The sequence below is a fragment of the Chlorocebus sabaeus genome, chromosome 19, assembly GCF_047675955.1.
Source record: "Chlorocebus sabaeus isolate Y175 chromosome 19, mChlSab1.0.hap1, whole genome shotgun sequence".
Classification (NCBI taxonomy): domain Eukaryota; kingdom Metazoa; phylum Chordata; class Mammalia; order Primates; family Cercopithecidae; genus Chlorocebus; species Chlorocebus sabaeus.
Genome location: NC_132922.1, coordinates 21,989,486 through 23,142,918, shown reverse-complemented (window position 1 = coordinate 23,142,918; position 1,153,433 = coordinate 21,989,486). Strand labels below are relative to the sequence as shown.

Sequence of the window (1,153,433 nt, the reverse complement as noted above, 5' to 3'; positions counted from 1 at the left end):
ATGACATGTCCTCAGTGGTGCCCGTGTTAAGCATTTATTTGTTGCTTGCACATCTAGGATGCTTGGCCAGGTGGCTCTGCAAGTCATGGCTGCGTTTTCTCTCACGTCCGGGGTTCGGCTGGCTGTCGGCTGGTCTAGGCTGGCCTCAGCTGGAACGACTTGGGTAACTCGGTTCTGTCCCCCACATGCCTCTTACCCTCCCACACGCTAGCCCAGGCATGTCCTTCTCTTGGCAAGAGCAGGAGGCAAGAGCGAACGAGCCCAGTCACAACAGGATTTCTGAGTCCTATTGCTTACATCCCATTGGCCAAAGCAAGTCACATGGCTGAGCCCCAAGTCAAAAGAGGAGGACACTACAGGGTCACATGGCAAAGGGTGTGAACACAGGGAGGGGTGGGAAATGGGACCGTTATTGTAATCAGCCTACCGCTGTCTAACCTCTTCCTGGTCCAAAAGCACAGAGCTGAGAAAGGGAGAATAGGCACCAGAGAAAAGCCTTTTTATAGGGGGATAGAATGTGTTGTGTGTGGTTTTTGTTTCGTTTGCTTTTTGAGACAGGGTCAGTTCTACCACCCAGGCTGCCACACAGTACTATGGTATAATCACAGCTCACTGCAGCCTCAACCTCCCAGGCTCAAGCCATCTCAGCGTCCCAAATAGCTGGGACCACAGATGTGCACTGCCATACTCAGCTAATCTTTTTTTCTATATTTTTAGTAGAGGCAGAGGTCTCCCTATGTTTCCCAGGTTGGTCTCGAACTCCTAGCCTCAAGCCATCCTCCTACCTCAGCCTCCTGAGTAGCTGGAACCACAGCTGGCATGGAACCCACCATGCCTGGCTAATTTAAAAAAAAAAAATTTTTTTAGTCTGGGCATGGTGACTCATGCCTGTAATTCCAGCCCTTTGGGAGGCTGAGGTGGGTGGATCATGAGGTCAGGAGTTCACAACCAGCCTGGTCAAGATGGTGAAACCTCATCTCTACTAAAAAAAAAAAAAATACAAAAATTAGCCAGGCATGGTGGTGGGTGCCTGTAATCCCAGCTACTCAGGAGGCTGAGGCAGAGAATTGCTTGAACCCAGGAGATGGAGGTTGCGGTCAGCCGAGATTGTGCCACTGCACTCCAGACTGGGCAACAGAGCGAGACTCCATCTCAAAAAAAAAAAAAATTTTTTTTTTTAGTAGAGGCGGGTCTCATTATGTTGCCCAGGCTAGTCTTGAACTCCTGGCTTGAAGTTATCCTCATGCCTTGGCCTCCCAAAATCCTGAGATTACAGGTGTTAGCCACCATGCCCAGCCTAGAATATTAACTGATAGGCGTATATTAGAACTGTGCAAAGGATATGAAATCCAGCATCTAAAGGGCAGAACTGAAGGTTGGTTTTGTTTGTTCTGCAGCAGCATGAGGAGCACACATTTTTTTCATCAAGTCTGAAAAGCAAAAATCTAGGAATGTTTGGTTTGCTTTTATTCAACCAATGCTGAGATTTCAATCGTGGAATCTCCGGCAATCTAAAACAAATGGTCCATTAGGAAGTTGTTGCCTGGGGAGTCCTTACTGAGCCTCTGGCTTGCCTTGGCGAGGATCTCATGCAGAACGCTGCCATGGGCCCAACCCATGGAGGAACCTGCACCTCTCCTGAAATGTGAGTCATCCTGAGAGCTGGCATGGGTGACCCCCATTCCAGGGAGGTTAATTACAAGATCTTGGACCCAGAGCTAGAACTCCAACTACCACCACCCCCACAATAAGAAAGCCAACACTGACAAAGAGAATCTCCTTGAATTCTCCCCACTTTGGGAAGTAGGTACTATTTTTGTCTGCATTTTATTGGTGATGAAACTGAGGCTGAGAAAGGAAGATGAGCAGCTGGTAATAAAGTGGGAGGCAGGATGCAAGCTCAGGAGGTCCGATACCAGAGCCTTTGCTGCTGTTTCCCAAGCCTCCCTGTAGTGGAAATGCACAGGAGATGCCAGACCTAAGTTGGCTGTTGTAAGCATCCAGCCCAGTCCACAGTGGGTCACAGGAGACCCACAGAGGAGCCCACCTGCAGATCTAGTGTCCATGGACTGAGGACCCAATCAACCTGCTTATCTGCTTAGAGCTCATCAAGACAGACTCCTACTATCTCGATTTCTAGTTTCCTAAATGCCTTTTCCCAGCTTGATACATTGAAAATATATTCTCCAGCTTTCCAACCCAAGGCCCTACCACTTCTCACTTCCCCTTGGCTTGACTCCATGCCACCGAATTTCTTAGAAACAACCCCAATTGGGCTGGGCGCTGTGGCTCACACCTGTAATCCCAGCACTTTGGGAGGCCGAGGCAAGTGGATCATGAGGTCAAGAGATCGAGACCATCCTGGCTAACATGGTGAAACCCCATCTCTACTAAAAATACAAAAATCAGCCAGGTGTGGTGGCAGACGCCTGTAGTCCCAGCTACTCAGGAGGCTGAGGCAGGAGAATTGCTTGAACCCAGGAGGCAGAGGTTGCAGTGAGCTGAGATCATGCCACTGCACTCCAGCCTGGCGACAGAGTGAGACTCCATCTAAAAAAAAAAAAAAAAAAAAAAAAACAAAAAGAAACAACCCCAATTGGATTCACTCACAAGAATGTCTCTGTATCAATTAGGTTTTGCTGTGCAACAAACTATGTCAAAACTTGCTGGCTTAAAACAAGAAACATATTTAGCTTACAATTCTACTGATCTGCCGTTGGGCTGAGCTCAGTATGGCTGTTCTTCTGGTCATGACTGGGCTCACTCATGTATCTGCAGTCAGCTAACAGGTGGGTCAAGGCTGGCCTCAACTAGGACAGCTTGGCTGTCATCCTCCATCATGTTACCCCAGGCTTATTTTCATGGCAGATGAAGGTTTTTTGAGACAGCATAGAAACTGAAAATTTCCTTTAGGCCCTCCTTGGTAGTAGCACAATGCCATTTCTGCCACACTCTACTGGCTAACACATGTCCAGTGCTATGGACTAAATTGCTTCCCTCCAACAGTCATATATTGATGCCCTAACTCCCAATGTGACTATATCTGGAGGCAAGGTCTTTAAGAGGTAATTAAGGGTAAATGGAGTCATAAGGGTGGGGCCCTAATTCAATCAGACTGTGGCCTTGTAAGAAAATTAACAGGGAGATCTCTCCCTCTCTCCACCATGTGAGGACACAGTAAGAAGGTGGCTGTCTGCAAGCCAGGAAGAGAGCCCTCACCAGCATCCAACCATGTTTGGCACCCTGATCTCAGACTTCCAGGCTCCAAAACTATGAGAAAATAAATTTCTGTTGTTTCAGCCACCCAGTCTATGGCACTTTGTTATGGCAGCCCGGGCTAACTAAGACATCCAGAGTCAAGATATGGGGAACAGATTCCATCTTTTGATGGAAAGAGTTGCAAAGCCACATCTTAAAGGGGCATGATAAGGGAAAGAGTGGGTAAAGATAAACTGAGGACTTTTCCAGTCAGTTTAACACCACAGAGCTCACAATGTAGAATTTCTGTGCACCAGCTTTGAAATAACACAGGCATTGTGGCTCTGCCATTTTCTAGCCACTTGGTATTTGGTAAGTCACCCAACCTCCCTAAGCCCCTATGTATTCATCTGCCAAATGGGAATAAAAATAGTGTCTACCTCATAAGGTCATCATGAGAACTAAAAGAGATAACATGTTTGGAGTGATTGCCACCCTGTAGGTGCTCAATAAATCTTTGCTCTTCATCATCAATACCACCTGCACAGACCAGTAACATGGGGGTTGAAAACTGGACCTGAGTTTAAATTCTAGCTCTGTTATTTGTCAGTTGTGTGACCTGGAGTAAGCCCCTTGACCCTCTGCACCTCTATTCCCATATGTGCAAAATGGAGAAAATAATAAACCCTACCTCCAGGGACACTGCAGGATTCAGTATAATAATTTCTACAAGAAGCTCAGCTCAGTAACTGGCACAGCATTGAGTTCTTGGGAAACTGACATGATTATGATTACTGACATCTGTAAATAGAAATAGGGATACCCATTTCAAGAGTGGCTCCAAGGAACAACAAGGGTAGTGAACCACACAGGTGCCTTGGAAGTCAGGAAAAGCTTGCATTTATCAATATGGTTTTAGTTGTATGAGACAGAAACACAAATTCAGTTAGTTTAAGCAAAACAGGCATTGTTCTTAGCTCTTGTTACCAAAAATTCTGTGAGAAGGACAGGCGTGAGACAGGCTTCCAGGATGCCAACCTCATCTAGACATTGCCTTTGACTTCATCTGCCTCTCTTTTTACTGGTCACTTTCTTTTTTCCTTATCTTCACAGAGTGGGGAACACAGCCACAGACAGCTCAGGACTCACCTTCGTGGAGGAAAACGGGCTGCCTTCATCCAGCCCAAGGGCAAATATCCCAGAGAAGAGCTCTGATTGGCCCAGTAAGAGTCACATGACCATCTTTAGCCCAGTCACAGCAGTCAGAGAGTAGGATAGTATGATTGGCAGCCCCCATCAGAAGCACATATTGAGAAGAGGAAGAACAGATGCCTGGAAGGAAAGGACGGTTGTGGGATTGGTGGGGGTATATTCTGTGTAGATGAAACCAAAAGGCCTGCTTTTGATGCAGGACAGGTGAGCCCCAAAATTGGGGCTTAGCCTGGGAGGGTTCTTGGCTTTGCCTAGGAAAGAATTCAAGCACAAGCCAGTGGTGTTAAACAACAACTTTTATTGAAGTATCAGTGTACAGCAGCAGAGGTACTGCTCCTTGCAAATCAGGGCTACCCCATAGGCAGTGTGCCCAGAGTAGCAGCTCAGAAACAGTCCTGCAGTCATATTTATACCCACTTCTCATTACATGCAAAATAAGGAGCAGTTTATGCAGAAATTTCTAGGAAAAGGATGGTAACTTCTGAGGTTGTCATGGAAAGGGGCATAACTTCTAGGTGTTGCCATGGCAATGGCAAACTGACATGGCACACTGGTGGGTGAGTCTTGTGGAAAGCTGCTTCCATCCTGGCCCTGTTTTAGCTAGTCTTCAATTTCGTCCAGTGTCTGAGCCCCACCTCTGGAGTTGAGTTCTGCCTCCTACTTCACTTTGGCTCTGCTCAATTCCCTCTAAATCTGCTTTCCCCATTTGACAGTAAAAACCCTTAAGGCTCAGCAAGGTCAAGAGACTCAGGTCACAAAGTAGGAAAATGTAAAAATAACTTTTAAACTTCATTCTTGACACTATGTGATGCTGTGCCATCTGGAAGGGTCCCTTTTGCCTGCGCAGCCCTGCTCTGTACGTCACCCAGCCTGGCCCAATTTCCCTGCATCTTGATCTCTGTCCATGTGTCCTTGGCATACATACAGAACGAGTTATGGCATTCAGTTGCTCCCTCCTGGACCAGTTGCCACAGTCCGGCACTGCAGGCCCATTCAGCTGAGTCTTGGAGTTGTCAAACAGCTCAGAAGCAATCACCTACATATTTCAGGTCCAGCCAATGCAGCCTGCCTTTGTCCAGCACCATTCGCTGCATATTTCAAGAGAAATTGGATCCATATGACCAAATTCCTCCACACTCATCTCACTCAGGCAGGGTTTGGCATGAAAGGGCTGTGGGCTATGGAAAGGTTTCCCTCCCTCCTGCTTGGGACCAGAGCACAGCTACTGATGCCAAGGGGATGACAAGCCCCCAGCCAAAAGTGCAACCAGAGCCTTCAAAGGCTTAGCCCACAGGGTCAGAGCAGGACAAAGGCCTAGGAAGAGAGAAACCTGACATCTCAGCACCCTGGGCACAGGGGAAGGCTAGGGCACAGCCATTCCCAGCTGCTGGCTGAAAACAGGATGCATGGAGTCCAGAGCTCAGTGCTCAGAAGTCAGGCCAATCTGGCACCCCATCCCTACTCTGCCACTCTGTAGCCAGATGGCCACAGGCAAGCCTCAGTTTCCTCATGTGAAAAATGGGGATTAAAGTGATGTCAATCCCATGGGAAAGTGGCCTCATAATGACATTGAGATGAAGAATACGAAAGTAAATGTCAGTTGGTACTATTATTATATTGTTACCACCATCATCATCACCTTCATCAGCATCACCACCATCATCATTAAAATCATCACCATCATCACCATCACCATCATTATCATCTCATCATCATCGCCACCATCACTATCACCATCGTCATCACCACCATCACTATCGTCATCATCACCATCACCGCCATTATCACCATCACAACCACCATCAATATCATCACCACCATCACTATTATCACAATCATCACCACCATCATCAACACCATCATTATCATTATCATCACTATCACCACCACCACCATTATCATCATCACCATCACTATTATCATCAACATCAGTATCACCATCATTATCACCATCACTACCACCATCAACATAATCACCACCATCACTGTCATCACAATCATCATCACCATCAACACCATCATTATCATTATCATCATCATCACCACCACCACCATTATCATCACCACCATCACTATAACGATCATCACCATCACCATCACTATCATCAACATCAGTATCACCACCATTATCACCATCAACATAATCACCACCATCACTATCATTACAATCATCATCACCATCAACACCATCATTATCATTATCATCACCATCATCACCACCACCATTATCATCACCACTATCACTATCACCATCGTCATCACCACCATCACTATCATCATCATCAGTATCACCACCATTATCACCATCAAAACCACCATCAATGTCATCACCACCATCACTATCATCACAATCATCATCACCATCAACACCATCATTATCATTAACATCATCATCACCACCACCACCATTATCATCATCACCATCACCATTATCATCATCATCACTATCGCCACCAACATTATCACCATCACAACCACCATCAGCAAAATCATCACCATCACTGTCATCACAATCATCATCACCACCATCACCATCACCATCATTGTCATTATCATTATGATCACATCACCACCACCATCATTATCATTATCATCACCATCACCACCACCATTATCACCACCATCATCATCACTATTATCTTCACCACATCTTTACCATCATCATCACTATTACCATTATACAAAACTTAGTGGTTAGGCCAGCTCTGATGACTTCATCCCCAAAGCCACTGTCCTCCTGCAAGTCACCATCATTTTTAGCCTGGAGCACTGATAAAATCCTGTAACTGCCTAGCTGCGTCTAGTGTCACTCCCTCCAAAACCTTGCTTCTGCTCAAAGCCATTCCATCATCACGTGGCATCAGGGGCCCTTCCCCTTGTTCCCCTTTCTGCCTTATCACTCACACCTACAATCACATCAAGTGGCTCCCCTTTCTACAAAATATGCCACGCTTCCCTATATTTCCTGTACAATATACCTGCTGTTCCTGCCACACAGAATATTCTTCCCAGTTTCCTCTCAAGCTCCCAGTGACCTTTCAGGATTCAGTTCAAATGGCTCCTCAACAAAACTCCACTCTATCCTAGCAGGACAGCATTGCCCGTAGAAGGCTCTGGACTTCTTTGTCAAAAAGGGAGACAAGCGTGAGTTGGAGACAGGTCTAAAAGAGGTATTAGTACCAACAGGAGTCTTTCCCTGATGCCATGAGAGGAATTGGGAGGAAATAGCTGTCTCAATGGGGAATTCAAAATTATTTATCTCATGTCCCACTAAGGGGAATGCACCCAGCCCTTCGGTGAGGACAGACTGGCATGCATGATGTACCAGGGAGGGCTTCACACAGAAGTCTGCCTCCCCCACAATCCTCTCTGCGCAGAGCCAGCCCCACATTTGTAGGAGACATGCCTGTTTTATGGCTGAAGTTATATAACTCATCCTTCTCTGAAGCAGACATTCTTAGTTCAAACCCTGACCCCACCCCTTCCCGTCTATTTGAAGGACTTAGTTTTCCTCGGCTATACAGTGGTTGGTTGTGCTGAAGGACCTCTGGGAACCCTTCCTGTCCTAAGCAGAGAGACAATAGCCTGTGACTCTGGCAGACCTGTATTCCATCTGACAGATCTGGCCACCTTAACGTGAGAATGGGAGTTACCCTGCAAGTTTGCCGGAAGTTCCAGCCCTCTGCTTGCTGTGAGCAGGCTCTGAGCCTCGGTGTCCCTAGCAGGGCAGATAATGGGCTCTCCTCTTGCACAGGACTCTTGTGAAGTTTGAATGGTTCTTTCTGAACATGAAGCCAGGCACAGGGGACGCCCCTGCAGCCCTAGTTGTGCATGACTCACGACTCTTATCCGCTTCGCAACAAGAGCCCAGCCCCGGTGGCCTCTGGCTGGGAGGGGGTTGGAGAGCGAGTTCAGGGAAGCCAGACGCCAGGAAGGGCCACACCCAGTGCCTACTGCTCTCCCCCAACCCCCCACACTCTTTTAAATCTGCAGCCTGCGTGACAGTGCATTTGGCTGGATCCGTAAAAAAAATAATAATTTCAGAGAAAATGCAAATGACACAGGAAAACGAGTTGCAGATGGTGCCTGACGCCCACAAGAGCACTGCCCTGGCCCCTCCCAGGTCCTGCAGCAGCACCCCTCTTGCCTACCCCCACCAAGCTGACTTTTGGTGCCCCTTAGGGTGGCCCAAGGGAGCCAGACAAATGGGAAGGGCCCGGCCTCTTTCTTGAAGGAAAGAAAGGAGGGAGGGGGCGGAGCTGTCTATCACCTACTGGCTGACCCTGCTTCACGCCATCTCAGCTGCACACCTCCTAGGTGTCAGGCCCTGCCCTGGCGACACCACTAGGATTTGATCTGACCCCTCTGCCCCAGGAAGGAGGCAGATACCTTAAAACTTCAGTGCCTTAGGGAACTATGCTAAGGGAGGCTTACCTGCTTCGTTGATTCACTTCCTACCAGTCTTTCCTTTCTCTTTCTGCTCCAGTCACACTGGCTAACTTGCTGTTGCTTCACACACATCGAACTCTCCCTAGCTCTGGGCCTTTGCCCTTGCCTTCCTCTGCCTGGAAGTTCTCAAATCCTTCCTTTTCCAAAGACCTTCTCTGATCACCCAGTACGCAGTAGTTCCACCTCATCACTCGTTATTAAAGCACACCGTGCATGTCCTTCATAACTGCTTTTACAGCTAATAACAATGTATTGGTTTATGTTTCCTTGTTAATTGGTGGCAACAAGTCAGTGTATTGTCCAGTGTTTCCCCAGGGCCTACCACGATGCCTAGAATATGAAGGTGCTCAATTATTTGTAGGAGGGAGAAATGAAATGTTCCTTGCTTGGGTGCTTCAAAAAACAAAGAGGTATTTGAGCAGGGTTCTGAAGGATGGTTAGGAGGTCATGGGCAGAGGAGAAGGTAATGGGGGCAGATGAATAAAATAAAGGAAATGGAGGCAGAAGAATGAAAGAGCAGGGAAACTTGAGCATGTAGGCCTAAACATGAGGTTCAGGGCCCACAGGTGAGCTTCAAATGGCGTGGGCTTAAGCCCAGCTCCCCCATTCACAATGATCCTAGGGTTGTAACTTCAGGTTCCTGAGCTCTGTTTCCTCTCTCTAAAACAATAGGGTTGGGTGAGGATTTGTAGAAAAGATACATGGAGTTGGCACAGTACTGGTCACATAGTCAGCTGGATAAACAAGGCAGCTGCTATTTTCATACAGAGATTCAGCTGAGGGACTTCTGGTCCCCAGGCTAGGAGAGAGAGAAGGGAGGGAGAGAGGGTAGGAGAAAGAAGGAGACAGAGAGAAGAAGGGAGGGAGGGAGAGAAAGAGAGAGAGGGAGAGAAAGAAAGAAGGAAGAAAGAACAAAAAGAAAGGAAAGAAGAAAGAAAGAAAGAAAGAAAGAAAGAAAGAAAGAAAGAAAGAAAGACAAAGAAGAAAGAGAGAAATAAAGAAGAAAAAAAGAGAAAGGAAGGAAGGAAGGAAGGAAGGAAAGAAGGAAGGAAGGAAGGAAGGAAGGAAGGAAGGAAGGAAGAAAGAAAGAAAGAAAGAAAGAAAGAAAGAAAGAAAGAAAAAGAGAGAGAGAGAAAGAAAAAAGAAAGAAAGAGAGGAAGGAAGGAGAAAGAGAAAGAAGAAAGAAAGAAAAAGAAAGAGAAAAAAGAGAGAAGGAAAGAAGGAAGGAAGGAAGGAAGGAAGGAAGGAAGGAAGGAAGGAAGAAAGAAAGAAAGAAAGAAAGAAAGAAAGAAAGAAAGAAAGAAAGAAAGAAAGAAAGAAAGAAAGAAAGAAAGAAAGGAAGAAAGAAAGAGAAAGAAAGAAAGAAAGAAAGAGAAACCTGAGACATCTAGGCCATCAGCAGGGCTGTCAGGAATTCCTTCAGCTTCATGCAGAGAGCCAAGTTCCAAGTTGAAATCTTGGCTGGGGGCCTGGGCCAAAGAAATGCAGGCCTAGAATTTGGAGTCACATGACCCTTGAGCAACACTTTGAGAGACTCTGGCTTAAACCTCCGTCTTTGCCTTCACCTAATCCTCAAGGTTCCCGGCTTTGGTAGTTTCCGTTGAAACTCTTTCAGCTGCCCTTTGCCCACCAGGCTGCACCCTCTTCCAGGAATGCCCTTTCTCTAGTTGTTGAAACTCCCAGGAAATTTTCCGCCATCTCCAGTGGCACTTCAGTCAGGCACTAGCACTAATGCCCAACCCTCTGGCCACTTACAGGAGAATGATAGTCCTGACCTTGGTCTCGAGGTCTGAAAGCTTCCAATCAGTGCACTTAGGCTAGGAATAGAGAATCCCACCCACGAAACTAGAAGTTCCTCAAGAAGTGGGATCAGGTTCACCTTGCCCAGCACGCAGGAGGTGGTGGTCAGCTAATGTTTGTTGAATGAATAAATAAGCAAATGCTTGAACTATAGGAGGCAGAGGAATGAGCTTAACCCCACTTCTGCCCTCACCAACACTCCATCCCCACGACACAAATCTTATTTCCAATCCAATCAGGAGGAAACTGAGGTTCGGGGAGGTCCTAGTTTGGCCATCTCTGATCTCATCTGAGTCTCTGTCCCTCTCAGAGCCTCAGTTTCCCCATCTGTATGGGAAGTAGCACCCCTGAAGCAGGGCCAGCTTCATGAGTGTGTGACAGGGGCAGTCATAAGCAGGCTGTGTCTAAGACTAGGTGGGAGTGGTGATGTCCCCAGGAGACCCCACTCTCTATACACTTTTCCTTACCTTGAGGGCAGAAAGAGGCAATGATGTTCTAAGACACACAGAGGACCAATGTTTAATTAAAGGACTCATGTTTACTTCTGCAGGAAAAGAATGAAGGAAAGAGGAAGACAGAGAACCCATAGTTCCTTTTTCTTTCAGCCTTTCCTCACTCTTCAGTAAGCCAAAAGTAGAGAGTATTCGAACAGTATGCCTGTGGCAAAAAGTGAAATAAAAACAATCGATTTGGTCAGGCGCAGTGGCTCACACCCATAATCCCAGCACTTTGGGAGGTCAAGGCAGGAGGATCACTTGAGGTCAGGAGTTTGAGACTGGTCTGGGCAACATAGCAAGACCCCCATCTCAACAAAAATTTAAAAATTTAGCCCAGGTGTGATAGCGTGTGCCTGTAGCCCTAGCTACACAGGAGGCTGAGGCAGGAGGATCTCTTGAGCCCAGGAGTTCAAGGCAGCAGTGAGATAGGATAGCACTACTATACTCCAGCTGGAGTGACAGAACGAGGCAATGTCTCAAAATAACAACAACAATAATAATAATAACTGTTGAGTTAGTTTTGAGCAGCATTTCTGTCATTCTGGTAATAATGAAATACCTGTATGTGTGCAAGCTATAAATATGAATTGTGTCATTTCAGTGATTCTGCTTCCAAGTTAAATGCTCTAATATTTGCACTTAAAACAAGCATTGTATAATATAAATATGAGTGGTAAAATTCATGCTAATAACTTATAAAAGTTTAATTTTTCTTTACTTAGAAGGATATTAAATAGCAAATAAAAAATGCCATGACAAGGCAAGAGAGAGAGACTACAGAAGAAAGGAAAGTCTTTATATTTTAGTACCTTTCTTAATGCCATTTTTTTTCTGCTTTTTGAATGAGGAGCCTGGAATTTTTTATTTGTTTTTCTTAGAGATAAGGTCTCACTTTGTCGCCCAGGTTGGAGTGATGTGGTACAATCGTAGCTCACTGTAGCCTCCACTCCTAGCCTCAAGCCATCCTCTTGTCTCAACCTCCCAAGTAGCTGGGATTACAGGTGCATGCTGCCACGTCCAGCTAATTTTTCTATTCTATTCTTTGTAGAGACGGAGTCTTGCCGTGTTGCCCAGGCTGGTCCTGAACTCCTGCCCTCAAGTGATCCTCCTGCCTCAGCCTCTGAAAGTGACCCGTGACACCTGTAATCCAAAAGCCTGTGTTTTTATTTTGCACCAGGCCCTGCAAATGATGTGGCCAACCTGCCTTGAAGGCAAGAAGCCCAGCCCAACCAAATCTGAGCTCACAGCTCACAGCCCTTGATCCCCCACCCCCATGTGACACTGGCCTGGCCACCTCTCCACCTGCCCAGCACAGGAGGAAAGCAGGCTCCAGGATGGGACAGTTGGGCAGCCAGGGGAATCTCTCAACCTGGGATATGCTGCCTGCCCAGAAGACCGAATTCCAGAGCCTACATCCAGTGGGGCAAGTCAGAGGGTCTGGACAAGAGCCTGGGCCTCTGGGGTCTTTTAAGTGGCCCCGTGTCCCCAGACCCAAGTGATACAGCTGCTTTCTGAAGGGGGAAATCCCTGCTCCAAGCTCCAGGGAGAAAAGCCACTTCATTTTGGAGCCTGAGCAGCTCTAGGTCCCTTCCACACCCATCAGCAAATTCAGTCCTTCCAGAAGGCCTTCAGTGGGAACCACGGAGCCCATTGTACAGCTGACGAAACTGAGGCCTCCAAAGCCACCTGGCTTGCCTAAGGCCACACAGTGAGCAGGAAGTCTGGTGGAATTCCAACCCGGGATCATCCAATACTCCGGAGTCACATACAGCATTCTTCTAGCCCAGGGAGAGCCAGGCTCTGGGAATCACAGACGACTCAGGCTGTGGGCACCCGTGGCAGGTCCCTTCACACCCTGGCCTATTCCCTTATCTTCAAGTCGGCCACGTCAGGAGCCCTTCACCATCCCATCCCCACGCCCACCTTTAACTCAATACGGGGAAAAGATCCTAAGAAAGCACAAGTGTTCTGGATGGACAGCACTGGTTCAGATTCTGGCTACTGACCCCGGGCAGATGCTCTCCCTCCACACTGGCTTCCTCATGTGTGAGCAAGGCTTGAGGCCTCCACAAACCCTCAGGTCCATGTAGACGCAGGTGTAGACATTGCCCCACACACCCCATCGTGAGCCCCATGGGACAGGGGCTTCGCTCCGTCTCCCGGTGAATCAATCCCCCAAGCCTGAAACAGAATCTGGCACATAGATGCTCAATAAATATTTGCTGAATGAATGAATGAATGATGGCAGTAAAGCTTCACACTCTATTACGTGCAATCCTAAAATCGAAAACGGCTCTCAAAACAGAGAGATCTTCTCAAACTCACATGCCTGAAGGTCTTTATTTATCCCAACCTAATGTGAATATTCCAACGAATTCTAATATTTGATGTCAGCCTCCCAGGGATGTCACAGAGCACATGCTCTACAGCCCTGGCTTGCTCACCTTTCTGGGTTCTCTGAAATTCTGAATTTTAAGATACAGCTGGCCCCAGGGGGTTCCAGTACACCATGATGGTCTCTGTATCTGTATCAACAGTGTTCAGCCCTACACTTCATGACTGGAACAGTGAGAGGTAATAACCAGCCACTGAAAACAGTGCACGTTATCTCACTGTCCCCCAATCATCTCCATCTCACAGATGGGTAAATCGAGGCTCCCAGAGTCAAGATCCTAGGGTTCATGCCAGGTTTGCATGGTAGAAGCAGGATTTGAACCCAGTCCCTGTGGGCTCCTGCCTTATCAGCTCCCGTCTGTTGCTCGCCCACCTCTTTCCTCCCTGCCTCTGCCTGGCCTTGGTGCCTCAATGAGCCCTCTGTTCTCCAAAGGGCCGGGAGCTCCTGCAGGTCCCTTCCTGGGACAAAGCCATAGAGGGGTGGAGGCTGCTTGGGGTGCCCGAAGGGGGCTCCAGAAGCATGGCTGGAAAGAATGAGCCCCTGCAGGTGAGATTTCCATGCGGTCAGACTCCTCCAACCTTTCAGGAGGAGATGAAATGGTGGGGGCAAAGGCTGCAGCCACAGCACACACTGAAACTGATTTGAGCAGTCTCCAAGGCTCACCAGCCCCCATCCCACCAGCCTGACCTGGAGAGGCCAGAGAAGCAGGAGTTCCCATCTCCCCATAGGAGGGAGGCTGCCAGGAGCTCCTTTCTGGGCCCAGGATCTCAGCCTTGTGCCACTCAGGAGCACAGAGCCATGAAAACCAGGCATGTCTTTCTGTCTCAGCCTCTCCTCCCTGCCTCCCTAGTAAACAGCAGCCAGAATAACAGGAAAAGAGTTGACCTGGACCTGCAGGGAAAGGGGTTTGGGGTGGGGGTGGGACAGCGCATTTATCCAGCGCTTACTGCATGTGAGGCACAGAATAGGGCAGAGAGAGCAAAAAAGACCTGGCTGCTTGGACCCTGAAAGACCCAAGTTAGGTTGTGTTCTGCCCTTGACTGGCTGTGTGGCCTCAGGCAAGTGACTGTGCCTCCCTGAGCCTCATTTGTGTCCCCCGGTGGAGATTTTGGAGCTAGCCTGACCTGGCCCTGTGAGGTGCGTGCTCTAGCTGCAGTCTGATTGAATCCTCATTACCCGAAGAGGGGAGCTGCCACTGTCTGCCTGGGTGACCTCTGTCAATGGTCTTCACCTCTGTGTCTCAGTTTCCTCCTCTGGAAAGTAGAGTTCATAATACAGTCTGGCTCCTGGGACTGTGAATATAACTCATCAGTGAATGTACAATGCTTGGATCAGGTCTCTGCACGTAGCAGGCATCATACATGCGTTTCCCATTATTGTTCATTACTAGTACCCCCATTTTGCAAAGAAGAAAACTGAGGCACGGAATGGTTAATCCTACCACCAACAGCTGCTGACAAGTACCAAATGTTCCCTCAGAGCAGGCCTTGTGCAAGGCCTTTTTACTGCATTTAAGTTAGTTTGTACATTATATGCAGAAATCAGCCCCATTTTTGCAGGCGAGGAAACTGAGGCTTGAAGAATGGCCACTCAGCTCGTGAGTAGCATATAGAGCTGATGAACTGTCTGCTACCCAGATCCTACCTTGGTATAACAAGGTTAATGCCCACTGCCAGACCCAGGCTCTAGTCCCTCCTGGGTCCTCCCTCCCTGTAAAAAAACAAGGTGACCACAGGGCCTTGCTGGTTGGGGGCAGGGTTATCCCTGTTTGCTCAAATCCGTACAAAGGTGCCAACAGGAGAGGCCCGGTTGCCAGTCCACAAGCTTGGAGCTGAGTTTCCCAAACGTATATCTGGTCAGCCATTCACCTCCTGGACAAACTTGGCCGAAAGATGCACATCGCCAAGGTTCAGTTTCCCATCTGCAAACGAGGAAGGATTCTGAGGCCTTTGCTTGCGTGGCTGCCTGAGCGTTGATTGTACAGTGAGCGGCTCACCAGCACTTGGCACATGGTAGGTAATCAACAACCCCTGGTTGCACAGATTCTGACACCAACCAAGGGCATCAGCAGTGTCCTCCCACCCCTAGCTGCAGTTTACCATTTTCAACATCCCCCTTTTCATCTTTGTCTCAGGTAAGTCTTGCCTTGAGAGGTACCCAGGACAGATGCCAGTTTCAGCTCATCTGTGAGATGAGAAAACCGAAGCCTAGGATACCCCACAGCACGGGCTTCCTTGCATCATCTGTCCAAACCCCACCATGTACCCTGCCCTGCCGGGCCAGGGCCTTCAGGTGGCTGCAGAGCACCAAGCAGAGGTTTGGATGGGGAGGTGGATGGACCTGGGTTTGAGTCAGTTTTGTGTGTGACCCCAAGGCAAATCACTCCCTATCTCCAAGCCTCTGTTTTCTTCCCCGGAAAATGGGGTTATTGCATGAGAAGTCCCTGGACATGTGCTCCATGAGTGGCAGCTGGTGTCAGGGGCAGCACTTACAATCCCTTCCCCATCCCAGCAAGCCAGGAATGGTAGTGGAAACCCCGGACGCTTTATAATGTGGAGCTCCCAGCTCAAGTGAGAGAAGCAGCACGGCCATTCCCTTGTGGATCTGAAGGTCTCCTTTCCTGCATCCCTGACCCCAGCACTGTCCCCTCGGGCCCATCCACTTCTGCACACACAGATCCTTGTGTCACCTTCCTTGGCAAAATAAAGTGAGATGAGTGGCTGACACCTAATGAGCTTTGTTGAGTGAAGACAGAGAACCTGGGAAATAGATGAGGCCCAGGTAATGACGTAGCAGGTGAGGTCAGGACCAAGACAGACAACTTCAAGGGGACAGTCTGGGGTCTCAGGAGACAGTGATGAGGCAATGATGGAGCCGGCAGGGCACTTCAGCTTGGGTTTTCTTTTTTTTCTTTTTTCTTTTTTTTTTTTTTTTTTTTTTTGAGACAGAGTCTTGCTCTGTCACCAGGCTGGAGTGCCATGGTGCGATCTAGGCTCACTGCAACCTCTGCCTTCTGGGTTCAAGCAATTCTCCTACCTCAGCCTCCTGAGTAGCTGGGATTACAGGCATGCATCACCACACCCAGCTAATTTTTTGTATTTTTAGAAGAGTCATGGTTTCTCCATGGTGGTCAGGCTGGTCTCTTTTAGGTTTTTTGTTTTTTGTTTTTGAGTCTTGCTCTGTCAGCCAGGCTGGAGTGCAGTGGCACAACTTTGGCTCACTGAAACCTCCGTCTTCTGGGCTCAAGCAACTCTCCTGCCTCATCCTCATGAGTAGCTTGGGTTACAGGCATGTGCCACCAAGCCTGGCTAATTTTTGTATTTTTAGTAGAGATGGGGTTTCACCATGTTGGCCAGGCTGGTCTTGAACTCCTGACTTAGGTAATTCACCCACCTCGGCCTCCCAAAGTGCTGGGATTACATGAGCCACCACACCCAGTTTGTCAGGCTGGTCTCAAACTCCTGACGTCAGGTGATCCACCCGCCTCAGCCTCCCAAAGTGCTGGGATTATAGGCATGAGTCACCGCACCCGGCACAGCTTGGGTTTTCAAATGCACCAGAGTAAGACGTTCAAGGGATGGAGACTGGATTCTGGAAGCCCTTTCCTATCCTGCCCCTTTGCAAACTCTAGGCCTAGTGGAATCGTTATCATCAAGGCCACGTTGGTGGTCCTCCAATTTGCCAGAGATGCTCCCACCACAGGAGCTTTGTCCTGCTGTTCTGATATCTGCTTGGCTCACTCCCCAACTTCCTCAGTCTCTTCCCCTGGCCATCTTCAGGAAAGTATCTCTGAGAAATCCCCCATCACCCCCTATTGCCTTCCTCGCTGTATTCATCTCCATAGCAGAATTCACACAGGACCTGTCGTGCGGTTTTGTGAGCACAACCATGAGCGGCCCCAGGAGTATGCGTAAGCCAGAGTCAGCCTAAGCCATCAGCTCTCGTCCCCAGCCCCAAGCCTCAGGTCTCCACTCGTGAACCTCAACAACAACCAAAGGTGGGGAGGGCAGAGGGCATGGAGGAAGCAAGGGGAAACCACCAATGGCCCCTTTCATTCCACCCATATCTAGTGAGGACCTACCGGGTGCCAGGACCTGTGCCACCTGCTGTGGACCATGACGTGAACAAAACCAGGTTCGTACCACATGCAGCTGCTCTCCTCTCCAGCTACCCTGGAGCCGGGCCACAGGATAGGAGAGAGTGCAAGGGAGGAGGCAAGGAGGTGGGATGTTTCGTTCTGGCCCTTGCTAGACACGTGATTCTCTGAGCCTCTATTTCTTCACGTGTAAAATAAAGAAATTGAGCGAGGTTTCTCGGAAGTCTGGAGCAGGGTGGCATGCGAGGTGCCCAGATGCAGTCTTAAGCAATTCCCAGCCTCCCAGTGATGAAGTCGCTCCTTTTCCAAGTCTTTCCAAGACTTCCTTTTGCTGTGTGGAGAAGGTCTCAGCTCAGTGCTGCTAGGTCTTCAACACTCTCGCGAACACGTTGGTCATGTAGAGAGAGTAGGTCTCAGGGCAGAGACCTTCAGCAGGCAATGGTGACGTTGCTGAGTTTTCAAAGTGGTCATTTTAGGATTGTAGTAGGACACATTGGTGTCTTTTTTCTAGATTCCCTCTCTGATCCATTCTCCAGAGGGAACATACTAAAATTCCAATGTAACCCCAGCTTAAAATCTGTCCTCGCAGCAAAAGGATGGGACAAACAGATGAGTAGAACAGAGAGTCCAAAAACAGACCCCCACATACACGGTCAAACGATTTTCAACAAGGACACCAAAGCAATCCAACTGAGGAATGAAAAATCTCTTCAATGCCTGGTGCCAGGACAACTAGATATCATGGAAATATTTTCAAAATCACCTTTGCCTCACACCATATGAAAACGTAAGTCAAAATGTGTCATAGAGTTAAACACAAGAACTAAACTTAAAAGCATAAAGCTACTAAAAAAGATCCTAGAGAGGGCACAAAAGAAACTCGATAAAACAAACACTATGACATTTTTAAACTTTTGCTTTTTGAAAGACACCATGAAGAAAAGCCACAGACTGGGAGAAAATATTTGTAACACAGAGAAGGTGCTTGTATCTAGAATAGATAAAGAAACTTTTACAACTCAATAATAAAAAGGCAAACAATGTAATAAAAAAATGGGCAAAAGATTTGAACAGAAAGTTTCACCAAAGAAGATATACAGATAGCAAATAAGCACATGAAAAGATACTCAATATCATTAGAGAAATACAAATTATAACCTCAATGAGATTGCACCTCACTCACACCAGAATGGCTAAAGTTTAAAAAGCAGACAAAACTAAGTGTTAGCAAAGATGTGAGAAGGAACTAGAATGCTCACACATTGGTGTTGGGAATGCAAATGGTACAACCACTTTGAAAAACAACTTGGCATTATCTGAAGAAGTGAAATGTATACCTCTTATATAACTCAGCCATTTCAGAAAGATGTTTAACTCTATGACAATTTTGATTTTGATTTTCATATGATGTAAGTCCACAAAGTTTTTGTCCACACAAAGACTTGTACACAAATGTTCATAGTAGTTTTATTCCTAGTAACCAAAAACTGAAAACAGCTCAAATGTGTATCAACAGATGAATGGATAAATAGACTGTGGTATGTCCATACAGTGAAATACTACTCAGCAATAAAAACGAACAAACTACAACTAATATGCACAAGCTCAAAAGTATTATACAGTGTGAAAGAAGCCAGACCCAAAAGAGTGCACACCCATTTATATGACATTGGAGACCCAAGAACAGGCAAAACTGATCAATAGTGATAGAAATCGGAGCACTGGTTGCTTTGGGGATTGAGGGGCTGAGTGGGAAGGAGCAATGGAGAAGTTTCTAGAGAGCTTGTCATGTTATATCATCTCAAGAGTGGTTTAGGTTACACAGGTTTGTTTGATATGTTTACACGTTCATGAAAACATATCAAATTATACACAAGATCTGTGCATTTTATTGTATATAAATTAAACCATTGTTAAAATGTGAAAAGTGGGAGCAGTTCTGGGTTAAATCAACAAAGGAAAAAATCCTTGCAACATGTAAAATTGTTCAGCGCTGTAGAAAAGAGTGTGGCAGGCCAGGCGTGGTGGCTCACGCCTGTAATCCCAGCACTTTGGGAGGCTGAGACAGGTGGATCACAAGGTTAGGAGATCGAGACCATCCTGGCTAACACGGTGAAAACCCTTCTCTACTAAAAGATACAAAAAATTAGCCAGGCATGGTGGCGGGTGCCTGTAGTCCCAGCTACTCAGGAGGCTGAGGTGGGAGAATGGCGTGAACACAGGAGGCAGAGCTTGCAGTGAGCTGAGATCCGGTCACTGCTCTCCAGCCTGGGCAACAGAGCGAGACACCGTCTCAAAAAAAAAAAAAAAAAGAGTGTGGCAGTTCCTCAAAACCTTAAACATAGAATTATGATGCAACCTAGTAATTCTACTCCAAGAGAATTGAAAACACATGTTCACACAAAAACTTGTATACCTTCATAAAAACATTATTTGTAATAGCCAAAAGGTAAAAACAATCCAAATGTCCATCCACTAATGAATGAATAAACACAGGTGGCCTATCTATATAATGGAGTAGTATTCAGCCATAAAAAGGGATGAAGTACTGTTACATGCTACAATTTAAATGAACCTTGAAAACATTATGCTAAGTGAAAGAAGTCAGACAGGAAAGACCATATATATATGATTCCATTTATATGAAATGTCCAGAATAAGCAAAATCATAGAGACAAGAAGTAGAAGGCTGGGCTCGGTGGCTCATGCCTGTAATCCCAGCACTTTGGGAGGCCAAGCTGGGTGGATCACCTGAGGTCGGGAATTTGAGACCAGCCTGACCGACATGGAGAAATCCCATCTCTACTAAAAATACAAAAATTAGCCTGGCGTAGTGGCACATGCCTGTAATTCCAGATCCTCGGGAGGCTGAGGCAGGAGAATTGCTCGAACTCAGGAGGCGGAGGTTGCAGTAAGCTGAGATCACGCCATTGCACTCCAGCCTGGGCAACAGAGCAAGACTCTGTCTCAAAAAAAAAGTAGATTCCTGGTTGCCATGGGGCTGGGAGAAGGACAGGATAATGGGGAGTGACTACTAATTGATACAGGGTTTCTTTTTGGGGTGATGAGAATGTTCTGGAATTGGATAGTAATGATGGTTGCACAACATTGTGAATATACTAAAAAGCCACCAACTTACATACTTGAAATTATTAAAATGGAGAATTTTATGTCATATACATTTTTATGTAAATGTTACATACATTTTTTCTTCTATACATTTTTAGAAGGAAAAAAAGATTCTTCCGGGGTTCCTGGAGCAGAGTTAGGGTCTTACCCTATTACACTGTGTTATAATGGAAGAATTTAATACTTACCCCCAGTCACCTCCAGGTTGGATGAGGTCGGACTGGAGGTAAAGGCTTGGCATCTCCCACACCCTCTGTCTCCTCTACAGCTCAATCATAGTGGCCCCAGGGCGGAGTCCTCCCAGCTGAAACTCTTGACAGCTAGGAAAATACGTGCTTCACTCTGGTCTTGGGATCTTTTTCTAATCTTTGTAAAAATACACTGGGATGAGCATCCTTCTTTGAACCTCCTCCAGCTCACTAAGGACAGAGTGTCCACGTGACTCATCTCCCATCCCCTCCCATGAGGCACTGGGGTATGCTGGGGCTGTCACCTGGTTAGGTGACCTCTTTACATTTTCCTGCTCCCTTTTGTGGGTGAGCATTCTCTCTTTTGCAGCCTGTGGCCACGGCCCCACTAGACTCCCTACCCACCTTCACCCTTCCCAAAGCACCTAGAATGCATCCAATGGCATTAGGAGATCACGTGGTTTGACTTCTTCATTTCACAGATAGGGAAACTGAGGCCCTGAGACGTGAAGTCCTTCAGCCTCGTACCAATAAGCAGCAGAGCCAAATTTCAGATTAGGGATCTATTGAGCACCTACTAAGTGCTAGGCATTAGGCTAAGAAAGACTTTACAAACATTACCTCTTTGGATCTTTCAAGGGGTAAGTGCCGCTACCCCTTATAGCTCATCTTATACTGAGGGAGCTGAGGTTCAGAGAGGTGCAGTAACTTGCCCAGGGATGCCCACTAGTTATCCAAAGCCAACTCTATTTTTTTAATTTGTTATAGAGATGAGGCCTTGCTCTATAGACCAGAGTGAAGTGCAGTGACACAATCATAGTTCACTGCAGCCTCCAATACCTGGTCTTAAGTGATCCTTCTGCCTCAGCCTCCCAAGTAGCTGAAACCACAGGGGCATAACACCATACTTAGCTGATTTTTTTTTTTTTTTAATGTGTTTTGGAGACATTCTCTCACTATGTTGCCCAGGCTGGTCTTGAATTCCTGGTCCCAAGCAATCCTTCTGCCTCAGCTTCCCCAGTAGCTGGGATTACAGGTGTGAGCCTGGCAGTCCACTCTCATATCCACTCTGCTCTCCCTCCCCATTCAAAGGCTGAGTAATCCTCAAGGCACAATTTAATAGAGCCTCTAGACTAGCACTGTCCAGTAGAAATAAAATAAAAGCCACATGCATAATACTCTAATTTGAATTTTTGAGTAGTCACATGTGTAGGTGTACACACCCTAAGATGACCCCCTATGAGTCATGTCCTAGTATAATCCTCTCACCTTAAGTGTGGGTGGAATCAATGATTTATTTCTCACTGACAGAATATGGCAAAGGTGATGGGATGTCACTCCTCTGATTAGGTTGCCTTATATGTCAAAAGGTGATGGGATGTCACTCCCATGATAACATCATGTTATATAAGACTCTGTCTCAGCAGGCTAGAGTGAGAGACTCTCCTGCTTGCCTTGAAGAAGCAAGCAGCCATGCTGTGAACAGCTGATGGCCCATATAATAGGGAGCTTTCAGGATGTCTGGGAGCTGAAAGCAGCCCCAGTCATCAGCCAGTAAGAAACTAAGGCCCCAAGTTATACAGCCCCCAAGTAATTCTGCCAACAATTTGGATGAGCCTGGAAATGGACTATTCCCCAGTTGTGTCTCCAGATGAGAACACAGCCCACCAACATCCTGATTGCCATCTTGTGACTCCCAGAGCAGGGAACCCGAATATGTCAGACCTGGATTCCCGATGCACAGAAACTAGGAGATAATAAATGGATGTTGCTCCAAGCCACTATGTTTGTAGGAAATTGTGATGTAGTAATAGAAAACTATGCTGAACGCGGTGGCTCACACCTGTAATTTCAGCACTTTGGGAGGCCAAGGTGGGCAGATCACTTGAGGTCAGGGGTTCAAGACTAGCCAGGCCAACATGGTGAAACCCTGGCTCTACTAAAAATACAAAAATTAACCGGGCTTGATGGCACACACCTGTGGTTCCAGCTACTCAGGAAGCTGAGGCAGGAGAATCACTTGAACCCAAGAAACAGAGGTTACAGTGAGCCGAGATCGTACCACTGCACTCCAGCCTGGGCAACAGAGTTAGACTCTGTCTCAAAAACAAAAACAAAACAACAAGAAAGCCCTAATAAAGCCCATTTTTAAAGTAAGAAAAAGAAGTGAGATTATTTTATCAACATTTTAAAAGTATATCCAAAGTATTATTTCAACATGTAATCAATACACAAAATTTTAACTTTAATTAATGAGATACTTTAAATTCTTTTGTGTTTTTCATACTAAATCTTTGAAAGCTGGCATGTATTTTATACTTACAAAACATCTCAGTTTGGGTCAACCACATTTCAAGCACTCAGGAGCCACATGTGACTAGTGGTGACCGTGTTGGGCAGCATATGTGTAGACATTGAATGGGCTGTTACCATATACCTGCATCACCTCCACTTCAGTGCCCAGCATATGGTAGGTGCTCAAAGGAATCCATGATTCCTGAAGTTACAAAGGGTTGATAGTCACTGAGCACTTACGGTGAGCAAGACCTGTGCAAAACCTTCACTTGAGCCTCACTATCTCCCTATGAAGTGGTTATTACTGTGAACGTTCTCTCTGCTTTACAGATGAGTAAACTGAGGTACAAAGAGTCAAGGCTCTGCAGTCCAGACCCTGGGCTATGACCTGCTTATCCATCCGCCCTAGGAATCTGAGGCCTACCCAGCATCCCACTACATCCAAAAGCCCCCTCTTCTCTTCACACACAACCCAGGTGACCCCAACCCAGAGTGACTTTAGGAAGCCCTACACAAACGCCCATGAAAATGTCTCCTAGGCCTCAAGAGGGGGTGATGTCATTACTTCCCTGCCCCCTCTTTTCTCCTTTCCCTTCTAAGGACTGACCCATCTCTAACCAGGGTCCTCTCTTTTTCTAAATCCCTTAAAAACAATTTGATCTCAGAATGAAGCTTCTGATAACTTGCAGTTGAGGGCATAGGGCCGCAGATGTCCAAATTCAATGGGGCCTTGGGCCACCAGATCCCTGTCACCTCAGGGACCATCATGGTGCCACCCTGCTGTAGAGAAAGAAAAACGGAAGCCCAAAGCAGTGTCTCTCCAAGATACACTTTGAATTTCCTGTGGTATTTAGTCCAGAATCTTTCTTCAGATAACGTGACCCCTTCCGAGGCTGCGAAAATGGAATTCGCTCAACATCCATCTGCCACAGATGGATAGTGTACCTTCCTCATACTCTGCACGATGCGTGGGTCCTGTCCAGGTGGGGCCACCACCCTCCTAATCCAAGCTGGGCCAGGGTCCTCGGCTGCCTTCTACCCCCTCGTTCCCGTAGACTGTCAACTCAGAATGAAGAAGGCATTCTTTCTGAGGTGTGAGATGGGTGTTTCTCTGTATGGAAAGACCCCACCAGCAATGTGGGCCAGCCTAGACCCCTATCCTGGTCCTCCCCAGGGCCAACATGTATCCCAATGTCATGTGCAACCCCCACAATGTGCCAGTCCGTGCCATAGTCCTTTGGTTCTTAGGCCCTCTGAGAGTTCATTCATTCACTCATGTGTTCATTTCACACCAACCTGAAGTCTCCCAGATGACCATACCCAATGCTCATAATTCTTTCACATTCCTTTCTCCTTCCTTGGGTTCTGATCATGATCATAAACCACTGTCACTCTGAGCAGGAGACCTTTAAAGGTTAAAGAGATTTTTTAAGCTTCTTCCAAATTTAGGTGACTATAGAGGCTTCATCTGTAAAACTTTATATTCTGATAAATATGCCATTACCTATATAAAGAAAACTTGAAAAGTTGAAAGAAAAAAAATACAATAAAACTTTTGCAAAATTAGGCTCAATTTATGTGCTGAGATGAATAGGATAAACTCCTATTCATCCTTCAAAACCCTCTCTGGACATGCCCTGCTGGAGAAAGCCTTTTCCAAGCCTCCCACATGGGGTTCATGAATCTCTGAGTGGCATCCATACCTTGTACCGCCATGGGTTACTGGGCATATTCCCTTCACTTTTAACTGTCAACGTACTTGTCCATCCACTCCTATTCCCTGTTTCTAGACTGTATTTTAAGAGCAGGATGATTCACGATCTCCATGACAACTGGAGTCAGAGACACTTTTTGAGGGCACATCCTTGTACACTTCATCTCCTCGTGCCTATTGCCTCATCTGGGACATGGGATGAATCTGACCTGGCATGAGGTTGCCATGAGGATTAAATGAGAAAATATTAGTCTGTAAAGTGCCTAGTACTGAGTGTGGCTCTCGATTCATGGCAGTTTTATTACCTAGATCCTCCGCTTCTGCCACACAATAGGAGCTGAATACATCTGTTGAGTTGGAATGAAACAGTTTGAATTGCCTGCATCTATATGGTGTCCTTTGGTTACCAGTGAGGGGTGAACCCAAGTCTCTGAGTCAGTCCCAGGGAAGCAAATTTCCTCCACGGTCATTCTATCCTGTAGACGGGTCACAGGAAGTGGAAGCACCATGTCTAACTCTGAAGGGTCTGGAAGATGTGTCCTACCAAATGCCAATAGAAAGGTGTCACCAGGAGTCAGAAGGGGGCTGGCACTGCCTGTTCCCGCTCTGTGCCTAGCACTGTGATCAGGAGTCTTCCCATAGACAGCTCTGTGGGGTCATAACACTCTTTCTGTCCACTCTACAGCCAAGAAAACTGAGGCTCAGAGAGAGTACACTGCCTACCACCTGGAGACCCAGTGCCTGCAGAGGTTTTTCCACTCAGGATTCCAGCCCCAGCGACAAAGCAACTATGGCGGGTAATCTTCCTAAATGTGTTCTTTGCTCCCGAGACAGGGAATTTTCTGGATGTCATTAAACATTTTACCAGCTTAATGCCAGTCTGGGGAGCTTCTGTTAACACGCTGCGTTCGTGTGATGCTTTCCGGGGTAGAGTCATTGGAGATATGTGTAAGCTATTTGCCTCCACACTGAATGGCCGCACTGCAGCTCTCAATCTGCCGCCATCATTTCTGACTCATCTTCCCGCTCCAACCTGGCATCGGGCCCACCTACATTAGCCCTCTGATCTGCTGCGGGCTGTGAAAGAAGGTAACTGCACCTGTTATCATTATGTGTAAAATAAGAGTTCAGACGTTCTGATTCAGCAGTCTAGCACAAGGCCAGAAATCTGGAGTTCACAAGAGCCCTTAAGTGTTTCTGCGGCCAGGGTTCTGTGGACCATGCTTTGAGAAACACTGAGAGGTAAAGGTGCAAAAGGGAAGAACAGGGAGGGTCTGTAGTGGCCTCAGGTCTGAGGCTGCAGATGCTGGAGTGAAGCCACTGCCCAAAGCGTGGCCCACAGGCAAACCGATCCTTTTACAGGGCTGGTGCTCACAGTGAGCTTCCAGCTAGATGTTACTTGCTCCACTCTAGAAACAAAAAACTGGGGGCTGTAGTTAAGCCTCTTGCCCAAGGTTCGTGGCTGTAAGCAGAGGAAGCAGCATGCGCCCCAGGACAGCGCGACTCCAGACCGCCATCAGCTGCCCTGTGGTCAGATCATGGTGCTGATGCTGCTTTATGCTTATGAAGCACTTCCTACGTGTTGTGTCCAATACATTGTCTCCAATAACAACCCCACGAGCTAGACCCCTTTCAAAGATGAGGAAAAGGTGGAGCTGAGAAGCTGCATAACTTGCAGGAGGTTCCCAGGCTTACTAGGATCTGAAACTCAACACTAGAACTCAGAAGCGTAAGCATCACCCTACACAGCCACTTGGGGGGCACTTCCCTTGCCCCCTCCCTCCTACATGAGTCAGATACAGGGTTCTTGGCTCCCAAAGGATCTTCCCCCCAAGGAGACGTTGGGCAATGTTTAGAGGAGTTTTTTTTTTTTTTGGTTGCCACAAGGGTGGGAGGTGCTACTGGCATGTAGTGGGTGGAGGTCAGGAATGCCGTTCAACCTCCTAAAATGCCTAGTTGCCCCCTTTACACTCCAGCAAAGAATTAACAGGCCCAAAATGTCAATAGTGCCAAGGCTGAGAAATACTGAAATGACCCAACTTAGAACAACATCAGTACAAACACACACACACACACTATAGCATCCAAACCTACACCCCTACATCCCATAGAATCTGAAGAGATTGATGTAAAAAGGGGATAGAGTTGGGGGGAAACAAAGCAAGCAAGCCCCACCCACAAATATACCACAGTCACCATTAACGTCATATTTATTGTTATTTAACTGCTCAGGAAAACATATACAGGTATATACAATATGCAGGAATACAGAAGACTGCACTTTACATATTTTTTTAAAAAAGAAAGAAAAAAATAACACTCAATTTCATGAGCTATTGTCACAGTCTTCCAACCAAGCATTTCAGAAATGAATTTCTTTTAAGAGTCAAAAAAGATTACAGGATTGCCTAACACACAGCAGAGTTAAGTTTTCATATTTTACATGTGCAATAACATTTTCGTTTTCTTTTCTAAAGAGTTTGCTATGCAGTACTGATTACCAGTGTTCGGAGTCTAGTGTGTTGGGTGTGTTTTTCATTTACTTTTATTCTTTCCATTAAACCAAATTTAATGAAATAACATCCTTTTGCTTAAGGCTATTTTTAAAGCTGTTTCATTCTGGGGGTCGTGGGGAGCAAGAAAGTTTTTAAAACTTCAGGGGTTTCCGAGGTTGCCAGGACCATGAGCTAATTGGCAAAGTGTTGATGACTCAACGCTGGGAAAGTCAAAGACAGAAGTTAAGACACTTTGCTCCCCGGCCTTAAGCAATTAAGGAGAAATCATTCCTGTTTCAAAAGTAAAATGATGAAGCTCTCAAACAGCTGTACACTGCAGAATCAGAGGGGTCATGGAATTTTACCCAGAATACGGTCAACTCTCCCACAGCCCACGGTGGCGGAAAATTCTCTTCCCTTTCCATTCCTTTTGTAGCAGAACGCAGGAACTGCCTCGGCTTATACCTTTCTCGCTGATCAATTCATGCCACCTGCTTTGTCTGCCCTCTGAAGCCGGGGTTTGCCCCAGGTCAAGACTGCCCAGGCGAGAACCGCAGACTCAGACCCCAGCCAAAAGGGCCGGCAGAAGGAAAGAGGGGAGAAGGAAGGGGAAAGAGTGAGGTTTTTTCTGAAAGCTCCTCTCCCTTTGCTGGAAAGTTCTTTGAAATAAACAATGTGGGTGTTGTATGGTGAGCCCAGAGCCTTCAGGTCACTTGCTAAAAAAAGCCTGGATCTGCAAACTCTGAGGACCTCGAGGGGGTGGAGGAGCTCAAAGTGGAGCGTTTTAGTAAGACAGGCTCGATAACAATAACTGAAATTAAATATAACCATCACCGATTTGGGTGAAGTGGTATCAGTCACTTCTTCTCTAACCCACCCGGGAATCTATATGCCCCCCACCACAAGCCATAAATGGCTTTTGCAGGCATCAGCAGCACCCAAAGGTGCCTGTCCCTGCCAACCACCACTCATCTCTGCTCAAAGCAGTTATTCCTCTGTGAGAGGCTTGGGACATGGCTCTAGTTTTGCAACAGGGTGAGATTCCATCAAAAGTTGGGGAGGGGGCAGAGGAATTCCAGGGTTCAAAACTAAAAGGCGAAGGAATCAAAGTCATTTTGTTATATTCTCTTTCTTCGTCCTCTAGTCCTCAGGAGCCTGCAGATCCCTGCAAAGAAAGACACCCAGGCTCAGAGAAGGCTGAGCAGGCTGAGCAGGAGGGTGCCTCATCCCTCCCAGGCGTGGGGTTGCCCAGGTTGGACTGGGGATGGAATGGGAGAGGTGGAGGAGATACACACAGTCCCCTCCTTCTTCCCTGGGATGCCCGGCCAGGAACAGCTTTCAGAAAAGGGAAAGGGCTGAGAACTCAGCCTCCTCCAACTCCAGCGCCCGAGGCACAGCTGGCCTGACTGCAGCAAGGGCCGCAGCCTGGCTCCAAAGACTGCAGGCTGGGAGCACACCATCCCCCATGCAGACCAAAGGCTGCTTAGCACAGCGTGAAAATGCAGGGCCTGGGCATTTGCGAGGAGGCCCAGAAAAGGAGAGAAAAACACTACTGTCGAACATTCCAACTCCTTCCCACAGAGCAGAGCTGGACACGTCCTCACGTCCATCGCAGAGAGGGGCAGCTTCCAGCAGGAGAAGAGAGAACCCAGGTGGAAGGGAACTGAAGGCTGAGTGCTGTGTTTGCAGGAACGAAAATATATTTTCTTAGGGAACAGACAAAACAAAATCCCACACGGAATACCTAAGGGGGGCATTCATTGTTTGGCTCCTGCCTAACTGATGACACTTGGATGTCAATATATAATATTGTGAAGACAATTTGACTTTCACCCGGCAATATTCCAAAACTACTATTCTCCAGGATTTCCATTTTAATAAGCAGTGAACAAAGCAAAAAGAAAATAAAAGGGGAGGGGGAAGAAAAGGAAAAAGAATAAAAAAGAAAGCAACTCTTGTCTTATTATGAAATAACAATACTTGGACATACAGCAGCATGAAAATAAAACAAGGAAAGAGGTCATCTAAAAAATGTATGCCAAGATTACCGAAACATGGGGAGTATCTAGAGGAAAAAGGCTTAAGCAAAAGTTTGCTAACTGCAGAAGGGTTAACACTGGTAACATACTGTGGCAGACAAGTTTCTTTTTTAAAAAAACTTTTGAGGTTTCCCCCCCATTTTAAATTAACCCTTTCCGGTCCATATGCCACTAAGCAGGTACCAACCTAGAGGAAAAAAAAAATCATACACTCAGCAATAGTGGCCCTTTCAAATTAACAGAGGGGTGGGGTCAGGTTGAGGGGGAAGAAGACAGAGAAGGGGAGGGGAAGGGCCTGGTAGAGGAGGGGGTCTTTCTTGTCATTCAAGTTAGGGCAGCCACAAATGTCCCGAATCTGTTGGAGATGTCAGAATGCAGGGACCGCCAGGTGGGCACGGAGGCCCGAGCCTTGGCGTCACCCACGTCGTCTGTGCAGTGGACAGACAGGCACTGCAAGTGGCTGCCAGGCTGGGTTGCTGAGGCCTTGTTTGCCGGGAGGTCGTGGGCTGTGGAGAGAGAAGGAAGAGAGGACATTAGTGGCACGCTCATCTCTGAGGGACACCATAATGGGGGCCAAAGTGGCAGAGGCATACAAGAGAGGCACCGTCCACGCCCTCTTTCCATGGCTAAAGCTGGTCCCGGAGGATCTAGAGATGTTGTTTTGAATCCTCTTGCTGTTACCTCTGATTCATCTGTGAGATCTTAGCCAAGGGAAGACCCACCCTGTTGGGCCTCAGTTTCCCCACTGGGAAATAGGAAAGCGAGGCAGGATAAACTCAAGAGTTTGCCCATCTCTGATGCACCAGAGTTCCCAAAAGATTAACTGGACATGATCTAAGTCAGGAATGCTTCCTGGAGGAGGGGCATCTAAACTGGGCATCAAAGGATGTGTAGGAGTTCGCCACATGCCGTGAAAGGGTGGAGGGGAGGATTGTCTGGGTCCAGAACACAGCCTGTTTGTGTGTCATCCTCTGGAGAGACATTTGCTCAGCATCTACCATGAGCTGGGAACTTTCTTAAAATGTGCCAGACTGCATGCCAACTCCAGGAGTAAGGATGATCACCTCTGCTTTATAGCTAAGAAAACTGAGACTCGGAGAGGGAAAATGACTTGCCCCAAGTCACATAGGAGAAAGTGTGGAGTCACAGCACCCTTCCCAGAGGAGCAGGAAGGATGGAGAAGGTGCCTGTGGACACCCAGCTTGGCACAGCTGAGTCACAAAGACTAGAAACCCGCAGCTCCCCAAGCCCCAAGTGCTCCCCAATCCTCAAGCACTCCCCAAGCCCCAAGCACTCTTCAAGCCCCAAGCACTCCCCAGGACTTTCCAATTGCTCCCTTTTCAGCCCCCTCCCACCTCTGAAGGTTCTGCCCCTCACTGGTGTGCAGGGGCTGAGGCTCCATGGAAGTGGTTTTGAGAGGGGGGACATGGGAGAGGAGGAGCCCTTCAGGACACCTGCCTATGTCTTTCATTCCCTCCTATGCTCTGGCCATAGCTTTCTCATACTCCATTTTACACATGAGAAGTCTGAGCCCCAGAAAGGCACAGAAACTTTCCTGGGGTCACACAGCTCCAACGTAACAGCTGAGAGAATCCAGTTCTAGCTCCACAAAGGGACCCGAGGCCAGTCCCCTCCTCTGAAAATGGGGGTATCTGCCCAGCTTATGCACCTCCTTATGATGGCTAGTCAACTAGGCTGTTGATATGTACAAGGTGTTTGTATAAACTGTAAAGTGCTGTCTTCACAAGGACAGAGGGTGAAGTGTTCAGAGCAGGAAAGACAGAGAATCTGAGCTCCCCAGTCAGACCAGCACAAAAGCACCATTCTCAGCTGCTACATGAAAGGACTCTGGGTGCCTGGGGTGGGGGAGTCTATTCCTCTCCCATACCCTTAATGAAAATCCCCCGATCCCCTTTCTCATTGAGTCACACAATGCCAGAAAGCACCACAGATCACAGGGATGTCTGTGTTAGATGTGCTTGAGGAGAAAGGAGTCTGACAACCATTCACATCTTAGTATAAATTAGACCAGAGCAGGCAATTTGCAGGACTTCTCATTTACGGCTACCATGTGACCACTGGCTCTGTCCTGAGACCTGCCATATGTTAATGAAGAGTCTCATTATGCTCATTTCCTAGAGTCTGACTTCAGAGTATGCCCATGGTCACACAGCCTGGAAGGGACAGAAAGCTGGGTTTGAATATGGGCTGATGTTGAATTTCTGCCTCAGTAGAAGTGAAAAAAAGCTGAGATTGGGGGCGGGGGGCTCTGCTCCAGCTGAGGGAGCACACCCAGATACTGAACTCCACGACCGGCCTGCCCTCAATCCTCTGTGCAAGCCCAGCCAAGGGCCCTGTGCCAGGCAGGAGTCACCCGCCCGCCCTGCCCTCTGGGATTAAGCAGGAGGCCTCCCCCGGGAGCTGAGCCACTGCATGCAGAGAAAATCCTCCCAGAGGGATGGGCCCAGGCAGTTGAGGACAGGCCATGACTAACTGGGCTTGGGGCCCCCACCCTGGAGCCCCAGAGACACCTTGCTTTGGGATCTGCACGCTGGGAGGAGCCAGAGCTGGGGAGGAAGGCGCCTTCCTTGGCCACTTCATTCATTCATGCAATTAACATGCCTTTATTGAGGACCTTCTATATGCCAGGTGTGGTACAAGCCTGCGGATCTAGCACGGAACAGGACAACACTGTCCCCACCCTCCTCCTGGAGCTGACGGTGAGGCCCGGAAACAGTATCTCTTTGTGACCAAAGCACAGTCACTTTGGAGTCACAGCCCCACTACTATGTGGCCAAGGCTCTACCATGTTCCCTCTCTGGACCTCAGTTTCCCCACTGGTAAAATGGGAATGACGTCATCTCCCCTGGGGCCTTGTAATGGCCTGGCATACAGAGAGACCCCCACACAGTGCTGCTGGGGCTGTCTTTCGTATCTGGGAGGGTCAGGGGTGAGGGGGGCTTTGCAGCCACTTAGAAGCCCCTAAAGCCCCATTACTTCCTGGGGCCCAGCCAGGTGGGCATGTTCCTGGCCATGAAATAGGAGTCTTTGCCCCATTTCACAGAAGGAGAAACTGAGGTTCTGAATCCAAGGTTTCAAAGCTAGTTCGTAGTGGTGAAATCTGGATGCTGTTAATACCCCACCCAGGGCTTTCCGGGGAGAAGGTACCCCAGGAAGCTTAAGGCATCAGAGGCAGGGTTTCCAGGAACATGGCAGGCCCTGGATTCTGGCAATACAGGCACAGTGCCCCAACCTTTGCTCTTGAACCCATGCTTGCCTTGTTCCCAGTGACCCCTCCACCCTCCCCTGCTTAGTATCTCCAAAGGAATTTTATTCCAGCACTGCAAGATCTGGATTGGTGGGGGTGGGGTGAGGGAAGTAGTACCTGCCACAGAGAGAGAAAAAGAAAGAAAATCTGAAAGGGGGTTATTTCCCCAACTTTGCACACATTATCTCAAGGAATGAACACAGCAATGCTTGTGCCCACTTTACAGACGAGGAAACAGACTCCGAGGGATAAAGCTCCTTGCCAAAGGAGAGAGAAACTCTTTGCTCTGGGGCTGCAAGCACCCAGAAGGTGAAAGAAAATTCCTGAGCAACACACCGGGCAGAGGAAGCTGCGTCTGCCAAGCGATGGGTAAGACAGACCCAAATGGCCAGATTTTCTAAAGATGCTTTCAGACATCAGCGTGTGGTGCGCTAATGCCAGAAACCATTGCCGTTCTTATTAGGGGTGGACTTAATGAGGGCGTCCCAGGCACACAACTGAACACGTCCGTGTATTATCTAACTCCATCCCCCAGCAAGCCCATCAGTGGGGGGACCCCTTCTCCCCACCCTGGCAGGGCCACCCTGGGCTCAGAGAGGGCGAGAGGCTTGCCAGATGTCACAAAGCATGGGTGCAGGATTCCCCAGCCTCCGCCTAGAATGAGCAAGAGAGCCTACCAGTCTGGTATCCACAGGGAATATTTTTAAGAGAGAATATTATTCTTCAGTTCTTGACAACCCAAGCATGACCGAACTCATCCTCCCGCTGGATTCATTCCAGCTAGGGGGACCTAACACGCCCTCAGACCGCGGCTCCCCAGGGCTGCCGAGTCGCTGCCGATAAATCAGTCTCACGGAAGCCGCCTCAAGTCATGGCCTGCCCCAGCTCCAGAGAGGCCCTCAGTCTCCACTCCTTGAGGCAGCAAGCATGCCAGCCCCCACACCAGGACCCAGAGATAAAACCACCCCCTTCCCAAGCTCCCAGGGTTGAGGGAGACCCTGGAGTCACTCAGTGCCCGGCACTGGCAGACACCACAGAACTCAGTGGGTGCTGTTCTGTTTTCCACTTGATTATCAGCCTCCCCCATCAGACTGTGGCCATGTGGAGAGGGGCAGGTTTGGCCTGTTCACCTCTGGATCCTGCATACGCTGGGCCCTCAGTTGGGTCCAGTGCACTGACTGTGAAGTGCCCTTCATCCCCATTTGACAGATGAGAAGACTGAGGCTCTAAGGGGCAGGAGCTACCCATGGGTCACCCAGGGTCAGGTCACCAGCTCTAGGGGTGTGGCTCTCTCCTCTCAGCCCAGGATTTCCTGCTGGTCAGGCCAGGGTGGAATCCCAAATGCCCTGTACCTGGGCAGCTCCTGTCTGCAGAGCCAGTTTCCTCATCTGCAATTTGGGGATGGTGATTCCTGCTGAGTCCGGCTAACAGCAGCGTGGGGCAACCTCACAAGAGACTGACAATACCACGTACATGTTGGGGGGTCAGTCCCAGAGGCTGGGGCAACGTCATCTCAAAACAGATAACCCTTCGTGTGCCTCACCTGAATCAGGCAGCACAGGGTGGGGGCCAGGGGAGGGGCCTCTGGTTCTTGGGGACTGATGGGCATGCCTGCCCAGCAAGGAAAGACTGAAGGACGGTTTTTAAGGACAGATAGGTCAGAAAGAACCACCTCACGCCCCATGCCCAGGGTCAAGGCCCAGAGCTGAGACAGACACCCCTGCTGTTTCTCCTCCCAAAAGCACTTCTCAGCTTTTCTTCATGGCACAAATCCTTGCTGATCTTCCAGCCTCTTCCTACTACCCCATCACCCCTGCCCTGAACACCACAGCATTTCATCTGGTCATCATGCTGCAGAGGTTCAGGCTGCCCCTGCTCACCCCGCTGCAATCACAAGACCCACGTCGGATTCTGTCTTCCAAACTTCTCCATCCACAGTGGAGACAGTAAGTTCCATTAAGGGAAGGGGAGAACCAGGAGCAGGTGCCAAAAAAACCAATTGTGTGAATAACTCAAGTCACTCCGTTTCTTATAGGGTTCAACAATGATAGTGGCCACCATTCGTGGAGCAAGGAACTTTTGGGCACATCACTTCAGCTCTCAGAACCCTGGCTCTACGAAACGGGGGAAATAATAGGACTGGCCGTCATGGAGGCAGTTAGGAGAATTTAGTGAAATGATCCATGCAAAATGCTTAGCACGTGGGGCGCTCCTGCCAACACTGGCTCTGAGTACAGCCTGTCGATGTTGTTGGCCAGCCTGCAGGTGACAGTGGGGACCTGCAGGGCTGGGTCCAGGGAGGGCTGAGTGACCCTTCTGCAGGCTGTGCCTGGGGTGAAGGGAGAATGGAAAAGAGGGGACGTTTACCTGGGGATGTTGCATTTTAAATGTTGCTTCTAGAGATGCCACCCACCCCTAGAGGGGGCCGAGTTTTCTTTTTTCTTTAAAGTCAGCAAAATAGGCCTCATCATCACCCTGCTCTGCACTAAAATCCCCGGACCAGGTTTCAATGTGGGTGAGCCACGTGCTCAGGCGTCGTGAGCCGGGCGGAGGTGGCTGCCACCTCCCACGCCAGGCAAAGGGCTGCCTTGGTGGTTCTCCCAGCCACAGTTCCACCATTGAGCCCCAGGGAAGGAGACTCCTGACCCAGCCACCTCCTGCCCCGCTGCCTACCTGAGGGAAAGCCAGGGGCATTTGGGGGGAAGGACAGAGCCCAACAATTGCCCATATCAAGGGCTCCCTGGGTACTCCCCCAGAGCATGGCCCGGGCCAGGTGCTAACCTCTTCTGTCATATGGGAAGAATAAGAGAACCTACCTCACGGGCTGCTAGAAGGATTAAGTGAGATGATAGCTGGAAAGCCTTCAACATATGGTGAGCCCTTTGTCAAAAAAGGGTAGCTGCTCTGACACTTACCATTCTTCTGTTGTTGCTGTTGCTGTTTTTCTTTTAGAGACAGAGTCTCACTCTGTCACCCAGGCGGCAGTGGCACAAAAAAAAAGAGCTCACTGCAACCTCAACCTCCTAGCGTCAAGCAATCTTCCCACTTCATCCTCCCAAGTAGCTGGGACTATAGGTGCCCACTACCACACCTGGCTAATTTTTTAAAATTTATTTTGTAGAGATGAGGATCTCACTATGTTGCCAAGTCTAGTCTTGTATTCCTGGGTTCGAGCAATCCTCCCATCTCAGCCTCCCGAAGTGCCGGGATTACAGGGGTGAGCCACCATGCCTGGCCACATTTTTTCTTCTAATCCCCTAACCTGGTACTACTGTTGCTCTTTACAGATGAACTGAAAGACGGTCCAGGGAGTCAGAGCCTGATCAAGGTCACACGGAGTCAGAGGCAGAGCCAGGCCTGCAATCCAGCCTCTGGTTTTCGTTTTGTTTTTTGTAGAGATGGGGTCTTGCTATGTTGCCCAGGCTGGTCTCAAACTCCTGGGCTCAAGTGATCTGCCCACCTCGGCCTCCCAAAGTGTTGGGATTGCAGGCACGAGCCACCACGCCCAGCCCACTCTTACTGTTCTTGGCACTGCAGGCAGCCAGAGCTAGAAGTGCCATGTGCTAGCTTCGTGCCATGGGGCAGTTTCTTCGTCCCTGTGGGTGCTGGAAGCTGCCGAGGCTGGGGTCAGGGTGCAATCCCAGGCCGAGCCAGAGAATGAGAATTCCGGGCGTATTTTTAACTCGGAGCTTATGTAAGAAGCAGTGTGGGCCCCAGCACACAATAGCGGATGACTCTCGCCCAGCTCACCCTCGCTGGATTCCGACAAATGGAAATGTATTTTGGTTTTTCCTTTATTTGGACCTGGTGCGGGGAGACATTGGGTTCTGTGACAGCTGCCACTCAACTGGGGGGCTGGGTGATGGGCCTAGAAGCTGAGGCAGGTCTGGTGGCCACAGGGCTGAGCCACCACCTCTTGGAGCCTTCGTGCTACAGCCTGGGAGTCCCTTAGCACCCCCCCACACACTTATCTGTGACCCCCAGACCTTGGTAGCTTTTCTGTTCCTCACCTCCTTAGAAGGGCAGGGCCACTGCATCCAAGCCAGCTCCAGGCATTCCAGGTCACTCTTCACTCTTCCCCATCCCCCACAGTCAGCCCAGGCACCAAGGAGGGAAAAGGTTGCCTCCAAAGTCTGCCCACTTTTCTCCTGCCCCACTGCCCTACCCTGGCCCACACACCCACCATCTCCTGCCTGCAGCTGCTACCTTGCCTCACTGCTTACACACTGCCCTCCAAACCTGTGAGCTGGAGGAGTTTCCTGAAGCACCAACCACAGCAGGCCTCTCTCCTGCTTGAAACTTCCATGGCTCCCCAGTACCTCCTAGGTTTGCATGCCCTAGCCCGACTCCCTCTCAGGCCTCCAACCTCATCTCTCAGCGCTTTCTCCTGCACTGCAAGCCCCAGCTATACATTCCCTCAACAGAGTCCTGATCCTTCCACCTCCACACCTTTGCTGCTGCGGTTTTTTCTGCCTAGAGCACCTGCCCCTCCCCACCCCAGATGACTCCTGCCACCCTACCTGGCTGTCAGCCCCATGGCGATGTTTCCCCAATGCCCCTACTCTGAGATATGTACACTTCTCTCCCTGCTGGCAGATGGCACCCTGGCCCCGGCTACCATGATGGTAATGATACTGCTAGCTGCAGCCTGGCTGGCTTCAGGGACATGCTCACACATCTCGCTCTGGCAGAGGGGTGTTCTGAGGTCAGGGCCGCTCACCAACAGGCCACGAAACACAGAAAGCATCACGGGGGACTTTGGAGTCAGATGGCCAAGGTCTGTATCCTAGTCCCTGGCATTTTTCCCAGCAGCTCAAGCTTGGGCAAGTCACTTTCCCTCTCTGAGCCTCACCTTCCTTCTCTGTGAAGTGGGAAGGGGATAAGGTTCCATTGTGTCTGGCACAAGGCAGGTGCCCAGGAAAATGCTACCAGCTATCAGGGCAGACAGAAGTCACAGGAGTAGACAGTCTTGCCCAGTAGAAAGTACAGTCACAGGCCTTTTTTTTTTTTTTTTTTTTTTTTGGACAAGGTCTAGCTCTATTACCCAGGTTGGAGTATAGCGGCATGATCACAGCTCACTACAACGTCTGCCTCCCAGGCTCAAGCAATACTCCCACCTCAGCCTCCCAAGTAGCTGGGACTACAGGCGTGCGCCACCACATCCGGCTAATTCTTGTATTTTTTTATAGAGATAGGATTTCACCATGTTGCCCTAGCTGGTCTCGAACTCATAAGCTCAAGCAATCCACCTGCCTCGGCCTCCCGAAGCATTGGGATTATAGGCGTGAGCCACCATGCTTGGTGGTCACAGGCTTTTGACTGCAGTGCTAAGACCTGTCTCCAAGAACCCACCATTGAGAAATGTGGAGGACTTGATACCTGTGGAGTTGGCCCCCCCACCCCGGCCCAACTAGAACCCATTTGCAGGGCCCCACAACCCCAAGAACAACCCTGCCTTGGCTGCCTGTGCACACTTGATCCCTGGGCCACGTCCCCTTCCATAGAAAGATAGATGGGGCCTGGGAAACTCAAAGACTCTGGGCTCAGGGGCAGAAACAGCAAATCTCAGCCAGAAGTCAGAGATCAGAAAGAGGGTCTACACGGCCACCAACCAAGCGGGAAAACAGCGAACCTTAAACTTCATGGTTGGCCCCCACCCCAACCCTCCCGGACACGCAGCAGCTTAGAGGTTGTCTGAGCTCTGAGCTTGGAGGTCTGAGTTCAACGCCCACCACGGTCTGAATCTCAACTCTGCCCCTCACTAGCTCTGTGATCTTGGGCGGGTCTACCTGCTGAGCCTCAGTTTCCCTATCTGTAGAAGGGGATAACAATCCCTCTAGTGACAATGGCCTGGAAACCCTGAGGGCAAACATGCCCATGTGGCTCCCGCCTACCTCCAGGCACACAGTAGGCACCTGGTAAGTATTTGTTAAATGTTTTAATGAATGGCTCACATTTTCATCTCAGCTCTGTCCCCTTGCTGGCTGTGTGATCCCCCTCTCTGGGCCTATTTAGCAAGTCACTAAAATGACTAGTGGTTTGGGTAAATGTACAACCCTCCCCACAAATTCCTTCTCTCCCTCTGGGGCAATCAGATTTCACATTTCGGCTGGGCGAGGTGGCTTACATATGTAATCCCAGCAGTTTGGGAGGTACAGGTGGGAGGATTGCTTAAGGCCAGGAGTTCGAGACCAGCCTGACCCTGTCTCTATAAAAAGCTTTTTTAAATTAACCAGACATTGGCTGGGCATGGTGGCTCACGCCTGCAATCCCAGCACTTTGTGAGACCGAGGTGGGTGGATCACTTGAGGTCAGGAGTTCGTGACGAGCCTGGACAACATGGTCCCATCTCTACTAAAACTACAAAAATTAGCCGGGAGTGGTGGCGCATTCCTGTACTCTCAACTACTTGGGAGGCTGAGGCAGGAGAATCGCTTGAACCTGGAAGGCAGAGCTTGCAGTGAGCCAAGGTAACGCCACTGCACTCCAGCCTGGGCCACAGAGTGAGACTCCATCTCAAAGAAAAAAAAAAAAATTAGCCAGACATGGTGGTGCATGCTGGTAGTCCCAGCTGCTTGGGAGGCTGGGGCAGGAGGATCTATTGAGCCCAGGAGATTGAGGCTGCAGTGAGCTGGGATCATGCCACTGCACTCCAGTCTGAGTAACAGAGCAAGACCCTGTCTCTAAAAAAAATAAAGAAATATTTTATATTTGATATAGACAAGAGGCTGGTCCAGGAGTTCTCCCTAAGCAAAGGCCACTGAGACACCTTGACCTGAGCTCAAGGAACCACCACCCACAACCCCAAGGATGGGGACTGAGGGACAGTGGCCAAGAGCCTGAGTGACACTTCAAGCACCCCACCAGGGCCACACAGAGCCCAAAGCAGGCCCAAGGGACTAGCCATTCCTTGGCCCAGCCCTGTGCCTGTGTCTCCTGCCCTTTCTCTCCCCTTCATCAATGACAACTTCTAGCAATAATATCACTGTGGCAATCGAGAAAAGGAAAAAGGAAAACAGACCACGTCTCTATGCCAGTCAGTTCCAGGGTGTGACCGTGAACATGGCCTGCAGGCTCAGTCGGTCTCAGTGAATGACTCCAACACCCAGTGGGAGAGAGGGCCTGACACACTAGCCCATTTTACAGCAGAGGACACTGAGCCTCAAGGAGGTGATGCCACAGGCCCAGGGTTGCACAGCCAGCCAGCCGCAGAGCCAAGGTCACACCCAGAGATGTCTGATGTCACAGTGTGTGGTTTTTATCAAAGTCGCATGAAAAAGGGAAACATCATTGGCCAAAGTGACTGGCACGACCTCTCCCACCCCACCACCACTCCCAATTTCTCTCTTGCAAGCGTTCTCCTCCTCTCAATCTGTCTTATTCTTGCTCTCTCTCTCCCTCATGTCTTGCTCTTATTCACCCTCCCTCTGTCCATCATCCATCCTCTCTCTCTCCCTCTCTCTTATTCTTCTTCTTTCTGCCCCTCCATCCATATTTCTCTTCCTCCCTCTCTCCTTCTCCCCCTCCCTCTTACTTCCTAATTCTTCTTATTTCTCTCTCTCTCTCTCTCACTTTTTGGGGAAAAAGAAAACAAACCCGAGGCTCGCAGATGGGATGAGAACTTCCCAGGGTGACACAGAAGCTGAGGACAAAACCCAACAGCCCCTCGCCCCTTCAACGCTTCTTCCTTCACTACTGATGTCACCGAAGTTTCAGCTGCAACCTTCCCCCATCTGACAGGAGACAGCACACGGCGGGGACAGGGGCTCCTGGGGGCAGGGAGGGCCTGCATTCCCCTTCTGCCCTGGGCACAGAGCCAGGTGCAAAGACAGCCCCCCAACTCATGATAGGCAGGAGGGCCCTACAAGGCCCCCCCCTTTCCAGGCCCCACGAGGGTGAAGCAGAGGCCTCGCGACGGCCGCTGCAGCAGTGCAGTCTGGTGAGAGACTGGGCCAGGCCCCTGGAAGCCTTCGGAAATTAATTTGAGTTGACTTGGCTGAGGGCAGCTGTCATTTAGATTGAGAACTGGCTGAGGGCTCCACGGAGGAGAGGCTGCAAGGACATCATCGGAACCAGGCTGCCAGGAGCTGGGGGCAGGACCGGGAAATGCGGGAGGAGGCTGGGTCCTGGGGACCATCCCTGACCCTGAAGGAGGGGATGAGGTGGTGCGCGACAGCCACGGACAGCAGGATGGACAGAGTGGGCTCCTCGCACCCGGCCTGGGCGTCTCTGATTGGGCTCCTTGTCCTGGCACCTCCGGCCACGCAGCCAGTGACCTGTGACAGATGCAGCCCTGCACACCCCCGGGCCACTCCTGACCTGTATGCTGCTAAGATGTGACAGGCCCCGGGGGGCTGAGGGCTGGTCGCTCAGCCTGCACCTTCCTCCTGATAGCGGCGTTGCCAGGGTGCTTATGCAACAGCACAGCCCGTCAGTTCTGGGGAAATTCACTCCTCTGAGCCTCAATTTCCTCATCTATGAAATGGGGATGGAGACAGTATCGTTCTCATAGGAGGGAGGGCCCGGGGGCAGTGCAAGCACAGTGCTTAGCACAGTGCCAGGGACTGACTTCACCCCATAAATAGTAGCTGCCTCTCTGGAGAGACTCTCAAATATAATAATAGTATTTGCTGGTAATACCGGTAATGCTGGTAATAGTGTCACCAGTAAGTACTATTATTATATTTGAGAGTCCCTCAGCCCTGTCTCCAGCACAGTCCTCCCACTCTCTGTTTTCTTGCCTTCTTGCCCAAGATTCACCCACATAGTGTTAGACCCCATACTGAGTGGCCCTGGGCAGGATGCTGCACCTCTCTGAGCCCCAGCATGCTCACATAGAAACTGGAGCAACTAAGCACCAGTGCTGACACCTCACTGAGCTCCTAGCATTCTGCCTGGCAAGTGGTAAGTCATTCAACAAGTAATGATTTCTATTTATTTAAAAAAAAATAAAAACAAAAACAAACAAACAAACAAAAAACAAGCAAACAAATAGAGGCCGAGTGCGGTGGCTCACCACTGTAATTCCAACACTTTGGGAAGCCGAGGCAGGAGGATTGCTTGAGCCCAGGAGTTCAAGACCATCCTAGGCAACATAGCAGGACCCTGTCTCAAAATAAAAATAAAAAATAAAACATTAGCCAAGTGTGGTGGTGTGTGCTTATGGTCTTAGCTACTTGGGAGGCTAAGGTGAGAGGATTACTTGAGCCTAGGAGTTCGAGGCTGCAGTGAGCTGTGATGGTGCTGTTGCACTCCAGCCTGGGTGACAGAGCAGGAGTTTATCTCGAAAGAAAGAAGGAAGAAGAAAGAAGGAAGGAAGGGAGGGAGGGAGGGAGGGAAGAAGGGAAAGAAAGAAAGAGAGAAAGAGAGAAAGAGAAAGAAAGAAGAAAGAAAGAAAGAAAGAAGGAAAGAAGGAAGGAAGGAAGGAAGGAAGGAAGGAAGGAAAGAAAGAAAGAAAGAAAGAAAGAAAGAAAGAAAGAAAGAAAGAAAGAAAGAAAGAAAGAAAGAAAGAAAGAAAGAAAGAAAGAGAGAGAGAGAGAAAACAACATTCACATTTATTTGGAATTAGAGCCTCATTGCTTCCAGCCCATTGGAGGAAAAATGAGGTTCAGCGCAAGTCTGGATTTTTAAAAAACACATTTTCAAAGTGCTGATACTTTGGGTGCAGGTCCTGTGGAGCACCTGCCTCATCCCCCCATCCATGGGTCTGCCAGGAGTTCTGGGGTGTTTTCCTGTGTCAGGTCAGCACAGCTGGCAAGGGGCCAGCTTACCCGCATAAGTTCCCACGCACTGCGTCATCCCTGGGGAAGGGCTTTGCATAGGGGTCAGCTGTGCACAGTCCCGCACTTTGGAGACAGAGGCCTGGGTTTGAAATGCATCCCTGCCACTGTGGGGTTGTGGGATCCTGGATCAACCACTTTGACGCCTCCATTGCCTCCTCTGAAAAATGGGTTTGGTCATTCCTTCCTTGCAAAGAGGGGCATGAATTGGTACCCAACCGACACTCAAAGTCCTGCTACCATTGTCAATTCCCCAAGCCTGGGCCTGGGGCAACCTGGAGGAAGGGAGTCCTCGTGAGGCCACTAACAACGTGGCAATGAGCCGATCACAGCCACATGTGTGCCTCCAGCCATGTGCTGGGCACTGAGCTTAGAGAAGGGAACCCAACACAGGTCCCACCCCCAAGAGCTCCCACCCTGTGGGAGAGGTATTCCGGTAAACATGAACCTGCAAAACAGAGCAGGAACTCCACCAGAGCAAAAGGCAGGCCCGTGTTGTGAGATCTGAGTGGAGAACTGGGGATCTTGGAAGACTTCACAGAGGAGGGGGTGTGCAAGTTGGGGGTTAAGAATGAATAGCAAGCTCTGCGGGAAGAGAAGGCAAGAGGAGCACTCCAAATCCAGGCGTGACTCCTTCCAAAGCAAGAGACTGGCCCAGGGACCCTGATTTAGGGATGGGTGTGAAACGAGGGAAGAGGAGGCTGCAAAATTCAAGTGAGGTCAGTCACGGAGACCACTGGAAGAAGTTAGACCGTGTTCCTGCCACCAATGGGGAGCCAAGGAAGGCTTCTGAGCAGAGAAGGAGCATTGAGAATCCATCAAAATTAATAAAGAGGCTTGCACCTCATGCATCTAGCCTTGCCATAGAACACCTGACTTAGAAACATACTCCCATATTGAGAACCAAGTCCCTTGTATTCTCCAATTCTGAGCAAGGTGCGGGGAAAGAGTCCCACTTCCATGGGAACAGTACCTTGAGAGAGGTTGGGTCTCACTGGACTGGCCCAGTGCCCAAGGCAGCTTCTGAGTCAGATGCCTCTAACTTGGGGCCCTAAGAAATTCAGCTTAGTTCCTCATTCCAGCCCTGCCACATCTCAGGCGGTGACCTCTACAAAGGACTCCACCTCCCTGTGCCTCCGCTTCCCCTCTGCACAATGGATGTGATCATCATGCTCTGTGTATTACATCACCAAGTCCTCTCTGAGGCTACAGGTAGGGAATCGGAAGCCTGAGAGGAATGGGGACCTGTGCCAGGTCATCCAACAGTGAGCAGAAGGGTTGAAGGCAAGTCACTTAATCTGTCTGTGTCTTGGTTTTCCCATCTGTGAAATGAGATCTTAGACCTACCGGGCAGGGCTGCCAGGAGAATGACATATGATAATATTAACAATAACATAATTACAGCTAGTACCTATCACATGTTCATTCTTTCAAATTCAATAATTCCTCACGTAACCTTGGAGGAAGCATCTATTCTCCTAGTCCCATTTCTCAGATAAAGACCTTGCTAGGGTCAACCCACTACACCCCACAAGTCAAAACTGGCCCACTCCCGGTTTTTGTAAATAAAGTTTTATCAGAACACAGCCCTGCTCATTTGTTTACATTTTGTTTATGGCTGTTTTCCTAGAGGTGCATCAGATTGTAAGCACTGGGGCAGAGCTCTCCAGAGAAATGGTTAACCAAATATCTGGGCACCTCATGACCCAGGCAAGGTAACACATAAAATTAACCATCACAGTGTATAACCCACAAACCTAAAATATTTGCTATAAATAGGGCCCTTTGCAGAGAAGGTATGCTGACCCTTGAACCTGAGGCTCAGAGACGTGATGTCACTTGTCCAAGTTCGCATAAGAGGAGGTTGCAAGCCAGGCACCCAGTAGGTGCTCAGTCCATGCACCTGATCTATAAAGATTCATGCCGTCACTTTTAGGGAGTCAGAAATGTCCTCGTCATTTGCTATGGCCCTCAGCTTCCTTCTTGGGCTACAGCAGAAACCTCTCTTTCTACTTAAAAATCAACAGAATATTATTAGGAGCAGAGGGTTGCTGTTAAAAAAAAAAAAAAAAAAAAAAAAAAAAAAAAAATTCATTCCAGAACACATCCATAAAAAAGGAGAAAGGTGGGTTTTCCGAGGCCGAGTGAGTCAGCCACGTCAGGCAGGAGGGAGACTTGAGCGGGGGCTCCCAGCACTTACCCCTGCAAGGCCTCTGAGGACCCCCATGTGGGCTGTATTGCCTGCCCAGCAGAGAGCAGCTCAGCTTCAACTCCAAAAGGACAGAGTGATGGGCAAAGCGGACAGTGACCGGCCAGGCAAGCGGGAACTGAGTGGACGGTAGTGGGTGGAGCACTGAGCCGGGGCTGGCCCGGATTCTCTCCACAGCCTTGTGAGAACCAAGGCCACGCAGCAAAAATGGCTGAGCCTGGACTCGAACCCCAGCCTGTGTGAGTCCAGAGGCTGTGTCTTCTTACCCACTCCCTGGTGTGTGCCTGGTGCAGGGGGTGGAGAGAGACAGGGGGAGCAGCAGGAGGTGGTCTGGGCTTAGAAGGAGCTGGTTAATTATTTCCATTAAAACAACGGGGAACAAAGCCCCCGGGGTGCCTGTGCCCGGCACACCCATCTTCAGTGGCAACCACCCTAGCGTTCCGGCAGATCCAGCCTTTGGCTTTCCAGGAAGAAGAGCGCCTGCCGCAAACAACCCCCAACTTGCTTTCCCTCTGGACTGGGCTCTCCTCCCCAACTCAGGAAGCCAAAGCTGGGCTCTGCTGGAAGCTGGCTGTGTGATTTCAGGCGCATCACTTGCCTTCTCTGAACTGATCTCTCCTTTGAAAGTCACAGGAGTGTCAGCTGCCAGGACCAGAACTCTGTGACCTAAAGATGCCACCCAAGTGGGTGTTCCCCATCCCAAATTATCCTGTGGACTGCTGGAAAATATTTGCTGGGCTTTACCTTGGGGGCGGGAGAGAGGATTGAGCGATGCTGACTGGCTTGGCTCTCCATGCTCTCACTGGGCCTGCAACACCCACTGTCGTCTCTGGCGTTGACCTGGGAAGGTGGCATGTGGTCTCTAGGGGAAGGTGGGGGCCGCCACACTCCTTCCAGCAGGAAGTGTGGGAAGAGGCGGGTGCTGGGGAGCAGGGTAAGCGACTAAGTCAACCCTGGCCTCACCTTCTGTCAAATTTTCTACAGACAAGACAAATTTTGCAACACCTATACCCTACCTCTCAGGATTTTCCGGATTTGGCCTATGTCTCTGGTATAGAGAAGCAGGATTAAGACCCAGCGCCTCTTCCTCCAAGGGCGGAAGTCATAGCCCCTTGTCCCAGTGGTCTTCTGAGGATGGCAGAACCAGACCTAGGAAGACTGGGCTGGCAGATGCCTTTTATTAGGGAAACCAAGGCCATAGAGGGGTAAGTCAAGGGCAGAAGTGTGACTAGATCAGAGGATTTTGACCCTACTGCCAAAGCCAGCACTAGATTCCCTCCTCGTCCCGAAGGCTTAACCATGGAGCTTGTGGTACGCCATCACCAAGGGGTGACAACACTATTCCTGTCATCTCGCCGTCTTCATGGACCACCACTTTCCTTTTTCTCTTCATCTGGCTAACTCTTCTCCATCTTCCTTCATCAAGAAGGTCTCTTCAAGTCCCTCAGTGGGCTCCAGTGCCCCTCAGACTCTGACACTTCATGCCAACCCTAATTGTGCTGAACTTTTCCTGTTTGTCCTGCTCTTTGCCATGGCCCCAACAGTATGAGTTCCATGAAGCTGGGGGCCTTGTATCACTTGTATCACCTATTTACTTCCCACTCTGACCGTAGCACCTGGCATATAGTAGGCCCTCAGTGTGCCGACTACATCAATTCCCGGGAACAGGAACAAGCCCTAAAGAGTCCCTAAAATGAGAAAGACTCAAACCACATCACCCGAGCCTCCAGACAGACCTGAAAAGGAGCTTTTCAAGGCTTCCTGGGTGCCAATAATACAAGACTTCATTGGAAGGCTTGCCACATTTACTGAGAGGGGCAACAACTCTCTCACAAATCACCTAGAGATTGAGGAATTACATCCACTCACTTCCCACAACCCCAACCCAGCCAACAGACTTCCTTCAAAGTTTGAAGGTTAGACTTCTTATTTATTTTATTTTATTTATTTATTTATTCATTTATTTATTTATTTTTTTGAGATGGAGTCTCGCTCTGTCGCCCAGGCTGGAGTGCAGTGGCCGGATCTCAGCTCACTGCAAGCTCCGCCTTCCGGGTTTACGCCATTCTCCTGCCTCAGCCTCCCGAGTAGCTGGGACTACAGGCGCCCACCACCAGGCCTGGCTAGTTTTTTGTATTTTTTTAGTAGAGACAGGGTTTCACCATGTTAGCCAGGATGGTCTCGATCTCCTGACCTTGTGATCCGCCCGTCTCGGCCTCCCAAAGTGCTGGGATTACAGGCTTGAGCCACCGCGCCCGGTCAACTTCTTGTTTATTTTAGACCCTGCTGGTGTGTGCAAAAACCCCAAAATGGAGGTGCCTGTAATAAAGACAGAAACGCAGGAGTCCCCTGGCATGAGCTGACAAGGGCCAGCAATTTCTCCCTGCCCAGGGTGATCACCCAGAAAGGCCACTCTCCCAACCAACACGCCACCCAGCCCTGAGACTGGACCTACAGGGATAATCTCTGAGATGAGTTTTAAGTCAATTCCAAGCATGGAAATTGGTGAAATTACCCCCCACCGCTCCAACATCATCTCTGGGCAGGAAGGGTTGGGGGGTGGAGGTGTTGGTTGAGGGTTTTGGGGGTTTTGGCAGAAAGAAAAAAAAGAGAGAGAGAGAGAGAGACAGTATCAGCACATTGGAGGCTAATTTTTTCCCAGGGAAGAGAACCACATGCCAGGCACTATTCTAAGCATTTCATGTATATTACTTCATTGGGTCCTCCCTTCAAAGGCAGGGGCTGTTATTCCTTTTTAAAGGATGCAGAAACAGGTTCAGAGACGTGGGGTGACTTGCCCAACACCACACAGCAAGGGAGCTGCCAACTCAGGATGAAGCCACATCAGTTTCCAAAGCATCTTCTACTTTTTCCCCACACCAGAAAGAGAGAGAGACAATGGGAGGAGGAGGCAAGAAGGGAGAGAAAGAGGGAAGGGAAAAATAAAACACGTCTCCCACTCTCCCAAACACCCATCATCCTGCCTTCCCCTTTGGCCCACCGACTCTGCATCTGGAAATGCCTTCCTGTTTCCTGGATTGCCACAGGGAGTAAGAGATGGGCATACTCATCCAGGGGTTAGGGAGTGGGTCTGATTCAGGCCAGGTCTCACCCACTCACAGGGTCTGAGCCATGGAGAACCAGGCCCCCAAGGAGGCATGCAATGCAAAAGAGAAAAGCGTTTACCCTCGTAGGCAGAGCTCACCCACCTGAGCAAAACTCCTGCAGAGGTGGTTTCCAGCTGCCTGTGGGTGGAGCTACAGAGAGTGCTGCTTGGTGTCGGTTGCCAAGCAACAGGCTTTCACCCAAAGACCCACCCAGACTTTATGCACACTGGGGTATAAAAAGTAGATGCCTTGGGAGCTCCTACAAGCTCAGGAGCTCTATGAGTCTAGAGTAGGGTTGTCCAACACGGTAGCCACTAGCCATGCGCGGCTTTCACATTTTTTTAATAAAATCTGAAAACTGGCCAGGCATGGTGGTGCACAGCCTGTAATCCCAGCACTTTGGGAGGCCAAGGCAGGAGGATCACTTGAGCCCAGGAGTTTGAGGCTGCAGTAGGCTATGATCATGCCACTGCACTCCAGCCTGGGCCACACGGTGCGACTCTGTCTCTAAAAAAATTAATTAATTAATTAAAAATAAATTCCTCATTCATGACTAGCAATATTTCAAATGTTTGACAGCTGTGTGTGGTCAGTGGATACTGTACAGGACAGGGCTGATGGAGGACATTCCCATCACTCCAGAAAGTTCTGTGGGACAATACTGATCTAGAAAAATAATCTACAAACTCTCTCCCAGTCTGCATCAGTGGCTGCCATGACAACTAATTTTCTTACAAAAGGCAAAGGCCCCATCAGTTTCAAGTAGGCAGGTTCCATAGACTGATGTAAATTCAGGGCTGAAAGGAGCTGGTCATCTTTTCTAGGATTATCAACCACCCGAGGCTCCCACCAAAGCGTATTTCACCTTAAGTCCACGGCAGACATTGCTAATCAACTGCAGCACTCCCTCCTAGGAAACCCGGACACGGCTTCAGAGTCTTTCTTGACACAATGCTGCAGGTCGCCAAAACTAATCCAGATTAGCACTTGATATTGAATCTGTAATCTGACCTATTGCAATCACAAAGAGGGAGAAACTGAAGCCCAGTGAAATACAGTGAATTGCCTGAGGTCAGATGATGAGACAAGGCCAGAACAGGATTAAAATTCACACCCCCAGCCTCCTGTTCTCCCCCAGCATGCCTCCCCAATTAAGGCTCTTGATGGTGGAAATTCGCAATCCTCAGAAATGAGGCTTGGAAATGCAGTGGCTGAGAATGAAGTAGAATGATGATAATAACAAAGCAATAATATCAAAGATGCCTTTTTTTTTTTTTTTTTTTTTTTTTTTTTGAGATGGAGTCTCACTCTGTAACCCAGGCTGGAGTGCAGTGGCGCAATCTCGGCTCACTGCAAGCTCCTCCTCCTGGGTTCATGCCTTTCTCCTTGCCTCAGCCTCCCGAGTAGCTGGGAATACACGCATCCACCACCACACCCGGCTAATTTTTTTTTGTATTTTTAGTAGAGACAGGGTGTCACCGTGTTTGCCAGGATGGTCTCGATCTCCTGACCTCATGATCCACCAGTCTCAGCCTCTCAAAGTGCTGGGATTACAGGTGTGAGCCACCACACCCAGCAAGGATGCCAATTTTTTAAAAATCATCTGCTATGTGGCCAGCCCCAAGTCTCAGTTTTCACTGGTACCTTCCTTTATTCTCATGTCAATCTATAATGTATGCATTACTATCCTCTAGATCATGAGGAAAAGGGGAGTTGATGGCTCAGAGAGACTCATCCAAGGCCACATAGTCACTAATTGGCAATCATAATCCAATATTGACAATGAGCATCCAGGGTATTCAGCACTGACCACGCACAATTTCACAGTCCTCATCCTAACCTAGAGAACACAGTCCAAGCTTCATCTTACAACCTTGCCTCCCAAATTCCTTCTGGCCAGCAGAGCAGATAGCTGCCACAAGCCTTAGCCACGAGGCAGTGCAAATGCTGGTCAGGTGTAACCTGGATTTTAGAACCACTGAAAGGACGACAGAGAGAGATTCTTGTCACCCCAGAGTCACGGTCCACAGACAGTTGGGGGTTTGAAAGGCAGTCATTTCCAGGTTGAAACACTGAGGCTCAGGGAAGAGAGGACTGACGTGGCTCCCAGTCCAGCGCATTTTCCAACACACAAATTTCTGGAGAAGACTCTGGGGCCCTCCCAGGCAGAGAATCATGTGGATTCAGGATCCACCTCTGCCTTGTCCCAGCTGCGTGACTTTGGACAAGGCACTTTCCCTCTCTGGGCCTCAGTCTCCCTGCAATGGAAGTAATAGTCCTGCTTTGATCAAAGAACATACGAGAAGTTTAAACATACAAGCATAAAGTGAAAAAGAAATGATTATCACCGAACTTCACAGTACAAACCTGGTTATTTTATTTTATTTTATTTTATTTTATTTTATTTTATTTTATTTTTAGAGACAGGGTCTAGTGGCGCAATCACAGCTTACTCTAGTCTCAACCTCCCAGACCCAAGCAATCCCCCACCTCAATCTTCCCAGTAGCTGAGACTATAGGCATGAGCCACCATGCCCGGTTACCTTTTTTTTTTTTTTTCAAGTAGAGATGGGGTCTGGCTATGTTGCCTAGGCTGGTCTTGAACTTCTGGCCTCAAGCAATTCTTCCCACCTCAGCCTCCCAAAGTGCTGGGAATATAGTATGAGCCACCACATCCAGTCCCTGTTTTTAACTTACTTTTAAATATGCCCATAAAAGGTATTTTGAGTCCAGAAAATAATAGTCGTCGTGTCCATTTATTTGGCAGTTTGCCTGTGCTGAGCACTGCATTAAGTACATTTCGTCTGTCAACTTGTGGGTGGCAAACTACAGCCAGTGGCCAAATCTGGCCCCCCATCTGACTTTTGGGTCTTGGAGGGTTAAAAAAAAAAAAAAAAACAACTCTACAACCCCATGAGCTAAGAATGTTTTGGTGGGGTTTTTCCCCTAACCTTTTTTTTTTTTTTTTCTTTTTAGAGACAGGGTCTCACTCTATCATCCAGGTTGGAAGGCAGTGGCATGATCATAGCTCACTGCAACCTCTGTCTCCTGGGCTCAAGCAATCCTCCCACCTCAGTCTTCCAAGTAGCTGGGACTACAGGCACATGCCACCATGCTTGGCTAATTTTTTACAGAGGTTGGTAGGGGTTCTCACTATGTTGCCCAGCTTGGTCACAAACTCCTGTCCTCAGGTCATCCTCCTACCTCAGCCTCCCCAAATGCTAGGATTATAAGCATGAAAAAAGTCAAAAGAATATACTTCATAACAAATGAAAATTATATGAAATCCAAATTTCAGTGTCCATAAATAAAGTTTTATCAGAACACAGCCACACCCATCTATTGGCATACTGTCTGTGACTGCTTTTGCATGACAACGAAAGGGCTAGGTAGTTAAGTAGAGACTTTATGGCATGCAGAGTCCAAAATATTTACTGTCTGACCCTTTACAGAAAAAGTTTGCCAACTCCTGTGTTAACTCATTCCATGGTCAAAGTTACCCCCATTTTAAAGATTGGAAAAACTGAGGCTCAGAGAAAGGAGATAATTTGCCCAAGGTCCCACAGCTGGCGGAAAGTGTTGTTGCTGGGCCTTGAATTCCTGGGGAAGAAATCCCACACCTTGAGTTCCACCGCCGGATATCAGCTATTGGTATCTTCCAGAGAGGTTGTTGGACCCGACAAATGTCAGGCCACTCACCTGCTGGAAAAATCAATCCCAGTACTACTTGCTGAGGCTTCTCAGATATAAAATAAGGATGGAGGAAAGGGGCTATTGTGTGTGTCCTCCTGCCCGGCCCTCCCTAGTACTCTCCGTCTTGGGGAGAAATCGCTACTGTGGGCTTAAGTCCTGGCAACAGGGCATTCTCTGGCAGAGCACACACAGCCGCCAACAGACTCAGCACCCAGCCCAGCAGGAGCTGGGCCAACTCAGTCCTTTTTCACCCCACTGCCTCTCTGTGTCTCAGCAGAGAAATTGCCCAAGACTAATTGCAAGTAATATTTAATTTTATCAGGGATAATTACATGAAATTAATCCGGCTTCTACCTGGAAGCACTTTGTTACCATTTGCCTTTCGAGGGAGTTGGGGTGGAAACAGAGCAGTTAGGGTGTGGGGAGAAGGGAGACAGTCATGAAATTTGGACTTCACAGGTAACAGGTGTGACAAAGTACAGTCATCAAGTCATGATATAGGCTCCATTTAATTAGTGCCAACTGTATGCCTGTGGGCAGTGCTCCACGGCTTGGCATCACTTAACCAACCCTAAGACAACCTGCAGGTGCAGACGTCTGTGGGACACCAGGACAGTGGTGTGCTGGCGAGAGCCCGGGTGAAGCTCTGCTAGGCTACTTCCTAGCTCCATGATCTCTCACGCAGCTGCTCCCCTTTGGGCCTCAGTTTCCTCACCTGTCAAATGGGAATAAGAATAGTAAACTGTTCCCAGTGGTTTCCAGCAGCCAATAAGCTAGCCAGACAACATACTCATCAGGGTTTGGTACTTAGCAATTGCTTCATGGATGCTGCTGTCACTATCGCCATCGCCATCGCCATCGTCATTATCATTATCATCACCATCATCAAGCAGTGTGGCTGGCAGCTGGGGGCTGGCAGTCTAGTGCCTGCGCTAGGCCTAGTTTGAAGCTGGGGTGGGGGAGAATCAGGAGAAGAATTTGGGGAAGGCCTAGCTTTGTCAGCCTCCCCAAGGAGGCCCCACACACAGAACCTCTGAGCCAAGACACACAAACAAGGCCCCAAAGAGGCCGGGAAGCCCAGGCCGCCCCTCCCCAGACTCCAGTCCCCTACCCAGCCCCCGAGGAGCCCCATTTGCAGGTCAGAGGCTCCCCTGAGACACCAAGAAGAAAAGGGGGCCCCTCTCCCACAGCTGCTGCCGTTGCCAGCCTCCCCGAGGCCCAAGGGGGGTCTGGAACCACTCTGAAAGGCCACCGGGCACCAGGGGGTTCATTCAGCTGTTTTCGGGTGGCTCCAATGAGTTCATTTTACCACGGCAGAATATTAAACAGCTCCTGGGGAAGCAGATGCTGGGCTTTGGTTTCAGAGCGAGGGAGAGAGGGAGGCCGCAGGCCAGCAAAGGGAGAATTCAAGCTCTGCTTCAGGCGACTCCAAACCTTTCAAGGCTCAGCTAGGCCCAAGTCGTGGGGGTGCACCGTGCAGAGCCCAGGCTGGGGCCTCACATGCTCGCTGCGCTTAGTCCTTACCACCTCACTACGCCCATTTCATAGCCGAGGAAACTGAGACAATAGTGTAGCACTGTGACTCACTCAAAGCCATACAACGAGAGAGGACACTAGGACCCAAACCCTGGTCCCTAAACATCAAATTGGTTTATTTATTTATTTACGTATTTATTTATCTATGATAGAGTCTCACTCTGCTGCCCAGGCTGGAGTGCCGTGGCATGATCTCGGCTCACGGCAACCTCTGCCTCCAAGATTCAAGCAGTTCTCCTGCCTCAGCCTCCCAACTACTGAGGCACAGACACACACCAACATGTCCAGCTAATTTTTGTATTTTTAGTAGAGACTGAGTTTCACCATGTTGACCAGGCTGGTCTCGAAATCCTGACCTCAGGTGATCCACCTGCTTTGCCTCCCAAAGTGTTGGGATTACAGGCATGAGCCACTGCGCCCGGCCTTGATCCTTTGATGTATATGAGTATCTTTCACCACCCCCACGGTGCCCTCTCAGTGGTAGGGGCTCAGGGGCAGACACAGAGCAAACAGACCCCTGCACAAACCTGCAGCTGCCAATGCTTCACCTCCCGTGTGCCCAGATTCCCCCCAACTCTGCAGAGAAATGATCCCACTTTCTACCATTCTAGTAATAGTCCCTGAAGTCTAAAGAGCTCGCAAAACACATCTGGGCATATTGCTTCCTCTACACTTCACCATCGTGAATGGGGATATTCCAGAAGGGGCAACAGAGGCCTGGCCAGCAAGATAGATTCTAAGGCCACTGACCAATTAAAGGCAGAGCCGTGAAGCAAATCTCCCTCCCCTCGCCCCGAAGACTTGAGGTCCAGGCTCATCTCACCACCAACCGAAGAAGCTGGCATTTCCTCCCCACCAGCATGAGCACAGAGAGTTGAAGCAACTTCCCCAGGGCCACACAGCCCCAGGTCAGAGGTCCATCCCACGGGTCAGAGTAGGGCAAGACCTCCTGCTTTCAGCTCCCACTGGGAACCCCCACGCTCCTGGCTATCCACGGAGGTGTTGATTATCACATGGGGCTTCTTCCCTCAGAGACTTGGTTGGTACCTACACTTTCTCCTCCAAAATTAGTAATAAATGATAATAATGCCAATTAATGGGCACTGAAGCTTACCAGGTACAGGTCGTTGCTGGTGAGCCTTTCTGTGCATGAACGGGTTTCGTGCCCGCAGAACCCCAGGGGGTTGCCACTGCCATTGTCCTCATTTCACAGATGAGGAAACTGAGGCTCAGACATAACAGTCGTGACAATTCCATAAGAGCCCTGTGTGCCAGGGGCAGCTCTGCCAGGTACCAACCTAAGCCGCTGGCAGACTAGACCCCTGTCACCCTGACAATACCCAGGCCAGCTGCACCCCCTCCTGAGCCCCGTATCACAGACCATCCAGCTTGCATAGCCCCTTGCGCAACTCCACAGGTGATGCGGACCCCGTGGCTGGGAGGCACCAGTTCTGTGTTCTTGTTCCTGCTTCCAGGGACTGGTGATGTCGCATGCTGAGGAGCAGCCAGGCCCGGTGGGCAGAAACAACGGGGGATAAATCAGGCTTTGCCACATGTCGTCTGTGCTCTCAGGCAGGTCCCTTCTTTCTCTGTACCTCACCCTCCTCATCTGTAAAATGGGTCCACAGCGGTAGCTGCTTCACAGCCGCTGGAGGGTGCTGTGGGTGACATGGCACGTGCTCTACCCTCCAAATTGGCCCCCTACCCTTTCAATGGCTACAGAATGATGGAAGGAATCCAAACACCATACATGAGTCAGACTTCTCCTCTGATCGGACTCCAGAGAGTGGGAGCGGCAGGGGGTTCTTGGTATGCAGGAACCGAGGGTTCAGAACTGGGAGAGATGGCCTTGCATCCACCGCAACCTATGAGCAGCTGGGGAACTGAGCACATCACTATCCCTTCTAGGCCTCGCTTTCCCCGTCTGTAAATGGGGCTATCTCCTGGGATGCTGACAAGGTTACAGCAGTGCATACGGCCATGGCCCAGCCTGCCCTGTGCGACCACATCCATATGGGTGGCATCTTGCTCCTGGTCCGGAACACACCACAGGTGCTCAGGACGTGCTGATGGAACCAAAACCCCCACTTCGCACTCTCCTAGGTGATGCCGCTATGACTGCCCTGTCCCACCCCAGATGTGATTTGTAGCTTAAAATCCTGAAAAAGAAGTCCAGGTGCCAGAGTCCCCTCCGACTCTAGTGAAGAGAGGGGAAAGAAGTGCCCTGTATCCCTGAACCCACAGGCAGGGCCTGGGCCCCAAAGGGTTAAGCTCAGCTCTGCTCTCTCCCCGAATGGCACCGACAGCAGCTGAGGCTGCCCCTCTGCTCCCTACCGCCTGAAGCCTGACCCCTGACATTTCTACTCCCAGCCGCACTTGCATTTAAAAAAGGGAAGGGAAAAAAAATCTAACCATCCACACAAACAAGTTGGGCAGAAAGGAGGGGGAGCCACAAGGAAGGAGTAGGGGCTGCAGATTTCCTTTAGCAGAGTTCAGTTCACCCAAAAAAAAAAAATTGTTTAAGACTTAGAAGGGAGGCAGAAGGGGAGATGGGAGAATTCAAAGGTGGCAGACAAGTTCTCCGGAATCACCGGGCACCACTAAATTTTCTGATTAATTAACCCTGAAAGGGGCCTCTCTCCCGGCTCTTCCTAGGGGAGGCTCCGGCTGGAAGAGTTTGCAGTGGGGCAGTCCCTCTGAGGGGATTCACTGAGGGGTCCCAGGGGGAGTTCAATCCCGTCTCGAGGACGCGCTGTAGTTAAAGCCAAGGCTGATAAGGAATTTATCAAATGAGATTTACACAGGGAAACCCTAATTAAGAGGTTAGTCTCCAGTTTAATTGCCTTCAAACCTAGGCAGGCAGGCCCAGGCAGATGGATTTTCAGTCTGACCTCATTAAAAAATAATAATAATCAAATAGAATACAGAGTGCAATCCAAAGTCTACCACAGGGCTAAGAAGGGTGGAGGTTGGGGGTGGGCTCTGAACGGGCGGGCCTGGCCTGACCTAGAATCTGCCGGTCACCTCGGCTTGGCTGTCTTTCCCCCACCCTCTCCCTCTTTCTCCTCTCTTGAAATGCAGTGGTTCTGGCCTCCTCACTTTTTGAGGTTTCTTTTCCTCCCCCAGCCCCATCTTGCCTTGAAGCTGGCATGCTGGAATATAAATTGGAAGCATACATGCCCCCCGTCACCCGCCCCAACTCGGGCGGACGCCACATACCAGACAAAACGGCTGCAGGCCTGGTCATCTGGGGTTAAGAATGGTTTTTGTTTTTGGCAAAGAATGTGGAAGAGTCCAAAGGAACTGGTCAGGACGATTGTTCCAGGAATGAAAGGGAGAGAAGAAAAAGGAGAGGAGGGGGAGCGGTGGGGGAGAGGGAGACAGAGCAAACACCTGGGGAACCGCAGCCTGGGAGATTCTTCTGTCCCCCAGGAACTGGCATGCAAAAAGTTTTTGCCTTGGTCTTTAAAACGCAAAGGAAGGCATGAGTATCCCCCCACACACACTCTCTACAAATAGGATTTTGCTCCCTGCAATCCCTTTACCACCCCACCTTTGTTTGATTAAACCGTAAATGAATGCTTGAGGCAGACAATCACAAGAGATTTCTTCCAAAAGCAAAATCGAGATGAAACCTCCAGTCAAATGGGCTTGTTCATCATAGCATGGATTTGGAGAGAAACACAAGCAAGAAGAAAAGTTCTGGCTGGGCACAGTGGCTCACGCCTGTAATCCCAGCACTTTGGGAGGCCGAGGACAGAGGATCGTTTGAGACCAGGAGTTCAAGAGCACCCTGGGCAACATAGCAAGACCCTGTCTCTATGAAAACATAAAACGTTAGCCAGGTGTGGTGTTGCACACCTGTAGTCCTAGATACTCTGGAGGCTGAGGTGGGAGGATCTCTTGAGCCCAGGAGTTGGAGGCTGCAGTGAGCTAAGATGGTGCCACTGCACTCCAGCCTAAGTGACAGAGCTAGACCTCAAAAAACAAAAAACAAAAAACAAAAAAAAACCAGAGAGAAAGAGACAGAAAATAAAAGTCCAGCCCGGCGCTGTGGTTCATGTCTGTAATCCCAGCACTTTGGGAGGCCAAGGCAGGCAGATCACTTGAGGTCAGGAGTTTGAGACCAGCCTGGCCAACGTGGTGAACCCCCGTCTCTACTAAAAATACACACCCACAAAAAAAATTAGCCCGGCGTGGTGGCGCATGCCTGTAATCCTAGCCACCAGGGAGGCTGAGGCAAGAGAACTGCTTGAACCCAGAAGGCAGAGGATGCAATGAGCCCAGATCGCGCCACTGCACTCCAGCCTGGGCGACACGAATGAGACTGCATCTCCCCAAAAAAAAAAAAAGGAAAGAAAAAGAAAGAAAAGAAAAATCCTACAGGGTACATCTTTTTTATCCTGAGTCAGTGACCCAGGCTGATGACAAAGCAGTGGGAACAGCTACCAGGGATTCCTACCCACCAGGCAACTTTGAAGGGCTACACATGGTTTGTCTGGTAACTGCCCGTGGAGAACTCGGCACCACATATATACAGAGTAGAAGGTGTGATTAATGTGCTCTTAAATATTATTAGCATTGTTGCCGTGATTTTGAGGAAAGTTTCCCAACACTGACGAGGGACTGATTTTTCAAGCCCTACACAAACAGGGAATCTCAGAAGTGGGTATATGGGGCCAGGGTATTTAAAACTCTAAGGAGTTCCAGAAAATGCACAATTTTTGTCTCAGATTCATTTTCTCACTGGTTGGCGTTGTAACACATCTAGCCGTTGAGGGAATTTCTGCCAGCTGCCGCGGCCACTTTCTCTTTGCTGAACGGCACCCAAGACCACCCTCCTAAATTCTGCAGGCAAATCTCTCACTGCCCACTGGAGAATGAGCCGTCCTACAGGGGGACGCCCACTCCTCTCCACTTCATGCAACGTGTCATCCCCTCCCCTCACAGGTTCCCGATGCCTCCTGTGCAGGAGGAGAAGCATCTGTATTTATGCCAAGGCTTAGTGACGTCTGCGATGTGCCAGACACTGGGCGGAGTGCTTTTCATTATCTGTCTTAATCCTCACCACGACCCCGCTTAACCCAAAAGGCAGATGAGGAAACTGAGGCCTGGGGCAGGGAGGAGATCAGTCCAGTGGAAGGCCACAGGCCTGGCTTCCTGCACTGTCTTCCTCCCCCAGGTCTGGGACATAAAATCTGACTCCAATGCCTAGCCATCAGGTGACTAATGGAGGAAATGTGAGCAGCCCTGTGTACCCCACCATAGTCAGGTGGGCCCCGACGTCTGTAACAAGCCTCACTTGGGTGGGACGGTGCTGAGGCCCAGACCACAGTGGCCCAGGCAAATGCAACCTACGAAAGGAGAAGCGAAGCTGACCAAGACCAGTGTTCTTGAGGGTGGGGAAGGAAGAAAGGAGGTGGGTGGGGCTGGCTCCCTTCCTTCCCTGCCCAGCCCTTCAGAGACAGGGGTGAAGATGCCTGACCCTGAACCAGCCCCAGCCCGGGCCCTCTGCAGGAAATCCCCATTAGCCCTCCTACACCTCAGGGGCCAAAGGCAGCAGGTGCCGGGGTGACCATGATGAATGCTGTCTCTGGATGGGGCCCTCACCCCCCAGGCCTGGGACCAGGATAGGATGCACTCCTGCAACAAAGCTCCTGTCCTCCCTGGCACTCAGCAAGTACCAGCTACACCGGCAGGCGCTTCCTCCTCACTGGGGTCCTAGGAGATGCCAGAATTGAGCCACTGGATAGACAGCAGACTGAGGATCAGCGAGGCAGCACAGCCTTGCCCCCATCACATCACATCACATCACCTCCCAGCCCCCAGGCTAGGGGTTCTAACCACTGTCCCGTCACCTGTGGGTAACAAATGGGGAAGACCTAAACAGCCAATGGCATGACCTGGTGACAGCCGTGAGGGGGCAAGGCCCAGAGTTGGTTTTTATCTCTAGCATCTGTTGGTAGGAAATACAGCTCCTCATCTCTGTGTCCATAAGTGGTTCTGAGCACAAGCTCAGAAAGGCCTGGATATGAATCCACACTGCACCCCTGGGCAGGTCACCTGGCCTCTCTGGACTCAGTTTTCTCATCTGTAAAATGGGGCTTGGCATGATGGGAGTTTAATAACTGTAGCCTGTTAGGATTCCTTTGCCACTCAGGGAGTTGGGGAGGAATGCAAAAGAAAAGCTTCCAGAAAGTGAACACCAGGCCTGGGTCACCCAGGGGCCCAGGCCTCCACGCCTCCTCGGGCTGGCCCCAGCTGGGCCTGTGCCTTCCTGTCGGAGTGACCTATGAAGGCCTGGAGAACAATGCCTGGGGGAAGGAGGAAACAGAGTCTCCCTGGACCAGGACATAAATCGTGGCCTGCCCAGCTCAGGGAGCCACTGACACGCCCCATGCCCTCCCACCTGTGGCAAGCTGAACCTTTACCTTAGGACCCCAGCACCCTGTCCTAGGGGACAGCCTAACTTGTCCTAACCTATGGCCCGGGGCTTCCAAAGCAGAAGAAAAGTTTCTGCTGTCTCAGAAAGGGCCAGAACATAGGGAAGGGAAACAGACATTATCTCAGATACCTTAGGCTCAGATGAAGCACCGTTAGTTGCACATCTACTACGTGCTGTCAGATCCCAGCCTGTCTGTGCTCCACACCCTCCCCTGGCTCCTGGCCACGCTTTAGAGTGGAATCTAAACTGCTGATCTGACCGTGCCTACAAGCCCCGAGCAGTTGGGCCCCTGCCTGCCTGAACTGTCTCTCCCCTCTCACCAGCAATGCATTGTTCCTAAAATAGGCCCGCTCTGTCCTGCCTCAGGACCTGCCCTCACTATCCCCTTGCCCAACGCACTTCCTGCAGAGCTTGACACAGCTGGCTCCAGGGTGCCGCAGCCCATTGTTAAATATTCAGGAATTCTGCAATCCAGCTGACGGCTGACGTCACTTTGGTGGCTTGAAATTGGGAGTATTTACACCATGGGAATCAGCAGATGCTGCATATCAGAGCATTTATTTTTCTCTCCCCTACCCCAGAAAGCCAGGTGTTTAAAAGTAGAGTCACCAGAACGCTAGTGGCTGGCTCCTCATCATCACTCAGGGGGTTCTGCTTCACCATCACTGCCTCACCGAGACCTTCCTGGTGGCCCAGACTAGGAACTCTCACACACATCCCCTCTTCTGATTCTCTGCGTTCTTCTCTGTTGTCTGTCATTCTGGCCCCCCTCCTAAAATGTAAATTCCATGAGGGCAGGGCGTTGTCTGTCTTGCTCCCCACTGCATCCCACCACCTAGAACAGCATCTCCATGTGGTTAAGTGCTTGGGAGTGTTTGTTGAATGAATAAATATGCCAACACTCTCGAAAATAGACTATACTGTCTAGCAAGTTTGAGTATTATTTTTTGTCTTTGAGACAAGGTCTCACTTTGTCGCCTAGGCAGGAGTGCAGTGGCGTGATCACGACTCACGGCAGCCTCAACCTCCCAGGCTCAGATGATCCTCCCACCTCAGCCTCCCAGGTAGCTGGGACTACAGGTGTGTACCACCATGCCCAGCTAATTTTTTGTAATTTTTGTAGAGATGGGGTCTCACTCTGTGGCCCAGGCTGGTCTCGAACTCCTGGGCTCAAGTGATCCATGAGCCTTGGCCTCCCAAAATGCTGGGATTACAAGCATGAGCTACCATGCCCAGCCCTGAGTATTATTTTGAATGTAACCTCAATCACTCACTGTGGTTCAGTTTCTCAGTCTTGGCGCTATTGACCTTTGGGGCTAGAAAGGAGAGTAGTGAGGCCTGTCCTGTGCACTGTAGGATACTGAGCAGCATCCGTGGCCTCCACCCATCAGGGACCCATAGCATTCTTCCTCCCTGCAACCATGACAACCAAAGATGCCTCTAGACGTTGCCAAGTATGCCCTGGGGGGCAACGTTGCCCTTGGGTGAAGAGCATTCCCACTACCCTGCGGGAAGGGTGTTACTCTTCCCAGTTTGTAGCCAGGGACACTGAGGCCCAGAGAGGAACCGGATATGGCCAAGAGTCCCACGTGGGAACAGAGAATAGCTACCTTCCGGCTGACTCCAGAGCCTATGCTCTCACCAACCTGTCCAGAAGCTCAGGCCCCACAGCAACCCTCTGAGAGGGTCCCAAGAATTATACCTATGTAACAGGTGAGGAAACTGAGGCTCAGAGAGGTGAATCACCTCCCCAGAGTCACACAGCACACAAGTGGCAGATCCAGGATTTGAACCCAGGCGCTTGTCTGCCTCCTAAACCCTCCCACTGTCTCCGGGGGCAGGGACGCTCATTCACTCTCAAGCTCTCTTTCTCTTTCTCTCTCTCTCTTGCTATCTCTGTTCAGCCCGAGCCTGACAAGTTTCGGAGGCCCCACCTGAGGTGCCAGACGCAGGGGTTTAATTTTTCTATTGCTGGCTCCCAGACTGTTTATGATTGACTCGGGCTCCTGGCAAAAATAATCAGGAGCCGGGGACCAGCTCACCTCATGGATTCCCTCCACAAGAAGGTCTACCATTACTCATGCCTATCAGGGAACTGTTCCTTAGGGGCACAGGGAGAGCTGTCGGGTGGTAAAAAATACCTTGGCGCTACCATCCCGCTGCTAGGAACCTGTGCCTGATGGTGGCAGGCTGTGACCAGACCACAGGGTCTGACTGCCCCGAACAAGGAGAAGGTCTGCACATATAATCCTCCCCTCCCTTCCCTGGCCCCACACTGGCCCAGTAGTGAAGCCTGAAATTGCTGATGCAGGGGCAGTGGGTTCCAGCCTAGCCCCGCCCTATGACATGGTGACATTTATTGAGCAAGTCCCCAGTGCCAGGCCCAGGGCTAAGTGCCTGAAGTACAGCCTGGCACTGTTTCCCCTCCAGCCTGCACCACTTGCTAGCCATCTGTGCCTTTCGCTTCCTCATCCCTAAGATGGGACAAACAATAGCGACAATGCCATCATGCACTTTCTAGGTTCACTGATGCCCTACATATGAACGACCTGGTATGTAGTCAGTGCTCAGTAAAACCTGGTGCTGGCATGGTACTTTCTCTGTGTTAAGCAGGCTTCTGAGTATCAACTCATATATTTATTAACTCGCTGAATCCTTCTAGTTCCATGAGGCAGGAACTATTATTATTCTCTTTCACCGATGAGGAAATGAAGGAACAGAAAGATTAAGTAACCTGCCCAAGGACACACAGCTAGGAACTGGAATTGCTGGGGTTTGAACCCAGGTAGTCTGGCTTCAAAGCCTGTGCCCTCGGTCACATAATTATAATGCTAGCTAAAATATCTTATTTGGTCCTCACAATATTTCTGTGAGGTACACACTATTTTTTTCCTTTTTTCAATTTTATCTATGAGGAAAGAAAGCTGGGAGCAGTGAAGTGGCTTGTCCGAGGTCGCCCAGCTCAGAAGAATCAAAGCACCAGGACTGAAGCCCACAGCAACCATCTGACAGGCTATGATGCTACTGCACTTCCCCAAGGTCAAGAATTCTCTCCCGCACGATGTCCACCTCCACAAGAGGAAGGGAACAAGGGCTGTTGTCACCAACCACAGGATGGACGTCGTAGTGCCTTTTTTTTTTTTTTTCTTGAGACTGAGTCTTGCTCTGTCACCCAGGCTGGACTGCAGTGGTGCAATCTTGGCTCACTGCAACCTCCACCTCCCGTGTTTAAGCAATTCTCCTGCCTCAGCCTCCTGAGCAGCTGGGATTACAGACACCTACCACACCCCACTCATTTTTGTATTTTTAGTAGAGACGGGGTTCCACCATGTTGGCCAAGCTGGTCTTGAACTCCTGACCTCAGGTGATCCACTCGCCTCAGCTTCCCAAAGTGCTGGGATTACAGGCGTGAGACACTGTGCCCGGCCCTGTCATGGTGCTTTTTAAACAGGCTTAGAAACTTCCAGTTTAAGAAGACCCAGCTCTGGTCTGCACAAGGCTTACCCAGATAAAATCAAATCCTAGCTCTTAGGTGAGGGCGTTGAAGGGCAGGAAGGGAAGGCCAAGGCCAAGGGTCAACTATAGTCCTGTCCTGGATCTGCGCCTGTGCTGTGTGACCTTGGCCAAGTTGCCTGCCCTCTCTGGGCGTTCATTATCTCAACTGGAAAATGTTGTAGGGAAGCGATACAAAAAACAGGAGAAGGTGTCTCCCATTCTAGAATTGTACCTAAAGTTTCACGTTAGTGCCATACTGATAATGAAAAACCACAAGCATGTGTTTTAGATCTTCAGTTACTACACTGTCACAGGGTCTACCACGGTCAAGTCTGGACACCTAAGTGAATATCTCCACGTACACACACCCAGGCAAGGAAAACTGGGTCAGCAGACACTGGCCCGTGGCGGCCACTGCAACAAGCTCTCAAAGACTTTCCACGATGATGCTGCCGCAGGCTCCTGCTGGTCTGCCTGAAGTCAGCCTTCTAAGAAGTTCTGAATTTCCATTCCTCCCAAAATGGCCACAGAGGCCTTGGCAGAGAGCCGGCCCCTGAGAACTGCCCCTCACAGGGTACTCGGGAGCTGGAAGCAGCCCCTTTCCCAGAAGTCACATAAAGGGGAGCAGGACTGGGGCCCCTGGATCTACCCGGCAGTCATACAGAAGCCAGGAGCAGGGGATGCACCTAGGGGATCACAGGCATTCCCCGGGAGCAGAGAACTGAGCCCCCTCCCAGGCCAGGCCAGGGCTGAGCACACACAGCTCAGATTTCAGGACCAGTTTCTCTGTTTGTTGAAAACACCAAACACCCACAAATCCACCCAAAATGTGGGCAAGCCCAGCTTTTCTCTCTATTTCGGCCTTAATGTGAATGGACTGTCAAAAAACACAACCGCCATTACCGTCCGCTGCATAATCTAATGTCAAAAAGCTCGGACGCAGAGGAGGGAAGGTAGGGGCCTGCTGAGAACTAGGACACCAGTTTTTGCAGCCTTAAAAACAGATCAATTTTACTCTAAAGTTTAAAATGAAACATGCTCTTGTTTGGGAAAAGAATTTCATTAGGGGGAAAATATAATATAAAAATACCCATTTAGAAAGAATGTGCTATTAATTCTTAGCACTCTATGCAGAGGGGAAAATTGCATTTTTATCTAAATGGTTTTTCTGCATAAGCCATTTACAATATTCTTTGCCTCTCTGTAATAGGCCCTGCTACCATTAGTACTGGGACAACCAGGCTGAGGGCTGAAATCGCCCTCAAACACATTTAATACATAACCTCTGAAAATCTATTCCAACAGGGACCTTAGCAAACAGGCCGGCATTCCTTTTTTTAAGGAAGAAATAAATATTTCTGGGTTGTGGGTAGGGGGGAGTTGGGGAGTAGTGTGCTGATGCGGGAGGAAAGGACAAGATGGTTTAAGTTAAAAACAAATGGTCTGAGTCCCTTTAGCCAGATGTAAAATTGCAATCGTTTTTTGGTTGGACGATTGCAACTATTTGACCGCCTGCATCTATATAGATGTGTGTGCTGGCATCCGTCACACACATACACACACACACACACGCACACGGGTTTCCATCAAACAAGCAAACAAGGAAAGGATGAAATTTGGGATATGAAAACAAACTATTTTTAAACACTAAAGCAAACACACCAAGATAGTAATACTGCTATTTTCCCATTAAACCAAGTTTCTCTCAATTTGAAAAGCGAGAATAATCTAAACAATACTTCCAAACAAACTGCTCGGAGTCTGGGTGCTGTGGCCTCCGCCGTTCCTGACAACGGAAAAACCCCCTCTGTCGAGAAGCAAAAACACAGGCAGGGATGGGGCTGGCCGCTTCGCCACGTCCGGCCACGTCGCACCAAAGGAGTCCTCCCCCACATCTTACGCCTGGACGCCAAGACGTCTCAAACTTCAAAATGCAATACTTTTTCTTTTTTCCAAAAAGTTTTTTTTAAAGTCTTCCAGCTCTTTCTCTCTTAGGTTCCCAAAATAACTACTTACTTAATACCAAATGTTGGGGAACTAAATTAGTTCATTAAGGAAATGCAGGGGCCGTGATGGGCACCGAGCGTGGGGGTTCTTGCAATTTCGCTGCCATGAGCCAGAACGCCTCTGGCTGCTCTCTTCCGGCGTTACCTAGCCCATAAATTATTCCTTTAAAACCAGGAGTCTAGAAATGTCATAATTATAGCTGGTACAGGTAACAGGTGTGCCCTCCATGGCCCCTCCCAGGCCCACCACGGCCATCCAGACAAGCCTCTGGAAGATTTAGTGGTCTTGCCTGGGGTGTCGTAATTACCGGAAACGACTCTGGTTTTAAGGGTTAGATAAAGACCCTCTCCAAATTTAAGGCCAGACACCAATGTCCATTAGACTTTAACGGGCCCACATAAAAAAAGAAATTGTATCCTCATCTCTCCTAATGCCTGTTTCCTCAGCGCCTTCAGTTCATTGCAGACTGGCTCAGCGCCGAAAAGACTCCGTCTGGCCCTCACTCTGCAAAGGCAAGGCCTTGGTGGGAACCGTCGAGATGAGTTTGGAATTAAGCAAATGGTGGGGGATGCCGAGGACACCATTTCTCAAAAACTGTTCTGGCCAAACCCTGGCATTTTGATGCTTGTTTTTTGAGTGGAATTTTAGCCCATCATCTGAAGGCAGAGAGACAGGAAGGCTGTGGGGAGCCCAGAGAGGAAGAGGGGGGCCCCCAAAGAAGCGGGGATGAAGTGCTCGCACCATCAAAATGGCACATGCTCCCCTTTAGAGACTCAGTGTTAGGAAAGGCCAAAGCTGAGGGCTGTTTTGCTTTGTTTTTCCTTTTCTCAGCTTTCGAGATTTATGCATACTTTTTCTTCCTTCTTTGGAAGTCAAACGATGCATTTCTTAAAAGTTAAACACACACACACATCCTCCTACCACCACCACTACCATGTGTCAAGGAAGCGGCATAAAAGGTGCTGCAAAGAAGTTGAATATTCCCAACTGTCCACTCATGTGCAGAGACCTGGCCCACACGAGTGTTCAACTCCCAGGCAATTAAGAATTAATGCTCGGAAACTCTCAAGGTCCGAGAACCAAGGCACCAGAAGGAAGTCCGTGTTCTTTGGCCGTCTCCAAGGCTCTGGGAGGCTGTGTTTGCTCAACGACTGGGCTTTTTCTCCCTCCTCCTGGACGAGTGATGGTAAAAGGCACCACTCGTCTCCTCTTCCTGTCCTGGGAAGGTGATGGGAACCTAGCCTACTGGTGACCATTATTCTACACCAGGCAATGGGGCCCTATTTTAATGCGTGTGCGCATGCGTGCACACACACACACGCGCACACACACATACACCCCTAATCCCAGCAAAATGCTTCACAGGCGCTGAGCACAAAATAAATGCTTATTAACTAAACTGACCCAAAATAGTGAAATGTACAAGTAAATTAATCATGCCTTTCCCAGAGGCCTAACAGGATTACAAATTCGGCAAAAATTGACCGCACGGAGATCAATACGCGTCTACTTCAAACTGAACGAGGCCAAAACTTTGTATGAGTTTCTTCTTGGGGGAAAAATTATTTTTTCATTTCTTATTAAGACTTCTCAGGCCTATGTGGTATGTGTGCGCGTGCACGTGCGTGGGTGCACGCAAGCAAAGCCTGGCAAAAGGCATTCAAAGCTTTCTGCCCAGACAATTTAGAGAAATAGTCATGGCATAAGGATCGTGAAATTGCTCCTGTTCTAAAAAGCCAAATTTTGATCCGCAGCCTCCCTTCCTTCAAATACTAAACAACGGCCAAAAGTTACATTGCAGGGGATGAAAATGGCCAATTTGTTTTTAGCCAATTAGTTTTCGCTGCAAAAGCATTAAGGGCTTCTGAAGGCTGGACCTGGGGTCTCCTGGAAGGGAGGAAAGAGGAGACTCTTAATTTCTCCAGCTCCTTTTCACACTTGGCTTATCTCAAGTCAGGGAAATCTTCCTCTTGCTGGATTTGTCACTTACTTTGGTCCCCTTTTTGCCTACCATTCAGAAAAATGACAAATATATACATTGTGTGGGAGGGCATCACGGGGCACGCTTGCATTTCAAGGCATTGGGACCTGCCTACAAGGTCTGTGAAAGCCAAGATCATCCCTGAAGGGTCTTGCTAGGAGGGAAGTCTTAGTGGTCACCTTACAGGATCACCAGGGGAAAGATCACTCCCTTTTCCCACCCCCATCATCCCTCTTTTATGGAAAGATCTGGGCCTCAAGGGAGCAGCTCCTCTGCAGGCATTGGCCACAGGCACGTCTGGGTCTTGACCTACCCAGGGCCCATCTGGGTCTTCATCCCCTTTGAGCCTGCCTCGGCCACTAACTCAACAGAAACCGGTCCTGACTGCTGCTAACAGACCCACAATGCGGTCATCCAGTCTCAGGCTGGGTCCTCTGGATCTATTTCCCCCATACATGTGCAGCGATGTGGGAGTCCCGGGCCCCAGAGGGAAAGCTTGGGCAAGAACCTTCTGTCCTTTGTGATGGCCGACACCAGCTGCCAAGTAATTCATACACCCTCAGCCTAGCCCAGGTGATGTTGTTATAAATGACTTCCGCATTTATAAATTATTTTCCACTCGCGAACCCCACGAGTCAGTAAACGACACTTCAACTCATGTCGTTGCATTTCTCACTGCCCCATCCGTCCCTCTGCCATGCCCCTATCCTGAGAAAATACACTACACCCCAATTTCCATCTACCCTCCCTCATTGGAGGTGCTTCTCTCTCTGCCTTCTGATTTATTCAGAAATGAGGACCTAGAGTGTCCACATTAGGATCGGGGCCCTAAAATTTAAAAGGACGCTTTCAAATAGCACACAAGGACCAGGAAGAACCCACTAACTTCTCAGCAAATTCTCAACCAACCCCTGCTTTCTCTGGAAGACTGAGCTTTGGTAATTTCAAAGCAGGCTAGGTTTTCTGCCGACTTCCCCACCTCTTCTCTGATCATGATGGTCCCTCAGAAGTATTTTACTCCTGGTGGTCGCTGCCAATCACTCAACAATGCTTGTGTTCCAAGATCCAAGGGCGTCTGAAAACACTGCTTCACAGTAACTGAAAAGGGTCATATCTTTTTTTTCCTTTTTGACACCTCACCCTGCCCTGAATGACTGGATGAGCAAGAAGCTGTGTGTGTGTGTGTGTGTGCGCGCGCACGCGCATGCGTGGAGGGGTTCACTTATTAACTGTCATTTCACGTTCCTGGAGTTCCCAAATACAACCAAGAAAACCAGACCAGGCACACTGGGGCCCTCAACTTTGATGCAGAGAGATTTCTCCCAGTCATACTATGCAAAACGAGTGGCATCAGAAAGACCGCCCCCCCCAGACGATGTCACTCCAGGGAAATTTTTGTCCCAAGTGTTGAGATCAAACAAAACCATCATGCCCAAAACTCTTTAAATTCTTCTCAGCACTGAGAAGAAAAAAAGTACTTTTCAATCCTCACAGTTGAATGCATCGACGGGCCACTTAGTTCTCATGAGTCAGGCTGCTCGAAGAGCGAGCAGGAAAAACAAAGCTGCAAGAGTCTCTTGCCTCAGCACCAAAGTTAGTCCACATTTCCTCCAAAGACATGACCATGGCCATATACTTCTGAGTAACTATGGAGATTGTTTTTGAGACACGCAGGATAAAAACAAGACCTGGTTCTCTTGTGGGTATCTTTGAAGTCCCCAACTTTCCAAAGATCTTCCATAGCAATGGGTCCCAAATATGCCCTCGCCAAAGGGTCTCCCTGTTTCCCTAAACTATTTCCCAACACACCTTGCATCTCCCAAACCAAATACCGGCACAGGTAAGTCAGACTGCAGCCCAAGAAACCAGAGATAGACGGAAGGAGCAGAATTCTAGGAGCAAACATTTTGGGGGAGTCCAAGATTTTCCAGAGAGAGATCAAAAATGGGAATAAGATGGAAGCTTCTGGTCACATAGTTGATCCTATAAACGCCAGGGGAAGTAGGGCAAGGTGAGTTCGCTGGACTCGGAGCTTTCAAGATGAGAACACGGAAACACAATTTCCCTCAACAATGTGAGTTTATATGGGAATGTTTATTAGGGAATTTTTTCTCTCTTTTTGGACAAGTCCATTCCATGGAAGATGTTCCTTCTGGGACATTCACAGAGAGTCAGTATGTTATTACGAATGCTCTAAGACCTCCAAACTGCTAGATTCAATTGCCTTATGTTTAAAGGGCATTTGGATCCCTACGATGATGCGTAAATTGTGAAAAGATACGCATGCAATCACTACAAAGTTCTCTCTGCTCCGGCTTCACAAGGAAGCAGTGATTATGAAATCACACCAGCTTTCTCAGCCGAGACAGAATGACAATTTGGGATGCTGTGGCTATGACAAGTCCTGACTCAGGAGGTACCCAGGGTGCCAGTCCAATATGGTCTTGTCAGGTCCAAACTGGAAGCTATCGGGAATCCAGCTTCAACCCCTTGGATTTCAAGACTGGGAGAAACCCGTGGCCGTTTCTCCCCTCCGTGCCAGGGGCAAACACCGTGTTGGGAGGAGACACTTCACTGGCTGCTCAAACCTCGGAGGCTGCTGATTAAAAAGCAGGCCGGCACACAAAGCAGGTCTCAGCATCCTATAATAATTACATCCTGAGAACATGATGCCTTTGAAAAGTCCCTCCCCGCGCAAGTAAATGAAACTTAACTCTGCTTCTCCATCCTGGTCACAAAATAAGTTTGGAGGTTTTGCCCCCTGAAGCACACACTTGCAGGGTATCATCTCACCCACGCTCTGCAAAGCAGCTGATCACCCAGGTGAGTCTGTGTGCTGTCCTGTCATCGGAAGATGGCAGGAAATGACCAGGGCCACCTTTGTGTGGGGTGGCCCATTGGGCACAATGTGCCAGGATCCCAGAACCATCTCTCCCTTTGGGTCCTGTTCACAGTTTCTCGGGGCCCTGGGTGGCTCTGAGCTGGGGACTGTGGCTGAGCTGTTCTGCATCAGGACACAGAGGGTCCCTGCAGGCAGGACCATGACTAATTTGAAAGCCCAGCGTCGTCTCCGCCACGTCGTTGGTACAAAAAGATTACAATAAAGGCTAGGAATTTCCATAAATGAGAAGCAGCGTTCGCTTCCCACAACTGGTGGGGGTAGATGCGGGGGGGGAGTAAAGAAGGGGAGGGGGCACTGATTCAAAGATTCCTCTCCTGGCAGGAAACTGGTATTAGCTGAACTCAGCCAGAGAGACACCTCCACGCACGCTCACGCACAAAACCCAGCGAGGGGCGACGTGCGTCTGCTACTGAAATACTCCAGATCAAAGTCACCCACAGTCCAGGAGGCCCGGGAGGCTGAGATTTCGTAATTAGGATCTTCAAAATCCTCCCTCTATTTTTAGGACTCACGCTCATTCAGTCCTTTACAGAATCAGAACCTGTCAGCTAAGGCCATTGAGACTGAAGGGTGAGCTCCTTTCCCTGCTCGCCTTCAGAAAGCAGATTAAGGGTAAACTGGAGGAGTGACTCCAGATTGGATGGAAATACACTCGGCCATGCATATGTATATATGCGGATGCTGAGATGGGACGAGGGGGAGAGAGGGGGGCTTCTTCCCATGCTGAACTGCTTGGGGCCCTGCTTTGCTCCCCTGAGATACAGACCCAGAGCTTCCACCCACCTCAGCTGTGCTCTTTCGAGCTGGTCCCCAGACCACTTCATTTGGCTCCAGTGTGTTTGAGAAGGCGAAGAGGCTTGAAAAATTTCCTCCAAATGTCCCTCTTCTCAATCACGCACTCATGTATACATCAACATCTCCACCAAGAGCGATCAAATCCCACACTCAAATCTGTCCACCCAAGACGCGCCTAAATATAGACACCATCCTAAAACAAACACATCGTCGGCAAGTCAAAATCCTGACTTGAGTCAAAATGATGAGGTTGGGCGATCCCAGCCCCTCCAGACCAAAGAACTGGGTGGAACAAGCAGTGGGCAGTGAGAAAAGGACAGAAGGTGAACCCACTGGTTGTAGCCCCCCACCCCCTCCGACAAACAGAGGACCCCTCTGGCATGAGAGGATTTGGTGTTTTTATGTTGCGGTGCGCTTGGGAGGCCTGCTTGCTCCCACACACTCCCCAGACATTTGATCCTATTATATAAAGCTACAGCCTTTTAATCTCTAAAAATAACCAAACAGAGGTAAATACGGTATTCCTTACCAAGAGTATTTCTCTCTCCTAAATGCTTTCGGCAAAGCTGATCACTCCCTGGGCCAAGAACACAATCCGACGTCATTGTCATTCGAGTGGAGAGAAACGGGTCACAAGTGATTGTGCTACATTTTCCAGCATAGAGTGAGTTTAGGACATCCCGTGAAATCCCAGTGACCCACTCGAGTTGGCCCTTCCACAGTACGAAGAATTTTCCTCCTCTGATTTCACCTGGTCCTGCCGGACTATTTATTAAAAATGTATATTTTATATCGGCACAAGGTATCAAGTAACTTCTTGGCAAGAGTAGCCGCATTTCCAAAACCTATTAAGATTCTTTGTGGAAATTTAAATACCTCTGTCAGGCAAACAAAATCATATCAGGAATCATAGAATTTCATTGCTAGAAAGAGAAATTAGATTAACTAACTCTCACTCCTTTCCTAGAAACCTCAATAAACTAGAAGAACATTTCAACAGTTCCTTATTTCCGGTCTGAAGGGGCCTCACAAGAAATCTAGGTGAATATAGATTAAAGAAAGCTATACTACTTGAGGAAAGCCCTTCAATCTGCAAAAATTGCATATATATATATGAATATATAAATATATTTTGCATATTAGAAAGCAATGGCTATTTAAAATCAAAACAGCCAGAAAAACCCAGTGGTAGAAAACCATGACAAGTTCAACACTGCCAGCCTTCAGCCCCTTAAAACATCCTTGTCCTTTATTAATATTTAGTAGAAATGTATGATTGCAGATGTGTGTTAGGTTGGGGTTTTATGTCGGGAGGCGGGCAAAGTAGACAGGTTTATTACAGCCATGAAATATTAAACAAGCACCAAAGAACAGTAGTTTGATGTCCTGGGATATCCAGGGAGCAGGCAGGCCCAAACGTCAGCTGCACAAAGGGGGCCCTATCTGTTTACATTATCCCTTATTAACACCTGCGAAGTTTTGGGTTACATCTTCCGGAGGCGCAAAAGTCACATGAAGGCATGCAACTCGTGCTGGGTAATTTCACAGGGAAACGGGATTGCAAAGCTCTTTGCCTTCCCCAGACAAGTTCGAATGAGCCTTAAAAATTCTCTCAGGAAAACAGTGCTTTGCTCTGAGGCTAGGAACTCCCTGCCTCCCACCCCCACCCCAAGTCTGCCCCATGTCTAAAGAAATTCCATGTTCAAATCATGTCTGCCTAGGATTGCTCAGTGCTGTTACTGTGTTCTGACTGCAACACTGAGAGAAGCATGAAATTCCAAAAATTTCTCTGGCATCACTGTAAAAATATCATACTTCCAAAAAGAGCAGGATTGCTTGCAGAGTGTGTATCGAGACTGCTCCCATTTCAATGTATGTGAAAGAGTACTTCAAGACTGCCCTGAGTTTCAAGATAGAGCTACCAGGGGAGAGGAGGTTTGGCAAGGATAAATGTATTACAGAATACAGTTAATTCAACTTTCAAAAATTGTAAGGGGCAGGAGGGGAGAACACATACTTTTTCCAACTTTGTATACGTTATCTATAATCTATCATTATCTTTCCTTCTCTGCGTTGAAATTCTTCCATAGCCACACACCTATTACAAAGATAGGCGGATGATTTTGCAAACTCTTTTTAAATTCATGTAATTCTCACCAATTTAATTGATGTTTGAAAAGGCCCAAACTCAGGTTGGGTTTGTTGTTTTTGTTTTTGTTTTTGTTTTTTTTCCTTTTCACAATCTCACCCTTCCCCCACCACAACTTTGTACAAATAGAGCCTCACGATCAGAGGTGAAGTTGCATTACATAAAAGTTGTTGGGTGGGTTGATTAAGAAGTCAAGAGAAGCATGATTTGGAGAGACTAGCTAGATTTCCTGGTTTAAAAAATCATCATCCCATGTGATGTTGGCCTAGACTTTGAGAGAACGACAACTTGCCAGTCAAGTTCCCTCCCCTCCAAAGGACATCTCAAGCCCATAAGACAATCTGGGCACGTCCCAGTGGCTGCACGCCTTGTACAGTTCTGAAGACTTATTCGTTCCCTCCAATCCGAGCACGGATCATTTTGTTAAATACCGACTAGTATTTTGTCATTGGAGCGAAGAATTTCAGAAACGGTGTTAATATTTAATCACATTAGTACTGGCATGTTTTACGGCGTGACAAAATAAAATATCATCACAAAAATGGGCTTTGCCTGCAAGGGGGTTAGAAAAAATAAATGCTGGGGCTGGTACCTAGAGAAGGTCTAATTCAAAACCACTGGACACCACTGCTCAAGGCTAATGGGACCATGAGCATGTTTTTAAAGGAAAAGCAGGACATTTTGCTATGGTTTTTTTTTTTCCTGTCTCTATTTTGAAGTGGCACACTTCACTCTGATTTTCAGCCAGGGGACTCAGGGGCCTGTAGAAAGCTCTGTGTACCTATTTATACAACATGTGCAGATGGAACTACAGGGTGCTATCATAATGAAAAGTTTAATCATCCTTATTTACTACCAGTGAGGGAGCAGGATTCAGATGCAGATACCTTATAAAGCCTTAACTAGCAACCCCAAGGCTACAGAAGCTTCCAGTGACCTCAATTCGCTGCTTTATCGAGGAAACTGTCCTTCCCATACCACAGAGTAGAAAACAAAGGAGGTCAAGTGGGTGTCCCTGCTGTTGCTTATAAGGCAGCCAGCCCTGCTGGTCCCTGATGGAAGTCCCTGTCGTCCCGCGTGCAGGGGAGGGCTTCCTTTAGCTTACAGGGGAAATCAACCCTTAAGTGACTAGCATCTGTTTCTAAAAAATATTTTCATTCATCTGACTGTGATGATGACACAAACAAAACATTTCTTTGGTGACATTTCTTCATTCACAGCCTGCATCTTCATCTCTAAAGGAAGGATTGGAAAGGGGATGGGGAAAGACATTTTGTAAAAATCTCATTAAAATGACCCTATACCTGTCCACCTAGTCTATGAAGGCCCTTTAAAAGACTTGAAGATGAAGTGCTACTGTTTTTCTTTAAACTGATTCTTTAAATCAGGGTTTTGTTCCTTGTTTTAACTTTTCTCACCTCATTTTGGCCAATATGTTCTTAATTACTAGGGGTGGGTGAAGGAGGAGAAGGGGAAGGGGGAGGGGCGGCCAGGCTAGGCCAGGTAGAAGTGACAGGGGCTGAGATTTGTGCTAACCAGCTATCGATCGATCGGGCCAGATCGAGATGTTGTGTACAAGAAAATAAAGGGGTGGGGGGAGCAAGCAGGATGCTGTGTCCAACTCGATTTTAAAAAGGGGGAAAAAAAGGGAGAAGAAGCTGAGGGTCCCAAACTAACCAATTTATGGCCTTGCCTGGGAGAAGCCTGGAGAATGCTGATGCTGGCCGCAGCGTCTGCTGTGCATGCTAAACACCCGGCTTCAAATGAGAGAGTGCGTCCCGGGCGTCCTGGGCAGGGCAGTAACCGCGGAACAAAGAGAAAAAGCAGAGAGGCCGCATTCATGAATTAGAAAACCTAAGCGGGAAAGCTACCCGGGATGGGCGCCTTGAAAGCCCCAAGTTTTGAACCACCCAACTCCCAGCCCACTCCCGCCTCCTCTCCTCTTACCTCCCCCAGCCCCCGTGCCATTCTCCTAAAACCTACCCTCACCTTAAATCCAGGGTCAAGATATGGCAGGATATGGGGAGGATGAGGGAAACGAAGGCAGAGGAGGAAAGAACTGCAAAAGAGGGCAAGAATCGCATTGAGAGGGGGCACATTTTTAAAAACAAGGTTAAAATGTCAGCCACTGGTTCCACGGTGATTGTCTGTCTAGGGAAACCAAGGGAATTCAACTATAGTTTAAAAGAAAGAGGTAGAAAGAAAAAAATGATGTTATCTGATTTTAAGAAGCCATTCGATATATATAGATACATATATAGACACACATACCTATATAGACACCTATATATACACACACACCTTATATATATATACACATTTTAAAGCTCCATTCAGATAAAATAAATATCTACGGCAACCCAGTCATCCTTAGGTTAAAGAGAACTGGTATTACTTTAACTGGAAAGGCAGCCCATTTACTAACCCCACCCCTCCCACCTTAAAGGCCTCCAGGCCTGGTGGGAAGGGGGTGTTTAGAATGCAAACGAAAGCTGGGACAGGACATCTGTCACCAAAGCCAAGCGAGATATTGACAAACACGGATCCTTTGTGTCTTAAGAATATATATCCATATCTCCATACACAAATGATGTCCTGACTGAGTGGTCTGGTCTCTGCCAAGCCGACCCCACCCCAGCATTCCCCCTCCCCAAACCCACCAAATGTCAAGGCGGTGCACCCTGAAAAGGTTCCCTGCCTCCTCAACCCCCACAGGTCTCCAGTTTTTCAATGAAACTCTGATAGTTAAGAAGAGACAAAATAGCTATTCATTAGGAACAAATGTCAAATTAGGCGTTGCCTCTGAGTGATGCTGCTGACACCAGGGCTGGTAACTTTTTTTCTAAAGATGCTGGCACCTAAAAGAACTAGAGCTAGAGGCTGACTAACTAGGAAAAGGTGGGAGGCATTAACACAACTTCCCAGGTGTCCTGCCAGGGAAGGCAGCACACAGCTGCTAAAAAGTGGAACCTGCCTAAATGTTGAGGGTGGGGAAGGGTCTTAGTGTGAAAGGGAAGGGGCAACTCAGCTAAAACTGGGGGTGTGGGGAGGCTGTGCGGTGTACTCTACAAGATTCCCAAAGGGCTGCCATCTAAGTTTTTACCACCCTGTGGCACTAGAATCTACCTGGCAGCATGTGGGGGGCTTGGGGGCAGTGGGGGGGTGGTCTCTCCTCACAGCCCTTGGTGTAAGCAAAGGTGGGATAAGCAGCTCCTAGTTGGGGATTAGGAGGGTCTGTGCCCTCCAAACCTCAAAGGACCCCAAGGCGCAAAGGCTAAGGCCTGCCCTGGGGATGGGGCGGGTCACCTGAGAAGTGAGAGGAAAATGGGTGCGCATATACCTTCTTTGCTGTTGGGGTTCTGGGGTTTGGCCTTCTCCCAGGGCGCCAACGTCTTGTCGTCGTCCGCGCTGTCCACCAGGGCCTTGTCAGCGGGCATGTACCAGGCAGCGCTGTGCTCTGCCATCAGCGAGTCCAGGTCGATGGTGCTCATGGCACTCTTGACTGCCTCGGAGCAGCAGCTGCCCAGCTCGCTGTCGCCATTCTGCGCCCCTGAGGCCCCGACGGCGCACTCACCCTTCTTGCCACCCTTCAGCCCCAGAGGCTGGTCCTCGGAGATGCTGAACTGCTGCCTCTGTAGCTGAATCTGCGCCTGAAGGATCTCCAGGGGGTGGATCTCGTCGGGTGGTGGGGCGCCGCTGCTGCTCGTCGGGGTGCGGACCTGCTCCAGGCCCGGCGTGCCCGGATGGCCCGGGCCCCCACCGCCGCCGTAGCTGTCAGGGGTCGAGGTAGAGTTAGACATGATGCCCAGGCCGAGGGCGGGCGGGGGCGCCTTCGGTCCGTGTTCCCCGGCGCCTACACGGGGAGGGAGTTTGGGCGAGCCGGTGACCAGGGGACTCCTGCTCGCTTTAACTAGTGCCTGGGGGTTGTCAGAACTGGACGACACCTCGTCCTCATTGGCGTAGCTCGTGCTCACCTCATCCGAGGCGAACTCACCCACGTGTGGTGAACTACTGTCCGATTTGGCCCCACCGTCCAGGGACCCAATGAGGTCTGGCTGATCCCCCAGGAGCAACTCAGCCCCCTTCCCCCAGGATGGCGACGTGAGCGCCTTTTCGTGGGGCGTCGGTGCCCCGCGCGTCTCGCCTGCGGAGCTTCCCCCGACGGCTGCACCTGACGCTTGCTGCTGCCCTGGGCTCACCCCAGGTGCGCCCCCGCTGTCCGGAGCCGCCGAGTACTTGTCAAAGAAGGTGCCAGGGCTCACGTGACCACTGTCCCTTTTTCTGCGACCCCGTCCCCGGCCGCCGCCCCCGGGGACCGGCTTGCCGTCATTCCCCGACGTGGATTCCAGGGTGTAGTTGGGGGAGAGGCTGGTGCCGTCCCCCTGGGCTGGAGGGTTGGGTGGCCCCGAGGCTTTGGAGCCGCTGCTACTGGTCCCGGATGGGCCTCCGGTTCCTGGGGCCCCAGGAGCAGTCCCTCCTGGGAAGTAATCCGAGCCCGGGTTGCCGGCCACTGCCGCGCCGTCGGTCTCGTTCTGGCTCAGTTTCCTCTTGCCCTCGGGCGGGTTCTTCTTGTTGAAGGTCACGTTGAGGTTGGGGGCCCCGAGGCTGGCGATCATGTTCTGGCAAGCGGTGGAGAGCGCAGCCAGGCAGCTCTGGCCGAACAGGTTGTCCTTGGAGCTGGGCTTGTTGAAGGAGCCCAGTGAGAGCGCGCCCAGTTTACTGGCCGAGGTGCGCTGGCTGGGCTGGAAATCAGGCTGCGGCGGGTAGGCACCCCCGCCACCGCCGCCACCGGAGCTGCCACCGCCCCCTCCCGCGCTGGGGGGTGAGTTCACGCCTGGACCGCTGTGCGGCGTGGCCTGCCGGCTTGCTGCACCAAACGGAAAGCCCGGCTGGCCCCCGAGCGCAGACGTAGCGAAGTCCGGCGGAGGGGGCCGGCGCTCGGAAGCAGAGCCGGGGAGCCCCACGCCCGCCCCGGGCGACTGCAGCTGACCCAGGCCGCCCAGACTGCCCCCGAACTGCAGGCCCGGTGAGGGCAGCGCGGGCACGTGGCCCTCTCCGGGCATCCTCATCGGGTCCTGCAGAGGGCCCCGGAACAGCACCCCCGAGCCACCGGGCGGAGGAGGGGGCGCCAGGCTGGGGTCGTGCGGGCCACAGTCAGCGGGCAGGCCCGAGCCGCCCATCCTACGGGGCAGCAGGTCTCCGGGCGGCGGGTGAGGACCTGAGAACCACGCGCTCTCTTGCGCCAAGTGCGGCGCCTGCTGCTCGAAGGTGCCCAGACGCCCGGCACCCGTGCTGCCGCCTTCGCGCTCAAAGTTCGGCTGAGCCAAGCCGCCCACCGGGCCGCCATGCACCAGGCCGCCCTGGCTCACGTCCCCGGGGTGGCCTAGCTGAGCCAGGTTGGGCTGGCGCAGCCGCTGCTGCTGATTCCGCGACGCCATCTGCTTAATCATGAGGGCCGCGTTTTGGCGCTGCTGCTGCTGCTGCTGTTGCTGTTGCTGTTGCTGCTGCTGCTGCTGTTGCTGCTGTTGCTGCTGCTGCTGCTGCTGCAGGGACTGGTGGTCCGGGGCCGGATGCTGCAGGGGCGGCCCCGAAGGGAAGCTGTCGGGCACAGGCGGTGTGAACTCGCCGGGTAGGCCTGGGTAGGCGGAGGGGGAGAGGTGGTTATCCAGAGCGCCGTTGTGCATGCTGCCGTTCCACGAAGCGCAGCGGTCCACTCCCGCGCTGCCCGGGAAGTCGAAGCGCGGCCTCTTGGCCACGTTCATGTAGGGGGGTGCGTCGAAATGCTGCAGCCGCTGGTTGGGCGCCTGCTGCGGAGGAGGATGCTGCATGCTGAAAACAGGCTCGGAATAAGGGTGCATGCTCCGGTTCTCCAGCCGGTGGATGGGATACTCGAATTGCGCGTGCTGGCTGGGCAGCATGGGGCCTCCGTCCTGCAGGCCGCCGCTGGGTGTGCCCGCCTCGCCCTGCTGGGGCCGAGGGAGCGCAGGCGGGCACGAATTTTGTCGGACTAGAAGCCCGGGTGGCGGCGGCGGCTGCTGCTGTGGCGGTTGCTGCGGGGGCTGCTGCTGAGGGGGTGGCGGGGCCTGCTGGGGAGGCTGCATTAACGGGTGCCTGGAGCCCACTGAGGGCTCCAGACCCACAGGCATCTTTCTGGCCCCACCGAACCTCTCAAAGAACACACCATGCTGCTGCTGCTGCTGCTGCTGCTGGGGTTGCTGTTGCTGCTGCTGCTGCGGCTGCTGCTGCGGTGGCTGGGCGTGCATTTTGGACAAGCCCACCATGCCCGCAGCCCTGGGCATGGCCGAGGCGCCCGGGAAAGCGCCCCCGGGAACCTGGCGACCAGCTGCATAATGAGGCAGCTGCCCTTCGGAGTCAGAGGGCGAAAACATGTCAAAATGTCCCGAGGGCCCCTCGCCCGGGTAATTGTATTCCAGCGAGTCGACGGCTCCTTGGTTCGTCACCCTCCGGGGCTCCAGACTGTGGGAATCGGAGCCGCTGGAGGAGGGCAGGCCGTGAAAGGAGGCGGCTCGGTTAGGGCTCTGGTCCAGCGGCAGGCATGGGGCCGGCACGGCGTGGCCGGAGGCACCCGAACTGTGGAAGTCCGGGAGGTTCCCCGGTCGCTGCGGGCCGAAGCTCTCAGGCCCCTGGCTCTCCGCCATGTGCTCATAACCCTCGGCGAAGGGCGGCTGGCTGCCCAGGCCTCCGGCTGCGCCGCCGTAGCCGAGCAGGCGACCCCCGTGCAGGCACGAGGCCCCCGGGTCTGGGCCACCGAAGTTGCCCCCAAAGTGGGGGTGATGCTGGTGGGGATGGTGACTTCCCGGGTGGCCGTGGTGAGGCTGCTGGCCGCCAAAGAAGCCGTGCACAGGCTGCGCCTGCAGCCCCCCTGCGTGCAACTCCGAGTGGCCGCGCGTGTGGAAGCCGTAGGGCTCCATGTTCATACCCAAGATCGGGGGCTCGCCCAGCGCGCTCATGGCAGGATCCACAGGGCCAGGGGGCCCCCCAGTGTGGAAAGTCGGGGCCTTAAAGTGGGTGTTCATGCTCAGTCCGGTCTCGTTAAAGTTCCTCTCGCCCTGGCCAGCGTTCCTGCTGTTGATCTGGGGCTCGAATTGGTCCAGCCCAAACATACTTGGCGGGGGGCAGAGGGAGATCAATAGGGCATGACAGCCTGCTCTCCGCGGCGCGCCTCCGGCCAGCTACTCGTTCCAGCCCAGGATTGGGCGCTCCGGGACGCTCAGCACCGCGGGGGCTCAGCGCGCACCTCCACCCCGCCTGATGTGAGGGACGGGGGGCGGGTATCAGCTCCTCTCCTGAAGCTCCGATTCTGCCCGGGGAGGGCCTCTCACATCTTGCGAGGCCGCGGGGCCTCTAGGAGCCGTGTTGGGGGTCCCATGCCCCGGGCGGTTGTCACAGCCGCGGGTGGGTCTGCGGGGAGGGGACGAAGCCGCGGATGAACGGAGACAAAAAGTTAAGTGGGGGGAATAGGAGGGAAGGGGGTTGGGAGAGCAGAGCGATCACCTTCTCAAGTCCGATTGGGTCTGTTGGGGAGCCCCCAGGACGCCGCCCGCAGCCCGGAGTCCGTGGCAGAGCTGCTAAGGGCAGGGGAGGGAGACCCTTCAAAGCCGCGGCTGGCGCCGGGCACCGACAGAGCGGTCCCTCCCCCCGCCCCCCGGAGTCCCCGCGCCCCGCAGCCCGAGCCTCCACCGAGCACGATCCGCTCGCACAATCCCTGTAGGCTCCGGGCGAGCCGCTGCTGCTTCTTCAGCGGGTCAGAGGACTGGAGGCTCCGCTCGGCATCGCGGGTGCCGGCCCCCGAGCCGAGGACGCAGAGGGGCTGGGAGGCGGCAGGCGCCGGGGGTTGGAGCGGAGGGTCGGGGGAAAGGCGCGGCTCCTCTGCTCAGCAGCGGGTGCGCTGCGCCCAGCGCGCAGCTTCGCGGCCACGTCCGTCGCCTGCCGCTTCTGTCCTCCGCCGTTGGGTGTCTGAGTTCGCTGGAGTCTCAGCGCACCGTTGCAGGCGCAGGAGGGCAGCAAGACGAGGGGTTGGGTCGCTCCAAGGCTCCGGTTCCCTGCCTTCGCGCTGAGGTGCTTCGCGAGTCCCTCTCGGACCTGAGGGAGGGGGGCGTACGCGGGTCGGGGGGCCACGCCGGGCGAGCAAGCTGAGGCGTTCCCGCTGCGCTCTCAGAGCCTGGAATGGGGGGAGGGGGGCGCGGGGGCAGCTCTGGGGGGTCTGCGCACCCCTCTCCCGACTAGCGGGGGGGCTCTGCGTGGGGCGTTCCGAGGGTCTCGGCTCCCCTCTCTGTGTCTGCCTCTCGCCCAGCGCCGGGAGAAGCAGCAACAAGTTTTGCATTTCAGCAATCAATTTCAGCCATTACATTTGCACCAATCAGCGCCGCCCAAGCTCCGGGCCCGGGGCGGGGCTCGCTCTTAAGGTGGTCCGGGGTCCTGGCTGCCGAGGCCCCCGCCGCGAACCCGCATTACCCCAGCTCTGGGGTCCCCCGCGCCCGCCTCGCTTCGGGGTCCGGCGTCAGTGCGCTGGGGGCGCGCCCTGGCCTCCGGGCGCATCGGGCTGGAGAAGGTGCAGGCGGAGGAGAATGGCGGGAGCTTGGCTTTGTTCACCCCCTTCCCATTCACACAGTTCCCAACTCCCCACCCCCAACTGGAGCGAGACCCACCGGGTGGGCAGGGGGCGGGGAGGTGGGCGGTGAGCGGTACGGGGCGCTCAGACAATGAGTTCGCCAGGCAAAGACCCTGGACTCGCCACGGAAAGTCGCCAAGTGTCTACTGCGCTTCGGCTCCGGGGTGAACACTCTGTTCTCCGCTAGCGGCGCCCAAGTTAGCCGGCCCTGGGATTTTCTTGGAGGGTAAAGCAGACGGGGAACCTCGAAGTTAGGGTTATCCTCGAGAGACCTAGGCGCTTGCTCACTCCTCCGTCACTAGGACGCTCACAATTGTTCCCCTTCCCCACTGCCTGGGGTTCCCGGTTCTCACCCGCCGGCGTGGGCTCCAAGGAGTCACAGTCACTCAGCCACTTTATGGGGGAGCACATCGGTTGAGCCCAGTAACCGGAGCGACTTGCGAGGCGGCTGGGAAGCCCGAGAAGACACGCACGAAGAGGGCGCACCCGCCGGCCCGCACACCTTGCCCTGGGCCACCCGGTCCAAGGCCCAGGCCCATTGCGGGTGCGAGGTTGGCCTCCTTAAGAGATCAATTAAACTGAAGAGGCCGAGGAATGGAATTGGACTGTGATACTAAAATCAATAGGAGTAATTTAATATCTGCCCTGCTCTTTATGAAATATTTATCCTAATAATCTTAGTTAAAATGTTTAGATCTTCCCGATCCCCACCGAGGCTGAAATCTATCTTGCAATTAGAAGTTGGAAGTTAGAGGTGATGGAGGATAGAGGAGGTGTTTATTCTGTGCGCCTGTGTGCGTGTGCGCGCGCGTGCGTGCGTGCGTGTGTGTGTGTGTGTGCATGCGTGTGTGTGTTCCTCCCTAAAGTGTGTGTGGCGAAGGAGGGGGGAGAAGGCCTTTAATTTTCCTTGCCATAAAATAGCACGAGGCGATTTTGCTAGCAGATTCGCATTCTTAGGAGAAGGGCAAAAAAAGAACTTTCTTTGAAGTGCCCCGATATCGCTATTAAATCTAAATAAAATTAAGCATGGTGTATAAAAATGCCTTTTCCCCCCACAAAAGAAAGTGTTTATCGCCCGAGTCTGTCTAGCGTTTGCTAAATTGCGCATGAAATCTGAAATGAAATAAACGTTATAATAAAACCAACCCCTGAGCCCTTTTTATTTAAAAACCTTAGATTAAGCACTCCACCGTCGCGGACAGGAGTTAAAAAGTTACCATGTCGTGCGCGCAGATTCATTGCTCCCCGGAGTTGCGGCTAGGAAGGCAGTGCGAGGTATGCCAGAACCGCCCCAGAACCGACGTGCCGGGGGTGGGGGGATATGGGTTCAACTTTGCGCTAGTGGCAGAATTCCTAAGAAATTGCCCCCCGCCCAAAAAAAAATTTTAATTAAAAATAAACAAACAAGAAAAACCAACAACTTTAAAACTCAGCCAGAGCAAGCTCAGATCCAAGACCTTTCTCGGGGCCTTCCTGTTGCGGAAGTTTACAGACCTATATATATTTTTTTCTTTTTTGAAATTAAAAATGAAAATTACCCCCATCAAAAATGGGGTCCATAAATAAGCAGGGGAAGAAGTATTTGCACAGGGCGGTGGAGTTTTTAAAGGATTTTTCTGCAGGATCAGGTTGTTGGTCTGTGATTAAATATTGATTTTGTGTAATTAGTTTTCATGTGAACTATCCTCTTGCTGATAGCTTAGAGGTTTCAGAACTAGAAAAGAAATGGAATTGGACATGGAAATTATTACTTAGCAAAGTGACAGGGAAGTGAGAGGCAGAGAAAAGACTGAGGCTTTGCTGATTTACACAAAGAAATAAAGGCTTGGGTAGGCCTCCAGTGACACCCTCCCTCCGGGGCTTAGGACCCTGGGGCTCTGCGGTTCCCCAGACAGAGCAGCAGGGATCTTGAACCTCCTGGACAAAAAGGGGGAGGCAATAGGAAAATCTGGTTGTGAGGAAGAGGCCCCACATGGGCAAAGGCCTGGGCATAGTCCAAGACACTGGGTCACATACTCAGTCTGCTCTCGACTATAGGTGTCTCCTGAGGCACCTATGAGCCGCCTGTGATTTTGTGTCTGGAGGAAACAGGGAAAAGTGGGGACCTGTCTGGAGCCTGGGGGTGGGCCAGGAGGGTGGGAAGAATGGCTCACAGGCCCGTCATCTGGGGAGACCTGGAGAGGGGCGTGTGCAGAGCTGAGGCATGACTTCACACAGGGCTGGGCGGGGGTCTCCAGCACACCTGGGCAGGTTTCCTGTGGAATAATTCCGTGTGCTCCAGAGAGCGGGGGGTGTGGGAGTATTTTTCTGGGGCTGTTTCCAAGAGTTAGCTCTACAAGGTGTGTGAGTGGCTGAAAGAAGGGAGTGTTTGGGCCTGGTAGAGTTTCTGTTCAGGATGTGTGTCTGGGCCACCTTTCTTTAACACAGCCAATGTTGTGCGGGTGTGTGGCGCACATCTGCATGTTGTGCCTTGGCTTGTGTGCAGGTGGCAGGGCATCTGTGTGTGTTTCTGTCCGTGCCTGTGTGGGCGTGCATGCCTGGATCTGTGGGTGTCTTGGTGCATGTGCACTGTCTGTCCTCCAACCCCCCTTTTCTGTGCGTGTGAGCCCCTGCGTTTGGACCTGTGTGTGTGCAGCTGCCTCACCCCTTATATGCCTGTATCTCTGCTCTAGTGTAACTGTTTTTTCTGTGAGTGTGAGGGCGTGTGCCTCACAGCCTGTGCCCATCTGTGCCCATGTATGCGCCGGCGTGTGCACCTCCACAGTGTGGGCTCCCCTGCGTGTGCCTGTGTGTGCTTTCGCCCGCAAGGTCCCGCAGTGTTTCTTTGGAACAGACACATTGCCCCCTAGCGCTCAGACGAATTCAAAGTCCCCGCAGGCGCAGAGCGGGGAGCAGCAGGAGCCTCAGGGCCCTCCACCCACGGGGCTTCCTCCATCCTCCTCCCTCTCCAGATCCCTCTCCGGGGTTGCTGAGTGTGCTGGCAACGACCAGAGGAGGCTCCCTGGGCAAGGGAAGGAGGAGACACAGCTGGATGGGGCCCCAGAGCTGGACAGGGATGTTTTAAGCTGGCGACAAGTGGGGAACTGTCTGGGATGGCCCCCAGGGAGCTGCCCAGAATACTGGCCACTGATGTGGAGAGCCTGGCACAGCTCAGCTAGTCCAAGACCCCCAGCCTGCAGCCCCACCAGCGAACTCTCACTCTATAGAAACACAAAGCAACCCACACCAAATACCCTTCACCCAGGAGACACACAGCCTTGTGCCTGCCCCATAGGCCCCCAACACCAGCACACACACGTACACACTTACCTCCATAGTGTGTGGCTATGTCAGCAAATACGCGCACTTGCACACACACACAAAGCAATATCGGCATACATGTACTCTCACACACACATCCCCCTCCATAGTGTGTGGATGTCAGCACACACACACATATACACCACCATCGCATGTGGCTATGTCAGCACACACACACCCCTCCATAGTGTGTGGATATCAGCATCCATGTACTCTCACACACACACACCCCTCCATAGTGTGTGGATATCAGCATCCATGTACTCTCACACACACACACCCCTCCATAGTGTGTAGATGTCAACACATTTACACACACACACACCCCTCCATAGTGTGTGGATGTCAGCACAAACACATACATATACACCTCCATAGTGTGTGGATGTCAGCATCCATGCGCTCACACACACACACCCCTCCATAGCGTGTGGATATCAGCACACACACACTCACACACACATACATGCATACACCTCCATAGTGTGGGGATGTCAGCACACACACACACACACACCCCTCCCCATAGTGGACGAGGCTGCCCACTGGCTTCGGGACATGGAAGTCTTCTTCCATGTCAGGCTTGGTGCTTTGTGAGTTATACCCATGGTCATCCTCACAGCAACCCCATGAGGTGGGGACTCAGAACCCATTCTACAGATGAGGAGATAGAGGCTCACACCAGTCAAGGGACTTTCCCAAAGTTGAGCAGTGGCAGAGCTGAGATTCGAATCTCCCTGACGCTGAAGCCTGGCTCTTAACCACTGCCTGCCCTATCTGAATGTGATAGTTCAGATAAAACACTTAGCACAGTGCAGGGGACGTGGTAAGTGCCAAGAAGTGTTAGCAACCTTTATTACCACTGTGATTATTAACAAATATAATCAAAATTATGATTCATGTTATTCTCCGTGTCTCCCTCACCCACACAAACATGAGAAACTAGTACAAACACACACACACACAGAGCAATAGCCTTAGCCTTCTTCCTCTAATCCCCATATCCTTTGAGCTTGGAAACTCACGGGGATCACAGAAGCTCAAGTCCTTCTTGCAGGCAGTGTTCCTAGAAGGACTGGAGGGGAAGCTACTTCGCCGGACACCTGGGGTTGACAGAACAGGCCCCTCCAATGGGCCAGTGGCAGAAAGGGCAAGGACTTGGGCATTACAGACCCAGATTCAAATCTTGTCTTCACCACTTACGAGCTGTGTGACCTTAAGCAAAATACTTTTTTCTCTGAACCTCAGTTTCCCCTGTTGGAAAGAGACATCACAGCCAGTTGATATAGAGCATAGGGATTGGAGACAATGCTTTCAGAGTGGAACGGAGTACAGCACAGGACAGACCTTCATTAAATGGCGGGCCCTCTTATGACCATTATTATTTCTTCTGTGTTTGGACGCAGGGAGATGCAGAACAGAACCACAATCCCAGGAAGCCCCAACTATGGCCAGGACAGAGGAGAGGGTAGATAACTAGAGTCAGAAGACATGAGACCCTCATGAAGCTACAGTCTGCTGTTTGCTAAGCAGCAGCACCGCGTCCGTCTTGCTACATACAATGTCTGTCTTTTGGGGTCTCTCCTCGATCTGTTCATTACTTATATACCAAATGCTTCTAATATGCCAGGGCCTGGTCTAGGAACTCAAGAAAAAGTGTAGAAGACACAGTCCCAGTCCTCAAGCCAAATCAAAGGAAACCTAGTATTTGATGTGAAAGGACTATATTACACACTTCTAAGGGATAAAATAACTGCTGGGAAGGAGGGAAAATAGAGAAGGATTCCCAATGTTGGGTTTTGAAGGTAGAATAGGAGTTTGACAATCAAATAGGGTCATAGGACTTTCCAAGAGGAGTAATCATGTTAGGTGGGGTGCAGGAAGGTTCAAGCAGAAGTGAGTTTAGAGCAGGATAAGGAAGGGGCAGGATCAGGAGAACCTCAAGGCCAGGTAGGAAAGTTTGGACATTGTTCTGGGGAGCCATGGAAAGGTTTAAAGCAAGATCAAGAGACATTGTCCAAGGTGAGTCTTAAAAGATTCCTGGAGACCTGAGGGTCTCCCTTTTCTCTGCCTTCAATGTGGCCCCAGGAGCCATCTTTACCTGGTTTCCTTGGAAACAGGGCTTGGGAGAGGGGAGGTCTCAGGTTTGTACCCAAGCAGCTGGCACAGAGCAGGACCTTGCCTGCTGGCTCTCCCATCTCAGGCCTGTGCACAGAAAAGAGTCCCCTCTTGGTTCAGTGATTATAGATGCTGCTCTCTGCGGAGCAGGACCTCCTGCCCATTTCCCAGTTGGGGTAGGTTTAGGGGCATTTCTGAATGACAGCCAGATCTCCTAGGTTCAAAGCCCAGTATGGCCACCCACTGACCTGTCTCTAAGCGTGTGGGGGAGGCAAAAGTGTGAGAAAGCACCCAGTCCCCACTACATAACTTATATAAATTATATAAATACAATATATTTTATAGTGTTAGTATATTACATAGCTACCCTGTGAGGTAGGTTCTCTTCTTTTCCCCATTTTATAAAGGTGAAAACTGAGGCACAGAGAGGTGAAGGAACTTGCCCTAGGTCACATGGCAAGTAAGAGTCAGAGCCAGGACTCAAACCAGGCCTGGCACAACTTCACCATTAGCCCACATATCAGTCACAATGATTCTCCCTCTCTCAAACCCAGGGCTACCACCTGGAAAGAGGACGCCTTGCCCACAGTTCTGCTGCTTGGCCCTGGGTCTAAGCCCCTGGAGAGTCCCAGCCCTAAAGAGGGGTCCCTGCTTTCTCTATTGCTTTACTTTGTTGCTCCCCTGAGGTCTTTGGGGTCTGATCACAGGGTTTCAGTATGGAGAGCCACTGAATTTCCCCTTAAAAGATACCTGGAACAAGAAGTATTGCCAGTGCACTTGGCCTGGCAGAGCTACCTGCACAGGAGAAGAGCTGTGGCCACCATAGGGCATTTCAATTTCCCAGGTACCAGACACGTGGGGCTGAGGCTCCATAGCTTGCCGCTGGCCTCCAGATCTCCTGGACAACCCAACCTTCCCAGGAAACGCTCTATTTTCATGAGTCTAGCTCAGAGCCAGAGACAGTATCTCAACCACACAGCAACACGCTTAGCTTGTGACGTGGAGGATCAGAAATGAGACCCTTGCTTGAAAGCGTGAATTGCAACAGTGCTATGAACCTCCCCTTTTCTGAACACAGAAACTCTCTTAGACCTCACTGAATCCAGAAAGCAACCCTAGGAAGTAAGCACCTCCATTATCCTCTGGAATGGAGGCTCTGATTGGTACAAGAATGACCTGTTCAAAGCCACACCGCGGCTGCATGGCAGGGCCTGGTTTCATACTCGGATCCGTAGGGTCCTAGAGCCATCCTGCCAATGTCTCCATCTACGTGGGTTTCTCTTCCCCAGACAGCATCCAGCTATGAGCTTGTATTTTCCATTCTCTAAGCAAAGTATGCTGAACCCAGGCCCTGCTCCCAGAATAACTCAAACCAGCCCCAAAGGCTGGAACTGAGGCCCCAGTGACTCCAGGGCCCAGTTAGCCTCCCCTTGAAAAAGTCCCTATTCAGCAAAAAAAGCAGGGAAAAAAAAAAAAAAAAAAAAAAAAAAAAAAAAAAAAAAAACCATCACGCATAAAGCATCACATGCCACACAATTAGTCAGAAAATGCAAAAGTTCAGCAAGGTTTATAATTATTCAACAAACCTATTTAGCATGCTCACAAACCCCTCCCTCCCCACCTCTTCGTTTTCCCTCCCTGCAGCCATCAGCAATGTGGGCTCATTACCACCGAGAACCTCACTGGAAAGCCAGCCTCATAAACAGAACCAAACAAGCATCTTTGATGGGAAAACTTTGGATGGACCAGTCATTAGCTGATGCCATTCAAATCACACTGTCAATTGTCACCCGCGTCCCCTGTCCCCCATCCTCTCGGACACCCGCGGCTGCACGCCCTGTCTCCACTGAGGTGAGGAGCAAGTGCTGGAAGGAACCAGCCCCAATGCCAAGACCCAGGCTGAGCTTATCTTCCAGGAAGGAGCCCTGGGTGCACCTGGAGTCTGAAGCCAACTCCTCCATGTGTCAGCAGCGACCAGCCGCTGGCATGTGGCAGGTGCGTCCCTGTTTGCTCTATGGTGCCCCATTTCTCTTCACTTTCCTTACAGAGGGGTGTGCTGGGGTGGCTTTGAGCATCATACAGATCTGAGATTTGTGGCCTTGAGTGGGTCATTACCTTCTGTGCCTCAGTTTCCTCATCTGTAAAATCAGTTTCCTGCAGTACCTACAGCAAAGGACATATGTGAGGACAGAATGAAATGGTGTAGGTTAAGCACGGCAGTCACACGCCATCCCTGGGAGGTGAGTAGAGGTGCCCCCTCTCTAGGGCTCCCTGGAAGTGTGCCACAGTGTAAGAAATGGGGGGGGGTGCCTTGCTGACATCTTCCAGAGATCCAGGATAGGAGGAAAGTAGCCTCCCATCTCTGAGCACTTACCATAAGGTGGGCTCCTTTCCATAGATGTTCTAATTATCGCACTAGTTGTATTGCAGGGATAGATGTGTGCCCATTTCATGGACGGGAACCTAGAGGTGGCACACCACTTTGAGAAGGGGCTTGGGGAGAGTTCCTCCAAAAGAAGAGCCTGCACTTATTGCCCAAAGGGTTCAGGAAGGAAACAAACGGAGCCCCCAGGGAAACCTCGGACACCCCACCGCCCACCCCCACCATCAGTCACGCTGTCTAAGGGATTGGAAAGTGGACGACAACGGGGCTGATGGGCTTTGAATGGCCCTTCCCACCCAACGAGGAAACAGAGCCCAGAGGGAGTGAGTAATGTGCTTATTTGATCAGATTCTTGGAAACGTTCACAAATCATCACCGTTCACCCTGTGACAGTGTTACCAGCTCTTCCTTTAATTGTTGTGTGCATAGCAGGAAGGCAGTGTGGTCTGGAGGTGAACAGGGTCAGCCTCAGGCTTGACTGCATGTAGTACCTTGACCTCCTTGAGCCTCAGTTTCCCCATTTGTCAAATGAGGAGGATAATCTTCTCTGGAGTTGTCAGGGGGGTGAACAAGCACAGAACACTTAGCACGTAGTTAACACTCAATAAACGGCAGCTACTACATGGAGCCAGGCCCCTGCAGGGCGGGTGGCTCCCTGCGGGGCAGCCCTGAATTGATGAGGTGCCTGCTCTCTTTGGTCTCCCCTCAGACCCTGGCTGCGTGGTCCCGAGACTCCTGGCTCCGCTCTGGTCCAGAGGCCTTGTCATGCCAAGGCACTGCCAGCAAGGATGGGGAGCGCTGAGTAGAGAGAGGACTCACCCCTGGGTTCTCTGGGCCAGGCCCCAGCTGTGCAGGCCCCACCCTCTCTTGGCCACCTCCACCCCATCTGAGGCTTAGCCACCAGCCTCCGACATTTGCCACCCGGCCACCTGGTGAGCTCCAGGCAGGCTGCAGGCGCCAGCTGCCCCCACCTCTGGCTCCGATGAGCTCATCTGGGTTTCCAAACTTCCAAAGCAGCCAGGAATGTTTGCTCAAATGTTCCGAGCCCAGAGAGCGTTAAGAGCAAACCGGTGCCCTCCGCCCCCCTTCCCTGCGCAGAAAGCAATCTGCTATAACTCAGACAGGCCAGCCTCACCAAGCCCAGGAGATGGATGCGGCGTTTTGGAATCTATATCACCCAAAAGGAAAATGCCTCTTAAATCACAGGGAGCTGGGAGAGAGCAGGAGCAGGAGACACAGGGACCCAGTGATGCTCCAGAGGTCAGACCTGGAGGAGGGGAGTTCCACCAGGCATGGAGGCACCCTAGTCATCAGCGTGTCCGCTGCACCTTCTTGGCTCAGGTGGAGAGAGGGAGGCCTGGAGATGCTCCCCCCACTTGAATGCTTGCTGGGTGTGCACACACACGTACATGCACACACACACACACGTGTCCACATGCGCACACACACATGCACAAAGTGCCCACGCTGACTCAGCCCACTCCCAGGTCCTGTTGAAATCTCTCCCCATTTTATCCCTGCCTTTCTGGCCCTGGCCACCATTCTCCCGACCTGGGCAGCAGCTGGGCTCTAAACCTGATAAAGCCAGGTCACAGACAGCCCCTTCACTTATATCCTTAGAACATTCGGTGATCTGTCCTTTGAGAATAACAATCTAATTCCTCACTGCAGTGTGCAAGGCCCTGCATGCCCAGCCCAGGTGACCTTGCCATGCCTGCCCCAGTCCCTCCACCAGAGCTGCATTAGCCCCTACTGTGCCCTTCTCACCTTCTCCCATCACAGGGCCTGGCAGGGGTTGTGCCCATGGCTGGAGGGCTTTTTGCTCAGTGAAGGCACAGCCATACCTCAGCTCAGCCACCACATCCTCAGGGAAATGCCCCCAGACACCCCCAGACCCTCCTACCAGATAATCCCGGCACTGGAATGCTCTCCTACCCCCAAGGTCTGGGTAGCACAACATCCAGCAGTGTTATCTCCTGGTATCCTTAATGAATCTCAGTCCACCCCACTCCATCAGGAGCACCCAGCCAGCAGGGGTTCTTCCTGGTTTTGGCCACTTCTGTTTGCATTTCATTCATTTTCCAAATGAAGGAGTGAAGGGCCCCTTGCAGTCCAGTCTTATGAACTCCTATTCATCCTGCAAGGCCCTACTTGGTGCTTTTCAAACTGCAGATAGTGACCAATTTATAGATTAAAAAGCCATTTAGGGAGTGTGGTATATACAAACAGTGGAATACTCATTAGCCATAAAAAGAAATGAAATTCTGGACAGGCACAGTTGGCTCATGCCTGTAATCCCAGCATTTTGGGAGGCTGAGACAGGAGGATCATTTAAGCCCAGAGGTTTGAGACCAGCCTGGGCAACATAGGAAGACCCTGTCTCTAAAAAAGAATTAAAAAATATAGCCAGACATGGTAGCACATGCCTGTGGTCCCAGCTACTCAGGAGGCTGAGGTGGGAGGATGTCTCAAGCCCAGGGAGTTGAGGCTGCAGTAGCTGTGATCATACCGCTGAACTCCAGCCTGGGTAACAGAGAAAGACCCTGTCTCAAAAAAAAAAAAAAAGAAAAGAAAAGAAAAAAAGAAAGAAATGAAAGTTTGACACATGCTGCAACATGGATGAACACTGAAGACATCATGCCAAATGAAATCATCCAGGCTGGGCACAGGGGCTCACGCCTGTAATCCCAGCACTTCGGGAGGCTGACGTGGGTGGATCTCCTAAAGTTGGGTGTTCAAGACCAGCCTGACCAACATGGAGAAACCCCATCTCTACTAAAAATACAAAATTAGCTGGGCGTGGTGGTGCGCACCTGTAATCCCAGCTACTTAGGAGGCTGAGGCAGGAGAATCCCTGGAACCCAGGAGGCGGAGGTGGTGGTAAGCTGAGATCTCACCATGGCACTCCAGCCCGGGCAACAAGAGTGAAACTCTGTCTCAAAAAGAAAAAAAAAGAAAGAAAGAAAGAAAGAAAGAAAGAAAGAAAGAAAGAAAGAAAGAAAGAAAGAAAGAAAGAAAGAAAGAAAGAAAGAAAGAAACCAGACACAAAAAGACAAATAACATGTGATTCCACTAACATGAGGTAACTAGAAGAAGATTCATAGAAACAGAAAGTAGAATTAAAGTTTACCAGAGGACAGGGTAACAGGGAATAGGGAGTTCGTGTTTCATGGGTGCAGTTTCTGTTTGGGACGATGATAAAGTTCTGTGGATGAATAACGGTAATGGCTACACAACAATGTGGATGTACTTAATGCTACCGTACCCAGCACTTAAAAATGGGTAAAGTGATACATTTTATGTTATGTATATTTTACCACAATAAAAACAACTCTTAAGCTATACAAGTAAGTACACCTTATATTACAAGTAAGAATTATCTAGTGAAACTTTTGTTTCATTGTGTATGAATTACTGCATTTGTGAAAAATGTATTTCCAACTCTGAATCAAGGCCTGCTATTTTTTTTTTTTTTTTTTTTTTTTTTGAGACGGAGTCTCGCTCTGTTGTCCAGGCTGGAGGGCACTGGTGCAATCTTGGCTCACTGCACCCTCTGCCACCCAGGCTCAAGTGATTTTCCTGCCTTAGCCTCCCGAGTAGCTGGGATTACAGGCCCCTGCCACCACAATCAGCTAATTTTTGTATTTTTAGTAGAGACGGGATTTCACCATGTTGGCCACACTGGTCTCGAACTGCTGACCTCAGGTGATCTGCCCGCCTTGGCCTCCCAAAGTGCTGGGATTATAAGCGTGAGCCACCGCACACAGCCCAAAACCCACTAATTCTTTTTTTTTTTTTTTTTTTTTTTTGAAATGGAGCCTCACCCTGCCGCCCAGGCTGGAGGGCAAGCAATGGCACTATCTTGGTTCACTCACTGCAATCTCCACCTGCCTCCTGGGTTCACGCGATTCTCCTGCCTCAGCCTCCTGAGTAGCTGGGATTACAGGCGCGCGTCACCAAGCCTGGCTAAGTTTTTGTATCTTTAGTAGAGAGAGGGTTTCACCATGTTGGCCGAGCTGGTCTCAAACTCCTGACTTCGTGATCCACCCGCCTCGGCCTCCCAAAGTGCTGGGATTACAGGCATGAGCCACCGCCCCCAGCCTAAGGCCCACTAATTCTAAAAAACACTGCTCAGGAGTCACAGAGCCTCCAAAGCCTGATGACCTCAGGCAGGGTGACATCCTCTCCTCTCTGCACCTAGGCCACTTCGTGCTGCAGACTCACAATGTGCCGCAAGCTTCTCCTTGTAGTCTAACCTCATGCCTATCTGTTTATCGCCAGAATTGGACTACAAGTTCACCAGGGGCAGGGGCTGTGTCTCATTTTTCTTTGTGCTCCCAAGGTGCCAGGCTCAGCGCCTGACATATAGTATGTACTCAGTATTTCCCAGAAATGATCAAGATGCAGATGGAGTCCAGCGGTCCCAGATTTGGATTAACCCTGATTTCAAGCCCCAGCTATGTGAGTCTGGGCAGGTCACTTCTCCTCTCAGGGCCTCCATTTTCATTAATAATAACAGTAATATTTGGCACAGTGCGGTGGCTCACACCTATAATCCCAGTACTTTGGGAGGCTAAGGCGGGCAGATTACTTGAAGTCAGGAGTTTGAGACCAGGCTGGCCAACATGGTGAAACCTTATCTCTGCTAAAAATACGAAAATTAGCCAGGCATGGTGGCGGGTGCATGTAATCCCAGCTACTCAGGAGGCTAAGGCACAAGAATCGCTTGAACCCAGGAGGCAGAGGTTATAGGGAGCTGAGATTGTACCACTGCACTCCAGCCTGGGCAACAGAGCAAGGCTGTATCTCAGAAAAAAATAAAATAAAATAAACACACACACACACACACAGACACATACACACAATAATATTAACCATAGTCATTTAATAAGCACTGGCTATATGCCAGGCTAAGTGCTTTATAGATACTGACTAATTCATGCACTTACCATATGCTGAGCAGTAATTTTCATAAAATTGTTGCCTCGATTATAAACACTATTTACTGAGCACCTACTATGTGCCAGGCACAGTGAAACCTGTGGAAATTCAAAGGTGAGCAGGACAGTGGGTCCTGTGTCTTGATCTTTACGGATCTTTCTGTTCTTGAATCCTCACAGCACCCATTTTATAGACAAGAAGACTGAGGCCAGAAAGTCCTATCTGACTCTGAGCCTGGCCTCTTTGCTGCCTCCCGTTGCCCTGTGAAGCTGTGTGGTCACAGCACCCAGGACTTGAGAGGAGTGAAGTTCTTCCTCACCCCACAAAGGTTTCATGAACCCTACTGTGCACCAGGCCAGCCCTGCTCCGTCTGGGACGATAAACACAGGGGCAGGTGCTGAAAGCCTGTGTGAGGGAAGTTCTAGCCCTGCAGGAGCTGAGAGGAGACCCTGGAGAGGAAGGGAGTCAGGGCGGGCTTCCTCGAGGAGGTGACACTCCAGTAGAGTGTTGCAGGAGAAGCAGGGAAGGGCATTCCAGGCAGTGGAACAGCATGCCAACAGGGAAGAGCCCCAGATGGCTCCTGGTTTCCTGTTTGGCAGGCTGGGATGGGAGAACTGGTCCTCACTCTAGTTTGCATGGAAGAAAAAGGTCATACATGCCCTGGATACACTCACTGGCCAAGAGGCAGGAAGAAGCAGAGAAAAGCCAGGTGGAAGGATGGGTGCAGGTTGGAGGAGGGCAGCAAACCCAGTGAAGCTGGAGGGGAGGCAGGAGGACACAGCCCTGCCTGGCCCCAGGCAATCCAGCACCTGCATTCACAACACCCCTTGAAGGAAAGAACCAGAAGGATCCCTTCCAGCCCTTCCTCCCCTTGGGAGGGGAAGGTCTCACACATCCCTAACTACACATCCAGACCACCTCTGAGCCAAGCATGAAGTGACTTCCCAGGAACCATGCAAACTGGGTTCTAGTAAGCCCTTGCCATTGGGGAAATTGAGGCTCCCAGAGGGGAAGAGCTAAGGTTAGGACTGCTGCAAATGACAATTTATTTCAACAGACTTTAACTGAGCACCTACTATGTGCCAGGCACAAGGAATATGATATTGGGTTAAAGTAGGCGTGGTCTCAGACTCCTATGGACTCACAGTCCAGAGGGAGACACATATGAACGTGACATGCTCACCACCAGTATAATATGACAAAGAGATCAAGACCCTAAGGTCCTTAAAGGGAAAAAGACAGTAAGTTCCTTCAGTAAAAAAGTCTGACTAAAGCCAGGGCACCAGGGTGAACAAATAGAAATTAAGAAAAAACAGAGAAGTTGGGCGCGGTGGCTCAAGCCTGTAATCCCAGCACTTTGGGAGGCCGAGACGGGCGGATCACAAGGTCAGGAGATCGAGACCATCCTGGCTAACACGGTGAAACCCCGTCTCTACTAAAAAAATACAAAAACACTAACCGGGCGAGGTGGCGGGCGCCTGCAGTCCCAGCTACTCGGGAGTCTGAGGCAGGAGAATGGCGTAAACCCGGGAGGCGGAGCTTGCAGTGAGCTGAGATCTGGCCACTGCACTCCAGCCTGCGCGACAGAGCGAGACTCCGTCTCAAAAAAAATAATAAATAAATAAAAGAAAAGAAAAAACAGAGAAAAACAGAGAAGTAGTGTTAAAAGCAGAGAATGGCATGCAAAGGTCCTGAGGAAGAAAGGAGTGTGGAAAGTTCAGGAGCTGAGGGCTATCAGAGAAGGTCGGGGTGGTGGCAAGGCCAGGTTTGCAGGACTTGTTGACCAAAGGAAGCCTCTGAAGATGAAGGAGCAGTAATCTCCGTTCATTTATCCATCAATTCAGTAAATACGCAGGTAGCATCTACTGTGGGCCCTGCTTTGCATAGCTCCGTTCTAGGCTCTGGAGAGATATCAGTGAATGGAACTGACAAGGCCCCACCCCTCCCGAAGCTGACCCTCTCAAGAGCGGATTGCAGTACTTCATACGTCCTGCTTTTCATCTCTCCCTCCTTTCTTTCTCTTTCTTTCTTTCTTCCTTCTTTCCCTCTTTCTTTCTTCCTTCTTTCCCTCCTTTCTTCCTTCCTCCTTCCTTTCTTTTTCTTTCTCGTCTTTTCCTTCCCTTCCCTCCCTTCCTTCCTTACTTCTTTCCCTCCCTCTTCCCTCTTTCCATCCTTTTCTTTCCTTTCCTCCTTCCTTCCTCTCTCTTTCTCTCCTTTCCTCCCTTACTCCCTCCTTTTTTCCCTTCTTCCTTGCTTCTTTTTCTCTTTCTCCCTCTTTTCCTTCCCTTCCCTCCCTCCCTTCCTTCCCTCTCTTTCTTCCTCCTTTCTTCCTTCTCTTCCTCCCTTCCTCCCTCCCTCCTTTCTTCCTTCTTTTCCCTAAGCCATTCTCTTTCCATAGTCTCAACACTATGTCACATAGAAAAAAATCATCTTTGAGCAGCTAAAACAGGACGGGTAGTGACCCCTCCTAAGGCTGTCCCAGGAATTAACAAACTACCACCTGCGTCGTGGCTTAAAACAACAAAACTATTTTTTCACGGTCCTGGAGACCAGACTTCTGCAATCAAGGTGGGAGCAGAACCTGTTCTCTCCCGGGCTCTAGGGGAGAGCTTTTCCGCACCTCTTCCAGTGTCTGGTGGCTCCCAGCAACCTTTGGCTTTCCTGGACTTGCAGAGGCATCCTTCCAATCCCTGCCTTTGTATTCATGTGGTGTCCTCCTGTGTGTCCCTGTATCCAAATCTTCCTCTTCTTCTAAGGGCACCGGTCATATTGTATTTATGTCCCACCCTAATCCAATATGACCACATTTTAGTGTGATTGCATCTATAAAGGCTCTACTATCAAAAAAGGGTAGCATTCACAGGGTCCAAGTGGACATGAGTTTTCAGGGTAAACTAGTCAACTCAGCATGCCTTGATTCTTTTTCTTTTCTTTTTTTTTTTTTTTTTTTTTTTTCTGAGATGGAGTCTTTCTCTGTCGCCCAGGCTGGAGTGCAGTGGCATGATCTTGGCTCACTGCAACCTCTGCCTCCTGGGCTGAAGCAATTCTCTTGCCTCAGCCTCCCCAGTTATTGGGATTATAGGAATGCACCACCATGCCTGGCTAATTTTTGTATTTTTAGTAGAGGCTAAGTTTCACCATGTTGGCCTGGCTGGTCTCGAACTCTCGACCTTGTGATCCGCCCACCTCAGCATCCCAAAGTGCTGGGATTATAGGCATGAGCCACCATGCCCAGTCCACACCCTGTTTCTTTTGAGTTAACTAGAATGTCTTCCATTTTTCCAAGATACACTGGATAAAACCCACAGTTACAAATGTAATGCAATTTTGTCCAGATTTCAGCAAGTGTTCTTCAATTAGGTATTAAAATGTATTTTTCTCTAGTAATATTATAAAACATTTCATTCCAGTTACAGTCAATCTGCATTTCATCTCACACAACAATTAATAGACTCTACCATCAATTACAAAAATAAGGGCTGGGCACAGTGGCTCATGCCTGTAATCCCAGCACTCTGGGAAGCAGGAGAATCACTTGAGCCCAGGAGTTTGATACCAGCCTGGGCAACATAGCAAGATCCCTTCTCTACTGAAAAGAAAAATTAGCCTGGCGCAGTGGTGCACCTGTAACGATCCCCGCTACTCAGGAGGCTGAGGTGGGAGGATCATTTGAGCTTAGGAGTTTGAGGTTGCAGAGAGTTATGACTATGCCACTGCACTCCAGCCTGGGAAAACAGCGAGAGCCTGTCTCTAAAATAAAATAATGAAATAAAATATAAAATGTAACTGCAGATGGTTAGATCTGAGTAGCTTATACCTTCATCTTTCACTCAAGACACAGAAAACGTTGATCATGATTCAGCTTATGACAGGATACATTTCCCAAAACAGTGAATAATTATTTTATAAAATAATTCAAAGCATTTTATAATTATAATGTTATAATATTCATAATAAATGGTTTATAATTATTGTATACACATATATGATCTATTTCTGTTGTTTTGGTCAATTGTTTTCCATGATAACTATAACAACTCAAGCCAGGAAAAAATATAGTAGCCCTGACAGCGTTATAGTCACAGAAAATTACACAAATATTCAAACTGTTAAAAAATCTGGGCCGGGAATGGTGGCTCATGTCTGTGATCCCAAAGCTTTGGGAGGCTGAGGCAGGAGGATCACTTGAGCCCAGGAGTTTGAGACCAGCCTAAGCAACATGGTGAGACCTCATGTCTACAAAATAATTTTTTTTAATTAAAAAATATGCATATAGTGTCCAGGGCCAGCACTTTGGGAGGCTGAGGGAGGCGGATCACTTGAGGTCAGGAGTTCATGACCAGCCTGGCCAACATAGTGAAACCCTGTCTCTACTGAAAATACAAAAAAAAAAAAAAAAATTAGCCAGGCATGGTGGCAGGCACCTGTAATCCCAGCTACTCAGGAGGCTGAGGCAGGAGAATTGTTGCAGTGAGCCAAGATCACGCCACTGCACTCCAGCCTAGGCTACAGAACGAGACTCCGTCTCAAAAAAAAAAAAAAAAAAATATATATATATATATATATATATATATATATATATAATCTCCAGGCATGGCGGTATGCATCTGTGCTCCCACCTACTCAGCTACTCTGGAGGCTTAGATGGGAGGATCACTTGAGCCCAGGAGGCGGAGGCTACAGTGAGCTATGATTATGCCACGGCACTCCAGCAGAGACCCTGTTTAAAAAAAAAAAATCACATGCAATTACAGTTTGGCCTGAAGAGGATGAGGTCCTGCTCTGGGTGGTTACAATCATATTTCTATAGCATATGGCATGGGTTGAAAGAACAAGCTGAGACCACGTTCTCCTTCCTTGATCCCTGTAACACTCTGGTCAGAACAAAGCACCATAAGGAAGATGAAGTTCAGAGTCGAGAAGCCTTCCCAGGATCACAAAGCAAGCTAGAAACAATTCCCCACCCAGGCTGGAACCCATCTCCTGACCTCCAGTTGTGAGATCCTTTAGTCCCAGAAAATCAAAACCATCTTCTCCCAACCCCCAGAAGGAGAAATATCAGGCACGACTCTTCCAACCAAAGACAACTACCCAAGAAGTACTCCAAGTTCAGCAGAATCTAATTTTGCCCTGGAGGTGACCAGAGCATGGGGTTACCTCTACACTCGCTTAGAGAAGGCCTGGGTTTGAACAGCGAGAAGGGGCTGTGCCCTCTCTGAACGTCTAAGCTACAGACGTGTCTCCACTGGGCCTGGGATGTCCAGAGAAACATGCATCCTCCGGCACAGGCATTTGAGAGTCTCCTGGTAGTTACAGGTGTATGTGAAGGCGGCGGAAGAGACTGGCTCACCTGCCTGATGGAAATACGTCTCAGGAACACTGGGCCCTTCAGGTTGATTTGACAAGCTCCCTTCTGGAATCTCTGGGGTCCTCACTGCTAAGAAAAATTCCTGACAGAACCCCATACTCACCTTGACCTTGGGCCGCTGGGGGAAGCCCGCAGAGGGTTTGACAGGCGCACACAGCGCAACGTCAAGGCTGCTGCAGAGGGCTGCAGAAGACAGGCCCAGACTGCCGGAGGATCACAGTCCATCCCGGCGCTCAGCAAGGCCAGCACCCTCTTGGAGCCTCTACTTCCTCACCTGTAAGAGGGAGCAGCTGAAATCCTATCCCTAGAGTCACTGTGAAAAGTCACATTTTGGGTTTTTTAATTTATTTTTTTTTAGAGACAGAGTCTTGCCCTGTTACCCAGGCTAGAGCACAATGGTGCAATCACAGCTCACTGCAGCCTCAACCTGCCAGCTCAAGCGATCCTCCCATCTCAGCCTCTCAAGCAGCCAGACTACAGCCACACGCCACCATGCCCAGCTAATTTTTTAAAAAATTTTTTGCAGAGATGAGGTCTCATTATATTGCCCAGGTTGGTCTGAAATTCCTGGGCTCAAGCAGTCCTCCCACTTCGGACTTCAAGTCATGATTTTTTGTTTGTTCGTTTGTTTGTTTTAGGGAAGCAAAACTCACAGGATGTAAAATTGACCATTTAAAGTGAACAATTCAACCGGGCACGGTGGCTTTTGCCTGTAATCCCAGCACTTTGGGAGGCAGAGGTGGGCAGATCATTCGAGGTCATGAATTCGAGACCAGCCTGGCCAACATGGTGAAACCCCATCTCTACTAAATACAAAAAAATTAGCCAGGTGTGGTGGCACACGCCTGTATTCTCAGCTACTCAGGAGCTTGAGGGAGGAGAATCGCTTGGACCCAGAAGGCAGAGGTTGCAGTGAGCTGAGATTGCACCACTGCACTCCAGCCTGGACGACAGAGGCTCTGTCTCAAAAAATAAATAAGTAAAAATTAAATAAATCTAAATAAAATTGAATGCTACATAAAAGTGAATAATTCAGCAGCAATTAGTGCATTCACAATGTTGTACAACCACCACTTCTATCCAGTTCCAAACATTTTAATCACCTCAAAAGGAAACCCTACACCCATTAAGCAGTCACTCCCCATCACCCTTCCCCCAGCCCCTGGCAACCGGCAATCCACTTTCTGTCTCTATGGAGTTGCCTATTCTAGACACTTCGTATAAATGGAAGCATATAACTATGTGGCCTTTTGTGGCTGGCTGCTTTCACTTAGCAGAATGTTTCCAAGTTCCATCCATGTTGCAGCATGTCTCAGTATTTCATTCCTTTTTAGGGCTGAATAATACTCCATTGTATGGATATACCACATTCTGTTTATCCACATCAATGGACATTTGGGTAATTTCTATCTTTTTTTTTTTTTTTTTTTTTTTGAGACAGAGTCTCACTCTGTTGTCCAGGCTGGAGTGCAGTGGTGCAATCTTGGCTCACTGCAAGCTCTGCCTCCTGGGTTCACGTCACTCTCCTGCCTCAGCCTCCTGAGTAGCTGGGACTACAGGTGCCCACCACCTCGCCCGGCTAATTTTTGTATTTTTAGTAGAGACGGGGTTTCACTGTGTTAGTCAGGATGGTCTTGAACCACCTTTTGCCTATTGTGAGTAATGCTGCTGTGGACCTGCGTGTAAATATCTTTTTTTTTTTTTTTGGAGCACCTACTATGTGCCCGGCATGGCCCTGGGCACTGAGAAAACAACAGAATAAAAGCTAGAAAGCTAGAAAAAAAGCTCATCCTTCTGAGCCCTGGGTCTGTGTGACACAGCATGCGTGAGGCTGGTGGATTACACGGTGTACTACCTGCTGGACAGCTTTTCTATCAGTTCTCCTACTCACCTTAACTAATACTGGCTGAATTAATGAGTGAATGAACGAATGAATGAATGAATGAACCAATGTCTCCACTTTATTCATTACTGGATCCCCAGTGCCTGCAGAGGTGTGACACGTGATAGATACTCAACATACGTTTGCAGAATAATTGGACCTAAAATCCAGTGCCTGGTCCCACAAAGGAGCACAGGGCTTACATTCAGATCCAAATTCAAATCCTAGCAGTGCCACTCACGTGCTGGGTGACCTTGACTCAGTCCATCCCCTGCTGCCTGCTCCACATCTGGAAATTGAGGATAGTGCTAGTGCCCCCTCCCCAGGCTACTGTGATGAGATCACCAAGGCTGGGAAATATCAGGGAAGGGGGGTTGCCAGCCTTGGGGCCTGCACAGTTAAGCCTTCCTCCCCGACCCCCACCACCCCATGTCACGTGGCTGGTGGTCATTCCCTCCAGGACAAAAGGCCCGATTTAATCCAGCCCACCATCACCACTGTCGCCACTGGGACACAATGCAGCAGGTTTGTGGCCAACGTCTGCCGATCAGGTTTCGTGTAACATCCCTGCCAGGCTGCCCGGGCCGGCAGACAAAGGCCTCTTTGTTGCAAATATGTTTTTTAAATCCCTGAAGATATTAGCAGTGCGGGGAAACTCACACTGTGAAACAGTTCAGAAATTGTTTAAGGAACATGTTTCAAACTGGGGGGTGATCATTTAAATGGAATCTGCCCTCGTGCTTTTTTATCGAGAGCAAGATTCCTCAGAGCCAGATTGGGCCCCGAACCTGGGCAGGGAAGTTTCCAAGGCCAAATAACCTTAACACTCATCATAACAACAATGTCAGCAGCCATTTACGGAGTCCACAAGGCCAGTCGCCAGCCTGCCTATGCCTTTGTGCACGTGACCGCCAAACCTCGGCACTTAGAGAGATTCAGATGGGCAGTCCCATTCGACAGATGGAAAATCTGAGGTTTAGGGAAGTGTTAGCCCAAGTCACACTGGCCTTGAACCAGGTTTTTTGGATCCTCCACACAGCCCCTGTGCCCTCTTCATTCTGTTGATGGCCACAGGCATGGAACACGTCCTCACCTGTGAACTCTGTCCCATCAGGCATCCAGGAGGGCATCTGATGGGCACCCGGTCCCCTCACACCCTGTTCCTTCAAGTTCACACAAGAGTGCCTCCTCCAACACATCTCTCCACCTACTTCTCTGTCACCTGGGCTGAGTGCAGTGGTCACGATCATGGCTCACTGCAGCCTCGACGTCCCAGGCTTAACCGATCCTTCCACCTCAGCCTCTCGAGTAGCTGGAACTATAGGCACACACCAACACACCCAGCTAATTTTTGTATTTTTTAAATTTATTATTTTATTTATTTATTTATTTATTTAGAGATGGAGTCTCTCTCTGTCACCCAGGCTGGAGTGCAGTGGCGCAATCTTGGCTCATTGCAACCTCCGCCTCCCAGGTTCAAGTGATTCTCCTGCCTCAGCCTCCTGAATAGCTGGGATTACAGGCGCCCACCACCACACCTGGCTCATTTTTTTTTTTTTTGTATTTTTTTTAATTTTTTTTTTTTTTTTTTAAGATGGAGTCTCACTCTGTCACCCAGGCTGGACTGCAATGGGGTGGCCTCGGCTCACTGCAACCTCTGCCTCCCGGGTTTAAGTGATTCTCCTGCCTCAGCCTCCCACGCACCTGGGACTACAGGCGCGTGCTGCCACACCTGGCTCATTTTTGTATTTTCAGGAGAGACAGGGTTTCACTATGTTGGCCAGGCTGGTCTCAATCTCCTGACTTCGCGATCCGCCCACCGTGGCCTCCCAAAATGCTGGGATTAGAGGCATGAGCCACTGCACCTGGCCTTTTTTTTTGTAATTTTTAGTAGGGTTGGGGTTTCACCATGTTGGCCAGGCTGGTCACGAACTCCTGACCTCAGGTGATCCACCCGCCTCCACCTCCCAGAGTGCTGAGATTACAGGTGTGAGCCACTGAGCCCGGCCCTGATTTTTGTATTTTTGTAGAGAGAGTTTCACTATGTTGCAGAGACTGGTCCACCTACTATTCTCACCCTCCCTGAGCAACTCAATTAGTCCCAGACTATGCCATAAACTTCAGTTTTTAATAAGTAACAGTGACGACTCTTCAGAGCTGTGTGGGGGCCTAACCTGGGCAGGCACTTCCATACCCCTCAGAACCAGGAAACTCAGGCTCAAGTCAGAAACGTCAGCTCTGTCTTAATTTTCACAAACTGTGACCAAGGGCAAGTTAAAAGTTAATTCAGGTTTATCAATAAGTTAAACTTAGAATTACCCACAGGTCCCAGCAATTCCACTCCTAGGTATAAACCCAAGAGAATTGAAAACAGGTCTTCAAACAAAACTTGAGCACACCTGTTTATAGCCACATTATTTATAATAGCCAAAAGGTGGACACCATCTAAATTGTCCGTCAGCTGATGAATGAATGAAAAAAATGTGGTAAATGTATCTATGCAACAGAATATTATTCAGCCACGAAAAGGAATGAAGTCTTGATGCATGCTACGTCATGGATGAACCTTGACAACATTATGCTAAGTGAAAGGAGCCAGACACAAAAGTCACTGGTTATATGATGCTATTTATAAGAAATGTCCAGATTAGGCACATCCAGAAACACAGAAAGTAAATGAGTGGTTGACAGTGCCTGGGGTGGGTTGGGCAGGGGAATAGGTACTGACCGCTTAATGGATATGGAGGGTTTTTCTGGTGTGAAGATGTCCTGGAACTATTTAGAAGTCGTGTTTACATAACACTGTGAATGTACTTAATGCCACTGAATTGTACCATTTAAAATGGTTATAATGACAGGGCACAGTGGCTCACGCCTGTAATCCTAGAACTTTGGGAGGCTGAGGAGGGCAGATCACTTGAGGTCAGAAGTTTGAGACCAGCCTGGCCAACACGATAAAACCCCATCTTTGCTTAAAAATACAAAAATTAGCCAGGCGTGGTGGTGCACATGCCTGTAGTCTCAGCTACTCTGGAGGCTAAGGCAGGAGGACTGCTTGAACCTGGGAGGCGGAGGTTGAAGTGAGCTGAGATTGTGCCACTGCATTCCAGCCTGGGTGGCAAAGCAAGACTCTGTCTAAAAAAATACATAAAATAAAATAGTTAAAATGATAATTTTATGTTATGTACAATTTTTAAAAACTGCATGTCACTCACCTCTCAAGAGGTGGTATGGGAGCAGGAAGGAAACCATCAGAAGACACAGGTCCCCCAGCTGATCTCTGCTCACCATGCTGGGCACCCTGGGGCAGGTCAGCGCACCTCTCTGAACACTATTGTCCTCTGTGTCCTGGGACTATTGCCTTTGGCCCCGCAGACCTCACAGGCTCAGGGCAGGCTCATGTGGGAGACTACAGGGCACGCCATAAAGTGCTACAACGAGGTTAGAATCGTATAAAGGAATAGTACCACCATAAGAGAGCATACAGGAATAGAGCATGATGTAGTTTCGGATATTTGTCCCCACTCGAATCTGATGTCGAATTGTAATCCTCAGTGTCGGAGGTGGGGCCTGGTGGGAGGTGTTTGGGTCATAGTGGAGGATCCCTCATGGCTTGGTGCTGTTCTTGCGATAGTGAGCGAGTTCTCTTGAAATCTGGATGCTGTAAAGCGTGGCACCTCCCCAACCCCTCTCTCTTGCTCCTGTTCTCATCGTGTGATGGAGATACAAGCTCCTGCTTGGCCTTCTGCCATGATTGGAAGTTTCCAGAGACCTCCCCAGAAGCAGATGCTGGAGCTATCTATGCTTCCTATATAGCCTATATAACTGTGAGAAAATTAAACCTATTTTCTTGTAAATTACCTAGTCTTAGGGATTTCTTTTTTTCTTTTCTTTTTTTTCAGATGAGGCTTCACTCTTTCACCCAGGCTGAAATGCGGTGGCCTCATCTCAGCCCACTGCAACCTCCATCTCCCAGGTTCAGGTGATCCTTCCACCTCAGCCTCCTGAGTAGCTGGGACTGCAGGTGTGCACCACCACACCAGCTAATTTTCTGTATTTCTTTGTAGAGACAGGGGTTTGCCATGTTTCCCAGGCTAGTCTCAAACTCCTGGCCTCAAATGATCTGCCAACCTTGGCCTCCCAAAGTGCTGGGATTACAGGTGTGAGCCTCTCCACCCAGCCAGGTATTTCTTTACAACAATGCAAGAACGGCCTAACTCAGAACCCTTGGGCTCCATTCTGATAGCTAAACATCTCTTCCACTGGTCAAGCTTTCCTCCCTTTTCCAAAGGGCCCTACCCCGTGTTGTCTCATAAAATCCCTGGAAAGAAGGCAGGCCAGAGATGAGCAGGGGTTCTTCTCCCAGTGTGACCTGCCAATGTGTCTTCCCTGGCTGGCTTTCTAGAGGACGCCCCCTGGGTGTGCACATGGAGGGGCACAGGGAGCCTTCAGATATCTACTGATGTTGGTGAACCTGGACCTGTCTCATTGCCAATGTGTCTTGGTGAAAGAGCAGGAAGCAGCAGCAGGCACACCAGCCTTGGCGCCCCCTGCTGGCACTCTGCTGCACAGGCCATGTTCTTACCTCTGGGCCTTTGCACATGCTGTTCCCTCTGCCTGGAACTGTCTTCCACTATATTAGTTTCCTATTGCTGCTGTAACAAATTACCACAAACTTTTAAGGCTTAAAACAACACCAATTTATGACTTGACAGTTCCAGAGGTCAGAAGGCAGCCATGGTTCAGATTGGGTTAAAATCAAGGTGCTGAGGCTGCACTCCTTTCCAGAGACTCTAGAGGAGCTTCTGTCCTCTTGCCTCTTCCAGATCCTGGAGGTTACTGCATTCCTTGGCTCCTGGCTTTCTCCTTCCATCTTCAAAGCCAAGCAGCGTTGCCTCTCTCCAGCCATTCTTCCATAGTCACACCTCCCTCTCAGCACGGTCAGGAAAAGCCCTCTGCTTTTAAGGACCTAGATGGTTAGATTGGGCCCACCCAGATAATCTAGGATAATCTCCCCATCTCCAGACTCCTTAACCCTAATCTCATCTGCAGTCTCTTTTGCCTTGTAAGGTAACATAGTCACAGGTCCTGGGGACGAGGAGGTGGATGTCTGTGGGGGTTATTATTCTGTCTACCACAACCACTTCCTCTTACCTTGCCTACTTGTTCAGTGATTCAATGCATGCATTTTGGGTGCCTACAATGTTTCAATGCTGGGCAACCATGGTGACCAGTTTAAATGCAGCCTCTGCCATCATGAACCTTCTAGGCTGGTAGTTCTTGGTGTAATCATCACCTCCAAGAGGCCTTCCCTCACTGCTCCCTTGGATCCCCAAGCTGCTCCATTCCAGCACTGTCACTTTGCAAGGTCTCTGGCCTATCTCCCCAGCCAGACGCCTTAAGGACCAGGAGTGCATCTCATTCACCTCCACATTGTCAGAGGCCTCACCTAGCAGCATAAGCATTTGGGACACATTGATTGAATCAGGTGAATGTGGGTTCCACCTCCGCTCCACTGTCTCCAAGCTGTGTGACCTTGGGCAATCCCATTCCCTCTCAGAGCCCAGGTTCGCTGGCTCTACAGTGGGGATACATGGCAGCACCTGGCATCAGAGGATTTTGTAAGGATTAAATCAGACAAGGTCCCTCATGCATATAGTAGGTGTTCAGCCAAATGGCAGCTCCTTTCTCTCTTTGAACTGCTTCATGGACACAGGCTCTGAGTTAGTATTTGCAATTCTTGATCTGGGGCCAACACTGAAATTATCCCAGGCCTCAGATTTCTCCATCAGAGAACCAGGTTATAGCAGCATTCATCACAGGCCCACTGGTAAACACAGTGTGGCTGCAGGTGCCAGCCTCTCGAACAGAACTCTCCCCACCCCAAAAGCACCAAATACTGGCTGGGTGCAGTGGCTCACACCTGTAATCCCAGCACTTTGGGAGGCCGAGGCAGGTGGATCATGAGGTCAAGAGATCGAGACCAGCCTGGCCAACATGGTGAAACCCCATCTCTACTAAAAATACAAAAATTAGCCAGGCGTGGTGGCGGATGCCTGTAGGTGTGGTGGCGGGTATGGCGGGTGCCTGTAGTCCCAGCTACTCGGGAGGCTGAGGCAGAATTTCTCGAACCCGGGAGGTAGAGGTTGCAGCGAGCCAAGATCGTGCCACTACACTCCAGCCTGGGCGACAGAGCGAGACTCCTTAAAACACACACACACACACACACACACAAAATGCCACCTTTTGGAGGACTGGCTAGAAGTATGGAAGCTGGCCAGGTGCTGTGGTTCATGCCTGTAATCCTACTTTGGAAGGTGGTTGGATGGCTTGAGCCCAGGATTTCAAGACCAGCATGGACAACATGATGAAACTCCATCTCTACCAAAAAAAAAAAAAAAAGCCAGGCATGGTGGCACGTGCCTGTAGTCCCAATTACTGAGGAAGCTGAAGTGGGAGGATTGCTTGAACCCAGGAGGTTGAGACTGCAGAGAACCATGATTTCACCACTGCATTCCAGCCTGGGTGACTGAGGGAGACTGAATCTCAAGAAATAAAAAATGTAAAAGAAGTATGGAAGCTGAGTCTTGGCTAGATATTCGGCAAGAAAGCCCCATGAAAGCTGAACATGCATCTATCTGCACACAGTAGGTACTTCATCTGACATCATGCAGTGGTGAAAGTCTATATTTTGGAATCAGGCTGACCTGGATTCAAATCGCTATTCTCCAGTAATCAGTACACTGACCTTGAGCAAGGGTCTTCCATTTCTCTAAACTTGATTTTTCTCCTCTGCAAAATGGGGACAAGAAGAGGACCCGTTTGTGAGGAATAAGTAAGATAAAGGAGACAAGTGTCTCACCTGGCACCTGGCACGTAGTAAGGACAAGATCACAGTGAGCTGTAATGATCACAGGAAAAAGCCCACCGCCGTTGAGGAAGCAGCCAGGAGACCGGGCCCCTGGAAGTTACACCAGGTCAGCCTCCAATTTCCCGTAATTCGGCGACTCCTACTCGCCTGGTAACTTTGGAAAATATTATCTTAGTGTTTGCAATTCTTGATCTGGGCCCAACACTGAAATTATTGCAGACTTTCTTCTCCTTTTTCTTCTTCTTCTTCTTCTCTTTTTTGACAGCTTGAGCAAAAGGAGTTGTTTTTTAACTTCAGGAGGGGAAAAACACACGCGCTCACGCACACGCCCCAAACAGCATCATTTTGCAGGACAGAATGTCCCCTGTGCTCCGGAGCGGGCAGTCCCAGCCCCACTTCAGCAAGCCTCACAAACACTTAGTGTCACTGCGGGTTATGTAAGCGTGGTTTGGGCCTGTGAGGTTGGACGTGGCCTTGGGTTTTGAAAGGAGGCAGAGGAGTTTGGGTGAGGAGCCGTTTGGCTCAAAATAAATCCAGGAACTCAGTGCAGAAAAAAAATAAATAAATAAAATCTCCTAGACTCTACTGAAAGGAATATTTAGATGTATAGTCTGGAGTGTCCAGAACTCAGAAAACACAAGCCAGACTGTGGCCAACATGGCCTTCTTGGCCCCATCACGCACATAGGTGGGGCTGAGAGGTGGTGGAGTGTCACAACGTGACCCCGGCCGTGGGACAAGGGCAACATACAGACCATATCACTGTATCACTGCTGGAAGGAAAACGCCAATCCTTAGTATTTTCAAAACTGGTTTGTCCTTTTGTTCCTGGAGCTCCCTGCCTTTCCGTTGTGTTGCCGGATTTAGTGATTCCTAATGGACAGTGGCGTCAGGGCAGGCAAGCAAGATCTTTGTTCCAGGGAAAAGAAAGAAGGAGATGCAGCGTAACCACCTCATCCTGATTTGCCCGAGACCTTTCCCAGTTTCAAAACTGAAAGTCTCACGTTCAAGGAAACCCCTCTGTCCTGGGCAAATGGGGACAATGAGTTGCCCTGCAAGACAGCATAATCCTAATGACCATCATAATCATGCTGGAGCCCTGACTGAGTGTCCCTCCACAGGCTTATATACATTGTTGCACTTCATTCCCCCAGCTGCCTTTCCAGGTAGGCTTCTCATACCCATTTTACAGACAAATGAGGCTCAGAGGAGGAAAATATATGGGGCAGTGGGGGAGAGAGGAAGATGCTCAGGGCTCTTATTAAAATCAGAGATTCGGCCGGGCATGGTGGCTCATACCTGTAATCCCAGCACTTTGGGAGGCCGAGGCGAGTGGATAACCTGAGGTCAGGAGTTCAAGACCAGCCTGGCCAACATGGTGAAACCCTGTCTCTGGTAAAACTACAAAAATTAGCCGGGTGTGGTGTGAGCACCTATAATCCCAGCTACTTGAGAGGCTGAGATGGGAGAATTGCTTGAACCCAGGAGGCGGAAGTTGCAGTGAGCCAAGATCATGCTACTGCACTCCAGCCTGGGCAAGAGAGTAAGACTCTGTCAAAAAAAAAAAAAAAAGAAAAAGAAAAAAAGAAAGAAAGAAAGAGAGAGAGAAAAAGAAAGAAAGAAAGAAAGAAAGAAAGAAAGAAAGAAAGAAAGAAAGAAAGAAAGAAAGAAAGAGAAAGAAAAAGAAAGAAAGAAAGAAAGAAAGAAAGAAAGAAAGAAAGAAAGAAAGAAAGAAAGAAAGAAAGAAAGAAAGAAAGAGAAAGAGAAAGAAAGAAAGAAAATCTGAGATTCCTGGCCCCCACCCCAAAGAATCCAACCCAGTAGTTGGGGGAAATTGCATTTATAACACACACTCCTGGTAGTTATATGAGCAAGTAATTTCAATGTGCAAAACCCAACCCACCTCCATTGGAAATTACCCTGGAACTGAACATGGAAGGTGAAGTTCAACGGGGACAGGCATTCGAGCTGAGGGAACAGCATGAGGAAGGGCACAAAGGTGTAGTGACAGGGGAGTGTGTAGCTGAATATAATGTCCCTGATGGACAAAGTGGGAAAGGAGGCCGCCATTGACAGATCTAGGGCTTGAACACCAGGCTAAGGAGTTCAGGCTTTATCCTGAGGGGACTGGGGAGCCTTGCACGGCTTTAAACAGTTGTGACTAGGTCAAATTTGTGTTTTGAAAAGATGATTCCAGCTCTTATGCAGCAGTTATGTTGCACAGGAGTATGAGTGGAGGCAATAGCACAGTCAGGAGCGACAGAAACCCAGCGCAAACTGGCTGACACCAAAATGGAAATTCATTGACTCATGTAATTGACTCCAGCTTCAGGTATGGCTGGATTCAAGTGCTCAATTTAGAAACCAGCCTCTCTCCATGTCTTGGCCGTGTTCTGGCTTCTTTCCAGACAGGCCCTCCCTCTGTGATGACAAGATAGTCTCCGGAAGCTCAAGGCTTGCCTCCTGTGGCTTAGCAACCCCACCAGAGAGAAAATCCCTCTTGCCTAGAACTTTCAGCCAAAGTCTTAGAGCTGGGACTTGCTGGCTCTGATGGGCCCATTCCCCAGCTAATTACAGTGGTATCTTGTTGGCCAGGTCTGCATCAAGACCCATTCCTAGAGTTAGGGAGTGAGATCAGCCCCATCCCATATCCGCAGTCTAGGATGGGAGAGCGGGTGCGGAGCCCCAAAGGAAAATCTGGATTCTGTCCCCAGGAACCTTGATCATGGACCACGTAGGGGAGACAGCAAAGTGCCCCAGCTTGGCTGGAACCCAGGGATTATGGATTACCATCACCACCTGCCTGAAGTGGAAAGAGAGTGATGAAGTGAGTGGTAGAAGGACGTACGGCAACCCAAGGGCATCAGGTCTCAAACTTCCTTCAGACAACCACTAAGGCCAGCAGTTCATGATGGGGGCCCCTGCAGGGTGGAATTTCTGCACACTCCCTGGAAACAGACCACAGAAGCTGCTCAGTGATTCTCAGAAACTTAAGAAGTAATTTCCACAGCTGCTATCTCACAAGCCCCATTTGCTATCTCACAAGCCCTATTGCAATCTTTAATAACTGCAATTTTTTTTTTTTTTTGAGACAAGTCTTGCTCTGTCACCCAGGCTGGAGTGCAGTGGTGCCATCTTGGCTCACTGCAACGTCTGCCTCCCAGTTCAAGCCATTTTCCTGCCTCAGCCTCCCAAGTAACTCGGACTACAGGTGCCCGCCACTATACCTGGCTAATTTTTGTATTTTTAGTAGAGACAGGGTTTCACCATGTTGGCCAGGCTGGTCTTGAACTCCTGACCTCTGGTGGCCCACCTGCCTTGGCCTCCCAAAGTGCCGGGATTATAGGTGTGAGCCACCGTGCCCAGCGTGTATATTTTTTAAATGCATTAATTTATTTTGATTGATTGAATGATTGAATTAGGGTCTCACTCTGTCACCCAGGCTGGAGTACACTGGTGCAATCATGGCTCATGGCAGCCTCAAACTCCCAAGCTTAAGCAGTCTTCCCACCTCAGCCTCCAGAGCAGCTGGAACCACAGGCGGGTGTCACCACGCCTGGTTCATTTTTTATTTTTTTTGCTATGTTGTCCAGGCTGGTCTTGAACTCCTGGGCTCAAGCAATCCTCCCACCTCAGCCTCCTAAAGTGATGGGATTACAGGTGTGAGCCACTGCCCTGGCCTTTATATTTAATTGACAAACAAAAATTATATGCGTGTATATACACACACAAGGGAATACTATTCAGCATTATAAAAGACAGAAACCCTCTCATTTGCGACCAACATGGATGAACCTAGAGGATATTATGCTAAGTGAATAAGCCAGACACAGAAAGATAAGTACAGCATGATCTCACATATATGTGGAATCTAAAAAAGTCAGACTCACAGAAGCAGAAAGTAGGAGACTGGTTACCAGGGGCTGGAGGTGGGGCATGGGAGAATGAGGAAATGTCGATCGAAGAGTACCCAGCAATTAGGCAGGAGGAATAAATTCTGCAGGTAAATATTAAAGCGGAGAACCCTCAAATAATCTCTGGTCTAAAGTCAGGATTGAACGGAACGATCATATCTCACGCAATGGCCTCTGAATTGCAAGGTCACCAGGGGAAGACAGAGCCACAGGTTGATGGAGCTGAGGTTCCCTGAAGCATGGGATGCCACGATCCTTGCCCAGGCACGATTCACCCAGACATGCAGAGCCGTGGCTGCCTGGAGTGCGGTCCTCACAGCATGAGCTGGGGAGTCACCAGTCCTGAGCTTCCCCAGCCCCTAACCCTGCCTGGTACACTGTGAGACCCAACAAATAGTTGTCAGATCAATGGATGGCTGCCCCAATTGTCTTGCACACCTCTAGGCATGGGAGGCTCACTGCCACCCAAGGCAGCCTGCCCCTTTGTTGAACAGCCTGATGGAAATGCTGCTCTTGACCCCAAATGGCAAAATTACGGAGCAACATGCAGGGAACTCTGGCTTTGGCATTTATCCTCAGGAGAGAATTCAAAAGCAGTAAAAACAAGTCATCAACAGGAAGGTGTTCATTCTAGTGTCGTCCGTCATGGTAGAAATCTAACAGTGATCTGAACACCTCACAGACGGCAAAGATTCTCTCTCTCTCTCTCTCTCTGTGTGTGTGTGTGTGTGTGTGTGTGTGTGAGAGAGAGAGAGAGAGAGAGAGAGTGTGTGTTACTCCGGAGACACCACCACAATGGACAACGTAGCAACCATTAAAAACGTGAACTATGAGAAGCATGTAGAAACATGAGGAGTTGCAATCTAACAGAAGGTTAGGAAAAGCAGAATGCACATTGCGCCTGCAGCCACGTAAGCTCAATGTGCACAGACAGGAGGGGTTGGAAATAAGCAGGAAAGGAAATAGCTGTGTGGTCAGAGTGGCTGCACCTTAGGCTGTTTTAAAAAGCTTCTTTACGATTGTATCTCCTCATTTTCTGTGTACCATGATTCCCATTTTAGAGATGAGGAAATCAACGCCCAGAGAACTGAAGCCATTCGCACACAGTGGCTGCTGGAACAAACCTGGCGGTTGACTCTGAGCCCTTTCATGATCCTGTTTGCCATCCCCCACCTGGGCCTGCAAGTTCTGCAGCCCTTCTGAGAGCTGAAGGCAAAACCCTTGCCCCGAGAGCCTCGTCTTCTTCTCGATGACCATTCCTGTGCCCTCGTTGTCCCCACTTGGAGACTTGGTCTCAATTCTCCCCATCACAGGCCAAGAAGGAGCCATGGCCAGAGATGCCTCCCCGATAGACGAGAACTGCCTGGAAACATCCACACTGCCACGGCCTGACCTTTGTGTGAATCTTGGGAACAAAGACCCCTTGCGCCCACCGGGGCGGCCCTGCCAGGCAAGCCAACAGAGTGATGTGTGGAGCCACCTCCAGGATGCTATTAAATCTGACCCGGCAATTATAACTTCGCAATAGGTGATGGCCTCATAACCACAGTACATCCCTGAGCTCCAGGCTCTGAGCTCTGTGGAGAATTCTAGAGCATCACAGGCCAGGTAAAGAGCCCCTTCTTTGAAGGAAAGTGGAAGACATAACCTATCTGCAGATAGAGCTGGCTTTGCTGAGCCATGTATTAGGTGGTGCAAAAGTAATTGCGGTTGTTGCCATTACTGTCAATGACAAAAACCGCGGTTACTTTTTTTTTTTTCTTTTTTGAGACAGAGGCTCACTCTTGTTACCCAGGCTGGAGTGCAATGGCACAATCTTGGCTCATCGAAACCGCTTCCCGGGTTCAAGCAATTCTATTCTCCGGCCTCAGCCTCCTGAGTAGCTGGGATTACAGGCATGCACCACCACACCCAGCTAATTTTGTATTTTTAGTAGAGACAGGGTTTCTCCATGTTTATCAGGCTGGTCTCAAACTCCCGACCTCAGGTGATCTGCCCGCCTCGGCCTCCCAAAGCGCTGGGATTACAGACATGAGCCACTGTGCCCAGCTGTGATTACTTTTGTACCAGTCAAACCACAATTACTCTTGCACCAACTAATACTTATCTCCTCTTCCTGACAGCTTGCTAAGGTGCATGTTATTCTCCCTGTTTTACAGATGAGGAGCCTGAGGCTCCATAGATGGGCAGCATCACTGAGCTTGCAAAAGCCGTAGCTGGGCTCTGAACACAGGCTCATCAGGCCCCACAAACAGGCCCCTTTCCTCCAGCCTGGACTAAACGGCTGAAACAAACACAACCCTCTTCCCTCACCCACCCCATCCCACAATTCTTTGCATTTGAGTCGTATGTTCAGGAGTTTCCTGAAGACACAAGCCTCCTATTCAGACATTCACTCAACAAGCATTCATTGGGCGTTGATTGTATGCTAGAATCTGCATGCAGAGGTAGGGAAGCTTTCACAAACCAAAAAGCCATGGCCCCTGCCCTCTTGGGGCTCAGGCTAAAGGGAGAGGCAGCCTCCAATAAGCACGTGAAGCTGTACAGTTGGAACAATGGGAAGGAAGGTTATGAGATGCCATTAGGATGTCAGGGTTGTAGAGGGCTTCCAGGCAGCAGAAATAGCATGTGCAAAGGCCCTGTGGTGGGAACAAAATAGGCCAGTGTGGCAGGAGTATAGTGAGTGAGTGTTGGGGATAAAATACATTTTGATTAACTCCTCATACCAGTGGTTCCAACATGGCCACGTGCCCACTGCACACTGCCTCTGAGATTGTTGTACATAACCTCTAAATCCTTACAGTGCTTTCAAGGTGAGGATATTTGCCCCCACTTCCTATTTTACAGTTGAAAGACAATGGAAACTCAGACGGACACTGAAAGTTCCTGAACCCGGCAACTGACTCGGAGCCTGCACGTTCAGCCTCCGTGGTGAAGGTTTACCATGTGTCCTGCTCTGTATGAAGCACTTACACATCTTATTGCAACGAGTCCTTTCAGCAACCTGTGATGTGGAGACTCTTACACAGACAAGAAAAGTGAGGCTCAAAAGGAGAAGCGACCCACAGAGCCCAGAAGCTGCGGGGCTGGAATCTAAACCCAGGTAGGTCTGACTCCAAGCAAACCAGTGCTGTTTCCCCAGGACCACAGATGCAGCAGTTTCGAGGTGTCTAATGGGGCCTCGCAGAAGCCAGCCCCACTCTGTGCACAGACATGAGTGATGAATTCACCTGCGGTTCCTCGTCTGGCCACTGACCTGCAGCCTCAGCAGATCCCCAGGCTTAACAACCTCCAGCCACAGAACTAAAAACTGTCCTGGTGACTGGGGGCATCTTTCTGTGAGTCATCTGAGGGCCTGGCCACCTCTTCATCCTGTAGGTTCCCTTTATCATCAGCCGATCCTTTGACACCTGCCACTACCTTGGCTGGCGCCATCAGTTGAACTCCAATTCACCACTGCCTCAATCTGGGTTCCCCCAAAAGAAGACCCTCAGGCAAGGAACTCGGGGTGAGCCCTTTGTCAGGTAATTCCAGGAGTAGGGTCAGGAGTGGGGAAGTGAGAGAGGAGGAAACCAGCGAAGGATGCATTAGGGAGTGGCTGACCACTGCGGGAAGTGGGTGCAGTCCTTCTGGGGACCTCTGGGAGACTGGGCACACTACGATACAGCTGCCCCAGCAGAGGGACGAGGGAGCTGGGGTATTTACCCACCAGTGACCATCCCTCTCTAGCTGAGGGCTGCTCCTGGGGTGGGGTTGGGGGTGTTAACTCTCCAGCCCTTCTAGCCAGCCTGTCCAGTCACCTGGCCAAGAGCACAGGGACTCTCTCTCTGCAGATGACCTGCAGGGAGCTGAGACATGTGAGTGGGGTATTGATTAGGGGACGTTCATCCGTCCTTCCAGTCCGCCAGGCAGCAAACATTTCTACAGCTTCCATCCTGTGCCTGGCAGTGCTACCATCTGAAAAGAGGCAGCCTGGAAGGGCAGAACAATCAAATGCCTACTATGCATGAGGCACCACGCTGAGTACTTAAACATGAAATCTTTTCAAACTACACGTACATGTGTAAGTGTCAACACCACCTCACGGGGCCGTGTGTGGTGGCTCACGCCTGTAATATCAACACTTTGGAGGCTGAGGTGGGAGGATCACTTGAGCCCAGGAATTTGAGACCAGCCTTGGCAACACAATAAGACTACAAACAATAAACAAAACTACCTGAACATGGTGGTGCGTGCCTGTGGTCCCAGCTACTCGGGAGGCTGAGGTGGGAGGATCACTTGACCCCATGAGGTTGAGGCTACCGTGAGCTGTGATCACACCACTACACTCCAGCCTGAGCCAGACCCTGTCTCAAAAAGACAAACACAAAAGCAAACACTTCAGCATATTTTGCGTTCCCTACATACTGACTGTGACCAGTATGAGCATGTGAATCAACCTTGGAACCCTGATTTTGCCATCCATAAAATGAAGCCCTGTCTCCTAGGGTTGATGAGAGGATTACATTGTAAAGTTCACAGACACAGTGCCTGACACAGAGTGAGCACTCCATAATTGGTAGCGATTCTTCTTTTTCTCTTCTTATCATCATAGTTCACCAAATCGAAGACACCATCAGTTGTAAACCACATCACAATTTCAGAGATATTACAATGAGGGAAGAGATGCACTCTTAGAATTGATGGGATATGGCCTTGTCCCCATTTTCCAGATTAAGTTGTTATTGAGGCTTGGTGCAGGAATAGCACTGGCCTGTTTTCCCGCCCCGGGACAGGACCCTCACTAGGTCACCCTGGTGTCAGGTTCAGGCAGATTTTGTTGTTCATGTTAAGCTACAGCAGGAGAATCAACACTTTTCAAGTGGTGGATTAATTTCTTTCAGTGCTGTGTCAAAGAGAACCAGAAGTCTGGAGCAATTATGCTGATGGAGCCCACACCCACCCAACACCCTCGTCCCGGCCTCCACCAAGATGACTCAGCCCAAATTATCCCCCTAATTGTCTCAACCTGTGTGGACTCCAGCTGGGGCCCTCCTTCCCCCAAACCCGCATGACTGGATCCTTGAAGGCTGCAGACAGGCACAGCGCTCCCCTCTCTGTGAAATGGAATGTTGCTTTCCAGGCCCTTCCACCACTGCTCATCAACTCAGTTTCCATTTCCCTCCCGCTTCAGCCCACTCTCCTCTGCACACAGGCCTGGTTGTTGATGGTCTTTATGAAAGCTTCTGGGCCAGGCATGCACTTTGGGAGGCCAAGGTGAGAGATTGCTTGAGTCTGGGAGTTTGGAGACCAGCCTGGGCAACATAGGCCCCGTGTCTTTAAAATAATAATAATACATTATTTATTATCATAATTTTTTTTTTTTTTGAGACAGAGTCTCGTTCTGTTGCCAGGCTGGAGTGCTGTGGTGTGATCTTGGCTCACTGCAAATTCCGACTCCCTGGTTCAAGCGATTCTCCTGCTTCAGACTCCTGAGTAGCTGGGATTACAGGCACATGCCACCATGCCTGGCTAATTTTTGTATTTTTAGTAGAAACGGAGTTTCACCATGTTGGCCAGAATGGTCTCTATCTCCTGACCTCGGCCTCCCAAAGTGCTGGGATTATAGGTGTGAGCCACTGCACCTGGCCAATAAATTAATTTTAAATTTTAAATTAATTTTTGCAAAATTTAAAAGTAGCCAGCATGGTTGTATATGCCTGTGGTCCCAGGCACTTGGGAGGCTGAAGTGGGAGGACTGCTTGAGCCCATGAGGTTGAGACTGCAGGGAGCCGTGACTGCACTGCTGCACTCACCCTGGTTACAGAGTGAGATCCTGTCTCAAAAAAAAAAGAAAGGAGAGAGAGAGACAGAAAGAGAGAGAGAGAGAGAAATAAAAAAGAAAGAAAGAAAGCAAAAAAAGAAAGAGAAAGAAAGAAAGAAAGAAAGAAAGAAAGAAAGAAAGAAAGAAAGAAAGAGAGAGAGAGAGAGAGAGAGAGGAAGGAAGGAAGGAAGGAAGGAAGGAAGGAAGGAAGGAAGGAAGGAAGGAAGGAAGGAAGGAAGGAGGAAGGAAGGAAGGAAAGAAACGAGGGAGGGAGGGATGCAGGGAGGGAAAGAAAGAGGAAGGAAGGAAGGAAGAAAGGAAGGGAGGGAGGGAGGGAAAGAAAGAGAGAAAGAGAAGAAAGAAAAGAAAGAAAGAAAGTTGCTTCTCTGAAGAGACCTCCCTTTGGAGATCCCTGTTCCTTCATGACTGACCCAGCCTTACCCTGTTGCCAGGCCTGGGGGAGGGGAGTACTGAATTTTAAGTTCCTTGAGGGGAGGAACTATCTTGCACTGGCATCTGGATCCCACCCAGCAGAGGTCATGGCACAGAGATGATGTGCCAGGTGAGTGGGGTTGGATGGAGAGAAAGAAAAAAAAAAAAAGAACCAAAGAAGTTTGATCACAGAAGAACAAAGGAGGCCTCTGAGGAAGGAGCGGGTGTGCTAAGGCTGAATCAGCCTCCCTTAGCAAGAATAAGAAGACATAACAGCAAAAACAAGCAGATATGGTGATGTTCCATATAAACCAAAAAACACACAGAATCTCCAGGGAGATGGGAGAATGCACTCGGGAGTAGACTTTTATATTCAAGATTCAGAAGAGAATTTTTTGTTGGCTAAGAAAGCTCTCCTAGGATGTTGATTTTATGAATGCAGAAGTCCCATGAATTGGACAGAGGCAGATTGGGAGTCATGGGCCCCTGGCCCAGGCTGTGTTCATTGCAGGCTGGGAGACACTGGGAAACTTACGCACTTATTTTAATTGGCAGGCACACAGGAATGAGTTGATTCCCTCAAGGACACTTGTCTGTGACAGGCTCAATATCATCATTGGTCTAGACAGTCGCTCAAAAGAGTCAATCCCCCTCCTCACAGCCACAGACATGGGCCATCCTGTATTTAACATAGTTTTGTTCTTCCAGGCTATCTGCCACCCGTTTATGTACACGCATGTATATATCCAAGAACAACAAAGAGCACTGCCGTGGGTAAATGGTTTTTAAAATGAACATAAATGATATTACCAACTGTGGCTCCTCTGCAACTTTCTTTTCTTGGTCAATATTAATTTTTAAGATTCATCCTTACTGGTAAATGTGGTGATAACTCACTCCTTTTCATTGCTGTATAATAATCCATTTTACAAATATCCCTTTTAAAAAAAGTGTAAGAGATAGGTTCTCGCTTTGTTGCCCAGGCTGGAGTGTAGTGGCACAATCATAGCTCACTATAACCTCGAACTCCTGGGCTCAAGTGATCCTCCCACTTCAGCCTCCCAAGTAGGGGGGACTACAGATGCACTACCATACCTGGCGAATTTTTTTTTTTAGTTTTTGTAGAGACAGGGGTCTCACTCTGTTGCCGAGGCTGGTCTCAAACTCCTGTCCTCAAGCGATCCTCCTCCTTTGGCCTCCCAAAGTGCTGAGATTACAGACGTGAGCCCCTCTGCCCACCCAGTATCCCTTATTATATCTACCCATTTCCCCACAGATGAACATCTAAGTTGCTTCCAACCCTGACCCACTAGACACTTCACTTCCTCCTTTCATGGTCTCATCTATAAAAATGAGATGCCACAGATGACTTCCAAGTTGCCACAGGCTGGCTGCTTCAAATGCAGACTTCACCCCCAGGAAGTTCACAGTTCAGTCGGGGAGCCACAGTTTGTACCGTGAAAGAAAGTTCACTCCATGACTGAATTGGGTGGTAGCTGGCATCTTCATCCTCATCTCTGTTGTTGGCCTCTAAACCCTTGCTACCCTGAGAAGGCTTTGCACAGTGCCTGGCACTCCTGGAAGACTGAGTGAGGCCAGTGGGTGGTGTGGCATGGGTGAGAGAGGGAGGAGTGGGGTGCAGCTCTGCCAACTGCATCGATTGCATCGGGGGGGCCCTGCCTGGTGCATCCATAGCAGTCCAGCCTGGGCAGCTTCCTGTTCCAGCCTGGCAGGATGCACCTCATGTCACACAGTGGGAATCCTCTTGCTGTTATTTACATTGCCTGCAAAATCCAGGAAATCATCCCTGAATATGTGACCCAGTGTCTTCAGATTAAATCCTTTCAGCAGGATTCTCTTTCCCCAGTATTCTCCTGTGATCCAGACCACAGAGCCCGCCTGACGGTGGATCCGGACTTGATGTTACTGGATCCGGACTTGACGTTACTGGGAACAAGAAAGAAACCATGTTGCGAAAGCTCGGAATCAGATCTCCAGCCCGGTGGAAACACTGCCATATGCTTAATTGTGCTCCAATTACACAGAATGCTTCAGAATCACTGCTCTGGGGTGGAGAGACGCTAATGGCCATCATTACGTTTGGACAACCCTGTTCAGCTTTATGTGATCTTTGCAACTACTGTGTGGTTCACTGAGAGTTGCTGCCCTATTTTAACATGGGAGAGACGGTGGAGTTCTTCATTTGCAAAAGCTGACTGAGCATCTAGGATGGACCAAGCCTGGTTCCTGGTACTGAGGACAGTGCAAACTAGGCTCTCATGGAACTTCTAGTCCAGTGGGGAAACAAGCAACACACACACACACACACACACACACACACACACACACACACAGCCTGTAGGGATAAGTGCCGTGAATAATTAAGAGTTAGAAGAAATGGGAGCAGGGCCTAAACAGTGGTCCAGGAAGGCTCCCCGTAGAGGAGACATTTGGGAACCTACGTGAGGTAAGGGAGGGAGCTGTGAGGAGGAGATCTGGTGGAAGAGCATTCCAGACAGCAGGAACAGCCAGTGCAAAGGCTAAGGGGACCTGCTTGGTGTGTTGGACAGCCAGTGTGGCTGGAGTGGGGAGAGGGACTGGAAGATGGGGAGAGGATGACACTGTAAAGGCCACAGTAAGGAACCTGCACTTCACTGAGTTGCATAGGACAGCTTTGAGCAGAGGAGGATGTGACCTGTTTGATACTTAGAAAAATCTCCCCCACTTTTATTTGAGACAAGGTCTTACTCTGTTGCCCAGGCTGAAGTGCAGTGGTATAATGATAGCTCACTACAGCCTCAAACTCCTGGGCTCAAGGAATCCTCCCACCTCAGCCTCCCAAGTAGCTGGAACCACAGGCACATGCGACTGTGCCTGGCTAATTTTTAAATTTTTTGTAGAGATGGGGTCTCACTTTGTTGCCCAGGCTGGTCTTGAGCTCCTGGGCTCAAGCAATCCTCCCACCTCGGCCTCCCAATGTGCTGGGATCACAGGCATGAGCCACCACGCCTGGCTAGAAGAATCTCTGTGATTCCTCTGTGGGAGGGGAGGGGGCCAGTTAGAAAGCTCTTGAGCAACAATCCAGGGAGGGAGGATGGTAGCCAGACAGGGTCAGGCTGGAAACAACAGAAGCGATGAGAAGAGAAGAGTCAGACCCTGGGCAGATTCTGAAGTCAGAGCCAATAGGATCCACTGATGCATCCAGTGTGGACATGAGAGGTGCATCTGACCCAGTCAGAGAGCAGGAAGTTGAGCCAGGTCTCCAGCTCACCGGTGCCCAGGGCTCTCTGCCAAGCCTGTCACTGGACCTTTAGTGCATGCATTTGAACAGGTATGATGACTGCCATTAAATCCAGTGGGTTCGATCCCTTGTTAAGGGGTCACTTGGCTTCTTTTCCATTTGCAGGCTCTATTCCTCACCTCCATTCTCTCTTGCCAACAAAAGGATCTTGAGCAGGGTATGGGTCTAGGCCCCTGGGTCAACTGCAGTGTTTCATGGATAAAGCCCATTCAAATACTCCTGTATGTTTGCACCCACTTTGAAGCCTCACCTCAAGAGGAGGGTCTTTTCATCTTCACTGCACAGACTGGAACAGAGGTAGCAAAATCTGCTGCTCAAGGCAACAGGGCAACTTGGAGTGATGGGGAGATAGTGAGGACCTGGGTGAGCCCTGCATTAAGTTGAGGAGTGAAGGATCATGGTACTGGGATCCTGCTGGACCCAGACACTGGTTCCCACTCCCTCCCCATGGCTTGGCCTATTTCCCAGTTCCCACTGCCCGGCCTGAAGACCTCACACCTGAGTCTACCTTCATGCACAACTGTACTGGAGGAGCTTCAAACTTTAAACATTTGAAAGCACTCAGGGATGCTGAACTTCATGAATCAGGTATAAGGGGTCCAGCTTCTTATTTGTTCTGCCAACAGAAGCTCCCATGACGATTACGGAAGAGAGAGTAATTCCATCTCAGAACATTCACGTTCTAGTCCTTTCTGTCTTCACATCTTAGATCTAATTCCTTAACTGTTCCATCTTGAAACTTTCAAGGTTTTCGTTCCTTTGAAAAAATAGCCTAGATCAGATGCCCACCCTACTAGAATTTCCGTGATCTCATTTCTAATGGAGTCCGCCCCAGAACTTTGGAAAAGTGTGTGGCAAAGAGTTGTGTGTCCTGTTCTCTACCGTGAATATCTGCTTGTATCCAATTATTCCTCCAGTCAATCTTTTCTGACTGGTGACTGCAAGCCAGGCACAGGGCTGGGAACTAAGAACAGAAAAGGGACCTGGGCAGAGGGAGACAAACGCTGCAAGTACATGATGATGGGGCTGTGTACTAAAATCATAAGAATGTCCGCTAAGCCCACTGTGTGCCAGGCACTGGAGAGAGGCAGCATGGATCCCGCAGGCACCTGTGGCTGACGGCTTTCAGAATCACCATCAGAATTACACATGAAAACAAATTCAAATGCAGGTCTCTAGGCCTGAGTCCTCAGAAGTTCTTGTTCTACTGGTCTGGATCAGTAGGTGGGCCCAGCTAGGATGACCCATTGTCCCAGTTTGCCCTCAATCTAAGGGGTTCTACAGGAGGTGGGGCTTTCAGTGCTAAGACCAGGACAGTCCTGGGCAAAGCGTGGTGGTTGGTGCCCCCTAGACCCAAGAGTCTCTATTTTTAACACACTCCCCAGTTGATTCAGACACACGGAATCCGCAGGGCCAGGTCAGGACAGAGAGGAAGTCCTGAGTCCTCATCTTCCCTGGGACAGACTCTGAAATCCAGAGGAGTTTCTGCAGGCAAGGCTGGCTGGCAAATGATGGGTAATCCAGGCAGAGAGGGCAGCCAAGGCTCCCCGGAGTAAAAGTGTTGGTGAGGTTTAAGACCCCAGATCTGCTCACCTAGATCTGCTTCAGAGCATTCCCAGCACAGCAGGCCAGTGCAAGGAGAAGTAAAAATTAAAAAGGATTTGATTAGCTTGAGTGGAGAGGTCCGAGCTTGCCTATATGGCCAGGCCAAATTTCCCTGCAGCCCCCAGCTGGGCACAGCTGAGCTATGGCTTCCGTGAGCTGCAGGATATTTGGAATAAAGGCTCAACCTTGGAAAACTATTAATGAAAATGTCACAGGCACTAAAGTCAAAGCAGATGTGAAGCTAGCTACGCGGGCAGACATAACTGATAAGAAACAGCCCAGGAGAGAACAAAACCTCTTGAGATTAGGTCAAGGGCAGACAAAAAAAATGACATCCGGGGGTCCCCCATGGCAACTCGGAGGAACACTGTCGCTCCTGTGGAACAAGCTGACATTTTTGTGCTGCTGTGTTATATATTGACATCCCAACAGGGCAGCGTTCAGAGGCCTCCACACCAGCAAATAAATATTACGTCTCCATCTTCAGCTAAGCAGAGCTGTGGTGCATTCCTATTACTTCATGTGGATTAACCATCTGGAAGTTGAATCAAGCCACAGAGTAAAGAATGAGATCCAATTTTGCATTCACCAAAATAAGCCGTACTAGTCTCAATTTATGGCAGATGGTTATGCAGTCTCAGCGGGCCAAAAAATCTCTCTGCAAAAGAATAAAGTTTATGCCAATTACTGTAATAGGAACCAGCACAACAACTGTGTGGGGTTGACTAAGATCGCAGATATTGCTGTACAGCTCATAAACTCCGGGGGGCCAGGGGAACAATGGGGACCCAGTTAATTCATTAAGATAACGCGAGAGAAATGAGGAGCAGAGTTCGTCATAAAACAGAAATATTTCCCCGCAAAGGATGGGAGGGAATCGAGGTAGAGTGACTCCGATTGGGGTGGGGCCTGGGTCATGCTGCAGGCAGGGCCAGGGAAATGGTTAATGGTCACAGGGAGGCTGCCTGGTGATCAGTGGGAAAGGTATAGGAAGAGAGCCGTTAAATTCTGGGCTTCTCCACTCCATTCATTCAAAACAGGTCTGTTGAGCATGGGCTAGTCTGTGGCAGGCAATGCGCAGGCCTCGAGCCTACCGTGGCCAGTGCCCTGCATCCCGGGATCTGTCCTTACAGAGCTCCCAGCTTGGCGGTGCCCAGGAGGGAGGCTGGTCGAGTCGGGAGGTCCAAGGAGGCTTCTTGGAGGACATGGCCCTGGGGCTGAGGATGAAGGATGAAGAGGAGGGAAAAGGACTCTGGGCCTACAGGACACACTGTGGGCTCTGGCTCAGAGAACCTGGAAGACTATCATGGCTGCAGTCTGGTGGTGAGCGGCAACAGCTAGGCAAAGATGGAGACGGTGGTTGGGCCTCTTGGTTCCAGAGAGGTTTGTCTGTGTTCTGAAATCAAAGATAGAATGATGTGCTCTCTCTTCCTTTTGGAAAGGGATCTTTGGTTACAGAAGCTCTTGACTCTTTTCAGCTGAGAGCAGCTTTTTAATTTTTTTTTAATACTTTTATTTTGAAACAGGGGCTCACTGTTGCCCAGGCTGGAGTACAGGGGTATAATCTTGGCTCATTGCAGCCTCAACCTCCCAGGCTCAAGCTATCCTCCCACCTCAGCCTCCTGAGTAACTGGGACTACAGGTGTGTGCCACCACACCCGGCTAATGTTTTATTTTTTTTGTAGAGACAAGGTCTTGCTATGCTGCCTAGGCTTGTCTCGAACTCCCAGGCTCAAGTGATCCTCCCGTCTCAGCCTCTCATAGTGTTGATGTTACAGGCATGGGCCCGGCCTGAGAGCAGCTTCTTGACCTATGTGTGCTCAAGGAGATGGGAGGGCGGTAACTCCTCACTCCTCAGGGTGCTGCTATGAAGGAATGAGGCACTATAGCACAGAGGAGGAATTCACTGTTCCTCCATCATCCTGCCTGAGGAAAGCGCTGCGCGGACCTCCTGGCCAGCACCTCCTCGCATAACGCCTAACGGCTTCCATGTAACCTGTTCCCCACCCCCACCCTGGGAACTTTCGTGCCCTGCTAGGACTCAAGTAGGCAGTTGGTCTGGGACACATGGGGTTCCAAAACAAGGTTGCCTGTTTCCTATACAATGTTGGTTCAGTCGTAGTATTTGCTTTTAAATGAATGCTGACATTTGGGGTTCACAATAGGGTGACCAACTCTTCCAGTTCCCCCAGAAATGTACTAGTTTTAGCACCAAAAGTCCAGCCTTCCAGGAAACCCTGTATCCTGGGCAAACCAGAATGGCTGGTCACCCTCGCTGAATCACAGACCAACCAAGAGGCAAACCCAGTGTTGCAGAGATTTCCATGCATCACTGTGGCCATTCCTGTTGCACAGCCGCATTGTGTTGGTATAATGACCTCGAGTTCCACCAGCACGACACGGAGGCTCAGGGGGAGCTGCGACCACTTGGGGATCCGTTGCTTGGTAAATGGAGGCAGTGGGCTTGGAATGCAGGCGTTGGATGCTAAAACCCCAGCAGCAACGTCAGTCACGACCACCGAACTGCACATTCTCGAGATAGGTTGACAAGTAACAGAACAAAACTCTTCCCAATCAACAGCAATCCCACTGTTCCTTGCTCGGCCAGAGGTTTCATCCCTGTTCCCGTGAAGGCCCAAGCAAACAGAGGCCATCTCCTCTTGGTGGCCCGGAGCCAGGCTGGCCTGACTGCCTAGTTCTCCTCCTACCCACCACCCCCATCCCCAAGGATACTTGGTGCCCTGCGGCACAACCTGCGGGGACAGAGGACCAACGTGGAGAGTGAATCGCAGGGCAAGTGGGAGAAGCCCCCGCCTGAGGCAGGGAGCTTGCCGGCAGGAATGCAGGCGCTGACCTCAATCGCACAAGTGGAAAATCTGAGCCTGTCGGGTTGGAAGAGGCCGGGAGGAATCCTGAAATACACCCCCCCACTCCCACATGGGCTTTCTGGCACGCACCATGCAGAGGAAGGGGAGTGAGCTCATGGGCCATGAGATGCCAAACTGAAAAAATCTGATCCCCAGTGGTAGAAGGCACCACTGGGCAGTCACATATGGAAAGGGTTCTTGAGGCCTTGTGCCTTACAAAAAGTTTTAGTAAGATTCTCTTGTCAAGTAAAACACTGAAGACAGTTCTGGGAGTAAGGGAGGCGTCTACCCACGATCCCCCCACGCTAACAAAACCACCACAGCGGCTCCCTTCTGGATGCTGGCAGGCCGGGAGACTTCCTGCCTGGCTGTGGCAGGAGAGGGAGGGCAGGTATTCTGATTTCTCACCCCGCTGTAGCACAGTTCCTGTCTCCGCATTTCATTATCATTAAACCTTGCCCTCTGAGTACTCCGAGGCGGCTTACAATAGGAGGCATGGATACAGGAGACCCTGAAACCCTCAAGCCTCCCAGCACCATTGCAAAAACCAAGGATGAGAGGTGGGAAGGGGGAATGAGGAGTTATGGCAGGAAGCCTTGCCTGAGGATGGTGCCTTGGTTGGATGTAAAATGCAACATGGGGATTCCTGACACCAAGACTGAGGGGATGCTCAACACTGTCTAGGAAGAAACGTTTTCTTGGCTCTGGGAAGAATCAGCCATGGAAGTTTACTCCTAAGGGGTGTTTGGGAGCCTAGGGTGTCCATAACAGAATTTTTGTCATTAGGGTCGTGCTGAATGCCACAGGCATGGAGCTTTGCAGTTCTCAAAGACAGGGCAGTAGGATGAGCACCTCTGGAGAGGCCCCTGGATGACAGTCCTGGCTCTACCACTTTTAGTAATAAGACGTGGGGCAAAATATATTAATCTGGGCCTCAGCTTCCTCAAGCATACAAGGATAGTGACAGCACCCACTTCGTAGAGTGATTGTGAAGATTAGAGGCCAATGATGTGCTGTACCTGACTTACAGTAGGTGCTAGCTATTAAGTGCTGGTTGGTACTGTTATTATTGTTTGCAATCTGATATGTTAAGAGGAGTAACTATGAAAAGAATCTTAAATCAGGGATTTGGGAAAACTGTGGCCCTTGGGCCAATCTGGCCTGCTGCCTGTTTGTGTGAAGTTCTGTTGAAACAGCCGTGCCCATTTAGGTAATGTCTATGGTTATTTTCCCACCACAAAGGCAGCGTTGAGTAGTTTAGGCAGCGCTGAGCAACAGGCAGCGCTGTATGGCCCACGAAGCCAAAAATATGTACTATCCAGCCCTTTATAGAAAGTTTGCAGACGTCTGATTTAAGGGAATGAATGGACTGAGTGATGTCTAAGCATGGCTGTTCTGGGCCTGATCCCGAGCCTCCCTCCAGCCTCACTTGGGAGAAGTCTCTCGTCATACACAGCACCTCTCTTAGAATGACACTGGGAGAGAAGGCTATAGGACACATTGGGTGTAGAGCACTCGCAGCACCTCTTGGTAGGCTGAAAAGTTGTTTCAGGGACTCCCCAGGCCATGGGAAAGTGGAGGCGGCGCTGACACCGTGGCATCAGTATTCTGGGCTGCAGAGAGCCAGCATGCAATGGGATGCCCAGAGGCGAAGCTTTTGTTTAGCACATATATTAACAAACACAGGAGGCCACTCCTTCGTTCCACTTCATGAACCTCCCTCAGTCTGGAGTGCAAGGCAATTCTGCTATCGACTGATGAGCAGGTGGTGTCAGAATATATAAAGGATCAACAAGGCGGAAGCATGTCACGGCGCTTTACTGCTTCCTAGAAATCCAAGAAGTAAAGATTCAACCCAAGGTGGAGAGTCACTGACTCGCAGAAACTCTGGGCTCATTTTCTAGGCAAAGGCCTGGCACAGGCACAGCACATCCCATCAAAAGCCATGACCCCAAGCCCAGGTTAAGGCGTTAGCAATGGCATCTAGGGAGTCGTATTTCAATTGTGGAAAAGGTACAGGATATCTATGAGCCTTTTTATGAGTGTAGGATTTAGTTTAACAGCCACAGATAGCATTTTCTGGACAACAGATGTAGAGAGCAATTATGTCAGTTGAGAAGAGTTTAATCAGAATTATCTTCTTTTCTTTTTTTGAGAGAGTCTTGCTGCTCTGTCGCCCAGGCTGGATTGCAGTGGCGCCATCTCAGCTCACTGCAACCTCCTCCTCCAGGGTTCACATCATTCTCCTGCCTCAGTCTCCTGAGTAGCTGGGATTACAGGTACGTGCCAACACGCCTGGCTACTTTCTGTATTTTTAGTAGAGATGGGGTTTCATCATGTTGGTGAGGCTGGTCTCCAACTCCCTCCTGACCTTGTGATCTGCCTGCCTAGACCTCCCAGAGTGTTGGGATTACAGCTGTGAGCCACCGCACCTGGCCTATCTTCATTCTATTCCATATATCAACTGCTTTTGTTAACCCATCATAGCTCTGCCCTTCAGCTTTCTGTGCATATTGGTGGGGGAACAGGTGCTTAGAGCTATTTCTGTGGTCAATGTGCATGTTTAGGGCAGCAGAGAAATCAGCTTGATTCCTTCCACCTGTGACCGACCCTGTATAGACAGTGAGACTGATAAGCCTCATTGGCTTCACTATAAGAATGGCAGGACACTGGCTTTGGCTGCAGTAGTCTTTTGGGCCTCAGGAAGTCATGCAGGTGTTCCAGAAGGGACACAGCACCAAAGCTAACTCGGGCAGAGCCTGATTATCCACACAATGCCCTACACCAAGGCTTGGCAAACAAGGCATGGCCTCTCCAGTCAAATCCAGCCTGCCATTTCTTTGTGTAAATAAAGTTTTATTAGAATAGGCACAGTGTTCATTTATGTGTCTTCTATGGATGTTTTTGCATTGTGAGGGTAGAGCTGAGTAACTTGTGATAGACCATATGGCCCACAAAGCCTAAAATCTTTTACAGGAAGTTTGCAGACCCCACCCTAGATGAGAAGACGGTGCATCAGAGCATAGTCTGCATTGGACCAGGACACACAAAAGGGGCAGGATTTCAGTCATTTGGGGGCGTTTTTTAGACTTAGGGGCCAGTTAGGATTTCTGGCTTGGGCAGCACAGCCAGTGATACAGTTAACTGATAGTAAATGCAGACAGTACATTTTTGGGAAGGAGGAAGGACTAAAAAGAGTTTTGCTTTAGATTCGTTTAGTTTGCAGTCTCTGAAACCTCTGGTTTAGGTGCCTGGAAAGCAAGGAGGGAAATGCAGACTTGGAGCTCCCTCCTCTGTTCTCATCGAATTTTGTACAATCAGCTACCAAAACTACTACTTCCCACTGCTAGTTGGTAGGCTTCAATTCTGAGGGCAGAAGTTACATCTTACTGACTTTTTGGTTATTATTCCCTCTGCTTGAACCCCAGGACTCAAAAGGGGCCTTGGCACAGGGCAGGCAGATATCTGTTATAGGTAAAAAGGAGCGATTTTCAGAGTCAGTTTCCATCAGGGAAAGTTACTTGGGGGCACAGCTGTGGCTCCTACCTCTAAGGAGCTCCCAAACTCTTTGGGACACAAAACATACAGAGATCTAAAGATGACATCTATTAACCAAGGCATAGTATATATGAGTCATATGAGGGGTGTGGACTGCTGCAGAGGGAGTCATTCCAAGTTAAGGCTTCCTATAGGAAGTGCCACTTGACGCCAAAGCTTTGAAGAATGGGTAGGGGAGAGAAGGCAGCCATCTCAGTGATCTTCCAGGAAGAGAGGATGGGAATTCTCTTAGCAATTTACCCTGTCCTTTGAACAGAGAGCACACCAAACCCAAGCCACAGAAAGACAACTGGTAGATAAGTGATATTTTCTTTCTTCTTTTTTTTTTTTAGACGGTCTTGCTGTGTTGCCCAGGCTGGAGTGCAGTGGTGCAATCTTGGCTCACTGCAACCTCTGCCTCCCGGGTTCAAGCGATTCTCCTGCCTCGGCCTCCTAAGCAGGTGGGACTTCAGGTGTCCGCCACCATGCCTGGCTGTTTTTTTGTATTTTTAGTAGAGATGGGGTTTCACTATATTGGCGAGGCTGGTCTTGAACTCTTGACCTCATGGTCCGCCAGCCTCATCCTCCCAAAGTGCTGGGATTACAGGCGTGAGCCACCACACCCAGCTGATAAGTGATATTTTCAAAGGCTCCCTACATGGGTTCCCCCACAGGGTGGAGGGCACAGGTTTACACGAGCTCAATTTTTTCAAATCATTCTTTCTAGCATAACAGAACTGACAAGAGATGAGAGTCCTGAAGACACAGTCTGGGTACAATGAGAAGAGCCTAGAATGGAGGAAGCATTCTTCTTTCCTCCAGGGACAAATTTTAGTTCATGATTTAAGTCAACAGAAGAGACAAATGTAAATGCCTGAGGAAGTCATGAAGCAGTGATTCCTTCTAAGAGGCTGTAACCCTCACTGGGGAGCGTACGTGATCTTGAGGGAGTGGGGGAAGTAAAAATGAGTCCTAAAATATTTTTAAAACAATAGATGCTTTCCAGTGGAGGCCCTTTTGGATGGAAGAAAGGGATGGTCACCAAAGCATCAGATGTCCCAGCTGCTGAGTACTGCATTCAATATTTAGCCTGGCCTTGGAACTTCTGTGAGAGGCAGTTTTAGAAGAGCTGCAATCTCTACTTTCCCAGGGCAATCCGGCTGAAGAACCAGTTCTGGAGAGACCTGCTGCTGCTGAACGCTTCCAAATCAGAAAACATAACCCCAAGTGACACTGGCAGGCCTCCTGGGAAGCACTCCAGGTTGGCAGGAGATGCTCCAAGCTCAGCGGGACGACTTTTAACCTATTCTCCAGCACTCCCTCTCCCTCCCAATCATGCAAAGTCCCAAATCCTAACATTGGCAGTAAGTCTAACTTGAACACATTCCTTCTGTATCCACAGAACTCCACCTCGCAACATTCTATGGCTCTCACATGAGAGCTGAGGGTCTAAGAACAAAGAACATTCTCCTTCCAAATGAGCAAGAATAGGAAATCCCACACACTGCCCTTGTCAACTAAGCTGCTGAGAGGAAAGGTACAAAACAAATGTTAACAAATGTCTCTTATTTCCTGAGAAGATCTGTGGAGGTTGGGCTGCAACACTTTTCAATTTAGCAAGTTGAAGAGGGGACAGAAAGTTAAACTTTAAAAGCCAGGTGTTAGGTCCACAGGACAAAAGATCCAAGTGACTTTAGATCAATTAGGAGGCCGTTTGGTAGATGAAAGAAACAGGAGGGAAGAATCACCCCACTGTGCTACAGGACACAGTGTCTCAAGTGACCCTGACCACCTTACAGCTGGGCATCATGGCCTCCATTGAGAGATAAGAAGTCCAAGACTCAGCCAGGAACCAGGAGGGCCCCGGGTATGCCTGACCCCACATTGCCCAAGGACTGGCACCCTAGGCTTCTTGGGTCCCAGCTGCCAGGCTGCCTTGGAGACTTCTGCTTTCTCTTCTATACAATGAGGATGGTGTCTAAGATCTCTCTCAACCAACTCTCTACTCTTAATCACACTGCCTTGTAATTTACCTGTCCACATCTCTGTCTCCCACGCTGGAATGTACACTGCTTTGATTCATCTTGGCAGAGAGAACCAAGGGCTCACTGTATCCATGCTCGGATGGCCAAGTGCATGAATGATAGTGTCACCGTAAACGCAAACACAATGTCTGAAACACAACACTAAGAAACCTACCTCAGAAAACAAACCAGTAAGATATCCCAACATATGACACTATATATTAAATCCAACCATAGAGCCAAGCCGGCTACCTCTCCTTATGTTCAGCAGTTCTACAATGTGAGCCAGAACCACAAGAATATGGTTGTGACACGCACAAAAAAGTAGACTGGAAAGGACTAAATCCTAAAAGGAGAGGTAAAAGGTGACCCCGCACCAAAAAGACCTAATCTTCAAACAATCAGAATCAAATGGCAAAATCCTTACTAAGTGCTTTAAAAATACGATGGGTTTTCCCTGTTTTCCCCTTTAAAAATAATTTCTGAAAACCGCTGAGACTAATAACATGTAATCCTTTAGTTTACTGCTTAGCTTTTAAAGACAGAAAATTACTTAAGAAACCAAACGTAACCACTTAGTGTGGCACAGGTACATTTCAAGAATAAGAATTTGCAATTAAAACAAAACAATTTTCCCAGAGTGGCAGTGCTGCCAATGACAGAGTTCTCGAAAAACAGAGTAGTGGTCTGAGGTGTTCCGAACCAGTGGCTCAGGGAAACAACCACTCAAGCACACAAGTGGCATTTTGTGATCAAATTTATTTTTTGTTTAAATTTCATTTACTTTGTTTTACTGTAATTTACACAAGAGACTGCCAAGTAAACTAGGTATTTTACATTCACCACACATTCCCTCAAATCTCCACAGTTGTTAGAAAAACATTAAAATCCATGCGCCGGGCTCTCATTTCCATGTGTGCCTAAGCTCCCAATGATACTACAGATGCCAGCGAGAGTTAAGTTCATTAAAAGGAGAGGGCTAGACTCTTTATTTCACAAAATTAGCAATAATCTTCCTCGCACCAAACACTTTGCAGACAATGATTATGCTCTGACAAAACCTATCTTACAACAGTGCCCAGAGAGTAAACATCGGTCTTTATCCTGAGTACACAAAGGATGTATGAAATGTGGGTTTTGTTGCTGAGGATAACAGGGTATTGCAATGCAGTAGTGATCCTAAACATCCTTCCTTGTCTGATTCACTGAAATCACTCCAGTGGGGGAGGGACGCAGGACATGTGGGAAAACAAGGAGCAGGCAGGACAGGACTGTCAGCAAATCAGATTACTAATGTGATTTGACTGCAGGGGTTGGCGTGTTTTAGGAGGGACAGGAGGTTAAAAAAGACAGTTTGTGACCTGAAGGCTTCAACAATATAATTCTATTCAAGCTTCCAGGACTGACAGGGGAAAAACTGGATTCAGACAGAGAAAGCTGATAAAAATCTTACCTAGCTATTGTTCCTTCCTTTAAAAAAAAAAAAAAAAGTGGCAGCCCGTTCTGACCAGCATTCTCATGATGCCTATTCAGGATCTGTTCTGATGACGTCCTACTTGAGAGCACATCCCACAGTCGGAGGTCCCCCAGCCTCTTGGCGGGGCCTCCTCACCGCGCAGGCCAGACTCACACTGCATCTTAAACTGTTCCTATCTCAAAGTCACCATCTCTCCCTTGAAGTGTGTGTTTCCACAAGAAGAGCAAAATGTCATCACTAACTATATCCTATCATGTGAGCTCTGAGGAATCTAGACCATTTGCATAGTTTCCAAGCTGTAGTTACAGACTGTCATCTTCAAAACAAGACTCCGTGAAGTGCTATACTTTTAGCTTTTCTACACAGCCTACAATCCTATTAAGACTAATTTCTCCATCAATGTGTTTGCCTAACAGGAGGCTGAAAATTGTCTAGTGTTTATTATAAATCAGAAACCGTCATCTCCATTTTTGCTAGGTTTGATGTAGAAAAATATTTGAAATTTAAAATATAAAAATCCAATAAAAACCAGAATTTTTTTCTAAGGATTTTTCCCTCAGGGCAAACAAGTAAAAACTGGCCTGTAACTTTGCTCCTTACCTTATATTGTCAAATTTGGCTACAAGATAATGACCATCCAGAAATAAATAGTTATAAATATATTCAGAGTTTACACCCCAGATTCCCTGGAATACCAAAAAATTTTGAAGAAATTTTCTGTGGGAGTCTACTGCTTATGGGACTAAAATAAAAATTTGTAAGAAACTGACTTAAAACAAGAGAAAAATAATAAAAGGCTATATATGTTGGTCCACAACTTGACATTTATGAAACATACCAGCTAGTATTACATTGCAGTCAATTTGTCCATTAATGGTATTACTCTGATAATTATTAAAATCTGTTCCAGGTATATATATTGAAAATATTTTCTTTTGCATTCTTGCTGAAGATAGGTACAGTACTTTGGAGAAATTGTACTAATCCCTTCAGTATGTCTGTATGTACATATATACACAAATGTGTGTATTTGGATCTGTAGCTCTACATGCGCTTTATATACAGCTACAGATATATGCACACATACATATATACACACGTGGTGGAGAACCTGTGCTTGTGTGTGTATCATCACAAGCACACATCTGGGAAACGTCAACACTGCAAGATACTGGTCAGATTCTTCTTCACTCATCACTGGCTGCGCTTGTTCCCCTCACTTGACCTTGATTACGTAACTGTAAGAAAAGTGAAAGACAGTGCAAAATGTGTTAAAATAGAGACAGAAAATGTTAGACAGCAGCTTGTCACACACACTTTCCAAAAAAAAAAAAAAATTTCTCAATGTATCAAAACTTTTGGCAGAAAATGTACCCCAACTACTGCATCTTACAATTTTCATCTGTTTAAAAAGATTTTGGTCTTACTACTAATGCCACAATATATTCTCATCAGAGGGGAGAATAAAGACGAGGCAGAAATAAATCACAAAAACTCAGGAGAGTTTAACAAAAGTAACAATAACTTATTATTATTATTTTTTTAATGAACATGGAATTTAAAAGTGTTTTGGGGGAATCTTGGAAGAGTTACTTCATTCTTATTTGGCACAACTAGCTTTTCTCACAATTGAACACTTCATTCATCCCAATGTTCAAAAATTAAAAGAGCAGGTAGCTCACGTGGGGCAGCAAAGAACCACAGTGGAGGGAGGAGAGTGTTACATCTTGTTCTTTTTCTAATAAACATCATAGTTCAATATAAACAAATGATACAGCATACTGTCGATTTTTGTTTACTCACACTGGTTTCAATTTGTGAGGGAGATTTTGATTTTTTGTTTTTTTGCATCTCTGGGAAAATTTGTTATATGGGCATATAATGTTTTAAAGAAATAAGACCAGAGAAATGTTTTACACCATAAATTAAAACTAAAGTGCATTTACGCAGAGTACAGCTAACTGTAATAACTGAAGATGAAATATCAAGGAAGACTTTCTGGTGCACAGAAAATATTACAGCCAAAACAAATTATTGAGGTTGACTCGTATGGTATGGGATAGAGAATCTTTATTTGATCTCAAGTGATTTTACATATTTCCTTACTAACCACAAATGGTTCTACAAAGAACCAGGTCAATTAACTCGGTATCGAAAAATCAGCTAGCTTCTAGGACAATGTGCTACATGATGAGTAAGAGCACCTGGCGGCTGGGTTCTAACCCATAACACTAAAAACTAACCCAGGATTACTAAATTCAACCTGGTCCACAGGTAAAATTTTTAAAGACTATATAATAAGTGTTCACTATTAATTTCTAAAATATTTATCTTTTAAATTCTAAAAATAAAACCACATTTAACACTTAGAGCTTCTGCTCAGCAAGTTAACTGCCCATCACCAAAAAGGTACAGGTTTTGAAACATCTTTTTACCCAGGTCTTCACTTACACAGTTTGATATTGTCTCTGACCCTACAGGGGACTCATCTAGACATCAGCAGCCGACGTGCCTCGAACGGAACCCCTCTTACGCATCTAAACGTAAAATAAAATTGTGAGCTGCTGAAATCAGACTCTAAATAGGGGTTAGTAAGCAAGGGGAGAAAAAAGATCTAGAAGAAATTATGAAGTGATGGCTGGCTGTTTATAACCATATCCACGTGAAGAATGAAGTTCTGAGGCCCCTCAAATAACCTTGGCTTAAAGACATTCTTGCAAAAGGCTTTTCTTAGCACAAAAAAAGGTTTATCTATCCTTAAATGTAAAAAACAAAAGCCTGCAGACTGATAAAAAATTATGAAAAACAGCCAATGGGTAAATAAATTGTTTGCCAATATGTGAGAAAATGTCCCAAAGGTCTGGTCCACATTTGTATAGTCCCTAGGCCAGACAAGGAAGCCATGAGGGTGTGGGCCACACCTCTCTGCTGCTTCTGAGAACAGGGTCTCTCGGCGGAGTCCTTTAAAGGAAGTTTACTGAAAGGAGGGAGAATGAAAGGAAGAAAAGGCAAGTACAGAAACAATGTATGGCAAACCATGAAGGGCACACAGATGTATTAGAAAGGACAGGCATTCATAACAATAGCCTCCAGACAAGCGACACAACTCAATGAGAAAACAAAAAACCAAATGAACAGAAAACAAACAAATGCAATAAATGCATTAAAACTCAACACATCCTCACCCCCACCCCGTACCAGAAGTGCCAGTTAAGAATAAACAGGTAAAACATTAACCTAAAGTCCTCCTTCAGCCGCTGAGCCTCAACCCCAGGGCAGTTCCCTGCAGATCACAGGCAGGGGCATTCCTCGTGTGCCTAACCTCTCAAGATACTAATTCTCTCCAGGGCCAAAACCCATTGGAAAGAAATCCAATTCTTAAAATATTTGCGAATTAAGAGCATTATAACGTCATTAAAATCTATCATCAGGTGTCAGGGGTCAGGACCTCAAGGAAAAAGCATGGTAAAGAGGACTCTAAAATGGGATGCCTCTTCAAGAGGCAGGTGCTTTCCGGGTAGGCATTCTTGGCCTGCAGGCTTGATGCTGCCCAGATTCTGAGGATGCTTTCACAAAGCCACTGTTAGGACTCAAAGCAGCAGTACCTTGATTCCGTGATGTGGAATCAAGCACTCCCCAATGACCTACAGCAAAATAACCTAAATGGGATTCAACGTTAAGATGCAGCACTTAATGGTGAAATTTGTCTTAAAATGTTTTTGAGATAGTTGACAAAGCAATTGCTATGTACCCTCACTGTGAAGCAATGATAGATTTTCTACTAGCTTTATGAGGGGGTTAATCAGTTTCAGCAATGTGGGTATAAGAATGGTGACACTGTCTAAGGAATTGGGCTTTTACTTCTCTATCTTACACCTTCTTCAGGAGTGCAATTTCCAGCTCACAAATAACTGATGTGCATGGAGCAGCAGCTGCACCTGCAGGCCCACTGCCATAGTTGAGAGCAAGAGTCACCAGCTCCACAGCGGAGGGTCGCAGTGTGTTGATGCTGGGACCATTCTGTGTTCAGGTATCGTGTGGCTGAGAAAGGGAAGCAAGAGCACTTCCCTGGGGGAAGAAATCTCAGTCAAGTTCTGTCCAAGCGGTCCAGAGATAGGTAGGGGTCAGAGTCCAAACCAGATAGGGCTATATTTATCACCTGGTCAATGGTAACTACTCTTCCCCAAGTGACACACGGTTCTTCAGTATAAAAATTAAAAACTGAGAGAAGGGCTCTCTCCCAAGGGTTTGAGCTGTTGGTAAATCCTTGTTGAAAATGCCAGCGCTACATCATGGGCTTAGTGTGGATGGCTGTCTCTTGCTGCTTCTGTTTCATGTTCAGTGGACACCCACCAGCAGTTTGGAAGAGCTGAAGGCAGAGCTGGCAGGTATTCCTGGAGACTTGGGCACTTGGAGGGAGTGAAACCAGACAAGGCAAATGGACTAAAACTGGATAGGGTATCGAGGGCCAGGGGGGTGCTTGTTATAGAGTCAGAGAAAGGCACCTGACTCTTGAAAAAGGGAACACAGAAGTGGGAGAGAGAGGTCTGGAAAGAAAGGTAGGAAGTGCCCATGACCCGCTGTTGCCTATTTAAATGTTTTGCCTGTGGCTAGAATAAAAATAAGGAAGTAAGGGGGGTATCTTCCACTCTTGCCATTTCATCACCCTATTCCCTATATCCAGAACTCAGAGCCCTAATATTAGTATGAGCAATTGGAGTCAAAGAGGCTTCTGCTGGCTAGTCTAGAAACCAAACCCTAATTTATAAAATATGTTCCAAATTTCAAACAATCAAAATTTTTTGGAACAAAATCCATTCATAAGTTGGAGTCTGCCTATAGTTTACTTTATGTATAAGATAAGGTTAAAATATTTTATTGCCTTATAAAGAAAATATGTCCTAGTCCTCTCAGAAGGTTTATATAAAACTAATTAGAAGCAGATCTGCTGTAATCACCAAAAGTAAGCAACTTTAAACAGATTCTTTACGATGCTATGTGCCAGAAAAATAGGTTTCCTTTTGTGCCAAAGAATCTGATTTGCTGCCATTCTCCTGTGATTAAATGGAGTTTCTGCCTCACACGCAGGCGTATGTCAAATGCTCACACCTGCAGGGCTTCCAAAACTGGGCCTGTTGGCAGGACTCGAGATGACCACATGGAAACCACTAGCAGGCCCCGAACATTCCTTGGGTTCGTTTCACCCATGGGGCCTTACTGCCAACTGAAGACAAACATGGCCCAGGGCAAAAACAAAACCAGACACATGCAAGAGGAAGCCAGGGAAGCATCCATCCCGACGAGAGAGGAGACGCACACTGGCTGCCGGCCCTGCCCACTAGTGGTGGTGAGCAGCTGGGATGGGCTGTAACACTGAACTGTGGCATGCTGACCTCTTGCCCAAGGATCACCTGAATCTGCCTAAAGCTTAGGAAGAAATAAAGATTCACTGCTAGTTGGGAGAAGCAGAGGAGGCATTTCCAGAATTAGTAAAGATACCACTAGCCTTACCTTTTCTACAAAAAAAGCGAACTAGGACTTATCGTGTTAACATTTGTAAACTTGCTGTGATACAAACTGAGCCAAAAGCAACTTAGTCTGGCAAAGTGTCTAAAAGGACTGTGAACCAGGAACCAACATAGAGAACTAGAGTTAGTGTGTAAGAAAGAATACAGAAGCATTAGATATTTAACAGGTAACAAATTCTAGACTGAGAAAACTCTAGTCTACCTTCACGCAATCTGCTCAACAAAAGAGAGATCAGAATATGTGAAGGAATAGCAGTGTCTAAGAAACTCCATTTTGATGAGAATAAGTAGAATAGGGAATGGCTTTTAATAACACTCTTCCTAATTCTAGCTCTGTATTTACCAAGCATGTAAACAGTTTTAGAAAAGGGAAAATTAGAGAATTGCCATAGAACAGCCAGTCTTACTGTTTCTAGTTCTTTCTGAGTCTCGTCTTCCATTCTCCTAATGTCTTCCATTGTGAGATCGATCCACTTGTCAATCCAACAAAAAAGCTGGCGATGGAAGTTTGTAAATATCCGTTTTTCTTGCTTTTAAAGCAAAGAAAAAAAGTAGCATAAGATGACAAAAACTTAAGATTAATGACACATTAACTTTACATGTTCCAATTAACCCATGAAATTTACACATTTGGTTCAAAAAGACTACTCTGTAGATTTGTGGAAATCATAATTCCATTTTATTATCATTGTGTACAACAAAATTAAAAAAAAAAAAAGAACTTTTCCCTGTGAAATGGAAAACAATCTCCCAGGCAAAGGTGTCATGATCTAGTAGAAACTAAAAAAACGTGGTGTGTATGACCTAATCCAACACATTCCTGCTGGGTCTGATTTATTTTTACCTTTTTCTAAATGTCAATAAGCAAAGGTCAACTAGATTTCTTCTGCTATAAAACTATATATTGTCATTCTTAACATGCACTATGAAGTGGAATACAATAATGCATTGAAAGAAAGAGAGTCCTGGGTTCTTTTATTAAATTAAGTATCATTACAAACTCTCCCTTAATTTTTCTACACAACACGTTGCTGTCACTATTATAAATATATTTAAAAACCATGTATATAATGTGGTTTCCATTGCAGGATTATTTAAGTTTTATTCAACTTTCCCAAAAAGAGAGAAAACTGCATGTAACAGTAAGTATTTCTGGACAATCTTCAACTTAAAAATATTTTTCCATGAATAGAAAGGATTTTATCAATTACATGTGTGACTTCCATTTTTCAGAACTGGACTGTTAATCTATGATTATGATCCAAGAGGAAGGAAGAATACCAATATTTACAGAATGCCTACTGTGGGCCAACTGCAAGCAGGCCCATGAACAATCAAAGTTTCCAGCACTTTGAGATCCTTGTCTTATAAAGTATTACAGCAGCTATAGTTTAAAAATAGAAAAGTTATTATGAAACAGACACTACTAATTGTGGAGATCTGAGATATAATGAGGGTTTCTTTATAATAATAACAGAATAAATATTCACCCTACAGGAAAAGTAAATACCAAGGAAATGTTTCAACATTCCTAGGTAGTAACAACCGTGTGCATTTATAAAATTCCAATTCTCCCCTCCTCCTAGATCTAACTGCCCATGTTACTTTCACTTTAATAAAGAAGACATAAAAAAGAAACAAGTAGAATTTGGATCATCAGATTGTGTACCTTAGTTCAGAGTGTGCCTATTTTCACTAAGGACCTCTAAAGAAGACATCCCTCCCCTGTGACAGCACAAGGCACACATATATATTCTGAGAGATATGGAGGGTAGGGGGAAGGGTCCAGCTGAGCTGGGGCAGAGGAGCCCTTCAGCAAGCTGGGCTCGTTCTCTCCCTCCAGCCAGGATCAGAACACCAGGTCCTCTTGGGGACGTGCTGTGTGGGGAAAAGGGTTCTCTACAGAAGTGCTGGGCAAATCATAAGGTAAGCACTTTGAATGAAAAGCTGTTGTGCTTGTCCCCAAAGAAAGTCCCTTAAAACCTCTGCTGCCATCTGTCTTTGCTGCTTCGAGGTATAAAGAAGGGCTGAAATGAATTATGTAGGGACAATAATTTTCATATCATAAAGGAGGGAAAAAAAGTAACAACAGAGAAGATATCCCATTAATAGCTAGCTCCGATCTTACCCTAAATCTAAGTCACCACGTTTTCAGCAGATTTTTACCTTCTGAATGAAGTTTTCTACTTTGCTTTGCAGTCCCCACCACTTGAATTTGATGGTCACCAGCTTATAGGCACACATCTGGGGACAGTCAGGGCTGTTTGCCAGCTCCTTCTAGATGAGAAAAATTGAAAAGGAGAAATTGTGACTTAAATATTTATGTTTTCATTAAAATTGACTGTTGTGTAACGACATCACAGATATACATGAAGAAAATTACAATCTCACGTGTTTAATTCAGATATTTGAAAATTTGAAATCATTTTAGCAAAAGCCGCAGTATTCCCCTGCTGTAAACCCTCCTTCCACAGACCAAGTTACTTCCTAGCTCTAAAGTTTAATAGGTATGTTGCTCTGCCTCAAACTACACTATTCAGATTTCATATTAAATACCAAATTCTATTCACATCAAATCAATAGTGAGCCTTTAATACGTAAGGGTTCTCATAACACCATTACCACACTCCCTTGATGTGGTGAGGCACAATAAAAAATGACAAGGAAATTCAGCTTTCTCCTGTATCTTCAGATATTCGCAAGTGGACCTGCACTGTTTATTAACTGAGGTATTTTCAATAGAAGGGAGATACGAAAAGTGATGCAACAGCAAAAATGATCTGTAATTACCAAATATTTGGAGGTAAATCCTATACATACAGATTTCAATTTCCACAAATGACTACACCTCACAGTTTAAATGGTGTAGTCAGGAATCAAATCAAGACTTGTTCTGGTAAACAAGGGAAAATAAACTATTTTTTTAAAGAGCCAAGAGAGGCGGGGCACAGTGGTTCATGCCTATAATCTCAGAGCTTTGGGAGGCCGAGGTGGGAGGATCACCTGAGGCCAGGAGTTGGAGACCAGCCTGGGTAAGATAGTAAGATCCTATTTCTAAAAAAAAATAAATAGGCCAGGCACAATGGCTCACACCTGTAATCCCAGCACTTTGGGAGGCAAAGGTGGGCAGATCACTTGAGGTCAGGAGTTCGAGACCAGCCTGGCCAACATGGTGAAACCCCATCTCTACTAAAAAATACAAAAATTTGGTGGGCGTGGTGGTGGGAGCCTGTAATCCCAGCTACTAGAGAGGCAGAGACAGGAGAATCACTTGAACCCAGGAGGAAGAGGTTGCAGTGAGCTGAGGTCACATCATCACCCTCCAGCCTGGGCGACAGAGCAAGACTCTGTCTCAAAAAATAATAATAAAAATAAAGAAATAAATAAACTGGGATGAGAGGTGGGGGCACTGCAACCCATGTTATTATTGATGATTTCTGTGAGTCTTACTGAGGCTTTGCCTTACTTAGTGAGTTCAATATACTAGCATGTTTATTTTCAGGAGTGAGTGAGTGGGGGTGGACCAGGAGCTTGCAGCATACATCAGTGACTTAAATACACAGGTCCACTTCCAAGGTGATGTGTGCAGAAGACCAAAATACTCCTGAGCTGACCCAGAAAAGCCTGGAACAGGTGCATAGCAGTGAGCCCTCAGGGCTCAGTCTACTGCAGAAGGCACATACCAAAGCACCGCAGAGAGCAGAGGCAGACTGCAAGTACGGTCTGAGGAAAAGAGCCTTTCTGTAAACCTGAAGCCCCAGTGTTGGTGTGCTTACAAGATGATTAAAAAAAAAAAAAAAGGCGACATCATCTTAGGACTGTTGTGCGGTTGTGGGGACTGAGCAAGGCAGTTTATGTTCCATGCTTAGTAGGTGAGACTGAAGGGCTTAATATATGTTAGTTCTCTCTTTCCATTGTTCTTTAATAAGTGCTGTATTGACCACTTTTGAATCTGCAAGACAGTTTTAACCAAGTTGCCTCATAGGAGAAGAAAGTCAGTGCAACATGACGGGGACCCCTTTTATAAAAACTAAATTACTGAGTCAAAGGCCAAAGCAGCCTCTCCCACGGGCTCTTCCCTCTTCACCGCTGTCCTTGTCTTCACACGGTGGTGCCCAGACATCACTGGATCAGTCCCACTGGGTGCCACCACCATTGCTTGTCAGCTTCAACTTACCAGCTTCAACTCATCCCACTTTCAAAAAGCTGCGTGTGAGCAAAGATTCTTTCTCAAATCAGCCACATACATTCAAAAAATGATTAATTTCTAGGTCTTATTCTAAACCTCAAGATTATTTTTCCTTTATGTGATTGAAGCACCAGACCACATTTTTTTCCCCCAAATTATATACCATGGCGCAGTTTTAAGTTAATTCTAGGGATATGCTATATAAAAAATTCTATCCTGGTATTACTAAGCGACTGAATGTTCTATAGAGTCCTTCATGATTGATCAACTTTTCTCAAGACATTTGTTCTGTAGTAACATTTCATTTCTGAAGAATAACCTGATACATGGGCTAAATCAATGAGGTAGCACCAGTAAGCAATTAAATAAAAATATTATAGCAAACTGTCCTCTTGCAGGTGAGCTCTGTTAACAAAATATCTTGGCTAGCTTAGCTCTATTTTTCCATGACTTTTCCCCCATAAAACAGAGTACCAATGTGAAAATTCAGGATGTATGTGTATGTGTATACTTTAGTAATATAATATAATTCAGCAAGTATTACGTGGCACCATTTACCCTTTACTCTGTGCTACGTGCTGTCAGGGGACATAAATGTAGCTGGTAGAGAAGAGGATAATTATGTAAATAATGCTGCCCTTGGTGTCAATATTCTCTCCCAGGAAACACCCTCCTGTTGTGGATGCTGGCTTGGGCTAAAATCAAATATTTACATACTCCTCCCTTTGCTCTGCAGGCCCCTGGCACTTAAGCTGGGCTCCTGGATGAAGAAGCGTCAACAAGCCTTCCATAAGACACAGCTAGCTTCTAAGTGCCCAGCTTTATTGAAATGACAACAAAGTTGGTCTTCCACAGATCATTTGACCAATAAACGACGAGCCAATGCTGAAGTACTTTCTAATCCAATGAAGGTCACTGAAAATCCTCATATGCAATACAATTTGGGTTATGCAGAATATGGCACTTAATTGTGAGATACAGCTGCCAAACAGTAGCACTAGACTAGGAGTAAGGGGACTTGGGTTGCAAGGTAACTTCCTGTTTAACACAGGGCAGGATCATTAACCTCTCTCTGGGCCTCGTTTCTCCATCTGTAACAGGAAAACCAGACTCTATCAGAGCTTTTCATTCTCCACTGAGGAAAAACTAAAAGCAGGGGTGAGTCAACTAAGGTTCTTGAGGGCCAGGATTGGTCTAGGGCTGTACGTGGTAAACATTACACATCTTTGACATCCAATGGCTTGTCCTAAAACTTCCTGTAATTTTGTGTTTTATTCTACAATATGCCTGGGCTTCAGAAGATATTCCCCAGCCTGCCACCCACCCACAGTGAATTTCCTCTATGACTGAGTACTCCACCAAACCACTGATGAACTAAGATACTTTCCAGATTGAACATTAGAAGGTCCTATTAATTATGAGCTGCTGAAAGCTTTCTTCTACAACTTCAAATCATTGGACACCTTGTACTAAACGAAAAATCTTGGGTGTACCTAGAACACTGACGCTTCAGAATTCTCCAGCAATTTTATAAAAACAGTGGGATGAAGCATGGTTCTAATTAAAGGAGTAAGCTAACTGTAATATACATATGCCTACACTAAACTTGAGCTCCAAGAACAGAGTACACATACGTGACTTCAACAATTAACCAAGTTTATTTCTCACATTCTTTCTAGTGACTCTGGCAAGCTGCGCAAATCAATTAATACTGGTAATTCATAAAGTAACATTGATCTATAAAATTCATTTTAGAAACTATAAGCCATGGGACAAAAAGGAACCAGTTCACTAAGCTATCTTTTCAGATCTAAAATGTATATTCAGTCCCAATCTGATTTCTGCTTTCCATCCAATTTACAAGTAATTATTTTTTTAAAAACCCTTCAGAGAAGAACACGCACCCAACTAAAAAACAACAGCTTGTTGCCTAAAAACATAAATATTACCAGAAGAAAGTTGAGAGCACACAAGCTACACACTTTTTTTTCAATCATTATTATTAATGTATACAAGATATCTAAAAGTTCTCATACAATTCTCAAAATGATTTGCGGGAGTCATCTGTTAAATGTGAGCTATGGTTTTTAAAAGTACTGATTAAGAACATGGCTTTGAAAGTCTCCATACTTATGATGCCACAGAAAATAGTGAAAATGTCTGAATGTCGTACAATAACCTAAAAGAATCCTTTTGGTATCATCTCCCTGGAGTGAAATCTGACACTAGGTAATAAAAAGTCTCAAAAGTGGTTCATATCCTACCCTGTACCCTTTAACCTGGTAATTCCACTTTCAGAAATATATCCTATTATCAAGTAAAGAAATAATACCACAGATTTATCCGGTAACAGCAAAAATCTGGACTTGTTAATTATTAAGTTAAATACCCACTACAGGAGAGGGGTGAGATACTTCACAGGCCTTCCATACAATGGGCTAGTATGCATACAGTCATTAAAAAACATTTTTTTCCAGCGTTGCGGTGGTTCACATCTGTAATCACAGCACTTTGCGAGGCCGAGGCAGGTGGATCATCTGAGGTCAGGAGTTCGAAATCAGCCTGGCCAACATGGTGAAACCCCGTCTCTACTAAAAATACAAAAATTAGCTGGTTGTGGTGGCGGGTGCCTATAATCCCAGTTACTTGGGAGGCTGAGGCAGGAGAATCATTTGCACCCAGGAGGTGGAGGTTGCAGTGAGCTGAGTTCGTGCCATTGCACTCCAGCCTGGGCAACAACAGCAAAACTGCATCTCAAAAAATAAAGAGAGAGAAAAAGAAAAAGAAAAAGAAAAAAATTCAAATAACAGTCAACAATGTGGGAGGGAAAAAAAGGAGAATTAATACAAATAGGTATCTATGTATAGTATAAACATTCCTAACAAAATAAACTACAGGAATCAGAAAATATACCAAATAATAGTAATTAAATTAGACAACTAATTTTTATTTTCTTTTGTGTACAATTATTTTCAAAATTATCATTTAAAAATTTAAAAAAACCTAATACGCAGAAAAACAAATTGATGCTAAAAAAGGTTTTTTTTTTTGCCCTCAGCAGAGTATTTTAGGACAAAGACTGACTTTACCCTAAATTATCTGGGTACTATTTCAAGTCTTCATTCTTCTTTCACTATAAACAATCTGGCTTTTGGCTTCTTTCTTCTGATGTTTAGTAAATTAAATCTAAACAAAGCTAAACAAAATCAAGTTAAAAGCCGAATTAAGATCTTTAATACATAAGTTTAGTCCATCCCATATTTAATTCTTCTTTAAAGCAATTACAAGGTATACATGCAAAATAAAATGATCAACACTTCTAGGGCATCAGCAACATTCTAGTGAAGAAATGTGTAACCTTCAAAATGTGAAAAATCTCAAAGGGGCAAATATTTGGGACCCCCGACTCAGAGCAATATTCTAGAATCCACAAGACCCAAAGAAGTTCCAGAAGTCTCTGCCCAGCTCTCAAGAGGTTCACAGCCTGGGGCAAGACAAAGCTTCCTCTCTGACTTTAAAAAATACAAATGTTGTGGGGAGGGTGAAAGGAGGGAGAGGAACAAAAAAGATAACTATTGGGTACCGGCGGGGGTGAGAAATACTATGTACAACAAATCCCCGTGACATGTGTTCACCTACATAACTAACCTTCACATGTACCCCCCAAACCTAAAATAAAAGTTTTAAATAAAGTTTTCTGATTCTTTCTTCTTCATTGGCTAAAAAACAACCCCAAAGCAAATAAAACCAAAATCTGAATTAAGATCTTTAACACACAACTCCAATCCAGCCCAAACCTAACATTTCCTCCTCTAAGGCAAAACAGTTAACTCTTTCCTAATCTGAAAGTAAATAAAATGATTTTGCTGAGTTTTACATAAAGCATGAAAATTTAAAAGGACAACTTAAAAGGGTAAAGAATGGTTGATTACAAAGAGAACAATCAAAAGTTCTACAAGATGAACGTCATGGGCTAACAAGAACCTCAAATTATGACTCATCGCTACGTAATTTAAATTTCATCTGTAATATAGTAAGCACTAGTTGTGAAATGTTTCCAAAATTGTATTTAAATAGTTTGTATATTCACTGAATTCCTTACATTTCATGTTTCTAACTGTAAATGAAACTCCCAAGCCCGAGTCATGTTTTTAATTTAACAACACATATTAGGTTACTCTAAGGTATGTGGATGAGGTCTTAGGGGGAGTAATGTATACTAGAGGCACACAATGTAACTAAACAAAACACAGTGTATTTAACTGGAAGAGTGAGCAATCAGTACATGCTATCCACAAGAACTAGTTTCTCAAATCTGTGACAAACAAATATAAACAAACATAAAAGAGATTTAACATTTTTTAAAAAGAATCCAAAGGCATTCTGGAAATGTATTTTCTAAAAATACAGTCCCCTCAGTTTCATGAGATTTGTCAACTTTACACATACTTTTTCCTATTTAAAACTGTGTTGGGATGAAGATGGAATAGGTATATGCTACACTGAACCAGAATTAACACTTTGCAAAGACACAGCAGTTTCTATAAGGCTCATAACTGTCTTCATATTTTCATTTTTCAATTTAAGGAAATGTGAATGCTTAATCTCAGCTGCTGATTTTGTGATGTTGTTTCCAACCCAGATTTCACCAAGAAAGTTAAAAATAAATGCACTGCTGGGAGTGCTGCCAGTGTGTGTGCATCAGTAAATATCAACACAAGATTACAAAATATATGTGACGTCTATGTACTGAAATTTCAAGCAGATCCCCATTCCCCAACTCAGCTATTCTCTCTATTTAGGTAATCTAAACTTTATTTAGGTAACCATTTATTTTAGTAGCCATTTTGACAGACTTACATTGGACATTATATTTCTGTAAATACATGGGAAGTCCAACATTTACTTGATTTTTATTTGGTTTAAGGTAGTTAACTTGAATCTAGCAAATACTTACAAGCCCCTACTACGAGCAAACCTCCCTGCTTGGCACTGACCTATATCAAGGTAAGTTAGACACAAAGCTTATCGTTTAAAATTCAGTGTGAACAACAGGAGATGGAGGAAGTGGGGGGAAGGAAGACAGAGGGAATACATAAACCACCGCCCTAACCCAAGACACACCGGGAGCCATGAGAAGGTCATTGGCAAGACTCTAGTGGCATTCAAAGGTGGAGGAGTCCCATCTGGTGGGGCAAATGGAAAATATTGAATGGAGGAAGTAAATGTGAGACTAAATGTGAGTTAAAAAAGACTGAACTAATTGTAGGTTAATCTAATTTCACAAAAATAGGCGAAATAAGATCCAGACAGGCAAACTTACTGCCTGTGAGAGGATAATCAGTCACATTTTCCATGTTCCTCCAAACCTAATTTTTTGTGTGGCTCACACCCATTTCACTAAAGAGGACTATGTTATATGCTTCATGCTTGTGTCTGATAACTCCAGGAGTGACACTATTTTCAAGCAAAACCCCAAGTTCACCTTCAAATGAAACTCATGAAGAAAACTGTTTCTGGAAGTGTCTGGAAGAATCTCTGCAAGAAGCTCACACTGCCAAATCACTTCTTGAACTTGAATAAGACATTCATTCGTCTGTGCCTGAATCCTTTAACTCTGCCTGAGAACAGAGACATTCCATAGCCAAGATAAGGTTAGAATTAATCAGTTTTGCTCTTAGAGCACTTAGCTTCTTAAAGACATGGAAAAGCTTTTTTTTTGGTATCCTCTATAGGAGTTAACATAATTAGTACATACTATGTGCTATATATTTATTTTAAAAATCAAATTAAAAATGTAGTCATCAAACTAGATATTAAAAAAAACTCAGCCATGCTTGAAGGTCTGCTTTATTATACATAATCCAAAATGTGGTCTAACCAGAAACTAATTACTAAGCCTCTTTATGCCACCCACTATGGGGTTTCAAATGTGAGATTACAGGGAGGGAACATGTTTTCAAATGCTTTGTATCCTCCCTGGATCTCACAGACATGTTGAGGCTAAGAAACAAGAGAGCACCTCCCAGGCTTTCCACTAGGGTGGCTACCAAGTAAAAAACACTGCTCATAAGCCACTTGAGTCTCTGGGTGGCTTTCCTGCCACTCTCTATCTCAAAAGAGATTTCCACACCTGAATTTCAACTTCTCCCTCATCACTCACTTCTATTCCTCCTGTCCCTGGCCAAAAAAATTTTGCAGTTTCCTTATCTTAGGTCACTGACACCAAGTGTACCACCATCTTTTCACAGACATGGGGTAGAAAAAGAAAGAAATCTTGGTAGCACGGCATGAAACAAATTAACATCTCTATCATGCACAAATATGGTTTCCCTCTACTGGCATGAAGGATCCAGAATGGCCTCTACAGCTGTTCTAGAATGATTCTAAAGCTGACTGAGCAGCTAAACAGTATGAAAATCTGAACGGCCAAGCTCTGACTGCGGAGCATTAGCTCAGGCTAGAGTTAACACAAAAGACAAATGGGGCATGCCTTTATGAGAAAGAACATGTACATAAAGATAATTTTAAAACCACCATAATTTCTGGATCAACTTATGTATTTGACCGGATCCCCTTATATATTCCGAAGTTCAGAGCTCTGGCTGAGACTTCCGAGACACATCAAGCCCTATAAGGGAGAGATGCTTTGACAAAGCCTCCTACAAAGACCTTTAGAGGCCTAATTATTAACTATCATGTATTTGTAGACACAGAAGCTTAAATCTTCAAGAGATGTCTGGCTTAAATGAAGGAAGAAATGAGGCCTTGCCATGGGATAAAAATGAAACCACAATCTTCAAAGGTAGTGTTTCAATCTGTTAAAATGACAATTCCTCACTCAAATCAGAGAAGGGAAACTGAAAAGCTAAAAACAAATGGAAACAGGTACACACACACACACACACAAACACACACGTGCACACAGTGCTATAGAGAAGCAAGACATTTACATCCATCAGAAATGTACAATTCTGCCTTGAAGCAAAATTCTTAATCAGGTTATAAATCACTTTCCTATTACTATGCACACAGTCACTTCATCAAGTGCTGAATCCTAAGTAACAAAAATATAATTCATGCACTCAAATTTTAAAAATTCTTTCTTCAAAGGGAAAATAAATATACAACTGAGGCCTGCATCTCTGGGTTTGTAATTTTTTAAAAATAAAAGATATGTATCACATCATAGGCTTAAAAAATTGTACTCTTAACAAATGTGGAAAATATGAAAATATATTCCTTAGCAACCTCATCATCTCCTGCTAGTGAATCCTCTCTAAACCGTGTGGCTCTCTACTTTATGGATAACCAAATAAAATCACTCATTAAACATATATAACCATGAGGGGTAAAGACACGTGAACCCGGATGTGTTTAACAATCCCTAGATACCAGAATGAGGGGAACACATTCTAGAATGAGGGGAACGCTCTGGATACTAGACAGATAAGAATTACGTGTCATAAATACAGGGTCACATTTATAGATCTCAGCAACCCCAAGAGACGAAAGACAAAAGCATGATGACAATGATAACGGTTAACACTGATTATACACTTCTTCTGTGCTGAGAACTTAACATTATTTCACTCAGTCTTTACAACTACCTTCTGGTAGTTACTAAAATCATTTCCATTTTGGAGATGTGGAAATCAAGGCTCAGAGTGAGCGTTAAGTTGCAACTTGTGTAGATTCCCAATGGCTTTTTAATGGATCTCCCTTAGTGCCTCTGACACTTACAGATTCCCTGACCATTGAAAACGTACCACTAGTGTAACAGAAATTATCAAATTCTGGCAAATACCATGAATAGGGAGTCACACAATTGCCAATGATGCAACAGGGCATAAAAGGTACAGAATGGTGATCTAGGAGTCACTGGATTAAGAGTTAAAACCTGGCCGGGCGCGGTGGCTCAAGCCTGTAATCCCAGCACTTTGGGAGGCCGAGACGGGCGGATCATGAGGTCAGGAGATCGAGACCATCCTGGCTAACACGGCGAAACCCCGTCTGTACTAAAAAAAATACAAAAAACTAGCCGGGCGAGGTGGCGGGCGCCTGTAGTCCCAGCTACTCGGGAGGCTGAGGCAGGAGAACGGCGTAAACCCGGGAGGCGGAGCTTGCAGTGAGCTGAGATCCAGCCACTGCACTCCAGCCTGGGCGACGGAGCGAGACTCCATCTCAAAAAAAAAAAAAAAAAAAGAGTTAAAACCTGCTACATCTCCATACCTTACACAATGCTATAACTAGCACTGAATCAGATGTTCCAGAAATGGCAGACGTTGTGCTGTTTCTCCTACAACTATTACGTGTGTTTCTCTGCCCAAGTTTCTCAACTATATAAAATAAAGCAGCTGAACTTACACCACACGAAGGTTGTAAAGATTAAATGTAACCTTGTACAGAACCTGGTACCAAGGAAAAGTTTATTTTCCCCTAGTCAGTCTGGTGCAGACAGGAAGTAAATACTGCAATAATTCAGAGGGAAAATATCACCATCAGACAAATAAGGAAAAGTTTCAAAGACATCATGGGATTTGCATTTAGCTTCAAATGGACTTTGGAATTCGAACTGGTAAGGCAGGTTTCTGCTGAAGGGTAAGTATGGGAATGGCTCACGGAGGCCTTTTGAGAGAGAGACCGTGGAACTACCAGGCAGCTCTTCTATAAGAACATTCTTCCACACAACCCTGGTAAGTGGGTCCACAATAAGATTTCTTCTTCCTTTAAGCCATAATTATTATATGTTTGTTCCCTATTACTTCCATGCATTTCAGAAGTATAAAAATTTCCAACTATTATCGTTCCCTAGTGCTACCCTCAGTGCCTCCAACAGGACAGTAATTGGCAAAGAGGGTCTGCTAAACATGTTTACAGAAGACACTGGTAAGATCAAGTCCAAAGGTTCCTAATTTCCTGTATGCCATATTATCAGCTATCTTCTTACTCTTTATTTCCCTCCACAGCAGCGAGTGGATGGCTTAATTATTATTAGTTATTCTTGACTGCACTAGTTATTTCTGAGATCACAGTAATTCACATAAATTCAGTCAGGCAGTAGCTCAATTTATAAGAGTAGCTGGATCCACCATCATCTGGATAAAATGAACAATCAACAGGCAAATGGGCAGAAACGACCAGTACCCTACCAGCCTAATAAGTTACTGTTTAACACAGGGGTGAAAATGGAAAAAACCTGCAGTTCTGCAACCTGCAGAAATATAAAATTCACATTATTTCTAAGAATTAAACCTATTTTAGAATTTCAATCATTAGTCAATAATAAAAGACAAAGCAGTTATCAGTTAAAAATCAGGCCAGACATGGTATATATTCCAAGTTCCTAAAAAGTTAGAAATCGGCACAACTCACGGTATCAAACTACTTTTGCTGCCTGTTATAAAATCAGTTAGGAGTTCCTACAGGCAGGATTTGAGCCCAAACATAAGGCCCACCACATAATGTAGCATTGTCTTCTAATGTTTATACTTGAAAAGCAGTAATTTCAAGAAAATACAATATTTAATTCACCTCTGGGTCTCAACCTCACGCCCCTTTACTCCCTGTAAAAGTATTGTCAGCTAGAGCTACTATGCATTAGAATAAGATGTACTTTTTCAGAAGTTACAGCACCAGTGGAGGTAGCCACCATCTGGGCTGCTCTTTGGCATGGTGTCCTTGTTTAGAAGACCAGTGTGAAATCTCAAAGGGCTTCCCCTCCAACTAAGATTGAGTTCTAAAGTCTGAAGCTAGAAATCTGGAAAAGGGTGGGGACATTTTCTAAATCCATTAAAGCAAATTTACATCAAGCAGACGGAATTTGTTAATTTATAAATGGTATACATCACTTTCTGGGTAGTATAGATTGGAAATTTGTCCCTGCGCAAATATCATGCTGAAATGCAATCCCCAATGTTGAAATGCAAATCCCTAATGTTAAAGGTAAAGCCTCTAACAGGTGTTTGGATCATGAGTGCAGATCCTTCATGAATGGCTTGAGCCATCCCCTTGGTGATAAGTGAGCTCTCATTCTGAGTTCACATGAGATCTGGTTGTATAAAAGTGCCTGGCACACTTCCCTGCCCCACTTCCACCATGTGAGACGTCTGCTCCTCCTTTGCCTACCATGACTGTAAGCTTTCTGAAGCCTCCCCAAAAGCAGATACCAGCACTATGCTTCCCGTACAGTGTGCAGAACTGTAAGCCAATTAAACCTCTTTTTTTTTTTTTTTTTGAGAGGGAGTCTCGCTCTGTCACCCAGGCTGGAGTGCAATGTTGCAATCTCGGCTCACTGCAAGCTCTGCCTCCCCGGTTCAAGTGATTCTCCTACCTCAGCCTCCTGAGTAGCTGGGATTACACGCAAGCACCACCGCGCCCAGCTAATTTTTGTATTTTTAGTAGAGACGGGGTTTCACCATGTTGCCCAGGTTGGTCTTGAACTCCTGACCTCAGGTGATCCACCCTGGGGCCTCAGCCTCCCAAAGTACTGGGATTATAGGTGTGAGCCACCATGCCTGGCCTAAGTCTCTTTTCTTTATATATTACCCAATCTCAGGTTCTTTATAGTAACACAAGATTGGCCTAACATATTAAGTATTAAAACTGGGAGAATTTTGAACTACACTCTACCCAGAGAACAAATGTGAAAATAAGATAGTTATGAATCATTTCTTATAAACCAAAGTTAAACTCTTTTTTCCTTATAGTTGATGCACAAGACGGTCTACAAAACAGTCTAACACCCATGAAGGACCACTCAATGAGCTCTCCGTGGGGCTGTAACAGTAATCCTCTATCTGCATGCAACAACTAGTATCTAGACATCATTTATCGATGACCTGTGACTGGCTTCAGCACAGAAAGGCTGGTTACCAAGTAAGACCCTGTGAGTAGAAAATCTGCTGTGGGCATGTTTAAGTTTTTATGCTCTTCTCCTGTCAAATTAGCTGTAATAACTTGCCAATAACACATTAAAACTTCTTTAAGGATCTGTCATTTAGTTTAGCAGATGTCTTTAAAATGCATTATATTTCTATAGCAATTTAAATTATTACCTTGACACTACCTTACTTCCATGAATAAAGTAAAGGGGTGCACTTTATTTAAAAACAACTACTGGCTGGGCGCGGTGGTTCACGCCTGTAATCCCAGCACTTTGGGAGGCCGAGGTGGGTGAATCACTTGAAGTCGGTAGCTTGAAACCAGCCTGACCAACATAGGGAAACCCCGTCTCTATTAAAAACACAAAATTAGCCAGGCATGGTGGCACATGCCTGTAATCCCAGTTACCTGGGAGGCTGAGGCAGGAGAATCACTTGAACCCGGGAGGCAGAGGCTGCAGTGAGCCCAGACTGTGCCACTGCACCCCAGCCTGGGCAACAAGAGCAAAACTCCATCTCAAAAAAAAAAAAAAACAAAAACTACTTGCCACAAAAATTGCTTGCTCGTGTCCTGCTTTCCAAAAATATAACTATTAAAAGTCCAGGAATATGAGCTTGGGTGAAGGGAACTTGTTCAGTTTTTACTAAGACTAAACTTAAACTATAGACCTTCATTTAACATGGATTTTTATACTGCTTCAGGTCTCAAAAGAGAACATTACAATCCCCAAAGACTAAATCACTTGTCTCTTTTAAGAGTTATTGGAGCAGCATTATGCTGAAAGTGACAGTCTGGCTCTGTTCAGTTGTTAATGCAGCACAGATTTGCTGGCCAACTGCAACTGGCTGTAAGTCCTTATCGCAAATAAAACTATTTTTGTGCCATTTCTATTTTTCACTTAAACGTCACCAGCTCTTCAAGACTCAGAACCTGTCAAGTGTTCTGTTGCCAAGACTATGCCTATCAGAAAGGTCAGCATCCAGTACCTTCCAGTTGGGTCCCAAAGGGCCTCTCTTGGTCTTGACTGACTGGAATAATGCTGGGTCTTCATCAGCTTTGTAGTCCTGCAAAGCAAAACAAAGTCAGAGGCAGAGAAGAAAACCAGAGAATATTCTTTAACCTTGCCAGAACAGCTCTTTGCAGCTACCAAAACACAAGACAGAAATCAACTAGACTCACTGTGCTTTTGTGTAAAAGTAGAAAAATGCTCAGGACCTGTCCATTGTTTTCAGTTTGGTTTCCTTTGCACTGAACTTTTACCTTGAGCTAAATAACTACATAATAAGAAATAATAAAAGTCTTGGACTAGCAATCCACTCTGGTTACTGGACAGCTGTCTTCAAGAACAAACCTTCCAACAGTTTTTTAATAATTTAAACATTTTGATAAATGGATAATCACATTCAAAGAATAAAACATACCCATCCCAGTTCTGACACTACAGGGAGATGATGACACTGGACTGTTAATGCTGGCCAGAGCAACTACTGTGGCTGGGAACAAAATCAGAACTATGGATTCTGCAGCATCCCCCAACCTCTTCCTACAGTTGGGTCTGTGGTGGACATCTCAATTTCGTGACTGGCCTCTCCAAACCCTTGTTCAGAGAGCCCTGGGGTACACACGGCTTGTCTTCCTCACAGAAGGAGTGCACTCATGTCAGCCCCCCACTGTCAAAGGAGGCAAGGGAGGGGTGTCACGGGACTGCCTCAGTTATATACCACAAGGGAACGGCTCTAAAATAAAGGTTTTATTCAGGGTTCTAGTGTGTGTAAATTGTTTCCCTTAGTATATCCTTTTACTGACAGAATGGAGGAAATGAAAAAAGAAAATCTTTTAAAATCTACCTGCTTTACAAAAGTTCTCTTGTCATTATACATACACACTCTCTCTCTCTCTCCAGAAAAAAAGATAAAATTACTTTTGAAGAGCTAGAGCCCAGATTAATAACAATAATAAGAGAGACTTACAACAGTAACTTGACCATGGTCAGTTGGTCAGTTTAAAACACTGCAAAGAAAAGAGAGGTGGGGAGAGTCCCTTGCTTCTTGAGCAGACTTTGACTCTGGGGTCCTTTACGGAATTTGTGAAGAGACCCCATACTTAGTGAAAAATGTTCAGATATGTCAGAGATGAACCTTAACTAAAATCACTTTTCTAGAGATAAGGGCAGTACAAGCAAAAGCAAGAACTGAACATGCTCTACAGTATAATACGAACTTTCCGCAAATCAAAAACAAACAAACAAACAAAAAAACACGTTGAGAAGCAGCCACTCAAAACTTAACAGTTACTCAGTAAGTGCATATGCCATGTTAATAATTCCTAAAGTTACAAATTATGTGAGGAAAGAAAAACGTTCAGTTCAGAGAGAAACAAAACTTTAAAGAAAAATAACTGTGTAAATATGTGACCCAGAACTTGAAGCCTCTCTAAAGGTTGTCTACAAAAAGAACCAACAATAACCTAAAATTATTAAACAAGCAAATAGGTCTCGCTATACTGAGACTTAATGCTTTAAAACATGCAATGTGGCATAGCCACAGGCATCAACATTACCCAGGAATGACAAACTGGGATGGACAGTCTGCAAGGAGCTGGACAACTGGACTTACTTCCTATGTCTGGGCAGAGCAGCAGAAAGGTCAGCAAGTATGAGTTCTTAAACTTCCATTTTGAACTTCATCCTAAAAATGAGTAACTCCACTTCTGATTGACAAAAGAATCAACTGTGTGTACAGGTGGTTTCAAGACTTGGATTTACAATGAGAAATAAGCTACTCTATTAACATAAATGAACCTGCAACACCATAAAACATTTTCTTCTAGGTCAGAGGCTTGGAATTAAAACCTAAAAGCAAGCTTATTTTTTTTCAAAAATTGAAAGTATTTAACATTGTATCAAATAATCACTTTCAGCATCATTTCCCTCAATCAAAATCTAGTTATTGAACAACCATCATATAGAAGGTAGCACACCAGATGTTATTAATAAGAGGTAATTCAAGGAAACAGATGAAGTAAAGGAGAACCAACACAGTTCTGGCTCCTAAAGAATCAGTCTAGTTAGGATAAAGAAAGAGGCAAACAAAGAACAGGTAACTCAAACACCAGGAAGTACCTGTTAACTGCCAACAGAGAATGGAGACAATTACTGTCAGAATCAAAACCAAACAAAACCAGCAAAGGAAATGCACTTTTAAAACGGATTGTAAAATCATGTTTAAGAGGAAAAAATCTGAACTATGGATTCACAGAATCATAGAAGTAAAATGAACCTTAAAGACCACCCAAGCTCCTTCATTTGAAAGATGCTAAAACCACAGTCTGATAAGGACGTGGTAGGGCTCAACTACCTCAGCACTTCAACTCAAGCCTCCTTAGCCTCGGTCCTGGGCACATTCTGGTACACCACACAGGATGATGGCAAAAGGTGTCAACAAATGCCAGATATCAAACCACATTTCAAAAATACCAAGAAGCTGCAGCACTAGAGATATCAAAGTGGATTTTCCTATGAAGCACAACTGCATGTAAAATATCATACATATATACACATGTATATATGAAATGAAGTCTTCCCCTCTCTGCTTTTTCTCCTCTTGAATACAAAGCAGAAAAATATTAAAGATATTATACTGAAAACGTAACAAAACCCAATTATTAACAATAGCACTTTAACCTTGAAAGATGAGAATAATGAATCTTGTCAAAACCTAGAAATTTCTGTTTTACATTAGTTTGAATATGAAGAATATGTAAATGTTTAATCAGCTGAATTAAGTGGCAAGATATTAAGAAGCAGGAAGTAGTTTTTTAACAACCTCAGTTTTGTATTTCCAGAACAAACACCTAATTTTTTGAACAATATCTTCTTTGCTACATTTCCACTGTTGGGTATCTAGTTTGGTCTTGCTATATCTGAAAACTGAACGATTTATGTCCGTATCACAATGAACAAATATATTCCTTCATGTATGACAGTTTCAGCATACAGAATGCAACCTCAGCTACCAATTATAGCTGCAAATGAGCAATAGTGTGGAATGAGACAGCCTGCTGGCTTTGTTAGTATTCTGTCTCCTTTGGGATCCCATGGGGAAAGGGGAGGCTCTGATGAAGAGAAGCCCTTGGCTCATGGTTTATTGTGCTTGCCACCAGCTGCAGACTTCTCATCTCATTAGTTCTTTTAGAATACTGTGGGTGAAGACAGCTGTAGCCTACTTGAGTCTTCAGCTCCTGGGTATTCTGAAGGCTGAATTTGCTATGCACTTTCTGTAATCCTTGGGAAAAAAAGAGAGCAAATTCACCAGGCTAAGGAAATGCATTTTTTAAAATGGGTTTTAAAATCATGTTTAAAAGTAGAAAAATCTTATTGCTAAGGTGCATTGTGTTTAAAATTTTTTATGATTCAATTTTAATTATCTGTATAATACCCAGAGGCCTGGCCAGGATAAGGGCTTAGTAAAACCATCATTATCAAGTTAGGTGTAATATCCCTAGACACTACTTGCTCCACCAATAATAGTGCCTGAACAACGAAAAAATACAATGGTATCAGCATAAGGTATATTCGGATTAGTGTTAATACAACTCTATTTAATTGAAAACTCTTATTTAAGAAAAACAGGCAGGATACTCTTTGGAGAACAAAATAAAATATGGTAAATAAATGGATTACTGAGGCTCCACACTGGAGCCACAGAATACACTCATTAATTTCTTATAAATAACTGTTTCCTGTCACTGGAATACAAAAGTTGTGCTACCTCTTGGGTGTACATCTGTTGCTCACTACGGATCTCAACAGAAACTCTCAATAGAAACCAGATTCATTTCAAATACAAAGAATATTAGTTTCATGAATCTTTGAGCATAGTGGCTGCCCCCAAAAATGAAAGTACAAAATCTGTCTGTGCTGAGCCAAACTAAATGTCCCTGAGCCCAGATTTAACTCCTAATTATGAATGGGGAAGTGAGTAGGAGGTAGGGGGCAGGCTGGTAGAGTTTCTTGACAGCTTGTGGAAAAATTGAGATGAGCTCCAGACACCAGAAACTGCTTAAATAACCAAGCATGGGTTACCAGAGGTGAGGCTAAGTGTAAACTAAGGAAAAAGAGTACCCAAACCACACGCATTAGCAACTCCTTGGCACCTGCTTATAAAAGATCAACCCCTATTTTCCACCCTGTGGAGAGGGGGTGTTTTACTGGGTAAACATAAAAGCTTGAGACAGAGATTAGGATCCTGCAGGCTGCTATATAAAATGCTTTCCTTTAGCATACAATGATTAATTAGGTGTCTATTAAAATAGCTCAAAGATAATCATTAAGTTTAAATGCATGGGTATTGCAGCTCAACTTAGCAAGGCTTATTTCCTCTAATCACACCCTAAAAATAAAGCCCAGGATGGAGGATAAAGCTGAATTAAATATGAAGATAAATGACAATCATCATTTATTAGCACTGCCCTGCATTTTCCAGTATTGGGGCACCTAAATGAGCTCCTGGATCCTATCACTGTTGACCCTAATGCCAAACGAGTAACTCGAGCTGACAAAATTCAAGCAAGACTCCAAAGAGTAAGTAAGCCCATTTTAAAAAAAATGTTTGCATTAAATCTTGCAAAAGCAAATAACAGAGGTGTAAAGAGAAATAACATTTACTAACTTGTTTAAGAAACTGATTTCAACAGTTATTTTCAAATAAGCAGCTTTCTTTTCTATTTTTAATTACATCTCCCTAGTGACTCCTCAACCTTTCAGGTTCCCACAGAGTACCATTAATATAGTATAAGTAAATCTCATTAATTCAGGTCCTACCACCTTGGAATACATAATCATTCGGACAGGGGCTGGGCTGAAGTTTATCTTTGCATGATCTATGAAAAAAAGATTTGCTACACAAATTAATAGAGTAACAAGATCTCAGGAGGGCTGTTTAAACAGTTCAGAAGTGTTTTAGAGCAATTCAGAAGCATTCATTTGCATATAATTATTATGCTAATTACAAATCATTCTTATCTATTCATTAAAGCAGATTCCCAAAGGACCACTAATTGTCAATAACTTGTTGGCCTAGTTTCTGTTACTGAATGTACCTCAGAGGGACAAAACTGCATTAAAAAATATTCTATAATTCAGCCCTCTCATTAAACCTTACTGGCTTGCCACCAATGAATCCTAAAAGCTGAATTTTAAACAACTGTATTGAGAACTGAGAAATGCAGTCAAATCTATACCCCTGAACAGAACACTTTCACACTTTTTTTTTGGTAATCTTTTTGATCTCACAGAGACCCTCCATAGTGTCCTGAGATGGTGGGGGTGAGCCTGGCATGTGGGTGGTGGGGAGGGTAGCAGGGGTTGTCAATAGCTCTATGCTGTGTTGCCACTGTGATCCACATGAAGTGGCTCCGTCTACAGTACTGCTAGGCTACAGCACAACTAATCGCTCACTCTATTTTTTCTGATCTTATCCTTATCACCAACATTGTCATGTTTATGAAGGCAGACCCCTAAAGCCTTTGGAAGGATACAAATTAATAGAGAAAGAAATCAGAATGTCAGCCCTGAAAAAAAGTTACAACCAGATGGCTATGTGACACACTCCATATCCTACAACACAGCAAGGAAACCAAATAGCTGTGCTCCAAGATAAGATGGGAAAGTGAGGCCCAACGGAGCAAGCTCTTGAGATTCCTATAAAGCCCAGGGCTACAGGAGCTAGTGAGCTGCCTTAAGCCGCTGCCCATGGGCTACACCCCAGCACTCTCCTCAGGGGAGATGGGTTACTGCTTTGGGCAGTTCATGCACAAATATACAATATTTATTATTGTAATATTGTATTTATTACTCGTATATGTTTATATATTATAGCACTTAAAAATGAAGGTATTTCAAATTCTATACACCAATGAAATGAGTTTTTAATGAATATATTGCTATTTATTCACCTTTTTTTTATTTTTTATTATTATTATACTTTAAGTTCTAGGGTACATGTGCATAACGTGCAGGTTTGTTACATATGTATACTTGTGCCATGTTGCTGTGCTGCACCCATCAACTCGTCAGCACCCATCAACTCATCATTTACATCAGGTATAACTCCCAATGCAATCCCTCCCCCCTCCCCCCTCCCCATGATAGGCCCCGGTGTGTGATGTTCCCCTTCCGAGTCCAAGTGATCTCATTGTTCAGTTCCCACCTATGAGTGAGAACATGCGGTGTTTGGTTTTCTGTTCTTGCGATAGTTTGCTAAGAATGATGGTTTCCAGCTGCATCCATGTCCCTACAAAGGACACAAACTCATCCTTTTTTATGGCTGCATACTATTCCATGGTGTATATGTGCCACATTTTCTTAATCCAGTCTGTCACTGATGGACATTTGGGTTGATTCCAAGTCTTTGCTATTGTGAATAGTGCCGCAATAAACATACGTGTGCATGTGTCTTTATAGCAGCATGATTTATAATCCTTTGGGTATATAACCAGTAATGGGATGGCCGGGTATGAAATGAGTTTTAACAAACAAGTTGATTCCATAAAGGTACTTGTTAAACATTACATATTTTAAAATTATACTGCATATACCTGAAATGTAAGTGATACGTTTAGAAAAGTTTTAATTACAAAAATGCAAGTTTCCTTAAATGATAGTAAATCACTGACCAAATTATATCAATTTCCTAAAACTGAAATGGGGGAAAACACCCTATTAGAAATTCAAAGTAAGCCCTCTCTCACTCTGAATGTTAGCTCATGATTTGGCCTTCAGCTTCTAAGTCCCAAGATTCCATTTAATTCATTAGCATTCAGTTAAAAAATATTAAATATGAAAAAGTTAAAATGTGAAAAAAGTAAACATTTTTTTACAGTAAGAACAAAATCCAATAAACAAAATCATTCCTGCTACCATTTTGAAGCACACACTTATATGGCAGGCCCCCACATTCTTCCAGTTAAGGCTCAAAAACTTGGAAAAAAGGTACTGGACTATCACCACCACTAGGGGCAGGGAAGTGAAATTCTTTGCCAGAGTCTACCATCGCTTAGCAGAAGAGCCAGGTCTCAGATGCCGCCCTGTCTGACACCAAAGCCAATCATGATCCTTTATTGCAAAAATGTGATTTATACTCTACCATTTGATTAGACTCAAGTACCTGAAGGGATGCTTGCTCCCTCTCAGCCTAGAGAGCCTTCCCCAAAAAAGAGTTCATACTGAAAAGGGGCTTTTATAAGAAATGCTGAAAAGGGGCTTTTATGAGAAATGCACTTTAAAAACTTGACTTGGAGCTGTTTATACTTATTTCTTTAAAAATATCTGCCATGAGCTGCTCAAAAACATTTTCTGCCTCTCAGAGAATTTCATCCCCCACCCAAGGAACTAGAGCAAATCCTATTCACACCCCCATCATCTCCATTACCCTCCCCACCCTTTTTACTTTTAAAACATAGAAGAAATTGGGAATAAACCTTAAATTAATAATGGGTTCTAGTGAAAAAGCATTTTGTACAAAACATGCTTGTACATACCGATTTTTTTTTTTTGAGACAGAGTTTTGCTCTTCTTGTCCAAGCTAGAGTGCAATGGTGTGATCTCAGCTCACTGCAACTTCAGCCTCCCTGGTTCAAGCGATTCTCCCGCCTCAGCTTCCCGAGTAGCTGGGATTACAGGAATGTGCCACCACACTCAGCTAATTTTGCATTTTTAATAGATACGGGGTTTCTCCATGTTGGTCAGGATGGTCTCGAACTCCCAACTTAGGTGATCTGCCTGCCTCAGCCTCCCAAAGTGCTGGGATTACAGGCGTGAGCCACTGCACCCAGTTAATAAAATTTTAAAATCTTTGCTAATGTTTAAAGCAAGCACAACATAAGCAATATGTTGTTTTCCCACAAGAGGGCACTGCTCTCCAACCATGCCTTCAAATATAGTGGCCATTCTCTAAATCTACTACTGGAAATGATCTGAAAGTGTGTGACCATGTAAGGCAGTAGAATAATGTAGGAAACATTTTCACATTTCTTTTTAATAGAAACCATGCCTACATTTATTTATATCTTCTTTGAAGATGAGGGAAAAAATCTCTAACTTATTACAAAAGACCTTGACAACAGTCTGTTTCACAGTGCAGTAAAGGCGAGATGAGACAAGCATTTGACAAACAGAAATTTCTTAAGCATAAGCAAAATCACTGCTACCTCAAAACGCGTATTTGAGGTGCTTCCCCCTAAGTTCAGGAAAACTATTATCACATGCATTCATCTCGAGTTAGGAGCTGGGTCACAATTCTCATGTTTTTAGTATGCACACACTTTAATAAAGAGTTTTTGGATCACATACCTTAGTGATAAGTAACACATTTTTAAGACAGAAATGAATGTCTAGGTTCATTTTAACAGCAAAAGGACATGGTACTCTACCGAGATCAAGTGTGTGTCTGTTCATGCTGAAGAAAACAGCCAAAGCAGCATTTGGCAACCATAGGCCCGCCTAGGACTGCCTGGATCTCAGCCACAGACTTCTAATAAACAAAAGCTCTTTTCAGTCTAAAGAGCTGGGTAGCCACTGCACAGCTCCAAGAAGCAGAAAGCCCTTCTTAGGAAATAAGCAGCAGCAGTTGGAACAAATGTAACATCTAAAACACAGGAGTTTCTTGAAAGCTGTGAGAGAGAACCAAAAGGACTGCTGACCATTTAGGGTATCATCTACCAAAAATTAATTTGGAGGATGTATTAGGTTGACCCATAAGAAAATGTCATTTTTGTAGCTCAAAACCTTACAAATATTAACCACTTCACATGGCTTCAACCAATATTTAACTCTTTCTGGTCATGTTCCATCATTCTTTTTAATTTTGAAAAGAAAAAATTTTATTATTATAAAGATTAGAGAGTGCAATTACAAAGTTTTTCTAAAGACAGCGCAGTAAAGCACGTGTTACCAAGACTATCTACTCAAATATACAACACCTGGGCACTGTCTCAGAGATTGTATGATCAAAAGAAAAGATATACCAAATCCTTCTGAGAGCACAAGAAACAAGCACTTAAGGTGTGACCAAAACTTACATGCCCCTAAGATTCAATCCAAATAAATTAAACCCAGTTTCATCAGTTTGCCAACTTTTAGAAAATAATATGTTTAAAAAGAGCAAAATACCTTTTTTTTAAACAATAAAAACAATTCAGAAGTGTCAGGTTGCTCACTAAAAAAGTCAAACAATGGAATGTTATGTTCAAAGTAAAAAGAACTAATGTACAGAAAAGCAAATCATTTATGTTCATTCCCAAAGGCAACTGATATTCAAAAAAAAACAGGTACTGGCTTAGTATATTCCTGCCCTCAACTAAAACAGGCCACTGTTCTTCCTACCAAGACATACTCACCAAATAAAGAACAAGCAAAAAGTACAAACTTTAAAAACCAATTCATTTTCTTTGACATCACAATCCTTTAAAAGATTCACCTGAGACTTCTACAAGCTGCTCAGAAACAGTTTAGATGAGCCCAACAATCCCATTATAGTCCTTTGAGAAGCAATTACAATGGCTGTTCATTTAGTAAATTGCAAAACTCCAAAACTCGTGGCTCTGATTAGTCTTTGAACTTTGACTATGGCTGCAGCCTGGTGCCCAGCGCTGGTCTGTATCAGCTGTAAGGAAAAAAAACCCTCTGGTGAAGGAGCACTCACATACTACACACAACCAACAGTTGGAACTTGTAAGTCACTTTGACACACTTTAGCATGTCCACGATTAAGAATCTCACACTCTCTTTAGACAGATACAATTGTTCCTTTAACTGGAGAAAGATTTACCGTAGCAACACGGAACAAATAGTAAGTTTCAATAAATGTTTATTAAATGAACAAATGAGAAAATGTATGAGTGGTGTTCCCTGTAAGTACTCACACCAAAACACATCTTTGGGTGTCCAATCCTTTTACTCTATTGCGCATATGCGAACTTCAAAATACATCAGAGGTCAGCAGTCGTGGGAGGAGGTGACCAAGACTGCTGATAAAAACTGAGGTTTCAGGGGACTAGAGAAGACTGATGGAAGAACAGGTGCTGCCTGTTTCCTTCAAGTAAATTAAGAATGCTCTTAACATATTGCAAAGGAAGAAACATCATATAGCAAAAAGTTGTTCTAGAATGACAAAAATAAAATCAGCAGCTCTGCATTAGAGTCCTGGCTCCCCTTCCACTGCTTACCTGGCTGAAGAGTTACAGCAGTTCCCTGGGCTACAAATTCTTTAACAGTATAAATAAAGGTTGAGGGGAACACTGTTGGACCATGCATGGCCTCCAACTGAGATTCCTTCTGCTTCCAAAATCCTAGAAGAGTGCCTGCGCTACAATCTTCACCATTAATAATGTATACTAGAATGCAGCTTCTCAAAGGTGGGCATGTGCAGGAATTGCCTGGAGGGCCAGAAAGAGCCCTGAGCTCTACTCCAAAGATTCTAAACAGGGAGGGGGCAACAAATTTGCATTTCTAATAAGCTGCCTGTGGGCAGACCACACTTGAATGCAAAGGGACTCAGGGTTTTGGCTTGAGTCCTAATAAAGGCTTTGACAGGCAAGCTCTGAAGTTAGCCAAAAATGCTCCCCAGCGATCCTCAGGGGCTCTAAAAAGAACCACCTCTTAACTTCCATGCAATCTTCAGAGAACTGGACTAGTGGACAGACCCAGCCCACAACTCCGACTCATGCACGTACAGACCTGCCTAATGACCGTGGTCTCCAAAGGAGACCAAACTGGGGACAGGGCAGGGGAGGTGTGAGTGAGCTGGACTCAGCAGAGGTGTTGCAAAGGAGGCTGAGGTGATTATCAGCAGCCTCATCCTCCCATTTGGGAGTGCCTGCGTCCTCTGGGGTATTAAGGAAAAAAATGTGACTAGTGAATGGACCCACAGCATTGCCACAGAAGCTGGTGCTGAAAAAGATGCTTGCACGAAGTGTTTCTGCTGGAAAGGGATGTTGCAGACTGGTCCAGAGTCTCAACAGCAGCAACAATCCAAGGACCATAGTGTAGGGAGGGAAGGCTGGCTGCCTGGGGCAGGCAGGAGGGCTGCAGAAGGGATGTAGCACCCTTGAAGCCCATAATTGTGTCCCCATTACCCCCTAGGGGGGGACATTTGCAAATAAGGAAAGGTACCAGAAAAAAGGATGGAGATTTTGGGTAAATATGACAGTGGAAATTATGTTCATGGGCAGGTAAGGAAGAGACACATGACAGTAAAAACTAGGGTGAAGTTAAAAAGGACAAAAAGATGGACGTGATACGAATGAAATCTGAGCTTTATCTTAGGAACACAACAAACTTACTGTGTAGCCCACAAAACAGGGGCCCCTCCTACACTGCAGGGAAGTTCCCTATCAATCAGAGCATACCCTGCACATTCTGTGACCCAAAACCAATATGGCACACGAGTTTCTAGCTTGTGTCTCTTCCTTTCAGGAACATCATCCTTGGCGATGCTGAAATGCTATGGTCATGGCACTGTGGTCACACAATGCTAATGCTTGATCTTGAACCATCTCATTTAGGAAAAATTTCACCATGAATTGAAGCATTACACACAAACATGCGGAAAGATGAGGGGAAAAATTTCATTCTCTCTTTTAAATTTGCTTCATTTTAATATTAAATAGATCCAGATTTTTAAACAACAACTCCCAAACAATGTAATGCTTTTATATCATTAATATTTCCTTATTTTTAACACGTAAAAAACACTCAGATGTTAAGATGCATCACTTTTAGGTATGTAAGCCTTAAAATTTTGAATTAAACATTGTTTCTACTTAAAAAGTACCTTGAAAATTATACAAACAAAGTCACATAGTATGTACTACAGAGGAAGGCTGATACAATCCTTTCTTGTTACACATAAATATCTAAAAATGTGGTTCCAATTTCTTTTTTTTCCTAAACCATGCTCATTTTCTTTCAAATTACTTCCAAAAACGAAGGTCTCTCTGATGTTAATCATGTGTATACTTCGGCTTACACTTTAAAGAGTCTTCCTCTCCCGGGAAGTGACTTTTGTATACAAATCATGGAAAGCTACTTAGACAAAGTGCTGGAGATGATTAAAAAGAGCCAGATTCAAATTTATACCTTAAAAAAAAAAGCAGAAGCAGATGTCAACTGACTCATTTGTGTATATTTTGGAAATGTGCTGAAGATATGCATGTGCATTTCATCAGGACATTTAAGGAATCCTAAACTTTTTACAGTGGTTGTGTATCAGAGACAACTTTAGAAATTAAAAAACTTTAAAACTTACACTGCGGTGTTTTATGCTGGATACTCCTGGCTCTTACAACAATTTGATCTAATCAAGACACTTTTCAATCTGACCAAAATGGTATTTGCTCATTTAGAAACAATATTCAGAAATTTTATTTTCTTGAGACAGTCTGTTGCCCAGGCTGGAGTACAGTGGCATGATCATAGCTCACTGCAGCTTGAACTCCTGAACTCAAGCAATCCTCCTGCCTCAGCCTCTCAAAATGCTGGAATTGCAGGCGTGAGCCACTGTGTCTGGCCAAAATTTTTAGAATTTAAGGCACATAATATATATCTTATCTAGAATTACTAAAGAAAGAATTAAAGTAGCATTTTATTTTTTCATTTACTATTTGAACAATAAAAACTTCAACTCCTCCAAAAAGCCTTTTCTTCTTTTTTTTTAAAACTAGAGAGAAAAAACATCTGATCTACCAAACCTTTATGGAAGAGCTTACTCCACGCCATGCATCCTGCATCTTGCTAGGTCCTGGAAACAGAAATGATGAGTATAGTATAATCCTGACCACCAAAAGGCATCTAGCTTACTGAGGAAGACTTTTAGAAGTGATGCCTGGGTTTAAAACAAGGGGGTCTGAGGATGGAGAGAGTGTGAGATGTGTCCTGCTGGAGCATGGTGTACTCTGTGACCGCTGGGATGACAGGCAGAAGGACTCTTCCTTCTTAAAGGATATAACACCTTAATAACACTTCGCTACAATGCCACTTTCTCTTGAAACAGGAAATCCGTTTCCTACGGTAGGTAGATACATTCTAAAGGAACAAAAGATATTAAGTGAGGACACTATGCGGAAATCCCAGACTACTTGGCTTGTTTCATCAGGAAGTGATGAAGCTTCTAGAAAATTACAGAGAACAGTGGCTAAAGCAATAGTCATATACAGACTTCCCACAAGCCATCAACAAAAAGCCCTAATGGCCCATACATTTAAATACATATGATTTCTGTAGCAAACGACTGTGACCCTGGGTCACACTGACAGATTTTTAAAACAAATCCTTGTTCCTAGAGTTACAGTGACAATGTCACCCTCCAATTATCTAAACACGTCAAAGCATCCACCCAAGTATTCAGTTACACCACGAGTCAAATCGCATCTCTTCTCTACATGGGGAAGTATAGTTCATAAACATTACCAAAGACAGCAAATCTATAAGAGCGGTATACAAGTCACCTGACAATTTAGCTGAGAGAGTTAAATCTTAAGAGAAATCAACAATCACTCTGAATTAAAATATTTGGGGCTGCATTTGTATTAAATTCACCTGCAGTGACAGAAAGCCCCCACCAGGTGGAGTTTCAAATTCTTGGTTTCTACAACACAGCAAGGAAACCAAACAGCTGTGCTCCAAGATGAAAACATGAAACTATTTCATGTTTGTCCTGACTCTGAGGACTTGCCTACTGATTCACTCAAATTTAATAATGCTGCTGTTTTCTTTCTTTTTAAAAGCAAGTAATATGAAAGAAACTCAACCATTTAACTTGGTTTTTTTTCTAAATTAGCTCACTCAAGAAAAACCAGAGGTCATTAAGTACAGAATGAAAACTCACTGATTAAATCAGACTAAGACAAAAACCTCCAGGAGTCAAGGTGCCACAGTACAAACTTTGAGGATGACTATACTTTCAGAAGGTCTTCCTAATTTTCTTTTTCCAAATCACCACCAACACATTCACTTAAGGGAGAAAAGGTCAAATCATGAACTTTTAAATTGGGTAAGACTATAGACAGTGATTCACTTAACTTCTGGATATTCACAACTGCATAGGTAACCAGATTCTGCATGTGAGGTGTTACCACTAAACACAGGTGCACTAGAGGAACATGCATTCCCAGCAGTCACATGATCTCCCATTCAGAAGGTGCTACCCTTGGGTCATAAAAATAGTGTTGAGAAAAACGCAGGTTCTAGCCACAGTCTCCTACCATAGGCCCAGACATGATGGTGGTCTTGTGAAAGGGGATCATTCCCTGTTTACAAAGCAAGAGAGTCAGGCTCCCAACTGAGGTGCAGGATAGGAGCTGGGGCTGACTGAAGGGGTAGGATCTGGATCTGGCCATTAACCATTCCCCACAACCTGAGCCTCCACAAGCTGTCCTCTGATCCCTGGAACAAGGCACACTCAGCAAATCTAGGAAGGAGATTCTACCCCAATATCCCCAACCACCTCACCTCCCCAGGTCTAACAGGCAACCCAATCCATGGGGTGTAGCTCCACCCCCACCCAATCCCACACCCACTTGCTGGCCTATTCACAGTTACTAAGTTCTCAATTCTAGTGTCACTCCAATCCTTAAGGAGCAAGTTTTAGGCACTAAACATTGACTGCTGGTATGGCAGATGCATTCTAAAGTGAACCCCTCCCCGTCATAAGTCACCCTCCCATTAAGTGCAAGCAGAACCTCTAACTTGCTTCTAAGTCACAGACTGTGGCAAAGGTAATGGTAGGCCATTCCCTTATTAATCAAACTAATCAGGTCACATTACCCGACCACTAAATATGTAGTGATCTGTTATGCAGCAACAGAAAACATACAGTTGGTGAGAGGAGTTTATCCCCTGATCCACTGCACACATCTCTGTCAGACCTCAACTCTTCCATCCCATTCCTTTCCTAAGGGAAATCACTATTAACAGCATCTTATGCATTCTTCTTGATAATCCATACATAACTAAGCAAACATATTTTTCTCCTTTTTAATATAACACATGGAAGCATATTATACATTCTTCTTTGTCTTTCTCTCTCCAGGTTGTCTTGAAAAGGATTCTCCATCAGTGCAAATAGGGCTCACTCCCTTTTAATGATTGCACTGAACTCCAACATATGAGTGTGCCATAATGTTCTTAATCAGTTCCCGATTGATAAAGCAACACTTAGACTTCTGATCTTAGGTTTATACACCTGTCACTTTACAGAGGGTAGAGTCAATTCCCAGAAGCAGAATTTTGCTGGGTCAACAGGCTATGTGCACTTGTAATTCTGCTAGGCTAGTACCAGTTCTACCAATTTATATTCCCATAGGCAATGTATGGGAGTGCCTGCTTCCTCATCCCTTGCCAACCCAGATGTTATCAAAAGGACATCAAATTGATTTTGTATTCCAGTACAAACTCTTGGCTCATAGTGTTTAGTTTCCTCATTATTCTCAAGCTCATCAGGTTCATCTGACCGATATTTATGAAGGGCCTACTCTGTAAAAAGAGAACAGGTTGCTAAACAAAGAGAACAAAACACACCAATGAAATGAGCAAAAGCTTCTGAAATTCAGCAGACAGGAAGACTGATTCCAACTTGAGAGAAATCTCCCTGGAGCAGGCAAGCTCCAACCTACCTACATCCTGAAGGACATGTCAACGTTGGACAGAGAGAAAGGAGTCCCAGAAAGGAGACGAGAACAAGCAGTGCATTGGAACAGGAAAGCACAGGGTATGGTCCGTGGCAGAGCAGTGTGAGGAGAGGAAGACAATGCTCAAGTGGCAGCTCCAAGAGTGACTGCCCCGGCAAGGCCTGAGCTAGGGAAGAATCAGTCAGCTGATCTGAGAATCAGGATTTCCACTTTTAGCATTAGCTAAGTGATCATGAGAAATACTAGCTTATCTGGGCTTCAGGAGGTTAGCCCTGAAATCAAACTTTCTGTAGCTGCAGAACTGTGTTCAAAGTAAATCTTACAGTCAAAACTAATGACAAGCAAGCACAACTGCGCTGGCAGAGGAGAACACGAAGGAAGTCAACCCCTTATTCTAGTTGCTCCATCCTGATAACCTGAGGGAGGAGGGGGGCAAGAAACTCTTAGGATTATATGAAGCAGAGTCTAAACGCAAGGAGGCCTAGGTAGCTAAGGTTCCCTTCAGCTCGAAAAACTACTCCAATTCAATGTCAGATGGTGCACCTGCACCTTCATTTCTATTCTGCTTGCCTATGAATTCATTTATTAACAGGAATTCACTGAGTACCTACTATATTTCAGACAGCATTATAGGATCTGGGGAGACATGGGCTAAGGTTACAAAGACTCTTCACTCTGAGGTTTAATTTCTACTTGGAAGGGAGAGAGAAAAATGAAATAAACGTATAATGTGTCAGAGCAACGAGTGTAAGAGGAAAAAGTGTAATGATTGTTCCACTCATCAAAACTCTACACATCCTCATGTCAGGAGTCTTCCCTTCAGCCTTTTCAGCTTTGCATTCTTACAGATCGTCTGTTCTCTTCTCTGAAATCCTATAGCACTTTAGACCATGCTATAAGCCTCTGCCACTTGTTAACTACTTTATTGTACTGGGCTTTTCTTGCTAAGACTGTAAGTCTCTTGTGGGTGCTATACAAATCCTCGACAGTTACCACAGTGCTGTATGCACAACACTGGTACACACAGCACAGGCATTCAGTACTATTGATTGCTATGACAACATTACCATTTTAGGACTGTAAATGTGTTCTGCCTTTTCTCTACACTGTAGACTAGAATATTCAAGTGACAAAATTACCTAAAAGGGCAGAATGAAATGAACAAATTAACTCAACAGAAAACCAAATGGGATCTGGTAAGAAGTAATGACCTCCAGGTGGTCCAGGTGTTTGGGATAAAAGCTAACCCTAAAACTCTAACTAGTCAAGGCCAAAACAATGGAGTGGAACTTAAAGGGATAAGAGTGTAGGGGCAGCTGTCAATGCCTGGGAAAGTGGACAGACAAGGATGTGCAGAAGAAAAGAGCAGACCCAGGGTCCCTGCACCACTAGATTTCACAATCACCTCCTCCCTGAAATGGGGTTCTGGTCCTAGCTCTCCTGCCACCACCCATACTGGCCTTCAACACCGCCCCACCCCCCACCCCACCCCAACCCTGGAAGCTCAATGCTCTGCTCTATGCTTAAAAACTGTCAAGGGCACCTTTGCACCAAAAAGCTCCTTTCCCTTTCTTTTTGTAACAGAGAAATGTGCATACTGGAATTGTTTTTTTTTCCACATCAAAAGGTCTGATAATCCTTACATATCAGTTCTTTAATTATCCCCAACTAGGAGAGCACATTAGACAAAAAGCTCCTGTGACACAAAGGTTTACAGTAGCACTAGTTACAACAGCCAAGAGGTAGAAAAAACCCAAATGTCCATCAACAGATGAACGCATGAGGCCGGGCGCAGTGGCTCACGCCTGTAATCCCAGCACTTTGGGAGGCCGAGGCAGGAGGATCACGAGGTCAGATTGAGACCATCCTAGCTAACATGGTGAAACTCCATCTCTACTAAAAATACAAAAAGTTATCTGGGCTTGGTGGCGGGCGCCTGTAGTCCCAGCTACTTGGGAGGATAAGGCAGGAGAATGGCATGAACCCCGGAGGCGGAGCATGCAGTGAGCCAAGATCGTGCCACTGCACTCCAGCCTGGGTGACACAGCAAGACTCCGTCTCAAAAAAACAACAACAAAAAAAACCCAGATGAATGCATGAACAAAATGTGGTCTATCCATACACTGGAATATTATTCAGCCACAGAAAGGAATGAAGTACTGACACATATTATAAAGATGAATCTTGTAAATAAATGCAAAGCACAAGAAAGAAGCCAGCCACCGGAGGCCATGCGTTGCATGATTCTATTTATATGAAATATCCAGAATAGGCAAATCCCAAGAGACAGAAAACAGGTTAGCAGTTGCCAAAGGTTAGGGGGAAGGAGAATCAGGGAATGACTGTTCATGAGTACAGGGTGTCCTTCTGGGGTGATGAAAACATTGTGCAGCTAGACAGTGGTAATGGTTGCAGGATATTGTTAATGTACTAAATGCCACTGAACTGCACATTTAAAAATGGTTAAAAGGGTAAATTTTAGGTTATGTGTATTTTATCCCAATAAAAAATAGTTCCTGCAAATTCAATAAACTTTAAAATAAATTTATATCTTACTAATCTCTAAAATATAATGGGAAATAGGAGCTATGAACATCAAAAAACCACATATATGCAGGTTGTGGTTAGTCCCCAAACAATACTTGGTGTGAACACAGACTCTCGGAACTCTTGTACAACTGGAGCTAATAATAATGACAATTATGGATAGCATTTACTGAACTACGCACTGGCTCTATGATATGATTTGGCTCTGTGTTACCACCCAAATATCATCTCAAACTGTAATTACCACATGTCAATGGAGGGACCTGTAATCCCCATGTGTCAAGGAAGGGAGGTGATTGGATCATCGGGGGCAGTTTCTCCCACCCTGTTCTGGTGACAGTGAGTGAGTTCTCACAAGATCTGTTTAGGAGTTCCTCCTTCCTTCTCCTCTCTCTCCTGCCGCCATGTAAAATGTGTCTGATTCCCCTTCCACCATGACTGTAAGTTTCCCAAGGCCTTCCCAGTCATGCAGAACTGTGAGTGAATTAAACCTCTTTCCATTATAAATCACCCAGCCTTGGGTAGTATCTGTACAGCAGTGTGAAAACAGACTAATACACTCTAAGTGATCGTATTTAATCCTATAATTACTCTCATTTTACACAAGATAATACAGGCAAAGAGAGGCTAACCAACCTGTCCAAGATTAAATAACCAGCAGGTGGCAGGGTCTCAGAATGGAAATCTGAAGCCCACCTAGTTTCAGAATGTATGTTCTTAGTCAAAGCTCCACGCCTCGCAACACAGATCCTCCTCACTTGGGCTCAATCCAGTCTTTTTCACTAGCTATCCACCCCAAACATCACCATTTTCACACACAGAACTACCTACTCAGCCTTTGCATGTGCGGTGCCTTCCACCTGGAGCACCTATCTCAAGTGCTGCTGTCATGCATCCAGTGCCTCCTTTCCTCTCTGAAGTCTGTGCTGAGGTGGAGGGGATGGGAACCAGCGCCTCCAGGGTTCTTGTGCAATCTGCCCTTACACTGCTCTTTCCACCAGCATTCATGCCTGTAAACACTGCCCATTTTCGCCTGAGGACAGGAACAAAGAATTTTTATGCCTCCAGCAAAACCAAAGGTATCTTGTACTCCGCTGGTGAACAACATAGACTGCAAACCTATGGACCATAAGTCTGAGTCAGTCCAGCCATTCTGTTTGGTCATTATAGCATTTTCAAACACCAACAACATAATGGGAACGCCTTCCCCAGGGCACCCGATCCTGGTGTGGCATACTGCTGCTTGGTATTTTAGTGATGGGCAGCTCCAGGCTTGTAAGCTGTCCTGACCTAGTCATTAACTGACTCACTCATTACTGCCAATTACTTCTCTTCCCATCATTCTTTCACATATAGTAAATCTTAGCTGTAAACAATACCAAGAGAAATAAAAGGGCATAACAGATATCATTTCATTTCTACAGATTAAAAAACTCTCTAACAATGTCAAAGGTGAAAAGATCCCTAAAACTGAAACAACTTCAAATCACAGCAAAACTAAAATTTAAGAACTTCTAGAACAAAAGTCCCTTATCAGTGCTCACACTTCTAAGCAGGAAGGGGGCCCTAGGAGTTGGCCCAGCCTGGTACTGGGTCACTGCTGGCAGTCTCAACCCCAGCGACTTCTGAGAAAAGGTCAGGGACCTTTGTTTAGGCAAGTTTACCTTCAAATTTCAACAGCAAAACCAGACATTTAGTGTTTGACTTATTTCTGTTTAGCTTACAACACTGCTCAAGTTCAGGAAATAAGCACCAAAAACAGAAATGGAAGGGGATACCTGCTGAACACACTGTGCTTTTACCATGACAAAACAAAGGGTGCCACTCTTATTCCAAAGCTTTAGTTCTCTAGATTAGAGGAAGAGGACCAGTGCTTGTATTTACATGTGCTGTGTAAAACCAAATCAGCACTTATAAAAAAAAGAACCACATTAAATATCCATGAACTTTGGCAAGATAAGACAGGGGTCTTTTTTTTTTTTTTTTTTTTTTTTTGAGACAGAGTCTCACTCTGTTGCCCAGGCTGGAGTACAGTGGCGCAATCTCGGCTCACTGCAAGCTCTGCCTCCCGGGTTCACGCCATTCTCCTGCCTCAGCCTCCGGAGTAGCTGGGACTACAGGCGCCCGCCACCATGCCTGGCTAATTTTTTGTATTTTTAGTAGAGACGGGGTTTCACTGTGTTAGCCAGGATGGTCTCGATCTCCTGACCTCGTGATCTGCCTGCCTCGGCCTCCCAAAGTGCTGGGATTACAGGCTTGAGCCACCGCACCTGGCCTTTTTTTTTTTTTTTTTTCCCCTCTGAGACAGGATCTCACTCTGTCACCCTGGCTGGGGTGCAGTGGTACAATCACCGCTTACTGCAGCCTCAAATTTCTGGACTCAAGCAATCCTCCCATCTAAGCCTCCCCATGTAGCTGGAATTACAGATACATGCCATCATGTCCAGCTAATTGTTTTTTTCTTTTTAGAGACAGGATCTCACTATGTTGTCCAGGCTGGTCTCAAGCTCCTGTGCTCAAGCAATCCTCCCTCTTTGGCCTTCCAAAGTGCTGGGATTACAAGTGGAAGCCACTGTGTCCAGCCTAAGACAAGAGTCTTAATCTGGCATGAGGAATAAGTGTCTTTGTGAAAAAGAAATTTTTTTGTTAAGTCAAAAGCCAGGAGTAGAAATATTTACATCTTAATAGGATTCAAAATAGAAAGCTAAACAACTATTAAATTAAAATACTCTACACCTACTTCTGGAATCTAAAAGAAAATTTTAAAAAAGATACTCTACACAAACTATTTTCCACAAATAACAACTGTGGCTGAGTTACTAAATACTTGCATGCAAATTAAATTTTTGCTTTCTTAATCACATTTGAAAAGTAAAAGGGACTTATATTATTTAAAGAAGCTTGAGGGAGAATTATTTTGTAAACAATGTGTTTTGTTTTTCAATGAAAACAACCTACATTTCCCAGGTATACTGGGACTTCCTAAAGGGATCACTTGTACAAAGGCAAAATCCACACAGAAAACAAATCACCTTCTCTCTTACTCTGGTCTCTTTGCTGCAAAGACCTACTAGACTACACTCCAAGCTCATTTCAGCATAGAAATGTAGGCCATACAAGAAAGAAAGGAAATAATTTTAACTTAATCCTAAATGTGATAGTAGAAAATAATTTTTAACTATAAAAGGGAACAGGTTAAATGTCATTGAGTAATACTTACTGCTGGTTCAACTTGACTTCTATCTGCAATATCTATATGGACAATTTCAACAGTTTTCCATGTGTTTGGATCTAAACCATGTACCTACCAATGACAAAGAGAAAAGAAATAAAACAAAGTGTAGATTATTCTATTATGTTTACATATATAATCTTTATCTTGAGTCACTCAGGGTACATTATAGGGAATTAAAAGACCCAAATTATTATTTCATTATATTAGCTGTCTGATATTTTGCAGGATCTAGAAATCTTTTATTACCACTTATAACCCCAAATAATAAGGAAGGAGAGAATAAGGATGCTGCCAAATGAATAGAAACCTGTCAATATTATTTTCTGATAGTCCTCACAGATGATTTATTTAACAAAATATACTAGACCTACGTTTAACCCAAATGATACACAACAAAGTACTTGTAACTTTTGTAACCAACAAAGTTCTATACAAACATAAGGTGACATTACAAGTAGAATTCAAATGATGCACTGTATGGTCTAAAATCTCTCCAAAATTTGATTATCCTAAAGCTATTCAGTTTCAGTATGATGCCAACTCCTTTCTATTGCATGTTGATCCATCATTTATTTCTGAAATGCCATCTATGAACTAATTAGGAATTGTTTGAAAACTGCCAAAGACATGCCCATTTAAAAGCTGAAAATAGCAGACTAAATCATATAGATTAATGCACACCAAACCATCTCATCTAGATTATAAATTATAGAAGATTACTATAAAAAACAACAAAAAGCCTGGGTGCAGTGGCTCACACCTGTAATCCCAGCACTTTGGGAGGCTGAGGCAGGTGGATCACCTGAGGTCAGGAGTTCAAGACTAGCCTGGCCGACATGGTGAAACTACTGAATGGTGAATCTCTACTGAAAATACAAAAGTTAGCCAGGCATGGTGGTGCATGCCTGCAGTCCCAGCTACTTGGGAGGCTGAGGCAGAAGAATTACTTGAACCCAGGAGGCAGAGGTTGCACTGAGCAGACAGCGCATGATTGCACCCCAGCCTGGGCAACAAAGTGAGACTCTGTCTCAAAAATAAAAAAAAATTTAAAAAAAGAGAAAAACAACATAAAATGTCAAATGATCACTTGAAAGAAAACTCAAGTCAAATACTATATATTAAAATTCAAAGTTCTATTAATTGGCTAATTGGCATCAATAACATAAGAGCACAGCAATAGAACAGTAAAAAACAGAATTTGTCATAATCATTAACCTACTCTCCTGGAATGCATGTGCACCAGAAAACAGAAACTGCTGAGTCCCAACCCTACAGATTCTGGTTTGAGTCCCAACCCTACAGATTCTTGGGTGAGGTCAGAGTATCTGCATTTCAAACAAGTCCTCAGATACTGTGCTGCTGCTGGCCCATCCAAAGACCACACTTTTGAGAACCCCTAGACCAAGGGCATCAACCTATACAACAGGCCTTCCCAAGCTCCAGACAAACCTTACTAAAAGTTAACGATTACATTTTTTTTAAGTCCTAACTCAAAGATGTTCTTGAATCTTAAAGAGATAAACGTGCACCAACTTATATAAGTCAAGAGCTTTTCAACATTTTTGTAAGTTATTCAAGTACTTTATCCCTCCTGCCTTTCAGCCATTTCTCTGACATCAGCCCATACCCTAGCAAAGCAGACAGGAGGTAAAAATTAAAGCAATCAATTCTGCTATGCAGAGCAGCTCTGGCAAACACTCAGAGATAAAAGCAATCTAATTAGCAAAACTAACGGCTAAAATTGGGCTGGGGGTTATCTTTGAATTTTGTTTACCCAAGCTCTCCTTGCCTCAGATAAGAGTTGCTGATCAAAACAGCAACTTTACCAAAGTGTCAAGGCAAGGGGACTGATAGGGAAAGCCCATTTGGTTTCTGGCTGCTTGCCTGCCTCATCTCAATTTGACACAGCTTGGTGTGGTCAGATACTAGTCCAACACAGGTGACATTACTTTGGTGATGACAAGTGAACTACATACAGTATTCTCGTTTCCAGGGACTTCTGTAATAAAAGTGCAGAGTTGAAACTTACATTTTCTAATGTTCCCAAGTCTGGTTTGTGCCATGTTTCGATTTTAATGAAGAAATCATCTTTCATATATTCATTCTGCAGAAAACACAACAGGAAAATGATAGTAATCTTCTACCTGTTCCTTGGTGCCCACGTCTGAGGGAGCTTTTCCCAGTATAGGCATCCATGCTTTGACTCTACAAGGAGACTGATCCTTAAGTGACAAAGAATCATTAGCTACCCATTTTCATAGACTTGTCAGGCAAACCAAATGCTGCATGCTTTTAAATAATTCAAACAATTCGACTTGCCACGCAGCATACTGGGCTAATAAAGAAGCTGTGAGGTCTGATAAACAAATATCGTGTTTGAAGGGAGTAACAAAAGCAAAATAAAATCAATAGGGAGATTTTGAGACAAGGGTGGAAAGGGCCCATGAACACTGGGAACATGTGGTAGAGTGTGGGGGCTGGTTGGCGGGACACAGGAGGGAACCATGCAGTGAGGGGCAGTTAGCAAAGAATGGTTGAAAATAACTACTGTGTAAAACAAAGTTTAAAGATAAAAGTATGAGACACAAAAATAGTTTTACTCACCGTTACAACTGAGGCATAATGGAGAGGTAGGTAATGAAAGGAGAAAAATTTCAGAACATTAATTGGAGTCAAAACAATCTGTGCCAAAACTTAATGTCACAAAGACTAAACTACCTAAAAACACAGAACATTTATTTAGTAACTTATGTCTGCAAAACAGAGTTTCTACACAAATGACACTATACAGCACATTAATTTAGACTATGGAGTACAAATAAAATAGGAAGAATCATCCAATTTTCAAAATAATGCTAAAAATAATAATGTCACAAAAGCAAAACATTATTTATAAGGTCAATTTAGCAAATGATAGGATGCTGTTTCAGAAGTCTGTCCTATTCCTCCTCTACTATGTAGCAATGTAAGTAAAATACTGTTGAAAAGCACCAAAACACCCTTGTGAGTGTAAACGACCTTTCTTTTGGCTTACCCCTGGAGCCAGCATAGTCAGCTAGGACCCCAAAGTGGCTGCCATGTGGGAATGGACTTATGCCTGTCACAAAGTTCTGGGAGGAGGAACCCAATGCAGTTCTTCCTCTGCCATCATTCTAGCAGTGACTATCCAAGAACCCAAGAAAGACCTTGCTCAGTGTAATCCTTCTCAAAGACATTGGGACTGGGAATCCCTCTCATTCTCAGGGTGGAGGGGTGCAATGGCTGCTGGGGGCCAGGCTTACTTGTTCTACAGTAGGGGTATGCATTCCAGGCTTTCTCATGAAACACCAAGGAGCCTTCGGGAGCAATCATCCTCACGAATGCAGGAACTTTGCTGGGAGAAGAGAGATACTGGATATATTTAACAGCACCATCAATTCTTTCTTGGTATCTATGAAACTGCTTGAAAGAGTATGGCAATCAAAGGTGACCATGTTCTAAGTTTGATGAACTAGTTTATTTCAATCCTAAAGTAATCCACTAGAAATGAACACATAATTGTTTACATTTTAAATAAAAATGATTAAGAATATTTAGCTGGGTACGGTGGCTCATGCCTGTAATCCTAGCATTTTGAGAGGCTGAGGCAGGAGGATCACTTGAGCCCAGGAGTTTCAAACTAGCCTGGGCAACATGGTGAAATCTTGTCTCTACAAAAAAATACAAAATTAACCAGGCATGGTGGCACATGCCTGTAGCCCCAACTATTCAGAAGGCTGAGGTGGGAGGATCACCTGAACCTGTGGGATAGAGGTTGCAGGAAGCTGAGATCACACCACTGCACTCTAGCCTGGGCAACAGAGCAAGACCTTGTCTCACAAGAAAAAAAAAAACAAGTTAAGTGTATAAAAGGGTTTGTGTGTGTGTGTGTGTGTTTTAAATAGAAGCAATTATTTCTTAAGGACTTCTGATCTACTACCCTAATGTGAAACCTAAGAGTTAACGGCTATTCATCCTGCACATTAATACAACGTAGTTCTTAGAGTTAGATGATATTATACTGTTTCTTAATGCAAAAAGCCCCAGAATAAGGAGATATCTCTGAATAAAAGTCTCAATACATTTTACAGAACAGACCTGAAGAAAAATAACAATGTAAAGGACCCATGTAGAAAATGAGAAATGAACGCATATCCAAGTATAAAATTTTGTAGGTATGGGAGACGAATGTCACTTGCTGCCTCAAGTATGTTCAGAGGAAGAGAAAGGTTCAACACATGATTAATATATGAGAAGCTTGTGCAAGCATATGACAACCAGAAACAATCCCAACATACAAAGGGGCAAAAGTCATCCACAGGCCCATTACAAATATAAAATGTTACTCGTTAACAAACAAATGGGAAAATCAGTCTTACCAGTCTTCAAACAAATGCAAATGAAGTGACTGATTTAGTGACTGGAGCCTACTGTAAAGAGTAGTTTTGCTTGCACAGACTTTTCACACAGATCGAATATAAATCCCAACATCACCATTTAGAAGCTGTGTAACCTCAGGCCTACTACTTGGCTTCTCTGAAATTCCTCATGTGTTGAATGGAATGCCTATTACCTGCTCTGCAGGGTTATTGAGAGAATTAAATCAAATACTCGAATGCGTTTAGCACATTGCACAGTACAATGAGCTCAAAAAATGGTAGTTACTGCTTTTTAACTATAAGCTGACACGGAGCTGGGTACCTTCATATGCCTTTCTTCATTTAAATCCTCCTTAATGTCTTCACACCCAGGCGGGAGTGGCATGATATTGGCTCACTGCAAGCTCCGCCTCCTGGGTTCACGCCATTCTCCTGCCTCAGCCTCCGGAGTAGCTGGGACTACAGGCGCCCGCCACCATGCCTAGCTAATTTTTTTGTATTTTTAGTAGAGATAGGGTTTCACTGTGTTAGCCAGAATGGTCTCGATCTCCTGACCTCGTGATCCACCTGCCTCGGCCTCCCAAAGTGCTGGGATTACAGGCGTGAGACACTGCGGCCGGACTGATCACTTACTTCTTTTCAAATGGTGGAACAATTCATTCAAACTTTAGAAACACCAAGCCAGGACAACCGAAAATAATGTCACTTTAAAAGTTAGAGTATCTAGTTGTCCAAAAAATATATCACATTGCTAAAGAACTAGAACCAAAATCCCTTCAAGTGTGGGTGAGGTCTAATCAGGGTACAATGGAATACATGAGGATAATTTTTTAAAGCCAAGCTACAAGACTACCTATTCATCTGAGAGTATGACAAACAGATCTATCAATGGTTCAGTTGGTCAACTTAGAAAAAGCAGGAGAGGCCGGGTGTGGCGGTTCACACCTGTAACCCAAGCACTTTGGGAGGCAGAGGTGGGTGGATCATCTGAGGTCAGGAGTTCAAGACCAGCCTGGCCAACATGGCGAAACTCTGTCTCTACTAAAAACACAAAAAAATTAGCTGGGCGTGGTGGTAGGTGTCTGTAAACCCAGCTACTCAGGACCCTAAGGCTGAATTGCTTGAACCTGGGATGTGGAGTGTGCAGTGAGCTGAGACAGTGCCATTTCACTCCAGCCTGGTTGACACAGCAAGACTCTTTAAAAAAAAAAAAAAAAAAAAAAAAAAGAAAAACAAAAACAAAAAGGCAGGAGAAACAATTCTGTATTAACTCAGACACATATTTTAACTATCCATCTATTCCTATAGTGCCTGATATGTGAAGAACTTTAATATTCGTAAAATGTTCTAAAATGTGCTGACTCAAATAGAAGGAAATTGGCATTTATCAGTAAAGGCCAACATGAGCCAAATCTACATGAAAATTTTAATATTTCTTTATCTCGCTCCCAAATGTCTACTATCTTATTTCCAAGATACTTTTCCTGCCATGAGAATTCCAACAATTCATTTTATGTTTTGACTGAGTCAATAAAGTCCAAACCTATAAGCTAGATTTATTTCAAATTTACTCACTTTTTTTCATGTTTAACGTGAGAACATTATCAAATACATCTCTCCTCAATGAATCTAAGTGACTGACTAAACTTGAGGAAAATGTATATATGGAGTAAATAAAATTAAATTTCAATTCTACTTCAAAGGTTAGAAATTTCCATTAATGGCAACCTTAATATATTCCTAACATGGTAGTTCAAGTGTGCCAGGTATATATAACTGAGAACATATACATCATTTTCCCACCAGTTATTACTTAGTAAGGCACTTAAGTAAAATGCAGCAGATTCCTGATTTGGAAGCTTACAGAGCCTCAGAAAAGAACAATTATTAACTGAATTAACAATAGTAAGGCACTTTAGTAAAATGCAGCAGATTCCTGTTTTGGAAGCTTACAGAGCCTCAGAAAAGGAACAATTATTAACTGAATTAATAAAATGGGAGATAGGCCTTCAAAAATAAACACGCAAAAAGGACAATCCTTCTCTTGTCCTTCCAAACTATTCACAAAATGGTGCTCCCTCATGATAAACTAATACTCAGAACAGTGCTCACTTACCTCAAGGTAAACATGGCTAGATTTCAGCTGCTTAAGAGTGAAGAGTTAAGAGTTACCAATAGCACAATGCCCAGGATCATGAAGACTCTTTAGGAATACATACCCTTTCTCTCACTCTGAATATTAAGACTATTTAACTTCAGGGTAAAACATGACCATAAGGTACACTGAACACCTGATCTAGGCACATTCCTTTTTTAATCCTACTCCTGAGATAGATAATACCATGGCAAATCATTTCTAACTGTACTTTTCCCTGGAAATTCTTATGTCTATCTGTAAATCACACAAGCAAGACAACTATTCGCACTCTTCTCCTTCCCACTGCAGATGAACATCAAAACACAGAAAAATTTAGGGAAGAATTTGAAGACCAGATTAATTTACCATAAATAGATGAATTAATCTTTCATTTTATGATCAACTGAAATATCCCTCAAATACACTGGGATGCCTTCTCTTCACTAGTCAGGAAAAGCTCAGCTAAGAAGGCAAAAAAAGAAAAGAAAGGGCCAGGTGCAGTGGCTCACGCCTGTAATCCAAGCACCTTGGGAGGTCAAGGTGGGAGGATCACCTGAGGTTGGGAGTTCGAGACCAGCCTGGCCAACATGATGAAACCCTGACTCTACTAAAACACAAAAATTAGCTGGGCATGGTGGTGGGTGCCTATAATCCCAGCCACTTGGGAGGCTGAGGCAGGAGAATCCCTTGACTCAGGGAGGTGGACATTGCAGTGAGCCAAGATTACACCACTGTACTTCAGCCTGGGGACACAGTGAGACTGTGTCTCAAAAATAATAATAATAAATAAATATATACACACACACACACATATATATAAATAAAATACTGGGTACCTCATTTATTCATCCACTCAAATATTTACTGTGTCCACCATCCCAGGCTAGGGGCTGTGTAAATAATGGTGAGAACACAGGAATAATTCCTACTCAGAACTTATTTCCAGGGATGGAGGCAGAAAACAGATTAGTAAACAACAAAACACAAAGAGAATTACTTAAGCAGTGCAGTGAAATTAAAGAATAGGGCACTGGGCAATGAGTAAGTGGAGCAAGGGTAGTCAGGAAGGCCTCTCTAAGGAAATAATATTACAACAGTGATCCAAGGGTACGGAGACAGGGAACAGAACAGCAAGCAAAGGGAACAGCATGACTACAGGTCCTAAGACAGCAAAAGACTTAACCTGTTTGAGCCACTCTTAGGCCTCCAGCATGGCTAGACTGCAGTGACCAAACATGGAGAAAGGGCAGAAAGACCACATAGGCCTCACCTTACAGGTCACAGAGTTTAGATTTTACTCTGTGTATGATGGGAAGCCACCAAAAGCTTTAAAAGGGGGAATGGCACAACCTGATTTGAGTTGTATGACCATTCTGGCTTTGTGTGAAAAATTAATTGGAGTGGGCAAGAATGGATGGTTGCAAAAATTAACTCAAAATGGATAAAGACCTAAATAAAAACTAAAACTATAAAATTCTTATAAGAAAATATAGATGTAAATCTTTATGATCTTGGATTGGGCAATGATTTCTTTGATGACATCAAAAGCATAAACTACAAAAAGAAAAATAAATTGGACTTCATCAAAATCATAAACTTTTTTTTTCTTTTTTTTTTTAAGAGACAGGGTCTTGCTCTGTCACTAGGCTGGAGAACAGCGGTGTAATCATAAATCACTGCCACCTCCAACTTCTAGGCTCAAGTGATTCTCCCACCTCGGTCTCCTGAGTAGCTACGACAAACAGGTACGCAGTACCGTGCCCGGGCTAATTTTTAAATTTTTTCATAGAGACGGGGTCGCAATATGTTTTGCTATATTGTCCAGGCTGGTCTTGAAATCCTGGCCTCAAGCAATCCTCCCACCTCATCCTCTTAGGTAGCTGGGACTGCAGGTATACACCAAAATTAAAAACTTTTTAGGTTTAAAAAGACACTATCAGGAAAGTGAAAAGATAACTCATAGAATGGGGAAAAAATCTGCAAATGACCTCTATGATAAGGAACTAGTACCCAGAATATAAAAATAACATAACAAAGAAAACTCAAATTGAGAATGGGCAGCCAGAGGCCGGGCGCGGTAGCTCAGGCCTGTAATCCCAGCACTTTGGGAGGCCGAGGCAGGTGGATCACCTGAGGTAGGGAGTTTGAGACCAGCCCGACCAACATGGAGAAATCCCGTCTCTACTAGAAACACAAAATTAGCCAGGTGTGGTAGCACATGCCTGTAATCCCAGCTACTCAGGAGGCTGAGGCAGGAGAAGCTCTTGGACCCGGGAGGCATAGGTTGCGGTGAGCTAAGATCGCGCCACTGCACTCTAGCCTGGGCAACAAGAGTGAAATTCTGTCTCAAAAAAAAAAAAAAAAAAAAAAAAAAAGAATGGGCAGCCAAGGCCAAGACCAAGGAGGATAGCTTAAGCACCAGGAGTTGGAGACCAGCCTGGGCAGCACAGGGAGACCCCCATCTCTACAAAAAAAAAAAAAAAAAAAAAAAATTAGCATAGCACAGAGGTGTACACCTATGGTCCCAGCTGCTTGAGAGGCTGAGGTGGCGGGATTGCTTGAGCCCAGGAGTTCAAGGCTACAATGAGCTATCATCAAGCAACTGCAGTCCAGCCTAGATGACAGTGAGACCCTGGTCTCCAAAAAAAAAAAAAAAAAAAAAAAATACTAAAAAGAAAGTGGGCGTACGAGATTTGAACAGATAATTCTTCAAACAAAGAAGATATACAAATGACCAAAAAGCACTTGAAAAGATGTTAACATCATTAATCACCAGGAAAATGTAAATTGAAACCACAATGAGATACCACTTCACACACACTAGAATGGTTGTAATAAAAAAGATAATGAGGATGTGGAGGAACTGGAATCTTCATACACTGCTGGTAACATTACAAAGTGGTACAGTTGTTTTGGGAAGCAGCTTGACGGTTCCTCAAAAGGTTAAATATAGAGTGATCATATGACCCAGCCAATTTCACTCACAGCAATATATATCATCTCCAAGAGAACTGAAAACATGTTCACACACACAAAAAAAAGTATACACAAATGTTAACAGCAGCATTACTCATAACAGCCAAAAGTGCAAACAACCCAAATGTTCAACAACTGATGAACGGATAAACAAAATGTGGCAGGTCTACACAATGGAATATTACTCAGCAATCAAAGTAGTACTGATACATGCTTTAACACAGACAAGCCTTGAAAACACACTAAGTGAAAGAAGTCAATCACGAAAGGCCACATATTACATGATTCCATTTACATAAAATATCCACAGTACATCTACACAGAGAGTAGATCAGTGGTTGCCAGGCACTAGGAGGAGGGGGTAACAGTCAGTGATTGCTAATGAATACGAGATCTCTTTCTGGATTGTTGAAAATGTTCTGAAATTAAGTAACAATGGCAGTTGCCCAACTCTGTGAATATACCAAAAACTACTAAAGTATGCATTTTAAAAGAACGAATTTTATGGCATATACATTATATCTCAATTAATTTTAAAGCCAGAAAAAGAACAGATGGCAAAATATCAGCCTGGAGACAAGTCTAAAAGAGAGAATGGTAACTTCTCTCTTTTAGAGAGATTGATTATAAATAGTAGTGATGGAGATACATAAGGATACAAAGAAGATACATAAGGAGGGAAATTACAGAAATGATTTAAAACCCCAGTTTGTGGGAAGGGAATAAAATAACCAGACACAAACTGGCTAACTTCTGGGAGAAGGAGACTCTAAAGTCCTAGAGAATTATAAAAAACAAAGAGAGGGCCAGGTGTGGTGGCTCAAGCCTGTAATCCCAGCACTTTGGGAGGCCGAGGTGGGCGGATCATGAGATCAGGAGATCGAGACCATCCTGGCTAACACAGTGAAACCCTGTCTCTACCAAAACTACAAAAAAAATTAGCCAGGCGTGGTGGCGGGCACCTGTAGTTCCAGCTACTCGGGAGGCTGAGGCAGGAGAATGGTGTGAACCCGGGAGGCGGAGCTTGCAGTGAGCCAAGATCACGCCACTGCACTCCAGCCTGGGCGACAGAGCGAGATTCTGTCTCAGAAACAAAACAAAACAAAACAAACAAACAAAAAACAGAGAGAGGTTTTTTTTCACCCAACAAAAGGGGAATAATAAATGAAAAATGAGATACACCATCAAGAGGAAACAATACATTTCAGAAAACACTGATATTTTTCTGAAATAGGATCACTCGATTTGGAAAACTTTGAAACTGTGAAAAATTTAGGACTAAACTCCATATAATGACAAATAACATGTGTCTATCATGGCTAAATCTTGACTCAAGAACAAATTATATTTGGCTAGCATTTATTAATTTTTCTTTTTCCTTTTTTTTGTTTGAGACGGAGTCTCACTCTTGTCGCCCAGGCTGGAGCGCAATCATGATATCTTGGCTCACTGCAACCTCCGCCTCCCAGGTTCAAGCAATTCTCCTGCCTCAGCCTCCCAAGTAGCTGGGATTACAGGTGCCTGCCACCACACTCGGCTAAATTTTTTGTATTTTTAGTAGAGACAGGGTTTCACCATGTTGGCCAGGCTGGTTTCTAACTCCTGACCTCAAGTGATCCACCCGCCTTGGCCTCCCAAAGTGCTGCGATTCCAGGCGAGCCACCGCACCCGGCCTATTAATTTCTTACATGTGCAAGATGCTCTCTGAATGTGAAAAAGTATATACAAGCAATCCTTTCATTTTCAGGTGATTTAAATTTCTCATTTTTAAACATAATTTAAGTTCCTGGCAAATGACTCCTTTTGCTTACAAAAATGAACTCTTACCTTGGAACCACATGAAATTTTAAAATAACAATTTTTCAATAAAAACCTCTTCTGTTTTGACCTTTGGGAAACAAGGTGGTTCTGGAGTTGGCAAAGCTTTGTAAATTCCCCATCAATCAGGACTGACTGAAGATGGCGAAAGTGTAACACTTACGCAGAATAAGAAAGAATAAAGCTGACTTTCCCCAAGAAGGGTGAGCAAATAAACTAACAAAAAGGACTGGTCAGTGTGTTCGTACAGGGAGGTCTCAGGAAAGCTACAGGCTTTTCTCTGAAATACCAACTGAAAGTTTCAACACATATCTTTGTCATGCTCTAAAATTCTCTGCCTGGTAAACTCCTTCCTCTTTCACTACCATCTACTACTAAGTGAGCATTAAAGAAACAAACTTTAGTGGAAAATGGGATACAACAAGACAAACATGCACATATGGAAATATATGACTAGGTATCAAAATGAGTAGAAATGACAAATATGATGGGTTTAGGGAAGAGGGATCAAAGTGAATAAAATCAGCCATGGAAAGCCTCTGCACAGGATAGTTCTGAGATGTATTCGGAAAACCAAGCAGGTTATGAGAGGCCTCAGCATAAGGAGCTGAAAAAAATCAGGGTAGGTTGAACAGTTTATGTTAGGAAAATAACAAAGAGACTGGCTTGCTTAGAGCCGAAGGTTTTTGTTCTGAATGGACTTATACAATTGGAATCTTAAATACCTCGTTAAGTTTAGCTTTATTTTGGAAGAAGACTTTAGACGTTAAAGACTTCAGAGAAAGTAAGAGATGGTGAAACCTGTGGTTTTGGAAGAATTTTTCTGTAAACTCCCATGGAGTTAACTTCAGAAAACGGAAAATAACTCTTCCACAGGACTTAGATGTAGAGCAAAGTGGTTAGCTAAGCAAAGTGGTTAAGAGGGCAGGTTCTGGAGTCGGGCTGTGTTTAAGTCCTATCTCTGCTACCAAATAGCAGTGAGACATGGGGTAAGTTAAATCTTTCTGCATCTCAGTTTCCTCACTATAAAAAGTTGCTGTGAGGAATGAATAAACTCCCAACTGAAACACTTCCAATAACCCAGGGATCAGCACACAGTAAAAATACATAAGTACTAGATCTTCTGTTCAGAATTACCATGGGCAACCACTCACTCTAAGTTATCAAATAAAATAGGGACAAAATCTCATTCTCCCATGAGATGATTTATTGCCTGAGATTCAAGGAAACCAGACATTTCAAATGTCCTATGCAATGAGTCAACAACTTTTGAATGTTGTCAATAATCACAAAGACTGTTTCTCAGTCTTCTGGTTGAGATTAAGTGTATATGCCACCAAGAAGTGTTTTGCTGAAATGGGAAAGCACACAGGTCAGGGGATCCAGAGACTTGAGTTATACTGGCTAAAGCAGATCTCAGAATTTCAAGTATCTCAAAAGTAAAATAAGGCCTTGGTGGCCTTAGTCAAGTTTGTAGTTTTATTGATGTTATACAGTGACAGTGCACCCAGCTTAGGATAATTTATAGAGTAAATGCTGAAAAAGCAAACATATTACTGGACACAAATTTAACTTCCTCAGGGAGAGCTCTAAAACTAGTAGGGACTGTGGGTATGTCTTCAGCATGCTGAGCTGATGCCCTAAAGAAAACAGTAAGTCTGATGGGGCTGCACCTTCAGGCTTGTCCTGGGATGGAGTTCTTTCCTGCAGCACAGTGAAGGCCTCAGCACGTACTACTAAATGATTCTTTGCCCTTCCATAACATATTTATCCTGTGGCTAATGTGCTTTCAATGTTGACAGACAAATTTGTCAGTGTGGACATCTGACTGCCCCATAGCCATTCCTTCCTCCAGAGGACAGCAAATGGGCCTTGTTTTGCCCAGTTTATCTATTGGATAGGTTTTTGTTTCTCACTACTGTCAGAATAGTCATTATTTGCCATGCTGCCTGAGACCCATTACTGCCACCCTCTTGCCTTTTTCCCTTTCCTGACTCATTCCTCTCTGTGCTTCTGCCCACAGCTGCCATCTTTGTGTGATAAGGCCAACCTTCCATGGGAATCAAATAACCCTCGTCATCCCATCAGATCCCCTCTCTCCCTTCTCATGGGAGTGCCTTGTACTCATTAGGCACCTGGGACAAAAGGGTGTGGGATTTGAAATCAGAGCACCTAGGTCTCTGTCACTATTCCGTCACTTATTAGCTGTGACCTTGGGTAAATATGTGCCTTAGTGTCTTAGGTACAATATGAATATTGTCTATTTCTCAGGACTGCAATTAGAAGTAAATGAGTGCATGAAAGGGTAAAACCACAGGGTACCCCGCTCCTCCTAGGAATGGAGAAGTTGTTCTACAAGCCCAAATGTGCTGGAAGGTTGGCTGCCAGAGAGCCAAAATCTTTTATTTAACCCACTAACAGCCTGAGAGGAATTCTGAACCTCATCCCCAAATAATCTCTCCAGAATAAGAATATCTCTTGCACTAACCATATTTATCTAGCCCTCTTCAACTGGTAAGACTCCTTATTCTTGACTGCAGTGTTACCTAAATCAACTGTTTCAAAAATCATATGTAACATTCCTTTTCTTTTTCATAAAAATGAAAATACAGAAAAGAATATTTATCACCTGGTAATGGGATATGGGTAATTTTTTAATGCACCTCTTTTAGGCTTTTTTTTTTTTTCTGATTTTTTTTCAAAAACCATGTAACATGTATTACATATTATTTCAAACTGTTCTTTTCCATGCAAGAATGTATCAAACACTTCAACATTTCAACTCTTAGATTTCAACCAGAGGACATTCTGAATCTATTTCAAATTTATTTACTTACAGGACAGTGATCTAAACAGGACATCGGAGCCCAACAAAAAATTTTATACATCAAACTTTTTGGCTTATTTTAGAACCCCCAGGAAGAGTCCAGTGTCTTTAAGAGAACGTTTGTATGTGGTGGTATAATTCAAGTAACAGGTAAATGCAAAAATGCTAGAAAAAGAAAGCTGAGTATATATAAGCAAATTCAAAACTTTAAATACTATATAGACTATACCATCTGGAATGCCAAAATCTTCTCTCCATAGACATATTTTTCAGATATACTTAGGGTACTAACAAATTAATAGAAACCACGAAAAGACCTTCTCTACAGATAATTGATTGATCACACTTACTGCCTTATTTCTCAAGTGAAACCTGCAACAGAAGCAAAGAAATGCTGTATTCTAAGAGAAAATAATGCTAAAATGTAAGGTTCTATAAAGTGATAAGATTATGTGTCACTATAAACCAAGGATGAGTAGGTTATGGGTCACTATAAACCAAGCAGCAGAGTTAAGCTGAGGAAATATAAAAAACTTCTGATCATGACAGCTACAGCTTTAAGGAGTTCCACAAAACATGAGTACGATTCATTTTAATATGAAGAGAACAGAAGTAAGAGAAAAGATCCCCCACCTGTAATTAACTAGGGAGACTAATGACAAAATGGACTCTTAGCAGCCATTACTGGTCTTCTGCCCTTAGATAAATACTGGCAGCACTTTTTTTTTTTCTTGTTTTTTCTTTTTGTAGAGATGAGGTCTCACTATATTGCCCAGACTAGTCTGAAACTGCTGAGCTCAAGCAATCCTCCCACTTCAGCCTCCCAAGGTTCTGGGATTATAGGTGTGAGCCACTGCACTTGGCCAGCATTTTTTGTTTTAAAATATTTATGCCAAAGATACAGATTAGACTGTCAAACTTAGGGGAATGTGCAAAAAAACTTCAACAAACCAAAGAGAAAAAAAAACAATGAAGAAAGGATATGAAGAGTCAAAAGTCGTACAAGAAACTCAAACGGTCAATTAACATAAAAAGACATTCAACCTCACTAATAAAGAAATACGAATTTTAACAAGAGACTATTTTTTGCCTATGAAATTAGCAAAAATTAAAAATAAAAATATGGAAAAATACTATTAAACTCTGTAACGGCAATTTTGGCAGTAATATCAAAATTCAAAAGGTGCATGTCCTCCCAGCAGTCCTTTTATTAATTTCTCCTATAATTTATCTTAGAAACAGTAACCTAAGGCATACAGACACATGTACAACCATGTTCACAAAAGTTTATTTTTTGAGATAGAGTCTTGTTCTTTCACCCAGGCTGAAGTGCAGCGATCATAGCTCACTGCAACCTCTAAATCCTGGGTCCAAGTGATCCTCCCACCTCAGAATCCCAAGTAGCTGGGACCATAGGCATATAGAAAAGAAAATTTCTTTTCTTTTTTTTTTTTTTGAGACGGAGTCTCACTCTATCACCAGGCTGGAGTGCAGTGGCGTGATCTCCGCTCATTGTGACCTCCACCACCCCGGTTCAAGCGGTTCTCTTGCCTCAGCCTCCCAAGTAGCTGGGACTACAGGCGTGCGCCACCACTACCAGCTAATTTCTGTATTTTTAGTACAGACAGGGTTTCACCATGTTGGCCAGGGTGGTCTCGATCTCTTGACCTCATGATCTACCCGCCTCAGCCTCCCAAGTGCTGGAATTACAGCTATGAGCCACTGCACCCGGTCAATTTGTTTTTGTTGTTGTTGTTGTAGAGATGGGGTCTCCCTGTGTTGCCAAGGCTGGTGTTGAACTCCTAGGCTTAAGCAATCCTCCTGCCTCGGCCTCTCAAAGTGCTGAGATTACAGATGTGAGCCACCACATCTGGCCAGAAACATTATTTATAACAGACAAAAAATAGAAAATATCTAAAATACCTAAATAGACTTACAATGTAGGGAATGGTTAACTAAACTACATTCAGACGAAATTTTACTCAGCTTTAAAAAGAATCACACAGATATTAAATAACAATATGGAAGATGTTCATGAGAAATAAAGCAAACTGCAAAACCATTCATATGGTCCATTTGTTGTAGAAAACTAAAATTGATACAAGTAATACATTGCTATCTATGTTTTAAAAATTCCTTTGAATATATACAGAAAATGATCTAGAAGGATAAACTCTAAGCTGCTTCTGGTGTTTCTGTCTGTGTTGCAAATATTTGATGGCAAGGAGCAGGGACTAAGTTTTTATTTGAATTTTTGTTATAAGCAGATATAATACTTCTCTAATTTACAAATAACAAATAAAGGAGCAGGTTCTTTCAAAAAATTAAAATGCGACATATTATCACACTGAAATGAAAAATGTACTTCACACCTACTAGTTAAGTTAGCTAGTTACATGCATCATAAGTAAGCCAGGTCAAATGTGAACACCGCTTACCTCTTTAGGTGATAAATTTTGTGTGTATACTGTCCCTTTTCTCCATCTTTCTCATAAGGTTCATTCTTTAAGACTTCAATTCCTTCTCCACCACCAGTCTCATTCTTACTAGCTTCTGCAACAGAGTAAAGCTGCCCAACCTGATACTGAAATTTCAAAGAACAAAGAAATTCAGTAAGTCAGTAGTAATTGCAGAAATTTTGTATGCTAAAATCTTAATAATATGCAAGATATAGAAAAGCATATCCAAACCATTCAGCACAACTGTGTTCAATATGAGAACACAACTCAAATTAGAAATTAATATGTTTAGGAAGACAAACTGCAGATGATTATACAGTTTTAAAAACCTGTATTTTATAGAACTTTCATTATTCAAAAAATATGCCAGTTACAAATACTTTGGTGCCTTTACACTATCCATTTATCAAGAAAATGTCTCAAAACTTGCTTCAACTTCTGAACAACACATATTTGTACTTTACAAAGCATTTTCACCTCTATTATTTCTCATTTAACTTCACAAAATTCCAAGTTATGGCAGAAATACAACTGGCACTTTGCCAACTAAAGCTGAGCAACCAGCATATTGTTCTTAATGATAAAGGGGAAGGATGTAAACTACAATAACAAAAGCCTGGAGATCCAAAGAAACATAATAGATAGTCCAAATCTTAGTAGATTGGGGTCGTTTTTTCCTTGACTTACTTATGATACACCCAATTTGGTCCTTCCTCAGCTAACCAGAAACAGTATTGGGGGCCCAAGATCAGAAATGTTCATTTTGAGTCCTCAAGTAAACAAACAGAAACTGTTTTTAAAGTAATATAACTATACACATATTACCATAAAAGGCAGGAAATTGCTGACAGTAGTTTCTATTTCATTTAACATAAATCAGAAATCTCAGAAGCCTGCATCAATATATCTATAAGTCAGCTGTATTTTCTGCACCAATCAGGAGTTGCTAGTTCCAACAAATGTTGGGAAAAGTTCTTGTGTTCTTATTTGTTCCAGTGACCCAACCGTGGCACTATCTTCCACCTCTTCAAATTTGGCTAAATTTCTTCCTTCTAATGAAAACAGCTTGAAGAAGTGTATTTTTTCTTTATAAGCATATTTTCAAAGAAAAGCTACAAAAATCTACCTCTAAGAACTTGTAATTTCAAAACTAACATTTTATGTGAGGGACCAAAACAACCGGTAGTTTAAGCTCAGTAAATATTCGTATCTATAAATCGCATGGAGATACGCTGCTATCTTGCCCATTAGTTAAATTTAAAAACACACCCCCACACACACTCTTACTCAATTTGGAAGTGTTTGGGAAGTTGAAACCAAACCTATTTCTTAAATGCTCCCAAAATAAATGTCTGTAGGGCCTGCAGAGAGGACTGTATTTCTCCTTTCGGCTTTCCATGATACAACACGAGGGTTAGTCTAACAATGCCACGATCCTTAAATACCTTCAACATGTACTTTTAAACACTTATCATATTCTAAAATAGGACTAAAATGAGTCTAAGTCAAAAGATAAATTTCATTTTGTTAATGAACACACAATAACAAAAATTCAAAAGAACTGTATACAAAAAAATGTTAATGGACTGATATTTCATGGCATGCTACTTAGGCTTTCTCTCATTCTCCTTTTTTAAGAATAAAACATTTTTTAAAAAAGAATAAGAAATAGACACAGAAAGCATGTTTTAAAAGTGCATGTAGGCCTGGCACAGTGGCTCATGCTTGTAATCCCAGGGCTTTGGGAGGCCGAGGCAGGTGGATCACTTGAGGTAAGGAGTTCGGGACCAGTCTGACCAATATGGTGAAACCCAGTCTCTACTAAATATACAAAAATTAGCCAGGTGTGGTGGTGGGTGCCTGTAATCCCAGCTACTAGGGAGGATGAGGCAGGGAGAATTGCTTGAACCCGGGTGGCAGAGGTTGCAGAGAGCTGAGATTGTGCCACTGCACGCCACCCTGGGCGACAGAGTGAGACTCCATCTCCAAAAAAAAGGGGGAATACAACAAAAAGCCGAGAAGAGTACTTTCAGTGACAATACCAAGACTCAAAGAGATTTTGGACAAGCTGATTCAACCAGCTGAAACCAAAAGAAAAAGTCTAACAGAAACTAATGTCAATTTCCACATTCAACTTCAAACAATCAATTGTGCAAACAGAGAATAGGGTGCCTGGCTTCTCTGGAGTGTTTTAATGTAGTGAATCCTCCTGAGATATACACAACTGTGTTCAAGTCTACATTAAACAGTGCCAGAGAGCTACTCTTTTTCACTTCCTGCATTTCTTTCTGTCTTCCGTCAGCTGTCACTTCTTAGGTTATCAGTTTGTTTTGTCCCACTTCCAAGTCACTGCTTCTAATCTACTGTCAGCTCTAGGAAAACCAGATAACTGAGCAAATGGGAACTGTGTGCAAGTTAAAGAAGAGCCTAGAGGGTTTTATGGGTTTTGCTATATATATCTTGATTTCTCAGAAACTGTTTCTGCTCTTATCTTCATTCTTGGCTACACTACACATGGCTATAACTGCAGGACATGCAAGTTCTGAATAGGTGATATATTTCTGTATCACGTCCAGGCTGAGGAAAACAAGAAGCTCTTATAGTTATGTGCTCGTCACACCATGTCTGGAATACTGTTTTCAGTTCAGATCAACAATTATAACACATATAGTAATAGGACCAGCTGGTAGGAAGTCTACATCTCATGCTGTATTGAGCCAAGTGAATGTGCTGGGAATGTTTAACCTTGAGACTTTCTAAGATGAAATAAAAGTGCTTGTGGGGAATGGGGTTGCCTGGAGGGGAGACCTGCCATCAGAAAACTTGAAGGATTAACCACTGTAAGACAGAACAGGCTTATTTCCCATTGCTCAAATGGGATAAACTGCAAACAAGAGTCAAGCATTATAGGAAAAGCAGATTTTGGTTCAAACACAAATGTTTAAAATGTCCAACAGTAAAGCAGGCTGCTTCCCTAAGTAGCAAGCTACTTAACCTTAAACTACTTAAGTTAGGGCTGCAGCCTCATTTCTCTAGGATGTTATAGAAAGAATTCCTGCACTAGACAGGAGGTTAAACTACATTCTTTAGACTCTTCCAAAACAAGAGAGTGTAGCAAGAAATTATCATTCATTTAATTCATTTTGCAATTCATTGCAATTATCATTCATATAATTAATTCTGTCACATAAGGTGGAATGAAAAGGTAAATCAATACTATGAAAATGTGAGTTTGGAGTAACATACCAAAGTACAGTACATATACCAATAAAATGATGCAGAAGCAAGAAAAACTCACCTCCTGAACAGAACATGGCAAAACCACACGGCTAAAAAGACAAAAGAAAAAAAATATATATTACATATGAAATAGCTTTAAACACAGATCCCTGAAGAGGTTTCACCTTAAATCCAATGATAACAGAGACAGGTCTCTTAAATCAAAAAATACAAGGGCGTCATTTATGGAAGAGGGTCTTTGCAATGCCTACACCCTAATTGGGGAAGTAAAACTATCATTCCTGGGTCTCAATGATCATTTGCATTTAGTGTTCCCAGGACCCCAAACAGCAGCTGCAGGGATTCTTGTGAGTAAAGAAAAAACAGAAAACTCAACATTGAAAACTGCAGGGTACAGAATGTATTATTTGTAGATTGTCTGGTCAGCTTGCCCTGACAAAATTTTTATTATGGTTTCATTCTCTACCTATATACTGTGCATTTTGTTTTTATGATGCTTCTTACAGAATACGTGTCTTGAATCTCATTGAATAAATGCTTCCAGAAACTGTTCCCCCACTATTCAATTATTCCTCAAGTTTACTGAGATAAAAATAAGGAGTCGTGTAGAATTAATAAGAAAAAATTTTACTATGGAAACTACTTGACGCTTATAATAATCCCTTCTAGCATATATATAATATGAGATTGACATATGTTTGATCCTATCCAAGAGTTTCTTACTGTATATATCAAAAAGATGTCATTATAGCTCCATTGCAAGCAGTCTTAAAAGACAAAGTCCAAAAACAATATCATGGTATATTATTTTATCAAAATATTGCATTTTATCTCTAGATTTTATAAGGAGAGTCCTTAATTTATTTCCACCATAAATTCTGAAAATCAAGACCATCCCTGTATATAAATGGTCTCATAATTATAGTTGATTCCAAGACAGCAACTTTCTTTTTTGGGGGATGGGGGTTTACGATCCTTCTCATACTTTCCTAATCTTACCTGTCATTTTATGGAAAATTTTCAATAGTTTTCCTCATTCCAATTTCTTTTCAGCTATAATTTCTTTTTATTTTTTTCTTACAGTAAGAGCCATTTAGCTTACTTTTTGTATTAGTGACAATCTTTTTGGCCTTAGGCATTCTTTTTTAATAGTCTTTCTTATTTGTAAGTATGAAGAGGGTAATACAACCCAGATTATATCTAGTTTGCATTCCAGCTACACTTTCCACCTACTCCTTTCTCCCTACTCTCCTCAAACATCTATGCCTGAATGTTCACATTACCTCCATCTCCAACATGTACAACACATGTCTGTTACTCCCTCCCCTTTGACTACTGAGTTACTCACCGCTCTGTCTTTCTGATAATGGTGATTCAAAAACAATGAACATTCTCAAACCCACGATGGTCACTAATTTCTACTCTCCATCAAGAACAAATTTCTTGTAAGTCCTTCCATACCTAAAAATTCCAAATCATTTTAGTTCTCTCCTCAGTACACACTAACTTGCTCACTGTCCCAGAACATAAAATGGGGGAGGGGAGACTAGAAAGCTATAGGTTGGGAACAGATTATCAGGACCTGGAATACTACAGTAAGAAATGCATTAAATTCATTTGGCAATAAGGAATCCCAGGTTGTTCCAAGAGGTAAGTGACAACTACAGTTGACCTGAAGAAGTCCACTGCAGGTGGTTAAAAACACTGACAAGCAGGAGAAGTGGGGGAAATTATCTTTTGAGAGGCTAGGCAAGAACTGTCACAAACGCCTGAACCAAGATGATGGACTACAGAGGGAATGGAAGGAAGGGATAGAGAAGGAAAAGTTAGTCTTCCCTTAAGTTTCACAAAACCAAAGAATCACTGCTGAGTAATTTTACACTCACTAACAGGAGGAGCCCTATTTTTATTTAAGAACACTTTCAAGGAAATTTCTTTCAAAAAATGAAAGTGACTGATTAAGACATTCAGAACAATCAAGTAACTTCTTCAAGATTTGCTTAACAAGTAAAAGGGAAAAGGAACATACAGGTTTTGATTTTCTGTTGTTATTCTAAAAGCAGTATTCAACTTTTAGTGCCAATCGAAAATGTTCAAATTGTCTGAAAATCCTCGTAATTTCCAAATGGAATCAGTAACTAATTCTTTAAAACCAAGAGTTTACATTAATGGTAACTTCGTCTGTTGCTTAAATAATAACTTGAAGGGAAACAGCCCACTCCGAAAGTCATTTCTAACATTTTCATTCTTATAAAAAAATAAATAGAGGGCCGGGCGTGGTGGCTCACGCCTGTAATCCCAGCACTTTGTGGGCGGATCACCTGAGGTCAGGAGTTCCAGACCAGCCTGGCCAACAGGGTGAAACCCTGTCTCTACTAAAAATACAAAAAACTTAGCCAGGCATGGTGGTGTGCGCCTGTAGTCCCAGCTACTTGGGAGGCTGAGGCAGGAAAACCGCTTGAACCTGGGAGGCAGAGGTTGCAGTGAGCAGAGATGATGCCATTGCACTCCAGCCTGGGCAACAGAGTGAGACCCGGCCTCAAAAAATTAAATAAAATTAAATTAAATTAAAAAATAATAATTTTGTAAGACAACAAACATTTGTGAAAATATTTTAGTTACCAATATCTTCACATAGGAACAAGCTATTCATTACTCCTAACCAACAAGAATTTTAGAAAGTTGACTTGAGAGTAATAAGTATCAATTTTTTATTGAACAACACTGAATACAGCATGTTAGGACTAGACGCTGTGCTAGATACTGACATTACTTAAGAAACAGCTCCTACCTTCAAAACGTCTAGGAGGAAAAAAAATCTAGGGGAGATACACATAAAGAGTTAACATCAAGAAATCTAATTTATAACTCTTTAGGAAAAATAATTAGACTTTGGGCACGTGTCAATGTTCATTATCTGGGTACATTTAAATCTTCATAATGAAAGCAAATGTTTGCAAAAAGTACAGTGCGCAAATTCCCAATAGGAACTGCTTTCCAAGAGTTAGCTTCGTACTACTCACATACTGTCAGAGGGATCTACTGAACACTGTGTTTCTGTAACATTTTTGGAGGTAGGAAATACTCCAATGAAAGAAAAATGACTAGATCTATTTAAAATCAGTTCTGCAACTCACTTGCTGTGTAACTTGGGCCAAGTCAATTTCCTTCTTTCCTATTTTCTCCATTTGTTTTAGTGTCTGCCACCCATCTACCTACATCATGTAGAAGTCAGAGTAATGAACACTTGTTTGATACACCGTATAAATGACTTCAAAGAAAAGTTTTATATAAGCCCAATATTCAGTACTATAAATAAGCTTTAACCGCAAATTTTCACTCTACCAACAAAAGGCAAAATGTCTCTTCTCAAAATCCCTGTCACTGGCCAAAGTTACCATTTTTCATCAATTCATTAACAAATATTTACTGAGCACCTATTACATGCGAGGCACTATTCTAAAAACTGGGGATATGAGAGTGAGCAAAACAAACTCATGGCCCTTACATGTAAAAAGAGAATACAACTAGTAGGAGAAAAAAATTAACAATAAATTGTGTTGCACGTGGGATGGTGATAAGTACTATGGAGACCGATAAAGCAGGGAAGATAAATACCACCCCAAATAGTGGGAACTGCAATTAGGTCTTCAGAAAAGGATTCCCTGAGAAGGTGACGTCTGAGCAAAGACCTGGAAGGAGGTGAGTTAGAGAGCCTAGGGAAGAACACTTCAAGCAAAAGGAACAAAAGCAGGTGGAAAGGCCTTGAACTGAACTTACTCTGGAGTAGTAGATGAACAGCAAGGAAGCTTGCGAAGATGGAATGGGCAAGGGAAAGGTAGTAAATGAGATCAGGGCAGGAAAAAAAAGTGTAAAGCCTTGTAGCTGTTGCAGAGGCTTTGACTTTTATTCTGGGTGAGACAGGGAGTCTTTGGGAGGTATTAAGCCTCAGAGAAGTGACATCAATGACTTTTTAAAGGAGGTTTAAGAACACTAAGGTGTCTGAAGAAAGCTAAATTAAACCAAAACTATTTCTAAGAATTTAAAATGAAGAATTTTAAAACCAACGATTGGGCCATACTCGACCTCCCTAGCTGCCCAAACGATGCTGACGACACGAACCAGCTGTGACAGTTGAACATTCAAAGGCAGGCAGATTTCCGTAATGTTTACAGTCCTTGCCAGTGGGAAAAGCCGTGACTTTTCAACAAAAGCACTTGGCCGGTCGGATACACCTCGAAATCCCTCCATTTGACAGACCACGTGTTAACTTCTAAGAAAGTAGGTGGGGCCCAGGATGTCACCTCATCTTAAAACATGCGGAAACCAAAAAGAGAAAAGGCTCTCCCGTCAAGTCAACGGAGCTGCCCAGCAGACCGGAGGCTTTCCGGATTCCCGGCTCCAGCACGAACTTCAGGGCGCCAACGTCCCACCGCGAGTCTTGACACGAGGGCTGCCTTCAACCGGCAAGCCCATCTCCCGCTGGTTACCAGCGGACTCCACCCCGGACGACAAATCACAGTCAGAATCAACGTGTCTCTCCCACCCTCGGACTGCGGCTCCTTCCCATCGGCGGGCCTGGGGGTGGGCCCAGACCCAGACTAGGGGTGGGGGGTTGGGGAGAAGGCGGGTCCCAGCGGAAACTCCCGGCCGCGCCTTCCCGAGCCATGCGCTCGGGCCGGGACCCAGCCGCCTTCGCCCTGGGAAAGAGAGAGGCCGTGTTACCACGGCAGTGCCTGGAGGGCCGAGGGGCGCACTCGCTGAGGGGCTTCGAGGGGGCCGGGGGCGCCTGTGGGCGGGAGGGGGCGCCCGCAGGGAGGGGCTGACACAGGGCTGACTCCGATTTAGGAATATCCTGCCACTTCTCCATCAACAAATCTCCCATCACTGCCGTCCCGCGGCCTCGCTCGCGCCCACGGACCCACTTACAATTCCTTGATCAGCACCATCTTCCCGGAACCCCCTCACAGCTGCCGCCGATACCACCGCCGCCGCCGCCGCTACCGCCTCTCACAGCGCCTGCGCGGCCCCGCCTCCCTGTCCCCGAGCCACCATAGCGCCTGCGTGCCTACACCCTTCCGCCGCGACCAGTCGCGTCAGCGCGCGAGGGGGCCTAGCTCCGCCCAGTTTCGTGCCCCACCCCGGGCACACGAGGCCTCCACTGCGGTTGCGCAGCCCGCCGAAGAGCTTGCGGCTTTTACTGCGGCTGCGCAAACTGGACGCGCGCACTCTTGTCCGCTGACTAGGGCTCCTCCCTTCAGCTTCGGTCCCTCGGGGCGTTTGGGCAGCCTACGCTTTCCGGTGAGTTTTCCAGTTGGTTCTTTGGAAGCGGTTTTTCGGTGGCCAGTTTTCTGCTCTCTCTTACTGCTCTGAGTCAGGGCCCACCTCCCTGACCGACACCTCACCTCCATAGTCCACATAAAAGACTCCTGACGAGTTCTGGAGGCAGCCGACGCCAGCTTCTGTTCCCCTCCCCAGCCTTAGCAGCTCAGGTTCCGCGGGACGACGTTCACCTGCTTCGCGGTCTCGTGGAGGTCCACCGCGGCGGAGAATCCTAAACCTCACCTGTGACGCGGCAGGATGAGCGGCCAACACTCCCGACGAAGGCGCTCTGGGGGAAAGGAGGCGCTTGGCCTCGAGACCCAGGAAAGGGGGCTGTTCTGGGAGTTAGTTCGCGCAGTTACAGCGAATGCGCCATGGGCCTCAAAGCCGCAGCCCGGAGGTCGCTGGCTTACTCTGTGCCAGACACGGTTCTATAGAGGCAGTGGGGAGGCATGTGAAAGCAGACACGGTCCCTGTTCTCAAGAAGCCCACAGTCTAGAGGAGACAACTCACTTGGGAAAAAAGCAGGGAGAATTTGGGGTGGTGGGGAAGTGCTATGCTATGAATACAGTGGAGTACTGGGAAAGGCGGGGAACTCAGACAAGGGCTGTCTTAGGAGGCGGTGTTTGAACCTAGCCTGTTAGGATGTGAGAGGGGCATTCCAGTTGGAGGGAAATAGGACCCGAGGATGCAATAAGCTTAGGGTATTTAAGGATCGGCTAGAGGGCAGATGTGGCCAGAACATCCTAAGTGAGGGTGGCAAATGAGCTGGGACCAACTAGATCACTAGGCCATAGTAAAGAATTTGTGTTCTAAGAACCATGAGAACCTATTGAAAGCCTATTAAGACGATTAAAATATCACGAAAACATTTTCGTGTAAACATCTGGTGTATCTGATACTGGAATATACATCTGTGGAGTTAGGGCTGCCTCAAAAAAAATAATGGAAATGAAGTGACTCAGTGACTCCCAGGGACTGCCTTAGGAGAAGGTTTCTGGAATGTCAAAACTTCCAGAAACTTTCTCCTAAGGCAGTTCCAGGGAGTCACCGAGTTTCTCTTGTGTGTGAATAGTGCTAGTTATTGTGAGGGCAGAGATTTAAGGAAATGCACGCTCTTTCTTGCAAGAGTTGAGAAGCTTAGAATCCGCTTTGTTGATTGGACATTGGATTTTATGCCAAGTACTGTGCTAAGTAATAGAGATGTTTTATTTTATTTCACCCTTAGAACATTATGAGATGTATTTTAGCATGCTTTACGAGGGGGAATAAAATGAGATTCAGGGAGTCAAGTGGCTTGTACTAGCTTGTTTGCAGAGCCGGGTTTCAAATCCAGATTTTAAAAACTTCAAAGTCTGGTCCATTCATTACACTAATTTCCTAGATGAAAGTTAAGTTGGGGCGTGCAAACCATCTTTATGAGAAATAATTGTTCTCAATTATGGAAAGGAGACTAAAGTCAAATTCTAGAAGATATTTAGAAAAATTAAGGGATTGAATACTATAAATCTATATGCTTAGGGAGTGTTCTTTAAAGTCTAAGGAGGTAATATTAAGATTAATTGCCAAATTTATGTGGTAAGGAGTCATTTTATGTTGTAATCTCTCCCCACATGTTATGCTTGTTGAAAATATAACTTTTTAAACGTTGCAGATAAATTTATGGCTGACATGCGTTATCAATCATTAGGAAAAAGGAAATTTTACATCATTTCTCTAATTTTTGAAGTTTCCCACAAGTGTTCACTAGTTCTTTTGTCTGCATAATACAGTTCTTCTCATAGATGTACTCAGATGTTTGTGAAATAAACAAGACAGTATGCTGGATGGAGCATGCCTCCAAACCAGTATACAATATAGACGGTGCCTCCCTTTCCTATTGTTTAAAAAAATTATTTGATGATACTCGTTCAAGTATAGTAAGGCAGACTTTATTCAGGACCTTCGAAATAAGTATACGGACCACTGTAATGGGATTTTGTAGTGGGGGAAAGAGATTGGGCTCAACTCTGAACACAGCATGGGCAAGTGAGAATTTATAGCCAAGGAACAAGATGGTTGGACGTAGGGCAATCAGTGGATGGAAAATTATTAAGAGGATACATCCGGTTCTGGCTAAAGTAACCTAACATAATTCTTGCTGAAGACGTGATCAGACATCATCTGGGGAATGGTGGAGGATGAAGAACAGATACCAAGGATTGGGGAGGTTCTGTTAAAACTAGATTTTACAACTGTTTGGTGGGGCAATGTATTGTCACAATCAAAAGTTTCATATTAAAAGACTCAATTGAGAAGGATAGATTAAGAAAGTAACCGGTTTAGATGTATTTATTGAGGGAAAGATTAGCTAGGTTGCTGGAAAACATGATATCTGTATAACAAAATAATCCTACATCTTTTTCAAGGATAAAAATGGCAGAATGAAAGAATTATAAGTGGAACTAGAGAATAGGAAAGCCACGAACCAGTGCCCAAAATGAGAAAGAAGGACATATAAAGAAAAAGACAAATACACGTGAAAAAAATAGACTAGTGGATTTATGTCCCTGTTGTGTGACATTTTCTTGTATAACAGCTGAAGGTGTTGAAGCCTGTGGTGCATTTTTGCAAATGTGTGTATAAAGTGGAATGTAAGTTTTACCAGTAATTGTCTGTAGATACAAAAAGGAGCCAACCCTTTTGTTTGTTTGTTTTAGTGTGGTGTTCCTTGTTCTATCTTTGAACTCTCAAAGGTAGCCTTTACACAGATGTTCAGTTAAACTAATTCTACCAGTGTCATATGTCTGCCAATCTCATTACTTCCCTTGTATGTACTTCTAGGTCAAAGAGCTCATTACAGTAAGAATGATGGTAAATTTTACCGAGGTAAAAGATTTCTGAACACGAGCAGTGTGAGTGAAACGCTTATGCACTAACTGATAGCATAACTCTGGCCAAAGAAATTTGAATGATCACTTAAATAATATAAATGAATTTAGTTCCTAAAGTAGCCGTTCTTAACCTGGAATCCAAAGAAAAGCCTGTCGGTGGGGCTCCCAGGGAATTTGTGAACCACTGAAATTATATACATAATTGCACATCTGTGTGTGTGTGTGTATGTGTGTGTATATATATATGTTTTTTTTTGTTTTTTTTACTTTTTTTTTGAGACAGAGTTGCGCTCTGTTGCCCAGCCTGGAGTGCAGTGGCACGATCTGGGCTCACTGCAAGCTCCGCCTCCTGCGTTCTCGCCATTCTCCTGCCTCCGGAGTAACTGGGGCTACTGGTGCCTGCCACCACGCTCGGCTAATTTTTTGTATTTTTAGTAAAGATGGGGTTTCACCGTGTTAGCCAGGATGGTCTCGATCTCCTGACCTCGTGATCCACCCGTCTTGGCTTCCCAAAGTGCTGGAATTACAGGCTCAAGACGGAGTTTTGCTCTTGTTGCCCAGGCTGGAGTGCAATAGCGCAGTCTCGGCTTACTGCAGCCTCTGCCTCCCAAATTCAAGCTATTCTCCTACCTAAGCCTCCCAAGTAACTGCGATTACAGGCACCTGCCATCACGCCTGGCTGAATTTTTTTGTATTTAGTAGAGGCGAGGTTTCACCACGTTGGTCAGGCTGGTCTTGAACGCCCGACCTCAGGTGATCCACCCAGCTTGGCCTCCCAAAGTGGTAGGATTACAGGCATGAGCCACCGCTCCTGGCTCGTGTACATTTATCTAGGGGCGAGGTTTGTAGCTTTCATTTGCCTTGCTTGCTCTGCATTTTGCCATCCCATTTCTTTTTATCTTCTGCCTATTCCAGAATGATCTTGATTGAGGATCTTTCTGTGAAAACTAGAAATATTCCCAAGGATGCTTTAATTTTGTTAAGTATCAGGGCGTACGTAGGTCATAATAATACTGTATCACTCTGGGGTAGAGAGGGTTGGCTTTGGAGTAGAAAGACCCTAGCCTCGATCCTGGCTCTGCCACTTACTGTTCTGAACCTGAGAAAATGACTTAATCTCTCAGAGATTCAGTTTACACTGAAACTCAGTCTTACACATCTGAAAAAAGAGGACTATTAATATTTCCAACAGATTTAATAATAAATATGAAGTATATAAAGCACCTATGTTATGTACTTTACTGGATACATAAGTGTTCAGTGAATGGGAACCATTTAAAAGCTTCCAGAAAGCAGGAACAGTAATTGAAGATATCAATCTGTAGAGTAACCACTATGTTTAATCATTGTTTGTTATTCTAATACATGCATAAGAATGTATATGTGCATTCATGCATATATACGTATTGGCCATAATTACCTTTTCTCTGTGGTGTGTAATACAGATTCTTGTTCTTCTGTGTCATCACCTACATGTAATAGTATCAGAATTTTCATTTTTTGTTAGTTTATTGGTTTTAAAATTCTATCTTGTGTTTACTTTGCATTCCTTGCAGGACGAGGATGTTTTGTTTTCTGGTCTTGGTCTCATTCTTCCTTCTTTTTCCTGTTGGTCTTATTCTTTTCTTTTTGGTTTGTAGGGTATATTAGGATGGTGCAAAAGTAATTGAGGTTTTTGCATTGTTGAAATTTGTCATTTGATACTGGAATACCCTCTTAAACCTTCTTAAATAAATGTGGTTATGTTATACATCATTTTAATGGGCATTTCTCACTTAATGTTTTTTTGCTAATGACTTATTACTTGCCGTTTATATTTATTTTAGACTATGGAAATGATATTAGACAAAAAGAAACTTCAAGCGATTTTCTTATTTGAGTTCAAAATGGGTCATAAAGCAGCAGAGGCAACTCAAAACATGAACAATGCATTTGGCCCTGGAACTACAAATGAACATACAGGGCAGCTGTGATTCAAGAAGTTTTGCAAAGGAGACTAGAGCCTTGAATATGAGTAACACAGTGGCCGACCATTGGAAGTTGACAACAACTAATTGAGAGCAATTGTCGAAGCTGATCCTCTTACAACTACAAAGGAAGTTGCCTAAGAACTCAATTTCGACCATTCTATGGTCGTTTGGCATTTGAAGCTAATTGGAAAGATGAGAAAGCTCAATAAGTGGGTGCCTCATGAGCTGAGCACAAATTTTTTAAATTGTCATTTTGAAGTATTGTCATCTGTGCAACAACAACAAACCATTTCTCAATCAGATTGCGACTTGCAATGAAAAGTGGATTTTATATGACAACCAGTGATGACCAGCTCAGTGGTTGGACTGGGAAGCTGCAAAGCACTTCCCAAAGCCAAACTTGCACCAAAAAAAGGTCATGGTCACTGTTTGGTGGTCTGTTGCCCGTCTGATCCACTACAACTTTCTGAATCCCAGCAAAACCATTACATTAGAGAAGTATGCTCAGCAGATTGATGAGGTGCACCAAAAACTGCAACACCTGCAGCTGACATAGGTCCACAGAAAGGCCCAATTCTTTTTTTTTTTTTTTGATACATAGTCTCATTCTATCGCTAGGCTGGAGTGCGGTGGTTCAATTTCGGCAACCTCTGCAACCTCACTGCAACCTCTGCCTCCCAGGTTCAGGCATTTCTACCTTGCCTTCCCGAGTACCTCAGATTGCAGGCACCTGCCACCACACCTGGCTAATTTTTGTATTTTTAGTCGAAACAGGGTTTCACCATGTTGGCCAGGCTAGTCTCGAACTCCTGACCTCAAGTGATCCACCTGTGTCAGCCTTCAAAGTGCTGGGATTACAGGCGTGAGTCACCACTCCTGGCAGGTCCCGGTTCTTCTCCATGACAATGCCCAACTGCACGTTGCACAACCAGTGCTTCAGAAGTTGAAGGAATTGGTCTATGAAATTTTGCCTCATCTGCCAGATTCACCTGACTTCTTGCCAACCAACTACCACTTCTTCAAGCATCTTGACAACTTTTTGCAGGTGAAACGCTTCCACACCAGGAGGATGCAGAAAAATGCTTTCCAAGAGTTTGTTGAATTAGAAGCATGGATTTTTATGCTACAGGAATAAACAAATTTATTTCTCATTGGCAAAATGTTGATTGTTATGGTTCCTATTTTGATTAATAAAGATGTCTTTGAGCCTAGTTATAATGATTTAAAATTAATGGTCCAAAAATGCAATTACTTTTGCACCAGCACCACCACACGCACCCCTACACGTTTTGGATTTGAATTCCATGTTGATTATGTGCACTTGGAATATTTATTTTCCATCTGTGGATTGTTCTGTCGCTTATTTTTTTTAATAAACAGGTTTCTGAACCTCTGTTGTATTGACATTTTGGGTCAGATTATTCTTTGCTATGTAGGCTGTTCTCTGCCTTGTAGGATGTTTAGCAACATCCCTGGCCTCTGTTGGCTAGTTGCTGGTAGTACCCCTCCAATCATGACAATCAGAAATGTTTGCAGACGTTGCCCAGTTTCTCCTGGGGGGGGCACAGTTACCCTAAATTGAGAACTACTGGTTATAGTGACTTTGTTGTGTAGTTATCCTGCTAACATTTTTTTGTTTTTATTATATGCCAGACAAGCTTTTAGTGTTTCGTATGAACTAATCCTAACTCATTTACTTATCACAACAACATATGATGTAGATATTGTTGTCCCTATTTTAAAGAGGAGAAATCTTATGTCCTCTAATATGCAGAAAATGTTAACTTTACCAAGCTATAACTTACATATAAAATGCACCTACTTGAGGTGTACAGTTGTAGAGTTTTGTCAAAGGTATACTCAGACTTCTCTAGAGTTTCATATCATTTATCACAGTCCTTTTTGTATCTTCTTCTAGCATAATGGTTCTGAAATTCCTGAGTGTGTGTCATTCAGTCCTTTTCATTGCTCAGTGGTATTTGTGTGGATATACCAGAAATTGTTTATCCATTTACCTAGTGATGGATTTTTCAGTTCTATACAGTTTTTGGTCATGATAAAGTTGCCATGACTAGATGTATAGAAGTCTTTCTGTGGATATATGTTTTCATTTCTCTTGTATTATAAGGTAAGTGTATAAGGTAAGTGTATGTTTGACTCTGGGAGAAATGGCCAATTTACAAAGTGGTGGTATCATTTTGCATTCCCAGCAGCAATATGTGAGAGTCCGGTTACTCCACATCCTCATCAACACATTTTACCCACTCTAGTGGAAATGTGGAATCTCATTGTAGTTAAACTTGCAGTTCTCTGAACATTAATGATGTTGAGCACTTTTTCATGTACTAAAAGGTCATTTGTACATCTTTCGTCAAGTAACTATTCAACTCTTGCCCATTTTCAAATTGTTCTTTTTCTGTTTTTGAGTTGGAGGAGTTATTTGAATATCCTACATATAAGTCCTTTCTCAGATGTTTGTGTTATGAGTATTTTCTCCCAGTCACCTGCTTGCCTTTTCTCTTATTGTGGTATATTTCAAACAGCAGAAATTGTAAGTTCTGATGAAGTCTACTTTCTCATTTTGTTTTATGGTTCAAGCTTTTTGTGTTCTTCCTGAGAAATCTTTGCCTAATCCAGAGGCACAAAGATTTTTATTTTACTACCTTTTCTTGTAGAAGTTTTAAAGTTTTGGCTCTCACATTTAGGTCTGAGCCATTTCAAATAAGTTTTGGTGTATATGTCAGGAAACAATCAAGTTTGATTTTTTTCTTACATATGTGTATCCAGTTGTAGCCCCCATTATTAAAAAGACATTTCCTTTGCTCATTTGTTGAAAATCAGTTGACTCTATGTATGCGGGTCTGTTTCAGGAGAGTGTTCCGTTCCATTGATCAATGTGTTTATCATTATGTAATACCACACTGCTTTGATTACTATAGTTATATAGTAAGTCTTGAAATCAGGTGGCTTATTTCCTCCAGTTTCTACATTTTCAAAATTGTTTTGGCTCTTCTAGGATTTCATTTCATTAATTTTTTAAAAAAAGAACCCTGGTGGAATTTTTATGGGACTTGCATCTTATCTGTAGAACAATTGGGAAGAGTTGACATCTTAACAATATTGAATCTTTATAAATGGTGTATCTCTTCATTTATTTAGATCTTCAATGTTTCTCGGCTCTTGGCAGCATTTTGTAGCTTACAGGGTATAGGCTTTGCAAATATTTTGCTTTATCCTTAAGTATTTTGTGGTTTTTAAAAAATATTTAATTTTTAAAAATTAAAAATATAAAAATTAAAAATATAAGTTTTAAAAATTCCTCAAGTATTGATAATATGTAAAGATAGACTTGATTCTTGTTTATTCCCCTTGCTGGACTCAGTTATGAGAGTGTTTTTGTGTATTTTATAAGATTTTCTATATAACAGTCTCTGAATAAAGACAGTTTCATGTTTTTTTCCAGTCTTTATGATTTTTATTTTTTTCCTTTATAACGCTGGTTAAGAACTCTGATACTGTTGCTATAAGTGGTGAAATCAGTTTATTGATCTTTTTTTTTTCCACCAGCCCAAGTAGAGAATGTTTACCAATTGGATAGATCTTTTTACCACATTCTTTGATTTTTCTCTACTTATTTTCTATTTGATTGATTTTTACCTTTTATTACTTACCTCTGCCTAGTTAGTTTTGGTTTGATTTTTTTCTATTCTTAGCTTTAAGATAGAAGCCCATACCATTGCTTTTAGATTTTCTTCTCAAATATAAGCATTTAAACCTATAAATTCATCTCTAAGTTCTGGTTTAGCTGCATTTATATTTTTATGTTTTCATTGTTATTCAATTCAAAGTATTTTCTACTTTTTTTTATTTCTTTTTAACTTTGGACTATTTGGAAGTATATTAATTACCAAATTTTTCAGTATTCTCCACATTTTTGTTTTAAGTGTCAGTTTAATTTGGTTACAGTCCAATAATATACCTTGTATGATTTTAATCATTTCAAATTTATTGAAACTTATAGCCTAGTTTGTTTTTGCTTTGTGTATTTTGAGGTTTTGTTAGTAGATCCCTATACCTTTAGGACTTTTATGTCTTCTTGATGAGTTATCCTCACTATAATTGTGACATACCTCCCTTTATCCTTGATAATATTCCTTGTTCTGAAGCCTATTTTACCTGATATTATTGTAGAGTTTCAGCTTATGATTTGTGTTTGCATAGTAGGTATCTTGTTATTCCTTTTAACCTTTTTGTTATTGTAGTGATAGTAATTTGTACATAGCATATAGTTGGGTCTTGCTTTTTAATCCAGTCTGATACTCTACCTTTTAAGTAGAATATTAGGCCATTTATGTTTAATATAGTTATAAAATGGTTGGGTTAAATCTACCAATTTTTTATGTTTATTGTAGAGCTTATAAGACGTATCTGTAACTTACCACAGTCTACCATTAACCCTTTTCTTAGGGAAAAAAAAAAAAAGTTGCAGCTCACTGCCAGCACTCATTTAATTTTACATAAACATACGCTTTGAGGATGAAGCAAATCTGGTTTCCAACGTGAAAATATAAAAACTGTTCTTGGAGTTATTTTTAAATAGAACTAACATCAGAATTGTGTGAATCATTAGAATCATCTATATCAGAAAAATTGGATTCATCAAAATTTTGGCCAACAGCTGTTGAAGAACAATGTTAACATCACTCATAGGAATGCTGTATATTCTAGGATTTGACATTTTCAGTGATTGAGAATTACTGTGTTTTATAAACGGAAATACCACTACTAAAAATAGAATGCTATAAATAGAATGATGTCTTTTGTTTCCAGAGTCAATATTACTGGAGCAATGCAACAATAATTATAAAAGCAAGATACTTTGTGGCAAAGGTATCTCACAGTAAACTCTGTAGCTGTAAGTGCTGCCCGCAAGTATTCTTGGGGCAAATGGAAAAAGGGTTAAATGGAATTAAACTGTTTCACATAAAATGTAAGAAATAAGAGTATACTTTCATCTCTCCTCTTGTCTTTACAATCTCACAATACATCATTATTTCGCTTTAAAACAGTCAATTATTGGCTGAGTACAGTGACTCATTCCTGTAATGAGGGGAGGCCGAGGCAGGTGGATCACTTGAGGTCAGGAATTTGAGACCAACCTGGCCAACAGCATGAAACCCCATCTCTACTAAAAATACAAAAATTAGCCAGGCATGGTGGCACATGGCTGTAATCCCAGCTACTGGGGAGGCCGTGGCAGGAGAATTGCTTGAACCCAGAGGTTCAAGGCGGAGGTTGCAGTGAGCCAGAATCATGCCATCACACTCCAGCCTGGGTGAAGAAGTGAGACTGTCTCAAAAAAAAAAAAAAAGTCAATTGTCAACCAGGCACAATTTCTCATGCCTGTAATCCCAGCACTTTGGGAAGTCGAGGAGGCGGGAGGATCACTTGAGGCCAGGAGTTTAAGATCAGCCTGGGTGATATAGTGAGACCCTATCTCTCAAAAATTTTTTAAATCTGAGAAAATAGTATTTTCTATTATCTTGCTAACATTTGTTCAGTATTTGTGCTGGGTATTCTAAGTGCTTTGCATGATTTAATACATTTAATCTTGTAAGCAAACACATGATGTAGGTACTACTATCTATTTTACAGTTAAGGAAAGTGAGAGACAGGTAATTAACCCCAATTTAGTCAGCTAGCCGGAATATGAACCCAGCCAGTCTTGTACCAGAGCCTGAGTTTTTAACCACTTTGCTATGCTGCCTTCCTAAATTGGCCATGGCCTCCAGTATAGTTTTAAGCAGAAGGTATAAAAGTAGGCTTTTATTTTTTTAAGAGACAGCATCTCCCTTTTCCACCTAGGCTAGAGTGCAGTGGTGTAATGGTAGCTCACTACAGCCTCAAATTCCTGGGTTAAGGGATCCTTCCACTTCAGCCTCCCAAGTAGCTGGGACTACAGGCATGTACCACCCCACCTGGCTAATTTTAAAACTTTTTTTTTTAGTACATGGAGTCTCACTGTGTTGCCCAGGTTGGTCTCAAACTCCTGGCCTCAAATGATCCTCCCTCCTTGGCATTCCAGAGTGCTGGGATTATAGGTATGAGTCACCATGCTGGACTGGACTGGCATACTTATCTTGATGTTGACGTTAAGATGCTTCCAGAATCTAATTATGTTTGCTACAGGTTTTTGGTAGCTGCCCTTTATTAGATTAAGGCTGTTTTCTTCCTAGTTTGAGTTTTTGTCGTTATTTAGTATTGAATTTTGTGAAATGCTTTTTCTGTGTTGAAATAATCATGTTCTCCTTTGTTCTGCTTGTGTAATCTGTTCCATGACTAGATTTTCTGATGTTGAGCCATCCTTGGGTTTTCAGAATAAACCTTAGCCAGTCATCATTCATGTTATTTTTTATTTTCCATTGGTCATCTGTGATGTTAGGATAGGTTTGCTCGATAGGTCAGGAAATTAAAATTATGAAGATGAGACAGATTTATGAATAGTACTGATTTTAATTTCAAATAATGAATGGCTTATTAGCTGGCTTAAAATGAAGATGGCCTATGTAAGATATATCACTAATTTTATTTGAGAAGTCTTCTTAAAGCACTCTATTATTTTTGAATAGATACTCACATTTCATAATTCAAATTGTACAAAAGAGTGTATACAGTGATACCTACCCCTCTTTGATTCCTATCTGGACACCTCCAGAAACCAATGTTACCAGTTTTTTTGTCCTGGAGATTTTGCATATATAAGCAATTATATTTATTTTATTTGTCCCTCTTTAAAAAAAAAACAAAAAACAAACAAAAAAAACATTGGATTGCAGTATACACGCTATTCTGCATCCTGTAGGTTTTCTTGATCTTGAGGAATGTATGAGACAAGGTTCAGTCAGATAAATGGAGCTACTGTGTGTGTTAAGACATATATGGCATTTATCAGATGAATTGGCCTTTACTCAATTGTCGGAGTTGCTGAAGAAATGAAGGTCGGGAAGGGACAGGTGGAGAATGAGAGTAGTCAGTAACCAGGCTTTCTGAAAGATTAGTGTGGTGAACAAGTCAGAACTTGTTAGGGAAATCTGGGAAACAGGCACTTCCAGCTGCTGAGGTGAGATTGCAGAAAGGATTATTTGGGAGACTCTTGCCTCTGTGCAGTTAACTGGATTTGATAGCCTGGGGCTGCTGATGATCCAATGGGATATGCTTTCAGGAAGAGCAGGACATGAAATGGAGGAGAGTGGGGACAACCTAAAGTTTTCCACATACCTTCGTGAGTGTTCATCACTATGCTAATCCTGAAATCTTCATTGAATCATGGCTGCTGCATTGCTCCTGCCTTCTAAAATCTTGTGCAAATTTCTCTTGGCCAATTCTTACTCAGAGCCATAGAAGGAAGGGGATTCTGGAAAACAGTTCCAAGCTTAACCTTACTAACCCAGCACAGTTCAGCACCAAGAGCACTCCGTATTGATATGTAAAGGCAGCTTTATCCCCCCGCCCTTTTTTTTTATTGTGGTAAAATACACATAACATAAAACTTATCATCTTAGGCATTTTTAAGTGTATAATTCAGTGGTTTTAAATACATTCATCATATTGTGCAGCTGTTACCATCCATCTCCAGAATTCTTTTCATCTTGTAAAACAAATTCTGTGCCCATTAACAATAATTCCCTGTTACAAGTGGAATCATACAACATTTGTCTTTTTGTGATGGCTTATTTCACTTAACATAATGTCTTCCAGGGTCATCCATTTTGTAGTGGTTTGCAGAATATCTTTCCTTTCTAAGGTTGAGTACGATTCCATTGTGTGAATATACCACATTTTGCTTATCCACTCACAGGTGGATGGACACTTAGCCTGCTTCCACATATTACGTTTTATGAATAATGCTGCCATAAACATGGGTGCAAAAATATCTCTCTGAGACCCTGATTTCAATTTTGGGGTATATATCTGGAAGGAAAATTGCTGAATCATAAGGTAATTCTATTTTTAATTTTTTGAGGAATGGCCATACTGTTTTCCCCAGTGGCTGTTACCATTTTACATTCCCATCAGCATGGCGGGGGTATGGATTACTCCACATCCTTGCCAACACTTACTTCTGTTTTTTTGATAGTAGCCATCCCAGTGGTTGTGAGGTAGCATCTCTCCTAGTTTTGATTTGCATTTCTGAAATGAACAGTGATGTTGAGCGTCTTTTCATGTGCTTTTTGACCATTTACTTATCTTTGGAGAAATGTGTACTCAAGACCTTTGCCCATTTTTAGTCAAGTTTTTTTTTTTTAATTGTTGCATTCTCTATTCTGGATATTATTCTCTTATCAGATATATTATAAATATTTTCTGCTATTCTGTTGCATTTTTACTCTTGCGATTTTTAAATTTTATAAAATCCAGTATGTTTCTTTTTTGTTTTGTTTTGTTGCCTCTGCCTTTGGTATCATATCCAAGAAGTTATTGCCAAATCCAGTGTCATCATACAGGTAGGCAGTTCTCCATTTCAGGTTTTGTTTGTTGTTTTGTTTGTTTCGGTTTGGTTTTTTTGAGATGGAGTCTTGCTCTGTCACCCAGGCTAGAGTGCAGTGGTGCAATCTTGACTCACTGCAACCTCTGCCTCCTGGGTTCAAGCGATTTTCCTGGCTCAGCCTCCCGAGTAGCTGGGACTACAGGCGTGTGCCACCATGCCTGGCTAATTTTGTGTATTTTTAGTAGAGACGTGGTTTCACTGTGTTAGCCGGGATGGTCTCAATCTCCTCGTGATCCGCCTGCCTCAGCCTCCCAAAGTGCTGGGATTACAGGCGTGAGCCACCGCACCTGGCCTTTTTGTTTCTGGTTTTCTTTTTTAAGAGATGGGGTCTCACTCCGTCACCCAGGCTGGAGTATAGTGGTGCAATTATAGCTCACTGTAACTGGAACTCCCAGTCTAAAGTGATCGTCTTGCCTCAGCCTCCAAAGTACCTGGGACTATATTTGGGACTACAGGTGTTTGCCACTATACCCAACTAATTGTTTTTGTTTGTTTGTTTTGTTTGCTTTTTGTAGAGCCAGGACCTTATAATGCGCAGCATTGTCTTGAACTCCTGGCTTCAAGCAAGTCTCCCATGTTAGCCTCCCAAAGCACTGGGATTACAGGCATGAGTCATGGTGCCTGTCTCATTTTAAGTTAATTTTTGTATAGGATATTAGATAAGGATCCAGCTTCATTTTTCCCCCCTGAATATCCAGTTTTCCCAGTGCCATTTTTTGAAAATTCTATCTTTTCCTCATTGAATGCTATTAGATAAAAATTATTTGACCATATAGGCAAGGGTATATTTCTGAGTTCTCTATTGTGTATATGTAGTGTGATTTAAATTGTCTCCTGTTGGTACCCACTTAGGTTGTATTCAGTAGTTGCTGTTATCAGAGTCCTGTAATAAATACTCCTTTACTGTGTATATGCAGTGTGATTTAAATTGTCTCCTCTTGGTACCCACTTAGGTTGTATTCAATAGTTGCTATTATCAGAGTCCTGCAATAAATACTCATTTACATAGATCATTTCATGTAATGTATAAGTGTAACTATAAATTTCTGAAAGTGGAATTGTTAAAGGGTAAGTATACTTGCAGTTTTTACATATTTTGTCTTGTTGTCCTTTAAACTATACCAATATACACTTCCACAAGCAATGTATGAGATTACCCATTTCCCCAAACTCTTCAAACATAATATTTTCAAACATTGTTTAAAACCTTTTGGTTGTATAATATAGTACTGTGAGAAACATACTCACCCGACCAAACCCAAAGAATGGACTTAGAGGCCGAAGAACAGCAAAAGTTAAGACTTTTTAATAACAGTCTCGCAAGGTTGGGTATCTGAGCTGGTACATCCAGGGAAGTCACAACAGGTAATTTATCTCCTAGCATGCAGGTCCTTCCGCCAGTTCCTCACTGGTTGAGTATTATGGGGTTACAATCTTCTAAGACGTCACCTAAGTTTCGTTATCCCCCTCATGAGGTTATATCCTGTCCCTTTCCCTGCTTAAGTTTTATTTCCTGATAATGAAACTTTCCTTTTATGGGCTGACCCCTCCTCTACGTTGTTTGCTTATTATGACCTTCTAGGTGCATAAGCCAGGCAGTTTGTCACATTTGCAGGCTAGCTGCCAATACTTAGATTTATCATGCCTTGAAAATTGACCATTTAAAATGTTTTCTTACTGTACAAATACAAAAAGTTACATAAAATGAGTTAGTTACTGTAGGGAGATCAATAGTTGTTACCTCCACCAGATCAAGAAATAGACCTTTGCCAGTCTTTCCATAAGTCCTTCATGTACTTTGTTCTAGTCACAATTCCTTCTTCTCTAAAAGTAACTGCCTAGCCAGGCATGGTGGCTGATGTCTGTAATCCCAGAACTTTGGGAAGCCAAAGAGGGAGGATCACTTCAGCCCAGAAGTTCAAGACTAGCCCGGGCAACATAGTGGGACCCATCTCTACAAAAAATTTTAAAAAAATTAGCTGGGCATGGTGGCATATGCCTGTAGTACCAGCCACCTGAGACAGGAGGATGACTTGAGCCCAGGAGGTCCAGGCTGCAGTGAGCAGTGATGGCGCCACTGCACTCCAGCCTGGGTGACAGAGTGACACTCTGTCTCAGAAAGTAACTGCCTTCTTGACTTTTACGGGAATCACTTCCTTCATGCTTTTGATCACCATACTGTGTAGCTCCTAAACTCTATAGTTTCTTTTTTGTTTCTTTTAACCCACATGTAATCCTGTTCTTTCACCCCACTCTCCAACCTACAATACAACGTGTTAAGGAGATTGAATTGTTTGATAGAATTCTCTGCACTCTGAATTTTGCTGCTGTTAGATCTTGATATGGTTTGGCTGTGTCCCCCCTAAAATCTCATCGTAAATTCCCACGTATTGTGGGAGGGACATGGTGGGAGATAATTGAATCATGGGGATGGGTCTTTCTCGTGCTGTTCTTCTGATAGTAAGTCTCATGAGATATGATGATTTCATAAGGGGGAGTTTCCCTACATGAGCTCTCTTCTCTTGCCGCCACCATGTAAGAGGTGCCTTTTGCCTTCCGCCACGATTGTGAGGCCTCCCCAGCCATGTGGAGCTGTAAGTCCATTAAACCTCTTTCTTTTGTAAATTGCCCAGCATCAGGTATATCTTTACCAGCATCGTGAAAACGGACTAGTACAGATCTACAGGCTTGACCAGGTCCAGTTGGAATATTTTTGGCAAACTTGTTTCATAGGTGGTAATGGGTTCTTCTGTGAAAACACATGTATACAGTCAAGATAATGGGAAAATTAAAAAAAGAATAACATGTATATTGTCTCTTTGTGGTGATAGCAACCATTACTGCTAAATCCTTAGCTCCATTAATTTATTATGGATTGGAAAATGGTGACATTCCTAATCATTTCTTAATATATTGGCTGGAATATTTCTGCAAAGAGAAGCTGATCATTTACTAGTGCAATTTGTGTAAGAAAGGCAGAATAGACCCTTGATTTTTGTCCCATTATTTACCAGTTCTCAAAATGAAAATGTTTCCTATTATCCTCAAAAGGTGATCAATTACTGTTTCTTAATTTGGACTTAAACAAATTTGAAATACCAATGTCAATTTCACTTACTGCTCTTATTGCTCAGAATGTTCTATCTTTGGCCATTTGAATCCCTTCAAATTGTCTCCTGAATCCTGTTGATGTGTTTCTAGTAAGTAGTCTTTGACAGCTTCATTGGTATAACAAGATCTAGCACAAAAGCTTATCTCATACATTTTCTGCCATTCCAGACTGGAATCAGCCATTTTACCAAGAAAGTCGGGTTTCTTTTACTGGCAGGAGCACAGTCTTATGTAAGGTATGTCTTGGCTTCTGGATTTGTCATCGTTTTTAGGCCTTTTTAGTAGCTAGGGTGAAAAAATTGTGTACACTTAAATATATAGATAATGCGTGGAGATGTTGATTATATAAATATGACAGGAACTGTATGTATGTTAATGTATTATGTGAATACAGTTGACCCTTGAGCAACATGGATTTCAACTACATAGATCCACTTATACATGGATCTTTTTTCAATAAATATGTTGGAAAATTTTTTGGAGATTCACAATGATTAAAAAACAAAAACAAAACCAAAAAACTCGGCCGGGCGTGGTGGCTCACACCTGTAATCCCAGCACTTTGGAGGGCCGAGGCGGGCGAATCACAGGGTCAGGAGATCGAGACCATCCTGGCTAACACGGTGAAACCCCATCTCTACTAAAAATACAAAAAAATTAGTCAGGCATGGTGATGGGCGCCTATAGTCCCAACTACTTGGGAGGCTAAGGCAGGAGAATGCCTTGAACCCAGGAGGCGGAGCCTGGAGTGAGCCAAGATGGCGCCACTGCACTCTGGCCTGGGCAACAGCGAAACTCCGTCTCAACAACAACAAAAAACTTGCAGACTGTGTAACTTAGGAATATTGGAAAATTAAAAAGTTTAGTATGTCATAATGCATAAAATGTGGATATTAGTTCATTGTATCATTACTGCCATAAGAGAGACACAAATCTATCATAAAAAGCTGATGTATTAAAATGTATACACACAGATCATACATGATGCCATTTGCAGTTGAGAGAAACGTAAACAAAGATGCAATAATAAATAGTAACTACCTAAAATTAGCTGTAGTACATACTGTGCTACTGTAACAATTTTGTAGCTACCTCTTATCGCTATTGGTGTGAGCTCAAGTGTTGTATCTGCTTAAAATGTAATGCTAATCATCTCCGTGTGAGCAATGTGTCCCAGTAAATTGCATATCATAGTAAAAAGTTATCCCTTGTGGTTCTTGAGTATTTTTTTAAATCATGTTTGGTGCGATACTGTAAACTTTGAGTAACACATTGCAAAGTACCACTAGTGATGCTGGAAGGGCTCCCAAGAAGCAGGAAAAACTCGTGACATTATAAGAAAAAGGTGAATTGCTTGATGTGTACTGTAGATTGAGCTCTGCAACTATAGTTACCCACCATTTCAGACATATACTTCATTTTGTGACGTAAACATATGGTATCAATAAATACATTATTAATATTTTCTGTACCTATTGTAAGAATACAGTATATAATACATGTGTAAAATATATGTTAATTATCAGTAAGGATTCTGGTCTGCAGTAGGCTGTTAATAGTTAAGTTTGCAGAGAGTCAAAAGTAATATTAAATGGATTTTCGACTGCTCAGGGGCTGGCACCCCTATTGCTAGAATTGTCTAAGAGTCAACTCTAAAATGTATATATCTTCTAAATATGTGACTTAACGTATTTTGTTATAAATAAGTATTGTGTATAAATAGACTAAGCATACAAATTATAAAGTATATAAAATAGCCTTTTTAAAGATAAAGTACCTTATGACTTTATACTGACTTCTAACTCAAGTCTAAGACCTCATAATTTTTTACTCAACCTCTTTTATATCTTCACCTTCTTTCCCCAACATTGAGAATCCTAGTCCCTTCTAAAGAACTGCAATCTTGGATTTCTCCATTCCCCATCCTCTTTACAGTTCTCTTCCACAAAATTCTATAAATGTTCAGCTTGATTACTTTCCATAATTTACAGGACCAGAATTTTTATAGCTAAATTATTTATTTATGTGCTTTGAGACATACTAACTGAAAATCATAGAATTTTTAAAGCTGTAAAGGGTGTAGGAAATAATTGCTTCGGGTTTTCCCAACTTGGAAGAGCAGTGCCACTTAGAATATCCTGAGGAATCTTAGCAAGCTGGAGTGAAGGCAGAGAGATCAACTGTAATGTATTGTGAAATTCAGGTAGTATTTTACAAAGAAGGACAAGTGACGCTTAGAGAATAGAAGCTGGAGATGGTTTTTTTGTTTGTGTGTTTGTTTCTCTAAAGGACTATGCTGGGATGAATAACCTCCATAATCTTGTGTCTGTATGGTTAATGCTGTTTCTGTGGCTAGATGTAGATGAGGCTTACATGGACTGAACTCAAAGACCATGTCATTTTTGTTGTATGTACACATCTTTTAAAGACTGGTGATTATCCTCATATATGCATCTGTATCAGTTCCCACTCTTGACTATGTCTATTAATACCCACATGTTACATAGTACTGGGAAGAATATTGGCTTTGGCGCCAGGAAAACTGGCTGCACCATTTATAGTATCTGAGACCTATCTTTGATATAGTAATAATGTATACTTTACAGATTAAGTTATTTAAAGCATATTCCCAGCACCTTGGGAGGCCAAGGCGGACGGATCACTTGAGGGCAGGAGTTTGAGACCAGCCTAGTCAACATGGTAAAACCCCGTCTCTACCAAAAATTGCAGAAAAAATTAGCCAGGTGTGGTGGCGCATGCCTGTAGTCCCAGCTACGTGGGAGGCTGAGGCATGAGAAATTGCTTGAACCCGGGAGGCAGAGGTTGCACTGAGCTGAGATAATGCCACTGCACTCCAGCCTGGATGACAGAGTGAGACCTTGTCTCCAAAAAAAAAAAAAAAAAAGCATATATAACATATGTAGGCACCATACGAAAGCTAGTTTTCTGCTCATTATTTTATGTTCCATATCTTTTTTTTTTTTGGAGACAGGGTCACTGCAACCTCCCAGGTTCAAGCGATTCTCCTGCTTCAGCCTCCCAAGTAGCTGAGACTACAGATGTGTGCCACCACACTAGGCGGCTAATTTTTGTATTTTTAGTAGAGATGGGGTTTTACCATGTTGGCCAGGCCAGTCTCAAACTCCTGGCCTCAGGTGATCTGCCGGCCTCAGCCTCCCAAAGTGGTGGGATTACAGGTGTAGGCCACTGTGTCTGGCGTATGTTCCATATCTGAAGAGATGTTAATTACTCCCACTTACTCTTCCCTCTAGGATTTGCTTTGTCAAGTTTCTCATACACCTTTCTTTTCTGTTTGCATGGGTACCATCTAATCCATTTCACCCTAATCCTTAATCTCATGAATGAACTGTTGTCACAGTATATATTGCAGTAGTAAAGATGAATATTTGTTCTGTCTCTTTTTATTCACATTTAAGAATACTGGCCCCACACAGTGGTTCATGCCTGTAATTCCAACACTTTGGGAGGCCAAGGTGGAAGAGTTGCTTGAAGCCAGGACTTCAAGGCCAGCCTGGCCAACATAGTGAGACCCTGTCTCTACAACAAATAAAAACAAAATTTGCTGGGCATGGTAGCACACACCTGTAATCCAGCTACTGAAGAGGCTGAGGTAGGAGGATCACGTTTGCCAAGGAGTAGGAGACTGCAGTGAGCAATGATTGCACCACTGCACTCCAGGCCAGGTGACAGAGCAAGACCCTGTTTCTGGGGGCTGGGGGGTGGGTAGGAATTACTTCTGACATAAGAGGTAAAAGACTAATATAATTAAAATCTGCATGCATAATAGCTAAGAAATAAAACATTTCCAGTAAAAGTGAAGGCCCCATGCTTACCTGCCTGATAGCATCTCTCTCTCCCATTTCCTTCCCCCTCCTGCAAGGTTCACAATCCTGAATTATTTTAGATTATCATTTCAAAATTAATATATGTCTCTGGCTGGGCGTGGTGGCTCACACCTGTAATCCCAGCACTTTGGGAGGCCAAGGCAGGCAGATTACTTGAGGCCAGGAGTTTGAGACCAGCCTGGCCAACATGGCGAAACCCCATCTCTACTAAAAATATAAAAATTAGCCAGGTGTCGTGGTGTGTGCCTGTAATCCCAGCTACTTGGGAGACTGAGGCCCAGGAGTCTCTTGAACCCGGGAGCCAGAGGGTGCAGTGAGCTGAAATCGCACCCCTACACTCCAGCCTGGGTGCCAGAGCAAGACTGTCTCAAAAACAAACAAAAGTAATACATGTCTGTGTCCTGAGGTCATAAAGATATTCTACATTCTAAAAGTTTTAAGTTTCACATTTTATATTTGGGTCTTTATCTGGATTTACTTTTTGTGTTTTTTGCCCCACATGTATAACAAATAGTCTTAGCACTACTTATTGAACAGTGTATCCTCTGACATAATATACTAACTTGACATATATCAATTTTTTTCAGGTTCTCTGTGATATTTTTATAAATATTCCTATTTTTGAAAAATCTGTTTTCTCATTTTTGAATGCAGTACTCCATCTGTAACTGCTAGGTCAAGTTTGTTAATTGTGTTTGAATACTCTTACCTTCTTAGTGATTTTGTGTGTGTGTGTACTTGATACAACAGTAACGGAAAGAGATGCGTTAAAATTTCTCAGTGGTTTTTATTCTTGTTCTATTTTTTGCCATATATTTTCAAGACTGTGCTATTAGTGTGTAAAAAGTAGAACTTTCGTATGTTTCAGGTTAATTGATCTTCTTAGATGCCATGCATCTCAAGATATGTTTTTATCTTATGTCTGATATTCAAGGAGCTGTACCAAGTTATTTTGGGTCAGAATTCTCCTGGGTTATCTTTTTCTTCGCCTTTTTAAACTTGTTTATTATAAAAACAGTGTTGCCGTATGCAAAATTAGAAGAGTGTAATGAATTCCCAAGTGTCCATCATCTATCTTTAACAGATATGAATTTGGCATTTTCGTTTATTCTCCCTCCCAATTTATTTCTTCTGGGCGGTATTTTAAAGCAAATTCAAAACGTCATGTAATTTCTTCTATAGGTATTACTAACTTTCAACTTTACCTTATGTTCTAAGTGTGGCTCCTGTTAACAGATTATAAGCAGATTGTGTGGTTAATATTGACTTTCTAGCCTTTTTTAATACGTTCTGATATTCTTTTACTTGATGTTTCTCTATTTCATTTGTCATGGGCTTATTTCTACAATTAATACATGTAGTATTATAGAAATTATAGAAATGTAATACAAGTTTATGTTTATCCCACGTATTCCTTTTGTTCCCCTGTGGTACCTTTTTGGTTTAAGAGTTCTTCCCCCACCCCACTTACTCAGTTTTGCTTATCTATTTTGTTAGAATTCATATGCTTTTGTCTATTCTTTGAATTATTATACTAGCTTTAGCCGCCAGCCAGTCTGTCTGTCTTTCTCGCTCTCTCTCCTTTTTCCTCCCCTCCCCTTCCCTTTTTTTTTTTTTTTTTTTTTTTTTTGAGACAGGGTCTCACTCTGTCACCCAGGCTGGAGTGCAGTGGCACAGTCATGGCTCACTGCAGCCTCAACCTCCTGAGCTCAGGTGATCCTCCCACTTCAGCTTCCCGCGTAGCCGGGACTACAGTTGGGTACCACCATGCCCAACTAATTTTTCGTTTTTTTTTTTTTTTTTTCCATAGAGACAGGGTTTGCCATGTTGCCCAGGCTGGTCTCAAACTCCTGAGCTTAAGTAATTTGTCTGCCTCGGCCTCCCAAAGTGCTGGGATTACAGGCCTGAGCCCCTACACCCAGTGTAAAAATTTTTGTTGAGATAGGATCTCAGTATGTTACCCAGGCTGATCCCAAATTCCTGGTCTTAAGCAGTTTATCCACCTCGGCTTCCCAAAGTGCTGGGACTACATGCATGAGCCCCCACACCCGGCCTAAAAATTTTTGTTGAGATGGGATCTCACTGTGTTACCCAGGCTGGTCTCAAACTCCTGACTTCAAGCTGTACTCCCATGTCAGCCTCCCAAAGCGCTGGGGTTACGGACTAAAGCCACCATACGTGGCCTTCTGTTTTTAATTTTTAGAGATGGGGTATCTCTCTGTCACCCAGGTTGCAGTGCAGTGGCCTCCTGAGTAGCTGGGACTATAGGCATGCACCACCATGCCCAGCTAATTTTTTATTTTTTTATTTTTTTAGAGATGGAGTCTCTCTATGTTGCCCCGTCTGATCTTGAACTCCTGGCTTCAAGCAGTTCTCCCTCCTTGGTTTCCCAAAGCAGTAGGATTACAGGCGTGAGCCACCACCCTTGACCACATGCATGCTTAGACTGAAAAACATTATTTTTACCCTCCTTGTGAACAATGCAAAGACCTCAGAATGCTCTAACCTTGAACAACAATTTGAACAATATCCTGGACTATATATTGGCCCCATCCTGTTTTTCTCTTAGAAATCAGACATCTCTGTATCAGAGATATTGTATCATACAACAGATTAGACATTTATTTTATATTTTATACAATAAATATTTAGATTTGCTCACCATTCCCTTTTGCATCTCAGCCCTTACATCTTGGTTACTTTTGTTTGAAATTTGTATTCAGAAGTTTAATGGGTTTAAACTTTTGGGTTTGCACGAAGGGCTTTTGGTGGTAAACTATGGGATCTTTTTCTGTGAAAACGCCTCTATTTTGTCCTTATTCTTAAAAAAGTTCTTTGATACAGAATTCTAGGTTGAGATTTGTTTTTTCTCTTGACATGTTTAAGATACCATTGTCCTGTCTTCTGGCTCTCGTTGAAATAATCTAATACCTAGTCCTTCGTAGGCAATACAATGTTTTCTCTCTAGTTTTTAAAGAAAAGTTTTTACAGAAATATGACATGCATACAGAAAAGCACAAAAGTTATATGCTTGGTACATTTCTAATAGTAAAAGCACTCATGTAACCATACCTAAGTAGGTAAGTAAATAAATAAATAAATAAAGCATTATCAGAACCCCAGATCTGCTTCTTTTAGGCCTTCCCAGTATTTACCACCCAAAGTTAATCAGTGTTTTATCCTATTCCATGGTAGATTAGTTTTTTTCTTATTTTACACTTACATAAATGGGATGATAAGATAAACTTTTAATGACTGGCTTTTTTCTGCTCAGCACTACATGTGATTCATCTGCAGTAGTTTATTCATGCTCATTGCTATCAAGTATCCCATTATTGGAGTATACTACTATTCCATGTGGTACTATCACCATGAGGCGTGGTGGCCCGACCTCAAATGACTTTTTTTTTTTTCTTTCCAAGAGGGAGTTTCATTCTTGTTGCCCAGGCTGGAGTGCAATGGCGTGATCTTGGTTCACTGCAACCTCCACCTCCCGGGTTCAAGCGATTCTCGTGCCTCAGCCTCCCCAGTAGCTGGGGCTATGGGTGCATTCCGCCACACCCAGCTAGTTTTTGTATTTGTAGTAGAGTTGGGGTTTCACCATGTTGGCCAGGATGGTCTCGATCTCTTGACCTCGTGATCCACCTGCCTCAGCCTCCCAACATGCTGGGATAACAGGGGTGAGCCACTGCGCCTGGCCTCCTTTAGCATTTCTTATAATGCAGGTCTACTGACAATAAATTTTCTTAGTTTTCTTTCATTTGAAGATATCTTTATTTTACCTTAACTCTTGGAGGATATTTTTACTGGATGTAAAGTTTTGGTTTAATTTTTTAAATTCCTGTAGAACTTTAAAGATGTTTAATTGTCTTCTGGCTTTTATTGTTTCTGATAAAAATCTGAAGACATTTTGAATCATCCATTCTTCCCTGTATGTTAGAGAGAGAGAGAGAGAGAGAGAGAGAGCATGTATGTGCATGCATGTGTGTGTGTTTCCTCCAGCTGCTTTAACGATTGTTCTCTTTAATTTTTGCTTTACCACCTTGGTCTAGCATATGATGTGCCCAGGCAAAGTTTTCTTTATATTTATCTTTCTTGGGGTTCACTGAGCTTACAAGTTTATGTTGTTCACCATTCTGAGTCAGTTTTTGGCCATTATTCATTTCTTTAAATATTTTTTTCTACTACCTTTTCTCTTCTCTTTCTGGAACTCCAGGTTTGTGATACCTTTTGGTTTTGGTTTTGTTTTGTTTATAGTTGCATCAAGTCCCTGAGGCTCTGTTCATCTTTTGATACATTTTTTTCTTTCTAAAGTTGGCTAATTTCTATTGCCGTCTCGTGTTCACATATTGTCTCTCTTCAAACTGCACTAAACCAACCCAGTGATTTTTTATTCAGATATTATAATTTTCTAATCTGAAATGTCCATTTTGTCATTTTATATAGTGCATGTTTCTCTGCTGAGATTTTTAAATCTTTTCCTTCCTCATAAGTATGTTTTCCTTTATGACCTTCAACATAGTTGTATTAGCTGCTTAAATTCCTTGTATGTTAATTTCAACATCGGGGGTCCTCCTGGGGTAAGTATCCATTCAGAGTTTCTTGAGCATAGCTCACACTTCCCTGTTTCTGTTTATGTGGCATACTTTTAGATTGTATCCTAGATACTCCGAATGAAGCATTGTAAAGACTTTGGATTGTGTTATCTTCTTCTTAAGAGTGCTGATACTTTTCCTTTTTAAAAAAATTAAGTCGGCAGGGCATGGTGGCTCACGCCTATAATCCCAACACTTTGTGAGGCCAAGGTGGGCGAATCACCTGAGATCAGGAGTTTGAGACCAGCTGTCTCTACTAAAAACACAAAATTAGCCGAGCATAGTGGCACACACCTGTAATTCCAGCTACTTGAAAGGCTGAGGCAGGAGAGTAACTTGAATCTGGGAGGTGGAGGTTGCGCTGAGCCAAGATGGCGCCGTTGCACTCCAGCCTGGGCAACAAGAGCGAAACTCCGTCTCAAAAAAAAAAAAATTAAGTCATTAGGTTGGAGGAACTGGAACCTCTTACTCCTTCTACGGTGGGCAGCAGCTGAAATTTTAGTTCAGTTCTTTTAGCCTTACCTAGGCTACTTGGAGACAGCCCTTCAGTGTTTACAATCTGGGAGTACTCCACTCTGATTCTTACCTTAATAGCATTTTCCTCCTAACTAACTACTGTATTTGCCCTGAAATCTGTCCTCTGGGACAAGAAAGTCAAACTGTGGATTTTAAACTGAGTTTTAACATCTATGCATGGTATGGATTGGAGTCTGCCCAAAGAAGAAAATGGAATTTATTCCAGTGCTCAACTCCGCCCCCTCTCCTGCAACATCTTCCTCCTTTGATTGCTCTCCTGTGCATTTAGGTAGTTTTGGTTTTTGTTTTTCGTTTTTTGTTTTCCTATTTTTTTCAGGGTTTATAGTTGTTATTTGTGGAATTATTATTCTGATAGTGGCTACTCAGCCATGATTAGAAGCAAAGTCGCTTGGTTCTTTTTGATGCGTGCAGTTTTATAGATACTCATATGAGGACAGTGGTCCTCATGAGTCCCTATTTTAACACATGAATTACATGACAAGTAGCAGTAACATTAGCCATTACTACCCTGGGCTTTGGCTGTTAAATTTGGCTGTAGTAACTGGACCAGGAACCCTCTATTAGAGTTAGATCAAGTCAAGGTATTCCTCCAAACTATGTAATGCGAACACTGCAAACACAGAGTGCCGGTATGTTTCAACAAGTCTTAGATTTCATATCCATGCAGAGCTGAATACCAGAAAAGCCTATTTCATGTGGTCAGTAAATGTTAAATCATTATGATAAACAGCTTTAGTCCTTGTAAATGATTTTAAAATAATATATAATTTAGAGTAGTGATGGATTTGGGTGTGCCCAAGGAAAAGAAAATTGCCTACAATATTAGGAAGTTCAAAATACATAACCATCTGTGACTTGATGGAGGGGGGTGTAACATAAAGATGTATGATGCCATTTGTAAAACTAATTTCTCTTTCCATTTAATCTCTTGTTGCCTAAGAAAATGCAGCTAGTAATTAAGATACCATTTTGGTCTTGCTTGTAAATGCTGTTGCCTTCATTAAATTTCACACTTGTGAAAAGGAGCTATTAAGAGACAGCCTAAGGTAACACTTTTGAATAGCTAACTTTGTTAAAAATACGTTTTCCAAATTTCTTGCAATAAAATGTAATTGCATTTTCTGTTTTCACTTGTGTAGAATCTTCTCACATATTATAACTATTAGAGATAAGACTTGGTGCTAGAGGGAGTATTTTGGCAAACTGGCATAGTACAGTGACTTTTAAGTTCTTTCCTTGCCATTCATAATAAATAAAGTTTTCTGGTTTCTCTGCTAGTTTTTCTTAACATTCACTTCTCATAAGGTTAAGGAGTAGCACTGAGAGGTTCCAGAATATATGCTATTTTGAAAGTGTCAAAAATTTTAAAGATTTGTCATTAAATTATGCAAAGTGGTTAGGAGGCAGTCAATAAATAATCATTAGGCCTGTATTGGCAACACCAGTGTACCCTGATAGCACAGCTACCACGTTAAACAAAAAACAGGGGGAAGGAAGAGGAAAAAACTATGTCATCTTTTGTGGTTGGTAATGCAAAATCATAGCCAATGAAAATATGTTCTGTTTTACAAAACTGGATACATAGTAAAGTGTTGCTGTTGTATACATGAACAATGAACTTATGACATGTATTCTTTATTCTTTCATGTGTTTTAATATTTTCCATTGGATTTCTATGTCTTTATTTCTGTAACTGGTCTATAGCAAGACTAATATTAATAGATGAAAACATTTTGAGGTTGATTGTTTGTATAACCTTTAAACTTCCCGCATCAGTTTACCTTAAGACAGATCTTAATTCACATATCCTTATTAGTCGCTTAGTCATATATAAGAAACATTGAGTGCTCCTTTCCACTAATTTTAAGTCCCTTTCGTGTTTTTTCAAAGTGACAGTATTAACATGCTTGCTTCTAAAGTTCTTTTTCCAGATACTGATGTAAAGGTTCTCCTCTACTATACATTAATTTTAACCTCAAAAGATCACCTTGAAGAAAAAATGTCTAGTTTTATCATTTAGGTTTATTTTGACCTTTGCCTCTTCCTAAAATTAATAGAATGTGAGGTAGTGAATTTTGTGATATGAATACTTTCTACAGAGAATAAGACCAAATCTCTAAATTTGCTTTGAACTGAAATGTAAAATGCTTTTGAATCCAACAATTTTTAATCTAGTTTGAGATCAAACTACTATAGATTGTGCAATTGAAAGTATGTTTTCTTCAAATGAACACACAAAAATCTGTAACCTACATGTATATACGATCAGTGAGAACCTAGAAGATACAATTTCAGTTAGATTAAACTCAAGAGATCTATTGTACAAAACATGGTAGCTGTAGTTAAAAACAATGTGTACTTGAATATTGCTAAAAGACTAGATTTTACTCACCAAAAATAAATGATAAGTATATAAGATAATAAGTACTAAATAAATTATCATTTTTAATACTAATAGAAGGAAATACCTAAGAATGGAGTTAATGCACATACTTTAAAGTTATATAAAAATAACCTTGTACCATTCCTGAAAAACACACAAATATAGACTTGAACAAATGGAAAGATATCTATGTTCTTGAAAAGAATGTTTCAGTACCACAAAAAAATGTCATTTTCTCCCCATGTTAAAAAATAAACATAGTCCCAGTAAAAATACCACTTTTTTTGCCCAGGAGATAGCTTAATTATAAAGGCACGTATAAATAAGCAAGAATAACCAAGAAATCCCTGAAAAACAATGATAATGGGTCAAGTGTGGCTAGCCCTAGCGGATGTTAAGACATAACTGTGAAAGCCTCCATAACTAGAAGAGAGTAATGTGGTCACATTATAGACAAGTCAATGAAACAATAGAAATTCCAAAACTGAACCACATACTAATGGAAATTTGGCATATAGATATGGCCATCTCAAATCACTGGAGAAAAATGGACTTACTTAATAAGCAGTATTGAGATCACTGTATAGCAATTTGAAAAAAAAAAACTGAATGTAAACCTCATATTGTATGCCAAAATAAATTCAAGTAGGTCAGAGAGATAATACAAAAAATGAAACCACATAAGAACGAAAAGGAAAAAAACGGGAGAATCCTTTATAACCACGGAGTGTCAAAAACCTTTAAAAAACAGGTATTTTTCATTTATTTGTGGTGAGAACACATAAAATCTCTTTTAGCAATATTCAAGTATACATTGTTACTAACTACAGTCACCATGTTGCACACTAGATCTCTTGAATTTATTCTTTCTAACTGAAATTTTGTATCACTTGAGCAGCATCTCCCAGTCCGTACCTCCAGCCCCTGATAATCTTACTCTCTGCTTTTATGAGTTTAACTTTTTTAGATTCCACATATTAGTGATATCATGCACTATTTGTCTTTTTCTGCCTAGTTTATTCCACTGACGTTGTCACGTAAATGGCTGAATTCCATTGTGTATATATACCACATTTTCTCTATCCATTTGATAGACACTTAGGTTGATTCCATATCTTGGCTATTGCGAATAGTGATACAATGAGCATGGGAGTGCAGATGACTCTTTGGCATACTGATTTCATTTTCTTGGGATGTATACTCGGTAATAGGAATGCTAGATCATATGATAGCTCCATTTTTAATTTTTTTTGTGGAACCTCCCTACTGTTTTCCGTAATGGCTGTACTAATTTACATTCCCGCCAGCAGTGTGCAGGGGTTCCCCTTTTTCCACATCGCCTCCAGCACTTACTGTTCATCTTTTAAGTAATAGCCATTCTAACAGGTGTGAGGTAATGGCTCATTGCGGTTTTAATTTGTATTTCCCTGATGATAAATAATGCTGAACATTTTTAAATATACCTGATAGCCAGGTGCTGGAGAGGATGTGGAGAAATAGGAACACTTTTACACTGTTGGTGGGATTGTAAACTAGTTCAACCATTATGGAAAACACTATGGCGATTCCTCAAGGATCTAGAACTAGAAGTACCATATGACCCAGCCATCCCATTACTGGTTATATACCCAAAGGATTATAAATCATGCTGCTATAAAGACACATGCACACGTATGTTCATTGCGGCACTATTCACAATAGCAAAGACTTGGGATCAAGCCAAATGTCCATCAGTGACAGACTGGATTAAGAAAATGTGGCACACATACACCATGGAATCCTATGCAGCCATAAAAAAGGATGAGTTTGTGTCCTTTGTAGGGACATGGATGCAGCTGGAAACCATCATGCTCAGCAAACTATCGCAAGAACAGAAAACCATACACCGCATATTCTCACTCATAGGTAGGAACTGAACAATGAGATCACTTGGACTCGGGAAGGGGAACATCACACACCGGGGCCTATTATGGGGAGGGGAGAGGGGGGAGGGATTGCATTGGGAGTTATACCTGATGTAAATGATGAGTTGATGGGTACTGACGAGTTGATGGGTGCAGTACACCAACATGGCACAAGTATACATATGTAACCTGCACGTTATGCACATGTACCCTAGAATTTAAAGTATAATTATATATATATACACACACACCTGTTAGCCATTTGTATGTTTTCTTTTGAGAAATGTTTTTATTCAGGTCCTTTGCCCATTTTTTTAGAAGACAGGATATCTCTCTGTCACTTAGGCTGGAGCGCAGTGGTGTGATCACAGCTCACGGCAACCTCAACCTCCCAGGCTCAAGTAATCCCCCTGCCTCAGGCTCCCAAGTAGCTGGGACCACAGGTCCGCACGAGGCCCGGCTTTTTAAAAAATGTTTTGTAGTCTTGCTGTGTTGCCCATGCTGTTGTTGAACTCCTGGGCTCAATCAGTCCTCTCATCTCAGCCTCCCAAAGTGCTGGGATTACAGGCATGAATGTGAGTCACTCTGCCTGGCCTTTTGCCCGTTTTTAAATTGGGTTGTTTTCTTGCTATTGAGTTGTTTGAGTTCTTTATACACTTTTTTATATTAACTCCTTGTCAGATGTATGGTTTGCACATGTTTCTCCTATAGCTTGCCTCTTCACTCTGCTGATTGTTTCATTTGCTGTGCAGAAGTTACTTAGTTTAATGTAACCCCACTTGTTTATTTTTGCTTTCATTGCCTGTGCTTTTGGGGTCCTATCCAAAAACTCATTGCTCAGACCAAAAGCCTTTCTAACGCTGACTCAGTCTAATACATTAAAGAAAAGGTTAATAAATGTGACTACACGAACATTAAAGAACATTCGTATCCAAATACTTTAAGGAGTAAACGTAAAGCATTTGCCATTTGTCTTTCTGTGCCTGACTTACTTGTGTCACAAGAAGATAATCTCAGTAACATACAATAACATACAATATTCTTAATCTCAGTAACGTACAATAACATACAAGGAGCTCTCACAATGTGAGAAGAAAGATAAAAACTCAGAAACTTGAACATTCAGTTCACAGAAAGAGACAAATGGCATTCGAACATATGAAAAAATGCTCAATCCCACTCATAAGGAAGTTCAAATTAAAGCTACACTATGATATCATGCAGTGAAATACTACTCAGCAATTGCTGATGCCAATATAATCTTATGTGAAAGATACCTGATATGACATTCTGAAAAAGGCTATAGGCCAGAAATCAGTGGTTGACGGGGACCAGAAATAGTGAGACAGGATATGAGGAAACTGGGTTGATGAACATGTTCTGTGTCTTGGTTGTAGTGGTTACATGAATATGTGTTTAACTAAACTCATTGGACTATACACCCCAAAAAGGTGAATGTATTGTGTGTAAATTATACCTCAGTAAACCTGAGTTTTTTCTTTCTATCACTGTTTGATTGGAAATAAACCTAAATTTTTAAACAGTCAAAAGCCACACTATGATACCATTTCTTACATGTAGCTTAGCAAAAATTGAAAAATTCACAGCACTGTTGGAGATGCAGTGGAGAAACAGGCTCTATCATACATTGCTGGTGGATATATATGTGTTAGGGAGATCTGTCCTTTTTGATATGAGTGGCAAATATTTTTCCCACTTTGTCAATTGTGTTTTGAGTTTGCTTATGTGCGAAATGTCATAATCCTTATCTAGAGGAATTTAATAATATCTAACAAAATTACATATGCATTTATCCATTGGCCTATCTATTCTTTTTCTAGTCTATTCTACTTTTATTGCTGTCTATGTCCTACCTCATCCCACAAAATAAGAGACTACTATTGCTGTTGAGTATGCTATGAAGATTTTGTTTAATGCATATACATGCAAGTAGAAGTGAACATTCTTCTCCTTCCCCCTTTTACGCAGATGCCTGCTCTACACACCATTCCATGATTTGTTTCCTTCACTTCTGATATCTCAGAGATTGTTACATATCAGTACATGAAAATCAGCCTCTCTCTGAGTTTTCTTTCAGGAGAGTAGGGAGTTAAGATTTTTTAAAATTAATGGTCTAGAGTATATTTCACTGAGTACATAATTTTTTATGTAACGAACCTTATAGTGTACATAAGATTGTTTACTCTTTTTCTATTACAAAGGATGCTGCAAGGCAGAATCATTATGTTTATTATCTCGTGTATGTATACTACATCTATAGGATACATTCTAAGAATTAGTATTGCCTAGTAAAATGGAAGGTATATGTGTGATTTTGAAGGGTATTGACAGATGGCCATCAACAGGGTTTGTAGCCATTTGCACTCTTAACCAGTGATGTCTGAGAGTGCCAGTTTCCCCTCAGCATTGCTAATGTGTTATCAAGATTTTGGATTTTGACCAAAATCTTATTTTAGTTTTAACCTTTGTTCAGTTCTATATAGTAGGAAGATTTGTCCTTTGCGATATGGGTTGCAAATATTTTTCCCACTTTGTCATTTGTTACGGTTGTTTTATTTTTCTGTATTTTTTCTTTTGAGTTAGGGTCTCACTCTGTTGTGTAGGCTGGAGTGCAGTGACACGATCATAGCTCGTTGGAACCTCCACCTCCCAGGCTCAAGCCATCCTCCCACTTCAGCCTCCCAAGTAGCTGCAACTACAGGTGTATGCCACCAGACCCAGCTAATTTTTAAATTTTTTTGTAGAGATGAGGTCTCACTATGTTGCCCAGGCTGGTCATGAACTCCTGGGCTCAGGGGATCCTCCTGCCTCGGCCTCCCAAAGTGCTGAGATTACAGGCACACACCACTGCACCCTGCCTATTTTTATTTTTCTTATGTTAAATATCTTTTTTTGTGTGGTTTGTGGATTTTGAGGTCAGTTAAAAAGGCCATTCCCAGCGCAAAGTTATTAAAGAACTTTGCTCCATTTCCTTCTAGTGTCTTTATGATTTTATTTTCACATTGAACTCTTGGTTCATATGGAATAGATTTTGATGTACAGTGTAAGATATAGATCCAGCTTTATTATTGTTTTAAAGTAGTGAGTTGTCCAAATCCTAGGATAGTGATTTGATATACCATCTTTACCCTATATTAACTTTCTGTTTATTAGAATCTGTTTCTGTTCTTTCATTTCATTGGTCTGCCTCTTACATGCTAGTACCAGCTTTCTTAATTGAGGCTTTTGCTTTTTGTTTTGCCTAATCCCCCTGTTATAGTTATTTTTCCCCTTGAGAGTTTTTATAGATAGTTCTACATTTTGTGTTTCCAAATGAACTTTAGAGTCACCCTGTCTAGTTCAGCAACAATAAAACCCTCCAAAACTCAATACTATCCAGAAGCTTATTATTATTATTATTATTATTATTATTATTATTATTATTATTTGAGACAGAGTCTCACTCTGTTGCCCAGGCTATAGAGTACAGTAGCGTGATCTCAGCTCACTGCAGCCTCCACCTCCTGGGTTCAAGCAATTCTTCTGCCTCAGCCTCCCTAGTAGCTGGGACTACAGGCGCACACCACCATGACTGGCTAATTTTTTTGGTTTTTTTTAGTAGAGATGGGGTTTCATCATGTTGGCCAGGCTGGTCTCAAACTCCTGACCTCAGGTGATTTGCCCACCTTGGCCTCCCAAAGTGCTAGGATTATAGGTCTGAGCCACCGTGCCTGACCTAGAAGCTTATTTTTTAAATTAAAACTACCTTAGATGTGTAAATTAGCATCAAGAGAATTTATATTTTCTTCCCAAACAAGGGCATAGCATACTGTAAACTTTCAATGCTAGAATTTTGGCTTTGCATTTGAATATTAAAATACTCAAAATAACATTAAATACTCCAGCATTAGTTTATAATGTCACGGTATCTATAAAACCATTCACAATTATATTCACTAAATTGCTTTCAGCAATATGCCCCTCTTTGACCACAGTTATTTACTTTTCTGAGTTTCCCATACATTCTCATGAAGCAAAGGTTATTTTCATAAACACTCTTAAGTGCTGGCCTGACATTATGATACAGCTTTTAACCTCCTACTCAGCATATTGTCTCCTTCTATGCTTTATCTCACCACTTGCTTAGGTCATATTGCAACATATTAAACACAAATATTTTATGGGTATTTTGAAAATCCAAAAGAATAGAAAAAGCAGGAATATAGCCTAATGTAAGCAAATATTTTAATTAGTTTTTCTGTATGCTAGAAATAACAGTTTAGAAAATACAATGGGGAACATGTCCCTTTTAAATCACAACAAAACTATAAAATACCTAGGAATACATTTAATAAGAAATATACAAGGATGTATTTGAAGAACATTATAAAAATTTAATAAAGGAAATGAGAAACATTTGAATAAACGGAGAGATGAAGAAGAAGACAGTATCATCAAACTTTCCTTAAATAACATTTATATTTAATGCAATTCCAATAAGAATAGAAACAGGACTATTTGGAAGTTTAAGAGTTTATTTCGAGGCCAAAGTGGGAAGATTGCTGAAGCCCAGGAGTTTGAGACCAGCCTGGGAAACATAGTGAGACCTATCTGTACAAAAAAAAAATTAAAAATTAGTTGGATGTGGTAGTGCACACCTGTAGTCCCAGCTACAGAGGAGGCTGAGGTGGGAGGATCGCTTGTAACTGGGGGAGTTGAGGCTGCAGTGAGCCATAATTGCACCACTGCACTTCAGCTTAGGTGACAGGGCAAGACTGTCTTAAAAAAAAAAAAAAATTTTTTTTTGAAATTTTTTTTTGAAATTAAATAGGATTTTTAGCTTAACACATTTATTTTAAAGTTCATCAAGAAGGAAGAACTGGCTGGGCAAGGTGACTGACGTCTGTAATCCCAGCACTATGGGAGGCCAAAGCGGGTGGATCACAAGGTCAGGAGTTCAAGGTGAAACCCCATCTCTACTAAAAACACAAAAATTAACGAGGCCTGGTGGCAGGTGCCTGTAATCCCAGCTACTCGGGAGGCTGAGGCAGTGAGTTGCTTGAACCCAGGAGGCAGAGGAGGTTGTAGTGAGCCGAGATCGTGCCACTGCACTCCAGCCTGGGTGACAGAGTGAGACTCCATCTCAAAAAAAAAAAAAAAAAAACCTTCAAAATCTTGAAGCGGCAGCATGAGGACTTGTCCTGTAAGATACTAGAATGTACTATAAAACTGCAGTACTTAAAACCGTGTGACTGGAACAGGTTTAATTTTTAAAAAGCAGAAGAAACCACTAAAGTACCGTAAGTAAATGTGTTTTGCTCCATCATTGTATTATAAAAATTTGTGAAAGTACAAAACTTAGAAATGGAACTTAAATGAATGGAAAGACATTCTACATTCATCGATCAGAAGATTCATTTTGAGATGACAGTACTCTGTAAACTGATCTAAGATTCACTATCAAAATTTCAGCTGGCTTCTTTTAACAAATTGACAAGCTATTCTTAAAATTCACATGGAGGCTGGGCGCGGTGGCTCAAGCCTGTAATCCTAGCACTTTGGGAGGCCGAGACAGGCGGATCACGAGGTCAGGAGATCGAGACCATCCTGGCTAACCCGGTGAAACCCCGTCTCTACTAAAAAATACAAAAAACTAGCCGGGCAAGGTGGCGGGCACCTGTAGTCCCAGCTACTCGGGAGGCTGAGGCAGGAGAATAGCGTAGACCCGGGAGGCGGAGCTTGCAGTGAGCTGAGATCCGGCCACTGCACTCCAGCCTGGGCGACAGAACGAGACTCCGTCTCAAAAAAAAAAAAAAAAAAATTTCACATGGAAATTCAGAGGGCCCAGAATAGCTGAACCAATGTTGCAAAAGAACCTTGGGGGTCTCACACATCCTGATTTCAAAGCTTACTACAAAGTTATAGTAAGGAAGACAGGGTGGTACTGGCATAAAGATAGACATACGGACCAATGAAATTCAACTGAGAATCCGGAAATAAACCCATACATCTACAGTCAGTTGATTTTCAAAATGGGTGCCAAAACAAGGATGCAGAAGAATGAATTTGGGCACCCTACCTCACACATACTCAAAAATTAACTAAAAATGGGTTACAGATGATGTTAGCCAAAATTATAAAACTCTTAAAACGTAGGCATAAATCACTGGGACCTGGTGGTCACAATGGTGGTTTCTGAGAGATGATACCAAAAGCACAAGCAACAGAAGAAAAAAAGAATTGGACTTTATCTAATTAAAAACTCCTTTGCTTCAAAATAATCCATCAAGAAAATGAAAAGACAACCTACAGAGTGGGAGGAAAGATTTACGTTTGATAAGGGATTTGTATTTTTAATACTTAAACTCCCATAACTCAATAAAAACCCAAATAAAATATCAAAGGATCCGATATGGTTTGGCTGTGTCCCCACTTAAATCTCACCTGGAATTGTAATAATCCTGGCCAGGTGCAGTGGCTCACACCTGTAATCCCAGCACTTTGGGAGGCTGAGGTGGGCGGATCCTTTGAGGCCAGGAGTTCAAGACCAACTTGGCCAACGTGGCGAAACCCCATCTCTACTAAAAATACAAAAAAGTAGCTGGGTGTGGTGGTGCATGCCTGGCCACCATGTTGGCCAGGCTGGTCTCCATCTCCTGACCTTGTGATCCGCCCACTTGGGCCTCCCACAGTGCTGGGATTACAAGCGTGAGCCGTCGCACCCGGCCTCGTTTGACAAAATCTAGCTTTCATGTTTGATAAAAATTATTAGCAAACTAGAAATAGAAGGGAATTGCCTTAATATAATAGAGGCATCTTCAAAAACCGTGAAGCCAGCATGATACTTAATGGTGAAAGACTGAATGCTTTGCCCCTAAGATTGGGAACAAGACAGGATGATTCTCTCCTCATCACAGGTCATAATTTCATGTTTCTTTGCATGCCTGATCGCTTTTTGTTGGATGTTATACATAGTGAATTTTACCTTTTTGGGTGCTGGATATTTTTATATTCCTAACATATTCTTGAGCTTGTTCTGGGACACACGTAAAATACTTGGAAACAGTTTCATCCTTTTGGGTCTTGTTTTTGAGATCTGTTAGGCAGGACTGAGCTGTTGTCAGCCTTGGGCTAATTACTGCCCACTATTGAGGCAAGACTGTTGTTTACTTCACCCGGTGCCTCATGGAACATGAGTCTGGCTGCTGGTGGGAAAACAGGCACTTTTCTTGCTCCTGTGTGAGTGCTGTGATGTCTAATCCTTTCAGGTGGTTCTTCCCCAGGCCTCGGGTAGCTTCCTGATGTACATATACAGATCACGAGTGACTCTACCGACCTCTCAGTGTCTCTCCCTGGGCAGCTCCCTCCTCTCTGGCATTCTGCCCTTCGTATAAGTCACTTAGTTCCTCTCACCCTCAGCTCTGTCTCCTCAACTCCGGGAATCCTCTGTACTCCAAAAGGTTTCCCTCCTGTGCCAGGTCTTGGAAACTATCCAGGCAGTAAGCTAGGGCAGTTGGAGAGCTCACTTCATATGTTTCCCATCTCTCAGGGTTACTGACCTTTGTTGCCTGATACACCTCATGTCTTGAAAACTGGTTCCATGTATTTTGTGTGTTATCTGATTTTAGGCAAGACGGTAAATGTGGTTACTGTTACTCCACGTTGGCTGGAAGCATGTGATTTTTCTCTTTACAAATCTGACAAAGTAATTCAAAGGGGAAAAGCTGGTCTTTCCAACAGATGGTGGTAGAACAATTTGATATCCATATGCAAAGGAAGGAAAAGGAAAGAAAAGAGAACTTAGACCCTTACTTGGCACCATGCATTAAAATAAATTTCAAAAGGATTATTCATAGGCCTAAATGTAAGAGCTAAAACTATACAACTTGTAGAAGAAAACATAGGAGAAAGTTTTTCAACTTTCCTTAAGGCAATGATTCCTGAGAGAGAACCCCAAAGCACAATTCATAAAAGAAAAAAGTAGCAAATTAAACTTCATACCCAGCAATTCCACTCTTCAGTATGTACCCAAAATGACTGAAAGAAGAGACTCAGATACTTTTACACCAATGTTCATAGCAGCATTATTCATAACAGCCAAAGATGGAAGTAGCCTAGATGTCCATCAACAGATGAATGGGTAAAGAAAATGTGATCGGGCCGGGTGCGGTGGCTCAAGCCTGTAATCCCAGCACTTTGGGAGGCCGAGGCGGGCGGATCACAAGGTCAGGAGATCGAGACCATCCTGGCTAACCTGGTGAAACCCCGTCTCTACTAAAAAAAAAATACAAAAAACTAGCCGGGCGAGGCGGCGGGCGCCTGTAGTCCCAGCTACTCGGGAGGCGGAGGCTGGAGAATGGCGTAAAGCCCGGGAGGCGGAGCTTGTTGTGAGCTGAGATCTGGCCACTGCACTCTAGCCTGGGCGACAGAGCCAGACTCCGTCTCAAAAAAAAAAAAAAAAAAAAAAAGAAAATGTGATCTATACATTATACAGTGAAATATTATTCATAAAAGAAATAGCATTCTGATAAATGCTGCAACTTGGATGAACCTTGACAACATTATGCTAGTGGAATAAGCCACAGTAGACAAATAGTGTCTAATTACACTTCTATGGGGACGTGGAATAGGTAAATTCATAGAGAGAGAAAGACTACAAGTTACCAGGGGGCATTGAGGGAGTAATTGTTTCATGGTGTGTTCATTTCCTGGGCCTGCCATAACAAAGCACCACAAATGGGTGATTTAAAATCTGGGGATTTATTGTCTCACAGTTCTGGAGAGTAGAGATCCAAAACCAAGGTGACAAAAGGGCCATGGTCCACAACCTGCAGGGGAATTCCCCTTGCCTCTTCCTCGCTTCTGGTAGTTGGCAGGTAATCTTGGGTACAAATGCCAAAAATCTGACTTGCAGATGCATCACTCTAATCCTCCATCTTCCCGCAGGGTTCTCCCTGTGTGTCTTCCCTCTGAGTACGTCTGTGTCTGCATCCAAATTTCCTTGTAACGACACAAATCAGATCAGATTAGGGCCTACCTGCTGATCTCCATGTGACTACATCTGCAAAGACTGTTTTAAGATCCTGAGGTACTTAGGAGTTAGGACTTCAACATATCTTTTTGTGTATGGAATGCACTTTAACCCATAACAAATAGGCACAGAGATTCTCTTTGGGATGATGAAAACATTCTGGAAGTATGTGGTGGTAATGGTTGCATTACAGTGCGTACACTTAATGCCACTGAATTTTACACTTAACAATTTTTTAAAAATTCACCACATTAAAAAACAATGCCTGGGCCGGGCGCGGTGGCTCAAGCCTGTAATCCCAGCACTTTGGGAGGCCGAGACGGGCGGATCACGAGGTCAGGAGATCGAGACCATCCTGGCTAACACGGTGAAACCCCGTCTCTACTAAAAATACAAAAAACTAGCCGGGCGAGGTGGCGGGCGCCTGTAGTCCCAGCTACTCCGGAGGCTGAGGCAGGAGAATGGCGTAAACCCGGGAGGCGGAGCTTGCAGTGAGCTGAGATCCGGCCACTGCAGTCCAGCCCGGGCTACAGAGCAAGACTCCGTCTCAAAAAAAAAAAAAAAAAAAAACAAACAATGCCTGGAAAAATACTCAGCAAATGTTAAAAGTAGTTTTCTCTGGGTGGGGTGGGATTTGGAGTGATCTTCTTTCTTCTCTGTATGTTTATGTATTGTGTATAAATAGAAAAATTTTTAAATAGAGTTAATCCTGAAGAAGAGCATATACAAGAACCTATTTCTCTGTATTCAAAGTTCATCCTTTAGTGGAAAATTAAACCCAGTTACATGACCTCTAATTTGATAAGATAGCAGCTCAGTGAGAGTTTTCCTGCCCTAAAATGTTCGTTTTTGTTTCTCTATTTTAAGGAGTCTGGATATTCGTAATTCAAAACTCTGTACATTTAAAAACAATCTCTTTTTCAAAATGAGAAGCAATTTTCTTTTAGGTGTTAGTAGGGGTTGCCAATTCAGTGGGCCAGTGCACTATGTTAAAAAAACAGACCTAGAGATTATTATAAAATTGAGCTCTCATTCTTTACCTTTAGGAAAAACTGAGGGATATGCCAAATTTCTCTCATTCGGTTATGATAAATCCAACCTCTACATATTTAGATATGGTAAATCCTACCACTACTTTGTGCTTGATTGTTCTGCAGAAGTTTTATTTTAAAATTGTCGGTTTTCATTTTCTACTGTCAATTTTCAGGCATAATGACTTTATTAGGATTAGAGAGTTGATGAAAATAAGACTTAAGGTAACGTCATTTTGATTTGGTTAGTTTTGTTGTTTTGTTTGTCTATATAAGCATTTATGAATATAATTTGACTCACAAAAGGAGTCAATTATTGAAGGACAATGCTATCTCCTTTTCATGATCAATTGAGGAAAATTTATCAAGTCAGGTATAAAATGTCTGCTTTATGTGAACTGTAGAAACTAGGCCAGCAAATCTCAAGTTAGGGAACCAGGAATAGCCTGGATCTTTTTGTAAGTCATGCTGAATGTTCTTGTCTGCAAAGTATTCTGTGACATTCTCTGAAAGGGATTCTAAGCTTATTTGGAAAATAGAAGTAGGGAAATATTTGCTAACCATATTAAAATCCTGATGAATTAAAAAATTTACCTTTCTATCTCACTAGATATAGCTTTATAGTTCGGCTTCATTTTCAGAAAATGGAAAGTTCGGATACTATTTATTGGCATTTTGCCCTTTAAAAAACTTAATACAAGATTAGCAAGATATTAGAGCCGTGGTAATTGGATGTCTTTCAGGGTAATAAACCATTAAAGTTTATGAGTCATGTTAACAGAAAGCCTCCTCAGTTCCACCATTTCCCTTCATCAGTTCATTCTACAATAAACATAAAATCCTCTGCCTGGAGTTCAGAGCACAGCAAGGGAGAAGAGAAAAAGCTAAAACAAAATCCAGAAAGCAGTAAGTGGGAAATGTTCAGTAACCTCCTGAACCTTGGGCTCGTGATTAATGTCCAGGACTCGGGGCACTGCTGGCACCAGCAGGATTTGGCTGTGGGAAGTCTTCTTTACAAGAACTCAGTCCCTAATTTGTGGTCTCAAGATACGCAGAGACAACCCAGATGTGTTTTCTTGAAGTCATCCCAAAGCCGCCTTAGTAGTTAAAAGAAAAGAATGATTAAAAAAATAGAGCAACCTTAAGGGTTCTGGTCCTTTGTGTGGGAGGAGTCAGTTGACAGTTCCTTGATGTCTGGGACAGCTGCTGGAAGCCTCTATTGTCTAGACAGAGCTGGGTGTGGACCCCAGGCCAAGTCTCTGAGCACAGAGAATAGATGCCACTTGTGGCTGGTGTGGACTCAGAGCTTGCCAGCAAGAAGAGTGCCACGCTCTGCCACTGACACCATCCCTACTCAGGGGCGCCTTGGATGCATGGGGGAGCAGCTGTGTGGTTGATCATGGAACACAGTTTGATAAAAAACCCCTAGTGTAAGTAACTCAGTTATTGTCTTCCTTTGCCCTTTCAATACTTGACTCATTTTATTTTTGTTTTTGTGGGTTTTACACTGTGCTTTTATTCTGAGCTCCTTAAAACCTTTATGGAAGTTGAAGAACATATGTGTATATCTATTTCTGCATGTATTAGTGTAACAAGAATATCTGAATTTACAAATAAACATAGGTTTTTTTTCATGACTTATGAAAAGCATTATGCAAGTCCTGTTGCTTGTGATTTTTCTTTTAAAATAATTCTTTGAGGCCAGGTGCAGGGGCTCGCACCTGTAATCCCAGCACTTTGGGAGGTCAAGGCGGGCAGATCACCTGAGGTCAGGAATTCGAGATCAGCCTGGCCAACATGGTGAAACTCTGTCTCTACTAAAAATACAAAAATTAGCCGGGCATGGTGGCGGGTGCCTGTAATCCCAACTGCCAGTGAGGCTGAGGCAGGAGAATTGCTTGAGCCCGGGAGGCAGAGGTTGCAGTGAGCTGAGATCCAGGCACTGCATTCCAGCCTGGGCAACAGAGCGAGACTCTGTCTCAAAAAAAAAAAAAAGAAAGACTCCATTTCAAAAAGAAATAATTATTTGATTACAAGTTTTCCAAAGAAAATAAAGCCATTGTTTGCATTTACTCTTCAAAAATAATGTGCGAAATGCCAGAGGTTCTTTTGTGAACAGAAAGATGTATCAAAAACACATCCTTCTCTAGGAACTGCAGCATTCTTCTTTGAATTCTAAAAGTTTGAAAAGTCACATTTGCAACTGTGTAAGTGTCAGGATTCAGAGGGCTGGGCATGGGCATGACCTCAGGAAAGCACGTGTCTGCTTGATCAGTTGAGGCTAACACGGTGAAACCCCGTCTCAACTAAAAATACAAAAAACTAGCCGGGCGAGGTGGCGGGCGCTTGTAGTCCCAGCTACCCGGGAGGCTGAGGCGGGAGAATGGCGTAAACCCGGGAGGCGGAGCTTGCAGTGAGCTGAGATCCGGCCACTGCACTCCAGCCTGGGCGACAGAGCGAGACTCCGTCTCAAAAAAAAAAAAAAAAAAAAAAGAACCCTGTGCACATCACCACTTTTACTGAGTTTTTAAAATTAAAGTCAAAGTAACCATTCTTTAGCCTCCATAGTCAGCCTAAAGGAAGTTTTCACTTCTCAAGGTTAGAAATACAATAAGGTTGGTGAGCTAATTTTCTTTGATGCAGTTGGCCGTGTATAGCTGTCTACAACTCCATGGTAAATAGCCTGTGTACTTATTACCAGCCAAGGATGGTCAATAGGGTTATACTACCCAGTCTTTCAGGATGATGAAAGTGTCATCAGGCCAGTCATGGTAGCTTATGCCTGTAATTCCAACACTTTGGGAGGCCAAAGCAGGCAGATCACTTGAGGTCAGGAGTTTGAGACCAACCTGGCCAACATAGCAAAACCCCATCTCTACTAAAAATACAAAAATTAGCTGGACATGGTGGCACACACCTATAATCCCAGCTACCCTGAAGGCTAAGACATGAGAATCACTGGAATCTGGGAGGCAGAAGTTGCAGTGAGTTGAGATCACACTACTGCACTCCAACCTGGGCCACAGAACAAGACTGTATCTGGAAAAAAAAAGAAAAGCTTCATCGGTTACTCAAACTGGACTAATCAACAACTTGGTCAGGTTCCAGACACATTTTTATTTTCTTGAGACAGGGTATCTCACCCTGTTGCCCAGGCTGGAATGCAATGGCATGATTATGGCTCAATGCAGCCTCAACAACCTCCCAGGCTCAAGTGGTCCTCCCACCTCAGCCTCCTGAGTAGCTGGTACTACAGGTGCACGCCACCATGCCTGGCAAATTCTTGTAATTTTTGTAGAGATGGGGTTTCACCATGTTGCCCAGGCTGGTCTCAAACTCCTGAGCTCAAGCCACTTGCCTGCCTTGGCCTCCCAAAGTGCTGGGATTACAGGCATGAGTCACTGCACCCAGCCCCAGACAAAACTGATAGCCTTGCTACACTGTCAGAATTAGCCAAACGTTTTAGAAAAATTATTTGTTAATACAATGAAAGTTTACCTGACATTCCCTTCATAGGACCTCCTTATGGGTACATTTCTCAGAAAACCAAGGGTGTGCTAAAACAAAACTATTTTAGCAAAGTTTTTATTTTAACCATTTTGGATGGAAAATTTTCACAGATAATTAGCATTTTTTAACCAAAGTATTTCAGACATAAAGGTACAGAGAATAACAGTGAAAACCCATGTGTCTACCATCTACTCTAGGAAATGAAACATTATAAATACAATAGAAACTCTTGGTATAGTCCTCCCAGGTTGCCTTCTCTCCCCAGACCCACCCGTTATGTAAATGTGCTGTTATCCTTCTCATGCATAATCTGTGATAGATTCTTTTTACTGGTCATTGTTGAGTGGATGTGTGGTTCTAGTTCATCCATTTTCTCCACTGTACATTTTATCATTCTATTCTTGGTATTTAACTTGATTTTAACATTTTGCTAGAATAAATGATACCACCATGGACATTCCAGTAGGTCTCTTGTGCACATAGGTGCTTTTCTTTAGACTGTGTACTTAGGAGTTGAACTGATGAGTCATAGGGTATAAACATCTTCCATAGTTATCGGTTACTTTCCAAAGTGTCTCCCCAGTTCACAGGTTAAGTCATGTTTCAGGATGTCTTTCAATCTGGGTTTGTCTGATATTTCCTTATGATTAGATTCAGGTTGTACATCTTTAGCAGAAATATCACAGCAATAAAGCTGCCATCTACTCAGTGCATCCAGGAAGGACCTTTATTATAAAATTGGCACATGATTCCAATTTGTCCCCTTTCTGATGATGTTTATTTTAGTAACTTCATTAAAATGCCATCTGCCAGGCTCCTATGTAAAGTTACTCTTTTTCTCTCGGTAATAAGTATTTTCTGGAGAGGCACTTTGAAACAATATAAAATCCCATTTTTCACATCCACTTCCAGCCATGAGGGAATTACAGGGACCAGACTTATCCTACTGTCTTAAACAGTAACAAAAAATCCACTGAGGTATAGGACACAGCAGTTTGCGGACACTGGAGGCTGGGCACCGCCAGGTATGGTGCCCTGAGTGGGGGAAGTAAATGAGGTGAGTGAGCCCCAGGAATGCCCCCGCTTACCCTCTGGAGTGTTCAGGCCTCAGCGCTGGGAGGGAGACGAGACTGAGCTTGCAATTGTGTTGAGGTTGAGGATTTGGGGAGGTCAAGGTGGCAAGAATTAACAGGAGAAAGACCAGAGAGGAGAAGACAATGCAGAGGACCCTCCTGGGGCTTCAGCAGGCATGTAAGGAGACCACCTGAGGCCAAACAAAGAGCCGCCGTAGAGGTGCAGGCAGGACAATCTGTGCAACACACAGGGATGGGGATAGTTCATGTTCCCAACAGCCAGAGTGGAGAAATCTAATGATACGTGGTGTTAGGCAGGGTTCCCAGAACGGCTCATCTCAGTGCAGGGGCTGGCTTAGCCCGGGCTAAAGGCTACACCAGCTGGTCCCACCTAGCAAAGCTTACAAGAAAGTCCTGCAACATCAAACTGGAACTTAGCAATGTCCTAGAATAAAGCACAGAAATACTTGAAAGAATACAAAAAATCAAAAACCCTGCAGCCTGCAATTTAAAAGTCACCGTGCCCAGCATCTAGTCAATAATTGCTAGAGTTGCAAAAAAGTAGGAACATATGAGCCTGAAGGAGGAGAAAAATGCATTCAAAACTGATGGAAACGGCACAGATGATGGAGACCTTGGCATCAGAAAGACAATTATAAATACGTATCATGTGTTCCAGGTGGCGGAGGAGCAGGACAGGAACCATGGAAATAGGGTTCAAAGACCCAAATATAATTTCCGCAGATGGACACTATCCTGTTCCTCACCCAACCTTCAATTCAGTTGTCAGTATGGACCCAGTTTCCTACTTTATTTGATGGGTTATAATTTGTTACTAACATTATTTATTTTGATACTCAAATTGTACCTGATTTGGCCAGTGGGAGCGCCTTCAAATTGTTACCTGTGCCCTTTTGACATGGCCCAGTCATTCTTTGAGTACTTCACCTTTTCCAAGGAGCCCTGGTTCCGTTTAGTGGAGAACGGTTTTTAGAAGCCAAGTTCTGGGTATTGGGTGCTTTCTTATTATTGGGGTGTTACTGCTGCCAGGCCTTCCCTGTCAGAGCTAGGGAACATATCTATGTCTAGATTGATTGATTGATTGATGCAAACCACAAGCTTGCATCAATATTTCCAATTCTAATACACACCACACAGGGTTCATTCTAGTTCTCAACATTTGTAACGCCTCCAACAGTGAGAAGCCTCACTCCCATGATGCATCATAGATTTGTGTATTTGAGCAGTCTCCTGTGTGTAATCCATCCCCATTGCCACCACCACTGCCCTGTGGGGACCCTCCCTCACCCCGCTCAGGCTCCCACACCACACACGGGTGTAGGCCACTGTCACTGCTCCACGTGGGAGGTGTTCTCACCCTGACTGTGCTCTGACGTCCTGCACCGCCTTCCCTACCCTCAAAGGATGCCCTCCTCACCCTGGCCAGCCTCCATCATCCCTCCCAGGCCACCACAGCTCCCCTACAACTCAGCCGCCTGCCTTGCTCATAGCCATCTGAGGGCTTTGTTCTGAATGGTTTGGGAAGGAGTAGAGGAAGTGCCTTTCGATAAACAGAAGTTCATCTTATTTATGGTTTGTGTGTGTATTTAAGAAATCTTACTTTGAAAATCATAAAAGCTTTATTTTTCATATTTAAGGCTTTAATTCAACTTTTTTATATATGGTAAGAAGTAGAGATCCAGTTTTTCTTCTTTTGAAATGAATATTTCGTATGAAATGGTTCTCCACATTATTTATTGAATAACCATATTTTTCCCACTGATGTGCAAATATCAACTTGACATACACATGTGTGTCTAATTCTGGAGCTATTAGCCTGATTTCCTGGGCTAATAATTACCACATTATCTTATTTACCATAATGTTGGAATCAGCCAGGGTCTAGTCAGGAAAACAAACCTCTCTAAGTATGTCAAGCAAGACTGGACTCAATGTGACCAAACCATGGGCAGGAAGGAAGATGCGGGAAAGTAATGGCTACTTCTCAGGTTTGCTTCTGACTTTCTGAGAGATGGGAAGATGGAGACACCACAGAAAAATCTCCGAAAAACTCAGCTGTCCCCAGTACCTAGGCCAACCAACACTTTATTTGAGGTATTCATCCATGTTGTTGCACATTGCCATAACGTATTCTGTTGTGTAAATACACTGTCATTAACTTACACAATAGGCGATAGTGGCCGGGCACGGTGGCTCAAGCCTGTAATCCCAGCACTTTGGGAGGCTGAGACGGGTGGATCACAAGGTCAGGAGATCGAGACCACCCTGGCTAACACGGTGAAACCCAGTCTCTACTAAAAAATACAAAAAACTAGCCGGGCGAGGTGGCGGGCGCCTATAGTCCCAGCTACTCGGGAGGCTGAGGCAGGAGAATGGCGTAAACCCAGGAGGCGGAGCTTGCAGTGAGCTGAGATCCGGCCACTGCACTCCAGCCTGGGCGACAGAGCGAGACTCTGTCTCAAAAAAAAAAAAAAAAAAATAGGCGATAGTCCGTTTTCTCAAATGTTTTCTTTATAGTTACCACTTTTTATGTCCCATTTAAGAAATGTTTGCTACCTTAAGATTATGATGGTAGGTAGTCTCTTGTGTTTTTTTCTAAACAGTTTTCCTAGATTTTTCTGCCTTTTCACCTTTTCTTTTATATTTATATATATAATACACCAATAATTGATTTTTTTTTTGAGATGGAGTCTCGCTCTGTTGCCCAGACTGGAGTGCAGCGGTGCTATCTCAGCTCACTGCAAACTCCGTCTCCCAGGTTCAATTGATTCTCCTGCCTCAGCCTCCCAAATAACTGCGACTACAGGCGCATGCCACCACACCTGGCTAATTTTTGTATTTTTAGTAGAGACGGGGTTTCACCATGTTGGCCAGGATGGTCTTGATCTCTTGACCTTGTGATCTGCCCACCTTGGCCTCCCAAAGTGCTGGGATTACAGACATGAGCCACCGTGCCTGGCAAGAACTGGTTTTTTATGTATGGTATGAGATAGAGGTAAATATTAATTTTTAAAAATGTATATTTGGCTAACCAAGCTCCATTTCTTGCAAAGTGTATTATTTCCCCACTGGACAGCACTGTCATCTTTGTTACAGGTCAGGTGACCACATATGCATGGGTCTGCTTCAGAACTTCCTGTTGTGTTTCATTCATCTGTTTTTTTTTTATCCTTGCACCAGTTCTACTGTCTTAATTATCATAGCTTTATACTAGAGCTTAGTTTCTGGCAATGTAATTTCTCCAGCCTTGTTGTTCTTCTAGACTGGCAGCCTTGGATATACTTGGCCCTTCTGCATTTCCATATACATTTAGAATCAGCTTGTTGATTTCTGCCAAAAACAAACAAAACACTGCTGGGGCTTTTAATATCATTTATGCATAATAAAATGCAGAAATATTAAGGGTACAATTTAATGAGTTTTGGCAAATGTCTGCACCCATGTAATCAACACTTTAGTTGAGATCTAGAACAGAGTCATCACTCTAGAATGTTCCCTCATGCTCCTTTCCAGTCAATCCCCATTTCCTACTAGAGGCAACCACTCTTTTGAAAGATTTCTGTCATCGTAAAAGTAGGTTTCGACTATTCTAGGACTCTGTATAATTACGAACTCTTGTTTTTTTACTTATTTTGCTCAACATACGGTGTTTTATATTCACTCATGTTGGTGGGTATGTCAGTTCATTCCTTTTTGTTGTTGAGTATTCCATTGTATGACTATACCAAAATTTGTTTATCCATTTACCTGGTAATAGGCATTTTGGTTTTTTCCAGTTTGTGGCTGCTATTGATAAGGCAACTATGAACATTCTTGGATGAGTCTCTTTGTGGACATCTCTTGTCATTTCTCTTGAGTGAATTCTTAGGTGTAGAATTGGATTGGGTGATAGAGTGGGTGTATGTTCAATTTTATAAGAAACTATCCAGCTGTTTTCCAAGGCGGTTGCATCATTTAACACTCCCACTAACAATATGTGTGAATTCTAGTAGCTCTATGTACTCATCAACATTTGATATAGTCAGTCTTTTTAATTTAGCCATTCTCAAGGTGTGAAGTGTTTTTTTCATTGTGGTTTTAATTTGCATTCCCTGATAACTTATTAGTCTGAGCACATTTTCAGTGCTTGTTGATCATTTGTATATCTTCCTCTGTGAAGTTTTTGTTCAAATCTTTTGCCTTTATTTTATTGTTTGATGTTTTATTGTTGCAGGAGTTTTATATATATTCGAGATACAGGTCTTTTGTCAGGTAAAGGTATCACAAAAATGTAGCACACATTTTGTCTTCTAAGCTGTGCTTTCCTTTTCATTTTTCTTAACATCTTTTGAAGAGAAGACAGTTTTAATTTTGATAGATTTCCATTTATTAAATTCTTTCATGGTTAGTGTATTTCATGTCTTAAGAAATCTTTGCCCGACTCAAGATCAAAGACATATTTCCCTGCCTGAAGCTTTATAGTTTCAGCTTTTACATCTAGGTTTATGATCCACCTTGAACACATGTTTTAGTATTATTTGAGGTAATTGTTAAGGTTAATCTTTTTCTAAATGATATGTAGTTATTTTAGTGCTATTTGTTGAAAATATTCTTTCCCACATTGAATTGCCTTGGAACGCTCTGTTGGAAATCAATTGACTGTATGTTTGGACTCTGTTCTCTCCACATAGTCTGGACTCTATTCTGTCCCCTAAAATATTTGACTATTTGCCAGAACCACATAGCATTTACATACCATATCTTTAGAGTAAGTCTTGAAGTCATCCTCTTTTGCAAGTTTGTTTTGACTTTTCTAGATCTTTTGCATCTCTGAATAAATTTTAGATTTAACTTGTCAGTTTCTAGTGAAAAATCTGCTTTTTCCTGCTAATATTTTGATTGCAATTGTGTTGAATCTGTAGATCAATTTGGGAAGAACTAACAGCTTAACAATATTGAGTGTTCTATCCATGAACATAGTGTGTCTCTCTATGTATGTCTTTAATTTTTCTCAGCATCATTTTATAGTTTTCAAAGTAGAAATCTTGCATGTCGTTTGTTAAATTTATATTTTATATATATATTTTATCAACTTTGAGGTATAATTTACATAGTAATTTACAAATGCTCTCATTTTAAGTATACAGTTTGTGTTTTTAATAAATTCATTTATGTTTATTGATGCAGTGGTAAACAGAATTGGTTTGCATTTTATTTTCCAGTATTTATTGTTAGTATATAAAAAAATTGCAATCACCATTGGATGTGATGTCTCTTCATTTTTTTACTGTCTTTTTACAGTAAATATCCTCTATTTCTTCATGACATTGATGTGTTGAAGCGATCAGGTCAGTGGTCTTATTGCATTGTTTATTACAGTGGCCATTAGGCGCATATGGCCATATCCATGTACATAAAATTAACATTAAAATTTTCCTTGATCACACTAACCTCATTTTAGTTGCTCAGCAGTCAAATGTACCTAGTGGCTACTGTATTGCACAGCACAAATTTTCATTATTGCAGATAGTTCTATTGAAAAGCACTGTGTGGAGTGGTGGGGTGGCCCCACCTTCTGGATTTGCTTCACTGTTCTCTTATGGTGTTGTGTAACTCATTCAAATAATCCCTGTATTTATAGAAAATTGGAAGTTATACATATATATCCAAAAGCTTACTTAGATCCAGATTAAACTTTTATTTCAAGACTACCTTAGGTGGTGCTGTACCCTTTATATTGCATTACAAAGAACTAAGAATTAACCACTAGATTTTGCATGACGGATGTAGCTATTGGTCTTATGTGGGGCCAAAAACCTGATTTGAGGGGGTAGTTCAAGAAAGAAGGGAAAGAGTGGAGTTGGAGACACCAAGTGTAGACCAGTTGGGAGCTTTGTATTGAAAGGAGAACAGAGAAATGGAGTGTTAACTGGATGGGGATTTAGTACTGAGTTGGAGAGCTATAGCATATTTATATGCTGGTAGGAATGATTCACCTGAGAGGGAAAGCCTGACAATGCAGGAGAGAGACAGGAGAATTATTAAAGCACTGGTCCTCAATAGGCAAGGGACAGTGAGTGGGTCTGGGCTAGTGGACGTGTTGGCCATGGAGAGGGACCCAGAGGCTCTGCCCACAATAATAGGAGGGAAGGCAGAGCATAAGCTGCTAAGAAGGGATATGGGACTTCTCTGTTTATTTCATGTCATACTGTCCAAGACTGTACAGTACTGTAGTGGCCTTCACTGTAAGGCCCCAGACCTTCATGTGTGCACTTTTATGACCTACGTATAGCTCTTCTTCCTTTGCTGGCATTTCTGTCTCAGTTTGCCAGACTCTACAGCCTTCCTCCTGCCCCATTTCTAACTTGCTTCTATTTATGCCATAGATTTAAACATCCACAACTAAGGCCATGAAATTACAAAAGAAAAAAAAAAAAAGACTGCCATGTAAGTTACCCTAACTTGGAAGTAGCTAATCCTGAAACTAGCATGGCCTGCAACTTGGCTACTTAGGGGACTTTCTTGGTCTTCCTCCTAGTGTCTTTGCATCTGTTCTGTCTTCGTCTTCGCTTCTCCTTTCTGCTTATGCGTGGCTTTTGCACCTCTGTCACCCCGGGCTGCTCGTGGTCATAGTGGTCCACTGACCTCAGTTTACATCACCAGCTTTTGGGTCTTGCTTCAGCTGCAAAGACCGGATCTTGTCAAGATGTTCTCGATTGAATTCACGTGAAAAGGAATCTGGTTGGCCAGTTCATGGGGCACGGGGGGGTTTTCTGACCTGTCACAGGGTTGGCTGGGCCATGCAGGCTGTTTCCTGCTCTTGCCTAGTCAGCTGCAGCTGGGGGAGTAGAGTCCTCCAGTAGGAAACACAACTGCCTGGGTTCACAGCTCCCTAGGCTGGGCTGAGGCAGTTCTAGGGAGGGGTGGTGAGTGGGTGGGTAGGGGCACAGTGGTGGTGTTTTCATTCACCAAGCTGTTTAAATTGTATCATGAAGACAATGGCATGTAAGTGAAGTGCATAAGCTGTATTTTATTGACTTGTTTTTCTCTTTTTTTTTTTTTTGGAAACACGGTCTTGCTCTGTCACCCAGTCTGGGGTGTGGTGGCATCATCATGGCTCACTGCAGCCTTAACCTCCCAGGCTCTAGTGATCCTCCCACCTAAAAGCCTCCCAAGTCGCTGGGACTACAGGAGCAGGCTACCATGCCTGGCTTATTTTTGTATTTTTTGTGGAGACAGAGTTTCACCATGTTGCCCAGTCTGGTCTCGAACTCCTGGGCTCAAGCAATTCCCCCCTTTTTGGCCTCCCAAAGTTCTGAGATTAAGGTGTGAGCCATTGTGCCTGGCCTGTTTTATGGACTTTCCAACACCTGTTTTAACTTTCTGCTTATTTTTTATTGGCTGCATTCTACTTATAAACTCTGTGCAAATATTTGTGGAATGAATGGCTTTTGAAATAATAGATAAGAACTGCCTTTTTCATTTTGACCACATATTAATTTTATCTTTTGCATTTTTGGTTTAGAATGAAATGGCTATACTTCAAGAAGATCTGTACAGGAAAAAAAAAAAAAATTAGACTGTTGGCAAAATGCTGCCAGGCAAATCAGAATTCAAATTCCTTTCCCTATCTTAATTAACTAAAAGTCTAAAAGTATAGACTTTGAGTTCTGCTCCTGGGATTTAAAGCTTAAAACTTTTTCTTTTAAGTAAATATATTGACAATATTTATATACTTAAGAATATTATTATTCCCTGAAGCCCAAATGCATAATTGCTACAAATTTAATAAATATCTTGAGATTGGATGAAATGCATTTGAAAAGCAAAATGTTTCCTTAATGCCAATGTGTCCCTTTAATGTGTTTGGCTCCAGATGTTTGGCCTCATTTGCTGGAGTGGATGCAGCATTATCCTGTCAGTTCCCTGCTGTTTGCCATTATTTAGGAGTATTAGAGGCTGTAAGCATGCATGCTCATTGGGAAAGTTAGAGAAAGGCTTTAAATAGAGGAAGGTACCGAGCTGCGGCCCCTGTCCAGAACATCTGAGGTTAAAAGCAAGACAACAAAGTGACTATAAATCAAGCATTAGAATCCTAAAAGTAGCTGCAATAGCTAAGAGCAGTCCTACTTGTAACCATCTTTCGTATTAGCTGTCAACTCAGATTCCGAAGCACAGAATCAAATCTTCATTAAGGGCCATTCTCTCCTTCAAAGGACGTGTCCAACAAAATATGTATTCTACAGTGGAATATACAAATTCTTTAGCAGTAACAGGGAACATAAATTGGATTTCCTAAAGAATTGGGGCCCACACTATTGTGCTCATAAATCCTTGCATTATGCCTCATTAACCTTTCATACTTAGATGTAATCTGTAGATGATTGTATTATACTAAAGTAAAAGTCTACTTTAACACCAATGGCAGGGTATAGTTCTTATACTGTGTCTTAAGAAATGGTAGAACCACTTGGAATTCCCTTTACATTGACATACAAATTTTATTTTCTTGTAATGGGAAGATAATAGATTTTGCCTCTTGTATAATTATAGTATAAACCATAGAACTCATCCACCCCAGTTCTCAGGGTCAAAATGTTCTCCAGAATTTCATGCCTAATATAAGGTTTTCTGCATATGAATGTGTTTATAGGTATCCCTTTAGGGCCAGAGCTCTGGTCTCTTAGGAATACCAGTTTTGTGTATATTAGCAAAGACCAACACTCCCAAGTCACTAACACATAGATCTACTTTTCATTTTGTGTTTTCTTAGGTTTCAAATACAGAGGTTTGCTGGGGGGTGTGGTGCGTGCCTGAGGTCTCAGCTGATCCAGGAGGCTGAGGCAAGAGGATTGCTTGAGCCAAGGAGTTTGAGGTCAGCCTAGGCCACATAGTGAGAGCCCCATATCTAAAAGTAAATAAATAATAAAATAAAATAAAATGCAGAGATTTAATGGCCAATATTTTCTTTAGGATTTTTATGTCTAGGTTCACACGTGGAATGGTCCTGTTGTTTTCCTATACTATTCATTGGTTTCAGAATTAAGGATGGCATCTATGAAATGATTTGGACATTGTTTGATATTTTCTAAACAGTTCATTTTGAAAAGAGAGACTAACTGAAAAAAAACTCCTAAAAGTTTGGTGAAATACACGTAAAACCGCTTGGGCCTGCTATTTTTTGGAGAGTTGGATAAGGGCAAAAATAAGGCTAAAATGATTACCATTTTAGTTTAAGTTTCTTTTCCTTCTTAATCAATTTTGGCATTTTATGTTTTTTCAAAACTTTTAATATCTTTTTCTAAAAGTTTGTATAATCTAATTATTGTGTAATGGCTATATTTTTCACTTGTTCTTAAATTTTTTATGAAGTAGTTCAGATATATAAACGAATTGTAAGTCACAGTCGCCCACATCCCGCTCCTGACGCTAATTCTACCGCCTTTGAGAATTTGACGCTAATACCACTCCGCCTCAAATGACTCACTTTAACCACTCCGCCTTTGAGAGCCCTCATTCCCAGCATTTCTAGATACCTCCACTGCATGTATGCACCTGGACCCTGAAAGGCGATATTTTGTACATTCATATATATTGGCATAAAATCGTTCGTAGCGTTTTCTTATTCTTTGATCTCGGCTGCATCTTTAGTTATAGTGCATTTTCCTTCCTTTTCCCTCTTTCTGACACAAACGCACGCACGCCCACACACATGCGCATACGTGATTACTGTTCCTAGAAATCAGTGTAGTTGTCTTTTTGGCAAACTTTGCCCTTAAACTTCTATATTGTCTTCTTTTATTTCTTCTATATTGTCTTCTTTTATTTCTGGCCTTTCTTATTTCCTCTTTTATTTTCTCTGTTATTCTTTTTCTAACTTCTTGGTCACCTAGCTCAGTAAGTAGTTTTTGTTCTTTCCTAGCATACCTCGGTACTCTAGTGTCACAGCACCAGTGTCCTTCTTGGTCGCTTGGGGTTCTTGTAGTTACATAATTTAAATATTACCCTTGAATATAAATATTTAGGGCTATACATCTTTCTTTAATATGTTGTATTCTACTAGTTTTATGGAATTATAATTTTATTCTTTACACATATAATGTATACATTTTCTGAAAATACTATGTACGCAGAAATAAAAATAATTGTAATTTTATTTTATTGGGTGAAAGTGATAATGTTTCTAATCCACTGTGCAAATTCTAGGCGAGCATAGAAAAAATAAACACCACTGTCCTGTAGGTCTGGAGGTATCCATCTGTTTTGATATGTTGTATTTTCCCATTTCTATTTTGAGTTCTTCCATGGGTTGTCTACTATGTGGTCCATTTTAAAATGTCTAAGTGATTGACTGCTTTTTAGTTATCCTCTTGTTATTGATGCCTGACTTAATTGTATTGTGCTCTGATTATGTGGTAGTAATTCTTCAATATTTGCTGAGACTTGCTATGTGGCCTGTGCATGGTCTATTTTCATGAAATATTCCATGTGTGCAAGTGAAGACAGTGGATTCACTATCCGAGACTGGGTTCTCCTTAACTGCATTTCAGAAGCCTGTTCACAGAGTTGTTTAAACCTGCCACGTGCTTTCTAACTTTTCGTCTGCTTGATCTATCAGTTATTGAGAGTAGTAGCTTAAAACCTCCCATTATGATAATGTTTTTTCAAACTTGTAGAACAAATTTTTTTCATGAATTTGGAGGCTATATAGTTAGCTGCATACAAATTTAGAATTTTGCCCTTTTGCTAAGTTTATCATTAGGAGGTGGATCTTGGTTTTTATTAGTGCCTCTTATTTTAATATCTAGTTTGCCAAGCCTTTTACTATCAGCCATTTGGGGCCCTTATGCTTTGGTGATTTTCTTTTCAAACAGCAGATAGCTTTTTAAAGAGCATGTGGCTTACTGCCATCATCTGTCAATCTACTGCTTAATTGTTTAGTTCACTTAACATTTATAATGATTACTGATATTTTTCTTTTGTCTTTTTTTATTTTAATTTTTGTGGGAACATGGTAGATGTATGTATTTATGGGGCATGTGAGATGTTTTGATACAGGCATGCAATGCATAATAATCACATCGCGGAGAATGGGGTGTCCATCCCCTCAAGCATTTATCCTTTGTGTTACTAACAAACCAGTTATACTTTTAGTTATTTGAAAATGTACAAGTTCATCTTATATTTGTCCTTTTAGATGGTTTTTGTTGTTCCTTCTTTTTTTTTTTTTTTTTTTTTTTTGAGACGGAGTCTCGCTCTGTCGCCCAGGCTGGAGTGCAGTGGCCAGATCTCGGCTCACTGCAAGCTCCGCCTCCCGGGTTTACGCCATTCTCCTGCCTCAGCCTCCCGAGTAGCTGGGACTACAGGCGCCCGCCACCTCACCCGGCTAGTTTGTTTGCATTTTTTAGTAGAGACGGGGTTTCACCATGTTAGCCAGGATGGTCTCGATCTCCTGACCTTGTGATCCGCCCGTCTCGGCCTCCCAAAGTGCTGGGATTACAGGCTTGAGCCACCGCGCCCGGCCTGTTCCTTCCTTTTTCTATTCCTTTACATCAACCAGGGTTTTACAAAATGAATCTGTTTCTCTTCCACTAACTAGTTTGGAAGTATAACCCTCTACTTCAATTTGTGTGTGGAACTACATATATTTAGCTTACTCTAAAAATAATCTACAATTTGTTCCTAAACTTACAGCACTTTAACTCCCTTGTTTTACATATTATTGTCTAGTATTTCTTGTTATCCAAATGAGACATTACTCTTTTTATAAAGGCAATATTTGTGTTCATTTATTCACATTTACCCAGTTCTTCACTATTCCTTCATGCTTCTCACACTTTTGCATATAGAATTATCTTCCTTCTTTCTGAAATACTACCTTGGAAGTTTCGTTAGATGATATCGGGATCTGGTGGTGATGAACTGTTTTTGTTTGTTGAAATATGAGGAACTTTCTGGCCCTCCAACTATGAGTAGCGTCTAAATCACCCCCCACTGACAGTGCCCCCAGACCAGAGACGTGCGGGACAGCTCTGCTGCATGCACGGTTGTGCTCTCTGCTTGGTGGATGTGAGGCTATGGTGTAGAGATAGGGATAAAACTAGAGAGATACGTGCTCAGTAATGACACACGGCCACTCCATGTGCTGCAAAGAAATCTAGACAGTGTGGAAAGGGTGAGAAAGTGATCCAGATACAGCACTTAAAACCGAGAGAACTCATGCTTTAATAGACACTGAAAATCACAAAGGAGCAAGGCCAAGTGCCTTAGCAATCTCAATAAAAATATGAAGTTCTTTTTACATGGTAAATTTCATAATATAAAAAGTTTAATGTCTGGAAACCGTGTAATTTACAAAAAAAGTCCACGTAGGCCAAAGATGGCTAACACTGCATATAAGGAACGTGAATGCCACTGGGAAGGTATCTGAGGAGGGGCGGGACCACAGGTGTCCTGACAGGAAACATCTTTGAAGGATGTGGCACAAACAAGGGCCCAGTTCACAAACCAAAGGTACACTCAGATAGAACAGCAGAATAGGTGATGAAGATTATACAGTTTCCACTTGTTGCCTACTTACTGAAAGCAAACCAGATTAATGCATGGCATTTTTCCAACCTGAACTGAAATTCTCAAGGCTACAGTTCTTCTTGTGGGTCTGCAAGTGTGTGTGGCCGGGAGGTGGCGGGATCGGCATGGCCGGGACTGGCTGCAGTGATCATGTGCTGGAGGTCACTGGGTTGGAGAAAGCAGGATCAGGACAGCGCAGGTGGCACCTTCGTCTCCTGCTAAAACCCAGCAAGTTTCAGTGTGGACCGTGAATTTTTAAAAAATGGAATGGAGGTGAAAACTATTTCATTTTGTGCTGCACGTCAGTGTGGCTCAAAATGTAAGTTTTAGTAGCAATTTTTCTCTTGGTATTTTGACTTAATTAAAAAATCAAATTAGTTGAGTCATTTACTGGAGAGAATTAAGAAAGCTTTGACTCCCTTGCTCTGTGTTCCTGCTGAGGTTTCTAAGAGAGGGGAGTTGTACGGCTTATCGTCATTGTCTTTACATCTGATGGAGTAGCAGAGGGTGGGACATGCTACTTTAAATATATGCAATGCTTTCTGCAAATGGTAAGCCAAAAATTGTTTCGTAAATATTACTCACATCCATGGACTCCTCCCAAGTGGGACAAAGAACCAAGGGCTATGCAGGAGGCATTTGCTTCATCCACGTGGCCCTTACATACCCAGGCTCCCCAGACACCAGTCAGTCTATCCACTACCTGACTTGCTCTTCCTAGACTGGAGAAACAAAACATTATTCCATTTTCTGTCATCTATACCAGGAGTCAGCAAACTTATTAAAAGCCCAGGTATTGGCCAGGTGCGGTAGCTCACACCTGTAATCCCAGCACTTTGGGAGGCCGAGGCGGGTGGATCACCTGAGGTCATGAGTTCGAGACCAGCCTGGCCAACATGGTGAAACCCCGTCTCTACTAAAAATATAAAAATTAGCAGGTCATGGTAGTGGGTGCCTGTAATCCCAGCTACTCAGGAGGCTGAGGCAGGGAGAATCGCCTGAACCCAGGAGGAAGAGGTTGCAGTGAGCCGAAATTGCGCCACTGCACTCTAGCCTGGGCGACAGAGTGAGACTCTATCTCAAAAAAAAAAAAAAAAAAAAAAGCCAGATATTAAATATTTTATGTGGTGTGGGCCAAAGGCAAAATCAAGAATATTATGTAATTACTTATATAACCCTTTAAAAAGGTAACTTAGCTCATGGCTGTGAAAAACCATACCACTGACCAGACTTAGCCTATGGGTCATAGTTGCCAACTCCTGATGTACACAAAGAAATCTTGGTGAATTACGCAATTTCCCTTAATTCTAAGTGCATACTTTTTTCAGTGTAGCCTGAAACATTCACTTTGATTTTACATCCGTTTTACTCATATAGGAACATCAAGACGGACATACACATAGAGTGGCGGTGACTCGACAGTGGCCTCTATACTGGTCTATCATTTTATCACTTTTGTTTTCCCTTCCTTGAAACTTGTATCTAAGACAGAATAAAACCACATAAACCATTTGGCTCTTCAATATGAAACCTAAAACAATAATGTACATGGGACTAAAACCAGGTTAGAGTCCATGAGTCCTCTTAACTGGCTCAATAACCACAGGAAGCGGCAGGGTGGTGGGGGTGTTTGCTAGAGAGGGGCAAGTAGGGTGGCACCCTTCCCCTCACGGAAGGAGAGCACAGACCCCAGAGCTTTACTCCAGGGATCCTTGGCACTTGGGAAAGAAAGAGGCTGAGAGATTTGCTAAGAGAGGGACAGCCTAACCATCTGCATATGGATTTAGAAACTTGAGGTTTACTTTTCATTGTTAAGAACCTGATTTTGCTGTCTAATGCACAGTGCTATAAATTTGGTCTTCACTTGCTACACTGGTACTTTTATTACCATTTTTTCCCCTACTAACATATAGAAACCCTCATAATTGCTGGCTTCTTTATAAAGTACTTTGCTTTCAGTGTTGGGATCAGGGCTAGAATGTGACATGCTTATTGTTGCCTTTTGTCAGCATGGCTGCTGGTTAAATTAAAAACCCCTAGGATGGAGCTCAGGAGAACACAGACTGGATAAATATTATTCTTTCTTCTTTTCAGAGGAGTACACTGAGGAACAGGTGGGACTGTCAGTGTATGCTCAGAAGCTGAGATCCCACCCATGGTTAAAACCCCCACTTGGGGATCCTGAGGTCAGTGCCCCCTGCCAGGCCCCTCAGGTCTGCTCCATGTGCTGCTGGTGGCCCAGGCCAGGTGGCCGCCCACCTTCATGAGGAACCCCGTAGTGAGGTGGGTAGGATTTTTATTTTAGAATTACCTGAAAGATACTTATCTAAATTCTCCAACTAAGTACTAATACGACTTTCAGCATTTCCTTTCTTTATTAAAATAAATTAATGGTTACCCCTAAATAGATGATTCCCTTGTCTTGCCTCAAGCTGGCAACAATTTAAGTTACCGTCAGAGCTGTAGGAAAAGAAGTCTACCTTCACTTTTTAAGATGTATCTCTTTCTCCCTGGTTGGCCATAATCCGGGATGGCCCTGCTGCTTAGGATCTGGACGTGTGGCTTCAGTGGTGGGGGAGGGGCCAGTCCTTCAGACAGTAGGAGCACAGGAGGCTGGCCAGGGCCAAGGTGAGGGTTTTGGGGGGCAGCTCACAGAGGCAGGTGCTGGAACTGTGGGGACCTGGCAACAGATTTAGATATAAGACAACTGAGGGACCTGGAGTTGGGAAAAGAGAATAAAATTCAACAGCTAATAAAAGGGAACAGGAGCTGGAAGGCGGGATAAATCTAGTTAGCCTTGGAAATTTTTTTTTTTTTTTTTTTTTGCTTATAAGGAAACTGAGTCATTTCAACCTTTCCTTCCAAACTTGATAATTACTTATTGATGACTATTCAAAATTTGACATTTTAAAAAACTTGAGCTTTTAAAAATAATAGCTATAAATGCAAAGTACTATTGATAATAAAACCAAGTTGTTTATCCATATACAAAAAAGGTCAATACTGTTTTAAAAGCACAAAGTTGCATTTTAAATCACAATTGCATAGTTCTAAAATGCCTGGATAAAAGTTACATAATTTTTTTTTAAGAAAATTCAAGTTTGGTTGACAGCGGGACCCAAAGGACATTTGCAGAGGAGAGTTCAGAATGGAAGCGCTGTTTCAATGTGAATTATTGCATTGTTGCTGAGATATTACACTATCATGAGACCAAAATTGCTACAATTTAATTACAAATCATTGGCATTTTAAAAACCATTATTCCATTTTTGGCTAATATAACACTTTCCTGTAGAATTCAACTGAGAGAAATTTCATACATCCCACCCCCAACCAGCACCCGAAAGCCTTAGAAAAAGCTCTATTTGTATTTCTGTGTATAAAAGGTACTGCATATATACCTCTTAGCAAAATATGTGCTCCCTTTCCTCTCCCTACCCCAGAACCATGATCATTTTTGTACAAAATCCTGGTGAAGAATCATATCAAAGATGAGAAGCAGGGAGTTCAAAGGTAAACATTTGGTGAAGTGTATAGGAAATTCCATGAGCCTCCTGTACCAGCCCCATAGAAGTCCTGGCTTTTGGTGAATGTGGCCCAGAAAAGCCACCAGTGTGTGTGGCAGCCTTTGGACGTGGTCATGCCCCTTGCCTGGAGAGCACAGCATCACGAGGGTGCTGGTGGCTGTGAGGGGACTGCACTCGGACCGGCTGAAGCAAACGCCAGGCCACCATCTGCCGGCTGCTCAGAGTCAGTGGGTATAAAAGATGCTTTAGCATTTGGAAGAAGGGAAAAATCTTCCTGGGGACAGGAACTTGTAGCCATTTCCAGAAGGCAGTCTCAAAGGGCGCGCGGGGGCTGCGGCGGGAGGGCCGGCGGGCAGCGGCAGCGCGCCCAGTGAGGTGGTCTCGGTGCGCCAGTGTCCATTGGGAGGGGCTTTTGGTGGAGCTCCCTCATGCTGCTGCAGGGACAGCTCCTTCAGTTCAAGCTTATCCACTCCCTCCTCCTTCTTATTGTGCCGTGGTGACAAATTCAACAGACTGAGGACATCTCTCTTAGAAGTCATCGTGCCAGGAGCCCCCCGGAAGATCTTCATTGGCCCTGTGGAATGCTGGGGTGTGCTCTGCCAGAACATCTTCAGGTTATGGACAGCCTGCACCTTTTCATCAATGGCTGCCATTTTCAGTTTGTCTATGTCAGGAGCGTCTGCTGGACTCGAGCGAGCGGATCCAGCTGAGGAGTAGGAGAGAGCTGGGGAAGGTGCACTGCCAGCAGGAGACTGGTGGCCGGAGCTTGGGGACATGTTCCTTGGTGATTTGGAAATGTGAGCGCTGTAAGGAGAGCTGGGGTACTTCAGTTTAAAGAGAGGCTGGTCCAGCTGGGAAGTCTGTGAGTCGGAGCCGGGCGATGGCCGGCCACTGTTCTGGCTCGGGCTGTCTTTGATGGACATCTCCGAGGTGGTGGGGCTGCTATATCCAGAACTCACCTTGGGCAGGGAGGAGCTTCTGGCTGGGGGCTTTGGTTTAACAGTGACTGGAGATGGCTGACTCTTCTGATGGGAGAGGACAGGCCTGCTGAACGCGCTGGTTTCTGATGCTCTGAAGACGGCAGCGCTGCTGGGCGCCTGAACGCCGTCTTCAGGGTTATTACTCTTGCTCACCTGGCCGCCGCTCCTCTGAAGACGCTCCACTGCAATGAGATGACTCTGTGTCTCCTCTAGAATTTTCTGGGCTAATTCCTGTGGATCAAGTTTTGGATTGCTTTCTTCTTGGGATTTCACGGTACTGTCCGTTTCTGTGCTAGACTGGTCTGATTCTCCTGTATCTGAGCTTGCTAGTTTTCCCACCTTTTGGAAGGGTGAGTTGGGGCTGGGAATCAGAGTCATTTTCACTGGAGAATTTGGAGTGCTGATGCTCCCTTTGGAGCTCACTGAGACTCTCAAGCCTCCGGCTGTCCCAGGTCGGGGTTGTTTGTGGTCTGGTGAGAAGCACATGTTTTGGTTTTCTTGGTAGGTCGCCAAGGGCTCGTTACTGATGATAGAAAACCCTTCATATTCTTCATCATCTTTGTTGCCTGCAGGGCGGGTCTGGGGAGGCAGCTGGCTCCGAGGCAGGGTGGATCTCTGCAGGTAAGCGTTCTTGGACCGGTCATTGTCCTGTCGTCCTCCGGGGCCTCCACCCTCTGATCCACCCTCAGGTTTGGAGACAAAGCTCATTGAGGAGGCAATGGAGCTCAGACTGTACACAGAGATGGCGTCTGAGGCAATGCTGTCGGCACCGGTGGGAGAGAAGGGGGGGTGCTGGTAGCCCAAGGGCAGAGCATTGGAAACAGACTGAGCAGAAGCGAGAGACTCCAGGGAGGAGGAGCTGTCGAGGCTGAGGCGCTTGGGTAGCTCAGTAGAATCTAAGCATAAAACACAAAGGCCCAGAGGGCAATTAGAATTCTATATGGTTTTGATTTTTTTTTTTTCAAAATTTACAACATCCTTATATGCATAGAAGCTAGCAAAGAATTATGCAAGAGCTACTTATATACACTACTTGAATTAATCTTACAATCCTCAAAAACATGGTCCTGTTAGAAAAAGTAAATCTAACATAGGGACAAAATCACTCTAGGAGCGCTCACAGCCACACCCACATCCCCCCAGACCCCCACCACCATGGCCCATCTCCACTCTGCTCCCTGTCACATGTGGGGTCAGGGTAAGCAACACAACCTTGTATCCACCTTCCTCTGAGGAGGGCTGGCTGTGCTCCTGGGGTGGGGGCCCTTTGCTCAGCTGGGGCACGTGAGCAGTCTGTGACATCTCCTGCCCTCCTTTCCAGCTCCATCCCAGCAAGTCCCTCTGGCATCATCTACACTCGCTCTCCACACTGCTTCTCCCCCATTCTCTCAACTTACTCCATTCAGGTTTTTGTCCCTGTCATTCTTATAAAAGTCGCCAGTGAGGTCCACAGTGCCAAATCCAGAGTCCATTGCTCAGTTCTGCAGTGGGATACACCCTGCCCTCACCACCCCCTCCCTCCTCCGTAGGCCCCTCCTCATCCTTGTCACTCTGAGACCTGGAATGCCCACAGGACACAATCCTCTTCCCCTCTGACCCTCACGCACCCCGGGTGACGCCATGCACGTTTCTGTCTCCATGCAGACCTCTCCCTGAACTCCAAACTCACATACCATCTGCCTGCATGGGTGCCTAATGGATATCCCCAAACTGAATGTGTCCCAGATGGAACTCAAGCCCATTCCTCCTGCCACTTTCCCGACCTCAGCAGAAGGCAATCCCATTTTGGCAGTTCTTCCAAAAAAAAAAACAGGATATCACTTTGATCCATCTGTCATGACCTTCAGCAGACCCCGTTGGTTCCACCTGCAAACCACAACCACCTCCCAAGCCAGCATTTGTTCTTCCCGCAGTAGCCAGCTCGGCCCTTAAGAATGTCAGTCAGGCTGGGTGTGTCCCCAGAGCCTGGAAATCTCCTCCCGGGCCCACGTGACCTGAGGGTCCACTCCCATCAGGCCCTGTGGCCCCACAGAAGACAGGCACACCTGTCGCCACGTTCCCGTCTGCTTTGCCGCCACCCTCTTGCTTTCCAGTCCCTTGCCCTGCTTGAGCACTTGCCAGCACCTCGTACATTCCAAGTGCCATGAGAGCAGGGAGTTTTTGTTTCCTGCTCCTGAACAGTCCCTACCTGTTCCCTAACATCACAAAAAATGTTTATTCACTTTTCTTCTGCTTCCCAAAATGTATGTGCTGGTGTTGGCCCCCAGGGAGAGCGTGGCAGGCCCTGGTGGAGAGCTGGTCTGAGGGCAGGCTCTTACCGAACAGAGACAGCAGGGACTGGAGCGCGAAGTGCACAGTCCGTCGATTAGCTTGCTTCCCGGTTTTCAGGATTACTTCCTCCTGACCAACTTCACAGAGATCAAAACCTAAAGGAACAAAGAAGATAAGCATCTGCTTCCTTTGGGAAGATTCCAGATCTTGAACAGGAGCACTGTAGGGCTCCTTGTGCAACTTCATGGAATGCCTGCAAGGCCCTTCAGGAAGCATTTGGGCCTGGGGCTTCCCCTGTCTGCACAGAGGTTGGTCATGTGGCAGAGGGGCCGGGCTGCCCCACCCGGAACATCCACTCTACGCAGCCCCCATCTGGCGTGTGTGTGGCTCTCACTGCCTGGCTCTCCTCTGTCCCTTCACGGAACGCACTATGGACCAGAACTGAGTAAGGCTCACTCACATGTTTTTTTCTATTTTTTTCACAGAAGTACAGTCTATATAAAGACTGTCCAGGACAAAAACTGGCCACTCCATTCAGCATTGAGAGCAGTATTTATAGCTGGTGCATGGTAAGGTGAAGTTTCTCAAGGGCAAAGACAATGCCTTCATGCATGTTCCGTGTCTGCCCCCGTGGGCTTTGAAATGAGTGCCGACAATGGGGAATCTGCAGTGACTTCTCTGCCTCTGCCAAAGCCCAGGGGTGCTGCTCCCTAATTCTAAGGATTCTAATGAGACTCAGAGCAGGTGTAACACAGGGCGTGGAGCTTCCTGAGCAAGAGGCTGGCTAACAAGCTGTGGACGACTAAGAGACATTATAGGGACACCAGCAAGTACGTCTCCCTGGGGAGAAGCCAAGCGCAGATGCTATGGCCACAGATGATGTGGTTTGGCCCTGTGTCCCCACCCAGATCTCATCTTAAATTGTAAGCCCTGGATGTTGAGGGGAGACCTCGTGGGAGGTGATTGGATCGGTTCATGATAGGGAGTTCTCACGAGATCTGGTTGTTTGATAAGTGTCTGGCATTTCTCCTGTGCTGTCTCTCCTGCCACCTTGTGAAGAAGGTGCCTGCTTCTTCGCCTTCTGCCATGATTGTAAGTTTCCTGAGGCCTCCCTAGCAATGCAGAACTGTGAATCAATTAAACTTTTCTTTATGAATTACCCAGTCTCGGGTAGTATCTTTATACCAATGTAAGAACAGACTAATACAGATGGGGACCACAAAGCAAGAATTTAAGGCCAGAAGAGTCTTCAGCATTGAAAATTTTCACTCAGGATCCCTAGTCCCTGGTCCCTGGGTAGATCACTGAGCTCCCCTTAAAACACTGCAAAGTGCTGGGTACCTACAATGCCACACCCTCTCCTCTGACCTCACAATGATAAAGTAAAGGGGCCTGTAGTACACGATGCTACTGTCAGCATGCTGTGCGTTTCATGACTCAGCCACAGCACATTCACCAAAGGAGAAACCCCTCCCTCTCTCGTCTGCCTAGCCAGCCAGCCTTTTTACTTGTACTCGGAGATTTGGAGACTATCATTCCCTTAGGAATTAGGTTCACTAGAGGAGCATTCTGGTCTCAATGGGACGTTTTCCTCTCTGAATTTGAAAGTAGATAGCCCCTGAAAGCAACAGGAAGACATGCTCAGAGAACTCAGCATTAAAAACAAATAATGAATAGTATCAATGTAATGCTTGCATGAGAAACCTCTGCTTTTACCAAAGTGATTCAGATGGGGTTGCTGAGAACTGGGTCCTCGCCATCTCTGGCAGCCCATGCTGGGTTGTGAAGGTGTGTGCTTACTGCTGAGGACTGGAAAGGGGGCATTTCTTGGAGCCTTGGAGCCCTGGGAGCGAGCCAGCCACCTCTCTCCAGATGACAGGCCTGCCAGACACCACTGTCCTCCCCAAGCTATAGTCAAAAGGCCGTAAAGGTCACAAATGCATGCAGGCTGACTCGCCCCTTGAGTATCAGTGGCTCTTGGAAAATACGGAGAATAACTGGAACGTTGACTAACATCTCCCATAATCACAACACCAGAGATAGCCCGTGTTAAGATTTTCTGTTTCCTTCTGTACTATTCTTGATTTATCTGGCAAAGGGACCTCAAAAGCAGCGAGTGTGCAGAGGAGGAAGGCTGGCTCCACCACCCCCACACCAAAGAGAAGCTCAGGCTCCACGAGGAAGAGAGCTTTTCCTTTATAAAGCGAGTTCTTGGCCAGATGCGGTGGCTCACGCCTGTAATCCCAACACTTTGGGAGGCTGAGGCAGGCAGATCACTTGAGCTCAGGAGATGGAGAACAGCCTGGGTACCATGGCAAACCCCTGTGTCTACAAAAAATACAAAAATTAGCTGGGCGTGGGTGGCGCATGCCTGAAGTCCCAGCTACTTGTGAGGCAGAGATTGCAGTGAGCTGAGCTCGTGCCACTGCACTCCAGCACCCCAGCCTGGGTAATAGAGTAAGACTGTCTCCAAAAAAAAAAAAAAAAAAAAAAAATGTTGTGGTTGTGCCTTCGTCTTGCGGACTCACTTGTGGCAATGCCCCCAAGGCTTGCCCTACAGCTTCTCACAGAAGTGACAAGAGAATCATCCGGATGGGAACCTGACCCTTCTCAGTCTAGCCTCCATCTGCTGCAGCCTACATAGATATTTACTATGTTTACGCCAGGAAAATGATGCTTTAAACCCACAGAAGAAAAGCATGTAGGCCAGGAGTGGTGGCTCACGCCTGAATCCCAGCACTCTGGGAAGCTGCATGGAAGGGCTGCTTGAACCCAGGAGTTTAAGACCATCCTGGGCAACATGGTGAAACCCCATCTCTACAAAAAAAGTTAGAAAAAAATAAAAAACCAAGTAATGCAAACTGTAAAGGATGCCAAGCTTCTAATCCAAGGGGATTCAGATCCACCCACCTCGGCCTCCCGAAGTGCTGGGATTACAGGCGTGAGCCACCGCGCCCGGCCCGAGGTGGTTTCGATAATACTGTTTTCCTGCCAGTTTTGAGTACCCAGGGACAGAGGACAACATTGAAACCATTATTATCTTATGACTCTAATTTTAATTTTCTTTAGCTCCTAATAACACTTGACCTCCAATAATACTAGAGTCTAGCAGGTTCATCTTAAGGTAATGGGCACAAATGAGAGAGATGAAATCACAGTGCAGAGGAAATGGCACAAAGCCATTTGTGCCATTTGGAAATCCTGCTAAACCACTACAATCTAAGTTAACTTTTTTTTTTTTAAAGAAAAAAGTAGCTGGGACTACAGGTGTGCACCACTATGCCCGGCTAATTTTTTTTTAATTTTTGTAGAGATGGGGTCTCCCTATGTTGCTCAGGCTGGACTCAAACTCCTGGCTTCAAGTGACCCTTGCACCTCAGCCTCCCAAAGTGCTAGGATTACATGCGTGAGCCACTGTACCCAGCCTGAGTTAACTATTTTAAAATAATATTTAAGAAGACACTGAGATACTTTGCCCAATAGAAACCAGGAGGAAAAGCAGTGATTTAAAAGATGGAATTAAAGAACCCACTAAGTCAAGGATGCTCTGCCTACCTAGAGCTGCCAGGAACTCGTGGCATCCCGGGAGCCGCCACAGCTGGACGCTGATGGAGACCTGAATGGGAGCTGATGCCAAGTCCTGCTCCTTCTCGCCAGCCTGGAGCTGAACCAGCACCTGGTGGAGCTGAGGAAGGGAGGACAATGTGAGCACCCTGTGTCTCCTTCCCCTCCAGCCCTCCTCAAGACTTGACCCGTTATTCTTATGTCACCTGTCACTGGCATCACTAATGACCCTCGCGAGTGTAGCATTTAAGATTCTTTTCCAGGTGCATTCATACCTGCTGTCCTGCTGTCCTCTCTGTGGGAAGCTGATGGGGCAGTGGGGCAAGAGGCTGTGTGGGGCAGGAGAGGCTGTGTGGCCTCCTGGGGCTGGGGCCAGGCTCTGCTTCCAGCCTCATGTCTTCCCTCAGGTGTGGGAGAGCCTCACAGGAGAGGCCATGGAGAGTAGAAGGGGTGAGTTGGGACCGGCCACCTCCCTCTTTCTTAAGTCATCTTTGGGATCTTGAGGTGGATGGCAAAGAGGAACCTGGTTACATCTTAGAGCCTCACAGCTTGAGGAATAACCCACGTGGCCCACTCGAGTGTCCACTTCCTTTCAGATTTCAGGGTCTCTGGCCTCTCCTCAGGGGTCTGTGTGTGGGTTCACAGAGTGTCACTCACTTAAAGCTGGTTCTGCTCCTGCTGTTGTGGTGGACCTTAAGAGGTCAATCAAAGACACAAGAAGGGTGGAGCAGGAAGAGGGGAGCCAGAGCAGAGGAGGGGACAGGCCGCCGGAGCCAGCGGCAGTGGGCACCTGCCTGGAGCGCCACAGCCTGTGTGGCTCCGTTTGACAGCACGTGCACCCCGAGCTCAGAGCCTGCCCAGGGGAACTCGGGGGTGGGTGGGTTGAGGGGCTCACCTGACAACAGTTGCTACTTAAAGTAGTACTCACCATTCCAACCATATTTTTAACAGCCTTCGGCCAGCAGATTATAAGAAAAAGAAAGAAAAAGAGAGAGAAAGAAGAGAGTTTAGACTCAAGCACAGGCTGTTATGCAACATGAGCTGATCACTGTTTAGGAAGCGCCACACCAGGCCCGCGGCTCTGACTGGGAGGGGAGAGGAGCAAGAGTCAGCAGGGGACACACAGGAGAACGGACAGCCACACCCAGGCCAGCCGCGTGCGGATCCAGGGGCTCAGGGGCAGCAGCAGCCAGGCCTCCCTTCCCAGCCAGTAGAGGCTCAGGAGGGGAAAGAGCACAGCGGGCGTTTGTAGCCAGCTCAGGAAACCAAAGTCCCTGGTTCCCGAGCGACCCAGGAAAGATCCACCAGCTGCCACCACTGGGGGCAGCCTCGGGACACATCCCTAGGGCCCGACGGCATATCAGGCAGAAAGTCGCTGTGTTCCCATTAAAAGCAAAGAAATTAAGCAACTGGGTTTTTTGGCCTCTCAGCACAGTCCTGCAAATGGAATATAATTTTCGCTTTCAGATTTTGTAGAACACAGACCTCTAGACTGCCTGGGTTCAGAATGCTTTAATACGCAATATCCTGGAAGTGTTTTCCTGATGCTATTCAACAAGCAGGCATAACACACTTATTACAAAATGGGCAGAGACTCAGCCAAGGGTACAGGTCACTGCTGGTTCTAAGTTCCAAATCCATGTGGAAACAGCCCCAGGTAGCACTCAGTTTCAGAGGCTACTACTAGATGGAGCAGCTTTATTTCTCCATAGAAATATTTCTTCTGCTTAAGTGAAATTTGCTGGCAAATATCTCTAACAACAACATATATTACTTTTTCAAATTGTTACACTCCAGAATGGCCAGAAAAGCAGCTCTGTGCTCTTCAAGGGCTGCTCCAGCCTCCAGAAGTGCTCCCACAGCTGTCCCCCTAGGGCTTGGTCCAGACCCTCCCTGGCCAGAATGCAGTGGTGCAGCATGGGTACTGAGAAGCTCCCAGGCCAAGCTGCAAAGGACCCACATGATGCTAAGAACTGGAACCCTCTGAACTCCTGAACTAGATCTGTATTTTCCTAAAAGAAAGCACATCTGCTAAGCAGTATCTTGCATTAGAGTTGCTCCTGTGTTCACTGCTTTGCCTCAGTGACTGTCTTGTTCCGGCATGGTAAGTACTTTGATCAGAGAAGTATGGGAACACCTGCAGCTGTCCTGGCAGGCTGGCCCCACACCTGGTGGCTTGGGGAGGGTGGCTGTAACAGTTGTCAATCAGCTGAAAAAGTTGGTGGTGAGGAGGACAAGGTTCAGGAGACCACTGAATGGAGATTTCAGGAAATGCCCTGAGACCACAGGTGACAGGGGCCCCATAAGCATCCTCTGAAGGCCCTTGATGCTCAGCACCCAGTGAGAACACTATGCAAACCTGCCCCTCTGTGCCCCGCTGAGTCAAGCACCCAGCTTCACCCTGGGGTTGGCCGCACAGCTTCATCAGGGCCACAGGTGCACCTGACAATGCCAATAGTGGCCAGTGTCTGCTGGCACGGCCTCCCATCATCCTGGGAAGGGGCAGCACCGCTGGCACGGATGCCTTGGCATCATAGATGGAAATAGCAGGTAAACAGCACTTGCCAGGGAGGGCTATTCTCTTACTACCAGCCCTCATCTTCTCCTTTGAATCACAAAGGCAATGAGACTGCATTAACTTACAGGTTCCTATTTAGGGCCAAGTTGCTCTGCCTTTCCAAATCAGCATGGGCCTCAGGCCCTGGCTCAGCCCTCCAGGCTCGACTTACCCGGCTGATGAGCTGCTCTCCTGTCTCCGAGGCAGTGATGAGTTTGCAAAGGGCTTGGAGGGCAGGATTGGGCAGACCTAAACCAAGGAAAAAGGGTAGAAGTTATTCAGAAGAGCCTCTGCACCCAAAAACCTTCCCAGGGGAAAGAACCCTAAATCCTCGGCATCGGTGGCATTTTTCAGAAGCTCAGCACAGCTGGACATGTGTGTCTTGTGTGTGACTTGGAAAGGGACAGTGTGGTCTCCCAGGAAGGTGGGTAGAAGTGGGGTGAGTCCTGACCCTGCCGCAGTCCTCTAGGCACAGCCACGCTCCAAGGACCCAGGCAGCACCACCCTGAGTCAAGCACCCAACTTCACCCTGGGGTTGGCCGCACAGCTTCATCGGGGCCACAGCTGCTGATGACAATGGAAGTAGTGGCCAGTGTCTGCCGGCACGACCTCCCGTCATCCTGGGAAGGGGCAGTGCCAGCTGGGCGCAAATGCCTGCCATCACGGATGGAAACAGCAGGTATATGGCACTTGCTTCCTCCAGGTGTGGAGATGCTTGTGTCTGGGACCCCTTGCCATTTCTCAGAACACCCTGCTCCTAGCTGGGAGATCCAGCATCCTCATGAATGCGGGGCCCAAGGCCACCAACTGTTCCACCTGCTGTTAGCCAGACCTGTTGCCCCAGCCCTACACCCGCAGCTCACCCAGCAGGGACTGGAGGGTGCTGCTGCACTGCTGGAGCCGGTCACCCGGGTCAGAGGTTGGGAAGAAGACAGCTGCTGGCAGGCCGCTGGTTGGGGGGTCCAGCCGGAAGCCCACAGCGGTGAGGAGGGCCTGCCAGCCAGGGATGCCGCCCACTTTGTTCTCCACGCTCTGCTGGGACGTGTACATGGCATTGCGCTGCCCGTTCTGGATGCGCTGCAGGGACTTTTCCACCTGGGGGGAAATTGGGGGTGAGTCAGAGACCCAGGCCAGCCCTGGTTTCTGTCCACATGGCTTTGAGGGTACACAAGGCCCCAGGGGTGAAGCAAGGCTGACTGCTGCAACCCCACGTGGCCCACATGGCCAGGCCTGAGGATGTGACAGTGGGGCACTGACCAGGCATCTTGCGAGGGAGGGCACAGAAGAGAAGGATTTTACAATCAGAGCCCTCGAGGGCTGGTACAACAGAAGGATTCTGTCCCTCCCCTAAACCAACCCCTTGCACACTCTCCACAGACAGTAAAGCAACGTGTCTGAACACACAGGGGCCTGCCTCAAACCCTGTAATGGCTCCTGCCCACTAGGGATAAACCCTCAGGCCCTTCAGGAACCCCCTCGCTGCCCGCTGCCCACAGCCCAGCCCCATCATGGGGTCATGGCTGGCAATGCCCTTCTTCCCCATTCCTCCCACTCAGCCTTCGTCCCTCCGCAGTGGCCTCTGGAGCCTGTACCTCCCTCTACCGGGAAGTGTCCTCCTGTCATCCAGGGCCTGAACACTTGCCTGGCACTTCTACGCTGGTCACCCAAGTCACTGCTGCATGAACTACATGAGTGAGTGTTTTAACAGTAGTGCAGGGTCTCAAGGCTAAGTGGGGACAGCTGAGAGGCGCAGTGGCTCACACCTGTAATCCTAACACTTTAGGAGGCCAAGATGGGTAGATCACTTGAGTTCAGGAGTTCAAGACAAGCCAGAGCAACATAGTGAGACCCCAGCTCTATACCCCGTCCCCCGCAAAAAAACACCAAATAACAGTAGTGCAAACAGCTTTCATCGGGCCTCCCTGGGCCTCTCTCTCGTGGAAACCCCTGTCCACTCTGGGATGTTGGTGCCCTGTGAGGCACATGTGCCCTCAATGGAGGGGCATGAGTGGTCCAAGATGACCTGAGGCTTTTTTTTTTTTTTTAAACAGTAAACACTGGGATGCCGGAGCACAGGCGTCCAGACAGGAGGAAGTGTGTACTCACATCAGCCAGGAGGAAACAAGCCTGCCCGGGAGGACAGAAGATGAGCCCTGGCTGTCACTCAGGCAGGGCGGGCCTCCAAGACACTGCCTACTGGATCAAGGAATATCCAGGAGGTGTTAGAAGGTAGGGGCTGGGGAACTTGACCGATGGCCCCCACACTCCTGCATCCACCCCAGGAGATAATACCAAGGAAAAAGAGGAAACCCTTAAATGGGCCTGAGGGGCCCCAAGGCCATGTGGGGGCAGCTAAGAGGCCTGGCCTGGGAGGAGGCGGCTAATGGGTAGAGAAGGCAGTTCCACTACCCCAAAAAAGCAGTGTGCAGTGGCAGCAAGGACAGAGGGACTTTGCAGGTGACGGGACCTGAGAACTGAAAGGCTCTAGGCAATTTCCAGATACGGGGTAACAATGGAGAGGGCCTCCCAGCACCCTGGGCGTTGGCCTCCTCGAGCCAACTAGGGGAATGCTGGGGGCTTGCTCATCACAGTGTTCACATACTGATTACTTTCAGGCCTGAGGAGACCCTAAGCTTAAGAAATGTGTGTGACTCTATCCTCAGAAGTGCATGGAGAGCTACCACGCACAGGCCCAGGTGCCACAGGTCTGAACAGAGGGACCTGATCAGACCCAACCCACGGGCAAGAAGTTTGCATAGCCCAGGAGACATGCTCGCTCCCAGGCCTGCGTGGACACTGCCCTAGATCCTCCATCTTAACCATGGACGGAGCCAGGCTGTGCAGCAACCAGCCTGCAAGGAGGCCCTGGGGTCTGTGGCAGATTTGGAAGGAGCTTGGCTGTGGCATGGCTGTTCACCCACACTGCATGGGCCCCAGGCTGGCACTGGGCTAGGAAGATGTGGGGTGGGCTAGGGCTGGTCTTTCTGGCACAGCACTCTAAATGATTTGAAACGGCCTTCCAGGTTGTTCCAAAGGTAGAAGGATGAAACAAGTTTGATGTCACTGCTTCTTGACTCAGTTGATAACATTTACACCTGTAGATGTGGGCCCTCCATTTGTGCTCTTGCCTGGGCTCCACAGAAGTTGGGGCAGGCTGGTCAAGGGCACGATCAAACTTGGACTCATTAGGGGCAGACTGGAGTCATCTGATGGTAAAATACGACTCTACTGTGCGGCGAGTACTCGCATTTTCTCAAATCCTCATGATAACCTTGAAATATTCAACCGTTACCACCCTTTCCAGATGAGAGCACTGAGGCTCGGAAAGCCAAAGTGACTTGCCCAAAGCCACATGACCTGGAAGCTGCTAGGGTATGGGTCACTGTCATTGGCTGCCCTTCCCCCAGGGTCCTGGCGAGTACTGCTACTACAGCCGCCTGTATGGCACCACCCACCGTGCCCACCCCTCAAGCCAGTGGGCTCATCTCGGGGACGTCTGCAGAAGCACCCTGGGGATGCTGCCCACTTTGTGCATCACGCTTTGCTGGGACATGGGTCTCCCAAGCAGGCTTATCCCAGGGACGTCTGCGGAAGCTGGTCAGTGCCGTCCTGGACATGGCCCCAGTCATGATGTCCTCTCCACCTGCTCACGTCCCGATGTAAGGAAACCCTTGCTTTCCCCTTCTTGCATAGCACTGCCAGCTCTTGTTGAGTGCAGGGTGCGCGACCCCCTTACCAGGTGCAGCAGCACTCGCAGGGCATCCCGCGCGCGCTCTGGGTGCTGCAGGATCTCTGTGAGGGCCTGGCCGATGAGTGATGAGGGGCTGTTCAGCTTAACATCACTCCCGATGAGCATGAACCCTGCATAGAGCAAAGGAGGACACCCTCAGCAGAGCGGCTGGAGACCCCAGCCCCACCCCGGCTTCTAGGGCTCACTTATGCCCCAAGGTTAACCCAGCAGAAAGAGCAGGGCCTGGCAGGGGAGCAGCTCACAGGCTAGACTGGGGCATCTGACTCACTGGATGGTGATGTGGCACCCCTTTGCCCCCTTCCTTTTAAGAATCAATATTGCTTAGCTGTTCAGGTATGTGGGGCCTGCTGTTTTGCAGAAAGGAGCCAAGGGAAGTACAGTGGGAAAACCTGCCTTTTTTTTCATGAAATTCATCTGTGTCTATCCTCAGGCCTTTAGGAGGGGACATGCCAGGGCAGGGGAGGTGCACGTATCTCCTCCTTGGGGCCACGGGGAGGCAGGGAGTGGCTACTCCTCCAGTTCTAAACCAGCAAACAAGCTCGGCTGGGAAAGGACCACAGCATCCCACCGTTCCTTCCCACATTGCCTTCCAAAACAGGGCCTCGGGGAGCAGGTTCCTCAAGCCCACGGGCAACTTTAGGACCAGCCTGCCCCCAAATCATGTAGGGAAAGGGTTTTCTAAGAGAATGAGCTGTTTTTAAAGGTAATAGGAGAGCATCACTAAAAATGGTTTCATCCGGAACAAAGTTGTGACTTATATTATCTATCAACAAAACTAAACAAACAAAAGACCCTTTTCAAAATGCCATGCCCGTAAGCACACTGGACAGACCTGCAGAGACAGGAAAGGGGCCAGGTCCCCACAAGCCCTGCAGTAGGTTTTGTGGGGTGCTGTGGGGCCCAAAGCCCCTTCTGACTGCCAGGAGCATGTCGCACAGGACTTGTGTGATGAGGACAATAATGGAAGCCACAGGGGTCACCTCTACTTTCTGTGTCTCCTAAGAGCAGGAGAAGCAGGTGAGCAGCCCTCCGTGCCTGCCTGTGCATGCTCCGCCTGGCAGAACCAAGGGATGGCCGTGAGGTGAGTAGGCAGGGTGGGGTATGTGCCTGTTGGACCAACTAAATGCTTTTCAGCCGCTTGAAGAAACAGGAACAATTCTATTTTGTTTTTTGAATAGCTCTTTGAAAAATACTCCAGTTGTATTTGTAAAGTAAGCAAAATGTTTCCATCTTTCAACAGCATGACCAAACGCCTGACACCAGCACCTGGGACTGCCAGGCAGCCACCCCTGCAGCTGTGTTGTTTGCTGGCTGACAGGGCCTGGCAGTGCTGTGGCTCCACCCCAGGGCTGACCCACCTTTGGAAAATGACACCAGCAGTATCAGGATGTGTCAACTGGATTTATGTTAAGAAAACAGGATTTTCGGTATTCTTCTGTTTCCCAAAGTTTGAGACACTTTCAGATACTCTGCTTTGCAGTTATGGCTGATGTTACCCATGGGGGGCGGGGGACTTTTGCTTTGCTCTAAATTTTCGTAACACCCTGGGGAGTTTCGGGGGCCAATGCTGAGAGAAGACCACAGGCTGATGCATCATGATGCATGTGGGTAAAACAGTCCCGGCTGGCTGAGAGGCCAGTGAGGGAATAGGCCCAGGGTTTGGTTTGTACTCTGTGAGTCTTGGCCTGGCAGGGTCTCCTGCACAGCAGAGCCCCTCTGAGTGGCTGCTGTGGGCAGCTTTCCACAGGGACCCCAGGGGAAGCAGGTTGTTGCCTAGAGCTGAGAGGCAGCTCCGTACGTGCCGGCCTTCCCACCTCCCCTGTGCCAGATGTCACAGGAACATTCTCTCTTTACTCCCTAGACCCTCCAGGCAGGCCCACTAAGAGAATGTATTCTAGAACATGCAGGGCCTGAAGCTTCACAAAATATTCAGTATACTCCTTATAGATTCCTCTCAAATGTGGACTGGGTGGTGTCATCAGCACCACCATCATCCCCTTGTTACCGCTGAGGACACAGCTTCAGAGAGATAAGTAACCTATCTCAGAGAGATAAGTAACCTATCTCAGGCCACACAGCCAGGACATGGAGCTAGATCCATCCTAAGTCTTTCTACCACACACTCCTTTCTACAGTCATGGTTTAAGTGAGGGTGCAATGGAATGGGTCATCCAGTGTACACTGACATCAGGAGGAGTTTCACATTCACACTCCCATGGCAAATGGTTCAGTTGCTCCCTGGTCCAAAGATGATCTTAATAGTAGGAAAAACTCATTTGGCAGAAGGAAAACTCAGCACACAGGCTCTCTCCCTGAGTCTTCTGCAGCTGGCCCTGCCCTGCCCTCCTCTCCCCTCCCCAACCCCACTTGCAGAATAAAGTCAGGGGGCTGTGAGGACTGAGCCCCAGGCCTTGACAGGCACCCGCAGCCGGCTGAACTCCCACCTGCCCAGTTGGAGGGGTGCGAAAAGGCCTTGCTGCTCTGCACCACCTTCATGGCCTCCCCCAGGGCGGCGCTGGCTTTCAGGCCATTCAGCAGGGATGAGTAGAAGGCATGGATGAACATCTTAGAAGCAGCCACTGGCACAGGCCACAGAGACACGAGGACACACTGAGCGCCGGCAGCCAGGAAGGCCCTTGTCAGCGCGATGACTCCGTCAGCTGTGACTTTGCTGTTGGACTCCTGGGAGGAGCCAAGCACCACCAGCTTCACGGGCAGCTGCAGGTCCAGGACATCAGCAGCCGTGAGCAGCAGCTCCTGCAGGGGCGGGCAGTCCGAGATGCTTTCCCCGTCACTGGCATCGTCCTGCACCCGCAAGGACTCAGGGATCGTGTAGGGGTGGCCAAAGGAGCTCTTGCTGCTGGCAGGGTTGCCGTCCATGCTGGGCGTGAGGACCAAGGCCGACAGCTTCCAGGAGATGTGGGTGGCAAAGTGGACGCACTCAGCCTGGGTCAGGGCGCTCATGACCCTCTCCTTGGTGGCTACACTGCCCACTAGGGGCTGGCAGCCCAGCAGCTCGGACACCATGTAGGCCTCTTCCTCAGCCGACGGCATGGGCCCCCACAGCCACCTGTCCATCACGGCTGATGGGAGCTTGGGGTTGCCGATGACAGCCGCCATGGATGTGGAGCTGGAGTATGTGGGCGGGTTCTTCCGTAAGTGAGACTAGGAGGGGAGGGGACAAAGCAGACCACCCGTCAGACAGAACAGCCAGGCTGCCCCGGCAGTGGTCAGCTGAGCACAGGGATGACCAGCTCTCTGCTGGTTGAGCTTGAATCCACCTGTTTCCCCAGTCACCTCATTCACTCTTATTTTTCAACATCTTCTTGACACAGGTGCCTGACTTACTGAGAATCATGCCTGCTGTGATGAGCCCTTGAAAATCATCAGGATTGGATGGTAGGGGTCCTGAGAGGACTGGGGGAGGAGGCCCTGATATAACAGAGTGGACAGAGCCCATGGAACCCAGGATGGCCAGCCTGCTCCACAATCCTCATCCCCACAGACCTCCCTGTGTGGCTCCTAAATAAGAGGAAACCCACTCCTGATAAGTCAGGGACTTTGAAGAGTGATTTTGTTTAAATCGTGCAAACAAGCAAGTCAGTCTTGGGGAGACAGGGCTAAACTAAGTCCTTTAAGAAGCTCTACATACTGACAAGATTCTAGTTCCCTTCTGCCTTATATGCTGCAAAGTAGAAAGTATCACTGAATGAGAAAATCAGCATAAAGAAGCCCAATAATGTCTGCCTGAGTTTCCCCTATGATGACTTTTGGTACTTTTTGGGAAACATTAAGTATGAAGTTACTTCAAAATAATTTTTTGGTGCCTCTGCTTGGTGATGCCTTAAACTCTGGGTAAGAGAAACACCAGGTGCCTGTCAGGAGATGGCCTCTTCCGGGTCTCTGGTTAAGCTACAAACAGCTAGCTGGCTGTTGTTATCAAAATAAAAGTTTTCTGAAGGTGGAGGCATCTGATACCCAGAGTGCTGCTATCAGCCAGGGCAGTGGGCCACTGGGTGGCAGGAGTGTCGAGAAGGCCAGCTTGATTCCTATCTGGGATTCAGAATCAGCCATGGAAACTTGAGAAACCTAAAGAAAATAACTTCTTTCACTTTGAACTGATTCTTTGCTTCATAAGAAAAGTATTATCCAGCTACAAAAATGGTCAAAATTCAGATCTGCAAAAACCCATGAGGCAGAAACTGACCCCACTTAGGCCACACCAATGAGCAAGTCATCAAAGCAGCCAAGACAGGTCCTGTGGGGGCCACTCATGCACAGGGCCCAGCCTTGGTTCCTAACCCCGCCTATGCTTTCCACCACTGTAAAGAGGACCATCTGGGTAAGACTTGTCCCACCTGCCATGGAGTATTAGGGCAGATGGGGTCTGAGGGCTCTGAGAGCAGCTGGCAGCTCGAGGGCATCCGGAGTTGGAGGATGGAGCAATGCAAGCCCTTGTGGTAAAGACAGTCCCGCAGCCGAGCAGGCAGGGATGCCGCAAGTGGAGTGCGAGGCAGGTGCGGAGCCCCGTGGGACTGTGGAGGGGTCAGAGGGAAGCCAGGATTTTGGGGTCTCTGAGAGTTTGGAGAAGGGGAAGAAGATTAAAGTTTGGCTCAAAAGTTTCTAATCAGGTGGGCAGGGCCAACGGTGGCAGTGGAGTGAGACCCATGACTCAGGGTGGCCCACTGTTACTCTCTTGATTTTGGGTGTTTCTTTCCAAACTGATTATTCTTGCTCAATGAGACCTGAGTCCCTGCCTGTCCCCTGAAAACCACCTGACTTGTTTTTAGTTCCATTGGCCTGTCGGGCTGTTTTCTACTCGACTCCATTCTTGCTTGTCTGCCTTCCCTGCCTGGGGCCCAGCCAACAGTCAGCTCAAGGGCCGGGTGAATTGGGTGGCTCTGCTCTGCCCACTGGGCATCGTGTGGATGGTGGGTGACCAGCCCCCTCAGGTGCTCAGTCAGGCCTCAGGCTTCACTGTGTACCTCAGAGCAGCTCAGAACCCTGATGTCACAGCAAAGAAACTTAGACATGACACAAATTGTGGCTTCCCGAGGCAGCAAAGAATGGCCAGGGGTCATGAGGGCTGAGCCCCACTTTTGGACAGAGCTACTCTAAAGTTATGCTACCTGCATGCAAATCATAAAATCAACACTTTTGAGGCGATCACCGCTATACCTTAGTAACACAGCCCGGTCCGACCAGATAGACAGTGCCTCGAGACCCGAGAACAAGCCCTTGGTCCCCCACCATGTGTGTGAGCCTTACCTTGGACTGCACGCTAAGGGAGCGGATGGAAGGGACAGCAAGGAGGCCGAAGCGCTCGTAGAGGTACTCGTTGGAGGAGCTTCCCTTCAGGAGGGCGAAAGGAATGAGGTAGAGCTCCCCCTCTAGAACCAGGATGAGCTGCCGGTGCCGGCCCACGGGGCCGCTGGAGTGCATCAGGCCCTGCGGAGCAAGCACGGAGAGGCTGACATGGGAGGCCCAGGAGGCAGGGGTTTCAGGCACCAGGACAACCCTGAGCCATAGCCTGGACGATACAAGTATGAGCAGGTGAGGCCTGCGGGGGTGTGGGATGCCGTGGGGTGTGAGGCGCCACGGGGCATAGGCTGAGCTGCAGCCCTGCAGGAGCATCACCAACTAGCATGCTTGCTCGTGGACTGGCAAGGGCTGGCCTGGCAGCGTCCATCTGCCTCACAGTCCTGAGAAGGTTAGAGGACAGTTTCTTGAAGTTCATAAGAACCTGGAGTGGGTGGGAGACCGGCCTGTACTGCACAGGCACCCTGAGAAGGGGTGGGAAAGGCCCCTCTCAAAACAAGATCTGTTTTCCATTTCAATGGACAAGAGGCTAGAAAATCAGAGGGAGGACGGGAGGTCTGGGGGCTGGCATGACAGCCCCTGGAGAAGGGGATGGGCTGGGTTCTAGGACCTTTTGTGACTTCCTCTGAGGGAAGAGTGGCCCCTTGGCTCTGGGCTCGGGAGGTGCTGTCCCCACTTGTTCCCTCTGGGGATGTCAGGGGACCCAACGCATGGATGACTCCCATCCCTCTTGACAGGCTGGGCATGAGGACCCAAGGCAGGGTGTGCACAGGGCCACAGGAGACATAGGCTCATTCCCATTCATTGCAGAACAAGGCTAAGGCCACGGGCATCTTAGAGCAGCAGGCAACAATCCTGGAAGCTGGGTTCACACAGACTGAGGTGAACAAAGAGGTGGTGTGGAAGCTGCTGCTGCAGTCCAGAGCCTGCCAAGAAGGTCCCAGGTCCACAGAGCCTGCGCAACACTGGGTGCCAGGGGCGGGGCTGGCCTGCGCCCAACCCCGCCTGCTGAGGAGTGGCTGACAAGCGGACACCCACCAGGGTGCCACTCGCTTGTGCCTGGGGAAGCAAATGTGCTTGCTTGACTCGTCTGATGTGCTGCCGTGGGCACTTGGCTGAGGGTGGCAGGGCACTCGGCTAACCCAAAGTGACACGTGCCTGGCGGGACGTTCAGTCTCTGTAAACTCCTATGGGGTTTTCTTTCTTTCTTTAAAAAAAAAATGTCTAGCTCCATCTAGCGAAAGCAGAAATAAAAATTATTAGGCCAATTTGTTTTTCGTTTGTTTGCTGTAAGAGCTACAGTATGAGCCAGGCATGGTGGCTCATGCCTGTAATCCCAGCACTTTGGGAGCCCAAGGTGGGCGGATTATGAGGTCAGGAATGCAACATGGTGAAACTCCGTCTCTACTAAAAATACAAAATTAGCCGGGTATGGTGGCATGCATCTGTAGTCCCAACTACTCAGGAGGCTGAGGCAGGAGAATTGCTTGAACCCAGGAGGCGAAGGTTGTAGTGGGCCAAACACCAGTGTACTCCAGCCTGGGGGCAGAGCGAGACTGTGTCTCAAAAACAACGACAACAAAAAAAGTATTTCCCAAGAGGAGGTAAATTAATCACTGTGCAATTGTGCAACCTAGGCAGGAAGAAGTAGGGGTGTGTCACAGCGACCCTGACACTGTCTATGGATGAGCTCTGGGTCAGCACAGGGAGGAGAAAGAGCTGTAGGCACCTGGGCCCCATGGTCTGCCATGGGCCACACCTGAGCTCCCCGGCTGGCTCCGTAGGTAGAGGTGGCTCAGGGGGCTGCTCTGGAGGAGAGTGCTACCACACCGTGGAGGTATGCCAGTGAACCTTGAACCAGCCGCAGTGGCACACCTGATGCTGCCCTGACACTGGTGACAGGGTCAGCAGCTGTGACAGTGATGGCCACCTGCTGCTCAGTGAGAACTGTGCTGCCTGAGAATGGGTAGGGTGGGGCTTGAGCCACTTGCCATGTGTAAAACTGGACCCACTCTCCACTGTTCCAGAGTCACAGGGCTTTGTTGTGACAAGATGCCAGCCCCAGCCCCACAGGTCCTCCCTGGGCTCCTGCCACCCAGGCCCAAACCGCAGTAAGTTTCTGTCAGATGTCATCCCACAGGCTACTGCCTTAACCAGGACACACACCATTCATAGACAAGTCCCTAATGACAGCACCTAACTGCGTGAACCGGACGGAAGCTTGGCAAGCTGAAAAAAGGAGAAGTGAAGCTGGAATCCACGCAGAGCGAACATTCACTGGCAGCACTTCTTTGTAGAACCCTGCAAACTCTACCCACAAAACCTCATCTACAGCACAAGCCTAATGATCAGAGAATGCATGTCCTTGAAGGCAGCTTGTCTGTCTTCTCCAACACTCCACCAGGGGTGGGGGGCATCTCCTGTGGCCCTGTTGTCAGAAGTCTCCCAAGCCTCGGCTTTCCCATCAGCCACTGAGTGGTGTCTGTCATGTGCCTACTGGGGACTCAGATAAATTTAGGGAAGTCAGATAAATTTAGGACATGGTCCCTGCTTGCAAACTTATGATGATGTACTTAGAAAACTAAAATGCACACAAGAGGCCATTGCTGAGTGAAACTTGGTATTATCAAATGTAACAGCCTCATGGCAGCATGGCAACCCCAGAACTGGGAGAGCCTATCCAGGCTGACACTGGGCCCACCCAGGAGGCTGCTCTGGTCCGTGAGAACTGGGGAAGGCCTGGCCTGGGCAGATGCTGTTGCCAGGTGAGCACAAGGCTAGAGAGGGACATGGAAGCCAGACTGTGGGGGTGCTGAAGATCAGGCAAGAAAATGTGGTTCTTGTTGGCTGTCAGGACCTGCCATGCCTTCTCAAGCTGAGCCCTGCAAAGCATTGAGAGGCAGCCTGCCTGCCTGAGGGAGAGGGGCTATGCCCGGGAGTAATTCAGACCAGGGCATGCCCACCGAGAGAGGAGACAAGGAGACTTGCTGGGACTCAGTGACTGAGTGACCTTAGCGGGTGAGGAGAAGTCTGAAATCCAGGCTGGGAGATAGGGAGACTGTTCTCTGAACCTCATATCCCAATTTGGAGGTCTGGTCCTCCCTGCATCATGCCTAGGAGCTGGTACCGAGCTTGGCACATGCATACAACCCTGGGTGAAGGCCCCCAAATGGAACCCCTGTCCAAACTGTGTGAAATGAGGCAGGTGACAGCCACAGCTGTTCTCTGAAACGTGTGGGCTTGTGGGGAGACGGGTAGAACAGCAGGCTGACAGCTCCTGTTCAAAGGGGGAAACTGATTGGACATGCTAGAGACAATGCCCAGGAAATTTGTGAGCTCTGCCTCTGGTGTATGCGTGCTGTTCTTGCACTGAAAGATTAGCTATAATCCAATGTGAACTTGAAAAGGGGAAAGCAAGTGACATCTCTATTCAGCTTACATATCATCAGTCAGCCTACAAAGGAGAGGCATTCAAGGAAACACTACTCAGCATCTGGGCCTGTCAGCCTCGGAAAGGGCGTCTGCTGGCCTCTTAAGGCTTAGGGTTGAACAATAAAGTGGCTCATGCACCAGCCTTATAGCAGCAACTACCAGAATCTCCAACAGATTCTATCAAAGACTCAGATGTTCTGACCTTTGCAGTTTCTAGTAATGGGATTTCTGAAAGCAGAAGATGACAGGGCCAGGTGCACTAGAATCTGTCCCTTCCCCAGGGGTACCGCCCTGCGCTCTCACCAAGGGGCTGTGACCCTGACTGTGGCAATGTGAGTCCAGGCAGCAAATGATGCTTGAGAACTTACTGTGTGCCAGGCCAGGTGAGAGAAAAGGGGAAAGACACAGTGCTGGGCAGGCAGGCCACCAGGCACAGTATTGCGGGGCTGCCCTGGGGCACGGTGATGATGAGGTACCATGAAGGTGCAGTCTTTGTACAAGGAGAGGGTTGTTCCTTCTGACAGGGTGGGCAGTGAGTGCACTGGAGGTGACTTTGCACAGCTATTGTCAGTTTACTGTCTCTCAGGTCCTGAAGCCCTTGTCACTATCCACACTGAGACAGGCTGCATTCCTTCGGCTGTTTCTCCCACGATATGCAGGGTGCTGAGCTGTGTCAGTGGAGTGCACTGAGGGGCACTGAGGAAGCAGGAGACCTCCTGTCAGCCTGGGTCAGTGACGGCTGAGGACATCCAGAGGCCTGCCCAGCCACGGGCCCAGAGCACTGTCCCGTTGCCACCTTGCAGTCTCGGCCTGGTGATGATCTTCCCACATCCTTCTCTACATGGAAACCAGAGCCCCCACACTCCAAGGCCTCCTGCCTGTGCAGGTGCCTGGACTCCCTGGCACCCATCACCGCTGGAAGCTGATGGCTGCTCTCCTGTCCACACTCAGGGGGCTACCACTTGCCAGCAACTCCAGACTGGCTCTGGAGTGGACATATCTCTGTGTCCTGTGGGCTGAACCACACCTCCTCCCATGTTCATTCTTTACTGGGTACACTCCCTCAGCCCTAGAGAACCACACAGCTTCCCTATATCTTACAATTACTTGCTTCTCATAGGTAATAGCTCTCTATACTGAACATTGTGGTTTCTGTCTCCAGATGGACCCAGAGAATGAAAAGCTATGTCCAGTGGCCCGGGAAGGGATGCTGCATGCTGGGGAAAGAATAAGGGTTCTGAGGGGAGGCCCTGCCACAGAGTCTGGGGCAGCCTGCCAAGTCAGCATCTGGAACTGCTAGATAGGAGGCAAGGGGTGAGAAACCAGTAGGGTTGGGGGTAGGGGATCTGAGCACTCCAACAAGACACTAACCTCTCTGCACCTTGGTTTCCAAACCCACAGGACAGCACTAACATCCATTCCTCACAGGCCTATGAGGCCAAGGTAGCTGCGCAGTGGGTAAAGCATCTAGCCCCATGCTTGGCACTGGTGTGCACTCCAGACATATTGGTCAAATGCGAATTTACAACTGTCTTCAGTGCTTGGAATAAGGTGACACCGCCCCTATTATTTATACTATTCGTTTCTTCTGGTCCATAATCATTTTTCCAATATTACTCATTCCCTTTCTCTCTGGTGTTTACAAACATTCTGTGGCTAAAACAGACAAATGGTTTCTCTGGAACATCCAGCTCCGAATTTTAACCCAGAAACTATGAGAGACAGATGTTGTCACATCCCCCTCACCTCATCTCCACGTCACTAAGGCTATCATCCACACCTACTTACTGAACCACCACCAAGCAGTTACCCTGAAGTCCAGTTTCCAAGCCCACAGTTCTCCCAGGCAACACCCAATGGATCCCAAATGTGTCATTGGATGGTGAATTCTAATTGGATTGCCGTTTCGGTCAGTGGGGACCTTCTGTATATGCCCTGGTGAGTACAGGTCTTGAGCTCTTCAGAAAGCACTCATAGCGAATGTTATGTTGATCATGTCCTAATCTGGAGTTTAAGAAAGACGTGCTCCCTGTGTATCGCCAAGGTTAGAGGATCTACAGGTGACCCCCACAGGGCACCGGGGAGTTTCCTTTTTACTGGCAGACACAGCAGACCTCTCAGTATCAAAGGCCAGAGGAATGAAAATCTCTGATCACCATGGGGGAGAGAAATAAAATGCCTGGGTCCATGATTAGATTTGGGATGAAATGGACTTTACTGCCTACAGTAAGGATTCCAGAGGCAAAGGGCTGCAGGGTATCCAGATACCCCAGAACTGTGTATAGGGCTTCAAATTTTTTTCTGACTCATATTTTTGATGGAATAAATTTATCAAACAACTGTTTAAGGTAGAGGAACCCTTTCTGTGATGCTTCTGAGAAATCCTGTCATCATGGGTAGATACATACAGTTTCGGCGAAGATCACACACCTCCTGGAAATCACCCTCAACCATGACTGAAGCCTACCAAGACTGTAGATACTGTATTCCAGCCAGAAATAGAAACGTGAACATTCAACCCATTCAGCTGTATGCTTTGGCCAAACAACAGCCCACTTGTTTGCCTGAAGAACCTAAGAAGGTATTGGAGAAACGTGACCCAATGGCCAGCAAGAGCCAGAAGGGCTTGCCTGAAACCCAGGGTCCAACATCAGCCAAATCAGCTTGAAGGGACTGTTCAAGCTGCAGGAGCCTCTGTGCAGTGGGCAGGGTTGGAGGGGCGGAGGGGAGCCTCTCTCTCTATCTTGACTGACCTGGTAAAAATGATCCCTCCACCCTTAGTGGCAGAAGACCCTGACCTGCCTGGAACCTGCCAGGGTAAGGCTAAGATGGCTGCTTGTTAAACACCAGCTAGAACAGAGCCAGCACCCAGATGACACTCACGTAACAGCAGCCATCCAGGTGAGAATGCCACTTACCATATAAGAGCTTGCTGGTTATCCTGGGTGCTGCCACCACTGGTTTTAGTCATACAGACAGCTTGCAAGTAATTGCCTCCATTTTTCCTCCTCCTAATCAGTTGTGAAAATGCTTGTTGTCCTTGGGTGACATCTGTCCTCATTTGAATATCACTACAGATGTCTCAATCAGAAATCAATTAGACAGCCTGGTGGTGGGGCTGCCAGTCTCAAGGGCCTCATCCTCTACCTCATACTGGAATCTAGGTCTGATTGTTTCTAAAGACAAAAATTCCCTGGCTATACCCAAGCCCCCCAATCTATTTAGAAAACAGGCAGCCACGTGGTCAGTCTCATTCCTGTTGCATCTGTTCTAGGAGAAACCGACTTATCCTGCTACCTGATTTTGCAAGGGGTATTTTACAAAACACAAGGGAGTCCTTTCCCCCAGGGCAGTGATTACAGTCATGACCCAACCAAGGCCAAGCCACTCTCATGGCGGAGCCCTTGGCAGAGCTAGATGCCTGCTTTCACTCTTAGATGAGAAGTCTCAGCTCCAAGCACTGAGTTCCAGTGCTTGGAAAGCAGTTCAGCAAGCTAACAGACATAAAGAAGTTTTGAATAAGTTTCTAGGATTATAAACAGGTGACTCCACACTTTGTGAATCACAAGCCAAGGTGAATGAGATGTCCTTTTTTTTCTGATCAAAGTCATTTGCTCTTGCTACCTGCCCTAGAACCTTGGTTTTTAAATTTAAATATAGGAAACAGGGAATTTAAATAAAGGGAAATAAAAATAAGGATAACAGACTCTATAACTAGAGCAAACTCCAAGGATCCAAAAAGATCCCCAAATCTGAACCTTTGAAGAGTAACTTGACCAAACCTAAGGTCCTCAAATCTGGTTCCTTGATTATAGCAGCTGCTGGCTCTGGACGAAGGCCCCAACTGAAAACTGAGGGGTGATTTGGGATCTGAGTGGACGAGTGGCTTTGCCTACAGCAGCTCTGCTGAGTCCTGCCACAAGTTTGCTGCTGAGGGAAGGACACTGGAGAGAACTCTGAGGCAGCCTTGTGCCTTGGGGTGGTGGGGACAGGACTGGTCCAGATCAGTCCAGGGCAAGAAGCAGGGAAGTCCAGGTCAGAGACATGGGTTACTATCCTTCGCTCTAATTTAATTAAAAACTAATGCCACAGACACAAACACGTCCCAGTAGTCCCTTTCATGCTAAACACTTGTAACTTTTCTTCCATGACATTTTCTCCTTTGGGGACCACATAGGATCTGATTTAATGTTTGATGATGGCTCATGTGCAAATGCAACTGGGCCCTCCTCAAAGATAAGTGGACATGCTCGCCCCATCCTGACAGCAAAGAACAGCGTGGTTCCAGGAAACAGCCACGACAATGTTTCCCTTAAGCCAAATTAAATCACATACTGGTGTAAGGCCTATGGTAAAATATTATTCTGTTCCACTTTTCATACTGTCTGACCTAGTCCCTTAGCAATAGGACTGCGGCTAAACAAAGGCAGTTGTTCAAATAATTATATGCCCCATGTGAAGAGGCTAATCATTTTAGTCTTGAAGTGTCAGTGATTCACAACCCTGGACTTCTGGCTTTGATGTGTATTCTCGCTGAAAATGTGGAGAAGGGTCTTACTCTGCCTGGCAGCTGACAGCGGCAGATCTGGAGCCGGCTGGCGGTATCATATCGCCCTCTTGTGGCCTCTGGAGCAGTGCGGGGGTGCTTGCCACCAGAAGCGGGAGAATGATCCAGGCCTCCTCCTCCACCTGGGCCATGCAGGTGATGTGTGCCGGGCCCTCCAGAGATGACAGGGTCACTGAGGCTGACCTGCCACAATTCGGCATGGCCCACTGGCTCGGGTGCTGGCCTCCATCACCACCCTTAGCAGTCTGTGAGTGACCAGACATGAGAACACTGGCCCCTGGCCCAGATTTTCACCTGTCTTCCCCAGGTTTAGGACAGTGTGTGCCTGGCACAAGTCAGTAAATATCTGTTGAATGAATGAATAAAACTGGGATGGAGACGACTCCTAATTAGACTTCAACTTTTCAGTTAAGTATTTTTACTGATACACAATGGATCATTTTAGTTAGAAAAGGAACAGTGCTTGCTCTGATGATTTACTTTAATACCTTTGAAGAGGTTTCACTCTGTCTCATGTAAAGCAGCCAAACTCCTTCCCCTGCGTTCAAATACCTGACTCACAAAAGATTGTATTTGTAGATATCAGGAACTAAGGATGTGCTTTCCAACTGCATGCCTCACCTCAAGATAAGACTGCAGCCTGCGGGTGGGTTCAGGGGCCCCATCGCATTCTCCACACAAACAGCTCTGAAGGCAGCAGAAACTCAGGGTGCTGCTGGCAGCATTTCATTTTTTGAAATGCTGGTGACAGGTCTTTTTCCTTTTCCTAGTGTACAAAGGCATTATTCTGATCATTGTTCTAACTTGTTTGAGGCTTAAGTCCATAATCTTCCCCCTTCCTAGCACCCCTACAGGAAAATTAGGTTGTCCCAAAGCCAGCTACCACTAATCCTGATAGCATCTTTTTATTCTTTAAGTCATGGGAAAGTCCGCAGGGAGAAAAATTCTAAAACACATGGTACAGCTTTTATACACTCAGAGGACCCCCTTCCAGGATGTCCTGTGGCACTGGGGAAGCACTGGGATGGGTCAAGGCAGAGCCACCTCCTGCCCTCCACCTCTTCGTGGCCTCCACCAAGTCGATTTCTGCCTCAAGTACAGAGCCCCCACAATAGTCGCCGCCTTCACCTGGCTCAGCGTGGACACCTCGGCCAGTGAAACCATGCTTGGGGTGGGGCCTGCAGACGTGTTGACTGGACCATGCCCCCACCCTGAAATCACTGTGCTGGCTGGCAGAGGCAGGGGGCTCACTAGATTCAAAGCTTCTTGAGAACAGGCCCAGTTCCTTCCTTCTGCTTCATCCTCTTGGGAAAGGCCCCAGGTTCAACCCAGGAGTGGCCATGAAAAGCCTATTGGCTGATTTCTAAGTTGGCTCTTCTGCTTTCTATGCCAAACTAGACCCAAAATGCAATGCCTGCTTTGGACCCCATACCATTCCAGAAAATTTACTGACCACCAATGTGTACCAGGCCCTGTGACAGCTGCTGGGGACACAGAGATGAGGGGCAGTCCTTGCCTTCAGGGACTGTAGGGTGGGCAGCAAGCACAGAGCTAAGTCCTGAGTCCAATCAGGCACAGGTGCCTCTCTGTATCCCTGGGGGATTATTCCAGGACACCCCTCAGATACCAAAATCCTCATAGGCTTAAGTCCTTGGTATAAAATGACATGGTGTTTCCATTAAACTTCATACACCCTCCTGTATACTTTAAATCATCTGTAGATTATTTATAATCTAGATTACCTAACAGAATGCCTACATATCACTTCATTCACATGGATTCAGTGTAGTAGTGAGCATGAAGCAAATTCAAGTTTTGCTTTTCATAACTTTGGGGAATTAAAAAATATATATTTTCACTGGGTGTGGTAGTTCATGCCTGTAATGCCACCACTTTGGGAAGCCAAAGCCAATGGATCGCCTGAGCCCAGGAGTTTGAAAATAGCCTGGGCAACATGGTGAAACTCTGTCCCCGCAAAAAATGTAAAAATCAGCTGGGCGTGGTGGTACACACCTGTAGTCCCAGCTACTCAGGAGGCTGAGGTCGGGGGAGTGCTTGAGCCTGGGAGGTCGAGGCTGCAGTGAGCTATGATCACTGCCACTGCATTCAAGCCTAGGGGACAGAGCAAGACTCTGTCTCAAAAATATATATGTATTTTTTCAATCCGTGGTTGAAACCATAGATAAGGAACCCATGGATATGGAGGGCTGATTGTCTTAGGTACCATAAAAAACATCCAGGTATGCAAGGGGCCCACTGGTGGTGGGGGGGAATGAAGGGGTCCAGGAAGGTAAGGAGAAGAGGCAAGGAAGGTTTCAAAGAGGAGGTGACACGGCAGCTAGGCCAGAGAGATGAGAGAAGCCTGCCAGCCCCAGATGACCTAAGCCTCATGGGGGCAGAGGTGGCAGTCACAGCCAGTCTCCATCTTTACCCTCTGCTCCCCTCCTGGTCCCCAAACACCAAAGCAACATTAATGGAGCAAGTAATCTGGGGACCTGAATGCAAAAGGAGAAATGCAAAGGGAGACAGGCAAAGGCCTCAGAAGGCCCAAGTGGGTAAAGAATGGAGAGTCCAAACACCCTTCAGAGGAGCGGGGATCCCTGGGAAATGCAGACCTCAGGGCAAGCAGGAGGGAAGGCCGGTAGTAAGTCACTGAAATGGTTTGCATAACAGTCAATAGCAGTAAAGAAAACTTGGAAAAGCAAGGGAGCTAGGTTTGTATTTCTTCCTCCAAAGTATGGCACATAAATCAGGGTAAGTGATTATGGTATCTGAGAAGCTTTAAGCTGGAGAATTCTCTGCAGTTTTGGTCATCTCATTAAAAGGAGGATGCAGGAGAGGGTCATAACCCTAACAAGGGAAGGACAACCAAGCACGTGCAAGGACTGCAAGAATGTGCATGCAAGGATGCGATCGGATCCGGGAGGCCCAGGAGCACAGGAAAGGCCTGGAGAGACAGTGGCAGTGACCTGGCACTCAGAAGAGGGATCTGGGCACAAGAAGGCACTGCTCGCCAGGCACACATTCACTGCTGCTGCTGCCTCAGGTGCTTTATGCACCTTTATGTTTTTTTTGAGACATGGTTGAGTTCTGTCACCCAGGCTGGAATGCAGTGGTACGATCATGGCTTATTGCAACCTTGATCTCCCAGGCTCAAGAGATCCTCCTACCTCAGTCTCCTGAGTAGCTGGGACTACAGTTGTGCACCATCATGCCTGGCTAATTTTTGTAATTTTTGTAGAGATGAGGTCTCGCTATGTTGCCCAGGCTAGTCTCGAACTCCTGGGCTCAAGTGATTGCCCGGCTTGGCCTCCCAAAGTGCTGGGATTACAATCAAGAGCCACTGTGCCTGGCCAGGTGCTTTACACATTTGTCTAACCTGCTCCAACCTGTTGCATTGGGTGCTATCATCCTCATTTTCTAATGAGGAAACAGATACTCCAGGAGAGGAAGCAGCTTTGCCACTGTCACCCAGCCAGAAAAGGGCAGGGCCAGATGCAAATCCAGCTCTGCTGGTTCCCAAAGGCTCTGTGCTTTCCACCACACCCTGTCTCCGCAAGCCAGAGAACATCCAGAGGGCACTGGCAGGTAGTGCAGCCTCCTGACAAATATTAGGCAAGACATATCCTTGGAAGGCCAGGAAGGGAAAGGTATAGGCATTTTCTGGGGACAAAGAAATCATTGTGCAGATGTAGTTTCCTGGGGATACATTTCACCTCCGTCATCTGGCTGGAGCAGAAGAGAGAGCTTCTGAAGGCCACCCCAACAGCTGTGAGACAAATCTCCCACCTGGCTGCAGACTGCTGAGAAGGGGCCATGCAGCCTGGCTAACAGCAGCCTGCTTGCCTGCTGCAGGCTCCCTGGGCTTTCCTAACACTCTATGCAAAGGCATCTGATGGACTAACCATTGGGATTTGCAAAGATCCTGAGCCCTCCGGCACTCTCCGCTCAGTCAGAGGGCCGTGTCTGAATTAAAAAGTGATGTGCAAAGACCAGGGCAGATGAATACACACCACAGAAAACCTGTCTGTGGCAGATTATGCAAGGGTGTCTTTAACATTAGACTCTATGGTGGAGTCAGTGATTCCCAACAATATCTGAGGCTGAGGGAAAGAGGGAGGTGGGAATTGATTCTCTGAGACTCCATCTCACCAGAAAGCATAGCCCTGGCTTGAAGTTGCTCAGACAAGATTCTAGGATGAGGGGTAGGGAGGTGGAGAAGCATTCATTCCTAGTAGGGTGCGGGCACAAGGTGCAAAGAAGCCCAATGGGAAGGGCACAGCCATGGCCACATCCCTGAGGTGTCTGCTAGGTGGGAAAGGGCAGCCTCAGCCTCACATTGATGCACAGCCCCTACTGACAACTGCTTAGATGTGCACCTGTACCTCCCTGAGCCGCACCATCACTCTGTTGGACAGGCTGGGAAGGGAGCATCATTTCATTTTGTACATGAGGTCACTGAGGCTGAATGTACCTGGCTTGTAGGGAGCAGAGCTAGGGCTTGAACCCAGATTTGCAACTTGAATCTCAAGGCCTCATCCACTACCTACCTACCACCCACCCAACCAACCAACCAACCAACCAACCAACCAACCAACCAACCAAGTCTGTGCTCCATCTTATTTTTCAAATGCTCACTGAGAAGCTGGACAGAGCAGACTTGTGTTCTGGAAAGCCTCTGTTGTCTCGGGAGCCCATTTTGGTGTCTAAGATACATGTGGGCACTGACTGGTAACCAATGTGTTTTGACGCAGAGGAGCCTCGTGCCCCCAGGAGGTGCTTACCCCTTCCATGGGTGCGATGAGCAGGTCATACAGGGCACGGAGCGGGGGCTTGGCGAATGAGTTCTGCCTCCTGGGAAGAGAGGAGGTCCCGTCCTGGGTCGGTGACACAGTGTTACTGAACAGGCTCGTCATGCTCTGGCAGCTCCTGGGGAGGGAAGGGCCAAGGGATCAATCAGGGCCACTCAGACAGGCAGACTCACCCCGGCCCTCCCAGCCATGCCCCTGTATGGAAGATAGGCTGAGGCTTCACAGCAGCAACCCCGCCAGCCTCCCTCCCAGCTCCATTCCCTTCTCTGTCCTTTCAGGTAATTTTCACACTACAGTGAGCACTGTCAGAAACCGCAGGGTAAACCAGCTGCACACAACAGCTTACATTTCTATGGAGTTTTTCTACATAATCAAATGTCCCTAAGTGCTGTTCAAAGGATTTAATTACATCCTGTGTGGAGCAATTGTGTGCAGGCAAACGTGAGGACCATTAGGAATCAGCGACAGCCACCAAGCTGATGAGGACAGTGCCCCCATGCCAATTAATTTACCATGTGGGGGCTGCAGACAGGACAAAGAGCATGTTGGCCCCCACCTTGGGCTCAGAGCAACCGCTGAGCACCCACCTGAGCCCCAGCATGGGCTCTGTGGCGAGGCAGTAGAAACCCCTGGCCCCATGGCCTCATTGGAAGATGCTATGACCAGGCAGCAGCTGCAGAGTGGGTTGGTTTCAGTGTGGCTGTGTAGTTTTGTTTCGCTTTTACATTTCTGTTCCGATGTTTCCAGGCATAGTTTTATTAATACTAAAGCATTTTCAACCCCAAGTACCCCAAGTTTCATACTTCCAACATGGGATGACAGCATTCACTGATTCATTCATTCATTCACTCATTCATTTGGAAAATTTTCCCCAAGCGCTGATTGTCTGCCAGGCACTGGCATAGTCTCTGGGAACCTACAGAGGACAAAATGCACAAATGAGCAGAAGAGGTACAGGGAGAGGAAATTAGTCCCTTTCCAATGCAGCAACAGCTGCCCACATGCATCCTCTCAGCACCTGCCCTGTGGCCTGGCCACTGTGACCGCAGCACAGCCATTGGTGACATTCTATGCCTGACTATTGGACGGTGATTTTTTTCTTTTTTCTTTTTTTTTTTTTTTTTGAAACAGACAAGGTATCATCCTTCCTGTAGGAGATAGCTTTAAAAAAAAAAAAAAAGGCCGGGCGCGGTGGCTCAAGCCTGTAATCCCAGCACTTTGGGAGGCCGAGACGGGTGGATCACGAGGTCAGGAGATCAAGACCATCCTGGCTAACACGGTGAAACCCCGTTTCTACTAAAAAATACAAAAATCTAGCCGGGCGAGGTGGCGGGCGCCTGTAGTCCCAGCTACTCGGGAGGCTGAGGCAGGAGAATGGCGGGAACCCGGGAGGTGGAGCTTGCAGTGAGCTGAGATCCGGCCACTGCACTCCAGCCTGGGCGACAGAGCGAAGACTCCGCCTCAAAAAAAAAAAAAAAAAAAAAAAAAAAAGACAAGGTATTGCTCTGTAGCCCAAGCTGGAGTGCACTGTGGTACAAACATAGCTCACTGCAGCCTCAACCTCCTGGGCTCAGGTGCTCCTCCTACCTCAGCCTCCTGAGGAGTTGGGTCCACAGGTGTGTACCACAACACCAAGCTAATTTGTAACTTTTTTTTTTAGAGATGGGGTCTCACTGTGTTACCCAGGCTGGTCTTGAACTCCTGGGCTCAAGCAATCCTGCCACCTTGGCCTCCCAAAGTGTTGGGATTATAGACGTGAGACACCACACCCCACCATCAGTGATCTTTTAACCTTGATTTAGACACTATGCATAGTTCAAGAGTTTCTGCTACATATTCTAGGACCCTTAAGGGCAAAGACCATGCCTTAAACCAGATACACTGCTGAGGTTCAGTAGGTACTCTGGCTACTGGTAATGACAGCAACTAGACTGTTGCCCAAGAAAAACACAGAAGGCTGCTCCTCTCTGCTGGTCCAGGCCAGGAGCTGTGACATCAAAATAAATTATTTGAAAGATTCAGTGGTGTGTTTTCCAGGTAAGATCTCTACCCCTAGCTCTCTCCCACTCCTCCCAGTGATCTTGGCAATGCACCACTTGACCTAAATTCTACGGTTGTGCCAAGCCAAGCTCTCAGCATCCTCAGCCTCCAGCCTGGTGCCTGTGAGAGAAAAGCAGAGCAGCAGGACTTGGAGGGCCAGGGAGCCCATTCACGTCCGCTCCCTGGCCTCACTCACTCTGGAAACGTGTAATTACAAGTGATGAGGGCTGCAGCATGTCTTTGCCATCAAAGCCAGTGAAGCACAGATAACCCTGGAGTGACACTCAGAGGCTCACTTAATTCCACAGAATACACTGCAAAGAGCAATTCTCCCCTCAAGGAGAGATTACCAAATTGCTCTCCTGAGGAGACGCTTTGGCATAACACATGGTGTCTGTCATGGCACTGTTTGTTACCACACACACGTGTTCTCAGCAGACAGAGAACACGGCCCCGAAGAGCCTAGGCTGCCATCCAGACAGCAGACGGGCAGCAGCAGGAGCACTAGGTGCCCTCTTGCTGTGCACTTCATGTTTCACAATCTAGATGATGGCCTGGACTGTGGGCTCAGGTAACCCCAACTTTAGGCTCCTGAGTCTGATCAGTCCAGCTGGGGGTGACTAGGGGGAGTGCCATGCTCCCAGACAATGCTGTGGCCCAAGGTCCTCAAGATGACTGATGGGGACACTCCACAAACCTCAAGGCCCTTTAGCTTTGAACTAAAAAGGCTCCTACTAGAGAAAGACCCCAGCTCTAGGGAGTTCTCAGGACAGCCCCAGCTGTCCAGGGAGACCCAGGAGTTCCTTCAGCTGCTCCCAAACTTGGCTACTTACTCCAACAAATCAGAACCAAACACCCGGCCCATCTGACCCCTCCCTGAGGAGCACAAGATGTCAGGTTGGGTAGTCCCTGGAGGTCTGGGCAGGGCACCCCTACTGGCAATGCTGAACTGCACAAGGAAGTGCCAGGGAAAGGCTGGAGTCTGATGCTAGCCAGCAATTCAAAAGAGGAAAATGTCTGAAGAAGTGGTGGACAGACCTGCTGAGCTTGAATCCCAACCTCGGGCACTGCTTCATGCCCTGCAATCAGGGGCAGTGTCACCTAGGGGCAGGGAGTGTGGGTCTTGGAGAGGATGGCTGCAGTGCATGGAGAGCCAGGTAAGGCTTGGGCGTGTGAGCTAGAGACAGGCATGGGGCAGGAGGGCAGAGACCAGGCTGTGGATTCCAGGACCTAAGTGCCAATGGCGGTGGCATCTTTTTATTGAAAATGCCATGAGTGCCAGAGGCATCTAAGGGGCCCGGTGGCGCTAACCCATCCCACATATGTCACTGCCCATGATATGCCAGGCACCATGGGCCACAGGCCTTTGCCCTGGGTTCCAATGGAGGTGGGGCAGCACCGGGGACAAGCTGCTGACTCCCACTGCTGGTCGGGCTGAGATGAGGGAAGCCTCTTTGGGACAGCACCATTTGATCCGGGCCACAAGGGATGATTTGGTGGTACCCTGCCTGGACAAAGTGGAGGAGGTCATTCCAACAGAGGAACAATATAAAGAAATAGAGACTGGGGTGCTTGGGGCAGTGAGTGTGAGAAGTCATGCGGACAGAGGAGTGGGGATGCAGGCTGAAGAAGAAAGGGGGCCAGATGGGCCTGGGCAGAGGTTCTGGGGTTATATATGGGGAGAAGCAGTACCTCTTACCTCTTTAAACAACCAGGCTTGCCTGATCAGGAAGTTCCTCTCCCCAGGCTACCAGTTCTTTCCTAGGGGATGAGCATAAGGAGGCCACCTGTGTCTACACCCCTCCCCTGAGAACATTCCCCCCATCCCCAGGGCTGGGTTGCAAAGTAGCCATGATCAGACCATCCTCACCCTGGGCTAACTTCAGTTGGGAAGCCAGTCAGGAATCTTTGACCAGGGCTGGGAAACGCAGCCATTCAAGGCACCTGTCTGATCTGGGAATATTTCCTGGAAGACCCTCTCTGGGCACCTGGGTATGTGCCCAGGCAGTGCAGATTCTTCAAGAACCAGATCCTAATGGGGTGGTCAGGGCACCCAAGCTCCAGTGAAGGCTCTCCCTCTGAGTCTCAACTGAGCATCCCCTGCCTGGAACTTGACCTTGTTTTGCTCTCTCCAGGCCACCAAGCCCATCTGTGCCCCATTGACACTTGCCGACCTCCGCCCCCTAGATGCCACATCAAGTGCTGGCTCTCAGCCTCCCACCCTGGCCCTTTTTGCAACCTGGCAGCTCACAGACCAACTATCTCTGGAGCAACAGCTCCTGGGCACTGACCCTAGCCAGCCCAGTCTCGGTGGGCCGAGCAGGACCTGGCCATGGGGACCCTTGCACTCAGGCAGGGCAGCCCTTTGAGAATACCACTCTAACCTGCGCTGCTATTCAGTTGGGTGGCAGGGAGCACTTGTCCCTAGAGAGATCCTTTTCAAAATAAAAACAAAAGACTAGAAATAGTCAGTTAGTAATTATGAAACAACAAACAACAAACCAAAAAAAAAACAACCTGAACCATGATTTGAGGTCAAAGTAAATCCATCAAGACTTTCTCCCTGAGCAGCAGGCATCTGTGGCTAGCCACCTGGCCCCACAGCAGCAGCCTTCAAAGGCCTTCATCTGCTGGGCCCAGTGCTGCCTTCCTGCCCATGCCTCTTCCTTAGTAGCTCTTTAGGCAGCAGCTGCCTCTGGTTTCTCCACACTAGTGGCCCTGGTCCACCTTGACAGCAGCCACATGTGGCTGGTCCCCACTGGGGAACTGCCCTGGGAGTGATATGCTCAGGGGCAGAGAATGGGAGTTGGGGGCCAGGGGGATGGCAGGCAGGAAAACAAGGCCGAGAGCTACTGATGGTCCCTTGAACCCTGGGAGCCCTCTGCTGGAGGTACACATGGGGGGAGGGTGTCAGGCTGCGACTCAGAGGACAGGATGTGGCAGGACACAGCCCCTCTCTGGTTGCATGGGTGGACCCGAGGTTTCCTTGCCTCTACCATCATTAGTGCTGCTGCTGCCTTGTGCAGACTGCTGGGAGCTGGTAGGGGTGAGTTCCCTTTCACATGTAGTTTCTGTTCTCACTGCAACAGTTAAAGCAACCTACTGCAGCTATCTTACTGGGATACCTCTGCCTAAAGATCTGCATAAAGATATATTCCCAACAGATCAAAACAGCAAAGCAGTCAGCTCCTTAGCCCTGAGCCTTACTGTTCACAGCTGGGAGTGGACCACCAGTTTGCCTAGACAGGTCACCAAAGAGCGTGACTCTGGCAAGGAATGTCACTTTCTACTTCCCTCTTTTTCTTGCTGGTAAAATAAAGGGTTGGGCTAAAGTTCTTGTAGGGCCTCTTCTAGGGTTGTTGTTTTTTATTAATTTTTTTTTTTTTTTTTTTTTTTACTGATGATCAATCCAACCAGAACTTCTAATTTTAGAAATGAAAAATTTCCTCTATCTAGGCAAGCCTTCAACCCCTCTGCTGAGCCTCAGCCCTTCCTGTGTTTCCCCTGCGTGGGCATCAGGCATGGGACAGTTAGGGTGCAGGCTCAGCTTTCTGGTGGTGTAATCTGCCTGGGAGAGCTGGCACTGCTGATACATGTCCTTGTGGTGGTGTGGTTTTGGGCCTCAGAGTCACAGCTGGCTGGCAGCAGGCACCCTGGGCTCTGAGCCTCAGGTGGCAGAATGCTCACAGCGGCTGACAGGTGTGCACTGGAGTGTGAGGGATAACCTGCTCTCTGCCATCCACCTTCCTGCACTGTCACGACAACCTAGTCCTTCATTGCTTCATAGAAGAACGGCCACAGAGGGCCAGGGGCTCCTCAAGGCAGTGCTTTAGAGTATATATAGTATTGCTCTGATCTCCACAGGCCTTTCACCCTGGCTGACTTCTCTCTATCTCAGCTTTCTGGGCTCTAGAGAACAGCGCTTTTCGCTTGCTAGAATGGGAGCTTTGAAAGGGGTAGAAACATGCTTCCCACGGGGCAGGAGCGTGAACCGTGGCAGGGGCTGTGCTGCCGGTTTAGGAATGAAGGCAGGCCAGAGAAGAGCACACATGCACCCCTCTGCCAGCACAGACAGGCCTGCCACGGCAGCCTCACCGGCTCAGGGCCTGTGAGGTTATTCTTCCTCTTCAGATGAGGAACCAAGGACCAGAAAGAGCAAGAGATCTGCACAAAGCCACCAGGTTGGCAGGGCATCAGGCCTCCCACTTGGCAGGATAGGGGCTTTTGCTGTGCCCTCCCAGCCGTTGTGTTCCTAAGGTGTGATGGTGGGTGGCCCCTCCTGGAGGCTGCGACTCCAGGCTTCACAGCTGCACCACCCCGGGGCTCCAGCAGGTGGCACTGGCTCACTTTTCTCACAGCCCATGGCTGACGGGACCAGCCTAGCTCTCAGCAGAGGATCTTCTCACCTCACACTGTCTTTATTATTCTTCAGATGATGTTTATTAACCTACTTCAGGAACATTTTCAGTTTCTCCAAAGCACACAATCTGTGTGGTGGTGGGAAAAGGAGAGGGCCCAGCATGCATGGAGAGAGGTGAAGCCACAGAGGGTCTGTGAAGAGTAGACAAGGGGCAGAGGGGTCAGGGGCATGGCTCTTGTCTCTGCAATGATGACAAATGCCAGCTGGGTTGGACTGCCCTCATTGCTCATGAATCTCCCCTTCAGAGAGGATGAAGGAATCTATTCCAGAGGCAGGAGGAAGCCAGTGCACTGCTCACACTCCTTTGGGCAGTCTGCTGCAGCAGTGCCTGTGAGCGAGTATGAGCCTGCCCAGGTGAGCAGCTGCTCCCTGGCTTCCCATCCACACTCAGCTGAAAGGGAGTTAATTCATGGTGCAGACAGCAGCCTGGGCAAGTCCCCCCAACCCCCCAACACACACATACACACACACACACACACACGCACACAGCTTTCTCAGGCTCTCACACTCTAAGGTGGAGAGCGAAATGCACCCACTCTGCTTGGGCCAAACAAGCTCTTTTGGGCAGTTGGGACCCGATGGACCTCCCTGTGGAGTCTGCCCGCCCTGCCTTCTGCGAGGCAGGCTCTCACCTCAACCCACTCTGCTCTGTCACCCCTCACCTGGCTTCCAAGGCAGCATTTCTGCAGCACTCTGGCATTGGGGAATCAGGTCTCCCATGTGAAGAACACAGCACTGCCTCCTTGGCAGAGACGCGTCTATGCGGGGTCAGTAGATGAAGAAACAGGGGCTTGACTCTCCCTCAGCCAAGGCTAAGAAAAGGGCTCTGGCTCAAGCCTAAAGATGACCAGGATAGCAGGGGCCCACCTAGCCCTGAGATTCTGGCCCTCCTGTTTCTGCAGTAGGGCTGACCAGGTGGCCGGGAGGAGGGGACAAGCAGGCTAGAGCTTAGTGCAATCTCGAAGAACCTCACTGGCTGGCTGGGGCTGTCTGCTCCACATGCATCGACCCAGAGGCAGCCACACTACTGTGGGGGCAGCACTGTTAGACTGCCTGGGGAGGGGCAGCTAGGAAGGGTGCCACCTGAGAAACGCATGAAGGGGCAACCTGAGGGAAGGCTTTGCCCCTCATGGCACCAAAGAGAAAGGTGGTGCTCATTCACCCATTCAACAAGGGCTAAGTGCCTCCTTGGTGTACCTGGGCAAGCTGCAGTGGGGGAATTCAGTCAACAGGGAGATCTGGTCCTTGCCCTCCTGGAGTTCACAATTTGATGAGGACCATGCAAGGCCCGATAGCAGCTGTGTACATGTGTGCTCGCATGGGTGCATCTGATCTTAACGCTTGAACACAGGTGGCAGAACGAGGTCTCTGGGAGTGTCTTCCTTTCCGCCTCTTCCCTGTGTCCCGCCCTCCCGCTCCTCTGGGGCTCAATTCCTCACCAGGCACTTTGTTCCTTCATGGTCTGTCTAGACATAGGGCCAGGAACGCTCACCCCAGGGCACATCTGGTCATGACATCTTTAGGATGACCGGAAGGGAGGGGTGAGAAGGGAACTAAACTGATATGGGGCATCTTCTAGAGTATGGACATGGAATCTCAGGGCTAGGTGGGCCCCCGTCATCTTCTAGGCTGTAACGTGAGTACACTACTTGCATCCTCTTCTAGCCCTTGGCGCCGTTCACTGTTACTAATGAGTAAACAAAGATGCAAGGTTAAACATCTCCTCTAAGGCAGCGACATCAGGGGAAAGGCCCTGCTGCTTCACGCAGTCAGGCAGCAGAAAGCCTGTGGCTTGAGGGGGGGCCCTCTGCTCTCTGGGGAGCTGAAGGTCTAGTGCTGTGTGGCATCAGGCCCTGAACCCTCATCTGCCTCATCTGGTTTGTGCCCTCTATCCCAGAAAGGCAGACACTGCACACAGTACCAGTCCAGGGGCCATCTGTGAAGACTCTGTCCCCAGGTCAGAGTTCTGCAGGGGTCAGGGAGGGTCCTCGGTGGTGGTAGCTCATTCAAGGTGTGGCTGCCATTTCTCAGCCCTGTCATTTCTCTTCTGATCAGACGCATGGTCCTCACCTTCTCAGGATATGTTTATTGCACATGTTCACCTGCCATGCCCTCTGTGCTGCTCTGTGGTCAGGCTGCCCTGGGAGGAATCCTGCCTCTGCCCCTCACCCACTCACCTGCTCACACTCACTCAGGTGAGCCCTCAACCCCTCTGGGGTGCAGCTTCCTGCCTCACAGGCAAGGACTGCACCTGGCAGACTGTGAGTATAGCTCCTGCTTTGCTGGGATCTACCTGGAAAATCCTTTGGTTCCTTCTTCCCTCAACTGAGCCCTAACCAGGATGTTCCCAAATCCCCTCTGGGGCTCTCAACTGAGCTGCATCTTCTGAGGTAGCTGGCCTGAGATTTGAACGTGAGTTTTAAGACATCAATGGAAAAATTAATTGACAAATACATTATATTCAAGTAACCAGAGATGCCACAATTCAATTAAAAAACAGGATTCTGAAACCATTCAGTGACTTCCCTCCAGGAACATCCTCACACGAAAGGTTGTCTCATCTGGGAGGTGAACCTGGTGAACACTGCATTTTAAGTACTTATGCAATAAGCTGTGGGTGCTTGCTTGTTCCCCTTCTTAATTGCCACGTGTCTGGCTGCTCCTCCAGAGAAGAGCCACAAGGCTGGGCAGGCACAGGCAGGGACCTTGGCTCTACCGGTAGTGCCTGGCTCCTCTCAAGCCCAGGAATGAGTGTGGCGCTGCATGTGGCTTCTCTTCCCTTGCTCTTGGACTCTCCTGGACATATTGGGTCCATGGTAGGTTCCCTGCCTGGGCTAAGGGTTGTGGCACATGCCTCCACCAAAAGGGTCTGCATCTGCCCTCCTGCAGGAGCCACGGCAACAGTTGGTGGTGCCTGGCCTCTGCCCACTCTAGGCATTGTGCTGTGGCCATCTGCTCTTTACTGTAATGAGTATGAGGCTCTGAGGCCAAGCCTGGAGATGCTCACCTTAAAAGAACCTGATGCCCAGGCCAGCCTTGTACAGGCCTTTCCTACTGACCCCATTCAGAGATCAGAACAAAGGCCTGGGCCAGACAGTCATTGGGGTGGGCTTCTCAAGTGCTCAGGGATGGAGAGAAGAAAAGACAGCCGTGTGTGTGGTAGCCTCCCCAGCTGATGCATGTCCAGCAATATAGCAAAACCCCCTTCCAAAGGACTTTGCACTTTCAAGCAATTTGTGGGTCCAAGCCTGTCCCTGAAAACAACCCTGTCGGGTCTAATTCACTTGTTCACAGAGAACTTCCAGAGTTGGATTAGTCAGAGTTGTCTGAAGACAGAATGCGCTGCCTCAGGAGGTAGTAAGCTCCCTGTCATGGGAGGAATTCAGGGAAAAGATGGGTAATCACTTGGCAAGGGAGTTAGATGGATGAAGGCCTGTGGGGCTAGAACACTGTCTTTGGAGTCTGGAAGACCTGGCTCCTAATGCTGGCTCTGTCATTTTCTAGCTGTGAGATCCTGGGCAACTAACTTAACATCTCTAAGCCTTAGTACCCCTCATGGTTGCTGCAGGGATTGACTAAGATAACACATGTAAAGCACTTAGCACAGTGCTGAGTGCTGGGAAGTAATCAGCAGACACACACTGCTGTCATTATCATCGTTGCTATTGTTGTTGCTATAGTTACTTAATTCCCTCCCTTCCTCCTTCCCTCTTTCCCTCCCTCCCTCCCTTCCTTCCTTCCTTCTTTCCTTCCGTGCCTGTACCTACCTAACACACGGCACCCTGCTAGGTTCCTTGGGGGATATAGAGATAAATCAGAAGCGACTGAGCCTTGGGCAAATGCACAGCCTGGGAGGGGAGAGGGCATGGACACAGGTGACGAATGCAAGGTGCAAGGTTGTGGCTCCCTACCCACAGATAAAGCACCAGGAAGTTTTAGAGAAGGGAGAAATGATTTCCAGTAGGGGCAATCCAGGATGGATTCGTGAAAGATGCTGTGTTTGACACAGTGCCTCAGGGGAAAGCCCTCTTTGGCCATGTCCCCACGCCCAAGTGAAGACCCTGAGATGTGAATGGGCAGGTCTGGGGTTCCTTTGGGTTAGGACAGAGGGTGGGATGAAAATGGAATAGGAAATGGGAAGAATGGCAGGGTGGGACTGTGAAGTACTCAGATGCCAAGCTTCACACTTCCACCCAACTCCACTGGAGCTCCTGTGACTCCTGTCGAGAGAAGGACACAAACAAAACCATGCCCCAGCCAGAGGGGAGGACAGCGATGACCGTCAGCCTGTCCCAGGTGAGTGGTAACGGGATCAGTGTGAGGGACAAAGTCACATCCAGTGAGGGGCAGATTTCATCTCTGCCACTGACAAGCGGGCAGACTTGGGGCAATTCACCTTGCGGAGCACCAGCAACTGTTTGAGGCTGTTGATAGGCATCAAGATAGGCAGGGACAGGACAGAGGCTCCTGCCCAAAGCCTGGTGACTGGAACCAACAGCTGCAGCAGCTGTTGGCAGGGAAGATCCTTGCCCAGAATGGTCACAGTGAAGTGAATATGGGTGGATGGCAGCCATGGTATGCTGTGCATGCCTACATTTAATGTGGCACAGATGACCTGGAGGTCAGAGGTGGAGAGAACACTCAGCTCCTTATCGGGGCCAGAAGCCAAAGAGGCACCAACAAGGAGCAGGGGACAGGGATGCAGGACCCCAGCCAGAAAGCTGGGTATGCAATCTTGGGGGTTCAAAGCCAGGGCTATAGCTGTAGCTGACAGCAGATTGGGTCATCCCTCTGCATTTATTCAAAGTGTTTCCAGTGGCCCTGAGAGAGGTTGTAGCAGGAAGAAGCATCAATCTATCAGTTTCTTGGTGGCGATTTGATCTTTTGGATCTTTTGAGTAGTTGATTCACCCCTAAAAAAAGAGCCTTTGGTGCCATAGAAACCTCAGACTCAAAGTGGGGAGAGAAAGAAACTACTTACTACACAGCAGGATCGATCTAGTCATCATTACTCTTATTGTGTCCTAGTAACAACTCTATCAGTAAGCAAATGTAAAAAGTTGAAGGTCACCTTAATAAAGGGCAGAGCCAGGTTTCAAATCAAGGTCTGGCTGGCCCCAGAGCCCAAGATTTCTCCTCTGCACTGTGTGCCTCACCACAGACAAAGGCCTAGACCTAGGAAGACAGTGATCAGCAGATCACTGGCCTACACTGGGCTTTTGCAGCACTGCTGCAGCACACCTCTGTACGGCCCTAGCAGGGTGGCTCTCATGTATGTTCATAAAGAACCACAGCCTGGCCAGGCACGGAGACTCACATCTGTGATCCCAGCATTTTGGGAGGCCATGGTGAGAGGATCACTTGAGCCTGCCTGGGCCAAATAGCAAGACCCTGTCTCTACAAAAAAAATTTTTTTTTAATTAACTGGATGAGGTGGTGTGCACCTGTGGTCCCTGCTACTCAGGAGGCTCAGGCAGGAGGATTGCTTGAGCCCAGGAGTTTGAGGCTACAGTTAGTTATGATGGCACCACTATAACCCAGCCTGGGTGACAGAGTATGATGCTGTCTCTAAACAAAAAAAGAACTACAACTACACATCCATGCACACGCACACACAGCAGGACGCACGTGTGCCAGGTCTCAGCTTACTGGCCAGGCTGGTCTTGTGGAGACGGCTCTCCTTTCCAGTCACCGCTCTCCACTGTCCTGCTGACACTTTCTTCCCCATGCCTTTAGGAAATCGTCCTGTGTATTACAGTCACTGCATTCCCTCCCACCTCCACTGCAGGCAAGGCTTTCACGCATGGATTTGGAGGGCAGGATAGGCTCTGGGAGCACTACTGCCTCTTCACTTTCAGGGCCTGACCCTCAGGTGTTGAAGGCAGAGGGGGAAGGGGGCAGGCAAACGCTCTGGAGGGCTTCCTCTGCACCCCTCAACATGGTAGCCAGCTCTGGCTCCCCCAGAACCCCTCCCCTCTGCCACTGGCTGCACACTCTGTAACGTGTGGCTGAGGTCCCTGCCCAGCAGACAGTCTCCTGGGTGGGGAACCAGTAAGGTGCTAGGCCCATGTGACCCACCCAGCGCGACACACACACACACACCCGTGCCACGTTAAATGTGGGCACGCTGAGCACTGTGGCCATCCCACTCCCACCTAGCATTCTCCCTACTTTCTTTTCTCCCTGTTCTATAGTCATGGAGGTTGGGCCCATGGGATGGAGATGCCTCTTTCCTCATCTAGCAGGACCCCAGTTTTTGCTGGCGATTCTCTAGAAGGACCCCCAACCAAGCTGAGGTTCTCTCTTGCTTATTCCTTGTCCAGTCTTCTGTGAGAGACCGGGAGTGTGTCACAGGGCACTAGAGGGAAGTTGCAGAGACCTGAGGGTGGGCTCTGGCCCTGTTGTGCTCCTCTCTTTAGAATAAGGAGACTTACTTCTTTGTCCTCTGTTTTGGCTCTAGTCACTGCTCTCTGGACAATAAGAAAGTCCCTCTCCACACTGTGTCATACACAGATATAATGTGGAAAATTAAAGACCTAGGATGCTTGTTGTACCAATAGTGGCTTACAGAAGTCAGGAAACTTCTCTGGGGTACTGGCCCTAAATGACTCTGGATGGGTGCACCTTACTTAATACCAAGGCACTCCCTGTAGTCCAGGATCCAAGATGCAGTCAAAAGCCTGTCCTGTTCTTCCTTCTCTTTTCTACAGCAAATGTGATCTGCTGACTGCCCCAGGTCCAGTCACATACACACATACCATATATACATACCACACACAAACACACACATACAAATACAACTCTGCACACACAAATACATACATACATTCCCACAGAACCTCCCCCCACCCACACACAGACACTCACATGCATGTGCTGGCCTACCAGTCCTCAGCGTCACTCCCAAAGGATAGGGCTGCTGCTCTGCCCTCTGGGGCTCACACCAAGGTCAGGGTGCTAGCCAAGAGAAGGGTCTTTGTTTTTCATTCAATAGTGGTGCTTACCCTGAGTTCAAAATGCAAATGTGTTTTCTGCCAACAGGCAAGAAGAAAAATAGTGATTGCAGAGACCTCAAAAATGACAGCAGAACAAAGACCAATTCCTGAAGTGGCAAGGGAGAAAAACCTAAAGCCAAGTCTCACTTGACTTGCATTAGCTACAGTGGCCTCATTGCCAAATCAGTCCAGCAAACCACCCAGGAACAAAGGGGCCAAGGAATCCATAAAATCACTGAGCTAGAGAGCCCCTGGAGAGGGGAGCCCTTACTGCTCCAGCACACAAGGCCCTACACACACGGCTGCTTCCATGTCACCTCTGTTGGCTCCAGGGTACAAGCACTCTGCAAATGCTAGCCACTATCAGCAATCTGCAGAAACGCCACTTCTAGTTGCTCTGTTCAGTCACAAGCCAGTGCACCTCTTAGCCCAGATCCCTGGCCATATGTGGGACAGAGAGGGAGGCCTGGGACCCCACAGCAGAGCAGGGACAGGCTGGCAGGAAAGTTGCAAGGCATGTTTTGGCACCTGTTCATGGGCAGACCTCCCTCCTCTCTGGCCTATGTGTGCTGAGCTATAAGATGTGAGGGAAGTTTGCACTGTTTTAACAGGGATACCTTTGCCTCCATGGTTCCCTCAGCTGCAGCTCCACTCTCTTGTGGATGAAGGCCAGAACCCCACTTCCTGGCTTCTGAGAGAGGCACTAGAGAACACGCAGTGTTGCAAACTTACCTGGGCCTTAAGGGCTCACTGCATTGAAGCGAGAAGAATGCCGGCTATTTCCCTCATCCAAAGGGTCGGGATTGGAAGAGTCTGCAGAGACCCCTTCAACTCCTTTGCTTTTCTGAGGGTGGGACTGGGTTGGGTCAGACCTTGCCAATGGAGCTGGGTGCAAGCTCAGGACTGTGGGCCTTGCTGCTCCCCACTCAGTCCTCAGAGCTGGGCACAAAAGTCAGCCTGGCTGGGGACGGAGATTGTGCTGTATAAGTGAACCAACAAATTAATCTACAGTACTGTGCTCACTGGAGTTATTGCAGGGCTGCTCCAAAGGACAGAAACCATCTTTCCAAAATGTGCACTCCACCATTCAAAATGCACACCAACCCAAAGCCCAGGGTTGATTACCTAGGGCCCTAGATATACCTGGCTCGACCCTTTTCTTCCATAGAGCTGAGGTCCTGGGGGAACTGGTTCCTGACTGCTAGAGTGTCTGCAAGCAAGTTACCATGGATGCCTGACTGCCTGCTTTGGCAGCTCTCTCATGTGAAGGACTTGAGGTAGGAAGGGAAGAAGGATGGGGGAGGCTACAACCCAAGGTGGCCAACGGCTGCTGCATAGGCACATAGACATCTCATCCCTTCCAAAGTTTCTCCACCCACGTTAAGAATTTAAGTTTAGCACTATTCTTCCCACTTTACTCAAAACAACAGAAACCCACCAGTTGTACAGTGTCTTCCACATATTAAGTCGGTTAGTGTGTTATTTATACATTGGCTCCATTATTCCCACATTACAGGAACCCTGCAGGGTAAGAAGCCATCCCCATTTCACAGATGACGAGACTGAGACTGACAGAGGTGAAACTGCCTCCCTAGTGTCCTACAGCTGGTGTGGCAAGGCCAGAGGCTGCACTCTGAGCTCTTCACACTCTAGTTTATCACCACAGCTTGCATCACCTGGCAAAGGTAAGTGTCACCTGCCTTCACTGGCTAAGAAGTTGGCAGAGCAAGAACATGCGTCCAGGCCCAATCCCAGGCCTCCGCAAACCTGGTGGATCCCTACATGAAACCAAAAGCCATAAGGGACCCCTGTGAAGGTGGCTGGGAAGAAGGAACTAGGCGTGAACTAGCTTGAAGTTCTGGCCTTCTTACAACCAGGCTGCCAGCTCCTACATCCCCTGTCCTTGGCTCCCTTCCCACTCAACTCAGCCCTGGGAAAGTCAACACACATTTGTCACTCTGACAGCACAATAATGAGAGGAAACCAGGGCCTGGAGTAGGAACAGACAGGGCACACAATGCCCTGCACAGCAGGGCTGCCAAGCAGAGAGACTGCCTCCCACCCAGTGCATAGTCACTTCCCACCTGTGTTCTAGGGTCAACCAGCTGCCCTTTAAAGGCAGGCCCTCAGGCTGTGGCAGGGACCTAGGGAGTCTGTGATGTCTTTCCAAAGAGGTCTATCAAAATGTACTCCTAGGTTGTTGCCAGGCAACCAAACAACAGTGGGACAGGTGTCCCTCAACCCCAACTGTCTGCCCTGTTTACCTGGACCCAGCTTGGGTATCACTCCTAAGAAAAAGATGAAGGGGTGTGCTGGCTTGGAAATTTCAAACTCGATTCATCTTAAAGCCATTAAGAACTATTTGGTCAAGTGACAGGGAACAGAGGTCTTGGCACAGATGGGTGAGCCTGGGTCTGGATGAGTGCATTCCTAGGCCCAGTTTCTCCTTCCAACAGCACCAGCATTCTCACTCTCCCTGACCTCCCTGAATCTCAGGCCAGGAAGTCAATGCAGGTACCCACGAGTTACCTGCAGAAGCTAGCAAAGAAGTATGTGAAGTTACTCTGGCTTCTGCCTGATGTTTGGAAAGTCAGCTCTGAGGCTATGTGAAGAAGCAGCCGACTGTCCCCTGGGACTCCCATCCCAGCCAAATGAAGGTTGTCACGTCAAGCCTGTCACTGTTTTCTCACTTGAGCTGGAGATGCTGCTGTGAAGCAGAGGCCCTGACGGGCATGGGACTGTGGAAGCATCACGCTTGCTGCTGCAAATGCATGACATGAGCCAGAAGCCTAACCAGCCGGAAGGAACATCCACTAAAAGCACGTTATCTGTGCTCAGAGCACCCTGCCCTGCACTGGGCCTAGGGAAAGCACCCTACACGCACCTGTTAAAGAGGTTATTGCGGCGAACCATCCGCAGAAAGCCAGTGGGGTCAGTGACCGAGTTGAGTTTGTTGTTCATCTCTTCAAATTGCTGGTCCATGATGTCTCCCGCTTCACTCTCTGTCTCACTGCTGGCACAGGCCCTGCAGGAAAAATTGCAGAAAAAGCCAATCAGAGACAGGAAGCGCTGAGCTATAAAAGTCAGCTCTGAGGTCCTGTGCCATTCTGTCACCAAACGATCCTCTAGTACCATTGCCTCCAGATGTCAGCATTACCCTACTCCCTCCTCAGTGTCCCTGAGGCCCTCTTCCTGAACTTCTTTTGTCCACTGCTTCTCCAGATGAACTCTGGTTGGTTGTTTATGGGCTGTCACCCCCCACTCTGCTGTGAACTCTCTACAGGCAGGAGCTGTGTCTGAATAAGAATTGTATTCCCAGCATCTGGCATATGCATGACAGACTAGGTGAGGTGCTGTCTGTGATGGGCTGGCCACACACTCTTCCCAGAGTAGAGCTGAGGCAAGTGCAGCTGTGAGGCAATCCTCCCTGCACAAGCTGCAGTCCAGTCCATTCCAGAAACAGTAACTAAGTACCTACATCATGTTGGGTACTGTCCTAGGCAAGGGGGACATGCAGCCTAAAATGGCATTTTCCAGATGAGGGGACAAACATGCTGACAAGTGGCTGCAATGCTAGTAGGGCAGGCACTGCTGGAAACGCAAATGTGAGAACTGCTGCTAATTTGGCCCATTTTCCAAGCTCAGCATGAGGAGGTGACCATTTTTTAATTAATAAATTCATATTTCCCCTATGACAGCCTTTAACAGAACATCTCACAATGTGTTTTAAGTAAACAAAAATACCCAGGAGTACCTTGATTCATCAGCATGATTAAAATGGCAAAAGGCTTAATAAATGTAAAAGCCATGCACTGTGCCCTGATGAGACACGGACAGCCAGGCCGTGGCTAATGTGTCTGTGGAAGCACTGCCGGCCTGCAGTCATCCTCCTCCATGCCACACCATGCCTCCCAACGAACTGAGGCTCACAAAGGCACATGTCTATGTTGAGCCCTCACCTATCCTGGGCATCAGGAACACATTCAGACTTTGCTGAGATGCTTTGCTGAGATGCTTACTGATACCTCGCCTACAGGAAAACTACTTTCAGACCTCCCTGCTAAGGACTGGCATAAAGAAGTGGAGGGCACCAGGGCACTGCAGGCAGCAGTCAGTCACTAGCCCCTCATGTGCTAAGCAGGTGGGACTCTGGAAAGGGGCAGACCACCTGTCGCTAAGAGGAATAAGGCTTGGTGCATAGAGATTTGGGTTTAAGGCAAATATGACCCACTTCAAATGGCCAAGCTGGTGGCATCTGTGACAGAGAAGGGAAATAAGCCCCTCACTGGCTCATTCTGGGGGGCAAATGAGATATGGCATGTAAAGCTGCTATGCAAACTTGAATGCTCTATGTGAACACCAACCCTGGTGTAAGGGCTAAATTTATGTCAACATGACTGGGCTGCAGGGTGCCCAGATATTTGGTTAAACATTATTTGGGGTATGTTTGTGAGGGTATTTCTAGATGAGATTACCATTTAAGCTGGTAGACTGAGTAAAGTAGACTGCCCTCCCCAGCGTGAGTGGGCCGCATCTGCTTATCCACTGAAGGCCTGGATAGAGCAAAAAAGTAGAGAAAGAGAAAATGTGCTCTTTCTGTGCTGTAGCCAACCTAAGGCATCAATCTTTTGCCTTCAGGCTTGGACTTGAACGGAAACTTACACCACTGGCTTTCCTGGGTCTCCAGCTTGCTGCAGCAGATCCTGGGGCTTCTCAGTCTCCATAACCACATGAACCAATTCCTTATAATAAGTTTCCTTTATCTCTTTATAAAAATAAATAAATATACATACAAGCACATCCTATTTATATCTACGTGTTGTGTGTGTGTGTATATATATATATTTTGTGTGTGTGTGTGTGTGTGTGTGTGTGTGATCTTTTATTGGTTCTGTTTCTCTGGAAAACCCAGATAAAAACATCTAGTAATTATCTCAGAACCACACTGATGACTGGTAAAGTCCTGGCTATTGGCCTGCTTTTGTTCCCAGCCTTCACAGTCTGGAACTGGCTCTTTAAACATAGTGCAGTACCTGGCATGCAGCAGGTATGCAGTGGGGAACTGCTGAATGAATGACCTATGCTGGAGAGAATTTTACAATGTGCCAAGTATTTTTACACAGATTTAATTTTATCTCTATGACAACTCTGTGAGGTAGGTCTTATTATCTCTATCTTATATCTAAGGTGACAGAGGTTCGGAGAATCCAAGGAACTGGGCTAAAAAGTATTAATTAGGTGGTAGAGCTGGGTCTCAGTCCAGCTCAGATCTGTGGCACTCACTGACCTCCCTTCCCCTCCCCCTAAAAGGCTCTAAGCTTCTCACAGACTCCATGCTTCTCTCCTGGGGTCTGACTTTGACAGGGAGGGGCTGAATATAGGAATTAGGAGAAACCAGGAAACTTCTTGCATCGAAACAAATCACCAAGCTTCCATCATGCTGGACAGCTTTTATTCCTCTCACTGCCTGGTGGACGTCAGCTGAACAGGCAAGCAAGTGAAGACTTGAAAGGCTCCTTTGGGAGCTGAAGACCCTTCACAGAGACCCTGGTAAATATTACTCAACGAGCTCCTCTGTCCAGGGACACATTTATCATCTGAATGCAACTGCCTGCTTGGAGCTGAGAAATCGGCTTGTCATTCAGCACTTTGCAAAGGGGAGAAGAATTGCCTGGGACCTGTATCAGCCTCCATTATCTTGCAGTTCTGTTCTTACTGTCAGCCACAGACTGAGCCCTCAGTATCTCCTGTTTAATGGGGTTGTTTCCTATTTCCTGACCCTTCAAAGTATTAACACTGAAGGGAAAAATAAACAGGCGATGTCATAGATAAAGGGATCTCCCATTTACAAAACAAGCCTCATATCTATATAGTAGGAGTCCCTAGTGCCTTGCTACCGGTTCTCACAGCACACTCACTCTCCTGCACCCATTTCTCTGAGTGACTTTCTAGAGATGGCACATCTGGTCACCATAGGCCCTGATTCAATCCATATTGCTTCAACAATAATTACTGGGTGGGAACCATGTGTAAGAACTATAGGGGCTAAATAGATGAGAGTCACATTATAGCTGCCTTCAAGGTGCGTACTATCTGGTATGACTAATATCCTTTAGTTCTTCCTTATTACTAGCCAATCCCTTTTACTCCAATCTCTGTTCAAATTATTGTGTGGTTTCTTATTCTTGCTTTGATACTGACTGATATATACTGAATGTTAATTTAAAAAACAAAATAAATCCTGCTATTACCAAATCCTGGGAGGAAGTCAGGAAAGTAAGATAAGCTTTGGTGCCCCTCACTCATTGATGAGGTCATTAGGCTGACCAATCCTCAAAAACTCACTGTGCAACCAGTACATCCAAGACACTCAGCTGGGGCTGGGATTACTCAAAGGAAGAACACTTCTGCCCTGAGAAGCTGCTAGATAGGCACACTAATCTCTGCAACATGAAAAATAAATTACTACATAGTAGCACATGTATGTATATAGACAGATTGAATGAACAATCAGTACAGGATAAGCAGGGGAGAGAGCAAGAAAAGAAAGAGAGGAGGAGGGAATGAATATGAGAATGTGAATAAACAAACAGTGGCTGTGCAGAAAGAGCCCCTAAAGCATTTAGTCTTACAGCCTGATTTTAGCCACTATTCTGATGGCCATGATCTAAAACGAAGAAACAATAGAGACACATTGGCTTTGCAGACAAAACTGGCAGTCACAGCTCAGCAGAGGATAACTCAAGGGAGAGAGGGCATGTGAGCCGGGTGGCAAGACAGGAAGAGTGGAAAAGGAGGGCACTCCTGGCCCACCAGCTGCTCAGCACTGGCAAGCTAGGGAGGCACCAAAAGCTAAGATTCCGCCTGTCTTTTCTTCCCAGTCTGCTTACATTCCACTCCTGTCTAACCAGCTCTGGACCCTTGGACCTGCCTACCTGTCTTGCCCTCCAGACTTGGCCACACACTCAATTTCTCCTTCCTTCGTGGCTCTCTAGGCATGAGGATTCTGGCTCAGACATCCTTCTTGGGCCCTTTCTACTCCTGGACTCTGGAGGGTAAAAGAGGACTCTGTTCTTGTTCCAGGGGCCTGACTTGGCACTTGCCCATCAGCCAGAGTCCTGCCTGGACCTGACCCTAGTCTTTTGCCTGGAGTTAGGTAGAAGGTTGAGGTCTGGATCATTATGGTCATGGAGAACAGTGAGGGCAAAAGGTCAAAGTCAGTACAAGCTGGCTTAAGCAGAGGGCAGCAAGGTATACCTCCTGGCGAGGGCTGAGAGGGGAGCTGGAGAGAGGGAGCAGTCCAGAGACAGGCAGTAGCTGCTTCATGGTACCTACCTGCCCGGCTAGCATCTGTTCCAGGGACTCTGTGAGAAGCCCAGATCCTGCCTGCTCTGGGGAATATAAATCATGCCGTCACCAGAGGCAGGCTCCAAAATGCTGTTCACATGCAGCTTTCCCCAGAGAGATGGAAATGGCTCATGAATCAAGCACCTCAGAACTGTGCCAGAGCTCATCCTGTTCTTGGGGACATGGCTTGGCAAGAGGCTCCAGATAGGATTTTCATTTGCAAGCATGGCCACCTGATCTCTCCAAGAACATGCTTGCTCTTTGTCATTCCCCTGACAGTTGCAACTGAAGCTCCACAAGGCACACTTTTATTTATGTCTCAACATCCTTTTACTAACTCATTCTGTCTCCATTCCCCGCCCCCCTCCAGGCTTCTTGTGCACTGATAACCAGTTACTTGCCAAAGACCAACCAATTGCAACCCTGAAGCTGGAAACGACAGGCGAGAAACTCCATCTTCGGTTTCCTGTGCACAGGGCAGTGAGACAGCTCCTACACCGCTGGCCCCATGCCTGATGGGAGCAGATCAAAGGCAGCAAAACACTTCTTTTTTCAAAGCGAGGATCTTTTTGCAATTGGTAAAACTTCAGAAAGCAAGAGTTAGTGCATTTGCAGCTACTTCCTATAATCATTTTTTTGCCTTCTGATTTTGAGAGGCCAGGTCTAACTGTGCCAGTACCCTATGTTGGGGATTCTACAACCAGGAAGCAGAGGGTATCTTGGAGATCTGAAAAGGTGCACAGATGACAATACCATGGGCACTTACTAGGTTTTGCATGGGCTGATGTGCCAACAGCTGAAAAGGCCCACCCATTTTTCCCAGTAGCCACTTAGCAAGAGCACCAGAAAATGAAGACATGAGACTTTTGGGAACTCAAGATTTCTGAGACCTTTGAAACTTTCCCATGTGACTTACTTACCAGTTCCTGTCTATTTTTTCTTACTAACAATTCGCAAACTTTTAAGATGAAAAGAACCTGGGCTAAAAAAAAAAGCAATTTAGTTGCAATCTTAGTCTCTGATAAAACAGACTTTAAACCAACAAAGGTCAAAAGAGACAAAGACGGTCCACTACATAAATGGTAAAGGGATCAAGTCAACAAGAAGAGCTAACTATCCTAAATATATATGCACCCAATACAGGAGCATCCAGATTCATAAAGCAAGTCCTTAGAGACCTACAAAGAGACTTAGACTCCCACCCAATAATAATGGGAAACTTTAACACCCCTCTGTCAATATTAGACAGATCAATGAGACAGAAGGTTAACAAGGATATCCAGGACTTGAACTCAACTCTGGACCAAGTGGACCTAATAGACATCTACAGAACTCTCCACCCCAAATCAACAGCAAATACACTCTTCTCAGCACCACATCACACTTATTCTAAAATTGACCACATAGTTGGTAGTAAAACACTCCTCAGCAAATGTAAAAGAACAGAAATCACAACAAACTGTCTGTCAGACCACAGTGCAATCAAATTAGAACTCAGGATTAATAAACTCACTCAAAACCGCATAACTACATGGAAACTGAACAACCTGCTCCGGAATGACTACTGGGTACACAACGAAATGAAGACAGAAATAAAGATGTTCTTTGAAACCAGTGAGAACAAAGACGCAACGTACCAGAATCTCTGGGACACATTTAAAGCAGTGTGAAGAGGGAAATTTATAGCACTAAATGACCACAAGAGAAAGTAGGAGAAATCTAAAATCGACACCCTAACATCACAATGAAAAGAACTAGAGAAGCAAGAACAAACACATTCAAAAGCTAGCAGAAGGCAAGATAACTAAGATCAGAGCAGAACCGAAGGAGATAGAGACACAAAAAACCCTTCAAAAAATCAATGAATCCAGGAGCCGGTTTTCTGAAAAGATCAACAAAATAGATAGACCACTAGCAAGACTAATAAAGAAGAAAAGAGAGAAGAATCAAGTAGATGCAATAAAAAATGATAAAGGGGATATCACCACGATCCCACAGAAATACAAACTACCATGAGAGAATACTATAAACACCTCTATGCAAATAAACTAGAAAATCTAGAAGAAATGGATAAATTCCTGGACACATACACTCTCCCAAAACTAAACCAGGAAGAAGTTGAATCCCTAAACAGATCAATAACAGGTTCTGAAATTGAGGCAATAACTAATAGCCTACCAACCAAAAAAAGTCCAGGACCAGATGAATTCACAGCCGAATTCTACCAGAGGTACGAAGAGGAGCTGGTACCATTCCTTCTGAAACTATTTCAATCAATAGAAAAAGAGGGAATCCCAGCACTTTGGGAGGCTGAGACGGGTGGATCACGAGGTCAGGAGATCCAGACCATCCTGGCTAATCCAGTGAAACCCCGTCTCTACTAAAAAAAAACACAAAAAACTAGCTGGGCGAGGTGGCGGGCACCTGTAGTCCCAGCTACTCGGAAGGCTGAGGCAGGAGAATGGCGTAAGCAGGAGAAAATGCACTTTGGGATCACGAGGTCAGGAGATCGAGACCATCCTGGCTAACCCAGTGAAACTCCGTCTCTACTAAAAAAAAAAAACACAAAAAACTAGCCGGGCGAGGTGGTGGGCACCTGTAGTCCCAGCTACTCGGAATGGCTGAGGCAGGAGAAAAGCTCGGGAGGTGGAGCTTGCAGTGAGCTGAGATCCAGCCACCACACTCCAACCTCAGCGACAGAGCAAGACCCTGTCTCAAAAAAAAAAAAAAAAAAGACAGAATTCTCCCTAACTCATTTTATGAGGCCAGCATCATCCTGATACCAAAGTGTGGTAGAGACACAACAAAAAAAGAGAATTTTAGGCCAATATCCCTAATGAACATCGATGTGAAAATCCTCAATAAAATACTGGCAAACCGAATCCAGCAGCACATCAAAAAGCTTATCCACCATGATCAAGTCGGCTTCATCCCTAGGATGCAAGGCTGGTTCAACATATGTAAATCAATAATTGTAATCCATCACATAAACAGAGCCAATGAAAAAAATCACATGATTATTTCAGCAGATGCAGAAAAGGCCTTCGACAAAATTCAACAGCCCTTCGTGCTAAAAACTCTCAATAAACTAGGTACTGATGGAACATCTCTCAAAATAATAAGAGCTATTTATGACAAACCCACAGCCAATACCATACTGAATGGGCAAAAACTGGAAGCATTCCCTTAGAAAACTGGCACAAGAAAAGGATGCCCTCTCTCACCACTCCTATTCAACATAGTGTTGGAAGTTCTGCCTAGGGCAGTCAGGCAAGAGAAAGAAATAAAGGATACTCAATTAGGAAAAGAGGAAGTCAAATTGTCTCTGTGGATGACATGATTGTATATTTAGAAAACCCCATCGTCTCAGCCCAAAATTTCCTTAAGCTGATAAGCAACTTCAGCAAAGTCTCAGGATACAAAATCAACGTGCAAAAATCACAAGCATTCCTCTACACCAATAATAGACAAACAGAGAGCCAAATCTTGAGTGAACTCCCATTCACAATTACTACAAAGAGAATAAAATACCTAGGAATCCAGCTTACAAGGGATATGAAGGACCTCTTCAAGGAGAACTACAAACCACTGCTCAATGAAATAAAGGAGGACACAAACAAATGGAAGAACATTGCATACTCATGGATAGGAAGAATCAATATCATGAAAATGGCCATACTGCCCAAGCTAATCTATAGGTTCAATGCTATCCCCATCAAGCTACCACTGACTTTCTAAACAGAATTGGAAAAAACTACTTTAAAGTTCATATGGAACCAAAAAAGAGCCTGCATAGCCAAGACAATCCTAAGCAAAAAGAACAAACTGGAGTCATCAAGCTACCTGACTTTAAACTATACTGCAAGGCTACAAAACCGAAACAGCATGGTGCTGGTACCAAAACAGAGATATAGACCAATGGAACAGAACAGAGCCATCAGAAATAACACCACATATCTACAACCACCTGATCTTTGACAAACCTGACGAAAACAAGCAATGGGGAAAAGATTCCCTATTTAATAAACGGTGCTGGGAAAACTGGCCAGCCATATGTAGAAAGCTGAACCTGGATCCCTTCCTTACACCATATACAAAAATTAACTCAAAATGGATTAAAGACTTAAATGTAAGACCTGACACCATAAAACCCTAGAAGAAAACCTGGGCAAAACCATTCAGGACATAGGCATGGGCAAGGACTTCATAACTAAAACATCAAAAGCAATGGCAACAAAAGCCAAAATAGACAAATGGGATCTAATTAAACTAAAGAGATTCTGCACAGCAAAAGAAACTATCATCAGAGTGAACAGGCATCCTACACAATGGGAGAAAATCTTTGCAATCTACCCATCTGACAAAGGCTAATATCCAGAATCTACAAAGAACTTAAACAAATTTACAAGAAAAAACAAACAACTTCATCGAAAAGCGGACAAAGGATATGAACAGACACTTCTCAAAAGAAGACATTTATGCAGCCAACAGACATATGAAAAAATGCTCATCATTACTGGTCATTAGAAAAATGCAAATCAAAACCACAATGAGATACCATCTTATGCCAGTAAGAATGGCAATCATTAAAAAGTCAGGAAACAACAGATACTGGAGGGGATGTGGAGAAATAGGAATGCTTTTACACTGTTGGTGGGAGTGTAAATTAGTTCAACCATTGTGGAAGACAGTGTGGCGATTCCTTAAGGATCTACAACTAGAAATACCATTTGACCCAGTGATCCCATTACTGGGTATATACGCAAAGGATTATAAATCATGCTACTATAAATACACATGCACACGTATGTTTACTGCAGCACTATTCACAGTAGCAAAGACTTGGAACCAGCCCAAATGTCCAACAATGATAGACCGGATTAAGAAAATGTGACACATATACACCATGGAATACTATGCAGCCATAAAAAAGGATAAGTTCATGTCCTTTACAGGGACATGGATGAAGCTGGAAACCATCATTCTGAGCAAACTATCACAAGGACAGAAAACCAAACACCACACATTTTCACTCATAGGTGGGAGTTGAACAACGAGAACACATGGACACAGGGTGGGGAACATCATACACTGGGGCCTGTCAGGGGGTGGGGAACTGGGGGAGGGATAGCATTAGGAGAAATACCTAATGTAAATGATGAGTTGATGGGTGCAGCAAACCAACATGGCACATGTATACCTATGTAACAAACCTGCACACTGTGCACATGTACCCTAGAACTTGAAAGAAAGAAAGAAAGAAAGAAAGAAAGAAAGAAAGAAAGAAAGAAAGAAAGAAAGAAAGAAAGAAAGAAAGAAAGAAAGAAAGAGAAAGAACGAACGAACGAGCCTGGGCTTCCTTTTAGGGATAGCAAAGAAAGGCTGGGAGACATCCTACTCTACAGGATGTCTCACATAGGAGAAGAACCCAAGAAACAGAGAAGCGATGTGAGTCTTTAAATCAGGAATACAGGCTACACATTGGGGATGAGGAGAAGGAGGTGGTGTAGTAGACAGCTTTGGAGCAAGCTCTGACCATAAACATTCTACTTCTAGAAATTGCCTCCCTGGGCCAAGCGCGGTGGCTCACGCCTGTAATCCCAACACTTTGGGAGGCCAAGGCAGGTGGATCATGAGGTCAGGAGTTCAAGATCAGCCTGGCCAAGATGGTAAAACCCCATCTCTACTAAAAATACAAAAATTAGCCAGGCGTGATGGCGGTCACCTGTAATACCAGCTATTCGGGAGGCTGAGACAGAGAACTGCTTGAACCCAGGAGGCAGAGGTTGCAGTGAGCCGAGATAATGCCACTGCACTCCAGCCTGGGTAACAGAGCGAGACTCTGTCTCAAAAAAAGAAAAAAAAAAAAAAGAAATTGCCTCCCTGATTCACAGAGTCACATATGGTGACCATCCTCCCTGCACTGGTGATTGTATTAGATGTGTATTCCTGCCCTAAGCTTGGCCTATCAGATTCCTTTCCCCAAAATTTGTGTGCTGGAATTCAGGGGAGCTGAATGTAACTTCCTGTGGCTAGTTCTATAGGCTGTGGGTGAGCACAGGAGCCATCCGAGGTGGCTATTTTCCCACTCTGGGATTAGGAGCAGAGAGCAGTTTGCACCTCCAGCTGCAAACTGGAGGTCTGCAGCAGAAGGTGCCAAATGAAGCAGCTGAGCAGTGATGAGAACCAGACTGCCTCCCACAACCCAGGGGTTCCCACAGCTTTCCTTTAGTGTTCCAAGTTTGCCTTGGATTTCATGGGGCTCCTCACCCATATAACCTTATTAGAAATCCCCCTCTTTCGATTAAGCAAGGTTTGGGGAGGATTGTCATTGGGGGAGAGGAAGGGCAGGGCGGAGAAGTGTCCTCAGGGACCTGTGTGTCCTCACTGCCCAAAGCCACAGCTGTCTAATTGCTCTGGTATCATTCAAACTTATGGGCACGTTGGACGGTCAGTGGGTAGAGAGAGTATGAGCTGCATACCAGAGCAAGATGTGCTAGAACCATCCATGAGGGTAGAGACAAGTGAAAGCCATTCTTCTCAGAAAATTCCTCCCAGGGGGCCCAATATCATGCCAGAGAAAATGTGGTAACACCAACACAGTCTCTGAAGTCAAATCCACTAGTTCAAACCCTCTGTAGGGGCTAGCAGTGGGGCCCTTCCAGCATTTGCTGTTGACACTGCCTGGGGCTATGAACAGTTTCTCATCGGAAGGTCAGTCACTATCATACATTCACTGGTCTCTCTGGAAATGCTTATATTTGAATGAGGCTAGGTTTAGTTCCTTTCTCTTCTTGTACATCACTCTAGAAATTGCTTTTCTCTGTATCCTCTCAAGGCTATAATTTATACTATTATCTAACAGTTGTAATTTATAGAAAAAACCTTCTGTTGGTCGGAAGGCAAACGATTACATTAACCTGCCAAGAATCTATACACATATGAACACAAAACACACCTATGAACAATCAATGAATTATGTGTGCTTTGGTTGTTAAACTGATGAAAGAAAAAAGTCCTCTTCAGAAACGCTTTCTTAAGAGCATCTAAATTTTCTTTAAAAAAAAAAAAAAAAAGTCTTCTGGCCTCTGGGATCCAGAACAATCGTGCATTTTTAACTCAGAAGCATTTTTTGTACACATTCTTTTTATCTCATGGCCTGGAATTATCTAGTCTATACTTAAGTGTTAAAGGAGAAATACAGATTTACCCTTAGCTTTTCTTTGTTAAAGGAGAAATACAGGTTTTCCCCTAGCTTTTCTTTTTTCAGTGAACACAGTGATCAAATAAATAAAAAGGTTTCACTTCCATTAGCTCAACAGCCCGTGTGTATGAATACACAAAGACTGTAATCGATTGGAAGGCCCCATTACTTGGTGTTTTATTTTTGAAATCCTTGCCGAGAAAGTGTTGGCAATGGAGTTTTCCCCTGACGATGTGACTCTCAAACCCTCTCCTCTCCACCAATCAGGTTTAATCACATCAATAAGGCTCAACTCAACCAATATGAATGCTGTCTAGTACAGGTTGAGTGTCCTTATCTGAAATGCTCGGGACCAGAAGTATTTTGAAGTTTTGATCTTTCTGGATTTTGGAATTCTTACCAGCTGAGCATCCCAAATTAAAAAACCTGAAATTTGACATGCTCCAATGAGCATTTCCTCTGAGCCTCATGTTGACGCTCTGAAAGTTTTGGATTCTGGAGCATTTTGGATTTTTGAATTTGGGATTCAACCTGTAGTAGAAAGAGTCCAAGGCCTGGAGTCTAGGACACATTCCTTCTGGACATCACCTATGGGACTCAGAGGAAGCAAATCTTTCTTCTTCACAGACAAAATAGAGATAATAATAGGATTAATGAAATAATGTCAGTGTATATAGCACCTATCACATAGAACCTGGCACCTGCTAGGTGCTCAGTAAACTCAATGGACATTTTTCTTTTTCGAATTCTGTGAATGTGTTTTATCTAAGAATTAGACACATACACACTCACATATACAGATATATCTAATAAAGAAAGTCGTACCGGCCAGGTGCGGTGACTCATGTCTGTAATCCCAGCACTTTGGGAGGCCAAGGCAGGCGGATCACTTGAGGTCAGGAGTTCAAGACCAGCCTGGCCAACCTGGTGAAACCTCATCTCTACTAAAAACATAAAAATTAGCCGGGTGTGGTGGTGCGTGCCTGTAATCCCAGTTACTCTGGAGGCAAAGATAGGAGAATTACTTGAATGCAGGAGGTGGAGCTGGAGGTTGCAGTGAGCTGAGAAGGCACCACTATACTCAAAAACGAAAAGAAAGTCATCCCAACTATAAAGAATCATTTTGAGACCCAAGCAAGAGCATACGTGAAAGCTCTTTTTAAAAGGCAGACTATACAAATGAAAGTTGTCAGTCATTGTGTTGTTATTAAAAGTACTTAATGAAATTTTTGGCTGTACCAATATTTAGTAGCAATGTGTGTTGCCTTAGTGAAAATGCCATAGGCTAGAAAAAAAATAGTGTGGTAACTTAATCTACTTTCTTTTAATTCCGAAAGTAAAATATACTTGTGGCAACTACAGTCATATGCCATTTAATAACAGGAACATGTTCTGAGAAACACATCATTAGGCAATTTCATCACTGTGTGGGCATCAGAGAGTGCACGTGCACAAACCTAGCTGAGACAGCCTACTACACACCTAAGCTGCCAGCCTATTGCTCCTAGGCTACAAACCTGTATAGCATGTTATTGTACTGAATAACACAGGCAACTATAACACGATGTTAAGTATTTGTGTATCTAAACATAGAAAAGGTACAGTGTAATATGGTAGTATAATCTCTTAGGATCACCATTGTGTATGACATTGTTGACTAAAACGTCATTATGTGGTACATGACTATTCAAAATTGATTCTCAAGGTAACCAAGTAAAACAGTAAAAGCCCCTCTCTCCTCCCACAAAGTGAGCACTACTACCATGGTATACATAGGCTGCCTATATCCATAGGCTATATACATAGCAATATATACATAGGCTGCATGATTGCTGTATGTGGATATACGTGCATGTGTGTGTTTGTATATGTGTGTGCACCTCTTTAACAGAGGTGTCAATGCAATAAATATCAGATACAGGCACTCTGCCTCACCTCCCCATGTCCAGATGCACATAAGAAATGGCTTTGAGAACCTGTCTCAGGACTTTTGGGTCTCCACCTAGAACAGTGGTCAGAGAAGGGCCAGAGAGAAGAGAATGAGGAAACTGGTGATTTCTTTGGAGATAGTTACCACCATACAGTGAGTCCAGTGAGTCCCCATCCCAGCCCCTTTCGGAGAGGCGGGAGGGGGCACCATCTTCCACCTCAAGCCTCACAGGAGGTGTTGTCATGGTACCTCACAGGGTATACCACTCAGAGAGCTTGGTAACGTGCACTCTGAAGTCAGGGGAGAGACCTGGAGAACTGAAGCCTGACCCTTGCTGAATGGAGTCTCACTGTCCCACCCTGCTTCTGCCCTGCCAGGAGGGTGAGGCTAGGGAGGGGATAGCCTATGCTGCTAGAGTTCACTGGGGTCAGGGATACAAGAGTGTTTCCTGCGGATCAGATGTGGAAGAGCAGGCAAAGCTCATTTTGAGTTCTGTCCTGTAAAGCCACCTGGAGAGGCCATAGAAGGTACACAACCAGACGCCAAGGGCTGAGAAGAAAAGTGGAGTACCAGAGATGCATCTACCCAGGTCCAACAAGCTGCAGAGCCCCTCTAAAGGGCCCACAAAAAGCAAGATTCCACTCTAACCATCTAACAGGCCCAAAGTTCCCAAAGCCATGTAGCCAAGCAAGAATGATCCCATCTCCCTCTATCCCCTTGCCATAGCGTCAAGTAGGTGGCAGAGGAGGCGGGCCTGTCCCATTACCCTCAGCAGGCTTCCAGCCCAAAGCAGGCCCAGGTGAGTGTGATGCTCTCTTCTCCTTGGCAACAATGGAACAAACCCTGGCTGCATATTCAAGTGAAGCGGAAGAGGGATTTCAGTGGCCTCATAACTTACTTGATAGTAAGAGTATATCCTGGGCTCAGTTTTTTCTTCTGGTCCAGGAAATCATATTGCCTGTAGGCATGGAGGAAGGGAGGCAACCTTGTCCTCTTCCTGGATCCTTTCCTGGAATAAGCCTGTTGCTCAAAATTGTGGAGAGAACTGCCCTGCTCCTTCCCACTCCTCAAAATAAGGACTTGCACTCAGAGCCACCATCCCATGCAATAGAACTCTGGGGCAGGTAGCCATTCTTGTCAGCCTAGGAGGTTTTTTTCTGCTTGGGTAAATCCATGCCTGACTGGGCTCCCGGCCTCCGAGAAGAGAAGGTGAGGAAGCTAAAGTGTCCAGAATGGAATGTACTCATTCACCCACATATCCTGGAGGCCCTGTAAAGTGCAAGATGCTATGAGAGATCCCACCAAGTGGCAGGGTCTGTGCCCTCAGAAATTCTCAGCCCTGGAGGGGAGCGGAATGCAGACAGACATGCCTCTAGCACAAGCCAGAAGCTAGCAAGTGCCCAATGCAGACAGACACAGAGCTTTAGTGTGGGAGAGGTGCCACCTAGTTCAGGGAGACCCTTTATGTCCTCTCAAAGGCAGCAGCAATTGAGACGAGTTGAAGAATGAGCCAGGATTGGGGCAAGTTGGAATGCAGTGTAGGATATCTGGTCCAGGGCAGGGCTAAGAAACAGCAAAACCATAGACACGGCATTAAGATAAAAGACATAAATTCTTTCAAATTAATTTTCCAAGAACCAGCACACTGATTAGGCCTTAACTGCATGAGTCCACAAATGCTGTCCACCACCCAGAGGACAGTGCAGAGCCTGGTATGAATACTGCTGTCATCTAGCACCAGTCTAGCTTTCAAATCTTATCTCCCATCACTGCCTGAGACAAGCGTGCTTCATCCAAACCAAGCACTCTCCATTCCACAAACATACCTTGCAGTGGGCCACCTCCCTGCCTTGCCTAGGCCATTCCCTTGACCTAGACTCTCCCTTCTCTATCAACCCTGACCTGCCACGCATGTGAAAATTAAGCCTCTCCCTCCAAGACAAGCTCAAATGCCTTCCCCTCTAAAAAGCTTCCCCTGAACACCTCTGGCCAAAAGGGAGCTCTCCCTTCTCCTGCACCTCCAGCAGCACCTACTAGGTGAATAACTCCTTAAGATCTAGACCATAAGGAGCCTTCAGTCTGTCCATCTTTGTCCCTAATTGCATGGACAGGTGTGGAGGCACAGACCCTGTCTCATGTCTCTGATCCTCATAAGAGCTAGCATCAGGTCTTTGCTACAGCAGAGCTCAGCACAGGCTGGGTGGCTGTATAAGGCCTCCTAAAGGCTTCCTTGACTTCATCACCTGCACCTGGAAGATGTACCGCAGGAGCAGCACACCACCTTCAGAACAGCTGTGAAATGGTTTTAAATCCCACCATACAGGCTAGGTTCTGTCCCCTCCCAAGGAGAACCAAGTCAGTCACTGGAAAAACAAAACCGGCACCCTTAAGTAAACAGTGGCTTTGCAGCAATTGTAAAATGCCTTTCTTCCACTTCCCTTTTAGAATCTTAAACTTTCTTCCTGTGAGGCGACTAGAGAGAAGAGGAACTGTTACAGAAAGGAATTTAAAATTTATTTCATTTCATTTTAGCAGGGGTGGTTTGGGGCCAGGTTTCTGGAGCAGCAGACGACTAGTGCAGTGCTCTTGGAGGCTGGTCCCAAATCCATGGCACCTGGCTATTCCTTCCCTTCTCCCAGCTGGTTGGGGACTGTATAAGGGGTCACGATGGCCCCACTGAACTTAATCATGGGGTGTATGAGCACACACGCATAATGTGAAGTGGTAAGCATACACAGCTGTGAAGGTGGGGTGTCTACAGTATGTAGTAGTAACGGCACAAGATGAGTGTGTGTGAAGGGTGTTGTATGAGGGGTATGTGCAAGCACACTGGTGTGTGAGGGAGTGCAGTGGGCTTGGCACATGAGAGCTATCTATGAGTGCATGTTCTGTGAAGAGTGTGTGTAGGAGCAAGGGCCTGTGGGGAAAAGCATTCTATCAGGTGAGTAGCTCTGGGCCCTTCACTGGGCCTCTGAAATAAAGTACCCATTCTGATCTGGTAGGGTTCCCCAGTTCCAAACCTAAAGGGCAACAGAGTTGAGACACGTTATTAATGACAACTGAAGTCAATTACTGAGTGTCAGGGCCTACTTGCATATTACCATGAATCCTTATAGCTGAGACAGCTATAAGGGTACAGCTGGGAGGTAGATCTTATCTTTGTTAAAGATCTCTAAAGGAAGACTCAGAGGAGCTCAGGCACTTGTCCAGGGTCCCACAGTTAATAAGCAGCAGAAGTAGGCCCCGGAGCCAGGTGAGCTTGAATCAGGCCTGTTCATTCCCATGTCACCATCCCAGTCTCTAAGGGCTCAGAAGCTGCCTAATCCAGGAAAACATTTTCTAAAGGCAATCAGGGGCTGAGAAGCTCAAAGTTCACAGAGGCATTTCCATTAGCACAGCCCTCCTTAGCAGCATCAGCTCCCATATGCTATGCATGCTTTTAAATTTCATTTTATTCTGTGTTCTTGTAGAAAACACAGGCTATTATAACTGAAAATGGTCTTCAAAGATCACCATGCGGTCCATTTCCCTTGTTCACTAAGAGCCAAGAAGGTCTCTGGGAAGAACATTTGCATATATTATGTATTTAGGAGTATGTATACATCAAGGGGTTTGAGAGACACAATGGAAGAGTGTGGGGAGTATGGGCATATATTTTACCAGCTGTTAAAGAGAGCTGCCTGAGTCAGTGTTTAAAGATTTTTGTTTCCTACACATGCACTAATACAAGTTATATTAAAAAGCCAAATGACCCCTTCAACAAATGAAAAAGAGATGAGGGTTTAGGATAATGAGAATATCACAGCAAAACTCATACTGTGCCTGCTTCTAATGGGAATCCTACAGCTACACCTCCACGTAATGCTTTGAGAATGCCCCCCTCAGAGTTGTTACAAATACAGCAAACCTTAACATGTCATAATGAAAATGCATATTCTAATACAACATGATCTCCTTAATGAGGCAAACTGGAGGGGGTGTGTGGTAACTTTATTCATAATCCTCTAAATTTAGGTAAATTGCACACATTTTAAATTTCTATACAAATAATGTCACCAAGAGCTATCAAACCTAGTCTATTTGGTCTGGATAAGAAACCACTTAACAGAGAAAGTCAGGGTATAACCAAATGATAGGCAACAACCGGGAGGAGGGAAGTTATTTTTCATATGGGATGTGGTCCTTAAAAGCTAGAAGTGACCTCTAAAATTATTCCATATTCCCTAGATCACCTAAAACTGAACAAGTCAGAGGAAGAGTGTGACTCCCAGGCTCCTGGAAGGAATCATGGAAAGCCTTTGCAACCCCCCATCTCTGATGTTTTTTGAACAGTCATATTTGTTATTGTTTAAATTGAACTTTGGGCGAAAACAGTTTCCTGTTTGCCTGCAGTATTTGTTTTCTGAGAGGATATTCAGAAACATCAGTTTTCTGAAACAAGTCAAAGTAATATAGGATTTCCTTTGTTAATATCAAAGTCTTTTACCTCTGGGAGAGAGCCTGTTTTCTCTTTCTCTCTCTCAGCAAAGCACATTTCCTTCTCTCTCTAATTGGATTTCTACAAGGATCTGTTTTCCCTTCTCTCTTCCAGATGCTCGAGATACAGCACTGTACAAAAAGCTGCTGGCTGATGTCGTTCCTGTCTTTTTCTGCCACATTAACCCGGTAGGGGGTTTAACAGCCCGAGATTTTGAAAAGCTGTTGTCAAGTCATGAAAGCCCCCAAACACAACTTAAATGGTTATTAGCTAGTGGGAAACGTCCCCTGCATTCTAATCCTTCCATTTAAATAACAATAATAAAGAAAATAATAACAATAAGAGTAAACTCCATGCCTTCGAAGCCATGATTATACCCTACCACCCATTGTCCACACAGTCTACAACGAATTTATATGGGGCCTAAGGGTGAGGTGTATGGCTTTTGGCTTGGTGGGCACTTCTGATTTTGCAGCCAGCCAGCAGGGGTCGCCCAAGTCATCTAGCAGTTAAAACGGAGCTTCCATGACATCCTGGATAATTCCTTTAAAAAACCCAAGGCACAGACAAAAGAGCCAAGGGGGTTCCTTGCTGTATTAAAAGCCCTGAAACACATGTATTTGCCAAATAGAAAGGTGCAGAATTAATTGGAAAAGAGATGGAATTTGTATTTCCAGCTCCCTTGGGGGTTTTATAATTAATAAATATTTGTTAAGTCTGTAATAAGTATAAAGTACCATATATGTGCAGAACAAAACAAGCTTTTGCTGGCATCAGAATGTACTTATGGTGCATTCTGTACTTGATCAAAAGACATAAAAGTTAAGGATAAACAATGATAGCAGTACCCTTTATCATGTGCCAGGCATTTCCTAAATTTCCTCACAGTGACCCATCAAGGTAGATCCTATTATTATTCCTATTTCGTAGATTTTTGTTAGAAGCCCCACAAAGCTCCGCAAGATTCAGTCACTTGCCCCAGGAAGCCCAGCCAGTAACTGGAAGAGACCAGATTTAAACTAGGCTTTATAGCTAATACATCTTCTCAACTCCCAAACTGATGTTCTTTCTACAGCCCTATCGTATAGCCAGCATAACAAAATTTATATATTCCTTATGCCAAGGATACTAAAGGAAATGCTACCACAGAAAAAAAGACCAGCCATTTTCAATAATAATTAGTAAAGTACAAATTGTGTAGGTAATACAAAAAAATTGTGTTGGCTATGGGGCTTCTGAAACAATGTCTCGAGTGTTTTATTTCCTTATGTATATTCAATACTTTATAAAATGTCTACAGATGTGAAAATTATAGTAAATATGTTCTGCAGTCTTAATTGCTAAATGATTACAAAGTAACTAAACAAGAGGTGGCAGGTTGCCCTGTGGCTTTATTCATCTCTTTCTGGAGAGCAGCAAAATCATAAAGTCTTCTCTGACACAACAGGTTTCTATGGTTACATGAGACATAAATATATTATATGTCCTGTGCGACGTGAAAGGACCAGTCAGGCACTGTGTGTGCAGCAGACCCCCAGAGGGAGAGCATTCCTGTGGATGGCACTCCACAGCCAGCTAAATATTTGTTTCTAGGTTTACAACGGGGTAGAAGCAGGAATAAAAGCTGTTGGTGCTAGAGAAACTGTCTACATAGCTCAGCAAATGTATCAGCATGTTGGCTGTAAAGAAATGCAAAGAACGAAATGGCTTCTGCTTTGTCAGTCTTGAAAACTAGTCCTTAGTGAGCTGTGTGAGGCAGAGGCTTTGTCCATCATCCCTTCTGGATGCAGGACAGCCTGTTGTCTCCCACTGGGCATCTGTACAGAATCTACATGTATGCAAATTATTCTGTTGGTGGTTTATGTATTTTCTTAACCTTAAAGAAGCATAATCAGGTAGTGGCTACTGATAAATCAAATAAGAAAAGTAGTTTCCATTCAAGATAGGATAGGGTCAGAGACCTCTGTCTGAATCCAGGATTTACTACATGCATCATAAGAAGTGACAAATGGAAATAATCTGCATCATTAAGACTGAAGATGGAATGCTGGAAAATCCAAATTCAAAGAGCAAGGGTAATAACAGCTTAGACTTCTCTAGAGTTATTTTCATTGCATAAATTGTGAAGCAATGTTAAATGAAGAAATACCGTTGTCCATTAAATAGAATCCCTAAAATCCTGAACTGCACCCTTTCCTTGTTTAATTCTGAAGTCTTTTACAGATCACCTGCCTTTGACTGCACATATTCCAGGAGCCCTGGAATCCAGAAAAGTAGTGACTGGAACAGCTACATTCCTCTTTTCTTTTTTTAATAATTAGAGAAAGGGAAAAAAAGGACAGGCTAAAAATCCCTAGGAAAGAAAGAAGCAATCTCTTCTGGAAAGACAGTATTTACCTGAAGACACTGTTCATTGGTATCCTTTAGAGCAAAAAACAATGACTGTTCCTGGCCACTTTTGCTTTTAAGGTTTTTAATACATTACACATTCTTATTTTAAATATAAACGCATCCTGATGTTTGTTAACTAAAGGAAGACTTAAATAAATCCCTGATATACTGAGTGAGTCAGAGGGGGTGATCTGAGTTAGGAAAATAGAATAACAACCCCATATGGGGAAGAAAGGGCACAAATTCTGGGTATCTGACCCCCCTTGAGAGAAAGTGAGGAGCCTGGTTTCCTGCAGCTATCCTTCATGATCCAGAAATGTGGGGAAGGCCAAGAATGGAGAGGGAATGATGAAATGGACCAAAGGGAAGACTGTGGTGATCCCAGAATGGTCCCGCATGCAGCAGATTGCTTGACGAAATGAGGCTGCCTAATGAGTAGCTTGGATTGATTTGAAGACATGGAAATATCAGGCTGAGGCTGTGCCAATGGTCCCTCCCGGGGTTTGGGTCATGTCAGCTGGCTGCTATGTATGCCAAACACAATGCAAAACCAATATTTCCAGGCTGAAGTGTAGGGTTCCAAATGTGTCATTTGGGTTTCATTTTAAAATCAGGGTTTGAGCCACATCTTTGGCCCAGATAAAAGGATTAGGAGGTCAGGACAAAATCAAAGATAAGACAGGGGTGTTGCAAAGGACAGAGCACAGAAGGAGTGGTGATGGCTTCCAACTCATCTACCCACCATCTTGTCCCCTTTATGTAATGTGATAATCCTGATATACAGCCAACACCCTCCCTGTGGGCTCCCCTCCACACATATCTGCTGCCATCTCCAATCCCCAGCTCATGTCACTCTACACCCTTGGAATGTTCCATCCTCTCTTTAGACAACCCACATCTTTCCCCATCAATAAACTCTGCTTAATATTTACCTCCTCCATGAAGGCAATCTCTCTGACTAATCCCAACTGGCTTTGAACATACAAATCCTTTTCATCTAACTTTTAGCATCAAGGGTTTGGTTACATAAAATCAAAGATCATTTCCAGCTCTAAAATGTTATCCATAATTTCACAGAATAGCTGAAAGAGCACCCACAGTAAAGAGAAGTTCCCTGTCTTTGAGTCCAGTGTGTTTATGGAGCCACACCCTGCAGCAGATCAGGGTTGGGCTCACAGTATTCCATGGATAATGGAATGGATAAGTTCAGCAAGTCTGGCAGCGTATGAGGGATGGGTAAAAGCAATGATAAATCAGTGTGTTTATTAGACAGTACTGAGTTAAAAAGCAGTGAAAAACAGGTAATGTCTATTCTTTCATTCGCTCATCAAATTATTTGCTGAGCCCCTTCCATGCAGCAAAAAGACAGGGAGTAACAGACACAGTCCCCGCTCCACTACGAGTCAAGAAAATACTGGGTAACTGAGCACAGAGATACTCAAAGCTACACTCTGAGTTCTCAATAACCTGTAGAATGATTAGTGGAAGAGCAAGATTGGTATACACAAATCAATACTTCTAAAGGAGCTCTATGTATGAGACAAAATGGGATAGAATGGAATGGCTAAAAGTGCTACAAGTCTTTGAAACAGAGGAAAAAGATAGGTTGTTCTGGAGTTAAAGAAGGCAAGCCCCTTGAAGGACGTCGAATATTTAGATGAATAGAAGAAAAGAAGAAAAATAGACCTCTGTTTAATGTCTACCAAAGATTAAGGGCTGTGCTAGGAATCTCCCAGACACTATTTAGTGTTAAGGCTCACAACAACTCTAAGAGGCAAAGATCATAACCCCCATTTTATAGATGAGAAAAGTAAGTCTAAAGAATGTTAAACAACTTGTCCCAAATGACATAGCTAGTAAAGTGTAGGGCCAAGATTTGCCTCTAAGTTTAATGCTTTTCCATGCACTCACCTATCCCACTCCCTTTCTCCCCATGATCATCATTAATCCATGCAAGGCCATCTATATCACCACCCATCTGTCACTCATTTTGTCACCCCTAGGCCCTACTCACATTCCTTTCCCCCACTGGCCACCATTCTAATGTGTTTATTGTATATCATTTTGCCTGAATTTCTCCCTTCAAATCTGTATATAGGTATTTTAATCATGTATATGATATCACATTATATAATTCATTCTTTCTTATTTTTCCATGATACCCTATATTTTTAAGATCAATATGTACATGCTGTTCTATATATTTTCCCAACATTTTACAGTGAAAAGTTAAACATACAGAAAAATTTAAATAATTTTATAGTGAATACCTATATTTTACTGCCTTGATTCTATCATTAGCTTTTTTTTCAGACATGGAGTCTCGCTATGTTGCCATGGCTGGAGTGCAGTGGCTATTCACTATTCACAGGCATGATCCTACTGCTGATCCACACTGGAGTTCTCACCAGCTCTATTTCTGACCTGGGTCAGTTCACCCCTCCTCAGGCAACCTGGTGGCCCCTCGCTCTCAGGAGGTCACCATATTGATGCTGCACTTAGGGTGGACGCCTGATCAGCACAGCACCCTACAGCCCACAGCTCCTGGGCTCAAGTGATCCTCCCGCCTCAGTCTCCTGAGTGGTTGGGAATAGAGGCCCATTATCATTAACATTTTAATAAAATTGCTTTATCACATACCTATCCAAGTAGTTTTCCCTCTTTCCATTCACCAATTCATTTTGTGTTTGGATGTAATTCAATGTAAATTACAGACTTCAATGAAGGTTCCCTTAAATACTTCAGAAGGCAATTATTAGCCAGAATATATTTGTTTGTGGTTTTTAATGTAAAATGTATATACAATAAAAATAAATAACTATATAAAATGAACTGCACAAATCTTAATGTACATTAAGGAAATTTTGACAAAGGCATGCACTTGTGTTCATAAACTCTATCAAGATTTAGAACATTACTTTCATCCCAGAAAGTTCCTTCATGATCCTTCCCAGTCAATTTTTGCCCCAGCCCTGGAGGCAACTCTTCTGATTCTCTTCCACTAGAGATTAATTAAGCTTGTTCCAGAACTTCACATAAATAGAATCATATGGTATATGCTCTTCTGGGTAAGGTTCCTTTCAATTAGCAAAGTATTTTTCGGATTCATCCATGTTGCTGTTTGTATTTACGGCTTGTTACTTTTTACTGGTGGGTACCATGCCATTGTGTGACCATAGCACAGATGAATCATTCTCCTGCTGATAGACATCTGTGCTCCTTTATAATTTGGAGATAATATGAATAAAGCTGCTAATAACATTTATGTAGAATTCTTTTTGTGAACATATATTTTCACTTATCTTGGGTAAATACCTCAGAGTGAAATTGATGATCCATAGGGCAGGTATGTATTTAGTTTCATAAAACTGTTCAAACTTTTTCCAGAGTTATTATATATTCATAGTCACTCCAATAATACATGAGCATTTTAGTAACTCTACATCCTCACTAACACTTGTATTTTCAGTTTTTAAAATTTCATCCTTTCTAATGGGAATGTAGCGGTATCTTCCTGTGGCTTAAATTGGACTTCCTGAGGACTAAATCATGCTAGATATTTTTTGATGTGCACACTCCCATTCACAAAACTTTTTAAATCAAGTGTTTGTTTAAATCTTTCCACATTTTAAATTGGATTATTGTTCTATTAATTAAATTTTAGTTCTTTACAAATGCTGGATACCAGTCCGTTAGCAGATATATGATTTGTGACTTGCCTATCCAGTTTCTTCATGATATATTTTGATGAGCGTAAGTTTTAAATTGTGATGATATCTAATTTATATATATTTTTTTCTTTTCTGGCTATTGCTTTTTATGACCTGCCTACCTCTAAGTCAGAAATATTCTCTTCCATGTTTTCATATAACAGTTTTATAGTTTTATTTATTATGTGTAAGTCTATGATCCATCTTGAATTGATTTTTGTGCTTGGTATGAGGTAAGGTTCAAGATTATTTTTTTCTATAGATATACCCAGTTGTTCCAGCATAATTTGTTGAAAAGACTTTCCAAAAAAAAAAAAAAAAGAAGAAAGAAAAGACTTTGCTTTCCCCATTGTATTGTTTTGGTATCTCTGTCAAAAATCAAATGACCATATACGTGTCGGTCTACTTCTGGGCTCTCTATTCTACTCCATTGATGTACTTGTCAATTCTTATGTGCCACACTGTCTTGATTACTATAGCTTTATAAGTTCTGGAGTCAAGTAGTATACGTTCTCCAACTTCACTTTTTCCCCCCCCGCAGATTGCTTTGGATATTCTAGGTCAAAGATCAGCAATGCATTTTTTTTTTTCTTAAGGGATAGATAATAAATATTTTAGGCTTACAGGCAATATGGTGTGTGTCCTAATTACTCAACAGTACTGTTGTGGCATGAAAGTAACCATAAACAATATGTAAACAAATGGCTGTGGCTGTGTTCCAATAAAAGTTTATTTACAAAACAGTAGCTGGTCTGCAGGCCACAGTCTCTGAAACTCTGCTAAGCCTTGGGCATTTCCATTCATATTGTAAAATCACCTTATCAATATGGAGATTATGACTGATATAGTGTTGAGCCTAGAAGTCAATTTGGGGAGAGTTGACATCTTAACAATGTTGAGTCTTCCAATATGTTAATATGGCAAAGTATATTGACTGATTTTTTAATGTTAAACCAGCCTTGTATTTCTGGGACAAACTTACATGGTCATGCTATATTTGATTCGCTAATGTTTTGCTAAATATTTTTATACCTATATGCATGAGTAATTTGGTCTGCAATTTTCTTTTTATCTAATGTCATTGTTAGGTTTTTGCATTAGCGTTATTTTAACCTTATTTTAGCCTTATAATACAAGTTTAATACAAGTGGAAGTGGTTCCTCATCTTCTATTTTCAGCAGTTTGTGTACAATTGTAGGGTTTTTTCTTAAATATTTGATAGAATTCATTAGGGAAATCATCTAAACTTTGAGTTTGTTGTTAAAAAGGTTTCTGATAATGAATTTAATAGATATAGGGCTATTCATATTTTGCTTAATCTAGTATTAGTTTCAGTAAAATGAATTTTTCAAGGAATTTTTTTCATTTCATCTTAGTTGTCAAATTTATTGGTAGAAAGTTGTTCATAATATTCTCTTATCCTTGGAATGTCCATAAGATCTGAAGCAATAAGGTTTCTTTCAGCTCTTACAGTCATAATTCATGTTCCATCTGTTTCTTTAGCCAGTATCACTGAGGATTTGGTTTATCAATTTCTTGCTCTTTCCAAAGAAGCAATTTTAGCTTTATTAATTTTTCAATATTGTTTCTCTGTTTTTTCTTTTGTGGATTTCTGTTCTTATCTTTATCATTGTCTTCTTTCTACTTAATTTTGGGTTTACATGTTCTTCATTTTCTAGCTTCTTTAGGTATAATCTTATGTCACTGACTTTCTACTTTCCTCTTTTTCTACTACAAATATTTAAAACTATAAATTTCCCTCTATCTATGCTTTAACTTCATATTTTGATATGTCAATTTTCATTATTATTTATTAGAAATATATTTAAATTTCTCTTTGGTTTCTTCTTTGACCTGTGGATATTTTAGTAGTGTGTTTAATTTCCAAATATCTGTGGTCAGAACATGCACCCTATAGTATTTTAATTATTTTAACTTTTATCAAAATTTGTTTTATAGTCTATTTGTTGACTGTACCATGAGCACTTGAAGAGAATATGTATTCTTCAGTTTGGGGATGTAATCTTCTATAACTACAATTATGTCAAGGTGATTGGTGTTTTCGTAACATCTATGTTTTACTGGCTTGCATTTTTTCTAATTATTCTATAAATTTCTAATTACAGTTATTCATTATCCATCAATAAAGAGTGGTGTTAAAATTGCCAACTACAACTGGAGAAATATCTATTTCTCTTTTCAATTGTATCAAATTTTGCTTCATGTAATTTGAAACTTGTCACTAGGTAAATATACATTTACAGCTTTTAATGTATTCTTAGTAAATTGATTCTTTTAGCATTAAGAAATGTCCCTCTTTACCTCTGGTAATACTCTTGGTGCTGAGGTCTATTTAATCTGACTGAAGGCACTCCAGCCACCTCTATGATTACTGTTCACATGATATATCTTTTTCTACCCATTTATTTTCAATCTATAGGTAAATATGAGAAATTTTGGTTCTGCTTTTTAAAAAATCCACTTGACAATGTTCTTTAATTGTACTATTTAGTTCCTTAATATTTATTGAAAATACTAATATTTAATGAAAGTACTCAACTTTTTTTTTAAAAAAAGATCATTTTTATCATTATTAAAGTTCTAGGGTACATGTGCACAATGTGCAGGTTTGTTTTATATATATATACATGTGCCATGTTGGTGTGCTGCACCCATTAACTCGTCATTTACATTAGGTATTTCTCCTAATGCTATCTCTCCCCACTCCCCCCACCCCACGACAGGCCCCCATGTGCGATGTTCCCCATCCTGTGTCCAAGTGTTCTCATTGTTCAATTCCCACCTATGAGTGAGAACAAGCAGTGTTTGTTTTTCTGTCCTTGAGATAGTTTGCTCAGAATGATGGTTTCCAGCTTCATCCATGTCCCTACAAAGGACATGAACTCATCCTTTTTTATGGCTGCATAGTGTTCCATGGTGTATATGTGCCACATTTTCTTAATCCAGTCTATTATTGTTGGACATTTTGGTTGGTTCCAAGTCTTTGCTATTATGAATAGTGCTGCAATAAACATACGTGTGCATGTGTCTTTATAGCAGCATGATTTATAATCCTTTGGGTATATACCCAGTAATGGGATGGCTGGGTCAAATGGTATTTCTAGTTCTAGTTCCTTGAGGAATTGCCACACTGTCTTCCACAATAGTTGAACTAGTTTACATCCCCACCAACAGGGTAAAAGTGTTCCTATTTCTTCACATCCTCTCCAGCACCTGTTGTTTCCTGACTTTTTAATGATTGCCATTCTTACTGGTATGAGATGGTATCTCATTGTGGTTTTGATTTGCATATCTCTGATGGCCAGTGATGATGAGCATTTTTTTGTGGGGAAAAGGAAGAAAGATCAGCCTGTTACTGTGTCTATATAGAAAGAAGTAAACATAAAAGACTCCATTTTGTTCTGTATTTGGGATGCTGTAAATCTGTGACCCTACCCCCGACCTTGTCCTTGCAAGAGACATGTGCTGCGGTGACTCAAGGTTGAATGGATTTTGGGCTGTGCAGGATGTGTCTTTGTTAAACAAGTGCCTGAAGGCAGCTTGCTGGTTAAAAGTCATCACCATTCTCTTAATTTCAACTACCCAAGGACACGTACACGGCCAAAGGTCGCAGGGACCTCTGCCTAAGAAAGCTAGGTGTTGTCTAAGGTTTCTCCCCATGTGATAGGACTGAAACAATGCTACTAAAAGGTTTATGGAGATGTTTGCATATGCATCTCAAGGCACAGCATTTTCCTTTGAACTTATTCATGTCACAGAGGTTTTTGTTCATATGTCTTACTGCCGATTTCGTCTTTTTCTTTTATCCTATTGTCCTGCCACTCCCCTGTCTTTAAGATGGTAGAGATAACTATCAATAAATACTAAGGGAACTCAGAGACCGGTGCCGGCGTGGGTCCTCTGTAAGCTGAGCGCCGGTCCCCTGGGCCCCCGCTTTTCTTTCTCTATACTTTGTCTCTGTGTCTTATTTCTTTTCTCAAGTCTCTCGTTCCACCTTACGAGAAACACCCACAGGTGTGGAGGGGCAGGCCACCCCTTCATTTTTTCATTTGTTTGTTGGCTGTGTAAATGTCTTCTTTTGAGAAGTGTCTGCTCATATCCTTTATCCACTTTTTGATGGGGTTGATTTTTTCTTGTAAATTTGTTTAAGTTCTTTGTAGATTCTGGATATTAGCCCTTTGTCAGATGGGTAAATTGCAAAATTTTTCTCCCATTCTGTAGGTTGCCTGTTCACTCTGATGGTAGTTTCTTTTGCTGTGCAGAAGCTCTTTAGTTTAATTAGATCCCATTTGTCAATTTTCGCTTTCATTGCCATCGCTTTTGGTGTTTTAGTCATGAAGCCCTTGCCCATGCCTATGTCCTGAGTGGTATTGCCTAGGTCTTCTTCTAGGGTTTTTATGGTTTTAGGTCTAACATTTAAGTCTTTAATCCATCTTGAATTAATTTTTGTACAAGGTATAAGGAAGGGATCCAGTTTCAGCTTTCTACATATGGCTAGCCAGTTTTCCCAGCACCATTTATTAAATAGGGAATCCTTTCCCCATTGCTTGTTTTTGTCAGGTTTGTCAAAGATCAGATGGTTGTAGATGTGTGGTGTTATTTCTGAGGGCTCTGTTCTGTTCCATTGGTCTATATCTCTGTTTTGGTACCAGCACCATGTTGTTTTGGTTTTGTAGCCTTGCAGTATAGTTTAAAGTCAGGTAGCTTGATGACTCCAGTTTGTTCTTTCTGCTTAGGATTGTCTTGGCTATGCAGGCTCTTTTTTGGTTCCATATGAACTTTAAAGTAGTTTTTTCCAATTCTGTTTAGAAAGTCAGTGGTAGCTTGATGGGGATAGCAATGAACCTATAAATTAGCTTGGGCAGTATGGCCATTTTCATGATATTGATTCTTCCTATCCATGAGCATGGAATGTTCTTCCATTCGTTTGTGTCCTCTTTTATTTCATTGAACAGTGGTTTGTAGTTCTCCTTGAAGAGGTCCTTCACATCCCTTGTAAGTTGGCTTCCTAGGTATTTTATTCTCTTTGAAGCAACTGTGAATGGGGATTCACTCATGATTTGGCTCTCTGTCTATTACTGGTGTATAGGAATGCTTGTGATTTTTGCACATTGATTTTGTATCCTGGGAAGTACTCAACTTTAAGTCTATCTTTTTTTTTTTTTTTTTTTTTTTGAGACAGAGTCTCCCTCTGTCACCTAGGCTGGAGTGCAGTGGCGCAATCTCGGCTCACTGCAACCTCTGCCTCCAGGGTTCAAGTGAGATTCTCCTGCCTCAGCCTCCTGAGCAACTGACATTACAGGCGTGTGCCACCACGCCTAGCTAATATTTTTGTATTTTTAGTAGAGATGGGCGTTTCACCATATTGGTCAGGGTGGTCTCGAACTCTTGATCTCAAATGATCTGTCTGCCTTGGTCTCCCAAAGTGCTGAAACTACAGGCATGAGCCACTGCATCTGGTCTATTATCTTGTTTATTTTCTGTTGTGCTCTGTGGATTTTTTTAACTCTTCATCTTTTTTGAATTATTTGAATATTTTCTAGAATTCTACTTTATTTTGGCTTTTTATTTTATTTTTTATTTTTTAGAGACAGGGTCTCTCTCTGTCACCTAGGCCAGAATGCAGTGAGGTCATCGTAGCTCACTGTAGCCTTGAACTCCTGGGCTCAAGTGATCCTCCTGTCTAGCCTCCTAAGTAGCTGAGAATGCAGATGCAAGCCACTGTACTTGGCCCAAGATTAGATACTTTCTGTTGATCTACAAGTTCATTCTTTTCTTTGTCATTTCCTTTATGTTGTTAAGCTTATCCAGTGAATTTTTAATTTTAGATATTGTAATTTTCAGTTTTAGAATTTCCACTGTGTTCTTTTTTATAGTTTCTAGTTCTACTCTGACAAAATGCCTTATATTTTTATTCATTGTGAGCATAGTTCATTGAGCATATTTATAATTGTTTTAGTATTTTTGTCTGCTAATTTCAACATCAGAGTCATTCATAAATGGTATCACTCTTCTCTTAAAAATGAATCACATTTTCCTGTTCTCTATATGTGAAATAAATTTGCAGTGTAACCTGGACATTGCAAAGGTTATGATGTAGATTTTGTTATACTCTTCTAAAGAGTATTTTTTTTTCAAAACAAGCAATTAACTTGATCGGATTCAAATGGAAAATTCAGTTTTTTGAATGGTACCTCCAATCTCAGTTTAGTTCTTGTAACTTTAGCTAGAATCTGTCCTATGCATTTGTGGTTCAGGGTTCAGCCAGAGATATGGGCAGAGTTTATACACAAAATTTGAGTTTTCCACTCTCTAGCTCTTTCCATTCCAATATATACATGTCCCCCTCATTTTCCAGAGGCTGTGGTTATCCTGAATGCTGTCATCTGGTTCTTCAGAACAGAAAGGCTGCAGTTTTCTATTGGAGCTTTAAATGCCAAATGTGGCCATTGGTCATATTCAGACCTTAAGCTAAAAGCCATAAAAATGGGAAACACACTCTGCCATTCCTTTTTTCCATGTTTTGACACCCCTCCAGAATCTTAGGACCTTGTGTTCATGATCTAGGACTTTCAGGGGGTTGGTATTTCCCACCACCCCCCCATCCCACCACCCTACCGCCCACCACAGAGTTTTTGTTATTTATGGGAAGGTTATCCTAGAAGAAGCTTATTTCATTATAAGTAAAACCACTGTAATATGCATTGCTGCATAATATGCCATGGCGTGTATCCACCACATTTTACCTGTCCACTCTATCAGTGATGGATGCACAGCTCAGGTTGACTCCAACTTCCCATCCACACACATAACACAGTCCAGGGCCTTTTCTACCACATGCCTCTGTAGAGGGAAGGTATCTGGATGAAGATATTATCCCAAGCAAAAGCCAAGAGGTAGGCATGTGAACCTAGTATGTGAGGGAATGGAGAGAAGAGTAGCACAGCTGCAGGACAGCCGAGCAACAGCTGATGTGAGGACCCATGAAGAAATGAGTCAATGAAGGTTTAATCGGGAGAGTAACAGGACAGCTGTGTTTTAGGAGAGTTCTTGTGTCTGCAGAGCATTTGTTGAAATGAACTGTAAAAAGACTGGGGTCCAGGAATCTAGTTTAGTGTCCTTTTTTTTAACCCCATATTTGATGGGATATGAAATAGGATAAGCAAGGCAGACAGGGTAGGGGATGGATATGAAAGAAGTGACATGTGCTTATTAACTTTCCTATGGATGAGGGAAAAGTGAAATACTGATGGTCACGTTAAATTTAGTTTGCAAGGCTGCTCCTCAGGAAACTGGAGATGAAGGAATAGAAAGAATGCACTAGAACTCCTTGTCTGTGGGTTGTTATCTTGGGAGGCTGTTGGTATCACTGACACACAAATCAGAGGGAAAAGGATGACTTCAGGTTTGGATGAAGTCTCTAAATAACCTTCTGGGCCTCCCTACTTAAAATCTCTCTGATTCTGTGTTTCCGAGTGTGGTTTTATGACTCCCTTCTAGAGAGTGGAAAACTCAAATTTTGTGTATAAACTCTGTCCATATCTCTGGGTGACCCCTGAACCACTGGACAGAAGAGAGTGGAGAACTCGAAAGGGGATAATAGTATCTGCTTTTGTTTATTTTCTATATTATAATAAAGGTAAAATGAGATATGGAATAAAAAATATTTTACTACCACAAAATATCATATATAACAATATTTTATTGTTAGATAGACCCAATTATACCCCTCCCCCAAATAACATCATACTTTCAGTGTCAGCTCTACATTCAGAACTAAGATGGCAAAGCAGTTTTACCATATTTATTGCCAAACACTACTGCTGCCCTCAAGAAGCAAGGAGACAGACATATTAAATGAGTGAGACTATCTTGGAAAAGGTATCCAGGAAACTGTAACACTGGCAACTCCAGGGAGGAAAATTAGGTGGTGAGAAAAAGAGATGGGAGGGAGACTCTTCAGCATGTTTTTCTTTTGAACCTTTGAGTTTTGTACCATGTGCAAGTATCACTTATTCAAAAACTAAAAAATGCAAATAGTTAATGAGTACATGCACATTAGAGAGCTATCAGTGCATCGATGCATCATTTTGATACATTATACATAGGAATGCATGGTTTTCTCTATAGCATCCAGAAACCAATAATGCCACTGGTATTCCACCCAGGCCATGCCCCTTGCATAGCAGCTTGGCAGCAGCTGCAAAACCTCATTGGGTCAGCCAGGACAGACTCTTACCATGCTAGGGTATTTCCTTTCAGTGATTATGGACACACGTTCTCTTCCCACAGTGGTATATGCAAGGATAATTATACTTCCCACCAACATGAGATTCTTCCAAAGAAGGAAGTGAAAATCCATGGATACTAAAGAAAGTATGGGTTACTCTGCCACAGTTCACAGTCTACGTACTTAGTCCTCTTCTTTCTCCATTGACTTAGGGTATGCTTCGAGGTCACTGATAATCTTTTACCTAAGTGAGCTGACATTCTTTCCAGCCTGCTCTGCCATAATAACATTATTCTTCTTCACAAAATGGTCGGGCCAACAAGAGTTAGGCATGCTAACTGTGATCATTTTTCATTTAAGAAAACACCCCATAAGGTCAAAATAATTTAAGAAAACATGCTTTCTATGGTTAAACTGAGGGCCAGCAAGCTCCTTTGACAGCTCTGCTGCTGCAGTACTTAAGACAGCTCAAGTGTCACAGCTTCAGGTGCCCTTCAGAAAAAGGAGATACTTTGTTTTCTTTTTTGCTTATTTTGAATGACAGCATGACAAAATTATTCAACTTTAATTCTAATAGAAAATGGAGTAAAAAAAGAAAGAGTTCTACACCATTTCAGACTGTAAGCTTCCAATGAGTTAGGCTCTGTCCATGTCAGGAAGGTTTAGAGAAGGGATTTTGGCTTGGACCGTGCACAGCTAAAACCTTGTCTCCCTGAACATTTATTCCAGTTAGGTAATTTTCTGCCAACACAATCAAAGGCATTACTAGGAAATGTACATATTTCATACTTGATATATTCTTATAGCATTTGCTGGACCAAACCAAAATGTAGTTTTCATTACAACCAGAAAGTGAGTCTTCCCCCTCATACGCACAATTATTTCTTGCTTAAAGGCAGATACGCAACAAGACTTTTAACTGTTGGCCAGGGTTTTTTATTAAGGCAGAGGTATCTCTATTTTTTTCCAGACTTACTGAGGCATAATTAACAAATAAAAATTGTATATATTCAAAGTGTATGTAATACTTTGATATATGTATATACTGTGAAATGATTATGGTTACCACACTCAAGTTAATTAACACATTAATTACCTTACCTAGTTACCATTTTGTGTGTGTGTGTGTGTGTGTGTGTGTATGTGACACTTAAGATCTACCGCACTGGCAAATTTCAAGTGTATGATACAGTGTTAACTATACTCACCATGCTGGACATTAGATCTCTAGACTCACTCATTCTATATAACTGAAAGTCTGTCTCCTTTGACTGACTACTACTCATTTCCCCCACCCCCAAACCTCTGGTTACCACCATTCTACTCTCTTCTTCTGTGACTTAGATTTTTATAGTCTATATATGAGCTCATACAGTATTGGTCTGTCCAGCAGGTTTTAAAAATGGTTCTTTATTTTCCCCTTAAAGTAACAGACCATGGGGAATATTTAACCAAAAAGACCAAGACAGAACAGGCAAAATGATATTGAGGTGTCTCACTGGACAACTTGGGACTGTGGGGTCTTTCTCAAATGTAAACCTGCCTATTCCACGCTTCTGGCCCTGGCTGCAGAGTGCGTCCCCCTAACGCCCTTTGTGACCTCCTGGGGTCTGTCCCCAGGCACCTCTCCAGCCTGTTTCCAGTGGTGTGCTTGATATTCCTCCCTGCATCTCCCTAAGTGTGCCACTGCACCCCCAACCTTGCTTGTACTGCTCCTCCACCTATATTTGGCAGGGCAAAAACCCACTGCACTTCCCGCATAGATCAAGCAGCCCTTTCTCCAGGAAGACTCTCCTGACTGAGCCCTCCCCAAAGTACCAGTAGCCCCTTCCACCTCTGTGTGCCTATGGGAACCCAAACCCTCCTTCCACTTTTCTCATAATAACCAACAGTGGCAGCAGCTACATTAGACTTCTTATATGCCCAGCTCTATCCTCCTGATTTTCAGGTATTATGTGTATTGTTACAAAAGTTCCATGAGATTAAATTGCTTGCTAAAGGTCATGCAGCTAGTAAGTGGCAGTCAGGATTGGGCATATTTGTTTATATTTTTTCTCTCCTATTAAAGTGAGAGCTTCTTATAGCAGGAAACATATTGGCTTTATGTCTGTAGCCCCACTACTTAGCAGAGGCCCAGGCGTGTAGTATGCATCTGACAAATGTTTCCTGAATATTTCAATAATTAGGTTTCTTGCAAGTTAGACTGATTGCAATATCTCTTATAACATGAAATACTGAAAATTCCAATGATAAAAGATTTGGAAAATTGGGGGGCAAGCAACCTTGGTGCCCATCACAAGATGAATGCTAGATGTTTGTGAAGCTTATGCTTGTATTTCTGAGTGTCTCTACTCATGACATCTACAAACCTACGAGCTCCTCAAGGAAAGGAACTGTGTTTTTGCTCTGAATCCTTGGGGTGCATCACAGCCACTGGCACAACAGAGATATTCACCAAATAGTTGCTAAGTGAATAAATGGGTTAAAAATGAATGAATACTAGATTTCAAATTCTATTTGGGTACAAGGCTAAGTTACTTGGAAAAATGCTTTTAAAATTGTCCATTGTATTTTCATTATAAACACTTCCCAGCTGTTCTTTTAAGCAGAGTTATATCATACTAAGTGATATTTTATTTATCTCCTCTTTGCTACCTGCTTCTTAGCCCATTTTGATTTAGGCAGCTTCAGATTTATCCTGGAATCTACATGCCTAAGCTACGTAAAAGTTGAGTAGACCAATTTATTCATATACTATTAACTTAAACTTAGCTCATCTCTAATTTAGTCTTACAGCAGCAAATAATTCAGAACTTTCATTATTGCAGGTCAGATTCAATTTCTATAAATACTGTTATAAACTCCAGGCAACACCCACATGTCTCAAACATAGGAAAAACTCCATTACAATTAAAGACTTTTCATGAGCCTTGACAGAGCTCTAATAAGAGCTTATCCACAGTAAATGCTCGCCCCTTAAGAGAGATAAATGGCTTGGTGGAAAAAGCAGTAGATTGGCACCTGGAGACCTGGGTTCAAGTTCTGACTCTGTCATCTTTAGCTGTGTGACCTAGGATAAGTCAATTTTCTTGTTTCAAAAAGAGGGGTCATAGTTGTCCTGCCTCTCTCAAAGAACTACCGTTAAGGATTAAATGAGGTACTATGTGCCTGGTAGGTTTTTTTGTAACCACATGTGTAACAGGTGACATTTTTATTGTTAGAGCTGATACTTCATTCCATTCTGGGCTCCCACAATTTAATCTCTTTTTTTCCTGTTTTTAGTCTCAGTGGGCAAGGAGTTTACATTCTGAGGTCTCTATTTCTTTAAAATTGCATTTCTCTTTCAAATGAAGTCAAATATGCAACAGATCCAAGTCTGTTTTAAGGTTGAGCTAAAATCGCCAAAGCAATTACTTAGGGGGAGTTCAGGGAATTGTATGTAAGATTAAACGATCACTTTAATGTTTGAATAGAAAAATAGGTAAATTCTCAAGGACTGCTTAATTATTTCTTTCATGATGTGGCTTGATACGAACTATTTTTATTTCAAGAACTGTCCAGTAAATGAAGGATTTATTTTTTGAAAATATTCTCCAAGCCAAAGGACTTTTATTTCTCAATGAGAAATAATTTCCCTTGCTCTCAAATTCATTACAGTAACATTATTTAAACGATACGTCAGATTGCACTGTGACAGAAGATTTCTCTATTTTTTCATCTGGTATATATTTCTACATTTTTCTCTTCTCTATTGTACTGCTGATGTCAGTGGGAATACCCAGTACTTAGAGACCAAAAGGAAGTTTCCAGAAGAGGAGGACAAAAGTCTACCAAAACCTCCAAAAAGACAGCAAAAGTCTGGAAAGGCAGTGAGTGAGTCATTTTCTCTTGATCTTTTTCTCTTCCTCAAACAAAATCATTCGAAAGCAATTTCAGAGCCCCAGGAGGCATGTTGGCACTCCGTTTTTGAGAAGTCTTTTTTAAGGCCCACATTTGTATTCTAGTTCCATCATTTAATTAAACATGAATCCTTGGACAATTCACTGAAGAGTTCTGAGCTTTGACTTTGTGCTAGGTAAAACAGAGGCCACAATCAGCACCTCAGAGGATGATCTCCTGAGTTCATACACCTGTGTCTGACACATGGAAAGTGCCCAAAAAGGTCATTTCTCTCTTCTTTGTCCAAAAAGAAGCAAGCTGAGAGGTTCTAATAGGAAGTGAGAGTTAAAATGTGAGCATTAACTTGGCATAACAGAGCACTCAGCAAAGCATCTTATATATCTTGGCTTATTAATATTATTCATTAGCATAAGATGAAATAAAAATTGTGTCTATCTACTGAGAAACTCTGTCTGCCACGGGAAACCAAAATGACAAGCATTATATAGAATCTGGATTCTCTTGCCTGTTTGACTCATTTTCAAAGACAAGTTAGACAAGTAGCTTTTTTTCTCCTTGAAACTTTCATCCAACTAAATTCTCTATCTCTTTTCAATCTAGCCGCTTCTAACATTCAAAAACACCACATTCCCAAGTCCTTACAATAAGCTCCACTAAGTTTCTATTTCTAGGATTTAAAGCACAACATTGAACCAAAGTACAAAGAAGCAGACAAGAAGAAAAATACAATACAGCATTAGCCTACACTACATTGAAAGAAAGATTGTACAAACACACACACACACCCCTTGTTCTTTTCCATTTTACTCTGGTATTAACCCAGGGTGCTCATTCTATATCCTCCTTTGGAAAAAATAGTATTTTTACTTGTATATAGTCAGACCCATTCTAGCAATGATCAGAAAACTTCTAAGCTTCAGCTTTAACACAATTATAAATCAACAGTGCTTACATGGGGAAAAAAGGTAGAACCACTTCATGTAGTCATTCAATGAATATCCCCTGAGGCCCAGCTACATTCCAGGTTCTATACTGACGTAAACTGAACAGATCAATCTCTGCCCTAAATGGGCCTCCAGTCCAATGGGAGAGCAAGAAATTACAGAGTTAACCTCCACATAATAAATACTACCGTGATGGCTGGGCGCGGTGGCTCAAGCCTGTAATCCCAGCACTTTGGGAGGCCGAGACGGGCGGATCACGAGGTCAGGAGATCGAGACCATCCTGGCTAACACAGTGAAACCCCGTCTCTACTAAAAAATACAAAAAACTAGTCGGGCGAGGTGGCGGGCGCCTGTAGTCCCAGCTACTCAGGAGGCTGAGGCAGGAGAATGGCGTAAATCCGGGAGGCGGAGCTTGCAGTGAGCCGAGATCCGGCCACTGCACTCCAGCCTGGGTGACAGAGTGAGACTCCGCCTCAAAAAAAAAAAAAAAAAAAAAAATACTACCCGTGATTAGGGACAGCCAAAAAATGAAAGACACAAGGTGCTGAGATAGACAAAAATAGCAGAAACCCACAAAAGTAAGACTACTCAAGCCTAACAAATAGCTTTTTTTGAAAACAACCCCAAAGAAATTTCTGTAGAGAACAGGGATGTGGTATCCAAAACATTATTAAAAGGCAAGTCTAGGTTGGGTGCAGTGACCCACTCCTGTAATTCCAGCAGTTTGGGAGGCCGAGGTGGGTGGATCACCTGAGCTCAGGAGTTTGAGACCAGCCTGGGAAACATGGTGAAATCCCATCTCTACAAAAAAATACAAACATTAGTTGGGCATGGTGGTAAAAAGAGGCAAGTCTAAATGAAATAAGAGATAGTTTAAAGTGGATAATATCTGAAGGAAAGAAAATCAATGTTCTGTGTCATTCAGTCATTCCATTTCATCTTTATCACGAAAAGCTTTGTCTAACCTTGAGGTGATAATCAATATATGTGACACAGGTTCAACCTATTAAGTCTAAATTAATAAACATACATACTAACTTACAGTGTAATTTTCAAGCTATCCCATAGCTATATTCTTTCGAGAGCACAGTATGTCAACCTAACTTTGGGCTTTAGCTGCAAGCATCCATTGCTACTCGATCCAACTATGAGACAGGTGAGGGAGCAGCAAAAGAACTAAAGCCTCTATGAGTAACACACTTGAGGAGGCCCTGGTGTTAGGGCATAGGAGGAGAATGAGTGCTGGACAGCTGGGGGCCAAATCCAAAGGTGGGAAAGGTAGTCAGTCCTTTCTAAAAGCAGGAATCTTTTATTAAGGCCGCCAGAAAATGATGTGTTATCTCCTGACATCTCTAACTGGCAGGAGGCACACACAAAAATTAAGAAAAAGACAAGTTTGCAATGACAACTTTGTCTCCACCAGCCAGCATATTTTTGGAAGTGACAGATCCTTAAATCAATTCTGTCTCTCCCTGCTTATTAGCAGTAACTCCTCACTGCATTAGCATAAGTCTATCAAAAGCTAGGAAAGAACATCTCATTACTTAATGTGATGAGTCTTAATATGTTACTGGGAATCAGAAGAGTTTCATAAGCTGGCCTTGGGGTCAAGTTTTGAGATGTGGATGTTAGCTCAAGGTCTGTCATTAACTACCTGATCTGGATAAGTCCACCTCTTTGATCGTCCCAGACGATATTACATGTTCATGGCACTTCACAGGAGTGGAAGTGGGTAGGAAAAGGCTAGAGAAATGTAAGAAATAACTATGAAATGCATGTTATCACTGAGCCATGCTTTGTCTTGTAGCTGACGACGGGCTAACCACACATTAATGATGCTATGTTGGCCGTGTGTGCAAGAGAAGGTGTGGTTTATTCTATTAGCCCCCAGTAGTTTGTTCTCTCACACCCTTGCTCATCCACTCATTCGGTAAACATTCATGGAGGCTTCTTGTGTACTAGGCATGGCCAGGAGCTTGAAATGCAGACATTAGGCATGATCACTGCTAAGTCATCATCTGGCCTGCAGGGACATTCATCAATGGGACTGAGTTCAACTGTCCATCTGTATTATTGAACTAGTTAACCAATAAGGATCCATTAGGGTGCTATGTATTGCATATCCAGACTCTTCTAAATCCTGGTCGGGAGGTAGAGAAAGTGGGCAAACACGGGTGGGTCAGCTCCACAGCAGGTATCCTCCACTTCAACCAGTTTGGCCCCCATTTTTGGCTCTTACTCATCTGTGTAAGCAATTTCAGGCTTCAATGCATATTGAAGACATCTAGGAAAAACGATGCCCCAGGGAACAAAACTCCAGGGGATCCCATGCTATCAGAAGAAAGTAATTGCAAGCTTACTAGAATGTGCATGGTGCAGAGGTAGCAGGGGGAAGCCGGCTCCTGTTGGAACAGAGGGTTGACACCAGGAGATAGAGTGGGACACACAATGGGGCCTCATAGCCAACTTCATCTCCAGGCACTCCTCTGTCACCATCCTTCTCCGTGGCTGATGTGTGCAGGAGTACTCGGATGACAGTGACCTCTTAGAAAATGCCTTAAGTAGCAGGAAGCCAGAAGCACTGATGGAGAAGATAGGAGGCAGGTGGCCAGGCTAGTCCTGTGGGCATGTTATCATAAAAGCCCAGCCTGGTGTGGGAGAAAAGAAGGGGTGATTCTAGAAGCAAATGGGTAATATCAAATAGAGGTTAGTGACTGATTAAATCAACAGCAATAAATGAAAGGGAGATTTAAGGACAAATGATTTAAATAAATGGGAATAAATATGCACCTGATTGAGGAACTGCATGAGAAAAGGTCTGATTTTGGATAGGCTGAATTTGAGGTGAATTCCAGGGGAAAGTCAGGCTTAGAAATCAAGGGAGACGCTGAGCCAGGGACATATATCTGTGTCCTTGGGATAGAACAAGTTTCTAAAGGAATGTCCATTAACCAAGAGTGCCCACAGTTTTGGAGCAAAAGGAAGATGAGAAGCCACGGAAAAAGATGGAGGAGTTCTTGCAGATGCTCACCAACACAGAGGTATGTGCTATGTTAAGGGAAGAAAGAGATAAGCAAGAAAATGGTCAGCCATCAGACGCTGAAGGAAACAAGGAGCGTGAAGCCTGAGAGATCATCATTCTCTTTCTCCAGGTCTCTGGAAACAGTGGTTGTGAGTGGGAAACTGGATCATTGTTCAGCACACATCCACTCCTGTGGGAGGAATATATTCTCTGCCCTACTGATGTTGGGCTTGATATGAGATTTGCTTTAGCCAATGAAATGTGAATGGACAAGAGGTAAGCAGAGGCTTGAAATGTGTCTCTTTATTTCCCTTTGTCTCTTGCAAACTTAACTTTTACTATCTCAACTTGTGGACACAGAAGGAGCTGACTTAAACTTAACAGGCAGTATAAAAAACAGAACCACCCCAGTTTACCCACAGACCCAGAACAAGAAATACATGCTTGTGGTTAAATGTCTCTGAAACTCTGGCATGCTGCCTGGCATTACTGGAGGAAAACCTGGACAGTACTGTGTGAGTTGTGGGTCTGACACAGTTAAATGTGCTCCTTCATGGATGGCACCCTCTGGGCCTCCTTATTACTGTGCTCAAATCATAAAAGTACAAGCAAGATGAAAAACAAAGCATATTTCAACCAGTTCAAAGAGGAACTTGGTGACTATATACTAGGGTTATTTTCCTAAAGCCAGAGAAGTCAAGATTTACACATTAAATATCTTAAATATCGATTGTTACATAAAGTTTTATAAAATCAACCACATAAAAAAAGACTGAGGAATTTTTTTTATCTTGTCCTGGGGTAAAGTGCAAGATACACAAAGTAAGGGATATTGAGATTTGATAAATTCAAATGATTTTTACAGAATTGGTTGTAGCAACATACAGCTAGCAGCTGACATGGAACCAAGAGGGAAGGACTGAATATCTGAATTAATCAACAGATTCAGAATCCCACCCTGCCCCTTCTCCCTCCAGCTCCTGTTCTAACAGGAATGCCATCCCAAGCTTTGGGACCATGAATAAAGGATTTGGAACAAGAGATAAAAGAAGAAACGTCTGGTGTTCAACAGTGCCTCTGGCAGGTGTTCAGAGCATCTAACAGATTGGTCCCTGCCCTATAGCATAGGTGCAGAAGTGTCAGGCCCTGGTATAAGACAGCCTAGGTCATTCTGAATTCCAAGCCCTCACATTTGCCAGGGAGAGGCTCATGACACTTTTTCCCACATCAGTGTGGTCTGTTTTTTTGTCTTTGGGCTGACACTACCATTCACCAGATTATCCCTCCCATGTACAATGGGATAACTCACACCTAGCAATTTCGAGTTCTGCTTTTGAAAAAGGTCATGAGGCCAGATGTGGTGACTCACGCCTGTAATCACAGCACTTTGGGAGGCAAAGGCAGGTGGATCACCTAAGGTCAGGAGTTCGAGACCAGCCTGGCCAACATGGTGAAACCCTGTCTCTACTTAAAATACAAAAATCAGCTGAGTGTGGTAGTGCACGCCTATAATCCCAGCTGAGGCACAAGAATCGCTTGAACCTGGAAGCAGAGGTTTCAGTGAGCCAAGATTGCACTAATGCACTACAGCCTGAGTAACAGGGAGATACTCTGTCTCAATCAATCAATCAATCAAATTAAAATAAAATAAAAAAGGTCACAAGAAATATAAAAGGAGATTCCATTTAGGCTATTTCAGAGGTTATTCAAGAAGACCAACTATAATTATCCTCTTGTTAAGCTGCTGACTTACGCTAAGAAGCTTACAAAAGCCTTCTGAACTCATTTTGCTCTCAGTCTTTCAGAAGGAGTAGAAATTCAAGAATCAGGAGCACAAGACGAGTCTACAGTGTGTCCCACTCATTCCTGCAACTGTGTCTCTTTAGTGCTCTAGTCCCTAATGTGGCATCAACTTTTTTTTTTCCTCAAGCAGATATAGCTGAGCCTGAGTGAGTTGCTTCACAAATAAGGCTATGCCTGCCTTTTGGAAGCCAGCCACGATAGGAGAGGAGGCCACAACAAGGCAGAACACAGAGACTCAGCCAGGAAATCCCATCCTATTTGAGAAGGAGCTCAACTTTGGATCTTACAAGAAAGGGGTGAGCATCAGGAAGCAGAAGCTGGGGAACTGTGATGTAGCAAGCTACAATCCCTGCAGCAAAGGACAGACTATCTTCCTCCTGCAAACACCATTCAACATCTGGAATGTCTGGACCCTTTCTTTCCTCCATGCCCTTGCCTGGTGAGAAACTCCTCTGCCTGGAATGGCTTTTCTCCCCCTACCCTTTAGGGCCCAGTTAAAATGTCACCTCCTTGGAAGCCTCTTGAATCACTGCCTCACTCCCCAAGTAGGCAGAGCGAGGCACAGCTTTCTTTGTTCCGACCTTTATCAGAGCAGTTCTCACGTGGTAGATTAATAATTTACACGTTTGTTGCATGCTTCACACCACGAGCTACTGTAAGGCCAAGAATTCCAGCTATTATTCATGCATATATCTCCAGGCCCAGCATCAGCCCTGGCACAGACTACATGCTCATAAAATATTTTCAAAATGGCAGTACCCTCGTTTAGAATGAAATTGGAAACTCTTTGTTTTAAGGAATAAAATAAGTGCCAAAATATATTCTATCTACTTTTTCTCCACAGAGTTCTGGAAAGGATTGGGGGTAAGAAAAAACATTTGTCTTGTAAAGTAAAACTTACCAATTTGGATGAATTGGGAGGTCAGTCTCAATTAGCAAAAATCCTTAATTAGAAATACTTATAATGACAATTTTAAATGTTCAAAGACCTACTGTACATTGAATGAGGCTAATGATGCAGCAATGGCATAGTCACCAGTGCATGGGGACTGCTTTAAAGAACAGATAGAAATAATTTGAATCAGTCTATCAACTGTTCATTTACATCGATATATTAAAGATGTCCTAGTTGCAATCCTGCTTTTGTAATTCATTTGCTTAAAAACCCGTCTTCTCTCTTTTTGGGGAGCTGAAGTAGGGGGGTAAAAGGGAATCTCTCTGGAATTGTATTAATCATACGTAATCTTTGGATTGTGACACTCTTCCATCATGCACAGTCTGTATTCATTCATGCATTCATTTTTTCATTCATTCAGAGACGGGGTCTCATTCTGTTGCCCAGGCTGGAGTGCAGTGGCACAACCATAGCTTACTGCAGCCCCAAACTCCTGGGTTCAAGTGACCCTCTCACCTTAGCCTTGCAAGTAGCTGGGACTTCAGGTATGTGCCACCACGTCGCTGCTTTCATTTATTTATTTTGTAATTTTAAATAATGTAATAAACATGCACAAAACCATTACCCAAAACAAAAGCCAGGATCTTGAGAATAACATACCTCTAATCATTTGTTACTTCCCAGTGAGTCCATTCCTAGCCTGAGGTAGGTCCCATCCCTAATCCCACAGCAATCACTCCCTAGTTGTCCTTTCTATACAGGTTTTATTGCATCTATCTGTATTCTGAAAAGTATATTTTTATTTTTGTCTTTAACTATTAAAAAGATGTCATCCTGTAGGTAATGTTTTAGAATTTACTTTTTCACTTATTAATTATTATAGTTCTATTATGTAGCCACTATCTTAGGGTTCACAGTGGCTCATTTGTTGTTGAAACCTAACAGTCCATTTTAGGATTGCACCTCTATTTATTCATCTACTCTCTCACTACATGTGGGTTGTTTCCAGAATTTTGCTATTGTTTACAGTGCAGCTTTGAAGATTCTTGTTCATGCACAAGACTTTCTCTTGGATATTACACCCAAGTGTAAAGGGTATATACATATGTGATCTATTTATTTATTTACTGAGTCAGGGTCTCATTCTGTCATCCAGGTTGGAATGTAGTGGTGTAATCAGAGCTCACTGCAGCCTCAAACTCCTGGGCTCAAGTGATCCTACCACTTCAACCTCCTAAAGTGCTGGGATTACAGGTATGAGCCACCTCACCTGGCTAATATTCAACTTTAGATGGTCATGACAAGCTTCTTCTGATGTGGTTATGCCAGTTTACTCTCCCACCAGTCATTTAAAAGATAGCTTGTGAACTGACCCTCCAATACTTGATATTGCCAGACTTGTTAATATTTGCCGCTTGTTATCAGTGTAGAATCAATGGAGTTATCAGCATTATGAACAAGTATAATCTAAATTAATCAGGATTTTGAAATAAGAAAATGTATTTGATTACAAACATAACTTTCACTGTAGAAAATTTGTAAATATAGAAAAACACCAAAAGGGAAAAAACGTTAACAGCTATAGTTTATCAAGGTTTAATATTCTTTTACAATGAAGGAACATTTACCCCATTAAAAGGGCAGTCTACAATTGCAATTTATTTAAAACCCCTTGGGAGTGCTCCTTCCAGACCTGACCTACTACTGAACAAAGCCCTACCCAGTCTTAGATTCCCTAAAGTGCCACTGTACCGTTCTAGGAGGCCAGGGAACAATTTACATACTGCAAGATGCTGGCTAAATATCAGAATTAAAAACTGAAGATGTGTTTTGAAATTCATAACATCTCCCTTATGGGAGGCTTATGTTCTATACAGTGGTTTCAATCTACGCCTCTTTTGATCTGGGAGGAAGCGACTGGAAGTTCTTATTAAACACTTAATAAAAGCACTTATTTTATTTTAAATCCATTTTCAGAAACTCCTTTGTAGCATTTTACTTCCTTTCGGCAGCAAGATGCCATTAAGGATAGCAAAAACAGTCTGCAGAATAGCAAGGACACCAAGGCTAGGCTGCGGGTAACTGAATAAAGGTGTCCCCCAAGGCATAGAGACTCAGTTTCTAGGGGCGCAGTGCATTTTACAAACACTAGCCCAGCATAAATGGAATCTGCTTACAGAACATCTTCTGGTGACTAAATTTCAAACTTACTGATGTCTAACCATGAGTCAGGTACTGTGTTAGTGAGAATTCAGAAAGAAGGACACAGCATCTACCCTCTAGGGCATCACCATCTGCTTGGAAAGGCATATAAACTACATAAATATAAAACTAGAAAGAAAAAAATAAGTGCTATTATTAGGTACACAGAGGGGAGCAAAGACCTGATGTGGACCAACAAGGATGGGAATAATTCTGATGAAAGCAGTGTGAAATATAAACAGAGCTCCAAAGGGTGATTAGACGATCACAGGAAAATATAGTCCATAAAAAAAGTTCAGGCAGAAGGGAGAAGCACTTCATTTGGAGAACTAGTCAGTTGTTCATGCAAACATTTCTTAAGCATCTACTACGTTCCAGAGCTGCCCTAGAGACGGGGAACACAAAGAGGTGAATGAAACCAACAACGGAGCTTCTGAAAGGCTTTTCTGAGAAGGTAGGAATTTGAAGGATGAAAGGAACCAGCCACACCAAGAGCAGGGGGCAGAACTTTACTGAGAAAAGGAAGAGCACGTGGATAACTCTAAGGTGGGAAAGCCCTTGGTGTAAACTAGGAGGTGAAAGGAGGCCAGGGGTCACATGGAACTGCCAAGTTGAAGAAGGATTATAAGTGCTGTTGAAGGGTGGGTAGAGGCTAGATCACACAGGCATATAGGTCAGCATAAGGAAAGTGAGCTGGTGTCTAAAGACCATCAGAAACTCTGAAGACATTGAAGTGTCTTTGGCGAGCTTTGTGGTGGGTAGAAGGGGAAGGAAACAGAATCCCAAATACATCTTTGAAAGACCACCACTCTAGCGAATGGGTTTGGAAAGCCATGAGAGGGAGAGGGAGAAGAGAGATCAGACAGGAAGTGGTAGCAGTGGTTTAGGATAGAGATGATGGTGACCTGCACTGTACACGTAGCAGTGGAGACAGAAGTGGATTGATTAAATATGTATTTTTAAAATACTTTAAAAATTTTTGGTAAAAAACATAACATAAAATTTATTCTCATAACCATTTTAAGTATATGGTAGTGTTAACTATATGTATCTTGTGTGCAACAAATCTTGAGAAATTTTTCATCTTATAAAACTGAAACCCTATATCTATTAAACAACTCCCCTTTACTCCTCCTACCCATCCCTGAGGACTACCATTGTAGTTCCTGTTTCTAAGAGCTTGGCTACTTCAGATACCTTATTGTGAAATAAGCCAATCACACACAAAGAAATATTACTAAATGAAATCATGTAGTATTTGTCTTTTGTGATTGGCTTATTTCACTTAGCATAATGACCTCAAAATTCATCCATGTCGTAGCATGTGACAGGATTCTCCTCTTCCTTTTCTTCCCCCTGATACAGAGTCTCGCTCTGTCACCTAGGCTGGTGTACAGTGGCACAATCATGGCTCACTATAGCCTCGACCTCCCAGACTCATGACCCCCCTACCTTAGCCTCCTGAGTAGCTGGTACTATAGGTGCACCACTGCATCTGGCTAGTTTAAAAAATTTTTTTTGTAGAGACAGGGTCTCACTGTGTTGCCCAGGAAAGTCAGGAACTCATGGGCTCAAGCGATCCTCCTGCCTAGGCCTCTCAAAGTGCGGAGATTACAGGCACGAGCCACCATGCCCAGCCGATTTTCCTCTTTTATAAGGCTGAGTAATATTCCATTGTATACACCACATTTTAAAAATCTGTTTATCCATAGGTGGACTTTTAGGTTGCTCCTACCCCCTGGCTATTATGAGTAGTACTGCAATGAATATGGGTGTGCCAATATCTCTGAGATCATGGTTTCAATTCTTTTGTATATACCCAGTAATGGGATTGCTGTATTGTATACTAAATTCTATTTTTAATTTTTTGAGGAATGTCCATACTGTTTTCTATAGTAGCTGCACTATTTTACATTCCCACCAACAATGCACAAGGGTTCCAATTTTTCCACATCCCGGCCAACACTGATTATTTTCTATTTTTTTGAAAGTGACCATCCTAATGAGGAAAAAGGTTTCTCATTATGCTGTTGATTTGCATTTTGCTGATGATTAGTAATGTTGAACATCTTTACATATGCTTGTTGTTCATTTGTATACCTCTTTGAAAAAATGTCTACTTAGGCCCTTTGCCCATTTTTAAATTGGATTTTGTTGTTGTTGTTGTTAAGTTGTAGGAGTTTTTATATATTCTGGATATTATCAGATACATGGTTTGCAAATAATTTCTCCCATTCATAGGTTGCCTTTTCACAATGTTATTTCCTTTGCAGCATAGAAGTTTTTAAGAAGTTTGAAGTGGTCCTCTTTCTCTATTTTTCCTTTGTTGCCTGTGCTTTTGGTATCATAACCAATAAACCATTGCCAAGTTCAATGTCAAGTAGCTTTTCCTCTATGTTTTCTTCTAGGAGTTTTATACTTTCAGGTCTTATGTTTAGGTCTTTAATCCATTTTGAGTTAATTTTTGTATGTTGTATAAATAAGGGTCCAACGTTTTTCCTTTTGCATGTGGATATTCACTTTTCCTAACACCATTTATTGATGAAATTGTTCTCTCCCCATTGTGTTGCCTTTGTGGAAGATCATTTGACATACACATAAGGGTTTATTTCTGGGCTATTCATTCTATTTCATTGGTTTATATGTTTGTCTTTATATCAGTATCATATTGTTTTGAAAACTGTAACAAAGAAATACACATATGTACATATATTTATATAATACAATTATATATAAGATGGACATACATAAATACATATATATGTGCATATATATGGACATATATATTTTTTGGAGATAAAGTCTCTGTTGCCCAGGCTGGAGTGCGGTGGCACGATCTTGGCTCACTGCAACCTCTTCCTTCCAGCTTCAAGCGATTCTCATGCCTCATCCCCCCAAGTAGCTGGGATTACAGGCGCATGCCACCACACCCCGCTAATTGTAATAATATTTTGAAATCAGGAAGTATGATGCCTCCAGCTTTATTTTTTTTCCTTAAGATTGCCTTAGCTATGTGGGGTCCTCTGAGATTCCAAATGAATTTTAGAATTTTTTTCTATTTCTGTAAAAGTATGCCACTAGGTTTTTTTTCTATTTCAGATGGAGCCTCACTCTATTGCCTAGGTTGGAGTGCAGTGACGTGATCTTGGCTCACTGCAACCTCTGCCTCCTGGGTTCAAGTGATTCTCCCCTTTTAGCCTCCTGAGTAGCTGGGATTACAGGCATGCGCCACCAAGCCCAGCTAATTTTGCATATTTAGTAGAGATGAGGTTTCACCATGTTGGCCAGGCTGGTCTGGAACTCCTGACTGAATTCAGACGATCCACCTGCCTTGGCCTCCCAAAGTGCCGGGATTACAGGCGTGAGCCACTGAGCCCAGCTGCCACTAGGATTTTGCTAGGGATTACCCTGAATCTGTAGATCACTTTGGATAGTATGGATGCTTTTTAACAGTATTAACTCTTGTAGTCCATGATCATAGGATATCTTCCCATTTATTTGTGTCTTAATTTCTTTCAGAAATGTTTGTAGTTTTCAGTATATGGATCTTTCCCTTCCTTGGTCAAGTTTATTCCTGAGTATTTTGTTCTTTTTGATGCTTTGGTAAGTGGGATTGTTTTCTGAATTTCCTCTTCAGATTTTTCACTGTTAGTGTATAGAAACACACTTGATTTTTGTTCATTGATTTCATATCCTGCAGATTTACTAAATTTGTTTATTAGCTTTAATAGTTTTTTGGTAGAATCTTTTGAGTTTTCTACATATAAGATCATGTCATCTGTGAACACAGATAATTTTACTCTTTCCTTTTCAATTTGGATATTTATTTCCTTTCCTTATTTAACTGCTCTGGCTAGTACTTCCACTACTGTATTGAAGATATGACAAAAGAAGGCATCCTTGCCTTGTTCCTAGTCTTGCATGAAATATTTTCAAATTATTGCCCCTTAGTATGATGTTAGCTGTGGATTTTTCATATATGACCTTCACTATGTTGAGGTAATTTCCTTTTACTGGCTTGCAGTATGGTTTTTATCATGAAAGGGTGTTAAATTTTGTCAAATGCTTTTCTGCATCAACTCAAATGATCATGTGTTTTTTGTCCTTCATTCTGTTAATGTGGTGTATTATGCTGATTGATATTCATAGGTGAACCATCCTTACATTCCAAGAGTAAATCCCACACAGTCATGGTACAGAATCCTTTTAATGTATCTTTGAATTTAGTTTGCTAGTATTTTTTGAGGATTTTTGCATTAATTTTTTTATGATAAATATTGATCTACAGTTGTTTTACTTGTGGTATCTTTGCCTGATTTTGGCATCATGGTAACTCTGGCCTCATAAAATAAATTAGTAACGTTCTTTACTCTTTAATTTTTAAAAAGAATTTGATAAAGGATTGGTATTAATTCTTCCTTAAATGTCTGGTAGAATTCCCCAGTGAATACATCTAGTCCCAAACTTTTCTTCATTGGGAGGTTATTGGTTACTGATTTAATCTTCTCACTAGTTATAGATCTGTTTAGATATTTTATTTCTTCATAATTCAGTCTTGGTAGGTCGTTCAAAATGTATTTTACAGAACTATATTTCTACAAATCTGCAAGATAAATTGATTAGAATGAGGGAAAGAGAAAATAATGGATGATGATTCATTTTTTTTGTCTTAAGCAACTAGTTATATGATGGTGCAGGAATCAGGATAAAGATTAAAGTAGAAATGGGGACATTAAAGAGTTAGGCTTTAGGTGTTTTAGACCAGAGATGCCTGGAAGATATCCAGACATAGATGTTTATTGACAGCTACATATACAGATCCAGAGCTCAGAGACCCCTGAGCTACAGTAGAGAGACAGAAATTACAGGGTACATTTAGAGAGCAGAGAAGAAGGCCTAGTGGTTGAAATACAGTATTCACCAAGAGACAAGAATGGAAAATAAACCCAGAATGCCTTCCTAGCACTAGATCATGGTGACAGGCTCTGACACTGGGGTTTTATTCTCTGTAAAGCCAAATTACAAAAAGGTTTTTTTTCTCCCTTTGATATGACGGAATTTTTTATTCATGGCTATTTATTTCTCATTTAAAAGTACTATATGCCTAATTGTAAAATAAAATAACAAGCATCCATAATTCCACCATTCATTTATAATCACCACTAAAATATAGCCTAGTCTCTTTCCAAGAATTTTTCTTTTCATACCCATATTTTGTATGATAAAATTTAAATTATACTATACACAGTAATTCTATATCCTATTTTTTCACTTAATATTTTGTCTATGTGATTAAACATTTGGCTATTTGAGTAAAATTCTTTGTAAACATAATTTTAATTGCAACATAACATATTGAATAGATATAAAATAATTTGTAATTTAATTATTGTTGTATATTTAGTTTGTTTTCAATGTCTTCTATAATATATAAACTTAGGACAGATACTAGTATGTACAGATCTGTGCTCCATTTCTAAAATAAATAATTTTGAGATCAAAGGGCATAAACATATAAAAAGATTTTTTATACTATTGGCAAATTGTTTTTAGAAATGCAAAATCAAGGTATATCCCTATGATATGAGCCAGGTCATTCACTGCATCCTTACTCTCACTGAGCATTACGGTTTTAAAAAATATTTACTAAATTTATAGATGAAAAATAATACTTCAATGAAATTTTCTTACTGTTTTCATGAAACTAGGAGATATGAATTGCTCTCACAAACACTCCATTCCAGTAAATTCAAACCACGCCAATAAAGGGTTTAATTTTAATATTATAATCAACAATATGAGTTTAAGCTCACAAAATACGAACAAATCTCTAACAAGACGACTCCAAAGCAATAGGAAAAACCTTATTTCTAGCAGTCTAAGGGGAAGATCTAGGCTACTGAGGGCAGCCCAACAAAGTGATCCTGAATGTCAAGCCACATAACCTGCTGGAGATCCTAAGGGCTCATAAGAACTTGTTAGCTCTCTGTATAGAGCAGAGGGGAAATGGTTAACATGGGAAACACAAGCAAGCTGCAGTCTTTCCTGTCTCTCTACCATTGATAAAGAGATGAACTATAACTCAAAAGACATTTTTCAATTCAAAAGGCACCTGGAAACAGAATTACTCAACCTCCAGCATCTTAGAAAAGAACTGCTTAGACACAGGTATTTAAAGTTCAACCATGACATCCAGTGAGGAGCATGGAAGAGTGAGACCAAGGGTAATCCTCTTCTTTCTCCTGGTGAATTTTAATCTAGACATCTGGAAATTTGAATTAGGTAAAATTTACATTTTCATGCAGGCTGAGCCCCATGAATGTTTGGTTTAGACTGAGATGACTTGGATGTGGCCCCCACATTGCCAGAAGGGAGAGGCCACCTTCATGTATGCAGAGGTTTCAAATGGCAGGTGTCATACACTCAAGTACCTTTAGAATCTTGGTGGCCAGCACTAGAAACACAAAAAAGGGAAAGCTAGGAGGGCAGACTCTGGCAGTACCCATTTCTAACACTATCAAAAGGAGGGAGAATCTTGGCTTAGGGACACAAAGTCCCATCGGCAAGGCTGACCCCATGGTGGACATGTGGTCACCGTGCTCTCTTAGATCCCTGCTGTCCCTCCTCCCATAAGTATTTGAGTGCTCACTCTATAAGGTACTATACTAAAGATTAGGGATCCTGATGAATAAGGCAGACATAGCCCCTGTTCTCACAGAAATGAAAAAGAGTAAACAAGAGAGTATATAAAACCTTTCAATTAAAATTGTAGTAAGTGCTTACATGAAAATGTTGGGTATAATGAGAATGTACAAATGGGCATAAGGGGTAGGGAAACCTATGTTGGGAGTTGTAGAGGCTTCCTTAAGGAGGGAATATTTGAACTGAGCTCAGAGGATGAGGAGAATTAAACTGCCAAAGGTTACCCCAGGCAGTATACACAAAGGTCTTCAGCAGCCCTTGGTGGAGAAGATCTCTCAGATGGTTCTCCTGCCTTCCCTTGTTCAGGTCCCATGCTTCTTGTCAACCTTTCTAACTATCATTTGGTTTCTCATGTAAATATACTTGCAGATAGAAAATGTACATAATACCTGGCATTCTAGTTTGTACAACTTTCTTTGAGCTTGGTTAATGAAAGTTCAATCCCAAGAGGCAAACCCTCTTTGGGCATGTTAGCAACATCAATCAGGTTTTCAAACTTAGAAGGCCACACTTCAGAGCTTGCCCCTCAGTTTTGGGATAGTAGGGGCTATGTCTGCTTTTTCATCAGGATCCTTGATCGCTAGCTAGTACCTTACACAGAGTGAGCACTCAAAATACTTGTGGAAGGAGGGACAGTGGGGGGACTAAGAGAACATGGCAACTGCATGTCCACCATGGGGTCAGCCTTATCGATGGGACTTTGTGTTCCTAAACCAAGATTTTCTCTACTTTTGATAGTGTTAGAAATGAACACTGCCAAAGTCTGCCCTGCTGACTCTCCTACTTTTGGGTTTCTATTGCTGGCCAATCATGCCCCTCTAACTCTCACTTGGGACATGTAATACCTTTGGTCAGGTTATAGTCTAATCACACTGGCCTGAATTTCTGTCTGCTGAAGCAGCTTTTTATACCTCTGGTCTAATGTCTAACCTAGTTTATTATGGTCATTTATAATTTCAATCTCAGAGGGCAGTCTTACTTCCAAGTTCTTGGGAGTTACCACCCTGTCAACCCCTGTAATTGCCAAACTGTTGCCTGGGTTGTTAAGGATGGGGATACTTCAGGATGCACAACAGTCATAGGATAAATAAGAGAAGCATGTGTGCATGTGGCTAAAGCCTGTTCCTACTTCATAAAAACAGAAGCTAGAAATGAAATTCTTATATTTGGCTATTTTCTCAAAATATGATATTAATTTTGAAAATCAGAAACAGAACAAGCACTGGCCTGGAAGTCTGGGTGAGATCTAGACTGTTTTGATCCTGGCTCTGACATTAACTTGGCTGTCAGCAAGTCCTATTTCAGGGTTAACTTCTGTTAAATAAAGGGGTTGGACTAGATGACTACTACAGTCCCTTCCAATATTGACATTACATTATTCAATAATTATTTTTCAACTAACTCTTTCTTCACCAACTTAATAAGCATCCCAAAGATCAGTCCAGCTGCTGGCAGCAACCACCACATACTTGGAAATCTGGGTGAAGCATCTCTAAATAAATCACAGAATTACCTAAGGATTTTCATGATTACAAATGAAATCATTCAGGAGATGAGCAGAGATTCTTGGGACCTGATACAAGCTAACACAGCAGATTCTCTGACACACAGATCTTCTGGATTCTTGGTAATCACTGGATGGAGAACGGAGATGCCTGGGAAATCTGGTTACAACCCAGCTCTAAGGTACCCTCTTCCTTTGATTTCCCCTAGAAGCAGGGTGCTTGTGGAAATTATTTTTTCATATGTAAAATAGTCAATCATTATGATAAAATGTTTCCATAAGCTTATACCTTTTACAACCTTTGCAAAAAGCAGTTCCCTTATCTATTCTTCACATTTGAGAGTTCAGCTCCTTTCACCTTACCCCTCAGCTCACAGATCTGTGCACATATCCTGTTACTGGTACTAAATTACTCTCTCAAATAGGTGTTCAGCTATAGTACAAACAAACTCATCATAATTTGTTTATAACAAAAAATAATCTCAGTTCTAATTGGCTGGTATGTTAAATTCAAAGCCATGTTTACGTTTAAACAGTGTACAAATCCTGCTTAGAGAATGGGCATGTCTGATGAGGCCCTTCCCCATCTGATGGAAAATCACCAAAAAGAATAAAGACAGACCACTAAGGGGCTTACACTCCAGAGACACATATTTGTTTCTGCTGCAGCAGCTGTGAACAGACTGAGCACAACCACATGAATTCCAAAAGATTTCTTCTGTTAGTTCAAATAGAATGTTTACAAAAAATAATACCCTGAGATTTATCTGAAAATGGGCTTGGGGATGTTTTACTACCTACCTTGAGTAGTGAGACTCCACCCCCAGGGCCTCCCGGACACTGGCAATGTGATGCTCCAGGGCTGAGCCAGTTGCTGTTGGAAGGGTTGCACTGCTGCTGGCCTGGAAGTCACTTGAGTTTTCCACTGTGTTCTCACCCAGGTAGTGTTCATTAAACTTCAGAATTCCTGAAGCAAAACAGGCGCAGCTGACATTATACACAATTAGGGTCAGGGAAAGGAGAAGTTGAAGGCAGGGGACAGGACTGCCAATGGTATGTGACTTCTTTGACAAGCATGCCATCCTGCAAACCCTGTGAAATACTCCTGAAATCCAAGGTCTCAAGAGGGCTTTCTCTATTTTGGTCAGTATCCTTTTCACAGCTTTTACCATTAGGTGTGGTGCTTGAAACCAAGGAATTCTAGATACAGTCTCAGAAGCTCCTGGAATTATGATGACTTCATATGTGTTTCAAAACAGATGCTTCTTAGAAGCACCAACTAGGGAAAGTCTCCTTTCAGGAATAGCGCATGAGTACGCCAAGACATATTCCTTATACAAACTGAAATCTCAAAGAAAAATATAATTGGCCAAGTGGAAATTGTGTTCCAACAGTGCTTTCATTTCACAAAAGCAAATTATAATAAACATGTAGTATAAAGGCCAGATAAAAACATTTTAAACCATTTTTAAATAAGACTAACTGGTCAGTGGTTATTAATGAATTAAAGGAGCAAAAAATGATGGCTGCATGAAATTGAGGCAGTCCACAGTGGTTTTCTGGCAATAAATAGGATATATTCTCAAATGGTAATGAGGTGTGTCAGCTCTGGAAAACGCCGGTCCTCTCTGATTGGATTAGCGCCCCCAGTGAAAGCTTCAGAGCCTCATTAAGAGCAAAAAGGAACGGAAAAAGAAACAATAGGAGCCTCATTATACATGGCTCATTATTACAGGAATTCAGATATACCACCTGTCAAATCATGTACCCAAGATGTAACAACCACAGAGAGAAGGAGTTTGATACCTCCCAGTCATCAACTGTGTCCTCACGAGTATCAGTGCCACTCTGGGAGCTGGGATCCACAAAGATTTCACTGTGGCCAACGCTTACTAACCAAGTCACTGTAAAAATCACAATTTAAAACCTTTAGCATAAAAAATGTCAGCTGTAAGAATATTCTTTGTGGAAAGCCCATAAAGAACATGGAACTAAAGAGAAAAAATTATTAAAAACAATGCCGAGGTATAGAATGTATAGGCACAAATGCTCAGAGGCTAAAAGCATCTGGGAGCTGTCATCCAGCCATCACTTTTTTTTTTTTTAATCAAAGGGATAGAAACATAATCAAGAAAATCTTGTCAATTCTCGCTGGCAGTTAAAGTTTTTGAAACTGACTTACAGATATTCAAGAAGCCCATTCTTTAAGATTACCAATTATAAGATCCACTTCCCCAGTCAATAAACTCTAATTGGATCTGGTGTGTCTCCAACTTGGTAAAGCCATCAGCATTTTATTATGCAAAAAATATGGCCCTAACAGCTAATTAGTGTTTCTGTATTTAGTGAAAGTGTTACAGCCTGAACATTTAATGCTGATTTAATCAAAGGAGATTTTTACTTCTGAAATAGATTTACAGCAGAACCGGTTAAAAATGGGTTCTGTTAAACTCAGAAATTTCAAGCATAGGACTTATTTATAACCTGTGATAGAGTTGCCATTATCATTTTAGTCTCTTTAACTTTGCCATGACAAAGGGTCACAATTATTAAACCATATCTAGAAAGAATTCGTTAGGTCTTGCAGTCATCGCTTTATTAGCTAATGAACAACAGCTGCCTACACACAGGGCTGCTAGTGAAATTAACTCTTCTGCTGTTAGTCTTCCTTGATAAATGCTTCCACATTCAACAGTGATGAGCAGCGATTTCTTGGGGGAATGAGAAAGCTGGGCTGTCTTATTAATTGAATGCCCCAACACAGCATATCCACTGCCGCTGAGGTTTTGCTAAAATCTGACATCAGTTCCTTAGCATGATCTATGATAATGCACCTCTTCCACCTCTATTCATTAGACTTTTACAGGTCTAGTCTTCTAATTGCCCTTTTCCCACAGAAAGAGATCTTACCTGCCCCAGGAGCAAGCAGCCAGCTATACAGATAGCCTGCAGCCAGGGAATAGTAAAGCACTAGTCCCCTCTGGCCATTAACCATCTCTAAGATCTGATCAATAGTGACTGGGGAGTAGGGGTCAGAGTCCTGTTGTCCTGTTTGTCGTTCCACCAGAAGATCAGCAAATGCCCTTGTCCGTCCCCTTTCTGCCACGGCCAGGGCTTCATCATGATGGCCTAGGAGACAAAGAGATATGCTGAGGAGTCCATAGTGAGTGTGCTTACTTAGAGAGGCCTATCAAGGACGGCCAGGAAATCCTGGGCAGAAACCTCACTGCCTCTGCTCTCTAATATGTGACAGAATCTCAGTCACACTGCTTCGAATTCAATTCCCTGCCTCAGATGGTGGGTGCAGTGTCCTGCATGACTGATTCCACACTACCCTAAGCCATCAGGCCTTCGCCTGTCTTGCAGCCAGCGCCACAAGAGAGCTGATCTAATTCAGTGAACTTGTCCTTAGCCCTGCGCCATCTCTGCTCCACCTCCTGAGTTGCTCCCTAACCTGGTTTTTGTTTTGTTTTGTTTTGTTTTGTTTTAACCTCCTGCCTGGCTTCTGACACCAGGTTTATTGGTGTCACTTGGCTCTCTATGTGTCCTTTTTTTTTTTTTTTTTTTTTTTAAGACAGGGTGTCACTCTATCTCCCAGGCTGGAGTATAGTGACGCAATCTTAGTTTACTGCAACCTCTGACCCCCTGGGTTCAAGCGATTCTCCTGCCTCAGCCTCCCAAGTAGCTGGGATTACAGGCATGTGCCACCATGCCTGGCTAATTTTTGTATTTTTAGTAGAGACGAGGTTTTACCACGTTGGCCAGGCTGGTCTCAAACTCCTGGCCTCAAGTGATCTACCCGCCTCAGCCTCACAAAGTGTCTGTGCGTCTTCTGACTCTCTCTCCTCCCTCCATGCAGGCCCTCTATGCATAACATTGTCCAGCCTTATCCATTTCTCCCCAGATTATACTTCCGTCCATTTACGAATGCCAGTCCCTCTCCTGGGTGTGCCCTCTTCCCTTTCACTGGCCTTGTCTCAAGAAGAGGGATGCTAACAGTTGTCCTGCCTATCGCAAAGGGCTAGTTTGAAGATTAAATGAAGCACTACGTGAAAAGGTAGGCCTACTTACATCACTACATGTATAACAGGTAGTAGTAGTGTTGTTGGAGCTGATATCTCATTCCATTCTGGGCTCCAACACACTTTTTCCCTTATCCCCAGGGGCAAAGAGTTTAAACCTCTCAGGTCTCTATATCTTTAAAATTGCTTCTCTATCTCAAGCTTTTCCTGTCTTTTAATCGAATTTTGAATCCCACTTTCCTTAAGAAACTGGTCTATAATCTAGTTTAAAAGGTAATGCACCAATATGAAAGCACAAAAAATGTAAAGGAACTGTTTATAAGTGCTGAAGGAACACAATGCAGAGGATTTACTTTTGTAATAAATGTAAATATGGAAGGCTTACTATAACCAGAGTCCAAAGAAAGCAGACAGAAGCAGACCAGATGCTGCAGCTGTGACAGCACTTCAAGGATGCCTTGCTTCCTGCAGTTTGGGTATCAGAAGCAAGTGGAGATTTATATGTGTGTATGTAAATGTCTCCTTTTACTCTATTAAGTTATTAACTGGAACAGCAGGGACAATTTCTGTGCACATTGGAAAATCGGCCCCTAAGTGCTAGACAGACTTAACACTGTGATTATAATAGATAATAAACTGTAATCGCAGGCAATGAACGCATTTAATAGATACATTTTTCAAGAGGAAATTTGAGTCCTTCCTATATATATAGCAAAAGACAGGTTATCGAAAAGGCCTCAACATCCAAATTCAAAGCCTTTGTTAGTTCCAAAAAATATCTCCTGGGAAGAGGCAGATGACAGGGGAGCTGGAAGGGACTCGCTGACTAGTTAAGGCCCAGGTGAAAGAAGATGCATGCTGCCCCAGTGTGATGGGGCACATAGGCTTGGGAGAATCATCACTGACTATGCCAAGTCTAGAAGGCAGACCCAGGTGGCAAAAACATTTATTAGACAGCAACCTTGAAAGATGTGTGGATGAGGAAATAGAGAAGAGGCCAGGTGTCTTCTCCAGTACTTCCTCTTAGTCAGATGCTTGAACCACACGCTAGTGTTAAGAGGGAACCCGGGGAGGGCACACCTGGTTCAAGCATCCCTGTCTCAAGGACACTTTCTCTGGCTCCTGGACCCACCAGACAAGAGACTTTGTTTTAGGCTGGGTGTGATGGTTCACAACTGTGATCTCAGCACTTTGGGAGGCCAAGGCAGGAGGATTGCCTGAGCCTAGGAGTTTGGGACCAGGCTGGGCAACATAGTGAGACCTCATCTCTATTTAAACTTTGTCTTTTTATTTATTTATTTATTTTTTTTTTTTAAAGAGACTTCGTTTCCACAGCATCTGAGTTTATCCTAGTGCCAATCAGCACTGTACTGGACTCACTGACTTATGTCTCTCCACAGGCTAAGAGCTTCTTGGGGTCAGGAACCAGGCCTTCTTGACTGTAATCCCCAGGGCAGGCACTCAGCACATGGTAGGGGCTCTGCTAATCTTTGTTGAATAAATCAATGAATGTTCAATGACTGGTTACAGTTATGGCTTCACAATCTGTTGTTACAACAAATCATGCTTCTTCACAGCTGTCACTAAACAACTTGGACACACGGATGTGCACCCGTGCACGCTAGTGCACACATAAGCAAGGAGTAACCCCTGCTGTTCTCACCTAAGGTGACGAGCACCCGCTGCAAGGCCTGGTAGGATGATGTCTGCAGGTCAAAGAGGGAGAGTTTGTAGTCCGTGCTCAGCTGTGCCTCGTGTCGGATCGTTTCGAACAAGGCTGATGCCCTATAAAGCTGCAAGGAGGGAGAAAGAACATCATCCATTCCCCAGAAACCAAGGTCCAGCTGTTTACAGACTAGAGACAACTTTTGCTCATATCTTTGTGCACACCCTAAATATTTTTTAAAGATCTGAAAGGAAGAGTCTTATGTCCAGGTGTAAGGAAAATGGATGTGCTGTGGTCAAGAACAGGCCAAGGCAGACATCCAGTCCAGCATGACTCAGTGAGTTTGGAGCACAGGCACACAACTCTGCTAGTTATGTAACCACACCACGTGAGGCGCATTAGGTGACCACCTATGTGATCAGAGCCACCATTGTCTTTAAAAGGTATAATTACCCTGCTAACGCCGTATACATGGCTCGCACCCGGGCTCGCTCATGCCCAGAGAAAGTAAAGCCATGGTGAAACTGTCTACCCTTCCTCGAGTGTTTTTCCAGTTACCTGCCACTCGCCCACTGACTCCCCTTGGACCTCAGTTAGAACCTGACACCAGGTAGGTCCTTGTGGACCTGAAAAGGCATCAGATCATACCCAGCAAATTACAGTTTATATAATCAATTTTTGACAAATAAGGGGATCTAAAAGACAGGAATTATAGACTTATGGTCTTAAAGATATTAAAACAGATATTAATCCACCAAGTGCTGATTTCTATTAAAACAAAAAGCCTCTCCTCTTGTCATCAGGCAACCACAATTCACCACCCTCACGCCTCATAGTGAGGAAGGATGGGAGTGAGAACAGGTATGGTGGAGGCATGCTGGAAATGGACAAGCCTGAGGGGAAGAGAGCGCCACACTCTCTGAAGGATGATAGCTCTTTGCAGATGGTTCAGTGCCCCAGGGTCAGATCATCACTGGGCAAGCTCTTCAAGGAGCCATGCCCACTCACATAGACACTCTGAGGACCAGATAATTGCTATTCCGAATGGAGTCACTGTCCTGATGCTCTAACAGGCTTCTCCATCAGTGAGGCTATAGACTTTTCTGACTCTGATATTTTCTTTTTTTTTTTTTTTCCCTCATGCCACACTAAGATGACTCTGATATTTATATGCTGGAAACTCAGTATCAAATTTTAAATTTATCCAAACTTAAAAAGCAGAATTCTAAGACTACTTGCTTCTCAGCCTTTTGGCTAAGATCAAGTACAGAATTCTAAGACTAAGAGACATAGACCCAGAGAGCGGTAAGAGAATATGTTCCTAACTCTGCCACTAATTGGCTGTGTGACTTTTGGCAAGACTCAGAGACTCAATTTCTTCCTCTCTACAAAGAGGATAGTTTCTACCTCACAGGGTTATTTTAAGGATCAAATTCATTGAGCTATAATAAGTACTTTGAAAACTGCAAATCACAAGATCAACACAGGTTTACTTTTTATAACCAGGAAATTAGAGAATTAATCCTTTCCATTGCCTTTAATCATTTTCAAAGTACAGTAAAATACCCTAACATTCTAGAATGCTATGGTGCAAATTCAGTCACATCTCTTCAACTCTAGTGAGCACCTCTGGATAGGAGTCTCGATGTCCTTATCCTTGTTCCTCTCTGCCTAACACAATGTCCTCTGCAGTCACCACTCACATGCTCGCTATCTGGATGAGCGTGTGATCTTAGATGCAGCCATCTCACTACTCCTCCAACCTAACAGAGGAGGCCCATAACTCAAGGGATCTTTCTACTCTCCAGGGCCAGCATGACAAGGGACTTTCCTTCAACTACTTGAATATATGCAGAAATATGGCCTTATTGTAAAAGAGGGAAAGAGAGAAGTTATATCTATTAATATATCTAGAAACATGAAATTTAATTATGAATTCTTGTTTTCCTTCTGTCATGAAATGAATTTCATATTAATGTTTAATGGGGAGCAATAGCACTTAATACAAGAATTCTTAAGAAATTATTGAGAAATCTATCACATGAGTGAGCAAAAATCTTTACTGATTATTCAAATACTTTTGGGCTAGTACAGGCTGGAAATCACACACCTTAGCCCAAGGGTAGAAGTCAGTGCCTCTTGTAAATGCCATCACTACTAGGATAGTAATCCTAAGGTCTCCCATGCTTCTGGAAACAAAAAATCTACTTCAGTCAGGGGTTCTGCTTACCTGGTGTTGGGCCTCCTCCAAGTTTCCACTAGCCCAAAGGGAGAGGCCAAGGCCATGGCGAATTTTTGCCTCATCTTCTCTCCGGCCCAGTTGCTCAGCTAACCTTAAACCTGAAACCAGATAGAGAAATTTAAGGAAACATAGAAGACGGATAATTCCACTATCCTAAGGAGTCCTGGAGGGTCATTTTACTTTTGTGTTTTTGTTTTGAGACAGGGTCTCACTCTGTTCCCCAGACTGGAGTGCAATGGCGGCTCACTGCAGCCTTGACCTCCCCAGGCTCAGGTGATCCACCTCAGTCAGCCTCCAGAGTACCTGGGACTACAGGCACAGGCCACCACAACCCGGCTGGCTTTTGTATTTTTTGGTAGGGATGGGGTTTCACCATGTTGCCCAGGCTGGTATCCAGTTCCTGATCCACCTACCTCAAGTGAGTCACCCACCCTGGCCTCCTAAAGTGCTGGGATAGCCACTGCTCCCACCCAATTTTGCTTCAGGTGTCTATAAAAGAATGTTAACAAGAGCTACTCAGGAGACTGAGGCAGGAGGACTGCTTAAGCCCAGGAGTAAGAATCTAGCCTGGGCAACTTAGTGAGACCCATCTCTTAAAAAAAAAAAAAAAAGAATACTAACAACACAGCTGGATAAAATGAGGATAAGAGCTGAATCAGCCAAGGTAGAATAAGCCTTCTCTTCAAATTCTGTGTTGGTAGCAACATTTCCAGGATTTCCCAGGATTTCCAGGATGCCTTGGCAAGAGCTCAGGTGATGGCTATCAGCAGGAGACAGGTTTGCTGGGCAGGCAGAAACACTAAAACACTAAAGTGAAACTTAATCTGGTCACCTTCCTAAATTTGAAATCCACAGCTTTGCAAAGGAAAACTCCTGGCTGATAAACTTATCTAACCTGATTCTTTGGCTGGCAAAGCTCTTCCTGATAGTTAAATATAGAAGGCAAAAGAGTATTTTTCCTTTCTCACGTGCACAGCATCCAATGAGCATTAATAGAAGACACATACAATGTTCTCCTGAAAGCAGAATATGAACACAGCCTGACCCTGCCTTTTGTTACTGATGTTACTGACACATTTCATGTCTAATCTGTTTTCCCTTTCAGTTTAAGACTTTGATGTGCCTCAGCAGGGTTGCAAAACCAGTGCTATTGTAAGGCAAAAACCTTAAATGAGACCATCCTCATTTTAATAGCCTTCAGGTAGGCACCTGCAGTTTGGGTCACTTACCCACAGCAAGCTTCGGGGTTTCAGGACACCAGCAACCTCCAGAGCTTTGTGAGAGTCAAATCTGAAGGCAACCATTTATTGTATTGGTCACTAGGCAGTTCTCAGCATCACTTTGCCCTCATTACCCTGCTCACTGTACATAGAAGCTAGCCTGTGCAGAGACAGCATGAAGGCTCCCACCGTACAACTGCACATACAAAGGAAGGACTTCCTTCTTCTAATCTAATTCAGGGTAGATGGAAGCCTGCCTCTGATCATGCTGGGCCTGTGCAATTTCAGACTTTTGAAAAGGAATTGAGTCTGTTGAAAGGGTAAGAAAAGTGACACTCAGGTTCAAGGTCATAAATATACATTTCAAAATGCTCATAACTCAGAAAACTTAGAAACAACACTTTAAGTTTAAATCATATTATTGGATAACAAAAATATTTGTAAATAATTCACATATTTAAACACCTCACAGAATAGAAAAACATAGGAAAGAAGATGGTTCTTGGGAGAAAACCAGAAGGATACTGATTGTTTAAATCTTCAATAAGCTAACCACATTAATTCTTCAATACAGATGTCCCTTCTAGGTCAAGATCTATGAGTCAGAAGTAAAATTCATTGAGACAATTCCTGCTTAGAAGCCATGTTCTGTGAGAACAGGGACTGTGCTTTGTTCCTGCTATATCCTCAGCATGTAGGACTCTAGCTGAGGTTCAACAATGAAGAGTTAAAAGCCCACTGGATAGACATGGTATCTGTCCTGCCGCAGCTTCTCTCTGCTTCTGCCTCTTAGGAACCTGACACCCATCCAGGTCTCCTAGAACCTATAATTTGTCAGGGACTGGTCCCAGGTAAGTCACCAAATTGATCCATGCTCCCTTTCTTCATTTGCAAGAAGAGGAAGGGCTGAGTGAGACCAGTGGTTTTATCCAGAGGTGTCTCCCTCCACAGCACCTGGAAAGCTTGTTCAAAAGACTCAGACCAAGCCCTACCTGTGAGAATCTATTGCACTGAAGCAGGGTGATATTGATCTATAAGGCTCCACAGCCTCCAAAGCCAAGGGAGAGGGAACCTTGGGGTGGCTTCCAGATAAACTAGTCCCTCCTTGCCAGAGGCTGCAGACCTATCTCAGAGCGTTTGGAAAGCACTGTCTAGGTGTCCTGCACTCATGAGAAGAGGCACTCTGGTTTGGCCCACGAGGAAAGTCATCGGCTGCAGGCTCTCTAGTGGACACATCCACAAGACAGACACCGTAGAGGTGCTACAAATTAGAGTTTTTAGATCTCTGCAAGACTTAAAAAATTACAAGAAACAACAAAAATGAACTTGAGAGTTTTCCACAAATATAGAATTGCATTGCAATGTCTCAGGCAAACCAGCTGTTTCATGAAAATAGTATTTCAGGAAGTACAAAAGAACACAGCTGAAAAGTTGTCATATGACTGAATTTAATAGTTTTTACAAATTCAAATGAAAATTACTCCTCGTCTGTTGGAATTTTACCACAGTCACGTTTCAGGAAATTAGAAGCCAACATTCTCATTTAATGCATTCAGGCAGAGCCCCATGTGGACAGAAGGGGAGCTAGATAAGGTCTGGGAAGTGGCTTCCAGACTCTCTGTAACCTCTCAGACTGCAGGCCAGCGCAGTCCCTGGTCTGTTGCAAGGAGACCAGCGAATCATCAGCTCTTCACCCATTCTCCTCTTTGCTTGCTGCTTATCTCTCTCCTGGTTTCCCAGTAGGGGCTCGGGAGTAAAAGGGGATAGGATGCCCAACCCTACTCTGCAATTGTAAAGTTAGAAACAACTTCAGAGAGGATCTTGTGTGGTTTCTGGGTTGGAAAACTTGGGCTGGGCCCTACTCCTTGACTAACTGACCACATGATGAGGATTGAATCACTGTACTTCTCTGAGCCTCAGGTGATTCAACGGCAAAAATGGGAATAAAAAGATATACCTCACAAGACTATCGTGAGAACTGAATCAGATTAAACAAACTTTATGTGCAAAGCCCCATGGAAATGAGAGTTTTTGCTTGAAATCAGTAACCATTCCTTTAACCAGTGAGCTATCTGCCCTTTTTCCCTTCTAGGATGAGAGGATCCAATATGCCTGTGTAAGGGGAAGGACTTTTAAGAGCAGAAAGCCCCATCTCAATGTAAAGAGGTGGAGGGCAAACACATTGCTGTGCGACTTCTGCTTTCGGAGGAAGGAAGGATCCAAGGTGAAACTGTGCAGCCTTCAGTTTCTAGGCCTGCCTGGAACAAGACCCTACTGTGGCACCAACCCAAGTACTGTAGGTGACAAATGCTGGGAAGGAAGCCTGGTTTACTGCTTGAGTGCCCCTCAGACTGACACTTCTGGATTAGACCTCAGCTGCCATGTCAGAACTGACTTCTATAAAGTTTTAACATGGTTAGTTTAGATATTCTCTAGAGGGACAACAGAGCTTGGAGCAGATGGACATTTTCTTCTGATTGAAACCCTTATAATTTTTTAGGATTACATCTTACTTGATTCATCTGTGTGAGAACATGTTCTGAAAAGCAAGGAGGGTCTCAGCTCCTTGGGCAGCTGGCGAGCAGTAGATGCTGTCACTGAGAGAATAAGACAATCTGGGTCTGAGAGAGCAGGGCAAGGTGCTATGGACAATGAAACACCTTAGTACTATCAAGGGACACCTGGTGGGGACTCTGTGATTCTGGAGTTGAACTGACAATGTGGCCTCTGAGACCCTTACTCCACACAGAAGTGGCCACTCAAACTGTGCATACTTCCCTCTGAGTCTTGAGTTCTGACTCTGAACTTGACTTCAAGTAGGCCAAGAGAACACAATGGGCCTTTTCACCTACCTTCCTGTAAGTACATGACTGCTTGGGAATAGTTCTGCAAGGCATGATGGGTCCTTCCAAGGCTACTATATGACACTGTCTTGGCCGCCAAGTCATTCATCTGTGCAGCAATGCTCAAGTGCTGTTCTTGATAGACCACAGCCCTCTCGAAGGTGCCCAGGGATTCATAAGTCAGGCCCAGGTTCCCATAGGCTCGGCCCTGGCATGTGGGGTTGTTGGTTTCCTCTGCTATCTGTAGATCAAGCTGGTGGTACTGCAGGGCTGTGTCATACTCCCCCATCTGCTGGTAAACGCCCCCCAGGCCACAGGCTGCGTCACTCTCCAGGGCTCGGTCTTTCATATCTCTAGCAATGTTCAGCTGGCGTTCAAGGCAGGAAATGGCTTGTTCGTAATTCCCTAATTGGCTGTGCAGACTTCCCAGTTCTCCATAGGCCTGGGCTTTATTGAAGGCCTCCCCGAGCTCATGGGCAACCACGAGCCTCTTTTCAAAGCATACGAGGGCTTGCTGCAAGCTCCCCATTGCCCTGTGGGGATGTAGACAGAAAAGCAATGATATTATTTCGTGCAGGTGCAGACATGCTAAAGCCCCTGAGAAAATGAAAAGCATTTGTCACTGTCACTTACTATAGAAGCTCTTAACTCCTCTTCTAGCTAAAATCTATCATGTGCCCTTAGAGTGAGATGCAGAGGAATTTCATAATCTGGAAAGCAATTCAAAAGTCATCCCTTAGTGACCTTCCCAAGAGCTTGAGATTCAATGGGATATACACCCCAGAGGAAACATAAAATATATTAATAGGCACAATGATAGCAAGTGAACTGTTTGGTTCTTCAGGCCTCCCAATTTCCACTACTGCTTAGACTATGTTTTTGAAATCACTTTACAGTGGCTATAAATCTTTCACCCTGAGCTTCTCAGAGCACTCTGTGGGTGAAGATTTAGTTTGACCCTTGCCCTTCCTCCACTCCAGAAGCCCTAATCCCCTGCCTCTCTGGTGGGGCCATATATTCTGCAGACACAGGCACCTTCTTGGGTTCCCCACATTTAGGAGAAAGTATCACCTTGACCAACAGTGTGTCTTTTTGTGCTGCTAAGAGAAGACACGATAAGAGTGGAAAGAGCATGACCAAACCATTTGTGTGGGGCACGGGAACTAGTTCCCCTGAGCCTCCGATTCTGGTGATAATAAATCCCACATCCCACAGCAGATGATAATAGATGTAGAGTAATACAAAACTGCTATAACTATTAAGATATCTGTGCAAGGGACCTTGCATAGATGATGCATGTAACATAGTATATTTATGCATTCTCCTATTATCAGGTGGCTTTTCTGAGAAGCAACACAATGGGGTCTAAATAATTGTTAGATGCAGATGTTGTATTAATAAACACATTCATATAATGTGGGAGGTATTCAGAAAAGATCAGGGAAAGTGATTCCTTCACCTTCCCAATCTCTATTATCCTTCTCATTCTAATGTAGTCAAAAGGCACTGCATTTGGAGTCACAGAGCCCTGGGTTCAACTCTCAGCTGTCCTTTTTAAGCTGCAAATCTTAGGTATTAACTCAATTTCTCTGGACTTTAGTTTCTTCATCCATAGCATAAGGGTAACAACATCAACTACTTAATTCAAATAGTTATTGGAGGAATCAGACGAGATATGTAAGAAAATGTTTGTAGTTAACAAACTGCCATGCAGACATGAAGTTGCCATTACTGTCACAAATGCTCTTTTTTGCAGAACTATAAACCACAATTGTCCCTGGTCATTTTTACCTGTGTCCATTTCCCAGGCCCCGGTAAGCCTTGGCTTGGTCTTGCATGCGATTCAGACTCTGCGCCACAGATAAATATTGTTCATAGTATTTGATAGCTTCCTCATAGTCACCCAGGGCTTCGTAGCAATCCCCCAGGTTGCCATAGGCCCGGCCCCTGTCGAGCACAGACTCATTTCCACTTAGCTGCTGCAGCATGGCCAATTGCTGCTCAAAGTAACCAATGGCTTCTTCCATCACATTCATGTTCATCTTTGTGATGCCCATGTTGCCATAGACCTGGGCTTCCAGACTTGGATCCTTCAGCTTTTGCCCTAGATCCAGTTGCTCTTCATAACACTTGAATGCCATTGTGTATTTCCCAAGGGCCATGTAGACAGCAGCCAGGTGCCCATGAGCTCTGCACTCCCCTGGCAAGTCGCTCAGCTCCTGATATACCTCCAGTTCCTGTGTGTGATAACCCAGGGCCTTGTCATACTTCTGGATCATTCGGTATGCAGTGCCGAGGGCTGCATATGCACTGGCTTCTAATCTTCTGTCCTTTACCTGGTGAGCTAAGCCCAGCTGTTGCTCGTAGAATTTTATTGCACCATTTATATCTTTTTTACAGATGAATATATCGCCCAGGTTCCCTAGGGCTCGAAATTTAGCCTGGGAATTATTCAGAGACTGGGCTAGGGACAGTAGGTATTTCTGACATTCTTCAGCTTTACTGAAATTCAGCAGAGCCTTGAACGCTAGGCCCAAGTTGCAGTAGGCTTTTGCTTGGCTCAACTTGTCATGAAGGTCTTTGGCCAGTGCCAGATCCTGTTCGTAGTACTTCACTGCCTCCTGATAATTTCCAAGGCAGTAATGGGCATAGCCAAGATTGTGGCAGACCTTCCCTTCTCCTTCCATGTCTTGAAGGTCGGGAGCAAGCCGGAGGTACTGTTCATAATAGGGGGCAGCCTGGACATACTCTCCCCGAGAGCAGTGGAAATTGCCCAGGTTGCTGAGGGCCCGGGCCTCGCTCTGGATGTCTCGTAGCTCCCGGGCAATGTTCAAGTGGTTCTGATAGTGTTGCAGGGCCCGGTCATGGGCACCCAGGGCCTGGTAGGCCACGGCAAGGTTCCCATGTGTGGAAGCCTGTGAGGCACGGTCATTCACTTCCATGGAGATCTGCAGCTCCTGCCGATGGTATTTGACCGCCTGGTCGTACATGCCCAGGGCATTGTAGGCGTTGCCCATATTCCCATAGGCACGGCCCTGGGCAGCATAATCACTCAGCTCCTGGGCGATGCACAGGTGGGTCTTGTGGAGTTTCAGTGCAGTGTCATAATCACCTTTCATCTGGTGTATGATTCCTGAGAAAGAGAATAAAAGAACAGACTAAGACTGAAATAACTGATTTGCAATGTAGAAAGAAATTTAATTTGCATCTCAATTTATAGTAAAACGCAATCCAGATGAATTAAAACATTTAAAATAACAGAAGGTAGAATTAAATATTTATTAGCTCTCCAGAGGGAGGATAGCTTAAGTTTCAAAGCAACAGAAAAAAACATTTACAGATTTTATTACAAAAATAAGAATGTTTGTACTACAAATACATATCTAAAATGAAGAGGCAAAACAATATGGGAAAATATATTAAACATAAATGAAAAAGTTCAATAGCCACTGTGTGTGAAGAGTTTACTTGGTTTGATTTTTAAAAAATGAAGATCCCAATTTACTAAAATAGGCAAAGACCTGTAAATGTTAGCAGACAACTCACATCCAAAGAAATACAAAGAGTAACCACAGGGGAAAATGCTAATTTCCTTTAATAATCAATGAAATGCAAAAATAAAGCAACCCTGAAGTACCATTTTACTTCAGCTAAATGAGCAAACAAAAAAATTAGCCACAATTCCTACACTGATGAGATTGTCTTAAAATTGGTAAACATACCAACTGCTAGGGACATAAACTGGAACAACCTTTTTGCACAAGCAGCCTGGCAAGAACCACAAATGTGCTCCTACTCTGACCCAGCAATCTTACTCAAGGGAAAGTATCCTAAGAAAATAATCTGACAAACACAAAAGATTGCATAACAATACTCGTAACAACCTTCAGTGTGGCACTATAGACTACTGGAAAATCAGAAACATCTTAAATGTGAAACACTGGGGGATTGTATAAGTACATTTTGGTATATCAACTCAATAGAGGATTATGCAGTCGTTAAAAAGATAATTATGAAGTCTATACTGAAAAATAGGGAAACAATGTTCTTGTAATCATATTAAGTGGAAAAATCAGGAAAAAATGCTGCAAGCTCCCATGATAATAACTAGGAAAATAAGTACGTCCATACGCATGGACAAACTCTTGACGGGGTTATACAAAAAGAAAAATAGTTGCCTTGTTAGGTAGTGGAATTTCAGTAATTTTTGTTCTAAAAGCTCTTATAATTCTGCTATACTGCTTTTATAATCAACAATAACAGTGCTCCAAACAAATCTCATGAACCATATTATAGCTGCTAAGCTAAGGTATTAACAAGCAGTTAAAAATGAGTTATATCATACATATCATAAATATAAAGTAGTTTCAAATGAGGGATAACATAATGGTAACTTGGGAGCTGGCTTTAAGGAGAGCTTGGTCCATTCCAGTTGGGGCTAGAGTGAGGGCCACCACTAGAAAAGGTGGAAAGAAGCTAGTATGCAAACAGGTTTCTCCTTGCCTTTGGTTTTGAACATGCTTTTCCATGCATCAGTGTGTGAGCTTTCCAGTGGTGACTAAAACCTACAGAAGCCCCAAAAGTCAAAATGCAAATGTGTTCTGTTAAACGTCTGAACTAAAAACAGAGGCTTTAAGCAAGAAAGCTGTGAACACCTAGCCTCCACAATTTGTGTCTCTCTCTGACACTCTTTATTCATTCATTCACTTATCCAGCAGACATTAGCTGGGCATTTATTGTATCAGAATTTGTGGTGGGCAGCAGGGGTAGAGAGAAGAATGAAGACAGAAGCCTCTGCCCCCAGAGAGCACACTGGGTCAAAAGGCAGAAGTACGCATGATCAAGGCTGAAGTCAGGGCAGGGCAGGAGCTGGGGGTGCAGTGCAGGGTGAGTCTGTGGGGGCTACTCTGCTGGTCCTGACTCCTCCCTTGCATGCTGTGGAGATCTGCCCTGCCACAAGAGTCACATCTAGTCCTAGGACCCAGCCATCTCTTTGACTTAACTGGACTTAGGGTAAATCATTTAGTCTTTTTGAGTTTTATGTAGTTCATCTATAAAATGAGAAAAATAATGAACATAATACCAACCTTAGGAGGTGACAGTGAGGATCAAACGAAATAATGTATGTGCAAGAGCACTGTAAAACTACAGAGTGAAACTGCAATATTAGTTATTGAAATTATTCCCTTCTAGGAAAGGAGATTCTTGAGGTGCTGGAAATTAAATAAGCCATGGTAATTCTTCTGTATATTTTTTATGAGTAAAATATTTCATAATTTAAAAATAACTAAACGAATCATGGTACATTTATACAATGGAATAAACATGGCGACATTAAAAATGGTGAGGGGCTGGGTGTGGTGGCTCACACCTATAAGCCAGCACTTTGGAAGGCTGAGACAAGAGGATCGCTTGAGCTTAGGAGTTCAAGACAAGCTTGGGTAACATAGCAAGACCCTGTCTCTACCAAAAATTAAAAAATTAGCTGGGCATGGTGGTGTGAGCCTGTAGTCCCAGCTACTTTGGAGGCTGAGGTACGAGGATCACTTGGGCTCAGAAGTTCAAGGCTGCAGTAGGCCATGATCGCACCACTGCTCTCCAGCCTTAGTGACAGAGTGAGACCTTGTCTTTAAAAAAAAAAAAAAAAAAGTGAAGTTTATTGACATAGGAAGAAATTTACAATATATTAAGAGGATATATGATCACAAAACAGTACATTTTAATGCATGCTTTAGTAGCACTGTGTATAGACATACATGTTTACATTTAAACACATATAGCATAAAATGTATTTAAAGGTTAAGAGTAGTAATATTTGGGTGGTAGAATTGTAAGAGTTTTTTTCTTTTGTTTTTTACTTATATGTATTTTAATTTTTTTTCTATGATGAACATATAACCCTTGGTTTAAAAACAGTATTTTTGGACTCCAATCCAATAAGAAAGTAACATTCCTGGGGACTGAGTCTGGTCACTTCCCTGGGTTAGAGATGTCACCAGGATCCTTGCTGGAAGGATCAGAGCTTTTCCGAATCTGTCTCAAGGTTAGAAAATCTAAGTTTCCTGAGAGGAAATAATACCTTAGCATCACCTAGAACCCTTTTAATGCTGAAAAATTATTAGTGACAGAAATATTTCAGTTCTAAAGACCTAATTTAACATGTAGTCCTAAACCACTTTTATCTAAAGAGAAAAATTTCACATTTCGAATTTCCAGGTATCCTCAGAAGAATTTTTTTTTTCACATTTCTCCCTACTCCTTATTTACTTCCTCTCTCCTCAGTTTCTGTATTTTTTTCAATTAGGGTCAAAATATCTGTCCAGCCATGAGTCAATAGTTACAAACAGAGCCAGAGTTAGGGAGGGCAGTAGGAGTGCCGGAATCTCCCTTGGAGCACTTTCTCCCACAATGATGCCTTTGCAGTGACATTTTTTTTTCCCTCACAGCTTTTGGATTTTATTGCAATGATTTTCTTAAGCCAATATTATCACTTGTTTGCTAAGATGATAGTAAGAGGAAGCAAGTGGCGAGAGACCTAGCAGGCAATTGGAGGAAGCTTGGTTTTCATATATGGCCCATCACCACCAAAGACAGGTCTCCTTGGAAGCTCCCCACTCTCCTGCAGGGTGGGACTTACCTCATCCTACAGGAAACTGGCTAAACATCAGAAAGGCACAATATAATAGAAAACGCACAGGACTCTATGCCAGAAGTCCTGTTTACAAGCCTGGCTCCCACCTTATTCAGCTGAGTGTCTTTGAGACACTCAATACCTCTGAGCCTTTGTTATTTTCTTTTTTTTTTTTTTTTTTTTTTGAGACGGAGTCTCGCTCTGTCGTCCAGGCTGGAGTGCAGTGGCCGGATCTCAGCTCACTGCAAGCTCCACCTCCCGGGTTCATGCTATTCTCCTGCCTCAGCCTCCCGAGTAGCTGGGACTACAGGCGCCCGCCACCTCGCCCGGCTAGTTTTTTTGTAGTTTTAGTAGAGACGGGGTTTCACCGTGTTAGCCAGGATGGTCTCGATCTTCTGACCTCGTGATCCGCCCGTCTCGGCCTCCCAAAGTGCTGGGATTACAGGCTTGACCCACCGCGCCCGGCCAAGCCTTTGTTATTTTCTTAAATTGAAAATATGTCGGCAATTTTTGTTTTCTCACTAATAAGGTCAGATTATAATCATTTCAAAGACAATGGCATGAGAAACATAATAGTATGTATCAATATACTTTGTAAACTAAAACATGGTATCTAAACATAGTATGACCAGTATTTAGAGAGTGAGAAAAAGGAAAGGAATTCTATTTCTCTGACTCTCATGACCTTAAGAGTCTGGGCTAGTTAATAGTGAGCAGTTGGGACGATAATGGCTACCTAGGGTTCAATGATCTGTGAAAGAAATTGCCTGCTGGTTATGGCAAAATGATCTGATCTCCAGCCAGCTTCCCTCTGCATTCTCCTGTTCTCCTCCTGTCCTCCTTATCTTACTTTTCCAAGGGCCTATAAAGAATCATAAGAAGACTCTCAAAGGCTTCCTCACACAGACAAGAGTAAGAAGAGATGGATGGGGCTGAGCTGGGAATTGTTCATTCTCCCTGTGTCTCTACTGTCCCAGCCACTGCCAGCGTGGGGAATTCTGAATGGAACATGACACACTCTTGGCAGCCTTTCTCTTTGTTGAGGCAACATAAAAGCGGCCCAAGAGCTGCCAGCAGAGTGACTGCACATGCTGAGGAGATAATCTGCAGATCCTCCTTCCCTTTCGAGACCACAGCTTGATTTTCCAGGGCCGTCATTCAGATGAAGACTTACAGAGGGCCTGTCAGCAGGGGTGTGCTAGGTGACAACATGCTGCAGGGAGGGGAATTAAATGAAGATTAGTGGGGCAGAAGATCCTCACAAAGCCGAGTTCTCACGAGGGTGTGTGGAGGAAGGACACATCGTTATGAATTTATACATCGTCACAGCAGGTCTCCACCTATGGGTCGAGAATGGTCACTGCCATGGGAATAATACCACCTACTTCAAAGGGCTGTTGTGAGGGCCAATGCAATCATGCTCAGCAGAGGCTGGCCTAAGTGCCTCAGACATAGTAAGTGCTCAATACATTTTGCTTTTATTAGCCATTACCAGCAAAGATTAACAGAGGTGTGAACTGCACAAGCCAAGCAGAAAAACTACTAAACATAGAATGCAGTTCCGGCTGTCTTTTCTCTTAATAATTTTGTGGAGGTAGGTGCCTCAGTGTACTGCCACAAACAATGAAAGTAGTCTTCTCGTGTACTGATAACATTACAGTCATGATTATTAATAGTGCACAACCCAAATGGGGTTTTAAGAGTTGATCTATTGTTTTCCTCTACTTTCAAACAAATTGTTTTCTGCTCCATCCTACTTAAATCACCATCTATTTCCAGAGGCAACATAAAATTTGGGAACTGGAAAAGGCCCTCCCATGGGTTCACTTTCTGAATGATATGACCAGGGCCTAGTGAGAGGAAGTGAGTTAGTGGCAGAACTGAGGCAAGGACTCTCAGACCCACTGCCCTCAGCAGGACCAGCCCATCTGCTTTCAGGACAAGCTGGAGACATGAAGTAACTCCTATTAGTCTTGCTAGGTGTGACATAGGACAGTGGCTATGCTTTATAAAGTTCTCTTCCGTTAGAAATATTTATAGAAGCATTTACACATGAAACGACATGGTGTCTACGATTTGCTTTAAAAATTGTGTGTGTGGGCCGGGCGCAGTGGCTCACGCCTGGTAATCCCAGCACTTTGGGAGGCCAAGGCAGGCGGATCACGAGGTTAGGAGATCGAGACCATCCTGGCGAACATGGTGAAACCCTGTCTCTACTAAAAATACAAAAAAATTAGCCGGGCGTGGTGGCGGGCACCTGTAGTCCCAGCTACTCAGGAGGCGTGGGAGGCAGGAGAATGGCATGAACCCAGGGGGCAGAGCTTGCAGTGAGTGGAGATCGTGCCACTGCACTCCAGCCTGGGCAACAGAGTGAGACCACCTCAAAAAAAAAAAAATTGTGTGTTTATGAAAACAGATGAAACAAGATTAGCAAAATGTTGATAACTGGGTTATGAGTATGTGGGAGTTCATTATACCATTTTCTCTACCTGTGTGTTCATGAACATTTCAATAATGGAAAATTAAATAATAAAGGTATACAAAAAAGTTTGCACTGCATATATTCTTCTATAACCTTTTTTGATCAGGAAACTGTTCCTTGCAGTTAAGTCCTGACGTGGATGTTTAAGTCCACTTTTCTGTCTCTGGGACCACAATAGAAAGAAATTGGGTTGGTCACCAGCCTCTGTAGCTGTACCAGCCTCCACATCCTTTTCCAGGCTGGGAGAAGAACATGTAGAGACTGAAAACTACATAGCACTTTGTCCTATTGCCTTAATTTCATTTCAAATGATCTTAAAGGATAGGTTGATATTTTGTCTATCAAAGAGCCAAATGGCTGATAAATGGCTAAAATGGCTGAGAAAACCTGCTTCACAGAAAAAGTGCTGTGTACTCCCAACTGTTCCTCCTGATCCTCCTCCTCATTGGGAGAAGTGGTCCCAGGTTTTCTACAGGACCCATAATTCCAACCCTAGATATCTTTAGGTTCCCTGAACCCTCTCCTTCTCAAGTTTTCACATATAAGTTCTTCTACATTGTACTTAAAATACTGCAAAGTTGAGAGTAAGGAGGAGGTGACAGACCTGGTTAGTAAACAGATGGCTAGAATCAAAGGCATGAGAGCAAAGTGCTCTGTGTTAGAAGTGCAACCAATTGGATGTCTTATCTAACACACTTGCAGATGACTATTTATTAATATGCACCTGGAGACAAATCTCCATTACTTTTGCCAGTGATGGACAACAAAGGTGTAGTTTTTTTTTTTTTTTGAGACAGGGTCTCGTTCTGTCACCTAGGCTGAAGTGCAGTGGCATGATCATGGCTCACTGCAGCCTCAATCGCCCAGGCTTAAGAGATCCTCCTGCCTCAGCATCCCATGTAGCTGGGACTCAGGTGTGCACCACTGTGTCTGGCTAATTTTTAATTAATTAATTTTTGTAGACATGGGATCTCACTATGTTGCCCAGGCTAGTCTCAAACTCTTGGGCTCAAGTTATCTTCCTGCCTTGGCCTCCTAAAGCCCTGGAATTGCAGGGGTAAGCCAACATGCCAGGTTAATACAGATATTTTTAAATGCAGGTAATTCCAAAAATATGTATCATTTGACTTCAGCTACAAGCAACTTCCTGATAGGTAAGCTTTTCTTGAGAACCTCTCTGTGCCTGGCTCTCTACTCCATGATCTCATTCATGCCCCCAAACAAGGTTGATACTGTGGTCTCAGAGCCCCAAAAGGTTCAAGAGCTTACTCAGGCCCACACGGCTCTAAGTGGCAGGATTGGTACTAACACTCAGGTTTTTCTGACTCAGAAGTCCATGCTCCATGCTTTTTTTTTTTTTTTTTTTTAAGAGACAGAGTCTTGTACTCCAGTCTGTGACCCGGGCTGAAGTCCAGTGGCACAATCACAGCTCATTACAGCCTTGACCTCCCGGGCTTAAGCGATCCTCCCACCTCAGTCTCCCAAGTAGCTGGGACTATAGGCACACACCACCATACCCAGCTTAGTCCACACTCTTTTACCTTCTCCCCTCATCTGGAAATGTCTTCCAGTAAAGACAGACATGATTCTGTGCCCATTTCTTTTCCCTCACCACACACACAAATATTTGCATCATGTGCCAATTTCTTCTTTATTAACACTAGTATACTGCTGTGGCAAACCAAGCTCTTAGCAGCTGCATATGAACAGATTGATGCCCTAGCTAAATGTGTATCTAGAGAGCAGAGAAGTATACGTTAGATACAAGAAAATCCTAAAAGATTAAGAAATGTAGTAGGAGGAAGCAGATGTAATCTGTGTGGGTGTTACCTCTGGAGAACTCTTGGGCCATCGCATGTCTATTCTGCCATCCTTTAACTTAATTACATCTGTCTCCTTTTTCTACTAAACCCACCAGGCTCTGCCTGTTCCTTGAAGGATAAGTGAAGTTACGAGCCTGTTATCTTCTTTTGCTTCAACAGCAGTTTAGGATGTCTTCAGTGACATTGAGAGTTCAGTGGTACTTCTGTCCCAGATCCCCATTGCCCTTTCCTTCTGTTTCAATTCTGAGGAGCCTGCTATAAGGCTGGGAAATCTCTGTACCACCTCTCCCTCCTACAAGCAAGCACACTCCATTGGAAGCTACCTACCTTTTAAACCAACTTTGGAGGAAATAAAATGTAGTAGTTTTGTAGAGACTATATTTTAGAGTCTAAATGTATTATTTATTTGCTATACATTTATTTCTCCAAATGCAGAGAAATAGGTTCTATTGCTCACCCCCACCCCTCAAGACTCCCTTTGATGCTGACTGGGAGCAGAGTCAGTTCCTCTGCAGTCCCCTCCTACCACCATCCCAAAGGCTTGGGCTGAATGAGCAGTGACAAGAAGCCAGCTGGAGCCCACTGGAACCCACAAATATTCACTGCCTTCATGCATAGCCCTCCTTCCCACTTCCCTTGGATAGTTAAAGACTTAGACTGCAGGTGAATAGCTCAGAAATTCCCTGGGCCTGTGCAGCTGTAAATCCTGAGGCAGTGGGGAAGATTAATTGTGCCATGAAGTAAGGGAAGTAATAATTAAACCTATTAAAAAGGAGGTGGCTGGAGAGGGGTGCTGGTGATAGATGATGAGGTAGGAAGTACTAGGCACAGTCATCTCTAATGGCTATGGCCGGGCCACTGGGAGAGACTTGGTGGGAAGCCCAGAGCATAGTGAAAAATATGCTGGGCCTGCCTGGCCAAGCCCCGCCATTAGTCACTGTTTGGAAAAGGCAGAGTGTGCCTGGTTTTCATTCTGGATCACAATAAGAGGTGGGAGGCAGCCTCATAAGTTAGCAATGCAGGGAATGTTACAAGGAGTTAGTTTCAGTATGAAAAAAACATTTGTTTAGAGGCATGGGGTAGAATCACTGAAATGCCGAGATAGCTGCTTCTGCTCCTCCCTTGAGCTAAGACCCTGAAAGCTGAACCAGTATCATCTCCTTGGAGCAGCTTCTGAGGGTCCCTCTAGCCTACAAAGTGTAGTCAAGTGGAACTTATGGGCTTTCCTGACTCAGCCCCAACTCAGCCTTCCTATGCCAGCCACAGAGCAGCCCCATACACCCTTCTGCTCAATCCCACCCTGCCTCTTCTGCCTATCTTATTCACTTGGCTTGGATTACCTTTCTTGCCCATCTGTGGTAGACTTTACCAGTGCTCCCTGCTATCTGGTTCTCTTCCACGTTCAGGTATGTATTTCCCTACTCATGAGAAGTTAGGCATGACAAGTGACTTGCTTTAGCTAATGAAAAGTAAGAAGTGATGTGTTACTTCCAGACAGAAGCGCTGAAGAGCTGAAGTGCAGTATTCCACGCTCTCTCTTCCTCCATCTCATCAACTACGGAAGGTACGTATTGTATTCCAGATGGTACAGCTATAGGAAGATGGAGCCATGGCAGGCCTAGATTAGTGTGCTGCCCCTAAGGGTTGCATGGACCTCTGGTAGGCTTTGTATGAACATAACATTTTGTTGTATTAAGCCACTAAGATTTATGGGCTGTTACTCTATTAGCACCTAGCACATCCTGATAGATGTGCCCTCCAATATAAACCCTCCCAGCCCTTGTCACAGCCTACAATTACAAACCATATTCTAACAAAGTCGTGTGAGACAGATGTCTATTAACAGAAATTTCCCAAGGAACTTTTGAGCCATCTATGCCTCTTGATGCTCTAAATTCTAGCCCTGGATCTAGTGAGACCACAAAAACCTGTAAACTTCAACCAAATTGCCTTGGACCCACACAGAATTGTGGGTTATCATGGTGCCCTCAGGTTAGTTAATTTGCTTTTGATTAAAGATTGCTGTTAGAAAAAGCACACTGAAGTCTATTACAATCTTTGCTATAAAATTTTATTGATACCATACATTTTTGTCACCAGAATCCCCTATTTAAATTCCCTCTTGAGAAATTTCTTTTAGAATTCAGCTACCCTTTCCCTGAGGAATACTAGGCTCCATCTTTTGGATAATAACAATTATGAAAAAAATAGTTAGAAAGAATGTATAAAATCTAGTAGTTGATAGCACAACAGGGTGACTATAGCAAATAATAATTTAATCATACATTTAAAAATAACGAAAAGAGTATAATTGGATTATTTGTAACACAAAGGATAAATAGTTGAGGGGACAAGCACCCCATTTACCCTGATGGTGATTGTTATGCATTATATGCTTGTATCAACATATCTCATGTAACCTATAATTACATACACCTACTATGTACCCATAAAAATAAAAAATTAAATTAAAAAAAGAATGATAGGCTGAGAGTGGTGGCTCACACCTGTAATACCAGCACTTTGGGAGGCCAAGGCAGGTGGATCACCCGAGGTCAGGAGTTCGAGACCAACCTGGCCAACATGGTGAAACCCCATCTCTACTAAAAACACAAGAATCAGCTAGGCATGGTGGCGTGCGCCTGTAATCCCAGTTACTCAGGAGGCTGAGGTGGGAGAATCACTTGAACCCAGGAGGTGGAGGTTTCAGTGAGCCGAGATCACACCACTGCACTCCAGCCTGGGTGACAGAGCAAGACCGCGTCTCAAAAGAAAAAATAAAAAAGAATTATGTATAGTCAAAGACAGACACTCAGGCGATGACAGACTGTAGATACAACAGGGGTTCCATCAGATTATAATACCATAAAGCATACCTTCTCTATGTTTAGATACATAAATATTTATCATTGTGTTAAACATTTCAGTACAGTACCCTCCTATACAAGTTTGTAGCCTAGGAGCAGTCAGCTATGTACCACATAGCCTAGGTGTGTAGTAGGCTATCCCATCCAGGTTTATGTAAGTGCACTCTGATGTTCATGCAATGAAGAAATTTCCTAATGATGCATCTCAGAATGTATCCCTATTGTTAAATGACACATGACTATATTTCTTTGTTTCAGCTACCAAGAAGCTGTGACTTAAATATGAAACTCTACTATAACAACTATATTAGCCCTTATATGCTGCATGTTTGGGCTCTTTGATCTTGATTTTCTATTTTTATTATATCATCATTTGTTATTATAAGTTAAATAAATCCTTTTTGAATGAAACAAGTTATAAACAAGCAAGCAATAAAAAAATTTTATATCTGTTGCATGCTCAGCTGACTTTGCCTTGGTAATTGGTGTATCCCCTGAGCCTGCCATTTCTCAACGTTGCTGCCTAAGTTCTGCAATTTGTTTCATGGGTCTTATTCTACCAGATTTAATAATTCAGAATTGCCAGTTATGTGGGACAGTGCTTTATGGTGGAAAGGCACTGTGAGCAAAATCAGAAGATCCCTATTCCCGGCTCTACTACTTCATGTCATGTTCTCTTAAGAAAGTTACTATTAATACTTCTCCTGGCCTCAGGTTTTCATCTACCTCAGAAGGCTATTATGAAGATCAAATGAAACAGTTTCTAGGGCATTGATATTATTCCAAACAGCTTCAATTACCATAGTCCTCAATATTATAATTAACAAAATCTGCCACTCCCTCTAGCATTATTTTGCTAGAGTACAACTCACTGTAAGTCTTAGATGCCATTATATTTCCTAAGTAAGTATCAAAGGGAACTTAACACCAGATCATCTCACCTAAGGACAGTGCAAAATTATGGGCTCTGAGAATATTATAGCGAAGCTCTGCTTGTATGGGGATGGAACCCATTTCCTTAAGAGTACCAGAGTGTGTAGGTAGGGGAGGAAGTGCCCTGACATGGCATTTGCAAATGTGGTGGGGGTATTTTGGTTGTCAAAATATCTGGGAGACCACACTGGCAAGTTGTGGGCGGGGCCAGGGATACTACACAACCTTCACCATGTGGGAAAATCCTACACAATGAAAAAACATCACACCAAAACGACAATACCACCACATTGAGTAACACTGAATGCTTTGAGGTAATTTTATACTCTGGTACTACTAATTAATAATCTGAAGAAACAACTTCATTTTTATACTGTCACCCAGCTGAAGTTGTTAAAATAAATCATCAAAGCTAATTAATTGGGAAGTCTTTTGGCTGGTATCCAATAATTTAAGCAAAAGACTGAGAAACTGAAAACCTTACTTTAAAAATCTCGTTTACTGACTGATCCTCCTCACCAGTTTATCTGTGAAATGTAATGCATTAAGAAGACAGATTAAAAGACACCCATGTATGTGTTTCCTCCTAATTTCACAATGATTATTAATAAGGGAGAGGGGAATCTTTCCTAATAAAAACCAGTAGTAGCAATAATAATAATAATGATAATGATAATAAACAAAATTCTCTTTTGGTGATCTCATAACATGGCACAAAGTACCAAGCATGTGACTCCTAAATAGGCAATTCTAGCTCTGAGTTCTCTCCTGAGCCGTAGTCTCATAAATCTAATGGCTTTCTGAATATGTCTACCTGGATATACCTCAGATACCCTAAAATTCAAAAATATTTGTTATATTGTTGAGCTTAATTAAATTTAACATTTTAGGGCTCTCGTCTGCTTTCAAAGCCCTTGGACCTTCATTATCTTATTTGAGTCTAGTACAAAGGCAGGGTGGCTGGGTCTGCTTTTGAAGACACTCACAGAGGCCATGTGGTCACTAAGATTCAGAGCTAGGACCTGAACTCACACCCACTACCTCTCAGCCCAGCACAATTTTTCCCTGGGTTACTTTGCCTCTCTGAGAGTCTGAGACAGTAACTGCTACAGAATTCAACTGTGCAACCCAGGGTGGAGACAAAGCCCATCCTCCAGAGCAGCATTGTGCCTTCAGCCCAGGGAGGATAACAGGACAGCATGGTCTGCCCAGACAAATAGAAATCCCTGAAAATCAACAGGAAAAGGGAGAAACAGCAGAAGAGCTGGTCAAAAGAACAGCCCTTTAAAATGATTTTACCTTGCAAATTCAATTGCAAAGACAGATGGATGTTTTAGCAAGGCTGGAGAGCAAATTATGAAATCTGCGTTCCCAAGGCAATCGGGTCTGAAAAGTTTCCTTTTAAAAATTCACACTGGATTGAAAATTCAAACTCTATGATTGTGTGAAGTGTTCTAGCTAGATTAACATAATGCTGTCAAAACAAGTGATTCACATATTCCGCTCATTTTTCTATTAGTATATGGGCTTTTGGTTAGGGCAATTTCAAAAACACTGAAAAGAGCAAAATGGGATTAAAATTGTGAATCAATTTACTGCTTTCAGTTTTTCTTCTGTTTCTGTTTAATTGAGAGGAACTTACATAGGAAATTGGAGGCTCCTGAGGCTGGCTCACTTATGCACATCACAGAGATGGTATTTAAACATGTTTTCCTAGAAAGCTCTCATAATCCACTTTAAATCTGAAACCCCATTTACCTCTTTATTTGAGCTGTAGACTCACAGGATTACAGAAACCTGTGAAAATCACTTGAACTTGGGCTTCCCAAGACATTTGTTGGTTCACAGTGAACCTCAACCCTGCTACATACATCAGGATGGGTAAGTTCCTTTGCCTGACTATTCTGCCAGACCTGCTTGTCTACACGCTTATTTCCAGCCAACCACTTCTTCCACGCATATATAAATGAAGAAACCACCCAGTATTTCTCCCTCTGATCACTTACAGCAACCACTGGGGACGCTAAGGCAGAATATCACTAGTCTCAAAACCTAGAGCAGACAACTATACTGCTTCTTTTAGTTTTTGTTGTTGTTGTTGTGCATGTTTTTGCATTACTGAGATTGTATAGCAAATTCAAAATTGAATTAAAATTGAAATTTAAAAAATTTCTATTATGAAAATACTAAATTAAAAAACAATGCTTGTGGCAGACAGCGAAGGCTGGTGCACCCAATATTCATTTTCAGTTTCCTCCTCCTCTCCTGCCTGCCTCTGCCTACAGGGCTAGAAAGCCAAGTATTTACCTTCCCACCCTTTCTTACAGCTAGGGTTAGTCAAGTGACACTACTGTGATCAATCAGACAAAAGCAGAACTTTTCTGAGATTTTAGAGTAAGCTTTTGTTTTTGTTTTGTTTTGTTTATTTTGTTTGAGACAGAGTCTTGCTCTGTTGCTCAGGCTGGAGTGCAGTGGCACGATCTTGGCTCACTGCAATCTCCGCCTCCCAGGTTCAAGCGATTCTCCTGCCTCAGCCTCCTGAGTAGCTGGGATTACAGGAGTATGCCACCATGCCCAGCTAATTTTTGTATTTTTAGTAGAGACTGGGTTTCACCCTGTTGGCCAGGCTGTTCTCGAACTCCTGACCTCAAGTGATCTGCTGTCCCTGGCCTCTCAAAGTGCTAGGATTGCAGGTGTGGACCACCGTGCCCAGCCTACTTTTTTGATAAAGGGATACAGAAGCAGCTCCCTTTTACTTATTTGAATGAGTCACGAGGTTTGGAGCTTCAGCAGCAATGTTGTGACCATGAGAGGCGAGACTACAAGAAAGGCCAAGAGGACTGCAGAGAAATTGGTCTTATTATTCTTAAACCTCTAAACCAATGTCAGGTGCCTCACAATTATTGTTTTGTGAGAAAAATAAGCCCTTATTTATTTAAACCATCATAAGTCAGATTTTCTGTTTCTTATAGTCAAAAGATTCAATGTAGAAAATATTTAAAAATACAGAAAAAAGCCCTATCTATATATCTTACCTAGTGATTGAAGATAATCACTGTTAACATTTTAGAGTAGTTCCTGACAATCTTTTTGGGTTTTGTTGGTGGTGGTGGTTTCATTTTGTTTTGGTATGGGTTGTTTTGTTTATATTATTGAAATCATATTATATGCACTGATTTCAAAACACAAATACAATAAGACCAGGTTCTTAAAGGCAGATAATAATAAAAAAGACTTTGATGACAACTATTTGCCATTAGGTCTTTGCTTAGATTTAGGTCATTCATTACAGATTTAAGGGATGTGTACAATCATTTTCTCAAAGTTTCTAGGTAATAAAAATGATCACTATATTGTTGTCTACAGCTCTGCTTTGTAGAATAAAAGTTGTTTTGGTTTATTAACTCTTCTAATAATATTCTCACCACGTAAAAATACCTAAGCCATTCTTAGGAAGTGCTGGGACAGAACCACACCAGTTATGGCTTTTGGTTGTATTACACTGGACAAGTGATTTTACTGAAATGGAGTATGAAGAATGTAGACAAAGAAACACATTTTCTGGTACTAACAAAGGAGCCAAAGAAGGGCAGCCAACGGGAAGACCAGGTCCAAACTTCTCTTGGCAGCATCAGCCCACTGAAATATGGGAGCAAGATGAGAAACAGAAGACTTTCAAGCCCAGTATCAGTGCTTCCCATCCTTTCCTTCTCTTTGTTCTTTTCTTCTGTATTCTACTGATTCAGTTTCCCACTGTATCAGTTTTTTTTTTTTTTTTTTGGAGATGGAGTCTCACTCTGGTGCCCAGGCTGGAGTGTAATGGCATGACTGTGGCTCACTGCAACCTCCGCCTCCGGGGTTCAAGTGATTCTCCTGCCTCGGCCTCCCAAGTAGCTGGGACTACAAGCGCAAGCCACCACACCCAGCTAATTTTTTTTATTTTTTAGTAGAAATGGGGTTTCACCATGTTGGCCAGGCTGGTCTCAAACCCCTGATCTCAGGTGATCTCCCTGCTTCGGCCTCCCAACATGTTGGGATTATAGGCGTGAGCCACCACGCCCAGTCTCCCACTGTATCAGTTCTTCTCAATTCTACCTTTATTGTACATTTTACATTTTAGGTTCCTTACAATCTTCCTTCTATCATCCATCTTTTTTTATTCAACCCCCTTTTCCCGTATCAACCTCCTTTCTCAAGATTTTTACTTCTGGCTGGGGGCAGTGGCTTATGCCTGTAATCCTAGTACTTTGGGAGGCCAAGGCAGGTGGATTGCTTGAGCTCAGGAGTTTGAGACCAGCCTGGGCAACATGGTGAAACCCCATCTCTACTAAAATACAATAAATTAGCCGGTCGTGGTGGCATGTGCCTGTAGTCCCAGCTACTCGGGAGGTTGAGGCAGGAGAACTGCTTGAACCCGGGAGGCAGAGGTTTCAGTGAGCTGAAATCATGCCACTGCACTCCAGCCTGGGTGACAGAGTGAGACTCCATCTCCAAAAAAAGAAAAAAAAAATTTTTTTTAATTTCTATTTCATGTCTTTTTGTATCCTACTAAGGATGCCAAACTTTTTATACATTTTTCTCTTCATTCTTACAGTAAGGAATTTTTAAAGGTCTGCTTGTCTTCTGAGAATCACTGTTGCCTCTCCCTTATTCTGTAGCATTTTTCATTTATCTCTGTTTTTTATTGTTGTTGTTGTCGTTGTTTGTTTTTCTTTTTTTTTCCTGTTTGACCTCAAAGAAAGCAAGCCGTATCTAGGCCCAATATTTACCCAAAACAAAGTATGTGGCTTGTGCTCCAATGGAGTTTGGCCTCCTTCTCCAAGTGGTTGGGTGCTAGCCAAATCCCTGTCTCAGATCTATAGCTAGATGACAGAATGATAATATATATAGTGCTCAGCTCAATTCCCAGTATATAGTAATATCTATTCTAATAGCTAAAATTATTGAAACCTATGTGCCAGGCATTATTTTAGGCATTTTACATTTGTTAATTTAATCTCACAAGTGGGAATGAGTTAAATGTTGTAATTATGTTATTATTCCAGATGAGTCAGAGATGCTACAGAACTTGCCCTAGGTCACACATCTAGAAAGGGCAAGCCCAGAAAGTCTGATTCTATAGTTTAGGCTCTTAACCAGTACATTCAAATAGCATTAAATGACATCTGGGCAATAAACCAAGGCTTCTGTGAGCAAGATACAGGTAGAGAAGGCAGGATTTAGGGAGACACTATCTACATCCAGTGACTTACAAATCATTTCTAGATAGCCCACCTGAGATCTACTAGTCATGGGTCTCCAGTTGTCTCAGGCTGTCACTTCACGCTCTTAGAACTTGGAGTGGAGGTAGAGGGTAGAGGTAATTTTTTAGGACAAAGTCCTATAGGTTCCCCGAATTGGAAAAGATGTATTCTAAACTGGGCTCACTCTGCCTAACCAGTCTCATTTTCCATGTCTCACCAGCATGAACTCTCTACTCCAGCTAGCTTTCTTCTGTGTTCTTCAAGGAATAAACTGAATATATTACATGCCCTAGAAAAATAATAGTGAAGACAATGATGACTGAGTGTTACATATATCTTTCCTCCAAAGAGCTCACCATGCTCTCATGCCTCCCCTTTATCATTACAGTATTACTTGGAGGGGTGCAAAGTTACTAATCATTCATTTTCCAGATGGAGAAGTGAAGTACAAAGAAGGGTCACAACCTACCCAACATTAGACAGCTGGCTACTGTTGGTATGAACCTGTTTCTTAGCTTAGCTCCTTAGGATCAGGTTCTCTGAGACCTTCAGAGTGAAAAATACCTCAATTTATTAATCTCTGTTGGCTTGGACTTAATTTTCTAAAAATGCCTTTATCATTCCTTCAACAAACATTTATAGTAGTACCACAGGGGGCATCAGGGATAAAAGATGATGAACACAGCTTCCTGCTCACAACCTCAAGGCAGACCCAATCACAACTCAGGGTAGTAAGTGTAGAAATGGAGGCCCAAACACAATATGCAACACTCCCAGCCATTAGCTCACTGTAATTACCACCAATGCTGCCAAAGGCAAAAGAACAAAGAATGCTTTTACACCTTTAACTTTGGAAATGCAAAACAGTACAGATCAATATTGTGTAGGCTAACAACAAAAGGATTCATATTTCCTTTATGATGTGCTTCTTAGATGCAGTAGTTCATAAAGATCTGCTTGAAAAAAAGAATTATCACCAATCATTAATAAGACAAGCCAACTGGCTGAACAGTGATTTTTAAAAATCATTAATAAAATTTCTTCAGCATAGAAATATGTTCATAAGTAATTCAGTAATGCTTCATCTGTTAAATTAAAAAAATGTTGCATAGCTCATTATAAAAAACTGGATAAGAGACAAAAGAATGAGTTTTCTCTTATGAGGCATCTGCATAAAGTAGGTGAAAAAAATACTACATTAGGGGCTTAGAAACTGCACATACCCATCTACAATCCTTAGAGGATCTGGAAAAAATGGAAATTAGAAAGCAGCAAAGTCACTGTATTCTCTATTACTGAAAGACACTGTACCCCTGAGGGAAAAAAACAACATATGAAACAAGAGAGGATGTTTTGGTCCTAGAGAGGATTGGAGAGGAGGAAAGAGAGAGAATGAATTTGGCTCTGTGCTCCAAATAGATATGTAATAAGTTATTGCAGCATTGCATGGTTTCTCCATTGATGAGTCCCTCTCCTTAATATAATAAAATAATCGAACCAAAGAATTGTTTAATTACTGGGCTGGACCCTGGATATGTCACTCAGATTGATCAAACTCATCACAAATGTAACTATGGCTGGGCTTGGCCACGGAGAACTACAAGTTTCCAGTGTTTTATAATCCAGTGTTGGGTGGCAATTTCACCATCTCATGGTATTTTAAGTTAATCCACACTCTTCATTCTTCCAATCCTGCTCTCTACAATGGTTCACTTAAATACAGACTGACTCTAGTCTAAGTAGTTGTAAAGACTGTACTTCCACAGAAATGTCAATTCTCAAAGTCTGTTAGACTGAACAGCCACTCTCTAATCCCCACTATGTTGATTTAGATGGAAAAAGGAGTCCTGTGCCTTATTCTTCTAGTGGGAAAGGCAGTCATTATACAAATATAGGGTCAGCAAAGTAACTGAAGTGATCTTCTAGTTCTGTGTTTTCCAAACCTTTCTCCACAGAGCAGCTGTGTCTCATAAGATGTTAATGATGCAGATGTCTTGAGAAGTATGTGTCTTTCATGGTCAAGTGAGTATGAAAGACTGGATTAAACAAAGTTAATATAGGACTTCTCAGAGCCCTTCATATGCTAATATGCAGAATGAATTTCCTGGAGGGGAATCTAGCATTCCAAATCATTTGATTGCAGGGATATGAGAGCCTTATCCACATGTCCTGGAAGAAGAATTCTACGGAACACAATTTGTGATTTAGCTTGCTCATGCTGGCCTTGAACTCCCGGGGTCAAGCAATCCTCCTGCCTCAGCCTCCTGAGTAGCTAGGACTCCAGGCCACTCACTGTGCTAGGCTCTAATTTTTAAAAACATCTTAATAAATTAAGGCAAAACACTTATTGTTTAGATTGATTCTTAAAAAGTTTGATATAACTATAACCATTACAAAGTCAGTCCCTATTAAAAATATCCAGTACAGACAGGAAGAATCAGGCCCTATTAAAAATATCTGGTACAGACAGGAAGAATCAGGCCCTATTAAAAATATCTGGTACAGACAGGAAGAATCAGGCCCTATTAAAAATATCTGGTACAGACAAGACTGGGCCTTGGAGATACAAGTAGCTTTTCTGTACGCTAGGCTAGAAAAAGGCTGTCATGAACTGGAATCTTAGTCATTTCGCTAAAACTTTGATATATGAGAACATTTATAACTAAGGGTCTCTGAGAAGTGTAAGGCATGATTTCACTGGGTGCAGGGATAAAGCCCGGGGAACACAGCATTACACTTACTCCAATGTAATGTTGCAACAACAATCAACCTCCCCTAATCCTTGCTCCTCTCAACAATAAGGACGTTGTGCTTTTCTCTGTGCTTCTCTAGATAATACTGTCCAGTAAGGTAGCAGAGCACTTGAAATGTGGCTAGTCCAAACTGAGATATGCAGAAATGTAAAACAGACATAGGATTTCCAATACCTAATATGAGAAAAGGAATGTAAAATATCATTAATTTTCATATTGATTACGTGGTGAAATAATACTTTTTATATACTGGGTTAATAAAATATATTATTAAAATTAATTTCACCCTTACTTAACTTTTAAAACATAGCCACTAGAAAAATTTAAATTACACATGTGCCCCACATTTTCTTTCCATAGGCTGTCACTTAAGCTGGAGGGCAGTGGTGTGATTATGGCTCACTGCAGCCTGAATCTCCAAGACTCAAGTGATCCTTCTGCCTCAGCCCCTCTCCAAGTAGCTGGGACTACAGGTTCAAACCACCATGCCTGGCTAATTATTTTTTATTTTTATTTTTATTTTTTTTCAGGGATGGGGTTTCATTATATTGCCCAGGCTGGTCTCAAACTCATGGGCTTAAGTGATCCTCCTGCCTCAGTCTTCCAAAGTGTTGGAATTACAGGTATGAGCCACTGCACCTGGCCACCTTCTTCATTTCTAGATCCCTGGAACCTAGCTCAGAGCCTGGCTCACATTAGAGCCTCTGTAAGTCTGTGTTGAACTAATTTGATTTTCAAGGGCTGGCTGTTTAGGGCTAGACCCTCTTTCCTGTTAGAAAGTATAGTAGGCCAGGCGCAGTGGCTCACGCCTGTAATCCCAGCACTTTGGGAAGCCAACGTGAGCGTGGATCACCTGAGGTCAGGAGTTCAAGACTAGCCTGGTGAACATGGTGAAACCTCATCTCTACTAAAACTACAAAAACCTAGCCGGGTGTGGTGGTGGGCACCTGTAATCCTAGCTACTTGGGAGGCGGAGACAGGAGAATTGCTTGAACCCAGGAGGCGGAGGTTGCAGTGAGCCGAGATTGCACCATTACACTCCAGCTTGGACGACAGAGCAAGACTCTGTCTCAAAAAAAAAAAAAAAAAAAATACAGTAAAGAGAAAAGAACACGGGTTGTTTTGAATTATTTTGAGTTGAATCACAGTTCTAGCAAACTGCTTAATTTCTGTAAACTTCAATTTGCCCACCTAAGAAACAGGGTAAGGTAAGGATTAAATGAATAAGTAAAGCACACAGCTGACTCCTGTCACCAAATTATGGAGCAGGATAGAACTTTGCTATCTTTTTCTTTTTTAAGACAGGGTCTCATTCTGTCACCCAGGCTGGAGTACAGTGGCTCAATCTCGGCTCAATGCAACCACCACCTCCCAAGCTCAAGTGATCCTCCTAACCTCAGCCTCCCCAGTAGCTGGGACCACAAGCACATAGTACCATGCCTGATTAATTTTTGTACTTTTTGGTAAAGATGGGTTTCACCATGTTGCCCAGGCTGGTCTCAAACTACTGGGCTCAAGCAATCTGCCCACCTCAGCCTCCCAAAGTACTGGGATTACAGGTGTGAGGCACCACACCTGGCCTGGAATTTATTTTACAAGATTTATCTAACATTGAGACCCACTTACAGACCTAAACACAAGATTTTAAGTAAGTTGTGCCTGACAATGAGAGCCAGACTGTGTAAGAAGTAAGACAACTGAGGAAATCATCATGTTCAGAGAACTGTGCTCACAAAGACTGCAAAGATGCCTAACTGCCTTGGACATTTAGCCAGATCTGGACAGCCATATTCAATCTCTCTCTCTCTGAACACAATGTGATTGTTCCATGTAACAATGCACCAAATGCTTTACGTACTTATGCCACTACTCCCAGTGACAGCAATCTCAAAGTTTATCCATACAATAAGTGAACTGAGGCAGATGAACTGTTCCCGATGGAAATCCCATTAACAGGGGCAAACTAAAGTTTAGCCAGTCCATAAACCAGAAGTTCTCAACCTTGGGGTAGACATTGCGATTGCTGAGAAAGATTTTTAAAATCCCAGTGTCAGATCTAGATCCCAGACCAATTAAATCAGAATCTCTGAGAGTGGGCATCAGTGTTTTGTAACGCCAAAATGCAGCCACAGCTGAAATCCACCTCTGTAAACCCTTTCTCATTCCAAGATGTTCTCAAATACTTGCAAAGAGCAGGAGCTTGGCAGTCAGGGATCTAACCTGGCTCTGGCATTTCTTGGCTGTGTGATCTTAAGCAAGTTACTTACCCTCTTGAACTTCATTCTCCTCAAATGTAAAGTAGAGCTACTATTACCTTCCTCATGAGGTGTGGTAAGGATGAGGTGAATACTTACGTAGAGTGCCTGGCACACAGTGTGGACTTAAAGGGCAGTAGTTGCTACCATTATCATTATTCTCTTCACCTCAGGGGAAATGATTCCTGCATGTGGTAAGGTTGATGTCACTTTCTCCTATGTTCACACTACATTGGCAGGGGAGATGATGCACGTAAAAGTATTTTGTAGACAGAGGCTCCTCTGAACTTAATGTGAATAAGAATCACAGGGGACCTTGTTAACATACAGTGTGATTTCCTAGGTCTAAGGTGGGACCAAGGGAGATTCTGAATTTCTAATAAACTCCCAGGAGATGAGATGCTACTGATCCATGGGCCACACTTTGAGTACCAAGACTGTGGGTGGTAAAGCTCTTTACAGAAGTAAAGTACTACTAGTATTTCCTTAACATGCTTTTGGGAAATACCACCATATTACCTATTTTGTTTAATCTTCTGTTTATGAGACTTTATAGCAAGCTTAAAATCTACAAAATAACTGTCTAAATCAGATATCCTATATGGAAAATTCAAAGTTTAAGCAGATTCCTTTTACATTATCGTCTTCCTTTCTCTTTTTTTTTTTTTTTTTTTTTTGCCATGAGTCAACATTTGACTCAATTTAATGAGCACATACCTAAATCACAAGAGTGTGGAAAACACACTTGTCTTCCCCCACTTCCCAAAGTAAAGATATTTCTCCCTTTGCTCCCAAGGAAAAGCAGAAGATTCATTACAGTCTCTTGGGAGCTTGGGGCTTCTTCCACCACTTTATAACAATAAACTGCCACTTTGATGCTTCAGAAACTTCCTAGTTTTATCTTCATAATGATGATGGTGTTTCTTAATAATGTCAATACTTTTGTTTTAGCATAATAATCCTGTGAACACCCTATCAGAATGTTAGCAACATTTTGTTTTATACATATGTATCTAGCTTTACACATAAATATGTCTTTAAGAAATTGGGCATGAAACACTTATGGGTGAATGCAGATGCAGACAGAATGTAGATGTAGAAAGATAGCTGGCTATTTAAGGTTTTCTATGAAAGATAATTTTGAAAACCAGCCTTGAAAGTCTTTTGGAAAATCCGGATATTCCTTTTGCTACCTGAGTGGACTGGATCACCTCAATTGTTGATCACTTCTATAAGGTTCCTTTCAGTCCTATGGGTTCTGTTTTCTGGGTTTTTTGTTTGTTTTTGTTTTTTACTTTACTTTTTACTCTGGCGACAACTTTATCTGTCACCAGAGAAGAGCAGACAGGATAAAAATTAGTTTAGATACTTTTTTCCCCAAACTACAATATATAATTCTAAAACATATATAGCTTCTGCCTGAGGAGCCAAAAGTCATTTCTGTCAATTACTCAGAATATGCTCAATTATCCCTTATATCAAGCCCTTTTGTCATGAGGTGATTCTGACTAACAATGGCAATAGCCAGGGTAGCCAGCAAATACTGGTGATGCCTACTATGGAAGTATGTATCTCAGTGCTAGGTGGTGGAGATGTTCAGGCAAGGACAGTGAATTTAGAAATCCAATAAGGTCTTTTTTATTTGAAAAATTTATCTATTAATTTAGTATTATGTTGAAAGGCTTGCTTCTGTTTCTAAATTAAAAACACATTTTTTTTTCCTCTAGGGTACATGTTGTTGGCCGAAGATCAGTTACCTAATTAATTCTGTGAGATATAAAGATGCTGCTTGACTTGAGATGGGATGTCCTGATGAATCCATCATAAACTGAAAATATTTTAAATCAAAATGGTCATTTTGTAGACAATGATGGGCTATGAAAAACAAAATTCAATATCCAAAAATCACTGGCAACACAGTTCTGTATGCTGTAGCACTTCGGTTGTTTACCATCATGATCTCACAGATGACTGGGGGCTGTGGCTCACTGCTGCTGCCCAGCATCTCAAGAGCATATCACACCACTTATCACTAGCCTGGGGAAAAAAAACCCCAAAATTTGAAGAATGGTTTCTACTGAATGTATCACTTTTGAACCACTGTAAAGTCGAAAAATCTAAAGTTCAAGTCATCCTAAGTCGGGGACTGTCTATATATGTACTTACTCTGTGACCTTGGGTATATTATTTACCCTGTCAAAGTGTCAGTTTATTCATCTGTAAAATGGTGGTAATACCTATTAAAAAGGGTTGTTTTAAGGATTAAGTAATATCCAGATTCAGGGTTTAGCACAGCTCCTGGAATGGAATCAGGCTCAAGAAATGGCTAATGTTATAATTTTTCTTATTAATATATAGCCTGAATCTTCAATTGTTTTAATGATTATTTTTTTCTGCCCTTGAACTAATTCCTAAAACAGCACTGGAGAGGACACCATTCATTACTCAAAAGATTCAAAAAATTCAATTTCAGAAATTTAAGGCCATTATGCCAAGTAAGCCACAGGCAGACCATTAGTGTTGTGATACCTTGTTGAGCACAATTTCCAACAGTTATACTCTAAGAAAAAAGAAAAATGCTCAGCTATCTGCAAGAAAAAGAGACACAAGGAAGGAATGAGAAGATATAAGACAATCAACTGCAAAAATTGAGATCTTGGAGTCCAATATGTGAATTGCTACAGATACATATCCTTGAAGGCATCCTGTTGGAGGCCCTCATGCATTATCAGATTTGTAGCTTCATAAAGTCACACATTTTAATAAGACACATCTTTTGATATGGAATGACTGAAGAGAGAGACACATTTATTACCAGTCATCCAGCAGTCTCAATATACTTCAATTAGCACAATTCTCAGCCTGGTAACTTCAACAGGACCCTGATTATTATACAGCAATATACTAACAGTCAGGATAAATGTGTTCTCTTCTTGGCTCAGTCATAAATCTGTTGTGTGATCTCATGATAGTCAAAAAGCCTCCCAAAACATTACTTTTTTCATCAGTAAAGTAAGAGTTAGACTGAATATTTTTCAAAAAAGCCTTTCCAGTTCCAACATTCCATGGTTCTAAGATTCTTTTAACTCTAGCTTATACTAATGTTCTGATTTTCTAACACGATTCTGAAAATATCGTACCTCCTAAGAGCTTTATTCAGATCATTGGTTAACTGTACTAAAGGGCAGAGGCTACCTCAAATCCTTCAGCAAATACAACTGTACCGTAACAAGTAGTGTAGTGAAACCACTTACACAGCAGGTGCTAAAATAACATTATTTCCTTCAATGTCATTTTGTTGATGAGAAAAAAATAATTGGTTGCTTCAAACATCGTTTCTCTAAAAGTCACAGTTTCCAAGAACCCTATAGACAATGTTAAATAAGGACTTACTATATATATGATAATATAAATATACGAGACATTTGTAATGGCCGGGCATGGTGGCTCACACCTGTAATCCCAACACTTTGGGAGGCCGAGGTGGGCAGATTACTTGAGGTCAGGAGTTTGAGACCAGCCTGGCCAACATGGTGAGACCCCATCTCTACAAAAAAATACCAAAATTAGCCAGGTGTGATGGTGCATGCCTGTAATCCCAGCTACTCAGGAGGCTGAGGCAGGAGAATCGCTTGAACCCAGAAGTTGGAGGCTGCAGTGAGGTGAGATCGTGCCATTGCACTCCAGCCTGGGTGACAGAGTAAATGTGACTCCATCTCAAAAATAAATAAATTACATATATATATGAGAGACATTTGTAATGTCCTTCCCTGGTTTTGGTATCAGGGTACTATTTGCTTCACAGAATGAGTTGGAAAGTATCCCCTCCTCTTCAATTTCCTAGAAGAGATTGCAGAACTGGTGTTAATTCCTCTTTAAATGTTTGATAGAATTCTCCAGTGAAACCATCTAGGCCTGAAGATTTTTTGGGGAGGATCTTAATTATCAATTCAATTTTCTTATTAGTTACAGCATTATTCAAATCATTACTCTTAAAGGAATTGGTCTGTATTATTTCAGTTGTTAAATTTATGTCTGTAGCATTGCTTACACAATTTCCTTATTTCCCTTTTAATATTTGCAGGCGCTACCATGACATTCTCTGTTTTTTCCCAATATTAGTAATTTGTGTTTTTTTCTCTATTTTTCTACTGGTTTTGCCACAAGTCTCAATTTTATCGATCTTTTCAAAGAATCAGCTCTTAGTTTTATTGCTTTTCTCTACTTTTCTGTTTCTCTGTTGTTTTATTGTTTTCAGTTTCATTGATTTCTGCTCTTTTATTATGTGCTCTCTTCTGGTTGCTCTTTCTTTATTATTTTGCTCTTCTATTTCTAGTTTCTGCAGGTGGAAACTTAGATCGTTGGTTTGTGATTTTCCCTGTTTTCTAAAGAGCATTTAGTGCTAGAAAGTTGCCTTTCAGCACTGCTTTAGTTGGGTTCCACAAATTTTGATATGTTCTATATTTTTTCATTTCCCTTGAGACTTTCTCTGTGACTCAAGGATTATTTAAAAGCGTGTTGTTTAATTTTCAAGTGTTCGGAGATTTTCCAGACTTCTTTCTGTTAATTCATTTCTGGTTTGGTTGCATTACGGTCAGAGAACATCCTCATTATGATTTCAATTATTTTAAATTTGTTGAGGTTGTTTTATGGCCCAGAATACAGTCTATCTCAATAAATGTTCTGTGAGTGCTTGAAAAGAATGTGTATTCTGCTATTGTGGGGTGAACTGTTCAATAAACGTCAGTTAAATCCTTTTGTGTAGTTGAGAGCTTTTACATGTTAGTGATAGGAAAGTCTACTGTATTTACCCATATTTTTGCTCTTACCATGTTCTTCCTCCCTTTTTGATGCTCCAAAATTCCTTCTATCATTTCCTTTCTGTTAAGAGCATTTCTCTTAGCCATTGTTTTAGAGCAGGTCTGCTGGTGACAAATTATTTAATTTTCCGTTAACTCAGAATGTCTTGATTTCAATTTTTGCTGAATACTGAATTCTGGGTTGATACAGTTCTCTTCTTCTGGCACCCGAAAAACATTCTGCCACTTCTCCTGGCCTCTTTGATTTCTGATAAGAATTGTTCTATCATTCTAACTGTTTTTCCTCTATGGGTTTGTCTCTGGTTATCTGCCATTACTTTTCTTAAGTTTGACTCCAACGTGTCTTAGTGTTGACTTCTTTGGGTTTATCCTATTGGAGTTCATACAGCTTCATGAATCTATAGGTTTATGTTATTGTGGAAAATTTTCAGCTACTATTTCTCTAAATAACTTCTTAGTCGCATCTCCTTTCTTCTCTTTCTGGGACTCAAATAACATAAACATAAATGTTGGATCGTTTATAGTTCCACATGTCCCCAAGGCTCTGTTCATTTTTTTTTTCAGTCTATTTCCTTTCTGTTGCTCAGATTGGGTATTTTCTATTGTTCTGTCTTCAAGTTCACTGATTCTTTCCTTTGACCTGTTTATTCTGCTACTGATACCATCTGTTAGGCTTTTTATTTTAGTTATTGTATTTTTTTTAGTTCTAAACTTTCCATCTGGTTCTTCTTTATATCTTTTACATCTTTGCTGGGACTATATTTCTGTGTGGAAGTTGTCCATTTTTTCCATTTGTTTCAAGCTCATTCAAAATTGCTCACTGACACATTTTTATAATGTTTACTTTAAAATCTTTGTCAGATCTTTTGAGCATCGGTATCATCTCAATGTCAGTATCCATTGGTTGCCTTTTCTCATTAAATCTAAGATCTTCCTGGTTCTTGGTATGATGAGTGATTTTCTATTGAAACCTAGGTATTTTTGACATTATGCTATAAGATTTTAGATCTTATTTGAATGTTGTGTTTTATCAGGTCTCCTCTGACAGCACTCTGGTAAATGAAGTGAGGTAGGGGCGGGGGACTGCCATCTTGTTACTACCTTGGTGTGAAAGTCAGGTTCTCTACTTGGCCTCTGTTGAGGGAACTCAACACCAGCAAGCTCACCACTACGTCATTCTCTGGGTTCTCTTTTATGGGTTAAGAAAATGCTTATTTATATTATAATAGGATTGTTTACAAAATATGCACAATAACTTATTAAATCCATTAATGAATTAAATTTCAAAAATTTTACCCTCTAAATGATTAACACATAGCTTTTAATAGACAGAGTTGTTGAGGAGTAAAACCCCAGGGCTAGGAGGAGTTTTAGAAGGCAAGTAAAGGAGAAATCCCAGGAAGGCTGTGCGGCAGACAGGAGAGGGAGTTCAAATAAGTCAAGTAAAAGGGCAAGTCAACTGATTTGACATTTAGAAGATCAATGATGACTTTAGCAAAATAAATTTAGAAGAACAGTGGTAGGGGGAAAAGCCAGATTTCAGGCAGTTGAGAAGTAAATAAAAGTTGAGGAAGTAGAACTTTGTAAAAGAGTACCTAAGAGAAGTCAGGTTGGAAAGTGAAAGGGAGAAAATATAGGGAATTCATATCTGATGTTTTCTCTTACCACTGTAATTGTTATTATATTAGTGTCATTTCAAAAGAAAGATCAATAAATCTTAGAAACAGGATATATGAAATTAATATAAAAAATCCAAAATTAATTACTCTTATATCTTCCTAAGACTGATTTGAATGTACATACTATAAAGCAGTGCTCCTCAAACTACATCGATAAAGGGTCAGTTCTGGGTTTTTTTGTTTTTCACAATCCATTGCAGAATAATACTATTGTAAAATACAGTAAAATATCATAGCAATGACCAGTTGCTGTAAAAGTTTCAAAATGCTGTCTATTTTTTGATAAAATATAATAAAATTTCAAAGCAATGACTAATTGCTATTAAAGTTTCAAAATGTTTACCTTTTATTTTTTGGTATGATGTCTCCTTCTGTTGCCCAGGCTAAAGTTCAGTGGTGTGATCATAGCTCACTCTAGCCTGGAACTCCCAGACTCAAGCAATCCTCCCACCTCAGCCTCTCAAGTAGCTGAAACTACAGGCATGCGCCACCACACTCAGCTAATTTTTAAAATTTTTCTGTAGAGATGAGGTCTCATTATGTTGCCTAGGCTGGTCTCAAACTCCTGGCCTCAATCGATCCTCCTGCCTCAGCCTCCCAAAGTGCTGGGATTATAGGTGTGAGCCATAGCACCCAGCCCAAAATGCTTATTTTTGATTCTGCACTTATCTCCTCATGGACAGGTAATATGTAGTTCATGAATTGGCACTGGCCTACACTTGGAGCAGTCCTCTTCTCTAAAGCTGAACTCAGGTTGCTCAGATTCAAAACCAGATTCAAAACTCAGGTTGCTTAAATTCAAAACCTAACTTATCAAATGAACTCTAGATGTCCAGGGAAATGTCTAACATGAGAGCATTCCACTTCTGTGTCCCTGCCTGAATTAGTCAGGGAAGGAGAGGTTATGGTGTCACAAAGAATGCTCCAGTCTCGAAGGTTTACATGTTTAATTCTTGTTCACTTTGCATGCCCAAGGTGATTCAATACAAGGCTCTGTTCTGTATACCATTACTTTAGTGGCCATGGCAGGTACACAGAGACTGGAGAACTGTACACACGCTTTCCATGGCCTTGCGTTTTATTGGCCAGAAGTAGTAATATGTCCTTGCCGAGGAAGCTGGAAAACTAGGGCATACTGCTTAAATCATAAGCAACACAGAGGATGGACTGCTGAGGTTCTACTGGAAAACAAGTATAAAACTACTTTTCTCCTCACCCCTCCAGGGCGCTGAATTAAGGAGCATGGAAAGATACAAGTGACTCTTACTTAACTAGTATTCTATTGGCTATTACTGGCCTTTAGCTTCAAACTGACTGGCCACTAGCAACCAAATGCCAGCTGCATTTGCTGGAGTCTTGTATAAGTCCTTTGGAGCCCCTACGGAAAGACCTACCCATGGCACAACTCCCTGATGTGAGAACTCTCAGATCCCACTTGCAGAGTTACATTCCACAGTCTTACGCTGCTGAGGCTTCCTCATCCTAAGGCAGCGCTCTTGAGAAGTGTCCTAGGGAGTTGTCTCAAGCTAACTTCTATACTGATTCACAGGAAATTCATGCATCCACCACTGGCCAAAGAGTGCCAGTTCTCTTTACTGACCCCTCTCTCTCTCTCTGCTTTTCCTCTCTCCCTTCTCAGAAGGGTACAGGCAGCAGATCAGCAAGTTAACTACATAATCACATCTCTCTGTAGAACGTGACTACCATTCCTGCAAGAATCTTAAACACTATGAGTGGTTCTCTTAGAGGACCCTCTTGGTTTGGAGGGAGAATATCCCATTCTGTTCTCTACAGGAGCTTGAGCGTCCTTACAACATGGTGGATGAATTCTGCCTGCATGAATGAATAATCCATGAGGAAGAGTGCCAAGCAGAAGCTGTGTCCTTGTTATGACCTTGCCTCAGAAGTCATATGGTATCACTTCTGCCGCCTTCTACTGGTTAGAAGATAGTCACTACGGGCCAGGCACGGTGGCTCACACCTGTAATCCCAGGACTTTGGGAGGCTGAGGTGGGCAGATCACCTGAGCTCAGGAGTTCGAGACTAGCCTAGCCAAAATGGGGAAATCCTGTCTCTACTAAAAATACAAAAATTAGCCAGGCGTGGTGGTGGGCACCTGTAATCCCAGCTACTCAGGAGGCTGAGGCAGGGGAAGCACTTGAGCCCGGGAGGCAGAGGTTGCAGTGAGCCGAGATCACACCATTGCACTCCAGCCTGGGTGACAAAAGAGAAACTCCATTAAAAAAAAAAAAAAAAAAAAAAAAGAATATAGCCACTATGTCTGGCCCACATTCAAGGAAAAGAGGAATTAGGCTCTACTTTTTGAAGGGAGAAGTGTCAAGGAATTTGTGGACATATTTTAAAACCATCATGCTCCTTAAACACTTTCTAACAAGTTTAATTCATTCTGTGGAATGAACTACAGTATCAATCAGCCAGAGTCTGAAGCAAACAAATGTCTGACACAGAAATCATTATAATTTTGAGATACTGTCAAAAGCTGTTAGAACTCTTTGTTTTTATGAATGCTTAATAATGGGTAAAAGGATGCACTGCTAGACTATTGGGAAATGAGACCCAAAAATTTTCAAAGGCTCCAATAAATCTCTTTCTGTCACATATTTTAAAAAACACTGAGCAAATGTTTACAAGTATTTGCACAAGGGAAGCTTTAATGACTAATAAAATAAGAGTTAAAAGTGTAATATTCCATATCTTTTCTTCTACCCAGTATCACCATCAAGATGCCTATTCTGGCAGAAGCCCGTTCCTCCATCTGCATAGATGATCAGAACAGAAAACAATCCAGGAATATGTTGCTGTTCAGAATTGTAAGTATACTGATTTGGTCAATATAGCCCTGGCTTTAATAGTTTGGAAAAATCCTGAGGCTTATCAAGGCCAAACAACTTGTCCATAGAAAACCCCACAGGCGGTACATTAGAGACCCTGTGCCCCTCCGGCTCCACAGCCAGAGTCCCTTATCACTAGGCGTCGTTTCCTCTCCAAAACACCAAACATTAACTCAATGTGTAGGAAAGATCTGAGGTAGCTTCTATTCCATTAAAAGGAAATCAATATTGTTGAACTGAACTCAGATACGAACAAAGAATAGAGGATAGCTCAAGTGAATAGAGAGTAACAATGACCACTAGTTCTCAAAATACAGATACTTAAAAAGACAAATACAAGCATGAATCACGAGGCTCCAAATTTTCCTGTGTGTTAACTATTAGGATTGTATCTTCATTTCTGAGGTGGGGGGATTTTTATCCTGATTTTGGGGGTTGGGGGGAGATGGGGCGGAGTTGAAGCGATTGAAGGAGATGGAGTATAAACATGCTACCAAAACAAACACATTTAATGATGCCTTCTGTAGATCATACATTGTGCTTGAGGACACAACCCACAGTCTCGAAAGGCCTAGTACCAGGCCTTTAGAAGAAATTCACAGCCTAGATGTGAGGAGAGGCATGTAGGGAAATAAGAACAATGCATTATAATACAGGAAACAACAGAAAACAAAACACAGTTTGTAAGAAAGTAGCAACTGCTTCCAGGACCCGGTGAGCTCCATTTCTGTGGTACATTCATGAATTAAGATGACATTGGTAAGCAGGATAAACACATAGTAACAAGGATAGGATGGCCTTAATCACTGTTCTTATTATTATGATTAAGGGCATTTTAATCAGGACTGCTTTTAGGAACCACGAGAGCTAGGATGAACATTTAAAAAATATCAAACTGTCAAAATTTAAGGGGCTTTCCATTGCAGTAGGGAAAATAAGGAGAGTAAACCTGAGTGTAGTCCTGGCTGCCATAAGGTTGAGAGGGTCTGCTCTGACTCTCTGCAGGGTTGTTGTGAGGACAAACTGAAGTGATTCATAAAGCACTGTACAAATTCAGAGTATCACAGTGATGACTGAACACACTGGATTCAGGAAATCCTCCAGCTGGAAGTCTTGCTAGGACAGAGGTACGTGCTGTATTCCTCCCTGAGAGGAAACCTGATGTAAAACAGACTCAGCCTCAAGGCTGATGTGCCTCTGAATCTCCCCTTAGAGCAGCTAACGGCTCTAGAACTAATAAGGTCTCAGTGGAGTTTTTCTTTAAAGAAGCTTTTAATGGTACCAGGAACTGACAGTAACGCTGTCCACATCAATCCCACTCAGACCCCAGCCTCTGGAACACATGACCTTAGAAACTCTGACTGCAGAACTTTTCTGTCACTTTCCACTTAGGTCAACATTCTTGCCACCCACTGTCCCATGTCAAGTTCTAAGAAGTTAAGATATGTACCTGTTAAAATTCACTTCTAGACTTCCAAAAAAGACTTTCATGGAACTGTGGGCATTTCACAGAGTTAAGCTATCCATGGACCTGGACTTCCCAGAAATGGCCAACTTCATGTAATCTTCTTATCCATAAAGGCAAAGATTAATTAAATGTGTAACTAAATATAATTAATTTTTAGAACTCTCTTACATATTTATTTAAATAAACCCATAAATCAGAAATGAGGGATTTTTTTTCCCCTCAGTCTGATCTTCTTGAGACTTGATTTTTTTACTTGGAAAATAGTTATTGTAAATATTATAAACTCTGGTTAACCAGCATGCTCACAGAATATAAAGTTGTAGTAACCTTTTAAATGCAAAAGAAGAGGAGGAGGAGGACAAGGAGGAAAAGAAAGAGGCGGCGGAAGAATGATAACAATAAATATCAAATATATAAATGCAAGCAGGTTTTATTAATTGTACTTTTAACAGATGATGAAACACATTCAGAGAGACCCAACAGCAAGTAAATTACAATGCCAGAATTAGAACCCAAATTTGGCTCACTCTGAAGTGCTCAGTCTCTGCTTCATTCAGGTCTCTGCTCAAACACTACTTCCTTACACAGGCCTTCCTTGACCACACAACTGAAAATGTCCCAGCTGTCAGCCTGGCTCCCTCCTTACCTGCCATCAACTTGCTGCCTTTTTCAGTCCCCTTACCTGCCTTTAGTTTCCTTCATAGTACTTAGCTGTACGTTTGTTTAAAAACATGTCTCCTGTTTGACAGAATGCAAGTTAAGCAGGGATTTTAAATTATTCACTGCTTTATCTCTAATGCCTAGAACAGCGTCTGAGACATAATTGGTACTAAATGAACAAATGAATAAAAGACCCAAAAATGCATGCATTTTTCATTATGCCTCACTGAAAGGGAATAGTAAGAAAGCAGATATATATCTACACTGCATTAAGTCATAATTCTTTCATGATCTGGGTGGTATGATTATAGAGTAAAGGTTCAAATTGATTGTGGAGATCACTCAATAATATTTTTACTAAGGGAAAAGGGTAGCTGTCTCCTAGAAACTGAAGGAAACCTTTACAACTGTAGCAGTGTGCTCCTTTTCACACTAACAATCTCTCCTTCCTATCAACTCTGATATAAAAATACACAGGACTCTTTTCATGACAAGTCCAAGAATTTGGTTAGATTATTTTTGCCATATAAAGGACAATTTAATACCAAAACAAACCTCCGAAATGAAACAGTTAATTCCACAACCACGAAACGTCTTCTGACTCACCAAGAAAAGCCACATCAACACAGAGGCAAGGGATTCATTTATTACACCAAAAGAGTCTGTTCAGTACTTCTTAAGTAACTATAATTTTTGGTCATTTAAATAATTTTGCATTTAATGTAGGCTCTACTTCCAGATTTTTCTGAAATTGATGGAAGACATACTAATAAAAATGCATTTCAAGAAAAAGGAATTAAACAGATTATGAACATCTCATTTCATCTGGCTTTATGTGAGACCTAACATTCATTATTCTTACCAGACATTCTCCCTGGGTAGGTAAAACTTTTTTAAAAAGTTATGCCTCCAAAGTACATCATGAAGGCAGACATCTGCTTTATTCAGGCAAAGTAAGTACCCAATAAGTGTTAGCTCACCAGATCATGTCTATCTTTCACATAGCAAATATTCAGAGTTCTAAGTCACAAATCTAATACTCAACAATTCCGCCTAGAATAGAGGAGTAACCATGTCTGTGGGAGAGGGAAGGGTTGGGAAGAGATCTGTTCTTCTTCCTGATATCCATGAGCAGAATACTGTTGCACAGATCTATTTTGTGTTTTTATAATTACCCAAATTCTCTTCTTTTGTCAGAATTCATTCTCGGGAACAGCTTGAGCAATATAGCAATCGTGCTCTGAAATGACTTGTAAACCACAAACACAAATATTTGGGCCAAGAATGTGGAATCCATTGCTGTCACATTCCATTATTTCTGGTGGAGCAATTCACTAACATTTTGGAATCTAGATCATAAATTATGCAGAGCCTCAGCAAAAGAGCTGAGGACACAAACTGCTGTAATAAAACTCCTGTTACTGGAGCCATAAAAACAGAACAAAGGAAAGGCAAAGAAGAAAAATCATGGTTGGACTTCTCTGACATGCCTTGTCCACCATTGTTAATGGTTTCAAAAAATGATAATGTAACATTTGGAAAACCATCAGGCAAGCCAAAAATGATACAATAGGCATACTGTCATTCATAAACATCACCACCACCATGAGAGTCCCCAGAATAAAATTAGCTTTTTGAAGAATGCCTGAATGTTGACATAAATTAAAGTGCCTAAATGTACATACAACCAAGCCATCTGTACATTTTTCATGACTCTCAAGGGGTGTGAAATGTCCTTCAACAACAGCACTTGGATAGTGGTCGCATTTTCTGTTGGGACATATCATAAATGTCAGAGGGAGAAAGAGATCTGTGTCACATGTGAACTGAAGCAAGTCACTTTCCCTCTCTGTGGAAACTGATTTAATGGCAGAGCTGGGACTAAAACCCACATCTCTTGACTCCCAAGATAAAAATGACTTTTATTTTGCAGTATGATGCCTCCAGCATGGTGGGGGCTCAAAAATTACTTTGTGAATGGAAGAATGGCAGAATAAATGGATAGGTGAGTAAATGAATAAACGGACAAATGAATAAAGAAGTAACAGAACCATTCCCTGTGGTTTGATGCTCATAGTCAGAAAAGGTCAAAAAGGGACATATCATTGAAATACTTAGAAATAAAACAGAGAACTGAAAAGCCAGATGGTCCATGCTTAGCAACCATTCCAAAAAGCCATTGCTAACTCCAAGAACTCTTTCTTTTCAATTATAACATTGTGTTGGAGAGCACTGGTATATCTATCTCAAGAGAAATAATGAATGTGAGAAAAAAAATGGGTGAAAATGTTTCTTAAATAAGACTGTTATAATTTGACACCCATTTAGTATGACTCCCTTTTTCAAGATTTACTATAAATGAGGGAGAACAGAGAAGGTGAGGGAGGGGCCAAGGACAAAGATGGACTAGAAGTCAGGCATTCACTTTATGAGCACAGCACTGCTTGTGCAATTTTTACAAACATATTTAGAAGAAAACAAAATGCTTTTCGAGATCACACAGAAGGTCTAAAATGTTAAAACAGGGAAAAAGGGCTCAGCAAAAGTTAAAACCATATAAGGGAAGAAAGCTATTTTTTCACCAGCAAAGGAAAAAACTTTTCTTCTAGTGAATCTTACAGCACAAAAGACACTGGCCTCAATCATCTGTTTAAGTCAGGAATCTTCAAATTTTTTTAAGAAGAGAAACTACTTAAACATTTCCCAGAGCCTTGACACTACTCAGAGAAGGAGGGAAAGAGAGTAAAGAAAAAGATGGAAAAGAGCCTAGTGGTGCCAGTGGTACCCCCAAGGCAGGAGGAAGTTTCGGTCCAATGCCAGCCACTATTTCCTGAGCCTGTACTGTGCCAGGCACCATGCAAAATGCTTCACATACATCAACTCATTTAATCCTCACAAGAGCCACACCCTTCATTGCTATCCTATAGATTCTATTCTTAATTCTATTTTACATCTTACATAACTTTCCTCAGGCCACACGGCTCATAAATGGCAGAGCTACAATTCAAACCAGGGCCAGTCTATTACCAAGGCTCAGGTTTTTCTGTCTCCTGGCTGCCACAGACTCCTTCTGAGAGAATCTCAGGAAGCCAACCATGGCTTTACCAGGCTTAACAGTAGAAGATGGTCTGGAAATCTATCAGGTATACCTTCAAGTTCTTTCAAAACTATAATTGGAGATATGAGTTTCAGAAATCTGGGTTTACCATTACAAAACAACTGGCGGTTTTCCTTCTTTGGTAAAAGTGTTCTGGAAAGCCAAAATTGCTGTGCTATGGTCATTCCTTAGCCAAGTCTGCATTTTAACATCCAACTAATTGATGTGAGTGGAGACATCTGTAAGCTTATTTTTAAAAACACAAATCTCTCTATATGTAATAACAGCAGTACCATTTACTGAGTGCTTGCTATGTGCTAAGCACTACTCATCAATTTACGTGGCATCAAAGATTAACAAGCTGAGAGTTAAGCACTAGGAATACAAATGCATCAAATGGGGAGCCCATAGCATAGCCTCTCTGGAGGCTTACAACCTTAATGGGGAGACAGACAAGCAAGGTGACCACTGCAGGGAAATATGCAAAGGGTGCGCCTCACCATCTGGGCACAAAGCACTGCAACGTGCAGAAAAGCACTGGTTTGGATTTGAAAAAGCTTCTTAGAGGAAGGGGTGTTTCCTCACAACAATCCTATGAAGTTGGGAGGAACCTGATGGTCAGAAAGGTTAAGTAATGCAAAGGTACACAGCTATGAAATAAGTTGAGCCCAAGGTCACCTCACTTTAAAGCCACACTTTCCAACACTTCCTGTAGCATCACAGAAAAATAATCTCCTTAAAGCTCTTGCCACATGATTACCTTTACCTCACAGGGGAAAAAACAAAACAAAAAACCACACTAACTTCTAGGTACCCCATAGAGTCATATTAATATGGCTTTAGTCATTAAAGCGTTTTCACATTCACACTTTCATTTGAGTCTAATAATCTTGTGAGAAGCAAATACATTATTATTGTTCCCCTTTTTTACACATCACAAAACTGAGGCCCAGGAAAGTAACATAACTTGTTCAGGGTCATGCAAAAGGTAAGAACTCACGTTAGACTCCTTCAATGTCTAACTCCTAGTTCAGCCATCTTGGCACCACTAAACATTAGATATACCACCTACTTGAGTCTCTCCTTGTTGGTACCTACAACTGATTGCCTTACTCCGAGATCAATGAACAGTGGGGGCAGAGTTAGCATCTGGGGTGGGTTTCTCCCAGTCCAAATTTGATTTGGATTGTTTTACGGATCTCTTTCATTTGAAATGTCTCATCAGAAAAAATGTCAGCCAGTCATAATGGAGAGTTTTTCAGCAAGAGATGAAGACATCAAATAACAACATGTACTGCTAGCCCCTGATAACCACCTGCAACTTTCAAGGGATCAGAATATTGTAAAGGATAATAAATGTTATGTATTTCAGTAGCATTTTCGCCTTTCTTTTAGCACCTGGTTTTGTGTTAACAAATGATATACTCTTTCCACATATGATACAAACAACGATGATAATAATGATTACAACAGTTTGGGGTGTTTATTATGTGTCAGACATTGTTCTAAGGGCTTTATATGTATTAACTTGTTCAATCCTCACAGCCACCTCATGAGATGGGTGCTATAATTGTCCCTATTTGGGGAGGATGAAGAAACTGAGGCAGAAATCAGCTAAGCATCTTGTCCAGGCTCTGGAAGCCAATAAGTGGCATAGTTGGGATCTAAAGCCAGGCCATCTGACTCAAAGCTCACGTTCTTCACAGAATGCTACATGTAGGAGGATTCTATATCCCAGTGGTATGTGTGACTGTCCTAGTGATAAATAAGGTCATCCTAGCTATAACAACACTGTAAAAGCCCCTAACACTGGCTTGAAGGCAAAACATTTGTATACAGGGCTTCTTGGTAATCAAAATGGAGAGAAATCGGTACTGAAATCCAGTGGTTTCTCTGCTACAAGAAGAAGGGAAAAGAACAGTCCAATAAGGATGCTTATGCAGAATACCACAGTCACAGGGGAGAATGATCATGAAAACGTTTAGTAAAGGATTTAGCACACAGGTGCTTCTTATTCCCTCTGTCACATGCACAGTTGTGTGAGTTCTTCACTGATGAACTGACACAAAGAGGATGTCTTTCTCCATCAGGCATTTAAGAAGTACCAGGAGTTGTCAAGGCAGACATGCCAGCTCGCTGGATGGTGCCATGAACTGGAGAATGCCATCTGTTTTGTCAAGGTTGACAGTCTGAAATTTCTGGTTAAACTCCAGATCTCCTTGTTGTGAAGGGCTTGATAACTTTTAGTCCATTACCTTCTGTTTACTGAGTCACAGAGCATATTATATCTCCCTCTAGAGCACTCCAACAGCTGGGCCATGTTATAAGCTGTCTTTGTCTTATTTGGGATTCGATAATGGATTGGTGGAACCTTCCATTTGAATCAGGGAAGCACAATTACAGAATAACTGTTGTTTCAAATAAGTGGCCAGCTCTGACAATCTGGCTCAAGAACACAAATCCATTACTTTTTTGTTTTGTTTTGTTTTTTGCCACTGGGGCTGTTCTGATGAGGGCTTGCTTTACAGGCATGTTGGGCACATAACAACAAAGCATTTACTTCACTTTTTAATTGCTCTTGGAAACATTTTAAATGGCACCAGTGCAATTTTTACTAGAAAATGAAAGCATTCACTTCCCAGAGTAACTTAACTCTTCAGTAGGATGGCATAAAGGACCACTTTCAGAAATCTGTTGAAAACTGAAAGCCTGTATTCAGAAGCTAACAAAGCTATTTGAAAGTCAAGTTGAGAACAGGCTTAGGCAGCAATATGAACCAAGAGTTGCATTCCAGCTTTCATCTAATTCAACAAATGTATTTTCTGCTGTGTCAGAGACAGCCTTAAGAATTTCTGGAACAACATGCAGAAATTGATTCTCAGTGAAAAAGCTACTTTTTGAAGTTACCATGAAATTACTAATTATGCTGAAAAGTCTTAAACACTTGAATCTCTTGTGTATTTCATGCTGAAAAAGAGGGGAGACTTCAGGTGGCAGTGTATGAGCAGCCACGTGTCCACCTCGCATTAGGTCTGTATGTGTGTTTACGTATAGCCGTTATGAAATAGGGATGAGTGAATGAGGATGAAAAGAAGCTGTGGGTAAAGAGAAATGCTCAATTTCCAGTTACAATGTCACATTGTCCTACTCACTTAGAAATGCTAGAGCTTTATCTCTTTTCTCAATAATTTTAGCCATTTTCTTTAGAGAGGTGGTGTAACATAAAGAACACTGACTTTTGATTCCAACAGCTCTGGGCTCACACCCCAGCTCTGCCACACACTTACTATGAGATCTTTGACCAGTTAACCTCTCTGTTCTTTGGGTTTTTGATTTCTAAACAGGAATAATAAGCCCTATCTTTCTGAATTATTAAATTAAATAATGAATCACTGCATAAGAAGCTACACCAAGTATAGTGTTCACACTGGAGGCATTCAATAAGTGTCATTCCTTTATTATTATTATTATGACTTCTAAGCTACTTCAAAGGTGTGTTGGAGAGATCACAAAGGCCTTTTCATATATTCTCAATGAAAGCTGTTATTTGAATATCTAGAAAAGTGGAACTGCATTAGTTTCCTAAGACTAGATGTTAAATACAGAGGAGAATAGACTATTAAGTTCATGTACTTAAAAGAAGAAACAGTGTGATATCCTAGTGATTTTCTTGTCCAAAAGTCATAAATATTAGGGTTCTTCAAACCTGCACAAAGGACCTCATTTTAGTCATGCTTTGTAAACTTCTTGGATGAAGATCCAAAAAGGTAAATATATTATTTAGTTAGCCTGCTAATCAGACTCTCATTTAGCTATAGGGCAAAGGACCACGTAAAGGAGGGAGAAAAATCTGCTCAATTCAGTCTTCCTACTAACTGTAAGGAGTAAAATTAAAATGATATCATAAAACCTAATCACTGCCTGATAGTTTAACTATTTCTCAAGTTCATTATATTTCTGGTTCACATAAAAGGCTTTAAGAATGAAGCTCTAGGTCAGGTGCAGTGGCTCACGCCTGTAATCCCAGCACTTTGGGAGGCCAAGGCGGGCGGATCACAAGGTCAGGAGATCGAGACCATCCTGCCTAACACCGTGAAACCCCATCTCTACTAAAAATACAAAGAATTAACCGGGTGTAGTGGTGGGCACCTGCAGTCCCACCATAGTCCAGTCACTATGTGATATATGTGAAATCTAAAAACTTGTTAAACTTGTTAAAAACTTAAGACATGAACATACACATTAGCCTAGGCCAACGCAGGGTCAGAATCATCAATATCATTGGCTTCCACCTCCATATTTTGTCCCACCAGATGGTCTTCAGGGGCAATAACACCCATGGAGCTATCATCTCCTATGATAACAACAGAAGCAGACAATAGAATGGTGGTTACTAGAGGCTGGCAGTGGGAGGTGGGGAATGCAGAGAAGGGAGATGTTCATCAAAGGGTACAAATTTCCAGTTAGACAAAAGGAATAAATTTTAGTGATCTGTTACACAGCATGGTGACTATAGTTAATAATGTATATTTCAAAATTGCTAAAAGGGTAGATTTTAAATGTTCTCACCAGCAAAAAAATGGTAAGTAGGTGAGCTGATGAATATGTTAATTAGTTTGATTTAATCTTTCTGCAAGGCATACATATATCAAATATCACATTTATCATATAAATATATATACTTTGTCAATTAAGTTAGAAAGGAAAAAGAAAAAAGAAAGGCATATTATTACAATCCTACTCTGTCCCAGAGTGCAATGTGTTTTTAAAAATAAGTCGTTAAATAGAGTATAAAATATTGTCAGGAAGGTATAAAATCATAAGCATAGAGCTCAACAAATTTTCATAAAGTTGAGGACAGCTATGTAACCCTACCAACTCAGATCAAGAAGCAGAACATTAGCAGAGTCTCTGAAACTTACTTCTTATCATCAAAGACATTTACTGCCACAATCATGTTGGTGGCTTAGAAACTTGGAATCTTCACCTCTAAATATTATCTTCAAATAGAATTCTTCATGAAGGAGAACCACAAAGGTGATCTGAATAATCGTTTGTTAAATCACCTCCAAATGTCTACCTAAAAGATCTGATTCTGATGCTCTATATTTTCTGCTGCTATTTTGATTTTCTCAAAAAAAATCATTCAAAAGCATATTCCTCTAACGTCACCCCAAAACAGATGGATTCCTTAAGGAATGAACATAAGACTAAAAGAAGAACCAAACGATTCCAGAAGAAAGACCCCAAAGCTCAGTGCAGTCACATGGCATAGGTCCAGTGTGCAGTGTCCAGCACAGATGGCAGAACCCAGGGTCACATCTGCACTCACCATTGCTGGCAAAGCAAAAGGCTACACAGGAGCTGTTGCAGATGGAAAAATTTAGGGACAGGCAGGTGTGGGAGGTGCCAGTGCCAGGTGTGGGTTCAGGAGCCAATGACTAACACCATTGCAAGGCTCCCAGGTTCACTGCATAGTGCTAGGTAGCACTGCTCACAGAACATGGCGAAAGAACAGCTGAAGGTAGGGTGAGTACCAAAGTAGCAGTACCCCCAGGAAGTAGTGCCCACCTAGGTCTAGGAAAACAAAATTGTGTTCAGAAATAAATATTCTCCAAAGTGATCACTCAAATATTCCTTTCTGAAGTCCTAACAGAAGTGTTATCAATGCTCAGAACTGGGCTGCCTAATGGGAAAAGTCCCCATGGGGGTTTTTGACTCATAAACCTATTCAGCCTCATATGTTCATAATCATTTGTGTAAAGAAGAAAAAACCTCCAAGCACTAATTAGAAAGATAGAGCTGTTGTGTTTTCCTCCTGATCACCTTATCTTCTTTCTTCAGTTCTTGAAGACTCAGCTATTAAAAGAAATTAAGTAATTCATCAAGCCCATTTCAATTACCTGCTGCTGATAACATCAGATTACAATTAGCATCTACAAATGAACCAAGTGCCAACTGCCAAACTGAAACATACGCTAATTTACTGCTAGACTCTGCCTGCTGCAGACACAACTTTGGGACCTGGCAGCAAGCATCTACTTCATTATTCCAGCAACAGTTTTGCGGCCTCTCTTGCAACAGTCCAAAGTGCAGCTCTGACCAAGATTTACTGCCCCGTCTTCCTCTGATCACATGTTTACACATGCACTGTATCTGTAAGCAAATCACAGCTCTTTTTAAATAGCAATGTCTAGACAAGCTGGATGACAAATCTTGACCTAAAGGAGAGAATAAATATTATTAATATGTATTAGGCACTGATAGGTGTGGGGCACAGCACAGAATGTGCATGCCATAACCTTAATGAGGGTGTGAATCATTTTCTGTGAGGCCTCTGGTGCTTGTTCAGAAAAATCTCCTGCTTCGGTTGATGCTTTCCATTCCTCTTTTCTCCTTTTACATGGGGATAGGACATTCTTGTTCCTTTCTTTTAGATGTCTAGAAAAATCTGTTTCAGGGCCTGTGACGTCTCAGTTTTTTACATTTATATTTTCCCTTTTCATGGCCCTTAATAGGAACTGCTTTAGATGAAAAGCTGAGGTGTGTGGTTTGGCTTCCTATATCAATGAGATTATTAGACTTTGACAGTTTGTGTAGTCTTGTCTATGTCTCTCAAGTAGAAAAACTAACTGGTCAATAAATGGGTGGGGCTCAGAGGGGGCCCGCAGGCTGTAGCAAAAGACAACATGAAGACCTGAGTTTGGATCCTACCTCTGCTGCTTATAAACTATATGAATTTGGGCCAGTACTTTTACTTTTATGCCTACCACATAGCTTCACAGTGAGAATTAAATGAAATAATGTTTGCAAAGTACCTAGCTCAGTGCAAGTAATCAATAGACAATAGCTTCTCTAGGAAAAGAGGAGAAAGGGCCACTCCCTCCTGGCGGTACATATACTCCTCTAGGAATGCTTGCTGTCTTCTCACTGGGCATGAACAGGGACCACTGCTTCAAGGTGGCCCGTAACTCTTCTAGTGGTGCTTCTTCTTTTTCATCTTCTTATGGATGGAAGAAGGGAGAAGGAGCATCTTTGGCCTTTAGCACCAGCCCAGGTAATCCTAGCATGGCTCCCACTCAGATCCATAATGGGGATGTTCTCTTGTGGAAAGATCTGTGGACATGGAATCCAAGAACTGAGGTCTTATCCTGGCTGTCCCTCATACTCTATAATCTCAGGTGAGTCACAAATGTTCCTTAATCTCTGAATCGTCATCACTAAAATAGAATAATAATGGTTTACCTCCAAGGGCTACTGTGAGAACAAATAAGTACTATAAAACACAAATATCGATACACTTCTATGTGAGGTCTCACAGACCTTTTGACATATTAAGAGGTTATTCAGAATATGACCCCATATATCATTCTGAGAATCTCCAAAGGAAAACATCTGGTTAGTATATTGACTACCTATAATTAGAAACATTTTACCTATACAGCTAGGCCTCTTTCCATAGAAAGATTCCATAAAATATCATCAAGTTTCTATAGACTTCCATAGCAAGAAAATCCAGTGTATAACAATTAAAATGTAAAAAACATTAAAGAGAGTGATTACTATATTACAGAAAAATTTTTCTCCTACAAAAGTAACTTTTAAAAAATTTTTATTTATTTAGAATACTAAGTTTCATGTGTGTTCACAGTGATGATTTCATTCATAAAATCTACTTAGGAATAATACAGCTAAGGTAGGATATGTATGTGTATTATATAGATAATATGTAACCTTATTCCACCTGACCTTGGGAATCCAGAATTTTCTGATTCAGACTGCCAGATTTTAATGTTCAAATATGATTTTATAAAAGTAATTTAGGTAATATTTCTTAAACCATTCACTTAGAACAGCTGAGAGTCACCATTTCTGGTGACTATCATTTTGCTGCACTGTAAATAAGAGAAATGATACATAACCACCACAATTGCTACCAAACGTTTACTCCAACACATGACTCCCAGGATGGTTTGAAAAAAGGAGAAAAAGAGGCCAAGCATCATTTTATGAGATCTTAATGAAACTCTTATGCTTTGGGTCTCCAGAAACTCAAGAAATTTTTTAAAAACCTTGATTTTTTTTTTTTAACTTACTTGGACCTTGATTTTTCTCATATGTAAAATCAATTAGTATTCTCAACCTCACAGGGTCTGAGAAGAATTAAATATGAAAATGGATATAAACATGTGACACAGAGTAGGTTTCAATAATCACTTGCAGAATGAAAACCCATTAGCTCCATGGGGGCAGGAGGTATTAATATATCGATTTTATTCATTAAGAGATATTAATATGTCGATTTTATTCATTAAAAGATACCACAGAATGAGGCAGGCAGTTCCAAGATGGCCAAATAGGAACAGCTCCAGGTTACAGCTCCCAGCATGAGCGACAAAGAAGACGGGTGATTTCTGCATTTCCAACTTAGGTACTGGGTTCATCTCACTGGGTCGTCTCGGTCAGTGGATGCAGGATAGTGGGTGCAGCCCACCAAGTGAGAGCCACAGCAGGGCAAGGCATTGCCTCACCCAGGAAGCGCAAGGGGTAAGGGAATTCCCTTTCCTAGCCAAGAGAAACCTTGACACACAGCACCTGGAAAATCGGGTCACTACCACCCTAATACTGCGCTTTTCCAAGGGTCTTGGCAAACAGCACACCAGGAGATTATATCCTGTGCCTGGCTGAGAGGGTCCCACACCCACGCGGCTTCCCTCATTGCTAGCACAGCAGTCTGAGATCTAACTGCAAGGTGGCAGTGAGCCTGGGGGAGAGGCGCCCACCACTGCAGAGGCTTGAGTAGGTAAACAAAGCAGCCAGGAAGCTCGAACTGGGTGGAGCTCAAGGCAGCTCAAGGAGGACTGCCTGCCTCTGTAGACTCCACCCCTGGGGACAGGGCATAGCTGAACAAAAGGCAGCAGAAACCTCTGCAGATTTAAATGTGCCTGTCTCACAGCTTTGAAGAGAGTAGTGGCTCTCCCAGCATGGAGTTTGAGATCTGAGAAGAGACAGACTGCCTCCTCAAGTGGGTCCCTGACCCCCAAGCAGCCTAACAGGGAGGCACCCCCCAGTAGGGGCCGACTGACACCTCACATGGCCGGGTAACCCTCTGGGATGAAGATTCCAGAAGAATGATCAGGCAGTAATATTTGCTGTTCAGCAACATTCACTCTTCTGCCGCCTCTGCTGCTGATACCCAGGAAAACAGGGTCTGGAGCGGACCTCAAGCAAACTCCAATAGACCTGCAGCTGAGGGTCCTGACTGTTAGAACGAAAACTAACAAACAGAAAGGACATCCATACCAAAACCCCATCTGTCCATCACTATCATCAAAGACCAAAGGTAGATAAAACCACAAAGATGGGGAAAAAACAGAGTAGAAAAGCTGAAAATTCTAAAAATCAGAGTGCCTCTTCCCCTCAAAAGGAATGCAACTCCTCGCCAGCAATGGAACAAAGCTGGATGGAGAATAACTTTGACGAGTTGAGAGAAGAAGGCTTCAGATGATCAAACTTCTCTGAGCTAAAGGAGGAAGTTCGAACACATCGCAAAGAGGCTAAAAACCTTGAAAAAAGATTAGACGAAAGACCAACTAGAATAACCAATGTAGAGAAGTCCTTAAATGACCTGATAGAGGTGAAAACCATGGCACAAGAACTACGTGACAAATGCACAAGCTTCAGTAACCAATTCAATCAACTGGAAGAAAGAGTATCAGTGACTGAAGATCAAATGAATGAAATGAAGCAAGAAGAGAAGTTTAGACAAAAAAGAGTAAAAAGAAATGAACAAAGCCTCCAAAAATATGGGATTATGTGAAAAGACCAAATCTACATCTTATTGGTGTGCCTGAAAGTGACAGGGAGAATGAAACCAAGTTGGAAAACACTCTGCAGGATATTATCCAGGAGAACTTCCCCAACCTACCTAGCAAGGCAGGCCAACATTCAAATTCAGGAAATACAGAGAATGCCACAAAGATACTCCTCAAGAAGAGCAACTCTAAGACACATAATTCTCAGATTCACCAAAGTTGAAATGAAGGAAAAAGTGTTAAGGGCAGCCAGAGAGAAAGGTCGGGTTACCCACAAAGGGAAGACCATCAGACTAACAGTGGATCTCTCGGCAGAAACTGTACAAGTCAGATGAGAGTGGGGGCCAATATTCAACATTCTTAAGAAAAGAATTTTCAACCCAGAATTTCATATCCAGTCAAAGTAAGTTTCATCAGTGAAGGAGAAATACAGTCCTTTACAGACAAGCAAATGCTGAGACATTTTGTCACCACCAGGCCTGCTCTACAAGAGCTCCAAAAGGAAGCACTAAACATCGAAAGGAACAACCGGTACCAGCCGTTGCAAAAACATGCCAAAATATAAAGACCATCAATGACAGGAAGAAACTGCATCAACTAACGAGCAAAATAACCAGCTAATACTATAATGACAGGATCAAGTTCACACATAACAATATTAACCTTAAATGTAAATGGGCTAAATGCTCCAATTAAAAGACACAGACTGGCAAATTAGATAAAGAGTCAAGACTCTTCAGTGAGCTGTATTCAGGAGACCCATCTCACATGCAGAGACACATATAGGCTCAAGATAAAGGGATGGGGGAAGATCTACCAAGCAAATGGAAAACAAAGAAAAAGCAGGAATTGCAATCCTAGTCTCTGATAAAACAGACTTTAAACAAACAAAGATCAAAAGAGACAAAGAAGGCCATTACATAATGATAACAGGATCAATTCAACAGGAAGAGCTAACTATCCTAAACATATATGCAGCCAATACAGGAGCACCCAGATTCATAAAGCAAGTCCTTAGAGACTTACAAAGAGACTTAGACTCCCATACAATAATAATGGGAGACTTTAACACCCCACTGTCAACATTAGACAGATCAATGAGACAGAAAGTTAACAAGGATATCCAGGAATCGAACTCAGCTCTGCACCAAGTGGACCTAATACACATCTACAGAACTCTCCGCCCCAAATTAACAGAATATACATTTTTCTCAGCACCACATCACTTATTCCAAAACTGAACACATAATTGGAAGTAAAGCACTCCTCAGCAAATGTACAAGAACAGAAATTATAACAAACTGTCTGTCAGACCACAGTGCAATCAAACTAGAACCCAGGATTAATAAACTCAATCAAAACCGCATAACTACACAGAAACTGAACAACCTGCTCCTGAATGACTACTGGGTACACAACAAAATGAAGGCAGAAATAAAGATGTTCTTTGAAACCAATGAGAACAAAGACACAACATACCAGAATCTCTGGGACACATTTAAAGCAGTGTGTAGAGGGAAATTTATAGCACTAAATGCCCACAAGTGAAAGCGGGAAAGATCTAAAATTGACACCCTAACATCACAATTAAAAGAACTAGAGAAACAAGAGCAAACACATTCAAACGCTAGCAGAAGGCAAGATATAATTAAGATCAGAGCAGAACTGAAGGAGATAGAGAAACAAAAAACCCTTCAAAAAATCAATGAATCCAGGAGCTGGTTTTTTGAAAAGATCAACAAAATACATAGACCACTAGCAAGACTAATAAAGAAGAAAAGAGAGAAGAATCAAATAGATGAAATAAAAAATGAAAAAGGGGATATCACCACCGACCCCACAGAAATACAAACTACCATCAGAGAATACTATAAACACCTCTATGCAAATAAACTAGAAAATCTCGAAGAAATGGATAAATTCCTGGACACATACACTCTCCCAAGACTAAACCAAGAAGAAGCTGAATCCCTGAATAGACCAACAGCAGGCTCTGAAATTGAGGCAATACTTAATAGCCTACCAACCAAAAAAAGTCCAGGACCAGACGGATTCGCAGTCGAATTCTACCAAAGGGACAAAGAGGAGCTGATACCATTCCTTCTGAAACTATTCCAATCAACAGAAAAAGAGGGAATCCTCCCTAACTCATTTCATGAGGCCAACATCATCCTGATACCAAAGCCTGGCAGAGACACAACAAAAAAAGAGAATTTTAGACCAATATCCCTGATGAACATCGATGCAAAAATCCTCAATAAAATACTGGTAAACCAAATCCAGCAGCACATCAAAAAGCTTATTCACTAACACGGTGAAATCCTATTTCTATTAAAAATACACACACAAAAAAAATTAGCCTGGCAAGGCGGCGTGCACCTGTAGTCCCAGTTACTCAGGAGGCTGAGGCAGGAGAATGGCGTGAACCCGGGAGGGAGAGCTTGCAGTGAGCCAAGATCGCGCCACGGCACTCCAGCCTGGGCAACACAGCGTGACTCTGTCTCAAAAAAAAAAAGAAAAAGAAAGTGGCCATCTTTTCTTTTATGTTCAAAAAACCGTAGTTGCAAAACAATAATTCTATAGCCTCTGGTTTTTTGGTGGCCTTCTTTCTCATTCTAATTTAGGCAGTTTGGAGTCAAACCTCAAATGTGCTGCAGAGTAGGTTACTAGACTGAGGGCTCAATTAAAGTCCTCTCACACTGAAAACCATGAATCTTATTTACTGGGAAACCAGGCAGAATTACCTCTCATCTCACTTTAGGATGAACTGCAATTAGGAAAGTCAGTAGGGAGACAATGAGAATCATGACTCAGTTTCTCCTCTCTTTCTCTGTGATGAAGGTGACTTAGTGTACACCTGCAGTAGATACAAAGTTGAGTACATTTCATGAGCCACTTCCCACACACATCAGTTTCAGGCCTGATCGCTTCTAGTATTGGGTCAAATACGAGAGGTAGAAGGTGCTTCCCACCAAGGCCTGAGGTCAGATACCTAATAATTCATCCATGGAAAACAATCAGTTTAAAAACAACTGTCTCTTTTTAGTCAGAAAAACATTTTATATCTAGAAAGTAACTTATTTGGGAAGAAAAGGGAAACAAAACTAGTGTTAGTTCATTTGTTCACCTATTCATTCATTCTTTTGATCAACAAATATTTGTCGAACATTAGTTATGTGGTAGATACTGTGGTATCTTTGTTTATTATTAGTATACTTTAAGTTCTAGGGTACATGTGCACAATGTGCAGGTTTGTTACATATGTATATAGGTGCCCTGTTGGTGTGCTGCACCCATTAACTCGTCATTTACATTAGGTATATTTCCTAATACTATCCCTCCCCCTGCCCAACCCTATGACAGGTGTGTGATGTTCTCCTTCCTGTGTCCAAGTGTTTTCATTGTTCAGTTCCCACCTATGAGCGAGAACATGCGGTTTTTGGTTTTTATTACCTTACATGGCAAAAGGGACTTTGCAAGTTAAGAATCTTGAGAAAGGGAAATTATCCTGGACCATCCAGGTGGGCCTGATGTAATCACACCAGTCTTTACTGGAGAAACACAGGAGTCAGCGTCAGAAGGGAAGGTGATGTGACAACAAAAGCAGACATTGGAGTGATGTGTCCTGAAGGAGGAAGATGGCAGCTGACAGGGGCAAAGAAATCTATTCTCCTCTGGACTCTGAAAACGGAACAAGCACTGTCAATATTTTGACCTTTACCCCTATGAAACTGATTTTAGACTCCTGACCTCCAGAGCTGTAAGATAATAAATTTCTGTTGTTTTAAACCACTAAGTGTATGGTAATTGGTTATACAGGAATAAGAAATTAAGGCAGACAGCTAGAGGAGTGGGGCTGTCAAGGGAATTAAGAAAGTTAGGAGTTAACCTAGAAAAAACGATGTTTCACATGTGGGCTCACTAACTTTGAATGATCAGCATGATAATGAGATAGAGGTTTTTTTTTTTTTTTTTTTTTTAAGTTTGATAGGGCGGAGCAAGATGGCCGAATAGGAACAGCTCCAGTCTCCAACTCCCAGCGCCAGCAACACAGAAGACAGGTGATTTCTGCATTTTCAACTGAAGTACTGGGTTCATCTCACTAGGGAGTGCCAGACAATCGGTGCTGGTCAGCTGCTGCAGCCCGACCAGCGAGAGCTGAAGCAGGGCGAGGCATCGCCTCACCTGGGAAGCCCAAGGGGGAAGGGAATCCCTTTTCCTAGCCAGGGGAACTGAGACACACAACACCTGGAAAATCGGGTAACTCCCACCCCAACACTGCGCTTTAAGCAAACCCGCACACCAGGAGACTATATCCCACACCTGGCTGGGAGGGTCCCACGCCCAGGGAGCCTCCCTCATTGGTAGCACAGCAGTCTGCAATCTAACCACAAGGCAGCAGCGAGGCTGGGGGAGGGGCGCCCGCCATTGCTGAGGCTTAAGTAGGTAAACAAAGCCGCTGGGAAGCTCCAACTGAGTGGAGCTCACAGCAGCTCAAGGAAACCTGCCTGTCTCTGTAGACTCGACCTCAGGGGACAGGGCACAGCTAAACAACAACAAAAGCAGCAGAAACCTCTGCAGACGCAAACGACTCTGACAGCTTTGAAGAGAGCAGTGGATCTCCCAACATGGAGATTGAGATCTGAGAAGGGACAGACTGCCTGCTCAAGTGGGTCCCTGACCCCTGAGTAGCCTAACTGGGAGACATCCCCCACTAGGGGCAGTCTGACACCCCACACCTCACAGAGTGGAGTACACCCCTGAGAGGAAGCTTCCACAGCAAGAATCAGACAGGTACACTCGCTGTTCAGCAGTATTCTATCTTCTGCAGCCTCTGCTGCTGACACCCAGGCAAACAGGGTCTGGAGTGGACCTCAAGAAATCTCCAACAGACCTATAGCTGAGGGTCCTGACTGTTAGAAGGAAAACTATCAAACAGAAAAGACACCTACACCAAAACCCCATCAGTACGTCACCATCATCAAAGACCAGAGGCAGATAAAACCACAAAGATGGGGAAAAAGTAGGGCAGAAAAGCCGGAAATTCAAAAAATAAGAGCGCATCTCCCCCGGCAAAGGAGCGCAGCTCATCACCAGCAACGGATCAAAGCTGGACGAAGAATGACTTTGACGAGATGAGAGAAGAAGGCTTCAGTCCATCAAACTTCTCAGAGCTAAAGGAGGAATTACGTACCCAGCGCAAAGAAACTAAAAATCTTGAAAAAAAAGTGGAAGAATTGATGGCTAGACTAATTAATGCAGAGAAGGTCATAAACGAAATGAAAGAGATGAAAACCATGACACGAGAAATACGTGACAAATGCACAAGCTTCAGTAACTGACTCGATCAACTGGAAGAAAGAGTATCAGCGATTGAGGATCAAATGAAATGAAGCGAGAAGAGAAACCAAAAGCAAAAAGAAGAAAAAGAAATGAACAAAGCCTGCAAGAAGTATGGGATTATGTAAAAAGACCAAATCTACGTCTGATTGGGGTGCCTGAAAGTGAGGGGGAAAATGGAACCAAGTTGGAAAACACTCTTCAGGATATTATCCAGGAGAACTTCCCCAACCTAGTAGGGCAGGCAAACATTCAAATCCAGGAAATACAGAGAACGCCACGAAGATAATCCTCCAGAAGAGCAACTCCAAGACACCTAATTGCCAGATTCACCAAAGTTGAAATGAAGGAAAAAATCTTAAGGACAGCCAGAGAGAAAGGTCGGGTTACCCACAAAGGGAAGCCCATCAGACTAACAGCAGATCTCTCGGCAGAAACTCTACAAGCCAGAAGAGAGTGGGGACCGATATTCAACATTCTTAAAGAAAAGAATTTTAAACCCAGAATTTCATATCCAGCCAAACTAAGTTTCATAAGTGAAGGAGAAATAAAATCCTTTACAGATAAGCAAATGCTTAGAGATTTTGTCACCACTAGGCCTGCCTTACAAGAGACCCTGAAGGAAGCACTAAACATGGAAAGGAACAACCGGTACCAGCCATTGCAAAAACATGCCAAAATGTAAAGACCATCGAGGCTAGGAAGAAACTGCACCAACTAACGAGCAAAATAACCAGTTAATATCATAATGGCAGGATCAAGTTCACCCATAACAATATTAACCTTAAATGTAAATGGACTAAATGCTCCAATTAAAAGACACAGACTGGCAAACTGGATAAAGAGTCAAGAACCATCAGTCTGTTGTATTCAGGAGACCCATCTCACATGGAGAGACATACATAGGCTCAAAATAAAGGGATGGAGGAAGATCTACCAAGCAAATGGAGAATAAAAAAAAGCAGGGGTTGCAATACTAGTCTCTGATAAAACAGACTTTAAACCATCAAAGATCAAAAGAGACAAAGAAGGCCATTACATAATGGTAAAGGGGTCTATTCAACAGGAAGAGCTAACTATACTAAATATATATGCACCCAATACAGGAGCACCCAGATTCATAAAGCAAGTCCTTAGAGACTTACAAAGAGACTTAGACTCCCATACAATAATAATGGGAGACTTCAACACTCCACTGTCAACATTAGACAGATCAACGAGACACAAAGTTAACAAGGATATCCAGGAATTGAACTCATCTCTGCAGCAAGCAGACCTAATACAAATCTACAGAACTCTCCACACCAAATCAACAGAATATACATTCTTCTTAGCACCACATCGCACTTATTCCAAAATTGACCACATAATTGGAAGTAAAGCACTCCTCAGCAAATGTACAAGAACAGAAATTATAACAAACTGTCTCTCAGTCCACAGTGCAATCAAACTAGAACTCAGGACTAAGAAACTCAATGAAAACCGCTCAACTACCTGGAAACTGAACAACCTGCTCCTGAATGACTACTAGGTACATAACGAAATGAAGGCAGAAATAAAGATGTTCTTTGAAACCAATGAGAACAAAGATATAACATACCAGAATCTCTGGGACACATTTAAAGCAGTGTGTAGAGGGAAATTTATAGCACTAAATGCCCACAAGAGAAAGCTGGAAAGATCTAAAATTGACACTCTAACATCACAATTAAAAGAACTAGAGAAGCAAGAGCAAACACATTCAAAAGCTAGCAGAAGGCAAGAAATAACTAAGATCAGAGAAGAACTGAAGAAGATAGAGACACAAAAAACCCTCCAAAAAATCAATGAATCCAGGAGTCGGTTTTTTGAAAAGATCAACAAAATTGATAGACCGCTAGCAAGACTAATAAAGAAGAAAAGAGAGAAGAATCAAATAGACGCAATAAAAAATGATAAAGGGGATATCACCACCGACCCCACAGAAATACAAACTACCATCAGAGAATACTATAAACACCTCTATGCAAATAAACTAGAAAATCTAGAAGAAATGGATAATTTCCTGGACACTTACACTCTTCCAAGACTAAACCAGGAAGAAGCTGAATCCCTGAATAGACCAATAGCAGGCTCTGAAATTGAGGCAATCATTAATAGCCTACCAACCAAAAAAAGTCCAGGACCAGATGGATTCACAGCTGAATTCTACCAGAGGTACAAGGAGGAGCTGGTACCATTCCTTCTGAAACTATTCCAATCAATAGAAAAAGAGGGAATCCTCCCTAACTCATTTGATGAGGCTAACATCATCCTGATACCAAAGCCTGGGAGAGACACAATAAAAAAAGAGAATTTTAGACCAATATTCTTGATGAACATCGATGCAAAAATCCTCAATAAAATACTGGCAAACCGGATTCAGCAGCACCTCCAAAAGCTTATCCACCATGATCAAGTGGGCTTCATCCCTGGGATGCATGGCTGGTTCAACATTCGCAAATCAACAAACATAATCCAGTATATAAACAGAACCAAAGACAAGAACCACATGATTATCTCAATAGATGCAGAAAAGGCTTTTGACAAAATTCAACAGCCCTTCATGCTAAAAACGCTCAATAAATTCGGTATTGATGGAACGTACCTCAAAATAATAAGAGCTATTTATGACAAACCCATAGCCAATATCATACTGAATGGGCAAAAACTGGAAAAATTCCCTTTGAAAACTGGCACAAGACAGGGATGCCCTCTCTCACCACTCCTATTCAACATAGTGTTGGAAGTTCTGGCCAGGGCAATCAGGCAAGAGAAAGAAAGAAAGGGTATTCAGTTAGGAAAAGAAGAAGTCAAATTGTCCCTGTTTGCAGATGACCTGATTGTATATTTAGAAAACCCCATCGTCTCAGCCCAAAATCTCCTTAAGCTGAAAAGCAACTTCAGCAAAGTCTCAGGATACAAAATTAATGTGCAAAAATCACAAGCATTCTTATACACCAGTAACAGACAAACAGAGAGCCAAATCATGAATGAACTTCCATTCACAATTGCTTCAAAGAGAATAAAATACCTAGGAATCCAACTTACAAGGGATGTAAAGGACCTCTTCAAGGAGAACTACAAACTACTGCTCAGTGAAATAAAAGAGGACACAAACAAATGCAAGAACATACCATGCTCATGGATAGGAAGAATCAATATTGTGAAAATGGCCATACTGCCCAAGGTAATTTATAGTTTAAATGCCATCCCCATCAAGCTACCAATGAGTTTCTTCACAGAATTGGAAAAAACTGCTTTAAAGTTCATATGGAACCAAAAAAGAGCCCGCATCTCCAAGACAATCCTAAGTCAAAAGAACAAAGCTGGAGGCATCACGCTACCTGACTTCAAACTATACTACAAGGCTACAGTAACCAAAACAGCATGGTACTGGTACCAAAACAGAGATATAGACCAATGGAACAGAACAGAGTCCTCAGAAATAATACCACACATCTACAGCCATCTGATCTTTGACAAACCTGAGAGAAACAAGAAATGGGGAAAGGATTCCCTATTTAATAAATGGTGCTGGGAAAACTGGCTAGCCATAAGTAGAAAGCTGAAACTGGATCCTTTCCTTACTCCTTATACGAAAATTAATTCAAGATGGATTAGAGACTTAAATGTTAGACCTAATACCATAAAAACCCTAGAAGAAAACCGAGGTAGTACCATTCAGGACATAGGCATGGGCAAAGACTTCATGTCTAAAACACCAAAAGCAACGGCAGCAAAAGCCAAAATTGACAAATGGGATCTCATTAAAGAGCTTCTGCACAGCAAAAGAAACTACCATCAGAGTGAACAGGCAACCTACAGAATGGGAGAAAATTTTTGCAATCTACTTATCTGACAAAGGGCTAATATCCAGAACCTACAAAGAACTCAAACAAATTTACAAGAAAAAAACAAACAACCCCATCAAAAAGTGGGCAAAGGATATGAACAGACAGTTCTCAAAAGAAGACATTCATACAGCCAACAGACACATGAAAAAATGCTCATCATCACTGGCCATCAGAGAAATGCAAATCAAAACCACAATGAGATACCATCTCACACCAGTTAGAATGGCGATCATTAAAAAGTCAGGAAACAACAGGTGCTGGAGAGGATGTGGAGAAATAGGAACACTTTTACACTGTTGGTGGGATTGTAAACTGGTTCAACCATTATGGAAAACAGTATGGCGATTCCTCAAGGATCTAGCACTAGAAGTACCATATGACCCAGCCATCCCATTACTGGGTATATACCCAAAGGATTATAAATCATGCTGCTATAAAGACACATGCACACGTATGTTTATTGCGGCACTATTCACAATAGCAAAGACTTGGAATCAACCCAAATGTCCATCAGTGACAGACTGGATTAAGAAAATGTGGCACATATACACCATGGAATCCTATGCAGCCATAAAAAAGGATGACTTCATGTCCTTTGTAGAGACATGGATGCAGCTGGAAACCATCATTCTCAGCAAACTATCACAAGAACAGAAAACCAAACACCGCATGTTCTCACTCAAAGGTGGGAACTGAACAATGAGATCACCTGGACTCGGGAAGGGGAACATCACACACCGGGGCCTATCATGGGGAGGGGGGAGGGATTGCATTGGGAGTTATACCTGATGTAAATGACGATTTGATGGGCACTGACGAGTTGATGGGTGCAGCACACCAACATGGCACAAGTATACATATGTAACAAACCTGCACGTTATGCACATGTACCCTAGAACTTAAAGTATAATAATAATAAAAAATAAAAAAATAAAAAATAAAAAAACCCACAAAAGAAAACAAAAAAGAAAGAAAATGAGACAGAATACCTACTAGGCAGTTGGAAATGTGAAAGTGATGCTCAGACAGGAAAGATGTCAGAGCTGGTGAATACAGAGTTGGAAACACTGTATACTGAAGCAGTTGTCAAACGTTGGGGGTACAAAACCTATGGGATGAAGCAAAAGCAGTATTAAATTTATAGCTATAAGTGCCTACCTCAAAAAGGAAGAAAAACTTCAAATAAACAATCTAATGATGCATCTTAAAGGACTAAAAAGCAAGAGCAAATCAAAACCAAAATTAGTAGAGGAAAAAAATAAAGCTCAGAGCAGAAATAAATGAATTTGAAATTAAGAAAATACAAAAGATAAATGAAATAAAAGTTGGTTGTTTGAAAAGTTAAACAAAACTGACAAACCTTTAGCCATACTAAAACAGAGAGAAGATACAAATAAATAAAATCAGAAATAAAAAATGAGACATTACAACTGATACTGCAGAAATCCAAAGGATCATTAGTGGCTACTATGAGCAACTATATGCCAATTAAGTTGGAAAATCTAGATGAAATGGACAAATTCCTAGATACATATAACCTACCAAGATTGAAATACGAAGAAATCCAAAACCTGAACAGACTGATAGCAAGTAATGAGATTAAAGCTGTAATAAAGTCTCCCAGTAAAGAAAAGCCCAGGACCTGATGGCTTCAATGGCTTCATTGATGAATTCTAGCAAACATTTAAAGAGGAACTAATACCAATCCTACTCAAACTGTTCCAAAAAACAAAGAAGAGAATACTTCCAAATTCATTCTACGAAGCCAGTATTACCCTGATACAAACACCAAAGACACATCAAACTACAGGCCGATATCTCTGATGAATATTGATACCAAAATCCTCAGCCAAATACTAGCAAACCAAATTCAACAAAATATTAGAAAAATTATTCATCATGACCTAGTGGGATTTATCGTAGAGATGCAAGGATGGTTCAATAAACACAAATCAATCAATGTGATACATCATATCAACAAAATGAAGGCCATTTCAATTGATGCTGAAAAAGTATTTGATAAAGTTCAATATCTCTTCATAAAAACGCTCAAAAAAACGGGATATAGAAAGAACATACCTCAACATAATAAAAGCAATATACAAGAGATCCACAGCTACTATCATACTAAATGGGGAAAATCTGAATGCCTTTCCTCTAGTATCTGGAACATGACAAGGATGCCCACTTTCACCACTGTTATTCAACATACTACTGGAGGTCCTACCTAGAGCAGTCAGACAAGAGGAAGAAATTTAGGACATCCAAACTTAAATGGAAGAAATCAAATCATCCTTGTTTGCAGATGACATGATCTTATACTTAGAAAAATCTAAAGACTCTATCAAAAAAACCACTAGAACTGATAAAGTCCGCAAAGTTGCAGGATACAAAATCAACATACAAAAATCAGCAGCATTTCCATATGCCAACAGTTAATAATCTAAAAAAGAAATAAGAAAGTAATCTCGTTTACAATAGCCATACATAAAATTAAATGCCTAGGAATTAACCAAATAAGTGAAATAGCTCTATAATGAAAACTATAAAACACTCATGAAAGAAACTGAGGAGGACACCAAAAACTGGAAAAATGTTCCACCTTCATGGATTGGAAGAATCAATATTGTTAGAATGTCCATACTACCTAAGGCAATCTAGAGATTCAATGCAATCCATATCAAAATACTAATGACATTCTTCAAGGAAATAGATAAAATCAATCCTAATATTTACATGAAACCACAAAAGACCCAGAATAGCCAAAGCTATCCTAAGGAAAAATAATAAAATTGGAAGAATCACATTACCTGATTTCAAATTATACTACAAAGCTATAGTAACCAAAGCAGCCTGTAATGGTATAAAAACAGACACATAGAGCAATGGAACAGAATAGAGAACCCAGAAACAAATCCACACACCAACAGTGAACTCATTTTTGACAAAGGTCCCAAGAACATACACTGGGAAAAGACAGTCTCTTCAATAAATGGTACTGGGAAAACTGGATATCATATGCAGAAGAATGAAACTAGACCCCTATCTCTTGCCATATCTAAAAATCACATCAAAACTGATTAAAGACTTTAGATCTATGACCTCAAACTATGAAACTACTGTAAGAAAACACTGGAGAAAATCTCCAGGACATTGGTCTGGGCAAAAATTTCTTGAGCAATACCCCATAAGCACAGGCAACAAAAGCAAAAATGGACAAGTGGGATCACGTCAAGTTAAAAAGTTTCTGCACAGCAAAGGATACAGTCAACAAAGTGAAGAGACAACCCACAGAATGGGAGAAAATATTTGTCAACTACCCATTTGACAAGGGATTAATAACCAGAAAATATAAGGCACTCAAACAACTCTATAGGAAAAAATCTAATAATCTGATTTAAAAATGGGCAAAACATTTGAATAGACATTTCTCAAAAGAAGACACATAATGGCAAACAGGCATAAGAAAAGGTGCTCAACATCACTGATCACTACAGAAATGCAAACCAAAACTACAATGAGATATCTCACTCCAGCTAAATTGGCTTATATCCAAAGGACAGGCAATAACAAATGCTGGCGAGGATGTGGAGAAAAGGGAATCCTAGCACACTGATGGTGGGAATGCAAATTAGTACAACCACTATGGAGAACTGTTTGGAGGTTAATCAAAAATACTAAACATAGAGCTACCGGCCGGGCGCAGTAGCTCACGCCTGTAATCCCAGCACTTTGGGAGGCCGAGGCAGGTGGTCATGAGGTCAGGAGTTCAATACCAGCCTGGCCAATATGGTGAAACCCTGTCTCTACCAAAAAATACAAAAATTAGTTGGACATGGTGGCACGCGCCTGTAGTCCCAGCTGCCTGGGAGGCTAAAGCAGGAAAATCACTTGAACCCAGGAGGCAGAGGTTGCAGTGAGCCAAGATCACGCCACTGCACTCAAGCCTGGGTTACGGAGTGAGACTCTGTCTCAAAAAAAAAATAGAGAGCTACCATATGATTCAGCAATCCCACTGCTGGGTATATACCCACAAGAAAGGAAATCAGTATGTCGAAGAGATATCTATACTCCAATTTTTTTTTGCAGCACTGTTCACAATAGCTAAGCTTTGGAGCAATGTAAGTGTTCATCAACAGATGCACAGATAAAGAAAATGTGGTACATGTACATAATGGAGTACTATTCAGCCATAGAAAAAGAATAAGATCCTGTCATCATTTGCAACAATATTGATGGAACTGGAGGTCATTATGTCAAGTGAAATAAGCCAAGCACAAACAGACAAACATTGCATGTTCTCACTTATTTGTGGGATCTAAAAATCAAAACAATTGAACTCAGGGACATAAATAGTAGAAGGATGGTTACCAGAGGCTGGGAAGGGTAGTGGGGGCACTGCAGGGAGCAGTGGGAATGGCTAATGGGTAACAAAAAGTAGAAAGGATGAATAAGACCTGCTATTTGATAGCACAACAGGATGACTATAGTCAATGGAAACTTAATTGTACATTTGAAAATAACTAAAAAGTGTAATTGGATTGTTTGTAACACAAAGAATAAATGCTTGTGGGATGGATACCCCATTCTCCATGATGTGATTATTTCACATTGCATGCCTGTATCAAAACATCTCATGTACCCCACAATGGGTACCTACTACGTACCCACAGAAATTTTTTTTTAAAAGGTTGGGGGTAAAAATGATAAAAGGACATATACAAAGAAAGAACAGAAAAGAATCAAGGAACAAAATATGATAACTCCGATTCTGGAGCAAGATGGCTGAATAGGAACAGCTCCAGCCTCCAGCTCCCAGCGCCAGCAACACAGAAGACGGGTGATTTCTGCATTTTCAACTGAGGTACCGGGTTCATCTCGCTGGGGAGTACCTGACAATCAGTGCTGGTCAGCTGGTACAGTCGGACCAGCGAGAGGTGAAGCAGGGCGAGGCATCGCCTCATTTGGGAAGCGCAAGGGGGAAGGGAATCCCTTTAGAAACTGAGACACACGACACCTGGAAAATCGGGTAACTCCCATCCTAATACTGCCCTTTAGCAAGGGTCTTAGCAAATGGCACACCAGGAGATTAAATCCCACACCTGGCCAGGAGGGTTGCACGCCCACAGAGCCTCCCTCATTGCTAGCGCAGCAGTCTGAGATCTAACTGCAAGGCAGCAGCCAGGCTGGGACAGGGGCGCCCGCCATTGCTGAGGCTTGAGTAGGTAAACAAAGCCTCCAGGAATATCGAACTGGGTGGAGCCCACGGTAGCTCAAGGAGGCCTGCCTGTCTCTGTAGACTCCACCTCTGGGGACAGGGCATAGCTAAACAAAAAGCAGCAGAAATCTCTGCAGATATTAATGACCCTGTCTGACAGCTTTGAAGAGAGCAGTGGATCTCCCAGCACGGAGGTTGAGATCTGAGAACGGATAGACTGCCTGCTCAAGTGGGTCCCTGACCCCTGAGTAGCCTAACTGGGGGACATCCCCCACTAGGTGCAGACCAACAACTCACACGGCGGAGTACACCCCTGAGACGAAGCTTCCAGAGCAAGAATCAGACAGCAGTACTCACTGTTCAGCAATATTCTATCTTCTGCAGCCTCTGCTGCTGATACCCAGGCAAACAGGATCTGGAGTGGACCTCAAGCAATCTCCAACAGACCTACAGCTGAGGGTCCTGACGGTTAGAAGGAAAACTAACAAACAGAAAAGACACCCACACCAAAACCCCATCAGTACGTCACCATCATCAAAGACCAAAGGCAGATAAAACCACAAAGATGGGGAAAAAGTAGTGTAGAAAAGCTGGAAATTCAAAAAATCAGAGCGCATCTCCCCCTCCAAAGGAACACAGCTCATCACCACCAACAGAGAATGACTTTGACGAGTTGAGAGAAGAAGGCTTCAGTTGATAAAACTTCTCAGAGCTAAAGGAGGAACTATGTACCCAGTGCAAATAAACTAAAAATCGTGAAAATGGCCATACTGCCCAAGGTTATTTATAGATTCAATGCCATCCCCATCAAGCTACCAATGAGTTTCTTCACAGAATTGGAAAAAACTGCTTTAAAGTTCATATGGAACCAAAAAAGAGCCTGCATCTCCAAGACAATCCTAAGTCAAAAGAACGAGGCATCACGCTACTTGACTTCAAACTATACTACAAGGCGACAGTAACCAAAACAGCATGGTACTGGTACCAAAACAGAGATATAGACCAATGGAACAGAACAGAGTCCTCAGAAATAATACCACACATCTACAGCCATCTGATCTTTGACAAACCTCAGAAAAAGAAGAAATGGGGAAAGGATTCCCTATTTAATAAATGGTGCTGGGAAAATTGGCTAGCCATAAGTAGAAAGCTGAAACTGGATCCTTTCCTTACTCCTTATACGAAAATTAATTCAAGATGGATTAGAGACTTAAATGTTAGACCTAATACCATAAAAACCCTAGAAGAAAACCTAGGTAATACCATTCAGCACATAGGCATGGGCAAGGACTTCATGTCTAAAACACCAAAAGCAACAGCAACAAAAGCCAGAATTGACAAATGGGATCTAATTAAACTAAAGAGCTTCTGCACAGCAAAAGAAAAAACCATCAGAGTGAACAGGCAACCTACAGAATGGGAGAAAATTTTTGTAATCTACTCATCTGACAAAGGGCTAATATCCAGAACCTACAAAGAACTCAAACAAATTTACAAGAAAAAAACAACCCCATCAAAAAGTGGGCAAAGGATATGAACAGACAGTTCTCAAAGGAAGACATGCATACAGCCAACAGACACATGAAAAAATGCTCATCATCACTGGCCATCAGAGAAATGCAAATCAAAACCACAATGAGATACCATCTCACACCAGTTAGAATGGCGATCATTAAAACGTCAGGAAACAACAGGTGCTGGAGAGGATGTGGAGAAATAGGAACACTTTTACACTGTTGGTGGGATTGTAAACTGGTTCAACCATTATGGAAAACAGTATGGCGATTCCTCAAGGATCTAGCACTAGAAGTACCATATGACCCAGCCATCCCATTACTGGGTATATACCCAAAGGATTATAAATCATGCTGCTATAAAGACACATGCACACGTATGTTTATTGCGGCACTATTCACAATAGCAAAGACTTGGAATCAACCCAAATGTCCATCAGTGACAGACTGGATTAAGATAATGTGGCACATATACACCATGGAATCCTATGCAGCCATAAAAAAGGATGACTTCATGTCCTTTGTAGAGACATGGATGCAGCTGGAAACCATCATTCTCAGCAAACTATCGCAAGAACAGAAAACCAAACACCGCATGTTCTCACTCAAAGGTGGGAATTGAACAATGAGATCACTTGGACTCTGGAAGGGGAACATCACGCACCAGGGCCTATTATGGGGAGGGGGGAGGGGGAAGGGATGACACTAGGAGTTATACCTGATGTAAATGACGATTTGATGGGCACTGACGAGTTGATGGGTACAGCACACCAACATGGCACAAGTATACATATGTAACAAACCTGCACGTTGTGCACATGTGCCCTAGAACTTAAAGTATAATTAAAAAAAGAATAATAATGTATTTATCATCTAAATACATAAATGTAAATATATAATAGCAATAAAAAATATGACAACTCCCACATTTAACAAGTGGCAATACAATGGAAAGGAGCTATTAAAATAATATAGGATATCTGAATAATGAGATAGAGGGAAGCCTAGGAGAGGAGGCAGAGTAAAAAAGGCAGCTTCAGAAAAGTCTGTATGTTACAATCCAAGATTTGGAAAGGGAACAATCTATACACACATGTATATATTTACATATATGATTGCACTGACCTGTGTTTATGTATGTAGTACAAAGGTCTGGAAAGATTATAACCAAATTATTAACAGTAGTTGACTCTGAGGAGTGGGACAAGGGAAGATATTAATGTGAAGGGGTGAGCCTCCTTTTTCTATTTTATAAACTTTTATATGGTAAGAATTTTTTACAAAACTAAGTGCCACTTTTGTAATTTTTAAAAATTGTTTGTTTTTTGAAGGGAGCATAAAAAGTCAATGCAGAAGATACAGAAGGAGCAGCCAGGAAGAAAATCAGAACAGTGGTGTTTCACAGAAACCTAAAGAGAAGAGAATTTCACAGAAAAATTAGCAGAGCATGTCAACTACTGATACTGATTAGGGAAATTTAGAAATGTCAAAAGATCTTTCAACTTAGCCATGAAGAGATCACTGCTGATTATCTGTCAGAGAAAAACCCCAAATATTTTTACATTAAACACTTCATGAGTCAAAGAGAAGTCACAAACCAACTCGGAAGATGTTAAAAACTCAATAAACGTGAACATAATACATAAAAAATTATGGGATGCAGGTCAAGTAGTGTTTAGAGAAAATTTTGTATCTGTAAATGCTTGTATTATAAAAAAAAAAAAAAGAATCACCAAGTGCAGTGGCTTATGCCTGTCATCCCAACACTTTGGATGCCAAGGTGGGATGATCGTTTGAGGCCAGGAGCTTGAGACTAGCCTGGGAACATAACAAGGCCTCATTACAACAACAAAACAACAAATGAAAATTAGCTGGGCATGGTGGCTGATGCCCACCATGGGCAGGTTGCTTGAGCCCAAGAGTTTCAGACCAGCTTGGGCAACATAGTGAGACCATGACTCTACAAAGAAAGAAAGAAATTAGCTGGTCGAAGTGGCATGCGCTGTGCCTATGGTTCTAGCTACTCGGGAGGCTGAGGTGGGAGGATCACTTTTGCCCAGGAGTTTGAGGCTGCAGTGAGCCATGATTGTGCCACTGTACTCAGGCCAAGGTAACAGATGGAGAACCTGTCTTGGAAAGGGAAGGGGAGGAGAGGTAAGGAAAGGGGAGAGGAGGGGAAGGGAGGGAAGGGAAAAGGAAGGCAGGAATGGAGGAAGGCAGGAAGGGAGTGAGGGAGGGAGGGAAGGGAAGAAAGAAAGGAAAGAAGGAAGGAAGAAAGAAGAAGGAAGGAAGGAACGAAGGAAGGAAGGTAGGGAGGGAGGGAGGGAGGGAACGTGGCTAAGTTTTACATTTTGCTGCTACTCATATCTGATAAGCATAGCAATAAGGTCACCCTCTCTTTGTCCTCTCCCCATCCTGAATCCCTATGGGCAAAGAACAAACCATGTGGCTCCAGGCACAGGGATAAGTTTAGCTCATACTTCCAAACATACCTTCCATTCATTATGTACCCACATCTATTTGAAGACAGGGATAAAAAATTATCTTCTAAAAAATTGCCAGTTACCAATTACTTGTTGTCTCTTACCACTACATGTAAATTCCCCCAAATTATAAATGTTTTAATTGTAACCAAGTACTATCAAAACAAAAACTGTAAATCTATCATCTTTAAATAGATCTTTCATGAAAATAATTTTGCATTTATATTAAAACTATCAATATTATTTTTTGAATCACATAATTTTGAGGAAAAAAATGCATTTCCTGTGTGGTTAATTCACCAAGTAAAGAAATCCCTGTAAGGAAAAATCCTTTCAGAAACGTTCTCATCTATTGATGACTGCTTAGCAGCTTCTCTTTCATTTAAACCAAACATAGCCTATATCATCATTTCATGTCTCTTCTCTCTAATTAGATAAATCTGGTTGTTCTTCTCTCCCTACAGATTAAAAGGTTGGGATGTTTTGTTTTTCTAGTATTTCAGAATTCTAATCCTTACAGCACTATGATGACAAGAAGAATTGTGTGATTTAGAGAAGGCAGGCTCCAAGGAAATATATCTAAAGAAAGAGGTCAGACATGGTGGCTCATGCCTTTAATTGTAGCACTTTGGAAGGCCGAGGCGGGGGGATCGCTTGAGCCCAGGAGTTCAAGATCAGCCTGGGCAACATAAGAAGATCCCTGTCTCTACAAAAAATTAAAAAATAGCCAGGTGTGGTGTGTGCGCCTGTCGTCCCAGCTACTCGGGAGGCTGAGGTGGGAAGATCACTGCAGTGAGGTGTGGTTGTGCCACACCATCCTTGGCATGTGTACTCCATCCTCAGTGACAGATGAAGACCCCGTCTCAAAAAGAAAAGGAAAAGAGCACACACAATAAGGATATTCTTTTAAATATAAACACACAGATTCCTCTAAAAGATAGTGATCTACTCCAGCTATTTCCAGCTCATGACTTTGACCTCGGCTCTTGCAGGCAACCCTGTTCTTACCCAGATTGGAGGATGCTCGCCCTTCTGCAGCCCGGTCCTTGAGATCCTCAGCAATGCCCAGTTGCTGCTCATGGTACTGTTTAGCTCTCTCCAAATCCTGCATGCACCTGGCAGCATGGCCTAGTCCAGCGTAGGCCCGCATCTCAATAGCCTTCTCCATCAACTCCTGGGCCAGCTCCAGGACATAGTTGTGGTAAGACATGGCCTTGTCAAAGTTCCTTCGGTAGTGATAGGCACTGCCCAGGTTGCTGTAGGCCCGGGCCTCTTCTCGCTTGTTCCCCAGGTCCTTGGCTATCTTCAGATGCTGCTCATGGCACTGCACAGCATTCTCAAAGTCACCCATGGCAATATACACAGCTCCCATGTTGCCAAGTTCTCGGGCTTCAGAAAGTTCATCTTTGGATTGCTTGGCAAGAAGAACACACTGTTTGTGACTGGCCAGTGCATTGGGGTAGTCTCCAATGGCTGTGTACACGTGGCCCAGACTGCTCAAAGCTGATGAAGCAGCCTGAAGAGAAAAGCATAAAGTGGAGAAATGAAAACACATCAGAATGGTTTTGTATGTTTTGGCAGATAAAATTTTACAGGTTGCTTGTAATTATCCAATCTAATTGCTAATGTTACTTCTATCAGTTTTCCACAGACCTAAGCAGAATTGATAAAGAACACATCCAAACAGCAAGTTCCTAATAAAAAACAATGATACTTTAATTAGTAACTTTCTATACCTAATCTTCCTGGAAACAAGTTGTATTACATATAGCCTTCATTTTAAAGACTTATTGACATTTCTAATATTAATTACGATATTACATCTCTGTTAATACCTATTAACCTCTGTGGTATAAGAAAATGTATTAAAAAATCAAAATTAGGCTGGGTGTGGTGGCTCACGCCTGTAATCCCAGCACTTTGGGAGGCCGAGGTGGGTGGATCACGAGGTCAGGAGATTGCAACCATCCTGGCTAACATGGTGAAACCCCGTCTCTATTAAAAATACAAAAAAACTTATCTGGGCATGGTGGCGGGCACCTGTAGTTCCAGCTACTCAGGAGGCTGAGACAGGAGAATGGCATGAACCTGGGAGGCAGAGCTTGCAGTGAGCCAAGATCACGCCACTGCACTCCAGCCTGTGTGGTGACAGAGTGAGACTCCATCTCAAAAAAAAAGAAAAGAAAAGAAAAAGAAAAAGAAAAAGAAAAAGAAAACCAAAATTAATTACTACATATAACAGACCACAGGAAATTCATAAGAGAAATCCATGCTTGGCTTTTTGCACTCCTGAGTATTTCTCTATTCTTGTCTTCTTCCACAGTAAATGGATATCTTAATGGTAAGAGAGATGTTTACCATGATGCTGATGATTTTGTGACCCAGGGCTTACTGGAGAGGGTCCTGCTCTCTTATCTTTGTTCCTTCAATGTAACTTCATCAGTGTTGGTTACTGTGGAGGGCTCAGATTTGGATGAGTCTCAGAGGAAAAAAAATGGGTGGGTTACAACCTGCACTGCACTCTGAGTGGGGTAGTCTCCATTAAGCCTCACCACCCCTTTTCAGGCTCACGCTGGCTCTTCAAGCATTTCTTTTCCTCCCTAGAAGCGCTTCTAATCCCAGCCTCTCTGTGCAGAGAGATGTCATCTTCCTAGTCCTCTCACATTGCTTGCCACTCATTCTTTTTTTTTTCTTCTTATTTTGGCCAAGGAAAAGTATGCAAACCCTTTTTATCTTAAAGGTTTTAAAGAAACTGACTCTATGCTGGTGTAGTGAACCACAAAGGGACAACGAAAATATAGGAGATGTTACATGGTTTCTAGAATCTTAAATACTTGCAGTCTTATATTCTAGTCCTTGGTTTCTAATTTCTTTGCAGATATAAAAGGGAAGTTATGCTGGGATTTTTCTGCCCTTCTTTTTATCCTAAAACTTGGAAGCTTGCCTACCCTTTCTTTCCTTCATTACCTGCCTATGGCTAGAGCCATGTGGCTGCCTTTCTTCATGATGCTCTCTCAGTAAGTGAGCATGTGATCCTGCCAGAACAAAGGGTGTACTCTGTTACATATAGGCAAGTAATTTTCCTAAGGGCCTCCTGGCTAGGGAATAACAAGGAGGGGATGCTGTCCCTCCTGGAGTAAGGGCATTTCTTTACGAAATGTATTCTATGTCTGTGCACTTCGGAACACTTTTATTAATATTTTATAGATATGAGTGATTTTCTACCCTATTTTCTTTGCCTGTGAAATAGCAGTTCTTGATCAAAATGACTGGGGACACTTTTTTTTTGCCCTTCTTATAATTTTTTATTGTTATTATTATACTTTAAGTTCTAGGGTACATGTGCACAACGTGCAGTGGTGCTTGCAAATAGCATATTTACAAAAAAAAAAAGCCCCATATTGTTTTAAGTTGCTTTTATCATTTCACAGATATTCTAACAAAAAGACTTAGAAAATAGAGAGGAAATAAATACTTAGAAATTTACTTTTCTGTTTCTTTTTTTCTGAGTGGTGGAGAGCAGAAACAATTCCATGCAAGTCACAATGCTGCAGCAGTGTGCTTCTGGCAGAAGCAGCAATGAAGTCAACAAAAGAGCATGTCACTTGTATGTGTACTGGCCTCAAGCTTCTACTTTGTGAGCCTCTTTGGGGCTGAGGTTAGGACTTCATGTCAACACATTGTATAAGGGACTTTCTACTGCTTCTACCTCCACCCATACTCTATCCCCCAAATCTTTTTTTCCTCCTTTGCTGCAGGCCTAGAGACTCAGCCTCCTTCCTCTACTTCAGTAGTTGGCCCTCCCTTATTCTTTGTGGGTTCTCCACCACCTGACTAGGGAGGACACAACCCACTCCTACCCAGAAATCTTTGTTACACTCAAAGCAAAACATGCAGGCTCTTTGACTATGGAATTACTGTAGCTTAGAATCAGATACACCTTGTTCAGAACTGCACTGCCCTTTACTAGCTCTGGGAGCTTTAGCAACTGAACTTAACTTCTCTGAGCCTTGGTTTTCCAGACATCTTTAGGCCCAAGCAGCAAGCCAGGAACAGAGTATTTTCAAACCCAGCCATGAGCCCCTGTCAAATATGTAAACCATAAATAATTCACTAGATAATTCCAAATAGTAGATCTGGTTGGAGGCCATGAGCCTTTGAACACTGCATGGGATGGATTTATAGGTCTCGGGGCAGGCACAACACCCCAGGCGTCGCTGTTCTCAGGAACTTCTGGTTTATGGCAACTCCAAATGATAGCCTTGGGATCTTCTGCTTCTGGTTCTTCATTTCTCTAAATGCCAAGGAGACATAGGAGCTGCTTGCTAAAGCTCTCTGAACATAAGGAAGGGAATATTTAGGCATTTCTCCTCTGGGGTGTGGGGGAAAAATGGAAAGATTATTACACTGGCTCTTTCCTGGCATCCTTCAGTTACCAGGCAGTGCTGTCAGGCTGGGACTCTTCATGACGGGTGTCCTGGAAGTCAGTATCTCTAGAAAGGATGTAATTTATGAAGCACACATCACTGCCTCTGAAACTAGAGAGGCAGCTTGGTACAGTATAAGAATGGAACAGGATTTAGCATCAGAGGCCCTGGCTATGTAACACTAATAAGTCTTTTACTTCTTCACTCCTGTTTTCTTTATTTGTAAAATGTTGCTAATGACAATACTGTACATACTTCACAGGGCTGAGATGGCATCAGATGAAGCAGTGCATGTGAGTGCCTTTAGTAAACTCTAAAGTGCTCTGTGAACGCATCACTAAGGTGTAGATGGATGTTTTATGACTGCAAGATGACTGGGCTGAGTTCTGTTAGCAAGCAGAAGCTAGTAATGGCAACTGAAAACATCAATCATTATGACCAAACATCTATATTCCTATCAGTTACTACAGGAAATAAAGTCCAGTGTTTTACAGCCCCTGGGCAAATAACATGTGATGATATTTATCAGCTAAGTGAATTACAAATTAATCACTTGTCTTTGTTCCTGTTCCTGTAGAATAAGCTTAGATCTGAAACATGGTTTCAGGCTGTTAATGAGAATCTGAAGACTCACTATCTATGGGGAATCATAGGCCCCACCTCAAGCAGATGCTGCATTTGCCACCAAGGTTCATGCTGCCTTTGTATATTAATCTCTTTGAGATTTCTGTGCTAGAATAGCAGCAGCTGCTTCCCACAGTGGAAATATTCTGGAACATCTGTATTTGAATACTAAAATGCATACAAACAGTTATGCTAACAAACTATCTGGTTGGAAATAAGACAACATTTTTCTCTTTCTACAAGATATAAATTACTCATGTTCTTGCCAAAGTATAATTTCCAGCTGCAGATTTAGGCACATAGGAGTCAGTTACCTCTTGCTCTGTGACCTGAATATTTACAGAAGAATTGCATCTGACAAGTTATTTTCATGTGACATAAAACTAGAGTAAGAAATTTGTTCATATTTCTTCAAACCACCTTTAAAGGTTTTTAGTTTGAGAAATAAAGTTTAAACTACCCAAACTATAACCACATCGATGACACTGCCATTAAATATTATGCTGAAGATTTAAACACGTTTTCCTTCCATCTAGCATGTTTCTCCCTTACCATATGTATTTTTCATAAGGGTTACATTTTGTGGGAGGATTACATGCTTATAGTGTTATACACAGAATATTCAATATAATTGCTGATTGATTCACTACATGTCATTGGAAAAATGGGAAATGTACCTGCAGCTAGTACCAGAAATATAGCATTCCTTTTTTACTGCCCAAATCTACATGTTCCATGTATTCTCTGCCAGTTCAGTGCCCATAAACCCAAAGTCCTAGATTAAATGCCCACAACCCAATAGGCAGAGATACATAGAAGAATAAGTATAGATTCTGGAATCAGGCACTCACTGATTCAAATAACACACTGTGATAACACACATTTGGAACATCTTTGAGACTTAGTTTCCTCATCTGTAAAATGGGAATATTAATATCTCACAGAGCCTTCACGAGTACTAAATAATATAGTATTTATAATGACCCTGGTTCAGAACTCAGCAATAACAAGATGCTCAAAAATTTTAGATTTTAGTTTTTCTTCCTATCCCACCCAAGATAATACTCACTTAGCTTTTATTCATTTCAAAGATGTGATAGAAGATAACCAGAAAATAAACCATAAGGTTATGTCACCACAACTAAAAAGACAATACAAGAAGCTTGCCCCACTGATGGTAAAAAATGTCATCAACTTCATATACTGAAGACCAGCATATGATTCATACTGCTCTTCTGCAAATATATGCATAAGAAAATTCACCCTTGTAGCGCAGCACCACTGGTGGGCACCTGTAATCCCAGTTACTGGGGTGGCTGAGGCAGGAAGACTGTTTGAGCCCAGGAGTTTGAGGCTACAGGGAGCTATGATCACACCACTGCACTCCAGCCTGGATGACAGAGCGAAACCCCATCTCTTAAGAAGAAGAAAAACTAAGAAAAATCCACCCTTTACTTAGGGACATTTTGGAATCCAACACATATCCAATACATAATTCAACACATATACAATTAGGTGTATATCCAACACATATACAATTAGGTGTATATCCAACACATAATCTTGGTAAATGCACTTTACTTCAAACAGTGAAAGTTTAGGCCGGCATTGGAGTGTTTGGAGTCTGTTGGTTGGTTTGTTCCTTTGTTCATTCATTCTTGCATTCAAGAAAATTCTCTAGGCCCAGGAATAAATTCATGTACCTACAGCCAACTGATTTTTGACAAAGTTGCCAAGAACATACATTGGAAAAAAAGGTAGTCTCTTCAAAAAAAAAAAAAAAAAAAAAAAAAGTGCTGGGAAAATTGATTATTTACATGCAGAAGGATGAGACTAGACTCCTCTCACCATATACAAAAATCAATTCAAAATAGATTAAAGACTTAGCTGTAAAGCCTGAAACTATGAAACTGCTAGAAGAAAACATAGTGAAAAAGCTTCATGAAATTGGGCTGGGCAAGGATTTTTAAAATATGAGCTCAAAAGCACAGGCAACAAAACCAAAAATAGACAAATGAGATTACCTCAAACTAAAAACTTTTCACAGCAAAGGAAACTATTAAGAGAGTAAAGAGACAACCTATACAATGGAAGAAAATATTTGCAAACTATACACCTGATAAGGGGTTAATATCCAGAATATGTAAGGAACTTAAACAACTCAACAAGACAAAAAAAAAAAACCCAATTAAAAAATGGGCAGGTCGGGCCTGGTGGCTCACACCTGTAATCCCAGCAGTTTGGGAGGCCGAGGCAGGTGGATCCCCTGAGGTCAGGAGTTCGAGACCAGCCTGGCCAACATGGTGAAACCCCATCTCTACTAAAAATACAAAAAATTAGCCAGGCGTGGTGATGCATGCTTATAATTCCAGCTACTCAGGAGGCTGAAACAAGATAATTGCTTACACCAGGGAGGCAGAGGTTGCAGTGAGCTGAGATGGTGCCACTGCCCTCTAGCCTGGGCAACAAGAGCGAAACTCTGTCTCAAAAAAAAAAAAGGGCAAAAGACCTTAATAAACATTTCTCATAAGAAGACATATAAATGGCCAACAGGTATGAGAAAAAAAATGTTCAACATCACTAATCAAGGAAATGCAAATAAAATACACAATGAGATACCAGTTACAAAGGCTGTTATAAAAAGATACATGAAAACAAGTGTTGGTGAGGTTTTGGAGAAAAGGGAATGCTTACACGCTACTGGTGGAATTGTAAACCAGTACAACCATTATGAAAAACAAAGTGGAAGCTCCTCGAGAAACAAAAAAATAGAACTACCATATGATTCTGCAATCCCAATACTGGTTATATATCCAAAGTAAATAAAATCCGTATGTCAAGGAGATTATCTGCATTCCCATGTTCACTGTAGCACTATTTACAATGGCCAAGATAGGGTATCAACCTAAGTGTCCAACAAGAGATGAATGGATACAGAAAACATGGTATGCATATACAATGAAATATGATTCCATCACAAGAAAATTAAAATCCTGTCATTTGTGACAACATGGACGAACCTGGAGAACATTGTGTTAAGTGAAATAAGCCAGACAAAGAATGACAAATTATGCATGATCTCATTCCTATGTGGAATCTGAAAAAAAAAAAAAAAAAAAAAAAAAAAAAAAGGTTGGTACTCTAGAAGCAGAGAGTAGAACAGTCCTTGCCAGAGACTGCAGGGGAAGAAAAAAGGGAGGATTCTGCGGGGTTGGTTAACAGGTACAAAGTTACAATTAGATGGGAGGAATAAATTCTGGTGTTCTACTACACAGTAAGGTGACTATGGCTAACAATAAAATTCTGTATATTACATAACAGCTAGAACAGAGGCTTTTGAATGTTTCCACCACAAATAAATGGTAAATGCATGAGGTAATGGACACACAACTATGATTGGATTATTATACAACATAGATATGTATCCAAACATTAAATTGTACACCATAAATATGTACAATTACAATGTATCCATTAAAAAGAGAAATAAAATTTTTTAAATGAAAATTCTCCAGACTCACCTAAATATAATAACTAATCTTTGACAGCATACAAAGGTAGTTACATGGAGAAAGGATAGTCTTTTCAACAAATGCTGCTAGAACAACTGGACATCACATGCAAAAAAATGAAATTAGACACAGACCTTACACATTTAACAAAAATTAACTTGAAATTGATCACACCTAAATGTAAACTGCAAAGCTACAAAATTCCAAGACAATATCAGAGAAAATCTACATGACCTTTAGATATAAGACCAAAAATATGTTCAATGAAAGAAAAAATTAAGTTGAACTTCATTAGTATTTAAAACTGTGCTATGTAAAAGATAGTGTTAAGAGAATGAAAAGTCAAGCCACAGATGGAGAGAAAATATTTGCAAAACACATATATGATAAAAGATTTGTATCAAAAATATAAAAGCTCAATAAGAAAACAAACAACTTGGTTAAAAAATACAAAATATCTGAAGAGACATCTCATTAAAGAAGATATGCAGATGGCAAGGAAGCATATAGAAAGATGTTCAACATCATATGTCATTAGGGAACAGCAAACTAAAACAACAATGAGATGACACTACTTACATATTAGAATAGCTAAAATCCAAAAGAACTGACAATATCAAATGCTGACAAAAACGTGGAACAATAGAAACTCTCATTCATGGTTGGAAGGAATGAAAAATGATACAGCCACTTTGGAAGACAGTTGGGCCATTTCTTAGAAAACTCAACATGGTCTTATGATGTGTTCCAGAAACTGTACTCCCAGGTATTAACTAAAATGAGTTGAACACGTGTCCACACAAAAACCTGTGCATGACTGTTTATAACAGCTTTATTCATAATTGCTAAAAACTGGAAGCAAATAAGACATCTTTCAAAAGGTGAATGCAGAAATAAACTGTGGGATATCCATACAATGGAATATTATTCAGGGCTAAAAACAATGATCTATCAAGCTGTGAAAAGAAATGGAAGAAATTTTAAATGTATACTGCTTAGTCAAAGAGGCTTGTCTAAAAAGGCAACATATTGTATGATTCCAACCATATTACATTCTGAAAAAGTCAAATGTATAGAGAGAATAAAAAGATCAGCAGTTGCAAGGGAGTTGGGGGAATGGAGAAAAGATGGAGCACAGGGGATTTTTAGGGCAATGAAACTATTCTGCATGATAATACTGGACACATGACATTATAAATTTGTGAAAACCCACAGAACTATACAATACAAAGAGTGAACCCTAATGTAAATATTGAACTTTAGTTAACAATTATACATCAATATTGGTTCATCAGTTGTAACAATGTACCATACTAATACAGGATATCAATAACAGGAGAAAATGATTGGGGGAGAAAGAAAGGATTTGTGGAAACTCTACACTATTTGTTTAATTTTCTGTAAACCTAAAACTGCTTGAAGAAAAGTATATTGGGCCAGATGAGGTGGCGCACGCTTGTAATCCCAGCACTTTGGGAAGCCGAGATGGACAGATCACCTGAGGTCAGGAGTTTGAGAACAGCCTAACTAACATGGTGAAACCCCATCTCGAAAGAAAAGAAAGAAAGAAAAGAAAAGAAAAGAAAAGAAAAGAAAAGAAAAGAAAAGAAAAGAAAAGAAAAGAAAAGAAAAGAAAAGAAAAGAAAAGAAAAGAAAAGAAAAGAAAAGAAGGAAGGAAGGAAGGAAGGAAGGAAGGAAGGAAGGAAGGAAGGAAAGAAAAAGAAAGAAAGAAAGAAAGAAAGAAAGAAAGAAAGAAAGAAAGAAAGAAAGAAAGAAAGAAAGAAAGAAAGAGAGAGAGAGAAAGAGAGAGAGAGGAAGGAAGGAAGGAAGGAAGGAAGGAAGGAAGGAAGGAAGGAAGGAAGGAAGGAAGGGAGGGAGGGAGGGAGGGAGGGAAAGAGAGAGAGAAGGAGACAGAAGAGAGAGATGAGGAGAGAGAGAAGGAGAGAGAAGGAGAGAGAAAGAAAGAAAGGAAAGAAAGGAAAGAAAGGAAAGAAAGGAAAGAAAGGAAAGAAAGGAAAGAAAGGAAAGAAAGGAAAGAAAGGAAAGAAAGGAAAGAAAGGAAGAAAGGAAGAAAGGAAGAAAGGAAGGAAGGAAGGAAGGAAGGAAGGAAGGAAGAAAGAAAGAAAGAAAGAAAGAAAGAAAGAAAGAAAGAAAGAAAGAAAGAAAGAAAGAAAGAAAGAAAGAAAGAAAGAAAAAGTTAGCCGAGCGTAGTGGTGCATGCCTGTAATCCCAGCTACTCAGGAGGTTGAGGCAGAATAATCGCTTGAATCTGGGAGGCAGAGGTTGCGGTGAGCCGAGTTGGCACCATTGCAAACCAGCCTGGGCAACAAGAGTGAAACTCTGTGGAAGGAGAGGAAGAGGAAGAGGGAGATGGGGAGGGGGAGGGGGAGGGAATTTGAAAATATATAAATTGGAGTTTTCCTCCTTGGGGGAATGGGTAATTCTAGGAAATGGAAACAGCATTAGCAAAGACACAAAGTATGTCGGAGTGTGTTATGATTGGAGAATAAGAAGACATTTATACCTGGGAGCAGGGGTAGTGGCTGGAGAGGAGTGTGTAAAGGTAAGTTTAGATGAATTCTGTCTGTCCATCAGTTTGTAAAATCTAAAGCATTTTTCATATATGTTGTTTCATTGATTATTATAACAAACCTTTTAAGTGTACATTATTATTTCACCCATTGGTGAGATAAGTCTAGACTCAAAGAGGCAAAGACTCAAAAGAGATAAAGTGGCATGTCTAAAAGTACACAATTAATAACAACACCAGGGTTCAGATCCACATATGTCAGACTCTAGCCCTTGCGCTCTTTTGACTACATAGTTTAGCCTCTATTGATGAATTTGCAATCCCCATAGAAAGGGAATGGGAGCCAGAAAAGGTTTAAGTGGGGAAGCGACATGACCATTTGTACTTTCACATATTTCCATGGAGTAGATGAAAACTAGGAAGATCTGTCATCACAACAGCAACAAAATACTGTATAAAATAATGACTAACAAAGAATACAATTGCACTAATTTTAAGCACTAATTTAAGCACTAATAATACTTTTAAGTAGGTTTTTTTTTAAGCACTAACAATACTTAAAGTAGGTTTTGGTGTTTTTTTCTTTTTTCCTTTTGAGACAGAGTCTCGCTCTGTCGCCCAGGCCTGGAGTGCAGTGGCACAGTCTCAGCTCACTACAACCTCCGCCTCCCAGGGTCACATGATTCTCCTGCCTCAACCTCCCAAGTAGCTTGGATTACAGGTATGTGCCACCATGCACAGCTAATTTTTTTTTTTTTGTATTTTTAATAGAGATAGGGTTTTACCATGTTGGCCAGGCTGGTCTTGAACTCCTGACCTCAGGTGATCCACCTTCTTCAGCCTCCCAAAGTGTTGGGATTACAGGCATGAGGCACCACGCCTGGCCTAGGGTAGTTTTTAAGGCCATTCACAAATGCTGACTTCTCTCTGTCCAGGCAGGTAAGATTACACATTGCTGCCTGCATGAAGTCAGATGTAGGTGACTATGTGACCTGCTGTGGCTAATAAATAGGATCACTTCCAGGTAAAGCTTTAGAAATCAATGCATGTATCACCACATTCTCTTTGCTATAGACTGTTCCAACAGAGTTGATCTTCAAGGGAGAATGATGGCAATGTGGAATAGATCCCTGGCTGATCTGTAATGAACATACAGTGGGCACAAGAAATAAACCTTTGTTGTTTTAAGCTACCAAAATGTTGAGATTGATTGTTATTGTAGTATATCCTGGTCAATCCTGACCAATACAATACTGAGCATAAATTAATAATTTCATGCTCCAGTTATCATAGTTATAGTTAACACTATCTAGTGATTCTACATATGCCAATTAACACAGATCTCCGGATGATAAAATTTTGCACATTTTTATAGAAAAGACAAATTTAAGAATTAGGTTCTAAAATCAGAGATTTAGCTAATCTTTGAAAACTTGTATTAATTTAGATACAAAGGTCTGCCTGGTAGTAATTTATCCAGATTGCAGGGCTTTCAGGGAGAATCAATAGCTACTCAAAAATAAACCTGTAGAAACAGAAAACTGAATCATGTTCTTGGAGTTTAGTCTTAAATGACATATACTCTCTATTTAATGAGAGTATTACTGCCTGAAAATCTACCCTTAATGCAACTGAGCTGATGAAATAATTGTATATGAAAGGTTAAATAATGTTCATAAACTTTGAGTTGCTTACTCAATAGTCACACAAAATTAATTGCACAAGAATAACCAAATACATTTTATAATCTATATTATTGAAGACACTGGCCATGATATCACCCAATATCATCTTTACAAGGATGATGGAAATTTTTTTTTCAGATCTCAGTGCTTCCACCGAGCAGCTACTGTGGTTTTTATCTTAAGAAAAATGTGAATCTTTGAAGTGATCACATTTATTTCTTTGCGGGGCCACCAGTAAGCTTGTGACCAGATGCAGAGCCTCCCTTTAACAACCAGATAGAATCCCAAAGTATGAACATAGTCTGCCCTAGTTTCAGTTCATCATTTGGCCCTAATCCTTTCATTATTCTGATCTCTCCCATTTTAAGATTTGCTCCCACAGATCCTTCTTGGATCAAAGTGGACCAATCAATGAAATATACACACAAAAAACACAATTAAATATTAAGAATCTTGGTAGGGAAAAAACTTCCTGAATGGGATCTCTAAAAACTGTGAACTCACATCCATGGCCTACAAAGAAGAGGCTTAAATACCACATAAACAGGGAAATTTTTAATTACATGGTCTTTAATGGTCTTAAATTATTTCCATACTGTATGTGCTCAATAGCTGGTGTTGGGTTTACTACCATCAATCTAACCAGTTTGTTCCAATGCCTAAGCCTAGGGTTGGAGGTATATTTTGCAATCATTGCTGAATAGAAAATAGTATTTGTACATATCTAAATTCTTTTCTACCTTAATAGTGGGAATAGTTGGTTTGATTCTATTACTCTGAGCTTAGAGAGCTGTTAGTGATAGTTACAGCTTCTCCATGGTAACCTGCCAGCCTTTTCTAATGCTGTGGGACCAGAGGAGCTTTCATAATAATTATTTTTATCAAAATTATATTAGGGTTGGAAGAACAATATGTCAGAAAGATCTATTGCCTAGACCTAAGAGTTACTATCACAGGTGATAAATTATTTATAATGCACAGCATTAATACAGCAATCTTTTCAAATCAAGAATTTGTAAATGTCCTTTGCAGATGCAAATTAACAGATTAATAAGAAAACAAGCTTTCTGGTATGAGAAGCTGGAATGACAGATTAGCTATTAAGAGCAATTTATAGGTCATAAGATATGAAAGTTGGCAAGAAACACTACCTCTGCTGGCTCTATAAATAGTAAAACTGCATTTAGTTTCCCAGAGGTATCCTGTTAGACATTTTAATTATACCATAAAAACTTCCAGAATTTATAATGATTTCATTTTTTTTAAAACTTGATGCTCAATGTAAACTTGATGCAATACAACAGGCATCTGTGCTATGTGCTATAAATGCCAACTTGCAGCCAATGAAGAATGCATGCTACTTCCTCCTGAAGGACTATAAATGGTGAGGCTGATGAAAACATCGGAGGAAATAAATGTTACTCCCTGACACCTCCTCCAGGATATTTAAGGATTCTCCTCTTTCACATGCTAACACCTTCCATTGTAGCCATGCTATCTATCTAGGAAGACGTTTACAAAAGACTGCCTTCTAGCTGGGCATGGGAAGGCTGAGGCTAGAAGGATTGCTTGAGCCCAGTGAGACCCTGTTTCTCAAAAACAAACAAACAAACAAACAAACAAACAAACAGAAAACAAAAAATGAACTCCATTCTATGTAGCTCTTTGGCCACAAAGTGATGACTACATAAAACTTCTAGAGTCTTGATAGTTCTATTAGGGAGTTGAGTTTGTTTGGGGTTAAATTCTCTCACTCACTTGAAATAATTAAGATTATTTTTGGAAATTTATTTCCTACTCTCAGTCTCACCTAAATTTTCATTTTTACTTGGGGGAAGTGGAGGGTGGATAACCTAGCTTCACGAGCATTTTCAATGATACAATTCACTAAAGTTTCTTATGGAATAATTTGACCTGGATTAGGAAACATATTCTATCACGATGCTATCCAATCAAAACTGTTCCAGTCCACACTTGCCAGCCAACCTGAATTTCAGTGGGCTATAAAACATTATTCTGTAGGGGGTTAGAATGTAGTCAATCACCCTTCAAAGACAGTATTTACACCAAATCATAAAATCTGGCTTTGGCAGGGCAGGATATAATGAAGAAACTCAGAGAGAGAGAAATGGAAAACACACACGTGTACAAGTGCACATATGAAAGGCAGAGAAAACGTTTCTGGAAGGAAGAAAACAAGAAACCTTTAAATTGGGTGGAAAGGGATCCTCAAGGTTCCTGGAGAGATTTTAGAGAATTAAGAAACAACTGAGAACTTCTGGCTTCCATCCATGAAAGAATATCGTTACAGCCTTCCTGCTAAAAAAGATAGCTCCTAATATAGGCTAAGACCTCCTGAAATACATGGCTTTTGAATGTTCAGGAACAGATGACATCCAATCTCAGCTCTCTGTACTTTCACTAATTCTAGCAGGTTTAACCTCTATCCCCTGTTGAATGATTCCAAACCCAGATTTCAAAACAAACAAGAGACAGAGAATTTTACAGCTGGAGGAGGCCTTACAGATCACCCAATCCACAGATTTTCAAACTTTGTTTAAACCAAATTACAAATACATGTTATTTGTATGATTAAAAGTATAGCTGTTTAGGTTAAGTTGGACTACGATCTACTTTTCTCCTCAAGCAGCCCTTAAGGAAACCTGTGGCACTCTGTAGTACTCTTCAGAGCAGAGTTTGAAAACCACTTACCAATAAACCCCTTCAATGTCCTTTTTTTTTTTTTTTTTTTGATGTTGTAGAGACTAAGTCTCGCTCTGTCACCCAGGAGTACAGGGATGTAATCATAACTCACTGCAGCCTTGAACTCTTGGGTTCAAGTGATTCCCCCACCCTCAGCCTTCTGAGTAGCTGGGACTACAGACACATACCACTATGCCCAGCTAATATTTTTATTTTTGGTAAAGATGGGGTCTCACTACATTGCCCAGGCTGGTCTCCAGTCTGGCCTCAAGCAATCCTCCCACCTTAGCCTCCTGAGTAGCCAGGATTTCAGGTATGAGCTATCATGCTTGGCCCCCTCAATGTATTCAGGTGTAGAAACTACGACCAAGAGAGTTCAACTATCTTGGCTGAAGGTCAGCCCACTAATGACCAGTGAAGGCAGGACCAGAGCCAGGTCTTCAGGACCCCAGCTGGTACCCTCCTCATCCTGCTTTGATGACATTCTATTAGGCCATTTCTCTGTCACCTCAAATCAAGTCCTCATTGTCTTTGCCAACACTCTTCTACTCTTTTGGCTTCCATAACTAATATAAGAAGCAAGTGCTATCACGATTTCTTCCAGTCAAAACTCAGCATTATCATTGCCTTTTTCTTGTTCTTTGACACTTTCCTTCAGCAGCCATCCAAGAGCAGCTTTAATAGACTCCTGAAATTATAATATTAGTTTTCATTTAATTATTTTTCTTTTAATGCCAATTATCTATATGCAGGATCTATTTAGAATTTCTGACAATTTTAAGTAATAATTTAAAAATTAACAATGTTAACAGATGGTATTTTAATACATTTTAAAACATAGTGCTATGCTCTCTAAAATCTCAGCCAGCTATTACTGGCAAATTCAATGGCAAACTTAGATAACTTCAATTAAACTTTAGTAACTTTTCTAACAACTACTGATTCTGTTCCCTGCATAATAATGGACTTAGAAATCATAGGGGCTAATACAGTGATTAGAACTGCCTAGGTTTGAATCCTGTGTCTACTGGCTACTTTCCCTTAATTAAGGAAGTTACTCTCTCTGTCTTTGTTTCGTTACCTATAAAATGGGGGGAACGATATCCACCTTATGGACTTGTTATGACCACACACTTGAAGAGCTTAGAAATTATGTCTGACACATAGCAAGTATTTAATCACTAGTAGCTATTATTACAGATAGTAAATAACAATAAAACTGAGTACATTAAGCAATTTAAAGTCATACATTTACATTAATTTAATCGGTTTTGTATATTTATTTAAAATTTAAATGTACCAAATTACTGCCCTCCTTCTTCCTCATATTAATGAGAAAACCTAGAAATGTCATTTCCCTTGTGTGGCATTTGTCAGTGTTCCTTTGGTACAGAAACTATTTGGGTATGCAAGCACATAAATATCCCTTTTGGAAATCCCCAAAGAAAGAAGTCATTATGCCAAGATCTTAAAACAGAAGATAATATGTTCACTGAAGAAAAATTAAATTTTTAATTAAGATCCTAAGTTACATTTTTAAATTTTCTTTTACCAATTTCCTCAGGTGATTCTGATAGTAAAATTATTATTTTTGATTTGCTTACCATAAAAATATACAAGTTAACATTAAATATGTGTTATACTGATAGATACAATTTCTAATTATAAGTATGATCAAATTATTCATATTAATTTTAAATTTTTCAGTGGTATGCTTGTTTTAAATGAAAATGAATACTAAAAGTATGTGCTAAGTTTCAAAGGAAGTATGTTCTGTAACAAAAAAGAAATGATTCATGTATATTCTATTTAACATAAGAAGAAAAGGTATAGGGTGCAGGTGAAGGGAGGGAGGCAAAGCATGAGACAGTTGAGATGGAAGCTTCCTGATGCCAAGGGTTGTCTTACTCATCTCTGTAACTCGGGGTCTAGCATAATGCCTAGCACCTAGCAGATGCTCAGCAAACACTTGAGGAATCAAATCGACAGTCATGGGACTTTAGGTCTGCACAAGGATATAAAAGAAAACTCTATCCCTCCAAAGTAAGAACGTCAGAATGAATATGTGGTACCAATGTCTTTCAACTCCTAGTCCTCCGTAAGCAAAATTCAGCTACACAAAAATTCTCTCTTGTTTATTTTTCCCTACAGCTGCAAGAATATGAAACCCATAAACAGAGGCTGTTTCTGAGCTGCCATCTTGTCTGTCTACACAGAACTCACAGTCCCTCATATCTACTCGTTTTTCTACCTGCTGCTCTGCACGCTCTTAATCAATCTTACAAAATCTATCCCTTTTTACCTTTGTAAAGGTAAAATGATTAAACGAGACATGAAATGATTAAACAGGAGCTGCTATTATGTTTGTTATAATACTCTTTTTCCTAACAATTGTAATGGTATCCAAAATCATAGTCTGAGAAAATTAATAGAACACAAATTCTTACTAGGTATAAATAAAATCTTTCTTAGAAAAAAATGATCTAGTAGTAAGTATGACTACTATTCATTGAGCACCAGGCATACCGTATTTAATAAAATCAAAGTTGCTGTCAATTATAAGAATTTACAATATGTGGAATAGGAACAGCTCCAGTCTCCAACTCCCAGCGCGAGCGACACAGAAGACCGGTGATTTCTGCATTTTCAACTGAGCCTCTGCTGCTGACACCCAGGCAAACAAGGTCTGGAGTGGACCTCAAGAAATCTCCAACAGACCTACAGCTGAGGGTCCTGACTGTTAGAAGGAAAACTATCAAACAGGAAGGACACCTACACCAAAACCCCATCAGTACGTCACCATCATCATCAAAGTCCAGAGGCAGATAAAACCACAAAGATGGGGAAAAAGCAGGGCAGAAAAGCTGGAAATTCAAAAAATAAGAGCGCATCTCCCCCGGCAAAGGAGCGCAGCTCATCGCCAGCAACGGATCAAAGCTTGACGGAGAATGACTTTGACGTGATGGGAGAAGAAGGCTTCAGTCCATCAAACTTCTCAGAGCTAAAGGAGGAATTACGTACCCACCGCAAAGAAACTAAAAATCTTGAAAAAAAAGTGGAAGAATTGATGGCTAGACTAATTAATGCAGAGAAGGTCATAAACGAAATGAAAGAGATGAAAACCATGACACGAGAAATACGTGACAAATGCACAAGCTTCAGTAACCGACTCGATCAACTGGAAGAAAGAGTATCAGCGATTAAGGATCAAAAGAACGAAATGAAGCGAGAAGAGAAACCAAAAGAAAAAAGAAGAAAAAGAAATGAACAAAGCCTGAAAGAAGTATGGGATTATGTAAAAAGACCAAATCTACGTCTGATTGGGGTACCTGAAAGTGAGGGGGAAAATGGAACCAAGTTGGAAAACACTCTTCAGGATATCATCCAGGAGAACTTCCCCAACCTAGTAGGGCAGGCCAACATTCAAATCCAGGAAATACAGAGAACGCCACAAAGATACTCCTCGAGAAGAGCAACTCCAAGACATATAATTGCCAGATTCACCAAAATTGAAATGAAGGAAAAAATCTTAAGGGCAGCCAGAGAGAAAGGTCGGGTTACCCACAAAGGGAAGCCCATCAGACTAACAGCAGATCTCTTGGCAGAAACTCTACAAGCCAGAAGAGAGTGGGGGCCAATATTCAACATTCTTAAAGAAAAGAATTTTAAACCCAGAATTTCATATCCAGCCAAAGTAAGTTTCGTCAGTGAAGGAGAAATAAAATCCTTTACAGATAAGCAAATGCTTAGAGATTTTGTCACCACTAGGCCTGCCTTACAAGAGACCCTGAAGGAAGCACTAAACATGGAAAGGAACAACCGGTACCAGCCATTGCAAAAACATGCCAAAATGTAAAGACCATCGAGGCTAGGAAGAAACTGCATCAACTAACGAGCAAAATAACTAGTTAATATCATAATGGCAGGATCAAGTTCACCCATAACAATATTAACCTTAACTGTAAATGGACTACATGCTCCAATTAAAAGACACAGACTGGCAAACTGGATAAAGAGTCAAGAACCATCAGTCTGCTGTATTCAGGAGACCCATCTCACACGCAGAGACATACATAGGCTCAAAATAAAGGGATGGAGGAAGATTTACCAAGCAAATGGAGAACAAAAAAAAGCAGGGGTTGCAATACTAGTCTCTGATAAAACAGACTTTAAACCATCAAAGATCAAGAGATACAAAGAAGGCCATTACATAATGGTAAAGGGGTCAATTCAACAAGAAGAGCTAACTATCCTAAATATATATGCACCCAATACAGGAGCACCCAGATTCATAAAGCAAGTCCTTAGAGACTTACAAAGAGACTTAGACTCCCATACAATAATAATGGGAGACTTCAACACTCCACTGTCAACATTAGACAGATCAACGAGACACAAAGTTGACAAGGATATCCAGGAATTGAACCCATCTCTGCAGCAAGCAGACCTAATACACATCTATAGAACTCTCCACCCCAAATCAACAGAATATACATTCTTCTCAGCACCACATCGCACTTATTCGAAAATTGACCACATAATTGGAAGTAAAGCACTCCTCAGTAAATGTACAAGAATAGAAATTGTAACAAACTGTCTCTCAGACCACAGTGCAATCAAACTAGAACTCAGGACTAAGAAACTCAATGAAAACCGCTCAACTACCTGGAAACTGAATAACCTGCTCCTGAATGACTACTGGGTACATAACGAAATGAAGGCAGAAATAAAGATGTTCTTTGAAACCAATGAGAACAAAGACACAACATACCAGAATCTCTGGGATGCATTTAAAGCAGTGTGTAGAGGGAAATTTACAGCACTAAATGCCCACAAGTGAAAGCAGGAAAGATCTAAAATTGACACCCTAACATCACAATCAAAAGAACTAGAGAAGCAAGAGCAAACACATTCAAAAGCTAGCAGAAGGTAAGAAATAATTAAGATCAGAGCAGAACTGAAGGAGATAGAGATACAAAAAACCCTCCAAAAAATCAATGAATCCAGGAGTCGGTTTTTTGAAAAGATCAACAAAATTGATAGACCGCTAGCAAGACTAATAAAGAAGAAAAGAGAGAAGAATCAAATGGACGCAATAAAAAATGATAAAAGGGGATATCGCTACCCACCCCACAGAAATACAAACTACCATCAGAGAATACTATAAACACCTCTATGCAAATAAACTAGAAAATCTAGCAGAAATGGATAATTTCCTGGACACTTACACTCTCCCAAGACTAAACCAGGAAGAAGCTGAATCCCTGAATAGACCAATAGCAGGCTCTGAAATTGAGGCAATCATTAATAGCCTACCAACTAAAAAAAGTCCAGGACCAGATGGATTCACAGCTGAATTCTACCAGAGGTACAAGGAGGAGCTGGTACCATTCCTTCTGAAACTATTCCAATCAATAGAAAAAGAGGGAATCCTCCCTAACTCATTTGATGAGGCCAACATCATCCTGATACCAAAGCCTGGGAGAGACACAACAAAAAAAGAGAATTTTAGACCAATATCTCTGATGAACATCGATGCAAAAATCCTCAATAAAATACTGGCAAACCGGATTCAGCAGCACATCAAAGAGCTTATCCACCATGATCAAGTGGGCTTCATCCCTGGGATGCAAGGCTGGTTCAACATATGCAAATCAATAAACATAATCCAGTATATAAACAGAACCAAAGACTAAGAACCACATGATTATCTCAATAGATGCAGAAAAGGCTTTTGACAAAATTCAACAGCTCTTCATGCTAAAAACGCTCAATAAATTCGGTATTGATGGAACGTACCTCAAAATAATAAGAGCTATTTATGACAAACCCACAGCCAATATCATACTGAATGGGCAAAAACTGGAAAAATTCCCTTTGAAAACTGGCACAAGACAGGGATGCCCTCTCTCACCACTCCTATTCAACATAGTGTTGGAAGTTCTGGCTAGGGCAATCAGGCAAGAGAAAGAAAGAAAGGGTATTCAGTTAGGAAAAGAAGAAGTCAAATTGTCCCTCTTTGCAGATGACATGATTGTATATTTAGAAAATCCCATTGTCTCAGCCCAAAATCTCCTTAAGCTGAAAAGCAACTTCAGCAAAGTCTCAGGATACAAAATTAATGTGCAAAAATCACAAGCATTCTTATACACCAGTAACAGACAAACAGAGAGCCAAATCATGAATGAACTTCCATTCACAATTGCTTCAAAGAGAATAAAATACCTAGGAATCCAACTTACAAGGGATGTAAAGGACCTCTTCAAGGAGAACTACAAACCACTGCTCAGTGAAATCAAAGAGGACACAAACAAATGGAAGAACATACCATGCTCATGGATAGGAAGAATCAATATTATGAAAATGGCCATACTGCCCAAGGTTATTTATAGATTCCATGCCATCCCCATCAAGCTACCAACGAGTTTCTTCACAGAATTGGAAAAAACTGCTTTAAAGTTCATATGGAACCAAAAAAGAGCCCGCATCTCCAAGACAATCCTAAGTCAAAAGAACAAAGCTGGAGGCATCACGCTACCTGACTTCAAACTATACTACAAGGTGACAGTAACCAAAACAGCATGGTACTGGTACCAAAACAGAGATATAGACCAATGGAACAGAACAGAGTACTCAGAAATAATACTACACATCTACAGCCATCTGATCTTTGACAAACCTGAGAGAAACAAGAAATGGGGAAAGGATTCCCTATTTAATAAATGGTGCTGGGAAAATTGGCTAGCCATAAGCAGAAAGCTGAAACTGGATCCTTTCCTTACTCCTTATACGAAAATTAATTCAAGATGGATTAGAGACTTAAATGTTAGACCTAATACCATAAAAACCCTAGAGGAAAACCTAGGTAGTACCATTCAGGACATAGGCATGGGCAAAGACTTCATGTCTAAAACACCAAAAGCAATGGCAGCAAAAGTCAAAATTGACAAATGGGATCTAATTAAACTAAAGAGCTTCTGCACAGCAAAAGAAACTACCATCAGAGTGAACAGGCAACCTACAGAATGGGAGAAAATTTTTGTAATCTACTCATCTGACAAAGGGCTAATATCCAGAACCTACAAAGAACTCAAACAAATTTACAAGAAAAAAACAAACAACCCCATTAAAAAGTGGGCAAAGGATATGAACAGACATTTCTCAAAAGAAGACATTCATACAGCCAACAGACACATGAAAAAATGCTCATCATCACTGGCCATCAGAGAAATGCAAATCAAAACCACAATGAGATACCATCCCACAGCAGTTGGAATGGTGATCATTAAAAAGTCAGGAAACAACAGGTGCTGGAGAGGATGTGGAGAAATAGGAACACTTTTACACTGTTGGTGGGATTGTAAACTAGTTCAACCATTATGGAAAACAGTATGGCGATTCCTCAAGGATCTAGAACTAGATGTACCATATGACCCAGCCATCCCATTACTGAGTATATACCCAAAGGATTATAAATCATGCTGCTATAAAGACACATGCACATGTATGTTTATTGCGGCACTATTCACAATAGCAAAGACTTGGAATCAACCCAAATGTCCATCAGTGACAGATTGGATTAAGAAAATGTGGCACATATACACCATGGAATACTATGCAGCCATAAAAAAGATGAGTTTGTGTCCTTTGTAGGGACATGGATGAAGCTGGAAACCATCATTCTTAGCAAACTATCACAAGAACAGATAACCAAACACCGCATGTTCTCACTCATAGGTGGGAACTGAACAATGAGATCACTTGGACTCGGGAAGGGGAACATCACACACCGGGGCCTATCATGGGGAGGGGGGAGGGGAGAGGGATTGCATTGGGAGTTATACCTGATGTAAATGACGAGTTGATGGGTGCTGACGAGTTGATGGGTGCAGCAGAGCAACATGTCACAACATGTCATACATATGTAACAAACCTGCACGTTATGCACATGTACCCTAGAACTTAAAGTATAATAATAATAAAAAAAAAAAGAATTTACAATATGTACCACAAATAAAGGAAAAAATTGTTGTAATTAAATAACTACAGTATGTTTACTTACAGATTATAAGACCATCTTTATTTCAGAGATATTAAAATGTAAAAAAAGTATACTTTAGAGTCAATGAATTATGATATATCAGATGCTTTATTTACATTATCTCAAATACCCACAGGATCCTCGGAGGTAAGAATTTTACCCTCATTTTGCAGATGAGGAAACAAATATTAAGTGACTGGTCCAAAGTCAAATAACTAATAAACAGCAAGTTTGGGATTTAAATCCAGGCCTCCCTGACTGCAAATCTGTGCCTTTCCATCATATTGCACTCCTTCCTCCAGAAATCCCACACACACAAAAAAAACACTAAAAATAATAAAGAAGGCAAGGACATTTTCTCTAAAAAGGACTCTATTCTGTTTACAATTTAAGTGCTTAGAATAGCTTAGCAAGCAAATGTTTCCAGTTTGTAATATTTTTTAAAAATGGTATTGTCAAATCCTATCATAAAATGGATATAGACTTAGAATTTTATTAAGACTAAGGAAGAAAAAATCTGCAACAATTCTATTACACTGATTTTTTTGAGCAACTTACAATTTTTTACTGCCTCCCCCCCAGATATAAAAATTACCTTTGGAAGTCTTCAAGTTTGCCAACCTGCCCATAAGTGTAGAAAGAGATGTATGTTATTTGATTAATATTATCCTCAGGATTATATATAAATGCAAATATATGGAATGAAAAGCTTTGAGAATGTTCCTAGCCTAGGTCTGGCTAATGTGTCTGGCTTGCCTGAAAAATCCCTCAAAGCTGCACCAGAATACCTGTAACAACAGACATTAACAGGATGGGCTATGCTTCGGGTATAAGTTTATTCCATTCAGGGATACAGATGGTTTTCAGCAGTGACACTGGGCTGTGAGTTCATAGGACCATTTAAATGTGCCTTAGTAATGCATGTGTGATGGGAGCTCTACAGGAAGAAAGAATTAGATCAACTCCTAGAATGGCAGGGCACATTTCCAGAAGGTTCCATTCAAAGTATTATGGTATTAAATAGAGACTGCTGGAAATCATGTAGTTTTATGGAAACCTCAGAAGCCTCTTTCTGAAAAACTCTGGGATTAGGAATGGTTTACTCTGCTGCTAGTAAATGGTGAAAGGAGAGGTGATGACTGGGTCAGTATTAAAGAGAGAAATCAATGGAAGGCAGAGGTGAGGTGCTGAGTGATGGTACTTCTGATGGTGTCCCACTCCAGTTGGGAGTAGGATACAGCCCTTTCCTGTTCTGGCTTCTTCCCAAGAAAGTAGCAGCACATTTTCCCCACAAAGCACATGTTGTACCATTTCTAATTACACCTAATGAGCTTATTAGCTTATTTTACCTAATGTTATAGTTCAAAACAGTAAGAGAGAAGGAATAAATAAAGAACAGGAGGGTAAATAAATGTTTTGTTTCCCAAATTCTAAGATTACTCTACTGGTAGTGACTTTATTCTGTAGTTGTTTATGTGGCTGTAATATAAGAAAAATACATAGAAATGTTGAATAGAGGAACTATCACTGAGCAAGAGTGAGAGGAACTATCATTCAGTGAGGGTAAGAGGTTAAGGTTTTCTTGTTATCTATAGACGGATGCAAAATAAAGGCTGGAAAGAAGTGAAAAATACTAACCTATCAAAATAATTTGTCATAAATGTTAAAGTATGATAATTTGAATTTCATTTAAAAAACACAGAATCTTTATTTGCATTTGATGAGCTATCAGAAAGACATAACTTTGATTTTAACATAATTTTTGGTATAACAAAATTAAACTTCCTGAACCAATGGTAAAAGGCAGAGGCCACTATACACAACCACTATATACTATACACACTATACATAACACTATACACTGTAGGCTCCCCTCAGAATTTGTCACTGCTTCTGAGCACATCCAGATGTGTCCAGGTGGGTTACATTTCCCCCAGGATGCTTCTTCCAATATCATCTCTCTAACAAGATAAATAGTAGTCCTCACACTTCTCATGGGTGCCATCAAAGGCAAACCAGAGTACAGCATTAAACACGTGTTAGGTACTTGAGAGCAATGTGGTGATTAAGTCAGCTGGGGGCATCAAGGACATGCTTCAGGGGTTTGGTAATAAGAGTCTGGGAGATATATTCATCATTGGATACTTAATAAAATCCTCTGCATAACAATGCCCACTGGGAACGCTAAGTAACTTGCACATATTGTGAATACCAGCTGCGTTCAAAGGTGATCAGCCTCACCACAATGGCAGAATCTAGACTTACATTGCAAGCACTCTGCTTTAAGAAACATCAAGAAAACAAATGTTTGCAAAGCTAAGTTTATTCAGTTGATTTATCCACCACTCAACAACACTGAGTGCCTACTATGTGCTTGGTCCAAGAAATATAAAAATAAATGAGACAAGGCATCTGCTCCAAACTTGCTCACAGTTTAGGCAGAGGCAGACTGGAAAAAAGTAAGTGCAATAGACTTCTAGGTAAATAGAGCAAATGGAAACCTCTAGTTTGCAACTTCTGCTAGAAACCCCAGTAAAACAATAGTGAAAAAAAGTGTTTTAAGGCTATAAGCCCATAAAAACAAAAAGACTGAAAAAGATGACAGTAGATGAACGATATCCACAAAATTTTAGAAGATGGAAAACAGATGGATGAATGGTAGCTAATTTAGTAGGACAGGGAAAACGGAAACCAAACTGCCTGCAAGGAAAGGTGCCAATAAAAGGCAAGTCAAGGCCAGCTGCAGGACCCTGGAAAGGAGCAGGAATTGAGACACTAAGGGCTTCTGAAGTTCAGGGGAAGAGGTACAGGTCTGAAAACAGAGGATGGGTTATAAATCTATATAAAAAGCAACTTATATAAAAAGGACGCTAGGTCTGCTCCCCTAATCTGGCAAAAGATGGGGGCTAAGATGGGGGCCTACTGTCTGGAGATGTTTAGAGATGAAGACGGAAATGAAATGCTACACTAAAAACAGGAGGGGTCAGTGAAAGTCTGCATCCTGAATAGTGAGATTCTCCTCACCCAGTATCCTTCTCACATTACAAGCCCCTTTGTTCTGCTCAGTTTCCAGAATGCTGGCAGTCATGCTGGAAGCCCCTGTGGAAATTGGCTCAAAGAAAAGATGTGCACAGACTAACATGAGGGGGATTCCCCAAATAAGAAAAACCTCACCATCTTTTCAACCTGCATTGAAACCCATCTGTGAACAAGAGCCACCCAACCACACATAGGCACTAATTCATTTTTAGTGCCTCACTCCTCATATGAGCAAAGATTACTAGACATTTGAGGAAAACTCTAATTTGAAAGACAGTGATCAAAGTGAACAAACAGAAAAAAGGAACTCAGGGGAAAATGAAAGGGCTGAAAAAAAAAGACCTTCAAAAAAAAAATACAAAGTCTTGCCAGGCACAGGAAGTGCATGCCTGTAATCCCAGCACTTTGGGAGGCTGAGGTGGGAGGATCGCTTGAGGCCAGGAGTTCAAGACCACCCTGGGCAACACAGCAAGGTCTCATCTCAAAAATAACAAATACATACGCGTGTAAAGTCTTCAGAGACATAACATACTACAGCCATGCACCTTTCGAGTGCCATACAAAAGGAACATTCATAAAACGAGAGAAGTTTTCAGAATTTTAAATGATAGCATAAAATAATACATGAAGCAGAACAAATCCAAGAAGAATACTACTTCACAGGAAATAAGATATTTTAAAAATCCAAAAAAATCATAAGGAAAGGGGAAGAAAGATAAAATTACAGGATCAACCCCAGAAGCCTAACAGCTCTCTAATATGAGTTTATATATAGAAAACAAAGAAAATGGTGAGGAAGAAATTATCAAAAACTTAAGAATTATTTTTTCCCAGAAATTGAACACATGAGATTCTACACAAAGGAAAAACAACAACAACAACAACAAAAAACCTTCTGTGAAATTTCAGGTCACCAGAGACAAAGGAAAGATCTCCAAATATTCCAGTAGAATTTGGCTTCTCAACAGTAACTGAAAGGTAAAACACAATGGATAAAATACCATCAAAATCCTGGGAAAATGGCATTCCAATCTAGAATTCTATTCCTAGCCAAACTACCAATCAAGCTTGAAGGTAGAATTAAAGAATTTTAATACACTTAAAGTCTCAAAAACTTCACCTATATTTTGCTAAGGCAAAAAGAGAATATTTAAAGAAAAAAAAAGAGTGCCATCATAATCAGTCAATTAACTGGGTGTAGCACTCAGCTTTGCTTTTCTTATCAGGAAGCTTAAGTAGTTTCAAAAAGATTCAACAAATCTAGATATTACTAGAGCATGGTGCTGGGCACGTTATAAGCAACAGAATTAAGAAGGTATTGTTATTCCCCATTTTACAGTTTAGGCATAAAGAGGTGAAGTAAATTGCCCATGGTCACCATGGTCACACAGCTGAAAAGTGTCAGAGATTCAAAGCCAAGCTGGCTGTGCCCACAACCTGTTCTCTTACCTGCAGTGTGCATTCTAATAGCTTCTTAAAATAACAGTTACCATCTGCTGAGGGGTTATTTTGTGTTAAGTACTGGTCTAAACATTTTACATGTATTAATGCATTTAATCTTCACCACAATTCTGTAAGACAGATACTATTTTCATCCCCACTTTATAGCAGAGAGGTTAAGTAACTTGCCCAAGGCCATCTAATTAGTAAGATTCTGTGCTAGGATTTGAGCCCAGTCATTCCAGCTCAAGATCTTGTCCTCTGTCACCACTAGACCATATCACCTCTGAAGTTATCTGGATTCCTCTAAATCTGTTTCCTTATGTCTAATGATGAGTATGTACTTCTGAATCTACCTCTAAGGTATGTTAGTGTAGCAAATGGTGGCCAACCAACATGTTTTATTTGGCTCACACAGTATGTTGTTTAATTAGGAAACTCACGTGAAAATCCAGCTTTCCAATTTCCGTGAAAACAACAACAATAAAATAACAACGGATCTGACAACACTGACCCATATTCCCACATAGGAAAAGTCACCTAACTGAATAGTGGCTATCTCTATTAGAGAGTATGTATGCATTTTCAAGTTCCCCACAGATCCCATCACTCCCCATATCTAAACACATTTCACTCATCCACAGTACTGCCTGGTTCCTTTGGGAGCTCGTGTTTTGAGGCCCCTGTTCTTATTTTGGGTCTGTCCCACTCTGGGCCACTTTTTCTGTCACCTGCACAATAGCCTCTACCCTCTACATTCTTCTAATTTTACTCATTGTCCTAAACTATAGCTCTGAATATGCCATCCCCTTGCTTCAGAACCTTTGATAACTTCCCAGTGCATATGACTCTAACCCCTAGGCCTGGCAAGTAACGATTTTCACAATGTGATTCCCACCACCTTTTTAGTATCATCTCCCTCCTCAGAACCTAGACCTCCTGGCATATTTGTTGCTCTCCGAACAACCACCTCATTTCCTGCTTCTACGCCATGGTTCATAATTGCATTAAAATTTTAATTATAAGAAACATGTTTAAATGCAGGTTTACTTGTTTCAAATTATGCTGAAGATGTCTTCGAAAATCCTGGTTATAAAATAAATGGATAAATAAAGAATTACCAGCTAAAAAGAGATGAAATAATTGGGTTAGAAATTACACAGTTCTGGTTACTATAGAAGATGGCCGAATAGGAAAAGCTCCAGCCTCCAGCTCCCAGAGTGAGCGACACAGAAGACGGGTGATTTCTGCATTTTCAACTGAGATACCGGGTTCATCTCACTGGGGCGTGATGGACAGTCGGTGCTGATCAGTGGGTGCAGCACAACCAGAGAGAGCTGAAGCAGGGTGAGGCACTGCCTCACCTGGGAAGCACAAGGGGGAAGGGAATTCCTTTTCCTAGCCAAGGGAAACACAGACACACAACACCTGGAAAATAGGGTAACTCCCATCCTAATACTGCACTTTACCAAGAGTCTTAGCAAATGGCACACCAGGAGATTATATCCCATGCCTGGCCTGGAGGGTCCCACGCCCACAGAGCCTCCCTCATTGCTAGCACAGCAGTCTGAGATCTAACTGCAAGGCGGCAGGGAGGCTGGGAGAGGGGCGCCCGCGATTGCTGAGGCTTAAGTAGGTAAACAAAGCCGCCTAGAAGCTCCAACTGGGTGGAGACCACTGCAGCTCAAGGAGGCCTGCCTGCCTCTGTAGACTCCACCTCTGGGGACAGGGCATAGCTAAACAAAAAGCAGCAGAAATCTCTGCAGACGTAAATGTCCCTGTCCAACAGCTTTGAAGAGAGCAGTGGTTCTCCCTACATGGAGGTTGAGATCTGAGAAGGACAGACTGCCTGCTCAAGTGGGTCCCTGACTCCTGAGTAGCCTAACTGGGGGACATCCCCCACTAGGTGGAAACTGACTCCTCACACCTTGCACGGCTGGGTACACCTCTGAGACAAAGCTTCCAGGGCAAGAATCAGACAACAACACTTGCTGTTCAGCTATATTCTATCTTCTGCAGCCTCCGCTGCTGATACCCAGGCAAACAAGGTCTGGAGCGGACCTCAAGCAAACTCCAACAGACCTACAGCTGAGGGTCCTAACAGTTAGAAGGAAAACTAACAAAGAGAAAGGACATCCACACCAAAACCCCATCAGTATGTCACCATCATCAAAGACCAAAGACAGATAAAATCACAAAGATAGGGAAAAAGCAGTGCAGAAAAGCTGGAAATTCAAAAAATCAGAGCGCATCTCCCCCTCCAAAGAAAAACAGCTCATCGCCAGCAATGGAACAAAGCTGGATGGAGAATGACTTTGACGAGTTGAGAGAAGAAGGCTTCAGTTGATCAAACTTCTCAGAGCTAAAGGAGGAATTACGTACCCAGCAAAAAGAAACTAAAAACCTTGAAAAAACAATGGAAGAATGGAAAACTAGAATAACCAATGCAGAGAAGTCAATAAACGAACTGATAGAGATGAAAATCATGACACAAGAACTACGTGACAAATGCACAAGCTTCAGTAACTGACTCAATCAACTGGAAGAAAGAGTATCAGTGCTGGAAGATCAAATGAATGAAATGAAGAGAGAAGATAATTTTAGAGAAAAAAGAGTAAAAAGAAATTAACAGAGCTGCCAAGAAATATGGGATTATGTGAAAAGACCAAATCTACATCTGATTGGTGTGTCTGAAAGTGACGGGAAAAATGGAACGAAGTTGGAAAACACTCTGCAGGATACTATCCAGGAGAACTTCCCCAACCAAGGAAGGCAGGATAATATTCAAATTCAGGAAATACAGAGACCACCACAAAGATACTCCTCAAGAAGAGCAACTCCAAGACACATAATTGTCAGATTCACCAAAGCTGAACTGAAGGAAAAAATGTTAAGGGCAGCCAGAGAGAAAAGTCGGGTTACCCACAAAGGGAAGCCCATCAAACTAACAGTGGATCTCTCAGCAGAAAATCTTCAAGCCAGAAGAGAGTGGGGGCCAATATTCAACATTCTAAAAGAAAAGAATTTTCAACCCACAATTTCATATCCAGCCAAACTAAGTTTCATCAGTGAAGGAGAAATAAAATCCTTTACAGACAAGCAAATCCTTAGAGATTTTGTCACCACCAGGCCTGCTCCACAAGAGATCCTGAAGGAAGAACTAAACATGGAAAGAAACAACCAGTATCAGTCATTGCAAAAACATGCCAAAATGTAAAGACCATTGATGCTAGGAGGAAACTGTATCAACTAACAAGCAAAATAACCAGCTAATATCATAATGACAGGATCAAGTTCACACATAACAATATTAACCTTAAATGTAAATGGGCTAAATGCTCCAATTAAAAGACACAGACTGGCAAATTGGATAAAGAGTTAAGACCTATCAGTTTGCTGTATTCAGGAGACCCATCTCACGTGCAGAGACACACATAAGCTCAAACTAAAAGGATGGAGGAAGATTAAGCAAATGGAAAACAAAAAAAGGCAGGGGTTGCAATTCTAGTCTCTGATAAAACAGAATTTAAACCAACAAAGATCAAAAGAGACAAAGAAGGCCATTACATAATGGTAAAGGGATCAATTCAAAAGGAAGAGCTAACTATCCTAAATATATATACACCCAACACACGAGGACCCAGATTCATAAAGCAAGTCTTTGGAGACATACAAAGAGATTTAGACTCCCATACAATAATAATGGGAGACGTTAACACCCCATCTCTTGTTGATTAGACAGATCAACAAGAGAGAAAGTTAACAAGGATATCCAGGAATTGAACTCAACTTTGCACCAAGTGGACCTAATAGACATCTACAGAACTCTTCACTCCAAATCAACAGAATATACATTCTTCTCAGCACCACAATGCACTTATTCGAAAACTGACCACATAGTTGGAAGTAAAGCACTCCTCAGTAAATGTACAAGAACAGAAATTATAACAAACTGTCTCTCAGACCACAGTGCAATCAAACTAGAACTCAGGACTAAGAAACTCAATCAAAACCACTCTACTACATGGATTTTGAACAACCTGCTCCTGAATGACTACTGGGTACATAACGAAATGAAGGCAGAAATAAAGATGTTCTTTGAAACCAATGAGAACAAAGACACAACATACCAGAATCTCTGGGATGCATTTAAAGCAGTGTGTAGAGGGAAATTTACAGCACTAAATGCCCACAAGTGAAAGCAGGAAAGATCTAAAATTGACACCCTAACATCACAATCAAAAGAACTAGAGAAGCAAGAGCAAACACATTCAAAAGCTAGCAGAAGGTAAGAAATAATTAAGATCAGAGCAGAACTGAAGGAGATAGAGATACAAAAAACCCTCCAAAAAATCAATGAATCCAGGAGTCGGTTTTTTGAAAAGATCAACAAAATTGATAGACCGCTAGCAAGACTAATAAAGAAGAAAAGAGAGAAGAATCAAACAGACGCAATAAAAAATGATAAAGGGGATATCGCTACCCACCCCACAGAAATACAAACTACCATCAGAGAATACTATAAACACCTCTATGCAAATAAACTAGAAAATCTAGCAGAAATGGATAATTTCCTGGACACTTACACTCTTCCAAGACTAAACCAGGAAGAAGCTGAATCCCTGAATAGACCAATAGCAGGCTCCGAAATTGAGGCAATCATTAATAGCCTACCAACTAAAAAAAGTCCAGGACCAGATGGATTCACAGCTGAATTCTACCAGAGGTACAAGGAGGAGCTGGTACCATTCCTTCTGAAACTATTCCAATCAATAGAAAAAGAGGGAATCCTCCCTAACTCATTTGATGAGGCCAACATCATCCTGATACCAAAGCCTGGGAGAGACACAACAAAAAAAGAGAATTTTAGACCAATATCCCTGATGAACATCGATGCAAAAATCCTCAATAAAATACTGGCAAACCGGATTCAGCAGCACATCAAAAAGCTTATTCACCATGATCAAGTGGGCTTCATCCCTGGGATGCAAGGCTGGTTCAACATATGCAAATCAATAAACATAATCCAGCATATAAACAGAACCAAAGACAAAAACCACATGACTATCTCAATAGATGCAGAAAAGGCCTTTGACAAAATTCAACAGCCCTTCATGCTAAAAACGCTCAAGAAATTCGGTATTGATGGAACGTACCTCAAAATAATAAGAGCTATTTATGACAAACCCACAGCCAATATCATACTGAATGGGGAAAAACTGGAAGCATTCCCTTTGAAAACTAGCACAAGACAGGGATACCCTCTCTCACCACTCCTATTCAACATAGTGTTGGAAGTTCTGGCCAGGGCAATCAGGCAAGAGAAAGAAAGAAAGGGTATTCAGTTAGCAAAAGAAGAAGTCAAATTGTCCCTGTTTGCAGATGACCTGATTGTATATTTAGAAAACCCCACTGTCTCAGCCCAAAATCTCCTTAAGCTGATAAGCAACTTCAGCAAAGTCTCAGGATACAACATCAATGTGCAAAAATCACAGGCATTCTTATACACCAATAACAGACAAACAGAGAGCCAAATCATGAATGAACTTCCATTCACAATTGCTTCAAAGAAAATAAAATACCTAGGAATCCAACTTACAAGGGATGTGAAGGACTTCTTCAAGGAGAACTACAAACCACTGCTCAGTGAAATCAAAGAGGACACAAACAAATGCAAGAACATACTATGCTGGTGGATAGGAAGAATCAATATTGTGAAAATGACCATACTGCCCAAGGTAATTTATAGATTCAATGCCATCCCCATTAAGCTACCAATGACTTTCTTCACAGAATTGGAAAAAACTGCTTTAAAGTTCATATGGAACCAAAAAAGAGCCCGCATCTCCAAGACAATCCTAAGTCAAAAGAACAAAGCTGGAGGCATCACGCTACCTGACTTCAAACTATACTACAAGGCTACAGTAACCAAAACAGCATGGTACTGGTACCAAAACAGAGATATAGACCAATGGAACAGAACAGAGTCCTCAGAAATAATACCACACATCTACAGCCATCTGATCTTTGACAAACCTCAGAAAAACAGGAAATGGGGAAAGGATTCCCTATTTAATAAATGGTGCTGGAAAAATTGGCTAGCCATAAGTAGAAAGCTGAAATTGGATCCTTTCCTTACTCCTTATACGAAAGTTATTTCAAGATGGATTAGAGACTTAAATTTTAGACCTAAAACCATAAAAACCCTAGAAGAAAACCTAGGCAATACCATTCAGGACATAGGCATGGGCAAGGACTTCATGTCTAAAACACCAAAAGCAATGGCAACAAAAGCCAGAATTGACAAATGGGATCTAATTAAACTAAAGAGCTTCTGCACAGCAAAAGACACTACCATCAGAGTGAACAGGCAACCTACAGAATGGGAGAAAATTTTTGCAATCTACTCATCTGACAAAGGGCTAATATCCAGAATCTACAGAGAACTCAAACAAATTCACAAGAAAAAAACAACCCCATCAAAAAGTGGGCAAAGGACATGAACAGACAATTCTCAAAAGAAGACATGCATACAGCCAACAGACACATGAAAAAATGCTCATCATCACTCGCCATCAGAGAAATACAAATCAAACCACAATGAGATACCATCTCACACCAGTTAGAATGGCAATCATTAAAAAGTCAGGAAACAACAGGTGCTGGAGAGGATGTGGAGAAATAGGAACACTTTTACACTGTTGGTGGGACTGTAAACTAGTTCAACTATTGTGGAAAATAGTGTGGCATTTCCTCAAGGATCTAGAACTAGAAATACCATTTAACCCAGCCATCCCAGTACCAGGTATATACCCAAAGGATTATAAATCATGCTGCTATAAAGACACATGCGCATGAATGTTTATTGTAGCACTATTCACAATAGCAAAGACTTGGAATCAACCCAAATGTCCATCAGTGACAGACTGGATTAAGAAAATGTGGCACATATACACCATGGAATACCATGCAGCCATAAAAAAGGATGAGTTCATGTCCTTTGTAGGGACATGGATGCAGCTAGAAATCATCATTCTCAGCAAACTATCGCAAGAACAGAAAACCAAACACCACATGTTCTCACTCATAGGTGGGAATTGAACAATGAGATCACTTGGACACAGGAAGGGGGACATCACACATCAGGGCCTACTGTGGGGAGGGGGGAGGGGAGAGAGACAGCACTAGGAGATATACCTAATGTAAATGACGAGTTAATAGGTGCAGCAAACCAACATGGCACATGTATACATATGTAACAAACTTGTACATCGTGTACATGTACCCTAGAACTTAAAGTATAACAAAAAAAGTTACAAAAAAAAAAAAATAGAAATTACATGGTTCTTCAAAATAAATACCAGATGGACAAAGAAAAGATAAACATAAAAACTAGATGCAAATATAAGTGATTACTTCATTTGTAAATGGGGAAGGACTTTTAAAGCCTAAAAATGATAAAAATCACAACGAACAAAATAAAATTATATGAGTAAATAAAACTTTTAAATGTATATCGAAACATGAAAATATTGTTAAAAAATTACATAGCAAAAAAAGTTCCTGAAAAAAGTATCTTCCATAAATAAGGACTAGTAGCAAAAACAGAAAATTGACTAACACTGTGGGTGTGCTGGCTCATGCCTGTAATCCCAGCACTTTGGGAGACTGAGGTAGGAGGATCTTTCAAGGAAAGGAGTTTGAGGCCAGTCTGTGCAACACAGCAAGACCCCATCTTTATTTTTAAAAATTCACTAACAGAATATTTAAAAACCCATCAAACATATGGAAAAATTCATCTTCATTAGTGATTAAGGAGACATAAAGGAAAATAAGATTTCACTTCACCTTTCAAACAGCAACGTGTGAAAAAAATTTTTTAAAATCTCACTATGTTAATGAAAATGGAGTGACAGAGGTACTCTCATGTACTGCTGGTAGAAATGTAAACTGATGAAGCTTTTCTGACAAACTTGTCGGAACAAATCAAAAGTCTGAAAAATATATTTTGATGAAGTAATCTTTCTAAATTCAAAACCAGGAATTTTCAACTTTGGCATTACTGAAATTTGGGGCTAGATCATTGTTGGTTGTGGGAGGCTGTTTTGTGCCTTCTAGGTTTTTTAGCAGCATCCCTGTCTGACCTCTAATCAATAGATGCCACTTACACACCCCCTCTTAGTTGTGACAATTAAAATGTCTCCAGACATTGCCAAATGTGCCCCTGGGGGAAAAATATTTCCCAGTTGAGAGCCATTGCTTTATACAAACAAAGTAATGAGAAAGGTGGATGAGGGTTTTTGCAGAAAAGCAGTCATATTATAGAAAAATTATAAAAATGTTAAATGCTCACTAACAGCAGAATGATTAAACAAATTATGGCATAGCCATGTTATGAGATATGAAACATTTATTTAAAATATTATTTTTAAAACATTTAAGGACATTTTTAAAATGCTCAATCAGTTAAGATAGTGTTAGCTGCTATAACAAGCACCAAAATTTCACTTGACTTAACACACAAAGAAAGTTTGGTTCTTGTTCATGAAACAGTTCAAGGTGGTGCCAGATTAACAGGGAAGAATAGGCTGGAGATAGGGCCCTGTTCCACACAAGTATTGAGAGACTCAAGCTGCTAGGAGCTCCGCCATATTTATTTGGTAACTTATAAAAGTTACCCTTAGTGTTCGTATCCACCTAGCAGTTGAAAAGAGCACGGATGATTACAACAGGGAGTTTTTTTATGTGCCAGGTCTAGAAGCAGCAAAAATCACTTCCACTTACATTCTATTGTATAGAACTGAGTCACAGGCCACAACTACCTGCAAAGTGGGCTGGGAAACAGTCTAGTCATTACTCCAGAAAAAAAGAGAAAACAGGTTTGGTAAACCAAGAGTTCAGTCCCTGTCAGTGTCACAATATAATGTTAAACAAAAAGAGTAGTTTAATACAACTGTATGTATAATGCAATCCAAATCTTTCTTTAAAAGCATATTTCTAGAAGTAATATCTTGTAACCCAGTATTTCTATTTCTAAATACACTCTCTAGAGAAATACAGAGGAACATGTACAAAGATATTTAAACATCTAAGAAATGGCCTAAATGACCATAAAGGGAACTGACTGACTAAAATATTGAAAACTCATATTCTGGAATACTATGCACAGAAGAAATAAGGTAGAACTACATAAACTGAGTTGGAAATATCCCTAAGGTATATTGGAAAGAGCAAAAAGCAATAAGCAAAACAATACTTAAGTATAATGCCACTAACATTAAAAATTACATATATATATGTGTGTATATATATGTAACTATTCCAGGAGTTCAAGGTTTCACTGACCATGATTGTGCCACTGTACTCCAGCTCGTGCAACACAGCAAGACTCTGTCTCTTCAAAAAAAGAAATATACGTACATACATACACACACACACACACATATATACATAAAAACACTAAATTATTTGTGTGCATGTGTGTGTGCATGCACTATGTATGTGTATGTTCATAAAACAAGCTCTGGAGGAGGGTTTGTGACAGTGACACTATTAACATTTTGGGCCGGACAGTTATCTGTAGCAGGAGATGTGTGGAGAGTTCTGTGCCTTAGAGGATGTTTAGCAGCATCCCTGGCCTCTGCCCACTACATGCCACTAACAAGTCTTACTCTTTTCAGAAGAATATACACTAAATGAACAAAAGTGTTACTCTGGAGGAAAAATGGGAGAGGGGCAAAGGGTACATTCATTTTATCTGTAAAGTTTAAAAAATTTACCAGGAGAATCTATCCACATATTCACTATATAATTTTTACTTTTTAAAATGTCATAGGTAAAATACATAAAAACATTAACAATAATTACCTTTGAGCCATGAAACTATAGGTGACATTTGTTGTTCTCTATATATTTTCTATAAATATGTATTGTTTTAGAAAATTAAAAAGAAAACAAACTTCCTTTTTATAAAATAAAAGAGAGACGGAGTCTTGCTATATTCACCAGGCTGGAATACAGTGGCTATTCACAGGTGTGATCATAGTGTACTACAGACTTGAATTCCTGGGCTTAAGCAATCCTCCTTGCCTTCAGCCTCCTAAGTAGCTGGGACTACACGTGCATGCCACTATGCCTGGTGGTAGACTTCATCATTGAAGAAAAGGACAAAGATTAAAAAAATACAAAATCTCAACAGTGCTTACAAATGGGAAATAAAATGACATGTCATTTTTGTTTGCCTTTTGAGTTTTGCTTTACAAATTTCCTACAATAGCAGGTACTAATTACAATTCAAAAAGTTTTATTTTCTTTGAAAAAATCCTAGTCTTCATACATCTGAATTAAAAAGAACGGTCCCAAAAGAATAAATTGGGACCAAATGGAGTCAGAGACAGTGTTGGTACCCGGCTCCCTTCCATAAGACAGCTGGAAATCCTAGCTACAGAGATCAACCACCATACTTGGCAAAGAAAAGTTTAGAACTGGGGTTTAGAATTGGAGGGCTAGATAGATAGCTCCACTGAGAACATAAGAGCCACTGGAGAATGTTCATTACATGCATAACAAACAGGTGTAATACAGTCATCAACTGTAACACCTTTAGGTGTAACACCTTCTCCAACTAGGAATTAAGGAGCAGAATGGACAGAATGTCAAGTTGGGAGACTAGAAATGGCCTAGGAGCACTGCTAGGTAGGAGCACTGCTGGGCAGGAGTAGGATTATAAACCTCTGCTGAGATAAGCCCCTGATAATAGGTTCTCAAAGACTTGCTACACTTGGATTTATAAGCAGAAAGCTATATTGTGTGCTACTATCTAAGTAAGTAATATGTTTGTTTTTATATTTAAAAAGCACACTTACACTTCTTGGAAAATATTGTTCTCATTTTCCCATTTATAAAGGAAAAACAGTATTCATTCAGTCTCCACTATGTGCCAGGCAGTTTATGTCCATTGGCTCACTTGTAACTCACAACACATTAGAGTTGGATAGTGTTATCTCACTTCAGAGGTTGGAAAACTGAGGGTCAATCAGGTCATTAACCAAGAACACACACTGAGAAAAGTATAGGAGAAGGACTTGATCAATCTTAAAATTCATTCATTCATTCATTCATTCATTCACTCAACCCAACCAACATGTATTGAGCATCTGTGATCTGCCAGTTAGGCTGCAGATATAAGTGATCGTGATGCACTCTGCTTTCATTAATCGTGCCGGGCTAGAGTAGAACACAGACTTCAAACACGAAATTATAATACAATGTTTGATGAAGACTGGAGAAAGTAACGTGAGATGAAAATACAGCATGAAGACTTAACCTTCTTAGGGTGTCAAGGAAGGCTTATCAGAGAAACTAAGCTTTAAAATGAAACCTGAAGAATCAGTAAGAATTAGAAAGGTTACTTAGAGAAAGGGGAAGGGGAAGAAGGACAAGAAGCAAGAGATAAGAGAGCATATGGAAATTTCAAGTTACTGAGGAAACTCAGTATAGGTGAGGCATGAAATGCAACTTCTGGTGCGGTAACAGTGGTGAGAAAGAAAATGAGAGAGGATGGCAGCAACAGCCAGGGGAATTCTCAAAAGGGAACATAAAAGACTGAAATAAGCAAGGAAAAAAGGAGTGTGGTCTAATTTGGATTTCTGAAAGATCTGTTTACAGAAAGCAAAAAAAAAAAAAAAAAAAGAAAAAAAGAAAAAAAAAGAAGGGAGCCAGCGTGAATACAAAGAGAGATCAGTTAAGAGGCCATTTATGAGGGGTAGGTGAAAGAGAGGAATACAGCCTGAACAGGGGTGATGGCCCTGGGAATAGAAAACTGTGAATAGACATGAGGAATATTTAGGACATAGAATTGAATGAAAATAATATTTGTACAGAGCTTCAGAAGCCAAATGAAATAACCTACTATGAGTACCCATCATATGCTTCACTCTTTACAGGTCATCTTTAACTGCCACAACAATCCTAGAAAGTAGTCTTATCCTCATTTCACAGAAGCAGCAGAGGCTCAGAGAGGTTTAGTAACCTGTTCTCAGTCTCAGGGTATCAAGTGGCAGGGCTGAGATTCAAATCTCAGTCAGTCTAACTTCAGAGTCCAAGTTCTTTTCAAAATATCATACTGCATTTGAATAGATTCAGAAACTTCAAAATCATGCTTTTATTCAATAGCTTTAAAACAACAGAAACAAGATCAGCCCAGTGGCTCACACCTGTAATCCTAGCACTTTGGGAGGCCAAGGCAGGCAGATCACTTGAGGTCAGGAGTTTGAGACCAGCCTGGCCAACATGGTGAAACCCTGTCTCTATTAAAAATACAAAAATTAGCAGGGCATGGTGGCAGGTGCCTGTAATCTCAGCTATTTAGGAGGCTGAGGCAGGAAAATCGCTTGAACCTGGGAGGCAGAGGTTGCAGTGAGCCAAGATCACATCATTGCACTCCAGCCTGGGCAACAAGAGCAAGACTCTGCTTCAAAAAAAAAAAAAAAAAAAGAGAAACCAGAATAGGTAGAAGAATTTTCTTTGAATCATCATTCTGTATCTTATATTTATAAAGCTATAAAGCTGTCAAACTGGCAGGGACCTTGGTCATCAGAAAACCACAAAATTTTACAACTGGCCTAGGGAGACCTTAGAGGTGCATGCACTGTCTAGCTCTTCCCTCCTTCCAATGCAAATGCCACCAAAGCTTTCTATCTGGTAATTTAGGCATGATTTTGTTTTTCATCTTTTGAATATTTCAAACAGAGAAAGTATAAAAAATAACATAAAATACCCATAACCCAGTTTTAACAAATTTTAACATTCTTCCACATTTGTCTCAAATTTTCTCTTCTTTTTTTAAAAGAAAAATAAACACTACGAATACAGTTTATTCCTTCCTTCCCTTTGCAGGGTGACCATAATGCTAAATTGGATATTTACCACTCTTATGAACATTTGACACAATTATTGTATAGTATGAATACATTAAAATGGATAGTTTTTGTTTTCCAATTTTATATAAATAATAACATACTGTATACATCCTTCTGTAGATTTGGTTTTCCATGCTTATTTGCACATATTAAATATTTTTAGTGGAAAAAAACATGGTAAAGTGAGGCAAACATGGACTTTAGAGTCAGTCAGAAATTGCGGCTTTTTCATGTACGCCCTCAAGTAAGTTACTGAATCTTCTGGAGCTTGTTTCTGGATTTGTAAAATAGGGGTAAGGACCTACCTTGCAAGGCTATTGAGAAGTAGAAGATAGTACCTATCTTCAGGCCTGCTACAAATATTCAATAAATGTTAACTATTATTTGTCACATAAAATAGTACACACTCAATAAATGGTAGCTATTTTTATTGTAACCTGTAAATGTTCTTCATATTTGTTCAGGAAAACTAAGTCTTACAATGGCCCTAAGGTCCCCAGTGCCTGACTGTGTTCATATAAAAGGAAGTGTGATAATTCCTGGTCAAGTCTTTGTGAAGTTTTATGAACTCCCCTATCCAGTTGGGCTTGGCTTATTTATTTTAATAGCATAATTGAACTACCAATTCTTAGATTTCTACTGAATGCCATTCTATATGCCCATGACCAGGAGTCTAATGTGCAGAAGATTTTTTAAAGCTTAACTGTATTCTCTAGCCCCAACCACCCCACCTACCTGCCTCTGTGGATTAACACCATCTCAGTACAATTTCATTATCCATAAATTTATTAAGTGTTCATCTTTATTTTCAATAAGATGCTAAACTCAGGCTCAGGAATGACACCAGCAGAAGCACCACTGTTTATGTTATCTCTGCCTCACTCATCGCAAGGAGACTGATGTTGTGCCTTCCAAAGTCTTTTGATTATGTTGTTGTTATATTAAAAGCAAAAACACAAAAAAAGCAAAAGAAAATGTTTATTCATTGCCTTATTTTTAATACCTTGATCCCACTCCTTATACCTACCTCTGTCTGTCAAAACTTCACCCATTCTTCATGATTCCTCTCAAGTGTAAACTTTTTCATAAAATCCATCCTGATCTCCCCCTCCCACAGGGGCACTCTCTCTCCTCTGAACACCAAAGCATGTGCCTGTTGCATAGACTTCAGCAAACAGTTTACCCCTATGTAATCTGGATTAAACCGCAAGCTTCCCCAGAGAAAGACATCCCACTCCCTTCTCTCACAGGCACTTAGAACTGAACTCGACAACTATTAGGAATTAGTACACTGTGATAGGATATCAGTCAATATGCAAACTATGACTGACACAGAGAGTAGGGCAACCTGCTATTTGAGTGGTCACATAGATTCAATATCTCTGTCTAAAAGGGAAAAGTAATAGCTGTCTCTATCAGGAGACTATCCTGCCTGGTCCTTTACATGCAGTAGTTCTATTCTCAAATTAATCCTGCAAGAAAAGTGAAATTGGCCCCATTTTCCATATTGCACTAGAACTGTAATTCAAATCCAGCTCCATCTAACTCTGAGGCCCATGCTCTTTCCACACCATGTGTCCAATACAATAAACACTAGCCTGACTCTCACCACTCTGTGAAAGACTACCTTGCCACACAAGGAACATAATGAATAAGTAAATCACACAGCCAAACAGTAATTCATAAAAAAACACTTAATCTTTGCCACAGATTCCTAAGCCTCCAGTTCTACCGAAAATCCCAATCCATTTGGGATATTAATTATGATAAAAATTTATTACAAACTCATAAATGTTAGACACTACAGAGAACACTAGAGAAACACAGCCAAGTATCTATGCTTTCATTCAAAGAAAATGAAACGTCTAAATGATGAGGACTCCTGGCAGCAGTAAATATACTTTATCACTTGCATTTTCCCTATCCTTGTTTTAAAGCTGCTTATTATTTATTTAGTCTCTTGATTTTTTGGACCAAATGCCAAAATCTAATATATGTTTCAGGTAAAATACGATCTTAGCAGAGGAGCATACAACCAATTCACTATCAGCCTTATCTCCATCATAATGGTCCTTATGAAATATTACCTATAGTATTTTCATGTTTCTTTACTCCCTCTTAGACTGAAACATGGAATAAAAATAGCCTAAACCTTTTAGATGATTACAGTGAAGATAAAGAGATGCTCTTTTGTTTTAATGCAACACACACACACACACACACACACACACACACGGGGGGGGGGGGGAGGGACGGGAAGGAGAGAGAGAGAGAGAAAGAGAGAGAGAGAGAAATGACTCCATTCAACCTCATTTACTTCTCCATAGTAAAGTTAGACATTTTTTCCTTATAAATATCTTCAAATTTCGATGGCCTATTTTTCTCAGAGCTTCTGTTAAATGTGGTGCAGCACAGTCATTAATACACATGACCAAACCAAAAATGATCATGGGCACCTGAAGCCCAGACTACAATTTACACCTGATGATAATTCTGCCAACTGACCATACTCCAGGGTCAAGTTGATATTAAATTTTAATAAAATGACAGTTTCATTTAGTGGTTTCCAAAGGAGTGAGTGAAATGAGATTAACATAGAAAAATGTCAGACTGGTGAATGATTGACCTATTTGGCTAGTATGAATTAAATGAGAATTTTCAATGATGAAGATGTCAAATGAACAATAGAATTAAACATTTGGTGGGATAAATATATACAAATGAAACTTCTGAGAGCAGGGTCAACTTTGAAAAGAAGGTATGATTTCTCAGACGGGAAGGAGCTCACATAAACACAAACCTTTTTCCTTTCCCTGTGTATGAATTCCTTTTATAAGCCACATTTATTTCACCATTAGAGATCAGACTTAAATAGAAATAATACCCTGGAAGAAGTAGCACATTGATTTTCATGAAATAACATTGATTTCCACCACCCCTCCACAACTGAGTCACACTAAGGTTTAAGTATCTGATGAACAGAAGAGGCTTATTACAGGCCCTGGCTGCACAAAACCCTATGTAGCCATGGGGTGTCAAAAAGAAAAAAGGGACATTATTGAAAATTGGGAAAGGCAGAGGTTAGTGTCCTAGCATCTAAAGCAAAACATTCAAATTCTGCCTAAGTCCCTGGGAAGTCAGCTTGCAAAGTCTACTCCCATGATTATTCTAATTATGCATTGGGTCAGCTATGAGATACTGTGCAGTAATTGCTAATTAAAATACAACAGCCAATGATCACAGACTGGTAAGTGATGATAAATGTATGCATTTAAAGGAAGAAGGGAGAAACTTAAGAAGGTTGTGGTTAACAAATGCTCTAGCCCCCTCAAATTTCTTCATACAAAATAATAATTCACTATGGGCTCTGACACAAGTTATGGTCCTATACACCTCTTGATCTTCTGTTTAATTCTGCGAAGAAGTGACAAAGTATGTCCACTTTCTAATCATCTTTCTACTATAATAACATTAGGTGCTAATTACAGTATTTGTGCTAGCCCAAGCAGCAGTTAAGTGTCCAGAGCCAGTGCAAGACAACCTAGTTTATCACGTTGCTCAGACATTAGGCTATAAAGGAAAGTTTAGCCTACTTTGCTGATACATAAATCTGGTTAATATGTCCCTTGTAGTAGATGAGCTCTGATTAGTATTTTATCTGTTAAATCATTTAAGAAATAGAAGCTATATTTTGGCTTGACTAGCACTAGGGTTTCATAAACAAAAGAAATGGGTCCTTTCATTAGGGGTTTGAAAAGTCACTGAATTTTGGCTATGGGAGGCCAGGAAAAGAAAACATGCATCTCTTCTCTGGAAGCCACACTCCATTCTAGTTGCCATCCTCATTAGTACTTTACTCAGCACTATGGAAAGAAAGCCACTCAAAAGTAGTTTAAGTGGAACTGACTCACGTTGTTATAGATAATGGGGGTAAGTCCGTACCTACTCTGGACAGAAGGGGGTGGGAGTGGGAGGTGGCAAAGGAAATAAAACTCGAAGGGCAAAGAGAGACTAGTCAGGACAAGTAATTCATTCCAACATTTCAACACAGGATAATATAAAATGTTATTAGGAAGGTAAATTTGGGATAATCCCTCAAATGTAAATGACATTTAGATTGTCCCAGCTGAGGATTATCTATCACCAAGGTTATCTATACAAATTGAATATAGTTCCCTTAAGGGGAAAATACTGAGTGCAAATAACTGACAAGCCACTAAGCCCTTCAAAAAGAATGCCACTTGGTTTCAAGGGGGCTAAGCAGATGAAAAAAGAAAAAAAAAAAAAAGCACAAAAAAATAGGCCTTCAATAAATAGTTCTGTATAGCTGTGACATCATTCTGGGTTAATTTATCCTAAAAATCACTACAAGCATTCCACTAGAGGAATATAAAAAGATTTGAAAAACACTGACCCAGAAACATTATGCTTGGCTACATGGCAGAATAAAAAGGGCAAGGGGCCACCTTTAGAATTAGAAAGATGTAGAAATGAATCATGGCTCTACTATTTAACATGAATGACCTCAGACAAGTTACTTATCCTTCCGGGTCTCCGTTTATTTGGACTATAAAACAATGCAACAATATCTGACTCTTACAGTTTCTTAGCTATGTAAACCCATAATGGAGTACCCAGAACATAGTAAGCATACAGAAGAAAAAGATTTTTCTAAACTCAGTATTAGAACCATCAAAATCAGCATCAAAGGATGGGTTTTAGAGACACTGGAGAGCTAAGGCAGAGACACGATTCAGGGACATGTGGCAATGTTCTCTATTTTCTCTCCTTCAGGGATGATTTGGCCGTGCTCACACTGATCCTGGTAGAGGATCCAGGAGATCTCCATGTTTATAAACACGTACTTAAAGGAATCACATAGACTGTAAACGTAAGCTCTTCAGAAACGGTGATGAAAAATCCTAAAAATAAAAGGGTGTGGAGCATGAGGTACTCAATATGGCAGACCTGGACTCGCATGAGGGTCGTCTCAAGAAGCTGTGTAGCCTGTGGGAAAAGGGTAAGAAAAACTATATGCTGCATCTATGACTACTCTGTGCAGTTACCTTGCTTCTACAAGTCCTATACCCATGATCACTAAACCCAGAACCTATAGTAGGCATGTGCTTTTAAGTGTGTGTGTGTAATCTCTTCCTACCATCTTGTAACCTGCCCAAAATGCTGCAAGGTGCCTGAATACTTGCTGAATGAATAAAGGACACGTGGGTTTCCCGGGAAGCACACACTAAATCCACAAACCCTAATTTTGTAATGACAAAGTAACTTAGTATTAGTCAAGCCTAATGGTGCCTTACTGTGGTTCAGTTCTCATTATCACACTTCACCAGCCCTGGTAACAAAACTCTACACTACATTAGGCTCTTCATCCATATAATATGCAACAAAAACAACAGAACTGGCAGAGACTCCTAGAATAGCTCCAAACTTACAGGGTTGGTTGGTGAAAACAGCACGACTCCAGAGGAATCAAGAGAACCAGGTTCAAGCCCTAGCTCTAAGTCTCGACAGTTTCTAACCTTTTTGTGACATGAGCCAGAAAACAAGGAAGTTCAAAGATCTGGGAATCTAGGAATAAAAATAGCCTCACATTCACATATGACCTTATCTACCCTATGGCTTACCAGTCATAGCTATAGTTCTCACTCATACAATGATAACTTGCCTTTTGCTCTATATAAATTACTATGCTATGAATTCAAGCTATCACAATCCATGGTCTTCCAAAATATAGTATTTTAACCATATCTATATTATATCCATATCTAAATATTTTTTCTAAACCTTCAAAGATGAAGAAAAGTTGTGGTCAACACCTGGAACTGTCTCTGAGACTTGACAGATCTCAAACCAATTTCAGCCTCTGGGAAGAAGTCTGTCAGAAAATTGTGTGCTCAGATTTTAGGCTGAAGTTGCTTATTCTCTAAATATTAGAGGGTCAATCTCCAATCATTCAGAAGAGCAATTGCTCATTGGAATCATCTGGGATCTGCCAGAGAAAAATTACTTGAAAGCCACTGACTAAAAAGGTCAGCTGAATTAAAAGGTTTTTCAAACATACAGCCTTGCAAACGGACTTAGCATACATCAAAAGGATATTGTTCTCATAGTTTCAAATTTTCATACTCTATAGATCACCTACCACTAAACTAGCTGAGAGACTTTATGTAAGTGGTTTTACTTATCTGCCCTTCAGTCTCCTTAGCTATAAAAGAGAATACTGGAATGGCTGAACATGAACAGCTACAGTTTACAGCCCCCAGCATGAGCGACGCAGAAGACGGGTGATTTCTGCATTTCCAACTGAGGTACCGGGTTTATCTCACTGGGGCTTGCTGGACAGTGGGTGAAGCCCACGGAGTGTGAGCCAAAGCAGGGCGGGGCATTGCCTCACCAGGGAAGTTCAAGGGGTCAGGGAATTCCCTTTCCTAGTCAAGGGAAGCCGTGACAGACGGTACCTGGAAAATCGGGACACTTCCACCCTAATACTGTGCTTTTCCAACAGTCTTAGCAAATGGCACACCAGGAGATTATATCCTGTGCCTGGCTTGGAGGGTCCCATGCCCACTAAGCTTCATTCACTGCTAGCACAGCAGTCTGAGATTGAATTGCAAGGCAGCAGTGAGTCTGGGGGAGGGGCGCCCACCATTGCTGAGGCTTGAGTGGGTAAACAAAGAGGCCAGGAAGCTCGAACAGGGTGGAGCCCACCGCAGCTCAAGGAGGCCTGCCTGCCTCCATAGACTCCACCTCTGGGGGCAGGGCATAACTGAACAACAGGCAGCAGAAACTTCTGCAGACTTAAACGTCCCTGTCTGACAGCTTTGAAGAGAGTAGTGGTTCTCCCAGCATGGAGTTTGAGATCTGAGAACAGACAGACTGCCTCCTCAAGTGGGTCCCTGACCCCCGAGTAGCCTAACTGGGAGACACCTCCCAGACACCCCGAGTAGCCTAACTGGGAGACACCTCCCACTTCATACAGCCAGGTGTCCCTCTGAGCGAAGCTTCCAGAGGAAGGATCAGGCAGCAACATTTGCTGTTCTGCAATATTTGCTATTCTGCAGCCTCTGCTGGTGATATCCAGGCAAACAGGGTCTAGAGCGGACCTCAGGCAAACTCCAACAGACCTGCAGCTGAAGGTCCTGACTGTTAGAAGGAAAACTAAAAAACAGAAAGGACATCCACACCAAAACCCTATCTGTACGTCACCAACATCAAAGACCAAAGGTAGACAAAACCACAAAGATGGGGAGAAACCAGAGCAGAAAACTGAAAATTCTAAAAATCAGAGCACCTCTACTCCTCCAAAGGAATGCAGCTGCTCACCAACAATGGAACAAACCTGGATGGAGAATGACTTTGACAAGTTGACAGAAGTAGGCTTCAGATGACTGGTAATAACAAACTTCTCTGGGCTGAAGGAGGATGTTCAAACCCATTTCAAGGAAGCTAAAAACATTGAAAAAAGATGAGATGAATGGCTAATTAGAATAAACAATGTAGAGAAGACCTTAAATGACCTGATGGAGCTGGAAACCATGGCATGAGAACTACGTGATGCATGCTCATGCTTCAGTAGCTGATGTGATCAAGTGGAGGAAAGAGTATCAGTGATTGAAGATCAAATGAATGAAATGAAGCGAGAACAGAAGTTTAGAGAAAAAAGAGTAAAAAGAAATGAACAAAGCCTCCAAGAAATAAGGGGCTAAGTGAAAAAATTAAATCTACATCTGATTGGTGTACCTGAAAGTGATGGGGAGAATGGAACATAGCTGGAAAACACTCCTCAGCATATTATCCAGGAGAACTTCCCCAACCTAGCAAGGGAGGCCAACATTCAAATTCAGGAAATACAGAGACCACCACAAAGATACGCCCCTAGAAGAGCAACTCCAAGACACATAATTGTCAGATTCATCAAAGTTGAAATGAAGGAAAAAATGTTAGGGCAGCCAGAGAGAAAAGTCAGGTTACACACAAAGGGAAGCCCATCAGACTAACAGCAGATCTCTTGGCAGAAACTCTACAAGCCAGAAGAGAGTGGGGGCCAATATTCAATATTCTTAGAGAAAAGAATTTTCAACCCAGAATTACATATCCAGCCAAACTAAGTTTCATAAGTGAAGGAGAAATAAAATCCTTTACAGACAAACAAATGATGAGAGATTTTGTCACCACCAGGCCTGCCTTACAAGAGCTCCTGAAGGAAGCACTAAACATCAAAAGGTAAAACCAGAATCAGCCACTGCAAAAACATGCCAAAATGTGAAGACCATCGATGCTAGGAACAAACTGCATCAACTAACGAGCAAAATAACCAGCTAACATCATAATGACAGGATCAAATTCACACATAACAATATTAACCTTAAATGTAAATGGGCTAAACGTTTCAATTAAAAGACACAGACTGGCAAATTGGATAAAGAGTCAAGACCCATCAGTGTGCTGTACTCAGGAGACCCATCTCATATGCAGAGACGCACATAGGCTCAAAATAATGGTATGGAGAAAGATCTACCAAGCAAATGAAAAACAAAGAAAAAGCAGGAATTGCAATCCTAGTCTCTGATAAAACAGACTTTAAACCAACAAAGATCAAAAGAGACAAAGAAGGCCATTACATAATGGTAAAAGGATCAATTCAACAAGAAAAGTTAATTATCCTAAATATATCTGCACCCAATACAGGAACACCCAGGTTCATAAAGCAAGTCCTTAAAGACCTACAAGGAGACTTAGACTCCCACAAAATAACAGTGGGAGGCTTTAACACCCCGCTGACAACATTAGACAGATCAACAAGACAGAAAGTTAACAAGGATATCCAGGAATTGAACTCAGCTCTTCACAAAGCAGACTTAATAGACATCTACAAAACTCTCCACCCCATATCAACAGAATATACATTCTTCTCAGCAACACATCACACTTATTCCAAAATTGACTACATAGTTGGAAGTAAAGCACTCCTCAGCAAATGTAAAAGAACAGAAATTATAACAAACTGTCTCTCAGATTACAGTGCCATCAAATTAGAACTCAGGATTAAGAAATTAACTCAAAACCACTCACTACATGGAAACTGAACAACCTGCTCCTGAATGACTACTGGGTACATAATGAAATGAAGGCAGAAATAAAGATGTTCTTTCAAACCAGTGAGAACAAAGACACAACATACCAGAATCTCTGGGATACATTTAAAGCAGTGTGTAGAGGGAAATTTATAGCACTAAATGCCCACAAGAGAAAGCAGGAAAGATCTAAAATTGACACCCTAATATCACAATTAAAAGAACTAGAGAAGCAAGAGCAAACACATTCAAAAGCTAGCAGAAGGCAGGAAATAACTAAGATCAGAGCAGAACTGAAGGAGATAGAGACACACAAAAAAACCCTTCAAAAAATCAATGAATCCAGGACCTGTTATTTTTTTTGAAAAGATCAACAAAGTTGATGGACTGCTAGCAAGACTAATAGAGAAGAAAAGAGAGAAGAATCAACTAATAAAGAAGAAAAGAGAGAAGAATCAAATAGATGCAATAAAAAATGATAAAGGGGATATCACCACCGATCCCACAGAAATACAAACTACCATCAGAGAATACTATAAACACCTCTATGCAAATAAACTAAAAAACCTAGAAGAAATGGATAAATTCCTGGACACTTACACTCTCCCAAGACTAAACCAGGAAGAAGTTGAATCCCTGAATAGACCAATAGCAGGCTGTGAAATTGAGGCAATCATTAATAGCCTACCAAGCAAAAAAAGTCCAGGAACAGATGGATTCACAGCCCAACTCTACCAGAGGTACAAAGAGGAGCTGATACCATTCCTTCTGAAACTATTCCAATCAATAGAAAAAGAGGGAATCCTCCCTAACTCATTTTATGAGGTCAGCATCATCCTGATACCAAAGCCTGGCAGAGACACAAAAAAACCCCATAATTTTAGACCAATATCCCTGATGAACACCGATGCAAAAATCTTCAATAAAATACTGGCAAATCAAATCCAGCAGCACATCAAAAAGCTTATCCACGACGATCAAGTTGACTTCATCCCTGGCATGCAAGGCTGGTTCAACATTTGCAAATCAATAAACATAATCCAGCATATAAACAGAACCTAAGACAAAAACCACATGATTATCTCAATAGATGCGGAAAAGACCTTTGACAAAATTCAACAGCCCTTCATGCTAAAAACTCTCAATAAATTCGGTATTGATGGGACATATCTCAAAATAGTAACAGCCATTTATGACAAACCCATAGCCAATATCATACTGAATGGGCAAAAACTGGAAACATTCCCTTTGAAAACTGGCACAAGACAGGGACGCCCTCTCTCACCACTCCTATTCAACAGAGTGTTGGAAGTTCTGGCCAGGGCAATCAGGCAGGAGAAAGAAATAAAGGGTATTCAATTAGGAAAACAGGAAGTCAAACTGTCCATGATTGCAGATGACCTGATTGTATATTTAGAAAACCCCATCATCTCAGCCCAAAATCTCCTTAAGCTGATAAGCAACTTCAGCAAAGTCTCAGGATACAACATTAATTTGCAAAAATCACAAGCATTCTTATACACCAATAACAAACAGAGAGCCAAATCATGAGTGAACTCCCATTCATAATTGCTTCAAAGAGAATAAAATACCTAGGTATCCAACTTACAAGGGATGTGAAGGACCTCTTCAAGGAGAACTACAAACCACCACTCAACTAGATAAAAGAGGACATAAACAAATGGAAGAAAATTCCATGCTCATGGATAGGAAGAATCAATATCGTGAAAATGGCCATACTGCCCAAGGTAATTTATAGATTCAATGCCATCCCCATTAAGCTACCAATGACTTTCTTCACAGAATTGGAAAAAACTACTTTAAAGTTCATATGGAACCAAAAAAAGAGCCCACATTGCCAAGACAATCTTAAGCAAAAAGAACAAAGTTAGAGGCATCACGCTACCTGACTTCTCACTATACTACAAAGCAACAGTAACCAAAACAGCATGGTACTGGTACAAAACAGAGATATAGACCAATGGAACAGAACAGAGCCCTCAGAAATAACACCACACATCTACAGCCATCTGATCTTTGCCAAACCTAAGAAAAACAAGAAATGCAGAAAGGATTCCCTGTTTAATAAATGGTGCTGGGAAAACTGGCTAGCCATATGTAGAAAGCTGAAACTGGATCCCTTCCTTACGACTTACACAAAAATTAATTCAAGATGGATTAAAGACTTAAATGTTAGACCTAAAACCATAAAAACCCTAGAAAAAAACCTAGGCAATACCATTCAGGACATAGGCATGGGCAAGGACTTCATGTCTGAAACACCAAAAGCAATGGCAACAAAAGCCAGAATTGACAACTGGGATCTAATTAAACTAAAGAGCTTCTGCACAGCAAAAGAAACTACCATCAGAGTGAACAGGCAACCTACAGAATGGGAGAAAATTTTTACAATCTACCCATCTGACAAAGGGCTAATATCCAGCATCTACAAAGAACTTAAAGAAATTTACATGAAAAAATCAAACAACCCCACCAAAAAGTGGGCGAAGGATATGAACAGACAGTTCTCAAAAGAAGACATTTATACAGCCAACAGACACATGAAAAAGTGCTCATCATCACTGGCCATCAGAGAAATGCAAATCAAAACCACAATGAGATACCATCTCATACCAGTTAGAATGGCAATCATTAAAAAGTCAGGAAACAACAGGTGCTGGAGAGGATGTGGAGAAATAGGAACACTTTTACACTGTTGATGGGACTGTAAACTAGCTCAACCATTGTGGAAAACAGTGTGGCAATTCCTCTAGGATCTAGAACTAGAAATACCATTTGACACAGCCATCCCATTACTGGGTATATACCCAAAGGATTATAAATCATGCTGCTATAAAGACACATGCACACGTTTATTGCAGCACTATTCACATTATCAAAGACCTGGAACCCATCCAAATGTCCATCAGTGATAGACTGGATTAAGAAAATGTGGCACATATACACCATGGAATACCATGCAGCCATAAAAAAGGATGAGTTCACGTTCTTTTTAGGGACATGGATGAAGCTGGAAGCCATAATTCTGAGCAAACTATTGCAAGGACAGAAAACCAAACACCGCATGTTCTCACTCATAGGTGGAAACTGAACAATGGGAACACTTGGACACAGGGTGGGGAACATCACACACCAGGGCCTGTTGTGGGTTGGGGGGCGGGGAGGAGGGAGAGCCTTCAGAGATATACATAATGTGAATGATGAGTTAATGGGTGCAGCACACCAATATGGCAAATGCATACATATGTAACAAACCTGCACGTTGTGCACATGTACCCTAGATCTTAAAGTATAATAAATAAATAAATAAATAAATAAATAAATAAGAAGACTGGATCAGATGGTCTGCAAGGTGCCTTCCAACACCGAGTTTCCATGCTTATTCACAACTGCAACCTCTGTGCTACTATCTTACACACTATGAAAGGAAGGTAGAGGTTCCAATGATGGATCGTATTAATTAGGTTTTACTGTGAAAAATAATGCCTCCTCTGCCCTCTCTGTTCCTTGCCTCTTTATTTGGTGATCAATTTTCTTCCATATAAAGTGACTTCATTATGGAATTTATCTCTATGGAAATAAAAGCAAGCTTATCTTGACAAATCTCTAAAATGATTTTAAAGCACGCACACGTGCTCTGTGTGTGTGTGTGTGTGTGCGCGTGTGTGTATGAGAGAGAGAGAGAAAGGATGTGTTTGTGAATGCAGGTATGTTGATGTTGAATCAGAAAACTAGGATCCTAGTGATGTTTCATCGCTCACATGCAAAATGAGAACAAAACCATCTTCCTTACTGATCTTATGGTTACTATAACAATCAAATGAAATAAGCATGGGAAAATATTTTTAAATCATTAGGAATGGTGCAAATATAAGGCACGTTTTTAATGTTTCTTAGTCTTAGATACTATGGTTTTCTTGAAATCAGAGAGAAAAAAGCCATATTTGCACAAAGTATAGGCTCATTAAATTTTGACTTGCTTAAAAATTAAATACTAAAAAGTACTGCAAATGAAAAGCATCCTACCATATAACAGACATTTGTTAAACCCTTACTATATAGCAGAACCTATAGGGCTAGGCATTAGAGACACATATGCCTAAATTCTGTGAGGAGATGCACTTTGGGTCACTCACTGCTCCATCCTCAGCACCCAGCACAGCAATGAGACAGAGAGGCACTCAACGTTTGCAGAATGAATGAATGAGAAATGGTCTCTGTCTCTGAAAGGCTTAGAGTACACTATGAAGACCTGGCATGTAACTAGTATAGTAACTATCATAGTTGATTTGAAAGAAGACCATATCATCAGGGCATGAAGGAAGGAGTGGTCAATTCAACTTGGACTGGGTTCAGTGAGTGGGAGTGCAAAGAAAGTAAGAAAAGCCTTCAAAGAGGAGGTGAGCTTGGACTAAACCTTTGGTGCACATATTCATTAACAAGTCTAACTCTCCTTTGGCCATAAGGTATTTGGAGTGAGATACATGTTAACATATGAGTTATGTGTTATAAAGTGGGGAGTAGTAAGTAGATTGTGTTTATATCATCTTTGCTACATGTAATTCTACCGAGCTGAATTTACATGACAGCCTCATTTACATACAAAGGAAAGGTTAAAAAAACAAAGCAAGAGGCAGTCAATAAGGAGGAAAGGATATTGACAACATTTACAAAGGTGCAGCAATATCATAGTTATTATTGATCCTGAGGTCCTCTAATGATGTTGATGACAATAAATTTTTTTTAGTTTGAAAAAAAATTTTTTAGAGACACAGTCTCACTCTGTCACCCAGACTGAAGTACAGTGGCATGATCACATCTTACTGAAGCCTCAATCTCCCAGGCACAAGTGATCCTCCCACCTCAGCCTTCCAAGTAGCTGGGATCACAGGCGCATGTCACCATGTTGGCAATTTTTTATTTTTTGTAGAGACAGGGTCTTCCCGTGTTGCCCAGGCTAGTTTTCTCCTGGGCTCAAACGATTGTCCTGCCTCAGCCTCCTAAAGTGCTAGGACTACAGGCATGAGCCACCGTACTCAACCTTATTTTCAATAATAAACATTTCATGTAATGAAATGTTTAGCTTCAGTATGGATAAAATTACAAATACCCTCAGATATAGGCAAGAGATTTGCTGTAGCGAGTTACAGCATATTCATTAGGTGGTATTAAATGGTCCAAGTCAGAGAAGCCATCACTCCTAATAGCTGAGTGTTAATGACTACACAAGATACACATTGCGTACCTGTATCAAAACATCTCATATACCCTATAAATATATACACCTACTATGTACATGCAAAAAATTTTTAAAAACCTGAGTGACAGAAACATCCAGATTGCCAGAAAAATCTACAACTGACCTAACAATAAATTCAGACATGACTATCCAGTGAGTTTTGCCATATACCTATTATATCAGTTCAGCCAAGTCACATCTAATTTATGGATTCCATTTAGTATAAAGGAATTGTGGTGATAGAGGAAAGTGATAACTGTATATAATCTCCTAATATTAGGAAACTTATTTTCCAACAGCAAAATTAAGGCTAATAGGATAAAGGCAAAGCACGTCATTAGTGAAATGATATGCACCTTTAAAGTGACTTATCAAGTTAATCTGCATATAATATTTTATTTTAGTTTCAGCATAGGCATGTAAGAACAAGAAGCAACACAGTATAATGCATCAGTTCTAAAAACACTTTTTGGTCTTGGGACCCCTTTATATACTTAATAAGTACAATTCCAACAAACTGTTGTTTATGTGGGTTATGCAGTACATAACAATATTTAATGTATAAGAAATTAGAATTTTTGAATATTTGTTAACCCATTAGAATTATAAATCCTTTATATGCTAATATAAATAACACATTTTTATGAAAAGTATATCCTCTAAAACAACAACAAAAAAATGAAAGGAAAGGCATCACTTTACACTTTTAAAAATCCTTAATGTTTTTGCTTAATAGAAGACAACTGGATTTTCTTATCTGCTTCCGCATTTAATCTGTTGAAATATGTTGTTTTGGTTGAAATACATATTTTTAAAAAACAGCCTCACATAGATATGTAATTGGAAAATAGATGATGTGAATATCAGTCTTTACCATTATACCAAAACTTGACATATGCTTTTTTTTTAAGGTCAGCTGCAATGTGGAATGTAAGACTATATCAATGAACTTTTTGTACTCTGTTACTTTCAAATGCATTGGTTTATCTTGCACTTTCAGTAGCTCTTTTGCCTAGTCATAATTTTATAACATTATGCACTGGCTATTGGAAATATTGTTCAGTAAGGCTACAGATCTTCCGAATGTTGACAATTTCATTATACAATATCAAAAACTCACCACCACTTCATCGAACTTCCCAAATAAGTGTTGGGAAGTTATCAAGCTCTCACAGTCACAGTGGTAAATACAAGTTTTCCCAAATTCTACCTTTCCCTTAAAAGCATGAATTGGCAGCAAATACTGTTTTCCTTGAAGTGACAGGCCCATTCATTCCGTTTTTTTCACTCATTCAGTTTTGATAAAATTTCTCCAAATATTAAGTCTGGAAAAACCACAGTTTTCTTTAGTCATTCTTTCACATAAAAAAAAAATGATCAATATTCTGGTTTCTCTTCAAATCGCATAAATCTTTCGCCTTTTACTTAAAAAAAATGATCTATAAAAAAATACCCATTCATCACAACTCAAGTGTACAAGTATCTTTCTTTTAGACAACGCAGTGCTTAGTTGGTATGCAACACAGGTGCTTTGTGTGTACTACCCATTTAGTCACTATGAATACTAAAAAGATCTGCTCAAGGGTTGAGATTTATTAAAATTAATGTTTTTAATAGCTTCAGTAAGGACACTCTTAAGTGAAACTGGCTTTCCCACCCCACCCCACTCCAGCTCTTTTAACTTCAAGATTATGGCAGTCAAAAATACAATGACTTCTAGTGCAGCTTGGTGCCACTGTCCAGATTCATGTTAAGGCTCCAGCAGTTTTTCCCACCATTGCTTTTATACCGCCGGTGCAAACACCAACACAGTTGTGACCTCATGGATTCCCTGAAAGGATCTCAGGAACCCCAAGGAATCCATGAACTATAATTTGAGAACCACTGATGTCATGGAAAGATATTTTTGAAGTCAGTGGGATTAAGTTCTGACTCTGAGACTTACTAGCTGCGTGCTCGGGCACATTACTTCACCTCTCTTGGCCTTGGTTTGCTCACTTAACAAAAATAAAGAAAAAGAATACCCATTTCGTCCAGGCATAGTGGCTTACACCTGTAATCCCAACACTTTGGGAAGCTGAGGCAGGTGGATTGCCTGAGGTCAGGAGTTCGAGACCAACCTGAACAACATGATGAAACCCTGTCTCTACTAAAAATACAAAAATTAGCTGAGTGTGGTGACGAGTGCCTGTAATCCCAGCTACTCAGTTGGCTGAGACACAAGAATTGCTTGACCCAGGAGGCAAGGGTTGCAGTGAGCACCACTGCACTCTGGCCTGGGCGACAGAGTGAGACTTTGTTAAAAAAAAAAAAAAAAAAAAAAAAAAAAGAAAAAAAAGCCATTTCATAGACCTACTGTGGAGAAGTTCATAGGAGATGCAAAACAATACTCAGTAGGTGTTCACAAAATGTTATTTTTAACTCTCCCCTACATAAAATAAGAGATTATCCCATTTTGACACCTAACCAAAGATCAAGAGACATTAAATGACTGACGATCAAAAGAACAAAATGAGAAAATTAATATTATAATTAATACGAGAATGATGCATAAATAATAGATCAACCTAATACTGTTATGAAACTGAGAGATTTGAAAAATGCATTAGAAAATGTTTATATTTTCTGCCAGTAAACATTTGTAGTGTCTCTATTTCAAAAGGGATGATAAACACTCATTCTGAACCATTTATCACTATACTTTAGACATCATTGACACCTCTCGAACACTCTCAAGAAAATCTTTAAGAATTCTTTTATTTTTGCCGGGCGCGGTGGCTCAAGCCTGTAATCCCAGCACTTTGGGAGGCCGAGACGGGCGGATCACGAGGTCAGGAGCTCGAGACCATCCTGGCTAACACAGTGAAACTCCGTCTCTACTAAAAAATACAAAAAACTAGCCTGGCGAGGTGGCGGGCGCCTGTAGTCCCAGCTACTCAGGAGGCTGAGGCAGGAGAATGGCGTGAACCCGGGAGGCGGAGCTTGCAGTGAGCTGAGATCCGGCCACTGCACTCCAGCCTGGGCGACAGCGCGAGACTCCCTCTCAAAAAAAAAAAAAAAAAAGAATTCTTTTATTTTTTCTTTGTTCTCTATTACACACAAGGTTATACCGAACAGAGTCTCTGTGATTCTGGAGTTTTCCTACTCCAGCTGCTGGATCCCATCTGGTGTCCTTTATCTAGGACACCTGTTTCAGGAATAAGACGATTAAGGTGATGAGCCAATTCCTTGTAGAAAATAGAAATTTCCCATTTCCTTAAGAATGTTAGTAGGAGAGAGAAAAAATGTTTGATAAAGCACAATTACACATCTAATTACCAGATGCTAAGCATTTAGCCAGAACAGATATTCTAATTGCTATATGTTGTTTTGCTCCACTGAGACACTGTATTAGTTATCTATTGCTGAATAACAGTATTTCCACAGTTTCAGTAGCTTAAAATAACACCCATTTATTATCTCACAGTTCTGTGAGTAAGGAGTCCAGGCATAGCTTCACTGGGTCCTCTGCAAGGCTGCAGTCATGTTGTCAGCTAGACCTGGTTCTCATGTGGAAGCTCAATTTGGGGAGGATCTGCTTCCCTGCTTGTGTGGTTGTTGACAGCATTCAGTTCCTTGCAACTGTAGAACTGAGAGCTTCAGTCTTTTGCTGGCTGTCAGGGGAGACTGCCCTCAGCTCCTCAAAGCCACTTGAAGTTCTTTGCCACATGGGGTTCCCCAGTACAGCTACTTGCTACTTCATAGCCAGCAAGGGAGAGAGAAAGAGACTCCAGCAAGATGAGGGCTACAATCATACATAACATAATCATATACACAAACTAATGTATATCCTGTCACTTTTGTCATGTTCTGTTGGGTAGAAGCAAGTCACAGGACCCATCCATACTCAAGGGAAAGGGATCACACAAGGGCATGAAGAAAGGCAGGAATCATGGGGCCCACCTTAAGAGTATGTTTGCCACGGACATGCTGGAGCGTGCAGTGTGACTAGTAGAGAATAGGAAAAATTTGAAACAAGTCAAGAATAGGGTGAGGAGAATGAATAAGCTCGATAGTATGGAGAGAAGGAATACAGGTCTAGTATCACCTAAATCTAGATCCATAGGGAGGCAACAAATCTGGAGAAAGGTGAGATAGTACAGATAAAGAAGTCTGATTTGGCAGGTTGGATACAACTGTTAAGAGCTAACAGGGACTCATAATAAGCAGGTGACGATGGTGTGGCTCCAGGAAAGTTGTTAGTTAGAGCAGGATCCCAGCATGTGGCTGGAATATGGAAAGAAGAATACAGACCCTAGGAGGAGGAAGAGGACTGATAAGAGAGAGACTGTGTCTGGACTCTAGCTCCAGTACTGGGAATTGGAAGGCTAATCAGAAAAGCAAGCAAAAGCCCAGTCACAAAAACCAGGAGAACAAGGATAGAGTGAGGGTCCAGTTACTGAGCTCAGGGAGCTTATGAGTGTCCGGACATACCACAGTTTAGGGCAGCAAGACTAATTTTAAATTCCGATAGCTAATAACCCAGGGCTACCTTTGCTCCAGAGACTGACCTGGTCAGGGATTGACTAGGTGAGGTCGAACTTTAACGTACTGGTGTTGGGAGCTAAATAAGAGAAGACAGGAACTGGCTTTGATAGTTTCTCATTGCTTAGGACACTGGATCGAGTCTAAATCCACAGTATGGTATGAATCCCATGATAACACAGCCTCAGTCTGCCCATCTAGTCTTGTCCCCCTGCATGCTTGACACTCCTTAGATTGAAACCACTGGAACACCCTGCTGTGTCCTAAACATGGCATGGACTTGCATGCTTCTGAGACAACCTCCGTTTACTTTCCCTAAAGTGCCCTATCTCCTCTGCCTCTAACTAGAGAATTCTACTTAACTTCTCAGGACCTAGTCCACATGTTACTTTCTCTGTGAAATGTGTCCACTGTCCAGACCTCTATTGTGGCACTTATCACCAAGTTATGACTGTGTCTTCAACCTAACAGACTAGGAATATGAGAAGGAAAGGACCATATCTATCCGCTCAACTTTGTATCCTTTGCACCTGGAATAGTGGCTGGCATTTAGTGGTTACTCGATAAAAATTATTAAAACAAATGCAGGAAGTATTTTAATGCTTTATTGATCTTGCCTTAGGAGTCTAATTTTGTGCCCCAACTCTCATCTCCATTTCCTCCTGCTATACACCCACTTCTTGCAATATTGATGGGAGCTCTGTGTATATGCCTGGGTTCACCTAGCTGCTGCTCTTTAATGAGCATTGATGCAGCTGAAGCCTGACATAGAGGGCTGAAAAAACAGCACTAAATCTTTTACGGACAAACTGCAAATCTGCATGTACAGTCAGACATTTCCCCTGTTGACCCAGAGCTCTGATCACCAGATGTGAGAGGTAAAGCAGAACACAACACCCACATGTTTTCAAAAGAGGGAAAATCCCCAATTTAGTTCATGGCTGCCACTGTGGGTAACCCAGAAAACCTACATGACCCGAAGGTGATTTTAAGTCCTTATCCTTTTGTTGACAAGAAAAACATGTCTTGGCACTTGGTATCTTTAGTGTCTAAAGCTACAGTAAAAGTATTTCCTCTTTAAAATTCATTCTGCAGTGAGAATGGCTTCCTTCTGCCCTTGCATGTGAGACTTTAATGACGAAACCTAATGTATACACACAAAGTTGGATCACAGACCCAGATATTACTATTTCTGAGGCTGGCTATTGAGTTCTGCATTAAGAAATGTTCAGAAGCTATCCACCTCCTATTGGGCAAGAGAGAAAAGGGCTATTCATCATCCTCAGACATGCACAACAGTATCAGTCAATTCTCTTCTATGGTGAAAGATTTTAAGTTGAAATGAATCTTTCAAATCCAATTGTTCATACTCAAGGTGACCCCAACAGGCAGTGGCTAGAAACAAGGCCTGAGCTAATCTGTACGAACTCTTTTCAGTCTTTTAATATGGATATTAAACCCTAGAAATGGGAACGAATTATGCATACATCTTTTCATTTTAGTTTAAAATATGCACATATCCATGTTTTAAAATGGCCCTTTGGCCTAAGACAATGAAGGAACTCCATTCATAATGAGGGACAAGCATTGGGTATGCTGACAAAAAGGGAATTAATTTGCTTAATATGTCCTTAGATTCAGACTTTTGGAGAGAAAACATCCAGGAACTGGAAGGTCGTTCTGTCCAGACGCTCTCAGCATGACACTGAACATAACAGTTGCGTTTCATGGAGAGGGGCAGCCAGAGCCAGCATGTCCTGCAGCATCCTGGCTTGTCTGCTTGCTCTTTGGTCATTCCTTCTTTCCATCTCACAAATACTCATTGAGAACACATCAATGTGCTTACTGCAATAGGCTCCTTCCTTTCAGAAGGGAATTTATACAGTAGCATAAGAAGCAAAGGATGTGAAAAAGCAACTTTCACTCCACATTAGGTGAAGCCAGAAAAGTCCCTCTGGAAAGGATACTTTGGTTTCTTCTTCAAAAGTAGAAATTGAAATTGAGAAAATATTTACTTCTTATTAATGTTATTCATTGTTAAACAATGATTTCAGCTTTCATAATCTATTTTGATGAGCTTCAAACATCTGTGTATTAGAATTTAATTATCTGAACTGGATTTCATCTGTTTTTGCATCTCCACAGTTGGCCACAGCACTGGAACATCCTGAATGATTACAGCCTGAACTTCCCAAAGAGATTTCTCTGAAAAGGTCTCACTGTTCACTAACAAAAGGTATTTTATAGAAAACAAGTACAATTACACAAGTGGCTAAGTCCAAGATTTAATGTGTACTTGGTACCTACATGAATAAACATTTTCCCACTATATCTCAATAATGGAAAATGAAAAGAAATGGCTTTCTAAATTAATACAGTAAAGTTCACAAGAAAGTTATAAAACCTGACATTATAAAGAAATAAAAACTCACAAAAGCCTGATACTAAACCTACCCTTGTACATGGGCTTTGGATTTTGGAAGGCAAATCCCATGAGACTGACTAATATTTGTACAGATTAACAGTTTATAAAACACTTTATATGTTATTTCTTTTCATCCTCTACAGCAATGATTCTCAACTGGAGCAATTTCCTCACTCCAGGGACATCTGGCAATGTCTGGAGACATGTTTAGTTGTCACAACTTGTAGTAGAAGAGTTGCTACTGGCAACTAGTGGGCAGAGGTCAGTGATGCTGCTAATCATCCTACAATGCACAGAACAGATCCCCACAATAAAGAAGGACCCAGAACCACATGTCAGCAGTGCTGAGGTGGAGAAACCCTTCTCTACAGCAGTGCTTCTTGAGCTTTAAGGTGTATGTGTCATGTTAAAATGCAGTAGGTCTGGGGCATGATCTGAGATTCTGCATCCCTCACCAACTCCCAGGTGATGCTGATGTTGCTGGTCCACAGAATACCATGATTCCATAGCACATGTAGTACTCAATGTGTACTGTCTTATACAGCCCTTCTCAAGGGCCGTTCTGTTCTCAAACTCCTAGTGAGTGGGTTATATGACCACCCTTCCCTTCACGGCTCTTAATACCTTGATGGACCCCAGAACCCAAGTAAGCCAGTCAAATAACCTCCCAAGAATTTGTTAGCAGGTCTCAGGAACTCCAGAAAGTTTCTGCTGAAAACTAGGAGCCAGCAATTAATTCTGGGAGCTAGAAACTGATATAGGGCTAGGTCCAGAATGGATATGTATTTGGTCCATACGCACAGAGAAACAGAAGTTTCTCAGCTAAATGGGCTGGTGGAGGGGGTTATGGGGGCAGGGAGATGACTGATGAGAAGCAAATATAAGAAAGTGATCTCACCTTCATTCTACAGTTCCTCCTGAGGTCCCAGCTGAACTTCTTGCCCCAGAATTCATTATATACCTCTATATAGTATGACTACATTCCCTTTTTTGCTTAAACTAGTTTAAGAAGGTTTACTCACTTAAAACAACTGATTCTTGACCAAAATATGTTCATAATGATTGTCCTCAACCCTGAGATATATAATGCTCACTTAGAAATTCAGCAATTTTCCCAATGTTAGTAAAAACCAGTAAATAGCAAAGCACAACTTTTTATGCCTCCAGATCCTATGCTCCTTAAACAGGCTATCCATTAACAATCAAATAATAAACCTTACAGACTACTGCCACATCTCATAGAAAAACAATGGTGCTGGCTGGGTGCAGTGGCTCACCCGTAATCCCGACACTTTGGGAGGCCAAGGTGGGTGAATCACCGGAGGTCAGGAGTTCGAGACCAGCCTGCCAACATGGTGAAACCCCATCTCTACTAAAAGTACAAAAATTGGCCAGGTGTGATGGTGCATGCATGTAGTCCCAGCTACTCAGGAGGCTGAGGCAGAAGAATTGCTTGAACCTGGAAGGCAGAGGTTACAGTGAGCCGAGATCGTGCCACTGTACTCCAGCCTGGGCAACAGAGTGAGAGACTCTGTCTCAAAAAAAAAAAAAAAAAAAAAAAAGAAGAAGAAGAAGAAGATAAAGAAAAACAATGGTGCTTCAAATTAAATTTTCATTCCATTTTCCCAAGTTAACCATTCCTGCTTCCACCAAGGGAAATGTCTCCAACTCTTCAAGTTGAGATCAACTTTTCTGCCATGGACAAACAGTAACACTATTACAAAAAGAAATAATAATGACCTAAAGAAGGGTAGAACTGCACAGATAACTGAAAACAGCATGCAATTTATTTACTGAGGTAATTGCCAAAAAAAATATTTTGGCATATTTTTGTATACCATATATTGAAGAGTACAACTTGTAAGCTCTGATACATGTGTACACTTGCAAAATCACCACAAGCAAATAGTGAACATATCCCATCCACCCCCCAAAATTTTTCTCATGCCCCTTTGCATCCCCTACTTTTTGTCCTACCTCCTTACCCCTATTACCAGGTAACCACTGATTTGCTCTCTGTGCCTGAAGATTAGTCTGCATTTTGTAGAGCTTCATATGAGTGAAATCATTTTGTATATACTCTGTTTTTGTTGGGCTTCTTTCACTCAACACAATTATTTTGAGATTCAACCATGTTGTTACATGTATCAGTAGCTTGTTCCTTTTTATTAGTGAGACGTATTCTGATGTTTGAATATACTACCACCCTTTGTTTATCCATTCACCTGCTAATGGATATTTGGGCTGTTTCCAGTTTTTGGCTATTATAGATAAAGCTGCTATGAATGTTCATGTACAAATCTTTGTGTAGACGTGTGCTTTCTTTTCACTAGTGTAAATTTGTAGGAGTGAAACAGTTCGGTCATATGTTAGGTATGTGTTTAACTTTGTAGGAAACTGCCAAACTGTTTTCCAAAGTGGTGGTACAACTTTGCATTCTCAGCAGCAGTGTATGGGAGTTCTAGTTCTTCCATATCCTTGCCAAAACTTAGCGTGGTCAGCGTTTTTAATTTGAGCCATTCTATTGGGCATGTAGGGTTACTCACTGTGGTTTAAATTTGTATTTCCCTAAATACTATTGATGTTGAGCTTCTTCTCTTCTCTTCTCTTTTTTTCTTTTTATGAGACAGAGTCTCACTCTGTCTTCCCAGGCTGGAGTGCAGTGGTGCAATCTCGGCTCACTGCAACTTCTGCCGGCCAGGTTCACGGGATTCTCCCACCTCAGCCTTCCAAGTAGCTGGGACTACAAGTGTGTGTTACCGCACTTGGCTAATTTGTGCATTTTTCGGTACAAAGTTTCACCATGTTGGCCAGGCTAGTTTTTAACTCCTGATCTCAAGTGATCCACCCCTCTTGGCCTCCCAAAGTGTTGGGATTACAGACATGAGCCACCACACCCAGCTGATGTTGAGCATTTTTTAATGTTGTTTTTGTCACTCAGTGCCATCATTTGATCAAGTATCTGTTCAACTCTTTTGTCAAGTTTTAAACTGTGGTATTTGTTTCCTTTTATTCTCTCAATGACATCTTTCAAAGAGCAGAAGTTATTATTTTGATGAAGTCCAGTTTATCCATTCTAAAGGACTATTCGGGTCATCTGTTTATTTTTTGTTTTGTTTTGTGACAGGGTCTCACTCTGTCATCGAGGCTGGAGTGCAGTAGAGCAATCATAGCTCACTGTAACCTCAAACTCCTGGCTCAAATGATCTTCCCACCTGAGGTTCTCAAGTAGCTGGGACTACAGGTGTACACCTCCACGCTCAGCTAATTTTTATTTTATTTCTATTTTTTTAGAGATGGGGTCTCACTATATTGCCCAGGCTGATCTCAAACTCTTGGCCTCAAGTGATCCTCCGACCCTGGCCTCTCAAAGAATGAAGTGAATCTTTACCTTACACCATATATAAAAATCAACTCAAAATGGAAGAAAGACCTAAACTCAAGAGCTAAAACTATAAAACTCTTAGAATAAAACACTGAGGAAAAGCTTTATGACATTGGATTCTGCAGTGCTTTCTTAAATATGACACTAACAGCATGAGTGACACAGCTAAAAATCAATGAATTGAACTTTATCAAAATTAAGAACTTTTGTGTTATTAATTTAAGGTCACTGCTGAAGAAGTAAAAAGATAACACACAAAATGGAACAGAATATTTGCAAATATACCTAAAAAGGGATTTATATCCAGAATATGTAAAGAACTCCTACAATCCAACACAAACAACCCAATTCAAAAATGGACTTAGAACTTGAAGACATTTCTCCAAAGAAGATACATAAATAGCTAATAAGCACATATTAAGTATCTATCTAATATCACTAGTCATTAGGAAAATGCAAATCAAAACCACAATGAGATACCTCTTCACACTCATTAGGATGTTATTACACATTTGAAAAAAAAGAAAACAAGTGTTGGCAAGGATATAGAGAAATTGGAACCCTTGTGCACTGCTAGTGGGAATGTAAAATGGTACAACCATTGTAAAAAACAGGATGGCAGTTCCTCAAAAAGTTACCTATAGAATTACCATATGACTCAGCAATTCTACTCCTGGGTATATACTCAGAAGAACTGAAAGCAGGACCTCAAAGAGATATTTGCACATCCACGTTTATAGCAGCATTATTCACAATAGCCCAAAGGTGAAAGCAACCCAAATGTCCATTATAGATGAATGGATAAACAAAACGTGGTATATACATACAATAAAACATTATTCAGGCTTCAAAAAGAAGGAAATTCTGATACATGCTACATGAATAAACCCTGAAGACATTAAAAGTGAAATAAGGCAGACACAAAAGGACGCACACTGTATGATTCCACTAATACGAGATACCTAGAGTAAACAAATTCACAGAGACAGAAAGGAGAATGATGGTTGCTAGAGGCTGAGGGGGAAAGGGGAATGAGGAGTTGACTATTTAATAGGCACAAAATTCAAGTTGTGAAAATGAAATTGTTCTGGAGAGGGATGGTGTTAGTAGTTGCAAAACAATGTTAATATATTTAATGTCACTGAACTGTATAGCTAAAATTGTTAAAATAGTAAATTTTGTTATGTATGTTTTACCACAATAAAAATAAATTTTAAAAATACACGTTTGGCTGGGTGCGGTGGCTCACACCTGTAATCCCAGCACTTTGGAAGGCCGAGGCGGGGGGATTATCTGAGGTCAGGAGTTCAAGACCAGCCTGGTCAACATGGCGAAACGCTGTCTCTACTAAAAATACAAAAATTAGCCGGGCATGGTGGTGTGCACCTGTAATCCCAGCTACCCAGGAGGCTGAGGCAGGAGAATCGCTAGAACCCGGGGGGGCAGAGGTTGTAGTGAGCTGAGATTGTACCACTACACTCCAGCATGAGCGACAGAACAAGACTCCATCAAAAACAAAACAAAACAAAACAAAAACACACACACGGTTAGGCTTCTCTCAATATTCATTCTAAGACACTGAAGACCCTTTTATTGGTAGGAACTTTTAAAATTTTTTCTTTAAATCAATAAATGGAATATAAATATTTTCTAGATTGTTAAAAAAACTACACCCTGGCCAGGTGTGGTGGCTCACACCTGTAATCCCACCACTTTGGGAGGCTGAGGTGGGCAGATCACAAGGTCAGGAGATCAAGACCATCCTGGCCAACATGGTGAAACCCTGTCTCTACTAAAAATACAGAAAATTAGCCAGGCGTGGTGGCGGGCGCCTGTAGTCCCAACTACTCAGGAGGCTGAGACAGGAGAATTGCTTGAACCTGGGAGGCAGAGGTTGCAGTGAGCCGAGACCACACCACTGCACTCCAGCCTGGGTGACAGAGCGAGACTCCATCTCAAACAACAAACAAACAAAAAAACTACACCCTCTCCAATAGGAAAATAAAATCAATTTCAAGGGAAAAGGTAAGCTAATTTTGTAGTTCTGGGTAGAATATCTACTGTCTTTAAAAAATCACACACAGAACAAATAAGTCTCCATTTGGCTTTAACAATACAAACCAAAAAATTAAGTGAAGCCAGCAAAAATAAACGGGGACCAAGTGGATAAAGAACATCCTTAACTTTTAACACTATCATAATGAACTGCTATCAACTGTTGCCAGCAAAGTCTGACTCCAAAACTATTCAGTTCAACCTTATAGACCTATTCTAATGTAGATAAATAAAATATGAAAGCAACAAGCTTGTTCAAGTACTCCAGATTCAACTAATTTCATTATTTTGTTATCCTTCTATTTTAACAATATATTTGAGGCCATATAAAGTCAAGCGAGGTCCTCAAAACAATGTTATAGACTAGTAATATGGAGGCAACAAGCAGCTTCCTAAGAGCTGCTAGTCTTAAAAATGAAAGCCACCCCTTTCAATTCTACAAGCATATGAATCAGCAGTTAAGGACAGTCATCCAGCATTCAGAGTAATAACTCTGAAGCCTCATTCTGAGCTCTGCAGGTAGACACAGCATAACTGCCCAGAAATGTCCACTGCTACCAGACAGAAATAATGATGTGTTCCCTTCTCTATGATAGGATTTTGAGAATTACAGTTCTTTAAAACATTTTGAGATACTTAAATTAAAAAAATACATAAAAAGGACAAAATTCCATCTCTAATGACCGCTTCATGAAGTGGTAATAAGCAGAATGCACACATGCAATGTGTCTGGTCTGCAAACAGAATATTTGAATAGTGGGAACCTGCTATCCAGTTTGGTCCCCAGCTGACAGATACTAGTTGGAAATGAAAGAATGGAAAAAGCCATTGTGGCAGTAGTCTGCATCCTGCAAGAGCAGATTCTGACCGGCGTCACTTCCACAGTGAAAGGTAACAAAATCTGACAAAGAAAAATTCAGGCTCCTTTTCTACTTGTAATTGTCATATCAGCCCAAGTGGAAGTATGTTACACAAGAGATACAGTGAAGAATGCAAGCAAATATCACTGGTCACAAAAAGGTCCCTCCCAGCCAAACCAAGGCAGAATTTCTCAAGGACGAGCAGTATTCCACAGAGAGATCTGTTGGCTGTAAAAAGCGTATTGATCCTGCTGAAGCTTTCTGCAGATTATTAAAATTCAAGAGATCCAGATGAGACTCATTACAATCCTTTCATAGGTGACTACAACATAAGACTGAGTCTTCACACAGAGGGGAAGGGTCTTTGTCTTCTCATTGCCCAGAAAAGAAAACAACTCTTTTATTCTCCTGGACATCAGAGGAGATTTTTCAAAAGAGGTTCCTCCACATTTCCTTTACGTGCCATGCCAGATTCATCCAGGTGCTTTCCCTGAATTGCACTGATGTTTTAGAATACAGAGAGAGACTGGGGGAGGTTCGAGAGAAATAGGATATTTTCCCTTAGACGTATATCCTATAGTAGCAGCTGGGAAGGGTCTGAACATTAAGTCAAGTGTGAGTTGAACCAAAATTTTTTCTGTATGGGCAGAAAAATTTTCTATAATTGTAAACTATTGAGTTCTCATTCATTCCAATTCCAGGATTTTAATCCTCCTCAGCCAAGAGAAATGACCTAATAGGAAGTCTAACCTCATTATTCAATTGTATGTGTGAGGTTTTGGCAAAATGTTTAAGAGAGATGTGTACACCTATGTGGGAAGCCTGTACTGATGAAAAATGTATCAAGTATTTTATGGGTATGAATTATAATAAATACTAGCATATAACTTGGGTGATGCCCAAGTTATCCCCAAGTATCCCCAAGTACTTATTTAGGTATGTTCTAAAGTTAGCATCTTTCAACAATCTTTTCTTTTCTTTCAACAATCTGTTCGTGCCACAACTGCTGACTACATATCTAGCACGTATAGGTACTATGCTAGAAAGAGAAGCTGGAAGGTGGGAATACATAGATAAATTAAACACAGTCTCTGCACTTGAAGAACCAACAGTCTACAGCAGGAGACAGATATGTAAACAAATGCTTTAACACATGCGATAAATGCTTTAATACATGGACAAGTTCTTTAATACATGCAAACGCAAAGAAAAAATCAGAACATCTGAGACAAAGGTTTGTTTTTTTGTTTTGTTTTGTTTTTTTTAAAAACCACAAGGCAGGGGATCGAACCTACAGTCTTATTTTTACATATTAAGTCCAAATCCCTGAAGAGGCCAAAATATATAATTTGCATCTATAACTCTTCTAATTCCTCCTAGAGTCACAAGATAAACCTAATACAAGAGTGGCTCAAGTCTGTAGATCACAGCAGGGAACTGCTCTTGGTTCTATTTGGTTTACAAGTCCTATGACGGTTGTGGAATGTTGGCAGTTTACACACGGCTGGTGAGGAGAAGCTATGCAAGAGTTGTCAGGAACTCAGCTGTAATAGACCAGGCATGACCATTAGGAAAGCCCATGAAAATAAATGTCTGGAAGGAAGACAGTTGTTGTTCCAAAGAATCAAAGTCAAACATCAGGTCATTTGTCCATCTAAACATACATTTATTCCAGCTTTGATAACAGCAAGAAAACAACTGACAATGGTTTAATTTATTAATATGAAACAAATAATCGATGGTGTGAAGATTTAAGGGACGTTTCTCTCTGATTTGATACAAGCCTTAAATTCTTATTCTTGATTTATATACCTAGGGGCCACAGTAGCTCATAATGTTTGAGAAAGTATCCAGGAGAATTGGGAATTATGAATAATTTTTAGAAGGATTACCCTACAACCATGGAAGTCAGATATTAGCTTTCTTTTATCAGACAAACAGTGATGGGAAAATGCCAGCCCACAGCCTTTTTTAAGGAAAACCACTTCTTCATCCCACCCCTGCTGAGACCCATAGCTGCTCATGAAGTACCACAGGATTTCAACCACTCCAGCATAGCTGTTTGAGTCAGGTGTGGGCATCTGACTAAAAGACAGCCAATCAACTGAATGATCAACAACCTATTTTGTGACCTGGAATGAAGAAAAGAGCTCCAACCAATCAGATTAATCCACTTTCAGAAATTTAATAAATATTAAGAGAATGTGGCTGTTAAGAGTGAATCTAAAGCCAAAAGAATGCAAAAAAAAAAAAAAAAAAAAAAAAGAGGCCTCATGGGGCAGCCTTTCAGGCCTAGGAGCTCCTATCAAGGCCTAGTGGTAAGGGAATAATCCTTAGCAAGCAGCAGCAATCTTTTTATTACTATTATTATAATACTTTAAGTTCTAGGGTACATGTGCACAATGTACAGGTTTGTTACATATGTATACATGTGCCATGTTGGTGTGCTGCACCCATTAACTCGTCATTTACATTAGGTATATCTCCTAATGCTATCCCTCCCCACTCCCCCCACCCCATGACAGGCCCCAGGGTGTGATGTTCCCCTTCCTGTATCCAAGTGTTCTCATTGTTTAATTCCCACTTATGAGTAAGAATATGCAGTGTTTGGCTTTTTCTCCTTGCGATAGTCTGCTGAGAATGATGGTTTCCAGCTGCATCCATATCCCTACAAAGGACATGAACTCATCCTTTTTTATGGCTGCATGGTATTCCATGGTGTATATGTGCCACATTTTCTTTATCCAGTCTATCACTGATGGACATTTGGGTTGGTTCCAAGTCTTTGCTATTATGAATAGTGCTGCAATAAACATATGTGTGCATGTGTCTTTATAGCAGCATGATTTATAATCCTTTGGGTATATACTCAGTAATGGGATGGCTGGATCAAATGGTATTTCTAGTTCTAGATCCTTGAGGAAACACCACACTGCCTTCCACAATGGTTGAACTAGTTTACAGTCCCATCAACAGTGTAAAAGTGTTCCTATTTCTTCACATCCTCTCCAGCACCTGTTGTTTGCTGACTTTTTAATGATTACCATTCTAACTGGTGTGAGATGGTATCTCATTGTGGTTTGATTTGTATTTCTCTGATGGCCAGTGATGATGAGCATTTTTTCATGTGTCTGTTGGCTGTATGAATGTCTTCTTTGGAGAATTGTCTGTTCATATCCTTTGCCCACTTTTTGATGGGGTTGTTTTTTTCTTGTAAATTTGTTTGAGTTATTTATAGATTCTGGATACTAGCCCTTTGTCAGATGAGTAGATTGCAAAAATTTTTCCCATTCTGTAGGTTGCCTGTTCACTCTGATGGTAGTTTCTTTTGCTGTGCAGAAGCTCTTTAGTTTAATTAGATCCCATTTCTCAATTTTGGCTTTTGTTCCCATTGCTTTTGGTGTTTTAGACATGAAGTCCTTGCCCATGCCTATGTCCTGAATGGTATTGCCTAGGTTTTCTTCTAGGGTTTTTACGGTTTTAGAGAGACCCTAGGTGGTCCATCACATAGAGAAAGCTGCTGGTCCTTGCTGGAGTTTCCATTCCAGGGTACATGTATCTTCATAATATGTTCCCTTTCTCTTAACATTTGTTTTGTAAATGTCTGTTTGAAACCAACAGAAACCAAGTATAATGCATATCTTATAAATGAAAAAAACCACAACTCAATGTAATTAAATAATCAGCTGAGTGGTACAGCTAGCTAGAATCTTGTACGTGGCTCAAGACAGAACAGATGGCTGAATAAAGAAAATAACTAGTCTCTCTTGTAGGTTTATGAATAGTTTTTCTTTCACTTATTTAGGGTTGCTTTGATGACATCACATTGTCAAAGTAATTTTCAATTTTCTTCATTTTAAAGTAATTTTAAATTTTCTTCATTTTAGAGCTGGGTGCAGTGGCTCACACCTGTAATCCCAGCACTTTGGGAGGCCGAGGCGGGTGGATTGCCTGAGGTTAGGAGTTCGAGACTAGCCTAGCCAACATAGTGAAACTCCCTCTCTACTAAAAACACAAAATATTAGCTGGGCGTGGTGACAGGTGCCTGTAATCCCAGCTACTCAGGAAGCTGAGGCAGGAGAATCACGTGAACCCAGGAGGCAGAGGTTACAGTGAGCCGAGATCGTGCCATTGCACTCCAACCTAGGCAACAAGAGTGAAACTCCATCTCAAAAAACAAAAAAAAAAATTCCATTTTAATTTTCAATTGCTTTTCCCTTGTTGCTTTAGAATTATTCATTCTTCAATATTATTTGAGCATTAAAATTCTGGAATTTTTTCAGTGATAATTTTAAAGAAAATCAAGTACACCGGTAGAAAGAGTGGTCTAAAGTCCTCCCAACTGAGTTATATTAGAATTCTGGATAATTTTTCTCATAATTTACTGCTTTTAAATTTGACCATATATTTTCACATAATTTTGCTCATATTTTAATTATTTTCTTTTTTTATTATTATACTTTAAGTTCTAGGGTACATGTGCACAATGTGCAGGTTTGTTACATATGTATACATGTGCCATGTTGGTGTGCTGCACCCATTAACTCGTCGTTTACATTAGGTATATCTCCTAATGCTATCACTCTCCCCTCCCCCTCCCCACAATAGTCCCCAATGTGTGATGTTCCCCTTCCTGTGTCCAAGTGATCTCATTGTTCCATTCCCACCTATGAGTGAGAACATGCAGTGTTTGGTTTTCTGTTCTTGCGATAGTTTGCTGAGAATGATGGCTTCCAGCTGCATCCATGTCCCTACAAAAGACACGAACTCATCTTTTTTATGGCTGCATAGTATTCCATGGTGTATATGTGCCACATTTTCTTAATCTAGTCTGTCACTGATGGACATTTGGGTTGATTCCAAGTCTTTGCTATTGTGAATAGTGCCATAATAAACACACATGTTTTCTTCTATGGTTTTTATGGTTTTAGGTCTAACATTTAAGTCTCTAATCCATCTTGAATTAATTTTCGTATAAGGAGTAAGGAAAGGATCCAGTTTCAGCTTTCTACTTATGGCTAGCCAGTTTTCCCAGCATCATTTATTAAATAGGGAATCCTTTCCTCATTTCTTGTTTTCATCATGTTTGTCAAAGATCAGATGGCTGTAGATGTGTGGTATTATTTCTGAGGGCTCTGTTCTGTTCCATTGGTCTATATCTCTGTTTTGGTACCAGTACCATGCTGTTTTGGTTGCTGTCACCTTCTAGTATAGTTTGAAGTCAGGTAGCATGATGCCTCCAGCTTTGTTCTTTTGGTTTAGGATTGTCTTGGCAATGCGGGCTCTTTTTTGGTTCCATATGAACTTTAAAGCAGTTTTTTCCATTCTGTGAAGAAAGTCATTGGTAGCTTAATACAGATGGCATTGAATCTATAAATTACCTTGGGCAGTATGGCCATTTTCACGATACTGATTCTTCTTATCCACGAGCATGGTATGTTCTTCCATTTGTTTGTGTCCTCTTTGATTTCACTGAGCAGTGGTTTGTAGTTCTCCTTGAAGAGGTCCTTCACATCCCTTGTAAGTTGGATTCCTAGGTATTTTTTCTCTTTGAAGCAATTGTGAATGGGAGTTCATTCATGATTTGGCTCTCTGTTTGTCTGTTATTGGTGATGTATAAGAATGCCTGTGATTTTTACACATTGATTTTGTATCCTGAGACTTTGCTGAAGTTGCTTATCAGCTTAAGGAGATTTTGGGCTGAGACGATGGGGTTTTCTAAATATACAATCAGGTCATCTGCAAACAGGGACAATTTGACTTCTTCTTTTCCTAACTGAATACCCTTTCTTTCTTTCTCTTGCCTGATTGCCCTGGCCAGAACTTCCAACACTATGTTGAATAGGAGTGGTGAGAGAGGGCATCCCTGTCTTGTGCCAGTTTTCAAAGGGAATGCTTCCAGTTTTTACCCATTCAGTATGATATTGGCTGTGGGTTTGTCATAAATAGCTCTTATTATTTTGAGATACGTTTCATCAATACCGAATTTCTTGAGAGTTTTTAGCATGAAGGGCTGTTGAATTTTGTCAAAGGCCTTTTCTGCATCTATTGAGATAATCATGTGGTTTTTGTCTTTGGTTCTGTTTATATGCTGGATTATGTTTATTGATTTGCGTATGTTGAATCAACCTTGCGTCCCAGGGATGAAGCCCACTTGATCATGGTGGATAAGCTTTTTGATGTGCTGCTGGATTCGGTTTGCCAGTATTTTATTGAGGATTCTTCATGACGTTCATCAGGGATATTGGTCTAAAATTCTCTTTTTTTGTTGTGTCTCTGCCAGGCTTTGGTATCAGGATGATGTTGGCCTCATCAAATGAGTTAGGGAGGATTCCCTCTTTTTCTATTGATTGGAATAGTTTCAGAAGGAATGGTACCAGCTCCTCCTTGTACCTCTGGTAGAATTCGGCTGTGAATTCATCTGTTCCTGGACTTTTTTTGCTTGGTAGGCTATTAATGATTGCCTCAATTTCAGAGCCTGCTATTGGTCTATTCAGGAATTCAACTTCTTCCTGGTTTAGTCTTGGGAGAGTGTATGTGTCCAGGAATCTATCCATTTCTTCTAGGTTTTCTAATTTATTTGTGCAGAGGTGTTTATAGTATTCTCTGATGGTAGTACGTATTTCTGTGGGGTCGGTGGCGATATCCCCTTTACCATTTTTTATTGCGTCTGTTTGATTTTTCTCTCTTTTCTTCTTTATTAGTCTTGCTAGCATTCTATCAATTTTGTTGATCTTTTCAAAAAACCAGCTCCTGGATTCATTGATTTTTTGAAGGGTTTTTTTGTGTCTCTATCAAATTATTTTTCATTTCCCTTTATTATAGGGATATCTCTATACATCACAAAATGTACACATTTTTATTAATGCATTATTTATACACTCTTCTAGAATGCTGCCATGTTGTTTAATATGTGAATATCTGTCCATTATACTAGTGAAATAATGAAAAATAAAATAAAATGATAAAAATAACCCAGAAGTTGATTCCCCAGTTAGACATATGTATTCCAAGTATTCTTCAGACATTACAAACTCACCAGTAATACATCATACCACTCAAAGGCATGTATTGTATTTGTTACAAGAGCACAAGGAGCCATAACTAATGTGCATACTATAGTCTAATAGATCACGAGTTAAATGACAATGGAAGAATTTACTAAAATTATTAGAGAAAAAAAGAACCTTTTTTTTTTTTTTTTTTTTTTTTTTTGAGACAGAATCTCGCTCTGTCACCCAGGCTAGAGTACAGTGGCACGATCTCAGCTCACTGCAACCTCGGCCTCCTGAGTTCACATGATTCTCCTGCCTCAGTCTCCTGAGTAGCTGGGATTACAGGTGTGCACCACCACATGCAGCTAATTTATGTATTTTTAGTAGAGATGGGGTTTCACCATGTTGGCCAGGCTGGTCTCGAACTCCCTGACCTCAAGTGATTCACCCACCTCTGGCTCCCGAAGTGCTAGGATTACAGGCATGAGCCACTAACGCCTGGCCTCATCTTCTAATTTAAACACTATACCAAATTAGGGAGAAGCTGAGATCCCTTGAAATGTTTATCTATATACAGTGAAATAAGGGTGTGAGTAAAATTCCTGAACCCTCAGAGGCATATTAGGTAAGTGGCCCCCACTATGCCCCACAAATACAATTTACTTCTAAACTAGAAAAGGGATGCTAAATTGTTCCAGTGGGAATGTGAGCTTATACACAACAAGCTCCTGAAATATACTCACTGATAGAGAACCAGCTAATGATTACTCCAACTTGAGTTGTGATCTTTTATGTTATTGCCAAGGAAGGGGACTTTTTGATACACAAATTATGAGGTTTAGTCATAGAATATTAGAAAAGGAAAGACTGAGATGTTTAATCTAGCCCTCTCATATGGCAGGTGGGAAATTAAAGCGCAAAGAGATGAAACAGCTCTCCCAGAGTCACAAGAAATGTCAGTGGCAAAGCTGCTACCAGCCCACAGATCACTTTCTTTTAGTCCAGACTCTACTGCTTTTTGAGTTATTCTTATAATGTCCTTATTGTTTTGGTTTTATTCTTTTTTATTCTAAAATAGGCAAGATGAAGAGACCAGAGAAGGAAGTAATATTTGTACTGGTATTTGACACCTGGTCTGTTGCCCCCACTCAACTCCATCTAGGAAAGAATAATTACCTTCATCTTCACTAAAACTCCATAGTAATCAGTGGCAAATCTAATTGGCCTCTAAATCTATTTCTCCTTTCCATTAATAATTCCTAATATTCAAGGGAAAACACTGCTGTAAGTGAGGTTCTAGCTAAAGTTAGATAAGAATGGGGTTTAAATACAGGCTTTTAAACTATAAAGGAAGACTGGCCCTGTCAGATAAGAAAACTTTTTATAAAGTTTCTAGAATAGAACAACATGGTAGTAGTGTCTGAACAGATAAAAAGAATACTGGAATAGAATATGAAGTCCAGAATACACACAAGTACATAAGGAAATTTAGAATATGGTAATGGTAGCATCTCAAAGGACTGAAGCAGATTTTAATAAATGTTGATGGGGAAAACTGAATAACAGTCTTTGGAAAAAGATAAAAGTATATCCACACCTCCTACTATACACAAGGATAAACTCCAAATGGATCACAGATTAAAATGTAAAAACTGAAACCACGTAACTGTTCTATTGCTAACTTCGTTAAGTTGGAACTACAATTCCGGGAACCCTCTTCTTTGTATTGGTTCAGGTTAGAATATGCCAAAAGAGGAACTTTTGAGAAACTTCGGAGGTGGAAGTAAAATAGCAGCTACTGCTTTCTAAGAGTCTTCATTGACTAATATGATGGTGCCCAGTAAGTTCCAGTTTGTCATCTTTCTCCAGGTGACTGCTGGTCTTGCTGACCAACAGCAGTCCCAGGTCCATCACCAAATGCCTGGTAATGATTACATGGAGGCAACATTTTCCCCACAGATCCCCTCCACACACCACCCTCACAATCCTAGTTCTGCAGTAAGACATGCTTGGCTTCTCAGGTTTTTCTGCCAGCTCCAGTTTGTCACCTGCACCAGTGCTTCAGGAAGAGAGATTGGTGACTTTTGCATTGACCCTCCAACTCTCACTTTTGGACTTTCATTTCCTTAGCTATTTCCACATTTGCATAACATCTATCCTGTATTAAATTCCTTATCCCATAACATGCATAGTGAATTTGTTTGCATGAGCGATATCATTATTGGTGTTTGGAGTAGAGTTCCAAGGTGAAGTATGAAAAGGATGGGAACCTGGAATTGGTTCTTTGATCTGCCTAGTCTGAAGTCTTTAAAGGCATTCGTGACCCTATTGATAGTGATAAATAGAATACTGGTAATAGGTGGCATACAGTGGCAAACAGACAATACAACTGTTACCTGTAGTCACTTGAAGTCAAGTGCCAATAAACTGCAAAGCTTCAGGTGTCCAAGATGCTGCTGTCATTGTACAACAGTACATGTTAGTGGAAATAGAGTTTAAGGATATGGGCTTGGTCAACTTCTTTCTAAGCATGCTGGAGAACTTGAGGAAAAGAAAATTACGATCTCGGCACTTTGAATTCCAGCGTATGTTCAGAGAAGAACCAGAAAGCTTCTCTACAATTGTCCTGAAAGATGTCCTTATTTTCTGAAGCCACAGGTTCAAGATTTCAGAAAACTAATTAGGAAATAGAGGGAATGGAACTCTGAAAAATAGGATAAAGACACACAAGCAAATTCTAATGAAGTTGAGGACCTCGAACCCCTAAAGGTTAATCTTTCCTTGCCTGATAACCTATAGCGGCCTCTCCCAAAGTAATTACCTGATTAAAGTAATGGCTGACTAAAACCTGGAACTCCATTTCTCCTTTGTTCCTTTTTCCCCTCTTTATCCTGCCTTCTTCTGGATCAAGTGAGCATTTTTGGGATCTAATTTTATCTCCTCTATTGACTTAGTGTTCTTGTTCATGTGCTCTCGCTCACTGGTGCATTCTCTCTTTCTCTCTCGCTCTCTCCCCACCCTTTTCTCTCCCTTTTTCTCTCTCAATGGTTGCTCTCACAGCCCTCTTCAACTGAGATTCTATGATAGAATTAAACAATAATGTCCTAACGTGTCCACTGTATGTAATGATCTAACCCCTCTCCTACGCATCCTAGAATAGTACTAGTTACATTCCATTCTTAGGAGAATTGAGACAGCAGTTCTCAAATGATTTTCTGTGTTTCATGGTTGAAATGAGGAACTCCAGTTGAGAAAGACTGCGAGGGTTTACAGCACACATCTTTAAATTAGTACAGTCTACCTTTAAATAATATTAACTGCTTCATATATAATGTAAGAACCTTACAACAGTATGTACTTTCATTTCCCCCTCTTATTCTATATTATTGTAATATATTTTATTTCAACACGTTATAAGCCCCACAATACACCATTATCACTGCTGTGTTACCTAGTCAATCATCTTCTAAATAAAATCTTCAAAATACATGAAAAAATGAGGGATATCACTTATATTTATCTACATATTTACATTTTGGCCTCCGTTCTTTCCTTTGTATAGATTCAAGTTTCTCTCTGGTATCATTTTCCTTCCACCTGAAAAACTTCCTTTAATAGTTCTTTAGTGCAAATCTGCTGGCAGCAATTTTTCTCAGCCTTTGTTTGTCTGAAAATGTTGATTTCACCTCTATTTTTGAAGTATATTTTTGCTAGATATTGAATTCTGGGGGGAGAGTTTTTCTTTTAACATTACCAAGATGTCATCCCATTGTTCTCTGGTTTGTATTGCTTCTAATGAGAAGTCAGTAATCATTCTTATCTTTGTTCCTCTTTATGTAATGTAGTTTCTCTGGCTGCTCTTCAGATTCTCTCTTTTATCATTTATTTTCAGTAGTTTTATTATGTTGTGCCTAGCTGTGACTTACTTTATATTTTTACTGCACGAATGGGGTTCATGAAAAATGAAAATTGGGTATGAAATGAAAATTTCATAATATTAGGAAATTCCTTCATCATTATTTCTTCAAATATTTGTATACCACCTTTCTGAGAATTCAGTTACATATAGTCTAGTCTACTTAACAGTTTCCAATAGATCACTGAGGTTTTATTGATTTTCCTTGGTCTTTTTTCCTTTGCTTCAGTCTGGATGTTTTCTATTGATGCATCTTTAGGTTATTTGATGTTTTCTTCAGCTGTATCTAATCTCTTATTAAGCCCATCCAGTCATTTTTCATTTCTGAAATTGTATTTCTCCAATCCAGAAGTTTCATTTGGTTCTTTCATAGATCTTCCAGTTATTTTATATTATATCAAATGTTCTCTTCTAAATCTTTGAAAATGTTTATCTTTTTTAAAGTACTTGTCTGTTAATTCCATCATTTGTGTCATTTACTTGCAAATCAGCCTACTCTGAGACTTGTTTTTAAGTTTTTTTAGAATGAGTCCAGCATTGCCTTTACCAGGGCTGTTTAGTTCTATTCCTAAGACACGGCCTTTTTAGGGTCTCTACTAAATGTACTGGGTGTTCAACAAGGTCTTTTCCATCTGGCCATGTGGTAGTTCTGGTAGTTGTGCAACTCCCAGGTAGTTGTTCTTTCCCCCAGTAATTATTCTTTGCCTGGCTTTGTGGAAACTAACCTTACACAAGTATAGCACAGTATTTACCCAAACTCTGAAGAGGACTCACACATAGATTCTGGAGGTCTTTCTCTATGTTGCCCCTTCCTGTCTCTGTTCCACAAATTCCAGATGGTTCAGACTCCCCACACTAATAACTATTTTTCCTCAACTCAGTGAAACCATTGTGCTCTATGAGGTTTCTCTCCTTACGACATGACCTGCAAAGTATTCTAGGTAGAAACAGAGTAACTGTAAGGTTCAATGCTCTATTTCCCTTCTGTCAGGGATCACAGTTCTGCATGACTTGCTCAGGTCTGAAAATAGTATTTTCATATATACTGACCAATGTTGTAGTTGTTTACAGTGGAAGGACAAGTTATTCCATCATGAACAAAGTAAAATTTTTATTCTTTTTATTTTGCTTCAATTTCCCTTCTATCAAACAGTTCTGTTCAACAGAACTTTCTGCAATAATGGACATATTCTATAATCTTCCTTGTCCAATACAGTAGCCAATAGCCACATGTGGCTCTTGAGAACTTAAAATATGACCAGTGACTTTTTATTTCAGCTTGGAAATATAAAACTGGAAAGAGCACCACTCTACCGTACAAGAAGACAAAAAGCTGGACAAAGTACAAATCAATGACTTTTCTTAAATCAATCAGACAAGTGAAGTCACAGGGTAGACAACTAACCTAAAATATATAGAGAAGCAAGCAACTACAGACAGAATAAGCATTTGCTTACCTGAGACAGGTACTGCTAAATATCATAAAAGCCAGTAGGAAGATTAAACAAAACAGTTTTACCAAATGCTAAAGGCTTAACATAGTCTAGCATGAGAGCATGAAGCCTATGGAGAACACAGACACAGAGAGGTTATTGCTCTCATGGAGGGTTTTTTGTGGTTTTTTTTCCCCAGGAACTCTACCAGGCTCTCACAGGAAACACTGATTAGAAAGGAATGGGACTTGAAAAAAGGGATGGAGACATATGGGCATATTCTGATGAAGATGAGGACCTTGAGCCCCCAAGGGTTGGTCTCTACTTGCCTAAGAATCTGTAATGGCCTTTCCTGAAGTAACTGTCCTGAAGGAGATCTAATCTTTAGACTTACCTCTCATTCCCTCATCATCTCTCATTGCTTCTAGACCAGGGTTTCTCAACAATGGCACTACTGACATTTGGGAATAAATAATTGTTTGTTGTGGGAGCTGTCCTGTGCACTGTAGGATGTTTAGCAGCATCCCTGACCTCTATCCACTAGATGACAGAAATGAATGAATCTGGCTGTCTTTCAAATGAGTAATAGAATCATATTAAAGAAAAAGAACTAATCCAAGAAACTTTTCAATCCAGTATTTTGACTATGTGCCCTCAGGCAAAGACAAAAACAATCCTTAGGAAATACTGAATTTGTTAGGGAGTTTGTTTTACAGTGGCATTAATTAGTACCTCTGAAACCATATTCTGTATATTAGAGGACTGAGAAAATATATGGAGAATAATAGAAAGTCATGTTCCTCACTGTGGGAGAAGGGAATGACAAATATGGAAAGAGGAAGACTAAAAAGAATTCTGCTGTGGCATTAAATTGGAATTGGGGATATCTATAAGGATTCATAATCTTTAATACTTTTAAAAATATAATACAGAAATAACTACAGATATATGCATTTATATGGGATATATATACATGTATATGTAAACACGTATCTATATGTATACATATGTATATATTTGTATACATCTATATCCACACAGATACATGTATACATGTATATATATTTTTCCCTAGCTTAGTCTCCAGAGAGAAACCCAAAACATTGATACCTCATTAGAAATGAGCACACCTAGCACAGAGATCTTGATTTCTAAACCATTCTCCCTTAAAGGGAACCAGAGTTAACCAAAGAAATGGCAGCTTGTGGGACCTGGGCAGGGAAGGCAAACCATGAGGCCGGAACATCTTGTTGCACTAGAAAGTAAATAAATGCTCAAAGAACAATGGAGACAAGTCAAAAGAATGTAGTAATTAGCTTAAAAGGACTCCCAGTCTGGGACAATTTGAGCAGCAAATCAAACTAAATAACAATAGAAATAGTCCTTTAACCCATTTAGCAAAATAAGAAAATAAAATAATTCATGAGATCACACTGATATAAATGAATAAATAAATGGTGGAAAAGGGAAAGCTCTTTCTGGTAAAACATCAACTAATATAGAAGGAATGAACAGAAAATGCACAAAGTCTAGTCTCAAAATGTCTCCCCACAAAAACTACAAATGAAAAAACAGTAACTTCATGGTAGAGAAACCTGGCAGACTCCACCTGAACCACATGATCAAAGTTCATTTCCCCAGGTATGAAGCACTCCAATACCATGTGTCTCTTTATAAGATGTGCTGAGAAGAATAAGTATCACTTCTGTAGTATTTTTGCCCCAAAAATGGAAAACAGGTATCTAATCATGAAGAACCATAGATAATCAAATTGAGAAACATTCTATAAAATAAATGGCCTATATTCTTAAAAAGTGTCAAGGTCAAGGAAGACAAAGAAAAGCTGAGGTTCTAAGCCGACATGAAAACTAAATGCAAAATCTAATCCTGGATTGGATCCTGGACAAGGAAAAATAGCAGATCAGACATTACTGGGATAATTTATTTAATATTAATATAAAATTTGAGTATGAGCTATATAGTTGATAACTGGACTATGATTATGTAAGAGAATGCCCTTATTCTCAATAAATACAAATGTAAGTATTTAGGGGCAAAAGGCAACTGTATGTAATTTACCCTCAAACGGTTTGAGATTAAAAATTTAAGGAGAGAGAGAAAATATGTTAAAATAAATAGGGAAAATAATGATTGAATCTGGGTAAAGGGTACACAGGAGTTCTTTATACTAATCTCACAACTTTTTGTAAGTTTGGAATTATAAAAAAAATAAAAAGTTATAAAAATAGGCTTCTTACTGCCTCATGCTTTAGGTATGGGACTTAAAGTAGTTTGGTTATGACAGTGTAACAAAGTGGTAATGAAACTAGAGGAAGCATAAAGAAAGGGAAATAAAATAAAGAATTAGGATGTGTTTTGTGGTTATACACTAAAAAAAATCAGGCTTTTTTTTGTAAATAAAAATGCTAAGTGAGGATATAAATGAAGCATTTCTAATCATAAAAAGGATAGCCAAAAAAAGACTCATTTAACAGAATTCTAGGAGTACTACAAGAAGCTTAAAAGTGATACTTTGAAGACAAGAAAAGAAGCATTGGTAAGTAAAATGACATAGCAGAAACTATTTCAGGGGATCTTTATAACAACTCACAGATTAACCTCTGCTTTTTGTTCCCTCAGTAGAATACACTGCCTGGCGCCACAGCACACCAATTACCTGTGACTACTGTCTACTCTCCAGCATTCCCTGCCCTTTACTCCTTATAATGGAGTGGGTGGTACATTTTACCAAGAGTCTGTTATGACTGCTCCCAAATAAGTTTATATCACATTTACTTGTTATAGTAATTACGCCATCTGACAGAAACTAATGAACTACAAGTGCAGGAAAAAAGCTCTTGTTTCTCTGAAAACTACAGTGAATACTTTCAAAAGACAATGAATCTGAGGCGAATTTGATATAGGTAAAATAATTATAAAATATTAGAAAAAGCCATAAAAATCTAGAGAGATTGTGCACTTAGACTTCTTTTTAAGTGATGCACTCAATTTTTACAACTCTTTGAAAAAAATGAAATTGTAAATGGATGTGGTTTATGCAGGAATTATTCTACAGAACTCTAAGCCTTGAATTAAAGAAAAGGCATTTGTTCTATGTCTTAAGATTGTTGGGTCAGTGTTTTTTTATGTTTAATTGAAATAATATGTTTGAATATGTATATATCCTTGTTATAATTTCTGTTTTAAATGATTTTTTTCCATTAACCAACTAATTACTGGTGCTGACTGGATTAAATAAGTTTCAATGTTACTTAATGTCTGTGACCAATAATATGTAAGAGGCTGGAAGTAATAACAAGCAGATTCATTTTAGAGGACACGTTAAAATTAAATTGACATCAAATTGGGCAGGCATGACCTGATACACTGCCTCTCAAACTAAGTAGAATGGTGCTGATGTGCAAAGTGTTACTGGTCTGTGACAAGACAGGTACAGAAAATGAGAGTAAATATTTAAAATCCTTTAAAAATCAATTTGACAGAGTCATTTTAATCTATTTAATCTAATAATTAAAAAAAAACAAAAAACAAAAAAAAACTGGGCCAGGCGCAGAGGCTCACACCTCTAAGCACAACACTTTGGGAGGTCAAAGCAAGTGGATTGCTTGAGCCCAAGAGTTTGAAACCAGCCTGGGCAATCTGGCAAAATCCCCTCTCAACAACAACGACAACAAAAAATACAAAAACTAGCTAGCCACACTGTTACACACCTGTATTCTGAGCTACTTGGGAGGCAGGAGGATTTGCTTGAGCCTAGGAGGTGGAGGTTGCAGTGAGCCATGATCGTGCCACTGCACTCCAGCTTGGGTGACAGAGGGAGACCCTGTCTCAAAACAAAACAAAACAAAACAAAAAACAAAAACCTTGAGTTTTCACATTTGACTTTTTTCTTACTTTTTTTTTTTTCATTTTTTTGTGTGTTTTTCTTTTGTATTTTACAAAAGTGCTAATCTGCAATGGATTAGAAATTTAAGACTGATATTTAACCACAGGGAGTTTGCTAAGTACTTATACTATGTGAGTTTTGATGCTATCATGTACTACAGACTACAGAGTTAGATAAAGTAAGATCTCACCCAGCAGTGAAATTCATAAAATGAATCTGCTTGTTATTACTTCCAGCCTCTTAAAATTCTTAAGAGCAGTGAAGTTCTTAAGAGGCTTGAGTTTTAGAGAACGTGGATTAGATAGCTACTGTAAGCCTCACTGCTTTAGTGGCATGTGGGGTGGGATGGGGTCCAGGCATAATGAAAGTGTCCTCTGACACAGAAAAAACAAGCAGGCAAAAGGTAAAAGGAGTGGAAGGTGGGGAGTGGACAGAAGGATAGAGAAGCAAATGTAGAATAGCTTTCCCCCAACTTCCTTGAACATAGACAGTTCATTTGACTCATTCAACAAATATGTATTGAGTACTTACTATGTGATAAACACTGTTACAGGCACTAAAGATACAGAATGCACAATATGAAGAGAAATCTTTGTCCTTATGGAGCTTAGATTTTAGAGATGAGAAAAAGACAGTAAGGAAAATAAATTATACATATTTATTTTGCAGAATCTAAGATGTCATTGATTATTAAATACATCGATTTCAGAAATGCTAAAATGTGAAAAATTATATGCCAAGAATCAATAAACATGGCAGTAAGTTAGACCAGTGGTAAGATCTGAGGGGAAAATAAAGTAGTAAGGAAGGAGGATAGGCAGAGTTGGGTGGGTTTGAGTAAAAGCCTGAGGGGAGTGAGAGAATGAATTAAATAGACATCTAGGAGAAGAACAGAGGGAAAAGGCAGAGACTAGATGGAAAGCAGCCACTGCTTTAACACACAGAACGCTTTCACAAAGACAACATGGATTCCACTTAGAGAAACCTCCTTCAACTACTACATTTACAGCTACCCTTCGCCTCCTCTCAAATATAAGCAAAACAATTTACCGAGAAATAATTTATCTTGATTTTCTACCCAGAAGGTAGGCCAAGGATGATTCAACTATAGAGAAGGAAAAAACTCAAGAAAACACACTGCTATACCTAAATCAGTGAACTGACAGGCAAGCACTCTTGAATGATTTAACTGACTTCAGAAATTGTTCTCTTGCTAGCAGGGTATAAAGAAGGCAAATGAAAATTAGGAAAAGCTTCAAAAGAGAAACCTAAAGCTCTGTATTTTCTCTTCCCCAAGTACTAAATGGCTGCTCTGAATTCTCAGCACCTCTGCTTCTAGGGGTTTTTGATCCATTATTCAATGTTTTTAATTCATGACAAATTACATCTAAATTTTCTTGCTCATGTTCATTTATGGGACATTTTTATCTAGTCATCTTTTTTCATGTACCATGCAAGCAAGAAGAAAATATCCAGCACAACATACCCTTCAGAAACAAGCTAATGGCACAATTTGGTGTCAATTTCACAGCTCAGTGAAGTGAAAGTGATCTAGCTGGCCATCCACATACACCTAGAAGGAGGTCTACTGCAAGTGCCCAGCCTTCATGTTGCTTGTGTCATGCCTACAAGCAAGATAAGTTCAAGTAGAAACATTATGTATTCAGAAAAAAAGCAGTTATCATTCAAATGCCCTTAGAGCTAGCTAGAACAGAAAGTGGAGACACAAAGCAGAGCGAGACTTTCATTTTTATATTGTGGAGAGTTGTTTTGCAGAAGTCATGCTTATATTCACAAATGGTAGGGAACAGTAGCTTCCCTTCGGGATTTTGATAATGTTTAGAAGCAGAAATTTTATTTAACAGATGCATGAAAATTGAATATCTTAACAGTTTCTCATGCTTTATAATGGGGGCAAAATCATAGACTTTCAACTAATATAAAACCAAAATGCCACAGGAAGAGTATGCAGCTCCTATTATTAACAATTACAGTAATACCAATACCATTATTTACTAGCCCATGGTAATGACTCTATTTCATCCTTAGGCCAATTCTGTAAAGTAAGGAGGTACATACATATTAATGATTTGCCCAGTTTTATAGATGAGGAGGCTGAATCTAAGGTCACACTGTTAATAAATGTTATAGTCAGAACTTAAATCCTGTTTTTTGGGTGGACTCCAAAACATCACAAAAGAAATGAACATCTCACTACACTACAAACTTATGAGCTATAATTAGAATATTCTTAGCCAAAATACCCTACTATGCAAGCTAAATGCTTTCACACGATGCACTAAAATAAATGCAATTCACAAATAAATGTTAAACATAGTAGTCTTTCTCACTGGCACTTTGGTCTTTAATATTAGATCAAGCTAATGAGACTGCTTTCAGTGACTTACCACACTACAGACAAACTAACATTTACCACTGCCTCTAGAACAAAGGTCAAGCTCTTCAACCTGGTCAGTAAGACCTTTCACAATCAGGCTCCTTTCCAATCTTAGCCTCCTATACGAACTTTTCACTGCAATCAAAGAGTGACAGTAAATATTCATGAATAGGTCTTGAATTTTCCTGTTTCCTAACTTATGCTATTACTTCATCTGAAATGCTTCCTATGTTCTTCTATCAAACTGTTATCCATCCTTCAAAGGGAAGCTTAAGTACACATCTTCCATGAAGCTAAATAAAAGTAAATAGTGAGCTCTGTTCTTATTATTCACTGTTAGCTTTAATGGTAGAAAAACTTCATCTTTAAGAGCCCAACATTGTGCCTTACACACACTACACATTCATATATTTGTTAAACAGAAGGAATACAATGTATTAATAATAGAAAGAACATGGCATTTGTACACAAGACACCTGTCTTGTGTCTTTAAAGGAGGGTTTAAATCCTCCTTTTCTACTTACTGAGCAGATCATTTAGCCTCATCTCTAAAATAAGGAATAAAATGATCTATATCAATGCTATTTTGAGGTTTGAATGAGTTATGATGTGCCAACACACCACTCCAAGGTCTGGCACAAAACAGGTATTCAATAAATGTTTGCTGAATCTGTAAAATAAAGAGGCTAGACTAGATGGTCTCTAAGGCTTTTTTCTGGTCTATAACACTGTGATTCTTTGAGAAGCTAATCATAATACTTTTCATGTAATATCTTATATTGCTACTTGTTTCATGTATCAGTATTTTATGCAACTATGCTAGGGATAGATCCTAGCATAGTTGCATGTGGTCATGATCACAGTGACCAAGTATTTGGCACCTTACATATATAAATTATCTCACTGAATCCACATACCAACCTAATGACATAGGAACTATCTTCATTTTCAAATGAGAAAACTGAGGATCAATGGGGTTAAGTAACAGACCGAAGACCACAATCTAGTAAGTGGTATAGTTCAGCTTTTACCCCAGGTCTCTGACTTCAAAGCTCCTATTATTCTTAGTGTGCTATGGGGCCTCTTGAAAAATGTCAAGGAGAAGGAAGACCCAGTATCATCAATTAGTAAAAATAAGACAGAATAAGAGGTGGGGATGGGCTGCCCTTCAATGAAAATGGCTGTTTAAAGGAAGATCTATACACCCCAGCACCTGGTTAGGAAAAAAAAAATGCATTTCTTGAAAGTAAACAGCATGCAAGCACACGCTGAAGCAATGGGAAACTTTTACTAGAGCCCTACCTGAGGGCAAGATCTGTCTGACCCTGGGCAGTTATGCCAAATATAAAAGAAAAATGATTAAGATCAAGATACTTGGCATTCTTTCTAAGACGCTACTTTTTTCATAAGTATAAGCAATAGATGATGCGGCTGCTGGGTGCCTGCTAGGATTGCCAGGGACAACACTCAATAAAGAGTGTCTCTAGTGAAAACACTCAGGAAAACAGATTGTACAGTTTGTATATCTGGGCTCTTCAATCATAGAAAATTGAGGGAGTCACATTGCCAGCCAGCTCTTCAGTATGAACTTTCTCATGGTGTGGGTGTGTAAGTCACTGGGATAAGGAATATAATGAGAATCATATGTGACTGCCTGAGTGAAGCTGAGAGTTGCTTACAAAATAGTTCAACTCAGTTCAAGAATCACTACTGGCTGCCCCTACGCTGCTTGAGGCACTGGGCTGGGCACCCAAGAGTGGGTGAGAAAAGAGATGTCGTCCAGCCTTCAGGCTGCTATACCATGAGACAGAGGTGGAAACAGATTGCTTCACTACAGTGGGATCAGAGCTACCTATAACAGATAACATCTCACCATTCTCTGAGCACACAGAGGATACCAAGCCAAGACTGGGGGAAGAGAAATAGAGAAGCTTTGCTAGGGGAAAGGGAGGTGATGTCTGACCTAAATCTTATAGAATGAGAATACTTTACCTTGACAAAGAAGGTAGAGAAAGATCTTGTCAACAAAACAAACAGAGGTCAAGAAAGGCTAAAATGTGTATGATATATGTGGAGAACTAAAAGTAGTTAAGCTTTCTAGAGATAATAGAAGGGGATGAGGCTGCAGAGAAGGGAGGATCCCATCTTGAATGGTTTTGATTACCTATCACCAGTCATTGAAGGGTTTAAGTAAGGTAGGTACATGGTCAGATTTGCATTTTTAATACAAACAAATCCCTTTTAGAAGCAGCTAGTAAACCCCTTCTTTGCAAATGAATTGTGAATTGTCAAGAAACAATATCACTGTATGATAAACATTCTAAAAGAACTCAGTCACACCGTTTGCTGCTTGCTTGCAGCAGGGCCTGAAGACCAGTCAGTATTAGTAAGTGGCCTATGATAAATGACCCATTCAACTCTGCAGTAAGGCTGGGGACAGAGAGGGGTCTGAAGTGTCCCTAATGGAAACAGCATGTGTTCTTGTATTTGTATTCACTGAACACACCACATGTGGTGCCCACACATGGCTGAAAACTCCAGGAAACCTTAGAGCCCCTATCTATCTCCTTGACAGTTCTCACTGTAGCCAGCCTGGAAACCAGGGGCCAGGCTGGGGGCTGAATTTACCTTATTCTCCACTACTTTCTCAGGCTCTTCTTCATCATGGAAAAGTAAGAGTTAATTCCAAAGGTGCTCTTAAATTAAGGAGGATATTAGAATTTAAAACAGAATACAATTCTTAACACTGACAACTAAAAAAATATTGTGAAGATAACCAATATACACCCTACGTCATACACTAACTAACTAAGTGGCTAATTTTTTTTTCAGCTCAATAGTTAAGAAAGAGGAGGAAAAACTTGGAATATGATACCACTTTGCTGATTGCAGCTCTGTCCTTCATAATACACACCTACTGAAGCCACAATGGATTTGCTTACTCAAGCAGACACAAAAGATCCTGCCCAAAGTATCTTGTAAAACTATAGGGCTAATCTATGGGGCCAAGAATAAAGGTCCACACTCTTATTTCAAGTCATTGTTTTTTGCAAGTTTGTTTCCTACCTCTTTCCATGAGGGCTTGGTAATTCACTGGCCTAATTTCTCCCCTTTTCCACATAATAAGAACAAACTAAAACTTAAAGCAGTATTGGGACATTTAGCAGGGGGGGAAATCCGGAGTCATACAAACTGCTTCCTTGTATAGCAGCTTTATCATGTGAGTAAATACTTACTACACATGTTAATTAATAATGGGTAGAACTCAGAGGAATAGCATTAATTCCTTAATCCTCCAAATCCCTCAATTTGTACTGTATTATATAATTCTTTATATACCCTAATAATAATTTATCCCCTGAAGAGAACCACAATAAGAAGACAAAGCGAATACCATAACTGGGGGAGACAGAATAACCCAGAGGTTGAGAGCACAGCTTTTAGAGGAAGACAAGCCAGCATTTCAAATCTCCACTCTGCCACTTGGGAGCTGTGACCTTGAGTTTTCTTATTTGTAAAATGAGGACAAGAATAGTATCTGCCCCACTGGGTAGCTCTAAGGATTAAATAAGTGAATGCACAGAAAGTCTTTATTTCAGTATCTGGCATGAAGGAAAAAAAATGCTCAATATATGTAAGCTCTAATTATCATCACTTCTCATAGGGTAGTAAGGCAACTCACTATCCCTACACATCTTAGGAATAGGTAGAACAAAATCTCCCACAGGTAATGTTTTTAAATCTTTAAAATTAATGTTTAATTATACTAGTAGTATATGAGGACATTCTCCTTTGCCAGAGATAATTTAAGTGAATTCCTTCTTGGAGTCAAGAGGGCTGAATGAGATAATGTCTTGCCATCTATAGTAGCTCTAAGAACTGATGAATTTCCCAAGGACAAGGGCAAAAGGTCAGCACCTCCACCAGGACCCGTAATGCAACTGGGATTCAGCCAAGCTTCACTTCCCCCTGAGGCAGGGTTGCTTGCCCTCCATGTTGCCTTGAGCTCTCCCTGAGACGGGCAGGCCCTTAATGGTAAACACATTGTCCAGCAAAATGAGAGGATGGATGTGTTTCCAGCTCAGGAAACTTAATAAAAATTCTTTATCTATTTTATTGAAAACTCAGTTCTGAGACATTACCTCAGAGGTCAGGCCTGAAGACCAGCCATTCACTGTTTCATGTTGAGACCAATCCACTGTTCCTCAGAGCAGCTTCTTTGAGGATTTCACTCCTCTTGTTGTGATTAAAATGAGGACTCTCAGCTACTTACATATAAAATTTCAATTAACACCCAACTAAGAAATTAATTCTACACATTAGAGAGGTGTCTAATGTAAGCAAGTGGCAAATCTCAGTCCCAGGACAGTCGTGGAAATTCATAAACCATTTTCAATATTTCAAAAGGAAATATAGTTTCTCTAGGAAAAACTATGCAGTCTAGCAAAAAGTCACATTTCCTTGCTGATCCTAGAATTCTATCAGCACAGTACAGCCATACTGATTACTCATACCGATCGCTTCAGTGTGAGGTTTTTCTTTTTAACATCCTGGACGACATAAATTGAAAAGACTATTTAGGCATTCTTTGGTTTATTTATCCATTTGTTATATTTCAAAATTTAAAACTCTACATCTCTCACAAGATTTTTAGTCTTACTATTCTTAAAAGAGAGATTATTATAATTTAAATACTTTAATCTACATTCACAAATGTAATATAATTCAGTCAGTCATCCTTTGGTATCTGTAGGAGGTATCCATGGTATCTGTGGGAGGTTATTTCCAGGACTTCCCAGCAGAGTCCAAATTCCAAAGACCTTTGTATAAAATAGCACAGTATTTCCATATAACCTATGTATATCCTCCCTCCCTTCTACTTTAAATCATATCTAGATTACTTATAATACCTAATTTAATGTAAACTCCATATAGTTTTTATGCTGTATTGTCTAGAGAATATTAGCAAAGGAAAAAAGTCTGTACATATTTAGTATAGACACAACCATTTATTTTTCCCTCAAATATTTGCAAACAGCAGTTGGTTGAATCCACAGATACAGAACCCATGGATACAGTGGGCCAACTATATTCTAGTTATCTGACTGACAAACCCTTAAGTGACTGGAAACAGTGGCTGAGATGCAAGCCTAGAGATGCAGACATCAGAAAATTCATCTCACAACCTGATGGCAAGGAGGGCCCCTTTCTGTGGTTGGCACATAACACATTACAGAAGCTAAAGAAAGAAGTGGTCAAGTAGCTGAGAGTACAGGATCCAGGACTTGAGTTATATCATTACCTAATTTTCAAGCATCAATTAGGTGGCTATGCCCTTAATAAGAAATTGAACTCTGGGTATCACAAAGCTACATCTGACTCAATGATCACAGCTTTTAAGAAACATGGCTATGACTGGTTTTGGTCATCATTTATTTATGCCTCGAATTAATCAAACATGGGAGTATGCACTCATTATCATTCAATATTGAGTTTTGAAAGTCCAACTTTCAAAACATGGGAGACTGAAAGGAGACACAGATGGGAATGATAAAAGGCCTTTTGTAAGGAGCAGTTTGGAAGCTAGCGGATTAGAGCAGGAGTCAGTCAAATCACACTCACCCCTATTTTTGTAAATAAAGTTTTATTGGAACACGGCTATACCTATTTATTTATTATCTACGGCTGCTTTCATACTACAACGGTAGAGTTGGTTAGTTGTGCCCACTGGGCCTGAAAAACCTAAAGTATTTATCATCTGGCCCTTTACAGAAGAAGTTTGCCAACACCAGGTTCAGAAGTACAGTTACAAAACTGGAAATGTGAGAACTGGACTCTATACCTGGCTCTATCACTATTGGGAGAAACAAAAATAGGATATGTATGAATTACTAACTAAAGTGTAAAGTGATTCACAAATACAGGTTGGCTTGTGATTAGTAATTAATTTGTGATCTTAAGCAATTTATTTAACCTCTTTGAGTCATGCACCACAATCTAATGTATGGAATATTAATATTTATCCTAAGCAATCATATGAAAACATGAGAAAATGTATGTTTTGAAACATTAAAAGGGCTATGAGATAGGGAAGTTTCATTTCACTCTCCATTAAAAAGGATCCTGAATCAGGAACTCTCTCTCTCTCTCTCTCAGTATTCCATATTCCGTGTGATTAAAAACAAAATATACAGGACTACAAACATTTATCCTAGATCCCTAAATCAACTGGTTATTAGCCATGTCAACTAGCTACAAAACATTCTCCATTCAGCTAATAATTTTTTTAGAAGAGGAAATTAAGTTGTATTATATATAGTGGGGACATAACTCAGGAATAGTCACATTATTTGGTATCATAATTTGTGCATATGAGATGGCTACATGGTAACATGCTATAACTGCCTTTCCAGAACAGCCCTGGGCCAATATGGAATAATTTCTATCTTATGCTCCAACTCATTTGATAGGGCAATTTCAACAGATTTTCAACAGCTCCTTTCCCATTATCCAGGAGTAGCCATAGCCAGTGGGAAATATCAGCTATAACTCCCTAACAAAAACAGAGCTTTAACATTACACTGTGAGAAAAAATGATGAAGTCTCCAATCATCATTTTAACATGACACACCTGTTATTCTCTATTCCAACTACTGAAATGTGCTCAGCTGAGAATGGCTGCAAGATCAAGAAAGGAGGGCAAGAGGTAGATGATGGTATATATTTCTACAAAACTGAAGCCAGATAGTTAAGCTGTAACTACCAGGATTAAATCCATAAATGCAAATGGTGTTGTCTCATCTTCCAAGAAGCATTTATCTAAATGAAACAACTGAAACCAGAGAGAAGCCGTTTACTTGCAATAAGTTAGATGCTAGGATCCTTTTTTCTTCTCATTTCAGACTGCCAAGTTCATCTCCATTAGCACTACCAGAGTCTTTTAAAGACGTGGACATTGTGGGAAAGACTCGGGTTTGTGTTCAAAGGCCACAAAAGACCTGGCACCATCTTCTGGCAGAACCTGACTATGGGGACAGGTGTGATGGTAGTTAGCTCACCCAGCAAGCCGAGATCAATGTTCTGCCACTCCCCCAGTGAGAGCTATTAACTACATGGTTCAGCTGCTGGTTTTAGCAGCATGGTTTTAGTCAACATGTTGACTGATTCATTACCAAATGTAGCAGGCGAAAAAGAACAGCATAAAATGGGTAAAAAGACACCCAAATATACATCCTTCCTGTCAAATACTGAGATGGGATTTAAGTACTCCAGTATTCACTCAACTTAATAGCTATAGTTTGTGTTTTTCCTGAAAAACTGAAATCATTTTAAAGACACCTATAGAAAGGTTACACAGATATTTCAGAGAATGGACTGAAAACAAAATATTATATGAAAAGAAAAGTATAAATACTCTTGAGGGGGAGTATATATTGACTATATATTTCCACTTCTGGGACATTTTCTAAATATAGCTTAAATAAAAAGCAATCATATGAAACAATATATCTATGCAATAAAATTCTTTAAGGAATACACTTCAACAATGTAATGGAAACAATTGTTCAGCCTTCCAAATCAATTGAAGTAAATTTATTTTTTGCATGTATAAAACTCAGATAAATAGTTATAGTTCTGGTATTTAACTTTAATTATAGATGGAATCTTCAAGAGCGATTTTATTCACATTCCAATAAACAAAGAGTGCAAATTGCCTAAATCACCACTAGGTAACAATGAAATGTTACTGCAATGCACTACCTTATTTTCTAACATATTATACATTACATATTTATTTGTTTGCTCTCTCCTACATGCAAATTAAAGCTCCACTGGGTCCCAAACTTCGCTGTCTTAGTCACAACTGTAACCTCAGCACCTACCACATGGTACCTGGCACATAGTATCCAATATACACTTGTTAAATGAATAATGGTGACTCAACTATGTATTACGGTAGGAATATGAAGAAGATTACTCCTCATAGGGAGGAGCTAGGTAAGACATTTAAAATATTGAGGAGGTAAACACCAAGTCCTGGTATCTGAGTAGATGAGGGACTGCAGAGGAGAAGGAGTCTAGGATGAAAGGGGAGGTTTTCTATCTGAGTGACCAGGTAAATGATGGCACCATTAAGCAACACAAAGAATTTATGGGGCCGGGCACAGTGGCTCACACCTGTAATACCAGCACTTTGGGAGGCCAAGGTGGGTGGATCACTTGAGATCAGGAGTTCGAGAGCAGCCTGGCCAACATGGTGAAACTTTGTCTCTACTAAAAATACAAAAATTAGCCAGGCATGGTGGTGCATGCTTGTAATCCAGCTACCTGGGAAGCTGAGACAGGATGATTGCTTGAATCCAGGAGGTGGAGGTTGCAGTGAGCTAACACCGCTGCGCTCCAGCCTGGGTGACACAATGAGACTCCATATCAAACAAAAGAAAAAATATTTGAGTTTTGAAAGAAAAGTAATGAGTCCACAATTAGATAACCTTAGTTAAGGGGTACCTAAATGCATGTGTCCAGCAGACCACTGAATATATGAGGAAAGGAAAGGATGAGGCTGGAAATATATTTTTGGTAATCATGAAAATATATGGGATCATACAAAGAGAGAATGTAAAGAAAACCACAATGGAAAAGAACATAAACCTGAAGAACATCAACATTCGGTGAGTGGATATATTTGGGAAAGCCCCAGGAATTAAAGTAAAGAAGCAATTACAAGGTAATAAAGAATCAGAAAAGTCAAGGAAGAAGAGCACTTCAAAAGAAGTGTTTATTCAGGAATACTTAATGGTGCAAAAAAAAAAAAAAAAAAAAAAAAAAGGCTGGTTAGGTAAGAGGCTGAAAAGTATTCCTGGGATTTGATAAAATGAAAGTCAATTAGAAGCCATTCAAAAAAAAAAAAAATGCTTCACTATGGTAGGGGAAGAAATGTTTCAAGAGTGACTAAAGCCTAGATGTGGACTCCCTCCCACTAAAACACATATTCATGTCAGATATAATAGCATGTTAAAATCCCTAGGTGCTAGAAACAAAGAGGGAACTCAATACCAAAGCATCAAGTATGAGAGCCAATAGAGTAGTGGCTGAGGAACCACACATGAATTGGGGAGGAGGAAACCTGGTTCACAGAAGGCAAAGAATCAGAACTGATACTCCCATATAAAGCAAGGACCCTGGAAAGGCCTGCCTCCTCCATGAAACCAGGACCAGGAAAACTATCCCTGGGAGACACAAGAAACCTTGTCATCTGCCTTCTGTATAGGAACACTGTATTCAGTGATAAATTAAACCCCCAGGCCTATGTGATGCACAGATGTGGAATCTGAATTTATACCTCCTAAATTATACAGGATCCGAAATCACAAAATAAACATCGAGAACAAGTCCTCAACTGGTGAAACCCCTGAGTTTCTTCACCAGAAGCAAATGCAAAGCCATTTTGTAGGAACTCTTCCACTATCATTCACGATAAAAATGATCTTGCAATTTTTTTTGAAAAAAGCAAAGACCACACAAGAAAGCCATTCACTAAGAGGGAGTAGAAAGACACAATAAATTGAGAATTAGCACCCTGAAAAGGTGACATAATATAACTGTGACTATCATTAGTGCAAACACTATTTTTCAGCCCTTTGCCTTCTGGGCACCTAAGATTACACCTCTTGGCCCACTTGAGGGAGGAGCTAGATGAACAACAAGTGTATGACTTATATTAAAGAGACAGGCAGGCCGGGCGCGGTGGCTCACACCTGTAATCCCAGCACTTTGTGAGGCCGAGGCAGGTGGATCACCTGAGGTGAGGAGTTCGAGACCAACCTGACCAACATGGTGAAACCCTGTCTCTGCTAAAAACACAAAATTAACCAGGGGAGGTGGCACATGCCTGTAATCTCAGCTACTCAGGAGGCTGAGGGCAGGAGAATCACTTGAACCTGGGAGGCAGAGAATGCAGTGATCAAGATCGTGCCATTGCATTCCAGCCTGGGCAACAAGAGCAAAACTCAGTCTCAGAAAAAAAAAAAAAAAAAAAAAAAACCGGTTCCAGTATGAGATGCTCTTTTCCTCTAGAATGGCAATTGGTGATACTCAAGACAGTGGCTGACTTCCCAGTCTGGGTCCCTGAGTGATTAGAGTGAGCAGAGGCTTTGATGACCTGCAAAAAATAGATACTAATAGCATATATAAAATATGCACCTTTGCTCTTCTAAATGTCTATTTTTGGATTGTTTGTTATAGTAGGATAAGCTAGCCTGTCCTGTCTGATATTAGAATAATTTAAGATCACTTATAAAATGTTATATATGTTTAATATGACTAAATATATTTTTTTAAAAAGGAAGAGTGACTAGTCAGGAAATGTCAGTCATAAGTGTAGGTTATGTTTTCAAAAACTGTGGCTCACATTAGTAGCAAAGAAATAGTACAGTGGCTAAAAGGGGACACAAGTTTGAGGCCTTAAAAAAAAAAAAAAATAGGAGAGGATGGGCGTGGTGGCTCACGCCTGTAATCCCAGCACTTTAGAAAGCCGAGGTAGGCAGATCACCTAGGTAAGGAGTTCAAGATCACCCAGGACAACATAGCAAAACCCTATCTCTACTAAAAATACAAAAATTAGCTGGGTGTGGTGGCAGGTACCTGTATCCCAGCTACTTAGGAGGCTGAGACAGGAAAATTGCTTGAACCCAGGAGGCAGAGGTGGCAGTGAGCCAAGATCACGCCATTGCACTCCAGCCTGGGCAACAAGAACAAAACTCCATTTCAAAAAAAAAAAAGGAGAGACTAGAACATATGCACAGGCTGATGGTAAAGATAAACAGATTAATGTAAGAGTTAAAGAAAGTAAAGATTCAATGTATCTCTATCAAATGCCAACGACATTACTCACAGAAATAGGAAAAAAACTCCTAAAATTTAGACGGAACCAGAAAAGAACCTGAATAGCCAAAGCAATTCAGGGTAAAAAGAACAAAGCTGGAGATATCACATTACCTGACTTCAAAATTTAGTATAAAGCTATGGTAATCAAAACAGCATGGTACTGGTGAAAAACAACGACAACAACAAAAAGCAAAAAAAAAAAAAAAACCAGACACATAAGACTGGGCATAATGGCTCATGCCGTAATCTCGGCATTTTGGGAAGCTGAGGTGGGAGCATTTCTTGAGGCCAGAAGTTCAAGACCAGGCTGGGCAACAGAGCAAGATGCCATCTCTACCAAAAATCAAACAAAAAACTTAGCCATGCACTGTGGCGCATGCCTACAGTCTCAGCCACTCAGGAGGCTGAAGTGGGAGAATTGTCTGAGCTCAGGAGTTTGAGGTTACTATGATCACACCACTATACTCTAGCCTGGGTGATGCAGTGAGACCCTGTCTCTAAAAATAATATAAGAAATACAAGAAAATGACTTGTATTAAAAAGGCAACAACAGATGCTGGTGAGGATGTAGGGAAAGGGGAACCTTTGTACACTGTTGATGGGAATGTAAGTAAGTAGAGCCACTTTAGGGAATAGTATGGAAGTTCCTCAAAAAACCAAAAATAGAAATACCATATGACTCAGTAATCCCACTATTGGGTATATATCCGAAAGAAAGGAAATTGATATATCAAAGAGATACCTGTACTCCCATGTTTACTGCAGCACTATTCACAATAGCCAAAATATGGAATCAGCCTAAGCATCCATCAATGGATGATGAATGAGTAAAGAAAACATGGCATATATACACAATGGAATATTATTCAGCCATAAAAAGAATGTAATTCTGCAATTTGCAGCAACATGGATACAACTAGAAGACATTAAGTGAAATTAGCCAAGCACAGAGAGCTAGATATTGCATATTCTCATTCATATGCGGGAGCTATTAATAAAAAAGCAAATCTCATGAAAATAGAGAGTAGGTTGGTGCTTATCTGATTCTGGGAAGGGGAGAGTGAAAAAGAGTAAAGGAGGATAAAGCAGAAAAAAAGAATATAAATGTATTTATTACCACTGAACTAACTGTATACTTAATAATGGTCAAGATGGTAAATTTTATATATATGTTCTACTGCAATAAAAAAGAAAAAAAGAAAAAAAACAGCTTTGTCACATAAAAAAAGACAGAAAAGAAAGGCTATATATAGTTTATTACCCTTACCTAAGCCCTTCAAGCAAATCTTACAAAACCATCAGTTGATTTTTATCACCACTGTCCTCAGAAATCTTACTCCCTTTCTGTATACTAATTAAAAAACTACGGAGTAAAAGCCCTCAAAATTTCCCCTAAAGAATAAAATATTTTCCCTCTGTACTTTGTCAGTCCTCCTGTCTTCTATCTTCATAGCAGAAACCAACTATAGTTTTATAAACATACTATAGTTGGGATACTGGAGTGGTGAACGTTACTTAGCAATGTCCGTGTATTGGTCCTTCAAAGAGCTGTGCCTGACTTTTGATGCATAATTTGTTCTTCAAAATGTGAACAGGCTGAATGTGCACAGGTCAAACAGTGGAATTTCATGTTATACAAGGAATCCTGTTAGGATCTTCACAGACACATTTTCAGGATTTACATGTTCTTCAGTCTTTTTATTTTCCTTCACTTACCAGCAGAAATTAAAGAAACAAGAAAATCGAGAGTAAAGATGTACTATTTGGGGCACACCAATAATTTTCTATCTTTATCTCAATTGTATTAGATTATTAGACCTAACTATCTTTTTGTTACTATTAGTACCTTTATATTTAAATTTCCCAATTATTTGTATAAATAAGGGGAAAATGCAATAAAATATACATATAGCTGCACAAATTCACAACAAAGATGGCAATAAGAAAGACATATGAATGTCTAAAACTGGCAAGTTATCTGAACCCCAGAGCATATCAGAAATGCCTGCAAATAAACAGGACAGCAATCCCAATAAAAAATGAGTAACACTTTACAGAAGAGGGAATTCAAAGGCTAAGAAGCATATGAATAGACATTCAAATTCATTAGTAATGAAATAAATGCAATTTAGAACAACAATGAGGAAGTATATTAAAAATTAGAATGCTGAAGAATGTCAAGAGCTGATGAAGAAGAGGGACATAACACATTTGTTGAGGCGTAGACTTAACAGTGGAATGTAGCCTTTCCACTCTAAAGGAATCTGGCAGTGTTCGGTTAAAGAGGTGTGTGTGTGTTTGTGTGTTTGTGTGTGTGTGTGTGTGTGTGTCCCACAACCTCACACTTCCAGCCCTGAGTATATATTCCAAAGACATTCTCACACAGGAATTTCAGGGAAAAAATACAAAAGTGATCTCTGAGGTACTGCTGTGGTAGTGGGAAGCTAGAGAAATCTGGTTGTCTATCAGTGGGGGAGTCATTGGTAAAATGTGGTGGATGAGCATACATGATGAACATGCATGCAACAGTTCTTTCGAAGCAATTTTTTATTGCTGTAATTGTAATTTCTCCATTCTCTCATCCACCTTTTTCTATGGACTATGAGCTCTTCAAGGGCAGAGATTGAACCTTGTTGATCTTTGTTTCCAAGTCATCATAGACTGTTCCTAGCCATAGTAGGTATTTATTAAATTCTTAATAAATGAATAAAAATGGATTTAATAAAGCTTTTAAGATGAAAAACCAAACAGTGTATACACAATACGCGAACACAATTCTCACTTCTACGTAAAACAACAATTTGACAGTAACTCCAATAATAGTGGCAGATTAACATTTTTCTTCACTTTGGACTTAACTAGAGATAATAGCATAAACTGATGTTAGTCCAGAAATGCTCAAGTATGTTACAAAACTATGAGAAATGGCTTTATTTCTAAAATATAATATAAATGCTAGAAAAATCTAGTAGGGACTATTGTAGATAACCTCAGATCAATGTATGTTTCTATGAAAAAAAATGTGTTGCATGTTCAATGGATGAAGCATCAAATATGAAACGACAGCTCAATGGTTTGCATTATTTTTTAAAAAGAATTGGCTAGCCACATTTATGTATGATGTTTAGAATCCACTAAGAGCAGCTATAATGGAAATGTCAGTTGAAACTACTTCACTATTTGCCTTTAAAAGTGTTGTGCTGCATTTTAAAGACACTTAGATATTTGGCATTAAAAACTATGGTGGTCACATGATTTCTCTCAGAGGAAATTGCAAGGATCGGGGAAAAGGACAAAAGGAGACACTGGCAGTAGAGGCAGAAAGTCAGTTTTCAGCTCCAAACCTCTGCTCCTGAGGTTTTCCTCTAATCACAAGTCAACTGTCTACGCATTTATCAGGAAAATGTCTTCCCACAATTCTGATGTTTTCAGCTGCTGCTGTGTTCTCTTGGATGAACATTTCAGAGAAAAGACGGGAACAGATGTGAAAGACGTAATAATTTATTAGGAACTAGTGGAGCTTGTGCTTTGTTCAGGGCAATCACATGTCCTAAAGCATAATATCACAGGACATAAACATGCCTCTAAACAATTCACTTTTTATGAAGCAGAAGTGGAAGAAGTAGAAAACCAGTAGTAGTTGTAATTTTATACTATAACATTTTGCATTAAAGGGGACACATTTTGAACTAACTCCAAGATACTACTATATCCATTCTATTTAGCTAATGGAACAGGAGTCTATTTTAACCATCTAGAAAAGAATGGGATTAAAAGTCTTTCTATTACATATTTTTACAAATGCATGATACTAGAGAGGAACCTTAACAGGGCACACATTCTATATTTTTGTGACAAGAGCTACAGTTATTATTATAGTACTAAGTCTTCAACCTAGCCTTCTATTGTTCTTTTGAAAGACAAAAAATAAAACTCATTTTTAACATGATAGATTCAGAAAATAAAAGGTGAAATGATCAACACCCCTAGCCAAATGCACAAGCTTTGCAAAACAAAACAAACAACAGCAATAAAATCTTTCACTAGAAAAACAGCATCGCCAAAATTAACCTGTTCCTTGTGTAACTTGTTTGGCATGATTTGGCACCCAGTAAATCTGTACCTAAAGAATGATAGGCCAGTGATTCCTGGACTCAGTACCAATTCAGCTCCAGACTAATGGGTCACTGCCAGGCCAAGTCAGAGGGCTGCCCTTGTCCTTTCATGTAACACTGGTTGTAATTCCAGAATAATGTAGCACAGTAAGATATGCACCATCACCTACTCCTACTTCCTCTTCTCACCCTCAAAAAGGAGACTGTCACCACATTTATTGTACAAGATCATAATAAGACTCCAATTTTCTCATACTTCCTCTAGGAAGTCCTCCTACTCTGCTTGTGCCTCTGTCCCACTGCCTGACCTGCTCAGGATGAAGGAGGTAAAAACCTGTACCTTTCTTCCTAGCCTTAGGTATATCACCCTAATTTAGGCTCTCTTGATTTCTCCCAAGGGCAATTAGCTCATTCAACAAAGTTATTGAGCACCTACTATGTACAAAACAGTATTCTAGGTTCTGGGTATACAACAGAGAACTAAATACACAAAAAAGTCTGTCATCATAGAATATTCTAGTAGGAGAAAACAGACAATGAAAAAATTAAGTAGAGTAATGATATAGTTAGTACAGTAGAAGGCTGAAACCTGTGCAGGAATCGGGAGAATATTAGCAACAGGATGATAGCTGCAGGCCTCAATGAGAAAGCCCAAGCATGATGGAAGTTGCAGGAGAGGAGGTTAGAAAGAGAAAAGGAGCTCAAGCTCTGAAAGGTCTTGTAAGGCCACTCAAAGGATCTTGGCTTTTATTGTATGTGAGATGAGAAGCTACTCTGATAGTTCTGAGCAGCAAAGAGGCGTACTCTGTCTGATTTACTATTTTAACTGATCCTTCCAATAGATGTTAATAGGTGTTTCACATAAAAAGAATTCAAACAAATTTGAATAACCCTCTCTACCGAATGCCTCCTTTTATGATTAACAAAGTGCCTTAGCACATTTAAAGCTCTCAGAGCTCCAGCAGAAAGAAGCCAATGCTTATTTATTTATTTTTGTGGCTGGCCCTCGCTATATTGCTGAGGCTGGTCTTGAACTCCTGTGCTCAAGGAATCTTGCCACTTCAGCCTCTCAAGTAGCTAGGATATCATACATCTACTAGTCCCATATAATCATCTCACTATTGGAATACCTTTTAACATCTCACAGAATATAGTTCAGATCTAAGGCCAGGAAACACTGGCCTAGATGCTTTGAGATCCAGTATTCTAAGACTCTGTATCAGAAACACTTTAGAAGACTCCTAACTAAACTGACATTATACAGGGCCAACAAAGTTTGTTATGAAAAATAGATACCTTCAGGCTTCGGATGTTTATCCTTTCTCTTTCTCTCTCTCACTCTCCCTCTCTCTGTCTCTCGAGTGAAATAATAACAAAGAAAAGGGGAAGGGAATCAGGAATACCTGGAAGCAAAGTCAGGCTAAAATATCCCTCAACAGACTGTGATACTAGGCAAAATCAAAGTTAAGGTCATCAGTTCAACCAGAGACCCCTTGGTGTCTCCTCTGTCACATAAGAGTAGTTCAACCACTTGAACTGTTACAACTAACACAACCCTGCAGCCATTTATATCCGACACAATGTTTAGTCATCTCAGTCACTGACTTTGTAAATTAGGCTTTATGCAAGCAATAGTTTGGAGTTGCTAATCTAGAAAAATAGTTTTCCATACTACAGTATGGCTTCATTAAAGTTACGTCTTTTAAAGCAATATATTCAACATCCAATTTGTTTCTTTGATCTTCTCTTATTTACATCAAAGTATCTCAAATAAGTTTCCTATGTCCATAATATTTCTTAGTCACTGAAGCTTAATATAAACTAACAGCTGATTTCTATAGCTTCATCTGCGATACAATCAACTATGAGATTTCCCTCTTAAAATGAAAAAATATGAATAAAGTAAAATCAATGCTAATGAAGAGACTAAACTGACAGATCTAGGAGTAGGATTGCTATTTGTTGAGTTCCCCAAGGAGCAGTGACTGACTCTCATCTATTATATACATAAAGAGGGCAAATATGTCATCCCACAAGGCCCAAGTAGAAATGGAGAACCAGGGCTTTCCTTATGGGGAGGGGATAGTTCCTACAATGAGAATGACTACCAGAAGCCAGACCTTTATGAGACTGCCAGAGATCCAAAGTGGTTGACAGAGAAGCACACCAGGAACAGAGTGGAAGCCAAGCTACAGAGCCCAGCGAAGGGGTGAGAGGCACGGGTGGGTCATGAATTAAAACTAGCAAAGACCAACAAGAGGAGACCAAGCAAGCCAAGAAGGCAGTCTGGAAGAATTCTAGAATCAGAGTTGAAAAGTCCAAAGTATTTTTAAGAAAGCCCTAAAATTGGCTTTCATGGGGAAGCTTTACGTTAGGTGTCAATTGAGATGAGTAAGAGACAAATGACAGTTTTTGCCATCAAAAGATCAATAATAATAATGACTAGCATCTATTACATCCTTACTATATATTATACATGATGTTAATGTGTTACATTCATTTAATCTCTTTAACAGGCCTCTGAAATATGTCTTAATCCTCATTTTACAGACGAGTAAACAAAGGTTTAGAGAGATTGAGCAACTCAACTTTTTAAAAACAGTAAAACTCTATTGCATTTGTGATTCACATATTATAATACATTACATACAATAGCCCAAAATAAACATCTCATGCCAGTGACACAAAAATGAATATCAGGCCAAAAAAAATCAGCAATAAGTACATTATTGCTTTCTTTAATCATAAACATTCAATTCTGAATGAAGACAATTTACTACATACTGATGCAGTTTTCTTTTCATTTCATATAATCATCTTACTCTCCTATACCTACACTATTCAGTATGTTCCTGTGTTAATTCTTATACGTGTGTGGAGCAAAATAATAATAATAATAATAATTGTAATAATAATGTAGTATTTTGTACTTTTAATGGGGTGATGTTGATAGATCAGTCCTCAGATTCTGTATGGCAAGAGATCATGTTGATGCAGCATTTAGGGAAGGCCGACCAGAGAGGATAAGCGTGATCTAAGTCTTTATCTCAGAACAAAAGGAGTAGGGGGTTAGTCAGGATAGAGAATAGGATCCACAAACAGAGTAGCAGTAAATGATAGTGGAAAGGCAATTAGGAGCTGGATCACAAAGGGCCACAGCTAAAAAGTTTAGACTGACTTGTGGATTATGGTGACTTGTTGGTAGATTTGATACAGGAGGATGCTCTGTTTAGATCTGCACTTTGAAATTCTACTATAAGATCTTAGGGAGAATGGGTTAAAAAGAGGGAGTGGGGAGGCAGAAAGACCAATTCAGAGGTTATTGTTATGGCCATGTGATATGGTTTGGCTGTGTCCCCACCCAAATCTCATCCTGAATTGTAGCTCCCATAATCCCCATATGTTATGGGAGAAACCTCATCAGAGGTCACTGAATCATGAGGGCAGATTTTTCTCATGCTGCTCTCATGATAGTGAATACATCTCACAAGATCTGATGGTTTTATAAAGGGGAGTTCCCCTGCACACACTCTCTTGCCTGCTGCCATGTAAGACATGCCCTTGCTCCTCCTTCACCTTCCACCATGAGTGTGAGGCCTCCCCAGCCATGTGGAACTGTGAGTCCATTAAAGCTTCTTTTCTTTATAAATTACCCATTCTCGGGTATTTCTTCATAGTAGTATGAAAATGGATTAATACACCGTGCCTCTTCCACCATGTGGGAAGCAACACTGAACATAAATTAAAATGTTTAAACGTATTCAGGAGAAGATGATGAGGGTGTCCATTACAGGCTACGGGAAGGAGAAGAAAGGATATTTGGAAGAGATAGAGAGATACATAGATATTTCATATATATGATATATAGATATAAATAAATATACGCACATGTGCATGTGTGTGTACACACGCACACATATGCATGTGCAGGCACATGTGCTTAAATGAGGCCTGAAGACTGCCTTGGTTGTGGGGAATGTTAAAAACTGCCAGGTTTCTGCATGGAGCATCAAGGGAGTCAGAATGACCACATGGGAGGGAAAAGAGATGAAGAACATGGGTTTAGACCTGCTGAATTGAAAGTATCTGTGATATACACTGAAGACTGCCATATAAGTGTAAAGTTTAAAAGCAAGATCCAGGGTGAAGATATATCTCTAGAGACTTCTGAATGATTCCTTATATTCCCCCAGAGATAACAGTATTGAATATTAGGTTGAACTATATGGAACTACCAATATTCTATTTTTTTGACCTCTAAAAATGACAATTTCAACATGAGAATCTACTTTATCTATGAGTTCCTTGAAAATAAGACAATATGTAAATATATAAGTATTTCTAAAACAGAATCCACAACAGATATTTCACAAATATGCTGGAAGAATAAAGAATAAATTACATACATTTATGAATCCTGTGCTCGTTGTTATGTGGTTTTGTAAAATTATTATGAAAATTTGCATATTTTACACAATTAATAGAACTATAAGACTGATGTATTGCTCAATGGTAATTTCAAGCAATTGTCTTTTGTGGGGTCATGCACACCATGTATCCATCCCATGATTTTCTGCCTATGTGAGGAACTAGTAACTATAGTTTTTCAAATGGTTTATCAGTGCTCATTAATTTACTTACTCCCAACCAGTCTTTGTAGAGGGAGAAATGAGAAGAGGTGGGTACCAGATCACCAACAGAAATGTTTTCTCTAAGAAGGTACCTCAGTTTCCACATCTGCAAAGTAGAGATATCACTTGTATCTGTGGCTGACTATAAGGATCAGAGGAGATACTGCATGTACCACATGGGACACAAGAGAAGCTTAGTAAATGGGTGCTTTTGTTACTATGTCAGTGTTGTCAAATGACCAGTAGCAACTATTCAAAAATCATCTCCTATGTCAGGTTGCTGATGATTGACTATACAAGTTTATTTATAAGCTTAAAATTCTTGGGACAAGAATTTAGTGGAAGCAATGTTGACACAAAAAGCCAGACATAGTAAATGACACATATATTCAGAAAAACTATGTAGTAACCACTGAATCATAAAGATCTTAGAAGAGAAAATGGCCTTTAGAAGTTATCTCATCATTATTCCTTCAACAACCCCCAGATAGAGGTGAGAAAGCCTAAATATTTCAGGGATGGCAATAATTATTGCAATTATTTTAAAAGTTTCTGCTTTTTGCCAGGTGTGGTGGCTCACACCTGTAATCCCAGCACTTTGGGAGGCCGAGGAAGGCAGATCACTTGAGGCCAGGAGTTCAAGACCAGCCTGGCCAACATGGCAAAACCCTGTCTCTACTAAAAATACAAAAATTAGCCAGGCATGGTGGTATGCGCCTGTAGTCCCATCTACTCAGGAAGTTGAGGTAGGAGAATCACTTGAACCTAGAAGGCAGCGGTTGCATGAGCCAAGATCACACCACTACACTCCAGCTTGGGCAACAGAGCGAGACTTTGTCTCAAAAAAAAAAAAAAGTTCTGTTTTTGTTCGGCTTAAATTAAAAAGCATGTATGAAAATGTCAGCTAAGCTGATTCTAGTCACTCTTAGTCCCGTTTTCCCTTCTGACAACATGGACAGCAAGTTTATTACTTTCTCAAAAGGAATCATAGGAATATAATACACATTAAGGTATCTTCAACCTGCGTGTATCATTTTCAGTCATGCTTATTTATCAGATAATTAAGCCACCACACTGAGGTATAATGATGATTGCACTAATAACCCAAAATCTTCACTCATTCCAATGGGGATGTGGGTTGACTCTGGGTTCAGCAACGTTCACTTGCCTAGACAAATAGATGTTAGCAAATGTGATACAAGCATCAGGTTGACAAGCACTTGCTCCTTGTTTTCATCATAATAGTGTGCCCAAGGTGATCTGTTAGAGGATGACAGCCTGGTGGGCAGTTGTCCCAGGGAGGCCTCAGATATGCAAGAGAGGCTGAGCATAATCAGGGAAATTGCCAAGCCACTGACTTCAGCTGACTACAGACAAGTAAGTAAGCCCCATGGAATGCAGCTCAGGTCAAAGATGTATAAGCAAAAATAAATGTGTATGGTTTTATGCTACCCATGTTTTGTGGTTATTTTGTCACAGAGCATTACTACGGCAATATAAAACTGATATAGTGACCGTTAAGCATCCAAAAATTGTCTACTTACTAACCCTATAAAAACCCAGACTTCACCAGAATGACTACATGATGGCATCTCAATGACAACGTGAGTTATACATACAAAAACCACTGTTCTCCAGGTGTTTATAAACAGTCTGATTTAAATACAGGGTTAAATATGGAACCTTTCCAATTATACTACTTTTAAACTCAAAATTAGAAGGCATCAACAATATTGAATTGCTAGGATTATATCCATTTGAGAAAACTGAGTAACAGTTGATCTCTAGGTACATGTGGGGGACTAGTAGTGTACTGTACTACACCTTGGGCTAAGTGACCTACGACATGTTTCCTATGACCAATTTCTGTGATTTCTTACTCTATATCTTGAAAGAAGCTAGTTACCTAACTACACAGAAACACTGGTTTCTAGTGAGAAGAAAGAACAGTTGGATTTCTATTCCTATTTCCTGGCAAGGTTTCTCCAGTAGGTTTCTCAAGAGTCTAATCTTGGCATATCAATGTGGAAGAAAGTTTGTAAGTTGGGAAATCTATTCCTTTTAATAGTCACTCAGGACACTAAAACAGCTAGGTGCCAGGGCAAATCACTCTGTAGAAAATGGGAACAAGACAAGCCTAATATCTGTTTCTGGAATTTGGTGGGAGGAGGACCAAAGTCATTGCCTTCTTTTGATCCTTTACTTATGTCAATTATTTTGTAAATAAGAGAAATAAAATGTAACAAAAAAAAAATACGGATGTCTGAGAGTCATAATACTGAATATGCTAATATGTATAAAATATTTTTGAGTTCTTCAGAGGAAGATCATCATATAAATTAAACCTAGTACTATTAATCCTATTATCCAATCAACACACATGAATTAAACCTGCAGTACCTAATCAGAAGTAGGTGCTCCCTAGACATATTAAAGCCAATAATATCAATTAGAACATTACTAAGTCTAAATGTCTTTGCTCAAGTAATTATTTTTGTAGTCTCTCTAAAATGATTCATATGTCACATTCCAACATAATAGGACAGGACAGGATCAAGTCCTTTGGGACTAGGACTAGTCAGCTGCACTGAAATCCTTTTACTAACATTTTCAAAGTTTAATATCAGGTATTTTACCTTATTTAAACCGAAAGGGTATGTCAACGCCTAGTGTGCCATCAAGAACAGGCTCTTTATTGTCCTACTAGGGTGGAGATGCATACTCTGTAAACTAACGAGATTAAAAGCAAATGGAGGATATGAACCAGATTAATGATCTGGTCCCCGCAGCCTTACCAGAGAGTTTACTTAAAATGAAAGCTTTGGATGCTGATCCAACTTTTTCGATTTAACCAAGGTTCTCACTTGAATGGCTGTCATAACAGCATTACTACTGAAATCCTCTAGCTCATTCTTTCCAAGGCTTCTAGAAAGAAAATTGCAGAGAAATGTGATCCAAGGTACCGCCTGCAGTGGGCGCAGGAAAGGAGTGCTACAAGTTCAACAGCAGAGACAGTGTGGGGCGTGTGCCAACAAATGTTCTTTTAAAAGACTGATTCATGAGGTTAGGTAAAACTCTTTTCATCTAGGTCACTGGAAAACATCCTTGAAGGCAGACTGACTTCAAGACTCATCTATGTTAATGATATATGTAGGAACAAAAGCCAATTGCCATGGTAATGCATACTTAGTAGCAAGAACCACTGAACCAGAGCGGGCTCTGTGACATACTAGTTTGAAAATATCTGATTCTAAAAGAGAATCAGTTTTCCTTTCAAGTGGTAATGAGAATTCCAGATCTTCTATAAGTATGCATTTAATGGGAAATGCAATGATCCTCACCATACCTTCATGTCTAATTCCCACTTTTTCCCCTTTGCAGATTACCAGAGAATTCAATTTTTGGTTGTTCCTCATCTAGACATCTAGTTTCTTAGATGTTAGCTCTTAGACACCCTTCACTTCATCGTGGTCTTTTTGAGAAATGCAGAAATATTTTGTCTTCAGTCAAAGTTATTTAATTTCTACTTCTATTTTAGTGAGAAAGAGTAATGTATTTATTTATTATGACAATCTATTTTTTCTGATACACTTTCTATTACTTAAAAAAACTTTCTGCACTCACAATTATAAAGAAAGCATGCTATATCTTTAATAATATGCCTAATACAGGTCTCAGTGTGCTGGCCAGTGAATGTTTGAATACTGCCAACACCCAGCGGCCTTCTGGCAGCACTGGGCCTTCTAAAAGCTGTTCTCTGGCAATAGTCTTTCATGCAAGCACTAATTTTATTATAGCTAGTTTATGATTTTCCCTCATTTCTCTGCTATTTTTAAATGTGGGGCTGTAATAGGAGGTGTCTAGAGGCCCAGGAGATGAGGGAACCATTACATACTGTTGGGTCTCTGTGGCATCAGTGGCCTTTGGAAGCTAAGGATTTCAAATGCGATGTCAAAGGGTATTTGAATACGGGGTCCCTCAGGAACTGTGCCCAATGAGAAACACATTGCTTTGCTCTCTTTATTTTACTTTTAATTTCTGCTTTCAAGTTGTTGTGGTCTCTCAACACTCTTCCCAGTTTTTTTCTTTTTTGTACATTGCCCACTCTAGCCAGACCTGTTTAGCAACATTTAACAACACTGTCTTGGGAGATGAGTTTTTTACATCCAGTATGATGTACCAGTACTGACTTCTATAACACAATGTTAAAACAGTTCATAATGTGAATAAAACTCTGCATGAAAAAATATCAATTTTACTTGATATTATTCCACATGTAACTCTGGGCTGCAAGTTTTCAGAAAGACTGGCTAATCAGAAAAAAAGTTTGAAAAATTAGAGTGGTTTTCAAGGATGGTTTATGGGGATGAAGAAAGACATTTATGAAACAGGAGAGGAGGGAAGCCATATGCTTTTCTTAAATTAGGCTTGTATCTGATAACTGGGATAAACAAGTCTCGCATAAGAAGATGACAACTAGTGTTCTGGATCCAAATCCAACCTGTGCCATCCCAATCAACCTCTATAGTCAGAAGAGTGAAGGGAAGAAAGAAGCACAAGATAGAACACAAGCAGCACAACGATAAAGATGAAAACACCCTCACTTTAAATTGCAGTAAAACACATGCAAAACAGTGGAGACCACTGGTAAGAACTATTGACAAAAAAGCCAAACTCTGTAAAATATTTGAAGAGACCTATCCTGAACCAAATGTGAGGACCATGACCCATGACACAGCCCCAGGAGGTCCTGACAACATGTGCCCAAGTTGGCTGCGTTACAGCTTGGTTTTATACATTTTAAGGAGACATAAAGCATCAATCAGTGCATGTAAGGTATGTATTGATTCAATCTGGAAAAGCAGGACAATTCAAAGGGGTAAAAAACAAAAGGCCAATGACAAAAAGAGACACATTGAGAAAGCATTTGAATCCTAAAACTGTATTTTTAACAAAGAGCAAATATTGCAAATGTGACTATTCAGGGTTACATTCATGCTAAAAACAAAATAAAGAGAGATAGGAAAAGTCACAAGCATATAAAATGATGGATCTGGAAATACTATTAAATAGTAGCAATCCCTGGATCAGACAGTGCCTAACAAATGTGCTTTACCTGAAGAAGACTGAGAACCCAAAGCAACTGTAGACTTCTTTTTCAGATTGTCCTAAATGTAGATTATACTCTGACATTAAAAATAAATAAATAAAAAAACCCCACAAACTTTAAAGTAGCTTTAATATGTACAGAGGTCACTCAGCAATATTTATTCCCCATTAATGTTCTTTTCTATTAATTTATTTCCATACGTGCTTCACTTATCCTAACATAAAAACTAAAGGGCAAAGATATGCAACCCAGTTATACATCCTTGCACAGTATGAGACACCAGGTAATCAAGCTGTGTTACCATAAAAGCCACTGTCAGCCAGATCCAGTGGCATATGACTATAGTCCTAGCTACTCAGGAGACTAAGGCAGGAGGACTTCTTGGGCCCAGGAGTTTGAGACCAGCCTGGGAAACATAGCGAGACTTGCCTCAAAAAAAACAAAAAACAAAAAACAAAAAAAAAAAATAAAGCCACTGTCAATGGCTCTTCTACGGGATCCATAAACCAGATCAAACTCTTTAGCCACAGTCAGCTCCATTCATTCAACTGTGCATCCTCTGGATTTCCAAATATGTTCATCTCTTTTTTTATAAAAGAAGCTACCAATTTGATAACATTACGATTCTCCAAGCATTCTTAAAGTAAATTACAAAAATCCAAGACAATATTCTTTGTGATTTTTTCATTCTTTTTTTTTTTGTGCTTAAAATTTCTTTTTTTGCGTTTTTTTTTTCTTTTGTTTTTTTTTTTAATTAGTATTTTTAAGTTCTAGGGTACATGTGGATAACGTGCAGGTTTGTTACATATGTATACTTGTGCCATGTTGGTGTGCTGTACCCATCAACTTGTCAGCACCCATCAACTCATCATTAACATCAGGTATAACTCCTAATGCAATCTCTCCCCCCTCCCCTTTCCCCGTGATAGGCCCCAGTGTATGATGTTCCCCTTCCCAAGTCCAAGTGATCTCATTGTTCAGTTTCCACCTATGAGTGAGAACATGCGGTGTTTGGTTTTCTGTTCTTGTGATAGTTTGCTGAGAATGATGGTTTCCAGCTGCATCCATGTCCCTACAAAGGACACAAACTCATCCTTTTTTATGGCTGCATAGTATTCCATGGTGTATATGTGCCACATTTTCTTAATCCAGTCTGTCACTGATGGACATTTGGGTTGATTCCAAGTCTTTGCTATTGTGAATAGTGCTGCAATAAACATACGTGTGCATGTGTCTTTATAGCAGCATGATTTATAATCCTTTGGGTATATACTCAGTAATGGGATGGCTGGGTCATATGGTACTTCTAGTTCTAGATCCTTGAGGAATCACCATACTGTTTTCCATAATGGTTGAACTAGGTTACAATCCCACCAACAGTGTAAAAGTGTTCCTATTTCTCCACATTCTCTCCAGCACCTGTTGTTTCCTGACTTTTTAATGATCGCCATTCTAACTGGTGTGAGATGGTATCTCATTGTGGTTTTGATTTGCATTTCTCTGATGGCCAGTGATGATGAGGATTTTTTCATGTGTCTGCTGGCTGTATGAATGTCTTCTTTTGAGAACTGTCTGTTCATATCCTTTGCCCACTTTTTGATGGGTTTTTTTTTTCTTGTAAATTTGTTTGAGTTCTTTGTAGGTTCTGGATATTAGCCCTTTGTCAGATGAGTAGATTGCAAAAATTTTCTCCCATTCTGTAGGTTGCCTGTTGACTCTGATGGTAGTTTCTTTTGCTGTGCAGAAGCTCTTTAGTTTAATTAGATCCCATTTCTCAATTTTGGCTTTTGTTGCCGTTGCTTTTGGTGTTTTAGACATGAAGTCCTTGCCCATGCCTATGTCCTGAATGGTACTACCTCGGTTTTCTTCTAGGGTTTTTATGGTATTAGGTCTAACATTTAAGTCTCTAATCCATCTTGAATTAATTTTCGTATAAGGAGTAAGGAAAGGATCCAGTTTCAGCTTTCTACTTATGGCTAGCCAATTTTCCCAGCACCATTTACTAAATAGGGAATCCTTTCCCCATTTCTTGTTTCTCTCAGGTTTGTCAAAGATCAGATGGCTGTAGATGTGTGGTATTATTTCTGAGGACTCTGTTCTGTTCTATTGGTCTATATCTCTGTTTTGGTACCAGTACCATGCTGTTTTGGTTACTGTCGCCTAGCAGTATAGTTTGAAGTGAGGTAGTTTGATGCCTCCAGCTTTGTTCTTTTGACTTAGGATTGTCTTGGAGATGCGGGCTCTTTTTTGGTTCCATATGAACTTTAAAGCAGTTTTTTCCAATTCTGTGAAGAAACTCATTGGTAGCTTCATGGGGATGGCATTCAATCTATAAATTACCTTGGGCAGTATGACCATTTTCACAATATTGATTCTTCCTATCCATGAGCATGGTATGTTCTTCCATTTGTTTGTGTCCTTTTATTTCACTGAGCAGTGGTTTATAGTTCTCCTTGAAGAGGTCCTTTACATCCCTTGTAAGTTGGATTCTTAGGTATTTTATTCTCTTTGAAGCAACTGTGAATGGAAGTTCATTCATGATTTGGCTCTCTGTTTGTCTATCACTGGTGTACAAGAATGCTTGTGATTTTTGCACATTAATTTTGTATCCTGAGACTTTGCTGAAGTTGCTTATCAGCTTAAGGAGATTTTGGGCTAAGACAATGGGGTTTTCTAAATATACAATCATGTCATCTGCAAACAGGGACAATTTGACTTCTTCTTTTCCTAACTGAATACCCTTGATTTCTTTCTCTTGCCTGACTGCCCTAGCCAGAACTTCCAACACTATGTTGAATAGGAGTGGTGAGAGAGGGCATCCCTGTCTTGTGCCAGTTTTCAAAGGGAATTTTTCCAGTTTTTGCCCATTCAGTATTATATTGGCTGTAGGTTTGTCATAAATAGCTCTTATTATTTTGAGGTACGTTCCATCAATACCGAATTTATTGAGCGTTTTTAGCATGAAGAGCTGTTGAATTTTGTCAAAAGCCTCTTCTGCATCTATTGAGATAATCATGTGGTTCTTGTCTTTGGTTCTGTTTATATGCTGGATTATGTTTATTGATTTGCATATGTTGAACCAGCCTTGTATCCCAGGGATGAAGCCCACTTGATCATGGTGGATAAGCTTTTTGATGTGTTGCTGAATCCGGTTTGCCAGTATTTTATTGAGGATTTTTTTTTCTTTTTATTTATTTATTTATTTTTATTATTATTATACTTTAAGTTCTAGGGTACATGTGCATAACGTGCAGGTTTGTTACATATGTATACTTGTGCCATGTTGCTGTGCTGCACCCATCAACTTGTCAGCACCAATCAACTCGTCATTTACATCAGGTATAACTCCCAATGCAATCCCTCCCCCTCCCCCCTCCCCATGATAGGCCCCAGTGTGTGATGTCCCCCTTCCCGAGCCCAAGTGATCTCATTGTTCAGTTCCCACCTGTGAGTGAGAACACGCGGTGTTTGGTTTTCTGTTCTTGTGATAGATTTTGCATCGATGTTCATCAGGGATATTGGTCTAAAATTCTCTTTTTTTGTTGTGTCTCTGCCAGGCTTTGGTATCAGGATGATGTTGGCCTCATCAAATGAGTTAGGGAGGATTCCCTCTTTTCTACTGATTGGAATAGTTTCAGAAGGAATGGTACCAGCTCCTCCTTGTACCTCTGGTAGAATTCAGCTGTGAATCCATCTGGTCCTGGACTTTTTTTGGTTGGTAGGCTATTAATGATTGCCTCAATTTCAGAGCCTGCTATTGGTCTATTCAGGGATTCAGCTTCTTCCTGGTTTAGTCTTGGAAGAGTGTAAGTGTCCAGGAAATTATCCATTTCTTCTAGATTTTCTAGTTTATTTGCATAGAGGTGTTTATAGTATTCTCTGATGGTAGCTTGTATTTCTGTGGGGTTGGTGGCCATATCCCCTTTATCATTTTTTATTGCATCTATTTGATTCTTCTCTCTTTTCTTCTTTATTAGTCTTGCTAGCAGTCTATCAATTTTGTTGATCTTTTCAAAAAACCGACTCCTGGATTCATGATTTTTTTGGAGGGTTTTTTGTATGTCTATCTCCTTCAGTTCTGCTCTGATCTTAGTTGTTTCTTGCCTTCTGCTAGCTTTTGAATGTGTTTGCTCTTGCTTCTCTAGTTCTTTTAATTGTGATGTGAGAGTGTCAATTTTAGATCTTTCCCGCTTTCTCTTGTGGGCATTTAGTGCTATAAATTCCCCTCTACACACTGCTTTAAATGTGTCCCAGAGATTCTGGTATGTTGTATCTTTGTTCTCATTGGTTTCAAAGAACATCTTTATTTCTCCCTTCATTTCGTTGTGTACCCAGTAGTCATTCAGGAGCAGGTTATTCAGTTTCCATGTAGTTGAGCGGTTTCTATTGAGTTTCTTAGTCCTGAGTTCTAGTTTGATTGCACTGTGGTCTGAGAGACAGTTTCTTATAATTTCTATTCTTGTACATTTGCTGAGGAATGCTTTACTTCCAATTATGTGGTCAATTTTGGAATAAGTGCGATGTGGTGCTGAGAAGAATGTATATTCTGTTGATTTGGGGTGGAGAGTTCTGTAGATGTGTATTAGGTCTGCTTGCTGCAGAGATGAGTTCAATTCCTGGATATCCTTGTTAACTTTCTGTCTCGTTGATGTGTCTAATGTTGACAGTGGGGTGTTGAAGTCTCCCATTATTATTTTATGGGAGTCTAAGTTTCTTTGTAAGTCTCTAAGGACTTGCTTTATGAATCTGGGTGCTCCTGTATTGGGTGCATATATATTTAGGATAGTTAGCTCTTCCTGTTGAATTGATCCCTTTACCATTATGTAATGGCCTTCTTTGTCTCTTTTGATCTTTGATGGTTTAAAGTCTGTTTTATCAGAGACTAGTATTGCAACCCCTGCTTTTTTTTTGTTCTCCATTTGCTTGGTAGATCTTCTTCCATCCCTTTATTTTGAGCCTATGTGTGCCTATGCATATGAGATGGGTCTCCTGAATACAGCAAACTGATGAGCCTTGACTCTTTATCCAGTTTGCCAGTCTGTGTCTTTTAATTGGAGCATTTAGTCTATTTACATTTAAGGTTAATATTGTTATGGGTGAACTTGATCCTGCCATTATGATATTAACTGGTTATTTTGCTCGTTAGTTGATGCAGTTTCTTCCTAGCCTCGATGGTCTTTACTTTTTGGCATGTTTTTGCAATGGCTGGTACCGGTTGTTCCTTTCCATGTTTAGTGCTTCCTTCAGGGTCTCTTGTAAGGCAGGCCTGGTGGTGACAAAATCTCTAAGCATTTGCTTATCTGTAAAGGATTTTATTTCTCCTTCGCTGACGAAACTTACTTTGGCTGGATATGAAATTCTGGGTTTAAAATTCTTTTCTTTAAGAATGTTGAATATCGGCCCCCACTCTCTTCTGGCTTGTAGAGCTTCTGCCGAGAGATCTGCTGTTAGTCTGATGGGCTTCTCTTTGTGGGTAACCCGAGCTTTCTCTCTGGCAGCCCTTAAGATTTTTTCCTTCATTTCAACTTTGGTGAATCTGGCAATTATGTGTCTTGGAGTTGCTCTTCTGGAGGAGTATCTTTGTGGCGTTCTCTGTATTTCCTGAATTTGAATGTTGGCCTGCCCTACTAGGTTGGGGAAGTTCTCCTGGATGATATCCTGAAGAGTGTTTTCCAACTTGGTTCCATTTTCCCCCTCATTTTCAGGCACCCCAATCAGACGTAGATTTGGTCTTTTTACATAATCCCATACTTTTTGCAGGCTTTGTTCATTTCTTTTTCTTCTTTTTTCTTTAGATTTCTCTTCTCGCTTCATTTCATTAATTTGATCCTCAATCGCTGATACTCTTTCTTCCAGTTGATCGAGTCAGTTACTGAAGCTTGTGCATTTGTCATGTATTTCGCGTGTCATGGTTTTCATCTCTGTCAGTTTGTTTATGGCCTTCTCTGCATTAATTATTCTAGTTATCAATTCTTCCACTCTTTTTTCAAGATTTTTAGTTTCTTTGTGCTGGTTACATAATTCCTCCTTTAGCTCTGAGAAGTTTGATGGACTGAAAGCTTCTTCTCTCATCTCGTCAAAGTCATTCTCTGTCCAGTTTTGATCCGTTGCTGGCGATGAGCTGCGTTCCTCTGCAGGGGGTGATGCGCTCTTACTTTTTGAATTTCCAGCTTTTCTGCCCTGCTTTTTCCCCATCTTTGTGGTTTTATCTGCCTCTGGTCTTTGATGATGGTGACGTACTGATGGGGTTTTGGTGTGGTGTCCTTTCTGTTAGTTTTCCTTCTAACAGTCAGGACCCTCAGCTGTAGGTCTGTTGGAGATTGCTTGAGGTCCACTCCAGACCCTGTTTGCCTGGGTATAGCGGCAGAGGGTGCAGAAGATAGAATATTGCTGAACAGCGAGTGTACCTGTCTGATTCTTGCTTTGGAAGCTTCCTCTCAGGGGTGTACTCCACCGTGGGAGGTGTGGCGTATCGGTCTGCCCCTAGTGGGGGATGTCTCCCAGTTAGGCTACTCAGGGGTCAGGGACCCACTTGAGCAGGCAGTCTGTCCGTTCTCAGATCTCAACCTCTGTGTTGGGAGATCCACTGCTCTCTTCAAAGCTGTCAGACAGAGTCATTTGCGTCTGCAGAGATTTCTGCTGCTTTTTTGTTGTTGTTGTTGTTGTTGAGCTGTGTCCTGTCGCCAGAGGTGGAGTCTACAGAGACAGTCAGGCCTCCTTGAGCTGCTGTGAGCTCCACTAAGTTCGAACTTCCCAGGGGCTTTACCTACTTAAGCCTCAGCAATGGCGGATGCCCCTCCCCCAGCCTCGCTGCTGCCTTGCGGTTAGATCGCAAACTGCTGTGCTAGCAATGTGGGAGGCTACGTGGGCTTGGGACCCTCCCAGCCACGTGTGGGATATAATCACCTGGTGTGCCCGTTTGCTAAGAGCCTTGGTAAAGCGCAGTATTGGAGGTGGGAGTTACCTGATTTTCCAGGTGTTGTGTGTCTCAGTTCCCCTGGCTAGGAAAAGGGATTCCCTTCCCCCTTGGGCTTCCCAGGTGAGGCGATGCCTCGCCCTGCTTCAGCTCTGGCTGGTCAGGCTGCAGCAGCTGACCAGCACCGATTGTCCAGCACTCCCTAGTGAGATGAACCCAGTACCTCAGTTGAAAATGCAGAAATCACCTGTCTTCTGTGTCGCTCACGCTGGGAACTGGAGACTGGAGCTGTTCCTATTCGGCCATCTTGCTCCGCCCTCTCTTTTTTTTTTTTTTTTTTTTTTTAAATAAAAGTCAGGTCTCACTATACTGCCCAGGCTGGTCTCAAGCAACTCTCAACACCTTAGCCTCCCAAGTAGCTGGGATTATAGGCATGCACCACTGCACCCAGCAGGACAATATTCTCTCTGGTTTAAACTGTATACTCTTTGACTGTGTGTTATTCCACAATCATATATACTGTACCTTATTCTTCTCTGGCATGCTCATTAAGTTGAGCTGCTGTAGTTAATTAATACTCTTTAGAGAACTACAGATCAACATAATCTGGTAGTATTCTTTATGAACTATCCTCTCTAGATTGGAAAAAAGAAAACCCTTTACATGTGGTTATATGGTTTGGCTGTGTCCCCACCCAAATCTCATCTTGAGTTGTAGTTCCCATAATTCCCATGTGTTGTGGGAGGGACCCAGTGGGAGATAATTGATTTCATGGGGGCGGTTTTCCCCACACTGTTCTTGTGATAGGATAAGCCTCACGAGATCTGTTTTGGGTTTTTTTTTTTTTTTTTTTTTTGAGATGGAGTCGCTATGTTGCCCAGGCTGGAGTGCAGTGGCCGGATCTCGGCTCACTGCAAGCTCCGCCTCCCGGGTTCACGCCATTCTCCTGCCTCAGACTCCTGAGTAGCTGGGACTATAGGCACCCGCCACCATGCCTGGCTAATTTTTTTGTATTTTTAGTACAGACGGGGTTTCACCGTGTTCACCAGGATAGTCTCAATCTCCTGACCTTGTGAGCCACCCGCCTCGGCCTCCCAAAGTGCTCGGATTACTGGTGTGAGCCACTGCCCCCGGCCGGTGTTGGTTTATTTGAGACTCGCCTGTCACCCAGGCTGGAGTGCAATGGCGCGATCTCGGCTCACTGCAACCACCGCCTCCTGTGTTCAAATGATTCTGCAGCCTCAGCCCCTTGAGTAGCTGGGATTACAGGTGCCCGCCACCACACCCAGCTAATTTTTGTATTTTTAGTGGAGACAGGGTTTTACCATGTTGGCCAGGCTGGTCTCGAGCTCCTGACCTCGTGATCCGCCCACCTCAGCCTTCAAAAGTGCTGGGATTACAGGCGTGAGCCACCGCGCCTGGCTGATCTGGTGTTTTTACATGGGGTTTTCCCTTTTGCTTGGTTTTCATCCTTTCTTGCCTGTCGTTATGTAAGACATGCCTTTTGCCTTCTGTCATGATTGTGAGGCCTCCCCAGCCACATGGAACTGGGAGTCCATTAAACCTATTTTTCTTTATAAATTACCCACTCTGGGGTATGTCTTCATCAGCAGTGTGAAAATGGACTAATACATACACAGTCTAACAAAAGAGATTAAAAAACAAACCTTAGAGTCTTCAATGTACATGTATTGTCTAGCACAGATAGGGCTTCATAGATGTTCCCAAAATTTGACAATGTTAGCACAACTTCAAAATGTAAGCTCCATCAGATCACTATTATCACTTAACCAAATCAAGGCTGAACTGATTTTATAGAATGCTGGTTAGACATGGTTTATGACCTCAGGAAGTAAGTAGAAGACACAAATACTGTATTATCAGTGATGCGGTGTAAAAGCTAATGGACTACAAGTTGGAAGCCCTGGTATGAGAATAGTCATTAATTGGCTGTATGTCCTCAGATAGGTATCTCTATCAGAGCCCTAGCTGTTTCAGCTATAAAATGAGGGCAAGGTGCTCTCTAAGATCCTTATCTGATCCAAAAGGTGTAATTCTAAACAAATAACTATCAGGAATCAAAATATTAATAAAATCACATAAGAAACTACTTCCTGTTATGACAGACTAGTCTGTAGCAGAAGAATTCATTTGCCAAAAACAAATTTTAAAATTGTATAAATTTTAAAAATCCATTCAAAGGCACTGGAGTGGTATCAAGGTATTTGGGATGGAAGGGACCAAATCCTGGACAGGGGAACTCACAGAAACTTCGCAGAGCTTTCAGCAATCCCCAGGGCTAGGGAGATAAAACCTGAAGTTCAGAGCTACCAAGGAAGCCAAGATTTGACGTGCCTTTACAGAAACGTGAACCCAAGTGTTTGAGCCACCACTACCCTCAAGACACTATTTTATAAGTAGCATACACCTAATGGAGGAGAAGACACATAGAAAGTAACTGCAATAAATCAAGTTATTGGCATTCTCACGGTACTAGAAAGATAAAAGCTAAAGTTCAGAGTCTCTCAAGGTGGTGGGATTATTTAAGTACCTCAGATTTAAAGCTGGGACTATTAAAGGACTAAAGCCTAAGAATAAAGTTGAATCAGAAACTGTTTTAACTGAAATCCAGCTTTGAAATATCTCATTCTTGACTGGATTAAGATGATCTACTCCTACTCTAAATACCTGCCAGATATTAAAGGAAATGTTATCTAGAGGAAGATAATGCCATTGAGATTCTCTTCATATTTTATATACAATGGTCAACATTCAATAAGAAACTGAACCATGCACAACAATAATAGGACCAACAGAAGAAATAGAAAATATAAATGAACCCACAAATTATTAGACATAGAATTTAAAATAACTTATTAATATATTCAAGGAAAAATGATAAGCTAGAGAATTTCATAAGAGAACTGGATTCTATTAAAAAAAGAAATTGAAATTCCAAAAAAATGACTAAAATTAACAATGTGATATACAGGCTTCATAGCAAGTTGGACATAGCTAAAGAGAGATCTGTGATCTAGAATACAGGATAGTAAAAAAAAAAATCTAAGCTGAAAGACAGATAAAAAGGATGAAAAATCCAGTACAAAGTATAATGGACATATGGAACATGGTACAAAGGTATAATATATGCAGTAGAAGAATAGACACACACGAAGAAATGGAGCAGAAGCAGTATTTGAAGAGATAATAGCCAAGAATGTTCCAATACTAATGAAAAGCATAAAGCCACAAATCCAAGAAGCTCAGTGAATCTCACACAGAATACAGAGTAAACCACATCTAAACTATTTTACAGTAAAAGTGTGGAAAATCAGGAAAAAGAAACAGCAAGAAGAGAGGGCAAAAGATACTATCTTCAATAACAACATTGAGACAGTTTTCAATAGAAAAAAGCGGAAACAACCCAAATGAATACATAAATAGTATATACATTCATTTAACAGAACACTATATAGAAATGAGAATATGTGAATTACTGGTATAGCCCTCAACAATAATAAATCTAACAAACATAACAATGAGCAAAAGAAATGAGGTACAGAAGATGATATACTATATGAATCTATTTGTATACAGTTCAAAAATAGGAAATAATAGCCTATGCTGTTGTAAGTCAAAATAATGGTTATCCTTTGGGTGTGATTAATATTGGAAGGAGGCAAGAAACGCTAATGAGTTACTGGTAACTCCAGTTTCTGATATGCATAGAGGATAAAAGGACATATTTACTTTGTGAAAATTCATTTAAAAATTATTTGTGTACCTTTCCATGTATAATACCTCAATAAAAGTTTATTTAGACACATACACACATCAATGAGTAACAGCAGTCTTTAAATTGCAAATTCATTTTACAAATGATTCATACACAACTTCTTTCCTTCTTTCTATTCACTGCTTAATGTATCTTCCAACATCTCCTTCTTTGGGTTCAAAAGACACTAAAGGGTGAGATGGTCTCAGAAATAGGAGCTTAATTTATAGTACATTTATAGATTATTAAGTAAATAAGATACTAAGAACCAGGCTGGGACCTTGGTCTCATTTAAGACATTTCTGTGGTGAACCAATTTAAAGACAAGCAAAACAAAAAGAATCTAAGACAAGAGAGCAAGATTGTTTATTAAGAGTGACCAAAACACAAGTATGGACTGCCGGATTGCAGAAAAGATGCTATTAAGAATGCATTAGGCTGGGCCTGGTGGCTCACGCCTGTAATCCTAGCACTTTGGGGGTCCGAGGCGGGTGGATCACTTGAGGTCAGGAGTTTGAGACCAGCCTTGCCAACGTGGAGAAACCCCATCTCTACTAAAAATACAAAAATTAGCCAGATGTGGTAGTGCATGCCTGTAATCCCAGCTACTCAAGAGGCTGGGGCATAAGAATCACTTGAACCCAGGAGGCAGAGGTTGCAGGGAGCTGAGATCGCACCACTGCACTCCAGCCTGGGCAACAGAGTGAGACTGTCTTAAAAAAGAGAGAGAGAGAGAGATTAGGAATTTGATAGACTAGATCAAGAAAATAAATGTAAATACAATATCTTGAACCCCACAGCAAGGAGCCTGTTTGTGATAGATTAAACATTTAGCAATCACTGGAAGAACCAGAAGAACTTTAAAATAGGAAAGACTATTCAGTATGCATTACGAAAGTTCTTTAAGAAATTCTACACTTCTAAAACAACGCAAGAAAATCCATCAGTCTGGTAAAAGCTTTGGCAAAGATTTTTCCAACTTCATGCATGTTTCACCTGAAATAAGGAGATAAGGCCCTTAAATTTCCATCACTACCATGAGTTTGCCTCAAACATTAAGACCATTACATAGTTTGTGATATAGCCTGTTAATAAAACAACTTTAATAATTTGGTAGTTGTTTTTCTTATAGGATCTCATATGCAGTGAAGGTGGCTTTAAAACAAATTGGACAATGTTAGGAACCAGGTTAGTCCAGGTTTTACAGTATTGTATATTTTTTCCATTCCAATAATTCTGCAGACTCTGCTCAGTCTTCAGAAAGACAGTTGCTGATACAAATATGCATGTCTGAACTTACAGTTGTTTTACTTGAAAGTGCCCTTTTCCTCATCTCTTTTATGAAAGAAGATACTCCAGCTGCTTTTTTGGAGAGAGTAAAGGTATTCAGCAATACAGTAAAGCAATCTTTTTTTTTTTTTTTTTTTTAACTCACAGTGGGAGGAAGAAAAGGGGAGAAAGTTAAAAAAAAAAAAAAAAAGAAGAAGCGTTTTTCTAACTTTGCTGCCTACCCCTACACTCCATTCTGATGCTGAAATGGTGAGAAGATTGTCAGTCAATGGGAGTGTGGGGTGGGAGCTGGTAAGTTTTATTTCCAAAGGGTGGCTAGGTGATCCTGACCTCCTAGTTGAAACAGCATTGGACTAAAACTGATCTACAGAAAGTGACAGGCTTTAGAGGACAGTTTTATAGATGGCTAAGAGATGAACTAAATAAGGACTGTCACCAGTAATTTTTGTTTCTTTTTTTTTAGAGAGGGCCTCACTGTCGCCCAGGCTGGAGTGCAGTGGCTTGATCTTGGCTCACTGTAGCCTTGAACTCCAGGACTCCAGTGATCCTCCCACCTCAGCCTCCCGAGTAGCTGTGATCACAGGCATGCACCATATCGCCTGGCTAATTTTGTGTATTTTTTGTAGACATAGGGTTTCGTCATGTTGCCCAGGCTGCTCTCAAACTCCTGAACTGAAGTAATCTGCCTGCCTCAGCCTCCCAAAGTGCTAGGATTACAGGCACGAGCCACAGCACCTGGCCCACTATTTTTATTATAGGAACCCTTCTAATTATTGACACCCAAATCTTGGTTAGCATAAACCACTGGGACCATGAGATCATGACTAAAGTACTAGGATAAAATTGTATATCAAAGGAAAAAAAAGTACCTGGCTGATTTGGATTCAGGAGAAAGATGGATCTGAATTAGTAACAAGATTTGATTAGATAGATGGGTAGAATTATGCTACTGCCAAGTATATACAGTAACTATTAATAGAACTTCTCTAATGGCTTTCTTGGCTAGAGGAAGAGATTAGGGATAATAGCCATGGCAGCAACTGCTGTGGCAGCTAAAACTTACTGTCTACATGCTTTATGCTAAACACTGTGATAAATACTTTATTGCAGATTACCCTTGTTTTATGGATTAGGAGACTCAGACTTAAAGAAGTTTAATAATTTACCTAAGACCACAAAACTAGGTAAGTGTCAGACTGAGGACTCAGCCAAAGTCTATTCGATCTTAACAACATTCTGCTTATAAATTCTGATCAACATAGTTAACTCCTTATATGTCTAATATTTCTAGAGAATTTATGAATACTTATTAAAATACTTAAATTATATTAGTATTTTATTCATCCTGTAATCATTTTTAGCTTCTTGATTTGCCTAGGCAAACCTCCTAAAAAATAGTTAAAAGGTAAAATTTAGACTCAATCAATTACCACAAATTCTAACTAAAATCAGTAAAATTAATTAATTAGTGAAGTCTTATCAGAGACTAAATAATAAAAAAAAATTTAGAACGTTCTTGCCACTCTCAATCTCTATCCTCCAGGAAAGGCTGAAAGACATGTTCTAACACACCTCCAAAAAGCAATGGACACCTGGTTAGCGAGCCTGCAGAAGAATATGTATTATGAAATAAAAGCAATAAGCAATTCAATGGTGATTTCTTTGCAATGTGATTTCCTTGTGGAAAAGGAGAACTTTGGGATTCATATATGTTGCATGGTAATTAGAGAAAAGTACCTTTATTCAGGGAGAATAAAAGATGCTGATTACTGCTTAGAAAACAGACTGTTTTTGGTGAGCTAAAACTGAAATAAGAAAGGATTCCTAATTTGGATCATTGGTATCAGTGAATGGGAAGAGCATTGTTCTACAACCTATTTTAATCAGATTTTAATTATTCTAAGCCACAATGACAAAAATTAAACTTCAGTGATGGTTTTACAAAATTAAAAAGGACTGTAGGAAATTATCATTTCTGTTGTTTTTGTTTTAGAAATTATCTTTTTAAAAACTGGACACACAGTAGATTTTGTTTCAGCAAGGATAACTGCTTTGTATCAATTATATTCCAAGTAGGTAGCACAACATATGTCACGTTATTTTAGAAAACCATAAGTTAACACTTATTATTAGCTGTATAACGTTATGAAAACATCATCCATCCTCTTTAAACTTTAGTTTTCTCATCTACAAAACAGAAAAATTACCATTAATTTGCTTCAGTTTCTCCAATCTGGCCCTGAGGATCCCAACGTTAAAAATCATGTAAGTGCAAGCTTACCCAGCAGCTGTTCTGTTGGGGCAGCCTACCACCCATTATACCAGAATGACAGCATCTTAGCCGCAAAAATCACATTCTTAGCCTTACAGATTGTCATTAGTATCTTTAGGAATAATACCACTCAAACTCCTCTCAGTCCCTGAACGATACTGCAGTCTCTGATATGTCAGGTTATATCTGTTTCTGAGTCTTTTAATTTTGATTCTTTATGCTTAACTCTCTTAGCTATTGCTTCAATCTACAGTCCCTAATATGGGTGTAGCAAATGCATTATCAAGCAGAAGGCTTTTGGTATATCTCAGGAAGCCTGTTTCTCTTTTTTTTATTTTTATTTTTATTTTATTTTATTTTATTTATTTTTATTTATTTATTTTTTTTTAGGAAGCCTGTTTCTCCGGGAAACTACTGAATTATATCAAACTACATAAAAGTCCATTCCTGAAATCCAAATACCTGCTCTGGGTTTTTGTGGGAATAACATGAAATAATGTATACAAAAATAAGAAATCTATTTGTAAATGGTAAATATTAATCACATGCAAATAACAATCCATTATCAATGGTAATCATTATTTTAAATGACTAGGATCCAGTTAACATTCCATAAATTGTATCATTATGGGTAAAATAATTAATTTAGGATCTTTAGAAGTCCTACAATTATAACAAAAGGGAATTACTTTTAGGTATAACAAATTAAAGCAAGTCACTTGATGATGGTCAAATCATATCATTCCTATAGGCTTCCTATTTCTCAGGATAAAATGAGACGGTTAGCCTTGGTGATTTCTTTTTTTTTTTTTTTTTTTTTTTTTTTTTGAGACGGAGTCTCGCTCTGTCGCCCAGGCTGGAGTGCAGTGGCCGGATCTCAGCTCACTGCAAGCTCCACCTCCCAGGTTCACGCCATTCTCCTGCCTCAGCCTCCCGAGTAGCTGGGACTACAGGCGCCCGCCACCTCGCTCGGCTAGTTTTTATGTATTTTTAGTAGAGACGGGGTTTCACCGTGTTCGCCAGGATGGTCTCGATCTCCTGACCTTGTGATATGCCCGTCTCGGCCTCCCAAAGTGCTGGGATTACAGGCTTGAGCCACTGCGCCCGGCTTGCCTTGGTGATTTCTACTAAATTGCATAAAGTGCTTTCTCCATGGGACCTATATCTCATTCTCTGCCTCAGCTTAGCACTGTCTTGCAGGAGAGAGGTGGCTCCCCACAGCAGTTGCTGTAAGAAAAGGCTCTGGCCATACAAATCAAAAAGCACTGCCACCATTGCTAAAACAAAGAAAGACAATGAGTCTACCACCTCCTCCGTCCACTCATACCGCCCAAACTGCACTTCTAGGATAATGTGCACTTCATCGATTTTGGACATCTAGTTGAACTGGGTTTCAGCCATATATGAATATTTTGTTTGTTCTAGGATATGCGGGGTATGTACAGCCAGGAAAGAGATGGGAAATGTGAAGTTGTTTTGTTTTTGTGGCATAGGGAGGCAGAGTCAGGGCTACCCAGTGAAATTTATTCCACATGGGTCAGCTCTCACCAAGAATTTGAATCACTAGAATTATTGCTCATCATTCTTTCACTACCAAGACTTCTATTTTTTATTTTTTCTAAATTTTTATTGTGAAAATTTACAAAGATACAGTCAAAAGAACTGTACAGTGAATAACAAAATCTACAGTAAGATTCTACAACTCCTAACATTTTGCTAAATGTGCTTTATAACATATCTATACATCTTTTCATCAATCTGTTTTTTGATACAATTTAAAGTAAGTTTCAGACATTAGTATACTTTACCCCTAAATGCTTCAGCATGTATATCACTATTTATATTTTCAGATAAAATTTATATATAATAAAATGCACAAATTTTTAATATACCATTTGATGAAGTTTTGTTTGTTTTTTAGACAGAGTCTTGCTCTGTCACCCAGGCTGGAGTGCAATGGTGCATTCTCGGCTCACTGCAACCTCCACTTCCTGAGTTCAAGCGATTCTCCTGCCGCAGCCTCCTGAATTGCTGGGATTACAGGCATGTGCCATCATGCCTGGCTAATTTTTTGTATTTTTAGTAGAGACGGGGGTTTCACCATGTTGTCCAGGCTGGTCTCGAACTCCTGACCTCGGGACCCACCAGCCTGGGCCTCCCAAAGTGCTGGAATTACAGGCATGAGCCACCACACCTAGCTCATTTGATGAGTTTTGACACACACATACACCTAGGTAACCCAAACACATATTAAGAGATGAAACATTCCCATCACCATATAAAGTACCCTTACATCCCTTCCTAGTCAATCCTGTCCTCACCTCCGCTTCCAAAGACAACCACTGATCTGTTTTCACTACAGATTAGTTTTGCCTGTTCTAGAACTTATTAATAGAATTATAAAGTATGTCGTCTTTTGGTGTCTGATTTCTTTCACACCGTCTAATGTTTTTGAGATTTATTCCTGTTGCTACATATATTTTAAAATATACCGTTTTTACATCCGTTCTTCCATTGAGAAACACTTGGGCTATTTTCAGATTTTGCTATTATGAGTAAAACTGCCATAAACATTCTTATACAAGCCATTTTGTGGACATATGTTTTCAATTCTCTGGGGTAAATATCTAGCAGCAGACTTGCTGGCCAAAGGGTTAATGTATGTTTAGATTTTAAAGAAACTGCAAGACTTTTTCCAACATGGTTGTACCATTTCATGCTCCCAACAACAACTATAAGAATTAAATATAATACATCGATGTATGCTATAAATCCTACAATTCAACAGTATACTTTTTGCTTTAATAAGCCATATGCATTTTAAAGAAATTAAAAAAGAAAAAAAGTAAAAAAAAAATATTGGGTTTTTTTTTTTTTGAGATGGAATTTTGCTCTTATTGCTCTCGGCTCACTGCAACCTCTGCCTTCTGGGTTCAAGCAATTCTCCTGCCTCAGCCTCCCAAGTAGCTGGGGTTACAGGTATGCACCACCATGCCCAACTAATTTTGTATTTTTAGTAGAGAGGGGGTTTCACCATGTTGGTCAGGCTGGTCTCGAACTCCTGACCTCATGTGATTCACCCACCTCGGCCTCCCAGAGTGCTGGGATTATAGGCAAGAGCCACTGCGCCCAGCCAAAAAATCTTTTGTATTTACCAACATATTTATTATTATCTCTGGAGTTTTTCCTTTTATTTCCCTGTAGGTCTGGGTTTCCATTCGATGTCATTTTCCTTCAGAATGAAAAATCCTTTAGTATTTCTTATAGTGTAGGTCTGTTGATAATTTTCTTGGTTTTCCCTTATTTTTAAATGTTTTTATTTTGCCTTCACTCTTGAAAATTACTTCTGCTGATTATTGAATTCTGGGGTTGACAGAATTTTTTTCTTTCAGCACTTGGAAGATTTTCTCCTACCGTCTTTTGGTCTCCATTATTTCTGATAAGAAATCGGCCATCATCTGTATTATTGCTCCCCCTCTATCTAATGTGTCATTTTTCTCTGGTTGCTTTCAAGGTTTTCTAATTGGTTTATAGTAAATATACAGCATTTAGGTGTTGTTCTCTTTGTATTTATGCTGTTTGAGATTAGCTGAGGTGTTACAATCTGTAAATTTATTTTTTACTAAATTTGGGGAAAATTTTAGCCACTATTTCTAATACTATCTTTTGCATCATTATCTCTGTTTATCTTTTTGTAACATGTGTATAATTATACATATGTAAGACCATTTGATATCGTCCCACAAGGCACTGAGGCTCTTTTTATTCTTTTTAAACTATTTTCTCTCTGATTTTCAGATTGGATACTTTCCATTGATCTGTCTTCAAGTTCATGTCTCTTTCTCTGTCATCTCTAATGTTTTATTAAGCCCATCAATGACTATTTGATTTTAGATATTATATTTTTCCATTTTATTTTCTTATAGTTTCTATTTCTCTGTTGAGATTTCCTATCCACTCATTATATCATATTTTACTTTACATATTTGGACATAGTTACAGTAACTTTTAAAACTCTTTTCTATTAATTTCAACATCTGGGTCATCTTGGGGCTGGTTGGTTTCACTGAATGCCTTTTTTCTTTAGTATGAGTTATATTTTCCTGTTTCTTCATATGTCTAATAACTTTGGACTATATCCTGGACATTGTGAATGATACACTGTATACACTTGAAATTTTGTTATATTATTCTATACAATATCAACTTTTCTGTTTTAGCAGTTAACCCTGATGAACTCAAACACCAAACTGTTACTACTTAAGTGGGCAGCAGGTGAAATCTCTATTCAGTCCTTCCAGCCTTGGAAGAGTTGCTTGGAATCTGTCCTCACATGCTTAGGAGCTACCTAGAGATCTGATCAGAGTTTATACATAGAATTTGGGGCTCCCCTACATGGCTCTCCCCTTTACAGGATTTCCCACGTCACTTTCTGGTTGTTTTTGTGGCCCATATTCTGCCCTCTGATTCCTCAATCAATAAGGCTACAAGTTTCTATATAATTTTAGTAGCACTGCGAGGACTGGGGCCTACACTCTTACAAAAACAAACAAACAAAAAATATAAAACCAGGGAATTCACTCAGTGATATTCTCTTTTTCCAAGTGTTAAGTACCCTCATATAGCTGTTTGTTTTATATTTTGCCCACAGTTTATAATTGTTATGTGGCTGTGCTGATATAAGTGACTTTGCCAGAAGCAGAATCTTCTTTCCTTTGTGTAGCTACAGGGGATAAAAATGATCCTAATATAAATAGCATAAACTATATAAAAATGAAAGTACTCTATGATTCACATTGCTGCACTTTTTGTCTTCTGATCAAAGAGTCAATGTACAAGAGACTATGGAAGCACTATCCAAGAGAACTTTCTAAGATGACAAAAAAATTTTCTGTGCTATCGAATATGGCCGCTACTAGCCACATTAGTCTATTTTTGCACTTAAAATGTGATTATTGTAATTGGGAAACCAAATTTTTTACTTTATTTAATTTAATATAACCACATGTGGCTAACAGCTACTACATTGGGCAATCCAGCTCTAACAATCGTGTAATCTGGTCTTCCTGTTTTACAGGTAATGAACCAGCAGCCCAAAGAGCTTCCACAAGAGGCCTGTCCATGACAGAAGGCCTCTAGTGGCAAAACCAGGTTTTGAATTTAGATCTCCTAATTCCTAATCTCAAGTTGCTTCTACTCTACATATGAAGAGACTACAAAACATTATGACTGACAGAGGAGAATGAAAAATATAATAGATGGAGTGATAATAAAGTAGAACTTCGAAAATTACAGTTGGAAAAGATGAAACAGCTGAGGACAGAATGATTTGCAAACATATCATACATTACACATACATATACATATATTCCCTGGATGTACAATTTCTTTTGAGGTGGTAATTATTTTATCAGCAGAAGAAAAAGAGCTTTTTATAACTCATTACAGGCCCAAAAAGTCAGTCTCAGCCTATTTATAATACAAAGTACAAAGAACACCATCAAGAAATTGATGTCCTGTCTCCATTCTTCACAAGCATCTACTTTCCAAGTCCTACAGTCTTCAGTGATTTGAGAGTTACTGTTTAGCAATCCTATTTGTTTCTCAAAAGCCTGTAAGATACACACCCCAGAAAAGTTGCCAAGCCTTCCCCTCATGAACTCAATACTCCCTATGAGGATTTGTTTCTCTGCTAAAATGGAATGCTTTTTACCTTTTAACCCACTCTCCTGTACTATTAGAAGTAAAATAATTACCTCAACTACATTCTTTCTCTCTTACACACACACACACACACACACACACATACACGCCACAAGCCTTTGTATGGATTTCATATTAGCATTATTGTAAATTATATAATAAAGCACATAGTATAGAAAATGTCTGCAAAAAGGTCCAAGAAAAATAGCATTGTTTTCAGAGAAAGTGCTGTGGTCAGGATGATGTCATCAAAAATCATCTAATTAATTTCCTGTAGCTACATCCTAAAGGAAATCCAGAAGGCTCAATTTTCTCACAAAGTAGTCTTTTCTTTTGGTCAGTAACTGTTCATGCAAACCCACAGGTGTCAAATTGATAATGATTATGATTCACCTTTATTCTTCACTATCACAAAAAAAATGAAATTTCATTTTAAAAGATTTTTCATGTGAAACGCATCATCAGAATATAAAAAGTATCCTTTCTTTTAGAGATAGGGTTTCACCATGTTGCTCAGACTGGCCTTGAACTCCTGGCTCAAACAATTCTCTCACCTTAGTCTCCCAAGTAGTTGAGACTATAGGCGCATGCCACTACATCTCGTTGGAAGTATCCTTGTTGAATGCGAATTTTAGATTTTAGTTACTAGGAGCAAAGTAACTGCAGAAATGACCAGATGATTAAACTGAGTTGGTATTTACTACTCAACTTTATACAACAACTTCTCCAGCTCTGAGTAAAATAAAGATTATCACTCATAAGAACCAAGGAGAGGAGAGCACTTTTTACCTACTACCACCCTCAATGTTCTTCCTGCAGACCAACAGGCATTTATCATGACTGGCCTGGAATACCATAGGAGGTTTGCCAGGAGATGTGAGTTTCAAGGGCAAGAATGATGGCTTATTCATCTTTATATCCAAAGGCATTACAGCACCTGGTACATAGTAAGCACAAACATGTTGAATGGATAAATGGATGAGATTATTAAAATAAATAAACTGTGCCCCTTTCCAACCAGAAGCTCCCAATTCTACAGTGAGGAGAAGAACACCATTACAAACAAATATATGGGAAGTGCTGTAACTAAGGGATCACCAAGGGCCACAGTTTCTCAATCAATTTGAAAAAACAAACTAACAGATTGATATCAAGTGCTAAGGTGTTTAGAGCAGCCTTTCTGGTGAACAATTTGGGTAAATCTTTTAATTTAAAATATGTACTAGATATGACACCAAAAGCATAGATAACAAATTAAAAATAAGCAAATGGGACTACATCACACAACAAGCTTCTGTGGCCAGGCATGGTGGCTCACGCCTATAATCCCAGCACTTTGGGAGGCCAAGGTGGGCGGATTCACGAGGTCAGGAGATCGAGACCATCCTGCTAACATGGTGAAACTTCGTCTCTCCCAAAAAAAAAATACAAAAAAAAAATTAGCTGGGCATGGTGGCGGACGCCTGTAGTCCCAGCTACTCGGGAGGCTGAGGCAGGAGAATGGCGTGAACCTGGGAGGCGGAGCTTGCAGTGAGCCGAGATCATGCCACTGCACTCCAGCCTAGGCAACAGAGTGAGCATCTCAAAAAAAAAAAAAAAAGAAAGAAAGAAAGAAAAGAAAAGAAAATAGACATTCCTCAAAAAATTTAAGAAGAGCTACATTATGATCCAGCAATTCCACTTCTGAGTATATATTCAAAGCAAATGAAATCAATGTCGAAGACATGTCTGAACTCCATTCACTGAAGCATTATTCACAATAGCCAAGATATGGAAACAACCTAAGTGTCTGTCAGATGTATAGATTCAGAAAACATTTTGTGTGCGTGTATGTGTGTGTGTGTGTACAGACCAACATACATATACACACATACATACAAAAAATATATGTACAATGAAATATTATTCAGTCATAAAAGAAAGAAATCCTGCCATTTGTGAGACAGTAGAGATGACTCTGAAGTACATTATGCTAAGTGACAAAAGCCAGAAAGACATATACTATATGATTTTACTTACACGAAATTCCACTTATATGTGGAACTTTTAAAAAGTCAAACTCACAGAAGCAGATAGTAGAACAGAGGTTGCCAGGGCTTGGGGTGAGGGAAATGGAGAGATATTGGTCAAATAGTACAAACCTTCAGTTATAAGATAAATAAGTTCTGGGGACTCTAACACACAGTATGGTGACTATAGTTAATAATACTCTATTGTTTACTTAAAATTTGCTAAAATAATAGATCTTAAGTGTCCTCACCACCCCCAACACATATAAATTATAACTAAGTATGACACTTAATTGTTAATCAATTTGATTATGGTCATTTCACAATGTATACATATATAAAACAATCACATTGTACACCTTGAATACATACAATTTGTATTCCGTAATTATACTTCAATAAGGCTGAACAAAATTTTTTAAATAACATAATGTACAAGACACCTGTTGAACCGGGAATCCCACTTCTCAGATGCTATTCTAGTTCTAAATGTATACAAAGAGACTTATATATGGTCTTTTTCACTGCAACCACGTTTGTAATGGCAAGAAAACAACAACAAGAAAACCAAAACAACTCCCTGAATTTCAACAGTGGACAAATGGTGCACCCATAATACATACTAGTACACAGAAGTTCAAAACAATGTAGTTGATCCATGTGTGCTGACATGAAAAGAGGTTCAAGATTATTAAGTAAAAAAATCATTTGAAGAACAATATCACATTCCCATTTGTGAAAAATAAAACAATACATTTTTATACATGTATATATAAATCCATAGAAGGTGGGCTAGAACCCCACTAATAGAAAAATAATATGTCATAAATATAATTTAAACTTTCTAGTAATCCATAAAAATGTAAAAAGTAAAATTAATTTTAATAACACATTTAAATCCAATATAGCCAAAATATTATCACTATATTAAACAATATAAAAAATTAATAATGAGATACTTTATATTCTTTTTGTTCATTCTAAGCCTTGAATTCCAGAGCATATTTTACATTTACAGCACATCTCAATTCAAACTACCCACATTTTAAATGCTCAATAGCCACATGTGGAAGTAGCTACCACAATGAGCAGTATAAATCTAGGAGAATGCACTTCAAACTGGTAACAGTGGTTACTTCTGGAAAAGACAGTTTTTAAATCTTTTACATCAATAACTAACTCATACATTACTTATGGAATGATAAAACTAGAACAATAAAAAAACAAGTAGCATGGGAATACAGATGGCTGAGCAAATAACACTGTCCCCAGGGTTGCTGAATCTCCGGATCGAGGAAGGGAACCAGGGAAAAATAAAATTTAAAAATACCATTTACAATAGTGAGAAAGCACACATACACACACACACACACACACACACACACAAACCTAAGGATAAAATTAAGAAACTATATGTAATAGTTCTACACTGAAAAGAATAAAACACTGCTGGAAGAAATTCTACAAGGCCTAAATAAATGGAAAAATATACCAAGTTTATGGAATATAACGTTAAAATAAATTCATAGATTCAACGCTATCCCAGTCAAAATTCCAGCAGGATGTTTAAGTAGAGGAAAGGAGAACTGACAAGCTAATTCTAAGATACACATAAGAACCTGGAATATCTTCAGCAATCTTGAAGTAGAACAAAGCTATAAAAATTACATTATCAAGTATCCAGATTCATTAAAAAGCTATAATAACTAGGCAATTTACTATTGTCATAAAGATAGACAAAATTATTAACAGAGCAGAGTCTTTATATGTATACTATATATCTTACTTACGACAAAAGTAACATGCAGTACAGTCTCATGAATATAGAGTGCTGGGTCAACTGGATATCCATGTGGGAAAAAAACATGAACTTTGATTTCTACCTCAACGCAAACAAGTTAATTCCAAGTGGCAGTAAATCTAAATGCAATGACCTTGGGATACACAAACATTTTCTTAAACAAGACACAAAAGGCTCTAACAAACAAAAGTATTGATAAATCGGACTTAACTAACATTTGATAAGATATTAGGTAGAGAAGATGAGAATTGAGAAAGACAGCTTCAATGTGGTAGAAATGACAACTAAACCTGAAAAAGGAAAATGTTGCTAAGGAGTCAAAGATGAGGTCTTCTATGTAGAGACCAGAAAGAGTAAAGGTACAGAAGGGTAAAAGCAGAAGGTCAGTAGACTTGCATAAACAGATTAAAAGGTGTACAATATTCAGAGCAGTTGAAGAAAAGTAATAAGAAAAGGTTATGAAGGGGTTTGTACTTCATCCTAGAGAGAAAAGGAAGCTGTCAAAGGCTAAATGTAAGCATGCTTTTTCTGATGACGTAATTCATGATCAGAACTAAATTTTAGAAGGATAACTCAAAGAGCTTATAGAAGATGGACTAGATCAAGAAGAAACTAGAATCAGGACAAGGTTAAAACAGGGCTTCACAAATTAGAATAGTTACATGTCCCAGTGTGACAAGAGGTATGCAAAGCTATCTAATAAAATCTACAGCACTTTTTCCAGGAGTATCTTGTTTACTTGAATATTTAGGGGAAAACAACTTCACACTTAAACAAACACTCATATAATGTAGTCATATGCAATATTCATATGAGTAATTTAAATAGCGACAGCAATAACATCAATAATAACAATAGCATCCCTTTTGCATCCTAATTATGTCTAAGGCACTATCCTCATCAAGCGCTTTATGTGAACTCATTTAATTCTCACAACAATAAGCAAAATAGATACGATAAGAATCACTTCCTCCATTAAACTACACATAGAGTTATTTGCTCACATGCGTGTTTCCATATACCTTTTCCTTTTTACTTTTTAAATTTTGTAATTAAGGTTTAACAATTCTTTACATTACTGATGATATAACTTGATATAACCACTTTGGAAAACTGGCAAAACTTCCTAAATCTAAACATCATATGTATGAACAAATACCTAATAGAAATAAGTGCTGATGCTCATCAAAAGATATTCACAAAAATTTTACAGCAGCATTTTCATAACAGCTCCAAAATGGAAACAACTCATGAGTCCATCAGTACACTTAAAAGAGTTGTACAGGCCAGGCGCAGTGATTCACGTCTGTAAGCCTAGCACTTTGGGAGGCCGAAGCAGGTGGATCACGAGGTCAAGAGATCAAGACCACTCTGGCTAACACAGTAAAACCCTGTCTCTACTAAAAAATACAAAAAAAAATTAGCCGGGCGTGGTGGCGGGTGCCTGTAGTCCCAGCTACTTGGGAGCCTGAGGCAGGAGAATGGCGTGAACCCGGAAGGCGGAGCTTGCAGTGAGCCAAGATAACACTACTGCACTCCAGTCTGGGCAACAGAGCGAGACTCCGTTTCAAAAAAAAAAGCTATATAATTTTTAGGTCACATGGTAATAAGTGGCAGAGCCAAAACTCAAGCCCAACTTCGTTGAATATCTAATTTCACACTCTCAACCACTATTCTATATTGGAAAGAAATTATCTACTCGTGGCAGCAGCTTCAGACTTTGCTCATAGACCCAAATAGTACACATCCTTTCTCCTCCACTTGCATAAGAATATCTATTAAAAGGTGTGGAAAGTTCTGAGAGGAGGGTACTGCAACAGTCTAGGTAAAAGAGATGGGAGGAGACAGGAAAGAGATTTTTAATACAGAAAGAAGAGAATCAAGTAACCAACCAAACATGAGAGTGAGGGGAGGAGGTGGTTTGGGCAACAGGACAATGGTGAATACAGAAATAGGCACAAATTGAGGGCTCAATCAACAGAGTTGAAGGTACATATCCAGCAGGCAGATGAGAGTATGAAGCTCAAGAGACAAATCAGACTGATAAAAAATACTTTGGAGTTACCAGCATATTTGTGTATCAGATTTCCTGAATAGAGAACACTATCTCCAATACTATGTAATTTATGTACCCTTCTGACAATTAATATTAACTCACAGGAGGGCCTCTGTGGGGTAAGCAAAATTAATTTTGAAACCATTAAAGTAGATAGAAGGTTAGCCAGAATAAAAAAATCTTGTGGAGAAGACACCACCTCCCCTATTAAGCATCTGAGAGCAACAGTAGAAAAGAAAACCTATTAAGCTGCATTGGTGTGCCTGTAGTCCCAGTCACTCAGGGACTGAGGCCTGACGCCAGGAGTTTAAGGCCACAGTGTACTACGTTCACACTTGTGAATAGCCACTGCACTACAGCCTGAGCAATGTAGCAAGAGCTCTGACTTTAAAAAACAATAAAATTTAAATAAAATTTTTTTGGCCAGGCACAGTGGCTCGTGCCTGTAGTCCCAACACTTTGGGAGGCCGAGGCAGGTGGATCACCTGAGGTCAGGAGAGTGAGACCAGCCTGGCCAACATGGTGAAACCCTGTCTCTACTAAAAATAAAAAGTAGCTGGGCATGGTGGTGCGCACCTGTAATTCCAGCTATTTGGGAGGCTGAGGCAGGAGAATCGCTTGAACCTGGGAGACAGAGGTTGCAGTGAGCCGAGATGGCGCCATTGCACTCCAGCCTGGACGACAGAGTGAGACCCCATCTCAAAAAAAAAAAATTTTTTTTTAAAGAAAACCTACTGCTTTTCAAAGGTAGGCAGACAAACTACTTTCAGGCTGCTACCTAGCTACTTTGGAAAATCCTAAAACTTATTATAGCCAAAGATGCAAGAGGCAGAAAGATGCAGTTTCGTATCCTTTCCACTCATAATAGCATTTAGAGTATTAATTTTTGCTTCAAAAAGCAGTGTACTGTATTTTATTTCACTATCAAAATGATGCAAAAGGGCAAATAAGGTATAATTTAGGGTCACAGGTACAATGTAAGAATAGGATAATCATAAAATCTGTATTACCTGAACTTTTTGTATTGAAGATGGTACGACTGCTGTTTGGGAGTGTTCTCAAAGTTCTAATTAGCACAATCATTAAGAGGAAAAAATCAGGAGTGTAACATAAGAACAGAAATGTACAAAATTATCATTATCTTCAAATAATTCACATTACAAGAGAATCAACAAAAAATTATGCACTAATATAAGATAATTTTCATATGGCCAGTGACAAAACATGCAAGATAAACACCTTTCCTATATACCACCAATAACTATTTTTTTAAAAAAATCACAATGAGGGCCTGGCGTGGTTACTCATGTCTATAACCCCAGCACTTTGGGAGGCCAAGGTGAGAGAACTGCTTGAGCCAGGACTTCAAGACCAGCCTAGGCAACATAGTGAGACCTTGCTCTACAAAAAATTTTCTCAAATTAGCCAGGCATGGTGGCCTGTGCCTGTAGTCCCGCTACTTGGGAGGCTGAGGTGGGAGGATCAATTGAGCCCAGGAGGTCAAGGCTGCAGTGAGTCATGATTGTACCACTGCACTCCAGCCTGAGTGACCTTGTCTCAAAAAAAAAAAACACACACACACAATGAAAAATATCTCATTTCCAATAAGATACATGAAGTGTATAGCAAAAAAAAAAAACTCCTTAAAAATGTAGATCAGTGAGGGGACATGTAAGAATAAATGGAGAGACAGACCAGGCAACTAAACGGAAGACTGACTATTAAAAAGACATCAATTTATTCATAAGTAATATGCAAATTCCATACAATTCCAATAGACACCCCAATGAATCATTCTCTAAAATCTAACAGAATGATTTTAAAGTTCATTTATGGGGTAAGAGGACAAGAATATCCTAGACATTAAAAAAAAAAAGAATAAAGGTATAGGACTTCTCTAGCAAATATAATGTATTATAGGGCAATAATAATTAAAACTGTGTGTTATTAGAACACAAAGTGCCTAACAGCTCAGTGGGATGACACGGCAATGCCCAGAATCAGACCAATACAAAATAACCAATACCACTATAGAAGAAAATAGGTTAAGAGTATTATAGTTATTTATAAAGGAAATAGAAGCATAAAGCTCTTTATAAAAGAAATTTTAAAAAACAGTCAACCCAAGTAGTGATCAAAGAAATGCAAATTAACACAATAAGATATCACCTTTTTCTTAACCTATTAAATTGACTTTTTGGTTTTAAAATTAATGCCCAGTGTTGGCCAGTGAAGGGAAATGAAACCTCTGATACATTGCTGATAGGCCTGAAACAGATGCAGCTTTCCTGGGAGCAATTAGCAATAGGTATAAGAAGCCTTACTATGTTTATTCCAAACCAGCCCACTTCTTATAATTTAACTAAAGGAAATGATAAGAGATGTGTTTAAAGATTTACCTACAAGGATATTTTTCCAGATTTTATAATACCAAAGCTTTTGAAACAACCTAAATATATAACAGTAGGAAAATAGATGAAATGAATTATGAGAAAGTCATAAGAATTTCAGTAGAAAATAGAATGAAGAAATGTGTTATAAGTGGAAAAACATAAGTGCAAAAAGTTATAAAACAGCACTCCAAGAGGATTTCCATTTTGGTTTGAATATATATAAACAATCATAATTACATATATGACTAAAAGAGCATACCAAAAATGTTAACAGTATGGTAGGCTTATAATTAGTTATTTTTAATCATTATGTAATTGGATAAAACTAATAAATATTAACTTTTTTTCTTGGAGACAGGATCTCTCTCTGTTGCCCGGACTGGAGCACAGTGGTGTGAACTTGGCCCACTGCAACCTTGGCTTCCCAGGCTCAAGCAATCCTCTTACCTCAACCTCCTGAGTTGCTGGGATTACAGGCATGTGTCACTATACTCAACTGATTTTTGTATTTTTTGCAGAGACCAGGTTTCACTATGTTGCCCAAGGTGGTCTCAAACTCCTGGGCTCCAGTAATCTCCCCACCTCAGCCTCCAACTCCTAGGCTCAAGTAATCTGCCCACCTTGGCCTCCCAAAGTGCTGGGATTACAGGCATGAGCCACTGTACCAACACTATATTAACTTTTATAAAAAACAAGATTCTGTGACTATATTGAATAGGATTGTGGTAAATATCTGATCTTTGCTAAAGCCACAAACCCTCTTACCACTCAGCAAAACATGACTGATACGCTAACCAGAGTTTAGGATCACATTTCAAGTTTCACCTGTTTCACAAAGCTTCCTCAAGTTTCTACCAGTCTCTACCCCTCTAGAATTCCAGAATTTCAGCAGTGATTAAGAGGGCATTCATCATTTATTGTTGAAACAATGTTTTAACATTTTCATGTATTAAAGCTTGCCTCAAAAAGAAAGTAAGTCCCTCAAAGGGAGTAACCCCACACCACACTACCCAGACCTTGAACCCTAAGCACAGTATTAGGTGCCTTATGAGAAGACATCACACTTAACTGAATTGAATCCCAGAATGGCCAACTAAAACTCTGAACCTAGATAAAATACATATTGCTAAAATAGTTTCCTTTAGATATTTTGTACATTCCTGTATGTTCTAAACCAATATTAACTCCAGTCTTAATAATTGGTGGCTGGTTTCAGGGATACAGAGATAACAATTTCCAGTAAAACATGGGCAGGTAAGCAGCAGCAATCAAAAACAACCTTAAAAATTAGAGAAATGCCCTTGTTCACTGCAGCATTATTCACAATAACCAAGGTATGGAAACAACCTAAGTATCTATCAAGAAATGAAAGTGTAAAGAAGTTATAGCTCACACACACAGACACATACGTATACTGGAATGTTATTCAGCCTTAAAAAAGAAGGAAATCCTGACATTTGCAACAACATGGACGAACTTGGGAGAATATCATGTTAAGTGATATAGGCCAGACACAGAAAGAAAATTACTACATGATCTCACTTATATATGGAGTCTAAAGTAGCTGAATTCATACAAGCAGAGCATAGACAGAATGGTGGTTACCAGTGGGGGTTGAGGGAGAGGAATGGGAAGATGTTGGTTAAAGAGTATACAGTTTCAGATATGTAGGATAAATAAGTTCTAGAGCTCTAATGTATACCAGGAAGCTACAGTTAATAAATCATATTGTATACTTAAAATTCACTAGAAGATTAGATCTCAAATGTTCCCCCCCTCCAACAGAAAGTTAAAAAGAATTACTGAATGCTTACTATGTATCAGATACAAGAAATAAATTTAAGAACAAAAAACTAAGAAAAATACATTAATTTCTCATGAAAATGAATGGTACTTTATAATTCCTGAGGCAAACACAATAGAAGAAACACAGTGAGAAAAGGGGAAATTCCATAGGTTAGTCAAGGAATCAGATAAATATGGGCTAAACAGAAGGAACAACTCAGGAGGCCTCTGAAATAGTTGAGCTATCTATGGCTGACAACCCAAATGGGCCACTGTGAAAAGGGAATGGCCAGAAGAGGTTGATTATTAAGTCTTAATAATCAGAAATTTTGAGGAGAATATTATTAAGCTTAGAAAAGGAATTTGGTAGCTGGACATTCTCTCCTCACACAAGGGAAAAAAGAAATTCTCCTCAGTGGGAATTTTAAATCAGCCCTGGAGTCTATTACTTATACATAAGGAGAATATCCCAACAGACAGGCTTGTGAACTACTACAGTAGTGGTTATGCAAATGGCAATTTTGGAAGGGCAGAGGAGTGGCTGTGGTAGGTGGCAAATCTAAGATGGCTAGGTTTGGGGAAGGAATGGGTATCAGTATTACCTTAGGGTCCCTTCCATCCTCATAATTCAATGATTTCTTAATAACATATTGTACAGCAGAGGTTATAAAACGTGATATAAATTACACTATTGAGAAGAGGGAAGGCAGAAAAATTTCATTCCTCCTGTTTAACATCTATGATATTACCCATTTAAAAGTCTTTCCACCCTTTGTATTAATTGGGCTAATACATATACCTTGAAGGTTAGGAAAAAGAGTATAAATGCAGCCCTTGCCTTCCCCCCACTCCCTGTGACGGAGTCTTGCTCTGTCACCCAGGCTGGAGTGCAGTGGTGCAATCTCGGCTCACTGCAACCTCCACCTCCCAGGTTGAAGCAATTCTCCTGCCTCAGCCTCCCAAGTAGCTGGGATTACAGGCACCCACCACCAAGCCCAGCTAATTTTTGTATTTTAAGTAGAGACAGTGTTTCACCATGTTGGCTAGGCTGGTCTTCAACTCCTGACCTCGTGATCTGCCCACCTCAGCCTCACAAAGTGCTGGGATTACAGGCATGAGCCACCGTGCCCGGCCAGCTCTTGACATATTTATAGCAATCTACCCCTTCACTAAATGGACCTATCTGGACAACTATGCTGTTTTAGTTCTTAAACCTGGCTCTCACTTCTTAATGCCATTAGTATATCTGTCTCTAGAAGTGTGATCTCTCATTTCACTCCCTGAACATCAATAAATCAGATCATCTGGCTTATAAGAACTGTTTGTAATGTTAGAGTTAATTGGGCAATAAGAAAAGCGTTCAGGTAACTCTCTAGAGAATAAAATTGCCCAAAATCCACGGCCCTTTAATAGTCTGTTTTGATGGTTTTCAAAGGCTTTTCTTCCCCAATTCCTTCCTAGTGCGTGACCATGTTCCTGAGACATGAAGTTGCTGGATCATTTAAACAATACAATTAATCTTTATAAGGTCCCATAGTAGAATTCTTAGATGTAAACGTGACTAAACATATTTCTCAACACATAGATTGATTTATAAACTTATTGTTGCCTCTGCTATTAACCTTCTCTTCCCTATTAATAATATTATAATAAAAGCTATCATTTATGGAATTCCTTTGTGGAATGCCATTATGGAAATCCTGGTACCATGCTGGGCACTTTACATATATTATTTGTAATCCTACCACAACTGTGTTTGGAATAAACAGAATAATCATTTCCTGAATAAGAAAACGGAGGAGAAAAAGAAGAGTTGTTATAACTACCCCCAAGATCCCACAGCCAGGAAGTACTGCAGCTGGGATTTAAATCTGGGTCTATCTGACACCAAACCTCACCTTTCCACTCTGCAGACACTCTCTAATCATGTTACATCTACTGAATATTAACTCTTTGAGGATATTATGGTTCATCTCCTTAATAAAGACTACAATGATATTTCTTTACCATTATGATTCAGATATCTCAATCAAACTCAATATGCTTATGAGTTGAAAATCCACCGAAGCAACAATGTAAACAGTTTGCGGTAATAATATCTGATCAAAAAAAAGCAATGTTTGCTTTTTACAATTTAATGAGTATGGCATAATGATATAGATTTTTTCTAATTTTACGTAAACTTATGCACATTTGAAGAAAATAAGAACAATGCATCTGACAAAGCTGTTAGATCGCGAGGTCAAGAACAAAGTCTTATCTATTTCTATATATACAAGGACTATGCTTGGATATACAGAACACTCAATTGTTGATGAAAAACAGAGTAAGTCTCAAGTAATACTTTCTTTTGAAAGAAATATGTTAAGATACCTGAAACAGTTTTTTTTGTTTTTTTTTTGTTGTTGTTTTCAACAGAAAATAGAGCTCCACATTTCCAAAAGAAAAAAAAAAAAGTTTTTGGTCTGCAGATAAACTTCCTACCTCTCGATCTTTGAGTTTCATGGCGAGTACCAACTGATGCCTGTGGTTAGTGAGAGCCTCCCGGTAATTTCCTTTGGAGAAGAATGCAGAGCCCAGATTCCCATGAGCTCGGCATTCTCCTGTCTGGTCACCTGGATTGAATTGAGGAAAAAAAAAAAGAATTTCTTTAAATTAATAATGTTATTTATAATATATAATGGTCATCTTAATTTAAGAGACACAGATTTATTTAGCTAAAAAGTATTTGTTTCTTCCACAAGACCCTATGTGGGGAGTTATTGTCCTAGAATTTAAATCTCTGGATAACAATTGCTATTATTGTCATAACATATAACTGCAGACAGGGACTTAGGTGTCTTGGAAACAAAAGGTTAAAGACCTTAACACAAACTAGCTGCTGTTTGAGTCCTCATTGCCTTGCTAATGACCTTTGATTCTAAACAACCATCGGCTTGTTGGTTCAGTCATTTGAATCCAAACCTACAAGAAAATATCTTTACAAGTATGCTGGTAGCAGATTCATCATATCCCTTCTGTTACTCCAATCCTATAAGTCCTTGAATAATCACCATAATAACCATCATAATCATAAGCCATACTTATTTTACAAATGAGAAAACTGGGTCACAGAGAGGTTAAGAAACTTGCCCCAAATCACAAAGCTAGTAAGTGGCAGAGCCAGGATTCTAAACCCAGTAGTCAGGCTCCATAGTTTACATTCTTAACCTCTACACTATACTATCTCCTTCAACAAAATGATGATGCATCCTAATGAAGGAAAAAATTAAAACTACAATGAAAGATTCACCCAACAATGTTATCATTTGACACATTTTGTAAGCCCAAATCTCTGAAGAGGGCAATGAGTATGTTATTCCACATCTCTTGGCCTTTTGGGAGTATTGGCACCTTGTTATATGAGAAAGCTGTAAAGACTTGAACTGTCTAAAACAGAGAATGTTCTAGGGGCACTCACTTTTTTTCTTTACTTTTTTTTTTTTTTTTTTTTTTTTTAAGAGACAGGGTTTTGCTCTGTTGCCCAGGCTGGAGTGCAGTAGCATTATCATAGCTAAGTGTAACCTTGAATGCCTGGGCTCAAGCAATCCTCCCACCTCAGCCTCTAGAGTAGCTAAGACACAGGTACACCATACCCAGCTATTTTTTTTTTCTTTTTTTTTTTTAGAAACAGGATCTCACTATGTTGCCCAGGGTGGTCTCAAATTCCTGGCCTTAAGCAATCCTCCCAAAGCACTGGGATTACAGGTGTGAGCAACCAGGCCATCACTTTTCATTGCATATTATTCTCATTCATGTCATGTTACTCAGCTTTCTTTGTTCCCTTTCTGCTCCGATATAGAGAAGAGAAGCATCACTCTACCTAAGGTCTTGGCTACATCCAAGTCCTGCTGCATATATCCAGTGCTCTTCTCTGTATTTCCAAGAGACCAGTAAGCACTGCTCAGGGCAGAGAAAACAGAACCTCTCAGTTTGAGGCTGCAGGTGCCAATCTTCAGTGCGGCTTCTAAGACAACCACGGAGGCCCCATGATGGCCAGCTGTCAGAAGTTCCTGCCCAACCACAGACACTACCACAAAGGGACTCTTGTCCAGTTTCATTTTCTGAAGCTGCTGATAAGTAGGTTCGAGGGAGTCTGAAAATAAATAACAATAACATAACAGGATAATGTAGGATGATACAAAAACAATCTTTTCTAATATGCTCTAGAAACAAATGTTTATCATACCTTTTGTGGCTTATTTCAAGTATAAACTCTTCAACCTTTATTCTAGCACCACCCTAACTGTCCACTTATCTCATATGACTAGTATCACAAACCCCAGTCCAGTAATTTCCTTCTCGTCTCTCTTGCATGTATATGTCTTATCCTCTCTTTTGGCCTTTGTGATTATGATGTGCCACTTTCCCTGAATAGTTCCCTCTCCTCTGTCCTGTTCCCCTCTCAAAATATTACAGGCACAAGCCTCAAGTCCCACTTGTACTGGGAATATCCCCAGGTACTCTGGTATACATTAATTTGTGTATCCAAACCTGTGCTGAATTTTAATAGTATTGCACAGTTTGGTCATTAACTATTTTAGAATTGTTCCACATGTATTAATTTTTAAAATATTTTTCCAGCTAAATCTAAATACTGCTGTAGGACTATCTATTACAACTCCATAGCAAGTGGCACAATGTGGGTACTCAGAAAACTCATCATGAACACAGGTGAAAGTCCCTAACATGTCTGGCATTTGATAAGAGGTTTGTCTGTGACAGGTCTTGCTCCATCACCCAGGCTGGAGTGCAGTGGCATAATCTTGGCTCACTGCAGGCTCAACCTTCTAGACTCAAGTAAATCCTTCTACCTCGGCCTCCCAAGTAGCTAGGACCACAGGCACACACCATCGTCCGTGGCTAATTTTAAAAAATATTTGGGAGAGATGAGGTCTCATTACGTCGCTCAAGCTGGTGTCAAACTCCTCGGCTCAAGCAATCCTCCCACCTCAACCTCCCAAAGTGCTGAGATTACTGGTGTGAGTTACCATGCCCAGGCTGATAAACTTGAATCTGCATGACAGATTAATAAACCCTGTAAATATTTTTTCCTAGAAGATGCAATAAAAGAAGGTCTCCCAAGAAAACCTTTGTCATTCTCACTGGTAAGCCAGTATCCACTGCTGCTTCTGAGACCAGTAGCCTCCCACTAAAAGAATATTATCCATTTTTGTTTGTAGTCATAAATGAAACCATAAAGAAATCATCTGAATTTATTTATTAAGATGGAAGATAAAATTAATGTTGGTCTCATTTTATTTTCATATGGTATTAAAAGAACATAGACAGGGGTCAGTAAGCCACAGGAGATTTTTTTCCCATTTGAAGCTAAGTTTGAATGTAGATTACCTCCAAGCTCCTTCTCGCAATTCTTTTTTTCTTTAAAGACAACTGCAAAGGTACTAATGATAGCCCTACAATAAGATGGCACTTATAAAGCATTTATTATTAGCTTTCCTGAAAAACTATTTCACATTAGTTTTTCCACTATGCACACGTAAAAATAAAAATAAAAATAAACTATAAAAGGGGCGGTCTCTTTAAATCTTGAGTCTCCTAGCCACCAATACTGCATTAAAATGCGATTTTTACAATTTATGACTGTGAATCTAAACTCTCAACTAAAAAGCTCTCGTCTGAATCAACATTGCCACAGAAACCTTGAAACCTGAAAACCTGCGGGTGCCTAAAGCATGTTTTTCCTTCAATCAGATCACTAACAGAGAACAAAGAACATTTTTACAACTGTCAATATTCAAGCTGTGCAGAGTACTGGTAAACACTAGCTAACCAATGGGGTTAAGTACAGGCACAAGAACCCAGGAATTGCTAGAATAAAAAAGAACAATACCATAATGAAATATTGTGAGCAGAATTTTGGTAGTGTCTGCTGATGAGTTTGGCAGTCAATGTTGATCACATTAGCATCCCACTGGCCAATTAGCAGAAACAAAAATAATAGAATTTTAGAGTTGAAAAGACTTTTAAAATATGCTCTCTTAGAAATGAAGAATCTGAGTATATAAGTGACTTACCCAAAGTTGGAAAGCTTGGGACACAGCCAAGATAAGAACACACTGCAGGGCTCTAAGCCCAGGTTCTGTAATATCACACCAGGCAAGATTCTTGGTTGCTAGCAACATACAGCACTCTTGGCTGCTTATAAGCAGAAAAGAAACAACTGAGTGACTACTGGGAAAGGTAGAAAACCAGGCCTCCAGATCCACAGTCAAAATCATACCACAAAAGCTGCCTGGTGAAGGCAACATAACTATTGCAACCAAACACAGGACACCATAGCTTACAATGCTCCTCCCCACACCACCTCACTGAATGCCACCCTTGGAAAATGAGTGTCACCACTGCCACTTCCACCACCAGAACAAATTCTGTGCTATCCTTTCTTCTTTGAACCTTTAGCTCCTGATTCAAGGATGGGGTCCCAGCTGCTAGGGAGAATGGGAAAATTAGGATCTGACGCTTTCAGCTTTTATTATAGATGGCAGAAGCAGAAGTGTATGATGGAGAATTCCCTAAACTGACAGCCCAAATTGACTGATGGCTAGCAAAGACACTATGCTTTACTTGGTGATATTTTTTCCCATAGCAACCACAGCTAAGTTAGAGAAACAGTCATCTAATTGAGCCTCCAAAATTACACAACAATGGTAGAAAGAAGAGTGAACACTGCCACAGAAATAAATATCTGGAAAATTCCCAAAAGAGAAAGAAATATTTAATTGTACAAATTTTCACTAGATGAAAATGAAACTGATGAAAGAGAAGTAGAAGATAAAATTTCCCTTCTCAGTATATAGGAAATACACTTCAAAAGATAAATTACAGTGCAAAGATCAATACAAGGCTAATATACAAAACATGCTATACGAGTTTGGAAAAGGGAGGGATTATCAAGGGCAACTGGAAAGCTTCATGGAAGCAGAACTTGATCTCCTGAATAAAGAGTAGGGCTTAGATAAGTCTTTGCTATTTTCTGAGAGTAGAAGGTATTTTATGAAGAAGATTTGTCCTAACAGAAGTGCCAAGAGAAGATAGATACATGAAATGACACGGACTGCTTGAACTGACCAAAGAATATTTGTAGGGAAGGAAGCTGATGTGAAATAATGGGGAAAACACTGAGCTAAATACATACAGACACCCGTATTTAAAAGTCACATAGCCTCAGTCTCTCACTTGGTCAAATGTATAGGTTGTAACTGTGGTGACTGTTACACAAATCTATTCATGTATATACGTATGTCTATGTGTACAGATATATACACACAAAAGTCCACTTCACTGTATATAAATTTAAACATTTTTTAATATCAAATTTCTCTGCTTGGGCTGTAATTATGTCTCATTGGTCCACACCCACAATCAAAAGCTCTAGATATACAAGTGGTAAGATAAGTTTTCTAAATGTGTAGGTGATCACCACAATTATTTCCAACTCTATTATTCTAATTCCTATTTTAGAGTAAACTTGGGCTATTAGCAAAGGGACTAATTTTGTGATTGTATCAGTCTAGGTGAAACGGAGCTTTGGCAGCCCATAGCTATTAAGATGTTTTTCTTTCTAGAGTCTATGGAGATAATAGATGAAATAGGCAATGTCAAACCAACTCCATAAGAACATAAAGCCCTTTGCAACATCAATTCATCAACCATTACGTGTTTTTGAAATGTAAAGGCTTTAAAGTTTTAAGATGAACAAAATCATATTTCCTAACATTTGAAGAGCTTGTAGGAATGTAGCAGAGGCTAATAATAAACAAAATCACACTCAACTAAGAGATATACTGTATTTCATCAGTTCTGAGGTGCATATTTATTCACATATTAACCATCCCTGAATTTGGGATGTAATACCTCTGAACTCAACAATGCTATGAAATGGTATGTCACTTTTATATCTAAAGGGGCCTAAAAGAGCTCTTTCAGAATACATAAAAATATATGTTATCATAATAGTCGGTAGTTTTTTTCTTTCTTTGTAATACATAAAATAATGAGGCCAAGCATGGTGGCTCACATCTGTAATCCCAGAACGTTGGGAGCCAAGGCCAACGGCCCAGGAGTTCAAGACCAGCCTAGGAAACATAGTGAAACCCTATCGCTATAAAAAATACAAAAATTAGCTGGGTGTAGTGGCACAGACCTACAGTCCCAGCTATTCAGGAGGCTGAGGTGGGAGGATCATCTGAGCCCGGGAAGGTTCAAGGCTGCAGTGAGCCATGACAATGCCACTGTACTCCAGCCTAGGTGGCAGAGTGAGATCCTGTCTCAAAAATAATAATAATAACTTTTAATCCAGAGTTCTTAGAAGTGGTAAAATGTGCTATAGGACCCCAAAAGAGAAAGATGTTATTAACTCTATCAGGTTAGGTCTGGGAAGGCTTCCCAAAGGAAATGGCACCTGAATAGAAATCAGAGATGTAAGAAACCATAGTGTTTTCTCGGAACTGCAGGTAGTTTTAGTTGAGAATATCTGGATATAAGAAGGAAAGAGAGGCAAGGTCTTTTCTACTAAGGCTTGAGAGAAACTTCTCCAGTGAGTGCTCATAAAGAGGACCTTAGGTACTAGGTAGTGTTCGTTCCACATCCACACCACTATGCCTGCCCTAAACATAAGGGCAATTAGTACTGCTGCTACTTCCACTCCTCAGTGAGAAGAATGGCACCATGCTGCAGAGGAAAAGGCATCCTACAGAGGCCTGCCTTTAGATGCTAGTTCTTGACTTTCAAAACAACATTAGGAGATGGATATTATAATTTCTTTCTACAGATATAGACTGAAATATAGAGAAAGGAAGCAACCTTGCTCAGCCAATGGCCTGGCAAATGGCAGTGCTGGAATTAGATTCCAATCTTTTGGGGGAAGAAGTTTATGTTTTTGCGTTTTGGTTTTTGTTTTTTGTTTATTTGAGATGGAGTCTCACTCTGTGTGTCACCCGAGCAGGGGCACGATCTCAGCTCACTGCAACCTCCGCCTCCCGGGTTCAAGCGATTCTCCTGCCTCAGCCTACTGAGTAGCTAGGATTACAGGTGCCCGAGCCTATGTTTTTAAGAAGGAAGTCTCCTGTGAAAAGTGACTCCCACCTAAAAGAAAATCAGAGGGAATGAGCCCACTAAGGGTAGACAATTAGGCAAATAAAAGGTGAGCCGCAACTTGACCCTGCAAGAAAAGCTTACACATTTAACAGGCATATTCCATCAGCACTTCATAAAATCAGCTTCCCTGGGTCCCCAGGAGCTGGTAGAAACACCACAACAGGTGATAGACCATAAATGTAATAGTTTTTGGATTGCCAAATTAACAGGAAGAGAGACAATATACACAAGAGGTTCTCAGCAAGAAGCAGCCCTAGCATCTTCAAAGAAACAAACAAAGGAAAACTCAATCTCACTTGGTAATTACATTAATAACTCCATGGTTGGCAGTAATAGTATGCTACAACAACCAAATTTGCTTAAATGTTTGTAAGATACCACAAACTGAAATTGCTGAAAGATTATCTAAAAAAAAGAAATAGAATATAGTAAAAGGATTACTTGAGAAATCATGTAAAAGAAAGTTTCAATTTATACTTATATTTATTTTATATTTTCATTAATGATTTAAGAGAAACACATCATATAAAATAACGTAAGTATAGCCACAGGATAAAAGGGTTAGCTGATACCTGATTTGTGTGCATGAGCGAAACTAAGAAACTAAAGTAAAACAGATTTAATTCAGTTAGAAATACAGGTGACAATAATCAAAAATCAAACGAGCATCAATGTGGAAAAATATAATGTATTTGTATGGGGGAAAGGGTATATTAATATAGGATGTCCCTGACTTAAAAAAAATAAAATCTTAAAACTTCCACAAAGACTAAACCACAGGAACACTGTGCAGGTCATGAGAGCTTTGTCTGCTTACAGAAGCACCAGGACCAGAAAGTTTTCCCTGCTGCATTCAAGGATTACAAAACAGGCTGGTCTGAGTGCAATAGTAGTTACAACTAACTGATCACAACCAGTTACAGGTTTATCCTGCTCCACTCTCACTGCTTCACTTGACTAGCCTTTAAAATACAAAAAAAAATATATATATATATATATATAAACAACTGACATAACAGATCAGACATATATGTAAAGTGACCCAAAGTGCACAGCTATGCAACAATGGCAAAACTTAGGAAGTTGCAGGAGGCTAAAAGTGGGCAGCAAATGATGAGAAATTTTGTCAATTACAACCATATGACAAAAAGAGAGGTCATTAAGATGTGGGATGATGCACAGAACAATACTGTGCAACGTAACATACTCCATAAGTTGTTGATAAGAAAAGCCCACCTGGAATAGATACAGTGGTAAAGGCAATGCTAAAAATAAATGAGATAAATTAAATTGCCTTAAGGGAAGAGAAGAAGATACTGAAGCACTCCAGGCACCAGTAAGAAGTTGCTTTCTCCAGGTTCAGCCTTAGGTCAGTTACATAAGATGGGAAAGAACCTGGTAGAGAAAACCCTAAGGCAGCTCTGAGCTATTTCTAGCAGTGCAGGGACGATTTCCCTACATTTATCTAAATAGATCGCTTCAAAGGCAAAATGGTAAGTATGATTCTACTGATCTCAACACATTCACTCCAATATTCTAAGGCAGCAGCAGAAGCACCTCAGAATAAAGAAGTAATATCTTCATGAACTAAATAAAAAATGTTCCACATAAATTCCTTTTGGAGGGGTGTAGGGAGAGAACAAGAAAAAACTAGAAAATGGAAAGGAGAGATAAAATGACTTTTTTCTTGTTGTCCATTCTGCCCCTGCTCCCTAAGCCCTGGAGCTCCAAAATGCATCTGCTCTAAGTCAGAGTTTATTTATTTATTTATTTAGAGATGGAGTCTCACTCTGTCACCCAGGCTGGAGTGCAGTGGCACAATCTCGGCTCACTGCAACCTCCGCCTCCCAGGTTCAAGCGATTCTCCTGCCCCAGCCTCCTGAATAGCTGGGATTACAGGCATGTGCCACCACGCCCAGCTAATTTTTGTATTTTTAGTAGAGACGGGGTTTCAGCACGTTGGTCAGGTTGGTCTCAAACTCCTGACCTCGTGATCTGCCCACCTCAAGTGCTGGGATTACAGGCGTGAGCCAACATGCCTGGCCAGTCAGAGTTGTTTTTTTTTTTTTTGAGACGGAGTCTGGCTCAGTCGCCCAGGCTGGAGTGCAGTGGCGCGATCTCGGCTCACTGCAAGCTCCGCCTCCCGGGTTCACGCCATTCTCCTGCCTCAGCCTCCCGGGTAGCCGGGACTACAGGTGCCCGCCACCTCGCCCGGCTAATTTTTTGCATTTTTAGTAGAGACGGGGTTTCACCGTGTTAGCCAGGATGGTCTCGATCTCCTGACCTCGTGATCCGCCCACCTCGGCCTCCCAAAGTGCTGGGATTACAGGCGTGAGCCACCGCGCCCGGCCTCAGTCAGAGTTTATTAACAGCAGGTCCCTAGGAGGTTTCAGCCTGTGGCAAAATCTCAGCTTTGTAGAGTTTATAAAATCGCATGAAGAGAGGTTTTCTTAAGACTTTCTTCCTAAAATATGAAATCCCTGAATTTCAGGAAAATATTTTTTATAGCTATAAATTACCCAGAGACCAAATCAGTACCATTTAGTTTATCAAACTTTTATTTGGCACATACTTTGAGCCAAGTATAATACTAGCCAGTATCTTAAAAATATCTAAGGCTGCAAACATTTTCAAAACTAGATAAAATGTTGAATGATGCTGCCATCAAAAATTTTAGGTTCATTTTTCCATTAGAAAAATTCAAAAACATACCACTTCAGACTGAAAAAGAGAGTTCTGCTTGACATACCCTGATTAAAATGAATCATTATTAGCTGTCTACTGTCTACCATAAATCTGCCTCGGTGTCTCTATCACTCCCCAAAGACAGCAATTGCTATATATACTTTTAGTCAAATCTTCCCAAGAATTCATTCCTCAAAAATCAACATTCCTCAAAATGAAGCCAATCTGTTTTGGGCCTCAGAACTCCTCCAACCTCCACAGTACCATTTTCAATCCATTCTTTTGTTTATTCCAGAATACCAACCAGCGTAAATTAGAAGTAAGAACAGGGATAAAATATGTAAACTGGTATCTGTCTTGTTTCTTTCTTCTTTTAATTTTTAATGCTCCTCTGAAAAATTTGAGGCACAGCCTACAATTAGATGTGTATTTCTTTTATGAAATATAAGAATGTCAAATGTCTTCTCTTATTTGAGTATTTCTAGAAGGCATATATTGGTCCATCTGAGAAATCAATTTCCTACTAAAAGTGTTGTGGTTTAGAATTACAGAATTTCAGACTACAGAAAAACTATAAGGGTTTTTAAATAATCCTGAAATCCAGAGAAGTTGATCCATTTACCCATTGTCATACAGTTAGTGAAAAATTTAAGAATGTAATGTAGGTCCACAAACTTCTATGTGAGTGGCCCTTCTACCATACTATTCTGCCTTATTAACATCACTTGTTGGCAGTTATTCTTGATCTTCCTTGGTCTAAAATATCAAATCTTAGCTAATTTGATAACCTATCAGTTCTCTGTGCCTGAGCCTAAAGTCTTGGAAGGCTAGAAATCTTCTTCTTTAAATTAATGTTATACCAAGTACTTTTATCATATTTACCTCTCATGGGAGATTTCATGGCGGCTTCCACCATCCCCACCAGAAGCTGGAGACTCTTGGGGTCTTGAGCCAGTCCAGATGCAAAGGCTGCCAGGGCATCGGCATGACGTCCAAGGTACTGGAGGGCAACACCCTGTCGGAAGTATGCCTAGAAATAAAAGATATATAATGCATGTTTTGCCTGTGCTCCAACAAGACTGATGGTGATTCTTTACTAGAACAACAGGTCAGCAGAACGAAGATTGAGATGTACTTGATTTAAAAACCTAGTGAACAGTTCGTGATGAAATGAACTAACTTCTAACATCATAAGCATACTTTTATCAGGCAACTTCTATTTAAAATTTACATCTTTTCACTTCTAAGACACATCAATTGTATCACATTCTTTGATATTTATTCACTCACTACTTTTATTGTTTTTGAACTATTTTAAAAATATTTCTTATCCCACCTTTAATGCCATAAGCTCCTCAGGACAGGGACGTGAAGATTTCTTTATATCTCACCTAAGTATCTGGTACAGTGCAAAAATAAATGAGATGAATTCTACTTATTTTCTATTTCCCGCTCTTAAATAATCATAAAGGAACAAATCAGTGTGTGATTACTATTAAGATAATTTTAATAATGAGTAACACAACATGGCTACTTACTTTTAATGTGTTGTTTCAAACATAGTATTTTAATGCAATTACCTATATGTGTGCTTTGCTTAGAAACCAAAAAAGGTTATTGTCCTTTGTATTCTTTAATTGAATTATTTTAAAAACTAGTATTATCAATTGTGATTATAGGAAAAGATTCCTCATTCCAACTAACTGCAGAAAAGACCAGAGAATTAATAAGACATTTAAATATTTAAATTTTAGGATAGTTTTAAGAAACTGCTATTTGTTTTCTTTTCTCTTTTTCTTTCTTTTAATAGAGGGTCTCGCTCTTTCAACCAGGTTTCAGTGCAGTTGCGCAATCCTAGCTTACTGCAGCCTTGAACTCCTGGGCTCAAGCGATCCTCCCACCTCAGCCTCCCAAAGTGCTGAGATTACAGGCGTAAGCCACTACATCCAGTCTGTAGTTTGTTTTCAAGTACACAGAGTAAAACCAAGCAGGTGACAAAGTGTTACCTGTATACAACCAGCAAATTAGGTGTGTACCTAATTAATACATGCAAATAACATATAATTAACATATTCATTGCTTATATGACAACATCTGCTTCTAAAATACCTGGTCTCCTATTCAACTGAAATTCTCTTACAATTCTGTTTAGAACACAACCGTATTTTTTTCAGTCCAATATACTTAGAAATTGTCACAAATTGTATTCTTGGGATCTAAATGAAGTTTCAAACTCCTAAAACTATCACTCAATACAAAATACATAATTTAAAATTTTTATATTACAAATGCATATACACAGTGAGAAAGCACCTTTCATGTTTACAAGATATATTTACTTATCTTATTATTATAATGACTCTTTGAGGTAATTTAAGATAGGCAACACCATTCAGTGTTTCTATTAAAAAACAATCCATAAACAGAATGAATAATCAAATTATGACAGACTACTCAGGCTTCTATTAAAGTATCAGCAGCTGTTAAAACTCAGACCCCAGTAAGATAATAATCTATAAATGTACTTTCATTACTAATTCATAGGATCACTTCCCTTCACTGGACTCAGTCACTGTTTTAATCTTTAATGTGTTTACAAACGTTTTTCATTACCTTTTTCATTTCACTTTTTAGGTGGTTTCTATATTCCAAGAGGCAACAGTATATTCCAACTAAAAATAACTACAGTTTACATCACTACAGAAATGCTATATTAAAACTAAACTAAAAATATACATATTTGTATGTTTTTATATACAAAAATGCCAAATAACTGTAAACTTAACTAAGAGACACAAAAATGTCTTAGTTATTGATTTCACATATTATAAGAAAAAAAATCTTAAGTTAGTACCAATGAATTCTGATAACTTCTTACATATTTGAAGCAAAACATTACTTACTTGAGAGGGCAACTGATTCTCCTGTGTGCCAAGTGAAACCACTGAAAAGTATGATTTATCTACCGCTAGGGAGGTAGGTAAAGTTCAGTGTTTAATGCAAGCTTTGGTCTCATGTTCACGCAGGAGCTCAAGGAGAATGTGCATGTTTTGTTTTCTTAGAACACTTACAAATTAGCTAAGAAAAGGTAAGACTGGACGATGCCTCCCACAATCTTGGTTTCCTTTCTTCAGGAAAATATTTTAAAAAGTGATATAGGAGAGAAGGGTCAAAGGTCATCTTTGGTCTTCCCTTATGCCCTTCCAGAGTCTCTAATCCAACTTTATAAGCTTTTACCTGTTAAAAGCTTAGGGTTGTATCCCTCTAAAGATAGCATAAAGAGTACAGCTCTGACAACCCCCCTGCTCCGAACTCATAGAGTGGGGCTCTCCCAACATTTATCCGTGCAATATTCATTACATGTACAAATGGCTGTTGAGTAAAAATGAGTTGTTTATACTTTTGTGAGAGATACGTCACTATGGAGTTCAAGCTGATGATAAAACCTGATTGTGAGTTATTGAAATAGAATAAAGAGAATCCAGTACAGTAATTGGCAAAGAGTTAAGCACCCAATAAAATTAGCTATTTTTGTTATTATTTAATGGGAAAAGAATCTTAATACGAACATATAATTATAGACTAACAGAATACAAGGGAGTCCAATAAATATTTTAAATATTTTAGCATTCAATATAATATTATTCCATTTCTATAACTGTCTCATTCATTCTTTCTCTTGTTCCATAAAAGACTATGAGCAATCAAGAAACTATATAATTGAGACTTCTCATTGCTGTAAGGCTCCCAGACAAAATCTAAACCACCTGACTAAAAAAACTGGTATTACCAAGTTCTGAGTGAGATAACAGCCACTCATAGGCTTGCTAGCCTTCTTCAAAGCAAAGGTCAGGATGTGTTGAGATTCACAGCTGTTTATCCAAGCTTCAGGGAAATTGTCGTGACCTGCCAAGAGTGTATCTGCTTCTCCTTCTATGGGTTCCAGCTACTAATATTTATCTTATTATCACAGGTCTCACAGAAAACACTTCATCTGGGAGAAGTACTAATTTATATATAGAAAGGCAGAATAGGTGCAGCATGCCAAAGTTGGGATCTCCAGGGCAATGGTGAATACTTGGTGTCCAGTCAACATCAGATCACATACACACTTACTTCATGAACCCACCAACATACACCACATGCTGGTCATCGGTTTGGCAACATGGACTAACTGTTGAGAACACCTATACCCTAAGTACAATGATTTTAGGCTGAAGCTTTAGCCAAGAAGAAGAGAAACATATAGGGAGCTAGTAAATAAACTCGACTAAAGTGGGATGCCTAGATTTTCAAGTGTTCCATTCATTATTTTCTTGTTGGTCACCACAAATATACCACAGTGATTATTCCATGCATACTACTAGATGACTTCACAAATCATATAAAGACAACTGGATTACAAGAATAAGTTTCCATTACTTCTTTCTCTCAATTAACATTCCCTAAAAATCAGCAGTGCCAGGCACCATGACACATAACACAAATAAAAAAAAAAAAATGAGACTAGAGCACCCTCAAGATGCTCACAGTTGAGAGGGAAAAAATATAAAAAGCTCTAAGTGTCTTGACTGCTGACTGCAGTAAAAGCTAACTAAAAGTAACTAATCTTGTAATATTTCAGAGGTAACAAAAATGTAATTAATGACCAAAGTATTTATGCCCTATTGTCAAAATTGTATTATTAGCATTTGCTTTTTACTGAATGGCATTTCTCTCATTCCAGAGGGTTAAAATAAAAACACTGAAAGACTAAATAAGTGAAACAGTAAACAATTCACTCTGCAAGTACCTCTGGAAGCAAGGAAAGACCTTTAGTCTTTACTTTCAACACATCATTCCTGGTTTAGAATTCCAAAATGTCACGGAACCAAACAATAACCTTACTCTCCCTTGGCCTAAATGAGTAATGAGGTAAACTACTATGTTCACAGTTACATGTGTATAACAACATATGTAATAAATATATGTAATATGTAATGACATATAGAATAGTGTATAGTCATATGTACAATGCATAACCTAGTACTTATTTCAAGTATTTGCAAACAATCTGCCTTTGATTTTATCTGTATTTTCAAATGTTATACTTTAATATTCTTTTTTCTTTTTTCTTTTTTGAGACAATCTTGCTGTCACCCAGGCTGAAGTGAAGTGGTACAGTCACAGCTCACTGCAACCTCCACCTCCCAGGTTCCAGCGATTCTCCTGCCTCAGCCTCCCAGGTAGCTGGAAGTACAGATGTGCACCACCACTCCTGGCTAATATTTGTATTTTTAGTGGAGGTGGGGTTTCACCATGTTGGCTAGGCTGGTCTCGAACTCCTTACCTCAAATGATCCACCCATGTCAGCTTCCCAAAGTGCTAGATTACAGGTGTGAGCCACCACACCCGGCCTACTTTAATATTCTTAGTCCGTATTTCACATTTGGAATTTGAACCTTTAAAATCTCCTGAAGAATATTTCTAATTATAACATTGTTTTATATCTTCCATATGTTTTATATATGCTTTCCATATAATCACCAACTTTGTTCAACTACACTTGTAAATCACATGATTTTCTAGTAAATTTTCCCTTATTTTATTTTAAAGATGATTAGAAATGGGGAAAATAGAAATGCTGATGCTAGTTTTTAAAAAGCAGCACCACTGACTTATAATTTTTTTTTCTTTTTTATTATACTTTAACTTCTAGGGTACATGTGCACAACATGCAGGTTTGTTACATATGTATACATGTGCCATGTTGGTGTGCTGCACCCATTAACCCACACTGACTTATAAGTTAACACAACTGAGTCAAAAGCAAAAATGATTATAAGAGGCCAAAACTAAAAGAACTTTAATATCACTGTGTGTATACAAAACAATTTTGTTCAATTGTGATGGAAAAGAATAAACTTAGAGAATATATAAAACTTGGTTTTAAAAGAAAAAATGATTTTTGAAAACTTTATATTTTTAATTTTTGCAGGTCCACAGTAGGTGTATATATTTATGAGATACATAAGATAGTTTAATACAAGCATACGATGCATAATAATCACATCAGAGTAAATGGGGTATCCATCACCACAAGAATTTATCCTTTCTCTGTGTTGCAAACAATCCAATTATAGTCTTTTAGTTATTTTTAAATGTACAATAAATTATTGTAGACTATGGTTATCCTGTTATGCTACCAAATACTAGATCTTATTCATTCTATCTAACTATATTTTTGTACTCATTAACCATACCACCTTGCTCGCCCCCACATACACTACCCTTTCCCAGGCTCTGCAACCATCATTCTACTCTATCTCTGTAAGTACAACTGCTAAATGACCCCAATTAAAAGACACAGACTGGCAAATTGGATAAAGAGTCAAGATCATCAGTGTGCTGTATTCAGGAGACCCATCTCACGTGCAAAGACATACACAGGCTCAAAATAAAGGGATAGAGGAAGATCTGCCAAGCAAACAGAAAGCAAAAAAAAGCAAGGGTTACAATCCTGGTCTCTGATAAAACACACTTTAAACCAACAAAGATCAAAAGAGTCAAATAAGGTCACTACATAATGGTAAAGGGATCAATTCAACAAGAAAAGCTATCCTAAATATATATGCAACCAATATAGGAGCACCCAGATTCATAAAGCAAGTCCTTAGAGGCCTACAAAGAGACTCAGACTCCCACACAACAATAATGGGAGAGTTTAACACCCCACTGTCAATATTAGATCAACGAGACAGAAAATTAACAATGATATCCAGGAATTGAACTCACCAAGTGGACCTAACAGACATCTACAGAACTCTCCACCCAAATCAACAGAATATACATTCTTCTCAGCACCACATCATACTTATTCTAAAATTGACCACATAATTGGAAGTAAAACACTCCTCAGCAAATGTAAAAGAACAGAAATCACAACAAACTGTCTCTCACACTACAGTGCAATCAAATTAGAACTCAGGATTAAGAATCTCACTCAAAACCACACAACTACATGGAAACTGAACAACCTGCTCCTGAATGACTACTAGGCACATAACGAAATGAAGGCAGAAATAAAGATGTTCTTTGAGACCAATGAGAACAAAGACACAACGTACCAGAATCGCTGGGAAACATTTAAAGTAGTATATAGAGGGCAATTTATAGCACTAAATACCCACAAGAGAAAGCATGAGAGATCTAAAATTGACACGCTAACATCACAATTAAAAGAACTAGAGAAGCGAGAGCAAACACATCCAAAAGCTAGCAGAAGGCAGGAAATAACTAAGAACAGAACTGAAGGAGACAGAGACACAAAAAACCCTTCAAAAAATCAATGAATCCAGGATCTGGTTTTTTGAAAAGATCAACAAAATAGACCACTGGCAAGACTAATAAAGAAGAAAAGAGAGAAGAATCAAATAGATGCAATAAAAAATGATAAAGGGGATATCATCACTGATCCCACAGAAATGCAAACTATCATCAGAGAATACTATAAACACCTCTACACAAATAAACTAGAAAATCTAGAAGAAATGGATAAATCCCTGTACCCTACATACACTCTCCCAAGACTAAATCAGGAAGTAGTTGAATCTCTGAACAGATCAATAACAGGTTCTGAAATTGAGGCAATAACTAATAGCCTACCAAACAGAAAAAGTACAGGACCAGACGGATTCACAGTCGAATTCTACCAGAGATATAAAGAGGAGCTGGTACCATTCCTTCTGAAACGATTCCTATCAATAGAAAAAGGGGGAATCCTCCCTAACTCATTTTATGAGGCCAGCATCATCCTGATACCAAAGCCTGGTAGAGACACAACCAAAAAAAGAGAATTTCAGGCCAATATCCCTGATGAACATCGATGTGAAAATCCTCAGTAAAATACTGGCAAACCGAATCCAGCAGCCTATCAAAAAGCTTATCCACCACGATCAAGTCAGCTTCATCCCTGGGATGCAAGGCTGGTTCAACCTAGGCAAATCAATAAGCGTAATCTATCACATAAACAGAACCAATGACAACAACCACATGATTATCTCAATAGACACAGGAAAGGCCTTTGACAATATTCAATAGCCTTTTATGCTAAAACCTCTCAATAAACTAAAATGGAATGTATCTCAGCATAATAAGAGCCGTTTATGACAAACCCGCAGCCAATATTATACTGAATGGGCAAAAACTGGAAGCATTTCCTTTGAAAACTGGCACAAGACAGGGATGCCCTCTCTCACCACTCCTATTCAACATAGGACTGGAAGTTTTCGCCAGGGCAATCAGGCAAGAGAAAGCAATAAAGCATATTCAAATAGGAAGAGAAGGAGTCAAACTGTCTCTGTTTGCAGATAACATGATTGTATATTTAGAAAACCACATCATCTCAGCCCCAAACCTCCTTAAGCTGATAAGCAACTTCAGCAAAGTCTCAGAATACAAAACCAATGTGCAAAAATCACAAGCATTCCTATACACCAACAACAGAGAGCCAAATCATAAGTGAACTCCTATTCACAATTGCCACTAAGAGAATAAAATACCTAGGAATCCAACTTACAAGGGATGTGAAGGACCTCTTCAAGGAGAACTATAAACCACTGCTCATGGAAATAAGAGAGGACACAAACAAATGGAAAAACATTCCATGCTCATGGATAGGAAGAATCAATATCACGAAAATGGCCTTACTACCTAAAGTAATTTATAGATTCAATGCTATCCCCATCAAGCTACCACTGACTTTCTTCACAGAATTGGAAAAAACTACTTTAAACTTCATATGGAACCAAGAAAGAGTCCACATAACCAAGACAATCCTGGGCAAGAAGAACAAAGCTGGAAGCATCACGCTATCTCTACTACAAGCTACATTAACCAAAACAGCATGGTACTGGTACCAAAACAGATATATAGACCAATGGAACAAAATGGAGGCCTCAGAAATAACACTATACATCTACCATCATCTGATCTTTGACAAACCTGACACACACAAGCAATGGGGAAATCACCTGCCTTCTGCATTGATCGCGCTGGGAGCTGCAGACCGGAGTTGCTCCTATTCGGCCATCTTGCCAGCCACCCTCCCTATTTCTTTATACATTGTTCTCCTGGTTCTCTTTACCTCTTTGTTCATGATTTGTTTTAGCTCTCTGAGCATATTTAGTACAACTGAATTAAAGTCTTTTCTCGTAAATTCAATATATGTGCTTTCTATATGATAGTTTCTATTAATTACTTTTGTGAATAGGCCATACTTTCTTGCTTCTTGCATGCCTTGTAATACTTTTGTTGTAAACAAAATATGTTTAGAACATTTTAAGTTTTCTAAACATTAAAAATATATGTGAAACTCTGAAAATGAGATTCTTCCCCTTTAGGGATTTTTGTTTGTTTGCTTACTTCACTTTTTGTGATTTTTTTTGCTTACTGTGGGTTGTAGCTGTTTGTTGATTTGATAGAAGTTTTCTTGAATAGCGGGGAAAAATGAGATAGAATCAGAATAGGGAAAAAAAGAAGAATCAGAGCCAGAGCAGGGTGCCTTGTGCCATGCCTGTAATCTCAGCAACTCCAGAAGCTGAGACAGGTGGACCACTTAAGGCCAAGAGTTCAAGACCAGTCTGGGCAACATAGCAATTCCTCATCTCTACCAAAATTTAAAATATTAGCCAGATGTAGTGGCATGTACCTATAGTCCTAGCTACTTGGGAAGCTAAGGTGGGAGAATTGCTTGAGCCCAAGAGTTCAAAGCTATAGTGAGCTATGATGGTTCCACTGCATTCCAGCCTGGGTAACAGAGTGAGACCTTATCTCTAAAAAAAAGAAAAAAATTCTCCAAGTTTGTACAGATTGGCTGTGTACTGGGGACTATCTGTAGTCTTTTGTATAGGTCACTGGGGATTGTTTGTTTGTATTACAGTGTTTTTGAGGAATATCTGCTGCTTTTCTTCCCTGAGGGAATTTTGAGTTAGGTGAAACAAAGGCAGATGCCTTGCATTAATAATATAGGTAGTCCCCAGACAGGTTAGATCAGACAAACACAATTATTTGAAGATAAGGTTTGCTCTGCTCCCTAGAGAACCAGGGACCTAGTTCTCACTATGGGAATGCGAACTGTCAAGTTTAAGACTGTCAACAAGCCAGGGAGGAGGATGGGGCAAGGAGAAGCTAAAATGTCAAAGACTTGTATGCCATTTTGAAGTTGCTTTCTTCTGGATTTGGATTTTTTTTTTTTTTTTTTGCACTGGTGTAAACCTGTGACTGTGTTCCAGAGTCCTGACAAAGTTGGTATTGACAATTTTTCTTTAGTTTTTGATATTGCTTCAGAGGGACAGGCCCTTGGAGCTATGATATCTACTTATCCATTTTTGCTTAGATTCCTCCTTGTTACCATGTTTAAGAACTTTTTATCTGATCCTTGGTTACAAACATTTTCTTCTAAAATTCTTATAGTTTTACTTGTTCACATTTAGATTTGTGGTCCAGTTTGAGTTAATTCTTATATAAGGTGCAAAACAGTGTTTTAGATTCATTTTTATTTATATGAATGTCCAATTGTTCAAATGCCATTTATTGAAAAGAGTAAGTTCCTTTCTTTTTTAATCCCTCCTTTGTAAAAAAATCAATTGTTCATAGTTGTGTGGGTCTATTCCTGGACTCTCTATTCTGTTCTATTGATATGTGTCTACCCCTTCACAATATTACTGTTACAGTCTCACCAATGCACCACAATGTAACAGTCTCAGTTGTGAGGTATTACCCAGAGTTCTTTGTCTTATGACTAAGAGAATTAAGGAGCATGGACACAAAGGATGAGGTTGGAGTGAAAGTTTAATAAGCGAAAGAAGAAACTCTCAGCTATGGTGAAGGGATCTAGAAGAGGGTTACTGTTGTTACAGTTAAATGCAAAGACTTTTATAAGAAACTGATGAGGGCTGGGTGTCTCATTTGCACAAGGCACGAAGTTCTGGTAGTTCCACCCCATCCTTTTAATGCGCACGCGGGCCCTAAGCTTGAGTTACTCTGTATTGCTTTATTCCGCTTACTGCACATGTGTCAGGGGATGGAATTTTCCATTGCAGGTGTATTTGGGCAAGTCACCTATGTAGCCTTTCTTATCTGTGTGGCTGTGGGCATCTTAGGCAAGCCCCACTGTGCAAGTTCCCTTATCTGTGCCTGCAGGCTGTTCTTTTGCTTGAAAGAATTCAACAGAGGACCCACCCTAACTGCCTGCCTGACCTGTTTCTTCCTTTCTCCTCTCTCATTACATTGTGTTGATTACTGTAATTTTTTAGGAAGTTTTAAAATTGGGTTCTATGATGCACCCAACTTTTTCTTTTCAAAATTGCTTTGGTTATTTTAGTTTCTTTGCTTTTCCATATAAATCTTTGTAGACTCAGATGTCTATATGTACAAAAAATCTTGTTTGATTTTCATTGACATTATGTTAAATCTATTTGTATTGGTTCAATTTTGGGAGAACAGGCATCATAACTATATTTAGTCTTTCAGTTCATAAACAGGCTATGTTTCCCCATTTATGTCTTCATTTTGATTCATTTCATGAGCATTTTTTAAGTTTTCATTGTAAATATCTTACACATATTTTGTCACACTTACATCTAAATAATTCATTTTTTGGAGCTATTGTTTTTGAAAGTTCAGTTTTCAGTTGTTCCTTGCCAGTATGAAATATGATTGAATTTTGTGTGCTATTATGATTATTAATTTTTTTTGAGACAAGGTCTCACTCTGTTACTCAGGCTGGAATGCAGTGGTATGATCATGGCTCACTGCAGCCTTGAACCCCTGAGTGCAAGTGATCCTCCCACTTAAGCCTCCTGCATAGTTGGGGCTACAGGTATGCACTACCATGGCCGGCTAACTTAAATTTTTTTTTTTTTTTTTTTTTTTTTTTTTTTTTAGAGAGAGGATCTCACTATGTCATCCAGGCAGGTCTCGAACTCCTGGGCTCAAGTGATCCTCCTGCCTTGGCCTCCTAAAGTGCTGGGATTATAGGCATGAGCCACTGCACCCTGCCTGTTACTGTACTTTTATGTTTTAAAACATTTATTTATTCATTTTAATATATTTTATTTCTTTTCTCAGTGTTTCTGTCCTTCCATTTGTTATAAGGGTTGCCTTTACTTATTAGAGAATGGTTGTAATAGTTACTACTAAAATCTTTGTGTGATAATTTTAACCTTTATGTCATCTTAGAATTGGTGTCTATTGATTGATTTTCTTGTGAGTTGAGATTTCCCTGGTCTTTCATAGGCCAAGTAACTTTGATTTATATTCTGAATATTTTGTTATTATCTTATGAATCTTTATATCCTGTTTATATTTTAAGAAGAATGTAGTTATTGTTTTGTTTAGCAAACAATTTACCTGGTTAGATTCAGGCTATAATTTTCAATACACATTTTATAGACTTTATTCACAATGGCAGTTAACTTTTCACAGCTTTTGTTGTTCTATTAGGACCTGTCCTTCATATGTACCACTGAGTGTTCTGAGAACTGGATAGTGGCCTATCTACACTTTTCACAGCCTTTGGCATGCTATTTAGGGTAAGAACCATACACACCACATAATGGGATTGCTCTCATGAGCTCACTCCTATATCTGATATCTTCAACACTTTCTAGCTCTCTGACTGTCTTCCTTCCTATCTCCGGCCAAAAGGTAGAACTTTAGTTTCCCTGTGTTGCCATACATATCCTGTAATTATGTCTACATAAAGTATCAAGCAGTGAAAATGCAGAGAGAGGAAAAAAGTACTATTAACTCAATTTGTATCCTCAAGACCACAGCTCCTATAGTCAGAGAGAAGGGTCTCCTTCCTCAGAATTTAGATGCCTGCCCATTATACACCGCTTTTGCTTGTTGTTTTGGGGTCTTGCTCTGTCACCCGGGCTGGAGTGCAGTGGTGTGATCATGGTTCACTGCATCCTTGACGTCCTGGGCTCAAGTGATTCTCCCACCTCAACCTCCCAAGTAGCTGGGGGTACAGGTGTGTGCCACCACACCCAGCTAATTATTTTTTTTTAAGAGATGAGAGTCTTACTATGTTGTCCAGGCTAGTCTCAAACTCCTGGACTCAAGTGATCCTCCTGCCTCGGCCTCCTACAGTGCTGAGATGACAGGCAGGAGTCACTGCCCCGGCCCCCTCCACTGCTTTCATCATCCCCATCACTGCTGGCTTGCCTGGAGTGTGGACTGTGAGAGAATGTTAAGAAAACCAGATTTGCTTTATTCTTTCTGACCTTAAGAGTTCCCTTTTTTGCTTCTCTACCCAAAGAGAAGGCTTTGTTGGCGCACTTTCTGTTTGCACCCAATAAGTGCATCCTGATTTGAAGCTGCCTTTGAATCTAAGCTGGTAACACGAGATGGGAAAGAAAAACCAAAACAAATCAGGAAACCCACTGCTGGCTTGTTACTGCTTTGAATTCTGTTCTCCTCCCTTGAGTCACCTGCTACCATTTACTCTTCAGAGAGCTATACTATGAAGTCTTTTCAGGGTATAGTTGTGTTCAATGGAAAAGATTAAATGAAGTGTACTTGTTTCATCTTGCTTAGAACTGGAATCTCTTTTTGAAAAGATATAAAACATGCTGTATTTTAATACAAATAAGTATTGAGAGGCAGTCATTTTGCTTTTCTTGTTTTTTTCATTTTGATACATGGTACCCTACATTCATGTCAATGTAGAAAGATCATGTAACATGGGACAGAGAAAAAATAGGCTGGGAAGTGTAGTCTTTTTTGGACAGAGTTTCACTCCTTTACCCAGGCTGGAGTGCAGAGGTGTGATCATGGCTTATGGAAACCTTGACCTCCTGGGCTCAAGTTATCTTCCTGTCTTAGCCTCGCAAGTAGTTAGGACTACAGGTGTGTGCCACCATGCCTGGCTAATTTTTAATTAAAATTTTTTTTTTGTAGAGACAGGATCTTGCCATGTTGTCCAAGCTGGTTTTGAACTCCTGGACTCAAGTGATCCTCCCACCTCGACCTCCCAAAGTGCTGCAATTACAGATGTGAGCCATGGCTTGTAAATTTATTCTGTAGAAAAATGTGTCAAATATTTATGCAAGTGTTTTTTAGGCATATAGTTTTGCCTTTCTGCCCTGTTCTCATCACTTACTCATGTCACCCTGTTCAGGTCCCTTCCTCAGATGCATATTCTTTTCTGGAGATTCTTACTACTCACCAGTAATTGAAGCAACTGACAAAAGTATTAGTTGTCAGTAAGCCAGCAGTATTTCTTGAACTGTGCTTTCCCAAACACCTAAAGTCAGAAGAGAGGGACTATTCCAAGAATTGGGGCTATAGGAGGAGTAGAGATGGGCATTTCTTTGTATTTCCTCTTTTAAAAAATTGTGTGAACTCTTCATTTTATTTTATAATTTTTATATTAAGCTAATCCTCTTTTTTTTTTTTTTTTTTTTTGAGTTTGTGTCCTTTGTAGGGACATGGATGCAGCTGGAAACCATCATTCTCAGCAAACTATTGCAAGAACAGAAAACCAAACACCGCATGTTCTCACTCATAGGTGGGAACTGAACAATGAGATCACTTGGACTCGGGAAGGGGAACATCACACACCGGGGCCTATCATGGGGAGGGGGTAGTGGGGAGGGATTGCATTGGGAGTTATACCTGATGTAAATGACGAGTTGATGGGTGCTGACGAGTTGATGGGTACAGCACACCAACATGGCACAAGTATACATATGTAACAAACCTGCACGTTATCCACATGTACCCTAGAACTTAAAGTATAATAAAAAAAAAAATACAAAAAAAAAGATAATCCTCTATAGATTATAACAAATAATAAAACACGTGGTGTGGGATGTCAATAATGGGGAGGTTATACATGTATGAGGACAGGGGTATACAGAAACTCTCTGTACTGTCTGCTCAATTTTGCTGTGAACCAAAAACTGTTCTAAAAATAAAGCTTATTAATTTAAAAAATTCTCTTCTCAAAACTTCAAATAACTTTGACATTTCATGAGATGTGTCATGTTAGCGTATTGCTTTGCTCTTCTTTTTGGTATAATGCTAGAGAATTCCATTTGAATAATTTGAAGGGAAAAGAAAGAGTTGATAGCCAGAAAGATCAAAAGAGTAAGTCATTAATGGTAGAATTTCATCTGCCTGAAGAAGCCTTATGCAGAGTGCCCATATCTCAGTGTATATCTACTTATAGTAATAATTTTTCATAGCCTGCTTTCTGGAAGGAGTGAATTCCCATTAATCTGACATGATTTGGCTGTAGTTACATTATAGTAGGCAAGATGCCATGTGTTTTTTTCAACAGTTGGTGAGAATTTTGGCTGCTTTAATTCCCATATTTTTAGCTTCGCTGTTTTTTTCCTAATCCACCGTTCTCGCTGCTACTACTATTTTTTTCCATTCTGCTTCTGGTCTTACCATATTCCTCAGAACCAGGACCAGGCTATGTGTATAAAAGCACACATTCTCTGTGTTCTAGAGTTGGTAGAGGATTGGTAGGGCAGGGGCACAGAACTCGTGCCAGAGCCAGATGATTTCTTGGAAAATGTTCAAGTAATTCTCTAGTTATTTTTTTTATTTTTTATTTTTTTAGCATGACGTTACACATTTCCTATACTGCACCCATAGAATGAAGGCCCAAGATATGGAAAGTTCAGAACCACTACTCTAGGGGACTGCAAACTTCTTTCATTGTTTATGTTTAAAGTTTTGAAAACTCCAGTAATGCTATACACATTTTATAATCTGACATAAATTGTACTTCGGGATTCCCCCCATTGCTAGAAAATAACACCTACTTAGTTATTTAATTTCTGGTTGGCATTTTGTCTTTTCTTTGACTTCTTATCAAATTTCTAATTCTTTTTTAAAATATGATTTTCTCATAAACCTGTCACCTTAATAACACTTTTGATACAATTAATTTAACATTAATTTTGGGAAAAGAAGTAGCTGATACATGAAACAATCAGAATTGAGAGCAGGTTTCCTTTAGAAATTGATTCTAAATGTACCGAAAGTCAACGTTAGAGAGAGAAACAATTCACAGCTGCAGATTTGGTTAGAACATTTATGTTTAGGACATTTGGGTCTCTGATTCTGGGTTCCAAACTAAATAATGGTGTTTTCTAAAATAGCTCCCAATCCTTTTGGATGTGCTTTCAGTATACAATATGACAGACTAGTGAAAAATACAAGTTTAGTTTTCTGGAGAGGTAGGAATATTTCCTCCCAGCTGATCAGGTAAAACACATTGTGACATGAAGAATGTGTTCTTTGCTGATTCTCAATGTTTTTATTTTTATTTTTAATATAAAATGTCAACAAATAGAAGCAAGAGAAAATTCACTTGAAAATATCAGAAGATAAAAGAAATATAGCAAATTATACTGCTGGTAAAAAATCCATTTTAGCTACCAAACAAACAGGCATTGGCTGAGAAGCTTGCTGATGGCTTCTTTTGTTTCTCTTTGATGTAAAACCTCATGCCTGTAATCTAATTAACATCGAACTGAGTTGCAAGTACAGTGGCCTGTTTGGTTCAATAATAATACATTTATATGAAAGGTTAATGAAATGAATTTTTCCTCCATCCAATTCATTAAAAATTGTTCTACAATCAACGGTTGCTAATGGAATAGATATTAAATATTCATGTTCATAAATTTTCTGTGTCATTTCTGATTTTCCTTCATTTCTGCCTCCATATGTTGAATTTTACAAGTATAAGAATTTCAAGACAAAGAGCTGATTTAGAGGTTAATTGCACACTAATAATTCTTTTATCAAGGAGGCAGTGTGGAAAGTGGAGAGAGAGTATGACAGTAGGTTTGTCTCACTTTGTAGCTCTATGATTTGGGGCAAGTTTTGTAACCACCTCTTTTGTGAAATAGTCATCGTAAGAACTTCTTGCAGGGTATTGTGAGGGTTAGTGATAAACTATGGAAAGCACCCAGCACAGTGTCCAGTAGAGACTAGCTATCCCATAAATGACAACTTAGAAAAAGTTTTGGAAAACAGAATACCCACATATATGCAGCAAAACTTAGGATAATTTATAGTGGCAGGAATGATACGACAATACTGAACTCTTTAATTCTAAAATAGGTATCTGGCTTGGGCCTTGGAAACCCTGTAATAATTATTTTTGAGATGGAGTCTCACTCTGTCACCCAGGCTGGAGTGGCATGATCTTGGCTCACTGCCACCTCTGCCTCCCAGGTTCAAGCAATTCTTCTGCCTCAGCTTCCTGAATAGCTGGGACTACAGGTGCCCACCACCACGCCCGGCTAATTTTTGTATTTTTAGTAAAGATGGGGTTTCACAATATTGGCCAGGCTGGTCTTGAACTCATGACCCTGTGATCCGCCTGCCTTGGCCTCCCCAGGTGCTGGGATTACAGGCGTGAGCTACCGCGCCTGGCCAATAATTCTAATAATCAGTGTATCAGGATAAGTCTCTGATAGGAAGGAGTGTTTCATGTGCCTTTAGACAGATTTTTGGATTTCTGTTTTCTGGTACCTGTTTTTTTCTTTTCCATTCAAGTCAAAGGACATTATTTAACCTGCATTTAATGTCTTTTCCAAATAATAAACTTACTAGATAACTGCAGCCTGCCCAGTCAACTGCCAAAGTATAAACATTAAAACAAATTTTTTGACTGAAAAGTTTCCCTGAAACATATTATCTATTATACAGGCTTTTGAAACAGAAGATAACAAACGTAAGTTTACTTCCTCAATGACTCAGGGAGATCATTATGATCATTAATGTTTATTTTGTGCCAAATTTTGTCACCCCCTTACCTGCTTTACAAAAGGTGACTTATAATATGTGAGCTGGTAAAGCAGATGAGCCACCTCAATAAATAACAAATGCCAAATAGAGCGTAACCGTGAGAGAATCACTTCTATTCGATATTAAAAGGTGCCTCGTCCATCAGCCCTATTCTGGCACTGAAAATACTGAACAGGAGCATTTCCTAGGCGCATTAGTTATCCTTTTGCTAATATAACAAATGATCACAAATTTAGTAGCTTAAGCAACACATATTTATTCTCTCACAGTTCTGGAGCTGTTCAAACGCCCAAAATGAGTCTTACAGGGCTCTAACATCAAGGCATCCATAGGGCTGTTTCCTTCTGGATCCTCCAGAGAAGAATCTGTTTCTTGCTTCTTCCAGCTTTAGAAGCTAGCTGCACTCCTTGGCTCAAGACCGTTTCCTCCCATCACTTCAAACTCATGCTTCAGTCTTCAACATTTGCTACTGCCCTGATGGGTGCAGCACACCAACATGGCACAAGTATACATATGTAACAAACCTGCACGTTATGCACATGTACCCTAGAACTTAAAGTATAATAAAGAATAAAAAATAAAAAATAAAAAATAAAAAAAAAGGACCTATCTGATTACATTGGGCCCACCCACATAGGCCCCCAACTTGAGATTCCTAATCACATTGACTAAGTCATTTATCATGTAAGGTAACATTTCTTACAGGTTTCAGGGATTAGGGTGTGGGCATTTTTTGGGTGCCATTATTCAGTCTACCACACTGGGCAACCTCAGGCTAGTCACTTAATTTTTGCAAGCCTAGAATAAATACTTAACTCTTCAATGCCCAGACACTGATGAAGATCTACAAGCATCAAGACCATCCAGGAAAGTATGACCTCACCAAATGAACTAAACAAGGCACTAAGGGACCAATCCTGGAGAGACAGAGATATGTGACCTTTCAGAAAGAGAATTCAAAATATTACAGCTGTTTCTAAGAATCTCAATGAAATTCAAGATAACACAGAAAAAAAATTCAGAATCCTATCAGATAAATTTAATAAAGAGATTGAAATAATTAAAAAGAAGCAGAAATTCTGGAGTTGAAAAATGTAATTGATATATGAAAGAAGGCATTACAGTCTCCTAACAGCAGAATTGATCAAGCAGAGGAAGGAATTATTAAGCTTGAAGACAGGCTATTAGAACATACACAGAGAGATGAAAGAACAAAGAATAGAAAACGATGAAGTGGGCTTACAGGATCTAGAAAACAGTCCCAGAAGGGAAAATCTAAGAGTTGTTGGCCTTAAAGAGGACGTAGAGGGTGAGATCAGGGTGGAAATTTATTCAAAGGGAAAATAACAGAACTTTTCAAACCTAGAGAAAGATATCAATATTCAAGAACAAGAGGGTTATAGAACACCAAGCAGATTTAACCCAAAGAGGACTACCTCAAGGCATTTAATAATCGAACTACTAAAAATCAAGAATAAGAAAGGATCCTAAAAGCAGCAGGAGAAAATAAATAACATACAATGGAGCTCCAATACAGCTGGCAGCAGACTTCTCAGTGGAAACCTTACAGGCCAAGAGAAAGTGGCATGACATATTTAAAGAGCTGAAGGAAAAAACTTTTACGCTAGAATAGTATATCTGGTGAAAATATCCTTCAGACATGAAGGAGATATAATGATCTTCCCAGACAAACAAAACCTGAGGGATTTAATCTACACCAGGCCTGTTCTAAAAGAAATGCTAAGGGAGTTCTTCAATCTGAAACAAAAGAACATTGATGAGCAATAAAAAAATCATCTGGGCTGAGTGGGGTGGCTCATGCCTGTAGTCCCAGACACTTGAGAGACTGAGGCAGGTGGATCACTTGAGCCCAGGAGTTCAAGACCAGCCTAGGCAACATGGCAAAACCCTGTCTCTGCAAAAAAATTCTACCAGAGGTACAAAGAGGAGCTGGTACCATTCCTTCTGAAACTATTCCAAACAAAGGAAAAAGAGGGACTCCTCCCTAACTCATTTTATGAAGCCAGCATCATCCCGATACCAAAACCTGGGAGAGACACACACACAAAAAAAGAAAATTTCAGGCCAATATCCCTGATGATCATCAATGCGAAAATCCTCAATAAAATACTGGCAAACTGAATCCAGCAGCACATCGAAAAGTTTATCCACCAGGATCAAGTCGGCTTCATCCCTGGGATGCAAGGCTGATTCAACATACACAAATCAATAAACGTAATCCGTCACATAACAGAACCAATGACAAAAACCACATGATTTTCAGTAGATGCAGAAAAGACCTTTGATAAAATTCAACACCCCTTCATGCTAAAAACACTCAATAAACTAGGTATTGATGGAACGTATCTAAAAATAATAAGAGCTATTTATGACAGACCTACAGCCAATATCAGACTGAATGGGCAAAAGCTGGAAGCATTCCCTTTGAAAATCGGTACAAGACAAGGATGCCCTCTCTCACCACCTCATCTTCCTCATCTTTGGTCTTTGATGCTGGTGACCTTTGGATGAGGTTTCTGTGTGGACATCCTTTTTTGTTGATGTTGATGCTATTCCTTTCTGTTTGTTAGTTTTCCTTCTAACAGTCAGGCCCCTCTGCTGCAGGTCTGCTGGAGTTTGCTAGAAGTCCACTCCAGACCCTGTTTGCCTGGGTATCACCAGCAGAGGCTGCAGAACAGCAAAGATTGCTGCCTGTTCCTTCCTCTGGAAGCTTCGTCCCAGAGGGGCACCTGCCAGATGCCAGCCAGAGCTCTCCCATATGAGGTATCTGTCGACTGCTGCTGGGAGATGTCTCTCAGTCAGGAGGAATGGGGGTCAGGTACCCACTTGAGGCAGTCTGTCCCACAGCAGAGCTTGAGCACTGTGCTGGGAGATCTGCTGCTCTCTTCAGAGTTGGCAGGCAGGAACATTTAAGTCTGCTGAAGCTGTGCCCACAGCTGCCCCTTCCCCCAGGTGGTCTGTCCCAGGGAGATGGGAGTTTTATCTATAAACCCCTGACTGCAGCTGCTGCCTTTCTTTCAGAGATGCTTTGCCCAGAGAGGAGGAATCTAGAGAGGCAGTCTGGCTACAACGGCTTTGCCAAGCTGCAGAGGGCTCCGCCCAGTCTGAACTTCCCAGTGGCTTTGTTTACACTGTGAGGGGAAAACCGCTTACTCAAGCCTTATTAATGGCGAAGGCTTTTCCCCGACCAAGCTTGAGCATCCCAGGTCGACTTCACACTGCTGTGCTGGTAATGAGAATTTCAAGCCAGAGGATCTTAGCTTGCTGGGCTCCGTAGGGGTGGGATCCGCTGAGCTAGACCACTTGGCTCCCTGGCTTCAACCCCCTTTCCAGAGGAGTGAATGGTTCTGTCTCACTGGCATTCCAGGCACCACTGGGGTATGAAAAAAATCTCCTGCAGCTAGCTTGGTGTCTGCTCAAACGGCCACCCAGTTTTGTGCTTGAAACCCAGGGTCCTGGTGGTGTAGGTACCTGAGGGAATCTCCCGGTCTGCAGGTTGTGAAGACTGTGGGAAAAGTGTAGTATCTGGGCCTGAGTGCACCATTCCTCACAGCACAGTACCTCATGGCTTCCCTTGGCTAGGGGAGGGAGTTCCCTGACCCCTTGCACTTCCTGGATGAGGTGACACCCCACCTCGCTTTGGCTCACCCTCTGTGGGCTGCACCCACTGTCTAACCAGTCACAGTGAGATGAGCCGGTTACCTCAGTTGGAAATTCAGAAATCACTCACCTATTTAATAAATGGTGTTGGGAAAACTGGCTAGCCATATGCAGAAAACTGAAACTGGACCCCTTCCTTACACCTTATACAAAAATCAACTCAAGATGGATCAAAGACTTAAACATAAGACCTAGGACCATAAAAATCCTAAAAGAAAACCTGGGCAATACCATTCAGGACATAGGCATGGGCAAAGACTTCACGTCTAAAATACCAAAAGCAATGGCAACAAAAGCCAAAATAGACAAATGGGATCTAATTAAACTAAAGAGCTTCTGCACAGCAAAAGAAACTATCAGAGTGAAGAGGCAACCTACAGAATGGGAGAAAATTTTTGCAATCTACTCATCTGACAAAGGGCTAATATCCAGAATCTACAAGGAACTTAAACAAATTTACAAGAAAAAAAACAACCCCATCAAAAAGTGGGCAAAGGATATGAACAGACACCTCTCAAAAGACGACATTTATGGGGCCAACAAAACATATGAAAAAAAGTACATCATCACTGGTCATTAGAGAAACACAAATCAAAACCACAATGAGATACCATCTCACACCAGTTAGAATGGTGATCATTAAAAAGTCAGGAAACAACAGATGCTGGAGAGGATGTGGAGAAATAGGAACACCTTTACACTATTGGTGGGAGTGTAAATTAGTTCAACCATTGTGGAACACAGTGTGACAATTCCTTAAGGATCTAGAACCAGAAATACCATTTGACCCAGCAATCCCATTACTAGATATACACCCAAAGGATTATAAATCATTCTATGGTAAAGACAAATAGCACACGTATGTTTACTGCAGCACTGTTTACAATAGCAAAGACTTGGAACCAATCCAAATGTACATCAATGATAGACTGGATAAAGAAAATGTGGCACATATACACCATGGAATACTTACGCTGCCATAAAAAAGGATGAGTTCATGTCCTTTGCAGAGACATGAATGAAGCTGGAAACCATCATTCTCAGCAAACTAACACAGGAACAGAAAACCAAACACTGCATGTTCTCACTCATAAGTTGGAGTTGAACAACGAGAGCACATGGACACAGGGAGGGGAACATCACATGCTGGGGCCTGTGGGGTGTGGGGGGCTATGGGAGGTATAGCAATAGGAGAAATACCTAACGTAGATGTTGGGTTGAGGAATGCAGCTAACCACCATGGCATGTGTACACCTATGTAACAAACCTGCACATTCTGCACACGTATCCCAGAACGTAATGTGTGTGTGTGTGTGTCACACACACACACACACACACACACACAGAGGGAATATCACTTTGGAAACAGAAATTGTCAAAGGAACCAAAGGAAATTGTGGAGCTAAAAAGTATAATAACTGAAATTAAAAACTCACTAGAGGGTTTCCATGGCAAATTCAAGTAGGCATAACAAAGCATAAGTGAAATTAAAGACAGGTTAGTTGAAATACAGTTTGAAGAGAAGAAAGAAAAAAAGAATGAAGAAAATTGAACAGTGCTTAAGAGACCTGTGGGACACCATCATAAATACCAACATATGCATAATGAGAATTCCACAAAGCAGAGAAAGAAATGGATCAGAAGAATATTTGAAGAAATATGGCCAAAAACTTCCCAAATTTGATAAAGACCTGAATCTATACATTCAAGAAGCTCAACAATCTCCAAGAAGGATAACTACAAAGAGATCCACACTGAGACACACTAATCAAATTGTCAAAAGTGACATAAAAAGAGAATCTTGAAAGCAGCGAGAGAAGCAACCTGTCATATATAAGGAAACCACAATAAGATTAACAGCAGATCTCTCATCAGAAAGAAAGGAGGCCAGAAGAGAGTGGTATGGTATTTTAAAACTGCACAAGGGAAAATCTTTATGACTTTGGATTTGGCCATGGGTTCATAGATAAAACACCAAAAGTATGGGCAAAAAAGAAAAAAATACATAAATAAATCAGACTTCATCAAAATTCAAAACATTTTTATATCAAAGGACACTATTAAGGAGGTAAAAAGTGAATCTACTGAATGGGAGACAATATTTACAAATCATATATTTGATAGGGATCTAGTATCCAGAATATATAAAGAACTCTCACAACTCATTAAGAATAAGACAACCCAATTAAAATATGGGCAAGGGATAATTGATCTGAACAGACATTTCTCCAAAGAAGATATACAAATGGCCACAAAACACATGAGAAGACAGTAAACATCATTAGTCATAAAGGAAAAGCACATCAAAACCACAATGGGATACCACTTCATACCCACTAGGATGGCTGTAATAAAAATGCCAAATAATTAATTTTTTAAATGACATAAAAATGTTGGCAAGGGTGTAGTGTAATTGGAACTTTCATGCATTAATAGTAGAAACACAAAATGGTTTAGCCACTGTACAAAAGAGTGTGGCATTTCCTTGAAAAGTTAAATATAAAATTACCATATGACCCAGCAATTCCACTCCCAGGTATATCCCCAAAAGAACTGAAAAAAGGAACTCAAATACTTTTACATCCATGTTTGTAGCAGCACTATTTACAACATCCAAATGGTGGAAATAATCCAAATGCCCACTAGTGAATGAAAAGATAAACAAAATGAGATATATAAACAATTAAATACAGTCATGTGCGACATAAAGATGGTTCAGTCAACACTAAACTGCATATATGACAGTGGTCCCATAAGATCATAACACTATTTTTGCTATACCTTTTCTATATTTAGATATGCTTAGATACACAGATACTTAACACTGTATTACAAGTGCCTTCGTATTCAGTACAGTAACATGCTGTACAGGTTTGTAGCCTAGGAGCAGTAGGTTATACCATATAGCCTAGGTGTGTAGTAGGCTATACCATACCTAGATGGGTTTGTGAAAATACACTCTATGATGTTCACATAATGATGAAATCAACTACAATGCATTTCTCAAAACATATCCCCATCATTAAGTGATGTATGACTATATTATTCAGCCATAAAAAAGAACAAAGTACTAATACATATCGCAATACAAATGAATCTCAAAAACATGCTAAGTGAAAGAAGCCAGACACAAAAGGTAACACATTATATTTAATTATATGAAATATCAAGAATATGTACATCCAGAAAGATAGGAAGCAAGATGGTGGGTGCCAGGGAGTAGATGAATACGGAAAATTGGCAGTAACTGTTCAACGGGTGTGGCATTTTCTTTTGAGGTGATGAAAATGTTTTGGACTAGATAGAGGTAGTGGTTGCACAACATTGAGGATGTACAAAATGCCACTGAATTGTTCACTTAAAAATACTTCATTTTATATTATGTGAATTTCATCACACTAAATGAAAATTTTAAAAAATTAACACAGAAAGCAGTCCATAAAGGAAGTTTGACAAGTGCGGCTTCCTCAAAATTAAAAGCTTCTGCTCTGTGAAAGACATTTTTAAGAGAGAAAGTCAAGCTACTTTTCTAGAAGAAAATATTTGCAAAATACTAACCCAAAAGAGGATGTATATCCTTTATATACAAATAATTGTAAAAACGTACTGGCTAGAAAACACAGAACTCAATTTTTAAAATGGGCAAATAGATTTGAACATACTTCAACGTAGAGGATATTCAGATAGCAAATAAGCACATGAAAAGATGTTCAAAATCATTAGCCATTAAGAAAACGCAAATTAAACTATAATAGAATACCACTATATACCTATTAGAATAGCAAACAAACAAAAAAGGAAAAATGACAATATCAAGTGCTAGTGAGAACAGAGAGAACCTGAAACTCTTATATATTGCTGGTAGAATACAAATTCTAGAAAACGGTTCGGCAGTTTCTTGTAAAGTGAAATTTAGACTTATCATGTGACCCAGCAATCCCACTCCTAGGTACTTATCCTAGAAATAACAACCTATGCTCACACAAAACCAGTATATGAATGTTTATAGCAGCTCTATTCATAATTTCCCCAAACTGGAAACAATCCAAATGTCCTTCAATGGATGAATGGATGGACATACTGTGATACATCCACACAACGAAACAGAGGTAAGCAACAAAAAGAAACAAAACTATTGATGCATGTAATATGGATGAAACTCAAAGGGATTATGCTGAGTAAAAGAAGTCAGTCGACATACCATATAATTCCATTTATATGACATTTGAAAAAGGCAAAAGTATAGCAATTAGTTGTTGCCAGGGTTTTAAAGGTAGAAAATTTAGAAGTGATAGAAATGTTCTGTATCTTAATTCTAGTGGTAGTTAAATGAATGTATACATGTGTTAAAATTCATAGAACTACACACACAAACAAGTCAATCTGACAGGAAAAGTTTGAGTAAATAGTGGTAACAATTATATGACTTTGTGAATGTAATTCATGCCACTAAATTGTACACATAAAATGGTTAAAATGGTGAATATTACATTATATGTATTTTATCACAGCACTGGCATGTGAACTTGTTTTCACTAAATGAGTTAACATGAGAATGCTTGTTTTATAATTAAAGAGTGAGAACAAAAGACATATACCTTTTACTTGGAGATATTATCAGAAGAAAGCACTGACAGTTTTATGACAGCAAGGTCAAGGCATCTGCTAAAAATGTTATAAACTGATTTCTTTGCAAAGTCTGCTTTAACTTTTTAATTTCCAAGTCTGATTTTTATTACTAGTATTTAGCCCATTTGCCAATTTCTCCAAACTGAGTCAAACTATAACCCAAATAAAATCAAGCAATAAGTATATAAAGATCAATCCAGTGTTGTGAGACCTGTGGAAGATTGTTTTAAATATATTATACTAAAGGTGTTTTTAAAAGTAAAATAGTACTTTGGACATCTCAATGAAAAGCATACACAAACCCAAACACACACACACACACACCACACACACACAGACACACACATATACACACACACACAGAGAGCAAGCCTTATTGTGAAATAAAAATAATACATAAAAATGAAATGTGCTTTGTATTTAAAAAGTGCCAAAAACCACTGTGGAAGAAGAGTTACTCATATGCATATTATACTTATGTAAATGTATATTATTTAACATAAAGCCCCAAAATTATGAGATTAGACATAAATAATGAATAGAAATATGTGCAGTTGATATTATTCACAGATTCTGTGTCTGTAAATTCACATAATTATTAAAATGTATTTGTAACCCCAATTCTCATATTATAAGGTATCCTTTTTGTTGATTTCACTGTTTAAAATGGCCCCCAAGTATAGTACTAATGTGTTGTCTAGTGTTTCTAAGCTCAAGAAGGCTGTGACGTGCCTTACAAAGAAAACACTTGTTTAGTAACCTTTATTCAGGCATGAATTATAGTGCTGTTAGCCATGAATTAAATGTTAATGAATCAACAATATATATTAATCAGATATCTTTAAACAGAAGCACATAAAAAAGATGGTTATGTATTGATCAGTTGACAAAAAGGTTGTGACCAGAGGTTCACAGGAACCTAACCCTCAAACAGTTCAGTATTTCCTAACTCAGTATTTGCAGCAACTTCACAGAAAATAGCTAACGCAAATAATAAGAATTAATTGCATGTTTTGATTAGGGGAAAAGGAAACCACTTTCCCCTTGGCTTTGATCCCCAGTGAAATGGCAAATGTGTAGGTGCCTACTGTTCACTACCCTCTCATAGAGCTCTAAGGCAGGAAGCAAAGAGTGGATACTTGCATCTGTAAGTAGAGGTATAATATCTAACAGTAACCATATCAGCTACTAATCATTAAAAGTCTCCAAATTTACCAACACTCTTACAGGTGTTTTATATCCATTCACTCATTCTTTAAACAACTATGGGCCTGACAGCTCAGTGGTAGGCATTGTTCCAGTGAAAATTCAAGAGAGAAAAGATAAACATGGTCCCTGTCTACTTTGAAGCTCAATACCTAGTGCAAGAGACAGGGAGTAAACACACAGTTAATACAATAAAATAAATTGTAAACGTGCAATAAAGAAACAAAACATGTAATAAAGAATTATTAAGAAGGATAAATATCTTATTTAAAAACATGCTCTGGGCCAGGTGAGGTGGCTTATGTCTACAATCCCAGCATTTGAGAAAGCCAAGGTGGGAGGATGGCTTGAGTCCAGAAGTTCAAGACCAGCCTGGGCAACATAGCAAGACTCCAGCTCTACAAAAATATAATGATTTAAAAAAATAGCCGGTCATGGTGGTGTGCACCTGTAGCCCTATCTACTCTGGAGGATGAGGCAGGAGAATCACTGAGCATAGAAGTTTGAGATTACAGTAAGCTATAATAACACCACTCCACTTCAGCTTGAGTGACAGAGAGAGACCCTCTTTCTTTAAAAAAATATACAAATAATAATAAATAAATAGGGTTGGGCATGATGGCTCACGCCTCTAATCCTAGCACTCTGGGAGGCCGAGGCAGGTGGATCACCTGAGGTTAGGAGTTCAAGACCACCCTGGCCAACATGGTGAAACCCCGTCTCTATCAAAAACACAAAAATTAGATGGGCGTGGTGGCAGGCACCTGTAATCCCAGTTACTTGAGAGGCTGAGGCAGGAGAATCACTTGAACCTAGGAGGCAGAGGTTGCAGTGAGCCGAGATCATGCCACTGCACTCCAGTCTGAGCTACAGAGCAATACTCTGTCTCAAAAATAATAATACATAATAATAACAATATATATGCTCTGAAGTGGTACAAGCTGAGAACTAAGCTAACCAAGAGCACTACAGAAAGGAGTACAAAGGCCTGAGACTGGGAAAGGTATAACTAGGTTCATGGAATTCAAAGAAAGTCACTACATTAAGAAAGAAAGGCATGAGATGAGGCACTTAGTTCCCATTTTCAAAAAGAGAAACCTGATTTCAGAGAGGTAAAGAAATTTACCCAAGTTGCACAGATAGTGGGTAAGAATTCAACCTCAGAGTAGATTGGCTCGAAACTCCATGTTCTTTTACCTATGTCATGCTGTCTCCGACTTTCTTCCTGCTGTCCTATAACTTACCCCCAATAACTCTCCTGTAATTGTGTATATATACATATATAATGTATGTACAGATATATGTATGTATGTGTGTGCATATATATATAGTATTATACACACATGGAGACACAAAGCTTAAAGAAAAACAAGCACAGAAACCCAAGAAATAGGACTTGATGCCAACAAGTACAGTTGATATATACTGTTTCTCTATCAGTATACATCCCAGGATCTTATGTACTTTAAATAGTCACATCATACTGCTGACACATGTTCAGTAATTACATTATCATCCTCATTACATCTCTATAACCACTTGATGCCAGGGCTTTCTCTCAATCACAAGCTAATATATCTTTCCCCTATGAGACATGAAAAGGAAATGGCTTTTATTTTATAAAAATAAGGTAAAGAAAGGTTAAATTTTACAATGTCTTCCTCTTAGCACTTTACAGTTGTCCTAACAGGCAGTTTCGTTTTACACTTTACAGATACTTTAATGCTAAAATATTCTGTGCCAGGGATTCAGGTTTCCCGTTTTCTTTCTTTTTGTTTTTTTAGGTAGTTATTTATGTGACTGTCCTCCTAATTAAATGGACCAATCTGGGCATAAACCATTTTCTCATTTTCTCTGCTTATAAAAAGGAATGGTTTATTTCAGCAGTGCAGATAACATCTTGAGGTCTCAGGAGGATGACAAATTGAAACAGTTTCTTTCTTGCCTAACATTTCTTACCCAAGAGTCAAGTGATGATGGTGGGGAACAAATCTCTCTTCTCCTGACAATTTGCACTTATTTTCTTAATAGCTCTGCTAAAATTCAGTGAATTTCATTTTGCTTAGAGCCTACTTAGTGCCTGCCAACAGGCACAGGAAGCTTTCATTCATCAGCACAATAGTCCTACTGGTGATGCATTCCTATGAAATTATGACAGCAATTCCAAAAACAAAACAGCAGGGATGGGACAAATGAATTCTTTTTCAAAAAGAGCCATCAGAATAGCATAGCAGTTCCTATATAACTAGAAACGTAATAAATTATTTTGAGAATTGTTTAGAAATTTTATTCCAGTATAATATCAATGTAGCTAAAAATGACCTATTCCCTAATATTACCTATATTTCACAAAATCATTTGAAAACAAGCACAACCATGAAATACAACTGCATAACTCTTTTCATAAATTCAGGTCTTGGTAATGCTGCACAAAGACAGTACCATTCACAGACAATTGGTGCCTCGATTGGCTGAAGAGCTCCAGATTTATGGTCTTCTTTGTCTTGTTAGGGTCCCTTCCACCACATGATTATGGTGTGCTATTTGACAGACACCCTTTGTGAATCAATGATGTGACTCTATACCTTTTCCAAAGACTGCAAATTGCTAACATTGTTCTCTCTGTCATTTAAGTTCTCTTTCTATAAAACATAAATTAAAACTTACTATTTTCTAGTATTATTTGTTGACAAGTTTTAAATGGCAGAATCAAAACGATTTCCTATTTTTAATGAAAGGCATCTCTGGCATCTTATCTGTAACAATTTCACCTTACATCAAGACTGTATTTTCTACCTACTATGTACAAAGATTTTCAGTGCAAAGGGGGTATATAAGAAGAGATAATTAATATCAGCCAAAAAGCATATAATCAACTTGGGGAAATACATAAATGCTGCACATGAAATAATTAGAGTTGTTTCAAAGCAACATATGAACAAGTAAATGTAAAAATTTAATATGGGTCTTCCCCAGCTTACAAAGGAATTGTGTTCCAAAATTGTATTCTTAGGTCAGTTATCTGGAATGTTTTAAGCATTTTTTCCATTAAAAAAATTATGCTGTAAAGAGTGGTTATATTCACCAGCCAATCCTAATGGCCTAGTTCATGCAAAATGTCACTGAATTATAGGACAAGCAATATTACAGAAAGGAGAAGAAATGGAACTGAAATCCATTAGTATACTACAACCACCTTCACACGAGTAATCCTATTTAGTCTTTATAATTCTGCAAGCTAAATTATTATGTCTTCCTTTAAAGGTAAGGCTCCTGAAGCTGATAAAGGTTAAGGACTTGCCTAAGCTAAGCTTGTAAGTGACAGAACAGAGATTCAAACCCAGAACTGTCTGCCTCTGAAGCCAGGACTCCACTCCTAGAATATACAGTTTCCATATATAAGGAAAATGTTTTTTGGTATTCCAAATGAAAATGTTAGGAATATGCTTCACAGCCCCAAAGATTCTGGAGTACAGAAACAATGCCTTTTCATCTTTCTGTCTCCAGCGCAGAGTTTGACACAGAATAGGTAGCCAATGATTACTGAATAAATGTAAAAACAGGAAATGAGTTCCTCAAAAGTCAGGGTCTTTTATCCATATGTATATACATATAGCCTAATACAGATACATAATCTATTCATCAATAAATATTTATTAACTAAAGAATTCCATCTTACTTGTACACCTCCTCTCATTCTGCTTTTTTTAAATAAGCACTCCTGACCACTTCCAAATGTATTACTTAAACTCAGTGTCTTTCCAACTCTCAGTTCCTTCCTCCCTTCTTGCCTTCAATGCTGAAATCCAGAGAGAATAAATCCATATTTACGTCTTTATGTGGCTAAGCATGCTCCCCAGCTAGGACAAAAATGAATTTAACCTAGGAAGTTTTACCCATAATACTCTTGGATCTCTGAGCTTGAAAAAGATGCACTACCCCTTGGGGAGAAATTATCCAAACTAATATCAGTGAAGTAGATTTATCCTGTCCAGAGGAAATGCAAATGAAACTTGGTTGCATCAACTTTCTGAAACTACACTTCTAAAGCAAATTAAAAAACCCATTTCAAGCTGTTTGAAAGGAATGTTGGCTGACACTTGCAAATGAGTCTTCTACAGAGAAGTAGCTCTGATTCTGCAGCTTATCATTTCAAATGGTTTTAGAGATGAATATTCAGATTTCACATCAATTTTTAATGTAATAGAATCCCAAATGCTTAAAAACTAGGTTCCACTTCATAATCTGTCATCCTCTCTACCTTCTTTCAGGATACATTAATTTTTTAATAAGCTCTTTTAACTTAGCTCCTAAGATGCATTTTTTAACCACTACAAGTAAAAAATAATGCATAAGGTCCCTAGTTTAATTAATATCTTATGTAAAGAATCCTTGTTAATTATAAAATTGTGACCATAATGAAATAAAAATATAGACTTAATAGAAATACAAGTTCTGAATTTCTCACATTAAAAGTCCTTGAAAAAAAAGTCAAATCATTCTCTTAAGCTCACAGATGACTATATTTAATGTCCTACAGCAACCATGTTGATTATTTTCAAAATTATCCTGATTATTATTAACAGTAAATGTTAAACTACCAAATATTCTGCAATATTGGTAAGTACTCTCTGAAGACATGGCTCAACAATTTCAGTGTAGACACATGGTGAAACAAGAGAACCAAGAACAACAAAATTTTCATTCACTTCAGTGCAATAGACTCAGAGCAATGAAACAGAAATACTCATTTGTAAAACATACTTTATATTCACATTTAAATCCCTAATTAATCCTCACAATTAAATGCAACCAGTAACCACTTCCTTTGCAAGATATCTTTTTTATTTCCATAAATTTGAAATCTAATGGAAATCATTGTGTCATTATGGCTAGGGCAATAAATGCCTATTGGTCAATAAGCTCTGAACCTTAACAGACAGTTAACTAATTCAGCTGGAAATAAGACCAATAGTTCTAATGGCTCCTAATTTCACTGGAAGAGTAATACCTTTATGAACTATAGATGGTTTTCATGAGCTCTTCCTACAGCAGAGAACAGCAATTTAAATGTAAAAAACATGCACTTGAAATTCAAGTGCCTACACTGATTTCATTTGCCAGGGAGACCACAGATCAAAGAGGTCCTTCAAATATTTAAGTTAAATAGGCAAGACCAATGCAAACAAAAATTTATTTTAAATTACAAGAACCGATTTAGTCTATTTCAAAATCATTCAGATTTTCTTTTGCTTATTTCAAACAATCTGAATCAATTTTTTAAAAAACTGGAGAAATGTAACAACTGTAAATACACCTTGTAATAAAAACAAAAAGGGAGGTTTAGAAACTTGATCTCTTCCTGCTGTTTCACTCCTCCTGCCCTGAGAATGAGGGCCTCTTAATTTCAACACAAATAGATATAAATAACTTAGTATACAGATATCAGTACACTTGAAATAAAAATAGTGTGGAGACATCAGTATCCACTCAAAACCTGATCCTTTCAGCATATATCTCACACTGCAACAGCACAGAAAGCATTTCAAGCAATTAGGTAAGAATGTCCCTTTGCTCTATGATGCCAGGGAGTAACTTCTATATGAGAATGAACTAGGTTATATTTACTGTTCTGCCAATATTCAATTCTGACCTGATCATTTTGTGTTTCTAACCACACTTCTACAGCAGCTACACCTATTTCCAGAAATGTCTTAAATTACACATTTCAGCGCCTCATTTAATTTAAAAACCATTTTGCATACCATATTTTAAAACCCTTATATTTATTAATCACTTACTTTGCTAATTATGGTGAAAAAAGTTAAATCAAAATTTTGTGGCATAATTTTGTACCAAACTTTTGACACACCTAAGGAAAATAAATCACTGTATTTTCTAACCTCCAGTTCAATCATAATCACACTTCCTGCAAAACATTTAGGCTATTCTCCCTGATGACACTAGACAGGGAATAAGGGACAAACCTTGGGCTGGTCCTATCCTTATTATTGACCAGTTATGTGAACCTCAATTACTTTCCTTCTCTGGGGCTTGGTTCCATCATTTCTAAAGTGAGGGGTTGGAGTAAGTGACCTCTTAACTCTTAAGGTGCTTTACAACTGTAACATTCTAAACTCCTAGTCTATGAAATGTGATCTTCTTTGCCCTTAATTATTTACGGAGTGGGTAACTGCTAAGGCATCCCAAACTTCTCCTTAATGCCTCCAAATTCACTATAATTTGGGACCTTGTGATTACCACACTTGGTTTCATTTCAATGTCAACCTCTTTCCTTTTCAAACATTTTTTCCTTAAAAAAAAAAAAAAAAAAAAAAAAACAGAAAAGAAAAAGAGCACCTAATATAAAAATCCTGGATAAGTAATCTGTCACCACCATCCTCCCAAAGCAGGGCAACCTTCTCCTTTTAACAAAAACACATGTGATTGGCAAGAAGGGTGTAAGCCAGGTATTTCTTTCCAAGTGTTAATGAAGTACCTATTGCCAAATGGAACTCTTTCCTTAATTCCAGACCAGCAAACACCATTTTCTGATGATGTAAAATGACAAAGTACTAATTAGAAGGAACCTAATCTGAGTCACAGTCCTCTTTAATTGGAAGTCACTGCAGTAATTATTAGCAAGTCACATTATCATTACACCAAAGAAAAAGTCAAAATTGATTTATACATACAGGAACCTCTAATAAACAGGGTCTACAATGAAGATCCTTTATAAAACAACCAAAGCAGAGAAAATAACATTTTACACTTTAATATATGCTCCAAAAATGTCACACTGGTTATTGCTCAGATGCCTTTTTCCAGCATTAAAGATATCCTGAAATACTGAATTAAACTAGATGACTAGGAAGAAAAATTATTTCATTTTAAAGTCTCCAAAGCGTACATGTAGCATCTTTTGAGAAGCCTAAAACAGTGCCAAAGATTACTAATGCCCTAAAGATCCTAAGATGCATCTATCGCTAAGGTCAAAAGGGTCCTGCCTTTGTTCCAAGTTCACTTGCTAATTAAGATCAACTGAAGATAAATGCAAACAGGAATTGTGGGCAATTGGAGACAAATATATCAAAACAATAGAGGAAGAAAAAAACTGCTCCATTAATTGCAAGGCCATGATAACATGGGTAAATTTCTTGTTTCTTTCGGAATTTATTCAACTTCCTGATTCTTTTCTTACAAGTTTTTGCAATTTCGAATGAGCTCAGCTTACATTATAAGACATTTTTGGCTGGGGGTAATGCCTGTAATCCCAACACTTTGGAAGGTGGATATGGGAGAATCACTTAAGGTCAGGAATTTGAGACCAGCCTGGGCAACACAGTGAGATCCCATCTTTATAAAAAATAAAAATAAAAATTAGGCCAGGCACAGTGGCTCATGCCTGTAATCCCAACACTTTAGGAGTCCGAGGTGGGTGGATCACTTGAGGTCAGGAGTTCAAGACCAGCCTGGTCAACATGGTGAAACTCCGTCTCTACTAAAAATATAAAAATCAGCCGGGTGTGGTGGCATGCCTGTAATCCCAGCTACTCAGGAGGCTGAGACAGGAGAACTGCTCGAACCCGGGAGGCGGATGTTGCTGTGAACCGAGATCACACCACTGCACTCCAGCCTGGGTGACACAGTGAATGTGACTCCATCTCAAAAAATAAAATAAAATGAAAAAATAAAAATAAAAATTAGCCAGACATGGTGGTGTACGCTTGTAGACACAGCTACTTGAAAGGCTGAGGTGGGAAGATGGCTTGGGCCCAGGAGTTCAAGGTTACAGTGAGCTATGATCATGCCACTGCACTCCAGCCTAGGCAACAGAGCAAGATCCTGTCACAAAAAAAAAAAAAAAAAAAAAGGAAAAAAATAGAGATATTTTAATGTTAGTAAATTTTGAAATGTATTTGTACTCTGAACATGTTTAAAACTCTGTAATAAAAAGTGATCTATCTTTGGGTTTCTAAGAGCTAAAATTATTTTTTGTGTCAAATTTCCTAACTGTTGCATGTGGTCTGGATTAGAAAACTATGTTCTAAGTGCATGATTAACGTGTTTCTGTAATGTTAAATAAAAAGTTAATATTACTTCAAATTATTTTACAGTTAAGCTTGAGATTCAGACTCAAATGCTTTATGCTGATATATTTGTTGCTTTCATTAATCAAAAATATATCTATCAACTGAAAGAGAGTTAGATTTCCACTGCATTTATTTTATTTTAAAGATTTATATTATTCTGATTAAAGAATATATGTTCATTCTAGAACATTTAGGAAAATATAAAAGCACAACCATTGCCCAGAGACCATCACTTTCATTTTTGCTTATATGTTGCCAATATTTACTACTCTGACATATGTTATTTCACAAAACTTGGAATTCATCTAAACTTTTATTTTGGGCTTAAATTGCTTTAAAATAGTTATTTTGTTACATAATTCTCATAGATAAAAATGGACAAAGCAGGATGAAATACATATGTATGATACACAAAAAAGGGTGGTATATAAAATGCACATACATATGCATATATGAAAAATCATGTGTTAGGAGCTCATCTTTCACACAGATCCAATCAAATTTACATTTCAGAACTGAGACATCATAAGTTCTACCAAATAAGCATATCTACACAGTATGTCTAAGTCATAACCTCTTGATCACGTTATAGCCACACAATGCAGACTAACCAGACAAGAGAAACAATAATAAAGTATAAAACATTTTCCATATAAGTGTGGGAAATTAACATAAGCACGCACAGACCTAGACTAAAATTTTTATTAGATCCATGAGAGGAAATTACAAACCTTTCAATTCACATCAGTCTTTGCTACTAGAGAACCAACTACTCTCACAAAATAAAGTGAAAAGAAATATTTTCACTATGAAAACACCTAGTTGGTGGCAAAAGAGAACATATACACATAATGAAAAAGTATAACACCTTATGAACAATGCATACAAAATGTATTGATTTACCTAATATTAAGAAGTATCTCCAAAATGTATAATTCATGAAACTGTTTAAAAATAGAATAAAATAAAATACAATGGAGATTAGACAGAAAAAACTAGATGAGAAAATTGGATGTAACTTTAAAAGCTTCTAATACAGGCCAGGCACGGTGGTTCACGCCTGTAATCCCAGCACTTTGGGAGGCTGAGGCAGGTGGATCATTTGGGGTCAGGAGTTCGGAACCAGCTTGGGCAACATGGGGAGACGCCATCTCTAGTAAAAATACAAAAATTAGCCAGGCATGGTGGCAGGTGCCTATAATCCCAGCCACTCGGGAGGCTGAGACAGGAGACTCACTTGAGCCCAGGAGGTGGAGGTTACACTGAGCCGAGATCATGCCACTGCACTACAGCCTGGGCGGCAGAGTGAGACTCTGTTTCAAAAAAAAGCTTCTGAAACAAAGGGATAGCAATGTCCTCTGCCTAATTCAAAAATTTCAAAGGATTACTTTTATGGAGCAGAAGTAAGCCCTTTAAGTGAGATTTGTAGAATGTGACACTGGAGATGAATATACTTTAATTTGTAACATGTGAAAACATCTATAAACATCTACTAGAGCCTGTTCCGTCTGCACCAACATTTTCATTGAGTATGTATTCTGCCTACCAGATACAGCTGCTCTCCAACTTTCGAGGGCTGGTATAAAACTAGCTTTTACCTATTTTTTAAAAATTACATGAATAGTAAAATCTTCGATTAACCCAGTATTCTGGTATTTTCAATTTCCTTGGGAGCTTAGAGGAAGGACAAAGAAAAGGATTATTTATTTCAACATCAAATATATGCTATTGTTTACATATGAAGATAACCACATATAAGTATAAATTCACTGTTACTTTTCAGCAATACTATAAAATTCAACAGAAAAAAATAGCATTTACTATTTTTAAAAAGTCTCATTCTTACAGTTATTTGATATCTGACCTATACCTGTGAAACAATGTGTCAGCCACACATATACCAATCCTATAATCACTAGTCCAGCAATCTAGTATGGTGTCTGGAAACACAACTCAGAAATTAAGCTATATTCAAAACAAGTACCTTCAAGTTGTGTCTTGAAGCAGTGCTACTGACCGAAGAAGAAGAATGAAATATATATTCCCTGAAGCAACATTACCACAAAAATCCCAGCACATTCAAGCAGACTTCTGTTAAAATAGTTTCAACTCAATAGCTTTCTTCAGCTTTCTTTCCTGATGCAAAGGATCTGATATTAAGATATTTTGTAATATGCTTAAGAACTAAGACATGACAAATACCTTATTGTTAGTATTGAACCATGACACTAACACCACTAGCCAAATCCAAGTATATGAAAGCATTAAGGAAACTGTGGGAATGGACCGCTAACACGCTGAAAGATCCAGAAAGTTTAAAAGAAATATAATTGAAAATATATATTCTTTTGATCCTAGAACTTAAAGTATAAGAATAATAATAATAATAATTAAATAATAAATAAATAAAAAGAATTATAACTAACAGGCACTCCATTTATGCCCCAACTCAAAAATTGTTTTATATTCATCCTAATTCTATAATCTCCATGCAATAAGATAGAGCCCACTGTCAGGATAGTAAAGTTTCCTGAAGGTATCAGAAAACAAGTCTCCCTAACCTTAATTAGGAAAAAGAATGGAGTTTTTCTCTCCTTTCATCTCCAAAGGAGCTCCTATGGCTCTGTCCCCATGTGAAACCGGTGGTTAAATCATTCTTTGATTAATAAGGAGTGAAAGAGGAAGGAGAATAAAGGAGGGGACTAATATGAGCAGACCTTTACATATCAGACATTTTACATAAATTAATGTTCTCAGCCACCCCAAAACGTAAGAATTACAATTCATTTTTTTCAGTGAAGGAGATGAGATTCAGACAGTAAGCAGCTTGCCTCACGTCACATCACACACACTTCTTAAGCAATTGAGTTAGGATTCAAACTCAGACCTCACTTCAAAGACCCCACACTTTCCACTGTAGTATGCCGCCTCCCTGAGTGAAGTTTTATTCAGCATGGTTTAGTCATAATACCATTCTGTATAAAAATAAATAACTTTAACCAGCTGGTCTTAATATCATAGAAACTGAAATTAAAAAGAAAATCCCACAACAGCCACAAATATTTGGAACCACAAAGGAATATGTCATACTACAGCCAATAAAGTTCTAGTTAATAGAACACCAAAGCTAGACCCCCGAAATAAAAACTCACAGGAAGGACAAAAAAATAACTGCTGCCAAAATGCTAATAATCACCCCCTAAAAATTCTTATACAGTGCATGGGACTATTGAATCCTCAAGTCCGGAACCACTCCCTTTCCAAGCCCTCTTTTTTTCCCATTCCTTTGGCCCTGCTCTTGTAAGAGAGCTAAGGAGGCTGGGTAGCTGAGGTGCCTGCAATGACCTTTTATGGATCTGCCTGAGCTTGCTCACAGAGCCCAAGGCAAAGCAACTTTGAGGGTTTGGCAAAGAAACTCAGTTTTAGTTGTTTTTATTTTTAAAAGAAAACATCATCACAAAACACTGATGCTCTGGTTACAAAAACAAGAAATATTTCTAATGAGGCTCAGTCTCTTATTCAAAGACTTTTACTGAATAGAAATCAGAATTTAAAACCTAGGCAGGCATATTATATTGGTTTTACAAAAACAACAAAGAATCATGAAATTACAGGGCTTGAAGGGATCTTGAACAGTAAAGTAGTATAACCTCTTCATTTCAAACAAACTGATATTAAAGTATTTACAATAAATGGGAATTCATTCAATATTAAAACATCTCAGAAAAAAGTCACAGGTAAGAAATTATTTACAAGGGGTTTTATAACTAACCTGAATCACTCAGTCTACCTTACAAATCTGTAAGTTTTTATTCAATCTTCAGAGTAGAAGTTGGTGGAGATGGTGGCTTGTGTGAAAGAAAGGAAAACAAATGTTGTCAAATGTCAAGGCCCTATCCTGGATGCTTTTTTATATATGTTATCACTTATTCTTGATGACAACCTGTAAAACAAGTACTGCTAGCCCATTTTGCTAAGCAGAAACTGAGATTCAAGAGGTAAATAAATTGCCCAAGGCCATAAGGTGGTTAAGATTTGGGACATTAACTCAGGTCTATCTAACTTCCTACATGTCGGTTCATAGTTCATCATTCTTTATAACTTGTCAAAACGGGGTAGTAAAGTGTTGCATTACTTTCATTCTAATGTATCAGATTGGATTAGAATGAATATCTAGCTTGAATACCTGGGGACAAAGACGTACTGGCCAGCAGCTCTTCTTTGACACATTGGGGCTACTTTATGTTCACTGGAAACTTCTAAAAGCTAAGACGGGTGACACCAGCTCCAAACTCTCACTAGAGTTTGGTAGCAGGAGATCCAAGCTGGCTAACAACGAGCCACTGAATACCAGGGAAAGATCCAAAAGCTGTCACCACCTGCTAGGGCAAGTGACTGATAATAGCTCTTGAAAGTGACAAGGAGCGGGACTTGTGGACATAACTTTCTTGTGTATCCATGAAAACTGCCTAACAGCTATCCTTGGTGTACATTTAATAGATCTCCAATCTCTGTAATGCAAGATTCTTCACATGCAGACAATGTGTATATTTAGAGGAAGGGGAGCAAGGAAAGGATAGGATGAAATAAAGATGCCTGAACCATTGTTCTGGGAGATAGGGTAGGAAGTAGAGGAAGGCTGTGGTTAAGCACACTGCATTGCACAGTAACAAAGGAAGCAACTTAAATCAAAGGGGGAAAAAGTTGTCAAGGAACAAGCAAGTTAAAAATGAAACAACAAACAATATTCCGTGAGGAGATCAGGGTAGAAACAAATTAAAGCTTTTAAAGGAAAGGCTATGGTCGGGTGCAGTGGCTCATGCCTGTAATCCCAACGCTTTGGGAGGCCGAGAAGGGCAGATCACTTGAGGTTAGGAGTTCCAGACCAGCCTGGCCAACATGGTGAAATCCCATCTCTACCAAAAAGTATAAAATTTAGCTGGATGTGGTGGTGTGTACCTTTAGTCCCAGCTACTTGGGAGGCTGAGGTGGGAGAATTGCTTGAACCCAGGAGGTGGAGGTTGCAGTGAGTCGACATCATACCACTGCATTCCAGCCTGAGCAACAGAGTGAGACCCTGTCTCAAAAATGGGGGTGGGGGAAAGAAAAGAAAAGAAAAGCTCTTGAAAGTCATTGCCCTTTTCTCCTCAATATATGCTCCGTCAGTTACTTCTACTCCTCTCCATTTATGGTGCACTCCATTAAATTTCATATTTCACCCCTAGAGTTTTGTTGATAGATTTTCATCACAGATAGCTTGAGAATGATCTATATATTACTCATTCACAATATAGATATAAAGGCGCATAAAGTACCTAAAGCCCTAAGATCATCACATTTACTCCTAATCCCTTTAGCGACAGGTAAGGTACACTGAAAAGGGTGGTGGAAAGAATAGCACCTGGCTGAGCAGTGGCTCACGCCTGTAATCCCAGCACTTTGGGAGGCCGAGTCAGGTGGATAACTTAAGGTCAGAAGTTCGAGACCAGCCTGGCCGACATGGTGAAACCCCATCTCTACCAAAAATACAAAAATTAGCCAGGTGTGGTAGCAGACCACCTGTAATCCCAGCTACTCGGGTGGCTGAGGCAGGATAATTGCTAGAACCCAGGAGGCGGAGGTTGCAGTGACAGTGAGCTGAGATCATGCCACTGCACTTTAGCCTGGGTGAGACAGTGAGAATCCATCTCAAAAAAAAAAAAAAAAAAAAAAAAGAAAAAAGAAAAAAAAAAAAAAAACAGAAAAGAGAGAAAGAATAGCACCTACACTGTCTTACATATTTTGAGGAAGGAACTTAAAGCAGTGGGGTTTTGACATCTCCCTTCAGACCTACCAGACTGGTATCAACCAGTCAAAACCAAAAGCAGACTGGCTACTCAAGTAAGAAACAAGAAGGAAAGAGCCTGGTACATGCCCTTCCTTCTACTGCTTCAAGTCAGTCTAGAATCTGCACCTTGGTTTCAGACAGTCAACCTAGTACTTAGGGCTGTTATAGAAGAAGATTCCCCCTAGGGTAAAATTTGTAGAAGAAAACGGCCATCACTCTCTTAGACACTAGGAACAATGGCAGAACTCACAGATGTGGTCTAAAAGTAGGAGATGCAGTTCCAGTCATTGCCCACATGCACGGTGGCCCTCTAGTCTTTTCATATGCCTCTCATCCTTAAAAGGTAGAATGAAACTGAGGGACTAAAGAAAAGAGCTGCTATTCAGGACTCCCTGGGGCTCTCAGAGGGTACTATGTGCAAGCCTACCTAGGATGCCACCAGAGGCTAATTCTAAGGATCCTGGAAAGATCCTGGGGTGTTCCAAGATAAGCCCAGTGTGCTGAGGAACTGAGCTTAAAATAAAGCATAAAGATTTTCTAACATCTCTAGAATTAGCATTCACCTTAGAGGAGGTGAGGCTTCTCTGCAGCCCAGTTGAGCCATACCTATTTCTCCATGCCTAAACCAGAACAGGATAGACCCACAAAGGCTACAGAAATATCCAGTTGTTTGGGAGCTGCCTTACAAACATGTGGACCTTTCATTCATGACCAAATGCTACTTAAGAGTTATAGACTACTGCTAACCAATCGATGGCTTCTGATCCCATACTTCTTGCTCAAGTGAACACAGAGAAATGAAATGTCAGGCTCTTTAAACATGCCAACTGGAAATCAAAGTGAAATGCTGAAGGAGAAGTGACAGGTCAGTGTTTCTCTCTCGTATAAATTCCCCGATGCTCACTCTTAAAAGAATCGTCCCAGTACTTTCCTGTTTGACATTTCCTTCCTAGCTCAAGCTAAAGTGGGTCCTGTGCATAATCACTGATGAACTAAATGCCCACAAGACCACCTCAAATGACACACACAGTGCCCTGACAAAAAACGAAATCAATAATCTGCTGCTCTGTGTCACATGGAAATCTTGACTGCTGTCAGCAGATAGGAGGAGGAGGCTTGGGGGGTTGCAGTAGAGACAATTAGGGCCTTTGGAAAAGCAGAGCAGAAAGTAATGAAACCTTCCCAAGTTCATCAGTTATACATACATGCACGTGCATGCACACACACACAGACATGCACACACTCATAAAATGAAAAGGCCATGTAGCCAGAGGTCATATTTTTTCAGCCTGCTAAATTGAAATGATTCAAAACCTCTGTAATTACATAGAAACAGATGAAATTGTTATCTTAACTAAATTGTAAAAGCACTTTAAATGTCATAAGTTTTGATGCAATTTAATATTTTAAATGGACATTGCTCAGTATAGTCACTGATTTTTGACCAAACAGATGGCAACATAATCCATGTCTATTACCAAGACTGAACAAACGCCCATCCATCTGCCTGAACGGTACTAAAGAATACTGCAGAGAAAGCAAAGAGCAAACTCTCTCAGACTGAAGTTACAGAAAAGAGCACTGGGAAGAAGCCAAGAGGCTTGAGTTCCCATCTTAGTTACTATACCTTATTGTGTCTTTAGGCAAGTCACAACCTCTCTGGACTTCAGTTTCCTCTTACACAAAATAGAAATAATCCCTGCCATATGTGTGTCACTAGTTACTGTGAAGATAAAATGAGATTGAATAAGTTAAAGTGTATTGGAAACATTACATATAAATGTAAGCAAGTATTATAATTTTGTGATTATGTATTTGGGGAAAATATAAAACTCATTATTTCTTACCATAACCTAAAAAACATTTGAATTAACTTTATACTAACAAGTTGGCAAAAAAGCAAATGAATGACAAGATCCCAGTGCACTCCTTGTAACCCCCTGAGTGCCCAACACTTCTAAAAGAAATTAACCCAATGTTATGTTACAGTGAAGATGAGATAGTAACATACAAAACTCATGTACAAAACTGGCACAATTGTCCAGTGTGCATCTAGAAGGTTGAAAGAGTAAATGTACCTCTTTTCATAACTAACTTGTTAGTAGAGAATGACATAAGCACTGGAGAGAAACAGGTCCATTATCTCTCACCTTTCTTTGTCCCTTCCTACACATATTTTATATAAAATAGCAACTAATGAAGGCTATAAGAGTAGTACTGAAGTGGCAAGTTGAAATATTAACCACATTCCAGATAAAGTATATTTCTCTCACAGCTATATTGACTTATTTTCCTGTGCATCTAGCATATTTACTAGCAATTTCAGAAATAGAATGTATTGTGTATGTGAATTAATATTGTAAGAAAACTTGGATCTTTATTCTTAGTTTTTAGCTTGTTTCAAGGACTAATGATAGTCCTTCATAGTCCTTGAATTATTCATCAAAAAGTTGTTTTTCATGGTTTAATGTGTTTTGCTCAAATCCTAAAAATTTGCTTTGGGGTCAAACACAGGAATGAAAAGTTTTAGCTTTGATGGAATATTTTTTGAGGTCTAGTTTAGGTTACACTAGAAGACATTCCATACTTGGAGCTGTAAGGAACTCCCATGGATGGAACTGTATTTCTGTGATCAGTTTATCTTGTAACCATAGGGTCTAACAAACTGCTAAAGGGATCCACGGCATGCAGGCGCACGCGCACGTGCGCGCACACACACACACACACACACACAAGCTTAGGAATCCCTGAATTAGTGGAAAGCCATCACGACAATGCAATCAGAAACAAAGAGGGCAGGAGTTAACACACAAAAGCAGAAAAACAGAAAATGACCTAAGAGATATTTAGGAGACCCCCTTGCCTGACTTTAGATCTTAAAGTGCCAATCTATGCACACATAGAAAACCCAATTAATCTTTTACAGTAAATAAAGTTTGAGAATCACTGTTATAATCCTTAAGAAACACTTCTCGGCTGGGCGTGGTGGCTCACGCCTGTAATCTCAGCACTTTGGGAGGCCGAGGCAGGTGGATCACAAGGTCAGGAGATTGAGACCATCCTGGCTAACACAGTGAAACCCCGTCTCTACTAAAAATACAAAAAAATTAGCCGGGCGTGGTGGCAGGAGCCTGTAGTCCCAGCTTAGGCGTGAACTCGGGAGCAGAGCTTGCAGTGAGCTGAGATCATGCCACTGCACTCCAGCCTGGGTGACAGAGCGAGACTCCTTCTCAAAGGAGAAAAAAAAAAGAAACATTTCTCCAGAGCTATCAGGAAAGGACTGGCAACACTGCACGTAGAGAGCATCTCCCGACAACATGCATTCTACAAACAAAAGAGCTCACTCTCATAACAAACAGATCTCAGTTATATGTGTGTGAAGAAATGGTACTTTAGTCCACCCAAAAAGAAAAATACTACCAAAACAAAAAGAAGATCGTATCTTAATACAGTCTTCTATTGTTTCAGCCGTGGGCTCTCTTGATCTCAAGAATCCCATATATGCTTTGAGACATGAAAAGCCTTTGTGAATAATTGAAGACAAAATAATGAAACCCTAGAATGTCAGAGACATATTATAGTTTTGTAGAATTCATCACGGAGCTTTTAAATTCCCAAATACTACATGCTGAATAATTTATTCCTGTGTCAATATGGGGCCAGCAGATGTTCACTCAGAGCCAATGTTAACCCTCCTCAAGCTGAAGAGCAGGAAAATGGTCTCTGCCTGAGACAGAAGGCGGCACTTAGTCTAAGTGAGATTACCTTAGTGTTTATGAGAAAATTCAAGTAGCTTTGGAAGTCAAGAAAAAACACACTAGTCAGCAATATTTTATCAAAGTCTGCTTTAAAGATAAGGAGGAGAATTTCACGAAGAGACACAAATGGTTGATACACAGGGAGCTGATAACACTGCTCACCCCTTTCAGAAGGATCCCTAGGGATTTTTCACTGATTCTGTCTAAGAATATCTTTTAGTGGCTTATTGATATTTACCTCCCTCTTTGGATCACTGATTCATGAAACAATTTTGAATACGCTGCTGTGTGTTCGTTTCTAGATATTCTCCCCTCTATAACCCACCCTCTAATTCAGTTCACTTGAATTAACAGGTTATACAGAATTCATTTAAGAAGAAAAATAAGGCAGAAGAAAATTACAAACTTAAGCAATAATTAAAGTTTCACCAATGATCTATAAACATTCAAAACTGAAAACCAATGCCTTAGATCTCTTCTACTTATCCCTTATTTAATAGCTTGTTATTGAATACCAACTATGTGCAAAGTAATATCCTAGGGCTGAAAAACAGACCTGATTAATCGAATATTCTAAAAACCTATTAGACAGAGAAATATACATGTGTGTAACACACACACACACATATATATATATATCTCTCCTGGTAAGTGCAGAGGCTTGCAGTCAGTACAGCAAAAATGGTATATAGGGCTATTGTAGAAAAGCACAGTTCCAAATCTAAAAACAAAGAATGAGCCGAATATATGAAAATAATCTAAAATAATCTTAGGCTACTTGTCGGAGCTCATGTTCAAGAAACGGAAATTCCTAAGTGCCAGAAACAATGAGGAAATAAGCAGGAGTTGGAGCCAATAAAGCCCCCAGGAAGCAAGCGGCAGGACAAGAGTCAGTCATTAGCCTCAACCACTGGGGGTAGCCCACTGATACCCTCTCAGCAAGAGGTACCCAGGCTGCAGGCTTCATGCAAGCTGCTTGGTAGGAAGGAGCCACGTGAATAAAACCAAGAGTTACCAAGGTCTGCCCACGAAATAGGGACTGGAAAACCTCTACCTGCCAACCAGGGTAGTGATATAGATGGGCCAATTTGCACCACAAGAGTTAGATATAATTTAACAGGCTAAAAAACAGTTTAAAACAACTATGTTTAAAATGTTGAAGGAGATAAAGAAAGGAAGAGAGGTAATAAGGAGAAAAAAGGACAGCATGAAAAATAACAAGGCAGATTTGAAAAAGAATCAAATGGAAACTCTAAAAATAAAAAAGAGGGGACTTCATTGGGGTGGAGAACCTCAACAGGCAGTCCAAACAATACACAGCTGATAACTAGTGGCTGGGAAGATTAACCTAATAAAATCATAATGGAAATCCCAAAACACAGGACAGACAAGGAGGTAAACATAGAAAAGAATATGCTGAGACAAGAAAGGTAGAATAAGATGGTTCAAAAAGCATCAAACAAGAGTTCCAGAAGAATTTAATAGAGAGAAAAATGTATTGCCTTATATGTGGTAAGCCAATGAGGCCTTAAGGATTGTATTTTTTTGGACTACTCACAAATTTCTTCAAGCTGTTATTTTTAAAATTTAAATGAATATATGTATAAAAAGCAAAGAGAACAGAAAGCCATCCTAAAACTCATATGGAATCTCAAGGGATCTTGAATAGCCAAAACAATCTCGAAGAAGAAGCGCAAAGTTGGAGTACTCGTACTTTCTGCTTTCAAAACTTTCTATAAAGCAATGGTATCAAAACAGTTGTTATAATGGCATAAAGACAGACATTGACCAATGGAATAGAACAGGGAACCCAAAAATAAAGCCACACATATGGTCAATTGATCCCTAAATTTTCAACAAGGGTACAAAAGACCATTCAATGAAGAAGGGACAGTCTTTTCAACAAATGGTACTAAAAAACTGGCTACCCACATGCAAAAGAATGAAGTTGGACCCTTACCTTATACTATGTATAAAAACTCATTTTTGTGCATCAAAGGGCACTATAAAGAGAGTAAAAAGACAACACACAGAATGGGACAAAATATTTGCAAATCATATACCTGATAAGAGATTAATATCCAGAATATATAAAGAACTCCTATAATTCAACAACAAAAGAAACAAGCAACCCAATTTTATACATAGCCAAAGGACTTGAATAGACATTTCTCCAAAGAAGATACACAAATGACTAACAAGCAAATGAAAAGACACTTGTTATTAGTTATTAGAAAAATGCAAGTCAAAACCACAATGAGATATAGTCACTTTACACCCATTAGGATGGCTATTATTTTTTAAATGGGGGGAAAAGGTGCTGGTGAGAATGTAGAGAAATTGCAACTGTGGTGCACCACACGTAGGAATGGAAAATGGTACAGCTGCTGTGGAAAATAATTTGGTGTTCCTCAAAAAGTTAAACGAATAAATACCGTATAATCTAGCAATTCCACTTCTCGGTATACACCCCTCAAAACTGAAACACGGACTCAGGGAGTTATCCACCAGTGTTCATAACAGCATTATTCACAATAGCCAGCTGGTAGAAATAACCTAAGTATCCATCATCAGATAAATGGATGAATACAAGGTTGTATGTACATACAATGAAATCTTATTCAACCAAAACAAATGAAATTCTGATACATGCTACGTCATGGCTGAACCTTGAAAACATGATGCAAAGTACAATAAACCAGACACAAAAGGACAAATATTTTATGGTTTCCCTTATACAGGGTACCTGGAATAGGCAAATTTATATCAACAGGAAGTGAAAAAGAGGTTATCAGGTGCTGGGGGAGGAAGAATGGGGAGTCAGTATTTAATGACTACAGAGTTTCTGTCTGGGGTGATGAATAGTTCCAGAACTGCAGAGTGGAAGGTGTGTACAGTTACGAATGTACCTAATACCACTAAATTATACACATAAATGGTTAAAATGGTAAATTTTATGTTATGTATATTTTACCACAATAAATAAATAAAAGAACAAACAAGAAAGCAAGCAGACAGCACTGGTACGTGACTCAATGTTGCCTCTTCCTAATGTTACTGATATATATCAACATGTCTTAACCATCTTCAAAAATAAAGAATACTCTTTACTACCACAAATATGGGTATAAACATTTAAAAACACAGGATCTCTAAATAATCTCAAAATAATATGCAGTTGAGGAAAACAATAGTTACTGATAATATTTATTGAGCACTGACATTGTGCTAGCCATCATTCTCACATAAACTTCATAAAAACACTATGCTATGTATTATTATCCCAACTTTACAGATACGAAAAGGATGATCCACAGAAGTTAAAATCTACTCGCCCTTATTTAAATGAACACTATGGAGGGAAATATTTCTAAAAAATAAATTGAAGACATTTTCTTTGCAAAAGTATTTTTCCCCCTTTGGAAAAGGAATTATCACAGAAAGTTTTATTTCGGTGTCAATCCCATCAAGCATATTTTAAAAGTTTAAATTAATTTTATGACTATCTCTGGTGCATCAAGGAAGGTATATCTATACAATACTTACCTTTGTAAAAAAGAGGAACCAAGATGGAAACTAATAATGTGTCAAACATCTAATCATGTGCCAGACATTGCAGTAGGCATTTTACAGATCTAATTTAATCCTCTCAACAAACCTGTCAGGTAGAGATTATTATCCATTTCACTAATAAACAAAAATACAGTAAGTCTAAACACTCCCATTCACTACTTTCAAGTTCTAATAAATATTCTATTAAAGTGGAAGTCAATTAATTCCAATTCTTCAAGGAATCAAAGAATAGTAGTCACGGCCAAAAGCTGTTCAGATCCCAGAAAGAGCCAATATGACAGCTGCCCCCAGCATGTTGCATGGCTGAGTATTCAAAAGCCCAACAGATCTCACACCCAAATAGTGCTAAAGGGCAGAAGATCACCCTGCTTTACTATGGATTCCAGAACAACGAATGGTGTGGCCTTCTGCTCCAGCACCAGCCCACTGCAGGGGGGAGAAGACAATCAAATATGGCTGGCCTTGAGCCACATTAAGGGGGTTCACACTGCCCTCCCCTATTTGGGTATAAAGAATAGAATCTAAGGCACCTTCTGTTGCTTTGGGAAATGAAAACTTTTGAACCTCAGTTCAAGATGAATAGCAAAAATGATATGATAAATTTTCAGTAAATATTCTGCAAATGACTATATTTAACTTTTCCTTCCCAACTAACTTCACCATATTAACATTTAAACATGTTCAGTTCTGTCTAAAAAAGGAAAGGCAAACAAAGAAACCCTCTCTCTATCTTCTACTTCAGCTACTACTCTCTTCCCTTCTCTTCAAGGCCAATCTTTTTAACAAGGTTTGTGTCAACTGCTGTCTACACTTCCCACTTCCTCACTTTTCACTCACTCTCCACCCTCTGGATTCTCCTCTATTCTATCCCTACCAAAAGTCCTAGTCAGGTCATTATTACATAATCCATGGATTCCCTGAGAAATCCCTAGGGCTCTGAAGAGCAGAGTCAGTTATTTGTTTCATAGGGTAGCCACATAATTTGGCTGATGCAAAATGAAAATGAGGGGCTTCTTGTTTAAAAAACAGGAAAAAGCTTTTTTCATTTTTTCCCCATGGTGATGCTCTCAACAAGCTATAGTTTTTAAAAAATATTTGCTACTTAATTGTGCTCCCTCAGGCATGAGGATACTTGAAGGGCACTGCAGACTTTCACAGGCACCCAGGATACCACCCACGACTTTGTGTGCAAGGTGCACACCCAAACCTACTAATTTTGTGTCCAAACCCAAGCCCTGTCAGGGGTGGAGAGTGGCAGTAGTCACTGAGGTAGGCACAGGGGAGTAGGCAGCTGAGAACCTGTTGCAAGTAAGTAGGGACTGACAAAAAGCTGGCTCGTAGCAGGGTCACATCCCAGCACATGCTCCATTATCTTATCTGACTTCACTTAAAAAACATAAATTCAAAAAAACTAGCATTCAGAATGTCAAGACAGCAACCATATTAATTTCCCAGCATAGGACCTCCTTCTGAGCATGAGATCCCATGCAACTACGGTGGTGGCATGCCCAGGAATCTGGCCCTGGCCATGCTATATAATAATAAAATAATAATAATAATGTCTGCATAGAACATCATAGTCTACAGAATAAATCCAATTTCATTTTAGTCTCACAATAAATCTATAAATACACATAAATAGGTATCCTCATTTTACAGATTAAAAAACTGACTCAGAAAAATGAAATGCATTGCTCAAGGCATGAAAGAGCAGTTGCTAAACCCATGCCTCCTGGCTCCAAATCCAGGAATCCCCTGGACTATAATGTACCTCTCCAAGCAAAGGGTAGATGGGAGAAGACCAGGATAGTGACCATTTCTCTACATTAGCCACTGGTTTAGTCATTAGGTGGAAATTATTTTTATCAAATTTCTTTTTTTTTTTTTTTTTTTTTGAGACAGAGCCTTGCTGTGTCACCCAGGGTGGAGTACAGTGGTGCAATCATATGGCTCACTGCAGCTGCAACCTCCCAGGCTCAAACAATCCTCCTGCCTCAGCCACCCAAGTAGCTAGGACTACAAGCATGCTCCATCAGGCTAATTTATTAACTTTTTGTAGAGACAAGGTCTCACTATGTTGCCCAGGCTGGTCTTGAACTCCTGAGCTGAAGCGATCCTCCCGCCTTGGCCTCCCCCAAAGTGCTACAATTACAGGCATGAATCACCAAGCCCAGTCACTTTTATCAAATTTCTGTCAATTCCAGCCAGATTTTGTTATGTCAATTGAGTTTTTTACATTCTAAAATTCAAAAGTTTTATATAAATATGTAGTCTAAGAGAACAGAAAGAAAGAGTAACAGGTGAAAAGTTAGTTTTCTTCCCCAATGTTCCCCATCCAATACACACCTTGACCCACCAATCTGGACCCCTAATCACCAGGGGTGAGTCACAAAGGACTCTAGACCAGCAGGCGACACCACACTACACTGGGATGCAACATGAGAGCTGATTCATTGATTTAGTTGGGGAAAAGTTCATTAAAATGCCAGATAGATAGGGAAGGTGGCAAAGTATTTGGCCAGGAAATACCAAAATCAAAGAGGGAGCTATTTTCTTTAAGCTCTTTTTTACCCTCATTCCACATACTTTATATAATTCAGTCTTTCCAGATAATGAAATTGTTGCTAAACTTCTTCATGTTAACATCAAGTACCTTATTTTGAGAATAAAACTCTCAATTTATTCTCATTTTCCTAACTTGGTTATTAAACAATCTCCCTGAAAGCAAGAATAGAGCATTTTTTGGTTGAACTAATATGCATTTGTTACAACCATCCACAGCATTGACCCTTCACACTGGCTGATCACCCAGAAAATATCCAAGGAAAAGGAAGTGCAACTGAACGTTAGATCCAAATAGCACAATCTCTCAGCTCACTAGAGCAGAATCTGTCTCTAATACACTGGTCACAGGCTCTATTACTAGCTCTTTTTATCCATCTCGAGGTAGAAAAGCCATAATTTAAACTGACAGCATTACTTGTCATGAAGTCTGTGGGTTTACAATTTCTAAATGTCAGTTTGAACTTCTGACTAGTTCCTTAGAGCACTACAGTTTGTTTCTAAACGAGGCAACATGTCAGCTCTGCATACATAAAAGCAGTTAATCAGCAATTTGCAGTGCAACACAAGAGGAATCAGCTGAGTCCCACAAAGCATCTTCAATTAGGAAAGAAAGCCTTGTCCTAAGCCAGTAATACCCTCATATATCACAAAATTCATTCTTCTACTTAGTAGATTAAACATTTCATGCTAAGGAACTTATTATTTTGAAGCAACTGTCTGCATTCAGCCTGAGGTACCCATGTGTCCGCTGGTCTATAATGGAGGAGCTACAGGCAGTGGGTGAATGAGGACCACTATGATTCCTGACCCTTCTCACTTGCGGCTTTCATTCAGTTTCCAATGGGTTCTTACTCCTTGCTCTGTCCTTCTTTACTATCCTGCTCCTCCCTTTTCTACATAACCTTCATATCTCCTGTCTTCAGTTAAGTAATATGGGGATGGGCTCTTACCTATGAAGCACTTTGGTTCCCTTACCTCTCTAGAAAATTACTGAACTGTATAACAAAATCAATTCCTAAGATATTACTAGTAATAACTCTAAAAATGAGATTATATCATTAATAAGAATACTCCACTATAAGGGTAAAAATAGTTTGGCATAATTTTTAAGTATCAATACACTTAAGTTTATGAACTGAATTCTAGAATATGGGTTGGAATAACTAAAATTAAATAGCAAATAAAGAAAAGAAGTACGAAAAACTTTTTAAGAAAACCTCTTTATTACCCCTTGTGGCTATCTACCTTAGGTATCATATAAGAATCACATCAGAAGAAAAAATGCTTTGTTGACTATAGTCATGTATCTCAGCCATTTACACAACCTTTGTCTGTGATAGCCTCTCAAATCAAATTTTAAATTGATCAAGCAAATTGGTTTAGTGATTGGGTCAAGGAAAAGAGCTACCCAACTTAATCTAATAATCCACTTAGCCCAAATCCAATAATCCATTTTCTTCATATGAGACATATTTTATTGAAGTTAGAGAATAAATACCTCTGTACATGCTTCAGAGTTTTTCTTCACATCAAAGACATTTGGAAGAAAAGAAAAATCCTTTCTGGATTCAGTGGCATTCACCTGTTGTCAAGTAACAAGTAGTAAGTATATGGATATTTATCAAGAAACATAACCTGGCTCATGGTAAGTCCAAGCACCATCTGCCAAATGTCAAGCAGGTGCATGTTGGTAACAAGAGAAGCTGTGTTTATAGATCACAATAGGCTACCCTAGTGGGCATTGATCAACACAAGGAAATTCTGAGACACAGGAGAGACCTCTTAACAAAGTCAGGATTAGATAACTCTTCACAATACCATTTGGCCTGGGGATGTGAGAGTGGCAGGGTCAGGGCACAGAGTTCAGACAGCTCCATTCCAAGCAATATACATGACATTAAAGAAATACCATACACCTTCAGATAATCTACTTTAAGCCTTCCCTACCCCACCCCACCCCGCCACACCTCTAATTAACAGAAGAGAAAATCAAGGCCCAGGCGTCATTTATCCAAGAAGACATGGAGCTTGCAGAGTCAGGTCTCATTCTAAAATATCTGAGTACTAAACCAAAGCATTTACCTCTCTTCTTTCCCTCTCCCCTCTCTTCTCCTCCTTCTCTCTCTCTCCCTCCTTTTGTCTTTATCATCATCATCATCTTGAAGCAGCCAAGATCTTTCTTCAAACAGAATCTCAACCAGAATTCCAACATAAAAAAAAAAACAGATTAAAAAGGGCCTGCTTAGATGCAAACAGAGAAGAGAGGCAGAGCACAGTGCTAGAATCCTGCTCGCTTAACAAAGGCTGCAGCTTCCTCTGGGATCCTGGGTAGAACACTGTGAACAAGGCACTTGAAATCAGGAGACCTACTTCCTTGATAGCCTGCAATAAACCTATCTTGAAACATTAATTAGAATATTATTTTTACACAAATTTAATATTTTATAAGGCTTTAATAAAAGACACTTTGGAATGGCAGTTGCTTTTACTTTAAAGTTATTTTCTTTGGTTGTTTCAAAAGCAAAGTACAACATTCTCAAAGCTGAGTACAAGGGTATCCTTCTAAGACAACAATAGTAAATCTGAAACACAGAAACATTAATTTTCTTTTATCATCAGCACACATGAACAACTCTGGTGCGATAATTTAGCTGATATTCAAAATTGGAAAAAAAGGCCATGAAATGACTGTACAGGCATACTTTGTTTTATTGCACTTCACTTTATTGTACTTTGCAGACACTGCATTTTTTACAAATTGAAGTTTTGTGACAACCCTGCATTAAGCAAGTCTATTGGCACCATTTTTCCAACATTGCTCACCTACTGTCTCTGTGTCACATTTTGGTAACTCTCACAATTTCAAACTTTTTCATTATTATTATATCTATTATGGTGAGCTATAATCAGTGACCTTTCATGTTACTATTGTAATTGTTTTGGGATACCACGAGGCCTACAGAAGATGGCAAACTTAATCAATACACGTTTTGTGTTCTGACTACTCCACCAACCGGCCATTCCCCTGTCTCTCTCCTTCTTCTCAGGCCTCTCTATTGCCTGAGACACACAATATTGAAATAAAGCCAAGTGATAACCCTATAATGGCCTCTAAGTGTTCAAGTGAAAGAAAGAGTTGTACATCTCTCACTTTAAATCAAAAGCTAGAAATGATTATGCTTAGTGAGGAAGGCAGGTCAAAAGCTGAGATAGGACAAAAGCCAAGACAGGCTAAAAGCTACGCCTCTTGCACTGAACAGCCAAGTTATGAATGCAAAGGAAGAGTTCTCGAAGGAAATTAAAAGTGCTACTCTGGTGAACACAGGAATAAGAAAGCGAAACAGCCTTATTGCTGATATGGAGAGTTTCAGTGATCTGGATAGAGATCAAACCAGCAACAACATTCCCTTAAGCCAAAGTCTAATTTAGAGCAAAGCCATAACTCTATTCACTTCTATGAAGTCTGAGAGAGGTGAAGAAGCTGCAAAAGAAAAGTTAAAAGCAAGCAGAAGTTTGTTTATGAGGTTTAAGGAAAAAAACTGTCTCTAAAACATAAAAGTGCGAGATGAAATATTAACTGCTGATGTAGAAGCTGCAGCAAATTATCCAGAAGATCTAGTTAAGATCATTGATGAAGGTGGCTACACCAAGCAATAGATTTTCAATTTAAGCGCACCAGCCTTCTATTGGAAAAGAAGCCATCTAGGACTTTCATGGCTAGAGAGAAGTCAATGCCTGGCTTCAAAGAATGGGCTAACTCTCTTGTTACAGTCTAAAGCTGCTGGTGACTTTAAGTCATTTTATTCACCATTCTGAAAATCTTAGGGCCTTTAAGAATTATGCTGAATCTACTCACCTATGCCCTACAAATGAAACAACAATACCTGAATGATGGCACCTCTGCTTACAGCATAGTTTACTGAATATTGTAAGCACACTATTGAGACCTACTGCTCAAAAGAAGATTGATTTCTTTTCACTGACAATGCCTCTGGCTACCTAAGAGCTCTGATGGAGATGTACAAGGAGACTGATTAATGTTGTTTTAATGCCTGCTAACACAATACACATTCTGAAGCCTACAAATCATGGAGTGATTTTGGTGTTTCGATATGGTGTGGCTATGTCTCCACCCAAATCTCATCTTGAATTCCTGTGTGTTGTGGCAGGGACCCAGTGGGAGGTAACTGAATCATGGGGGCAAGTCTTTCCTTGCTGTTCTCATGATAGTGAATAAGTCTCATGAGATCTGATGGTTTTATAAAGAGGAGTTCCCCTGCACAAGTTCTCTCTTTTTGCCTGCTGCCATCCATGTAAGATGTGACTTGTTCCTTCTTTCCTTCTGCCATGATTGTGAGGCCTCCCCAGCCACGTGGAACTGCAAGTCCAATGAACCTCTGTCTTTTGTAAATTGCCCAGTCTCAGGTATATCTTTATTAGCAGCGTGAAAATGGATTAATACAATATTCAATCTCATTATTTAAAAAATACATTTTGGGAGGCTAGAGTTGCCATAGATAGTAATTCCTCTGATGGCTATGGACAAAGTCAATTTAAAACCTTCTGGAAAGGATTAACTCTTCTAGATTTTATTAGAAACATTCATGATTCCTAGGAGGAGGTCAAATATCAACATTAACAGAAGTTTGGAAGAAGTTGATTCCAACCCTCCTGCATGACTTTGAGGGGCTCAAGACTTCAGCAGAGCAAGTATCAACTGCAGATGTGGTGGAAATAGTAAGAGAACTAGAATTAGAAGTGAAGCACAGTGAAGATGTTACTAAATTGCTGCAATCTCATGATGAAGCTTGGACAAATGAGGAGGTGCTTCTTATGGATGAGAAAAGTAAATGGTTCTTGAGACAGCAACTACTCCTGGTAAAGACCCTATGAACACTGTTGAAATTACAATTAAGGATTTAGAATATAATACCAACTTAGTTGATAATGAAGCAGCAGGGTTTGAGAAGACTGATTCCAATTTTGAAAGAATTTCTACTGTGGGTAAAATACTACGAAACAGCACTGCATGCTACAGAGGAATCTTTTGTGAAAGGAAGAGTCAATCAATGCAGCAAACTTCATTGTTGTCTTATCTTAAGAAATTTCTACAGCCACCCGAACCTTCAGCAACCACTGCCCTGATTCGTCAGCAGCCATCAACATTGAGGTAAGACCCCCCACCAGCAAAGGGCTGAAGGCTTGATAATCATTAGAAGTTTTAATAATATTTTAAAATTAATGTATATACATTGCTTTTTAGACATAATACTTTTGCACACTTATAAACTACATTATAGTGTAAACATAACTTTTATATGCACTGGGAAACCCAAAAATTCATGACTTGCTTTATTGCAATATTTGCTTTATTGCAATAGTCTGGAACTGAACCTTCAATAAGTGTAAGGTATGCCTGTAATGAAACATAAGCATCATTACCAACAGCTTAGCTACCAGGAAAAAGGCACATGAACCTGAAAACACAGAAGCAAGCTTTGGGAAATTATTTGTAGCAAAAAACATACATGAGATTACCACATGCAAGCATAAGCCATCCATCTTACTCCCTTGGGTGACTCTTTTCATTAGTGCTAATGGGCTCAGGGCCTCGGTTTAGAGGCTGTTTCTGCAAATGCTGGAAGAACACAAATCTTGTTCTCTTTGGTGAAGCCCATTCTTGTAAATAAGAAAAGAATGAAATCTGTGTGCTGATATTAACACATGTACACATGCATATTTGTCTGTGTATTACCTCTAATCACTTCTCCTTTTAATTTGAATTTATTAGTCTATTAGAAATATTGTCAAACATTACTAGTGAATGATACAATATAGAAATAGTACCAAAATTGGATCCAGTGCACATTTCTAATTAAATCCTTCTCATAGGGATTAGGAATTTTTAAAAAATGATGTGCAAAAAGGCAGTAGCATTGAATGTCACTCACCACAAGTTGCTTAAAAGCAACACAAAATATGGTACATGCCAAATATTTATTAAACACCTATTTGCACATGGCTAAGTGCTAAATACTATGTAAAACTAAACACAAAAAGAAAGAATGTGCTACAATTTGGCAGCGGTTAGTTCAACAACTTCTTTCTTCTTCCTTTACATGTATGCATGTTGAAAATACCATTCTATTTTCCTCTATCATTTACTAACTACATTTAACTGTGTAAAGAAACAAGGCCAAACGTCAAATAAGAATCCTATGAAGTTGATAAACCCATGGACAAACATGTAATCCTATCTAAGATTTCCTATAGCCCATATGACATTCTGCCCACAAAGGCAAACCAAATCTAACACATTCTATTTTCTTCTCAACAAATTTTTCCCTTAAAATATTCACTTCTTCTGATTTCCTCTTTCTTCTCTCAATCACCCATTCTTGTAACATTTTTCTTACTTAGTGAGTTCTAGTTACTGGGATACAAAGATGAATTAGTCATAATCCTTGTCCCTGCTTTCTTAGATCATAGCTGTTAGGAAAGAAAGATATGCAGATAATCACAATAAAAAGTAATAAATACTTAACAGAGGTCTGTCTATAGTGTTACAGTGGTGACAAAAAAACAAATGACAAAATGGCAGGAGCAAACCCCTACTTATCAATAATAACACTGAATATAAATGAACTACACTCTCCAATCAAAAGACATAGAGAAGCTGAATGGATGAGAAAAACAAGATGCAATGATCTGTTGCCTACAAGAAATACAATTCACCTATAAAGATACACACAGACTGAAAATAAAGAGATGGAAGAAGACATTCCATGCGAACATAAAAAAGACCAGGGTGAGCTACCTTTATATCAGACAAAATAGATTTCAATACAAAAACTGTAAGAAGAGGTAAACAAGGTCATTATCTAATGGCAAAGGGGCCATTTCAGCAAGAGGATATAACAAGTGTAAATATATATGCACCCAACACCAAAGCACCAAGATACAAAAAGCAAATGTTGTTAGAGCTAATGAGAGAGACCCCAATACAATCATAGCTGGTGACTTCAACATCCCACTTTGAGCAGTGGACAGATCTCCCAGACAAAAAAATCAACAAAGAAACATTGGACCTAATCTGCCCTATAGAACAAATAGATATAATAGATATTTACAGAACATTTCATTCCACAGCTACAGTGTACAAATTCTTCTCCTCAGCCCATAGGTCATTCTCAGGGATAGACCATATGTTAGGTCACAAAAGAAGTCTTAAGAAAATTAAAAAATTTGAAATAATATCAAGTATCTTCCCTGACCACAATGGAATAAAACTAGAAATCAACAAGAGTAACTTTAGAAACTATACAAACACATGAAAATTAAACAATATGCTCCTGAATGACCAATGGGTCAATGAAGAAATTAAGAAGGAAAATGAAAATTTTCTTGAAGCAAATGATAATGCAAACATATCAAAACTTATGGGATACGGCAAAAGCAGTACTAAGGGAAATTTATGACTATAAGTGCCAACATCAAAAAGAAGAAAAACTTCAAATAAATAACCTAATGATTCATCTTAAATAACTAAAAAAGCAAGTGCAAACTGAACCCAAAATTAATAGAAGAAATAATGAAGATCAGAGCAGAAAAAAATGAATTTAAAATGAAAAAAAAATACAATCAATGAAACAAAAAGTTGGGTTTTTGAAAAGATAAACTAAATTGACAAACCTTTAGCCAGCTAAGAAAAAAGACAGAAGACTCAACTAAATAAAATCTGAAATGAAAAAGGAGCTATTACAACCAATATCACAGAAATTCAAAGGATCATTAGAGGCTACTATGAACAACTATATGCCAATAAATAGTAAAATCCAGAAGAAATGGAAATTCCTAGACCTCTACAGCCTACCAAAATTGAGCCACTGAAGAAATTCAAAACCTGAACAGACCAATAACAAGTAATAAAATTAAAGCTGTAATAAAAAGCCTCCCATTAAAGAAAGACCCGGGACTTGATGTCTTCACTGCTTAATTCTAACAAACATTTAAACAAGAACTAATACCAAATCTACTCAAACTGTTCCTAAAAATAGAGAAGGAGAGAATACATCCAAACTCATTTCATGAGGCCAGTATTACCCTGATTCCAAAACCAAAGACACATCAAAAAAAGAAAACTACAGGCCAATATCTCTGATAAATATTGATGCAAAAATCCTCAACAAAATACTAGCATATTGGATTCAACTATACATTACATATTGGATTCAACAATACATTAAAAAAATCACCATGACTAAGTGGGATTTAACCCAGAAGTCAATCAATGTGATACATCACATTAACAGAATGAAGGCCAAAACACATATGATCATTTCAATTGATGCTGGAAAAGCATTTGATAAAGTTCAACGTCTCTTCATGATAAAAACCCTCAAAAAACTCGGTATAGAAGGAACATGCCTCAACATAATAAAAGCCATATATGACAGACCCACAACTAGTATCATACTGAATGGAGAAAAACTGAAAGCCTTTCCTCTAAGATGTAGAATATGACAAGGTTGCCCACTTTTACCACTGTTACTCAACATAGTACTAGAAGTCCTAGCCAGAGCAATCAAACAAGAGAAAGAAATAAAGGGTATCCATCTAAAACAGAAAAAGACAAATTAGCCTTGTTTGCAGATGGCACGATCTTATGTTTGGAAAAACCTAAAGACTCCGCCAAAGGACTATTAGAACTGATAAATTCAGTAAAGTACAGGATACAAAGTCAACATACAAAAATCAGTAGCATTTCTATATGCCAACAGCAAGCAATCTGAAAAAGAAATCAAAAAAGTAATCTCATTTACAATAGGCACAAATAAAATTAAATACCTAGGAATTACCCAAAGAAGTCAAAGATCTCTACAATGGAAACTATAAAACACTGATGAAAGAAATTGAAGAGGACATCAAAACATGGAAAAATATTCCATGTTCATGGATTATAAGAATCAATATTGTTAAAATGTCCACAGTGCCCAAAGGAATCTACAGATTCGATGCAATCCCTATCAAAATGCCAATGGCATTCTTCACAGAAGTAGAAAAAACAATCCTAAATTTATATGGACTCAGAAAAGCCCAGAATAGCTGAAGCTATCCTGAGCAAAAAGAACAAAACTGAAGGAATCATATAACAGACTTCAAATTATACTACAGAGCTATAGTAACCAAAACAGCATGGTACTAGCATACAGACACACCGACCAATGGAACAGAATAGAGAACCCAGAAACAAATGCATGAATCTACAGTGAACTCATTTTCAACAAAGGTGCCAAGAACATACACTGGGGGAAAGGGCAGTCTCATCAATAAATGATGCTGGTAAATCATTAAATTATTGACTATAGTCTCCCTGTTATATCACTAATGTGTGTCAACTACAGAAATCTTTGAGAAAGGTTATCCACTGAAAGATCAGTCATCATAACAAGTATTATAATTAGATTAGTAACAGATCATTCAAAAGAAAAGACTGGTGTTAAAATAGAAAGACTCCTTTCTTCATACAATCCACATACTTCAGAGCACTGGTCATGTTTTTAAAATGAACTGGCAGGTTCCTCAAAGATTCATGCTTCATTTAAAATATCTTTCATCAGCTTACAAAGAAATGTCAACACTACCAACTAGTTCATCTCCTTTCCTTAAATATAATAAAGGTTTACAGAAGTAAACAAAATCTAGAGAACAAGTTGAATTTGATGTCACCATTTATTTAAAGAAACTCCCTTTCTTTGAAAGATTCACATAGCATGGTGAAAATTACTATCTATAAAAAACTTTCAGAATAAATGTGTAAAATATATACATAAGAGTAATAGGAATATACAGTAGACACGAGATGAAATCATAGATATGCTTCATTTTACATTAAGACTGAATCCTATCTGTAAATTAAAATGTATCCCTTCTGTTCTGAATATGCGCTTTGCATAAACCCCACCCTCTATATCCAAACCCTGCCTTATCGCCTCCTCGGTGTACCAGGAAGCTAACCTGTACAGACAACTGCACTCTGTGGCTTTGGGTTGGGCTTAGCCAGTGGAAGGCACTGGCAAGAGTTAAGAATGCAATGGGACAGAGAGCTATCAAAGTATTTATTCCCCATCCCTTTCCCAATACCCCTTGCTCCCTCCCTGCCTCACTGCAATTATTTCAGTGGCTTCATTCCTCTGAAGCTACAGCTTCTATCACAGTCCTTCTTCAACAAGCTCTCATTAGACTTCAATCATACTATTTCCTCTTTTCTCCTTCTGACCTAGAGAAGGTGGTAACCGCTTCCTTGGTGGGTGAGCTAGTCCCAGATATCTTACCATCCTGTCAGTTTCCTTAACCCTGCCCAAACCTCTGTAAATAGCACCTTCATTATATTCTCCTCAGTTAAACCCCAAATTCCTACATACTATATTTCTTTAAAGTGACATAATACCCATTACCATAGGCAAATGAACATTTTACATAAAAACTATTCTATATATTGTCCAATCTCATATTCTCCATCTATCTGAACACTCGCTGTAATACCAATGACTGAACATAGACCAATCTGTATATATCACTATATTTATAATACTATATTTATCTGAAGACTTCCCTGAAAAAAAAAATTAAGACTTATCTCAGAAGAAGAGCAAAGATACAGAGAAGTAAAGACAGAAATAGTGAAAGAGAGGAGTACAGAGAGACAGATGGAGACACCCATGGTTCAAGAAACACAGAGAAAGAGAGAACTATAGAGAGAGGGGGGAGTAAGAGCAAAGGAACACTATAAATCCTTGCTTTTCAGTGCCGTCCCTGGCCCGGCAGCATTAGCGGTGCATGAGTTTGTTAGAAGGCGGAAACTCAGGCCTTGCCTCAGACCTAATGAATCAGAATCTAACTTTTAAAGAATATCCCCAGGTGATTCACGTGCACTTTAAAGTTTGAGAAGCACTGACACTACAGTTAACTCAAGGTCATAGTAACCATTATTAAGCAGTGAAACTGTTGCTCCTACATACTAAGTCATGAGGTTCCAACACTTAGAAACCCAGGACACACTTCAACCTCAGGACAGGTAGCTTGCGTGTCTGTACAGATTCAACCTAACTATATTTGCTACCAGTTTTTTCACAGTGGGGTCACATGTAAGGAGTTAGTAATAGAACCATTTGTTTCCATACAAATTTTCTTTCAAGAATTCAGAAAACAGATTGGCTAGGCATGGTGGCTCATGGCTGTAGTCTCAGCACTTTGGGAGGCTGAGGCGGGCAGATCGCTTGAGCTCAGGATCAGCCTGGGCAAAATGGTAAAACCTCAGTTGCACACACACACACACACACACACACACACACACACACACACACAAAATTAGCTGGGCTTGGTGGCACTTGCCTATAGTCCCAGCTATTGGGGAGGCTGAGGTGGGAGGATCACTTAAGCCAGGGAGGCAGAGGTTGCAGTAAGCCCAGATTGCACCACTGCACTCCAGCCTGGGCAACAGAGTGAGACCCTGTCTCAAAAAAAAAAGAAAAAAAAAGAGTTCAGAAAACAGACAAGCCTGGGCAACATGGCAAAATCCCACCTTAACAAAAAAAAAAAAAAAAAAAAAAAAAAAAATTTTGAGACTGAGTCTCACTCTGTTCCTCAGGCCACTGATCTCTCAGCTCACGGCAACCTCCGCCTCCCGGGTTCAAGCGATTCTCTGCCTCAGCCTCCTGAATAGCTGGGATTACAGGCACCCATCACCATGCCTGGCTAATTTTTGTATTTTTAGTAGAGACGGGGTTTCACCGTCTTGGCTAGGCTGGTCTTGAACTCCCAACCTCGTGACCCACCCACCTCAGCCTCCCAAAGTGCTGGGATTACAGGTGAGAGCCACCACGCCCGGCCTCAAAAAAATTTTTTTTTAAAATTAGCCAGACATGGTGGTGTGTGCCTGTAGTCTCAGCTATTCAGGAGGCTAAGGTGGGAGGATTTCTTGATCCCAGAGTTTGAGGCTGCAGTGTGCTGTGATTGTGCCCATGCACTCCAGCCCGGACAACAGAACAAGACCCTGCTTCCCCCTACCATCTCCCCCCATTAAAAAAGAGAGTTCAGCAAACAGGAAACCTTCAACAATTATAGATGATAGATTTAATCAGGCAACTCTGAATTGATCATCCACAGTTGGAAAATTTCTGAACAGCTACTACTGAAAACATCTAATTTCCTCTTTAAAAAAATTTAAGAGGTAGTACCAATCCCATGATGACATATGTATTTAAGATATGCTGCATTTCAAATACAGAGTAAATATGTAGTAATTTCACTACAGGATATTTTTATTAAACAGCCAAGCTCATAATTACAGAATTTTCAGTGTAAAATTACTGCTGCTTTGAAACTGCAGCATTTCACTCACCCACATGGCAATGTTTTTCTTTCCCTACAGTACCAGCCATGTTCCCTGAATCCTCCACCAGCTGCCATTTTCCCTCCCCACTTCCCTATTGTTCATAGTTTATCTTTTTTTTTCAATTAGAAGGAAAGAAGTAGAAGACATTGATGTCTATTTGTTCCATGATTATGCTCTTTGTTCTACACACTGGGTAACAATAACTGTTCCCAACTAAAGGGCCAGGTCAGGGACTCACAGATGCTGATGGTCAGCTTCTCCTTCTCCTTTCTTCTCAGTTAATCTCAGTGGCCCCTAACTCCACCAACATGGCCCAGCTAGCAAACATCTAATGTGGGGGAAAGCAGCAATATTTGTGCTATAGGGGAATAAACACTGAAGTCAGGAGAACGGGGCCATAAACTACACACTGACTGACCAAATGACTTTGGACAAATCATTCCCAAACCTAGAAATGCCTCCAACAGTAAAATGTGGTTAACTAAATCCCTTCCAGAACAATATATGTTTCTAGCTGAAGCCTGCATTTAGCTGAACTCCTCTTTTCTTCTAATATATAGCAAAGGGATGAGGGGCAAAGAAGGCCTTAACAGCAGGTTAGAGGAGCAAAAAGAGCAAGAACAAGAGAGAATGAGAGAACAATGGTGGTGACCTCATCCCTAAAGATAACTTTATACCTTGGAAATACTGTCACATTATTCACTGGATCCTTTCATTTTTCAAATAAAAAATATTTAGCAAGCATGCCAGGTATTATGCCAGATGTTCAAGATAGAGAAGAGATAAAAATATAAGGAAGGTTTTATTACTGTTTTTACAAATGTTAAAGAAAAAGACCCTGGAGTTTGGCTTTCATTTTTACTCCTTCAGATACTTTATGAGGCCCTTCATATGGTACACAAAAGTTTAATTTCTTACAAGCATCCAAAGTTTTTTAAGAGATGAACAAATCAAGGGGAATATGCTAGGCTGCTTAGCTTATACAGTAACACTTACCATGCTAGGGGCTATTAGCAGAATTCATCTATTGGAGAAGAGATAGTGAAGATGATCAGAATCTACAGATTGCAACTGCATCTTCAAAACTACCACTGTTCAACATATGCACTCACTAGATATTTTAATTATGAGTAAGTACCATTTAATGTAGATTTATCATCTACAGTGATAGGTTTTGTAAACAAGCTTATTTAGTAGGTAATTATGAAGACTATAATCATTAGCTAAGAACATATATAAGAATACTACAAAATAACTATACTAAGTTTATAGAGTGATGTGACCAAAACTATCTTCTGAAAATGACAGTAATCCTCTGTGAGTAATCACTGCCCCAAAGAAAGTTCTCTCCCTGTAAGGATACTAAAGTATAGGAAAAACCATAAAATAACGGTTAAGGTATTTTGTTTTGTTTTGCTTCTAAAAGCAAACATGGAAGAACAAAGCCATTTTCAAAATAAGGACTACTGTTCAAAAAAAAAAAAGGGAAATGTCCTCATTTGAAACATCCTGCCTCCCTTCTTTGCTTTAAATTCCATATAAGTTATTTTGAGCTTACTGCTTTCATCAGATTTAGCTGTAAGTAACTATATTTAGTCATAGACATCTGATCTATAAATAGAATCTACTAGAGGAATTACTATAACTTCCTTGAAATTGGCAAGTAGCAATTCCATTTAATGTGATTCTAGGAAAGCTTTACACCAAAAAGAAAATGCAGTAAATTTACTTACAGAGAAGACATTTGCTTTCAAAATTACAATCTCTCAAGAGTAAATTTACACATCTACGTTTTGAAAAAAGAATTGTCATTTAACAGTATCTTAAACAAACATGTATTAGTTACTTAATAATCACCCTCAATTTGGGGAAGTAAACAGTAACAGAAAAATTATGTTTTTCCTTTCACAGATACCATGTAAATAATACCTATATATTGAATGCTGGCCACTAAGTGAAATACAAAGATAAGGTTCCTCATTATCCTTGCCTTGAAAAAATATAAAGTCCATTGTTGGTGAATAGTATGTAAATGCAGACACAAATAAAATATTTCACTGGGAAGCAATATGGGTAGTGTAAAGAACACTTAAACAGGAGTTCCCCAATCACTGATCTAGTTGTGGCTCTGTCATTTACCAGCTGCTTATCCTTGAGTTCATTGCTTCTCTTCTCTTCTCTGACTCTGTTTCCTCATTGGAAAATAGAGACAAAGATTCAGACATCAAATTCTATGAAGTAAAGTGATATATAAATATTATTTTGTTTGTTTGTTTGAGATGGAGTCTCGCTCTGTCACCCAGGCTGGAGTGCAGTGCGCACTATCTTGGCTCACTGCAACCTCCGCCTAGCAGGTTCAAACAATTCTCCTGCCTCAGCCTCCTGAATATCTGGGATTGCAGGCGCCTGCCACCATGCCCAGCTCATTTGTGTGTGTGTGTGTGTGTTTTAGTAGAGATGGGGTTTCACCATGTTGGCCAGGCTGGTCACGAATGCATATTAAAAAGAAAAGGTGCCGGGAACAGTGGCTCATGCCTGTAATCTAAGCAACTTGGCAGGCTGAGGCAAGAGGATCACTTGAGCCCAAGACTTCAAGGCTGCAGTGAGCTATGATCCTGGCACTGCACTCCAGCCTGGATGACAGAGCAAGACTCAAGACTCTAATTCCTTAAATAAAAAAAAATAATAATAAAAGAAGATGAAGAAGAAGAAAGAAAAGGCTACAAAAAAGAAAGGAAAGCATACCCTAGAAAGTTGGAGTTAGGGTCATTTCAGTTTTACATCTCCGAAATAAACTTTAATATGAGTAAAAATAATTACTACCATTTATTATGCTTGAACTATGTGACAGGCACTGTGCTGAAGGGCTTCATATGCACTAACTTATTTAATTCTCTCAACAACCCTATAAAGTATGTGGTGGCATCTCACTTGTAAAACTGAAGATTAGGAAGACAATAACTTTGCTGCAGATTAATAAAAGGGAAAGCAAGAACTTCAATCCAGACTGTGCTCCTAATTACTATACTATTCTGACTTACAACAACAACAAAATGGTTTTAGAGAAAATTACTGCCTTATACATTTAGAGTATTAAGATTCATGTTTTAGCCCCGGTAAATGTAAATAATTAGGAGAGGGGAGGAAAGGGTTAAAAACATTTCCACTAATAGGTCTTGCTTTTTAATACTGCTGTGATGGCTAATTTTAGGTGTCAATTTGACAAGATTATGGAATACCTAGAGAACTGTAAAGCATTACTTCTGGCTGTGTCTGTGAGGGTGTTTCCAGAGAATATTGGCAGGTAAGTCAGTGGACTGAGTGGGGAAGATCTGCCCTCAATGTAGGTGAACCATACAATGGGCTGCAGACCTGGAGAGAACAAAAAGGGAAAGAAAAGGATTTTCTGTTTCTCTCCAGGAACTGGGATAGTCCCTTCCTTCTGTCCTAGGACATCAGAACTCTAGGTTCTACAGCCTTGGAACTCCAGAACTTATACCAATACCTCTTAGGTTCTCAGGCCTTTAGCCTTGGACTGAGTATTATTACACCATTGGCTGCCCTGGTTCTAAGGCTGGTTCAGACTTGGACTGAACTACACTACCAGCATCCCAGGGTCTCCAGCTTGCAGACTGCCTGTCGTGAGACTTCTTGGCCCCCATAATCTCATGAGCCAATTCCCCTAATAAATCCCTTCTTATCTATCTACCTACCTACCTACCTACCTACCTTTCTATCTACTATTGATTGTGTCTCCCTGGAGACCCTAATATAAATCACAGAAAGTAAGTCAGAATGAAATAAATTGGCTCCTGATCCTAGTTGCTCAGACTGGTGTAAACTATGCTCTCCTCTTCTTTGTGCCAAAAATATATTGAGCAACTAACATTTACTGAGCATTTAGCATGTGCCAGGAACTATACTAAGTGCGTTGTGTGTATTATCTTATTCAATCTTCACAAACTCAGAGTATTATCTTCATTTTATAGATGAGTAAACTTGAACATAAGGAGATTAAATAACTTACTTAAATTCTGCTTCTGGCCAAGACGGAGTAACAGGGCAAGATTAATATACCTAATAACTTAAACAACTATAAAATTCAGGAAAAATATATTAAAAAATAAATATTCAGACATTGGACAAAGGGCAAGAAAGGACAATAATTTCTGAGGGGGGCAGGGAAAGGGTAAGCCCTACCTCTAAGTGCACCGCCTAGAGAGTTTTCAGGCTCCAGCTCTGGGAAGGGGAAGCAAAGAAGAGCCCACTGGTCTTAGTTGGGAAGGCAGAGTTGAGAGCTCAAAGAAGCCAGAGTGCCTAGAGTTCACAAGGCAAAATACTGGAATGAAGACAGCTGCACTAAGGGAAAACTGTAGAGATCCTCAGAGAGTCCCCCCACCTGATGTCTTCAGCTGAGAACCATTCAGCACATCCAGGTGAGAAAACGAACCCAAGGCTGAGGAAAGAAGCACCAGAAAGAAGAGAACACTCTTCAGAGCTCACAGAAACAGTAATGGTCTTCTCACAAGCCAGAGTGAAAAAAACCTTGTCATACATAGGACATAATAAATTCTAAAGTAAAAACAAAAACCCATGTAATACATAGGACGTAATAGATTCTCAAGTTAAAAAAAAATGTAATACACAGAACATAATAGATTCTAACGTCAGAAAAAACCATGTAATACATAGGACTAGGACATAATATATTCTAAACTAAAAAAGAAAAATTATTGTAATACATAAGACATAATACATTCTAAAGTAAAAAAAAAAAAACAAGTAATACATAGGACTAGGACATAATATATTCTAAAGTTAAAAAAAAAAAAACCTTGTAATACATAGGACATAATACATAGGAATTCCTGGGCTCAAGCAATCCTCCTACCTCAGCCTCCCTAGTTAAGATTATAGGCATGAGCCACCGCTTCCGGTGCCCTTTTTTTTTTCTTAATATTCAACTTACTTTATAATATTTGTATATCACCTTATAGAATTTGATGTCTGAATCTTTGTCTCTATTTTCCAATGAGGAAACAGAGTCAGAGAAGAGAAGAAATGAACTCAAGGTTAAGCAGCTGTTAAATGACAGAGCCACAACTAGATCGGTGATTGGGGAGCTCCTGCTTAAGTGGTCTTTACACTACCCATATTGCTTCCCAGTGAAAACACTTCCCGGTATTCCCTCAATAGTGAGGCAAAATTAACGTAGACCAAAGCCTACTCTGGTCCTATCTAACAAACATTAAAAGCAAGTCTCAAGAGGATCAAACCATTTCCAACTAACTTAACAACAACAAAGCTCCACAACAAAATTCAAAAATATTTCATATACATAAGAATATTCAGCATCCAACAAGGTAAAATTCACAATGTCTGGCAGGCATGCAAATAAGGAAAATAAAGCCCATAAAGAGAAGAATAAACCAATAAAAATGAAACTAGAAATGACATAGGTTAGTAGACAAGGATATTGTCTCCTAAAAGAGTTATTATAACAACATTGTATATGTTCAAGAAGCTAGAAAAAAACATGAGCATGGTAAGGAAAGATTGGAAGATATTTTTCAAAAAGACACAAAGCAATAGTCTAGATCTAAAAACGCAATGTCTCACATTCAAAAATGCAGAGGGGGCCAGGTGAGGTGGCTCACACCTATAATCCCAGAACCTTGGGAAGGCCAAGGTGGGCAGATTATTCAAGGCCAGGCGTTCAATACCAGCCTAGTCAACATGGCAAAACTTTGTCTCTACTAAAAAATACAAGAAAATTAGCCAGGCATGGTGGTACACACCTGTAATCTCAGCTACTTGGGAGGCTGAGTCATGAGAATAGCTTGAACCTGGGAGGCAGAGATTGCAGTGAGCCAGGATCACACCACTGCACTCCAGCCTAGGCGACAGAGTGAGACTCTGCCTCAAAAAAAAAAAAAAAAACAAAACCCAAAAACTAGAAGAGCTGGGCACAGTGTCTCATGCCTGTAATCCCAGCACTATGGGAGGCCAAGGTGGTAGGATCTTTGAGCCAAGAAGTTCGAGACCAGCCTGGGCAACATAGGGATACCCCATCTCTACAAAACAATTAGCCGGGCATGGTGGCATGAACCTCCCAGATACTAGGGTGGCTGAGGCAGGAGGATCGCCTGACCCCAGAGGTTGGGGCTACAGTGAGTTATGACTGCCACCGCACTCCACCATGGTCAATAAAGCAAGACTGTATCCCCCCACCCCCACCAAAAAAAAAAAAAAAAACAGAGCGGATAGGATTAATAGCAAATTAGAAACCAAAATAGATTAGTAGATTTGAAGATATACCAATTGAAACAATTTAAAATAAAACAAGACAGTGTTTCAATAGAGAACCAGCGAGCTGTGAGCATGTTCAAGCAGCCGAATATACAAGTAACTGAAGTCTCCAAAGGAGAAGAGAGACAGGAGAGAGCAAAAAAATATATTTGAGAAAATAAGACCTGAAAATGTTCTAGGTTTAATAAAAAACTGTTATTGTTTAAATAAAAATTAATAAAAACTATACCAAGACACATCATAATCAATTTTTTAAATACATTAATAAAGAAAAAATCTTAAAAGCAACCACAAAAAATACAGATTTTACAGAGAGAAAGCTAAAAATGACAGCTAACTTCTAACTAGAAACAATATGAGACAAGTAAGTACAGCAACATCTCTACATTTCTGAAAGAAATCTCTAGACCTAGTGAAAATATCTTTCAAACATCTAAGCAAAAAATATGTATATAATTTCAGACATATAAAAGGTGATTTGGGAACCATGTGATGGTTCCTCGAAAATTAAAAATAGAGTTATCATATGACCCAGCAATTCTACTTATGGGTGTATACCCAAAATAACTGGAAGCAGGGACTCAGACATATATTTGAATACCCTTGTTCAAAGCAGCCTATTCATAATAATCAAAGGGTGGAAGCAACCCAAGTTTCTACTGAAGAATGCATAAACAAAATGTGATATATGCATATAATGGAATATTATTCAGTTTTCAAAAGAAAGGCAAATATGGCACACACTACAGCACAGATGAACCTTGAGGACATTATGCTAAGTGAAATGAGCTAGTCATAAGAGGTATAAGAGGTAGCTAGAATAGTCAAGTTCATAAAGACAGAAAGTAGAATGGTAGTTGCCAGAAGTTGAGGGGAGGGGGAAATGGAGAGTTGTTTAATGAGTACCAAGTTTCAGTTTTGCAAGATGAAGAGTTGTGGAGATTAGTGGCACAACAATGTGAATACACTTAACACTACTGAACTACACACTTAAAAATGGTTACAATGGTAAATTTTATGTTATGTGTATTTTATCACAATTGGAAATAAACAAAAATAACAAGATTTTTTTAATGTGAAAGACTTCAACAACAGCAGACTACAAGAAATGTTACAGAAATGTTACAGAAAATACTGACAAAATCATGTATCAGAAGTGACTTAAGGAGATACGACAATTAAATGCAATGTGGGATCCTGGATTACATCTTAGAACAGACCAAGGACATCCATGGGAAAACTAGAGAAATTTGTATGGGCTACAATTTAGTCAATAATATTGCATTTGTGTTAATTACACTATGCTTCTTCAAAATAACATTAAAGAAAGCCAGATGAAGGGTATACAGGAAATCTCTGTTCTAGTTTTGCAACATTTCTGTAAATCTAATATTATTTCAAAATAAAAAGCTCAAAAAAGAAGAAGGAAGCCTGACTAGCATAGCACTTCCGATAAGAACTGAAAGCTCCACTGTTAATATAGGTGAATAAACTCCAAGATGAGCACATTTTAGGTCTAACTCATAGGAGAGAGAAGCAATTGTGTTTAGTCTGTTTGTTTTAATTAAACAAGAATATACAGGATAATAAGGGCAACGGACAATGCTGGAAACTATTAAAACTCACAGCCTACATATAACAAAATCAAAAACATCTCTTTCTCAAAGCTCTGACACATGCGACAGTGAAACAAATCCCAAAATAAAACAATAAATGTAGGAATTTAAGTATATAAAACATGTCAGAGGAATTAAGAATAAGGAACATGCCAATAAAGGATTGGTTTGTGTAATTCTTATGTTGGGTGCAAAATCCAGTCTCTTACAATCAATCCTTTATGCTGATGAATAATAATTTTCTGGATCAATTTCCATAAGAAAAAAGCATGTTTTTTCTTCTACTGTTCCTGTCCATTGGCATGCAAGTATTTCAATCTGAAGAGGCAGTTTTATGGAACAGAAAAAGCATGAAACTGAAACTACTATTTGTTGATCAGCTACTCTGTTTCAGGTACTGTTCTAAATGCTTTATACATGGATTATCTGATAACCTATTTAATCCCCACAACAAACCTAAGCAGGATGTGCTATTATCACTATTTTCACAGAGGAGTGCTTGTCTTGGATCTTCCACTATGTCACTGGAAAAGTTTACACGAATCATAATGAATCATAACCTCTCTAGGACTTAGGAAATTAACACCTATAAAATTTTACTTCTAGTATTTATTTTATGCCTGCTGTTTTGCCTTACCTACTATGAATTCCTACAGGAAGGGGCAGTATTTATCTTGGTATTAGACACATACATGTACTAGGTTTACAGTTGTTAAAAGAGAAAATGTTGGTGGGGAGGCTGAACTAGAAGAACAAGCCACTGAGGTTTCTTACATTTCCATCACATTCTCAAAAAAAAAAAAAAAAAAAAAAAAAAAGTGTCAGGAGACCCAGTAGAAGGAATAGACTGGAAATGAGGCATTTGAGGTCTGCCCCCAGCTCCACTGATTGGCAGTTTGGCCTTAGGCAACTCACAGATTTCTCTCTACTATTCCCAACCAGTCCAATAGAAATTATAATATCTGCCCTTGATTCATCAGATTATTGAGAGGAATGAAGGAGCCTACCATAGGGGCTTCTTGCAAATCTAAAAGAGATAAAATGTGTGAAGTTCCTGGTATAAGATCAATGCCCAATGATAGCAGTTCCCTCCCTTCTAACAAGTATTGAAGGATTGAGCTGCCCTATTAGTAGATGGTGCCTTCCTGTCTGCTGCATTTTAGTAACCTGGCATTTTTGCTCTGATGATGTTTTTTGTGGTATCCTACAAATGTTAGTATAGAGAATGATTCATCATGTAAACTAAAATCACTGCTTGCAAGTAAATGCAAACTGCAAATTACAGGGAGAACAGAGGTTTAAAAATGTACTTTAAAATAATAAAAACTCAAGTGAAGTCACTTAATCCAAGTATTTATTGGAAATTGGACCAACTCCAATTCTCTTAAGGGTACCACAGTTTGGTAACCAGATGTTAATACTGTTCTTCTGCCAAAGAAAACTGCAAGATTTAAAGGGTATTTTTTCCTTTAAAAATTATGTTCTATTTATATTTCCAAAACATATATTTATCTGATAATCCAATAGATTAGAGTAAAACCTAATTGAAGTATCTCTTCAATCTCCATGCTACTCTAAGATATATTTGAGGTGCACTGGGCACTGGAAGAGAAAGTGCTGATTCCTCGCAAATAGGCTAAAGGGTAAAATGGACAACAGTAGATAGTTAGCCCAACATTCAGATTTACAACTAAAAGACAAGCATCATGGAAGCAGCCCAAACCCAATAGTAGAACTTAATTATTCCATTGTAACTAGCAACATGAGCCTCATTAAGGGATGGGAACAGTAGTCATGAAGAAATGTGACTGTTGGTATGATCCAAGCTGTCAAAAAAATAAAGTAAACCCTCATCCAAATCAACCAAATTTCAAAGTAAAGTAAATTATCTGCATTTTTCCCTCAAGATACAAATATAAGTATACTAATCTGAAGTATCATAATAAAAATTATGACAACTATACCAAGAGCATTTTATTATTCTCTATTAGACTTGGCAAGAGCTCTGAGCTGCTTTCTCCACATAATCACTTGAGTATTCCCTGGGCCTCAAAACTGTTTCTGACATAAATGAGGCGCAGCAAATATGATATTCACCTTGCATCATATTCAAAGTGTAGATAACAGAGATTTGATTCTTTGGCAGAATTATCCATGGACGTGACCTTTGGTAACTGTTCATAAGTTAATCAGTTATCCAATACAAGAAAATGATCAAATGAACAGAAAAGCTAGAATGCAACAACATTAGATCAAATCCAGATCTTCTGGGCAAGCACCTTCAACATACTATCTTATCAAAAGAAATAAGAGCTAGAAAGCACAACACTAGACCAAATTGACATCCAACTGGCTACAGCAAGTAGCTACAGTAGTATAAAATAAAGTAGACTGCAAAACAAAAGTAGAACCAGAGATAAAGAGGGACATTTACAATTATAAAGGGGCAAATTCATCAGAAAGACATATCATCATAAATATGTATGTATGCACCTAATAACAGAAATTCAAAATGTATGAAACTATTTGTACCATCACTATTTGGTCTCCCATTTTCTTTAACCACCTTCACCTAAATTCCTCTAAACAAGATTACAAATGACCTCTAGTATTGTTAAAAACGATGATTAATTCTCAATCTCATCTTACTTAACCTATCATTTACTCACTTTCAAAAGATTTTCCTCTTTTGACCTCAATGGCTTCATTCTTTCTGCATTCTTCCAAAGTCTATCATAATTCCAGGTAAGAAGTACTGTACACAAGAGATTGGATGTAGACAGAACAATTCTATTCATTATTCATTCACTGGCCATTATTTCTCAGTTTCCTTTCTTAATTCTTAATCCAATTTTTCTTTCTCAATATTGGAGTGCCTAAGATGTGGTTTCTAGGCCTCTCCTGTACTTATTACATCTATTGCTTTACCTATGTACTTTCTTTGGCAAAAATGGCATTGTTGAGTTTGAGACACTTTCCTTTGTCCATAGCAGTGATATGTTGATCCAAAATTGTCCCCTCACCCACTTCTACTTATTATTTGTGATTTCAGGGTAACTGGCTATAGTTATAATATACATCTCACAAATTTACAACTCAATTGAATTACAAATGTATACTCAAATCTCCACTTGGATATCTAATAGACATCAAAAACTGAACTCTTACTTCCAACTCCCTTCCCCCAAAACCTTTATCCACATTATTTCTCTACTCAATAAATGGCAACTTCAATCTACCAGTTGCTCAGGTTAAATGACTCTGCCGCGTTCTTTCTCTCACATCCCACATTCAATACTTGAGAAAATCCAGTTAGTCCTACTTTGAAAAAGGTATCTAGAATGCACCTTTTCACCACTTAATTGCTACCACCTTGGTCCAAACCATCATTTCTCTTGCCTAGATTACAACAAGGGCCTCCCAATTGGAACTGGCCTCATGTATCTGGCGTCCTCACAGCCTATTCTTCACACAGCAGCTAGGATGATCCTTTTGAGCATTAGTCTGATCATGTCAATACTTTGCTCAAAACCTCTGATAGAGGTTTAATCCTACTAGAGTAAAATCTGAAGTCCTTACCATGGCCTTCAAACCCTATATGATCTGCCCTCCCCTAAACAACTTATTTGACTGCATCTTCTACCACCATGCCTTTCATTCACTCCAGTCAAAACAAACCGTTCTCTCTGTATTCTGTGAGCACACTAAGCACATCCCCTCCTGTGGGCTTTTACCCTTGATGGTCCCTCTGCCTAGATTACTCTTTTCCCAGAAGCCACATGGATTTTTCCCTTATTTCCTTCAGGTCTTTGCTTATACACAACTTCTTAAGAAACACCTTTATGTTCTATCCAAGATAAAATTGCACCCCATCACTCTTTTTTTTTTTTTTTTTTTTTTTTTTTGGTAGAGATAAGGTCTCATTATGTTGCCCAGGCTGACCTCAAACTCCTGGCCTTGAGTGACCCTCTTGCCTTGGCCTCCCAAAAGACTGGGATTACAGGCCTGAGCCATGGCACCTAGCCACTTCATCACTTTTTACCTCTCCTCTTTCTGAGCACTTACCATCATCTTCCATACAATATGTTTACCATCTCTTTGTCCCATACTAGAACATAAGCTCCATGAAAGCAGAAACTTTATTTTATTCAGCGTCAAGTCCCTATTGCCTAAATCAGTATCAGTTACATAGTAAGTATGCATTAAATACGTGGTGATCAAATGAAGGTATTCTCCCAATTAATTGGGTATCTTCAATGCTTCCTCTGCCTTGTGACCCACATCCCATTAATCCCTAAGTTCTTTCAAGTCTATAACTAAAATACTTCTTTACATCTCTCCATTTCCACTACCACTGCTAGGTCAGCCCCCCATCATCTGTCTTCTGCAATGAACTTATCACTGCACTTTCTGTACCCAATCTTTGTCTACTGCATTTCCTAAGTAGAAATATGACAGACTTTAAAAATTAGACAGGTGGCTGGGCATGGTGGCTCATGCCTGTAATTCCAGCACTCTGGGAGGCCGAGGTGGACGGATCATCTGAGGTCAGGAGTTCGAGACCAGCCTGGCCAACATGGTGAAATCCCATCTCTATGAAAAATAAAAATTAGCTGGATGTGGTGGCATGTGCCTGTAATCCCAGCTACTTGGGAGGCTGAGGCAGAAGAATTGCTTGAACCAGGGAAGTGGAGGTTGCAGTGAGCCAAGATTGCGCCAATGCACTGTAGCCTGGGCAAGAAGAGTGAAACTCTATGTCAAAAAAAAAAAAAAATTAGACAGGTATAGTCTTTACTTGAGCTGTCATTTCCAGCTATGTGACCCTGAACAAATTATTTGCAATTTTCTTTTTTTTTTTTAATTTGAGACAAAGTCTCACTTCTTCGCCCAGGCTGGAGTGCAATGGCGCGATCTTGGCTCACTGTAACCTCAACCTCCTGGGTTCAAGCAATTCTCCTGCCTCAGCCTCCCAAGCAGCTGGGATTACAAGGCTTCAGTTTGTTCACTTGTAAATGTAGATAATAATATCTACTTTTAATAGATGTTAATTTTTTAATATACTTTTTTACAGTTTACATTTTTACAGTTTTAGGTTCACAGCAAGATTGAGTAGAAGGTACAGAGAGGTCCCACACACTCTCTCCACACTTATAATACCTAAATAAAATAATATAAAATATATAATTTTATTAATAGTAGAAGTGTACATAGTAGGCACTCACTTGTTGTGAGTTTTTTACTTTCCAGACTCCTCTGATCAAGTTATTTCATGCCTCAAAATTTTAACTGGCTTACCTCTACATAGGGAATGAATCAAATTATTTAGTCTGATATTTAAAATACTACAGTTTGGCTCCATCCTACTTTTCCAACTTTATCTTTCACTAAATATCCCCATCCACTAGCCCATATGCAAGCTTTACTCACAACTCTACTCACCATGTCTGATCACATTCAGCATTTTCCTACTTCTGTTCTTTGCTCTGCCTCTGCCAAAAACACTTTTTCCCTCCAGTAAGTCTGCCAAAACCTTCCAAACTTTCTAAGCCCAGCTTGAGTCCCATTTTCTATAACAAGGCTTCACCAGTTTTAGCAGTTGGCATTCATCTCTTCTCCAATACTTTCACATTACTTTGCTTATGCCTTTTTTTCCTGCTCTCTCCTGATGGGCAGGGACCACAGCTTATTCAGCAATTAGTACAGTGCTGTGCAATCCTTGGCATTCAGAAAGAGTCTGTTGAATTAATTTGCTGACTATACAATCACAAGTTACTCAACAACCGATGAGAAAGCTAAAGATTCATCCTTAAAATACTTGTCCTTGCATGGGTATAGAGTCAGACATAGGTATTCTTTCTATACTATGACTCCATAGGGTCTAAGAGCTTTAAAAAAAAAAAAAAAATGCCTTGGGGTGAAAGGGAGAAAGGGAGGAAGTATAAGGGAGAGAAGACATTAAATATTTAATAGCTACAGAATCTTGATAATCATATACTACTGCATATTGTCACTTCTTGCAGTGTTTCCTTGAGACATTTTTAAAACTTTCATCATTTAACTTTAACTTTCTTATATTTCCTTTCTTTTTTTTGAGACAGGGTCTCGCTCTGTCACCCAGGCTAGAGTGTAGTGGTATGATAAATGGCTCACTACAACCTCGACCTCCTGGGCTCAAGCTATCTTCCCACCTCAGCCTTCTGAGTAGCTGGGACCATAGGTGCAAACCACTACACCCAGTTAATTGTTTTATATTTATTTTTTGTAGAGATGAGGTCTTGCTATGCTGCTCAGGCTGGTCTCAAACTCCTGGGCTCAAGCAATCCTCCCACCTTGGCCTCTCAAAATGCTGGGAATACAGGTGTGAGCCACCAAGCCTGGCCTTTCTCATATTTTCAAACTAGATGATCAGTTCTATGTAGGCAGAGTTCACATCTAGCCATATCTAGCACTTTTACAGTCAATTCTTTTACAACACAAGCTTCCTACAGTACCACTTAGCTCGTGTCAATAGTACATAGACATTGTATTGGTTCATGTGTGTGATTTTTTTTTTCCTAAGCAAGAGGAGCTGGAATAGTAGAACAGAATTCAGAAAGAAAAGCAAAACAGGGCCAGATGCAGTGGCTCATGCCTGTAATCCCAGCACTTTGGGAGGCTGAGGCAGGAGGATTGCTTGAGCACAGGAGTTCCAAGACCAACCCAGGTAACATAGTGAGACCTCGTCTCCGCACACACACAAAAAAAACTAGCCAAGTGTAGTGGTGCATGTCTTTAGCCCCAGCTACTAGGGAGGCTGAGACAGGAGGATCACTTGAGCCCAGGAGGTCAAGGCTGCAGTGGGCTGAAATCATACCACTACACTCTAGCCTGGGTGACAGAGGGAGACCCCGTCTTAAAAAAATAAAAAATGAAAAAAATGAAAAAAAAAAAAAAAAAAAGCGAAACAGCTTCAGCTTGGATGCTGCACATACAGGCCCTTCATTTTATTTAAGAAAAATTCAAAGTGAAAGCTTGTATACAAGGCTAAAAGAGGTGTTAATTCTTGGTTCTCATCTTGGAGCAAGCCTTATTTCCTTCTGTGCCCACCTTAATGGCAACTCCACTGGCTCAGAGCTCCACTTATCTTTCTGTTTTTGTTTTTGAGATGAGGTCTTACTATGTTTCCCAGACTGGTCTCAAACTCCTCAGTTCAAGTGATCCTCTTGCCTCAACCTCCCAAGCAGCTGAGACTGCAGGTCCCCCCATGCCAGCTCAGGGCTTCACTTCCAAAATGGCTCCACATTTATACAAGCCAGCATTTTTTTACTCTTTTTTGTGCATTTTTAATGTAATATAATCTATAGCAACCTCGACCTATGCTGAGCTGCCTGCCTGGGCTGTTCAAGCCCTTCTTTTCTAGGTACCATGGGTCAATGCTGCATAGATTTTGAGTGGTCTGCACCCAACCCTATTTTTTAATAACCCATTATTTTTAGTATACAATTTTGTAGAACATACAAGTATCATGTTTTATTAAATTTGTTTATCCAAAGCCACTAGCATAGTGCCTTGAACATAACACTTAAAAGTTTATTGGAATCAATTTGAAAACAATTAAAAACATCTTATTTTGCTACTATTCCCCTGATCTTAAATCTAAAATCAATTTGTCATCTCCAAATCCTGGATTCCTAAAAACCCTCAGCCCCACATAAGGAGTACCTCCCAGCTAAGGTTTCCATTCATCACACCAAAATCACAACTTAAACAGCTTCTGCTAATACAAGATTCAATTTACTGTTATAAAAAGATCTAATCTGCAACAACATCCGTATGACTGTCAAACCCCAATAAGCAAGGTGACCTCTCTGCTTGGTGATTCAAACTCGGGCCAAAATGAATTGAAAAGCTGAGACAAACAGGGACGGTTTTCTATTCAGTTTCACAGCTGTTTGGGCTACTGCCCGGTCTCCATAATGAGGGTGGTCTCTTGCTTTGTTTTCATGAAACCTATAGCACGTAGAACACACAGCATTTCAATAATGTATGAATTTCAGCCTTTAGGATATCATATTGTCCCCAGTTGCTTGATATTTTGTCTCTCGCCTCCTCAGAATAGTCAGAAACACTCTAGAGCAGTAATACTATGACTCCTACTTGAACCAGCTTAAATGATCTGCTTATTGTCTACACAATGAATAACCAATATACCATTTTAAGTGAAAGCCTCCATACTTTTATCTTTAATTTCAAATCCCCAGACAGGAACATGAATTTCAATTTAAAAACGTGGAGATCAGAAGTACATTGTACTGTATATCTAACCAGGCCTGACAATGCTCCTTTAACCCAATTTAGAGATATGCATGCATATGTATGTATTTTCATGGATATGGCAACAGGATTTGTTTTTAACATACAAATATCTGCCATATATAATTTTTACAAAGAGAGAGCAAATTAATCTTCCTCCCTTCCTTTCTTCTTTCTCTTCCCTGCCTCCCTACTTCCTTCCCTCCTTCTTCTTCTATCCCTTCCAGGGAAGCAAGTGTGGTACTAGAAAACATTTTCCTTATAAAACAGCAACAAGCGACCGAGGAGGGCAGATCACGAGGTCAGGAGATCGAGACCATCCAGGCTAACGCGGTAAAACCTCATCTCTACTAAAAATACAAAAATTAGCTGGGCGTCGTGGTGGGCACCTGTAGTCCCAGCTACTCGGGAGGCTGAGGCAGGAGAATGGCGTGAACCCAGGAGGCAGAGCTTGCAGTGAGCCAAGATCATGCCACTGCACTCCAGCCTGGGCGACAGAGCGAGAGTCCGTCTCAACAACAACAACAATAAAAAAACAAAAACAAAACACACACACACATAGCAACAACTCCAATATTCATTGTTACTGTGTATTTATATAAACTTTGTGTAAACAGCCCACACATCCTTGTAGGGCTATTTTACCCCTGACATATGATGCTCAACCTAATTATTTACATTACAAAATATATTCAAATAACAGCACCCAAGGCCTAATAGCAATTTGGATATGAACTATGGCTTCTCTTTCATCAAAGCAAGCAAAATCAGGAAAAGTATTTATAAATTTCATATAGAAGCCCTAAGAATGTGAAAAATAATCACAACTATGACTAAATAAACTCAGAGAGGTTAAGTGGTTTGTCCAAGATCACATAGCCATTTGGTAGCAAAACTTATTTATCATTATGGTCCAGTGTTCTTCCCATTATTCCACATTGTTCCCCTCTGCTAATAGGTTAGGAAATATACTATTTAAAATAGTAATGCTAGGCATCAGATAAGCAGTGTAAAAGAAAAACCTGACTTTGGGGAAATAGAATTTCTAAAGAGTGACACATCAAAGAACAAAGTATGTGTGTAATTTGGTGATTACATTTTCCAGAAACTGGCAGAAGATATTTCACTAGTTCAAAGAAAGCCAAAGCCAAAGGTTACACTCTTGGTTAGAAAACAAGAGCGATTTCACTAGTATCAAAATGCCCAATCTGACAACTGGCAGTGAAAGCAGTCTGTCCACTGGCTGGCTGTTCATACTGGGCCACATAGCTCAACTTGTAAAGCCTGTAATTCTGAGTTATCAGTTTGTGGATGTAAGCTTTAAGCAAAGCTCAAAGCAGCAGCCCAGATCATTTCCTCTGTCCCCCTCCCCAACCTCTTTTTAATGAAGCCACAAATTCAGTGGAGTCTGGAGATTTAAATTCTAATCATTTTCCCTTTGCCCTTTAACATTGGTGCTCCCAAGGGAACCTTTACTTCCAAGCATTACTATTCTAGGACCCTGAATCAATAACCCACAGCTCTAAAAGGCAAGAATGCCAAGTAAATACTGTTTTCTTCCTCCCTCCCCATCCCAATTAAAGAAAATGAAATTTATAAGGCTACGGAAGAGTCTCCAATACAAGCACTATAATAATAAAACCACTCAGAATATCTCAAACCAGACTAAACAAAATACGGCATTCAACTTGCACACAGCAACCATGTGATAATCCACTTGACTACATTTAGGAAGAATGCTTCCCAAAAGAGGACACTTACAACTATGATTGTCTTTCTGTCCCTGCTCCCCATCCAAAACTACCAGGCACCAATACTCACCGTATTCCTCTGTATCCAATGAAATCTACCAGACCACAGCTCGATACTGCTTTACACAGAGAAGGCTGGCTGTGTGGCAAACCAATCCAATATTAAGAATAAAAACAATAATTTTAATTTTCAATTTAATGAATATTTATTGAACATCTCTTATATAGCAAACCATGAGCTACATGCTGGTGATAAAGTTAAAAAGAAAAAAAATCCAGTCCCTGATCTCAATACTCTCATTAACTAAAGATAAAGAGACAAGGGAACAAACAAAAATCTAACAAAAATCCCTTAGAGTTCTACATAGTCCTTCATAACTTTCATAAAACCTTTGTATCCTTTAAAGCTCATTGATTCTCACAAGAGTCCTGATGTAGGTAAGGCAATTCTTACTGTCCTCACTTAACAGGTGAAAACACAAATTCACTGTACGGAATTGTCATGAATAAGAGCCAAGAGTCATAACACACCACAAAGCTAGTGCTCACAAAGAATGAGACTGTATTTAATGAAATCACACATACTGTTGCATCCTAATTACATGAGACAGCACAGGCAGAGAGTGAACAGCTGTTACAGGAAAACAGTGCTGAAAGGATGACCAAGTAAATAGTATACAAACCAAGGATGCTTTTGATAGACATCAAGACTCTGTGATACACTGTAACTCGACTGAACCATTACTGATTTGTTAGTGCTGTTTTGAGTCTTCTATTTCCTTCAATAATGTCACCAAAATTCTAGTATTAGAAAATGTGCCACAAACATGAAAAGCTAAGAAACACTGACTTAAGAACATAGAGCTAGTAAGTGTAGTATAACATCAAGTTTTTGTTCCCTCATTCTATGTTCTTTCTCCTACAAAATACAGCCCCAGACTGTACAAAGGAAATTCAGGTCATTTGAATTTCACTTTGGAAAGGAATCCTTCAACACTCTAGAGGGCTTTGAGTCCAGGATCTCTGGGTGTATCCCAAGTCTCAAGTAGCCACATAATAAACCCCAGAATCCCACATATACTCAGAATTTATTAATTAGGTCTGAACATTTTAAAGGCACCAGATCAGGCTGGATCCCCCAAGAGCCTAGTTCAGATGTAATTTTCAAGGTGACACATGTTGCCCCCAGACTGACTGACTCCAGAAACGTAGGTACTATAAGTTGCAGTATAAACCTGGTCAGGCTAGAACATTGGTCCCCGCCCCATTCCAAATCAAAGAGGATCTGGTTAAGTGCCTGAAACTGTCATCCTGAGAACTACAGAGCCCAAGTGGTTACAGTAGCCCCACTTCTGTGGTCAGGAGAGATGCAGAGGTGGCCAGGGCTTGTGCTCATCGGAGACAAAGAGAGGGCCAGAGGGGGCCACTGTGGATTAAACACAGTGGCCCTGCTTCTGTGCTTAGGAAAGATGGAGAAGGGACCAGGGCCTGTGCTCAGGAGACACAAAGAGGAGGGGAGAGGGGGCCACTGTGGATTAAATGCAGTAGCCCCACTTCTGTGCTCAGGAGAGATGGAGAGGAAGCCAGAAGAGAAGAAAGAGACAAAATAAACACCAAGAAGAGGAGGGGCAAGAAAACAAGGGAACAAAAATTAGAAGCATGAACATAAAGAAGGGATGAAAGATGTGAATCTGCTCTTCCTTCAGTCAGCCTCCATTTCTGTGAGCCTCTCACGGTGTGAACACTTTGACAAACTGAGGGTGACTCCAACATGTAAGGCATTATTCCTCTCTAAACATCATTGCCCCTAAATGCAAGCCAAGTATATCTAGGGCTCCACCAAATAAATGGTGCTTTGTTATAATGCTGCAGAAAAAACTTGCTGTGTTGAATTTACTGATCTCTAATATGGAATTTCTAAATGGATTTTCCAAGGTAATTTTTGACTATTCCATTTTTCACTTTATACGCTGACTTTGGAACCTACCCCCCAAATAAGGTAAAGCTTCATAATAATATTTTTCTCAAGGTAAACATGACCTATCATGTAAGCATTGCCAATCTTTTATCATTAATCTTCTTTCTAATTTCCAATTCATCACTTCTATATCCTTCTTGTTACTTCAATTTAAAATAACAGGACTACAATAACTGATTCAGATATATGTGGTTTTTAAACTTAAACATGGACTACAGAAATCAAAACAGTTGTTTGGGAGGGTTTTTTGGTTTTTTTTGTGTTTTTTTTTTTTACATTTCTAACTGTAGTGATCAGGCAGTGAACATTCACTGCATTGGTGATGATCCTAATATATGATGTACTTCAACTCTACCAGACTTTTTCATTTTGCAGCCAACTGTCTCCTGTCAGCCTTTGTTCGAAATTTCTTAACTTCTGGGGATTGTTGCCAACTCTTAAAACCATGAACCCTGCATTATCTCTGTAAAATTTAAATCCCTGCCTGTCTACTCCAGCCACCTAGCTCATTTCTGAGCTCTATCCAGTACAATCTTTGTATAAGCTGAGACTAGAAACTTTTTTTTTTTTTTTTTGAGACAGGCTTGCTGTGTCACATAGGCTGGAGTGCAGTGGCACAGTCATAACTCATTGCAGTCTTGACCTCCCAGGCTCAAGTAATCCTCCCTCCCACCTCAGCCTCCCAAGTAGGTGGGAATACAGGCATGCACCACCATACCTGGCTAATTTTTTTCAGTAGAAACGAAGTTTCACTATGTTGCCTGGACTGTTCTCAAACTCCCGGGCTCAAGCAGTACTTCACCTTGGCCTCCCAAAGTGCTGGGATTACAGGTTGAACCACTGCGCCCAGCCTAGAAACTTGTATTATCAGCCTAAAACATAACTAGAAAAGTAAATTTCTATAATCACACTAGTCGATAAATTTATCTTAAATACTATCAGTTCAAAGATAGTAAGTTTTTAATTATTGTTGTTTTGTATTATCAAAATCACTATATTATTGGTCCATATATTATCCTTCAAAGCACTCCATCCCTTGTCTTGCCTCACCTAGCCTCACAACAATCTGATAAGCCATCCTCATCTACAACCAAGACGAGAATTCACCAGATATTCATCTTCAACAGGCAATTTTTAAAACAGCTTTCCATAATAATAATAGAAATATGCATACTGTAGAAAATTAGAGAATACAGATGAACAAAAAATCTTAAAACAAACATTTCATATTCTCATTCAGAAAAGATCAGCACTGTATATATATCCTAGTAGTTTTTCCCCCACCCCATATACACATATTTATATATATGCATTTTCACCAAAATATTTCACTCTACATACTTATGCAATCTGATTTCCAAAGCCAACAATCTTCACCTTTCCATTTCAGTAACTCTTCATCTTGTCTAACTCCTAGATGAAATTTGGTTATTCAAGATGGACTCCAGCTGGTATGTTCAAATTTATACCAAACCTATAACCATCATCAACTAATTTTTACTGAAAGCTCTATCTGCCATGCCAGGTATGACCTGTCTTCTTCCCTTTGCCAGTGTGCACAGCTCCAGTCCTGCTCAGCATCTCAAAGAGTGCCAGGACGACTCCTTTTTAAAAGATACAAATACATATTCATCAAGCATTGAAAAGGCACACATTCTATTCTTATTTTAAATTAATCTTTTAGTTTATTTAATTCTTGTTTATATTTGAATTGAGAAAGAAGATGGGGTATTAAGGGTAGGAAAAACCCAGTACACATATAGTTCTATATAGTAGTGGTAGTAGTAGCAGTGGCAACAGTAGCAACAATAATACCATCACCCTGCACTTGGAAATGTCTCCTTATCCCACACATACAAAATTTAAAGCAAAACAAAATCCTTTAAGTTTGTAAGCAGCCTTTCCCAAAACAGAACTTTCGAGTTAGAGGCCATATTGTTCAAACTGATTGAGATATAAATGAATTTTGTGACTTAATATGTAAATATTGGCTAAAAAATTTAGGATAGCCCAGATGGTAACAGCAATAGTGCCAATTCTCTAGGCCACTTTTTAATGCATTTCTAGTATTATTATTTCAGTTTCTTATATTCTAAACAAGGATACATAAGAAATCCAACAAGAGTCCAATCTAATTTCTTCAACTCTTAGATTCAAACATTTTTTAAAATATACAAATACATATTCATTGAATACTAAAAGGGCATAAATTTTTTTTTAAGTTGATGTTTTAGCTTCTTTAATTCTTATTCATATTTGAGTTGAGAAAGAAGATAGTAGTAGTAAAGGCCAGAAAAATGGAAATCAGGGAAGTATAATAAGAAAGATGGTACAGAGTTGTTTATAGCCTAAAAAGAAGTCTAAGAAGGAGAAGCAGGAAAAGGAAGAGAAGGGGGGGGGGGAGGAGGAGGGGAAGGAGGAGAAGGAGGAGCAAGAGGAGGAGGAGGAGAAGTAGAAGGAGGAGGAAGAGAAGCAGAAGGAGGAGGAGGAGAAGCAGGAGGAGGAGGAGGAGGAGAAGCAGAAGGAGAAGGAGGAGAAGGAAGAGAAGGAGAAGAAGAAAAAAGAGGAGAAGAAGAAGAAGAAAGAAGAAAGAAGGAGGAGGAGGAAGAAGAAGAAGAAGGAGGAGGAGGAGGGGGGGAGGAGGAGAAGCAGCAGAAGCAGCAGCAGCAGCAGCAGGAGTAGGAGGAGGAGGAGGAGGGAAGGAGGAGGAGAAGGAGGAAGAGGAGAAAGAAGAAGAAGAAGAACAACAACAACAACTTCTTCCAGCTGAACTGTCTTCAGTGGGCTAAAGTCTCCTAATAAAGGCCAGAGTCATTCATTAAAAAACTAGGCCGGGCGCAGTGGCTCAAGCCTGTAATCCCAGCACTTTGGGATGCCCAGACGGGCGGATCACGAGGTCAGGAGATCGAGACCATCCTGGCTAACACGGTGAAACCCTGTCTCTACTAAAAAAATACAAAAAAAAAAACTAGCAGAGCGAGGTGGTGAGCACCTATAGTTCCCGCTGCTCTGGAGGCTGAGGCAGGAGAATGGCCTAAACCCGGGAGGCGGAGCTTGCAGTGACCTGAGATCTGGCCACTGCACTCCTGCCTGGGTGACAGAGCGAGACTCCCTCTCAAAAAAAAAAAAAAAAAAAAAACACTAAACCAGGGCCAGGCATGGAGGCTCACGCCTGAATCCCAGCACTTTAGGAGACTAAGGTGGGCAGATCACCTGAAGTCAGGAGTTTGAGACCAGCCTGACCAACATGGTGAAACGCCACCTCTACTAAAAATACAAAAATTAGCCAGACCTCGTGGTGCGTGCCTGTAATCCCAGCTACTCAAGAGGCTGAGGTAGGAGAATCACTTGAACCCAGGAGATGGAGGATGCAGTGAGCCAAGATCGTGCCACTGCACTCCAGCCTGGGCAACAGAGCAAGACTGTGTCTCAAAAAAAATAAAAATAAAATAAAATAAAATAAACCAGGTCAGGCACAGTGACTTACATCTGTAATCTAAGTACTTTGGGAGACTGAGGCAAGATGATTGCTTCAAGCCAGACCAGCCTAGGCAACAGAAGTGAGACCCCATCTCTACCAAAAAAAAAAAATTTTTAATAGAAAAATTAAAAATTAACCATTAGGCTCACAGGAGAGCATAGACATAATCAATTAATTTACTGATTGATGATGCCAGACCTAGATATTAACTTGTTGGAAAAAGTTCTATGCATTTAATTCACAACTGCCATGTTTCAGACATGGGATTTTTAAACTGACCCTTTTCTTAGATAAAACCTAAGCCCTCCGTCCCATCTGTTTACTTGTCAAGTTCCCCTAGCCATAGTCCAAATTTAAAGTCTGACTTCAGCGCTAATTACACTTAAATACGTACTCCCAAAGAGTACATCTGTCAATAAAGGCCGATGCACTGGAGACTGAGGTCTTCTTCCCTTTAATCCCAGAAATGGTAGAATAGTAATAGCAAATACAATACCACCATTTTATATGAGCTTGTCAGAGAAAACTTTGGAATGGTAGGCCTAGGAGAACATGTTTCCAGTAGCAGTGGGAGATGGATGGCACAGAAAAACAAGCTCCCGGTGTCCACACTAAATAATGCCTAAAGTAGTAACAGGAGACATAGGGCTTACAAGCACTGTTATTTTATAAAGCATAGAATGTCAATTCACTAAAAGTCCTGTGGTGGCACATGCAATAAATAAGACCTATTAACACTTTTCTTTGCCTAAAATCACCCCCAGAGAGTTAGTTAAGTAACTCACTTCTTAATTCACATTGATCATCACATGTCATTGGTTTGTGACCTTTGATAACAAGGGCTTTCTGGACTTCTATACCTTAAAATTTTTAGGCACTACTTTTTTTTTGGCCTATCTGTAATTATTTCTCATTTTAAAGTATCCAAGTATAGAACTGAGCATCGCACCTATGTCAGACAGATCCAGTTTCAAACCTCAGATCACTATGTAGTAATTCTGTGATTCTCAGCAAGTTACTGACCCACTCTTAGACTCAGTTTCTTCTGCTGTAAAACAGTCATTCTAAAACTCTCTCGCAGTACTGTTAAAATGTAAAGCAGCATAGTCTTTGCACAAAGGACACACTCAGTAAATGGTAACTATTGCTGTCATTAGTGTTGACAACTTTTCTCCAGTTTGTCTATGCCTCTGTTTAACTCCATCTGTGAAACTAGAAACGAATTTCAAAAGTTTCATTTCCAATATCTTTTTTATTATAAGTCTAATTACTCTTGGGTCAGAAATTAGCAAGAGGCCTATCTAACTTCTATACAATCTCCCAGTCCCCAGAAGGTAATTTAACCTACGGAAGTAGCCAATCTCAAAAGCTAAAGATGTGCTTTTATATCTCCTTACTGGGCTTAATCTGTTAATTAAGCAAACCAGGAGAAGTACACAAAAGTTTACCTCAACCAACTCTTGCCAAACTTATAGAGAGAATACAGAACATGATCACCAGTCTTTGCTATTGGCCAACAGTCTATTGTAACCAGTGCTAGAGACCCAACACAACTATCTACAAGGCTGACACGTGGAAAAACGATTGGTCCAAAACATTTTGTCTTCATCATATATGATTCCGTTATGAATAAAGCTGTTTTCCTCCTTAGAATATTAATAATACTAATGTCCAGAAGAAGATGTGACTTAGAGAATGGGCAGGTGGATTCCATAATGACAGTTCAACTCATAAAATGGACAATTGCCCTGCACTCTTGTTTAAATATGACACCAGGATCTAAAGTCAAAGCTTTGCTAACATTTATTCATGTTACCTTCTGTTTTAGGTCCTCTGTACAGATACCACCCTTAGCCTGGTGTCTCCATGAAGGTTCATTTTGCCCTTTCTTCAGCTCCCTTAACCAAGTGCTTCAGGAGAAATATTAAATCGATGCCTTCAACTTCCAACATACCTGGCAGCCCATCAAAGCTGCCTCTTTAACTGTAAATGGTATCCTGTCTCACAAATTTTGCCCATTTTGTCTGCTTCACGTATAACAAGGGTGTGAGAGGCTACAGGAGAGTATTAGACGGGTTTTACTCAGTTTCTTGCCATCAGAGGTAAACAGTTTTATATTGTTCAAAACAGTCATGGGTCTCATTTCCTCACAAAAACAATCTCTACAGCTATTTACACCATAGGGCTAAGGAGGTCAGTCAGTGCTGGAAATACAATTAGGGAAGCCAGACTTTTTTTAAGTAAAGAAACATCTGCCCAAAAAGCTTAAGTAACAAGCCTCCATCATCATGTGGCTGTGGTTTGGCTTTTGATCTCTTTTACCAAATGACAGACTCCAGAGGCAAATGACATATAACTACTAACAAAAAGACATCCTAAATATTAATTTTAAAAATTTTAACTAGAATATATGTGTTATTTTTTATGATCTACACACAAAAAGCAAATAGTGGTGTTGGTAGATGTGGACCACTGTTCTACACACATTCATTATCCTCTCCAATCACCTGCCTACGTGTCAGCCCATCTGATTCCCTCCTCTCCTGCTTCCCACTCATGGCCTGCATCCCAGGACTTAACCTCCAGCTTCCTCCCTCTCTCTGGCATTCTTTCTATTACCTGTTTTCCACTCACCCCTGATTTCTTCACTATCTTCTCAGGTGTACCTCTATGACAACTTATTACTAGAAGCATTAACAGTGGCTTCACTATTAGGTGTCAAAGTCCCAACTGTTCATTTTATATATCTAGGAAAGGCAGAGTTTTAAGGGAGATGAAGTTTGGAGAAGTGAGGATGATAATGATCACCACCAAGGGTCAGAAAAGGTGGGAGACAGCAACAGCAGAAATTTGTTTTGAGTCATATGGGGCTGGGAATTACCAATGACTGATGGCAGCAGGGCTTGATTATTGTTACTTTCTAACACCTCCTGAAATGCATAGTGTTTTTCCTGTTTGCCCATTGGTTCACTATTTAATAATGTGTGTTGTCGAGACAAGAGATTTTATTGACAGCTCTGAGCAATTAATAAAGAATTCTATCTTCATACAGGGTTTTCTTGAACAAGGCTCAATTTACTTGGTATTCAGTCTATAAGATCATGTTGATTCTGCTAAAAGGATCATATGTCAGTTTTTACTTATACACAATTCATAATGCAGAAGGTTTTTTTAAATGATTTTGACAATGTTTTTGAGATTTAAAAAATTAAAACATCCTATATACCTAAAAATAATTTCTAAGTTCCTTAAGACTATGATTATGATTGCATTAAAAATATTAAAATCTATGGTAAAATGTTATTTCTTTCTACTTGTCATTTACTCAACAAATATTCCTGAGCAAACCACAATGTGCAAATGATTGCAATGGGCCCACTGGAGACAAAAGAGTGGTCACAGAGCCTTCCTTCAAGAAGCATTTATAAATGTGTGTATACAAATAGCTACAGCAGAAGGTAGAAAGCATGATGTACCACAAGAAGGATACAGTAAAGTACTCTTGAAGGACAGAGGAAGAAGAGATCAATTTCAACTGAGGGACTCACGGAAAAGATAGTGATGATGAGTAGTTTAGACAAGAGGCTAACAATTTTACTGTGTAGTAGAATTTCAATTTCTGTGAATTTTTCTGGGAAGCTAAATTTCCCATGGAATTTACAGGTACTATGTATCTGTGAGGTAAGGGGCAGGACTCAACTCTGGCCCAGACTGAAGACTGGCTGAAACAGGGAAGAGGTGCTGAAAGCACTTCTCCATAAGATACACCCACCAGCACCATGACAGTTTACCACTGCCATGGTAATACCCAGAAGTTACCACCCCCTTTCTAGAAATTTCTGAATACACCACTTCATTTGCATGTAATTAAAAGTGGGTATAAATATGACTGCAGAACTGTTCCTGAGCTGCTGCTCTAGGCACATTGCCTATGCGTTAGCCCTGCTCCACAAAGAACAGTACCTCTGCTGCTGCTATACACTGTCACTTCAATAAAAGTTGCTATCTAACACCACCAGTTCCCCCTTGAATTCTTTTCTGGATGAAGCCAAGAACCCTCCTGGGGTAAGCCCCAATTTTGGGGCTTGCCTGCCCTGCATCTTGTTCTTAGTATTCCTGTCTATTACATCTCTCCAGTTACCTCTTCCATTCACTGAAATGAAAATATAAGGAAAAAACATAAAGATTTAACTCTTAAATACAATGAAATTAGTGAAGGGAATAAAATACAAGCATAATGCACTCAGCTAAGCCTTATGCCCTTTGTATTTGATAGCAATAATCCCACAGTAACTAGAACACACACTTATCTTATTAACGAGACCAGAATTATTTTAATTAGGTATCTCCACGTGCACCAACTGTTAGAAATCAGACTGTTTTGAAACAGTTGTTAATGACTTAACACAGCAAATGTTTTCCCGAATTTCAGGCTGAAATCTATGTTTGAGACAGATGGGGAAGAGCCTGGCCCTGCTGTGTAGTGGAAGAACAGCCTCGTGGGCCTAGAGATGCATTTTCTACCGGGATCCAGCAAAACAATTCCAGGGACACATAGAAAGATAATAATAAATTTTGATAACATCTGTTACATTAAAAGTTTGAAACCTGGCACTAGTAAACCCCTAAAAATTGGGGAAAATGCTTTATTTCAGAAACAAGTGTCTAAATTTCAAAATCTCAAAACACCTAATGAGAACATCAGAAGTCCAAAGTCTAATCCTAGTCTTCTGGTTAACCTGGGTGAGTCTGTGCTCTCCCTTTAACAGACCTTCCTCTCAGACAAGAAATCAGGACTTATATGGAGTTCCTCTCTATGCTTTACTTCCTCTGGGAAATGATTTTGTTTTCAGTTTATTGTTAATTCATGGAAAAGCTTTAAAATTTTGGAAAGGATATTAAGAAATTTACAAAAAATTTTACTGGACCAATTTTGGCCCTCTGAGGAGGCACAAGCCCTAGAAATTCTAACCTGTCTTAAAGAGGTATGTGGCCTGCCTGAAGCAAGATCAAGATGTGTTGAAAAGCAGTAATCATAAAAGGAATAAATTTTATATTTTGACAACTGTATAAGTTCTATTCTCTTGCTCCTTTTTAGAAGGTAAGTCTCCAACTGTCTATGCACAGCAAACACATTAAAAAAGGGGGGGACACAATAGTGGACATTAATTTATTCTGACTTATTTTAACCTAATTAGGGAGAAAAGAAATAAGAGTTCCCTTCCAACCTGTCTAGTCTTTTCTTAGACCTGAGACAAAGACAATTCTGGAGAAAGCAGAAGAAAAGCAAACACAAGCACAGCAATACTAACTTGCAAGGCTTACGGTATTTTTGTGTCTGACATCTCTCCAAGGCTCTGCTGAACAAAGGCCTTTCCCCGACATGCTTATCCAGTATGCCCAGGTTCCCCGGTTTGGGAATATGGAAGAATTTTTACACATACGTACACACACACACACACACACACAGAGTAATGCCTTATAAAAGGTTTTAGTGTTTAGATTACACAGATTGTCTTGATTTTCTATATGGCTGAGAGTCAAGGTAGGTATGGCTTAGTAATCCACTTAATTGCTTCACTGCCTGATTAAATTTGTCAGAGCACTAATCTTATTTTACAAGAAAGAAAAACATTACAGTTGTTACAAGTGACAGTAACATTTAGTCTACATATTTTTGCAGTATTATGGGCTTTGTGACTTGCACATATAATGAATACAAGGTAAAAATCACCCGCTGACAAATTCTTATCTCCTCTATTTTTCTAGTTCTAACATGGCCAACCACTTCTATTGGAACATAATGATCAAAGGGCCATTCTATTGGATCTGGCACTATGTCAAGTATACAACCCAAGGAATTAAATTGAATGTCACATAGTCAACATCCTTTCTAAGGCCACAGGGTATCAATTAACTCTTAGAATGACAAGCAGAGGTACACTTGGTTCTGTTCAATAACAGTATTCTGGAAAAAATTGTTTATAACTTCTTCCTAACCTCTCTTATATTTTAGTAATTTCTCTTGTATTTGGGTTATATTATGGGACTAATAACTGTGCATTCAGCTTTCTGTTTTCTCCTTTTTTGTAAACACATTTTTATAGAGTAGACTTAATTCGTAAGATGCTAGGAAGCCGACTTCCTAAGAGTTGCACAGGATTGAAAAAAAACAATGAGTCGCGTTTCTAAAACATCACTATTTATGTGGCAAATACACAACTTTCCAATCCCATTCCTCAATGAGTTGTTTTAGTTCCTCAGGAAGAACAGGGAGATTGAACCATGTGTCTTCCAACGTCTGTTCCACCCAGAAGATTCCATATAATTCTCAAAGTAATGTTTCACTTCATAATAAACACAATTAGAAAACACTTTGATGAAAAAAGTACCAACTTTCTTTTTCTTCTTTTTTTAATAGACAGAGTCTCACTCTGTCACCCAGGCTGGAGTGCAGTGGCATGATCTTGGCTCACTTCAACCTCTGCTGCCCAGGTTCAAGCAATTATCCTGCATCAGCCTCCCGAGTAGCTGAGATTACAGGCACCTGCCACCGTGCCCGGCTAATTTTTGTATTTTCAGTAGAGTCAGGGTTTCACCATATTGGTCAGGCTGGTCTCAAACTCCTGATCTCAGGTGATCCACCCACCTTGGCCTCCCAAAGTGCTGGGATTACAGGCATGAACCACCGTGTCCAGCCCCCACTTTCATTTTAAAACTCAATCGTAAGCCAGTGCTTTTCTACAGATGCCTTACAAGGACTACAGGCCACCAACATGTGTTGTAAAGTAACCTGCAATTAAAATGAACTCTTCAAATGAGTCTTGAACTACCACATCTGAAAGAGAAGGTGAACAAAGTGAGCTACTTCTCATGCAGGACAGATGGTACGGTTACTCAAAGTCACTTAAGAACTAGACAACAGTATATCTTGCATAGAATTTCTTCAGATCATGTTTTGTTATTCATTAAACTTAAGGCTGAATCTCATCTGAGCTGCTGCAGCACAGAGGAATCAGTTCCAAGCTTCCAGCTGCAATTTATGACTCTTATCCTTGCTTCCTTGTCCTCCTTGTAATATTATACAATATCCACCTTCAAAATGTGGGAGTTTTACATTGCCCTTTTCCTGCTGTGAAAAAATAGTGATAATCATGAGAAGAAAAATAACAATTCTTAAATACTACAGTTCTTAAAACTAAAAAAGAGATCATTCTCATAATCATGTCTATTGTTTACTGACATATCTATTATTAAAGAGCTGAGAAGTGCATCTTTCAGAGACAAAGAAATTCAACCTAGCAGTAATCTAATTCAATATCTTATTTGATGCCAAAATCCTATCAACAGTAGCCCTACAATACAAAGCTGACCACGTCTATTAAGAGAAAATCACAACTTCCATCAGCAAAGCATCATTTCCTGAGACCATTCTCACTCTTTGGAAGTTCTTCTTAAATAAAACAAATAAGCCAAAACATGTTCCTGTCATTTCCATCACCTGCTCCTTGTACCACTTTAAAAAATATACACACGTTAATATATTATATATACATATGCTATATATGTTTATATGTTACATATAACATATATACACATATATGTAAATATATGTGTGTATATATAATTCATATGCCATAAAATTAACCTTTGTGCTACCTTTTTCTTTTTTTTTTTTTTGAGATGGAGTCTCGCTCTGTCACCAGGCTGCAGTGCAGTGGCATGATCTCAGCTCAGCACAACCTCCACCTCCCGAGTTCAAGCCATTCTCCTGCCCAAGCCTCCCAAGTAGCTGGGACTATAGGCGCACAGCACCATGACCAGTTTATTTTTTGTATTTTTACTAGAGACGGGGCTTCACCATGTTGGCCAGGATGGTCTTGATCTCTTGACCTCATGATCCGCCCACCTCGGCCTCCCAAAGTGCTAAGTGTTTTCTTTGTTTGTTTGTTTTTTTTTTGTTTTTTTTTTTTTGAGACACAGTCTCACTCTATCACCCAGGTTGGAGTGCAGTGGCATGATCTCAGCTCACCACAACCTCCACCTCCTGGGTTCGAGCGATTCTCCTGCCTCAGCCTCCTGAGTAGCTGGGACTGCAGGCATGCCCCACCAGACCCAGCTAATTTTTTTATTTTTTGTAGAGATGGCATTTCACCGTGTTGGTCAGACTGGTCTCCAACTCCTGACTTCAAGTGATCTGCCCGCCTCAGCCTCCTAAAGTGTTGGGATTACAGATGTGAGTCACCATGCCTGGCCTGTGCTATCTTTTAAGACAATGCAGAACAAAGCTAATTCCTCTTCCATACAATAATCTTTCAATGACTTGAGGAAGTTATTATATTCCTCTTCTTACTAAACATAGGCATTTCCCTCTGTCATTCCTCATTTGAAGTAATTTAAAATCACCTCTCTCATCCACTCTGTTGGCCTTGGTGACTATTGTGAACATATTCTGGTTTATCTATATTCATCTTAAAATTACTTAGGCTTTATCACAAACATGCTAAATAATGAATAAAAATAAGTTATGGAACTCTAGTAAATATTTCATTGTGAAAAGGAACATAGATTGTATTAGTGTGAGAGAGAAGAGGAAACTGTGAATCCTAAGCACAGACCTTAGTAATCAACAGAAGATGTGTGGGATTCAGAAAGAATGAGGTCATTCAAAAAGGAGGAATAGCCAAGTAGGTTGAAAGGAGTCCAAGAGAGACTAAAGCAATATGAGGATAACAAAACTGGTATTCAGCAAGATTACAATCAGAAAGATATTTAAATGATGAATTTAGAATACATTTGAGAGGATGAAAAGATAAATGCCTAGAAATAGAAAAAAAATAGTAATTTAGTGAACTAGCAAATAACATGAATTTATAAGGTAGAATTCTTTATTTTTCAACCTTTTCTAAAGAAAAGAATTTCCAGCTTTAATGATGTAAAGTTCAATATACAATGTTTTTCGTTAATAATTCTTACCTTGAATGAAATTAAAACAAAACAAAACACGAAGATAAACTGAACAACTATTTCTAAAATGGTAATTTTAGTAAGCTATAAATAAGACTTCATTTTTATTCAATTCCTTTATTTTCAAGTTTGTGTAAGAAATAGATGGACTAAGTTCTCTTGCTAAACGGTAAATTTTTTATATTCTAATGAATACCTGTTAAGTATTATTTTAAAAAAATTGATACCCCAGAACAAATTCTTCTAATAGGTTTTAGATTAAAGCAGTGCATCTCTGTAATGTTTTGTGGTCTTCAAAAATTTCTCTCAAGTCCAGCTTTCAGAGGGAATAACAGAAACACTTGGAGATCCTAGCTATCTGGTGCCAAGAAAAGCAACTACAGAGTTGTTCAACTCTTAAGAAAAGGCATTCCTACTCACAGAATAGCCATGTTTATCACATTTAGAGATCTAAAAGAAAGCTTATTCCAAGAGTCCATTCTTAATATGTAGTCTTAGAAAAGAATTCTGATCCAGAAGAACATTCTTATCCTTCCTCAGAAACTCAGAAAGAGGTTCTGCAAAGAAGATCTGAAAAAATTCATTAGAAAGCATGCTTATAAGATAGCATCATGTTCCCTGATAACCAAATGAGAACTACATCCTTTCCAAAAAGGCATAGGATTAAATAATGCCTGCAGGAAAGTGCTGGTTTCACAGCAACAGTTATAATGTCAGTTTAATAGCTTTTACTATTGATGATCTCTATGGTTGCACAGGCAGTGAAAATAGTGCCTTAAGAAGAATAGTTCCAACCACTATATACCTAGCAGTGTATAAGCAGAAACAAATGTACTACCTGAATTATTCAGGTTTTCCTTACAAGAGATATGAGAAACAACCAAAACCAAAAATTCCTTGTTGCCTTCTGAGATCTAACCAACAGAATCATAACATACAGTTTCAAGGATCTTGCTCTCCAGAAGTTCTACACCCTGCTGGTTCCCTAAAATAAAGATCCTACATCAACGTTATTTCAAAATAATCAAATATTTTAAAGTATTACAATTTCAACATAATAAAAATACTATGGTCACTAGAAGTAATGAAAAAAGAATAGTAAGGCAAGTTCTATAAGTGGGTTGATACATCACTGATGCTTATCCCCTGTTCTAGTTGGTGAAGGAAGCTGGGATTACACAGGTTCTCCAAATACATGCCTTGCTAAAGGACACAAAACTGCCTTCAGGTATCTGAAGATCTGTTCTGTAGAAGATGAATGGAGGCTGTGCCAGATGGCCACAGCCTTTGTCACTTCTTGGTTACAACTATTACAAACTGCCTCGGGTTGCTTAGCAGACCTTCCTGCTACCCTTCTCCACAACAGCTCCTTTTCAGTTCATCCTCCACCATGCAACCATGTATCCTCCACCATAGGGAGGGAGGAGAGGGCAGAAGTGGGAGGAGAGAAGAGCTCATGGTTCTCTGCCAAGTCTGGAAAATGTCTATTGAATGTTTGCTGGCTCCTAAAAACCAAAACTCCTTAGCCTGGCATACCAGTGCTTCACAATATGACCCTATCTAGCTTTCCAGCCTTGCCTCCTTATGACTTCCAATCAAATGCATGATGATTCCACTACAATGCTCTTCTCTCCCTACTAGATATGCCAGTTGTTTTCACAATTCTGTGCTGGATATATGCTTTCCACACCCTTCTTCCATTTGACAAAATTTTACTCCTCCTTTAGTGCCAGCTTTGCTCTCAAAGTTAGTTAGTCTACTGCTCTTACATTCATTTCACAGTTTTAGCATAGACTGTGTTTTTGTGTAATTTGTTCTTTGTGTATTTAGGCATGGTGATGCTTAGTGACAGAAAAGGGAGGAAATGGGGCAGGTGGGCTGCAGAGACAATAAGGTAAAACAGAGTGGTAGGCAAACTTTCTCCATTTAAAATATTTTATCTAAACCCTTGGCTATCAGCTTTGTGATTACTAAGGTCTGCGCTTAGGATTCACAGTTTTCTCTTCTCTCTCACACTAATACAATCTCTGTTCCTTTTCACAATGAAATATTTACTAGAGTTCCATAACTTATTTTTATTCATTATTTAACATGTTTGTGAAAAATCATCTCACTCACTGTGTTATTTATGTATCTAATGCCTAGGAGCACATTCAGGTGGGTTTCTATGAAGAATCCAGGCACTGAAATGCTTAATCACTCCTTTAAGATTAGAAAGTTTCTAGTCGTCTGATGCGCTATCAAAAAACAATGTAAACTGGATTTTATTTTCATGAAATACTGAGCAATAAAACTGGATTTTATTGCTTAAATGTTGCAATGAACTCTGGTACTTACACCAATACCAGAGGCAGCTTGGAAGCAGTCACAGGGGTTAAGGAGAATTAATTTTGCTATAGAAAAAGGTAACTTATTTTAAATTTATAATGCAGGAGAAATGCCTTACATTTAAAAACACTCTGTCAAAAATTATTTAGAATGCTAAAGAAACAAATCGATGTTTTCAGTAAATTTCAATTAAGGCTAAGAGTTAAAAAAAAAAGGTGGTAACTTTCCACCACCAATGACATGGGCTGTGGACCGTATCATTAATGATGATAGAGCAAAATAAATGAAGGAGGACTTTACTTGCTTTGGGCTGTGAAGAAGCAAAGTATAATGACAGCCAAATGACACTAAACCCAAAAGAGAGGTGGAAACTATGTTATCTTCAAGCTTTGTGGAAAGTATTATAAACATGAAGAGAAGAATGAACAATTCAAACTCAGAAAAAAATTCTGTTTAATCCATTATGAAACCTAGACACATGTCGAAGCTTAGATGAGCTTAAATATTATTCTTATTTTCACCTATTTCTGTCAATCATTAATACGTCACATCATCTAATTCTGTGTGTCATACAGCACATTTGAAATAAGTCTTCATTTCTCTTCCAAGTACAATGAGTAAGTACATAACAGAAAGAAGACTGTACTCTGGCTTGATCTCCTTTGGTTGGAATTCACACCAGGAAATGACCTTTCAGAAACAAACACCCTGCACAGATGCAGCATAGTTCTCTTGAGAGTAACAATAAATCTGAAGTTGATCAGACTGCAACTGAGGAGTTCCTGCAGGAAGGAATATTTGAAACATTTGGGATGCTAACTGCAACCCTCTAAAATAATGTACGGTGATGGAGAGTATAAGGAGACCCCAGTGTGTTATGTTCTAGGGAGATGGTTCTTGACAGACTGATATGTCCCAGAGTTCTATCAACTGAGAAGTCAGTTCTGAGTTGAAACTTGCAGCAGAGTTGGCCTATAGTGGGAAAAGCATTCTGACTGGAGACAGGCAACCCAGAGACATGTGGGTCAGAGATGAAGTGACAATGCAGATAATGAGAAAAAAGCAGCAGAAACAAATATCTTAAAACCATAATTTTCTATCCAAGCATTTATATTAGTGAGTGGGTATGGGGAAGAATTGAAGGGGGAAGGACAGGACAGGGATGTAAGACAGTCCCTGAGGGAGGAAAACTGAATATGCAATGATCTAAGAACCAAAAAAGGAACAATATTCTGCTAATTGTCTAATAAATTCACAGTCTGTATAATTCAATTTCCAATTTTGCATGGAAACTTCAAGAACTATCTTCCCTTGAAATAAATGGAGTAACAAGCAATAATCAGCACAATATTTACAACTCTTAAAAAATTTGTCATGAGGTTTGACAGACTTGATTGGTCTACTTTTAATATTTTAATCACATAATTTTTTGAATTATGGAATACAACTAATGATCTAATACTGTATTCTAGTAAAATATCTGAGACAGGTTCTTACCATTTAGCTCACAAGTTTAATTAAAATTGGCCCAATATGAGCACTGCCAGATGGATTGGAAAGTGGCTCTGAGATGACATAGGAAAATGATCAAGGAAAACATGTCAAATGAAAGGAGGGTCTGCTGTATGTGCCAAGGTTGGTATTGGGTCTGAGTTTAACAAAATCCTTAAATGACAAGAAGATATTATCAGATAAATGGAATTCCCTTGACATAAATAAAAGAAATTTTAAATGAAAAAAAAAGTTATAGCAAAGTGGAGACTATCCCTTGGAAGCATGCAGGTAAGCAATTACAAATTTTAATAGACAAAAAAAAGTAGTACAGATTTAAGAGAAAAATCATGCTGTTAAATCAGAGTGAAACATATTTTCAATGTGACTAGAATTATAGTAAGATCATATTTGGAAATTAATAAAAATAAATTTAAATACAGATTCACTTAAAATAGACAATAGTAATCAAAAGGTAAATATGATTTGAAACTTCCTTTTAGAGATCGAATAATGTACTACTTTACAGTTTCCCAAATGCTTTCACATGTATTATCCCTTGAGATGCACACAACAGTCCTCTGAGACAGGCAAAGTTTTACCTAACTTTACAAATAAGAAGCCTGAGGCTCTGAATGGGTACATAACGGATACACAGCAGGAACACAGAAAGACTGCCAGCAAACCTAAATTTGCTAACTTCTATTTCCAATGAGAGGAAAGGGATCACACCACTGGATAAAAAGCTTATGCTACTACAGTTGTACATCTTCCTTCAGTGCTTTATCAAGGCATTTCAATCTCTCAAAATTGGGTAAAATCCAAATAATGATACAACTTACTAAAAAAGGCGAAACTAATTTCATAAAATTTAAAAAATACTAAATGTATATTTTTTTCCCATTTTGCAACCTTCAATAAAAAGTTGCAGAATGTGTTTATCTACAAAAGGCACTGAACTTTCAGAAAAGCCCTAGAGTAAGTATCTACAAAAGGCATTGAATTTTTAGAAAGGCCCTAGGGTAAGAAAGTTTAAAGGCTTTCTTTTAAAGAGGCTCCAACATTTCGACATTAAAATTGGAATTTTCCTAAAATTCTCCCTATCTATTCTATAAAAATTGTCTGATTTTTCTTTACACTGAACTCTAAAAAACACATTGGAGAAGTCAATCTCATGGTTACAAGAAGTACATTCGAGAGTCTTATGTTCCCACCTCTGGTTCCATTAACTTCAGTGTACTCTACTATGGATTGATTTGGGGTTTTTTTCCTTTACCCTTTGAAAGTTTTCCTCTCACTAAAACTATGTATTAATTAAGAGGATATTAGAAGAAAATATCACACCTACATACAATTTCCTACACAATTCTGAACAGTCTCAGAAGATATTGCTCCTCCATGTGCAATTTGATGTGATGGAAATTATTTCAATATCATGTGGTTACCACATACTGAATACAATCTCCCCACCTCCATCCATAAAGAACTTTTTACTTTGCTAGAGACAAATCAGAGGAAGATTTACCAAGCTGTAAAATGGAACTTGTTGTTGTTCTCCTAGAAATACTCTTTTCTTATGTCTATCAATCTTACTGCTTCAATAAAACATGACCCATTAGGGTGAGCTCCACCAACATGACTTGGCTCAGTTTCATCACTCCAAGATTTTAGATTGCCCTTACCAATCTTCACAAGCCATTTGGGAAAGCAAGGCACACAACACTGAAACAAAAGCCTCAATGACATAGTGACATACTCTGCAAAGAGACTGGGAACATTTAAACAAAACCGCAAGACTATGGAGAAAACAAGGATTCAGAACTCCTATGATAAAATTTTATTGCATTCATTTTATCAACAAGTATTCACTGAGTACTTCATCTCTATATAAAGAACATATTCATAGAAAATGCCACATTCATAGCATATCCATAATATTAATAACTTTCCATAAAGCAATTCTGCAAAGGTGTTTCTATTAGCAGTTATTTTTTCCCAATTCAGACAGAGTTCAGAAACAGAGGTTTGCTTGCACAATTCCAATGAGAAGTATCTTATGCTGACGTGGACCTTAGGAAAAATAATAAAATCACTGTTCAGGCAGGGTGACTCACACTTGTAATCCCATCACTTTGGGAGGCTGAGGTGGGAGGATGGCTGGAGCCTAGTGGTTTGAGACCAGCCTAGGCAACAAAAATTAAAAATTAGCGAGCATAGTGGCTCACACCTGTAATCCCAGCACTCTGGGAGGCCAAAGTGGGAGGACCGCTTCAGTCCAGGAGTTGTAGCCAGCCTGAGAAACATAGCAAGACCCCGTCTCTACCAAAAAAAAAAAAAAAAAAAAAAAAGACAAGTGTGATGATGCACACTTGCAGTCCCAGCTACTTGGGAGGCTGAAGCAGGAGGATTCCTTAAGCCCAGGAGTTCAAGACTGCAGAGAGCTATGATCATACCACTGCTCTCCAGCCTGGGCAACACAGCGAGACCCCCATCTCGAAAACAGAAAAAAAATAAGGAAATCTGAAATCACTGTATTCTATGTTGGACAGACATTCTAAAAAGGTAGACGACATATGGCTGACTTAGATGACTCAGGAATTTACAAGGTTTAGATTCCATCTACCTACCAAACACTGTGGTAGACATGTTCACATAGTTTTATTACCAAGGCATATGCACATGCATTTTCATTACATTAGTAAGTTACAATACCCCAAGTCAAGCAGTCAAGCTTCCTGACAGAAATATGGCACATTTAATTACTAATCTACATTTCAGGCAAAGCTTTGGAAACCCTAATAGCTTTGAGCCTAAATCTTCAAGTCCTCCCAATACATAGATCAGGGCCATTGTATGAGTCTAAACCCAGAAATCAAAAGCCAGCAATTACTGTGCCTTTGAAAATATTAGCCATCTCTTGCTCTGAAGTACACTACTCTTTGGTTTCTCTAAAATACAACCAACTTCTTATGGCACTCCCAATGCACTAAAATACAGATCTTTTTACCTTTTGTCTGACTGTAACTAAGAAAACCCAGTTTAAAATAGCATACAAGTATAACCTACAATGGAGGCAATCTCTCAAGATTTGAGCAAAGAAGAATTAAGAGGGAAAACCTTGAGAAGACAGTAATTGGGCCATTGGAGTTTCTTCTCACTAATTATCCCAGAGTGGCCATTAGCTATGTAACCAAGGAGGAAAGTGTGTCAGACTTCAGTGAAGCTGTGTCTTCAGCATCTTATGGAATGCACCCTAAAGCCACTGTGTAATTAACTGCCAGGAAAATGCTGAGCAAGTAGAATAAAGAAGCTATAACAAATCAAATATACTGCACAGTTCAACCCCCAATGACGGCAGTTGAACTGCTTAGAACTTCAAAATACTCAATCAGCACGCATTCCCTTTTCAGAATCTCTAGAAAATAGATTTTTTGAAGAAGCAAAAATACATGCTACAAAAAATGCTTAAACTTACAGAAATTCTCAGCAATATGACTTGCTTTATCTAACTGTCTTTAATAATGGTATAGGAACTTAGCAATCAGTGATGCTCAAAGTGTGGGTCACAAAGAACCTGCAGGGCTTTTCTAAAAGAGCTTCATATACTGGAGTCAAACATAGAACAGACAAAAAAAGAGGCACACAGAGAGAAAGAGTCTCTTAAAGGAATATACTGTGTAGTACTCTCCAATATAACCTTGAGATTTTTTTAGTATATTTTTTTCTATTTAATAAATATTTATTAAATATTGAGCACCTATGTGCTTACCAATAGCTAACAACAAACCTCAATCCCACTTGAACACTGAAATTTCAAGAATCAAATAACTAAATATAGACTGAAACATGTCCATTTGCTTTGAATTTGGAAGTGGGAGAATCAGAAGAAGAAAGGTTTTTTGTGTAAACAATGAAAGCTCATGCAGAAGGTTATCTTCCAAACCTGGCTGAACAAAATCAAAGAGCTTAAAATCAGAATCTGGAGACCTACTTAAGATTTACTGAGACAGACTCTGTAGGAGCAGAGTCTGGAAATATGTATTTCTTAAAGATCTCTAGGCCTAGATTATTATAATGACCAGACAGGTTTAAGAATTAACATTTTGTTGAATCTATTGTCACTGTTAAGAATCTAAGAGCCAAAGAACCCCTATTACATAAGGAATCATAACTAAGAATCCTGTATAACTATCTGAGACTACAATTTCTCACTCTATCAATATTTCCCCCATATCTACTTGTTAAACTTCTATCCATTTTTCATGCAAATTAAGATACTATCTTTTCCAAGAAGTCTTCTCCGATTCCTCAAGCAGGAATTGTTCCCTCCTCTGTATTCTATAGTACTTTATAATATGCTTCTCATATTCTGCCTGGTATTACACTAGGTCCTTTGCATTGATCACCTGATAAGAAGTTAACCTTTTTAATAAATAAAACTTCTCCTATTTATCTGCAGACATTCCAGAACCTAATTCCTTGCCCAAAGTAGATGGTTCACTCATACTTTTTTAATTGAACTAGATTTACATACCAAAAGAGAATTTTAGTATTTTCTTATGAGGGCATTATTAACAAACTGCTAATTTAGAACTCTTGCCGAAAGCATATGATGCTAAACAGCCTATCAACAATCTAAATAAGAAAACAACCACCTTGGAGGCATGATATGTCTACATTCTGATTAAACTAGAGCGCTCAATTATAAGCAAACTGATCATGACAAAAGAAACTATTTCACTTTAAACAAAAATCTCACGATCATATTTTAAGTACAAGACTATATAGTTTCTCTTTGTTTTACTTCTTCCAAGTAATATAAAAAGCTAGATACCTGAGAATGCTATTTTTCCAATAGCGCTCTAAAATGAGACTAAGACTCACCGCTTCTCAAGAAAAAGGGCTACAGATGATTGTAAATAAAAGGAAAAGGTCTTGAAATCCATATTACAGGATATTAATTCACAGATTTATCAGAAGTTAAACAACTGAGTTGCCAATCTTATCATGAAAGGCTGATTTTTTTTCCTATGCAGCAAGTTTAATTTTGAAAAGTTACATTTTTGATTGTTTGGCAGCTACTACCAGTGTTTATACAGCCCTTATCATCACCCCAGATGACTGCTGATTGACATAACTAATAGACTTTGTTTTAATTATAAAAGAAGACAGATGAAAGCTTTTGGCCAGATGACTAAATGTTCATCTTGAGTAATAAACAGGTCTATTTATCTACCTCTGTATAAAAAATCTACTTTTAATTCACTATTAACTAATAATTAGGGCTGCAGTGAAAAAAGAATTAGTATAACACAAAAGTTCAAGCACCTCTTTGAAAAATAGTTTTATTTTTCTGACTTTAATACCAATGAACACTATGCCACTTGAAAACACAAATGCCACTTGAAACTTAAGTACTTCCTGGTAGTTTCTCTTCTCTGTGGCTGCAATAATTCTCAAAATCACTCTTAAAGAGAGAGACCACGTAAGCTTTAACTCTTTGACCTTTTGTTTCTTTTTTCTCCTCAAGTAGTTGAAAGAAAGCAATCCTAATTCCACCTTTGTAGCCATAAAATAAGTAATGAAAAAAAAATTTTTTTTTTTTGAGACAGAGTCTCGTTGTGTCGCTCAGGGTGGAGAGCAGTGGCACGCGATCTCGGCTCACTGCAACCTCCACCTCCTGGATTCAAGTGATTCTCATGCCTCTGCCTCCCGAGTAGCTGGGATTACAGGTGTACACTACCATGTCCAGCTAATTTTTGTATTTTTCAATAGAGATGGGGTTTCACCATGTTGGCCAGGCTGGTCTCAAACTCCTGACCTCAGGTGATCCGCCTGTCTCAGTCTCCAAAAGTGCAGCGATTACAGGTGTGAGCCATTGCACCCAACAAGAAATGCAAAATTTTAAACACTATTTTAGCTGAGACACACTTGGAAAATAAATGTCTTCCCTCTTTTTGCAATATTTTGTATTAACTAGCACATATTCATCCAAAAAGTATCATAATTATGAGTGATCCAATAAAACGGTCTTTCCCTCAAAATGATAAAAGCAAAGAGACCTTATTCTGCTATAGAGTTGCAACCTGCAGAGACTGATACTAACAAGGACCCAAATTGTGCTTCCATGTTTAAGTATTTCTTTCTCCCTCTTTCCTTTTGTCGTGTTTCAGCTAACTACAAAAAAGGAATCTAATGTACAATACCCAATTCTGTTCCATCCTTATATGCATACATTCGAAGGCATGCACAACAGATACCCTATATTGCAAAATTAAACAAATAAAACCACAATGCTGGAAAACTGATTTGTCTCAATCTTGGAAATAACAAATAACAAAGTGAAACCTTTACAGAGAATTGTTCTGATTCTATTTATATGGTAATTAATAGACTTTTTGAAAAAAATTACAAATCATTGTATCATCAAAAGAAACCAGGGGGGGGGCGCAGCAAGATGGCCGAATAGGAACAGCTCCAGTCTCCAGCTCCCAGTGCCAGTGACACAGAAGACAGGTGATTTCTGCATTATCAACTGAGGTACTGGGTTCATCTCACTGCAGAGTGCCAGACAATCGGTGCTGGTCAGCTGTTGCAGCCCGACCAGCGAGAGGTGAAGCAGGGGGAGGCATCGCCTCACCTGGGAAGCGCAAGGGGGAAGGGAATCCCTTTTCCTAGCCAGGGGAACTGAGACACACAACACCTAGAAAATCGGGTAACTCCCACCCCAATACTGCGCTTTAAGCAAACCCGCACACCAGGAGATTATATCCCACACCTGGCCGGGAGGGTCCCATGCCCACGGAGCCTTCCTCATTGCTAGCACAGCAGTCTGCGATCTAACGGCAAGGCAGCAGCGAGGGTGAGAGAGGGGCACCCGCCATTGCTGAGGCTTAAGTAGGTAAACAAAGCCCTGGGAAGATCCAACTGGGTGGAGCTCACAGCAGTTCAAGGAGGCCTGCCAAGTCTCTGTAGACTCCACCTCTGGGGACAGGGCACAGCTAAACAACAACAACAACAACAAAAAGGAGCAGAAACCCCCGCAGATGCAAGCGACTCTGTCTGACAGCTTTGAAGAGAGCAGTGGATCGCCCAACATGGAGGTTGAGATCTGAGAAGGGACAGACTGCCTGCTCAGGTGGGTCCCTGACCCCTGAGTAGCCTAACTGGGAGACATCCTCCACTAGGGGCAGACCGACACCCCACACCTCCCACGTTGGAGTACACCCCTGAGAGGAAGCTTCCAAAGCAAGAATCAGACAGGTACACTCGCTGTTCAGCAGTATTCTATCTTCTGCAGCCTCTGCTGCTGACACCCAGGCAAACAGGGTCTGGAGTGGACCTCAAGCAATCTCCAACAGCCCTAGAGCTGAGGGTCCTGACTGTTAGAAGGAAAACTAACAAACAGAAAGGACGCCCACACCAAAACCCCAGCAGTACGTCACCATCATCAAAGACCAGAGGCAGATAAAACCACAAAGCTGGGGAAAAAGCAGGGCAGAAAAGCTGGAAATTCAAAACATAAGAGCACATCGCCCCCTCCAAAGGAACGCAGCTCATCGCCAGCAACGGATCAAAGCTAGACAGAGAATGACTTTGACGAGATGAGAGAAGGCGGCTTCAGTCCATCAAACTTCTCAGAGCTAAAGGAGGAATTACGTACCCAGCGCAAAGAAACTAAAAATCTTGAAAAAAGAGTGGAAGAATTGATAACAAGAATAATTAACGCAGAGAAGGCCATAAACGAATGGGGAGAGATGAAAACCATGACACGAGAAATACGTGACAAATGCACAAGCTTCAGTAACCGACTTGATCAACTGGAAGAAAGAGTATCAGCGACTGAGGATCAAATTAATGAAATAAAGTGAGAAGAGAAATCTAAAGAAAAAAGAAGAAAAAGAAATGAACAAAGCTTGCAAGAAGTATGGGATTATGTAAAAAGACCAAATCTATGTCTGATTGGGGTGCCTGAAAATGAGGGGGAAAATGGAACCAAGTTGGAAAACACTCTTCAGGATATCATCCAGGAGAACTTCCCCAACCTAGTAGGGCAGGCCAACATTCAAATCCAGGAAATACAGAGAACGCCACAAAGATACTCCTCAAAAAGAGCAACTCCAAGACACATAATTGCCAGATTCACCAAAGTTGAAATGAAGGAAAAAATCTTAAGGGCAGCCAGAGAGAAAGGTCGGGTTACCCACAAAGGGAAGCCCATCAGACTAACAGCAGATCTCTCGGCAGAAACTCTACAAGCCAGAAGAGAGTGGGGGCCAATATTCAACATTCTTAAAGAAAAGAATTTTAAACCCAGAATTTCATATCCAGCCAAACTAAGTTTCATAACTGAAGGAGAAATAAAATTCTCTACAGATAAGCAAATGCTTAGAGATTTTGTCACCACCAGGCCTGCATTACAAGAGGCCCTGAAGGAAGCAATAAACATAGAAAGGAACAACCGGTACCAGCCATTGCAAAAACATGCCAAAATGTAAAGACCATTGAGGCTAGGAAGAAACTGCATCAACTAATGAGCAAAATAACCAGTTAATATCATAATGGCAGGATCAAGTTCACCCATAACAATATTAACCTTAAATGTAAATGGACTAAATGTTCCAATTAAAAGACACAGACTGGCAAACTGGATAAAGAGTCAAGACCCATCAGTCTGCTGTATTCAGGAGACCCATCTCACATGCAGACACACACATAGGCTAAAAATAAAGGGATGGAGGAAGATCTACCAAGCAAATGGAGAACAAAAAAAAGCAGGGGTTGCAATACTAGTCTCTGATAAAACAGACTTTAAACCATCAAAGATCAAAAGAGACAAAGAAGGCCATTACATAATGGTAAAGGGATCAATTCAACAGGAAGAGCTAACTATCCTAAATATATATGCACCCAATACAGGAGCACCCAGATTCATAAAGCAAGTCCTTAGAGACTTACAAAGAGACTTAGACTCCCATGCAATAATAATGGGAGACTTCAACACCCCACTGTCAACATTAGACTGATCTACGAGACAGAAAGTTAACAAGGATATCCAGGAATTGAACTCATCTCTGCAGCAAGCAGACCTAATAGACATCTACAGAACTCTCCACCCCAAATCAACAGAATATACATTCTTCTCAGCACCACATCGCACTTATTCGAAAATTGACCACATAATTGGAAGTAAAGCACTCCTCAGCAAATGTACAAGAACAGAAATTATAAGAAACTGTCTCTCAGACCACAGTGCAATCAAACTAGAACTCAGGACTAAGAAACTCAATCAAAACCGCTCAACTACATGGAAACTGAATAACCTGCTCCTGAATGACTACTGGGTACATAACGAAATGAAGGCAGAAATAAAGATGTTCTTTGAAACCAATGAGAACAAAGATACAACATACCAGAATCTCTGGGACACATTTAAAGCAGTGTGTAGAGGGAAATGTATAGCACTAAATGCCCACAAGAGAAAGCAGGAAAGATCTAAAATTGACACTCTAACATCACAATTAAAAGAACTAGAGAAGCAAGAGCAAACACATTCAAAAGGTAGCAGAAGGCAAGAAATAACTAAGATCAGAGAAGAACTGAAGGAGATAGAGACACAAAAAACTCTCCAAAAAATCAATGAATTCAGGAGTTGGTTTTTTGAAAAGATCAACAAAATTGACAGACTGCTAGCAAGACTAATAAAGAAGAAAAAAGAGAAGAATCAAATAGATGCAATAAAAAATGATAAAGGGGATATCACCACCGACCCCACAGAAATACAAACTACCATCAGAGAATACTATAAACACCTCTACGCAAATAAACTAGAAAATCTAGAAGAAACGGATAATTTCCTGGACACTTACACTCTCCCAAGACTAAACCAAGAAGAAGCTGAATCCCTGAATAGACCAATAGCAGGCTCTGAAATTGAGGCAATAATTAATAGCCTACCAACCAAAACAAGTCCAGGACCAGATGGATTCACAGCTGAATTCTACCAGAGGTACAAGGAGGAGCTGGTACCATTCCTTCTGAAACTACTCCAATCAATAGAAAAAGAGGGAATCCTCCCTAACTCATTTGATGAGCCAACATCATCCTGATACCAAAGCCTGGCAGAGACACAACAAAAAAAGAGAATTTTAGACCAATATCCCTGATGAACATTGATGCAAAAATCCTGAGTAAAATACTGGCAAACCGAATCCAGCAGCACATCAAAAAGCTTATCCACCATGATCAAGTGGGCTTCATCCCTGGGATGCAAGGCTGGTTCAACATATGCAAATCAATAAACGTAATCCAGCATATAAAAAGAACCAAAGACAAAAACCACATGATCATCTCAACAGATGTAGAAAAGGCCTTTGATAAAATTCAACAGCCCTTCATGCTAAAAACTCTCAATAAATTCGATATTGATGTAACGTATCTCAAAATCATAAGAGCTATTTATGACAAACCCACAGCCAATATCATACTGAATGGGCAAAAACTGGAAAAATTCCCTTGGAAAACTGGCACAAGACAGGGATGCCTTCTCTCACCACTCCTATTCAACATAGTATTGGAAGTTCTGGCTAGGGCAATCAGGCAAGAGAAAGAAATAAAGGGTATTCAGTTAGGAAAAGAAGAAGTCAAATTGTCCCTCTTTGCAGATGACATGATTGTTTATTTAGAAAACCCCATCGTCTCAGCCCAAAATCTCCTTAAGCTGATAAGAAACTTCAGCAAAGTCTCAGGATACAAAATTAATGTGCAAAAATCACAAGCATTCTTATACACCAGTAACAGACAAACAGAGAGTCAAATCATGAATGAACTTCCATTCACAATTGCTTGAAAGAGAATAAAATACCTAGGAATCCAATTTACAAGGGATGTAAAGGACCTCTTCAAGGAGAACTACAAACCACTGCTCAGTGAAATCAAAGAGGACATAAACAAATGGAAGAACATACCACGCTCATGGATAGGAAGAATCAATATTATGAAAATGGCCATACTGCCCAAGGTAATTTATAGATTCAATGCCATCCCCATCAAGCTATCAATGACTTTCTTCACAGAATTGGAAAAATCTGCTTTAAAGTTCATATGGAACCAAAAAAGAGCCCGCATCTCCAAGACAATCCTAAGTCAAAAGAACAAAGCTGGAGGCATTACGCTACCTGACTTCAAACTATACTACAAGGCGACAGTAACCAAAACAGCATGGTACTGGTACCAAAACAGAGATATAGACCAATGGAACAGAACAGAGCCCTCAGAAATAATACCACACATCTACAGCCATCTGATCTTTGACAAACCTGATGAAAACAAGAAATGGGGAAAGGATTCCCTATTTAATAAATGGTGCTGGGAAAACTGGCTAGCCATAAGTAGAAAGCTGAAACTGGATCCTTTCCTTACTCTTTATACGAAAATTAATTCAAGATGGATTAGAGACTTAAATGTTAGACCTAATACCATAAAAACCCTAGAAAAAAACCTAGGTAATACCATTCAGGACATAGGCATGGGCAAGGACTTCATGTCTAAAACACCAAAAGCAAAGGCAACAAAAGTCAAAATTGACAAATGAGATCTAATTAAACTAAAGAGCTTCTGCACAGCAAAAGAAATTACCATCAGAGTGAACAGGCAACCTACAGAATGGGAGAAAATTTTTGCAATCTACTCATCTGACAAAGGGCTAATATCCAGAACCTACAAAGAACTCAAACAAATTTACAAGAAAAAAACAAACAACCCCATTAAAAAGTGGGCAAAGGATATGAACAGTCATTTCTCAAAAGAGGACATTCATACAGCCAACAGACACATGAAAAAGTGCTCATCATCACTGGCCATCAGAGAAATGCAAATCAAAACCACAATGAGATACCATCTCACACCAGTTAGAATGGCGATCATTAAAAAGTCAGGAAACAACAGGTGTTGGAGAGGATGTGGAGAAATAGGGACACTTTTACACTGTTGGTGGGACTGTAAACTAGTTCAACCATTATGGAAAACAGTATGGGGATTCCTCAAGGATCTAGGACTAGAAGTACCATATGACCCAGCCGTCCCATTACTGGGTATATACCCAAAGGATTATAAATCATGCTGCTATAAAGACACATGCACATGTATGTTTATTGCAGCACTATTCACAATAGCAAAGACTGGGAATCAACCCAAATGTCCATCAGTGACAGACTGGATTAAGAAAATGTGGCACATATACACCATGGAATACTATGCAGCCATAAAAAAGGATGAGTTTGTGTCCTTTGTAGGGACATGGATGCAGCTGGAAACCATCATTCTCAGCAAACTATCACAAGAACAGAAAACCAAACACCGCATGTTCTCACTCATAGGTGGGAACTGAACAATGAGATCACTTGGACTCGGGAAGGGGAACATCACACACCGGGGCCTATCACGGGGAGGGGGGAGGGGGGAGGGATTGCATTGGGAGTTATACCTGATGTAAATGACGAGTTGATGGGTACTGATGAGTTGATGGGTGCGGCACACCAACATGGCACAAGTATACATATGTAACAAACCTGCACATTATGCACATGTACCCTAGAACTTAAAGTATAATTAAAAAAAGAAAAAAGAAACCAGAGCCCCCACAAAGGTATATCACATTTCTCTGATGACTAATGAGATTGGAATGTTGTCTTTCCATATATGTATTAGTAATAATTATCAATTAATGGATAATTATCTATTTAAAGATGAAATTACCATTTATAGAAGAATTGATGAAATTTTGTGACTGCTTAAGACATTTAACAAAATGTCAATAGTTGCTACTTTAGATCAAGAAGAATTAGGGGCCGGGTGCAGTGGCTCACACCTGTGATCCCAGCACTTTGGGAGCCCAAGGCAGGCAGATCATGAGGTCAGGAAATCGAGACCATCCTGGCTAACATGGTGAAACTAAAAATACAAAAATTAGCTGGGCTTTGTGGCACGTGCCTGTAGCCCCAGCTACTTGGGAGGCTGAGGCAGGAGAATCGTTTAAACCCGGTAGGTGGAGGTTGCAGTGAGCAGAGATCACGCCACTGCATTCCAGCCTTGTGACAGAGCAACACTCTGTCTCAAAAAAAAAAAAAAAGAAGAGTTATGATAAATACCTAGTCAGGAAAAAAAAACAGAGTAAGAAATATAAGCTTTGAAGAGATCTGACAGGGATGTTATGGTCTTCGGTGTATTTCTGTTTTTAAAAATTCCAATGATAATTGTTAAAATGAAAGGAGAGGAGTAAATGAATATAAGTATCTCTGCTAAATCAGCAGAGCACAAAATGTTATAATCAACACAATAAAATCAACAGTGTAATGTTCAAAAACATGAAAAGAAGGCTGTCTTCCTCTCACTTTACACTTGAATGGTTTCCCCGCTAAATGGCTTTGACGAAGAGTAAGGGATTCTATACATAAATAGGCACATGTATGAATGGCTTTTTTGAACCTACGTAATGCAATACCACAAACACTCTGATCGTCACATCTTGTCACTTCTGATTTAAAATTTCAAGTACCTCTAAATTCTACACAATCTTCTTGTCTTGCTATTTAATAACATTAAATAAGTTAATTTTTATTCATACCTGTATAAGTTTAAAAGCATTTTAAAAATCTGACGAATTTCTCATTTTGTATATACCAAAAGCCTAATTTTTATTTTAAAAATCAATGATATATTTTTAAATATGTATTGTTAACATCATTATTAATTCCTAACAATCAATGGATGGTATAAATCGCCATTTTCTTATTTCCAGTCACCTACTTCTTCACTTAAAATAGTGAAAGCAGAGTTTGGTTTTTTAATGAAGAAATACAGATAATACATACCATGTACCTGTCATGTAAAAGTTTTTAGATTAACAGTCAAAAACTACTGTAGATTCCTGACATTTCTAAAGATCTCTGGAAAATTCTAAATCCTTGGGCACCGTGGCTCACACCCATAATAATCCCAGCACTTTGGGAGGCCAAGGTGGGCAGATCACGAAGTCAGGAGTTCGAGACCAGCCTAACCAACATGGTGAAACCCCGTCTCTACTAAAAATACAAAAATTAGCCAGGCATGTTGGCGCCTGCCTGTAATACCAGCTACTCAGGAGGCTGAGGCAGGAGGATTGCTCGAACTAGGAGGCAGAGGTTGCAGTGAGCCAAGATTGCACCACTGCACTCCAGCCTAGGTGACAGAGTGAGACTCAATCTCAAAAAACAAAAACAAAAAAACAAATTTGCAAATGATACTACAGCACATAGCTTTCCCCACAAAATTCAGTAAAGTATGATAAAATTTTAAGTAATCCGTTTCAGCCCTCTATAGTTCTATAAATACTACTGGACTAAAGCAATTTATAATGCCACTAAATCTGGGCATGCAAATAAACTCTAAAGTCCATTAAGCTGCATCATTACAGTAGTCACATTAACCTTACCTGCCTGTGTAAAATGAGAGCAATGCTTCCAAGTGCTGATGACAGTCACTGTATAGCACACAGGCCATTATGATAAAGAGGAGGATGGTGGGCAGTGCACAGCAGGCGGAAGTTGGATTACACTAGCAGTAATCCAAATGTGGGCATAGTTATAAAATGGTTTGATACAAGGTTGCTGGGGAGCCAGCTATGTTCACTCATTAAACAACTTACAGTGTATGCTTCAGCAAAATCACAAATTTGGGGATCACTAGAGCAATTTTAATCTTGAATGCTACATCTGGAAAGGCCAAGATTTTTTAAACCACTCAACTCATATGAATTAACCTGATGAAATAACTTGGAAAAATACCTGCAAATCAAAAGGTACTATAAAGACCCAGGAAATACATTTTCCTGATTTATCATTTTTGGTACTATTTACTTCAAGGAATACAGGAAATTAGGCTCTTTGTTCTCTAGCCAATTCCAGTATAATTGGCAAATAGAAATTGTGTATATTTAGGGTATACAACTTGATGTTTTGATATATAAATTAGGCTCTTAATAATTACTTGCCCATAACACTTTACACTCTCACAAAAAACAAACAAATAAGTAAATAAATAAATGTGTTCTACTGTTTCATACCTTCATGCCTCTGTCTATGGTAATACCCTGCCTGAAACAAAACCCTCTATTCCTCTCCATGGGACAACTCCTCCCTCAAGTATGGGAAACCTTCTCTACTTCCTTCATGTTCCTTTCTCAGTGTTCTCATGATTTTTACTATACACTTCTATTAGAATACTTGGAACATTGTATTATAATTAAATATTAATATATGTTTCCTAACTATACTTTGACAGAGATGATGCCTTTTTAGGTCCTTTTGAGGTATTATCTCTTTATTCAAGCCATAGTATAAGTATAATAACAGCTTCCTTTGAATACAGTACCAGGTAAAAGCATCTCATACCTAATTCTGTGTTAGTGTCATAGTCGTTTCCAGTAAAGTTCTTACTATTTGGCTCTGATATGAGGTCATTTCTCACCTCTGGGCTTTATCATACCAAACTATAACCACATTTAGTCAAACATTTAGATCTTTGCTAATTTCCAGTTAGCCCCTATCCATATGTTCCTGTTTCACAAACCTCCTGGATTAGATCAGTCAGGAATAGCTGCTGGCAGCTGTTTGCCATTCAATTTTGCTACCACTAAAGCATGTGAATATTTCATTGTTTAGGCGTTGTAGAGACTCTCAGCAAACATTACTCTGGGTTCTTGGATTAGAAGAACATTTGTGGTAGGCAAAAGGTAAATAATAAACCACAATGCTACTCAACCAGTGACCTAAAAGCCTTTTGACATTTGACTCTATTGCTTACTAAGTCACTGTACATATAAACAAAGATCCAATCCTTTGTTTCTACTACAAATTTACATTTCTAAAACACAGTTCTTCAGTTATTTGGTTTATTTAATATAAGCTAAAGTAAGGCACAATAGTTCAGTGGTTTGTAAACTAACATAAAAATAAAAAGTATTAGAATATGAATTAGTCTGTTGCTGACATACTAAATACAGCTGGATGTGTCATTTAATATAACCTGTCAGAACTCTATTTTCCTCCAATACAAGACTATTATACAAATGTCAAATAATGGACCAATATCCAAGAATCTTCAGTTCTGCATGTGTCAGAAACAAAAACAAATATATTATATTCAAAGGCACTGGCTAAATGCCTTTTACAAGTCAGGCACTATGTTAGGCATGTGAGAGAAGATGAGTAAGTGCCCATTACTGGGTCCTTCAGGGGTTTAAGATCAAGTGGGAGAAACCAATATAAACAAGCAAAAGGAATGCACGATTAGCTCCTTGAAGACAGGGATAGAGCTTTACTCATCAATCCCTTCTCTGATGTATTGAATGGCTGATACACCGTGTGTAATGAAAACATGTTGAATCAATAAACTAATCGATTCATTGATCAAGTGATCAAACTGCAATAATTGCTCTAATGAAGGTAAAAAAGAGTGCAGTTAAAGAAGGGATTAATTCCAACTTGGTGAATCTAGGAGAACCTCACCATGAAGAGGCTTGGGCAAGGCCTTGAAAAATGAGTTCAACTTGGGCAAGTTGTGATGGAATGAGGGACTTCAGGGACAGAGTAAGGGCAGCTTTTCTGCACTACAAGAGGGCCCAACAATATCTCCTCAGTCTTGCTCTCCCCTGAGGTCCATTTACCTCAGGTGGCTGCCATCATCTCACTAGCAGCTAGCTTCCCTCAACAAAATTTTGGCTGAGCGCAGTGGCTCACGCCCTTAACCCCAGCACCCTGGGAGGTTGAGGGAGAGGGATCACTTGAGGTCAGGAGTTCAAGACCAGTCTGGCCAACATGGTGAAACCTCATCTCTACTAAAAATACAAAAATTAGTCAGGCATGGTGGTGCGTGCCCTGTAGTCCCAGCTATTCAGGAGGCTGAGGCAGGAGAATCACTTGAACGCAGGAGGCCAAAGTTGCAGTGAGCTGAGATCGTACCACTGCACTCCAGCTTGGGTGACAGAGTGAGACTCCAAATCAAAAAGAAAAAAAAAGAAAGAAAATTCAAAAGGCACTTGGTAAATATTTGTTCAGTGAATGACCCAACCTAGTGGGGGTGGAAGACAACAACAAAACTTTCCTTTGGTTGTCTTCAGTACAGCTGGTAACATTTTCAAAAAGACTTAAAATGCCAAGGTTAACAAAACTAAACAGAATATTTAAACACACACAAAGTCAGGCTTACATAGTCCATTTTCTGAATCTATCTTTATATAGCTAGTTGGTTTGCTCCAGGAGTTGGATCAGACCATTCTAAATTCCTAAAATAGCTACATTCTAATCCCAAGAGATCTATGTGTACAGCTTCCCAAGTTTCTTACTTCCTAGTTCCTAAGGCTGCACTAGCATAAGGGAACCACTCGGTGATCCACCATGTAAGAGCTAACTAGTCTATTTTGACAAGACTTAGATCATGCTCTTTCCCCTCAGTATTCCTCTTCTTATCTAAGCTACTTGGCAAGACAAGGGCTGGAGACTCAACGACATTCCTTGACCTTCCCTCTAATCAAGTTCAGAAATGGCCTATTTTTCCCCATTAGAGGTCCAAAAGAATAACAGTACCCCATTAAAAAATGTAACCAAGCAAAAATCCATACTTTCATTCAATACCTAGAGATGTTCTACTACAGTTCACACTATCACAGGCAGCATCTCACTCAGAGATTCTTTTCATACCACCTCAAACTTATCTGCCCTTCAACCGTAAGGAAGGAAAAACGCTTTACCAATTGTGAAATTCACCAAGGGAACTATGCCCTCTTATCTAACTTTACATTGTTAAAAATTTCAGTCCTTTAATAATAAAGTGAAACCTACAGATAACATTTTTCAGGAAAAACAGTAATGTTCTAAGCACTGTAAAAAATTAAATGTGAGAAAAATACTTTGGCACTTAATAATATTTTCATGTCTCTGGGGAAATACTAAATTCAGAAACCTGATAAATGGATTTTACTATGTCACATTTTAATAACATTTTATAATTTTACAAGATATATTTTCTTTTTACCTTTGTGCTGCTATCAATATTTTTCTCTTACATCTTTCTATTCCTATAGTCTTTTCATTTTATTTACTTCTCTTGCCTCCTTTGTTTCTTTCCAACTAATTTCAACTATAAGAGGAAAAGAGGCTGAGCGCGGTGGCTCACGCCTGTAATCCCAGCACTTTGGGAGGCCGAGGCAGGTGGATCACCTGAGGTCAGTTTGACACCAACCTGCACAACATGGAGAAACCCCGTCTCTACTAAACATACAAAAAATTAACTGGGCGTGGTGGCGAGCACCTGTAATCCCAGCTACTCGGGAGGCTGAGGCAGAAGGATCGCTGAACCCAGGAGACAGAGTTTCCAGTGAGCAGAGATCGCCCACTGCACTCCAGCCTGGGTGACAAGAGTGAAACTCTGTCTCAAAAAAAGAGGAAAAGAATATTTCCATATTGGTTATGTGTATAAATTCTTATATCTAACCCAAAAACAAAGATATGTTAAGAAAGCAATTCCCCAAATACAAATTTTTATGTTATCAAAAAAAAAAGAAGTCATATTAGGAAAATATTTAGTCAAATAAAAGCAAAGAAGTCTCTCTTCTCCTCCCCTCCTACCTTACTTTTTAAATTGTAAGACTTCTCAGAACCCTCACAATGTGCCAAACGAATCTCTAAGTGGGAGACAATATGTACACCTCTTCTAAACTTTTCTAACCATTGAATTTTTTCTTCCTCAGTAAATGATGTGGAGTATAGTTTAAGAACTGCCTTCCTCAATTTAAAAAATCAAGAAAAAACAAATTAATATGGGTATAATACTCAAAAGGTTTAAATATTAAAAGTATTACAAAGAAAGAACAACATCAGATCATAAGACAAAAAAATAGAGGTAGCACTCATTTTATTAACAATCCAACTGTGAAAACTAATAAGAGGTGAATATGTAGGAAATGCCCATTTATCTTGCAGAAGTATTTCAGAGAAAATCAAAATATGGACAACAATATAATACTATGAAAATATATATGAATTTGGAATGGCAAAATCCCTTTACTTTTGAAATCACTCTAGTAAAAATGAAGGGATAAATAAGTCTATACTATGAAAATACAAAGTGGTTATTAACCTAGACAACTTCTACACATAGTTCAATGCTTAGCTCTTATCATTTCCTCCTCCTTTCTCCTGCTTTTCAATGTTCCCATACCACCCTATCTGTGGTACCACTGTTATTGTACTGTATTGCAATAATTCCTTTTCTACTCTGATTTCCTGTCTAGACTGTAAACTCATTGAGAATAAGGATCATATTGTATCTGAATCTGCATCCCCCAAGTTCTAACACTTCATGAATTATTAAAAAGCTTATAGTTACTAAATTAAATTCAGTAAACATTCGTAAGGGTAAACTGAAGAATCCCAAATTTTGAAATAGTGGAGTCATCATTAGTGTTCCTCAGTTTGCCTTCTCATTATGATATAAATAGCCAGCACCTGGCACAGAGTAAGCCCCCAGTAAACGCATATAGAAATAATTATTCAATCAATTAATCAACGTTTGACTACAAATTTAGATCTTAGTAGAAAGGGGCTGCACACTTCCAAATCAAAGAACAGCTCTGGAATCACTTGTAGTGTTTGTATCTCACTACCTCTGCCTGATTCTACCTAAAAACTGCTGTACTCAAGCATGGCTTCTGATTGCTGGAAAATGATGGCCAAAGCTACCTGTCTCCCTCCCAGGTCTCAAACACAGAAAAGTATCTTCACAATGCAGAGCACTGTACCTGGCATCAAGGGACATAGAAATTCTAGCACTAAGACACTTGCCTCGATTTACTGTAGCCAAAAGAAATTCTTATAAAATGGGAAGAAATAGCTGCTAACTGAAAAAACTCAGAAATTTCAAAACCCCAGCAGCACTGATAATCTGAAATCATTTATTTTTGCAAACAATCACAGCCTAAGTTAACTTTCTATACTTAGCACTTTTGTCTCCCATCTAGACATATATCCATCATTTCTTTTTCAATATTCTTTCCAATTAATTATATTATACTGTAAACCCATTCTTCCCACTTCAATTTCTCTCTGTTTTAACCTACACACAGCTTACCTTTCCCAGATGGTATAACTGAATACTTAAAAAGTAGACAGAATTCTGTCTTCACAAAAATGCCCAGAGACACAGCATTCCTTTTAAGTCACAGCAATTACCAATCAGCCTAAAGGCCATCTAAATTTTAAAGTCTTCAGAGAAGAGCATGACAGGAGAATGCTCCAAGTATGAGTTAAAGACTCTTTTCAACATCCAGACTATGACTTCTTTGTGGGTTTATTCTCCCACAAGAGAATGTGAGATGTATTATTCTTTTACAATTTGCTTAGGATGGATGTGTAAGTTCTCTCCAACAAGGGCTCTGGAATATGAATTTTTTTTTTTTTAGTGAAGACTGCATTTAACAGAAATTCAAACAGAAGCAAGAATTAAGGGGTAATTTCAGATGTAGTGAAAAGCTGTAATGTCCATTCAAAGTAATGAAGGCACACGGCATTAATCTCCTAAAAAGATTCAAATGCTATGAGTAGAGCAATTCTATCTCTTAGTGGGAACAAATTAAGATGATTTCCCTTACAGAAATTGCCATAATTACAAGTAATTATCTTGTACTCTCTAAATTTACCACTATAGCACATTCTGCAAATATCATTCCCTTCAAAGACTTTATTTGGAAATACAGGAGAGATTGTTGATCTGTGAATTGTGCTACAGATCTCAAACTGATTGTTTAACAGTACTACACAATATATGTAGTAAAGACATGGCATTCTTAAGTTGGAAGAGCTTGGAATTCCAAATACACAAGAGTCCCTTCATCAGGTAACTAGTATTACCCAAAGGAGTGCAAACAAAATGAGAATGGCAAACATTCAAAGATAAACTTGATTCAAAGATAAACCAAATATGGGCTTATGCATGAAACAATGAGCAGAATCATTCTGATATGTATGGGGCAATCATGAAAAACTGTAAACAGCTGCTGTAGCATTTATAAAAATCCTTGCAGAGCCAAATAAAATCCCATCATTTGCAGCCTACTCAGTTTTTCATTTTCTTTTAATAAGAAAATGGGAGAAAAACCAGTTACTCATTGGGCATTAAGAGGAGAATAAGCATGGAAAAACCTAATTTCACTATCTTTGGGGCCAATTACCGTCTGGATTTCAGCTGGCATTTGAAGTCTATTCTCCAGCCAAACTGAGACTCCGTACCACTGTAAAAGAAAAAAAAAAGGCCGGGCGCGGTGGCTCAAGCCTGTAATCCCAGCACTTTGGGAGGCCGAGACGGGCGGATCACGAGGTCAGGAGATCGAGACCATCCTGGCTAACACAGTGAAACCCCGTCTCTACTAAAAAATACAAAAAAAATAGCCGGGCGAGGTGGCGGGCGCCTGTAGTCGCAGCTACTCGGGAGGCTGAGGCAGGAGAATGGCGAAAACCCGGGAGGCGGAGCTTGCAGTGAGCTGAGATCCGGCCACTGCACTCCAGCCTGGGCGACAGAGCGAGACTCCATCTCAAAAAAAAAAAAAAAAAAAGAAAGAAAAAAAAAAAAAAAAAAACATACCCAGAGCTTGCCTTTCCTCTTCTTGTTGCCTAGAATGTCCTCTTCATCTCTGTCTGGTAAAAATCAGCCTACCCTTCAAGTCCAGTTAAAACACGATTCTACCGTGAAGACTCTTGGTCTACTCATTCCTACCCCCAATTCCAAACACTTCATCTCCCATCCAATCTAGCTGTGACCTCTCCTTTAATTCACTCTCCAGAGAACTCTATGCCTCTCTGGTGACACTTAACATATGCCACCTCATATTTCAGGTATTTGGGCACTTGCATTATCCCCACTTCTAGATTGTAGCCTGAGAAATGCACTTTATTCATATTTGCATCTCCTGCAGCTATAGTAAATGTTTAATAATATGATCACTTATGATAAATTTGATTTTTAAAATTATTCTAATTTAGAAGCATGTCATTGAAACAGTCTCTAAAATAGCTACACAGTCTATTAAGGAATAATATACATTTTAAACTCTAAACAAATATCTGGTTTTATTTAACAAAAACTGTACAATTTCATATTAATGTTTAAAACTCATCCATGGTAAGATTATACCTCTGTGCCTATTAATCTTACCTAGTTTATTTGGTCAATATAAACAGTAACTCTACTTGTATATGTAAGTACACATAGTCAATAATCTGTTAACTTAAGATCCCTCCTTTAACTGTTATCTCTTACAGTTAGAATTGTTATGCTTACATTTTAAACAAAAAGATAAAGAAATGTACTAAGTTTCTCCATATTTTCATCTTGTTTCAATCAATGAGCGCAGTGGCTCACACCTGTAATCCCAGCACTTTGGGAGGCCAAGGCAGGCATATCACTTGAGGTCAGGAGTTCAAGACGTGCCTGGCCAATATGGTAAAACCTTGTCTCTACTAAAAATACAAAAATGAGCTGGGCGTGGTGGCACGCACCTGTAATCCCAGTTACTTGGGAGGCTGAGGCAGGAGAATCACTTGAAACCAGGAGGAGGAAGCTGTAGTGAGCCAAGATCATGCCACTGCACTCCAGCCTAGGCAACAGACTGAGACTCTGTCTCAAAATAAAATAAAATAAAATAAAATAAAATAAAAAATAAATAAAATAAAATATAAAATAAATATCAGCAGTAAAATATATTGATTTGTTAATACTTTAAAAATTAGCTTTAGGAATTTTACATTCTCATTTATTCTTAATTCGTATGAGACAATGCAAAGATATATTACAGATTCACCCTAAAAAATAAAGTCACCAAGTTTTGCGCAAATTAGCACAATTTGCCCACATTTACAGTTATTTACTGGAAATATTGGTTCTATAATAGCCCAGTTCTTCTAAATTGCTTGTTTGATGAATACTACGAATAGGACAGCATTTATATAGTTCATTAAAACTTCTTGAGAACCACAGCTAGCATCAGAAATAATTAGAATAATGACAAGCATATGCAGTTATGATTTACTTATCAATGAGATCTATTTTGTATTTGTGTAAACTGACAAACTGTTTACTTTTCACTTAAGTTATTCTACCTTTATTGATAATAATCATTAATTTTTCTTCCCTTCTCTTGGTCCTTTGCATCATCTATAGTAACCTAGAGCTAATACTCCCTTGAAATTATGAAGTATGTGAAGTTTGTGGTCAACATCCTCTATCTCCATTCTCAACTATCTTCTTCTCCTGTCCCCCAAAAACACAGACCCCTTAATGTTGTTTCTTGACTACCCAGGGTCCCCACCAAAGTGGGCCTGTCAAAATAGTTCGCATAGTCACCATAGTCTTGATGTTTCATGAATCCTCCCTACCAGCTACATCAAGTGGTTATATGGATCCTGTTTCTCAACATCTTGCTGGATGACTGGCCAGCAAAGATAACAAAGAGCACACAAATGTTACTATCAAATTTGCATTTTACTATGAATTTTTAAGGCCTCAGCACAAAGGAATTTTAGAGAAATAAGTTATAGAAAATGTATCTGAAAGCAAATAAACTTCTCAGTATCTTCAAAATATACTATCTATAAAACTGTCTTGTCTTTTATTTATTTATTTTTTCTTTGGAGATGGAGTCTTTTCTTACAAACAAACCCAACCCTAGATTGCAAACTCCTAAAGAAGCAGAAGCAGAGAAGCCCAGTGGATACAGCCCTCCCCATTAAAGTACCCAGGTCAAGAGCCAGCTTCTGAATAGCTATTCAGAAGCGATATCCAAGGGAACCAGTTTACCTTTCTGCTACTCTGCTTACTAGTCTGCAAAATCAAATGCTGCTTACAGTTCTTTTCCTCTTAAAAATGTTTTAGTCTAAGTATTATAAATACTATCTAGCAAAAGCCTAGGCTTAAACAAGAAGGATTCTCTAAAATAAATAATATTTGTGTCACTAAAAATAACATTTTAGTTAATTAATATAGAACTAATTAATATTTAAATAAGTATTAATTATGTATTAATCGCATGGGTTCCTTGGTCATTTCTTCTTAAAAGCAATTGCATATGCTCTCCAGGATATGTAATTCTACCCTTCACATAAACCTCTAATACTAGTTCCTTCCACCATGGTTTTGTATTGTGTGTGTTTGTTTGAATAAGTTATTGGAGGGAAAAAAGGCAAGTCAGATACACCAAAGCAAAAATCAGAAAAGGGGAACCTATAGTGGCATTTAGCCAATCATTCAAAATGTTTTCAGTTTCTGACAAGGATCCTCAAATATATCTAATTCTTGGTCATCAGCACCACAATAAATATTATCTTACTTATCAAAAGGTCACTTATTTAACTACCTCAACTATTTAAAACATAGCCTAAAACCAGAAAGTATAAAGGGAGAACAAATGTCAAGCTTTTTGAGGTTTCTTAGTTTAATATGTAGATAGTTGATGAATTTACATGACAACAGCATTACTTTCAGCAATATAGAAAGAAAAATAAAAACCATATAAAGAAGACATAAAATCATTTTAAAAGAAATAAAACATCAATCTGGGATCATTTAGTATAGAAATAAATAATTCTACATTCCTTAAAAGCTCCTAAAGATTTACTGTGTTAGAGCAGTAGAATAATTCATGCTTGTGATAATAATACTGAGTAATCAGGAGAAAGTTAAATCATGCTTAGTACCTTCTGTTTAAGAAGGCAGAAAATATGTAATATATTTTAGAAAACTTCACCTAAAAAAATGGCCAGGTATGGCGCAGTGGTGGCTCATGCCTATAATCCCAGCACTTTGGGAGGCCAAGACAGGCGGATCACTCGAGGTCAAGAGTTCGAGATCAGCCTAGCCAACAAGGTGAAACCCTATCTCTACTCTCCATTCTACCCTCTGTTGGGGGAAAAAAAAAAAAAAAAAAAACTAATTATTAAGCGGTAAAGACTCAAAGTCTACCAAAATGATCAGGTATCCACCATCACTCACTGTGACATTTTCTTTTCAAAAAAAAAACAACAATCTTACTTATACCTGAAAATCTCTACTTCATAAACACAGCTCCCAAAATATCTAATACTTCTGGATTTCATCCTTACCTTCTCCCTTCTACTATCTTTATAGGTTCAAGCCTATATACATCGAGTGTTTGGAAGAGTGTGTGTCCAAACAATCAGTTCCCACAAAGACCTCCCGCCTCCCAACTCCACCAGGCCCCTATTCCAAATGTCAACTGCTCCATAACTCAGGCTTGCCTCAGCATCTGTACTTCTAGAAGTCTCAGCCACCCAATATGATGTAAATCTAAAATATTACCTCTCACAAAGTAAATGGTGCTGGAAATATGGGTGCATTCATGAATGACCATTGGCTTACTAACCAGATATAAGATAGATAAATTTCATTCTTTAATAGTTCAAATTGAGAGATATCTACCAGTAAAAAAGCTTATATGCAGCTTTGACAAGTGCCATCAAGCTTATTTCACGAAACTTCTCTAAAAATGCTGTTTGTTATACAGAAGGTATAAGTCAAAGAACATAATTTTATGTCTTTTCTTAAAATGAATGCAAAAAGGACAGAATACTCAAAATAACAATGACAGAACACCCTAACAGAATACTCTAAATGGCAAAATGTGCTGAAAAGGGAATACAGTTAAAGGATTCCATCATGTGAGAATGTGAGAACTCCTCTTAGCTAGAAGAACCTAAAAAGGGTGGACTAACAAGAAAGTTCAGGACAAAGGTTTCCTATAAATCCTGAAAATGTCAGTTAAATTATATAATTCTTATAGCTTTCAATAAAATGGCATGGTTTTAGCACATCAATAAAAGCAAAGTCTTAAAGCTGAGACATACATTGTTATTAATGATATAATGAATTCACTGTAGAAGCTGAAGCTGACAGGGACAGCCGGGATTTCAGGTTTTCCACAGCATGTCATCACTGTGACTGACTAGCAAAATGAAGGTGGCTGCTGGCACCCTTTCTTGAAGTTGGGCCAATTAAACTCTGTAGCCTCTCACACTGGCAATGTTTACTGGCTAGCTCCTGTACAGTAAAGGTGCCAACTCAGATTTCTTCATCACTGACTTCCTTTACTTCTTGTCAAGTCTATCAACTATTCCCAGCTTCCCAAATGTTCCTGGAAGCAGTTTTCTATAGATGATCATTTCCTACCAATTTTACAGAATCAAAAATATTTAGGACTAAAAGGAATAAAGATTTAGTCTGGTGGTTTACAACCATGGCACGCCTGCGCTGATACCACGTGATCAGTTGTGAGTTGTGTCACAAATAACTGTAACTTTCCCATCCCCTCCCCCTGCTTTTAATTGAAAGGAAGTTCACATAACACAGAATTAACCATTTAAAGTGTTAAATTCAGTGGCATTTAGTACATGCACAATGTTACAAGCCACGACCTCATAACAGTGACTTTAATTTTAATGGGTGCATAGTTAAGATTATCCCTTTAATGAGTCAACCTCATTACTAATGAATAAGTCACCCTCACTTATATTCAATATTGCATTTCTGAGAGGGTGATAAATCGATAGACACAAATTTGCAAGCTTAGCATTTCTAATAACTGGCCAGTCAGAGGATCTTGCCAACTGACTGAAGATCACTGTGCATCTCATCCCATAAATACATTCATCATTTATACATTCATTCATTCAGCTCCTCCTCTGTGCCTATGCCCTCAAAACTTTAAACTGATAGAGACAGACATACTGACAGCTTCAGTACAGGGCTACAACTGTGGTCTATAAAAGTATAGTCAAAGGAGGGTATGGCCATCTATGCCTGGCAATAAAAGAACTGCTTGTAGAAGGATTCACTAAGGAGGAGAAGGCTGAGTTAGTTCTTAAAGTATAACCAGTAACAAAAGGAAGGCAAGTTAAGAACATGAGGAGAAGGCACTCTAGAAAGGGGAAAGAAACTTAGTGAGCTGTGTCCAGCTAGACCATAGAGTATTATCATACTACGAGGAAAAACATATTAAGTACTTTTTATATGCAAAGAACTCTTGTAAGCATTTTATATTATAACCACAGAGTCACACTAAGAGCTAGGTGCCATTCACATTAAACAGCTGAGATCTCTGAAGTACAGAGAGGTTAAGTAACTTGATTACACAGCTGCTAAGAGGCTGGGTTAGAATTCAAGTCCAGGCAGTCTAGCTTCAGAGTCCATCCTCTCCATCATGCTACAACCTATACCACAGTCTTCTTTTTCATCTTCTTTTGAATAAAATTAATTGTTTAAGGTGGATATCTTCTGATGTAAACTACAATATGCCACAACACACTGAAAGTGAACAAATGACTTCAACAATGAGTGGGCACCACTAAGAATCCCTTTGACCTTTCAGCAAATGAAAGCTCAAGTGGCAAACCATATCAGAAGATCAGTAAAGCTTATTTTATTTCTTATTCTTTTAATTTTTTTTCTTTTTGAGACAGAGTCTCGCTCTGTCACCCAGGCTGGAGTGCAGGGGCATGACCTCAGCTCACTGAAACCTCTGCCTCCTGGGTTTAAGCGATTCTCGTGCCTCAGCCAGCTGAGTTGCTGGGATAACAAGCGTGCACCACTATTCCTGGCTAATTTTTGTATTTTTAGTAGAGGGGGGTTTCAGTACGCTGGCCAGGCTGGTCTCAAACTCCTAGCCTCAAGTGATCCACCGGCCTCAGCCTCTCAAAGTGCTGAGAGTACAGACATGAGCCACTGCACCCAGCTCTTATTCTTTTAGAATATAAAAATACATAAAAACATAAGTTCTCAGATTTTCCCATATGCAGTCATTTTCCTGCAACCATCACCTCTCAACCCAGCCCAGTGTATGCTTATACCACTTTGAAGAACATTTACTAGACAAGGAAGAAACAGGGTAGGGCTTTAAGAAGGTGAGTAATATGAACAGACGTGCATTTTTGTTGTTGTTGTTTGGGAGTTTGCTTTTTTGTTTTGTTTGAGACAGGGTATTGCTCTGTCACTCAGGCTGGAATGTAACGGCATTATCACAGCTCACTGCAGCCTCGACCTACTGGGTTCAATCAATTCTCCCACCTCAGCCTCCCACGTAGCTGAGACTATAGGTGTCACCAGTGCACCTGGCTAGTTTTTGTTTTTTTGGTAGAGATGAGGTTTTGCCATGTTCCCTAGGCTGGACGTGTGTTTTTTAAACAATTACTTGGAAGGATTAGAGGGGGAAAAGGAAGCCAGAAAAAGAAAATTCATTAGGATGACATTTGCAATAAATCCAGCAAGTGATATAATGAGGCACTAACTATAACAGTGGGGAGTCAAATGTGAAAGATTTAAGTGACTCCCCCAAGGCCAAGGGTCAAGAGATCCGCCCGAACCAAAACCTGGGTCTCTCGGTTGCATTGATCTGGGAATGGTGTATAGAATGGATTTGAAGAGAGACTACTATAATGAAATTTCTAAGACTTCTCTTAGTCTTAGAATAAGTATTACTTATTCTAAGTAGAATAGAATAAGAATAATAGAATAAGACTACTTTTGTCCACAATACTTATTTTTAAAGTCTGATTTTATACTATTAAATAAACTGTGGCCCAAAATGAATAATATAATAATACCAACTAGCACAGCATTCTGGCAAGTAACTAAGTAATTTAGTATAGGCATATTAAAATTTAAGACTTAGCCTTATAATACAGAAACAAACTACTTCATCATAGAGAAAGCATAGGGACTTGAAATACATTCTTTTGTAAAAGTAATAAGCTATTCTAAGACACAAATCTACAGGACATAATCCTCACAAATGAGCTTCCAAACAAGGCTTTTAAATGAAACTCCATCAGAGAAATCATTTGAGAAGCCAGATTCACATTTTATTAATGTGACAAGTAGAACAAGATAAATATATCATATGACTCTCAAATGACATAATTAATGTAGTTTATGTGACATATTCCTATTAATGGTCTTTTATTATGTGTGAACAGTAAAATAACATTAGATAAGCAATGAAGAAATCCAATCAGCAGCAGCTTTCCTGAAGGTTTTGACTGCAGTCTTATTTACACAGTGTTATCTGATACTAATCCTTGGATTTTAAAGAGCAGAAATAGCTTCAGAATTATAAACAAATGTGTTCCTAGGAGATGAGCATTTTAATTACTATCATTTCAGCAAATATAAGATAAAAATAATGTGATGCATAATATAGTCTCTTGACTAAAGGTAAAAACAGGGGAAAGTATATTTTTCCAGGCCAATAAGGTTATATGAATAAAACAATCATGACACTGGATGGGGTACCTGGTTGACAGAGTCTGGTACTATGTTTTAACCATGACTTCCACTGAGATTTTGCCGAAAGTGTGATTTCCCCCTCCCTGCTATTATCTACAAAAGATTAGAAATGAGTGACAAAATATTCTGGTTTTCTTTAACAATCCACTACAGTCTGCACCTATGAATCAACTGAAATATAAGAAAGCCTAAAAGTACAGGATTTAAAAATACTTCTGATTTACTTTTATATCAAATAAGTATATATTATCCTTGGCACCAAAAAAAGAATTGTAAAATATGGTTCCTGAACTCAAGGAGTTAAGTGTAATGAGGAGGCAAGATATATACACAAATAGAGATATATGCACAAGGAGACCAAAAGATTACAACCAATAAAAGACAATCCACTTACAGAGGCACAGACTCTAAATGCTCCAAGAATTCAGAGGTAGGTAAAATCACTATGTTTTGTTTTTCTCAAGAGGAAAGGGGAGCGGGAAGAAGAGCACCTTGGTGCTAGTATCTAGAAGTGAGGGAGCAAAGCTGTGATTAACTTTCATTTATTGGGATCATCTCAGCTTTATCTTTCTTGGATAAAAATCCCTGGTCAGAAAAATTCCCAAGTATAATGGTAAATAACACATGTTTTGAAGTAAATAAGGCCTGGTCCAATCCTAGCTGTGACCCTACCATGCTATGTTGACTGGGTAAGTCACTTCACCCATCTAAACCTCAGTTTGCTTATCTGTAAAATGCAAATTATAACACCTATCATCTCATTGGATAAGAATTAAATGAACACATATAGGCCTATTAAAGATGACTAGCAAAGAACAAGCGCTTTTAAAATTATAGCTGTTTATCTGTATGGCATTAAATGTCATTCTTAGCATGACAAGATTGGGTTAACTGCCCAGAATCTTGCTCTATTTTAAACCACTTTTTTGAGGCATGATTGACGTAGAAAAAGCTGTACACTTCTTTTTTTTAAGTCAGAGTTTCATTCTTGTTGCCCAGGCTGGATTGCAATGGCATGATCTTGGCTCACTGCAACCTCTGCCTCCCAGATTCAAGCGATTCTCCTGTCTCAGCCTTCTGAGTAGCTGGGATTACAAGCGCCGTCACTACACCTGGCTAATTTTTTGTATGTTTGGTAGAGATGGGGTTTCACCATGTTGGCCAGGCTAGTCTCGAACTCCTGACCTCAGGTAATCCGCTCGCTCGGCCTCCGAAAGTGCTGGGCTTACAGGCGTGAGCCACCATGCCTGGCCAGCTATACACATTTAATTTATACAATTGAATGAATTTGGACATGTAAGTATACACTTGTGAATCTTGCTTTTTAGGGCAATTACATGGCTCTTGGTAGGAGACCTTCTGTGCTCTAGAAGACTGGGACCTTAGGTCCTCATTGATACTGGGGGCAGAACATGATTACTTTTGTTCTGACAATTTCTTTGTGAAAAGGTTGCAAACCCTAACTGAATATTACAGACTCACATCTTTAAAAAGCTTGTTTTAGTATTTAGATTAATCCAGCAAGTAAGCAGAGAAAAGAGAGGAGAGAGCTCCCCTTCAATCATATACCCCAGCTGCATGCTCGGTTAGAAACAAAGATATCTAGAACCTATAATCATTCTCTTACAATGAGCCTAGAATTTAGAAAAGCCAAAACTAGTAGTGACTGACAGGACACCATGATAGCAAGCACCACAAACGCTGCTTGGGGCAGCACTCTTTGGATGATCTTCCTAGCTTTGTTAAAATCACACCAATGCAGTATCACTTTTCATCTGTAGGGTAAATGGTTTTTAAGAAACCGTTTGGTAAAACACATGGCATGTGACTGTACCACTACAAATGTGTTAGCAGACCCAGCCAGAAACCATGGCAATGATCTGATCATGTGAGTATTCTGGCAAGAGTAAGAAAATAAACCTAATCTTTGTAAAGACTTACCGGTGCCCTACCAGAGTAGGATATCTAATCTCTTCCAAGGGAGCTCCCATTTCCAATGTAGAAGAAGCAAGAATTGTTTTCAAGCTACCACCAAATAATCATATAGTATTCGATGGCTCAGCTTATTTTTTAATCTTCTGTGAACTCTGAAGAATTGTATCTGCATCTTTACAACATGATGATATGAGATTATTAATACAGTGAAAAAATACAACCTTCTGGTATAGCAATTTAAGCATCGTGGAGTGAGTAAATACTGCAGAGTGAATCCTAACACTTGAAACAGAATCTTTCAGAGTCCAGAAATCCACCTGACTGCCAAGAATAATACTTCCGTGGTTCAAGCAATACCAGCACCCAGAGGGGTTTCCACAGACATAACCACATGAGTTACTGCATATTGGGTAAAATAGAAAAAGCAGACGTTTATGAATGTACAGTTTGCAGACATCTTAAAACTACTCATAAACATGCAATTTACAAATACAGAAGAAATGGGGGACTTTAGGAATACGCAGCATCTGTTTAAATTGCTTAATTATATGGTTTCTTCTATGAGTTTTCCTCATTCTGTCTGTATTGGGGTTGGAGGTGGGGGTGGGAAATATATGGGTCTCTCAACCAAAGTAAATGAAATCAATCTAACTGAAAGAAGCTCTATGATGAGAACTATTATAATATATGAAAGATTCTTGACTTCAGGATGAGGTAGAAAAGACAGGGTCAGAGGACAAAATCCCATCAATTAGATATCAAAGAAAACCTTTCAATTCACCAGGCTATGCTCAGGCAGGGTTTGTTAGATTCTCCAGCAATAAAACAAATGCACAATATCTTCTCATGCACCTCACACGATTTCTATTTCAGTTCTGATATAAAACACAGTATCACACATCGTGCCACAAAGAAAAGAGTCAGTTTAGCTCGTTCAAGTAAAAACCAGGCAGCTGCTAACAGAGACAGGTCAAGGCTGGGGAGGACCACAGCACATTCAGTTTGCTATGTTTTCCTTCAGAAGAATGTCAATAAAACCCACGGCCAAATGAGGTATTTGAAGTTTAAAAAAAAAAAAAAAAAAAAAGTCCTGTTATGCAGTGAACAACTGGGTTCACCTAACAGTTAGGGGCAGTCAGACAAGTTAGCAAAAGGGAGCCCTAGCCAAATGTACAGCAGCCAACAACTTGAAGAAAGCTGTCTTTCTCCCTTGACGTCCTAGGGTAGGGACCAGTCCCACATTTAGAAACGTTATTTCTGGGACCAATAGCAATTTATTTTGATAGAACTGCTGGATTTTTTTTTTCTTGAGTTCTCAACAAAGGAGCCATATTAGGAAATAATCTCACAAAAAGCAAAGTGCCCCCTCCCCCTTTTCCCCATGATCGATTCACACACGCTGGTGCACGCTGACACGCACAGACACACGCCCGTGCACAATGGCCAGCGCAGGCACTCGCACGGGCCCACGAGGCCTCAGGAGCCCCGCAGGCTGAAGGCCCGGCTATGGCCAGCCCCAGGCGCTCAGGCAGGAGGCCCCTCGGCCCGCTGCCCCGGAACCAGCTGCTGGGCTGGTGTGCTGGGGCTGCTCGCCCCCCAGCGGGGCCCTGGGGAAACAGCTGCCAGCGGCTCCGAGCCTTTTAACCCCTTGGGGAAATAGGTGTTATAACACCACCTGCGGGGCCTGTGTCAGGGGTGCAGCCTCAAATCCACTCCCGCCCCACGCCCCGCCATGGGGCAACACCTAGCAGCTCTTGGCTGGCTCCCGCAAAGCTAATCGTGTCACTGTCTGCACCGGACTTCTAAAGCAAACGGGTGTTTCTGAGCTGTCACCCCTGGGGGTCCACGCATATCACGAAGGAAAAACTTAGAGGGCAGTGGATGCAGACCAGACTTGGTAACTCGTCCCTAAGGGACTGATGCAAGTCCTAAAGGGACCAGGCTGTTTGGACCAGCTGGCCCAGCGAACTACGGAAGGGGTGGAAAGACCTGAAGGCAACCGCCCCGTGTCACCCTTCCCCGGGTTAGGCTTTGGGGCCCCGTCCCCTCTCCAGGACACTTACCTTCTTCCGGGGCTGCCATTTCATCATATTTGTAAAGCCGATACGTGGAACATCAAGATGTTGGCTGGGGGCTGGGGGCAGATGCAGGGCAGCGACGACTGCAAGTCATGCTGCCTCCCTCCCACCCCCTAATTCTTTCCCATATTCACTGCAATGGGAAAAGCCCCAGGAGAGTCCAGTCTTTTCGCCTTCAGTTCAATGAAAAGTATCCCCAAACCACGAACACACTTCCCACCAGGCTAGGAAGTCCCAGCAGCCACCGGCGTACTCCTGCCAGAGCGGGGCATTTTCCCGGCCGGTGTCTGCAAAAGGAGCCTGCGGCAGGGGGTCTCCGAGCTGACTGCAGAGACCCTCCCTCAGAGAAGAGACCGAGAACGCGAGCTGCTACAGAATCCCAGCCGGGCTTCTGCCATCCAAACCCCTTTTGGCGAATTCTCCTCTTCTCAGAAAAGATTAGACAAGCAATCAAACCCTCACGCGTAGCCTGGAGCAATTCCCACAATTCTGGGTGTATTTCTCGTTTGTAAAATTTAGCAAAGAAAATTCCAAAGATCTGTAATCAGAGCTTCTTTACGCTGTTTTCGCTTCCTTCTTGGATAACTTGGGAAAAGGATCTGCCCTTCTCGAAATGCCTACCTTCCCTGAACACTGTAAATAGGAAAACTTGGTTTGTGTGTTTAGATTTTTTTTTTTTTTAATTCCCAAGAACCTTAGTGGGGAAAGGCTGGAAGGAAATCCTGCAAGAACCCAACTCCACAGCTCAGTCTGCACTAATGACTTCCTTCCCTTCAGTGCGAGCACAGCCAGCCCAGCTCCAGCCACACAGAGCAAACGGTTTCTGGGTCTTAGTGCCACGACATCTGCTCCAATACAAAAAGTAAAACATGCAGTTTCAGAGGCACTCAACGGCTCCTAAAGAATCAAAGCCAAAAACACCTACGTGGTCAGGAAATCATTTCAAAAGACATACTTAGACTTGTAAGGCAGCTGTATCTAGAGGGAAAAAAAGGAAAAGGAAAGTACTCTAGGCCAAAATCTTAATTTCTGATTTGAAGAAAAAAGATTTGAAGTATCTGACAGAATAAAATATTTTAATCAAGAATTTTACCCCCAATGAACTTTAATAGATTCCATTTGTTCTCTAAATTTAGCACTAATTTCATTACTATAAAAAATATTTCTATGGGGATTAAGTTTCATTCATCTTCTGTGAAATTATTCCATCCTATTTAAGGAGATACATCTACAAATATAAAAATATTATATAATTCTATTATTTACCATCCAACATGTCTACCAACTCCTAAACCACCATAAAGCTGTTTTGATAGTTGGGAATATAACAGGTAAACTACTAGAATACCAACTAATATGCACAATAATAGTAACTGATGTACCAATGTTCCAACAATGTTTAACTTATTACCCTCAGACTTCTGTATGCATTCCCAGGATTGGCTAATGTGGGAGATTATATGCAGATTGATCACTAGCTATATCAGTATAAGTAAGCCATTAAAACACCCAAAACAATTAGTTAACTCAAAGGGACTGCTTTTGAGTTCTTTTCTACGCCTGAGAATCTGAAATTCAATAGAGGGCATCATCTTTATAATAATAATATTAACAATTTTAGCTGAATGAACAGGTACTATTTATTGAGCCACTAATCTATGCTAGAACCTATGCCTACATTCATTATCTCACAGCCCCGCAAGGAAAGTCTTATAGTTCCATTTTCCAGACAGTGAGATTCAGAGTGCTCATTTACTCAATCAAGACCACACACATAGAGCATAATGGGGCTAGAATTCAGACCCACAATGACCCTACCAGAGCTTATGCCTTTTCTAGGACATGCATCATAGCTACATGCCAACTTCTCATCTCAATAAACTTACTAAGTACCACTGACTTAAGCACCTATTATTTCACTGCCAGTCCCTGTTCCAAGTACTAGAAATATGAGTAAGATGTTGTCCCTGCTCTCGAGAAGATTACATAACTGCAGGTGGCAGTCACAAATAACTCCAGTACTCTGTATATATTTGACATATCAAAATCACTCTGGACAACTTTACTTGGATATGCTACTAGCATAGAAAGATCAATAAATTCTAAACTAAATTCATCAATCTACTCCAAAATCAGCTTCTCTTCCCAACTTTCCTTTCTCTATCTACAACACCATTATTATTCCAGGATCACAAACTAAAACCTAAGCATCATTCCTTATGTGTAGTCTATCACCAGGTCCTCTCTCTTTTTTCTTAGACATCGCAAATTCCTACTGCTGACATCTGAAGCCAGAGCCTCACAAAACAAACACACATTAAGTACCAACTAGTTGCAAAGCATCATGTAGGATACAAAGGTATAAGACTCAGTCCTTATGCTAGAGAAAGTTACAAAGAAGTTAGGACAGAACCAAAAACCTATAAGAAGACAACCAGGCACTCACTGTTTAGTCAGTTGAGCAACAAATGAGTTATGTGGTCAATAATTTCAGGTTCTCCAGGAATTACCAAGGATAAATCATCAAAAACTGGGATGGTCAAGGAAGACCTCATGAAGAAACTTGAAGTAAAAATTCAGAGGAGACACAACTTAGTCTGGAGCCAAAAGCCAAGGTGCTTACCATGGACTGTAATGCCCTTCAGGATCTGGACCCCTCCACCTTTCTGAGCTCACCTTTTACCCTTTTCCTATTCCCTTACTCAGCACCTGCCATACTGCCCTCTCACTGTCCCCTGAACATGCCAACCATACACTTGCACCTCTGCCTGGATTACTCTTCCTCCAGATGCCCTCTTGGCTGCCTACCTAAGTCCCTTCAGGAGTCTATTCAGATATCATATAGAAAGGCTCTCTCTCACAATCTCACCTAATACACACTATGACTCTCACGCTGTTTCTTTCAACCCTACTTACCCTGTTACGTTTTCCTTCATAGCCCTGATGATATATATATCTACACACACACACACACACACACACACACACACACACACGTATTTCTAAAATGTTCATTCACACCACAAGAACATAAATTCCAAGGGAGCAGGGACTTGACTCTGTTATAATACCAACACCCAGTGAACAGTGTCTGACACCCAGCAGGCAATCAGCCAATATTTGTTGAATAAAACAATAAAAGAAATAGAAAAAAGACAATGAAGAGAATAGTGTGAGCAACGGAGGCAAACATGTTTAAGATGTGTTCAAAATACAAAATAAAAATACCGACTCATTATCTAAAATACAAGTATGGGGATGTTAGAGGCAGGGACTTTGTCTTGTTCAACTTTGTAATCCCTAGTGTCTAGAACAGTGCCTGGAACAGAAGATGTACTCAATATTTTTAAGGCAAAAGAATCAACGGGGTATGAGGGTGGGAGGATGGAGAAGGAATAGTGAATAAATTCCATTCCATTCCATATAAAGATACTTTGGCAAGGAATGTTGGAACCAAATGGCTGGGAACGCTGACTCTAAGACGATGTAGTTTGAATGTTTATCCCCTCCAAATCTCATGTTGAAATATAATCCCCAATGTTGGATGTGGGGCCTGGTGGGAGGTTTGGGTCATGGAGCTGGATCCCTCATGAATGGACTCAGTGCTGTCCTCATTCGGAGTTAACTTGAGATCTGGTTGTTTAAAACAGTGTAGCACCCCACTAGACCCGCATCTTGTTCCCGCTCTTGCCATGTAATGCACCAGCTCCCCTTTTGCCTTGGGCCATGACTGTAAACTTCCTGAGGCCCTCACCAGAAGCAGATGTTAGTGCCATGCTTCTTGTATAGCCTGCAGAACCATAAGCCAATTAAACCTCTTCTCTTTATAAATTACCCAGTCTCGGGTAATTTATAGCAATAAACAGTCCTGTATAGCAACGCAAAAACACAATAACAGATAAGGCAAAGAAATTTGGACTTTATCCTGTAAGATGCAGAGCACTGAAGCTATAAACAGTAGGAAAAGTGTATAGTTGAAACTGTATTTTTAAGCAATCTAATATATAATAAAATATTAATTATGATTTTATGGAGCTGTTTTTTCTGACAACTCTGTGCCTGATTAAAATGCTTATTATGACCATTTGACAGAAAACAAAACTGAAGTTCAGAGGACCTAAGTAACCTGTGCAATGCCACAGAGCCAGTCAATGGCAACAGAAGAGCCAGAATCCAGGGCTCTTGCTTATAAACCACTGCCTGGGTGATGGGGCTACAACTGCTTTAAGAGTTAAGAGAGAAGTCTCTACTTTCTTTACTCTACTTCTGACTTGCTATATAACAAAAGTTTTCAAAAAGGGAAGGCAAGTAACATAAATAAGTGAAACAGAGACAGGTTAAAAAAAAAGGGAATTGTGAGGATTGTAAACCTAAAGACACACTAATCATGTTAAAAGGGACACTGCTAAGCAACTCAATTGATATCCTTTAGAAATATCAGTGCAGCAATATCAGATCCTCTAAATTTTCATGAGAAGCTAAAAATTTCCTTATTTTTAACTGTTTGGTCAAAAATTCTAAAGCATCCTAACAGGCCAAACAAAACATTCCTATAGGGCTAAATTCCATCTGCAAATCCTAATTTGTGACTGTTGATTTAAATCATTCAAGGCTTCAGTTTCTCATACATAAATTAAGAGATCCAGTAGTTCCTAATCTGTTGGGGTGATTTTTCTGAACACATCGGTGAATCCATATGCATACCACACATGGTATGTAGACTGAAGGCTCAGTCTTAGGCTCAGACGTTGCTGGACTTAATAAAAAGTTATTTAAACTGGGGGTGGGAATACAGAATCTGAGGACAGTAAACTGTATCAAGAAAGGAGAAAATATGTTTCTGTAGAAATAATCTAAAACTTCAAAGTGATACAAGGCTTTAAACTGGTTTTCAATTTTTTAGGTATATTTCCTTTGGGTCGCTTACTTGTGATCTGTATAGCACTTCTTTCCCTGCTGTCTGGTGAGTATTTTGGCTTTTGTTTAATAGGTACCACTCGACAAAGGACTATCACCTAAAGTCTTTAAATACCCACACCATCTTAAATTACCTTATTTTTTCTTCTTTCTTTCTTCCCCTTAATCCAAATTGCACCTGTATTTACACCTGAAATATTTACAGAATTACTATTGTACCAATATATTTTTTCAATAGGAATGATTTATATGGAGCTACCAAGCCAGCATAGTTCAGAATGTTAAAATTTAACATTATTGTTTCAAAGATCCAACATCAAACAGTAATTATACATTTTTCCAGGTCTGTAGGTATTTTTATGTCTCCTTCATTTTTTAACATAGCACTTTGCTGATCACTTCTCTAAATGCAAATACTGTAGAACAGTCTATTAAAATAGTATTTTACTCAATAACCACTTGCCTATTCAAATCTGAACAAAAGCAAGAAAGAGAAAATGAAGAAAACACATCTTTTTTTTTTTTTTTTTTTTTTTGAGACGGAGTCTCGCTCTGTCACCCAGGCTGGAGTGCAGTGGCCGGATCTCAGCTCACTGCAAGCTCCGCCTCCCGGGTTTACGCCATTCTCCTGCCTCAGCCTCCCGAGTAGCTGGGACTACAGGCGCCCGCCATCTCGCCCGGCTAGTTTTTTGTATTTTTTTAGTAGAGACGGGGTTTCACCGGGTTAGCCAGGATGGTCTCGATCTCCTGACCTCGTGATCCACCCGTCTCGGCCTCCCAAAGTGCTGGGATTACAGGCTTGAGCCACCGCGCCCGGCCAACACATCTTTTTCCATTGTAAATTTCTTCAAGATTTCCTAAGGAGTGATGTATCTGACATTGATCAAAGGGTAAATGCCTGAAAAGGCTAGCCTCGTACTTATTTACATTTATTGTGTTTTAGGAGTAGAAATTTGAAAATTTTGTTCAAATTTTGAACCAATTCAAAATTTGTTCAAAAATTAACGTACAAATTTTGTTCAAACTTTTGTTTAAAAATTTTCCTACAGACCTCTAAATTATGTTCAAGTATCTAAGGAGGTGTTAGGAAAATAAAGGAACAAAGGTAGAAGTGTATTTGACACCAAAAAAATGTTGCCTCATTGATGACATTTCACACAGTTGGGGTAATCTGAGAATCTCAAGGCCTCACTTTGCTAGAAAAGAAATTAAAATAACTTGTTGCAGGAAGAATTCTGCCACACAGCCCAGGTGATGCAGGACCATGCTCCCATTCCCCCAGCAGAAAACTGCTACAGATCACTCCACAACATTCAAAGCAGATCACCTCTGACCTTACCCATCTCACTTCGTTCCACGATCAGGCAGCTCCAGACAGGCTGAAGTTCCACCCCTTAAAGTCAACACATTTACTGAGTACTTGTTAGGTACAAGGCAGTGTTGTAGACACTGTGAGAAAACAAAAATGAACCAGATGATTTTGCATTTGAGGAGGAAGGAGTCTGGTGGAGGTCAAAAGAGAAGACAGTTACACAACTAATAAAAATAATAATAACAATAGCAGCTAACACTGACTAATCTTGCTATTTATCTGACTCTTAAGAGCCCAACTCTTAGCCCAAGCTACGTGCTAGAAGAACGGGAATAACTAGTGGCATATTCTCTCATTAAGTCTAAGGAAGCCCTAAAGAGTAATTACGTCTGAGTGTAGTAACTGAGAAAGGTTTCACAGGAGAGGTGGCACAGTATTCTCTCAACAAGCAGGGAACACAGCATGAGCCAAATCATGGAGGTATAAAAGTGTGAGCTACATTAGCAAGCATCTAATAGATCTGAAATCTATATGCAGGCCAAGCTGTAATGACCTTTGGAAGGCTGTGAATGCTATTCTCTTAACAATAAAATAATAGCTACCATTTATTGAGTATGTGCCAAGCATTGAAATATTTTAACATTTTTTATTTCATTGAAATAACATCTTCCTAACACTCTTATGTAGAGGAACTATTATTATGCCCAGTTTATAGGAGAGGAAGCTAAGGCTAAGGAATTAAGCAAATTCCCAACGTATCATGGCTAGAAAGTAGCAGAAAGGAAATTCAAGTCAGTCAGATCCAAAGCCTTGCTTTTAACTTCTGACTTAGAATACAATGATAAGCCAGAACAAGATTTTAATTAAGGTACTGACAAATCTATTTGAGTTTTATGCTGATAATTCTGCAAGTATTGTGGAGGACAGAAAAAATAGGAAAACAATAAAGACAGGAAGGCCAAATAAGTTTCTGTTGCAACAGAGCAATAAGGAATGAAGAGGCCTTGAATTAGGGCAGCAGAAACAGAAAAAGGACCTTTCTGAGAAACATTTCACAAGTCAAACACATCCTAAGAGCATGTTTCATGAAAGGAACCAAGAAGGATTTAAAGGTGGTCCCCAAATGTTTCACCATCAGTTAGAAAAAGAGACACTCCACTAACTGAAGTATAGATCATAGAAAAAAAAATTGGATACTAAATTCTGTTTAAGACCTGTAGGATATAAGGTACTTAGAGGCACAGGGATGTGAAGTAAGTAGGTGGAGGTATGATCTACAGTTAAGGATATATATAGATGTAGATACTGATATGGGTATCGATAAATAGGTAGAGCTATAAAGAGATGGGGGCTCACTGACGTGATGATTTTATATATATATAAAGCCTATGGTTTAAAAAAATTCTTCCAGTGATGAAGTTTGGAGCAAGAAGAATTTTAAAAGGAGAGAGAAAGAGAGATCATAAAATTGAGTCTTGCGCAATACCATACTTCTAAACACAACTGACTTCACTGCTCAGATGGAATGCGAGACTTAACCAGTTTCCTGAGGCAGCAATTTTTATTTGGCCAATGCTGCCTGGTTCAAACCCTAGATCCACCACTTACTAGCTGTGTGCTCTTTTGTTACTTCATTTTTCTGTACCTCAATTTCTAATTCTGTAAATGGAGATAATAATAGCACCTACCTATGATTTTTGAGATTAAATTATATATGTAATTATCCGTACACAAGCACACAATGTATCCTATACATATGATAATCCTATATGTTTAGTATTGTTACTCTACTTGTTGTTTTACTACGCTAACTCTGAACTTTTTTCCTCCTTCACCATCACACCATGGACTTTCTACAAATTATAAGGGCTGCAAAGTACCAGAAATAATGCTCACGTGTTTCAGTGGTACAATCATTTTTCTAATGGGACTTCTGTTTCTTTGCACGACACTGCAACTGGGACTAGGCTTACTCTCCTAACATAACTAAAAAACTGGATAACATAAAGGAAAAATACTGCTTTCCAAATGTTTCAGACCATAGGCAGCAGAGTACTATGAACCTTAAGACAAGCAAAGCGAATGACATGAGCCTTATGATCACTCTGGCTTTCAGCCTGGAGGCACTTTCTAGACTACAGGGCAGAAAAGGGATCCCAAACAGAGCACAAGTATCTTGCTGAGTTGAGAAAACAGAGATCAGTGTTTAAGGAGGACAAAGTAGCTAGAAGATTCAGAGTACAGAATTGGAGGGGGCTACGCAGACATGGAGCTCCAGAAATCAGCACAGGAGTCCTCTTAAGTTTTGGCTGAACACTAAGTTGCCAAAATATGGTGAAACTCCACAAGGCAAAGTGGAAGCCATAAGCTGAACAACTGCCAGAGCTCATCAGGACTGCAAGACTTTCAAGTGTCAACCAGACAGAGTCATGGGATATCATTGAATACCTGGGACATTCAGCAGAGACCTCAGAAAGGTCATGTCTTCGCAGAAGGGGTAAACTAGCCCAGACTAAAGTGTACTCTTAACTCACTCTAACAAAGCTTACAAACCAACCTTGAAAAGTGCAACATTCTTTCAAGGAAAACAACAAAATCCAGGACTCAATGAAAATGTCCAGCATTCAATCATTTTCCAATGATGCTTATGAAAGAACACAGGTGTTAGCCTGAAAATATAGTAAGTCTTCACTTAATGTCATAGATAGGTTCTTGGAACTGCAACTTTAAGGAGAACAACATACAGCAGCTCTCAAATAACATCTTTTATTCAACATCATTTTTATAATGTTAATGAGAAAAAAAATTGGTTTCATTATACATTAGTTCACTTAAAGTCACAGTTTCCAAGAACCTATCAACAATGTTAAGTGAGGATTTACCATACTTATTTGTTATCTCTTTGGCAAGCAGTTAGTCTTCATCATAACAGTGCTATGACTATGGTATAAATTTTCTTATATAAATCAGGTTAATGGATTATAAGGTTGGCTACAACCTTTTCTCTACCAGATAGCCACAGCTATAGTGCATGTGTAATTTTGCTATTATATAATTAATTGGGGGAAATTTCAGGATCTCATACTTAATTAAAACTTACCTGGAATAGATTCAGTGGTCACATATTTGGGCCAGAATATACAGCTTTGGATTTATTAACTTTCCCAAAGAAACCCTGAGTATTCAGTGGTAGTGACTGTTTGTGTGTGTGTGTGTGTTTTAAATATGTACACTTCATTAAAGAAAGACGCTTGAAGTGGGGGCTTATGGACTTGTGTGTTTTTAACCCCAGAAGAGGTTGGCCAGGTGCAGTGGCTCATGCCTGTAATCCCAGCACTTTGGAAGGCCAAGGCAGGCAGATCACGAGGTCAGGAGATCGAGACCATCCTGGCTAACATTGTGAAACCCCGTCTCTTCTAAAAATACAAAAAATAAGCCGGGTGTGCGTGGTAGCGGGCGCCTGTAGTCCCAGCTACTCAGGAGGCTGAGGCAGAAGAATCGCTTGAATGCGGGAGGCAGAGGTTGCAGTGAGCTGAAATTGTGCCACTGCACTCCAGCCTGGGCAACAGAGTAAGATTCCATCTCAAAAAAAAAAAAAAAAGGGCTATATTTCTCTGGCTATGGTGAAAGAGATATAGGGAAAGTGGATCTTTTCTTAATCCTCGAGGAGAAAACAGATCATGGGAAAAGACAGTCAGTAGGGATAAAATATTCTTGAAGTGCATCTGGAGGCCCTCTAATGACTTGTTGCTTAACTCTGCACTTACCATAAGCAAGCAAGTGCATTACATTCACAGAATTGAAATATGGACATGGCATGAGACAATAACCACAGTCATTTTGTGGGGGAATGAGGCGGGGAGGTTAGGGAGGTACTTTTTACAGTTGTTAAAATGCCTACCATCAGAATTGCCATCCTCTGTTTCAGGGAACTTCCCCATTATCTGAGTCATGGTGGAATATAAAGAATATCTCATGACAGCCACCAAAAAGTTCAGATAATTACTTTCCCCTACCATCTGAGTTAGGATGAAGACACAATACCTAGCCCCAGTTCTTTACCAGAACATCGAATGTAACGCAAGTGACACGAGGAATAATGGCAGAGAGAAACTGCTCTGGAAGTAGCCACAGCAATATCCAGTTTCTAGGGTCATCAGTACCAGAGGATCTCATGGGGTATCCTATATCCAGCTCCAACAGTGATGGCTCAAGTTCTGGAAGCCAGGGTACAACAGTTGCTGTATACAGTTATAGATGAGATCCAGGTACCTGTTTTCCCTTGGATTCTGCCCATTATCTAAACCTGATTTGTCAGCCACCTTAATGATTCTATGAGCCACCCAACATCTTTTCAATAAAGTCTCCTTTCAACAAAAACAGTCACAGTTGCTTTCTGTTACTTGTAACTCAGAACTCTGACTAGTAAAACACATTTGATTTTGTTAATATTAAAACAAATTTTTCTTGCATGAACATATCGACAGCTTTTCTGCCCTCTCTTCTGTCTATAATTACTCCTCAAAGACCTCAGCCAGTCTCAAGCCTCTAACTACCATCTCTTAATTCACGATTCCCATATTTATGCCTCAAAAACCCACTTCTCTACTGAGCTCCAGACTTGTAACTGCCTATCCAACATCTCCTCTAAGAGGTCTAACACACACCTGAGACTTCCACAGCCAACAAATCTGGTCCTTCTTCAATTTTATTTTATCTCAGTTAATGGCATTTCTATTCATCCAGCAGCTCAGGCCATTTGATTCCTCTCCTTTCCTGGCCTCAACATCCAGTCCACTAGCAAGTCCTCAGCTCTCTCCCAACAAAATCTAATCCAAATCTTGCCACTTTATCATCACCTCTACCCTTTCTCTTCAGCAACAGATGCCATCAACATCATCTGGTCTACTACAATATCTTCCACTCTGCTTCTTGTGATGCAGTCTCTTAGTGTAGCCAGAATGATCTTTCTATAAATTGGGTTGTACATTTCCCCCTGCTGAAGACCCGCTTAAGGTTTCCCTTTGCACAAAATATAAAATCCAAAGGCTTTAACATGGCCTACAAGGTCATACATGATGTAGCCTCTACTTTTCACTCTCATTTTTTTACCATACCTTCCCTTAACTATGCTGCGGCTATACCTGCCTTCTTATGCTTCCTTTATAACCTTGTTAATTGCAGTTATGTCTACCTGGACTACTCTTCCTCCAGGATAGGTATTTCCTTTTCCACATTCAAGTTTCTTGTCAAATAGCAAGTTCCCAGAGAGGCTATCCCTGACCAAAATTAACCCACCCACCCCCATTCCAAATGATTACGTACCCTATTACTTTAGTTAGGCTTCTTCAAACCACTTATTACAATTTGAAATTACATTATTTCTCATTTAACCCCTGTGCATCCAATAGCTTATAAGCTCAATGTAGTGCTATCTGTATTTGTTCTCCACTATAAATCCAATCCTTAAAACATTTCTCAGCATATTAGGTAGTCATTAAATATTTATTAAACAAAAAAATAAATATAATGTTGGTTATATGATAAAACTAAATATACAGAATTTCCTTTTGCAATAAAAAGTTCAGCATGGCATTTATTCAGTTGTCAAGGGATGCCTGTAAATACCTTCATTCTTGAAAGATATACTCTCCCAAGTAACACAAAAAGAGGTCATTCCCCTTAAGACAGTATTACACCCAGGAGTAAGTCAGAAGATAAGATACTTAACTGAAAGAAATATAAGCTTCTGAAAAGTAAGCAGTAATTATTCTGGAAGTAATTATTGCCCAATAATGTCTTTTACTGCAAAAACTCCAATAGTATCACTTTCTGTCTTCATTTACACTGATGAGAATCTTGTATAATCCAAAGATGGGTAGATAAAATGATCTTTAGATAGTTTAACAAATAAATTTAACACACTTTGAAATTCTTAGATGAAATACAAATCACTTGTCAAAAGTACAATCTTATTTGTCAAAACATGAAAATGAAAAAAGAGAAGACACAGAAATAACAAGCTCAGAGCTGCCAAACTGACAGGCAGTCTTAAGTGAGACAGTCAAAACATACATTATGCTAATTTTTAAAGTGCTGTCTATCTGGCCACCCATACGAAAACATGAGAGGGCTTTTTCTTCGTATTTCAAAAGTATATAAATGGGTCAGAGAATGGACACTCTGATTACCAAATTAAGCAAGAGAAATTCAGAGCATAAAGAATTTTCCATTTAAGTTCAGAGTGCACATATAAGAAAACTATTAACTGAATTTCATGGGAGGTAATTAAGAAGATCCAACCCCCACAAAAATATTCATACCACCTATAACATCTAACACAATCACTGGCAGTGTTCTGGGTATAGAACACAGTGCAAGAGATAACTTTCCATGTTAGCAGCTGAGGTTAGGTATATATTATAAATGGCAAAAATCACGCTTCCAAAACACTACTGAAATTGAGTTAAAATTTTAAATAAAATGTACAGATATTATTTCTGTTTTCCTTCTTCATTTAATGTAATAAAAGGTTTTCTTATTAACATTTCTCCTAAGCAGTCCTCCCTCTTGCAACACTATTGATTCTAAACAAAAGAGCATCATGGCCAGGAGTGGTGGCTCACACCAGCACTTTGGGAGGCTGAGGTGTGTGGATCACCTGAGATGGGGAGTTCAAGATCAGCCTGGCCAACATAGTGAAATCCCGTCTCCCTAAAAATACAAAAATTGGCCAGGTGTGGCCTGTGCATGCCTGTAATCCCAGCTACTTGGGAGGCTAAGGCAGGAGAATCACTTGAACCCAGGAGGTGGAGGCTGCAGTGAGCTGAGACTGCACCAGTGCACTCAAGCCTGGGTGACAAAGTGAGACTCTCTCTCAAATTAAAAAAAAAAAAAAAAAAAAAGCATTTCCTTGAAATATTCCCTTCACTGGGTTGATGAATTTGCCATCATATCTACACTTATGTCTGACCTACTTTCTAAGATGTGGAATTCAATCTAGTGATAGAACTTTTTGCTCAAATTTGTTTTGTAAAGAATGCTGGACCAGAAAGTGTAATCCCAGCACTTTGGGAGGCTGAGACGGGCGGATCACGAGGTCAGGAGTTGGAGACCAGCATGGCCAACAGAGTGAAACCCTGTCTCTACTAAAAATACAATAAATTAGCTGGGTGTGGTGGTGGGCACCTGTAATCCCAGCTACGTGGGAGGCTGAGGCAGGAGAATCACCTGAACCTGGGAGGTAGAGGTTGCAGTGAGCCGAGATTGTGCCACTGCACTCCAGTCTGGGCAACAGTGTGAGACTCTCAGAAAAAAAAAAAAGAAAAGAAAAAAAAAAAAGAATGCTGGTATTTGTAGATCTGGATTCTGATATTCTGCCACTAAAAAAGAATGTGGCCATATATAATTCGATCCCATATACATGAAATGTCCAGAATAGGCAAATCCATAAATACAGAAAGTAGATTAGTAGTTACGGGGGATTAAGGGGAATGAGGAGTGACTGTTAATGGATAAGGGGATTCTTTTGGGGGGAGATGAAGATGTTCTAGAATTAGATAATGGTGATGGTTGCATAATTTTGTAAATATACCAAAAAAAGTGAATTGTAACTAAAATATACAAATATTATTCTTAATTATTATCGTTCTTCATTCAAAAGGGTGTATGTGGTCAGCTTTCCCCAACTGCCCCCCCACCAAAGAAAAAGGTTAATGTATAATTCTCTCTACTTAAAACTTTTTCTCTCATAATTTTCTTTTTCTTTGAGACGAAGTCTCACTCTTTCGCCAGTTTGGAGTGCAGTGGCACGATCTTGGCTCACTGCAACCTCCACCTCCAGGATTCAAGTGATTCTCCTGCCTCAGCCTCCCGAGTAGCTGGGATTACAGGCGCCCACCACCACATCCAGCTAATTTTTGTATTTTTAATAGAGATGGGGTTTCACCGTGTTGGCCGGAATGGTCTCAATCTCTTGACCTCGTGATCCGCCTGCCTCGGCCTCACAAAGTGCTGGGATTAGGGGCGTGAGTCACCACATCTGGCCCATAAATTTTTAAAATATATGTCACGAGCTACCACTTGTCCTCCATACTAGACAGCAAAAATAAACAACTAGCAAACCAATGTCAGCATAAAAAGTTGAGAAAACAGTCTTAGTTGAATGGTTTATTTTATTTATGCGCATGTACCGATGCTATGAATTTATTATAAGACCATAGAATATATTTCTATAATTATCATTGTCTGTAGCTCATTTGTAAGACAAAATAAAATATGTCAGTATTTCACGGCACTCTACTCAGAACATCATGGCTCTTACAGTGTCTTGTTTAGATACATTTGAGCCAATGAAACAGAACAAAGCTAATTAGGCCAAGTAAGATGAAACTCATCTTTTTCTTAATAACAGTATGTATTACACTAACCTAATATATCTCAGCTATGACCATGAACTGTTTAAAAAACATCAATAACCACTGCACAATGCTTTTCTCAATACCCTTGACCCAGGCCAAAAAAGTAGCTGCAAAGGTTGTTTCATATAATCCTCAAAATTTTAGCACCACCACTTCAAAGATAAAATTTTTAAAGTCAATCCTAAAATACAATGACTATCCTATGTGTTAAAACTAGTTCCAACCTACAAGAAACGTAAAAAGAAAACCTCTGCTTTCTGAAGTACAGTCATAATTCATCAACAAGTAACAGTCACAACTTTTAGACTATATCTGAAAATCCCAAACTCATGTTTTTTATAGCAATTTCTAGCTTATCATAGTTATTTTTGTGTATAGGAATTTTAAAGTCTCACATAATGATCAAATCAAACAGTATCATACTGTTTTAATTATTGGTGTTTTAAAATTATACTTTATTATGTGGTAGGATTAATCCCCTCTATCATTAGCTTTATTTTTTCAAAATAATCTTTCATATTTTTATCTATTCATTCTGCAACATAAATTTCAAATTAATCATGTCAAATTCCAAGAAAAATGTGATTTGATATTCTTAACATCATATTGTCCAAAAATAGTCTTGGGCAGAATACATGTCCATTTATTCAATTCCCTTTTATAACTCTAAATGAAGTTTTGCTGTTTTCATTATCTAAAATTATACATGGCTGTTATTTAATTATTTTTAAGTAATTTTTGCATATTATAAATGTGTATCTTTTTTCCATTATATTTTCTAATTTAGAACGCTGAGTGAAATGCTGCTTATTTATTGAACTCTTATTTTTTCTAAAATCTCAGTCAACTTATTTGGATTTACTAGATATAAAATACGTTTGCTGTGTTTTTGCCTTAATTTGATATGAAAATCTGTTTAAAAGTTTGACTTCAAAAAGCTTAGAGTACAATCCAAAATAATAACAAAATACATTTAAAGGAATATGAGAGCAACATGTGAAGATTTCTAGAGATTAAAAAAAAAAAACAAATAAAGTAATAAATTCATCCAAACAGAAGTTCAAAACCTAAGAAAGTAGATTTTACCTTGAAGGTAGTATGTACTTCATTTCAAATTTATATCTACAAACCACTCTGAAATGGGTCAATTTGAAAAATCCCAAATGTATCTAAGCCTATTTTTCAGTAACTTCCCAGATAATCTCCCCTGAAATAGAAGTTCTTACACCAATCAGAATGTGGTAAAGACAAAAACATCTAAGACATGTTCCTGAATATGAGGCCTAATCTTTTTTAAAATCAGTTTCTGAAAGGTAATATAAAAATATTTACCAAAAGAATAATACCAATACCAATATACTCTAGTTTTATCATATCATGAATGCATCATGCATCTCAGTAAAAGATTATTGAACATCACATCCAAAACCCAAAATGTATCCTAGCTGCAGGGATGCGGGGTGGTGTGTGTGTGTGTGTGTGTATGTGTTTTGACAGAGGGGTAGTGGTAGTATTAAGTGTTTGGGTTTGGGAGTTTTTCATTCCTACTGTGAAGATCGTAACCTGCTTTTTTTCTAAAAGAAAGCCTGGGCCAGGCACAGTAGCTCATGCCTGTAATCCCAGCACTTTGGGAGGCCAATGCAGGTGGATTGCTTGAGCTCAGGAGTTCGAGACCAGCCTGGGAAACATGGCAAAACCCAGTCTCTACCCAACAAAATACAAAAATTACCCAGGCATGTGGCGCGCACCTGTGGTTCCAGATACTCAGGCCACTGAAGTGGGAGGATCACTTGAGCCCCGGAGGCGAAGGTTACTGTAAGCCAAGATGGCACTACTGTGCTCCAGCCTGAGTGACAGAGTGAGGCCTTGTCTCAAAAAAAAAAAAAAAAAAAAAAATTAAAGAAAGAAAAAGAAGGCCTGAGGAAGCTGAACAGAAGCAGGCAGAAACTGCCTTGGTCTTCAACCCTTCAAAACAGAATCAAAGTGCCACCTACTTCCCTCCTCCAGGTCAAAGCCACCCACATTCTAAGACCAGTTCTTAATTTTTGCAGAAAGCATATATTAGCAGTCTGCTTTCTTTCTTGTTACTACCATTGCTCGATACTAACAATGCCGTTTTCTTGCCTTTGTTCTCAGTCTTCTGGGCTAAGTCCTTACCCAAGTTTTTTTTTATTCCTTGTCTCTGACTATCCAGAAATCGGAGTCAATGCCTGGCTCTTGCCTTCAAGAACACCTTGACAGCTGACCTAGTATCTGGTTCTGATCTTTGGTATGTATCTTACCTCCTATTCTGGACTGTCCTCTAGTCTCAAACACTCCAGGGTTGGCTATAACTATCATTTTCAAGGTTGTGCTTTTAGGAAATGTTGGCTGTCCTGAGGAACGAGAATGGGGAGGTGGGGAAACATATTCACTGAGAAAGTGCTAAATAAAAACAAATACATAAACACTTAAAATAGTTAAGATGGTAAATTTTATTTTATGTGTATTTTACCACAATACAAAATTTTTGAGGAAAAAACAAATAATAGAAGTGAAACTCAGAGTCGACAGAATAGTTATTTGTCTACCTATTTATATCTAGGAGACACAACTAAGATTATCAGAACAAAAGTTGAATAAGCAAAAGAAGCCGGGTCGGACTCAAAGTATATTAACATGAAGATTTTAATATCAGGATGTTTGAGTCCAGAGATAAAGTCGTGAGTACAGGTTGATTGTGGTGGGATGCTTTTTTGTTTAACTAGTTTTGTAATTACAAAGTTAAAATATATTGTGGTAAAAATGCAAGGAGATAGAAGGATATAAAATTAAAATTAAAAGTCGTTCTTCCCATCACCACCAGTCCTACTCCTCTTTTTCATACATTCCCTAAACTTTTCTGTGCATATACATTTTTTCCAACTCACATGAGATAATACTTTATGTACAGACCTGCAACTTGCTTTTCTGCCCAAAAGAATATCTAGGACATCTCAGGAGCTATCTCATATGTATGTATTCATGTATGTATGTATGTACGTACGTACATATAATAGATGGATAGATGATTAATGATAGATAGATAGATAGATAGATAGATAGAGGCAGGCAGATTGAGATGGGGTCTCACTTTGTCGCCCAGGCTGGAGTGCAGTGGTGCAAACAGGGTTCCCTACAGCCTTGACCTCCTGGGCTCAAGCAATACTCCTGCCTCAGCCTCCTGAGTGGCTGGGACCACAGGTGTGCATCACCACACCTGACTAATTTGTAAGTTTTTTTTGTAGAGACGGGTTTCGCCATGTTGCCCAGGCTGGTCTCAAACTCCTGGGTTCATACTCTCCTCCCACCTTGGCTTACCAAAGTGCTGAGATTACAGGCATAAGCCACCACACCTGGCCTCCTATGATTTTTAAATAGCTGTATAATCTACAAAATACAATAACGTAATTGATCCACTAGTAGGATCTGTTTATCTATGGTCTGCCTCTGAAAAACTATCTGGCATATGCCCATGCTTTTTCCTCATTGTGGCCTTCTTGCTTATGGTCATTATTTCATTTTCTATATAGTTACCTTCTATTTTTCTAAAACTTTGTTAAAGGCAGGATGTCTATTGTTTTATCTTTATATTCCCAGTATGTGCAATGGTGCCTAGTACATAGTAATACTAAATACTTGTTGAATGAATGACTATTGACTTACCCAAAGATAAATACCTGATAGGTGACAGAAATGCCATTATACTTCTCAATCTAGCTCTCTCTTTCTATTAGACTGTATGGTCTTGTAGACCCTATCCTTAAAAACTGATCAACATAACACCCTACCAAATACAACATCAAACCCACAATTTTTCGTCAGTTTTTTTGTTTTGTTTTTTGTTTTTTGTTTTTTTTAAGATGAAGTCTCACTCTGCCGCCCAGGCTAGAGTATAATGGTGTGATCTTGGCTCACTGCAGCATCTGCCTCCTGGGTTCACATGATTCTCCTGACTCAGCCTCCCAAGTAGCTGGGATTACGGGCACCTACCACTAGGCCCGGCTAATTCTTAATAGAGGTGGAGTTTCACCATGTTGGCCAGGCTGGTCTCAAACTCCTGACTTCAAGTAATCTGCCCACCTTGGCCTCCCAAAGTGCTGGGATTACAAGCATGAGCCACCATGCTAGGCCTCCCTAAGTTTTTTTGTTTCTCCATTGATCTGGACCTATCCTCTCTCACCAATCCTGTCCTCCTTGACTTCAAAACAAGGCCACCTTACTCCATACATTGTGCTCTCTTCTCTGACTTTCCCACCAGTCATGCTAACCCCCACCCAGGTCATGACTTAATCTGTTGCTCTATTCTGGAATTCCTTCCCTTCTCAGGTCCTTCCACCCCAATTACAGCCATCATTCACCAACCAGCTTGTCTCAGAATCTTCTCTAAACCCATGTCATAATTTTAGTTATTTTTAGTCTGGTACGAGTTATTCTCTGATTGTTCCATATTTGTTAGAATTTCCTCTCCTATTATCTTTTTAAGGTAGGAACTATATTTTACCAATAATAGCTACAATTTATTATGTGACTGTGATAGCTCATATTATTTGTTCAAAATATTCATTGCTTCTCTGTATCCAGCCCATTTTAATAGAATCCCTCCGTTTGAGATGAGTATACTTCCTGTTCCAGTGATGTCAGGCTTGGTCATGTGACTAGCTTTAGCCAACAGAATGTGAGTACAAGTGTTATATGCCACATCTGAACAGAATTTTAAGAGCCATAATATGGTTCCATCATGCTTCTTTTCTCTCTGCCATGAGGCTGGGATCTCTCAGATAAGGGTGAGCCCAGTCTAGGTCCTAAAAGAAAGAAGTTGTGGAACAGGCCTACAATTGACCTACAGTCAATGTGAATAAGTAATGTGAGAACTAAACCTTTGTTCATTGAGATTTGGGGACTGTTACCCAGAATAATGTAAGCAAATAACTTTCATCCTGTTGCTGCTTTCCCCATCCCCACCTTTCCAACCTATACAATAATAATAATGACAACAACCACAACCCAAGAAATTTCAAGAAGTTACTTAGGAAGTTCTATGGCTTGCCTTACCTCAAGTCAAAGTGGGACTAGGGGCTTCCAAGAAAATTAGTAATAAAAATTGAGAATACCTGTAGTAAAAGACTGGCATCTCATTCTCCATTTGGATCATCAAACCAGCTGTTCTCAAATTTTAGCATGCGACAGACTCACCTAGATGGCTTCTTAGAAAGCAGATCATTAGGCCCCACTGGGCCCAAAAATTTTACATATCTAGCAAATTTCCAGGTGATACTAATGTTCCAGTTCAGGGACCAGGCTTTGAGAACTACTGGGTTAGGCAGTGAATATTTGATCTGCCATTATAACTTGAGAGAACTGGCAGAAAGGGAGACAATAGTACAATAGCTTAAATGCCCATAATCTGATACAGCAAAGACATGCAAATTTCCAAAATTTAGATACCATAGAAGATGGCTTGGGACATCTTCCTGGTATCCTACCCAAGAGGACTGCCAGAAGGCAAGGGGATTCCATAGAAGGAGGTTTTTGGTCATGCCACTTGATGTGGATGCTGAAAGAAATTGAAAGAAATAGAGCTGGAACTTACTATCTCACATTAAGAAATTGCAATGGGAAGCCACCTTAAAGTGTCCTCCAAAAAATTAATATACATGATCTCATGAGAGAACTATCATTTGGATACCTGCCAATGTCAACCCTAAAAAACTGCAACAACCAACAGTGAGTAAACTACAACAGCACCAGTAAGGTAAGAGACATTTAACCCTTTCCATCATCTTCCTTCACATACTAACGCATTAGAAGAGCAAGAGACCCAGAAGAGAGGGGGAGGAGACGTTTACAAAAAAGTTCCCTCCTAATGAAGTCTGGGCCACTGTCTCTGGAGAAAAGGGAAAGAAGGACTCTGAACTGGATGTAATATTGGAGTTTTAAATTTAACCAGAATTAATTTTTAATACCAAAAGCATGCAGAAAGTTATAGAATCTAGAATCTTCCCACAAAGAGGGACTTGGCAAAGCATGGTTGAAGGAAGTGTTTGTAGGAAAACCAAGTCATGTATTTACATCCCCATAAGACTGGTGAGGAAGCATATGCATATTTACCATATCAGTAGCTTCATTTTCCTGATTACATGCATATCTTTTATGATCTCTTGATTTTTACTTTTCAATTTTCTTTAGGAAAGGTTTTTTCTATCTATGAAAAAGACTAAATTAAGTAGTGATAAAATTCTATCTGTCTTCACTTCCTTACTTTGGAAGGAGAAAAGTCTTAAAAGTTGAATCTTCTTTAGAACAGAACTTAAAATATCCTCTTTCTCTCTCAGTATCAGGACTTGTATTTTATCTCTACTTTTTTTACTATCTCTTAAGTTTTCCCCTCTGTCATCACTTCATTTTCAACACTGGAAAAGATGATACTTACCCCAGTGTTAATGGTCCCAGAATTTTTACATCTGTCTAACTGAACTACAGCATTCTTCACTGTTTTAATGTCCTCTTCCAGAACAGAAGAGAAGCAATACCACTTGGAAGCCATTTATATTAAGCCAGATTTCAACTCACAAAAGAACTTGAAATGACCTGATATTGTGGTCTTTTACAGACTTCACACCAGATGCTTTCCATTTTTATAGACTCCCCCAAAACTTCACTTTCTTACTGGATTTCTGTACCTCTGTGTGTCCAATGATCATATATAACAAGCAGAACTATAAAACATCATAGATTTACATTTTCTGGTTACTAACTTAGGTTTACAAACTGGTTTGTCTCATTTGGTAGAAAAATATTTTCTTCAGCTAGCTTCCTAAAATACAATCAGGATAAATTCTGCATATAGGAAAACAGCCAGAGTACAATAAGTTAGACCTAGATAAGGATAAGAGAATCAGAAGTTCAATTTTAATTTTTAAAAAAATCTGAATTCCAGAAACAGTCAATTCCCCAACTTTATAGGAGGCACAAAATTATGGCTTATCCTGGGCCAGGCACAGTGGCTCACGCCAGTAATCTTAGTACTTTGGGAGGCCAAGGTGGGCGGATCACAAGGTTAGGAGTTCAAGACCAGCCTGACCAACAAGGTGAAACCCCTCTCTACTAAAAATACAAAAATTAGCCAGCTGTGGTGGCGCGTGCCTGTAATCCCAGCTACTCAGGAGGCTGAGGCAGGAGAATCGCTTGAACTTGGGGAGTGGAAGAGCCTAGATGGTGCCACCGCACTCCAGCCTGGGCAACGAGAGCGAAACTCCTTCTCAAAAAAAAAAAAAAAATTATGCCTTATCCTGATCATATTAATCAGGGTTAGATTTAGGTCCTAAATAATTCAAAGTAATAGTGACTTAACATAAGGGAGAAGTTTAATTTTCTCTGATATTAACAAAGACCAGACATCAGGAATCCAAGGTTGATATGCTATCTCAACTATCATCAAAGACCTGTTCCCCTATTCTCCTGCCCCATCCTCGACGTATAACTTTCAATTACAGTCCAAGATAGCTGCTTAAGTACTAGCTGTCATATCCATATTCCAACCAAGAGGAAAGAGAAAGGAACAAAGGCACATTCTTCCCTATAAAGATATGTCCAAGAAATTGCACTTGATACTTCTGCTTATATCCCACTGACCAGAATTTCATTTTATGCCTCTACACTAGCTGTAAAGTTGGAAAATGTAGCCTTTAAGAATAAAAGTCCAGTTAATTATTACAGAGTTTATTGCTAAGGAAGAAATGGAAGTGAATATTGGGGGAACAGCTAGCAATATCTGTCACAGTGATTATCACATTTTATTGTTTCTGAGCCCCAGGACTTAACTTGTTACCTCAGGCAAGTCAATTTAAATTTTTCTCACAAAAGTCTCCCAATACTTCGCATGAAGAGCATCCACTAGAGAAATGCCAGAAAATATAGGATTATCCTGGGAATGCCAAACAATTCTCAACATAGACGCAGCAGTAAATTTACTAAGAATTTTAGGTAGCAGTTGAGCAATGAATGAAAATAAAACAATGCTGAGTTGATGCCCTCTGTTTCCTCTTTCCCCTTGAGGTCCTTCCTCTACATTACAGGTACAGACAGCAAAAATTTCTATTACCTAGCATTAATACTATGTAATATTAATACATATTAAGATATGGTATGCCAAACCAACGTAATAAATCTAAAGAAATCACACAGAGTACCAAGAATATGAAATGTGACTTGGCACTAAGACTAGCAAAGAGAAGCACAGTGTGTGATTAATCCTGCATGGCCACATTTACATCTCTAATTTGCTCATATAAATGCATTAAGCCAGATGGTTTTAGAGACTAGCATTCACATATACTCGTGGGTCAACACCCACGTCTTATGTACTTTATGGGTGCCAGGCTTGGGCAATACCCACCCTTCACCCTTCACTACTTTCCTAGCATAAGCCCTCTTATTTTTCTCCATTTCCCATAATCAGTATTCTCACATTATATACATACACATACACATACACACACACACACACACACACACACCCCTATGCCAATATCTGTTGTGACCTTGCTAAGTAATATATTAGGAGGATATGAAGAGGCAACTATTACTTTAATTTAGAACACATTAAGAAGATAATTTTTAAGTGGGCATTCTATTCTATTCGTGAAGAATTAGAACCCCCATCCAAAAATGGAGTCATATACTTTGCTAATATAAATCCTGTTCTATCTACTAAAGAATAATCCACACTAATAACTGGAATTCTTGAAAATGCAATCAAATTCTAAACGAATGCTTTTATTTGTTAAATTTTAAAACTTGCCAGGCATAGTGGCTCACATCTGTAATCCCAGCACTTTGGGAGACCTAGGCAGGGGGCTCACTTGAGCCCAGGAATTTGAGACCAGCCTGGGCAACATAGTGAGACCCTGTCTCCACAAACAAAATAATAAGAATTAGCAAGGGTTGGCGGTGCACATCTGTGGTCCCAGCTATTCAGGAGGCAGAGGTGGGAGGATCACTTGGGCCCAGGAGGTCAGGGTTGCAGTGAGCTGTGATTGCACCACTGCACTCTAGCCTGGGTGACAGAATGAGACCCTGTCTCAAAAAAATACATACACTGATTTGTAATTATTTTAATAATTCTATATTTATTGATTTGTTGGCATCTACCTCCAACCAGATACATCATGTGAGTCTATTCACTGAGGCAGTTGTAGTAGCAATTTGCTTCTCAACTAACAATATATTGTTAAATATGGTCATTTTCTTCTATCTCAAATGCTAGCAATTAAGAGATCCTCTATTAGTCTTTACTATGGAATTGTAACATTAGGAATTGTACATGACAAGCAAATATAAAACTAAGACATGCCTCAGGCATTAGCAAACAGAATTTTTGTTATATTGGAAAAGTGAAACAAATCTGCAACATCTGAGAAAGATTTTTTTTTCCTTGAGACAGAGTCTCACTCTGTTGCACAGGCTGAAGTACAGTGGTACAAACATGGTTCACTGCAGCCTCTACCTCCAGGGCTCAAGAGATCCTCCCATCTCAGCGTCCTGTGTAGCTGGGACCACAGGCGCATGCTACCATGCCTGACTAATTTTTTTTTTTCTTTTGTAAAGATGGGTTCTCACTTTGCTGCCCGGGCTGGTCTCAAACTCCTGGGATCAAGCGATCTGTGTACCTCAGCCTCCCAAAGTGCTAGGATATTACAGGCGGGAGACACTGTGCCTGGCCCATAAGAGATTTTTTTATTTCAGAGAAATAAGGTACAAAGTAAGAATGCTATGAAAATACGATCATAAGTTCAAAAAGAAAACATCCTCAAAGAATGTGAGCATGGTTTGGGTGCAATAAACACAATCTTCTCTGAGAAAAAGCTGAATGGATCCCTGCAGCACATCTGCAGCTAATCTACAAATGCTGGGAGCAGTTATAGGAGGAGATCTACAATGCAACTAGAAGAGGTCCAGGTTTGCAACCCCAAGACCCACAGAATCTATTTATTTCAGTGATGACAAAAGCTACTTAAATCAACAATCTGAGGGGAAACAAACAGTAAAGATACACAAGAATCTCATTCTCTATGTCTCCTCTCCCCCGTCTAAGCTCAGGTTATCATTTCTTTCGTCCTCCATTTTTCATACTTATAAGAGTTCATCTCTCATAATGCTATCTTGAGGGTTACAATTTTAAGACTGGCTTCCATTTGGTTTTAAGAGCAAAGGGATGATAATCATTAAATGTCTAATACTTCTTGTTAGATTCACCCCGCCTTGTGCAACCAAAACACTCCAATTATTATTTTCAAGAACATGCATTTATTCTGCCTCTAGTTACAGCTAAATTAGCAACTTCAACTACTCATCCTTTCTTCTCTAGGAACTGCACCTCCTCAACGACTGTGAAGTCTGAGGTCATGTTTGTTCTGCATGAGCCTTCCCCCTGGCCTAGGAAACTTAACCCGGATTGGACACTTGACCAAGTTAGAGCTTCAAACTACCTCTTGTGGGAATCTGAAATTGATACTCAATCATCCTGTTAGTCTGAAGTATTCTCTTGTGAACCCAGGACCCAAGGCCGTCATTGTTGGTTATATATGCTTGGCACCTGTATGCCAAAGCAGAGAAAGCTAGTCCTCAGAAAAAAAAGAGAACCATGAAGAACTGCAGAAAGAAAAGTAACAATAAGAGACTATGGTAAACTAAATAACAGCTCCCAAAGATATCTGGAATCTGTAATGTTGGTTTATATGGCAAGAGGTACTTTGTACATGTGATCAAGTTAAGGATCAAAAAAATCAAAAAACTGGGAGAATATTATGGATTAGCCAGGTAAGCCCTAAATATAATCTTAAGTGACCTTATAAGAGGGAAGCAGAGGGAGATTTTACTACAGAAGAAGAAGGCAATGTGATAACTAAAACAAAATGTCACACTGCTTTGAAGATGAAGGAAGAGAATATGAATCAAGGAAGGCAAGAAATACAGCTCTAGATAATGGAAAAGGCAAGGAAATACATTTTCTCCTAGAGCCTCCAGAGGGAACACAGCCCTGGCAGGATACGTTGATTTCAGCCTGAAACTAATTTTGAACTTCTGAGCTTCCAGAACTTTTAATTTCTAATTTTTTATTTCATTTATTATTTTATTTACTTATTTATTTTTGGAGACAGGGTCTCACTCTGCTGCCCAGGCTGGAGTGCAGTCGTGTGATCACAGTTCACTATGCACCTTGAACTCCTGAGCTCAAGTGATCCTCTCTTGCCTCAACTTCCACAGTAGCTGATACTATAGGCATGTACCACCACATCCAGTTAATTTTTTCCTTTTCCTCTTTTTCTTACAGATGGGGTCTTGCTATGTTGCCCAAGCTGGTCTCAAACTCCTGGCCTCAAGTGATCCGCCTGCCTCAACCTCTCAAAGCACTGTGATACAGGCATAAGCCACCACACTCAGCCTAGAATTTTAGAAGAATAAATCTAAGTTGTTTAAACCATTAACTATGTGGTAATTTATTACAGTGGCAATAGGAAACTAATATAGAGACAATGTGGCCTTAACAGAGAGACTAAGAGGTGGCTGGCTGGGTTGCTAACTACTTTCTATTTCATTCTTTCATGTTTTCATGCAGCTTAGCCTGAACATCTTGCCATGGGCTCCGTGAGATACCAGTGTTTCATGACAATAAATTCAACATTTTGCTTAAGCCAACCAGAGTCTTAGCTAAGATAAAAGCAAGCCCAAGAAGAAGACATGCAATGTAATTTTAAAAGAATCATAACTCACAGTCTCCAAAAAAAAAAAAAAAGTATCTGCCTCCAAGGTCTAAAACAGTGCCCCAAATTTCTACCATAAGAGTCACCCTTGTAACTTTAGGTATTATATGTAGAATGCCCTTTTTTAAAGTGTAACTTTATTTTTACCCAATAGAATTCACTAATATAATTGCATAAACTTAACCAGCATGCATTTTTTAATGTAAGAAAAACTTATATTTTGCCCTAAAGAAATAGAGTCCAAGAAAAGTTCATTTGTAAGAAGGAAGTTACAAGAGACTGGAACGTAAAACAGCCATCTGAGAAGGCAAAAATCAGCAAGGCAATAATATAGAAAGAGGAGGTTTTCGCAGGTGAAGAACAACACAAGAGAAGTGAGTACTAAGAGAAGGTTAGACTCGAAATGTGGAGATGACAGGCACAGATTTTCCCCGCATTTCAGCCTAAGGCCTACAGATTTAGAGGATCAACAGAGAAGCCAAAATATGCTTCACAAATCAAACCTATCTTAGATGCTCAGTACAAAAACTATACCAGCATGAATCCCAGATCTCAACAGAATGAGGAAAGCAGTCCATTTTCAACAATGAAAAATGAACAGGTTCACCAATACTTTCACCTTTCAAATCTTGGAAAATTGTACTTTTGTGAATAATTATTAAAAGTCTACCAGTCTTTAGTTTTCATAACAGTATGCAGAACAACTCTTTTCCAAAAAACCATTATCCTTCCATGTAGTACCTTTATGGAACAGGTCATTATGTGCTGGAACTCTTTGTACCTCAATCTTCAATTCACATCAAAATGCAAAATGTCATTAGAAACTTTGATTAGCGATGCAGAAAAGCAAAATCCCAGTATAACAAAAGCCTAATCCAGGTTGAAATGTTACAGTTAAAATCATCAGAAATAAAGATATAATTTCCTAGAACAGTCTCTGTGACAAAAGACCTAGGAGGGAAAAATGCATGTTTAACATAAACTAGGAAGAGCTTGTATTATTTGGTGAAGAAAATGCAGTGTCCTGAACAATAAATAACTAAAGTATCATTTATCACTTGGAAACAACAGGGAGCGTGAAAGGGCACAACAAGGGAGCAATCACCCAAACAGGATTACTCATGAACTCCAAATGCTCGTCACTAATTACAAATTATCCCATAATACTCTGAAATGATCAAATAGGTTAATATAGGATTTGAATTAATCTTCCTAGGTTTAAAATTTTCCTCTAATCCACTGAACCTTAGAATCAGTGGAGTGTGATTTCTGTATAATATGAGAAAGAACACTAAGAACATTAACATAATATTCCAATCTTTTGCCAGGCCAGTCTCAGATACAGCTCTTTTGCGAGGGTAAAAAGTTAATGCTTCATGTTCTGACCTTTATTAGGATATATCTCTTAAAGAAAGGTCTATTCAAAGCCAGAGAATGTCTTTGAGTCTCTGGAGGGCAGTGGCTGTGCTCAAAGCATCTTTGAATCTTCAGCATTTAATAAATGATGTATGATTGATTGATAAATGAATGATATAATATCACAAACCTTTCTTCAAAGATTCTGCCTTTCCTGAATAGCTAATAAAAGCCCCCCAATAAGATACCATACACTAATCAAACTAAGAAACACAAAAGCGCATCTATTTATATCTATCATTCTATTAATTTACATCAAACATTATATCTATCATGTTCCAATTCTCCACCTTATATGAGTTTCTTCTTGATTTCCCTATCACTCTTCTTTTAAAAAATACATTGACATTTCTTTAGTTAAATGGTTGCTATTATCTTTATCAAACATAATGGTAAAGACTGACTTGCGTAACCATTCTTTAACAAAGGGAGTTATGAACCTTAAGTGGTGAAGAAATCATTCCTGGTGAGATAGGAGGCAAAAAGGAGAGGATAGAATAACTGCACTTGATTACTTGTCCTGGACGGTATTAATAGTTTCACAGACATTTGCTTAGTAATACATTATTGAATTATACATTTTGTTTTGTATACCTTCATGTTTCTAGATTACTTTTTGACAAAAAGAAAATGTGTGTGTGTGTGTGTGTGTGTGTCCTCGAATACATAAAGATTGAAACTGCAACCATAAAATAAGAACAGGTTACTTTTAAAAATAAACAACTTCAGACTCAAAAGGAACTCCTGAAAGTTTAAAATATAATAAAAATGAGGATCCACTAGGAGGACAGTAAGATAAAACTGAAGAAGTCTCTCAGAAAGCAGAGTGAAAAGGAGAAGAATTTGAAACAAACAAAGAACAAATAGGGAAAAAATTCAAAGACAAGTCCAGGAAAGTTATATCCGCATAACAAATATTCCTAAAAAAGGGAACAGAGAAAACAGGGAGGAAATGATCAAAGAAATAATTCAAAACAAATCCCAAAGGACACTGATTTATAGAGAGAAAAGGCCCACCAAGTGACCAATACCACAAATGAACACACACTCACATCAAGGCATAGCAACAAGAAGTTTCAGAACACTGAAAATCTTACAAGCTTCTAACAAAAGATAGTAAAAGATTTAATATCAGAATGGAGAAAGAAAGGATTTGGAATTAGACTTCTCAATAGGAACACTCTATTTAAGCTAGTTTAGGCTTCTTGTTACTTCCTAAGGCAAGCAAAAGAGCCTCAGCTAAAACATTATTAATCTCATTGTATTTGGAAAATGCATAATGCAAAAAAATAAAAAGAGAAGGTGGCTCATAATTATTCCTATAAACATGAAAGATTTCTTTACACTATAATGAAATAAAAATGAAAAAGGTATACAGGCTGAAAAATAATAGTCAAGTAACTTAGTAACTGTCAAAAATATTCTTATTATAGGCTGAATTAATATGTTGAGGTCCTAATCCTCCATACCTCAGAATGTAACTGTATTTGGATATAATGCCTTTAAAGAGATAATTAAAGTAATTTAGTAAAATGAGGTCATATTGAGGAAGTAGGACTCAACTCTGGAGGTAGGGCTTGAACTCGAGACCAGATTGAGGACTAGCTAAAACAGGGAAGAGGCAAAAACACCTCTCCATAAGACACGCCCAATGGTCAGTTTATCATTGCCATGGCAATAACTGGAAGTTACCACCCTTTTCCATGGCAACTACCTGGAAGTTGTCACCTATTTTCTAGAAATGTCTGAATAACCCACCCCTTGATTTGCATATATATAATTAAAAGTGGATCTAAATATGACTGCAGGACTGCCTCTGAGCTGCTACTTGGGAAACACTGCCTTTGGGGTACCTCTGCTGCTGCTGTACACTGACACTTCAATAAAAGCTGCTAACACCACTGCATGCCCTTGAATTCTGTCTTGGGCAAAGCCAAGAACCCTCCTGGGCTAAGCTCCACTTTGGGGGCTCACCTGCCCTGCATCAATATGAGTGAGCCCTAATCTGACCATTGTCTTTACAAGAAGAGATTAGGGCACAGACATACGTGGAGGAAAGACAATGTGAAAGAAGCAGGCCATCTAAAAGCCAAAGAGAGAAGCCTCAAAAGAAATCAACCCTCCTGACACCATGTCTTGGTCTCCTATCTTCCAGAACTATGATAAAATAAATTTTTTTGTTGTTTAAGCTACCCAGTCTGTGGTACTTTGTTACAGAAGCCCTAGCAAACTAATACAATTCTATTAATACCCTGCTAAAATAACTACTGCTGGTTAAACATGATGGATTAAACATGAATTTAGATCTTCTCTCTTCCAAAATCCCACTAAAATGACATTTTTTAAATGTTATAAATGATATAAACTCACAAGGAAAAAGATCAGGAGAAGAGGCAAAGACAGCAAAGTTTTAAAAGCTAGAAAGCAGATGAACAAGTGGTAACTGACTTAGCAGAACCAAAGAACTGACTTGGCAGAAGCAAAACTTAAGCCAGTGAGGAAAGCTGAGAAGCAAACCAACGTATTTATACGTGTATCAGAATCCCTGTAAGGCTCAGAAAGTAGAAGCACCATGTACCTCTGGAACCTGAGATGAAGACAAGGCTAAAAACTGGAAGAGAGGTTCAAAGTCTGTTTAAGAAGCAGTTACACTCCCAGAAGACTCCTCCTCCCTCTTATTGCAAAGCCTTAAGAGAAGAAAACAAAGTTCTCTGGGCTGGGAGATACTAGGTATGGTTAGAGGGTTCCATAATGAAAACATATGAATGAATTAAAGGCTTACATGTTTAGCCCTCAGAACACCGACATCAAGCCAAACACGTACCCTCAGGCAGAAAAGTAGAAGAGTTGGTGCTGGAAACTGACTACATCTAAGGTAGAACAAAAGACCCAAAAGGATTCTATCAGGCATTCTCTAAGGATATAGTACAGCCAGATCACCATGTGATAAACAGCATAGCCAATTGGCCCTGCCCTTGCTCAGAGAGCTTGCATTAAGTTTTATTGTACCTCACTCTTAAACAGAAGCAGAAAAATAAGAATGACAGATTTTTTTCTGGAAAATATCTAATATAAAAGGCAGGCACCAAAGCAAACAGAAAAAAAGTAATTTGGGGAAAATAGAGAATATGTGCATATATGAGAATTTCAAAAAGCTAATCATTAATATCCTCAAGGATAATAAGAGAATCATGTTTGAATGAAAAAGGAACAGGCTTTACTAAAAAAGAACACTGAGAAAACAGAAGGAGATATATACCATGACACGGATTAACCTTAAAAACATTATAAGTGAAAGAAGCCAGAAATAAAAGGACATATATTCCATGATTCCATTTATATTAAATGCCCAGAATAGGCAAATTCATAGAGGCAGAAAGTAGATCAGCATTGTCAGGAAGTCAAGAGTAAGGGAAATGAACGACTGATGAGTAGAAGTTTCTTTTGGGGATGATGAAATTTTTCTGGAATTTGATAGTGGTGATAGTTGCACAATTTAGTGAGTATACTAAAAAAAGCACTAAGATGTACAGTTTTTTAAAATTAGTGAATTTTATGGTATATAAAGTATATCTCAATAAAGAAAAAAGGAATTATTGAAATTAGAAACATAATAGAAGAAATTAAAAACTCAATAGAATCTTTGAAAGATAATGTTAAGGCAATGCCCCAGAAAGTAGAGTAAAATGATAAAAAGATGAAATTAGGAGAAAAAATATAAGAAAATTAAAGGACAAGTCCAGGAGATCCAAAATCCCAGTAACAGCAAATCAAGAAAGGAAGATTAGGGAAAAGCATTAATAAAAAGAGGTAAACTGTCAAAGTTCACCCGTAAATGCTATAAAAAATATACCTGAACACCAGAGAATCAAAACAGATCCATATTACAGCATATTTCGTAAACTGAAAAATGCTGGGAATAAAGATCTTATAAGCTTCTAAAGAAAAGGGGGTTAAAAAAAAGCTAACTTTCATACAAAGGATCAGAAATCAAAAGAGCACTGGTCTCAACTGCAACCATGAAAACTAGAAAACAATGAACAATGAATCTACCTATGCCTTAAAATTCTTAGGGAAAATAACTTCTAAATCAGAGTGTAAGTTAATTGTGAAGATAAAATACACCACTTATGTTCCCTGTCTTAGATACTGGAGAGTGTGCTCTACCAAAATTAGAGAGTACACCAAAACAAACGAAGACACGGGATTGAGGAAAAAGAACACACAAAAAGGTGAGAAGCAAACTGATCCCAGATGATGATAAAGGAAAATCCTGGGACAACAACTACGCAGCAGAGGTAAAACTAGTAAAAGGGAGAAAGACAGCCTTAAATTACAAAGTGAAATAAAATAAATCCTCACTTAACATCATCAATAGGTTCTTGGAAACTGTGGCTTCAAGCAAATCGACTTACAACCATAGGCTAATTGATATAAACAAGAGTCAAGTTCCTATAGCATATTTCTGGTCACAAAAACATCACCAAACTTCTAAATAAAGACCAAAACATTTCTAATATTAAACATTGAGATAAATGTGAGCTATGCTTACATTTAAGAGAGATTAATAGGTCAGGCGCAGTGACTCACGTTTGTATTCCCAGCACTTTGGGAGGCCGAGGCGGGTGGATCACGAGGTCAGGAGATTGAGATCATCCTGGCCAACACCGTGAAACCCCGTCTCTACTAAAAAATGCAAAAAATTAGCCAGGCGTCGTGGCAGGAGCCTGTAGTTCCAGCTACTCGGGAGGCTGAGGCAGGAGAATGGCATGAACCTGGGAGGCGGAGCTTGCAGTGAGCCGAGAATGCGCCACTGCACTCCAGCCTGGGTGACAGAGTGAGACTCCATCTCAAAAAAACAAAAAAAGATTAATAAAAACAAGTAAGATAATTATTTACCTGTTTATTCCAGTTCAGGGCTGTGGGTAGCCAGAGGCTATCCCAGCAGCTAAGGTCACAAGGCAGGAAACCACCCTGGACAGGATGCCCTCCCATGGCAGGGCACACTCACACCCACACTCAGACTGGGACCATTTAGACACACCAATTAAACCAACGTACACGTCTTTGGAAATGGGAGGAAATCTGAGTACCTGGAGAAAACCCACACCGACATGGGGAAAACGTGTAAACTCTACCCAGTGGGCCCGGCCAGGAATCCATTTTTTTTCCTCATCAACTTTGTAACCAAACAACATTAGAGCAAACAACCTTACTCAAGGATGCACTTTACTGCTCTTCCTGGTTGACTCTTTATGTGAAGAGTCAGGATTAGTTAATCAATCCATCAGTAAAGATTTATTCTTATTTATATTCCAAGTAATAACATAAATCCTGTAATTAAGGCAATGCCAATCAGATACTGAATAAATGACAAATTAAATGCTATAAATGTACTTTAAGTAAATTATTTCCAAATTTATAAATGGCACAGTAGTCATTAATGGGAATTTGGACCTAAGCACTAAAGTATGAATGGGAAATCACTAACCCAAAAACCATAGTGTACAGGATGGGATGCCAAGCCCATCCACTCTTGTAAAATACAGCATTCCTTTCCAAGGAAAAGGCTTACACTAGTTTTTTTCCTACAATAATTGCAAAAATTTCTGCTTTGAATGAAATCAGTCTCTCTTTTGCCTCATTTTGTCTCCATTTTCTACACAAAAGCCAAAGCAGCTTTTTAAACTGTAAAATCTTTTAAAATATAATACTTGACATACCAAGAGACACATTGAAGGCTATATTAAGTTATAAAGCAATCCAAGAACAGGACATTACCAATAACTTGTATCTACCTCCCCCATGCCATCCACCTGCCTCCTGCCTGAGGAAATATTATTCTTAATGTTGTATGTATCATCTCCTTGCCATTTTTGACATAATTTTATCACATTATACCTGAATAAAGTATTATTTAGTTTTGCTTGTTTATTAACTTTATCAATGATGCATGTAATTATAGTTCATTCATTTTCCCCTTATGTATAACATTGTGTAATATGTGATATGCACTGTTTATTCTTTATCTTGTCAATGGACAACTGGGTATTTTCCAGTTTTGTTCCTATTACAAAGTGTTGCTCTCAAAATTCTAAAACATAGCTCGTAGTACACTTGTATGAGAATTTTCCTACCTAGGAGTTAAACTGCTGGGTTATAAAGTTAAAAGTTCAACTTCTAAAATATTGCCAAACTATTTTTAAAATCAGTTATTCCAATGTATGTTGCCACTAGCAAGATATGATGGTTCCTAGTCATCCCCTACAAAACTGTGTTAAATGGCATTTCTATAAAACTACTAGGTGGACATAATATCTAGCTGTGGTCTTAATTTGCATTTCCTTGACTAGTAATGAGGTAGTACAATTTTGAAATAGAGTTTGACAGTTTACTATAAAATTGAAATACACTAAGCCATATAACCCTGCAATTACACTATTTGCTCAAGAAAAATGAATATATGTTTAAAAACAGACATATATGAATGTTCACAACAACTTTATTCATAATGGTAAAAAAAAAATGGAAACAACTGAAATGACTATCAACAGGTAAATAGTAGTAAAGTCAAACAATTACACATTATGCAGCAATAAAAATAAATGAATTGCTAGTACCAGAAATAACATGGTGAATTGTACAGACATTATGTTGAATGAAAGGAGCCAGAAACAAAAGAATATATTCATATAATTCCACTATATAAAGTTCTGGAACAGGCATAACTAATTTATATTTGTAGCTATACAACTCTCCATCAAAATCAGATCAGTGGGGAGCAGTGACTGACTACAAAGGGACATGAAGGCACTTTATAAGGTGATGAAATGTTCAACATCTTATTGGAGTAGTGGTTACATGAGTATACACATTTCTCAAAACTCATCTGTGTATTTTACCACATGTAAACATACTTCAGATTTATCAAAAACAAAACAAAACACAAATCAGATCATGTCATTCCCAAGCTCCAAACCCAGCATGACTTCCCAACTGTTCTTAGAATAAAACCCAAACTCCTTCCCATGATCCATAAGACACTGAATGTAGCCCATACCCTCCAAATTTCACCTATCACTCTATCCCTCATTACCACATTCCAGCCACACTGGCCTTCTCAATATTTATTAGAAATTTCAAGTTATTTGGATTCTGATTCAAAACAAGATGCAAAAGAAAATCATTTACATCATTTGTGGTAGATAGATTGCATTAACAGATCCAATGAGTGGCCTTCCTGAATTCACCCAGTTTTCCAGCATCTTTGTAGTCACCTCCCACTCTGACTTTGACCAATGGGACGTCAGCAAAGGTATGGCAAGCAGAGGCTTGAAAATCACTCATTCTTTCCCACCTGCCCTCTCACACAACTGGTCTTTATTCTTTCCCTTCTGCCTTCACCATGAAAACATGCCCAACACTGCCTACTTAAGGAAAAGACATGTGGGACAAAATCAAGTCAGTCCAGTTGAAGCCCGAGATGTAGGAGAGAGACAAACCAAAATTAATAAAATCATCTAGTCCAGCTGCAGGTAACCAGATATACATGAGTGAGTCCCTCCAAGCTCTGCTTACAGCAGCTGGACCACCCAGCTGACCCCTAGACTTCATGATTATTCTTGTATACCTCTGAAGTTCTGTGAATGTTTGCTAAGCTGTGTAATTGCGACAACAGATAACATAAAGCACTTAGGAGACAAGTGGAAGTTTAAACACAGACTAGACATTTGGTGATATTAAAGAACCATTGTTAACTTTTTTCTAGCTATAATAATGGTAGACGTATTTTTTTTAAGTCCTGGCCAGGTGAAGTGGCTCATGCCTATAATCCCAGCACTTTGGGAGGCCAAGGCAGGCAGATCACCTGAGGTCAGGTGATTAAGACCAGCCTGGACAACATGGTGAAACTCCACCTCTACTAAAAAATAAAAAAATTAGCCAGGCATGGTGGCATGTGCCTGTAATACCAGCTACTTGGGAGGCTGAGGCAGGAGACTCACTTGAATCTGGGAGGTAGAGGTTGCAGTGAGCCAAGATCGCATCACTGCACTCCAGCCGGGGCAACAGAGTGAGACTCTGTCTTAAAATAAAATAAAATAAAATAAAATAAAATAAAATAAAATGTATCTTATCTAAAGTCCTTATCTTTTAGGCATGCATGTTGAAATATTTTTAGATAAAATACTATGTCTAGAGGGGCGGAGCAAGATGGCCGAATAGGAACAGCTCCAGTCTCCAACTCCCAGCGCGAGCGACACAGAAGACCGGCGATTTCTGCATTTTCAACTGAGGTACTGGGTTCATCTCACTGGGGAGTGCCAAACGATCGGTGCTGGTCAGCTGCTGCAGCCCGACCAGCGAGAGCTGAAGCAGGGCGAGGCATTGCCTCACCTGGAAAGCGCAAGGGGGAAGGGAATCCCTTTTCCTAGCCAGGGGAACTGAGACACACAACACCTGGAAAATCGGGTAACTCCCACCCCAATACTGCGCTTTAAGCAGACAGGCACACCAGGAGATCATATCCCACACCTGGCCGGGAGTGTCCCACACCCACGGAGCCTCCCTCATTGCTAGCACAGCAGTCTGTGATCTACCCGCAAGGCAGCAGCGAGGCTGGGGGAGGGGCGCCCGCCATTGCTGAGGCTTAAGTAGGTAAACAAAGCTGCTGGGAAGCTCGAACTGGGTGGAGCTCACAGCAGCTCAAGGAAACCTGCCTGTCTCTGTAGACTCCACCTCTGGGGACAGGGCACAGTAAATAATAACAAACGCAGCAGCTCTGCAGACACAAACGACTCTGTCTGACAGCTTTGAAGAGAGCAGTGGATCTCCCAACACGGAGGTTGAGATCTGAGAAGGGACAGACTCCCTGCTCAAGTGGGTCCCTGACCTCTGAGTAGCCTAACTGGGAGACATCCCCCACTAGGGGCAGTCTGACACCCCACACCTCACAGGGTGGAGTACACCCCTGAGAGGAAGATTCCAAAGCAAGAATCAGACAGGTACACTCGCTGTTCAGAAATATTCTATCTTCTGCAGCCTCTGCTGCTGATACCCAGGCAAACAGGGTCTGGAGTGGACCTCAAGCAATCTCCTACAGCTACAACCTACAGCTGAGGATCCTGACTGTTAGAAGGAAAGCTATCAAACAGGAAGGACACCTACACCAAAACCCCATCAGTACATCACCATCATCAAAGACCAGAGGCAGATAAAACCACAAAGATGGGGAAAAAGCAGGGCAGAAAAGCTGGAAATTCAAAAAATAAGAGCGCATCTCCCCCGGCAAAGGAGCGCAGCTCATCGCCAGCAACGGATCAAAGCTGGACGGAGAATGACTTCGACGAGATGAGAGAAGAAGGCTTCAGTCCATCAAATTTCTCAGAGCTAAAGGAGGAATTACGTACCCAGCGCAAAGAAACTAAAAATCTTGAAAAAAAAGTGGAAGAATTGATGGCTAGAGTAATTAATGCAGAGAAGCTCACAAACGAAATGAAAGAGACGAAAACCATGGCACGAGAAATACGTGACAAATGCACAAGCTTCAGTAACCGTCTCGATCAACTGGAAGAAAGAATGTCAGCGATGGAGGATCAAATGAATGAAATGAAGCGAGAAGAGAAACCAAAAGAAAAAAGAAGAAAAAGAAATGAACAAAGCCTGCAAGAAGTATGGGATTATGTAAAAAGACCAAATCTACGTCTGATTGGGGTGCCTGAAAGTGACGGGGAAAATGGAACCAAGTTGGAAAACACTCTTCAGGATATCATCCAGGAGAACTTCCCCAACCTAGTAGGGCAGGCCAACATTCAAATCCAGGAAATACAGAGAACGCCACAAAGATACTCCTCGAGAAGAGCAACTCCAAGACACATAATTGCCAGATTCACCAAAGTTGAAATGAAGGAAAAAATCTTAAGGGCAGTCAGAGAGAAAGGTCGGGTTACCCACAAAGGGAAGCCCATCAGACTAACAGCAGATCTCTCGGCAGAAACTCTTCAAGCCAGAAGAGAGTGGGGGCCAATATTCAACATTCTTAAAGAAAAGAATTTTAAACCCAGAATTTTATATCCAGCCAAACTAAGTTTCATAAGTGAAGGAGAAATAAAATCCTTTACAGATAAGCAAATGCTTAGAGATTTTGTCACCACTAGGCCTGCCTTACAAGAGACCCTGAAGGAAGCACTAAACATGGAAAGGAACAACCGGTACCAGCCATTGCAAAAACATGCCAAAATGTAAAGACCATCAAGGCTAGGAAGAAACTGCATCAACCAACGAGCAAAATAACCAGTTAATATCATAATGGCAGGATCAAGTTCACACATAACAATCTTAACCTTAAATGTAAATGGACTAAATGCTCCAATTAAAAGACACAGACTGGCAAACTGGATAAAGAGTCAAGACCCATCAGTCTGCTGTATTCAGGAGACCCATCTCACACGCAGAGACATACATAGGCTCAAAATAAAGGGATGGAGGAAGATTTACCAAGCAAATGGAGAACACAAAAAAGCGGGGGTTGCAATACTAGTCTCTGATAAAACAGACTTTAAACCATCAAAGATCAAAAGAGACAAGGAAGGACATTACATAATGGTAAAGGGATCAATTCAACAGGAAGAGCTAACTATCCTAAATATATATGCACCCAATACAGGAGCACCCAGATTCATAAAGCAAGTCCTTAGAGACTTACAAAGAGACTTAGACTCCCATACAATAATAATGGGAGACTTCAACACTCCACTGTCAACATTAGACAGATCAACGAGACAGAAAGTTAACAAGGATATCCAGGAATTGAACTCATCTCTGCAGCAAGCAGACCTAATAGACATCTATAGAACTCTCCACCCCAAATCAACAGAATATACATTCTTCTCAGCACCACATCGTACTTACTCCAAAATTGACCACGTAATCGGAAGTAAAGCACTCCTCAGCAAATGTACAAGAACAGAAATTATAACAAACTGTCTCTCAGACCACAGTGCAATCAAATTAGAACTCAGGACTAAGAAACTCAATCAAAACCGCTCAACTACATGGAAACTGAACAACCTGCTCCTGAATGACTACTGGGTACATAACGAAATGAAGGCAGAAATAAAGATGTTCTTTGAAACCAATGAGAACAAAGATACAACATACCAGAATCTCTGGGACACATTTAAAGCAGTGTGTAGAGGGAAATTTATAGCACTAAATGCCCACAAGAGAAAGCAGGAAAGATCTAAAATTGACACTCTAACATCGCAATTAAAAGAACTAGAGAAGCAAGAGCAAACACATTCGAAAGCTAGCAGAAGGCAAGAAATAACTAAGATCAGAGCAGAACTGAAGGAGATAGAGACACAAAAAACCCTCCAAAAAATCAATGAATCCAGGAGTTCGTTTTTTGAAAAGATCAACAAAATTGACAGACCACTAGCAAGACTAATAAAGAAGAAAAGAGAGAAGAATCAAATAGACACAATTAAAAATGATAAAGGGGATATCACCACCGACCCCACAGAAATACAAACTACCATCAGAGAATACTATAAACACCTCTACGCAAATAAACTGGAAAATCTAAAAGAAATGGATAATTTCCTGGACACTTACACTCTTCCAAGACTAAACCAGGAAGAAGTTGAATCCCTGAATAGACCAATAGTAGGCTCTGAAATTGAGGCAATAATTAATAGCCTACCAACCAAAACAAGTCCAGGACCAGATGGATTCACAGCTGAATTCTACCAGAGGTACAAGGAGGAGCTGGTACCATTCCTTCTGAAACTATTCCAATCAATAGAAAAAGAGGGAATCCTCCCTAACTCATTTTATGAGGCCAACATCATCCTGATACCAAAGCCTGGCAGAGACACAACAAAAAAAGAGAATTTTAGACCAATATCCCTGATGAACATTGATGCAAAAATCCTCAATAAAATACTGGCAAACCGGATCCAGCAGCACATCAAAAAGCTTATCCACCATGATCAAGTGGGCTTCATCCCTGGGATGCAAGGCTGGTTCAACATTCGCAAATCAATAAACATAATCCAGCATATAAACAGAACCAAAGACAAGAACCACATCATTATCTCAATAGATGAAGAAAAGGCTTTTGACAAAATTCAACAGCCCTTCATGCTAAAAACGCTCAATAAATTCGGTATTGATGGAACGTACCTCAAAATCATAAGAGCTATTTATGACAAACCCACAGCCAATATCATACTGAATGGGCAAAAACTGGAAAAATTCCCTTTGAAAACTGGCACAAGACAGGGATGCCCTCTCTCACCACTCCTATTCAACATAGTGTTGGAAGTTCTGGCTAGGGCAATCAGGCAAGAGAAAGAAATCAAGGGGATTCAGTTAGGAAAAGAAGAAGTCAAATTGTCCCTGTTTGCAGACGACATGATTGTATATTTAGAAAACCCCATTGTCTCAGCCCAAAATCTCCTTAAGCTGATCAGCAACTTCAGCAAAGTCTCAGGATACAAAATTAATGTGCAAAAATCACAAGCATTCTTATACACCAGTGACAGTCAAACAGAGAGCCAAATCAGGAATGAACTTCCATTCACAATTGCTTCAAAGAGAATAAAATACCTAGGAATCCAACTTACAAGGGATGTAAAGGACCTCTTCAAGGAGAACTACAAACCACTGCTCAGTGAAATCAAAGAGGACACAAACAAATGGAAGAACATACCATGCTCATGGATAGGAAGAATCAATATCGTGAAAATGGCCATACTGCCCAAGGTAATTTATAGATTCAATGCCATCCCCATCAAGCTACCAATGAGCTTCTTCACAGAATTGGAAAAAACTGCTTTAAAGTTCATATGGAACCAAAAAAGAGCCCGCATCTCCAAGACAATCCTAAGTCAAAAGAACAAAGCTGGAGGCATCATGCTACCTGACTTCAAAGTATACTACAAGGCGACAGTAACGAAAACAGCATGGTACTGGTACCAAAACAGAGATATAGACCAATGGAACAGAACAGAGTCCTCAGAAATAATACCACACATCTACAGTCATCTGATCTTTGACAAACCTGAGAGAAACAAGAAATGGGGAAAGGATTCCCTATTTAATAAATGGTGCTGGGAAAACTGGCTAGCCATAAGTAGAAAGCTGAAACTGGATCCTTTCCTTACTCCTTATACGAAAATTAATTCAAGATGGATTAGAGACTTAAATGTTAGACCTAATACCATAAAAATCCTAGAGGAAAACCTAGGTAGTACCATTCAGGACATAGGCATGGGCAAAGACTTCATGTCTAAAACACCAAAAGCAACGGCAGCAAAAGCCAAAATTGACAAATGGGATCTCATCAAACTAAAGAGCTTCTGCACAGCAAAAGAAACTACCATCAGAGTGAGCAGGCAACCTACAGAATGGGAGAAAATTTTTGCAATCTACTCATCTGACAAAGGGCTAATATCCAGAACCTACAAAGAACTCAAACAAATTTACAAGAAAAAAACAAACAACCCCATCAAAAAGTGGGCAAAGGATATGAACAGACATTTCTCAAAAGAAGACATTCATACAGCCAACAGACACATGAAAAAATATTTGCTCATCATCACTGGCCATCAGAGAAATGCAAATCAAAACCACAATGAGATACCATCTCACACCAGTTAGAATGGCGATCATTAAAAAGTCAGGAAACAACAGGTGCTGGAGAGGATGTGGAGAAATAGGAACACTTTTACACTGTTGGTGGGATTGTAAACTAGTTCAACCATTATGGAAAACAGTATGGCGATTCCTCAAGGATCTAGAACTAGATGTACCATATGACCCAGCCATCCCATTACTGGGTATATACCCAAAGGATTATAAATTATGCTGCTATAAGGACACATGCACACGTATGTTTATTGCAGCACTATTCACAATAGCAAAGACTTGGAATCAACCCAAATGTCCATCAGTGACAGATTGGATTAAGAAAATGTGGCACATATACACCATGGAATACTATGCAGCCATAAAAAAGGATGAGTTTGTGTCCTTTGTAGGGACATGGATGCAGCTGGAAACCATCATTCTTAGCAAACTATCACAAGAACAGAAAACCAAACACCGCATGTTCTCACTCGTAGGTGGGAACTGAACAATGAGATCACTTGGACTCGGGAAGGGGAACATCACACACCGGGGCCTATCATGGGGAGGGGGGAGGGGGGAGGGATTGCATTGGGAGTTATACCTGATGTAAATGACGAGTTGATGGGTGCAGCACACCAACATGGCACAAGTATACATATGTAGCAAACCTGCACGTTGTGCACATGTACCCTACAACTTGAAGTTTAATAATAATAAATAAAAATAAATAAATAAATAAATAAATAAATAAATAAAATACTATGTCTAGAAAATAACATGATGCTAAAATAATATGTGGGTGGGATGGCATGGGAAGGTTCATCAATGAAACAACATAGGCTATGAGTTGCCAATTGTTAAAACAGTTGGTGATGAGTATATACGTTTGAAAATTTCCATAATACAAAATTTCAAAAAAAAATCCAATCCATCCAACCTCAGGGCCTTTGCACTTGCTATTACTCCCCCTGCCTTAGCTCACTGAGGTCTCAGTTAAAATATTACTGTCTCAGGCAGAACTTTAACCACTTTATATCTAAAACAGACTCTTTCCCCAAGTCACTCTTCTATCACATCACCCTCATTTATTGTCTTCTCAGGACTTAACACCATCTGAAATCACCTTGTTCATTTGTTTATGTTCTGTCTCACCACCACCATAATGCCAAATTATAAACTCCATTTGAGCAGGGGCCTATCTTGCTTACTTCTGACTTCCCAGCATCTGGCACACATCTGACTCACTGTACATGTTCAAAAAAACAAACAAAGAAATCAAGCCACAGCTGATAGGACGAAGTCTCAAATGCACAGGTGGAAGCAATGTAGATTGGTTAAATACAAGGGGAAAAAACACCTCTGAGATGTCTTCACAGAACAATTAAAAGACTCAAGGCAGAGTAGCAAGATAGCCCAATCAAATTGTCTTTCTTGAAAATACATACACAGCAGGTGGAATGGGGAGAGCCACTTTGGATTGTTAACTATAAATAAGTTGGTTTATCTATAACAACGACCATCTTTCCAATGTTTGCATCATAAATGACTACAAACCCGTTATGGTGACTTCCAGTACTCTGCACATATATCCTCACAACGAACTCTCAAACCAAAAATAGTAAGTATGTCTTTTCCTTGGGATTACAAAAATCCATCTAATCACAGAGGATGACAAATCTGAACCTTAATATGATTTTACACTAGTGACTGCTGTTGCATGTAACAGAATTTCCATTCTTGTAGATGCTCTGATTTCTCTATTTGGAACAAAACCTCTAGTTATTAGAGCTGATTAATCATAACTAATAAACATTTTCACATGGCAGTAGACAACAGGTGACAATCAGAATCTCAAAGCTTAAATTAGCAAAGGTATATAATCACTGATACTAACCTCAAAATAATCTTCCTTGTTCTCTCTCCCATTCTCCCCTACCCCTAACTCCACACCCCAGTCTCTTCATCTTTGCCATTCTACCACAAATTCTCAATTTATCTCTCCTTTCCCTCTGTTCTCTGTTCCTCCACACTTATTCCAATCCTTGTCATATCTGCTCATTCTTCCCTTCCCCTGCAAGCCTCCATTAAAGTGAAACTGATTCATATTTTAAAAACATTTATTGAATAATATAAGAAATGAAAAATAAAACTATAAAGAGATATCATTTTTACCCATCAGACTGAGCATCTCCTTGCTGAGGGAGAGAAAAAGGCAAGCAGCAAGCTCCTATCACAGAAGATGAGGCAAAGCCAAATGGGGGTTATCAACATGCAGATTTTACAAGTCTCCAGATGTGAACTGTCAGTCACAATGATTACCACAGCAATCCCACAATGGCTATATAAGAGAAACAAGAGTGCTGCTACAAGCATTCATTCTAAAAGCATTTGTTTAATGAGAGTTGAGGAAATTTTTGCAAACATATCCAACATTTCTCTTTCTCTTGTTTTTCAGACACTTGTTTCTCATGTAACTAAGCTATACATAGATCCTAAGGCTTCATGCCAACTATCTTGCCATAAAACTAAAATTTTACACTTGTGACCTCATCACCAACTTCTTGGCACTAATCTCAGGTCACAAACTCCACAGAAAGGCTCAGGAATATAAACTCAGTAGGAATCTTGAAATGTTCAGAAAATTAATTAGTATTTGGCATGCTGTTTTTAAAAAAATCCTTTCGTTCTAGTTCTGTCAAAAGCAGTCTGGCACATTTCTCTAGTGCACTAACAATCTGATGATTGAAATCAATGTTTTATTTACATCCCTCTACAGCTTTTCAGTGTTTCATTTGCATACATATGTAAGAACCAAGTCAAAAGCTGAGGTTCCAGAAGCTCGAGGAGGAAAGGGCATTTCATTTGCAGGCTAATTCTTTCTAAGGCTGTTTCCTATCAAACGAAACAACAGTGAGAATAGCTAGAGAGAAAAGCAAACCAAGAAGGAAAAAAGTACAGAAAAGAAAATACACTTTACTGTGTAAGTGTTCACAGTTGAAAAAAGAGACGGTAATCTGCATATTTTCTATTTTCAAAATCATTAATTTCAAAGAATAATCACCTCTGACTGTATGTGAGGCCCTATGTTTTAAGGGGTTTATCATACCAGATAAGTTGATCATCCTCATTTTATAAATGAATAAACTGAGGATTATCGAGGTTAAATGACTCCCTGAAGGTCACACAGCCAGCAAATAGCAGAGACAGGATGCAAGTTCAAGTCCAGTTCCATAACCCCATGCCTTAACGTCTATGCTATTCTGTTATTTTATTCTTTGTGATATATTGCATTACATATATAAAGTAGACTCAACATAAAATCAAGCTATTTCAAGACACTTTTAAAAGAATGAAATGTTTCTTTTTGAACTTTCATTCCTGTCATTTATATGACAGATGACATACCACAGAAATTTTGGTTGTTCATTAATTTACACGGAAAAGCAGTTACAATCGACATTTCAGAGTAACACTGGGTTTACTGTTAGATATTTCCCCATTTTTAGAGATGCTATAATACAGAAACCATTGCTAATAATTAATCATATGTGGATATAAACTGAAAAGAGAATATGAGTAAAACTCAAAAGTTTTCTTTTTAAAACAATGACTCTGTGGACTTTGTAGAACAGACATAAAAAGATATACTTTACTATGGAAAACACCAAGTCTGGATACTTGGTTATAACAGTCTAAATTTTTCTAGATTCTGATTAACAAAATGCAGAAAGTCTTCATACAACCATCATTGTGGAGCCCAACAAACTTACAGAATGAGATTAGGTGAATAGATGACAATTGGAAATTTGTTCTATTTTGAAGTGCAAGCTTTTCTGGTTGATGAGGTAAATGAATAAATTCAAATGTTGAGATAGAATCTGGATTAATTTCTTGGTATTGTTCTCCGCCTTCATTCCTCTAGGAAGAAAGATCATGTCACTCAACAGCAATACTTCCAGCCAATTAAATGTTGGTTTTGTGCTGCAATGCTTCCCCACCACCCCCAAGCTGGAAGGATTTCAACTGTGATGTAGGATCCACAATAAGGGTAAAGTAAGGAAGAGTAGGAAAAATGAGCTCTGTCATACAGGCAGTCAGCCCCCATGGGAAGGAAACAGCCAAAGAATTAGCATTTCTGAACTTGACAAGTGAACGTCACATGCGCACAGACTCCATATGCATCAGCTATCCTATTCTGCTCTGTACCTCATATTACATCAGGTTTTAACTGTTTCTAAGTGTGTTCCATGTCAATCAAATATTTTTCTTCTCCTATCTGAATCAAATAGTGCAGCAGATATTCTAGTCTAATCATTGCTTGTTCCCACTCCTCCCTTTTGCTCAGCTAGTAGAGATAGTAATGGGCAGTCTTATGTACAATAACTTACACACAGCAGGGATTCAAAACAAACAGATCACATTCCTTAATCAAGCATTTAAAAAATAATTTATTGAAAACTCACGTAACATAACATCAACCATTTTAAAGTGAACAACTGAATGGCAGTTATTACATTGTGCAATGCTGTGTAACAACCACCTCTATCTATTTACTTCCATCCATAAAGTAAAATCCCATACTCATTAAGCAGTTTCTTCCTATTCTCCTCTCTCCCTTTGTTCCTGGAAACCACCAATTCACATTATGTCTCTATGGATTTATCTATTCTGAACATTTCATATCAATGAAATCATACAATATGTGACCTTTTGTGTCTGGCTTCTTTCACTTAGCAAGATGTTTTTGAGGCTCATTCATGTTATAGCATGTATCAGAACTTCATTCCTTTTTATGGCTGAACAATATTTCATTATAGGTATACACCACAATTTGTTTATTCATCCATTGATGGATATTTGGGCTGTTTCTACCTACTACCTGTTGTGAATAGTGTTACTATGCTATATATTTGTTTGAATAGTGTCCAATTCTTCTGTATATCTACGAGTGAAATTGTAAGGTCATATGGTAATTCTATGTTTAACTTTTTGAGGAATGGTCAAGGTGTTTTCCACAGTCAAGCAAGCATTTCTGAGCACCAGACATGTACTAGATAAAGTCTCTGCTCTCATAAAGCTTACATTCTAATGAGCAAAAAACAAACAAGTATATCATTAATTGTATTATATATTTAAGTACACAGACATGTAACTGTCATGTCAGATGGCAGTAGGTATATGAAAAGAAAAGCAGAGTAGGGTACAGGGAGGAAGGAGAAGATACTATTTTATATAGGGTGGCCAGCAAAGGCCTCTCTGAAACATGAACAGTATGAAATTAGATAATTAAGTACTGACTAAACAGTCAGTGAAACTTCTTTTTAATGAAACATCATTTCTTTCATGACATTTTCCAAAGCACTCTCATCTTTCTGGTTTGAATAATGTTCCCTTTGTGACATTTTTCTGAATGTTAATTCAGACTGGTAACTTTACATAAAGATCCTTGCTATTTATTTTGTATAACATAAAATAAAACCCATCTGGTGAATTTTCTTGATCACCAGTATACTCTGTGGCAATGGACCTACTTTTCTAATATGATTACAGTTAGAGGTAATCATCAAATAAAATCTTGTGGAATGTCAGGACTCTAACATCTCAAACCAACAATTTCCCAAAAGAATGTAACCAGCAAATCATAAATAGCTCAAAGTATTAAACCCCACATGTGTGTCAAATACACTAGGCTAAGGGTTAAGAATCCCAGTTCTAGTTCCTGCTTTACCACCTTGGGCAAGACAGTTACTTCTTCTGGATCTCAAGGTTTGGCTTTACACACAAAACTAATCTGAGTATATACTACTTTAAAACAGAATTGTTAAGTAGGTAAGAGGGTTGCATTTTTTCATAATTTATAATTCAACTTCATAAAGAAAGATAAAAATAGCCTTTTGTCTTGCTCTCTGAAGGCTCTGCTACAGTCATCTCCCATCTCCTCTGAAGCTTTTTTTATTTTGGGGGTTTGTTTCTTTTGTTTTGGTTTTTTTGTTGTTGTTGTTTTATTTTGTTTTAAGTAGGGCCTGGTTCTCTGTCACCCAGGCTGAATGCAGTGGTGGAGCCATGATCTCCCAGGCTCAAGTGATCTTCCCACCTCAGCCTCCCCAGTAGCTGGGACTACAGGCACATGCTACCATGCCAGGCTAATTTTTAAGAATTATTTTTTGTAGGGATAGGGTATCACTATGTTGCCCAGGTTGGTCTCAAACTCCTGTACTCAAGGCATCCTCCCACCCTGGCCTCCCAAAGCAATGGGATTACAAGCATGAGCCACCGCACCCAGCCCCCAAAGTTTTATTAAAAGGTGGCTCAAGCCTGTAATCCCAGCACAGGAGGCGGAGCTTGCAGTGAGCTGAGATCCGGCCACTGCACTCCAGCCTGGGCGACAGAGCAAGACTCCGTCGCCAAAAAAAAAAAAAAAAAAAAAAAAAAAAAAAGCTTTATGACTCCATCACTTCAGACATTCAGAATCACTTCAGAATGTCAAATTTATTTGTACAAACAGGCAAACCCCATATTTGTCATTTTTAATATTTAGAGCTCTTCTGATCCCCCCCCGGAAGCCTCGGGGGTAGACAACCTCAACAAAACATCCTATGTGCTCATGCCCTAAGTACGCCTCTACAATTAGTCTCTTTCCCTGTTCCTCAGATCCTCTACCAAAGATCTCTCCCATGGACACTAAACTCATAATGAACTAGGGCCAACAAGGAAAACCCTCCATAACTCCAACCCCAAAAGAACCTAGAATGACAAAGCTACACAGACTTAAAAGAGGAATAAGCAAGCAGAATCTGAAAAGAATAGCCAATCAACCTCGTAACTATTCTCTGAAATCTAGAGACTCTTCTGGGTTATCTCTAGAATCCTCAAACATGATTGATACGCCTCATCTGTCTCCTCAGCTTGACACAAAGTACACCAAATAGCATAGCATGTGTAAATCTCCCTAATGAAAGTATCTGTAAACTGCTCCTCCTAGAATGGAAAGTCCAGTATATTTTTACCATCTTGTCAGTTTTCTCCCATGATATTATGACAGGGTTATTCATTTTAAAGGTTACCATCCCTTCAACTGCCAGGTATCAGCTATCACAGGGGCAAATAATGGAATAATATTTCTGTAATCTACATAGAGTCAACACTTTTTAAAAGGTTGTGAGTGAAAGAAATGATCCTAATAATTCTAAAACCTAGTTTGATGAGAAAAATAGAGGAGACTACAAAATCTCAGGAAAAATAAAATCCTTCCACGGTTAAATCAGTAATTCACATCACAGCTGAATCAAGTCATTTCATTATATTTCATTTTTAGTTACATGAAAATCAATATTCTATACATATTATAAAATAATCTAGAGACCAGAGTAATCTGTAACAGTGAATTTATGTTGCCTTTATTTAATCTTAGTAGAAATATATAAACTGTTATCTTAACATAAGGTATTTGCCTAATTCCTACTTAACTTCACGTCTATCCTGTATTTTCCATATCGTTTGCTATTCAGTTGGCTTTAAATATATTCATGCCAATTCTCCATGTTCTCACCAGCATGATTAAAAAAATTTCATATAGCGTTGGTATAGGAGATGATTGATAACAATCTTATTCTTCTTAAAGTGATTCCTTGCTGGGTCTGTGGGATGGGGAAAAAATGTTAAAAGTGATTTAAAAGCCGGATTTTCTAAAATCCTGCTTTTTCAGATGAATATCAAAAGGGAAAGAAAATGAGCATGTAGGCATTCTACATTTAAAATGAGAAGTACACACTGTGAAAACGGAGGAAAATATATTCATAAAGATTGAGTAACAAACTGCTCAAGTCATTTCCTGAAAAGATATTGCATTTCTGGTTGTAATTGTTAAAATTATAGAAAACAATTCCTGTTCTTCAAAAATAACGCAAATGTGGCTCCAAAATCAAAGGTATTATTATTTTTTAAAATGTAAAGGTATTAAGAGCAAAATTTTGGTGTTGATAAATTTAAGTAAGGAGCTATTGTGCTAGAAGATAATCTTGGTAAGAGATACGCAGTACTAACCCTTCTTGCCAGAAAGAAGACAAAGAGTAATAAAGACAATTATAAGGGATAATTGATTACATCATTTTAAAAACGGCATTGGTGCCTGTGAAATTCCTAGGAATTTTCTTCCTGTGGGATAGTGTACAAATGATTTTGTCTTGTCTAAAGTATACTAAAATTACAAATACATACTCACACTAAGGAAAATTGCTTTTACTTACCAGGTTGAAAGAAACAAGGAAGGCTTGAAAAACAGATATTTCCAGGGAAGAAAAGTAAAGCAGAAAAGTGAAGGTATAATAAAAGGACTATAATCAGAGATATGGAAGGAAGACAAACTGCATTAATTAATTTTCTTTAAGAAATGAGACTAGCTACACACTGAGATGAATTGTCTCATTTGCCAAGTGTCCCAAGTGGCAAAGTCAAACAAATAACTCTGTAATTCTTCATTAGTTTTTCATCAAATTTAACCATTTGCAGACTGCCAAAAGTGTGGGGGTGGTATCCTTAAAATCTTAAGAGAATTATAACTAATTTTCACGTGTATTTTTCAATACCTTCCTTTGTTGAAATAACCAAGTGCCAAATGAAAATGGTATAAATACAGAGCAAAAAATAAGATAAACAGCAGAAAGGGTCTACTCTTCATGGGAGGCCACATTGTAAAGTGGACAGAGCAAAGCCTTTCAAATTACTCAGAGCTCGGTTTAAACTCAGACTTTTCCACTTCCTCGTTAAATGTCTCTGCTCCACTTATTTAATCTCTTGCAACTCCATTTTCACATAGGTACAAAATGAAGGATACAGCAGCACCAGGGTCGCTGTGAGATTTAACATCATTATGACATTAAATACCATGTATATAAAGTATCTGGCTCTTTCCTTCATAAATATTAATTCCTCTAATAAACTACATAAGTCAGGCAAATATTTAAATGTTTGAGATTTACTGTTAAATGATCAAAAATCTGAGTACAGTATGAGACCTTCTGATGCCAAATGATCCTCACTTAACATTTAGTTGAGAAATTAAGTAGATGCAGTCCTCAATTTTTATGTACTTTTACCACAGGGGTAAGACTTACGGAAAGATATGGTGAATTTTTTTTTCCTTTGGACATAAGCATTTTTTTCCCCCTCAGCCCTACTAAAAGATAAATTTTTAAATCAAAATCTAGTTTTTATAGCACATGGGACTTTTTTCCAAAATGAAAATAGCTTTGTCATTTTTAATAATAAGATTAATAAATATCTTTGTTTTTAAAAACTGAATATATAAAAATATCATGAAGAATACATTTTTAAAAATCCCTTGAAATCTTGCCACCCAGAGATAATAGTGGTTAAGATTTCAATATATAAATATACACATAAACATATATATCTTAGACTTCTTTCTCTGTATAAATGTATATACAGATTTTAATAAAACTATAAAATTAATAAATTTTTAATTAAAACTGAGATGTTAATGCTCATTGAGTAGATTTTGTGTATATATCATTAACTGTACAAAATCATGAGAATAACATTAGGATAAAATGAATAAGACTTCCACAATCTCTAACACTAACTATTTTTATTCTTGCCATGTCCATTTCTAATGCTTGCCATATGGATATATAACTGACAGAATTATAACATAAGAGATATAATTTTATATTCCTTTTTCATCCATTGTAAGCATATTCTATGTTGCTGCATGAAAATATTTAAGTCAAATACAACAAATGAGATACTAATAATACGTACTAATATCAAAATATCCTCCCTGATTATGACTTATAAAGCCAAGTCCTCTTTTTGGAAATGACAAATTTAATGGCAAACATACCTACCTTTTTTAAAGGGTTGTATATTTTATTGCTATGGAGATTAAGTGAGATCCTGTAACCAAGTATCTTATATTCAAAATGCATTTTGAAACATATTTTTTCCTTTCTTGCTTTTAGCCTTGAAACATACTTTAAAACTTTGTTTCCCCTCCTTTTCCAGCAGACACTCCTACGCACAGTGCTCGCTTATCTAATTATGTGCTTGCTTAGAAATTCCAGGGGCTAATTTTGAAACAACCCAGGCATAAAGAACCAGCTGCGAATCCTCAGGCTTAGGAGGAGTCACGAACAATTAGTCCACCACTACCAAGAAGTAGTGAAGATGATACCAACCGGACCTCCAGACAGGAGGTTACTCAAGATAGTCTACATGTCCCTGAACAATAAATGTACACCTGCGCCCTTCAGCACCACTCCTGTATATTTCCCACACTAAATTTTCCTTATTAAACCTTTCACTCAGCCCAAAAAGCTGGAATGGACTTTCAAGGGAATGTGCCTGGCCATTCCCCAACTGCTAGCATTTGAATAAACTTGCTTTCCTTTCACCACACCTCACTTCTCATGTTCTGGCCTTCAAGCAGTGAGTAGCTAAGCTTGAGGCAGTTACAGTAAGACTTGCTGAAACTCTTGGTATACCTGCATTATATGAATATAACACATTACATAACATTATTATCAATGGGTATGTTATGAATGAATATATTGCAAGTATATATGATGCTTCTCAATATTCTCAGAAATTTCTTTTCTAGGATTTTTGCTTACAGCAGAAAAAACAAGACTTATCCTCTATTAAATACAACTAGATCCAGGATATGCTATTAAAAAGCATTTTAATATATTTCTGGGCTTGTAGGTAAAGGAAAGCTATAAGAGTGTAAAAAACAACAATGAGCTGTAACAGAGTAGGGGGCACAGAGAAACTAAACCTGGGAGATCAGAATGAGAAGCAACCCCACTCAACCCATATTAAGGCAAGGCTTTTAAATGGCGCTAAAGTGGTCTCAGGTCTATAGATCCCTGGCTTCTGAGAGAAATCAGTGCAAATCCTCCCTGAAATACATAATCTCCAATTTAGGCCATTAGGATTCTCACAGATTAAGTTCAACTAAATAAGTACTTGGTATTTTTTTAAATCACTAAACCATGTAAGGAGACAAGCCACCATGAGCAAGATACAGAATAAAAAACAAAACCCCAACAGATTTAAACTTCCAAGTATATTGCTTTTCCCATGAGAGCAATATATTGTCCCTCAATATTAAAAAACCATTACTTGGCCAGGCATAGTAGCTCATGCCTGTAATCCCAGCACTTTGAGAGGCTGGGGGAAAGAAATGCTTAAAGCCAGGAGCTTGAGATCAGTCTGGGCAATAAAGCAAGACCCTGTATATACAAAATATTTAAAAATCAGCTGGGCACAGTAGGGCATGCCTATAGTCCCAGCTACTTATGAGGCTGAGGCAGGAGGATTGCTTGAGCCCAGGAATTCGAGGCTTCTGTTAGCTATGATCATGCCACTGCACTCCAGCCTGGGTGACACAGCAAGATCCTATCTCTAAAAAACAAATTAAAAATTTAAAAAAAAAAAAAAAAACATTACTCTTCCTCCATAAGTCTGAATTCAAAAGCTTTGTTTCTGTTCCTATGATACAACCATAACTATCAAAGATATGAAGATATATTCCTCAAAAATCTCACCCTGAAAGCATTTTAGAATTGCATCCTTTATAAACTGAAGACTGACTTTTAAAATAGCCATAAAATTTTTTTTCAAAATTAATCATCCGTATCTTTTTGTTCTTAACTACCCAGGTGCTAGCACGGGAATCAGAGAAAACGGTAGGATATTTTTCTTAGAAACTAAGTAGTTACACTTATATTCAATGTATATTAGTCAAGAGAGGTATGGTGGTGCAAGCTTGTAGTTCCAGCTACGTGGGAGGCTGGGGTGAGAGGACTGATTGAGCCCAGGAGGTCAAGAGCAGCCTGGGAAATATAGTGAGATCTCATCTCCCAAAAAGCAAAATAAATAAATACAATCTAAAAAATAAAAAAAAAGGCTGGGTGTATTAGGGTTCTCTAGAGGTACAGCACTAATAGGATAGATAAGTATATAAAGGGGAGTTTATTAAGTATTAACTCACAGGATCACAAGGTCTTACAATAGGCTGTCTGCAAAGCTAAGGAGCCAGGAGAGCCAGTCCGAGTCCCAAAACTGAGGAACTTGGAGTCCGATGTTCGAGGGCAGGAAGCATCCAGCACAGGAGAAAGATGTAGGCTAGGCCTTTTCACGTTTTTCTGCCTGCTTTATAGTCTAGCTGTGCTGGCAGCTGATTAGATGGTGCCCACCCGGATTAAGGTGGGTCTGCCTTTCCCAGCCCATTGACTCAAATGTTAATCTCCTTTGGCAACACCCTCACAGACACACCCAGGATCACTACTTTGCATCCTTCAATCCAATCAAGTTGATACTCAGTATTAACCATCCTACTAGGTTATACCAAAGTGGTACAATCCCAAAATCTCATGACTTTAAGGAACAACATTTTTTTTCTTGATCTCACTGCACCCCCATTGCTCTGCTCTGTAGTCATCATTCAGCGATGCAAGCTTCAAGAGTTTGTATCACCTGCAACAACCAAGGCAACAGAATAGAACATAGCGAATTGTGTGCTCGTTCTTTCACATTCCTTTGATCAGAACAAGTCATATGACCACTCATAACTTCAAGGGAGTAGAGAAGTACAAGCCTATGACGTGCCCAGAATGAAAAGAACAAGAAATACTGGTGGACAGAACTAAAGGCCACCATACACAGTTATTTGGACTATTCAAATAGTAAGATAAACAAATAAATGCTCAACTGAATGCAGTTGAAAGTTTATATAATAATTCCACTGCTAGACTTTAATAGAGGACCACAAGATGATCTCAAAGAAGTGTAGGCTTGACAACAGCCTGAGGCATTGTTTCCAGATCCTAGGCTCCCTTATTAATTGAGTAAATGGTGCAGTTGTCTTCTAAGCAATTTACCCCACTAACTTAATATTTCTCTAGTCAGAGAAAAAATGGCTGATATTCCACAACAGATAGAAGTCAAATAAAAATCACCATTATATACTATGCACTTAAAAAAAAAATCCTCTGATATCACTAGAAATTCTTCTTTGCCTAAAGCCTAAGTCAATCATATAGTAGTTTAAGCTGTTTATTCAAGAAGTTTTGGAATATTCAAGAAGTTTGTTTGAGAAGCTTTTTTTAGGGGGGGAAATAAAACCATCAAGCCTTTAAGCTTAGGAATAATCTATGAAATCTTCAACTTTGTCATTCCTTCTTGCCGACTTGCTTCTCTCCATCCTATTTCTTTCCCTCTCTTCCTGTTCTTACTAAAATTAGGTGACAAAAGATACTTTTAGAGAGTTTCTCTTAAAGAGAGCACGGCCTTGGTTTAAGATTATAGCTTATTAGATGCTCTGAAGAAAGTGAAATTAAGATAGCCAAACTGTTGCTCATAAGAAGAAATGAAACCAGTAATTTTAAAATGTAGCAATTATGCACATAATTCTCCTCTAATTTTTTACTAAATATAATTTACATGCAATTAAAAGTACACAGATCTTAAATGTTACTACTATAACAGCCATTGACAAATACATCACCCAGTAATCCATATCCCTATGGAAGATACAGAAGGTTTCCATCACCCCAGAAAGTCCCCTCAAGGAAAACATCGTTACGATTTCTTTTCTATAGATTTGTTTTATCTCTTCTTGACCTTCATATAAATGGAATCATATCATATGTACCCTTTTGTGTCTAGCTTCTTCCATTCATCACAATGATTTTGAGATTTATCCATGTTTCTGTGCATGTAAATAGTTCCCTCACTTCATTGATAAATAATACACTTATTTGAATATAACAAAAAAAAAGGGGGGGGGACGGAGCAAGATGGCCGAATAGGAACAGCTCCAGTCTCCAACTCCCAGCGCCAGCAACACAGAAGACAGGTGATTTCTGCATTTTCAACTGAAGTACTGGGTTCATCTCACTAGGGAGTGCCAGACAATCGGTGCTGGTCAGCTGCTGCAGCCCGACCAGCGAGAGCTGAAGCAGGGCGAGGCATCACCTCACCTGGGAAGCCCAAGGGGGAAGGGAATCCCTTTTCCTAGCCAGGGGAACTGAGACACACAACACCTGGAAAATCGGGTAACTCCCACCCCAATACTGCGCTTTAAGCAAACAGGCACACCAGGAGACTATATCCCACACCTGGCTGGGAGGGTCCCATGCCCAGGGAGCCTCCCTCATTGGTAGCACAGCAGTCTGCAATCTAACCACAAGGCAGCAGCGAGGCTGGGGGAGGGGCGCCCGCCATTGCTGAGGCATAAGTAGGTAAACAAAGCCCTGGGAAGATTGAACTGGGTGGAGCTCACAGCAGCTCAAGGAAACCTGCCTGTCACTGTAGACTCCACCTCTGTGGACAGGGCACAGCTAAACAACAACAAAAGCAGCAGAAACCTCTGCAGACGCAAACGACTCTGTCTGACAGCTTTGAAGAGAGCAGTGGATCTCCCAACACGGAGGTTGAGATCTGAGAAGGGACAGACTGCCTGCTCAAGTGGGTCCCTGACCCCTGAGTAGCCTAACTGGGAGACATCTCCCACTAGGGGCGGTCTGACACCCAACACCTCACAGGGTGGAGTACACCCTTGAGAGGAAGCTTCCAAAGCAAGATTCAGACAGGTATACTCGCTGTTCAGCAATATTCTATCTTCTGCAGCCTCTGCTGCTGACACCCAGGCAAACAGGGTCTGGAGTGAACCTCAAGCAATCTCCAACAGCCCTAGAGCTGAGGGTCCTGACTGTTAGAAGGAAAACTAACAAACAGAAAGGACACCCACACCAAAACCCCATCAGTACGTCACCATCATCAAAGACCAGAGGCACATAAAACCAACAAAGATGTGGAAAAAGCAGGGCAGAAAAGCTGGAAATTCAAAAAATAAGAGCGCATCTCCCCCGGCAAAGGAGCGCAGCTCATCGCCAGCAACGTATCAATGCTGGACGGAGAATGACTTTGACGAGATGACAGAAGAAGGCTTCAGTCCATCAAACTTCTCAGAGCTAAAGGAAGAATTACGTACCCAGTGCAAAGAAACTAAAAATCTTGAAAACAAAGTGGAAGAATTGATAGCTACAGTAATTAATGCAGAGAAGGTCATAAACGAAATGAAAGAGATGAAAACCATGACACGAGAAATACGTGACAAATGCACAAGCTTCAGTAACCGACTCGATCAACTGGAAGAAAGAATGTCAGCGATGGAGGATCAAATGAATGAAATGAAGCGAGAAGAGAAATCTAAAGAAAAAAGAAGAAAAAGAAATGAACAAAGCTTGCAAGAAGTATGGGATTATGTAAAAAGACCAAATCTACGTCTGATTGGGGTGCCTGAAAGTGAGGGGGAAAATAGAACCAAGTTGGAAAACACTCTTCAGGATATCATCCAGGAGAACTTCCCCAACCTAGTAGGGCAAGCCAACATTCAAATCCAGGAAATACAGAGAACGCCACAAAGATACTCCTCCAGAAGAGCAACTCCAAGACACGTAATTGCCAGATTCACCAAAGTTGAAATGAAGGAAAAAATCTTAAGGGCAGCCAGAGAGAAAGGTCGGGTTACCCACAAAGGGAAGCCCATCAGACTAACAGCAGATCTCTCGGCAGAAACTCTACAAGCCAGAAGAGAGTGGGGGCCAATATTCAACATTCTTAAAGAAAAGAATTTTAAACCCAGAATTTCATATCCAGCCAAACTAAGTTTCATAAGTGAAGGAGAAATAAAATCCTTTACAGATAAGCAAATGCTTAGAGATTTTGTCACCACTAGGCCTGCCTTACAAGAGACCCTGAAGGAAGCACTAAACATGGAAAGGAACAACCGGTACCAGCCATTGCAAAAACATGCCAAAAAGTAAAGACCATCGAGGCTAGGAAGAAACTGCATCAACTAATGAGCAAAATAACCAGTTAATATCATAATGGCAGGATCAAGTTCACACATAACAATATTAACCTTAAATGTAAATGGACTAAATGCTCAATTAAAAGACACAGACTGGCAAACTGGATAAAGAGTCAAGACCCATCAGTCTGCTGTATTCAGGAGACCCATCTCACATGCAGAGACATACAGGGGCTCAAAATAAAGGGATGGAGGAAGATCTACCAAGCAAATGGAGAATAAAAAAAAGCAGGGGTTGCAATACTAGTCTCTGATAAAACAGACTTTAAACCATCAAAGATCAAAAGAGACAAAGAAGGCCATTACATAATGGTAAAGGGATCAATTCAACAGGAAGAGCTAACTATCCTAAATATATATGCACCCAATACAGGAGTACCCAGATTCATAAAGCAAGTCCTTAGAGACTTACAAAGAAACTTAGACTCCCATACAATAATAATGGGAGACTTCAACACCCCACTATCAACATTAGACAGATCAACGAGACAGAAAGTTAACAAGTTTATCCAGGAATTGAACTCATCTCTGCAGCAAGCAGACCTAATAGACATCTACAGAACTCTCCACCCCAAATCAACAGAATATACATTCTTCTCAGCACCACATCGCACTTATTCCAAAATTGACCACATAATTGGAAGTAAAGCACTCCTCAGCAAATGTACAAGAACAGAAATTATAAGAAACTGTCTCTCAGACCACAGTGCAATCAAACTAGAACTCAGGACTAAGAAACTCAATCAAAACCGCTCAACTACACGGAAACTGAACAACCTGCTCCTGAATGAATACTGGGTACATAACGAAATGAAGGCAGAAATAAAGATGTTCTTTGAAACTAATGAGAACAAAGATACAACATACCAGAATCTCTGGGACACATTTAAAGCAGTGTGTAGAGGGAAATTTATAGCACTAAATGCCCACAAGAGAAAGCAGAAAAGATCTGAAATTGACACTCTAACATCACAATTAAAAGAAATAGAGAAGCAAGAGCAAACACATTCAAAAGCTAGCAGAAGGCAAGAAATAACTAAGATCAGAGCAGAACTGAAGGAGATAGAGACACAAAAAACCCTCCAAAAAATCAATGAATCCAGGAGTTGGTTTTTTGAAAAGATCAACAAAATTGACAGACTGCTAGCAAGACTAATAAAGAAGAAAAGAGAGAAGAATCAAATAGATGCAATAAAAAATGATAAAGGGGATATCACCACCGACCCCACAGAAATACAAACTACCATCAGAGAATACTATAAACACCTCTACGCAAATAAACTAGAAAATCTAGAAGAAATGGATAATTTCCTGGACACTTACACTCTTCCAAGACTAAACCAGGAAGAAGTTGAATCCCTGAATAGACCAATAGCAGGCTCTGAAATGAAGGCAATAATTAAAAGCCTACCAACCAAAACAAGTCCAGGACCAGATGGATTCACAGCTGAATTCTACCAGAGGTACAAGGAGGAGCTGGTACCATTCCTTCTGAAACTATTCCAATCAATAGAAAAAGAGGGAATCCTCCCTAACTCATTTTATGAGGCCAACATCATCCTGATACCAAAGCCTGGCAGAGACACAACAAAAAAGAGAGAATTTTAGACCAATATCCCTGATGAACATTGATGCAAAAATCCTCAATAAAATACTGGCAAACCAGATTCAGCAACACATCAAAAAGCTTATCCACCATGATCAAGTGGGCTTCATCCCTGGGATGCAAGGCTGGTTCAATATTTGCAAATCAATAAACATAATCCAGCATATACACAGAACCAAAGACAAGAACCACATGATCATCTCAATAGATGCAGAAAAGGCTTTTGACAAAATTCAACAGCCCTTATGAATTTATGCTAAAATTTATGAATTTATGCTAAAAACGCTCAATAAATTCAGTATTGATGGAACGTACCTCAAAATCATAAGAGCTATTTATGACAAACCCACAGCCAATATCATACTGAATGGGCAAAAACTGGAAAAATTCCCTTTGAAAACTGGCACAAGACAGGGATGCCCTCTCTCACCACTCCTATTCAACATAGTGTTGGAAGTTCTGGCTAGGGCAGTCAGGCAAGAGAAAGAAATCAAGGGTATTCAGTTAGGAAAAGAAGAAGTCAAATTGTCCCTCTTTGCAGATGACATGATTGTATATTTAGAAAACCCCATTGTCTCAGCCCAAAATCTCCTTAAGCTAATAAGAAACTTCAGCAAAGTCTCAGGATACAAAATTAATGTGCAAAAATCACAAGCATTCTTATACACCAGTAACAGACAAACAGAGAGCCAAATCATGAATGAACTTCCATTCACAATTGCTTCAAAGAGAATAAAATACCTAGGAATCCAATTTACAAGGGATGTAAAGGACCTCTTCAAGGAGAACTACAAACCACTGCTCGGTGAAATAAAAGAGCACACAAACAAATGGAAGAACATACCATGCTCACGGATAGGAAGAATCAATATCGTGAAAATGGCCATACTGCCCAAGGTAATTTATAGATTCAATGCCATCCCCATCAAGCTACCAATGAGTTTCTTCACAGAATTGGAAAAAACTGCTTTAAAGTTCATATGGAAACAAAAAAGAGCCCGCATCTCCAAGACAATCCTAAGTCAAAAGAACAAAGGTGGAGGCATTACGCTACCTGACTTCAAAGTATACTACAAGGCGACAGTAACGAAAACAGCATGGTACTGGTACCAAAACAGAGATATAGACCAATGGAACAGAACAGAGCCCTCAGAAATAATACCACACATCTACAGCCATCTGATCTTTGACAAACCTGAGAGAAACAAGAAATGGGGAAAGGATTCCCTATTTAGTAAATGGTGCTGGGAAAACTGGCTAGCCATAAGTAGAAAGCTGAAACTGGATCCTTTCCTTACTCCTTATACGAAAATTAATTCAAGATGGATTAGAGACTTAAATGTTAGACCTAATACCATAAAAACCCTAGAAGAAAACCAAGGTAATACCATTCAGGACATAGGCATGGGCAAAGACTTCATGTCTAAAACACCAAAAGCAACGGCAGCAAAAGCCAAAATTGACAAATGAGATCTAATTAAACTAAAGAGCTTCTGCACAGCAAAAGAAACTACCATCAGAGTGAACAGGCAACCTACAGAATGGGAGAAAATTTTTGCAATCTACTCATCTGACAAAGGGCTAATATCCAGAACCTACAAAGAACTCAAACAAATTTACAAGAAAATAACAACCCCATTAAAAAGTGGGCAAAGGATATGAACAGACATTTCTCAAAAGAAGACATTCATACAGCCAACAGACACATGAAAAAATGCTCATCATCACTGGCCATCAGAGAAATGCAAATCAAAACCACAATGAGATACCATCTCACACCAGTTAGAATGGCGATCATTAAAAAGTCAGGAAACAACAGGTGCTGGAGAGGATGTGGAGAAATAGGAACACTTTTACACTGTTGGTGGGATTGTAAACTAGTTCAACCATTATGGAAAACAGTATGGTGATTCCTCAAGGATCTAGAACTAGATGTACCATATGACCCAGCCGTCCCATTACTGGGTATATGCCCAAAGGATTATAAATCATGCTGCTATAAAGACCCATGCACACGTATGTTTATTGCAGCACTATTCACAATAGCAAAGACTTGGAATCAACCCAAATGTCCATCAGTGACAGACTGGATTAAGAAAATGTGGCACATATACACCATGGAATACTATGCAGCCATAAAAAAGGATGAGTTTGTGTCCTTTGTAGGGACATGGATGCAGCTGGAAACCATCATTCTTAGCAAACTATCGCAACAACAGAAAACCAAACACCGCATGTTCTCACTCATAGGTGGGAACTGAACAATGAGATCACTTGGACTCGGGAAGGGGAACATCACACACCGGGGCCTATCATGGGGAGGGGGGAGGGGGGAGGGATTGCATTGGAAGCTATACCTGATGTAAATGACGAGTTGATGGGTGCAGCACACCAACATGGCACAAGTATACATATGTAACAAACCTGCACGTTATGCACATGTACCCTAGAACTTAAAGCATAATAATAATAATAAATAAATAAACTTAAAAAAAAAAAGTTAATGAATGGATGGCTTCTAGTTAAAGATAACAATTAAAGTATTTAGCACAAACTCTAAAACTAAAATGAGACATTTTATTTAAAGTCATAAACCCACAAGGACCAAAACACAAACAAACAAACAAAAAAACACAGGAAGGGAAAAAGGGGCAATTTTTGAAGCTGTAAAGTCAATGAACTAGTGATAATATACCGAGCAGATTCAAGAAATTTAAGTCAAAAAGGAGAAAGTTAAGAAACAACCAATTCACATTTAAGAATCTCCTAAAGTTTTGGGAAGTAGCAATACCAAGTACCTCTAAAAAAGATGAGGAGATAGGGCTAAAAATAGGATTGGTTTAAAGTGTATTTAACAATCAATTAGCCCTTAGCATGTAGACTGTGGTCTATAAATTTCCTTTCTCCAAAAATGAACAAAATTCCTCTAAGGAATAGTTGATTCCACGTCTGAAGCAGAAAATACACGAAATGTTCCCAAAACATCTTGTCATTCCAAAAAGTAAGACAGTTTCCAAAGACCAGTGGAGTCACATCAAAATGACTCAGAAGTCAACTTAAAGAGGCTTAATGGCCCAGAGATTGAGCAATGAAAAGGACAATAGATTGACACACCAAATCCATTTAAGTCCAAGGGTTCATGATACTAAAAAAAAAAAAAGAAAAGTTTTGGCTGGGTGCAGTGGCTCACGCCTGTAATCTCAAAACTTTGGAAGAGAAGGTAGGTGGATCATTTGAGGTCAGGAGTTCAAGGCCAGCTTGGCCAATATGGTAAGACCCTGCCTCTACTAAAAATACAAAAATTAGCCAGGCATGCTGGTGAGTGCCTGTAATCCCAGCTACTCGGTAGGCTGAGGTAGAAGAAATGCTTGAACCCGGGAGGCAGAGGTTGCAGTGAGCCGAGATTATGCCACTGCATTCCAGCCTGGGCAACAGAGCAAGACCGAGTCTCAAAAAAAAAAAAAAAAAAAAATTAAATTAAATTTTAAAAATCACTGCTCCCCTTTGAAGGATGTAAAGAAACCAATTCATTACTGTGAAAACAGGAAAATAAAGGAAAAAAACATTCATTCTGTCTTTCTACAGGAACCACATCACAAGTTACCAAACAGCTGGTGACATTGTTTTGTAGATGTTTTCCACCTAATAAATGCAGATGGAATGAAATAATTAGAATATCTTCATTTTGTAAACCCAAATTAATTTTAGGATCTAGGCAACAATTGGCAACTAACATTGGCAACTAACATCACAAAAAGAAAAAACAAGATATTAGTGCCTTATGATAGAAGTACAACAATACTTCTGAGACAGTGTTGTCCTCCCTCTGCCCCCGCCCAAAATATTGCAATTATGATTCTGACAAGGCATCTAATCTCCCTATCAGTTTCTAGGAAATAGAAGGGACACCATTAAATGGCACCACAAGGATGCAGTTAGCAAAGTCCAAACAGTGAAAAACTGTATCATTGATCCTATCTCTTCAACAAGTAATTTGCTAAGGGAAAGATAGAAAGATATTATAAAATTTAAGAGACAAAGTAACCAAAACAAGGATCTTAATTTAGATTCTGAGTCAAACAAACACACTGTGGGGTGAGAATGGAGAACCATTAACGAGATAATCAGGAAAATCTGAACACTGATTAAACTATCTGATAATACTAAGAAATTATTGTTAATTATATCTAGGGGTGATAATGCTGCAGCCATATGGCCTTTGTTCTTTAAAAATGTCTTTTTCCTTTGGAGATACATATTAAAATGTTTATGAATTAAATAGTGATGTCTGGGATTGTTTCAAAATAATAGATAAAACAAAACTGGCCTTGAGTCTGTAATTGTACATGAAAACTATTCTCTCTGTACTTGTCTCTGTACTTGTCTCTCTGTATATCAAAATATGCTTGAAATTTTCATGAAAAGTTTAAAAAGTAGTTAATATTTTCAAACAATATAATATCTACTCTCCCTATCACAGCAGAAGATGCCAAAGATTTATCCTCTGGAGAAGTCAAAAGAGAGGGTTTCTGATATAAAGAACACAGGAACAGTTAAGTGTAAGATAATGCATGAAAATGGGAATTAATTGAAAGTTTACTTAATAAATGTTGAAAGTCTTTTACAACCTCCTCTTCCAACTTGACTTCAAGAGCATTAGCAGTCAGAAGAATACCCTTTGGGCCAGAAATTGAAATAATCTTTGCTGAATAATCTGATAAACACAAGAGGAAAGATCTAAAGAGACTCACATCAGGAGTTCCTACCAACAGTCCATCCATTCACCCTGTGGTGAAGACACCAAGAAACAGTACCAGCATCTACTCCACTCTTAAATATTAGACAAAAATCAAGGATCATCTGCATTTGAGCTGTTACAATAATTAATTGGGAGGCCATCAATCTAAGATGGTTCCAGCATCCTGGGTTCCTACTTACAAACTAAAACTCAGCTCAGTGTAAATGGTCATAGTCTACGCCAATTAGAACTGTCAACTAATCTCTAACTAGGAACTTTCCCCTACTTAAGCTTAACTAATCAGAAACTGCCAACTACCCCTCACTAGAGACTTTCTACCACTTAAGCTTAACCAATCAGAAACTGCCAACTAACCCCTCACTAGAGACTTTCCACTGGAAAGAATTATTTACCTTGCTTCCTTGTTCATCCTATAAAAGACTTCCCCTCATGCCCTTTTTGTGAAGCCCTGTACTGATTGCATTCTAGCTCTGCACAATTCATGAATTGTCAAACTCATGCTCAAACTCTAAAATTCTAATACACTTCAGTTTATCTTTTAAAAAAGCAATGCATCTGAATATAAAAGACACAGACTTAACATAGAAGGAGGAAACAAAAAGAGGAGGAAAGGAAGGGGGAAAGGAAGAGGAAAGGAAAGAAAACAGGAACAAACTGACTCAAGAAGAAAAAAAATTCAAAACAATTGTAATACCTTCAGAGGGATGAGAAAATACTGCATTGATGAAACAAGAATGGGATACTAGGGAAAAAAGGAATAATCAGATAGCAAAAATTTTAGAAATAAAAAGATAGGAATAAAAAAACTAACCAGAATAATTCTGGTTGAATATTAAAATGGAAGAAATGTTGCAGGAAACAGATTAAGTAACAAGAGAGGTGGAAAATAAGAGAGATATGAGAAAATTATCTCCTGAGATTCAATATCTGAATAAAAATAGTTCAAGGAAATTAGAAAACAGATAAAACTGTGAAAATGAAATCATTAAAGAAATCATTCAAAGAAATTTTTCTAAATTAAACAACATGAGTTTTTAGACTGGAAGTTGTCTATTAAGTAACCTGCACAAATGGTGAAAATAGAGCCTCCCTAGAGCATACTGTTACATTTCAGAACACTGAAGACAAAGAAGATTCTATAAGCTTCCAGAACTAAGAAGGTTTTCATATAAGGGATCACGACTTTAAAGTACATCAGAATTCTCAACAGCAAAAAGAGAACAGGACAATGGCTGAATCCGTTCCTCCAAAATTCAGAGGGGAAAATTATTCCCAACCTCAAGTACTACAATCATTCAAACTATTCATCTCTTGTTAGAGTAAAATAAAGACATTCTCAGACATACAAGGTTTTGAAGTTTTTCTTCCCATGCTCCATTTCTCACAAAACTGCTAAAGAATATGTAACTCAAAAACAATAAAGAAACTATGGGATACAAAAATTAGTGAATTAAATATAAGGGGATAAAAGGTATTCCTTGCTTGATGGTAAATGAAGATCTCAGGACAATAGTTGTGGAAATAATTCATTCAAATTGGAGCAGATCAGAAGGCTCCAGCCCAGAGAGATTTCTTCAAGAAGATAAAATTGTTCAAATGCCTCCTGTGTTTGAACGTATTGATATAAGTTTAACACAACTAGGTAGATTTGGAGGACTTAATTCATAATATACTCCTCATCTCCAATTTTCTCTTCCCATCATCTCTTAAACACACACCAAACAGACTTTCACCCCACCACTCCACTGAGTCTGCTCCCGTCAATTCATAAGCTCCATGCTGCTAAAGCCAATAGTCGATCCTCAGTTCTCATATTAACTTAAATCCATTAGCAGCATCTTATAGCCTGATCGCGCCCTCCTTGAAACAGTTTCACTTGGCTTCCAGGATACACCAAGCTTTCCTGGTTTTTCTCCTACATCACTGCTTGGTCTTTCTCAGTTTCTTCTGATGAATCTTCCTTATTTCCCCAATCTCTTCACACGTGAGTATTCCAGGTTTCAGTCAGTGGACCCCTTTACCATTTATACTACGTTCACTTGTGTTTATTCACTTTATATGAATCTATAAATGCATATCTCTGGCCCTATCATCTCCCTGAACTCCAGATTGCTGTATCCAACCCCTCCCCTTAGGTGTGTAATAAATATCTTAAGCTTAACGTGTCCAAAACCAAGCTCCAGAACTCTCTCAAAAACATCTGCTCCCCGGCAGTCTTTGCCATTGTAGTTAGCTAAAAGTCCATTCCTCCAATTATTCACGCCAAAAACCTTGGAGACACCACTGACCCTTCTTCTGCTCTCACATACCATATCCAATCCATCAGAAAATTCTGTTGGTTCTACCTTTAAAAATATTTCCAATTAGTTAATATGGTAGCTAAAAAAAAAATTTCCCAGAACTTGACCACTTTTCGCCAATGCCACTGCTAATTACCACCCTTGTCCAGGTCATCATCATATCTTGTGTAAGTTCTGCCTTAGCCTACCAACAGGCTCCTTACTCTGCCCTTGCCTTCTCCAGTCTACTCTCCAAGCAGAAGCCAGAGAAATCTTTTCAAACCCTAAGTCAGATAAACTAATTCCTCTGCTTAGAAGATTATAAAGACTTCTCATCTAGCTCCAAATGAAAGCCAACATCATGACAATAGCCTCATAAGGTCTTACCCAATCTAGCCCTTGGTCCTCCTCCTCATTTGCTCCAGACACACTGCCTCTGTCTACTCAAGAACATGAGGCAGGATCCCACCTCAAGCCACTGCACTTATGAATCCCACTGAGAACACCCTTACCCCCAGATATCTGCGTGAATCTCTCTTTCATAGCCTTCAAGCCTTTACTTAAATATCATCTTCTTGATAAAGTCCTCCCTAATGACCCTATTTGAAACTGTGACCCCACCTTACTTCCAATATTCCTTTGTCTCCTTTCTTGCTTTATTATTCTCCACAGAACTTACTGATATCTAATTTATTATGCATTTTATTTAGTTTACTGTACATCTTTCCCCCTTAGACTTTGGGAGAACAGGGAGAATTTTAATCTGCTTGTTCACAGCTATATCCCTAACATAGAGTAGTTCAACATACTTTTACTGAATGTATAAAAAGGTACATAGAAAACTAAACAAATACAAAATAAATTATTTCTTAACACTAGGGGGAAAATATGAGCAAGAAAGGAAAAGTAATGACTTACTACATAGCTCAGCTATGCAAAGCATTTACACAGTCATAATAAATACTGATTTATTTATTATTTACTCAGTGGTTCTCAAACCTGGCTGCACATTAGAAGTAACTGAAAACTTTAAAAACACAGATACCCAGGATCTTCCCCAAAACACATAAAGCAGAATCTGTGAGGATGAGTCTCAGGTATCTAGATTTGTTCACTCAAGTTTGCTAGTGATTCTAATGTATAGCCAGAAATGAGAAGCTCTCGTCTAACCAAAATTACAATAAAACTACAGTGGGCACCTAGGGAATCATAAATACATATGTAGGTGTTAGAGACAAGAGGTATGAGTTAAATCTTAAATTTCAGTAACTAAAAAAATCAATAGATAACTGCTAAAACTAAAAATCAGTAACATTATAATTCAAATAGAACAAGTTACAAGAGTTGAAAAGTGTTTGCTTCTGGGAGGAGTGAGGAATAGGGCTGAGGATGCCTGCTTTTTAAAAGTCAGGTTGAATATTTTATTTTAGACTGAAAATTCATATAATTTTCAATTAATAAACTAAATTTATAATTTTTAATGGTAATTTTGAAGCTGGAACAATTAGCAAAGGAAGAAAGAGTGGGGGCTGAGTAACATGGGGGAAGGGCTAGAGTCTTATAAAGACACAAATTTCCAGTGACAGAGTAGCCAAGGTTTTCACAGAAGAATGATTAACATTCCATCTTAAACTGGCTGTTGTCAACGAAATAGAACATTGATCTGAGCCTTCCATTTAAAAAAAAAAAAAGGCAAAAAAGGTGGGAAGTGGTAGTGGTAGCAAGAAATTGGTGGTAATTCTCACATCAGGGGCCTATCTTCCTTTAATAAAACAAAGAGCAAATCATTCTAAGACTGTTCGCAGCCATGAATACAGCAAATGCAGATCACTTTGTTTTCTTTGTCCTTACACAGGTGACACAGTAGAAAAATTTAAATTATGAAATCTCAAATACATTCTAAAATGTGTTCAAATGTAAGTTGAGATAAACTATTTTGGAGTACTCCCTAAACAAGACATAAATAGGGACAAGGAGAGCATCTTCAAGGAAAAGTCCATATGTTAATCCTTTATTTCTACTGTATTTTGATAGAACCTAAATCCAGGTTTCACTTGAAATGATACTCAATGTTTACCGAAAGGGGCTCCCTTGGTTTCACAGTAAAATGATTACATTGTAAAAGTCCTATTTGTTCAAAACCATTTTTCGATCTGAGGGAATGTGAGCATGTTAAGAGCATCTAATCATAATTCTGGATCCCAAAGAGCCCCCGGAAAAGTCCCTACAATATTCCAGAATAAGCATACATTTCATAGGAGTTCATTCTTATTGATTTACCATATGGGCAGTTCCAGTTGTGAACTTCTATAAGAAATGTAGAGAAATGTAATTTCTCTCTTTACTGGGCCAATATATTGACAATTTATTTATAAATAAATTTATTTACTGAGTGCAGTGGCTCACACCTGTAATCCCAGCACTTTGGGAGGCTGCAGTGGGAGGACTGCTTGAGCCCAGGAGTTTGAGACCAGTCTGGGCAATACAGTAAGACCCCATCTCTACAAAAAAAAAAAAAAAAAAAAAAAAACTGTAATTACCCAGGTGTAGGCACACGCCTGTGGTCCCAGCTACCTGGGAGGCTGAGGTTGGGGGATTGTTTGAGCCTGGGAAGTTGAAGTTGCAGTGAGCCAAGATTGTACCACTACACTCAGCCTGGACAACAGAGAGAGATCGATCCCATCTCTAGAAAGACAAAATAAAATAATAAATTCATTCAAAAAATGTTTTCTTTCTCCCTTGCAAGATTACTGGTCAGGAAGATGTGACTGTGAAAAAATGTGAAAATAAATGAGAAATTTCAGAATGTTTTGTCAGTTTCAAATATCTAAAAGGAAAAGTAAACTTTGCTACTTTAAAATTAACTACGAAAAAGTAAGAATTATCAGAAAACTATGTAATTTTCACATCCTTCATTAAATAAATACTATTTACTATTTTAGTAAATAGTAAATTCTATTTACTAAAATTTGCTACCTTTCTCAGGGCAGGCAGACAAGTTGACAGCCTCTTAGTCCCATCTTAAAATTACCATTTCTATTAAAAAGAGAAAATACCTTTTTTCCTCTGGAACAAAAAATGCAGATTTTTGCAATTCAGTAAACTAACGGTCATCCTCATTAAACGAATGTTTACTGAAGTATATCATATACAGAGATTACTAGGGTCTCAAAATAAAATGAAGCACAAATTCACTGCTTCTGTCTTGAAAAAAATAGTGTGTGAATTAAAATATAGTATGAAAATAGCATACATGAATTAAGATGGCACAGACTGCAGGTCTAAATTAGCTTATTGGGTAAACTCTAACACTATAATTTTTATTCTTTTAAATATTTATTTGGAGAGTTTTAAAAATTGGCACACAAAAATGTACATATTTATGGGGTACGCAGTGACACTGCAATACATATAATGTATAGTGAACAGATTGGGGTAATCAGCATACCCATCATCTCAAACATTTATCATTTCTTCGTGTTGTGAACAGTCACTGTACTACTTCTAGCTATTTGAAATTATAGATTGCTGTTAACTATAGTCATCTTACAGTACTATAGAACACTAGAATTTGAATAACTTTATTGAGATATAATTCACACACCATAAATTCACCCTTTTATACAATTAGATTTTAGTATATTCACAGAATTGTACATCTATCACCACAATCAATATATTTATCACCCCCAAAAGAAGTTCCACATTCATCAGCAGTTATTCATCATTTCCTCCTACCCCAAGCTCCTGAAAACCACTGATCCACTTTCCATCTCTACAAATTTGCCAGTTGTGAACATTTCATATAAATCGAGTTATATAATATGTGGTCTTTTGTGTCTAGCTTTTTTCACCTAGAATGCTGTTTTCAAGGTTCACCTACCTTATAGCATGTATTAATCAGATTCAGAAATGTATTAAGATCATTTGTTTTAACCCTTATGTCCATATGGCTTTATCCACTTTGCTAATAAAACAGGAAGTGAAAAATTCAAAGGCGATGTTGAGTATATGTAATAATCTTTCAAAAATATTTTTCTTAAACAAGAATCCATAATTACAGTGAGAAAATGATTACAAAATAGTAACAGTAAAACCAGTCTAATCTAGGTCTACTTTATCCTTAATATTCAGATTAGTTTAATCTTTTGAATGATATTCAATCTTGCTAGGACATAGCTAATTACATTAAAAACTACGATATGCAGAAAGCTTAACATTTATAATAGATAATTCCCTATCACAGCAATCCCATAATTTTCATTAGCAGTAACAATTTCTGTTTATTAGCAGTAACAATCTTCTGCGTGATTCCTGATAAACTGAGTTTCATAAAGCTGTACAAAAAATAAAGATTTGGTCAGTAATTTCACAAAATGAGGCAAGAGGAAGAGAAACTAGAAATGTATCAATCACTTGAGATGCTGCATTCTTCAGTTAGAATAAAAAAGATGTTGACTTCTCTATTATATTTGCCCTTAATTTGCTTGCAAACTTGCAAAACAGGACATCTAATTTGATAAAACATCAGAGTCCAGAAGGGTATTTCTTAATGGCATGAAGTTTGAACATCTTGAATAATATTCCTCAGTTTCTCTTTCTAAAGCTTGAGCAGAAACTCATAAAATGAACATCTGTAGAGCACCTACTATATGCCAAGCATTACATTATGAACTAGGTGTACAAGAAAAGGAGCAAAATAACTGTTCCCAAAGAATTCACAATCCAGTGGATGCAGTAAATACAATCATCAGAAAAACAAACATTTATTGAGCACCTATCATGAGACTGGCACTACATTAAAAGCTGTCGATGAATTCAAACCCAGGCTGTCTGACTCTGGAGCCTGTTATTAATCATATGAAGATGTGATGTGTAAGGTGTTCCAGGCAAAGGAAAGCAAATGAGGGTAAAAGTAGAAAATGATATGACATGTGAAGGGAACTGTGATGAGTTTGATGTAGTGAAAAAAGAATTTAGAGGTAAAAAGTAGCAAGAACTGGAGCTAAAAGTTTAGCAGAGGTCAGACCACAAAGGTTCTGGAATGTTATTCCAATGAAAAATTAAAGAAGATCTAAGTAAAGAGAACTTGAAATGTTCCCAACACATAGAACTGATAAATACTCAAGGTAACAGATATCCCAAACACCCTGACTTATTCATTACACATTCTAGGAATGTAACAAAATATCTTATGTACCCCATAAATATGCAAAATATTATATATCAATGCAATTTTAAAAAATATGAATTAATACCTGTGTAGTTTTTTTCAAGTAAAATTAAAATGTTCATATTTTCATGATAATGCAAGTAAACAGGACAGGAGTCTTTTTGCATTATGCCATTTTTCTTCCTTTTTAAACACAATTATGCAATGTTGGAAAATATGCTTTTTAAAAATCATGACTTGCCTATTTATTTTTTATACCTATTCTCTTTTGATGCAAAGAATTTTTTTTAATGTCAGTAAGTTTTAGGTTTTAAAGTGTGTTCTGATATTTTAAGCTGAAAAGCTGATTGGTACTAAAAGCATTCTCTAGTATCCATAAAAGCATATGCTTTTTCCATCCTATCTTTATAAGATTTACATGGTTAATATATGACTCTCATACATATTGCACAAATGAAACAGAATAGAATTACTATTTTTGGTGATAGTCTATAACTAAAGCCTTGGAAATCCATCTGATACCTGTTAAGAGATAACAGTTGTTTCTACAATGAAGCACCAGTATCTGCCTTGCATAGCACAATCCCCATTATCCCTGCACCTGAGAGGCTTGAAGCTTGGAAAATGTTCATGAATTGATTTCAGTATCACTAGATATCACTGGCTGGCTAGCAAGCAACACAGTAGGAATCGCGCAAGATCCTTTCTGAAGAAATTATAAAAGAAAATGGGTTGGGCGTGGTGGCTCACACCTATAATCCCAGCACTTTGGGAGGCCAAGGAGGGCAGACCATGAGGTCAGGAGATGGAGACCATCCTGGCTAACACAGTGAAACCCTCTCTCTACTAAAAAAAAATACAAAAAATTATCCAGGTGTGGTGGTGGGAGCCTGTAGTCCCAGCTACTCAGGAGGCTGAGGGAGGAGAATGGCGTGAATCTGGGAGGCAGAGCTTGCAGTGAGCCAAGTTCGCGCCACTGCACTCCAGCCTGGGCAACAGAGCCAGACTCCATCTCAAAAAAAAAAAAAAAAAAAAAAAAAAAAAAAAAAACAGAAAAGAAAATGTAGAGGCAGCATCCTAAAGTCCTTCTAAAGAGCTTTCCACAAGATTCTGACAATAAGGCTGTCAGTGCAGAAATCCTGGATAATGCAAAGATTCTCCAATTTTCACAAAAGTGAGAGGAAAGGCCTTAAATCTTTAAACCAAGGATTAAAAACAAGCATATCCTAGTTTGGGCTATATATCTTATTAATAAAAATTCATCATCAAATGCCACACTACCCACAAGAGTCCATAACTAGCTTCGGCTTTTTTTGGACACTACCTGACAGATTTTTTTCTAATTTAGGTTGAAGGTTTATATTCTTTCATACTGCATCACGTAATGCCTCATGGATGGCAGGCACTAAACAATTTGTTGATTTTTTTCTATTAAAAAGAATGAAATTCCCTGACTACCTCACTAGACATCTTTATTACTCATTCTTTGTGCTCCAAACACACCTGCCTGATTTCAGTTTCTAAACCTAATAATATTCCTTTCTCCTCAAGCTGCATACACTGCTTCCTCCACCTGGAACACTCCCCACATCCTCCACTTTCTTCAGAACTCAAATTAAACATTTCCTCAGAGAACCTCCACACTAGGGCATGTCCTCCTGTCACATGCTGTCATCCCCAGTTGTACTCCTTTGCACCACTTACCATTAAATAAATATGTGATTGATTAGTTTAATATTTGGCTCTCTCTCAGGATGATGTATCATGGGTTTTCACATCTTTATCCCCAGTGCCTTTCACAAGCAGACTAAAGATGAATATTTGTTGAATAAATGAACAACTTTGAAAACTAGCTTTACAATTTACTAAGTAAATTTGAAAAACTCACTTAATGTCATTAGGCTTCAGTTTCTGTAGCTATGAAAAGAGAATAATATAAATGCTATCTCACTGAGTTGTTGGGATTTATGATGAACTCTAAACTTTAAAATGTTACATAAAAATATTAATCTATTATTATTATCAGCAAGGATATTTCACATTTAATATTGCCTGTAGCCAATCTTAATAGTATTAGCTAAGAACTTTAAAGCATATTACAGATTATCAAGATGCTGATAAATAATGGAAGTATCTGGCAAAAATTAATAAGTAGTCATTAGCTCCAGTCAGTAGCAGCCTGTGACAGATTCCAAGCACTGATCTCACGACTGTCAGTTTAATAATAATAGTCTATCTCACAAGAAACTGTGTCAGGTCTACTGTAATTCATGCTTCAGAAAGAAGTATTTCCTATGGAGTTGGGCTCATGAAATACACCAGCTAAAGAGTGGATCAATAGTGAAAGATGAGCTTCTCCAATTCACTCACAATTACACTTGGTCAATAGACTAATGTAAATCAATAATTTGTTATATTTGCTACATTTACAGACTTTGATCTTTAATATAAACCTGGCAATAAAACAACATACATTTCTTTTCCTATGTTCTACAGTAACCTGATCATGAATATGGTAAAGGAAAAAAACTATTTTCTCTCTCAACTGTGTAATAAATATAAACCAAATTGTTCAGTAACCTCTTTCAGGTATGCCTTTTTAGTAACTGTCTTCATAAAGATATTTTTTAAAAACAAGTAAAAGTGAGATATATAACAGGTAATTATTAATCACAAGTAATTTTGAGTTATACAGTTTTCCTAGGTATTCCTATACTAGCCTATATACATATGTGTGTGTGTGTGTCTGTGTGCATGTATGTGTCTGTTTGTGTAGACATATATATACACATATATATACTCATATACACATATACATACACATGCATATGTGTATACGTACACACACACCTATATATATAAAATTCCACACTTCCTCTTTTGTATTATAGTTAGGTAGTGTTTACCTGTAACCTCTCCTAGAAAGACAGCTCTTTGAAGGCATGGCCAATGTCTTTTAAATCTGTACCCTCAGCACCTAGTGCAGCATTTCAACGTTAATAGGCATTTAGTGAGTGCTTGCTAAATAAACTGCACAGTCTTTTGCCAACACAACATTTTTCTGATGCTCGACTCACACTACCCAACAGTCAACTTTTGAGGTTGTCCATTTCCAGCTCTGAAGAAGATACACTCTTAATAAAAAACACTTTCTTGATATAATGTCAGTTATTTGCTTCAAAAAAAAAATCCAGTGGGAGTGGGTACAGAGATTTAGAGGTGAAATAAGACTGTCTATGAGCTATAATTTAAACAATTTTTGATATCGGTTCATTATACAATTCTCTCTACTTTTTATATACTTGAAATTTTTCATAATTTTTCTTAACTGGAAAAATGTTTTAAACGTTTAAAATTTTAGAAGCTTCTCTTGCAAGATGGCCGATCAGAAGCAGCTGCGCTCTGCGGCACTCCGAAAGGAATGAAAGCAGAGAGTGAATTCAGCACCTTCAGCTGAAATATCCAGGTCCTCACAGTGGAACTGTCTAGGCAACAACTCCATCCAAGGAGGACGACAAAAAGCAGAGTGGGGTGACGGCCCACCCAGCAATGGCACAGAGCCAAAGGAACCCCCACCCCAGCCAAGGGAAGCAGTGAGGGAACCACACTTCTCCCATGAATCTTTGCAACCCGCAGATCAGGAGATCGACTCATGAGCCCAGGACACCAGGGCCTTGGGTCCCATACACCGAGCTATGTGAAGTATCCGCAGAGCAGCCGCTCAGGCACACCCACGAGTTTTACCTACTCCAGCCCCAGAATCCCCGACAAGGCAGAAGATCCATCCACGCATACCCCTAGGAACTGGGGCTGAATCTAGGGAGCCAAGCAGTGTCACTCTGCAGGCCCCACTTCCATGGCACCTCACAGGTTAAGACCCATTGGCTTGGAATTCCAGACACCCAACGGCAACAGGCTGGAGTAGGCCTGAGTTGGAACCGAGTTCCCGGGGAAGAAGGGTGGCGACCGTCTCTGTGGTTCAGTAGATTCAGCTGTTCCAGCCAGCTGGCTTTGGAGAATACAAACAGTCCCAACAAGGAAGGGTCCCCCACAGTGCAGCACAGCTGACTTGCCAGATCGTGGCCAGATTGCTTCCTGAAGCAGGACCTCAATCCATTCTTCCTTACTGGGCGGGACCTTCCTGCGGGGGCTTCAGTCGCTTCAGCCAGGGTTCTAAAGACAGAGCCCTGATCTCTCCCTGGGACAGAGCTCCTGTGGGGAGAAGCAGCCACCATCTCTGCGGTTCAGCAGACTCAGCCGTTCCAGCCTGCCAGCTTTGGAGAACACAGACGGTCTGGATGAGGAAGGTCCCCCACAACGCAGCACAGCTGCCTTGTCAGGTCATGGCCAGACTGTGCTTTAATTGGGACCCTGATTCATTCCTCCTCACAGGCAGGACCTCCCTGCAGGGGTTTCAGTCACTCCAGCAAGGGTTCTACAGACAGTGCTCTGATCTCTCCCTGGGACACAGCTCCAGGTGGGAGGGGTGGCTGCCATCTCAGTGGTTCAGTAGACTGAGCTGTTCCAGCCTACCAGCTTTGGATAACACAGTCCGGACAAGGAAAGGTCCCCTCCCCCCCCACACCCCCCCACCCCCCCGCCCCAGTGCGGCACACCTGCTCTACCAAAAAGCAGCCAGACTGCTTATTTAAGCAGTTCTCTGATCTCATTCCTCCTGACTAGGTGAGACCTCCCAACAGGGGTCTCCAGTCACCTCCTACAGGCATGTTCGGGCCAGCAACAGATCAGTAATCCCCTGGGACACAGCATCCAGAAGAAGGAGCAGGCTGACATCTTTGCTGTTTCACAGCCTTCACTGGTGATACCTCCAGGCATGGGAAAAGCCCAGGCAACTAGGGTCTGGAGCAGACCCCCAGCAAATTGCAGCAGCCCTAAAGAAGAGTGGTCTATCTGTTAAAAGAAAAACAAACAGAAAACAACAACAATATCAACAAAACAGACCTGACAAAAACCCATTCAAAGGTCAGCAACCTCAAAGATTGAAAGTAGATAAACCCACAAAGATGAGAAAGAATCAACACAAAAATACTGAAAACTCAAAAAGCCAGAGTGCCTCTTCTCCTCAAATGACCCCAACACCTCTCCAGCAAGGGCACAGAACTGGGGTGAGGCTGACATGGCTGAATTGACAGAAGTAGACTTCAGAAGGTGGGTAATAACAAACTTCACTGAGCTAAAGAAGCATGTTGTAACCCAATGCAAAGAAGCTAAGAATCATGATAAACTACAGGAGCTGATAGCCAGAATAGCCAGTTTAGAGAGGAACATAACCAATCTGATGGAGCTGAAAAACATAACATGAGAACTTCACAATGCCATCACAAGTAACAACAGCAGAACATACCAAGCTGAGGAAAGAATCTCAGAGCTTGAAGTTATCTTTCTGAAATAAGATAGGCAGACAAGAATAGAGAAAAAATAATGAAAAAGAATGAACGAAACCTCAAAGAAATATGATATTATGTAAAGAAACCAAACCTATGACTCACTGGGGTACCTGAAAGAGACAGGGAGAATGGAACCAAGCTGGAAAACATACTTCAAAATATCATCCAGGAGAACTTCCCCAACCTAGAAAGACAGGCCAATATTCAAATTCAGGAAATGCAAGAACCCCAGTAAAATACTCCACAAGAAGACCAACCCCAAGACACATAATCATCAGATTCTCCCAGGTCAAAATGAAAGAAAAAATGTTAAGAGCAGCCAAAGAGAAAGGTCAGGTCACCTACAAAGGGAAGCCTATCAGATTAATAGCAGACCTGTTAGTGTAAACCCTACAAGCCAGAAGAGAGTGGGGCCAGTATTCAACATTCTTAAAGAAAAGAATTTCCAACCCAAAAGTTCATACCTGGCCAAACTAAGCTTCGTAAGTGAAGGAGATATAAGATCCTTTTCAGACAAGCAAATGCTGAGGGAATTCATCACCACCAGGCCTGCCTTGCAAGAGCTCCTGAAGGAAGAACTAAATATGGAAAGGAAAACCATTACCAGCCACTACAAAAACACGCTGAGGTACACAGACCAGTGACACTATGAAGCAATCACATAAACAAGTCTGCAAAATAACCAGCTAGCATCATGATGCCAGGATCAAATTCACACATAACAATACTAAACTTAAATGTAAATGGCCTAAATGCACCAATTAAAAGACACAGATGGAAAGCTAGATAAAGAGCCAACACCCATCAGAAAATTTACCAAGCAAATGGAAAACAGAAAAAAGCAGGGGTCTCAATCCTAGTTTCTGACAAAACACACTTTATTTATTTATTTAGTTTTATTATATTATATTTTATTTTATTGAGATGGAGTTTCTTCTTGCCTAGGCTAGAGTGCAATGGCACGATCTCAGCTCACTGCAACCTCTGCCTCCCAGGTTCAAGAGCTTCCTCTGTCTCAGCCTCCCGAGTACCTAGGATTACAGGCACCTGCCAAGATGCCCGGCTAATTTTTTGTATTTTTAGTAGAGACGGGGTTTCACCATGTTGGTGAGGATGGTCTCAAACTCCTGACCTCAGGTAATCCACCCACCTCGGCCTCCCAAAGTGCTGGTATTATAGACATGAGCCACCATGCCCAGCCCACAAAACACACTTTAAACCAACAAAGATCAAAAAAAGACAAAGAAGGGCATTATATAATGGTAATGGGTTCAAGTCAACAAGAAGAGCTAACTATCCTAAATACATATGCACCAACACAGGAGTATCCAGATTCATAAAGCAAGTTCTTAGAGACTTACAAAGAGACTTAGACTTTAGACACTCACACAAAAATAGTGGGAGGCTTTAACACCCCACTGACAATATTAGACAGATCATCAAGACAGAAAATTAACAAAAACATTCAGGACATGAACTCAGTTCTGGATCAAGTGGACCTGATAGAGATCTACAGAACTCTCCACCTAAGCCAGGCACAGTGGCTCATGCCTGTAATCCCAGCACTTTGGGAGGTCAGGTGGAAAGATCACTTAAAGCCAGGAGTTCAAGACCAGCCTAGCCAACAGAGCAAAACCCCCTCTGTACTAAAAATACAAAAATGAGCAGAGCACAGTGGCACGTGCCTGTAATCCCAGCTGGTAGGGAGGCTGAGGCAGGAGAACTGCTTGAACACAGCAGACAGAGGTTGCAGTGAGCTGAGACTGTGCCACTGCACTCTAGCCTCAGCGACAAAGTGAGATTCTGTCTTCAAAAAAACCTAATAATAATAATAATAATAATAATAATAATCTCTACCCAGAAACAACAGAATATACATTCTTCCCATTGCCACATTGCACTTACTCTAAAATTGATCACATAATTGGATTTAAAACACTCTTCAGCAAATGCAAAATAATTGAAATCATAACAGTATCTCAGACCACAGTGCAATCAAATCAGAACTCAAGAAATTCACTCAAAACCATACAACTACACAGAAATTGAACAACCTGCTCCTGAATGACTCTTGGATAAATAATGAAACTAAGGAAGAAATCAAGAAGTTCTTTGAAACTACTGAGAACAAAGAGACAATGTACCAGAATCTCTGGGATGCAACTAAAGCACTGTTGAGATGGAAATGTATAGCATTATATGCCCAAATCAAAAAGCTAGAAAGATCTAAAGTTAATAACCTAACATCTCATCTAAAAGAACTAGAGAACCAACAGCAAACAAACCTCAAAGCTAGGAGAGGACAAGAAATAACTAAGATAAGAGTGGAACTGAAGGAGATGGAGACACAAAAAAGCCCTTCAAAAAACAATCAATGAATTCAGGAGCTGTTTTTCTTTTAAATAATAAAATAGATGACTGAAAGCTACATTAGATCAATAAGAAAAGAGAGAAGAATCAAATAAACACAAAAAATGATAAGGGGATATCACCACTGATCCCTCAGAAATACAAACAACCATCAGAGAATGCTATAAACATTTCTATGCACATAAACTAGAAAATCTATTGGAAGAAATGAATAAATTCCTGGACACATGCACTCTCCCAAGGCTGAACCAGGAAGAAACTGGATCCCTGAATAGACAAATAACAAGTTCTGAAATTGAGGCAGAAATAAATAGACTACCAACCAAAAAAAGCCCATGACCAGACAGATTCACAGGCTGAATTCTACCAGAGGTACAAATAAGACCTGGTGCCATTTGTACTGAAACTATTCCAAAAAATTAAAAAGAAGGGACTCCTCCCCAACTCATTCTATGAGGCCAGCATCATCCTAATACCAAAACCTGGCAGAGATACAAAAAAAAATAAAAATAAAAAATAAACATCAAGTCAATATCCTTAATGAACATCAATGCAAAAATCCTCAATAAAATACTGGCAAACCAAATCCAGCAGCACATTAAAAAGCTTATCCACCACAATCAAGTTGGCTTCATCCCTGGGATGTAAGGTTGGTTCAACATACACAAATCAATAAATGTGATTCATCACATAAACAGAACTGAAGACAAAAAACACACAATTATCTCAATAGATGCAGAAAAGGCCTTCGATAAAATTCAAAATCCTTTCATGTTAAAAACTCTCAATAAACTAGGTATTAAAGGCACATACCTCCAAATAGTAACAGCCATCTATGACAAACCCACAGCCAATATCATACTGAATGGGCAAAGGCTGGAAGCATTCCCCTTGAAAACCAGCACAAGACAAGGATGCCCCCTCTCCAACACAGTATTGGAAGTTCTGGCCAGGGCAATAGACCAAGAGAAATAAATAAAGCATACTGAAATAGAAAGAGAAGAAGTCAAATTATCTTTGTTTGGAGATGACATGATCCTATATCTAGAAAACCCCATTGTCTCAGCCCAAAAGCTTCTTAAGCTGAAAAACAACTTTAGCAAAGTCTCAGGATGCAAAATCAATGTGCAAAAATCGCTAGTATTCCTATACGCCAATAACAGGCAAGCAGAGAGACCAATCATGAATGAACTCTCATTCACAATTGCTACAAACAGAATAAAATACCTAGGAATACAGCTAACAAGAGAGGCAAAGGACCTCTTCAGAAAGAACCACAAACCACTGCTCAAAGAAATCAGGACACAAACAAATGGGAAAACATTTCATGCTCATGGACAGGAAAAATCAATACTTGTGAAAATGGCCATACTGCCCAAAGTAATTTATAGATTCAATGGTATTCCGATCAAACTACCATGGACATTATTCACAGAATTAGGAAGAACTATTTTAAAGTTCACGTGGAACCAAAAGAGAGTCCAAATAGCCAAGACAAGCCTAAGCAAAAAGAATAAAGCTGGAAGCATCATGCTACCCAACTTCAAACTATACTACAAGACTACAGTAACCAAAACAGCATGGTACTGATACAAAAACAGACACATAGACCAATGGAACAGAATACAGAACTCAGAAATAAGCCTGCACACCTACAACCATCTGATCTTCGACAAACCTGACAAAAATAAGCAATGAGGAAAGGATTCCCTATTTAATAAATGGTGCTAGGAGAAATGGCTAGCCATATACAGAAAATTAAAACTGGAAAATTAAAAACCTTTCCTTACACCATATACGAAAATCAACTAAGACAGATTAAACACTTAAACGTAAAACCCAAAACTATACTGGCCAGGTGCAGTGGATCATGCCTGTAATCCAAACACTTTGGGAGGCTGAGGTGGGTGCATCACGAGGTAAGGGGTTCAAGACCAACCTGGCCAACATGGTGAAACCCCATCTTTACTAAAAATACAAAAATTAGCCGGGCACAGTGGCACATGCCTATAATCGTAGCTACTCAGGAAGATGAGGCAGGAGAATTGCTTGAACTCAGGAGGTGGAGGCTGCAGTGAGCTGAGATCATGCCACTGCACTCTAGCCTAGGCGATATAGTGAGACTCTGTCTCATAAAAAAAGAAAAAAGAAAAAAAAAAAAAACCTATAAAACCCCTAGAAGAAAATCTCTGCAATACCATAATTCAAGACAGGCATGGGCAAAGATTTTACGACAAAAACACCAAAAGCAACTGCAAGTTTTATAATTAATTAAACTGAAGAGCTTCTTCACAGTAAAAGAAACTATCATCAGAGTGAACAGAAAACCTACAGAATGGGAGAAAATTTTTGCAGTCTATCCATCTGACAAAGGTCTAATATCCAGAGTCTACACGGAACTTAAATTACAAGAAAAAAACAAACAACCCCATTAAAAAGTGGGCAAAGGACATGAACAGACACTTCTCAAAAGAAGACATACATGAGGCCAACAAACATATGAAAAAAGCTCAACATCACAGATCATTAGAGACATGCAAATCAAAACCACAATGAGACATCATATCGCACCAGTCAGAATGGCTATTATAAAAAAGTAAACAGCAGAGAAAAAGGAACACTTTTATACTGTTGGTAGAGTGTAAATTAGTTCAACCATTATGGAAGACGGTGTGGCAATTCCTCAAAGACCTAGAGGCAGAAATACCATTTGACTCAGCAATCTCATTACTGGGTATATACCCAACGGAATATAAACCATTCTATTACAAAGATACATGTATGCATATGTTCACTGCAGCATTATTCATAATAGCAAAGACAAGGAATCAATCTATATGCCCATCAATGATAGACTGGATAATGTGGTACATGTACATCATGGAATACTATGCAGCCATAAAAAAGAATAAAATAATGTCCTTTGCAGGGACACAGATGGAGTTGGAAAGCATTATCCTCAGCAAACTAATGCAGGAACAGAAAACCAAACACCGCACGTCTTACTTGTAAGTGGGAGCTGAATGATGAGAACACATGGACACATGGTGGGGAACAAAACACACTGGGGCCTGTCGAGGTTGGGGGAGAGCATCAGGAAGAAAAGTTAACAGATGCTGGGCTTAATACCTACACGATGGGGTGATCTGTGCAGCAAAGAACCATGGCACATGTTTACCTATGTAACAAACCTGCACATCCTGCACATGTACCCCTGAACTTAAAATGAAAGTTGAAGGAACAAGAAAAAAAAAAAAAAAAAAGAAAGTTCTCTTTTGAATATTTTAACCTGGATTTTTTTTTTTTTTTTTTTTTTGAGACAGTCTTGCTCTGTTGCCCAGGCTGGAGTACATTGGTGTAAACATAGCTCACTGTAAACTCAAAAATTCCTGGATCAGTTGATCCTCTCACCTCAGCCTCCCAAAGTGCTTGGATTACAGAAGCATGAGCCACCATGGCTGGTCTGAAAATTTTTTAATACTCATACTGTAAGTAGTGCTTATTAACCAGCACATATTTTGAATTTTTAATGCACAGTATGGAAGATATTAGCTCTTGCTTTATACCTATAGGAGTCATGCCCAAATGCAGAATGAAAAGAGCCAATGTAAGAGTTAATGTGTCATAGTGATAGCTTCAGCCACCTCACTATTTACTGCTACCCACTGCATCCTTGGTTAAAATTTTAGGAGCTGAAATGGAAGGGGTATATTGACTTTTTCTAATCCAAAAAGCAGTATTTCCTTTACAAAACAAAAACTCATTCCTTAGGGCCAGGCTCAGTGGCTCACACCAGCAGTAATCCCAGCATTTGGAAGGCTGAGGCAGGAGAAGCACTTGAGCCCAAGAATTCGAGGCTGCATAAGCTATGATGGCACCACTGCACTCCAGCCTGGGGAATAGAATGAGACCCTGTCTCTAAATTTTAAAAAGTTTGTTTAATTAAAAAATTAATTCCCCATTAAAAAGGAGATTTCTAAAAACATTTTAATGACAGGAAAACATCAAGTTATATTATTAAGTAAAAATAGCTGAGAAAATGTTAAAGAGTATTTCCAAATTTTGTAAAAATAAAAATATACATATATCTATACAGACATATATGTTTCTTATATGTATATATGTGTATATGTATATTAAAAATCTAAAATGAAATATCAAAGTGTTAACAGAATTGCTATAACAATATATATTATTATTTACATTTACATTTCTAATGTCCTATTATAAAGGGCAAATATTGTTTTTATTTCTTGAAGTGTTACTTTAAAATCATACTGTTATAACAGGCAGTCTTTATACAAAATACAAAAGAGATTAAGATTTAAGATAGCATCTATTCAAGCTTAAGAAAATGACATTTGACTTTTAGTAAGGACACTGATTTGCTAATAAAAATTTAAGAGTAAAATAACTGGCTACTTCACATTTTTATATCTCCATGTATTCTTCTACTCTATCTTATAGGTCATAAATTTCCAAAAGGAATCAATTGCTTTATTTATTTGACATACCCATTAGTGTAGCATTAGAGCATAATGCCTTAAATAATAGTAATGAGAATAATTAAAACGCAACAATTATATTCTTTCTGATACATTAGTAAGTGTTACAATGATTAGCAGTACGAATCTCTGATAAAACCCAACTCTACTGGGAAAGAGAATAATTTGGCAAGTTAGCTAAATCAATTAATCATTTCCATCTGCTGCAAACCATGCACACTAAAATATTCTCCCAGCTTTACTTTAATGGAGAAAATGGAACTTTCATTTGGTGTTCATATCATATCAAGAAAGAACATGCTGAATAAGGCCTTCCGAATAGACTACTTTTGAGAGCCAACAAAAGGCCGGAAGCTGGAGAATTAAGAAGAGAAAACCTTACACGGAGCGTTCATTCTTGGCAGCTACTGGTGATCTGATCAGGCTCAAGACAGAACATTCTTGTTTTACTTCTCTATATTTTCATAAAAATGATTTTTCCATTCCAACACTTACATATGCCTGTGTGCAGCAGTGAGAATAGCATTCACTGACTCTCAATACATATGGTATGCATTCAATGACATCACTTACCACTACATTTGCCAAGTTGAACCTCTCCTATAGACCACCAAAACACTGTTTCACAGTCTCTGTGGGGCTAAGAGAGTAGTTCCAAAGCAATAGGTCAGTCTTGCAGAATACAGAGGTTATTAATGTATCATCCCATATATACCATACCCTCCCCATCCCCTAATAAATAAAAATCTTTGTAATCCTATAATGTATTCAGCTTTTATTAACTCTTTCACTGTTGAATAGTGAAGTGAATACACATTTGATGGCTCTTGTTGCTACAGTGCTCTGGCAGGTGCTGTTTACTTCTTTTTACAGAAGAGATTACAGAGTGAATTTTTATTATGGAGATGTATGAAAATTACTATGCAAGTTGTAAATAATAATTCATGTAACTAATATTTTAAATTAATGATTATGAAATAAAAATCAAAGCAGTTTTTCTATTAAAGAAAAGCTTTCAATAATGTTCTGCTTTTTCTAATTTAGAGTTAAACATCCAATTTAAAATATTTAAAAATTATTATATAGTGGATTCTATGATCTTTCAAAATACTAAAAAAAAAACCTTCATAATTACTTTCAAAGAGGTATTAAAGGCTCTCCTTAATTATTTTTTAAAGCAGTGAAATATTGGAGGAAAAAGCAACATTACTCACATCAAATTATTTTTTTTCCATTGGTCTATAATATAAAACCACACGTGGGCATAAAGGAAAACCAAAATTAAAAGATATTGCAGAAAGGGCTCTGGTGGGGTCTTGCTTCACAGCATGCTGTTTACTAAAGTAGTTTAGCAAATAGCAGAGCTCCCGAGCACAAACTGTTCAGGGTTTTAAGGTAAATGTCAAGAAATCTAATCTCTGGGCAATGCAACAGAGTAGAGCACTCACTTTGAAGGGCCTCAGCATCTCTTCATTTAGCCCTTCTCACATAAGCATGGGATACCAGCTAGCCACTATACATGGCATATGCAGTGGGGTCTGAAATTTTATAAATTACAAAATAAGTCAGGTATCATATAACTTAATGCATCTTTTTATAAAAATGGATAGTAATAATTACCATTTACGAAACATTACATTAAATAACATAAATGTATAAAATTTTCAAAAAATTTCAGTGAGTTTGGCCGGGTGCGGTAGCTCATGCCTGTAATCCCAGCACTTTGGAATGCTGAGGTGGGCAAATCACCTGAGGTCAGAAGTTCAAGACCAGCCTGGCCAACATGGCGAAACCCCTTCTCTATTAAAAAATACAAAAATTAGGCGGGCGTGGTGGTGTGCACCTGTAATCCCAGCTACTCAGGAGGCTAAGGCAGGAGAATCATTTGAACCCAGGAGGCAGAGGTTACAGTGAGCTGAGATCACTCCATTCCACTCCAGCCTGGGCAACAAGAGCAAAACTCCATCTTAAATAAATAAAAAAAATAAAAAAAATAAAAAAAAAAAAAACTTCAGTGAATTCATGTGATTTGGAAAATAAATGATTTTATTATCCATATTTTAACATAAATAGTAAACTAATATGGTAATGCCATGAATTTTCTGAGGCATGAGATTATCTACTAGACATTGTGATGCTTTCTAAGAATTATTTAAGTATTTCAAACACAAAATCTATCTAAAAATGTAAAACATAATAATAATTCTGAAAAATCAATTAAATTGTAAAATAGGTGCCACACTTTAAGATAATATAATGGTTTTCAGGTGTTATTCAGAATACTCATCACTGAGTTCATGTCCTCTGCAGGGACATGGATGAACCAGGAAACCATCATTCTCAGCAAACTAGGATGAAGTTGGAAACCATCATTCTCAGCAAACTATCACAAGGACAGAAAACCAAACACCGCATGTTCTCACTCATAGGTGGGAATTGAACAATGAGATCATCTGGACACAGAGCGGGGAACATCACACACTGGGGCCTGTCGGGGGGCGGGGGGCTGGGGGAGGGATAGCATTAGGAGAAATATCTAAGGTAAAAGATGAGTTGATGGGTGCGGCAAACCAACATGGCATATGTATACCTATGTATCAAAACTGCACGTTGTGCACATGTACCCTAGAACTCAAAGTAAAATTTTAAAAAATTAACAAAAAAGAATACTCATCATCACAAAAAAGAATAAGCATGTGAAGCAACAGATATGTTAATCAGCTTGATTTAGCTACTTCACAATGCATTCATATACATATGTCAAAACATTATACTGTATACCATAATAGATAAAATTTTCATTTGCCAATTGAAAGTAAGTAATAAATAAATGATACTCACTATAACTTACTACTCTGTAGTGAGTAAATAATACTCATTATAACTCCTGTTATACTTGAGGAACTTAGACTCAGAGACAATACTCTCTTACCCAGGGTTGCACAGAGTAAATCGCAGAGCTAGGTTTTCAAACCAAGTGTTTCCAACTCTAAAGCCCACCAGCTTTCCTCTATATCAAACTGATCAAATTGAAAAAGAGTTACAATAAAGGTATAAAGCTCAGGTTAGAGAATGCGTGAGAACATGCGGTGTTTGGTTTTCTGTCCTTGTGATAGTTTGCTGAGAATGATGGTTTCCAGCTTCATTCATGTTCCTGCAAATTTAGAGCTAGATATAAAATTGTTAGAGCTAGAGATAAAACTGTCTTTCCAAAGGTAAAAATTACTAAGTTCTAAATACTGAAAACAATCAAGTTGCTGAAGAGTATCTTCCAATCAGCTTTTGCCCAACTATAGGCTACACAGAGCATCATTAAAGATGGCATACCCAGCATAATTAGGAATCTAAAGAGAAAAAGAAAAATCTTTACAAAAGATAGTCAAGTACTCCCCTTCACTCTCAAAGAAAGGAATGCACACAGAAAACTCTAGGCAGATCCTAGGAAGACAGAATTATGGGCAGTGAACTTCCAATTAATCCAGTACACAAGCCAACGGCAAGGCTATTTTCATGGTAAGAAAACTTTTAAGCTACAGAATGTCTCAGTCTTCAGACTTCAAGAATTTCTGTTCCCAATGGAGTCTACAATTCATCCCAACTGAAAAAAACTTCATAAAGTCATTTAAATTTCTTGAATATATTTACTAAGTACTTATTAAAGCAACATTCTGAGTATTCTTTTTTTTTTTTTTTTTTTTTTTTGAGACGGAGTCTCGCTCTGTCGCCCAGGCTGGAGTACAGTGGCGTGATCTCAGCTCACTGCAAGCTCCGCCTTCCGGGTTCAGGACATTCTCCTGCTTCAGCCTCCTGAGTAGCTGGGACAACAGGCACCCACCACCACGCCCGGCTAAGTTTTTATATTTTTAGTAGAGACGGGGTTTCACTGTGTTAGCCAGGATGGTCTCGATCTCCTGACCTCGTGATCCACCCGCCTCGGCCTCCCAAAGTGCTGGGATTATAGGCATGAGCCACCGCTTCCGGCCCATTCTGACTATTCTAATTAGGGCTGTAGGGTGAAAATATTTGCGACTCTTTACTTCAATACTTCATAATGTATTAAACACAAATGTATTCAAAGTGATTATTCAGCAATTTTTGTCTTTTCCGAAGTTTTAATTTTTTAAACACTTTTAAAATTTTTATTTTATTTATTGTATTTTTTTTTTAGATTCAAGGTCCCACTATGTTGCCCAAGCTAGACTCAAACGATTCTCCTACCTTAACCCGAGTAGCTCGGATTACAGGTGTACATCTTTTCTCTGCAGTTTTTAGAGAGGGTTTTTCAAATGTTTATTAAGCATCAATGGCATATCTACTATAAATACTAGATATATTATGCTCAGTGATTCTTAGCAGAAATCTTAAAATGTTCCTATCATTGACTTTCTCTGCACAAAAATTTCAGATTCATGAAGACTGCTTTAGAGTTTAGCTGCATGGGGTTTGGAGAACTGAGATGTTACCTGGTTTGTTTATATTAACAAATACCTATTCTCAAACCACAGATGATAGGCTTAAATTTTTGAAAATGAGTATACAAAGGCTGGGCATGGTGGCTCACATCTGTAATCCCAGCGCTTTGGGAGGCCCAGACACGAGGATTGCTTAAAAACAGAAGTTCAAATACAGCTTGGGCAACATGGCAGGGCCTCATGTCAATGAAAAATAGAAAAATTAGCCAGGGACGGTGGCATGCACCTGTAGTCCCAGCTACTCAGGAAGCTGAAGCAGGAGGATTGCTCAAGTGGTGAGGTTACAACGAACTATGATACACCGCTGGACTACAGCCTACGTGACAGAGTAACACCCTGCCTCTATTTTTTAAAAAAAGAATTAGTATATAAGGCTAAATAAGTATAAACACATAAAAAGAATTAGTGTATAAGATTAAATAAGTATAAGCACACAAACAAACTTATGTGGAAGTAACATGTTTGGCAGAATACATCTATCAATTAGGAAGATAGTAAAAAGATAGAATTCATCTATCAATTAGGAAGGTAGTAAAAAGGTCTTCGTGACTAATATGCTGTACTCATTACAGTCTCCTAGGCCATCATTCAGGGACTAAAAAATTTAAATGATGAAAAAAATTAAAGACTATAGTATAGTACATAGAATATTCCATTTTTCTTGTCAACTGTGTTGACAGGCTGTGCACGTGCATTGGGCAAGTCACTTAATTTTTCTGGACCTCAATTTCTAGCCACCCTCTGAAATCCTAAGATGGTATTCTTATTTTTTAAGATAATTTTTACAACCTTGGTTATCTAAGATAATTTTTACAACCTTGGTTATCTAGTTTTCTAAGCAATAGCAGACCAGAAATAGTCAAAGAGAGAGAGCAGGGAGAAGTGTAGCAGGAAGCAAGCCATTGATAATGTACTAAGTGGCAGGTAACAGAGAAGATGACTGAAAATTTTTAACAATCAGATCCAGGAATCCTCACAGTAACCTGGGTCCATTAGGAATAGAAAAACATACCTCTTCTATCTATCGATAATTCAAAGGTCTTATTTCTCTTCTGGCACTTCAATTTTGTTTTGGTCATTTTACTGAAGTGGAGGATGAAGAAAAACAAACAAGACATGCAACTACGCCCCTAAAGAGTTAATGACACCAATGACTAACAAATGGTTTGCAGGATGGCAGATAAAAAAAGAAACAACTTGCTGAAATGCCGAAACTCTCTCTACTTATAAGATAAAACTGGCTGAAATCAGTTGAAACCAATATGGCCAACTGGAGTTTTGCACAGAAAGAGCTTGCTGACATCACAGTGTTCATTTCTACCAGATGTTTCATACTAACTCTCCCCCAATTTGCACATGGAACCCATGAGGAGGCATGAAGAGATAACTGTGCATGCCTAAGGATTTTACCAGACCTCCCCTTTCCTTTGATCAATCACCTGCTAATCTCAGCATCTACCCCTCGACCTGTTCTTATAAAATTACTGCCTTAAAGTCAGCATGAGGAAACACATTTGAGCCAGACTCCTACCTCCTTGTTAGTCAACTTGCAATATAAAGCTTTTCTTTCCTCAAAACTTGGTGTCGTAGCATTGGTTTCTAGTGCATTGGGCAGCAAGTCCCCTTCTCTTTTGCTGAATAATAGAAGTAAAATGTAACACATTCAAGTATTGACAGTTAAAGGAAAACACAACACCATTTGTGAGCTTTACATTCTACTTAGGACAAAGTAAAGAGAGAGAGACAGAGTCCTTTGAGTATATCTGTAAATAACACACTATTTTACAGTTCTAATACTTCATAGTGCTCTGTTACGCAATAAGACAAACTGATTTACACAAGAGCCAGTTTCTATAGTTCCAAATGGATGCAGATGGGAAAAAACACTAGATGTGGTCTTATACAATCTAGGTTTGAATCCCAACTTGACCCAAAAGTAGCAAATAGAACATAGAAGGCAACAGTCTTGCCAAACTCAACTCTTAATTGAAGATACTAATGCTTATCCTTACAAAATTGAAAAGATCTAATGAATTAACATCTGTGAAAGCATTTTATAATTCTATAAAAGCCTTTCATAAACTAACATCTCATATACATATCTTATGAATCTCCAAAACTGTCTCCAGTTTACAGTGAACAACTGGAGATCAACTGCATATATATGAATAAGCTATAAAATCTAATGAGTTCCTCTGACCAACACTCAACTCATTCAAAGGCAAAAGCAACAAGATAATCCAGTTAGGTCAAACTACTGATTTCAGGTAGGATACAATCATCTGTGGCAGACCAACTCACCTATCAAAACCATCCTCCACAGCCTGGGCACCATCGTGAGACCTTGTCTCTACAAAAAGTAAATGAACAGATAAAAACTCATCGCGTCCAAGATGGCTGAATAGGAACAGCTCCAGCCTCCAGCTCCCAGCCTGAGTGACACAGAAGACGAGTGACTTCCGCATTTTCAACAGAGGTACCGGGTTCATCTCACTGGGGTGTGTCGGACAGTTGATGCTGGTCCACGGGTGCAGCCCAACTGGCGAGAGCTGAGGCAGGGCGAGGCATCGCCTCACCTGGAAAGCATGAGGGGGAAGAGAATTCCTTTTCCTAGCCAAGGGAAATTGAGACACACAACATCTGGAAAATCGAGTAACTCCCACCCTAATACTGCACTTTACCAAGGGTCTCAGCAAATGGCACAACACGAGATTATATCCCACACCTGGCCCGGAGGGTCCCACGCCCACGGAGCCTCCGTTATTGCTAGGATCTAACTGCAAGGCGGTAGTGAGGCTGGGGGAGGGGCATCCACCATCGCTGAGGTTTAAGTAGGTAAACAAAGCCACTGGGAAGCTCGAATTGGGTGAACCCCACCGCAGCTCAAGGAAGCCTGCCTGCCTCCGTAGACTCCACCTCTGGGGACAGGACATAGCTAAACAAAAAGCAGCAGAAACCTCTGCAGATGTAAATGTCCCTGTCTGACAGCTTTGAAGAGAGCAATGGTTCTCCCAGCACGGAGGTTGAGATCTGAGAATGGACAGACTGCCTGCTCAAGTGGCTCCCTGACTCCTGAGTAGCCTAACTGGGAGACATCTCCCAATAGGTGCAGACCCACACCTCACACCTCACATGGCTGGGTACACCCCTGAGACGAAGCTTCCAGAGCAAGAATCAGACAGCAACACTCGCTGTTCAGCATTATTCTATCTTCTGCAGCCTCCGCTGCTGATACCCAGGCAAACAGGGTCTGGAGTGGACCTCAAGCAAACCCCAACAGACCTGCAGCTAAGTGTCCAGACTGTTAGAAGGAAAACTAAGAAAGAGAAAGGACACCCACAACAAAACCCCATCAGTACGTCACCATTATCAAAGACCAAAGGCAGATAAAACCACAAAGATGGGGAAAAAGCAGTGTAGAAAAGCTGGAAATTTAAAAAATCAGAGGGCATCTCCCCCTCCAAAGGAACGCAGCTCATCGCCAGCAATGGAACAAAGCTGGATGGAGAATGACTTCGACGAATTGAGAGAAGAAAGCTTCAGCCCATCAAACTTCTCAGAGCTAAAGGAGGAAGTACGTAACCAGTGCAAAGAAACTAAAAACCTTGAAAAAAGAATTGATGAATGGATAACTAGAATAATCAATGTAGAGAAGACCTTAAAAGAACTGACAGAGATGAAAACCATGACACGAGAACTACATGACAAATGTACAAGCTTCAGTAACTGACTCAATCAACTGGAAGAAAGAGTATCAGTGATTGAAGATCAAATGAATGAAATGAAGTGAGAAGAGAAGTGTAGAGAAAAAAGAGTAAAAAGAAATGAACAAAGCCTCCAAGAAATATGGGATTATGTGAAAAGACAAAATCTACGTCTTATTGGTGTGCCTGAAAGTGACGAGGAGAATGGAACCAAGTTGGAAAACACTCTGCAGGATATCATCCAGGAGAACTTCCCCAACCTAGTAAGGCAGGCCAACATTCAAATTCAGGAAATACAGAGAACGCCACAAAGATACTCCTCCAGAAGAGCAACTCCAAGACACAAAATTGTCAGATTCACCAAAGTTGAAATGAAGGAAAAAATCTTAAGGGCAGCCAGAGAGAAAGGTCAGGTTACCCACAAAGGGAAGCCCATCAGACTAACAGCAGATATCTCGGCAGAAACTCTGCAAGCCAGAAGAGAGTGGGGGCCAATATTCAATATTCTGAAAGAAAAGAGTTTCCAACCTAGAATTTCATATGCAGCCAAACAAAACTTCATAAGTGAAGGAGAAATAAAATTCTTTACAAACAAGCAAATGCTAGAAATTTTGTCACCACCAGGCCTGCCCTACAAGAGATCCTGAAGGAAGCACTAAACATGGAAAGGAACAACCAGTACCAGCCATTGCAAAAACATGCCAAAATGTAAAGACCATCAATGCTAGGAGGAAACTGCATCAACTAACGAGCAAAATAACCAGTTAATATCATAATGGCAGGATCAAGTTTACACATAACAATATTAACCTCATATGTAAATGGACTAAATGCTCCAATTAAAAGACACAGACTGGCAAATTGGATAAAGAGTTAAGACCCATCAGTTTGCTGTATTCAGGAGACCCATCTCACATGCAGAGACATACAGGGGCTCAAAACAAAGGGATGGAGGAAGATCTACTGAGCAAATGGAAAACAAAAAAAAACTAGGAGTTGCAATCCTAGTCTCTGATAAAACAAACTTTAAACCATCAAAGATCAAAAGAGACAAGGCCATTACATAATGGTAAAGGGATCAATTCATCAGGAAGAGCTAACTATCTTAAATATATATGTACCCAATACACAAGCACCCAGATTCATAAAGCAAGTCCTTAGAAACCTACAAAGAGACTTAGACTCCCATACAACAATAATGGGAGACTTTAACACCACACTGTCAACATCAGACAGATCAACAAGATGGAAAGTTAACAAGGATATCCAGGAATTGAACTCAACTCTGCACCAAGTGGACCTAATAGATATCTACAGAACTCTCTACCCCAAATCAACAGAATATACATTCTTCTCAGCACCACATCGCCCTTATTCCAAAACTGACCACATAGTTGGAAGTAAAGCACTCCTCAGCAAATGTACAAGAACAGAAATTATAAGAAACTGTCTCGAGTCCAAGTGATCTCATTGTTCATGGGGGGGGGAGGGGGGAGGGATTGCATTGGGAGTTATACCTGATGTAAATGACGAGTTGATGGGTGCAGCACACCAACATGGCACAAGTATACATATGTAGCAAACCTGCACGTTGTGCACATGTACCCTACAACTTGAAGTTTAATAATAATAAATAAATTTAAAAAAAAAAAAAAAAAAAAAAAAGAAACTGTCTCTCAGAACACAGTGCAATCAAACTAGAACTCAGGACTAAGAAACTCAATCAAAACCGCTCAACTACGTGGAAACTGAACAACCTGCTCCTGTATAACTACTGGGTACATAACAAAATGAAGGCAGATATAAAGAGGTTCTTTGAAACCAATGAGAACAAACATACAACATACCAGAATCTCTGGGACACATTTAAAGCAGTGTGTAAGGAAATTTATAGCACTAAATGCCCACAAGAGAAAGCAGGAAAGATCTAAAATTGACACCCTAACATCACAATTAAAAAGAACTAGAGGCTAACCCGGTGAAACCCCGACTCTACTAAAAAAAAATACAAAAAACCAGCCGGGCGAGATGGCGGGCACCTGTAGTCCCAGCTACTTGGAAGGCTGAGGCAGGAGAATGGCATGAACCCAGGAGGCAGAGCTTGCAGTGAGCCGAGATCCGGCCACTGCACTCCAGCCTGGGCGACAGAACAAGACTCCGTCTCAAAAAAACAAACAAACAAACAAACAAACAAAAAAACAACTAGAGAAGCAAGAGCAAACATATTCAAAACCTAGCAGAAGGCAAGAAACAACTAAGGTCAGAGAAGAACTGAAGGAGATAGAGACACAAAAAACCCTCCAAAAAAAATCAGTGAATCCAGGAGCTGGTTTTTTGAAAAGATCAACAAAATTCATAGAATGCTAGCAAGACTAATAAAGAAGAAAAGAGAGAAGAATCAAACAGATACAATAAAAAATGATAAAGGGGATATCACCATCGACCCCACAGAAATACAAACTACCATCAGAGAATACTATAAACACCTCTACGCAAATAAACTAGAAAATCTAGAAGAAAAGGATAATTGCGTGCACACTTACACTCTCCCAAGACGAAATCAGGAAGAAATTGAATCCCTGAATAGACCAATCGCAGGCTCTGATATTGAGGCAATAATTAATAGCCTACCAACCAAAACAAGTCCAGGACCAGATGGATTCACAGCTGAATTCTACCAGAGGTACAAGGAGGAGCTAGTACCATTCCTTCTGAAACTATTCCAATCAATAGAAAAAGAGGGAATCCTCCCTAACTCATTTTATGAGGCCAACATCATCCTGATACCAAAGCCTGGCAGAGACACAATCAAAAAAGAGAATTTTAGACCAATATCCCTGATGAACATCGATGCAAAAATCCTCAATAAAATACTGGCAAACTAGATCCAGCAGCACATCAAAAAGCTTATCCACCATGATCAAGTGGGCTTCATCCCTGGGATGCAAGGCTGGTTCAACATACGCAAATCAATAAACATAATCCAGGATATAAACAGAACCAAAGACAAAAACCACATGATCATCTCAATAGATGCAGAAAAGGCCTTGACAAAATTCAACAGCCCTTAATGTTAAAAACGCGCAATTGGGAGGCTAAAGCAGGAGAATGGTGTGAACCCAGGAGGCGGAGCTTTCAGTGAGCCAGGATCGCGCCACTGCACTCCAGCCTGGGCGACAGAGCGAGACTCCGTCTCAAAAAAAAAAAAAAAAAAAAAACGCTCAATAAATTCCATATTGATGGAACATATCTCAAAATAATAACAGCTATTTATGACAAACCCACAGCCAATATCATACTGAATGAGCAAAACCTAGAAGCATTCCCTTTGAAAACTGGCACAAGACAGGGATGCCCTCTCTCACCACTCCTATTCAACATAGTGTTGGAAGTTCTGGCTAGGGCAATCAGGCAAGATCAAGGGTATTCAGTTAGGAAAAGAAGAAGTCAAATTGTCCCTCTTTGCAGATGACATGATTGTATATTTGGAAAACCCCACCTTCTCAGCCCAAAATCTCCTTAAGCTGATAAGAAACTTCAGCAAAGTCTCAGGAAACAAAATCAATGTGCAAAAATTACAAGCATTCTTATACACCAGTAACAGACAAACAGAAAGCCAAATCATGAATGAACTCCCATTCACAATAGCTTCAAAGAGAATAAAATACCTAGGAATCCAACTTACAAGGGATGTGAGGGACCTCTTCAAGGAGAACTACAAACCACTGCTCAGTGAAATAAAAGAGGACACAAACAAATGGAAGAACATACCATGCTTATGGATAGGAAGAATCAATATTGTGAAAATGGCCATACTACCCAAAGTAATTTATAGATTCAATGCCATCCCCATTAAGCTACCAATGAGTTTCCTTACAGAATTGGAAAAATCTGCTTTAAAGTTCATATAGAACCAAAAAAGAGCCCACATTGCCAAGACAACCTAAACCAAAAGAACAAAGGTGGAGGCATTACGCTACCTGACTTCAAACTATACTACAAGGCGACAGTAACCAAAACAGCATGGTACTGGTACCAAAACAGAGATACAGACCAATGGAACAGAACAGAGCCCTCAGAAATAATACCACACATCTACAGCCATCTGATCTTTGACAAACCTGATGAAAACAAGAAATGGGGAAAGGATTCCCTATTTAGTAAATGGTGCTGGGAAAACTGGCTAGCCATAAGTAGAAAGCAGAAACTGAATGCTTTCCTTACTCCTTATACGAAAATTAATTCAAGATGGATTAGAGACTTAAATGTTAGACCTAATACCATAAAAATCCTAGAAGAAAACCTAGGTAATACCATTCAGGACATAGGCATGGGCAAGGACTTCATGTCTAAAACACCAAAAGCAACGGCAACATAAGTCAAAATTGAGAAATGAGATCCAATGAAACCAAAGAGCTTCTGCACAGCAAAAAAAAACTACCATCAGAGTGAACAGGCAACCTACAGAATGGGAGAAAATTTTTGCAATCTGCTCATCTGACAAAGGGCTAATATCCAGAACCTACAAAGAACTCAAACAAATTTACAAGAAAAAAACAAACAACCCCATCAAAAAATGGGCAAAGGATATGAACAGACACTTCTCAAAAGAAGACATTCATACAGCCAACAGACACATGAAAAAATGCTTGTCATCACTGGCCATCAGAGTAATGCAAATCAAAACCACAATGAGATACCATCTCACACCAGTTAGAATGGCAATCATTAAAAAATAAGGAAACAATAGGTGTTGGAGAGGATGTGGAGAAATAGGAACACTTTTACACTGTTGGTGGGACTGTAAACTAGTTTAACCATCATTGAAAACAGTGTGGCGATTCCTCAAGGATCTAGAACTAGAAATACCATTTGACCCAGCCATCCCATTACTGGGTATAAAACCAAAGGATTATAAATCATGCTGCCATAAAGACCCATGCACACGTATGTTTATTGCGGCACTATTCACAACAGCAAAGACTTGGAATCAATCCAAATGTCCATCAGTGACAGACTGGATTAAGAAAATGTGGCACATATACACCATGGAATACTATGCAGCCATAAAAAAGGATGAGTTTGTGTCCTTTGTAGGGATATGGATGCAGCTGGAAACCATCATTCTCAGCAAACTATTGCAAGAATAGAAAACCAAACACCACATGTTCTCACTCATAGGTGGAAATTTAACAATGAGATCACTTGGACACAGGAAGGGGAACATCACATACCGGGGCCTATTGTGGGGAGCAGGGAAGGGGGAGGGATAGCATCAGGAGATATAACTAATGTAAATGACGAGTTAATGGGTTCAGCACACCAATGTGGCACATGTATACATATGTAACCTGCACGTTGTGCACATGTACCCTAGAACTTAAAGTATAATAAAATTTTTTTTAAAAAAGTAAATGAACAAATAAAAAATCAGCCAGGCGTGGTGGCATGTGCCTGGGGTCCTTGCTACTCAGGGGGCTAAAGTGAGAGGATTGCTTAAGCCCAGGAGTTCGAGGCTGCAGTGAGATATGATCGCACCACTGCATTCCAGCCTGGGCGATAGAGTAAGACCATATCTAAAAAACAAAACAGGATCCGGCAAGGTAGCACACTCTTGTAATCCCAGCAGTTTGGGAGGCCAAGGCGGACAGATCACTTGAAGTCAGGATTTCAAGACCAGCCTGGACAACATGGTAAAACCCCATCTCTACTAAAAATACAAAAATTAGCCAGGTGTAGTGGCACATGCCTGTAGTCCCAGCTACTTGGGAGCCTGAGGCAGGAGAATCACTTGAACCTGGGAGGCAGAGGTTGCAATGAGCCAGAACGTGCCACTGCACTCCAGCCTGGGCAACAGGGCAAGACTCTATCTCAAACAAAACAAAACAAAAGAAATTCCTCCAAAAATCCAAATAATATATATTTTAAAACTATGTTGAGGCCAGGGGCAGTGGTAGAGGACAGCTTGAGGCCAAGAGTCCAGGACTAACCTGCACAACATAGCAAGATCCTATCTCTACCAAAAAAAAAAAAAGATTAAAAAAAAATTAGCTGGGCATGGTAGTGTACACCTGCAGTCCCAGCTATTAGGAGGCCAAGGAGAGAGAACTGCTTAAGCCCAGGACTTTTACGTTATGGTGAGCCGTGACCAAGCCTCTGCACTTCAGTCTGGGTGACAGAGGGAGACCCTATCTCTTACATTTAAAAAAAAAAAAAAAAAAAAAAAAAAAAAGCCTGTATGTGTAAAGAGCTGATTAAGCAGCTAGAATTAGAAAAGCCAAGATTCCAGAGAGGAGAAAACAAAAGAGCTGAGCAGATATTCTGCTGCTCCTCTTTCTCTTGGGGCACTGCTGATTCTGGGAAAAGGTCAAGAGGTTGAGAATCCATCTAGGCTTTCCCCCAGCCATAAGACCGCTTCTGGAAAACATGAAAGAGGCAGAACTTTGGTTGTCTCTTGGGGATAGTAAGAGAAAATTAGAAACTTGAGGGGCCAAGATCCCAGAGAGGAGAGAGAGGTAAAGAACAAAGCCTGACATATAGCCACCTTTTCCTCAAGATATCTGTCAAATTGTGCAGGATAGGAGGCTGAGCAGGAAATCTTTGAAAAGCAAGACATTTTCAGCAGCCTCAGAATCCTGAGGAGACGGGAATTGGAATTCAGAACCCATTAGGGCTAAAGCCCTGGTGAACACCCAGAGCTCTTTATGTAAAGCTCTACAAGCCAGTCCTTGGCTCTGATTGGATTAAAGTGATCCATCCAACACTCTGCCTAGTAGAAGGAAAAAAGTGGGCTTCTCTAGAACATAACATTGTAACTCCAGAGCTTTTATACACAATGTCTATCTTTCTGTAATATATGCCAAGAAAGAGAATGACAGACAACTATGAGAAAAAAACAAACAAGAGAATCACAGGTAACCAAAAAAGTAGAGTTAGAAAATAAGAACTTTTATAGTACCATGATTAATATGTTAAAGAAAACTGAGAGGCCAGGCACGGTGGCTCACGCTTGTAATCCCAATACTTTGGGAGGCCGAGGTAGGTGGATTACCAGAGGTCAGGAGTTTGAGACCAGCCTGACCAACATAACGAAACCCCATGTCTACTAAAAATATGAAAAATTAGCTGGGTGCAGTGTTGGGTGCCTGTAATCCCAGCTACTTGGGAGGCTGAGGCAGGAGAATCTCTTGAACCCAGGAGGTGGAGGTTGCAGTTAGCCAAGATCGCGCCATTGCACTCCAGCCTGGGCAACAAGCGTGAAACTCCGTCTCAAAAAAAAGCAAAACACAAACAAACAAAAAAAAAAACTGACAAACAGAAAATATTGAGAGAAAGATTGAAAATTGCAGTAGAGGATTAAAATATATTAAAACATAATTATAAATAATAGAACTGAAAAACAACTACTGAAATTTGAACTCAACAGATAGGTTTAACAACAGATTACTGATGAACTAAAAAGCAGGTAAATGGAAAATAATGAACTGAAGCACAGCAAGAATAAAATACTAAAAAAGGTATGAAGCACTAATATACACTACCATATGGATGAACCTGAAAAACAATCTAAGTAAAAGAAACCAGGTACAAAAGCCCAGATATTGTATGATTATATTTATATAAAATGTCCAGAATAGGCAAATTCATAGAGACAGAAAGTAGATTAGTGGTTGTTGGAGGCTGGAAGGTAAAGGCGGGGGAGAGGGAGAATGGAGAGTGATCGTTAATGGGTAAAGGGTTTCTTTTTGGAATGATAAAAATCTTCTGGAATTAGATAGTGGTGATGCATGCAAAACTCCATGAATACATAAAAAAAATCACTGAAGTATATACCTTACAAGGGTAGACTTTATGGTATGTGAATTATATCTCAACAAAGCTCTTATTGAAAAAAAGTAAAACAAAACCCAATATGTGACTTACAAGCGATATAGTTTAAATATAAAGACCCAGAGAGATCAAAAGTGAAAAAATAGCAAAAGATACATGTAAACACAAACCAAAAGAAAGCTGGCATAGCTACATCAGTATCAAACTTTAAGAAAAGCAGCATTACTATGCAGACATTCGTAGTCAGAGCAATAATTTAATAGAAATAATTAAGAACAGTAGTAAGAATAATAGTCACAGTGATAATAGTAATTATTTCAGAATAATTCTATAAGCTAACTCAGCAAAAGGATATCACAATTCTAAATCTATATACACCCATATGATAAATTAAGTTATTAAACAAATGGGGGTAGGGCTGGACTAAGATCTCCCATACTCACTCTGGGCAGTCATGGGGATCCACCATTGAGGCACCTTAACCAGTCAGAGCTCTAGTCTGCTCTCTCAGGCTTTCAAAGGGATGTCAAGAGAGACGGAGATGAGGAAAAAATCAGTATCTGAGAGCCTTCCACGTGCTTGGCCCTTTTTATATATTGTCTCAACAAGACTCAAAATAGCCCAGTGAGAGGGCTGCATCATCATTTCAATTTTATAAACAAGGACACAGACTCTCAGAAAGATTAAGTTATTTTTTCATGTACACACAGTTAGCAAAGAACACAGTAGAGCCTGACTCCAGAATCTAAATAGCTTAAGATCTTTAAAAGTCAGGTCCTAAAGAAATTCAACAGAAAACAGGTACGTTTTACTGTTAATAATAATAGCAGTGGCAATAACAACACGTTTTATAAAATGCTTAATAGATGCCAAGCACAGTACTAAGAGCTTCACATTAATAATCTCATATTTTTCTTCCTTTTCCTTCTTTCAATCCCTTTTCCTTCTTTCTCCCTTTTTACTTCTGCCCCCTTAAAACTTATATGATGGCAAAGTAGTACTTAGTGGGAAACTCGGGAGGAGGAAGACTGTGAAAAGGCAAATTCTGAGTAATTCACAATTTTACCAAAATTTACTCCTATTAAAAACTATTTTTAATAATCTCTTTGAATTTTTTTAAAGTCATTTTATGAAAGGTGATGAGTGAACATAAATAGGTTATTATGCTCCAAAAATTAACAATCCCAGCACTTTGGGAGGCCGAGGCGGGCGGATACGAGGTCAGGAGATCAAGACCATCCTGGCTAATAGAGTGAAACACCGTCTCTACCAAAAACACAAAAAGAAATTAGCCGGGCATGGTGGCAGGCGCCTGTAGTACCGGCTACTTGGGAGGCTGAGGCAGGAGAATGGCATGAACCCGGGAGGCGGAGCTTGCAGTGAGCCAAGATCGCGCCACTGTACTCCAGCCTGGGCGACAGAGCCAGACCCCGTCTCGAAAAAAAAAAAAAAATTGGGGCGGAGCAAGATGGCCGAATAGGAACAGCTCCAGTCTCCAACTCCCAGCGCGAGCGACACAGAAGACAGGTGATTTCTGCATTTTCAACTGAGGTACTGGGTTCATCTCACTAGGGAGTGCCAGACAATCGGTGCTGGTCAGCTGCTGCAGCCCGACCAGCTAGAGCTGAAGCAGGGCGAGGCATCGCCTCACCTGGGAAGCGCAAGAGGGAAGGGAATCCCTTTTCCTAGCCAGGGGAACTGAGACACACAACACCTGGAAAATCAGGTAACTCCCACCCCAATACTGTGCTTTAAGCAAATGGGCACACCAGGAGATTATATCCCACAACTGGCCGGGAGGGTCCCAAGCCCACGGAGCCTTCCTTATTGCTAGCACAGCAGTCTGCGATCTAAGGGCAAGGCAGCAGCCAGGCTGGGGGAGGGGCGCCCGCCATTGCTGAGCTTAAGTAGGTAAACAAAGCCCTGGGAAGACTGAACTGGGTGGAGCTCACAGCAGCTCAAGGAGGCCTGCAAGTCTCTGTAGACTCCACCTCTGGGGACAGGGCACAGCTAAACAAAAACAACAACAACAACAAAGCAGCAGAAACCTCTGCAGACGCAAACGACTCTGTCTGACAACTTGGAAGAGAGCAGTGGATCGCCCAAAACGGAGGTTGAGATCTGAGAAGGGACAGACTGCCTGCTCACGTGGGTCCCTGATCCCTGAGTAGCCTAACTGGGAGACTTCCTCCACTAGGGGCAGAACGACACCCCACACCTCCCACGGTGGAGTACACCACTGAGAGGAAGCTTCCAAGGCAAGAATCAGACAGTACACTTGCTGTTCAGCAGTATTCTATCTTCTGCAGCCTCTGCTGTTGACACCCAGACAAACAGGGTCTGGAGTGGACCTCAAGCAATCTCCAACAGACCTACAGCTGAGGGTCCTGACTGTTAGAAGGAAAACTAACAAACAGAAAGGACGCCCACACCAAAACCCCTTCAGTACGTCACCATCATCAAAGACCAGAGGCACATAAAACCACAAAGATGGGGGAAAAGTAGGGCAGAAAAGCTAGAAATTCAAAAAATAAGAGCGCATCTCCCCCGGCAAAGGAACGCAGCTCATTGCCAGCAACGGATCAAAGCTGGACGGAGAATGACTTTGACGAGATGAGAGGAGAAGGCTTCAGTCCATCAAACTTCTCAGAGCTAAAGGAGGAATTACGTACCCAGCGCAAAGAAACTAAAAATCTTGAAAAAAGAGTGGAAGAATTGATAACAAGAATAATTAACGCAGAGAAGGCCATAAACGAACGGACAGAGATGAAAACCATGACAGGAGAAATACGTGACAAATGCACAAGCTTCAGTAACCGACTCGATCAACTGGAAGAAGCGTATCAGCGATTGAGGATCAAATTAATTAAATGAAGCGAGAAGAGAAATCTAAAGAAAAAAGAAGAAAAAGAAATGAACAAAGCTTGCAAGAAGTATGGGATTATGTAAAAAGACCAAATCTACGTCTGATTGGGGTGCCTGAAAGTCAAGGGGAAAATGGAATCAAGTTGGAAAACACTCTACAGGATATCATCCAGGAGAACTTCCCCAACCTAGTAGGGCAGGCAAACATTCAAATTCAGGAAATACAGAGAACGCCACAAAGATACTCCTCCAGAAGAGCAACTCCAAGACACATAATTGTCAGATTCACCAAAGTTGAAATGAAGGAAAAAATCTTAAGGGCAGCCAGAGAGAAAGGTCGGGTTACCCACAAAGGGAAGCCCATCAGACTAACAGCAGATCTCTCGGCAGAAACTCTACAAGCCAGAAGAGACTGGGGGCCGATATTCAACATTCTTAAAGAAAAGAATTTTAAACCCAGAATTTCATATCCAGCCAAACTAAGTTTCATAACTGAAGGAGAAATAAAATCCTTTACAGATAAGCAAATGCTTAGAGATTTTGTCACCACCAGACCTGCCTTACAAGAGACCCTGAAGGAAGCACTAAACATGGAAAGGAACAACCGGTACCAGCCATTGCAAAAACATGCCAAAAAGTAAAGACCATCGAGGCTAGGAAGAAACTGCATCAACTAACGAGCAAAATAACCAGTTAATATCATAATGGCAGGATCAAGTTCACACATAACAATATTAACCTTAAATGTAAATGGACTAAATGCTCCAATTAAAAGACACAGACTGGCAAACTGGATAAAGAGTCAAGACCCATCAGTCTGCTGTACTCAGGAGACCCATCTCACATGCAGAGACATACAGGGGCTCAAAACAAGGGATGGAGGAAGATCTACCAAGCAAATGGAGAACAAAAAAAGCAGGCGTTGCAATACTAGTCTCTGATAAAACAGACTTTAAACCATCAAAGATCAAAAGAGACAAAGAAGGCCATTACATAATGGTAAAGGGATCAATTCAACAGGAAGAGCTAACTATCCTAAATATATATGTACCAAATAAAGGAGCACCGAGATTCATAAAGCAAGTCCTTAGAGACTTACAAAGAGACTTAGACTTCCATACAATAATAATGGGAGACTTCAACACCCCACTATCAACATTAGACAGATCAACGAGACAGAAAGTTAACAAGTTTATCCAGGAATTGAACTCAACTCTGCAGCAAGTAGACCTAATAGACATCTACAGAACTCTCCACCCCAAATCAACAGAATATACATTCTTCTCAGTACCACATTACACTTATTCCAAAATTGACCACATAATTGGAAGTAAAGCACTCCTCAGCAAATGTACAAGAACAGAAATTATAAGAAACTGTCTCTCAGACCACAGTGAAATCAAACTAGAACTCAGGACTAAGAAACTCAATCAAAACCGCTCAACTACCTGGAAACTGATTAACCTGCTCCTGAATGACTACTGGGTACATAACGAAATGAAGGCAGAAATAAAGATGTTCTTTGAAACCAATGAGAACAAAGATACAACATACCAGAATCTCGGGACACATTTAAAGCAGTGTGTAGAGGGAAATTTATAGCACTAAATGCCCACAAGAGAAAGCTGGAAAGATAAAAAAATGACACTCTAACATCACAACTAAAAGAAAGTGAGAAGCAAGAGTAAATACATTCAAAAGCTAGCAGAAGGCAAGAAATAACTACGATCAGAGCAGAACTGAAGGAGATAGAGACACAAAAAACCCTCCAAAAAATCAATGAATCCAGGAGTTGGTTTTTTGAAAAGATCAACAAAATTGACAGACCGCTAGCAAGACTAATAAAGAAGAAAAGAGAGAAGAATCAAATAGATGCAATAAAAAATGATAAAGGGGGCCGGGCGCGGTGGCTCAAGCCTGTAATCCCAGCACTTTGGGAGGCCGAGACGGGTGGATCACGAGGTCAGGAGATCGAGACCATCCTGGCTAACACGGTGAAACCCCGTCTCTACTAAAAAGTACAAAAAACTAGCCAGGCGAGGTGGCGGGCGCCTGTAGTCCCAGCTACTCCGGAGGCTGAGGCAGGAGAATGGCGTAAACCCGGGAGGAGGAGCTTGCGGTGAGCAGAGATCCGGCCACTGCACTCCAGCCTGGGTGACAGAGCCAGACTCCGTCTCAACAAAAAAAAAAAAAAAAAAAAAAAAAAAGATAAAGGGGATATCACCACCGACCCCACAGAAATACAAACTACCATCAGAGAATACTATAAACACCTCTACGCAAATAAACTAGAAAATCTAGAAAAAATGGATAATTTCCTGGACACTTACACTCTCCCAAGACTAAACCAGGAAGAAGCTGAATCCCTGAATAGACCAATAGTAGGCTCTGAAATTGAGGCAGTAATTAATAGCCTACCAACCAAAACAAGTCCAGGACCAGATGGATTCACAGCTGAATTCTACCAGAGGTACAAGGAGGAGCTGGTACCATTCCTTCTGAAACTATTCCAATCAATAGAAAAAGAGGGAATCCTCCCTAACTCATTTCATGAGGCCAACATCATCCTGATACCAAAGCCTGGCAGAGACACAACAAAAAAAGAGAATTTTAGACCAATATCCCTGATGAACATCGATGCAAAAATCCTCAATAAAATACTGACAAACCGGATCCAGCAGCACATCAAAAAGCTTATCCACCATGATCAAGTGGGCTTCATCCCTGGGATGCAAGGCTGGTTCAACATATGCAAATCAATAAACATAATCCAGCATATAAACAGAACCAAAGACAAAAACCACATGATCATCTCAATAGATGCAGAAAAGGCCTTGACAAAATTCAACAGCCCTTCATGCTAAAAACACTCAATAAATTCCGTATTGATGGAACGTATCTCAAAATAATAAGAGCTATTTATGACAAACCCACAGCCAGTATCATACTGAATGAGCAGAAACTGGAAGCATTCCCTTTGAAAACTGGCACAAGACAGGGATGCCCTCTCTCACCACTCCTATTCAACATAATATTGGAAGTTCTGGCTAGGGCAATCAGGCAAGAGAAAGAAATCAAGGGTATTCAGTTAGGAAAAGAAGAAGTCAAATCGTCCTTCTTTGCAGATGACATGATTGTATATTTAGAAAACCCCATCGTCTCAGCCCAAAATCTCCTTAAGCTAATAAGAAACTTCAGCAAAGTCTCAGGATACAAAATTAATGTGCAAAAATCACAAGCATTCTTATACACCAGTAACAGACAAACAGAGAGTCAAATCATGAATGAACTTCCATTCACAATTGCTTCAAAGAGAATAAAATACCTAGGAATCCAATTTACATGGGATGTAAAGGACCTCTTCAAGGAGAACTAAAAACCACTGCTCAGTGAAATAAAAGAGGACACGAACAAATGCAAGAACATACCATGCTTATGGATAGGAAGAATCAATATCGTGAAAATGGCCATACTGCCCAAGGTAATTTATAGATTCAATGCCATGCTCATCAAGCTACCAATGAGTTTCTTCACAGAATTGGAAAAATCTGCTTTAAAGTTCATATGGAACCAAAAAAAAGCCCACATTGCCAAGACAATCCTAAGTCAAAAGAACAAAGGTGGAGGCATCACGCTACCTGACTTCAAACTATACTAGAAGGCGACGGTAACCAAAACAGCATGGTACTGGTACCAAAAGAGAGATATAGACCAATGGAACAGAACAGAGTCCTCAGAAATAATACCACACATCTACAGCCATCTGATCTTTGATAAACCTGAGAAAAAAGAAATGGGGAAAGGATTCCCTATTTAATAAGTGTTGCTGGGAAAATTGGCTAGCCATAAGTAGAAAGCTGAAACTGGATCCTTTCCTTACTCCTTATACGAAAATTAATTCAAGATGGATTAGAGACTTAAATGTTAGACCTAATACCATAAAAACCCTAGAAGAAAACCGAGGTAATACCATTCAGGACATAGGCATGGGCAAGGACTTCATGTCTAAAACACCAAAAGCAACAGCAACAAAAGTCAAAATTGACAAATGAGATCTAATTAAACTAAAGAGCTTCTGCACAGCAAAAGAAACTACCATTAGAGTGAACACGCAACCTACAGAATGGGAGAAAATTTTTGCAATCTACTCATCAGATAAAGGGCTAATATCCAGAACCTACAAAGAACTCAAACAAATTTACAAGAAAAAAAACAAACAACCCCATCAAAAAGTGGGCAAAGGATATGAACAGACATTTCTCAAAAGAAGACATTCATACAGCCAACAGACACATGAAAAAATCCTCATCATCACTGGCCATCAGAGAAATGCAAATCAAAACCACAATGAGATACCATCTCACACCAGTTAGAATGGCGATCATTAAAAAGTCAGGAAACAACAGGTGCTGGAGAGGATGTGGAGAAATAGGAACACTTTTACACTGTTGGTGGGATTGTAAACTAGTTCAACCATTATGGAAAACAGTATGGCGATTCCTCAAGGATCTAGAACTAGAAGTACCATTTGACCCAGCCATCGCATTACTGGGTATACACCCAAAGGATTATAAATCATGCTGCTATAAAGACCCATGCACACGTATGTTTATTGCGGCACTATTCACAATAGCAAAGACTTGGAATCAACCCAAATGTCCATCAGTGACAGACTGGATTAAGAAAATGTGGCACATATACACCACGGAGTACTATGCAGCCATAAAAAAGGATGAGTTTGTGTCCTTTGTAGGGACATGGACGCAGCTGGAAACCATCATTCTCAGCAAACTATTGCAAGAACAGAAAACCAAACACCACATGTTCTCACTCATAGGTGGGAACTGAACAATGAGATCACTTGGACTCGGGAAGGGGAACATCACACACCGGGGCCTATATCGGGGAGATGAGGTGGGGAGGGGTTGCACTGGGAGTTATACCTGATGTAAATGACTAGTTGATGGGTGCTGACGAGTTGATGGGTGCAGCACACCAACATGGCACAAGTATACATATGTAACAAACCTGCATGTTATGCACATGTACCCTAGAACTTAAAGTATAATAATAATTTTTAAAAAAAGAAAATCATTCCAGCCAGTCACAAAAAAAAAAAAAAAAAAAAAAAGATTTTGTCACCACCAGGCCTGCCTTACAAGAGACCCTGAAGGAAGCACTAAACATGGAAAGGAACAACCGGTACCAGTCATTGCAAAAACATGCCAAAATGTAAAGACCATCGAAGCTAGGAAGAAACTGCATCAACTAATGAGCAAAATAACCAGCTAACATCATAATGACAGGATCAAATTCACACATAACAATATTAACCTTAAATGTAAATAAGCTAAATGCTCCAATCAGAAGGCACAGACTGGCAAATTGGATAAAGAGTCAAGACCCATCAGTGTTCTGTATTCAGGAGACCCAACTTACGTACAGAGACACATATAAGCTCAAAACAAAGGAACGGAGGAAGATCTACCGAGCAAATGGAAAACACACAAAAAAAGCAGGAGTTGCAATCCTAGTCTGTGATAAAACAGACTTTAAACTAACAAAGATCAAAAGAGACAGAGAAGGCCATTACATAATGGTAAAGGGATCAATTCAACAAGAAGAGCTGACTATCCTAAATATATATGCACCCAATACAGGAGCACCCAGATTCATAAAGCAAGTCCTTAGAGACCTACAAAGGGAGTTAGACTCCCATACAATAATAATGAGAGACTTTAACACCCCACTGTCAACATCAGACAGATCAACGAGACGGAAAGTTAACAAGGATATCCAAGACTTAAACTCAGCTCTGTACCAAGCGGACCTCATAGACATCTACAGAACTATCCACCCCAAATTAACAGAATATACATTCTTCTCAGTACCACATCGCACTTATTCCAAAATTGACTACATAGTTGGAAGTAAAGCACTCCTCAGCAAATGTAAAAGAACAGAAATTATAACAAACTGTCTCTCAGACCACAGTGCAATCAAACTAGAACTCAGGATTAATAAACTCACTCAAAACCGCTCAACTACATGGAAACTGAACAACCTGCTCCTCAATGACTACTGGGTAAATAATGAAATGAAGGCAGAAATAAAGATGTTCTTTGAAACCAATAAGAACGAAGACACAACATACCAGAATCTCTCGGACACATTTAAAGCAGTGTATAGAGGAAAATTTACGGCACTAAATGCCCACAAAAGCAAGCAGGAAAGATCTAAAACTGACACCCTAACATCACAATTAAAAGAACTAGAGAAGCAAGAGCAAACACATTCAAAAACTAGCAGAAGGCAAGAAATAACTAAGATCAGAACAGAACTGAAGGAGATAGAGACACAAAAACCCCTTCAAAACATCAAATCCAGGAGCTGGTTTTCTAAAAAGATCAACAAAATTGATAGACCACTAGCAAGACTAACAAAGAAGAAAAGAGAGAAGAATCAAATAGATGCAATAAAAAATGATAAAGGGATATCACCACCGATCCCACAGAATGTATACAAACTACCATCAGAGAATACTATAAACACATCTATGCAAATAAACTAGAAAATCTAGAGGAAATGGATGAATTCCTGGACACATACACCCTCCCAAGACTAAACCAGGAAGAAGTTGAATCACTGAATGACACCAACAACAGGTTCTGAAATTGAAGCAATATTTAATACCCTACCAACCAAAAAATGTCCAGGACGAGAGAGAATCACAGCCTAATTCTACCAGAGGTACAAGGAGGAGCTGGTACCATTCCTTCTGAAACTATTCCAATCAATAGAAAAAGAGGGAATCCTCCCTAACTCATTTTATGAGGCCAACAGCATCCTGATACCAAAGCCTGGCAGAGACACAACAAAAAAAGGGAAGTTTAGACCAATATCCCTGATGAACATGGATGCAAAAATCCTCAATAAAACACTTGATTGAATCATGGGGATGGACTTCCCCCTTGACGCTCTTGTGATGGACTTCTCACAAGATCTGGTTGTTTGAAAGTGTGTAGCACCTCCCCCTTCACTCCCTCTCTCTCTCCTCCTGGCCATGTGAAGACTGGGCCTGCTTCCCCTTTGCCTTCCACCATGATTTTAAGTTTCCTGAGGTCTCCCCAGGAGGAGAAGCCTATACAGCCTGCAGAACTGCAAGCTGATTAAATCTCTGTTCTCTATAAATTAAAAAAAAGGACATAAAAGAAATTATTCCCTTTATAGTAGCAATAAAAAAAGATGAATAATCTAAGAATAAAGTTAGCAAGAAAAGTACAAGATCTATATGAAAAAATCTTTTTTATTATTATTATTATACTTTATGTTCTAGGGTACATGTGCACAACATGCAGGTTTGTTACATAGGTATACATGTGCCATGTTGGTGTGCTGCACCCATTAACTCGTCATTTACATTAGGTATATATCCTAATGCTACCCCTCCCCCCCTCCCCCCACCCCACAATAGGCCCCAGTGTGTGATGTTCTCCTTCCTGTGTCCAAGTGATCTCATTGTTCAATTCCCACCTATGAGTGAGAACATGCAGTGTTTGATTTTAAAACTACTGAGAAGCACTGAATAAATGTAATAGTCTGTCCTTTCTTGGACAGAAAGACTGAATGCCATAAAGGTGTCAGTTCTCTGATCTATAACTTATTGTTTTATAAATGTAATGCAATCCCAACAAAATACCAATAGAATTTTTTAATTAGGTAATTGGATTTCAAAGTTAACAACAACAAAAAACATGTAACACTGGGAAGATTTCAGAAAAGAGAAATGGTAGAGTAGTATCCCAATTCAGATATTAATTTACAGTTACATATTGTAACTATATTATGTATAATTTAATATATTAACATTATAATATGTATTATAATATATAATGTACCATAATTATAAGTATGGTTATGATGTAAGAACAGACAAACCGGCCAGGCACGGTGGCTCACACCTATAATCCCAGCACTTTGGGAGGTCAAGGCAGGTGGATCACAAGGTCAGGAGATCGAGACCATCCTGGCTAACATGACGAAACCCCCCTCTACTAAAAACACAAAAAATTAGCCGGGCGTGGTGGTGGGCACCTGTAGTCTCAGCTACTCAGGAGGCTGAGGTGGGAGAATGGCATGAACCCAGGAGGCGGAGCTTGCAGTGAGCCAAGATCATGCCACTACACTCCAGCCTGGGCGACAGAGCGAGACTCTGTCTCAAAACAAAAAAAAAAAAAAAAAAAAATTGGCAAATCAATGAAAAAGAAGAGGAAGTCCAAATATGACACAAATACATATGAGAATTTAGAATACAACATTGTTTCTCAGTAGGGAAAAGATGAATGGGTAGCCATCTTAGAAAAAAGTGAAGACAGATCCTCTCATACCAAAAAAAATTCCAGAATGATCAAAACTTTAAATACAAAAGTAAACATTTTTGAATCTTGGAGTAGGGACAGCCTGTCAAAGAATGAAGGAAAGACCAAGAAGTGTAAAAGATTGATCGATCAAAATATACAAAAATTTAAATTTTATACATGTTTTAGAAAAAGCATAAAAAATCTAAAGTAAATTTAAATCTTACGAGGAAATATATTCATTATATCATTAAATGTAACAGCAAAAGCTGGTAAACAATCCATTAACAAAGAACTGTTAAACTACAATACATAGATATCAAGCAGCTGATAAAATACGGTAGTTCTCTATAAATAGATATAGAAAGAAATTCAGACGAAGAAGCTGTGCACAGTGTACACATTGTTGCCCAGCTATGGGAGGGTGCGGTGGAAGGATCCCTTGAGCTCAGGAGTTTAAGACCAGCCTGGGCAATATAGCAAGACACCATCTCTTAAGTGAAAAAAAAAATAAGATATAGAAGGAAAGAAGGACATAGGACAGAATAATGTATATAATATGCTATTTAGTATGTGTGTCATTGTATACATATCTAATTTTAATATTCATAGGTATATCTTTTTTAGATTTTTTTTAAGAGAAAGAGAGTGTCTCACTCTGTTGCCAGGCTAGAGTACAGTGGCGTGATCATAGCTCACTGAAGCCTCGACCTCCCAGGCTCAAGTGATCCTCCAGCCTCAGCTTCCTGAGTAGGTGGGACTACAAACACATGCCACCACGCCTGGCTAATTTTTTTATTTTTTGTAGAGACCTAGGGTCTTGCTATGTTGCCCAGGCTGGTCTCAAACTCCTGGACTCAAGCAGTCCTATCATCCATCTCGGCCTCCCAAAGTGCTAGGATTACAGGCATAAACGACTGTGCCTGGCCTATAGGTATATCTTTATATGGATAGACAATCTGTGGTAGTATAAATAAGAAACTGGTAATGTGTGTTGCCTTTGAGAAAGAATTCTGAAGAAAAACCAGATTGCTGAAAGTTGGGTGTGGTGATGAGAAGATAAACATATTTCACTGAATTCCCTTTAGTACCTCTCTCTCTATTTTTTTTTTTTTTTTTTTTTTTTTTTAGACAGAGTCTCTCTCTATCGCCTAGGCTGAAGTACAGTGGCACGATCTCGGCTCACTGCAACCTCCACCTCCCTAGTTCAGGCAATTCTCTTGCCTCAGTCTCTTGAGTAGCTGGGATTACAGGCATGCGCCACCACGTCCAGCTAATTTTTTTGTATTTTTAGTAGAGACAGGGCTTCACCATGTTGGTCAGGCTGGTCTCGAACTCCTTACCGCAAATGATCCACCTGCCTCGGGCTCCCAAAGTGCTGGGATTACAAGCATGAGCCACTGTGCCCAGCCAAGTACCTTTTTTATTTGGAACTATGTGCATGCTTTACAGAATCAAAAAGTGAATATTTTAAAGAACTTGCGTGAACTTTTTTTTGACTACCTGCCTGTCTTCTCAGTGGGTGCAAATAACTGATGCAGAGTCACCCCCAATATATTATGGATTGTCTACTGTGAGACCATGTGAAAGGAAGGTCAACTTGCCAGATAAACTGCCTGTTGACAGGCCCAGGCTTCAGTCCTGCCTGAGGTCAAGTTCTGCAGAAGGTGGTTAATTTGATTGTGAACATATTAAATTTGAATGCAACATCAGATTGTCCTAGTCGAAATGTCTGGCAGGAAGTTAGGAATTGAGGACTAGAGCTCGGCAAGGAGAGGAAGGTGGGGGCTGACAGGCTGAGGGATAGATTTGAACTGGATGAGCTTACAGGTGCTGAAGTGTAGAGGTTGCTAGGAGATAAAGTGTCAGGAATAGATTCTTGAGGAACACCTACATTTAGAAACAGGGGGAGAGGCCAGGAGCCGTGGTTCAAATTTGTAATCCCAACACTTTGGGAGGCCAAGGTGGATGGACTGCTGGAGCCCAGGGGTTCCAGACCGGCCTGAACAACATGGTGAAACCCTATCTCTACAAAAACCACAAAACTTAGCCAGGCATTGCAGCATGCACCTGTACCCCCAGCTATTTGGGAGGCTGAGGTGTGATGATTGCTTGAGCCTGGGAGGCTGAGGCTGCAGTGAACCGTGATTAAGCCACGACACACCAGCCTGGACAAAAGAGTGAGACACTGTCTCAAAAAAAAAAAAAAGGAAAGAAAGAAATGGAGAGAGAAAGAGGAGATGGAAAGGGCAGTCAAATGGGGAGAAGAATCAGAAAAGAACAAGCCACAAAGGCCCAGGGGGAGAGTATCAAGAAGAAGGTGGTCGACAGTGTCAGATTCTGCATTAGGACAAGAGGGCTGTGTGAGGCCGTTCTTGTTTGCTATAAAGAAACACTTGAGACTGGGTAATTTATAACAAAAGAGGTGTGATTGGCTTGTGGCTTTGCAACCTGTATAGGAAGCATGGCAATAGCATCTGCTTCTGGGAAGGCCTCAGTAACCTTTTTTTTTTTTTTTGGAGACGAGTCTCGCTCTGTCGCCCAGGTTAGAGCACAGTGGCGCAATCTCGGCTCACTGAAAGCTCCGCCTCCCGTGTTCACGCCATACTCCTGAGTAGCTTGGACTAAAGGCACCCACCACTACACCTGGCTGATTTTTTTGTATTTTTTAAATAGAGACGGGGTTTCACCGTGTTAGCCAGGATGGTCTCGATCTCCTGACCTCAGGATCCACCCATTCAGCCTCCCAAAGTGCTGGGATTACAGGCGTGAGCCCCTGCACCCAGCCCAGGAAACTTTACAATTGTGGTAGAAGGCAAAGGGGGAACAGGCACATCACATGGCGAAAGCAGAAGCAAGAGAGAGTTGGGTCTGGAGGTGGGTGTCACATATTTTTAAATGACCTGTTCTCATGAGAACTCCTTGGGTGAGAATTTTTAATGGGGATTAAGAATTTAATATCTATACATTCAGTGTGCTTCTTCCTGCAGGAAGTTGTTTCCAAATGAGGTCCTATGCAAACTCACAGAAAACGTAACAGCATTTTACCATCTACTTGCATAAAACACTGTTAGAGTGTACAATATTTATTAATAAATGCCCTTTGTACTATAAAATCTAATACTTTGTACTATAAAATCTAAGTATTAAAACTGTTTTCATCCTTGATTTATTATTTAAGTAGATCAAATTAGGAGCAAATTTTACCAGAGCCAAAACCCATATGTTTCATTTTAAACAACGCTTACCTAGCTTCAGAGCTTAGCGTTCAACCTTTAGTATCATTTACAGATATAATATAGAATCACAGTATTTTCACCTAAGACTTCAGACCTTAGGTCAGTATAATATGCTTCCTTCATTTTACAGAGGGAAAAAAAAAGATATCTGAATAGTTTGAATATGTCTAAAACCACATATAAGTCAATGGACAGGTGAAATTGAGTATTTCCAGATCCAGTCTTCACGCTATATATCATATGGAATCATCTCACTCCTGATTCTATTACCATAAAATAAAGGAGACTAGTTAAAAGGTAACAAGAAAACATCAAACTATCTTACAGACTTTTACTCAAAACAAATCTGTATTAAAAATTATACTTAATATACTTGTTGTTTACCACACCCTCCAAAGTGTTATGAACTATATGAAAACCAGTGGTGGCTTCCACTTTGGGCCATGACAGAGCAACAGATACCACATTTATGCTCTGCCTCAATAACTAGAAAAATGAACAAAATATATAAATAACAACTGTTTTTAGAAACTGAACAATAGGCAGCACAAACGTGTGATGCCTGAGAGAAGGGATACAAACGAACTTAGCCCCATGATTTCCCTGGCTTCTGCCTTTTAGGACCTGCTGGGCCATAATGCATGAAGGGAAATCCAAAACAAAGCACAGAGGTCTTGCTCGGTTGGAGGGTCAGAGGTCAGAGTTAGGAAGACTAAAGCAGTTCAAGGTGTCAGGGCAGAGCCCCCAAAACAGGAAGCCACTCAGGAAAAGAGCTCAACAAGTATGCAAATAATTGCCTGCCAGAACAAAGCCAAACACTTTCTAAAGGAAAACAATAAAAACCAAATGCACAACAGGAAAACATCAATAATGTCCACAATTTAAATATTTTATTCCAGAAATGTGACAAAGTAAAAGAATGTAAAACATAACCAGAAGAAAAATTAATAAAGATTGCCAAAATGACTCAGATGATAAAATTAGCAGACAAGAAAATTAAAAGTTATTGTAACTACGTTCAAGTGTTTTTAAATATATATATATAGAAGAAAGAAGACATGAGAGTCAAAAAGAACCTCTAGAGATGAAAAATACAATATCTGAAATATGAAATTTACTAGATGAGCCAGGCATATTGGCTCACACCTGTAATCCCAACACTTTGGGAGGTCAAAGCAAGATGATCTCTTGAGTTTAAGACCAGCCTGAGCAATACAGCAAGACTCCATCTCTTAAAAAAAAAAGTCTTTCAAAAATTAGCCGGGCACAGTGGTGCACACCTGTGGTCGTAACTACTTGAGAGCCTAACACAAGAGGATCACTTGAGCCCGGAGTTAGAGGCTGCAGTGAGCTATAATCATGCCACTGCACTCCAGCCTGGGTAACAGAACAAGATCCCATCTCTGAAAAATAAAAATAAAAACCCCAAAGTGCTGGGATTACAAGCATAAGCCACCATACACCAGCCATAAAAATATTTTTTAAAATAAAAAATAAAAATAAAATTCACTGGATAAATTAACCACAGAACAGATATGCAGAAGATCACTAAATGTGAAGATGCAGCAATAGAATCTATAGAAACTGAAGCACAAAGACGGAATAGAAATAAACAGAGCATCAGCGGCCAATGGGACAATATCAAGCAGTCTACATATACATATAATTGGAGCCACAGAAGGTGAGGAAGGAGGGAGGAACAACAAAAATCTGAATAAGTAATGGCAGAAATTTTCTAAATTTGATAAACCTGTAAATCCATATATCCCAAAAGCTCTATGAACCTAAACCAGAATAATCATGAATAAACTTACAAAAAGGAATGTCATAAATTACTTCAAACCAGTAACAACAGGAAAAAAAACTCTTAAAAGAAGCCCAAGGGAAATAAAAGGCATTTTATGGAGAAAAAGAGATAAGGTCAGTAAACTCCTCTTCAGCAACTCTGCAAGCCAGAAAACAATGGAATAAAATCTTTAACCTACGTATGCCTAGTGTTCCATTACTGGAACGCTAAGCATGTGGGAATTATTTATATCCTACTGCTCAAGGTCATCACTAAGGTCTGATTTTTCACTCATGCAAAAATTCAAAAAAATGCAACCTCGGCATAAATTGGTTAAAGTGCTGGGGGAAAAAAAATTTCTCAATCTAGTACTTTAAATCTAGTAAAAAATCCTATAATAATGAAGGTAAAATAAAGATATTATTAAACAAACAATACCTGAGAGAATTTATCACCAGTAAATCTGTACTATACAATAAATTTTAAAGGAAAAAAGTTCTTCAGGCATATGGATAATGACAATCAGATTAAAAACTTGGATCTATAAAAAGAAATAAATAGCGCTAACAATGTGAAACATCAATAAATATAACATTTTTCTTATTTTTAAATGTCTTTAAAGACAATTTGTCTAAATAAAAAATAATGTAGTTTAGAGCTCATAATATATGTAGAATGAAATTTGGTGACAATAGAATTCAATTTGGGAGCTGGAATAACAGAATTAAATTTGGGAGATATACAGTTGTAAAGTTACACTATACATGATATGGAATTTCTGAAATAACCTGTTAAAGAGGTAAACTGTAAAGCCTAAAGCAAATCCTAAAAACAATAAAGCAAAGAAGCATAGTTAATTAGCCAACAGTGAAGATAAAAATAAGTCATTAAAAACTCTCAATTCAAAAGAAGAAGAAGAAAAAAAAACAGAATGGAACAGAAACAAACATAAAGGTGATAGATTAAAACCAACAATAATGAAATTTACATTAAATGAGAACAGTCTAACGTTCCATACAATAAAACAGCAGAGATCATCAGACTAAAGAAAAAAGCAACTAGTAACTACATGCTATCCATAAGAAGACCATCTTAAACATGACACACAAAACAAAATAAAAACAAAAAATAAAAATAAAAATAAATAAACATAATGACATAGGTAAGAAGAGGGTTTTTTTTAAAAGAAGTATGTCATACAAAGCTAATTATAATAAATCTGGAGATACTATATTAATATATTAATTATAAATTATTGAAGTGAAAATTATCAATTATATATTAATTAATGTTACACAGACTTAAAAATATCATCTGCGAAAAATACAAATTATATATATAGTAAAGGGCACAATTCACAAACAAGACATAACAATCCTAAATTAGTATATACCCACCTAAAAACAGAGCTTCAAAGTATATAAGGGAAAAACTGGCAAGTGGAAGAAAAAAGTGAATAAATCTACAATGCTAGTTGGATATTTGAACTCTTATCTCACAGTAAATTATAGAACAAGAACCCACAAAATCAGCAAGATATAGAACACTTGATTATCACTATCAACCAAGTGGATCTAATTGACATTTACAGAATACTCAAATCTATAACAGCAGAATACACACTCTGGAATCGGGATTTACTATTAAATAGGTATAGGCTTCCAGTTTTGCAAGAAGAAAAATGTTCTGGAGATGAATGGTGGTGCTTGTTGCCTAACAATGTGAATGGACTTAATGCCACTGAACTGTAAACTTTAAAATGGTTAAAATGTTCAATTTTATGTAATGTATATTTTAACATAATTAAAAATAAATAATTTATTAAAATATTACATTAGACATCAATAATAAAGAGCTTTCAGGTTAATCCTGAAGTATCTGAATTAAAACACACGAGTAATTTATGAGTCAAGGAATAAACATTAAAGATAACAGAAAATATTTTGAAGTAGTTTAAAATGAAAACACTATATATCAAAATTTATAGAATGCAGTTAAAGCAGTGCTTGGAGGGAAATGCATAGCTTCAGATGCTTATAGGGAAAAAAGTCAGGTCCAAAATCAATGATAGAAGAACAAAGTAAGTAGGAAGAAAACATAATAAAAATAAGAACAAATATCAATAAAATTTAAATGAAATAAAAACAAATTCAACAATATTCATTCATGCTAGTAATCAAGAAATGCAAATTAAAGCAATGTTGAGAAATGTTTTGCACATTAAACTAGCCAAAAATATTTTTTAAAAAACTAATTCAAGGACAAATAGAGGCCTGGTGCAGTGGCTCACTCCTGTAATCCCAGCACTTTGGGAGGCCAAGTTGTGAGGACTGCTTGAGTCCACGAGTTTGAGACCAGCCTGGGCAACATAGCAAGACCCCATCTCTACAAAATAAAAAGTAACAAAAATAGCCAGGTATGGTGTGTGCACCTTATAGTTCCAAGTACTTGGGAGACTGAAGCAGGATCACTTGAGTACTAGAGGTCAAAGCTGCAGTGAGCCATGATTATACCACTGTACTCCAGACTACACAACAGAGTAAGATTCTGTCTCAAAAAAAAAAGAAAAAAGAAAAAAGGAGAAGAAGAAAGTAGAAGAGAAAGAATACAAAGAAGAAGGAGGAGGAGGAGAGGGAGGAGGAGGAGATGAACAACAGGAGCGGGGAGGAGAGGGAGGAAGAGGAGGAAGAAGAATAAAAAGAGAAAGAAAGGAAGAGAGGGAGAAAGGGAGGGAGAAGAGAAAATCTGAAGAACCTTATATATATTAAAACAATTGAATTCATAATCAATTTTCCTAGGAAGAAAACTCCAGGCCCAGACAGCTTCACTGGACAATTCTATCAAATATTTAAGGAAAAAATAGCAATCCTACACAGACATTTTTAGAAAAGGTACTAAGAGGAGACATTTTCAAACTCCTTTGATAATGTAGCATTATATTGACAATGAAAGCAGACAAAGACATAAGAAAACTACAAACCAGTATCTTTAATGAACACAGATGAAAAAATTCTGAATAAAATTGCAGCAAATCAAATCCAACAATATCTAAAAAATAAAAATAAAACACCATGACCAACTGGGATTGATTCTCAAATGTTAAACAAACCTTGTGGCTGGGTGCAGTGGCTCACACCTGTAATCCCAGCACTTTAAGAGGCCAAGGTGAGTGGATCGCCTGAGGTCAGGAGTTTAAGACCAGCCTGGCCAACCTGGTGAAACCCCATCTCTACCAAAAATACAAAAATTAGCCAGGTGTGGTGGCAGGCGCCTGTAATCCCAGCTACTTGGGAGGCTGAGGCAGGAGAATCACTTGAACCCGGGAGGAGGTTGTAGTGAGTCGAGATCATACCATTGCACTCCAGCCTGGGCGACACAGTGAGACTCCATCTCAAAAAAAAAAAGAAAGAAAAAAAAGAAAAAAAACCCTTGCATTCCTAGAGTATTTCCCACAGTTGGCTTAACATTTGAAAAGGAATCAATGAACAACAATCAGAATAATAAATAAAACCATGTAATCAGTTAAACAGATATAAAAGAAAGCATTTGATAGTATTCAAGATCCATTCATAATATACTTTTTAACAAGTCTCATCAAACTAAGACTAGAATGAAACTTTCTCAACATGATATAAGGCTTCTATAAGAAAACTTAACATTTAATATTATCAGAGGCGTTTGACCCAGAGCAACTCCATCTTGATTAGGGGATGGGTAAAATAAGCCTATGACTGACTGGGCTGCCTTCCCAGGAGGTAAGACATTCTTAGTCACAGGATGACATAGGAGGTCAGCACAAGATACAGATCACAAAGACCTTGCTGATAAAACAGGATGTGGTAAAGAAGCCAGCCACAACCCACCAACACCAAGATGGCCCCAAAAGTGACCTCTGGTCATCCTCACTGCTCATTACATGCTAATTGTCACGCATTAGCTACTAAAAGACACTCCTACCAGTGCCATGACAGTTTATAAATGCCATGGCGACATCTGGAAGTTACCTTATATGGTCTAAAAAGGGGAGGAACCCTTAGTTCCAGGAATTGCCCACCTTTTTCCCAGAAATCTCATGAGTAATCCACCTCTTGTAGAGCATAGAATCAAGAAATAACTGTAAGTATACTCAATTGAGCAGCCCATGAGGGTGCTCTGCCTATGGAGTAGCCATCCTTTTATTCCTTTACTTTCTTAATAAATTTGCTTTCGCTTTACTCTATGGATTCGCCTCAAATTCTTTCTTGTGCGAAATCCAAGAACCCTCTCTTGGGGTCTGGATTGGGACCCCTTTCCAGTAGCATCAACTTATTAGTAATAGTGAATTTTCTCCTGAAGGTCAGTAACAAGGCAGGTATATAAATTATCATGCCTTCACCGTACTACAGATTCTAGCCAATGCAACAAGGCTAGAGAAATCCCAAGAAATCTACAAATTTTAAAAAACTAATAAAAGTGGCTAGATGTAGTGGCTTACACCTATAATCCTAGCAATTTAGGAGGTCATGACAGGAGGATCACTTAAAGTCAGGAGTTCAAGACTAGCCTGGGCAACATAGTGAGACCTTGTTTCTACAAAATATATACACATATGCCAGGCATAGTGGCATGTACCTATAGTCCCAGCTACTTGTGAGGCTGAGGCAGGAGGATCGCTTGATCCTAAGAGTTTGGGGCTACAGTGAGCTATGATTGTGCCACTGTACTCTAGCCCAGGTGACAAAGGGGAAGACTATGTCTCTAAAAACAAAAAATAAAAAAACTAATATAAATAATAGGTGAATTTAGCAAAGTCACAGGATATAGGTTCAATATACAAAAATCAATTGTATTTCTAATACTAGCAATAGACAATTGGATATTTAAATTTAAAAATATATATATCATTCACAATGTTATCCAAAAACATGAAATGTTTAACAATAAATCTAACATAATACATGCAAGACTATATAAGAAAAATTACAGAATATTGCTGAAAGAAATGAAATAAGATCTTTAATTAGAGAGGTATACTATGTTCAGAAACGTGAAGACTTGATATTGTTAAGATGTCAGTTCTACACAAATTAATCAATAGAATTCAATGCAATTTCAATCAAAATTTCAATAAGATTTTTTGTAGAAATCAGTAAGCTGATTCTATAACTTACATGGAAATGTAAAGAACCTAGGCTAGCCAGAGCAACTTTGAAAGAACAGAACAAAGCTAGAAGACTTATACTACCTTATTCTAAGACTTACTATAAAGCTACAATAATCAAGATACTGTGGTATGTGCATAAGGATAGGTATGTAATAAATCAATAGAACAGAAGAGAAAATCCAGAAATAGGCCTCAAATATATGGTCACCTGACTTTTGACAAAGGTACCAGGTGCAGTGGCACACGCCTATAATGCCAGCACTTTGGGCATGGCCCAACATGGTGAAACCCCGTCTCTACTAAAAATACCAAAATTAGCCAGGTGTAGTGGTGCACACCTGTAGTCCCAGCTACTTGGGAGGCTAAGACAGGAGAATCGCTTGAACCCAGGAGGCAGGGGTTTCAGTGAGCCGAGATGGCACCACTGCACTCCAGCCTGGGTGACAGAGCAAAATTCCGTCTCAAAAAAAACAACAAACAAACAAAATTAAAGACTGTCAACACCATGTGTTGGAGAAGATATCAAGTAACTGAAACTCTATATTGTTGGTGAGCATGTAAAGTGGTACAAATACTATGGCAAACAATATTATAGTTTCCTTGAAGGTACCATGTGTCCCAGTAATTCTACGTCTAAGTCTTTACCCAACAGAAATAAAAACTTATTTACACAGAGATATAATAAGTTTGCACTTGAATGTTCATAGCAGTGTTATTCATAATACTAAAAAATAAAACTAACTCAAAGTTCCATCAACAAGTAAATAGATAGATAAATTGTAATATATCTAGAATACCACAACAGAATACCACTCAACAATAAAAAGGAGTAAATTACTTATGTAAGAGCAATATGGATGAAACTCAAAAACATCACAATGAGCAAAAGAAGCAAAACACAAAAGATTCCATGCTGTGTGACTCCAAACATATGAGACTCTAGAAAGGACAAATCTGATCTATAGTGACAGAAAGCAGGTCAGTGGTTGCCTCAGGTAGGGACACAGGGATGGAGTGACCAGAAAAGGGCAAAAGGAACTTTCTAGGGTCATGGAAGTGTTCTATATCTTGACTGCACAGTAAAAATATAAATACACAAATCTGATTGCACAAGTTCATTTGTTAGGTTCATTGAGCATTGAACTATATATTTTAGATGGATGTTTTATAATATTTGCATGTAAATTATACTTCAATAAAGTGATTTTCAAGATCTCTCTGCGTGCGTGTGTGTGTGTGTGTGTGTGTGTGTCTCATACACACATACACATGGAACATGGGCAGTAATGCTACAATATTCCAGGGCTGTGCAGTCCAATGATTGGGACTGCCAAAGTTTTTCCATGCACAAATGCAGGCAAAGATTTATTTAAGCACCAATCATCCTCCTACACTTCAGCTGAATGAATGAAGGTGAAGTGGTACAAGACTCTACACTTAATTCATTTGAACAAAGTGGTTCTACATTAATAAACAATGTAAAACTACAAGCAAGATTTTTGTCTCTCCCTTATAAAGTATGCAAAACATTTTCTGCCTCTCATACAGTGTCCTCTTTCTATCCTCAGTCAATGAATCTAGTAATCTGAGTCACAATTTTATACTGCAATCAAATCAAAGAAGCTATCATTTTTTATTTAACATCCATGGGCTGTAGTCATGAAAGATTTACTGACTGTAATATGGTTGCATTCCTTCCATAGTCAGACTCTTAATAATATGATGCAATATTCTTAAGGACATTTTAATGCTGAAGCATGTTAAAGAAAAGAAGCATAAAATAACTCTACAGACATGTATCATTTAACTCTCCCTAGTTTAAAAAAAAAAAAAAAAAGTAAACAATGCAGAACCGGAGCCAACAGTTAAATACTGGCTAAACATTAAACAATTTTAAGTAAAGACATATTTAATTGTAGTTTCTTAGCACTACAAGCACTCCATCAAGAATACTAGATATGAAAATTGTGGGTCATTAATCTATATTTCTAACCACCCAATACTGCTGCTCTCTTTTGGAACTCTTTTATGTCATATAATTCAAATGCACCCGTTTTTTACTATCATCTAAATATCATCTAATAAAAGACAAAAGCTCTGTCAAGTGACATTTAATTTTCTTCCCATACCTAAGCACTCCATGTTTTTGACAGTAGCTTACAGAGTGAGGGGAGTACAATTTTTGTTCGCCCTGAGGATACAGCCTAGCCCCATATCGTCTTAGAACAAGGCCCCAAAGCAAATATGGGGCTTGAATTCTGCTCTGAGGCAGGGCGGAGACTAACTCCAGCATAAGGAATTAATAATTTGGCCACGTGCCCTCAGTCTCAGTCTCCAACCAAAGACATCTAAAGCTAGATGGAACATCTCAGACCTAATCAACCATGTACCAACACTCTTGATGCTCCACCAAATCAAGAGTAGAACTCAATTCTTCTCATTACCAGTCCACAGTGTACAGTTCTAGCCAATCACTAAATTCAATCCTGACAAATACACTACAAGCACCCACAATAACATTAAGCCAATCTGTAATTATCTCCAGGCAAAGCTCTGAGCAAAACTGTAATGTAGATAAAATGTGTCACTGGTTCTTCAAAGTCTCTTTTCTTCCCTTTGTTCCTTAACCTATGATGTTCCTTTACTGTTTTTCCTACTTCACCAGGCATTCGGTGACCTTGTGCTCTTTGTATCCACCTCTCTATTAAACCCTAGTCTTAGGGAAAGATTGAGAAATGCATTTATAGCAAGCTGAGCATGAACCCTTCTCAAAAATTATATGTTTTAACCATGAGCAAAGAAATAATCAATTCATTCTGGTACCTCAGGGTGTTGAGGAAGTATGAGGTGGGTAAGCAGACAGACCTTCCAGCCCAGTATCAAACCACCATGGCAATCTCTGAACAATAAGGCAAGCCCAGCCTATCCCACACCATTTAAAGCTACATTTTATTGTAATTTAACATCACCACAAATCATCAGTTATAAAGCTCAAAGACACACTGGTTTGCTAGCTTTCACAAAGAGCAGCTTTACTGACATTAACAGCACCATTTCTTACTACCTATGCGTCTGTCAAACCATCTGAGCAAATAGCTGAGAGGCAGTGAGCCAGGCAGGCTCCTGGCAGATGGATATGGCTGGAAGCATTCAGCAGATCAGTTTGGTGGTGAATGGTAAAACTGCCATTTGGAAATTTAAATTGTCTGCCTAAATACCACCTATCAATCCAGCATTATTATAGTTTAAAGTTTTCCAAGAAGGCCATTTTTCTCATTGGCTCATAAACATGTTTCCTTACCTCCATGTCAGTCATGATGTTCCCCTACCTACGATGCCTCTTTTATTCACATCCAAATCCTACCAATCTTTTAGGGCTTGTTCAAGTCCCACATTCTTTAAGAGGACTTCACCTGACTTTACCACTATAATAAGTTTTGTTAATAGTAATCCAAATACTATGTTTGAAAACCATTTTAATGTTTTCTCCAAATTCTAATGCCTCTACATTCTATTTTCTTTATCTTTTTTCCTTTTTTTTTTTTTTTTTTCCTGAGATGGAGTCTCGCTTTGTCACCCAGGCTGGAGTGCAGTGGTACAATCTCAGCTCACCGCAGCCTCTGCCCTCTGGGTTCAAGAAATTCTCCTGCCCCAGCCTCCCATGAGGCTGGGATTACAGGCATCCACCACCACACCCAGCTAATTTTTTGTATTTTTAGGAGAGATGGAGTTTCGCCATGTTGGCCAGGCTGGTCTCGAACTTCTGACCTCAGGTGATCTACCCGCCTCAGCCTCCCAAAGTGCTGGGATTACAGGTGTAAGCCACCATGCCTGGCCTCTAAATTCTAATTATTGAGCACACTATTATTGTCTATTGATCAGTCTGGTTTTCCATATATTCATCTTATTATATTTAAGGGCTCTAAGTTTCTTGAGGGCAACTATCAGGTCCTTCTTATTCATTTATTCATTGAACTAACCTTTAGTAAATGTCTACTGCTGCCAGGCCCTGCGTTAAACATCAGGAATGTAAAAAATAAAAACAAACAGTTCTCAAAGGATTTAGAGTCTCTCCTTTTTAAGTCTATCTTAATTATCTGGTACTCATTACAATGCCTAAAGTTAATACATAATGATTAATCAACTATTTGCCAATTAACTGAACAAAAACATCTTTAAATTTTAAAATACATAACAACTATATTCTGTAGTTTAGATCCCTTTTCAAAAGAAGAGCTATGTGGTTATATAGTTTTTACAGTAAAGACATTTGCAAAACAAAACATGTGCTTGATTTGCTAACTGGAAGAGATAAGTCACTGTAAAATTCATGGTCTTCAATGTTTTTCTTCAATCTAAAGACTGGACATCACTGATTTCACAAAATACAGTTGTAAATTATCGTATCATACCTTAAATCTCCAAACTTCTATATTGAAAAGTCAAACCTTTTAAGTTTTTTCTGCTCACAATCAAATAAGATCTGTACTTTAATTCCCAAAAATTTTAGTCCAGTGAGGATTGTGATCAATCCACCTTAAGATCAATGATAACCATTTTCTCTGTGGCTGTTTAGTGAAAAAATATCTTCTAGTGAGGAGATGCAACAGTCTAACACATTGCCATTTTCTTTTTTTTTTTTTTTTTTTTTTTTTTTTGAGACGGAGTCTCGCTCTGTCGCCCAGGCTGGAGTGCAGTGGCGCAATCTCGGCTCACTGCAAGCTCCGCCTCCCGGGTTCACGCCATTCTCCTACCTCAGCCTCCCGAGTAGCTGGGACTACAGGCGCCCGCCACTGCGCCCGGCTAATTTTTTTTTTCTATTTTTTAGTAGAGACGGGGTTTCACCATGGTCTCGATCTCCTGACCTTGTGATCCGCCCGCCTCGGCCTCAGGTACTCCTCACTACATCCCTGAAAATGAGGAGATGCAACAGTCTAACACATAACATTTGTCATTTTCAAAGAGGTACTCCTCACTACATCCCTGAAAAAAGAGATAAATGATATTGACATTTTGCAGAAGTAGATCGTAAATTCTTCAAAAGAATTTTTTAGGGACAGAGACCCATAATTTCAGAGTTGTGGCTACAACTCATTTTGAAATTTTAGCCAAAGCAGTTTAAGATCCCATTTCCCTCTGAAAACATAAAATGTCAGTAAGGTTTATCTACATTACTATGGTTTCATTATCCTCATTCAAGCTACAAATCTTTAAAGATAAGACTATTTTAGTTTATTTCATCAATCACAAGAATCCTAAATGCCTAAATAACTCAGTGGTCAGGGATTAACTGTAACAGTGATATACTGTCCCTGTAACCATCACTGTTAAAGACTAATCAAGTATTCATGGCCTACTTCTATCAGGAGTGTGCCTCTATCATTTGTATCAGTAGCAAAGCTAATATAAAAAATTACCTCCAATGTTACTTTACTCTACAAAAAACTATAAAAAGAGAAAAATGAAACATTAAAAAGTATCATAAATTCTATTTTATAGTATAATGACACAAATGCGAAGGTTTAATAGACTAGTACTGCAGCAAAACATTTGATAAGTCTTGACAGAATTTTATCTACTGTTCCAGAATTTAAAAATAAAAATTAAAAACTAGAAAAAAATTTGAATGGAATTATTTTAAGTGATTTCCAAGGACTCACATAAACTTAAGGCAAAGAGGGTAGAAAAAGATATTCCATGCAAATGGACACTAAAAGCAAGCAGGAGCAACTATTCTTGTATCAGACATAGTAAACTCTAAAGCAATAGCAGTTTAAAAAGACAAACAGGGACATTATACAATGATAAAAGGACTAGTTCAACAAGAAAATATCACAATTCTAAATGTATATGCACCTAACACTGGAGCCCCCAAATTTATAAAACAATTACTACTAGACCTAAGAAATGAGATAGACAGCAACACAATAATAGTGAGGGACTTTACTAGTCCAGGAGATTGATAAATTCCTGGAAATATACAACCCTCCTAGATTAAAGCAGGAAGATATAGAATCTCGGGACAGACCAATAACAAGCAGCAAGATTGAAATGGTAATCTTAAAATTGCAAACAAAAAAAAGTCCAGGACCAGGTGGATTCACAGCTAAATTCTATCAGACATTCAAAGAAGAATTGGTACCAATCCTATTGACACTATTCCAAACGATAGAGAAAGAGGGAATCCTTCCTAAATCATTCTATGAAGTCAGTATAACCCTAATACCAAAACCAGGGAAGGACATAGCAGAAAAAAAAGAAGAAGAAGAAGAAAGAAAGAAAACTACAGACCAATATCCCTGACGAAAATAGATGCAAAAATCCTCAACAAAATACTAGCGAACCAAATCCAAGAGCATATCAAAAAGATAATCCACCATGACCAGGTGGGTTTCATACCAGGGATGAGGATGGTTTAACATATGTAAATCAATAAATGTGTTATACCACATAAACAGAATTGAAAGCAAAAATCACATGATCATCTCAATAGATGCAGAAAAAGCATCTGATAAAAATTCAGCACCTCTTTATGACTAAAACCCTCAGCAAAATCAGCATAGAAGGGACATACCTTAATGTAATAAAAGCCATCTTCAACAAACCCACAGCCAACATTATACTTAACAGGGAAAAGTTGAAAGCATTCCCCCTGTGAACTGGAACAAGACGAGCATGCCCACTTTCACCACTTCTATTCAACATAGTACCGGAAGTCCTAGCAAGAGCAATCAGACAAGAGAAAAAATAAAGCACATCCAAATCAGCAAGGAGGAAGTCAAACTGTCACCATTTGCTGATGATATGATCATATACCTAGAGAAACCTAAAGATTCATCCAAAAAGCTCCTAAAACTGGTAAACGAATTCAGCAAAGTTTTAGGGTACAAAATTAATACACACAAATCAGTAGCTCTGCTATACACCAACAGCAACTAAGCTGAGAATCAAATCAAGAACTCAACCCCCTTCACAATAACTACAAAAAAAAAAAAAAAAATACTTAGGAATACACCTAACCAAGGAGGTGAAAGACCTCTACAAGGAAAACTACAAAATGCTGCTGAAAGAAATCACCAATGACACAAACAAATGGAAACACAGCCCATGCTCATGGATGGGTAAAATCAATATTGCAAAAATGACTATCTTGCCAAAAGCAATCTACAAATTCAATGCAATTCCCATCAAAATATCACCACAAATCTTCACAGAGCTCGAAAAAAAATCCTAAAATTCATATGGAACCAAAAAAGAGCCTGCATAGCCATGTAAGACTAAGTAAAAAGAACAAATCTGGAAGTATCACATTACGGACTTCAAAGTATACTATAAGGCCATAGTCACCAAAACAGCATGGTACTGGTATAAAAATAGGCACATAGACCAATGGAACAGAATGTAGAACCCAAAAATAAACCCAAATACTTACAGCTAACTGTTCTTTGGCAAAGTAAACAAAAACATAAAGTGGGGAAAGGACAACCTATTCAACAAATGGTGCTGGGACAACGGGCAAGCCACATGTAGAAGAATGAAACTGGATCCTCATCTCTCACCTTATACAAAAATCAACTCCAGATGGATCAAAGACTTAACTCTAAGATCTGAGACCATAAAAATTCTAGAAGATAACATTGGAAAAACCCTTCTAGACACCGGCTTAGGCAAACACTTCATGACCAAGAACCCAAACACAAATGCATCAACAAAACAAGATACATAGATGGGACTTAATTAAACTTAAAAGCTTCTGCACAGCAGAAGAAATAATCAGCAGAAGTCTGGCACAGTCACTCACACTTGTAATCCCAGCACTTTGGGAGGCTAAGGCAAGTGGATCACTTGAGGTCAGGAGTTCGAGACCAGACTGGCCAACATGGTGAAACCCCATCTCTACTAAAAATACAAAAATTAGCCAGGTGTGGTGGCACACAACTGTCATCCCAGCTACTAGGGAGGCTGAGGCAGAAGAATCACTTGAACCCAGGAGGTGGAGGTTGCTGTGAGTCGAGATTGTACCACTGTACTCCAGCCTGGGTGACAGAATGAGACTCCATCTTTCAAAAGAAAAAAAAGAAAAAGAAAGAAATAATCAGCAAAGTTAGCAGACAATCCATGGACTGAGAGAAAATCTTCACAATCTATATATCCAACAAAGGACTGATATTCAGAATCTGTGAAGAACTCAAACAAATCAGCAAGAAAAAAACAATCCCATCAAAAAGTGGGCTAAAGACATGAACAGACAATTCTCAAAAGAAGACATACAAATGACCAACAAGCATATGGAAAAATGCTCAACATCACTAATTATCAGGGAAATGCAAATCAAAACCACAATGCAATACCACCTCACTCCTGCAAGAATGGCCATAATGAAAAAATAATAGATGTTGGCATGGATGTAGTAAAAAGGGACCACTTTTACACTGTTGGTGGGAATGTAAACCAGTACAACCACTAGGGAAAACAGTGTGGAGGTTCATTAAACAACTAAAAGTAGATCTACCATTTGACCCAGCAATCCCGTTACTAGGTATCTACCCAGAGGAAAACAAGTCATTATGCAAAAAGATACTTGCACACCTATGTGTAATAATACAGCAGCACAATTTCCAATTGCAAAAATACAGAACCAGCCCAAATGCCCATCAATCAATGAGTGGATAAAGAAAATGTGGTATATTTTATACTATGGAATACTACTCAGCCATAAAAAGGAACGAAATAATGGCATTTTCAGCAACCTGAACGGAACTGGAGACCATTATTCTAGGTGAAGTAACTCAGGAATGGAAAACCAAACATTGTATGTTCTCACTCATATGTGAGAGCTAAGCTATGAGGACACAAAGGCATATGAATGATACATTGGACTTTGGGGACTAGAGAAAAAGGGTAGGGGTTGCCGAGGGATAAAAGACTACACTTTGGGCACACTGCTTGGGCAATTGGTGCACCAAAATCTCAGAAATCGCCACTAAAGTACTTATTAATGTAACCAAACACCAACTGTTCCCCCAAAAACCTATTAAAACAAATTTTTAAATGCAATATTTTCGTTATGTCTTTTTTAATTCCACAAATTAGACGTTACTCTTTCATACAGATATTTCTTGTTTACATTTATCCACGTTTACTAATTTTGTTGCTCATCATCATATATCAGACTTTACTGAGATCATTTTCCTTCAGCCTAAAATATACCCTCTAGTGAAAGGTTCATGGCAAACTGAGTTTTGGTTTACTAAAAAAAAATGCCCTATTTCTCGGCTGGGCACGGTGGCTCACATCTGTAATCCCAGCACTTTGGGAGGCCAAGGCGGGTGGATCACATGAGGTCAGGAGTTCAAGACCAGCCTGGCCAACATAGTAAAAACCCATCTCTACTAAAAATGCAAAAATTAGCTGGACGTGGTGGCGTATGTCTGTAGTCCCAGCTACTCAGGGGGCTGAGGCAGGAGAATCACTTGAACTCGGGTGGCGGAGGTTGCAGTGAGCCAAAATCGCACCACTGCACCCCAGCCTGGGCAACAGGACAAGACCCTGTCTCAAAAAGAAGCCCTATTTCTCTTTCATTCTTAAAAGACCATTTTTCTAAATATATAACGCTAGGACAACTGATACTTTCTTCCACGCTATGCTTGCCGATACTGGTCTCTAGCTTCCACTTTTGCTATTCAGAAATCTAACATCAGTCCAAGTGTTATTATTCTCTAAGTAATCCATTTTTAGTTTCTGGTTCCTTTTAAGATTTTTCTCATTGCCTTCGATGTTCTTTAGTATATTAGGCATCTAATGCTGCATGAGAAGTTACCCTCAAAACATAGTGACTTAAAACAATAAACATTTATTATCCCACAGTTTCCGTGGTTGAAGAACTCAGAAGCAGCTTAGCTGGCTGATTCTGGCTCTAGGTATTTTATGAGGCTGCAGTTGAGATGTTAGCTAGAGCTATAATCATCTGAAGGCTTGGCCGGGGCAGGAGGATACACTTCCAAGGTAGCTCACTCATATGTCTCATAAGCTGATGCTGGTTATTGGCAGGAGGGCTCAATTCTTCTCCAGTTGGGCTTTTCCATGGTTGCCTGAGTGACCTCACAACATAGTGACTGGCTTCATCCAGAGAGAGTGCTCCAAGGATGAGAAAGGTAGAAGCCACAATGTCTTTAACCTCCAACGTCATACTCCTTCATTTGCACAATACCCTTATTAGTTATGAAAGTCAGCCCCACTAAGTGTGAGTGAGAACAATATAAGGGTGTGAAAGAAAGAATCACTAGGGATCATCTTGGAGGCTGGCTACCAGACACAGTTTCACCTACAATATCTTTAGGTGTGGGTTTAATTATTCTGCTTTGTAAAAGTCGAGCTTTTCTATATCTATAAACTCAAGTCTTTCAATAATTTTAGAAAATTTTCAGCCATTATCTCTTCCAATATCGTCTCTCCTGCATTTTCTTGTCTTGCTTTCTGGGATTCTGAGTAGAGACCTATATTAAACCTTCATATTCCATTTCTCTTAACCTCTCTGTCATATATTCCATTTCTATGCCTCTGTGCTACATTCTATGTGATTTCTCCAAACCATCTTCTAGTTCACAAATTCTCTCTGAAGCTAGGTTAATCTGCTATTTAACCAATCTGTTGACGTTTTTATTCCAACAACTACATTCTTCACGTACAGACATTTTATTTGGTTCATTTTCATATCTTCTTGGTCATATTTGATACTCTCTTGCTGCTCGCCCATTTTTGTGAGTTCATCTCTTATATCTTTAAATATTTTATGCATAGTTATTTAATATTCTATACCTGATCCCTTCAATATCTTAAGTTCTTAGGGTCTGTTGTGTTTTTCAGCCAACTCCTTAATAATGATTTGTTTCCTTCTGTATTTGATCATCTTGGATTGTGACTTCAAATCTAGTTGATCTTAAACAGAGAATCCTTGGTGGTAAATGAAGAAAGTTTTCCTTCAGAGACAGAATTTATACTTGCTTCCTCCAGGAACTATGGGCTCTATCAATCTTCTCTGGCTCCCTTCAACAGTCCCTGGCTTAAGGCTGGAATTTCATATTCAGCTTTCTTATCTTGTTACCTACCTAAGGCTTAGACTCCCAACTGCCATGCTGATATAAACATTTACCTCCAAGGCTACTTTCATGTGTGATTATTTTTTACTGTTTCAGTCTTAGTTCATAATTTTTAGCTGTAATTTTGTCATCGTTGTATTTTTTTTTTTACTTTTGATAAACGTTGTACAATTTCACTTAATTTCTGCAAGTCCAGCAATGCATTCGTTAGTGGTTTGTTGTGAAAGGTTCCTATAACCTAACTTGTCTGTTATTCTTCTGAAGGTGAAATACCCAAATCCTTTCCTTACCCATGCTCATCTTTCACCTGATAAATAATTCCAGAGGAACTATCATGGACTAATTTAACATTTATCTTAAGTAATTTATTATTCAGAGTTCATTTACATGGTAAGATGTAAACTGTCACCAAGAAACCAAAAATGTTGGTGTATTTTTGTCAAGTAGTACCTCACTGATGTGGATAAAATGCGTATTCAGCATGTCAGAAATATTGGCCAGGCATGGTGGCTCACGCCTGTAATCCCAGCCTTCGGGAGGCAGAGACAGGTGGATCACCTGAGGTCAGGAGTTCAAGACCAGCCTGACCAACATGGTGCAACCCTGTCTTTACCAAAACTACAAAATATTAGCCAGGCATGGTGGCACATGCCTATAATCCCAGCTACTTGGGAGGCTGAGGCAGGAGAATCACCTGAACCCAGGAGGCGGAGGTTGTAGTGAGCTGAGATTGCACCATTACACTCCAGCCTGGGCAACAATAGTGAAACTCAATCTTGAAAAAAATAAAAAAGAAAAAAAGAAAGATATACTGCAAAAACTTAATAATAGATTATCCTAAAGAATTTCCGTTTCTGGCCAGGCACAGTGGCTCACGCCTGTAATCCCAGCACCTTGGGAGGCCAAGGCAGGCGAATCACCTGAGGTCAGGCGATCAAGACCAGCCTGGCCAACATGGTGAAACCCTGTCTCTACTAAAAGTACAAAAATTAGCTGAGCATGGTAGCAGACACCTGTAATCCCAGCTACTCAGGAGGCTGAGGCAGGAGAATAGCTTGAACCTGGGAGGCAGGGATTGCAGTGAGCTGAGATCGCACCACTGCGCTCCAGTCTGGGCAAAAAAAGCGAGACTCCATCTCAAAAAACAAAACAAAGCAAAACAAAACACATACACACACAACAAAAAAAAAAAAAAGAAAGAATTTCAGTTTATTTCCAAGTGAATGATGACCCAAAAAGAGTTGATATGTAGAGGGCCTGCTCAAAAATGACTGCTTGAAAATGGTTCACATGATTTCATTAATCATGCATGCCCCTAGATATCTTTATCTTATCTATATGCTTAGAAACAGTTTTTCTACAAAGATCAATTGATATGCCTTAATCCAAAATGTTGGTTAAAATGTCATTAATTTCACTTAGGCAAACTTGTATAACCAAGATCAGTTAAAATAATAAAAACCTCAGTCTCCAAAGAATCCGAAAGTACTCCAGCCACAGTAACTTCAGTTTTTGGTTTGCTCATTCAAGTACTATAGTTTTTAAAGTTCAATCTTTTAAGAAGTTAAACTTAAGACCTATAACATTCAGCCCATACTCAATTACCAAGTCTACTAATTCTGCCTGCTGAATTTATCTACCATACTCCATCCCAACTGCCACCACCCCGGCCTAAGACAATATTTATCATTCCTCCCCTAAGCAGAGCAACAGTATCTATTTCCCCACCTACAGTCTTGCCTCTTTGTAGTCCATCATCCATACTATAACCAAAGTGGTCTTTTTTCAGGACATAATCTTAGTATTTGACACAATGGGTCATTCACTCCTTCACTTAGCTTCTAGGATATCACGTTCTCCAGTTTTTTTCTTACCACATTGGCTGCTCCTCCTCAGGCTCCTTTGCTGATCTTCCCATCTTTTCCTAAATTCTGAATGCTGAAGTGCCATAAGACTCAGTCCTCAGTCTTCTCTCTTCTATACAAACACTTTCTAAGTATCTCATCAAGTTTTATTATGGCTTTAACTACCACCTATGTGCTGGCAAATCTCATATTTACAACTTGAGCTCTGATCTCTCCCACGGGTCCAAATACCTACTTGTCTTCTCCAACTGGATGTCTAAGAGGGACCTCAAATTTAATATCTAAAACAGAATTCTTGGCTTTGTATTACTCCCCTCCAAAAAAAGAGTTTCTCCTTCAGTCCTTCCTGTCTCAGAACTGGCATCAGCATTCACCCAGCAGCACAGGTTAAGGACCTCTGAGTCATCCTTGATTCCTCTCTTTCTTTCACAACCCAAATTCAAATCCCGCGAAATCCTACTTGATGCTATCTGGAAAACATATATCCTAAATCCAGTCGTTTTTACCACCTCAACAGTTATCACCCTAGTCTAAGTTATCATTTCTTTCCTGGATTGTAGCAACAGCGCTCTAATTGATCTTCCGGCTTCCAGCCTTACCACTTTTTACTTTATTCTCTGCCAGCCACCATAATGACATTTCCAAAATATAAGTCACTTTGGTTCCCTGCTCAAAACTTTCCAATGACTTCCAATCATATTTAAAATAAAATCCAATGTCTTATCATGGCTTACAAGGTCCTGTAACTTATGACTTGGGCCCTCCTACCTCTCTGACCTCATCTCTTATCTCTCTTCTCACTCACAAACTTTCTGCAGTTTTTCCAATACATAATCACTTCCACCCAAGGAACTGTCTGTTTTCTCTTCCTGGGACATGCTTTCCCCAGATCTTCATATGACTCACTTCCTTACTTCATTCAGGTCTCTGCTCAAATGTTACCTAATCAAAGAGGCCTTTCTCAGATGACCTCCTCAGGGTGAACTTCCCTGACATTTCTACCTAAAATTGCTACCTCTCCTTCATTTTGTTTTTTTGTTGTTGGTTTTTTTGTTTGTTTCTCTGAGACAGACTCTCGCTCTGTCACCCAGGCTAGAGTGCAGTGGCATGTCTTGGCTCACTCCAACCTCCTCCTCCTGGGTTCAAGTGATTCTCCTGCCTTAGCCTCCCAAGTAGCTGGGACAACAGGCACCCACCACCACGCCCAACTAATTTTTGTAATTTTAGTAGAGATAGGGTTTCACCATGTTGGCCAGGCTGGTCTCAAACTCCTGACCTCAAGTGATCTGCCCACCTCGGCCTCCCAATGTGCTGAGATTACAGGCATGAGCCACTATGCCTGGCCCCTTTCCTTCATTTTCTATCTCCTTACCTTACTTTGTTTCTTCTATAGGACTTACGATTACCAAAAATATACTGTATATTTATTTTTCTGTCTGTTTCCTGCATCAGAATGAAAATTGCATAAGGCAGGAACTCTGTCATGATCAATTCTAGATCCCCAGTGTCTAGAATAGTACTTGACACGCAGTAGGTATTTAATAGATAAAATGTCATTCCCCTGTGAAAAACTCCTCAACAGTTCCCCATCGCCTCTTAGGTAAATTCCAATCTATGTAACATGAGTTATAAAACCTATTGTGATATGGTTCCTGCCTCAACTGGAACCACTGTCTTCACATTCTCAATGCTAAGCCTGGAACACTCTTCCATATCCTTTCCTCCTCATACCTAGCTAACCCTTACTTATTCTTTCAACTCTTGTCTTAAATATTACTTCAGAAAGGCTCTTTTTGAATCACTCAACTAGGTTTACTATGATTAATTCCCTTGCCATATTTTCTTATAGTAGTTTGTCTTTGCTCTATCATGATGTATTAGTTTTGTAATTACTCAGTATGTTGGCCCTGACAAAACACATATTCCTTGAAGGCACTGACTACGTCTGATTTGTATACCATTATATCTCTACTATCTAACACAGTATTTGACACATACGGCATACTCAAATACTTATGGAATTCCCACATGAATCACGAAAATTTGCACTTACACAAAAAGGTGAATTAGACACTTAGATCACCTTTAAAATCCTAAAGCATAGTAATTAAGTACTTTGAATATAAATAATAAAGAAAAAACTGCATGGAAAACAAAATTATGTACTACATGGCGAAGAGAATAAAAAATATAACCACCCTCTTTCAGGCTAATGAAAAAATGGCTTCCTAGAGGACTAGTCATAGCAATGCTTTCAATTTCTCCATTATAGATGCTTTCAATTTCTCCATTATAGATGCATAAAAGTATAGGTGTTTGAGCAAAAGAAAAGTTATTTTTCTGTTTCTGATGTGTAAAGGTGAGTTTTAGAGACACTGTCATGAAGACTAGTTGATGCTGGTATTTCTGAGAGAACAAGGTAAGGTTGGGTCCAACGACAGTAAAAATACAGTCTCAAACCAATTGCCATTGCTAGAGTGAAGAACCACTGTTGAAGTGAAACTAACAACAATAAGTAAACAAGAATGAGCATGTACCTTCTCCTACTTCTTGACTTCCATTATCTAAGCACCATGTACTGGTAGAAGGGAGCAGCTGAAAAAAAAAAAAATGTAGTTTGTCCAGTCCCACACCAGTAACATAAAGAGAATAGAAGGGTAGGTTTGGAGCTGACAAACAATAGCTACACAACCAGCCCACAAATCTTACCGTCAAAAATTGCCAAAAGCACAAAAGAAGTCTTGCCTTCTGACATGAAAGTCAATTACTTCATCAGAGGAAAGGTTTTCAAGCGTTTTAAGACAGAAAGGGGCCAGCACAGTGGCTCATGCCTGTAATCCCAGCATTTTGGGAGGCTGAGGCAGACGGCTCGCTTGAGTTTAGGAGTTTGAGACCACCCTGGGCAACATGGCAAAACCCTGTCTCTACAAAAAATACAAATATTTGCCAGGTGTGGTGGCGTGTACCTGTAGTCCCAGCTACTTAGGAAGGTGAGGCGGGAGAGGGTTGCTTGAGCCCAGGAGGCAGAGGTTGCAATGACCTGAGATGGAGCCACTGCACTCCAGCCTGGGTGACACGGCCAGACTCTGCCTCAAAATAAGAAGAAGAAGACAGACAAAATCTACCAAAAAAAAAAAAAAAAAACAGAATCTATAGAAATATTTTAAAATAAAATATTTTTTAAAGTTTTTTGCTCAATGACCTTACATTGAAAATGTATATTTGTCATCCCTTTGTTACTGCCACAGACAATGTCAATGATGCTATGAATTTGCTAAAGATAACCTGATTGACTTGAGGAAAGAGAAATTAATATAAAATAAATTTAAATCAAAAGTCTTCTAAATTTCTGGGATTCCTTGATATAAGGTAAGTAATTCTTGGCAAAGCAAATAAGAACGGCAGAGATTTGCTTTGCAACCATACACCTTTGTGAATCAATTGTAAGAACTGTTTAATAATTCTTATCATCAAAACCAAAGATTATTCCAAAGAAGATAAACAAATAGCAACAAGCACATGAAATGATGTTCAACATCATTAGTTGATTTGCATCAATCAGTGCAAATCAAAACCACAGTAAGGTACCACCTTACACCTACTAGACTGACTATAATTTTAAAAATGGAAAATAAAAAGTGTTGGTTATGGAGAAATTGGAACCCTTGTAGATTAATGGTGGGATGTAAAATGATGCAACTGCTGTAGAAAAAAGTTTGACAGTTCCCCAAAGAGTCAAACATAGAATTACAGTATGAGTCAGCAATTCCACACCTAGCTATATACCCAAAAGAAGTGAAACTCAAACAAATACATGTACATACATGTTCATGACAGCATTATTATTCACAATAGCCAAAAGGTGAAAACAGCCCAAATGTCCATCAATGAATGGATAAATGAATTGTAATATGCACACACAAAGAAATATTATTCAGCAATAAAAAGAAATGTAGTACACTATAATGTTCATGAACCTCCAAAACATTATACTAAGTGCAAGAAACCAGATACAAATCATCACATATTACATGACTCTGTTAATATTAAATACCCAGAATAGATAAATCTACAGAATGTAGATTGGTGGTTGCCAGGGGCTGATGGAAGAGGAAATGGGGAGCAAATGCTTAATGCATTTGGGATTTCCTTTTGGGGAGATGAAAATGTTTTGGAACTAAATGTTTTGGCTGTTGTATAATATTGTGAATACACTAAATCTCATGAATTGTTTACTTTAAAATGGTTAATTTTGAGTAATGTCAATTTTACCTCAATTTTTTAAATGTAAAACTTTTTAAATAATATTTTTAACTTAAGGTTGAAATCAGATAAATGTCAAAGATCTTACAAGATACCACATCAAATTTCAGAAATACTCTTTAATTTTAGTGACTTTTCCATCACTAAATTCAGACATTTGTTTTATTTGTCCAATTTGGTTTTATTTCTATTTTTAAAGAAAGTAATCATTAATTTACCAATTTTTACATTATAATGACACTCACATATTATCTTATAGATAGTTGTTATATTTTTGTCTTTGATAGTAGTATTCCATGGCTTTCCACCCCACTCTGAACATCTTAACAATACTACACAGTGCAATGAGAATAGTGGCTCAGTGTAACAATGATTATCAAATAGCTAGGTACACCTATCTAACAAGATATATTAGAATACCTCAAGGAACCCCAGATCATTCTGATCCCTCTCCTCTCCCCACGTTACACACCCCCCATCATCTTACCTGGCCCCACCTCTGCTATCAATCTTGAGAACCACTGGTCTATAAATTATATGATTCCAACACAAAAACCTAAAGTAAAAACAAATGTGTTTATGTACTATTTGGGAGTGGGAGGAGGGAGGCACAGGAAGGGAAGTGACCAATAGCCATTATCAGATTCTCAAAGAGGAATATGACTCCCTGCCAAAAGTGAAGATCCCTACTATATTTGATGAGGTTCATTCATATACAGTACAGTTCTCTAGGTTAACAACTTAATAATCTACAGCAGAAACCAACTATTACTCTCATAAGCTGGGAAGACAATAGAAACAACATACCTAGGTAAGACATGGTTATGCTCCGTATGTCCCCAGAAAAAAAAAATTAAGAAAAATTTTAAACTACCCAAGTTTTCACATGGAATTAAACTGCACCAAAATGTACCAAACAGGATACTTTATGATACCTGAAGGAGATATTAAAGAAATAGTAACATATAGTGCTTAGAGTGTTTAGTCCTGATGTGCCAGAACACTATCAAAAGGGATTCCTTGATTACACATTTTGACATATTCTTCACACATATTCACATAATCCATCTTTCAAAGAACCAGATCAAATCCAAGAGTTCCCAAATGAAAAACAGTTATAATGAAATTTGCACTTCCCAGCCAAGCTCCAGAAATGTCATAAGACTATAAAAAGAGCTCTTTGCTAACTGCGTACTAATTTCAAATTTTGTTTTCAGATTACATTTCACAAATCATAACTGAGAATGGCTGATTCAAGTTTGGAAAAGCATATTTACTATTAAAGATGGAAAAAATTAGAAGTGCTGAAATCATTTTTAAAAGAGATGACAAAATTTTTCCTGCTATATAATGAAATGATTAATTAATATAACTAGAATAATATTTTTAGATTTTCCCTTAATGGAAAATCTCCTTCCTTATACTACATCTGCCATTATGTCTCCAGTTAAGGGGCTGGGACAAACACTACTTTGGAAAAGAAAGGGCTATGAAATAAAGGACCTTCCAAACATAGGGGGAAAGTGGAAAGCTTACTCCATTTATCCCTAGTAGGTAAACAAGGGAAAAATCAAAAGTAAGGGAGACTTTTGCCTAGCTCCACATGTGAAACACTACATCTAGATCATCACGTAGGATGGTCCTGGGACAATATGGTTTGTGGGGAGGAATAACAGTCTTAGCAGAGGAAACAAATGGGCTTGGGTCAACACCCCTGCCCCTGTATGGCCTCCATATATAGACAGAATCCATTAGTTCTATAAGCTTCTAAGGGACAGAAAAACCAGTTCCATTTAGGCAGTCAAAACAGTTCAGGACAAGACTAGAGAAGCTTTGTAGAGCACATACTCCTTAATGACTGGCCACAATTCCAAGACACACTCTCTCATTATCACAAAATCACATAGGGACTACCCTGTAGCACTTAAACAGCATCCTGAGGCACAGCAGAGGGAAAAAGAAAGGGAGGATATCTGAAAGACTCAGCATATACCTGAAAGAAGCTGAATTCCTTAATGAGACAGTTGTTAACTGGCAAATTTAAGATGTATAATACCTTGAGCCTCTCCTTGCCTACCACTACTCTACTGAGTAAGATGCTTGTGAAAGATTAGAGCCACTACAAAAATAAGGAAGCTATATTTTCTTTGAACTTTGAATGCTCGAAGAGAAATTTTCAGCTGTGCTAGATGAACAATAAGTTCATTGATTTCTCTTTCATTCCCTTTAAACATCAATCAAGATTTTAAAATACTATCATTAATATCCTCAGATAAGACACTGCATCAGTAAAACAAGAGAGTAACTTTAAAAATAAAAAAAGAACAAAGAGAAACAAAGTTCTTGAAAATCAGAAATAAGATAGCAAAAACAAACTCAACAAAAGGACTGGAAGATAAAACAGAAAATATTGGCCAGGTGCAATGGCTCACACCTATAATACCAGCACTTTGGGAAGCTGAGGTGGCAAGATTGCTTGAGCCCAGGAGTTTGAGACCAGCCTGGGAAACATGGAATACACCATCTCTAAAAATATTAAAAAAAAAAAAAAAAGAAATAGGCTGGGTGCAGTGGCTCACACCTGTAATTTCAGCACTTTGGAAGATCAAGGCAGGCAGATCATGAGGTCAGGAGTTCGAGACCAGCCTGGTCAACGTGGCGAAATGCCATCTCTACTAAAAATAAAAAAATTGGCCGGGCATGGTAGTATACGCCTATAATCCCAGCTACTTGGGAAGCTAAGGCAAGAGAATCACTTGAACCCGGGAGGCAGAGGTTGCAGTGAGCCAAGATCGTGTCATAGCACTCTGGCCTGGGCAACGAGAGCAAGACTCCATCTTGGAAAAAAAAAAAATTAGCCAGGCATGGTAACACATGCCTGTAGTACCAGCTACTCAGGAGGCTGAGGTGGGAGGATCAATTGAGCTCCGGGGGTCAAGGCTGCAGTGAGTCATGGCTGTGCCACTACACTCTAGACTGAGCAACACAGCAAGACCCTATCTCAAAAAATATATATATACACACACACACACACACACATATACACACATATACACACACACCACATACACATACATACATTTATATAAGTGTGTGTGTGTGCACATATATACATATGTTTTTACCTATTAATGATTAGGATTCAGAACAGCTTGCAATTGTGGAAAACGCAACCAAGGCAGAAACCAAGCAAAATTTGAAGGAAAATTATTTCTAATCTAGCATTCTGTAACAAGTCAAACTATCAAGAATTAGGCAGAAGAAAAAGGTATTTTTCAGACTTGTGGCATTCCCATTCACCCTTTCCCGGGAAGCTGCTTGAGAAAGTATACCACCAAAACAAGGGAATGAATAAAGAATGAAGAAGATATGGAATCTAAAACCAGAGCTCAACACAAAACATAGGTAAAGGGAATTTTCAGACTGACAAGGAAGGGAGATTTTAAGATGAAAAACTGTGCATAAGGGGAACGAGCACTCAATCCTAATTAAATCCAATCAGAAAAGGTGTCCTCAAGATGATGACATTTACAAAATACTCAACGTGTTTCAAATGTGATAAGAGGGAAATTTAGATAATTGGGGAACAATTTAAAAATGAATTTGTGATAAATACATAGAAAACAAAAAAGGGGGAAGAATGATTATTAACTCGGGAAAACAAGGTTTTACAAGAAAGGAAAAGTTATCATGGTATATCAAATGATTCAGCTGTGAATTGCATTTTCAGAGTAATACTAATATAAACAATTCTAACAAGAATTATGATATAATTATATTGGGAGATTGAAAGTACAGAAAGTGTGCATATGTGCCAGAAAAGGGGAAAAGAGTTCAATCCACATCTTTCATTGAAGGAAGACATTGGATAATACTTTAAGAAGTAACAGCAAAGGTGGTGATTATTGCACAATAATGTGAATATGGTTAATGCCCCATAAACTTTAAAGTGGTTAAAAGGAAGTCCTAGCCAGAGCAATGAGACAAGAGAAAGAAACAAAAGACATACAAATAGGAAGAGAAGTCAAACTATCTCTCTTCACAGGTGATATGATGCTATACCCACAAAACCTTGTAGTCTCTGTCTACAGGCTCCTAGATCTGATAACTAACTTCAGCAAAGTTTCAGGATACAAAATCAATGTTCAAAAATCAGTAGCATTTCTATACACTAACAATGCCCAAGCTAAGAGCCAAATCAAGAATGCAATCCCATTCACAAAATGGGATAAAATACCAAGGAATACAGCTAACCAGCGAGGCAAAAGAGCTCTGCAATGAGAATTACAAAACATTGCTGAACAAAATCAGAGATGATACAAATAAATGGAAAAACATTCCATGCTCATGAATAAGAATAATCGATATTGTTAAAATGGTCATACTGTCCAAAGCAATTTACAGATTCAATGCTATCCCTATCAAACTACCAATACATTTTTCACAGAATTAGAAAAAACCTATTCTAAAATTCACATGGGCTAGGCGTGGTGGCTCATGCCTATAATCCCAGCACTTTGGAGACAAGGCGAGTAGAACACCTGAGGTCAGAAGTTCAACACCAGCCTGGCCAATATGGTGAAACCCCATCTCTACTAAAAATACAAAAATTAGCCAGGCATGGTGGCACGCACCTGTAATCCCTGCTGCTCGGGAGGAGTACTCCTGCTACTGAGGCAGGAGAATTGCTTGAACCAGAAGGCGGACGTTGCAGTGAGCTGAGATTGCACCACTGCACTCCAGCCTGGGCAACAAGAGTGAGACTCTGTTCTGTCTCAAATAAATAAATAAATAAATAAATAAATAAATAAATAAATAAATAAAATTCACATGGAACCAAAAAAGAGCCCGAATAGCCAAAGCAATCCTAAGTAAGAAGAACAAAGCCAAGTGAATCACATTACCCAACTTCAAACAATACGACAAGGCTACAGTAACCAAAACAACATGATACCAAACAACATGATGCCGGTACAAAAACAGACACATATACAATGGAGCGGGTTAAAGAATCCAGAAATAAAGTCATACACCTACAACCATCTGACCTTTGACAAAGATGACAATAACAAGTAATGGAAAAAGGACTCCCTATTCAATAAATGGTGCTACAGTAACTGGCTAGTCATATGCAGAAGACTGAAAGTGGACCTCTTCCTTACACCAAATAAAAAAATCAACTCAAGATGGATTAAAGACTTAAATGTAAAACCCAAAATTATAAACACCCTAGAAAAAACCTAGGAAATACCATTCTGGACATTGGCCCTAGCAAAGATTTCATGATGACGACTCCAAAAGCATTGCAACGAAAGTAAAAAATTGGCAAGTGGGACCTAATTAAACTAAGGAGCATCTGCATAGCAAAAGAAACTATCAATAAACATACAATCTACAGAATGGGAGAAAATTTTTGCAAACTATGCATCTGACAATGGTCTAATGTCTAAGATCTATAAGGAACTTAAATCAACAAGCAACAAACAACCTCATTTAAAAATGGGCAGAGGGCATGAACAGACACTTTTCAAAAGAAGACATATACGCGACCAACAAGCATATTAAAAAATGCTCAACATCACTGATCATTAGAGAAATGCAAATCAAAACCACAGTGAGATACTATCTCATACCAGTCAGAATGGTTATTATTAAAAAGTCAAAAAATAACAGATTTTGATGAGGTTGCAGAGAAAAGGGAATGATTACACATGGCTAATGGGAATGTAAATTATTAACAGTTCAGGCACTATGCAAAGCAGTTTGGAGATTTCTCAAAGAACTTAAAATAGAACTACCATTCAACATAGCAACACCATGACTGGGTATATTCCTAAAGGAATACAAAGCTCTAACGTAAAGACACATGCACATGTATGTTCACTGCAGCACTGTTCACAATAGCAAAGATATGGAATCAACCTAGATGCCCATCAATAGTGGACAAGATACAGAAAATACAAACTCCATACACCGTGGAATACTATGCAGCCTTAAAAAAGAATTAAATCATGTCCTCTGCAGCAACACAGACGGAGCTGGAGGCCATCATACTAAGCAAACTAACGCAGGAACAGAAAACTAAATACCATGTGTCCTCATGTATAAGTGGGAGCTAAACATTGAATACACATGAACACAAATTAGGGAACAACAGACACTGGGGCCTACTTGAGGTTTGAGGGTGGGAGGAGAGTGAGGATCAGAAAACTACCTATTGAGTGCTATGTTCATTACCTAGATGATGAAATACTCTGTAAACCAAACCAATGTGACATGTAATTTACCCATGTAACATGTACCCCGATCCTAAAATAAAAGTTGGAACGAAAAAAAACTTTTAATGGTTAAAATTATATATTTTATGTTATGTATATTTTACAATAAAATTAAAAAGTAACAGCGAAAGTATATGGAAGGTAAGTTCCAAACAAAATGCTAAAAAAGTTGAGCCTTGTTGCCTCAAAAGATCAAGACAGCTAGATGGTTAAGGGGAGGTCAAGGAGATATAAGGCACTACAGAGAAGTGTGGGAATTCCTTGAGCCTTTGTATATGCTTAACTTTGATAAAAATGAAAAGTAAATTTAAAAAACAAATAAGGAAATTTTAAAGCTGGCATTTTTTTCCTGACTGTAAGATTTTAGACTACTCTTTAATTTGCTCTTTAATTAAAGTACAACATACAAAATGATAGTATGTTTAACATCTGAGGAAAGCATATGTCCTGAATAGGTCAATGCTCATAAAAATATATTTATGCCTATTCCTCAGTGCCAAGTATATGAGGCTATGTGGAATTCTGAACAGTTGCCAAATTAAGCAAAGTAAATCTTTGCTGAGTAAATCTTTGGCACTACTTCTACCTGACTAAACTTTCTACATCATAACTGAAGCTGTGTATATCTATTCTTACAGACAGAAACAATCTAAATAATTACACATGAAATTACATAAACTCTCTATTGTATTTCCATTAACAATTCAGATATCACCAATTCAGAATTTATAATTCAGAAAAGACAAATTATTAATTTTAAGACTATGTTTAGGCCGGGCGCGGTGGCTCAAGCCTGTAATCCCAGCACTTTGGAAGGCCGAAACGGGCGGATCACGAGGTCAGGAGATAGAGACCATCCTGGCTAATACGGTGAAACCCCGTCTCTACTAAAAACTCAAAAAACTAGCCGGGCGAGGTGGCGGGCGCCTGTAGTCCCCGCTACTCGGGAGGCTGAGGCAGGAGAATGGCGTAAACCCGGGAGGCGGAGCTTGCAGTGAGCTGAGATCCGGCCACTGCACTCCAGCCCGGGCGACAGAGCAAGACTCCGTCTCAAAAAAAAATAAAATAAAATAAAATAAAATAAAAAAAGTAAAATTAATTTTAATAATTTTATATATCGATATGGTTTGGATTTGTGTCTCCACCCAAAACTCATGTTGAATTGTAATCTCCAAATGTTAGAGGAGGGTCCTCATGCGAGGTAACTGGATCACGGGGGCAGATCTCTCCCTTGCTGTTCTTGTGATAGTGAGTGAGTTCTCACAAGATCTGGTTTAAAAATGTGTAGCACTTCCCCCTCACTCTCTCTTCCTCCTGTTCCAGCCACTTAAGATGTGTCTGCTTCCCCTTCACCTTCCGCTATGATTCTAAGTTTCCTGAGGCCTCCTCAGCCACGCTACCTGTAAAGCCTGAAGAACCAACCTCTTTTCTTTAAAAATTACCCAGTGTTAAGTGTTTTATAGCAGTGCAAGAATAGACTAGCACGACATCCTTAGAGATAATACACCCTATAATTTCACAAAATAGAGAGGTAGTAGTGAACTAATATTAGGAGATTCCAAAGGATAAATAATACATTGTAATTCAGTGAAGAAAAGTCTAAAGTAATGGAAGTATTTAAGGAAGGTAATTTTCATGAGTAAATATCAAACGCATACCTAAAATTTGAAATTTCAATCAGATTAGGAGCATGATACCACTAACAAATAGAATTCAACAATTTTTATTGACAGATATCATTGCAAGAATATTTCTTCCCTCTTTAGGAGACCAAGGTGGGAGGATTGCTTGAGCCCAGGAGTTCAAGACCAGCCTAGGCTGGTGAGACCCCATCTCTACAAACAAACAAACAAAAGAACATTTCTTCCTTTTGTAATATGGCTTATTTTCATAAATATCTATGTTACTTTGCATAATCTTACAAATAAATCATAAATCTGTAAGCCTGCAAACAATACATGGATATATGTGGTATCCCAAATATCTAATACAAGGCCTTAAACAGAGTTAAGGACTTTATAGACTTTTGAAAGAGAGTATTACTTGAAACACTTTGGCAAGCACAATGTTTTATCTCAAAATATTATTAAGTGGTTTCCTTTTCTGAAAAAAAGCAATATTACTATAATAATTTTATGGCCCATAAAGCAAAAATTCATACCTATAATTATCACCGATTTTTCTTAGATAATAATAGATGATTACTATACATGTTTTCAAATTTATCTTATCAGAATATATTGGGATGATTAACTGACCAAGCTCTGTCTAGTGCTAAAACTTAGAATGCCTTAAATATTGCTACAGCATTAAGGGATGATAAGGAGAAGAAGATCTCAAAAAACAGAAGCAAAAATATTTATTTCTTAGTGCCACCAAGAAGACATAATAGAGCTTAAAAGTAGAGCTTAAATAGAACAACTTAAAATTTACACACAGATTATGTCTCACCGAGGATAAGTAAAATGAACTAAATAATCCGAGATGTTGAAAATTCTTTCATATTTCTTTCAAGGAAGACATGGCTGGAAACAGTACTGTAATAAAACAGTCTAACAGCTGCAACTGTGTATTACTTAAGGAGGACTAAAGACACCATCTAATTATTTTTTAATGTCAAAATAGTAAATATAAACATTAAAATGAGAAAAGGAGATTGAAATTCATGGAATGATACATGCTAAATTTCAGGGGTAACCTAATATGACTAGAAAACTAACGAATCCCAAAAAAAATCCATTAAACAGTTTTATGTCTGAAAAATTGGAATGCATCTTTTTTGCAAATTAAAGACAGATTGTAAAGAAGGGTTAGAGTTGGAAAGTTCCCTGCTCATCAAATTAAAAACAAAAACTCTATTCATAAAAAAAAATACTTACGTGGTCAAGTCACATTCTTTGTTTTAAAGTTTTTATATGCAACTTGGGGTAAACACTTTACTTGTTATTCATAATGAGAAATGATCAGTATAATGGGGGTTCCTAGAGCATGTGGGTACATTCCAGGTGATATGTAAGTAGCCATTTAAGATACCATAGGAAAGGAAGAAACACACCCTTAATACCCAGAGGAAAGAGTGTGATCACATGATCAACAGCTGGACTTGATTAAAAAGAAATACCAGGTTAGGCTAGATGGTGGTTCTTCCAGTTACATGAGGACACAAATGAGAAATGCTACATTTCTCATAGCTTGTTGCCTAGCGATCTCAATGCCTGCCCCTCTACCCACCCCCGCAATGCAACCACCTCTTCTGCCTTTCTTACAGCATTTAAGTATTTTTGTCATTTTATAAAATCATCTTTTTAAAAAATGAGGACATCATTTAAAAAAGATTGATTTCACTTATAATTTGTGATTCATTTTCATTTTCATAAGCAGGATAAATAGAAACTGAAATTTTTTCTTCAACAATTAAGTAAAAGTTACAAATGTGTACAATATTGCTTTAAATGAAATAAATTGCACTGGGACAGTAGAATTCCTGCTTTCTGAGGATTGAAAGTTAAAATGCAGGATTAAAAGCAGATAACTAAAAATTCATTCTTCCTTAAAATCAGCTGTGCAATACAACAGAAGGTTAAGAGAGAACGTAGTACTATGGAAACAACACAGTTTAATGGAACTGTGAACTAAAGAGTTACATTAAATACCCATAATTCCTTGTGAAAATCTCTTTGTTTTTCTGCTTGTCAGCATCTGCATTTTACAGCTGCCTCTTTCAGTATGGACCATCTTGCAGAAGTTCAGGAACTTAAAACATTAATATCCAGGAGGTTTAAAAAAAAATCACAGCATTAATAACTTACACAGAAAATTCTTGACTATAAGCTGAGCAGAAAATAAATCTGAAGACTGGAGATGACTATTTACAGAATATAAGAATAAAAATATCTCTTTCAACTTGGAAAAAGTATTTATACATGCAAAATTCTTTTAAAACCAAAAAAGCAGATGGGTCAATACCAGGTCTGAGGTATTATTTACCACAAGGTTAAAATCCTCAAAAACTAGTTATTCTTATAAATATATATTCTTATAAATATATTCTGATTCTCTCAATCATGTATTATTTTCTCTCTCTCTTTCTCTGTTTTTTGTTTTGTTTTGTTTTGTTTTGGGTGGGGGCACGATCATACACAGCTGACAGCAGCCTGAAACTCCCGGGCTCAAGCAATCCTCCTACCTCAGCCTCCCAAGTAGCTGAAACTACAGGCACATTCTTTTCTCAAATGAAGACCATGTTTTTTCCTTCTGAAATAGCCTGATGCAACAAACAAAATTCCAGCAGTATTCCATTTCTTTATTTCAACATGATTCCTTTTCTTCCTCATCATTATTCCAACATAATGACAAAAGTAGCTCTCACATCTCCTGATACCACCATTGCTCCTACTCCTCATTCAAATTATTCCTCATTTCAAGACAGGTTTCTCCCCAGAAACCTGGATTCTGCAGGTTAACAATAGGATTTCCGTAGCATCACCATCTTTAATTCCTTTGTCCAATCTAGCTAAAGCTAGTGTAATTCTAGCCTGTCTCATTTTTTGGTATCTTGGATCCAGATCAGCAATGTCCAATGGAACTTCATGTGATAATGGGAAGATTCTATATCTAAGCTGACTAATATAGTAGCCATTAGTCACATGTGGCTATTGAATGTTTGAAATGTAGCTAGCGTAACTAAGAGATCTTTTTTAAACATTATATTTAATTGTAATTAACGAGTTTAAATTTAAATAGTCACATATATCTAGCACCTACCATACAAGACAACACAGATTTTGATTGAGTCCTTTTATTCCTACCAGAAATGATTTACTTCATTTTGCAGGTGATGAGAGTTATTAAAAAGTTGGATTTATATTTTAGAAAGCTGTTTACATTTAGAAAGCTTTCTCTGTCTGCTTTATAAGAGAATAATTTTAAGGGTTGGAAAGAAAAATAAATGATGAAGTTCTGAAAAGTGCTCATCAGATCTGGCAATTAGGAGATCAATGGTAAACTTGGACTAAGAAGTTATAGAATAGTAGAGGTGGAAACCTAGACTTCCAGTAGTGACTACAAATATAGACTATTCTTTTAAGAAGTCTGGCTCTGAAGAAAGAAAGGAAGAAAGGAAGTGGGGAACAAACATCATGGAGAAACTATCCTGTGAGAGAATTTGAAATAAGGACCAGGACCTTAAATTAATTACTCTATTTAACGTTTTATCAGTAGTCCCCAACCTTTTTGGCACCAGAGACTAGTTTTGTGAGAGAGAATTTTTCAGTGGACCCGGGGTTGGGGAGATGGTTTTGGGATGATTCAAGAACATGAACATTTATTGTGCACTTTATTTCTATTATTATTAAATTGTAATATATAATGAAATAATTATATAATGTAGAATCAGTGGGGGACCTGAACTTGTTTTCCTGCAGCTATACGGTCCCATCTGGGAGTGATGGGAGGCAGGGACAGACCATCAGGGATTAAATTCTCATAAGGAGCACGCAACCTGGATTCTGTGCATGCGCAGTTCATGATAGGGTTCAGGCTCCTATGCGAATCTAATGCGGTTGCTGATCTGACAGGAGGCGGAGCTCAGGCAGTAAGTAATGCAAGCAATAGAGAGCGGCTGTAAATGCAGATGAAGCTTCGCCCACGCTCACCTCCTGCTGTGTGGCCTAGTTCCTAACAGGCCATGGACCAGTATCAGTCCATAGCCCAGGGGCTGGGAACCCCTGCTTTATATGATCCTCAAAACAAACCTGTAGTAAGCCTTATCTCCATTTTATAGAAATTAAGCCTCAAAGGGGCTAGGTGATTTGTCCAGGGACACCATGGTGGAGCTGGGATTTAAAACTAGGGTTTTTTTCATGCCAAAATTCATTGTCTTAAAGGTCAATAAAGAACTGAAGAGAGAAATACAGGATTGAAACAGTAAAGAATCTGTAGAAAGATGGGCAAGGGGAAGGATAGCATTAGGAGAAATACCTAATGTAGATGATGGGTTAATGGATTCAGCAAACTGCCATTCCCCATGTATACCTATGTAACAAACCTGCAAGTTCTGCACATGTATCCCAGAACTTAAGGTATAATTTAAAAAAAAAAAAAAAAAAAGAGGCCGAGTGCGGTGGCTCATGCCTGTAATCCTAGCAGTTTGGGAGGCCAAGGCGGGCGGATCACGTGGTCAGGACATCGACACCATCCTGGCTAACACGGTGAAACCCCATCTCTACTAAAAACGCAAAAAATTAGCTGGCCGTGGTGGCAGGCGACTGTAGTCCCAGCTACTCGGGAGGCTGAGGCAGGAGAATGGCGTGAACCTGGGAGGGGGAGCTTGCAGTGAGCCGAGATCAGGCCACTGCACTCCAGCCTGGGCTACAGAGCGAGAAAGAAAGAAAAAGAATGAGAAAGAAAAAGAGAGAGAGAGAGAGAGAAAGAGATCAATTTTAACTGTGTTTTAGTTACATCTGTATTGGACGCAGTTTTACAAATAAAAGTAATAAAAATCAATAACATATAGATTTTTAAAAAGAATCTGTAGAAAGATTAAAGATAAAGTGAGAGAACAACTGATGGGGCAAGACTCCATAGATTTCTATCCATGGAAAGACAGATATCAAGTGAATACAAATGTACACATATTTATAGTATAAGGGGATGACAGGAAACAGATGAAATTAAAACCTGATGATCTTTCTTTTCCCTGTAAAGCTGAAAGCAAGACCCTGTGTAAGAGGATGAAAAGGAAAAGGAAAGTTTAAAGATTGATGTTTTGGCATAGTCACTATAGGAAACAAGAGAGGAACGAACCTCATACCTGAAAACTTATTGCCTGTTTATCACTAGACCTTAGATCTTGATGTTTAGCTAAAAATGCTGAGTACCTGGCACATTTAAAGCATATATAGAAAGTGCTTCAATCAATATTTTTTATATGAGATCAAAATTCTTTGGATATATATATACAATTTTCAGCTATTTCGTATAAATAATACAAAGATATGAAGTGTCACCTTTCACTGGACTTACTACAAATCAGAGGAAACTAAATGTGATTAATAATTTTATAACTGACAGGGTGGTAGTTCACGCCTGTAATCTCAGCACTTTGGGAGGCCAAGGCGGGCAGATCACTTGAGGTCAGGAGTTCGAGACCAGCCTGGCCAACATGGTGAAACCCTGTCTCTACTAAAAATACAAAAATTAGCTGGGTATGGTGGTGGGCGCCTATAGGCCTAGAACTTTGGGAGGCCAAGGCAGGCGGATCATTTGAAGCCGGGAGTTCGAGACCATCCTGGGCAACATGGTAAAACCCCATCTGTACTAAAAATACAAAAAAAAAAATTAGCCAGGTGTGCTGGCATACATCTGTAATCTCATATACTCAGGAGGCTGAGGCATGAGAATTGTTTGAACATCACTTAAACCCAGAAGGTGGAGGTTTCAGTGAGCTGAAATTGTGCTACTGTACTCCAACCTGGGTGACAGAGTGACAGTCTGTCTCAAAAAGATAGTAATAATAATTTTATAATTAATAATGCTAAGACCATGCATTTGTACCACAATTTGAATTTTTATACAGGCCTTTCAGATCAATTATCTTGAATTCTGAACTCTAAAAGAATCCTCCTAATTTTTATTTATTTATTTTATTTATTGAGACAGAATCTTGCTCTGTCACCCAGGCTGGAGTGCACAATCTCAGCTCACTGCAAGCTGGGACTATAGTCGTACACCACCACACCTGGCTAATTATTCTACTTTTAGTAGAGATCAGGTTTCCCCATGTTGGCCAGGCTAGTCCCAAACTCCTGGCCTCAAGTGATCCCCCCACTTCAGCCTCCCAAAGTGCTGAGATTACAGGCGTCAGCCACCATGCCTGGCCTCAATCCTTCTAATTAAAACATTCAAAGTCAAACAGCTTTTTAATCTCTAAAGTGTTGGTGATTTTCCTGAAAATTAAAAGAAAATGCACTTATAAAAACATACTGTTATTAAGAGTAAAATATAATTTTAAAAATATATATAAAGCCGTAAACTTCAGTAATTAAACATACTTTCTGTCATCAGGAACTATAATTTACCTTTAAATGTCATTTAAGTTTGGCTTTGATACGAACAAAGCTTAAAATTTTAAAACACCACAACACTTTGGATGTAGAATACTGGAAGCAGGGTTACTCCCACTCTTACAACAAGAAAAATGTAAATAATCTGAACAAATATATTTTTCTAGAAACCATCAGAGGGCTGAGGTTGCAGGACAATCAACCATGCTCAAATTTAAAGAAAGGCAGGTGTCTCCATGGAGAAATGGGAGACAAGCACTTGATTACTGGAAGCAGACACCACTTGCTATGCATCTCATAGAAAAAATGCAGCTAAAATTTATATCAAATCACTAGAGCCAAGTGTGGGCTAGTATGAAAGCAGCAACTTCTCTCTTCAAAAGGATTTCGGGTTCAATGACATACAATACCAATTCATAGCCAACTTCTGGTTTTGGAAGGGATTTTCCTCTGCTCTGCAAATGAGGCTGTCTAGCCGCCATGTCCACAGACAGTCAATATCCAGTCAAACCAAACCATCAGAATCTCAAGTACTACTTTGCTGGTTATCCACAGGACACCTGACCCTGACAGTCAATTTTGTTATAACATTTGAATCTAAGCCTCAACAGGAAACACCCCTTCTGCTATATCATCTCATCTAACACTGTTCTTGTCATTAATCTTTAACACATAGAACTCCAGGCCACAAAGATCAGATCCTAGAGGAAAAATTACCATCTCTCATTGAGTATCATACTTAATTTCTGTGTATTCTATGCTTAAGCCTTCTTAGCCCTCATTTCTCTTTCTGATCTCACACAAGGAAAAGAAAGTAGCATTGAAGTACTCTGAAATGGGACCCTCCAATTCTTACCTCAAGCATTCCTAAATTCTAAAGATGGAACTACCAGTCCCCTATCTTCCAACCTCTAGTTTATCCAAATAATCCTGTTGTACAATCTTAGTAACTATTCTCCATGTTAAATAAAATTTAGAGGAGGCCCTTGATTTCAGCTGAGCCCCTATACTAGACCCTAATAGACCAAACGGAAATGGAGTTACTCTTGTTTAAGTTCCACATCACAAAACTGAACTACAACTAAGCTGTTTATCTGACTGTTCAAGAAATCAGGAGAGAAATAATGGCCAAATTCCCAAACAAGCCAGCATTAACCACCATGATAAGAAGCCCCCTCTGCTTTAACCCTTACAAGGAAATTAACTTTAAAAGGACCAATCTGCTTTTTGTTCCCTCTTTCTGCTTTCTTCATTCAGCCTTTTCCTGTCTATATTCACTGCCCACATTGCAGATGGGAGCTCTCTGAACCTGTTCTGGTGTTGAGGATTGCCTGGTTGTGAGTCATTCTTTGCAAACTCTGTTGAATGTATTTTGTCTAAAGTTTTTCTTTTATCACTCAAGATTGTTATATGTAAATCCACAGTTATGGAGTCTCATGAGGTGTTTGGTAACCCTGCAGTTACCTCTAGTTGAATTATAAAAATAACAGAAAATGGTCGGGCATGGTGGCCCACGTCTGTAATCCTAGCACTTTGGGAGGCCGAGGTGGGTAGATCACAAAGTCAGGAGTTCAAGACCAGCCTGGCCAAGATGGTGAAACACCGTCTCTACTAAAAATACAAAAATTAGCCGGGCATGGTGGTGGGTGCCTGTGTGGTGGGTGACTGTAATCCCAGCTACTCAAGAGGCTGGGCAGAGAACTGCTCGAACCCGGGAGGCAGAGGGTACAGTCAGCCCAGATCATGCCACTGCACTCTAGCTTGGGGGACAGAGCGAGACTCCGTCTAAAACAAACAAACAAACAAACAGAAAACCTGAAACTATAACTTCCTATTTGATCTCATGGGCTTCTTCCAATTTCTAAATTTTTTTTTTTTTTTGAGATGGAGTCTCGCTCTGTCGCCCAGGCTGGAGTGCAGTGGCACGATCTCAGCTCACTGCAAGCTCTCCCTCCTGGATTCACACCATTCTCCTGCCTCAGCCTCCCAAGTAGCTGGGACTACAGGCTCCCATCACCATGCCCGGCTAATTTTTTTGTATTTTTAGTACAAACGGGGTTTCACCGTGTTAGCCAGGATGGTCTTGATCTCCTGACCTCGTGATTGTTTTTTATTTGGAGACAGGATCTCACTCTGTCACCTAAGCTAGAGTACAGTGGAGTGACCATGGCTCACTGCAGCCTTAACCTTCCAGGCTCAAGTGATCCTGGCACCTCAGTCTCCCAAGTAGCTGGGACCACAGACACGTGGCCACCATGCTCGGCTAATTTTTTATGTTTAGTTGAGATGGGGTTTCACTGTGTTGCCCAGGCTGGTCTCAAACTCCTGAGTTCAAACGATCCTCTTGCCTTAGCCTCCCAAAGTGCTGGGATTACAGGTATGAGCCACCACACTTGACCCAGAAGTTGTTATTTTTAAATATTTAATTAAAGGACATTTATAGGCCAGGCGCAGTGGCTCCCGTCTGTAATCCTGGCACTCTGGGAGGCTGAGGTAGGAGGATCACTGGAGCCCAGGAGTTTGAGACCAGAGTGGGCAACATGGGGAGACCCCACCTTTACAAAAAATTTAAAAATCAGGCCGAGTGTGGTGGCTCACGCCTATAATCCCAGCACTTTCGGAGGCCAACACAGGCAGATCACTTGAGGTCAGGAGTTTGAGACCAGCCTAGCCAACATGGCAAAACTCTGTCTCCACTAAAAATACAAAAAAAAAAAAAAAAAAAAAAATTAGGCAGGTGTGGTGATGCATGCATGTAATCCCAGCTACTCAGAAGGCTGAGGCAGAAGAATCACTTGAACCCAGGAGGCGGAGATTGCAGTGAGCCCAGATTGCGCCATTGCATTCCAACCTGAGCGACAGAGTGAGACTCTGTCTAAAAAAGAAAAAAAAAAAAAAAGAAAGGAAAACAGCCATGTATAGTGGCATGTGCCTGTGTGGTCCCAGATACATAGGAGACTGAGGCAGGTGGACTGCTTAGGCTCCAAGAGGTCAAGGCTGCAGTGAGCCATGGGTAACAGAGTGGGTAACCACTGCAGTCCAGCCTGGATAACAGAGTGAGACCCTATCCCAAAAATAAAAATAAAGAACATTTACAGAAAGTGATCAGCAACTTCTGTACCCACTTAAATTACACCTAGTACTTTCAGAAATTATAGTTACAAAGCATCTTTTAATATATACATTTTTGATATCTTGATCAGGCTCATGCCTAATTGATCCAATGATATTATTGCTTCCAGGATGCCATACTTTGTTTATTTCTGTATCACTATTACTCCTCCTCCATTTCCTTTGCTTGTTGTTTGTCTTCTCCCTGCCCTCCGAATGGTAGAGTACCTCCAGACTCAGTTCTTAGACATCTTCTCTTTTCTGTCTACATCCCGTCAGTAATTCCATCCAGTATCATGATTTAAAATATAAATTTATTTCATATTAGAGCTTAGGCCTCTCTCCCAAACTCTCGACTCAAATATTTAACTGCCTACTCAACATTTCACTTAGATGTCCTTTAGGTATCTCAAACCCAACATGTCCAAAACTGAATTTATGATCTTCTTCCCAACCCAACTCTAACTGCAACTTTCTTCATCTCAGTTAATAGCAAATCTAGGTTATGCTCAGGCCAAACACCTAGGAAGCATCCTTGACTTCTTCCAGACTATCAGAAAATACTATTGCCATTATTTCAAAAGATATCCAGAATTTGACTACTACTTATTACCATGATCATCTCTCATAGGGATTAGTTCAATGGCTGCCTAACACCGCTCTGCTCTTTATCCTTGACTCCCAAAGTTCAGTCTCAACACAGCAGCCAGAATATTCCTCTCAAAAGGTAAGTCAGATCATGCCACTTTTCTGCTCAAAACCTTCTAATGGCTCCATATTTACTGAGTAAAAGTCAGGGTCCTTACAATGGCTTAAAATGACCTACATGATCTAGTCCCAATTAACTCTCAGAAAGTAATGTTCTATTACTTTCCCTTTCGCTCACTGCATTCCAGCCACATGAAACTCATTCCTCAACTATATTAGGTTCTCTCTTGCCTGATGGCCCAAGCAAGGCCAAGGGCATAATTAAGAACACTTTCTAACCTGGGGAACATAGTGATATCCTGGTCTCTACAAATAAAAAAAAATTAGCCAGGTGTGCTAATGGCCTTGCTCTTCCCCTAGATAACCTTCATGGTTAACCTCCTCACATCCTTCAACACTCTGCCCAAATATTACCTTCTACATAAAACCTACCCTACTCCACTTCTCTCACCAGCACTACCTTTACTTTGCTTTTATTTCCCCCCCGAGCATTTAACACTTTTTAACGTATATTTCTTTCTGTTTTATCTCATTCAAAAGCTCCATCTGAGTTGATGCAACTTTTTCTTTGGGGTCACAGACGTATCCCAAGTGCATACAATAATATTCAACATTCAACAAACACTCAGTTAACATTTGTTAAATGAAAGAACCAAATCTCATATGCCAGTGGTCTGTCAGTGGCTAAGGACCACAACATGGCTAAAAGCCATGAGGCCCTATTCCTTTTTGTTCAATCTAACCTAATAAATAAATTATAAAACCTACTAGCCTTGCAAATAATGAAAAGCCTGGCAAACTATGGATTCAAGCTATTGTTCCTAAAACAATAAAAACATAAATATAATCCAAAGGGAGCCATACCCCATTGCAAGTTTTCGGTCTATACATACTATTGAGAGTACACTTATTGTTTGCAGGTAAAACAAAGTTTAGAAAAATTATAACTTTAGAAAGTAGAACTGAAGTTCAAAGTTATTTAAATGAGTTTGTGAAATGGTCTGTTTAAAAAAAAAAAAAATGACCCTTAATAGGTAAACCTATTACTTTTATTCCTTGAGGGTCTCGCTCTATACCTCAGGTTGGAGCGCAATGGCACAATCACAGCATCAAATCTCACTGCAGCCTCGACCTCCTGGGCTCAAGTGATCCTCCTACCTCAACCTCCCAAGTAGCTAAACTGCAGGTTTAGCTGGCTATTTATTTTTTTATATTTGTAGAGACAGGGTATTGCTATGTTCCCCAAGCTGGAAAGTGTTCTTAATTATAAGAAGTATACAATTTTAAATAAAATTTACATAGAGCTCTGCTGTCTACAAACTGTTTTTATAAAGAATCTTGTTTGAATCTTATACCAAGCCTGTGAGAGATGTGTTACTAACCTCATTTTGTAAATATGGTAACTGAAGCTAACAGAAGTTAAATGACTTTCCTAAGTGACTCAGCTGGTAAACAGAGATTCCAAGACTCAATTCCAGGTCCATGTGCTTTTAAAACATTTTTTGAAATAATTATAGGTTCATAAGAAGTTATAAAAATAGTACAAAGGACCCATGTACCCTTCACCCAGTTCCCTCCAATAGTTTCATCTTATACAGGTGTAGTAAAACCTCAAAACCATGAATTCACATTGGTCTATATACCTTTTCTTATAGTGTCTGGGAATGAAAATGGACTACAATATGACTCAAAGATTTTTTTTTAATTCAAGTGAAGACAATTTACATATATGAGCTAGGAAGTAATTTCTAGGAATACACTATTTTGCTCTAAGAATTATGGGAGTATTATATTGCACTTGGATATTTATATTTAACAATGTAAACAACATAGCTGAGAAGTATTTGAAAATATGAGTAAAAAGAAAGAGGGCGGAGCTGTGGGGAGGGTGAGTCTGAATGAAAGAGACTGTCATGCAGCCGTCCAAGGGGCCACCGAATGGAAGGGTAGGGTGGGTAGACTACCTGGTGGAGCAGAGGCAAGAGCAAGTTGGGCATGGAAGGGCAAGGCCTGCACGAAGTTGGGTGTGGTAGGACATTAACTAGGTTATGAAGAGAAGCAATGAGTGGGGGACCTGGAGAGACAGGATCTAGGGGGTCTATGGTGCCTGCCATCTAATGAGTGGGATTTGCTAGGTGTGGTGGTGAGCACCTGTGGTCCCATCTACTGGGAGGCTGAGGAGGGAGGATCGCTTGAGCTCAGGAGTGTGAGGCTACAGTGAGCTATGATCACACCACAGCACTTCAGCTTGGGCAACAGAATGAGACTTTGTTTCTAAAAAATTTAAAATTAGGCCAGACACAGTGGCTAATGCCTATAATCCTAGCACTCTGGGAGGCCAAGATGGGAGGATCGCTTGAGGCCAGTAGTTCGAGACCAGCCTGGTCAACACAGGCTTAAATTAAATCTGTAAGTTAAAAAAATAAATAAAGGTAAAGTGGACCAAAGTTGATTTGATAAACTTCTCTTCATTTATGTGATTGGTTATGTCACAAGATCTCTCTGCTCTGGCTAGTTCATAAAAACTACTCTTGAATCTCATGAATGACGATCCTTCCGTTTCAAACCCAGATTTTTTTTTTTCCTCCTCCCTTCTGTATTCATGACAGTATTGTTGCAATTAACTGCTTCATTCTTGTGGAAACTTTTCCCTTCATTGGCTTTTAGGACACTGACTCTCTTGATTCTCCTTTATTCCATCTTTTTTGTTTTCTATTACCTATTACTTTTTATCAAAAACCTCCCCTTTTCTTAGAGCACAAGAATCACAGTCACATTTAGGACACAGCAATTTTTCCAGGTCAAAAATATTATTGACCATCATTTGGGCAACTTAGCACAACCATCCACTCTTCTAAGGTCTCCTCTATATTTACCAGAACCTCTTTTGTTGTTTAGATTTGGGTTAGATTTTGCTAATGAAAGGAACCATATAAGATTTGGAAAGAGCAGAAGCCATTATTTTCTGAAGGCGGCTGGAGGCAGAAAAGCAAACATAAATTTCATAGTAGCTTTTGGGTAAGTGTTTGAGAATCATCTGCTTATTGCTATAGCCCTAAATATATGGCAGAAGCTTTCCCAGAGATGCTTCATAATTGCAGCAGTTTTCCAGTGAGCTTTTGAGAACACTGAAAGTCTTCAGTGTTCGTGTTCAGTGATCTTCAGTGTACCTTTCAGTTGTAGTTTCTCTAATTTTCCAAAATGACTTATATGACATTCACTCCCCTAGCTCTTCCAATATTCATGCAAGCCCTAATTCCCAGACTAAAACTTATTCCCAAAATATTTTAAATGCCTCTTTTTGTTGTCAGGCTCAGACTCTTAGCAACCAGATAGACAGACAGACAGACAGACAGATAGGTAGGTAGGCAGACTGAAGAACTAATTGATCATTCGATAGATAGATGAAGAGTTTAGATTGATTGATTGGTTTATATGTTCATCAAATACCCCAGGAAGGATGCAAAATAATCTAGTAATGGCAATTGCCTTTGGAGAGGAAAACTGAATGGCTAGAAGAATAGAAGAAAATAGTTTTTACTGTATATTCTTTTTGTACCTTCTTAAATTTTATTATATAAATATGTATCAACTATTCAAAAAGGAAGTAATTATTTAAAAGTATATATTCATATAATTTTTGTTTTATTCCTTTAAGGGCCAGACAGACCCAGAGAATTTTTCTGTCCATGGCCATTTACTAGTTCTACTACATCTGCAATCCCTGTGCAGTAGGTAGTGGTGGAGTAGGGAGGGGAAGAATGACTTTTCAGGAATGAGGTATTTTGCACTCTTAATTTAAAAATCAGCTATAGAGCTATTGTCAAGGCTTCTTGAGTTTGGAAGAAATTGTTTTATTAATTCACTAGTATATTAAACAACTACTCATGAAAGATACAAAGACGAAAACAAAAAGTCCCCAGCACTATAATTAAGGCACAGATAAAGTACTAGAAGCTGTGATGAGAGACACTGATGTTGAACTTAGAACTTTGAAGACAAAATGAATTTTAGAGATTTAGCCTCCAGCATTATTTTTAAACTAAATAATACACCAATCTTGTCTCTCATTCCCTAAGAGAACTACAACTAAATAATTGTTTATTAATATAATTATATTTATTAATATAAAAATTAAACATTATTTTTATGGCCACTAACCCTAATTCTGTAAAGATACCTAACCCTAACTCTCCAAAGTAGTATTCTTTAATTAGATAATGTAACACAAAACCTTCTGAGTTCTGGGGAAAAACTGCCATAAACTGAGAATCACTGAAGCAGCAAGCCACTGTTAGGGTTTTAAGTTTATCCTTTGGTACCTTAGGGCAGAAAAAAAGGTTGAGACTCATTGTCATAATTCATTTTAAAGTAATACTCAATTTATAAAAATTTTAACCTCTCTATAACTTCTAGGAAAAATCTGTAGTAGAGCACAGTAATAGTATAATATAGTATAAAGTGAGGTGCTCCTATGTGTATAATAATCCCTAGATACCACTGCACTCCAAGTACTCAAATAGACAGGATCTCTCTCTGAGGAAGGAAAACTCTTGAATACAAGATAATACAATTCTATAGGAAAAGGAAAATCAAAATATCTCTTGAAATCTTCACCATCTGATCGATAAGAAGGAAAGTCTCTGCATGTTAAACTCACTAATCACTAACAGACTTGCAGGGCTATTTAGCATGCCTAAGCACACAATCTTCTTGGTATACTACTGCCTCCTGGGGGTTACAGTATATTACTACTCTTCTGAGAAAATAGTATCAGAGTGAATCAACAGTACAGACATTCTTTGCTACTAACAATACAATGCAAAAGGTCCATGTTGTAGGCCTTTTAATAACATACTAGTAGGCTTTTCATAAATAATCTCTCTTTTTAAAAAAAGCACATTTATTTCTACCTGAATAATCGGGAACTAAGTACACAATAAAACTTAATTATAGAAAGTGGTTGTTAATATGATTGAGGACATCAGGGCTTACATAGCATTTTGCATTTTCAAAGCACTTAGCCAACATTAAATGATTAATCTTTACAACATTCTTGAGGGTAATATTATCAACATCTTTTTGTAGAAAAGTAAATAGCAAGGTTAAGTAAAGTATTAGAAAGTCAAGAATTGGTCAGTAACTAATCAGCAAAGTGCCTCAGGAGAATGGTTTAATGTAAAACATGAAGCACTAATACATTAACTCATCTCTAATACCCCTTGACCTACTTCTAGGAGAAATTAATTCTATTTGTGACCCCGTAGCATTTTCTAGATTCTTTTATTATAAAACCTAATACTTTTATATTATAGTTATTGGATTGTCAGTCTCCCTGACTAAACAGTGCCTCCACAAGATTTTGCACAGTGTCCAGCACATAGCAAGACACAACAATGAATCATTCAGTCATTTGTTCAACAAACGATTACACATCTTTAATAAGTAATAATATGTGGCCAGGCACGGTGGCTCATGTCTGTAATCCCAGCACTTGGGGAGGCCAAGGCAGGCAGATCATAAGGTCAAGAGATTGAGACAATCCTGGCCAACATGGTGAGACTCCATCTCTACTAAAAATACAAAAATTATCTGGGCATGGTGGCACACACCTGGAGTCACAGCTATTCGGGAGGCTGAGGCAGGAGAATCGCTTGAACCTGGGAGGTGGAAGTTGCAATAAACCGAGATTGCGCCACTGCACTCCAGCCTGGGCGACAGAGCGAGACTCCGTCTCAAAAAAAATAATAACAACAATAATAATAACATGTAAGTCACTGTTCTACACACAGGGGATATGGTGGTGAATAAGAAAGCCAAGCTCCCTACTCTCATGTAGCCTACATTCTACAAAGGAAAGGCAGATGACCAAAAAACAAAAACAATCAGACAGTAAAAACAGCTTAAGAGAAATTCAAATAGAATGATGTGACTAAAGATGGCTAGGTGGTTATATTAGATTAGGCAGTTATATTCAAGCTGATCTCTGAATTGTAAGAAAATAACCAGTCATAATCACACAGAGAAAAGACAATTCCAGGTGTCAAGTACCAAAGAACCAAAGTGGAGAAGAAATGCAAATATTCAAGGAACGGGAAAGAAAAAAGGCTGGTTATAGTGGGCAAAGGAGTGAGTGCTAAAAGATGATTATCACAGAGGTAGACAGAGACCAGATCAGGATTTTCTTGGGCCAGGATAAGAATTGTATTCTAAAAGAAAAAAGAATTTTATTCTAAGTGAGATGGGAAGTTATTTAAGGCTCCATAATACTTACTGCTTATTTGAATTGCTGTATTTGCCTCGTAGGTGGCACTAAAAGGAAAATTAATACTTAGAAATGAAAATTACTATGCTATTGGTTAGGGAGCTTTACTGTTTAATAAATTACTTTTTAGTGAAAAGTTATTTTATAATTAAATGTTCAGACTAAAAGATAAAGCAGCAGTGTCTACTAACATTTTAATAGAAGTTAGAATAATGAGATTTTGACAGTCATTATTGGAAGAAATTGAAGAGTTCCTGCATAAACTACTGTACATTATAGATGACTGTACCAGGATCTTATGCTAATCACTTATTAATTTTGCAAAGCGTAAGATATCTCCAAATAGCTCATGATATGTAACAGACAGACATCTGGAGAGGAGGCTCCTAAGTGAAAGTATGGAAGTGTCATTAAATCTCTTCCTCTTACCAAAGAAACCAGAATGAAAAAGTAGCATATATTTAGAAGCAAGAACACTTCTCACCACATTAACTGAACAAAATACAGCAATAGCCTAGAAATTAAGGTCAGGTTCATATTTTACCTGGGATGATATAGGTACTAGAGAAGCCTCAAGGGTAACACCAAGTCATAACATCAAGATTCAGTTAAATTTAATCTCACAAATAATCGCTCCAGAGAAAATACTATCATTTGCTCATTCTAGGTGGCTTGAACATTTGTTGTATTAACGTTTGTGTATTTTTTACCTTTTTAATGTGGTTTTTAGTTGTCATAAAAAAACACATAACACCAAAATTTACTATCTTAGTCATTTTTAAAGGTTCAGTTTAGCAGTGTTAAGTATATTAACATTGTTTTGCAACAGATTTCTAGAACATTTCATCCTGAAAAACTGAAACTCTACACTCACTGAACAACTATCCATTTCCCCCTTTTCCCAGCCTCTGGCAATCACCATTCTACTTTCTATATAACTCTACGTTTTTTAAATTATAATATTACATTGTAACAATACCCAGGCTCCTACAAAAGAAACTATGCACATAAGCATCTGAATTGGTGTTTTAGTTTGTTTTTGTTTAAACACAATTTCCTAAACCAAAATGTGTATATAAAGGGCTAAGAATTGCCTCTAATATAGACAGGAATACAGAAGTGACTTAGAAATACACTGTAATATGCACTGCACTATTTCCAGTCCACCATGAACATCACCAATTATTACAGAGAAGCAGGGTTACTGGCAACTAGCAGTACGGCAACTAGCCAATATACGATCTATTTATATGGAAAAAAAGTACATAAGGAGAATGAACACTGGACTTAAAGTTTTGAAAAACCTAAATTTGAGAATAGGCTAAAAGAGATTACTAAAATCCTCTTATCTTTTTGGGGGGAGTGGGGAAGGACAAGGTTTTGCTCTGTCACCCAGGCTGGAGTGCAATGGCGTAATCATAGCTCACTGCAGCATTGAGCTCCCAAGCTCAAGCAATCTTCCTACCTCAGCCTCCTGAGTAGCTGGGACAATAGGTACATGTCACCACATCCCTTCAGTTCAAGCAATCCTCCTGCCTCAGCCTCCCAAAGTGCTGGAATTATAGGCATGAGCCACGTGCCTGGCCCATTTTTAGCCTTTATATTTTACAAGGAACTTCCACATACACAAATTCATTTAGTCAAGTCACAAGCCCTCCAGATTTCAGTTTTCTTAAATCATTTTCTGTAAAACAGGGATAAAAATATTCGCCATGCTGACCACACAGGGTTAAACCATGGAAAAACTGCAATAATAAATATAAATGCAACTTAAAAGTGATAAGCAGGCCGGGTGTGGTGGTTCACGCCTGTAATCCCAGCACTTTGGGAGGCTGAGGTGGGCAGATCACGAGGTCAAGAGTTCGAGACTATCCTGGCTAACATGATGAAACCCCATCTCTACTAAAAATACAAAAATTAGCCAGGTGTGTTGGTGGGCGCCTGTAGTCCCAGCTACTTGGGAGGCTGAGGCAGGAGAATGGCGTGAATCCGGGAGGCAGAGCTTGCAGTGAGCCGAGATCACGCCACTGCACTCCACCCTGGGCAACAGAGCAAGACTACGTATCAAAAAAAAAAAAAAGTGATAAGCACTACTGTATGGAGGTAAGTTACCTGAAGACTGCCTGAAGATAAATTTTTAAAATGCATTACTTCTAACCAACGAATAGTTACACATTTAGTAAACAGTGACTACATGCAATTTATGTCAAATGATTTATAGATTATCCTGGATATAAAGAGTTAGTAAAATTTCCTCTATCCATTTGGGGAATAGGAAACAAACTCTCTGAAATCTGCTAATGGTGAGGTCGAAGTTAAAAGAAGATCAAAATATAAATCTATAAATCTACATATTACATATAACAAGAATGACAAGGGAGTATACTTTACTCCCATTGCATTAAGGAGTCAAGACTATAAGTATAGTTATTCATGATACAGAGCAGCAAATCTTTAGAGAATCAGTAATGTGATAGATTACAAAACTGTGAGTGAAATGCTTGTTCAAAGAAAATTACAAGAGCACAAGCACAGGCAAGATTCTTATAAGACAAACACACACCAAAATCAAGAACAAAACTACTCTCTGTGTGCTATATAGTATAAAATTGTGAGATTTATATGAAGAATACTACATCTCACTCCTTAGAAGTAGGTCTTATTAAATTTGCAAATATAACCAAGAAGGCCATATAAAATCCTTTTGACTCATAAGGATTAAAGAAAAAGAATAGCCATAAATGGCAAGTTCTTTATCCCTACTTCTAAATTGTATAATTTAGCCTATATTTTGCCTATACAAATCAAATGTAGGAAGGAGGGTTTTATCATTATCAGTGAGGAGGTAAGGCATTATCAAATTCTGAACCTTTGGTAACTAATTTTTAGAATCACCTTTTTAATCCCTCCCCCATTTGAAAGAAATGCTTTGCTATGACACCATTTGCTGAATGTCTACAATCAGCTTGGCACAATGGCTCATGAACCTTCAGCAAAGCTGATCTGATTATGATGGGATCCACAAAATCCAAGTAATTCAGTCTATGAGCAAGCTGAGCATGGTGGCTCATGCCTATAATCCCAGCACTTTGGAAGACCAAGGTGGGAGGATCCCTTGAGGCCAGGAGCTCACAACCAGCTTGGGCAAAATAGCAAGACCCCCATCTCTACTAAAAATAATTTTTCTAAAAAAAAGTAACTTAGTCCATGAGGGGTCCAAATAAGGGTAGTCAGTGCCATGTCAATTAGAATAAGGCTGTAGATTGAGACTTTAAAGTAGTTATAAGTACGACGAGGTATAAAGGTTCTATTTTCAATAAAATACTGACCCAAAGGTTAAAAGTCATTTGTTCCCCAGGTTCTTTGGAACCAGAGTAACAAACTCTGGTTGTCATTGGGTAACAGATTTGTCCCTTGGAATACAGCAATTTGGCAACCATCCAACTAATTTCAATTCTTTCAGTCCACAAAAAAAAATGGATCATCAGCCATAGTTCTTCCATTCTTCCTTTCAACAAATATTTATTGAAGGTTTACAATGTGCTAGGCACTTAACAGTTTGATCAGTCAATATAGCTTACAACTGCCATAGAACCTTCAAATAAAATGACTGCAGGCCGGGCACGGTGGCTCAAGCCTGTAATCCCAGCACTTTGGGAGGCCCAGACGGGTGGATCATGAGGTCAGGAAATCGAGACCATCCTGGCTAACACGGTGAAACCCTGTCTCTACTAAAAAATACAAAAACTAGCCGGGCGAGGTGGCAGGCGCCTGTAGTCCCAGCTACTCGGGAGGCTGAGGCAGAAGAATGGCGTAAACCCGGGAGGCGGAGCTTGCAGTGAGCTGAGATCAGGCACTGCACTCCAGCCTGGGTGACAGAGCAAGACTCCGTCTCAAAAAATAAATAAATAAATAAATAAATAAATAAATAAATAAATAACTGCATAACTAAACCTTGTTGCTTAGTCTTTAAAAAATAATTTATGGGAGAAGCACGGTGGCTCACATCGTAATCCCAGCCATTTTGGGAGTCTGAGGCAAGAGGGATGCTTGAACCCAGGAGTTCAAGACCAGACTAGGCAACAGAGTGAGACCCTGTATCTACAAAAATGTTGAAAACAAAAAAATCAGCTGGGCATGGTGGCACACACCTGTAGTCCCCACTACCCAAGAGGCTAAGGTCGGGGGGGTTGCTTGAGCCCAGGAGGTTGAGGCTGCAGAGAGCCGTAATCTCACTACTGCACTCCAGCCTGGGCAACAAAGCAAGACCTTGCTTCAAAAAATAAAACTAAAAATATGCTCAAGGACATATATCTCAATGAATGTTGAGCCTGGGCAACAAAGCAAGACCTTGCTTCAAAAAATAAAACTAAAACTATGTTCAAGGACATATATCTCAATGAATGCATGCATTAAATACAACAAAAATTGATATAGAGCATGCAAAAGTAAATGTAAAAACAGAACCAGCTGAACACTTAACATTCTTTCCAATTGTGAAGTTCTACAAAGATGCTGTAAGACTGTTAAAATAACGATATTGGATAATATGTATTGAGTATTTATCATTATACTGAAAAATTTATAATATCTTCAGAGAATACACATATAACAACCAACCCATCAACCTACACAAGACTACCAAAAGCTACATAATGTAGAATAATCTTAACTACAAATTAAACACAAGAGGGCGCCCAAGTCTGGAAAATTCTTCATAAAACCAAAGGCAAATTGCATTTTACTCAACAATTTACAGCTCTTAAAGCATGGTCACAAGGATTTATAAAAGATTCTTCCTGCATGTACTTAGCCAATTGTACTAAAAATATGTCCTTTTCTCAATATACTTTCTAGAAATCAGATCACTGCTTCTCTAATATCTAAAATTCTGTGTCTAAATTGACTTTAAACCTAAACTAGTATTTTATCATTAAGAAAAATTATGATTCTTACTCAGTTTATACCACTTTTACGTCAACTTCTCCCTGGAAGACCTACTATTAGGAAATTAACCTACTATTAGGAATTAACTCTTAAAATATTTATTTTCAAATATCACTAGAGCTTACCCATTGAATAATTATAATAAACTTGTTTATTATAAACCTGATGATCATAATAAACTTGTAGGAAATAGATCTACAATTTTTAGATATTTAAGCAAATCTATATCAGCTGTTTAATTCTTGAACAGTGAACATTCTATCAATAATATTCCGTTCCAAGAGTTGCCAACTGATTACAAATGGTAGCCCATGATTTCATGAGTTCACTCCCTCATGAAATAACAAGACCACCTGAGAAGACTACATACAGCAGCCCTCCATATCCATGGGTTCTGCATCTATGGATTCAACCACCTGTGAACTAAAAACCTTTTTTTAAAAAATTGCAGGTGTACTGAACATATAGACGTCTTTTCTTGTCATTATTCCCTAAGTGATACAGTATAACAACTATTTACACAGCATTTACATTGTATTAAATATTATAAGTAGTCTAGAGATGATTTAAAGTTTGTAGGAGGATAGAAACAGTTTATATGCAAATACCACCTCATTTTATATAAGGAAATGAAGCATCCACAGGTTTTGATATCCATAGGAGGTCCTGGAACCGATCTCCCAAGATACTGAGAGATGACTATACTAAGATTATAGAGCCTATAGGCAGAAGCATAATCCAAAATAATTTAGAAGCACATTCTGCCTACCTAACCCAAGATTCACAGCAGAGTACACCACACACACACACACACACACACACACACACACAGGGTTCTGGGTTTGTAGCTCTCTAGTTTTATATAGCACTAATGCTGACTGTTATATGTGAAATTATTCTAATGCTAACTCCTATTCTGATATATTCTGCTTTATTCCTATACAAAGAGACACCTGACACAAGGATTTCTGATAGACACAAGCACAAAAATATTAGTTATCCCTTACACATTATCAACCTAGAGAAACAAAGCAAGGGACGGACTGGATGCTAGGATCAAGAGAGTCAAGCAAGCAGTCCAGACTAGCAACAATGAACTGCAGGTTAGGTACTATGGGCAAAGGCTGACGGTCCAAAGAAAAGCACATGGAATATATCATTACAGTGATCAAAGGTCAAGGCGCCAACCAAGAAAATAACCGTCAGGAACCCAAGAGTGGTCAAAATCCAGTCACCCAAATAAGTTGCCTGTAATGTGAGCACCTAGTACAGGGCTGATACTACAGCTTAACTATCTAAACTAGAGAATCCTAATACACTTCTTGCCAGATAATTGATCCTGGACCAGAAAGGAAAGGGTGTCTATAAAGGACATTACTGGAACAATCATTCAAATTTCAAGGGGGTCTGTGGTTTAGAAAGTAGTACTGTATCAATGATGATGTCCTAATTTTAATGGTGGTACTGTGGTTTTATATCAACGTTACCAATACATACTGAAGGATTTAGGGGTGATCGCACATCATGTCTGCAACTTATTCTCAATTCAGAAAATAACAGTAATAGTAAAAGAAAAAGAATTATAGGCCAAACATGATAAATGTTAACAACTGGGGGATCTAGATAAAAGATACACAAAAGTCCTTTGTACTAATCTTGCAAATGTTCTCTAAATTTAACACTTCAAAAGTAAAAATTTAAAAATATACAAATAAAATGTTAAATGCTTTGACAATGAAGTATAGTATATTTTAAAAGAAATATCTAAACTGATCAACACAAGAAATTATTTCACAATAAGAAGGTAAAAAATAAATGACATGATTTAGCAATAGAATACATCGCAAAAACTAACTAAACTAATAAATACATAGAGCGATTCTAACTTTAGTTTTGGTTTTTTTTTTTTTTAGGTGGAATCTTGCTCTGTCATCCAGGCTGGAGTGCAGTGGTGCAATCTCGGCTCACTGCAATCTCCACCTCCTGGGTGCCAGCGATTCTCCTGCCTCAGCCTCCTGAGTAGCTGGGATTACAGGCGTGCGCCACCACACCAAGCTAATTTTTGTATTTTTAGTAGAGACAGGGTTTCACCATGTTGGCCAGGATGATCTCAATCTCTTGACCTCGTGATCCGCCCACCTCGGCCTCCCAAAGTGCTGGGATTACAGGTATGAACCGCCGTGCCTGGCCCCTAACTTTGTTCTTAAAAGCCTTGCTGGACTTCAATGAACAACAAATAATATTTCATCATCTGGATAGAAATGGGAGAAAAAAGAAGAAATAATATTTCCAGTAAATTAAGTTAAAAGGCACTCTTTCCAGAGAATTGAAATGAAGGTAATAACATAAACATTCTAGAAACTTATATACAGGTTAATTTTTTTTTTTTTTTTTTTTGAGACAGGGTTTCACTCTGTAGCCCAAGCCAGAGTGCAGTGGCACAATCATGGTTCACTGCAACGCTGGGCTCAGGCTCAAATGATCATCCTGCCTCAGTCTCCCGAGTAGCTGCACCATACCAGTTAATTTCTTTTTTTAATTATTTTTTGTAGATATGGGGGTCTGGCTTTGTTGCCTAGGCTTGTCTCAAACTCCTGGCCTCAAGAGATTCTCCCACCTCAGCTTCCCAAAACACTGAGATGACAAGTGTGAGCCACCATGCCCAGCCCACAGGTAGCTTTTTCAATACAATAATGTAAAAACAATCCTTTTAACAGTCCTCTTGAAAACAGAAAATAGTGTAATACTTCTGAAATATTAGTAAATCTCTGTACAAAAAAAAAAAAAAAAATCAGGAAATTTAACCAATGACTAAATTTATTCAATGACTTCAAGTGTTGCTATACCAAAATATAAGAAGAATGTTTCAGTTTTAGTATTAGTAATACTTCAATTTCCAAAAGAGACTAATTTTATTTAAGTATATTGGTCATCTATCTTATCACTTTAAAAACATTTTTGAAAAAACTATTTCTTGGCTGGGTGCAGTGGCACACGCCTGTAATCCCAGCATTTTGGGAGGCCGAGGCAGGCAGATTACCTGAGTTCACAAGATCGAGACCAGCCTGACCAACATGGCAAAACCCCATCTCTACTAAAAATACAAAAATTAGCTGGATGTGGTGGTTTGCACCTGTAATCCCAGCTACTCGGGAGGCTGAGGCAAAAGAATCTCTTGAACCTAGGAGGCAGAGGTTGTGGTGAGCAGAGATCACGCCACCGCACTCCAGCCTGGCTGACAGAGCAAGACTTGGTCTTAAACAGAAAAGACTTCTTTACCACTATTTCTGGAGTAGCTTTCATAACTTTTTATCTGAAATGCTGTTTTGAGAATATTAAAAAATGTTTCTATAAAAAGACTCTGGAAACTCCTGGGATAATTTTCTCGTTTCATTAAGATAGAAAATGCTGGCCAGGCACGATGGCTTGTGCCTGTAATCCCAGCACTTTGGGAGGCCAAAGCAGGCAGATCACCTGAGGTCAGGAGTTCGAGACCAGCCTGGCCAACATGCTGAAACCCTGTCTCTACTAAAAATACAAAAATTAGCCAGGCATGATGGCAGGCACCTGTAATCCCAGCTACTCAGGAAGCTGAGGCAGGAGAACTGCTTGAACCCAGGAGGCAAAGGCTGCAGTGAGCCGAGATCGTGCCACTGCACTCTAGCCTGGGTGACAGAGATGAAAGAGAAGAGAGACGAGGGAGGGGAGGGGAGGGGAAGGGAGGGGAGGGGAGGAAAAAGAGAGAGAGAAAGAAAGAAAACAAAAAGAAAATGCTGCCAAATCTTTATTACAAGAGACAAGACTAATAGAAACCTTTAAAAGTTGTGTCCTGATACATTTTATATATCACCCACAAAGCACATATCTACATTTTAATCAATGTCACTGTCAAGTATATATGACAACAAACCTCTCACTTCATTTTAAAAAATGCATCCACATTCCTTAGTGATAAACATACCATCTGAGAGTTGGAAATGAAATTTATTACTTAACATATGTTTATAACTTAGTATCATTAGAATGAAACATTCTTAAAACAAATTATGACAAACCTGAGAACATAAATAAGTGAGCTCCTATTTTCTGAATTTCCTTCACAGCATGATTTCTCTTCTTGCCAGACTTTCTGAATCACTTCCTAAGGACACAGCATCCATCTTAAAGTAGTTGTTTCTATCCCACGAAAGCCTAGTTTCCAAGGAGATGCTATGGACTCTAACATTATTTTAGGCTAACATTTATGAGAAAAATCCCTTTTGGCAAAAACTCTTAGATAAGTAATTCTCCTCTTAGATCAACAATAATAAAATAAAAACTAAATGTACAAATAAGTAAACAATGACCAGTGGCCTTAAAAGAGTCATTTTAATACCAAATAGAAAAGTTACCAATCAAATGGTGGCAGCTAGAAAATATACTCTTGTTTGTAGTTTTTTCTTGAATAACAAAGAAATAAACACTTCTTTGTGTCTTCTAACATGTACCCAAGAAGAGACAGAAACCTTTCAATCACTTTTTTACCTCATCTCTTATAACAGCACACTCAGTAAAAGAGGATGATTTTCCCCAACAAAGGAGGACAGTCGTTTGATGAAAGGTATAGGAGTAGCTACACTCCCCCTGCTAGAACCACCAAACAAGGGCTACTCTCGTATTACAGATTTTTATCTTCTTTTTAAGTAAAAACTAGAAAATGTTAAATTGGTACATTCATAATATGAAATATTATGAAGCTGTTACAATTAAATTATGTGTAAATTGCCAGAGAAAAATAAGCACATTGCAAATCTAACATTTAAAAAGTATCCCTTTTTAGGAAGATGTTGATCAAGGATACAAAGTTTCAGTTAGATTGGAGGAATAAATGTTAGTGGTCTATTAAACTGCATGGTGGCCACAGATAATAAAAACACGCAATTCAAAATTGCTAAAATAGATTTTTAATGTTCTCAACACAAAAGAAATATAAATTTGGTAAGGCAATGTATGTGTTAATTATCTGGACTGAATCCTTCTATAATGTATACATAGATCAAAACATCACATGGTACTCCATAAATATATATACTTATCAACTCTTTTTTTTTGTTTTTTTTGAGACGGAATCTCTCCCTGTTGCCCACAGGCTGGAGTGCAATTGGAGTGCAGTGGCACAACCTCGGCTCACTGCAACCTCCACCTCCTGGGCTCAAGCGATTTTCCTACCTCAGCCTCCCCAGTAGCTGGGATTACAGGCACATGCCACCACGCACAGTTTTTTTTGTTTTTTTGTTTTTTGTTTTTGTATCTTTAGTAGAGATGAGGTTTCACCCTGTTGGCCGGGCTGGTCTCAAACCCCTGACCTCATGATCCACATGCCTCAGCCTCCCAAAGTGCTGGGATTACAGGCGTGAGCCACCACACCCGACCAATTGCCAATTTTTTAATTGTTCTAAGTATCTCTTTTCTTTAAAAAGCATGTAAGGGTATGTCTGTGAGTACAGGTGTTTATGTGTATAAAGTTACAGATATATTGTAAAAGGTCTCAAAAAATATTCAAACTGAATAAAAATAGTTAACTCTAGGGACTGGAATGGGGAATGGGGTGAGCAACAGACATGAGGGAAATATGATTTTTATTGTTCAAAATTTTTCCAAAAGTAACTCTGAGTTACTTTTGTAATTTAAAAAATTTATATGTGTGTATATATATATATATACAAGCAATTTACAGACTGACCAAAAAGACCTGAACATAGATTCAAATGCATACAAATTATAAGCCTGTCATAAAATCATGTCTTTAAGGCATATAAAATAAGGGACTATATAGTAACAATAAACCATTCATTGCCAAAGATAACAGGTAATAACAATTGTTCTGGTAATGAAATCCATACTATGAAAAGAAGTGCCCATTGCCTTTGATGGATTTAGCTTATGATGGTGACAGGTAGCCACTCCAAAATGTGGTGCCTAGGCATATCAAATATTTTAAGCTGAAGTAATTTGAGAAATGGTTAGTGCTGGAAGAAACCTCTGACCTTCCTCTGAAGCAGGTCCTAAGACTCTCCTTAAACCTGATGGAAAGGAATATCTTTCTCTGGGAAGACAGAGGGGTACTGAAAAGAGCCCAGACAGGTGTTGATAAGTTTCTCCCCAGTTTATTACCTCTAGCTCATACCCTCATTGTCCTGTCACATTTTTTCACAACTTTCCACTCCTTATCAAACCTAGCATAAAAATGCTCAAGCTTAACTATTTATTTGGGTCTTCATTTCCTTACGAAGGCTCTCATGTCATGTAAAACTTACGTTAAATACACTTATATACTTTTATCTTGCTAATCTCATTTGTTATAGGGGCCCCACTTGAGAACTTAGAAGTGCAGAAGTAAATATATTTTTTCTCTCTCATAGTTAGAATATAAATTTTGCTTAAATTTAAAGAAACCATCACTTTCTTACATACGAAAAAATTCCCTTTCTTGATTATCATTCCATGTATACAAAGCTGAAAAATTGAATTTTCATCTCCTTAAAAACAAGACTAAAATTACACAAAATAATTACATGAGACAATTTTATTGTAAATATTTATTCTGAATACAGTGTTTGACTCATAACTGATTTTTTTAATGTCACAAGACAGCATGCACAGATGTTAAGACAATTTGGCGTAGGTAAGTAGAGGTTCTAATTCTGATTTTTTTTTCTCTCACTCTGTAACTCTGGGCAAATTACTTAAATCTCCCTGAATCTTACCTTACCTTTAAAATACAGATAGCACCACCTATAACAGATGATTATTATGAGGATCTGCCTTTCACTCATGAAGTTCACTAAGTCTTTACAAAGCATATCCCAAATCCCTCAGGTTCTCTCCATTTCCACTACTCTAGTCCAAGTTAGCTTCATCATTAGCCTCCCTGCTTCTGCTTTCACTCTCCTACTTTCCATTTCCCTCACAGTGGTTGTTTATACTTTCCCATAAATTAAACTGTGGAAAAGCACTTCCAAAAGGGAAGAGTAAAGCCTTCCAAAAATCTGCTCTTCCACAAAAGCAATGAGAACACTAGCAGAACTTGTCAAAATCAACTTTTTCAGGATTTCAGAAGTTAACCAACAAACTGTACCAACCCAAGAAGTGTTTCTTTAAAAGAAACAGCTGAATCTCAGTAAAAGCAGCAAGCTTTGTGGGGTTTTTAACTTGCACTATTTCTATCCCTTTTTCTCCACCTATGTGATCGACTTGAAAACCAGCAGCCTTCTCACCAAAATGGGTATGAAAACCAGAAGCTTAGGAGTAAACAGACGGATCAAAATCGTTTGGACCTCTTCAAAATACCCTACTCCCAGAAAATTACCACTATTTGACCTGTCTGGCAGCTCCCTAGAGAAGTTCCATTCATAAGACTATATTCGGCCTAACTCAGAGGTAGCTGTGTGACCAACCCTCTTCACAGGGCATCTGTCAAATAAAATCATTGGCAACTGCTTAACATCACAACTGCCTGATGCAGCAATACATATTGGGTAAACAAGAGTTTAATGAAAAACTTTAAAAGAAAAATCTGGATAATGAGATGTCCCTAGGGGGCTTTTAAAACTCCAAAATATCCCTGGGAATCTAAAAATGTGCAGTACTATGTGCATGCCCAAGAAGGACCTAAGAAGCTCCTAATCTCTCATCTGGCTGTCCTTGAGATTCTACACAAATGGGAAGTGAAGGCTAAGAGTTGTAATCTACCAGAGTGCTGAAGGTGTGTCCAAACATACACAGGGAACTCTTTGGCAAAGGCTGGGAAACTTAGTAGTTCAAGGCATTTAAGAAATCTCTATTGAGCTGAGGACTATGCTACCTGAGCAGACTTCAGTAGATACACATGACAAAGAATAGAGATTTTAAAGAGTTAGTTTAGGAAAGTCACTAACACACAAAAAACAAAAACAACAACAAAAAACTGGGAGAGAGGGAGATCTGATTTCCAAAGTTACCACATTATATTACCTAAAATGTCCAGTTTTCAACAAAAAATGATGAAACACAAATAGAAACAGGAAAGTACTGCCCATACACTGGGGGAAAAAAAGCAGTAATAGAAACTGTTCATGATGAGAAAATCAAGATATTGGACTTACTAGATGAAGATACTAAATTAGCCATTAAAAACATGCTCTATGGAAACTATGTCTAAAGAATTAAAGGAAAACGTGAGCAATATCTTACCAAATGGAGAATATCAATAAAAAGAAAGTATGTTTTTTGAAAACCAAATAACTCCGGAATTAAAAAATACATAATAAAAAATTCACGGGGATTGCTGGCAAGATGGCCGAATAGGAACAGCTCCAGTCTGGAGCTCCCAGCGAGATCGAAGCAGAAAGCAGGTGATTTCTGCATTTCCCACTGAAGTACCCGATTCACCTCATTGGAACTGGTTGGACAGTGGGTACAGCCCACAGAGGGTGAGCTGAAGCAGGGTGAGGCATCGCCTCACCCAGGAAGCACAAGGGGTCAGGGAATTCCCTGCCCTAGCCAAGGGAAGCCATGAGGGACTGTAAACAGTGCACTCCAGCCCAGACACTGCACTTTCCTCATGGTCTTTGCAACCCACAGACCGGGTGATTCCCTCCAATACCTATGCGACCAGGGCCCTGGGTTTCAAGCACAAAACTGGGTGGTCGTTTGGGCAGACACCAAGCTAGCTGCAGGAGTTTTGTTTGTTTGTTTGTTTGTTTGTTTTGTTTTGTTTCTTCCATACCCCAGTGGTGCCTGGAATGCCAGCGAGACAGAACCATTCACACCCCCTGGAAAGGAGGCTGCAGTCAGGGAGCCAAGTGGTCTGGCTTGGTGGGTTCCACCCCCACCGAGCCCAGCAAGTAAAAATCCACTGGCTTGAAATTCTCACTGCCAGCACAGAAGTCTGAGGTCGACCTGGGACACTCGAGCTTGGTTGGGGGACAGGTGTCTGCCATTGCTGAGGCTCGAGAAGACAGTTTTACCCTCACGGTGTAAACAAAGTCACCAGGAAGTTTGAACTGGGTATAGCCCACTGCAGCTCAGCAAGGCCACTGTGGCCAGACTGCCTCTCTAGATTCCTCCTCTACAGGCAGGGCATCTCTGAAAAAAAGGCAGCAACCTCAGTCAAGGGCTTATAGATAAAATCCTCATCTCCCTGGGACAAAGCATGTAGGGGAAGGGGTGGCTGTGGGCGCAGCTTCAGCAGACTTAAACATCCCTGCCTGACAGCTCTCAAGAGAGCAGCGGATCTGCCAGCACAGCGTTCAAGCTCAGCTACGGGTCAGACTGCTTCCTCAAGTCAGTCCCTGACCCCCATGTGTCCTGACTGGGAGACACCTCCCAGTAGGGGCCAACAGACACCTCATACAGGAAAGCTCTGGCTGGCATCCGGCAGTGCCCCTCTGGAAAGAAGCTTCCAGAGGAAGGAACAAGCAGCAATCTTTGCTGTTCTGCAGCTTCTGCTGGTGATACTCAGGCAAACAGGGTCTAAAGTGGACCTCCAGCAAACTCCAACAGACCTGCAGCAAAGAACCCTGACTATTGGAAGGAAAACAAACAGAAAGGAATAGCATCAACATCAACAAAAAAGCAAGTCCACTTGGAGACCCCATCAAAGACCAAAGGTAGATAAATCCATGAAGATGCGGAGAAACCAGCGCAAAAAGGCTGAAAATTCCGAAAGCCAGAACACTTCTTTCCTCCAAAAGATCACAATTCCTCGCCAGCAAGGGAACAAAACTGGACGGAGAATGAGTTTGACAAACTGACAGAAGTAGGCTTCAGAAGGTGGGTAATAACCAACTCCTCCGAGCTAAAGGATCATTTTCAAACCCAATGCAAGGGAGCTAGGAACCTTGAAAAAAGGTTAGACAAATTGCTAACCAGAATAACCAGTTTAGAGAAGAACATAAATGACCTGATGAAGCAGAAAAACACAGCACGAGCACTTCACGAAGCATACACAAGTATCAATAGCTGAATTAATCAAGTGGAAGAAAAAAATATCAAAGATTGAAGATCAACTTAATGAAATAAAGTGAGAAGACAAGATTAGAGAAAAAAGAAGGAAAAGGAACGAACAAAGCCTCCAAGAAATATGGCACTATGTGAAAAGACCAAATCTATGTTTGATTGGTGTACCTGAAAGTGACAAGGAAAATGGAACTAAGTTGGAAAACACTCTGCAGGATATTATCCAAGAGAACTTCCCCAACCTAGCAAGACAGGCCAACATTCAAATTCAGGAAATACAGAGAACACCACTAAGACACTCCTCGAGAAGAGCAACTCCAAGCCACATAATCGTCAGATTTACCAAGGTTGAAATGAAGGAAAAAATGTTAAGGGCAGCCAGAGAGAAAGGTTGGGTTACCCACAAAGGGAAGCCCATCAGACTAACAGCAGATCTCTCTGCAGAAATGCTACAAGCCAGAACAGAGTGGGGGCCAGTATTCAACATTCTTAAAGAAAAGAATTTTCAACTCAGAATTTCATATCCAGCCAAACTAAGCTTCAAAGGTGAAGGAGAAATAAAATCCTTTACAGACAAATGCACGCAAGAGATTTTGTCACCACCAGACCTGCCTTATAAGAATTCCTGAAGGAAGCACTAAACATGGAAAGAAACAACCAGTACCTGCCACTGCAAAAACATACCAAATTGTAAAGACCATTGACACTATGAAGAAACTGCATCAACTAACGGGCAAAATACTAATGACAGGATCAAATTCACACAATATTAACCTTAATGTAAATGGGCTAAATGCCCCTACACAGATCGACAAATTGGATAAAGAGTCAAGACCCATCGGTGTGCTGTATTCAGGAGACCCATCTCACATGCAAAGACACAGATAGGATCAAAATAAAGGGATGGAGGAATATTTACCAAGCAAATGGAAAGCAAAAAAAAGCAGGGGTTGCAATCCTAGTCTCTGATAAAACAGAGTTTAAACCAACAAAGATCAAAAGAGACAAAGAAGGCCATTACATAACGGTAAAGGGATTATTGCAACCAGAGAGCTAACTAACCTAAATATATATACCCAATACAGGAACACCCAGCATAAAGCAAGTCCTTAGAGACCTACAAAGAGACTTAGACTCCCACACAATAACAGTGAGAGACTTTAATACCCCACTGTCAATATTAGATCAATGAGACAAAAAATTGATAAGGATATTCAGAACTTAAACTCAGCTCTGGACCAAGCAGACCCAATAGACATCTACAGAACTCTCCACCCCAAATCAAAAGAATATACATTCTTCTCAGCACCACATCACACTTACTCCAAAATTGACCACATAATTGGAAGTAAAACACTCCTCAGCAAATGCAAAAGAACGGAAATTATAACAAACTGTCTCTCAGACCACAGTGCAATCAAACTAGAACTCAGGATTAAGAAACTCACTCAAAACCACACAACTACATAGAAACTGAACAACTTGCTCCTGAATGACTACTGGGTAAATAACAAAAGTAAGGCAGAAATAAAGATGTTCTTTGAAACCAATGAGAACAAAGACACAATGTACCAGAATCTCTGACATGCATTTAAAGTAGTGTTGAGAGAAAAATTTATAGCACTAAATGCCCATGAGAGAAAGCATAAAATATCTAAAATTGACACTCTAACATCACAATTAAAAGAACTAGAGAAGCAAGAGCAAACACATTCAAAAGCTAGCAGAAGACAAGAAATAACTAAGATCAGAGCAGAACTGAAGGAGATAGAGACATGAAAAACCCTTCAAAAAATCAATGAACCCAGGAGTTGGTTTTTTGATAAGATCAACAAAATAGATCAACCACTAGCTAGACTAATAAAGAAGAAAAGAGAGAAGAATCAAAAAAATGCAATAAAAATTGATAAAGGAGATATCACCACTGATCCGAAAGAAATACAAACTACCATCAGAGAATACTACAAACATCTCTGTGCAAATAAACTAAAAAACTAGAAGAAATGGATAAATTCCTGGACACATACAACCTCCTAAGACTAAACCAGGAAGAAGTTGAATCCCTGAATAGACCAATAACAAGTTCTGAAATTAAGACAGTAATTAATAGTCTACCAACCAAAAAAAGTCCAGGACCAGATGGATTCACAGCCAACTTCTACCAGAGTTACAAAGAGGAGTTGGTACCATTCCTTCTGAAACTATTCCAAACAATAGGAAAAGAGGGAATTCTCCCTACTTCATTTAATGAAGCCAGCATCATCCTGATACCAACACTGAGCAGAGACATAACAAAAAAGAAAATTTGAGGACAATATCCCTGATGAACATTGATGCAAAAATCCTCAATAAAATACAGGCAAACCGAATCCGGCAGCACACCAAAAAGCTTATCCACCACGATCAAGTCGGCTTCATCCCTGGAATGCAAGGCTGGTTCAACGTATGCAAATCAATAAATGTAATCCATCACATAAACAGAACCAGTGACAAAAACCACATGATTATCTCAATAGATGCAGGAAAGGCCTTCAACAAAATTCAACACTCCTTCATGATAAAAACTCTCAATAAACTAGGTATTTATGAAAACATACAGCCAATATCATACTGAATGGGCAAAAACTGGAAGCATTCCCTTTGAAAACGGGCACAAGACAAGGATGCCCTTTCTCACCAATCCTATTCAACACAGTATTGGAAGTTCTGGCCAGAGCAATCAGGCAAGAGAAAGCAATAAAGGATATTCAAATAGGAAAAGAAGAAGTCAAATTGTCTCTGTTTACAGATGACATGATTGTATATTTAGAAAACCCCATCATCTTAGCCCATAATCTCCTTAAGCTGATAAGCAACTTCAGCAGTCTCTGGATACAAAATCAATGTGCAAAAATCACAAGCATTCCTATACACCAATAACAGACACACAGCCAAAGCATGAGTGAACTCCCATTTACAATTGCTATAAAGAGAATAAAATACCTAGGAATACAACTTACAAGGGATGTGAAGGACCTCTTCAAGGAGAACTACAAACCACTGCTCAGGGAAATAACAGAAGACACAAATAAATGGAAAAACATTCCATGCTCATGGATAGGAAGAATCAATATTGTGAAAATCGCCATACTGCCCAAAGTAATTTATAGATTCACTGCTATCCCCATCAAGCTACCATTAACTTTCTTCACAGAATTCTTCATATGGAACCAAAAAAGAGCCCGCATAGCCAAGACAATCCTAAGCAAAAAGAACAAAGCTGGAGGTATCACGCTACCTGACTTCAAACTATACTACAAGGCTACAGTAACCAAAACAGCATGGTACTGGTACCAAAACAGATATATAGATCAGTGGAACAGAACAGAGGCCTCAGAAATAATGCCACACATCCACAGCCATCTGATCTTTGACAAACCTGACAGAAACAAGCAATGGGGGAAGGATTCCCTATTTAATAAATGGTGTTGGGAAAACTGGCTAGCCATATGCAGAAAACTGAAACTGGACCCCTTCCTTACACCTTACACAAAAATTAACTCAAGATGGATTAAAGACTTAAACCTAAGACCTAAAACCATAAAAAACCTAGAAGAAAACCTAGGCAATACATTTAAGACATAGGCTTGGGCAAAGACTTCATGATTTAAACATCAAAAGCAATGGCAACAAAAGCCAAAATTGACAAATAGGATCTAATTAAACTGAACAGCTTCTGCACAGCAAAAAGAAACTATCATCAGAGTGAACAGGCAACCTACAGAAAGGGAGAAAACTTTTACAATCTATCCATCTGACAAAGAGCTAATATCCAGAATCTACAAAGAACTTAAACAAATTTACAAGAAAAAAAACAAACAAACCCATCAAAAAGTGGGCAAAGGATATGAACAGACACTTCACAAAAGCAGACATTTATGCAGCCAACAAACATATGAGAAAAGGCTCATAATCACTGGTCATTAGAGAAATGCAAATCAAAACCACAATGAGATACCATCTCACACCAGTTAGACTGGCGATTATTAAAAAGTCAGGAAACAAGAGACGCTGGGGAGGATATAGAGAAATAGGAATGATTTTACACTGTTGGCAGGAGTGTATATTAGTTCAACCATTGTGTAAGACAGTGTGGCAATTCCTCAAGGATCTAGAACTAGAAATACCATTTGACTCAGCAATCCCATTACTGGGAATATACCCAAAGGATTATAAATCATTCTACTATAAAGACACATGCATGTATATGTTTATTGCGGTACTATTCACAAAAACAAAGACTTGGATCTAACCCAAATGCCCATCAATGATAGACTGGATAAAGAAAATGTGGCACATATATACCATGGAATACTATGCAGCCATAAAAAAGGATGAGTTCATGTCCTCTGCAGGGACATGGATGAAGCTGGAAACCATCATTCTCAGCAAACTAACACAAGAACAGAAAATCAAACACCACATGTTCTCACTCATAAGTGGGATTTCAACAATGAGAACAAATGGACACAGGGAGGGAAACATCACACACCAGGGCCTGTAGGGGGGTAGGGGGCTTGGGGAAGGACAGCATTAGGAGAAATACCTTATCTTGATGACAGGTTGATTGGGTGCAGCAAACCACCATGGCATGTGTATACCTATGTAACAAACTTGCACATTCTGCACATGTACCCCAGAGCTTAAAGTATAATTTTAAAAAATTCACTAGAGGGACTCAAAAGCAGACCTGAATTGGAGGAAAAAAAATCAGTAAATTGCAATCTCAGACTCTGGTGTATATTACAGGAAACTAAAATTGAATAGTCTCTGCAACATCATTTGGACATATCGGTGTTAGAACTTGAAAGAGAATTCTGGATTCTTGAGTCCCTAAACAATGGACTCCTTTGTCCAGGGAAGTAGTATGGTATAGTAATTAAGTACAAAGTCTTCAGAATCACATTGACCTGGGTTTAAATCCAAATCTTTCAGTTAATAACTAGATGTCCTAGGCAAGTATATAATCTCCCACTAAGTATAAATGTTCTCTTTTATAAAGTAGTGATAAAAATAATATGTACCTCATAAGATTATTGTGAGTATAAAATTGATATCACAAATAAAAGGATTTGAACAAGCCTGTCGTAATAAGCATTCAATAACAGCTATTCTATTTTATTACTATTATAATACTAGGGAAACATAAGGTCAAGATATGTTTAAACATTTTTTTCTTAGTGTGACTCTATCATCAGGTATAATACTTGACAGATAAGGTGTAATACTCTGTATTCAGGTATTATGCCTGATGATAGAATTCTGTCATCATGGACAGATGAGGTGGTTCATGCCTGTAATCCAAGCACTGGGAGGCCAAGGCGAGTGGACTGCTTAAGCTCAAGAGCTTGAGACCAGCTTGGGCAGCATAGTGAAATCCCATCTCTACAAAAAGTACAAAAATTAGCCATAGTGGCATGCACCTGTAGTCCGAACTACTTGGGAGTCTGAGGCAGAAGGATCACTGTAGAGGCTGCAGTGGGCTGTGATCATGCCACTGCACTCCACCATGAGTGACAGAGCAAAACCCTGTCTTAAAAAAAAAAAAAAAAAAAAAAAAAAAAAATTCTGTCATCAGGTATAATCCATGAACAAGAATACAAGAAAAGCTTTCAATCCATGCAGAAAGAGGAGGTATTTTATCATGTGCTTTAAAATTAATAGGAAAGTCCCACTATGAAATCTTCCTTTATGTAGTGTTATATACCACATGAACACCATTCCTTTGGGTTCTTTTCCATTGATACCCTTGAAGATATCCTTGAAGAACATAACCATTTCTGTAACTCATTATTTACACTAAAGTAATAACAACTACTTATCAACTGACTTATCTGAAAAGATGGGATTCAAGAAAATTCCAAAACAGAAAGCTAAAGGATAAAAAGCTAAATTAAAGTAGATATAATTAAAAAGGGATATGAGACACGGGTTGGTGACTCATGCCTGTAATCCCAGTACTTTGGGAGGCCAAGGTGGGAGGATCACTTGAGCCCCAGTGTTCAAGACCAGCCTGGGTAACACAGGGAGACCCTTTAAAAAAAAAAAAAAATTTAACAGTTAGCCAGGTGTGGTCCTGTGTGCTAACAATTAGCACACACTGTAGTCCCAGCTACTCTGGAGACTAAGGTGGGAGAATCTTTTGAGGCTGGGAGTTTAAGACTGCAGTGAGCTGTGATCACAGCACTGCACTCCAGCCTGGCTGACAGAGTGAGACCCTATGTCAAGAAAAGAAATAAAGGGGGGATACGATATGGTCTACGAATGAAGGTACATGAACATGTACCATAATATGCATATGATCCGACAAAGAATACTGAGGTGAATTATAAGAATAGTCACAAATTCTTCCTCTTCTGCTTTGCACTTAGCCATATGAATTGCTTTGGCCAATGGGAGAATAACAAATGTAGTACAAACAGACTTTAATAAAGCTATGCAGTTGTGTTTGCACTCTCTTACAGTTCTTGGAATTCAACAACTGCCATGCAAAGAACCCCAGCAAAATCTGCTAGAGGATGAGAGACACATGGCCCAGTTGCCATTGTTCTCCTGGCCAAAAGCACACCAACTGCCAGAAATGTGAGACTGTCCTAGATATTCTAATCACCAGCCAAACTTCCAGTTTACCTCAAACATATGAGAAAGACCAGCAGAAATCAGTTGAGTCAGAGCAGTTCAGAAGAGTCACTCAGCTGACCTACAAAATCTTGAGCTTAATAAATGGTTATTGTTGGCCAGACACGGTAGCTCATGCCCGTAATCCCAGCACTTTGGGAGGCCGAGGCAGGTGGATCATCTGAGGTCAGGAGTTCAAGACCAGCCTGGTCAACATGATGAAACCCCATCTCTACTAAAAATACAAAAAAATTAGCCAGGCGTGGTGGTGAGTGCCTGTAATCCTAGATAATCGGGAAGCCGAGGCAGGAGAATTGCTTGAACCCAGAAGACAGAGGTTGCAATGAGCCGAGATCACACCACTGCACTCCAGCCTGGTCAACAAGAGCAAAAACTCCATCTCAATCAATCAATCAATCAATGGGTGTTGTTTTAAGCCACTACCTTTTGGAATGATGTTTTTATAAAGCAAAAGTTAGTGGACACAAGTGCAAACCAAAAATACATTTAAAAAAAAAAATCAGGCCAGGCGCAGTGGCTCACGCCTGTAATCCCAGCACTTCGGGAGGCTGAGGCAGGTGGATCACCTAAGGCTAGGAGCTTGAAACCAGCCTGGCCAACATAGTAAAACCCTGTCTTTACTAAAAATATAAAAATTAGCCAGGCATAGTAGTGCATGCCTGTAATCCCAGCTACTTGGGAGGCTGAGGCAGGAGAATCGTTTGAACCTGGGAAGCAGAGGTTGCAGTGAGCCACTGCAGAGGTTGCAGTGAGATCGTGCCACTGCATTCCTGGGTGATAGAGTGAGACTCTGTCTCAAAAAATCATAATAATAATAATAGCAAAGAGGTAGGATATTGAAACAATGAAAAAGGTCAAAATGCCAAATTAACAAGAAAAAAAAATAAAATAAATACCATTACCAGAGAAGACAGCAGCAAAATAAACAGTGCTTGCTTATAGTAAGTGCCTAATCGATGTTTATGAATTGAAATAAAGAAAATATATCACATATATTAAACAGCGAGCTACATTTATAGGATCCTATATTAATAGGATCTGATAAACTATTCACAAGCATATATATTCTATATATGTGGTGAAAAATAATTCTTCCTTTTCCCTCTGCAGCAGAAATATCTCAACAGAATGTTTTATCCATTTTGGAATCAACACATTAAAAAACTTAAAAAGCTAATCAATAGGAATTTTAAGGATTCAGAAGATTACTGAGATTATTATAAAGGAAAGAAAATGCTCAAAAACAACTGGGTAGTTTTACTAAAAAGCATGTGTATATAAATATAGTGTGATTATTAACATCATCATGATGATCATCATCACATTAATAACCATGATGTATTAAATAACTTGTATATAAAAAACTCTCTGCTACGTACCTAACATTAATTTAATCCTCACTACAATACTTCAAGGTATGTAATGTTAACCCAGACACAAAAGGAAAAATTGAGGCTCAGGGATGTCAAAGACTTCAGCTAACAAGGAGGAACAAACCTAGACTGAATTCCAAAGTACTAGCAGACCTCACTTCACATGTGTATTATGCCAATATACATGAATTTCAGTTATCGCAATTAAATAATACCAGTCCCCTAACAACACAATTCAAATTTCAGTTACCACTATACATCAACTGATATAAACGAGGAGGAAGAAGAAAAAAGGAAAAGGAGAGCATATTTGTCAGCAGAGCAGTAAGCAATACAAAGGGTCCTCAAAAAGCTCATGGAAAATGTGTATTATGCAAAAACTATGCATGGATTTCAAAAAATTTCTGATCAAAATAAACTTTAACTTGTTATAACATGTCTGAACAGGATCTAACTTGAGGCACTATGAAGAATAAAACATAAGTTTAGAAACAGTCCCTATCAGAGCAAAATAAATTCTGCTAAAATCAAAGCAAAGCAAAACAAACATCAAATTTATAGTAAAGGCAGGGTGGAAAAATAGTAGATGCTTTACAAAAAAAATTGTGGGGACCATACCCAAAGAAGTCAACAGTTTACAAATAGATAACTTATTTTAAGAAGGGACAAGACCACGTTGAAGATAAAGTCCACAGCAGCAGATCATCTGTATCAATTTACAATGAAAAAAACCACCTTATTCCTGCTCTAATTGAAGAGGATCAACAACTAGCAGGAGAGACAACAGCCAGCATCGGCTGGGCAGAGTGGCTCACGCCTGTAATCCCAGCACTTGGGGGGCCGAGGCGGGCAGACCACGAGATCAGGAGTTCGAGACCAGCCTGACCAACATGGTGAAACCCTGTCTCTACTAAAAATATGAAAATGAGCTGTGCGTGGTTGTGCGCACCCGTAATGCCAGCTACTCAGGAGGCTGGGGCAGGAGAATTGTTTGAACAAGAGAGGCAGAGGTGGCAGTGAGCTTAGCACTCCAGCCTGAGCAACAGAGCAGAATTCTGTCTCAAAAAAAAAAAAAAAGAAAAGAAAAAGAAACAATAGCCAACATCATAGACAGCTCAAGTGATTCCGCTTACATAATTCTGACTGAAAAATTAAAGTTGAGCAAACTTTGCACTCGGCAGTGCCAAAATTGTCGTACCAGATCAGCTACAGACAAAAGCAGAGCTTTCAATGGAAATTTTAAACAAGTGGAAATTTTAAACAAGTGGGATAGAGATCCTGAAACAGTTCTTTGAAGAACTGAAGAATTGAAACCAGAGATGAAACATGGCTTTACCAGTGTGATCCTGAAGACAAAGCACAATCAAAGCAATGGCTACCAAAAAGTAGAAGTGGTCCACTCAAAGCAAAAGCAGACCAGTGAAGAACAAAGGTCATGGCAACAGTTCTTAAGGATGCTCAGGGTGTTGTGCCTGCTGACTTTCTATGGGGCCAAAGAACAATAACATCTGCTTATCATGAGAGTGTTCTGAGAAAGTTAGCCAAAGCTTTAGCAGAAAAATGCCTGGGAAAGCTTCATAGAGTCCTCCACCATGACAACGCTCCTGCTCATTCCTCTCCTCAAAAGATAGAAATTTCTCAAGAGTTTCAGTTGGCAATCATTAAGTGTTTACCTTAAAGTCCTGATTTGGCTCTTTCTGGCTGCTTTTTGCTTCTTAATCTTAAAAACATATTTAAAGAGAACCCATTTTTCTTTCATTGATCATGTAGAAAAGACTGCTTTCACATGGTTGCATTCCAGAATGCTCAGTTCTACAAGGATAGACTAAATGGTTCGTATTACTGCTTACAAAAGAGTCTTCAACATTATTGAGCTTATGTTGAGAAATAAAGTTTGTACTTTTTGTGTTTATTTTTTAATTCCAATTTTCCAAAAACTTTTTGAAAACCCCTCCTAAAGAAAGAAATGTGACCACTGGAGCAGAATCTTGACTATCAATCCAATTGACAACACTGAGCAACAAAAGGTTTTGAACAAGAACAATGTTACAATAAAAGGTTATCACAACAAAGTAAGAATGAAACTATAAGAACCTGAACTATAATACTGACTCTATTAGGTTGGTGCTAATACAAATAAACTGTATAAGATATATATGAAATACATTTAAGAAAAAAGGCTGGGGCCTATGGCTCATGACTGTAATCCCAGCACTTTAGAAGGCCAAGGCAGAAGGATCATTTGAGTCCAGGAGTTTGAGACCAGCCTGGGCAACATAGCAAGACCCTACCTCTAAAAAAAAAAAAAAAAAAGTTTAAAAAAAATAGCTAGGTATGATGACACACGCCTGTAGTCCCAGCTACTCAGGAGGCTGAGGCGGGGGGATCATCTGAGCCCAGGAATTCAAAACTGCAGTGAACCATGATGGCACCACTGCGCTCCAGCCTGGGTGACAGAACAAGACTGTCTCTTAAAAAGAAAGAAAAGAAAAAAGAAAAGAAGAGAAAAGAAAAGAAAAGAAAAGAAAAGAAAAGAAAAGAAAAGAAAAGAAAAGAAAAGAAAAGAAAAAGAAAGAGTATGAAGGAATTATTTACCAATTTGATGCAGAGAATGAAAATGAAATAAGATAAATATCTTAAATGTGTGAGACGAGCTAACTGGAAGCAATGAACCTAGTGAGAGACCTCAAAACATCAAGAGAATCATTAAATCACTCAAAATATATCACTTTTACTTCCAGTAGAGACTGGCTGGGCAAGATCCTGCTGGACTCACCCCAACCCAGAAAACAACTGTAAAGTTTAGACATAATATTTTTAAAAGCTACCTGAAAGTACTAATGCGTGAAGAGAAGCAGGTAGATTTTGGAGCAAGAGAGCTGTAAAGTGAGTTCCCATTTTCAAGGTGCAAGGGTCAGGTACTGTAAGAATGGTAAGCAAGGGTACAGAAATACTGGTAGAAAAATAGTTTTTCTGGCCTGAGGAACTAGAACACTGAAGGCCAGAAAACCACAGCCTCTGGCCAAGGGGAAAGGGGATTCCAGAAAGAAAAGAATCAGAGAAGAAATACTCAAATTCTGTCTACTCACATCTTTGGTTAACCGCTGAGTCACACATGTATGGAACAAATTTCAAAGCAGTTCAACAAAAGACAAAATATTTGAACTGAGACCAGAGCTTCCACTTAAGAAACAGTGTTTGCATTTCTAGTCTAATCAAGATAATTACCTGTCAAACATCAACAATTGAAAACTTTCTCAAGAGAAAAAAAAAATCAACTCTAGAAAGTATTCAAATAAGTCAATAAATAGCATGAAAAGAATAACAGAGGGACAAAAACAGAAAGGACAAATTAAAAAGAAATAATACAATGGTAGACACAAAGTTAACAGCAATAATTGCATTAAAAATAAATGAACAAAAAAATCCAATTTTGGCAGAAATTGACAAACTTGATTTAAAAAGCAAGACACAACTATATATTGTCCAAAACAGATGAATTTTAAATGTAAAGGCACAGAGAGGTTGGAAATATATAAACAGAAGAAAATATATAATGCAAAGAGTAAGTAGAAGGCTAGAACATCTATATTAACATCAGACAAAACAGATTTTTTTTGACACACAGTCTCGCTCTGTCTCCCAGGCTGGAGTGCAATGGCACAATCTCGGCTCACTGCAACCTCTGCCTCTTGGGTTCAAGCGATTCTCCTGCCTCAGCCTCCTGAGTAGCTGAGATTACAGGCCCCTGCCACCGCACCCAGCTAATTTTTGCATTTTTTAGTACAGACAGAGTTTCACCATGTTGGTCAGGCTAGTTTCGAACTCCTAACCTCAGGTGATCCACCCACCTTGGCCTCCCAAAGTGCTGGGACTACAGGTGTGAGCCACCATGCCCAGCCCAAAATAGATATTTTTTAAGAGACATGATCTCACTATGTTGCCCAGGCTAGACTCCTCAGCTCTTATTATTTATCCTCACCTATTATTTATCAAGAAGATATAATAAAGTTATATGTATATATTAATAGGAGAGCTTCAATATATAAGAAGCAAAACTTGACAATATTAAAGGGATAAATAGCCAATTCCAAAATCTTAGTTCAAGATTTTAACTTCTTCATTCCAGCAACTCATAGAATAACAAGACAAAAAAGTCAGCAAAGATGCAGAAGATACGAGCAACAAGATTAAGCATCTGGACTTCATTTATATCTATGGAACTATACCTCAAAACTACAGAATACATGTTCTGTCCAAGTGTTCATGGTATATTCCCCAGGATAAACCACACGCTAGGCCATAAAACAAATCTCAGAAAATTTAAAAGCATTAATATCATAAAGAGTACGTTATTTGACTACAGTGAAATTAAATTAGAAATCAACAATAAGATAACTAAGAAAACAGCCGGGCGTGGTGGCTCACGCCTGTAATCCCAGCACTTTGGGAGGCTGAGGCAGGCGGATCACGAGGTCAGGAGATCGAGACCATCCTGGCTAACACAGTGAAACCCTGTCTCTACCGAAAATACAAAAAATTAGCCAGGCGTGGTGGCGGGCGCCTGTAGTCCCAGCTACTCGGGAGGCTGAGGCAGGAGAATGGCATGAACCCAGGAGGCGGAGTTTGCAGTGAGCCGAGATTGCGCCACTGCACTCCAGCCTGGGCGACAGAGCAAGACTCCATCTCAAAAAAAAAAAGATAACTAAGAAAACACGAATATTTGGAAATTAAACAACAAACTTCTAAATAATCCATGGATCAACAATGTGTTTACAAGGAAAATTATAAAATATGGAACTCAATAATAATGAAAATACATGTCAAAATTTGTAAGATGCAGCAAAAACAGTGCTTGAAGAGAAATATTCAGCTTTCAATGCTCATATTTAAAAAAAAAAAGAAAGATCTAAGGTCAATGGCCTATGTTCTCTTCTTAAGAAATGAAAACAAAAAGCAAAGTAAATGCAAAATTAGTAGAAAGAAGGAAATAATAAACAGCAGAAATCAGTGAAAAATAAAATGTACTTCAATATAGAAAATCAATGAGACTAATAACTCATTGTCTAGAAAGATGAATAGAATTGATAAATCTCTAGGCAGACTGATCAGAAAAGGGCAGATTAACAATATCAAGAATGCATCCTGGCTAACACAGTGAAACCCCATCGCCCGGAGTGGTGGTAGGCACCTGTAGTCCCAGCTACTCAGGAGGCTGAGGCAGGAGAATGGTGTGAACCCAGGAGGCAGAGCTTGCAGTGAGCCGAGATCGCACCACTGCACTCCAGCCTGGGCGACACAGTAAGACTCCGTCTCAAAAAAAAAAAAAAAAAAATCAAGAATGATAAAAAGAACATCACTATGGATTCTTCAGATATTAAAAAGGATAATAAAGGAATATTAACAACTTTATCCCAATAAAGTTGACAACCTAGATCAAATGAAAAACTATTTGAAAGAAACAATTACCAAAACTGATCTAAAAAGAATTAGAAAATTTGAATAGCCCTACATCAATCAAAGAAATTGAATTCATAATTAAAACCTTCCAACAAAGAAAAGTACAGATAAAGATAAAGATGGCTTGACTGGTGAATTCTATCCAATACTTAAGGAAGAAATAACGCCAATCCTACACAAACTCTTTCGGAAAATACAGAGAGAACACTTTACAACTCATTACATAAGGACAGAATCACTTTGATACCAAAACCAAACAAATACATCATGAGAAAAAAAAAAAAAAGGGCTACAGATCACTATCTCATAAACATAGATGCAAAAATTCTTAACAAAATTTTAGCAAAGCATTTCCAACAATACATAAAAAGAATAATAATACATAATGACTACCTGGAATTTACCCCCATTAAAACCAAAGTTGATTTAGTTGATTTAATATCCCCAAATAAATCAATTTAATTTCCCATATTAACAGACTAAAAAATTATTTCAACAGATGAAGAAACATAGACAAAATCTGACACCCACTCATAATAGAAATTAAAGGGAATATCCTCCACCTGATTAAGGGCATCATGCTCAACAATGTGAAGTTCAATGCTTTCCCACAAAGATCAGGAATGAGTAAAGGAAGTTCACTCATGACTTCTAGTCAACATTGTACTGGACATGCTAACCAGTGCAATAGAGCAAAAAATGAAGAAAAAGAAAAAGAAAGAAAAGGCAAACACAAAAGAAAGGAAGAAGTAGAACTGTGATTACCTGCAGACATCATCATGTGCATAGAAAATCCCAAGGAATCTGCCAAAATCCTACTAGAAATTAAAAGCAAATTTAACAGGGTAACATGACACAAAGTACAAAAAATACATTGTATTTCTATAGATTCTTAATAGAAAGTTAGAAAACAAAGTTAATCCATTTATAATAGTATCAAAAACCAAAATACTTAGGAATAAATTTAACAAAAGACTTGCAAGATCTGAACACTGAAAACTACAAAAAGTTGCAAAGGTAATAAAAGAAGGCCTAAGTAAATGGAGGAATACACCATGTTCATGGATTCAAAGACTCAGTAACATTAAGATGGCAATTCTCTCCAAACTGGTCTACTTCAGTGTAAGCCCATTAATTTCCAGAAAGGTTTTTTGAAGAAATTGATAAGCTGATTCTACAACTTATATAGAAATGCAAAAATATAGAATAGCCAAAACAACGTAGGAAAAAAAAAAAAGAACAAGGTTGGAAGACTTACAATACCTAATAATCAGACTTATCATACATCTATAGTAATTAAGGCATTATGGTTAAGGCATTTAGATATATACATAGAAATCAGTGAAATAAAATGGAGAATCTAGTAATAACTCCATATTTATAGGGTCAAATGGTTTATGACAAAGGTGCCAGGATAATTCAATGGGGAAAGGATAATCTTTAAAACAAATGTTGCTGGATTATGGTTATCATTATCTGGAAAAAAAATTAACTTTGACTCTTATCTCACACAATACCAAAAATTAACTCAAAATAAATCATAGACCTAAAGGCCAAAAAACATAAAAATTCTAGAAGAAAATCTTTGTAACCTTGGCGAAGACAAAGGTTTCTTAAATAGGACATAAAAAGAAGAAACATAAAGATAAATCAAAGAAAACCATCTAGCATGCAATTGGAGATAAGGTATCATAGACTGAACTCACTGCTTGTGTGGGTTCCCACAGTGCTTTGTTCATACCTCATCAAAATCATTTTTTCAATGAGATAAAACAGACATGTATAAAAGATTCTCCATCTAATCTCTGGAGCCTTTGGATCTTTACATAAAACATTAATACTTATGGAGAGAGTTAAAAATTGGAAGGTAGCTTTTCACACACCAGACTAGACAAAAATAATATTTCAGATAAAGACTTTAGAAAAACAAAGCATTATAATAAAAAAGAGTAGAAAAGCAAAAATTAAAAGAAAAAGGAATTGACAAAATTTCACCAGATATACATTTATAACAAGAAAATGTCAGTGAATCTTCTTTTACCTAATGAGTATATGCCTAGAAAAATAAGTATAAAATCAAGTTTTTATAAAAGGAAACATTCTTATGCAGTACTGAACATTTCCTTATAAACTAATTCTGCTATCATACTACATCAAAAGAACCTTTTGTGATTTCAATTATGAACTCTATATTTTATATAATTCTAAATGTTCCTAAATTAGGTTTGCTTAAAGCCAAATATAGAACTAAAATATTAACGTAAAATGGACTATACAATAACTTCACTTATTGTGAAGAGAAAACATCAGAAACCAATAATATAAATTATCCAAAAAGGGTGATTTTTTTTGTCTATAATCATAAAAGTACACTTTCAAAAAACCATTTTTGGGGTGTAGAAGTCACAAGTAGTGCCAGGAGAAAGTAGAAATGATAAAGAAAAATGGAAAGGATAAAAGTTTAAAGGTGTTCACAAATATAGGAAAAACACAAGATAAGTGGATCAAAAAAGGACAAGAATTGATACTTAATTTGAAAATTAAGCTCTCTATAAGGCTCACTGCATCAATCATAGGTTTAAAGAGAGAAAGAGACAGAGGCAGATAAATATGGAAAACCTTGCTAGAATAATCTAATTCAAACCTTCAGTAAAAATGTCACAATCATAGCTATTACTTACCAAACATCTACTATGTACAAGTTACAAATTATCTCTAATCCTTAAGCAACAATCTTCCAAGATAGGTATTATGATTCCCATTTATCTTAACTTCAGACAGGTTAAGAGATTACTCAAAACCATATTGACATTAATGAAGGAACAGGAATGTGAACCAAGGTTTATCCTTTGCAAACAGCATTCTAGTTCACAAATGGTATCATATACAATTTTTCTTTTTCTTTTTCTTTTTTTTTTTTTTTTTTTTTTGGAGACTCTTCACTCTTGTTGCTAAGGCTGGAGTGCAGTGGTGCGATCTCAGCTCAGTGCAACCTCTGCCTCCGGGGTTCAAGCAATTCTCCTGCCTCAACCTCCCCAGTAGCTGGGATTACAGGCGCCCACCACCACGTCCAGCTAATTTTTGTATTTTTAGTAGAGACGGGGTTTCAACACATTGGCCAGGCTGGTCTCAAACTCCTGACCTCAGGTGATCCGTCCACCTCGGCCTCCCAAAGTGCTGGGATTACAGGCATAAGCCACCGCGCCCAGCCCATATACAATTTTTCTCAACAATTTTTGTTTCATTTACAATGATTATGGTTACAAAAGTAATCCTTTAGGGAATTACAGAATAGTAAACCATTCACAAGGCAGCAGCAACACTAGAAGTTCCATTAAATGAGGCCAAAAAGACCTACCAGAGTCAAAGGATAAAGTACTATGACTTTTATTATTAATATTTGAGACAGGGTCTCACTCTGTTGCCCAGGCCAGAGTGCGGTGATGCAATCATGGCTCACTGCAGCCTCTACCTCCTGGGCTCAAGCAATCCTCTCACCTCAGCCTCCCAAGTAGCTGGGGATACAGGTGCGTGCCACCATACCTGGCTAATTTTTGTATTTTTTGTAGAGACAAGGTCTCACTATGTTGCCTAGTCTGGCCTCAAACTTGTGGGCTCAAGGGATCCTCCCACCTCAGCCTCCCAAAGTGCTGAGATTATAAGCATAAGCCACCATGCTCAGCCCTACAGCATATTATTAAGACATTAGGAAATTATTTTAAATCTCTAGGAAATATCTATTAACCTTTGCTAACCCAACAGAAAGCCAAGAATGGGATGAAATGGTTTTGTGGTTCTATGGAAAATATCGCATATACTTCAATCACATTGTATTTTTTATTGTATGTATTTAAGGTATACAACATGATATTTTTGTTTACTTATATGAAGTGAAATAATTATTGTAGTCAATCAAATTAATATATTCATCATCTCACATGGTAACCCTTTTTGTGTGTATTTGTGTCATAAGAGAACCTAAAATCTCCTCTTAGCAATTGTCCCTAATACAATACAATATTATCAACTATAGTCCTCATGTGGTACATTAGATACCTAGAATTATTCATCCTATATATCTGCAACTTTATATCCTTGGATCTACATTGCCCCATTTCATCCCTCTCCTATCCCCCACCCTCTATGCTTCAGGAGCATCTTAAGAAATTGTTTCTGCTGGGCGAGGTGGCTCACACTTGTAATCCCAGCACTTTGGGAGGCTAAGTTAGGCAGATTACCTGAGCTCAGGAGTTCAAGACCAGCCTGGGCAACATGGTGAAATCCTGTTTCTATAAAAAATACAAAAATTAGCTGGGCATAGTGGCACATACTTGTAGTCCCAGCTACTCAGGAGGCAGAGGTTGCAGTGAGTCCAGATTGCACCACTGCACTCCAGCCTTGGTGACAGAGTAAGAGCCTGTCTCAGAAAGGAAAAAGGAAAAAGGAGAAAGGGAAAGGGAAAGGGAAAGGAAAGGGAAAGGAAAGGAAAGGAATTGTTTCTAAAAGAAACTAGGGGTTAGGTTAGGAGCAGGCACACTGAAAATAAAGTATATATAATAAAAAACAAAGATAATAACTAAGCCTTGCACTACTCAAGGACTACAGATAATTACAATGCTTTATCAGAAAAAACAGAAATTTCCCTCATTAAATACCATTCTGAAAATAAACAGTCATTGACAGGGAATAAAATTAATTATTTTAAATTGAAGGAAAGAAACATCATCATACTTCATCTAAAATAGTCATTCACAAAGAGGTGTTCCAAAACCTATATAAAGAACTAGAATGTATCTTACTTATCAAGAGGCACAGAGAAAAAAAATTTAAATTTCACACATACAGGAAAAGAATTAAACTTGCACATGGAAAGCACACTCCAAAAAAAGAAAAAAAAAGGAAGCCTTTCACTAATGTACCAGCTCAAGGAAGTCATTTTATATTTTGCTGAAGTATAGATTATTAAAATATTAATAAGTACACTAAATCCACAAAATGTTACATTAAAGTAAGAAGCCAGCACAAAAGATTCTGTGAAAATAAATAAAATTTCTACCTTTGGCCATTTGGGATTGAGAAGTCGAGCTTTGATTGCATCATCCAGTGCCTTGTCATACTGCTGGATTTTCATGTAGGCTGCAGATCTATTGCTGTATAAGATGCAGTTCTGAGGGTCAACAGCCAGGGCTTCATTATACAGAACAATAGCTGTGTGGAAATCTCCATCGTGACAGGCCTGATTACTCTGACGAACTTTCTCAACAAATTCAGCTTTGCTCAGTACCGGTCCATCAGGACTTCTCTGGCCAAAAGTGTTAGCACCAAAGAGAGGAATCTACAAACAAAGAAACTTTTTCAGACAAAGTTAGATAATCCAGATGGGTTCCTGATCTGCTAAGATTTGGATGTCTGTTCCCTCCAAATTGCACATTAAAATGTGATCCCCAGTACTGGAGGTGGGGCTTAATGGGAGGTGTTTAGGTCATAGGAGTAAATCCCTCACAAATAGAAGGATTTGCCCTTCCTTGGGGGTGAGTGAATTCTTACTCTATTATTTCCAGTGAGATCTGGTTATTAAGAGGCCTGCCACTGGCCCCTCTCTCTCTCTTGCTACCTCTCACTTTGTGATCTCTGCATGCACAAGCCAGCTCCCCTTTGCCTTCTGCCATGAGTGGCAGCAGCTTAATGCCCTCACCAGATACAGATGCCTAATCTTGAACTTTCCAATCATCAAAATCATGAGCCAAATAATCCTTTTTTCTTTATAGATTACTCAGCCTCAGGTATTAATTTTTTACTCTTATTTTTTTTCAGATGAGGTCTCACTCTGTCGCCCAGGCTAGAGTGTAGGGGCCCAAGTCTGGTTCACTGCAGCCTCAACCTCCAGGCACAAGCAATCTTCTTGCCTCAGCCTTTTGAGTAGCTGGAAATATAGGCACATGCCACAGCATGCAGCTAACTTTTTTTGTTTTTGTTGTTGTTGTTGTTTGTTTTGTAGAGACAGGATTTCACTATGTTGGCCAGGCTGATTTTGAACTACTAGCCTCAAGAGATCTTTCCACTTCAGCCTCCCAAAATGCTGGGATTACAGGTATGAGTTGCTGCACCTGGCCAAGAATTCCTTTATAGCCACACAAAACATACTAAGACATCATCTGCACCTCAATAAAACACAAACATTCTTCATTATCTGCTCTACATTATATATGTGCCCCAGAAGACAATAATCTTCTCTCAAAGCAGCCAACAAAGTGCCTTGCATGCATATGTGCATATGTATGTTCAATAGTTACATGCATGTATATTTGTATTTGTATTTGTTGAATGAATAAATGCAAAAGAGTATTCAGGTGTTTCCTTGGCAATTTAAAGTTATATACTATGGAAAAAATAAAATACAAACATATATGGACACTATAATCTCAACTATATTAAGATGATTGCACTTAATGCTGAAAAGCCAGGAACAGTGGCATGCACCTGTAGTTCCAACTACCCAAGATGCTGAAGCAGGAGGATCACTTTAGCCCAGGAATTTAATACTATAGTGTGCTACAACTGCACCTGTGAATAGCCATTGCACTCCAGTCTGGACAACACAGCGAGACTCCATCTCTAAAAATAAATAAATAAGTAATGAGAGAAAATCAAAATATTAATCATACTAAATTATCTCTGGAAATAAGCTTGTGGAGCATTTTAATTCTTAAACTTATGCAAGTTTTAAAATAAAAAATAAGCTTTAAAAAATGTTTTCATGTACCAATGAATCTTTTTGGACTGGCAAATTTGGTGACTATAGTTTGGCTACTATCATGAAATTTCAAACACAAACACCAGTGTTTGAAGACTAGCAAAAAAAACATTCAGCTGTAACTATATTCTGGCACTTTAAAATCTGTTTTTGATGTTGATTTTTCAAAATTACTAAGTTTTCTATAACTATAGCAGCAGTGCAGTGACCTTAAAACCAAAGGAAGCAAATGTGTCAAGTGTTTTTGTTTGTTTGTTTGTTTTTGTGGTTTTTTTGAGTCAGGGTCTTGCTATGTCAGCCAGGCTGGAGTGCAGTGGTGTGATCAGAGCTCACTGCAGCCTCAACCTCCTGGGCTTAAGCAATCTTCCCACCTCAGCCACCCAAGTTGCTGAAACCTCAGCCATGCACCACCCCGCCTGGCTAATTTTTTTATTGTTTTGTAGAGAAGAAGTCTTCTCATGTTGCCGAGGCTGGTCTCAAACTCCTGGGCTCCAGCAATCCTCCCGCCTTGGCCTCCCAAACTGCTGGGACTACAGATGTGAACCACAGCACCCAGCCTGTTACTCATTTTTAAAACATAAAAATTATGAACTGTAGGCCAGGCGTGGTGGCTCACGCCTGTAATCCCAGCATTTTGGGAGACCGAGGCGGGCGGATCACGAGGTCAGGAGATAGAGACCATCCTGGCTAACATGGCAAAACCCCATCTCTACTAAAAATACAAAAAATTAGCCAGGCATGATTGCAGGCGGCTGTAGTCCCAGCTACTCAGGAGGCCGAGGCAGGAGAATAGCATGAACTTGGGAGGCGGAGCTTGCAGTGAGCCAAGATTGAGCCACTGCACTCCAGCCTGACCGACACAGCGAGACTCCGTCTCAAAAAAAAAAAAAAAAAAAAAAAAAAGAACTGTAAAGTACAAAGGGAAGAAATTTAACACAGTAGTATCAAGCACAGACATTTTATACTTCTAAGCAAGCTTGCCCTAAGTGAAATTAAAACAAAAAGTATTTTTTCCCTATGTCTTCCTTTAAGATCAAGTCCAGTACCTCCATTCAGAAGAGAATGCATCTGATTTTATGCAATAGGCCAATATACACAAAGAAATAGACTCGTCAAATAAGTATTTGCATTAAAAGAAGAAAAAATTCCCCAAAGAAGGGAGGAAAGGCAGATCTAATCTCACATATGACCAACAACTGTTCTTCCTCTGCTCACAAGGATATTATATCCTGATTTCCAGGACAATTCAAAACATTAAAGGATTCTGTAAGTTTCAAATATCAGTGTCCAAGTTATATTCAACTTTTTTCTTTTTTTCTTTTTTTTTTTTTGAGGAGACGTTTCACTTCTGTTGCCCAGGCTGGAGTGCAATGGCACGACCTCGACTCACTGTAACCTCTGCCTCCCAGGTTCAAGCAATTCTCCTGCCTCAGCCTCCCAAGTAGCTGGGATTACAGGCATGCACCAATATTCAACTTTCATTTACTGGAAGCGGCCAACCAATAATGCACTTGAAGGATTTTTTAAAAATTATGATCATGAAACATATTGCTTGAAAGTAAATGGACTACGTAACATTTGCCAAACAACCAGATTTTTCAGTCTTTGTTTTTAATTATTTTATTCCATCATCAAACCAATGTGTAAAACACCGACAATATGTAAGACTGATTTCATTTTGGAAAACATGATCATCATGGTTCTGCTTAAGGTCAATACTACCATAAGTTATAGAAACAAATTCTGTATCTCAAAATTCAAGGGCATGACATAAAAATAGCAACTAAAGACTTTTAAAGTAAAATAAATTGTTAGCTTCAGAAGTAGCCTGTAAGTTATTTAAAAAAAAGAAAAGAAGAAGAATCCTACTATTACAGTATTCCCTACTTCTCATAAAGAATTGCAGAGTAGACTGGGCTCAGTGGTTCATGCCTGTAATCCCACACACTGGGAGACTAAGATGGGAAGACTGCTTGAGCCCAGGAGTTTGAGACCAGCCTGGCAACATAGCGAGACCCTGTCTCTACTTTAGAAAAATATACATATATATTTTAAAATTTTGCAAGGTAGGACAGTGGTTCACATTTGTAATCCCAGCACTTTGGGAGGCTGAGGCGGGCAGATCACCTGCGGTCAGGAGTTTGAGATCAGGCTGGCCAACATGGTGAAACCTCATCTCTACTAAAAATACAAAAATTAGCTAGGTGTAGTGGCGGGTGCCTATAATCCTAGCTACTCAGGAGGCTGAGGTAGAATTGCTTGAACCCGGGAGGCAGAGGTTGCAATAAGCCGAGATTGCACCACTGCACTCCAGTCTGGGCAACAAGAACGAGCCTCTGTCTCAAAAAAAAAGAAAAGAAAAGAAAAGAAAAGAAAAAAAAGAAAAAGAAAAGAAAAAAATTTTTTTCAGAAAGAATTGCAGAGTAAGCCAGGTACAATAGCTCATGCCTGTAATCCCACACTTTGGGAGGCTAAAGTGGAAGGACTTCTTGAGCCCAGGAGTTCAAGACCAGCCTGGTCAATAAAGCAAGACCCTGTCTCTACAAAAAAGACAAAAAATAGCTGGGTGTGGTGACATGCACCTGTAGTCCTAGCTACTTGGGAGGCTGAAGAGGGAGGACCGCTTGAGCCTAGGGGGTCAGGGTTGCAGTGAGCTGTGATCGTGCCACTTGCACTTCAGCCTGGACAACAAGCAAGACCCTGTCTCAGAAAGAATGGCAGAGTACTACTTTTGGTTCAATGCCAACGCAGATAAGAATCAAATTAAGAAGAGAAATCATCTTCATTCTGTTGCCTCCATGTACAGTAAATTAAAGTAACATTTCCCAAAATATATTCTAAGGAAACTCTAGGTCCTCGGGAGACTAGGATGAACAACGTTAAATAAATCTCTTCTTTAGTGAAATATCTCTCAGAGATCTTATTTTGCACACTGTGAATCTGAGAGGGAGGAATACCATACATTATAAGATCAAATCACCTTTTATAGTGAAGCATCTGGCAAGTTCAGAAATTGCTTGAAACACTGACGTAAACCATTACTAAGGCCTCTAAGAGCAAAGAAAATACCATGGATGAGTTAGTACTAGTGCAGAAAGATTCTAAATCCCAGAGGAGAACTCTAGTATTTAGAGTTAGTAGTAGTTAATCAAATGTTCACAACATGCCATCAAATGTTCACAAATTTAAAAGAAAAATGCACTGTAGTAAGTGCTCCACAGAAGCTTCTAATTTGTCAAAATTTATCTGTGTCTACTCAGCTGGATACCGTGTGGCTGCCAGAAGGCTAAGAAACAGAAATTTCTGGCCGGGCGCGGTGGCTCACGCCTGTAATCCCAGCACACTGGGAGGTCGAGGCGGGCGGACCACGAGGTCAAGAGATCAAGAGCATCCTGGCCAATATGGTAAAACCCCGACTCTACTAAAAATACAAAAATTAGCTGGCCATGGTGGCACGAGCCTGTAGTCTCAGCTACTCGGGAGGCTGAAGCAGGATAATCACTTGAACCCGGGAGGTGGAGGTTGCAGTGAGCGAAGATCGCACCACTGCACTCCAGCCTGGGAACAAAGCAAGACTCCGTCTCAAAAAAAAACAAAAACAAAAAAAGAAACAGAAATTTCTGTGTATGGCTAAGAAGAATAAACATAACTTCCCAAGTCCTTTTCTTTTTTTTTCTATCTTATCTGCAATTGATAAACTTGACAGAGAAAAAAGACCTTTGCATATATTTCTCAGATTATATATATGTTGTACTTAAAATAACCAGCCATATTAAATTCAGGAACTAATTTAATGAGTTAAACAAGGTGAATAGTACTTCTTAAGGAGATAATGAAAAATAAAAATTTTAATTACTCATTTACTTAGATTAACTATTATATTATTTCTTCCCCATGAGTTCCAAAATAGAGAAAAATATTGTGACTGTATTTCATATACATATAGCATATGGATGTCAACATATATTAACATTGCTGATATTTTCCTCTGATCCTCTGACAAATTCATCTTAAAAAGATAGAGGGAGTGTCAATAACATGTGAGCCAAATGGGCTCAGTATATGCAGCCACATATAATTACTATATACATGGCATAATTGCAGTCCTGTTATAAATTTTTCCAGCTTTACTGAGGTATAAATTGACCAATAAAGTCATATATATAGAAAGTATATAATGTGATGTTTTGATATATGTATGCACTGTGAAAAGATTACCACAATCAAGCTAATTAACATATCCATCACCTCACAGAGCTATCTTTTGTGTGTATATGGTAAAAATACTTAAGATCTACTCTCTTAGCAAATTTCAAGTGTATAATACATTACTAGTCACCACGCTGTACACTGGGACTCCAGAACTTATTTATTCATAGCTGAAGATTTGTACCCCTTGACCAATGTCACCCATTTCTCCCACCCTTGTCCCCTGATAACCACCCTTCTACTCTGTTTTTATGAATTCAACATTTTTAGATCCTACATATAAGTTAGATCATACGGTATTTGTCTTTCTGTGTCTGGATCATTTCACTTAGCATGATATTCTCTAGGTTCATCCATATTGTTGCAAATGTCAGGATTTCCTTCTTTTCTTTTTTTTTGAGACAGAGTCTCGTTCTGTCGCCTAGGCTGTTTGCAGTGGCATGATCTTGGCTCACGGCAAGCTCTGCCTCCTGGGTTCACGCCATTCTCTTGCCTCAGCCTCCTGAGTAACTGGTACTACAGGCGCCTGCTACCACGCCCAACTAATTTTTTTTATTTTTAGTAGAGATGGGTTTAACCATGTTAGCCAGGATGGTCTCAATCTCCCGCCCTCAGGTGATCCGCCCGCCTCGGCCTCCCAAAGTGCTGGGATTACAGGTTGGATTTCCTTCTTAAGGTTGAATAATAACGTATTTTGTGTATGTGCATTTTTTTAATTCATTCATCTATCAACGGACATTTAGGTTGTTTCTACATCTGGGTCATTGTGAATAATGCTGCAATATACATGGAAGTGCAGATATCTCTTCAAGATAGTAATTTTATTTCCTTCAGAGACATATCCAGTAGTGGGATTGCTGGATCCTATGGTAGTGATGTTGAGCAGCTTTTCATACCCCTGTTAGCAGTTTGTAGGTCTTCTTTGTTCAAATTATATTTAGGAAGTTTGCCCATTTTAAAAATCAGGTTATTTATTTATTATCGAGTTATGTCAGTTCCTTTTATATTTTGGATATTAACCCTTGTTAGGCATATGATTTGCAAATATTTTATCCCACCCCACAGGTTACTTTTTCATTTTATTGACTGTTTCCTCTTTTACGGAGAAAGTTTTAGTTTGATGTAGTCCTAACAGCTTTTTTTGCCTAGTTTTTTGGTGTCGCATCCAAAAAAATCATTGCCAAGACCAATATTAAGAACTTTCCCCCCCATGTTTTCTTCTAGGAGTTTTAGAGTTTCAGATGTTACGTTTAAGTTTTTTGGTGTTTTTTTGTTTGTTTGGTTGGTTGGTTGTTCTGAGACGGAGTCTCGCTCTGTCGCCCAGGCTGGAGTGCAGAGGAGCATCGCTCACTGCAAGCTCCGCCTCCTGGGTTCACGCCATTCTCCTGCCTCAGCCTCCCGAGTAGCTGGGACTACAGGCACCTGCCACCATGCCCGGCTAATTTTTTTTGTATTTTTAGTAGAGACGGGGTTTCACGTGTTAGCCAGGAGGGTCTCGATCTCCCGACCTCAGGTGATCCGCCCGCCTCAGCCTCTCAAAGTGCTGAGATTACAGGCGTGAGCCACTGCACCAGGCCACATTTAAGTATTTAATCTATTTTGAGTTGATTTTTGTTTGTGGTGTAAGTTAAAGATCCAATTTCACTTTATGGCACGTGATTGCCAGTTTTTCCAGGACCACATATGTTGGAAACTATCGTTTCCCCATTGTGTATCAGCTTAAAATAGACTGCTATAACTATGTTTTATGTAAGCATCAAGGTAACCACAAAGCAAATACCTATAGCAGATACACAAAAGACAAAGGAACCAAAGCATACTATAGAATATCATCAAATCAGCAAGGAAGACAAGAAAGGAACAAGAGGTTTACAAACCAGCCAGAAAACAACTGACAAAATGGCAACGGTAAGTCCTTACCTATCAATAGTTACTGTAAGTGTAAATGGAGTAAGTTCTCCAATCGAAAAACAGAATGATCGAATGGATAAAAATTCAGGACCCAATAAAATTTTTTAATTAAAAGAAAAACAGGACCCAAAGAGATGCTGCTTACAAAAACTACATGCTGCTTACAAAAGACTCACTTCAGCTTTAAGGATATGCACAGACTGAAAGTGAAGGGACAGAATAGATATTCCACGCAAATGGAAACCAAAAGAGAGCAGGGATAACTGTACTTAGACAAAACAGACTTTTAAGTCGAAATCTATTAACAAGAGACAAAATAATTGTATAATTATAAAAAGGTGAATTCATTAGGAGGGTATAATTATAAATACATATACACCCAAAATCACAGCACCTAAATATATGAAGCAAATATTAACAAATCTGAAGGGAGAAATAAACAGCAATACAATAATAGTGGGAACTTCAATATGCAACTTTCAACAATGGACAGATCATCCAGACAGAAACCAGTACAGAATACATTAGACTTGCTATACTTTAGACCAAATGGACCCAACAGACATGTATAGAACATGCCATCCAATGGCAGCAGAATATAAATTCTCCCGTTATAAATTTTGATTATTCAAATTACATATAAAAAATCACCTCTATATAAAAAATTATGGGTAATTCAAATAATTAAATATTTTGAAATAAAACTATAAAACATTAAAAGGAAATAATCTTTTATTATGTAGAACTGAGTCCTTTCTAAGTATAACACATAAGCCACAAAACATAATAGAAAAGACTGATAAGTATGACAACATAAAAAATTTTAATGTCTGCATGGAAAATATGGATTAAGACCAAAAAGATTAGTAACAAATAGGTTAAAAAAAAACACAACACATGATAAATGGCTAGTTTTCTTAGTATAGATAAAGTTCCTACAAATCAGTAATAAAATGGACAAACAATTCAATGGAAAAATGGACAAAGGACATGCACAGACAAATCACAAAAAAAGGAACTCCATATGGCTTTTAAACACACTTTTTTAAATGTGTGACTTCAGTTATTTTAAAAGAAAATTAAACCTTAAAGACAGTATTTTTTTTTACCTCTCCTACTAACAGAAATAAAAAATTAGCAATACACTTTGTTGGTTAAGGGGGTAAGGAAAAAGTGACACCCATAGATTCATACACTGTTGGTAGAATGGGAGGTCTCGCTATATTGCCCAAGCAGGTCTCAAACTCCTAGGCTCAAGCTATCCTCCCACCTCTCACTCCCTAAGAGCTGGAATTACAGGCGTGAGCCACTAAGCCTGGCCTGATACAATTTCTTATAGAACAACTTGGGAATATCTATAAAAATGTAAAAGTTGCATAACCTTTCAATTCTAGAAATTTTCTCCACTTCTAGTAATTTATCCTATAGATGCACTTGCATGTGTAAACAAAATCACATATATTAAAACAAGGATAGTCATGATAGCATTATTTGTATTAGCATGATGTTAGAAATAATTTAAATGTTAGACAACAGGAAAATGGATAAGCATAGGGCTTTGTAAGGCATAAATAAGTTTTATTAGATCCATGTAATTATAAATTCAGCCAAAAGAATGAGAAAGATTTTATATGCTGATATAGATAGAAAAAAATTAAAAGGCAGAAGAAATTGTATCAGTTTACACTTCTACCAACAATGTATGAGTGTAACTTTTTCCTTACCCCCTCTCCATTCACCAAGCTATTCCTATGCCTAGAAAGTAGGATCTTTTTCAAACTCACACAAAGATGCCATATGGATGAGCAAAGGCACATGTTAGTTGTGTGCTGATATGGTTTGGCTGTGTCCCCACCCAAGTCTCATCTTGAATTCCCATGTGTTGTGGGAGGGATCCCATGGGAGTTAATTGAATCATGGGAGCAAATCTTTCCCATGCTGTTCTCATGATAGTAAGTCTCACAAGATCTGATGGTTTTAAAAATGGGAGTTTTTATGCACAAGCTCTCTCTTTGCCTGCCGTCATCCATGTAAGATGTGACTTGCTCCTCCTTGCTTTCCACCATTATTGTGAGGCCTCCCCAGCCAGGTGAAACTGTGAGTCCAATTAAACCTCTTTCTTTTGTAAATTGCCCAGTTTCAGGTATGTCTTCATCAGCAGCATGAAAACGGACTAACACATGTATTTTCAAAGCAAAAAAAATACAAGAGAAAGTTTCACCAGAGAAATGACCATCCAACAAAGAATTCAATGTACAAGACTAAAATATATAATACACGAAATTAAGAACTGTGTGGATGGATTTAGCAAGATTTGATACAGCTAACAAGAAGATTAATAAACTGGAAGATAAGTAATAGAAAATCCTCAAAATGATGGCCAGGTGCAGTGGCTCAAGTCTGTAATCCCAGCAATTCTGGAGGCCAAGTGGGTGGACTGCTTGAGCCCAGAATTCAAGACCAGCCTGGGGAACATGGCAAAACCCCATCTCTACTAAAAATACAAAACCTGAGGTGGGAGGATCACCTGAACCTGAGGAGGTTTAGGCTGTGGTGAACCATGATCATGCCACTGCACTCCAGCCAGGGCAACAGAGTGAGACCCCATCTCAAAAAAAAAAGAAAACGAAAATCCCCAAAATCAACTATAGAGGAGGAAAAAAAGGAAGATGAGCACATAAGAGACCTAAGTAATATACCCAAGAGGTCTGATACACATACAATTAGAATTTAAGAAGAGAGAGAAGGGAGTTAGAAACAATATTTGAATACCAATGACCAAGAATTTTCTAAAACTGGTAAGACACATCAACTCATAAGATATTGAACCCATAGCTTTCAGACTTTCATTCAACTCCAAGATACCACAAAGAAAATCATACCTACATGTATCATAGTCAAGTTGTTAAAAATAATAATTATTATAATAATAATAGAGAAAATGTTAAAGCAGACAGAGGGAAATAAGACACATTAACTTGAAAGGAGCTACAAGCTGCATACTCAACAGAAACGATGGAAGCTGAAATAGCACCTAACATAAAATACTCAGAGAAAATATTCTTCAAAACTGAGAGTGAAATAGTAATATTCATACATTACTCATGGGAATATAAAATGGTACAACCACTGTGGAAATAGTATGGCAGGTCCTTGAAAAGATAAACATAGAGTTACTATACGATCCAGCAATTCTACTCTTAGATATCTACCTAAACGAACTGAAAACCTGTCCATGGAAAAACCAGTACACAAATTTTCATAGCAGATTTATAGTAGCCAAAAAGTGGAAACAACCAAAATATCCATTAATTAATTAATTAGTGAATAAACAAAATGTGGGATAACCATACAATGGAATACTACTCAACTATAAAAAAGTAATGAATAGGCCGGGTGCGGTGGCTCACGTCTATAATCCCAGCACTTTGGGAGGCCGAGGTAGGTGGATCATGAGGTCAGGAGATCAAGACCATCCTGGCCAACATGGTGAAACCCCATCTCTACTAAAATGCAATTAGCTGGGTGTGGTGGTGTGTGCCTGTAATCCCAGCTACTCAGAAGGTTGAGGCAGGGGAATCACTTGAACCCAGGAAGCGGAGGTTGCAGTGAGCCAAGATCCCACCACTACACTCCAGCCTGGCAACAGGGCAAGACTCCGTCTCAAAAAAAAACAAAAAAAAAAGGAATAAAACACACATTACAACATGGATGAACCTTAAAAATATTATGTTAAGTGAAAGAAGCCAGTCACAAAAGGCCAAATACTGTATGATTCAATTTATTAAATCTCCATAGTAGACAAATCCATTGATATGGAAAGCAGATTGGTGGTTGTCAGAGGTTGGAAGGAGGGGAAAATGAGGATTGACTCTTAATGACACCAGATTTCTTTTCAGAGCAAGAAAAATGTTATAGAATTAGATAGTGATATGGTTGAACAACCTTGTGAAAATACTAAAAAACCACTGAATTGTATACTTTAAAATGGTGAATTTTATGGTGTAAATTGTATCGCAATTAAAGAAACGAAAACTGAGGGAATTAATAGCAGGCCTCTCAAAAAAAAAAAAAAAAAAGAAATATTAAAGAAAATACTGAAAGAAAACTATCCCAGACAGAAGCAGAGGAATGCGGGAGGGAATTAATAATACTGGAAAGAGTAAATATATGAGTAAATATAAATGAACATCAGCTATACAAAATAATAAGTTTTAAAAAATATATGACACAAAATGCAGGAGATAATAAATGGAGCTAAAGTTCTCTAAGAAAGCATTTCCCAAACCTTACTGTACGTATAAATTACCCATTCTGATTCAATAGCTTTGGGACAGGGCTTGAGATTCTGCATTTTAACAAGCTCCTGATGGCTTAGATGTTGCTCATCTATGCATCACACACTGTAAGTATCAACGTTTTAAGTTTCTAGCAGAATCTGTTAGGTAGTAAAACTATTATTTTTATTAGCCATATTAAGTCAAGGATGCATGTTGTAATCACTAACGAAATAACAGGAGTAAAAAACAAGTTAATTTGGAAAAATAAAATCATTTGTAAATTCGATTAATCAAAAAAAAAAAAAGTAGGGAGCGGAAAGGGAACATTAAAACTGGTTAGTAATGTAAAAGCTAAAACTCCTAAAAGAAAATAGGAAAAGTTTTATGAACTTAGGTTAGGCAAAGATTTCTTAGCCAGAATAACAATAAGATTATCTGTATGTCAGGCACTCTCCTAGGCACTAGAGATAAAACCTGTGAATAGATAATAACAGTATAAGCTGTTTGCCATTTAAAAAAAAAAAAAAAAAAAAAAAAAAAAACCACTGGCTTCACCTGCGAAAGGCCCAGGCAGTTGCTTATACCTTGCAAAGCCCTGTGCTTAGGGGGTGAATCCTCCTAACCAGGCTGCAACTATTCAAACCAGTGATCCCAACTGGGATCCTCCAGATCAAAGAAAGATGGCTAATCAAAAGAAAGTAAAGAAGTTGGCCATGCAGATAGATATGGAATTAGGTCTCTAGAGAAAACAAAATTAAGACAATAAGGACCAGGCGTGTTTCAGAAACAACAAAGAGGTCAGCGTGAAAGAGGTGAGGGTACAAAGTGAAAAAAAAAGGTCAGAGAGGTAACTGGGGCCCAGTGTGTTTAGATCTGCACTGCCCAATACAGGAGCCATCAGCAATATGTGGCCATTTAATTTTTTACTTTACCAAAATAAAATCAAAGATTCAGTTCCTCAGATGTATTAGCCACAGTGCAAGTGCTCAATAGCCACATGATAGCTAGTGGCTACCAGATTGGAGAGTGCAGATACAGAACATTTTTTATTTTTATTTTTTTCCTGAAGAGACAGGGTCTCAGCCCAGGCTAGAGTGCAGTGGCTATTCACCATTCACAGGTATGATCCCACTATTGATCAGCAGAGGAGTCTTCACCTGTTCTGTTTCTGACCTGAGCTGGTTCACCCTCCTTTGGCAATTTGGTGGTCCCCGCTCCCAGGAGGTCACCATATTGATGCTGAACTTAAGGTGGACACCAACATAGCATACTACAGCCTACAACTCCTGGGTTCAAGCAACCCTCCTGCCTCAGCCTCCCAAGCAGCTGGGACTACAGGTACGTGCCACTGCACCCAGCATAGATACAGAACAGAAACAGCATAGATACAGAACAGAAAGTTCGTCACAGAAAGTACTATTGGACAGAGCTGGTTTAGAGCTTTTGTAGGCTGTCATAAAGATACATAGAGAAGCTAATACAAGAGTGTAAGAGAGAATTAGACACACAAGAAGAGGTTAGCAACTTTCGGAATGGCCAAACCCTAAAGCAGAATTGCAATTTATCCTTCAATAAATTCCCAGTCCTTGGGTCAATTAAGTGAATACTTCTCAAACTTTTCCTTAAAATTATCTTAGTAGGCATCCTTGAAAAGGTATTCCATGGTCAAACAATTTGGGGAAAATTAATGTAAATTATTTGGGAAAAATTCCTCACCAACATCTTTGAAAAAATTATTTCTTAAAATTTGAAACTTCTTTTAGCTGATTCTAGGTCAATAGTTGCCAGTTCTTTCAAATAATTAGTAAGCAAACAGATTTTGTTACTGTAGGTCTTCCTTAGAGACTTTAATATGTTAACATACATTGTGAGTCTCTCAAGAATTATATTGACTATACACTGTGTCCAAATAAGGATAAGAATTATAATTATTGAGTACTTAATATGTCCCTGGCACAGTTCTAAGTACATATGTTAGCTCATTTACTCTTCACAAAACTCTGTAAGATAGGTACTATTATTATCCCTAGTAGGGGAAGAAACAAGGCACAAAAAGTTTAAATAACTTGACTATCAAAAGGGGAGGGTGTGAAAGTGTGACAGGCTCGTAAGCACTAGAGGTGATTCAAACCCTTGCACAGGCTGGCTCTGGAGTCCATGCTCTTAACCATTTTATACTTCTTCTCAGAATTATTTGAATATCTACTATGATTATATAGAACTCTGTTCCTACAGTTTGAGAAATGCTAAATGACTACTTAGGCCTGTCTTCCTTGCAGCCTGAATGAGCCATGCTAGAACTATACCCAAAGTTACTTTTGCCCATTTAAAAATGTTCAGGCTGGGTGCAGTGGCTCACGCCTATAATCCCCAGCACTTTAGGAGGCCAAGACGGGCAAATCACTTGAGCTCAGGAGTTCAAGACCAGCCGGGGCAACAAGGTGAAACACAATCTCTATTAAAAATACAAAAATTAGCCAAGCTTGGTGGCACACACCTGTAGTCCCAGCTACTTGGGAGGCTGAGGTGGGAGGATCGACTGAGCCCAGGAGGTCAAGGATGCAGTGAGCCAAGATCGCACCACTGCACTCCACGCTGGGCAACAAAGTGAGACCCTGTCTCAAAAATTAACTTTTTTAAAAAATGCTCCAGTTCGGCGAGGCACAGTGGCTCACGCCTGTAATCCCAACACTTTGGGAGGCCGAGGTGGGTGGATCACAAAGTCAGGAGATCGAGACCTTCCTGGCTAACACGGTGAAACCCCATCTCTACTAAAAATACAAAAAATTAGCAGGGCATGATGGCGGGTGCCTGTAGTCCCAGCTACTCGGGAGGCTGAGGCAGGAGAATGGCGTGAACCTGGGAGGCAGAGCTTGCGGTGAGCTGAGATCATGCCACTGCACTCTAGCTTGGGCAACAGAGCGAGACTCCGTCTCAAAAAAAAAAAAAAAAAAAAAAAAAAAATGCTCCAATTCGTGCCGGGCAACAAGAATGAAACTCCATCTCAAAAACAATAATAATAATAATAATAATAATGCTCCAGTTCAAGGGCATAACCAAAAAAGAAAACTGCAAACCAACATCCCTGATGAACATAGATGCAAAAATCCTCAACAAAATATTAGCAAACCAAATCCAACAGTAAATCAAAAAGATAATTCAGGCCGGGCACGGTGGCTCACACCTGTAATCCCAGCACTTTGGGAGGCCAACGCAGGTGGATCACAAGTTCAGGAGATCAAGACCATCCTGGCCAACATGGTGAAACCCCGTCTCTACTAAAAATACAAAATTTAGCTGGGTGTGATGGCATGCGCCTGTAGTCCCAGCTTCTCAGGAGGCTGAGGCAGGAGAATTGCTTGTACACAGGAGGCCAGGGTTGCAGGTAGCCAAGATCAAGCCACCGCACTCCAGCCTGGGCAACAGAGCGAGACTACATCTCAAAAAAAAAAAAAAAAAAAGATAATTCACCATGATCAAGTGGGTTTCATCCCAGGGATGCTGGGATGGTTCAACATATATAAGTCAATAAATGTGACTCACCACATAAACAAAATTAAAAACAAAAATCATATGATCATTTCAAAAGACACAGAAAGAACATTTAATAAAATGCAGCATCCCTTTGTGATTAAGGGGATGTGATCTCGGCTCACTGCAACCTCCACCTCCTGGTTCAAGTGATTCTTGTGCCTCAGCCTCCCACGTAGCTGGGATTGCAGGCATGAAGAAACACACCTCAAAATAATAAAAGCATGTATGGTAAACTTACAGTCAACAACATACTGAATGGGGAAAAGTTGAAGGCGTTCATCCTCGGAACTGGAACGAGATAATGATGCCCATTTTTACCACTTCTATTCAATACAGTAGTGAGGATCCTAGCCAGAACACTCAGGCCAGAGAAAGAAGTGAAGGGCATCCAAGAGGGGAGGAGGTCAAGCTGTCTCTGTCGATGGTATGATAGAGGACTGTGAAAACTCCTCCAAAGGACTCCTAGATTTGATAGGGTTTCAGGTTGCAAAACTGATGTACACAGATCAGTGGCACTGCTATGCACTGGCAACAACCAAGCTGGGAATCAAATCAGGAACTCAGTCTTTTTACAGTGGCTGCAGAGAAGATAAAATACATGGGAATATACTTGACCCGGGAGGTGAAAGATCTCTATAAGGAGAACTACAAAACACTGCTGAAAGAAATCACAGATGATGCAAACAAATAGAAATATATCCCATACTCACAGATTAGAAGAATCAATATTGTGAAAATGACCATACTGCCCAGGGCAGTCTGCAGATTCAATGCAATTCCTATCGGGATACCAATGTCATTTTTCACAGAATTAGAGACAGCAACCCTAATATTCTTATGAAATCGAAAGAGGGCCAGATGTGGTGGCTCAGGCCTGTAATCCCAGCACTTTGGGAGGCTGAGATGGGGAGATCACTCGAGGCCAGGAGTTCAAGATCAGCCTGGCCAGCATGGCAAAACCCCATCTCTATTAAAAATAAAAAAATTAGCCTGGCTTGGTGGTACATGCCTGTAATCCCAGCTACTTGAGAGGCTGAGGCATAAGAATCACTTGAACCAGGAGGTGGAAGTTGCAATAAGCCAAAATCACACCACTGCAGTCGAGCCTGGGAGACAGAACGAAATTCTGTCTCAAAAAAAAAAAAGGAAGGAAGGAAAGAAGGAAGGAAGGGAAGCAGGGAGGGAGGGAAGGAAATAAATCAAAAGAGAACCCAAATAGCCAAAGCAATCCTAAACAAAAATGGCACATCTGGAGGCATTACATTGTCCGACTTCAAATTGTACTACAGGACTGTACTAACTGGAACGGCATGGTACTGGTATAAAAGTAGACATATAGACCAATGGAACACAATAGAGAGCCCAGAAATAAAGCCAAATACTTACAACCAACTGATCTTTGATAAAGCATACAAAAACAGAAACTGGGGAAGAGGACACCCTGCTTGGTATATGGTGCTGGGAAGACTGAATAGCCACATGTAGAGGAGTAAAGCTAGATTCCCTGTCTTTCACCATGTACAGAAATCAACTTGGGATGGATTAAGTACTTAAATCTAGAACCTGAAATCATAGAAATTCTAGAAGAAAACCTAGGAAAAACTATTCTGGACATTGGGCTAGGCAAAGCATTTATGACTAAGACCCCAGAAGCAAAAGCAACAAAGACAAAAATAAATAAATGGGACTTAAACTAGGGAGTTTCTGCACAGCAAAAGAAATAACCGGCCGGGCGCGGTGGCTCAAGCCTGTAATCCCAGCACTTTGGGAGGCCGAGACGGGCGGATCACGAGGTCAGGAGATCGAGACCATCCTGGTTAACATGGTGAAACCCCGTCTCTACTAAAAAATACAAAAAACTAGCCGGGCGAGGTGGCGGGCGCCTGTAGTCCCAGCTACTCGGGAGGCTGAGGCAGGAGAATGGCGTGAACCCGGGAGGCGGAGCTTGCAGTGAGCTGAGATCCGGCCACTGCACTCCAGCCTGGGTGACAGAGCGAGACTCCGTCTCAAAAAAAAAAAAAAGAAAAAAAAAAAAAAAAAGAAATAACCATCAGAGTGAACAGACAGCCCACAGAGAGAGAGAAGGTCTTTGCAAACTATGCATCCAACAAAGCACTAATGTCAAGAATCAAAGAACTCAAACAAATCATCAAGAAAAAGACAAATAATCCCATCAAAAAGAAAGCAAACAGGCCAGGCGTGATGGCTCACACCTGTAATCCCAGCACTTTGGGAGGCTGAGATGGGGAGATCACTTGAGGCCAGGAGTTCAAGATCAGCCTGGCCAGCATGGCAAAACCCTGTCTCTACTAAAAATACAAAAAATTAGCCAGGCGTGGTGGCAGGCATCTGTAGTCCCAGCTACTCAGGAGGCTGAGGCAGGAGAATGGCGTGAGCCCGGGAGGCAGAGCTTGCAGTGAGCTGAGATCGCGCCACTGCACTCCAGCATGGGTGACAGAGCGAGACTCTGTCTCAAAAAAAGAAAAATGCTCAACATCAGTAATCATCAGGGAAATGCACATTAAAACCACAGTGAGATACCACCATACCCCAGACAGAATGGCCATTATTAAAAAACCAAAAAACAATAGATGTTGACATGGATATGGTGAAAAGGAACACTTATACACTGCTGGTGGGAATGTAAATTAGTACAACATCTATGTAAAACAGTATGGCAATTTCTCAAATAACTAAAAGTACATCTATCATTCAATCCAACAATCCCACTACTGGGTATCCACCCAAAGGAAAAGAAGTCATTATATCAAAAAGACACATGCATGCATATGTTTATTGCCACACAATTCACAACTGCAAAGATATGGAACCAACCTAAATGCCCACCAACTGATGAGGGAAAAAAGAAAATGTGGGCCAGGCACAATGGCTCATGTCTGTAATCTCAGCACTTTGGGAGGCTGAGGCAGGTGGATCACCTGAGCTTCGAAATTCGAGATCAGCCTGGGCCACAGGGTGAAGCCCCGTCTCTACTAAAAATACAAAAACTAGGTGGGTGTGGTGGCCTGTGCCTGTAGTCCTGGCTACTTGGGAGGCTGAGACAGTAGAATTGCTTGAGCCTGTGAGGCAGAGGTTGCAGTGAGCTGAGATCACACAATTGCACTCCAGTCTGGGTGACAGAGCAAAACCTTGTCTTAAAAAAAAAAAAAAAAAAAAAGCAAGAAAGCAAGCAAGAAAGAGGAAAATGTGGTATGTATACACCATGGAACACTACTCAGCCATAAAAAAGAATGAAATAATGTCTGCTGCAGCAACTTGGATGAAGCTGCAGGCCATTATATATCTAAGTGAAGATTATTCCATTCCGGAGTTAGGGAATGGAAAACATAATCCCACATGTTCTCACTTATAAATGGGAGCTAAGCTGTAGGTACACAAAGACATATAGAGTGGTGTAAAAGACATTGGAGACTCAGCAGGTAGGAGGTGGGAGGGGCTAAGGGATAAAAAAAACTACATATTGGATACTGGGTACAATGTATACCACTCTGGTGATGATTGCACTAAAATCTCAGACTTCACCCACTACACAATTCATCCATGTAACCAAAAATGACTTGCACCCCAAAAGCTATTGAAATAAAATATATATAAAAATTTTTAAATAAATTAAAAATATAAAATGATCCCATTCCCATTTTATAGTTTTTATAACCTGCTGTGGTTTTATTTGTTTTAAGAAAGGCCGGGTCATATCACCTGCAAACTACATTGACTTGTTAATTTCCAGTTTCATGTCCATGAATAATAGAATCTAAACTACAAACTATTCAATATAAACTCTAATTTGGAGATTTACCAAAACATAATTGTGATATTCTAACCTTCGTATCTCTACAGTGTTCTCTTGACATGGTTACCAATAAGTCACTACCATTTTATTTGGTAAATAGCCAACTTCTTCTAAGGCTAATGGAGAAAATCATTTGGCTTATTCAGTTATAATGACAGAGATTCAAATATACAAGGTCAAAATTAATTATTAAAATTTCAAATTCAACCAAGTTACAAATACATGCAATTTGAACACTTAACACATAAGCATGAATAATTTATATTATATACCATTAAATTTTAAAAGCATTGTTTTCCAGCTCTTATGATAAATAATAAAAATCCCTAAGGCAATTACTGATCTCTGAACTTATTGGTACTTTCATGCCTTCTTTTTTTGATAGGCTTTGTGAGAGTAGAACCAGTGAAATAAAAGTCTGTTCCTATTAAATAGGACCCTGTTCCTATTAAAATATCAATTTTTGTAAAGGTATAATCATGACTGTCATACAAGCATAAAATGAACACACATCAAAGACTTTAACTCATTAATTAATGAGTGATCCAGTAAGATATTACAACTAGTTCAGAGGAGAATTCCAAGTACCACACATGTAAAGGCAATCAGGAATGGTGAAATGAATTTCTAAATACTAGGTGCACAACTGGCCTTTGCAGAGAAGAAAAGGAAAATTGATCACCCTTCCATTTGGAAAGAATAATTTGCATGCTTATGGACAAGAATCACTTATACAGCTATCAGTTATCTACAATGTACAAAGACAGAAAATAGCTCAAAGACAATGAAAGGTGCAAACCTCTTAGAATTGGATAAAACAGAAGGGCAAACTGCATTCCAGACCACCTGGTTTTCCATTGAAGATACCCAGTAATCTTTTCAAGTCTTTCACAATTTTTTCTGACAGCCTCAAAGTGCAGCATACTAGTATCAGGGAAAATAAGCTATTTTTTATGAAATAAATATGATCAAAAGAAACCTGCCATGAGATAATTAGAAGGAAGTGGTGCTAGAAATGAACACAAACACAAAACACAGCAGGAACCTAGGAATGCATAATTAATGCAAATATAACTGTTTTCAGCATCATCCAAGGGAGAGAGAAACCTAGGGCTAAGTATACAAGTATAGGATTCTAAACTTCACTAAGCGCACTTACAAGACCTATATTTTAACACCCATATGAGTCAAGGTTGGCAGGGATGATCTATGATCTCCTGACAGTGTTCTGGAGGTATTAAACAAGGTAGTAGTCTAACCTCTCCTCTCATTCCCATTTTTAAAAACTTAAGTCTTAGAATCTGAAACAACTTTTAGAAGATCTAGAACAGGGGTCAGCAAATGTTAGGTGTCAGTCAAATCTAGCCTGCTGCCTGTTTTTGGAAATATAGTTTTACTGGAACACAGCCATATCTACTCAGTTACCTGTTGTCTATGCCTGTTTTGTGCTACAGTGGTGGGACTGAAGAGCTGCAACATAGACCATATAGTACACAAAGCATCATCTAGCCCTTTATAGAAAGTATGCCACTTCTGATCTAGCTCAACAGTTGCCAGTATGTACTTTCAAGTCTCTTGAGCTCTTTTGTTTGTTTTTAATTAGAAACAGAGTCTCACTATGTTGCCCAGGCTGGTGTCGAACTCCTGTCCTCAAGTGAGTCTCCCACCTCCGCCTCCCACAGTGCTGGGATTACAGGCATGAGTCACTGCACTCAGTCACTCTTTTTTTTTTTCTTTTTTTTTTTGAGACAGGGTCTTGCTCTGTTGCCCAAGCTGGAATGCAGTGGTGTCATCTGAGTTCACTGTGACTTCAACCACCCAGGATCAGGTGATCTTCCCACCTCTGCCTCCCAGGTAGCTGGAACCACAGGAGCTCTGTCGCCTAGGCTGGAGTGCGGTGGCACAAACATGGCTCACTGCAGTCTGGACCTCCCGGGTTCAGGCAATCCTCCTGCCTCAGCCTTCCATGTAACTGGGACCACAGGTATATGCCACCACACCCGGCTAATTTTTTTATTTTTTTTTTGTAGATACAGTCACTCTGTTGTCCAGGCTGGTCTCAAACTCCTGGGCTCAAGTAATTCTCCCACCTCAGCCTCCCAAAGTGCTGGGATTACAGGCATGAGCCACTGTGCTCGGCCCTCGCCACCCTCTTGACCTCTCTTAAACATAAAAAGTTTTTCTGACCCCTTAATTATACATTTTAAGACCGCTAACGGAGAAAATACAAATAAATAGCAAAGGCTACTCTGAATTCAGTTTTTGTTTGTTTTTGTTTGTTTGTTTGTTTTGAAATGGAGTTTCACTCTTGTTGCCCAGGCTGGAGGGCAACGGCGCGGTCTTGGCTCACCGCAACCTCCACCTCCTAGGTTCAAGCAATTCTCCTGCCTCAGCCTCCGAAGTAGCTGGGATTACAGGTGCCCTCCACCATGCCTGGCTAATTTTTGTATTTTTAGTAGAGACAGGGTTTCACCACATTGGCCAGGCTGGTCTCAAACTCCTGACCTCAGGGGATCCGCCCACATTGGCCTCCCAAAGTGCTGGGATTACAGGCGTGAGCCACTGTGCCTGGCCTGAATTTGGTATTGCCTTTAAATACATTACATTCCACGCATCAAAACTCTACCTATACATATTTTAAAAAACAGAAACATACATGTGAACAAGATATTTTATTTACCCAGTCTACAGATAATGCTTGGTGTTCATGTGAACTGAACCATGGGCTCTGTTTGGAGTCCCCAAAATCTAGGAAGCAGTGATCTGGTTCAAGCTGCCTTGCTACAGAGAATAAAAGCTTATGCTGGTTAATCAATTCTGCAATCTAATTCTAATTGCTATCAGAAATAATGGCTTGACAGCAACTATTCTACTGTTTTTGCCAGACATCTTCAAAAATCTCAATAATTTTAGTGTATTTAGTTATTTAAAGGAACATTCAATGGTAATACAATCTGACAAATTCAAAGGGAAGTTATATTGCTCAGAACTAAATGTCTATGGAAACATTTTGAGATTTTGTTCCACAGGTAATATAGATGTCTGGTAACACCTGTCTAGAAATTTTTCAGACCAAAATCTTCTTAGCTATGTTTTTATTGCAAAGCTTTGAGAATATAATTTGTTCCAGGTTGAAACAGACAAATATTTCTTCAAAAAATTCTAGTTTTGCCTGCAGGTACTCCCTGAACCTGTTCTGGAAGCCAGCAGGATAGTCCTTCAATCAGATGAGACACCAGGTTAAGCATCTCCACATTACAAAAGGAAACTAACAGCATCTTTATCATTTGCCCACCTGATCCCTATTGTATAAATATACACTCAGTATACACCACAGAATACCTGCACTCCAAGCCCTCGCCAGAAAATACCACTTTATATGATTTACTGTTCTGAAAGGTTTTCCTTTCATTTACCTAAATCTGCCTCCCTAAAACTCCCATTGATCTGGGTTTTGCACCTGTGTGGACCCACTATGAACCCCAAATTTGGTATGAAAATTATTTTAAGCTGAAGACATTTGAAATTCCACAGATAGAGGAAGACTTCTCAGAGCTTCCCTGACTAAAAGCAGCAACTTCTGGGAAATGAGGCTGCCATAAATTCCCTCTTTGGAGCAGGTCTATTCCTAGGAGGAAGAATAAAAATAAATGTACCATATGCTGGGCACGGTGGCTCATGACTGTAATCCCAGCACTTTCGGAGGCCAAGGCAGGTGGATCACTTGAGCCCAGGAGTTCCAGACCAGCTTGGGTAACATGGCAAAACCCCACCTCTACTAAAAATACAAAAAATTAGCCAGGCATGTGGCGTGAGTCCATAGTCCCAGCTACTCAGGAAGCTGAGTTGGGAGAATCACTTGAGCCTGGGAAGTCAAGACTGCAGTGAGCTGGGATGGTGCCACTGCACTCCAGCCTGGGTGATGGGGGTCAGACCTTGTCTAGGAAAAAAAAAAAAAAAAAACCCTACCATAAATCCCCTCTTCCAGGAATTATATGGCCCTGGAGAAGATGGAGAGACCGCTCATACCTGTACAGACTAACATTATCACAAACTTTCTCATCTTTCATTTGTTCTTCTAGAAACCCATTTATTTTTCTGAAATAAACCTATTTGTTCCTCCCATAAAAGCTGTTCCTCCCCACTTCCCTTCCCATACTAGGTATATAAGCCTTTAACTCTACCTATCTAATAAGCTTCTCCTTTTGTCAGCTCCCTTATACATACCACAAACGCTTTTCTCCTGTTAATGTTGTGTCAGTTTAATTTGCAGGGCCCCAGACTGTAAACATAAGAGAGTAGAAGAAAATTTTTCCTCCCTTACATGTCCAAAAATGACATAAGAAGATACTTAAATCTTCTGTCTTCAGATATTGTACACTCTCAAATGTCTTGTATGCGTCTGTAACATCTATGGTTTAGGACTACTGTGTGCTGAACTTCTGTTTTTGCAACATTTCTTTTTCACTTGGGAGAAAAAATGAGAGAAGGATGGATGAGGACATTATAAAGGGATTGGCTAGATAAGCCAATGAACAGAGTACCTGTTCATTTGTCTTTGATAAGCTGTAGCTCTCCCACCATTTCTCCATTTAAAAGCCCAAGTGCCCTCAGTTACTTGTGAGGGCTAAAAGGCAGCAATCTAATGAGTCCTTAATTAAGAACTATGTATACCTACGCCAGCTTATGCCTTCTCAGAACTGAGATTCTGCTAAGGGCCTAGTCAGGAACTGCTCAGAGGTGACACAGGGCTTAAAATAATTTTTTTTTTTTTTTTTTTTTTTTTTTTAGGCAGAGTCTCACTCTGTCACCAGGCTGGAGTGCAGTGGCATAATCTCGGTTCACTGCAACCTCTGCCTCCTGGGTTCAAGCGATTCTCCTGCCTCAGCTTCCCAAGTAGCTGGGACTAGAGGCACACGCCACCAGGCCCAGCTAATTTTTGTATTTTTAGTAGAGACAGGGTTTCAACATGTTGGCCAGGATGGTCTCGATCTCTTGACCCTGTGATCCGCCCACCTTGGCCTCCCAAAGTGTTGGGATTACAGACATGAGCCACCACACCTGGCCTTAAAATAAATTATTAAATGCCCGCTCCTTTCTTTCCCTTCCCTCACTGTGAAGTATCGTCTTACATCCTTTAGGATTTTATCACAAATTTGTCACTTCGACCATCTTCAGTAGACCAGCAACTCCTTAGGTAGGAAGTGGGAAATGTTTCGTTTCTAAGCTAAATGCCTAACTTCCCTCAAATGTTCATCATATGACCTAGTCACTTTTAAAGGATGCTCTCTACTTAACTAATATGTTCCTCTAAAAATATGATTCCTAAAACTGGACTCAAACTCAAAATAGAGCAGAACCAACAGCTTTTTAGACCATAACACTCAATATTCATTAATGAATACTAGGACCATATTCTGTAGCTTTTTAGAGGTTAAATATGGTTAGTTCACATTATACTTACAGATAACTTCAATATATTTTCCTATGAATTACTCATAAGGTTTATTCATATGTATTTCAACCTAAACACCGAACGTCACTTATAACTGATGAATGTTGCCTTATCAATGTCTTCAACTATTGAGCACATGTGCTCTGTGCCAGACATTTATTGAACATTGAACATAATAAAAGAAAATAAACATGGTCTCTACCCTGTAGATTACAGACTATCTTGGTGATTTCATATCATTCTAGTATATCAATATATCTTAGAATCCAAAATATTTCCACATATTGTCTATCCATTTCATATTTGTGAAAGCTACAAATCCAATAAACATGCCTTTTATGCCTTCATATAGGAAACTGTACTAATAAATAAGACAAGATTTTAAAAAATAGTCCTGTGTCTTGGTACAGACTTCCTACAAATTTCTATGAACTTTATGGTAGTCTAATTCAATAACTTTATTATCATCAAATCTATAAAATTCATGTTATCCCTAATATGATGATACTTTATCAAATTATTTCAAAAAAACAAGATATACTACTTCATCTTAAAACTCCCCCCACCCTCAAAATAGGTAATGACACGTTCTTAAATGAACCCAAGTTGACACCTACTCCTTATCACCTCTATCTCGTCAGGATTCAGTTAGAAAACAGAAACTTCATCAGTTATTTGAACAGATAAAATGTAATACAAGAATTTGTTAACTGAGTTTGAAATTTTTAAGTAAAAAGCTGAGAGGACACAAGGATAACACAGATAGCAACTGCAGGAAGCAGCTAGCACCCCTAAGGCTGAGTTAATAAATGCTCAGAGGAGAGGCCCAGGGAACTTAAACTCAGACTTCTGAGCGGGCACTACTCAGCTGTGCTGGTTTTTCTAATTTCCCAGGAGAAGCCCAAGGAGCCTAGTGGTCCCTAAAGGAAGCTTGATAAAACTGGTCCCCAAATGTTGGGAAATCTGCTAACTGCATCCAGCAACTGCTACAGGAAGGTACTGCTGCTGCAGAGATAAAGAAATGTGGTTAAGGCAGCACTCACAGGAACAGCAGAGAGGAAGGCCATGATGAGGATACTAGCAAATCCCTCTGCCTCTTCTAGATCTTTACCACCCACCACTTGCAACAGGGAGCAGCCAGCAAAGCAGAAATGTTGCTTGCAGAATCTCAGCCCCAGGATCACAAAGCAGAATACATAAGATATCTTTGCAGCTAAGAATAAACAAGATGGATGGATTTGGAGCAATAATTTAACTGGCAAAATATCTTCTAAGGACACACAAACTATCTGTTTAATAATCTACAATTTTGTGCAAGGGATCAAAATTAGTGACTCCAATCTGTATCCAACACTTAATATCTCGTGCTACTCTGAAGTGTAATAATAACAAAAACAGTATCTAACATTTATTTAACACTTACTTCATGCCTAGAACTGTTTAAATAGTATATATGTATTGCCTGATACTTTATTATGCTACACACACAAAAAAAAAGAAAAAGTAGTATACAGGTATTGAATTCATTTAATGCTCACAACAAACATGTGAAGTAGACAAGGTAGTATTCCCACTTTATACATGGGACAATAAGATGCAGAAAAGCTAAAAGTTAAACTGTGTGACTTTTGCCCAAAGTCACAGGGAGCCAGACACCAGAGTCCATGACTTTGACCACTACATACGCCTCAATGCCACAATACACCTCAATGCCACAATACATAACCTTCTCTAAATCTAATGTAGCCTTTGAAATGTAACTCTTGTTGAACACAATTTGTTTACATGGTTTTTAAATTTCATATCTGGATTTGTAACTTTACAAAAAAGCCAAGTCTCACAGATGGAGGTAGTTTTACTCTCTAACGAGAACATCCAACCTGACAACACATTTCTGGTACCCTAAGCAATACAGAATAAACCGGGTAGAATAAAGGCAACAAAATAATCTTCCACACTGCAAAATAAAACTACTACCTTCACTACTGTCCCACTCAGAAATCAGAAGTAAATCAATTCATAGATGTGTACAATTTATTTTCTAAACTATTATTTCTGGGCCGGGCACGGTGGCTCACACCTATAATCCCAACGCTTTGGGAGGCCAAGGTAGGCGAATCACTGGAGGTCAGGAGTTCAAGACAAACCAGGCCAACATGGTGAAACCCCATCTCTACTAAAAATACAAAAAAAAAAAAGCTAGGCGAGATGGCACGCACCTACTGTCCCAGCTACTTGGGAGGCTGAGACATAAAAATCACTTGAACCTGGGAGGCAGAGGTTGCAGTAAGCTGAAATCACACCACTGCACTCCAGCCTGGACAGGCAACAGAGCGACACTCCGTCTCAAAAAATTTATATATATTTATATTGATTGAAACTCAAAAATATGCTGGGATTGAAAATACAAAATTAAAAATGGTCCATGATCCTTAATATTAGATACTTGCCTTACATTAAAACTTTGTATAAGTGGAAATTTAATAAAGGGATTTTTTAACTTTCTTGCAATATTGTTAAACATAATACGCATTTATAGTGTCATGATTAAGGATTCAGAATTACAAAAGGCCAATGTTAAAATACTGATGTATCTGAAGTTAGTATCTACAAAAAGTAATAAAATATTACACAAGAAAAATTTTCAAAAATTTTTTTCAGCCAAATTGAGTTCTCTTTCACAACTCCCTCTAAAATTAATCAAAATGTAATGACAGTTGTGGGAAACCAAGCACATGTGAAAAAGTTCTGACCAGTAAATACATGAAATAATTCTAACTCTTCCAGCTTCAACTAGAAATACGTACTCTAAAGCAGAAGAGTAATCATATTTCATTATAGTTGCCAGCATGTTTACAACCCATTTTGCAAGGAATAAAAATTCTTCATTAAAAATTTTTCTCTAAATTGCTTTGGATTCACAGACATGATTTGAAACATGGCAGAGTAGTCAAAATCATTGAGATGGAAAATAAAATGGTGGCTGCCAGAGGTTGGAGAGAGGGGAGTAGGGAGTTTATTGTTTAGCGGATAGTTTCACTTTTACAAGAAGAAAAGAGTTATAGAGATGGATAATGGTGATAGTTCCACAACATCATGAATGTATTTAATTCCACTTAACTGTACACATAAAAATGATCAAGATGGTAATTTGACATACATTTTACAATTTAAAAATTGAGTGCCGGGCACAGTGGCTCATGCCTGTAATCCCAGCACTTTGGGAGACCGAGGCGGGTGGATCACCTGAGGTCAGGAGTTCCAGATCAGCCTGGTCAACATGGTAAAACCGTGTCTTTACTAAAAATACAAAAATGAGCTGGACATGGTGGCACATATCTGTAATCCCAGCTACTCAGGAGCTGAGGTGGGAGAATTCCTTGAGCCTGGGAGGTGGAGGTTGCAGTGAGCCAAGATCATGCCACTGCACTCTAGCCTGATTGACAGAGTGAGATTCTGTCTCAAAAAAAAGAAAAAAAAAATTTGAGGAAAAAAAGAGATGATCTCCCTGTCATGTAAGAAAACAGTAAGAAAGTGTCCATCTGCAAAGCAAGAAGTGGGCCCTCACAAGAACCAAAATGACTGGCACCTTGACGTTGAACTTCCTAGCCTCCAGAACTGTGAGAAATAAATGTTTCTTGCTAAAAACAAGAACAAACAAAAAATAACTCCATCACAGTATAAAAATGTCTCTAAACATTCAACTGTTTCAACTCTTAAAAGGGTAAGAAACGGGCTCAAAATTAATTTTTTTTTTTTTTTTTTTTTTTTTTTTTTTTTTGACACAGAGTCTTACTGTGTCGCCCAGGCTGAAGTGCAGTGGCACGATCTCGGCTTACTGCAACCTTCGCCTCCCAGGTTCAAGTGATTCTCATGCCTCTGCCTCCCAAGTAGCTGAGACTACAGGTTCATGCCACCATGTCCAGCTAATTTTTGTATTTCTAGTGGAGACGGGGTTTTACCAGTTGGCCAGGCTGGTCTCAAACTCCTGAACTCAAGTGATCCACCCGCCTCAGCCTCCCAAAGTGCCGGGATGACAGGTCAAAATTAGTATTTACTAATAACTACATTTCTAGCTTCACCAGAAATTCCTACTCAGATAAAGAATATGCCTGGTGTGGTGGCTCATGCCTGCAATCCCAACTACTTAGGAGGCTGAGGCAAGAGAATCCCTTGAGCCTAGGAGTCCGAGGCTGCAGTGAGCTATAATAGCACCAATGAACTCCAGTCTGGGTGACAAGGCCAGATGCTGCCTCTAAATTTTTTTTTTATTTTAATTTAAAAATAAAGTCTGAAATGACTTTTTTTTTTTTTTTTTTTTTTTTTTTTTTTGAGACAAGGTCTCTCTCTGTCACCCAGGCTGGAGTGCAATGGTATGATCATGGCTCATTGCAACCTCTACCTCCTGGGCTGAACTGATCCTCCCACCTCAGCCTCCCAAGCAGCTGGGACTACAAGCACACATCACCATGCCCAACTAATTTTTGTATTTTGGAGATGGGGTTTCATCCTGTTGACCAGGCTGACCTTGAACTGCTGGGCTCAGGCGATCCTCTCGTCTTGGCCTCCCAAAGTGCTAGGATTACATGTATGAGCCACCCACACGTAGCCCGAAATGCATTTTTTTTTTAACAGCAAAAATCCATTTTCAGGAAACTACAATTATACCTTTATTTCACAAACCTGGTCTAAAACTAAAATTTTGAATCAAAACACAACTTATAGTACTAACAAACTTTCTAGTTAACTTTTATTTGTACTACAAGAATTGATTCTTCCTCATCAATAACCAAGGAAGATACAAGTAGTGACTTTCTTTATCATTTCTTTCATCAGCACAGTAAGAAAAGGAAATATTTTCTTTTTTTTTTTTTTGAGACGGAGTCTTACTCTGTTGCCCAGGCTGGAGTGCAGTAGCAAGATCTCGGCTCACTGCAACCTCCGCCTCCCAGGTTCAAGTGATTCTTCTGCCTCAGCCTCCCAAGTAGCTGGGACTACAGGCGCACATCACCACACCCGGCTAATTTTTTGTTTTTGTTTTGTTTTGGTTTGGTTTTTTGAGACGGAGTCTCGCTCTGTCACTCAGACTGGAGTACAGTGGCATCATTAGGCTCAATGCAACCTCCACCTCCCGGTTTCAAGAGATACTTTTGTCTCAAAACCTCCCGAGTAGCTGTGACTACCGGCATGTGCCACCACACCTGGCTAATTTTTGTATCTTTAGTAGAGATGGGGTTTTACCATGTTGGCCAGGCTGGTCTTGAACTCCTGACCTCAGGTGATCCACCCACCTCAGCTTCCCAAAGTACTAGAATTACAGGCATGAGCCACCACGGCCGGCCAATTTTTGTATTTTTAGTAGAGATGGGTTTCACCATATTGGCCAGGCTGGTCTCATATTCCTGACCTCATGATCTGAGAAAGGGAAAAAAAAATTTTAAATATATAATTCCCTTTATTTCAAAGTTTCATAGGAAATTAGAATCATTTGTTTGCTATCTTAAAAACTATTGTTTTTAAGGCTGGCCACAGTGGCTTACATCTGTAATCCCGGCACTTTGGGAAGCCAAGGTGAGCAGATCACCTGAAGTAGGGAATTCGAGACCAGCCTGACCAACATGGAAAAACCCTGTCTCTACTAAAAATACAAAATTAGCCGGGTGTAGTGGCACATGCCTGTAATCCCAGCTACTTGGGAAGCTGAGGCAAGAGAATCTCTTGAACCCAGGAGGTGGAGGTTGCAGTGAGTCGAGATGGCGCCGTTGTACTCCAGCCTGGGCAACAAGTGCAAAACTCCATCTCAAAAAAAAAAAAAAAAGCTATTGTTGTTATATAGCCTCATTTCACATAATCCTTTCTTTGTTATATAATTTCCATTATCCAAGAAACATTTATATCAGGTACTGCATTAAGTATTAGTTTAATAACAGTTTTGTAACATTCATTTATTCATTTATTTTTAGAGACTGGGTTTCATTCTGTGGCGCAGGCTACAGTGCAGTGGTGCCAATATAGCTCACTGTAGCTTGGAACTACTGGGTTCAAGAGGTCTTCCTGCCTCAGCCTCCTGAGTAGCTGGGACTAGAGGTACATGCCACCATACCCGGCTAATTTGATTGATTGATAGTTTTGTTTTGTTTTGTTTTTTGTTTTGTTTGAGACAGAGTCTTACTGTCACCCAGGCTGGAGTACAGTAGCACGATCTCAGCTCACTGCAACCTCTGCCTCCTGGGTTCAAGCTATTCTCCTACCTCAGCTTCCCAAGTAGCTGGGATTATAAGTGCATCACCACACCCAGCTAATTTTTGTATTTTTAGTAGAGATGGAGTCTCACCATGTTGGCCAAGCTGGTCTTGAACTCCTGACCTCAAATGATCCACCTGCCTCGGCCTCTGAAATTACTGGGATTACAGGCATGAGCCACCGCAGCTGGCCTAAAAAATATATTTTAGAGACTGGGTCTCACACCATGTCACCCAGGCTGGTCTTGAACTCCTGACCTCAAGCAATCCTCCTACTTCAGCCTCCCAAATAGCTGAAATACAGAAATGAACAACCATGCCTGGCTCAGTTTTGTAACTTTCAATACATAAAGAAATTACAGGCCGGGCGCGGTGGCTCAAGCCTGTAATCCCAGCACTTTGGGAGGCCGAGACGGGCGGATCACGAGGTCAGGAGATCGAGACCATCCTGGCTAACCCGGTGAAACCCCGTCTCTACTAAAAAATACAAAAAACTAGCCGGGCGAGGTGGCGGGTGCCTGTAGTCCCAGCTACTCAGGAGGCTGAGGCAGGAGAATGGCGGGAACCCGGGAGGCGGAGCTTGCAGTGAGCCGAGATCTGGCCACAACACTCCAGCCTGGGGGACAGAGCGAGACTCCGTCTCAAAAAAAAAAAAAAAAAAAAAAAAGAAATTACAGGCCGGGCACAGTGGCTCACGCCTGTAATCCCAGCACTTTGGGAGGCTGAGACACACAGATCACGATGTCAGGAGATTGAGACCATCCTGGCTAACATGGTGAAATCCCATCTCTAATAAAAATACAAAAAAAAATTAGCCAGGAGTGTTGGCGGGCGCCTATAGTCCCAGCTACTCGGGAGGCTGAGGCAGGAGAATGGCGTGAACCCGGGAGGCAGAACTTGCAGTGAGCCGAGATTGCGCCACTGCACTGCACTCCAGCCTGGGCGACAGAGCGAGACTCCGTCTCAAAAAAAAAGAAGAAAGAAATTACACTGCTTACACTGTAATTAATTTCATCTTTTCATTAAATTAATAGGTAATAAAATTTGATATAAACTTAGTGTCAAATACTCATCCCTTTGCTTAATCAGTATTACAGAGACAAATTCCAGAATGGTGTGCCAACATAACCTTAAATCTCACAATAAAAACTAGGTTTTAACAATATCCACAGGGAAATTATGTTATTTTCCAGCAACAAGTCTAGTGTTTAGAAGCAAAAGGTAGTTATAATTGATCACTATTTGCTTAGTGATCATACAAATCAAAGACAGTCTCATGCAAATGGTTAAGAACACAGACTCCAGAGCCAGGATACTAAATTAGAATCCAGGGCAACTCAGTTTCCTAGCTGGATGGTCTTGATAAAGTTACTTAACCTCTCTGTACTGCACTTGTCTCATATGTAAAATGGGGATAATACTGCCTACTTAATAAAGTTGTGAGAATTAAATTAGTGAATATATGTAAAGTATTTAAACAGTACTGACACAGAGTATGCACAATATAAATGCTAGTCTAGGTATAATAATCTCAAACACCTATACTTATGGAAGGAAGAGTGCTTTCACACAAATACTCTATAATTTATATGGTTCTTCCAAATATGTCTAATGAAAATTTTATTTTTCATAAAATATATCTGGAATTTGTGGCCAATTTCTTGAACATTATAAATGGTTTTCATAAATCTTTGTGAATATTAGGAAGCAACAGATTCAACAAAAGCATTATCTGACAGTGGAGCAATATTCAAAAATCCTGTTGCTACATAAGCCAAAAGTGACATGGATCCAAGACAACTCAAAACAAAAATATTACACACAGAACAGAAGCAACTGTGCAGTATCAGGAAACTGCAGCCTGCTGCAATACACTTTTTCTAGTGATAAGAAACTTCACATGGGGCCGCATGTCTAATAAAGATGACTGAATCCCAAAATTATATTGGTAACATGGAAATTCTTGATAGAGGAAGAATATTCCCAGAAGTGTGACCAGTTAGGACCAAAATAAAAGGTACAATTTACCCAATTATTATACCTAAGTACCCAGCCTTATTAAATATACGTTCCTCAATATCAAATTGTACTAACAAAAAAATCAGGAAACTAAGCTCCTAGTAGAGAACTGGTCAAAGGGAAGATCTTTGTAGAGTCAACAGTTTCCCCTGTCCTACAATTTGGCAAAATAATCTCATAAGCACAAGAAGGTTAATATGCTTGCATTAAAAATGTTAAGTTACTTATAATCCAATTTAAATGTTAAGTTGAGATACTTTAACATGTTCACATGACTTTTTTTAATTCACAAAAACGTTCTTATCTATCTTTATTTTAAGGTGTTTTCCACATACATGCTTCGTGAATTTTATTTTCTTTTAGGAGATGTAAAAAAGTCTACAAATCTTTATTCTACTATTTCCCAAAATATACCCAATTACTGGCAAAAATGTTAATAATTATTAAACTGAACTGATGAGAAAATACAAAGGTTTATTACTGGATTAAATAAGTTTTTCCATGTGCTTGAATTTTTTTATACTCAGTATATATTCTATTATATGTATACACAGAATACAACTCTATCAGTATTGAACTTAGTTTGTCATTGCATAAAATGGCCATAGATGGTCAGATCAAGTAATCCTACTCATTTTACCCTGTATTACTGAAAATAAAAATGAGAAGGGGGAGGCAAATAAAGACTTTAATATCTTTAATGATGTTTTCCAAGGGTTAGACTTTTATTTTCTGACATTTTTCTACACCTCTATTGAAATACATTTCACGTATCATAAAACTTACCCATTTAAAGAATCCAGGTCAGTGGCTTTTAGTGGTTTATTCAGAGTTTTGCAACCATTACCACAGTCTAGTTTTAGAATAGTCTCACCACCCCATACCCACCAGCAGTCATTCCCTACTCCTCCCCACCCAACATTCCTGACAAACACTAATCTTCTTTCTCTCTCTATGCATTTGTCTATGCTTAACTATTTCACATAAATAGAATCATTACAATACGTGATCTTTTGTGACTGGTTTCTTCCACTTAGAATGTTTTCAAGGTTCATCCATGTTGTATTATGCATCAGTAGTTCTTCCTTTCACGGCAAAATAATATTCCACTGGAAAGAATACATTTTGTTTATCCAGTCAACAGTTACTTGTACTTGTGGCTGTTTTCACTTTTTGGCTTTTTTTTTTTTTTTTTTTTTTTTGAGACGGAGTCTCGCTCTGTCGCCCAGGCTGGAGTGCAGTGGCCGGATCTCAGCTCACTGCAAGCTCCGCCTCCCGGGTTTACGCCATTCTCCTGCCTCAGTGTCCGGAGTAGCTGGGACTACAGGCGCCCGCCGCCTAGCCCGGCTAGTTTTTTGTATTTTTTAGTACAGACGGGGTTTCACTGTGTTAGCCAGGATGGTCTCGATCTCCTGCCCTCGTGATCCACCCGTCTCGGCCTCCCAAAGTGCTGGGATTACAGGCTTGAGCTACCGCGCCCAGCCACTTTTTGGCTTTTACAAATAATAAAGCAACGAACATTCGTGTACAAGTTTTTGTGTAAACTATTGTTTTGATGTCTTTAGGGCGTGTGTGTGTGTATATATACACACACACACACACATATATATACCTGGGAGTAGAATTACTGGGCTATATGGGAAGTCTATGTTTAACATTTTGAGGAGCTGCCAAAGCATTTTCTAAGACAGCTGCACCACTTTACATTCCAGCAATGTATGAGAGTTCCAATTTCTCCACATCCTCACCCGTACTTGTTATTGCCTATCTTTTTAACTTTAGCCACCCCAGTCGACGTAAGGTGGATCTCATTGTGGTTTTGATTGCATGACTGATGACTAACGATGCTGCATACTTTTTCTTTTTCTTTTTTTTTTTTTTTTTTTTTTGAGACGGAGTCTCGCTCTGTCACCCAGGCTGGAGTGCAGTAGCCAGATCTCAGCTCACTGCAAGCTCCGCCTCCCGGGTTTACGCCATTCTCCTGCCTCAGCCTCCCGAGTAGCTGGGACTACAGGCCTCCGCCACCACGCCCGGCTAGTTTTTTGTATTTTTTTAGTAGAGACGGGGTTTCACCATGTTAGCCAGGATGGTCTCGATCTCCTGACCTCGTGATCCACCTGCCTCGGCCTCCCAAAGTTCTGGGATTACAGGCTTGAGCCACCACGCCCGGCCATACTTTTTCATGTCATTGGCCATTTGCATATCTTTAGGAAATGTCTACTTCTTTGGTTTCACTCTGTCACCCAGGCTTGAGTGCAACAGTGCAATCACTGCTCACTAAAACTGCAACTTCCCCTCAAGTGATCATGGGCTAACATTTTTTTCTATTTTTTGTAGAGAAGGGGTGTTACTATGTTGCCCAGGCTGATCTCAAACTCCTGGGCTCAAGTGATCCTCCCACCTTGGCCTCCTAAAGTGCTAGGATTATAGGCATGAGCCACCTCAACCAGTCTGTTTATTTTTAAATTGGGTTGTCCTCTTATCATTGCATAGTAAGTTATTTATATATTCTGAATAACAAGTCCTTTTACAAACATATATTTGCAAATATTTTCTTCCATTATGTGGGTTTTGTTTTCAATTTTTGAGACAGTCTTGCTCTGTCGCCCAGGCTGAAGTACAGTGGCCCAGTCTCAGCTCATTGCAACCTTCACCTCCCAGGTTCAAGCGATTCTCCTGCCTCAGCCACCCAAGTAACTGCGATTACAGGCACTCACCACCATGCCCAGCTAATTTTTGTATTTTTAGTAGAGACAGGGTTTCACCATGTTGCCCAGGCTGGTCTCGAACTCCAGACCTCAAGTGATCTGCCCACCTTGGCCTCCCAAAGTGCTGGGATTACAGGTACGAGCTACTGCACCTGGCCAAAATAAAGCTTTATTCAGAAAATTGAAATAGAAATAAACCCTTTAAAACTAAAACTAAAATACTTTTTTTTTTTGGAGACAGAGTCGCTCTGTCACCCAGGCTGGAGTGCAGTGGTGTGATCTCAGCTCACTGCAACATCCGTCTCCTAGGTTCAAGCGATTCTCTTTCCTCAGCCTCCCAAGGAGATTGGACTATAGGCTTTCTGGGGTTTTTGGTTTGGTTTTGTTTTTTTTGAGACAGAGTCTCACTCTGTCACCCAGGCTGGAGTACAGTGACATCATCTTGGCTCACTGCAACCTCTGCCTCCCGGGTTCAAGCAGTTCTCTGCCTCAGCCTCTGGAGTAGCTGGGATTGCAGGTGCCAGCCACCACGCCCGGTTAATTTTTGTATTTTTAGTAGAGACAGGGTTTCATCATACTGGCCAGGCTGCTCTTGAACTCCTGACCTCGTGATCCACCCACCTCGGCCTCCCAAAGTGCTGGGATTACAGGCGTGAGCCACCACAACCCACCAATTTTTTGTATTTTTAGTAGAGACAGGGTTTCACAATGTTGGTCAGGCTGGTCTCAAACTCCCAACCTCATGATCCACCCGCCTCAGCCTCCTAAAGTGCTGGTATTACAGGCATGACCCACCATGCCCGGCCTAAAATATTTATTACTAAAAATCAGTAATATTTTCTTGCTGTTGAGAAAGAGAAAGCAACAATAATGTCCTTCTACTCTTTGACTAAATACCAGGAATTAGTTATTTTGCTAAACACCAAAAGTAGTATTTGGAGAACTGAAGAGGTAATAATAGTAACCAGGGAGTAGAACAGAAAAAGAGGGCAAGTAGGTGTTGTAGTATGGCTGTAATTGGCCTCACTGTGACCACTACAGAAAAAACCTTTTTTCATCATAGCTATACTGCCCCTAGCCAAGGACGTGAAGAACATACCTTATTTTACAAGATTAATCATGTAAAACTAACATATAGTAATCTGGAATGTGATTTTTTTTGACATCCCACTTGATAAATAGTTGATTGTAATGAAGATGTGGTTTTATTTTGTGGATAAAGAGTAGCATTGCTAAGAAATAGCAAGTGCTCCAAGCACAACAAACCTGACTTTGTGTTATGGTTTTGCGGGAGTTAAAAAAAGAAGTTGCGCCAGGCGCAGTGGCTCACTCCAGAAATCCCAGCACTTTGGGAGGCCGAGGCGGGCGGATCACGAGGTCAGGAGATCGAGGCCATCCTGGCTAACATGGTGAAATCTCATCTCTAATAAAAATATAAAAATAAGCTGGATGTGGTGGCAGACGCCTGTAGTCCAAGCTATTGGGGAAGCTGAGGCAGGAGAATGGCCTGAACCCAGGAGGCGGAGCTTGCAGTGAGCCAAGATCGCGCCACTGCACTCCAGCCTGGGCTACAGAGCAAGACTCCGTCTCAAAAAAAAAATAAAATAAAATAAAATAAAAATTAAAAATTAAAAAAGTTAACTGTGAATGTTAAATAGGAGAATGCATTATTATTGCATGTGGTTTCCCCCCTTCCCTGGTACATACCATTTCCATGTACTTGGCATTTCCATGCCATAGTGGAAGTCAAAAATTGCCATGATATTGTTTCAACATACTATGAACTTAATTCAGAAAATGTTAGGATAAATTTGCTATCAACATTCTTTGCATTCACAGAATTGCATAAAGAGTTTCTCTTTGGTAAAGATGAAAATTACTAAGATTATTGTCCTCTAATGCCAATCATCATAAAATGAAAATCAAATTAGCATTTTGCCAAAACATGCCTATAGAAAACTGGTTAGTGTTTGCTTTTTGGAAGACTGTAGATAATACAGTGTGAATATATAAGAAACATGAGATATTCCAAACATCATATTTGTATCATACTATGTCTCTGGTTTCTCTTCTTAGAACTATCCACCCAGCTGCTGAAGAGACACCAAAATAAAAGTTCTACCAAGTTTAAATTCAAACATCAGGCTTCCCTCTAACGGGTTTTAAAAATAGCAATAATTCAAAGGAAGAAATATTGTAACCATGAAATTTAAGGAAAAAATATTATTTCTGCTTTCAGGAAAAAAAAGTAGTGAAAAAACAGCACACAAAACAAGAATCGTATAGTAAAAATAAAGCATTCAATTATGCTTTTATTATTTTTAATATTTAAAATTCATTGTCAAATATTCTATATAGCAACTTTGATTTCACATGCATTTGCAATACAACTATGCAGTATGAGAGACTTGTCTTCTTTCGTGGTTCCTCAAACACCCACAGGGATTTCTTGGGTTGTAGAAAGGTGACGGGGACAGGAAGAGGCTTGGGGTTTCTGTTTGTGGTTTTTTCTTTGTGAGGTTTTTTTTTTTTTTGGTCTGTGGTTTTGGAGTTTTTGTTTTTCTTGGTTTTTGATTGGGTTTTTCTGCTTTTTGTTTTGTGGCTCACTTTTAACTGGAATTAATTAGCAGAAGAAGATAAACAACAAATATCAAATCCCTACCACAGGCAAGGCATTGTTCTAAGTATGTACCTACATCCTCTTTTATTTAACAATTCTTCGGAATGGATATTATTGTGCAATTATACATATGAGAACCATAAGATGCGTAAATGACCTGTTGGCTGGTGCTGTGGCTCATGCCTGTAATCCCAGCATTTTGGGAGGCCGAGGCAGGTGGATCACTTGAGGTCATGAGTTCGAGACCAGTCTGGCCAACATGGTGAAACCATGTCTCTACTAAAAATACAAAATTAGCTGAGCATGGTGGTGCACATCTGTAATCCCAACTACTTAGGAGGCTGAGGCAGGAGGATCACTTGAATCCAGGAGGCAGAGGTTACAGTGAGCCAAGATCACACCACCGCACTCCAGCCTGGGTGATGGCGAGACTCTGACTCAAAAAAAAAAAAAAAAATTAGGTAAAACATGATCACTGTAAAAAATCCCAGCTGTCTTTTTTACAGAAATTGATAAGCTGATCCTAAAATCCATTTGGAAATACAAGGGATCCAGAATAGCCAGTCTTGAAAAAGAATAAAGTTAAAGGACTTACACTTAATTTCAAAACCTATTACCAAGCTACAGTAATGAAACAGTGTAGTACTGGCATAAAGACAGAAAGAAATACTGGTCAAGAGAACAGAACTTATAGTCCAGAAATGAAACCTTATATATATATTCAACTGATTCTCAAAAAAGACGTGAAGACCATCAATAAAGGAAAGGACACTCTTTTCAATATATAGTGCTGGAAGAACTTTTTGTATCCATATACAAAATAATGAATTTGGACCACACACCACACACACCTCACATCACACACAAAAATTAAATCAAAATGGATCAACAACCTAAATATAAGGGCTAAAAGCATACAACTCTTAGAAGAAAACATAGGGGTAAATCATAGGGATAAATCTTCACGACCTTAGATTTGGCAATGGCTTCTTAGACATGAAAACAAAATCATGAGCAACAAAGAAAAAACAGATAAGCTAGACTTCCTCAAAATTAAAAACTTTTTTGGCATCAAAACAACATTATCAAAAGAGTAGAACGGGTGTGGTGGCTCACGCCTGTAATCCTAGCACTTTGGGAGGCAGAGGCTGGCAGACCACTTGAGCCCAGGAGTTCCAGACCAGCCTGGGCAACACGGCAAAACCCCATCTCTACAAAAAATACAAAAATTAGCCGTCCCTGTAGTCCTACCTGCTCAGGAGGCTGAGGTGGGAGGATCAATTGAGCCCCAAGAGGTCCAGGCTACAGTGAGCTGGGATCCCACCACTGCACTCCAGCCTGGGCAACAGAGTGAAATCCTGACTCAAAAAAAAAAAAAAAAAAAAATATAAAAAGAGACTCATGCCTCTTTTATAGGTGCAGTGGCTCACATCTATAATCCCAACACTTTCTGGGAGGCTGAGGTAAGAAGATCTCTTGAGGCAAGGAGTTCAAGACCAGCCTGGGCAACATTGCGAGACCCCTTATCTACAAAAAATTTTTAAATATTAGCCAGGTGTGGTGGCACGTGCCTGTAGTCTTAAACAATTATCATATGACCCAGATAGTCTATTCTTTAGGGATATACTCAAGGGAAATGAAAATATGCATCCACACTAAAATTTGTACACAAATGTTCAGAGCAGCATTATTCATAATAGCCAGAAATCGGAAAAAAAACACGTGCCTATCAACAGAGGAACTGATAACATATGGTATATCCATTCAAAAGATTACTCAGCATTAAAAAATAATGAAGTGCTGATATATGCTACAGCATGGATAAACCTTGAAAACACTGTGCCAAGTGAAATAAGTCAATCATGAAAGACCATATGTAGTAAGATTTCATTCTGTGAAAACCTCTAGAAGAGCTAAACTCAGAGACAGAAAGTAGGCTAGTTATTGCTAGGAACTAGGAAAAAAGGGAATAAGCCATAACTGCTAATGGGTATGGGATTTCTTGTGGACTGATGAAAATGGTCTGAAAGTATCTAGATACCTGTCTTGTTTGTGCGATTCTGTGAACATATATTATAAACCACAAAATTCTGCACTCAAGGGGTTGATTTCATGGTAGATGAATTTATCTCATTTATCTTTATCTCAATAAAGCTTTTTAGGCCGGGCGCAGTGGCTCAAGCCTGTAATCCCAGCACTTTGGGAGGCCGAGACGGGTGGATCACAAGGTCAGGAGATCGAGACCATCCTGGCTAACACGATGAAACCCCATCTCTACTAAAAAAATACAAAAAACTAGCCGGGCGAGGTGGCGGGCGCCTGTAGTCCCAGCTACTCAGGAGGCTGAGGCAGGAGAATGGCGTGAACCCAGGAGGCGGAGCTTGCAGTGAGCTGAGATCCGGCCACTGCACTCCAGCCTGGGCGACAGAGCGAGACTCCGTCTCTAAATAAATAAATAAATAAATAAATAAATAAATAAAGCTTTTTAAAGACACTTTAAAACGACATATCTGTATAAGCTACAAAAATAACACACTGAGAGACTAAAGTGCCTAATTTTTCCATTTTTCTTCTTCGGTGCAATCTCAAGTCCAAAAGTCTTGCCTTCCTATATATGCATATTTTGTCCAGTGAAACAAGAAACTCTATTAATTTTATTAGAAAATTTTTAAAAAGCTAGGTGTGGTGGCTCACAGTTGTGCTTCCAGCTACTCCGAAGGCTGACGCAGAAGGATCACTTGAGGCCAACACTGGGAGTTCAACACTAGCTGGGGCAACACAGCAAGACCCATCTTTAAAAATATTTTTTAGGTCAGGTGCAGTGGCTCACACCTGTAATCCCAGCACTTTGGGAGGCCGAGGAGGATGGATCATTTGAGATCAGGAGTTCAAAACCAAACCAGCCAACATGGTGAAACCCCATCTCTACTAAAAATACAAAAATTAGCTGGGCGTGGTGGTGGGCACCCGTAATCCCAGCTACTTGGGAGGCTGAGGCAAGAGCATTGCTTGGTTCAGGGAGGCAGAGGCTGCAGTGAGGCCAAGATCATGCCATTGCACTCCAGCCTGGGCAACAGAGCAAGACTATCTCAGGAAAAAAAAAACATTTTATATACATATATATTTTTTAAAATAGTTAAAACCCTACTGAAATGAAACCAATAAAATAAAATTCAACTTAATGTAAACAATAGTTACTGAAATATTAATTTTCAAACAATTCTATTTTAGCTTTGACTCTGAATAAAATATAAACCTCAATTTCAAAATATCACAAAGATTGGCTGGGAGCAGTGGCTCACGCCTGTAATTCCAGCACTTTGGGAGGACGAGGCAGGTGGATCACTAGAGGCCAGGAGTTCCAGAGCAGCCTGGCCAACATAGGAAAACCACGTCTCTACTAAAAAAAATTTTAAAAAATTAGCCGGGTCTAGTAATCCCAGCTACTCAGCAGGCTTAGGCATGAGAATTGCTGCAATTTGGGAGGTAGAGGTTGCAGTGAGCGGAGATCATGCCACAGCACTCCAACCTGGGCGACAGAGTGAGACTCTGTCTCAAAAAAATAAAAATAAAAATAAGGCCAGGTGTGATGGCTCACGCCTGTAATCCCAGCACTTTGGGAGGCCGAGGTGGGCAGATCACTTGAGGTCAAGGAGTTTGGGACCAGCCTGGGCAACACAGTGAAACCTCCTCTCTGCTAAAAATACATAAATTAGCTGGGCATGGTGGCGCACCCTTGTTATGCCATCTACACCAGAGGCCGAGGCAGGGAATCACTTGAATTCAGGAGGTGGAGGTTGCAGTGACCCGAGATTGTGCTACTGCACTCCAGCCTGGATGACAGAGTGAGACTCCATCTCAAAAAACAGAAAAAAATTAAAATTAAAAATTAAAAAAAATCACAAAGACTACAAATACTCAGGTTTAAGCAAACTGCCAACTTTCTTGAATTAACAGTAATTCCTATTTGCTTTGTCAAAAATGTAGATATTTACCTGCCTCAATGGAATGAAATCCTAAAAGCCTAGTGTTCCCAAATGATGAAGAGAAACAAACATGCATATTTTAATTTAGAATTTTGATTCGGAATTAATTTTAACCTAGCTGGAGTACACATAATCATTTAGGTATTTTACTCATTTAAGAGACTGGGTTTCGCTGTGCTATCCAGGCTGGAATGCAGTGGCACAACCCTGGCTCACTGCAACCTGGACTTCCTGAGCTCAAAGGATCCTCCCACCTCAGCCTCCAGAGTAGCTGGGACTGCAAGTGCACGCTACCACACCCAGCTAATTTTTGCATTTTTTGTGGAGACGAGTCTCGCTATGTTTACCACACTGGTCTCTAACTCCTTGGCTCACTACAGCCTCAAGCCCCTAGGCTCAAGCAATCCGCCTCCCAAAGTGCTGGGATTACAGGAGTGAGCCACTGCACCCGGCCTAGTGGATAGTGCATACTAAGCAACATATACCCTGCTTTTGCCTAGCACATACTGAAAACACGGCATTAAAAACAATCACAAAAGTTAAACTGGGAGCTGAGAAAAAATCACATACTGTAAAATAAATCTGTACTGTAAAATAAATCACATACTGTAAATTAATCTCAAGAAGCTCCTGAAAATGTCTCAAGAACTCCTATGTTGCACTCTCCCTAACAATTTAGACTTTCTACAGATATTTTCTGATCATCTACCGTGTGCCAGGCACCATGTCAGGTACCAGGATGCCATGGTGAGGTACACACAGAACCGGCTCCTGCTCGCAGGAAGCCTACTCTCTAAAACAGTGCTTGCCAAGCTCGCCTGATCACAACTTCGGAGCTTAAGTTCAAAATCAGCTTCTCTGCTTTGGTGAGCCACACAGTCCGTGGCATTTCTATCAGGCGCTCCTAATGATTCCTACGCTCTAACGGGTTTGAGAGGCAGGGGTGCGGGTAAGCTCGAGAGCCCAGAGCCATCCCGTCCAGCGGAAGCCCCACCTCTAAAGTCCATGTCGCTCAGCATCCTTCCCCCTGACTAGTGACCCAAACACAGCCCGAAGCTGAGGTGGGTGGAACGCTTTCCAAAATAGCGCTCTGTGATGAGCCACCGACAGACTTGCTCGCCTCCAGGGACGAAGAGCTCACTCCTCACAAACCCCACCCGGGAAAGGTAGCACCTGAGCCTTCCGGGCTGACCCAACACCTGTCTCCCCAAGGGTGCCGCCTACCGCTCAGGTAGACTCCGGCCCCCAGATTCCGCCCCACGGGGGCTGGGGTGAGAGGGAGGCGCCGCACGCATTAGGCGCCGACTGTATACCGACCCCCCTCCACCCCCGTGAGTGCAGGCCAACACCCACACACACCCTCACACACCCACACACACTCTCGCGGAAACTGAGGCAGGCAGGCGGCACACCAGGTCCCGCCGCCTGACGGCTCGCGGCTGGGATCGAACCCGGACTGCGAGACGCCTTCCGCCTCGCAGACGCTCCTCAGCAGCTGAGGCCCGGCCTCAGCTCCCACCGCCGGAGTTTCACAAAGAAAGTCTCCCGGCCCGAGCCCCTCACGCACTCACCGGCGCCGACGCCGGCGGCGACTCGGGCTCCCGCCGCCTTCGGTTCCTTGCTGGGGTCGGCCCTTGGGTCGGCTCGGGCGCCGGCGGCGGCGACTGCTCCATCCCCACGGGGCCCGGGCCGCGTCCGCCTCGAGCTAACGGTCCCGCCAGCTAGGCGCGCGCGCCGGTTCCGCGCGCCATGTTCCCGCCGTGCTGCGCGCCGCCGCGGCAACCCTCACTGCCCCCCCAACCGCGCGCGCCCCCGCGGGCCCACACACGCACCGCGCACGCGCGCGTTCGCCGCGCCCCCTCCCCGCGCGCCCCGCCTCGCGCCCTCTGGAGCTGGCCGCTGTTCCCAGTGTCTCGCCCACCCCCGCCGGGCCCATCCAACTCGGCGGGTGAGCACGCAGTTCCTCGCTCCACACCGCCGCCTGTCTGTCTGCAGAACACCCCGCACCCGACCCCTCTGCCATTTCCCCACACTGCCCCTTTCGCTTCCCCCACGACGCGGGGACTGGGACGAGGGTCCGGGCCAGGAGGGACTTCCCCGCAAGAAGTCCGAGCTAAGGACGCCACTAAGGGGGCGGGATCGCCATCGTGGAGGTGTGCAAGCACGTGCTCGCATCCCGGAGACAGCCAGACTCAACCGAGAAGCCGAGTTCAAGTCCCACATCTCCACTAACCCTTGCGTGTTAGGGTCAGGGCTTCGAGACTTGTTTCTCCTAACTCTTTTTTTTATTATTATTTATTTTATTTATTTATTTATTTTGAGACGGAGTCTCACTGTGTCGCCCAGGCTGGAGTGCAGTGGCGCCACCTCCGCTCACTGCAAGCTCCGCCTGCCGGGTTAGCGCCATTCTCCTGCCTCAGCCTCCCGAGTAGCTGGGACTACAGGCGCCCGCCACCACGCCCGGCTAATTTTTGTGTTTTTAGTAGAGACGGGGTTTCACCGTGTTATCCAGGATGATCTCCAGCTCCTGACCTCGTGATCCGCCCGCCTCGGCCTCCCAAAGTGCTGAGATTACCTGGCCTGTTTCTCCTGAATCTAAGGACTCAATGTAATAATCAAGAGAAAGCCTCAGCACCGCGCCTAGCACTTAGTAGGCAGTGATCAAGAAACAAGACCTCTTAAGTGGTTTTTAATGGTTAAGGACCACAGGTTCTCAAGAAAGGGAAATCTCAATTCAAGTCCCGCCTCCATCTCTTGAAAACTGAGAAACCTTGAACAAGTCATTTAGAGGAGCCAAAGATCCTTGATTTCCGCATGTGCGAAAGGGGAGTGTGGCAGTAGCACTGCACAGGGTTGACTGAGCTTTCAGGGAGATGATGACTGTACGGTCATGCCTCTCTTAATCATGGGATGGTTCTGAGAAATGCCTCCTTAGGTGATTGCGTCATTGTGCAAACAGCAAAGTGCACTTACACGAACCTTGTGTAGCCTTGTATAGCCTACTACACACCTAGGCTGTATGGCTTAGCCTATTGCTCCCAGGCTACCACCTGTACGGCATGATATTTACTGACTATAGGCAATTGTAATACAATGGTAAGTACTTGTGTACCTGAACGTAGAGAAGGTACAGTAAGAGACGAGTATAAGAGATTTTTAAATGGTACTCCTGTATAAGGCACTTACCATGAAAGGAGCTTGCATGACTGGAAGATGCTGTGGACGAGTCAGTGAGTGTGAAGGCATAGGACCTTACTGTACACTACTGTAGACTTTATAAACACCATATGCTTAGGCTACACCAAAATTTTTTAAAGCTTTTCTTCAATAATAAATTAACCTTAGCTTACTGACATTTATTTAAAAATTTTTGCCAGGCTTGGTGGCTCACACCTGTAATCCCAGCACTTTGGGAGGCCGAGGCAGGCAGATCATTTGAGGTCAGGAGTTCGAGACCATCCTGGCCAACATGGTGAAACCCCCATCTCTGCCAAAAATACAAAACTTAGCCAGTCATGATGGTGTGCACCTGCAATCCCAGCTACTCAGGAGACTGAGGCAGGAGAATCGCTTGAACCCAGGAGGTGGAGGTTGCAGTGAGCCAAGATATTGCCATTGTACTACAGCCTGGGCAATAACATGCATGGAGCTGTCATCTCCTGTGATAACAATGCCTTCTTCTTCCAGATTACTTCCCGAAGGACCTGCCTGAGGCTGTTTTATAGTTAGCTATTTTTTAATGTAAATAGAAAACATACATTCTAAAATTATGAAAAATACTAAATACACCAGAGCCAGGCGCAGTGTCTCATGCCTGTAATCCCAGCACTTTGGGAGGCTGAGGCGGGCAGATCATCTGAGGTCAGGAGTTCAAGACCAGCCTAGGCAGCATGGTGAAACCCCATTTCAGCTAAAAATACAAAGATTACCTGGGCGTGGTGGTGGGTGCCTGCAATCCCTGCTACTCAGGAGGTTGAGGCAGAAGAATCGCTTCAATCTGGGAGGCAGAAGTTGCAGTGCGCCAAGATCACACCACTGCACCCCAGCCTGAGCGACACAGCAAGACTCTGTCTCAAAAAAATAAACCAGTAATATAGTTGTTAATTATCAAGTATTATATATTGTATGTAATTGTACATGCTATGCTTTTATAGAACTGGCAGCACAGATTTGTTTACACCAGCATCACCAGAAACACAATAATGCGTTACCCTAACATTACAATGGCTACGTCACTAAGCAATAGGAATTTTTCAGCTCCATAATCATCTTATGGTACCACCGACTTACATGTGGTTTGTCATTGACTAAAATGTCATTATACAACACATGACTGCATATCCCAGGGCCTAATGCCTGACATACACAAAGCTGAGTTTCACTAGTGTAATTCCCACCCTATCCATCCAAGACTCCTTAAAGTTTAATGAAAGGGGCTGTGCTCCCAAACCCTGTGGTATAAGTAGCTGGCGGGAGTTCGCCCAACTTGGGGCTGGAAGGACTCTTTCTTCCCACATCTTTGCTTTTCTTTTTCTCCCCCAAACTTCTCTGAAAACCCTAAAGTTGGCAGAAAAACGGAGAATGTTTTCCCTAGTAACAAAAAGAATCTTCAAGAGTCTCTTGGAATTTGTAAATGGTTGCATTTACTAGTCTGGTTTTTTGGGGGTTGTTTTTGTTTTTGTTTTGAGACAGAGTCTTGCTCTGTCACCCAGGCTGGAATGCAATGGCTCAATCTCAGCTCACTGTAATCTCTGCCTCCCAGGTTCAAGCGACTCTCCTGCCTCAGCCTCCTGAGTAGCTGGGATTACAGGCACATACCACCACACCCGGCTAATTTTTTTGTGTTTTTAGTAGAGACGGGGTTTCACCATGTTGGTCAGGCTGATCTCGAACTCCTGACCTCGTGATCCATCTGCCTTGGCCTCCCAAAGTGCTGGGATTATAGGTGTGAGCCACCACACCCAGCCTTCTAGTCTGGTATTTTTCTTATTCAAGTAACGAGAAAAAAACAAAAAAACAAAAAACAAAAAACTCCACCAAGAGTAAAACAGAAAAAAGGAACAAAACTGATAGCATGACTGAAAAGGCCTGGGGTGGTACCTCACTTCAGGCATAGCTGGATACAGGCACTTATACAACATAAGTCTCTCTAATCTCTCAGTGCTTGCTTCCCTTTGATTACTTCATTCTCATGCAGTTCTTTCCACATAGTGGCCTGAGCGGCTCCTAACTCACATCTGCCCAAGAAAGCGGAGGCTGTTCCCTGATAGTTGCAGCCAAAGTCCCAGGGCTGACTTCCACTGGACCCATTTGGGCCACATGCCCCTGCCTGAGCCAATCACCACACCAAGCTTGGCCAGACCTGCCTATGAAGCCCCTTCAGGAAGGCGCTGGGGTCATCCTCTCCAGAAGGACATGGGGAAAATGGGAATGTGGAAGGAGGGATGCTTCCTTCTGAAAAATAGGGATGCAGTTACCACAAGAGGTATCGGGTACAGGGCTGGCACAAACAAGAGCTATCCATGGCACCATCATGTAGGCATGCAGCAAGTCCACCATGAAGCAACCTGGCTGCTCCGCAAAACAGAGTCACAGTTAATTCAGCCAATGAGAAATATCCCTCTACCTGGGTTCCCACCATTCACCCCAGGCCTGGCAAGTCCCAGATTTGCTTGGTCAAGGGCAAGCAAATTACCTACCTTTTATGCTGCACAAAAAGCTGAAAAGATTATCTTACTTCTCTGGCTCAAGAACTTTCTATGACTCTGGCTACTTATGTGGTTCTCCCACCCTTAATGATAGAAGCCAACATTCATGAATCCCTTACCACATGCCAGGTACTTTATGGACCTGCCTCCTCCAAACAGCATAGAAGAGGTTGGTACTCTTACTGCACCCATTTTACAAATATGGAAACAAAGGCTCAGCAATTTGAGGTAATTTACCCAAAGCCAAAGTTAGGAAGTGCAGAGTTCAGTTTAGCACAATATTGTTCTCGTCATTGCCATCCCAGCTCCATTTGTTAATGTTTCAAAGTCCTAAACCCACCTCCAGCTGGGGGGCCAGTGGGAACAGCTCCACAGCAGAAGCCTCTAGGAACCCCTTCAGCTTTGCAATGGTGGGAGTGGGGGTAGGTGCAAAAGATACTTTTGCTTTCCCATCCTCTCCCATAACTTGTTTTTTTGTTTTTGTTTTTGTTTTTTTGAGATGGAGTCTCACTCTGTCCCCCAGGCTGGAGTGCAGTGGTGTGATCTCAGCTCACTGCAACATCTGCCCCTGGGTTCAAGCAATTCTCGTACCACAGCCTCTGGAGTAGTTGGGATTACAGGTACCCACCACCACCCCCAGCTACTTTTTGTATTTTTAGTAGAGATGGGGTTTTACTATGTTGGCCAGGCTAGTCTCAAACTCCTGACCTCAAGTGATCCACCGGCCTTAGCCTCCCAAAGTGCTGGGATTGCTGAGCCACCACACCTGGCCCCATCTCCCATAACTTGATGGGACAGGGAAAACAATTCCTCCAAGAGAATATTAGAGTGAGATTAGGAGAGGAAGTAGGTGCTGGGTAGCCTTAAATCAGCAGCTGATTTCTCACATTGGTGAGTCAATTAGTTTTCTACGGCTGCTGTAACAAATTACCACAAACTGATCGGCTTACAACACAGACTTAATATCTTATTGTTCTACAGGTCAGAAGCCTCAAATCAGTTTCACTTGACTAAAGTCAAGTTGTAAAGGACTGATTCCTTCAGCAGGTTCTGAAGGGAAAACTCATTTTCTTGCCTTTTCATGTTTTTAGTGGTTACCTATAATCCTTGGATTGTGCCCCTTTCCTCCATTTTTAAAGCACACCAGTCCAATCTCTGCACAGTGCTATGGTTTGAATGTGACCCCCAGAGTTCATGTGTTGGAAATTTGATCTCCAATGCAACAGTGTTGAGAGATGGGACCTTTAAGAAGTAATTAGGTCATGAAAGATCTGCCCTCATTAATAGAGTAATGGTGTTATCTCAGCAGAGGGTTAATTATCATGGAGGTGGTTCCAAATAAAAGGATGAGTTCAACCCCCTTTCTCTCTTGATGTGATGCCTTCCATCATGGGATGACACAGCAAGAAGACCCTCACCAGAAGCGGGCCCCTCGATCTTGACCTTCCCAGCCTCCAGAACTGTAAGAAATAAACCTGTTCTTTATAACTTACCCTGTCTCAGATATTGCATAGCAATACAAAAAAGACTAAGACATTCAGTCATCATCACATTGCCATCTCCCCTGACTGCTGAGTCCTTCTTAAAAGAGCACTGTGGGCCAGACGTGGTGGCTTATGCCTGTAATCCCAGCACTTTGGGAGGCTGAGGCGGGCAGATCACAAGGTCAGGAGTTAGAGACCAGCCTGGCCAACATGGTGAAACTGCATCTTTACTAAAAATACAAAAATTAGCTGGGCATGGTGGCAAGCGCCTATAATCCCAGCTACTCGGGAGGCTGAGGCAGGAGAATCGCTTGAACCTTGGGAGGTGGAGGTTGCAGTGAGCTGAGATTGCACCATTGCACTCCAGCCTGGGCAACAAGAGCAAAAAATTCCATTTCAAAAAAAAAGAAAACAAAAACAAAACACTGTGATGGGACACTGGACCCACAGGCAACATAGGATAAGCTCCAGTCTCAAGATGCTTAATCACATCTGCAAAGTCCCTTTTGTCATGGAAAGGAACATATTCTTGGATTAAGATGAGGACACTTTGGAGGGGCCATTTTTCAGTCTACTATGAAGATATCATGAGAGGGAGTTAATATAAAATGCTCTAGAAACAGAGAAGGGTGGCAGGGCGTGGTGGCTCATGCCTGTGTCCAGCAGTTTGGGAGGGAGGCGGGCAGATTGCCTGAGCTCAGGAGTTCAAGACCAGTCTGGCCAACATGGTGAAACCCGATCTCTACTAAAAATAAAAAATTAGCTGGGCATGGTGGTGAGCACCTGTAATCCCAGCTACTTGGGAGGCTGAGGCAGGAGAATCGCTTGAACCCAGGAGGTGGAGGTTGCAATGAGCCGAGATCGCACCACTGCACTCTAGCCTGGGCAACAAGTGTGAGACTTCATCTCAAAAACAAAAAAAAAAAAGAAAACAGAAAAGAAATGAAACAAAACAGAGAAAAGCCAGCTAACTCTGCACGAGTGGGATAAATGTCCCAGGAAACCACAGCCTCCACATTAAATATTCAAATGAGCTAAAACCCATCTACTTGGCAATCTCAGCCTCATTCCTTTAAACATGCAAACCACCTAAATTCCCAAACCCCCTACACCAGGCCAGCCAAGTCTCAGAATGCTTAAATACCCTTTAATGGAAATTTCCAACCACCAACCTCATTTCCTAAGGAAACGGCTGTGCGCCCTTGACCCTGCCCTGACTGAATTGCCAGTGGCATTTGAACCATGGCACTCAATTCATGGCATCGCCAGCAAACTACAAAGTGTCCTAGCATCAACCAAGCAAAGTTATAAAAGCAGTTTCAGTGGACAATAAGGAACGTTAGTTTTAGAGTCAAAAAGACCTGGGTTGGGTCCCACCTCTGCCATTTACCAGCTGTGTGACACTGGAAAAGTTACCTTCCTCCTCTAACTTTGGTTTCCTCACCTGTGACATGACAGTGGCTGGAGGACCTCACTCATAGAATCACTGTGAGGACAAGAACAGCCAAGGGTAAGTCTTCGCACAGGGCCTCCCTGGTCACTGTTGGGTCAACATGACATAACCATAGGCCTTATCTCCACTTCCAAAACCCAAACAGCTCTCAAAAACAAGTCATTGTAGCTCCTTTGGAAGAAAAGACTGATAAGAACCAATATGCAACTACCTATAATCTTTCTCTATCCCTCTTACTGTGAATATTTGCTGTGGAAATATTAACATGCTTGGTCTCCACTGGGGTAGGACTCCACATGTGTAGGACTCCACTGGGGTGCTACACATACACATAGCAGATATGCCTTATCATCTTCCTAAAATTGGATCATTAAATTTCACAACTTATCTAGCCCAAAGGTTTCAGAGACTGTAGACCTGTATCTTTATGAGGGCGAGGATAAGAATATAAACTGGCCTGTTATTATGCACCAAGGTACCTGCTGTTCTCATGAAGATGTTGGCAGCCAGTCCGCCAGTCTCTACAAACTCCACCCCCAACCTCATTATGTTCCTTTCCCTGGAACTTTCCAAGGGATCCTTAGAATTTGTATTCGGCTCTCACAGGCTGAGACCAGGGTGACATCCTGGGAAACCTGCCTAGTGATAGCCAAGGTGTAGTTCCAGATGAAAGGCACACAACAACTTTAAATATAAAAAAGCCAGCTGGGCACAGTGGCTCAAGCCTGTAATCCCAGCACTTTGGGAGGCCGAGACGGGCAGATCACGAGGTCAGGAGATCGAGACCATCCTGGCTAACATGGTGAAACCCCGTCTCTACTAAAAAATACAAAAAAAACTAGCTGGGCGAGGTGGCGGGCGCCTGTAGTCCCAGCTACTTGGGAGGCTGAAGCAGGAGAATGGCGTAAACCTGTGAGGCGGAGCTTGCAGTGAGCTGAGATCTGGCAGCTGCACTCCAGCCTGGGCGACAGAGCGAGACTCCGTCTCAAAAAAAAAAAAAAAAAAACAAGCCATTCAGGCTAGGCGCAATGGCTCGCGCGTGTAATCCCAGCACTTTAAGAGACCAAGGCAGGCGAATCACCTGAGGTCCAGAGTTCAAGACCTGGCTGGCCAACATGGCAAAACCTTGTCTCTACAAAAAATATAAAAATTAGCTGGGCATGGTGGTACATACATGTAATCCCAGCTACTCGGGAGGCTGAGGCACAAGAATCGCTTGAACCTGGGAAGCAGAGGTTGCAGTGAGCCAAGCTTGTACCACTGCACTTCAGGCTAGGCAACAGAGTGAGACTCTATCTCAAATAAATAAATAATAAAGCCATTCCACTAAAGAACCAATTATCAAGCAGAAGCACAAAGCCCAGGTTCCATCAGGTTTTTATTTGTACATCAGTGACTGTGAAAAAGCAATTATTCCCATAATTAAAATACAAATTATAAAAAATGGACTTAAAGAAAAGAAAGATGACAGAGTGAAAGAAGGTACATTTCTTTCATGTTCAAACCACGGAGTTCACAATACAGCAGCACACACAGCCAGGCGCTTTGTGGTCTCGGCACCCTCAGCTTCCCCTTCATGGGGCCGCTTTCGACTAGTAGAAGGCTGAAAATAAATGGAGAAATGTTCAAAAGAAAATCACTGGCTTCTTTAAGATTATCAAAGTTCCCCAATACACTTCCAGTAAAGTGGGGGCATTTGATGTGAAATTCTAGTACCAAAAATTACTGGTTGTCATCATTGACAACTGAGTCCTCACCACAGCCCCGAACTCAGATATGCTTATCTAATAGATATTTCTCTCTCCCTTATGGTTTCTGACCTCTGAATGATGTATACTGAAAGCAAGTAACATAACCAACTTCCTCTTGATTATCTTCTTCTAAATATCAAGTTTAAAAGGACTATAATTCCTCTCAGTTGAAGCCCCAGGTCTTGCTGTTTTGCAGGAAGACAATCTTTGTGCCTTAGTTGTTTCCCATATATAAAATTGGGAGGAAGGCTGGGTGCGGTGACTCATGCCTATAATCCCAGCACTCTGGGAGGCCGAGATGGGCAGATCGCTTCGAGACAAGCCTGACCACCATGGCAAAACCCCATCTCACCTAAAAATACAAAAATTAGCTGGGTGCAGTGGCAGGCACCTGTAGTCCCAGCTACTGGGGAGACTGAGGCAGGAGAATTGCTTGAACCCAGGAGGCAGAGGTTGCAGTGAGCTGAGATTACACCACTGCACTCCAGCCTGAGTGACAGACCAAGACTCTGTCTCAAGAAAAAAAAAAAAAATTGGGGACAGGAAATAGTGGGAAAAAGGAGAGCTACCACTCAACAACAACAACAAAAAAGCAGGACTGGAATTAACTAATACTTACAAAGAACTTTAAAGAATAAAATTATAATCAAGGAATCAACTACTGATCCAAATTTTGATTTTTCCAACAAATTTATATTTGAGCCTCTAATAGACTCTTCCAAAACTGCCTTGCAGGTGACCTTTTGGATGACAACCCCTGGCTGTGCTTATCTGTCTATTATGTGTTAGATATTAAACATACCTTGCACTTTTAAATCTAAGGGTGCTGGAGTGGATCAAGTTAAAACAGAGTTTTTACTACATTATAACTGAAACAATGTTAAGCAATTGCTACTCAGGAAAATCTTGAAACACATCATCTTTGCTTATCAGCTCCTTAAGCCCAGACTACATTTAGTGATCATCAGGAATACAAATGCCTGGGCTAGAACCTGGGGTAGAGCTGTGGATTCATTTTCCTCAGACAGCAGATCTTGAAACTTTCTCTTCATGTCTTCATCCTGTGAGGGAATTAAAAACATAAGTAGCTTGTCTGAAGGATAGAAAGCTCCTAGAAGGACAGGGCTAGCATGCCCCTGGAAAGAGGGAGGAAAAGATGTCCGTCCAAGAATCATCCCCTTGATGAAGATCCCACAGCGAAGGCATTATGTGTTGCCCCCCTCTACCTTCCCAGAGGAGTCTAATTAGCAGTCAATGCTCCATCAATCCTGGCTGACTCACATCCACACGCCTAAAAGCTCTCAGTGGGTCAATCAAAGCCTTCAGCAGTCAAGAGTTTCTAAATTAGTATCCCAGCTCCTGAGAAAGATGGCAATCAGGAGGCCAGAGGCTGGGCCTGACTCCATGCACCTCCTCAAATCCTTCCGGGACCACTCTCCACCTGCTGCCCCTGCCATGAATGAGGCCAGTCACCCAGGCTATCCTAACAACCAGTCCAGCACCCTAGGAAAATTCACCCAGCAGATGCCATACAAATTGTGAGAAGTACTTGAGCCCACAATATCCCAGAGCTCAGGTCTAATGAGAAAGGGAGACAATAAACAGAACAAAGCATTACAGGTGTTGCATGCTGCAGGAGCAGGAGATGAGGAGGGCACAGACAGTGTGTATAAAAGTAGCTCCCACCTCTCTGATGCTCACTTCTGCAGGGTTCAAGGATTTGCATTAGGAAACCCTGAGAGGTGGTCTGGTGCAGCTCTCCTCATCTTCAGCAAGGTGAAAGGAACATCTATAACTAGGAATGTGGCCTTTGAGTGCTGGCCAGAAGCCCAGTTCACCCACTCACAGGTGGCATGTGCAGAATACAGACCCAGAGTTATCTGATTCCAATGCCTCATGGATTTTCCCACCCAACTCCAGCCCCACTTGGCTCCCACTGAGCCAAGCGTACCACAGTGGGCAAAGGGAGAGGATACAGTAAAGTCCTCCACCATTTGGCAATTTGATGGATATGGAAATTTTAAAACACTAGGTTGGGCATGGTGGCTCATGCCTATAATGCCAGCACTTTGGGAGGCCAAAGTGGGAGAACTGCTTGAGGCCAGGAATTGAGACCAGCCTGGGCAACATAGTGGGACTGTGTCACTACAAAAAAATTTTAAAATTAGGCCGGGCACGGAGGCTCCCACCTGTAATTCCAGCACTTTGGGAAGCCAAGGCAGGTGGATCACCTGAGGTCAGAAGTTTGAGATCAGCCTGGCTAACATGGTGAAACCCCGTCTCTACTAAAAATACAAAATTAGCCGGGCATGGTGGTGCACACCTGTAATCCCAGCTACTCAGGAGGCTGAGGCAGGAGAATCGCTTGAACTCGAGAGGCAGAGGTTGCAGTAAGCGGGGATCACACCACTGCACTCCAGCCTAGGTGACAGAGTGTGACTCTGTCTCAAAAAAAAAAAAATTTAAAAATTAGCCAGACATGGTGGCATATACCTGTAGTCTCAGCTACTTGGGAGACTGGGGCAGGAGGATCACTTAAGCCTGAAAGTCATGGTGCAGTGATCATGCCACTGCACTCCAGCCTAGGTGAGAGAGCAAGACCCTGAGGAAGGAAGAAAGGAAAGAAGCAAGGAAGGAAAAAAGGGAGCAGGGGAGGAAAGGGGGGAGGAAAGAGGGGAGGGGAGGGGAAGGGAGAGGAGGGGAAGGGAGGGGAGGGAAGGGGAAGGAAGGAGGAAGAAAGAAAGAAGCAAAGAAGGACCAGGCACAGTGGCTCATGCCTATAATCCCAGCACTTTGGGAGGCCAAGGCAGGGCGGATCACTTGAGGTCACTCTGTTTTAAGTTTCTCAGTGTAGCTCCCCATTGCCGTATGACAGCAGCAAGCTCATCTGGATTCCACTCCACACCCTCTCATGGCCTTACTTAGGATCTCAGTTATCTTGCAGTGTCACTCTCAAAAGTCCATCTCTTAGCAGCCCTTCAGTGAAGCCAAACAGAGTGGTCACAAGCCTAATCGGGCCTATATTTAAAACAAGTAAACAGGTCAGGCGCAGTGGCTCATGCCTGTAATCCCAGCACTTTGGGAGGCCAAGGTGGGTGGATCACCTGAGGTCAGGAGTTCGAGACCAGCCTGACTGACATGGTGAAACCCCGTCTCTACTAAAAATACAAAAATGAGCTGGGCATGGTGGCAGGCACCTGTAATCCCAGCCACTTGGGAGGCTGATGCAAGAGAATCACTTGAACCTAGAGGCAGAGGTTCCAGTGAGCTGAGATCGTGTCATTTCACTCCAGCCTGTTAGACAAAAGTGAGACTCCGTCTCAGAAAATGAAATAAATAAATAAATATTGATTTTCTTCATGATGTCTACAATTATTCCCAAATATTAAATTAGCCAGGAACAGTGGCTCATGCCTATTATCCAAGCACTTTGTGAGGCTGAGGTGGGAGCATCCCTTAAGGCCAGGAGGTCGAGGCTACAGTAAGTTATAATTGCACCAGTGCACTCCAGTTTAGGCAACAGAGGAAGACCTTGTCTCCAACAATAAATAAAATAAAGATTAAATTATAATATCCCTTAAAAGCAAACAGAAGAAATCCTCTATTTCAGGCAGTAAATACAAGGCAGAGAGTAGATATAAGGGATGCTCCCAAAACTGGGTACTCTGTTAATGACAAAACAGAGACCAGAATCCACATTCCCAACACTCAGTCCAGCGCCAGACCCACAAAACCATTTGGTTTTTTTTGAAAACACTGAATTTTCCCAAAATAAAACCCAAACTATCACTAACAGATGTTTTAGATGGTCAGTCTTCATCTTTGTCTTCATTCAATGCTCATTCCTCCTTTTACTGCAAAAACAAAAGGTGGATAAAAGAGTGTTCCAGGGAGACCCTGCAACGGAGTTGAACTTCACCTTCTCCTTGGTTGTTAATAAGTTTTCTTTGAGACAAAGAAGTACAAGAAAAATAGGCTATGCTTGCTCATAAATTTCAGGCAGATGCAAACCCTGTTCCCAGGCTCAACTGGCCAGCTCTATTTTTTTGTTAGAAATGAACACAGCTCCTGTACCTCTACATTTAGACCCAAGAGTTTCCCTATTAGGACACATGAAAAGAGCCAAAAGACATGTTTCTCTTTTTCATCAAACTTAAAATCCCCACATGCAAAGGCACCCTTTGTTTCCAAACCCCTTTCCTCCAGGGTCCTGCTGTTTCAAATCTGTGTGGTCTATTAAATGCTAAATCATCTGACAGATTTCTTCTGGGGAGACTGTAGTTTCCAGGGCAACATCCAAAACACATATATCTGTCTTTTTTTTTTTTTTTTTTAAGGATTTGTTGTTCTCAACCTGAGCTGGCCTGAGCAAAACTGTTAGGTGTAGAGGATTGGAACAGAGAATGTGGACAGTCTTCCCAGAGTCCCAGAAGTATGGGGCTGAGGCTGGATTGCCCAAGGAGTTCCTGGACCAATAATCCCCAGAGAAACAGCATGTAGCTCAAGTAACAGCCTCTAGAGCTCAAGCTACCTGGTTCTGTCCCCCATCTCCACAGAAAACAGATCGATACGGTTTGGCTTTGTGTCCCTACCCAAATCTCATCTCAAATTGTAATCCCCAGGTGTTGAGAGAGGGACCTGTTGAGAGGAGACTGGCACATGGGGGCGGTTTCCCCCAGGCTACTCTAGTGATAGTGAGTGAGTTCTCACAAGATCTGACAGTTTCATAAGAGGCTCTTCGCCCTTCACTTCCTTCACACACTCTGTCCCCTGCTGCCATTAAGACATGCCTTCTTCCTCTTCCACCATGATTGTAAGTTTCCTGAGGCCTCCCCAGCCACGTTGAACTGTGAGTCAATCAAACATCTTTTCTTTATAAATTACCCAGTCTCGGGCAGTTCTTTATCGCAGCGTGAGAGCAGACTAATACACAGACCAAAAGAAAATTAATAGAAAGGGGCATGGCTGTGCTGAATGGAACTGCTCATAACAGAAGACCAGACATCTATCAGAAAAACTTGCCCAATGCCGTAGCTAATTCCAAAACTAAAGATTAACCCAGCAAAGCCACAACGTACTTCCAACTCTTGGCAGTTCCAAGTGAGGTCAGCATTTAATAATGGCAGCCCCAACCCCTAGCAGGAACACAGCAGTAATACAGATGAAAGGTGCAGGTGATAGCCTTCACTAAGGACACGTTTACTCACCTGAATGAACAAGCAGTAGGACCCTTGGTACCCAGTCACTTGGGCTTGAGAAACAGCTGGATTCTCCCTAGGGAGGCTGCCCTCCTCCCCTCCCGCAGCTTCCCTGATTTAAGGTTGAAGATGGCTGGAATGCACCCCACCTATGAGGAACGGTGGACATGGCTGGGGCTAGAGCCAGAACAAGCCCTCAAAGGAACACAGGCCAAACTGGAGACTAGGGGCAGTCAAGTGGAACCAGAACAGGACAGAAAGTCAGCTTGTACATCCAACAGCCATGAGTAACATCAAAAAGGTTCTAGCCTGGCCAACACAGTGAAACCCCATCTCTACAAAAAATACAAAAATTAGCTGGGCATAGTGGCATGCACCTGTAATCCCAGCTACTCAGGGGGATGAGGCAGAAGAATCGCTTGAACCCAAGGGACAGAGGTTGCAGTGAGCTGAGATCGCGCCACTGCACTCTAGCCTGGGTGACAGAACGAGAACCTGTCTCAAAAAAAAAACAAAAACAGGTTGTAACCCATCCTCTAAGATATCCGCCATATATCTAAAACAATTAGATTAAGCAGACTTAACAAAGTAAACATGTTTCTGTCCTCTGCCTCATGTCTCTTAGGCAGCAGAGCTTCCCATGTATTTTATGCTAGCAGGCACTATCCCACACCCACCTGAAGCCACGGGTGTCTTAAGGCTTCTTCTGTCGTAAAACGTGCCTTTGGATCCACTACCAACAACTTCTTGACAAGGTCCAGAGCTAAAGCAACAATTGGGCAAATCACAGTGAAAAGGATAAATATATTAAATCGTAATAGTATGCCAGAATTAACAGGCCACCATCCAGAAAGAGCAGAGAGGGTCTGAGATCATCACAGTCAGCAGACAGGGCCCCCTAATCTTCCTCACTCTCTGTATTCAGAGTACTATGAGAAGACCAGGAATGATAATGATACTCCCTGTCTCCTGCTGTTGGGATGTCAGTCACCACCTCTTTCGCTGCCTGTTCCCTCTCTTGTTGCCTGTTGACTCAAGGTCAAACTAATTAAAGCTAAACTTCCACCCAATTCTAAGATACTTGGGATACGTAGCAAACTCTCCCTGACATCTACAGATGGATGGGTGAGAGTTACTTAGCCAGGGAGAGAACTGCAGACTTGTCAGAAATAAAACTTGACTACTCCAGCAAGCAACAAATGCACGCTGGCTTGTATATTACAACACTATTATTCCTTAAATATTCTGACATTTAACACAATCGCCTATGTTATATTATTTGACATTTAATTTTCTACTTTCTCTTTGGGGAACTAAAGTTGCCAGGATAAATTATAAAATACAAGATAACTAATGACATCATTTTTACATGCTTGCTTACTCAAAGGAAACCCTGTAACTAAAAAGTTACAAGTGCACTTTTTTTGGGCACTAAAATAGGTACCAGGCACTTGTGTACATTATACTTAACCCTTACAAAAACCTTTTAAGGTAGGGATTATTGAGGGTCCCTTTACACAGAAAGAAATTGGAGACAGAGGTTAAATAACTTGCCTAAGGCCACACAGCTAAGTAGTAGCAGACCCAGGACCTGAGTGCACACTCTTAATAATTTCCAGTGCCTCTCAAATGGTGTGAAACTAACAACAGAAAATAAGAACAGAATTGACAGGAGAAAACACCATGGAATTTGGAAAGAAACTCCCACCACAGCACATACACATTTTAGCATACCACAAATTCTTAACCCTTTCGTATTCATACCCTTCTCTGAGACCTCTGCCCAGACTTCAGGAATGAAGTTGTATTTTCCACTGGTGATCTGATCCTTCAGTGACACTTGAGTCCTATGCTCAGAGAAAGGTGGATACCCACTAAGGCTTAATATTGGTAGAGAGAGAAAGGAAAAGAAATCAAGTGGCATTCTCAGTGGCATTCAGATATGAAGATTTCTTTCTCAGCATAATGAAAAGTCAAGCTTTTTCTTTATATCAATGGTCAAAAAGTGAGCTAGGCTGGGCACAATGGCTCATGCTTATAATCCCAGCACTTTGGGAGGCTAAGGCAGGAGGATCACTTGAGCCCAGGAGTTCAAGACCAGCTTGGGCAACATGGCAAAACTCCATCACTACAAAAAATAGAAAAATTAGTTGGGCATGGTGGTGTGCGCCTGTAGTCCCAGCTAGTCAGGAGGCTGAGGTGGGAGGATCACTTGACCCTGGAGGCAGAGGCTACAGTTAGCCAAGATCAAGCCACTGCATGCTAGCCTGGACAACACAGCAAGACACATTTGTGACTTCATTTAATCACCTCCTACCAGTCTGTGAAGCAATGAAAATGTTTCTTACCAGATAAAAAGAATAACTCCTAAACTCCAGCAGTCCACAGCACGGTTATATCCAGCAGTCCCAACAGAAACAAGAACTTCAGGAGCCAAGTAGGTGGGGGTTCCACATAAGGTTCTCATGAGAGAGGTCTCCCCCAAAATTTTGGAGTGCCCAAAATCAGTAATCTAAAATTCAGTACAAAAGGGGATAATGTTGAACTATGTCATAAATAAAAAGATTAACATAGTCTGCCAGTCCAAGAAGACATGTAGGCTAGATCAGTTTCTATCGTACAATTCACACCTGCCATTAATCTGGAATCTACAGATTCATGTCTTTGCAAGTTAAGACATTTAATTTTGCTTAAATTAAAATTCCTGAGCCTAGGAATATCAACACTCAGGCTTTCCAACTTAACCTATGTCTCCCGTAATCTTACAAAAAGCTTATTGCCATTATCACAGGCACTTTAGGATTCTAATTAGTTCTATGTGGTTCTTAGGCCCCAGTGTCTCAAACTTGGCTGTACTATGGAATACCTGGGGAGCCTGGAAACACATGCTTATAACTGAGTGCCACTCTCAGCTTCTGAGGTAAAGCCTGGATGTCATAAATCCTAACAAGAGATTCTAAAGTGATGCCAGGCTTGAGAAACACGGAAAGGCAGGGCACGTGATTACTCATTCATTCATTCATTCATTCACCTATTCTGAGATGATGTCTCGACCTTTTGCACAGGCTGGAGGACAGTGGTGCGATCTTAGCTCACTGCAACCTCTGCCTCCCGGGTTCAAGTGATTCTCGTGCCTCAGCCTCCCAAGTAGCTGGGATTACAGGCACCCACCACCATGCCCAGCTAAATTTTTGTATTTTTAGTAGAGATGGGGTTTTGCCATGTTGGCCAGGCTGGTCTCAAACTCCTGACCTCAGGTGATCTGCCTGCCTCGGCCTCCCAAAGTGCTGGGATTACAGGATTACAGGTGTGAGCCACCGTGCCCAGCCCACTCATCCATTTAGACCCCTGCTCTCTCCCTCTCAGCATAAAGGTCACTTGCACACAACAGAGCTCAATAAATGCTCATTCAAATCTGGATAAGAGCAATGTCACCTGATCTCTAAAATAATTGGTAAGAGGTCAGATTCTCAACCTTTTAACACTCCCACTTTTTATTTGAGGAATTAAAAGTTTCTGAACAAGAATCTACAGGAATAGCCACATACAGAATGCCAATTTCTTACCTTTATAAGACAGTCCTCTTCTTGAGATGACAGTAAAACATTCTCTGGCTTTAAGTCACGGTGTATAATACCGTTTTCATGAAGGTACTACACAGAAAGGCAGGCATGACCCTCAGATTCATGCAGTAGATAAGTAGAATCAAAGTTACCAACACACACATCTCACAGCTGGGTGAAACCGTAAGCCGTGATACACACAATCATATTGTCCAAAATCATAGAAAACTGTTGGGGTAAAGTTTACAAATTTGTTTGAGAAGATCTTTAAAAAGGAGGGAAATGAAAAAAGCAACTTAGAACAATCAACCTTTCATTTCACTTTAAGATAATAAACAACCCTTCACATGGCAGAAATGTAAGGTGTCAATTTCAATACAAATACAAATGGGTAATAGAAAATGTTTTGCGAACATACCAAATAAACACAAAAATTCAACCAAAATGATATATTTGGTTATTGCAGTCCTGGGAATATTTTTAAAGGGAATCTATACAAATACATATTTGTAAATTATCTGTTTACGTGATTTAACCTATTCCTCAATGCAAAGACTTTGTCTTTGAAAACTCTATTGTCTGAAATAGCATATAAAAATGAACAAACACCAACATACTATGCCACATTTCTTTTCTTTTCTCTCTTTTTTTTTTTTCTTTTCTTGAAACAAGGTCTCACTCTGTCCCCCAGGCTGAAGTGCAGTGGTACCATCTTAGCTCACTACAGCCTCAACCTCCTCGGCTCAAGTGATCCTCCCACCTCAGCCTCATGAGTAGCTAGGACCATAGGCACAATGCATGCCACTTCAACCAGCTAATTTCTTTATTTTTTTGTAGAGACGGGGTCTCACAATGTTGCCCAAGCTGGTCTGGAACTCTTGGGCTCAAGTGACCTACCAACCTCAGCCTCCCAAAGTGCTGGGATTACAGGCATCAGCCACCACGCCTGGCCATTTTTTTTAGGAAACAAAATTTTCACATATCCACAAACTGTACTCAATTCATGTTAATATTCTTGGCTACTTAATATAAATAAATGGAATAAACCAATAAGGGAGCAATACACTGAGTAGGTGACAGCCACTATTAAAAATGCTTGCGTTGTACCCCATAACATGTACACCTACTATGTGCCCACAAAAATTAAAATTAAATTTTTTTTAAAAAGGCTTGTGGGCAGGCACGGTGACTCATGCCTGTAATCCCAGCACTTTGGGAGCTCAAGGCAGGTGGATTGTTTGAGGTCAGGAGTTTCAAACCAGCCTGGCCAACATGGTGAAACCCCATCTCTACTAAAAATACAAAAAAAAAAAAAATTAGCGGGGTGTGGTGGCAGGCACCTGTAATCCCAGCTACTGGGTAGGCTAAGGCAGGAGAATTGCTTGAACCCAGGAGATAGAGGTTGTAATGAGCCGAGATCGTGCCACTGCACTCCAGCCTGGGAGACTCAGCCTGGGAGACAGCGCGAGACACCGTCTCAAAAAAATAAATAAATAAATAAAATAAAACAAAAATAAATTTAAAAGGCTTGTGTTTAGGGGCTTCAGTCTTCTCTAGATGTCCCTCTGGGCTAGAACAAACATTTTCTGCAAAACCTTCACTGGGAAATGGATCTGGTGAAACCTCCAGGGAGGGCAAACCTACGTAGACCAATCACAAAAAAATTTCTCTTGGGCCAGGCACGGTGGCTCACGCCTGTAATCCCAGCACTTGGGGAGGCCGAGGTAGGTGGAACACCTGAGGTCGGAAGTTTGAGACCAGCCTGATCAACATGGAGAAACCCTGTCTCTAAGAAAAATACAAAAAAATTAGCCGGGCACGGTGGCGCATGCTTGTAATCCCAGCTACTCGGGAGGCTAAGGCAGGAAAATCGCTTGAACCCGGGAGGCGGAGGTTGCAGTGAGCCAAGATCGCACCACTGCACTCCAGCCTGGGCAACAAGAGCAAAACTTGGTCTCAAAAAAAAAAAAAAAAAAAAATTTCTCTTGATTCTCACTCTGTACAAGGATTGCTCCCAGTCACTGCATTTCCTGCATGGAGTGGGTTTTCAAGAAGAGACTGTGGAAGGGAATGGCCACAACCACATTTGGTCTGGGAAATGGTGATGTTCCTCAAAGCAAGTGCCACCAGCTATTTGTTCATCTAACACTCACTGAATAGAGACGGCTTTGTGCGTGCCCTGCCGGCCAGCCCACTGCCGTGAACAGGATGCTGCACCTGAAGGGAAACACCTAGTTCTGAGCCATGGGGGACCAACCCATGTCACAATCATCACAACTTGCAGCTTTGCCCTCAAACCTGCCCAGCTCCCACTCTGAGTTAAGAGAGACTTCTACAAGGATCAAGCAGAACTAATGAACCTAATGATCAAGACCCCTCCAGAAATACCTCCAAGCTAAAGTTAGGCAACATAGGACCATGCTATCTCTTTTTTTTTTTTTTTTTTTGAGACGGAGTCTCGCTGTTGCCCAGGCTGGAGTGCAGTGGCTGGATCTCAGCTCACTGCAAGCTCCGCCTCCTGGGTTTACGCCATTCTCCTGCCTCGGCCTCCCGAGTAGCTGGGACTACAGGTGCCCACCACCACTCCCGGCTAGTTTTTTGTATTTTTTTAGTAGAGACGGGTTTCACCGTGTTAGCGAGGATGGTCTCGATCTCCTGACCTCGTGATCCGCCCGTCTTGGACTCCCAAAGTGCTGGGATTACAGGCTTGAGCCACCAAGCCTGGCCTCTCTTCTGAGTTTTAATCGACGGTCCCTCAATTTCTGCCTAATTCAGGGAGTAATTCAACTAAAAGAAAGTCATCTGTCAAAATAATTGAGGGCTTCTCTTACCTGTACAGCCAAGAGCATCTGGTAAAAATAGAGCTTGCAAGTAGCTTCTTTCAGGCGTTTATTCCCCACCACTTTGTCAAACAGCTCTCCCCCTTCCATCCTGAAACACAAAGGCAAGGCAAGGGGTTCATTCCCTGGGGGAAAATGCACTTGGACAGAAGACAATAAAACAAACAAAACAAATTCATTAAGACAAGCAAACAGTTGACTTTTTATTCACTTTTGACTCCCATTTTTAAAACTAATGAGGTAATCAGCCTTATTCACAATCAGATGTCCCAGTTGGAAACTAAGGAACGAGATGAAAGGAGTGGGCATTGGAGGCACTTGGGGAACTTTAAAAAATCCGATTCAGTAGCTTGGAAGTGGGGCCCAGGAGTTGCTTTTGGGTTTTTTTTGTTTTGTTTTGTTTTTGTTTTTTTTGTTTTTGAGACATTTGCTCTGTCACCCAGGCTGGAGCACAGTGGTGCAATCTTGGCTCACTGCAACCTCCACTTCCCAGGTTCAAGTGATTCTCATGCCTTAGCCTTCCAAGTAGCTGGGATTACAGGTATGCGCCACCATGCCCAGCTAATTTTTGTTATTTTTTTTAGTAGAGACAAGGTTTTGCCATGTTGGCCAGGTTGGTCTCAAACTCCTGGCCTCAAGTGATCTGCCCACTTTGCCCTCCCAAAAGTGCTGGGATTACAGGTATAAGCCACTGCACCCAGTCAGGAGTTTGCATGTTTATCACACACCACAGATGATTCTGAGACTGATGTAGAAGAGTAAACAGAAATTTACAAACAGACAACCAGGATCTGAACCCCAATTCTACCATTTTCCAGCTTTTGGACTTTGGGCAAGCTATTTAACCTGTCTGAGTTTGTTTCGACCACTTAAAAAATGGGGATGATACCATCTACCTTGATGGTTGTTATAAAAATTAAGACATAACTGATGTAGGAAAAGCTCCTGGCACCGGTGCTTGGCAAGGTTATTCTTTTATTTATATATTTATTTATTTTTAGATGGATTTTCACTCTTGTTGCCCAGGCTGGAGTGTAATGACACGATCTTGGTCATCGCAACCTCCACCTCCCGGGTTCAAGCGATTCTCCTGCCTCAGCCTCCTGAGTATCTAGGATTACAGGCATTCCCCACCATGCCTGGCTAATTTTGTATTTTTAGTAGAGACAGGGTTTCTCCATGTTGGTCAGGCTGGTCTCGAACTTCTGACCTCAGGTGATCTGCCCACCTCAGCCTTTTCAAAGTGCTGGGATTACAGGCATGAACCACTGCACCCAGCCCTGTTTTACCGCTTTTATTAAACTATGTTAACTAGATTCAGTCAGGTAACAATCTCCTATTTGATAGCAGTAGATATTCCTTTAAGATCCACAGGGGGCTGCAGGCTCTCCTAGTGCTGTGATCAGGGGTATTGTTTCCCATATAGTCTTTTTTCATATGTTTTTTGAGACAGTCTTGCTCTGTCCATCACGGCTCACTACAACCTCTGCCTCCCAGGTTCAAGTGATTCTGTATGCCTCAGCCACCCGAGGAGCTGGGACTACAGGCATGTGCCACCATGCCTGGCTAATTTTTGTATTTTTAGTAGAGAGGGGGTTTTGCCATGTTGGCCAGGCTAGTCTTGAACTCCTGGCCTCAAGGGATCCGCCCACCTCAGCCTCCCAAAGTGCTGGGATTCCAGGTGTGAGCCACCACACCCAACCTGTTTTCTATATGTCTTAATGATCACCCTGCATAGATACCATTTGCCAACTAGGAGCAAAGCATTCTGTGCCTGCCACAATAGCTGCTCCTAGAAACACTTAATATTTATGCAGGAGCAGATATCAAGACTGGTATCTTCCAGAAATGAGACAAGAAGTTATTCTGATTACACCAAATAACACAAGACATTATCACCCCTGAAATAAACTACCAAAACACTGAAAGATACTCAGGAGCCACCATACAACCTGGTCCTGGGTTGAAAGGACCTGCGTAGAAAGGCCTACCCAGGTAGATATGTCAGAGTAGAGTTGTCCCTCAGTATCTAGGGGGGATTGGTTCCAGGAGCCCTCTCAGATACCAAAATTCATGATGCTTAAGCCCTTTATATAACATGGCATACGATTTGCATACAATCTATGTATATCATCCCATCTACTTTTTTTTTTTTTTTTTTTTTGAGGCAGAGTCTCACTCCCATTGCCCAAGCTGGAGTGCAGTGGCACAATCACAGCTCATTACAGCCTCGATTTCCCAAGCTCATGTGATACTCCCACCTCAGCCTCCTAAATAACTGGAATTGCAGGCACGTGCCACCACGCCTGGCTAATTTTGTGTGTGTGTGTGTGTGTGTCTGTGTGGTTTTTGTTTTTGTTTTTTTTTTTTTGAGATGGAGTCTCACTCTGTGGCCCAGGCTGGAATGCAGTGGCACAATCTCAGCTCACTGCAACCTCTGCCTCCTGGGTTCAAGCAATTCTCCTGCTTCAGCCTCCTGAGTAGCTAACAGGTGTGTGACACTATGCCCAGGTAATTTTTGTATTTTTAGTAGAGACTGGGTTTCACCATGTTGGCCAGGCTGGTCTCGAACTCCTGACCTCAGGTGATGCACCCACCTCAGCCTCCCAAAGCGCTGAGATTACAGGCATGAGCCACCATGCCCGGCCCTGGATACTTTAAATAATCTCTAAACTACTTACGAAACCTAATACAATGTAAATGTTATATAAATAGTGGTTCTACAGTACTGTTTAGAAAATAACAAGAAAAATGTCTGTTCATGTTTGGTGCAGATACAACCATCCATTTTATTTTCCTAAGTGTTTTCAATCTGAGGTTGGTTGAATACATGGATGTGAAAACCCACAGTTATGGTGAGCCAATTATAACAATATTGCCCCACGGTGAGTACACACATGTGCCAGGTGCTCTGCTGGGGGATTTCCATCCCTCAAAGCATCTAATTCATACAAGGACTCTGCATGTGGGGGCTCATTATAATCCCCATTTAACACTAGGAAGACGAGACTCAGAGAGGTGACATAAACTCACCCATGGGTGGTCAGCTAGTCAACTGCAGAGTGGAGTTCAAGCCCAGGCCACAGATCCAGGACCTGGAGTCCCAACCACCTATCTTTGGAAACATTGGAGGGTTTTTAGGGTTGATATTAACTCCCTACACACAGACTTTGTGGGCCCCACTACTACGTACATACGTTGAGGTCCCCCAGGATGAGAAAGGCAAGCCTACATTAGATTCTTTGGTGGCTTTATAAGCATTTGAATGGGAACAGGAAGTTGTAAAAAGTTGACTACTTACAATTCCAAAACAATATAATAATCTTCTGCATCAAAAAAGTTTTTAATCTTGATGATGCAAGGCTAAGAAGAGGGGGAGAAAAAAGGGAAAGTAGTGAGAAACTCCCAAGAGGAAAACCACAAGAGCTTAGAACTGTCTGCCCAGAGGGACAGGGAGGCCAAGACCAGGCATTTGGCCCCCTGCCTCCAGAGGCTTGAAGTTCAATCAGGGGAGAAGGCAGACAGGATCTAGCCGACTCCTCAGTGAGAACATGCAAGAAATTTTCCACCTCACCATGATGGTGAGAGACTAGTTCATATTTCATATGCAAGGATGCTACCTGGGAATGTAGGCTGGGTCTCTTCCCAGTCTTCTTCCTCACTTCCTCACTGCCCCAGAGCAGAGGTACTCGAGGACAGCCTAAGGAACCCTGAGGGAGACTGACAAGTAGCATGAATAAAAGCGGTCAAGTAGGAGCCCAGCCATGCTGCCAAATAAGGGTTATTTAAGCTCCGGGCAACTGGAACCTCCAGGCAACTGGACCCCATGGAACAAGATCCTACCATTTTTTGAAGGAAGAGGAAAATTATAATTTTATAAGAACTCTAAAACACACTTGGGCGGGGGGGGCAGAGAGACACAGAGAGACAGACGGACAGATACACACACACATACACACACACACACACCCTCCATGGCTGACAGTTCCTGACCGCTGATCAATGCAGGATGCATGGAAGAACACTGAGGGTAAGGGAGAGAGTACTGCACATTTTAAAATGCCTATACAATATCATGACTTTATACTTAGCGTACCTATTTTTTTTATTTTTATTTTTATTTCTTTTTTTTTCTTTTTTTTGAGACAGCCTCATTTTCTTTTTTTGAGACAGAGTCTCACTTTGTCATTCAGGCTGAAGTGCAGTGGCGCGATCTCAGCTCACTGCAACCTCCACCTCCCAGGTTCAAGCGGTTCTCCTGCCTCAGCCTCCTGAGTAGCTGGGACTACAGGCGTGCACCACCACACCCAGCTAATTTTTGTATTTTTAGTAGACAGGGGGTTTCACCATGTTGGCCAGGTTCGTCTTGAACTCCTGGCCTCAAGTGATCCACCCGCCTCAGCCTCCCAAAATGTTGGGATTACAGCAGTGAGCCACCATGCCCGGTTGGGCATGCCTATTGTTTTTACGATAAAAAGGACGGAAGACAGTTAAGCTCAGTGGGTAAATAAAAGATTTGGTGAGTATTCATCAGCACAGAGGAGAATTGTAGTTATATCAGAATTAAAAAGAGCCATCAGATTTTTTGGTTTTAGATTCAAAAGAGTGGTAAAACTTGCCAGATTGATCTTCCTATAATGTGTATTTCATCATATTCATCACTCATCACTCTGATTAAGATCCTCCAATGGAACCTTCCCACAATATATGAATGAATGCCCAGTTTTCCCACCATAGATGGGTCTTGGAAGCATAATGTCGAATGAAAAAGGCAAGTCACAAAAGACTTCAAAGAGTATGATACAAGTTGAGCTTCACACATACAAAAATCTAAAATCTGAATGATCCCAAAATCCAAATCTTTTTTTTTTTTTTTTTTTTTTTTTCCTGAGACAGAGTCTCACTCTGTCGCCAGGCTGGAGTACAGTGGCGCAATCTTGGCTCACTGCAACCTCTGCCCCTGCTGGGATTCAAGCAATTCTCCTGCCTTAGTCTCCCGAGTAGCTGGGATTATGGGTGCCTGCCACTGCGCCCGGCTAATTTTTGTATTTTTAGTAGAGACACGGTTTCACCATCTTGGCCGGGCCGGTCTTGAACTCCTGACCTCGTGATCCACCTGCCTCAGCCTCCCAAAGTGTTGGGATTACAGGCGTGAGCCACTGCGCCTGGCCCCAAATCTTTCTGAGAGCTGACACAACACTCAAAGGAAATAGTCATTGGAGCATTTGGGATTTCAGATTTTTGGATCTGGAATGCTCAACTAGGAAGTACAATGCAAATGTTCGAAAATCCAAAAAGATTCAAGATCCAAAAACCTCTGGTCCCAGGCATTATGGATAAGGGACACTCAATGTGTACCATTTTTATAAGGTTCAGAAACAAGCAGTAAAACTGTATTATCTAGGGATACATATATATATGTGGCTTTAGAAAAGCAAGGGGCTGGGCGCGGTGGCGCACACCTGTAATCCCAGCACTTTTGAGACCAAGGCGAGTGGATTACCTGAGGTCAGGAGTTCACGACTAGCCTGACTAACATGGTGAAACACTGTCTCTACTAAACACAAAAAAAATTAGCTGGGCGTGGTGGTGCATGCCTGTAATCCAAGATACTTGGGAGGCTGAGACAGGAGAATCACTTGTACCTAGGAATCACTTGAACCCGGGAGGCAGAGTTTGCAGTGAGCCGAAATCATGCCATGGCACTCCAGCCTGGGCAACAAGAGCGAAACTCCATCTCAAAAAAATTTTAAAAACTAAAATAAAATAAAATTACATTACATTACATTAAAATAAAATAAAAAAGCAAGGGACAGGCCAGGCACAGTGGCTCACACCTGTAATCCCAGCACTTTGGGAGGCCGAGGCGAGCAGATCACCAAGTCAAGAGATCGAGACCATCCTGGTCAACATGGTAAACCCCTGTCTCTATTAAAAATACAAAAATTAGCTGAGCGTGGTAGCATGCACCTGTAGCACGCAGCTGCTTGGGAAGCTGAGGCAGGAGAATCGCCTGAACCCGGGAGGCAGAGGTTGCAGTGAGCCAAGATCACGCCACTGCACTCCAGCCTGGCAACAGAGCAAGACTCTGTCTCAGGAAAAAAAAAAAAAAAAAAAAAGGCGGAAGATAGTACACACAGCATTCAAGGTAATGGCATTACCTCTGGGTAGGATGGGGAAAACATAAACAGGCAGCTTGAGTCATATGGTCAGGTTTTTGTGTTTTTTGTTTTATTTTGCTTTTGTTTTTGTGACAGGCTCTCACTCTGCTGCCCAGGCTGAAGTGCAATGGGGTGATCATGGCTTATTGCAGTCTCGACTTTCTGGGCTCAAGTGATCCTCCCACCTCAGCTTCCCAAAGTGCTGGGATTATAGGCATGAGCCACCATGCATGGCTGTAAAAAGTACCTTTTAAAGGAGAATAAAGCCAGGAGCTGTGGCTCACGCCTATAATCCCAGCACTTTGGGAGGCCAAGGCAGGCAGATCACCTGAGGTCAGGAGTTCAAGACCAGCCTGCGCAACATGGCGAAACCCCATCTCTACTAAAAATACAAAAATTAGCTGAGCGTGGTGGCGGCTGCCTGTAATCCCAGCTAGTCTGGAGGCTGAGGCAGAATCACTTGAACCCTGGAGGCGGAGGTTGCGGTAAGCCGAGATCACGCTACTGCACTCCAGCCTGGGCAACAGAGGGAGACTGCATCACATACATACATACATATATACATACATACATACATACATAAACAAATAGGAAAGAAGAAAAGCCACACATAGAAAAGGAACAGAGAGAAGGAAAAATGGGAACTGCTTGGTTCTGGTTGGCTTCATAATGGGCAGTGCCAGTACCTATCCAAAAATGGGTGGGGTCTGGAGCTAACAGAGCATGAAGAGATACCTGATAGTCAGAACCAGTGTGAATTATCTCCTCTAGTGTCCACTACCTCCAGGGTCATTGACTGGGGCTGTCACAGCTAAAAGGGTCTCTCTACCAGGAATCAGAAGCTACTAACCCACACCTTCCATTTAGGTCACACTGGGAAAGCAGTTCAGGGAATTAATGATCTCTGTCACTCTCCAAGTGTGTTGTCTGTGCTGAAAGCTTTAGGAGCACGTCTCATTAAATTCTCACACTGACCTTGTGACATAAGTATTCTTACTGTCTTCATTGTACAGCTGAGGAAACGGGGGTTCCAATAAGTAAAATAAACTTTTCAAATGACTTCTCAGTTTCTTTGATAGTACTGAGATAGGAACCCAGGTCTGTCTCCACACTAAAGTCACGTGAGGGAAGGAAAGGACAGTTCTATCTGTGCTTACCACTGCCTGGGTCCACAAAACAGCCTGGCATGATAAGTGTTCAAAAACTCTCCACATCAATCTCTGACTGCAAAGTTCCGCCTCTCTTGGCCACTAGACTCTATTTATTGTCCCCAAGCATCAAAATGCACTCATGAGCCCATGTTTAATTCCCAAGAGTTCCATGTGCCCTTGTAAAATGCAAATAAATATGTCTAGAAATCTTTTTTAGGGTTTTGAATTCTTCTCTATTGCACTGGACACCGTATTTGTACAAATGTTATGTCTGAAGATCATCTGACATCAGAGAAAATTCCCTGAGCATTTGTGTTTATCTTAAGGGTAGGTCTGATGCAACCCCACCCCAGAAAATTGGAGGGCTCGTCTCTCCCAGAAGGGCATGGTGGCACATGCCTATAGTCCCAGCTACTCAGGAAGCTGAGGCAGGAGGATCGCTTGGTCCTAGGAGTTTGAGGCTGCAGTGAGCTATGATTGTGCCACTGCACTGAAGCCTGGGTGACAGAGAGAGACGGTCTCTAAAAATACCTGTGTGTGTGTGTGTGTGTGTGTATCTGTGTGTGTATGTTAAAGAGAGACTCCCCATCTCTTGGAAAAAGGACCTGGCAAATTCAGGGAGGACGAAGAATTTGCAAAAGAAACAGAAGAAAGCCAAGCAGGAAGGTCAGCCACTCAGGTTCTCATGGGTTTTCAGGTCCACCCACTGAGTTCTAAAGGAACCTGTTGAAGTACTGTGTCAACAACAGTAATTGCTCCTCAGTTTCTACTGACTTTTTGGGGGGATTTGGAGAGGTAGAACAACAGAGAAGAAATCTTTTTGCTGTTTGGAGGTTAAAAGCCAGAATAAGGCCAGGTGTGGTGGCTCACGCCTGTAATCCCAGCACTTTGGGAGGCCGAGGTGGGGGGATCACGAGGTCAGGAGATTGAGACCATCCTGGCTAACATGGTGAAACCCCGTCTCTACTAAAAATACAAAAAATTAGCCGGGTGTGGTGGTGGGTGCCTGTAGTCCCAGCTATCCGGGAGGCTGAGGCAGGAGAATGCCATGAACCTGGGAGGCGGAGCTCGCAGTGAGCCAAGATTGCGCCACTGCACTCCAGCCTGGGCAACAGAGCGAGACTCCGTCTCAAAAAAAAAAAGCCAGAATAAGATCATCATTAGCTGGACAGGAGAGTGGTCTTGCCTTGAGTTTAATGCCAGTGCCTAATGAGCTTACGCCTTCATGGGTGCTCATGAATTAATGAAGAAACTGAAAAAACCAATAAAAAGCAAGATAAGATTAGGCCCACCCGCTAATTTTTCTTCTCACTTTTTAAAAGTGAGACACATTTTTCATTGAGACAGAGTCATCACTGCACAAAAAGATAAGAACTACTTACATCCAACAAGGCCACAGACACCATTTAATCAGATATAAGGACAGGATGTTGTCATACTTAACGGATACGCTTGGATTTATTTGGATTACTCCAAATAAAAGGTATTAAAAGGTGTTAAAACTTCAGGTATAACTAAACCAAATTTACTAAAATTAACACTGTCTTCTCCAATATAACCAGTTGTGTCTACGAGATAGAATAATTGTTATGTCTTTTGGTCAAGAACTAACTCAGAAGAAATATCATGTAATTATTTAATCATGAAATCTTTATATAGTATTGTTCACTCAATAACATTTTGGGGTAAAACTCTTCCCAGCTATATGACAACTAGGCATGCATGTACATGTACACATAAGTTAAAGAACTCAGGTTAATATTAGCTTTATTTTATTTATTCATTTAATTTTTTTTTTTTTGAGACAGAGTCTTACTCTGTCGCCCAGGCTGGAGTGCAGTGGTGCGATCTTGGCTCACTGCAATCTCTGCCTCCCAGATTCAAGCACTTCTCCTGCCTCAGCCTCCCGAGTAGTTGGGATTACAGGCATGTGCCACCATGCCCAGCAAATTTTTTGTATTTTTAGTAGACAGGGTTTTACCATGTTGGCCAGGCTGGCCTCAAACTCGTGACCTCAGGTGATTTGCCTGCCTCGGCCTCCCAAAGTGTTAGGGTTACAGGCATCAGCCACCACACCCGGCCAATATCTTTATTATACTGAAAGGCTTTATACTCTTCTCATATTTTGAGATAAATAAATCTAAGTATGAGTCATATCTTACAATAATACTTACATGATTTAGCTTTTTCAAAATTTCTATTTCTGTTTCAACATTGAGAGCTGGGTCCTTTGAAAATAGAATAACAGAGTTTATTAATAATATATTTTTAAAAACATTTACAGTTAAACTTAGTTGACTCAAGGTTGCCTGAGTTCCAAACCCAACTCTATTCATACAAAGAAATCAAAGCCCAGAGGTCAATGACTTAAATACTTCACCTAAAATAACTCTGTAAAATGCTTGGCAAATAGTAAGCATTCAATAAATGGCCAGGCCCTGCGCCAAGCTCTTTATTTACAGAGATCATGTCTCATAAGCCTCAGAATCCCCATCTTACAGATGGGGCAACCAAGGCTCAGAAAACGGAAGTCCCTTGCCCTAATCTCCACAGTCAGAAACAAGTATCTTTCCACTGTGTTCATTTTTAATTAGTAAACCCTACTTATTAGCTATGGAACTATTTACATTCATTAAAATGATAAAAGAAACATGAACAAGAAGGTGTTCAATTAAACTGCATAAAGAAAATGTCAAGTCAAATTTCTACTAATAGAGCAGATACAGGTTCCAACTTCAATAGCAGGCTCATATATTTACTGAGACTCTGACAAGAGGCTTCAGGGTACTAAAGTTGTTCTGTTACAATTCCAAAAGGATGAATCAAGTAACTCAACTTCCTGGGCTACACCCTCCACAAGCAAAGAGGAGATAGAATTACATATTTATGTAAAATGAACTTCAGCTAAGAAACCCAGATGTTTAATTTTAAGAGCCTGCCTCTTCCTGTAAGCTGCTAAACTCATTACCAAGTCAGGGTATACTCTGATAACAGAATGGTCACAAAGGGTCCAATCTGATTCAAATAATGAAATCAAAACATAAAATTTTACTCCCAGTTTTTAACAATCTAGTTGGTATTTTCTTCTCCCCTAAATGGGAAACAAATCTTACAATCATAGGGAAAAAGATCTATAACAAAGTGAACACAAAAAGGAAATTCCTCTTGCCATGTGAGAATGGCATTGTCTAGGGGGAAAAAAAATTGATCTTTAAAGAATGTGAAAGTATAATAGCCAGAAACAGCTGGCCACAAGGGAAAATGTGATTAGAGGCTGTGTTTTACATTACTTTTTTGAGTCACATGTGGAAAGACCAATGCATTTGGCCATCTCTCCCACATAGTAAATGTGGATTTAAAAAAAGTAGTAAAATAAATGACTGCTATAAAGAAAGGCTATTTCAATGATTTAATTAAAAATTTAAAAATCTATGGCTAATCCACAAACCAAGGATACTCACTGCCATATTACCCAGAACAGCAAAGAATAAGAAACTGTCTAAATGATCAGCCAAAGAAATGGTTAAATTACAATAAAGTTGATGACATGAAAACTCAGTCATCAAAAAGGATGTATTAGGCAAAAGTCTATGCCATAATGCATTTGTAGAAAAGCAAAATACAAAACTGTACATACAAGATGATTTCAACCATCTAAAAACACGATTTCATCTGAACAAAACCTAGAAGGAAAAGGAAAACTGAAAACAGCTGTGGGGTTACAGTGGGGATTATGGCTGAATTTTTTTCTCTAATTTCCTGTCATTTATTGTAAAAACAATCTTGTAACAACTTTGAACTTGGAAGAAGAAGGAAAAAAAAACTTCCTGCTATGCTCATTATTATGTACAATTAAATACTTTTGGAACCAAATTATCTATAAGTAAAAGTTTCTAGATTAATCAAAGATGCCCCCAAATTTTCCATGTTCTTTGATACTCACAAATTCATCCATCTAAGCAGGGGGTTATTCCTGAGTTTGAAAATCATCAAGCTAAGATTATTTTGGGAAGTTATGAAGACGTGTTAATAAAAGGTGAGCAGCCTTTTGTTGGTACTTACTGTCTCTCTTGCTGAACCAATAGCAAACTTCCTTTTGCTGATGATCTTTATGGCTACTTTCTTACATGTTTTCCTCTCGAAAGCCAGCTTTACCTCTCCACAGGCACCACTAGAGGGAAAAACAAAGACAGTGATTGTCTGAATGTTTTTAATTATGAGACCTACCACTCCTGGGTCCGCTTCGAGTATTAGAATTTACAGACATTCCATATAACAACCTTTCCATTGTCCCTGTTTGCAGAGGACACAGTGAAACTTCACCAATGTAAAATGTCAAGGGCTTAACAGCCAAAAACACTAAGTCAGCTCCAAATTCCATTTCTGAGCTAAGTGATACAAACATGTGTCTTACTGCAGCCCTGGATTGTGAAATTCCCAGAAAGATACTAAGAGAAAAATGAGAGAGAAACTACTTATCCGAGAGGTCAGAAAAACATTAACTAGAAACAGCCCTCCCTGGTCATGAGTGCCCCAAACAAATAACAGTAAACAGAATCTGCAAATGAATAACTTTAATGGATATATTTCTTTCTTTCTTATTCTCCGTCTTAAAAGGAAGTGCATAAGCAGTTGACAGCATGAGTTGCACCCTAAATCAAATCTGATTACCTAAGAAATCAAAAGTATTACACAATTAGGCTACTTGCAGCAACCTCTCACAGAGATTTGCAGTTAATTGGGATACTACTCATGGAAGAGGAATGCTCTCCAAGCCATTACCCAGAACACAGTTAATCCTAAGTAGGATCTGTCCTCCAAAGCTTGGGTCAGCCCAAGAGAATGGCTACTAGGGCATCAATTATCCATTATGAAGTAGACTATTATAACTTTTGTGGGTTTTGAACGGGCGAGTTGAGGGTTCACCAAGACATCTTTTTTATTGTGTTAAATATACATAACAAAATGTATCACTGTAATCATTTTAAAGTATACTATTCAGTGGCATTAAGTACACTGCCAATGTTCTACAACCATCAGCATCTAATTCCAGAACTTTCTCACTAGCTCAAATGGAAACCCTGTACCTGTAAGCAATTAAGCAGTCACTCCTTACTCTACCCTGTCCCCAGTCCTCAGCCCCCAGCCCCCAGCCCCTGGCAACCACTAATCTGCTTTCTCCATGTATTGATTTGCCTATTCTGAATATTTCATATCGATGAAATCATACAATATGTAGCCTTTCGTGTCTGGATTATTTCACTTAGCGTAATGCCATAACATTTGTGGTACGTCATTCCTTTTTACAGCTGAGTAATATTCCATTATATAGAAGTATCATATTTTGTTTATCTATTCACCTTCTGATGGACATTATTTGGTTTGTTTCTACCTTTTCTAAGTAGTTTCTTCAATATGACAACAAAAGCTTAAGCAACAAAAGAAAAAAAATAAACTAGACTTCTTCATTGTGACTAAAGCTGCTATGAACGTTCATGTACAAGTTTTTGTCTGAACACTTGTTTGCTTTTTTTTTTTTTTTTGAGGTATAGGCTCGATCTGTTGCCCAGGCTGGAGTGCAGTGGCACAATCTCAGCTCACTACAACCTCCGCCTCCTGGCTTCAAGCAATTCTTATGCCTCAGCCTCCTGAGTAGCTGGGATTACAGGTGCGTGCCACCTCGCCCAACTAATTTTTGTATTTTTAGTACAGACAGGGTTTCACCATGTTGAGCAGGATGGCCTTGAACTCCTGACCTCAAGCGATCCACCCACCACATTCTCCCAAAGTGCTGGGATTACAGGCGTGAGCCACTGTGCCCGGCCTGAACACTTGTTTTTTAAATTGGGGAATTTATAAATCTAGAAGGAAAATTTCTGGGTCACATGATAATTCTGTTTACCTTTTTCTGTTATTGTTTGTTGTTGTTATTTATGCCTCATAGAGCTCGGATGTTTACCTTTTTAAGAAATCACCAAACTATTTTCCACAGCGGCTACACCATTTTACATTCCCATTATCAGTGCACAGGGGTTCCAATTTCTTCACATCCTCACCAACAGTTACTATTTTCTGTTTCCTTATTATGGTCCCTAGTAGGTAGCTGTGAAGTAGTATCTCATTGTGGTTTTGATTTGCATTTCCCTAATACTAATGATATTCAGCATCTTTTGATGTGCTTTTTGACCATTGTATGTCTTCTTGAGAGAAATGTCTATTCAAGCCCTTTGCCCATTTTTTTTGTTTTGTTTTTAGAGACAGGATCTCACTCTGTCACCCAGGCTGGAGTGCAGTGCCTTTGCCCATTTTTAAATGGCAGGTTGTTTGTTTTTTTATTGTAGAATTCTAAGGTGTCTTTATCTATTGTGGACATAAGCCCTTATCAGATATAGGGCTTGCAAATATTTTATCATTCTGTTGGTTGTGTTTTCACTCTCTTCATAGGTATCTTTGGAGACACAAAAGTTTTTAATTTTGTTTAAGTCTAATTTATCTATTTTTTCTTTTGTTGCTGTGCTTTTGTGTCTTATTTAAGAAACCACTGCCAAATACAAGGTCATGAAGAGTTGTTCCTATGTTTTCTTCCCAGAGTTGTAAAGTTTTACCTCTTATATTTCATTCTTGGTTCCACTTTGAATTAATTCTTATGTATGGTATGAGGTAAGGGTCCACGCAACTGTTCTTTTTTAAATCAGCTCAAAGCACTTTCCAATTTCCCTTCTCCTGGAAACAGTCACTCTTTGCCCGGGAATTCCTCCCTGAGTTCATGCAGCTCTAGCTGGGGGTCTACTGTGGCACAATCCCTACTCCTAGAAACACACGATAGCTACATAACCAAAACTGAGCTGGAACAGTGAGCCGTGATCATTCATGCCACCACACTCCAGCCTGAGAAACAAAGCAACACCCTGTCATTCATTCACACATACAGCCAGAGTTGCCCTTGAAATCAAATGCTGACATTGGGAGAGAGAGTTCTCTCTGCTGTAGTTTCTAGACAAAGAAAATATCAATCTGCACTTCCTGGTAGCCATTTTTCCTGCCACATAGAACAATTCTATAGGAAGGCAACAAACAGCCGAATCAAGAGATGAAGCTAGAGCCCTGGTGACACTGTGAGAGCTCTCAGATGCAGTCAACCAGACCATCAGAACTCAAAGACCATGAAGTAAAAGCCTAATGACCTCCTAGATCCAGCCATGCCTGAAGTAAGGATTTGCCTGTTTCTTTTTTTTTTTTTTTTCCCTTTTTTTGAGACAGAGTCTTGCTCTGTCACCCAGACTGGAGTGCAGTGATGCCATCTCAGCTCACTGCAACCTCCGCCTCCTGGGTTCAAGCGATTCTCCTGCCTAAACCTCCCAAGTAGCTGTAACTACAGGCATATGCCACCACACCCAGTTAATTTTTATATTTTTAGTAGAGATGGCGTTTTACCATGTCAGCCAGGCTGGTCTCAAACTCCTAACCTCAAGTGATCTGCCTGCCTCGGCCTCCCAAAGTACTGGGATTACAGGCGTGAGCCACTGTGCCCAACCTGGCTCTCTATTTCCCAGTTACAAAAGCCAGTAAATTTTTTATCTTACCTGACTGATTTGAGTTGAGTTTCTGTCATTTGCTACAAGTTAGAGAATTCATATTAAATCCTCCCTTAGGAAAACACCGAGTTCCATACATTTCTTCTTTTACTTTTCTCCCTTCTGAGATATGGTCTCACTCTATCGCCCAGACTGGAATACAGTGGCATGATCACGGCTCACTGTAGCCTCCACCTCCTGGGCTCAAGTAATCCTCCCACTTCCACCTTCCAAGTAGCTGGGACTACAGGTGCAGCCCACCATGCTCAGCTAACTTTTTCTATTTTTTTCTAGAGACAGGATTTCACCCCGCTGCCCAGGCTGGTCTCGAACTCCTAAACTCAAGCCTGCCTCAGCTTCCCAAAGTGTTGGGGTTACAGGCATGAGCCACCATACCCAGCCTCGGGAGGCTGTGGCAGAGAATTGCTTGAACCCATGAGGCAGAAGTTGCAGTCAGCCGAGATCTCGCCAGTGTACTCCAGCCTGGGCGACAAAGCGAGACTCAGTCTCAGTAAATAAAAAAAAAGAAAAGAAAAGAAAAGGTTTGACAGTGAGATTTCAAGCAACCAGTGCAAATATGGAAACACAATCAGTTACTGAATTCAGTATCAGTAAACTAAAATTTCGCCCATATGATAAAGAGGATACTGTGCTTGACTATGTTGCACGAATATGGAGGATTATTTCCTTTTATGTACTTTCTACTTCCGTGTTTCCAAAAATATCAGTAGAAAGACCTTTGTGAGACGGGAAGGGGGTTGAAGAGCATTTTGTAATGTGGTAACAGTATCCTGATACTTTCCTAAAGAAATGGTTCTCAAAGTATGACTGGATCTCCCCAAGAGGACCCCAAGGCCTTGCAGGGCATCCACAAAGCCACAACTATGTTCAGAATAATACTAAGACATTATTTGTGTTTTCCATTCTCATTAGCTCATACATATGGAGTTTTCCAGAGGCTACGTGGCATGTGACAACATAACAGACTGAATGAGGAAGCAAATATCAGAATCTAGCCATCTTCTAACTAAGCCAGATGTCAAAAAATTTGGAAAAATGTCGAATAGTTCCTCTCTTCTCACTAATCTTTTTAATAATTATTTTTCATAAAAAAATATTACTCAGGCCAGGCGCAGTGGCTCACGCCTGTAATCCCAGCACTTTGGGGGGCTGACGCAGGCAGATCATGAGATCAGGAGATGAGACCATCCTGGCTAACACAGTAAAACCCCATCTCTACTAAAAATACAAAAAATTAGCTGGGCGTGGTGGCACAGGCCTGTAGTCCCAGCTACTTGGGTGGCTGAGGCAGAAGAATCACTTGAACCTGGAAGGCGGAGGTTGCAGTGAGCCGAGATTGAACCACCGGACTCCAGCCTGGGTGACAGAGCGAGACTCCGTCTCAAGAAGAAAAAAATAAATGTTACCCATCTTAACATGTAGTAAGTTTACTTAATGAATTAATATAAAAATGTCTTGGCCAAACACAGTGGTTCATACCTATAATCCCAACACTTTGAGAGGCTGAGGCAGGAACATAACTTGAGCCCAGGAGTTCGAGACAAGCCTAGGCAACATAACAAGACTCATCTCTACAATAAAAAAAATAAAAATTAGGCCCAGGCGTGTTGGCTCACGCCTGTGATCCCAGCACTCTGGGAGGCCGAGGTAGGCAGATCACCTGAGGTCAGGAGTTCACCAGCCAGGCCAATATGGTGAAACCCCGTCTCTACTAAAAATACAAAAAAATTAGCCAGGTGTGGTGGTGGGCACCTGCAATCCCAGCTACCTGGGAGGCTGAGGCAGGAGAATCACTTGAAGCCAGGAGGCAGAGATTGCAGTGAGCTGAGACCACACCATTGCACTCCAACCTGGGCAACAAGAACAAACTCCAACTCAAAAAAAAAAAGTAAAAATTAGCTGGATGTGGTGGCACATCCCTGTAGTCCCAACTACTCGGGAGGCTGAGGTGGGAGGATTGCTTGAACCTAAGAGATCAAGGCTGCCATAAGCTGCGGTAACACTACTGCACTCCAGGAGGCCAAGGTAGGCAGATCACTAAGTCAGGAGTTCGAGACAAGCCTGGCCAATATGGTGAAACCCTGTCTCAGGCCCCTACAGTGAGCTCTGATCATGCCACTACACTCCAGCCTGGGTAACAGAGCAACACTCTGTCTCACAAGGAAATAAAATAAAAATAAATTAAAAATAATTATCACCAATAAAATTCATGAGGCAAAAGAGTTAATTTCAATTAATAATTATCAAACACATCAAAAATATACCTATTATGATGTATGGAAAATGCTCAACGTCTCTAGCCATCAAGGAAATGCAAATTAAAACCACAATGACATATTACCTGAAGCCTGTTAGAATGGCGATTATCAAAAAGATGAATAATAACAAGTATTGGAGAGGATGTGAAGAAAAGAGAACCTTGGTACGCTGTTGGTGGGAATGTAAAGTAGTACAGTCATTTCAGAAACTAGTATAAAGGTTCCTCAAAAAGCTAAAATTATAATTACCATATGATCTAGCAATCCCACTTCTGGATATATATAAAAAAAAAAATTAAATCAGTATGTTGAAGAGATATCTGCACTCCTATGTTCAATTCAGCAATATTCACAATAGCCAAGATAGGGAAGCGACCTAAGTGTCCATCAATGAATGAATGGACAAAGTAAATGTTGTGTATATATACACAGTGAAATACTATACACACGGCCAGGTGCAGTAGCTCATGCCTGTAATCCTAGCACTTTGGGAAGCCGAGGTGGGTAGGTTGCTTGAGCTCAGGAGTTCAAGACCAGCCTGGGCAACATGGCAAGACCCCAACTCTACGCAAAATACAAAAATTAGCCAGGCATGGTGGTGCGAGCCTATAGTCCCGGCTACTTGGGAGGCTAAGGTGGGAGGATCAGTTGAGCCTGGAAAGTGGAGGTTGCAGTGAGCCAAGATCGTACCACTGCACTCCAGCCTGGGCAACAGAGCAAGACTCTGTCTCTCTCTGTCTCTCTGTCTCTCTCTCTCTCACACACACACACACATACACAAAGGAAATAAAAAAAGAAGCCGGGCGCGGTGGCTCAAGCCTGTAATCCCAGCACTTTGGGAGGCCGAGACGGGCGGATCACGAGGTCAGGAGATCGAGACCATCCTGGCGAACACGGTGAAACCCCGTCTCTACTAAAAATACAAAAAATTAGCCGGGCGAGGTGGCGGGCGCCTGTAGTCCCAGCTACTCGGGAGGCTGAGGCAAGAGAATGGCGTAAACCCGGGAGGCGGAGCTTGCAGTGAGCTGAGATCCGGCCACTGCACTCCAGCCTGGGAGACAGAGCGAGACTCCGTCTCAAAAAAAAAAAAAAAAAAAAAAAAAGAAATAAAAAAAGAAATACTTGGCTGGGCATGGTGGTTCATGCCACTAATCTCAGTACTTTGGGAGACTAAGGCAGGAGAATGACTTGAGCCCAGGAGTTCAAGACCAGAGCTGGCAACACAGCGCAACTCCAACTCTAAAAAAAAAAAACAACACACATTAGCTGTGCATGGTACTGCATGCCTGATTCCCTTGATCTGGGAGATCAAGGCCACAGTGAGCTCTGATCGTGCCAGTACACTCTAGCCGGGGTAACAGAGCAACACTCTGTCTCACAAAGAAATAAAATAAAAATAAATTAAAATGACTGTGTGAAATAACTCACAAAAATAAAAATAAAAAATAATACACAAATAGATACCATACAAATGTTATCAATACATAATAAGTGTTATAAAATCAGAAATTAGAAACTACCAATCACAAATGTATAGGGAAAAAATTAAGCGCAGTTATATAAGAAAATAATTTACCTTCCAAGAGTTTTTGACATGATGTATTCATCTCTTAATGCCTTAGGATAAACTGACTGATCATCTACAGTCAGATCAAAAAAGACAAAAACTAAGGAAAAAAAGAGTAGAAATGGGTTTCATTAATTTATTTACAAGAGGAGATAACTGCTTCTAAAATGTATTAGTCATATGGAATATTAAAATTGTTTTTAATTACATTTAACATGTAACATTAAGGAAATTAGTTCAGTAGGCTAATACATATTGTAAAGCCCTTGAGAAATAAATGATAGTCAAATTTTATGCTTCAATGGAACTATAAGCACCACTCTAAAACTAGTGCAAAAAATCCATAACACATTATTTACATTCCTTGACCTCAGAATATTTAATCAATTACACTAATATAAAATGCCCATGCAGATTTACAACAGGTCCAGAATCAAAAAGCAATCAATCAGGCCGGGCACAGTGGCTCAAGCCTGTAATCCCAGCACTTTGGGAGGCCGAGACGGGCAGATCACGAGGTCAGGAGATCGAGACCATCCTGGCTAACACGGTGAAACCCTGTCTCTACTAAAAAATACGAAAAACTAGCCGGGCTGGGTGGCGGGCGCCTGTAGTCCCAGCTACTCGGGAGGCTGAGGCAGGAGAATGGCGGGAAGCCAGGAGGCGGAGATTGCAGTGAGCTGAGATCTGGCCACTGCACTCCAGCCTGGGCGACAGAGCGAGACTCCGTCTCAAAAAAAAAAAAAAAAAGGCAATCAATCAGTCTGAGTCTGGAAAAAATGGTCTAGGCAAGTAAATATCCCAATGAAAATCAGGCCATAAGTATCACCACACTGGCCGTATTTTTGAAAATCAGTCGAGAGAGTAGATTTTAAGTATTTTCTCTGTTAAAAAAAAAAAAAAAAAAAAAGATGGCAGAGCATGGTGGCTCACACCTGTAATCCCAGCACTTTGAGAGGCCGAGGTAGGCAGATCACAAGGTCAGGAGCTCAAGATCATCCTGGCTAACATGGTGAAACCCCGTCTCTACTAAAAATACAAAAAAAAAAAATTGGCCGGGCGTGGTGGTGGGCGCCTGTAGTCCCAGCTACTCGGGAGGCTGAGGCAGGCGAATGGTGTGAACCCGGGAAGCAGAGCTCGCAGTGAGCCGAGATCGCAGCACTGCACTCCAGCCTGGGCGGCAGAAGCAGACTACCTCTCAAAAAAAAAAAAAAAAAAAAGAAAGATAAGTAAGTGAGGTAATGCATGTTAGTTAGCTCAAATTAGCCATTCTACAATATATACATATTTCAAAACATGTTGCACATGATAAATATCTATGTATTTTTGAGACACCTTCTCACTCTGTTGCCCGGGCTACAGTGCAGTGGTGCAATCATGACTCACTGTAGCCTCGACCTCCCAGGCTCAAGCAATCCTCCCACCTCAGACTCCCAAGTAGTTGGGACTATAGGAACATACCAGCATGTCTAGCTAATTTTTTTATGTTTGGTAGAGATGGGGTCTCACTATGTTGCCCAAGCTGGTCTTGAATTCCTGGGCTCAAGCAGCCTTCCTGTGTTGGCCTCCCAAAGTGCTGAGATTACAGGCATGAGCTACCATGCCAACCTATAATTTTTATCTATTAAATAAATGTTTAAAGGTTTATTTAATTTTTTAAAAAGAGGAAGAAAAGTGCCCTTTGGGCAGACCAATGAGAAAAAGGTGGTACACAGCTTGTCAAGTAGAGGACAGATCAAATTTCAGCACCCAGTTGCCTCCTCCCCTACACACTCATAAACAGCAAAACCCAAAGCAGCTGCCCTGACTATAACTATCACAGAGAAAACAAAATAGTCAGAAATAGAGAAAACTAAGTTAATCATAAAATGTACTTCAGGACGCCCAATATAGACATAGTTCCAAGATACCAGACTCAAGACTGACTGCATGAAAATCCCTTAGGCATGATTTTATTTCCTTTGGTTAGACGGGGTCTCACCATGTTGCCCGGGCTGGAGGGCAGTGGCTATTCACAGGCACCATCATAGCTCACTGTAGCCTTAAAATCCTGGGCTCAAGGGATCCTCTAGCCTCACCTTTCTGAGTAGCAGGGACTACAGGCTCATGCCACAGCCCCTAGAGGCATGATTTTTTAAATCCCTACCAGAATCTAGAGAAGAGTACTTGTAGGAACCTTTATTTTCAAAATGTCTTGCACACACATAGACACCCTCCAAGTCATTCGACTCTCAGATAAGTTTGGGAAGCTCTATGGTTTCTTTAACTAAAGAAAAATAGTATTCCTCTTGTCTAATCACCTTGAGCTACCTTTAACTCTATGGTTGTTTTTGTCAGGTACCCTTTCTAGATATTACCCTGAAAAACAATTGTTCATTTCAGATTTTATTTCCATAGTTTTAGAAATGGATGCTTTGCCAGGCGCGGTGGCTCACGCCTGTAATCTCAGCACTTTAGGAGGCCAAGGTGGGCGGATCACGAGGTCAGGAGATTGAGACTATCCTGGCTAACACGGTGAAACCCCATCTCTACTAAAAATACAAAAAATTAGCCAGGCGTGGTGGCGGGCGCCTGTAGTCCCAGCTACTCGGGAGGCTGAGGCAGGAGAATGGCGTGAATCCAGGAGGCAGAGCTTGCAGTGATCCGAGACCACGCCACTGCATTCCAGCCTGGGCAACAGAGTGAGACTCCGTCTCAAATAAAAAAAAGAACTGGATGCTTATAAAATGCTACCTGATGATGCTAATAAACATCTCCACTTATACAGGATAACCATGTAGTATTTACAAAGGTAGATGCTCTAAAGTGAGCCTCTTACAGAAGCACCCATATCCTAACACCTGGTATATAAAAGGAACTCAATAAATGTATACAGAAATAAAGGAATGGGGCTAGATGTGGTGGCTCACACATGTAATCTCAGCACTTTGGGAGGCCAAGGCAGGCAGATTGCTTGAGCTTAGGAGTCTAAGACCAGTCTGGCCAACATAGTGAAACCCCATCTGTACCAAAAATACAAAAAATTAGCCAGGCGTGATGGCATGTGTCTGTGGTCACAGCTACTCAGGAGGCTGAGGTGGGAGGATCACTTGAGCCTGGGAGGCAGAGGTTGCAGTGCCACTGAACTCCAGCCTGGGTGACAGAGTGAGACCATGTCTCAAAAAAGAAAGAAAGAAAAAAATGAATGGAAAAAATGAAGAAAGGAAAGAATGAGGTGAAGAGGAAGGAAAAATGAATTTATGGCCTGAAACAACAATTCATAGATATCTAAGACTGATGTGGTATAAACCAAATCAATCAATGAACTATAACTTATTTTAATCACCATGATAATTCAATTAACAGTATATGGGCCAAGCGGGGCCTCACGCCTGTAATCCCAGCAATTTGGGAGGCTGACGCAGGCAGATCACGAGGTCAGGAGTTCGAGACCAGCCTGGCCAACATAGTGAAACCCCATCTCTACTAAAAATACAAAAAAATTAGCTGGGCGTGGTGGCAGGTGCCTGTAATCCCAGCTACTTGGGAGGCTGAGACAAGGAGAATCGCTTGAAACTGGGAGGCGGAGGCTGCGGTGAACCGAGATTGCGCCACTGCACTCCAGCCCAGGTGACAGTGCAAGATCCCGTATTAAAAATAAAAAATAAAAAAAATAAAAATAAATTTAAAAAAAAAAAAAAACACAGTATATGGCATTACATAAAACCAATTAAACCTTAAAACCTTAAAAATCTGTCTGGATGGAACTTTTTCAAAATTTAACAATGCAACTAGGACGGCAAAGTTGAATCTTGAATGCTAACTTACTCATCTTTTTTTCTGAGACAGAGTTTCACTCTTGTTGCCCAGGCTGGAGTGCAATGGCGCGATCTCGGCTCACCGCAACCTCTGCCTCCTGGGTTCAAGCGATTCTCCTTCCTCAGCCTCCTGAGTAGCTGGGATTACAGGCATGTGCCACCATGCCCGGCTTATTTTGTATTTTTAGTAGAGACAGGGTTTCTCCATGTGGGTCAGGCTGGTCTCGAACTCCTGACTTCAGGTGATCCATCCGCCTCGGCCTCCCAAAGTGCTGGGATTACAGGTGTGAGCCACTGCACCTGGCAACTTACTCATCTTTAGTCACTTAAACCATACTTTGTAAGGACAGGACAAATTTTCCTCCTATGAGGGAGTGGAAAAAAAGAAATCCAGTAACCATAAGATAATAATATTACCTTTATTTCTGCTTAGTGAAAGTGCAATTTCAGAATTGTTATTCAAAGGACGGCGTTTTCCTTTCCCTACAAGCTCTGTATTTACAAAGGTTCCATTGCCACTGTGATCTTCTATGTATGCAATGTAAGAGTTTTTAGGACCCACTTCCTAAAACAGAGAACATTTTATTTCAAACTTTGAACAGCAGAGATTTATAGTGGGAAAATACCTAAAAACAATGACTAGATTACCAGCTCTCCTAGGTACGTGGGTATTTGTTACCTACCCTGAAAATCCGAAAGTGTTTCTTGCTATATGTCCGGTATTTATCTGTTCTTTTCAGCAGTGGTTCATCAAAGCAATATTCACAGCTTTTGTCCCTCCCAAACCAGTAGTTGTCATTCACACATTCTGTAATACAAAAGCATGCAGCAGACAGCTGTTGAATTTCATGTATCAAACGTTTAAAAATTGCTCATAAGTGCTAATTGTAGGAAAATAGCCTAAGAAGGCAATCAGAATTATCAGTCTGCTTATCAAGATTTTATAAGATTAAAAATCAGGAGAGAAAAAACAACATTTACAACGAGTTTAACAAATGGCAGTTTATCTATAATCACATGGCCAGGCACAGTGGCTCACACCTGTAATCTCAGCCCTTTGGGAGGCTAAGGCAGGAGGATCACTTGACCCCAGGAGCTCATGACCAGCCTGGGCAACATAGGGGGCACCCATCTCTACCAAGAATTAAAAAATTAGTCTGGGCAACACGGTGAAACCCTATCTTTACAAAAAATAAAAAATCAGTAGGGTATGGTGGTCTCAGCTACTCAGGAGGCTGAGGCGGGAGGATCGCTTGAGCCCAGGAGGTCGAGGCTGCAGTGAGCTGAGATTGCGCCACTGCACACTAGCCTGGGCCAGAGTGAGACGCTGTTTCAAAAAAAACTTGGCCGGGTGTGGTGGCTCACGCCTGTAATCCCAGCACTTCGGGAAGCCATGACGAGTGGATCACGAGGTCAGGAGTTAAAGACCGACCTGGCTAAGATGGTGAAACCCTGTTTCTACTAAACCCTGTTTCCACTAAAAATACCCAAAGTAGCTGGGCATGGTGGTAGTTGCCAGCTACTCGGGAAGCTGAGGCAGAGAACTGCCTGAACCCGGGAGGTGGAGGTTGCAGTGAGCTGAGATTGCGCCACTGCACTCCAGCCTGGACAACAAAGCGAGACTCCGTCTCAAAAAAAAAAGGCCGGGCGCGGTGGCTCAAGCCTGTAATCCCAGCACTTTGGGAGGCCGAGACGGGTGGATCACGAGGTCAGGAGATCGAGACCATCCTGGCTAACACGGTGAAACCCCGTCTCTACTAAAAAATACAAAAAACACTAGCCGGGCGAGGCGGCAGGCGCCTGTAGTCCCAGCTACTCGGGAGGCTGAGCCAGGAGAATGGCATGGACCCGGGAGGCGGAGTTTGCAGTGAGCTGAGATCCGGCCACTGCACTCCAGCCTGGGCTACAAGAGCGAGACTTCGTCTCAAAAAAAAAAAAAAAAAAAATCACCCAGATGTGGTGGTGCATGCCTGTAGTCCAACTACTCAGGAGGCTGAAGCAGGAGGATCACTTGAGCAAGAGATGCTACAAAGGGCTGTGATCCTGCCACTGCATTCCAGCCTGGGTAACAGAGCAAGACCCCGTCTCAAAAACATAAATAAACAAATATTTAATATATATTATATATTTATTTTATATTTATTATATATAATATATATAATTTGTATTTATTATACATATAATATATACGTCACATTAAATAGAATTATATATTTATATATAATACAACTTATATATTACATAATATGTTAATTATATATACATATAATATGTAATACATAATAAATAATATATAATATATTATAATCTATTAATATATTATATGTACTTATACACACACACATACACATACATATATATATATAAAACTGTGAAATAACAAATAGTCATTAAAAGTTCTCGAGTAATTTTTAATGACTTGGAAAATTACTTGCAATACAGTAACTTCCTGCTTATTACCACAACACTTAACATAAAATCTGCACTCTTCCTTACGGCCTAATAGATGCTCAAGGTCTGGCCCCTGTCACCATTGCAGCCCCACCTCATACCCCTCTCCCCTTGCTCATGACACCCAGCACCACTGGCCTCCTTTCACTGCCCCCAAGAATGCTGGGTTCAATCTGCCTTGCGGTCTTAGCACTTCTTCCCCAACTACACAAATGGCTCATTCCACCTTGCCTTTTGTATAGATACTATTTACACAATACTATCTGCCTTTTGGACTCCATTATCATCTCCCACTCAGCTTTTTCTTTTTTTTTTGGAGACGGAATCCTGCTCTGTCACCCAGGCTAGAGTGCAGTGGCACGATCTCAGCTCACTGCAACCTCCGCCTCCCAGGTTCAAGCGATTCTCCTGTCCTCAGCCTCCCGAGTAGCTGGGACTACAGATGCATGCCACCACGCGCAGCTAATTTTTTGTAATTTTAGTAGAGAAGGGGTTTCACCGTGTTAGCCAGGATGGTCTCGATCTCCTGACCTTGTGATCTGCCTACCTTGGCCTCCCAAAGTGCTGGGATAAGAGGCGTGCACCACCACGCACAGCCTCCCACTCAGCTTGTTATATAAACATTACTCACCTGTTATCATAATGTTATCCCGTTTTATTTCTTTTTGAGTATGGGCCATGACTAGAAATTACCTTGCTTATTTGTATATTTTCTCCCCACCTCCCTGCATTAGAACATAACCTCCAGGAGGGCAGCTGGAGACCTCTTGTTTAACAGTACAACTCCAGCACTTAGGATATTGTACATGGCAGGCAATTAAATGTTCACTGCAAGACAGACTAGGGAAAATATTAGCAACTCCCATCAGGAAAAGGAATAACTTCCCTAACAAATGTTAGGTTCCTATAAATCAATGAAAAAGATAAACAGTCCAGTAGAAAAATGGGTGAAGGATATGAAAAGATAATTTACAAAAAACAGAAATATAGCTGGCTCAAACATATGAAAGGTGGCCAAGCTAACCCAATATAAGAAAATTTAGAAATCAAAAACACATTAAGATTTCACGTTTTACCTATTAGATTGGCAAAAATTCAAAAGTTTCATACCACCCTGTGCTGGCAAGAGGTATGAAAAAGTGGGTACTCCCATACATTGCCAGTGGGAATATAATTTATACTCACGTTGTCTATAATTGTCTAGGGAGGACAATTTAGCAAGATCTATCAAAATTACATATGGGCTGGGCGCAATGGCTCAGGCCTGTAATCCCAGTACTTTGGGAGGCCAAGGAAGGAGGTTCACTTGAGCCTGAAAGTCAAGGCTGCAGTGAACTGTGACTGCACCACTCACTCCAGGGTGACAGAGTAAGACCCTACCTCTAGAAAGAAAGAAAAAGAAAATTAACAAATCCAAATTTAGTTACTTAAAAAGATCAGCAAGTTGGTAAACCTCAGACAGACTAAACAAGAAAAAAAGAGACAAGACTCAAATTACTAAAATCAGAATGAGAAAGGTAATTACTACTGATCTGACAGAAATAAAAATTATTTAAAAAGAATAAGTGAACAATTGTGTGACAATATTAGATGACATAGGTGAAATGGACAAACTCCTAGAAAGATACAAACTACCAAAACTAGCACAAGAAGAAATAGAAAATCTGAATATACCCATAAGAAGTGAAAAGATTGAATGATAATCCTAGCACTTTGGGAGGTCAAGGCAGGTGGATTGGCTGACTTCAGGAGATCAAGACCAGCCTAGGCAACATGGCAAAACCCCATCTCTACTACAAATGAAAAAAAAAAAAATATTTAAGCCAGGCGTGGTGGCGCACACCTGTAGTCCCAGCTACTCTGGAGGCTGAGGCACAAGAATCATTTGAACCTGGGAGGCACAGGCTACAGTGAGCCAAGATCGTGCCACTGCACTCCAGCCTGGGTGACAGAGACTCTGTCTCCAAAAAACAAAACAAAACAAAAGACTGAATGAGTAATCAAAACATCCCCTACAAAGAAAAGTGCAGTCCCAGATAGCCTCACTTTAGCTTGAGCAACATAGGGAGACCCCATCTCTATCAAAATAAAAAAATTAGCCACGCATGATGGCACATGCCTGTGGTCCCAGCTACTCGGGAGGTTGAGGTAGGAGTTGGGCCTGGGAGGTCAAGGCTGCAGTGAAACGTGATTGTGAGTAACACTCCAGCCTGAGTAACACAGTGAGACCCTGTCTCAGGAAAAAAAAAGAAAAAAGAAACACATGGCTGGCTTCATTTTAAATTCTATCAAATATGTAAAGAACTAATACCAATTATTCTCAAACTTTTCGAAGAAATACAGAAGGGAACACTGTCAACTCATCTATGAAGCCAGCAATACCCTCACACCAAAACCAGACAGAGACATGACAGTAAAACCACAAACCAGTATCGCTTACAAATATAGATACAAAAATCCTCAACAAAACAGTAGCAAACTAAATCCAGCAACACATAAAAAATATTACAAATGGCCAAATAAGAATTAACCCAGGAAAGCTTGGTTGGTTTAACATCTGAAAACCAATCAATATAATACACAATAACAATAGAATACAGGAAAATAGACACAGAAAAAAATTTTGGCAAAATTCAACCCCCTTTAATAATAAAAAATACTCAGAAAACTAGGAATAGGAGGAAATTCCTTCACCTAGGAAAGAGCTTTTATTTTATTTATTTATTATTATTATTATTATTATTTTTAATTTGGAGGCAAAGTCTTGCTCTGTGGCCTGCAATCATAGCTCACTGCAGTCTCCAACTCCTGGCCTCAAGAACTTCTCCTGCCATAGGTTCCCAAAGCACTGAGATTATAGGGAGAAAGAATCAGAGCACCCAGCCAGAAAGAACTTTTTTTTTTCTTTTTTTTTTGAGACAGAGTCTCACTCTGTGGCTCAGGTTGGAGTGCAGTGGTGTGATCTCGGCTCACTGCAAGCTCCGCCTCCTGGGTTCACCCCATTCTCCCACCTCAGCCTCACAAGTAGCTGGGACTACAGGCTCCTGCCACCACGCCCGGCTAGTTTTGTTTTTGTATTTTTAGTAGAGATGGGGTTTCACCGTGTTAGCCAGGATGGTCTTGATCTCCTGACCTCATGATCCGCCCACCTCGGCCTCCCAAAGTGCTTGGATTACAGGCGCGAGCCACAGCGCCCGGCCCAGAAAGAACTTTTATGAAACATCCACAGCTTAGTCTTCAGATATCAAAGAGGAGAGAGAAGAGAGGAGGAGAAGAGAGGAAAGAGGAAAGAAAAAGGAAAGGAAAGGGAAAGGGAAAGGGAAAGGGAAGGGGAAGGGAAGGGGAAGGGAAGGGGAAGGGAAGGGGAAGGGAAGGGGAAGGGAAGGGGAAGGGAAGGGGAAGGGGAAGGGAAGGAAAGGGAAGGGAAGGGAAGGAAAGGAAAGGAAAGGAAAGGAAAGGAAAGGAAAGGAAAGGAAAAAGAGAAAAGGAACAGAACGAAACGGAACAGAACGGAAAGGAAAGGAAAGGGAAAGGAAAGAAAGAAAGGAAAGGAAAGAGGAAAGAAAAGAGGAAAGGAAAGGGGAAAGGAGAAAGGGGAAAGGGGAAAGGGGAAAGGAAAGGAAAGGAAAGGAAAGGAAAAAAGAAAGGGGAAAGGGGAAAGGAAAAGGGAAAGACCCACAGCTAACATCATACTTAGTGACAAAAAACTGAAAACTGGCCGGGGATGGTGCCTCACACCTCTTATCCCAGCACTTTGGGAGGCTGAGGCAGGAGGATCAGTTGACACCAGGAGTTCGAGATCAGACTGGGTAACATGGCAAGACTCTGTCTCTACAAAAAATGAAAATAAAAAAAGTAGGCCAGCCACAGTGGCTCACGCCTGTAATTCCAGCACTTTGGGAGGCTGAGACAGGTGCATCACCTGAGGGCAGGAGTTCGAGACCAGCCTGGCCAACATGGTGAAACCCCATCTCTACTCAGAATACAAAAATTAGCCAGGCATGGTGGCATAAGCATGTAATCCCACCTACTTGGGAGGCTGAGGCAGGAGAATCGCTTGAAACTGGGAGGAGGAGGTTGCAGTGAGCCGAGATCACACCATGGCACTGCAGCCTGGTGACAGAGCGAGGCTCCGTCTCAATAGATAAATAAATAAAACTCAAAATGAATAAAGGACCTTAATTAAACATAAGAGCTAAAACTAGGCCAGGTACTATGGCTCATGCCTGTAATCCCAACACTTTGGGAAACTGAGATGGATGGATCGCTTAAGCTCAGGAGTTTGAGACCAGACTGTGCAACATGATGAAACCCCATCTCCACCAAGAATACAAAAAGTTAGCTGGGAGTGGTGGTGCACATCTGTGGTCCCAGCTATCCAGGAGACTGAAGTGGGAGGATTGCTTGAGCCTGGGAGGCAGAGGCTGAAGTGAGCCGAGATTGCGCCACTGCACTCCAGCCTGGATGACAGCGAGACCCTCTCTCAAAAAAAATAAATAAACAAACAAACAAAAAGGAGTTAAAACTATAAAATTTTAGAAGACAACATAGGTATAAACAATTAACAAATAATAATAAATAGCCTTGGCCAGGCGTGGTGGCTCGTGCCTGTAATCCTACCACTTTGGGAGGCCAACACGAGCAGATTACCTGAGGTCAGGAGTTTGAAACCAGCCTGGCCAACATGGTGAAACCCCGTCCCTACTAAAAAAATACAGAACTTAGCCGGGCATGGTGGTGGGCACCTGTAATGTTGTCATCTACTCAGGGGGCTGAGGCAGGAGAATCACTTGAACCCAGGAGGCAGAGGTTGCAGTGAGCCAAGATCGCACCACTGCACTCCAGCCTGGCTGACAGAGTGAGACTCCATCTCAAATAATAATAATAATAATAATAATAAACAGCCTCTATGTATTCAGCATCTACTTTATGCTGGTCATCCAATCAGGCTCTTTGTTTACTTGTCTTTTTTTGTTTTTCCTTTTTGTGGAGAATGGGGTCTCACTATATTGCCCAGCAGGTCTCAAACTCCTGGGTTCAAGCTATCCTCCCACCTCTGCCTCCCTAAGAGCTGGGATTACAGTTGTGAGCCACTGCACCCAGCCTGTTTTCTCACTTTTAAAGGTGATGTATCCCATTTAGCCCTTTCTCACCATTTCTGTTTCCCACTCATCTAAACCTATAGGCCTATCTGAAAAATATATTGTATTTTATTTATTTCTTTATTTTTTGGAGACAGAATCTCGCTCTGTCACCCAGGCTGGAGTGCAGTGGCACAATCTCAGCTCACTACAACCTCCACCTCCCAAGTTCAAGCAATTCTCCTGTCTCAGACTCCTGAGTAGGTGGGATTACAGGTGCCTGCCACCATGCCCGGCTAATTGTTTTTTTCTTTCTTTTTTTTGAGACAGAGTTTCGCTCTTGCTGCCCAGGCTGGAGTGCAGTGGTGCGATCTCAGCTCACCACAACCTCTGCCTCCCGGGTTCAAGCAATTCTCCTACCTCAGCCCCCTGAGTAGCTGGGATTACAGGAGCCCGCCACCATGCCCGGCTAATTTTGTATTTTTAGTAGAGACGGGGTTTCTCCATGTTAGTTAGGCTGGTCTCAAACTCCCCATCGCAGGTGATCCGCCCGTCTCGGCCTCCCAAAGTGCTGGGATTGTAGGCGTGAGCCAACACGCCTGGCCTAATTTTTGTATTTTTAATAGAGACAGGGTTTCCCCATGTTGGCCAGGCTAGTCTTGAACTCCTGACCCCAAGTGATCCCGCCCACCTTGGTCTCTCAACATGCTGGGATTACAGTCATGAGCCACCATGCCTGGCCTGAAAAAATGTATTTTAAATAGGTAAAAAATAGCTTTGAGTGTCTACTTATAATTTAAAGTTGTATATGTAGAATGCAGGTGTATTGTTTCTCCATTTTTTACAGTTTTTTCAAGACATCAAAGTTAGATATGAAATAAAACAAGGATGGTGAGTGACAAAACACAAAATGATATACCAGTCCTTCATTTCTTTATATTAATATATTCTACCCTATTAATGCCAAGTTCAAATGTGTTTAGTAAAGAGGTCATTGTAATGTAAGAGAAAAGAAAAAAAAACACTATTTTTTTTTACTGGAGTGCAGTGGCACAATCCTGGCTCAGTGCAACCTCTGCCTCCCAGGTTCAAGCAATTCTCATGTCTCATCCTCCTGAGTAGCTGGGATTGCAGGCATGCACCACCATACCTGGCTAATTTTTGTATTTTCAGTAGAGACAGGGTTTTGCCATGTTGCCCAAGCTGGTTTTGAACTCCTGGCCTCAAGTGATCCTCCTGCCTTGGCCTCCCAAAGTGGTGGGATTACAGGCATAAGCCACCATGCCTGGCAATTTTAAAATACACACATATGTATTTTAAACATATGCATAGCGAAACTTACTATTGGAACCAGGAGGTGTCAGAAAGGGTCAACATATTTAAATTACAAGGTTGACTATTTTCAGACAAAAACAAATAACAAGTAGTCAACAAATAGCCATCTCTATTCTGAACAACTCTGATTCTCTGAAGCTGTGGCAAACCACAGCAGAGGTTAACTGGTGAAGCTTTTGTGATTAGGGGATCATGTTTGCAAGTTTGCATGAATCTGCATTTTTCTAGGAAGAGGGTCCAAAGCTACCTTCAAACCCTTGGATGGACAGCACATTGTAAATATCCAATTAATATTTGTTGAAAGAATAAATGAACGGAATCCACAGCAGGTAACAGCCAATGCAACACCCAACACTGCCTCTTTGGTTTTACCTTTTATCACCTTCAAACTCCAGAATCATTCTAAGGTGGCTCAAGCACTCTGCTGCAACTAACTAAGGCAGGAAAATAGGGTGTGAAGGCAGGGAATCTAAGGCCGATTCACACAAACTTCCTGGAGCAGCCAGGCATGGTGGCTCATGCCTGTAATCCCAGCACTTTGGGAGGCCGAGGCAGGCAGATCACTTGAGGTCAGAAGTTCAAGACCAGCCTGGCCAACATGGTGAAACCCCATCTCTACTAAAAATACAAAAATTAGCCAAGTGCAGTGGTATGCATTTGTAATCCCAACTACTCAGGAAGCTGAGATAGAATCGTTTGAACCCAGGAGTCAGAGGTTGCAGTGAGCCTAGCCGAGATTTCTCAAAAAAAAAAAAAAAGAATTTGCACTCTGGCCTATGATTTGTCCATTCTACGACCTTCATTTGCATAAGGCGCCAATCCCCACCAGTATTGGAATGGCCAAGGTCCAGTTCACTGTGGCCTCTAATGGGCTGTGAGCCAGCCCTTCATCTACATAGGAGGTAACCAATGGGAGACCTCTAGAGGGTACTTGAACCCCAGAAGACTTTGCTACCAGGGCTCTGCAGCCACTTGCTCAGGCCTGCTCCCATCCTGCGACATGTACTTTAGCTTCTATTGCCTTCCACTTCAATAAATCTATGCTTTCATTGCTTGTTCATGCATGATGTTCAATTATTTGTTCAACGTGCCAAAAACCTGGACAACTCACAATCAGAACCTTCCACCCGGTAACACAACAACTTTCTGTAACTGTTTTTCTGAACAAAACATGATACTATATAACAAAGGGTCTTACCAAGATTGGCAAATCCATCCTGAAGGGCCCATAATCGAGCCCAGGGGGCAGGGGCAGGCTCCTCAGGTTCTTGGTCCTCAGGTTCTTGGTCCTCAGGAATAGAATAGAGTTCCTGAGTGGACACTGTCTCTAAGGAGCTCAGTGTCCCAGAGCTGGAGTGAGAGGACTGGCTGGAGTTTGGCATCGTGCTGGTAGAGGAGCTGGATATGCCCTGGGACTGTGAGGAGGAACCCTGGGACTGGGTAACGCTGCCATGGGGCTGTGAACAGGTACTGCTGCCATGGGACTGCTGAGCCTCAACATCCGACTCCCGAGACATCACGACCTCAAAAAGAAAGTGTCCAACAACAAAGGTGAGTTTCGAGGCACAAGACTTTAAAAAGTAAACAATGGGCCTATTACAACAGCAAAAGAAAAGAAAAGAAAAGAAAAGAAAAGAAAAAAAAAGAAAAAAGAAAAAAAAACCCAGGGCTAACAAGCTCTCCAAAAATTAAAAGTCCTAACAGCCCAGACCTACAGTTCTTCTGGGCTGAGCTTTTCACCAGATCATTGTCACTGGATCAGTTTTTTGTCTGACAGCCATAAACTACAGGGAAAAAACAAATTATCTGAAGATTATGAATAAGTAAAAAGCAATAAAATTGAGCTGGGGGGCTCATAAAAGCTTACATTTGTCCAATTCTTTTAAATTAAGACTGAAACCAAAAATGTATTGATACAATCAACACTACATTTAAATTTCATGTATAGTGGGGGCCAGGCATGGGGCCTCACACCTGTAATCCCAACACTTTGGGAGGCCAAGACGGGCAGATCATGAGGTCAGGAGTTCAAGACCAGCCTGGCCAACATAGTGAAATTCCATCTCTACTAAAAATACAAAAAATTAGCCGGGCGTGGTGGCAGGCACCTGTAGTTCCAGCTAATCAGGAGGCTGAAGCAGGAGAATTGCTTGAGCCCAGGAGGTGGAGGTTGCAGTAAGCTGAGATCACGCCACTGCACCCCAGCATGGGTGACAGGAGTGAAACCCTGTCTCAAAAAAAATAAATTAATGAAATAAATAAAATTTTAAAATAAAATAGGTCAGGTGCAGTGACTCACAACTGTAAACACAATACTTTGGGTGGCGAAGGTAGAAGGCTTGCTTGAGGGCAGGTGTTTGAGACCCCACCTCTACGAAAAATAATAATTTTTATGTTAGATAATTTAGCCCAACTGCAGCCTGATATAAGCGTTCTGAGCACGTTTAAAGAAGGCTAGGCTAAACTATGATGTTTGGTATGTTAGGTATATTGAATGTATTTTCAATTTAACAATATTTTCAACTTAGAATGGGTTTATTTAGACATAACGCCATTGAAAGTTGAGGAGCATCTGTGTATTTTGGAAAGAGAAAGAAGACAAAGGGTCAGGTGGCTTGGAATAGAAGTCAAAAAGAAATTGTACAATAACCTGCTGCATTATTCCAAAGGGTCCATTTAATAAATGTCACTGGTACCCCCTTTTCCTCTGGGCTTGCTCCTAAAGGGAAATACACCTGTTCATTCAATCTAGATTCCCTGACACCTAAGGACCCAGTGACCTGATGAGGCAGAACACAAAGGAAGACAGCTCTAAACAACTCCACCTATCCCTTTGTGATGCTAAGTAACTATAGGGCTTATCTTTTCAGCATCCTAAATGGCTTTCCAGCCTTGATGGAATCTTGCAGGAACTATCTTTTATAAACTGGAGACCATAACAGAGGCTCCCACCCTTGTCTTAGAATTAACCTAATAGACAGACTCTCATAACAGGCTGGGTGCAGTGGCTCATGCCTGTAATCCCAGCACTTTGGGAGGGCCAAGGCAAGAGGACCACTTGAGGTCATGTGTTCAATACCAGCCTGGCCAACATAGTGGAACTCCCCTGTACAAAAAGTAAGAAAATTAGACATGGTGGCATGCAGCTGTGGCCTCAGCTACTCGGGAAGGTGAGGTGGGAGGAATACTTGAGCCCAGGAGTTGAAGGCTGCAGTGAGCTACGATCATACCACTTATACACCAGTCTGGGTGGCAGAGTGAGACCCTATCTCCAAAGAACAGAAAACAAAACAAGACTCTGATAACAGAACCACCAGTAAAACCAAAGTAACATCCACTGCTGACCTAATCGGATTAACAAAAAAAAAAAAAGTGGGAGGAGGAGGACATTCTCTTCCTCCCCATACTCAGGCTACTACTCCAGGAGAACACAGGAAACAACACTATCATAGTCCCCACCATCACAGGGGGATAAGATCCAAGACCCCCCAAATGGATGCCTGAAACCTCACATAGTACAGAACCCTATATAAACTATGTACGACTTTCTTTTTCCTTCTTCACAATTTCACAAATAGAAGATTTGTTCTTACCACAGATGTTACCAGCCTCAGCATAAAAATTTTTTTGTCATTATTAAATTGAGATCTTTCACCTTTTCAGTTAAAGGAAACACTTTACAGCTTCTCTTTGCAATATCCAAACTGCCAGCATCTTTTGCTTTGGGGCCATTATTAAATATAAGGGTGACTTGAACACAAGCACTGCAAAACCACATAATTTAAGACTTATGAATTGATTATTGCTTTTTTTTTTCAAACAGAGTCTCACTCAGTCACCTAGGCTGGAGTGCAGTGGCACAATCTCGGCTCACTGCAACCTCCACCTCCTGGGTTCAAGCAATTCTCCTGCCTCAGCCTTCCAAGTAGCTGGGATTACAGGCACGCACCACCACGCCTGGCTAATTTGTGTATTTTTTTTAGTAGAGACAGGGTTTTCACCGTATTGGCCAGCCTGGTCTCAAACTCCTGACCTCAGGTGATCCTCAGGCCCACCTCGGCCTCCCAAAGTGCTAGGATTACAGGCATGAGCTACCACGTCCAGCCATGAATTGATTATTTCTTATGAATTTTCCACTTAGTTTCAGATCACAGCTGACCATTGGTAACTGAAACTACTACCACTGATAAGTAGGGACTACGATACCCACATTGATTGTATTTACACAGCTTTCAAGATACAAATGTTCTGCCAGGTGTGGTGGGTCTAGTCTGTAATCCCAGCACTTTGGGAGGCTGACGCAGGCAGATTCCTCGAGCCCAGGAATTTGAGACCAGCCTGGACACCATGGTAAAATCCAATATCTACAGAAAATACAAAAAATTAGCAGGGCATGGTGGTGTGCACCTGCAGTCCCAGCTACTTGGGAGGCTGAGGTGGGAGGATCACTTGAGCCCAGGAGGCTGAAGCTGCAGTGAGCCGTGATCAAGCCTACACTCCAGCCTAGGTGACAGAGACCCTATCACCAGGGGAAAAAAAAAAAAAAAAATGGATACAAAGGTTCTGATGAGTTTTCTTTAAAACATACCAGGAAGGCAATGCCAAAACTGAGTATGCCACTCCAGGGACTGCTGGTCTAATACTACCTCAGCCAGGCTGAGTCTTCCCCACAGCTTTTTGAGCAAGACAGGACAACTGGAGAAAATGTGTCAACAAGTTGCTATGAGAGATTAGAGGCAAGCAGATCTGGAGTCAGACACTTGAGTGAAACTGTGCATGACTTTAGGTAGATCACAACTTCGCTAAGCCTGTTTTCTCATCAAAAATAAGTAGACAGACCATAAGGATTAAGTGAAGTGATGCATGTAATACTCCCCCCACCCACCCAAGCTATCTGGGAGCCATTGTTATTGGAAAGTCATGCAGAGAAGTGAGTCAAAAACCAAAGTGAAGGCAGCAAAACTCCAGGACTGTAAACAGAAGTCCAGTCCCCAAACCTATAAAACCACTATAAGAAAATACTGGGGAAATGCTCCAGGACACTCATCTTGGGCACAGGTTTTTTGCGTAAGACCTCAGAAGCACAGGCAACTAAAGCAAAAACAGACAACTGGGATTTCATCAAGCTAAAAAAGCTTCTGCATAGCAAAGGAAACAATCAACAAAGTGAAGAGACAACCCACAGAATGGGAAAAAACATTTCCAAACTAGCCATCTGACAAGGGATGAATAATCATAATATATAAGGGGACGAAACTCAATTGCAAAAAGACAAATAATCCCATTTAAGAAATGGGCAGGCCAGGCCGGGCGCGGTGGCTCAAGCCTGTAATCCCAGCACTTTGGGAGGCCGAGACGGGCGGATCACGAGGTCAGGAGATCAATACCATCCTGGCTAACACGGTGAAACCCCATCTCTACTAAAAAATACAAAAAACTAGCCGGGCGAGGTGGCGGCGCCTGTAGTCCCAGCTACTCGGGAGGCTGAGGCAGGAGAATGGCGTAAACCCGGGAGGCGGAGCTTGCAGTGAGCTGAGATCCGGCCACTGCACTCCAGCCTGGGCGACAGAGCCAGACTCCGTCTCAAAAAAAAAAAAAAAAAGAAAGAAATGGGCAGGCCAGGCACAGTGCCTCACATCTGTAATCCCAGCACTTTGGGAGGCCAAGGCGGGGTGGATCATCTGAGGTCAGGCGTTCAAGACCAGCCTGGCCAACATGGCGAAACCACATCTCTACTAAAAATACAAAAAATTAGCTGGGCGTGGTGGCTCGTGCCTGTAGTCCCAGCTACTTTGGAGGCTGAGACACGAGAATCACTTGAACCCAGGAAACGGAGAAGGAGGTTGCAGTGAGCCAAGATCATGCCACTGCACTCCAGGCTAGGTGACAGAGTGAGACTCTGTCTCAAAAAAAAGAAATGGGCAAAAGATCCGAACAGACATTTCTCAAAAGAAGACATACAAATGGCCAACAGGTATATAAAAAAATGCTCAACATCACTGATCATTGGAGAAATAACAAATCAAAACTACAGTGAGGCCTGGGCACAGTATCTCATGCCTGTAATCCCAAAACTTTGGGATGCGGAGGCGGGCAGATCACTTGAGGTCAGGAGTTTGAGACCAGCCTGGCCAACATGGTGAAACCCTGCCTCCACTAAAAATATGAAAATTAGCTGGGCACAGTGGCAGGTGTCTATAATCCCAGCTACTTGGGAGGCTGAGGCAGGAGAATCGCTTGAACCTGGGAGGCAGAGAATGCAGTGAGTCAAAATTGCACCACTGCATTCCAGCCTAGGCGACAGAGTAAGACTCTGTCTCAAACAAACAAACAAACCTACAATGAGATACCATCTCACCCCAGTTAAAATGGTTTGAATAAAAGACAGGCAATAACAGATGCTGGGAAGAATGTGGAGAAAGGGGAACTGTACAGAGTGCTCTTGACGTAAGTAATTTTATCTTAGAAAAAGGCTCTTGTATTTTAAAAGGCATTATGCCAATAGGGACCAGATGTTTGTCTAATTAATAAAGACTGTACTGGCCAGGCACAGTGGTTCACGCCTGTAATCCCAGCACTTTGGGAGACCAAGGCAGACAGATCACAAAGTCAGGAGATCGAGACCACCCTGGCCATCATGGTGAAACCCTGACTCTACTAAAAATACAAAACTTAGCTGGGCGTGGTGTCGCGTGCCTGTAATCCCAGCTACTCGGGAGGCTGAGGCAGGAGAATCGCTTGAACCAGGGAGTCGGAAGTTGCAGTGATCCGAGATCACGCCACTGCACTCTAGCCTGCGAGAGACAAAGTGAGACTCTGTCTCAAAAAAAAAACAAAAAAAGACGGTACTAAACCAGATAAGGACATAAACATGTACACGCTTTTGTTATTAGTCCTTACCAGAAAATTTTGTGGTCACAAGACCAGGACTTTATTAGGTCAGAATGGCTGTCCTAACAGACACCATCTTGCTGTCACTCACGATTAATACCCAGCATCTGCCACCAAAGGCTCATCCACATCAAAAACTCTCCCTTACAAGACACTGACACCCCAGATCAAGCCAAAACACTCTCTTTTCCACATTGCTCTCCTTGGACTGGTTTGATAACCGCTTTCCCTATCCCCTTTTCTCTGAATGTTAAATGTTACTTTAATGTAAGATTTTTAACCTATAACATTTATATATTAAATAAATATACTATTGTGTATAATTTACAATGCTGACTGACTTGTGGAATGGCTTCAGCCTGTGTGCCCACGGTTCTGACTACCAAGTAAACAGGTAGTACTACAGAAAATTGCTTCCTTGGGAACTCCATGTAGCTCGTGGCTTTTACAATTAAAATAAAACATCAGTAAGTCTGATCTTGTGGAAAAACACAAATGTTCACGGACCTAGTTATGTCTGACCTTGCCCTGTTCGCATACACCATTGGTGGGAATGCAAATTAGTATAGCCACTAATCACAAAAGTATTGTGATTCCTCAAAAAACTGAAATTAGGCTGGGTGCGGTGGCTCACACCTGTAATCCCAGCACTTTGGGAGGCCAAGGCGGGTGGATCACCTGAGGTCAGAAGTTCAAGACCAGCCTGGCCAACATGGTAAAACCCCATCTCTACTAAAAATACTAGCCAGGCATGGTGGCGGGCGCCTATAATCCCAGATACTTAGGAGGCTGAGGCAGGAGAACCACTTGAACCCAGGAGGCAGAAGTTGCAGTGAGCCCAGATCGCGCCACTGCACTCCAGCCTGGCAACAGAGAGAGACTCCGTCTCAAAAAAAAAAAAAAAAAGGTACAGATGTGGTAATCATACATGTATACTTTATATCAAAAATAAATACTTTTTTAAAAAAGTCCAGAAGCCTTTCAAGTGAAACACAATCTTTTTTTTCAAGTAGAAAACCTAAGTCCGAAGGAGGACTGATTCCCTCCTACCCACTCCTGGCCACCCTATCCCATACACTTACTTAGGGACTTACTTAGGGACACACAGAACATCCTCCTACACAGCTCAGTGCGTTTCCAGTTCCTGCAGCGCCCAGTAGCTAAGACTGGCCTCTCTATAAGTATTTTAGAGATTGAATCTAAAGAATGGCAATGATTACTAACATCTATAGAACTTTTTACAAAGTAATTTCGCTCTGATATTGAAGAACACAACTCTGTTCCTTCTTATCCTGTCCGTTCAGGCCTGTTTCAGCTTGTAAGTAATACGGGAAGTGAACTTCACCTCGAGGATGATCTACTAAAAAGGAAGAGAGTCGCCCACACACTCCCCCTTCAGTTCAAAAATACAGACAAAGCGAAGCTCAGGAGACTCCGCTCGCACAAAACGCTGAAGATGGGATTCGAACCACCAAACACCCAACAGAAGTTCCCCATATGACTCACCGCGTGAGCCCACCTGGAGCCGCACACTCTCCACAGCCTCAGCCTGCAGTGGCGCTAAACCTGCAGATACAAACTCCACCCTCAGCCAATCAAAACCCTCTCCCCTGCCGCCGGACCAATGAGGAGCAGCAGATGTGGCCGTCAGACATCGCCTCAATGCTTCCTGGGAGTTGTAGTTTAGAAGGCAGAGCGGAACTTAGAACTCGGGTTCCCCTCGGGTGATCCCGCCCCCTCAACTCCCCAGCCAATCAGCAGCATTAGTCTGGTTGGACGCTCTCTTTGCTTTTCCCCAAGGGTGACTACGGCTAGCTAGGCCGCCGGCGAGATGTGGCGGGGGAGAGTCGGGGCTTTGCTCCGGGTGTGGGGGTTTTGGCCGACAGGGGTTCCCAGAAGGAGACTGCTAAGCTGCGATGCTGCGTCGCAGGCGGGAAGCAATTCTCTCCACTGTTGGAACTGCGGCGGCCCATGGGGCCCCGGGCGGGAGGACAGGTTCTTCTGCCCACAGTGCAGAGCGCTGCAGGCACCTGACCCCACTCGAGACTACTTCAGCCTTATGGACTGGTACGAGCGACTGTTTCGGGAAACAGGCCTGGGCGAGAGAGACGTCGGGGTCTGCCCTGCGAGAGGGGAGGACGGATCTGGCTTGCGGAAGAGAAGGCGGGACCGATGGGGGGCGGAGGTCTAGAGAGCAGGCGTGAGAGAAGTGTCTTGATTTCTCAGGAGGAAATTGAGAGGCGGGGACTGAGGGAAGCAGCGTTGAGGTGTGGAGAAGGGAGACGAACGGGACTGGAGGGGCGGGCGCTGAAGTTAGAGGAAATAGGGGGGCCGAGGCTAGAGGGGAGGGAGATTTGAGGGGCGGTACCTACGGGAAAGGGAAGGAGAAGTCGAGGGGCGGAGCTTGAGGAAGGGGTACTTGAGGGGCAGGGCCCGGGAGACTGGAAGAGTTGGTTTGATGTATTTAAGAAAGGACTGCAGCAGTGTAGTCCGAAATTGGGGAGTAAAGCATGAAAATCTTAATATTGTAGGCGAGACCTGAGGGAAAAGTGAGAATTCTAGGGAAAGGGTCCAATAAATAGTTTTTTCCCCTGAGGCTGACGATCTTGGAGAGATGGGGCAGTGTGGATAGAGCTGAACTGATAAGGAAATAGGACAGACTCTGGGAGTAGAGTGTGAAAGGGGTTGAATTAAAATAAACCGGGAGACAGGGATGAAGGGACCTGGGCTGTGGAAAAGATAGGGTGGTATTAAAGAAAACGTTGTTCAGTCACACTTGTTCAAACACCAGAAAGACTTTATTCAAGATCATCTTGGCCGGGCGCGGTGGCTCACGCCTGTAATCCCAGCACTTTGGGAGGCCGAGGCGGGCGGATCACAAGGTCAGGAGATCGAGACCACGGTGAAACCCTGTCTCTACTAAAAATACAAAAAATTAGCCGGCCGCGGTGGTGGGCTCCTGTAGTCCCAGCTACTCCGGAGGTTGAGGCAGGAGAATGGCATGAACCCAGGAGGCGGAGCTTGCAGTGAGCCGAGATCGCGCCACTGCACTCCAGCCTGGGGAACAGAGCGAGACTCCGTCTCAAAAAAAAAAAAAAAAAGAAAAAAAAGATCATCTTGTGGAGGGGGCACTGCAATAGAGTCTTGCAGTTAGGGAGAGAGATTGGTCTCAACTCCAAAAACAGCATGGGCAGAAGGAAATTTGTAGCCAAGGAGCAGAGTAAACGGGATTCTGGCTAAACCGACCTAACAGTATTCTTGCTGAAGACAGGCCAGGGTGCTGAGACATCACCTAGGGGATGGTGGAGGATGAACACTCTGATCAGAGATCTAGGATAATCAAATACGAGGATCAAGGATTCTAGCTAAACTGACTTAGCAAGGTTATTTGCCAAAACTGGATTTTACAAGAAAGCATACAGCTGGGCCTAGGAGAAGGTTCAGAAATCTGACTAAAGTTTGGCCAGGCAAAAAATCTTTGTGTAATTTAGGAATGTCCTTTTCCCTTAACTGTGGGATCTGCCCCCACCAGTCACTGAACATATATAAGGGGCTACAGTAACACTGATCTTTAAGTTCCTCAGGCATCCCTGTCTTGCTTCCACCTCGAGGTCCTTGCTCTTGGAATTCCACCTGGATGTCTCTTTCATCTGATCTTTGACTACTCATCATTCAGGTTTCAGCTCAGTGTCATCTCATTGTCCACTACATCTGCTACCCTCTCTGATTCTGTTCTGTGTCCCTTCGTAGGACCTACCACTTTTTGAAATTATCTGTGTATATGTTATTGCAACTTCCCCATAAGAGCAAGAACCAGGCTCATAGTAGACAAATCTTTAAATATTTGTTGCATAAATTTAATCTCCCAATTTCTTTCCAGCAACCGTTCCTTCAGAGTTGATACTGCAAAGCTCCAGCACAGGTACCAGCAACTGCAGCGTCTTGTCCACCCAGATTTCTTCAGCCAGAGGTCTCAGGTAGCTTATTGGCCAACCCCAATAATCCCCAAATATGTGTGCACACTGGGTGGCAGTGGCCTTGTGATTATGTGATTATCAGGGACCCAGCTGGAAAATCAGTTGTGTCTGCCCCATGGCAGTCTGACCCTAGCCTGCCAGACCCAGAGCTGCCATTCACTCATAGCTTTTGTCTGACTTCCCCGATAACTTAAAACCTATCAGCTGAATATAAAGACATCTCATCCCACACCAGCTCTACTTAACCACTTCCTTAGGTGCCTGCCCATCAGCATATTATAAAACTTTGTGGGCCTGGTGCGGTGGCTCATGCCTGTAATCCCAGCACTTTGGGAGGCCCAGGCAGGCGGATCACTTGAAGTCGGCAGTTCAAGACCAGCCTGGCCAACATGGTGAAACCCTGTCTCTACTAAAAATATAAAAATTAGCCTAGTGCAGTGGCACACGCTTATAGTCCCAGCTACTTGAGAGGCTAAGGCAGGAGGATCACTTGAACGTGGGAGACAGAGGTTGCAGTGAGCTGAGTTCGTGCCACTGCACACTCCAGCCTGGATGACTCTGTCTTAAAAAAAAAAAAAAAAAAAAAAACAACAACTTTGTAGTTTGGATGGTAATAGTACTATCTTCATCTCCACTAACAGACTGAAAAGGACTTCTCAGAGAAGCATTCGACCCTGGTGAATGATGCCTATAAGACCCTCCTGACCCCCCTGAGCAGAGGACTGTACCTTGTAAGGTGATTTCCCAACCCTTTCGTGCATGAAGTCCTGATGCCCATTATGACATAGGACAGCCACGTCCCCTTTATTCAACAGAAGAGTGCTTGGTGGCTCACACCTGTAATCCCAGCACTTTAGGAGGCTGAGGTGGACAGATCACTTCAGCCCAGGAGTTCAAGACCATCCTGGGCAACATGATGACACCCCATTTCTACAAAAAATACAAAAATTAGCTGGGCATGGTGGCATACACCTGTATTCCCAGCTACTCTGGAGCTGAAGCAGGAGGATCACTTGAGCCTGAGAGGTCGAGGCTACAGTGAGCTGTGATTGTACTACTGCACCCTCTCAGAAAAAAAACAAAGAGTCCAGGGACCCAATAGTATTTAGCCTTACAGCACAAGTATAATTTTCTCTGTGAATATTACTTGCCTCAACAGCATTTTTTAAATTGTCATTTTCTAGCTTTTTTCTATGAATTTCAAGGATTTGATGTTGGTAGCTTTTAGTTAAAAGTCATTTTCTGTTGTGTTTTTATTTTTTTTATTTTTATTTATTTATTTTTTTTTTATTTTTATTTTTTTTTGAGACGGAGTCTCGCTCTGTCACCCAGGCTAGAGTGCAGTGGCCGGATCTCAGCTCACTGCAAGCTCCGCCTCCCGGGTTTACGCCATTCTCCTGCCTCAGCCTCCCGAGTAGCTGGGACTACAGGCGCCCACCACCTCGCCCGGCTAGTTTTTTGTATTTTTTAGTAGAGACGGGGTTTCACCGTGTTAGCCAGGATGGTCTCGATCTCCTGACCTCGTGATCCACCCGTCTCGGCCTCCCAAAGTGCTGGGATTATAGGCTTGAGCCACCGCGCCCGGCCTGTTTTTATTTTATTTTTTTCCTCTCAAAAGTATCTTAAGAGGCCAGGCATGGTGGCTCACGCCTGTAATCCCAGCACTTTGGGAGGCCGAGGCAGGTGGATCACGAGGTCAGGAGTTCAAGACCAGCCTGGTCAAGGTGGTGAAACCCTGCCTCTACCAAAAATACAAAATAATTAGCCAGACGTGGTGGCAGGTGCCTCTAATCCCAGCTACTTGGGAGGCTGAGGCAGAGAATTGCTTCCCCAGGAGGCAGAGGTTGCAGTGAGCTGAGATCACGCCACTGCACTCCAGCCTGGGTGACAGAGCGAGACTTCATCTCAAAAAAAAAAAAAGTATCTTACAATCTAGAAAATTTTGTAATTGAATAGAATCTTTACAAACATCTAGTTCAACCTCTGAGTGGAGGGATGACTACCCCAAGATCACACCAAGGTCACACAGTTTCAGGTAGCATTAAGTGGAAATCCTATTCCAGCATTTATGTTTCAGTCCAACCTTTTGATACCCCTTAGTCTTTCATTACTGGGACAGTTCCAGTTTTCTCTATTAGTGGTATTATTTCCTAACGGATGAGTAGGATTTAGATTACTCTGCCCATAGTTTCTTCAACTTATTTTTCTTGTTTTCTGCCCCAATAGCTAAAGCTCCATGGAATAGAGATTCCTGAAAGGACAGATTATGAAATGGACAGGCAATTTCTCATGGAAATAATGGAAATCAATGAAAAACTTGCAGAAGCTGAAAGTGAAGCTGCCATGAAAGAGATTGAATCCATTGTCAAAGGTGAAAGAAAATAGCACCGAATGTATTTCATTGCTTGTCCAAGGATAAGTGAAAAATGAACATAAAGAGTACATAATGGCCCGGGCACAGTGGCTCATGCCTATAATCCCAGCACTTTGGGAGGCCAAGGCGAGTGGATCACCTGAGGTCAGGCGTTCAAGACCAGCCTGGCCAACATGGTGAAACCCTGTCTCTACTAAAAATACAAAAATTAGCCAGGTGTGGTAGCAGGCGCCTGTAGTCCCAGCTACTCAGGAGGCTGAGGCAGGAGAATGGCATGAACCCAGGAGGCAGAGCTTGCAGTGAGCGGAGATCACGCCACTGCACTCCAGCCTGGGCGACAGAGCGAGACTCCGTCTCAAAAAAAAAAAAAAAAAAAGGAAGGTTATTTACTTTAAGGAATTAGCTCACATAATTGTGGGAGCTGGCACATCTAAAATCTATAGGGTAGGACTGGGCACAGTGGCTCATGCCTGTAATCCCAGCATTTTGGGAAACCAAGAAGGGCAGATCCCTTGAGTCTAGGAGTTCGAGACCAGCCTGGGCAATGTGGCGAAACTCCATCTGTAAAAAAAAAATACTAAAAAATCAGCCAGGCGTCGACCGGGCGTGGTGGCTTACGCCTGTAATCCCAGCACTTTGGGAGGCCGAGGCAGGTGGATCACCTGAGGTTGGGAGTTCAAGACCAGCCAGGCCAACATGGAGAAACCCCGTCTCTACTAAAAATAGAAAATTAGCCGAGCATGGTAGTGCATGCCTATAATCCCAGCTACTCGGGAGGCTGAGGCAGGAGAATCGCTTGAACTTGGGAGGCAGGGCTTGCAGTGAGCCGAGATTGTGCCACTGCACTCCAGCCTGGGCAACAGAGTGAGACTCTGTCTCAAAAAAAAAAAAAAAAAAAATCAGCCAATCATGGAGGTGCACACTTGTGGTCCCAGCTATCCGGGAGGCTGAGGTGGGAGAATCACCTGAGCCCGGGTGTCAGAGCTTGCAGTGAGCTGAGATCACGCCACTGCACTCCAGCCTGAGTGACAGTGAGACCCTGTCACAAAAAAATAAATAAATAAAATCTATAGGGTAGATAAGCAGGCTGAAAGTCTAGGCAGGATTTCTATGTTACAGTCTTGCTACAGAATTCCTTCCCAGAAAACCTGTTTTTGCACTTAATGCCTCTACTTGATTGGATGAGGCCCACCCACATTATGTAGGGTAACATCCATTACTTAAAGTCAACTGATTATAAATGTTAATCACATCTACAAATACCTTCACAGGATCATCTAAACTAGTTGGTTTTTGTTTTTTTGAGACATGGTCTCACTCTGTCACCCAGGCTGGAGCGCAGTACAGTCACAGCTCACTGTAGCCTTGACCCATGGGCTCAAGCAATCTTCTCACCTCAACCTCTTGGATAGCTGGGACTACAGGCGTGCATCACCACGCCTGGCTAATTTTTTGTGTCTTTTATAGAGATGAGATTTCGCCATGTTGCCCAGGCTGGCTTTAAACTCCTGGGTTCAAAGCAATCCCCCTGCCTCAGTCTCCCAAAGTGCTGGGATTACAGGCGTGACTCAATGTGCCTGGCATAGATTCGTGTTTGATCAAACAACTGGGCACCATAGCCTAGCCAAGTTGACTCATCAAATTAACCATTCCACATATAAAAGATTCCAAGGTTCTCTGTTAGACTATATTCATTACATACTTTCACAGATATTTGTAGTGTACCTACTACAAATATCAGGCACTGCGTATGACACTGAGGATACAGCATGGAACAAGAAAGACTGTGCCTTCTTGGAGTTTATGTATGTCAACTGTGCCCAAAATGGATTCCCAAGTGTCTCCCCTCCCCACCTTTCCCCTAAAAAAAAATCTGTTCCTCTTAGGCCGGGCGCGGTGGCTCACGCCTGTAATCCCTACACTTGGGGAGGCCGAGGCAGGCGGATCATGAGGTCGGGAGATCAAGACCATCCTGACTAACATGGTGAAACCCCGTCTCTACTAAAAATACAAAAAGTTAGCCGGGCGTGTTGGCATGCACCTGTAGTCCCAGCTACTCGGGAGGCTGAGGCAGGAGAATTGCTTGAACCCAGGAGGCGGAGGTTGCAGTGAGCCGAGATCGTGCCACTGTACTCCAGCCTGGATGACAGAGCAAGACTCCAAATAAAAAAATAAGAAGAAGAATAATCTGTTCCTCTTCCAGTGTTCCCTAAGAGAATGACACCAGTTGAACAAGTGTAAATTTTGAGGAGGCCTTAACAACCTTATTTTTCCTTATGCGCATAGTCAATCTTTTACGTCTGAAAGAGCCGACTTAAATTTGCCTCAAATTCATCCACCCATCTCTATTTTCACTGCCACCAAACTTTTCCAACCTTTTCCAAGCTACCATTCACTCTCACCTGGACAACTGCAGTAGCTTTTCACTGGTCTGTCTGTACCTTCAGGCCCCATCTAACAAATCTCTTCACTGTCACTGGAATCTTTTTGAAACTCAAGTCTTTTTTTTTTTTTTTTTTTTTTTTGAGACAGAGTCTTTCTCTGTCACCCAGGCTGGAGTGCAGTGGTGTCATCTTGGCTCACTGCAACCTCTGCCTCCCAGGTTCAAGCTATGCTCCTGCCTCCTACAGGTGCATGCCACCATGCTTGGCTAATTCTTCTATTTTTTTTTTTTTTAGTAGTGACGGGGTTTCACCATGTTGCCCAGGCTGATCTCAAACTCCTGACCTCAGGTGATCCATCCATCTTGGCCTCCCAAAGTGCTGGGATTACAGGTGTGAGACACCAAGCCCAGCCAAAACCCAAATCTAATCACTACTTTTGGCCTTATTTAAATTGGCCAGGTGTGGCTTACACCTGTAATCCCAGTACTTTGGGAGGCTGAAGTGGGAGGATCTTTTGAGCCCAGGAGTTCAAGACTAGCCTGGTCAACATAGCAAAACCCCATCTCCATAAAAAAATTTAAAAATTAGCCAGATGTGGTGGTGCATGCCTGTAGTCCCAGCTACTCAGGAGGCTGAGGCAGGAGGATCACTTGAGCCCAGGAGGTGGAGATTGCAGTGAACCGTGTTTGCACCATTGCTCTCCAGCTTCAGCAGTGGAGCGAAACCACGTCTCAGAAAAAAAGAAAAAACTTTTAAGTGGCTTCTCACTGCTCTAAAGCTCTAGCATCCCTTACAGGGCCCTGCATGCCCTGTCCTCTGCTTCTCTTCGTTTTGCCCTCTCCACTCCAGCCACACTGACCACTTCCGGTTCCTCATCTGTACTAGGCACCCTCCTACCTTAGGGCCTCTTGCTTCTGCCTGAAGCCCTCCTCTCCTTCACCCCATTTAAGTTAACCCCTCCTTCTCCAGATCTGAAGGCAACCATCATTTCCTCAGAGAAGCCTTTTTTAAGCTATCTATTAGTAGTGGCTATCTCTTTTGTAAGACTAATCACAGTTATAACTTCACTGTTCTGTGTGATATTAATTGATCAATATCAGCCTCCCTCATTAGACTGGAAGTTCTGCAGAAGGAGAAATCATCTTTACTTTTTGCTTTCCTCACATCCTCAGCTCACAGAAAAGTACTTATAGTTTAAAAGGAATTTGGTAAGTATTTACTAAATGAGCAAACAATAATGAGAAAAGACATTTAAAGCAGTAAAATAGAATTTGTGGTGAGGGGACTGTCAGCTGGAGATATGTTGACAGCATTAGGGCTCGGTGATAGGGAGAAGAGAAACTCAGGAGTTGCAGTCGATGGGCTCAGCTGCCCAATTTTAGATGACAAGGCAGCATGCTATTGACTTTGTGTGACCTTGAACAAATGACTTCATTCCTCTGACCTTCAATTTCCTCATCTGTAAATAGAGATAATATTAGTACTGGTTGTTGTGGGGATCAAGATAAATGAGATAAAACATGTAAAAGCATGTATTCTAGGCCAGGTATGGTGGCTCACGCCTATAATTCCAGCACTTTGGGAGGCTGAGATGGGCGGATCACCTGAGGTCAGGAGTTCGAGACCACTCTGACCAACATGGCGAAACCCCGTCTCTACTAAAAATACAAAATTAGCCGGGCATGGTGGCGCACGCCTATAATCCCACCAACTTCGGAGGCTAAAGCAGGAGAATTGCTTGAACCTGGGAGGCAGAGGTTGCAGTGAGCCGAGATCGCACCATTGCACTACAGACTGGGCAACAAGAGTGAAACTCCGTCTCAAAAAAAAAAACACTTATTCTAGCCCTATAGTAAACATTTGACTTTGAGCAGCTCACTGACCTTAATTTAGATTAATTCCTAAATTTTCTCCTGTAAGGTATCTGTTACGGCCCAGGTAAAATGAATGTTCAAGGCATAGAGCTAGTTAATTTTAGGGTCAGGGCTTAAGAACCTCCAGGTTCCTAGTCTGTTCTTTTGTGGACACCACACTGCTACCTGAGAGGTGAGTTTCAACCACCGGACTGGGAGTCAAGTGACTTGGTTTCTGCTCCCAGATCTTCCACTCATCACCCATAGGACAATTCCCCCAATACCTGTCATTTCCTACCTTAGGGATATAATGTATTTGACAGTGTTTCGAAAGACGACACCATATAAATGACTGATACTATTTATATCTGAGAAATGAGATTACTGGAAAATTCCTCATTTTCTAACAAGGAATCAAGAGAAATATGAGATAGCTGCTGCTTTATTTTGTTTGGCATCTTCTCTCTTATGACACAACATGATGTAAATGTTTTCATTTTCCTGAGAGGCCATACAATTTGCAAATCGTTGCCGGAAACACTCAGTAATGCTTTACTGATAGGTGTTCCCAGCATGTTAATATTCTCCTTGCTGAAATGTCGAAGACCCAAACTGTTTTGTGGAGATAATCAGTATATCCTTGTCTTTTTTTTTTTTTTTTTTAACTGATTCTATAGCCATTTTATAAGCCTTGGTGATTGCTCCTCAGACCTTTCATGGGTAGAAAAACAGAGTGTTATTAGGGTCAGCCAGAGTTCTGCTAAACAGCAGCTGCCGTCATGGTACACGCAGAGACAAAGGTTATGAAGCCTTACCCTTGAATACAAACTTCCTCCTTAGTTGTGTTCAAACCAGCATGATTACAAAGTATATGTATTGTCTTCATATTATAAGTCTATTTCAGTGGAAAAATTAAGAGAATGGTTTTCTTTTTCAGCTAAACAGAAAGAATTTACTGACAATGTGAGCAGTGCTTTTGAACAAGGTACTTTCTTTTCTTGACTTTCTTAAATATGGAAAGAAATTCCAAGCACTAAGACATAGGCATTCATTCAATAACTAGCTATGATATACCTTCCTATGATAGCTATGTTGGGAGATATGAAATACTTAGAATCTACATTTCTGCCTTTAAAAAATGCCTTTAATACATTTCTGGGCCGGGCACAGTGGCTAACGCCTGTAATCCCATCACTTTGGGAGGCCAAGGTGGGCGGATCACGAGGTCGGGAGATAGAGACCATCCTCGCTAATGCGATAAAATGCCATCTCTACTAAAAATACAAAAATTAGCCAGGCGTGGTGGCACACCGCCTGTAGTCCCAGCTGCTATGGAGGCTGAGGCAGGAGAGTCACTTGAACCAGGGAGGCGGAAGTTGCAGTGAGCCGAGATTGTGCCACTATGCCAGCCTGGGCGACAGGGCAAGACTCTGACTCAAAAAAAAAAAAAAGAAAAAAAAGGATCGACATTTCTGCCTTGCTAGAGAAACAAACTACATCAAAAAAGTGATCCGGGCATGGTGACTCATACCTGTAATCCCAGCAGTTTGGGAGGGTGAGGTGGGTGGATCACTTGAGGTCAGGGGTTTGAGACCAGCCTGGCCAACATGGTGAAACGCCCATCTCTATTAAAAATACAAAAATTAGCTGAGTGTGGTGGCATGTGCCTACAGTCCCAGCTACTCAAGAAGCTGAGGCAGGGGAATCACTTGAACCAGGGAGGCTGAGGTTGCAGTGAGCCGAGACTGCACTGCTGCACTCCAGCCTGGGCAACAGAGCAAGACTCCTTCTCAAAACAAAAAAAGAAACCTGAAGGAGGAATGAAGCTATTCTGAGGCAAATAAAAATTGAGGGAATTTGGACTGGGCGTGCTGGTTCACACCTGTAATCCCAGCACTTTGGGAGGCCGAGGCAGGTGGATCAAGAGATCAAGAGATCAAGACCATCCTAACCAACATGGTGAAACCCCATCTCTTCTAAAAATAGAAAATTAGCCGGGTGTGGTAGCCTGCCTGTAATCCCAGCTACTCGGGAGGCTGAGGCAGGAGAATCACTTGAACTTGGGAGGTGGAGGTTGCAGTGAACCTAGATCGCACCACTGCACTCCAGCCTGGATAAAAGTGCAAGATTCCATCTGAAAAAAAAAAAAAGAATTTGAGGAAATTTGTTGACAGGAGACCTGCCTTGTAAAAAAATGTTAAAATAATTGATTGGCTGGGCAGGCATGGTGGCTCACGCCTGTAATCCCGGCATGTTGGGAGGCTGAGGTGGGCGGATCACGAGGTCAGGAGTTCGAGATCACCCTGACAAACATAGTGAAACCCATCTCTACTAAAAATACAAAATTAGCCAGCGTGGTGGTGCTCACCTGTAATCCCAGCTACTCAGGAGGCTGAGGCAGGAGAATCGCTTGAACCCATGAGTCGGAGGTTGCAGTGAGCTGAGATCACGCCAATGCACTCCAACCTGGGTGACAGAATGAGACTCTGTCTCAAAAAAAAGAATTTATTTAGAGTGGAGGAAATTTATATAGGTCAGAAACTTGGGTCTACATAAAGAAAGGAAAACCATTGAAGAAAGGAATAAGTAAATGTAAAATTAAAACTTTTTTTTAAATTGATCTAACAGTTAAATTTGTTCAAAATAATAAGTGCAACAATGGGCTGGGCGTAGTGGCTCACATCTGTAATCCCAGCACTTTAGGAGGCTGAGGCAGGTGGATCATTTGAGGTCGGGAGTTCGAGACCAGCCTGGCCGACATGGTGAAACCCCATCTTTACTGAAAATGCAAAAAAATTAGCCCAGCATGGTGGCAGGTGCCTATAATCCCAGCTACTCAGCAGGCTGAGGCAGGAAAATCACTTGAACCCGGGAGGCAGAGGTTGCAGTGAGCTGAGATTGCGCCATTGCACTCCAGCCTGGGCAACAAGAGAAAAACTCCATCTCAAAAAAAAAGGATAGAAATTTTGACACAGGGTCAGGCGCAGTGGCTCAAGCCTGTAATCCCAGCACTTAGGAAGTCCAAAGCCAGCGGATCACAAGGTCAGGAGTTCGAGACCAGCCTGGCCAATATGGTTGAAACCCCATCTCTACTAAAAATACAAAAAGTAGCCAGGTGTGGTGGCAGATGCCTGTAATCCCAGCTACTTGGGAGGCTGAGGCAGGAGAATCGCTTGAAAGGCAGAGATTGCAGTGAGCCAAGATCGCACCACTGCACTCCTGCCTGAGCAACAAGAGCGAAACTCTGTCTCGAGGGAAAAAAAAAAAAAGGAAATTCTAACACAGGTTCCAACATGGATGAACCTTGAGGGCAATGTATTATGTGAAATGTCAGTCACAAAAGGACAAATACTATATAATTCCACTTATATGAGGTACCTGTGATAGATTCATAGAGAAAGTGGAATGGTGGTTGTGGGGAATAGAGTCAGGAAGAGGAAAATAGACAGTTATTTCATAAGTAGACAGCTTCAGTTTTGCAAGATGAAGAGAGTTCTGTGGAAGTCTGGGCAGGGTGGCTTCCACCTGTAATCCCAGCACTTTGAGAGACTGAGGCAGATGGATCACCTGAGACCAGGAGTTCAAGACCAGCCTCACCAACATGGTGAAACCCCATCTCTACTGAAAATACAAAAATTAGCTGGGTGTGATGGTGCATACCTGTAATCCCAGCTACTTGGGATTCTGAGGCACAAGAATCACTTGAACCCGGGAGGTGGAGGCTGCAGTCTGCCAAGATGATGCCACTGCACTCCAGCCTCAACGACAAAGCAAGACTCCATCTGAAACAAACAAACAAAAAAAAAGTTCTGCGGATGGATGGTGATGATGCTTGCATAACAATGCGAATGTAGTTAATGTCATTGAACTGTACACTTAGAAATGGCTAACATGATGAATTTTATGTCATGTGTTACCACAACTTAATTTTTTTTTTTTTTTTTGAGACCGAGTTTTGCTCTTTCACCCAGGCTGGAGTGCAGTGGCACGATCTCAGCTTACTGCAACCTCAGCCTTTCGGTTTCAAGTGATTCTCCTGCCTCAGCCTCCCAAGTAGCTGCGATTACAGGTGCCTATCACCACGCCCAGCTAATTTTTGTATTTTTAGTAGAGATGGGGTTTCACCATGTTGGCCAGGCTGGTCTTGAACTCCTGACCTCATGATCCGCCCACCTCGGCCTCCCAAAGTGCTGGGATTACAGGCCTGAGTCACTGCACCTGGTCCTAAAATTTTTTTAATACAAAAAAATATATTAAATAAATTAAATTGAGAAATGAAATATGACCAAGGCCTTCCAAGTCCCTGGTAGACCCTTTGCCATTACATTTCCCACAGTAACCACCCTCCTGAATTTTGTGTTACTCATTCCCTTGCTTTTCTTGATAGTTTTAACCATATATGTACATAATAATGTATTATTTCGTCTCACATATTTTTATCTTTATATAAATAATATCATATATATCCTGTGACTTTTTTGCTAAATATTTTATTTTTGGAGTCATCTGGAATGATGCAAGTGGTTATAACATATCTTCATTTTAGCACTCTTCACATTGTGTTGTACTTATCTAAGTCAGGGTTTCTCAACTTTGGCACTACAGATATTGTAAGCCAGTTAATTCTTCATTTGCGGGAGCTGTCCTGAGCACTATAAGACGATTAGCAGCATCCCTGGCCTGTACCCACCAGATGTCAGTACTACCTCCTAGCTGTGACAACCAAAAATATCTCCAGATCTTGCCCGATGTCCCCATGGGGACAAAATCATCCCCAGTTGAAAATCACTGATCTGGCCAGGCATGGTGGCTCACACCTATAATCCCAGCACTTTGGGAATCCACGGCAGGCAGATCACTTGAGGTCAGGAATTTGAAACCAGCCACGGCCAACATGGTGAAACCCTGCCTCTACTAAAAATACAAAAATTAGCCAGGCATGGTGGCAGACACCCTGTAGTACCAGCTACTCAGGAGACTGAGGCATGAGTATTGGTTGAACCCGGGAGGCAGAGGTTGCAGTGAGCTGAGATCGCGCCACTGCACTCCGGCCTAGGTGACAGAGTGAGGCTCCATCTCACTCACACACAAAAAAGAAAATCACTGGTCTAATGGTATCTTTCTTGGGAACTGTAAGCCCCCTGAGCTTATCTCTGTGCCTTAGCACCTGAACTGTAAGCCCCCTGAAGGCAGCTCTGTGCCTCAGCACCTGGCATAGAGGAAGCATCCAGTGCTTTCATATCCTCAGTATACCACCACATGTGTTAGGGAAAAACTTTTAAAACACAACCCCCCCCTTTTTTAAAAAAAAAAGAAAAAGGGTCTCACCCTGTCACCCAGGTTGAAGTACAGTGGCGCAGTCATAGCTCAGTGCAACCTCAAACTCCTGGGCTGAAGGGATCCTCCCACCTCAGCCTCCCGAGTAGCCAGGACTACAGACACGTGCCACTATGCCCAGCTAATTTTTTTTTTTTTTTTTTTTGGTAGAGACAGGGTCTTGCTTTGTTACCCAGGCTGGTCTTCAATTCCTGGGCTCAAGCCATCCTCCCGCCTCAGCCTCCCAAAGTGCTGGGATAGCAGGTATGAGCTCCTGCATCTAGCCCCCACCAGTCATTTATTACTTGGGTCTATCCTGAAGAGAATAAACTTCTCTAATTTATGTGAATCCTGTACACATGCTCTTACATGTCCCCCCACCCCATTTGGTTTATCCCTTTGTCTCCTTAACGATCCAGATGTTCTCCCTCTTTGTTGCTAAGTCTTATTGAGGAATTGAGGGGCCCTCCGGACCCCAGGGCTCCACCTATATATGGCTGCCCTAGTCATCAGAGTTGGTTTTATTCTTGCTTGAAATGAAGCCTGACTTCAGTGTCTCTGTTTATTTCAGATGACTTTGAAGAAGCCAAGGAAATTTTGACAAAGATGAGATACTTTTCAAATATAGAAGAAAAGATCAAGTTAAAGAAGATTCCCCTTTAACTGTTGATAGATTAAAGTTTAAAAAATAAAGTTCTTGCCAGGCGCAGTGGCTTACACCTGTAATCCCAGCACTTTGGGAGGCTGAGGTGGGTAGATCACGAGGTCAGGAGTTCAAGAGCAGCTTGGCCAACATAGTGAAACCCCATCTCTGCTAAAAATACAAAAATTAACCAGGCATGGTGGTGCGTGCCTGTAGTCCCAGCTACTCGGTAGGCCGAGGCAGGAGAATCACTTGAACCCTGGAGGTGGAGGTTGCAGTGGGCACAGACTGCCACTGCTCTCCAGCTTGGGCAACAGAGTGAGACTTCGTCTCAAAAAATAAGAAAATAAACAAAGTTATTGTGTATTTCTTTTCTGGCTTCTGGTAATTGGGAATAGATAAGCTTTAACCATTTATATCATCTTAATTAAGCCTGTGGCTCAAGCATTAATGGATGGCAAAGTTTGTCATGTGGGAAGAAACACAGCCTAGTCAGAGCTTTGGGTGGTCAGTTCTTCATCTGATACTTGACATTGCATGACCCCAATGTAGGCTAATGGATGAAGAGGTGGAGATGAGGCCAATTTGAGGCCCTACAAAGAGGAGTCCAAAAACTTTTTTCTGCGAAGGGCCTGGTAGTGAATATTTTCAGCTTTGTGGTCTATATCAAGGGTCCCCAATCTGTTAGGAACTAGATCACACAGCAGGAGTTGAGTGGCAGGTGAGCGAGCAAGCGAGCATTACCGCCTGAGCTTCGTCTCCTGTCAGATCCGCTTTGACCTTAGATTCTCAAAGGAATACGAACTGCGCATGTGAGGGTTCTAAGTTGCATGCTCCTTGTGAGAATCTAATGCCTGATGATCTGAGGTGGAATAGTTTCATCCCCAAACCATCCTCCGGCACCATCCGCATCCAAGGAAAAACGGTCTTCCATGAAACCACTCCCTGGTGCCAAAAAGGCTGGGGACCCCTGGACTATATGGTCTTTGTTATAACTGCTATTGTGCCATTGTGACACAAACAGCATAGAGGGTATGAAAACAAATGGACAGGGCTGTGTGCTGGTCAGACTTTATTTACAAAGCAGGTGATGAGCCAGATTTGGCCATGGCTCTGCCAACCTCTGCCCAAGAGCCACAACTTTCTAATGGCATGACCCTCCTCCCTAAGATAGGTAGTCCCCTTTGGTACTGTGGCCTTGGCGCATTCTGTTTGCTAACAAGCAAGGCTGACTAAGAGTCTCTTTGGTCTAAATTTCAAACTAGATAATATTATAAAGAATTAATCTGGTATTAGGCCAGACATGGTGGCTCATGCCTGTAATCCCTGCACTTTGGGAGGCCAAGGCGGATAGATTACCTGAGGTCAGGAGTTCAAGACCAGCCTGGCCAACATGATGAAAACCCATCTCCACTAAAAATACAAAAAATTAGCCAGGCGTGGTGGTGCGTGCCTGTGATCCTGGCTACTTGGGAGGCTGAGGCAGGAGAATCACTTGAACCCGGGAGGCGGAGGTTGCAGTGAGCTGAGCTTGCACCACTGCACTCCAGCCTGGGCAACAAGAGCAAAAAACTCCATCTTAAAAAAAAAAAAAATTTATCTGGTATTAAGCACTAACCACATTTTCTGCTCCATCTTAGTGGAGTGGAGAGTAGTTGTAATCACTCTCTGGACAGCTGACGCACTTGTCACTATTTCCATGCTCTTCTAATGCAGCCCAATGCAGCTCTACTTCCCCTTCTGTATCTTTGAAATTCAGTTTAAGTTCTTCATCCCTTTCCAGGAAAACAAACAAAAAGTCTCTGGATCAAGGAAGATTAAAATAGCAAACAAAATTCTGAATTAAAAAATTCCAAGGCCAGGCGCAGTGGCTCCTGCCTGTAATCCCAGCACTTTGGGAGACTGAGGCAGGGGGATCACCTGGGGTCAGGAGTTCAAGACCAGCCTGACCAACATGGAGACACCCCGTCTCTACTAAAAATATAAAAAAATTAGCCGGGTGTGGTGGTGCGTGCTGTATCCCAGCTACTCAGGAGGCTGAGGCAAGAGAATCGATTGAACCCGGGAGGCGGAGGTTGCAGTGAGCCGAGATTGTGCCACTGCACTCCAGCCTAGGTGACAGAGTGAGACTCTGTCTCACAAAAAAAAATTCCAAGAAACGACATTTTAAAACTCTGGAGATAATTGCCTGTCTGTAATTGGAAAAAAGTCAGGGGGTCTGATCCAAAGTTTAAATACTACTCCAAGAACTTAAAACTGTAGCTCCTTTGCAGTTTCTTTTTTCTTTTTTTTGAGACAGACTCTTGGCTCTTGTTACCCAGGTTGGTGTGCAATGGCGTGATCTCAGCTCACTGCAACCTCCACCTCCCGGGTTCAAGCGTTTCTCCTGCCTCAGCCTCCCAAGTAGCTTGGATTACAGGCAACTGCCACCATGCCTGGCCATTTTTTTGTATTTTAGTAGAGATGGAGGTTTCACCATGTTGGCCAGGCTGGTCTCGAACTCCTGACCTCAGGTGTTCCACCCGCCTCAGCCTCCCAAAGTGCTGGGATTACAGGCATGAGCCACCATCCCAGTCTCTTATCCTTGTCGAAAAATGTGTATCTTGTGAATCCCGAACCAGTTATACTCAGTTAACATTTTAGAATTCTTTGATCTTTAGAAGGCAAATTAACCACAGCAGCTGTCGGGCTTAATGATACTTGGGAACATCAGTACAATCTCCACCCCCTCACAGTATACAAGGAGAATGAATTACTTGTCTGAAAACACACCAGGAGTCCTTTAAGTAAATAATTATAATGCAAGCATATGTCCTTATTAAATTGGGTGCTTCTGCAAAAAAAAGGAGGAAATGAAAGGAGGGTTTGAAATACTTGTGCAGACAATCTTCATTCCTTCTTCAGAACAATGATCAAGACCAAAACAATCTGACCACAAAAATAAATCAGATCAACATTGCCACATCTTTGGAGGAACTTCAAAGAAACTTTCCTTTACCTGTTATCATCAGCTGGAAAAGCTGCAGGGCCTCCCAGCAAACCATGTCTGATTTGGGGAATAAATTAAAAAGACATTATTTCTGAGTCATGGCTTCTGAGGTGAGTGGGCTTACCTTTTTCTCCCACCTCTTCCAAATTCTTCCCCTTCTCATCTGAAGTTTAACTGGACTTCTAAATCCAGGAACCCTTTCAAGTGTTCCCTAACAAAGCCCTGTGGGAGGTATGCTAATAGACGGCTGAAAAGTTGGCAGCCCAATTTGGATTAAAGTTTCAGACCAACAATTGAAGCAAATGAAGCCCCTCCTGCCCCCGCCCCCAACACACACAGGCACACACACACACAGTTCCCAATATAGTGTCAGAACAAATCAGAGGTTTCAACTAATTTGTGACTATGTCTTCCCAGAGTTTGGTGTCAGACAGTGTTCGTGTTGTGAACTGAATAATTTTGTCCCCCAAAATTCATATGTTGCAGTTCTGGCGCCTCTAAGGAAGTAATTAAGATTCTACAAGCCAGGAAGAGAAACTGAAACTGACCATGCTGGTACCTTGAGCTTGGACTGCAGCCTCCAAAACTGTGAGAAAATAAATTGCTGTTATTTAAGCTACCTAATATCTGGGTTTGAGTCCCAGTTCCCCTACTTATATTTCATCTGTATTTTTTTTTTTTTTTCGAGATGGAGTCTCGCTCTGTCGCCCAGGCTGGAGTGCAGTAGTGCCATCTTGGTTCACTGCAACCTTCACCTCCCAGGTTCAAGCTATTCTCCTGCCTAAGCCTACCAAGTAGCTGGGATTACAGATGCCCGCCACTACACCTGGCTAATTTTTTTTTTTTTTCTTGTATTTTTAGTAGAGACGGGATTTCACCATGTTGGCTAGGCTGGTCTCGATCTCCTGACCTCGTGATCCACCCACCTCAGCCTCCCAAAGTACTGGGATTACAGGCATGAGCCACCGCGCCTGGCCATCGTCATCTGTATTTTGTTTGTTTATTTGTTTGTTTGTTTGTTTTTGAGAAAGGGTCTCTGTTATCCAGGCTGGAGTGCAGTGGTACAATCTTAGCTCACTGCATCCTTGACCTCCCAGGCTCAATCAATCCTCCCACCTCAACCTCCCAAGTAGCTGGAACCACAGATGGGCACCACCATGCCTGGCTAATTTTTTAATTTTTTGTAGAGATGGGGTCTCTCTACATTGCCCAGGCTGGTCTCGAACTCCTGGGCTCAAGCTATCTACCCACCTTGGCCTCCCATAATGCTGGGAATACAGGGGTGAGCCACCATGCCCAGCATCCTCATCTTATTTACGTATTTATTTATTTAAGACAAGGTCTGGCTCTGTTGCCCAATCTGGAGTGCAGTGGCATGATCTCGGCTCACTGCAACCTCCACTTCCCGGGCTCAAGCCATTCTTCTGCCTCAGCCTCCCAAGTAGCTGGAACTACAGGCATGCACCACCATGCTCGGCTAATTTTTGTATGTTTCGTAGAGACAGGGTTTTGCCATGTTGCCCAGGCTGGTCTCTAGTGATGTGCCCACCTCAGTGGCCTCTCAAAATTTTGGGATTACAGGCATGAGCCACTGTGCCCGGACAAGGCCTCCTTATCTTTAAAAGGGTAATAATAGTACCTATCTCACAGTGTCATTGTGAAGATTAAGTGAAATAAATTATCCATGCAAATTGCTTAGCATGGAGCATGGCACATGGAACTCAGAGATAATTCTTCTTTTACTTTCAATTATAATTACTACTTTTATTATTTTTACTTGGGAAACAAAATCATGCCTTTCATTGCGCCGTAAATACATTCTTCCAACAAAATTCCAAGCACCTACTTTGAGTAAGAAACCACTTAGCCCTGAGAGAGAGAGAACAGTCAGATGCTTCCTGTATATTTGGGGAAATCACTTTTCACCAAAAACAAAACAATAATAAAAGTTCTTGGCTGGGCCGGGTACGGTGGCTCACGCCTGTAATCCCAGAACTTTGGGAGGCAGAAGTGGGTGGATCACTTGAGGTCAGGAGTTCGAGACCAGCTTGGCCAACATGGTGAAACCCGGTGTCTGCTAAAAATACAACAATTAGCCAGGCGTGGTGGTGTGCGCCTGTAATCCCAGCTACTCGGGAGGCTGAGGCAGAAGAATCACTTGAACTTGGGAGGTGGAGGTTGCAGTGAGCTGAGATCATGCCACTCAACTCTAACCTGGGCAACAGAGTAAGACTCCATTTAAAAAAAAAAAGATTCTGGACTGGGTATGATAGCTCACACCTGTAATCCCGGTACTTTGGGAGACCAAGTGGGAGGATCACTTGAGCCCAGGAGTTCAAGACCAGTCTGGGCAACATAGTGAGACCCCATCTCTACAAAAAATTTTAAAACTTAACCAAGTGTGTTGGCAGCCTGTGGTCCCAGCTACTGAAGTGGGAAGATTGCTTGAGCCCAGGAGTTTGAGGCTGCAGTGTGCTATGTACATGCCACTGTACTCCAGCCTGGGCAACAGAGCAAGACCCTGCCTGAAAAAAAACCAAAGTTCCCATTTGCTGCATAGTTACCATATGCCAGGGAATATGTGTAGTATTTCGCCTGATTCCATCAAAATAAGCCGAATTTGACTTATTTTACTGATGAAGAAACACAATTCAAGAAGGTAAGAGTTAGCCAGGTGAGGTGGCTCATGCCTGTAATACCAGCACTTTGGGAAGCTGTGGCAGGTGGATCACTTGAGGCCAGGAGTTAGAGACAAGCCTGGGCAACATAGCAAGACCCCATGTCAAGTTTTGTTTCTTTTTTTTTTTTTTTTTTTTTTTTTTGAGATAGTCTCGCTCTGTTGCCCAGGCTGGAGTGCAATGGCATGATCTAAGTGCACTGCAGCCCCTGCCTCCCAGGTTCAAGCAATTCTCCTGCCTCAGTCTCCCAAGTAGCTGGGATTATAGGCACTCACCACCACGCCCAGCTAATTTTTGTATTTTTAGTAGAGATGGGGTTTCTCCATGTTGCACAGGCTGGTCTCGAACACCTGGTCTCAAGCCATCCGCCTGCCTCAGCCTCCCAAAGTGCTGGAATTACAGGTGTTAGCCACCATGCCCAGCCACGTCTCAATATTTTTTTTAATGTAACAAAAATAGAAAAACAAGAGTAAGAGTATTTAAACCCATCTATCTGCAAAGCCTGTGCTCTTAAAGGGCTGAACTCACCAAGATTAAGTACCAGACAATGGGGTTAAGCAATTCATAATGAGAGGTGCCATTTACCAGGGTCCATGCCATGCCACAGAGAGGTACGATTTGTTAGGAGTCCCTATTTCCAAAGCCTGTGCATACAGCCTCACTGGTTCTAGGGAGGGATCATTTCCAGCTGTGGTAACTGAAGAAGGGAAGAGGAGGAATAAAATCCAGACAAGCAGAAAGAAACTACGTCAGGTGTCCTTCAAACCACCCGAGTTCTGATGATTTGCCAGGAGATCTCACAGGATTCAGTATATGGTCCTACTCATGGCTATAACTTATTATAACAAAAGTATACAAAATGAAATCAACACAAGGAAAAGGCTCCTGGCACAAAGTCTGATAGAAATCGGATGCAAGCTTCCAAGGGTCTTCTTCCAGTGGAGTCACATCAGAAGCACATAATTCCCCCAGCAACAAGTTGTGACAACACATGTGAAAATGTTGTCTGTAAGGAAGCATAGATAGACGCAATACCAAGGGGTTGGCCGGGCACGGTGGCTCACACCTGTAATCCCAGCCTTTAGGAGGCTGAGGAGTGCAGATCGCTTGAGGTGATAACTTCTGACAACCCCCACCCCTCATGGATCATTGCCATGAACAGTTTGGTATCATGTGTTTCTTTCAGAGGGGATAAAGCCTAGTACTCTGGTATTATTTACCTAACTCACTTGCTAAGATTGTTTCTTTTTTTCAGATGGAGTCTTGCTCCATCACCCAGGTTGCAGTACAGTGGCACAAACTGAGCGCACTGCAACCTCTGCCTCCTGGGTTCAAGTGATTCTCCTGCCTCAGCCTCCTAAGTAGCTGGGACTACAGGCATGCGCCACCATGCCCAACTTATTTTTGTATTTTTTGATACAGACAGGGTTTCACTATGTTGGCCAGACTGGTCTTATACTCCTGACCTAAGGTGATCTGCCCGCCTCAGCTTCCCAAAGTGCTGGGATTACAGGCATGAGCCAACGTGCCTGGCCGCTAAGTTTGTTTCTTAAGTTCTACCAATTAATAACTATTATGTAGGCAAATTACTCATTCCCCTCCCGCCGGCCCCAGCTTTTTTTTTTTTTTTTTTTTTTTTTTGAGACAAGGTCTTGCTCTGTTGCTCAAGCTGGAGTGCAGTGTTGCAGTCACAGCTCACTGCAGCCTCAACTGCCCAGGATAGTCATAATGGAGTTTCCTTCTGGATGGTATTAAGTGATTTTTATTTGCTTTTCTGTACTTTTATCAGCCCCACCACTAACTAAGAAGCTGTGTTCATTTTATAACCAGAAAACATTGTTTAAAAAAAAGGTAGGGGGGAACAGTTGAGATTAACCACCAAGGAAAAAGTAGTCATGAAAGGATTGTCTAAGTGTCTGTATGTCTCTGACCCACCAACCCTATGAGAGGTGCACTGGAAGTAACATCAAAGAGGCAGGGTTGGACAGTCACTAAGAAAAAGATGGGTCCAGGTGCAGTGGCTCATACCTGTAATCCCAGCACTTTGGAAGGCCAAGGCAGGTAGATCACTTGAGGTCAGGAGTTTAAGACCAGCCTGGCCAATATGACAAAACCCTGTCTCTACTAAAAATACAAAAATTTGGCCAGGTGCAGTGGCTTATGCCTGTAATCCCAGCACTTAAAGAGGCCGAGGCAAGTGGATCACTTGAGGTCAGAAGTTCGAGACCAACCTGAGCAACATGGTGAAACCCCATCTCTCCTAAAAAGACAAAAAATTAGCCAGCTGTGGTGGCACATGCCTGTAATCCCAGCTACTCGGGAGGCTGAGGCAGGAGAATCACTTGAATCCGGGAAGCGGAGGTTGCAGTGAGCTGAGATTGGGCCATTGCACTCCAGCCTGGGCTACAAGAGTGAAATTCGTCTCAAAAAAAAAAAAAAAATTGGCCAGGCATGGTGGTGTACACCTGCAGTCCCAGCTACTCAGGAGGCTGACGCAAGAGAATTGCTTCAAACCGGGAGGTGGAGGTTGCAGTGAGCACCACTGCACTCCAGCCTGGGTGACAGAGTGAGACTCTGTCTCAAAAAAAGAAAAAATAAAAATAAGAGGAGGGGCTCTTAGGGGCCACTGTCAAATTCTGTAGCTGCTCTCCCCAGGGTGATGGAGGAGACAACTAACTACAATCCTCTGACTTATGCTTCTGGGGTCTTAAGCTCCAAGGTCTCAGACACACTGTAGTGAGGCTTTCAGATTGATTCCCCAAAGCCCTTTCTTTCACAGAATTCAGTGAGATGAGCAGACCCTACAAGTTTAGGGCAGGATCTAGGGTCTCAGATCTGAGGCTGGGCACTGGCTGGTTCACATATAGCTGAGGGAATTGGGGACCATAACTTGCCTCAATTTCCTTATCTGTAAAATGGGAGTAGGAAAATCATCCAATTCACAGAGCTGTGAGGAATACTTGACTTAATCTGAGTAAAGAGCACCTGAAAATAGAAAGCACCTAATAAATTATTAATTTTAGTACATTGCCTGACAAGGGGTATAACTTAGTATAGAATTGTGAATTATGGCCGGGTGTGGTGGCTGATGCCTGTAATCCCAGCACTTTGGGAGGCCAAGGCGGTCGGATCACCTGAAGTCGAGAGTTCAAGACCAGCCTGGCCAACATGGTGAAACTCTGTCTCTACTAAAAATATAAAAATTAGCCAGGCATGGGGGCAGGCACCTGTAGTCCTAGCTACTGGGGAGGCTGAGGCAGGAGAATCGCTCAAACCCCAGAGATAGAGGTTGCAATGAGTGGAGATCGCGCCACTGCACTCCAGCCTAGGTGACAGAGTGAGACTCCATATCAAAAATATATCTATATGTATATATAGATATAGATATAGATAGATATATACCTAGTAGATTAAAGAATGAAAATAATGGCTGTGTATGCCTCCCCTCCCAGGAGCTCAGGGCTGGGGCCTGCCAAAGGTGTCTCTACACCATACCCCATGCTCCCTCTCTTCTCTCTCTCTCTGGCTCTCTGGCTCTCACTCTCATTCTCTCTCCCTCCTCTCTCCATCTCTCCTTCCTTCCCTCTCTCCTTCTCTTTCTGCCATATGCTTTGAAAAAAGAAAGAATGAATTTAGATAATCAAGAAATAGATAGAAAAGCAAGTTTCAGAATAATACGGAGTATAACTCTCTTATTTTTATTTATTTTTTATTTTTATTATTTTTTGAGACGGAATCTCTCTCTTCTTGCTCAGGCTGGAGTGCAATGGCACGATCTTGGCTCACTGCACCCCCTGCCTCCTGGGTTCAAGCGAGTCTCCTGCCTCAGCCTCCCAAGGAGCTGGGATTACAGGTACCCGCCACCACATCTGGCTAATTTTTTTGTTTTTTTAGACGGAGTCTTGCTCTATCGCCCAGGCTGGAGTGCAGTGGCGCGATCTCGGTTCACTGCAAGCCCTGCCTCCCGGGTTCACGTTGTTCTCCTGCCTCAGCCTTCTGAGTAGCTGGGACTACAGGTGCCTGCCACCATGCCCGGCTAATCTTTTTTATTTTTAGTAGAGATGGGGTTTCACTGTGTTAGCCAGGATGGTCTCGATCTCCTGACCTTGTGATCCGCCTGCCTCGGCCTCCCAAAGTGCTGGGATTACAGGTGTAAGCCACCGCGCCTGGCCAAGTTTTGTATTTTTAGTAGACACAGGGTTTCACCATGTTGGCCAGGCTGGTCGTGAACTCCTGACCCCAGGTGATCCATCCACCTTGACTTCCCAAAGTGCTGGGATTACAGGCATGAGCCACCGTGCCCAGCCATGACTCTCATTTTATAAATATATATTTATATTTATACCTAGGATCATCTGGAAGTTTTGTTTTTGTTTTTTTTTTTTTTGAGCCAGAGCTTTGCTGTCTCACCCAGGCTTAGGTACAGTGGCATGATCATGGCGCCCTGCAACCTTGAACTGCTGGGCTGAAGCAATCCCCCTGTCTCAGCCTCGGGAGTAGCTACGACAACAGGCATGCACCATCATGCCTGGCTATTTTTTTAGGTTTTATTTTTTTCAGTGACTGGGTCTTGCTATATTGCCTAGACTTGTCTTGAACTTCTGGCTTCCAGCCACCTCAGCCTCTCAAAGTGCTGGGATTTCAGATGTGAGCCACCACACCCAACCTGGAAAAACATTTTTCCCTTTTTTTTTTTTTTCTAAACCTCAGAGTCAACAAAACTCTTTGGTAGCCAAGGCTGGAAAAAAGGATATTTTTTAAGGTGAGGAATGAGGTGGCCGTTTGTAGAAACTGCCCAGGAGAGTATATTTTATATCCAGTTAAGTAGAATATTACTTTAAGAACACAAAATTGAATTGTAAATTGCATTAAGAAGACTGAAACTTAATCCATTATATTGGCAAAGGGGGTTCATTAGTTTTTTCTTGGATCATCACAGTGACAGTAGAGCTGGAGAAGAATGGGGAGAATCTGGAAGCATTTTGCAAGTAAAGTCCATAGAACTTGCTAACTGACTAGATATGGGTGTTAACAAGAGAGAGGCATCAATGGTGATGCCTTGGTTTTTGGTCAGAAAGAGAAAAGTATCTTCTGACAGAGGAAACTGGCTTGATACTTATAGGTGAATCCAGCGGAGCTTCTGGGTCTGGTGAGGACTTGGAGAACTTTTGTGTCTAGCGAAAGGATTGTAAATGCACCAGTCAGCACTCTGTAAAAATGCACCAATCAACACTCTGTAAAATGGACCAATCAACAGGATGCAGGCAAGACCGAATAAGGGAATAAAAGCTGGCCACTCCAGCCAGCAGCGCCAACCCCTTTGGGTTCTCTTCCAGGCTGTGGAAGATTTGTTCCTTCGCTTTTCACAATAAATTTTGCTGCTGCCCACTTTGGGTCCACACTGCCTTTGTGAGCTGTAACACTCACCGCAAGGGTCTGCTGCTTCATTCCTTAAGTCAGCGAGATCACAAACCCACTCGGCGGGCAGAACAAACAACTCTGGAGTCGCCACCTTTAAGAGCTGTAACACTCACTGTGAAAGTCTGCAGCTTCACTCCTGAAGTCAGTGAGACCACGAAGCCACCTGAAGGAAGAAACTCCGGACACGTCTTAACACGTGAAGGAACGAACTACAGACACATCATCTTTAAGAGCTCTAACACTCACCGCGAAGATCCGCGGCTTCATTTTTGAAGTCGCCGAGACCAAGAACCCACCGGAAAGAATAAATTCCGGGCACAATACTGTTAGACCTCAGTGTCCTCCTGTTACACATAAAATTTTCACAGAATGTCATCGAACAAGGCTACTCTGTGACCTCATGGATGAAGATAAAAACAAGTTCACTTAATCATATCCAAACACAGACAAAAACATAAACATTGTCCAAATCACAAAAATGGCCAAATATCACCCTACCCTTACTGATATGAAGGACTGTTGCTGCTTTACCAATTACAGGTTCAGCTTTCCTTCATTCCTCACACCTTCTAGAAAAGAATCACAGCCGGGGGCGGGTGGTCCATGTCTGTAATCCCAGCACTTTGGGAGGCTGAGGTGGACAGATCACTTGAGGTCAGGAGTTTGAGACCAGTCTGGCCAACGTGGTGAAACCCCGTCCCTACTAAAAACAGAAAAATTAGCCAGGTATGGTGGCACGTGACTGTAATCCCAGCTACTCGGCAGGCTGAGGCATGAGAACTGCTTGAACTCAGGAGGGAGAGGCTGCAGTGAGCCAAGATCGCACCACTGCACTCCAGTCTGGGCAACAGATGAGAACCTGTCTCAAAAAAAAAAAAAAAAAAAAAAAGACACCCCATCACAAATTTATCCCCACTTCCTGACAGGGTTAATTCCAGGCAAAGCTGTTTTGTTTCTTTTCTTTCACCTTTTCTTTCTCTTGCCCTATCACCCAGGCTGGAGTGCAATGGCACGATCTCGAATCTCGGCTCACTGCAACCTCTGCCTCCCGGGCTCAAGCGAGTCTCCTGCCTCAGCCTTCTGAGTAACCGGAACTACAGGCGCCCACAACCACGCCTGGCTAATTTTTGTATTTTTAGTAGAGACAGGATTTCACTATATTGACCAGGCTGGTCTCGAACTCCTGACCTTGTGATCCGAACGCCTTGGCCTCCCAAAGTGCTGGGATTACAGGTGTGAGCCACCGCACCCAGTCGAAAAGCTGTTTTTTTGTTTGCTTGCTTGCTTGTTTTGAGACGGAGTCTCGCTCTGTAGCCCCAGCTGGAGTGCAGTGGCCTGATCTCCGCTTACGGCAAGCTCCGCCTCCCGTGTTCACGCTCTTTTCCTGCCTCAGCCTTGCGAGTAACTGGGACTTCAGGCGCCTGCCACCATGCCCGGCTAATTTTTTGTATTTTTAGTAGAGAGGGGGTTTCACCGTGTTAGTCAGGATCGTCTCGATCTTCTGACCTCGTGATCCGCCCGCTTCGGCCTCCCAAAGTGCTGGGATTATACGCATGAGCCACTGCGTCTGGCCAAAGGCTGTTTTTTTAAACCTTCCCTCAAATCATCTAACACAACCCCAAATCCTATAAAAAGCCTTTATAACACCTTCTTAGGGAGACACTTCCTCACCGCAATGAGTGGATAAATCTTTCTTTGTTCAGTTATGTACAGGTGTGTGCTTTGGCTGAAGGGCATTGAGATTGGCATAAGCAATTTAGATTGGATGGTGGTGCTGTTGCGAGATGGAAAAAACAGTGCATAATCAGTGATTGGAGTTGACCATCTGCCAAGCCCAGGGAGGAGATGCTGCCTTTGAATGCCCCAAAGAGACTGGAAGGCTTGCCAATACCTCTCACAAGTGCTCTGAGGCTTTTGTTTTTGTTTAAGTCCTGATTTACTTGTGTGTGTGTGTGTGTGTGTGTGTGTGTGTGTGTGTGTGTGTGTTTTGAGACAAAGTCTTGCTCTGTCACTCAGGCTGGAGTGCAGTGGTGTAATTATAGCTCACCGGAACCTCAAACTCACGGGCTCAAGCGATCATCTCACCTCAGCCCCCCGAGTAGCTGGGACTACAGGCATGCACCACCACGCTTGACTAATTTTTATTTTTTTGTTGTTGAGATAGGGTCTAGCCATTTGAGATGGAGTCTCACTCTGTTACCCAGGCTGGAGTACAGTGGTGCGATCTCGGCTCACTGCAACCTCCGCCTCCCGGGTTCAAGTGATTCTCCTGCCTCAGTCTCCCGAGTAGATGGGATTACAGGCACAGACCACCACACCTGGCTAATTTTTTATATTTTTGGTAGAGACGGGATTTCACCATGTAGGCCAGACTGGTCTTGAACTCCTGACCTCAAGTGATTCACCCACCTTGGCCTCCCAACGTGGTAAGATTACAGACTTGAGTCACCGCACCCAGCCAGCAAATGAGGTTTTTACTTATCTTCCATGCTGTTCTAAGGCACCACCAACTTCATTTCTATTAAAATTGTTACATTTTTATTGATTCACTTATATTAATAACTGATACTTAATGAGTGTGTATTGTACGTCAGGCACTGCTCTCAGGGCTCTAGATTGTTTTTGTTTTGAGACAGGGTCTCCCGGACTCAAAAGATCCTCCTGCCTCCACCTTCCAAATTGCTGGGATTACAGGACTGAGCCACCGCCCAGCCCTGGCTCTAGATGTTTAAATTCATGTACTCCACACATCAACTCCATGATTATATGTACTATTATTATCTCATTTTACCACTGTGGAAACTGAGGTACGAAACTTGCGGAGTGAGGATTTGAACCTAGGTCATACTCTTGGTCAGCCAGAGCCACCCTTTTTTTACATTCGTAGGAAGATATGGTTCACACTGTGCAACACATTGATCTTTTCATTTTACTCTTCTGTGGCTTGTTCCATATCAACACATAGCCCCGGCTAAGAGGTCGAGAGACAGCCATTTTGTTTGTAGTCTGGAAGGACTGCAAATCCCGGCATCCCTCGCGGCAGCGGCCCGCTACACACAACAAATCCCGGCATGCCCCTGAGCGGCCCGAGGTGGAGGGTTCTAGAAGGCGTGACGTGGGGTCGAGAGCGGGATCGGAGGCTGGCGCCTTTCGGCAGTCGCTGTGGCTGCAGCTGCCGGGCCTGGGGACGCGGGCGGCCGAGGCCGCCGTCGCAGCTTCCTAGTCTCGCCGGCTATGGCTACGCTCGGCCGGCCCTTCAGCGGCCTCCCTCTGAGCGGCAGCTCGGACTTCCTGCAGCCGCCGCCGCAGCCGGCCTTCCCCGGCCGGGCCTTCCCGCCAGGGGCTGACGGCGCCGACTTGGCCCCGCGGTCGGGACCCCGCGCAGTCCCTAGCAGCCCCGCCGGGAGTGCGGCGCGCGGACGGTGAGGAGCCCGTCGGGCTCAGGGAGGGCGGGCAGGCTGGGCGCCCCTCGCGGCGGGCACGGGCAGGGGCGCGGACTCCGCGCCGGGGCTTCTTGACTTTCCCTCCCTACGGCCCTCCGCGGGAGCTTCGCAGCCCAGTTTACAGATGAAGAAACTGATCCCCAGAGACGTTAACTGTAAGTCGCCTGGGGTCGCACAGCCCAGGAGTCCGGTCCGAACCTCGGCCCGACTGTGTCCCCGAGAAGTGAGACTTCCAGTTGGAACCTGGGCGACTCGGTCTGGGTGCCCCCTCGGCGCGGCCGCTGTTAGTGACAACTTTCAGTGTCTCATCTGCAAAGTATGCCGAGCATGGGACTGAAACGGGTCCTCTCAGTGAGATTATGCAAATAAAGTGCTTAGCACAGCGCCTGCCCCGAGGACGTTTTCCCTCGTTTGTTCTTCCACCTTGACAAAACGACAAGTTGAGATTTCAGTGCCCAGTTATGTCGGGGCAGCCCACCGTTACCCGACTGACCTGTGATTTGTACCCATCCCACTAGGCTCAGAAAGGGACGTTTGGTGTGTGGGGATGAGCAAGATTATTGGAGCAAGAAAGAGGATCCTGAAAGCACAAGCTCAAGTACATTTCTGAATTGACTGACTTTTGTTTGTTCCAACAGTGTTTCTGTTCACTGTAAAAAGAAACACAAGCGAGAGGAGGAGGATGATGAGTAAGTTTCAGTGGTTGTTTATTCACTCTATGGTCACCGTTAATTGAACCCATGTTGTAGTCTAAATTACTTGTTTAAGTGAAAAGGTGAAACATTAGATGAGTGTCTCTGGAAAGAGACACAGGAATTAGTGACACTGGTTGTCTTTTAGAGAAAGTAACAGTGGCAGGTCAGAGGGAAACTTTTCGCTCTGTAACAAATTGTAATGTTTGGATTTTGAGCTATGTTAATGTTACATGCGCAAAGTAAAATAAAAAGTACATATTGAAAAGTTGTTGGTTTTTTTTTTTTTTTTTTTTTTTTTTGAGACGGAGTCTCCCAGGCTGATGTCGGCTCAATGTAAACTCTGTCTCCCAGGTTCATCCCATTCTCCTGCCTCAACCTCCCTAGTAGCTGGGACTACGGGCGCCTGCCACCATGCCTGGCTATTTTTTTGTATTTGTTTGTTTGTTTTTTTAGTAGTTGTTTTTTTAGTAGAGACGGGGTTTCGCCGTGTTAGCCAGGATGGTCTCGATCTTCTGACTTCGTGATCCGCCCGCCTCGGCCTCCTAAAGTGCTGGGATTAAGGCCTGAGCCGCCCCAGCCTGAAAAGTCTTTTTTTTTAAGTCTTTTTTTTTTTTTTTTAAGTCAGGGTCTCTGTCACCCAAGCTGGAGTGCAGTTGTGTTATCCCAGCTCACTGCAGCATCAAACTCCTTGGGCTCAAAATGATCCTTCAGCTTTAGCCTCCTGAATAGCTGAGACTACAGACTTGTCACCACGCTGAGCTAATTTTTTAAAAAAATTTTTGTAGAGATGGTGTCTCACTATGTTGACCAGTCTGGTCATGAACTTCTGGCCTCAAGCAATCCTCCCAGCTCTGGGATTACAGGTGTGAACTGTCACACCAGACTGTATTAAAGTCTTTTACTCCACACCCCTAGTTTTCCCCACCAGAGATAACCCGTTACCTGTTTTCTGTGTCTCCTTTAGATGATAATCTAAAAATTTACCAAGTTTTCAAGTCTTTTTCTTTTTTTTTTTGTTGGAGACAGGGTCTGATTCTGTCAGGCTGGAGTGCAGTGGCTATTTTTTTACATTCGTAGGAAAATATGGTTCACACTGTGCAACACATTGATCTTTTCATTTTACTCTTCTGTAGCTTGTTCCATATCAACACATAGAGGTTTACATAATTTCTCTTTAAATAGTTGAGTGGAAGCCAGGCGTGGTGGCTCACACTGTAATCCCAGCACTTTGGGAGGCTGAGAAGGGCAAATCAGGTGGTTAGGAGTTTGAGAACAGCCTGGCCGACATGGTGAAACCCTGTCTGTACTAAAATACAAAAATTAGCTGTGGGTAGTCGTGTGTGCATGTAATCCCAGCTACTCAGGTGGCTGAGGCAGGAGAATTGCTTGAACCCGGAAGGCAGAGGTTGCAGTAAGCCAAGATCACGCCGTTGCACTCCAGCCTGGGCAATAGAGTGAGACTCCGTCTCAAAAAACAAACAAAAAAATAGTTGTGTGGAATTCTTTTTTTTTTTTTTTTTTTTTTTTTGAGACGGAGTCTTTGCTCTGTCACCCAGGCTGGAGTGCAGTGGCGTGATCTCGGCTCACTGCAAGCTCCGCCTCCCGGGTTCACGCCATTCTCCTGCCTCAGCCTCCTGAGTAGCTGGGACTACAGGCGCCCGCCATGACGCCCGGCTAATTTTTTGTATTTTTAGTAGAGACGGGGTTTCACCGTGTTAGCCAGGATGGTCTCGATCTCCTGACCTTGTGATCCGCCCGTCTCGGCCTCCCAAAGTGCTGGGATTACAGGTGTGAGCCACCGCGCCCGGCCAGTTGTGTGGAATTCTGTTGTGGGACTTGGTATAGATAATTAACCAATTTCCTATTGATGGATTTCTAAGTTATTTTCTAATCTTTTGCTATTACAAATCTACCCTGACCATTCTTTTGAAGTTCTTTGTATATGTTTGGAAGTATATGAATGGTTTCCTTGATGCGGAATTGCTGGGTCTTAAAGTGTGTGCATTTTAAAGTTTGAATGTGAGTTTTTGCAAATTTATATGCCCATTAACATCTTCTCAACACAAGTGTATTTTTAAACTTTGGGATTGCTGCCTAACTAATACATGAAAAATTACATCTCATAAACAGGCAGTCTAATAGAAAAAGAAGTAAGGCCAGGCGCGGTGGCTCACTCCTGTAATCCCATCACTTTGGGAAGCCGAGGCAGGTGGATCACGAGGTCAGGAGTTCAAGACTAGCCTGACCAATATGATGAAACCTGGTCTGTACTAAAAATACAAAAATTAGTCAGGCGTGGTGGCAGGTGCCTGTAATCCCAGCTACTCGGGAGGCTGAGGCAGGAGAATCGCTTGAACTTGGGCAGCAGAGGTTGCAGTGAGCCGACATTGTGCCACTGCACTCCAGCCTGGGTAACAAAGTGAGACTGTCTCAAAAAAAGAATAAGAAGTAAAAAGATTTCTCAAAGATAATATCCAAGAACAACCAAATAAAAAAGTGTTCAACCTCATTATCTTCAGGGAAATGCATATTAAAGCCACAATGAGATGCCACTCTACCTCCAGATATTGGGATGCATGTGAAGCACCAGGAACTCTTAAACATGGGTAGAAATGTAAATTGGGACCATTAGGATCATTAGGCATCCACATTAAAGTCCTGATTTGGCATCCAGCGTAGTGCCTCATGTCTGTAATCACAGCACTTGGGGAGGCCAGGGTAGGTGGATTTCTTGAGCCCGAGAGTTTGAGACCAGCCTGGCTAACATGGCGAAACCCTGTCTCTACTAAAATACAAAAAAATAGCTGGTGTGGTGGTGCGTGCCTGTAATCCCAGACACCCCAGAGGCTGAGGCAGGAGGAGAAGGCAGAGGTTACAGTGAGCCAAGATTGTGCCACTGCACTCCATCTTAGGCAACAGAGCAAGACTAGATTACCATTTTGGGATGCTGGCTGTATTCTATATCTTTTCTTTTGTTTTTTTCCCCCCGTTTTGCTCTGTTGCTCAGGCTAGAGTGCAGTGGCACAGGCTCAGCTCACTGCCACCCCTATCTCCCAGGTTCAAGTGATTCTCCTGCCTCAGCCTCACAAGTAGCTGGGATTACAGGAGCATACCACCATGCCCAGCTAATTTTTTTTTTTTTTTTGAGATGGAGTTTCACTCTTGTTGCCCAGGCTGGAGTGCAATGGCGCAATCTCCACTCAGCACAACCTCTGCCTCCCAGCTTCAAGTGGTTCTCCGGCTGTACCTCCTAAATAGTTGGTACTACAGGCATGTGCCGCCTTGCCTGGCTAATTTTGTATTTTCAGTAGAGACAGGGTTTCTCCATGTTGATCAGGCTGGTCTGGAACTCCCGACCTCAGATGATCCTCTTGCCTTGGCCTCCCAGAGTGCTGGGATTACAGGCATGAGCCACTGCGCCCGGCCAATTTTTTGTATTTTTAATAGAGAAAGGGTTGTGCCATGTTGGCCAAGCTGGTCTCAAACTCCTGACCTCAAGTGATCTGCCTGCCTCGGCCTCCCAAAGTGCTGGGATTACAGGCGTGAGCTACTGTGCCAGACCAGTATACTGTAGCCTTTTTTTTTTTTTTTTTTTTTGAGATGGTGTCTCGCTCTGTTGCCCAGGCTGGAGTGCAGTGGCACAATCTCGGCTCCCTCAGCATAACCTCTGCCTCCCAGGTTCAAGTGATTCTCCTGCCTCAGCCTCCCGTGTAGCTGGGACTACAGGTGTGTGATAATTTTTTGTATTTTTGGTAGAGACGGGGTTTCACCATGTTAGCCAAGATGGTCTCGATCTCCTGACCTTGTGATCTGCTCGCCTCGGCCTCCCAAAGTGCTGGAATTACAAGCATGAGCCACTGCGCCTGGCCTATTCTGTGTCTTAAATTACATTGTCATTATTGTTTGTTTTGTAATTATTTGTTAAGCTATATGTTTGATGTAATTTTACATGTGTAGAATTTTATAGTTAAAAAGGTTAAAGAAGTTTAGATTGTTGTTTTAATTTATATTTGTTAATTATAAGTGATATTGAACATCTTTTCTTTTCTTTTTTTTCTTTTTTTCTTTTTTTTTTTTGAGATGGACTCTCACTCTGCCGCCAGGCTGGAGTGCAGAGCTGTGATCTTGGCTTACTGCAACCTCTACCGCCCGGGCTCAAGTGGTTCTCCTGCCGCAGCCTCCCAAGTTGCTGGAACTACAGTCGTGCACCACCAGGCCCACCTTATTTTTGTATTTTTAGTAGAGACGGGGTTTCACCATGTTGGCCAGGGTGGTCTTGATCTCTTGACGTCATGATTCACCCGCCTGGGCCTCCCAAAGTTCTGGGATTACAGGCGCAAGCCACTTCGTCTGGCTGTTTATGCATATTTTCTATTGGCTTATTGATCTTTTTCTTACTTATTTATAGAAAATTTTTTTTTTCTTTTTGAGACGGATCCTCACTCTGTTGCCCAGGTTGGAGTACGGTAGCACGATCTGGGTTCACTGTAGCAACCTCCGCCTCCTGGGTTCAAGCGATTCTTCTGTCTCAGCCTCCCGAGTAGCTGGGATTACAGGTGCATGCCACCATGCCTGGCTAATTTTTTGCATTTTTACCTGTTAGCCAGGATGGTCTCTATCTCCTGACCTTGTGATTCGCTCCCCTAGGCCTCCCAAAGTGTTGGGATTATAGGCGTGAGCCACCACGTCCTGCCAGGAAATCTTTATTAAGGAAGTTAGGGGTTTATGTGTGTTGCACTTGTTTTCTTCAAATTTATCCTTTGTCTTTTAATTTTGTGTATGATTTTTTTTTGCCATTGGACACTTTGGATTTTCTAAACTTGTTGATACATTGATTTATAAAACATTAGATTTGAAAGTTCCCTTAGTTTAAAAATCACTGGGTCCGGCGCAGTGGCTCATGCCTGTAATCCTAGCACTTTGGGAGGCCGAGGCAGGCAGATCACCTCAGATCAGTAGTTTGAGACCAGCTGGGCCAACATGGTGAAACCTCTTCTCTACTAAAAATACAAAAATCAGCTGGGCGTGGTGGTACGTGCATGTAGTCCCAGCTACTCAGAGGCTGAGGCAGGAGAATTGCTTGAACCCAGGAGGCGGAGGTTGCAGTGAGACCCACTGACCAGAAAATATTTCTGTTCCTTATTGCCTTGGGATTACTGTGTATAACACAGGAAACTTTTTGCTTTTATCTTTTGGGGTTCTCTCTTAAGATGTTATTATAGATGCCTAAATAAATAAAAAGTTTAAAGTATAGAAACTATTGGCTTAAAAAGTTAACCATCTTTAATTTACAAATGGAGAAGTTGAGGCCTTGGGAGGAGGTGGGATGAGACATTTGGATGTCTAATGCCCAGAAATGTGCTATCATATTATCTTTGGGACTTAATTATCATCGATCTCTATTTAGAAGGTGAACCTACAGGCATGAAATAACTTAGCCTAAATCATGTTGTTGGAGGTCAGAGTGCAGAACCCAGCTGTTAAACTCATTTGCATTTTATAGTGGAATTGTTAGATCGTGTGGGGAAATTACCTGTTCCCTTTAGATTTATTTTGCTTTTTGGGGATGTGGACTCTCTCACTGTGTTGCTCAGGCTGGTCTCAGACACTGGGCTCAAGTGATCTCCTTCCGCAGCTTCCCAAGTAGCTGGGACTGTAGGCACACACAACCACACTTGCCTTATTCTGCTTTTTCCTCAAGATGCAACTCATTACTTTACTGTGACACTTTGGAGAAGCCAGGTTAGTTTTTCTAGGTCCTAGTTTCCAAATAAAAAAAAAAAAAAAAGGATTTGATGAATTCTAAAGTTTCTATGAAGTACGAATTTGTTTAGGATGTGAAGACATTATGTTGCAAAGTGGGAGAAAATTGGACCCCACTATTGGTTGGACACTGATAGAGCCTCTGACATTTTGAAGGGGACCAAGAAATGAACGCTGTCCCCTACACCTGTAATATTAATACTTTGAACAAACCTCATGAGATGTACATTTTTGCCCTAAGGGAATATAGAATGGCTGCCAGACCATCTCCCTATATGTTTGATGGAGCAGTAGCAGTATGACAAAATATGCTGAATTGCTGAGTTTTGGTTTCTTTGTTTCATTCATTCATTCATTCATGGTTTGATTTAGTGTCTCACTATATTGCCCAAGCTGGTCTTGAACTGTAGGCTCAGGTGATCCTCCTACCTCAGCCACTCCACGTGCTGGTATTACAGGTGTGAGCCACCACGCCCAGCCAACTTTTGGTTTCTTTACTTCCCACTTGCCCTTTCCAGAGCCAAATAAGCAGGAATGACTTTAAGGTCCCACATTGAACACCTAACTGTCTGAACAGGCAAAATCTTGCAGGTGCATCTTTATTTGGCAAAGAGCAGTAGAAGAAAGCAGTTCAGTGTGACTGTGAGAATAGCAGGAAAAAAATGCAGTATTTTCCATCTTGTAATCACACACTGTCAAAAAAGTTAGTTTTTTAAATATAAAAATTTGATTGGAGATAGGAATGATAAATGTTTCATTTATATTAGTTGGGATTTTCATTGAATTTTTTTTCTGTTTTTCAGTTGTCCAGTAAGAAAGAAAAGGATAACTGAAGCAGAGCTCTGTGCTGGTCCTAATGACTGGATTCTTTGTGCACATCAGGATGTAGAGGGGCATGGAGTAAATCCCTGCATTAGTGGCCTTTCCGTACCTGGGATATTAGATGTTATTTGTGAAGAAATGGATCAGACAACTGGAGAACCACAGTGTGAAGTTGCCCGAAGGAAGCTTCAAGAGATTGAGGACAGGTAACTGGGCAGTGTATATAGCTGGTTTTATGCTGTTTCCTTGTAATATCTCTGCTCATATAAGCTAATTCTATTTATCATTTGGTGATACCTTGATCCTTAATCTCTCAGAAAGACTGTAAGTCAGAGAATTCAAATCATATTTTTTTTTTGTTTTGTTTTTTGTTTTGTTTTGTTTTTTAGATGGAGTTTTGCTCTTGTTGCCTAGGCTGGAGTGCAATGGCGCCATCTTGGCTCAGTGCAACCTCCGCCTCCTGGGTTCAAGCAATTCTCCTGACCCAGCCTCCCGAGTAGCTGGGATTACAGCCATGCGCCACCAAGCCCAGCTAATTTTGTATTTTTGGTAGAGACAGGGTTTCTCCATGTTGGTCAGGCTGGTCTCAAACTCATAACCTCAGGTGATCCACCCGTCTCAGCCTCCCAAAGTGCTGGGATTACAGGCGTGAGCCAACCCGCCCCCCCTTTTTTTTTTAATTGAGACAGGGTCTTGCTTTGTCACCCAGGTTGGAGTGCAGTGGCTCACTGCAGTCTTGACCTTTCAGGCTCAACACATCTGCCCCCCTCAGCCTCCCAAGTAGCTGGGACTGCAAGCATGCACCACCAGCCCTGGCTAATCTTTGTGTCTTTTATAGAGACGGGATTTCACCATGTTGCCCAAGCTGGTCGTGCATTCTTGGGCTCAATCAAGCCGCCTGCCTCAGCCTCCCAAAGTGCTGGGATTACAGGCGTGAGCTACTGTGGTGGGCCAGTATACTGTAGCCTTTTTTTTTTTTTTTTGAAACAATCTCGCTCTGTCCCCCAGGCTGGAGTGCAATGACACCATCTCAGCTCCCTGCAACCTCTGCCTCCCAGGTTCAAGCAATTCACTTGCCTCAGCCTCCTGAGTAACTGGGATTACAGGTGTCTGCCACCACACCTGGCTAATTTTTTTTGTATTTTTATTTTTATTTTTGGAGACAGAGTCTCGCTGTGTCACTCAGGCTGGAGTGCAGTGGTGCGATCTTGGCTCATTGCAATCTCCGCCTCCCAGGTTCAAGCAATTCTCCTGCCTCAATCTCCTGAGTAGCTGGGATTACAGGTGCCTGCCATCACACTTGGCTAATTTTTGTATTTTTAGTAAAGACAGGGTTTCACCATGTTGGCCAGGCTGGTCTCGAACTCCTGGCCTCAGGTTATCTGCCCATCTCGGCCTCTCAAGTGCTGGGATTACAGGCATGAGGCACCGTGCCCGGCCATGAAGTATGTGCTTTTAAAGTGAATTCTCATAGAACTGCGAAGTGTTTTCACTTCCTGTCTCTGAATATTAATTTTGGTTTATGTGATAATTCTCTGAAAAACATTCAGATTTGATTATATGTAAAACTTTTTTGTTAAATGAAATGTTGAACAACCCCCCGAGTATGGGTTTTTTTGTTTTGAGACGGAGTCTTGCTCTGTTGCTCAGGCTGGTGTAGAATGGCACGATCTTGGTTCACTGCAACCTCCACCTCCTGGGTTCAAGTGATTCTCCTGCCTCAGCCTCCTGAGTAGCTGAATTACAGGGATGTGTCACCACACCCGACAAATTTTTGTATTTTTAGTAGAGATGGGATTTCACCATGTTGGCCAGGCTCTTCTCCAACTCCTAACCTCAGGTTATCTGCCCGCCTCAGCCTCCCAAAGTGCTGGGATTACAGGTGTGAGCTGCCACGCCCGGCCTGAGTATACCTTTTATACTCAGGTATAGCCTCATTTTTTGCTTAGTCTATTGCTGTATTACTTACTGCTTTTATCCTTTTTTATTTTTAAAATTTTGTCTAAATACTAGAATATATAATAGCTTGTCTAAATATTTTTTCTTCTGCTGATGCCTTAATTGATTTAGGATAATTGATGAAGATGAAGAAGTTGAAGCTGACAGAAATGTTAACCATCTCCCCAGTCTTGTCCTTTCTGATACCATGAAAACAGGTTTGAAGAGGGAATTTGATGAAGGTTTTACAAAGAAAATGATTGAGTCTATGTAAGTTTTGGTACCTGATTTCTATTTATTTATGATCTTTCAGGGAAAACCCAGTGTCTAGATTCTGCCCATCCTGTCCTCGTCAGCTCTTTTTATCTCCTGATCACCAGGCAATCGGAGATTGGCTTTTTCCTAGTTCATTGGGTTGAGCAAAGTGCTTTACAAGCAGAAGTTTGAAGTACGGGGAAGTGGCTGCCTTGCCTACTTACTCTTTCGTTCCTTTGAAGACCTAAAATGGACTGTAGTCTGCTATTTGGAAATGGGATGACTGGCAAGAGAGCCCACTCTCTCAAGTTCTTGTGATAGGATATAGGAACCACATTTCAAAGGCTCCTGTTTACCCGGCTTTCTAAATTACCCAGGAACAACATTGAGGCCTAGGAAACAAAAAAAAAGTGGCCCATCAGTGAAAGTAGTTACTGCAAAGACTGCAAAACAAAGCTCATATTCTTGGCTCATTAGCATAGTCCTTCCAGGCCTTTAGCAGAGCTGTTTTGCTTTTAATCTAAACACAGTTTATGAGCTCAGTTATCTGGTTTCCTAGATCATCAGAGTAGAAGCAGAAACAGCAAATGAGAGCAGAACAAACAAAACTCCTAACAGGGAGCTGTGACTACACTGTGAGGACAAGAGAGGAACCTGGAAAGCAAACACAATAACCTAAAAAGTAAAGTGGCCTGGGGCCTGTGAGTAATGATTAGCCCAGCCCTGTAATCCTGTAGTCCTTGAAGCCTCCGTGATCTCAAATTGTCATTATTAACTATGTAAAATAGTAGGGAAGTTGGTTATAAAGTGCCATTTAGGTATTGCCTAGGAAAGACTTTAGATGGAGTTGGTACCCAATGAGGGCAAGTTTCAGGTATCTGAAAAAACCTCTTAGGACACCAGTCTCAGTGAGGCCAGATAGATGAGGCATTATTACCTTTGGATACAGGGGGAGATGATTTGTGCTAGAAGTTCAGCTGCTATTTGGTCTTATCACAGAGGTTTTGCATTAGGGTCCTATCTTGAGCTTATAATTAACTACCCAGCCCTAAGGGTGGGTAAATAGCCGTAAGTAAGCTGGTCATGTTACCCTCCAGCCTAAAACATAGCACTTTCTGCTTTTGGTAGTTTTCCAGAAGCTAGCCTTTGGGGGTATTTCATTGTTTTGTTTTATTTTTGCTTCCTCTTTGGGCCCAGACACCATCGCTGCCACAGTGTGTGTATAACATAGTCATTTTGCCTTAACTGTGAAGCTTGTTTTGTTTTGCTTTGTTTTGTGTTTTGAGACAGGGTCTCACTCTGTCACCCAGGCTGGAGTGTAGTGTGGCATGATCACAGTTCACCACAGACTTGACCTCCCAGGCTCAGGTGATCCTCCCACCTCAGCCTCCCGAGTAGCTGGGACTACAGGCACCCAGCTAATTTTTGTATTTTTTGTAGAGACAGGGTTCACCACATTGCCCGGGCTGGTTGCAAACTCCTGGGCTCAAACCGTCTGCCTGGCTTGGCCTCCCAAAGTGATGGGATTACAGGCACGAACCACCATGCCTGACCCATAAAGCAGTATACTTTGTACCTGTACTAAAAGGCACCTGAGATACTTTCAGCATGTTTGTCCAGTGTTTCCTTTTCATTTATAATGATTTAGTATAAGCTAGCTGCCTACATCTAATATTAACCACAGTTTTAAAAAATTTCTAACAATCAAGGGCTCTATGTTTTCACATTGGATTTTTAGATACTTCCCATCACAGCATCATGACATCCACTTGATTTGGTTAGATATACATGTTGAAGTGTGCAATGTTATGTATTTGAGGGCCGTTTCTAAAGATCAGTTGGAGCCAGACATGGTGGTAATGTGCCTGTAGTCCTAATTACTGGGAAGGCTAAAGTGGGTAGATTACTTGAGTCCAGGAGTTAAAGGCTGCAGTGAGCTATGACTGCCACTGTACTCCACCCTGGACAACACAGCAAGACCCCATCTCTTTTAAAAAAAAAAAAAAGAAGAAGAAAGTAAAGATCAGTTTGTGTGTTCTAAATCTCCTGTTTTGCTACCATCAGTCCTTAAGGTATTAGGTAATGTTGGCTTTTCAACCTATAGCTTTTGTTTTCATGTCCTAAAATTTTTTGATAAAAGTCTGTATTTTATGTCTTAGGAGCCGTCCTTCCATGGAGCTTGTTCTCTGGAAACCCCTCCCTGAACTCCTTTCTGATAAGCCAAAGCCATCCTCTAATACTAAGAACTATACAGGAGAGAGCCAAGCTAAGCATGCAGCTGCTGGCACTGCCTTCCCTCAGAGAACTGAACTGTTCTTGGAACCTCGGCAACCAGGGATGTCTCTTTATAATAGTTTGGAGACAGCTACTAGCACAGAAGAAGAGATGGAACTCTAGAAACCAATTTCTACACTAAAGTTGTCAAATGTTAGAAGAATCCTGTGTTCAGTTATGAGACTCTTTGCATAGTATAGGGACTTGAAAGTTTTATGAAACGGGTGTAATAATATCGCCACCTGTGATTTGGGGGTGGGACTCTCATTTTGGGTAGCCATTTATTGACTTCAACTTTTTGCCAAGGAAGTTTGTCTCAAGGGAAAAGCAGTTTTCTGTGGGGCTTATTAAAGGAATGTTGGTTTACAGTTTCTTCGAAGATTACAGCCTCTTCAAAGACAAGTATAGAAGCTGTATGTGTAAGGGTGACTTAAATCATATATCACATTGTCTAAACTATTCAGACACTTGGAGAATATTCTCCTTGAATTAAAAAAAGATGATTAAGAAGGATGCTCCTACTACAGCTGTATCCTGACAGTTAAGTCACAGTGTGTAGATATGAGCTGTTTACAGTGGTGACTATATCTAATTGGGGAGGAGGGAAGAGAGCAGTAGCTTAAGCCTGTTGCTAAGAAATCTAATTTCTTAGCAACTTGTAATTTAGTTATCAATTCAATATAGCTCGTTGATAGCCAATAGTATTGTGGCTCTCCTCTTTGACTATGAAAATAATAGAGAAAGTTTTTCCTTCAAGGCTTTTTTGCCTTGTGCCACTGTTACTCCTTGGTTTCCCTTGCGTAATTGATAAGCCCAGTTATTCAGTAATGTTTACAAATTAATTGACTTTCAATGATAGTTAAAAGACTTATGTAACCCATCTGCAATTTGCCTATGGGAGAAGCATCCTTTAGTTCATCCTAAGGAAGTGCTTGGTCAACTAAACCCAGCATTGATAACTTTAGTAATTTTTTAAAAAGTTATACTTGTATCAGCAAGTTTTTTTTTTTTTTTTCCCACCGCAACCTCCACCTCCCGGGTTCAAGCAATTCTCCTGCCTCACCCTCCTGAGTAGCTGGGATTACAGGTGCCCGCCTCCACGCCCAGCTAATTTTTGTATTTTTAATAGAGACCGGGTTTCGCCATGTTGGCCAGGCTGGTCTCGAACTCCTGACCTCAGGTGATCTGCCCACCCCAGCCTCCCAAAATGCTGGGATTACAAGCGTGAGCCACGGCGCGCAGCCAGCAAGTTACTTTTAAATGTTAATTTAGAAAACAGTGAATGATTAGCTGAAAATATATGAGCAGGTGACATTGAGGTTTACTGAAACAGCCAATTTGACTGGTGCTGAGACTTGGTGCAGTAAGCCTAAAAGGTAGTGGAGAATTGCTTCCTGCTAGCAGGAAGCCTTCATCTTCTTGAGTACCTAAACCAGGCTTCAGGTGTCCTTTGAGGATAGCCAGGTTTGAAATTTGTAGTTTCTCAGGAAGAGCTCTTCTGTGTGGCAGGGGCTGATAGGGCAAAATAAAATGACAGTTTCTTTATTGCTACAGAGTATCCACTATAAGTTATTAAATGAGTGTAATGGTATAATGCCCTTCCATCACAACAGGACACCACCCCAGTTTTGTTTTCTGGGTTTCTTCCCCCTTTGTAGGAATCAGATACCTTTGTAGAAAAAAAATGGCTTATGCCACATAAAGGTGAATTTTTAGAAACCACCTTCTAGGCGTTTTTGGAACCCTTACTGAAATCCCTCCCCTTGTTACAGATGGCATAGAAGTCACAAGCCTGTTCATTGGACTGTTACTTCTTTGCCTGTTCCTGCTTTCTCTTTCTGTCTGGATAGTCAGGAAAATATTTAATGTTTAATATTTAAACAAAATATTTAATATCTATACAGTAAAATTATTCAAACTTCAAACCAGTATTGAAAGCAGTTGGAAACCAGCTAATAGTTTCTTAATCTCAGATTTCGAGATGAATGTAAACTGTATTCTTTCGAAATGTGCAAGTGTTTGATTCATGCCGTTTGATAAACTTCTGCCTTGTAGTCATTGTTTGATGGGACCAACTTGTAAAGTTTGTAGCCTTAAACAAATCTCCATGCTAAAAAATGTGTTCTAGTGCAACACAAAAACATGAAGTGACTGCCCAGAGGTAGAGTTAGTGTTTAGGTGGAAAGGAAGATGACAACTTTCCAAAGAAGGACCTAAAACACACCAAGATTGTCTTCTACAGGAATTGTTGGGCAGGTCTCCGACTCAAGGTCTTACGATGAAAAGGAAGAAACGAGCCCCCAACCCAAGGCTGTGATACTACTGGTAAATGTAGGAGAGAATTAAGATTCTGTTAATTAAAATCCAAACAGAGCTTATTTCACTAGTCAAGTTACCTGACATGATAATTATTTCTGCAGGATAATTGATGTTTTATGTTCTTTTTTGGACTTTATCTTCTTGCATATGTTTCTACAAAAATTGTTTTCTTCATCCTTGTGGTGCTTATTCATCTGAGCCGTCTCCACAGTCCCAATGCCTCTGCTTTTTGTTTTACTTTTGTAGCATAAGGGTTTTGCTTTTGCTTTGCCTTAAGATTTCCCTAGGGAGTTATCAGGGCTTTTCGTTTTGTATAGCTTTTGCAGCATGGATCAAACATTGGCTTACTGTGCTAATGTGTGAAGAGAAAAAATTATCTAAAGCAGGTGAGCTTTAATGAACAAATGTGTATTTTATCTGAGTTTGAGTAGGGTGTGTGTGGTTTTTGTTTTTTGTTTTTGTTTTTGTTTTTTTGTAATATGAAGAAAGTCCAGTTCTCATAAATATTAGTCACTTAAAAAACTGCTACTCTTTCTTGAAAAGGTACACATGTAAAATTTAGGAAAATAACTAAGGTAGGGGCAGGAACCATAAGAAGAATGTTTACCTGCATGTTCATGTATTATTTTGGATTTGGAACTTGGCTTTGTTTTTCAAAAGTGACAAGAATGGTTCAGTTCTAGGAATGTTCTGGAAGATGCTGTTAATTTTACTTTAAAATGAGAATCTGGTGTTTCTGTATTTTATCGTTTTCAATAAAACTTAAGTGTTTTGGACTTTTGAGATATTTGTATTACTCCACTTAAATAATGAAATCAAATATCTCCTTTCCTCTCAATTGTAGTTGAAGCAGCATTCGTATTAGTGAAGGACTTAAATTTATGCTGAAGGGATGATTATGTTGGGATAAAGCTTAAGTTTCATATTTGAATTAGCTATTCCCAAAATAGGCAGGCTATGTGTTGCTGTTCTAAAACCCATAGACTGCTTTCCACTCAGAGCAATTCACTGCTATTGTTAGTATTTAGATGGCAGTGGTAACTGTGTATTCAAAAATGTTCAAATGGACCAGGTACGATGGTGCATACCTGTACCAGCACTTTGTGAGACTGAGGCAGGAGGATCACGTAAGCCCAGGAGAGATGGACCTGGACAATGTTAGCAAGACCTTGTCTCTTTAAAAAAAAAAATGTGTGTGTGTGTGTGTATATATATATATATTCAAATGTAGAGTTGGAAGAGTGGCATACAGAGTTCATAGAGGGGGTTGAGGATCTTTGAAAATGGGGAATGGCGCGGTGGCTCAAGCCTGTAATCCCAGCACTTTGGGAGGCCGAGACGGGTGGATCACGAGGTCAGGAGATCGAGACCATCCTGGCTAACACGGTGAAACCCCGTCTCTACTAAAAAATACAAAAAAATAGCCAGGCGAGGTGGCGGCGCCTGTAGTCCCAGCTACTCGGGAGGCTGAGGCAGGAGAATGGCGGGAACCCGGGAGGCGGAGCTTGCAGTGAGCCGAGATCCGGCCACTGCACTCCAGCCTGGGCGACAGAGCGAGACTCCGTCTCAGAAAAAAAAAAAAAAGAAAGAAAGAAAATGGGGAATGGAAAACCCAGTGATGTTCACTTACGTGGTGGTTAATTTTCTTTTTTTTCAGACGGAGTTTTGCTCTTGTTGCCCCAGCTGGAGTGCAATGGTATGATCTCGGCTCACCACAACCTCTGCCTCCTGGGTTCAAGTGATTATCATGCCTCAGCCTCCTGAGTAGCTGGGATTATAGGCATGCGCCACCACACCTGGCTAATTTTTGTGGTGGTGGTTTTTTTTTTTTTTTTTTTTTTTTTGAGACAAAGTCTCACTCTGTTGCCAGGCTGGAGTGCAGTGGTGCAATATCGGCTTGCTGCAACCTCTGCCACCTGGGTTCAAGCGATTCTCCTGCCTCAACCTCCTGAGTTGCTGAGACTATAGGCGCATGCCACCATGTCCACCTAATTTTTTTTTGTACTATTAGTAGAGACAGGGTTTCTCCATGTTTGTCAGGCTGGTCTCGAACTCCCAACCTCAGGTGATCCGCCTGCCTCAGCCTCCCAAAGTGCTGGGATTACAGGTGTGAGCCACCGTGCCCAGCCAGTTCATTTCTTTAAGACTTGACAGGACACTGGGTGGCAGTATTGCCTGCATATTTACATTCTTTGATAAATACATTCCTGATTTGGTGGGTAGGGGGAGTTAAGTTTGGGATACAATTACAAAAAGCATGGAGGCTTTTTTTTTTTGAGATGGAGTCTCCCTCTTGCCCAGACTGGAGTGCAGTGGCGTGATCTCGGCTCACTGCAACCTCTGGCTCCTAGATTCCGGTGATTCTCCTGCCTCAGCTTCCTGAGTAGCTGCGCCTACAGGCATGCGCCACCACGCCCGGCTAATTTTTGTATTTTTAGTAGAGATGGGTTCACCATATTGGCCATGCTGGTCTCGAACTCCTGACCTTGTTTGTGATCCACCCACCTCAGCCTCCCAAAGTGCTAGATTACAGGCGTGAGCCACTGTGCCCGGCCACGTGATGGTTTTAATCAAAATTTGGAAATCACAGCTAAAAATGATCTAATTACAGGTTTGGAAACTAAAACCTAAGTAGATCGTGTCGTCCAGTTCCTCAGGTCAGTGTTCTTTCACTTGACCAGTTGGTTTTAGAGTCTTTGCAGATCTAAGATGTCATTTAGATTTGGTTGAAATAACCAATAATATAGTTCAAGCAGTCTAACATTAAACTCCTTGAGGAAACATGGTTTAGTATGCATCAGTGTGGTACAAATCCTCTAGCTATGTTAATTCCCTGGTTCCTCAGACTACTAGTAGCATCTTAGAGATGAAGTAGTTGTGGTTAGAATAGTGTTTGGATTATAGCCCCAGCAAGACAGTGATGTTTGGTTGGGTGCAGTGGCTCATGCTTATAATCCCAGCACTTTGGGAGGCTGAGGTCAGAAAATTGCTTGAGCCCACACATTTGAGACCAGCCTGGGCAACACAGGAGGTCTCTGTCTCTCTAAGAAATTTAAAATCAGGTGTCGTGGCTGGTCCCAGCTACTTAGGAGGATGAGGTGGGAGAATGGCTTGAATTCAGGAGTTCGAGCCTGCAGTGAGCCATGATTGTGCCATTGCAGCTCAGCCTGGGTGACAGTGAGACCTTGCCTCAAAAAAGAGTGATGTTTTCTTTCAGAAACTGTTCAGTGGGTAAACAAGCCAGTCTTCCTTTGTTTTTGTTTTTGTTTTTTTATTTATGTATTTATTTTTTAGAGATGGGGTCTTGCTATGTTGCCCAGGCTGGTCTCGAACTGGGCTCAAGCCATCCTCCCACCTCAGCCTGTCAAAGCGCTGGGATTATAGACGTGAGCCAGCGTGCCTGGTCAAGTCTTTCTGTTTCTTAATGAACTTTATGTCATAAGAGAATTGAATTCTTAGGAGACTAGAACGTAACTGATTATTTTAAAGTGTGCCTGGAGTAAGCAGTATTACCTTCTGCCTACAGTTCTGTCCCTACTTTCTCTCTGCTCCAATAGCATATCTAGTAGAAAAGCAAGGAGGGGGCCGGGCGTGGTGGCTCACACCTGTAATCCCAGCATTTTGCAAGGCTGAGATTGGTGGATCACTTGAGGTCAGGACTTTGAGTCCAGCCGGGCCAACATGGTGAAACCCCGTTTCTACTACAAATACAAAAATTAGCTGGGTGTGGTGGCATGTGCCTATAAGCCCAGCAACTCAGGAGATTGAGGCAGGAGAACTGCTTGAACCCAGGAGTTGGAGGTTGCAGTGAGCCAAGATTGTGCCACTGCACTCCAGCCTGGGTGACAGAGCGAGACTCAGTCTCAAAAAAACAAAACAAAAAACAACAACAAGAGAGATAGATTGGTGTGACAAGGCCTAGGGAAATGGCATGCAGGCATCTTACCACTTGCCTCTTCAATCGCAGTTATGAGACAACCCTCTGCATTTAATGGAACTCTTGCTTTGGTTTTGTGGGAATTAATCGTGATTTTTTATTCTAACCATTCAATTTGGTGTTTCAGTATGAAAATGTCCATGAATACCAGGTGTTTTCTCAAGGCTGTTTAGTAATTTCCACCCATCTGTGCAGGAAATGAAAACCCTGATAATTTACACTGGTTATATATGTCCTGTCCTGTTAGTACAGCTGCCTCTTTCATATGATATCATTGAATATAAATAACTTGAGCCTCAACCTCCAGATGCTTGTGCTATAATGATAGAGGCTAAAGTACCTCTGTACTTACATCTGCCTATACAATCCCTAAATAGGTTCTTGGCGCTAAGGTTTGCAGTTATAGAAAATCAGGTGAGATAAAGTTTCCAATCATGGGGTCAGCTGGAGGCTGTTCTTATATTTATAATACAGAAACCTTTTTTTTAAGGCAGAGTCTCGCTTTTTCACCCAGTCTGGAGTGCAGCGCTGCGATCTTGGCTGACTAACCTCCGCCCCCTGGCCTCAAGCGATCCTCCCACCTCAGCTTCCTGAGTAGCTGGGACCACCAGTGCACACCACCATGCCTGGCTATTTTTTTTACTTTTAGTGGAGAGGGTTTTGCCATGTTGTCCAGGCTGGTCTTGAACTAAGCTCAAGCAATCCGCTGGCCTTGGCCTCCCAAAGTGCTGGGATTATAGGTGTGAGCCACCATGCCTGGCCTGTAAGTTTCTGAAGAAACTTAAGAGCCTAAGCAAGCTTGCATTGCTGAGCACCAGGATTGGGCCCTGGCTTCAGCGACTGAATCTTGAAGGCAGCTGACTTGCCTCCAGTCACTACACCAAGGCATTCTTTTTTTGTTTTGTTTTGTTTTAATGGAGTTTCGCTCTTGTTACCCAGGCTGGAGTGCAATGGCACAATCTTGGCTCGCACAATGGCCTCCCGGGTTCAATTGATTCTCCTGCCTCAGCCTCCCGAGTAACTGGGATTACAGGCACGCACCAACACACCCAGCTAATTTTGTATTTTTAGTAGAGACAGGGCTTCACTATGTTCGTCAGGCTGGCCATGAACTCCTGACCTCGTGATCCGCCCACCTCTGCCTCCCAAAGTGTTGGGATAACAGGCATTCTATAGTCTGCTTTGCCTTGCTGCTTGGGATTCTCTGAATCCTTCCTTTTTTCTACTCATTCACTTTGACCTCCCCAGAGTTAGTCTTCATAAGTAGGGAAAAGAGCATTTAAATGCTAAATTGGCATAGAATGATTTCATCTACTGGCATAGGTGAAATTTTATAAATAAGGAAAGTCCTGTAAAACCTTGTAAGATTTCCAAGGAAAAGATGCTATGAAGGATGAGGTGGTTATCAAGTCTTTGGGAATTGTATTAATGTCACTAGGATTTTTTCTTGAAGAGATTTATTATTTGATGAAACAAATTCTTGAGTAAATATAAATCTGGAAGAAATTAATACCCTTCCAAAGTGGATTAGGAGGTAATAACTAACTTTCCAGTGCTTAGGATGGTGCCTGGCATATACTAAATTCTTATAATGCATCATCTCTTTGAATCTTAACCACCTTTAGAGATACCATTATACAACTTTACAGATGAGGAAATAAGTGATTATATATAACCCCTGGGTTACCCAGCTTACCAGTGGCAGAGTTGAAACTAGGGAGTTTGAGTCGAAAATGCTCTTAATTCCCATGATAAGGGCAAGAGAATCTCGATATGTGATAGTGTGTCCTTGTTTTAACATTTATAAGATGGTATAGCAAATAGTGGTTAGGGTTCTGGCTCTCCCACTTACTGGCTGTGATATTGGTCAGTTAGGCTGAAGAATCTGTCTCAGAAAGATAGTAACTGCTCAAATTATAGCTTATATCACTTACGGCAATCCAGAATTAAAGCAGGCAGTAATTAAGGTGGAAAAGCTTTCAATCATTTTTAAAAGTGGCAGGCTCACTTCAGTTGGATAAAGCCCTACCACAGCACACAGAAACAACTAGAGAGAAAATAAGACTTACGGCCCTGGAAGAAATCAAAGAACAAGGATGCTGCATTGTACCTTTTAATTGCATGGGTAGTTTTAAATAAATGGAGAAAGCACCTTTCAGAAGCTACACTAGCAGGAAAAAATTCCATCAAGCATTTACATAGTAAATTTCTATAGTTTCACAAAAGATTCTTGATCTTACTTGAAGTATACGTGAGGGAAAGAGCCCCCTCAGCAGGTGTTCTCTTTGCTTACAGAAGCAAACTAAGGGACCTAAAACTGGAGGCAAGCCAGGATGCCAAAAAGGGGGAAGAGAAATGATAAAGAACCATTCATAAATTGTACTTCAAGATATTTGTCTAATGACCCTTACATAATAAGTATTTTAGGGCAAACTACCACCCTTTTAAGATAAAAGTACAATCTTAAAAGCTGTAGTTCTCAATTATAGTAATATTTCTTAATTACAGTAATATGTCTCAATACTTTGGACTGCTGGATGTCAAAAGACAGTACCTGGGGCTCATCTATGAGATCTGAACAAATACTTGAAAGGAATTCTCTAGGACTGTATACTCTCTATTTTGGCTTTTTGAATGAAGCACAGGCAGGCTTCCCTGCTATCCTCCAGGCAGTGTAATAGTCAAGGAAAAGGGCAACAGTACTGGATCATTCCTTAGACACTAATCAGCTGGGGAAAAAGTTCATTGGCAAAAGTGTCCTCCCAAGAATGGTTTACACCAAGCAGAGAGGACATGTCACTGAGGGGGGAAAGGGAGCCCCCATATCCACAGTCACTGTAAGCATCCAGTAGGCAGGAAGATGGTTTCGGGCAGTGGCCGGATGAAAGCAGATTTGAGATACCCAGCTCTGGAATGAGGTCATCTTCTACAGGTTCTTCCTTCACTGAGACAATGAATTCAGGGCGATCATTCTCTGAGGGGCTGAGAGGTGCTTCCTCGATTTTCACTACCACATTAGCTTGGCTCTCTGTCTCAGAGGGTATCTCTAAGACCAGGGGCTTGGTATATATGTGGTCAAAACGAATTAGTTCATTAATGGCTTCCAGCTTGGCTGATGACGTCCCCACTGACAGAGAAAGGGAGGCTGGTAAGGAACTGGGTCCTTCTGGGTAGACCTCTGGGAGCTCCTCCAGGCTGGCAGACTCTGGGGAAGGGCATTTGAAGAACATGACTGGGTCCAAGTTGTCCAGAATGCCCAACAGGATATCAGACTGCAAGAGGCAAAAATTAAATGACATACAACTGTCAGAATACTATGGAAAATCGAACTGGAACACTTTGTACTGGATTCCATAATGTAAATTAGTCATTATGTGATTAAAATGACCTCAGGACCCACCAGACCCATTTATCTACACTTCACTCCATGTCCTATATTACCTGGAACTAGGAAGGTAGTTGATGTTCACCTCTAACCCCACCAAAAACTAACTTCAACCCTCATCTGTCTAGTTAGGGATGTCAAGCATCAAACAGATGGAATTAACTGGTTATATAGCTCTTTAATAAGTCAGAATGATCCCCACCTCTGAATCTGAAGAGTCAATACCGCCAGAATCCATGGGGAGATGTTCTGGAGGGGTGACAACTGGGCCTGCACCTGCTGCAGAGGTGCACGTAGTCTGAGTGCTGCGGACTCAGCAGACCCGGCCACTGGCCTCACTCCATTCCCCTGGGAGGAAAGACCAAAGTGAATAAACAGCTTCAAGTTCCCAAGGAAATGCTTGCTAGACCGCTGTGATTCTCAGCTTTCAAGAAAACTAGAAAACCGTTCTTTAGAGCTGAATCTTTCCCTAACCATTGTTATTTCCACTTTTAAGTCCTCAAGAGATGGAGAAAAGGGAGGTAAGATTTCCTTATACATTTCCTTCACAATGAAACATTTTTCCTTCTCCAGGCAAAGATTCAAGCAGAATTGACAAATAATATCTTATCTTGCTCTTCTCAATAATAATAATGTTCTTAGATAATAAAGTTCTATAGCAATTTAAACCTAGAATCTTTTTTATAAGTAATTCTTTTCTTTTTTTTTTGAGATGGAGTTTTGTTCTTGTTGTCCAGGCTGGAGTGCAATGGCGTGCTCTTGGCTCACTGCAATCTCCGCCTCCTGGGTTCCAGCAATTCTCCTGCCTCAGCTTACCGAGCACCTGGGATTACAGGCAGGTGCCACTACGCCCGGCTAATTTTGTATTTTTAGTAGAGATGGGGTTTCTCCATGTTGATCAGGCTGGTTTCGAACTCCTGACCTCTAGTGATTCAGCCACCTCGGCCTCCCAAAGTGCGGGAATTACAGGCGTGAGCTACCGCACCTGGCCAAGTAATTCTTTAAATTCGTCCTGAACATTACGTTCACAGAGTAAAACTGCGCTATTGTCAATTTTAGACCATTTGATTGTTGTCAATGAATTTGCCTTATCTATATACTAAAACTCATATACCACCCTTCTCTTACCATAGAGGTATCACTATCACAAAGAATCCTTTCCCTACTCATTAATATTCATCAAAGGACTACTTTAATTTTAGTAGCATTCAAAGTCTGGTTTGAGTAGCTCTCTTACTTTGGTTCTCCTTAATGATTGCATGGTAATCTTGTTGGCTACTGCATTTGTTAGTACTTGTTCTTAGAGAGCCATGTAACTTGTTTTCATTATTAGATCTTAGTACTGTTCACTACACACTTAAAAAATGAGTAAGTGTCAAGTGCTTTTAGGGGAAGAACACTCTGCCTGCATGAAAATGTCTTAAAACTGAAGGAAAATTTCAAGAACGCTCTTGATCAGAAGTCCAGACTGTAAACATAATCACTGGGTCATGTTACTTGGAACCAGTTCTCACATGAGGCACCAAATAAAGGAGATGATTTACCTTGGCTTCCGCCTCCTCTTCAGCAACCAGGGCATCCATCCCCAGGCGCTGTCTTAACTCCTGGTTCTCAACTACAAGGCCGTGAGTTTTCTCTCGTAAAAGCTGATTTTCTAGCAAAAGTTTTTGGTTCTGGAAGAAAGTTCATAAGAGGCTATTAAAACAATTATTTCAGTTAAGAATCTACCTGATTCAGTATAATTGGTCTCCTTTCCTTCTTGAGCTTTTGGAAAACTCTATGCTTGTGGTGTTCACAGTAGGTTTTAGAAAGCTAGGCCATAATTATGGAAAAGCAAGCTACTTAATAAGTGCCACTTCATGGGGTCAAGAATAACACACTGCTTCCAACTACCAATACTGACTTCAGCAAAGTGTGACTTGTGGCTTTAATGTAGATATAATTTTTATTTTATTTTTTATTTTATTTTTTTGAGACGGAGTCTCCCTCTGTTGCCCAGGCTGGAGTGCAGTGGCACGATCTCAGCTCACTGCAAGCTCTGCCTAATTTTTTGTATTTTTAGTAGAGATGGGGTTTCACCATGTTAGCCAGGATGGTCTCGATCTCCTGACCTCATGATCCGCCCGCCTCCGCCTCCCAAAGTGCTGGGATTACAAGCGTGAGCCACCGTGCCCAGCCCATAATTTTTTTATTTTAAATTATCTTGGCCAGGCACGGTGGCCCATGCTTGTAATCCTAACACTTTGGGAGGCCGAGGCGGGTGGATCACCTGAGGTCAAAAGTTCAAGACCAGCCTGGCCAACATGGCAAACTCCGTCTCTACTAAAAAATACAAAAATTAGCTAGCCAGGTGTGGTGGTGGGTGCTGTAATCCCAGCTAATCTGGAGGCTGTAGCAGGGAGAATTGCTTGAACCTGGGAGGCAGAGGTTGCAGTGAGTCAAGATTGTACCACTGCACTCCAGCCTGGGCAACAGAGTAAGACTCTATCTCAATAATAATAATAATATAAAAAACAATAACTATCTTGAACTGGCAGGTAATAATAAAAGTGGTAGTGATAACTATAAATCCAAAAGAAAAAAAAAAAAACAAACCTGCTCCTGACTCATGAGTCTTAGAAGAACCAACTAATGATTAAAACTTTAAAAAGAACAATATATGCAAATTGACCAAGGGGTTAAAAAAATATATAAATAATCTCTATGTGTTCAAGATGTATAATTGGCAACAATTTAAGATTAAATAACAGGTGGACCCTAGAGGGGGAAAGGAACCTTTAGTGAATTTCTGGCCAAGCCAGGAAGAATGTAAAGTTTAAGCAATTATTTCCTATTAGCCCTTGCTAATTTCTTACTACAAACTCACTAAACATTGTTGAATCCATCTACTTTGAGATACATCTAGCACCAAATGCCACAAAGTCAATCACTTCTGCCCTCAACAAGCTTCACCACTTCACCAACTACCTACCGGTCCTAACTTAGATTAACCTTTTTTTTTTTTTTTTTTTTTTTTTTTTGAGACAGGGCTTCCCTCTGTCACCCAGGCTGGGATGCAGTGGTGCGATCTCATGATCTCAGCTCACTGCAACCTCCGCCTCCTGGGTTCAACTGATTCTCATGCCTCAGCCTCCTGAACAACTGGGATTACAGGTGCCTGCCATGACACCCGGCTAATTTTTATAGTTTTAGTAGAGATGGGGTTTCACCATGCTGGCCAGGTTGGTCTCGAACTCCTGATCTCAAGTGATCTGCCCACCTTGGCCTCCCAAAGTGCTGGGATTACAGGTGTGAGCCCCTGTGCCCAGCCAACTTTTTTTTTTTTTCTTGAGACAGTCTCACTCTGTTGCCCAGGCTGGAGTGCAGTGGTGCGATCTCAGCTCACTGTAACCTCCCTCTCCCAAGTGCAAACAATCCTTCCACCTCAACCTCCCAAGTAGCTGGGACTACAGGCACGCACGCTTGGTTTTTTTGTTGTTGTTGTTGTTTTTGGTATATTTTTGGGTAGAGATGGGGTTTTACCATGTTGACCAGGCTGGTCTCAAACTGCTGGCCTCAAGCGATCTGTCCATCTCGGGCTCCCAAAGTGCTGGGATTACAGGCGTGAGCCACCACGCCCAGCCTAGTTTAACTTTTAATCACATATTCAATTGTATTCTAATAGGGGCTGAAACAACTTGGGATGGGAAGCAAATATCAGAACATTTACCAAGGAAGGATATACAATGGATAAAAGAGTTTGACCTTAAGTAGTTTTACCTCTTCTTCTAAATCTACCACTTGCTGTTCCAGCTCGCTCATTCGAGCTTTCTTTCGATCTCTGGCAGTCTGAGCTGCTACTCTGTTTTTCAGTTTCCTGAGAAAAGGAACATACCACACTGAGTCATTTCAAACCTTATTTATGTCTTTATTTGAAAACTTGACCAGCTGGTGCTTTAATTTTTATTTACAGTATGAGACAGACTAATGATAAAATACACTTCAGGTTCCTCCCCTCAATAAAACCAAATAAAAAATAGTCTGTCAATCTAGCTAGAAGACCTGCTTTATTCTTTCCCATATTGCATCATCCGCCCACCTCAGACTCATCCCCGTCACAGCACTGGGGCTGGACACACACACACTATTCATCTTGCATCATAAGGAACTTTCCTTTTTCCCCATCTATTCCCCCGCTGCATCCTGTCTCCAATTCTCTTAAACAGGATCCAGCCTGGCCTCATTAATCCAGTGAAGGCTGCAATCTTGCTATAACATCAACCCTCCGTCCCCAAGCCCAATTTAGAAAAGGGAGAGGCTGATGCCACTCCCTGATCTCTAGTGTTGAGATCCTAGGCAGTGACCTGCTGATGGGCCCGTGTCTGTTGGAGGAGACACTTTTTAAGAATCAATTGAACTCAGAGGAGACACTTCATAAATCACAAAAGGCACAATGATCACAAAAGAGTGGACACTTACGGAGGACTAAGTGCTAGGCACATTATATGCAAGTCTCAATCTCCCCAAAGACCTCATGAAGTAGGTTCCATTTTAATAACGCAGATACTGAGCTAGACCAGTGAGCCTCGCAGAGCTCCCAGCCCTTTCAACAGCTCTTACTTCAGCTCCGCGCCTCTCCAGAAACCGAAGTAAACCAAAACAGACTATTCGACTTCATGTCACAGTCCGAGTTCAGAGAGGCTGAACCACCGGTCTGCGGCCACACAGCAAGAGGGCCTGGAAGACAGGTGCCCGCATCCCCACCTCTGGTCATCTCTAACGAGAGAGTTAAAAAGCACCGAAAAGAGCCCTCGGCCGCCCTGGGTTCCCGGCGAGGCGGATCCAGTCAGTCCGGTCTTCCTGCCCCGCCCCGCGCCACGCTGGCACCGACCCGCCAGGCCAAAGGCGCCGGAGCCCTGGGGGACCGCCAGTGTTGGGTCCCCGCTCCCAGCCCCAGCTCCAGCCCCTGCCCCTAGTCCCGGCTTCAGATCTGGCCCCAGACCCCGGCCCCTCACCCACCTCCTCAGCGCCTTCTCCTCGGGGCTCAGGTGCGTGAGGCGCTGCCGCTTGCGCGCCTGGGGCAGCCCCCCGCTCGCTGCCTCCGGGCTGGCCCCTCTCTGGGCTGGCACCATGAGCGGCAGGGCCTGGCCGGCCGGGGCTCCGGCGGCGGAGGCGGGCTGCCCCGACAGAAGCAGTACTTTAGGGGCCCCGTCGGCCGGACTCGGTGCGGCTGCCACCACCACCATAGCTCGAAACTACGCACCGCGCGCCGCCGCCGCCGCCCAGCGGCCAGCCCAGACGCGCCCGGCCTTTCTACGGTCGTGGCCCTCCGCGATTAGCCAGCGTCGCGTGACGCACGGCCGAGCTCGGCGTCCATTGGCCCGGCCTGCCCGGCGGGGCGTTTCGGGGGCGTGACTATGGAGTCCGGAGTGGCAGCGGCAGTGTGGCCAAAGGTAACTGGGGTCATTTTCCGCGGGGGCGTGCGTGTTCTCAGCAAACGGATTTTCCCCCCTTAACCGGACTTATTTCCATCCGGAGTGACAGAATTTAATTTCAAACTGAGAGATTTCCAGACGAATTTTTACTGGGACTAACAGAGAATTACCTCAGCCTGGTAACATTTCATCTTGTGCGCCACTTCGGGCTCGGAGTGGAGCCAAAAGTCAAGTTAGAGCGCAGTTGGGCCTTGGGTTCGAAAAAAGACTGGACAGAAGTTTCAGTGAGCCAAGTTCGCGCCACTGCAGCCACTGCACTTCGGCCTGGGCGACAGAGCGAGACTCCGTCTCAAAAAAAAGAAAAAGAAAAAAGCCTGGAAAGAAATTCTGCGGAATAAAAGTCTTTAGGAAATGAGATCGTGCCCTTTAAAACTAAGTTTAACAATAGTGAGGGCTTAATAAACGATAGGTGTTGTCTCTGGGTTGAGGGGGAATACCTATAATTTTAGTTTTTCGTTTGTTTTTTTATTTTATTTTATTTTATTTTTTTTGAGACGGAGTCTTGCTCTGTCGTCCAGGCTGGAGTGCAGTGGCGTGATCTCGGCACACTGCAACCTCGCCTCCCGGATTCAAGCAATTTTGCCTCAGCCTCCCGAGTAGTTGGGGCTACAGGCGCCCGCCACCACGCACGGCTAATTTTTTGTATTTTTAGTAGAGGCGGGGTTTCACCGTGTTAGCCAGGATGGTCTCCTGACCTCGTGGATCCGCTTGCCTTGGCCTCCCAAAGTGCTGGGATTACAAGCGTGAGCCACCGCGCCCAGCCTACTGTTATTTTAAATGAGGGGACAGGAAACGTCACGTGTAGAGACTGAGACCCCAGGATTGACCCTGAACCACCTCTCCGAGGGGAGGTCGAGGATCCTGCCTGGCCATTGTGGCGTGAAGGTGGCCAGGTGTTTGTGAAAGAGGGGCCGCCAGAGAGCAGCACCGGAGCGATTTATACACACGAATATTAACATGGGAAAGTCTGAGAAACTCCCCCAAATATGCATGTCCACTTTTTTGAAGCAAATTACAAAATGTGAAATTCCCCGGAAATACACAGCAATACTTTCTCTAACAAGTAATTATTGCTTCCTCCTCTGCGGCCAGCACTATTCCAGGTTCTAGGGGTGCAAAGAGTAGTAAGACTGCTACCTGGTATTTGGAAGATATGCAAAAAGTGAAATGTTAAGATAGCAGGTTCCTAAGTAATTCTTTAGTGTTATTAAGTCAGATTAGCTGGTCAATTGTATTTTGGTAGGGAGGGAACAGGATGGGAAAAAGGAACTAAAAGCAAGTCCGTCTGTTGATATCTAGATCCTCTAAAGGGTTTTTCCCAGGACTGGGCCATGAGTCTCCTAACATGTGTTTTCACCCTCCATGTTGGGAGGGAAACCAATAATTTTTTTTAATTGGGCTGTCCCAACTCCAGAGCCTCCTGAGCAGGTGCTGTTCTGTGGGTTGGAAAAGAGGTGGGGGTGATTGGAGTCTCTGCAGGACCAAGAAACCAAGTTCCTGTTTAACTCTCATCAGCTTGGGCCACCTGGGTTCTGATGTGCCTTCAGATGTGGGGAGACTTACTCCTGGCCTCTGAAATGTTTTGGGAGAAGTCTGGAGGTGTCTTCTAGTTGAGACCTACAGCTTTATATTAAAAGACCTTGGAAAGCTGTAAGAGGCTCTTAGAAAAGTCATGTCATGCCACCTTTTACCTTTTATTTATTTTTTGGTGCTTTTTTTTTTAAACTGGGTTTTGCCATGTTGCCTAGGCTGGAACTCCTAGGCTCAAGCAATCCTGCCTTGGCCTCCCAAAGTGCTGGGATTGCAGGCAGGAGCCACAGCACTCGGCCCCTTTTATTTATTAAGTGAACATTTATTAATGCCAAGAGAATGTCTTGCACTGTGTAAGAAAGAAGATTCTGGAGGACCCTTTTTAGTCCTGCAGGGTGAAGTGAGTAACTGAGTAGAGAAAGCACAGGGTGCGGGATAGGGAAAAAAGGTTTATGAATTACACTTTGGTCTTAGTTAATGGGATATTGAAATTCACTTCCCCAGCTTGCTTTCAAGACTTTTATATTTTTGACAAACACTTTAAGTCATACTAAAAACAATAATTTGACCCGCTGCAGATTGCTGTTCATGAAGTCTTGAACATGTGAGTCCAAACCCTTGGACAGTGTCATATCCTCTCTATAAGATGAGCCTGGTAATTCTTGCATCAGGTACCGTCAGTGTTTTAAAACATTTACTAGGCACCTGTGATAAGAGCTATAATATATATAAAATATGGCCGGGCACAGTGGCTCACGCCCCGAGGCGGGCAGATCACGAGGTCAGGAGATCAAGACCATCCTGGCTAACACAGTGAAACCTCGTCTCTACTAAAAAAAAAAAAAAAAAAAAAAAAAAAAAATTAGCCGGGTGTGGTGGCTGGCACCTGTAGTCCCAGCTACTCCGGAGGCTGAAGCAGGAGAATGGCGTGAACCCAGGAGGCAGAGCTTGCAGTGAGCTGAGATCACACCACTGCACTCCAGCCTGAGCGACAGAGCGAGACCCCGTCTCAAAAATAAAAAATAAAAAATATATATACAATGTTCTCAGTCTTTGAGGCCCGGTGTGGTGGCTCACATCTGTAATCCCAGCACTTTGGGAGGCCAAAGTGGGTGGATCACCTGAGGTCAGGAGTTCGAGAGCAGCCTGGCCAACATGGTGAAACCCCATCTCAACTAAAAATACAAAAATTAGCCGGACAGAGTGGGGGGCGCCTGCAATCCCAGCTACTGGGGAGGCTGAGGCAGGAGAATTGCTTGAACCTGGGAGGCGGAGGTTGCAGTGAGCCAAGATCATGCCATTGCACTCCAGCCTGGGCAACAGAGTGAGACTCTCTCAAAAAAAAAAAATCCTTATTCAGAAAGAATCAATCAGGAAAGCGTGAGCAAAACAGGAACAGAAATAAACAGGCATTCCAGAAAAGATAAGGAAAAACAGAAAAACACTGTAAGCTGGTAAGCAGAAAACAGAAAATAACATGGCAAGAATAAGTCCAAATATATAAACAATAAAACATAAACGTGAATGGGTTATATTATCTTCTTAATCATGCTGTTTTGTTTTATGTGTATCTCTTATAAACAACATATAGCTGGCTTTGGGGTTTCTCAATCAGAGCTTCTCTCTTTTAAGGAGAATAAAGCATTCGTATTTATTTTTGATTACTTACATATTTGGACTTATTTCTGCCATGTTATTTCACATTTTCTGTTTACTATGTTTCTCAAGTCAGGAGGATTGCTTGAGTCCAGGAGTTCAAGACCAGGCTGGGCAACATATTGAGATCTCGTCTCTACAAAAAGTAAAAAAAATTAACCAAGTGTGGTGACTTGCACCTGTAGTCCCAGCTGCTCGGAAGACAGAGGTGGTAAGATCTCTTGAACCCAGGAGTTTGAGGCTGCAGTAAGCTATGAGCTATGATTGAACCATTGCACTCCAACCTGGGAGACAGAATGAGATCCTGCCTCTAAAAAACAAAAATTAAAAAAAAAAAAAAAAAAGGAAATGGCTTACCAGCCATTTTTATGTTTATGGAAATGATTATGGAAAGAAAGCATATGTAGCAATATTAATATGAGACAAAATAGAATTTATGGTAAAGGCATTAAAAGGACAAAGAAGGGTATTTCATGTTGATTGAAGGTACAAGTTACCACATGTACTTTTTTTTTTTTTTTTTTTTTTTGAGACGGAGTCTCGCTCTGTCGCTCAGGCTGGAGTGCAGTGGCCGGATCTCAGCTCACTGCAAGCTCCGCCTCCTGGGTTTATGCCATTCTCCTGCCTCAGCCTCCTGAGTAGCTGGGACTACAGGCGCCCGCCACCTCGCCCAGCTAGTTTTTTGTATTTTTTAGTAGAGACGGGGTTTCACCGGGTTAGCCAGGATGGTCTCGATCTCCTGACCTCGTGATCCACCCGTCTCGGCCTCCCAAAGTGCTGGGATTACAGGCTTGAGCCACCGCGCCTGGCCACATGTACATCTTTATGAACACAGCAACATAATTTTGAAATGTATAGGCCTAGCATGGCAGCTCACACCTGTAATCCTAGCACTTTGGGAGGCCGAGGCGGGCAGATCACCTGACTAGCCTGGTCAACATGGTGAAACCCCGTCTATACTAAAAATACAAAAATTAAAAATTAACTGGGCATGGTGGCATGCATCTGAAATCCCAGCTACTGGGGAGGCGGAGGCACAAGAATTGCTTGAACCTGGGAGGTAGAGGTTGCAGTGAGCCACGATCAAGCCCCTGCACTCCAGCCTGGGTGAGGGACAGAGCAAGACTCTGTCTCAAAAAATAAATAAATAAATAAAAAATTAGCTGGTCTTAGTAGTGTGCACTTGTAGCCCCAGCTACTCAGGAGGCCAAGGTGGGAGAATCATTTGAGCCCAGAAGAGGCTGCAGTGAGCCAATGCATTCAAGCCTGGGCAACAGAGTAAGATCCTGTCTCAAAAGAAAAAACAAAAGAAAATCGGCCAGGCACGGTGACTCACGCCTGTAATCCCAGCACTTTGGGAGGCCGAGGCGGGTGGATCATCTGAGGTCAGGAGTTAAGAGACCAGCCTGGCCAACATGGCGAAACCTCATCTCTACTAAAAATAACAAAAATTAGCTGGGCATGGTGGCAGGTGCCTGTAATCCCAGCTACTCAGGAGGCTGAGGCAGGAGAATCGCTTGAACCCGAGAGGGTGAGGTTGCAGTGAGCCGAGATCATGCCATTGCACTTCAGCCTGGCAACAAGAGTGAAACTCTGTCTCGATAAAAGAAAGAAAAGAAAATAAATGTATAAAACAAAGACTGAAATGATGAAAATGATTGATCCACAAATCACAGTGGGAGACAAATACAACTCTCAGAATCAACAGAGGGAGCAGACAGAAAAGATTTGAACAGCACAACTTTCCTCCCAACCAAGGACTTAGATTTTTTCTTCTTTTCGAGATGGAGTCTTGCTCTGTCTCGAATAGAATGCAGTGGCACAATCTCAGCTCACTGCAACCTTCACCTCCCAGGTTCAAGCAATTCTCCTGCCTCAGCCTCCCAAGTACCTGGGATTAATGGTGCCTGCCTCCACACCCAGCTAATTTTTGTTTTCTTTAGTAGAGACGGGGTTTCACCATGTTGGACAGGCTGGTCTAGAACTCCTGACCTTGTGGTCCGCCTGCCTCAACCTCCCAAAGTGTTGGGATTACAGGTGTGAGCCACAGTGCCCAGCCAGACCTATGTTTTTTCAATCAAGAAACATTCCCACTTTATGTATGTATGTATGTATGTATGTATGTATTTATTTGTTTATTTTGAGATGGAATCTCGTTTTGTTACCCAGGCTGGAGTCCAATGGCACGATCTCAGCTCACTGCAACCTACGACTCTTGGGATCAAGTGATTCTCCTGCCTCAGCTTCCCGAGTAGCTGGAATTACAGGCACACGCCACCAAGCCTGGTTAATTTTTGTATTTTTAGTAGAGACAGAGTTTCACCATGTTGGCCAGCCTGGTCTGAAACTCCTGACCTCAGGTGAGCCACCTAAGTTGGGCTCCCAAAGTGTTGGGATTATAGGCGTGAGCCACAGGACCTAGCGAAATCTTTATATTTTCATTTACCTAGAGTAAATACCTAGAAGTGGAATTGTAGTATCATATGGTAAGTACTATGTTTACATTTTTTAGAAACTTAGCAGCTTTCCAAAGTGGCTATAGGTTATGCCATTTTACATTCCCACCAGTGATGTACTGCTTTATTATATTGCTATTGTAAATTGTTATTTAACTCTTTCATGGTTGTGCAACTTTTTATTGTTTATGTTGTATGTTTTTCCCAACTGGATTTCAACAAGCTCATTAGATGCAGAAGCTAGGATTAATCGTGGTTACATTTTGTGTGTGTTCTGTGCTTACGATAGTGCTGAGTACATACTAGGCATTTAATAAATATTTTTGAATGACTATTGAATGGTTAGATTATCTGCAATATGCTTTATTTTATTTTATTTTATTTTGAGACAGGGTCTTTTTTTTTTTTTTTTTTTTTTGAGACGGAGTCTTGCTCTGTCGCCCAGGCTGGAGTGCAGTGGCCGGATCTCAGCTCACTGAGAGCTCCACCTCCCTGGTTTACACCTATTCTCCTGCCTCAGCCTTCGGAGTAGCTGGGACTCCAGGCGCCCGCCACCTCGCCCGGCTAGTCTTTTGTATTTTTTAGTAGAGATGGAGTTTCACCGTGTTAGCCATGATGGTCTCGATCTCCTGACCTCGTGATCCACCCGTCTCGGCCTCCCAAAGTGCTGGGATTACAGGCGTGAGCCACCGCGCCCAGCCTCAGACAGGGTCTTACTCTGTCACCCAGGCTGGAGTGCGGTGGCATGATGTCAGCTCACTGCAACTTTTGTCTCCCAGGTTCAAGTGATTCTCCTGTCTCAGCCTCCTGAGTAGCTGGGATTACAGGCATGCACCATCATGCCTGGCTAATTTTTTTTGTTTGTATTTTCAGTAGAGACGGGGTTTTGTTATGTTGGCCAGGCTGATCTTGAATTCCTGAGCTCAGATGATCTACCTGCTTCACCCTCCCAAAATGCTGGCATGAGCCACCACCGCTCCCAGCCAAATGTACTCTTTTTTTTTTTTTTTTTTTTTTTGAGACGGAGTCTTGCTCTGTCACCCAGGCTGGAGTGCAGTGGCGCAATCTCAGCTCACTGCAACCTCCACCTCCTTGGTTCACGCCATTCTTCTGCCTCAGCCTCCCGAGTAGCTGGGACTATAGGCGCTCGCCACTACGCCCGGCTAATTTTTTGTATTTTTAGTAGAGACGGAGTTTCACTGTGTGAGCCAGGATGGTCTCAATCTCCTGACCTCGTAATCCGCCTGCCTCGCCTCCTAAAGTGCTGGGATTACAGGCGTGAGCCACTGCGCCCGGCCCATTTTTTTTTTTTTTTTTTTTTTTTTTTGAGACGGAGTCTCACTCTTGTTGCCCAGGCTGGAGTGCAATGGTGAGATCTCGGCTCACCCCAACCTCTGCCTCCGGGTTCAAGCGATTCTCCTGCCTCAGCCTCCCAAGTAGCTGGGATTACAGGCATGCGCCGCCACGCCCAGCTAATTTTGTATTTTTAGTAGTGATAGGGTTATTCCATGTGGGTCGGGCCGGTCTTGAACTCCCGACCTCACGTGATCCACCTGCCTCAGCCTCCCAAAGTGCTGGGATTACAGGCGTGAGCCACGGTGCCCTGTCCCAAATGTACTCATTTTAAAGCACTAATTTTAAAACAGTCATAGTTACCTGCACAGCACCTATTATACTTTTTCTTCCTTACTAAAAAAAAAAATTTTTTTTTTTTTTTTTTTTTTTTTTTTTTTTGAGACGGAGTCTGGCTCTGTCGCCCAGGCTGGAGTGCAGTGGCCGGATCTCAGCTCACTGCAAGCTCTGCCTCCCGGGTTTACGCCATTCTCCTGCCTCAGCCTCCCGAGTAGCTGGGACTACAGGCGCCGCCACCACGCCCGGCTAGTTTTTTGTATTTTTTAGTAGAGACGGGGTTTCACCGTGTTAGCCAGGATGGTCTCGATCTCCTGACCTCGTGATCCGCCCGTCTCGGCCTCCCAAAGTGCTGGGATTACAGGCTTGAGCCACCGCGCCCGGCCTAAAAAAAAAATTTTTGTTCAAGATGCCCACTTGAAAACACTCGGCTTCCAGACTCCCTTGTGGTTATGGATAGTTATGTAATGTGGTTCAGGCCAATGTATACATATGTGGAAGTTCTAGACACAGATGATTCCAGGAAAGTTTGTTAAATGGAGGAGTCTCAACTGGGAAGGCTTTCACCTTTTGCCTGTTGCTCTTTTCCTTTTTTCTCCTCTTCCTTCCTTGGAATGCTGATGAAACTTCCAAAGATTGAGAGGTTCAGCTGCCATCTTGCAAATATGCGGATTGGAGTCACATGCTAAGGATGTCAGAGGGGAAAGACAGGAGTCTGGGCTCCTGATGGCACCATGGAGTGGCCATTTAGCCCTAGACTGCCCATTTCCAGATGTCACATTACATAAGAATTATAAATGCCGTGGTAGCTGGGTTCTTGTTACATGCCATTAAATACAGTCCTCGCTTTTACTGACAATTTTTTGTTTTTTGTTTTTTGTTTTGAGATGGAGTTTTGCTCTTGTTGCCCAGGCTGGAGTACAATGGCGCAATCTCGGCTCACTGTAACCTCCACCTCCCAGGTTTAAGTGATTCTCCTGCCTCAGCCTTCCCAAATGGCTGGGATTATAGGCATGCACCACCATGCTCAGCTAATTTTGTATTTTTAGTAGAGATGGGGTTTCTCCATGTTGGCCAGGCTGGTCTCAAACTCCCGACCTCAGGTGATCAGCCTGCCTTGGCTTCCCGAAGTGTTGGGATTACAGGCATGAGCAACCGCGCTTGGCTTACTGACCATTTTACCTGCCACACTGCCCTTCGTTAAATTTCCCAAGTACCGTCTTTGTTCTCATGAATAAGCTACTAGCACTGCTGAGGAACAAGTAGGCTTGAGCAGGGCAACTAGAAGTAGGTGAGTCCCAGGGACACAATTTTTATCAGTGACACTTTCTTCTGATACCAGTAAAAGAGGTGAGTCATACCACATTATAGCATCACTATTTTGTGAATGGGAAAATTGAGGTTCAAAGGGAAAAAATAATCAACTTAAGCCTACAGATTATGTCTCCAGCTTATCTGTCCATCCCTCATTCCAGTCATACAATTTCCCTGAATTATTATTCTCTGTTTAGTTTGCCTAGTAAACCCCATTTCTTCTGTTTGTTTAAACTACAGTCTCTCAACCTCAGTGTTATTGACATGTGGGGCTGGACAATTCTTTATGGTGAGGGACAGCCCTGTCCCTTGTAGGTTGTTTAACACTATCCCTGGCCTCTGCCCATGAGATGCCAGTGGCACCTTGCCCCTCCTCCAAGTTGTGACAATCAAAATTGTCCTTGGACACTGCAGAATGTCCCCTGGGGGCCAAGATCTTCCCCATTGAGATCACCGCTCTAAAGTCAGGTCAAATACCACTCCAGTCTATACCTGCTTTATTCCCACATGTCCGCTACTAACTTCCAGCATAACAGCTACAGCACTGTTACCTGTCTTTATCTCCACATTACACTGTATGGTCCTTGAAGGCTCTTTGACTCATTTCTGCATCTCCCTGTTTATTGACTAAATTAATTTTAAAATTGTTCGTGAAGCCATGTGTGGTGGCTTGTGCCTGTAGTCCTACCTACCTGGGAGACTGAGGCAGGAGGATTGCTTGAGCTTGAGCCCAGGAGTTCATGGCTTCAGTGAGCTATGATCATGCCACTGCACTCCAACCTGGGTGACAGTGCGAGACTCTGTCTCAAAAAAAAAAAAAGAAAAAGAAAAACTCATAAATGTTTTGGAAGAGAATGAAGAGTAAATTTCTATACAATGTTTTTGTTTCCCTGATGGAATCAAAGTTGAATCAATCTTGCAGAAAATGCTGTGTACACTCTTCTCAGTTCTAATTTCCTCTAATGTTGTCATCTTAAATTATTGTGTTACAGCCAGGCATGGTGGCTCACGCCTGTAATCCCAGGACTTTGGGAGGCCAAGGTGGGCGGATCACGAGGTCAGGAGTTCGAGACCAGCCTGGCCAGCATGGTGAAACCCTGTCTCTACTAAAATTGCAAAAATTAGCTGGGCGTGGTGGCGAGCGCCTGTAGTCCTAGGTACTCAGGAGGCTGAGGCGGAAGAATCACTTGAACCCGGGAGGTGGAAGTTGCAGTGAGCCGAGATCATGCCACTGCACTCCAGCCTGGGTAACAGAGCGAGACTCCATCTCAAAAAAAAAAAAAAAAATTATTGTGTTACATTCGTCATAACCAAGAAAAGATCTTAAAAAAAAAAAAAGAAAAGAAAACAACTTGAATGCGTGGGACTTCATTATTCTCCAGAAATGGATGAAGTCATTTTGGTTTGCTAGTACTATTGATCCTGTATTTCCAATTTCATTAGTTATTTCTAAAGAAAGACATCTACAAACCGTTCAAATAACATTGAGACGCTGAGTATGTGGGCAGGAAATCCTCTTGGTCATGTTGACGAGTGTTTCCTTCGGTCCTGTGGCTGCCCACCCCTTTCTGGAAAAAAAGTTGCAAAACTTCCTGAAGTTCACTTGTGTGCACTTGGGTTCTAAGAAATTCAATACTTCTTTGGCACCTACAAAATGCTGCAGTTCATTTGCCCATTCAATTAAAGTGACACTAAAAGGGCATGACAACAAAAAGAAAAGATTCATTCAAAAAATGTGAAGATATTGCATGGTTCTTTTTCACTTGGCACTGACCTGGCTCTGCATTTGGTTTTGCTTTTTTTTTTTTAAAGAAAGCACAAACTCTCCATTGTTGGTAACTATTCTTTATGCTGAGGTTCAAAGGTAGCAAGAGAAGCAAGCTTTATCTTGTTTGAGAGAAGCTTAGCCGGGTCACGCCTGTAATCCCAGCACTTTGGGAGGTTGAGGTGGGTGGATCCCTTGAACCCAGGAACTCGAGACCAGCCTGGGTAATGTGGTGAGACCCCATCTCTACAAAAAGTACAAAAACTTAGCCAGCCATGGTGGCGTGCACCTGTAGTCCCAGTTTCTCAGGAGGCTGAGGTGGGAGAAACACCTGAGTCCAGGAAGTCGAGGCTGCAGTGCGCTGTGATCATGCCACTGCATTCCAACCTGGGTGACAGGGACCCTGTCTCGAAAGAAGTTTAAGTGTTGCAAGCCCCCTTCATTATTCCTGTAAAAAAGAAAACCAGTTCATTGGTACTGAAATTTTAAACTTTTTATTTTGGCATAATTTAAATGTACAGAAAAGTTTTTTTTTTTTTCTTTTTTCTTCTCTTTTGAGACGCAGTCTCGCTCTGTCACCCAGGCTGGAGTGCAGTGGCACAATCCCCACTCACTGCAACCTCCTAGTAGAAACGGGGTTTCACCATGTTGGCCAGGCTGGTCTTGAACTCCTGACCTCACATGATCCACCCACCTCCCAAAGTGCTGGGATTGTAGATGTGAGCTCAGCCAAATGTACAGAAATGTTTCAAAGCTAGCACAGATAATTATCAGGCATGCCCTCACCCAGTTCCGGTTTCCCCTAACGTTACCAGCTTACACCACTGTGGCACATTTGTCAAAACTGAGCAACCAACACTGACACATTGCTAGGAACTAAACTCTAGTCTTTATTTGGATTTCACCAGTTTTCCCTTTAATGACCTTTTTCTGTTCCAGGATCCTGCATTGGCTTCCAGATAGTACACCTACTTTTGCAGAATATTTCATGATTAATTTCAGCAAACCATATTTATCTGCAGAGCTTAATTTACTCAAGTTCAGTCTTCCCAGACATGCACCCTGGGGCTTTGACTCCAAAATGGCTACAATTGATCCCTCCCTCCCCCTTTGGTGAGGTGGCTTGGGCTTTAGGTGACGCTGAGAATTGTGCATGATCTGGCTTGTAGGAGACTGAATTTCCTGAGAATGATCTAGGGACTCTCAGCATTTTAAAAAATATCCTGTTTTTGTTTTGTTGTTTTCTTTTGAGACAAAGTCTCACTCCGTCGCCCAGGCTGGAGTGCAGCAGCGCAATCTTAGCTCACCACAACTTCTGCCTCCTGGGTTCAAGTGATTCTGCTGGCTCAGCCTCCCGAGTAGCTGAGACTACAGGCACCTGCCACCACACCTGGCTAATTTTTTTTTTCGTTTTTTTTTTTTTGAGATGGAGTCTCACTTTGTCACCCAGGCTGGAGTACAGTGGGACGATCTCAGCTCACTGCAAGCTCCGCCTCCCGGGTCCACGCCATTCTCCTGCCTCAGCCTCCGAGTAGCTGGGACTACAGGCGCCCGCCACTATGCCCGGCTAATTTTTTGTATTTTTAGTAGAGATGGGGTTTCACCATGTTAGCCAGGATGGTCTCGATCTCCTGACCTCACAATCCACCTGCCTCAGCCTCCCAAAGTACTGGGATTACAGGCGTGAGCCACCGCACCCAGCCTTTTTTTCAAATTTTTAGTAGCGATAGTGTTTCGCTTTGTTGGCCAGGCTGATCTTGAACTCTTGACCTTAAGTGATCAGCCCGCCTTGGCCTCCCTAAGCACTGGGATTGCAGGCACGAGCCACTGCGCCCGGCCAAAATATCCTCTTATTTATAGCTGACTTTGCACATCTGATATTCATGTAGGATAAGATAGCAAGCTGTACTTTTTCTGTTCCTTTTTTTTTTTTTTTCCATGAAAACAGCCAGGATTTATGTGGTTCCAAGAGCCAACTGGGTAAAATATAGATCCATTCTGTTTTGGTGAATAAAGATGATATGAGAAGAAAAAACCTCCAGGAACAGGGGAGGAAGTATGATTATGTTTGCCTCAGAGAACACTGGGAGAGAAACCATTCATCTTCCATTCCCAGACCTTGGAAGAATAGTCACTGTAATGTGGGGGCTAGAAGCATTGGCTTATGAAATCAACAGGCATAGGTAGGTTTTCACCTCCACCACCTAGCTAGGTAACCTTGGACAAGTTGCTTAACCTCTTTGAGCCTCAGTTTCCTTGTCTCCAAAATGAGAGCTGAGCTTTGAATAAGATCATGTATTTAACACAGCACATGAAATAGAGAAAACACATATCTGTTACCTATTATTATTTCCAGAGACAGTCCACCCTAATTACCAACAAGCATTCCCAAACTCTTCTTAGTCTATCATTAATCTCATCCTTTCTTCCATCTTTAGATATTTGGTAGCCAAGGGCTGGGCAGAGTGGCTCACGCCTGTAATCCCAGCACTTTGGGAGGCCAAGGCGGGTGAATTACTTGAGGTCAGGAGTTGGAGACCAGCCTGGCCAACATGGTGAAACCCCGTCTCTACTAAAAATACAAAAATTAACTGGGCATGGTGTCGTGCATCTGTAATCCCAGCTATTCGGGAGACTGAGTTAGGAGAATCGTTTGAACCTGAGGAGGTAGAGGTTGCAGTAAGCTGAGATCGAGCCACTGCACTCTAGCCTGGGCAACAGAATGAGTGAGACTCTGTCTAAAAAATAAAAATAAAAATAAAAGGAATTTGGTAGGAAAGAAGTTTGAGAGTTCCCAGAGGTCTACGTGAAACAGTAGGGTACTCACATCTTCAAAATATGTCTAAGTATGTATAAAATTTGATCACTGGTCACAAGCAGGAATGGGGTCCACAAAGCAGGAAAAATGTCACAGCGATGGACCTTGGATAAGCTTTCTCCAGTTTCTCCCTCCTCCGAACTGGAAACAAAATACCCATCTGACCAATAATGGGCTGGACCTAGTTACAGGCTGCCAAGTATCTGCCCTGTTAGTGTGACCTGGAACAAAATTCCCAGCAGAGGACAGCAAACATTTGCTGAGCACAAAGACCTGTGACCCTACTACATGAGATTCTAGGGGCAGTGTTTGAATTACGCCATAACTGGGGGTTGGTGGCTTATGGGGAAGTGCTCTATACTAAACAAAGTGTGTGAGGCAGTCAGTCCCGGGAAAGAAGAGGTTGGCATCTGCAATTTGAAAATGTGACTCTGCTGTTTTATTTTTATTTTCAGAGACACTGTCTTGTTCTGTTGCCTGGGCTGGAGTGCAATGGTGCAATCATAGTTCACTATAACCTCAAACTCCTGGGCTCAAGTGATCCTCCCGCCTCAACCTTCTAAGCACACTGCCATGCCCAGCTAATTAAAACAAGTTTTTTTTTGTTTTGTTTTTGTTTTGTTTTTGTTTTTGTTTTTGGTAGAGACGCAAGTCTTGCCATGTTGCCCTGGTTGGTCATGATTTCCTGATCCCTAGTGATCCTCCTGCCTCAGCCACCCAAGCACACCACCAGACCTGGCTAATTTTTTTCTTCTTTATTTAGTTATTATTTAGCTCTCTTTATAACTGGCGTATTTTTATTATTTTTTGTAGAGAAGGGGTCTTGTTATGCTAGCCTGCCTGGTCTTAAAATGTAACTCTGTTGTTTTATACAAAACACTTACCTTTTTCCATTTGAAAACAAGTTGTATTTTCCAGCATAAAATTCCAGACTTATAGACTATAGTATAGTCCTCAGGACCCATAATGTGTCTCCAAGAACTATTTGGCAATGTCTGTACTTTCAGTGATCTGTAACCTCTAGGAGTAGTGGAGAGGTTAAGCAACTTGTCCAGGGTTACCCAGCTAGGATGTGGTGGAACTGAAAACCGACCTTTGCCTGTCTATTTCATAAGCCAATGTTTCTAGCCCCCACGTTACAGTGACTGTTCTTATAAGGTCTGGGAATGGAAGATGAATGAATGGAAGATGAATGGTTTACCCCCCAGTTTTCTCTGAGGCAAACATAATTATACTTCTTCCTTTGTTCTTGGAGGTTTTTCTCTTCTCATATCCCCTCCATTCACCAAAACAGAGTTGGGTCTATATTTTACCCAGCTGGCTCTTGGAACTGCATAAATCCTGGCTGTTTTCACTTTTTAAAAATTATGAGATTAACTACCAAACTTGAGCTGTAAGTTGTGGGTTAGCTCTTTCTGCTAGATAACCCAGAACAAAGTATTAACTTCTTTGAGAGCTTCCTTTTTTTCCCTTCATTGCCGTTGTGCATTTCTACCAGAAAATGTGGGAATGTGTGTGAAGGCGACCTAGCAGAGTGCCTGGCACACAGGAAGGAGCTTGTTGAATTTATAGTTCCGGGCTCCAGAACAAGGGCGGCCCATCTTAGCCTGAGCCACTCTGACTTCGCTTTAGGAGATACTGCCTAGATATCTAAAGGAAAGTGATAGCAACTGCAACCAACTGTTTTTGAGGTCTGCCTGCCCACCAGTGGCCCCCTCAGCACATGGGAACAGTGTGTGGAGGTGCCTGGAACAGACGCTGACTCAAGGGAGGTCTGTACAGAGGCAGTGTGGGTAAAGAAATGAATGCAGATGCCCCAAAAATCCAGAGGTATATGCAAGAGGAGGGGCACAGGTTCTTTCGAGTCACCTTTCAGGTGACCAGGTGCCTTTACAACTCTAAGGCTCTGTATGTTTTTTTCTTACCTTATGGAACAAAGGGGTAAAGAAGACAGCTGCCCTGGGTATGGCTTTGGGTCAGAATAAACATTTCTCAAATTGAAGTGTTTCAGTAATGTCTTGAGAAATCGGATTTGTTCAGTCTTGCTGGAAGTGCATTATTTGATTCTAAGTTTCACTTAAAAGTCTTGGGGAAGGCCAGGTATAGTGGCTCATGCCTGTAATCCCAGTACTTGAGAGGCCAAGGCAGGCAGATCGCTTGAGCCCAGGCATTCCAGACCAGTCTAGGCAACATGGTGAAACCCCGTCTTTACAAAAAATACAAAAATCAGCTGGGCGTGGTGACAAATGCCTGTAGTCCCAGCTACTGGGGAGGTTGGTGTGGGAAGAGGGAGGATGACTTGAGCCCAGGAGGTTGAGACTGCAGTGAGCCGATATTGTACCACTGCACTCCAGCCTGAGCAACAGAGCAAGATGCTGTCTAAAACAAAACAAAACAAAACAAGACAAAAAGTCTTGGGAAAAATCACTGACAACACAATTTTATTTTTTTCTTTTTCTTTTCTTTTTTTTTTTTTTCTCTCTGGCTCAGGCTGGAGTGTGGTGGTGTGATCTCAGCTCATTATAACCTCCGTCCCCCGGGTTCAAGTGAATCTCCTGCCTCAGCCTCCCTAGTAGCTGGGATTACAGGTGCACACCACCACACCAGCTAATTTTTTTATTTTTTTAGAGATGGGGTTTCACCAGGCTGGTATCAAATTCCTGATCTCAGGTGATCTGCCTGCCTTGGCCCCTCAGAGTGCTGGGATTACAGGGGTGAGCCACCGCGCCCAACCGAAAACACAGCTTTCTAAAGGGATTCCTCTCGCCTGGTGCAGTGGCTCACACCAGTAATCCCATCACTTTGGAAGGCCAAGGCGGGTGGATCACCTGAGTCAGGAGTTTGAGATCCGCCTGGCCAACATGGCAAAACCCTTCTCTACTAAAAATACAAAAACTTAGCCAGGCGTGGTGGCACGTGCCTGTAATCCCAGCTGCTCGGGAGGCTGAGGCAGGAGAATTGCTTGAACCCAGGAGAGGGACATTCAGTGAGCTGAGATCATGCTACTGCACTCCAGCCTGGGCAACAAGAGAGAAACTCTGTCTCAAAAAAATAAAAAATGAAGGGACTCCTCTAATCTTGACCAAGGGAGAAGGGAGTGTCCCACACTCTCTCGGGTACCAGCATGAGAAGGAGGAGAACAATTTGCTTTTGTGCAGACTTAGTGTTCTCCTGAAATTCACCACCCTTCACCTGTGCTCTATTATTTGTATTCAGTGCTTTTTTATTTGGTGTGCAGAAGCTGGGTACAATTAGCCATGACAACTGCAATAAACTGATATTTCTAGCATCGTGATCATAACCACTGCCAGAAAACCTTGGATTTGGGGTCATGCATTTATCCTGAACAGTGGTGCCTTTATCTTGCTCTCAGGGGACCAGAATCCAGAAGAAGAGAGAGACATGCAAATAGTTCCAATGCAGTGTAACTGTAACCATCCCTAAGTGGTGGTACCAAGGAAAAAGAAAGACGCCTAACTCCCCAGGGCCATCAGAGAAGGCTTCATAAAGAAGAGATGTTCAGGCCGGGCGCGGTGGCTCAAGCCTGTAATCCCAGCACTTTGGGAGGCTGAGACGGGCGGATTACGAGGTCGGGAGATCGAGACCATCCTGGCAAACACGGTGAAACCCCGTCTCTACTAATAAATAAAAAAACTAGCCGGGCGAGGTGGCGGGCGCCTGTAGTCCCAGCTACTCGGGAGGCTGAGGCAGGAGAATGGCGTGAACCGGGGAGCCAGAGCTTGCAGTGAGCCGAGATCCGGCCACTGCACTCCAGCCTGGGCGACAGATTCGTCTCAAAAAAAAAAAAAAAAAAAAAGAAGAGATGTTCAAATGGACTTTAAAGGATGAATAGGAATTTGCACAGAATTTAGCTTCTTTTCTTCATGCCTCTTTTCCCTGACAAAGAAGCTAGAAGCCACCTGCACCTGAGATAGAATCTCAAGAAAGCAGTAACAGTTCATCTAGTGCTAAAAATGACTTGAAACTAAAGAAAAAAATATGTTCAGCCTTTAACACCTGCTACTGTCCCCAAGGCAGTATAGGAAGATCCTTCTAGTTTTTTTTTTTTTTTTTTTTTCTTTTTTGAGATGGAGTCTAGCACTGTTGCCCAGACTGGAGTACAGTGGTATGATCTTGGCTCACTGCAACCTCTGCTTCCCAGGTTTAAGCGATTCTCCTGCCTCAGCCTCCCAAGTAGCTGGGATTACAGGTGCCTTCCACCATGCCCGGCTAATTTTTTGTATTTTTAGTAGAGACAGGGTTTTCTATGTTGGCCAGGCTGGTTTCAAACTCCTAACCTCAGGTGATCCACCCACCTCAGCCTCCCAAAGTGCTGGGATTACAGGTATGAGCCACTATGCCCGGCTGATCCTTCCAGATTTCTGTATATACTTATTTTAACTCTTGTCCCTTGTCTCTTTCCTACCTTCGCTCCAGCCCCTTCAATACTTCCTTAATATTTCTCTTTTAACCAACAACTTTTTTCTTTTTTGAGATGGAGTCTTGCTCTGTTGCCCAGGCTATAGTGCAGTGGTATGATCTCAGCTCACTGCAACCTCTGCCTCCCAGGCTCAAGTGATTCTTGTGCCTCAGCCTCCTGAATAGCTGGGATTATAGGCGCTAACCACCACGCCCACCTAAGTTTGGTACTTTTAGTAGAGACGGGGTTTCACCATGTTGGCAAGGCTGGTCTCGAACTCTTGACCTCAGGTGATCTGCCTGCCTAGACCCCCCAAACTGCTGGGATTACAGGTGTGAGTCACCTCACCTGACCTTAATCAACAACTTGTTTTAAAAATGGGAGGCAGGATATGTGTTTGTGTGTGTGTGTGTGTGTGTGTGTGTGTGTGAGAGAGAGAGAGAGAGAGAGAGAAAGACAGAGAGAGAGAGAATATCCTTCCCCCACCTCTGCAATTGGCCTTAAATTTTACACACTCACCACCCCCACTTCCCTGCTTTGATGCTGTGCCTAAAGCAATGGGAATGAACTTCAGGTCTCTGGGCTTGGCTAGTGTTGCTGCTCTCCCTTGGAGTTCCAAGAAAGGTATCTCTTGGGATCAGGAGCTGGGCTGGAACCCAGGGCTCCTGAGATAGGACAAGGCTGTGCTGTGTGCACCTGTCCTGCCTTCTCACTTTGTACAATGAGGTAGGCATCCTTTTGTATTTCCTCTTATTTTCTTTCTGCACCCCACTTGGCTTGGCAGCTATAAATCCACAGTTTCCTCCTTGGCATTTCTTCCATGTGTTCTGCCTGAATTAAAAACTGAAAGGGGGAAGGCCCAGTAGACCTTAAAATGTTCAGCTTGCCTTCGTCCTTGGCCACTGGCTTGACAGGTCCCACAAGTTTTCCTGGGAGAGTGAGCAGCTGACGAAATCCCAGAGGCCCTGAAACCTCCCTTCCAGTAAGTGCCCATGTTTGCATATCCTGGTTCAAGAATAGGAACTGCTTGTTGGAAACTGATCAGGGAGCTAAAGTTACTGATTAAGTGGATTTGCTTCCAGCTGCAGGCAGTGGCCTCCCTGAGAAAGAGGGAATCTGTAGGACTGGTTTTACAGATTAAAATCTCCCTTGTTTGTTCACTTTCTACTTCTAAAAGTTCTTGGAACCCTTTTCCAGGGAGAAGCCAGGTAAAGTCAGAGTAGGGAAAAACCCTAAGCCTTGTTTTTGTCCTCTATACTTTAAAGCTTCCTTTATTTTCAAAGAGACGTACATGAGATGTCTGAAATAAGTCAACTTTAGGAAGGATAGCTAACGAGTGTTGGACATGTGCCAGGCACTGTGTGAGCACTTGGCATCCATTCTCTCTTTGGTTCCCATAAGTTAGGAATTGGCCGCCTTTCTCAGAGGAGAATGAGGTGCTGTGAAGTTAAGTCGATGACCATGAAATTGTCAGTGTTGGAACTGGGATCTTATTATTATTATTATTATTTTGAGACAGGGTCTCACTCTGTCGCCCAGGCTGCAGTGCAGTGGCGTGATCACAGCTCACTGCAGCCTCTACTTCCCGGGCTCACCTGATCGTCCCACCTCAGCCTCCCAAGTAGCTGGGACTACAGATGTATGCCACCATGCCCTCCTAATGGAACTGAGATTCAAATCTAGATTTCTTGCCCCATGTCCTGGAGGTTGCCCAGGCATGGAAAAGATCCAGGCCTGGTCCACTGCTTTTAGGACGCGACACTTCTCAGGCAACCCCCTCTTTCAGTAATTTGCATTTTATTAGATAGAAACTGAAAACTCATGTCAAGGTGTCTGAAACCAGCAACATAATGTTTTTTCGGTCTTTGTTCCCATTCCTTGGTTGGAGGGGGTGCTGGGTGACATTTGCTGTACAAACAATAGCCCAGAAGCTGGGCAGAGTCCACACCTAGCTGAGTAAATAGCACGGGAAGGCCCTGGCAGGACATGCAAGCTCCCCAGGGGTGCCTTGCTTTGAGAGACAACCATAAGAATGTGCCCTTGGACTGGAAGCCTGGAATCCAGAGCTCTGGTCCTAGTTCTACTGTTATTAACACTTGCACCTCTCTGTTCCTCATCTTTGAAGTGAAGAAAACCAAGTTGATGATGGTTGAGGCCTGATGCTGCAAGAGTCAGTTTGACTTGGGCAGTGCAACTTGATGGTTAGGCATGCAGAGAGTAGAATCCAGTTGCCTGGGGTCCAGTACGAGCTTCATGGCTGGACAAGGTGGCTCGTACCTGCAATTCCAGCACTTTTCGGAGGTCAAAGTGGGAGACCAGAGTGGACAACAGAGCAAAACCTCATGTCTACAAAACATAAATAATTAGCTGGGCAGCATGGTGTGCACTTGTAGTCCCAGCTACTTGGGAGGCTGAGGTGGGATGGGAGGATTACTTGAGCCCAGGAGTTCAAGACTGCAGTGAGCTATGATCACACCACTGCACTCCAGCCTGAGTGACAGAGCAAGATCCCATCCCTTTTTAAAATTTTTTTCTGAGATGGAGTCTTGCTCTGTCACCCAGGCTGGAGTGTGGTGGCACAATCTCAGCTCACTGGAACCTCTGCCTTCCACGTTCAAGTGATTCTCCTGCCTTGGCCTCCTAAGTAGCTGGGACTACAGGCAAGCACCACCACGCCTGGCTAATTTTTGTGGGGTTTTTTTGTTTGTTTGTTTTGAGACAGAGTCTCGCTCAGTCGCCCGGGCTGGAGTGCAGTGGCATGATCTCGGCTCACTGCAAGCTCTGCCTCCCAGGTTCACGCCATTCTCCTGCCTCAGCCTCCCGAGTAGCTGGGACTACAGGCGCCCGCTACTACACCTGGCTAATTTTTTTTGTATTTTTAGTAGAGACGGGGTTTCACCATGTTGGCCAGGATGGTCTCAATCTCCTGACCTCGTGATCCGCCCGTCTTGGCCTCCCAAAGTGCTGGGATTACAGGCGTGAGCCACCGTGCCTGGCCTAATTTTTGTATTTTTAGTAGAGATGCGGTTTCACCATGTTGGCCAGGCCAGTCTCAAACCTCAAGTGATCTGCCTGCTTCGGCCTCCCAAAGTTCTGGGATTACAGGTATGAGCCTTCGCACCTAGCCAAGACCCTGTCTCTTAAAAAAAAAAAAAAAAGGCCAACGCAGTGGCTCACGCCTGTAATCCCTTTAGGAGGCTGAGGTGGGCGGAAAACCTGAGGTCGGGAGTTCAAGACCAGCCTGACCAACATGGAGAAACCCCGTCTCTACTAAAAATGCAAAATTAGCCAGGCATGGTGGCGTGCGCCTGTAATCCCAGCTACTTGGGAGGCTGAGGCAGGAGAATCGCTTGAACCCAGGAGGTGGAGGTTGCGGTGAGCTGAGATCATGCCACCACTGCACTCCAGCCAGGGCGACAAGAATGAAACTGCATCTCAAAAAAAAAAAAGGAGCTTCACTACTTATAAATTTGGTGATCCTAAATAAGTCCTTCACTTTTCAGAGCCTCTGTTTTCCTGTCAGAGATGGGGAATAATAGTAAGACCACTTCATGGGGTTGTCAAGAAGTTAGAGTTGGAATGACTCACAGAATTCTAGAATATACCGTCATGCCATGACAGTTTTTTCCTTTTTAAATTTTAAATTATTGTTATTATTATTATTTAGAGACAAGGTCTTGCTCTGTTGTCCAGGCTGGAGTGCAGTGGCGCCATCATAGCTCACTGCAGCCTCAGATTCCTGGACTCGTGATCCTCCCACCTCAGCCTCCCAAGTTGCTAGGACTATAGGCACAGCCACCATGCATGCCCAGCTAATTTTTTAGACGGGGTCTTACTATGTTGCCCAGGCTGGTCTGAACTCCCAGCCACAAGCTCCTCCAGCCTCAGTCACCTGAGTAGCTGGGATTATAGGCATGAGCCATTTTGCCTGGCTGCGTTTTTCTTTCACTTAACTTTTTTGGTGGGAAAATTGAGATTCAACTATGTAGCAAGTTAACAAACTTTTTTTTTTTTTTTGAGATGGAGTCTTCCTCTGTCGCCTAGGCTGGAGTGCAGTGGCGCGATCTCGGCTCACTGCAAGTTCCCCCTCCTCTCGGGTTCATGCCGTTCTCCTGCCTCAGCCTCCTGAGTAGCTGGGACTACAGGTGCCCGCCACCACGCCTGGCTAATTTTTTTTTCTTTTTTTTCTTTTTTAGTAGAGACAGGGTTTCACCGTGTTAGCCAGAATGGTCTCAATCTCCTGACCTCGTGATCTACCCACCTTGGCCTTCCAAAGTGCTGGGATTACAGGCGTGAGCCACCGTGCCCAGCCAACAGACTTAAAAAAATAAAAAAGAAAAGAAATTCGAGTTAACATCTAAAAGTTAAAGCTTAGTTCAGGGCTGATACTCAATATATCTTAGGAATTATTGTTGATTCTCAAATTCTCCAAATATTCACTGAATGCCTGGCACATTTGGAGGCTTTGCACTAGTTCTATGGATGATAAAATGGTATTTACACATGAACTTTGTTTCAAAGAACCCACAGTCCAGGAGGACATGCACACATGACTATGTGTGTCTGACACAGAAGTAACTGTCATACACAAGATTTAAAAACTTCTGGCCGGGCATGGCTCCTCATGTCTATAATCCCAGCACTGTGGGAGGCCAAGGTAGGTGGATCACCTGAGGTCGGGAGTTTGAGACCAGCCGGACCAACATGGAGAATCTCCGTCTCTACTAAAAATATAAAATTAGCTGGGTGTGGTGGTGCATGTCTGTAATTCCAGCTACTGGGAAGTCTGAGGCAGGAGAATCGCTTGAACTCGGGAGGTGGAGATCGCAGTGAGCCAAGATTGTGCCATTGCACTCCAGCCTGGGCAACAAGAGTGAAACTCCGCCTCAAAAACAACAATTTAAAAAAAAACTGCTTTGGGCTGGGCATGGTGGTTCACGCTTGTAATCTCAGCACTTTGGGAGGCAGTCTGGGCTCAAGTGATCTTCCCATGTCAGCCTCCCAAGTGTGAGCTATTGCACCTGGCCCAAAATATCACATTTTTAAACAAAGAAGGATCAGTACTCTTGGTGTTTCCTTTTGCTGCAGGGTCTGATGTGGTGTGTATAGCACTGCTGTCCTGAGTCCCTTGGGGGCCTCTATATTAGACGTGTTGTCACATGTCCCCCAGCTGGTTGTTCATCATTAGCTCCTGTGTGGTTTTCCTTCTCCTTCCCATCAAGACCTTCCACGGGGACCAATTGGCCTTGTGTGCCCAGGACTGAGGGGTTTCCTGGGATGGAGGATTTTCAGTGCTTAAACTGGGACAGTTCCAGCAAAGCAGGATGATTTGTTACCCAATTAGAGAAAAAAGCAGGGACGGGAATCTTTTTTTTTTTTTTTTTTTTTTGAGACAGGATCTCATTCTCGCCTATGCTGGAGTGCAGTGGTGTGATCATGGCTTATTGCAGTCTCCACCTCTCAGGCTCATATGATCCTCCTGCCTCAGCCTCCTGAGTAGCTGGGACAACAGACATGTGTACCACCACACCCAGCTAATAGGGACTGGATCTTATGTATGTACCTTTGTAACTCTCAAAGGTTATAAGCCACTTGATAGCCCTCAGTAACTATTATTGGCCAAATTTGTCCTCTTTGGCAGAGCACCTGGCAGGGACTCAGTACATCCCTAATCAGTTGCTCATCTGAGGCACAGAAAGGTTAAAAGTGACGCAGCCAGGACCTGCTGGCAAATCCCCATGGCTCCAGCACCAGGCCTGTCTAGCACCTGAACCTCTGACCTACTGCTGCATATCCATGTCTATCTCCTGAGACCTCGAGACATGAAGCCACCTTGGGTAACCTGTAAAGGCTTATTTGCCTAAAACCTGCCGAGGAGTCTTAATGTCCCCATCCTGTTTTAATAGACAAACATTTGCTTTTGGAAACTTTCTGTTCCTTGGACATTGATGGTCATATTGCTTCTGGAATCATTACAGTGTGCCTTCGGCCAAAAGCAGAACTGGAAACATCCTAAATGGGCTGGTAACGAGGCTAGCTCTGTCGACTAGTTCAAGACCCCTGAGAGCTTTGGGCCTGAAGTTCCTCAGCTTCCAAGTGAAAGGTTTCGACTTGGCATTCTGGGAGACAGCCTCTGTGACCATCAGTTTCCTCATCTGTAAAACTGGCATCATGATAACCTGGAAGGTAATTGTGAGGCTTAAAGGGAGTCATGCATGTAAACCACCTTGCACAGTCCCTTGCAGGAGTTCTTGGCTTTTTGTTTTTTGGGGTTTTTTGTTTGTTTGTTTGTTTTGAGACAGAGTCTTGCTCTGTTGCCCAGACTGGAGTGCAGTGGTGCAATCTCGGCTCACTGTAGCCTCCACCTCCCTGATTCAAGCGATTCTTGCACCTCAGCCTCCCAAGTAGCTGGGATTACAGGCGTCTGCCACCATGCCCAGCTAATTTTTGTATTTTTAGTAGAGACAGAGTTTCACCATGTTGGCCAGGCTGGTCTCAAACTCCTGGCCTCAAGTGATCTGCCTGCCTCAGCCTCCCAAAGTGCTGGGATTACAGGTGTATGTCACCTCGCCCACCCAGGAGTTCATTTATTAGCTTGTTTTTCCTTCTCTTTAGTTCTCCCCTAAGTCTAAACTGCAGTGATTTTATGATTCCACTTTTCTAGTCAGTGCCCCAGATGGTTTGCTCATTCATTCATTCACCCTGAAAAATGTTTATTGTTCACCTACTATGTGGCAAACATCACACTAGGTACTGGGTGCTAAACATATGGTGGTGGTCAAGAACCTGTCTAGAAAACATCAGAAATTGTCCAGCAATCCCCAGCAATGCAAAGAAAGACACAGCAAAAAGATCCATGATCAAATGCATCCAGAAGTCTGAAATTATAACTTTTATGATTGTTTCAAATGAATTCTGAGTAGATGCTACTTAGCAGGTGGCCACAGTTCTCCCCAGTAGCTGCTGTTCTACTTAAGACACCTGCTGCTGTTTCCAGGATGCTAACATTTACTTTGGTCTTTATGTCAATGTCATTTGCAGAGAAAGCCAGCTGTGCGGCTTTTTCTCTTTCAACATTGCCACTGAATTGTGCTTTGTTGATACGAAATTAAACACTGCTCATGTAGATAGCACCAGGGCAGCTTTCAAGACTGGTTTGAATAGGAACCTTCTGCCTAAGATGAAGAGTAGACTCCATCTTGGGGTTAGGAATGTTTTCCTTCTTTGAGGCTTGATCATATGGCCGAATTTTACTTTACCTGGTGCTGCTTGTGTTCCCCTGGCTTTCCTTTCTTGGAGCCCTTTTAAAATAATCCCTCTCTGCTTGTGGGATTTTACCAGACAGTAAAGAACTGATGAACCATAAAAACAAAAGGTTAGACAGACAGCAGATTAGTGGTTGCCAGGTGCTGGGGGTGGGGAGAATGCTGAGTGCTTCACAGGAATGAGGACTCTTTTGGGGGTAATGAAAATGTTTTGGAACTAGACAGAAATGGTGGTTGTGCCGGATTGTGAATGTACTAAATGCCACCGAATTGTTCACTTTACAACAATTTATTTTATGTTACATGAATTTCCCCTCAGTTACACACACACACACACACACACACACAAACTAAACATTATATTAAATGAGAGAAGCCGGATACAAGAGTATGATCTATGAGCCTAGGTATATGAAGTTTGAGAACAGGCTAGAGTACACTATGGTGGTAGAAATTAGAACAGTGGTCTGGGTGTGGTGGCTCACACCTGTAATCCCAGCACTTTGGGAGGCCAAGGCGGGTGGATAACCTGAGGTCAAGAGTTTGAGACCAGCCTGGCCAACATAGTGAAACCCTATTCTCTACTAAAAATAACAAAAATTAGCTGGGTGTGGTGGCATGCACCTGTAGTCCCAGCTACTCAGGGAGCTGAGACAGGAGAATCACTTGAACCCGGGAGACAGAGGTTACAGTGACCCGAGATCGCATCACTGTACTCCAGCCTGCACAACAGAGGGAGACTCCATCTCAAAAAAATTAATTAATTAAATAAAAATAAATAATAAAATGCAGGCTATGGGTCAAATATGAATTTCAAAGAAACAAATTACTTTTAGTATAAGTATGCCCGATGTATTGCATTGTTTATCTGAAATTCAAATTTAACCGGGCATTTTGTATTTTTACTTATTAAATCCGGTAACCCTATGTTTGAGACATTATAGAAGTCCTATTGTCATTAAGGGATAAACTAGGATGACCTGTCTGGTAAAAAGAGAACAGATCTCTGTCTGTCACTTGGTTCCCTAGAACCCTCACCTGTGGAGTTAAATTTGGAATCTGGAAAAATTGAGCCTAAGAAGCTCCAGATTTAGGTATCCCAGGCATGGCAGGGAATTGAGATAAGACTCAGAACTAAGAACTTTTATTGAAAGTCTGTATAATAAGGTTGGGTGCGGCGGCTCACACCTGTAATCCCAGCACTTAGGGAGGCCGAGGCGGGAGGATCACTCGAGCCCAGGAGTTCAAGACCAGCCTGGGCAACATGGTGAGACCTCGCCTCTACAAAAAATTTTAAAATTACCTGGGCATGGCGGCACACCTGTAGTCCCAGGTACTTGGGAGGTTAAGGTGGGAGGATCACTTAAGCCCAGGAGGCAGAGGTTGCAGTGAGTCAAGATTGTGCCGCTGGCACCACTGCACTCTAGCCTGGGTGACAGAGTGAGACTCCGTCTCGGAAAAAAAAAAGATTGCGCCACTGCAATCCAGCCTGGGCAACAGAGCCAGACTCTGTCTCAATAAACAAACAAACAAACAAACAAAAACCCCAAAGACTTCCAGTCCCCTTCATTTCTCCTACTCCTAGAAAGTTTGTGCCCAGACAGGAGATTGAAGGTTCTTCTCTAGAAAACCTGAGTTGTCTTAGATAAATGATTCCCACACACTCTCATTTTCGGAGTCATCAAAGGAAAAAGCAAGTTTCCCCCTGATCATTTTACAGGAAAAATCAAGCAATTAATAAGCCCTTCACATATAAATAGAGAACTTCCCATCAGATTCCTATTTCCCTCATTCTCAACTCGGTCAAACACACTGTCAGGATAAAGAATTTCTTCAGGGCTGGTGTGATGGCTCAAGCCTGTAATCCTAGCACTTTGGGAGGCTGAAGTGAGAGGATCACTTGAGTCCAGGAGTTCGAGACCAGGCTGAGCTAATCATAGTGAGACCTCATTTCTACAAAAAGTAAAAAATTAGCTGGGCATGGTGGTGTACACCTGTAATCCCAGCTACTTGGGAGGCTGAGCTAGGAGGATTGCTTGAGCCCAGGAGGTCAGGGCTACAGTGAACCATGATCACTACACTCTAGACTGAGTGACAGAGCGAGACTCCATCTCACACACACACAAAAAAAAGGACATCCACAGACACAATTAAAAAAAAAAAAGCAATAGGTACATGTTTAAAAAGTAAAGAAATGAAGAAAATGAGGCAGGTTAAACAGGCTTCGTGTGGTGGCTCACACTTGTAATTCCAGCACTTTGGGAGGCTAAGGCGGGAGGCTTGGGTGAGGCCAGGAGTTCGAGGCCAGCCTGGCCAACACAATAAGATTTCCCCCGCCCCACGCCCAGCCCCCATCTCTATTTTTAAAAGAAGTTACAGGAAAAACAAAACGTTATAAAAGAATGAAAGTGTAATCACTATATACTATGTGTCTCAGCTGTGAATAATAATTACATAATCACAATAGTGTGCATGTTGTATTCGTTTAATAAAAATAGTGACAAAATATATTGGGAGAAGGGGGAAGGTGGGAGTGGTGGTAAAAAGAAAATCACTCATTTGGAAATCAATGAATAAAGTCAAAAACTGATAAATCGAGATAAAGCAAAGTAGACATTGTTTAGAAGAATGGTGGCAGCTGGACATGATGGCTCACGCCTGTAATCCCAGCACTTTGGGAGGCCGAGGCAGGCGGATCACCTGAGGCTGGTTCAAGACCAGCCTGACCAATATGGAGAAACGCCATCTCTACTAAAAATACAAAATTAGCTAGCCGTGTAGCCATATGTAGAAAGCTGAAATTGGACCCCTTCCTTACACCTTATACAAAAATTAATTCAAGATGGATTAAAGACTTAAATGTTAGACCTAAAACCATAAAAATCCTAGAAGAAAACCTAGGTAGTACCATTCAGGACATAGGCATGGGCAAGAACTTCATGACTAAAACACCAAAAGCAATGGCGACAAAAGCCAAAATTGACAAATGGGATCTAATTAAACTAAAGAGCTTCTGCACAGCAAAAAAAACTACCATCAGAGTGAACAGACGACCTATAGAATGGGAGAAAATTTTTACAATCTACTCTTCTAACAAAGGGCTAATATCCAGAATCTACAAAGAACTTGTAAATTTGCTTAAATTTACAAGAAAAAATAAAACCACCCCATCAAAAAGTGGGCAAAGTATATGAACAGACACTTCTCAAAAGAAGACATTTATGCAGCCAACAGACACATGAAAAAGTGCTCATCATCACTGGCCATCAGAGAAATGCAAATCAAAACCACAATGAGATACCATCTCACACCAGTTAGAATGGCGATCATTAAAAAGTCCTGCTGTTACAGGTGCTAGAGAGGATGTGGAGAAAGAGGAACCCTTTTACACTGTTGGTGGGACTGTACACTAGTTCAACCATTGTGGAAAACAGTGTGGCGATTCCCCAAGGATCTAGAACTAGAAAAACCATTTGACCCAGCCATCCTATTACTGGGTATATACCCAAAGGATTGTAAATCATGCTGCTATAAAGACACATGCACGTATATGTTTACTGCAGCACTATTCACAATAGCAAAGACTTGGAACCAACCCAAATGTCCATCAATGATAGACTGGTTTAAGAAAATGTGGCAAACCATCATTCTTAGCAAACTATCACAAGAACAGAAAACCAAACACCGCATGTTCTCACTCGTAGGTGGGAACTGAACAATGAGATCACTTGGACTCGGGAAGGGGAACATCACACACCGGGGCCTATCATGGGGAGGGGGGAGGGGGGAGGGATTGCATTGGGAGTTATACCTGATGTAAATGACGAGTTGATGGGTGCAGCACACCAACATGGCACAAGTATACATATGTAGCAAACCTGCACGTTGTGCACATGTACCCTACAACTTGAAGTTTAATAATAATAAATAAATTAAAAAAAAAAATAATGGTATTAAAAAAAAAAAAAGAAAATGTGGCACATGGCCGGGCGCGGTGGCTCAAGCCTGTAATCCCAGCACTTTGGGAGGCCGAGACGGGCGAATCACGAGGTCAGGAGATCGAGACCATCCTGGCTACCATGGTGAAACCCCGTCTCTACTAAAAAATACAAAAAACTAGCCAGGCGAGGCGGCGGGCTCCTGTAGTCCCAGCTACTCGGGAGGCTGAGGCAGGAGAATGGCGTAAACCCGGGAGGCGGAGCTTGCAGTGAGCTGAGATCTGGCCACTGCACTCCAGCCTGGGCGACAGAGCCAGACTCCGTCTCAAAAAAAAAAAAAAAAAAAAAAAAAGAAAAGAAAAGAAAATGTGGCACATATACACCATGGAATACTATGCAGCGATAAAAAAGGATGAGTTCATGTCCTTTGTAGGGACATGGATGAAGCTGGAAACCATCATTCTGAGCAAACTATTGCAAGGACAGAAAACCAAACACCACATGTCCTCACTCATAGGTGGGAATTGAACAATGAGAACACTTGGACTCAGGGTGGGGAACATCACACACTGGGGCCTGTCGTGGGGTGGGGAGAGGGGAGAGGGATAGCATTAGGAGATATACCTAATGTAAATGACAAGTTAATGGGTGTGGCACACCAACATGGCACATGTATACATATGTAACAAACCTGCATGTTGTGCACATGTACCCTAGAACTTAAAGTATAAAAAAAAAAGTAGCCAGCCATGGTGGCGCATGCCTGTAATCCCAGGTACTCGGGAGGCTAATGCAGGAGAATTGCTTGAACCCAGGAGGTGGAAGTTGCAGTGAGCCAAGATTGCACCATTGCACTCCAGCCTGGGCAACAAAAGCGAAACTCTGTCTCAAAAAAAAAAAAAAAAAAAGAAGAAGAAGAAGAGGAAGAATGGTGGATGGGCATGGTGGTTCATGCCTGTAATCTCAGCACTTTGGGAGGCGGGGGTGGGTGGATCTCTTGAGCCCAGGAATTTGAGACTAGCCTGGGCAACACTGAGAAACTATGTTGCTATAAAAAATTAAAACAAATTAGACAAGTGTGGTGACACATGCCGGTAGCCCCAGCTACTTGGGAGGCTGAGGTTGGAGGATTGCTTGAACCCAAGGGGTCAAGGCTGCAATGAGCCGTGATTGTGCAGCTTCTCTCCAGCCTGGGTGACAGAGTGAGACTTTGTCTCAAAAAAAAGGAAAAAAGAAAAAAAAGAAAAGAAGAAGGGTGATAAAAGCATGAAGTAACAAGAAGTCATAGCAGAGGTTGCCTCTGAGACATAAGACTGAGGAGAGGACAGGGATGGAGAAGGCAAGCTGGTTTTGTTGTCATTTTTAAAACCTGCCTTGACCAAACTCCATGCACATGCTTCTTAAATAAAACAAAATATAGGGTCAGGTGAGGTGGCTCACGCCTGTAATCTCAGCACTTTGGGAGGCCGAGGCAGGCGGATCACCTGAGGTCAAGAGTTTGAGACCATCCTGGCCAACATGGCGAAACCCTGTCTCTCCTAAAAATACAAAATTAGCCGGGTGTGGTGGCACACGCCTGAAGTCCCAGCTACTCGGGGAACCTGAGGCAAGAGAATTGATTGCTTGAACCCAGGAGGTGGAGGTTGCAGTGAGCCAAGATTGCGCCATTGCACTCCTGCCTGGGCGACAGAGTGAGACTCCGTCTCAAAATAAATAAATAAATGAACAAGAAATATATAGTTGAAAAATGGAAACCTGGAATTGGAATGATCAAATTGCTTTGGCTACTGAACTATTTTGCATGCTTATTTCTTATTTAGGAAAACCAGGGTTAGTTTTGGGGCTCAGAACACCTAGAGGGAGGAGGCAGGAGAGAAATGGTAGGATTGGGGGAGAGTTGTACCAAGCAGGGGACATTCTCCTCCATCTTCCCCACTGTCTCTAGGTCCTGGAGCCTCCTCCAGGAGCCACAGTACTAGGGCCAGCCTCTTTTCTTGCTACTCTGTGCATGTGAGGTTATGAATTCCAGGCACCACAAGCGGCACCCTCCAAAATTCTCCTGCTCCATCTCTGGGAATCTTTCGGGCACTGCTTCCTGAACCTAGTGGCCAGTCACGCTTGCTCTCAGATGCTCATCCCTGGCTTCTTATCTCTTGCCCAACACTTACTTTTCTTTTTTTTTTTATTTTTCTTTTTCTTGAGACTGAGCCTTGCTGTTGCCCAGGATGGAGTGCAGTGGCTTGATCTTGGCTCACTGCAGCCTCTGCCTCCCAGGTTCAAGCAATTCTCCTGCCTCAGTCTCCTGAGTAGCTTGGATTACAGGCGCCTGCCACGGCTTCCAGCTAAGTTTTGTGTTTTTAGTAGAAACAGTGTTTCTCCATGTTGGCTTGGCTGGTCTCGAACTCCTGACCTCAGGTGATCCACTTACCTTGGCCTCCCAAAGTGCTAGGATTACAGGCGTGAGCCACTGCGCCTGGCCCAACACACCTCATCTTTTATGTATGTATGGTATGTATGTATGTATGTATGTATGTATGTATGTATTTTTATTTATTTTGAGACGGAGTCTCACTCTGTTGCCCAGTCTGGAGTGCAGTGGCACCATCTCAGTTCACTGCAGCCTCCGCCTCCCAGGTTCAAGCGATTCTCCTGCCTCAGCCTCCACAGTAGCTGGTATTACAGGCATGTGCCACCACACTCAGCTAATTTCGGTATTTTTAGTAGAAACAGGGTTTCACAATGTTGGCCAGGCTGGTCTTCAACTCCTGATCTCAAGTGATCTGCCCACTTTGGCCTTCCAAAGTGCTGGGTTTACAGGCCTGAGCCACTGTACCCGGTCTTATTTATTTTTATTACTTTTTTTTTACATTTCATCTTTTTTTTTTTTTTTTTTTTTTGAGACAGTGTCTCACTCTGTTGCCCAGGTTGGAGTGCAGTGGCGCGATCTCGGCTCACTGCAAGCTCCACCTCCCGGGTTCACACCATTCTCCTGCCTCAGCCTTCCCAGTAGCTGGGACTACAGGCGCCTGCCACCACACCCGGCTAATTTTTTTGTATTTTTAGTAGAGACGTGGTCTCACCATGTTAGCCAGGATGGCCTTGATCTGCTGACCTCGTGATCCGCCCGCCTCAGCCTCCCAAAGTGCTGGGATTATACGTGCGAGCCACGGCGCCTGGCCTTTTTTTTTTTTTTTTTTTTTGAGATGGAGTCTCGCTCTGTTGCCCAGCCTGGAGTTCAACCGCACAATCTCGGCTCACTACAACCTCCGCCTCCCGGGTGCTAGCAATTCTACTGCCTCAGCTTCCTGAGTAGCTGGGATTATAGGCGCCTGCCACCATGCCCGGATAATTTTTTGTATTTTTAGTAGAGATGGGGTTTCACCACGCTGGCCAGGCTGGTCTCAAACTCCCAGTTTCAGACGATCTGCCCGTCTCGGCTTCAGTCATTACCGGATTACAGGATTACAGGCGTCAGTCACCACGCCCAGCCTTGGATCCACTTTTTATGAGAAGCTCGTATTTTTACCAATCCAAGGCTTTTGCAATTCACAATCCCACTTTTTAAAAGTGGGGAGGGGAAATGTGTCCAAAACTAGGTCAGTTTTTGCCAAGAAAGAATATTTGGCGAGGAGCGATCATCTGTTACCACAAAAAGTAGGAAGAACATGATCTCAGAATATTGGATGGACTTTTAAATTTAGTACGTTACGGTTTTTGAAAAATGCCCTACATTGTGCTTATTTTTCTCATTTATCTGCTTTCATAGGGTTTGGCCCCTGGGAACCAACCGGCCCATGCGGTTGGCGATGGCACTGCAAAGAGCTGCAGGGCCATCTAGTGGTCAATGGTCTTCACTGCACATACGATGATTCTAGTCAGCAGCTCCCCAAAACAACCTGGTAACACACACCCAGGGTTTCCCCAATGAGGATCAACTTTTGCCACTTTCAATCATTGTATAAATGTTTGACATTTGTTTTATAAACATTCCTACAGCTTTGCACTTAAAAAGATTGCTTCACTGTAAATCTGAAGATTAACTTTCCAGCCATTGCAAGGCGATTTTGAGCCACTGTGTGCAAAATCAGACAGGCATGAGTTAGTGCTTGTTGTTGGGTGACTTTGGGCAAGTTACTCAATCTTCCTGACTTTCCGTTTCCTGTTGTGTATCAAAGACAGGATTGTTCTGAAGATGAAGGCAAGTGTGCATGTCATGCATGTGCTACTGTTCCTGACAAATAAGTGTTTGCTGCTGATTTAGCACCTCTAGAAAGAAAGTCCAGGCAAGGGACAGAAACCTAATCAAACAGGCTGAAGCAAATGCTTGCTATATGAAACCTGAGCAACCGAGTGCAGTGACTGACGCCTGTAATCCCATCACTTTGGGAGGCCAACACAGAAGGATCACTTGAAGCCAGGAGTTCAAAACCAGCCTGGTCAACATGGAGAGACCCCCATCTCTACAAAAAAATTAAAAAATTAGCCAGGTGCATCTGTAGTCTCAGCTACTCAGGAGGCTGAGGCAGAGGATCTCTTGAACCCAAGAGTTTGAGGCTGCAATGAGCTGTGATTGCACCACTATACTCCAGCCTGGGAAATAAACAGAGACCATGTTTAAAAGAAAGAGAGGCCGGGGGCACTGCTCATGCCTGTAATCCCAGCACTTTGAGAGGCCAAGGCAGGTAGATGACTTGAGCCCAGGGGTGTTAGACCAGCTTGGGCAACATGGTGAAACCCTGTCTCTACAGAAAAATTAAAAAAATTATATGCGTGGTGGCCCAGGCCTGTGATCCCAGCTACTCGGAAGGATGAGCTGGGAAGATCACTCAAGCCTGGGAGGCAGAGGTTGCAGTGAGCTGAGATCGTGCGATTGCACTCCAGCCTTGGTAATGGGAGTGAAATCCTGTCTCAAATGAAAAGGCAAAGCACATTTTAATTGAACCAGAGAAACATCACAGACATAAAATAGTAAAATAGATTATTTTCAGATTAAGCTTGGTGAAGACATATCCAAGTTCACGTTTTTCTCTAATTCTTTCCCGTCATCATACTGGTCCAACCCTATCCTCAGATTTTGCTTAGAATACTTCTTTATGGGCTGGGCACAGTGGCTCATGCCTGTATTCCCAGCAGTTTGGGAGGTCAAGAAGGAAAGATTGCTTAAGTCAAGAGTTTGAGACCAGCCTGGGTAACATGGCAAGACCCCATCTCTACTAAAATTAGAAGAAAAAAAAAAATCCAGGCATAGTGGTGCACTCCTGTAGTCCAGCACTCCGGCAGCTGAGGCAGGAGGATCACTTGAACCCGGGGGTTCAAGGCTACGATTAGGCCACTGCAGTGCAGCCTGGGGACAAAGCGAAACTCTGTCTCTCTTAAAACCCTCTTCTCTTAAAAAAAAAAAAAAAAACCCTCAAAGAATATTTCTCTGAGGGAGGTGCTACTGTCTCTTCGGTGGGTGCTGTTGTCTCTGAGGTGGGTGGTGCTGTCTCTGAGGTGGGAGCTGTTATCTCTGTGGTGGGTGGTGTTGTCTCTGAGGTGGGTGGTGTTGTCTCTGTGGTGGGTGCTGTTGTCTCTGTGGTGAGTGGTGGTGTCTCTGTGATGGGTGTTGTTGTCTCCGTGGTGGGTGGTGGTGTCTCTATGGTAGGTGTTGTCTCTGTGGTAGGTGCTGTTGTCTCTGTGGTGGGAGCTGTTGTCTCTGGTGGGAGTTGTTGTCTCTGAGGTGGGTGCTGTTGTCTCTGAGGTGGGAGCTATTGTCTCTGTGGTGAGTGCTGTTGTCTCTGTGGTGAGTGCTGTTGTCTCTGAGGTGAGTGCTGTTGTCTCTGAGGTGGGTGTTGTCTCTCTGGTGGGAGCTGTTGTCTCTGTGGTGGGAGCTGTTGTCTCTGTGGTGGGTGCTGTTGTCTCTGGGGTGAGTGCTATTGTCTCTGAGGTGGGTGTTGTTGTCTCTGTGGTGGGTGCTGTTGTCTCTGTGGTGGGAGCTGTTGTCTCTGTGGTGAGTGCTGTTGTCTCTGTGGTGAGTGCTGTTATGTCTGTGGTGGGTGCTGTTGTCTCTGAGGTGGGTGGTGTTGTCTCTGTGATGGGTGGTGTTGTCTCTGTGGTGGGAGCTCTTGTCTCTGAGGTTGGAGCTATTGTCTCTGTGGTGGGTGTTATTGTCTCTGTGGTGGGACCTGTTGTCTCTGGTGGGACCTGTTGTCTCTGAGGTGGGTGCTGTTGTCTCTGTGGTGGGTGCTGTTGTCTCTGAGGTGGGAGCTGTTGTCTCTGTGGTGGGTGCTGTTGTCTCTGAGGTAGGTGTTGTTGTCTCTGTGGTGGGTGCTGTTGTCTCTGAGGTGGGTGCTGTTGTCTCTGTGGTGGGAGCTGTTGTCTCTGGTGCGAGCTGTTGTCTCTGTGGTGGGAGCTGTTGTCTCTGTGGTGAGTGTTGTCTCTGTGGTGGGTGCTGTTGTCTCTGTCTTGGGTGTTGTCTCTGGTGGGTGCTGTTGTCTCTGTGGTGGGTGCTCTTGTCTCTGGTGGGTGCTGTTGCTTCTGGTGGGTGCTGTTGTCTCTGTGGTAGGTGCTGTTGTCTCTGGTGGGTGCTGTTGTCTCTGTGGTGGGTGCTGTTGTCTCTGGTGGGTGCTGTTGTCTCTGTGGTGGGTGCTGTTGCCTCTGGTTGGTACTATTGCCTCTGGTGGGTGCTGTTGTCTCTGATATGGTTGCTGTTGTCTCTGAGATGGGTGCTGTTGTCTCTGTGGTGGGTGCTATTGTCTCTGAGGTGGGTGCTACTGTCTCTATGGTGGGTGTTGTCTCTGTGGTGGGTGTGTCTCTGGTGGGTTCTGTTGTCTCTGAGGGGGTGCTGTTGTCTCTGTGGTGGGTGCTGTTGTCATTGGTGGGTATTGTCTCTGGTAGGTGCTGGTGTCTCTGTCGTAGGTACAGTTGTCTCTGCTGGGTGTCTGAGAGGTTACACACACAGCCGGGGTGGCCCAAGGCCAGTGACTGACTAATGGGGTGCAGCATAAAAGCCAGCCTCTGACCTCACAGTGGGACCAACACTGCAGCGCTCCCCTTGGAATTAGACTGTGGTCAGGCCTCACCTGAAAGCACATGTTTGCTCAGCTCCTTCCCTGGTGCTGTTCTGCTTTCCTCACTTCCTCGAAAGTTTCTCCCTAGGGCCTCCCTCAATAAATCAATTGCATGGGAATTCTTGCCTCAGTCTCTGCTTCTGGGGAACCCGGCCTAAGCCTCTAAGAGTGGGCTCCCACTGTGAGCCATCTATAATCTAGAGTAGGGTTGTGGAGTTACACAGCTAGGGAAGAGCTGGAGGTGATAATGCTAGCTGGGGCCATCAAAGAAGGGTATCAATAGAGTGCTATGAAGAAACACATCTTAGAGGGGAAGCAAAGTTTGATGCTACCTTTGTCTGACTCTAAAACCTGGATTTATAACCATGACCTTATACTACTTTTCACTCTCTGCTTAGAAAGTTTTTTGTTTTTGTTTTTGATAGAGTGTCTTGCTTTGTTACCCAGGCTGGAGTGCAGTGTTGCGAACATGGCTCACTGCAGCTTCAACCTCCCAGGCTCAAGTGAACACCTCAGCCCCCAAGAAGCTGGGACTACAGGCATGCACCACCACGCCCTGCCAAGTTTTGTATCTTTTGTAGAGACAGGGTTTGGTTATGTTGCCCAGGCTGGCCTTAAACTCCTGAGCTCAAGTAACCCGCCTGCCTCAGCCTCCCAAAGTGTTGGGATTACAAGCGTGAGCCACCATGCCCAGCCTGTAAAGTTCTTACAGTTTTAAACTGAGACTTCAAAAAAATCATAAGAAGTCCAGGCACGGTGGCTCACACCTGTAATCCCAGCACTTTGGGCTGAGGCAGGTGGATCACCTGAGGTCAGGAGCTCTAGACCAGCCTGGCCAACATGGTGAAACCCCATCTCTACTAAAAATACAAAATTAGTCGGTGTTGGTGGTGGTACATATAATCTCAGCTACTTGGGAGGCTAAGGCAGGAGAATTGCTTGAACCCAGGAGATGGAGGTTGCAGTGAGCTGAGACTGTGCCACTGCACTCCAGCCTAGGTGACAGAGCAAGACCCTGTCCAAAAAAAAAAAAAAAAACAAACAAAAAAGAAGAAAACATAAGAAACATCTTCCTTCATTAACATAGCTTCTAAGGTGTGGGCAAGGCCAGCATTCTGTGCCCAAGAAAGTCTCCTGGGCACAGTGTGACCTTCACTGCGTCTGCTGAACCAGCCCACTTTGACTCAGCCCAGATATCAGAATAGCAGGGCAGTGGGGATGGTGTTGGGATAACAGCTTATTTAGATGGAAAAAAAAATAGGATTGGTTTGCTCCATCACATGAAACTATAAATAAATTTCAGATGCATCCAAGCACTACATGTGAAAATGAAATGAGGCTGGTGGGGTGGGTCATGCCTGTAATTCCAGCACTTTAGGAGGCTGAGGTGGGAGGATTGCTTGAGCCCAGGAGTTCGAGACCAACCTGGGCAACATGACAAAACCCCATCCCTACAAAAAATTTTAAAAATTAGCTGGGCATGCTGGCATGTGCCTGTAATTGCAGCTTCTTGTGAGTCTGACATAGGAGGAACGCTTGAGCCCAGCAGGTCAAGGCAATAGAGCAAGACCCTGTCTCAAAAAAAAATAAAAAAGAGAAACAAAGAGAGAGAGAGAGAGAGAGAGAAAGAAAGAGAGAGAGAGAGGGAAGGAAGGAAGGAAGAAAGGAAGGAAGGAAGGAAGGAAGGAAGGAAGGAAGGAAGGAGGGAGGGAGGGAGGGAAGGAAGGAAGGAAGGAAGGAAGGAAGGAAGGAAGGAAGAAAGGGAAAGAGAAAAGAAAAGAAAAAGGAAATGACAGTTTTAGAAGAAAGCTTAAGAAGTATATTTGAAGCCAGGCACAGTGGTTCACGCCTGTAATCCCAGCACTTTGGGAGGCCAAGTCAGGCAAATCACGAGGTCAGCAGATTGAGACCATCCTGGCTAACACGGTGAAACCCCATCTCTACTTAAAATATAAAAGATTAGCCAGGCGTGGTGGCAGGCGCCTTTAGTCCCAGCTACTTGGGAGGCTGAGGCAGGAGAATGGCGTGAACCTGGGAGGCGGAGCTTGCAGTGAGCAGAGATCGCGCCACTCCAGCCAGGGTGACAGAGCAAGACTCAATCTCAAAAAAAAAAAAAAAAAAAAAAAAATATATATATATATATATATATATAAAATCAGAGTGGAGAAGAATCTCTTTAATAAGATGCAAAAAGTACCAATCATTAGGAGAAACATCATCTGCTTTGCATCAAAATTAAAAGCATCTGAATGACAAAGCACATCATAAACAAAGTGCAAAGTGACAGCCTTGATTATTGGTAGTTGACAGTGACTGTTTCTGACCCACTGTGTGGTTCTCACAAGTGTCTCATCCCTCAAGCCATTTCCTCCCTCGTCTCCCCATCTGTATCTATGCCACCAATACCTGGATGAGACTAAGCAGTAGACCGGACCCCCCAGTCTGGGTTCGAGGACTGGTGAGGCAGATGGACTCAGCTGGAATTATTTTCACTTTGCTTTTTTTTTTTTCCACTTGTTTTTAAGAGATGGGGTCTTGCTCTGTCTCCCAGGCTAGAGTGCAGTGGCACAATCGTAGCTCACTGCAGCCTTGAACTCCTGGCCTCAAGGGATCCTCTTGCCTCAGCCTCCTAAGTTGCTGGGATCACAGGTGTGAACCACCATGCCAGTGTCGCTTGGCTTTTCTACAGAACCTGCCAAATAGCTGTGTGAAGGAGATACCTGACATCGAGCATACTTCCTGACCTGGCGCAGATCCTTGGTCCTCAGACATGCGCTTGAAGTCTGGCCTCGCCTGCCCACATGGGATGAGGAATGTGCCCCGTCAGAAAGGTCTAGGTCTCTGGGGGCTACTGCCATTTATCCCTTCTATTCTGGGAGAAGGTCCATGTCAGCCACCATGAAGTAAGTCTAATGTCTGAGCCTTAGGTTGAAAATTTCTTGCTGTGCCGCAGTTACCAGTTACTTCTGCACTTTGTTCCTCACTGTATTATTAGATGTACTTGAGGTTTCAATGCAACAGGTCTGGCCTGGACTACCATGGACAATACATAGTTTTTAAAATTATTATTTATTTTTTAGGCCAGGCACAGTGGCTCACACCTGTAATCCCAGCACTTCAGGAGGCCCAGGTGGGCAGACCATTAGAGGTTAGGAGTTTGACCAGCCTGGCCAACTCAGTAAAACCCTGACTCTACTCAAAATACAAAAATTAGCCTGGTGTGGTGGCAAGTGCCTGTAGTTCCAGCTACTTGGGAGGCTGAGGCATGAGCATAGCTGGAACGTGGGAGGCGGAGGTTGCAGCGTGCTGAGATCACTCCACTGCACTCCAGCCTGGGCGACAGAGTGAGTAGTCTCAAAAAAAAAAATTATTATTGATATTTTTACTTAATTTTTTTTTTTGAGACAGAGTCAGTAGAGATGGGGTTTCACCACGTTGGCCAGGTTGGTCTTGAACTCCTGACCTCAAATGATCAGCCCAGCCAATATTTAATTTTTAATTGACAAAATTTGTCTATATTTATGGTGTACAACATAATATTCTGAAATATGTATATATTGTGGGATGGCTAAATCAAGCTATTCAACATATGCTTGCCTAACAGTCTTATCTTTTGTGTGTGTGTGTGGTGACAACACTTAAAATCTCTCTTAGTAATTTTCTCTTTTTTTTGAGACAGAGTCACTCTGTCACCCAGGCTGGAGTGCAGTGGCGCCTCTTCAGCTCACTGCAACCTCCACCTCCCAGGTTCAAGTGATTCTCATGCCTCAGCCTCCCGAGTAGCTGGGACCACAGGTGCGTCCTGCAACACCCGGCTAATTTTTATATTTTGAGTAGAGACGGGGTTTCACCATGTTGGCCAACCTGGTCTCAAACTCCTGGCCCCAAGTGGTCCACCCACCTCAGCCACCCAAAATGCTGGGATTACAGGTGTGAGCCACCATGCCTAGCCTCTCTTAGTAATTTGCAAGTATATGATACACTGTTATTAACTATATCACCATATTGTACAATGAGACTGTACTTAGGCTTCAAAAGTTGAAAAGCAGGATGAAAGAAGAAAACTGCATCATGTCAACGTCTATCCACACCTCTACCCATCTAACCAATACTTATCAATCACCTACTCCACCAAATAGCACCAAATAACCAAGACAAAAGGCCCAACCTTTCGGTCAGGATGATTTTGTTTACCAGTGATGGAACTACTTTGTGTGTGTGTGACCCATTTCATGTGGACACTTAAGGCCTGGGTGGAGTGAGGAGTGCCCACCCAGTTGGGTGGCAGGCAAGTAGGTGGTCGCAGGCCCATGCCTGACCCCGGGAGGGGATGCCAGGCAGTGGGGACTGGCCCAGGCAGGCCAAGGGAGTGCTGGAAGGGTGGCCCAGGCAGTTAGATCCATCGGGGGACCCTGAAGGCCAGCCCTTGGGAAGGTATCTAAGCCAGGGAGTGTGGGCCCAGGCCAGAGCCTGGCCCAGGGAAGCAGGGTTGGGGCCTGGTTGGTGGCTCCCAGAGCCTAGAGGCTGACATCGCTGGGGGCTCCCAGAGCTGCTGCTGGAACTCAAGGCATACCTGCTGGTTAGATTCCAGCAGCTCCTGGAGGTGGGTGTGGAAGTGATGGTTCTCCTCCAGCTGCTCCTGACAGGAGTTGATCTGGTCCAGCATGGAGTTGCTGGCAGGTATTTTGCTTCCTCAAAGCTGTCATCCTTGCCTTCCACTCCTGCCTCCAACAGCATGCCCGGGTCCCTTTTGGGGTCTGACATTGCAGTCTCGGGCTTGATCACATCAAGGGCTGTGAGACCATGGATGGAACACAGAAACTATTATGCTGAAAGCCCAACAGAACCCTACTGAAACAAGCTTTAAAAATAAAAAAGTTAATGAAGGCAGGCACAGTGGATCACACCTGTAATCTCGGTACTTTGGGAGGCTGAGGTGGGAGGATCACTTAAACCCACGAGTTTCAGACTAGCCTGGGCAACATAGTGAGACCCTGATCTCTTAAAAAAAAAAAATAAGTTAGCCAGGCCTGGTGGCACACACCTGTGGTCCTAGCTACTTGGGAGGCTGCGGTGGGAGCATTGCTTAAGCCCAGGAGTTCAAGGCTACAGTGAGCTATGATGGGGCTCCTGCACTCCAGCCTGGATGACAGACCAAGACTCTGCCTTTAAAAAAAAAAAAAAAAAAAGCGGCCGGGCGCGGTGGCTCACGCCTGTAATCCCAGCACTTTGGGAGGCCGAGGCAGGCAGATCGCAAAGTCAGGAGATCAAGATCATCCTGGCTAACACGGTGAAACCCCATCTCTACTAAAAATACAAAAAATTAGCCGGGCGTGGTAGTGGGCACCTGTAGTCCCAGTTACTCGGGAGGCTGAGGCAGAAGAATGGCATGAACCCCGGAAGTGGAGCTTGCAGTGAGCTGAGATCGAGCCACTGCACTCCAGCCTGGGCGACAGAGCGAGACTTCGTCTAAAAAAAAAAAAAGCTAAGCTAATGAGTCACATAACTAAAAAAATCTAGAGATGAACTTCAAGTACAAATGGATCCAGGAACCTAAAAGATATAACCAGGGGCCGGGCACCAGTGGTTCACACCTGCAATCCCAGCATTTTGGGAGGCTGAGGCAGGTGGATCACTTGAGGTCAGGAGTTGGAGACCCACCTGGCCAACATGGTGAAACCCTGTCTCTACTAAAAAATACAAAAATTAGCTGGGCGTGGTGATGCACACCTGTAATCCCAGCTACACAGGAGGCTGAGGCACAAGAATCGCTTGAGCCTGGGAGGCGGAGGTTGCAGTGAGCCAAGATTGTGCCACTGCACTCCAAATTGGATGACAGAGCTCCATCTCAAAAAAAGAAAAAAAAAAAGATATCACCAGGGCTCCCCTGACTCCATCTTTATTTTCTTCCCTTTGTGTATCAGCCTTGCTGTTGCCTGTTGCAGATGGCTTCCTCCACCTGGCCTGGGAAAATGGCAAGCAGTTCCACTTTACACTGTCCTTACAGCTCATGATCTTAGAAGAAGTGAAGCCCCCTGTTTCCCAGTTTCCTTATATCAAACCTCAGAGAAGTCTTTGATTGGTTCTACTGGGCTTACATACCCGGTCCTAAGCCAATCTCTGAGGACATGGGGATGGGTGGTCTGATTGGCCAGCTTGAATCCAAGTCCAGCAGGGTGGTGGTGGGGGAGGGACGGAGCACTGTGATTCAGAGCTTCATCTGGACCACAGGAAGTGGGGATGGGTGGGCACACAGGGGAGAGCCTGCCAGGCAGGGAAAATGATAGCCATTTCTTCTAGAGCCTATAAGCCTTTCATATACTTCTGTTCCAGACCCCAGCTTCATTCCTTTGCTGCGCCTATCCATAGACAATGTACACCCTATCTTCACATCCACTGTGTGTGTGAGATGAGAGTCTCGCTCTGTCACTCAGGTTGGAGTGCAGTGGCACAATCTCAGCTCACTGAAACCTCCACCTCCCAGGCTCAAGCAATCCTCCCATCTCAGCCTCCCAAGTAGTTGGGACCACAGGCACACACCACTACATCTGGCTAAATTTTTGTACTTTCTGTAGAGACGGGGTTTCGCCATATTGCCCAGGCTGGTCTTGAACTCTTGAGCTCAGGCAATCCACCCGCCTCGGCCTCCCAAACTGCTGGGATTACAGGCTTGAGCCACCACACCCAGCCCATTGTGTTTTATTGTTGGCTTCCTGCTAGGCTTGAAGCTCTGGCAGTACAGCGGTGGTGTCTATCTCATTTACCACTAAGTCCCCAGGGTCTACAGGGCTGCAAGAATGAACGATAACAAAGATTGTATCCATATAACCAAAGACTTAAAACAAGGGAAGGTAAATCTAAGCAACTGCCACTAGTATGATGAGGGCCACAGTCAGGTCTGGGACACAAAGGAGAGAGTTGCAGTGTTGCCTGGGCAGGGGTCTGGGTCAGGAAACATAGAAGGTGGCCAGGCACAGTGGCTCATGCCTTTAATCCTAGCAGTTTGGGAGGCCAAAGTGAGTGGATCGTTTGAGCCCAGGAGTTTGGAACCAGCCTGGGCAACATGGTGAAACCCCATCTCTGCAAAAAACACAAAAAATTTGCTGGGCGTGGTGGACTGCATGTGTAGTCCCAGCTACTCAGGAGACTGAGATGGGAAGATCGCTTGGCCCTGGGAGGCCCAGGCTGCAGTGAGCCATGATCACACCATTGTACTCCAGCCTGGACGACAGAGTGAGACCCTGTCTCCAAAAAAAAAAAAAAAAAAAAAAGAAAAGAGAAAGAAAGAAAGAGAAGGGAAGGAAGGCAGGGGAAGGCAGGCAGGCAGGCAGGCGGGCAGGCGGGCAGGCGGGCAGGCGGGCAATGTGGAGGAGACATTTCTGTTTCTTTCCTTTTTTTTTTTCTCCTGCCCTGTGCTTGGATCTCCCCCTTTGTCTGTTTATGGAGCTCCTTACTATATAATCTTGGAAGAGCCTGCTTCCCACTCCGGAAGCCAAGAACTCCAGATACCAGCTTGCCCCTGCCCCCAGGCAGCTGGGCTCAGCCACCCACCACATCACTATGAAGTAAGTCAGGCAATACCTACTTTACAAAGTCACTTTGATGATTAAATGGAGTTTAAAAAGCACGCAGCTCAGGCCTGGACATACACTGGACCCTTAATAGTTGTTGCTCCCTCCTCCACCCTGGGCAGTGGGTGGGAGGGAGAAGAGCACAGGATAGTCAGTGCCTGACTTTGACCCTCGGACTTGATTCTGCAGGCACTATAGGGGGAGGAGTTTAGAAGTCCTTTTTGTTTGTTTTGGTTTTTTTGTTTTATTTGTTTTTGAGATAGAGTCGGCCAGGTGCAGTGGCTCATGCCTATAATCCCAACACTTTGGGAGGCTGAGGCAGGTGGATCACCTGAGGTCAGGAGTTTGAGACCAGCCTGGCCAACATGGTGAAACCCCGTCTCTGCTAAAAATACAAAAATACCTGGGCATGGTGGTGCACATCTATAATCCCAGTTACTTGGGAGGCTGAGGCAGGAGAATTGCTTGAACCCAGGAGGTGGAGGTTGCAGTGAGCCAAGATGGCACCACTGCACTCCAGCCTGGGTGACACAGTGAAACTCCATCTCAAAAAAAAAAAAAAGAAACAGAGACAGGGTCTCCCTATGTTGCCCAGGCTGGTCTTGAACTCCCAGCTTCAAGTGATCCTCCTGCCTCAGCTTCCCAAGGATGACAGGCATGAGCCACCATGCCCAGCCAAGGTCCTTTTATCTGAAAATAGAATATGCTGTATTATAGTCATGAAAATGCACCACTTGGCCAGGCACAGTGGCTCACGCCTGTAATCCCAGAACTTTGGGAGGCCAAGGCGGGTGGATCACTTGAGGTCAGGAGTTCAAGACCAGTGTGGCCAAAATGGTGAAACCCCGTCTTTACTAAAAATACAAAAACGGCCGGGCGCGGTGGCTCACACCTGTAATCCCAGCACTTTGGGAGGCCGAGGTGAGCAGATCACAAGGTCAGGAGATCGAGACCATCCTCGCTAACATGGTGAAACCCTGTCTCAAAAAAAAAACCAAAAATATTTAGCTGGGCGTAGTGGAACGCGCCTGTAATCCCAGCTACTCGAGAGGCTAAGGCAGGAGAATCACTTGAATGCTGGAGTTGGAAGTTTCAGTGAGCCGAGATTGTGCCACTGCACTCCAGTTTGGTCAACAGAGCAAGACTCCGCCTCAAAAAACAAACAAATGAAGAAAAGAACTCAAGGAGCGCCAATAATATGTCATTAGTTCCTGGTTTGAGAAACCACGATGGTCAGTAAGGGACACTGAAGTATTTTCAGTACAGAAAAAACAGGACCAGATTTCCTTTTTTTTTTGAGATGGAATCTCGCTCTGTTGCCCAGGCTGGAGTACAATGGCGCGATCTCGACTCACCTCAACCTCCGCCTCACCTCAACCTCCGCCTCCCGGGTTCAAGTGATCCACCTGCCTCGGCCTCCCAAAGTGCTGGGATTATAGGTGTGAGCCACCATGCCCAGCCCAGGACCAGATTTTTAAGCTGAAAGATCAGGCGAGGAGCAAAAGAATAATCTGGACCAGTCTGTGGCAGTGAGCTAGGCAAGAGTGGCATGGGGACAGGAGGGGGCAATGGATCTGGAACACATTTGGGAAGTAGAGTGGACAGGGCTTCCTGAGAGCTTTTGAGTGATAGAACTGAGGGTCAATTTTCTTTCTTCAAAGTCTAGCCCTGTGCTACCTAAGACAGTGGCCATTGGGCCCACAGGGCTATTTAAATTTAATTCATAACAGGCTGAGTGGTATGATTCACACCTGTAATCCCAGCACTTTGGGAGGCTTGAGGTGGGAGGATCATTTGAGGTCAGGAGTTCAAGACCAGTCTGGCCAATGCAGTGAAACTTCGTCTCTACTAAAAATACAAAAATTAGGTGAGCATGGTGACAGATGCCTGTAATCCCAGCTACTTGGGAAGGGGAGGCAGGAGAATCTATTAAATCCAGGAGACGGAGGTTGCAGTGAGCTGAGATGGTGCCACTGCACTCTAGCCTGGGCAACAGAGTGAGTGAGACCCCATCTCAAACAATAAAATAAAAATAAATAAATAAATTTAACAACAGGCCAAGTGTTATGATTCACACCTGTAATCCCAGCACTTTGGAAGGCTGAGGCAAGAGAATTGCTTAAGGCCAGGAGTTCAAGATCAGCCTGGGCAATATAGTGAGTCCCCATCTATGCAAAAAAACTGTTTAAAAATTAGCCAGGCATGGTGGTGCACAGGAGTCTCAGTTAGTCCCAGCTACTCAGGAGGCTGAGGTGGCAGGACTGCTTGAGCCCAGGAGTTCAAAGCTGCAGTAGCTATGATCGTGCCACTGCACTCCAGCCTGGGTGACAGAATGATAAATAAGTAAATGAATGAGTGAATGAAGAAGTAAATAAAGAATTTAATTAACAACAATTAACAAAATTAAAAATTCAGTTCCACAGCCCCATGAGCCACCTTTCAAGCACTCAACAGCCATAGCTGGCTACAGGCCATAGCATAGGGCAGTGCAACTACAGTTATGTACCACGTAATGATGTTTCAGTTGATGATGGACGGCATATACAGAAGTCTTCCCATAACATTATAATACTATATTTTTACTGTATCTTTTCTATGTTTAGATGTGTTTAGATACACAAATACTTGCCATTGTGTTACAATTGCCTACAGTATTCAGTGCAACAACATATGCTTTACAGGTTTGTAGCCTGGAAGCAGTAGGCTACACCATATAGTCTAGGTGTGCAGTAGGCTACACCAGCTAGGTTTATGAAAACGCACTCCGTGATGCTCACGGGGTGAAATCGCCTAATGATGCATTTCTCAGACGGCGTTCCTCATCAAGCGATGCACAAGTGTAGAACGTTTCTATCATTGTGGAAGTTCCATTGGATCACACTGGTCTATACTTTCCCCATTTCATTATACTGTTTCCCTTGCCCACTCCCAAATGATCAGACATGGAACCCTGTTCTCTAGAAGCTCGCAAACAACCAGGGAACCGAAGGTCTTTAATACAATGTAGAACTGTGTTGAGATACATTAGAAAGATGTGGAGAGCTCTCTGTGGGAGTTCAGAGGAGGAAACAAGAATTTCCGGGAGAAAGTAGCTTTAGTGAAACCTTGCAGATGACAGGAAAGAGAAGAGGGGTATCGGGGGAGGCAAGTGAACCTGCTGAAACAGGATCATTCCTTGCTTGCTTCCCCAGAAGAGAGGTTGTGACTGGCCACTTGCTTCTCAGCTCTGTCAGTCCCCCCCAAATTGATTTATTGATTCAATGTAATCCCAATCAAATCTTTTCAGTAGGGTGTGTGGGTGTGCGTGTGTCTTTAAATTGTCAACAGTTAGTTGGCCTTTTAAGTTTATTTATTTGTTTATTTTTATTTTTTTAATTATTTTTTGAGATGGAGTCTTGCTGTGTCACCCAGGCTGGAGTGGAGTGGCACAATCTGGGCTCACTGCAACCTACGTCTCCTTGGTTCAAGCAATTCTCCTGTCTCAGCCTCCCGAGTAGCTGGGACTACACGCACACACCACCATGCCTGGCTAATTTGTGTATTTTTAGTAGAGATGGGGTTTTGTCATGTTGGCCAGGCTGGTCTTGAACTCCTGACCTCAGGTGATCCACCAGCCTTGGCCCCCCAAAGCTCTAGGATTGCAGACGTGAGCCACCGCGCCTGGCTGATTTGTTTATTTATTTGGTTTTAAAAACAGTGTCTTGCTGTCACCCAGCCTGGAGTGTAATGGTGTGATCACAGGTTACTGCAGTCTCAAATTCCTGGTCTCAAGTGACCCTCCCACCCCAACCTACCAAGTAGCTGAGACTACAGACACACATCACCACATGTGGCTAATTATTTTATTTTTCATAAAGATGGGGATCTCACTATATTGCCCAGGGTGGTCTTGAACTCCAGGGCTCAAGTGATCCTCCTGCCTCAGCCTCCCAAAGCATTGGGATTACAGGCATGAACCACTGTGTCCAGCCTGGTTCTAAAATTTATAAGGAAATGTAGGCTGGGCACGGTGGCTCACGCCTGTAATCTCAGCACTTTGGGAGGCCAAGGCGGGCAGATCACAAAGTCAGCAGACTGAGATCATCCTGGCTAACATGGTGAAACCCTGTCTCTACTAAAAATACAAAAAATTAGCCAGGTGTGGTTGCAGGCACCTGTAGTCCCAGCTACTCGGGAGGCTGAGGCAGGAGAATGGTGTGAACCCAGGAGGTTCACAAGATTGCCCCACTGCACTCCAGCCTGGGCAACAGAGCAAGACTCCATCTCAAAAAAAAAAAAAAAAAAAAAATTTATATGGAAATGAAAAAGATCTAGACTAGTCATGGCAGTATCAAAGGAGAACAACAAAGCTGGAGGACCTATACTACTAGAGTTGAAACTGACTAAAAAGCTACAGCAAATAAGACCACGTGGTTCTTGTGCAAGGTGGAAAACAGACCAACAGAATAGTACATAGGGTTCAGAAACAGACCCTCATATATTAATAGATGGCCACCAGCTTTACAGCAATGGTAACACTACAGTGCAGTGGGAAGTGGATGGTTGTTTTAATAAATGGTCTCAGAAAATTTAATCGCTGTACATATATATAAAAAGAACCTTGACCCATACCTCACCCTAGACAGAAAAATTAACTGGAAGTAGACCATAGACTTAAATTTGAGACAAATAAAGCTTCTAGAAGAAAACATAGGAGAATATTTCATGACCTTGGGGTAGATGAAGATTTCTTAAACAGAACATAGAAAGCAATAACTTGGGCTGGGCACTGTGGCTTATGCTTATAATCCCAGCATTTTGGGAGGCTGAGACAGGGGTATCACTTGCGCCCAGGAGTTTGAGACCAGCCTGGGCAACATGTCAAAACCCCATCTCTAAAAAAATTATCTGGCCATGGTGGTGCACACCTGTAGTCCTAGCTACTTAGGAGGCAGAGTGGGGAGGATGGCTTGAGCCTGGGATGTTGAGGCTGCATTAAGCCAAGATTGTACCACTGCACTCCAGCTTGGGCGACAGAGTGGGACTCTGTCAAAAAAAAAGAAAGAAAGAAAAGAAAAGAAAAAGAAAGAAAGAAAGAAAAGAAAAGAGAAAAGAAAAGAACAGAACTTAGATCCCAAAGGTTCTAGGTGTGAAAATTCTGAAGTTGTCATCATCCATATGTCCATATTCACATGGAGTTTAAAAAAAAAAAACTCAGATAAAGAATTGTGGGCTCACAGGACAGCTGTGGATTAAGAATGAGTCCTGGGCCAGGCGCAGTGGCTCAAGCCTGTAATCCTAGCACTTTGGGAGGCTGAGACACACGGATCACGAGGTCAGGAGATCGAGACCATCCTGGCTAACACGGTGAAACCCCATCTCTACTAAAAAATACAAAAAAACTAGCCGGGCGAGGTGGCGGGTGCCTGTAGTCCCAGCTACTCGGGAGGCTGAGGCAGGAGAATGGCGTGAACCCGGGAGGCGGAGCTTGCAGTGAGCTGAGATCGCACAGAGCGAGACTCCATCTCAAAAAAAAAAAAAAGAATGAGTCCTTTTCATTTGTTCATTTGTTTGTGTGTTTATGGAGAGATTGTCTCACTTTGTTGCCCAGGCTGGAGTGCAGTGACATGATCATAGCTCACTGTAACCTTGACCTCTTCAACTCAAGCAATCCTCCCACCTCAGCCTTCTGAGTAGCTTGAGACTACAGGCTCACGCCACCATTCTTAGCTAATTAAAAAAATTTTTTTTTGTAGAGACAGGGTCTTGCTATGTTGCCTAGGCTGGTCTGAAACTCCTGGGCTCAAGCAATCCACCTGCCTTGAATCCTAAAGCGATGGGACTGTACAGGCATGAGCCACCATGCCCAGCCTAGACGCTTACATATGATTCACAAATATCTCCTCCCATTCTGTGGGTAGACTACCCAATTATTATAATGAACAAAAGAGTTACGCAGACATTTCACAAAAAATAATACAAAAAGGAACAATACGGTCGGGCACGGTGGCTCACGCCTGTAATCCCAGCACTTTGGGAGGCCAAGGCAGGCAGATCACCTGAGGTCAGGAGTTCGAGACCAGCCTGACCAACATGGAGAAACCTTGTCTCTACTAAAAATCCATAATTAGCTGGGTGTGGTGGCTTATGCCTGTAATCCCACGTACTTGGGAGGTTGAGGCAGGAGAATCACTTGAACCCGGAGGCGGAGGTTGCAGTGAGCTGAGATCGTGCCATTGCACTGCAGCCTGGGCAATAAGAGTGAAACTCTGTCTCAAAGAAAAAAAAAAAAAAAGAACAATAAACATATGAAAAGCTGCTCAACCATTTTTTGTCATCTGAGAAATGTAAATTAAAATCACAAGGAGGCCGGGCACGGTGGCTCATGTTTATAGTCCCAGTACTTTTGGAGGCCAAAGTGGGCGGAATGCTTGAGCCCAGGACTTCAAGACCAGCCTTGGCAACATGGTGAAACCTTGTCTCTACAAAAAATACAAAAATTAGCTGGGCGTAGTCCCAGACACTTGGAGGCTGAGGTGGGAGAATCACCTAAGCCCAGGAGGTTGAGGCTGCAGTGAGCAATGATCACATTACTGCATTCCAGCCTGGGCGATGGGAGTGAGACCCTGTCTAAGAAAATACAGTACAATAAAATAAACAAAAAATAACCACAAAGAGATACCATAACATACTTATCCAGAATGGCAACAGAAAAGGACTAACATACCACGTATTGGTCAGGAACAATTGGAACTCCTATTTCGTAGGTGGGAACGTATATCAATACAACCACTTTGAAAAAATATTTGGCAGTGTTTACTAAATCTAAACATATAGGCTGGGAACTGTGGCTCACGCCTGTAATCCCGGCACTTGGGGAGGCTGAGGCGGGTGGATCACATGAAGTCAGGAGTTTGAGACCAGCCTGGCCAACATGGCTAGAAACCCTGTCTCCACTAAAAATACAAAAATTAGCTGGGCATGATGGTGCATGTCTGTTATCTCAGCTATTCAGGAGGCAAGGCAGGAGAATCGTTTGAACCGGGGAGGTGGAGGTTACAGTGAGCTGAGATCATGCCACTGCACTCCAGCCTGTGTGACAGAGCGAGACTCTGTCTCAGAAAAAGCAGAAAGACAAATAAACATATAGATACTGTATGACCCAGCAGTTCCACTCCTGGGCATATACTTAACAGGAGTGTTACGTCTGCTAAAGGACATGTTCAAGAATGTTCTTGGCCAGGTGTGGTGGCTTATGCCTGTAGTCCCAACAGTGGGAGGCTCAGGTGGGTGGACCACCTGAGGTGAGAAGTTCAAGTCCTGCCTGGCCAACATGGTGAAACCCTGACTCTACTAAAAATACAAAAATTAGCTGGGCATGGTGATGGGCGCCTGTAATCCCAGCTACTTGGGAGGTTAAGGCTAGAGAATCACTTGAACCCAGGAGGCAGAGGCTGCAGTGAGCTGAGATTGCACCACTGCACTTGAGCCTGGGTGACAGAGCAAGACTCTATCTCAAAAAAAAAAAAAAAAAAAAAAAAAAAAAAAATGTTATTTGCAGCTTTTTGCATAATAACCTCAAGCTGGAAACAATCTAAATGTCTATATGAAGTTCAGAAACAGACAAAATTAATCTGTGCTGATGGAAGTCAGAATAATGGTTTCCCCTAGGTGGGCACTGACTGACAGGTGCACAAAGGAGCATGCTGGTGCCGAAAATGTTTCATATCTTGATCAGAGTGGGTGGATATCACATGTCTGTGATATCTGTGAAAAACTCCTCCAGCTACACAGCTATCACCTTATCAGAGAGGCCTTCCCTACCACTTTATTGGAAGTAGCATTTTGCCTCCTACCATCCTGCTGCCCCGATCCTGCCTTATTTCTCTTCATAGTCATCATGACTACCAGTTAGTTGGCTCAGACTGCCACAACACAATGCCATAAACTAGGTGCCTTTTTTATTTTTTGAGACAAGGTCTGTCTCTATTGCTTAGGCTGGAGTACAGTGGCTCACTGCAACTTCTGCCTCCCAAGCCATCCTCCCACCTCAGCCTCCCAAGTAGCTGGGACTACAGGCATACATCACCATGCCTGGCTCACTTTTGTACTTTTTGTAGAGATAGCGTTTTACCATGTTGCCCAGGCTGCTCTCAAACTCAGAAGCTCAAGTGATCTGCCCCCCAGACCCCCAGGCCTTCCAAAGTGCTGGGATTACAGGCCTGAGCCACTGTTCGCAGCCAACTAGGGGGTTTAAACAACAGACACTTATGTTCTCACAGTTCTAGATGTTGGGAAGTACAAGATCAAGGTTCTGGCTGACTTGGTTTCTGGCAAGGGCTCTTTTCTTGGCTTGTGGGGGGACACCTTCTTGCTGTGTGCTCACATGACCTCTTCTCCATATGCTTGTGGGAAAGAGAGAGACAGCTCTCTGGTATTGTTTCTTATAAGGGCACTAATACTTATAAGGGATCAGGATCCCACCCTTAAGACCTTATTTTACCTTAATTACTTTTTTTTTTTTTTGAGACAGAGTCTTGCTCTGTTGCCAGGTTGGAGTGCAGTGGCGTGATCTTGGCTCCCTGCAACCTCCACCTCCTGGGTTCAAGAGATTCTTTTGCCTCAGCCTCCCAAGTAGCTGGGACTACAGGTGTGTGCCACCATGCCTGGCTAATTTTTTATATTTTTAGTAGAGACGGGGTTTCACCGTGTTAGCCAGGATGGTCTCGATCTCCTGACCTTGTGATCCGTCCGCCTCGGTCTCCCAAAGTGCTGGGATTACAGGCATGAGCCACTGCTCCCAGTCACCTTAATTACTTCTTTATAGGCCCTATCTCCACATCCAGTCATGTTGGGGGTTGGGGCTTCAACATATGAATCTTGGGGGTGGGAGGAACACAGATATTCATTTCATATCACCAACATACCAAGTATTTGGTTATTAACATGTTTCTTATCCTTCTCCCTCAATTAGAGTGTGGTCTCCCTAAGAGAAGGGACTCCATTTAGGCCACTATGGCATCTTCTGCACCAATAATGGTGCCTGGCACATAGGAGATGCTCCATGAGTATTTGTTGAATGAATGAAAAAAAGAGGTGGGGTAGAGGTTGTGGCAGCCAAGTGCTACTAAAGCCCAACATCTAGAAAATGGGACTAGCACAATAGAAGTTAAAGACCATTATCCTTCTCATTAATATTTATTAATCCTAAGGGTATTTGGTATATCAACTAAAGTTTCTGCCTTTAAACAGTTTATATTCTAACAGAGGAAAGACTTAAGTGCATTTTGCTCTGTGTTGTATAGCATGTACTATGTTGGATCATCCCTCTTTTAAGGAAATTGTTTCTTAGTTTATCACTCTGTGATAAGCATCTTGAATATAGGAGTCAAAGTTTAGAACTTGGTTCTATTTCTGACTTCACCACTAATTTGCCGTAGGCTCTGCTGAATCCGTTTGCCTCTATTGACCTTGTCTTCCTCTACTGTGAAATAAAGTGTTGCGACTTGAATTAAGATCTTTGAGGTCAATTCTTTGCAGCTGGAAAATGTTACCGCTTGCCTAGTGTGTTGTTCCTGTTTCTAGCACTAGGGGGCAATACAAGCAGCACCTTGGAACACATTCTGCTGTTACAACTCCTGCCATCAGGTTAGAGTTGATGCAGAAAGATGATTGCTCTCCGCTTTGGTTCTCCCACCTCTACTGTAAGCTCACAAATTTGAGCCTTCTGCCAGACTAGTTAGAGACAGAAACTTTCATCAAAGGGAACAGGACTGGTTGGCCTATGAAATCTTGGATCCATCACTTTTGAGTCTGTTGTGGACTATGTATGTGGTTAGGGAGATGGCATGTGGCTAATACATTGTGAGTGACAAATGGACACCCCAAAGGAGGCAAACTGAGGTGTAGACTTAGATTTTGTTCAGAAGAGAAAAACGATTTAGTAACACCATCTTGCTATGATGTTGGACTGAGATGAGTATGTGGTTGGAAAGGCCACGGAGGCTGTGCGTAAAGAGCAGGAGCCATGGCCTGAACCCTAGGAGACCTGCATTGAAGTCCCAGCTTGTCAAGTGAAGTGCTGTGTGACCCTGGGCAAGTTACTTCCCATATGAGAATCAACTTTCTACCTATACAAGTAGGAGGGACCTATACGTAGCCAACACATACCCCATATACATTCCTACCTTGAAATAAGTTACATTCTAAAAGAGGAAAGACTTATGTGCATTTTGTTGTGTGTTTTACAGCATGTACTACGTTGGATCATTGCTTCTTTTAAGGCAATTGTTTCTTAATTTGTCACTTTGTGTTAAGTGTCTTGAATATGGGAGTCAAGAGACCAGGACAGTTATCTCTTACCAACTATAGGAGCCTTTCCTACTAAGTCCAGACACAGACACAGCTTTGGAGTTTTTTTTTTTTTTTGAGACGGAGTCTCGCTCTGTCGCCCAGGCTGGAGTGCAGTGGCATGATCTCGGCTCACTGCAAGCTCCGCCTCCCGGGTTTGCGCCATTCCCACCTCAGCCTCCCGAGCAGCTGGGACTACAGGCGCCTGCCACCGCGCCCGGCTATTTTTTTGTATTTTTAGTAGAGACGGGGTTTCACTGTGTTAGCCAGGATGGTCTCGATTTCCTGACCTCGTGATCCACCCGCCTCGGCCTCCCAAAGTGCTGGGATTACAGGTGTGAGCCACCGCACCTGGCCCAGAGTCCTTTTTAACATTACAGCTGGTAAGAGTTGGCCCTGGAGGGGAAACCTGTTTGTCATCTTTATTAACCTTAGATTATTTCTTCTTCTCCACCCGCCCTATATATTTTTTTTTTTTTTTTTTTTTTTAAGAGATGGGCTCTCACTATGTTGCCCAGGCTGGTCTCAAACTCCTGGCCTCAAGTGATCCACCCACCTCAGACTCCCAAAGTGCTGGGATTAACAACCGTGAGCCACTGAGCCCAGGCTGACCTTAGATTATTTCTAAAAGTCCTTTCAACACCAGCATTGTATTGTAATGGGGCTTTAATAGCAGAGCCCTCTCTGTTATTGATCAACTTTGGCTGATTCTGGATGGTTTGGGGTCAGTATTTCAGTGACTTTGTACATTGGGTAAAGACAGATAAGTTTATCGCTTTACTTGATTATGAAGTTTATCAAGGGCGGAAGAACATGACACTCTAGCCCACTGGTTTAGCAAAAAGGCATTATTTTTGTGGCGAGGTTGGTAGTCACAGTTTCAAAGTAATTAAGAGGTAGGAGATCACGTACTCAGCTTTGCCCTTGGCCTTTAGAATGTTGCTTGGAATTTTTCAGATCTAGTACAGAACGTGGCTACTTAAATTTAGGAAGAGGACCAGGTGTGGTGACTCATACCTCTAATCCTAGCACTTTGGGAGACCGAGGTGGGCAGATTGCTTGAGCTCAGGAGTTCGAGACCAGCCTGGCCAACATGGCAAAATCCCATCTCTACTAAAAATACAAAAATTAGCCGGGCATGGTGGCGGGTGCCTGTAATCCCAGCTACTCAGGTGGCTGAGTCAGAAGAATCACTTCAACCGGGGAGGTGGATGCTGCAGTGAGTGGAGATCTCACCACTGTACTCCAGCCTGGGCGACAGGGCGAGACCCTGTCTCAAAAAACTAATTAATTAATTAAGACACAAATGGCCGGGCGCGGTGGCTCAATCCTGTAATCCCAGAGCTTTGGGAGGCCGAGATGGGCGGATCACGAGGTCAGGAGATCAAGACCATCCTGACTAACACAGTGAAACCCCGTCTCTACTAAAAAATACAAAAAACTAGCTGGGTGAGGTGGTGGGTGCCTGTAGTCCCAGCTACTTGGGAGGCTGAGGCAGGAGAATGGCATAAACCTGGGAGGCAGAGCTTGCAGTGAGCTGAGATCCGGCCACTGCACTCCAGCCCAGGCGACAGAGTGAGACTCCGTCTCAAAAAAAAAAAAAAAAAAAAAGACACAAATATCAGGTTCTTCTAGGTAAATCTGAAATTAACTCGAATTTCTTTACTGGAGGATATCACCATCATATGATATCATTACTACTCAGTAAAAAATGGGTGCAAGTAAACATGTCCTGATTAATGTCATATGTTATTACTCAACTAGAAGTCAGAAGACCTAGGTTCTAATCTGGTCTCACCCTTTACGAGTGAAGTGACTAAAGTTCTCAGAGATTCAGTTTCCCTGTCTTTAAAATGGAAATAATTATACCTGCCCTGTCTATCTCAGGTTGTGAGGGTCAAATGAGATTATATAATATACTATACAACTCCACAAAAACATGATACATATTTATTTTTTAAGAGATGGGGTCTCACTATATTGCCCAGGCTGGAATGTAGTGGCCATTCACTGGCATGATCATAGTGTACTGTACCCTGTAACTGCTTTCTGCTGTTTTCTGAGATAAGCTTGAATCAGCATGGTCAATTGGAGAGGGGCCTTCAGGTTGGGGCTGTGGGTGAGTCACTGAGTGGAAATAAATCCTGATGGTGGCAAAGACGGAGTGTTGGTTTAATTGTCCAAAAAAACAAAGTGTGCACTCCTGACCCAGAAACTTTATTTTAAAAGTTAATTTTTCATAAATGAAATATTTATTAGGCAATTATTTATGACAATTACTTTAGAGTCAGCAGCATGCCACTTTGCCATAGTGCTTTTTTTCTTCTTTGAGACAGGGTCTCACTATGTTGCCCAGGCTGGTCTCAAATTCCTGGGCTCAGGTGATCCTTCCACCTCAGCCTCCCAAAGTGCTGGGATTAAAGATATGAGCCATGGCGCCTGGCCTGCCATAGTGTTTTATTTGCTTTTTAATACAATCATCCTGACTTTTTTATTAGAATTTACATGGTATATTTCTTTCCATCCTTTTATTTTTTGTGATTTTTTTTTTTTTTTTTTGAGACAGTCTAACACTGTCACCCAGGCTAGAGTGCAGTAGCATGATCTCAGCTCACTGCAACCTCTGGCTCCCGGGTTTAAGCAATTCTTCTGCCTCAGTCGGCAGAGTAGCTGGGATTACAGGCACATGCCACCATGTCCGGCTAATTTTTGTTTTTGTTTTGTTTTGTTTTTTTGAGACAGAGTCTCGCTCCGTCGCTTAGGCTGGAGTGCAGTGGCGCGATCTCAGCTCACTGCAAGCTCCGCCTCCCGGGTTCACGCCATTCTCCTGCCCCAGCCTCCCGAGTAGCTGGGACTACAGGCGCCCGCCACCTCGCCCAGCTAGTTTTTTGTATTTTTTAGTAGAGACGGGGTTTCACCGTGTTAGCCAGGATGGTCTTGATCTCCTGACCTCGTGATCCGCCCATCTCGGCCTCCCAAAGCTCTGGGATTACAGGCTTGAGCCACCGTGCCCGGCCGGGTTGTTTCCATCTTTTGGCTATTTTAAATAATGCTGCTATAAACATTGCATACAAGTCCTTGCTTTCAATTCTTTTTTTTTTTTTATTTTTATTTTTATTTTTATTTTTATTTTATTTTTTTTTTAATTTTTTTTTTTTTTAATTTTTTTTTTTTTTGAGACGGAGTCTCGCTCTGTCGCCCAGGCTGGAGTGCTGTGGCCGGATCTCAGCTCACTGCAAGCTCCGCCTCCTGGGTTTTTTACGCTATTCTCCTGCCTCAGCCTCCCGAGTAGCTAGGACTACAGGCGACCGCCACCTCGCCCGGCTAATTTTTTGTATTTTTTAGTAGAGACGGGGTTTCACCGTGTTAGCCAGGATGGTCTCGATCTCCTGACCTCGTGATCCGCCCGTCTCGGCCTCCCAAAGTGCTGGGATTACAGGCTTGAGCCACCGCGCCCGGCCCTTGCTTTCAATTCTTTTGGGCATATACCTAGGAGGTGAACTGATGGATCATACGGTAATTTTTTTTTTTTTTTTTTTTTTTGAGACAGTTTCACTGTCACCCAGGCTGTAGTGCAGTGGCATGATCTCAGCTCACTGCAACCTCTGCCTCCCAGGTCAAGTGATTCTCATGCCTTAGCCTCCCAAGTAGCTGGGATTACAGGTGCATGCTGCCATACCCGGCTAATTTTTGTATTTTTTTTTTTTTTTTTTTTTTTGAGACGGAGTCTCCCAGGCTGGAGTGCAGTGATGCGATCTCGGCTCACTGCAAGCTCCGCCTCCCAGGTTCACGCCATTCTCCTACCTCAGCCTTCCGAGTAGCTGGGACTACAGGTGCCTGCCACCACACCCAGCTAATTTTTTGTATTTTTAGTAGAGGAGGGGGTTTCACCGTGTTAGCCAGGATGGTCTCGAATTCCTGACCTCGTGATCTGCCCACCTCGGCCTCCCAAAGTGCTGGGATTACAGGAGTAAGCCACCATGCCTGATCAATTTTTGTATTTTTAGTAGAGGTGGGGTTTCAATGTTGGCCAGACTGGTCTCGAATTCCTGACCTCAAGTGATCGGCCCACCTCAGCCTCCCAGAGTGCTGAGATTAAAGGCGTGAGACACCACACCCAGCCCCGTTTTTTTTTTTTTTTTTTTTTTTTTTTTTTTTTTTTTTTTTGAGACAGAGTCTCACACTGTCCCCCAGGCTGGAGTGCAGTGGCGCGATCTCAGCTCACTGCAACCTCTGCCCCCTGGGTTCAAGCAATTCTCCTGCCTCAGCCTCCCAAGCAGCTGGGATTACAGGTGCCTGCCACCATGCCCAGCTAATTTTTTGTGTGTATTTTTAGTTGAAATGGGGTTTCATTATATTGGCCAGGCTGGTCTCAAACTCCTGACCTCGTGATGCGCCTGCCTCAGCCTCCCAAAGTGCTGGGGTTATAGACATGAGCCACCGCACCTGGCTTTTTTTTTTTTTTTTTTTTTTTAATTATGACCATCCTAGCGGGTGTGAAATAACATCTCACTGTGCATTTCCCTGACGGCTAATAATGCAAAGAATCATTTAATGTACTTGTTGGCCACCGGTATACTATTTTTTTGGTATCATCTCTTTTTTAAAATAAAAAATATTTGCAATACCAAAAGATATATAAGACAACACAACAAACATTTGTGTTCCCACCACATGACTTAAGAAATAAAACATCGGCTGGGCACAGTGGCTCACACCTGTAATCCCAGCAGTTTGGGAGGCCTAGGTTGGTGAATCACTTGAGCTCACAAGTTTGAAACCAGCCTGGGCAACATGGTGAAACCCCGTCTGTATAAAAATACAAAAATTAGGCTGGGTGTGGTTGCTCACGCCTGTAATCCCAGCACTTTTGGAGGTGGACGTGGGCGGATCACGAGGTCAGGAGTTCGAAACCAGGCTGACCAACATGGTGAAACACCGACTCTACTAAAAATACACAAATTAGCCGGGCGTGCTGGCATGTGCCTGTAATCCCAGCTATTGGGAGGCTGAGGCAGGAAAATTGTTTGAACCCAGGAGGCAGAGGTTGCAGTGAGCCAAGATCGCGCCATTTCACTCCAGCCTGGGTGACAGAGCGAGACTCAGTCTCAAAAACAAAAACAAAAACAAAAACAAAAATTAGCCGGGCATGGTGGTATACACCCATAGTCCCAGCTATTTGGGAGGCTGATGTGCCTCCCAAAGGTGGCTTGAGCCCAGGAGGCGGAGGTTGCAATGAGCCAAGGTTGCAGTGAGCCTGGAAGGCAGAGGTTGCAGCACTGCACTCCAGCCTGGGCGATGGAGCCAGACCTTGTCTCAAAAAAAAAGACCCCATTTCTAGAAAAAAAATTTTAAAAATTAGCCAGGTGTGTTGGCACATGCCCATAGTCCTAGCTACTTGGGAGGCTGAGATGGGAGGATTGCTTTGGCCCCAGAAATTTGAGGTTGCATTACAGCTTGGGCAACACAACAAGACTCTGTCACAAAAAAAAAAAAGAGAGAGAGCAAGAGAAAGAAGGAAGGAAGGAAGGAAGGAAGGAAGGAAGGAAGGAAGGAAGGAGAAGGAAAAAAAGAAAGGAAAGGAAAAAGAAAAGAAAGGAAAGGAAAAGTAAAGAAAAGAAAAACATCCCCAAACTGCAGAAAACCCCTGTGTGCTCTTCAATCACTTATTTTCCCCTGCCCCAAGTAAATACTATCCTAAGCTTGATGTTTATTATTCTCATGTAATTCTTCCTACTTTTATTACATCCATACATATGGCCTAACAAGAAGTGGTACTGTTTTGCATGTTTGTTCAGCTTATTTATTTATTTGAGACAGAGTGAGACTCTGTCACCCAGGCTGGAGGCAGTGGTTCGATCTTGACCCCCTGCAACCTCCATCTCCCAGGTTCAAGCGATTCTCATGTCTCAGCCTCCTAAGTACCTGGGACCACGGGTGCCTGCTACCATGTCTGGTTAATTTCTGTATTTTTAGTAGAGATGAGGTTTCATCATGTTGCCCTGGCTGGTCTTGAACTCCTGGGCTCAAGCAATTCACCCACCTCGGCCTCCCAAAGTGTTTGGATTACAGGCGTGAACCAGCATGGTTGGCTGACTTTAATCTTGAAGTTGATTTTTGTGTATGTTGTGATGCAGGAATCTTCCCCTGACACACACACTTTTTTTTTTCTATGTGGATAACTACTTGTTCAATAATCAATGGCAGAGCCAGGCATGGTGGCAGGTGCAGGCATGGTGGCACCTCTTGGTGGCACTCCAGCTACTCAAGAGGCCGAGGCAAGAAGATTCATTGAGCCCAGGAGTTCAGGGCTGCAGTGAGCCATGATCACACCACTGCACTCCAACCTGAGTGTCAGAGGGAGTCCCTGTCTCAAAAATAAATAAATAAAATAAAAGGAGAAAAAGAAAAAAGAAAAAAAATCAGTGGCAATTGATTAATATCATGTCCCTATTTAAAACCATCCTGCGGCTGTCCTGTCTTCTTGCCTTGGCCTGTTACGGTTGCACAAATTGCCCCGACCACCCTGCCCCTGCCAGCCCCCTGCCACCTCACCTCTCACTGCTCTCCTGTTCTCCAGCCACAAGTACCTTGACCTTCCTTCACTTTTTTTTTTTTTTTTTTTTTTGAGACGGAGTCTCGCTCTGTCGCCCAGGCTGGAGTGCAGTGGCCGGATCTCAGCTCACTGCAAGCTCCGCCTTCCAGGTTTAGGCCATTCTCCTGCCTCAGCCTCCCGAGTAGCTGGGACTACAGGCGCCGCCACCTCGCCCGGCTAGTTTTTTGTATTTTTAATAGAGACGGGATTTCACCATGTTAGCCTGGATGGTCACGATCTCCTGACCTCGTGATCCACCCGTCTTGGCCTCCCAAAGTGCTGGGATTACAGGCATGAGTCACCGCGCCGGGCTCCTTCCTTCACTTCTAAAGGGCTGGGCTCTCTACCCTTCACTGATGGTTTTTTTTTTTTTTTTTTTTTTTTTTTTTTTGGGAGACGTAGTCTCACTGTCACCCAGGCTAGAGTGCAGTGGTGCAATCTCGGCTCACTGCAACCTCCACCTCCCAGGTTCAAGCAATTCTCTGCCTCAGCCTCCTGAGTAGCTGGGATTATAGGCGCCCACCACACCTGGCTAATTTTTGTATTTTTAGTAGAGACAGGGTTTAGCCATCTTGGCCAGACTGATCTTGAATTCCTGACCTCAGGTGATCCACCAACCTCAGCCTCCCAAAGTGCTGGGATTACATGTATGAGCCACCGTGCCTGGACTACTGATTTTGTTTTCACTACCTAGCATGCCCATATTCTTCTGGTCTCAGTTGATACTAGTTGCAGTGGGTTGAAAGGTGGCCCTTCCAAAAGATATGTCTGCCTAGAATCTGTAAATGTGATCTCATTTGGGAAAAGTATGAAATTAGGCTGGGCATGGTGGCTCACGCCTGTAATCCTAGCACTTTGGGAGGCCAAGGCGGGTGGATCACTTGAGACCAGGAGTTTGAGACCAGCCTGGCCAACATGGTGAATCCGCATCTCTACTAAAAATACAAAAATTAGCTGGCCGTGGGGGTGCATGCCTGTAGTCCCAGCTACTCGGGAGGCTGAGGTGAGACAGTCACTTGAACCCAGGAGGCAGAGGTTGCAGTGAGCAGGGATTGTGCCACTGTACTCCAGCCTGGGCAACAAGGCGAGACTCTGTCTTAAAAAAAAAAAAGAAAAGAAAAATGAAGTCAGTGATCTCCAGATGAGATCCTCCTGGATGACCTGGGTGGAGTCTACATCCAATGACCAGTGTCCTCATAATAGAGACAGGAGGAAAAGACAGAGCAAAGGGGAATGTCACATGAAGATGGAGGCAGAGATTGGAGTGATGCAGCCACAAGCCAAAGAACTCTGGCAGCCACCAGAAGCTGAAAAAGACAAGGAAGCATCCTCCCCTAGTCTTTGGAGGGAGGATGGCCCTGGTGACACCTTGATTTAGGACTTATGGCCTCCAGAACTGTGAAATGGAGACAGTGTCTCCCTATGTTGTGCAGGTTGATCTCGAAGTCCTGGGCTCAAGAGATCCTCCCATCTTGGCCTCCCAAAGTGCTGGGATTACAGGTGTGAGCCTCTGTGCCTGGCCTCATTTCTGTTGTTTTAAGCCACCAAGTTTGTGGTAATTTGCTACAACAGCCCTGGGAAAATACTAATAGGCAGGAAGCTGGAGAGGGGAGCAGCAAAGTCAGGGGACAGGGCGGCCAGACTAGAGGCTGGAGAAGACCAGGCAGGTGGCAGGATGAGGCGTGCTCACCTCCCACACACACCAGGAACAGGGCAGTCCTCTTACTCATAGGCAGGTCCATTCCCCTAGGGCTAGGCGGATGGGGTCTCTACATTCACTGATTTTCTTTAGAAGGAAGAAAGAAGAAAGAGAGTGATGGTGGTAAGGACAACAGGGCCCTGGGGTGCACATGGCTATGCTGTGGCCTGGAGAGAGGCAGACTCTTCTCAAAGAGAGGTTAAGGGCCTCTAGCTTTTGGTAGAGCATGGCTACAAGCAAGGTGGCTAAGGTCAAGAGACCACGGTGCAGAGGCAGATGCCAGCAGGCTAAAGGACAATTCTGGAATGGGGCAGTGGGAGGGGTCCTGTGTCTTTGGGCTTCTTTGATCCCTGAGACACTTTGGACAGGACAGAGCCTTGGCCACCAACAGGGTCATGTCTGTTTAAACAAAATTTAACACGGGAGGTAAATCATTAACTCATTGAAGAAACAAACAGGAGTGCAGGCCATATCTCTAGCAACAGGACTCGAGAGTCACAGAGATGTTAAGAACTCCTGAATATCAGAAGTGGCTGCCACTCATGGCTTCTGTAAGTGAGTGCAAGCATTTGGTGAGCACCTTCTATAAGCGAGTCTCTGTGCCAGGGGCTGTGGGAACAGATGCGTGAAGATGCTCAGAGTCTGTCTTGAGCTTGGATCTGGGGGAATACGAGTTCACAGCCATTGTGAGCATGCCCATGCCTGTCTATCATCTCATGTAATTCTCATGCCTCTGAGGTAGGGCAAGCATTGCCTGCATTTCATAGACAAGGAAACCCAAGCTCAGAGAGGGAGAGCAACTTGTCTCAGCCACACAGCTTGTCAGTGGTGGAGAAAAACAAACAGAAGCTGGCTTTTGCAAAAAGGGGAAGAAATTGTTAGGGTTCGAGGATGTGTTTAGGAACTTAAGGGCAGATAGCACAGCTTCCTAAAAGACAGGAGCCAGGTCCAGCAAAGCCATCAGGAGGCAAGACAGCCACTGACCCTGTCTGGGACCATGGAGTCTCCCAATTCTACTTCTCACGGAAGATTTATTTTATTCTTCCCTCTATTTGGAGGTTAAGAGCAAGGGTTCTGGCATCAGATAGGGGTCCAGTCCTGCCTTCACCATTTATTACCTCTGTGACCTCAGTTAAGCCTACTTCCCCACCTACAAAACAGGGATACCACGGTCCCCAGGTAAGGATCACAGGAGAAAACATGGGCAAAGCCATTGGTACAGTGCCTGGCACATAATAAATGCTCAATATAACCCAAGTTCCTATTATAATTTCACTGGTAGGAAACAGCCTCCTCAGGCCTCCCAGCTCCACGAACACCCATCAACTCACTAGCACCCTCCTTCTGACTTCTTCAGCCAGAAGAAGCAACTATTGCAAGTTGGTATAGCAACTATACCAACTATAACAAGGAAGAGAGGAGGGTCATTTCATTCAAACACAGTTTCAAGTATGTGTAGACTAGTTTAAAGAAAAGTAGAGGCCCGAGAAGTTGAGTAGACTAGTCAAAATGTTTCTGTGACAGGAATTTCAACTGCAGGGTGTTGTGATCAACCTTTTCTGATTCCTCCATCATGAACACTTGGGGTATTGGGGGAGGGCAGTCAAGCTGAGGGAACAGCAGGATGAGGGTTCAGAGGTGGGAAAGGGCATGGTATGTTTGAGGGGGTGGTTGATCTATAGGCCATGGAAGGTGCAGAAGAGGCAGGAGGTATAGTTCGGGGCCCAATTAAGAAAAAGCCTTGAGGCCAGGCTCGGTGCCTCATGCCTGCAATTCCAGCACTTTGGGAAGCCAAGGTGGGAGGATGGCTTGAGGCCAGGAGTTCAAGAACAGCCTGGGCAACATAGTGAGATCTCCACCTCTACAAAAAGTAAAACAATTAACCAGACATGATGACATGCTGAGATGGCAGTCCCAGGTACTTGGAAGGCTGAGGCAAGAGGATTGCTTGAGCCCAGGAGTTTGAGGCAGCAGTGAGTTATGATGGTGCCACTGCACTTCAGCCTGGATGACAGAGGGAGACCCTGTCAGGAACGAAGGAAGGAAGGGAGGGAGGGAGGGAGAGGGAGAGAGAGGGAGAGGAAGGAAGAAAGAAAGAAAGAAAAAAAGAAAGAGAGAGAGAGAGAGAGAGAGAGGAAGGAAGGAAGGAAGGAAGGAAGGAAGGAAGGAAGGAAGGAAGGAAGGAAGGAAGGAGAAAGAAAGAGAGAGAGAGAGAAACAGAGAGAAAGCAAGCAAGCTGGCTGGCCACAGTGGCTCACGCCTGTAATTCCAGCACTTTGGGAGTCCAAGGCAGGCGGATCACAAGGTCAGCAGATCGAGACCATCCTGGCTAACACGGTGAAATCCCGTCTCTACTAAAAATACAAAAAATTAGCCGGGCATGGTGGCACGTACCTGTAATCTCAGCTACTTGGGAGGCTGAGGCAGGAGAATGGCGTGAACCTGGGAGGCGGAGCTTGCAGTGAACCAAGATCGCACCACTGTACTCCAGCCTGGGCAACAGAGTGAGACTCCGTCTCAAAAAAAAAAAAAAAAAAAAAAAAACAGAAAGAAGGAAAGAAAAAACAGGCCTTGAATGTCAGGATTTTATTTTATTTTGGTGTAGACTCAAGAGTCATTCATTCATTTAGCAAACATGTGTGGGAGGCATTATGCTGCATTCAACTGTATGGGAGGCATTTTGCCAGGGATTAATTACCTGCCTAAGCAAAAGGCATAGTCCTTGTCCTCAGGGAGTTAAATGGTGTAGTAGGAGGAAACAGGCACAAAAATGGATGAATGTTTTGCAGCATGATCCAAGCTCCCAGAGGGATCTGCTGAAGTGAGAGAACAGGTGGAGGAGCACCTGTCCACCAGCAGTTTGGGAGAGGGGCAGAGAAGACCTTAGAGGAAGCAACTACCCTGTCTATTTTTGCTTTTATGTGTTTTGCCTGACTACCATCCATTCCTTCTTTACTAAGTGGACACAGTCATCAGCCAAGCTTGGTCCACATAGTTTCAAGGTACTGACTCAGGTCCCCTGCTCCAGAGAAGGGCAGATGAGCTAAGTCTAGCCAATCAACAGAGGCTATCTCCCTGGACATAGTGATTGGTTCAGAGAGGTGTACATAAATCAGGTGTGGCCAATGAGAGTCAACCCATGATTTGGGTGGCACTGAGGGGAAAGGAGCTCTCTTTTTACCAGGAGTGTTGACAACGTGGATTATCTGAGCCCGGAAAAGAGGGGCCGCCATGTAAGAAACCGAGAAAAGTGGCGTCACAGAGGAAAGCAGAGCAGCAAACTGGAGAGCAATGGCATCTGACAGTATCTTTGAGCCCCTGGTCCCATTTGTGTCTGAACCCGAAATTATCTCTAGACCTCAGCTAGGCAGGGTGCCTCACGCCTGTAATCCCAGCACTTTGGGAGGCCAAGGCGGGTGGATCACTTGAGTCCAGGAGTTCGAGACCAACCTGGGCAAGATGGCAAAACCCCCTCTCTACTAAAAGTTTTTTTTTTTTTTTTTAATCATCTGGGCTTGGTGGCGCGTGCCTGTAGTCCCAGCTTCTCAGGAGGCTGAAGTGGGAGGATCGCTTGAAACCAGGAGGTTGGGGCTGCAGTGAGCTGAGATTGTGCCACTGCACTCCAGCCTGGGTGACAAAGTGAGACCCTGTCTCAAAAAAAAAAAAAAAATGTATATATGTAAAATATATATACACAAATATACGTGTATATAGTTACTGTATTAGTCTGTTCTCCCGACATACCCGAGACTGCGTAATTTATAAAGGAAAGAGGTTTAATTGACTCACAGTTCCACATGGCTGAGGTCTCACAATCATGGCTGAAGACGAATGAGGAGCAAAGTCACTTCTCACATGGCAGCAGGCAAGAGAGCTTGTTCTGAGGAACCCCCCTTTATAAAACCATCAGATCTCGTGAGACGTATTTACTCTCAGGAGAACAGCAGGGAAAACACGCCCCCATGATTCAATTACCTCCTACCAGGTCCTTCCCACAACACGTGGGAATTATGGGAGCTACAATTCAAGATGAGATTTGGGTGGGGACACAGCCAAACCTTATCAATATATTATCTCTAGAACTTGAAGTTATGCAAATCACTAAATTAGCTTTTTTTTTTTTTTTTTTTTTTTTTTTTGAGACAGGGTTTTGCTTTTGTTGCCCAAGCTGGAGTGCAATGGCACGATCTCAGCTCACCGCAACCTCCGCCTCCCAGGTTCAAGGGATTCTTCTGCCTCAGCCTCCCAAGTAGCTGGGATTACAGGCAGGTGCCACCACGCCTGGCTAATCTTGTCTTTTTAGTAGAGACAGGGTTTCTCCATGTCGATCAGGCTGGTCTTGAACTCCTGGCCTAAGGTGATCCACCCGCCTTGGCTTCCCAAAGTGCTGGGATTACAGGCGTGAGCCATCTTTTTTTTTTTTTTTTTGAGACACAGTCTCACTCTGTCGCCCAGGAGCAAGATCTCCGTCTCAGCTCGCTTCAACCTCCACCTCCCGGGTTCAACCTATTCTCCTGCCTCAGCTTCCTGAGTAGCTGGGATTACAAGTGCCTGATACCATGCCCAGCTAATTTTTGTATTTTTAGTAGAGATGGGGTTTCACCATGTTGCTCAGACTGGTCTTGAACTCCTGACCTCAGATAATCCACCTGTCTTGGCCTCCCAAAGTGCTGGGATTACAGACTTGAGCCACCGCACCCACCCTAAATTATCTTTTTTGCTAAGGCAATTTGAGAAGGCTTTCTGTCACTGTAAGAGAAAGGGTTTTAATATGTTTGATCTCTTATTCCAGACTTCTGGTTTTCCTTTTTTTCTAAATAATTCTGATAAGTTTCTTCTATACCATCCCAGGAAAAAAACATATATATTTGTATACATATA

At 41.6% G+C, this 1,153,433-nt stretch overlaps 8 protein-coding genes and 1 long non-coding RNA gene across 30 annotated transcripts; 4 read left to right on the top strand and 5 right to left on the bottom strand.

Moving 5' to 3' along the window:
- Positions 1-27,165: 27,165 nt before the first annotated feature.
- MN1 (MN1 proto-oncogene, transcriptional regulator) lies at positions 27,166-81,500 on the bottom strand. The gene is made up of 2 exons (XM_007975250.3): positions 76,214-81,500; positions 27,166-30,013 (listed from the first exon to the last, which is right to left on the bottom strand). Exons 1-2 carry the CDS (start codon positions 79,995-79,997, stop codon positions 29,832-29,834), a joined length of 3,966 nt encoding a protein of 1,321 aa, XP_007973441.3. The 5' UTR covers positions 79,998-81,500; the 3' UTR covers positions 27,166-29,831.
- Positions 81,501-132,589: 51,089 nt separating this feature from the next.
- On the bottom strand, positions 132,590-201,287 carry PITPNB (phosphatidylinositol transfer protein beta). Its single transcript, XM_007975258.3, has 11 exons — positions 201,177-201,287; positions 196,306-196,336; positions 192,987-193,132; positions 179,675-179,766; positions 178,998-179,005; positions 178,423-178,497; positions 176,379-176,462; positions 154,915-154,992; positions 141,022-141,132; positions 139,263-139,385; positions 132,590-134,565 (listed from the first exon to the last, which is right to left on the bottom strand). The coding sequence occupies exons 1-11, from the start codon at positions 201,194-201,196 to the stop codon at positions 134,515-134,517; spliced, it is 819 nt and encodes a 272-aa protein (XP_007973449.1). The 5' UTR covers positions 201,197-201,287; the 3' UTR covers positions 132,590-134,514.
- Positions 201,288-258,202: 56,915 nt separating this feature from the next.
- TTC28 (tetratricopeptide repeat domain 28) lies at positions 258,203-970,084 on the bottom strand. Of its 5 annotated transcripts, XM_073006849.1 has the most exons (23): positions 969,866-970,084; positions 925,819-926,097; positions 597,529-597,676; positions 588,665-588,937; positions 587,287-587,417; positions 443,897-444,404; positions 376,872-378,213; positions 375,090-375,613; positions 371,006-371,115; positions 368,773-368,902; positions 365,998-366,216; positions 363,889-364,054; positions 309,689-309,829; positions 293,324-293,468; positions 280,490-280,669; positions 277,666-278,386; positions 275,207-275,331; positions 272,334-272,565; positions 271,643-271,719; positions 269,842-269,865; positions 268,905-269,034; positions 265,397-265,504; positions 258,203-263,974 (listed from the first exon to the last, which is right to left on the bottom strand). In XM_073006849.1, the coding sequence occupies exons 1-23, from the start codon at positions 969,965-969,967 to the stop codon at positions 262,344-262,346; spliced, it is 7,446 nt and encodes a 2,481-aa protein (XP_072862950.1). In that variant the 5' UTR covers positions 969,968-970,084; the 3' UTR covers positions 258,203-262,343. The 5 variants fall into 5 exon arrangements, with proteins under 5 accessions (XP_072862950.1, XP_072862951.1, XP_072862952.1 ...); XM_073006850.1 differs by lacking the exon at positions 269,842-269,865; XM_073006851.1 differs by lacking the exon at positions 925,819-926,097 and having other exon boundaries at positions 969,866-970,056.
- Positions 269,029-279,392, top strand: LOC103223115 (uncharacterized). 2 transcript variants are annotated; one of them, XM_038006306.2, is made up of 6 exons: positions 269,029-272,149; positions 273,522-273,699; positions 274,878-275,129; positions 276,225-276,302; positions 276,462-276,648; positions 278,557-279,392. In XM_038006306.2, exons 1-6 carry the CDS (start codon positions 272,041-272,043, stop codon positions 278,599-278,601), a joined length of 849 nt encoding a protein of 282 aa, XP_037862234.1. In that variant the 5' UTR covers positions 269,029-272,040; the 3' UTR covers positions 278,602-279,392. The 2 variants fall into 2 exon arrangements, with proteins under 2 accessions (XP_037862234.1, XP_037862233.1); XM_038006305.2 differs by lacking the exon at positions 278,557-279,392 and having other exon boundaries at positions 269,029-271,017; positions 271,932-272,149; positions 276,462-277,673.
- An 8,215-nt stretch (positions 970,085-978,299) lies between the features above and the next one.
- On the bottom strand, positions 978,300-1,030,347 carry CHEK2 (checkpoint kinase 2). 6 transcript variants are annotated; one of them, XM_073006839.1, is made up of 15 exons: positions 1,030,085-1,030,347; positions 1,022,886-1,023,210; positions 1,013,504-1,013,628; positions 1,013,238-1,013,385; positions 1,009,033-1,009,123; positions 1,001,666-1,001,774; positions 999,778-999,831; positions 993,593-993,654; positions 990,283-990,382; positions 987,455-987,541; positions 986,237-986,400; positions 985,443-985,768; positions 984,566-984,651; positions 979,683-979,751; positions 978,300-978,542 (listed from the first exon to the last, which is right to left on the bottom strand). In XM_073006839.1, the coding sequence occupies exons 2-15, from the start codon at positions 1,023,202-1,023,204 to the stop codon at positions 978,453-978,455; spliced, it is 1,830 nt and encodes a 609-aa protein (XP_072862940.1). In that variant the 5' UTR covers positions 1,023,205-1,023,210; positions 1,030,085-1,030,347; the 3' UTR covers positions 978,300-978,452. The 6 variants fall into 6 exon arrangements, with proteins under 6 accessions (XP_072862940.1, XP_037862224.1, XP_072862941.1 ...); XM_038006296.2 differs by having other exon boundaries at positions 985,653-985,768; XM_073006840.1 differs by lacking the exon at positions 978,300-978,542 and adding an exon at positions 983,898-984,037 and having other exon boundaries at positions 979,719-979,751.
- HSCB (HscB mitochondrial iron-sulfur cluster cochaperone) lies at positions 1,030,343-1,050,229 on the top strand. 11 transcript variants are annotated; one of them, XM_073006843.1, is made up of 7 exons: positions 1,030,347-1,030,645; positions 1,032,459-1,032,555; positions 1,033,197-1,033,286; positions 1,034,782-1,034,926; positions 1,040,104-1,040,151; positions 1,044,654-1,044,746; positions 1,045,054-1,045,188. In XM_073006843.1, exons 1-7 carry the CDS (start codon positions 1,030,410-1,030,412, stop codon positions 1,045,143-1,045,145), a joined length of 801 nt encoding a protein of 266 aa, XP_072862944.1. In that variant the 5' UTR covers positions 1,030,347-1,030,409; the 3' UTR covers positions 1,045,146-1,045,188. The 11 variants fall into 11 exon arrangements, with proteins under 11 accessions (XP_072862945.1, XP_072862949.1, XP_072862944.1 ...); XM_073006844.1 differs by lacking the exon at positions 1,033,197-1,033,286 and having other exon boundaries at positions 1,030,343-1,030,645; XM_073006845.1 differs by lacking the exons at positions 1,044,654-1,044,746; positions 1,045,054-1,045,188 and adding an exon at positions 1,048,601-1,050,210 and having other exon boundaries at positions 1,030,350-1,030,645.
- Positions 1,050,230-1,059,287: 9,058 nt separating this feature from the next.
- Positions 1,059,288-1,074,498, top strand: CCDC117 (coiled-coil domain containing 117). Of its 2 annotated transcripts, none has more exons than XM_007975270.3 (5): positions 1,059,288-1,059,635; positions 1,060,295-1,060,345; positions 1,066,918-1,067,142; positions 1,069,007-1,069,144; positions 1,071,289-1,074,498. In XM_007975270.3, exons 1-5 carry the CDS (start codon positions 1,059,448-1,059,450, stop codon positions 1,071,524-1,071,526), a joined length of 840 nt encoding a protein of 279 aa, XP_007973461.3. In that variant the 5' UTR covers positions 1,059,288-1,059,447; the 3' UTR covers positions 1,071,527-1,074,498. The 2 variants fall into 2 exon arrangements, with proteins under 2 accessions (XP_007973461.3, XP_007973463.1); XM_007975272.3 differs by lacking the exon at positions 1,059,288-1,059,635 and adding an exon at positions 1,059,661-1,059,811.
- A 5,261-nt stretch (positions 1,074,499-1,079,759) lies between these two features.
- On the bottom strand, positions 1,079,760-1,086,323 carry XBP1 (X-box binding protein 1). Its single transcript, XM_007975273.3, is given in 6 exon segments — positions 1,079,760-1,080,931; positions 1,081,247-1,081,354; positions 1,081,357-1,081,392; positions 1,082,589-1,082,717; positions 1,084,804-1,084,900; positions 1,086,043-1,086,323. Coding segments are annotated over 6 exon segments (1,155 nt in total). The 5' UTR covers positions 1,086,270-1,086,323; the 3' UTR covers positions 1,079,760-1,080,373.
- A 50-nt stretch (positions 1,086,324-1,086,373) lies between these two features.
- On the top strand, positions 1,086,374-1,096,771 carry LOC140709114 (uncharacterized). The gene is made up of 3 exons (XR_012089497.1): positions 1,086,374-1,086,476; positions 1,091,874-1,092,190; positions 1,096,096-1,096,771. It is a non-coding gene; the product is annotated as an uncharacterized lncRNA (long non-coding RNA).
- Positions 1,096,772-1,153,433: the final 56,662 nt, after the last annotated feature.

Coding starts and splice junctions, on each gene's coding strand:
- MN1 (XM_007975250.3), bottom strand. CDS start 79,997: ATGTTTGGGCTGGACCAATTCGAGCCCCAGATCAACAGCAGGAACGCT. Junction 30,014..76,213: donor GAACCCCAACAGCAAAGAAG/GTATATGCGCAC, acceptor CTCTCTCCACAG/CCCACGACCTCCCGGCAAAC.
- PITPNB (XM_007975258.3), bottom strand. CDS start 201,196: ATGGTGCTGATCAAGGAATT. Junction 176,463..178,422: donor ACTTGGGAACATTAGAAAAT/GTAAGTTTCAAC, acceptor TGTCATTGGTAG/GTACATGGTTTAGATCCAAA. Junction 139,386..141,021: donor TAGAAAACTTCATTCAGAAG/GTAAAAATCTGC, acceptor TTGCTTTAAAAG/CAAGAAAAACGGATATTTAC.
- LOC103223115 (XM_038006305.2), top strand. CDS start 272,041: ATGACAATGGAAGTAGTGGCCAGTGTCTGCCGGCACGACCTCCCGTCA. Junction 273,700..274,877: donor TATCCAGGAGGTGTTAGAAG/GTAGGGGCTGGG, acceptor CCCTTCCCCCAG/GGTCCTGGCGAGTACTGCTA. Junction 275,130..276,224: donor CCACCTGCTCACGTCCCGAT/GTAAGGAAACCC, acceptor GTGTCTCCTAAG/AGCAGGAGAAGCAGGTGAGC.
- TTC28 (XM_073006849.1), bottom strand. CDS start 969,967: ATGGAGCAGTCGCCGCCGCCGGCGCCCGAGCCGACCCAAGGGCCGACC. Junction 309,830..363,888: donor GTGGAGTCTCACTACTCAAG/GTAGGTAGTAAA, acceptor TTTTTCCTGCAG/GGCCTGTGCCAGCAGTGAGA. Junction 271,720..272,333: donor CACCCTCCAGTCCCTGCTGG/GTGAGCTGCGGG, acceptor TCCTTGGTTTAG/GTCTGCCCAATCCTGCCCTC.
- CHEK2 (XM_073006839.1), bottom strand. CDS start 1,023,204: ATGTCTCGGGAGTCGGATGTTGAGGCTCAGCAGTCCCATGGCAGCAGT. Junction 993,655..999,777: donor TTTTGAAAAAGCTAAATCAT/GTAAGTATTATT, acceptor CCCTCTTCTTAG/CCTTGCATCATCAAGATTAA. Junction 986,401..987,454: donor AAGAGGACTGTCTTATAAAG/GTAAGAAATTGG, acceptor ACTGAATTTTAG/ATTACTGATTTTGGGCACTC.
- HSCB (XM_073006843.1), top strand. CDS start 1,030,410: ATGTGGCGGGGGAGAGTCGGGGCTTTGCTCCGGGTGTGGGGGTTTTGG. Junction 1,030,646..1,032,458: donor TACTTCAGCCTTATGGACTG/GTACGAGCGACT, acceptor ATTTCTTTCCAG/CAACCGTTCCTTCAGAGTTG. Junction 1,044,747..1,045,053: donor CCAAAGTGCTGGGATAGCAG/GTATGAGCTCCT, acceptor TGTTTATTTCAG/ATGACTTTGAAGAAGCCAAG.
- CCDC117 (XM_007975270.3), top strand. CDS start 1,059,448: ATGGCTACGCTCGGCCGGCCCTTCAGCGGCCTCCCTCTGAGCGGCAGC. Junction 1,060,346..1,066,917: donor CGAGAGGAGGAGGATGATGA/GTAAGTTTCAGT, acceptor TCTGTTTTTCAG/TTGTCCAGTAAGAAAGAAAA. Junction 1,069,145..1,071,288: donor AAGAAAATGATTGAGTCTAT/GTAAGTTTTGGT, acceptor TTTATGTCTTAG/GAGCCGTCCTTCCATGGAGC.